General features: G+C 44.6%; 1 protein-coding gene across 2 annotated transcripts; it reads right to left on the reverse strand.

The window, feature by feature from the left end:
- Nucleotides 1-114947: 114947 nt before the first annotated feature.
- Nucleotides 114948-833846, reverse strand: ALKAL1 (ALK and LTK ligand 1). 2 transcript variants are annotated; one of them, XM_086966954.1, is made up of 6 exons: nt 833761-833846; nt 831852-832138; nt 240510-240563; nt 217774-217854; nt 187571-187647; nt 114948-115495 (listed from the first exon to the last, which is right to left on the reverse strand). In XM_086966954.1, the coding sequence occupies exons 2-5, from the start codon at nt 832120-832122 to the stop codon at nt 187583-187585; spliced, it is 471 nt and encodes a 156-aa protein (XP_086823080.1). In that variant the 5' UTR covers nt 832123-832138; nt 833761-833846; the 3' UTR covers nt 114948-115495; nt 187571-187582. The 2 variants fall into 2 exon arrangements, with proteins under 2 accessions (XP_086823080.1, XP_086823079.1); XM_086966953.1 differs by lacking the exon at nt 833761-833846 and having other exon boundaries at nt 187575-187647; nt 831852-832361.
- Nucleotides 833847-1153433: the final 319587 nt, after the last annotated feature.

The following is a 1153433-nucleotide window of genomic DNA, read 5'->3' on the forward strand; positions in this document are numbered from 1 at the left end:
ATGTCTGAACTGGGGTGGTGTGGAGTGCAAAAAAGACTATGGATTTAGACCCAGATCTGTGTACTGGGGTCAATGTATGACATTGTTCTGCATTCTGTCCATCAATTGTTGTTTTTGCATTTGTCACCCCTAGTGAGATGGGTATGCTCAGACGTGAGTCCCATACTCTCCACACCACTGGAGTCAAGCTATCCTGGCTGAAGACGGCTGATAGCCAGAAACCGGTCCTAGGATGCTTGATTTCGGTCCAGGAAAGACATGGCTTGGCAGTTCGGGTTGGACTGTTCCCATGAGGCACAGGGTCAAGGCTGATTTGCATATGGCCATGTCTGAACTGGGGTGGTGTGGAGTGCAAACAAACGATGGATTTAGGCCCAGATCTCTTTACTGGGGTAAATGTATGACATTGTTCTGCATTCTGTCCATCAATTGTTGTTTTTGCATTTGTCACCCCGAGTGGGATGGGTATGCTCAGACGTGAGTCCCATGCTCTCCACACCACTGGAGTCAAGCTATCCTGGCTGAAGACGGCTGATATCCAGAAACCGGTCCTAGAATGCTTGATTCCGGTCCAGGAAAGACATTGCTTGGCAGTTCGGGCTGGACTGTTCCCATAATGCACAGGGTGAAGGCTGATTTGCATATGGCCATGTCTGAACTGGGGTGGTGTGGAGTGCAAAAGTACGATGGATTTAGGCCCAGATCTCTTTACTGGGGTGAATGTATGACATTGTTCTGCATTCTGTCCATCATTTGTTGTTTTTGCATTTGTCACCCCGAGTGTGATGGGTACTCTCAGATGTGAGTCCCATGCTCTTCACACCACTGGAGTCAAGCTATCCTGGCTGAAGACGGCTGATAGCCAGAAACCGGTCCTAGGATGTTTGATTCCGGTCCAGGAAAGACATGGCTTGGTAGTTCGGGCTGGACTGTTCCCATGAGGCACAGGGTCAAGGCTGATTTGCATATGGCCATGTCAAAACTGGGGTGGTGTGGAGTGCAAACAAACTATGGATTTAGGCCCAGATCTCTTTACTGGGGTAAATGTATGACATTGTTCTGCATTCTGTCCATCAATTGTTGTTTTTGCATTTGTCACCCCGAGTGGGATGGGTATGCTCAGACGTGAGTCCCATGCTCTCCACACCACTGGAGTCAAGCTATCCTGGCTGAAGACCGCTGATAGCCAGAAACTGTCCCTAGGATGCTTGATTCCGGTCCAGGAAAGACATGGCTTTGCAGTTTGGGCTGGAATGTTCCCATGAGGCTCACGGTCAAGGCTGATTGGCATATGGCCATGTCTGAACTGGGGTGGCGTGGAGTGCAAAAAAACAATGGATTTGGACCCAGATCTGTGAACTGGGGTGAATGTATGACATTGTTCTGCATTCTGTCCATCAATTGTTGTTTTTGCATTTGTCACCCTTAGTGAGATGGGTATGCTCAGACGTGAGTCCCATACTCTCCACACCACTGGAGTCAAGCTATCCTGGCTGAAGATGGCTGATAGCCAGAAACCGGTCCTAGGATGCTAGATTCCGGTCCAGAAAAGACATGGCTTGGCAGTTTGGGCTGGAATGTTCCCATGAGGCTCACGGTCAAGGCTGATTGGCATATGGCCATGTCTGAACTGGGGTGGTGTGGAGTGCAAAAAAACTATGGATTTAGGCCCAGATCTCTGTACTGGGGTGACTGTATGACATTGTTCTGCATTCTGTCCATCAATTGTTGTTTTAGCATTTGTCACCCCGAGTGGGATGGGTATGCTCAGATATGAGTCCCTTGCTCTCCACACCACTGGAGTCAAGCTATTCTGGCTGAAGACGGCTGATACCCAGAAACCGGTCCTAGGATGCTTGATTCCGGCCCAGGAAAGAAATGGCTTTGGCAGTTCGGGCTGGACTGTTCCCATGAGGCACAGGGTCAAGGCTGATTTGCGTATGGCCATGTTTGAACTGGGGTGGTGTGGAGTGCAAAAAACCGATGGATTTAGGCCCAGATCTCTGTACTGGGGTGAAGGTATGACATTGTTCTGCATTCTGTCCATCAATTGTTGTTTTTGCATTTGTCACCCAGAGTGGGATGGGTATGCTCAGAAGTGAGTCCCAACCTCTCCACACTACTGGAGTCAAGCTATTCTGCCTGAAGATGGTTGATAGCCAGAAAACGGTCCTAGGATGCTTGATTCCGGTCCAGGAAAGACATGGCTTGGCAGTTCGGGATGGAATGTTCCCATGAGACACAGGGTCAAGGCTAAATTGCATATGGCCATGTCTGAACTGGTGTGGTGTGGAGTGAAAAAAAACGATGGATTTAGGCCCAGATCTCTGTACTGGGGTGAATGTATGACATTGTTCTGCATTCTGTCCAACAATTGTTGTTTTTGCATTCGTCACCACAAGTGGGATGGGCATGCTCAGACGTGAGTCCCAAGCTCTCCACACTACTGGAGTCAAGCTATCCTGGCTGAAGATGGCTGATAGCCCGAAACCGGTCCTAGGATGCTTGATTATGGTGCAGGAAAGACAAGGCTTGGCAGTTTGGGCTGGAATGTTCCCATGAGGCACAGGGTCAAGGCTGATTGGCATATGTCATGTCTGAACTGGGGTGGTGTGGAGTGCAAAAAAGACTATGGATTTAGACCCAGATCTGTGTACTGGGGTCAATGTATGACATTGTTCTGCATTCTGTCCATCAATTGTTGTTTTTGCATTTGTCACCCCTAGTGAGATGGGTATGCTCAGACGTGAGTCCCATACTCTCCACACCACTGGAGTCAAGCTATCCTGGCTGAAGACGGCTGATAGCCAGAAACCGGTCCTAGGATGCTTGATTCCGGTCCAGGAAAGACATGGCTTGGCAGTTCGGGTTGGACTGTTCCCATGAGGCACAGGGTCAAGGCTGATTTGCATATGGCCATGTCTGAACTGGGGTGGTGTGGAGTGCAAACAAACGATGGATTTAGGCCCAGATCTCTGTACTGGGGTGAATGAATGACATTGTTCTGCATTCTGCCCATCAATTGTTTTTGCATTCGTCACCCCGAGTGGGATGGGTATGCTCAGACGTGAGTCTCATGCTCTCCACACCACTGGAGTCAAGCTATCCTGGCTGAAGACAGCTGATAGCCGGAAACCGGTCCTAGGATGCTTGATTCCGGTCCAGGAAAGACATGGCTTGGCAGTTCGGGCTGGGCTGTTCCCATGAGGCACAGGGTCAAGGCTGATTTGCATATGGCCATGTCTGAACTGGGGTGGTGTGGAGTGCAAACAAACGATGGATTTAGGCCCAGATCTCTGTACTGGGGTGAATGAATGACATTGTTCTGCATTCTGCCCATCAATTGTTTTTGCATTCGTCACCCCGAGTGGGATGGGTATGCTCAGACGTGAGTCTCATGCTCTCCACACCACTGGAGTCAAGCTATCCTGGCTGAAGACAGCTGATAGCCAGAAACCGGTCCTAGGATGCTTGATTCCGGTCCAGGAAAGACATGGCTTGGCAGTTCGGGCTGGGCTGTTCCCATGAGGCACAGGGTCAAGGCTGATTTGCATATGTCATGTCTGAACTGGGGTGGTGTGGAGTTCACAAAAATGATGGATTTTGGCCCAGATCTCTGTACTGGGGTGAATGTATGATATTGTTATGCATTCTGTCATCAATTGTTGTTTTTGCATTTGTCACCCCGAGTAGGATGGGTATGCTCAGACGTGAGTCCCATGCTCTCCACACCACTGGAGTCAAGCTATCCTGGCTGAAGATGTCTGATAGCCAGAAACCGGTCCTAGGAAGCTTGATTCCGGTCCAGGAAAGACACGGCTTGGCAGTTCGGGCTGGACTGTTCCCATGAGGCACAGGGTCAAGGCTGATTTGCATATGGCATGTTTGAACTGGGGTGGTGTGGAGTGCAAAAAAATGATGGATTTAGGCCCAGATCTCTGTACTGGGGTGACTGTATGACATTGTTCTGCATTCTGTCCATCAATTGTTGTTTTAGCATTTGTCACCCCGAGTGGGATGGGTATGCTCAGACGTGAGTCCCATGCTCTCCACACCACTGGAGTCAAGCTATTCTGGCTGAAGACGGCCGATAGCCAGAAACCGGTCCTAGGATGCTTGATTCCGGTCCGGGAAAGAAATGGCTTTGGAAGTTCGGGCTGGACTGTTCCCATGAGGCACAGGGTCAAGGCTGATTTGCATATGGCCATGTCTGAACTGGGGTGGTGTGGAGTGCAAAAGTACGATGGATTTAGGCCCAGATCTCTTTACTGGGGTGAATGTATGACATTGTTCTGCATTCTGTCCATCATTTGTTGTTTTTGCATTTGTCACCCCGAGTGTGATGGGTACTCACAGATGTGAGTCCCATGCTCTTCACACCACTGGAGTCAAGCTATCCTGGCTGAAGACGGCTGATAGCCAGAAACCGGTCCTAGGATGTTTGATTCCGGTCCAGGAAAGACATGGCTTGGTAGTTCGGGCTGGACTGTTCCCATGAGGCACAGGGTCAAGGCTGATTTGCATATGGCCATGTCAAAACTGGGGTGGTGTGGAGTGCAAAAAAACTATGGATTTAGGCCCAGATCTCTTTACTGGGGTAAATGCATGACATTGTTCTGCATTCTGTCCATCAATTGTTGTTTTTGCATTTGTCACCCCGAGTGGGATGGGTATGCTCAGGTGTGAGTCCCATGCTCTCCACACCACTGGAGTCAAGCTATCCTGGCTGAAGACCGCTGATAGCCAGAAACTGGTCCTAGGATGCTTGATTCCGGTCCAGGAAAGACATGGCTTTGCAGTTTGGGCTGGAATGTTCCCATGAGGCTCACGGTCAAGGCTGATTGGCATATGGCCATGTCTGAACTGGGGTGGCGTGGAGTGCAAAAAAACAATGGATTTAGACCCAGATCTGTGTACTGGGGTGAATGTATGACATTGTTCTGCATTCTGTCCATCAATTGTTGTTTTTGCATTTGTCACCCTTAGTGAGATGGGTATGCTCAGACGTGAGTCCCATACTCTCCACACCACTGGAGTCAAGCTATCCTGGCTGAAGATGGCTGATAGCCAGAAACCGGTCCTAGGATGCTAGATTCAGGTCCAGAAAAGACATGGCTTGGCAGTTTGGGCTGGAATGTTCCCATGAGGCTCACGGTCAACGCTGATTGGCATATGGCCATGTCTGAACTGGGGTGGTGTGGAGTGCAAAAAAACTATGGATTTAGGCCCAGATCTCTGTACTGGGGTGACTGTATGACATTGTTCTGCATTCTGTCCATCAATTGTTGTTTTAGCATTTGTCACCCCGAGTGGGATGGGTATGCTCAGATATGAGTCCCATGCTCTCCACACCACTGGAGTCAAGCTATTCTGGCTGAAGACGGCTGATAGCCAGAAACCGGTCCTAGGATGCTTGATTCCGGCCCAGGAAAGAAATGGCTTTGGCAGTTCGGGCTGGACTGTTCCCATGAGGCACAGGGTCAAGGCTGATTTGCATATGGCCATGTTTGAACTGGGGTGGTGTGGAGTGCAAAAAAACGATGGATTTAGGCCCAGATCTCTGTACTGGGGTGAAGGTATGACATTGTTCTGCATTCTGTCCAACAATTGTTGTTTTTGCATTCGTCACCACAAGTGGGATGGGCATGCTCAGACGTGAGTCCCAAGCTCTCCACACTACTGGAGTCAAGCTATCCTGGCTGAAGATGGCTGATAGCCCGAAACCGGTCCTAGGATGCTTGTCTATGGTGCAGGAAAGACAAGGCTTGGCAGTTTGGGCTGGAATGTTCCCATGAGGCACAGGGTCAAGGCTGATTGGCATATGTCATGTCTGAACTGGGGTGGTGTGGAGTGCAAAAAAGACTATGGATTTAGACCCAGATCTGTGTACTGGGGTCAATGTATGACATTGTTCTGCATTCTGTCCATCAATTGTTGTTTTTGCATTTGTCACCCCTAGTGAGATGGGTATGCTCAGACGTGAGTCCCATACTCTCCACACCACTGGAGTCAAGCTATCCTGGCTGAAGACGGCTGATAGCCAGAAACCGGTCCTAGGATGCTTGATTCCGGTCCAGGAAAGACATGGCTTGGCAGTTCGGGTTGGACTGTTCCCATGAGGCACAGGGTCAAGGCTGATTTGCATATGGCCATGTCTGAACTGGGGTGGTGTGGAGTGCAAACAAACGATGGATTTAGGCCCAGATCTCTGTACTGGGGTGAATGAATGACATTGTTCTGCATTCTGCCCATCAATTGTTTTTGCATTCGTCACCCCGAGTGGGATGGGTATGCTCAGACGTGAGTCTCATGCTCTCCACACCACTGGAGTCAAGCTATCCTGGCTGAAGACAGCTGATAGCCAGAAACCGGTCCTAGGATGCTTGATTCCGGTCCAGGAAAGACATGGCTTGGCAGTTCGGTCTGGGCTGTTCCCATGAGGCACAGGGTCAAGGCTGATTTGCATATGGCCATGTCTGAACTGGGGTGGTGTGGAGTGCAAACAAACGATGGATTTAGGCCCAGATCTCTGTACTGGGGAGAATGAATGACATTGTTCTGCATTCTGCCCATCAATTGTTTTTGCATTCGTCACCCCGAGTGGGATGGGTATGCTCAGACGTGAGTCTCATGCTCTCCACACCACTGGAGTCAAGCTATCCTGGCTGAAGACAGCTGATAGCCAGAAACCGGTCCTAGGATGCTTGATTCCAGTCCAGGAAAGACATGGCTTGGCAGTTCGGGCTGGGCTGTTCCCATGAGGCACAGAGTCAAGGCTGATTTGCATATGGCATGTCTGAACTGGGGTGGTGTGGAGTTCCCAAAAATGATGGATATTGGCCCAGATCTCTGTACTGGGGTGAATGTATGACATTGTTCTGCATTCTGTCATCAATTGTTGTTTTTGCATTTGTCACCCCGAGTGGGATGGGTATGCTCAGACGTGAGTCCCATGCTCTCCACACCACTGGAGTCAAGCTATCCTGGCTGAAGACGTCTGATAGCCAGAAACCGGTCCTTGGATGCTTGATTTCGGTCCAGGAAAGACATGGCTTGGCAGTTCGGGCTGGACTGTTCCCATGAAGCACACGGTCAAGGCTGATTTGCATATGGCCATGTCTGAACTGGGTTGGTGTGGAGTACAAAAAAACGATGGATTTAGGCCCAGATCTCTGTACTGGGGTGAATGTATGACATTGTTCGGCATTCTGTCCATCAATTGTTGTTTTTGCATTCGTCACCCCGAGTGGGATGGGCATGCTCAGACGTGAGTCCCATGCTCTCCACACTACTGGAGTCAAGCTATCCTGGCTGAAGACGGCTGATAGCCAGAAACCGGTCCTAGGATGCTTGATTCCGGTCCAGGAAAGACATGGCTTGGCAGTTCGGGCTGGACTGTTCCCATGAGGCACAGGGTCAAGGCTGATTTGCATATGGCCACGTCTGAACTGGGGTGGTGTGGAGTGCAAACAAAACGATGGATTTAGGCCCAGATCTCTGTACTGGGGTGAATGTATGACATTTTTCCGAATTCCGTCCATCAATTGTTGTATTTGCATTTGTCACCCCGAGTGGAATGGGTATGCTCAGACTTGAGTCCCATGCTCTCCACACCACTGGGGTCAAGCTATCCTGGCTGAAGACAGCTGATAGCCAAAAACCGGTCCTAGGATGCTTGATTCCGGTCCAGGAAAGACATGGCTTGGCAGTTCGGGCAGGACTGTTCCCAAGAGGCACAGGGTCAAGGCTGATTTGCAAATGGCCATGTCTGAACTGGGGTGGTGTGGAGTGCAAAGAAATGATGGATTTAGTCCCAGATCTCGGTACTGGGGTGAAGGTATGACATTGTTCTTCATTCTGTCCATCAATTGTTGTTTTTGCATTTGTCACCCAGAGTGGGATGGGTATGCTCAGACGTGAGTCCCATGCTCTCAACACCACTGGAGTCAAGCTATCCTGGCTGAAGACGGCTGATATCCAGAAACCGGTCCTAGAATGCTTGATTCCGGTCCAGGAAAGACATTGCTTGGCAGTTCGGGCTGGACTGTTCCCATAATGCACAGGGTGAAGGCTGATTTGCATATGGCCATGTCTGAACTGGGGTGGTGTGGAGTGCAAAAGTACGATGGATTTAGGCCCAGATCTCTTTACTGGGGTGAATGTATGACATTGTTCTGAATTCTGTCCATCAATTGTTGTTTTTGCATTTGTCACCCCGAGTGGGATGGGTATGCTCAGACGTGAGTCCCATGCTCTCCACACCACTGGAGTCAAGCTATCCTGGCTGAAGACCGCTGATAGCCAGAAACTGGTCCTAGGATGCTTGATTCCGGTCCAGGAAAGACATGGCTTTGCAGTTTGGGCTGGAATGTTCCCATGAGGCTCACGGTCAAGGCTGATTGGCATATGGCCATGTCTGAACTGGGGTGGCGTGGAGTGCAAAAAAACAATGGATTTAGACCCAGATCTGTGAACTGGGGTGAATGTATGACATTGTTCTGCATTCTGTCCATCAATTGTTTTTGCATTTGTCACCCTTAGTGAGATGGGTATGCTCAGACGTGAGTCCCATACTCTCCACACCACTGGAGTCAAGCTATCCTGGCTGAAGATGGCTGATAGCCAGAAACGGGTCCTAGGATGCTAGATTCCGGTCCAGAAAAGACATGGCTTGGCAGTTTGGGCTGGAATGTTCCCATGAGGCTCACGGTCAAGGCTGATTGGCATATGGCCATGTCTGAACTGGGGTGGTGTGGAGTGCAAAAAAACTATGGATTTAGGCCCAGATCTCTGTACTGGGGTGACTGTATGACATTGTTCTGCATTCTGTCCATCAATTGTTGTTTTAGCATTTGTCACCCCGAGTGGGATGGGTATGCTCAGATATGAGTCCCTTGCTCTCCACACCACTGGAGTCAAGCTATTCTGGCTGAAGACGGCTGATAGCCAGAAACCGGTCCTAGGATGCTTGATTCCGGCCCAGGAAAGAAATGGCTTTAGCAGTTCGGGCTGGACTGTTCCCATGAGGCACAGGGTCAAGGCTGATTTGCGTATGGCCATGTTTGAACTGGGGTGGTGTGGAGTGCAAAAAAACGATGGATTTAGGCCCAGATCTCTGTACTGGGGTGAAGGTATGACATTGTTCTGCATTCTGTCCATCAATTGTTGTTTTTGCATTTGTCACCCAGAGTGGGATGGGTATGCTCAGAAGTGAGTCCCAACCTCTCCACACTACTGGAGTCAAGCTATTCTGCCTGAAGATGGTTGATAGCCAGAAAACGGTCCTAGGATGCTTGATTCCGGTCCAGGAAAGACATGGCTTGGCAGTTCGGGATGGAATGTTCCCATGAGACACAGGGTCAAGGCTAAATTGCATATGGCCATGTCTGAACTGGTGTGGTGTGGAGTGAAAAAAAACGATGGATTTAGGCCCAGATCTCTGTACTGGGGTGAATGTATGACATTGTTCTGCATTCTGTCCAACAATTGTTGTTTTTGCATTCGTCACCACAAGTGGGATGGGCATGCTCAGACGTGAGTCCCAAGCTCTCCACACTACTGGAGTCAAGCTATCCTGGCTGAAGATGGCTGATAGCCCGAAACCGGTCCTAGGATGCTTGATTATGGTGCAGGAAAGACAAGGCTTGGCAGTTTGGGCTGGAATGTTCCCATGAGGCACAGGGTCAAGACTGATTGGCATATGTCATGTCTGAACTGGGGTGGTGTGGAGTGCAAAAAAGACTATGGATTTAGACCCAGATCTGTGTACTGGGGTCAATGTATGACATTGTTCTGCATTCTGTCCATCAATTGTTGTTTTTGCATTTGTCACCCCTAGTGAGATGGGTATGCTCAGACGTGAGTCCCATACTCTCAACACCACTGGAGTCAAGCTATCCTGGCTGAAGACGGCTGATAGCCAGAAACCGGTCCTAGGATGCTTGATTCCGGTCCAGGAAAGACATGGCTTGGCAGTTCGGGTTGGACTGTTCCCATGAGGCACAGGGTCAAGGCTGATTTGCATATGGCCATGTCTGAACTGGGGTGGTGTGGAGTGCAAACAAACGATGGATTTAGGCCCAGATCTCTGTACTGGGGTGAATGAATGACATTGTTCTGCATTCTGCCCATCAATTGTTTTTGCATTCGTCACCCCGAGTGGGATGGGTATGCTCAGACGTGAGTCTCATGCTCTCCACACCACTGGAGTCAAGCTATCCTGGCTGAAGACAGCTGATAGCCAGAAACCGGTCCTAGGATGCTTGATTCCGGTCCAGGAAAGACATGGCTTGGCAGTTCGGGCTGGGCTGTTCCCATGAGGCACAGGGTCAAGGCTGATTTGCATATGGCCATGTCTGAACTGGGGTGGTGTGGAGTGCAAACAAACGATGGATTTAGGCCCAGATCTCTGTACTGGGGTGAATGAATGACATTGTTCTGCATTCTGCCCATCAATTGTTTTTGCATTCGTCACCCCGAGTGGGATGGGTATGCTCAGACGTGAGTCTCATGCTCTCCGCACCACTGGAGTCAAGCTATCCTGGCTGAAGACAGCTGATAGCCAGAAACCGGTCCTAGGATGCTTGATTCCGGTCCAGGAAAGACATGGCTTGGCAGTTCGGGCTGGGCTGTTCCCATGAGGCACAGGGTCAAGGCTGATTTGCATATGGCATGTCTGAACTGGGGTGGTGTGGAGTTCACAAAAATTATGGATTTTGGCCCAGATCTCTGTACTGGGGTGAATGTATGACATTGTTATGCATTCTGTCATCAATTGTTGTTTTTGCATTTGTCACCCCGAGTAGGATGGGTATGCTCAGACGTGAGTCCCATGCTCTCCACACCACTGGAGTCAAGCTATCCGGGCTGAAGATGTCTGATAGCCAGAAACCGGTCCTAGGAAGCTTGATTCCGGTCCAGGAAAGACACGGCTTGGCAGTTCGGGCTGGACTGTTCCCATGAGGCACAGGGTCAAGGCTGATTTGCATATGGCATGTTTGAACTGGGGTGGTGTGGAGTGCAAAAAAATGATGGATTTAGGCCCAGATCTCTGTACTGGGGTGACTGTATGACATTGTTCTGCATTCTGTCCATCAATTGTTGTTTTAGCATTTGTCACCCCGAGTGGGATGGGTATGCTCAGACGTGAGTCCCATGCTCTCCACACCACTGGAGTCAAGCTATTCTGGCTGAAGACGGCCGATAGCCAGAAACCGGTCCTAGGATGCTTGATTCCGGTCCGGGAAAGAAATGGCTTTGGCAGTTCGGGCTGGACTGTTCCCATGAGGCACAGGGTCAAGGCTGATTTGCATATGGCCATGTCTGAACTGGGGTGGTGTGGAGTGCAAAAGTACGATGGATTTAGGCCCAGATCTCTTTACTGGGGTGAATGTATGACATTGTTCTGTATTCTGTCCATCATTTGTTGTTTTTGCATTTGTCACCCCGAGTGTGATGGGTACTCCCAGATGTGAGTCCCATGCTCTTCACACCACTGGAGTCAAGCTATCCTGGCTGAAGACGGCTGATAGCCAGAAACCGGTCCTAGGATGTTTGATTCCGGTCCAGGAAAGACATGGCTTGGTAGTTCGGGCTGGACTGTTCCCATGAGGCACAGGGTCAAGGCTGATTTGCATATGGCCATGTCAAAACTGGGGTGGTGTGGAGTGCAAAAAAACTATGGATTTAGGCCCAGATCTCTTTACTGGGGTAAATGTATGACATTGTTCTGCATTCTGTCTATCAATTGTTGTTTTTGCATTTGTCACCCCGAGTGGGATGGGTATGCTCAGACGTGAGTCCCATGCTCTCCACACCACTGGAGTCAAGCTATCCTGGCTGAAGACCGCTGATAGCCAGAAACTGGTCCTAGGATGCTTGATTCCGGTCCAGGAAAGACATGGCTTTGCAGTTTGGGCTGGAATGTTCCCATGAGGCTCACGGTCAAGGCTGATTGGCATATGGCCATGTCTGAACTGGGGTGGCGTGGAGTGCAAAAAAACAATGGATTTAGACCCAGATCTGTGTACTGGGGTGAATGTATGACATTGTTCTGCATTCTGTCCATCAATTGTTGTTTTTGCATTTGTCACCCTTAGTGAGATGGGTATGCTCAGACGTGAGTCCCATACTCTCCACACCACTGGAGTCAAGCTATCCTGGCTGAAGATGGCTGATAGCCAGAAACCGGTCCTAGGATGCTAGATTCCGGTCCAGAAAAGACATGGCTTGGCAGTTTGGGCTGGAATGTTCCCATGAGGCTCACGGTCAACGCTGATTGGCATATGGCCATGTCTGAACTGGGGTGGTGTGGAGTGCAAAAAACTATGGATTTAGGCCCAGATCTCTGTACTGGGGTGACTGTATGACATTGTTCTGCATTCTGTCCATCAATTGTTGTTTTAGCATTTGTCACCCCGAGTGGGATGGGTATGCTCAGATATGAGTCCCATGCTCTCCACACCACTGGAGTCAAGCTATTCTGGCTGAAGACGGCTGATAGCCAGAAACCGGTCCTAGGATGCTTGATTCCGGCCCAGGAAAGAAATGGCTTTGGCAGTTCGGGCTGGACTGTTCCCATGAGGCACAGGGTCAAGGCTGATTTGCATATGGCCATGTTTGAACTGGGGTGGTGTGGAGTGCAAAAAAACGATGGATTTAGGCCCAGATCTCTGTACTGGGGAGAAGGTATGACATTGTTCTGCATTCTGTCCATCAATTGTTGTTTTTGCATTTGTCACCCAGAGTGGGATGGGTATGCTCAGACGTGAGTCCCAACCTCTCAACACTACTGGAGTCAAGCTATTCTGCCTGAAGATGGTTGATAGCCAGAAACCGGTCCTAGGATGCTTGATTCCGGTCCAGGAAAGACATGGCTTGGCAGTTCGGGATGGAATGTTCCCATGAGACACAGGGTCAAGGCTAAATTGCATATGGCCATGTCTGAACTGGGGTGGTGTGGAGTTCACAAAAATGATGGATTTTGGCCCAGATCTCTGTACTGGGGTGAATGTATGACATTGTTATGCATCCTGTCATCAATTGTTGTTTTTGCATTTGTCACCCCGAGTAGGATGGGTATGCTCAGACGTGAGTCCCATGCTCTCCACACCACTGGAGTCAAGCTATCCTGGCTGAAGATGTCTGATAGCCAGAAACCGGTCCTAGGAAGCTTGATTCCGGTCCAGGAAAGACACGGCTTGGCAGTTCGGGCTGGACTGTTCCCATGAGGCACAGGGTCAAGGCTGATTTGCATATGGCATGTTTGAACTGGGGTGATGTGGAGTGCAAAAAAATGATGGATTTAGGCCCAGATCTCTGTACTGGGGTGACTGTATGACATTGTTCTGCATTCTGTCCATCAATTGTTGTTTTAGCATTTGTCACCCCGAGTGGGATGGGTATGCTCAGACGTGAATCCCATGCTCTCCACACTACTGGAGTCAAGCTATTCTGCCTGAAGATGGCTGATAGCCAGAAACCGGTCCTAGGATGATTGATTCCGGTCCAGGAAAGACATGGCTTGGCAGTTCGGGCTGGACTGTTCCCATGAGACACAGGGTCAAGGCTAAATTGCATATGGCCATGTCTGAACTGGGGTGGTGTGGAGTGCAAAAAACAATGGATTTTGGCCCAGATCTTTGTACTGGGGTGAATGTATGACATTGTTCTGCATTCTGTCTATCAATTGTTGTTTTTGCATTTGTCACCCCAAGTGGGATGGGTATGCTCAGACGTGAGTCCCATGCTCTCCACAGCACTGGAGTCAAGGTATCCTGGCTGAAGATGGCTGATAGCCAGAAACCGGTCCTAGGAAGCTTGATTCCGGTCCAGGAAAGACATGGCTTGGCAGTTCGGGCTGGACTGTTCCCATGAAGCACACGGTCAAGGCTGATTTGCATATGGCCATGTCTGAACTGGGTTGGTGTGGAGTACAAAAAAAAATGGATGGAGGCCCAGATCTCTGTACTGGGGTGAATGTATGACATTGTTCGGCATTCTGTCCATCAATTGTTGTTTTTGCATTCGTCACCCTGAGTTGGATGGGCATGCTCAGACGTGAGTCCCATGCTCTCCACACTACTGGAGTCAAGCTATCCTGGCTGAAGATGGCTGATAGCCAGAAACCGGTCCTAGGATGCTTAAATCCGGTCCAGGAAAGACATGGCTTGGCAGTTCGGGCTGGACTGTTCCCATGAGGCACAGGGTCAAGGCTGATTTGCATATGGCCACGTCTGAACTGCGGTGGTGTGGAGTGCAAAAAAAACAATGGATTTAGGCCCAGATCTCTGTACTGTGGTGAATGTATGACATTTTTCTGCATTCCGTTCATCAATTGTTGTATTTGCATTTGTCACCCCGAGTGGAATGGGTATGCTCAGACTTGAGTCCCATGCTTGTAGGAGAGTAGGGTCTGCTATCCTATGGTCACCCCAAATTTTTGCTTTTTGCTTCACTGGTTTCTGACTTAATGTGGCTGTGGGCCTGCTAATCAGACCCACAGCCTGCTGTTCTCTCTCTAAATTACTGCCAATGCACATTAGGTGCATTACGAATTGGAACTGGTTCACCTTATGAGCCCCTGTATTAGTGCACCCTAGGTGCCCAGGGCATAGGTGTATCCAAGGCCTACCAGGGGCTGCAGCATGTATTGTGCCACCCCTGGCCTGGCCTCCATATTTGACACAACTGGCTGATCACTCAGCTGGGGTAAGTCGGTGTAACCACCTCTTACTTAGGTACAGTATGTCTGTGCCTAACCCTAAACTGGACACATATGTTCCTATCAGCCACTCCTATGGAAGGCCTCATCAATCCTGGAGGCATAGTGCTTGGAAATATGTGAGATGGTGCTCTAGCATGAGCTGAGCCTGTCTGCAGCTGTCGGGAACCACTCCCTAAGCTGTTCCGGGATATTGCCATACCATATACTCTTAAGTGCATTATAATCCTCGCGGTTAAATGCTATCTTTGGTTTGGCTTTATCAAAACATGTCGAGTAAGGTGTCATACGAATTGGAATACTATCCCCTCGCCAATTCTGGCGACGGGGATAGCATTCCACCCTTCTAGAGGGACACGACATGTGTGTAGCCTTAACCCCGGTTAAAGTTAAACAGAGCCTCAGCATCACAAAATGGATGCTGCCACCACAGACACGAGTCTGGCCTCCTGCTGCTGACCGAAACTCGGCAGATGGTGGCCTGGACAAAGGGTTTCCTGCCTTGGGAGGTGCGAGCACCACCCCAGACAGGATTTTGTGTATTGGGTAGGACAGGGCTGAATAGAATCAGACATGCCCGGGGCACACAAGGTGTCCCCGTGCATAGGCCAGTCCAAACCGGTCCTGGGACTTTCCAGACCCAGGCCTGGCGCGGAACTGGACAAAGGAAAGGGGGTGTAACTGCCCCCCTTCCTGGTTCCTCCCAGAGGAGGGACCTAGTAGGTGATCCACCCCTCAGATTGGGAATAAGAGTGGGAGCAGTGCCATTGCACAGCAGATCATCCTGAATCAACTTTACACGAAGAAGAAGACTGGACTTTGACATTCTGCTGCACAGAAGACTGAAGAGAATCTCCCTTGTGGCCTAGGAGTGGCCACCCTGTGAACACAGGTACCAACCAGCAACTCGACGTCTGCTTTGCCGCCGCCTCCCGCCGGAGCCCGAGCCCAGAGCCCGACAAGAACCAGACTCCCAGACCTCTCAGAGCCCGATCCACAGTCCCTGCAAAGAAGGGACCCGTGGAGGCACCGAGTGACGTGGGACCGGACCTCTTGGAAGACACTCGAAAAGCTGACTGCGCAGCTTCTGAGGCATCCTCGACGTTGTGCTTTGGGGACTGAGAACCCCCACCACCGAGCAGCCCTTGCACCGAAGATCAGCCCTCCAGCATCTCCACGATCTGCGTGGGGCCCTTTTGCATTGTGCCACTCGACACGCCATCCCTGCCAATAGCCACGTGGTCAGCGGCCATCTTGGCGACGAACCCGAAGATTTACACAGCAGGTCTGGTTGCTCCAGACCTACCCAAGCTCCTGTGAAAAGGAGCACCCGCTCTGACCTTGCTGGTCCGAGTGTTAAGCATCTTTCAACTTCTGCCTGGCTTGCCTTTGCCAAGGCCTGTTTGCTCCGATCAAGGTGCCGACACTGCCAACAGCGAGAAGCCTGCGTGGGACAGCTCGTGACCGACTCCTGGACGTCCTCGACCCCGGGTATCCACGTGGCTGCAGAAAGAAACTACCCGACAACGCCTGTTTGCACCCGACATCGCCTGGTTCCAATCTGGTTCCATGGTAGTCACTGGCTAGTGACTTTGAACACTGTCCCCTCTGCTTTCAGGTCTTCACATCTTCAGATCCACCCTTGGATCCACCGGAACTCTTCACATCGAGCCGCCTGCAGCATCTTCAGCTCCAAGCACCATCGACCAGCGTGACGAAACCCGACACTACTTCGACCCTGTGCACCCGCTTCCTGTGGGTGAGGTAACTCAGCTCCGCCGGTGCCCCTGCACTGGTACACATCCCAAGGGCTGGTGTTTTAAGTTTCAGCTCCGTAGGTCACTCGGAAGGTTCCTAACTTTCTAACTTTGTACTTTTTACGCACCATAGACTTTGCATTGGAAAGTGCGTGCACTTTGAACACTGCACCCGAGTCCCGTGGGCCTCTCCCGACTTAGTCACTGCTAGTCTCGAATAGCTCCAGCGATTCCCAAGGCCCTAGGCCTCTTCACTTTCCTATTGGTATCTCTTATACCACTTTCTTAGTATATGGTTTAGGTGGCCCCTAGGGCTCATCCATATTGTGCAACTTTTGTGTATTTTAAACTGTCTTGTGATTTAACGCTTGTGCTTCTGTGCTCATAAAGAGTCCAGGGGATTTTATAGTTAATAAATCAATATATATTTTCAATATATATCTGTGTGGTGTCCCTTTCATTTGGTATTCAAGGGGGTTGTGTATGGTATAACAGCTGGCTTCACATACCTTTCAGAGTTTAGCCTAAGACTGCTTTGTCCACGTTACCACTAGGATAACTGGTCTACAAGGTTGAATTACAACCATCATCATAAGGGTTGCTTGGCATGATACAAAGTGATCACTAAGAATTAGTGAGCATTATATACCAGGCCAACTTCTCACATTGGTGAGCAGCGGATTGGGATCTGAGCTTGCTGTTGTTTTACCATTACAATCTTTGAGATTATCATTTGAAAGATCATACAGGTACCTGCTAGGTACATATAAAACAAGACTAGTATACATAAGTTCTACTGAACTTAGTTGTTGTAGAGCAAAGGGAGTAGCACACCCTAGCTACAACTACTAGATAGGTTTAGTAGGTAAACACCAGTGTAGGTAGATTGCAACACATCCACCCACACTAGAGCAATGTCTGGAGCAGAGGGGTCCAGTGGACTTACTCCTGTTGAGAGTGACCCTCCAAGGGCACCATCCAAATTTGCTATTTTTTCCTTTAAGGAATTAAGACAGCTTTGTGTCTTAAGGGGTCTGAAGACAGGGCCTTCCCCTACTACAGACCACCTAAGAGAGCTCTTAGACCAGTCTGAGACTCTAAAGCCCTCTAAAGCAAACCCCACAGGGAATGCTGAAGGAGGCCATCCTTCAGAGGATGACACTGTAGACACCCCTGCCCCTATCATCCTGGTAGATGAGGAAGCCTCCACCACTGGAGCTCCTCAGGTAGATGAGGAGGAAGAGGAAGAGGAAGAGGAGGAGGTGGAAAGCAGTGAGTCAGATGATGACAGAAATAGTCAGGTGCTGGTCAGTAGACTGAACCAGGCTAACTTAAGCTTACTTGGGAATGAATCAGGTAACAACCCATTCAGACCCCCAGGTGGACTTAACCAGGAGCCTAGGAGGAGAAGGACTCACTCAGGTGACTCTGACAACTCCCATGCTTCTAGAGGTTCTCATGGTCACTCCAGAAGAAGGATGACTAGCCCTCAGAGAAGGGAACATGAGACCAAATTGAGAGAATCTCAAATTAGAGAGGCTGAATTGAGAGTCCAGAGACAAGAGTTAGAGATTGCCCTGGCCCAAGAGAAACTTGCTAGAGCAAGACAGCCTAGAGAGAGTGGGGTAATAGAACCCACTGGTGGCAGCAATATCCACAAGGATAAAGACAGGTCTTTTGATAACAGAAACCTGAGTAAGATTGTGCCCCCCTACAAAGCTGGGGATGATATCCATAAATGGATTACTGCAATGGAGAGAGCCTGCAGAGTATAGCAGATCCCTCAGGAGCAGTGGGCAGCAATCTTGTGGCTCTCCTTTGAAGGTAGAGGCCGAGACAGACTCCTCACAGTTAGTGATGGGGATTCTAGAAACTACCTGGTCCTGAAGAGTGCTCTGATTGATGGGTTAGGCTTAACCACTGAACAGTACAGGTTAATGTTCAGAGATACCCAGAAGACACAGACTCAGGACTGGTCTGAATTTGTTGAGTGTGCCACTAAGGCTCTGGAGGGATGGTTGCTGGGAAGCAAGGTTACAGACTATGAAGGATTGTATAATTTGCTGATGAGAGAACAAATTTTAAATAATTGTCAGAACCAGCAGTTGCATCAACATTTGGTTGACTCAGATTTGACCTCTCCCCAAGAATTGGGAAAGAGGGCAGATAAATGGGTAAGAACCAGAGTTAAGCAAAAGAACCAGAACCAGAACCAGGGTGGTGACCAGAAGAAAACAGACCAGAAGGGTGGGGAGCAGAAAGCTAAAGACCAGAAGTCTTCAACAGGGCCCCAAACTGAGACAGAGGGTGGGTCCCAAACTTCCAAGAAGAAGAAGAAAGAAGGTCAGAAGAAACCCTGGTGTAAAACTTGTAAAAACACCTCTCACTGGACAAGTGAGTGTAAAAAGGGCGGAGCCCCCAGCACTGCAGCCCCTAAGGCACCTGCACCCACTAGTACAGTTAGCAGTGCTGGTCCTCAAGCCAAGGGATTAGTGGGTATCACTTTGGGAACTGAAGGAGATTCTGACCTAGTCAGAACCCTTACACAGGCTGTTCTGGTTTGTGAAGGGGACATAGATTTGACCCCTGACATAAGTCCCAGTAACCTGGGCAAATACAGACAGACGCCTTTGATCAACAATAAAGTGGCTCAAGCTTACAGGGACACATGTGCCAGTGTCACTATGGTGACACCTAACTTTGTGGACCCTGGACAATACATGCCAGGCGATGATTACCTGGTGACCAATGCCAGCAATGTCACTACTACACATAGTGTGGCACTTGTTAACTTTTCCTGGGGAGGGGTAACTGGCCTAAAGAAAGTTGGGGTTAGTGCTGATCTCCCAGTAGAATGTTTGTTGGGCAATGACCTGGAGAACTCTCTATGGTCAGAAGTTGAGTACAGGACTCATGCAGAGATGTTAGGGATATCATCACATGTCCTTGCTGTGACCAGGTCATAGGCCAAAAAGTGCCTCTCTGAACCTCAGGTCTTGGATCCTGGAACAATGGACCAAGCACCTTCCAAGAAGAAGAACAGGAGGGTTAAGGCTGCGCCTTCCCAACTGCCTACAAGTGAGGATCAGGCTTCACAGGAAACTGATCTTGAGACCCCTGAAGGAACTGTCCCTGAAGAACTTGAACCTGATCAGGTTGAGTTTCTGGGGACAGGGGGACCTTCTAGGGCAGACTTGGGGCAGGCTCAGTTAACCTGTCCTTCTCTTGAACCCCTCAGACAGCAGGCTGCTGCTGAGGCTGCTGGGAATGCTCAAGGTGCCCATAAAGTATATTGGGACGATGGACTCCTTTATTCAGAGGCTAGAGACCCCAAGCCTGGTGCTACCAGGAGGTTGGTTATACCTCTGCAATTTAGGGGCTTCCTACTCACCTTGGCCCATGATATTCCTTTAGCAGGACACCTAGGCCAGAACAAGACCTGGGACAGGCTTGTCCCTCACTTTCACTGGCCTCACATGTCTGAAGACACCAAGGAGTTTTGTCGCTCCTGTGAAACCTGCCAAGCCAGTGGTAAAGCAGGTGGAACAACAAAGGCCCCCCTGATACCACTACCTGTGGTGGGGGTTCCCTTTGAAAGAGTGGGGATTGATATTGTTGGTCCAATGGATCCCCCTACAGCATCTGGGCACAGATTCATACTGGTGGTAGTGGATCATGCCACCAGGTACCCAGAGGCAATTCCACTTAGGACCACAACAGCTCCTGTTGTGGCCAGGGCCTTACTTGGAGTTTTCTCCAGAGTAGGGTTTCCTAAGGAGGTAATATCTGATAGAGGTGCCAACTTCATGTCAGGATATTTGACAGCTATGTGGAAGGAATGTGGTGTTAACTACAAATTCACCACTCCTTATCACCCACAATGCAATGGGCTTGTTGAGAGGTTCAACAAGACCCTAAAGGGCATGATTAAAGGATTACCTGAAAAGCTCAGGCGAAGATGGGACATCCTACTGCCCTGCCTTTTGTTCGCTTACAGAGAGGTCCCTCAAAAGGGGGTTGGCTTCAGCCCCTTTGAATTGTTGTTTGGGCACCCTGTAAGAGGACCCCTGTGTCTAGTGAAGGAAGGATGGGAGTTACCTCTCAAAAAGCCTAAGCAAGACATAGTGGACTATGTACTTGGTCTCCGCTCCAGGATGGCAGAGTACATGGAAAAGGCATCTAAAAACCTTGAGGCTAGCCAAGAATTACAGAAAGCTTGGCATGACCAAAAGGCTGTCCTTGTTGAATTTCAGCCTGGACAGAAGGTATGGGTGTTGGAGCCAGTGGCCCCAGCAGCACTCCAAGACAAGTGGTCTGGACCCCATACAATTCTGGAGAAGAAGGGAGAGGTTACCTACTTGGTGGACCTAGGAACTCCCAGGAGCCCCCACAGGGTGCTCCATGTGAACAGATTGAAGGCATATGTCAGCAGGGCAGACATGGGCTTGCTCATGGCTACAGATGAGGGACAGGAGGAAGAGAGTGACCCTCTCCCAGACCTGCTCACTCAGAACCCTGAGGATGGCTCAGTTGATGGTGTGGCCTTAGGTGGCAGCCTCACTGAACATCAGCAACGTGACTGCAGACAAGTTCTACAGGCATACAGGCATATGTTCTCCTTGACACCCAGTCAGACTAACTGGTGTACACATGTGGTGGACACTGGTGACAGTCTTCCTGTGAAGAGCAAGATTTACAGGCAACCTGACCACGTCAGGGACTGTATAAAGACTGAGGTGCAAAAGATGCTGGAATTAGGTGTCATTGAGCCTTCAGAGAGCCCCTGGGCTAGCCCAGTGGTTCTGGTCCCCAAACCTCACACCAAAGATGGCAAGAGAGAGATGAGGTTCTGTGTGGATTACAGAGGACTCAATGCTGTCACCAGGACAGATGCACACCCTATTCCAAGGGCAGATGAGCTCATTGACAAGTTGGCTTCTGCCAAATATTTGAGCACATTTGACTTGACAGCTGGCTACTGGCAAATCAGGTTAGCTGAGGAGTCTAAAGCCAAGACAGCATTTTCTACCCCTAGTGGGCATTATCAGTTTCTGGTGATGCCCTTTGGTTTGAAAAATGCACCTGCCACCTTCCAAAGGTTGGTGAATCAAGTCCTCACTGGGTTGGATGACTTTTGTGCAGCTTATCTGGACGATATTGCTGTCTTTAGCTCCACCTGGGAGGATCACCTGGTCCACCCGAAGGAAGTGCTTGAGGCTCTGCAGAAGGCAGGCCTCACTATCAAGGCAACAAAGTGCCAGATAGGGCAGAGCAAGGTTGTATAACTGGGCCACCTTGTAGGTGGAGGCCAAGTTCAACCACTGGAGAGTAAGATCCAGACCATCAAGGACTGGTCCCCTCCAACCACCCAGACTCAGGTCAGAGCTTTCTTGGGCCTGACTGGGTACTACAGGAAGTTTGTTAAGAACTATGGGTCCATTGTGACTCCTCTTAATGATCTGACATCCAAGAAGATGCCCAAAAAGGTTCAGTGGACAGAAATCTGTCAAAAGGCATTTGATGACCTGAAGAAGGCCATGTGCTCTGCACCTATCCTGAAGAGTCCTGACTACTCAAGAGAGTTCATTGTCCAAACAGATGCTTCTGAGATGGGAGTGGGAGCAGTGCTTTCACAGCTTAATGTAGATGGCCAGGACCAGCCCATTGCTTTTATTAGCAGAAGGCTGACCCCCAGAGAGAAACGTTGGTCAGCTATAGAGAGGGAGGCCTTTGCTGTGGTGTGGGCCCTGAAGAAGTTGAGGCCATACTTGTTTGGCACTCACTTCAAGATTCAGACCGACCATAAGCCCCTCTTATGGCTTAATCAGATGAAGGGTGAAAACCCCAAACTACTCAGGTGGTCCATTTCCCTACAGGGGATGGACTTTACAGTGGAGCACCGCCCAGGGACTGACCATGGCAACGCAGATGGTCTCTCCAGGTACTTCCACTTAGAACATGAAGACACAACTGGTCAAGGTTAGTCTAATGTCCCTGCGTTTGGGGGGGGTTATGTAGGAGAGTAGGGTCTGCTATCCTATGGTCACCCCAAATTTTTGCTTTTTGCTTCACTGGTTTCTGACTTAATGTGGCTGTGGGCCTGCTAATCAGACCCACAGCCTGCTGTTCTCTCTCTAAATTACTGCCAATGCACTTTAGGTGCATTACGAATTGGAACTGGTTCACCTTATGAGCCCCTGTATTAGTGCACCTTAGGTGCCCAGGGCATAGGTGTATCCAAGGCCTACCAGGGGCTGCAGCATGTATTGTGCCACCCCTGGCCTGGCCTCCATATTTGACACAACTGGCTGATCACTCAGCTGGGGTAAGTCGGTGTAACCACCTCTTACTTAGGTACAGTATGTCTGTGCCTAACCCTAAACTGGACACATATGTTCCTATCAGCCACTCCTATGGAAGGCCTCATCAATCCTGGAGGCAGAGTGCTTGGAAATATGTGAGATGGTGCTCTAGCATGAGCTGAGCCTGTCTGCAGCTGTCGGGAACCACTCCCTAAGCTGTTCCGGGATATTGCCATACCATATACTCTTAAGTGCATTATAATCCTCGCGGTTAAATGCTATCTTTGGTTTGGCTTTATCAAAACATGTCGAGTAAGGTGTCATACGAATTGGAATACTATCCCCTCGCCAATTCTGGCGACGGGGATAGCATTCCACCCTTCTAGAGGGACACGACATGTGTGTAGCCTTAACCCCGGTTAAAGTTAAACAGAGCCTCAGCATCACAAAATGGATGCTGCCACCACAGACACGAGTCTGGCCTCCTGCTGCTGACCGAAACTCGGCAGACGGTGGCCTGGACAAAGGGTTTCCTGCCTTGGGAGGTGCGAGCACCACCCCAGACAGGATTTTGTGTATTGGGTAGGACAGGGCTGAATAGAATCAGACATGCCCGGGGCACACAAGGTGTCCCCGTGCATAGGCCAGTCCAAACCGGTCCTGGGACTTTCCAGACCCAGGCCTGGCGCGTAACTGGACAAAGGAAAGGGGGTGTAACCGCCCCCCTTCCTGGTTCCTCCCAGAGGAGGGACCTAGTAGGTGATCCACCCCTCAGATTGGGAATAAGAGTGGGAGCAGTGCCATTGCACAGCAGATCATCCTGAATCAACTTTACACGAAGAAGAAGACTGGACTTCGACATTCTGCTGCACAGAAGACTGAAGAGAATCTCCCTTGTGGCCTAGGAGTGGTCACCCTGTGAACACAGGTACCAACCAGCAACTCGACGTCTGCTTTGCCGCCGCCTCCCGCCGGAGCCCGAGCCCAGAGCCCGACAAGAACCAGACTCCCAGACCTCTCAGAGCCCGATCCACAGTCCCTGCAAAGAAGGGACCCGTGGAGGCACCGAGTGACGTGGGACCGGACCTCTTGGAAGACACTCGAAAAGCTGACTGCGCAGCTTCTGAGGCATCCTCGACGTTGTGCTTTGGGGACTGAGAACCCCCACCACCGAGCAGCCCTTGCACCGAAGATCAGCCCTCCAGCATCTCCACGGTCTGCGTGGGGCCCTTTTGCATTGTGCCACTCGATCCGCCATCCCGGCCACTAGCCACGTGGTCAGCGGCCATCTTGGCGACGAACCCGAAGATTTACACAGCAGGTCTGGTTGCTCCAGACCTACCCAAGCTCCTGTGAAAAGGGGCACCCGCTCTGACCTTGCTGGTCCGAGTGTTAAGCATCTTTCAACTTCTGCCTGGCTTGCCTTTGCCAAGGCCTGTTTGCTCCGATCAAGGTGCCGACACTGCCAGCAGTGAGAAGCCTGCGTGTGACAGTTCGTGACCGACTCCTGGACGTCCTCGACCCCGGGTATCCACATGGCTGCAGAAAGAAGCTACCCAAAAACGCCTGTTTGCACCCAACATCGCCTGGTTCCAATCTGGTTCCACGGTAGTCACTGGCTAGTGACTTTGAACACTGTCCCCTCTGCTTTCAGGTCTTCACATCTTCAGATCCACCCTTGGATCCACCGGGACTCTTCACATCGAGCCGCCTGCAGCATCTTCAGCTCCAAGCACCATCGACCAGCGTGACGAAACCCGACACTACTTCGACCCTGTGCACCCGCTTCTTGTGGGTGAGGTAACTCAGCTCCGCTGGTGCCCCTGTACTGGTACACATCCCAAGGGCCTGTGTTTTAAGTTTCAGCTCCGTAGGTCACTCGGAAGGTTCCTAACTTTCTAACTTTGTACTTTTTACGCACCATAGACTTTGCATTGGAAAGTGCGTGCACTTTGAACACTGCACCCGAGTCCCGTGGGCCTCTCCCGACTTAGTCACTGCTAGTCTCGAATAGCTCCAGCGATTCCCAAGGCCCTAGGCCTCTTCACTTTCCTATTGGTATCTCTTATACCACTTTCTTAGTATATGGTTTAGGTGGCCCCCAGGGCTCATCCATATTGTGCAACTTTTGTGTATTTTAAACTGTCTTGTGATTTAACGCTTGTGCTTCTGTGCTCATAAAGAGTCCAGGGGATTTTATAGTTAATAAATCAATATATATTTTCAATATATATCTGTGTGGTGTCCCTTTCATTTGGTATTCAAGGGGGTTGTGTATGGTATAACAGCTGGCTTCACATGCCTTTCAGAGTTTAGCCTAAGACTGCTTTGTCCACGTTACCACTAGGATAACTGGTCTACAAGGTTGAATTACAACCATCATCATAAGGGTTGCTTGGCATGATACAAAGTGATCACTAAGAATTAGTGAGCATTATATACCAGGCCAACTTCTCACAATGCTCTCCACACCACTGGGGTCAAGCTATCCTGGCTGAAGACAGCTGATACCCAAAAACCGGTCCTAGGATGCTTGATTCTGGTCCAGGAAAGACATGGCTTGGCAGTTCGGGCAGGACTGTTCCCAAGAGGCACAGGGTCAAGGCTGATTTGCATATGGCCACGTCTGAACTGGGGTGGTGTGGAGTGCAAAAAAACTATGGATTTAGGCCCAGATCTCTGTACTGGGGTGACTGTATGGCATTGTTCTGCATTCTGTCCATCAATTGTTGTTTTAGCATTTGTCACCCCGAGTGTGATGGGTATGCTCAGACGTGAGTCCCATGCTCTCCACACCACTGGAGTCAAGCTATTCTAGCTGAAGACGGCCGATAGCCAGAAACCGGTCCTAGGATGCTTGATTCCGGTCCAGAAAAGAAATGGCTTTGGCAGTTCGGGCTGGACTGTTCCCATGAGGCACAGGGTCAAGGCTGATTTGCATATGGCCATGTCTGAACTGGGATGGTCTGGAGTGCAAAAAAACGATGGATTTAGGCCCAGATCTCTGTACTGGGGTGAAGGTATGACATTGTTCTGCATTATGTCCATCAATTGTTGTTTTTGCATTTGTCACCCAGAGTGGGATGGGTATGCTCAGACGTGAATCCCATGCTCTCCACACTACTGGAGTCAAGCTATTCTTCCTGAAGATGGCTGATAGCCAAAAACCGGTCCTAGGATGCTTGATTCCGGTCCAGGAAAGACATGGCTTGGCAGTTCGGGCTGGACGGTTCCCATGAAGCACATGGTCAAGGCTGATTTGCATATGGCCATGTCTGAACTGGGTTGGTGTGGAGTACAAAAAAAAATGGATGGAGGCCCAGATCTCTGTACTGGGGTGAATGTATGACATTGTTCGGCATTCTGTCCATCAATTGTTGTTTTTGCATTCGTCACCCCGAGTTGGATGGGCATGCTCAGACGTGAGTCCCATGCTCTCCACACTACTGGAGTCAAGCTATCCTGGCTGAAGATGGCTGATAGCCAGAAACCGGTCCTAGGATGCTTGATTCCGGTCCAGGAAAGACATGGCTTGGCAGTTCGGGCTGGACTGTTCCCATGAGGCACAGGGTCAAGGCTGATTTGCATATGGCCATGTCTGAACTGGGGTGGTGTGGAGTGCAACGAAATGATGGGTTTATTCCCAGATCTCGGTACTGGGGTGAAGGTATGACATTGTTCGGCATTCTTTCCATCAATTGTTGTTTTTGCATTTGTCACCCAGAGTGGGATGGGTATGCTCAGACGTGAGTCCCATGCTCTCAACACCACTGGAGTCAAGCTATCCTGGCTGAAGACGGCTGATATCCAGAAACCGGTCCTAGAATGCTTGATTCCGGTCCAGGAAAGACATGGCTTGGCAGTTCGGGCTGGACTGTTCCCATAATGCACAGGGTCAAGGCTGATTTGCATATGGCCATGTCTGAACTGGGGTGGTGTGGAGTGCAAAAGTACGATGGATTTAGGCCCAGATCTCTTTACTGGGGTGAATGTATGACATTGTTCTGCATTCTGTCCATCATTTGTTGTTTTTGCATTTGTCACCCCGAGTGTGATGGGTACTCTCAGATGTGAGTCCCATGCTCTTCACACCACTGGAGTCAAGCTATCCTGGCTGAAGACGGCTGATAGCCAGAAACCAGTCCTAGGATGTTTGATTCCGGTCCAGGAAAGACATGGCTTGGCAGTTCGGGCTGGACTGTTCCCATGAGGCACAGGGTCAAGGCAGATTTGAATATGGCCATGTCTGAACTGGGGTGGTGTGGAGTGCAAAAAAACTATGGATTTAGGCCCAGATCTCTGTACTGGGGTGACTGTATGACATTGTTCTGCATTCTATCCATCAATTGTTGTATTTGCATTTGTCAGCCCGAGTGGAATGGGTATGCTCAGACGTGAGTCCCATGCTCTCCACACCACTAGAGTCAAGCTATTCTGGCTGAAGACCGCTGATAGCCAGAAACTGGTCCTAGGATGCTTGATTCCGGTCCAGGAAAGACACGGCTTGGCAGTTCGGGCTGGACTGTTCCCATGAGGCACAGGGTCAAGGCTGATTTGCATATGGCATGTCTGAACTGGGGTGGTGTGGAGTGCAAAAAAATGATGGATTTAGGCCCAGATCTCTGTACTGGGGTGAATGTATGACATTGTTCTACATTCTGTCCATCATTTGTTGTTTTTGCATTTGTCACCCCGAGTGGGATGGGTATTCTCAGACGTGAGTCCCATGCTCTTCACACCACTAGAGTCAAGCTATCCTGGCTGAAGATGGCTGAAAGCCAGAAACCGGTCCTAGGATGCTTGATTCCGGTCCAGGAAAGACATGGCTTGGCAGTTCGGGCTGGACTGTTCCCATGAGGCACAGGGTCAAGGCTGATTTGCATATGGCCAAGTCTGAACTGGGGTGGTGTGGAGTGCAAAAAAACTATGGATTTAGGCCCAGATCTCTGTGCTGGGGTGACTGTATGACATTGTTCTGCATTCTGTCTGTCAATTGTTGTTTTAGCATTTGTCACCCCGAGTGGGATGGGTATGCTCAGACGTGAGTCCCATGCTCTCCACACCACTGGAGTCAAGCTATTCTGGCTGAAGACGGCCGATAGCCAGAAACCGGTCCTAGGATGCTTGATTCCGGTCCAGGAAAGAAATGGCTTTGGCAGTTCGGGCTGGACTGTTCCCATGAGGCACAGGGTCAAGGCTGATTTGCATATGGCCATTTCTGAACTGGGGTGGTGTGGAGTGTAAAAAAATGATGGATTTAGGCCCAGATCTCTGTACTGGGGTGACTGTATGACATTGTTCTGCATTCTGTCCATCAATTGTTGTATTTGCATTTGTCACCCCGAGTGGGATGGGTATGCTCAGACGTGAGTCCCATGCTCTCCACACCACTGGAGTCAAGCTATCCTGGCTGAAGACCGCTGATAGCCAGAAACTGGTACTAGGATGCTTGATTCCGTTCCAGGAAAGACACGGCTTGGCAGTTCGGGCTTGACTGTTTCCATGAGGGATAGGGTCAAGGCTGATTTGCATATGGCATGTCTGAACTGGGGTGGTGTGGAGTGCACAAAAATGATGGATTTAGGCCCAGATCTCTGTACTGGGGTGAATGTATGACATTGTTCTGCATTCTGTCCATCATTTGTTGTTTTTGCATTTGTCACCCCGAGTGGGATGGGTATTCTCAGACGTGAGTCCCATGCTCTTCACACCACTAGAGTCAAGCTATCCTGGCTGAAGATGGCTGATAGCCAGAAACCGGTCCTAGGATGCTTGATTTCGGTCCAGGAAAGACATGGCTTGGCAGTTCGGGCTGGACTGTTCCCATGAGGCACAGGGTCAAGGCTGATTTGCATATGGCCAAGTCTGAACTGGGGTGGTGTGGAGTGCAAAAAAACTATGGATTGAGGCCCAGATCTCTGTACTGGGGTGACTGTATGACATTGTTCTGCATTCTGTCCATCAATTGTTTTAGCATTTGTCACCCCGAGTGGGATGGGTATGCTCAGACGTGAGTCCCATGCTCTCCACACCACTGGAGTCAAGCTATCCTGGCTGAAGACGGCTGATATCCAGAAACTGGTCCTAGAATGCTTGATTCCGGTCCAGGAAAGACATGGCTTGGCAGTTCGGGCTGGACTGTTCCCATAATGCACAGGGTCAAGGCTGATTTGGATATGGCCATGTCTGAACTGGGGTGGTGTGGAGTGCAAAAGTACGATGGATTTAGGCCCAGATCTCTTTACTGGGGTGAATGTATGACATTGTTCTGCATTCTGTCCATCATTTGTTGTTTTTGCATTTGTCACCCCGAGTGTGATGGGTACTCTCAGATGTGAGTCCCATGCTCTTCACACCACTGGAGTCAAGCTATCCTGGCTGAAGACGGCTGATAGCCAGAAACCGGTCCTAGGATGTTTGATTCCGGTCCAGGAAAGACATGGCTTGGCAGTTCGGGCTGGACTGTTCCCATGAAGCACAGGGTCAAGGCTGATTTGCATATGGCCATGTCTGAACTGGGGTGGTGTGGAGTGCAAAAAAACTATGGATTTAGGCCCAGATCTCTGTACTGGAGTGACTGTATGACATTGTTCTGCATTCTGTCCATCAATTGTTGTATTTGCATTTGTCACCCCGAGTGGGATGGGTATGCTCAGACGTGAGTCCCATGCTCTCCACACCACTGGAGTCAAGCTATCCTGGCTGAAGACCGCTGATAGCCAGAAACTGGTCCTAGGATGCTTGATTCCGTTCCAGGAAAGACACGGCTTGGCAGTTCGGGCTGGACTGTTCCCATGAGGCACAGGGTCAAGGCTGATTTGCATATGGCATGTCTGAACTGGGGTGGTGTGGAGTGCAAAAAAATGATGGATTTAGGCCCAGATCTCTGTACTGGGGTGAATGTATGACATTGTTCTGCATTCTGTCCATCATTTGTTGTTTTTGCATTTGTCACCCCGAGTGGGATGGGTATTCTCAGACGTGAGTCCCATGCTCTTCACACCACTAGAGTCAAGCTATCCTGGCTGAAGATGGCTGATAGCCAGAAACCGGTCCTAGGATGCTTGATTCCGGTCCAGGAAAGACATGGCTTGGCAGTTCGGGCTGGACTGTTCCCATGAGGCACAGGGTCAAGGCTGATTTGCATATGGCCATGTCTGAACTGGGGTGGTCTGGAGTGCAAAAAAACGATGGATTTAGGCCCAGATCTCTGTACTGGGGTGAAGGTATGACATTGTTCTGCATTATGTCCATCAATTGTTGTTTTTGCATTTGTCACCCAGAGTGGGATGGGTATGCTCAGACGTGAATCCCATGCTCTCCACACTACTGGAGTCAAGCTATTCTGCCTGAAGATGGCTGATAGCCAGAAACCGGTCCTAGGATGCTTGATTCCGGTCCAGGAAAGACATGGCTTGGCAGTTCGGGCTGGACTGTTCCCATGAAGCACACGGTCAAGGCTGATTTGCATATGGCCATGTCTGAACTGGGTTGGTGTGGAGTACAAAAAAAAATGGATGGAGGCCCAGATCTCTGTACTGGGGTGAATGTATGACATTGTTCGGCATTCTGTCCATCAATTGTTGTTTTTGCATTCGTCACCCCGAGTTGGATGGGCATGCTCAGACGTGAGTCCCATGCTCTCCACACTACTGGAGTCAAGCTATCCTGGCTGAAGATGGCTGATAGCCAGAAACCGGTCCTAGGATGCTTGATTCCGGTCCAGGAAAGACATGGCTTGGCAGTTCGGGCTGGACTGTTCCCATGAGGCACAGGGTCAAGGCTGATTTGCATATGGCCATGTCTGAACTGGGGTGGTGTGGAGTGCAACGAAATGATGGGTTTAGTCCCAGATCTCGGTACTGGGGTGAAGGTATGACATTGTTCGGCATTCTTTCCATCAATTGTTGTTTTTGCATTTGTCACCCAGAGTGGGATGGGTATGCTCAGACGTGAGTCCCATGCTCTCAACACCACTGGAGTCAAGCTATCCTGGCTGAAGACGGCTGATATCCAGAAACCGGTCCTAGAATGCTTGATTCCGGTCCAGGAAAGACATGGCTTGGCAGTACGGGCTGGACTGTTCCCATAATGCACAGGGTCAAGGCTGATTTGCATATGGCCATGTCTGAACTGGGGTGGTGTGGAGTGCAAAAGTACGATGGATTTAGGCCCAGATCTCTTTACTGGGGTGAATGTATGACATTGTTCTGCATTCTGTCCATCATTTGTTGTTTTTGCATTTGTCACCCCGAGTGTGATGGGTACTCTCAGATGTGAGTCCCATGCTCTTCACACCACTGGAGTCAAGCTATCCTGGCTGAAGACGGCTGATAGCCAGAAACCGGTCCTAGGATGTTTGATTCCGGTCCAGGAAAGACATGGCTTGGCAGTTCGGGCTGGACTGTTCCCATGAGGCACAGGGTCAAGGCTGATTTGAATATGGCCATGTCTGAACTGGGGTGGTGTGGAGTGCAAAAAAACTATGGATTTAGGCCCAGATCTCTGTACTGGGGTGACTGTATGACATTGTTCTGCATTCTATCCATCAATTGTTGTATTTGCATTTGTCAGCCCGAGTGGAATGGGTATGCTCAGACGTGAGTCCCATGCTCTCCACACCACTAGAGTCAAGCTATTCTGGCTGAAGACCGCTGATAGCCAGAAACTGGTCCTACGATGCTTGATTCCGGTCCAGGAAAGACACGGCTTGGCAGTTCGGGCTGGACTGTTCCCATGAGGCACAGGGTCAAGGCTGATTTGCATATGACATGTCTGAACTGGGGTGGTGTGGAGTGCAAAAAAATGATGGATTTAGGCCCAGATCTCTGTACTGGGGTGAATGTATGACATTGTTCTACATTCTGTCCATCATTTGTTGTTTTTGCATTTGTCACCCCGAGTGGGATGGGTATTCTCAGACGTGAGTCCCATGCTCTTCACACCACTAGAGTCAAGCTATCCTGGCTGAAGATGGCTGAAAGCCAGAAACCGGTCCTAGGATGCTTGATTCCGGTCCAGGAAAGACATGGCTTGGCAGTTCGGGCTGGACTGTTCCCATGAGGCACAGGGTCAAGGCTGATTTGCATATGGCCAAGTCTGAACTGGGGTGGTGTGGAGTGCAAAAAAACTATGGATTTAGGCCCAGATCTCTGTGCTGGGGTGACTGTATGACATTGTTCTGCATTCTGTCCGTCAATTGTTGTTTTAGCATTTGTCACCCCGAGTGGGATGGGTATGCTCAGACGTGAGTCCCATGCTCTCCACACCACTGGAGTCAAGCTATTCTGGCTGAAGACGGCCGATAGCCAGAAACCGGTCCTAGGATGCTTGATTCCGGTCCAGGAAAGAAATGGCTTTGGCAGTTCGGGCTGGACTGTTCCCATGAGGCACAGGGTCAAGGCTGATTTGCATATGGCCATGTCTGAACTGGGGTGGTGTGGAGTGTAAAAAAATGATGGATTTAGGCCCAGATCTCTGTACTGGGGTGAAGGTATGACATTGTTCTGCATTCTGTCCATCAATTGTTGTTTTTGCATTTGTCACCCCGAGTGGGATGGGTATGCTCAGACGTGAGTCCCATGCTCTCCACAGCACTGGAGTCAAGGTATCCTGGCTGAAGATGGCTGATAGCCAGAAACCTGTCCTAGGAAGCTTGATTCCGGTCCAGGAAAGACATTGCTTGGCAGTTCGGGCTGGACTGTTCCCATGAAGCACACGGTCAAGGCTGATTTGCATATGGCCATGTTTGAACTGGGTTGGTGTGGAGTACAAAAAAAAATGGATGGAGGCCCAGATCTCTGTACTGGGGTGAATGTATGACATTGTTCGGCATTCTGTCCATCAATTGTTGTTTTTGCATTCGTCACCCCGAGTTGGATGGGCATGCTCAGACGTGAGTCCCATGCTCTCCACACTACTGGAGTCAAGCTATCCTGGCTGAAGATGGCTGATAGCCAGAAACCGGTCCTAGGATGCTTGATTCCGGTCCAGGAAAGACATGGCTTGGCAGTTCGGGCTGGACTGTTCCCATGAGGCACAGGGTCAAGGCTGATTTGCATATGGCCATGTCTGAACTGGGGTGGTGTGGAGTGCAACGAAATGATGGGTTTAGTCCCAGATCTCGGCACTGGGGTGAAGGTATGACATTGTTCGGCATTCTTTCCATCAATTGTTGTTTTTGCATTTGTCACCCAGAGTGGGATGGGTATGCTCAGACGTGAGTCCCATGCTCTCAACACCACTGGAGTCAAGCTATCCTGGCTGAAGACGGCTGATATCCAGAAACCGGTCCTAGAATGCTTGATTCCGGTCCAGGAAAGACATGGCTTGGCAGTACGGGCTGGACTGTTCCCATAATGCACAGGGTCAAGGCTGATTTGCATATGGCCATGTCTGAACTGGGGTGGTGTGGAGTGCAAAAGTACGATGGATTTAGGCCCAGATCTCTTTACTGGGGTGAATGTATGACATTGTTCTGCATTCTGTCCATCATTTGTTGTTTTTGCATTTGTCACCCCGAGTGTGATGGGTACTCTCAGATGTGAGTCCCATGCTCTTCACACCACTGGAGTCAAGCTATCCTGGCTGAAGACGGCTGATAGCCAGAAACCGGTCCTAGGATGTTTGATTCCGGTCCAGGAAAGACATGGCTTGGCAGTTCGGGCTGGACTGTTCCCATGAGGCACAGGGTCAAGGCTGATTTGAATATGGCCATGTCTGAACTGGGGTGGTGTGGAGTGCAAAAAAACTATGGATTTAGGCCCAGATCTCTGTACTGGGGTGACTGTATGACATTGTTCTGCATTCTATCCATCAATTGTTGTATTTGCATTTGTCAGCCCGAGTGGAATGGGTATGCTCAGACGTGAGTCCCATGCTCTCCACACCACTAGAGTCAAGCTATTCTGGCTGAAGACCGCTGATAGCCAGAAACTGGTCCTACGATGCTTGATTCCGGTCCAGGAAAGACACGGCTTGGCAGTTCGGGCTGGACTGTTCCCATGAGGCACAGGGTCAAGGCTGATTTGCATATGACATGTCTGAACTGGGGTGGTGTGGAGTGCAAAAAAATGATGGATTTAGGCCCAGATCTCTGTACTGGGGTGAATGTATGACATTGTTCTACATTCTGTCCATCATTTGTTGTTTTTGCATTTGTCACCCCGAGTGGGATGGGTATTCTCAGACGTGAGTCCCATGCTCTTCACACCACTAGAGTCAAGCTATCCTGGCTGAAGATGGCTGAAAGCCAGAAACCGGTCCTAGGATGCTTGATTCCGGTCCAGGAAAGACATGGCTTGGCAGTTCGGGCTGGACTGTTCCCATGAGGCACAGGGTCAAGGCTGATTTGCATATGGCCAAGTCTGAACTGGGGTGGTGTGGAGTGCAAAAAAACTATGGATTTAGGCCCAGATCTCTGTGCTGGGGTGACTGTATGACATTGTTCTGCATTCTGTCCGTCAATTGTTGTTTTAGCATTTGTCACCCCGAGTGGGATGGGTATGCTCAGACGTGAGTCCCATGCTCTCCACACCACTGGAGTCAAGCTATTCTGGCTGAAGACGGCCGATAGCCAGAAACCGGTCCTAGGATGCTTGATTCCGGTCCAGGAAAGAAATGGCTTTGGCAGTTCGGGCTGGACTGTTCCCATGAGGCACAGGGTCAAGGCTGATTTGCATATGGCCATGTCTGAACTGGGGTGGTGTGGAGTGTAAAAAAATGATGGATTTAGGCCCAGATCTCTGTACTGGGGTGAAGGTATGACATTGTTCTGCATTCTGTCCATCAATTGTTGTTTTTGCATTTGTCACCCCGAGTGGGATGGGTATGCTCAGACGTGAGTCCCATGCTCTCCACAGCACTGGAGTCAAGGTATCCTGGCTGAAGATGGCTGATAGCCAGAAACCTGTCCTAGGAAGCTTGATTCCGGTCCAGGAAAGACATTGCTTGGCAGTTCGGGCTGGACTGTTCCCATGAAGCACACGGTCAAGGCTGATTTGCATATGGCCATGTTTGAACTGGGTTGGTGTGGAGTACAAAAAAAAATGGATGGAGGCCCAGATCTCTGTACTGGGGTGAATTTATGACATTGTTCGGCATTCTGTCCATCAATTGTTGTTTTTGCATTCGTCACCCCGAGTTGGATGGGCATGCTCAGACGTGAGTCCCATGCTCTCCACACTACTGGAGTCAAGCTATCCTGGCTGAAGATGGCTGATAGCCAGAAACCGGTCCTCGGATGCTTGATTCCGGTCCAGGAAAGACATGGCTTGGCAGTTCGGGCTGGACTGTTCCCATGAGGCACAGGGTCAAGGCTGATTTGCATATGGCCACGTGTGAACTGCGGTGGTGTGGAGTGCAAAAAAAACGATGGATTTAGGCCCAGATCTCTGTACTGGGGTGAATGTATGACATTTTTCTGCATTCCGTCCATCAATTGTTGTATTTGCATTTGTCACCCCGAGTGGAATGGGTATGCTCAGACTTGAGTCCCATGCTCTCCACACCACTGGGGTCAAGCTATCCTGGCTGAAGACAGCTGATAGCCAAAAACCGGTCCTAGGATGCTTGATTCCGGTCCATGAAAGACATGGCTTGGCAGTTCGGGCAGGACTGTTCCCAAGAGGCACAGGGTCAAGGCTGATTTGCATATGGCCATGTCTGAACTGGGGTGGTGTGGAGTGCAAAGAAATGATGGATTTAGTCCCAGATCTCGGTACTGGGGTGAAGGTATGACATTGTTCTGCATTCTGTCCATCAATTGTTGTTTTTGCATTTGTCACCCAGAGTGGGATGGGTATGCTCAGACGTGAGTCCCATGCTCTCAACACCACTGGAGTCAAGCTATCCTGGCTGAAGACGGCTGATATCCAGAAACCGGTCCTAGAATGCTTGATTCCGGTCCAGGAAAGACATGGCTTGGCAGTTCGGGCTGGACTGTTCCCATAATGCACAGGGTCAAGGCTGATTTGCATATGGCCATGTCTGAACTGGGGTGGTGTGGAGTGCAAAATTACGATGGATTTAGGCCCAGATCTCTTTACTGGGGTGAATGTATGACATTGTTCTGCATTCTGTCCATCATTTGTTGTTTTTGCATTTGTCACCCCGAGTGTGATGGGTACTCTCAGATGTTAGTCCCATGCTCTTCACACCACTGGAGTCAAGCTATCCTGGCTGAAGACGGCTGATAGCCAGAAACCGGTCCTAGGATGTTTGATTCCGGTCCAGGAAAGACATGGCTTGGCAGTTCGGGCTGGACTGTTCCCATGAGGCACAGGGTCAAGGCTGATTTGCATATGGCCATGTCTGAACTGGGGTGGTGTGGAGTGCAAAAAAACTATGGATTTAGGCCCAGATCTCTGTACTGGGGTGACTGTATGACATTGTTCTGCATTCTGTCCATCAATTGTTGTATTTGCATTTGTCACCCCGAGTAGGATGGGTATGCTCAGACGTGAGTCCCATGCTCTCCACACCACTGGAGTCAAGCTATCCTGGCTGAAGACCGCTGATAGCCAGAAACTGGTCCTAGGATGCTTGATTCCGTTCCAGGAAAGACATGGCTTGGCAGTTTGGGCTGGAATGTTCCCATGAGGATCACGGTCAAGGCTGATTGGCATATGGCCATGTCTGAACTGGGGTGGCGTGGAGTGCAAAAAAACAATGGATTTAGACCCAGATCTGTGTACTGGGGTGAATGTATGACATTGTTCTGCATTCTGTCCATCAATTGTTTTTTTGCATTTGTCACCCTTAGTGAGATGGGTATGCTCAGACGTGAGTCCCATACTCTCCACACCACTGGAGTCAAGCTATCCTGGCTGAAGACGGCTGATAGCCAGAAACCGGTCCTAGGATGCTAGATTCCGGTCCAGGAAAGACATGGCTTGGCAGTTCCGGTTTTACTGTACCCATGAGGCACAGAGTCAAGGCTGATTTGCATATGGCCATGTCTGAACTGGGTTGGTGTGGAGTGCAAACAAACAATGGATTTAGGCCCAGATCTCTGTACTGGGGTGAATGAATGACATTGTTCTGCATTCTGTCCATCTATTGTTTTTGCATTCGTCACCCCGAGTGGGATGGGTATGCTCAGAAGTGAGTCTCATGCTCTCCACACCACTGGAGTCAAGCTATCCTGGCTGAAGACAGCTGATAGCCAGAAACCGGTCCTAGGATGCTTGATTCCGGTCCAGGAAAGAAATTGCTTGGCAGTTCGGGCTGGGCTGTTCCCATGAGGCACAGGGTCAAGTCTGATTTGCATATGGCATGTCTGAACTGGGGTGGTGTGGATTTCCCAAAAATGATGGATTTTGGCCCAGATCTCTGTACTGGGGTGAATGTATGACATTGTTCTGAATTCTGTCATCAATTGTTGTTTTTGCATTTGTCACCCCGAGTGGGATGGGTATGCTCAGACGTGAGTCTCATGCTCTCAACACCACTGGAGTCAAGCTATCCTGGCTGAAGACGGCTGATAGCCAGAAACCAGTCCTAGGATGCTTGATTCCGGTCCAGGAAAGACATGGCTTGGCAGTACGGGCTAGACTGTTCCCATGAGGCACAGGGTCAAATCTGATTTGCATATGGCCATGTCTGAACTGGGGTGGTGTGGAGTGCAAAAAAACGATGGATTTAGGCCCAGATCTCTGTACTGGGGTGAATGTACGACATTGTTCTGCATTCTGTCCGTCAATTGCTGTTTTTGCATTTGTCATCCCGAGTGGGATGGGTATGCTCAGACGTGAGTCTCATGCTCTCCACACCACCGGAGTCAAGCTATATTGGCTGAAGATGACTGATAGCCAGAAACCGGTCCTAGGATGCTTGATTCCGGTCCAGGAAAGAAATGGCTTGGCAGTTCGGCTGAACTGTTCCCATGAGGCACAGGGTCAAGGCTGATTTGCAAATGGCCATGTTTGAACTGGGGTGGTGTGGAGTGCAAAAAAGCGATGGATTTTGGCCCAGATCTCTGTACTGGGGTGAATGTATGACATTGTTCTGCATTCTGTCCATCAATTGTTGTTTTTGCATTCGTCACCCCGAGTGGGATGGGTATGCTCAGATGTGAATCCCATGCTCTCCACACCACTGGAGTCAAGCTATCCTGGATGAAAACGGCTGATAGCCAGAAACCGGTCTGAGGATGCTTGATTCCGTCCAGGAAAGACATGGCTTGGCAGTTCGGGCTGGACTGTTCCCATGAGGCACAGGGTCAAGGCTGATTTGCATATGGCCATGTCTGAACTGGGTTATGTGGAGTGCAAAAAAACGATGGATTTAGGCCCAAATCTCTGTAATGGGGTGAATGTATGACATTGTTCTGCATTCTGTCCATCAATTGTTTTTGCATTTGTCATCCCGAGTGGGATGGGTATGCTCAGACATGAGGCCCATGCTCTCCACACCACTGGAGTCAAGCTATCATGGCTGAAGAGGGCTGATAGCCAGAAATCGGTCCTAGGATGCTTGATTCCGGTCCAGGAAAGACATGGATTGGCAGTTCAGGCTGGATAGTTCCTAGGAGGCACAGGGTCAAGGCTGCTTTGCATATGGCCATGTCTGAACTGGGGTGGTGTGGAGTGCAACATAACGATTGATTTAGGCCCAGATCTCTGTACTGGGGTGAATGTATGACATTGTTCTGCATTCTGTCCATCAATTGTTATTTTTGCATTTGTCACCCCGAGTGGGATGGGTATGCTCAGACGTGATTCCCATGCTCTCCACACCACTGGAGTCAAGCTATCCTGGCTGAAGACGGATGATAGCCAGACCCCAGTCCAAGGATGCTTGATTCCGGTCCAGGAAAGTCATGGCTTGGCAGTTCAGGTGGGACTGTTCCCATTAGGCACAGCGTCAAGGCTGATTTGCATAGGGCCAAATCTGAACTGGGGTGGTGTGGAGTGCAAAAAAACGATACATTTAGGCTCAGATCTCTGTACAGGGGAGAATGGATGACATTGTTCTGCATTCTGTCCATCGACTTGAACCTTGCATTTGTCACCCGAGTGGGATGGGTATGCTCAGATTTGAGATACATGCTCTCCACACCACTGGAGTCAAGTTATCATGGTTGAAGACGGCTGATAGCCAGAAACCGGTCCTACGATGCTTGGTTCGGGTCTAGGGCTGGACTGTTCCCATGAGGCAAGGGGGCAAGGCTGATTTGCATATGGCCATGTCTGAACTGGGGTGGTGTGGAGTGCAATAAAACGATGGATTTAGGCCCAGATCTCTGTACTGGGGTGCATGTATGACATTTTTCTGCATTCTGTCCATCAATTGTTGTTTTTGCATTTGTCACCCCGAGTGGGATGGGTATGCTCAGACGTGAGTCCCATGCTCTCCACACCACTGGAGTCAAGCTATCCTAGCTGAAGACGGCTGATAGCCAGAACCCGTCCTAGGATGCTTGATTCCGGTCCAGGAAAGACATGGCTTGGCAGTTCGGGCTGGACTGTTCCCATGACGCACTGGGTCAAGGCTGATTTGCATATGGCATGTCTGAACTGGGGTGGTGTGGAGTGCAAAAAAACGATGGATTTAGGTCCAAATCTCTGTAATGGGGTGAATGTATGACATTGTTCTGCATTCTGTCCATCAATTGTTGTTTTTGCATTTGTCACCCCGAGTGGGATGGGTATGCTCAGACATGAGGCCCATGCTCTCCACACCACTGGAGTCAAGCTATCATGGCTGATGACGCTGATAACCAGAAACCGGTCCGAGGATGCTTGATTCCGGTCCAGGAAAGACGTGGCTTGGCAGTTCGGGCTGGACTGTTCCCATGAGGCACAGGGTCAAGGCTGATTTGCATATGGCCATGTCTGAACTGGGTGGTGTGGAGTGCAAAAAAACGATGAATTTAGGCCCAAATCTCTGTAATGGGGTGAATGTATGACATTGTTCTTCATTCTGTCCATCAATTGTTGTTTTTGCATTTGTCACCCCGAGTGGGATGGGTATGCTCAGACATGAGGCCCATGCTCTCCACACCACTGGAGTCAAGCTATCATGGCTGAAGACGGCTGATAGCCAGAAACCGGTCCTAGGATGCTTGATTCCGGTCCAGGAAAGACATGGCTTGGCAGTTCGGGCAGGACTGTTCCCAAGAGGCACAGGGTGAAGGCTGATTTGCATATGGCCATGTCTGAACTGGGGTGGTGTGGAATGCAAAGAAATGATGGCTTTAGTCCCAGATCTCGGTACTGGGGTGAAGGTATGACATTGTTCTGCATTCTGTCCATCAATTGTTTTTTTTGCATTCGTCACCCAGAGTGGGATGGGTATGCCCAGACGTGAGTCCCATGCTCTCAACACCACTGGAGTCAAGCTATCCTGGCTGAAGACGGCTGATATCCAGAAACCGGTCCTAGAATGCTTGATTCCGGTCCAGGAAAGACATGGCTTGGCAGTTCGGGCTGGACTGTTCCCATAATGCACAGGGTCAAGGCTGATTTGCATATGGCCATGTCTGAACTGGGGTGGTGTGGAGTGCAAAAGTACGATGGATTTAGGCCCAGATCTCTTTACTGGGGTGAATGTATGACATTGTTCTGCATTCTGTCCATCATTTGTTGTTTTTGCATTTGTCACCCCGAGTGTGATGGGTACTCTCAGATGTGAGTCCCATGCTCTTCACACCACTGGAGTCAAGCTATCCTGGCTGAAGACAGCTGATAGCCAGAAACCGGTCCTAGGATGTTTGATTCCGGTCCAGGAAAGACATGGCTTGGCAGTTCGGGCTGGACTGTTCCCATGAGGCACAGGGTCAAGGCTGATTTGCATATGGCCATGTCTGAACTGGGGTGGTGTGGAGTGCAAAAAAACTATGGATTTAGGCCCAGATCTCTGTAATGGGGTGACTGTATGACATTGTTCTGCATTCTGTCCATCAATTGTTGTTTTTGCATTTGTCACCCCGAGTGGGATGGGTATGCTCAGACGTGAGTCCCATGATCGCCACACCACTGGAGTCAAGCTATCCTGGCTGAAGACCGCTGATAGCCAGAAACTGGTCCTAGGATGCTTGATTACGGTCCAGGAAAGACATGGCTTGGCAGTTTGGGCTGGAATGTTCCCATGAGGCTCACGGTCAAGGCTGATTGGCATATGGCCATGTCTGAACTGGGGTGGCGTGGAGTGCAAAAAAACAATGGATTTAGACCCAGATCTGTGTACTGGGGTGAATGTATGACATTGTTCTGCATTCTGTCCATCAATTGTTGTTTTTGCATTTGTCACCCTTAGTGAGGTGGGTATGCTCAGACGTGAGTCCCATACTCTCCGCACCACTGGAGTCAAGCTATCCTGGCTGAAGACGGCTGATAGCCAGAAACCGGTCCTAGGATGCTAGATTCCGGTCCAGGAAAGACATGGCTTGGCAGTTCCGCTTGGACTGTTCCCATGAGGCACAGGGTGAAGGCTGATTTGCATATGGCCATGTCTGAACTGGGGTGGTGTGGAGTGCAAACAAACGATGGATTTAGGCCCAGATCTCTGTACTGGGGTGAATGAATGACATTGTTCTGCATTCTGTCCATCTATTGTTTTCGCATTCGTCACCCCGAGTGGGATGGGTATGCTCAGAAGTGAGTCTCATGCTCTCCACACCACTGGAGTCAAGCTATCCTGGCTGAAGACAGCTGATAGCCAGAAACCGGTCCTAGGATGCTAGATTCAGGTCCAGGAAAGACATGGCTTGGCAGTTCGGGCTGGGCTGTTTCCATGAGGCACAGGGTCAAGTCTGATTTGCATATGGCATGTCTGAACTGGGGTGGTGTGGATTTCCCAAAAATGATGGATTTTGGCCCAGATCTCTGTACTGGGGTGAATGTATGACATTGTTCTGCATTCTGTCATCAATTGTTGTTTTTGCATTTATCACCCCGAGTAGGATGGGTATGCTCAGACGTGAGTCCCATGCTCTCCACACCACTGGAGTCAAGCTCTCCTGGCTGAAGATGTCTGATAGCCAGAAACCGGTCCTAGGAAGCTTGATTCCGGTCCAGGAAAGACATGGCTTGGCAGTTCGGGCTGGACTGTTCCCATGAGGCACAGGGTCAAGGCTGATTTGCATATGGCATGTCTGAACTGGGGTGGTGTGGAGTGCAAAAAAATGATGGATTTAGGCCCAGATCTCTGTACTGGGGTGAATGTATGACATTGTTCTGAATTCTGTCATCAATTGTTGTTTTTGCATTTGTCACCCCGAGTGGGATGGGTATGCTCAGACGTGAGTCCCATGCTCTCAACACCACTGGAGTCAAGCTATCCTGGCTGAAGACGGCTGATAGCCAGAAACCAGTCCTAGGATGCTTGATTCCGGTCCAGGAAAGACATGGCTTGGCAGTACGGGCTGGACTGTTCCCATGAGGCACAGGGTCAAGGCTGATTTGCATGTGGCCATGTCTGAACTGGGGTGGTGTGGAGTGCAAAAAAATGATGGATTTAGGCCCAGATCTCTGTACTGGGGTGAATGTATGACATTGTTCTGCATTCTGTCTGTCAATTGCTGTTTTTGCATTTGTCACCGCGAGTGGGATGAGAATGCTCAGACGTGAGTCTCATGCTCTCCACACCACCGGAGTCAAGCTATCCTGGCTGAAGACGGCTGATAGCCAGAAACCGATCCTAGGATGCTTGATTCCGGCCCAGGAAAGAAATGGCTTGGCAGTTCGGGCTGAACTGTTCCCATGAGGCACAGGGTCAAGGCTGATTTGCATATGGCCATGTCTGAACTGCGGTGGTGTGGAGTGCAAAAAAACAATGGATTTAGGCCCAGAACTCTGTACTGGGTGAATGTATGACATTGTTCTGCATTCAGTCCATCAATTGTTGTTTTTGCATTTGTCACCCCGAGTGGTATGGGTATGCTCAGACGTGAGTCCCATGCTCTCCACACCACTGGAGTCAAGCTATCCTGGCTGAAGACGCTGATAGCCAGAAACCGGTCCTAGGATGCTTGATTCGGGTCCAGGAAAGAAAATGGCTTGGCAGTTCGGGCTGGACTGCTCCCATGAGGCACAAGGTCAAGGCTGATTTGCATATGGCCATGTCTGAACTGGAGTGGTGTGGAGTGCAAAAAAACGATGGATTTAGGCCCAGATTGCTTGTACTCGGGTGAATGTATGACATTGTTCTGCATTCAGTCCATCAATTGTTGTTTTTGCATTTGTCACCCCGAGTGGTATGGGTATGCTCAGACGTGAGTCCCATGCTCTCCACACCACTGGAGTCAAGCTATCCTTGCTGAAGACGGCTGATAGCCAGAAAGCGGTCCTAGGTTGCTTGATTCCGGTCCAGGAAAGACATGGCTTGGCAGTTCGGGCTGGACTATTCCCATGAGGCACAGGGTCAAGGCTGATTAGCATATGGCCATGTCTGAACTGGGGTGGTGTGGAGTGAAAAAAAAACGATGGATTTAGGCCCAGATCTCTGTACTGGGGTGAATGTATGACATTGTTCTGCATTCTGTCCATCAATTGTTGTTTTTGCATTTGTCACCCCAAGTGGGAAGGGTATGCTCAGCCGTGAGTCCCATGCTCTCCACACCACTGGAGTCAAGCTATCCTGGCTGAAGACGGCTGATAGCCAGAAACCGGTCCTAGGATGCTTGATTCCACTCCAGGAAAGACATGGCTTGGCAGTTCGGGCTGGACTGTTCCCATGATGCACAGGGTCAAGGCTGATTTGCATATGGCCATGTCTGAACTGGGGTGGTGTGGAGTGCAAAAAAACGATGGATTTAGGCCCAGATCTCTGTACTGGGGTGAATGTATGAAATTGTTCTGCATTCAGTCCATCAATTGTTGTTTTTGCATTTGTCACCCCGAGTGGGATGGGTATACTCGAAGTGAGTCCCATGCTCTCCACACCACTGTAGTCAAGCTATCCTGGCTGAAGACGGCTGATAGCCAGAAACCAGTCTGAGGATGCTTGATTCCGGTCCAGGAAAGACATGGCTTGGCAGTTCAGGCTGAACTGTTCCCATGAGGCACAGGGTTAAGGCTGATTTACATATGGCCATGTCTGAACTGGGGTGGTGTGGTGTGGAGTGCAAAAAAAACGATGGATTTAGGCCCAGATATCTGTACTGGGGTGAATGTATGACATTGTTCTGCATTCTGTCCATCAATTGTTGTATTTGCATTTGTCACCCCAAGTGAGATGGGTATGCTCAGACGTGAGTCCCATGCTCTCAACACCACTGGAGTCAAGCTATCCTGGCTGAAGACGGCTGATATCCAGAAACCGGTACTAGAATGCTTGATTCCGGTCCAGGAAAGACATTGCTTGGCAGTTCGGGCTGGACTGTTCCCATAATGCACAGGGTGAAGGCTGATTTGCATATGGCCATGTCTGAACTGGGGTGGTGTGGAGTGCAAAAGTACGATGGATTTAGGCCCAGATCTCTTTACTGGGGTGAATATATGACATTGTTCTGCATTCTGTCCATCATTTGTTGTTTTTGCATTTGTCACCCCGAGTGTGATGGGTACTCTCAGATGTGAGTCCCATGCTCTCACACCACTGGAGTCAAGCTATCCTGGCTGAAGACGGCTGATATCCAGAAACCGGTCCTAGAATGCTTGATTCCGGTCCAGGAAAGACATTGCTTGGCAGTTCGGGCTGGACTGTTCCCATAATGCACAGGGTGAAGGCTGATTTGCATATGGCCATGTCTGAACTGGGGTGGTGTGGAGTGCAAAAAAACTATGGATTTAGGCCCAGATCTCTTTACTGGGGTAAATGTATGACATTGTTCTGCATTCTGTCCATCAATTGTTGTTTTTGCATTTGTCACCCCGAGTGGGATGGGTATGCTCAGACGTGAGTCCCATGCTCTCCACACCACTGGAGTCAAGCTATCCTGGCTGAAGACGGCTGATATCCAGAAACCGGTCCTAGAATGCTTGATTCCGGTCCAGGAAAGACATTGCTTGGCAGTTCGGGCTGGACTGTTCCCATAATGCACAGGGTGAAGGCTGATTTGCATATGGCCATGTCTGAACTGGGGTGGTGTGGAGTGCAAAAGTACGATGGATTTAGGCCCAGATCTCTTTACTGGGGTGAATGTATGACATTGTTCTGCATTCTGTCCATCATTTGTTGTTTTTGCATTTGTCACCCCGAGTGTGATGGGTACTCTCAGATGTGAGTCCCATGCTCTTCACACCACTGGAGTCAAGCTATCCTGGCTGAAGACGGCTGATAGCCAGAAACCGGTCCTAGGATGTTTGATTCCGGTCCAGGAAAGACATGGCTTGGTAGTTCGGGCTGGACTGTTCCCATGAGGCACAGGGTCAAGGCTGATTTGCATATGGCCATGTCAAAACTGGGGTGGTGTGGAGTGCAAAAAAACTATGGATTTAGGCCCAGATCTCTTTACTGGGGTAAATGTATGACATTGTTCTGCATTCTGTCCATCAATTGTTGTTTTTGCATTTGTCACCCCGAGTGGGATGGGTATGCTCAGACGTGAGTCCCATGCTCTCCACACCACTGGAGTCAAGCTATCCTGGCTGAAGACCGCTGATAGCCAGAAACTGGTCCTAGGATGCTTGATTCCGGTCCAGGAAAGACATGGCTTTGCAGTTTGGGCTGGAATGTTCCCATGAGGCTCACGGTCAAGGCTGATTGGCATATGGCCATGTCTGAACTGGGGTGGCGTGGAGTGCAAAAAAACAATGGATTTAGACCCAGATCTGTGAACTGGGGTGAATGTATGACATTGTTCTGCATTCTGTCCATCAATTGTTGTTTTTGCATTTGTCACCCTTAGTGAGATGGGTATGCTCAGACGTGAGTCCCATACTCTCCACACCACTGGAGTCAAGCTATCCTGGCTGAAGATGGCTGATAGCCAGAAACCGGTCCTAGGATGCTAGATTCCGGTCCAGAAAAGACATGGCTTGGCAGTTTGGGCTGGAATGTTCCCATGAGGCTCACGGTCAAGGCTGATTGGCATATGGCCATGTCTGAACTGGGGTGGTGTGGAGTGCAAAAAAACTATGGATTTAGGCCCAGATCTCTGTACTGGGGTGACTGTATGACATTGTTCTGCATTCTGTCCATCAATTGTTGTTTTAGCATTTGTCACCCCGAGTGGGATGGGTATGCTCAGATATGAGTCCCTTGCTCTCCACACCACTGGAGTCAAGCTATTCTGGCTGAAGACGGCTGATAGCCAGAAACCGGTCCTAGGATGCTTGATTCCGGCCCAGGAAAGAAATGGCTTTGGCAGTTCGGGCTGGACTGTTCCCATGAGGCACAGGGTCAAGGCTGATTTGCGTATGGCCATGTTTGAACTGGGGTGGTGTGGAGTGCAAAAAAACGATGGATTTAGGCCCAGATCTCTGTACTGGGGTGAAGGTATGACATTGTTCTGCATCCTGTCCATCAATTGTTGTTTTTGCATTTGTCACCCAGAGTGGGATGGGTATGCTCAGAAGTGAGTCCCAACCTCTCCACACTACTGGAGTCAAGCTATTCTGCCTGAAGATTGTTGATAGCCAGAAAACGGTCCTAGGATGCTTGATTCCGGTCCAGGAAAGACATGGCTTGGCAGTTCGGGATGGAATGTTCCCATGAGACACAGGGTCAAGGCTAAATTGCATATGGCCATGTCTGAACTGGTGTGGTGTGGAGTGAAAAAAAACGATGGATTTAGGCCCAGATCTCTGTACTGGGGTGAATGTATGACATTGTTCTGCATTCTGTCCAACAATTGTTGTTTTTGCATTCGTCACCACAAGTGGGATGGGCATGCTCAGACGTGAGTCCCAAGCTCTCCACACTACTGGAGTCAAGCTATCCTGGCTGAAGATGGCTGATAGCCCGAAACCGGTCCTAGGATGCTTGATTATGGTGCAGGAAAGACAAGGCTTGGCAGTTTGGGCTGGAATGTTCCCATGAGGCACAGGGTCAAGGCTGATTGGCATATGTCATGTCTGAACTGGGGTGGTGTGGAGTGCAAAAAAGACTATGGATTTAGACCCAGATCTGTGTACTGGGGTCAATGTATGACATTGTTCTGCATTCTGTCCATCAATTGTTGTTTTTGCATTTGTCACCCCTAGTGAGATGGGTATGCTCAGACGTGAGTCCCATACTCTCCACACCACTGGAGTCAAGCTATCCTGGCTGAAGACGGCTGATAGCCAGAAACCGGTCCTAGGATGCTTGATTTCGGTCCAGGAAAGACATGGCTTGGCAGTTCGGGTTGGACTGTTCCCATGAGGCACAGGGTCAAGGCTGATTTGCATATGGCCATGTCTGAACTGGGGTGGTGTGGAGTGCAAACAAACGATGGATTTAGGCCCAGATCTCTTTACTGGGGTAAATGTATGACATTGTTCTGCATTCTGTCCATCAATTGTTGTTTTTGCATTTGTCACCCCGAGTGGGATGGGTATGCTCAGACGTGAGTCCCATGCTCTCCACACCACTGGAGTCAAGCTATCCTGGCTGAAGACGGCTGATATCCAGAAACCGGTCCTAGAATGCTTGATTCCGGTCCAGGAAAGACATTGCTTGGCAGTTCGGGCTGGACTGTTCCCATAATGCACAGGGTGAAGGCTGATTTGCATATGGCCATGTCTGAACTGGGGTGGTGTGGAGTGCAAAAGTACGATGGATTTAGGACCAGATCTCTTTACTGGGGTGAATGTATGACATTGTTCTGCATTCTGTCCATCATTTGTTGTTTTTGCATTTGTCACCCCGAGTGTGATGGGTACTCTCAGATGTGAGTCCCATGCTCTTCACACCACTGGAGTCAAGCTATCCTGGCTGAAGACGGCTGATAGCCAGAAACCGGTCCTAGGATGTTTGATTCCGGTCCAGGAAAGACATGGCTTGGTAGTTCGGGCTGGACTGTTCCCATGAGGCACAGGGTCAAGGCTGATTTGCATATGGCCATGTCAAAACTGGGGTGGTGTGGAGTGCAAACAAACTATGGATTTAGGCCCAGATCTCTTTACTGGGGTAAATGTATGACATTGTTCAGCATTCTGTCCATCAATTGTTGTTTTTGCATTTGTCACCCCGAGTGGGATGGGTATGCTCAGACGTGAGTCCCATGCTCTCCACACCACTGGAGTCAAGCTATCCTGGCTGAAGACCGCTGATAGCCAGAAACTGGTCCTAGGATGCTTGATTCCGGTCCAGGAAAGACATGGCTTTGCAGTTTGGGCTGGAATGTTCCCATGAGGCTCACGGTCAAGGCTGATTGGCATATGGCCATGTCTGAACTGGGGTGGCGTGGAGTGCAAAAAAACAATGGATTTGGACCCAGATCTGTGAACTGGGGTGAATGTATGACATTGTTCTGCATTCTGTCCATCAATTGTTGTTTTTGCATTTGTCACCCTTAGTGAGATGGGTATGCTCAGACGTGAGTCCCATACTCTCCACACCACTGGAGTCAAGCTATCCTGGCTGAAGATGGCTGATAGCCAGAAACCGGTCCTAGGATGCTAGATTCCGGTCCAGAAAAGACATGGCTTGGCAGTTTGGGCTGGAATGTTCCCATGAGGCTCACGGTCAAGGCTGATTGGCATATGGCCATGTCTGAACTGGGGTGGTGTGGAGTGCAAAAAAACTATGGATTTAGGCCCAGATCTCTGTACTGGGGTGACTGTATGACATTGTTCTGCATTCTGTCCATCAATTGTTGTTTTAGCATTTGTCACCCCGAGTGGGATGGGTATGCTCAGATATGAGTCCCTTGCTCTCCACACCACTGGAGTCAAGCTATTCTGGCTGAAGACGGCTGATAGCCAGAAACCGGTCCTAGGATGCTTGATTCCGGCCCAGGAAAGAAATGGCTTTGGCAGTTCGGGCTGGACTGTTCCCATGAGGCACAGGGTCAAGGCTGATTTGCGTATGGCCATGTTTGAACTGGGGTGGTGTGGAGTGCAAAAAACCGATGGATTTAGGCCCAGATCTCTGTACTGGGGTGAAGGTATGACATTGTTCTGCATTCTGTCCATCAATTGTTGTTTTTGCATTTGTCACCCAGAGTGGGATGGGTATGCTCAGAAGTGAGTCCCAACCTCTCCACACTACTGGAGTCAAGCTATTCTGCCTGAAGATGGTTGATAGCCAGAAAACGGTCCTAGGATGCTTGATTCCGGTCCAGGAAAGACATGGCTTGGCAGTTCGGGATGGAATGTTCCCATGAGACACAGGGTCAAGGCTAAATTGCATATGGCCATGTCTGAACTGGTGTGGTGTGGAGTGAAAAAAAACGATGGATTTAGGCCCAGATCTCTGTACTGGGGTGAATGTATGACATTGTTCTGCATTCTGTCCAACAATTGTTGTTTTTGCATTCGTCACCACAAGTGGGATGGGCATGCTCAGACGTGAGTCCCAAGCTCTCCACACTACTGGAGTCAAGCTATCCTGGCTGAAGATGGCTGATAGCCCGAAACCGGTCCTAGGATGCTTGATTATGGTGCAGGAAAGACAAGGCTTGGCAGTTTGGGCTGGAATGTTCCCATGAGGCACAGGGTCAAGGCTGATTGGCATATGTCATGTCTGAACTGGGGTGGTGTGGAGTGCAAAAAAGACTATGGATTTAGACCCAGATCTGTGTACTGGGGTCAATGTATGACATTGTTCTGCATTCTGTCCATCAATTGTTGTTTTTGCATTTGTCACCCCTAGTGAGATGGGTATGCTCAGACGTGAGTCCCATACTCTCCACACCACTGGAGTCAAGCTATCCTGGCTGAAGACGGCTGATAGCCAGAAACCGGTCCTAGGATGCTTGATTCCGGTCCAGGAAAGACATGGCTTGGCAGTTCGGGTTGGACTGTTCCCATGAGGCACAGGGTCAAGGCTGATTTGCATATGGCCATGTCTGAACTGGGGTGGTGTGGAGTGCAAACAAACGATGGATTTAGGCCCAGATCTCTGTACTGGGGTGAATGAATGACATTGTTCTGCATTCTGCCCATCAATTGTTTTTGCATTCGTCACCCCGAGTGGGATGGGTATGCTCAGACGTGAGTCTCATGCTCTCCACACCACTGGAGTCAAGCTATCCTGGCTGAAGACAGCTGATAGCCGGAAACCGGTCCTAGGATGCTTGATTCCGGTCCAGGAAAGACATGGCTTGGCAGTTCGGGCTGGGCTGTTCCCATGAGGCACAGGGTCAAGGCTGATTTGCATATGGCCATGTCTGAACTGGGGTGGTGTGGAGTGCAAACAAACGATGGATTTAGGCCCAGATCTCTGTACTGGGGTGAATGAATGACATTGTTCTGCATTCTGCCCATCAATTGTTTTTGCATTCGTCACCCCGAGTGGGATGGGTATGCTCAGACGTGAGTCTCATGCTCTCCACACCACTGGAGTCAAGCTATCCTGGCTGAAGACAGCTGATAGCCAGAAACCGGTCCTAGGATGCTTGATTCCGGTCCAGGAAAGACATGGCTTGGCAGTTCGGGCTGGGCTGTTCCCATGAGGCACAGGGTCAAGGCTGATTTGCATATGTCATGTCTGAACTGGGGTGGTGTGGAGTTCACAAAAATGATGGATTTTGGCCCAGATCTCTGTACTGGGGTGAATGTATGACATTGTTATGCATTCTGTCATCAATTGTTGTTTTTGCATTTGTCACCCCGAGTAGGATGGGTATGCTCAGACGTGAGTCCCATGCTCTCCACACCACTGGAGTCAAGCTATCCTGGCTGAAGATGTCTGATAGCCAGAAACCGGTCCTAGGAAGCTTGATTCCGGTCCAGGAAAGACACGGCTTGGCAGTTCGGGCTGGACTGTTCCCATGAGGCACAGGGTCAAGGCTGATTTGCATATGGCATGTTTGAACTGGGGTGGTGTGGAGTGCAAAAAAATGATGGATTTAGGCCCAGATCTCTGTACTGGGGTGACTGTATGACATTGTTCTGCATTCTGTCCATCAATTGTTGTTTTAGCATTTGTCACCCCGAGTGGGATGGGTATGCTCAGACGTGAGTCCCATGCTCTCCACACCACTGGAGTCAAGCTATTCTGGCTGAAGACGGCCGATAGCCAGAAACCGGTCCTAGGATGCTTGATTCCGGTCCGGGAAAGAAATGGCTTTGGCAGTTCGGGCTGGACTGTTCCCATGAGGCACAGGGTCAAGGCTGATTTGCATATGGCCATGTCTGAACTGGGGTGGTGTGGAGTGCAAAAGTACGATGGATTTAGGCCCAGATCTCTTTACTGGGGTGAATGTATGACATTGTTCTGCATTCTGTCCATCATTTGTTGTTTTTGCATTTGTCACCCCGAGTGTGATGGGTACTCACAGATGTGAGTCCCATGCTCTTCACACCACTGGAGTCAAGCTATCCTGGCTGAAGACGGCTGATAGCCAGAAACCGGTCCTAGGATGTTTGATTCCGGTCCAGGAAAGACATGGCTTGGTAGTTCGGGCAGGACTGTTCCCATGAGGCACAGGGTCAAGGCTGATTTGCATATGGCCATGTCAAAACTGGGGTGGTGTGGAGTGCAAAAAAACTATGGATTTAGGCCCAGATCTCTTTACTGGGGTAAATGTATGACATTGTTCTGCATTCTGTCCATCAATTGTTGTTTTTGCATTTGTCACCCCGAGTGGGATGGGTATGCTCAGGTGTGAGTCCCATGCTCTCCACACCACTGGAGTCAAGCTATCCTGGCTGAAGACCGCTGATAGCCAGAAACTGGTCCTAGGATGCTTGATTCCGGTCCAGGAAAGACATGGCTTTGCAGTTTGGGCTGGAATGTTCCCATGAGGCTCACGGTCAAGGCTGATTGGCATATGGCCATGTCTGAACTGGGGTGGCGTGGAGTGCAAAAAAACAATGGATTTAGACCCAGATCTGTGTACTGGGGTGAATGTATGACATTGTTCTGCATTCTGTCCATCAATTGTTGTTTTTGCATTTGTCACCCTTAGTGAGATGGGTATGCTCAGACGTGAGTCCCATACTCTCCACACCACTGGAGTCAAGCTATCCTGGCTGAAGATGGCTGATAGCCAGAAACCGGTCCTAGGATGCTAGATTCAGGTCCAGAAAAGACATGGCTTGGCAGTTTGGGCTGGAATGTTCCCATGAGGCTCACGGTCAACGCTGATTGGCATATGGCCATGTCTGAACTGGGGTGGTGTGGAGTGCAAAAAAACTATGGATTTAGGCCCAGATCTCTGTACTGGGGTGACTGTATGACATTGTTCTGCATTCTGTCCATCAATTGTTGTTTTAGCATTTGTCACCCCGAGTGGGATGGGTATGCTCAGATATGAGTCCCATGCTCTCCACACCACTGGAGTCAAGCTATTCTGGCTGAAGACGGCTGATAGCCAGAAACCGGTCCTAGGATGCTTGATTCCGGCCCAGGAAAGAAATGGCTTTGGCAGTTCGGGCTGGACTGTTCCCATGAGGCACAGGGTCAAGGCTGATTTGCATATGGCCATGTTTGAACTGGGGTGGTGTGGAGTGCAAAAAAACGATGGATTTAGGCCCAGATCTCTGTACTGGGGTGAAGGTATGACATTGTTCTGCATTCTGTCCAACAATTGTTGTTTTTGCATTCGTCACCACAAGTGGGATGGGCATGCTCAGACGTGAGTCCCAAGCTCTCCACACTACTGGAGTCAAGCTATCCTGGCTGAAGATGGCTGATAGCCCGAAACCGGTCCTAGGATACTTGTTTATGGTGCAGGAAAGACAAGGCTTGGCAGTTTGGGCTGGAATGTTCCCATGAGGCACAGGGTCAAGGCTGATTGGCATATGTCATGTCTGAACTGGGGTGGTGTGGAGTGCAAAAAAGACTATGGATTTAGACCCAGATCTGTGTACTGGGGTCAATGTATGACATTGTTCTGCATTCTGTCCATCAATTGTTGTTTTTGCATTTGTCACCCCTAGTGAGATGGGTATGCTCAGACGTGAGTCCCATACTCTCCACACCACTGGAGTCAAGCTATCCTGGCTGAAGACGGCTGATAGCCAGAAACCGGTCCTAGGATGCTTGATTCCGGTCCAGGAAAGACATGGCTTGGCAGTTCGGGTTGGACTGTTCCCATGAGGCACAGGGTCAAGGCTGATTTGCATATGGCCATGTCTGAACTGGGGTGGTGTGGAGTGCAAACAAACGATGGATTTAGGCCCAGATCTCTGTACTGGGGTGAATGAATGACATTGTTCTGCATTCTGCCCATCAATTGTTTTTGCATTCGTCACCCCGAGTGGGATGGGTATGCTCAGACGTGAGTCTCATGCTCTCCACACCACTGGAGTCAAGCTATCCTGACTGAAGACAGCTGATAGCCAGAAACCGGTCCTAGGATGCTTGATTCCGGTCCAGGAAAGACATGGCTTGGCAGTTCGGTCTGGGCTGTTCCCATGAGGCACAGGGTCAAGGCTGATTTGCATATGGCCATGTCTGAACTGGGGTGGTGTGGAGTGCAAACAAACGATGGATTTAGGCCCAGATCTCTGTACTGGGGAGAATGAATGACATTGTTCTGCATTCTGCCCATCAATTGTTTTTGCATTCGTCACCCCGAGTGGGATGGGTATGCTCAGACGTGAGTCTCATGCTCTCCACACCACTGGAGTCAAGCTATCCTGGCTGAAGACAGCTGATAGCCAGAAACCGGTCCTAGGATGCTTGATTCCAGTCCAGGAAAGACATGGCTTGGCAGTTCGGGCTGGGCTGTTCCCATGAGGCACAGAGTCAAGGCTGATTTGCATATGGCATGTCTGAACTGGGGTGGTGTGGAGTTCCCAAAAATGATGGATATTGGCCCAGATCTCTGTACTGGGGTGAATGTATGACATTGTTCTGCATTCTGTCATCAATTGTTGTTTTTGCATTTGTCACCCCGAGTGGGATGGGTATGCTCAGACGTGAGTCCCATGCTCTCCACACAACTGGAGTCAAGCTATCCTGGCTGAAGACGTCTGATAGCCAGAAACCGGTCCTTGGATGCTTGATTTCGGTCCAGGAAAGACATGGCTTGGCAGTTCGGGCTGGACTGTTCCCATGAAGCACACGGTCAAGGCTGATTTGCATATGGCCATGTCTGAACTGGGTTGGTGTGGAGTACAAAAAAACGATGGATTTAGGCCCAGATCTCTGTACTGGGGTGAATGTATGACATTGTTCTGCATTCTGTCATCAATTGTTGTTTTTGCATTCGTCACCCCGAGTGGGATGGGCATGCTCAGACGTGAGTCCCATGCTCTCCACACTACTGGAGTCAAGCTATCCTGGCTGAAGACGGCTGATAGCCAGAAACCGGTCCTAGGATGCTTGATTCCGGTCCAGGAAAGACATGGCTTGGCAGTTCGGGCTGGACTGTTCCCATGAGGCACAGGGTCAAGGCTGATTTGCATATGGCCACGTCTGAACTGGGGTGGTGTGGAGTGCAAACAAAACGATGGATTTAGGCCCAGATCTCTGTACTGGGGTGAATGTATGACATTTTTCCGAATTCCGTCCATCAATTGTTGTATTTGCATTTGTCACCCCGAGTGGAATGGGTATGCTCAGACTTGAGTCCCATGCTCTCCACACCACTGGGGTCAAGCTATCCTGGCTGAAGACAGCTGATAGCCAAAAACCGGTCCTAGGATGCTTGATTCCGGTCCAGGAAAGACATGGCTTGGCAGTTCGGGCAGGACTGTTCCCAAGAGGCACAGGGTCAAGGCTGATTTGCAAATGGCCATGTCTGAACTGGGGTGGTGTGGAGTGCAAAGAAATGATGGATTTAGTCCCAGATCTCGGTACTGGGGTGAAGGTATGACATTGTTCTTCATTCTGTCCATCAATTGTTGTTTTTGCATTTGTCACCCAGAGTGGGATGGGTATGCTCAGACGTGAGTCCCATGCTCTCAACACCACTGGAGTCAAGCTATCCTGGCTGAAGACGGCTGATATCCAGAAACCGGTCCTAGAATGCTTGATTCCGGTCCAGGAAAGACATGGCTTGGCAGTTCGGGCTGGACTGTTCCCATAATGCACAGGGTGAAGGCTGATTTGCATATGGCCATGTCTGAACTGGGGTGGTGTGGAGTGCAAAAGTACGATGGATTTAGGCCCAGATCTCTTTACTGGGGTGAATGTATGACATTGTTCTGAATTCTGTCCATCAATTGTTGTTTTTGCATTTGTCACCCCGAGTGGGATGGGTATGCTCAGACGTGAGTCCCATGCTCTCCACACCACTGGAGTCAAGCTATCCTGGCTGAAGACCGCTGATAGCCAGAAACTGGTCCTAGGATGCTTGATTCCGGTCCAGGAAAGACATGGCTTTGCAGTTTGGGCTGGAATGTTCCCATGAGGCTCACGGTCAAGGCTGATTGGCATATGGCCATGTCTGAACTGGGGTGGCGTGGAGTGCAAAAAAACAATGGATTTAGACCCAGATCTGTGAACTGGGGTGAATGTATGACATTGTTCTGCATTCTGTCCATCAATTGTTGTTTTTGCATTTGTCACCCTTAGTGAGATGGGTATGCTCAGACGTGAGTCCCATACTCTCCACACCACTGGAGTCAAGCTATCCTGGCTGAAGATGGCTGATAGCCAGAAATGGGTCCTAGGATGCTAGATTCCGGTCCAGAAAAGACATGGCTTGGCAGTTTGGGCTGGAATGTTCCCATGAGGCTCACGGTCAAGGCTGATTGGCATATGGCCATGTCTGAACTGGGGTGGTGTGGAGTGCAAAAAAACTATGGATTTAGGCCCAGATCTCTGTACTGGGGTGACTGTATGACATTGTTCTGCATTCTGTCCATCAATTGTTGTTTTAGCATTTGTCACCCCGAGTGGGATGGGTATGCTCAGATATGAGTCCCTTGCTCTCCACACCACTGGAGTCAAGCTATTCTGGCTGAAGACGGCTGATAGCCAGAAACCGGTCCTAGGATGCTTGATTCCGGCCCAGGAAAGAAATGGCTTTAGCAGTTCGGGCTGGACTGTTCCCATGAGGCACAGGGTCAAGGCTGATTTGCGTATGGCCATGTTTGAACTGGGGTGGTGTGGAGTGCAAAAAAACGATGGATTTAGGCCCAGATCTCTGTACTGGGGTGAAGGTATGACATTGTTCTGCATTCTGTCCATCAATTGTTGTTTTTGCATTTGTCACCCAGAGTGGGATGGGTATGCTCAGAAGTGAGTCCCAACCTCTCCACACTACTGGAGTCAAGCTATTCTGCCTGAAGATGGTTGATAGCCAGAAAACGGTCCTAGGATGCTTGATTCCGGTCCAGGAAAGACATGGCTTGGCAGTTCGGGATGGAATGTTCCCATGAGACACAGGGTCAAGGCTAAATTGCATATGGCCATGTCTGAACTGGTGTGGTGTGGAGTGAAAAAAAACGATGGATTTAGGCCCAGATCTCTGTACTGGGGTGAATGTATGACATTGTTCTGCATTCTGTCCAACAATTGTTGTTTTTGCATTCGTCACCACAAGTGGGATCGGCATGCTCAGACGTGAGTCCCAAGCTCTCCACACTACTGGAGTCAAGCTATCCTGGCTGAAGATGGCTGATAGCCCGAAACCGGTCCTAGGATGCTTGATTATGGTGCAGGAAAGACAAGGCTTGGCAGTTTGGGCTGGAATGTTCCCATGAGGCACAGGGTCAAGACTGATTGGCATATGTCATGTCTGAACTGGGGTGGTGTGGAGTGCAAAAAAGACTATGGATTTAGACCCAGATCTGTGTACTGGGGTCAATGTATGACATTGTTCTGCATTCTGTCCATCAATTGTTGTTTTTGCATTTGTCACCCCTAGTGAGATGGGTATGCTCAGACGTGAGTCCCATACTCTCAACACCACTGGAGTCAAGCTATCCTGGCTGAAGACGGCTGATAGCCAGAAACCGGTCCTAGGATGCTTGATTCTGGTCCAGGAAAGACATGGCTTGGCAGTTCGGGTTGGACTGTTCCCATGAGGCACAGGGTCAAGGCTGATTTGCATATGGCCATGTCTGAACTGGGGTGGTGTGGAGTGCAAACAAACGATGGATTTAGGCCCAGATCTCTGTACTGGGGTGAATGAATGACATTGTTCTGCATTCTGCCCATCAATTGTTTTTGCATTCGTCACCCCGAGTGGGATGGGTATGCTCAGACGTGAGTCTCATGCTCTCCACACCACTGGAGTCAAGCTATCCTGGCTGAAGACAGCTGATAGCCAGAAACCGGTCCTAGGATGCTTGATTCCGGTCCAGGAAAGACATGGCTTGGCAGTTCGGGCTGGGCTGTTCCCATGAGGCACAGGGTCAAGGCTGATTTGCATATGGCCATGTCTGAACTGGGGTGGTGTGGAGTGCAAACAAACGATGGATTTAGGCCCAGATCTCTGTACTGGGGAGAATGAATGACATTGTTCTGCATTCTGCCCATCAATTGTTTTTGCATTCGTCACCCCGAGTGGGATGGGTATGCTCAGACGTGAGTCTCATGCTCTCCACACCACTGGAGTCAAGCTATCCTGGCTGAAGACAGCTGATAGCCAGAAACCGGTCCTAGGATGCTTGATTCCAGTCCAGGAAAGACATGGCTTGGCAGTTCGGGCTGGGCTGTTCCCATGAGGCACAGAGTCAAGGCTGATTTGCATATGGCATGTCTGAACTGGGGTGGTGTGGAGTTCCCAAAAATGATGGATATTGGCCCAGATCTCTGTACTGGGGTGAATGTATGACATTGTTCTGCATTCTGTCATCAATTGTTGTTTTTGCATTTGTCACCCCGAGTGGGATGGGTATGCTCAGACGTGAGTCCCATGCTCTCCACACAACTGGAGTCAAGCTATCCTGGCTGAAGACGTCTGATAGCCAGAAACCGGTCCTTGGATGCTTGATTTCGGTCCAGGAAAGACATGGCTTGGCAGTTCGGGCTGGACTGTTCCCATGAAGCACACGGTCAAGGCTGATTTGCATATGGCCATGTCTGAACTGGGTTGGTGTGGAGTACAAAAAAACGATGGATTTAGGCCCAGATCTCTGTACTGGGGTGAATGTATGACATTGTTCTGCATTCTGTCATCAATTGTTGTTTTTGCATTCGTCACCCCGAGTGGGATGGGCATGCTCAGACGTGAGTCCCATGCTCTCCACACTACTGGAGTCAAGCTATCCTGGCTGAAGACGGCTGATAGCCAGAAACCGGTCCTAGGATGCTTGATTCCGGTCCAGGAAAGACATGGCTTGGCAGTTCGGGCTGGACTGTTCCCATGAGGCACAGGGTCAAGGCTGATTTGCATATGGCCACGTCTGAACTGGGGTGGTGTGGAGTGCAAACAAAACGATGGATTTAGGCCCAGATCTCTGTACTGGGGTGAATGTATGACATTTTTCCGAATTCCGTCCATCAATTGTTGTATTTGCATTTGTCACCCCGAGTGGAATGGGTATGCTCAGACTTGAGTCCCATGCTCTCCACACCACTGGGGTCAAGCTATCCTGGCTGAAGACAGCTGATAGCCAAAAACCGGTCCTAGGATGCTTGATTCCGGTCCAGGAAAGACATGGCTTGGCAGTTCGGGCAGGACTGTTCCCAAGAGGCACAGGGTCAAGGCTGATTTGCAAATGGCCATGTCTGAACTGGGGTGGTGTGGAGTGCAAAGAAATGATGGATTTAGTCCCAGATCTCGGTACTGGGGTGAAGGTATGACATTGTTCTTCATTCTGTCCATCAATTGTTGTTTTTGCATTTGTCACCCAGAGTGGGATGGGTATGCTCAGACGTGAGTCCCATGCTCTCAACACCACTGGAGTCAAGCTATCCTGGCTGAAGACGGCTGATATCCAGAAACCGGTCCTAGAATGCTTGATTCCGGTCCAGGAAAGACATTGCTTGGCAGTTCGGGCTGGACTGTTCCCATAATGCACAGGGTGAAGGCTGATTTGCATATGGCCATGTCTGAACTGGGGTGGTGTGGAGTGCAAAAGTACGATGGATTTAGGCCCAGATCTCTTTACTGGGGTGAATGTATGACATTGTTCTGAATTCTGTCCATCAATTGTTGTTTTTGCATTTGTCACCCCGAGTGGGATGGGTATGCTCAGACGTGAGTCCCATGCTCTCCACACCACTGGAGTCAAGCTATCCTGGCTGAAGACCGCTGATAGCCAGAAACTGGTCCTAGGATGCTTGATTCCGGTCCAGGAAAGACATGGCTTTGCAGTTTGGGCTGGAATGTTCCCATGAGGCTCACGGTCAAGGCTGATTGGCATATGGCCATGTCTGAACTGGGGTGGCGTGGAGTGCAAAAAAACAATGGATTTAGACCCAGATCTGTGAACTGGGGTGAATGTATGACATTGTTCTGCATTCTGTCCATCAATTGTTGTTTTTGCATTTGTCACCCTTAGTGAGATGGGTATGCTCAGACGTGAGTCCCATACTCTCCACACCACTGGAGTCAAGCTATCCTGGCTGAAGATGGCTGATAGCCAGAAATGGGTCCTAGGATGCTAGATTCCGGTCCAGAAAAGACATGGCTTGGCAGTTTGGGCTGGAATGTTCCCATGAGGCTCACGGTCAAGGCTGATTGGCATATGGCCATGTCTGAACTGGGGTGGTGTGGAGTGCAAAAAAACTATGGATTTAGGCCCAGATCTCTGTACTGGGGTGACTGTATGACATTGTTCTGCATTCTGTCCATCAATTGTTGTTTTAGCATTTGTCACCCCGAGTGGGATGGGTATGCTCAGATATGAGTCCCTTGCTCTCCACACCACTGGAGTCAAGCTATTCTGGCTGAAGACGGCTGATAGCCAGAAACCGGTCCTAGGATGCTTGATTCCGGCCCAGGAAAGAAATGGCTTTAGCAGTTCGGGCTGGACTGTTCCCATGAGGCACAGGGTCAAGGCTGATTTGCGTATGGCCATGTTTGAACTGGGGTGGTGTGGAGTGCAAAAAAACGATGGATTTAGGCCCAGATCTCTGTACTGGGGTGAAGGTATGACATTGTTCTGCATTCTGTCCATCAATTGTTGTTTTTGCATTTGTCACCCAGAGTGGGATGGGTATGCTCAGAAGTGAGTCCCAACCTCTCCACACTACTGGAGTCAAGCTATTCTGCCTGAAGATGGTTGATAGCCAGAAAACGGTCCTAGGATGCTTGATTCCGGTCCAGGAAAGACATGGCTTGGCAGTTCGGGATGGAATGTTCCCATGAGACACAGGGTCAAGGCTAAATTGCATATGGCCATGTCTGAACTGGTGTGGTGTGGAGTGAAAAAAAACGATGGATTTAGGCCCAGATCTCTGTACTGGGGTGAATGTATGACATTGTTCTGCATTCTGTCCAACAATTGTTGTTTTTGCATTCGTCACCACAAGTGGGATGGGCATGCTCAGACGTGAGTCCCAAGCTCTCCACACTACTGGAGTCAAGCTATCCTGGCTGAAGATGGCTGATAGCCCGAAACCGGTCCTAGGATGCTTGATTATGGTGCAGGAAAGACAAGGCTTGGCAGTTTGGGCTGGAATGTTCCCATGAGGCACAGGGTCAAGGCTGATTGGCATATGTCATGTCTGAACTGGGGTGGTGTGGAGTGCAAAAAAGACTATGGATTTAGACCCAGATCTGTGTACTGGGGTCAATGTATGACATTGTTCTGCATTCTGTCCATCAATTGTTGTTTTTGCATTTGTCACCCCTAGTGAGATGGGTATGCTCAGACGTGAGTCCCATACTCTCCACACCACTGGAGTCAAGCTATCCTGGCTGAAGACGGCTGATAGCCAGAAACCGGTCCTAGGATGCTTGATTCCGGTCCAGGAAAGACATGGCTTGGCAGTTCGGGTTGGACTGTTCCCATGAGGCACAGGGTCAAGGCTGATTTGCATATGGCCATGTCTGAACTGGGGTGGTGTGGAGTGCAAACAAACGATGGATTTAGGCCCAGATCTCTGTACTGGGGTGAATGAATGACATTGTTCTGCATTCTGCCCATCAATTGTTTTTGCATTCGTCACCCCGAGTGGGATGGGTATGCTCAGACGTGAGTCTCATGCTCTCCACACCACTGGAGTCAAGCTATCCTGGCTGAAGACAGCTGATAGCCGGAAACCGGTCCTAGGATGCTTGATTCCGGTCCAGGAAAGACATGGCTTGGCAGTTCGGGCTGGGCTGTTCCCATGAGGCACAGGGTCAAGGCTGATTTGCATATGGCCATGTCTGAACTGGGGTGGTGTGGAGTGCAAACAAACGATGGATTTAGGCCCAGATCTCTGTACTGGGGTGAATGAATGACATTGTTCTGCATTCTGCCCATCAATTGTTTTTGCATTCGTCACCCCGAGTGGGATGGGTATGCTCAGACGTGAGTCTCATGCTCTCCACACCACTGGAGTCAAGCTATCCTGGCTGAAGACAGCTGATAGCCAGAAACCGGTCCTAGGATGCTTGATTCCGGTCCAGGAAAGACATGGCTTGGCAGTTCGGGCTGGGCTGTTCCCATGAGGCACAGGGTCAAGGCTGATTTGCATATGGCCATGTCTGAACTGGGGTGGTGTGGAGTGCAAACAAACGATGGATTTAGGCCCAGATCTCTGTACTGGGGTGAATGAATGACATTGTTCTGCATTCTGCCCATCAATTGTTTTTGCATTCGTCACCCCGAGTGGGATGGGTATGCTCAGACGTGAGTCTCATGCTCTCCGCACCACTGGAGTCAAGCTATCCTGGCTGAAGACAGCTGATAGCCAGAAACCGGTCCTAGGATGCTTGATTCCGGTCCAGGAAAGACATGGCTTGGCAGTTCGGGCTGGGCTGTTCCCATGAGGCACAGGGTCAAGGCTGATTTGCATATGGCATGTCTGAACTGGGGTGGTGTGGAGTTCACAAAAATGATGGATTTTGGCCCAGATCTCTGTACTGGGGTGAATGTATGACATTGTTATGCATTCTGTCATCAATTGTTGTTTTTGCATTTGTCACCCCGAGTAGGATGGGTATGCTCAGACGTGAGTCCCATGCTCTCCACACCACTGGAGTCAAGCTATCCGGGCTGAAGATGTCTGATAGCCAGAAACCGGTCCTAGGAAGCTTGATTCCGGTCCACGAAAGACACGGCTTGGCAGTTCGGGCTGGACTGTTCCCATGAGGCACAGGGTCAAGGCTGATTTGCATATGGCATGTTTGAACTGGGGTGGTGTGGAGTGCAAAAAAATGATGGATTTAGGCCCAGATCTCTGTACTGGGGTGACTGTATGACATTGTTCTGCATTCTGTCCATCAATTGTTGTTTTAGCATTTGTCACCCCGAGTGGGATGGGTATGCTCAGACGTGAGTCCCATGCTCTCCACACCACTGGAGTCAAGCTATTCTGGCTGAAGACGGCCGATAGCCAGAAACCGGTCCTAGGATGCTTGATTCCGGTCCGGGAAAGAAATGGCTTTGGCAGTTCGGGCTGGACTGTTCCCATGAGGCACAGGGTCAAGGCTGATTTGCATATGGCCATGTCTGAACTGGGGTGGTGTGGAGTGCAAAAGTACGATGGATTTAGGCCCAGATCTCTTTACTGGGGTGAATGTATGACATTGTTCTGTATTCTGTCCATCATTTGTTGTTTTTGCATTTGTCACCCCGAGTGTGATGGGTACTCCCAGATGTGAGTCCCATGCTCTTCACACCACTGGAGTCAAGCTATCCTGGCTGAAGACGGCTGATAGCCAGAAACCGGTCCTAGGATGTTTGATTCCGGTCCAGGAAAGACATGGCTTGGTAGTTCGGGCTGGACTGTTCCCATGAGGCACAGGGTCAGGGCTGATTTGCATATGGCCATGTCAAAACTGGGGTGGTGTGGAGTGCAAAAAAACTATGGATTTAGGCCCAGATCTCTTTACTGGGGTAAATGTATGACATTGTTCTGCATTCTGTCTATCAATTGTTGTTTTTGCATTTGTCACCCCGAGTGGGATGGGTATGCTCAGACGTGAGTCCCATGCTCTCCACACCACTGGAGTCAAGCTATCCTGGCTGAAGACCGCTGATAGCCAGAAACTGGTCCTAGGATGCTTGATTCCGGTCCAGGAAAGACATGGCTTTGCAGTTTGGGCTGGAATGTTCCCATGAGGCTCACGGTCAAGGCTGATTGGCATATGGCCATGTCTGAACTGGGGTGGCGTGGAGTGCAAAAAAACAATGGATTTAGACCCAGATCTGTGTACTGGGGTGAATGTATGACATTGTTCTGCATTCTGTCCATCAATTGTTGTTTTTGCATTTGTCACCCTTAGTGAGATGGGTATGCTCAGACGTGAGTCCCATACTCTCCACACCACTGGAGTCAAGCTATCCTGGCTGAAGATGGCTGATAGCCAGAAACCGGTCCTAGGATGCTAGATTCCGGTCCAGAAAAGACATGGCTTGGCAGTTTGGGCTGGAATGTTCCCATGAGGCGCACGGTCAACGCTGATTGGCATATGGCCATGTCTGAACTGGGGTGGTGTGGAGTGCAAAAAACTATGGATTTAGGCCCAGATCTCTGTACTGGGGTGACTGTATGACATTGTTCTGCATTCTGTCCATCAATTGTTGTTTTAGCATTTGTCACCCCAAATGGGATGGGTATGCTCAGATATGAGTCCCATGCTCTCCACACCACTGGAGTCAAGCTATTCTGGCTGAAGACGGCTGATAGCCAGAAACCGGTCCTAGGATGCTTGATTCCGGCCCAGGAAAGAAATGGCTTTGGCAGTTCGGGCTGGACTGTTCCCATGAGGCACAGGGTCAAGGCTGATTTGCATATGGCCATGTTTGAACTGGGGTGGTGTGGAGTGCAAAAAAACGATGGATTTAGGCCCAGATCTCTGTACTGGGGAGAAGGTATGACATTGTTCTGCATTCTGTCCATCAATTGTTGTTTTTGCATTTGTCACCCAGAGTGGGATGGGTATGCTCAGACGTGAGTCCCAACCTCTCCACACTACTGGAGTCAAGCTATTCTGCCTGAAGATGGTTGATAGCCAGAAACCGGTCCTAGGATGCTTGATTCCGGTCCAGGAAAGACATGGCTTGGCAGTTCGGGATGGAATGTTCCCATGAGACACAGGGTCAAGGCTAAATTGCATATGGCCATGTCTGAACTGGGGTGGTGTGGAGTTCACAAAAATGATGGATTTTGGCCCAGATCTCTGTACTGGGGTGAATGTATGACATTGTTATGCATCCTGTCATCAATTGTTGTTTTTGCATTTGTCACCCCGAGTAGGATGGGTATGCTCAGACGTGAGTCCCATGCTCTCCACACCACTGGAGTCAAGCTATCCTGGCTGAAGATGTCTGATAGCCAGAAACCGGTCCTAGGAAGCTTGATTCCGGTCCAGGAAAGACACGGCTTGGCAGTTCGGGCTGGACTGTTCCCATGAGGCACAGGGTCAAGGCTGATTTGCATATGGCATGTTTGAACTGGGGTGATGTGGAGTGCAAAAAAATGATGGATTTAGGCCCAGATCTCTGTACTGGGGTGACTGTATGACATTGTTCTGCATTCTGTCCATCAATTGTTGTTTTAGCATTTGTCACCCCGAGTGGGATGGGTATGCTCAGACGTGAATCCCATGCTCTCCACACTACTGGAGTCAAGCTATTCTGCCTGAAGATGGCTGATAGCCAGAAACCGGTCCTAGGATGCTTGATTCCGGTCCAGGAAAGACATGGCTTGGCAGTTCGGGCTGGACTGTTCCCATGAGACACAGGGTCAAGGCTAAATTGCATATGGCCATGTCTGAACTGGGGTGGTGTGGAGTGCAAAAAACAATGGATTTTGGCCCAGATCTTTGTACTGGGGTGAATGTATGACATTGTTCTGCATTTTGTCCATCAATTGTTGTTTTTGCATTTGTCACCCCAAGTGGGATGGGTATGCTCAGACGTGAGTCCCATGCTCTCCACAGCACTGGAGTCAAGGTATCCTGGCTGAAGATGGCTGATAGCCAGAAACCGGTCCTAGGAAGCTTGATTCCGGTCCAGGAAAGACATGGCTTGGCAGTTCGGGCTGGACTGTTCCCATGAAGCACACGGTCAAGGCTGATTTGCATATGGCCATGTCTGAACTGGGTTGGTGTGGAGTACAAAAAAAAATGGATGGAGGCCCAGATCTCTGTACTGGGGTGAATGTATGACATTGTTCGGCATTCTGTCCATCAATTGTTGTTTTTGCATTCGTCACCCTGAGTTGGATGGGCATGCTCAGACGTGAGTCCCATGCTCTCCACACTACTGGAGTCAAGCTATCCTGGCTGAAGATGGCTGATAGCCAGAAACCGGTCCTAGGATGCTTGATTCCGGTCCAGGAAAGACATGGCTTGGCAGTTCGGGCTGGACTGTTCCCATGAGGCACAGGGTCAAGGCTGATTTGCATATGGCCACGTCTGAACTGCGGTGGTGTGGAGTGCAAAAAAAACAATGGATTTAGGCCCAGATCTCTGTACTGGGGTGAATGTATGACATTTTTCTGCATTCCGTTCATCAATTGTTGTATTTGCATTTGTCACCCCGAGTGGAATGGGTATGCTCAGACTTGAGTCCCATGCTTGTAGGAGAGTAGGGTCTGCTATCCTATGGTCACCCCAAATTTTTGCTTTTTGCTTCACTGGTTTCTGACTTAATGTGGCTGTGGGCCTGCTAATCAGACCCACAGCCTGCTGTTCTCTCTCTAAATTACTGCCAATGCACATTAGGTGCATTACGAATTGGAACTGGTTCACCTTATGAGCCCCTGTATTAGTGCACCCTAGGTGCCCAGGGCATAGGTGTATCCAAGGCCTACCAGGGGCTGCAGCATGTATTGTGCCACCCCTGGCCTGGCCTCCATATTTGACACAACTGGCTGATCACTCAGCTGGGGTAAGTCGGTGTAACCACCTCTTACTTAGGTACAGTATGTCTGTGCCTAACCCTAAACTGGACACATATGTTCCTATCAGCCACTCCTATGGAAGGCCTCATCAATCCTGGAGGCATAGTGCTTGGAAATATGTGAGATGGTGCTCTAGCATGAGCTGAGCCTGTCTGCAGCTGTCGGGAACCACTCCCTAAGCTGTTCCGGGATATTGCCATACCATATACTCTTAAGTGCATTATAATCCTCGCGGTTAAATGCTATCTTTGGTTTGGCTTTATCAAAACATGTCGAGTAAGGTGTCATACGAATTGGAATACTATCCCCTCGCCAATTCTGGCGACGGGGATAGCATTCCACCCTTCTAGAGGGACACGACATGTGTGTAGCCTTAACCCCGGTTAAAGTTAAACAGAGCCTCAGCATCACAAAATGGATGCTGCCACCACAGACACGAGTCTGGCCTCCTGCTGCTGACCGAAACTCGGCAGATGGTGGCCTGGACAAAGGGTTTCCTGCCTTGGGAGGTGCGAGCACCACCCCAGACAGGATTTTGTGTATTGGGTAGGACAGGGCTGAATAGAATCAGACATGCCCGGGGCACACAAGGTGTCCCCGTGCATAGGCCAGTCCAAACCGGTCCTGGGACTTTCCAGACCCAGGCCTGGCGCGGAACTGGACAAAGGAAAGGGGGTGTAACCGCCCCCCTTCCTGGTTCCTCCCAGAGGAGGGACCTAGTAGGTGATCCACCCCTCAGATTGGGAATAAGAGTGGGAGCAGTGCCATTGCACAGCAGATCATCCTGAATCAACTTTACACGAAGAAGAAGACTGGACTTTGACATTCTGCTGCACAGAAGACTGAAGAGAATCTCCCTTGTGGCCTAGGAGTGGCCACCCTGTGAACACAGGTACCAACCAGCAACTCGACGTCTGCTTTGCCGCCGCCTCCCGCCGGAGCCCGAGCCCAGAGCCCGACAAGAACCAGACTCCCAGACCTCTCAGAGCCCGATCCACAGTCCCTGCAAAGAAGGGACCCGTGGAGGCACCGAGTGACGTGGGACCGGACCTCTTGGAAGACACTCGAAAAGCTGACTGCGCAGCTTCTGAGGCATCCTCGACGTTGTGCTTTGGGGACTGAGAACCCCCACCACCGAGCAGCCCTTGCACCGAAGATCAGCCCTCCAGCATCTCCACGATCTGCGTGGGGCCCTTTTGCATTGTGCCACTCGACACGCCATCCCTGCCAATAGCCATGTGGTCAGCGGCCATCTTGGCGACGAACCCGAAGATTTACACAGCAGGTCTGGTTGCTCCAGACCTACCCAAGCTCCTGTGAAAAGGAGCACCCGCTCTGACCTTGCTGGTCCGAGTGTTAAGCATCTTTCAACTTCTGCCTGGCTTGCCTTTGCCAAGGCCTGTTTGCTCCGATCAAGGTGCCGACACTGCCAACAGCGAGAAGCCTGCGTGGGACAGCTCGTGACCGACTCCTGGACGTCCTCGACCCCGGGTATCCACGTGGCTGCAGAAAGAAACTACCCGACAACGCCTGTTTGCACCCGACATCGCCTGGTTCCAATCTGGTTCCATGGTAGTCACTGGCTAGTGACTTTGAACACTGTCCCCTCTGCTTTCAGGTCTTCACATCTTCAGATCCACCCTTGGATCCACCGGAACTCTTCACATCGAGCCGCCTGCAGCATCTTCAGCTCCAAGCACCATCGACCAGCGTGACGAAACCCGACACTACTTCGACCCTGTGCACCCGCTTCCTGTGGGTGAGGTAACTCAGCTCCGCCGGTGCCCCTGCACTGGTACACATCCTAAGGGCTGGTGTTTTAAGTTTCAGCTCCGTAGGTCACTCGGAAGGTTCCTAACTTTCTAACTTTGTACTTTTTACGCACCATAGACTTTGCATTGGAAAGTGCAGGCACTTTGAACACTGCACCCGAGTCCCGTGGGCCTCTCCCGACTTAGTCACTGCTAGTCTCGAATAGCTCCAGCGATTCCCAAGGCCCTAGGCCTCTTCACTTTCCTATTGGTATCTCTTATACCACTTTCTTAGTATATGGTTTAGGTGGCCCCTAGGGCTCATCCATATTGTGCAACTTTTGTGTATTTTAAACTGTCTTGTGATTTAACGCTTGTGCTTCTGTGCTCATAAAGAGTCCAGGGGATTTTATAGTTAATAAATCAATATATATTTTCAATATATATCTGTGTGGTGTCCCTTTCATTTGGTATTCAAGGGGGTTGTGTATGGTATAACAGCTGGCTTCACATGCCTTTCAGAGTTTAGCCTAAGACTGCTTTGTCCACGTTACCACTAGGATAACTGGTCTACAAGGTTGAATTACAACCATCATCATAAGGGTTGCTTGGCATGATACAAAGTGATCACTAAGAATTAGTGAGCATTATATACCAGGCCAACTTCTCACATTGGTGAGCAGCGGATTGGGATCTGAGCTTGCTGTTGTTTTACCATTACAATCTTTGAGATTATCATTTGAAAGATCATACAGGTACCTGCTAGGTACATATAAAACAAGACTAGTATACATAAGTTCTACTGAACTTAGTTGTTGTAGAGCAAAGGGAGTAGCACACCCTAGTTACAACTACTAGATAGGTTTAGTAGGTAAACACCAGTGTAGGTAGATTGCAACACATCCACCCACACTAGAGCAATGTCTGGAGCAGAGGGGTCCAGTGGACTTACTCCTGTTGAGAGTGACCCTCCAAGGGCACCATCCAAATTTGCTATTTTTTCCTTTAAGGAATTAAGACAGCTTTGTGTCTTAAGGGGTCTGAAGACAGGGCCTTCCCCTACTACAGACCACCTAAGAGAGCTCTTAGACCAGTCTGAGACTCTAAAGCCCTCTAAAGCAAACCCCACAGGGAATGCTGAAGGAGGCCATCCTTCAGAGGATGACACTGTAGACACCCCTGCCCCTATCATCCTGGTAGATGAGGAAGCCTCCACCACTGGAGCTCCTCAGGTAGATGAGGAGGAAGAGGAAGAGGAAGAGGAGGAGGTGGAAAGCAGTGAGTCAGATGATGACAGAAATAGTCAGGTGCTGGTCAGTAGACTGAACCAGGCTAACTTAAGCTTACTTGGGAATGAATCAGGTAACAACCCATTCAGACCCCCAGGTGGACTTAACCAGGAGCCTAGGAGGAGAAGGACTCACTCAGGTGACTCTGACAACTCCCATGCTTCTAGAGGTTCTCATGGTCACTCCAGAAGAAGGATGACTAGCCCTCAGAGAAGGGAACATGAGACCAAATTGAGAGAATCTCAAATTAGAGAGGCTGAATTGAGAGTCCAGAGACAAGAGTTAGAGATTGCCCTGGCCCAAGAGAAACTTGCTAGAGCAAGACAGCCTAGAGAGAGTGGGGTAATAGAACCCACTGGTGGCAGCAATATCCACAAGGATAAAGACAGGTCTTTTGATAACAGAAACCTGAGTAAGATTGTGCCCCCCTACAAAGCTGGGGATGATATCCATAAATGGATTACTGCAATGGAGAGAGCCTGCAGAGTATAGCAGATCCCTCAGGAGCAGTGGGCAGCAATCTTGTGGCTCTCCTTTGAAGGTAGAGGCCGAGACAGACTCCTCACAGTTAGTGATGGGGATTCTAGAAACTACCTGGTCCTGAAGAGTGCTCTGATTGATGGGTTAGGCTTAACCACTGAACAGTACAGGTTAATGTTCAGAGATACCCAGAAGACACAGACTCAGGACTGGTCTGAATTTGTTGAGTGTGCCACTAAGGCTCTGGAGGGATGGTTGCTGGGAAGCAAGGTTACAGACTATGAAGGATTGTATAATTTGCTGATGAGAGAACAAATTTTAAATAATTGTCAGAACCAGCAGTTGCATCAACATTTGGTTGACTCAGATTTGACCTCTCCCCAAGAATTGGGAAAGAGGGCAGATAAATGGGTAAGAACCAGAGTTAAGCAAAAGAACCAGAACCAGAACCAGGGTGGTGACCAGAAGAAAACAGACCAGAAGGGTGGGGAGCAGAAAGCTAAAGACCAGAAGTCTTCAACAGGGCCCCAAACTGAGACAGAGGGTGGGTCCCAAACTTCCAAGAAGAAGAAGAAAGAAGGTCAGAAGAAACCCTGGTGTAAAACTTGTAAAAACACCTCTCACTGGACAAGTGAGTGTAAAAAGGGCGGAGCCCCCAGCACTGCAGCCCCTAAGGCACCTGCACCCACTAGTACAGTTAGCAGTGCTGGTCCTCAAGCCAAGGGATTAGTGGGTATCACTTTGGGAACTGAAGGAGATTCTGACCTAGTCAGAACCCTTACACAGGCTGTTCTGGTTTGTGAAGGGGACATAGATTTGACCCCTGACATAAGTCCCAGTAACCTGGGCAAATACAGACAGACGCCTTTGATCAACAATAAAGTGGCTCAAGCTTACAGGGACACATGTGCCAGTGTCACTATGGTGACACCTAACTTTGTGGACCCTGGACAATACATGCCAGGCGATGATTACCTGGTGACCAATGCCAGCAATGTCACTACTACACATAGTGTGGCACTTGTTAACTTTTCCTGGGGAGGGGTAACTGGCCTAAAGAAAGTTGTGGTTAGTGCTGATCTCCCAGTAGAATGTTTGTTGGGCAATGACCTGGAGAACTCTCTATGGTCAGAAGTTGAGTACAGGACTCATGCAGAGATGTTAGGGATATCATCACATGTCCTTGCTGTGACCAGGTCATAGGCCAAAAAGTGCCTCTCTGAACCTCAGGTCTTGGATCCTGGAACAATGGACCAAGCACCTTCCAAGAAGAAGAACAGGAGGGTTAAGGCTGCGCCTTCCCAACTGCCTACAAGTGAGGATCAGGCTTCACAGGAAACTGATCTTGAGACCCCTGAAGGAACTGTCCCTGAAGAACTTGAACCTGATCAGGTTGAGTTTCTGGGGACAGGGGGACCTTCTAGGGCAGACTTGGGGCAGGCTCAGTTAACCTGTCCTTCTCTTGAACCCCTCAGACAGCAGGCTGCTGCTGAGGCTGCTGGGAATGCTCAAGGTGCCCATAAAGTATATTGGGACGATGGACTCCTTTATTCAGAGGCTAGAGACCCCAAGCCTGGTGCTACCAGGAGGTTGGTTATACCTCTGCAATTTAGGGGCTTCCTACTCACCTTGGCCCATGATATTCCTTTAGCAGGACACCTAGGCCAGAACAAGACCTGGGACAGGCTTGTCCCTCACTTTCACTGGCCTCACATGTCTGAAGACACCAAGGAGTTTTGTCGCTCCTGTGAAACCTGCCAAGCCAGTGGTAAAGCAGGTGGAACAACAAAGGCCCCCCTGATACCACTACCTGTGGTGGGGGTTCCCTTTGAAAGAGTGGGGATTGATATTGTTGGTCCAATGGATCCCCCTACAGCATCTGGGCACAGATTCATACTGGTGGTAGTGGATCATGCCACCAGGTACCCAGAGGCAATTCCACTTAGGACCACAACAGCTCCTGTTGTGGCCAGGGCCTTACTTGGAGTTTTCTCCAGAGTAGGGTTTCCTAAGGAGGTAATATCTGATAGAGGTGCCAACTTCATGTCAGGATATTTGACAGCTATGTGGAAGGAATGTGGTGTTAACTACAAATTCACCACTCCTTATCACCCACAATGCAATGGGCTTGTTGAGAGGTTCAACAAGACCCTAAAGGGCATGATTAAAGGATTACCTGAAAAGCTCAGGCGAAGATGGGACATCCTACTGCCCTGCCTTTTGTTCGCTTACAGAGAGGTCCCTCAAAAGGGGGTTGGCTTCAGCCCCTTTGAATTGTTGTTTGGGCACCCTGTAAGAGGACCCCTGTGTCTAGTGAAGGAAGGATGGGAGTTACCTCTCAAAAAGCCTAAGCAAGACATAGTGGACTATGTACTTGGTCTCCGCTCCAGGATGGCAGAGTACATGGAAAAGGCATCCAAAAACCTTGAGGCTAGCCAAGAATTACAGAAAGCTTGGCATGACCAAAAGGCTGTCCTTGTTGAATTTCAGCCTGGACAGAAGGTATGGGTGTTGGAGCCAGTGGCCCCAGCAGCACTCCAAGACAAGTGGTCTGGACCCCATACAATTCTGGAGAAGAAGGGAGAGGTTACCTACTTGGTGGACCTAGGAACTCCCAGGAGCCCCCACAGGGTGCTCCATGTGAACAGATTGAAGGCATATGTCAGCAGGGCAGACATGGGCTTGCTCATGGCTACAGATGAGGGACAGGAGGAAGAGAGTGACCCTCTCCTAGACCTGCTCACTCAGAACCCTGAGGATGGCTCAGTTGATGGTGTGGCCTTAGGTGGCAGCCTCACTGAACATCAGCAACGTGACTGCAGACAAGTTCTACAGGCATACAGGCATATGTTCTCCTTGACACCCAGTCAGACTAACTGGTGTACACATGTGGTGGACACTGGTGACAGTCTTCCTGTGAAGAGCAAGATTTACAGGCAACCTGACCACGTCAGGGACTGTATAAAGACTGAGGTGCAAAAGATGCTGGAATTAGGTGTCATTGAGCCTTCAGAGAGCCCCTGGGCTAGCCCAGTGGTTCTGGTCCCCAAACCTCACACCAAAGATGGCAAGAGAGAGATGAGGTTCTGTGTGGATTACAGAGGACTCAATGCTGTCACCAGGACAGATGCACACCCTATTCCAAGGGCAGATGAGCTCATTGACAAGTTGGCTTCTGCCAAATATTTGAGCACATTTGACTTGACAGCTGGCTACTGGCAAATCAGGTTAGCTGAGGAGTCTAAAGCCAAGACAGCATTTTCTACCCCTAGTGGGCATTATCAGTTTCTGGTGATGCCCTTTGGTTTGAAAAATGCACCTGCCACCTTCCAAAGGTTGGTGAATCAAGTCCTCACTGGGTTGGATGACTTTTGTGCAGCTTATCTGGACGATATTGCTGTCTTTAGCTCCACCTGGGAGGATCACCTGGTCCACCCGAAGGAAGTGCTTGAGGCTCTGCAGAAGGCAGGCCTCACTATCAAGGCAACAAAGTGCCAGATAGGGCAGAGCAAGGTTGTATACCTGGGCCACCTTGTAGGTGGAGGCCAAGTTCAACCACTGGAGAGTAAGATCCAGACCATCAAGGACTGGTCCCCTCCAACCACCCAGACTCAGGTCAGAGCTTTCTTGGGCCTGACTGGGTACTACAGGAAGTTTGTTAAGAACTATGGGTCCATTGTGACTCCTCTTAATGATCTGACATCCAAGAAGATGCCCAAAAAGGTTCAGTGGACAGAAATCTGTCAAAAGGCATTTGATGACCTGAAGAAGGCCATGTGCTCTGCACCTATCCTGAAGAGTCCTGACTACTCAAGAGAGTTCATTGTCCAAACAGATGCTTCTGAGATGGGAGTGGGAGCAGTGCTTTCACAGCTTAATGTAGATGGCCAGGACCAGCCCATTGCTTTTATTAGCAGAAGGCTGACCCCCAGAGAGAAACGTTGGTCAGCTATAGAGAGGGAGGCCTTTGCTGTGGTGTGGGCCCTGAAGAAGTTGAGGCCATACTTGTTTGGCACTCACTTCAAGATTCAGACCGACCATAAGCCCCTCTTATGGCTTAATCAGATGAAGGGTGAAAACCCCAAACTACTCAGGTGGTCCATTTCCCTACAGGGGATGGACTTTACAGTGGAGCACCGCCCAGGGACTGACCATGGCAACGCAGATGGTCTCTCCAGGTACTTCCACTTAGAACATGAAGACACAACTGGTCAAGGTTAGTCTAATGTCCCTGCGTTTGGGGGGGGTTATGTAGGAGAGTAGGGTCTGCTATCCTATGGTCACCCCAAATTTTTGGTTTTTGCTTCACTGGTTTCTGACTTAATGTGGCTGTGGGCCTGCTAATCGGACCCACAGCCTGCTGTTCTCTCTCTAAATTACTGCCAATGCACTTTAGGTGCATTACGAATTGGAACTGGTTCACCTTATGAGCCCCTGTATTAGTGCACCTTAGGTGCCCAGGGCATAGGTGTATCCAAGGCCTACCAGGGGCTGCAGCATGTATTGTGCCACCCCTGGCCTGGCCTCCATATTTGACACAACTGGCTGATCACTCAGCTGGGGTAAGTCGGTGTAACCACCTCTTACTTAGGTACAGTATGTCTGTGCCTAACCCTAAACTGGACACATATGTTCCTATCAGCCACTCCTATGGAAGGCCTCATCAATCCTGGAGGCAGAGTGCTTGGAAATATGTGAGATGGTGCTCTAGCATGAGCTGAGCCTGTCTGCAGCTGTCGGGAACCACTCCCTAAGCTGTTCCGGGATATTGCCATACCATATACTCTTAAGTGCATTATAATCCTCGCGGTTAAATGCTATCTTTGGTTTGGCTTTATCAAAACATGTCGAGTAAGGTGTCATACGAATTGGAATACTATCCCCTCGCCAATTCTGGCGACGGGGATAGCATTCCACCCTTCTAGAGGGACACGACATGTGTGTAGCCTTAACCCCGGTTAAAGTTAAACAGAGCCTCAGCATCACAAAATGGATGCTGCCACCACAGACACGAGTCTGGCCTCCTGCTGCTGACCGAAACTCGGCAGACGATGGCCTGGACAAAGGGTTTCCTGCCTTGGGAGGTGCGAGCACCACCCCAGACAGGATTTTGTGTATTGGGTAGGACAGGGCTGAATAGAATCAGACATGCCCGGGGCACACAAGGTGTCCCCGTGCATAGGCCAGTCCAAACCGGTCCTGGGACTTTCCAGACCCAGGCCTGGCGCGTAACTGGACAAAGGAAAGGGGGTGTAACCGCCCCCCTTCCTGGTTCCTCCCAGAGGAGGGACCTAGTAGGTGATCCACCCCTCAGATTGGGAATAAGAGTGGGAGCAGTGCCATTGCACAGCAGATCATCCTGAATCAACTTTACACGAAGAAGAAGACTGGACTTCGACATTCTGCTGCACAGAAGACTGAAGAGAATCTCCCTTGTGGCCTAGGAGTGGTCACCCTGTGAACACAGGTACCAACCAGCAACTCGACGTCTGCTTTGCCGCCGCCTCCCGCCGGAGCCCGAGCCCAGAGCCCGACAAGAACCAGACTCCCAGACCTCTCAGAGCCCGATCCACAGTCCCTGCAAAGAAGGGACCCGTGGAGGCACCGAGTGACGTGGGACCGGACCTCTTGGAAGAAACTCGAAAAGCTGACTGCGCAGCTTCTGAGGCATCCTCGACGTTGTGCTTTGGGGACTGAGAACCCCCACCACCGAGCAGCCCTTGCACCGAAGATCAGCCCTCCAGCATCTCCACGATCTGCGTGGGGCCCTTTTGCATTGTGCCACTCGATGCGCCATCCCGGCCACTAGCCACGTGGTCAGCGGCCATCTTGGCGACGAACCCGAAGATTTACACAGCAGGTCTGGTTGCTCCAGACCTACACAAGCTCCTGTGAAAAGGAGCACCCGCTCTGACCTTGCTGGTCCGAGTGTTAAGCATCTTTCAACTTCTGCCTGGCTTGCCTTTGCCAAGGCCTGTTTGCTCCGATCAAGGTGCCGACACTGCCAGCAGTGAGAAGCCTGCGTGGGACAGTTCGTGACCGACTCCTGGACGTCCTCGACCCCGGGTATCCACATGGCTGCAGAAAGAAGCTACCCGAAAACGCCTGTTTGCACCCGACATCGCCTGGTTCCAATCTGGTTCCACGGTAGTCACTGGCTAGTGACTTTGAACACTGTCCCCTCTGCTTTCAGGTGTTCACATCTTCAGATCCACCCTTGGATCCACCGGAACTCTTCACATCGAGCCGCCTGCAGCATCTTCAGCTCCAAGCACCATCGACCAGCGTGACGAAACCCGACACTACTTCGACCCTGTGCACCCGCTTCTTGTGGGTGAGGTAACTCAGCTCCGCTGGTGCCCCTGTACTGGTACACATCCCAAGGGCCTGTGTTTTAAGTTTCAGCTCCGTAGGTCACTCGGAAGGTTCCTAACTTTCTAACTTTGTACTTTTTACGCACCATAGACTTTGCATTGGAAAGTGCGTGCACTTTGAACACTGCACCCGAGTCCCGTGGGCCTCTCCCGACTTAGTCACTGCTAGTCTCGAATAGCTCCAGCGATTCCCAAGGCCCTAGGCCTCTTCACTTTCCTATTGGTATCTCTTATACCACTTTCTTAGTATATGGTTTAGGTGGCCCCCAGGGCTCATCCATATTGTGCAACTTTTGTGTATTTTAAACTGTCTTGTGATTTAACGCTTGTGCTTCTGTGCTCATAAAGAGTCCAGGGGATTTTATAGTTAATAAATCAATATATATTTTCAATATATATCTGTGTGGTGTCCCTTTCATTTGGTATTCAAGGGGGTTGTGTATGGTATAACAGCTGGCTTCACATGCCTTTCAGAGTTTAGCCTAAGACTGCTTTGTCCACGTTACCACTAGGATAACTGGTCTACAAGGTTGAATTACAACCATCATCATAAGGGTTGCTTGGCATGATACAAAGTGATCACTAAGAATTAGTGAGCATTATATACCAGGCCAACTTCTCACAATGCTCTCCACACCACTGGGGTCAAGCTATCCTGGCTGAAGACAGCTGATACCCAAAAACCGGACCTAGGATGCTTGATTCTGGTCCAGGAAAGACATGGCTTGGCAGTTCGGGCAGGACTGTTCCCAAGAGGCACAGGGTCAAGGCTGATTTGCATATGGCCACGTCTGAACTGGGGTGGTGTGGAGTGCAAAAAAACTATGGATTTAGGCCCAGATCTCTGTACTGGGGTGACTGTATGGCATTGTTCTGCATTCTGTCCATCAATTGTTGTTTTAGCATTTGTCACCCCGAGTGTGATGGGTATGCTCAGACGTGAGTCCCATGCTCTCCACACCACTGGAGTCAAGCTATTCTAGCTGAAGACGGCCGATAGCCAGAAACCGGTCCTAGGATGCTTGATTCCGGTCCAGAAAAGAAATGGCTTTGGCAGTTCGGGCTGGACTGTTCCCATGAGGCACAGGGTCAAGGCTGATTTGCATATGGCCATGTCTGAACTGGGGTGGTCTGGAGTGCAAAAAAACGATGGATTTAGGCCCAGATCTCTGTACTGGGGTGAAGGTATGACATTGTTCTGCATTATGTCCATCAATTGTTGTTTTTGCATTTGTCACCCAGAGTGGGATGGGTATGCTCAGACGTGAATCCCATGCTCTACACACTACTGGAGTCAAGCTATTCTTCCTGAAGATGGCTGATAGCCAAAAACCGGTCCTAGGATGCTTGATTCCGGTCCAGGAAAGACATGGCTTGGCAGTTCGGGCTGGACGGTTCCCATGAAGCACATGGTCAAGGCTGATTTGCATATGGCCATGTCTGAACTGGGTTGGTGTGGAGTACAAAAAAAAATGGATGGAGGCCCAGATCTCTGTACTGGGGTGAATGTATGACATTGTTCGGCATTCTGTCCATCAATTGTTGTTTTTGCATTCGTCACCCCGAGTTGGATGGGCATGCTCAGACGTGAGTCCCATGCTCTCCACACTACTGGAGTCAAGCTATCCTGGCTGAAGATGGCTGATAGCCAGAAACCGGTCCTAGGATGCTTGATTCCGGTCCAGGAAAGACATGGCTTGGCAGTTCGGGCTGGACTGTTCCCATGAGGCACAGGGTCAAGGCTGATTTGCATATGGCCATGTCTGAACTGGGGTGGTGTGGAGTGCAACGAAATGATGGGTTTATTCCCAGATCTCGGTACTGGGGTGAAGGTATGACATTGTTCGGCATTCTTTCCATCAATTGTTGTTTTTGCATTTGTCACCCAGAGTGGGATGGGTATGCTCAGACGTGAGTCCCATGCTCTCAACACCACTGGAGTCAAGCTATCCTGGCTGAAGACGGCTGATATCCAGAAACCGGTCCTAGAATGCTTGATTCCGGTCCAGGAAAGACATGGCTTGGCAGTTCGGGCTGGACTGTTCCCATAATGCACAGGGTCAAGGCTGATTTGCATATGGCCATGTCTGAACTGGGGTGGTGTGGAGTGCAAAAGTACGATGGATTTAGGCCCAGATCTCTTTACTGGGGTGAATGTATGACATTGTTCTGCATTCTGTCCATCATTTGTTGTTTTTGCATTTGTCACCCCGAGTGTGATGGGTACTCTCAGATGTGAGTCCCATGCTCTTCACACCACTGGAGTCAAGCTATCCTGGCTGAAGACGGCTGATAGCCAGAAACCAGTCCTAGGATGTTTGATTCCGGTCCAGGAAAGACATGGCTTGGCAGTTCGGGCTGGACTGTTCCCATGAGGCACAGGGTCAAGGCTGATTTGAATATGGCCATGTCTGAACTGGGGTGGTGTGGAGTGCAAAAAAACTATGGATTTAGGCCCAGATCTCTGTACTGGGGTGACTGTATGACATTGTTCTGCATTCTATCCATCAATTGTTGTATTTGCATTTGTCAGCCCGAGTGGAATGGGTATGCTCAGACGTGAGTCCCATGCTCTCCACACCACTAGAGTCAAGCTATTCTGGCTGAAGACCGCTGATAGCCAGAAACTGGTCCTAGGATGCTTGATTCCGGTCCAGGAAAGACACGGCTTGGCAGTTCGGGCTGGACTGTTCCCATGAGGCACAGGGTCAAGGCTGATTTGCATATGGCATGTCTGAACTGGGGTGGTGTGGAGTGCAAAAAAATGATGGATTTAGGCCCAGATCTCTGTACTGGGGTGAATGTATGACATTGTTCTACATTCTGTCCATCATTTGTTGTTTTTGCATTTGTCACCCCGAGTGGGATGGGTATTCTCAGACGTGAGTCCCATGCTCTTCACACCACTAGAGTCAAGCTATCCTGGCTGAAGATGGCTGAAAGCCAGAAACCGGTCCTAGGATGCTTGATTCCGGTCCAGGAAAGACATGGCTTGGCAGTTCGGGCTGGACTGTTCCCATGAGGCACAGGGTCAAGGCTGATTTGCATATGGCCAAGTCTGAACTGGGGTGGTGTGGAGTGCAAAAAAACTATGGATTTAGGCCCAGATCTCTGTGCTGGGGTGACTGTATGACATTGTTCTGCATTCTGTCCGTCAATTGTTGTTTTAGCATTTGTCACCCCGAGTGGGATGGGTATGCTCAGACGTGAGTCCCATGCTCTCCACACCACTGGAGTCAAGCTATTCTGGCTGAAGACGGCCGATAGCCAGAAACCGGTCCTAGGATGCTTGATTCCGGTCCAGGAAAGAAATGGCTTTGGCAGTTCGGGCTGGACTGTTCCCATGAGGCACAGGGTCAAGGCTGATTTGCATATGGCCATTTCTGAACTGGGGTGGTGTGGAGTGTAAAAAAATGATGGATTTAGGCCCAGATCTCTGTACTGGGGTGACTGTATGACATTGTTCTGCATTCTGTCCATCAATTGTTGTATTTGCATTTGTCACCCCGAGTGGGATGGGTATGCTCAGACGTGAGTCCCATGCTCTCCACACCACTGGAGTCAAGCTATCCTGGCTGAAGACCGCTGATAGCCAGAAACTGGTACTAGGATGCTTGATTCCGTTCCAGGAAAGACACGGCTTGGCAGTTCGGGCTTGACTGTTTCCATGAGGGATAGGGTCAAGGCTGATTTGCATATGGCATGTCTGAACTGGGGTGGTGTGGAGTGCACAAAAATGATGGATTTAGGCCCAGATCTCTGTACTGGGGTGAATGTATGACATTGTTCTGCATTCTGTCCATCATTTGTTGTTTTTGCATTTGTCACCCCGAGTGGGATGGGTATTCTCAGACGTGAGTCCCATGCTCTTCACACCACTAGAGTCAAGCTATCCTGGCTGAAGATGGCTGATAGCCAGAAACCGGTCCTAGGATGCTTGATTTCGGTCCAGGAAAGACATGGCTTGGCAGTTCGGGCTGGACTGTTCCCATGAGGCACAGGGTCAAGGCTGATTTGCATATGGCCAAGTCTGAACTGGGGTGGTGTGGAGTGCAAAAAAACTATGGATTAAGGCCCAGATCTCTGTACTGGGGTGACTGTATGACATTGTTCTGCATTCTGTCCATCAATTGTTTTAGCATTTGTCACCCCGAGTGGGATGGGTATGCTCAGACGTGAGTCCCATGCTCTCCACACCACTGGAGTCAAGCTATCCTGGCTGAAGACGGCTGATATCCAGAAACTGGTCCTAGAATGCTTGATTCCGGTCCAGGAAAGACATGGCTTGGCAGTTCGGGCTGGACTGTTCCCATAATGCACAGGGTCAAGGCTGATTTGCATATGGCCATGTCTGAACTGGGGTGGTGTGGAGTGCAAAAGTACGATGGATTTAGGCCCAGATCTCTTTACTGGGGTGAATGTATGACATTGTTCTGCATTCTGTCCATCATTTGTTGTTTTTGCATTTGTCACCCCGAGTGTGATGGGTACTCTCAGATGTGAGTCCCATGCTCTTCACACCACTGGAGTCAAGCTATCCTGGCTGAAGACGGCTGATAGCCAGAAACCGGTCCTAGGATGTTTGATTCCGGTCCAGGAAAGACATGGCTTGGCAGTTCGGGCTGGACTGTTCCCATGAAGCACAGGGTCAAGGCTGATTTGCATATGGCCATGTCTGAACTGGGGTGGTGTGGAGTGCAAAAAAACTATGGATTTAGGCCCAGATCTCTGTACTGGGGTGACTGTATGACATTGTTCTGCATTCTGTCCATCAATTGTTGTATTTGCATTTGTCACCCCGAGTGGGATGGGTATGCTCAGACGTGAGTCCCATGCTCTCCACACCACTGGAGTCAAGCTATCCTGGCTGAAGACCGCTGATAGCCAGAAACTGGTCCTAGGATGCTTGATTCCGTTCCAGGAAAGACACGGCTTGGCAGTTCGGGCTGGACTGTTCCCATGAGGCACAGGGTCAAGGCTGATTTGCATATGGCATGTCTGAACTGGGGTGGTGTGGAGTGCAAAAAAATGATGGATTTAGGCCCAGATCTCTGTACTGGGGTGAATGTATGACATTGTTCTGCATTCTGTCCATCATTTGTTGTTTTTGCATTTGTCACCCCGAGTGGGATGGGTATTCTCAGACGTGAGTCCCATGCTCTTCACACCACTAGAGTCAAGCTATCCTGGCTGAAGATGGCTGATAGCCAGAAACCGGTCCTAGGATGCTTGATTCCGGTCCAGGAAAGACATGGCTTGGCAGTTCGGGCTGGACTGTTCCCATGAGGCACAGGGTCAAGGCTGATTTGCATATGGCCATGTCTGAACTGGGGTGGTCTGGAGTGCAAAAAAACGATGGATTTAGGCCCAGATCTCTGTACTGGGGTGAAGGTATGACATTGTTCTGCATTATGTCCATCAATTGTTGTTTTTGCATTTGTCACCCAGAGTGGGATGGGTATGCTCAGACGTGAATCCCATGCTCTCCACACTACTGGAGTCAAGCTATTCTGCCTGAAGATGGCTGATAACCAGAAACCGGTCCTAGGATGCTTGATTCCGGTCCAGGAAAGACATGGCTTGGCAGTTCGGGCTGGACTGTTCCCATGAAGCACACGGTCAAGGCTGATTTGCATATGGCCATGTCTGAACTGGGTTGGTGTGGAGTACAAAAAAAAATGGATGGAGGCCCAGATCTCTGTACTGGGGTGAATGTATGACATTGTTCGGCATTCTGTCCATCAATTGTTGTTTTTGCATTCGTCACCCCGAGTTGGATGGGCATGCTCAGACGTGAGTCCCATGCTCTCCACACTACTGGAGTCAAGCTATCCTGGCTGAAGATGGCTGATAGCCAGAAACCGGTCCTAGGATGCTTGATTCCGGTCCAGGAAAGACATGGCTTGGCAGTTCGGGCTGGACTGTTCCCATGAGGCACAGGGTCAAGGCTGATTTGCATATGTCCATGTCTGAACTGGGGTGGTGTGGAGTGCAACGAAATGATGGGTTTAGTCCCAGATCTCGGTACTGGGGTGAAGGTATGACATTGTTCGGCATTCTTTCCATCAATTGTTGTTTTTGCATTTGTCACCCAGAGTGGGATGGGTATGCTCAGACGTGAGTCCCATGCTCTCAACACCACTGGAGTCAAGCTATCCTGGCTGAAGACGGCTGATATCCAGAAACCGGTCCTAGAATGCTTGATTCCGGTCCAGGAAAGACATGGCTTGGCAGTTCGGGCTGGACTGTTCCCATAATGCACAGGGTCAAGGCTGATTTGCATATGGCCATGTCTGAACTGGGGTGGTGTGGAGTGCAAAAGTACGATGGATTTAGGCCCAGATCTCTTTACTGGGGTGAATGTATGACATTGTTCTGCATTCTGTCCATCATTAGTTGTTTTTGCATTTGTCACCCCGAGTGTGATGGGTACTCTCAGATGTGAGTCCCATGCTCTTCACACCACTGGAGTCAAGCTATCCTGGCTGAAGACGGCTGATAGCCAGATACCGGTCCTAGGATGTTTGATTCCGGTCCAGGAAAGACATGGCTTGGCAGTTCGGGCTGGACTGTTCCCATGAGGCACAGGGTCAAGGCTGATTTGAATATGGCCATGTCTGAACTGGGGTGGTGTGGAGTGCAAAAAAACTATGGATTTAGGCCCAGATCTCTGTACTGGGGTGACTGTATGACATTGTTCTGCATTCTATCCATCAATTGTTGTATTTGCATTTGTCAGCCCGAGTGGAATGGGTATGCTCAGACGTGAGTCCCATGCTCTCCACACCACTAGAGTCAAGCTATTCTGGCTGAAGACCGCTGATAGCCAGAAACTGGTCCTACGATGCTTGATTCCGGTCCAGGAAAGACACGGCTTGGCAGTTCGGGCTGGACTGTTCCCATGAGGCACAGGGTCAAGGCTGATTTGCATATGACATGTCTGAACTGGGGTGGTGTGGAGTGCAAAAAAATGATGGATTTAGGCCCAGATCTCTGTACTGGGGTGAATGTATGACATTGTTCTACATTCTGTCCATCATTTGTTGTTTTTGCATTTGTCACCCCGAGTGGGATGGGTATTCTCAGACGTGAGTCCCATGCTCTTCACACCACTAGAGTCAAGCTATCCTGGCTGAAGATGGCTGAAAGCCAGAAACCGGTCCTAGGATGCTTGATTCCGGTCCAGGAAAGACATGGCTTGGCAGTTCGGGCTGGACTGTTCCCATGAGGCACAGGGTCAAGGCTGATTTGCATATGGCCAAGTCTGAACTGGGGTGGTGTGGAGTGCAAAAAAACTATGGATTTAGGCCCAGATCTCTGTGCTGGGGTGACTGTATGACATTGTTCTGCATTCTGTCCGTCAATTGTTGTTTTAGCATTTGTCACCCCGAGTGGGATGGGTATGCTCAGACGTGAGTCCCATGCTCTCCACACCACTGGAGTCAAGCTATTCTGGCTGAAGACGGCCGATAGCCAGAAACCGGTCCTAGGATGCTTGATTCCGGTCCAGGAAAGAAATGGCTTTGGCAGTTCGGGCTGGACTGTTCCCATGAGGCACAGGGTCAAGGCTGATTTGCATATGGCCATGTCTGAACTGGGGTGGTGTGGAGTGTAAAAAAATGATGGATTTAGGCCCAGATCTCTGTACTGGGGTGAAGGTATGACATTGTTCTGCATTCTGTCCATCAATTGTTGTTTTTGCATTTGTCACCCCGAGTGGGATGGGTATGCTCAGACGTGAGTCCCATGCTCTCCACAGCACTGGAGTCAAGGTATCCTGGCTGAAGATGGCTGATAGCCAGAAACCTGTCCTAGGAAGCTTGATTCCGGTCCAGGAAAGACATTGCTTGGCAGTTCAGGCTGGACTGTTCCCATGAAGCACACGGTCAAGGCTGATTTGCATATGGCCATGTCTGAACTGGGTTGGTGTGGAGTACAAAAAAAAATGGATGGAGGCCCAGATCTCTGTACTGGGGTGAATGTATGACATTGTTCGGCATTCTGTCCATCAATTGTTGTTTTTGCATTCGTCACCCCGAGTTGGATGGGCATGCTCAGACGTGAGTCCCATGCTCTCCACACTACTGGAGTCAAGCTATCCTGGCTGAAGATGGCTGATAGCCAGAAACCGGTCCTCGGATGCTTGATTCCGGTCCAGGAAAGACATGGCTTGGCAGTTCGGGCTGGACTGTTCCCATGAGGCACAGGGTCAAGGCTGATTTGCATATGGCCACGTGTGAACTGCGGTGGTGTGGAGTGCAAAAAAAAACGATGGATTTAGGCCCAGATCTCTGTACTGGGGTGAATGTATGACATTTTTCTGCATTCCGTCCATCAATTGTTGTATTTGCATTTGTCACCCCGAGTGGAATGGGTATGCTCAGACTTGAGTCCCATGCTCTCCACACCACTGGGGTCAAGCTATCCTGGCTGAAGACAGCTGATAGCCAAAAACCGGTCCTAGGATGCTTGATTCCGGTCCATGAAAGACATGGCTTGGCAGTTCGGGCAGGACTGTTCCCAAGAGGCACAGGGTCAAGGCTGATTTGCATATGGCCATGTCTGAACTGGGGTGGTGTGGGTTGCAAAGAAATGATGGATTTAGTCCCAGATCTCGGTACTGGGGTGAAGGTATGACATTGTTCTGCATTCTGTCCATCAATTGTTGTTTTTGCATTTGTCACCCAGAGTGGGATGGGTATGCTCAGACGTGAGTCCCATGCTCTCAACACCACTGGAGTCAAGCTATCCTGGCTGAAGACGGCTGATATCCAGAAACCGGTCCTAGAATGCTTGATTCCGGTCCAGGAAAGACATGGCTTGGCAGTTCGGGCTGGACTGTTCCCATAATGCACAAGGTCAAGGCTGATTTGCATATGGCCATGTCTGAACTGGGGTGGTGTGGAGTGCAAAATTACGATGGATTTCGGCCCAGATCTCTTTACTGGGGTGAATGTATGACATTGTTCTGCATTCTGTCCATCATTTGTTGTTTTTGCATTTGTCACCCCGAGTGTGATGGGTACTCTCAGATGTGAGTCCCATGCTCTTCACACCACTGGAGTCAAGCTATCCTGGCTGAAGACGGCTGATAGCCAGAAACCGGTCCTAGGATGTTTGATTCCGGTCCAGGAAAGACATGGCTTGGCAGTTCGGGCTGGACTGTTCCCATGAGGCACAGGGTCAAGGCTGATTTGCATATGGCCATGTCTGAACTGGGGTGGTGTGGAGTGCAAAAAAACTATGGATTTAGGCCCAGATCTCTGTACTGGGGTGACTGTATGACATTGTTCTGCATTCTGTCCATCAATTGTTGTATTTGCATTTGTCACCCCGAGTAGGATGGGTATGCTCAGACGTGAGTCCCATGCTCTCCACACCACTGGAGTCAAGCTATCCTGGCTGAAGACCGCTGATAGCCAGAAACTGGTCCTAGGATGCTTGATTCCGTTCCAGGAAAGACATGGCTTGGCAGTTTGGGCTGGAATGTTCCCATGAGGATCACGGTCAAGGCTGATTGGCATATGGCCATGTCTGAACTGGGGTGGCGTGGAGTGCAAAAAAACAATGGATTTAGACCCAGATCTGTGTACTGGGGTGAATGTATGACATTGTTCTGCATTCTGTCCATCAATTGTTTTTTTGCATTTGTCACCCTTAGTGAGATGGGTATGCTCAGACGTGAGTCCCATACTCTCCACACCACTGGAGTCAAGCTATCCTGGCTGAAGACGGCTGATAGCCAGAAACCGGTCCTAGGATGCTAGATTCCGGTCCAGGAAAGACATGGCTTGGCAGTTCCGGTTTTACTGTTCCCATGAGGCACAGAGTCAAGGCTGATTTGCATATGGCCATGTCTGAACTGGGTTGGTGTGGAGTGCAAACAAACAATGGATTTAGGCCCAGATCTCTGTACTGGGGTGAATGAATGACATTGTTCTGCATTCTGTCCATCTATTGTTTTTGCATTCGTCACCCCGAGTGGGATGGGTATGCTCAGAAGTGAGTCTCATGCTCTCCACACCACTGGAGTCAAGCTATCCTGGCTGAAGACAGCTGATAGCCAGAAACCGGTCCTAGGATGCTTGATTCCGGTCCAGGAAAGACATTGCTTGGCAGTTCGGGCTGGGCTGTTCCCATGAGGCACAGGATCAAGTCTGATTTGCATATGGCATGTCTGAACTGGGGTGGTGTGGATTTCCCAAAAATGATGGATTTTGGCCCAGATCTCTGTACTGGGGTGAATGTATGACATTGTTCTGAATTCTTTCATCAATTGTTGTTTTTGCATTTGTCACCCCGAGTGGGATGGGTATGCTCAGACGTGAGTCCCATGCTCTCAACACCACTGGAGTCAAGCTATCCTGGCTGAAGACGGCTGATAACCAGAAACCAGTCCTAGGATGCTTGATTCCGGTCCAGGAAAGACATGGCTTGGCAGTACGGGCTAGACTGTTCCCATGAGGCACAGGGTCAAATCTGATTTGCATATGGCCATGTCTGAACTGGGGTGGTGTGGAGTGCAAAAAAACGATGGATTTAGGCCCAGATCTCTGTACTGGGGTGAATGTACGACATTGTTCTGCATTCTGTCCGTCAATTGCTGTTTTTGCATTTGTCATCCCGAGTGGGATGGGTATGCTCAGACGTGAGTCTCATGCTCTCCACACCACCGGAGTCAAGCTATATTGGCTGAAGATGACTGATAGCCAGAAACCGGTCCTAGGATGCTTGATTCCGGTCCAGGAAAGAAATGGCTTAGCAGTTCGGCTGAACTGTTCCCATGAGGCACAGGGTCAAGGCTGATTTGCAAATGGCCATGTTTGAACTGGGGTGGTGTGGAGTGCAAAAAAGCGATGGATTTTGGCCCAGATCTCTGTACTGGGGTGAATGTATGACATTGTTCTGCATTCTGTCCATCAATTGTTGTTTTTGCATTCGTCACCCCGAGTGGGATGGGTATGCTCAGACGTGAATCCCATGCTCTCCACACCACTGGAGTCAAGCTATCCTGGATGAAAACGGCTGATAGCCAGAAACCGGTCTGAGGATGCTTGATTCCGTCCAGGAAAGACATGGCTTGGCAGTTCGGGCTGGACTGTTCCCATGAGGCACAGGGTCAAGGCTGATTTGCATATGGCCATGTCTGAACTGGGTTATGTGGAGTGCAAAAAAACGATGGATTTAGGCCCAAATCTCTGTAATGGGGTGAATGTATGACATTGTTCTGCATTCTGTCCATCAATTGTTTTTGCATTTGTCATCCCGAGTGGGATGGGTATGCTCAGACATGAGGCCCATGCTCTCCACACCACTGGAGTCAAGCTATCATGGCTGAAGAGGGCTGATAGCCAGAAATCGGTCCTAGGATGCTTGATTCCGGTCCAGGAAAGACATGGATTGGCAGTTCAGGCTGGATAGTTCCTAGGAGGCACAGGGTCAAGGCTGCTTTGCATATGGCCATGTCTGAACTGGGGTGGTGTGGAGTGCAACATAACGATTGATTTAGGCCCAGATCTCTGTACTGGGGTGAATGTATGACATTGTTCTGCATTCTGTCCATCAATTGTTATTTTTGCATTTGTCACCCCGAGTGGGATGGGTATGCTCAGACGTGATTCCCATGCTCTCCACACCACTGGAGTCAAGCTATCCTGGCTGAAGACGGATGATAGCCAGACCCCAGTCCAAGGATGCTTGATTCCGGTCCAGGAAAGTCATGGCTTGGCAGTTCAGGTGGGACTGTTCCCATTAGGCACAGCGTCAAGGCTGATTTGCATAGGGCCAAATCTGAACTGGGGTGGTGTGGAGTGCAAAAAAACGATACATTTAGGCTCAGATCTCTGTACAGGGGAGAATGGATGACATTGTTCTGCATTCTGTCCATCGACTTGAACCTTGCATTTGTCACCCGAGTGGGATGGGTATGCTCAGATTTGAGATACATGCTCTCCACACCACTGGAGTCAAGTTATCATGGTTGAAGACGGCTGATAGCCAGAAACCGGTCCTACGATGCTTGGTTCGGGTCTAGGGCTGGACTGTTCCCATGAGGCAAGGGGGCAAGGCTGATTTGCATATGGCCATGTCTGAACTGGGGTGGTGTGGAGTGCAATAAAACGATGGATTTAGGCCCAGATCTCTGTACTGGGGTGCATGTATGACATTTTTCTGCATTCTGTCCATCAATTGTTGTTTTTGCATTTGTCACCTCGAGTGGGATGGGTATGCTCAGACGTGAGGCCCATGCTCTCCACACCACTGGAGTCAAGCTATCCTAGCTGAAGACGGCTGATAGCCAGAACCCGTCCTAGGATGCTTGATTCCGGTCCAGGAAAGACATGGCTTGGCAGTTCGGGCTGGACTGTTCCCATGACGCACTGGGTCAAGGCTGATTTGCATATGGCATGTCTGAACTGGGGTGGTGTGGAGTGCAAAAAAACGATGGATTTAGGTCCAAATCTCTGTAATGGGGTGAATGTATGACATTGTTCTGCATTCTGTCCATCAATTGTTGTTTTTGCATTTGTCACCCCGAGTGGGATGGGTATGCTCAGACATGAGGCCCATGCTCTCCACACCACTGGAGTCAAGCTATCATGGCTGATGACGCTGATAACCAGAAACCGGTCCGAGGATGCTTGATTCCGGTCCAGGAAAGACGTGGCTTGGCAGTTCGGGCTGGACTGTTCCCATGAGGCACAGGGTCAAGGCTGATTTGCATATGGCCATGTCTGAACTGGGTGGTGTGGAGTGCAAAAAAACGATGAATTTAGGCCCAAATCTCTGTAATGGGGTGAATGTATGACATTGTTCTTCATTCTGTCCATCAATTGTTGTTTTTGCATTTGTCACCCCGAGTGGGATGGGTATGCTCAGACATGAGGCCCATGCTCTCCACACCACTGGAGTCAAGCTATCATGGCTGAAGACGGCTGATAGCCAGAAACCGGTCCTAGGATGCTTGATTCCGGTCCAGGAAAGACATGGCTTGGCAGTTCGGGCAGGACTGTTCCCAAGAGGCACAGGGTCAAGGCTGATTTGCATATGGCCATGTCTGAACTGGGGTGGTGTGGAATGCAAAGAAATGATGGCTTTAGTCCCAGATCTCGGTACTGGGGTGAAGGTATGACATTGTTCTGCATTCTGTCCATCAATTGTTTTTTTTGCATTCGTCACCCAGAGTGGGATGGGTATGCCCAGACGTGAGTCCCATGCTCTCAACACCACTGGAGTCAAGCTATCCTGGCTGAAGACGGCTGATATCCAGAAACCGGTCCTAGAATGCTTGATTCCGGTCCAGGAAAGACATGGCTTGGCAGTTCGGGCTGGACTGTTCCCATAATGCACAGGGTCAAGGCTGATTTGCATATGGCCATGTCTGAACTGGGGTGGTGTGGAGTGCAAAAGTACGATGGATTTAGGCCCAGATCTCTTTACTGGGGTGAATGTATGACATTGTTCTGCATTCTGTCCATCATTTGTTGTTTTTGCATTTGTCACCCCGAGTGTGATGGGTACTCTCAGATGTGAGTCCCATGCTCTTCACACCACTGGAGTCAAGCTATCCTGGCTGAAGACGGCTGATAGCCAGAAACCGGTCCTAGGATGTTTGATTCCGGTCCAGGAAAGACATGGCTTGGCAGTTCGGGCTGGACTGTTCCCATGAGGCACAGGGTCAAGGCTGATTTGCATATGGCCATGTCTGAACTGGGGTGGTGTGGAGTGCAAAAAAACTATGGATTTAGGCCCAGATCTCTGTAATGGGGTGACTGTATGACATTGTTCTGCATTCTGTCCATCAATTGTTGTTTTTGCATTTGTCACCCCGAGTGGGATGGGTATGCTCAGACGTGAGTCCCATGCTCTCCACACCACTAGAGTCAAGCTATTCTGGCTGAAGACCGCTGATAGCCAGAAACTGGTCCTAGGATGCTTGATTCCGGTCCAGGAAAGACACGGCTTGGCAGTTCGGGCTGGACTGTTCCCATGAGGCACAGGGTCAAGGCTGATTTGCATATGGCATGTCTGAACTGGGGTGGTGTGGAGTGCAAAAAAATGATGGATTTAGGCCCAGATCTCTGTACTGGGGTGAATGTATGACATTGTTCTACATTCTGTCCATCATTTGTTGTTTTTGCATTTGTCACCCCGAGTGGGATGGGTATTCTCAGACGTGAGTCCCATGCTCTTCACACCACTAGAGTCAAGCTATCCTGGCTGAAGATGGCTGAAAGCCAGAAACCGGTCCTAGGATGCTTGATTCCGGTCCAGGAAAGACATGGCTTGGCAGTTCGGGCTGGACTGTTCCCATGAGGCACAGGGTCAAGGCTGATTTGCATATGGCCAAGTCTGAACTGGGGTGGTGTGGAGAGCAAAAAAACTATGGATTTAGGCCCAGATCTCTGTGCTGGGGTGACTGTATGACATTGTTCTGCATTCTGTCCGTCAATTGTTGTTTTAGCATTTGTCACCCCGAGTGGGATGGGTATGCTCAGACGTGAGTCCCATGCTCTCCACACCACTGGAGTCAAGCTATTCTGGCTGAAGACGGCCGATAGCCAGAAACCGGTCCTAGGATGCTTGATTCCGGTCCAGGAAAGAAATGGCTTTGGCAGTTCGGGCTGGACTGTTCCCATGAGGCACAGGGTCAAGGCTGATTTGCATATGGCCATTTCTGAACTGGGGTGGTGTGGAGTGTAAAAAAATGATGGATTTAGGCCCAGATCTCTGTACTGGGGTGACTGTATGACATTGTTCTGCATTCTGTCCATCAATTGTTGTATTTGCATTTGTCACCCCGAGTGGGATGGGTATGCTCAGACGTGAGTCCCATGCTCTCCACACCACTGGAGTCAAGCTATCCTGGCTGAAGACCGCTGATAGCCAGAAACTGGTACTAGGATGCTTGATTCCGTTCCAGGAAAGACACGGCTTGGCAGTTCGGGCTTGACTGTTTCCATGAGGGATAGGGTCAAGGCTGATTTGCATATGGCATGTCTGAACTGGGGTGGTGTGGAGTGCACAAAAATGATGGATTTAGGCCCAGATCTCTGTACTGGGGTGAATGTATGACATTGTTCTGCATTCTGTCCATCATTTGTTGTTTTTGCATTTGTCACCCCGAGTGGGATGGGTATTCTCAGACGTGAGTCCCATGCTCTTCACACCACTAGAGTCAAGCTATCCTGGCTGAAGATGGCTGATAGCCAGAAACCGGTCCTAGGATGCTTGATTTCGGTCCAGGAAAGACATGGCTTGGCAGTTCGGGCTGGACTGTTCCCATGAGGCACAGGGTCAAGGCTGATTTGCATATGGCCAAGTCTGAACTGGGGTGGTGTGGAGTGCAAAAAAACTATGGATTAAGGCCCAGATCTCTGTACTGGGGTGACTGTATGACATTGTTCTGCATTCTGTCCATCAATTGTTTTAGCATTTGTCACCCCGAGTGGGATGGGTATGCTCAGACGTGAGTCCCATGCTCTCCACACCACTGGAGTCAAGCTATCCTGGCTGAAGACGGCTGATATCCAGAAACTGGTCCTAGAATGCTTGATTCCGGTCCAGGAAAGACATGGCTTGGCAGTTCGGGCTGGACTGTTCCCATAATGCACAGGGTCAAGGCTGATTTGCATATGGCCATGTCTGAACTGGGGTGGTGTGGAGTGCAAAAGTACGATGGATTTAGGCCCAGATCTCTTTACTGGGGTGAATGTATGACATTGTTCTGCATTCTGTCCATCATTTGTTGTTTTTGCATTTGTCACCCCGAGTGTGATGGGTACTCTCAGATGTGAGTACCATGCTCTTCACACCACTGGAGTCAAGCTATCCTGGCTGAAGACGGCTGATAGCCAGAAACCGGTCCTAGGATGTTTGATTCCGGTCCAGGAAAGACATGGCTTGGCAGTTCGGGCTGGACTGTTCCCATGAAGCACAGGGTCAAGGCTGATTTGCATATGGCCATGTCTGAACTGGGGTGGTGTGGAGTGCAAAAAAACTATGGATTTAGGCCCAGATCTCTGTACTGGGGTGACTGTATGACATTGTTCTGCATTCTGTCCATCAATTGTTGTATTTGCATTTGTCACCCCGAGTGGGATGGGTATGCTCAGACGTGAGTCCCATGCTCTCCACACCACTGGAGTCAAGCTATCCTGGCTGAAGACCGCTGATAGCCAGAAACTGGTCATAGGATGCTTGATTCCGTTCCAGGAAAGACACGGCTTGGCAGTTCGGGCTGGACTGTTCCCATGAGGCACAGGGTCAAGGCTGATTTGCATATGGCATGTCTGAACTGGGGTGGTGTGGAGTGCAAAAAAATGATGGATTTAGGCCCAGATCTCTGTACTGGGGTGAATGTATGACATTGTTCTGCATTCTATCCATCATTTGTTGTTTTTGCATTTGTCACCCCGAGTGGGATGGGTATTCTCAGACGTGAGTCCCATGCTCTTCACACCACTAGAGTCAAGCTATCCTGGCTGAAGATGGCTGATAGCCAGAAACCGGTCCTAGGATGCTTGATTCCGGTCCAGGAAAGACATGGCTTGGCAGTTCGGGCTGGACTGTTCCCATGAGGCACAGGGTCAAGGCTGATTTGCATATGGCCATGTCTGAACTGGGGTGGTCTGGAGTGCAAAAAAACGATGGATTTAGGCCCAGATCTCTGTACTGGGGTGAAGGTATGACATTGTTCTGCATTATGTCCATCAATTGTTGTTTTTGCATTTGTCACCCAGAGTGGGATGGGTATGCTCAGACGTGAATCCCATGCTCTCCACACTACTGGAGTCAAGCTATTCTGCCTGAAGATGGCTGATAGCCAGAAACCGGTCCTAGGATGCTTGATTCCGGTCCAGGAAAGACATGGCTTGGCAGTTCGGGCTGGACTGTTCCCATGAAGCACACGGTCAAGGCTGATTTGCATATGGCCATGTCTGAACTGGGTTGGTGTGGAGTACAAAAAAAAATGGATGGAGGCCCAGATCTCTGTACTGGGGTGAATGTATGACATTGTTCGGCATTCTGTCCATCAATTGTTGTTTTTGCATTCGTCACCCCGAGTTGGATGGGCATGCTCAGACGTGAGTCCCATGCTCTCCACACTACTGGAGTCAAGCTATCCTGGCTGAAGATGGCTGATAGCCAGAAACCGGTCCTAGGATGCTTGATTCCGGTCCAGGAAAGACATGGCTTGGCAGTTCGGGCTGGACTGTTCCCATGAGGCACAGGGTCAAGGCTGATTTGCATATGTCCATGTCTGAACTGGGGTGGTGTGGAGTGCAACGAAATGATGGGTTTAGTCCCAGATCTCGGTACTGGGGTGAAGGTATGACATTGTTCGGCATTCTTTCCATCAATTGTTGTTTTTGCATTTGTCACCCAGAGTGGGATGGGTATGCTCAGACGTGAGTCCCATGCTCTCAACACCACTGGAGTCAAGCTATCCTGGCTGAAGACGGCTGATATCCAGAAACCGGTCCTAGAATGCTTGATTCCGGTCCAGGAAAGACATGGCTTGGCAGTTCGGGCTGGACTGTTCCCATAATGCACAGGGTCAAGGCTGATTTGCATATGGCCATGTCTGAACTGGGGTGGTGTGGAGTGCAAAAGTACGATGGATTTAGGCCCAGATCTCTTTACTGGGGTGAATGTATGACATTGTTCTGCATTCTGTCCATCATTAGTTGTTTTTGCATTTGTCACCCCGAGTGTGATGGGTACTCTCAGATGTGAGTCCCATGCTCTTCACACCACTGGAGTCAAGCTATCCTGGCTGAAGACGGCTGATAGCCAGATACCGGTCCTAGGATGTTTGATTCCGGTCCAGGAAAGACATGGCTTGGCAGTTCGGGCTGGACTGTTCCCATGAGGCACAGGGTCAAGGCTGATTTGAATATGGCCATGTCTGAACTGGGGTGGTGTGGAGTGCAAAAAAACTATGGATTTAGGCCCAGATCTCTGTACTGGGGTGACTGTATGACATTGTTCTGCATTCTATCCATCAATTGTTGTATTTGCATTTGTCAGCCCGAGTGGAATGGGTATGCTCAGACGTGAGTCCCATGCTCTCCACACCACTAGAGTCAAGCTATTCTGGCTGAAGACCGCTGATAGCCAGAAACTGGTCCTACGATGCTTGATTCCGGTCCAGGAAAGACACGGCTTGGCAGTTCGGGCTGGACTGTTCCCATGAGGCACAGGGTCAAGGCTGATTTGCATATGACATGTCTGAACTGGGGTGGTGTGGAGTGCAAAAAAATGATGGATTTAGGCCCAGATCTCTGTACTGGGGTGAATGTATGACATTGTTCTACATTCTGTCCATCATTTGTTGTTTTTGCATTTGTCACCCCGAGTGGGATGGGTATTCTCAGACGTGAGTCCCATGCTCTTCACACCACTAGAGTCAAGCTATCCTGGCTGAAGATGGCTGAAAGCCAGAAACCGGTCCTAGGATGCTTGATTCCGGTCCAGGAAAGACATGGCTTGGCAGTTCGGGCTGGACTGTTCCCATGAGGCACAGGGTCAAGGCTGATTTGCATATGGCCAAGTCTGAACTGGGGTGGTGTGGAGTGCAAAAAAACTATGGATTTAGGCCCAGATCTCTGTGCTGGGGTGACTGTATGACATTGTTCTGCATTCTGTCCGTCAATTGTTGTTTTAGCATTTGTCACCCCGAGTGGGATGGGTATGCTCAGACGTGAGTCCCATGCTCTCCACGCCACTGGAGTCAAGCTATTCTGGCTGAAGACGGCCGATAGCCAGAAACCGGTCCTAGGATGCTTGATTCCGGTCCAGGAAAGAAATGGCTTTGGCAGTTCGGGCTGGACTGTTCCCATGAGGCACAGGGTCAAGGCTGATTTGCATATGGCCATGTCTGAACTGGGGTGGTGTGGAGTGTAAAAAAATGATGGATTTAGGCCCAGATCTCTGTACTGGGGTGAAGGTATGACATTGTTCTGCATTCTGTCCATCAATTGTTGTTTTTGCATTTGTCACCCCGAGTGGGATGGGTATGCTCAGACGTGAGTCCCATGCTCTCCACACTACTGGAGTCAAGCTATCCTGGCTGAAGATGGCTGATAGCCAGAAACCGGTCCTCGGATGCTTGATTCCGGTCCAGGAAAGACATGGCTTGGCAGTTCGGGCTGGACTGTTCCCATGAGGCACAGGGTCAAGGCTGATTTGCATATGGCCACGTGTGAACTGCGGTGGTGTGGAGTGCAAAAAAAACCGATGGATTTAGGCCCAGATCTCTGTACTGGGGTGAATGTATGACATTTTTCTGCATTCCGTCCATCAATTGTTGTATTTGCATTTGTCACCCCGAGTGGAATGGGTATGCTCAGACTTGAGTCCCATGCTCTCCACACCACTGGGGTCAAGCTATCCTGGCTGAAGACAGCTGATAGCCAAAAACCGGTCCTAGGATGCTTGATTCCGGTCCATGAAAGACATGGCTTGGCAGTTCGGGCAGGACTGTTCCCAAGAGGCACAGGGTCAAGGCTGATTTGCATATGGCCATGTCTGAACTGGGGTGGTGTGGGTTGCAAAGAAATGATGGATTTAGTCCCAGATCTCGGTACTGGGGTGAAGGTATGACATTGTTCTGCATTCTGTCCATCAATTGTTGTTTTTGCATTTGTCACCCAGAGTGGGATGGGTATGCTCAGACGTGAGTCCCATGCTCTCAACACCACTGGAGTCAAGCTATCCTGGCTGAAGACGGCTGATATCCAGAAACCGGTCCTAGAATGCTTGATTCCGGTCCAGGAAAGACATGGCTTGGCAGTTCGGGCTGGACTGTTCCCATAATGCACAAGGTCAAGGCTGATTTGCATATGGCCATGTCTGAACTGGGGTGGTGTGGAGTGCAAAATTACGATGGATTTAGGCCCAGATCTCTTTACTGGGGTGAATGTATGACATTGTTCTGCATTCTGTCCATCATTTGTTGTTTTTGCATTTGTCACCCCGAGTGTGATGGGTACTCTCAGATGTGAGTCCCATGCTCTTCACACCACTGGAGTCAAGCTATCCTGGCTGAAGACGGCTGATAGCCAGAAACCGGTCCTAGGATGTTTGATTCCGGTCCAGGAAAGACATGGCTTGGCAGTTCGGGCTGGACTGTTCCCATGAGGCACAGGGTCAAGGCTGATTTGCATATGGCCATGTCTGAACTGGGGTGGTGTGGAGTGCAAAAAAACTATGGATTTAGGCCCAGATCTCTGTACTGGGGTGACTGTATGACATTGTTCTGCATTCTGTCCATCAATTGTTGTATTTGCATTTGTCACCCCGAGTAGGATGGGTATGCTCAGACGTGAGTCCCATGCTCTCCACACCACTGGAGTCAAGCTATCCTGGCTGAAGACCGCTGATAGCCAGAAACTGGTCCTAGGATGCTTGATTCCGTTCCAGGAAAGACATGGCTTGGCAGTTTGGGCTGGAATGTTCCCATGAGGATCACGGTCAAGGCTGATTGGCATATGGCCATGTCTGAACTGGGGTGGCGTGGAGTGCAAAAAAACAATGGATTTAGACCCAGATCTGTGTACTGGGGTGAATGTATGACATTGTTCTGCATTCTGTCCATCAATTGTTTTTTTGCATTTGTCACCCTTAGTGAGATGGGTATGCTCAGACATGAGTCCCATACTCTCCACACCACTGGAGTCAAGCTATCCTGGCTGAAGACGGCTGATAGCCAGAAACCGGTCCTAGGATGCTAGATTCCGGTCCAGGAAAGACATGGCTTGGCAGTTCCGGTTTTACTGTTCCCATGAGGCACAGAGTCAAGGCTGATTTGCATATGGCCATGTCTGAACTGGGTTGGTGTGGAGTGCAAACAAACAATGGATTTAGGCCCAGATCTCTGTACTGGGGTGAATGAATGACATTGTTCTGCATTCTGTCCATCTATTGTTTTTGCATTCGTCACCCCGAGTGGGATGGGTATGCTCAGAAGTGAGTCTCATGCTCTCCACACCACTGGAGTCAAGCTATCCTGGCTGAAGACAGCTGATAGCCAGAAACCGGTCCTAGGATGCTTGATTCCGGTCCAGGAAAGACATTGCTTGGCAGTTCGGGCTGGGCTGTTCCCATGAGGCACAGGGTCAAGTCTGATTTGCATATGGCATGTCTGAACTGGGGTGGTGTGGATTTCCCAAAAATGATGGATTTTGGCCCAGATCTCTGTACTGGGGTGAATGTATGACATTGTTCTGAATTCTTTCATCAATTGTTGTTTTTGCATTTGTCACCCCGAGTGGGATGGGTATGCTCAGACGTGAGTCCCATGCTCTCAACACCACTGGAGTCAAGCTATCCTGGCTGAAGACGGCTGATAACCAGAAACCAGTCCTAGGATGCTTGATTCCGGTCCAGGAAAGACATGGCTTGGCAGTACGGGCTAGACTGTTCCCATGAGGCACAGGGTCAAATCTGATTTGCATATGGCCATGTCTGAACTGGGGTGGTGTGGAGTGCAAAAAAACGATGGATTTAGGCCCAGATCTCTGTACTGGGGTGAATGTACGACATTGTTCTGCATTCTGTCCGTCAATTGCTGTTTTTGCATTTGTCATCCCGAGTGGGATGGGTATGCTCAGACGTGAGTCTCATGCTCTCCACACCACCGGAGTCAAGCTATATTGGCTGAAGATGACTGATAGCCAGAAACCGGTCCTAGGATGCTTGATTCCGGTCCAGGAAAGAAATGGCTTGGCAGTTCGGCTGAACTGTTCCCATGAGGCACAGGGTCAAGGCTGATTTGCAAATGGCCATGTTTGAACTGGGGTGGTGTGGAGTGCAAAAAAGCGATGGATTTTGGCCCAGATCTCTGTACTGGGGTGAATGTATGACATTGTTCTGAATTCTGTCATCAATTGTTGTTTTTGCATTTGTCACCCCGAGTGGGATGGGTATGCTCAGACGTGAGTCCCATGCTCTCAACACCACTGGAGTCAAGCTATCCTGGCTGAAGACGGCTGATAGCCAGAAACCAGTCCTAGGATGCTTGATTCCGTCCAGGAAAGACATGGCTTGGCAGTTCGGGCTGGACTGTTCCCATGAGGCACAGGGTCAAGGCTGATTTGCATATGGCCATGTCTGAACTGGGTTATGTGGAGTGCAAAAAAACGATGGATTTAGGCCCAAATCTCTGTAATGGGGTGAATGTATGACATTGTTCTGCATTCTGTCCATCAATTGTTTTTGCATTTGTCATCCCGAGTGGGATGGGTATGCTCAGACATGAGGCCCATGCTCTCCACACCACTGGAGTCAAGCTATCATGGCTGAAGAGGGCTGATAGCCAGAAATCGGTCCTAGGATGCTTGATTCCGGTCCAGGAAAGACATGGATTGGCAGTTCAGGCTGGATAGTTCCTAGGAGGCACAGGGTCAAGGCTGCTTTGCATATGGCCATGTCTGAACTGGGGTGGTGTGGAGTGCAACATAACGATTGATTTAGGCCCAGATCTCTGTACTGGGGTGAATGTATGACATTGTTCTGCATTCTGTCCATCAATTGTTATTTTTGCATTTGTCACCCCGAGTGGGATGGGTATGCTCAGACGTGATTCCCATGCTCTCCACACCACTGGAGTCAAGCTATCCTGGCTGAAGACGGATGATAGCCAGACCCCAGTCCAAGGATGCTTGATTCCGGTCCAGGAAAGTCATGGCTTGGCAGTTCAGGTGGGACTGTTCCCATTAGGCACAGCGTCAAGGCTGATTTGCATAGGGCCAAATCTGAACTGGGGTGGTGTGGAGTGCAAAAAAACGATACATTTAGGCTCAGATCTCTGTACAGGGGAGAATGGATGACATTGTTCTGCATTCTGTCCATCGACTTGAACCTTGCATTTGTCACCCGAGTGGGATGGGTATGCTCAGATTTGAGATACATGCTCTCCACACCACTGGAGTCAAGTTATCATGGTTGAAGACGGCTGATAGCCAGAAACCGGTCCTACGATGCTTGGTTCGGGTCTAGGGCTGGACTGTTCCCATGAGGCAAGGGGGCAAGGCTGATTTGCATATGGCCATGTCTGAACTGGGGTGGTGTGGAGTGCAATAAAACGATGGATTTAGGCCCAGATCTCTGTACTGGGGTGCATGTATGACATTTTTCTGCATTCTGTCCATCAATTGTTGTTTTTGCATTTGTCACCCCGAGTGGGATGGGTATGCTCAGACGTGAGTCCCATGCTCTCCACACCACTGGAGTCAAGCTATCCTAGCTGAAGACGGCTGATAGCCAGAACCCGTCCTAGGATGCTTGATTCCGGTCCAGGAAAGACATGGCTTGGCAGTTCGGGCTGGACTGTTCCCATGACGCACTGGGTCAAGGCTGATTTGCATATGGCATGTCTGAACTGGGGTGGTGTGGAGTGCAAAAAAACGATGGATTTAGGTCCAAATCTCTGTAATGGGGTGAATGTATGACATTGTTCTGCATTCTGTCCATCAATTGTTGTTTTTGCATTTGTCACCCCGAGTGGGATGGGTATGCTCAGACATGAGGCCCATGCTCTCCACACCACTGGAGTCAAGCTATCATGGCTGATGACGCTGATAACCAGAAACCGGTCCGAGGATGCTTGATTCCGGTCCAGGAAAGACGTGGCTTGGCAGTTCGGGCTGGACTGTTCCCATGAGGCACAGGGTCAAGGCTGATTTGCATATGGCCATGTCTGAACTGGGTGGTGTGGAGTGCAAAAAAACGATGAATTTAGGCCCAAATCTCTGTAATGGGGTGAATGTATGACATTGTTCTTCATTCTGTCCATCAATTGTTGTTTTTGCATTTGTCACCCCGAGTGGGATGGGTATGCTCAGACATGAGGCCCATGCTCTCCACACCACTGGAGTCAAGCTATCATGGCTGAAGACGGCTGATAGCCAGAAACCGGTCCTAGGATGCTTGATTCCGGTCCAGGAAAGACATGGCTTGGCAGTTCGGGCAGGACTGTTCCCAAGAGGCACAGGGTCAAGGCTGATTTGCATATGGCCATGTCTGAACTGGGGTGGTGTGGAATGCAAAGAAATGATGGCTTTAGTCCCAGATCTCGGTACTGGGGTGAAGGTATGACATTGTTCTGCATTCTGTCCATCAATTGTTTTTTTTGCATTCGTCACCCAGAGTGGGATGGGTATGCCCAGACGTGAGTCCCATGCTCTCAACACCACTGGAGTCAAGCTATCCTGGCTGAAGACGGCTGATATCCAGAAACCGGTCCTAGAATGCTTGATTCCGGTCCAGGAAAGACATGGCTTGGCAGTTCGGGCTGGACTGTTCCCATAATGTACAGGGTCAAGGCTGATTTGCATATGGCCATGTCTGAACTGGGGTGGGGTGGAGTGCAAAAGTACGATGGATTTAGGCCCAGATCTCTTTACTGGGGTGAATGTATGACATTGTTCTGCATTCTGTCCATCATTTGTTGTTTTTGCATTTGTCACCCCGAGTGTGATGGGTACTCTCAGATGTGAGTCCCATGCTCTTCACACCACTGGAGTCAAGCTATCCTGGCTGAAGACGGCTGATAGCCAGAAACCGGTCCTAGGATGTTTGATTCCGGTCCAGGAAAGACATGGCTTGGCAGTTTGGGCTGGACTGTTCCCATGAGGCACAGGGTCAAGGCTGATTTGCATATGGCCATGTCTGAACTGGGGTGGTGTGGAGTGCAAAAAAACTATGGATTTAGGCCCAGATCTCTGTAATGGGGTGACTGTATGACATTGTTCTGCATTCTGTCCATCAATTGTTGTTTTTGCATTTGTCACCCCGAGTGGGATGGGTATGCTCAGACGTGAGTCCCATGATCTCCACACCACTGGAGTCAAGCTATCCTGGCTGAAGACCGCTGATAGCCAGAAACTGGTCCTAGGATGCTTGATTACGGTCCAGGAAAGACATGGCTTGGCAGTTTGGGCTGGAATGTTCCCATGAGGCTCACGGTCAAGGCTGATTGGCATATGGCCATGTCTGAACTGGGGTGGCGTGGAGTGCAAAAAAACAATGGATTTAGACCCAGATCTGTGTACTGGGGTGAATGTATGACATTGTTCTGCATTCTGTCCATCAATTGTTGTTTTTGCATTTGTCACCCTTAGTGAGGTGGGTATGCTCAGACGTGAGTCCCATACTCTCCGCACCACTGGAGTCAAGCTATCCTGGCTGAAGACGGCTGATAGCCAGAAACCGGTCCTAGGATGCTAGATTCCGGTCCAGGAAAGACATGGCTTGGCAGTTCCGCTTGGACTGTTCCCATGAGGCACAGGGTGAAGGCTGATTTGCATATGGCCATGTCTGAACTGGGGTGGTGTGGAGTGCAAACAAACGATGGATTTAGGCCCAGATCTCTGTACTGGGGTGAATGAATGACATTGTTCTGCATTCTGTCCATCTATTGTTTTCGCATTCGTCACCCCGAGTGGGATGGGTATGCTCAGAAGTGAGTCTCATGCTCTCCACACCACTGGAGTCAAGCTATCCTGGCTGAAGACAGCTGATAGCCAGAAACCGGTCCTAGGATGCTAGATTCAGGTCCAGGAAAGACATGGCTTGGCAGTTCGGGCTGGGCTGTTCCCATGAGGCACAGGGTCAAGTCTGATTTGCATATGGCATGTCTGAACTGGGGTGGTGTGGATTTCCCAAAAATGATGGATTTTGGCCCAGATCTCTGTACTGGGGTGAATGTATGACATTGTTCTGCATTCTGTCATCAATTGTTGTTTTTGCATTTATCACCCCGAGTAGGATGGGTATGCTCAGACGTGAGTTCCATGCTCTCCACACCACTGGAGTCAAGCTCTCCTGGCTGAAGATGTCTGATAGCCAGAAACCGGTCCTAGGAAGCTTGATTCCGGTCCAGGAAAGACATGGCTTGGCAGTTCGGGCTGGACTGTTCCCATGAGGCACAGGGTCAAGGCTGATTTGCATATGGCATGTCTGAACTGGGGTGGTGTGGAGTGCAAAAAAATGATGGATTTAGGCCCAGATCTCTGTACTGGGGTGAATGTATGACATTGTTCTGAATTCTGTCATCAATTGTTGTTTTTGCATTTGTCACCCCGAGTGGGATGGGTATGCTCAGACGTGAGTCCCATGCTCTCAACACCACTGGAGTCAAGCTATCCTGGCTGAAGACGGCTGATAGCCAGAAACCAGTCCTAGGATGCTTGATTCCGGTCCAGGAAAGACATGGCTTGGCAGTACGGGCTGGACTGTTCCCATGAGGCACAGGGTCAAGGCTGATTTGCATGTGGCCATGTCTGAACTGGGGTGGTGTGGAGTGCAAAAAAATGATGGATTTAGGCCCAGATCTCTGTACTGGGGTGAATGTATGACATTGTTCTGCATTCTGTCTGTCAATTGCTGTTTTTGCATTTGTCACCGCGAGTGGGATGAGAATGCTCAGACGTGAGTCTCATGCTCTCCACACCACCGGAGTCAAGCTATCCTGGCTGAAGACGGCTGATAGCCAGAAACCGGTCCTAGGATGCTTGATTCCGGTCCAGGAAAGAAATGGCTTGGCAGTTCGGGCTGAACTGTTCCCATGAGGCACAGGGTCAAGGCTGATTTGCATATGGCCATGTCTGAACTGCGGTGGTGTGGAGTGCAAAAAAACCAATGGATTTAGGCCCAGAACTCTGTACTGGGTGAATGTATGACATTGTTCTGCATTCAGTCCATCAATTGTTGTTTTTGCATTTGTCACCCCGAGTGGTATGGGTATGCTCAGACGTGAGTCCCATGCTCTCCACACCACTGGAGTCAAGCTATCCTGGCTGAAGACGCTGATAGCCAGAAACCGGTCCTAGGATGCTTGATTCGGGTCCAGGAAAGAAAATGGCTTGGCAGTTCGGGCTGGACTGCTCCCATGAGGCACAAGGTCAAGGCTGATTTGCATATGGCCATGTCTGAACTGGAGTGGTGTGGAGTGCAAAAAAACGATGGATTTAGGCCCAGATTGCTTGTACTCGGGTGAATGTATGACATTGTTCTGCATTCAGTCCATCAATTGTTGTTTTTGCATTTGTCACCCCGAGTGGTATGGGTATGCTCAGACGTGAGTCCCATGCTCTCCACACCACTGGAGTCAAGCTATCCTTGCTGAAGACGGCTGATAGCCAGAAAGCGGTCCTAGGTTGCTTGATTCCGGTCCAGGAAAGACATGGCTTGGCAGTTCGGGCTGGACTATTCCCATGAGGCACAGGGTCAAGGCTGATTAGCATATGGCCATGTCTGAACTGGGGTGGTGTGGAGTGAAAAAAAACGATGGATTTAGGCCCAGATCTCTGTACTGGGGTGAATGTATGACATTGTTCTGCATTCTGTCCATCAATTGTTGTTTTTGCATTTGTCACCCCAGGTGGGAAGGGTATGCTCAGCCGTGAGTCCCATGCTCTCCACACCACTGGAGTCAAGCTATCCTGGCTGAAGACGGCTGATAGCCAGAAACCGGTCCTAGGATGCTTGATTCCACTCCAGGAAAGACATGGCTTGGCAGTTCGGGCTGGACTGTTCCCATGATGCACAGGGTCAAGGCTGATTTGCAGATGGCCATGTCTGAACTGGGGTGGTGTGGAGTGCAAAAAAACGATGGATTTAGGCCCAGATCTCTGTACTGGGGTGAATGTATGAAATTGTTCTGCATTCAGTCCATCAATTGTTGTTTTTGCATTTGTCACCCCGAGTGGGATGGGTATACTCAGAAGTGAGTCCCATGCTCTCCACACCACTGTAGTCAAGCTATCCTGGCTGAAGACGGCTGATAGCCAGAAACCAGTCTGAGGATGCTTGATTCCGGTCCAGGAAAGACATGGCTTGGCAGTTCAGGCTGAACTGTTCCCATGAGGCACAGGGTTAAGGCTGATTTACATATGGCCATGTCTGAACTGGGGTGGTGTGGTGTGGAGTGCAAAAAAAACGATGGATTTAGGCCCAGATATCTGTACTGGGGTGAATGTATGACATTGTTCTGCATTCTGTCCATCAATTGTTGTATTTGCATTTGTCACCCCAAGTGAGATGGGTATGCTCAGAAGTGAGTCCCATGCTCTCCACACCACTGGAGTCAAGCTATCCTGGCTGAAGACGGCTGATAGCCAGACACCGGTCCTAGGATGCTTGATTCCGGTCCATGAAAGACATGGCTTGGCAGTTCGGGCTGGACTGTTCCCATGAGGCACAGGGTCAAAGCTGATTTGCATATGGCCATGTCTGAAGTGGGGTGGTGTGGAGTGCAAAAAAACGATGGATTTTGGCCCAGATCTCTGTACTAGGTTGAATGTATGACGTTGTTCTGCATTCTGTCCATCAATTGTTTTTGCATTTTAACCCCGAGTGGGATGGGTATGCTCAGACGTAAGTCCCATGGTCTCAACACCACTGGAGGCAAGCTATCCTGGTTGAAGACGGCTGATAGCCAGAAACCGGTCCTAGGATGCTTGATTCCAGTCCAGGAAAGACAAGGCTTGGCAGTTCGGCATGGACTGTTCCCATGAGGCACAGGGTCAAGGCTGATTTGCATATGGCCAGGTCTGAACTGGGGGTGGTGTGGAGTGCAAAAAAACAAAGGATTTACGCCCAGATCTCTGTACTGGGGTGAATGTAAGACATTCTTCTGCATTCGGTCCATCAATTGTTGTTTTTGCATTTGTCACCCCGAGTGGGAGGGGTATGCTCAGGCGTGAGTCCCATGCTCTCTACGCCACTGGAGGCAAGCTATCCTGGCTGAAGACGGCTGATAGCCAGAAACCGGTCCTAGGATGCTTGATTCCAGTCCAGTAAAGACAAGGCTTGGTAGTTCGGCATGGACTGTTCCCATGAGGCACAGGGTCAAGGCTGATTTGCATATGGCCAGGTCTGAACTGGGGGTGGTGTGGAGTGCAAAAAAACAAAGGATTTACGCCCAGATCTCTGTACTGGGGTGAATGTAAGACATTCTTCTGCATTCTGTCCATCAATTGTTTTTGCATTTGTCACCCCGAGTGGGATGGGTATGCTCAGACGTAAGTCCCACTGGTCTCAACACCACTGGAGGCAAGCTATCCTGGCTGAAGACGGCTGATAGCCAGAAACCGGTCCTAGGATGCTTGATTCCAGTCCAGGAAAGACAAGGCTTGGCAGTTCGGCATGGACTGTTCCCATGAGGCACAGGGTCAAGGCTGATTTGCATATGGCCAGGTCTGAACTGGGGGTGGTGTGGAGTGCAAAAAAACAAAGGATTTACGCCCAGATCTCTGTACTGGGGTGAAGGTATGACATTGTTCTGCATTATGTCCATCAATTGTTGTTTTTGCATTTGTCACCCAGAGTGGGATGGGTATGCTCAGACGTGAATCCCATGCTCTCCACACTACTGGAGTCAAGCTATTCTGCCTGAAGATGGCTGATAGCCAGAAACCGGTCTTAGGATGCTTCATTCTGGTCCAGGAAAGACATGGCTTGGCAGTTCGGGCTAGACTGTTCCCATGAGGCACAGGGTCAAGGCTGATTTGCATATGGCCATGTCTGAACTGGAGTGGTGTGGAGTGCAAAAAAACGATGGATTTAGGCCCAGATTGCTTGTACTCGGGTGAATGTATGACATTGTTCTGCATTCAGTCCATCAATTGTTGTTTTTGCATTTGTCACCCCGAGTGGTATGGGTATGCTCAGACGTGAGTCCCATGCTCTCCACACCACTGGAGTCAAGCTATCCTGGCTGAAGACGCTGATAGCCAGAAACCGGTCCTAGGATGCTTGATTCCGGTCCAGGAAAGAAATGGCTTGGCAGTTCGGGCTGGACTGCTCCCATGAGGCACAAGGTCAAGGCTGATTTGCATATGACCATGTCTAAACTGGGGTGGTGTGGAGTGCAAAAAAATGATGGATTTTGCCCAGATCTCTGTACTGGGGTGAATGTATGACATTGTTCTGCATTCAGTCCATCAATTGTTGTTTTTGCATTTGTCACTCCGAGTGAGATGGGTATGCTCAGACGTGAGTCCCATGCTCTCCACACCACTGGAGTCAAGCTATCCTGGCTGAAGAAGGCTGATAGCCAGAAACCGGTCCTAGGATGCTTGATTCCAGTCCAGGAAAGACATGGTTTGGCAGTTCGGGCTGGAATGTTCCCATGAGGCACAGGGTCAAGGCTGATTTGCATATAGCCATGTCTGAACTGCGGTGGTGTGGAGTGCAAAAAAACAATGGATTTAGGGCCAGATCTCTGTACTGGGGTGAATGTATGACGTTGTTCTGCATTCTGTCCATCGATTGTTTTTGCATTTGTCACCCCGAGTGGGATGGGTATGCTCAGACGTAAGTCCCATGGTCTCAACACCACTGGAGGCAAGCTATCCTGGCTGAAGATGGCTGATAGCCAGAAACCGGTCTTAGGATGCTTGATTCCGGTCCAGGAAAGACATGGCTGGGCAGTTCGGGCTGGACTGTTCCCATGAGGCCCAGGGTCAAGGCTGATTTGCATATGGCCATGTCTGAACTGGGGTGGTGTGGAATGGAAAAAAATGATGGATTTAGGCCCAGATCTCTGTACTGGGTGAATTTATGACATTGTTCTGCATTCTGTCCATCAATTGTTGTTTTTGCATTGGTCTTATAAATAAGGCACAGTTTCACTCTATACTTAGCATGAAAGGGGAGGGCAATGGATGTTGTGATGGGCGTTCCACCGCAACACCTATTGATTGTGAAGCTACCCCATATTTACAGGGGTGGAGTAAATATGAGCCAGCACCAAAATGAAGACCAGGGAACACCTGGTCTTACCCTGGCGAAACGAGGAGAAATGTTTAATTTCTCCTCTTTTTGCTGTTTCCATGTGTGCAGCATTGTGCAGAACCCATGAAAACAGCAAAACACCAATGATTGGTTATGTGTAGGAATGTGTCCCATCCTGCATATAAACAATCATTTAAAAAAATGACGTTTTGTAACTTCTATGTGTCCTGCATTAAGCAGCACACATAGAAGTTAGAAAACGCCATTTAAAGATTGTTTATGTGCAGGAAGTTACAGCTTCCTGCACATAAACAATCTTCCCTTGCAACCAGACACCCTTGCGCTATGGCGCAAGGGTGGCTGGGTTGGTGTAAGGCAGCTAAACCTAGCACCAGCGCAGGGAGAAAAGCAGGGCTGCACCATATTCTTTAAAATATGGTGCATCCCAGTGTTTCCAAAGTGACAGAGACTTCTCAGCTTAACAACACGCTGCACCACTTTGCTAGTAAATATGCCCCAGTACCCCTGTGTCCATTGAGTCCACCCCGGGACACAGTAGTTTCCCGTCTGCACTACCGTGGCTATGGAAATATGTTTCCTCCTGTCTGATGAGAATTTTAAAATCTTCTGCAAAACAGGAGAAAACTCTAAGGGCCTGATTTAGATCTTAGTGACGTATTACTGCATCACAACGGTGAGGGATAGCCAGTCCTCTGAAATATAAATCTCATAGGATATAATGGAATTTATATTTTGGCAATTAGGATATCCCTCACTGTTGTGACAGAGTAACCCATCCGCCCAGATCTAAATCAGGCCCTAAGTCTGCTCCCAGCCAGCAGGAGCTTAACATTATTTCCTCCTGCCTGACTTGTGTTCTGTTTTATTGTCCGCACTGATGCACACAGGGAAAAAGAGAAACATATTTCTCCCACAAAGAGGGAGCAGCTTAAAGAGCACTGCCGGCTACGAATTCATAGGGGATGCAGGTTGGGGGAGCTAGTGCCTAAGGGCTCTCTCCATGGCCCCCAACATTTTTATTGGTGGGTGCCCTGAGTGGGCACCGGAGCACCCGCCTATAAATAATGGAGGCCATGTAAAGAGGGGCTTGGGCCATAATAGGCCCAGACAGGGCCACCCTCCCCTTAATAACTGCATTAGAATCCAGAGGATGGGGTCTCCAAACAATAAATGACTTGGGGAGTGAGGCTGCCATGCCCCCCTTAATAAATGAATTGGGTATCAAGGGAAGAGGTCCCTAGGGCTGTAAATGACTCAGGGAGGGATGTTGCACGGACCCCACCCCTTTAATGGAAGGCATGTCACCGGATGTTGGGGTCCCTCGGGCCAAATTAGGATCAGGGATGGGGCCACATCCTCTCCCTTTATTAATTACTCGGCCATGAGAGTTGGAGTCCCAGGGCTTAAAAGGGATAGGGGTGACCCATGCCCCTCCCGTTCTTAATTTGTTTGGCCCTGTGGGATGTGATAACTAGAGCCTAATAAGGCTTGGGGAGGGGTGCGGTGCACCCCTCCCCTGTTTAATTGTATCTGGCCCCGGAGGATGGCTTCCCCAGGGTGTTTTAAGGCTTGAGTTAAGTGGCCATGATGCCCCCCCCCCCATTTTTATTGAAAACTGCTAAGGGGGTGGAGTGCCAGGGGCCAAATATGGCTCAGGAGGGGTTCCATTTCACCTTCCCTCCCTCCCTTTAATATATATGTTTTTGCCTCTGTGTTGGTGTCCCAAGGCCAACTCTGCGTAATACTTGCCAAAGGCTGTGAGTGGCGCGGTGTTGGTAGCCTGCTGGGTGTTTTGGAGACAGAGCCTGGCAGCAGGCCAAGCCCTGTGGCCAACTCCCTGCTGCATATGGCCAAAGGCTGTGTGCAGTATGGCATTGGCAGCCTGCTGGGGGTTTGGCCATAGGGGCTGGTGGGAGGACAAGCCCTGTGGCAAACCCCATGCTGCGCAGGACCTAATATATTACACTACTCATGACATGTTCTATGTCATCAATTATGGTATCACTGATGACATCTCAAATGTCCCATGGAAAAGCAAGCTTCTATCATGTGTAACATTGACTCTATACCGTTCAAGTTGACTATCAATCACAGATAAAAAGGGAACTGAACATGGTGTTAAATATGTATAGAGCTGTTTAGAGAAAACCATGTTCCTCCAGATACTCAAGCCTTGACACATAACTAATGCCCTACTATTGGACCTGGCCCTCTCTGCAGTGTCACCTTCAAACGTGTTGCCTTTACCCTCCACTTTTTGCTGAATTTATTTTAGCTGTTCTCAGGACTTAACCACTGCTACCCAGTACTAAAGTACTTGTGCTTTCTCCCTAAACATGGCAGATTTGGCTTATACCTAATTGGCATACGTAATTTACTTGTAAGTCCCTAGTAAAGTGGTACTACGAGTGTCCAGGGCCTGTAAATTAAACACTACTAGTGGGCCTGCAGCACTGATTGTGTCACCAACTTAAACCCCCCTTTAAACATGTCTCAGACCTGCCATTGCAGCCTGTGTGTGCAGTTTTAAACTGCCATATTGACTTGGCAAAGATAACCATTTGCCAGGCTTAAATATTCCTTTATAATACATGTGAATTACCCCTAGGGTAGGACTTGGACAGCCCACAGGGCAGGGTGCAGTGTATTTAAAGAGTGGGATGTCTACTTTTAAGTTTTACATGTACTTTTAGTGACAAACACTTAAATTCAGTTTTCACTGCTGTGAAGCCTAGCTTTCCAATATTATAGCATTTGAGTTACCTAATTATATTTAAAAAGCTGTATTTTCCAAACTGGAGCAGGTAAACAGTTCATGTTTGTTGTATTTGGAATTATAATGACAAATCTAAGCTTATGGCAAAGTTGGATTTTAATTTACAATTTGTTTCGTAGTCATTTAGTACCTTTAGCACGTGACTTTGTGTAGCTGACAGTTGGGCATTGTGTATTCCTCCTAGACAACTATACACAAAAGGGAGCTTAGGTGGGCGGGGATGGTCCATCACCAGCTGGATAGGAGGGAGGAGATGGGCACAGCCCTACTTACGCATGAATAGGCTGTGTCCTGCCTCCACTCAAAGGGATGCATGCCCCCTATAGTTAGTCTGGAGCCAGGGCAGGTAAGGCAGGAGGACTGGGGATTTAACACCTTGGCTGCTAGAGGTTTTCCCCCCCCGGTGCTGAAATCACAGAGTTCTAATTGTTCATGATGAGCTCAGCTCGTCATCAGCACAGCTCAACCGTGCCTCATGACGAGCTGAGCTCGTCATGAGCATCGAAGGGGTTAAAAAAAGGAATTCTTCGAAGCTTCTCCAACCTTCCAGACAAAAAGGTACCTGGTATAAATATTGGACCTCAGACATCAACTCTTCAGTGCCCTTCTGAACCTGTGTATACTCTGCCAGGAAAAAGGACTGCTGTGCTGATGAAAGGGCTGCCACTCTGCTTGACTGCTGCCCTGAAGGAACTGCTGACTTGCTATGCTGACCTGCTGCATGCTGCCCTTTTGCCTGGGGAGAACAACTGGACCTGCATCTTTTGAACCCAGGACTTCCAGAGTGACTTTACCTATCTTATATCACTTGTAATAAGGTTACCAGGATATCTGTGATGTTTGTGAGGGAGTAACCAACCTCTACTCCAGACTCTGAATCAGGCCCATAGATCTCTGCCCTCACTAACCAATACACAGAAGAGATTTGGGGCAGGATCCTTAACCAAGTCAGGCTAGATCACTGTAACTGTCTTTACCCAGGTCTGCTGGCTGCATGCCTCAGTCATATTCAGTGTGCCAAGAATGCCCGGCTATCACAGGTCTTGGTAAGAGAGATCACACTTCTGAATTGAAATGATTATTTCACTGACTGACATTTCTTTAGAGAGTGCTTGCTTTAAATGAATAAACTTGTGATGCACTCTTCATCCTGCAGCAATTGCCCTCTGTCTGATACTAAATACCCACGAGGTGCGGATCATGGTAGCCAGGGCCTTTCCATTATAGTGAAATTGTGGCAGCAGGTATAGCTTTCTTTCTGGCAGCTGTGGTTTCAGCTCCTTATATCACCAGTCCAAACTGTATCCAGGAAGGAAAATCAGGAGGCTGCTGCTTTCACCAAGTGGCCAAATTAAAGACCTGATTTAGAGCTTGTCAGGTGGCTTACTCCATCATAAATGGGATAGATAACCCATCCCCCTTTTACTTCCTGTAGCACTTTTAACAAGGTGGCTTAGATATATGTGATGTTTGTGATGGAGTAACCTGTCCACCAGACACTGAATAAGGCCCAAAGATCTCTGCCTTCAATAACCAACACACAGAAGGCATTTGTGCCAGGAACCTCAACCAACACAAACTAGATTACTGCAACTGTCTTTACCAAGGTCTGCTGGCTACATGCATCAATCATATTCAGTGTACCAGGAATGCCAGGCTATCACCACTCTTTTGTTTAAACTGAGGCTTTGGGTCAGGGTGAGACTGGCCGTAGTGGGCATTGGGCATTTGCCCGGGAAGCTGGAAGGGTGGAGTCTTGTTTTGCAGCGGCGGCCCGTTTTTGCAGCAATGCTGCAATATCGGGCAACAGCAACAGAAGCAGCAGTGCTGGGGGCCGGTCTTGTTAAGAGGCAATGCTTCACATTTGCCACCCCTCTCCCAGGGGAGGGGGCTGGTCTGAAACCAAGCATTTGCGATGCAATCGGTCTCTCCGTTGGAACCTTATATGTATTTAGCTATGCAGTACATTAATTTGGGTGATGAAACATCTACTGTTCTTTAACATGGAGAGAAAGTAAGCACCAAACTGCATGACATGCGTAGCTAGGGGGGTGCGGTGGGGGCGGTCTGCCCCAGGCGGCACTATTTTGAGGGAGGCGGCCGCAGCACTGGCCTGTTGCGGCGGCCTTTATAATTTTTTGGAGGACACTAGAGTGTCCTCAAATAAATTATAAAGGGCTGCCGCAGGCCAGTGCTGCGGCCACCGTTTGTAGTGCGAGCGCGTCACGTGACTTCCTGGTGCCTGATGCGCATGCGTAAAGCGAGGAGGAAGTTGTGGCAGCAATGAGCACGCCGCACACCGAGGAATCATTTTAAAAAATGTGTTCCTGCGAGGCTGCGACCGGACCCACCCCAGCCAACCCCAAGGAAGGATCGCAGCGGCCTCGCAGCCCAGGGCACACCCTGGAGTCCTTTTCGACCCGTTCTGCAGGTATTTGTTAAAATGTCATGAGAGGCCCAGCCTCTGTCTTTGGGTGATCAGGAGAGAACTGAAAGCCATTAGAGGGCAGCACAGCTGCGGCCATTACCTCACCTGCGAGGAAAGACACAGCTTCTATAATCGCTAACTCTTTCCTGGGGCCTAGTTAAGATAGTGCCATCAAACATGAAACTGTCTCACAGGCTCTTACTAAGGATGACTGATGCCAGCGGCTCAGGGACGAAAGGTTCCATTTTGTCTGTAATAGTGTAAACTTTCACTTTCTCGCTGCAATTTCACTTGGAAAATCAACCCTGACCCCTTTAGATTTGCTCCATTCGCTGGGCATCATTTCTGGCTCGAATTCGACGATGCTTACAGCAAAAAACAGGCTCGATTAATCTCTGACATATAACATCATTATTATCCAAATGCAGAGAATGGAGTGATACCTGAGCAAAAAATATAGAGATTGAATCTGTCTGGGTGAAAGGTCTTAGCAAACGTAAAAAACTAGTTTTAATTATTAGACTCCACAGAATTTATCATATGCATTGGAGGAGCCTATAGGCCTATTGTTTTGCTGATTACGTTTTTCTTCACCTATTGACGAGCTTATCGCTTATGTGTGTGCATGGTGGGTGGAAAGATGAGTGAATTGGTGAAATAACAGGTGGGATTTCTGATTAAAGTCCATTTATTGCTGGATGAATGGGACTTGTCTGAAATATTTAGATAGAGGGGAGGGATGGTTTGCCATCAACATATTAAGATGGACTAGTCCTGTGTTCTTTAACCGGTCAAATATTTTTACCACCCAGCATCCATAGCTGTACTTCCATGTAGATTGTACAATTGGATGCCCACATCATGCCAAGAATTGTCATCAAATATACCATCTGGATTAGGCTAAACGTGGCAGCCAACATGACATAGGATCGCAGCGGCCTCGCAGCCCAGGGCACACCCTGGAGTCCTTTTCGACCCGTTCTGCAGGTATTTATTAAATTGTCATGAGAGGCCCTGGGTGAGAGGCTGGGGCCAATCTCCCTACTGGCCCTCCTACCTTGGGCTGGTCCAACTTCGTCAGGCTGCCTTTTGGTAATTCAGGCTTGTTCACTGAGGCACATTGAGTGCATTTGCCCAGTATTCAGCCTAGAGTCCACCGCCGCCATCTATCAATCTCACTGCACCAATATGTGGGAAAGTGGGGCAAGGGGGTTAATGAGGTACGCAACCTAGTCACACTCTTAATCGCATGGGTTCAAAACTGGGTTTCAATTGTCTATGGAACGTGCAATATAACATCGTCTATACTGGCATAATATGCATACATATATACTTTTATATTTAAATTTTTCCTCACTTCCGTCTTTCATTATTTTACTCTTTCCCCTCGTCCTTTCAATTATCTATGGAGGTAATTGTTTTTTTAATGATCCCCAGGTAAGAGAGCAGAATATTGATATCCTAAACCTCATAATTAGATTATGCTGGTATGCTTAGAGATACCGACTTGATGAGTAATTTATATTCATGACAATATTTAATATTAGCAAACTGAGAGAAATGAGCACCAAAGCACAAATTACGACAACAAGTTACCTTTTAAAAAATAGCAACGTATTAAACGCTTTCAGTTTCTTGGAGACGCAATTTTTCATCTCTGTTCCTAGATCTTTTAAGTATTCTAAAAAGTTGTAAATTAATCTAGAAAACATGTCTCATGGTATTAGCTGCTTGGAGTGAGAAGGGTGTTCAGTCATTTCCCCTCTTGTGGAAAGGGGAGGTGTCTAGATAATGACCCTAGGTTTTGGTCAGGGACATTCACGTCTCATGTAAGCTCAGTAGATGATTTTGTGGACTATGCCAAGCCCTTTGAAGGAACTCCTCTGAGAAACTGGGACCATTGGAGGTGTGACATACAACGTTACTAAGCTCTGTGGCTGTAAGATGTAGAAGAAGCCTTACTGCTGCCTTTTGTACACGCTGGGTTTTGCACAGAGCAAGGCCTACATACAGTCCACTGGATTCTTCTATTTCTGTCACTATGCTGGGTAATATGTGTAGATCCTAATCCTGGAAATTTATGTAAGGTTTATATTCAGTAGGGTCTTGAGGAAGAAAAAGGATGCTTTCCATATCGTGTTGACGTATTAACGTGTGAGATGAATAGCTGGATGGAGATAAGGATGGATGGAGAGAAAAGTGAGTGTGAGCGTAGCTAGGTGGGGGCGGTCCTCCCCAGGTGGCACTATTTTGGGGATGGGGCTGTCTAGACCTGGACCGTGTCATGTATGTACATTTCACTTGCATGATTGAGGTAACTATTAGCGGCGATACTACGTGTCTCTCGGACCTCTTTCAGGTGCTCGCCGTCCTTTTTCCCCCGAGCACCCTCCCAGGGAAGTGGCAATCTGAAGGATAGCCCCGGGCGCCACAAGCTCTAGCTACGCCCCTGATGATATGCCAGGTATAGGAACACATGGAGAGACATATTGCCTTTCAGCAGGAAATTATATAGTCCAAAGCTCTGTTTGTAATATAAAATCAGGGCCTTCGGTGGTCATATCACTGAAAATACAAGATTTGAAAAAAATATTATTGTCTACGGGGGCTTGTGGAAGACAGTTTCTATGGACTGGAATCTAGAGCATGCTAAAGTGATTCTGGTATTTTACTGACCTCTACTGGTCGTTTTCTTTCAAGAAAGTTGAATAGAGGCAGTTGCCAGAAAAATAGAAAAAAGAAAGTCCCTTAGCAGAAAGCAATTCCGGTATTTTACTGACCTCTGCTGGTCGTTTTTTATAAAGACAGTTAAATAGAGGCAGTTGAACAGAAAATTTAAAGTCCCTAAGTGGAAGCAGACAAGTCCTAGGGCTGATTTCCAAAGCCCACAAAGTACATACACCTTTAAATATATACTAAAGTATGTAAGTATATACTAAAGTATATACAAGAGGTCTCGAATGCTCGACCTAAAAATTGCCAGGGCTGCTTTGGGTTCTTAGTGAGGAAATGTTTTGGGTACACAAGTTCATTAATGGCCTGGCACCTTAAATAGTACCTGCAGCTGTATCTATTTCTCCTGCCTCTCCACAGACCTAAGAAGACAAAAATCTGCCGAGCTTCCCTCAGATGAAACTTAAGATCAAAAGAGGCAGAGATCTCCATTCTACAACATTTTATGCTGTATATTTCTGACAGGGTGTTTCAAGCTTTGGTAATGTGAATTGGGGGGCCTTATGTTTGCTTGTAAAGCCAAAACGGACCGCAATAGCCAATAACAAAGATATTAATCTTTTTATAAACATAACTGCTTAAAAGGCAAACGCAGGAGGAGCTCGTAGCATAATCCATCATTGAAATAATCATAGACATCGTGTTTTATAGTCTTTATTCCACCAAAACTGCATTGCAGTTTTCCAGTCTTTAAAGTATTTACATTATTTGCAATTCTTTCCATAAGTGCCAATCTTCATGTAACTGATGATGTTCCAAAAACAATGTATTTTTGAGTGTTTTTCCTACTGTACAAAACACATATTTTCAAGTGAAAGTAAAATACGTCACAGGTAGCTCATTCTGAAAACTTCAGTTCCATATTCGTTTGCCTTGCAAGATAGTGCAAATAATGGATGTATGGGCCTGAGCAACACAGTAAAAGAACAATGAAAATGATAACTAACAGCAAGAACAAACAACTCCCTGCATAGGGTAATAACATTTAATAGGTATCTTTTTAGTAATTATTATAAACATTGTATTTAAATAAATAATGGATGTACTTGTACCATGTGCAGCAAATTTACAAAGTAAAACAAATCATTCACGTACGTGTCGAATGTTCAACAAACTGCACATGAAAATAAAATGCATCTCTTAATAAAAGAAATGGTACATGTCGATTGTTTTCTTGGGGAGGATTTCAAAGGCACTTTCTCGGCAAGTCGGGGTCCTAGTTCATGTAGGTAAGATCTGAAAAAGAAAAAAAAACGTTATTTTCCCAATTTCAAAATGATGACAAAATAGACTACTTTTATTTTGATGTGCTAGTTTTCAGGCGTTACTTAACCTTCACCTGGCTTATTCACACATTACAACTTTAAGGAAATGCTAATTCGGCCGAGATCCCAATTTAGCAGTCAAACCAGGGGTACAAGTCGTGCCGGAACACCGGGACATATTATCAAGGAAATGCGTTAAAATTATCTCCACTTTAGCGGCAGGAAACTGCCACTGAAACGGCGATAATAGGCTTGATAATATGCCTTAGAGAATTCCAATAGAAGCCCATGTTAACACTAGAACATGGGCTTCAATTGGAATTCTCAAGGGCATATAATCAAGCCCATTATCGCCATTTTAGCGGCATTTTTCTGCCGCTAAAGCGGAGATAATTTTAACGCCGTTCCTTGATATTATGCCCCACCCTACTTTTGAGTTTCTTTCACTGACCAGATTTAAAAGGATAAACGGAGTGAGAATCTGCACGTGGAAATGCGACAATAATATTCATATTTACCACCTGCTCTCATCCACTGCTGCACATGGCTTGTAATGAGGGCCAATGGAGGAAAATTAAGTGTAGATCAGTGCACAAAAATTATGGGCCATATTATGAAGAAGGGCGATAACATTATCGCCGCTTTAGCGGCAGGAAACTGCAGCTAAAGCGGCGATAAGGGGCTTAATAGGATGCCCTTGTGAATTCCCATAGAAGCCCAGGTTCTGGTGAGAACCTGGGCTTCTATGGGAATTCACAAGGGCATATTATCAAGCCCCTTATCGTCGTTTTAGCAGAAGTTTTCTGCTGCTAAAGCGGCGATAATGTTAGCGCCCTTCTTGATAATATGGCCCTATTTTCCTTAGATATTCCGCATTCCTCATTTGAAGATTTGGTGTACTGCACTAATCCTAAAAAATATCTTGCTCCGAGGAGTCGGTAAATCTGGGGCCAGCTCAAGGAATGCTTTTTTCTGACATAATTTGGAATTAAGTACGAGAGATAAACAAAAAAGAGACATAGTTTACAGGATTGTTATATAATTTTAATTTTCTTCGCTCGATTATTTGAAAAAAAATCATAAAAGAAAAATGAATAAGATCAAATAATAAACAATCTAGTGCATCGGCTTCAAAATTGCAATGTTGCACAGATTTAAATTGTATGAGAGTAATGTTAAAAACAATATCAAAACAAAATTACCTCAAATTTAAGCATGTGAAGACATAAGGAATTAAAAAAAACGGCCTCTCAAGGGCACAGTGTCAGCACCTATACTCAAAAGATTAGCGAATTTTGATCTCGAATGGTAGATTTTATAATGAAGCCCACTCTTCAATAGACCTCAAGACAGTTTAGCATTTATAGAAAATGTAATGCGAATCTGTGCCTCTTAAATTGATGTCCCTTAAGAATGGGAAGGATTCATTTGCATTATATAGACAGATACAATTTACAGAAAAATAAAAAAGTATTAGGGTCTGTGCAGAAATGTCATTGCAAGGGTAACTAGGGGGCATATTAGCAAGGGCAATATCGCAGCTTTAGCGGCCATTTTTGCTGCAAAGCGGCGATATTTTTATCACCCTATCAGCAAGCTGTCGCTAACAGCAGTTAGCGACAGCTTTCAGGTGATCGGTTTGGGGCCCGTTTTGCATGTCAGCGATATTTATCACTAATCACATGCAAAGTGGGCGTACCCAAACTGTTAGCGACTGAAAGCAGCCACTAACACAGCTATCGCCTATTAGCAAGGCAGGCAAAGATATTATCGCTATCATGTAACGCCTGGTAAAAACATGACCGACCTGTTTCTTCAATGGGAGGTGGATTGTCAGGTTAAGTCACCATTGGCGCTAATGCATGAATATCGCTGGATTTCCAGCAATATTCATGCATTTCGCCTCTGTCGCTGGATATATTAGCACAATAGAGATAAACGTTGTTAATAGCATGTTTTCTCCACTAACATATCCAGCAATAGGCAGCAATAACAGTAAACGCGCTGAGCGCATTTTGCGATAAATATCGCAAGTCCTTGCTAATATGCCCCCTACATTCGCCTGCTGTTTCATACTGTCCCAAAGGCAAGCAGAGTTTCCAATAGATGGAGCCCCATCTAAAGTTGTTCAGGAGCTTCGGATCCCAGGAATGTAGGGGCATATTACCAAGCAATAGTGATAATTATCGCTATTGCTTGGTTAGAGACAAAAATTTACCGCAGCGCTGCAGCGATTTTTACCGCAAATAAACCTTGGTATTACCAAGGTTTAACGCAAATGCGGTAAAAATCGCCGCAAAGCATGAATATCGTTAAAAAGTCAGCGATATTCATGCATTAGCGAGCTAATGCTCTTAGCCATGGGCTGTTACCCACCTCCCATTGGATAACATGGCTAAGAACTGCTCAGGGCAGGTGTTAGCTTTTGGAGATATTCCCGCTTAGCGCGAATATCTCCAAAAGTTGCTAATAGGAGACAGCGATGTTAGCGACTGTTTTCAGTCTCTAACATCTTGGCACGCCCATTTTGCATCTTATTAGTGATAAATATCACTGACATGCAAAGTGGGGCCCAAGATGGTCGCTATCTCCTACTAGCTGTCGCTAACTGGTGTTAGCGGCAGCTAGGTATTAGGGAGATAATTTTATCTCCGCTTTCTTGGCTTTTAAAGCCAAAAAAGCGGAGATAAACCCCCTTGATAATATGCCCTGTAGAACCTGGTCCAGATAAGACTCCAAATCAAAGGAAGTTTGACTCAAGAGATAATCTTGTATGGATGGTTTCATTAGCTCTGCCTTTTCCCTTGCGACTAAAATAGTCTTTGTAATCCACCCTTTACTCTATTTCCTTAATTCATGCGGCATAAGATCTATAGAAAGTCTTCCAATACTAAATGTGGCATCCCTAATGTATTTAAGACAGGGGATTTTGACCTCAGGATGACAGTCCTCAATTTCATCTTTGTTGAAAGAGGTGTGATAATTATACCAAAGTTGATGACTAAAGTAATAGTGTTGCTAGTTTGATCTGGTTCTCAGCATATTTCAAATCTAACTCTTGATGTATTGCATTATGAAAGGTGAACCTGGGATACCTGAGATACACCTAATGACCCTGTTCTCCTCTACTTTTTTAAATACTCTCATACATATAACCACAAATGCTCACTCCATAGGTCAAAATGTTGATGCATTTGAATTCATATATTAGAGTGAGCTAATGGGATGTTTTCCTATAGTCAATACTAAATTAAATATCGTCCCTAAGGCTTAAATAAAACCAGTTTTCCCATTACAGACACATGGAACACAATTGGGTAATCAAAGGTAACCCCCAAATAAGGGAAATGATTTGTCCTTACTATTGTTCTATCCTTAATGGCTAAACAGTGTGTCTTCAAGTTTTTTGGCCGGCAAGCTGTTATGAACGTGTTAGAGAATATCGCTTCCAAATTCAGTTGCTCTACGAAATTTACTAAAGCTTTGAGGAGAATTTTGAGACCGTTATTAGTGCTGGCTAATAGGACAGCATTGTAGGCATACAAAAGTACAGTAACATGCTAGTTTTTAACTACTGGAATTCCTTCCCTTTCTTAACTATTGCTACAACAACGCCATTAATACATAGCAAGAACAAGCTAGAGGCTAGTACGCAGCCCTTGATAATGACTCGCCACAGTGAGAAAAGATACGTGCAGTGCCCACCTTTCGTACATCTTACAAAGACAGAAAGATCAAGATGGAAGGGGTGCAAAAAATCCACCAGCCTGCCATCCAGGCCCGTTGCAAGCAATAGTTTGAACACCTTTAACTCATTAGCACGATCAAAATTGAGCAAGAAAGATTCATAAAGGCTAAATATAGTGGAATGCACTTAGTAACAATATATCTATTTATCAGCAAGTGCAAGTTGAGACATTGTTCCAGTATTGCCAGGCCTCTCTTAAACCCAAACCAAATCTGGGACAGAATATTGGCCTCTGCGGTCCAGAGCAATAGCCAGTCAAGGATAACTCCAAATATTATTTATACCATGGAATCTAATGAAAATATAGGACAGTGACAATCAGGATCCTGGCAAATCCCCTTTTTTAAATACTGGTATAATAATTGCTGATCACTAGGACTGTGGGAATCTGATCTTATAGGCTGCATTCATACTATTTGTTAGAAGGGGTGCCCAGTACTCCAGATTGTGTTTGTAAAGGACAATAGGGACCCTGGCAGAGCCTCTGGCCATTTTGGAGGTGCTTATTAGGTCTCGCCTACGCAGCGCACAAGCGCTACTTAGGGGGACCTCTTGCCATCACTCCATGCATGTTTTGCACTGTTTGCAATGAGGCCTCGTTCATGCAGAGCATTTCCCTTGTGGGAGCGAGCAGTGGCGCTATCTGTTTGCAATTATCGCGCCTTGCTGATCGCACCCAAAAGGCAAACATTCTGCATGCACGAGTACTCGGCCGCGGGCCGTGCTTGTCTTTCTTCTCCCCTCGCTCCTCCGCTTCTCATCTGTTTGCTTCCCTTTACTATATTTCAGCCATTACTGTTTCTCAGTTGTAACATTTTTCTTCCTGGCAAAGTTAACTCAGAAACGTCTGAATGCTGTGATTGGAACTATAAAAATGGCGTATCGCTGCCAAGAAAAGCAGAAAAGCAGTGATCAGTAAACAACTAATGCTGCTGCGTCATGCTTCATCCGTAGCAGTGATATCATACATTGGCACAGTGACAGAGACCATGCAGTGTTTTGCTTCCGGACAGCTTATCATCGTGACCTGTGCTCGGTGATTCACCCAATTTGTCCATCAGTCCTGCACCTTTTATCTCTCCATCCGCCCGGAGAGGCTAGCAGGTGTCCCAGGGCATCCAGCAGACGCCCAGCCTTGGAGGGCTCAGAATTATTTCTTTACAAATTAGGGCTCAAAGTCGCATGAGGTCTCCTCGCAGCGGATCGCGTGACTGAGCCGATTTGGCGCCGGGCTTTCGGTGAGATTGCAGGAATGCGCAGATGAGCTGTCCCCTCGGTGTGAAGGGGTTTGTACGGAGCACATTCTGTTTAAGACCGCCGGTGGGACTGCAAGGCTGTGCCGCTTCTCTAGTTACTAAACACTCACAGTTAAAATGATGTCACCTGGAGCCAGTGCCAGCTATCTAGCCACGAAGCTGCTGCATCATTTAAATCCTCTTAATTTTGGCTCTAGTGATCGATTTTACAGCGCTCCTTTTTTTATTTAACTCTTTGGCTGCTGGTGTCGGTCCGTGACCGGAAGGCAACGGTTCACTTGCCAAAAAAAACAAAAAACACTTCTTCTACAGGAGCAGCTCAGTTACATGAAAACGCGCAGCCGTCATAGGCGATGCAGTTGTACAACACTGTTTATACTGCTCTGTGGTAGGCTGGTGTATATAGGACGCTGGCTGTGTATGTATGGCAAAGGGCTGTCACTCTTACGTATCTCAATCAATCAGTCATTACATTTGTAAAGCGCGCTACACATCTGTGAGGGTCTCAAGGCGCTGGAGGGGGGGGGGCTGCTACTGATCGAAGAGCCAGGTCTTGAGAAGTCTTTGAAGGCCAGCAGGTCCTGGATCTGTCGTAGGCCGGTAGGGAGAGTGTTCCAGGTCTCCCCTCATGTATAGGTAGATAAGAGACGAGGCACTAGTTGTGCAACATCCACATGCCCTTTCGTGTTTCTATTAGTTTTTGTACATAAAATCACACCAGCATGCAACTTTTGGAGGGTGATTTATGTGTGCTCTAGTCAAGCTAGGCAGACAGGACGCTTCTCTAACTCAGTGAAGGCACACACCTACTAAATGTTATGTGTTGATTTGAAAGGAGGGAGTCCGGGGGGGATGATGCGGATACTGCTAATTCCAACCTCTGCAAATGTATCACCGAGGCTCTTGACTGCACGGCTCCACTCTCTCGTGCTAAAGTAGGTGGCCGCACTCAGAAAACTGCCCCGTGGTACAGTGATGAGCTGCGGGCTGCAAAGGCAGCAATGAAGCGAGTAGAAAGGCAATGGCGAGTGGCCTTTTCGACGGAAACCAGGGAGATTTATCTAACTGAAAGGCGACTCTATCACGGACTAATCAGGAAGTCCAAAGCTGTACACTATGCCACCAGAATCAGTGAGGCTGCCAACTCCACGAGGGAGCTTTTCTTGCTTTATAAATCTCTCTCGGGTGGGATACCAGCTACTGCCCCAGATGAGTGTTCGGCAGAATCTTGTGTAAAGATCGCGAACTTTTTCGCCGAGAAGGTAACTAAAATCTACTCGTCATTTCCTAATCACCCCATGGCAGGGACTGAGTTTGTGGAAATCCCGAGGGATTGGGGGAATAGACACAGACTGACTAACTTCGTTACCCCGCCCCCGGAGGACCTCTTAAAGATATGTAAATCTATCAAGTCCGGATCCCCTCGGGACCCCACCATGCCTAAACGGCTAGCCGATAGCTTGCCAGTGTTGGAACCTTACATCAGGCATCTGTTAGACCTGTGATTTAAGACTGGGATAGTGCCTAGAGACTGGAAGCAGGCGGTGGTTCTACCCTTGAGAAAGAAATCAAACATCAGTTTCGAAAAATTAGAGAACCTCCGACCTATCTCCCTTCTGCCCTACCTGGCTAAAGTGGCAGAAAAAGCGATTAACGAAGAACTGATGGATTTCATGGAGGAGGCTGCCCTCCTGCATGACACCCAGTTTGGTTTCCGTCCCCGCCACTCTACCGAATGGGCGCTCCTGATGGCAGTGGAGACCCTATGCCAGGGGGTGGATGAAGGGCAGACCATGGCCCTCATCCTACTGGACCTAAGTGCGGCATTCGACACTGTAGCACATACCACCTTGCTACAGTGTCTGAATGATGGTGGAATATCGGGTACTGCACTTAGATGGTTCCAGTCCTTCCTGACGGGGAGAGGCTTCCAGGTCCGCCGGGGTGATTGCTATTCCGGGGAGATCTGTTTGGGACAGGGTGTGCCCCAGGGCTCGTCACTGAGCCCTACCCTGTTCAATCTTTATGTCTCTCCAGTGGCCTCTACAGTGGAGGGTCATGGCTTGCACATAGTATCCTACGCTGACGATACGCAACTGGCTATCTCCCTATCGCGCGCACCCGGTCTTGCGGTGGACCAATTCAGAACCTGTATGCAAGAGTTGTCAACCTGGATGTCTACCAATTGCCTCAAATTGAATGGCAATAAGACCGAGGTGCTCGTGGTGGGGGGGAGTCCATCTGTGTGGTCGTCGGCATGGTGGCCCTCTTGCCTAGGCGAGGTTCCAACCCCCTGTCGGGAAGCTAAGAATCTTGGAGTTTGGCTTGACAATGATCTGTCCTTTGGACCCCAGGTATGCCGTGTGGTGGGTGTCGGTTTCAGCGTCCTAAAAAGTTTGTGGAAGGTCTTAGATCTACTTCCCATGTCTGCCCGCAGGACGCTGGTACATGCCCTCGTCACATCGCGCCTGGACTACGGCAACCTGCTGTACCTAGGAGCATCCAGTAAGGTATTAAATCTTCTCCAGGTGCTGCAGAATGCGGCAGCCTGCCTCATTCTGAAGCTTCCTAAAAGATCTGCCTCCAAAGTAGCCCTTCATACTCTTCACTGGCTTCCAGTGAAGAGCAGGGTCGAGCTTAAGGCTCTTTGTACCTGCCACCGTATCCTTAATGGGAGGGCACCAGCACCACTCCAGAGCCTGGTCTCCAGATACGAACCTACGCGAGTGTTGGGTTCCTCCCATGGTGGCCTACTAAAGGTCCCTAGGACAAGAAAGGCTCGCATGGGAGGCAGATCATTTCGCTACTTGGTGGCGAAGGGCTGGAACGCCTTACCCTTGGATCTTCGCCTAGAATTGTCTGAAACCGACTTCAGGAAGAAGCTAAAAACACATCTCTACACACGATAACGCTAGCTGACTCTGCGGCCTGCCTGTATGAGTTTTGTCTGTCTTAGCGCAGGGACACGCTAGTTGAGCGTAACCGCGCGCTTTATAAAACTCCCTTATTATTATTATTATTATTATTATTATTATTATTATTATTTTTCTGAGTGTGATGGTAGCACCACGGTGTATAAAATAGAATCTTGGACTCTGGTGGCTGCACAATGGGGCATACATCTCCACTTATTGAGACTCAAAGAGGGTGAGGTCGAATGGGCGTTGAGGGTGAGCCCATTGAAAGAAACCAAATTGTGTGACCCTTGACAAATATTTTATTTCACTGAGCCTTCCTTTTCTTCGCTATCGCTTATGTATACGTCAATTTAACCCCTTCCATGCTGATGACGAACCCCAGCCGTCATGCACTACGGTGCTCGTGTGCTGATGACGGCTGGGGTTCGTCACGGCCCGCCCCTGTTCGTGCTGTTTACGGCACACCAGAGGAATCGCGGCCGCATGGAAAGGGTTAAGGATGTGCGCGCTGCATAAAAACATCTTGTGTTTAATTCAGTTGATTATAATATATGGGATTCTGCAAACCCTGCATAAAAACCCATCTTTAATTTCTTTATATTAGGTGACTTATTACATACCCATTCGCTGATTTTAAAGAAATGACATCAGAACTCAACTTTAATAACTTATTACAGCTGTGCTCTGAGGTCACAATGTCTGCTACCAGAGCCAGCACTGAGGGGAAAGGCGAGTCAGGTCAATCAGCATAATTAAAGCAGCAGTTTAAAGAACACGAGCATTTGCAATGCAATAGGTCTCGCATTTCCGCGACTTTAAGCTATTGGTATTGTAAATACCAATGTGTTTTATTTATTTTTCAAAAACCTAAAGATAAATAAAAGGCATTGTCATTTACAATGCCAATAGCTGAAACTTGCGTAAATGTGAGACATGTTGCTTTGCAAATGCTTGTGATGAATTCAATCTTCACCTCTTTCAAAGTAAGGTTAATATTATTTCGAAAGTTGTGGGCAGCTCAAACTCAACAAGGGCATTAACACTGTTAGAGGAGCAGTAGATCCTTTTAAAGTGAGTTACCCATTCTTCAGGTTCGATATTCAATCCCAGTGCTGCCTTCTTAGGTGTTTTTAAGAATCTTTTTGGATTTAGTACCTGCCAAATGCCTAGGAATCTTTTAATTTACAGTTGCTTACCAACTTCTCCCCTCTTATTTTTTCATAACTGCTTTAAATTCCCTTCTGCATGATGCTATTTCATCACTATTCCTAAGGGTAGACTTCCATGCATTTCATAACCTGGCTATCGCGTTTCTACAAGCCACATCAAAGAAGGTACTCTCTCGGTTCAGGAATAAGATCCTTGATTTAGCCCTCAATTTTTCGAAATGCTCAATGATGGAAGTGGGGCTTATGTCAATGGAGAAAAAGCCATTATCTAGGTCAGGTTGCGTACGATCAGCTAATGCAGTATATCACCCATGTTGGAGAATTTCCAGGCCAGCCTTTGCCCGCCATCTTTTGTCAAAAGGATAATACATTCACTGACTAGTTTCATATATCTGACTATGGGAGTAGCAAGCTAGATGATAAGAGGATTATGATAGCTAAATGCACTCACTTGTGCTCCCCCCAATACGCAGTTAGTCAGGCTCCTTCTAACAAAGATGCAATCAATGGCTGACTACGAACTCTTCAGGTAAAGGATACTATATTGGTTTGCACAAAAACAATTGACTCTATGGCCTTAAAAAAGCCAAAGGATAGCAGAAAATTGTATAATATAACTCCCCTTTTGTCCCAAGGCTGAACGTCATCCATGATCTCATTAAAATCAAAGGGGTATATCACCGATAAAGCTGTTCTATAGCCCAACATTATAGAAATTAATTATAACCAACCTAAAATCATTTCACCACACCTGTTAGATTACCTGTACTCCCACTATCTATGGAGATCAGCTTGATGCAACAGTCCAGCATTGCCTTGAAACAAACTGTTAGGTCCAGCCTAGCCCGGCCAGAGTTCAAAGGGAGCACTGGGTGTGTTTGACAGATAAAACCCTCAAAATAAATATATTTTATGGCCCAATTTTCTTGTTGTAAAACAATATCGGATAGGTTGATATATTCGACCCACTTATTCAGGTTTAGTTTAGCCTCTACTATTGCTATGATCCAGCTTATTCATTTTATAAACTAAACATCAGATATAGAAGTGGCAACCCGATTAATACTGGCTCTAAAGAACTGTGGGGTAGGACTCAGACAAATCATTTCTTGGGAAGGAGGTATTGGGATGAACTATCTCTTTCCACGGCTGAGGACTAAACACAAATGAGCAATGCTCACATCCCCTCTGTCAATCATTCCCAGCATGGTCAGACAGGACAGATAAACTATCAGAAGTTGTTAGGTCAATAGCTAGAGGTAAGGGAATAATATATTGTGGATCAGATGGTGGTTCACTTAAAACTGGTTTTGAGTGCCTGTTAAAAACAGAAGCAGTAGCTTTACCTGTCCTGAGTAGATTAACCCTGAGGTTGATAGTTTCAGAAGGCTCCCTGAGGTGGAAGGCTGTCTGAAGCTATCAATTATACAAACCGATTGAAACATTTAAGCATAGGTCCAACCCACCTTACACTGAAAACAACAAGAATGTCATTATAATAACGAATGTTATGTTTACAGTCACATATAGCCAGTGTGTGACCTTGTTTTTAAGTTGGTCAGTTGTTCGAACCCCCAATGCTAACCAAGGGACATTAGCCAGCACTGCAACATATGGGCATGAAGCAGAAGGAAAGTGTATAATAGGGTGAAACCTGGCCCTCTGCTCCATGATTCCATTACCTGGAGACTCAAAGTTAACCTAAGATATTCCTCCCTCATTAGATACCTGGTATAAGTCACACCTAGTTCAGGGCCATTGTTTCCTCTATACACTTCCCTAGTCATATTAAGCAAATTTAGAGGCAACGCTTTATTAGAAGCATATCATCACATGGTGCCCATGAAATCAGATTACACCACTGTGAATCGTATACGGAACAGACATTAATTTCAGAAATACTAGAATCTCATCAAAGCAAGTTTTATAATAAAAAAAGATACACAGTTTTTACAATATCTAATTTATAAAAACAATATCTGTTCTTTTCAGTATTTATACAGTTACAAAATACTGTAATTCACAGAAATAAAAACATTTTATTGCTAATTTTCACAAAATGATGATGATGCATTTTGCTGGTATGAAGATGCTTTACCCCACCTTCTTCAGTTCTAAGCATTAAACACCAATGAAATAGTCTAAAAAGATAAAAACATATTTCAGCTATATGGGCCATAAAAAGCAGGCAAAAGTACATTAAGAGGCTCGGTGTATAATTCTCCTCATTCCTCCTTTCTTTTCCTTTTTCCATTCTCTCTTTTTCAGGTAATCACATCCCATATTTCCCTATGTTGTGCTTAATATGTTGTACATACTGACATTTTAGTCATTGAGAGGATAATATCCTTATACAATCATATTTAAAACTCTGACTCTGGGTTCTTAAATTGTCCATAATTGCTAACCCATGAGCCCTTTTTTCCTATTCATTTTATGAAAACAATTATCTTAGGTAGCTGTTAATCAAAACACTTATCCCACCATATCCTGTTGTTTCTCACTGTACTATCCTACAATTATCTTAACTATTAATTGATATACCAATGAATCAGAGTGGACTTTTGCTTCCTTGTCATATGTGGTTTGATTCACATCACTTATGTCTCTGTACCACAGAAAACGACTGTGTTGCAGAAGTGATGTGAATTAAACCACTTACAGCCTGATTCATGTAGCTAAATTGCACTCGCAAAGGGCCAGATTCTCAGAATCTGGCCCTTTGCGAGCGCAATTTTTGCATTTGGTATTCATGATACCAAATGCAAAAATCGCTATTTAAGAATTCGCATATTTGCGTGGAATGGCATTTAAGGAATCTCTAATAGAGATTCCTTAAATGCTATTCATGACACACAACAAAATAGCGATATTGGACATTTGGGGCCGCTATTTACCGACAGGTCAGACCTGTCGGTAAATAGCAAAAACTCAGAAAAATGCTTTTAAAAGCATTTTTCAAAGTTGCATGTAGCACACACACATGTCCTTTGGACATGTGTGTGCGCAACACCTGTCCAAAAGTGCATTTTAGGGGTGCTACAGGGCGTCCTTTGGACACCCCTGTCACCCTTAAAATCGCTATCTCAGTTGCGAGTAGCAAATTGCTACTCGCAAATCCCCATTCATTCCAATGGGCCTCTTGGCCTATAGGAATGAATGGGGAGTATTTGCGAGTAGCAAATTGCTACTCGCAAATAAAGAACATGTAGGAATCGCTATTTAAGTAGCAATTCCTACATGAATGCCGTTTTGCGTGTCCTCAATAGCGAATCGCTATGATTCGCTATTAGGGACACGCAAAACGGCCCGTACATGAATCAGGCTGATAGTTAAGATAATTGTAGGATATGTACCGTAAGAAACAATAGAATATGGTGTTTTGATTAACAGCCACCTACGATAATTGTTTTCATAAAATGAATAGGACTACAATTTCAATATGTACACCATAATATGCACAACATAGGGAAAGATTAGCTGTAATAATAAACTGAATGAGAGAGAATATTAAAAAAAGGAAAAGAAAGGAGGAATGAGGAGAGTTATGCACTAAGCTTATTATTGTAAGTCTGTCTGCTTTTTCTGGCCCATATATCTGAAATATGTTTTTGATCTTTTTACTGATATTGTTTTTATGAATGTTAAAGTAATGAGATATTGTATGAACGGTGTATAATGTTTTTATAACACTTGTTTTCATTAGATTCTAGTATATGATTTGTATATATCACTGAATATAATTTATCTTCATGTACTAAGGATTGATTTGATGGGATAAAGGAGATATGTTTGCATTAAACAGGTTTCAGTGTATAGATAGCTGTGTGGAAGACAAATGTCTGAGCATTTCCCTATAAAAAGATGAGTATATAGATGTGAGAATATGAATGATTATCACAAGAGGTATTTATCTTAATTTTATATAAATCTATACCGCAGATATGGGCTATCTATGCCAATTTTGTGTCTAATGCAATATCTCCTGGAGGAGAAATACCAGATGTTTGGCGGGGGCATAAATAATTCCTTTTTTTAAGAAGGGAATGCCTGTAGACCATCCTATTATAGAACTATAACTCTAATGGACAATTTGCAGAAAGTTTTCTCAAGGCAGATTCTTGATAAACTGCAAAAATTGGATTAAAAGCAAATGTGTTCATTCAACACTTCAGGCAGGGTTTCGAGCCAAAACAAGCATCTCTTATCAAGTGTTTGGGTTTTACTTACATATTGGAAATCTACAGTGCTTAGCAATCAAAGATTATCTGTGGTTTTCATTGGCTTGACAGAAACATTTAATCTTGTGCCCCATGAGACTCTCTTGGAGCGTGCTTCAAGAAATGGGAGTCCCTCGTAGCCTGGTCAATATTATTTCCAGACTTGACGACAAGAATTGTACCCAAGTCTGCAGCGGTAGTGGGGGCAACCTGACTACCCATATTCCTATTTTCTGCTGAGTTATCCAGGGGTGTGTCCTCGCCCCGAGCTTGTTTACCCTGCATAGCAATGATGTGGTAATGGCACTGATGGCACATACAAATGATTCCCATGTTTTGAAAGGAGAACAAAATACCTATACTCCTTTTTGCTGACGATTCACTTCTTGTCTCAAAAAACCCTGTGGGTCTTCAAAACCTGACTGATATGTTTCTTGAATTCTGCACGGCAAGGGGTCAATTTTGCATTGAACTTAATATATCTGAAAGTGCTAATTAAGGGACACTTTAGAGCCTATTTATGAACTTGTCACGCAGTGCAGCAAGTCCCCTTGCTGCACAGTGCGACCGATAAAGGGTAGGAATGAGCTGGTTTTAAGGCAATATGGCGCATTTCTACATTTCATCCTGTGTTGGTGTCATTTTGGCAGCCTAGTGCCAATGCATGCACCCTTGCACTTGCTCACTTCACCTTGTGCACCCTGCTTCACATCATTATGTGTTCCTCTGACTAACTTCACCTTATGCCCCTTGCTGCACACCTAGTGCTCCTCTAACTCACTTCACCTTATGCCCCTTGCTGCATACCAAATGCTCCTCTAACTCACTTCACCTTATGGTCCTTGATGCACACCATGTGCTCCTCTAACTAACTTCACCTTATGCCCCTTGCTGCACACCATGCACTCCTCTAACTCACTTCACCTTATGCCCTTGCTGCACACCATGTGCTCCTCTGACTCACCTTGCGCCCCTTGCTGCACATCATCATAAGCTCCTCCTACTCACTTCACCTTGTGCTACTTGTAACCCTTTCTGCACAATATCATGTGCTTCTCTGACTCATTTCATCTAGCATCCCTTGCTGCACTTCAGCATGTGCTCCTCTGATTCACTTTACCTGAAGGCCCTTACTGCATACTAGTGTGCGCTCCTCTGACCAACTTCATCTTGCACCCATTGCGCACATCATCATGTGCTCCTCTGATTCACATTAAGTTGTGCCACATGATGCTATGCCTGATGCTGCACCTTATCATGTCCTTCTCTGACTCATTTCATCTTGTACCCCTTGCTAGACATAATCATGTGCTCCTCTGACACTCCTCTGAATCGCCTTACCTTAAAGCCCTTGCTGCACCTCTTCATGCGCTCCTCTGACTCACATTAACTTGAGCCACATGATGATATGCCTGATGCTGCACAATATCATGTGCTCCCCTGACTCAATTTACCTTGATCCCCCTTCCTGTAAATCATCATGTGCTCCACTGACTCACATTAACTTGTGGCACATGATGATATGCGTGACACTGCACAATATCATGTGCCCCTCTGACTCACTTTACATTGAGACCCTTGCTGCACAATATCATGGGCTTCTCTGAATCAATTTAAATAAATCGACTTTATTTCGGCTAGACTGAACCGTAAAGGTACACAGTGCAAAACAGTATAAATATTTAAAACCCTGTTAAATACAAATCTCATTTCATACCAGTAAGTCAATAGTCATACAACGTCAGTTGTCAAGTGATTTACCACCAAGCTCAGATAAAACCAAAGGAACAATAACCTAGGAAGATGTCCTCAGGAGGAAACTCATTAGGGGTCAGCTATGCCTCCTCTGGCTCACTTTACATTGAGCACCTTGCTGCAAATCATCATGTGCTCCACTGACTCACATTAACTTGTGGCACATGATGATATGCCTGATGCTGAATATTATCATGTGCTCCTCTGACTCCCTTCACATTGAGGCCCTTGCTGCACCAACTCATATGCTCCTCGACTCACTCTACATTGAGCTCCCTGCTACACATACTCATGTTCCCCCCCTGACTCACTTTAATTGAGCCTCTTGTTGCAAATCATCATGAGCTCCACTGACTCACATTAACTTGTGGCACATGATGATATATCTGATGCTGAACATTATCATATGCTCCTCTTACTCACTTTACATTGAGGTCCTTGCTGCACCCACTCATGTGCGCCCCGACTCACTTTACATTGAGCCCCTTGCTGCCCCCACTCATGTGCTCCCCGACTCACTTTACATTGAGCCCTTTACTGCACATACTCATCTGCTCCCCGACTCACTTTACATTGAGCCCCTAGCTGCACATACTCATGTGCTCCCCCGACTCGCTTTACATTGAGCCGCTTGCTGCACATACTCATGTGCTCCCCAGCCTCACGTTACATTGAGCCCCTTGCTGCACATACTCATGTGCTCCCCCGACGCATTTTACATTGAGCCCCTTGCTGCACATACTCATGTGCTCCCCTGACTCACTTTATATTGAGCCCCTTCCCCGGCTCACATTAATTGAGCCCCTTGCTGCACCCACTCATGTGCTCCCCGGCTCAGGTTAATTGAGCCCCTTGCTGCACCCACTCATGTGCTCGCCAGACTCACTTTACATTGAGGCCCTTGCTGCACCCACTCATGTGCTCCCGCAACTCACTTTACATTGAGCCCCTTGCCACACATACTAATGTGCTCTCCGACTCCCTTTACATTGAGTCCCTTGCTGCACCCACTCATGTGCTCCTCGGATCACGTTAATGAAGCCCCTTGCTGCACCCACTCATGTGCTCTCCAGACTCACTTTACATTGAGGCCCTTGCTGCACCCACTCATGTGCTCCCGCAACTCACTTTACATTGAGCCCCTTGCCACACATACTAATGTGCTCTCCGACTCCCTTTACATTGAGTCCCTTGCTGCACCCACTCATGTGCTCCTCGGATCACGTTAATGAAGCCCCTTGCTGCACCCACTCATGTGCTCGCCAGACTCACTTTACATTGAGGCCCTTGCTGCACCCACTCATGTGCTCCCGCAACTCACTTTACATTGAGCCCCTTGCCACACATACTAATGTGCTCTCTGACTCCCTTTACATTGAGTCCCTTGCTGCACCCACTCATGTGCTCCTCGGATCACGTTAATGAAGCCCCTTGCTGCACCCACTCATGTGCTCTCCAGACTCACTTTACATTGAGGCCCTTGCTGCACCCACTCATGTGCTCCCGCAACTCACTTTACATTGAGCCCCTTGCCACACATACTAATGTGCTCTCCGACTCCCTTTACATTGAGTCCCTTGCTGCACCCACTCATGTGCTCCTCGGATCACGTTAATGAAGCCCCTTGCTGCACCCACTCATGTGCTCTCCAGACTCACTTTACATTGAGGCCATTGCTGCACCCACTCATGTGCTCCCCCGACTCACTTTACATTGAGCCCCTTGCTGCACATACTCATGTACTCCCCCGACTCACTTTACATTGAGCCCCTTGCTGCACATACTCATGTACTCCCCCGACTCACTTTACATTGAGCCCCTTGCTGCACATTCTCATGTGCTCCCCCGACTCACTTTAGATTGAGCTCCTTGCTGCAAATCATCATTTGCTGTTCTGACTAACATTTTGTGCTCCTTACTGCTCATGATTATGATTGACGGGTGGTCTTTTTGCAGGGGCGCGTGTATTTACTTGACTTTCCGATAGTTGGTATCTATGCTTTCGTCGGCATGCGTGCATGCATAAATGGGTATAGATGTGCCACTGTGTTGATGCGCTATAAATAAAAGTCAAAAGTATAATCTTTGCCAATGCACTGAAAGGAAAAATCTGGATTTTCTTAGAAATATCATCATTTCATTAGCATTTGTATTCCAGGGACGATGAAGAGTGCAGTTGCACATGACTTACTAGCATTAGTTTTTCCAGTTAAGTGTATTAATAGAAAACCTTCGAGCAAAACAGAATATGCCACAGGTTAGCTGAGTGCTGGGAGAGGGTTTGGAGGAATCAGTATTATTTGACACAGTTTGAAATGATAAACTCACCCTGTAAAGGGGAATAAAAAAATCTGAAATGGGAAACTATCTGTAGAAAAAGGTAGGGCTAGGACCTTTCTCAAGATTTGCCCGGCGCTAACCGCCCTTGTACCATTCAAGTTTACCAAGCAATGAGGCAGGCGCCGGAGACCAGAAGGCAGGAAACAGAAGTTTATTCCGACGGAGCAGAACACATCAGATCAGACAACAAGGTATCATGTCGAGGTGCTCTAACAGCCTCTTGGAGGCCTGGCCTCTTATACACTGGTTTATGGCATGTGACCTTCTTTCGATACAATCAGATCCTTGTGAGGCAAGAAAAAGACATCCCCCGCAATCCTAGTGTCAATCCCACCCCCATATACCTTCACAATAGAGTTTCTCAACCTGCTGATAAGAGGGGGGGGGGCCATCACGCAGCTGAGTGTTCCGTCGAGTCTTAGGATGTGTGCGCCTGATCATATCACAGGGGGTGGGGAGGCCTGGATCAATAGAGGGCCCTTTGAAGGAGAGCGACCTCATACAATATAGGGCAGTAAATGATATCTCCCGGCTTAGGCGATGGCCTCGGACCTGTGTGGACAGTCGGACACGGGGTGAGGGGCCATCAATGGAGTGGTATTCATGCCGCGTGGACAATCCAGCGCAGGAGGGAGGTTTGTCAACAGAGGGGCATTCATGGGAGGAGAGGAGGTGTTGGTCAGGCGCTAGCGTGACTCCCAAGGACAGGGTCATGCAGAAGGGTCCTGCTCGTAAGGAGGAGGAGGGAGGGGGAGCCGGGGTGCGCAGAGGATGCTTGCTGGGTCAGAGGGACGTGCTGGCGATCGATCGTGGACAGGGAGACCATGATACCTAAAATGGCGGCCATGCACGTAATACATAGGTGACCTAGAATAGCTGCCGTGCATGTAGTACATAGGTGACAAGCTGGCGCAGATGATGTTTAGATCGCAAGTCAAAATTCCACAGTCCTCCCTTTTAACATATCTCGCCAACTTGTCAGTTTGAATTTATCCCCATAAGGCCACGTATTTCTAAAAACAACTTCCAACCCCAATTCTTCAAAGTGTCCCAAAACCAGTTCCCAAGCGACCATCCTTCTTGTTCTTGGTGAACCTCTGAGGAAAGTCTGTGGAGGTGTTCAATGGCTTTGTAGACTGAAGGCGAGTTGTCAGGCACATATGTGCAGCAGCTGGATCCGATGATGCGGCATGCTCCTCCTCGGTCGGCTAGGACCACGTCTAGGACAAGTCTATTTTGGAGGGTCACGAGGCGGACCGCCTGAAGTTCTGCAGTGTTGTTGGCGAGGATACCGGCAGTGATGTTGATCGTTGTTTCTACTGCCTGGGTCAGGTGCCGGATAGCACGGCTGTTTGCCATTGGGCCCCACAGAGGAACAAGTCCCTTTGCTGCATCTAGGAACTGTGCTCCGGTGGAGTCGGCTTGCCCAAGGTCGTCTGCACGCCTCTGCCTGTGATGGTTGGCAGGGGCTACATATGTGGGTGGGAGAACGAAGGCAATGTAACAGGTACCCTTCCAACCCTTCGGGAGCCAGGTGTAAGCCTTGGTGCCACACACAAAGTACATGTTTGGAGAAGCAACAAAGGAAGGAGGGTCAGCTGAGTCCAATGTTCTGGTGGTCTGGCAGGCGCTGTGACCCACCAGCTGCGTTCCATGGCCTTCGAGACACACAAGTCCTGTGACATTGATGACAGACAGAGCCACAGTCAGTGTTGCGGTAGTTTGTTTTTGTAGATGAGAGAAGGTGGTCCTGGCTGGATTGTGGAGCACCTGTACTTCGACTCGTTCTTTGGCTGGAATGTTTTTGATGAAGGTGGCGCCTGTGAGCGCAGGACACAGGGCAGCAGGAGTCTTTCCGGTTCTGTTCAGCCAGAACCCAGAGTAGAAGTGTGACACTGTCCGGCCAGAGGTGGCGTTATCCTTGTGGCTCTCTTGCATGAGGATCAGCCAGGCGAGGCAAGAGCCGTGAACTGAGAAGGGTGAAGGGATGAAGGGAATAGAGTGTCCGGTGGCATGCGGGAGCAACCCGCAGATCCAACAGTTCGTAGCATTGGCAGCAAGGTTGTGTTGGTGCAACAGTTGCACAAAGGAATTGTTCCAGAATTCCCTGCGCCTTTCTCGGAGCTGAGGCGACAGAGAGATCAGGTGATGCTCTTTCAGGGGTGTTGGCTGTGCAGTAGGTAGCAATGTCTCATGAGCCGGTGTGCTTTCCTCCAGGATCCAGAAGGAGGTCATGAGGAGGAGGCAGAAGAGGAAGACAATGAAGAGTGCGATTGTCTTTGATTTGTGCAAGTTGTCAGTCTTTGGATTTCTATACTGGGTATTTCCTGTTGCTTCCATCATCTTCTTATCTGGCGCTTCCATCATCTTCTTATCTGGCACTTCCATCACCTTCAAGGGAGCTCGGTAGCGGGCAGAACCACAGACTTCGTTTAGCTTCTCTCCCGGCAACCTTTGATTGTTTTTAGGTCACCGTTCTGAGATTTAACTTAGTCCGTGGCCTACTTAGCCGAAACTCCCCCCTTTCGACGCAGGAAATACCCTTCTCTGGACGGCACAGTGGGATCGGAGAATTTTGCAAGTTCGAGTGCCCCAGTATCGGGATAACAGTCCAATATCGGTCGGTCTTTGCTCAGGAGCTCTTCTTGGGTGCTGACGTTTTCTGTCGTGGCCAGGTTTGCAGAGACTTTTCGGCAATGATGCGCATGCAGCCAATGCCTCTTCCCCTCCACTCGGAGCGCCGTTCGGGTGGTGATCAGCACTTGCCAGGGGCCCGTCCACCGAGGTTCCAGACTCTTGGTTCGCTGGAAATTTCGTATCAGCACGAAATCTCCCGGTTGGATGTCATGGCCGGGGCCCCTGGAAGCATCGGGGATAGCCTGCTGCACCTGTTGATGGATGACAGACAACGTTTTAGTTAACTTGCACAAATAATCAGATAGTAGGACGTCCGGGACGTCATGAATGGAGGTCGGTTTGGGAGCAGTCCAGAGATTCATCGGACGCCCAAACACGACCTCGTAGGGGGTCAAATGGTGCTTGGTGGGAGTGGAGCGCATTGATAACAAGGCCAGTGGGAGGGCATCCGGCCAGTTAAGTCCAGTGGTGGCCACTATTTTTGCCAGTTTCAGCTTCAGGGTGGCATTATGGCGTTCCACTAGACCAGCGGATTGAGGGTGGAAGACCGCATGAAATCGTTGCTTCACCCCCAACCCTTTTAGGATTAATTGGATAACCTCAGCTATGAAATGGGGGCCATTGTCGCTCCATAAAATCCGACAAAGGCCATAGCGAGGGAAGAATTCCTTCAGTAGTACTTTGGCAGTAGTCATGGCAGTGTTGTCACGGGTTGGATAGGCTTCCACCCATTTGCTGAAGGCACACACAATGACTAGTACATACTTCAGGTTTTGGCATCTCTCTAGTTGGATGTAATCCATCTGAAGGACCTCAAAGGGGTGATTGGGGGTCCCGAACCCTCCCCGGGGTACTACAGTCCCTTTCCCGGGGTTGTGTTGCAGACAGATGAGGCACTGCTGAACTAGGCGTCTGGCTGAGTCGGGGATTTTGTCGTTATGCCAGACTTTGGAAATGAGTTCGATCATGGGTGCAGATCCTATGTGTGCGGGGGAGTGAGCCATTGTCAGTATGGGAATCAGATATGAGTCGGGCAGCAACCATTTGTTTGCATCTTTTGTTCGCCAGCAACCCTCTTCGTCCTTCAAACCCACCCTTGCCCATTTAGTCAATTCGTGAAGGGTGCTGGCCGACTGTATGTCTCTGATCATTTCCCTTGTGTCACTCCATTTTTCTGCTTGTGACCTAGTCACATATATGCGTGTCACTGTCCTATTCTCAGCTGTGGTTCGTGCAGTGATGTCGGCTAATGCATTCCCTTGTCTGACTAAGTCTGTCACTCTTTTGTGTGCCTGACATTTGATCACCGCTAATCGTTTGGGGAGGAGAACTGCCTCAATCAGAGCGGACACTAAATCTCCGTGGAGGATTGGGGTGCCGTGGGACGTCAGGAATCCCCTCTCCCTCCACAGGAGCCCAAAATGGTGGACCACCCCGAAGGCATACTGGCTGTCCGTATACACGTTCGCGGTGGTCCCTGCGGCTATGATGCATGCTCGGGTGAGGGCTATCAGCTCCGCTGCCTGGGCAGATCGTTGTGTGATGCAGGCTGTCTCAACTACTGTTTGGGCTGTCGTCACTGCATAGGCAGCTGAAGTGGTGCCATCTGGGATTTTGATGCATGAGCCGTCTACCCATAGCTCTCCATCGGGGTCAGGAAAAGCAGTGTCTCGGAGGTCAACCCTACTCCTAGTCTGTTCGTCTGTGAGGGTCACACAGTCGTGTATGGGAGGAACGTCGGGGTCGTTTTCAGGCAGGGGTAACAATGTGGCAGGATTCAAAGTCGTGCATCTCTTAAGTGTGATGTGGGGTGCAAGCAGAGTCAGCTCGTACCCTGTCAGTCGTGCGCTAGTCAGGTGTTGGGTCTTTGTCTGGTTCAAAAGGGTGTCAACTGCATGGGGCACTAATACAGTGAGGGAGTTGGAAAGTACGATTCCCTCGCTCTGACGGATGGAGACAGCAGCGGCAGCTACTGCTCGAAGGCAGGCAGGTAAGGCTCTGGCTACAGGATCAAGAGTGGCGGAGAAGTAGGCACAAGGGCGCTGCTTAGGGCCAATCGATTGAGTCAGGACAGACAATGCGCATCCCTCCCTTTCGTGGGTGAAGAGGGAGAAGGGTTTGGAGTAATCCGGCGTTCCGAGGACGGGTGCTGAGCAGAGTGCATCCCGTAATTCCTTAAAGGAGGCTTGACACTCAGTGGTCCAAGGAAGCGGGGAGGGGACATCTTTGGTCAGCAGGGCAAGTAATGGTTTCACAATGAGGCTGTAATTAGGCAACCACTGTCTGCAAAAAGAGGTTAGGCCAACCAAAGAGCGGACCTGCTTTTGCGTTTTTGGGATGGGGGTGTCTAGGATAGTTTGGATTCGGTCAGGGGTAAGTTTCCTCCCTTCCTTGGACAGAAGATGGCCTAGGTAAGTTACTTGTGGCTGGCAGAACTGTAGTTTCTTTTTGGAGACTTTATGGCCATTTTCTGCAAGGAAGTGTAGGAGTTGGACGGTGGCTGTCGTTGCCAGCGGGGTGGTGTCGGCCGCCAAAAGGATATCATCGACATATTGGATCAACACCACTCCCTCTGGTAGCTGGAAAGCATCCAGCTGTCTTTTGAGGGCCTGGCTGTAAATGCTGGGACTTTCAGTGTACCCCTGGGGAGCTCTACAGAATCGGTACGAGCGAGATTTTAAAGTGAAGCCGAAAAGATAACGGCTGCCTGGATGGATGGGGATAGAGAAAAATGCGTTTTTAAGGTCGATAACAGAGAAGGTGGTGGCAGTGGACGGGATGAGGGTCAGAATGGTGGTGATATCAGAGACCACAGGATATTGGGGTACAACTACTTTGTTAATCTCTCGTAAGTCGATGATGAAGCGGTACGCTTTCTCATCTCCTTCACCTTGTTTCTTAACAATAGGTAGGATTGGGCTGTTGCAGACGTTGCTAACCACTTCTTCAACCACTCCTGCATCTACCAGAGACTGAATGATCGCTACCAGTGCCTTCTCACCCTCTGGGGATATCCGATATTGCGGGAGTTTCGGGAGCATAGCGTCCTGTCGTACAGTTATGTGGATAGGGTCAATCATCATTCGCCCCACATCAGAGTCATTTTTGGCCCACAGGTACGGAGGCAGGGTGTCAAGCAAGGACATGTCAGCGTCAGTTATGCAGCACATGTGTCGTGGGGGACGGGATCTGGGCATGTCTGGGTTGTCGTACAGGATGACTCGTATTCCATCTGGGGAACACCTAATGGTAGCTCGAAAATGCTTCAGTAAGTCAATGCCCATAATGGCGTCAGGGGAGTTGGAGGAGAGTAGAAATGTCGCGTCAGCAGTGTTGCTTTCTAGGTCAAAGGTAATAGGTACGGACAGGGGGTTAGTGGAGGGCGTCCCATCGAAACCTATCGACGTTATGTGTGAGCCAGACAAGGGTGCCCTTGGAATCAGTCGTTTTGATAACACACTACGTGTCGCCCCAGTGTCTACCAAGAATGGAGACTCTGTACCCAAGACCTTAGCGGTGACATAAGGACCTTGCTGGTCAACACAGAGCTCGACTGGATCCCTCCCTTGCCCCTGGCAGTCCTATGCAAAATCGGGGGCATTTTCACCTTCGGATAGCTGACATTGATTCTGTCGGGGACGGTCAAATGTATTCAGTCTTCCTGATCTGTCATTATTAGTGTCGTTGGAGTTCCCTCGTCCCTGTACTCTATTCCTCGGACCACCTGCCACATCCCTGGAATCCCTATTTCTATTCATCTCTAGCAAAACCGGACACTGAGTTTTCCAATGGCCGAACCCTTTGCAGAAGGCGCATTGGTCATTGCTAATGTCTCTCCGTCCAGTGTGAGATGTCGGGGTGTGATCCTTAGGAGGTAGATCTCTGGGGGCGTTTGATTGGTAGTTCCCCCTTTGATGTTCCCGTCCTAGCGCTATACCCTGTATCTGGGCTATCATTACCCTTTCCTTCAAATCTTTCTTCTTTTTCTCGGACGCCCTATCATTCTCATTCTTTTGGTGCTCGTAATACTGAGCCATCTGAAGGATAGCTGCGGGTTTGGAGGCCCCCCAACTGCTCTCACTTGTCTGTAGTTTTTGGGAGACTTCTTGAGTTAGTCCTTTTACATAATTTTGCACAAACAGGTGCTGTCCGGTTGCGGTGGTCATGTCCTGGCCACTGTAGTCGGAGAACACTGTCTCGAATCGGGAAAAGTATTCTGACACATCTTCCTGGGGTTTCTGTCGACAGGCCGTGACTATCGACCAGTCTACTTTTCTTTCCGGGACCAGTGTTTTTAATTTCTGGACTATTTTATCTGGGAGTTCCAGTATGTCTTTCACTGGTTTGCTCCCCGGTTCTCGCTGTCTATCTAGTTTACCGAGTTGGTCCCAGGTATGTCCAAACAGATCCGTGTGGTCAGCCTTCCGGATTTGCTTCCACACGTCAGCCGGCAGACATAGCCCAAAGAACAAGTCAATATCTGCTAAGGTCATTATTGTCGAACCCAAGGCTGTGCCTAATTCGGTGTAAAATGCTGTCGGGTTCTTTCTTAAGTCGGGCAGGGTTTGCTTGAAGGTTAGGATATCTTGTCGGTCCCATGGTTGGTAAACCCAATTGTACACAACCCTCCCTTTTGCATTTTCATTATTAATATCATCGCTCGTTCCCTGGCCCCGTGGCGGGATCCAGTAAGGAGCCGCTTCTCTGATAGGCATCATAGTATTGGCTACTTCTGCCGAGGTTGTGTCAGGGACCGTAACCTTGGCTTCTGGTTTCTGTTCTGTGAGGTGGCGGAAGACCTCAAGCATTTGCATGAAGAGCTCCGTCGCCTCACGTTCAGTCCCATCTCCAACATCAATTTTCCTATACAGCGTTGTTAATTTAGCGGGACCCTTGCTCTGATACCTATCTTCATACGCGTTCAGGGTGTGGTAGCTGAATCGCAAAATAAAATGCCGTCTGTGGCTTTCGGCATGTGAATTATATATGTTCATTGTGTACTCTTCGCTCTCCCTTCGTTCTACCAAGGTCTTTGCTATTTTGTCGATCCCGTCCCGCTCATCTTTGCTTAATCTATTTAGTCTGGCCGATGATTGTTTGCTAGACTCGGGGTCGTCTGATGAGGTTGTTAATGTGGCTGGTGCAAAGGCCGTGAGGGCTGGTGCACTAGCGCTGAGATCGCTTTCGCTCACACTCGGAGCGTGGAAGCTTTGCCGGCAGGGGGCATATGGAGGGGGCATGTAGATGGTTGGGGGACCTAGTAGTAGCTCGTCGTTCGCTCGTTGTTTGGAGGGCAATTCAGGGTAGAGCGCAGAGGGGGTCCTAACAGGACATTGGCCTGTCGACCCTGATTCTTGGTTTTGCATAGTTTCCTTTCTTTCTTTTATTTCTTCTTCTAGTTGCTTTGCGGCTAGGTGGGCTGCCTTTCGTAATTCTTTCCCTATTTTTGCTTCTTCTCTTTTCTTTCGCTGTTCCGTTTCTTTGCGCCACATGCCGATACTGTCGAGCATAGTGGGCGTGGTCTTATTCTTCTGGAGCGCTATTTCTAATGTTTTTATTTTATTTTCGTCAAAGGAACCTATCAGTGGCCACTGACTTTCAAGGTTCTTTTTCGTATATTTATGCCATAGTTTAGTGTAAGCTATAGCGACTAGTCCATACTTAGTGAACATGTCCTTATTAGGGGTGCCCTCCAGTGGAGCTGGATGGTTCATCTCTAATAAGCGGTCCGGGCTAAACAGGCTACCAACCAGTGGGGAGAAGACAGGCATGACGGTTTACAACGGGGACAAAAGTCTGCACTACCTATCTTATCACGGCGGACAAAGACTAGACAGAATATTTCTATTCTACGTTGTTTGGAGGCCGTGAATACCTCAAAAGAACCAATACCGAATAATCGGCCAATCAAACAATCCAGTGGGGAGAATAAGTGGGCACGAAAAATTATCGCTACCCACTCTTTCTCTACCTGCAAAGAGAGGCCTTGTTCTTCCCTGTTTGCAGACAAAGAATCTCCAGACAATAATCCACGAACGATAGTTCGGGAAACAGTGGGGGAGGAAGATAGGTACGACGGATTACAATGGGGACAAAAAGTCTGCGTTACCTATCCTTCACTGTTTGCAAAGAGAGAGCCTGTTTGCTTTTCCCCGTTTGCAGACAGTGAATCTCCAGAGGGTTTCAACAAAGCGTAATACTAGTATTATCCAAAAACAATTTCCTCAATTCGTCGTGTTTACACGACCTTACCCGGACCGCATGGACGGTTTCCTGTCCTCTGGATCCAGCGCCCGATCGTCCTCTCTCCTTCGTGTTGTTCGCGGCACTCCTGATGGTTCCCAGTCAGGACCGTAGATCACTCGAGAGAGGTCTGTTCAGAACTAGTGAAGGTCGGATGATCGGCTGTCAGACGAGGGTCTATCGGACATGAGCTCTTCCCGATCGTTGCAGTCGTTCACTCTGTCATCGGGACCTCTCCCACTGGATCCACGTGTCGCTGATGGGCCCCACGCTTTGGGACGCCAATTTGTAGAAAAAGGTAGGGCTAGGACCTTTCTCAAGATTTGCCCGGCGCTAACCGCCCTTGTACCATTCAAGTTTACCAAGCAATGAGGCAGGCGCCGGAGACCAGAAGGCAGGAAACAGAAGTTTATTCCGACGGAGCAGAACACATCAGATCAGACAACAAGGTATCATGTTGAGGTGCTCTAACAGCCTCTTGGAGGCCTGGCCTCTTATACACTGGTTTATGGCATGTGACCTTCTTTCGATACAATCAGATCCTTGTGAGGCAAGAAAAAGACATCCCCCGCAATCCTAGTGTCAATCCCACCCCCATATACCTTCACAATAGAGTTTCTCAACCTGCTGATAAGAGGGGGGGGGGGCCATCACGCAGCTGAGTGTTCCGTCGAGTCTTAGGATGTGTGCGCCTGATCATATCACAGGGGGTGGGGAGGCCTGGATCAATAGAGGGCCCTTTGAAGGAGAGCGACCTCATACAATATAGGGCAGTAAATGATATCTCCCGGCTTAGGCGATGGCCTCGGACCTGTGTGGACAGTCGGACACGGGGTGAGGGGCCATCAATGGAGTGGTATTCATGCCGCGTGGACAATCCAGCGCAGGAGGGAGGTTTGTCAACAGAGGGGCATTCATGGGAGGAGAGGAGGTGTTGGTCAGGCGCTAGCGTGACTCCCAAGGACAGGGTCATGCAGAAGGGTCCTGCTCGTAAGGAGGAGGAGGGAGGGGGAGCCGGGGTGCGCAGAGGATGCTTGCTGGGTCAGAGGGACGTGCTGGCGATCGATCGTGGACAGGGAGACCATGATACCTAAAATGGCGGCCATGCACGTAATACATAGGTGACCTAGAATAGCTGCCGTGCATGTAGTACATAGGTGACAAGCTGGCGCAGATGATGTTTAGATCGCAAGTCAAAATTCCACATATCAAGATTTATAAGGTGCGAGCATCTGTACACTTTAATGTACATCTAACTCTCCTGTTCATAAGAGGGGTTCCATTGCAGCATATCTGTGGTGCAGTCCCACAGGGGAGAATCGAATGCCCCATTAGGCTTTAACACTTCATGTGACCCCCGACAAAAATGAACTGCATGGAACAACATATTGGTAAACGGAGCCATCCGCATTTCTTTGACGTTCCAGATGTTTGATGTTAATGTTCATCCAGACACACACTGACGTTAGCCACGCACCACTGCACTTCTCCATGGTACTGAATTGACAGCACAAAAAGAATGTTTCTCCAGTCACACAGAACACATCGTTTTAGATCAGTATCTCGAAATAAATGTCACATGCAGCAATATGTACAAGAAAGATATCTCTTTTCCAACAAGGGCGGTGAACCACATCCTGCATGGGCTAAGAACTGTGCTCTCCTCTGTCCCAGCCCAGGCTCTGCACTCAGGCTACAGCGGAGGTCTTCAAACTTTTGAATGCCGAGACCCCCCTGTCAACATTTACAGGCGTAAGGACCCCCTCCTGACAAACATTTCTAAACCTCTAGGCAGGGCTACTGGAATTATGAGGCAGGTGAGTACCAAATTATGCGACAGGCTTGACTAAATTGTGTGAGTAGAAAATGTAAATAATGTTCTGTGATGCCACGTATTTAGGGATAGCATTGCTTTATTATTTTGAAATGTTTTAAACACATTAACACTGAGGAAAGATTTCACCCCATCAGTGCCAGTTTATAACCAAAATACAGCAATTAACATCAGAAAGAGGTCTAGTCAATTTTTGTGAAGGGCCTCCCATCTCGCAGGAATACACGCTGCCACGTTAGAAGCTCACCTGGCCATGGCCGGGAGCAGCAAGTGTCCCTTCAAACCCTGGCGGTCTTGTGCAGAGTTAAGCAGTTTACCCATGCCCCTTTCCTCTCACCCCCTTCCTTCCATCCCTCTCTTCTCTCCTCTCCCAACCCCGGATCCCTCTCTCACATTGCAGGCAGATGGTTATTAGCCCCAGGACACCTTTTGGTAACAGTAGCGCACTACAAATGTAATTAATAATAGGCAGAAGCGGGGGATCCACTAGACCCGAACTTCGGGGGTTTAACACTCCCAGCCAGGGCTGGCCCTAGCACTGATCGCACACGGTGAAACAGTCTTTCCACCTTCTCCATGAAATCCCTCACTACCACTCACCAACAATACACCTCATCTCTCTATAGCACCTGTCTGACAAAATACTCCTAGTTTACTCACACTCACTTCTGTGATGTGAATGGTACATCTTCTGTGTACCAGGTACTTTAACCTTCTGCACTGTGTGGGTGACAAGAGTGCCCATGTGACTGCATGGAGAGCAGTGCAACAGTGTGAGAGTAGGGTAAAAGGAGTGACTACAGGTCGAGTGAGGTGACCATATGAATTTGGGTCCGGCTGTAAGTGCAGAGTGGGACAAATTAGTGCATGGTTAGTGATGGCCTTGTTTGAGTGAGCTACAGATTGAGCAGTGAGGGGGGACAGGTGAGTGAAGTGTCACATGAGTGCAGGATGAGAAGTGTGCTCGTGTGACTGCAGGGTGAGGTACAGAGTGAACAATGCAAGCACATTTTTAATGCAGAGTGATCACTGTGAGAGCAGGGTGAGCGGGTGAATGTTGTGAGTACATGGTGATCAGTGTGAGTGCATTGTGATCAGTGTGAGTGCATTGTGATCACTGTGAGTGCATTGTGATCACTGTGAGTGCAGGGTGAGCGGGTGAATGTTGTCAGTGCATGGTGATCAGTGTGAGTGCATTGTGATCAGTGTGAGTGCAGGGTGAGCGGGTGAATGTGAGTGCATGGTGATCAGTGTGAGTGCATTGTGATCAGTGTGAGTGCAGGGTGAGCAGGTGAATGGTGTGAGTGCATTGTGATCAGTGTGAATGCATTGTGATCGCTGTGAGTGCTGGGTGAGCGGGTAAATACTGTGAGTGCATTGTGATCAGTGTGAGTGCATTGTGATCAGTGTGAGTGCATGGCGATCAGTGTGAGTGCATGGCGATCAGTGTGAGTGCATGGGGATCAGTGTGAGTGTATGGCGATCAGTGTGAGTGCATGGTGATCAGTGTGAGTGCATTGTGATCGCTATGAGTGCATGGTGATCAGTGCGAGTGCATTGTGATCGCTGCGAGTGCAGGGTGAGCGTGAAAGTGAAGGCGAGAATGAGAAGTGAGTTGTCTTAAAGCAGGGTGCATTCCCAGAAACTTGAAGTGTAGGGTTTCAGATATAAGTTAAACTATTGCTATAATGACATTAATCAGGGATTGAGGGTGGAGGATATAAATAATGTGCTGATCCTGCAACAAACTTCCAGTCTTATGATTAGGGTTACCAGCTCATTATTTTGATGGCCCAGAAATAAGCAGTCACCTAAAGCTGTATTTTTAGCACTTATCTGTGAATACTTAGAACAGCAAATATAAATAGAAAGCACTTTTAATTGTGTTCTAGGGCTGCCTCAATGATCCATGACTGAAAATTAAAGAGAACAAAGGCAGAAAAATCACATAACTAATTAATACATACTTTTTTATTTATAACTCTATTTAGTGTCAAGAGCAGGCATTTTTCTTTTGGCAACCCAACTTTATATTTTTTTCATTAAATGCATTCTCACACTACAGCAAGAAGTGTAAAAATACAAATGTAAGAAATAGGCAGAGTCGGGGCCCAGGGGGTACTGGAACCATAAAAAACATTAAGCCTCTGTAACCAGTTTACAAAGGCATGTAAATATGCTAATGGTCTTTAAAGACCTGTGAAAAACTTGGGCGTGTCGGAGATAAGACTCCAGACACTGCCCAGCCGAGCCCCCAGCAGCTCGAGTTTCACTGCAGCAGCCCAGGCTGAGACACAGGACCGGGGAAGAGGGGGGCTGAAGCCCTGGAGGCCAGGGCAGACGTATGACTGTGAATGCGCGACCCCCTTCACACCACTCCACGGCCCCCCTGGGGGTCGCGCCCCACAATTTGAAGACATCTGGGATACAGTATGCAAGATTTCAGGGACTCGAGGACTCTGCCTTCTGAAACAGACTGAATTAAAGGAAAGGTCAGAACTGGGCTGAAGGTGTCAGAGGGCAAGGAAAAAAATTAATACCTGTCATTTTAAATAATTTAAGAAACCGAAGACAAAGGGAGTTTCTATACTGAACAGGCAGTTCTAACACAAACATTTTAATCATAGTTCCTTTTCACTTAAAATGTGCAATATATGTTAACAATGTTTTGGCTACATCCTCACTTCGGGGGACGCCCTTTGCTGCTACACGGGCGGGAGCCCTTATTCCCCATTACACCGGAACTAATCATAGCAGGGACCGGGCCAGGGACATCTTCGAAGGGCTTGAGGCGCAACAGATACATATAAGGTCAGAAGAATAGCTGGGACACCTTCTTTGTCCCCTCTAGTGTGTCCGGGATGGTGCGTACTGGTGGCATTTTTTTCTCCTACGGCATTGTTGTTTCCTGCAGCATTCTCCAGACTTCAATTAAGGACCCAGTGATCATCGTACAAGCGCTGGGGGAAGCAGGTTGGTGGCGGCCAGTCTGCCGTTTGGGATTGGGGAGAGGGCCTCACAGCATAGTCAATTGCTTGCATGAAGGTTTTGTGGTTTGGATGAGAGTTTGTGAGTGCCCCCCCTCCTCCCCCCATGAGCTGCATGCATCAATTTTAGGTTTCGCCTGCACATCGCTTGAGCTGTGCTTACGAAATTTATTGTATTAAATATATCTTTAAAGGGACTTACATCCTGCCTTCACTTTTTATTGGTCCTTGTGCTCGTCACTTTACTATTCCTCCTTTCTGTTGGTTGTAGGCTTTTTACTTTCTGTTCTTCTGTGTGCTTCTTTTATCAGTTTCCCATCAGCAAAGTACTGCGTTCTTGCGCTTTGATGGAACTTCTTTTAAGTATCTCAAGCACTGATCAGAAAACAAAATAAAACCAAGAGCTCCTGCTTTAAATGTAAGGGCTGCCTGGGGGTGCCATGGGCTCATTGAGTGGAGAACTGGTGATCCTAGTTCTATGTACTGGGATGCCGAGCCCTGATCGCAATGGCATTCACCAGTCCCCCGGGGCAATGCGCACTCACCAGTCCCCCTGTGGCCATCTCAGACACCCACTCTAAAATAAGATACAGGTGCTTATGGAAGCTTGCACTGCTGCCTGCTGTGCATGTCCATGCAGTAATTGTTTATATATAGTTAATTCACCTGCTAAACTTATGTACGCTCCTTCTGTAATTGGGTATGTTGGCATACAGCGTTGGCTTGCTTCCTGTTCTGCACATTGTGTGTGCATGAGAAAAGATTTCAATGCCATTTTTTGTTTTCCGTTTCTGTGTATTGTGATAATACATTTTGGGTAATCTTTTTAAGTGAGTTTGCATTTTGGGTCATTCTTTATGTACATGAGAGTGAGTTTTAAGTACATCTTATGTTGCACTGCTGCCAGTAGTAGCTCCTGCTCAATAGTGATGGGGTTCCGCTCACCTAGCTGGCAGCCTTTTAAGTTGTGCAGATGGTAATTGCTTAGAGGAATATGGTAATTGTTCAGAGTGAGTACCACCCACCTAACATTCCCAATCCATCCATACTAATATAATAAAGAGAGAGCCCAAACCTTTGGGGCGGCTAATCTCAGGAACCACAGCACCAATCATAACACCCAATACAGCGTTGGAAAGGGCAGTTGCAGCAGAAGGACATAGGCTATGCAGACGCTCACCATATACATTTAAAAGGTAAAAGAACCCTACCAGCAAAGTAGTCCCTTGTGGGCGTGTCTGCGTTGTGCTGTGGGCGTGTGCTGGGGGCGTGACAAACACTAGGGGCGTGTGGTACGTTCCGCCCTTCATGCCATGTCTCATATCGTGTGCTAATCCCACCCTGCTCCCTTTAAATACCCATGCACCCCATAATCATAACCCACCCCTACTCCTTAAAATACCCTAACACCCTTAAACACTAACCCATCTTAACCCTATAAATATACCATGTACCCCAAAACCCACACCTAGCCCTGAACCCTATAGATACCCCTCTACCTCATAACCCAAACCTACCCCATAACCCTAAAAATACCCCTGTACCCCAAAACCCAAACCTATCCCTGAACCCTAAAAATACCACTGTACCCCAAAACCCAAACCTACCCCTGAACCCTAAAATACCCCTGTACACCAAAACCCAAACCTAGCCCTGAACCCTTAAAATACCTCTTACCCCAAAACCCAAACCTAGCCCTGAACCCTTAAAATACCCCTGTACCCCAAAACAGAAACCTACCCTTGAACCCTAAAAATACCCCTATACCCCAAAACCCAAACCTAGCCCTGAACCCTAAAAATACCCCTGTACCCCAAAAACCCATACCTATCCCTAAACCCTAAAACTACCCCTGTACCCCATAACCCAAAACTATATCTGAACCCTTAAAATACCCTAACACCCCAAAAAAAACCTCAGTGCCCCAAAACATATACCCCTATACCCATACTTACCTTATCCAAACATAAAAAAAAAAACAAGCTTTTACCATTCATGCATTTACAACGAATTTCGTTGTAAATGTATGCATGGTAAAAGCATATAAAATGTAATGCCATGCGTTATAATGGCATTGCGGAGTCATGGTACTTTCGTAATGAAAGTATGCAGAGTGAGGTATGCGGAAAGTAAGTTGCGGAATAATGGGTGTTTACCCTCTCCCGGTAAGTACATTGGTGGCACGGCACCCACATCTCCAGCAACATACTCATATTTTTTCACCACCCATTTGAAAAATGCACAGGTCTCTCTCATTGATGGCCAGCACCGACATACACTTTTAGACACACCTCCCGCCACAAGTTCTAGAATTGCGAACTTTAGAGCTGGGGAGCTACGTTCGAATCTCGACATCAGCTCAACATCCTGTGATTCCAGGCAAATCACTTTGTCTCCCTGTGCCTACCACAAATGAATGTGTTCTTCTGTAATGTAAATTGTGCTCATGCCATGTTGTCGAGCTCGCGCTATATAACATTGCAAGGAAAAATAAAGTAGGGAATCTCGAGTTCACACACTACTGAACGCGCACTCTTAAGTGCATCAGCAGTGCACTTTGAATCGGAGAGTTTCACAGGCCTGTCACAGATAAGAAATGCTATCAAAACGAAATCCTACAAAACAATATACTACTGGCAGGCAGCAATTCATACCCCGACATTGTCAGGACGGGCTGCTAGTTGCTAATAAAGCAACATTTGTGCGGAGGACACCCTCAGTTCCTAGCTGCTTTTCCTTTCTCTCACCTTCACTTACACAAGAGGCACGACAGGCAGCCAGGCACTTTCCAGTCAGATAAGTGCATCAATGCAGAGGTGCACTGTTAACTCACATTTATTCATGTTTTTTAACTACAACAGGCCAGGCTGATCTAGTGCCAGCTATTATCGGGGGTCTTAAGAGACAACCCTCTAATGACGCTTTTCGGTGGCAAGTTTACATGCAGCCACAGGCTTCTAGGACATCTGCCCTGCATTTCCTGGGGCTGGTTGTCAATCACAGTCTGAATGTAAACACCCACCCTTTAACAACTTGTGACAAGGTGGGATCAGCAAGCATCACTGACCCCGCCCTGTGACGAGCTGGGAAAGGGTGGTGTTACCAGAGTTTGTAAAAACATACGTGCAGTGTTTAGAACACTTTAAAAAAGGTATTTCTTGGAGAATTTTTATTTACGATTAATAACCTTGCTATGCATAACATTTTGGACATAATGTAATAAGGATCTGGATAATCCAGCCTGATTCATAATTCATCCTTCCTACCGGGGTCCTTGGTTAATGATAGTTTGGACACCGGGCTCTGTGCTGTACGGTACACCACATTTGACAAGGCAATCTGCAAGCTTCTGAGGTTGGAAAGGGGTGCTTTGATGGGCATATGTGACATGGAGGCTACCTTCCACCTCTTGCCAATGCACCCAGATGATGCACACTTGCTGCATTTTAACTTTGAGGGGAACTTCTTTGTCGATCTCTGCATGCCAATGGGGTGTTCTATCGCTTGCTTGAAACATTCACTAGGTTCTTGGAAAGGGCAGTGAAGGACCTAGTGTCATCCCATTATGTGGTACACTACCTGGATGATTTTCTATTTTTTGGGCCCCCCGGGCTCACCAGCATGTGAGAAGGCTCTGTTGGGGTTTTGACTGCTGGCACAGTTATTGGAAACGGAACCCCTTCTGATGGCGTGAGGAGTACTCTCCTTGATCTAAACCACATATTATCCTATATGAAGAACTCTGAGATAGACAATGGATTGAGTTCTAATTTATAATTGAGGAACAACTGTCTTCTGGAATTGGCCTATATAATTTGGTATTTGGATTGATTTTCTGCCCTGAAGAAGTCATTTGGGTGATTGTACCCTCTGACGAAACACGTGTTGGCACTGGTCCTTTTGATCTATTGGCTACATTCTGTATGAACTTGATGAAGACTGTGAAGTAATTTGATGTATGAAGAGAAAAGAAATGGAAATTAAAGGAATTTGATTCGATGAACCTTGAAAGAACACTCATTTGATTGTGGTTATCTTTTCTCTTGGAACAATATAAGAACTGGCATGTATGTGCTCGGGGACAATTTATCCTTTCCACTAGCAGAGGATATGTCCAAGGGCCCTGCTACTAGGATTGTTTTCCTGGGCATTGAGATAGATTCTGTAACTGGGGTGTGTATGTTCCAGCCGGACAAACGTTCGGAATTCAGGGCAACCATTGAAGGCTGGTGGCAGCCAGGAAGGTCCCCTTGCATCAATTTCAGGTTCTGGAGGGACAGGTAAACTTCACCCTCAATGTGACACCTATGGGAAAGGTTTTCTCAAGAAACATCACCAGGGCAAAGGTCGGGTTGCAGGCAAAGTACCATCACACCAGATTGTCCTCTGTGGTTAGGGAGGAGTTGCTCACAAGGAAGGGGTCATTGGGCAATTTAAACGGCTTTCTGACTCCTTGATTAGTATGGCCGGGGGGGGGGGAGGGGCTACCATTCAGGCAGTGAATGACTCAGCCAAGAAACTGAACCATTCAGTTGCAAAGATTCCGGCAGACTCCACAATGCAAATAGAAGAATTGATGGACAGAATGCAGAACAATGTCATACATTCACCCCAGTACAGAGATCTATGCCTAAATCCATTGTTTTTCTGCTCACCATGCTATTCCAGTTTGGACCCATCCATATGCCAATCAGTCTTGACCATGCGCCCAGAGGGAACAGTTCAGCCCGAAAGGCCTGGGCAGGTCCTCCCTGGACTGGAAACAAGCATCCAAGGACCGGTTTCAGGCTTTGAGCCCTCACCAGCCAGGATAGCTTGACTCCAGTGGGATTGAGAGCACGGGACCCATGGCAGGGCATACCCGTCTCACTTGAGCTCCACAATGGGCTTGGTACGGAACGATGTAATCCAGGTATTCAAGGCAGAGTTATTCCACAAGGATGGGGTGCATTTGTCCCCCAGTGGTCAGGAGCTATTCATCCAAACCATATTGGGGCTTATTTCTGAGGCCGTGCACAGCCAGTGTCAGTCGGGGGATAAGAAGAGCGCCGGTAAGCTCCTCTCCCTGTGGCAGGGTCCCTGGAAGCAAAATAGCAGGGGGTACCGAGAAGTAGACTTTTTATATGGAGTTCATTTGGTCATAGAGCTGGTGGGAGGGGTGACTGACCTGTTGGTAGGTCTGGACTCTCCTCCCCTACCCGAGACGCCCGATTTAGAACTTTGGGAGATGCGCCTGTGTTCAGGTACCCCGGCGGGGCGGATGCCTTTTGCGGGACCGTGGATTGGTAGTTCCCTCTAGTATGGAGAGCTGGGGAAAGCTGCTACCAATGACTGCTGGTCAATGTGTTTCATCAATGATGCAGAGATGCCCTGGGTGAAACTCAGGGACTAGTGCAAATTAGTGCCTGCTGGCACAATAAGCACAGGAGATCTTGCAACAATGAATGTGTTCTTGATTATTGCTGGAAAGTATATCATGTAAATACATTTTTTGTGTAATGTAACCTTCAGGCTATTGATTGCATCTGATTATCTTTCATCTGACATTAAGACAGTTTTTGATGCCGCTAATGCTTGCTTATGACAAAAGTGTATGTGAAATCGTGAATAAAGGAATATGCTTTGGCTGACTGATAAAACCTATATTTGTCACTCCTTGAGACATGATCATGGGAAGGATGTGTAGTGGACGAATCGCACATTGTATGCATGCTATAGTTCGATTTACCTGTCCCCATAGAGGAAAGACTTGTCTTTCAAGTGCCAATCTAATAAAAGATTTGAAAAATACTCCAAGTCATTTCAAGCAATATTAAATTCAAAGGTATTTTTAAAATAATTTTCATTAACTTTTAAAGAAAAAGATCACGTATTTGAAACAATGCCAGTGTTACAGTCAGGTCTTGGCTACTTTCCCTTTTCTTTCTCCTACTTCCTCCTTGGATCTGATTTCTAAGCTCAAATCGGGCTCTCCATTGGTTCCTTGCCCAGCAAAGGTTTTGGCAAAAATGGCCCTTGTCATGAATGAGCTTATAAATCCTGTGCTCAACGGTTCGCTGAATCGGGGAGTTGTTCCTCAGGCCTGGAAACATGCCCTAATACTGCCGCTTCTGAAGAAGCCCAATCTTGACCCTCTGCTGCACGCCAACTATAGGCCTATCTCCCTCCTCCCGGCTTTGGCTAAAGTCGTGGAGAAGCACGTTCACTCCTCTCTTACGAACTTCCTGGAGAGCAATAACATCCTCCATGATACTCAGTCGGGCTTTCGGGCCAACATGAGTACGGAGACTGCCCTACTGGAGGTGACGGATGCCATCAGAGAGGTGCTAGATGAGGGAGGTAAGGCCATAATGATTATGCAGGACTTGTCGGCGGCCTTTGACACCGTTCCCCACGGTAGTCTCCTTTTAAGACTCAGGGAGATTGGGCTGCGGGGAGCGGTGTTTAACTGGTTTAAGTCCTTCCTTGCCGGCCGTCGGCAAACGGTCTGGGCCCCTCCTTTCTCCGCCGAGATGCCACCTCTTGAGGTAGGGGTGCCGCAGGGCTCCGTTTTGAGCCCCAAGCTGTTTAACATCTATATGGCACCCCTGGCAGCTCTGGCGGAGTCCTTTGGTGCCCAGATTGTGTCCTACGCTGATGACACCCAGCTTCTTTTTACCAGTCAGAAGGGGTCTGATTTCGATGGGGGGCAGATCAGAGGCTGTTTGGGAGCCGTTTTTGATTGGTTCGAACGGCACAGCCTGAAATGTAACTCCGACAAGTCGGAGTTGCTGTTTTTTGGCTGTCCCGCCGACTCTAGATGGCTGACCTGGTGGCCGCCGGCTATGTTTCCCCCTGCAGCTGTATCCTCCAGGGCCAAGAATCTGGGGGTCCAGATAGACGACGGTCTTACCTTGAAGCCTCAGGTGTTGGGTCTTGTTGGCAAATGCTTCGGCATTATTAAGATGCTGAGAAAATTTCTTCCTCTGCTGGCCCTCTGCCACCGGAAGGTTACTGTCCAGGCGCTCATTGGCTCTCGTTTGGACTACTCCAATGTTCTTTACTTGGGCCTGCCGGAGTTTCTTCTCTCTCGCCTGCAGGTCGTGCAGAATGCTGCCGCCAGAGCCATTTTTGGGCTTCATCGCAGAACCAGTGCGACTACTCTATTAAAAAATCTCCACTGGCTCCCCATTAAAAAACAAGTGATTTTCAAGGCTCTCTCACTGACTTTTAAGGCGCTTCATGGCACAGGAGCTAAATACATCAGGAATCGTTTGGCAGTTTATCTGCCTACGAGGACGTTAAGGTCAGCTTCCCTGGCTCTGGCTCAAGTTCCATCAATCAGACGGGCCAGAATTGGTGGACGCTCTTTCCGCTATCTGGCGCCCAAGCTCTGGAACTCTCTGCCAGTGTCCATGAGACTTAACGCAAGTCTCTAAGGTTTTAGGAGGGAGCTAAAGTCTTGGCTTTTTGTCCAGTAGGCCCGCATGTCTTATCCCCTTTCGCCTGGTTGTCTGTCTCCTAGTTTTTATTAAAGCGCCGGGACACTCCCCGGAGTAGCCGTGCTCTATATAAAATCTTTTAACATTTAACATTTAACAGTAAGCTTTCGCTTCAGGGTTTATGCTTTATAGCAGTGATTCCCAAACTTTGGCTTGCAACCCACTGCTGGGTCGCCGGCTAATTTTTCGTGGGCCAGTAGGTTTTTCTTTCACATTTGGTGCTTCAGAGGAAGAGGTCAAATTACATGCTATGTGTCTTTTGACAATTTGCTGTTTATTGGATTGGTGCTTACTTTTCTTTCTGGAACCTCGGAAGGAGAGAGGGAGAATGCTGCTCAGCTCCTGGTTTCCCTGGAAGGCTGAATGAGAAAAAAAAACTGTTCAACCAAGTCACAGAGAACCAGGGGATGACTTCAGTCCCCTTATACAGTGGATTTTCAACAGCTAACAACCATGGCCCTGTGAGTGGCTGTTAGCTATTGAATAATTACAGAAACAGCTGTGAAACAGGCTTTGGGGGCCTCTGGGACTTCAACCTCTTTGGTCTTTGATACCTATGTTTTTCTAATTAGGATATTCTGTCCTCTAGGGGCGGAATGTTCTAGGAGCCTTAAAACCCAGCACAGTGGCCTATACCAACCATAATGGCCAATTTCCTTGTTGATGGCCAGTGCCCTTGCTCATGCCTTTAACATTGGAGCGGGCCTTTACACACTGCTATAGCCCATAAGGCTATATTATGTGACAATCTTCCTGGAGTAGAGGGAAGTGTGATCTTGTTCTTTGCAGCACACAACAAAATATAGATATGTGTAAATGAACTGTATGTATTCAGCTGTTATGAAAAGCAAAAAATTAGCAAATTTTTGTGTACTTCTAAAGTGTACTGGAAACAGAGATTTTAATAGGAACAAAAAAAAACAAGACACTTTACTTGATGATGTGCATATGATAAATATTTTCCAGATACTCGATTTCCACATAGTATCAATTGTGCACTATATAGCTTTAATCTGTGTAACAGTATGTCTGTGCAAAGTTAGTGGCAACTTCAATGGAAAATATGTTCTCTGTAAATAACACTGTGCTTTAGTTACCCCTCCTAATGTCCATCAGAGTTAGTCGGGTCGCAAAGGTTTGCCGTTCTAAACAGGGGGTTGTGTTTCCAAAAAGTTTGGGAACTACTCCTTTATGGTATCTTATATTGCATGAAGACATATCACCAAGATACGAACAATGAAATAATAACTTTTGGCTTAATAGGAGATATCTGGGGTTGTAATTGAGGGCCACTTTATTGAGCTTAATTGCAAAGTGTGGAGTTTCAGGGAAGGTAATTATAACATTTTGAAATTCTGGTCTAACAGAGCTATCTTTAGGCTACCTATGAAGGGTCTCCTCCTATTGGAAGCAGGCAAAAAGACAGTGTTGAACAACATTTTCTATCTGATGATGCAATTTTGTGCTGGTTGAGGGAACAAAGGGAAGAGCAAATGGGAGGGATTTGCATTACAGTTATTCAAAAAAGGTGCAAAGTAAATAAGGGAGTGGTGCGTTGAGTAGAACCTCAATCAGGGACCGACCTGTCACAGGTTTCAGGGATTCTATGTAGTGGTTGGAGCATCTATTCATGAATTAGTGAGGGGAGGGGGTTGGTATATCACTAAGTGTGTAATCTTGGGTGCACAACTGTTCGTTAGGTTTGCAAGTATGCTCTGCTCATGCGGGTAAAGTACTTTCTGCACTTGGGTAGTCTAATATCCATCTAAAATCCATCCCCATCTCTGGCTATTGGATATTCGCAGAGGTCACTTATTTCCCTCACTGTTGAGGGCCTTGCTATCCTCCTGGCCCTAGCGCAGAACAGCCTGGTGACAGGGTGTGATCAAGGGCAGTGCTGCAGCTTTCCATCATAATGTAATCACACTATTGGCTAAAAGCCTGCCCAAGTCTCTAAAATAGGCTGCTACTTTACAAATATTCAGGGTTTAAAATAAACCCAGACAGCATGCTTCCTAGGAAGTGAGTGTCGGCATACAAGGGAAGCCTGTTAGGTCATGTGTGACAGTCTCCCAGAAATTAGTCAGGGATGGGCGCTACATAGCATATTATGGAAGTCTGCTATTAGAGTTGAACAGCAAGGTCAGGAAGCCATAGGACCCAGGAAAATATTATTTATTTTTGCTGGTGAGGGATATGCTCTTTATGTTATTAAAAATTATATCAGCTTGAATTTAGCATTATAGGAGATAACCCATTGGTATGAAAGGGTTTGTCTAATTATTTCTCATATGTACTGATCCCTCAGGTTCTGCTTCACAAGTGCCTCATAGATGTTGCAATGAAGTATGCCCCAGATTTATCAGTGCTCTGCACAACCAGCAGATGCAATGTCTCATTGTTCCTATCATATATAATGTTTCAGTGAGTGAATTAGAGTTCAGGATCTCCCATCTGGTGTTGAGCATTCAGAGGATTAGGCCATGCAAGAGGAGGTCTCACTCATGTAATGCTGATTCGTCATGGAGAGCTTGAAAGGATAATAGCTGCCCGTCTTGGAATAAGTCCACTAACATTTTCCATGCGAGCCCTTTAACAATTGTTCCAGTGTCTTTGTTTTTTTCTAGGAGATGTAGCTATTCTAGAACTCTGTGTAGCAGGACATAAGAAGCATATTGAGACAGATATTTTGTAAGTAAACAACTGTGGGTCAGACATCGGTGTGCTACCACAATCAGTTGAAGAGCACCTCGAGCAGGTTTGGACCCCAGTATTACTCGCTTAAATACTTTGAGTTGTCGCACTAGTCATTTAATTGCAACTGTCTCGTCTCATGCAGTTCCAGCGAGCCGATGGGAGAACCTCTGTAGTTGAAGTGCCATATAATAACACTTGAAATAAGTCTTGAGCCCTGCAAGACCGTTGGTCTGGGCCTTTTGAGGTTAAGGAGCAAATGAGTAATGTCACCTACCTGGTGGACCTCAAAACCCCTAGGAACTCTTTAAGGGACTGCATGTGAATTGCCTCAAGCCACTGATAGAGTGCTTACAGCACTTTGAATTGTATGGGTGCACTATACTCATAGTTTAAACACACTCACATGTATTTTTGTCAATTGCAGTGTTTTTGAGTATTTAGATGCATTTATTCAAAGTTATATTAGCATTGAAATGTAGTGTACACATTTAAGTAGGACTTTGTATGTATTAAAGAAACCTATAATTCCTGTATGTATAATGTGCAGGATGAAGTATTACTTGTGCAATGTAATTAGTGTTTAGTTTAAGTTGCCTAAATTGTAGGCCCACACTGCAGGTTGTTTTGAATATTGTTTCTCCTTGGGTTGATCAAGAATTATAATTAAATGAATCCTTTTTGTGCTCGAAGACAGTGTGTTCTCATCCTACAGCAGGTGCGGGAATTGAACCTCATTATTCTTAGATTTAAGGAGATGCCCGGAATGTCTTTGATGAGGCTAGAAGGCGAAAAGGAAGGGCACCTTTCGTGTCTGGGCTATCTAGGAACCAAGGCCAATGAAAGAGAATTAATTAAAGCTTCTTTGGAAACTTACTGAAAGATGTTGAAAATGGAGAAGTTTACCTTGTGACATATTGTCGGTTGAACATTGCCTTTTTGTATGATGCCCAGGGACAGATTCGAGGGACTTCTGCCTATTTCAGAGGAGAAGGAGCATCGTAGAACGAGCTCCATAGCTTTAAGCTATTAGACCCATTTGATGTGAGTACTTCTTAGGAAGTCAACACCTTTGGGATAGGATATCTGGGAAATAGGTAGGATTTTCATCTAGAGCAGCATAGGGAAAGATACATTTGTTTTCTTCTCTAATGAAAAGAGAATTGGACTCAGTTTCTATTCTTTGTTGCATTTTGATTTTAGAGTTCATCATATTATGCCTTTTGTGCCGAAAGAATTATATTCGTAGACTTGGTTCAGTATTGACTTTAATGTACCTATGTACTCTGATATTGAGGTGTGTTTATATTCAATTAATTTTGGGCTTATCATGAATCCAAATAACTCGAATTCAGAGTTTGTGGTCCTTTAGACACATGACTAAATTGAAAGTATAATCTTGAATTGTTTTACTCCCCTCAACACTTTTCGCAGGCTATAAAAAACCATCTGCCTTGAATCTAGAGGGGAAGGCAAGGAGTAAAATTTAGCGTAATCACCACTTTGAGATTTGAGTTCACTAAGCTGTTGGTAACTGATGAAGGGGTGGAAGAGGAGAGTGAACCTCTCCCAACCTATCTTCAATAGAGCATAATGGATTAGAAGAGGGTGTGATCCTCTCTCAAACCTTGACTATAGAATAACAAGGAGAAGGCAGCCAGTTGATGGGACTGTTTGAATCCCTATTCGCATAAACACCTGGAGTCACTACATGGTGCACACATGATGTGAATACTGGGGATTGCCTCACTGTAAGGGTAGAGGTGCTGTCAAGGGAGTTTGTTTAAATGACAATTAGTGGTTTGAACTGACTTGATAGGATGAGTTAATAATCCTTAAGTGAAATCAATTCATCAGAAATTGAATAATTAGTTATATGTAGTCATTGATCAAAAACACATATACAAAACATGAATAACAAACACAAAGGTGTATTGGAAAAATAGAGTCTATCAAATAGTAAAAGGGTCGATAATTTCATATACAGATAAAGTTAATTAAAAAATAATTAGGTCTGCAGGTACAAAAAAAATATAATAACAAGTAACTCAACAGAACCTAAAAACACCTATCCAAAATCAATATAAATGGGACAAAAGGTGGATGAGGTGGAGGTCGACGTTTCGGTCTCCTAAATATTACATTCTGAGACCATCTTCAGGACAGTTGTCAATTATGAACTGTATAAAAGACCAATGTAATCTGAAATACAAATATTTACAATTACATATCCATCATTTCCATTCATAAATTTACTACACCTTTGTGAAAAAACGAAAACACTAATGACAAGGAAAAAAACATTACTATAGACACATAAATAACATATTGTTAAACCTTAATTTCATTGATAGGGTTGTTATGCTATCAACATTGTTGATTAGTTATACTCTATGTGTATAATGACAACATGGGAAAAAAACATAATAGAGCTATTGCATATGGAAATTGCATAGTAAGTGTCACAAATCACCCATTCCCAGTAGCGATGTCAAAAATATTGTGAGTCGCACAACAAATTATTTTAAAAGCATCTCTTATCAACTCGAAGGTTTAAATGAATATTCAAAGGAGTTTGTATTTCATCATAGATATCAATATTTGGATACTCACAGAAATTCATAATGAACCTGGCTATTGTTCATTGCAGTTCATTTATGTGAACAACGAATACATTTTAGTGAAGACATGCTATTTAGATCAATTTGTTTAACCCCTTCCATGCTAATGACAAGGTCAGCTCGTCATGGGTGTTACCTGCGCTGTGCTTATGATGAGCTGACCTTGTCATGAACAATGGGAAATGAGTATCTGCAGCACAGAGGGGGAAAACCCCCTAGCAGCCAAGGTGTTAAGGAAACATTATATTTAGAAGAGCAATAACATTGTTCAATTAGACTAGAATCACATTTTACACTATTATAAAATAACTGGTGAATCGTCACATGTATCATTAGTTAAATATTTGCAGCCAAGACAGGTCCAAAAATAACATAGTTGTTATTATTAATTTTATGTGAACCTCGAATAGCATTCATATACAGAGGTCCTGTTTGGGTCGATTTACTAGATACAAAGTATACTTTTCGGAAAGCAAATGGCAACAATAGATTAGGCCCACGTTATTCAAATTGGAGCAGACGTTTTAGTAACAAAAGGAATATAGCTTGGTTTGAGGGAACAAATTACCTCAATTTGAATGCCGCTTATAATTGGTTATCTTGTGTGCAAACCTTTCGTGTAGGGCAGAACAATGGAGCTGCTCCTAAATGTGAGTTATAGAATTAGTCAAGGGTCGGGCATATAATATCTAACCAGAAGTGATGATATAGAGTATAATACCTAGTATTAGAGCCGCCAATTATTTAAATTCAGGTCAAGACAAGGTTGTGAAAGTCGATGCCAAGCGTCAGTAATCTGCAAAACAAGACGCGGATTTAGAGAAACCATAAATCTATAGAGTTTTTGACCAAACAATCATTTAGGTCAATGTACCACAACGTTAAGGTTAGGAGGAGGAAGGAAACATACCTATCACTCCTTGTTGGATAACCGTCGGATAGATATGCGTTGCGTTATCATTAAGGGTCACAAGAGTTGTACGAAATTAGAGAAGAATCTATAAACGCAAACAATAACATGTCACGTACTAATTTAAGCACAAACTAATGAGAGCTTTCGTGAAATAGACAGAGCTATTTACCTGGACACAACAACAGGGTCAGTTGAAGTTGTGTAGAGTTTCCTATGATGGATGCGATTACTCTAAAAAAGGGACAGGAAAATTTCAGTTTTACAGGTCTGAGCCCGATAAACTATCACTAAGAGAGCCTGAGCTAAAAAGCTTACCTAATATCTCCGTGTAAATCGGCAGCAGCAGTGCGGGCAGCAAGCAGAAAGCTAAAGCAACTGTTGCCCGATACATCCATATTTAAAGCGCCATATGGAGTACGAAATAGGACTGGACACTGGCCGCCATATTGGGTAGGGATCGAGTTGTAAATCTCAAAGTAAACGGTCATTTTAAAAACCGGAGGTTCGTCAAAATAATGTACCAATCAATTAGTTAGAGATCACTGGGAAAAACATGCTGATGACAAACAAGATAATCGGGCGTATTTGAATTAGAAACATGCTTACACGCTGTTACACATGTTATCTATACCATTTGATGCATTATTCTGTTCTTTAATCATTTACTAGAACTGTGACTGTATTTTTCTAAAAATATTGTTGATGTACTGCAGATGTTTTATTAACAATTTAATTTTCCCCAGCCTCCACGATATATTCGGTTTGTAATATCGTGTAGTTGACACTTTATACATATCGTTGGTACAAAGAACCTTGTTCTGTCCTCATTGTACTTCCTGGATTCCTCATTTGTTGACTAAAACACATCGTTGCATAGTCATCCTTTCAAAGATGGCAGCCCTCATATACCTCCCCATTAGATGGCCCCAGCGACTCATGTTTACATCGCTTATCACACTTTATGGTGATTATCTTGTTTGTCATCAGCATGTTTTTCCCAGTGATCTCTGACTAATTGATTGGTACATTATGTTGATGATCCTCCGGTTTTTAAAATTACCCTTTACTTTGGGATTTACTACTCAATCCCTACCCAATATGGCGGCCTGTGTCCAGTCCTATTTCGTACTCCAAACGGTGCTTTAAATATGGGTGAATCGGGCAACAGTTGCTTTAGCTTTCTGCTTGCTGCCCGCACTGCTGCTACCGATTTACATGGAGATATTAGGCAAGCTTTTTAGCTCAGGCGCTCTTAGCGATAGTTTATCGGGCTCAGACCTGTAAAACTGACATTTTCCTGTCCCTTTTTTAGAGTAATCGCATCTATCATAGGAAACTCTACACAACTTCAACTGACTTTGTTGTTGTGTCCAGGTAAATAGCTCTGTCTATTTCACGAAAACTCTCATTAGTTTGTGCTTAAATTAGTACGTGACACGTTATTGTTTGCGTTTATAGATTCTTCTCTAATTTCGTACAACTCTCGTGACCCGTGATGATAACGCAACGCATATCTATCTGTCGGTTATCTAACACGGAGTGATAGGTATGTTTCCTTCCTCCTCCTAACCTTAACGTTGTGGTACATTGACCTAAATGATTGTGTGGTCAAAAACTCTATAGATTTATGGTTTCTCTAAATCCGCGTCTTGTTTTGCAGATTACTGACGCTTGGCATCGACTTTTACGACCTTGTCTTGACCCGAATTTAAATAATTGGCGGCTCTAATACTAGGTATTATACTCTATGTCATCACTTCTGGTTAGATATTATATGCCCGACCCTTGACTAATTCTATAACTCACATTTAGGAGCAGCTCCATTGCTTCTGCCCTACACGAAAGGTTTGCACACAAGATGACCAATTATAAGCGGCATGCAAATTGAGGTAATTTGTTACCTCATACCAAGCTATATTCCTTTTGTTACTAAAACATCTGCACCAATTTGAATAACGTGGTCCTAATCTACTGTTGCCATTTGCTTTCCGAAAAGTATACTTTGTGTCTAGTAAATCGACCCAAATAGGACCTCTGTATATGAATGCTATTCGAGGTTCACATAACATTAATAATAACAACGATGTTATTTTTGGACCTGTCTTGGCTGCGAATATTTAACTAATGATACATGTGACGATTCACCAGTTATTTTATAAAAGTGTAAAAAGTGATTCTAGTCTAATTGAACAATGTTATTGCTCTTCTAAATATAACGTTTCCTTAAACAAATTGATCTAAATAGCATGTCTTCACTGAAATTTATTCGTTGTTTACATAATGGAACTGCAATGAACAATAGCCAGGTTCATTATGAATTTCTGTGAGCATCCAAATATTGATATATGTGATGAAATACAAACTCCTTTGAATTTTCATTTAACCCTTCGAGTTGATAAGAGATGCTACTAAAATAATTTGTTGTGCGACTCTCAATATCTTTGACATCGCTACAGGGAATGGGTGATTTGTGACACTTACTTTGCAATTTCAATATGCAATAGCGCTAATATGTTATTTTCCTATGTTGTCATTATAAACATAGAGTATAACTAATCAACAATGTTGATAGCATGACAACCCTATCAATGAAATTAAGGTTTAACCATTTGGTATTTATGTGTGTATAGTAATGTTTTTGTCATTGTCATTAGTGTTTTCGTTTTTTCACAAAGGTGTAGTAAATTTATAAATGGAAATGATGGATATGTAATTGTAAATATTTGTATTTCAGATTACATTGGTCTTTTATACAGTTCATAATTGACAACTGTCCTGAAGATGGTCTCAGAAAGGTATATTTAGGAGACCGAAACGTCAACCTCCACCTCATCCACCTTTTGTCCCATTTATATTGATTTTGGATAGGTGTTTTTAGGTTCTGTTGAGTTACTTGGTAATATATCTTTTTTGTACCTGCAGACCTCATTATTTTTTAATTAACTTTATCTGTATATGAAATTATCGATCCTTTTACTATTTGATAAACTCTATTTTTCCAATACACCTTTGTGTTTGTTATTCATGTTTTGTATGTGCGTTTTTGATCAATGACTACTTATAACTAATTATTCAATTTCTGATTAATTGATTTCACTTAAGGATTATTAACTCATCCTATCAAGTCAGTTCAAACCACTAATTGTCATTTAAACAAACTCCATTGACGGCACCTCTACCCTTCCATTTAATCACCCAAGCCCTCAAGGGTATTTTGGGTTGCTCACTGTTTCTCAATCTGCCTCACTGTAAAGCACAGGATTTATAGGTTGTCTGAAAAAGTGGGGCTAGCATCAAGGACGAGGTTTCCAAGATGCTTGTGCAAGTGGTTATTGAGCCATCAAACAGCCCATAGCTAAGCCCAGTTGTGTTGGTTCCTAAGGCTGCCCTGCCAGGTATCAGCCCCAAACTCCTGCTCTGTGTAGAATATTGTGGGCTCAATGCTGTCACCAGAACTGAAACACACCCCATCCCTGGAGTTGACAAGCTCAAATATCAGCTTGGAGCTGCGCAGCTCCTCAGCACGTTTTCTAACGTCCGCACACTGGTAGACAGCCTTGACCGAGGAGGCAAGGAAAGGTCAGCGTTCTGAATACCAGAAGGTTATTACCAGTTCTGATTCTTGCATTTTGGGTTGAAGAATGTCTCTGCCACCTTCCAGAGTCTGGTCAAAAAGTAGATGGAGAAATCCAGTGCTGCCTACCTGGACGACATTGCCGTCTTCATCTCCAGATGGGAGGACCACTTGCACCACCTCTAGAAAATTCTTAATGCACTACAGAGTCCAGGCATGATTATCAATGCCAGTAAGTGCCAAATAGGACAGGGTTCTGTGGTCTACTTGGGACACCAAGAAGGGGGTGGCAAAATGCAGCCTCTCCAGCCAAAGATTGATACTATTCTGGCTTGCCCCTCCCCCCCCCTGGACCCTGACAGAAGTGAGAGCCTTCTTAGGTCTCACTGGGTATTACAGGATATTTGTCAAGGGGTAGGGCACCACTGTTGCCTCCCCGACAGAGCTGACTTCCAAGAAGCAGCCACGTCAGGTGTTCTGTCAGAGGAGTGCCAGGCAGCTTTTGACATCCTGAAAGAATCCATCTGCATGGAACCTGTGGTCAAGATCCTTTACTTCTCCCAATAATTTGTGGTGCAGACAGAGTCCTCAGGTCATGGCATAGGAGCAGTGCTCTCAAAGCTGAATGAAGAGGGCCAAGATCAACCCATAGCCTTCATCAGTAGTAGGTTACTTCCAAGGGAACAGAGGTGGAGAGCAATAGAAAGGGAAACATTTGCTCTGGGTGCTGAAAAAGCTAGGACCATACTTTGTTGGTACTCACTTCCAGTTTCAGACAAACCAGAGGCCCCTCAGATGATTAATGAAAATGAGGGTTGAGAATCCTAAACTGTTGAGGTGGTCCATCTCCCTACAGGAAATTGACATTGTGGTGGAACACCATACTGGCAAAGATCACGCAAATACTGATCGTCTCTCCAGGATATTTCCACCTTAGTGAAGAGAGCTCCCAATGGGGAGAGTAGCTCTACCCACTTTCCTCTGGGTGGGAGATGTGTTAAACCTGGCATGCTTGGCATGGGTTCCACTAACTTGTTTCTCCAGACTTTTTGTTTTTGACTACTTGCTGACTTCGTTTTTGCTTTTTGCTGGTTTTAGGACTCTGAGCACCTTACCACTGCTAACTGGTGCTAAAGTGTATGTGCTCTGTTACAAAAAATGTGGTAAAATTCGCTTATCCATAATTGGCATACTTGAATTACTTATAAGTCCCTATTAAATTGCACTACGTGTGTCCATGGCCTAGAAATCAAATGTTAGTATTGGGCTTACAGCACTGATTGTGTCAACCACTTAAGTAGCCCTTTAAACATGTCCCAGGCCTGCCACTGCAGAGCCTGTGCATACAGTTTTAAAGTTCCATGTCGACCTGGCAAGTTAACCTAATTGCCAGGCTCAACCCTTTCTTTATATTATGTATAGGTCACCTCCACGGTAGGCCCTGACCAGCCCATAGGCAGGGTGCAGTGTATTTAAAAGGTAGGACATGCACTTTTAAGTTTTACATGTCCTTATAGTGAAATACTCATAAAGTCGTTATTCACAATGGCAAGGTCTATTTTTCCCATAGGATAGCATTTGGACTGAGTTATAACAATTTTATAAGTACAGTTGCCAATTAGGAAAAGATAGGAAAACAAAACTTAGTCTCTAGAATCACTATTTAAAAATAAAACGTATGGTGAAGCTAGTACTTAAATTGTAGTTCTGAACATGCCACTTTTAGAAAGTTTAAATTTTCCTACTAAAACCATATGGTGCTTTCTGCCTGACTCTAGAATACACACCTGGGCTGGGTAACAGCTGGTTTCTGTCATTCCCTCTAAACAGTCACTCACAAAGGAAGGATAGGGAGTGACTGCCTAGTCATCAGCATGTTGATGGGGCTGCCTGAGCTGAACATAGGGAGGAGCTGACTCTTTGCAGTTGAAAGGATTTTGTCCTGTCCTCACACAGAGGATTGCATACCCTCCTGAAGTGAGTCTGGAGCCAGGGTAGGGAAGGGGAGGGTCTTGTGCACTACAAAGACCTTTCTTTGTAGTCTCACAATTTCAAAGGCCAAATTGGAAATAAGTACTGGGTCCCAGACCCCACCCATCAGAACACTGTTGGAATTAAGGACATTCTACCAGGAAGAAGAGCTGATGTGCTGTAGGAGGGACTGCCCTTTTGCTAACTGCTTTGCTGTGTTTGCCTGCTACCTGCTGTCTGGAACCGGCGTACTGTACTCGGAACTGCTGCAGTGGCTAGGAATCAACACTTCAGAGATCAATGCATCACCGCCTGTGTGTGGGGAAGATCACAACATCATCTCCAGTGTGGATTAACCTGGTGCATCGTCCTTGTGTTCCGGAATTGGCCTTTCATCAAAGGTGTCTTAGATCTGTCACTGCAGTGTTGGTGCGCAGTTTGTAACTGTTACGTCAACCTTGCAAGTGCACCGACTTCCCTGGCCCTTTATTTTTCTTATATCTAAGTCACCCCTAAGGTAGGCCCAAGGTAGCCCTGTGGACAAAGTGCAGTCTATGTAAAAGTTAGGACATGTAGTGGTGTATTTGTGCATGTCCTAATAGTGAAATACAGTGTATTTCATTTTCACAGGAGTAAGGCTATCTTTCCCATAGGTTAACATGGAAGCTTCTTCATAACACTTTACCAATGTAGCTTGCCAGTGGGATCTCATAGAAAATTGACGTTTAGTATGCCTGAACTCAGGATTTAAAAATACATCTTTTAGTAAAGATGATTTTTATATTATGTGATTGATAATGACCCTTTTAGAAAGTGGGCACTTTCTTGCTTAACCATCCTGTGTGCCTCTGCCTTTTGTGTATTCCCTGTCTGAGGTTAGAGTGAGAGGAGCAGGGGATGTGCATTTATACTAAATCAATCAATCTATCAGAACAATTTGCATAGCGCGCTACTCACCCGGAAGGGTCTCAAGGCGCTGGGGGGAGGGGTCCGTTATGGCTCAAAAAGCCAGGTATTGAGTTGCTTCCTGAAGGAGAGATGGTCCTGGGTCAGCCGCAGGTGGATGGAGAGGGAGTTCCAAGTCTTGGCCGCCAGGTAAGAGAAGGATCTTCCTCCGGCAGTGGTTCTGCGGATGCGTGGTACGGTGGGGAGGGCGAGGCTGGTCGATCGCAGCTGGCGGGTGGGCATGTAGAAATTGAGGCGGTTGTTGAGGTACTTGGGGCCAAGGTCGTGGAGAGCTTTGTGTGCGTGGGTGAGGAGTCTGAACGTTATCCTCTTGCTGACGGGGAGCCAGTGCAGATCTCTCAGGTGGGCGGAGATGTGGTTGTGGCGGTGGATGTCCAGGATGAGTCGTGCGGAGGCGTTCTGTATGCGTTGAAGTCTTTTCTGTAGTTTGGCGGTGGTTCGGGCATAGAGGGTGTTCCCTTAGTCCATTCGGCTGGTGACGGGTGCCTGAGTGACCATCTTCCTGGTTTCGGTGGGGATCCAACGGAAGATCTTTCGAAGCATGCTCAGGGTGTTGAAACAGGATGACGATACGGCGTTGACTTGTCTGGTCATTGAGAGGGCGGAGTCCAGGATGAAGCCCAGGTTTTGTGCGTGGTCAGTTGGCTTGGGGGTGGTGCCCAGGGCGGGGGCCACCAGGAGTCGTCCCAGGCGGTGGGGGATGATCCCAGGATGAGGACTTCTGTCTTGTCTGAGTTCATGTCAGGCGGCTGTTCTTCTTCCATTCGGCGACGTCCTTCATTCCCTCGTGTAGGCTGGCTCTGGCGTTGGCTGGGTCGTTGGTGAGGAAGAGGATCAGCTGGGTGTTGTCGGCGTATGAGATGATGTTAAGGTTGTGTTGGCGTGCGATGGTTCCAAGGGGGCTCGTGTAGACGTTGAAGAGGGTGGGGCTGAGCGTGGATCCTTGAAGAACGCCGCAGATGATTTCTGTGGCTGCGGATTGGAACGGGGGAGTCGGACTCTCTGGGTTCTTCCGGCATGGAACGAGGTGATGCACTCCAGTGCTTTCCCTTGGATTCCGATGTTGCTGAGGCGCTGTATTAGAGTGCGGTGGCAGACTGTGTTGAATGCTGCAGAGAGGTCCAGTAGGATGAGGGCAGCTGTTTCCCCGTTGTCAAGCAGGGATCTGATGTCATCGGTGCTGTGATGAGGACGGTCTCGGTGTGGTTACTAGAAAAAAAAAACAAGGGGGGGATTGGGGTGTGTCCTACCTTTTCTGGGTAACTCATGGCCAGGCTGAATAGAACTGTCTGCATTTTGAGTAGTGGGAGGAGTTGTTGCTTGCACTTGAATGGACTGTAGCTGCCTTTCACACCTGTGGTAAACCTGGCCTGAACCAATCTGAACTGGTTTATATGTGCCAGAGGAACTTTGTTTGCACCAAATTCAAAGAAGACTAGGTATAAATATTGGCTGCCTGACACCAGATCTTTAGATTACTGCAGGAATAAGGAGCCTGCCAGGAAGAAGAGCTGGATAGCTGCCAGGCGGTTTACTGCCTCTTTGCTGACGTTGCTTTGTTAAGTTGGCCTGCAGTTGCTCCTTCTGTCTTGGGCAGGGAAATGGCTAGGCTGTTCTTTTTGCATACTAAGTATCTCCAAGGGCTTGATGTAGAGCTTGCCTCCTGTTGGAAGTCACAGTGAAATTTAAAGACCTCAATATTTTCTTAGTGTCGGCTTCTGGAACTGGAGGTTTCAGCCCCACGGAGGAGAAAGGCAACCCGACGCTGTCAATGATGCTGCTCCTGGCTCTGTGACCTGAAGGTACTACAGAGGGCACTGAGGTACTTCGAACTGCAACCCTGATCTCACCGATCACACCGTCCGCCATCACCACTTGCACCGTGACCTGTGGGCACTGTACTCCGCACCACCTCCCATCACACCACCACCCTCGTCTCCCCAGTGAAGCTGTCATCAACGTTGCTGCCTGCAATATGACCGAGTGGACACCTCTCATAGAGAACACGGAGCACCATCCCACTTTGCACAGCAGCCCTGGTCTCATTGACAATGCTGCTCCAAGCTGACATTGACAGCGCTGCCTGCACCGTGGTTTTGGGGCACCACTCATAAGCTACACAAGGTACCGCCCCTTGCCACACCGCAGCACTGGCCCGCAAATGCTAGCACCGTCAACTCCTGATTATCAGCAGACACCGGTGCTTGCACCCTGTCCTGTGGGCCATGTACACTCCATTGACCCATCTCAAACTGCAGCCTTGGGCCTACGGACAACCGCGCTTCAGCAACTACGATGATGCTGCTTGCACTGTGATCTGTTAGCATCTCAACAAGCACAGTTCCATTTTGCACCACAACCCTCGTCTCACTGATGCTGCTGGACGACTGTCACCAAGCTGCTGCCTGCACTGTGACCGGAGGGCACAGCTTGTCCCACCACTCTGCTTCACACCACAGCCCCAACACCGGCGTTCATGGCTTCAATCTCAAGGAGTTCGACCTGCAACATGTGTAACTTAAAGGGCCCGACAACTCCTCCAATGACTTCTGGAGCCGATGCTTGCTGACACAGTTCCTCAAGATCTCACCGCAAGGTCAGACGCTTTCCAAAAGTACTGTTTTATGGGTTTCCCCGACATGGTAGCTGGCCCGCAACGCTCCCATTGGCCAAAACTGTTTTATTTATTTGCTCACTACGCCAAGATAGCCCCAGACCGAGTTATCAACTTCAAGGAACTGTTTTTAAAGTCTATTTTTGCTTTATTGGCATTTGATTCAATATATGTTTAATTTTCATTGTTTTGGTCTTGTTTTACACAGATAGATATTAGTAATTTTTCTAAAACTGATGTGGTGTCCTTTTGCAGGCTTTACACTGTAATATTGTTTATTATGTGCAAATGCTTTACACATTGCCTCTAGGATAAGCCAGACTGCTCATGACAAGCTACCAAGGGGGTGAGCACGGATTCTTTTTGACGTGTAAAACCCTTATCCTGACTAGAGTGGGGGATTCTGCCTGGCTTAAGTGAATACCCTTGCCAACCAGAAAACCTGTTTCTAACAATGTACCTCACTTATTGTGACTAGGATTATGGATCCTTCTTGGACAGGGTGATTACCTCTGCTAACAAGAAACCCGATATCTAACATACACCAAGAAGTCCTCGGCTGATGGGCAGTTGCAATGTGGACATGGCCATTCTGCTGCACCCCTATGATATTCAATGCTATGTCTACCATTGCACAGTTGCACTTGATTATTTGAAGGGAATTAGAACATTTTATACACAAAATGACAACCTTGTTGCATTTAGTATTTTTTATCAAACTAGAGGCAAGTAATTAGCAAACAAACCTTCAGTGCATATATGCATATCAACTTTTAAAAGGAAGTCGAATATTTTTGCTTCCAAATAATGATCTTAAGTCATTAACATTTGCTGATGTTTCTTCTTAGCAGAAAATCTGCATATATAAATATTACACTTTGGATAACTCAAGAGGGTATTTCAGTGTCATACATATCCTTTTGTACTCTTTGGCAATCTTGGTTATTTCATAACAAGTGGGAAATTTACTACGAAAACTGAGTCCAAAATGTTCTTAGATTCAGGAAGGGCTCTCTAATTAGATTATATCCTCCACTGAAGTTCTTAGACATGCACATTGTCAATGTGTCCATTTAAATCTTAAATGTTTGCAGTCTTCCATAAAAAATTAATCTGGAATGTTCAGAAGCAATTTATCAATATGTGTATTGTGAAAGTTCTCTTGAGAGGCTGATTCGTTGATTGGCTCTCTGATTAAGTTAGAAGATTTGTGATGTGTCAGCCTGTGGTCGAAGTGGCCTGACCATGGGTTGAACTTAAATCTAACTACTAACGGAAGGAACAAAAAAAATCCACTCAATATTTCAAAACAGCCATCGTTTTTACAGGTCACACCAACAATGAGGGCCTTTTACTGATGAGCAAATCCAAACAGAGGGTCGAATTTAACACTTTTTTTCGCTGTTTTCTCAGGAGTTGAAAGAAACAACTATTAACGGATTGGATTATGCTGTTTGGCTGGGAAGAGACTCCACAAATGTAAACATCTGAATACGTCTATGGTGGACTATTCGGTGAGTCTAAACCTTCCATGATAATAATTGATCCAAGCTTTCTTACGTTGATTTAAACGTTCGAAAGACACTTGGGTAAAGCTTTGGAGGTTGAAGGTCAGAGCCAGCACAAGGACGATGTGTCCTGAAAATGGCTTGAAATAGGGTTGCTGCCACACTCTCTGATTGCAACCCATCCTTCCCTCTGCGTTGGATACTGTAGACAGTCATTCAGAAGACTTGGGAGTCTCTAAGTTGTCACGCGCGAGGGATGCAGATGATCTGGTTCCTCTTTCGTCAATCCTGATTGACCAATAGGGTGACTACTTACAATCTAGATGCCTTCGTAACAATAACTAAGAGTGAGACATGCATATTAACATATTAATATTTGATGGAAAGCAATTTAATTAGATCTACTATTACTGGTATTTTGAACTGAGACCCCAACTTGCTGGGGCTTATGATAAAGGACAACAAACCATGTTTTGACTCAAATTGCTAAATACCACATGGAGGGGCTTATTTATGAGAGGTTTGTATCATGCTTACACCATGCAGGTGGTACACGTGTGACGCAAACCTCCAGGTCAGAATTATGAAGCAACAGAAAGCCACTTTGCGTGGCTATGAATGGCTTTAAAAATCTGGAGTAATGGAACACAGCACAAATCGCTGTGTTGCATTACTCTGCGCAAGGGAGGCATTCCATGGGCACATTGCATGGGTGTTACCACGCAACACCCATGGTTTTTGAAGCATTTCCAAATTTACCAAACCTGGTAAACCTGGGACTGCACCACACATATACACATCTTAAGGAGAGGCATAATGAGGAGCGTTATCTTTATTTCTCCTAATTCCTTCCCCTATGTATAGATAGAGGAATATGCCTGTCAGGATTGTTTTGGTGCAGACAGAGGCCCCTTCCTGCAGGAAAACAATCCAGAATGCCACACAGACACCCTTCCACCATGGTGCAAGAGTGACTGCATTGGCGCTAGCCTGCCAAAATAGCGGCAGCACAGGGGGAGAGGACAAGAATGCACTTCAATAAAATATTTCTCTGCTAAAAATCCTTTTTAACTTGCACTTACACTTTGCACTGCACTTAATATTCCCACTACAACATACTTCTGTAGAACCACTTTGATAGGGTCTGTCTGTACCTGATATTTTGTTGCGGTCTCTTCTTAAGACCCCTTTCATGATATTTTCCACAGTTCAACCCTCTATCATCAAGAGGGGGAGTGGATGGAAGGCTGGATACCCAAGTGATACGATTGATCAAGTTTACGAGTTTGATAGGAAACCACCCACTCATAAGGGCTTTGTTTCTACTCTATAATTATTAAGGGGTAGATATGGGTTCAGGATCATTGTAGGCGCACTCGGTGTAGACTGGTAGTTAGTGAGTAGGCCCCCGGGTTCTTCTGGTTGTTTATAGTTATTTCTGGCTGCAGTTGTGGTTGTCAGTAGGATAATGTAGGGTAGGAGGCGTATTTCAGGAAGGGAATTTACAGATTTCATGAAAATGGCTGACGTCACTGCCCAATTGAACTAAAAATACATATTTTGATTGACTGTATGCCACAAAGTGAATCATTTTAGTACAGCAGATTGACAACTGCTGCAATCAGTGAGCAATAACAACTATCTGCGCCCCTTGGATGTTGCCTGAATGAGAAACATATGGCTAATACACAATGTACGTTTTTGTCCCAAAAAAGTATTATATTCATTCTCGTGGAAAATAATGCATACTTGCATAATGCTTCAGTTACCAAAGGTCACCTTGCTTAGGGCCATTTTCTTCACTGAGAAACGGTATAAAATATTATCTCCCTCTTTGTATGTAAAATAGCATTTGTTCAGTGTAACACAAATGAAAATCGATGTAGGGAAAAACCAAATCCACAGTAATTATTCTTCCAAAATCTAGGCCAGTGCCAGTGGAGGCAGTGAGATGGGGTGAGGGCAGGGTTGGGGGCAGTTGGAATTAGACATACGACAGGATAGTGAGAAGTGAATAAATACAACCACTTACTTTGCACTCATTGCATCGAAAAGACACACATTGTGTATTAGCCATATTTTTCTCTTTCAGGCAACATCCAAGAGGCGCAGATAGTTGTTATTGGTCTCTAATTGCATCAGATGTCAATGTGTTGCACTAAAAGGATTCCCTTTATCTCACACGGTCACCAAATATATTTTTTTATTACAAAAGGTGCAGTGACGTAAGCCATTTTCATGAAAGCCGTAAACTGCCTGTTTGAAATACGCATCCTGCACTACATTGTCCTGCTGACAACCACGACTGTGGCCAGGAATATCTGAACGATGTTTCACACAAAAATGTGACTTGCCCATGAGGCAACTAATACTGACTATTTACTGCTGTGCGGAACACTTTATTATAAAATGGCTCCCTCCGAATAGATCAAAGCACAAACTGCCAATGTAAGTTATTTGGTGCATTAGTTCAAGTAATGAAAATTGTTATGAGGTGCACGCACCCCATCTTTTATCTTTGCAGGCAGTCATTCCACGAGCTAGCATATGCACTATGGTCAGCACAGCACGGAAGCACAGAGCGGTAGTTTTTGCTGTGTTTTCATGCAGTGCTGTCACTGTAATATTGCTAAAAAAGCCTCAAGCAATGGCTCATTTGAAAGCCAGATTGGGGCATATTTATGAAGATTGTGGCATAGGGCAGAGCAGCAAGTCACCGTGGCTAGTACTTTCTGTTTTTCAGTCGTATTGCTGAAAATGCACAAGTGATGAGGCCGTAAAAAAAAGTAATGTAAATGTAATGCAAGAGGCCTTAAAGTATAAACACGAATAGCTGTGGAAAGCAACTGAATACATAATTGAACATGGGTAAGATGAAAGATGCATTTTTAAGACGACGTTTGACACAAAATAATATGGGACCAAATTTACTAACGATTTGAGCTGGGTTTGCATCACAAAAGTGAAACACACTCAGGGCAAAATGCTGGGGTGGGATTTGCTATGCAACGCAAACCAGGTATTGAGATTGCAATGCTTGATTTGTAAAATAGAAAGCACTGGGGCCCAAACATTTGCTCAGAAGCTTCCGCAAATGACGCAGAAGGTTGCACCACCTCCATGTCCCTTATGCATCTTTAATACCTCACCAGGCATTCTTTGCCTCTTAGACTCACATCTGCATGCTCTTTTTCATCTCCACTTTCACTCTTTTTCATTGATTTCCTTCGTTCTGTTCCTCCTTCCTTCCCCTTTTTGGATTTTTCTCTATCTTGTTCTGATTCATAGTCTGGAAAAACAAGTCCCAGTGCCCAAAAATGTGTGCATGTGGGCCTACACTGAACTACCAGCACAAATTAAGAATTGCGTGTTGGATTGATTGTCAAAATAACAGAAAGTTGTGCTACTTTCCACTACATTGCATAAAAGGGGGCTTCTATGGGTGGTGCATGGGTGTCCCATGCAACCACCATTGCTTTTTGATGTAAATCACTATCTACCAACATTCATAAAAAGGGACTTCTGCCAAAACCTTACATCTCTTTGAGGCAGGCGTAACAAGAGAATGTTTTAATTTCTCCCTATTTTTCGAACTTTGGATGTGGGCTGCAGTCTAACACACATGCAACGTTGTAAAAGTCTTAAAGTATAGTTTTTGTACTGGAAGGATCCTCTTCCATTATTTTACCTTTGCTTTAGAGAATGCACACACACCATTTCACTATGGCTCCAGGTTGTGATGATTCACACTTGGCAGCCAAAAGCAGCCGCGGTCGATAGTGTGTGTACCTGCCGGGTTGTGACGTGGGGAGGGGCAGGGTGGGGGGTAGTAATCAATGGATTACGGAGCTTTACAGGTAAGTAAACATATAAATAAATTTAACGAATTGTTGCACGCACTGCATCACATTTGGGGATGCAGTGCGCGCAACAAAATTAGTTTTATTTAATTATATATTTACTTACCTGTAAAGCTCCGCAATCCATAGATTACTACCCCCATTCTGCCCCTGCCCCTCCCGCTCCCCCTCCCCCCCCACTTCATCGCCCTGCAGATATACCACTACCGACCTCAGCTTGCCAAAAGTACACCAGTGCAGAAGGAAATAGGTAATTTTTTACTATACCTGACAAATATGTTCTCTCTTTGACTCAAGGCAGCAGAGCAACTTAAGTTTAGATGGTGTGCAACTGTGATGTGTTCTGTATTGTTTGGCCCGTTTCTTTTTCATAAATAGAAAGCCACCTTTGCTACATAGTTCAAGTTCAAGAATTTGTATTTCGCACTACTCACCCAGAGGGTCTCAAGGCGCTTGGGAAGGGGGTTCATCATTTATCGAATAGCCAGGTTTTAAGTTCTTTTCTGAAGGAGATGTGGTTCTGTGTAAGGCGGAGGTGAGTGGGGAGTGAGTTCCAGGTCTTGGCCGCCAAGTAGGAGAAGGATCTACCTCCCATGGTGGATCTTTGGATACGCGGAATTGTGGCGAGGCCTTGATTGGAGGATCTTAGTTGGCGGTGGGTGTGTAGAAGGATAGTCGAGTGCTGAGGCATTCGGGCCCTAGTTTGTAGAGGGCCTTGTGTGCGTGGGTGAGGAGACGGAATGTTATGCTCTTGTTGACGGGAAGCCAGTGGAGGTCCTTCAGGTGGCCGGTAATGTGATCTTGGCGAGGGATGTCCAAAATGAGTCTCGCTGATGCGTTTTGGATGCGTTGGAGTTTTTTCTGTAACTTGGCTGTAATTCCGGCATAGAGGGTGTTTCCGTAGTCTAGTCGACTCGTAACCAGTGCGTGGGTGACAGTCTTTCTTGTCTCGGCGGGGATCCAATGGAAGATTTTTTTGAGCATGCGAAGTACGTTGAAGCAGGAGGATGAGACGGCGTTGACTTGTGTGGTCATCGAGAGTGAGGAGTCTAGGATGAAGCCAAGGTTAGGTGCGTGGTCTGTGGGTATGGGTGCTGAGCCCAGATCAGAAGGCCACCATGAGTCGTCCCAGGCAGAGGGGGATGATCCTAGGATGAGCACTTCCGTTTTGTCTGAGTTAAGTTTTAGGCGGCTGTTTTTCATCCATATGGCTACTTCTTTCATGCCTTCGTGAAGATTGGTTTTGGCGGTGTTGGGGTCTTTGGTGAGGGAAAGGATCAGCTGGGTGTCGTCAGCGTAGGATATGATGTTAAGATTGTGTTGACGCGCAAAGGATGCGAATGGACTCATGTAAACGTTGAAGAGGGTGGGACTGAGTGATGATCCTTGTGGAACTCCGCAGATGACTTCGGTGGCCTCTGATTTGAATGAGGGAAGTCGGACACTTTGGGTTCTCCCGGCGAGGAACAAGATGATCCAGTCCAAGGCTTTTCCTTTTATGCCGATGTTGCTGAGGCGTTGTATGAGGGTGCTGTGACAGACAGTGTCGAAGGCGGCAGAGAGGTCGAGTAGAATGAGGGCCACTGTTTCTCCGTTGTCCAGTAGTGTTCTGATGTCGTCTGTTGCTGCGATGAGGGCGGTTTCGGTGCTGTGTTTGGCTCGAAGCCGGATTGTGAGGGATCGAGGGAGTTGTTGGATTCAAGGAAGGTGGCGAGCTGGCTATTGACAGCTTTCTCAATGACTTTGGCAGGGAATGGGAGGAGGGATATGGGGCGGTAGTTTTTGAGTTCAGAGGGGTCTGCTGTGGGTTTTTTCAGGTGGGCGCTGACTTCGGCATGTTTCCAGCTTTCTGGGAAGGAGGCAGAGTTGAAGGAGCAGTTGATGACATCACGGAGATGGGGTGCGATGATGGAGTCTGCTTTGTTGAAGATGTGGTGGGGACATGGGTCGGTTGGCGAGCCAGAGTGGATGGAATTCATTAGGCGGATGGTGTCTTCAGTGATTGGGTTCCAGGCGCTGAGGTTGTTAGAGGGCGGTTTAGTTTCTGAGGGGGTGGAGAGGATTGTTCGTTGGATCTGTATTCGAAGTTGTTATGTATGTCGGCAATTTTGTTGTAGAAGAAGGAAGATAACGAATCGCAGAGGTCTTGGGAGGGAGTGATGTCGTTTGAGGCTGCGGTGGGGTTGGTGAATTCTTTGACGATGTTGAATAGTTCCTTGCTGTTATGAGCGTTGTTGTCGAGTCGATTCTTGAATGCTGATTTCTTGGGGAATCAAATCAGCTGGTGGTGTTTGTGGGTGGCTGCCTTGAAGGTGGTCAGGTTGTTGGTGGTTGGGTTTTTTCTCCATGTTTTCTCGAGAGTACGGCGTAGTTTCTTGGATTTCTTAAGGTCATCGTTGAACCAGGTGGCCTTTTTGCTGTCTTGTTTGGTGTGATGGTTTTTCAAGGGTGCTAATTCGTCAGCGCTGTGAGTGATCCATTGTTTGAATTTGATGGCAGCTTGGTTTGGGTCCGATGAGAGTGTGGGTGGGTTTTGGTTGAGCGATGTGAGGAGTTGGTCGGTGGTGATTTTGTTCAATTTTCTTCGGGGAATAGGTTGTGGACGGTTGAGGGTCGAGGTGGTTTTGTAGCTGAAGTGAACACAGCTGTGGTCCGTCCAATGGAGAGCTGTGGTGCGATCGAAGGAGATGTGTTTGCTGGAGGTGAAGATTGGGTCGAGCGTATGTCCGGCTACATGGGTGGGAGTGTCAACAAGTTGTTTGAGGCCGAGATTGGCCAGGTTGTCCAGAAGGGTGGTGGTGTTGCTGTCGTTTTTCTTTTCCAGGTGGAAGTTGAGGTCTCCTAGTAGAATGTAGTTCTCGGAGGTGAGGGCATGTGGACTGATGAAGTCAGTGATGTCTTCGCTGAATTGTTTACGGGTTGCCGATGAGGAATGTATGTGGTATACATACATTCCTCTTCATCTGTTAGTTCTTTTCCTTGTTTGTGCTCTTTCTACATATGATATTCTGTATGTATTGGTCAAGTTTTATATTGCAAAAGAGAGCCTGATTTCATAAAAATCCTTTGATTTTTACAAAAGATCTGCCTAAATCTTAAAATAAACTTGGAATTTTAGCTAAATCCTCCTTTTACTGACCCTGTGTTGCCGCAATGGGCCAGTAAAAGGAAGGTGGGGAGGAGAGAGGTGTTTTCATTCTCTCTCCTACACTGCTCAGCACTTGAAATCACGCGAGATTCCGTGATGCAACGCCACCTCCAAAAGGCTCAATACAAACCGTCTGGCCATTAAGGCCAGGAGAAAAGACTGCTGGACACTGTGGCACAGCTGGTATTTGTATATATCTTAAGAACAAGGGTACCCCATAAAGCGAACCTGGGGTGAGAGTGTTTTTTTGGAAAAACAATGGTTCAGGGATGGCCTAATTAGGTCCTAAGAGAAGTGTAGCGTAAGATTAATTCACGCTAGGGAGCTAAGGATGTAGGTACATATAGAATTATTTATTTTCTTTTACAACATTTATCATAAAGTTTCAGGTGCTCATATGAGTGACAAGGTGCATAACGTGACTTAATTGAACATAGTGAAAAACAGAATGTCACACAACAACAAGGTAAAAGACCACATAAATATATACAATGGGGGGTGATATTTCCTTGAGTAGGTCGACGACGTTTCGATCTATATTATTTTAGATCATCTTCAGGACTGAGAAGCCTCCTGAAACTATAGAGAGGTAATTGAAATAAAAATTAGGAACCTACATATTCATTTTCTTAGCTTAGTGATTCTAGTGCTCCCAGTGACAGGATTCATTTCCATGCACAATTCGATTATAATGGGAGAGGTGGCGCTTAGCAATAAACCAATGTGTGCAGCGCTAATTTACTGATCAGGAAAAAGGGGGGGCATTTAATAGCATGCATACACTTATTCATTCTAACTTACTCTTTAGTTAGTACAGTCCGACAGGGCCGAAAACTCAATTCAGATTAGGTAGGGCATCAGCTGATTTGACAGAAGAGATTTCTGAAGGGAACAGAAAAATTGGTGTCATATCTCAGTACTTATTCCGATATAGGCGCGAGGAAAAAGTCCCGCAGCTATTTGCTGGACTTACAGAGTTCGAGGGGGTGCCAAAAAACGGAGTCTTGGTAGCATGTCAAAGTCTTTCAGTAGTGGGTTCTTCTGGCGCCTGCTGGGCAACATTTTAGACATACTTATTACGATTTAGTATTTAATTAACTAATACAAATAAGAAAATTGAAAAAATCGCAAGCACTTATTAAATTATTAAGACTTGAGAATTGTATTCTGGGTCCAGTAAGCGGTTTTGGCGCTATAAAAACCTTAGCATCACATATTTGGATGCAGCTCACCAAGGGTTAAGGGACAGAAAAGTTGTCGACGTTTTTTTTGGAGTTTAGTAATACAGACCTAAGCGTGAGGGAGGGTGCAGTTTTTTGCTTGACTTACTGAATTCAAGGGTGTCCCAAAAACGGAGTCTGGGCAGCTCGGTAAAATAATTTAAGGATGGATCCTTCTTGCGCCTGCTGAACAACATTGGGGCATGCATGTTACGATCTCAGGTTTAGTGAGTTTAAATAATGAGAAAAAGGAAGAAAAGAGCCGCGAGCACTTACTTCGTTACTTAAGCCTCTAATCTCTATTAGGGGTCCATTTAGCGGTAAATTCCGTTTTTCACTATGTTCACTTGTGTCACGTTATGCACCTTGTCACTCATATGAGCACCTGAAACTTTATGATAAATGTTGTAAAAGAAAATAAATAATTCTATATGTACCTACATCCTTAGCTCCCTAGCGTGAATTAATCTTACGCTACACTTCTCTTGGGACCTCATTAGGCCATCCCTGAACCATTGTTTTTCCAAAAAAAACAGCTGGTATTTGAGCTTTCAGGACACCTTTAGCAGTATTTTTCCTGGCCTCCCCTCTTGCCCTCCTACCTTCATTACTTCTGTGCCTCTCCTCCGTCCACTTGCCCCTGGCAGTCCTCCTTCTGTTCACACCTCTTGTTGTGGTACTAGCCCCTTTCCCTCTCCTTTGCATTTCACCTTTTTCCCCACCCTTCTGTGCACTTTGCCCTTCCTGACTTTCTGCTGACACCTTCTCTAGCCACCACCACATTCTCCCCAAGGCACCATGCAGCATGAAATACATGCTGCTGCAGAGCTCTGTTACGGAGAGAACTCCTCCCTCCTCCCATCTTACATTACCATTATAGGTGGCTGGGGAAGTACCATTAACTCCTTCGAGCAGAACACATTTCACACTTGCAAGAGATGTGCAACGATGGTGCCAGAGATAGTGCACATTTCAAACTGAAATCTTCACTTTCTCTGGCAACAGACATCCTTTTTTTAGCTCATACTTACTGCACAGTGCAACTGGCTTAGCCACAGTATTTTTGTGACATGCACATTGGGTGCCAACATTTCGTTTTTTTTTGGCTGCAGTTCCATTATTTTGCAGCTGCAAAATTTGGCAATCCAAAGGCAGCATCTCAAAAAATGTCAGAAATGAATTATCGCTTAGATGTGCTGAGATAATTGCTTTCCAGCACTTCTATCAAAGCCACAGCAAAGGCAACTAAACTGTGTTCACCACAGATTGTTTAGGTCAAGCCTAGGCAGCGTGCATGCGCTGTTTGCAAGACCTGTTGTTACCTCCTCTATCAGCTTTTGGCATTCCCATGAATTGCCATTTGTTCGTTGTTGTGGCATTTAGAAATATGGGGTTTTTATTGGTGAATTGGATCTTATTTTCCTGCTTTTGCATGCTTGGGTCACCCCTAGGTGATTTCACTCATTGTTTGCTTGCTTTGGACATCCCAACATCCCGCGGTTCCTCCTGGTCATCCTGGTCTGCCTTCTTATTTTGTAGGCTATCAATGTTGTTTTAGGCTTTCAGGCCCTTTCACGGAGCTATGCTCTGTTCTGTGCTGCAAAGTGGCAATTTTTGTCTGGTATCTGTTACTATAACTCAAAAAAATGTGAGACCTTTTGCATTTGTAGTGCTTGTTTTTTAGTGTTGTAGCCCATTATAACAACATATTACTTACCTTTTCTTGCTTAGCATGGATTCATTAAAAAGGCCTAGCTTTCATTTTCCTTTCAGTGGCTGACATTGTTAGAGCAGTGAAAGGAGTCTCACATTTACCAAAACTTGGGGGCCGATTAGGATGGCGGATGGATCGCCATCCGTGCCCGTCCGCTCTCAATTTCCCCCCGCCATATTACAATAGCGGGGGGACCGCGGCGGTCAGAAAGACCGTCATCCACATTTCCGCCACGGTCGGCTTGCGACATGTGGCGCTGCAAAAGTTGCTGCAGCGCCATGATGCACCATTTCCTTGAAAATATGCCCCTCAGACTTATAGTCATCTGTCAAGTTGAGGTTGAAGAAAAGCCAGGTCTTAAGGAGTTACTTGAGCAGTAGGAAATTAGAGGTGCTGCAGATACTGAGTGGTCACAAATTCCAGTTAGTTGCAGACAAGTAGGAGAAAGATTTGCTACCTGACCTCAACATGTAAAGGTGGAGGATAGTGGTGAGATAAAGATTGTTCCTATTTACAAAAAAGGAAAACTTATAAGGGAGATTTCTAAGGACTGTAAAAAATCCTCATTGTCTCTTCCATGACTTCCCCAGTATGGACTCAGCTGAAAGACCGGTGGTCATAACGACTATTTCTAGAATACACAGATGATGACTGGACAGAAATTAACCTACACCATGACAAACACATTCGAGAGGTCAGGTTAAAACTGAAATAATAAAAAATAATATAGAAGGTTTGGTTTGTATAGAAAGAAAAAATAAAATGTTCCTACCTGTAACAAAATGTCAACCTTTGTTTTTTTTCATTGAGTTTCAAAGATTTTTTTATTTTTAATAAAATAGTTTTTGAAATCATAGAGTTCACGGTCATCGAGTAGAGTGTTATTAAGAGGAGTGTGGTACAGTACAGTGGAGGAGAGGAGAGTGTTCTAAAGTGAACTGTTGTAGAGTATAGTGGTGTATAGTCGTGTGTGGAGTAGCATGCAATGTGGTACAGTGAAGTGGTATACAGTGGAATAGCATTCAGTGGAGTGGCGTAGAGTGGAGTGGCATAAGTGGGGTGGCATGCAATAGAATTTCATACAGTGGAGTGACGAAGAGTGGAGTGGAATGGAGTGTAGTGTGGTAGAGAGTAATAGCATGCTGTGGTGTAGCATAGAGTGAAGTGGAGTACAGTGGAGTCAAGTACAGTGTAGTGGCAAACAGTATAATAGCATAGAGTGGGGTAGTGGAGAGTGGAATACCATATAGTGGAGTGTCATACACTGGAGTTTTGAAGAGTGTGGTGGTGTACAGTGGAAGGGCGTTTAGTGGAGTGACATTGAGCAGAGTAGTGTGGGGTGTCTTCTAGAGGAATAGCATAGAGTGCAGTGGCAAGAGTGGATTTTGCACAGTAGAATAGCATAGAGTACAGTAATGTAGAGGGTACTATCGCTGAGTGCAGTGGCTTAGGATGAGATTACGATGCCGTCACACAATTGTAACGTGAATTACCCACCGCCATATCACGATGGCGGAGAGTATTGCGGCGGACGGAAAGCCGGTCCGCCACTTTTCTGCCAGTCGGAAATTGTTACGATTGCTGGCCGGGCGGCGATGGGGCTCATATATAGTGGCGGTGCTTAATAGTCACCGCCATACATAGTATGATGTTTGATTTTCAGGCCTTTCCATGGCAGCAATGCCGCCATGGAAAGGCTGCCGGTGGCCTGCTTTGGGGGCCCATTGCGGGCCCCTGGGGGGGGGTGGGAGGGTGCACTTGGGTGGTACCTATGGTATCCCCTACATGTCCATGCACAAGGTGGCAGGCACCGTGCAGTGCCTGCCACATTGTGCATGGAAATGCACAACATGGCATTTTACCATTGTGGCGGGTGCTGCAGCCAGCAGCACCCGCCACAATATTAAAATGACAGATGCGACCACCGCAGCGGACTCAGGTTCGCCCACCATCCTAATAGGCCCCTAAGACTGGAGTGGCAAAGAGTGAAGTGTCATAGAGTGGAGTGATGTGGAGTGGCACGGCGTGGGGTACACTAGAGTGGTGTAGAGTGCAGTGACATACTGACTAATATTGTATATTAGAGTGGTGTTCCATGAAGTGGCTTACAGTGGAAGAGCATAGAGTGGAAGAGCATAGAGTGAAGGGTCATACTGTGGAGCTGCGTACAGTGGAATAGTGTAAGTGAATTGGCCTACAGTTTAATGTTGTACAGAGCAGTCATGCACAATGGAGTGTGTTAGAGTGGGTTGCCGTAAAGTGTATTAGCATAGAGTGGTGTGGCATAAAATATAGTGGTGTACATTGGAGTGTTCTAGTGTTGACTGGGGTATAGTGGAGTGAAGTACAGTGTAGTGGTATACATTGGAAAGCCTTGAGTAAAGTGGAGTACAGCAGAATGGCATACCGTGGAGCAGTGTAAACTGGAGTAGGGTAGAGTGGAGAGCCGTGCAGTAGAGTAGCATACAGTAGAGTGACGTGGAGTGAGGTACAGTGTATTTTCAGACAGTGGAGTAGCATAGACTGGAGTGGTGTAGAGTTGAGTGGCATATAGTGTTTTGGTATAGAATGTTGTAGAGTGGAATACCATGCTGTATAGTGGATCAGGGTTAAGTATGGTGGGGTAGAGTGGAGCAGGATACAGTGTGGTGGGGTAGAGGGTAGTGACGAACAGTGTAGTTCTAGAGTGGAGTGGAATAGTATAATACAGTGCCGTAGAATGAAGTGTCGTACAGTGGAACAGAGTAGAAATGTAGTAGAATAGAGTATATTGGCAAATAGTGGAGAGGTGAATAGTGGAGTGACACCGGATGATGTGATGTACAGTGTAATATTGTACAGTTCATTGCTGTAGAGTGGAGTGCCTTATAGTGGAGTGGTAGACAGTGCAGTGGCAAAGACTGGAATGGCATAGTGCAGGGGAGGGTGGGAAACTCCACTCCACCAGCAGAGTTGGCCCTGCCTTCTCTACTCAGAGGGCACACGGTAGGTACATCTCACAAACAAGCCTTGTATCACACACAACTTCATGCCCCACAGGTGTGCGACTGTCCCTGGCAACACTCCAGCCTCAATGTAGATTAACAACACTCAGGTTTGGAAGTTATAGTGCTCTACAAGTATTGCTGGCAGGTCCCATGCACCCTGAGGCGAGTTACGCACTACAGCCCAGCCCGAACTGCCAAGCCATGTCTTCACTGGACTGGAAACAAGTATCCTGGGACCGGTTTCCGGGTAATACCCCTCATCAGCCAGGCAAGCTTGAATCAAGTGGCAAAGTGAGCAAGGGACCCAGGTCTGGGAATACCCTGCCAACTTAGGGTGAACAAAGCAAACACAAGGAGATCAATCAATCAATCAATCATATCTTTTGTAAAGCGCACTACATACCCGTGAGGGGCTCAAGGCGCTAGGGGGAGATGCTGCTACTGTTCGAAGAGCCAGGTCTTGAAGAGTCTCTTGAAGGTTAGGAGGTCTTCGGTCTGCGGTAGGCGGATGGGGAGGGTGTTCCACATCTTGGCGGCGAGGTGGGAGAATGATATGCCTCCGGCAGTCACTCTTCGGATGAGGGGGACTGTGGCGAGGGTGCGGTCTGCGGAGCAGAGCTGGCGGTGGGAGTGTAGAGGCTGAGTCGGCTGTTGAGGTACGCTGGTCCGGTGTTGTGGAATGCCTTGTGTGCTTGGGTGAGGAGCTTGAAGGTTATCCTCTTGTTGATGGGGAGCCAGAGCAGGTCTCTCAGGTGGGGTGTGATGTGGCTGTGAGGAGATGATGGACCGAGCGCTGAAACTTTTAAGACACTCACCCCAAGTCACAGACCACACAGGTACTCTCCTCATAGTGACTCCCTTTTGAAAAAGCAATTAAACAAAGCGGCTGCAGCCACATGCAGATTTCATGCAGAACCATTTTCCCTTTTTTGGCATTGTTTCAGCCACTTAGACGATGTTGTGCATCTAAGGAGGTTGTCCACTTTATCCCATATTGTGGGTTAAGTCATCAAAGCCAAATATAGTTTCATTCCCTTTTGAAAATGGCGTTGTGGAACTCCGTGGAATTCCACAGATTTTTAATGCAAATCCATGGAATTCTGCATAGTACAACTGCACGAACTCTGACGACTCCTAGCATAGCGTGGAGTGGCGTTGAGTGGACTGGCATACAGTGGAATTGAAAAGTGTGGAGTAGGGTAGAGTAGAGTGGTATAGAGTAGAGTGGGATACAGTGTCTTAGCATATATTAGAGTGGCGTAGAGTTGAGTGACATAGAGTGGAATGGCATAGAGTGGAGTGTTGTACAGTGGAGTTCAGTACAGTGGAATACTATAGATCGCATTGACCTATAGTGTAGTACTGTAAAAAGGAGTGACATAGGCTGGGGCATTGTAAAGTTGAGCAGCATACAGTGGAATAGCACACAGTGGAGTGATGTACAGTGCAGTGGCATACTATGGACTATGCTACAGTGTGTTAGAAATGGAAGGGCATATTTGCAAGGAGGTAGCACCACTACAATGTCAGTTTCTTGGCGTAGTAGCGGCACAATCATTGCTCCACACTGCTCCATATTTACAAACTGAAGCCAATGCATCAGTTTATAGAGACCTGCGTCACATTATACCTGCAGCAGGTATAATATATGGAGGGTAGGCGTTCCATTGTTAAAAGCCACATAGAACTGTTGCAGTACAATTTACCACATTTCACTGCATCACGCTTCGCAGACCAGACACAGGGCGCATGGCTTTTAATATGGGACTCACCACTATGTTCTGACACAATGCTGGAGTTGCATCATTCTTACAACCAACTCGAGCAATGCATAACTTTAGCGCCAAAGAATTTCTGATGAATCTGTGAATCTCAGCGCCATTGAACACTGTATTGTAGATACAGCGCATCCATGGCATCGTTAGTGCATTTGCGGCAGTTGTAAGAAATTTGGTGCTTTGATGCAGATGCATCAGTTCCTGTAAATATGTCCTGGAGTCTCTAGATATATAAACGAAAAGGGGTGTAATGCAGGAACGAATTCTTATATCATTTGTAATCCAATGATTACACAAATTATTCACTGACACTATCTGCACGATTTCTGAAAATTTATTTTAACATTTTGGCTAAGCTTATAATCGTACACTTCTGGAATGGATACCACGGTTCTTAAATGTTGCAAAACATACACAAATCAACCAAATTGGAAAAACATGTACAAGGTTACACATATCTAAGAAAGATATCGAATGCTCAACGATAAATGTACCAACTCGGAAGACATTTTGGGGCATATTTACAAGCCCCTATCGCCACCACATCATTACTTTCAGTGACGTGGTGATGATGATAATGGCCCACCTTACAAAGCAATGTTAAGCCACTTAACATGGCCTAACGCTGCCTTGTAAACAAGACAACCTTTCACACTGTATTTAGCGTGAAAGGGGAGGGCAATTGGTGTTGCAGTGGGAGTTCCATCGCAACATTCATTGATTTTGAGGCTGCCTCCTATTTACAAGGGCAGTGTAAATAGGAGGCAGCACCAAAACTAAGACCAGGTAAACCTAGTCTTAACCCCATTGCTGCTTCTGGCGGCCAACGGCCGTCACGCGCACTACCTTTGTAGTGCTGCGCTAAACTGACGCGCCACGGAGGAATCGCTGCTGCGGTTAGGCGGTTAAACAGGTGAAACGAGGAGAAATGCTTTATTTCTCCTCGTTTTTGCTCTTTCAATGTGTGCTGCCTTGTGCAGTACACATAAAAACAGCAAATTGCCTATTATTGTTTATGTGCAAGAAACTCCCCTTTCCTGCACATAAACAATCAAAAAAAGAAACTACATTAAGCAGCACACATAAAAGTTAGAAAACGTCATTCAAAGATTGTTTATGTGCAGGAAGCAAGAGCTTCCCGCACATAAACAATCTTCCCCTCAACGCAGGCACCCTTGCACTATGGTGCAAGGGTGCATGGGTTGGTGCTAGGCTGCAAAGGGACAGCGCAGGGAGAAACGCAGGACTGCACCATATTTTTGTAAGTATGTGCAGGCCTGCGTTTCTGAAGTGGCGGAGTGCGGCCTTAAGCCAAGAAGGCTAACGCCTCACTCCCTCACTTCACTGTAAACATGCCCCATTTTGCTCTTCCAAATGTTATTATCAAATATGGCTCTGTTCTTTGCTTTTTACGCAGTCCATGGTGGAGATAGTCTGTGGATTATACACATGTGAGGAGCAATTTTGCCCTCCATTATCTTGAATGTGTATCAAAATGTCTTTGAAAATGAATGAAAATCAAAGTGGCTCCTCCATTATAATTGTAGAACCATTTCACCCTAGAAACTGCAGACCTCTTCAGGGTAGAAGGAAGGCGAACTACCTGAGAAAGGAAGTACAATAATCCCAGGCGGTGGGAAAAGGTGCCAGGCGTTTACTCAACATCAACACAACACAGTGTGACGTATTAGTGATCAAGTATCTTTGGTGCATTTGCTTCTTCATGAGACTTCTCGCGGAATTCGGTTCCCCACCAAATTTCAAAATAACTTTTATGCGTTTCATCTACTTCATTCTTTTTTTATTGTGACAACAATAAATGGTTAATAACATCCTGCAAGCCATCAAACCAAATAAGAATCCGATAATAAGTAAATTACATGTACTTACAGACCTAATATCCTAGGACTGGGCACACGATGGGCTCATTGCTAACCGCGTTAGTAACCTTGCACATCTTTTGTAATCTAAAAGAAAATATAAAATGATCAGCATTCACAGTGTCTGCAAAACAAACACAATATCCCGCATGCAAAATGTCAACATCATCAATTTGCTGATGAATAAAACACTGTACGCTAGGTTTATTATCCAGAATAGCATAAGAACCACGTGTTAACATATACATGGGATGGCAGACATATAATAAAATGTTGTTTTCAATTATTTTGTAAATTTGTGTTTTCTGTGTGCATTTATATTTTAATCACAGACACTGATGAAAAGCCATGCAACTTCAATGACAACATCAAAATACTTTCAACTAATTTAGTTGAGCAGCGGTACTAAGCACACTTGATTTGATGTTTATCACTTGTTTTGAGATTGCACCTTACACATCTTCTTTCAATAATCAGTTAACAAAATTGGAATAGTTATGACTCAATCATTGGCACGTTAGGGGTAATGCAATCAAATTTTTCATTGGATTCTTTCACAATTAGTGGCTCCTTTTATTAGGCCACGGAATCCTTTACTAAGGATTCTTCATAAAGAACGACCACAGAAGCGTTTGCACCCCAAAAGTAGAATACCGCAGCTCCCTTTATAGGTATCTATACCATCTAATGCAGTAACAGACACAAAATGCAGATGTTGGATTTACTGCTAAGTACAGGGGGGCAGATTTACAAGCCCCGTACGCCACTTTTTTGCGCCGCCGTTGTGTCACTTTTGAGATGCAGCGGCGGCGCAAAGCCAGCGCCATGCTGCGAGGTATTTACAACGTGACGCATCTAGGGAGATGTAGGCAAGATGGCAAAGGTCCAAGGATTCTAAGGCTTGAACAACGCTTAGATAAGCTGTTTTTATCGGTGAAAGGAGACACACTCGAAGCTCTGGACCTCTTGGGCTTCATGTAGAAATACAGGTTTGAGAAGTGATGAGTGTGTACTCCATAGAAAATTACAGTAATTCTTATCAGGAATAATATCCGTTCTTTCAAGTCGTCATACAGAGGACAAAACTATTTCTGGTTGCAATAGGACATCTTTATTATTTTTTGTGAGACATGGACAGCCGACACGTGTTTCGCCCCCTCTTGGCGAGTTGCGCCGGGGCTTTCTCAAGGCTAATTTCACATATGTGGCGTATATTATTATGGTTTCCAAATTTAGTAGTATCAAAAGTACAGGGAGTTCAGTACTCCAGGAGTAGAAGTTCTTCTGTGAGTTTTATTGGGCTGTTGCCGTGTTCAGTCCCTGCTCCCAGTCCTCCGTCTTCGCGGTAGTTCACAGGTTGAATGGATAGCCTGGGATGCATACTACTAAATTTGGAAACCATAATTATAAGAATTACTGTAATTTTCTATGGAGTACACACTCATCACTTCTCAAACCTGCATCTAGGGAGATGTGTCACGTTGTAAAGCCCTGCGCCAGGTTTCATGTGGGCGTTCTGGTGCGGCGGCGTTTCGGCGCAGGAACGCCTCTGAAAAGTGGCTGAGTGAAATCTACAAGGTTTTACTCAGTCACATTTCTGACCCTGCTGCGTCAAAACCTTACGTCTGCTTGCAGCAGGCGTAAAACAGGCGTAAGGAGTGACGCAGCACAGCTAGTATAGGGCGCCCCCGAGCAGTGCTGGAGTTGCGTCGCGCTTGAGACACGACTCCAGCACTGCGTCACCTTTACGGCATCAGATGCGTCACACATCTGCCCCTCCTTGCACCATGGTGCGCCGCATTGTAAATGTGACGCATCCGTGGTGGCGCAAGGGGGGGGATTACGTGACGCCTCTGTTCTGGCGCATCCCCGCTGATTTGCAGAGATGCGCCAGAAGTCGTAAATCTGACTCAGAATGCGGAAGCACATTTCTCCCGTTCTGTTGCAACTACAATTTCCTTCCATTAACTCTCATGTGCTTTGTGAGTCTGTGTATGAACCATATTGCAATTCTATCTGTGAAATCAACACCTTGTTGATATACCAACACCAGCACAAGAAGGTGCACTGAAAAATCCTCCCCATATGCCCTTCAACTTCCCGCTGTAGCCTCATTCACGCAATTGACTAGTATTTTAGTTCTTAGTCTACAAATGAATATCAAGCAAATCCCGTCTGACTATCTAATCTGAAAGAAAGCATTAAAGGCACACTTTCTCCCAAAGACTTGTACCATTCCAGTCTCCACTTTTACGGACAGGGGTTGAGTTATTTTAACGGGAGAGGCCTTAACATTCTTTGGCTAAATGTTTGGAACTTGTGATATATTTTTGGAAGCCTAAATGCTCCCCTGAATAGCTGTATGTAAATGACTTACATAAATATTGGTAGACAAAAAATGACATAAAGATACAAGGAGAATGTTTGTGCCATATTCAAGCAGAGGAAACATGAGAGGAAGTGACATTCGAGTTTTTCCTACTTTCTCTACAATTAACATGTTCAAAAGTGGCCTGCCTGACTGAAGTGCTGTCTTCAGTAGAATTCCTCACGGCCCGCTTGTGAAGTATAGCTGCCCTCGTGACAGTCAACACTCCAAAGAGTCGATTGTTGAAAACAACTGCATGTCACGGAATCACTCTGATTCATCTCTTTATTCCTGAGATGCCTTTGCTGCCCATGAAAAAGAGCAATAACTGACACAGGCATTCTCTGGCGCCATTAATGCTTGCTCCTAGTTTCATATCAGGCGCTTCATTGATTGACTTGACATATGAGGTTACATTCACTCGACACATTCCAGCGAATTCCTACACTCACATGGTGTACTACCCATATCATCGTATATAGAAGTAAATAAATAGGAAATGAATAGCAAAATATTAATTCTTTCATATCCTTCAGTAATTGCTAATCTTTTAATATCACATTGCAGAGAGTTCGGCTTAAAATCAAGTGACGATTACTCGAGGGAGTGCTGCGAAGTGGTGGGGCGGGGGAGGGGCAGGGTGGGGGTAGTAAACTCCGGCATACGGCCGAACGGAGTTAAGTAAATAAATAAATAAGTAAAACGAATTACATTGGAGCTGCATCGCAATCGGCGATGCAGCGTGCGCAATGTAATTCATTTTCTTCTCGTGGATCACCAACAAAGCAGAGTTTGCCCAGAAAAGGCATTGCTTGGACAGTGCTGCCGCCATGCTCTGCGTGGACTCCACAAACATACTTGAGGACTCACATCCCAGCATCCATGCAACATGCAATTGTAGCAATCCACTTGGGGGCATATATTTTTAAGGACTATGGTGCAGATTTACAAGCCCCATGCGCCACTTTTGCGTCACTTTTAACATGGGAAAAGTGACTCAAAAGTGGCGTAAGGGGCTTGTAAATCTGCCCCTATATACTCTCCTGGAAGCAGTCTTGGCCGGCCACTCAATGCCGCTTTGGCGGCTATAGCCAGGAGAGCATACTTCACCTGTTGTGCACATGTTGCCCGCTTTTACCCCTCCAGTAAAAGTTGTTACCCCCCTGCTTTAAGGGCCCTGCAAATAAGGTCTTGTCGTCCTGTGGTAATATCCCTTTTAAATGGACACAATATTCAGCTAGCTTGTAAAACAGTCAGATTGCCTCAGCATGTACGTAAACTGCTCCCACAATAACTACTGGCCCATAGCCTTGCAGCTGTGGGTTCTGTACTGAAGTGTAACAGATTTTTTATTATGTTTTTTCATTGTAGTCACTACTCAAATATGCTGATAATGTTTGTTGTAGACCAGTACCAAAAAAAAATTGCGACCGAGTATTTATCTTAATCAAAGCAGTATTAACAAGTAAATAACATGGGAACTCTTCACATTTCCGTTTATGGTACTTTTGCACATTTCCTGAATGTAGCATGCTGACTTTCTTGTTGCTAATTTAACTTGATTTCAAGCTTGGATCGGCAGAAATTTCTAAAGAACACACTGTATCACTATTTTAGATCCGTTCCTTCTTCTTTGCCTTTTATTGTGCTTTAATGTGTTTTATATGTGCATATAATGGTTACAATTTACTTCGCATTTGCAGTAAATCTCATCAAGCGGTCTTACAACAGAGAGCTTGACTTGATTCATTTCATTATTATTGGAATCAAATATAAGTTTTTTTTAATCAATACTTTCTTCAATTGTGCTATTTTGTGGAAAAAAAAGTTACATTCATTACAGAGTTCTTGTGAGGGTTTTCGATTTGGAGAAACCCTATCTGTGGAAGATCATGCCTGATTTTAAAGTTTTATTTTTGAGGGTTGTGCTTCACACATTTTACTGGAATAAACTGTACTTTTAATTTTTAATTTGTAGCCCGTCATGCCTTGTTTGAACTTAACTTTGATCCAGTCTTCATAATGTTTCTGTCATGGCTTCTAAAGACATCTGCGTCTTATTTTTGGCCTGTACCAGTTCTTAAGTGCAACATGGGGCTGGGGCAGATATTTTGATGAGACCTCTTTGTTAAAGAGAATTGTTTTGTTTTTAGGCGCATAATCTTGTTTTGTAACACACAGGGGCATATTATCAACGATTAGCGATATTTATCGCTAACGAGGCTTAGCAACATAGGGGCATATTATCAAGGGGGTTTATCTCCGCTTTTTTGGCTTTAAAAGCCAAGAAAGCGGAGATAAAATTATCTCCCTATTACCTAGCTGTTGCTAACACCAGTTAGCGACAGCTAGTAGGAGATAGCGACCATCTTGGGCCCCACTTTGCATGTCAGTGATATTTATCACTAATGACATGCAAAGTGGGCGTGCCAAGATATTAGAGACTGAAAACAGTCGCTAACATCGCTATCTCCTATTACCAACTTTTGGAGATATTCGTGCTAAGCGCGAATATCTCCAAAAGCTAACACCTGCCCTGAGCAGTTCTTAGCCATGTTATCCAATGGGAGGTGGATAACATGGCTACGAGCATTAGCTCGGTAATGCATGAATATTGCGGACTTTTCAGCGATATTCATGCATTGCGGCGATTTTTATCGCATTTGCGATAAACCTTGGTAATACCAAGGTTTATTTGCGGTAAAAATCGCCGCAGCTCTGTGGTAAATTTTTGTTTCTAACCAAGCAATAGCGATAATTATCGCTATTGCTTGGTAATATGCCCCCAATTTTTTAACGCTAAGCATCGCCGGAAATTATCGCAGAGATAACTTGCGATATACAAAGTTTATCTCAGAAGTGATAAAAATCCTCGCGCTAACTGCCAAATGAGAGATTATCGCTGGAAAACCAACGATAATCTCTCGAAGTTTGGTGTTAGCTTGATGATAGGGGCTCACAAACTTAGCCATGATATCCACCTTCCATAGGATATCATGGCTAAGTCAGGAAAATATCAGGTGTAAAAAAAGCAGCGCTAACCGCCGTTAGCGCTGCTTTTTTTATCACTAACAGGGTTAGCGAAATCCTTGATAATAGGAGAAATGTCGCTTATCAACATTTCTCCTATTATTTTTCTCTGGAACGCCCCCTTTGCATCTCTTTAGAGATGCAAGGGGAAGCGTAGAGAAAAAGGGTGCTAACATGCGAATTTGCGTGTTAGCACCCTGTTGCTGATAGAGAGATCATTTTATCTCGGTTTTTTTGGCTTTTAAAGCCAAAAAGCGGAGATAAATCCCTTGATAATATGCCCCACAATTCGGCGTGTGCAACCAGAGAATACAGAGAAAACTGAAATTATTCTCACAATCAATTAGCTCATAAATCCATGCATTTTTGAAAGGTATTTCAAATGTATGTTTTCCATTGACTTGCTCTTTAAAATGTCTGCATCAAGTTTTACACACCAAGAGTTACTCCAGTTCTCTTCATCACTGATTAGACCCAAAGATTCAGACCCCTTTTTAGATCATTTCACCAATCAAGTCATCTTCTACTCATCATATTCATCTGATATGTGATGGGAATAGGGCTACTTCAGAACAGGACAATGGCTGCATCCTCAATCAGATTTCATTACAAGACCAGAGGCTACCATTATGCTTATAACTTTTAATGCAGACCCAAGCAGCCGCATATGTCAAAAAGTAAAAGTTCCATACTAGAACATTACAGACCAAACAATAGCAGTAAGCACCAGGCAATCAGCCTCTTTTAAATGCGTCTCCAAGCAGATAAGTCTGCTTTTCCTTTCCTCTTGAAAGCTCTTGTACTTTTAGCTTATTTCTCCCTTTTTTCACTATTGTAGATATATTTACATTGTTGTTATTATTTAGACCCATTATATACCTTGTTGTTATTAATTAGACCTACTCTAACCATTTATTTTTCCCTACAGCACTCTCGTGTCCATTCCTCTTCTCCACGGCTAACCGCCATTACCCCACCCTCGCATTTGCACCCCGACCTCCAATTTACGGAGGTCGGCTTTCTCTCACCTTATTTCGTCTTTTTCCGGCTCGCGCTCCCTCTGCCCTTTCATATCCCTGCATTTCTGTGACCGGCCGCTCGGATCTCAATTCTTTCATCGAGCAACCGGCCGCACAGCGTCTTTACGCTCATCTACTCTCCTCCTTCCATATTTTGCCTAAATTATAGGAATGACCCTTTGCCACACTCGCGCAACGTCGCGTTGTAGCTGGGGGCCTTTCCTCGGTGCTCGTACTGCCTGCAATGCCGTTACTCCGAGCATCGGTTTATTTACCCGATCAGCTGCTTCCCTTACTCCCGCTCACGGAGCACCTTACTTTTAAACAAATATTTTCGCCGAACAGATGCATTTTCTACCCCATTTAACCTTCCGGTTTGTCTCTTAGTCCTACTGGACCCTCTCATTTATTTAATTTTGGATAGGATATACTTATTTAACTTAAAAAATATTATATAAAAAAAGAAGGATTTCATTAACCTAAAAAAAAAAAAAAAAACTAATAATAACTATATATATATTAAATTTATATTCATATTCCAGGCATCAGGGAATATTATACTTAAACAATATTATACTTTAACAATGTCAATGTCAATGTTCTGAACAAAGATTCAGAACATGCTAACAATACAGAACCTGACTTTTCTGATGAATCCATCAGGAAGCTTATTCACCAAGAGATGAGATCTTGTATGTTCTCGACGCTTTCTCAAGTCATGTCCCCCAAAAGATCATTCCCCTCCGAGGAGGATGTCATTCAAGAGGCAGACTTTACCTATGAGAAAATCCTGATGAATTAAGGGGTAAGAGGCATAAAAAGAGAAATAATACTGAGTTTACCCCAGAGAGCACGGGAGGTCCAAGCACCTCAATCTTTGAAGGAGGTCTTAGCACCTCATTTGCCTCCGGTGTCCCCAGCGGCAAAAGATCAAGAGGTGTCCTCAGCGGCACGACTTTAATGGGTGTCCCTCGCGGCACGAATTATCAAAGTGCTCAAGACAATATTGACGATCTCAATTCTATAATAATAATAATGATGCCTCTGATTTCCCGGATGAGTACATCCTTGATCTTGATGAGGACCGAGATTTTGACTCTCTCCTCTTTGATGACAATACTCCTTCTTCTTCTTCTAAAGATAGCGTCTTAGATCCTTTGGGTGAGAAGATTTTCTCTCCCTTTAATATGAGACACTCAAGGAGCTCTGAATGGACCCCCCATGAGCATGTATCTAAATTCATCGCCAAGTGGCTCAGAAATCCTTTAGAGAGGGAGACACGAAATCTCTTGAGAGCCGAATGCTCTAGACCTTCCATTGAGGGTAAGGTTTGCCAGACCCCAAACCTCGATCCGGAACTTATTACCTACCTTTTTAAACTTGGTAGAGACCCCCGGAAAGGATTACAATGGTCCTTGAAGATCTGCCAGGACAAAGTGTTAGACATCCTTGGTCCCTTGACTAAAATCATTGATGCTGCAGAAGATAGCTACCTCAATGACTCTCCTCTGGACACTCGCTCCATTCGGGGCTGGAGTCAAAGAGCTCTAGTATTGTTAGGTAACGCTAATGCCGGCCTCAACTCAGAGAGAAGAAGGGTTGTCTTAACTAAAATTAGCCCTAAATTGACTGATTTGGCTGACAAAGAAACTTCTATTAATCCAAAAGGTCTTCTTTTTGGAGAAGATTTAATTAAGACTTTAGGCAAGTACGTCTCTACTTTCACTGCCCTGGATAAGGCACACCAGAACATGAGGAAAGTATTTAATTCAAATAACCTTTTTGGAAGGACCGGAAGAAGGGGCCAATCTTCCGGCAGGTTCAATCGACGGCCCTACTCGAGATCAAGAGGTTATGGTGGAAGAGGATACCAACCCCCCAACCAGCCTCAATTCTATCCCCCGAGAGAAAGAGGCTTTCGTTCCAGAGGATTCAGGGCAAGAGGAGCTCCTGCCGACACCAACCCTCAAAGTGAGTATTCCTCCCCCTCCCCTTTCTTCGAATCCAAAAGTGGGACGGAGACTGAAGTTCTTTTACAACAACTGGAAACTTATCACTCAAGACCCTTGGGTACTAAATACCGTTCTCGGTTTTTCTATAGATTTCACTCAAACCCCTTTTTAGAACTCACTTCCCAAAGTGATTCCCCTTACTTTGGATCAGGAAAAAATAATAGAGGAAGAAATTTCCTCAATGCTCCAAAAAGGCACAATTGTAGAAGTCCCTATGGAATTTCTGAGATTTATAAGCACACTCTTTCTTGTGGAAAAGAAAGACAAAGGTTGGAGACCCGTCATAAATCTGAGGGAACTCAACAAATATCTCGTCTACAGACATTTCAAGATGGAAGGCATTCATCTTCTCAGAGACCTTTTACTAGAAGGAGATTGGTTAGTCAAATTGGATCTGAAAGATGCCTACTTCACTATCCCTATGGCCGAGGAACACCAACCCTTTCTTCAGTTCATTTGGAAGAACCGTCTTTTCCAATTCAAAGCTCTTCCCTCCGGACTCTCCTCAGCCCCTTGGTGTTTCACCAAGGTGATGAGGGCAGTCACCTCATCCCTAAGAGAAAAAGGTATTCATCTCATCATTTATTTGGACGACATCCTTATACTGTCTCAAGATTACAGTCAGATCATTCAAGATCTCAAAACTGTTGTAGACCTTTTAGAAAGTCTGGGTTTTATCATAAACAAGGAAAAATCAATAATGTCTCCCTCAAAAACTATGGAGTTTCTGGGTTTCACTGAGGACACCACGAATTGCCTTCTCCTTCTTCCTCCAAAGAAGATTTCCAAAATTAGGATGGAGATAAGACATGTCCTGAAACAACAGTATCTCTCCTTAAGGGAACTAGCCAGACTCTTGGGCCTTCTCTCTTCTTCCATTCAGGCTATCTTTCCGAGCCCCTTGAATTATCGTGCTCTCCAAAGAATAAAAGCAAAGGATCTCAGATCAGTACTCTGGTACGGAGATCGAGTCTCTCTGAATCAGGAAGCCACCTTAGAACTGACGTGGTGGTTGGACAATCTGGATGCATGGAATGGCAGGGCGATCTTCGGTTCAGCACCGGATTTTATTTTGGAGTCAGATGCGAGCCTTCATGGCTGGGGTGCTTGTCTCTAAGATCATAACACTGGAGGGATGTGGTCCCAGGAAGAATCCTTTCAACACATCAATAACCTAGAGTTAACTGCAGGGCTTTAAGCTCTAATGAGTTTCAAGCACTCTCTTCAAGGCAGATCTGTCATTCTGAAAATGGACAACATGTCCCCTGTTGCCTACATAAACCGCTTGGGTGGTACCAAATCGGAGGACCTCTCCAACCTGGCCAAAAAACTATGGATGTTCTGCTTGGAACACAAAATCTCTGTCAGAGCAGAATATCTACCGGGGAAATCCAACCTCTGTGCAGATTGGAACTCGAGGTTCCTCATAGACTACAGCGATTGGAAAATCAACCCTTCTGTCTTCAACTCCCTCAATCATTTCTGGGGTTCTTTTCAAATAGACCTCTTTGCCAGCAGACTAACATTCTAACAGGAAAATTATTACAGCTGGATGCCCGACCCGGGTGCTCTGGCGGTGAACGCCTTTCTCCAATCTTGGAAAGGGATCGTCGGCTATGCTTTCCCTCCCTTTGCAATGATCCAGAGGGTACTTCAGAAGTTGAGACAAGAACATTTTTCAATTGTTCTGATAATTCCCTTTTGGCTTTCCCAAGCTTGGTTCCCTACTGCCTTGGAACTAACTTACGACCTCCCGTTTCTGATTCCTTCTCTCCTAGACCTCCTTACAGACGTAGATGGCCGAATTCACCCTCTCGTTCAGACGGGGACTTTGCACCTTCTTGCCTGGAAGGTGTCAGGAGATCCAACAATCTCTCAAGGCTTTCGTCAACAGCTTCTACTCTCCTCGGAGAATCATGGACCCCCGGTACACATTAGCGGTACAACAACATTTGGAAGATATGGTTAGGTTGGTGCTTGGAGAGGCACCTGGATCCCGTGGAAGCACCTATCGTTGATATAGTTAATTTTCTTGGAGAACAATTTGATAGAGGTCTGAGTTACAGATCTATCAATTGTTATAGGTCTGCAATTTCTGCTGGTCATTCCCTTGTCAACAATAAGACGGTAGGTAAGAATCCTATTATTTGTAGAATTCTTAAGAGTGTAAGGATCAGAAGACCTCCTAAACCTAGATATCAATGCATTTGGGATGTTAAATTAGTTCTTGACCTTTTCTGCTCCTGGACTGAGAATTCTCTTTTGAATATAAAGAATCTCTCTTTAAAATTGGCAACTCTTCTTTGTTTAATTTCATGTCGAAGAGTTTCTGATGTTAATGCTCTTGATATTTCATATAGGTCCTATGATATGTTCAGGGTCAAATTTGAGTTACATAGAAGAACCAAAACTATGTCTGATAGTATTTTTTTACCCACGCTTTGACATGTGTAATAAACTTTGTGTTGTTCACTGCATGAAAGAATATGATTTGAGAATGAATTCTCTTTGTCCTCAGGGCGTTGATCAATTGCTTATTTCCTTTGTTAAACCTCACAAAGCTATTTCTTCCAGTTCTATAGCGAGATGGGTTAAAATAGTTATGGGCCTTGCTGGCGTCAATCTGGATCTTTTTAAACCACATTCCATCAGAGGTGCTATGGCCAGTAAGTCTTTCTGGTGTGGTGGTAAGTTAGAAGATATTCTTAAATCTGCTGACTGGTCAAATTCTAGGACCTTTGCTCATCATTACTGTAAACATATTACTCATATGTCTGATGTTGTTTTACATGACTACCAACAAGCATAATGGTAGCCTCCGGTCTTGTAATGAAATTGCGATTCTCCTATTAACATAACCAGAGGATCTGGATTTCATTAAAGACACGGAGGCTAGCATTATCCCTCCCACCCATCCCTTGGGTGGTTGTATTTGATCTTATTTTTGATGTATTCTAATGTTATGTTCATTTGATTGCATATACTCATATGCTCTTATGTTCCTTTGTAAGATTTATTCTTTGTATTTCTGGTTTCATTTACTCCTTTTTTTCTATTCAGATAACCTCTCATGAGTTAATTTTGTGCCTCTTTGAAGCTGTTTCCTCTTCTTCAGAAATTGATGTTTCTTGGTTCCTCTATCTTCATTCAAGTTCTGGAATTCTGTTATTCTTTGTGGATGTTCTTTGGACTTCTCCTTTGCTCCACATTTAAAAGAGGCTGATTGCCTGGTGCTTACTGCTATTGTTTGGTCTGTAATGTTCTAGTATGGAACTTTTACGTTGTGCTTGGGTCTGCATTAAAAGTTATAAACATAATGCTAGCCTCCTTGTCTTTAATGAAATCCAGATTCTCTGGTCATGTTAATAGGAGAATCGCAATTTCACAACACTGATCTCAGGGACCTGCTAGACCTCCTGCTGACCTCTGCAGTTAAAATGGTGGACTCCAAATGGAAGGAGACAGACAAGGCGACATTCAAGGGGTGGCTCAACTGGATTACACACCTCAGAGGGGCAGACAGCACCGCATTGCACAATTCACCCTGGAGACCGGCAACCAGGGGTATGTGGACAACACTGGATGAATACTTGGGTCACTATGAGCCCCCGTGAACAGAATCAAACAAGGGCGATCGCCCACAAGGTATCCTTCCACAGGCCAAGATAGAGCCACAAGCATGTTATCTCCTTGCGCAATTCCCTCTTCCTTCTCTTTTCTTGCTCCTTCTCTTTTTTTCATCTCACTTACCTTCATTCCTATAGTAGGACAGTGGAAAGGGGGACATCCGAACATGTAGACCGCTTACCTGTACCAGTGTCATGCACAGCCAGGTTGTGATGTTACCCTACGATGGGAAAGCGATGTTAAATGTATGTGTACATTTATTTTATAAAATACCTTGAAATTAAAAAAATAGCCCTTCTTACTTCAGGCATTGTATGCTGCAGACCTACCACTGCTGAAATGCTTTGCCACTTTGCACTTTGCAGCGACCATCCATCGCCCAACTGCCTTTCTCTGCTCTAATCTACAAGCACTAATGCACTCTGGAGTAATCAGTAATTACTTCAATTCAGAGTGTTTGGCCATTTTTCTGAAACTGACCTGATTAAATTAAATTTTCATGAGCAATCTGAATTTACCTGTGTATATAATGATCAGATAATTTGCACAATTATCCACATGTATTGAATACACATGAGTTTGAACCCTGAGCATTTGTTCACATTTGTAACTAATGAGTAGCTTCTGTAGTGCACATCGTATCTTTATTTTAGGATACTCCTGTTTCCTATCAACAATAAGCTTTACTATTTGGCCTCTTCAAGGGATTACCAACTACCGTGACCTGAAGTGGATGTTATCCTGAGAAATTGAAGTTTAGTGTTGTTTAATTGCTCTCGAGTTGTAAATGGTGCCTCAAAACCCCCCTAGGCAATATTCTGAAATATTTTGAGGAAACAGGATGATACAATGGACTTGATTTGAGGAAAACAGGGTATGCTAGCAAAACTAATTCTTTCTTGACAAACCAAGGCTCCATGCTTTATCAGAAGGGTATACAATTCACTAGAATTTAATCTTAGTTTGATTTAAAAATAAATAAGTTAAATTCTGAAGTGAATTGTCAATCTCCTTAATGAATGTTGCTATTAGAATATGTTCTTTTGTACATGCTAACCAATTTAAATCATTCCCAATGGCAAACGGGACTCATTTAAGACAAAGATCTGACAATTCAACACTTTCCTTAGAGGTAATACATATAATTCAGAACATTCCATAATATCAACTGTTACACTAAATACAGAAAAGGTCTGGAATGTGGTGAAACTGAAATTTATGCTTGCTGTGTTAAAATAATTTGTTTTTACAGATCATCTCTGTATTGAAATTACCACCCTTAAAATGGAATCCTGTGTACTTACAAAGCACTTGGGGCCCGATGTAGGTAGGCCTTTACCGATCGGTAACGGCCGAAAATACCGATTTTGGGCCCTTACCGATCGGTATACAGCCATCGAGATGTAGGGCAAAGAAAAACGTCCAAATCGGTACAAATACCGAATCGGAATGACTACCGAATCGAAAATAATCCGAATCGGAAATACCCCGAATCGGAAATGTAACGATTCGGTAACATACCGAATCGGATAAAAATACCGATTCGGTCCATGTACCGAATCGGTAGTGACACCGAATCGGAAAAAATCCGAATCGGACCATGTACCGAATTGGTAGTGACACTGAATCGGAAAAAATCCGAATCGGTCCATGTATCGATTCGGTAGAGACAGCGAATCGGAAAAAAGCAGATTCGGATAACCTACCGAATCGGTAGAATCACCGAATCGGAAAATCCCCGATTCGGACAGATAGGGAGATGTAGGGAAGCACAGAAATACCGATTTTGGCTCTAAATCAGTATTTCTCACTCAGTATTTACCATGGATTACAATCAGGTGGTAACCAACTCCAACCCATAAAAATAGACCCAAAATGCATTGCAACTTGCAGGATGGCAGCTTTTTATGTCATTGCAAGGCGGCTACGGCTACAGCAGGAAGGACAGAGGGAATGGCAAAGAGAGGAACAGGTCTACAGACAGAGGATCACCCTGTTCATGCTCACAGAGGCAGAGATCCTACAGAGGTACAGGCTGGACTCAGACACCATTCTTGAGCTCATCAGGGACCTCAAACCACTGTTGGACCACCTCACCCCAAGGGCACACGCCATCCCAGCGCACGTCCAGGTGCTATGCAGCTTACACCTGCTTGCGTCTGGCAGCTATCAAAGTGGAGTTGCAGCGGTAGGAGGGGTGACCCAGAGCAGCCTGTCAAGGTTCTTCCACACATTCCTTGACGCCATGATACACAGGATGGACCAATAAATCTCTTTCCCTGCAACCCACGCAGAACTGGTACAAACTAAAGCTGACTTCTACTAGATGGCACAATTTCCCCAAATCATTGGCTGCATAGATGGCACTCACATTCCGATTTGCCCCCCAGCTGACACAGAATACATATACCGCAATCGGAAGTCTACGCACACCATCAACGTTCAGGTGATCTGCAATGCGAAGTGCACCATCACAGACTTGGTAGCAAAATTCCCAGGGAGTACCCACGACTCCTACATTTTTCAACAGAGCGGCATCTATGCACGGCTGATGGCTGGCGAATTTGGTGAAGGATACCTCCTAGGTGAGACACATCATCAGACCCCCATAACACAAAGTAGCTAAGTGTAATACATGTATGCATGTGAGTAATGTTACCCCTTTTCCTTCTAGGCGACAGTGCATATGCCCTCCGCTCATTCATACTCACCCCCTACCTCAACCCCTCCACACCCAGCCAAAGGAGGTATAACCGGGCCCACAAAAGCACAAGGAATGTAGTTGAACGGACCTTTGGCATCTGGAAAAGTAGATTCAGATGCCTGCACAAGAGTGGAGGTGCAAGGCAGTATACCCCCATCACCTGCTGCAAGATCATAGCTGTCTGTGCAATGTTGCACAACCTTGCGGTGAAGAAGGGCACTGAGGTGGAGTTGTCTGACTACGAGGACCATGACGACGACGTTGCTGTGCCACAAACACAACCTGCTGGGGTGTCTACGCCAAGTGATGGCAGATACGGACGTGAGGAGATTACAGAAAACTATTTCTGAGTGAGTACAGATGCACAGACAGGTAAATGGTTGTGAGGAAAAGAAAATTTTAATAATGTTGCAACACCGTTACTGCACTGATGTGCAACAAAAGAAAATGTCAATGTAAAGAAAATAAATGTCAAAGGTCCGGGTTGCCTCACCCGCCCTGGCAAGCCTACTTTTTGCTGCGCTTAGCAGCCCCACTGGGGTGTGCCTCTCCCCCTTTCGCATGTCCAGCGGCTTCTGCAGAGCGCCTGGTGCTCCGGCGCGGCTCCGACACAGCGCTGGCCGGGCTGCTGCGGCTGCTGCTGTCCCCAGCCTCCCCCAGGTCCAGGGCTGGATTGGCCGCAGTGTTGGAAATAATCATTGCCTCCAGGGCTGTTGTTATGCGGGCCATGCCCCTGGTGACCTCAGCGGTGTTCTGTGTCAAGCTTGCCTCCATATTAGCCCCACGTTGGCACAGTTGCGCGGTAGCAGCAAGGCGGCTAATAGATCTGTTGTGCATGCGGGCATCCCGCCGGCGCGAGTGCTCGTGCTCGTCAAGTCTGCTGCATAGCTGTGTGATGGCTGTGGTGAGACGGCCAAGACCTGCAGCAACTTCCTTATTTGTGTCGACGAAAGCCTTAAACCCTTGCACCATCTCGTCCATCTGCAGGTTGTGCTGGCGAAGCTGGCGCTGGCAGGCCATGATGGACTTTGACTGCATGCGCTGTATCTTGACCATGCTGCCCTCCAGCCCCTGGAAGACGCTGCCCTCCCGTGCCGGAAGTGCAGTGCTGGAAATGGCACGCCTCCGGGAACTGCTGCTGCCCTGCTGTGTGGGCTGGGGTGCCAATGGTGTTGTTGTGGTGGTGGCTGGGGCCTGACCCGCTGCTCCCTGGATAGGGTTGAGTGGAGCCACAACCATACTCCTGGCAGGAGATGTGGTAGGTGCAGGGTGGGCCGTTGTTGGAGAGTTCTCAGGGGAGAACAGCAATGGGGGTGTGCCAGACATTTGTGGGGAGTGAAGAAATGTGAAGTCAAGTCCTAGGTCTCCCTCATTTCCCTGGCCAATGGTGTTGTCCTCCTCCTCCTCCTACTCCAGGGCAGCCTGACTTGTGCTTGGCCCTGCCACCGCACTGGAAGTTGTTGCTGGTGCTGGTGCCTCAGTTGCTTGTGCTCCTCCGCCTGATGGTGCCCCTAGGTATAAAGAAGCATTTGTGAATTGAGTGCCAATGTATTACAGTCACTACAATTAAAGCATTGCACATGTCCTTGCATATACTTTGAATGTGTTCCACTGTTTTCTATATTGTGGTTCCGCACTGCCATATTTTGCCTACTTCTGCTGACTACATTTACCATGAGGCTTTTCTCTTGTATGTGGGTTACAGTACTGGGCTGGGGTTTGGCTGTGCATTGTGTCTAAAGGGGAGGTGTCTGGTAGGGTGTGTCATGATGCGCATGCTTCTTACCTGTAGCTGTAGCTCTGGCTGAGCTATCCAGGGTCCCGATTCCAGTCACACTCTCCCTCTCGATGGTGCTGGACACCAGTTCCTCCAGCTCAGTGAGGGGTGGCGCCGGGTTCCTGCCTCCACCAGTCAGTCCAGCTTGCCTCTGCAGCTCTGCCATTTTGCGTTTAGTCAGGCTGCGGATGTCATAAAATCTTTTTTTAGGTCATCAAGGGTCCTGGGGGTGACACCAACTGAGTTGACCTTCTCAGCAATCTCGTTCCAGAGCCTCCTCTCCGTGCTGTCCGGTACAGTGAGGGACAGCCTCCCAAAGAGCTGCCTGTGCACCCTCACCACCTCCTCCATCAACACCTGCAGCTCCATGGTACTAAATTTGGGTTTTCTCTTGTGGCCAGCCTTCTGGCTCTCACTGCTGCTAGCCATCTTTCTCTCACAGTGCTCTGGCTCCTGCTTCCACTGCTGCTCACTGTGAATGTTCAGCTCAGGCTGCCTCTCCAGAAAGTTCTTAATAAGCTGCAACTGCCTGGGTAGCCACTCCCTGCTTGGGTGGGGGAGGGTGGATCCACCTCATTGGATTTTACCGAATCGGATTTTACCGATTCGGATTCTACCGAATCGGATTTTGCCGAATCGGATTGTTCAATGCATTCCTATGGGCATTTTGGCCATGGGGGTGTATTTCGATCTCCGAATCGGTAATTGCCGAATTGGTATTTGCCGATTCGGCAATTTCCGATTCGGTGGTAGCCGATTCGGTACATATCGAATCACAATACCGATGACGAACGAATCGGTATTTTTTCGGGTTTTTTTTCCTACATCTCGTTTTCCGATTTCAGAATACTGATTCGGTGCGCCTCGGTATTTTGAAATCGGAAAAAGCGATTTACCTACATCGGGCCCCAAATCTCTTCAGTCTTTCTGGTGGAGAGAGGAACGTGTCAAGGTTGACCATTGTCACTGTTGTTGTTTCATATGAATGCGGTACACAGACAAAATATCGAGTTTTAAATTTTGATATACAATTATATCGAAGTTTAAATATCGATGGGACATAATATAGAAGGTAAGTAATATCGACAGTCTTAATATCGATATTAGTATGATATTAGTAATATCGAAGTTTTAAATATCGATGTCAATAATATCGAAATAAATAATTTCGATGTTACTAATATCAATTTTTAAATAAATTTTGTGTATATTATATTGTATTTATTATGTTTTATTATTTATTTTTAATGTAATTTAATTAAATATTGTCTTTTAGTACTGTAGCGGGTTGTGGGTTTATAGGGGAATAGGGTGGGAAGTAATTTAATTATGTTAAATTAATTATTAATTAGTAGGAATTATTAGTTAATTAATTGAGAATTAATTTTAATTAATTTTAATTAATTGATTAATTGATAAATATGTTCTGTAGCGGGTTATGGGTTTATAGGGGAATAGGGTGGGAAATAATTTAATAATATTTAATTAATTAATATATGTTTGTAAATATTTTTAATTAATAATTAATTGGTAATTAATTAATATTAATTAGTTAATTAATTAATATAATTTTGTACATATTTTTAATTATTAATTAGTTGGTAATTAATTAATATTAATTAGTTAATTACATTAATTAGAGTAATATTTTTATACATATAATTTTTTGTTATTTCTTAATTAATTAATTGGGAAAAAATAATATTAATTATTAAATTAAATTAATTACAGCTAATGTGCTAATATATTTACTTTATTGTTATTGTTAATTAATAATTAATTGGTAATTAAATAATAATAATTAATTTTGGGTAAAGGAGTATTTTTAGGGTTCAGGGTCAGTTTTCAGTTTTTGGGTGAAGGGGTATTTTTAGGGTTCAGGGTCAGTTTTCAGTTCTTGGGTAAAGGGGTATTTTTTGGGTTCAGGGTCAGTTTTCAGTTCTTGGGTAAAGGGGTATTTTTAGGGTTCAGGGTCAGTTTTCAGTTTTTGGGTAAAGGGGTATTTTTAGGGTTCAGGGTCAGTTTTCAGTTTTTGGGTAAAGGGGTATTTTTTGGGCTCAGGGTCAGTTTTCAGTTCTTGGGTAAAGGGGTATTTTTTGGGTTCAGGGTCAGTTTTCAGTTTTTGGGTAAAGGGGTATTTTTAGGGTTCAGGGTCAGTTTTGGGTTTTTGGGTAAAGGGGTATTTTTAGGGTTCAGGGTCAGTTTTGGGTTTTTGGGGTACAGGGATATTTTTAGGGTTCAGGGTCAGTTTTGGGTTTTTGGGGTACAGGCGTACAGGGTAAAAATAAAATAAATTTAAATTAAATCAATTAAATGAAATTAAAAAAAATACAATTACATTAAATTATTAAGTGTTTAATTTATTTTAAATGTATATGTATTAGTTTTACATTTTTTAATTATGTTTTAATATTTTTATTTAATATTTGTAAAATTATATGTATTTTAAAATTATTTTTACATTATTATTAATACATTTTAAAAAACGATATTTTTAATTTCGATATTTTTGTACTACGATATTAATTTTTCGATATTTTTGTACTTACCTTTATGAAGATATGACTCCGATATTTTTGATTTCGATATTTTTGTGCCGATATTTTTGTATGTAGATATTTTGTCTGTCGATATTATGTCAGACATTCATGAATGCAAGTGCCCCATGTATCACATTTAAGGACAAAAAATAGATAAAGAGTTTTCATGTGTAGATGAAGTTTAAATTTATGGATGAAATTAGCCATCTCATAATCTTGCAGAGATCTTTAATAACTCTTTGAAACTAATTGGTTGAAGAACGTGCCCTGAGTATAAACAAGATGAAACATCCCTGTTTAACTGTAAGTATATCCAATGAAAATAGTTTTTCCAGATTTCATGTATTTCTTTAGATGTTTTGCACTAAAGTGTGACAACATTGTTGCTAAAATATACAATCTGATCAATAGAATTCTGTGGTGGGACCAAAACCATTGTAAAATCAGTTTGAAAAACATAGAGTTTGGTTTACTTCAAGGGGCCTGGGTATTGACTGTATAGCTCTGGTCAACTAATGTGAAGAAATATCATTGCAACCATTTGCTTTTGCTTCCAATGGGCTACAATGAAAACAAGAATGGTTAGAATATGATAATAAGTTAATTCATTTAAATTCCAAGCAGTAGGTCAGGAATTAACCTACCTTGAGCGGCAAATGATGTTCAAAATATGGGCTTGCATTTGAAATCTAGTACTCTTTGATAGTTTGTCGAGATTTTTTCCTGCAAACCATGCAGTAGTATGGACAACCAAGCACTATCAATGGTGAGTATGCTGGTGTTCCTCACATACAAGAGAACTGGATACTGAGGGCCTCATTTATGAAAAATGACGTATTGCTATGTGAAAACAGCGATGCATCACTTTTCATTGCGCCCTCCGTGCATCATATTTACAGTATGACGCATAAAGTCGCAAGTAGTTACAGATACGTCAGCATTTCTGAAGTATCTGTAGGCTCAAAAATGACGCATTGCTGGAGTGTGTCACAAAAGTGACGCAACTCCATCAATGGGTCATTTCACATGGGCATGTCCCCTTTAAAATGTGCCTGTCTCAGTCTTACGCCTGCTGTGAGGCAGGCATAAGATATTGACGCATTTGCGTAGATTTCACCGCGTCACTTCTATGAGGCTTCCTTGCGTCAGAACGCCTACACTGCATACATTATACCTGGTGCAGGGGTTTACAAAGTGATACATCTACCTAGATGCATAACTTTGTAAATATGACACAACGTAGTGCATTTTTTACTCCGCTGGTGCGTCACAAAAAGTGACGCACCGGCGGCGCAAAAGTGACGCAAAGGCTTATAAATAAGCCCCTGAGCATTTTACAAAATGCTGGCCTTAATGCATGTTAGCTGTCCAAGTATGTGTGGACAAGAAGCCAATAAATATCACACAAAAGCTAGTGAAATGTGAGTAGAGGCAAAGTATAATACAATCTTTAAAATGTCAATAAAAATATTATTGTCCAACCATTGAAGAGCACAGCAGATGATCATTATGAATAGCTAAAAATCTAGGAAAATAATTGCAATATAAATGAAGGGAAAATATGAAAGATCACACAAAACATAATACAAAATCAAATAGAAGTGCAGCACAATACAGAGATAGCTGTCTATCATCACAATATAACATTTGCGATCAGTAAATGACCGTGAATACCAGAACAATAATGGAAATGAAAACCTAATAGCAATGTAATTACTAACACAATGGAACAGTTTACATAATATTTGAAAGCATACACCATTCGTGATCACTGCCTTATCATCACCAGAAACTGAAAAATGGGGAATCTTAGTCCCCCTGCAAATACCTGTTACCTTTTTAGGGGTTGCAGAACTTTGCTTTTTGCAAGATAGGCACCCCTTTTTTATTCTTTCCATAATTGACAGTAAAAGGTCACTGCCTATGTGAAGCTGGTCGGGTCCACTTTCTAGGTACTTGGCCTAACTTAAGAACTTATGTTTACCCTTATAAAGGTTTGTTATGAAGAAAGAGTGAAGAAAGAGCTGGGGGTGAATGGGACTTCTAGTCTTCTGGCAGCATCCACATCTTTACAGCAATGTGCAAAGTATCTTAATAAACACGTGATCGGTAAAAAAAAGTGAGACATTGTACAGAAACCACACTAAAGTGTACAGAGTTACTGCCTTTTAACCGCTTGTTTGAGCATATCACAAATTACTATCTTCAAAGCGTGCTCTAAATGATGCTCTCTCCCTACCAGGGTTCCTACAATCTCTTCGCTATCAGCGGTTTTGTTTGTGTCTTTGGTCAGGCTTGAAAAATTGGTGACTCATCCAACTCATCAGAAAACAAAGGTACTAGAGAGACAATCCCAACAAATTATGACCATGGCAGTACACAACCAAATCTATGTTCATTCAACATTCAGTCCACCAGAGAAACAAACACGCTAATAAAGACAATCAGTACCGATGGATCATGCTGCCCTGTGCCCCCAAACCTTCAAGAACATTATGGATTCAATCTGTGCAGCTACACCCACTAAACTATGAATTAACACATCACTATCATCTGGAGAATTCCATAGCAAGCTACTATAGGGTACATCAAGCTAATCCTTACGAAACAGAGATTATGTCCTAACAACCCATCAAACTACAGAATGATAATCAATTAGCCATTCATAGGCAAATTAATATGACAAGTTGCATTCAGAGCGAGCACACGTTTTCTTAAGGTTCTCTATGACTAACAAACAAGCTTCTGCTTTGGCAGAGACAAAGAATCAATTGCCAACGGTGGCTGGCATCTATGGGGAGGGTGGACGGGATAGCAAGCAAAATATTATAAAATGTAAAATAAAATAAAACGTACCTAACGCAATGTCCTTGCTTTGGACCTCTTCTTTGCAGGAACTAGAACTAAATGCCGGAACTCCCTTGCCCAGTCCTGGCACTGCTCACATGCAGCATATGAGCAGTGCCCTCATTAGAGGGAGTGGCCTCACTCGGTACTCCACACAGGAGGCCTGCACTTACTCTCAATCCAGCTGTTTTAAGACAGCTGAGTTGAGAGGTTTATAATGCTCATGTCCGGCCAAAAAGACATGCGCACTTTAAACAGTGCATTAGACAGCCCACCCTCCTCCCTGTTGCTGTCAGTCAGCAGCGGCCCGGTCCTGACACTCAGCTCCAGACAGGGGATGAAAATTCAAATGGTATGAAATACCATTTCGTTTTTCATCTCTGGGACTTTGGGGGATTTTAAGTGGTATGACACTCCTCCGCTCCAACGGGGGAGCCGCCTCTGTTAATTGCAATCTGGGGTGTCCTCATAAGTACATTAGACTGTAATAGAGGGGTTTCCTCCTACTTCATCAGATTTGTACTGTGGACCTTAATCTGAAACCTAAAAGGAATAACTAAAAAACAATTTTTTAATTACCTTTCACTGCTGGCCCGCGATCTTCTTCTCCCTCGCCGTGCTGCACTATGCTGTTCCTAGAACTACCATCATCAGGAGAACCGGCTCCCAGACTCCCCACGCAATCCCAGCGCTTCTCTCATGCAATTACTCCCAACATGAGGCAAGTGCTGGAATTGGGTGAAGCAGGCCAGTTTCACGCTGCAGCAGGGACAGGGAGCCTATGCTACTGGGCACTGCTGATATCTCAGAGGAACAGCCTGGAGATACCAAAGTGCACATGCCGATTTGGCTGTCCATAGACGGCTGGCCAAACTGACATGCACACTTTCAGGGCCTACCACCACTCCTCCCTGCTGCTGATCCTGAGACTATCAGCCAGATTCATCAATGTCAAATTCTGCGATTTCTAAATTGCGAGAAAATGCGAATCGCAATTTAGAAATCGCAGAACGGCATTCATGAGCATTTGCGATTTAAAAATGCGATTCGCAAGTGGCCGCTATCGCCGATTGCGAGACCCCAGAAATCGGTAAAAAAAATTGCAGAATCTGCAGATACCCCTGTTGAAATTACGATTTCGCAATTACCAATATCGCAAATAGCGATCTCGCTAACTGCGAGATCACAAAAACGGGGAGTCGCAACCTGAGCACAGTGATGACATCACAACCAGGAAGTAGGCAGGGCCACCCTCATTCAGCAGTGAGAGGCTGAAGTACAGGCATCAGTTGCAGAGCTCCCCTCCAGCATTCCCACAGGACTACAGCAGGAGACACCACAGTGGCAAGCATGGCACAGGATGCAGCAGGAGCTTCCACCAGTGGGAGAAAGCGCAAAATAAAGTTTTCAGAGCAGGAGCTCAAACACCTAATTGAAGGAGTTTCCAAGGATCACAACCGCCTATTTGGCAATGACTCCCGAAGGGTACCAGAGGCGGACAAAAGGCGCATATGGCTGCGCATCCACGCCAAAGTGAACGCCGTGGGGGTGACCCAGCGCTCGGTGGACGAGCTGAAAAAGCGCTGGTATGACTTAAGAGGGCGGGCAAAAGAAAAGATTGCTGAGAGGCTGGGGGAGCAATTGGCGACAGGTGGAGGGGAGCCCACTGTCCTACCGAACACCCCACTGGAGGACCAAGTGGAGGAGCCCATCAACCCACCGGCCTGCGTGGGTGTGACCCAGCTTGACTCCTCCCGACCCACCCAAAACACACCAGGTGAGTGCCATGCGACTGCAACCCCCTGTCCCCTAACATTGTCCATGACTCCAGTGCATCCTATACCAAACCCCAATCATGCAGACAAAGTAGAGCCCCATAGCGCAATTGCATTGTGGGACATGTAGTCTGCCCACAATTACCATCCTGTACCATAGAGCCTGACATGTCCAGTGAGAGTCAATCCTGCAGCGAGACAGGGAATGGTAGACTGCATGCATGTGGCAAGCCTAACTGTGTACGGAACATGTCACTAATCAACGTCCACTTTACATCACAGGTGGCGCTGATGTCCCCAGCACAGACAGTGAGGCCCTGGTGATTGAGGAGAACACGGAGGACACGGAGGGGGATAAACATCATACCCCACAGCCCGGACCATCAGGGCAAGCTGCCACAACAGCGGTCATCCCACCACCCGCCCCTGTGGCCCGTGCCACCCCCGTGACAACAGGCGCTGCTGTAGCACCACGCAGCACACAGCCACCAGTGGGGCCTGCAACACCAGCAGCAGGCCGCCAACAAACCCACCGCCCTGCGGCTGTGAGGAGCCAGACGAGCGGTCTGGTCAGGGAGCCGCGCACCAACACATCCTGTGCTGGCAGGGGCAGAATTGTGCGAGCAGGTGGGCTCTCCATTGAGCGCAGGATGCTGAGTGTGCACCAGACCTAGGCCCGACATCTAGCCGCCATCCACCTCCAACTGGACAAGACGGCACGTAATGTGGCACATATGACAGCAGCTGTGGAGGCCAACACTCAGGCAATGTCCAGGCAGCGGGATGTCAATCGCTGCAGACACCGCCAACTGTTGACCTGTCGGCGTACACGCGGTCCAATCACATTATTGGGAACGCCACCTCCCAGCTCTTGCGACGCTCCCTGGCCATGCAGGTCCAAATGGTGCAGTGCTGCCACGACGTCGCAACAGCACTGGAGAACAAAGCAACGGCCATGCAGGGCATGCAGGCCACTGGCCATGGCCAGGCGGGGGGCAGACGACAACAGAGAGGCAATATCAAGCCACAGCAGCCAGTCCCTACCACCGGTCATAGCACCCCGCCGCAGCAGCAGGCCCTCTGCTGCCGCACAGCAGAATCAGGAGGAGGACGTTGAGAGGAGGTCAGGGGCAACTACCCGGAGACGCCACTGAATTGTTGTGCATTACAATGAGGCCACATGCTGACGCAACAAGCATGCCATACAGACTAATCTGGACATATGACGCAATATGTCAATCTTTTCACACTTTACAGAATGCCATGTTTATTGTGCAGTAACAGTAACTAAAATTCTGAATAACGTACAGTGCCTCATGTCATTATTAATGTGGTCATGCATGAGTTGAGGAATGGGTGTGGGGAGTGGGTGCCCTAGAAATAGTTCATGCAGATTTTGTTGCGGCGCCTGTGTCCTTCTGCTGGATTCTCCCCGCGTGTGTGACGCACATGTGCAGGTGGCCGATTGTCCCCTTCTGACTCACTGCCAGAGATGTCTACAGGTATCCTGCGCTTGGTAGCAATGTTGTGTAGGATAGCACATACGGCCACGATGCGGCAGCAGACCTCAGGATCGTATTTGATGGCCCCACCAGTCTTGTGCAGTATGCGGAATCTGCTCTTCAAAAGGCCAAATGTCCTCTCAATGCAATTTCTTGTGCGTATGTGTGCTGTATTGTAACGCCGTTGCTGTGGTGTTGCTGGGTTGAGGTATGGGGTGAGTAGGTACTCACGGAGAGCGTAGCCGCTGTCTCCTGCATGATAGGAGCAGAGGGTGAGTGCCTGTGCAGCGCAGCGTCATTATCACATTGTACTGTTGTGTGGCATGTGTACTTACCCAGTAGGTGTCCTTCACCAAAGTCTCCCCTGGACAGTCGTGCGTGGATGGCACTGTGCCGGAATATGAAGGAGTCATGTGTGCTCCCCGGGTACTGTGCCACTATGTCCGTGATGATTGTCTTCGCATTGCATACCATCTGTATATTGAGGGAGTGGTAAGACTTGCGGTTACGATACATGTATTCCGTTTCTGCTGGTGGGCAGATGTGGATGTGGGTACAGTCAATGCATCCTATGATGTGTGGAAATTGTGCTACATTGTAAAATTGCAGCTTGGTTTCGTTCAAGTCCTGTTGGCTAGTGGGGAATGATATGTAGTGGTGTAGGCGGGTCAGCATGGCCTCCAGGAAACTCCTTAGGCAGCGGGACATGGTGGGCTGGGATATTCCCCCTGCAACAGCAACTATACCCTGGAAGCTTCCGGAGGCCAGTAGGTGCAGGCTGCACAATACCTGCAGATGTGTGGGAACGGCATTGGTCCTCCTTGTTGGGTGCTGCATGAGGGGGTCTAGGTCCCGGATCAGCTTGATTAGCATTGCCCCACTTAGGCGGTACTTTGCGTAGATTTGCTCCCTGGTTTGGCCCAGTAGGGTGACCCGCTGACGGAATATCCGCTCCTGGATACGTTGTCTGTTCCGTGCTGCTCGCTGTAGCCTTCGCCGCCTGACCACCATGTAGAGTCCTGCCATTGTGTGAGTCCTGAGGCTCCAGCTGCATGTCCTTAAGTGTGTTTGGTCAAGCCAGCACCTGTTGGTACTTAACAAGACTTTTTTTCTGAAGTGTTTTTTTTTTTACTGGTGACCACCTGGTTTGGGTTCTCCTTAATTTGTGTGTCGCTAAATGCGATTTTGTTTTTTTTCGCTATTTGCGATTTTTCATGAATTGCGATAGCGATTTCTTTGCGATATCGCACTTTTATTCGCAGAATCCATGGTTTCTCGCTATTACCGATTCGCTGATTGTCTTCTTCCTGGATTCTGCTAATTTAATTGCGAATTCGCAGAAAAAGTGTGCGATTTCACAATTTTCTTTGTTGAATCCCTTTTCAACAAATTGCGATCGCAATTGCTTTTTCGCAGCTATTGCGATCGCAATTTGGCTTCATGAATCTAGCTGATGGTCCCTTCCCACGCCAGACTCGCAGACTGGAAGTGAAAAATAAAAGCACAATAAACTAGTTTTAATGTCGTTCTATTTTTCTTTTGTCTGCTGACATTTCACCATTGGGCAATGCTCTCTGCCATAGAGGAGGAGTCCCCCAGGTTGAATTGATGGGGATTAATGGAATTGATTTATACGAAGGTAACACATTTTCCTCGTGTAGAAAAAAGAAAAGAAAAGAACTGCACTTGCTGTTTTTTTTTTGGATTGACATTTATACAAGTGTATGTTTCCTCATAAGAACATCGCTTTCAAATAAAGATGTCAGGACTTCTCTTGTAATTCATGTAGCATTTGCTGCTTCCAACAAGTACTACAGAAAACCGATGTCTATTAAAAATATCCTTAACTCTGGTACTATTATTATGACATCAATAAAAATTATTTAACAGAAAAAAAATACATCACATAGAGAAGACAACTTATGGCAAGTTTTCAATGCATCTTCGCTCTGAACCGTTTACTCTACGAGCCAGAGTAAGTACTTAAGAGCAAGGAATTCACACAACCAGGATTGATATTACCACACCCAGTAAATACTATCATCTCAGGATGCGGAATTTCACGAGTGAGGTAAATACCTCATATTCCTGATTTTTGATTGGAAATGCCATAACATGTAGAATCAATGTTTAATGTAGTAAATTCTGCATGCTTTGCCTTTTTACAGGCCCTTTTCCTTGATACATTTGTTAGGGGTAAATGTGTGATTTTCATCATTATTGCTCAGATCGGAATTCTGTACTTAATAATAAACGTAAATGAAAACGGTCAGGGATAATCTATGAAATCCTTGACTTTATCTTTTAACTGAAAAATCACATTGAAAATGTATTTTAAGTGCTTGTAAAACTATGGGCCTGATGTATGATGCTCCTTGTGCCGCCGGAACGTCACTTTTTTGACGTTCTGTGATGCAGGAGCCTGCTCCATAGTTATGTGGCAGCACTAAGCCACTTGTTTGGGCTTAATGCTGCCTCGTAAACATGGCTCCCTTTAACTCAGTTTTCTTTGATAAAGGGGCATGCAATGGGTGTTGTTGGGGGCGTTCCCAGCAGAATCCCTGGCTCTGAAGCAGTGCCAAAAACCTAGACCTCCCCAGGGGGAGTGTAAGGGAGGCACAACGAGGAGAAATTCTTTTTCGGATTGTTTTCCCTTTTTTAAGCACTGCCCTATGGTAAAACCTCATAAATGAGGCCCCATGATTCGTGATTTTGGAAATATGGAGTAAATTAGAACAGTCAGTTGAGGCATATGATGTATAATTTCGATCCATTTTAGAGGTTACATTACATGACTGCATATAGGAACATTGTGCACCAAGGTCTAGAAAGCATAAGACGAAAAACAGTCTAAGTAAATGGAGGGAATGCAACACTTATTGATTGGCAAATGCATCTGTCCAAATTCTCTAGCTCATGTGCACCTGTAATGTAAATACCTACCGCTTACATACCAATGGCCTAGTCAGTGACAGGATGAAGTTATGTTACTGCCATGCATTGGGAGGGGGAACTGTTTATCTATTTAACCACATGGCTGCTGGGCGTTTTCCCCCCCTGTGCTGGAAAATGCCATTTTAGTGGCACCATGACGAGCTCAGCTCGTCATCAGCACACGACACCTTTTGGTGATGACGAGCTGAGCTCGTCATCAGCATCGAAAGGGTTAAACCAGAGCACATGAAGAGTAAGCAACTATGCACGTCTCAGTAGTCATAGGAGGTTTAGACAAAAGTGTTCAGACAAACAAATCATCTGTGTGTTTACACAAGACAATTGGTATGCATACTGTGAACTGACAAAATGGCTGACTTTACTCAGGCAATCCAATACTAAATTCTATTTAAAGAAATATTTCATGCTGATTTTCATGAAGTTACAGTTTTCTTGGAATTCACAAGACTTCTAACGCGATCACATGTAAATCTGTTAAAGGAAAGATTTAGATGCATCAGTCAAACCCTTCACTAGCAGAGCTTGCACTGGAAGACACACATAAACCTCAGCATTGTTTGTCTATAGAAAATATGCTGTTTGGGAATTTTGTTCATTCCAATTTTTTGAGCGGACGAATGCCCCCATTTTTCTGATGAGGAATTTCGGCATTGATAGTTTGCCCTCAGAATTCCCATAAGTGCAGAGAGAAGTCATTCAGGTATGCAAAATTAATTAGTATTCCAACTTTTCTCAGATGGAATGGGGAATTGCTGGGGAAATAAATGTTACTGCAATCATTTCTTCAATTAGTTCTCAATGTTCTGCTGAAAAATACTATTAGGAATGTTCTGGACAAATGTGTCCCTAGGAAACCTGCGTATGGTAGTGTGCTCATGCTTATTTAATGAATCATAATACCAATTCGAGAGAAAATGTCAGATTCCATCCAAATCTATCTTAGAACGAAACTTCAAATAAAGTTCTAAGGGCCAAATTAGGCATTTTGGTGGTGTGGTAGGGGGCGGTACGCCATCGCAATGCTCTAGCACAACCAGAGCTGTGTGAGCAGCGCCTGCCAGATTACAAGTGTTTTTCATGTCTGGCAGGCGTTTCCTTGGTGATCCAACGGGGTGCCCCTGAAACTGGGCCATGCAATAGGAACCTCAAAGGCAGTACCTGCATTGCATGGACTGGTGCAGTCCTTGCAGGGCAGGTACTGGGTTTTATGCACACAGGGGACAAAACATGTGCTCCCCTGCATGCTACCCATGGCCCAGAGGCAAGTGGAGGCCCTGCACCGTCCCCTTTGTTTCCTCCCTGCCACAGTTTAGTGGAGGATGAAGCACCATGAAACCGTGGCAGAGCAGAAACTCGTAATATGCTTGGTAGGACTGCGGCGCTCCAGCCAAGCATATTGCTGCCTAAATGTCTGCTACGCCACCATCAGGTATCTCTGATCCTAGTTGTTGCGGCAGTGCAATGGCGGTCCGACCGCTCAAATTGTAAAGGGGTGGTCAGACCGCTCATACGGTGGTGACTGGGTCGCCACTATTGTGCCACTGTGAGTCTGGCGGTTGATGGATGGCGAGACTCGTTATCAGGACCTTAGTCTTGTAGGACAACCTGGGTGTGAAAAAGCATCCAGATGTTTCTATTGCATAGATCTTCACTGTTTTACAGTGGCCACTTTGATGTTCCTAACCTGGCATTACACATGATGTCACTATTCACACTAAATGTATGACTTGAAAATTCCTCCTGGCTTATGGATTTCCTGAAAATAATTCTTGAACTGAGATCCGACATTGGTGAGTGTGAATGAGGTACCTAATATAAGTTTCCTTGCACAGGGACTGTTGTGAGTCCAGGCCAGAGAGGTCTGAGTAGATTTCAAATTCCCTATGTCCACATAAAATAAGTAAAACATCCTGAAAAAGGATTACTGTTTGAATGGGTATGTTGATAATATGGACAAGATATATTATATCCAGTGCATTTCAAAAAGAGGGGTTACGCACGCCAAATACAGTTGAATTTGTTAAATGTTAAAAAGGAATATCTTGGACTCTACTTACATGCTGGTATTGAGCAATCCCTTGTGTTGTGGTAGAGTCGATGAAAACTCCTATTGCACTCGGCTGAAAATGTAACAGGTCCTGGTTGAACAAAATAAGATAACACTGTTATACAAATGTCTGCAATTTGGGCAATGACCCTAACACAACACAACCATGTTAAATAAGTGAGGCAGAAAGCAAAATGAGTTTCACTACAATATTCAGAAATGATTCAGGAAGGCTACTCTATTTGAGCTTTTGCCAGCCACACACCATACTTTAATAGCTAGCGTAGCTCGTATATTATTGTGACAATCAAGCTAGACAGCCTTGCCAAAAGAAGATGGGACGGATTCTCAAATTAAGAAACGAACATGGGCAAAATGAACAGGCTTAGCTTTTCTTTTTTTTAGCTCACACACTCTGAAGCATCCAAAAAGAGACACACATTCAATATTAGAACATGCGCAAATGTCTACAGACTGTCACATCTATATATATATTGACAGAAAAAAACATAGGCTTCAGGGGTGTTATAGTTAGCTGGCCATTTCCCTTGTACTAAACCATAGAAATTCCTCAGTTATAATTAGTTCTGCTAACTATAACTCGCGTGCCTGCAATGCACTTCTGATGATGTCACATATTGCATCATTCATGACATGGTTAGTGACATCACTGATGACATCACTGAAACCTATGGTTGTTTTCTGTGAATTTCAAAGGTTTTTTAAATTCTAATTTCTAACTAACGTCTGTGTAACCAATGTTTTTTTCTGTGAATTTCAAAGCTTTTTTAAATGCTACTTTCTAACTATATCGTCACTGAAACCAATGGTTTTTTTCTGTGAATTTCAAAGGTTTTTTAAATGCTCATTTTTAAGTGTGATAGTAGTTATACCTATTTTTTTGTACTGATTTTCTACAGTTTTTTAAACTGTTTATTTATAAATATTTTATTCATTAAATAACATTATATATTTTTCTGAAAATTGCAAAAAAAAGTTTTTAATTCAAACTGAAATATTGATTACTTTTTTATTTTTTATTTTAATATATTTATATTATTTTCTTTTAAAAAAAACAATCCCCGAATTTTTTCAGAGTCACGCACTCAAAGCGTACACATCACGGTGGGTGCGTGGATTCTAGCCGCCATTTTAGAAAAGTTGTGAAGGATCCGCATACGGTGTGTGACAGCTGCGTGTTTTTCAGTTACATCATATACATTTCATACTACACGATGTGCGCGATTGGTATGCGACCAGTCCACGACTCCTGCTCCCGCGCATTCATGACGCATCTGCATTATGGTACGAGATGCTTGCACTGTGGCGGGTCCCACGTGACGTCATATACATGCATTTTTTCGCAAAATCGGGTGCATGCATCAGGAGCACAGAGAACCAGGTCAGCAGAGCTGCTGTAGAGCCAGAGAAACCAGGTCAGCAGAGCCCTTGTAGAGCAAGAGAACCAGGTCAGCAGAGCTGCTCAAGAGCCTAAGAAGCAGGTCAGCAGAGCTGCTCAAGAACCAGAGACCCAGGTCAGCAGAGCTGCTCTAGAGGCTGTGAACCAGGTCAGCAGAGCTGCTTTAGAGCATAGAACCAGGTCAGCAGAGCTGCTCTAGAGGCAGAGAACCAGGTCAGCAGAGCTGATTTAGAGGGAGAGAACCAGGTCAGCAGAGCTGATTTAAAGCAAGAGAACCAGGTCAGCAGAGCTGTTCTAGAGCCACAGGAACAGGTCAGCAGAGCTACTGTAGAGCCATAGAACCAGGTCAGCAGAGCTGCTTTAGAGCCAGAGAACAGGTCAGCAGAGCTGCTTTAGAGCCTAAGAACCAGGTCAGCAGAGCTGCTCTAGAGCCAGAGAACCATGTCAGCAGAGCTGCTGTAGAGCCAGAGAAAGCAGGTCAGTAGAGCTGCTTTACAGCGAGAGAACCAGGTCAGCAGAGCTGCTTTAGAGGGAGAGAACCAGGTCAGCAGAGCTGCTTTAGAACCAAGGGAACAGGTCAGCAGAGCTGCTCTAGAGCCAAGGAACCAGGTCAGCAGAACTGCTTTAGAGCCATGGAACCGGGTCAGCAGAGCTGCTTTAGAGCCAGAGAACCAGGTCAGCAGAGCTGCTCTAGAGCCTCAGAACTAGATAAACAGAGTTGCTCTAGAGCCAGAGAACCAGGTCAGCAGAGCTGCTGTAGAGCCAGAGAAACCAGGTCAGCAGAGCCGTTGTAGAGCCAGAGAACCAGCTCAGCCGAGCTACTCTAGAGGCCGAGAACCACATCAGCAGATCTGTTGTAGAGCCAGAGAAACCAGGTCAGCAGAGTTGCTTTAGAGGGAGAGAACCAGGTCAGCAGAACTGCTTTAGAGCCAGAGAACCAGGTCAGTAGTGCCGATCCAGAGCCAGAGAACCAGGTCAGCAAAACCGCTTTAGAGCCAGAGAAGCAGGTCAGCAGAGCCCTTTAGATGAGGAGAACCAGGTCAGCACAGCTTCTGTAGAGCCAGAGAACCAGGTCAGCAGAGCTGCTTTAGAGCAAGAGAACAAGGTCAGCAGAGCTGATTTAGAGCCAGAGAACCAGGTTAGCAGAGCTGCTCTAGAGCCAGAGAAACCAGGTCAGCAGGGCTGATTTAGAGGGAGAGAACCAGGTCAGCAGAGCTGCTTTAGAGCCAGAGAACCAGATCAGAGGAGCTGCTCTAGAGCCAGAGAAACAGGTCTGCAGCACTACTTTAGAGCCATGGAACCAGGTCAGCAGAGCTGTTTTAGAGCCAGAGAACCAGGTCAGCAGAGCTGCTCTAGAGCCTAAGAACCAGGTCAGCAGAGCTGCTCTAGAGCCAGAGAACCAGGTCAGCATAGCTGCTGTAAAGCCAGAGAAAGCAGGTCAGTAGAGCTGATTTAGAGCATGAGAACCAGGTCAGCAGAGCTGCTTTAGAGGGAGAGAATCAGGTCAGCAGAGCTGCTTTAGAACCAAGAGACCAGGACAGCAGAGCTGCTCTAGAGCCAGAGAACCAGGTCAGCAGAACTGCTTTAGAGCCACAGAACCAGGTCAGCAGAGCTGCTTTAGAGCCAGAGAACCAGGTCAGCAGAGCTGTTGTAGAGCCAGCGAACCAGGTCAGCAAAGCTGCTCTAGAGCCTGAGAACTGGTTCAACAGAGTTGTTCTAGAGCAAGAGAACCAGGTCCGCAGAGCTGCTGTAGAGCCTAAGAAGCAGGCCAGCAAAGCTGCTCTAGGACCAGAGACCCAGGTCATCAGAGCTGCTCTAGAGGTCGAGAACCAGGTCAGCAGAGCTGTTGTAGAGCCAGAAAAACCAAGTCAGCAGAGCTGCTTTAAAGGGAGAGAACCAGGTCAGCAGAACTGCTTTAGAGCCAGAGAAACAGGTCAGCAGAGCTTCTCTAGAGCCGGAGAAACAGGTCAGCAGAGCTACTTTAGAGCCATAGAACCAGGTCAGCAGAGCTGCTCTAGAACCTAGGAACCTGGTCAGCAGAGCTGCTCTAGAGCCAGAGAACCAGGTCAGCAGAGTTGCTGTAGAGCCAGAGAAAGCAGGTCAGTAGAGCGGCTTTAGAGCGAGAGAACCAGGTCAGCAGAGCTGCTTTAGAGGGAGACAGCCAGGTCAGCGGAGCTGCTCTAGAACCAAGGGACCAGGTCAGCAGAGCTGCTCTGGAGCCAGAGAACCAGGTCAGCAGAACTGCTGTAGAGCCAGAGAAACCAGGTCAGCAGAGCCGTTGTAGAGCCAGAGAACCAGCTCAGCAGAGCTACTCTAGAGGCCGAGAACCACATCAGCAGATCTGTTGTAGAGCCAGAGAAACCAGGTCAGCAGAGTTGCTTTAGAGGGAGAGAACCAGGTCAGCAGAACTGCTTTAGAGCCAGAGAACCAGGTCAGTAGTGCCGCTCCAGAGCCAGAGAACCAGGTCAGCAGAGCTGCTTTAAAGCCATATAACCAGGTCAGCAGAGCTGCTCTAGAGGCAGAGAACCAGGTCAGCAAAACCGCTTTAGAGCCAGAGAAGCAGGTCAGCAGAGCCCTTTAGATGAGGAGAACCAGGTCAGCAACGCTTCTGTAGAGCCAGAGAACCAGGTCAGCAGAGCTGCTTTAGAGCAAGAGAACAAGGTCAGCAGAGCTGATTTAGAGCCAGAGAACCAGGTTAGCAGAGTTGCTCTAGAGCCAGAGAAACCAGGTCAGCAGGGCTGCTTTAGAGGGAGAGAACCAGGTCAGCAGAGCTGCTTTAGAGCCAGAGAACCAGATCAGAAGAGCTGCTCTAGAGCCAGAGAAACAGGTCTGCAGCACTACTTTAGAGCCATGGAACCAGGTCAGCAGAGCTGTTTTAGAGCCAGAGAACCAGGTCAGCAGAGCTGCTCTAGAGCCTAGGAACCAGGTCAGCAGAGCTGCTCTAGAGCCAGAGAACCAGGTCAGCATAGCTGCTGTAAAGCCAGAGAAAGCAGGTCAGTAGAGCTGATTTAGAGCACGAGAACCAGGTCAGCAGAGCTGCTTTAGAGGGAGAGAATCAGGTCAGCGGAGCTGCTTTAGAACCAAGAGGCCAGGACAGCAGAGCTGCTCTAGAGCCAGAGAACCAGGTCAGCAGAACTGCTTTAGAGCCTCAGAACCAGGTCAGCAGAGCTGCTTTAGAGCCAGAGAACCAGGTCAGCAGAGCTGTTGTAGAGCCAGAGAACCAGGTCAGCAAAGCTGCTCTAGAGCCTGAGAACTGGTTCAACAGAGTTGTTCTAGAGCAAGAGAACCAGGTCCGCAGAGCTGCTGTAGAGCCTAAGAAGCAGGTCAGCAAAGCTGCTCTAGGACCAGAGACCCAGGTCATCAGAGCTGCTCTAGAGGCCGAGAACCCGGTCAGCAGAGCTGTTGTAGAGCCAGAAAAACCAAGTCAGCAGAGCTGCTTTAGAGGGAGAGAACCAGGTCAGCAGAACTGCTTTAGAGCCAGAGAAACAGGTCAGCAGAGCTTCTCTAGAGCCGGAGAAACAGGTCAGCAGAGCTACTTTAGAGCCATAGAACCAGGTCAGCAGAGCTGCTCTAGAACCTAGGAACCTGGTCAGCAGAGCTGCTCTAGAGCCAGAGAACCAGGTCAGCAGAGTTGCTGTAGAGCCAGAGAAAGCAGGTCAGTAGAGCGGCTTTAGAGCGAGAGAACCAGGTCAGCAGAGCTGCTTTAGAGGGAGACAGCCAGGTCAGCGGAGCTGCTCTAGAACCAAGGGACCAGGTCAGCAGAGCTGCTCTGGAGCCAGAGAACCAGGTCAGCAGAACTGCCTTAGAGCCATCGAACTGCGTCAGCAGAGCTGCTTTAGAGCCAGAGAACCAGGTCAGCAGAGCTGTTGTAGAGCCAGAAAAACCAAGTCAGCAGAGCTGCTTTAGAGGGAGAGAACCAGGTCAGCAGAACTGCTTTAGAGCCAGAGAAACAGGTCAGCAGAGCTTCTCTAGAGCCGGAGAAACAGGTCAGCAGAGCTACTTTAGAGCCATAGAACCAGGTCAGCAGAGCTGCTCTAGAACCTAGGAACCTGGTCAGCAGAGCTGCTCCAGAGCCAGAGAACCAGGTCAGCAGAGTTGCTGTAGAGCCAGAGAAAGCAGGTCAGTAGAGCGGCTTTAGAGCAAGAGAACCAGGTCAGCAGAGCTGCTTTAGAGGGAGACAGCCAGGTCAGCGGAGCTGCTCTAGAACCAAGGGACCAGGTCAGCAGAGCTGCTCTGGAGCCAGAGAACCAGGTCAGCAGAACTGCCTTAGAGCCATCGAACTGCGTCAGCAGAGCTGCTTTAGAGCCAGAGAACCAGGTCAGCAGAGCTGTTGGAGAGCCAGAGAACCAGGTCAGCAAAGCTGCTCTAGAGCCTGAGAACTAGTTCAACAGGGTTGCTCTAGAGCCAGAGAACCAGGTCAGAGGAGCTGCTGTAGAGCCAGAGAAACCAGGTCAGCAGATCCGTTGTAGAGCCAGAGAAACAGGTCAGCAGAGCTGCTGTAGAGCCTAAGAAGTAGGTGAGCAGAGCTGCTCTAGAACCAGAGACCCAGGTCAGCAGGGCTGCTCTAGAGGCTGAGAACCAGGTCAGCAGAGCTGTTGTAGAGCCAGAGAAACCAGGTCAGCTAAGCTGCTTTAAAGGGAGAGAACCAGGTCAGCAGAACTGCTTTAGAGCCAGAGAACCAGGTCAGCAGAGCTGCTCTAGTGGCAGAGAACCAGGTCAGCAGAGCTGCTTTAGAGCCGAGGAACCAGTCCAGCAGAGCTCTTCAGATGGAGAGAACCAGGTCAGCAGAGCTGCTTTAGAGCCAGAGAACCAGGTCAGCAGAGCTGCTCTAGAGCCAGAGAACCAGGTCAGTAAAGCTGCTCTAGAGCCTGAGAACTAGTTCAACAAAGCTGCTCTGGAGCCAGAAAACCAGGTCACCAGAGCTTCTGTAGAACCATAGAAACCAGGTCAGCAGAGCTGCTTTAGAGGGAGAGAACCAGGTCAGCATAGCTGGTTTAGAGCCTGAGAACCAGGTCAGCAGAGCTGCTTTAGAGCCAGAGAACCAGGTCAGCAGAGCTGCTTTAGAGCCAGAGAACCAGGTCAGCAGAGCTTCTCTAGCTGACACTGACTGACTGACACTGACTGATTGACACTGATTGACTGGAACTCACACTGACTGACACTGAATGACACTGATTGACTGACACTGACTGACTGACACTGATTGACTGAGACTGACTGACTGACACTGACTGACACTGATTGACTGACACTGACTGACAGTGATTGACTGACACTCACTGACTGACACTGACACTGGTTGACACTGACTGACACTGACTGACTGACTGACACTGACTGAAAGACTGACACTAACTGAATACTCTCTAGTACTCCCTCTCTACTACTCTCTATACTAGTCACTCTCTACTACTCACTCTCTACTACTCACTACTACTCTCTACTACTCTTTATTATTCACTCTCTACTACTCACTCTCTCTCTACTACTCACTGTCTACTACTCACTCGCTACTACTCTCTACTACTCACTCTACTACTCACTCTATACTACTCTCTACTACTCTCTACTAATCCCTACTACTGCTCTCTACTACTCACTCTCTACTACTCTCTACTACTCACTCTCTACTACTCTCTACCACTCCCTCTCTACTACTCTACTACCCACTCTACTACCCACTCTACTACCCACTCTCTACTACTCTCTCCTACTCTCTCTACTACTCACTCTCTACTATTCACTCTACTACTCTCTCTCTCTCTACTACTCTCTCTCTCTACTATTCACTTTCTACTACTGACTCTCTACTACTGACTCTCTACTACTCGCTCTCTACTACTCTCTACTACTCACTGTACTACTCACTCTCTACTACTTTCTACTACTCACTCTACTACTCTCTCTCTACTACTCTCTACTACTCACTCTCTACTACTCACTCTCTACTACTCACTCTCTTCTACTCACTCTACTAATCACTCTAATACTCACTCACTACTACTGTCTACTACTCAATCTCTACTAGTCCCTCTCTATTACTCCCTATTACTCACTCTCTACTACTCTCTACTACTCACTCTACTACTCACTCTCTAGTACTCTCTACTACTCACTATCTACTACTCTCTACTACTCACTCTCTACTACTCACTCTCTACTACTCACTCTCTAATACTCACTCTCTTCTACTCACTCTACTAATCACTCTACTACTCACTCTCTACTACTCACTCACTACTACTCTCTACTACTCAATCTCTACTAGGCCCCCTCTACTACTCTCTACTACTCACTCTCTACTACTCTCTACTACTCACTCTACTACTCACTCTCTAGTACTCTCTACTACTCACTCTCTACTACTCTCTACTACTCACTCTCTACTCTCTATTACTCATTCTCTCCTCTCTACCTCTTTCTACCTCTCTCTACCTCTCTACCTCTACCTCCCTACCTCTACCTCTCTACCTTTACACCTCTACCTTTACACCTCTACGTCTCTACCTCTCGCTACCTCTCTCTACACGCACACAAATGCACATATGCATGTGTATATGTATATGTATATATATATATATATAAATAAATGTATGTGTGTATATATATATATACATACATACATAAACATATATATAAAATGCATATCTACATAAATACAAATATAAATGCATGCATACATATACATATACATATCAAAACAATTCCTGCCCGTCCCCTTCAAGGAACAGCAGCTCACAGCTTACAGGCACGGAACTCACAATACCTCCCAGGCAAGTCAAAGACCTCCACACAGAAGATTGTGGCAGAGCAGTGCAGACATTTATTTTGGCAAAGAATGTCCCAGGCAAGTGCCCTCCTTGACGCGTTTCGCTCCTCGTGGGAGCTTGGTCACATGATGCGTCCTTTTTCATGACGTTTTTTAAAGTGATCACAGTGAATAAAGTGCACAAATGGCCTTAAAAACAAGGTTTAATGTTTTCCGCATAGAAACAAAGCAAATAGACAATGGCAACAACAGTAATATTTATGCTCTGGGAAAGCATTTTGTTAAATTTGATCATAATAATAATTAATACATAGTGTAGTAAAATCACCGTTTAACTTGTAATATCGTATAAAACCATATTGGTCTACATGTGCAAATACGTTGTTAAATAAAGTGCTTAGTGCAAATTACAACTCAGCATTAAATTCTAGCACGTTTCAAAAGACCATAATGCTATTACTTCATTTCATCTTGGTCTAAATGTGCAAAATACGCTAATCAATAAATCAATAAAGTGCTCAGTGCAAGAGAACAAATCAGCATTTGAATTCCAGCATAGTGCAATAGGCCATATTACTGTTTCTACTATTAGATATGATCAGAGATGTTAAGAGCTTATCCCCTTGAGCGAAAAATGTACATAAGAACCGACCTATATCACACAGTACTTTAGGGATGGTGTATGCTACACCAATTTAATCCTCATTTCATTACTCATAACAGTGCTTGAATAAAATGATGCATATATGAAGGTAACTCTCTGCCATGTTCGATGTTCCTACTAAAACTACTAGGGCATCTACCAAAAGTGCTAGTGCAAACGCATCTCATGACAGATGTTCAGTACTGCCAGGCCGAGTCAAAAACAAATCTAAAAAGCAAGTGCAAAATTATGTAGACTCGCCATGTTCCAGCCATTTACACAGCACAGCAAAAAAATTGGAGGAACAAGTACAACTAATTTTCCAATAGCTACCTTTCAAGCACCGAATGAAAGAGAAAATAATGGATCATAACTAACACTAATGCAATGACACCCCAGGTAATTAAAAGTCGATTTATATCAAAATGCAAATGTGCCTAATGTCTAGTCTGTGCAAAAAAGTGCTGTGCAAACAAAGCTGTGTAAAGTGCATATATTAACTTAACTACATAGCAGCAGAAGAAAAAACGTATATATATATATAAAATTTTACATAAAAGATTGCTTGAGACCAAGCAATACTATAAGATACATAAGATCTCCATCTTTTCCAAGAGGGACAGTTGAGTTTGACATGAGGAACACAGAATAGACGTAATGACTAGCACTAACTTAGAGAAAGTTGTGTAAATCTTCATTCATATTCAACCAGTTAGGAACTCGAGTATCTAGTGCTAAAATGAATTGCGATTCCCTTTGTCTAAGCAATTTGTCACTGTTACCACCCCATCCGGGGTTTGGAACCGATCCCAAAACTGTATATTCAACATCCTTGAGTTTGTTGGCATGAACTGATCTAAAATATCTCGCCACTGGGTAATTATGTTCAGAATTCACAATCGCCCTGACTTGCTGAAGTATACGCCTATGTACAGGCAGCTTTGTGCTGCCTATATATTCCAGATTGCATGTACATCGCAGTTTATATATGGCGTATTCAGAACTCCATGTCAGATGCTCCTTAATGGAGATCAACTTGTCACTAAAAGCTGTAACATAGTGAGTTGAATTTTTGGCAAAAGTGCATGCTCAACAAGACGTACACTTAAAAAAGCCTGGTTTCATCAACCAAGTGCTTTTTGCTTTTACCTCAAGCATAGATTTAACAAGGGCATCCCTCATAGAGGGCGCCCCCCTGAAAGTGATAGCTGGCAGATCGGGGAGAATAGGTCTCAAAATGGCATCAGTCATAATTATTGGCCATTCAGAATATATGATTCTGCGAATGGACTGCTCTTGTACATTAAAGGTGGTGAAAAGCCTGACAGACTGCACAGTATGATCAGCTGCCATAGTCACAGATGCTTGTTCTGACTTAGCTTGAAGAAGAGTTTCCCTCTGATTAGCATTGGCTTTATTAAGGGCTTTAGTTAATTGTTTCTCTGTGTACCCTCTATTCAAAAACCTTTGGAGTGCCTCACTTTGACACTTTCAAGATACCTGTCCTGAACTACAGATGTGACGTATACGAATACATTCTCCGTATGGTATGCTATTAATTAAGTGTCTAGGATGTGAGCTCTGAGCGTGAAGAATGGAATTTCCAGCAGTGGACTTGATGTTGAGTTCCCTGATAAACTGCATAACATATATGTATACATATGCATGTTATGTACATGAAAGTTTGAAAAACACTAATACAAGCAAAGCTAAAAAGCCACCTAATTACAAACAAAATTGCTTTAACTTAATCGAGGGCGAGGCCTATTGTATTTTCCATGCTTGTTTACTTTGGTTCCATCAAGAAGGCATTCAGATGTGTCACACATTTGCCATACATTCTGAATGTTAGCACTCTAGTTGCTCATTAGATCACTGTAGTAAAGCTACTGCTCACCAGGGAAGTCTGCTGCTGGTATTCAAAGTGCATGTTTCAGTCTGCATGCCAGAAGTTTTTAATGAAATAGAAGAAGATTTAAGAAGTCAAAATGTGCCCTAATTTTTCTTTCTGCAGCACTAATCGTAATTTCTATGGCAAAATGAACCCCCTCATTTTGTTCCTTTGCAAATTAAATGTTTTAAGTGTTACCACCTTATTCCAACCAAGATGGCTTCAGGTGTGCCATACTTTTGTCATGTTAGACTGTTAGCACTTTAGTTGTTCTTTAGAACACTCTGTGACATTCTATCATTAGGCTATACTTGGGCTACATCTGGGTGATATTTGTGCGACATTTGGGCTCTTGTGGCCATCTTGGGAGACTTATTTGTAAATTGTTGTGAAGTTTCCTAATTTTCTCATTTACTACAATATCCTCAGTAGGAAATACTTTCAGTTTTTTACGTTGATTCCATCAAGAAGGCATTTAGATGTGTCACACATTTGCCATAAATTCAGCACTCTAGTTGCTTATTAGATCGCTGTAGTAAAGCTACTGCTCACCAGGGAAATCTGCTGCTGGTATTGAAAGTGTATGTTTCGATCTGCATGTCAGAATTTTTTAATGAAATAGAAGAGGATTTGAGAAGTCACTCAAAATGTGCCCTAATTGTTCTTTTTTCAGCACTAATCATAATTTCTATTGCAAAATAAACCCCCTCATTGTGTTCCTTTCAAATTAAACCACTAACTCTCTACTACTCACTCGCTACTACTCTATACTACTTACTCTCTACTACTCTCTACTACTACTCTCTACTACTCACTTTCTTCTACTCACTCTCTACTACTCTCTACCACTCAATCTCTACTAATCTACTACTCACTCTATACTACTCTCTCACTACTACTCCCTCTCTACTACTCAATCTACTACTCTCTACTACTCACTCTCTACTACTCCCTCTCTACTACTCCCTCTCTACTATTAACTGTCTACTACTCACTCTCTACTACTCGGTCTCTAGTACTCTCTACTATTCACTCTCCACTACTTACTCTCTACTGCTCGCTCTCTACTGCTCTTAACTACTCACTCTCTACTACTCACTCTCTACTACTCTACTACCCTCTACTACTCTCTCTACTACTCACTCTCCGCTACTCACTCTCTATCACTTTACTACTCTCTACTACTCTCTCTACTACTCACTCTCTACTACTCTCTACTACTCACTCTACCATTCTCTACTACTCTCTCTCTACTACTCACTCTCTACAACTCTCTACAACTCACTCTCTACTACTCACCCTCTACTACTCACTCTCCACTACTCGCTCTCTACTACTTGCTCTCTACTACTTGCTCTCTACTACTCACTCTCTACTACTCTCTATTACTCACTCTCTACTACTCACTCTACTACTCTCTACTGCTCACTCTCTACTACTCTCTCTACTACTCTCTACTACTCTCTACTACTTACTCTCTACTCTCTATTACTCATCCTCTACTCTCTACCTCTCTACCTCTACCGTTCTACCTCTACACCTCTACCTCTCTACCTCTCTCTACATGCACCCATATGCACATATAAATACATATATATGCATATACATTTATATATATATATGTATGTGTATATATTACCTACTGGCGATAGCCAGTAGGTATATATGGTTAGGATTAGCTACCATAGGAAATCCGCAACATCCTATTGGGAATAACTTTGGCGCCGGTTGAGGAATTTGCGTGTAATTTTCCAAAATTTTGGCCAGCTCCGCTCCGCTCCTTCCCTGAAAGTTTCGGGGGGATTCGTGAAGCGGGGGCTGAGAAAAAAGGGGGGCCCAAAACGTGTTTTCCTCATGTTAATTTCCATAGGACGGTCTGAGAAGTCTACAGCCCGAACCGCTGAATGGAATAACGCCAAACTTTGCAAAGGCAGATGTGCCTTTGCTATGTTTGGTGAAAATTCCTCCCGTGGTTTTTAAAATTATCTTCAAAAACACATACATATCTGGGCGGAGCCTAACCACACATCTGATCTGATTGGCTGTCAGCACTTCATCCAAGAAGTGTTGGCAGCCATCCTGGGACCAATATACATGATAGCACCTCATTAAAAAGCATTGTAGTTAATAGAGGGTTTTAGGACTTTAGTTACATTATAAATCATTTTTTGATGGTACCATATTCATTTTAGGAATTGTGGTGTGTTCTAAGGTGATTTTACCATGTGAAAAAGCCTTCTGCTGTGATATCATGAATCATGTTTGAAAGAAAACTATTATCTCATGCTTTTCCCACAGTCGTTTGGTAGGGGATCTATAAGCTAAACTGAAAGCATATTTTCTGTAAATTCACATTATCTTTCTCAGTCATGTGAGAATGAAGTCTGACATTCTCAGTAAAACATGTACATCCAACAAGGACAGAGACTGTCAGTTGATTCCTTTGTGTTAGGCTCCGCCCAGATATATATGTATTTTATTCCTTTAATATCTAAAAAACTACTAAACCGATTTACACCATTTGAGCAACAGGCATGACTCTGAACCAAGGTCTACCTCTCTGCCAAAGTTGGTGTAATTCCGTTCAGCAGTTCGGGCTGTAGCTGCGATTAACGGTCCCAATGGAAGATTGCATGGGGAAAACACATTTTGGGACCCCCCTTTTTTCTCGGCTCCTGCTTGACGAATCACCCCGAGACTTTCAGGATAGGAGCGGACCGGAGCGGGACATAAGTTTTGAAAATTTCGCGGAGATTCGTCAACCGGCGCCAAAGTCATTCCAAATAGAATGTTGCAGATTTCCTATGGTAAATAGGTCCTAACTAAAACTACCTACTGGTGACCGCCAGTAGGTAAAACCCATTTGCACATACAGGTAGTCATGCACACAGATAAACAAACGTACGGACATCAATGCACACAGGCGAACAAATTACATGCTTCTGAGTGGTACAGGTTAATGTACAGTAGCGGAGAATAGGATGAAGTGAACTTGAACCATATAATACAAGTGCCCCAGAGGTGCAACTGATATGTGTGATACTTTTTGTGCCACAGTGGCACATTGGTATTACACAAGAGGCAGCAGATGCTTACACATCCCCTTCTGTAATATTGATAATGGTGGTCCTAAATATACACTAACCAATCTCACTGGGGTGCTTTCTCATTGTCATTGGGGTATAGTCTCATGCGAATTAAGAAACACTTTGCACCTGTTTTATATTACAGAAGCACAAACAGAGGTTAAAATGCAATCAGGTGGAGCACTGTCTAGAGGTCAGTGCTCAACCTGAGGGCACCACTTAGGAGGTGGTTACAGTGGTTCCAGGGGCGCAGGTAACCACCTGCATGCAGGGGCAGTTGCTCACAGCGTGTGCTTGCAGGAGTAATGGTCCTTCCTGTCACAGTTTGTGCCTGCACTGAGGAGAAAGCATTTTCTTCAATGACTGGGTGCATTGTCCCTATTTGTGCTAAATGTACATAACTGAGGCCTAGAAAATGTGACCAATGCATAATAGAGTCCCACATGGTGGAAAGGGTTATGTGCCTCTTGGGAGAACTTGTTAAATGTTTTATTAGGGGGAGAACTGGATAATTTCTTATGCAGTATAGCATAATATGCAGCAGTGGGCTGAGGGAGATGTACAATAAGATGATTGCCTTCGGCCAGTCTTTGCTTTGGTATGCCTTGCAAAATGTTATAGTATGCCCTCAAAATAAGCATAGTTTTGTATTATATGGATTTTAGGACATTTTATAATTTTTCCTAATAGTGTCTAATTCGAGTAGAAAAGATCTCAAAGGAATATAAAATGTCTAACAAGAGGCATTTACGTCTTGATCCCGTCCCCATGTTGGTATTTTATGTGACTTTTGAATCCAAAGTATGCCTTCACATGCAATATTCAAACCATATATCACAAAAGTTAGCATTTTTTCCATGACATTTTATGATACAAATACTCCAATTTACCCAGCCCTAATGCCTCATTTATAAGAGGGTTGTGTCATGTTTGTACCAACCAAGCTACTTTTCGTGGCTCTGAGTAGCTTAAAAACTCTGGAGTAATGCAATGCAGTGCAAAACGCTGCATTTCATTACTCAGCCCTGGGAAGGCATGGGGGAAGTCATGCAACGCAGCAAGTCACCTTGCTGTGCTGCACTGCGTGACAGGGAAAGGGCAGGAATGCGCCATATTTAAGGCAATTTGGTGCATTCATGTCCTTTCCCCTGTACTGGTACCCTTTTGGCTGCCTAGTGACAATGCTGGCACCCTCTGAGCATGGTGCAAGGGTGCCTGCGTTGCATGCAGGATTGTTTTTATGCAAGAAGGGACACCTTCCTAAATAATAACATTCCCAGGATGCATATTTCTCCTTGTTACGCTTCCCCTGAGTAAGGTGTAGGATTTTGCAAGTTCTTGTAAATCTGAGAATACGTCAAAAACCCTGGGAGTTGTTCGGGAACACCCATGCAACACCCATGGAACGCCTTCCCAGGGCTGAATAGCGCAATGCAGCATTACTTGTGCTGTATTACTTCAGATCATTGGAGCCACACAGAGCCACACAAAGAGGTTTTGTTTGGCTTCAAAAATCTGTTTGAATCGCTCTTGCAATAGGCCTCCTAGTTTTTAACCAGAACCATTTTGGTGTTCTTGTATTTTAATCCTATGTGATTAACAAAACTGTAAGAAGGCGATGTTCTGTTGGCTAAAACGACAGAACTGGCTGTTGGTGTCACTGATGTGTTTGGTTTACAGCTTTTAAGTGTTTTTTGGCTTTTTCAGTTTATGACTTTCACAAAAGAAGATATGCATTTATAGCATAAGCTTCATATAATTCGATATACATTAGTCCTCTTACTGGGTAAAATTATCCATTTTCAAAATGTAAAAGGAAAAATATCAGCGAGCATGTACTTATAATTTATAACCCATTTCACAAAAATTGTAAATGTATTGTTATAGTCTTACGCCTTCCTTTTGAAACACATTTAAATTTTCTTTTTAATTCACAAATATCCTCGTGACTGCTTCTGGAAAGCTGTGACTTTTCCAGCTTTCCAGGAACACTCATATGATTGCAGTGTTATTCACAAATAAGACAGCTGGCATTTGTATCATTATAATCTTCATCTGCATTTATGAAGCATTAATAACCCAGAGGCAATCAAGTGCTTTTTTCCAGGATTACTTGAGGTTGCCACTTCATAAACTGAGAGATGTTTACAGTTTTGTGACCTGGGAGCAGTTGTAAGCTAAGCCTTAGGTGCTCTGGTAATCTGCTCCACAGATCGGTTGCACATGAGTGACCACTAGCTCAGGATTCTATGATAAAGGAATACGTTGGTACTACTTGATCTTAACTTTTTTCACAACGCACATATGGGTACTCGGTTTTTAGAAACTTTGATGCTATTTCCATATAACCTTCTTTACGCATGTATGCACATTAGGGACTATTCGCAAATGTTATTTTTTAGTGTCTTCAGTAGTACTACAAAAGTACTACTAATGATGTACTAAAAAATACCATTCACTAACCTACTTGTGGAGGTCTATGCCTCTGCATCGCCTATGTTTTATTTGCAGAGGTCTTCACCATGGCTTAGGAGATCTCCGCACAGCCAGGTATATGTTTTAGTGATTACCATGGGAGTTTGGCTGGCTGGAAAATGAGTTAAACTTATAAAAATATGGTGCCAGATTCACAAATGTAATCTGAGACAAAGTCTGACTTTAAGTTAGGATTGCTAACTTTACTACTCCTAAATGCCCTTTTTGAATACCAAAAGTCATAAAGTTAGGATTTTGTCTCAGATTACTTTAATGAATCGGGCCCATGAAGTTTAGGAAGGGACAAGCACCTGGCATAAAAGAGTAAGCCCATTGCTATTCAAAAACTGCACTTATGTAGTTTCTATAACCATAAAAGGACTCAGCACAGACATAAATGTACTCCAACTCAGGCATGGAGTAAGTACCGAACCACACATGGCCAACTATTTGCACTGGAACACACTCCAATTGAAAATAATAGAGGCACAAACTTAAAAAAGCACTTTTCTCCCTCTCTGACTTCAAATATGAAAAAAACAAAACAGGATCCAGGATGAAGGGGCAAATGCCTCCTAAAGTCTTTTCGCCACCTTTGCATTCAAATCCATACTAGTGAGAGAAATGCCTTGATCTAGTTACTTTATCTTAAATAAAATGTCTTATTGTCGAGCGTCACTCTTTTGATCTATTCTTATCTTATATATAATGGGTTATGATACCATTTTAAGTCTCTTAAACAGCTCACTCAGTCTTAACTAATAAGAATCTCTTTTTAGGATGAAAGTTGACTTTTTCATATTTATTCTTGCTATGAGTATGGACCTCTTGATTATTCTCTTTGAATTCGTTATGGAATAACCCTGGATATTGTCTTTATTTAGTGTTCTTCACTCTGAGTCCTTTACTGTATCACTTTTGGATATCTTAGAAACCCTGATGTCTCCTGTCATCAAAGAGGAAAATGTATTATTAGAGATCTTTACTAACTACACTGTTTTAATTTGCAACAAAGTAACTAAAATCGCTGCCTTAATCAAGGCCAGAATTGTTCTTTCAGGAATTCAAAAAACCCACCGAAAGAAATGTTTTTAGAAACCCAACAATAGGTATACTGACTTTTTTGTTTCATATTATGTATCTCTCCTTGTATTCCCAAATTTGTGTTTTATGTTCGGGCCAATGTAAGACCTGGGTATAAATAGTAGTAGTACATATTCCATTGCAGTGTGGCAACTTTATCCTATGCACATTTGCCCAAAAGTGAACAATTCTGTTTGTGAGTGTGAAATAGAAAGACAATGTCAGTGACAAAATGGTATCAAGGAGATCCGCCTCAAAAATATCCTTGCATTTCAGTGAGGGGATAGAACTGAATATTTACCATTGTTTTTGAGGAGCATTTAGCACTTCAATACCAGGGGCCATATTACACATTAGCACTGTTTGCGCCCGGTGCACCATTCAAAAGATGCGACCGGTGCGAACAGTGATAATGCACCCCATTATGGAGTATGCGCTGCCCTCAGGGCAGCTGCGAACTTGTGCTGCACCCAGGGCAGCGCATTCATGTGAAAATACGAAGCAGCTGCTCTGTGTTTTCACAGTGCAGGTGGCACCCTCTAAAGGTGTAAAGAGATCCCCTTGCAGGCGGGTGCAGTCAGTGACTGCACCCACCTGCAAGGGGATGCCCTTTACCCCCTGCAGATAGCTGTTGTCAGGAGGCACACTGACAGTGCACCACCTTTCTAAATGGCGCACTGTCAGTGTGCCTCTTGAGGGCTTCTTTGACTCTGCACCAGCGTCTGTAATATTGCGCGGTGCAGAGTCAAAGGAATTTCTTCGCTTGCATAGGGCACGCCCCTATGCAAATAAGGGAACACCCTCTGGAGGTACAGCTGGCGCATTAAGTATGCCAGTGCTATTGGTATTATAGAAGGGGAAGCACAAATATCTGTGCCCCCTTCTACCATACCAAAGTGCCCCAGGGGTGCAAAGCAGGCGCACACACACGTTGTGCCCCCAGGGCATCATCTGTATTGTAATACCGCCCCAGGTTAACAAAGGATTTCAGGGAGAGATGGTAAAGTCTTGTGCAGAGAGGTATAACCTATGCAACTCTGCTACTCTACCCTACATGGCGTATATTGTGTCAGCCCTGGTTATCCCATATTCTTCAGAAAAAGCCATAGAATGTGTCATGTTATAGAAATAACCATATTTTGCCAGTTGTTTCCCTATTTTTGCTCAATTTGTTTGCTGGCATTAGAATCTGTTATTCCCTTTTAAAAATTTCGAATTAGCTTATCCTTAACTGAATTATTTTAGTTATCTATAAATCCCTAAAGAAAATGAATGTACCCAGAGTTTGAAAGTTAAATGCCACCTGTGGACTGCAGTGCATGTAGTGCCATCAATGCAGTGGCAGTGAAAACATGGATTCATATCTACTCTGTGTTGCTTGACAGTAGCATCTCAAGCCCTGCTGCACAGACCGGTCAAAATCAGCCTTTCAACAGATGGGAGAACCTGATTTCTAAACATTAAATAAATGTAAATGTAGACGTATTTGTAAAGCGCACTGATACCCCGGCAAGCAGTGTGTCCTGGCGCTGTACTTATACCGCTAGGGAACCCGTCCTGGCTTTTCCCCGTGAAATGTCCACTCCTGGGCATCCCCGGGGTGCAACCAGGCATCCCCAGCGCTGTAGGGGGCCGTTGTGGAGGCTAAGCAAGCTATTGCCCAGAGTTGCAGCGTGGGACTCATGCTCAGAGTAGGCACCGAGGCGAGAAATCATGTCCGAGGAATTATGAGCCCAAGAACCGCCAATATCAGCCGAGATCAGCCGAGGCGGGATTTGAACCCTGGTCCCGACCAGACCTCTGTACCAGGGACTGCCGCTCTATGCAGTGAGCCACACTCCTCCACAAGTCACCCCATAACGTACCTTGCTGCCCACAAGGTAGTGTGGATAATACTTAAGTGTGGGACATGTTTGACATTAGACATGTCATTGGTCACTGTAATTGGAAAATGGGAAATGTCTAAGAATGGATATGCTCCTTCATCTCTGGCAGAACGCAGCGGGTTAGACTCCCCCTTTTTTCTCGGACCCTACACCAACCACCTGCGGAGTCCCCAAGGGGTCCTCCCTCAGCCCTACACTCTTCAACATTTACATGGCTCCGCTCACCTTCATCGTCAGAACCCTATCCAATGAACCCAAAACCGCCAGACACAACTTTGGAGAAGGCATGAAAGCTGTCGCCAAATGAATGAAAAACAGCTGACTACAACTAAACACCAACAAAACAGAAGTAGTCATCATCGGCCCAAACGCCAATGCCTGGAATGACACCTGGTGGCCCCCCTATCTTGGAAGCCAGCCCACCTCCACAGACCACGTACGGAACCTAGGAATCATCCTGGATCCGAGCTCAAAATGGACCGCCAGATCAATTCCGTCTCATCCTCCTGCATCCAAACCCTCCACCTCCTATGTAAAACCTTCATCTGGATCCCCCTCGAACACAGAAAGATCGGCACTCATGCCCTGGTCACCTGCAGACTCGACTACGGCAACGCACTCTATGCCGGGATAAACAAAAACCTCAACCGCAAGCTACAGAACATCCAGAACGAGGCCGCAAGATTGGTTCTTAACCTGCCAAGACACTGCCACATCTCCCAGCACCTGCGCACACTGCACTGGCTCCCCATCGTAGCTAGAGTCACCTTCAAGATGCTCACACCCATGCCCACAAGGCCCTTAATGACACCGGACCAGCATACCTGAACAGCTGACTCAAATTCCAAGCACCCCAGAGGACCCTACAATCCGCCCATCACTCTTACGTCATAGTCCCCTGCACCAGAAAGACCAGATCAGGAGGCCGCTCCTTCCCCTTCCTCGCGGCTAGAGTCTGGAACGCCCTTCTGCTCTACCTCAGACAGACAACATCGCTCCCCATCTTCGCAAGAATCATCAAAACTGGCCCTTCGACTGACCCCCCCCCCCCCCCTGATGGACTGGAACCTGCTAACCCCCCCCCAGCGACTTGAGACCCTTGAGGATGAGTAGTTGCGCTTAACAAACTCCCTGCGAAGGATGACACAGAGCACATAGGGTTAACTTAGGGTAATGTGTAAAGTATTTATGGAGTGCTGCCTAAACAGTAATAAAGTCAAAACACCAAGCAATGAAAATCCCAAACCAAATTAGAACATTAGAAAGACATTTAATGAGCCTTCCCTGCCCTGCTACAAACAAATGTTAGGGGGCACTTGGAAAGGTCCGGCCTTGGGCCTTCTAGTCAGGCTAGAAGATGTATACAGTTATATGATGATTTTCTAGAGCTGCTCAAAGAAGAGACAAAGGCTGCACTGAATGAAGTATAGTCAATGTCTAGTCTATGATGGTGCAAAACATTAAATATGGAATGTAGGGCTAGAACAGCTATTCAATCTAATGAAGGTCACAGAAACATGGCTAGATGATACTTTAAGAAGTGGATTAATTGTTGGTAAGAGTGAATGCCCAACAAAACGAATTACATTTCTTGTCAACATGTAACCTTAAAATGAAGAAATAACCCTGAGCTCAGCTTCCTGCGAGCTATGACACAGAGCACATAGGGTTAACTTAGGGCAATGTGTAAAGTATTTATGCAGTGCTGCCTAAACAGTAATAAAGTCAAAACACCAAGCAATGAAAATCCTAAACCAAATTAGAACATTAGAAAGAAATTTAATAAACAAAACAAAATTAAATCAAAATCAATATTAAGAGCGGAATCAGGGATATGAATTGTTATGGTTTTAAGTAGAAATAGTGTCAAATGAACAAAGCGTGAATGATAGTCTATGGAAGTGGTAGAAAGTGACCGATGCACCTTTAGAGGTCGATCATCATGGAACCATGATCAGATACAAGAAGTATATTGATCCCCGTGAAAGTCCCAAAGTGAAAAAGTTTCAAAAGGATTCCAAGTCAAAATTCAAAAAGGAACGTTGTAACTTTTTGTGAAGAAAAGAACGCTGAGTGGGCCACCACTGAAATTGTTTACTGAACTGAAGGCCAGATACTTGAAGCAGGTTAGTTCTGTTGGAACTATAAAACTTTCTGGATTTTTGGCTGAAAGCTTTCTAAGTCGAAGCACAGAATGGGACTTTGTAATTTTGTAATTTTTTTTGAACTGCTAAGAGCCTTGAAAGTGACAATGCAGAATTTCAATCCAATTCAATGAAACTGACATTTGGACACTTTTTGCCACTGGTCATGCTGGAGCTCTGGAACTGTGGCGGAAATGTTTTCAGAAGTTTCCAAACTTTCTTCTGAAGCCCAAAGACTCTCATGGTAACAGGCAGAGGCCAACAGCAGAGTCCAGTCCAAGGCCATTTATCACTGGTCAGATGAACACTTCAGTGAAAAGGCATCTTGCAGCTTGTTTTGTCCTTGTAACCACACAGAAGGTAAGTCAATTGACCCTTCAGTCTGGTTCTTCGTCCTATTTTTTTCCTAGGTACACGAGGGAGCAGTTACAGTCCCCTTCCAGGTCACAAATAGCATGATCAGTGCCCTTCCGATCTTCTGCAGGTCTAGAAAGTGTTTTACGGATGGTGCCTGGGTGTGCAACTTTTATGCCTGATACCAGCTTAGGGCGTGGGGGTGACTAATGGCCACTCCCTAACAAATGCTGTTAAAGTTCATGGGGGCGACCCAATTTGATTTTCCAGCAGCTCCTGGTAGCCCTACTGTAAACAATCCCACATTGCCTTGTGCCAAAAATCCAAGATGGGCAGAATGACCCAACACAGCAATTTTGCATTGCGTTGCGTTACTCCATATTTTGCAACCACTCAAAGCAAATCAAAGTGGCTTTGATTGATTTAAAAAATATGACTAAAGGGTTGCGTCGTTTTTTTGCACCCCGTTGCATGATGTAAGATCGTCATACACTGGGTCATACATAGTTCATAATAAAAATCATCAAGGTGAAAGGTGCAAAATCACTCAAATGTATTACTTAGTAATCAAGAACATAAGGAGGATAGTTTACTGAAATGCAGGTGTGATTAACGAGGGCTTGTGGGGCACCAGCCGTTAAAAGGAATGTGATGTTCATGAGAGTGAAAAATACCCAGTTCACCATTATGGAAGGCACTGTCCACCAAGGTGTAAGGGTGATGTTTCTCACACAACTAGGGCATGGTTCTTCAGAGTAAAAGATACAGTAATCACTTAAATACAGAGCACAATTCACCAAAATGTAATGGTTACAGCACACTGTACAAATGTATTCGCATTAAATACCATAAACATTCGAAAACATATCTTCCAGAGCAGAGCTTCATAACACAAACAGTTATAAACATGATACTAATTATTGCAGAAATAGAGAAAGTGAAGTAAGTATTGACATGCTTCAACGTGATAAGATATCATTTGGGCCATTCCTTACCTGTGAAATGTTTTATGAACTTTTCTTTTAGGTTCAGATCTCGTAAAAATGTTTCTGAAAGGAGAGAACGATATTTTAAGATATTATCAGAATGAAAACATTCTTAAATACAGAAGGGCACTTACATTTTAAGAATGAATTTAAAATGGAATTCAAAGGTGTCTATAGGTATACTCTTAATGGGAAATACAATGTCACTTCTTCAGAGTCCAAATGCCATGTCATGCAAAACATAAGAAGTCAAGTGCAAAGCCCATGCCACATCATAAGCATTTTTTTCCGTGAGTGACATAATTACCACACCTTTTAAATACTACTATCCCAGGGTGGGGTACTTAACGGGTGCATTTATTACAACCCATGGCACTTTTGTGCATCTGACATTTGGAATTACATATACCATCATTATCTACGGCACAGAACGTATTGTTTATTCGATTTTTCCTGCACATTCTACTCTGATAAATTTCAGCAGGTTTTATCTGCCCACATCTATTAGGGAAATTGCAGATGTTCACATAAAAACTCAATCCCTACACAACATTTCCTCCACACTTGTAATCAGAACCTAAGTGTAGGAAATCATCCTTTCCTGTGTGGTCACCCTGGGTATTTTGCCTTTTGCTGAATCTTCCATTTTTGGTGGCTTTAGAACTCTGTGCATCTTAATCCTGCTGACCAGTTGTAAAGTGCCTGTGCTCCCCCTTTAAACATGGTTGAATTGGTATATTCCTAACTGACATATATAACTTCCCTGTAAGTCCCTAGTGTATGATACAAAGTGTACCATGGCCTGGAAGCTAAATGCTACCAGTGGACTGCCACACCTGTTGAGCCATGCACTGTAGTAGCAGCGCAAGCATGGAGTCATGACTTTAGCAGTGTGACAACAGCAAATTCAACCTGTCGAAATGAATCCTTTTGACATGCCTCAGATGCCAGTTTGACGATGGATCCTTTCTACACACGGTCTGGGGTTGTACAGTGTTATGTCATTTATGATCGGGGTGTTGTCCTGTCTGGGGCGGGTACTGGAGTGGGACCTCTCAGATAATCCACGCCTGACCCTCCTCCACAGTACTGATGATATAGGAGGGAACATCTATAAGAGACACCTTTTCCTGGGGCTCACACTGGCTGAGCGTGACATAGCCCAGCAATTGAAGTTCTCTTCTCCCCCTGGGTTGGCAGCCTGGAAATCTGCATTAGATAAATGCATGTCTGCCGAGGTGGCAGTGTTTCAGGCCAGGGGTTGACCGCAGAAGCACGGGAAAATCTGGGCTACAATGGCCAAGTATCGGGGTATTGATCTTTCAATGTTTCACACGTCCACGAATCAAGATCTCATAGACAGACTCACCATCACATGGTTCTCCACTCCTACTTGTGGATTAGTTGGCGTGGAGATGTGCTCATATGTATTTATGCCTGTTTAGTCTTTCAAGCGTGTTGGGCGGTGTGGATTTGTGGGGAGGTGGATGGCGGGGGCTGTTGGGTTGGGTGTTTTATAGCTTCCCGAAGGATGCCTCAGCAACGACTAGTGTACTTATGTTCACTGCTTTGTATGAATATGACTTGTTGGGGGCTCAGCCCCCTTTAGATGGAAAACTCAATAAAATTTGTTGTAAAAAATAAATAAAATAAATTAAGTAGTCATTTCCAAATTGTTAATGGGTTCATGGCAAATATTGGTGTAACATTTGTATCGAACAGCTTTGACTTTTATCTCAAAATAATAACATTTTCATTGCCTCCTATCAGGGGCAGCTGGTGAAATTTCAACATGGAGGCCTGTAATTGCCATTCCCAATTGCATGCAGAAAACCAGCGAAGCATGCAAACCTAAAACTTCCAAGCTGGGTTTACTTATATCTCCTTCCTAGAAAATGTTGAACAATAGAGGGCAAAATGGTGCTTTGTACTCCTCTTTCCTCCCAAAATTAGTTAAAAGCTTTAGGTTTAAAAGATAATTGAGAATAGTTACAAAAAGGTTTATGCCTTCCGTTAGGCAATATCTTCAGAAAGTCATCAAAAGACAAGTCCAAGCACATCTCAATAAAATATGAAATGCCCAGAGTTCCATCATTCTATAGGCAATTTTTACACAATGGCAGCCGTGGTGCGTGCAGATCACTGCGGTGGGAAGGTGGGGCGGTGTAAGGGGGGATTTCGAGGCATGGTGCAAAGGAAGAATTAAATAAATAACTAATTTTCTGTAGGTTGCACAATGGCCCATATTCATCAAGGTGATGCGTCTTCCTTTACCAAGCCATGAGTTACTTTGCGGCATGGAGGCATGCCATGGGTGCAGCATGGGTATTCCCATGCATCCACCCATGCATTTTGACCCATTTCCAAATTTACCAACACTGGTAGACTGGGAAATGCATCATAATTGTACGCCTGCCCACCAGACGCACAACGAGGACAAATATCATTATCTCTTCTCTTTGTTTCCTCTTTCTAAGTGTAGCACACCTAGAAGAGGAACATGCCTGTAATGATTATTTTGTGCTGGAAGGTGTCCTCTCCTGAACAAAACAAACCTGTCAACAACACATGCTTTCTTGCACCATGGTGCATCACATTCCTTCAGAGGTAGAACTCTGATCAATTATTATTATGTCAAAGAATCATTAGCAGCAGGCAGAACTGCATAGAATACTAACCTAGAAGGCACCAGCCACAGATTTCTCGCCAGTCTGCAGTGGTCAGTGTGCCCCAGTCCCAACTCCTCCAAGTCGAATGTGGCCTGAAGAAGATAGGGTGAACTCGCAATTCCACCAAAACGCAGTATTGACATTTTTATTTACCATTGAAATTTCAGAGAAAGTGGAATACATTTTAGGGAAATGGGGAAAATTATGTTTAACTATGGATTATTTTTAAATTGTGTGTTTATGAAAAGAGATTTTGTGAAGTGACTGATAGGAATGTGAAAATTATGTCACATTGATTGAATGAATATTATTATATGTTTTTCCTACAGGTACAGTGGCATTTTTGTAATAAGCAGCACGTATGTGACAGTTAGAAAATACAGCGTTGTGTTTTGAAGGGCTGTTGATTTCGCATGGGAGTTAGTTTGCTGAGCTGTGTGTCAGGCTTCATTGGAAATGGAAAGCAAACGTATGTTCCAGAGATATGACTAAAAACAAAACAAAAAATCTAGTGCTGCACATATTACACTTAAATATGTAAAATACGAACACAGGCCACAAGCATCCTACACAAACAATGTTGTATATATTTGAAAGGGTAAGTCAGCATTTTGCTGATTTTGTTCCAACCTTTCATAATGACCTCTGCTGTCTGTCCTGGTAGTTCTTATGCCTGGATATTAAACATAATATGACCCAGCCAGATACCATGAAGTATGGGAACTGCTTTAGGCGACGAAATATTGATGCATTTACTAAAAACAAGTTTCCAAACAGCCTATGGCAAAATGGAGGGCCACATTACAATACAATTGTGACTGGCGCTATTTCATATCTTTGATGGTAAATAAGGTAGTTCTTGGATTAAAACCTTTTAGTGTAACCTTATGAAAGCAGATTCCTGGATGTGGTTAAGTGGAACAAGAATGTTTATGCATATTTGTTGTGTGGAAAGTGATTATGGCGGTGATGTTTTATTTGTGCTGGTGTGCTTTTGTGCTGCATTTATATCAAGTCAGGTAATGTTCTGTGATTGCTCTGTTCATGTTTTTACCGTGTTGCTGTACTCCGCATGCTTTAAGTGTGTTGCTATGTTGACTTGTGTATGCTATTGTGTTACGTTCTGCTTTTTACTTACATGATGTAAAAAATGCTTCTAAATTTTAAGCCATTCACAGCATATGCATATCATTTATGTGACAAGCAAAGATGTGCCACTGTCTAAGGTGGCAAAATGGTACTAGTCCGGTGGTTTTCAAACTATTTAGAATAACAGACAGCCCAAAATTATGACAGAGACCTGTCTTAAATGAGCGCTGCTAGGTCTGGATCACAAAACATTTTTAACATACAGGCTACCTGGTGTTTATATCAAAAAGGAAGCAGGTTTATGGAGATTGAATTGTGTGACAAACATTTTGTACCAAGCCCCGGCACACCTCAATATGCAGATTATGACAAGTAAATCACTTAGAGATCATGACAAATACAGTAACACAACACGTCATTTAATAATATTTTCTTGTTCTGGCTCCAGCCAACACGTGTTCGTCGATCGGGACAAGACACCCCGACTTCCTCAGGGCTGGAAAACATACATAAAAACAGGATATGAGCCCAAAGCATTTTGGGCATTGGTGATGCAATTGTTATCAAGTGACTGATATATAATCCCAACTGTGCCAATCCTATTTACATTATAGGTCCCTGCATGGTGATAAGTGCAATTAAAGTGGGACAGTGAGGGCAGATGTCGTGTGTCCAGAAAAAAGAGGTCCTCATAAAGGTGTATATATTAATCAGTGGTGTCTAGACAGGTTGAGCCAATCAGTATTGAAAATCACCTATAATCAGGGTGGAGGTTCTTATGCCAATCTATTCATGGGTTGGTTTGAGGAGGAGTGGATCTGGGGCCCAAAGGGGACCCCTTGGAATGAATCCATCATCTATTGCGGACGTTATATCAACGATTGCATCATGATCTGGTCCGGTACTATGCTAAATCTGACCAGATTCTGTGAGCTCCTCAACTCAAATGATATGGGCATCCACCTCACACATAATCTGAGCACCTTCAAAATTTCAAAATAGAATTTTTGGACCTGACACTCTTTATAGAGGATAACCAAATACAGAGCACACTTTACCACAAACCTACCTCGTGTAATGCTGTATTACATACAAAAAGCTCACACCCTAAACACCAAATTGAACCCATTCCCTATGGTGAACTGACTAGGGCAAGGAGAAACTGCAGCAAGGATAGCGATTGTATTGCATGTAAGGATAACATGAAGAAAAGACTTCAAGCAGAGGGTACAATACACAGACAATCAGATTGGTGAAGTAGTGTGGCTCACTGGTTAGAGGCGGCAGACCCGAGAGCAGAGGACGGCCCGGGACCAGGGTTCGATTCCCGACGCGGCAGGTTTCTGGACCAGGGTCAGCGGACTCGATAATTCTCTCGCCTCGGTGCCCACTCTGATCAGCGATCACACTCGGCAACTCTGGGCATTAGCTTGCCTCATCTTCACTAACGGCCCCACCAGACCGCCGGACATGCCTGGTCTCACCCTGGAGATACCCACTAAGGGACCATCTCTCAGGGAAGCCAGGAAGGGTTTCGCAGCGGTCGAAGCGCGGAGATACTCCTCCGGGAGTCGATCCTAGCGCTATATAAAAAAAAAAAAACTTGCAACTTGCAATTGGCAGAACAAAAGATCCTTAAAGTCAAAAGAGAAGACACTCTTAAGGACGGCAGGGTGTTAAAATATCGATTACAAAAATATAGCTGACATAAATATTGTTGTAAAAATATCGTTTACAAAAATATCGACACCCTATACTTAAACAGGTAAGTACATAAATATCGACTCCAAAATATCGTTGTAATTAATATAGATGTAAAAAATATCGACTTTTTAAAATAATTAAAATTACATGAAATAATATAATATAAGTACTATTAACAAAATACATTACATTACTTTTATTTTTTAACTATTTCAAAAAAATTTACTATACTTTTTAATTATAAACTTAATAAATGTGGACATATAAATTGATTTTACACATTACTTTATATAACAACAATAATACATACATATAATTAAAATACCCCTTTACCCAAAAACCCAAAACTGACCCTGAACCCTAAAAATACCCCTTTACCCAAAAACTGAAAACTGACCCTGAACCCTAAAAATACCCCTTTACCCAAAAACATTTTCACTAAAAAATCCTGTACACACACCTAAAATTATTAAAAAATTAACATAATTAATTACATAATTATTATTCAATTAACTAATTGAAATTAATTAACTATTATTTATTACACTATTTATATTCATTTAAAACATTAATTAATCTATTATTTCATTATATTTAAATACCCCTTTACCCAAAAACTGAAAACTGACCCTGAACCCAAAAAATATCTCTTTACCCAAGAACTGAAAACTGACCCTGAACCCTGAAAATACCCCTTTACCCAAAAACTGAAAACTGACCCTGAACCCTAAAAATACCCCTTTACCCAAAAACTGAAAACTGACCCTGAACCCTAAAAATACCCCTTTACCCAAAAACTGAAAACTGACCCTGAACCCTAAAAATACCCCTTTACCCAAAAACTGAAAACTGACCCTGAACCCTAAAAATACCACTTTACCCAAAAACTGAAAACTGACCCTGAACCCTAAAAATACCCCTTTACCCAAAAACATTTTCACTAAAAAAATCCTGTACACACACCTAAAATTAATTAAAAAATTAACATAATTAATTACATAATTATTATTCAATTAACTAATTGAAATTAATTAACTATTATTTATTACACTACACAAAATTTTTGGGAAATGGGGTTTACAGCACAATTGCACTTATCCTGTATAATGCCTTATTAGAGTGGTGACACGGATCGGAGATTCCTTTCCCTAAATCTCCTAAAACAAGAAACTTGTTCTAACAAACAATTTTTAACAATTGATCCAGCACACACGTAAGTATTACAGAAATCCGTTACACTAAAGAGCATTCAACACAAGTCCAAAATTATGCAATGAATTGAGTAGCAGAGTCCTTAGGTGTATTTTGGAAGATTAAATCTTTATTCATTTCTTCTATGCAGTAGCCAACGCGTTTCGTCCTCCACGGACTTCTTCAGGGCAGTTGGAGTGAGCTCATCATAGTTTTTTATGAAGTTGATTTTAATTTCCTCCAAAATAGGTTCCAGGTTAGAAAAGATTTAATTGTGTATTTTGTCAAAAAGCGCATTCCAATAGCATTAGGTTTTCTCTAGATAGGGTCAGATAGTCCAAAAGTAACTATTTGAAATTGTGCATCAAGCCGGCTCCATCGCGTGGCGTCTTTTCCTCTTGAAAAGACGCCACGCGATGGAGCCTGGTGCCCTGTAGTGTTGGCCACAACATTTTTATTTGAGTGGCAGGCAAGCAAACAGATTGTTCTATCCCTTAGGACCACCAAAAATGTCAATTGGAGAAAAGACTCTCTCAGCAAATCAGAAACACGTTATTTTAATTCATGATACTGCAGGACTCCTGCATTGGTGGGACCCCTGTGGGGTCAATGCTCCAGATGTATTTAATTTCTTATCCTTTCAAGCACACACAAGAAACTCTTTCAGCAACAATTTCTTGCAAATTACTGTATGGACTTACACCAATGTTTAAAAAGCTGAACTTCAAGTAAAGTTCCCACTTTCAGTCAAATTTGTGATTCTGTTCTGACTTTTTTTTGTGTATTGCTTCCCAGGGTTTCCTATGGAAATAAACATGGGGAAAGAAATCTTTTCGACCTCCTTTTTCTCTGACCCCGTTTGATGCTTGCGAAAGGACCTGAAATGGATCAACTTTTTGTTTGGAAAGTGTCTGGAGTCATAAAAGAGTGACAAAGGTACTAATAAAACGAGAAAAAAAATGCTCTTCTAATGGAAACTATAATTTGCAAGATATGATTTGGGGCACAATTCATAACTTGTGCAGCACCCTTGCAAAACAAGCAAATCAAATGTAGTGCTCTTGACCTCACCCTTCATGAAACAGATGCAAATACAAACACTATAAATCATCTTACAGATGATTATACATATCACTTTACCCGTACCACTTTGACAAAGATGACTACGAATGTAGTATCTGTAATTGCTTTGATCTGTTCTTGTTGTTTAATTGCATTTCACTTTTAGGTGTTGTTATTCATTGGTATAAATATTGTGTGATCATAAGCTTTACTTGTTATCAAAGCTTATGATCAAAGAAAGAGCAAAGATAGTCATCTCATAATGGCCAACTGCCTTCCAGCTGAATTTGAAGAGGTTCATGAACCATCTTCCCACAATCCTTCCATTTTGCAGTGGTTGAGGAGACTTATGTGTTACTTGCCCAATACATTTGCTTTTAATTTAAATATTCTATTGAGAATCAAGAACAAAATGTGTATATAGATTGATGCTTTAGAAGATTTAATTTGTAATGCCATCTATGATATATAAAAGGTTATGTACACTTCTTTAAGGGGAATCGTATATTGTTGTGAGTATGAAAATGTGGGGAAAATAGAGAAAAAATGTGTAGTATTATTGAGTGCACAACCAATATCATGCCATCACCCATATTGTGTATTAATTTAAAATTTTAAGTTTGATAGGAAACCATTTTACTTTTAAAATATGTTCAGAAATAGTTCCATCTAGGCCATTTTTTAAATGATGCCTTGTAGAGATGTACCACAATTAAATTAGATATATAATTTTCCACATTAGAGAGGATCCAAATCAGTGTACAGTGTTACAGCAGCACTTGTTTTATGACTAGGTTGCTTTTTCAGGCCAATAAACAATTAGACAAACATTTTATGATTAAGTAATAATATTTATAGATAATCAAAATCAAAATCAGGTCAGCTCAATATTATTCAAAAAGGTTTTTAACTATTTAAATATTAACATTATTTATTTGTAACTATTCCCAAGTATTAAGATCTTTCAAATTTTAAAGCAGAATTCTTTTGGAATATTCAATAACTTCAATAGGTTTATAATATTTAGATTCGCTGAATCATGAATTCATAAAACAAGGTTGTTAAACAATAAATTAGTTTCACTGGCCTTATGATTTATTGTGGCTTAATGCTGCATAATAGTTATCAAAATAATAATCAAAGCATACATCTTTAAAAATACCTTAATGGAGCAATTCTTCAAACAATCTGATCGGTTTTCATAGTTCAATCTTCATGGAAAGCCCATGATACAGCTCTATGATAAACAAAAACAACTAAGTAATTTTGTTTTCATATCATAGTAAGTTACTCTTAATGCTCCATTAGGTTAAGAATGTTACCTTCGGCTATCCTTCCCAATACAACAGAATAAGCAAAAGCTGTCCTTGTCAATACATTAAAATAACCATCAAGAAAGAAAAAGAGATGACAATGGAATTAAATTGTTAGCACATACACGTTGTTCAGGAAAGGTTTTTAGTGCACATTTATCAAATTGGCGTGCTTAGAGGAATGGGGGACACTACGTCACCAAAATAGTGCCACAAGTATGAGCAAACCACACATATAAATCTAAACAAAATTTGTCCAGTGCACCACCACTATAAAACAATTGCAAGGTCCATATTTTCTGTGGGTCCTTTCAGTTGCGTCCAACAGTATATAAGTAAGTATACAGAAAAAGACATTGTAAAGTTCTAAGTTCTTTATTTGTTCATAATCCAGCTTGAACACACAGCTGACATGTGTTTCGTCGACAGACGACTTTTTCAAGGCTGCGCTTGAGAACCAAACTCCCTGTCCCACAGAGAAGTGTAAAAGAAGAAGCCAGGACCTTGGTAAATCCCTAGCCCTCGGTTGAAGCGGTCAGAAAAGCCAAAGGGACGGTCCGTTGCAACGCCTGTTCGTCTTTTGACTTCTCTGTGGAACAGGGAGTTTGGTTGTCAAACCAAGCCTTGAAGAAGTTATCTTTCTGCGAAACACGTGTCGCCTGAGTACACTTTGTTTTCACCATATAATACTTCGCCCCCTCGGTCTGACAACAGTGATATGCCGCTCCCTGTGTGCCACCAGTTTGCTGTCTGTCCACATGGCGACAATTCTGAGAGCAGACAAGCTTTTACAATCATCCCTGCTGAAGCAGGATCTTAGAAGATATGACTGCCTCCAGTGTTGTGCTGAAACACAGTAAACCTTTCAGTGTTTAAAAATAGTCCCTCATGAATTACAAAGACGGAGGGAGGGGAGTCATTTCTGATATTCATACATTTCCCTTGTCTTCATTGATTGATTTTGCTCGAGAAAAAGTGTCACTCATAGACATTGAAATGTCACTCATAATTACAGTGAAATCATGAAAATGTCACACATAGCGATCTGAAACCTTGGCAGCTATGAAGTTCAGACCCAGCTATATGCAAACCAGTCTTGACCCTGTGCCTCATGGGAACAGTCCAGCCCGAACTGCCAAGCCAGGTCTTCCCTGAACCAGAAACAAGCATCCTGAGATCGGTTTCAGGGTAACACACCTCATTAGCCAGGCTAGCTTGAATCCAATGGCAAAGTGAGCAAGCTATCCTGACTGATGAGGGGTGAAACCCCGAAACCGTTCCTAGGATGCTTGTTTACAGTCCAGGGGGGACCTATCCTGGCAGTTCGGGCTGGACTGTTCCCATTGGGTGCAGGGTCAAGACTGATATACATATGGCTGGGTTCAAACTGGAATGGCATGGGGAGCACAAACACAATGGATTTAGGTCAAGATCTCTGTATTTGGATGAATGTATGACATTGTTCTGCATTCTGTCCATCAATTGTTCTTTTTTGGCATAGAGGATTGAATGGCATTAGGGCTTGAGTAGGAATTCCAAATTTATAGGGAGAGATTTTCAAGTGGAGCCATATCTCATCTGCACAAAGTGGTGTGTAATGTGGTAGAGTTTTATGGGAGAGTCACTTCAGTAGAGTCAAAAAAGTGGGAAAGACAATGGAGTTGGGTATAACCCCCATCGAAGTGATGAGGGGTTGGAGTCACATGTGCACACCAATACTCAAGGTATGACAAGAATCAAGTGAGGACTACTCCACTGGGAGTCATTCTATTCTTGAAAAATTTGACTTCAGTGTAGTGAATAGTGTGTCAAATGCTACTAAGTCCAAAAGAACGACAAAGTAAGAGACAATTGTGTCTAGCATGTGAAGAGCATTGCTCTTTTTTCAGTGATATTGTGGTGACCTATTGTTTCTGTTTTTTATTAGGACTAGATTCAGTACATTGGATGAGAGAGAGAGCTAAGGTGATAAGGAAGTGATATGATCTATCTTAAGGGAGCAGTATCTCACTCCTAGGCTTCTCTTCTGTAGCAAATATGAGAACCAAAAATGGTAGTTAAGTTTGGGTTGGAGTAGCCATACTCTATTTAGCTATTATTTACCAACAGAGAACTGTTTCAAAGCTTGGTGCATAAAATCTTCCCAATGTAAGTTGGTGAGCTATTGTTGCTGTAGAAGACTGTGTTATTATTTAAGAGATGAATATGTTCCTCAACAATTATTATGCTCATACCTGATGGGTGGTAGATGACATATAATTTAGTGGTTATTGACATGTTATATATATATATATATATATATATATATATATATATATATATATATATATATATATATATATATATATCTGAACAAACGAACCTCTCCAGAAAGAAGACGTAAGCCCACTCAGGTAAGTTGAAACGGACCTCCTTTATTGACAGGAAACAAACGGCATGATGCATTTCGGCATAACGTGCCTTCTTTGGATGCCTAATGTTTGTAGAGTTCACCTACACACAACGGCTCCCACTGAGGGGGAGATGAATTTCAACCCGCAGCTACGAGTTGATTGGCTGCAGATACACTAGCGGAAGTCTTTTGCCCCAGTGGGCGGTGTCCGCAGCTCTCGCAGGATTGTGGTCATTGTAGTGTTAGGGGGTCATCTGTCTTTACCTACACCCTACCAACAATACTAACAGCGCACCAGTGTCACTTCCCTCAGTAGGCAGAGGTGGCGCGATGCAGTCATCTCCCAATGTAAATGGCCTGTCGATGCGCTGTCAGCTGCGGTGGCTCGGCGTCTTCCCAAGAGCATTGAGACTTTCCAAAAGTTACCACAGCGCGCCGAGGACTTCAGGGCGGGGGCTTCAAGTGCAAGTGGCAGCGCACTGAACATCCGAACAAACGAACCTCTCCAGAAAGAAGACGTACGCCCACACAGGTAAGTTGAAACAGACCTCCTTTATTGACAGGAAACAAACGGCATGATGCATTTCGGCATAACGTGCCTTCTTCGGATGCCTAATGTTTGTAGAGTTCACCTGCACACAACGGCTCCCACTGAGGAAGATGAATTTCAACCCGCAGCTACGAGTTGATTGGCTGCAGATACACTAGCGGAATATATATATATATATATATATACTGATCACTGAAAGTGTTAATTTAAAACATGTCCTGCAATGGTTTTGGGCTAAATAGTGCCTTAAGTACTACTACCAAATAAATAGTTGAAGAGCTTGAGTAGTGGTATTTTACAACCTTAAATTGTGGAAAATGGTTGTTTGTCACTAGAACTTCAAATGAATATGCTGTTTTGACTAGTAAATATCTGCTTTTCTTGGCTTTCCCAAACTAAACAACAAACAGCACAATGAGATGACAAAAAGAAAAATAACAATGCAACAAAAGCATAACAGAGTGCTACACAGCAAAACATTCAAAACAGAATGGAACAAAACAGTCTAAGTCCGCCACAAGAATAAAACAATGTAGTATTGCAGCACAAAAACACAACACAAGAAGCAACACATCACCACTACAACAGAAAGCAACACAATAAATATGCACAAATATTCTGATCATACAGTATCACCTTCAGAATCTGAATTCATATTAAAGTGATAACCTGTGTTTGCACTAAGCGCTGCCTCAGTTAATACCTTTCTTAGTTTATGATGTAACTCAATGGCTTTTGCTTACAATGAGTCTTTAGGGAATATTGAAGGCTTTTTCAATGTTCTCTTTTAGAAGCAGGTTTTTATTGGAGAGGGCTAGAGGTTCTGTGAGTGCAAGTTTCTTTGCTACTCGGTGATCTGCAGAGCAATGCATTGTATGAAGGAGTTTATGTGTTTGGGTGTCCTCCAGCGACGGCACACTAAAACAGGTGTTTTGGGAACAGTTACAAATGATCTTATTTCCCAGAGGTGGGAATTACATTTTACTAAGAGGTCATCACGAACAGGTGTCAAGTATGCAGTACTTATTTTTCTGGTCCAGTGGTCCATTGGCACTCATTGCCAATGGGTAGAAAGGGATAGCATCTCAAGTTGAGGTGAAGCAGCGCCCAGGTTTCTAACGGGGAGACTGGTGGTAACACGCTCTCAGGATAATCTGGAAAGGCGATTTTGGAGGGTAGAGTGTTGGTTTGAATGGATTTTAGGGACTGTGTTGGTCTTCTAAGGAGGTTAAATTGGGTTACATTTTTGTATCACAAAAGTGGATCTAAAGAAAATCTGGAATTCCCGTTCCATAGGGGTAAATGGCTTTGTAACATTAGTTCTTATAATTTCATGTCAAGTATGCTCAGAAGTATGCTATCACTACATTATAATGTACTGTTATACGTATTTAGGTGTACTTCCAAGGTGCTCCTCAAGATTCAGTTTAAGAAAGGCATGGCAGTTTTGATGAACATGTTCCCCTGAACCAATTACTTGATTAATACATCACTCAAGCACAAATGTAGATGCAGAGGACTATTTTATTTCAACATAGAATTTTCCAGGTGCAATTGAAATTAAGAAGGGCTGCACCTTTCCAGGAATTCTACTTTTCCAGGATTCTGTATGAAGGACGGATTTCATCTTCGTTATGAATGTAATGCATTTTTCACAAATATTTGCTTAGAAAGTGGATGCAAGCCTTTAGATCCCATCGCCACTCCACTGGGATTTGGTGTTCTTGCACCCTGAATTTCGGATACTATTGGGATCACTAATTTTGCATGTGAACGTTTCACAGAACTTATGATTGGGGGCCTTCATGTTCAAAAGAACTTTTATGAAACATAATTTATTTATTTATTTATTTTGAAAGTTTTATAGAGCACGAACAAGACCTTTGCGGGTATCAGAGTGCTTTACAGTAAGTAGAGATCTTTACACATCAGTTCAATGCAGGTCAACGCTCGTATACATAACATCTTGTAAAAACAAAGTAATAAGGTACATCACAAATCTACCCCGGTGAGTTCGGTAAAGGGTAGATATATATCTGGGTTGCCTGGGTGGTCCCTTAACATAATAAAGGTTAGTAGTAGGGTACGTTTGGTCTAAATATTTCTTTGGAACATGCTCAGGTGAATTTGGACATGAGAATCGATTTTACTTCTTTTTTGAAGGATGCAGTAGAGGAGTTAAGTCTGGTTTCTGGGGGTAAACCATTCCAGATTCTGGGCGCCATCCCTGAAAAGGTTTGGTTATATGTTTTCTTCTTGTTGAATCTTTGCAGTTTCAGTAGTAGATTTTCAGCACTTCTTGAGGATCTGATCCCACCAGAGATCGTCAGTTTCTGTGCCAGTTAGCTGGGTGCCTTGTGATGCATGGCTTTGTGCGTCATACACACTATTTTCAAATGAATTCTGGCTTCCAGAGGTAGCCAATTCAATGATTTTTGGTCCGTAGAGATGTGTGAACTTCTTTTAGAGCCAGTGATGAGTCTCGCTGCAGCATTGATTGAAGTTCTTAGAGGTGCTGTTGTAGCTTTGGGCAGGCCACAAAGAGAGACACTTCCGTAATCCACTCAGGGGATAACTAGAGCTTTAACTGCCTGCTTGAAGTCATTGTCTGGCAGGAAAGGTTTCAGCTTCCTCAGTGTATTTATCTGGAAATTTGCTCCCTTTGTTGCGTTGCTGATGTGTTTTTGCATTTTGAGGCTAGTGTCAAGAGTTATTCCCAGTGATTTTGCTGAATCCATGATGGGTGGTTGACCGTTGAGTGCCGTTAGATGTTTGATCCAGTCTTGCATTATGGGGACTTGGGCGGGTGGAGCGATTGGGAGGAATTCGGTTTTTAGGGCATTCAAATTAAGATGGTTTTCTGCCAGCCATGTCTGGGTATTCCCAAGCATTGTGTTGAGCAATTTGATGTCTTCTAGGGTGTGGATCTTAAGGTATAGTTGTGTGTCATCAGCGTAAATCTGATTTTGCACGTTAGACGAGTGTGTAGAATTACAGTTAGTGATTCCATGAAAAGATTGAACAATGTTGGGGATAGTGAGGACCCTTGTGGGACTCCCAAAGTTGCTGGGACGGGTTTGGACAGTGAGTTATTGACCTTGAATTGTTGTGTCCGGTTTTGGAGGAATTAGGTAAACCTATTGAGAACTGACCCTGATAATCCCTTTCTATGTTTCAGAAGATCTATCAGGTTCTCTTGTTTGACCTTATCGAAGGCAGAGGAGAGGTCTAGCAGGATGAGTAGGCAGGTTCCATTCTGATCAAGGATTTGTAGAGCGTCATTAATTATATGTGCCATAGCTGATTCAGTGCTGTGACCTGCTTGGAAGCCTTATTGGTATTTGGTAAGAAGGTCAAAGTGATCAATATGCCTTGTCAGCTGGAGGTGTACACATTTTTCCACTAGTTTGGCCAAGGTAGGAATATTGGAGATAGAATGATAGTTGTTTAGGTCAGTAAGGTCGGCCATGGGTTTCTTTAGAATGGGTGATACCTGTCCTGCTTTGAAGGTGTCCAGGATGCAACCTTGTTGTAGTGAGCTGTTTATGATCTTGTTCCAGAGAGGTAGAAGCAGTGGAGATAAGTCTTTAACAGCGTTTGTGGGGAGAGGATCAGTGAAGTGATAGGCAGGATTCAGGGCAGTAAGCAATTTGCATATAGCTTCTTCATTGTAAGTAGCAAAGGATGACCATGCTGCGTCATTTTTTAGGGCAAACTTTGATGGGATTTGGTGTGGTGCAATTGCCAATGTTGGGGAGGTTTTCATATGGTGTCCAGAGTGTAAGATTAGATCATTGAAGAGGTCCTTCTTGTTGCTGTCGGTCTTCTAAGTAAAGAATGCAGTAAATTCTTCACAATTGGGTTGTGGGCAAGCTAAGTATTGAGGGCGTTGAGGAGCATCCTTAGATTGGGTTTTGATTAATTCAAAACCTTTTTGGGGACGATTTTTTGCTTGGTCTAGTTGGTAGCTGAAGAAGTCTGCTTTAGTGAGCTTGATTCTTCTGTAATATGCATTTCTTTTCTTCCTTAGAATCTTGTGGTGATTGGCAGATGAAACTGATCTCCATGTGCGTTCAGAAGTTCTGAGCGATCGTCTATCCTCGTTAAGTATTCCATTGTACCAAGGCTTAGAGTCTTTTGTGGAGACTCTCTTTAGTTGAAGTGGAGCTACCTCATTTAGTATCGAATTCATGGAATTGAGGTAGTGATTGGTGAGGTCATGGACTTCGGAAGTTTCTGCAGGGGGCAGAAGTAGGTTGTAGCTGGAAAATGGTAATATGTTAGGGTTGATTTTTTTCATGTCTCTTTTCCATGCTTTTGGTTTTGTGGATTGAACCAAGTTAAGTTTCACTATTTCCTTGATAAATAAAGTGATAATATGATGGTCTGACCAGTCGCAAGGTTGGATCTACTCTAACAGAATGGAATCTCTATTAGAGATTATTATATCCAGGATTGAACCTTTATCGTGTGTAGGGCTGTCACAAATTTGTGTGAGGTCTAGATCATCGAGGATGTTTTTGAGACTATTGACCACTGTGTCATTCCTGTTGTTCCAGTGTAGTTTGAAGTCTCCAAGGAATATTTGGGTATTTTGATTACCGGTGTTAGATGCGACCAAATCCATGAAGTGTTCAGTGAAGGCGAGGTTGTCACCTGGTGGATGATAGAGGGTGTGTAAAGAGCATGCAGGTTTGCCATTACTGGTGATATCGAGGCATATGTATTCGCAAGAAGGGAATACAGGGGATATGGATCTGTTTACTGAGATATTGCTGCGGTGTATGCAGGCGATACCTCCCCCTGTCTTATCAATTCTGTCCAGTCTGATGATGTTGTAGTTTGGGGGTACTAGTATGTCAATGATTGGTGTGGAGGATTCCTTTAGCCAGGTTTTGGTTAACATTATCAGGTCTGGTTCTTGTGTGAGAATGAGGTCAGCTATGTCTGCTGCGTGTCTTGAGGCCGATCTGCTGTTTAGGAGTATACAATTAAGGTGGGGCGTGATGAGGGATGAAGTAGGTTCCAGAATGTGGTGGGCTTTTCTTAAGTTGTCAATGACGCCTCTAGTATTGTGTTTCTGTGGTCCTGTGGGGGTTGGGGGGGATAGTTGCGATAGTTGATAAAATGGGAGCAAGAAGGTTAGTGAGAAAGCGTTCATATGATTGTAATCGAGAAAGTAGGTCGCTCTCCGAAAGCGGATTGGTGCTACGGATTGGGCGGGTTGATTTATTATGGGAGGGAACTGATTTCCAGCTGGGTAGAGTAAATTTCAAAGTGACTATTATGTGGTTCAGGTGCCCGCTAGATTTAGACTGTCTTGTAGCTCTGGTGAACCACGGTTGTCTCGATATCAACTCATTAAATGCTTGAAGTTCTTCTTTGATTTGACGTAATGAGATCATGATCTCATCATGTCTGGGGTGTGGTGCGTGTATGAGTAGGGTTGGAGGCTGTGTTATGGATGTGGATGGCTGCGTATTTGTGTGGTCAAGTCTGGGGTCAGGTGCCGGTATGCAGGCCCGGACTGGATGTTGCGGGCACCGGGCAATCCCCCAGTGCACCGCAAGGGTGGGGGCCGGTTTTGGGCCCTGGGGGCAGTTTTTGTTACAAGGCTGTTTTTGCAGCATAGCTGCAAAAACGGCCCTGTAACAAAATCGGCCGAAAACCAACCCGACAAAGAGCGCTGTCGCACTCCCAGGGGGCCGGCCGAGTACTTTGCAAGGGCCGGTTTTGGTTCTATGTCCGGCCCTGCCGTTATGAGTGGGATTGGAGGCTGTGCTATGGATGTGGATGGCTGAGTTGTGGATATGGATAGCTGAGTTGTGGGTGTGGAGAGTGTACTTGTCCGCATTGTGTGATCAGAGGGCGGCGTGTCTTCTATGTGGTAGTGGAATGTCCTATTATGTTCCAACACCTGAACTAGGGGGGTGGACCGGAATGGGGGATGTACGTGCTAGGAGTATCATTGTGCAGCAAGAATGATGTAGCAGTAGTGTTGGTTTTGGGAGGGATGATGTTAACAAGGGGGGGAGCTGTGATCATAAACAGTGGGGATTCAATATCTGTTAGGGGTGCGAATGCTGCCGCAAACGTGCGGGTGAGTGTATTATGTGTGGTGCGGTAGTGGCATGTCTCTCTAGTGTGAGTAATGGACGGTGTAATAGGGAAACGTGGTTGGTGGGAGGGTTTGGTAAAGTGATGTGATGTGTTTTTGGGGGAGGGGGTAGTCTGGGTGGAGGTAGTGTATGACTCGGATGTAGATACTGGTCGGAATAATAGTGGGGCGTGGTTGCCAGAAGGGATTGACAATGTGATATATTGTGTACTGGTGGTGGGAGTAGCCTGGGTGGCGATTTGGGGTTTATATACTTGTTCTTTAATAATGGGGAAGATGTTATCCAGGAGATTTAAACTGCGGTTTGTCGATTGCATGAGGATGGTTCCATTATTGTAGATGGTGATGGTTGCTGTCCCCTTAAAACAATTGTGTGTTTAGTTTTGCATGAGGGGCTGGAAGAGAAAGGCCAAAAGAAAAGAAAAGCTGGCGAGCTGCTATGGTTATGCCCTTCTACACTCTCTGTAGTCAGTGGCAAAGTTGATGATGTGTCATTCATCACTGCACAGTACATCTGAGATGGTAGCTCTGTTATGGTGGTTGAACCACAAAGAGAAAACATTTCAGTGACTCTTCCTCATATTTTATGTTGGTTTAGAAGATGTGTCTTCCTTTTATTCATCCAATTGTGGTGGAGAATATGCATAAATGACCGGATACTACCTCTGTTCCCTGTTGATGTCAGAATACTATCTAAAAATAACTTGTATACTCCACATTTGTATTGCATTCTTGGTCCTGTCAACAACGTTTTCCAGTTTAAATCATCCTCCTAATAATTACATTAATTTCCAGATTGTTTCATCCAATGTTCCTTAAACTGAGGAACATAGTAATTGCTTCTCAGCAAACTCTAGTGTTCCCTTAAATAATACATCCCTTCATGTTACTAACGTTTTCCACTTAGACATTTATAGAAACCATAAAACAAAGTCCTTGATCTTAACCTTCAGCCTATCATCTACAACATTTGAATTTTCCCATTATTCCCTTTCCTAGACATACTTTTGTCCCTGAAAAACTGTAATAGTGTGGGCACAAATAGATTAAAACAAAAATATTTCATCATATAGCAATGTTTTGCTTACATTTCTACTTCATTGTGCTACTATCATTATCATGTTTGGGGGTGTCAGTTTCTTCAGTTGTGTGCTTTCAAGTGCTCGTAAGAAACTATGAATGTCATATTATGGTCCTTCATGATCACTATTTTCATAAGAAAGTTTGCTGTGATCATAAACAAGGCCTTTATAGCCCATTATACACCACATAAAGGAATTATAGATTCCTGCTCATTAAAATATTAACTACCTTGCTTTCATTTCGACTATGGGCTTGTATTACACCGATTCTATTCTGCATGATTGCTTTGTTTATGCTGCTGAAATATTAAAGTAATTGTAAAATGCAACAGTAACGTCTATTCTCTATTTACATACCATCATGTTCATAAATATTAGAGTAGATGTGATTTCTGCATCCTACATGTATTGTAGTATGTATGTGGGTTTGGTAAATACGAAAACTGGCCCTACAACGTTCATCCACACTGAGGCCTAGATTTACTATACTATTGCATCTGATTGCATCAATTTCACATAATCATTTTTGGTATTTATTATGCCAAGAAAACTTTCCTTGGTTTCCTAAATTCAAAGTAATGCAAGGCAACGCATCGTGCTGTCTTGCATTTGTCTTGGATTTCTTTCGGTCATGTAGACGTTACATGGATGGAGCATAGGTATTGCCACACATCCACCCACGGATTTTGATGCAAACCCAGATTTCCAAAGACCTGTAAAACCTGGGTTTGAGCGAAAATATTGCGCCTAACCTATATTGGTGTACTGAAGAGAAATATATTAATTCTCCTCGTTAGTTCCTCTTTCCATGAGTTCCTGGTGGGAAGGCAGAAAACCTTGCACTATGGTGCAAAGGGGGCTGCCTTGGTGCATGCACCCAGCATGGTTGTTTGATGTTGCAACGCGACCTTTTAGATCGCGGTACATCACAACACAGGTTTTGTAACACAAGTCGTTACCACGACTTGCGCTGTAGGGTGCTGTACTTAGGAATAGTTAGGTTTACTATTCCAACACCAGCCTACGTACAGTAGGGAAGATGTTGGAATAGTAAATCTACTATTCCTTAGTCTAGAGCGCCCTCCAGCGCAAGTCGTGGTAACGAGTTGCGTTGTAAAAGACACGTGGTAATGGCAGCGCAGTGTTTTGCACCCAGCATATATGTGTGGTAGGTGTGATCGTTGGGCACATAAGGGTATTAGCTTCGCTCATGCCAAATGTGTTATTGTGATAGCTCAGATGTTCATGAACATTTACGGTTGTGTTTGTGGTCGTTGTGACATCTGGGACCAACATCAGAGTGTTTTCTACAGCGCCAACATACTGTTTTTTTCTGTTGTTGGGTTTTGCTTGTACCATTTTGCGCTACAATTTTGGCAGGGAGGGCAAGTTTTTTCTCCCAGACAGCTAAATATTTCAAAGAGTCCCGACAGCATAACATTAATCAGGAGTGTTTACCAGCAATTTAAGCCTAACAGCATCCCATACGCCATTTATTTTAAGGCTCCAAATAGTTTGTACAGCCATATGGTAGACATCACAGCGCTTCTATTGCCAACAAATATCTGAAAACAACACATGGAGGTCTTACTCCATGTTGCGGCTACCGCTGATGTCAACTCACCTCACTCCTTCTGTTGCTGATTGTAGAGAGGCAGCTGTGCTGCAGACTGCACTGGTTGCTGCCTTCTCACCGCCCGAGCTGTGAATCTCCCTAAGGCGAACAGCTCCACTCCTGTCTGGCCTCTACGGTAAGCTGAGGTGGGGTGTCTGAGAGTGTGTTTGTTTGTGGCGAGGGCAAAAGTGCAAGAAAGCTGAATGCAGCCGCCAGGCAGAGAAGAGGAGGGAGGAGCAGAACAGGAAACAGGAAGCAATGCAGCAGCGGCCACAGCAAGCTACTGCAGCTGTCACATGCACACTCCTGGCGTTTGGGGTCTTCAGAATGGTTTGCTGAGAAAATCCCCTTTGTTGAAGCTTTTGTTGGTCAGGAGAGAACCTGATAAACGAATTTCTTTCAAAAATAAAAATCGGTTTCAATCCCCAAGACAAGACAATTCTGTAACGACTCTTTCTGTTCGCTGGCATGTAGATGGAAGACATGATTGGACTAATTGCTGGCATCCTAGGCAAATTGGTGCCTCCAGGGTGTCATCAATTGAAGGGTCTGGCAGCACCCGAACCCCAGTGTGCAGGAACACGACTGTCTGATCTCCACCACAGTGAATACTGGTGCAGTAACTGTGGCCTTTAAGGCAATGCCTTTCAGTGTACGGCTGGACTCAGAGCAGGGGTATGAGAGCATTATCGGATGTTTGAAGGGAATGTGTACACCCCACACATGAAACTGTTCTTATGAAAATACTGATTGGGCCCTTAATGAAGACAATTTAAAAATAATTACCAATGGAGCAAGTGATTTACTTATGGGCGGGAAGGAGATGTGATCAATGAGTGTTCTTTAAATGTTGATAAGAGGTTAAAGTCAGGGATACATGTGGTTCTAGGGTGACAGTCTTTATTGCAAATAGTACAAATGCCTGGTGAATCAGTTGATGCTTATGTGGCAGATTTGTTTACGACTACTGTCATCTTTTAACCTCCCTTAATACTAGGGATGTCAGGATACTGTACTGATAAAGGAATAAGAGCTAAGTGCAGGAAGAAAAGCAGAGGAAAAAGAGGGTAACTGTGCACTCCATTAAGAAAGTAGCACGATCAATACTCCATGCACAATTACTGCAAAATATATTGATGTAAGTAAGGCTGGTGGGAGATTGCAGCTCTTTCTATATGTTGATTGGGGAAGTAGTGAGGGGTACATTTTCACTGATAGAACTGAGAAAGCCTACAGTCAAATTGTTTGTTTATAATTACTATAAGCTCATGTTATAAGACAGTGGTATATCTGTTTTGCATGAATGGGGCTTACTGAAGTGCTCCACAAACTACACAAATAATGCTATAAAATCGAGTATGTTTCAGGCTTAAGGATTTCCCCATCTGTCCAGCTCAGCCTTTTGACGACAGTAAGGAGGTAAATATGGTAAGTAAAAAAGTGAGAGTCGTGAAAATTGAGAATTTGAAATTAGGTTGTGGTGGGTCGTGTATGGTTGCTGGGTTTATGAGATAAGGATGGCCATGTACAGGGCAGATGAGCTTATTAACAAGTGGCGGTTGCACTAACTGTGGCTAAGGGCATAGACATCAGGGGGCAGATTTACAAGCCCCTTGCGCCCCTTTTAAGCCGCGTTGCGTCACTTTTGTGACGCAGCGGCGGCCCAAAAGATGCGCAATGGTGCGGTTCTTTATGATTCTTTAGCTTCCGAACCCCATGAGTAACTTTAATAGGTTAGTTGGTAGAGAATACATTAACACCTGCCTTGCAGAACAAACAGCATTCTTAATTCAACCAGGATTTCAACTACATTATTGTCACTAAAAACTTTAAATGAGTTGATACCTAAAGGCAAATTAAGCAATGTCTTTTCAGAGTGTTCTTTGTTTTTATTAGCAAACCATACTTACAGCTCAATAATCATGTCTGGACACCCAATCATCGGAGACATCGCAGTAATTAAAGACTCATTTTCAGTACTTAACCGGTTCGATGCTGATGACGGAACCGCTCCGTCATCAGCTGCAGTTGGGCTGTGCTGATGACGGAGCGGTTCCGTCATGGCCCGGCCGCCGCGCCTGCGCAGCGCTGATTTCGCGCCTGCGTGGCGCGTTCTATTAGGCGGGCGGGGCCATGACGGAACCGCTCCGTCATCAGCTGCAGTTGGGCTGTGCTGATGACGGAGCAGTTCCGTCATGGCCCGGCCGCCGCGCCTGCGCAGCGCTGATTTCGTGCCTGCGCGGCGCGTTCTATTAGGCGGGCGGGGCCATGACGGAACCGCTCCGTCACGAGCACAGCCCAACCGCGGCTGGTGACGGAGCGGTTCTGTCACCAGCATGCGGCCGCCGCGCGGCCGCCCCGCCCTTTTAGCGCTGCAGAATAGAATAGGAATAGCCGCCGCAGCGATGTGGTTAATTGTAGCCGGTGGTTTCCAATGCTCAGCACAGGTACTTACTTGCGAACATTCGGCACATATGACAGCCTGCCACAGGCTGACACTATCTGTATAATTTAGAGATGAGCAGAACAACAGCTGCTTATTAATTCAATATACACTAAAATGATTAATTCCTGTCACCCAAGTCATTCTTATAGCTTTAGGTGCCTGGAATATTCTCAATTATCACACGTGTAGGAGTATTATGATTAATAGTTGCATAGGTATTGTCGTTGGCAGTGCTGGCAGGGGCATTGAGTAGTTAAAGCTGCAGAAAAGAGAAAATATCTAGAATACACAAACAGTTGAATTAAAAGCAAACAGCTATCTAGTGGTTAAATTTGATTAAGATTTGGCAAGACTAGTAAGTGCTTTCTTCCTGCAAAAAGTTTGGGGAGAATAGTGTTAGCCAGTGAGAAAATGTAGGACCCCATTGAAAGTTATGTGTAATAGCGAGCTTACATCTTTCCTCTGTTAATTTCTGCCACTGTGGGATGCATGAATTAGTAGATGAGTAATTTGATTCCAATTCAAGGAGTAAGTAAGGCCCTGTCAGCCCCCACGGTGCAGAGGAGGGGTGCCAAACCTCCCTATCCTTGAAGGGCCTCTCATCCTCCTCTGGCACAAAGAATGTGATTGATCCATTGCAAGCACTAAACAAAGCAGTGACTTCCCCAAGAATTTAACAAACACGCTGTCAAAATATTCTTGCGTTATCCTTGCATGGACAAAGGTGGCACTTGTGAAAAAACTGGCATACCTGGTAACAAGTGTTGAGCAGGAGAGGTGAAGGGAGATCCTGGAGGACAGAAACGGCTTTAGGGCAGCGACTTGTGCAGCTGCACTAGGCGCTGACCTGGAGGGGGGGCACTGACCTGCTGGAGAGTTCCTTGGGCATACAGCTGTCAGGCAGCAATAAAAACGTCAAGATAACGCTTGTGATTAATGTTCGTTCCAGACAGAGGGTTCAGAGGTTTGTCTATTGACAGTTTTGACTGCCATAAAGTAGTGCAGGTGGTACATGTGCCTGCTGCAAAGAATGGATCTGTATGTTCTTTTGATAGTGGAGTGGCTTAGTAAAGCCACCCTTTACCAGCGATTTAAAATAAATGAAATGTATGTGAGAGAAGGGCTATGGCGAGATGAGGGACACTTTTTCCGGGCGATTATGAAGGAATCCGAGAAGGTGATTAGGCGGGAGCAACAAAAAAGATTGTCTCACTGGGCGCCACCAGCGCTAAAGCCGGCCCTGTGGGTGGATATACAGCAGCAATGCACTAATAAACACCCTGAACCCACTTCAGTGCTTAGGGCAGCGCTAACCATGTAGGCCAAGGCTCATTATCAGTTGAAAATAATGTATATAATGATCATTCAGATTGGGGCAGGGCACAGCTGAACCTGCTGAAAGAAGTAGGGCTTGAAGGGCTCATTCATTTCTTCATTTTGCCTCTCTCGGGAAGCTGTGGGGTTTCTGTGACCAATGTCCTAGCAAGAAAAAATATCAGGGTCTCTGATGTAAGCACAGAATATCTGACGCTACTCTCTCTCTGCTAGTGAGGTAAGGCCTTACGGTCGTCTTCTGCACAGCGTGCCATCCTGATTATGCAGCATCATGCCAAACAGGCCTATGGCTGAACGCTTTCAGTGACACCTCCTGCTAACTCTAGGTGTTTGTTTTTCTTTCCCTTAGTAAAAAGCAGACCTGGCTGGGCCAGAGCAGAGCCACTAGCCCCCACTGTCAGCACTCATTAAGATGTGCATTGTAAGATTCCGAATCAATTGTATCAATTATTCTTTAAATGCACATGTAGCCCCTGCAGATGGATTAGAAGACTACACGTTCAAGCTCCCATTAATATGTTGCTAGGCTGAAACATTTAGGGCCTGAAGACAATCTGTGCAGTACTGGAGTAACTGCATGTAGTTTACCATTACAATGAGGTAAATCCAATAAGATGGGAAATGAGGCATGACTACTGCTGTAACCCTAGCCTCATGCTATTTTTCCATCTGGAATTCATATATAAAAATATTGGGGGTGGTCTATGGCTCCCACACACGGTAAAACCACTGATTTTGCTCTGCGAGTAACTGTAATTTCAAGACTAAACTCAGCTCTTACAGTAGCTGTACTTAATATTGCAACACACACAATCAAATATTAAGTTTGTGTCATACATGTTACACCCTAGGCTATGACAATTTCCAATATTACATTTTAAAACGTGCATGCAGACTTTACAGCTTTCTACAAGTTTTCATATCTCTGCATTCACCTCCACGTCTGCAGCATACTTGAAGCAGGATTATGTTTGTACATCTTACCTACTGCCAGCAAGTTCAGGGATGGGTGTCAGTGAAGGACAACAAACTTCCATCTCTGTATATATATATTAGTAGAAGGGCAACATGGAAGCTATATGTCCCTCAAAGGCATATCATATTTACAAAGTGCTATATCTTTCTGCTACGGACAGCTGATCTTTTCCCATTGCAAAGGAATTATGCATATAGTCTGATTCAAATGTCAAATGTCAAATGTCAAATGTCATGGTACTTATAGAGCGCACTGTCACCAGACGGTCACCTTGCGGTGTCGCCTATACGGTTTCCTGGCGCTGATACTCATACCGCTGTGGAACCCCTCCTGGCTTTCCCTGTGAAGTGTCCACTCCTGGGCACCCCCAGGGTGAAGCCAGGCATCCTTAGCGCTGTTGGGGCCGGTGTGGAGGCTAAGCAAGCTATTGCCCAGAGTTGCAGTGTGGGGCCCGTGATTAGAATAGGCACCGAGGCGAGAATTAGCAGGTCTGAGGAAATTGAGCCCGAGACCCCACCGAGGCGGGAATCGAACCCTGGTCCCTGGCCAGAACTCTGCATCAGGGTCTGCCGCTCTAACCATTGAGCCACACTCCTCCACAAAAAGGAATCACGTCAAAGTGCTTCCTGTTGAGGATGAGTGAAACATTTCAGGTCTGTGACTGAAGAGATAGCTTGCCTTTGTCTAGCGCTATATATTTTGTGTGCCCTGGTAAGTTTTGGCCATTCGATAAAAAGAATTTGCCACCCCTTATTTCCTGCAGTCCCATACAAATTACTGTCAAAATATCGACCTACAAAATATCGACCTACAGGAATATCGAAGCAGAAATATTGAAGGCAAGAATATCGACATCCTATCTACAACATGGTACGTACAAAAATATCGAGAAAAAAAATGTAGATGGTAAAAATATCGATGTTAAAAATATCGTTTTGTTTTCTGTAAAAATATAAATGTAAAATAAAGTAAATAACAGTAATAAATAAAATAAACATAATATCTAACAATGTTTAAAATTAATAAATAATACATACATAGTAATAATAGATTAATTAAACATATCCATAAAATATATCATATATACATACTTAAGTTGTAATAATTCATTTAATAATTTATAAATTAATAAAAAATATTATGAATTACAAATACATTGACAAACATAAAACAAAAACATAAACAAAAAGTAAATTAAAAAAATTAAATATACCTTTAATATTTTTAAAATTACTTATATACTACATTATCTAGATGTATACAAAAAAATTTAAATAACGAAATAAATAAAAATACTATTCAAAATCTATAAGTAAAAAAAATACAGTAGTAAAAATGTTGGATGGCATAGAACTTAAAATTACCATTCCCACTCCAGAGAGCGCAATAGTAGAGAAACCGTTGTATAGCGTAGAGGTAAAAATTACTATTCCAACTCCAGAGAGTGCAACAGTAGAGAAAACATTGGATAGCGTAGGGGTAAAAATTACTATTCCAACTCCAAAAAGTGCAACAGTAAGGAAAGCGTTGGATAGCGTAGGGGTCAAAATTACTATTCCAACTCCAAAAAGTACAACAGTAGGGAAAGCGTTGGATAGCGTTAGGGTAAAAATAACTATTCCAACTCCAGAGAGTGCAACAGTAGGGAAAGCGTTGAATAGCGTAGAGGTAAAATTTACTATTCCAACTCCAGAGAGTGCAACAGTAGGGAAAGCGTTGGATAGCGTAGGGGTAAAAATTACTATTCCCACTCTATAGAGTGCAACAGTAGGGAAAATGTTGGATAGAGTAGGGGTAAAAATTACTATTCCAACTCCAGAGAGTGCAACAGTAGGGAAAGCGTTGGATAGCGTAGGGGTAAAAATAACTATTCCAACTCCAGAGAGTTCAACAGTAGGGAAAGCGTTGGATATCGTAGGGGTAAAAATTACTATTCGCGCTCGAGAGAGTGCAACAGTAGGGAAAGCGTTGGATAGCGTAGGGGTAAAAATTACTATTCCCACTCCAGAGAGTGCAACAGTAGGGAAAGCATTGGATAGCGTAGAAGTTAAATATAACATACTTATAAATAATTGTTTTAAATAAAATATTTTTAAATTAAATTTTTAAATAACTCTGCATCATTTGCAAATACACATTAATAATTAATAAAAACATATTTAAAATTGAATAATTAATTACCACTAAATAAACAATAAGTACCAATAAATATGAATTAATAAATATAAATGACCAAATAATAAATATTGAACACTAAAATATTTTTCAAAACAAAAAACATATTGATAAATAAAAATTGATTAACAATTAAAAAATGGTAAACAATACATTTATTTTTGAATAAAAACACATTTGTTATGGAAAATTAAGTACCAATTAATAAAAAAAATCCAATTAATAAAAAGTAATTAACAATTAAAAATATCAATGACCAATTGTAAAAAAATAATTACAATTAAAAAATGGATTGCCAATTAACAAAAATCCAATTAAAAACCTTAATTACCAATTAAAAAAATGAATTGCCAAATAAAAAATATAATTTCCAATTAAAAACCTTAATTACCAATTACCAATTAAAGAAATGAATTGCCAATTACAAAATGTAATTACCAATTACAAACCTTAATTACCAATTAAAAAAAAAATTATCAATTAAAATAATTATTTAACAATAATAATTAATTAGAAATAAAAAATATCATTACTAATAAAAAAAAAAATTACTCAATTACAATTAAATTACTTCCCACCCAATTCCCCTATAAACCCACAACCCGCTACAGAACTTAAACGCAAAAATTAATTAAAATTAAAATACAATTACTAAAAATGAATAATTCATTTACTATAAGTAAATTACTTCCCACCCTATTCCCCTATAAACCCACAACCCGCTCCAGTACTAAATCATAAAATTAAATTAAAAATAACATTTTTAATATACAAAAAATAGTACACACATAATTTAAAACAAATAAAATACTTTAAAAAAAACATATAACACATACATATAAAATACATAATAAAATACATAACAACAAACAAATGTCGATGTTAGTAACATCAAAATTAGTAACATCGATATAATTGATATGGATATTATTAACTTCAATATTACTTACATCGATATAAAAAAAATCGATATTACTTACCTTAGGGTCGATATTCTGTCCAACGATATTCTTGACCTCGATATTCTTGACCTTCAATATTTTTAACTCAATATTAATGTAAGTCGATAATTAGGAATCGATATTTTGAGTGTGCGCTGTCCCATAAACATGTCTGAGTGTGCCATCTGACTGGGATAGCTTTAAAATCATCTTCCACTAGTCACAGCTTTTTAGCCAATGTGATTTTCACCATTGTGTTCATGGACATTCAACTCATACATTTCTAACTCTTTTGGATAAAAACCCCGGGTTTGCTGGCGGTGTCAGATTTGGAACAAGCATTCGCCTCTGTGAGTTTCTGCTTAGCTACTACACGGCCCGTCCCAGTTTTGTGGGGAAAGCATTCTTTGCTGCTCCCTGCACCGTACATCTTTTGAGTGAATGAGGCTTGCGCGTCTGCTCCTTGTGTTTTTCTTTTTTTGTGAAAAGGAGGCTTACGGGGCTCTTGCCATACCTGTTTTTTGAGGAAGGTTTATACTGTATCTTCCCATGTTGGACCTGTTTCAGGCGAGGGACTAAACTGTTGCTTGCCTGCCTACTTGTTATGCAAGCTTACACTTGCAATGTTTAGTGAGATGTTACCTACACTGATGTCCCTGCTCAGTGGAAGAAACCCCCTCCCCCCCTGTTGCACGCACGGACTGATACCTGATTGTAACTGACCTAATGAGGTATCTAATTGAACAGTATGTGTTTATACTTAAATTATACATTGCACACATATATAAATACACAAGGTCAAGATAGTCTATGTAGGTAACCATGGGGACGCATCCATTCTGCAAGCGTGAAAATAGCCAATGAGCCCTTTCTCTCATGCATGTCTCTGACAAATGGCCGTAAAGGCGCGAAACAACCGTAGCAACAAGTAGCATTTTTTTCCCTGACTACGCGCCCATGATTGGTTGCAGAGGGACCAATCACAGAGGTTCTGACATTGTACCAATGGGAATAGTGGGTCTACTTATACCCGATTCCTACGGCACACTCTACCCTTGCATTTGGAAGTAGGAGGAATAGATTGCTGTCCAGATAAGAGCAGGGAGGCCGAACTCATTGAAAAAGGTAAGAGTGCAGATGGTCTCTTGAGGGCGATGTTTAACTGGGGACACACGGATTTAGAGTGCATGATAACCGCTTTTCCTATCCATTTGGGGTTAAGATAGACCTACGTGAAGAGTAAAAGCGCACGATTCGAATAGCACCACTTGTTTACAGTGCTTAAATAAAAATGCTAAAACCAATAAAGCTACAAGATTCTATTTCGGAGCACTCGATAATACTTTGAGGGACTAATGAAAGCTCGCACTACAGTGTGAGAATGTCACGGAGCACGTAGGCCCTAAGGACAGAGCAATCTTTATTGTACTAAAATTGTAAACACCCAGCTAGAACTGCTTTGAATCAACAAAGAGGAAGGCTAAATTTGACTTTGTAAGCCCGGTAACAATTATTGCAAATAGAGTGTATAACGTAGAACTAATAGGATGCACTCAGGTTGGAGTAAGATGCATAACACTCCCTTTAAATTAAAAGCATCAAATGTATGAATATAAAATAATAATATGCATAAATAGGGGCACTATGAGTAATAGTGCTGACTCTTACAGATCAAAGACGGCAACCAGGGAGGTCAACCCCCAAGTCCGCAGTGCCAGAATATAAGAAGGCTCTCTGCTGCAGGGATTTCTACATAGTACCAATGGTGAGCTGTGATTTATATAATTTACTGTCCTCCCCTAGATATAGGCAGTTACATATATGACGCCTTTTCCCTCTTTTCAGAAAGCCAAACTGGGAATAACTTCTAGTTTATCGGTGGCTCCTCCGGACAGCCAGTCGTTCTGGGAATAATCTTTTTTAAAAGGTAAAGACTATGTGACTCATAATGAATCAGTAAAAATTTACTTCAGATAGACAAGGATTTTAAGCCAATTTTTTTTCCTTCTTTTCTGTATATTCTTCACAGTCCCTTAAATTAAGAACACACACGCTAACAGACTGATCTATCCAGACAGAGATCTGGAAGTAGCGTAACGACTTCAGCATATAACTGAGTTGGATAGAGTTTTAACATAAAGGTATGTATTAGAATTGTCTCAAGATCAATACATTAGAATAGACATTGCTTTTTTGCAAACCATAGACCCATCCCGTAGATTAAGCCATAATTTTAGTGAGAGAGAGGCATTAGAAGGTATCGAACATAATGTATGTTGGTTGTTAATTAACATAAAGGAGTATATATATATTTCATTGAATCCTTGCAAATAAACATTTCTTTTTAAATACCGATGACATAATGTATTTGTAAAAAATGTAGTCTTGTGACCTATTAAAGTTTGGTCATTATGTGTTTTTTCTAAACCTAGAATCTGTCCTGAAGAAGGTGTCTGTATTCTCAATAATAACCGAAACGCCGCGTCGACATTTGTTTGTTCATGATTCTTGTTTTTAATTATTTAAAAAAAAAAATTTGTAAAGTGTTATAAGCATGTATGATGCTATTGAATATTACATTTTGTGATTTGTATATATTTATGTTCATTAATATGTTTTTAAACACATTATAAATTCCAAACTGTCTCTAAACAGCTGTAATAAATAATTATAAACTTTCACTTTGTTGACAACAGCTTGTTTGTTTGTTTGCAGTGTAGCCAATATACCAATTTTATTCATAGGCTTGTTAACGACATTCAGTTCTACCTTGCCTCTCTCTATAACAGCAAATCATTATTAGCGTGTTTTATTGTGACCTTCTGGTTCACATTGTTGTGTTTTTGTAATTGCTTTAGTGGATAGAATAGCTAACTTGCTCGTTTATGGGACAACCCTTGCTTCTCTACATTCTTGCAATGCTTGTGGAGAGACCTCTCTCACCTCACATACACATACACCTACACTGAACCAAATGCTAGTACTACACATTACTACATAGTTCACTCCTATACAACATATGTCCGAGGTAGGCACACAATCTACAAATAGATCATGTTACATCTGTTCACTGATACCTTAGGCACAAGCAGACATTATTTATCACAAGAAATTGCCCTGACAGCAAAATGCCTTCTCCATCTGTACCTCTGTAGGGTCAAGGCAAAAATCCAACTCAATAGAGGAGAACCCTGTGGCACATTAGTCTGAAGAATCGTGGTCAGACACAAAAGAGTTATTTTGATATACAATAAAAAATGCACACAACTGAAAAGCACAGTTGACAATCATACAGCCCGGCTCACACTACCGTTACAATCGCCTCTTCATTCTTTATCCAACATTCTTAAGAATATTCCCCTCAACACCAATCTAATAATGTTACCTAATGTTTCCCCCTTTTTTTTAAATATCATTCAATAAACAAAATTAACCCAATATTTTAATAAATAAATACTTAACAATAATAAAATACCATCAATGAAAAACCAACAGTAAGCCTAACATGAATACAAACAAAATATTCTAATTTCCTTGGGAATTTTTCTTTCTTTCTCTTTTTGCATTACATAATGATTGTGCACTTTCAGTAGAACTACCTAAACGTTTAGAGGAACATGCATTTCCTGTAATTGTTCTTGTTCTGTAACAGTAGTTTGAGCACCTTCAGACCCTTGTTTTTCAAAGAACTCACATTTTACTCTAATTGTTCTTGTTCTATAACAGTATCTTGAAAACCAGCAGACACTTGTTTTTTATCACCTATATTTTGAGCACATTCACAATCTTGTATTAGATCATTAATTGTTTGAGAAACAATGACCTCATTATCACTTTCCATGACTGATAAATGTTTTCCTTCCAGTTCCTCATGTACATCATCAGCAAAACTCACTACTTCTCTTCTAGCTGTTGAATCATTGTGATGCTGCCATATTTATTCCTGACCATGTTTTAGAACAACAATAACACATTTATTCCACCATCCTCCTTTGTGCACCAAAACTGCACTTCCAGTGACTTTAGTCACTTGTATAGAACCCATAAACTTTAATTCCCCTTTAAGTGCAACAACAAGTTTGGATATTAAAACCCAATTACCAACACAGACATCTTCAGGCTAAGCTCTACTCACTTTCTCAAAATAAAACTTAGCACTAACCTGTTTAGTTTGCAAATGTTCTCTTGCTTCTTTTAAAACTTTACCAAACTTATCTTTGTGAGGTACTTTGAACCAACTCATCTCAGGGTACAATAGTGAAAGCTTTTCACCCTCCCATCAGACGGAGAAAACCCTGTATGGAGAAAACCGTCTAACAATATGCAGGGTGTTATGATATCTCCATTATTTCCTTCTTAAGAAGTCCTTCACCTCCAAGTGATTGGTCAAAGCCGATTGGATACCCTCCTTAAAAAAACATTGGCTATTTCAACTTGACCAGTACATTTTGGGCAATAGAGGGTTGACCTTTCAATATCAACTCAAGGCACCCTAAAAAATGTCATCATGTTCTCAGAAACAAATTGTACACCGTTGTCTGCAATCAAACATTTAGGCAAACCTTCAATATGGAACTCATAAGTCAAACATTTTGTCACTTCATCTGTCTTTGGATTACTCACAACCTTATGGTATATCCACTTTGACAAATTGTCAACAAGTACATTAAAAAATCTCCTTCTTTGCCCTCTAATGTTGTAAGGACTGGAAAATTCAATCGAAAGGTTTTCTGAAGAAGCACTTGGAATTTCAGAGGGATTGAAAGGCTCACAGGTTATTATCCAATGCTTACTGAACTCACACAAATGGAACAAGGGTCAATAAATCTCTCCACAGCAGAATCTATCCCTGGCCACCTATAATGCTGTCTTGGACCTCTGCAGGTTCTAAAGGTTTATGATCAGTTAAAAGAATAAAATATTTTCCCCCAAAAAAGTGTTCAATTTTTCCAAAGTAGACGCAGGCAAGCGCCTCTCTTTTGATAGTACTGTATTGTAACTCGGCACCTTGCAAAGCCCTACAAATAAAAGATGCTGTGTTTTCATCACCATCAGAAATCTGATGGAAGACAGCTCCCAATCCTAGAGGACTAGCAACTACTGTGACATAATATATGGCCATAGGATCAAATAGTTTAAGTGCGGGAGCTTTTAATTATCAAAGCTTTGACCCTCTCAAAACCCACTTCCTGTTGACTAGTCCACTCAATTATTTCCCCCTTTTTAAGTATGTTTAGGTAAAGGTTCGTTAAATATGGCATAACCCTGCACAAACCTAGCATAATACTCCCCTAACCCTAGAAAGGATTTACGGGAAACCTTATCATATGGTCTAGGTGCCTTTGAAATAGCACCTAGTAAAACAGTTTATGTTTGATTCCATCCGCCGTGATTTTGTGTCCCAAATAATATATTTCCTGTACTAGAAATCTGCATTTGTCCAAGGAAATAGCACTCTTAGATAGTTATGGGCTTCAAATGGTGTGATAAAAGTAGTCAGATCTTTAGACTTCTCAGCTAAGGCCACCTGATTTTATGCTGATTTGAGATCCAAAATAGAGAAATATGCTCAGATAGCTGGTGCCAAGATTTATTGAAACCTAAGTAAAGGATAGCATTCCACGTTGATATTCTTTTTTTAAGGACCTCAAACCAGCACAAAAGCATGTATCCCCAGTTTCTTTAATGCAATTACTACAGCCAAAATCCATTCAGAACTGTTCGTAGGCTCAACAATGCCTTCATTACATAGTCTCTCCAAATGTTTCTTAAGTTTAGTATGCACATTAAGAGGAACCATGCAAACCTTATGCTGTACAGGAGACACTTTTTTTAAGCTTGATTTTGAGCTGGAACCCTTTAGCCAGACTGACCTTAGAGGGAAACTCAGCATTGTTTTGAGTAATAACATCCTTTACAGTAACTTGTGGAGTTTCTACATGATTAATGGAAATTTCCCTCAATCTAATTGGACATTCAGCACCCAGACACAAAATCACACCAAGGATACCCAAGTCCTAACATCAAAGAATGTCTGCCCCATCTATCGCAACATATATTATAGTTAAAGTTGTGCAACATTTACGTTCTAATCAATCCTCAAAAAACCCGAGCATTGTTATATAAAAATTTTAAAACGCTTCGGGACTAAGGTCTGTTTTGCTAAGATTAAAGTTTTCCATTTTGACTTAAAAATGTTTCCGACAAGAAGGTAATTGGCAATCCAGTGTCTATTGCTACCTTACCAATAAGCACCACACCTAAGGGTGCTTTAAATCCTACCTGGCTCATGTTTACATCAGAATTAGATTCCAAATGATACAACGTTAGAACTAAATTATTTAATGCAACATCCACATTTTCAACACTATGGCCCCCATTAGGATGCCCGCCCGCCATCCTCACAGTACCTGGGACCGCCCGCCATAAGGGCGGGGGTCCGGTGCTCAGCACTGCCCGCCACAATCGCAGGAAGGCATGCAGCGCACTTCCATGCACAGCATGGCAGGCACGGCGCCGTGCCTGCCATGCTGTGCATCGAACTGGTACCCCCCATGTGCACCCCCACACCCCCCCGGAGTCCATGGGGGCCCACATCGGGACCCCAAGGCAGACTCTGCATGCCTTTCCGTGGCGGCATTTAAAATGTCCCATCCTACTATGGCTGGCGGTGTCTGATAGACACCGCCACCATAGAAACCCTTTTACACCCTGGTCGCAAAGCGACCGCGGCGGAAAAGCGGCAGGTATTTCCGTCCGCCGCGGACCCCCCAGCCATACTAATATGGCGGGGGGGTCATTCCGAGATGGATGGCGGGTGGATCGCCGCTGCCGGCCTGGCGGGGGCTATCCGCCCGCCATCCTAATGGGCCCCTATGTGTATATGTGTATATATATATATATAGGATTCCACAATCCTATAGTGTCAGCAACCAGAAAACGGCTCGAACACAAAGCAGGTACAGACCACAACGAGGGTTTCTTGGTGAAAAATAAAGTGCTTCATTCCATCGATGGGAACGGCAACATGACACGTTTCGTCCGGGGAACCCGGACTTGATCACATGACAATCCCAGAGATACATGTGGTTAAATACTGGCAGTCACTGCATATGGCCCCTCCCACAAGGTCAAGTACATAGAAAAAATACTACTTATTACATAATCGTCTGGCTGAATTGTGAAACTTTTCAAAATTCAATGTTGAAAAAATATTATTCATAGAGCCGGCCTGGCTATCCGCCCGCCATCCTAATGGGCCTATGTATATATATATATATATATATATATATATATATATATATATATATATATATATATATATATATATATATATATATATATATTCATTTTCTCTCTCTCAAGAAAGTCTCCCTGCCCGCCTGCGAGCTGTGGGTCGACGAATCATAAAGACACGCGAAAACAGCATTTTCGGGAATCGGCAAGCAACAGTTTCCCCGTGTGTACGGGTCCCTGACTGGCCGGCTGGCTTACATCGCCGGGCTTCGGAAACAGTGTTCCGATCTGAAAGTGCATTGGGAAGCGTGAATAAACATTGATTTCTGCAGCGGGAAGGCGGAACCAGTACGGCAGCAGTTGCAGCTGTAACTGAGGTAAAGCGTGTGACAGCTATATTTGACTGGCTGCGTTTTCTCACAAACGGTGAGATTACTAACCCAAAGGCATGGATTTGCCAAATCGACAAGCTTCAAGACGGGAAGCAGCCGAACGCTGTTTGTACCGTTCTCGAGTGATTCAGCCGCGAGTACAGCGGGTGATGCAACGGCTCGTGACAAAACATCAAGGAAAGAGCTTTGGGACAAGTTGTGGAAATGCGCAAAGATGGAACAGGTAAAGTGGTGGGAGGACACCACTTTACAAAAATACGTGGACTGCAAACGGGTGCCACGGGGTCTGCGCATTTTCATCACTCCGACGTTTGCTGATCCAGGCCCAGAGTTAATAGAGGAATGGGTACAGAAAAACCATCAATGTTCGACAATCATGTTAAAGTTACTCATAAAGTATGCACAAAAAGACACTGTGAGACTGTCGGAGGAGATTGAAAGTATCACTGAACAATTAAAGGGACAATACACCAACAGTGAATTTGAAACTGAAATGAAAAATCTGTCAACAAGACTGCAAAAAGCGGAGGAGGAGATCAAGCTAAAGAAACAGAGTAAGTTTCAAAGCGACCAATTGGATTATGAAAGGGGTCAAATTTTCACCTTTGGAAAAAAGTTTCACCACTTGAGAGAATTGAATTAGAAAATATTAAAAACCCCGGAGAAACAACAACCAGCCCAAACGGATCAAACGGGTTCAAATATGGATTCAAATACGGTGGTGGAAAACGGGAAAACACTCTCGACAAGTGGCACATCAACAACCACCGAGGGAGTAAAAAACAATATTTTAAAAGAGTTCTCTCTAATGGCACAAGGGAGACAAGGGCTTGCCAGCCCAGGACCTCAGGTATCACCAAATCAAGGTTGCGGAAGAGGCGCCAGAGGCGGCAGCAGAAGAGGCGCCAAAAGACAGGGATTAATAGATGCCTTTGTGGGAGTAACGACAAGAGGCAAGACAGCCAAAAAATGAAGAACACACACACTGTGGTAAATTTATCTAATTTGATTTTATCATTAGACCAAATTGAAGTTCTATCATTGGGATTGACATTTTGCCCATCCAGTTACTTTAATTATACGGATGGTAGAATTGATTTATTTCATTTTGTGCGCACATTGAAATTAAAGAAATGGTTTCATAATAAAAAACCCATGGGAGGGGCATCCTCGGGAGACAGTGCAGGAGTTGCTATTGGTGACATTAGTCTTTTAAAAACTATGAATTGCCTAGGTTCTGATACTGATGTTATACCAAGTACCATTGAATGTTTATCTGATGAAGAATTAAGTTTTGACTGTCCTAGTGGCATTGGATTTAAATCAAAGTCAAGGTTTTTGCCACAAATTCACAGTGACATCATTGATGTGTTTGAAAAGGGTGTGATCACTGAATTCAAGAAGTTAAACAAAGTCTGTAAACCCGAACATGACAATTTAACTAGACAGCAGAGAAAGGCCTTGGTTGAATTAAAAGACAATAGTAATATTGTAATAAAAATGTCAGATAAAGGCGGATATGTTGTCGTATGGCCAACTGAGATGTACCTTACAGAGGGCAAAAGACAGCTTGATGATCGGGAAAATTATGCAATTAGTTCTAGAAGTTCTTATGAAAAGAACAGTTTAGACTATCAGATACAATTGCAGAAGTGGAGACAAGATAGTTTACTATCTGATGACGAATACAAATTTTTGAAATGTGACCACCCCAAACTTGCGGTTTTATATCTTTTACCCAAGTTACATAAAGATGCAAATTTACCTCCGGAGAGACCAATTGTTTTCTCCATTGGCAGCACATATGAAAACACTTCAAAATATATAGATCACTTTTTAAGGTCATATGTGGAACCATTACCATCGTATCTTCAAGATACAAGAGATTTCTTGAGAATCATTGAACCTATACAATGGGAGGACAACATGTGGCTCATGACATTGGACGTAAATAGTCTATACACATGTATACCCCATAATTTAGGTGTGAAGGCTAATCAACATTTCTTAAAAAATCGAGATGTTAAATATCTAATGCACACTAACATGCTTGTCGAAATGATGTACACTTGTCTTTCCAGCAATTACTTTTTGTTCAATCACGTGGTCTACTGCCAGGCTCGGGGGACTGCGATGGGAACCTGCTTCGCCCCCAGCTAAGCGGGTCTCTACCTGGGCTGGTGGGAGGAGCAGGTGGGCCAGTAACATCTTGGCCTTTACCCAGAACGTAGTCCTCTGGGCCAGGTACATAGACGACGTGTTTTGTCTGTGGAGAGGTAGCAAAGAAGCTGCATTACAATTTGTCACCGATTTGAATCATAATGACTGCAATCTTCAATTCACCAGCACTATATACAAACAGTCTATTGAATTTGTAGATGTACAGGTGTCAGTTGAAAATGGACGGCTCATTAGCAGGTTGTTTCGCAAGCCAACGGCAGGCAACAGCCTGCTACATGCGTCGAGCTGTCATCCAAAAAACTTGATTTGCAGTATACCTTTCGGTGAACTATTGCGCGCTAAAAGAAATTGTGGAACTACTGCAGACTTTAACAGAGAATTGTGTGTGATGAAGGAAAGATTCAAAGAAAGGGGCTATTCGGCAAAAGTGGTCGAACAAGTATGTAATAAGGTCAAAAACGTCAACAGGAGTGATCTTCTCATCCCCAAACCACCGATTGATAGTGATGAAGGACCAATTAGATTTATCACCACCTATTCTAATCAGACTTGGCAGGTGAGAAAAAGTCTAAAGAAATTTTAGTATGTGTTAAAGCTAGACTGCACATTAAAAGATGCTGTCGGCAGTCAACCAATGATTACCTTCAGAAAGTGCCCAGCATTAAAAGATATGCTTTGCAGTAACATGGTAAAAGATAAGAAGGATACCAAAGCAATCAAAGGTTTCTTTACCTGTCGATCGTGCAAAGCTTGCAAGGACAGTGTTAATAGGAAAGAACTTATCCTATCTAATAATAGTAAAGCCTTTAGTATCCAAAAACACCTGACATGCAAATCTGACTATTGTGTGTATGCACTACAATGTCCATGCCCATTGACATATATTGGAAGCACCAAACATCCAGTAAAAAAACATGTGCTAGAGCACATGAGGGCGATCACTAATGAGGACAAAAATTATCCCATTGCCAAACACTTTAAAGACTTTCATGAGAAAAACTTAAGTTCACTAACATTTTGTGCTTTGGACAGGATTCCACTGTCTGAACGTGGTGGAGATAGACTCAGACAACTACGTCAACTTGAGTCTAAGTTCATAATTAAATATGACACCGTACAACCTTTGGGATTAAATAAAGATGAAGAGCTATCTGTCCACTTATGTTAGGAGTCAACACCCCCTTTAAAACTCAAGGCTGAACTCTGTAAAATCATTGAATTGAAGCTGTCTATGTAGTTGTTTTTAAATAATTGTTTGTACTTTAAAGTGACCATATACTTTTATGTTTGTAGGAGACATATATGTCGCTACACAGTGAGGATGAGAAACCACTGGCTGCTAAATGATTTGGATCAACATGAGCAAATGCATCTTCTTTATCCAAAAACATTTTGAGTATATAGACATTATAAGAGTGTTATCTATGACCTTAAGCCCACTGGGGCCGAATTGTATTGCGACAGAATGTATATACTTAGTGATTTATGAACATTGTCACATGGATAAAATGTTGTGCTTCAAAGCCCACTCGGGCAGAATTGTACAATCTAATGGTATATACATATGGGGTACGTTTTCTTAAACAATTTTTTGTTTAATAATTTCAGGGCAGTAAGGCTTTAACCAAAGCCTTATTTTGAGTTTACATCTCTTTATCAAATGTCTCTCATAAAACATTGAGAATTGCAGATGCATGCTTATCTTTACTTTGTAAGACACTAATAGATGGTATAACATACACTTGTGTGAGGACGAGTAGTCCTACCTTTATGTTTTTGATTTATTTGACTTTAAAAACTTTGAAAGAGAAAACCACTGTTACCCGTGACCAAGGTGCGGCTGCACCGAAACGCGTCGGGTGTTTTTGGCATCCTGTGTGTTGAATAAAAACTTCACGCTACGAATCTGGGCTCGAGCTGACTTCTTTCGGATGGTAATATATATATATATATATATATATATATATATATATATATATATATATATATATATTCCTACGACTCCTTCCACCTTCTTCCTCCCAGCAAAAAAGGTCACGGCACTGCAGCAGGCAAGTTTTAATTTAAGATTTTATTTTTTCAACACCATTTGCAAGAAAGTGCAAAATACAGGACGGCCTACGCGTTTCGGCTACAGCTAGCCTTCAACTGGACCATAGAGTCCTTAGGAGTCTAGATGAAATTTTATATATATATATTACCTACTGGCGGTCGCCAGTAGGTAGTTATAGTTAGGATTTTTTTCAATGTTAAATCTCAAAATTCTATTTGGAATAACTTTGGCACCGGTTGACGAATCTGCCTGAAAATTTCCTGAAAATGGCCTCGTCGAGCTCCGGTCCCTCCTTGAAAGTTTGGGGGGGATACGTCAAGCGGGGGCCGAGATAAAAGGGGGGTCCCAAAACGCGTTTTCCCCATGTTAATTTCCATAGGGCGGTCGATTTCACTTTTAACCCGAACGGCTGAATGGATTTCCACCAAATTTGGCAAAATTGTAGGGATTGGTAGCCTGATGTGCCTTTGCTATGTCTCAAGATATGTGCTGCAGTGGATTTTGAGTAATTTAGGTTCCAAAAAATATATATATCTATAGCAGCGCACCGGTGCGCGCACCGGGGAGCGCTCCGGGCGCGTGACGCGAGGTGCGCATGGAAAGCTGATTGGCTCTCGGGTGTCTGTAAACATTCGAAACAGTCCAAAGCGGCCGCCATCTTGTGTCTCGGTAAAATCGAGACATAAGAGGTGGCTAAAACAAAGGGGGAAATGACCATAAGGCGTCAGGGATAGACCCCTTTGACCCCCTAGGTTTGATGTGGGGGCTATAAAAGGGCCCCGCGGGGCATTTAAAATATTTTTTTTTTTTCGTTTTGCGCGGGGGAAGCGCCCAGTGCGCGCACCGGGGAGCGGCCCTGGGAGCGTACTATGAGGAAAAAAGGTGACAGAGTTTTTAAAAAATGAAGTTTTGATTTAGAAATTGGAGGTAGTTCTAAAAAGAACTTTTTTTTTTCTTCTTTTTGTTGTTTTATATTTTTTTGTGTTTTTTGAACTTTTTGAACTTTTTTTGGCTTTTCAAAACAGTTTTATATTTTTTTTGTATTTTTTTAGGGGGAGAAACAAAAAAAGGGAATTGAAACTGGCTCAACTGGAGCAAAAAAACAAAAAACCCAAAAAATTACTTCTTTTTGGGGCACTTGTGATTATCACCTGCAAGGACGATGAGCTTAACGCTTTTTTCGCCATAGGCGATAAGCTTGCCACATGCAGAACAAGTGATTTTAAAATCAGCAAATCTCGGCTGAATGCAAGGCATCACCTCGGATGTTTCTGGTTCTGATGAAGTGGGTTGGTTTCTTTGGGAGGGGGTCCTTGATGACTGGGGGAGGTTACTGGCCAGTTCCCTGAACTCTGCACGAGAGTAGTTGTTTGGGTGCTTTCTGGTCATGTGCCGAATCATGGTATAGTTACCAAAAGAATATTTTTTGTTTGGGTTGCCCCGTGAAAGTTCATCATTGCAGATGAGGCAAGTCACCTTGGGCGCATTCACCTTTTTTTTCCCCTCTGGGATTGAAAAAAACTGCCATACAATGTGTGGTTTGGGTTTGTAAGGTGTATTTTCTTCTGGCAGCCATCTTCTTCTCCCCTCCTCCTCTTCCTCTTCCTCCTCCTCCTGTTCTTGACCACCAATATAATTTGGAGCTGGTCCTCTTGGTGGTTGTGGTGGTGGTGGTGGGGCAGATGCACCAGCTGATGCTACTACTGAAGCCATTATTTGGAGCAAAAAAGTAGAGAGAGCAACAAACAGGTCTTCCTCAGTCAAAGGACAAAGTCAGAATAAGGAAAAAAGGTGGGGTCTTTCATCATTTAGAAAAAAAAACTGTCCTGAACCAATGAGAAGTGTTATTTTCAGGTCACAAGACCAGGGGCTTCATCATTATGAAACTAAAACTGTTATGAACCAATGAAAAGTGTTATTTTCTGCTCACATGACCCAACGCGCTTACGCTACTCGCCCGGGGCGCGCCCGGGGGCGCGCCCCGGGTCGCGCAGCGTAAGCGCGTCGGAAGTTTACGTTGTGCGATCGTATTCGCTCGAGTACTTCCGGGTGCGCTTACGCCGTGCGTATCACGCGGTCGCGGCTACGCGATACGTCACGATCATGTTTTCGTTTGCGATATTGGCGCTCACGGGACGCTTCCCCGGAGCGCGCCCCGGGGCGCTTTTCAGAAATACGCTTTTCGGGGCGCTCCCCGGGGCGCGCTCCGGGAGCGCTCCCCCCAAAAATTAAAAAAAAAAAATGGGATAATTGTAGGGACAGGTAGCCCTATTCTGAAGTGGTTTGTAAAAAAATTAACTTTAGAAAAATATGTATTGTGCTACATTGGGCTTAATATATGTTAGAGCCAAAATGTAGCCCAAATGTAGCCCAAAGTAGCCCAATGTAGCCCAAAGATGGCCACCAGAGACCAAAAATTGTAAATGTAGCCCAAATTTCAACTAGATGTAGCCCAACTGTAGCCCAATGACAGAATGTACCAGAGTGTTAAAAAGAACAACTAGAGTGCTAACAGTCTTATTTATAAAGTGAAACTTATAGTTAGGAATTAGCATTAACAAAACCTATGAAATTCACTGAAAAAAACCATAGGTTTCACACCAGTTATAGTTAGGAATTAGCATTTAAAAAACCTATGAAATTCACTGAAAAAACCATAGGTTTCACACCGGTTATAGTTAGGAATTAGCATTTAAAAAACCTATTAAATTCACTGAAAAAACCATAGGTTTCACACCAGTTATAGTTAGCTGGAAATTTTACTGATATAAAACCATTGAAATTCCCACGTTATAGTTAGTCGGACTCACTATAACTTGCGCGTGCAATGCACTGCTGATGACATCACATATTACATCACTCATGACATGGTCAGTGACATCACTCATGACATCACTGATGACACCATCCAGTGAATATGTGTCTTTCTGAAAAATAAATATTAGTGAGTTATGTTTAAATATTTAAATACATATATTAGTGTTTCACTTTGTGTATAAGTGTCTAAATGTGTTGATAAGTAGCTACATGCGTATGTATATGGGTTATTTGATATTTTTATTAGTATCAGTATGAGTGTCTATATGGTTTGGTGGGGGTATTACTTAGCACATAGATGCATGAGTGACTGACTCTTTGTTTGTATGTGTTTTGAAGACAGCATATGTACAGGACTGTATGGGTGGATGAGTGTCTATATGTGTTTGTTAGTGAGTGAATGACTGTCTCACTAGTGTCTTTATCAGTAACTACATATGTTTTAATCTAGTATATATGAATATTGATGTATATAAGTGAGTATATGTGAGAGTAAGAGATTGTAAGATTTCCTGTTTAAATAAGTATGTGTTTGTATAAGTGATTGTTTAAGAGAATAAATATGTGTAATTTTCAATAGAAGTAAGGTGGAAGTGTGTGTATAACTCTATATTCAAATAAATGGTTGAAAAATAGTTTATTTGCACGTGTGAATATGTGTGTGAGTAACTTTTGGATGAATGTCGGTGTGTAACAGGATGTATAGGTGTATCTCTTCATATGATGAGTGAGTATATGTATGAGTGACTATATAGAACTGTTGGTGAATGAGTGGATGTGTATATAGATAGTGGAAGTACAGAATTGCTTGTTGTAACTGATATAGGTATGTCCATTTTTTAAAAATTTCAGTTTCTATTTTTGAATATGTGTCTCAAGGGTTACTTTACACTGAGAGGAGGTCTGTCACTGTGTCACAAGGATGGTGTCATCAGTGATGTCATGAGTGATGTCACTGACCATGTCATGAGTGATGTAATATGTGATGTCATCAGCAGTGCATTGCACGCGCAAGTTATAGTGAGTCCGACTAACTATAACGTGGGAATTTCAATGGTTTTATATCAGTAAAATTTCCAGCTAACTATAACTGGTGTGAAACCTATGGTTTTTTCAGTGAATATATATATACTTGATAGGTGTATTGCTGCTAAATTTGCCTGAGCGACACACACTTTAAAAGTGTTCTATTATGTGCAGGCCCGACAACGGAAATATCAGTACATGTAATGTGAATGTATGCCACAGCCTGTGCCCATATAACCTCATCAAGGCTCATCAATACAATGTCAATGTATACCATAACGTGCCAACACAGCAGCACCGACAAAAGCAATTATGATGTCAATGTTCATCACAATTGTAGCATGCATGATAATATTATTGTTGTCAATAAGAACAATGTCAATGTCCAGTCAAACCAAAGAGAAGATACCTGTGACAACACCAGTAAAAACTATGTTAATGTGCAAGATGACAACTGTATAAATAGTGATGATAATGTCGAAAAAAACGTATACAAGTGGCTTACATATTATTCTTGAGAGTTCCAATGAACTCACATAATTGCTGTTGGATTCACCCAAGGTGACCTCCAGCTCAACCAGAGTCAGAGATACGTGGTCAAACAAGTCCTGCCACCCATACCCATGCTTATGGAGTAACAGGTCTCATTTATGGGTTTCCTCATAAATTACAGGCAAACATGTACTCAGGGAAAACCCTAATCAATTCCACAGATAGTTGCACCACAAATAAGTCCAAGTTAATTAGTCCCAATAAAACCCGTTTGCCTAAAGGCTCACATGTCCCAGAAATACTGCGAAGCTAGGTATCACATCTAGATAGATACACTCACACAATCAGGACATGACATGCACACCACACGTAGCGATCAAGCGCTCCTCACATTGGGCATCTGGACACATACACATTGGCACACAAATTAGCTCTCACCAAGGTCGAGAGCCATATGTATCCTTATTAGATGCACACAAGTGATTGATTTATGACTAAGATGCCCTTTTGGAACAGAGAGAACATTTTTTGTGCCTCATGAGGTGTATAAATTGTGGACCAACACTTTGAACATCGAGAGATTTTGAGCAGAGGCATTCTGTCCAGGCTTTCCCTGCTGCAGGGTTTAATTAAACCAACTTGTTCCTGTTTTGCCAAACACCTCTTGTCTTTTCATTTATTTAAGGGAAATTCATATCTGAGCAACAGCATGAACATATATGTACTGGTCGTAGGTATTCACTTGGCCCGTTATGCCCTCAGCCTTGTAAGCAACATAAATCCATGTGCATACTTTCATCGCAATCCCTCCCACATCAACAGTGACAGAAACATATATGCAGGCTGTTCAGAGATATTCCACTTTCACGCTAACGCATTAGCATAAAACACAACATTCCCAATATTGCATACCCTGTACAGTTTTAATGGTCAATAAATCACAGGTTTTGACTACGCCTCATGACCCAGCTGCTCAGCCACTCAAAGTACACCAGCCAAAGTTACACGTTGCACCTGCTGGCAACAATTTGATTAGATTGTCGAGACCACTTACAGTGGAAGGAAACAGTTGTGTGTTACCTCCCTCCAGATTAGGTCCTCAGACACCCAACAGCACCTTCATGAGTACGAGGTCACTGTCACCCGCCCGCAAAAGACTGTGACACCAGAAACTGGTGTGCTTCCAATTTGGAGGATAGTTTCCCCTCTGTTGAAAGTGCGAATTGTAGTTTCTCAAGGCAGCCAACAATGGGTGCACAGAAGGCACAACAAGACCCCACAGGTCCAGTCCTGAAATTCTCAACAACAGAGTACCTTTTGAGATGGGTCCAGGGAGAGGGAGCTGTCGATCTCAGACTGAGGCCGCAACATCAGACAATGTTGTCCTGATCTGAAGGTCATAGACAATCTAGGCTGCCAGATTGGGTCCGTGGACTTGGCAAACGTCCCTCCAGACTCCTCGGACGGGGAACATCATTTACAACGAAACTCTAACTACGCGGTACCATTACAACGCAGGTTTTATAACGAAAGTCGTTACAACGACTTTCGCTGGAGGGCGCTCTAGGATAGGGAACAGTTTAATTTACTATCCAACACCTTCCCTACTATCCACGGGGACTGGAGTTGGAATAGTAAATTAAACTATTCACTATCCAGCGCCCCCCAACGTAAGTCGTTGTACGACTTGCGTTGTAAAACCTGCGTTGCAACGGAACGTGTGGTAATACCACGCTTTGTACCGTCATACATCCCCTCGGACACTACACACTATGTAGTGTGAACTAGCACAGGTTTCCGGTTTAAGCTCGGGTCCCTTAGACTTAGCAAACTTCCCCATAGTGCTCAAATTCCTCGCATTACAGCACCCCCAGGTAAGCCGCTGATCGTTACAAGCACACTCCTCAGTACACCTTAATTACTGCACATGTCAGTATTGTCCTTATCCCCTGATCATCACTTCCACCCACTTCTCCTGCATACTGCTCAGTCCTTATGGTCTTGTGGAAACTGAGACATCATTTTTGTCCCTGGGATCTTGTGAACAGGACACCAGCCAACCGGCCCTTGGAGTGTGCTTTGGGACCGGGGCCATGATAGTTGGAAATCACCTTCAGACCAGCAACGTCCCAGCAAAATCTGACAATAGTCCCCTTCCTAGAGCATGACAAGCCCCAAGCCACCACAAGTCTATGGATAATCCAGTTACAGTCCCTCCTGCCCCAATGGTTCCTATTGTCCATATACCAGAATTGAACCAGTGTAGTATGGCTCTACTCCCCAAAGTGTTCCTAACTCCTGAGGGCAGAGCTCAAGTAGTTATATCCACAATGGCCTTTGAAGAATAGATTAGTTCAAAAGGCCACCTTTCACATACACAGGCACTCTATAAATGTTACCCTGTCTGCACTCCTACTAAGGGAGGCTTGATCAGCGTCTTTAGTGTGGCCATGACCCTGCCCTTTAAAATGTAGGTGCCAATTCCCACCCCTCTGAAGGCCTATCAGAGTCAGAGGTTTACAGTTTCCCTTGAGGCCCTAGTTTATGGCTGTCTGAACAGATGAACAGAAATGCACAGATCTGGCTGCCTCCCCCCCCCGTACCCAGATGTGGATTGCAGACAAGTTGACAAGCACACAGTGCAACAAGGACAGAAATGCCCTCTTTCCCAAAGGGGCATTTCAACATTAGTGATGTCAAAGCCACTGGCACCACTGGAGAGGATTTGCCATTACTAACTCATCAATATCAAACACTATACTGCCACTCCTTTGCATGCATGAAATACTTATTTGTTATTTATTTTCTTTATTTAGTGTTTTTTTACAGCACAAACATGACCCTGCGTAGGGTATCAGAGTGCTTTACAGATGCATTTCAACAAACAAAACCTTATAGGTTACCAAGTCATTAGTGATGTACCATGACTAGATCAAAACATTAAGCTCCAAGGAAAGCATATATATGTCATCAGTTAAGTTACCATGAATAGATTAAAACATTAAGCTACAAGGGAAACATATATACAAGCCCATATATGGTTAATGAGCGCCTAGCGTAAGCAAGGCAACCGTCATGAGTAGATTGTAGACAGTAGTTCTGCTATATGGACTTATGGGAGAAATGTCCTCATAAAGAATGATTTTGCTTCCTTTTTGAATGCCGCGATGGATGAAATTCTTCTAATGTTAGGGGGGAGTGCGTTCCAGATTCTCAGAGCTGCCCGGGAGAACTCTCAGTCATAAGTTCTTTACTTATAAAAACGAGACGGTTTCAGTAGTAGATCTGGGTGGCTCCTGGAGAACCGGCACCCTCCTGATAGCATGAGTTTCTGTGCTAGGTCACCTGGTGTTTTGTGGTGTAACGTTTAGTGAGTGATGCATGCCAACTTGAATTAAATTCTTGCTTCGAAGGACAACCAGTTGAGTACTTTTAAGTCAGGGGAGATATGGTCAAATTTTTGGGATTCCGATATAAGTCTTGTGGCTGCATTAAGGGTAAATGGTCAAAATATCGATTCCAAAATATAGACAAACCAAAATATCGAGTCCAAAATATAGAATGGACAAAATATCGAAAGGACAGAATATAGACATCAAAAATATCATTTTGAAGGTAAGTAATGTAATATCGATTTTAAAAATATAGACAGTCAAAATATCGAAGTACATAATATAGTTCATTAAAAATATCGAATTTTTAATATTATCGAATTTTTTAAAGTGTTTTTATGTTAGTATATGTGTAAAAAGTGTATATATTTTTGTAATTTATTTTAAGTAATTAATTTTATGTTATTTAATTATTGTGTAATTTAATTCTTTAGCGGGTTGTGGGTTTATAGGGGAATAGGGTGGGAAGTAATTTAATTATAATTAATTATGTATGTTAAATAATTAATTGGTATTTATTTTGATTAAATTGTTAATTAATTTTTCATTGGTAATTAATGAATTCTTAAATGATTATTTTTTATGAATTGATTAATTGATAATTATGTGAATAATATTAATTTATTTTCTGTAGCAGGTTGTAGGTTTATAGGGGAATAGGGTGGGAAGGAATTTAATTATAATTAATTAAATATGTTAATTAATTTATTGGTATTTATTTTGAACAAATTGTTAATTACTTTTTAATTGATAATTAATTAATTCTTAATTAATAATTCATTTTTATTAATTGATTAATTGATAATTATGTGTATTATATTAATTTATTTTCACTAGAGTGGGAATAGTAAAATGTACCCCTATGCTATCCAACGCTTTCCCTACTGTTGCACTCTCTGGAGTGGGAATAGTAAATTTTACCTCTACGCTATCCAACGCTTTCCCTACTGTTGCACTCTCTGGAGTGGGAATAGTATTTTTTACCTCTACGCTATCCAACGCTTTCCCTACTGTTGCACTCTCTGGAGTAGGAATAGTAATTTTGTTATTGTTATTGTTATTGTTAGTGAGGTTTTATATCGTGCCTAATCACCTGCAGGTCTCTAAGCACCTGGAAAGATGGTAACAGACAATAACTTAGCAAGATGGAAACAGAGGTCATAGCTGGGTTATACTGTGCTCATGCTTTTGCTAAACAGAAATGTTTTTAGGCTCTTCCTGAATCGTAGTAGATTCCCTTCCCGGCGCAGCACCTCCGGCAGCCTGTTCCATAGCTGAGGAACTAGCACTGAAAAAGCTCTCCCTCCCTTGGTCACTAACCTGTAGCGAGGACAGACCAGTAATTGGGAGTCTGAAGATCGAAGTGTTCTCATAGGGCAATAAAGTTGCAGACGATCTTTGACGTAGGTTGGGGCTTTGCCATAGATTGCCCTATGGGCCGTGCATAAGTTCTTAAATTCCACTCTTTCTTTAATGGGGAGCCAGTGCAAACTTTGTAGTAGGGGAGTGGCTTTAGATCTCCTCGGTAGCCTGAAAATCAACCGGGAAGCGTCATTCATTATGACCTGAAGTCTACTGGTCAAAGTTTTAGGTAAGCCAAGGTAGAGGGCATTACCGTAATCAATTCTGGAGATGATGGTGGCCGCTACTATTGATCGCATCATCGATTGTGAGAGGACAGGAATTAACTTCCGCAGTTGCCGAATGATGTTTGTGCAACTTCCCACAACCGCAGAGATCTGAGGGGCCATTGACAGATCATCATCCAGCTTGATCCCCAGGCTCCTTACAAGCGGGCTTGGTTTTGGGGCAGGGCCCAACTCTGTGGGCCAATAGAGATCACACCAAGGTGAGGCAGTGGATGGAATCACTAATACCTCAGTCTTGTCAGGGTTAATTTTTAGCAGGTTATCTGTCATCCATTGCACTGTGAACCGCAGGATGTTCTGAGCTTGGAGTTGTGCGGCCATAGTGTCATTGACACTTAACAGCAATTGCGTGTCGTCCACGTAGTTAAAGACTTTACAGCCCATGGTGGCCAAGGAAGCAATCAATGGTTGCAGGTAGAGATTAAATAGAAGCGGGGACAGGGCGGACCCCTGTGGCACCCCCCACTCTAAAATCCCTATCACAGATATTTCGTCCCCCAGTTGTATCTTTTGGGTCCTTCCTGTAAGGAATGATTGCAACCATTGAAAGGCTATGCCCTTAATCCCAAAGTCCTTCAGTCTATCCAAAAGCAAGGCATGGCTGACAGTATCGAACGCCGCTGATAAGTCCAGCAAAATCAGGGCGCTCGGTTTCTTGCTTTTACCCCTACGCTATCCAACGCTTTCCCTACTGTTGCACTCTCTGGAGTGGGAATAGTAATTTTTACACCTCCGCTATCCTACGGTAATAATATTGTGTATTTTTATTAATATTATGTTAATATATATATATGTTTTAACAGATATGATTGTATTTTTTTTATAAGTTAAATTAGTTATTTAATAATTTTAAGGTAATTTAACTATTTTTAAGTATATTTTAGCTGTTTAGATTTAATATTTTTTCAATTTTACATTAATTTTAAGAAATTAAATATTTTTAGAAAGTATATATATATATAAACGATATTTTGGGGTCGATATTTTGGTACTTACCTTTTTGTAGATAGGAATTCGATATTTTGTCTGTTGATATTTTGGAATCTATATTTTGGGTAGTATATATTTTGTCCCTCGATATTTAGTCAGTGATCCGCATTAAGACATGCTTTCAGTGGGGCTGCTGAAATCTTGGGAAACCCGGCCAAAGTTGTGCAACCATACTCAAAAAACGTGATATAACTAGTGCCTGAACTGCTGTTTTAAGATCTGTTTTATTTAGGAATGGTTTTAGTTTTCTTAGGTAGCTTAAATGGAAACAGGCATTTTTTGCCATTGTTTTGATATGTGCTAACATGTGCAGGTTTTTGTCCAGAGTGATTCCCAGAGATTTAGTAGAGTCGACAATCTTCAGAGTACACTTGAGAGCCATGATAAGGTTGGTCCATTCTACTAAATTTGATTTGCTTTTCTGGGGTGTAATCAGTAGGAATTCCGTTTTCTGAGGGTTTCAGCTTCAGGTGGTTCATGGTTAGCCATTGGAGGGTTCTCGTTAGTGCCTGGTTCATGGTCTTTATCTCATCTGTCGATGCGACCTTGATGTACAGCTGAGTGTCATCGGCATACATGTGGAAAGAAATGTTCACTTTTTGTAATATATCCTTGAGTGGTTCTACGTATAGATTAAATAGCGCCAGAGATAGTGTTGACCCTTGGGGGACTCTAATTGTATTTCTGGTTGGGCCTGATATGGTTTGGTTGACAATGAATTTTTGCGATCTACTCTCAAGAAAGGAACTAAACCATTTTAGGACTGTTCCCTCTATCCCCATTCTGTTTTTCAACCGATCTAATATTTTGGCATGGTTTACCGTGTCGAAAGCCGATGACAAGTCCAACAGGATTAGGAGACATGTTTCATTGTGGTCGAGAGCCAGTAAAGCATCATCTACGATGTGCAAAATTGCTGTTTCTGTACTATAGTTTGGTCTGAAACCAGATTGGAAATCATTTAACAAATTGAAATCCGAAATATGAAGACTCATTTGTTGTTGGACACATTTTTCCAGTACTTTGGCTAGCATGGGAATGTTTGTTACTGGTCTGAAGTTGTTAGGATCAGAGGGGTTCTCTGTTGGTTTTTTTAAGAGTTAAATTACTTGACCAATTTTTAGGCAGGCTGGTATTTGGCCTTTTGACAATGAGGCATTTTTTACCTTTGTCCGTGACGGGATTAGCAAGTGGTTTATAGAAGACCAGCACTTTACCGAAAAGAGATAGTTATAGTGATTGTTAGGTTTAGTGGTCGACATGATCTATGTAAGGTCTAGTTCACTGATCGGCTTAAATCCTGACCATCTAGCATTGTTTTTTGTTTTTTCTAATTCTTGTTGAGCCTGTTGTTTATCTGAAGTACCCTTATCGCTTTCAATGTCTTCGGCTGCTTTTTTGAGCTCCCCCTCCATTGAGTTAGATTTGTTTGTAAAGAAAACGGAGGAATCTTCACCAAGGTTCCCTCTAATTATTTTCCAATGTGTGTGGCAGTGTAAGGTCTCTGTGAGCTGCTGCCAAGGCTATGTTTGCCAATAATCAGACTGCGTGTGTGGGTGCAGCAACAAATATCCATGCAAAAATCACTCCAAACGTTTGCTTAAAAAATGAAAAGATGGTGCATTTCCACACATACAGCGCCACATGATGGGTCTTAAGGCAGGTTGGCAATTTATATACACACCATGACATGTATTGGTTACACAGGCAAGTACACTTCAGCTTTAGACTGGGTGTGAGTGTTTGATTGATTCAGATGCTCCATCCATCACCACCCCCTTTTGTACCGCTTTTGGCAGCCATAAGTGTGGCAGGGTATGCTCAGATGTGAGTCCCTTGCTCACTTTGCCACTGGATTCAAGCAAGCCGGGCTGAAGACGGCTGGAATGCCAGAAACCGGTCCTCGGAAGCTTGTTTCAAGTCCAGGGAAGACATGGCTGGGCAGTTCGGGCTGGACTGTTCCCATGAGGCACAGGATCAGACTGATTTGCATATAGCCATGTCTGAACTGGGGTGGCAGAGTGGGCTAAAGAACAGTGATGGATTAAACCCAGATCTTTTGACTGGGTGTGAGTGTTTGATTGATTCAGATGCTCCGTCCATCACCACCCCCTTTTGTACCGAGGAATATTACATAAGCATGTTTTGTTTATATTTCCATCATACAATTTACTGAAATTTTTTATAAGTTACAGTCATACTCTTGATCATACCTTCTAATTAAAACACTGCCATATCATTTAGTTTACAAAATAATGTGAAACTATTAAGGCCAAAACGTTTCCATGTCAAATTTGTTTGAGTAGCTCTAAATACAACAAAACCATGGATTTCTTGTATTTGTCATTCATTGTGTTTTTCACCCATGATGCATGTGGAGGATGGCCAGTGCTTTGTATACCTTTTGCTAATAGGGTGCGTCTGTGAAGCAGATTATGTGAGTATTCATGTTAATCTCAGCTCCTGTCACACGCTGTAATTAACACAAATACTTTCTTAGCGGCATGCAATCTGCCCTGCCCTGCACATGGCCACCCTTAGAACTGGTGGCGCTTTGTGAGACAGTGTTTGTTGGTGACCACCAATAACCAACTCGCCATGGATTCCCCTTAATACCAACCTTCAACAGTGCCCCTCGTCTCCATTACCACTCTCTCTGAGATACACACCTCATACTGGTGTAGGGGGTCATAGCACTTTACATTTCACACACATTAAACAGAGACAATCATTCATAGGTTGGTAAATCAGTTTATGAGAAATGTTACATAAGACAGAGGACAGAAAAATGTAGGAGTGCTATGTCATCCATACTGGTAGGCAGTATAGATTAAGAGTACTTGGTTCTGAAGAAGCACAAACTCAGATTTCACAATGTAACACCATGATTGGGGGTTCTCTTTAATAAGAATTGCTTTTTACCCAAATTAACACTTTTTTTCAACATTAGGATAACGAATGGCTGAGGGAAAAATCATAATGCTCTAATCTATACCTTGCAGTATGCATGACGTTCTTAGATGATAGTTGATAGTTTACTGTTCTGTATTAGTATTTTAAATTATAAACTGCAAGTAACAAAATGACCTCTCTGACAAAACTACTATCACACTAACCTGCACTTTGGGATCTGCCTAGTGCACTTTATATAGAGCAGGCATATTTACCCTCTGTGCTACCTTACAACTTCCACTAGAGAAAACTCTGGGAGTTATCTTGACATATTTATTATTTTATGAAAATTACTGGAGGCAAGGAATGTCGCAGTATATGCTTTTAAAACAATAATATACCTGAAAACACAGCTTCCCCACCCAAAGTCAGCACGTCAGCATGTCAGCACTGAATACAGTGGCACCGGTCACACTGCCGTAGAGCCAGCCCTGGCCCCGCAGCTGAGCCCCATTAACCAAAGAAATGCTGCAAGTCTACCGGGGACATATTTAGGATTTTGGGGGCCCTGGGTTAACCTATTTTGGGGGCGCCCTATTCAGAACAGGTTTAAATGTATGATTTCATTTCAGCTCTTTCCTGCCATCCTAGGCCAGGTCACTGACAGTATACAGGCACAATTGTCTTAATTCTAAATGTGTTTATGTTAGAACTGGCTATTTCTGGTTGGCTGAGGCGGACGCCAAAGCTAGGCAGAAACCACCATTCTAGTCAAGGCAAGGGAGTCACACGCCAAGATAACCCCTGCTCACCCCCTTGGTAGCTTGGCACGAGCAGACAGGCCTATCCCGGAGGCAATGTGTAAAGCATTTGCGCCAGCACACAACAGCAACAACATCCTAGGCACACCACAAAAGGGACTCCACACAAGGATATATAAAAATAACTTCTGTATTCTCAAAACACATCAGATAGAAATCACACATGTTCATTGTGCCTACTGGCACGGGCAATATTCACAAGGGATTATTTACACCAGGACAGAGCCACATGGGCCACTGTCAGAATCAGCACTTAGTAGAACTAGCACTTCTAGAACTTAGAATAAGTATAGCACAAAATAACAGTTATAAATCACAACCAGTAACTACTGGTAACAGGTAAGTACCACCTACGCAACCCTAACCACCTTAGGAGAATGTCACGCAGTGTGGAGAAGTGTGGCTCACTGGTTAGAGCAGGCATACCCTGAAGCAGAGGTCAGACCCGGAACCAGGGTTCAATTCCCAACGCGGCAGAGTCTTGAGCTCAAATGTCCACGGACTCGATAATTCTCGCTTCGGTGCCTGACCTAACCATGGGTTCACACTCTGCAACTCTGGGCATTAAGCTTGCTTAATCTCCAAAACGGCCCCCGCGGCGGGATGCCTGGCTTTACCCTTGGGAATGCCCTGTAGGGGCTATCTCACAGGGAAAAGACAGGACGGGTTCCCAAGGCAAGCGCTTAGAGACCCCTGGGTGATAAGCGCTATATAAATCCAATATACAATACAATACAATACAATACAATGCAGGGAACCAGGACCTCACTAAGACCACCTGTACTAGAAAGAACAACCACCTAAGTATCACAATACAATTAGGGGTATCAGCAAGAACACATTACACATGATGCATCACAACATTCAGAGGTGTAGGGAAGGAAAACACATGATGCATAAAACATACATTCAGCGGTGTAATAACAAGGCACTTGATGCATCAAAAACACATTCAGAGGTGCAGGGAAGGAAAAACACATGATGCATAAACCAACACATTCAGAGGTGTAAAATCAAGGAAGACACATGATGCATAAAAACATTCAGAGGTGCCAGAACATAACTCAATAGCGCAAAAACACATGATGCCTAAAAACATTCGGAGGTGTAAGATCAAGGTGCGTAATCATATTAAATGCATTACATTTCTTAGCACCACATCCCATTGTGCAAAACTCACATTAGGCAATTACCATCACATAGATAATCACATTGCGCCTAAATAAAATGACATACCAGCCCCCATCTAATAAAGGGACTAAAGAGCCCTGTGTCCAGAATGTCAGGGCGCGCTGCCAATGCAGCGCCAGTCAGGGGTGTGCCACTGGCGCAAAATCTAAACGTTGCAGGTGCCCACTACTTGCTGGGCAACTGGGAACAACCCAAGACCTAAACGGCGCAGCTGCCCACTAATTGCTGGGCAGCTGGGAATCAAAAACTGCGACAGGGTCCTCACTGACCCTAGAACAGAACTGCACCAACTGTTGGAGCCACACAGGCTCTGAAACACTTGTGTCATATTGTGCAGAACGTTTGAGCCACACAGGCTCTTAAACTGGAGGGGAGAAACACAGAGTGGGAGCCTCGGGGCTCCGACCACCTGACTGTGTCCCTCAAGAGCCTCTCAGGGCTCGCAAAACAATGGCCCCTCGAGCCTCGCTGGGCTCATGAATCAAAATATGGGCGCGAGCCTCTCGGGGCTCGAAGAACAGAAAATGCCCCCAGAGCCCTCGTGGCTCTGTCTAAATCCATCATGTGGGCAGGGAGCCTCCCAGGCTCAACAAATATGCCCCCACGACCCTCTCACAGACTCGTAAACGCGGTGTGGCGGCCCACTGCCATCCGGGGCCGCCCTGAATGCACCAGATGCGGTGCCTGTCTCTGGCACCAGCACTAACCCCTACGGAGCCCCCCAGCCCGTTTCACTTACCGGGCTGCTCTCTTCGGGTGGGGGCTCCTCGCGGCGGCTGCACTCCTCTTGCGGCACGGGGGCTCTCTACCTCCGGGGCTCCCTCCAGCTCATGGGAGCCCCGCAAAACTCCGGCTGCTTCGCCCGGTCCCCCATCTCGGGACCGGGACTTAGGGTGGAGCCGCAAGGCTCCGGGTCACATCTTTTCCTCTGGGGCTCCCTCCTGGTCATGGGAAGCCCCCGACATTCGGTGGCTTGTTCCTGGCGGCCCCGGGGCTCTCCCCAGATCACAGGAGCCCCGGGTGGCCATCACTCCTCTCGGCCTCTTCTCCCGGCCGCACTTCCGCCTGATGGCAGGCCCGCCTTCGTCACGGCCGGGCCTGCCTGACTTCCGATTTCGGGGGCCGCCAATGGCAGCGTGGCCCTCGGTGGGGAGGCGGGCGCAGCGCCTCCTTCAAGATCTCCTGGCCGGCGGCTGTGATTCCACAAGGCACAACATGAGGGGTGGGCACCCTCGTTAATAACAATGAAAGCGCTACTAAGCGCTTGGGAAAAAAATAAAAGCGCTCTCAGAGCTATAAATGAAATACAGCGCTCTCAAGCGCTATAGGGACCCAGGCAGCACATGAAGCGCTCCCAAGTGCTAGAAGCCTCAGGCAGACCCCCAAGAAGCGCTCCCAGCGCTAGGGCAACCCAAGTCCAGCAAAAGGTCCTTCAGGGGTCCAGGACAAGTCCATTAGGGGTCCAGGACAAGTCCATCAGGTGTCCAGGGGCTGGGCAGGGCTCAGGGAGGCAAGCCTTCCCCTGAGCCCAAGCAGCAGCACGCCCCTGGCAGGATTCAAGTCCAAAAACAAGAACATTTTTAGAGTGTCACAGCACCCTTTTTATACCCAAAATCCTTTGTCTAAAGGGTGCAGGCAGTGTGAGAACCAGCTAGAACTGGTTATAGGGAATTCCTTTCACTGACCAGGCTAGGGACATCAGACGCACCCCAGGGGGTGGAGCCAGCATTGTGTGGGGAATACCCAGCCTCACTCAGGACCCTCAGACCAGACAGTCAATCCACAAGCAGGCCCAGGCTCACTCCTCCCCTCACATCAGCATGGTAAACACTCCATTCATCACCGGGGCAGACCCTCCCAGACTCTTGGAGCCAGGCTCACCAGCCAGCCTCAGCCAATCACACGCCAGACACAAATTACACAAATATGCCAACTTCTAAAAGTGGCACTTCTACACTAGACACAATCATGCCGCATACACCATTACGCAGCATTCAATCTCACAAGTTTGCACATACCAAACTCAACCCTGCACTCCCCACACATCAGGAACTACCATGGGCATACATATTCCCCATGCATTCCTATTGGAGGGCAGGTCACTCACCACACATACACAGAGAGCTCACGCACTTTACACTGTACCACAGTGAAAAAGTGCGCAGAGGCCTAAAATCACCACCACCAGGTTCCAGAAACAGGCTAGGAAAAAGCAAAAAGTCTCGGGGTGAACCTGCCAAAAGGGCCGGGTCCAACAGTTTACATCTAATGTTCAGGGATGTTTGTTATCAATATTGTATTGTAATTGCATTTCTATAGCGCTTACTACCCCTGACGAGGCGTCAAAGCGCTTTTTCGGTGAGTAGCATGCTACTCCGGAATCCATAAAGGATTAGTGGAGAATTAGTATAGTGAAATATTAAAGTAATTTTAGTGGTCGATATGTTAGTCAGTTATTTGGATTCAGAAGGATTGTGGATGGATAGAAGAGGGAAAAAGTTTTGCATTTACATAGCGCTTGTTACCCCTAACGTGATGTTAAAGCGCTTTTTTGGCGAGTAGCATTCAACTTCGGAACTCCGGAAAGTAATTTGAGTGGTGAATGATGAAGCTGGCCTTAAAAATTACACGGTCTTAGATAGGAAGCTTGTGTAGTTGGTTCCTTGACCATTATTTTACCCTTGAGAAGGGAATGTGGCACAATTACTTTGGGAGTAAGGTCACGGCTGGCTTGCAAATTGTTCTTTACACACACAGATGATCTAAACAGCCTTGTAACGAAAAGCTAATTGGTGTTTATAAAGTGTTGATTTATGTATCACATGCCTCACTCTGCTTTTCACAGCTAATCTCCTTAAATATGAAAAAAGGACAACTCACTCTAATATGTGAAACAAACAGGAATGACTAAGGCAGGGCCAGGCCAGCCAGTCACTCACTGGGCACCACTAGATTTCAGTTCACGAGAGAATTAGCCTGAAGACATGAGTCAAGATATTCAGAGCCACTTTATCTTTCTACCAGCTACTTCCATACTCCTCTCTACCAGCAAGATGAAATCTCTATTCATTAGCCGATCAGACAACTCTGATCATCTAGAGCAGTTTTACATTCAGGATGGAAGAAGCCACTGAATCTATGCAAACCACACCATAGCCAAAGAACAATGGCTATAGTAGAATTTTCTAACACATTTATCACACTCCATTACTCTCCAGTCACTGGCTTGTGAAAATCATGGATTGCTCAGTACCTACCTAATAATAGGTTTTAGGAACCACAGAGTGGCTGTGAGGTTGTAGCTCTGGAATAGGTTTGTCGTCATGGGATTCCTTTATGCAGGGTTCGGGCATGTCCCATCCACTGGAGTGGGAGGTGTAGTTCGTTCAGGGATATAACACAACAGAGTGTTGCAAAAAGTATGGTGAAGGTAGAGATAAGGCAATTTTTGTTTGATATCTACTTTTTGGTAAGCATATCAAACTCATTTAGGTAGGAGCAATCATATCACAATACCCTATTGAAGGCCCTGTACCCAACCATTTTCTCAAAAATACAATTTTATGGGGTGTAACAGTCAATACACCCCCGGAAGCTATGCCCCTGTTTACCTGCAAAAGATGTACAAACTTCACGGAGGTGCATACTTTTAGCATGGCAGATGATAAAGCATGTTTCAAAATAAAAGTACCTTATCCGACTCTTCAATCATAATTAGCCAAAGAAGGACGGAAAAAAAGGAAAAGCAGAATGGAGCAGTCACTTAATTATCCTAACGAATATAGATTAAAACCGGATTTTTGGCAGAATCATACACCTCACTAGGAGGATTCATTGAGTGTGTAAAGGGGGAGATGAGATGAGGTCTAAAGGCTGCATTTGCAGCTGTTTATTTTGGAACTAGGGAACCAGCTTTGATTCCCAGCCTTGACTCAGGATCCACTAAGTCTAAGCAAATCACTTATTGTCCCTCTGCCTAAAAGAATAAAATAGAAATACCAAGAATGTGTAATGTCTGGTTTTCTTGTAAAGAGCATTAATACCTTTGAGACAGTCTCAAGACTAAATAAACTGCATGTGTGGGAGCCCAGGTAGCTATCTTACAGCTGTACTTGATTTGCACATGCCCGGAAAATGCAGCAGATGTTGCAGGCTTATCCTTTCTGGATGCATTTACTGGTGTAACTGATGTAATTTATATGCAAGAGACAGTCTATCACGCAGTGATGCCACTATAGAGGTGAGCGTTACTTCCACAGCTGTACACGTTTCAAAAGATGAAGGGCGTCAGTGAGATTACATCTCACTGCATGGATGAGCTGATTTTAATATGTATTGAGACCGTTGAGGCTACCAGCCAGGCACCCAATGACTTTTCTAGCTCCCCCTTTCAATGGCGGCCCTTAAAAGAACATTTCAGATCTGTGCAGGGTCTCCTGAGCTGGGGCACCTCTCCAGCTTCCCATACCTGCCCAAACTTCATCACAGCAAGTACCCCTGTGGGCTCTCCAGACTTAGACATGACTGTTGTGAACACAGAAAAGTTTCCAACTAGAATGGCAAATCGCAGGAAAAAAAACAAGGCAAAAAAACTATTTTGCACACCGGAGTCATAGCAAAACACTGTATTGCTTGGGCTTGCGCCAACAAAGGTCCTATCCTCACCCCTGATCATCAAGTTTTAGACCCAGCAGTTTCTGGCAGGCTGGTAAGCTTCGAAGCCAGGCAGAATTCGCCCTCCCGATAGGATGAGTATGACACATTTGTGTGATATCCTGTGCTCCCCTTTGAGGTGTTTGTCACAGAGCAGTCAGGCTTATCCTCAGGGTCAAAGTGTAAATTATTGGAACAACCCTCATCCTCGCAACACACTGTGTATGTTACAAAAAGACTCCATACCTTTGTATAAAACACTGGTTTTTGTATTATGCACACATTGAAATCAAAATGACATACACATTGGATGTATACTTTACAGTTACAGTAGCAATTGTTGAATTGTCGAACTCTTCCATTAGCAGCAGAACAGCATGAACATATATGTGCTAGTCATATGTATTCACTTGCCCTGTTATCCGCTCAGCCTAGTAAGCAAAATAAACCCATGTGCGTACTTCCCCGAGGTTTTCACAATCCAGTCAAATCTTCCCACATAAACAGCAACAGGAACATATATGCTGGTTGTTCAGAGGTATTCCACTTTGCCTGCTAACACATTACCATAAAACACAAGATTCTCAATATTTCATACCCCGTGCCGTTGTAATATTTGGGAAATCACAGGTTTTGACTATGTCTTGTGACCCAGTAAATCAAACTACACTAACCAATGATACACATTGCACCCACTGATGACACTTTGATTAGATTGTTCGGGACCACCTAAAGCGGAAGGAAACAGTTACATGTTATCATCCCTCCAGATTAGATCCTCAGGCACCCAGCAGCACCTTCACGAGTGCAGGATCACTATCTCCCCTGTTAATAATACGCAGCCAGATAAGAGTTTTGAAGATCTATTGAGCCCAGCACCATCTTTGCCAGGCACAGAATTAACTCTGGACCTTATGCCCCTAGACTCTAAACATATCACAGTCTTATCCTGGAATGTAGCGAGGCTGCATAGAAACCTTAACTTTCCAGATTGGCTACATTTTATAGCCAATTTTACCATTGTTTGTCTACATCTTAATGGCTTTAAAACTTATAATTTGCCAGCTATTCCATCCAGCCCTGGTAGAAACAGGGGTGGTTTTTGCACCTATGTTTCAAATAAACAACCCTCCTCTTCTGTAATTCTTAGGATTTCTAGTATTTATTATCAAATTGTCGGTATTGGACTTTCTGTATCACATAACTGATTTTAGTCAATGTTTATAATAATGCCTGCTGTTCGGATATACTGGCCATATTGACCTCTCTTGACAATGATCTGGACACCATTCTTTCGAAGGGGACTGGGGACAAAAGTATACTCTAGGTTGTGGACTTTAACACTGCCCTCAAAAATTATCTGGGGTATAATCTCACCAACTAATGAGGACTCCGCCCATTTTTTACATTCAGATTATGGCAGGAAGCTCAACAAGCGCATTTTTTAAATATGATCTAGGCTTCAGCAATGAGTTTGGTAACAGCCCAATTGATGTATCCTGTACCTTTGACGGCATCATGGGCAAATGTGCTGTAGATTTTTTACTATTTCCAAAATTGTTACTTTTTATTACCAGCTTTACATTACATGACTGTGCACTGAGTGACCGCTACCCCCAGAGCCTAATGTTAAATTTTGGACCAGTAAAAGGTCAGAGGGACCATCGCCACACCTTAGCCGTGGAGAATTTAGACCCGACTGACTATCTAGAGAAACGAATCGAGCAGCAAAAGAGCGCCTTCAATGTTTGTTTGGACACCTCAGACGAGGCCTATGCTATTACGGAATCTTTTGGGCAAATATCCAGTGCTATTAAAGTGGTGCTATTATCCAGGCAGAAGGCAGGACCGGGAAAGAGAAAGAGTTGGTTTGACCATACTTGCAGTGAGACCCATAAAAAACGTATAGGAGCTCTGAACAATAATCCCAGGGATATTGAGGAGGTTCAGCACTGGAGGCGGGAATATAGGCTTAGTTTAAAAAGATCGCAAAAAAGCATTAAAAGAGGAGACTAGGGGGAAACTGTATGAGGCTAGCCGAAGTAATGACACCAATGCATTTTGGTGCGTGGTCAATTCCCCTTTCCAGGTGAAGCTGACAAACCCAAAATTGAGGATTGGGTAACACATTTTTCCACCTCATATTCGTCTACTGCAAATAGTGCTATTCGCCATCCAGTTCTAATCCCTGTGGTAGCTCCACAAACGCTTACTCCGGCACCGAAATGGTCTGCCTATTTTACTCTAGAGGAAGTCTCTCTTGCTTTCAGCTCAAGCAAGGGAAACAAAGCACCTGGGCCAGACAGGGTTCCAATTGATTGGAAGTTTTTAGATCCTACCAGAGCACAGGGTTCCCGTTGACTTGGGCAGAGTCTCAGATTGTACCTATATTTAGAAAAGCTGATCTAAACTGTCCATCGCACTATAGACCAATCTCTCCACTAGATTAATTGGTCAAGGTGGTAGGTCGTATACTTCTAGTTGGATTACAAAGTTGGGCAGACAGCAATAGCAATATCTCTGACCTACAATATGGATTCAGTCAGGGATTTGGCACCACAGAGCAAGCCATTATTCTGAATCTGCAACTGGGCAAATATGCACACATTAAAAACGGTAACCTATATATGGTATTTGTTGACTTATCGTCAGCTTTCGATTGTGAAATTCATGATACACTGTCGGCAGAGATGAGTTTAATGGGTATCAACAGCACTAATATAAATTTTTTAAGACACCTGTATTCAAATAGCTATGCAAGGGAACGGTTTGGTACAAAAGGACAGTGCACCACCCCCTTCAGAATAGAAAAAGGGGTTCGCCAGGGGTGCGTACTTGCCTTTTTTGTTCAATTTATATATTAAGGACCTGGGTAATACTCTGGCTGGTTCGTGCGCAGATCTGCCACAAGCAATGCATTGGCCAATACCCCTTTTGCTTTACGTGGATGACGCGGTTCTCATGGCGCACACTCCTTTATCCCTGCAGCGCCTCCTTGATAGTTTCGCCCTATTTATGGATAATCAGGGGCTACAAATTAACATAAGCAAGACGTTCATTATAAAAGTGGGCCGCGGTGTAGCCAAGTATCGTAACATCTACATCGGAAAAGAGATTTTACCTCAAACCCCGACTTGCTCTTACTTGGGTATTTTATTTGATTGTGAAGGGGCTTGGGGACTATCCAACCAAAAGAAATGCTAACCATATATTACGCAAAATGGAGAAGTATTGCAGTGTATGGTTCTGAAATTTGGGAATACGCGAATGTTGAATATCTACAGGTGGTGGAAAATGCCTTTTTAAAAAATCTTTTAGCACATCCCTCCAGTTGTTCAAATCATGTATGTCACTCAGAATTGGGGGCTAACTATCCAATGGACCTGGTTAGGATTCAACTAGTTCTGCTCTGGCACAAAATATGGACCTCTGAATACATGGACTTGAATCGTGCCTTAGTCAAGGACTGTTGTGATTCTGTACTGGCCTTAAAGATTGCTTGGTTAAAGTTTATCAAGAACTTTATGTTAGATATTGGTCGTCTGGAATGTTATGACCGACCTGAATCTCTGTCAAACATTTCATGAAAAGCACTAAAAACAGAGTGCCTAAACTATCTGGAGGACTTGAGATTTTGCGTGGAATTGGCCAAACCATCTGTGCAATACAATCAAATGGTCTTGCAACCATACCTTGTTAATGTTCTTAACGCTCAACATAGATATGTCTTTTTATTTCTTTATTTTATTGCTCCACGGTAGCATAGGTTAACATACAAAAACAATACAGTTTAATAATGTAGCACTTTCACAAATTCATATGATCACAAAAAAAAATACTCAGACCAGTCTTGTGTTTCTTTGCCCCCTTAACAGAAAATAAACTCCATTCTAAATGATAAAGATTATACATTTAAGCCCACCATAACTCAAATACAGGGGGTTCAGTCTGAAGCCATTCAGAGGCAATACAAAGCCGAGCAACTGTCATTGCAATAAAATCAAGTATTGATGTTTATACAGTGGTGTCCCCATATCAGTGTCTGACCCCATCCCTAATAAAATTATGGCAGGTGTAATCCTCATCGAGCCACCAATATTTACAGACAGAAATTTCTCTATATCCACTATAAATCTTGACAATTTACTACAGCTAAAAAAAATATGAAGGCTGTCGGCATTATCTCCCCTAAAACAAAAATATTTTTCATCAAACCCACTCCCCCACTTAGACATACGAGCTGGTGTATAGTACAGATCAAAAATAGTTTAAAAACATTTCACTTTTAAATTAGCCGATAATAACACTTCCCGAAATCTGACAATAGCATTTTCAATGGATATGTTATGTTCCCCCAAAATTATAGACCATTTAGCGTTGTGCTTAGCTAAATCACCCGATCTGTACGATAATAATATTTTATACAACACCGCATCTTTCTCCTGTCGCCTTACAGTCTCTACAAATGAATTGGGTACAGACATAACATTCTTCCTTAATAAAAGGTAATGAATTTGAAGAAATTTAAAAAACTGGGAATTAGGCAAGCTATGTTGTCTCACAAATTCTTCAAAGGACATAAGTAAACCCCCGGGAATATAAAAATCCCCTAGTTTTGTAATACCTCTATTCCTCCAACCATGTGCTACATTATCCCAACATATGGGGGGAAGGATCTTTACCGCATTCAATGGAGTATAATATGATAATTTCTCCAGCAAGCATAATTTTCGCATTCTCTTCCATGCTGTAAAGGCGCCTTCCAAAACGTTAAACCTTGTACACTTAAAATAACTGCCATCAACTTCTTTAAACAGACACTGTCAAACCTTAGATCTCAACAGAATCTCAAAAATCAGGGTGGTCTCTGCTGGGCTGCCCACTCCTTCCCCAGTCAGTAATACCCACATTTTTAACAAAAAACATGCATAAAAATATAAAGCTAAATCAGGTATGGCTAACCCACCTTTCTCGACTGGTAGCATCATGAATCTAATAGCTTGTCTTGATTTGCCAGGGGCCCAGATAAACTTCGCACACAACGATTGAAGATGTTGCGGCTGAACACCAGCCACTTCCAAAGGAATAGATCTGAATAATTATAAGACCTTGGGTAGAATATTCATTTTTATGATGTTGCTTCTACCAATTAAAGGAAAGTGTACTTGTCCCCATTTATCAAGCGAGTCCTTGACACTAATTAGCATTGTACTCCAATTGACATCAACCACCTCGAACATTGATTTCCTTATTTTAATACCCAGATATGTCACCTCTTTTAGCACTCTGACATCTTGAAATGTAATGCTCTCTGAGCAAAGAATTTGCGTTTTAGTCACGTTGAGTTTATAGCCAGACACCTGGGCAAACGTTGTTGCTAATCGCTCGATTTCTTGAAGTGCAAGAGATGGGTCAGCCGAAGTCACAGCTATATCGTCGGCGTAAGCAAAAACTGAAAATGGAATATCATGTACAAAAAAAGGTGTAATGCAGGAACTGTTGCTCAACTGCTCAACAAAAGGATTAATATATAAAGCAAACAAAAGTGCCAAGCAGGGGCAACCTTACCTAGTGCCTCTAGTGATTCTAACTGTTTCCGATACTAAACCCATTGCAGTGATTTTAGCGGTCGATGACGTATATAACAGCTGCAAAGCGGTCATAATTCTTCTCCCAAATCCAATTCGAAACATCAGTTGACATAAATATTCCCACTCCACTCGATCGAATGCTTTCTCCGTATCCAATAAAATTAGCCCTAAATCCCATTTTTCCATACATCAAAAAGTGTCACCACTTTATTCACTTGTGTGACAGTCCCTCAAGATGGTATAAACCTATGTTGGTTTGAGGAGACTAATGTACTGATAACCTTAGATAAACGGTTTGCCAAGATCTTAGAGTATATTTTACTATTGCAATTTAATAGCGAGATCGGGCGATGTGATCTGATCGAATCCGGTTCTTTGCCCTTTTAACAAAAGACCACAATAGTGGCTTCTGCTCAAGATTTAGGGGCATGGCCCTCTTGTGCAGCCAAAACATATTCAGCATTTCATCCTTTAATTGAGGAAAAAAAGCTTTACACCTCTGCCGGGATCTTGTCTGGCCCCACCGATTTCCCTAAGGCAAGAGTATTAACAGCAGTTTCTAATTCTGCCATTGTAATTGGACTATCCAGTTGTTCTGATCCAAAAAGATATATATGTCAAGTCCCCTCCTCCTAAAGTGCACTGCTATCCACCCCTACCCCTCCCTCTTGTATATATAGTTCAGTATAGACCTGATAAAAGATAGAAAGTATCTGTTGTGGATCTTGACACACTTGGCCATTTTTATCCTTCAGGGATGCAATAGAGTGAGAAGATTCTTTCATCCTTAGCCGTAATGCCAAGCGTCTACCAACTGTTTCACCATATTCATGATTTTGCTTTTTATAAACTAGGTATTTTTTAGCGTTCTCCATGTTCTACAAACCTTGAATTTTGGCTTGAGATCTAGCAACAGAGTTTTCTAACTATGAGATATTGTTAACTCGCTGTGCGATCCCCAAAGTTAATGCATCCTCTGCCTCTCTCAAAGCAACATATACGCCGTGTATCTCTAATTTGATTTTTCTTTGCTGATAAAGTCCAAAACTAAGTGTTTCCCCTGAAAACAAGCTTTAAACGTGGCCCAAATGGCTGCATTATGAGCAGATTGACTATTGTTATCAAAAAAATCCTTCATCCAGCAAATCATATGTTCTCTAAATTCATCATTTAAACAATGTTTCCGGTCAAACGTAAAGGTGTTAAGTTGGACCTTCCGACCAAGTGCAATCAATTTTAAAACAATTGGGGCATGGTCAGATGAGATCCTCGGATAAATTTGGACAGAGGCACCTACTAAAGAGGTGGTAGTTACAAAAAAGTAATCCAGACGAACTAGCTTTTTATGGGGAAAAGAATAAAACGTATAGCCCGGGTTCAAATGATTAAGCTTTCCCCACATATCAACTAACCCATGGTAATTTACAGGATGATAAAGAGCTTTAAAAACCTGTGGTTTACGACCTTTATATTTGCGGGACTCATCCTGCAGTTTTTGATTAGCCAGGTTAATATTTATATCCCCACAGATTAACAAAGGTTGTCCCCAAGTGGCCAGCTCTAGATTTAACTCCTTAAAAAGTTTCTACCTCATCTAAGTTAGAACCATAAATAGTACACACCGTGAATTTTTATCCCCAAGTCCACACTCAACTATGGCCCAACGACCAAGCTTATCGGCCAGGTAGCACCCATTAGTGAATACATTTGGTTTAGCTAAAATAGCAACACCCCGAGTCATAGCAGATTGCTGAGAGGCCATAATCAACGAAAACCCAAGTTTGTTTAAAATATATTGTTTAGGCCAGGGTATATGCCTCTCTTGAAGACACACCAAATCTGGCTGAATTAATCGCAATTCAGCAGGTACCCTCTTCTGCTTTGACCAGTTGTTAAGACCAGAAACATTTAGCGAGCACATTTTTATCCTTTTAAGTATCATTCTGGTGGTTCAAAAAGACACCCTATGCCAACCACTTCACATATAACACCATAACAGAGCATGCATACTCTATTTGTGACCATATTGATATTTTATTTTCCCTATAATTCTTCCAAATATTTGCTACTGTGTATTTTTTCCCCTTTTTACCCCACCTAGGTGTCCCAACCCATCTACCACTACCCCCCCAGTGCCCCCCTTTCCCCCCTCCCCCCAGTAACAAGGCTTTAGGACCCACGGCCCTGTAGATGCAAGCCTCCGTGAACCCCCTGCCATTACTCGCGGACCCCTCCACTCAAGGGAGAGGAAGAGAAGCTCCCCCCTCCGAGTTATGCGGGAAACAAAAAACCCAAACAATCACTTAAAAAAAATATACAGAGTAGAAAAGAAAATATGTTTATCATCACCCAGAGCGAAAAGGAAGAAAGTGAGTGTAACAGAGAAACAAAAAAAAGGGACAGGGGAGAAAAGGAAAAAAATATATCAGAATCAATATAACCAATACAAAAGCCTACTAAGAGTCAGTCTCACTAAATAGAGCTTAAGTACTCCTTAGCGGAGACTGCATTGATAAAGAAACGGGGATGCTCATGAAAAATCACTTTTAACTTCTCAGGAAACATCAAATAAGCTTGAGCTCCCTTTCGATTGAAATTGTGTGATCAGCTGTCACAGTTGCGAGTGAAGCTCAACAGAGTGTTGGCAAAGGTCCGGCCTCACAAAAAATTCAGTATCTCCCGCTACTCTTTTTTAATCCGTTCTTGCTAACTGAAACACCTCCTCTCGGGCCAAAAAGCTATTGAATGAAATTAGGATGGCTCTGGGTTTGGGATCCCCCTGACCAGCTCTAAGACGAATATTGAACCTGTGAGCATGTTCGATCCCTCTGTCCCAATCCCACCTGGTCACCTCAGGAAAAGCTTTTTTAAACAAATCTACAATAAATCTATGTGGATCTGCCCCCTCCTTCCCCTCCGGTATGGGAAGTACTCTCAGATTGTTTCTACGTGCCCGGTTCTCTATGTCCGCCAACTTCCATTGAGTTTCCTCCTTAGTAGACTGAATCAGATCAGTGGCGACCTTCTGTTGAGCAAGTTCATCCTCTAAGTTGGAAATTCGAGTTTCGGCTTCATTGAACCTAGAAATAAAGTCAATGTGGGATTTGGCCATGAGTCTAAGCAAGTTTTGCCATTCATGGCATAAGTTTTGCACTCTTTGACTTTCATCCCGGTGAGACATAATAGAACAATATGTTAATGATAAAGACATTTCTTCCCCTTCAGCTTGTGTAAGGTCCCCCTGATTTTGGGCCTATACAATGTCAGCTTTATTAATATTCAACTTCCAGTTTTCGTACAGTATGGGGGCGACCCTCTACAGGCTTTTCTGACTCCTCCAGGAACAAGCTACTGTGTTCGCTGCCATCTGCCATACTCAGTTGAGCCATATATTGTACTGCCAAGTCCTCACAGGATGACATAGATTGCTCAGAAAGAGAGTAAAAATCCCTGACTCTGTATCAGGTATTTGTAATCGGTCAGCACCTTGAGAGTTCAATAACAAATTGGATCGTTGAGCCCTCCTGGCAGCCCCACAGTCTGACTCTCTAATTCCACCAATGCCCTCAGGAGCCTCACCAGAGTCAATGAGGCCCCATACATTCCGAAGCAACATCCTCTATAGATAATAAATCTGCAATGGAATTCACATTGGACTTGCTCAAGAGCCCCCTATTGCCTGACTCAACCGAGTCAGCTCCTCTTTCCAGTAGAAATTCAGCCTTTCTCCCCTTCCGCTTGTCCTTTGCGGCAGAGAACAGCGCCGTTATCTTTTTCTCCCTCTGATCCCCCTTAGCTCTTGTAACAGCGGTAGCAGCTTCAAAGGTTTTACTCGGGTCAGGCACACCGCCCGGGGCATCCTTTCCCACCTGAGCGTCTACCACTGCAGTCTCTGCATTCGCGTCTTCCTGGCCGCGGGGTCTCCCTCACTTGCCTTTTGGAGGCATTTCCAACAATGATTCCGGTTGTCCGACAAAGTTGCAAAACAGGTCCCAGGTGATCTGCGTGTTCCTTAGTGGTAACACCCCTAGCTCCGCCGACACCTGGTCAGCCCTTCGGCCAAGCCCAACAGCCTTTCCAGCATCAAGGTCGGCAAAGACATAAGCCGTACAGTCGGTTACGGTCAGTAAAGTTAAAATATCAGGCCACAGTATGCAGAAGAAGCCTTGAAATGTGACAGAGCAATGGCAAGTAGCTAGCGTGATTTGAAATGCGTCTCCCTACTCCTTTTCAACATATTTTCTGCGATGTCCGGCACGAGTGGGCAGCTACACATCCGCAGCGGCGGATGCCATCTTGCCCCCCAACATAGATATGTCTTAACATGTTTTCGGCTAAAAATATTCCACTGCCTGATAAGTTTCCCAACCCTCAATAACTGGTCTGATTTACAGCTTTGCCCCTGTGATAATGTGTCTCACCAATCAACCATGCACATTGTATATTTTTGTAAATTGTATATGGATTTGACAAGATTTTCTATTTTACCTCTACCGTAATCACTACATTTTAAACAATATAGGCCAGCATTTTTAAATTTGCAACTCCTTCCAAATCTTTATACATGCGTGATACTTGCAAGATTTCTAAGGGCGACTCAAGTAAGAAGAAACCCTTTACCAGGGGTATGCTAATAGATTAATTGCTTGTTGTTCTTGCTTATACAAGGTGCATAGCTCTGCCAACCAGAAACCCAATTTCTTGCATTGGTGATCAGTTGTGAGGACGGAACTTGTATTTGAGCAGTACACACAGTAATTGATGTACACTACTATCCATACATCAGACCAGTTCGAACCTTTGTAAATTCTATCTGAATTGCATTTTTTTTTTTTTTTCCAAAATCATGTCTCTTTCTGGAGAAGCAGTTTCTGCACCTGCAAAATGGATTTTGACCTAACTAAGCTGTAGATCTACACTGTGGCCCAGGTCAAGGGTTTCTTCAACGGGGTTTGAGCTTTCTACAAAAGGCTTCAACAGGAATGTTGAGCTGCAAAGGGCGCTGGCGGCATAGAAGCTTTTGATGCTGTACCTGTGACTCCAGAGGAGGAGTATGAGGAACTAGATGATGAAGAAGAGCTTGACCAGGATTCACTGGAGAACCTGGGACTGCCTGTGAGGAAGCGGGCCAACATCCTGCCAGGAACAGTGGTTTCCCATTGACAGGGAGTAGTATGTCAACCAGAGGCCTGTCCCAAGAGGAGCTGGAGCACAGGAGAGAAAAGAGGAAATAAAATTGGAGTTGGCTAAATTCAACATGGAGGACAAAATCCCTGTGGAGTGTTTGGAGCCTGAGAGAGCAGGACATAAAAGCCAGGAAGGCTTAGTCCAGCCAGGATGTTGACAGTATTTCATCAGTGTCCTCTGACAAGACAGTAAACATACCTAAAGGTCTGATGCCTGATTATGGAGTGAGGGAGGACATAGACAGGTGTATTGAGATGTATGAGATTGCTTTACAACTACACAATATCCCTGTGGGTTTGGGTAGCTAGTCTGTGGAAGAATATCTTTACTGAGGGGAGGGACACCCTACTGGCCCTAGATGGGAATAACAGAATGATGTATCCTGCTCTGAAGAAAGTCCTAATCAGAATGTATGGTTTACTCCCAGGAAATTACAAGCAAAAGTTTAGGGACAGTGTGAAACTATCACAACAGACTTGAGTGGGCTGTGTAGCTTCTTTTTTGCCAGGCACACGGTTTGGTTGGGTGAATGGCAGTGATGTTAAAGATTTTATGGGGCTGTATAACTTGATTGCAAAAGAGCACATGTTCAGTCCCTGTGTTATAGATTTGCACCAGCACTTGATTGATAGTAAGCTCTCTGACCCCAGAGAGCTTGCTAAGGAGGCAGACTGCTGGGTGGGGGTATCACCACAAGGGTGGGCAGGGTTCTCAATGAAAGATGGAAGGGAACAAAACTAAAAGCAAGGAGTTCTTTAAAGGGCCCCAAACAGGTTTTGTGGGTCAGGATTCCCATCCCCTGCTGAGAAGGAAAATAAGGGATTCCCTGACAGTCTACAGGGAAGGCATCTACTAAGTATTATGAGTAACAACAACAAGAACACTCCAAGGGGGATGCCAACTGTCCCAAGTGGGCACAGCCTCCCACCGGTGTACAGTCACTGGGGCTGGCTAGGACAGAGTTTGTGGAGGAGTTTGTCCCAGCTAGTGGTGTGAACAAAGTTGAGATTACCCTAGTGTGCCTGAGCAATGGAGAAATGGTGCAGAGAAACTACATGCCTGACAATACTTGGAGGGGTGGATGCTATGAGAGGCACAAGAGCCAGCATGACAAACATCCATTTTCATCTGGTATCTTAAGAGTAAGTTGTACTTGATTTGTTCCAGGAAGTTGTTGCTGCTAACAACCATGAGAGCCACTACCCCGTGGCTCTTGTTCCTTTTGAGTGTGGGGGGATCTCCAGTTCCTTGCTGTGAGTCCATCCATGCCTGTGGATCTTCTGCTTAGTAATGATCTGATGCATACTGACTGGAGGGAGGTGGATCTCAGGTCTCACTTAGGATTGACTGAGTGTGTGTATCTGACAACAAGGTTCATGGCAGTTCGGGAGGGTAGTCAGGAGAACCTGGAGCCTGGAATAATGATCCAGGTACCTGCCAAAAAGAGGAAGGGGAAGGGGTGAGGAAAACCGGCTCCTAAAAAATTCCCATGGTCCCGGGGGAGGCCGACCTTGATGGGGACACCCCAGTATATACAGGGGAGGATGTGGCCGAACTGGGTAATCTGCCTGAGCTGTCCATCTGGCAGCAGGAAGGGGGTTCCACCAGGGAGTTCTGCAAGGTGCAGAAGGAGAGCCCCACTTTTTTGTGTCTTCAGCAGCAAGCTGAGACTCAGGCAGCTGGTGACACCTCTGATAAGCACCTGATTTATTGATAGAATGGTCTCCTGTATAACGAGCCTAAGGTTCCTGAGCCTGGTGCAACATGTGTGCTGATGGTACCCCAGTGCAACAGGCCCTCCCTACTGGGTCTGGCTCATGATGTGCCACTGGCAGGTCATTTTGGGCAAGATAAGAACTATGACAGGCTTGTTACCCACTTCTATTGGTCTCAAATTAGGCAGGCCTCAGATACCTTCTGTTGGTCCTGTCCTTCCTGCCACTTGAGTTGAAAATCAGGGGGAAAGTATAAGACCCCCTGCAACCTTTCCCTGTGAATAGAAACTCTATTGAGAGGATTAGCATTGACATTGTGTGGCCTCTGGTTCCCAAGTCAGCCATGGGCAAAAGATTTGTCTTGATCTTGGTGGACCATGCCACCCGGTACCCATAAGCTATCCCTCAGGGGGCTGTGACTGCTCCCACTGTGGCCAGGGCACTGATGGGAATCTTTATTCATGTGGGTTTCCCCAAGGAGGTGGTATCTGACCAGGGTACCAACTTCATGTCGCAGTACATGAAGGCCATGTGGAGGCAGTGTGGGGTAACCTACAAGTTCTCTACTCCTTACCACCCCCAAACCTATGTGTTGGTTGAAAGATACAGCCGTACCATCAAAGTTGTGATTATGGGTCTGCCCGAACTCATAAGGAATAAGTGGTGCGACCTCTTGCCATGTATTTTGTTTGCCAACAGGGAGGTAATACAGAAGGGGGTTGGCTTCAGCCCTTTTGAACTTCTGTAAGGGTCAACTATGAGAGAACATCTCCGTTTGTTAAAGAAAGCTCCCAAGAAGCCACTAAACGATGTGGTTAGCTACATGCTAGCGTTCTAGAACCAGACAGCCCACTTCTGGAAACTCACCCAGGAGAATCTGGACACTAGCCAGGAGGAAATGAAACACGGGCATGACCAGAATATCACTCTTGCTGAGTTCAACCTGGTCAAAATTGTGGGTTAGGGAGACTGTGGAGCAATTTGCCCTGCAAGACAGTTGGTCTGGGCCTTACAAGGTAAAGGAACACAAGACTGATGTCACCTAACTGGTGGTCCTCAAGACTCCCAGGAACCATTTAAGGGCCCTTCTTGCCAATAAAATGTGGCTGAAATATAGCTGTTGGTCCAGAAAGCTACCTTTTTGTAAATTGGTGTAAATCTATTTAGTAGTTTGGGGATAATAAAGAAAAAAACTAATTTGGATATCTAGGGACACAAAGGCTCTGTGAACCCTTCTGATCTCATGCTGAGATCTCATTGGGTGGCAACACTTCAGCCAGCAAGTGATGGCAGCCATATTGGGACTTATTTTCAAAAAAGGATGTGTGAGGGACTGTATTGGGGAGTGAGAAGGTACATGAGTGACTGTATGGAAGAGTTAGTGGATGTGTGAGTGGCTCGATGGATCAGTGAGTCAGTGTATGAATGGGCATTGTAGCAGTTGTGTTGTTACATGAAAACTTACACAGGGGTATGAGTGGGTGTGTGAGTATTTCTATGTATGATGTCATCAGTGATATCATTTGAGATGTCATCAGTGATGTTATCAGTGATGCCAATGACCATGTCATGAGTGAGGTAATATGTGAGGTCGTAAGCAGTGAATCACAGGGGCACAGGTTATAATTAGCTCATGTAACTCTAAGTGCTGAATTTTTAGCGTTTTGTACGAGTGATATCTGAGCCTAACTATAATGTCCCTGTATCCTTTGATTTTTTCTGTTAATTTCTAAGGTTTTTTAAATCTTTTTCCTAACTATAACGTCCCTTCATCTTTGTGACTATACCTGGCATCCTTAGTGCGGTTTCCCCTGACTTTTTGCCTTCTGACCTCATGTTTTGCTGACTTCACTTTTTACTGGTTTTAGTAATATGGGCATATTATTGCTTAAAGTGTTGCACAAATACTTTACACATTTCCTCCAATTATAAGCCCGGGGACTATGTGCCTAGCTACAAGAGGGTGGAGCACAGGTTAATTTAGGGTTGGTCTGTGCCTCACCCTGACAAGGATTGTGGTTGAAACTTGACCAGGGCGCACTCCCTAGCCAAGCAATAGCCCAATTTCTCTCACAAAGCCACATTTCTTGGTAGGCATAGGGAGCTCTACAAAGGGCTGGGGACCTTTACCCCATTGATTAAGGAGTGGCCAGCAGTTTCCCCTACTCACAGGCTGTCAATGGTTGTAAATATGGCAACCACAGTCTCCTACTCAAATCACTTCTGGATCTGTGGAAGAACAGAAGAGGGTTGGCTGAAAGCGCGATAAAAAGAGCCTTGATGACTGGACCTGCAAACTGTCTTGCTCCCAGGGCAAAGACGTGAACTTCAAGGGTCATGAGGCTGACCTCCTGTTTGCGGGATGCATCAAGCTACAAGAGGCCTTTTCCTGAATTTCTAGCTGACCAGTACCAAATAAACATGCCCACAACCCTGCTGCTGGACTTTGGTGGAGTAAGCATTGGTCTCCGAGTGCGGTGCTCAAGGCCCTGGACCCTTGGCTGTTGTCAAATTGTACTTCCCCTCACCTATCCTGAAACCTGGGACATAGAAACTTTTTGCCAACTTCTTGCTCTGGGAGCCAACAGGTGACCAGGACCAACCTGCCAAGTTGATCCGATGGAGGTTCATCACAGCTGGGCCAAAGATTGAGGTTGGTTCTGCTACGTTCTTCTCCACAGCAGCAAATGTGATTCAGTGGGCCCTGTGGAGAAGGTGTTTTCTACCTTGTGGAGTCCAGTTTGACAACTGAGGATTCTTTACTTCAATTCCGAGTCGAAAGCAAAACTTTCACCAGGATGAACCTGCTCTCTTTATCCGACTCAATGCAGTTGATCCTTAACGCTTTTGGGTGCTATTTTTGAACTCTAAACTTTAAAAATTCATATCCCTGGATCTACTGATTTCATTTTTGATGTTTACTGCCATGGCATTTACTACAATTTATTTTATGTTTCTAAATTGATTTGTTTTTTTTTCTTGTGTTTTGTTTTAATTTTATTACTGGTTGAGTAATGCATACATATTTTACAAATTGCCTCTAAGTTAAGCCTGCCTCTTTCTGCCAAGCTACCAGAGGGTTAAGCACAGGTTTTCTTATTGACTTTTGTGATTCACTCTGCCAAGGATTGTGATTATTATTTGAGGTGGGTTCCCACCCACCTCAACTTATTGCATTATACAAAACTGCAAAAAAAGTCTAGTTAATAAATCTCAATCTTGAAATTAGAGATATCATGAAGTAAATTATAAGCCAGATGCAACATTACTGCTGTATTCTGTGTTTTAATCTCAGAAATGGGGCATACCCATAGGAGTAAATGTTTGTGCAGTGATTCCCGCATCATTTTCCCTCATTCCGCAGTCTTTCCAGTGCAGTTTCACATGGTGTTTCCTGAAGTAATGACCACGTGGAAAGTAACTCAGAAGTGCCAATTTTCTTCACACCTCCTGATCCCCAAACATTATCAATTATGTAATGAGAGCCAGATTGCCTTTTATCACAAAAAACAACAGTGGTTATTTACAAGAACATGTGATAAACACTGCAAATTTAGTCTAACGCAACTTTGCATCGCAGTTCATTGCGATAAATTAACACGTCTTAACGTCAAATTCACAACCTCGCGGCAACATGCGATAGTAGCAGGATAATGCGCCAAATGACCATGTAAAAATCAACGGGACGCACAAAAAAAGTGAAACAAGCGAAACACGAATGGCCAAAAATTTGCGATGCCACAAATCGCAATACAAAAATCAGCGTCAACCAGCAGCAGGCCTGCCAATTCCCCGCGTCATTCGGAAAAATGCAATATAAAAGCGACAAAAAAATACATTAAAACCGAAGCAAACTGCGTAGCACCATGGATGCACTTGGACCTAGTGCAGAGGACAACCCGAACCCCACAAGCCCCATGGAGGACCAACCAGGAACCCCCTGTTTGGGAAAGGGCAACAAGAAGAGGAAAACGGGAGTTCAGTCCACAGGAAGACTGGATCATCGTCACAGAGGTGACAGAACACTACCAACAACTGTTCATCAGCTCCACTGCGGCACTGGCAACACAAACGGAAATATGGCAGACCATCGTCAACAACGGCAATGCAGTCGGAGTGTCGAGGAGGTCAAGAGGCACTGGCATGATGTGCAAAGCCAGAGCAAACAGAAACTCGCACACTGCACACACAAACAATGATAGTGGGACATGTCCCTGACACCCTTGGCACACTGCAGCACACATAGAAACAACAATGTGCAGATGTGGGCCCCCTCCACATCACCAACGCCACAACCTACCCATGCACATGTGCAGAATCCAGAAAAGCAGCGGCTGTGTGAGCCACACTGACTATGCAAGTAACACTGCATGACCTATAGCTTGGCTGCTGACAATATAATTGACACAGTGTACGATTTGACATTGAGGTGTCCCAGGATGGATCACATCTGTAAAGGAGCAGGTCACACTCTGATACATTCACATGCACCTACAACCCATGATGTCCATAATACATGAATGAATGAATGAACGAAAATATTTGTAAAGCACACTGCTGCCGAGGCGTCCTGGCGCTAGGGAAAAACTGAACAGAACACAGAGCAATCATAGGTTATTATTGAGTAAAAAGCCAAGTTTTAATTTCCCTGCGGAACGTCCTTCTGTTCAATTCCTTTCTCAGAAGGATAGGAGTTGAATTCCATAATTTAGAGGTAAGAAAGGAGAAGCGTTTTCCTGCCCATCTTACTTTCTTTATCTTGGGAAGTTTGACCAACCCAAGTGTGGCTGATCTTAACTCACGTGCAGGTGTATACCTGGGAAACAAGGACTGCACATCCTCTGCCACACGACCAAATAGAGCTTTGTGAACCAGACAGAGTGACTTAAACTCAATGCGCCTTCATACCGGAAGCCAGTGAAGTTGTTTCAAAGCAGATGAAGTGGGATGGTATTTCGGTAAGTTAAGTAAGACTCTGGCCCCCGCATTTTGGATTGATTGCAGTTTGGTCAGTTGTCTTACCCCGGCTCCTAGGTACAAAGCATTGCCATAGTCAATTCTCAACAGAATTGTGGCAATTATCACCGTTTTCCTCAGAATATGAGGAAAAAAAGGAAGGATCTTTTTCAGCTGTCTGAGCATAAAAAAACAAGCTGATGACAGCTGATTGATCTGTGCATCCCAGTTCAGCTCATTATCAAACATAAAGCCAAGATTTCTGACCTTAGTTACTGGCACTGGACAGGCCCCTGCTGAGGATGGCCACCAATGCTGGCCCCAAATAGAAGACTTTTGTCCGAACTCTACAACTTCTGTTTTTTCTGTATTTAATTTCAAAAAGTTATCACTCATCCAATTCATCAAGGCCGAGATACAATTGGAGAATTTGACTGTCATTCCATCCTCTGCCTGGGTTACTGACACTATCAGCTGAGTGTCATCAGCATATGACACCAGCGAAAACCCAAAACTCGTTATTAGTTTTGCCAATGGGGCAACATATATTAATAAGAGTAGGGGGATAGTGCCGATCCCTGAGGGACACCTCCCGGCAATACGAATTCCTCTGACTAAAGTCCGTCCCAGTGGATGATTTGTAATCGAAATGCCAGAAATGAGGATAATAAGGCTAGAGCTGAATCCGAAATATCAATGTCCTGAAACCTTTTAATTAACACCAGATGGTTCACAGTATCAAAGGCTACTGTCAAATCCAGCAGAACAAGAATAGCCCTACCCCCCGAGTCCATGACCTTACGTATATCCTCAGCTGCCATAAGCAAGGCGGTTTCTGCAGAGTGATTCGAGCGGAAACCATGCTGGGTATTATCCAGAATCTTGTGAGATTCTAGGAAGGATGTTATCTCCATATTCATGGCCTTCTCTAATACTTTGGCAGGAAATGGTAAACAGGAAATGGGACGATAGTTTTTTTCGTCCAATGGGTCAAGCTTAGGGTTTCTTTAGGAGGGGACGGATACAGGCTTTTTTCCACTGTGAAGGATATACTCCAGAGGAGAGAATGGTATTTAACACAGGGGTCAGAACAAAACTAATTTCCTCTGGGGCCAGATGTATTATGGACGATGGACACGGGTCCAAAGGGGAGCCAGATTTAATTTGGGACAACATACAAGCTACATTTTCTTCTGTCAAAACAGAGAAGTAAGATAGACCATGTCCTCCAACGTTAAGTGTAGATTGCAGTGAGTCCTTTCCCTTGGAGTTTTCAGCCTCACTGGAAAATTCATTATATACCTTTTGAACCTTATTCTGAAAGAAAGAGGCCAATTTCTTTACAAAATCTTGGTCAGGTGTAAAAGTTACATCACAAGGACATTTCAGTAGAGAAGTAACCGTATGAAATAGCTCCTTAGAGACATTCGCCGCCTCTTGGATTTTGAGAGTGAAAAAAGTAGTTTTGCCTGAATAATAGCTGTCTGATATTCCTCAAGTGCTGAACAATAGACCTGCTTCAGAGCTACTTCATAATTTATTTTCCAAGCATGCTCTTTTTGCCGGCATTTGATTTTTAGTGCTTTAGGATCCGCGGAGTACCAAGGGGACGAGAGTTTCTGTGATTGTGGTTTTTGAATTTTTTCAGGGGCTATCTTCTTGGATGCCTTATTAAGCCAACTATAAAATTCTGAGGCAGCATGATTTGAATCAGACAGGATCAAACGCTGCGAGCCAAGTGCAGACAGTAAATCAGATTTACTCACTGTTTTCCAATCTCTATATTTAGTCATTAATGGTCTGACTCTCCACTGGCTAATCCCTATTTTAAGCTTTACAGTGAAATGGATCGCAGCATGGTCGGTCCAAGGGAGGAAAGCGACCCCATTCACTTGCATCCAGATGTTGCTAGTACAGATTCCGTCCAGCGTGTGACCCGCTGAATGCGTAGGATCCTAAACAATTTGTTTTAATCCAAAACTGGCGAGAATATCTAAAAAGTGAGTAGTATCTGAATTATTGTTATCCTCCAAGTGGAAATTAAAATCTCCGAGGGTAGTAAAACTGTCCGTGCCCGTGCAGGATTCTAAGTAGGTCTGAAGGGAGAGGAGAAACTGAGAACTGGGGCCAGGCGGCCTATAGACCAAGAGACCAGCAAATGTTTCCAGGTTGTTAGATTTTAGTAAGAATGACATTGCTTCCGTGCCCTCTAATGATCCTCGGTAGTCATAACAGTATAAAAGGCGCGATAGATAATCGCTATTCCTTCCCCTTTCCCCCCTTTTCCTATCCACATTGGAGATAACATAGCCGGTAGGTACCGCGACTTGCCAGTCAGGATCACTGCTTTGGTTGGCCCAAGTTTCAGTAAGAAAGATTATATCAGGGTCCTCCACTTCGAGGAGACATTCCAGATAACGTTTGTGTTTTACCATGGATATTGTATTGAGTAAAATACTCTTAATGGCCTTCCTATTTAAAATAAGGGATGCTCTTTCTACGTGCTCCGTTAGGTTACCTCCCCTATCAAAAATGTTGCTGTTGTTTTTACTTGTGATGGTCATTTGGACCTCTTGCCTATTAGAGGTCAGCTCCTCAGCCCTCCAACCACATTGATTACAACAAAGAGACAGTGGGCGGCTGGAGTTAGGCAAGATCTCATGGAGAGAGCACGTGCCACGATTAAGTTAGTTAAGTTAATTAAGATAGTAGTTCCCATGTAAAACGGGCAGGGGTCCTGGCGCCGGGCGCAATCTGGGCGCTGACGGGCATAAACAGGCTTGCCTTTGGCATGCCTTCGGCGCGCCACCGGCACGCCCGCTGCGCAGGTGCTGCATCTGGGGATTTATGCCGAGGGAGGGAGGGAGGGGGGACTAAACAACTAGAACGCTGCTCTCTGCCAACCACCCGGAGCACTAATCTTCAGACGGGTCAGCAGAACAGTACTCAGACACCGCGTTATCATTCCAGGTAAGGTGGCAGTTAAAGAATTAGTTTTAATTTATAAGTGCACAATACACGAAAACAAGCAATAATCAGAATTTTTAAAATTTCACTATGCCTCCTATCTGCATATCCCACCACCTTCGTCGTCATGTGAATGCTCAGGTTATCACCGGCGCAGGCGCTGCATCCGGGGATTTATGCCGAGGGAGGGAGAGAGGGAGGGGGGACTAAACAACTAGAACGCTGCTCTCTGCCAACAGCCCGGAGCGCTTATCTTCAGGCGGGTCAGCAGAACAGTAGCCAGACACCGCTTTAGCGTTACAGGTAAGGTGGCAGTTAAAGAATTAGTTTTTATGTAAAAGTGCACAATACATGAAAACAAGCAATAATCTGAATTTTTTTAATTTCACTATGCCTCCTATCTGCATATCCCACCACCTTCATCGCGATGTGAATGCTCAGGTTATCAGCACACAAACAATGCACAAGACCACAGAATCTGTCCAAGAGCACAAATGACCCAAGTCACAAACATTCCAGCCCCCGTTAAGCACACAATTCAAAGGCACACCGCCTCAAGGGGATAAGGGTCCGCATAATCAGACCTGCAGGGGCAACTCTCCCACAATGCAGCACACACTCATAGCAATCACAGCTCATCAACATTTACGGCAATGTGGTTCAAAGTGCAATGCCGACACCACGGGACAGAGGACACAACAGGTTCCGCTTGTGCATAGCAACTGGCCAATCCAATCTGGCATAGAATGACACTGTAAGATGATAATGTACAGGTACAACCACATATCCGCCATGTAGTCGAAATTTCCACTGTCTGCCATCAAATAGCCAGCTCCACCAAAACAGTCACAATGTACATTGTCATGCAGTGTGTATGTAAACATCTACAAAGCGACAACATACATGGGGCACTCTGTTAACCTGCATCTCCCCTTTACATTGCAGAGGGACAATCAACACCTACTGCAGAGCAGACTACAAAACTCATCAGTGATGATGAAGAGGGCAGCCTACACATATGCACAGACACCCTCCATCGGCTAATGGACAGCCTCCGTACCCCACCCCCTGCAAAGACCACACATCAGGAAATGCACACCACCACAGCCGTCTCCCAGGCCCCCCCAGCCAGCACTGTAAATTCCAACGCTGTGTGTTGGGTTGACAGGAGGAGATGGCTCATCAGCTGCGGGTGGGTTTCGATCTCATGGAAGCCAAACTCGATGCCATACGTGGGTGTCTGAGTCCCATCAGGGACTACTTACAGTCCCTAACGGTAACCCACTGTCCACACCATGCACCCCGACAATCCTTGGCTGACATCGCTTGGGCCATTACTCAGATACAAGAACTGTTCAGTGAGACAGGCACCAGCGATGACAGCACAGAGTTAGCACAGATGTGCAGGACAATGGAGACCATGGAGCAGATGCAGGCTAGAAGTATGGCTGCCATGATTGAACACCAGCGAGATGTAGCTGGGATCTTCCATGCCTTACTGTTCCTCATCTTTCCATTGCTGCCACTGAGCCTGGCCCAGATGACTGCTGCGGGAACTTCGACACACACATCTCTGACCCCTGATGTGTCAGTAGCACAGTGATGCAGCCCTATCACCTTCTCACCCTGATGTGTCAGTGTCACACAGTGATGCAGCCATTACACCACCACACACCGGACACACCGGACACAGAAGAAGTATCAGAGGAGTAAGATGTGGATGGTAATGCCTGAGTGAGGAAGGTGGTAGTAGCATCGTTCCCCACCATATGGCCTGTCAGTGCCTGATTCACCCCTATACATCATGCTCTGGGACAGCACCTCCCACTGACCCCCAGAACACTCTGCGACATTCACCTGGACCCCGACATGGACTGCCATATCTTCACTAGTTGCCAATTACACATAAATTCTGTTGCGGACTGCATTCTCCCTCTTCGAATTCACTTTGCAATCCCCAAAGGACTCTGGTTGGTCCAACACTTGGCTAACATGTAATGTGGGCTTGGCATGGCCATGTACAGCTCCAGCTCCTGCAATCACCAAAATGTGAATAAAACATTCAAAATCACACAAATGTGTCATGTCTATGTTTATGAGAGTATGGATGGATTTAAGGACATTGATTGCACAAGAAGGTACACCCGGGTATATGACATCAATGCGCATGTTCAACCCTTAGCGACATGGCCTATTAGATGACTGTGAGGGTGTGAACTAGCTGTAGCCTCTTTGCACATGAACAACAATCTTGCAACACCACGTAGTCACACGTCTATGTATTAAATGGGGCTGTGTGTAGAAATGGCAGAATCGGTAGCAATCTAGAATTGGTGTCCTCCATCACATGTGACAACAGAATGTATGCATACCTACTCACACACATCTGAGTGGACACAGTCTGTTTTGATGTATAACATTGCTCAACATGGCCAGGGGTTGGACATCATACTCATGTTGCTGAAGACACGTAAGTCTGCCAGCAACTATTCCAAACACGATGTCTGTCTCACAGAGGTGGAGCTGTGAAAAGGGGCCCACCCCCATTGTACATGCATTACTCAGTCCCTCCCTGGGTAGGAACAATGCTCATTGAGGCACACGATTTGTCAATCTCATCAACACTCATCACAGTTGGACACTAGTGAAGTTGCATAGACTTTATGGCATGTGTGTGTCAGTACGGACAAGGCAACGGCCACAACATGCATGGAAATGCTTAAGACACTTACATGCATCATGGGAACATGTTGAGGTGCAAGAAATGAGGAGGCTAAAATGTACACAAATCATTGCGGATGGCAACGGTCTCAGCCCACCTTGCCTTGCTGGGAGTCATGTGATGTTTGACATCTGCTCTTTGCCCCTTGTGAGGGGACATGACTCCCAGTCCAAGGGATCTGCATAGTGCTGTACCACTGGACTGCACCGACTGTGTACTCTGCTGACAGTGAGCAGGTGAAAGAGTTCGACAAGGTCACATGTCGTGCTACATTTCCATGTGTGTACTCTCCGCTCAGCAGTATGTCCGAATTGGGAACGTTGCCAAACGACGCTGTACTGCTCCGCCCATGGAACTGCATCACCTTGCACAGGTGTGGGTACACACGTGTAGTTCCACTCACATGCATTCTGAGTCCAAAAGGAAGGCAGACATGTCAACTGTTGTGGTGGGATATGTGATTATTCCTCAAGATGCAACAAGGTGTTGGGACCTGTGCTGTGGGTGACAATCCGATGTGGCTGCAGGAACGTGGTTACTCATCCATGAATGTGGGCGCAGCTTCATGGGCAATGTGTTCCAATAGTGCGTCGTTGTCGAATTCAAGGAACACCAGTTAGAGCCAATCCATTAACTGATCTGGGCAGATGTGCTCAGTCCATGCCGTTTCACCAATCCGCAACACAGACCAATAGGGGAGCGCCTCGATGTGGTCACTGCACAAGAGGAGTTGTGCAATCTCCCATGCACAACTGCCAGCACATACGCCAAAGATCAGTGCATCCCATGCACGGGTATCCGGGTGACGCTTCAGTTCGTGGGCCAACAGGGGGCGCACTGTCAGATCATAATCCAATGCAGCTACTGTTGAGTTGGATAGGCAGAACTCCATCATCCAATCGAATGTGCATGATTGACAGTGGAACCAGGGCTGGATGCAAGTGACGTAGGTAAGTCGGAAACTCAGACGGAAACTGATTTGCAACACTGTCATTGGCAGTGATCCCAACAGATGCAGCATTCGTGCACAGTACAGTTCCACGTGACAGGGGTTGTGCATGTGCCCAGGAGCCCTGCCATTTTCTTTGTTGGTCTCGTAGCACTGGCAATCCTCAGATGGGCAGCAGTTCGGTGGATGAAATGCCAAAGCTCTGGGCAATGAGTCATATGTGTGTGCAACGTTTGGACGTATGGGTTGTTTTTAACCAATGTGTGTCAAAGGCATCCCTTGCAGGTGTGGCACTTGCAGGGACAAGTGTGTATACATTGCTTTCATTAGCGCAGTTTGTGGTGTGGGAGTTGTCAGAGGCTGCTATGTTATCTCACGCAGTGTGGGCCAGCCGCATTCAAGACCAAGGTCGGAGGGTCGGTTGTCCTTCCACCTTGTGTATTGAGACAAAGGAACTTTCATACCTAATTTTGGTCTGACTACTGCTTGCATTTCTTAGATCTGATGTAGCCTTCGTGCTGACTGTGATGCCAGACCTGTGATTTGGGGTGTACCAATTACGAAACACACCCAACAGTTGGCATGTGTGAATAAGCTAAGGGCCCGATTGGCTTTGCGCTCCTTGTTCAGTCTCTTCCTTTCCCTCTCTCTTTCTCTCTCCCTGTCTCTCTTTGATGAGTGCCTGACACACATTCTTATCTTGGATATTGTCTTGCAGGTTATGACTCACAGATTATCCAGGGATGCCCCACCATGACTCTTCAAAATAGTTGTGTGATGACATATTTGAATGTGATATTTTTGTTTGGATTTTCAATAGTGCATGAATTTAATCTGGTTTTATGTATTCACATGTATGTTGATTGTTGTATAGGTGTGTCATCAGGTGAATACTTTTGTTCATGATTTTGTACCATTGATGTGCAATATCTTGGTCCAGGGGAGGTGGGGGTTACCCGGGGTAGGGCCCAGGGGGGTGGGGGAGTGTGGTCCTGGGGCTGATGGTGGTGGGTGTTGTGGCCCTCTTGGGTGTCGGGCCTGCATGATCAGTGGCTCCATGGCATTTGTTGCCCTTCAGGTGTGGCTTTGGGCTGGGCTTCCTTTTGTGGTGTTGTCCGTCTTTACACCATGTCAGAGCAGGTGATAATTTCCTGCTGCTAACGCGCCTTATCCCCTATTTTGTGATCTTATCGCCAATCTGCCTGGTCATTGAGAATGTTGCAGAGTGGTGTTTTCGCAGACTTTAGCAAAAAGAACACCTACTCTGCATCTCATTAGTGATAGTTGCTGGGGTCATTTGTGGCGTTGTTTTTTGCGGCTGCCATCGCGGATAAACTGGTGATATGGGCCCACATGCATCAAGCATATTTGGAGTCGCAAACGGTGCGATTCCTTAAAATCGGCCGTTTGCGATTCCAAAAATGCTTTTTTGGATGCATCAAGCAATTTTAGAAATCGCAAAATTTTTGCGATTTCTAAAATTGCGATTGCTTTTAAGAAATCGCAAATTTGCGGTTTCTTAAAAGCAATGCATGATTACTTTTGAAATTGCGAATTCGCAATTAGAGGGATAAATTTACAGAGTAGTTGAACTACTCGGAAAATTTGCAAAAAGTGTAATTAACACAGAAAATGCATTTTAAAAGCATTCATGTTACGGACACACATGTCCTTAGGACATGTGTGTGTGCAACATGATGCGAAAAATACATTTCAGGGGTGCAGGGGGGGTTCATTTGAACCCCCCTCACCACCCTTGAAATGCATTCAGGATTTGCGATTTTCAAATTGCGAATTCGCAATTCCCATTCATTCCTATGGGCCTTTTGGCCCATAGGAATGAATGGGAATTGCGAATTCGCAATTTGAAATCGCATTTTTTATGTGATTCGGTAGAAATAGCAATTTCTACCGAATTGCATAAAAATGTAAAAAATAATCATGCATAGGCTTTTGCGATTTCTAAATTGCGAATAGCTATTTACCGCAATTTAGAAATCGCAAAAGCCGAGATTGATGCATGTGGGCCTTGGTCTCTTAGCACCAGCTTGTGAATGGGGAGATAAATTTCTCGCGACTTTTGCTGTGATAAAAGGCCGATAACTCAGCGATTGTTCGTTGAGAATATGCCCAATGTGTCATTTTGTAGATATGAGACCTTTACAGGACAGTTCATACTTAGGATGTTGGCATTTACACTGATCAAACAAATTAACAATATAGGTAAGGGCCATTGATGCTGAGGAGAACAACCAACCGAGAAATACGATTCAAATCATGTATGAATCATTTTCATATTTCTTAAGGATCCTATTTATTCTTTTGTCTAATAAGCGATAAATAATGTCAGCTTTCTTTCTCACCTCTTCTGCACTTCATTTTTTAAATCTAAGAGGCTGGTACGATAAACGTTAAACAATCAAATTAATGTTTATTCTCAGTCGATGATAGACACTGACTTGTAGATGTGATACCCAGTTACAACTTAAGGGCCCTGGGGTCATCAGAAGCACTCTTGCAGACATTAATCTTTCAATGTTGCTAAAAAAAAGTCTGGCACTGGCACTGGTATGGCGAGCACGTGCCGCGAGGCTCTTTGTTTTCGTAAAGGAGCTGTTGAGAGATTCCGGAATATGACACCAGCAGAAGCCGCCACCGACTTGAATCTGTACAATATGCAGCTGCACTTGATTTGGGCTTTCGGTCAATGTCCATTTATCACTCCACTTTCCTTTTGCATAGTTTTTCTGACTATGCCTATTCAACTGGAGAGTATTCTTGGACCCCTATGTTACATTTCACGCTAGAGAATAAGTCTTAGAGTCAAATATATGCAATTACATTGAAGCACATCGAGACTTTTGAAATGTCGTAGATATTTGCTTAATTCATATATTTGAATTTTTGTCAGCAATTATTTCAACACTTCAAATTAATTCAATCTAATAGCTATATTTTGTTTTCCATATTCCCTGATTCATTCAATTCTAGTGCTTGCAGTTAATGACCTCATACGTTGTACAGAAGTTAAGATGCTGTATGCCCTGTTAGAGTGGCAGGTATGGCATATTGTTGAACCACTGGAAACTACAGCCAGACAAATGATTGGCTCTGGCTCAGACCAAGGTTCCCCTGGACCCTTCAGAGTAAAACGAGCAGGGCTTTAAGATGACTTTCATGGGCCTGATATCCACAATGTAATGTTGAAGGGTCAAGCACGAAAGACAAAGCATTATCTTTGATGTAAAACTGTAGAAATATATACTCAGCTAGTGGCTATGTTGCACAACGTGACACTTGAAAATCTGGACTCAATCCCGGATTCCCTGCTCGATGAAATTGTGTGATCCTAGGAGAATATTTTATCCCACTGAGATGCTATTTTATATTACTGCATACAAGATCACATTGAAATGCGAGTTTAAGATGTAAGCTGTGCAAAATGCCTCTCTGTTTGATTTAATAGACTATTGCCCAGATGCATCAAACTACTTTTTTGCGATTCCTAATTTGCAAAATTTACCGAATCGCAAATTAGGAATTGCAAAATGGTATGCATCATTTTTCTCGCATTTTTTTTGCGGTTCGGTAAAAATCGCAATTTTTCAAATTGCGAATTCGCAATTCCCATTCATTCCTATAGGCTGAAATGCCCATAGGAATGAATGGGAATTGTGAATTCGCAATTTGAAATCGCAATTCAACAAAGCATTTCAAGGGTGGAGAGGGGGGTCCAAATGACCCCCCCCTGCACCCATGAAATGCACTTTTACCTATAAGTTACATACACACATGGCCTAAGGACATGTGTGTCTGTAACTTAACAGTTTAAAAAATGCATTTTTGTGCATTTTTAAACAATTTTGCAAATTACCACGAGGTTCAACCTCGTGGTAATTTGCACTTGCAATTTGAGAATTCTCAATTTTTTTAAAAATGATGCATTGCATTTAATGAATTGCAAAATTGCGATTCCTTAAATGCAATCGCATTTTAGAAAATCGCAAAATTAGCGATTTTCTACAAAAACAAATGATGCATCTCAAAAAGCATTTTTGGAACCGCAAACGGCCGATTTTAAGGAATCGCACCGTTTGCGACTCCAAAAATGCTTGATGCATCTGGGCATTTAATGCTGTTCCATCTATAAGAATAATCTTGGGCACATAAGGTCAATCAATCAATCAGGATTTCTATAGCATGGCTAGTCATCCATGAGGTGAAATTAAACACCCACTTACCTTGCGCTCACTGCATCGCCAACTTGGCGATATGGCAAATGCAATGTAAGTGGCTTTATTGTTTACAAATAAATATATTTAACTTGTCCCGTTGTATGTCAACTTCAATCAATCAATCAATCAATCACAGCATTTATATAGCGCATCACTCACCCAAGAGAGTCTCAAGGCGCCAGGGAAGGGGGGTCCGCTACTGCTCGAACAGCCAGGTCTTGAGTTGCTTCCTGAAGGTGAGGTGGTCCTGGGTCAGGTGGAGGTGAGTCGGGAGGGAGTTCCATGTTTTGGCGGCGAGGTAGGAGAAGGACCGTCCTCCTGTGGTGGCTCTTCGGATGCGGGGGACGGCGGCGAGGGCGTGGCCGGTCGATCGAAGCTGGCGTTTGGGAGCGTGGAAGTTGAGGCGGCTGTTGAGGTATCCCGGGCCTTGGTTGTGTAGGGCTTTGTGTGCGTGGGTGAGGAGTCGGAAGGTGATTCTCTTGTTGACCGGGAGCCAGTGCAGGTCTCTCAGGTGTCCGGAGATGTGGCTGCGACGGGGGATGTCCAGGATGAGACGTGCTGAGGCCTTCTGGACCCGCTGGAGTCTCTTCTGGAGCTTGGCGGTGGTTCCGGCGTAGAGGGAGTTACCGTAGTCCAGACGGCTGGTGACGAGGGCCTGGGTGACCGTCTTCCTGGTCTCGGTGGGGATCCACCGGAAGATCTTACGTAGCATGCGCAGGATGTTGAAGCACGACGAGGAGACAGCGTTGACTTTTCTGGTCATGGAGAGGGAGGAGTCCAGGATGAAGCCCAGGTTGCGTGAGTGGTCCGTTGGTTGGGGTGCGCTGCCCAGGGCGGGGGGCCACCAAGAATCGTCCCAGGCGGAGGGTGAGGATCCCAGGATGAGGACTTCCGTCTTGTCCGAGTTCAGTTTCAGGCGGCTGTTCTTCAACCAATCGGCTACCTCTTTCATCCCTTTGTGTAGGTTGTCTCTGGCGGTGGCGGGGTCGTTGGTGAGGGAGAGGATCAGCTGGGTGTCGTCGGCGTAGGAAATGATGTTGAGGTTGTGCTGGCGTGCGATGTCTGCGAGGGGGCCCATGTAGACGTTGAAGAGGGTTGGACTGAGCGATGACCCTTGAGGAACGCCGCAGATGACTTCGGTGGCTTCCGATCTGAACGGAGGGAGGCGGACTCTCTGTGTCCTTCCGGCGAGGAAGGAGATGATCCACTCCAGTGCCTTCTCCTGGACTCCGACATTGCTGAGGCGCTGTACTAGGGTACGGTGGCAGACAGTGTCGAATGCCGCGGAGAGGTCTAGGAGGATGAGGGCCGCTGTTTCTCCGTTGTCGAGCAGGGTTCGGATGTCATCGGTGGCTGCGATCAGGGCGGTCTCGGTGCTGTGGTTTGCCCGGAAGCCAGACTGCGAGGGGTCGAGGGATCCGTTCGTCTCGAGGAAGGCGGCCAGTTGCTTGTTGACGGTCTTCTCGATGACTTTTGCAGGGAACGTGAGCAGCGAGATGGGGCGGTAGTTCTTGAGGCTGGTGGGGTCGGCTGAAGGCTTCTTGAGTAGGGCGCTGAGTTCGGCGTGCTTCCAGCTCTCCGGGAAGGTAGCAGTGTCGAAGGAGGTGTTGATGATGTCCCGCAGGTGGGGTGCGATGACAGCGTCGGCCTTGTTGAAGACGTGGTGAGGGCAGGGGTCGGTCGAGATCCGGAGTGGATGGAGTTCATCGTGCGGATGGTGTCTTCGGTGTTGATCGGAGTCCAGGCGCGGAGGGTGGTGGTGGGGGGCGGGGGTTCGGTTGTGGCGTGCGTCGGTTGAGTGCTGAAGCTGTTGTGTATGTCCGCGATCTTGTTGTGGAAGTAGGAGGCGAGAGAGTTGCAGAGGTCTTGCGAAGGGGTGATGTCGTTGTTACCGGCGTTGGGGTTGGAGTGCTCTTTGACGATGTTGAAGAGTTCCTTGTTGTTGTGTGCGTTGTTATCCAGTCGTTCCTTGAATGCGGATTTCTTGGTGGCGCGGATGAGTTGGTGGTGCTTTCGGGTGGCGAGCTTGAGGGCAGCCATGTTGTCCGGAGTTGGGTCTCTGCGCCAGGTTCTCTCGAGGGCTCGGCAGTTCTTCTTGGAGTTTTTGAGTTCGTCGGTAAACCATGGGGCTTTCTTGCTGCCGGGTCTGCTTGGCGGGGTCTTCAGGGGGGCGAGGTCGTCTGCGCAGTCGCTGATCCACTTGGTGAGGTTGGTGGCCGCCTGGCTTGGGTTCGGTGTGCTGGTGGGAGGGTTCAAGCTCAGGGAGGTCGCGAGTTGGTCGGCTGTGATCTTGTTCCAGCTTCTGCGTGCAACCTGGTTCTGGTGGTGGTGGATCGTGGTCCTTCTGAAGCTGAAGTGGACGCAGCTGTGGTCCTTCCAGTGGAGTCCGGTGGCGTGGCTGAAGGCGATGTCCTTGCTGGATGAGAAGACGGGGCCGAGTGTGTGACCGGCGAGTGGGTGGGAGTGGTGACCAGCTGCTTGAGTCCCAGGTTTGCGAGGTTGTCCAGCAGGGTGGTAGTGTTGCGGTCGTTGTTGTTCTCCAGGTGGAAGTTGAGGTCCCCGAGGAGGATGTAGTCAGCGGAGCAGAGGGCGTGCAGGCTGATGAAGTCCACCAGTAGCGGTCGATGGTGAGAGTTCTGCTGGACGGTGACGTGGGGCGGGGGGTAGTAAACTATGGAATGCGGCCAAATACAGGTAAGTAAACCTATAAATAAATAAAACGGATTTAGTTGCGTGCACTTACTTGCCAATTGCAATGCAGTGCGCGCAATAAAATTTGTTTTATTTATTTACATGTTTACTTACCTGTATTTGGCCGTATTCCGTACTTTACAACCCCCACCCTGCCCCTCCCTCGCCCCAGGTCACCACCCGGCAGCACTCCCACCACAGACCTCTACTGCCTACCACCACCCCGCTTCACCGCTCTTAGCTCTGACCACAACTGCCTGAAGTTTCAGTCACTATATGCGTGTTTCTTTTACTCCTGGTTTCAGCTATCAGTTTCGTTTATTATGAAAGTGATGAACCCAGGAGGTCTGCAAGAGTTTGGGTTTAAGGGCCTAAAGTGCAATACCTTCAAGAAGCATTTTGTGTGATTATTCCATGTTGCCATGTAGAGTTCTTTCCAGTTCTTGCGGTTGAATTCACATTTCAGTCTTTCTAGTAAGAATGATAATACTTCCTTTAGTTTATGTGAACATGCTTGTGGTCATTTTTTAAGCCCAGGCAACATTTCCTGTACACCAGCTTCATACTGTGTGATTGTGGCATTTCATACTATGGTTCTGATCTTTAATGCCTGAGATTACACCATTATGCTACATCATGTGAACTAAATTTCATTTGGATTAAATACCAATCTCTTTAGCATGGGAACAATGTGAATGAACTGAATGCAAGTGGCTTATTACAAGGCACTGACAAATGAACTCAGAAATTCACTGTGAGTTGATTTTGTACCTAAGCAGACCTTTTCAATAATTTTATAATTAAGGTGCCATAGGCAGCAAGGCTAAAAGACTTCTTCCTCTTCATTGTTGTGCCTTTGTCGTTTTAAATTTGGCTACTGAAGGGAAAGCATGTATCATCCATTGTCTGCAACTTCTGCTTCCTCACCCACCATCGGAATTGTTTCATTGATTTATGGGGAAAATCAACTAAGTCCTGTGCAGTACTTGTTGGAAATTTAAGGGTGGAGGCAGGCACTTCAATTTCTTTATTTTTGGGGGAATATTTGGATTTAGAAATGTTAATTTAGTTGTAGGTATAGTTGAGGATAATTCAGTGAGCTAATAGAGTATCCGAAAATGCCCTGATAGAAGGGATCCCATACCCTTGAACTCCACCTTCTATATGCTACAACACTTTTATATAATACATGGCTATACATGATTATGTGTGACAAAAGAGAGCAGTTATCTGATCCAAATAATAGCACCTTTTGAGATTTTGACATGGGAAGACTCAAAGAGAGATTACTATTCAAAATGTAATGCTGCGATTCAGCTAATAGGCTCACCAATCCAGGGCATTCCAGTAACAATGGGATTGATACGCTTTACCTACCGCCCCAACCCATACCACGTTATAATCTAGCTTGGAATATCACACATGTGACACAGTAGCGCCCTGTCGTAGGACAGCTGATGGGAGCGGACGTGGGGCAGGGGAGTGGAAGGGTGGGGGTAGTAAACTACAGATTACAGCCGATTAGAGGTATGTAAATATATAAATAAACAAAAAGCATTTGGCGATGCAGCGCACACAACGAAATTCATTTTATTTATGTATATGTTTACCTACCTCTAATCGGCCTTAATCCGTAGTTTAATACTCCCCACCCTGCCCTTCCCCCTCCCCACGTCAACGCCTAGCAGCACTCTCACCACGCGCCGCTACTGATGTGACATGGTCAAAGTGGAAAATCTAATAAAAAAATAGGACTGTGTATTGTTGCAAACCAACATGGAGCATTGAAACCAGGGTTGATGATGTGCAAATGGTGAGAAGGACCTTAGCCCTAGCTTTGGACAAGTTTACAGGTTAAAGGTATGAGCATCCTCGCAACTGTGTGTAGGTAGCGATAACATTGATTTTCTCAGCAAGATACATTTAAATCTAATGGCTAGAGACAAATTTGTGCAAGGGTAAAATGTACTCACATCTTTGAATTAGCTTGTAGGGTTCACCATGGGTGCATATAAGCATTGCTCTGTTTTACAATTTATGCAAATAATTGCACTTTGATGAAACAAGGTAGGATACTACACACTTAGGTATCAAAGTTTTAACAGTTGTACTGTACTCAATACCCGCACTAAAGTGGTTTAAAAAAGTGATTAATCACTGCATACATTTTATGGAGGACTAGGATTTAAATACTAATCTTTCAAAGACCTGCATATGGACCTTAGGGTTCAAGTTATCCAAGTCAAGAACCTTTTCTATTAGCAACCTGATCTTAGAGAAGGATAATGTGTTCTCTAATCTTGCCTTTATGTTTGATGATACTAGCACAAGTATACTTAAATAACCGCCTGGGGATCGCATGCGGCTTGCTGACCTTTGTATGCTGCACCCGGTGAAGAGCAGCACTGGGCTGCTGTTTACTTGAGAAAGTGCAAACATTAGGAAAGCTGTGATGGAGCATGATTTTTGAAAATTAAATCTGTTCAAAGAAAAACCACCCATGTGTGTTTCAAAATAAATTACTAAAGTGTGTGAAGAACAAAACACTAAACTCAAAATTATTAGAAGGTATGATAAAAAATGTGCAAAGTGTGCACGTATTTGTTAGCAGAAATAATACAGTGAACTCAGTATAAAGAGAAATTATTAATAATTAATAAATTAGAAAGAAACAATTATTATCCTATCTTTCTAACTGAAATGTTTTATGTTTCCTGAACTGCAGGATTACACAACTGCAAACACGAATAAAGAGCTTATTTTTTAGAGAAAGTTATGTAGGCCTTAGAAATTAGCATTCTCTCTTTTTAGTAAAATAATGTAGGCCTCAGCAAATGTTTGTTGAGTATCTGCTACCGTGCTCCTGTGCTCTCCTCCCTTGAAGGAAAGGTAACTAATTCTACCTTAGAATGTAGAGAACTGTATAGTTCTTTCCTGTCTAAGGGAGGGTTGTAGAAAGCTTAGAAAGATACAGTTGCAACACTCAGTATAATTGAAACTGTAGTTTTTCCTCTTCCTCTCTAGGAATTGTATAACTTTTAGACAAAACATGTTTAGAGAAATGTGTAAAGAAACTGTCATACATTTACCTTGTAGAGGGATAGAAGAGAAACCTTTGAGTTGAAACAAAGTAGCAACACTACTATAAAGATGCTGGTGGGAAAATTATCCCCAGCTCCTTCACAACCCTGGTGACCTGTCCTGCATCTGTGGTATTTTGTATGCTGTGCTGATTCCTGAATATTTTGGCTGGTGTACTCAATTGAAATCCTGAGAAAATCTTTCCCAGAGACTTTGCACATCATCAGCTGATGTTGCTGCCCATGCTATATCTTGATGGCAGTGGGGTTAGCGTTCCTAACTAATTGCAAGCAGTGCATTTGTTTTCCTCATTTTGGTTAGAAAACTGTATTTACTGAATGTTTTCTGTCTCTCCCTCTCCCTCCTCTATACCTAATTGTTTGATGAGTTAGAATCATTTATCTTGTAATGTGTAATGATTGTGGTGATTTAATCTGCAACTGAGAACTAAAAATGATGATTTACAGTTTGTACTTGTGATTGACCATTCATATTTCGGAAATAACAGAGAAAATAATAGAAAGAAGAGTATATTTCTTTATTTCAGGTGTTATGGTTTATTTCTGATGAATATATGATGTTTATTGTTATATGGCTGTTTCTTCATTACAGGTCCTCATGAGGGAATAGCTCTCCAATTTTCATTACTTAGTCCTTTTTAGCTCTACCAAAGATCCATCGGAGGACGTTTGATATTGTTACAAGGAATGATAATGAATTATGGGCCCATCATTAGAGTTACGTTTCCACTAGAATTGTAAAGGTAGGTGAGGGACATATGGTAATAAAAAAAACACTGCTTCTGCTGCATCAGCTTTTTAAATGGGCAAGCATTTATTTGCACCTTAAGTAAAGTAAGGGTAAAGAAGGTGTTCTGTACAACGTTTTTTTAGGATCCCCTCCATTCTTAAAGACATCCTACACTAATCATGTAAAAATATGAGAAACTATCTTCAAAATTCAAACTGTATTTCATCAACATGCAAATGTGTTTCACCTTCGTACAGCAGATCGAATCACTGCATTGAGAAGCATTCAATAGAAGTGAACATTTCCAAACATGAACTTAGAAACATTCATGACACCCTGTCCTGACAACAATGTCATTAGTGAACCAAGAGGCAAGTCATTTGTCAGAGGCATGCTCAGTGTGGCCTAAGTTATTATTATAATTGAAACAATGAATTATAGTTTAATAAATCAAACACAACAGAAGCTATTGTACAGCCCACATCCGCAACCCATAGATTTCAAGGTGTTTTCATATGTGGTAATGAAGAAAAATGAAGCAAGGTAAAATAAAACAATTACCTAGGATCACACAATTTAGTCAAGTGGGAAAGCCAGGATTGAACCCAGGTTTTCTGTTGTCACAATATGAGATTGAGCTACTACATACATATCTCTTTCCCAATCATGTTTTACATAAAATGTTAATGCCTTTAATTCTTGGCTCATGAGATTAGAGTGTAAGTGGCATACAGAAGCCACGTGAAGGCTTGGTTTGTTGTCCACAACATATACAAGCTTCGCTTTCCTCTATGCCCACCTCACACCAACTGACCCTCACTCTGCTGGCAGCAATGTGGCCCTCAGGCCTGCCACAGATCATACTCTTTGGCCCTTGGGGAAATGTTTGTGAGTACCAATGTTCTAGCAGTTAGGCACATCATTTCCAATCAAAAAGACTAAAATGAATCTGTTTCAGATGACCATTTCGGATTTTGCAAAATTTTGGAATGAACCAATTAAACATATGCTGAACATCTATGAAAGCAAATGTGTCTCCTTAACATGTTATGGTGCTAGTTTATGAGGTTTCAGAAACACTATGAGTCTCCAAGTAGAGGAAAACCAGTTTTGTAAGTGGCTGCTAGGCTGTCTACAGTTATGCTCCGCATGCAACCCCTCGGGCACCCAGAGGCATATTATCAAAAACCAGTGATAAATATCGCTAAATGCATCTAGCTCATTTCTCAATTTCGCCGTATATCGCTGGATTACATCGCCATCCTAACGGTGTATTTGCAAGGATTTGCTAACAGGCGATGTGAAATCCGGCAATATAAGGCGATTGACATCAATATTGCATTAAAACCAGCGATGTTAGAACAGCGCTGAAGAAAATGTTGATAATAGGGAGAAGTGGATGTAACTTTACAATCCACCTCCCATTGTGTACATGGATAAGTCTAGAATTTATCAGACGTAACTATTAGGCGATATCCGCAGTTAGCGCAGATTTTTACATCGCTTCGCTGTTTCGAGGCCAGCTTGTAAATACCTCGTTGTGCGGTTTGCGATAATTTTCCAGTTATTTCCCAAAGGTGCGCCTACTTTGCATCTCATTAGTGATGCAAAGTAAGGCGTTTGAAAAAACTGCTGGTAACATGCACTAATGCATGTTAGCGCCTTGTTGTTAATAGGGTGATGTTAATTTCACCGCTTTTTTGGCTTTTAAAGCCAAAAAAGCAGGGAAATGGGCCTTGATAATATGCCCCTATGTTTATTCTGCCTCTCACATAATATTGTCCTTTTTTCATTTAACTGGACTTCTCCTCTGTATGAACCCTCAATCGTTCTCGTGCTCTGTAATTCAGCCCTGTTCCCACGACACTCAATGCCAGAACACCGTTGCAACATCATTATGCACGAAACATTTTCATTACTTTACATGTTTTTGAACTGTGTGTCTCCTACTTATTTTGCACTCTGCCCTAGATAACAGAGTTTATATCAGGAGGCCGCAAAACAATTGTGTGAATAGGTTCACCTGCCATCCTACTTCCATAACAGGTGCACTGTGCACATGTAGTAGCTGAATGCTGTGTCCATCTGACTCACTGTTCCCTGTAAGGTGTGCACATGCTGGTGCACCTGATTCAACTTGAGCATGCAGTGTTGTGTGTTAAGCACGCACACACAACACCTTTGTGAGGACTGTTCGCACCGCTCTTTTAAAACGAGAGTTGCACGAAAAACAGTAATTTCCTTCTGTGGTAGGCCAAGATAGAGACCACTGTGGAAGAGAACATTCTGAAAGCTCACATTGTGCTTGTAGACTTGCTGCATTTCATTTGTTAATAGAGCGAGGCAGATTGTTTGCCGTACTCTATTAAAAAAAGAAATGGAGCAAGTCTACAAGCACAACATGTGTTTTCAGAATCACCTGTAAGCACACGTCATGGTTGTAGACTTGATGCCTCTCTTTTGATTTATAATGAACGGCTGCATGGCCAAGTCTGGCTCTAGAGCGGTGCTAACATTGCCAATGCACTTAATGCTGAGGTATATTATTGTTTTAAAAGCCTCTTTCCTTGCCTCCAGCAATTTTCAGGCAATAATAAATATGCAGAATGCAGCACACATGGAATGAGGAAAAACCACGGAGAAATCAAAAAAGCTTCTCCTCGTTGCGTCTGCTCTGGGGAAGCCTAATGTTTTGTTGCTGCTCCAGGCTTACATGGTTAAGTAAATCTGCATCAAAATCAATGGGTGTTGCATGGGCAAACCCACCACAACACCCATGGAACGTCTACTTGACGCAGAGCTAGGCAAGGCAGTGACTTGTCAATGAGGCCATGCAAAGCCATGCAGAGTGGATTTGTGTCACCTCATAGATATGATTCAGAGGCTTGAGCCACAGGAGTGTCAAAAAAGTGATGCTTTGGCAGCACAAGCCTCTTATAAATAAGTTCCTAAATCTGAATAGCCTTCGTAGGATCAGAAAGCGGCATACACTGTATCACTTTATGTATTTTGGTACAATTCCTATTCATCATTGCGACTTTGAACTCTTTCTAAAACAGTAAATGCTCATGGAAATATTATGATATTCCGTAGTATAATCCAGAAATATTTTAAATATGCAGCACTTCAATTTAGGACCCTGGGTAAACTTTGACAAAAGAAAGGAGGGTAACGTTCAATTCTCGGCTCCACATATGGCGATAACATTTTCTAAAAAAAATATAAAAAGCAGAGTCTGAAAGCTTTTGTAGCTAGAGAACTGCTTATTCATTAAGAAACAATGAGGCTAGCATTATGGCTACATTTGTATTACTACCCCAAGCAGCAAACACATACAAATTCCCAAAAATATAACATTGTATTACTCATAACGTGAACTAGAACACTCAGTCCATAAAACACCCCAACATTCCACCTTCTCCCTCTCCAATTATCCAGCCTACTCCATTTTCTGGCGCATCCAAAGCTGCTCATTGATTTTCTGCAAAAATGAAACAAGGTATATGTAGGAAGGTGGCTACCTGACTATGGTTACCCCAGATTTTTTGCCCTGTGTTTAGCTGGTTTTCGACTTAGTTGGCCTGGTTCCCTGCTAATCAGGGCCCCAGGCTATCTGCTCTCTCTGTAAAATGGATTCCATGTACCCTAGGTGCATAACTAGATTGGCTTGGGTCACCTTATCAGCCCCTGTACAGAGCACTATAGGTGCCCAGGGCATAGGTGCATCCAAGGCCTACCAGGGGCTGCAGCATATCTTTTGCCACCCCTGGCTGGCTATCTAAATTGACACAACTGGCTGATCACTCAGCTGGGGCAAGTGGGTGTAATCACCCCTTGCTTAGATATAGTATACCTATATCTAAACCTATATCTGGACACATATATAACCTGTGAGCCACTCCTATGGAAGGCCTCATCAATCCTGGAGGCAGAGTGCGTGGTTTTATGTGAGATGGTGCTCTGGCATGAGCTGAGCCTGTCTGCAGCTGTCGGGAACAACTCCCTAAGCTGATCCGGGATAATGCCATACCATATACTCTTAAGCGCCTTATAATCCTCGCGGTTATATAGCAACTTTGGTTTGGCTTTATCAAAACATGTCGTGTAAGGTGTCATACGAATTGGAATACTACCCCCTCGCCAGTTCTGGCGACGGGGGTAGCATTCCACCCTTCTAGAGGGAGAAGACATGTTACTTTACTGAAACGCGGTTGATTTAAAATGAGCCTCAGATCCACAAAATGGATGCCCCTGCCACAGACACGGGTCTGGCCTCCTGCTGCTGACCGAAACCCGGCAGAGGAGGCCTGGACAAAGAGTTTCCTGTCACAGGGCGGTGTCAAACCACCCCAGACAGGAGATAGTGGATTGGAGTAGGGAGGTTTCAAAGAAACCAGACACTGCCTGGGGAGCACAAGGCTGCCCCTTGCAGGATCCGGCCAAACCGGTTCTGGGGCCTCCCAGCCCCTGTCCCAGCGCGGCCAGGATCACAGGAGAGGGGTGTAACCACCCCCTTCCTGGGTCCCACCCATAGGAGGGGACCTAGCAGGATGTCCAACCCCCTAGATTCGAATAAGAGGGGGAGCAGTCCCAACGGACTTCAGATCATCCTGAAGAAACATAAGAAACGAAATCTGGACCCTTCGACTTTCTACACGACGTGAGAAGACTGAAGAATCTCCCTTGTGGTCAAGGAGTGACCACCCTGTGCAAACAGGCACCATCCAGCCCTCGACCCTTGCTTTGTTGCAGTTCCCGCCGGAACTCGAGCGACAGAGATCGACGAGATCAAGCTTGCCTGCCTTCTACCTGCCCGATCCACAGTCCCTGCAGAGCTGAGACCCGTGGAGGCGACCGGAAGCGTGGGGCACGCCATCTTGAAAAGGCCACGAGACGCTGACCGTGCAGCCCACGAGTGACCCTCGAAGCTGTACACCGGGGTTTGAGAAGCCCCAGCCCCGAGCTCCACTTGCACCAAAGCTCACCCCTCCACACTCGACGAGTGCTGCGTGGGGCCCTTCTGCCTGTGTGTGCTCGACGCGTTGGCCCGGTCACTTGCCAGCTGGCTTGTGGCCCCTGTGCCGACGAAACTTGAAAACCGACTTGCTTTTCTGGTTGCTCCAGATCTGCACCAGCTCCTGTGAAAAGGAGCACCCACTCTGACCCTCCTGGTTCGAGTGATAAGCAATCTCCCGGTTCCGCGTGGATTGCTTTTGCCAAGTGCTGTTTGCTACAATCTTCAAGCCGACGGTGCTGACGGCGAGAGCCTACGTGGGACAGATCGTGACCTGCTCCTGGACGTCGCAGATGCCCCAGAGCCCACGTGACAGCGGAGAGAAGCCTATCGACAACCGCCTGATTGCGCCCGACATTGCCTGGTTCCGTCCTGGTTCCACCCTGGTCACTGCTGAGTGACCCAGACTCTGTCCCCTCTGCTTTCAGGTACTTTTCTACTTCGATCCACCCTTGGATCGCACCGGACACTTCTGCTTCACAGCGCCTGCAGCTGCAACAGCTCCAAGCACCAAGAACCTGCGTGACAGAACCCGACGCCACTTCGACCCTGTGCACCCACGGCCTGTGGGTGAGGTAACTTTGCAACGCCGGTGTCCTTACACTAGCACACACCTCTAGGGTCTGTGTCTGAAGTTTTGTGTTTCTAGGTTCAGCGGAAGTATCATTTAATTCACTTTAACTAACTTTTACGCACCATTGACTTTACATTGGTGCGCGCCGCACTTTCCGTGCTGCACCCGTATCCTGTGGGCTACTCCCGACTTCTTCATTGCTTGTCCTGACTGCTCCCAGCGAATCTCTAGGCCCTAGGCCTAACCAATATTCGATAAGTGTTACTTATACCATTTTTTTAGTATATGGTCTGAGTGGCCCCCCGCCCTCAGCCATAATTGTGCCAACTTTATATGTTTAACAGTGCTTTTGATTTAACGCTTGTGCCCCTTTCCTCATAAAGAGTACTGGGGAGTAATTTAGAAATAAATACATATATTTTTACAATATATACTTGTGTGGTGTCCTTTCATTTGATTACAGGATTGTATGTGGTAAAACAGCTCGCTTAACACGACCTCTTAAGTTTAGCCTTTAGGCTGCTTAGTCCATGCTACCATTAGGATAGCTTGTCTACAAGGTTGACTTACAACCTGACATCTTTGGGGTTTGTTTGGACTGATACCCAGTGGTTCCAGAATTGGGAACACTACATATCAGGCCAACTTCTCACATTGGTGTGCAGCGGTGCGGATTTGAGCTTGCTGTTTGTTTTACCATTGCAATCTTTATCAAATTGAAAGATCACATCAAGTACCTCTAGGTACATATAAATCAAAAGCTTAGCATATTAAGTTCTACTGAACTTAGTAGTTGTAGATTAAAGGGAGTAGCACACCCTGACTACAACTCACTAGCAAGGTACAGTAGGAAACCACTTAGTGTAGGTAAGTGCACCACTTACACCTCACTAGCAGTCATGTCTGATACAGGTAGACCCTCAGGTTCTGCTCCTGTAGAAGTTGATCCTATAGGGACAACATCCAGATATGACAACCTTAGCCACAAAGACCTGAGTGCCTTGTGCACAGCCAGGGGGCTAAAAAAGGGCAGAGGCCCTACCATTCCTTCCCTAATAGCTCTCCTAGAAAAGGATGACCTAGATAAGGTGAGTCAGGCTCCCTTAGAATCAGGTGAAGGGATAAACTCCCCTGAGAATGAGGATCTTCCAGATGATGCAGTAGAAGAGGAAGAGGAAGGCTCTGATTTAGAAGAGCCTGAAGATCAGGATCAGAGGGGAAACCAGGTACAGGTTGCCAGCCTTAACCAGGCCAACTTGGACCTACATGGGAATGGGGGGGGCCAGCACCACCCCAGATCTCATAACCAAATTCTCCCAGGCAATAGAAGGGAGAGATCTCTATCAGGGGACTCTCACCTTTCTAGTGCCTCAAGAGAATCTCAAAGAGGGATGACTTCCTCCCAGAGAAAAGAGCATAGGGCCAGAATGAGGGCTGTCCAACTCCAGATAGAGAGGGAAGAGGTAGCCCTGGCTCAAGCTAAGCTTACCTTGGAACAAGCTAAACTTACCTTGGCAAGGGAGAAAAAAATAAGTGGCTTAGATGCCACTGGTGGCAGCAAAATTCCTAAAGAGAAACCCAGGTCCTATGATAGTAGAAACCTGACAAAGATTGTGCCCCCCTATCAGGAAGGGGATGACATCCACAAATGGATGACTGCTCTGGAGAGAGCCTGCATGGTACAGCAGGTTCCTGAAGAACAGTGGGCAGCAATCTTATGGTACTCCTTTTCAGAGAAAGGGAGGGATAGGCTCCTCACTGTCAGACATGAGGATGCCAGCAATTACAAAGTCCTGAAGAGTGTCCTAATAGATGGGTTTGGCTTAACCACTGAACAGTACAGGTTAAAGTTCAGAGATACCCAGAAGACACAGACTCAGGACTGGACTGATTTTGTTGATTGTGCAACTAAGGCTCTGGAGGGTTGGCTAAATGGCAGCAAAGTACATGACTTCACAGGATTGTATAATTTGATTATGAGGGAGCAGATCCTTAGTAATTGTCAGAACCAGCTCTTACACCAGCACCTGGTGGACTCAGATTTGACCTCTCCCCAAGAATTGGGAAAGAGGGCAGATAAATGGGTCAGAACCAGGATTAGGCCTAAGAATCAGGACAATAACCAGAAGAAGGAGTCTACCAAGCCTCAAGATAAGGGTGGGGATAAAAGTAAAGAAAACACTTCCCCAGGGCCCCAAAACTCCAAGAAGGGGGGTGGGTCCCAAGACACTTCATCAACTGAGAAAAAACCTTATTGTCATGCCTGTAAACAGGTTGGGCATTACAAAACAGACAGCTGTTGTCCCAAGAATGGCAATAAAGAAAACATACCTCCAAAGCCAGCTCCAACACCTCCTGTTACTGTCAGCAGTAATCCCCCAGGAAGTGGGAGCACACCCAGGAATCTGGGTGGGTTTACTTTTGGAGCCCAAGGGGACCCTGGCCTATCCAGGTCCCCATCCCCAAATAATCTTGTTCATGAGACTGGCATGGGGTTTGCCAACTTCTCTGTTTGCCCAAATACCTTGAGCAAATATAGACAAGAACCCATCATCAATGGTTTGAAAGTTGAAGCTTTTAGAGACACAGGGGCTAGCATCACCATGGTGGCTGACTGTATAGTCCCCTCTAAACGACTTTTACCAGGTGCCACATACCAGGTAACAAACATTGATGGCATCCAAACAAATCATCCCATGGCAGTAGTAAGTCTCAGCTGGGGAGGTGTCACTGGCCCAAAGAGAGTGGCAGTGTCACCAAACTTGCCTGTAGACTGTCTACTGGGTAATGATTTGGAAATCTCAGCCTGGGCTGAGGTTGAACAGGAAATCCATTCTAGAATGGTAAATTCCAATGGAAAGGTTAGTGGGGCTGTACTGGCTATAGCCCCAATTCAAGATGTCCTTCCTGAAAAGGTTGGTAGGGCTGAGCAACTCTCTGCCCCATCTTTACCAGAAGCTCCTCCAAGACAGAATAGCAAAGCTGTTATGATAACAGCAGAAACCCAAACTGAGTCTCCACCTGAAAAGGTTGGTGGGGCTGTGATGGCCACAGCCCAAACTCAAACAGATATGTGTGTTGTGAAGCCTGAAATGATGGATCACTCCACCCAAACTGAGGGCATGGAGGAGGAAGAGAAATCTCCCCCTCACCAGACAGTAGGACAGGATCAGCCTCCTCAGGGAACTGGTCTTACCCCTGATGAAGGAACTGCCCCAGAGGTTGTTAGGCCTGGCCTGACAGAGCCTCTGATGGCAGTGGACCCTTCTCAGGTGGGATCCAGTCTGGAGCAGGTAACCTGCCCCTCTCTACCTTGCCTTAGTCAGCCCAGGGCTGCAGAGGACAAGAAGGACAGTGAGACCCAGAGGGCCCCCTGTCAAATAAAGCACCCCCATCAACAGATTAGGGGCACCAAAACTAGTAGGCCTAGTAAGGTGAAAACTTTAAAAACTCCTGAGGGAGCCCCCTTAAAAACAGTTAGGGACCTCCCACAGATGGATTCTGTTGGGCACAGCCAAACCTGGGACCCAAAGGGCCCAAACCTGAACTGTCCCTCCAGCAAGCCAAACAGAGGGACCCAGCCTCCAGCTTTAGGTAGCCAGAGGTTGACCCTGAGAGCTCAGTGCAACTCAGTTGAAGAAAGAAAGGCACACATGGTGGAAGATAATTGGAGGAAGTTGAGCCCAAAAATAGTGGGGCCTCACTTCAATACTCCATATCCAAACCAGCCTTTAACTTTGCATAAACACACCCAAGGTAGTGATTCCCTATGGTGGAGACCCTCTAATACCCCTAGGGTGAGGGACTGCTTAGTGGACCATGAGACAGGGGGTACCCATGCTAGTGCAGGTACTTCCTTATATGGCCACTCAGGCAATAAAGGCTTACCTGGCCAAGGATAGCCTTATCTCCTTTCGTTTGGGGGGGGGTTATGTAGGAAGGTGGCTACCTGACTATGGTTACCCCAGATTTTTTGCCCTGTGTTTAGCTGGTTTTCGACTTAGTTGGCCTGGTTCCCTGCTAATCAGGGCCCCAGGCTATCTGCTCTCTCTGTAAAATGGATTCCATGTACCCTAGGTGCATAACTAGATTGGCTTGGGTCACCTTATCAGCCCCTGTACAGAGCACTATAGGTGCCCAGGGCATAGGTGCATCCAAGGCCTACCAGGGGCTGCAGCATATCTTTTGCCACCCCTGGCTGGCTATCTAAATTGACACAACTGGCTGATCACTCAGCTGGGGCAAGTGGGTGTAATCACCCCTTGCTTAGATATAGTATACCTATATCTAAACCTATATCTGGACACATATATAACCTGTGAGCCACTCCTATGGAAGGCCTCATCAATCCTGGAGGCAGAGTGCGTGGTTTTATGTGAGATGGTGCTCTGGCATGAGCTGAGCCTGTCTGCAGCTGTCGGGAACAACTCCCTAAGCTGATCCGGGATAATGCCATACCATATACTCTTAAGCGCCTTATAATCCTCGCGGTTATATAGCAACTTTGGTTTGGCTTTATCAAAACATGTCGTGTAAGGTGTCATACGAATTGGAATACTACCCCCTCGCCAGTTCTGGCGACGGGGGTAGCATTCCACCCTTCTAGAGGGAGAAGACATGTTACTTTACTGAAACGCGGTTGATTTAAAATGAGCCTCAGATCCACAAAATGGATGCCCCTGCCACAGACACGGGTCTGGCCTCCTGCTGCTGACCGAAACCCGGCAGAGGAGGCCTGGACAAAGAGTTTCCTGTCACAGGGCGGTGTCAAACCACCCCAGACAGGAGATAGTGGATTGGAGTAGGGAGGTTTCAAAGAAACCAGACACTGCCTGGGGAGCACAAGGCTGCCCCTTGCAGGATCCGGCCAAACCGGTTCTGGGGCCTCCCAGCCCCTGTCCCAGCGCGGCCAGGATCACAGGAGAGGGGTGTAACCACCCCCTTCCTGGGTCCCACCCATAGGAGGGGACCTAGCAGGATGTCCAACCCCCTAGATTCGAATAAGAGGGGGAGCAGTCCCAACGGACTTCAGATCATCCTGAAGAAACATAAGAAACGAAATCTGGACCCTTCGACTTTCTACACGACGTGAGAAGACTGAAGAATCTCCCTTGTGGTCAAGGAGTGACCACCCTGTGCAAACAGGCACCATCCAGCCCTCGACCCTTGCTTTGTTGCAGTTCCCGCCGGAACTCGAGCGACAGAGATCGACGAGATCAAGCTTGCCTGCCTTCTACCTGCCCGATCCACAGTCCCTGCAGAGCTGAGACCCGTGGAGGCGACCGGAAGCGTGGGGCACGCCATCTTGAAAAGGCCACGAGACGCTGACCGTGCAGCCCACGAGTGACCCTCGAAGCTGTACACCGGGGTTTGAGAAGCCCCAGCCCCGAGCTCCACTTGCACCAAAGCTCACCCCTCCACACTCGACGAGTGCTGCGTGGGGCCCTTCTGCCTGTGTGTGCTCGACGCGTTGGCCCGGTCACTTGCCAGCTGGCTTGTGGCCCCTGTGCCGACGAAACTTGAAAACCGACTTGCTTTTCTGGTTGCTCCAGATCTGCACCAGCTCCTGTGAAAAGGAGCACCCACTCTGACCCTCCTGGTTCGAGTGATAAGCAATCTCCCGGTTCCGCGTGGATTGCTTTTGCCAAGTGCTGTTTGCTACAATCTTCAAGCCGACGGTGCTGACGGCGAGAGCCTACGTGGGACAGATCGTGACCTGCTCCTGGACGTCGCAGATGCCCCAGAGCCCACGTGACAGCGGAGAGAAGCCTATCGACAACCGCCTGATTGCGCCCGACATTGCCTGGTTCCGTCCTGGTTCCACCCTGGTCACTGCTGAGTGACCCAGACTCTGTCCCCTCTGCTTTCAGGTACTTTTCTACTTCGATCCACCCTTGGATCGCACCGGACACTTCTGCTTCACAGCGCCTGCAGCTGCAACAGCTCCAAGCACCAAGAACCTGCGTGACAGAACCCGACGCCACTTCGACCCTGTGCACCCACGGCCTGTGGGTGAGGTAACTTTGCAACGCCGGTGTCCTTACACTAGCACACACCTCTAGGGTCTGTGTCTGAAGTTTTGTGTTTCTAGGTTCAGCGGAAGTATCATTTAATTCACTTTAACTAACTTTTACGCACCATTGACTTTACATTGGTGCGCGCCGCACTTTCCATGCTGCACCCGTATCCTGTGGGCTACTCCCGACTTCTTCATTGCTTGTCCTGACTGCTCCCAGCGAATCTCTAGGCCCTAGGCCTAACCAATATTCGATAAGTGTTACTTATACCATTTTTTTAGTATATGGTCTGAGTGGCCCCCCGCCCTCAGCCATAATTGTGCCAACTTTATATGTTTAACAGTGCTTTTGATTTAACGCTTGTGCCCCTTTCCTCATAAAGAGTACTGGGGAGTAATTTAGAAATAAATACATATATTTTTACAATATATACTTGTGTGGTGTCCTTTCATTTGATTACAGGATTGTATGTGGTAAAACAGCTCGCTTAACACGACCTCTTAAGTTTAGCCTTTAGGCTGCTTAGTCCATGCTACCATTAGGATAGCTTGTCTACAAGGTTGACTTACAACCTGACATCTTTGGGGTTTGTTTGGACTGATACCCAGTGGTTCCAGAATTGGGAACACTACATATCAGGCCAACTTCTCACAGTATCATATCTATGTCATAAAGCTCTATTTCTAGTAAAAACTATTCAATCTAAACATTTTTCATACCTTCATCTCCTTTCTGATACAAATCAGTATACTTTCCATGGGAAAACACATCCTCTGTTCTCGTTTACCAAATTTCCTCTCTTTCCTTTTCCATTCACTTGGTTAAACACCTGAGACCGATGGGAAAGATAATGTCTTTAATAAAATCACAGTTCTCTATCAGCTAAAGCTTTGACAGTCTGTGTGTTATGGCAAGGGAGAAGACTGGCATTATGCATGTTCAAAGCATCTGAAAGTGAAACATGAAACATGCTCAATAGGTTTAAAATAGAATTTTATGAAAACTTCAGCATTTGACCAAACTGTCATTTTCATCTTACCACCTTCAACCTTGCTCCTGCTGTAAAAACCTTTCAAGTCATCTCTCCTCTCACATTCACACAACCTACCACACAAACGTTTGTATACCTTTCAATGCAAATAAAAAATGGACTCTGAAACACTTGGTCCTTTACCATATTTAAAAGAACTCTCCATTCAGTTGATAATATCTAAACACCAAATATCAGATACCCATCTAAAAGAAATTAAACTAAGCAATGTTGCTAACTTCCATGTCAACTCAATTAAAGGTAAGCTCTTATTCATTGTCCAAGTTTTCAACAACTTTAAAACCATTCTGATATTGCAAACACATAACATGATCTTGGTGGCCTCCTCAAATTAATTCCTTTTCAAAACTATACAGATCAAAGGACTTTTCCCAATAGAATACCCAATCAACAAAGAATGACCTGCTGCAACCACTGACCCATAACAGTTAATCTTCCTGGGGGAAAAACCCCTAGAAAACAAGCCGGCCAAAATATTTGCAGCCACTAGTTCATCAGATTCCAAGCCCCCCTTTTGTTTGTTTTGCATTTCTTTATTACGAGATTTAAAACAAAAGTACAACTGTCACTACACTATGGCATCATCAATGCTCATATGGGTACAAATTTTACACACGTTAAAGCACATGATTGCTTAACCTATTGCATGGTTACCAGATGAGGAGCGCTGAGCAACGAAAGGAAGCAATGTGTAGGAGCGTTTTCAAGGAATAGAGAGAGATGTTAGGGTAAATGGAAGATTGAAGAATTAAAGGCCAAGGGGGGGGGGGGGGATTGGTGTGGCTTAGGTGTGAGAGACAACCTCAGTGAAGAGGAACTGCCACAATGCCGTCCCAGAGGCCATTGTATTCTGCACAATAGGTTGCTGAATGACATTTTGCACCTGCCAGGTGGGTGGGCAGCTGACTGCAAAAAGAAGTGTGTGTTGTATCCCCTAGAAATGTCCAAAGGTTCCTGTATGCCGCCAGTTCATCCAAAGGGGCTTCTGTTCGTCAAGGAGGTGCAGGGTGGTAGCAGAAAGAATAGGTAGTCCCACCCACAGCCTGAGCATGGTCTATATCTCAGTGGACAAGGATAAGTCCCAAAAAGCATGAGTCATTCCCACATGAGCATGAAGACCGCTTGCTATGATTATGTGTATGGGCTTCCCACCTGGCCAAAGGAACTCAGAGTCCCACTGGAAGCAGCTAGTTGCCTGGCTCAGCTCCATGCCCCAGTATTTCTTGTACACAGGGAGGGAGGTTGAGTGTCATCTTAATACGGCCTGGAGAGCCATCAGCTCCCCTGCTCTAGGTCCTCCAAAGCAGGACCAGGAAATAGGGCAAAGATGCAGGAAGTCTATTATTTTTTGGGATGAAGCCATCCCATTGCGGGCCGCCTGATTGTTTACTGGGGCCAATATCCTCCTGGAGTTGGCGCAACTCAGCTAACAGGCTTGTGAGCTGGGGCCACACTGTCATACCATGATAGGGTTGCATTATTCATCCTGGGCCCAGCACCACCCTACCCTGTAAAGGCCAACATTTTTCTCCAGCTACTCGTTCCGGGATGCACAGTAAGAGACCGCCAATGAGCTCACAGGTGGTTCCAGGGACTCTCTCCATCCTGTGATCACATGGGTTGTGCAGTGGGCTAGTGTTGGTTCACTCGAGGCCTCCCAACACAGGAGAACCTCTGAGACAGGTGACCTACTCTTTCAGTGACCAGACTCCACACCCATTCCATGCCTTTTTGGATCGTTTCCTAGTTCCTGGTCCTCAGGATTCAATAAGAAGCTTTGAAGCCTCTCTCAAAAGATCAACAAATCTTCAAGAATTCCTAATGTCTTTCAACCTAGAAGGCTGAACATACCCAAGTCCACCATAAGATTCTCCTCTCTTCCTACACCAACATCCATTAGCAAGACTGAATTAAAAGAGGCACTTCCGCATCCAGCTTCATCACTGAAGGAAACCAAATCTGCGTCACCCCCCAAAAAAGGCTTCCTCAATACTATTTGACATCTCTATCTCTGAACCTAGGCCAACAATCTGTGAATCATGGCAAAAGAAGGCAAAGCATACCCTTTCAGACTCAGCCAACTCTGAGTGAAAACATCTATCATTACTCCCAAATCTGGACACCAATTGAAATATTTCTCCGTCTGAAAAGGTAAACAGGAAGTGAAAAAATCCACCTCTATTGAATCCAGACATGAATATGTCTTCTGAAAACATCTTTTAATTTATACTTGCTGCAAACTCTCAAAATGTGCGAATGAAAATCTGCTCCTAAATTCTGCTTCCCGGGCAAATATTGTGCTGTTATGTGGGTTTTACAAAACAACACAAAAGCCAGTACTGTGACTTCTATTTAGCTTCAGTTTCCTGCGCGCAAAGAATTAAACTAAGTGTGGGATGATAACAAATTTCACAAATTCAATCACTTTTATTTTTATGAAAGTTTTTGGGATAAATTTGTTGGTTAAAGTTCACCAAAGATTCAAAACAATTAGAAAAAACAAACAATACAGGGTACAATATTCATAAAAATGACATTTTCATAAAACACACATTAGTGAGAAAAAACCAGACAATCATACGTCCTTGATCAACATTTACATTCAAAACTCACTCTCTCATACAAACCATACATACAAAAGTCAATATTTACAATTTAGAATGTCACAAAGTAAATTTTTGAGGGGAGGGAAACACCATAGAAGTTTACTTTAGATTGAATAGCCTATTTTTTGCCAATTTGCAATATGTTATTTAGAAGTCAAAATCTTATGGTGTTGAAAAACGGTACACACATTTCGAACCCCTGACAAGTGGGGGGGGGGGGGGTTCTCATCAGGACCTCATAACTTAGATGAGAGCATACACTATGAGAGAAAAGCCGGAGGTTGACCCAATGACTTCTGGAGACGATGTACACACATTATTTGTTTGAATTGTTTAAATTGAGTTCCAATGCGGAGCTGTTGTCGGTCACGACGCTGATGAAAATGCCGCGAATAAATCAGGGACCTTCGGTCAGGACGGCGTCTGTACCTCTGTATTGTTCTGGGTTTTGGCTCCTGACAAAAACTCCCACAATTTGTTTGCAGTTTCTGAGAGTTTCTTCTACCTGCTTCCCCCAAACAGTTTATATAAGTAACCACTGTTCCATTGTCCATTCTTATTAACACTGATCCTCCTTGGAACTGACTCTTGAAACTGAAAAGAGCAAACAGACCCACAGACATCTCTAAAGAGTTTATATGCACCTCCTTCTCCTCCTAATTCCATCTCTCTCCAGTTTCCTGTTCCAAACACATCGCTTCCCAGGCATAACTGCTTGCATCCAACTCTACTCCAAAATCTGCCACTGAACCAGAAACTGCTCAACCATTCTAGCCATCCAGATTCTCCAACCACTAGGTTAACTCTTCTCTCATTTCCTCCATTATCTCCAGCATGTCTCCATACCAGATACCTTTCAAGAATCCTGATCCTTTTGGTCAAGCAACGTTTGGCCTAAAAGTCCTTTTGCTCATTTTTCAGACACAACCTTAACTTCTTCTGCCTACCTACCCTCTTTATTTACCTCCATTACCTGTATTAAGATCATCACCAATATATTCATCAGATTTTGTATGTCTTTCTCCAGAATTAGTATGTCCCAATAGCAAAACATTCACAGGGACACCCTGCCTCTTTCCAATGCCACTGTGGGCACCTTTTCCCTGTGAGCCACTTTGGACTCCATATCCAGAATCTTCAGACAGGTTCTCCACAGACATATTTTCCTAAGGCACTTACCTCCTCGACTTCTGTTTGTACTGACATTTCTTTTGACAGTTACCAGAATCCCTCCTCCTCATTACCCAAGACTCCTCCTCTTTCTTCCATCCTCTAAAATTGATTTTACAGATTCCTGAACTGCATCCTTTGTCTCCTTCCGCACAATTTCTCCTACCCTGTCATCCTCAGGAACTCCTAGCTCCACTGCCATATTGCTGGCTAAGAAAATCCAGGCTAAAAATCCACTTAAAAACTGATATACTTGGCAAATTCCACTATTAATTACTTTTGACAAGAAAAGCATATTTTTTTCCTAAATGCTTGTACTGTCAAACTGAGAAAAATACACTCCATCATGGTGCATGCTTATATCAAAGACAGCAGCCCGTTGTATTCCAATTACTGAAGCACATAAGGGCTGAAATGCCCTTACTATTTAACGTCTGCAGAGGAAGCGAGAGGTCTGCCAATTAACCACCATGTTATTCGTATTCCCCAACTTAAACCTGATATATGAAACATTAAAAGAATCATCTCCCAAAGTTATTTTGTCACCCTATTTAAATTACCCATCACACCAAACCGTAACTACTTACCTGTTGATCTTTGTTAACATGTACACCATTAAAGTATATTTTATCAAAATTAAAATCAAACTAATTAGTCAAATAATATTCAAACCTTCTCTCTCCTAAAACAATCCACAAATTAAATTGAAACTCCTCACTGTCAAACTTATAATCTTAACTAATGCACAAATGCACCAATTAAATCTTGGTATACTTATCTGCTCAGAAGCAGCAAACAAAATAAGGACAACATGGAATGGAATGTTATTGAGTATTATGGAATGAATGCTCTGGTTCACTTTATGAGCCACACAATATTCTTTTTCTGGGACTTTGAAGTGTTTGCTGCTTGGAGGTAGTAAATAAAAGATGTGTGCAAATACTGCTAGCCTCATGTCTTGCGATAAAATAATACTGTGTTTTTAAGCAACACCACCTAGGGCTGGATGTAAGGAGCTGTTCCACAGTCTCAGAAGATTTTAGAACTTACATAGTTGATGAGCTGCAGCGGCCTTATTTGTAGTTTCAACTTAGAGGGTGGTAAATTGTAGTTTGTCACTGGAACTTTCAAGGCATGTGCAGCCTTTGGCAGGAAACACACCAACATTTGTTGTTGTATCCACAGCAAGCAACTGAGCATAACACAATAACATAAAGCAAAATGGCTGCACAATTAAAACATAGCATCCACCATTATACTATATTCAGTTGCATCAAGGACCACCCATTGGATAGAATATTAATGAAATTGGCTCCACTCAGATGCCCGTTTTGTGGATTTCTCGCCAGTTCAACTGGTGAGGCCACAGAGGACATGAACTTTATCTTATTCTGAATGACTGGTGAGCTCTGGCTTTGGGCAGCGTTTGCACATGTGCTGCCTGTGTGAGAGGCCTTGACTCCCCTTAAGAGAAGTAAAGTGTTATTTGTTCTGACTTGCTGCTTGATGAATTGACTCAGCTGCTGACTGGCCCCTCTTCCGTACTTGCAACCGGCATGTCTGGCCCCCAGCGGTGTAGCTGGCTCATTGTAGTGCGCTCGATGGTGCTTGGTGAGTGATTTTCCATGTTGCCACAGACCCTCTCGACTTAGTGAGGGACCAGCTCAAGCCCTCGAGGGATGCAGCCCCCTTCTGGAACCGACATGATGCAAGGGACTGGCTTGTGTCTGAAACACTCTCATTTGATTCTGCTGCCCTCCCCCTTTTGAAGCCTTCTTGTATATAACACAGGCGTGGTTTGTGTCGCCCCTGGTATACTGTGTCATCGTTTGGGGACCCATCTCCGGGGTCGTCTAACAGTCCGTCTTGGAGGATGGAGACACATGACGTGTGCAGGTATGTTCCAGAAGGCTCAGGGACCTCGTTTAGTGAGCACTTGGTTGTGGGGTTCGAGGCTCCACACTGACTTTGGAGTCACTCCTGCAGTTATTTGTACACGTGTCACTTGATTTTATTCTGGCAATGGGAGCCCTCCTTTTCTTGGTTCTTTGTTCTTTTGCTGGGCCCAATTTGATTGCGCCAATCTAGTTGCTCTTTTGATGTTGCAGGCTTTTTTGTTCCTGTGGGGGTTTTGCTGATCTTGACAGGCTCTCCATTTTTAGGGTCTCCCTTTGCTTAAAGGGGAGCTGAGCCTTAAGATGAAGCATGATATACATAGGACTCGGCTCACTCCAAATCACTGACATTAAAGAAGGACTTGCATGCTCACAAACACAACATTAAGTTGAATAGGGTGACCATATTGTTATATTACTGTGCCTACCCATGAACTGCTCTGCTAGTAAGTCAGGATAATCTATACACATCCACATTATAATTATATATAAAGACATAATAAAAAGTATATGCTGCATTTGCTGTATACAGAATGCATCTTTTAAAGAGCAAGCACATACATGTTTTTCTAATAATCTAGGCAGTAGTCGTATGAGAATTCAGTAGGTAGAATAGTGTTATGGGGAGCAGGATAGTGTGTCGAATAGTGTTTATGGGGGCAAGTTGCCCCAAGATAAACTGCTAGCAAACCATTTCACTAGGGTGCCATTTCACTCTTAGTTTTCATGAATTTGGCACATCGCTAAACGTGATTCCATAGGTGATTGTCGAGTTGACCTTTAGGATTGTCTAGCTCTTGGACTTTTCTAGCTCTTGGACTGTTCATGGACACTCCTGATCCTGCCTTATCAGAAGAATTTCAGGGTGTGAGCAACATTTTTGCATTAGAAATACTTTCCTACTTAATAGAGTTTTTCAGGTCTGAGCTACATTTTTCCTCCCTTCCAATTACTCCTCCTCTGACTGCACTCTCAAACATCTTCTCTCCTATCTGTGCAATAGACATCTATTTTCTGCCTGGTATGCTCACAATTTTAAACAACTACATCACATTTAACCATTTATCTGGTGAGCAAATAGCCATCATGGAGCCAATTTACCTTAGTAGTACCAGCAGCTTGTTGTCACAGGCGTGTTGCAGTGTGTTCAAGACTAAGTATCCAGCTAAAGTAAAAAAATGCATTCAAGAACTCCAAACATAAACTACTTAAACGGAACTCTGAATCGCTCATATCTGATGCCTACTTTTGTGCTAAAAAAGGAGTCGCAGTTAACAATTGAATCATCTCCTGGAGCAGAAGAGCTAGCTCAATGGAGGAGAGATATAGCCTCTATCCTCCAGATTAACACAACTGGGGAAACACCCCCCCACCCCCATGGCTAGGCATCTCTATAATACCCTCATTTGTCTTCAATGCCGAAGAAACCATCTCCCTATACAACAATTGGAATGTTCTCATCCAGTTATCTGACAGGAACCTAGAGCAGTTTGATGAGATCTTTATGAGGATCAATAATATGGTGTCAAACAATATCCCTACTGCCTCTTATGTCAACATCGCTTCTCTTACTCCGGGACTGAAACGCAGGTATCATCCAATCCCATACCTACCCTTTCACCATCGTCTACTCAGAACTATTCCCTCTACTTCAACACTTGAACCTTCTTTGCTGGCCCCAGTCATCTATTCCTAGCGATGATTCTTGCCCTTCTCTCTTATCTGATTCCCCCCTTCCCTTAGCGTATAGTAGAGTGGGAACTAATTCTCACTGCCTGAGAACTGTCAACAGCCTTAACCCGGGAATGACCAGAGCTACGAGCCACCATTCTTTGATTGATGGCCCCCCTCTCCTACCCCATCTGCCCCCCCAAAGAGGACCCCAACCATCCACTTCGACACCCAACTTACTCGCAGTGGCCTATCAACATTATAGGAGGCCCACCGCTGAAGCACATAGGAGACCACTCTCTATGCCTCAAATCATCACTTTAAACATAACCTCTACTAGTTCCTAACCTCCAACCTCTTCCCCATCACATTCCTAACCACCTACGACCCTTCTGGTTTACGGACCATTTTCTTCACTCCTGAGGGACCGTACATGTCCATCGTCCCTAGGTTAAACTACACTCCCATCTGCATTATTGACTCTTCCTCCCTTGAGGAGGAACTCAATGATCTTCTACAAATCTTCCAACTAGTTAAAGCTGATCTCCACAACCTTATACACATCACCTTAAACCTAAAGAAGCTTTGCATTTTTAATCTGACCACTGGTTTTAACTGTATCCCATATACTAAACATTATAATCCAACAACTAGGGGCAGAACGAAGTACTCTGGCATGAGACATCGACATGTGCGGGCACACCTATTTTGCACTTAACCCCATCTCAATCCCTCCTTCAGACTTTAGGACACAGACCATTGATCTGATGCGGACATTCACTCCCTTGGGTTATCTTATTACACCACATATAAGAACGTGTCACCTTCGCCAGTCCCTATCCAGACCATTTCTTCCAACCCATCTTTAAAACTGTGAATAAGCCCAATCTATTACACTTCCCCATAACACACCAAAAGGCATTAGGAAAAAAATCTCATATATGTCTATGCTCGTTATTTGCACATCATTGGTAAAACATGAAGTTGACATCACCGATCTCATCCTTGCACAAGACCTTGACCTCCTAATCTTACCTGAAATGTGGCTTGATGAAACCTCCTTACCCATTCTTGACATCCTAGTTCCTCCCAACTATGACACTATCAGATTGGATAGATCTGGAAGGGTTGGGGTGGCATAGCATGCATTTACTGCCCCATGCTCACCTTTAAACATGCACAAACTGAACCAATACCCTCTTGCAATTACCTAGGGATATAAATAGGGAACAATGACAAGAATGTGTGCAAAATCCACATGATTTACTACTCCCAGGATATTTCCTAACGTTCATTGAAAAATAATGGAGACCATTTTCTCTAACTCAGACCAACACATCAACCAGATCCTCCTTGGGGACTTCAACATTCATTTGGAAAGACTCAAATGACCCCATACCAAACATCTTCAAACTCTTTCTTTCGGACCTCAACTTTACCCAGTCTTGAAATGGCCCAACACATGTTAGAGGCTCCACCCTCAACCTAATCATTGCCAACAATAATGTCAAACAGCTGGATTCCATATCACTGTGTGATTGGTCACATCACTACCTAATTTCATTCTTCATCTTGGAAAAGGTGCTGATTAAACAGGATCAACTTCTGAAACCCAGACAATAGTTTAGAGATTTAAAAAATATGAATCTAACCAAACTAAATTCCATTGGCAACAACCTCCCGCCTCCTCCCACTAACATGATGAATGTGAATGATTTTACTGAACATTACATCCAGTCCATGTTAGAGATACTTGATACAATTGCTCCGAAGCAGTTAAAAAGAATACCTAGTAGACACTCCAAATGACAAGCATAACAAGGAAAGGCACAACTTGAGACTTGCTGAGAGATTACGAAGACGCTCTCCCTCTATTGCTCACCATAAAAAACACGTGAGGTAGACAAGAAGCATTTACAACAAACACATCAATCAATGAATCAATCAAAGCATTTTTAAAGTGCACTACGTACCCCTGAGGGTCTCAAGGCGCTGGGGGGGAGGGATGCGGGGGGGAGGGGAATGCTGCTACTGCTCGAAAAGCCAGGTCTTGAAGAATCTTCTGAAGGTCAGCAAGTCTTGGGTCTGCCGTAGGTGTATGGGGAGGGTTTTCCAGGTCTTGGCATTGAGGTGGGAGAACAATCTGCTGCCGGAGGTCGCTCTTCGGATGCGGGGGACTGTGGCGAGGGCAAGGTCGGCGGAGCGGAGATGGTGGGTGAGGGTGTAGAAGCGGAGTCATCTGTAGATGTACCCTGGTCCGGTGTTGTGGAGTGCCTTGTGTGCGTGGGGGAGAAGCTTGATGGTTATCCTCTTGTTGACGGGGAGCCAGTGCAGGTCTCTCAGGTGGGGTGTGATGTGGCTGTGGTGAGGAATGTCGAGGATCAGGCATGCAGAGACGTTCTGGATGCGTTGAAAACGTTTCAGGAGTTTGGCCGAAGCTCCTGCATAGAGGGAGTTTCCATAGTCCAGCCTGCTGCTGACGAGGGCCTGGGTGACCGTTCTCATTTCGGTGGGGATCCACTTGTAGATCTTGCAGAGCATGCGGAGGATGTTGAAGATGGTGTTGACTTGCTTAGTCATGGAGAGGGTGGAGTGGAGGATGACCCCTAGGGTGCGTGCATGGTCGGTGGGTGTTGGAGCTGTTCCCAGTGCGGTCGGCCACCAGGAGTCATCCCAGGCCAAGGGGGTGGGTCAGAGGATGAGGACCTTCATCTTCTCAGAGTTCAGCTTCAGCCGGCTGTTCCTCATACATTCGGCGACGGCCTTCATTCCTTTGTGGAGGTTGGTTTTGGCGCTGTGGGGGTCCTTGGTGAGGGAGAAGATCAGCTGGGTGTCATCGGTAGCTCAAAGCAGAATACTTTAGGGTGCAACTTGACAATGCTAAAATCAGACCCAAAAAATCTTTTTGAAATCATCAAACAGCAAGCAGTCTCCAAATCTAATCAACATTCAATGGATTATGGATCATTGCCAACAGGAGATAATTGTCCACTTATTTTATTGAAAAGACTATGAAAATTGAATCAGAACTGCAACTTGCCTCCCAACAGCTATTAAGCCAAGTTCAGCCCTGTCTCCTCCCAGTAATATTAATGGAGAGATCCACTCATACTGGTTATACTGAAAAACATAATGCTACTTGGAATGCCTTTAAACTCCCAGATGAAGCTGATATATTCTTACCAATAATATCAATATAATCCTCTAATCACTTTAATGATCCTCCCATTCTCCCTCCTTTGACTAAGATTGTCAGTGCTGATCTCTCTCAGGGTTTGACGTGTCCCTGCTTAAAGATAGGAAAGTTTACCCCAATCATAAAAACACCAAATGTGGATCTGTCTGACCTTAATAATTTCTGTCCAATTACCAGTATACCAACACTAGCAAAGTTACTAGAAGAATGCATGCACATTTAACTCTGCAAATACATTGAGAAGTTTAATGCTTTGAGCAATGCCAATCCGGACTGCGAATAGGATACAGTTCTGAAATGGCTCTACTAAATATTGTAGATGATGCCCAGATATTGTTAGAACAGAACAAGCCTTGCTTGCTTATTCTGCTGGATCTCTCCTCTGCGTTCAAGATGGTTAAACACGACAACATGATCAACCTTCTAGGGAAAAGGATGGGTCTATCCAGTCCTGTTCTAAACTGGTTTGCTTCATTCCTACATACCAGAGCGCAAAGAATTAAAGTCAATGAAACCCTTTCTTCTATTACTCCGATCTTGATCAGAGTGCCTTAAGGATCCATGCTCTCACCCACATTATTCAATTTGTTCATAGAAATGCACGGAAATTCTGAAGCTTTCAAACATTCAATATCACATGCTGATGATACACAATTGTACTTGAAAATGTTCTCACCTGAGATATAGAAATTCCCAACTACACACTACTTAAAACTCAACAATGGTTAACCTGCAATCACCTTAGGCTTAAGTCACACTAAACGAAATTCCTCTTGATCGCCCCTCACAATGACTCTGTCCCCATAGAAGAATGGCTCAAACAACCTACAGCTCTCAATTTTGCCCCCATGTTATTGACTCAACTAGTTCACTAGGTATGACATGGGATACATGCCTGACTATGCAAGATCATATCAGTGCAACCACCAGGGGAGGCAATTACCATTTGAGCACACTAAGGAAAATCCAACCCTTCCTGCCCCTGATGACTTTCAGTTACCAGTCCAATCCCGAGTCATCTCCGATTAGATTACAGGAGTGCTATTCTCGCAGGATTACCCACGGCAAGTCTGGTGCTGCTACGGTCAGCTGCTAGGCTCATCATGGAATCCAGAAGATCCAACCACGTGACACCAGATTTAACACATCTAAAATGTCTCTCGTTTGAAGCAAGGACCCATCTGAGGATAGCCTGCATGACCCACAATGCCCTTCACCATAACACTCCCATCTACTTGGCCCAAATAGTCAAACTGCCTTTTAGTTGTTGTTCCTTAAGAAACCACAGAAGTTCATCAAAAATAAAACCTACAATCGCTCCTTCTCCAGTCAAGCCCCAAGAATATGGAACACACTGCCTCCTGAAACCAGGTCTAACCCCTCGACTTCCTCCTTCGAAATAGAAGTAAAAAATTTTCAGTTGAATAGAATCCTTCAAAAGTAGCTGTGAAGTCACACAGCTAGACTATTTTCCTATGGTCACCGCAGGAACTTGAACCTGCCAGCCAGACAGACATTTTTAATTCTGTTTCGCTGCTTAATATTTCCTGCTTAACCTGCCAAGCCGATGTTTGTATTTTATTCTGCTTTGCTTCTTTAGGTTTGACGTATCTGCTTTATGTACAGCTTGCATTGTTTTCTCTTTATGTCTGACTTTTCTCTTTCTGTGCAGCTCTCTGATACCCTTACGGGTCATGTCTGCGCCTTAAATAAATAATTAACTTGTCATATCACACCAAAACAGCCACAATATCTGCAGTAATTCAAGAACATCACATTGTAATAATGCACATCACCACAATAAAATGCTCTGAAATAGATGTGGCCATCTGTCCACATCTGGTGAGTGATAATGAGCCAAAAGGTCCTCCCAACTTAGGGCTGGTCATCTGACACCATATGTCATTTTTTTACTGGCCAGGACCTTACCGAAATAAAAAAAAATATCAATGTCCCCCAAAGGCTGGGAGAAAAAAACCTACCCTGTCAGACAAATTAATTTTACATTTTCCAAAAACGAAACCTAGACTAATGTTTTTGTCTTCGCTGATTGGTGAACTTTCTCACAGGCTGGGAATTACGTATACCTTAATCTGATCTGTTTTGGATTTTCACATGTATATATATTTTTCCATAAGGTACTTTGTTTAATTGAAAAGAAATACCATCTCCTGTATTCGTATTTAATATGGAGCTAATCTATCTGAGTAGAGAAAATTATCATTTTTTGAATTTTCACCTGCTTTTGCAGGTTTGTGTGGGTAACCATGTCCAACATTCCTAGCCTAATCATACAATTTTAAATGTTGGAAATCCAGAAGAGTTGAGAGATTAATGCATGCTTACATACATTTACAAATGGCATAATCCACCAATGTTCATTCCTCGAATAAGGATTTGGAATTTGTGTAAGCAAAGTATTTTGTCAGATGTGCAACATGGTGGAGAAGTGTGGCTCAATGATTAGAGTGGCAGACCCTGATGCAGAGGTCTAGCCCGGGACCAGGGTTCAATTCCTCGGCGGGTCTTGGGCTCAAAATTCCACGGACCTGATAATTCTTGCCTCTGTGCCTATTCCAATCATGGAGTCCCACTCTGCAACTCTGGGCAAGTCCCCCACAACGCTGAGGATGCCTGACCTCCACCTTGGTGGTGCCCAGGAGTGGACGTCTCACAGGGAAAGCCAGGATGGGTTCCACAGCGGTATTCGTACAAGCGCCTTGAGACCCTTGCGGGTGAGTAGTGCACTATACAAGTATTAATTTACATTTTACATTTAACATGTTGTTTACATTAGGTCCATGTTGTCTAATTGACTTTTCATTTTGTCAGGTCTAAATGTTGTTCTTTAACCCTAAACCACCTGGCTCTAACCAGCCATCCTTCACTCCAGGGCATGAAACTTTAGAAGAGGTCAGGGGGTTCCAACAGTACATGAAAGGCTACACACATTACAGATTGTGGGGATTTCCATTTCCATTTTCTTTACATACAATTCATCTTAATGGAATTGATTTACAAAGCGGTAATCCTAAAAATCTGGCATGGATTCAGTCCTCCTGGACAAAGGTTGTGACCACTTCCATTAGAGGTTCTAAGTGTTTGCCAACATCTCTATTCTGTACTACTCATGTTCCACAGGCCCCTCCCACCAGAATTCTAAACCACAAACATTAAGTTAGCATATTGTTTTATTGATGAAGTAGTCAGCTCTAATGTTGTAACGTTGGTCAGGGATCTCCTGTCTCTAGCCATGCACTCAAAACGAAGACACATTATCTCATAATTCTTAAATAACAAAAATACATACTGCACTGAGACTCGACTGCCACCAGATTTGCCCACTCATCTTGCCCCAAAGAAATGTCATAAACACTCTTGTCCCATCTTTTATTGTCCTACAGATATTCATTGTTTCACCTAAACATGACATAGGGGCTGAATACGAGTTTGGCGCCCCGCCTCCCAGCTGAGCCGCCCTCCCACCGACTACATACAGCGCTCCCATACCTGGAAGCGCTGTGATCCTCTCTTCACTGGCGTGCTGAGTGGTCGCTCCCCAGTCTCCCTGGCGAGATTTGGTATCGTTGCGCTGAAATTTCATTGTTAACCCTTTTAAAATAATTGCTTGCTGACTGCCTTGGCTGCCGCTTCGCTCTGCTAGCGTTTAGAATTTGCCACAGTGTATCTCACTTCTTAGCGCGATACTCCCGGCGCTTAGCATTGTACTTGTGCTGCATTCAGATTGTTAACCCTTTTAAAATAATTGCTTGCTGACTGCCTTGACTGCCGCTTCGCTCTGCTAGCGTTTGGAATTGCCACAGTGACTTTCACTTTTAGCACGATACTCCAGGCGCTTTGCATTGCTCACCCCCCTCCGCTGCCATTTTGTTTGTATTTGTTGTTGTGCTCGTTGGTGAAAGCCGTCCTCTGTAGCCCGCCCCGCCTCCCAGCTGAGCCGCCCTCCCACCGACTACATACAGCGCTCCCATACCTGGAAGCGCTGTGATCCTCTCTTCACTGGCGTGCTGAGTGGTCGCTCCCCAGTCTCCCTGGCGAGATTTGGTATCGTTGCGCTGAAATTTCATTGTTAACCCTTTTAAAATAATTGCTTGCTGACTGCCTTGACTGCCGCTTCGCTCTGCTAGCGTTTAGAATTTGCCACAGTGTATCTCACTTCTTAGCGCGATACTCCCGGCGCTTAGCATTGTACTTGTGCTGCATTCAGATTGTTAACCCTTTTAAAATAATTGCTTGCTGACTGCCTTGACTGCCGCTTCGCTCTGCTAGCGTTTGGAATTGCCACAGTGACTTTCACTTTTAGCGCGATACTCCAGGCGCTTTGCATTGCTCACCCCCTCCGCTGCCATTTTGTTTGTATTTGTTGTTGTGCTCGTTGGTGAAAGCCGTCCTCTGTAGCCCGCCCCGCCTCCCAGCTGAGCCGCCCTCGCCCCTCCCCCCCCTCTCCATATATGACAGTAGTTCCCGCGCGGAGCGTTTACGCGCAGCGACCGCGCCCAACCCGCGCCGAAGGTGCGCCAAAGGTAAGCCCGTCTACGCCCGTCTGCGCCTGGACCGCGTCCAGCGCCAGACCCCCTGCCCCTCGCGCTCCCCAACCCTCCCGCATTACCTACGATGCCGCCACCCTCCTAGCCCTTAACCCCGGTCGCGCCCCCAACTGCGTCCAAGCCGCTCCTGGACACACTCATGGACCTTTCTCTTGCAACTTCTGCAAATTCATCGGCACCGACAACATCCCCGCTACGACCACACCACAGATTCCCGACCCCAATCACCTACAATGCATCCTTCTCAACACCCGATCGGTCCACAGACACGCCATTGACCTCTGGAATCTACTAGACACCATCTCTCCAGACGTCGCCTTCCTAACAGAAACATGGATGAACGCTTCCTCCGCCCCAGACATCACCATTGCCATCCCTGAAGATTATAAGATCACACGCAAGGACCGTACCGGCCACACAGGAGGAGGAATCGCTATCGTCCATAAAAAATCCATCCGCATCTCTACCAGCTCTGACGTCAACCTCGCCAACTCTGAACACCTTCACTTCCAGATCCACATCGACCCCAAGACCACACTCAGAGGCACCCTCCTCTACAGACCACCAGGACCCCGCGCAAAATTCAGTGAAGACATCACGGACTTCATCACTCCACACGCGCTCCCCTCCAAAGATTACATCCTTCTGGGAGACCTTAACTTTCACCTTGAAAAGAACAACGACCGCAACACCACCACCCTCTTGGACAACCTCGCCAACCTCGGACTTAAACAACTGGTCACCTCCCCCACCCACATCGCAGGTCACACACTCGACCCCATCTTCACCTCCAGCAATCATGTCTCCCTCAGCCATACTACGGATCTCCTCTGGACTGACCACAGCTGCGTTCACTTCACCTACAACAAGCCGAAACCCATCAACCACCTCCAACCAACTCTGCAAAGAAACTGGAACAAAATCACCATCGACCAGATCTCCTCATCGCTCCTTCTAGACACCCCAGCCCATTCTTCTAACCCAGACCAAGCCGCCGCCAACTTCACCCTATGGTTATCCAACACCGCCGACACCTTAGCACCACTGAAAAAACGTCAAAGCAAACCTGGCAGCAAGAAGGCCTCATGGTTCAACGATGATCTTAAGAAGTCCAAGAAACTCTGCCGCTCCCTTGAAAAGGCCTGGAAAAAAGATCCAACCACCAGCACCAAGGACGCCTTCAAAAACGCCACCCGCACACACCACCAACTAATCCGAAAGGCCAAGAAAACAGCATTCAAGGATCGACTAGACAACAACGCCCACAACAGCAAGGAACTTTTCAACATCGTCAAGGAATTTACCAATCCCTCGGCCAACTCCAACGACATCACCCCCTCTCAAGCCCTCTGCGACTCCCTAGCCTCATTCTTCCACAACAAAATTGCAGACATCCACAACAGCTTCGAAAACCAACCCGGTGACCAACCCACCCAACCATATGATGAACATTCTCCCCCCTTGAACACCCTTAACGACTGGAACCCAATCTCAACTGAGGACACCATTCGCCTGATGAACTCCATCCACTCAGGATCCCCCACAGACCCATGTCCTCACCACATCTTCAACAAAGCAGACTCCGTCATAGCACCGCACCTCCGAGACGTCTTCAACTGCTCTTTCAACTCCGCCACCTTCCCGGAAAGCTGGAAACACGCTGAACTCACCGCCCTTCTGAAAAAACCCACAGCGGACCCCACCGAACTCAAAAATTACCGCCCCATATCACTCCTTCCTTTCCCGGCCAAAGTCATCGAGAAAGCTGTCAACAACCAGCTCGCCGCTTTCCTCGAAGCCAACAAATCCCTCGACTCCTCACAATCTGGCTTCCGAGCAAAACACAGCACTGAGACCGCCCTCATCGCAGCAACAGACGACATTCGAACTCTACTGGACAATGGAGACACTGTCGCCCTCATCCTCCTCAACCTCTCCGCAGCCTTCGACACAGTCTGCCACAGCACCCTTTTACAACGCCTCAGAAACATCGGAATACAAGGAAAAGCACTTGAATGGATCACCTCATTCCTCACCGGAATAACCCAGAGAGTCCGCCTTCCACCATTCAAGTCCGAGGCCTCTGAAGTCATCTGTGGCGTACCACAAGGATCCTCACTCAGTCCCACCCTATTATACATGAGCCCCCTCACGGCCATCGCACGCCAACACAACCTCAACATCATCTCTTACGCGGATGACACTCAACTGATCCTTTCTCTCACCAATGACCCGAACACCGCCAAAACTAACCTACACGAAGGAATGAAAGAAGTTGCTGAATGGATGAAACACAGCCGTCTGAAACTGAATTCAGATAAAACTGAAGTCCTCATCTTAGGTACATCCCCCTCTGCATGGAACGACTCTTGGTGGCCGGAAGCCCTTGGAAAAGCACCCATCCCGACAGACCACGCACGGAACCTAGGCGTTATCCTGGATTCTTCACTTTCAATGAACAGACAAGTCAGCGCCGTATCCTCATCCTGCTTCAACATTCTTCGCATGCTCAAAAAAACATTTCGCTGGATCCCCACCGAAACCAGAAAAACAGTCACCCATGCTCTGGTCACGAGCCGACTGGACTACGGAAACACCCTCTACGCAGGTACTACCGCTAAACTCCAGAAGAAACTCCAACGAATCCAAAACGCCTCAGCCAGGATCATATTAGACATCCCGCGGAACGAACACATCTCTGGTCACCTGAAAGACCTCCACTGGCTACCCGTCAATAAGAGGATCACTTTCCGACTGCTAACCCACGCACACAAATCACTCTACGACATCGGACCAGAATGCCTCAACTCACGACTGTCCTTCTACACCCCCTCCCGCCAACTACGTTCTTCCAGCCAAGCCCTCGCCACTGTACCTCGCATCAACAAGACAACCATGGGAGGCAGATCCTTCTCATACCTGGCTGCTAAAACATGGAACTCACTCCCCACTTACCTTCGCCTCACCCAAAACCACCTAGCATTCAGAAAGCAACTTAAACGTGGATATTTGACAAGTAATCCTCTTCCCCTCCCTAAGCGCCTTGAGACCCTCTGGGTATGTAGTGCGCTATATAAATTCTTTGACTTGACTTGACTTGATATTGACCACCAAATCCGCAGTGATGGGTCGGCTATCGCTGCACCGGCAGTCTGACTGCTGTATTACAAGTAAAGTGGTCAGACTGCCAAAGGACCACTGCTACTGCCAGGGATCCGTGATCCCTGGTGGTCTTGCACAGTCTGAGACTAGCAATATGATGACAGTGCTGGTGTGGCACCACCAAGCATATTACACATTTCCTCATTGCCTAAGTTTCATGGCAGTGAGTCTGCCGTGAAAATTGTGGCAGTGAGCCTGTTGCCTCAGGGACAGGTATGAATTCAGGTGGGCACCTGTTGTGCCCCCATGTAAACATGCAACCCCAGGTCCTGCATGGCATCGACTTAACAGTCCATGCCATGCAGGACTGTGCTGCGGCGCTCCAATTACAGTGACTTTCTAAGGGATGTATGATGTTACAACACAATGATGTACATCGCTGTACATTACATCGCTGTTTTTACAACAATAGTCGTTACAACAACATGCGCTGTAGGGCGCTGGATTTAGGAATAGTATGATTCACTATTCCTACTAAGTAATGACTTGCGTAGTAAAAGCAGCGATGTTAATGTATTGCGGTGTTTTCACAGCGTTGTTAAGGTCATTTCCCCTTTCTAAGGCACAGATGTGAGCCTTTTAAAAGACTGCTGCAGGACCGCCTGGCCTGTATTCCAATTGGAATATGGCAGGCAGCCAGACTACAGGTTTGGTAATCTTGGAGCGGGGCGCAGGCGTGTCGGCCCACTCCAAGACAGTCAAACTCGTAATTAGGCCCGTAATTCATTTGGTGTGTGCTATGTAAGTGGGAAGCAATGCAGTGTTTTTCAAACAGATATGAGCTTCTAAAATGGCATAATATTAAAATCGAGTGTGAATGGAAGCGTGTTAATCTCGTAAAAATGTATTTTGCTTGCCCCAAAGCTGCATGTCCTGTTGATGACGCAACCAGACTGAACTATGTTTACATTGACAGTGGAGAAGAAGCTTCCTAAGAATTCATGTTAACCATGTTTAGAAGAGACTGGATGTGGAAATTAGCAAAGAAAGTAAAATATTTTACCACCTTTAAACCTCATAGCTCAAAGATAATTAAGTCATATGCAGTAAGGTGCATTTAAATAGTTATTTTTAACTCATTAAAACATTTTGTTATCTAGAGCACGTCTTTGAATCTTGAAAAGAATAATATTTAGTCTAAGAGTTTAAGAAAGTAGACAGATACAATCTAATTTCAGCACAATTAATTCCAGAAGCTGGTCTGATGGTTAATCCATGCTCATTGCTAGGCAAGAAGCTGGGATTACTCTTCAATTCTGCCACACCTTGAAAGTGCATCACATACCTCATGGTCCTCAGTCAGCATTGAAACTTTGAAGGGGAACATAATCTACCTGGACAGATATTAGGGAGGACCTTCGGTCAACATTTGATGCTAAAATATATGATATTCTAATTCTCCTAGACTTGGTTACTGAGCATTGCACTGCAGGAAACACTTGCAGTGACTGAATCAATGTGGTGAGATTGCTACTGTTGATCTGATCCATCTTAACAGACCACGCCAGACATTCTGAAGCAACAGCACTACATCAACAAAACCTGTGTCATGAGGAGTGCTGAGGACTCAAACCATTCACTGTTGCTGTTCAATATATGCAACATTTTGTAATGGAAATCTCATAGCATTGCTACAATTCTTAGTGTGTGCTAACAACACTCAAATCTGAAACCAACCAACACCATTGCTCCTAGATCTCAAATGGCCTTGGGCATATCAATCTTAGGATGAGGGAAAACATCCTAAAACATGTTGATGATGACAACATTTGTGACGACAACGGTCATAATAGCCCAGAGTTGATGTTTTTCAATCTTGTTCTACGAAGCCAGTGATAAATAGTTTTTGTTAGATGTGAACACATCTAACATGGGCTTCGATTGGAATTCATAGAGCATATTATCAAGGCCATTATTGCCGCTTTATCGGCTACATGAATATTTGAATGTGTGTCCTAGTTTCTCCTGTATTGTGCGTAGGCCTGCAGGGCACGCCCCCAGCCCCCCCCCCCCCCACTGTATGTGTTGGATTTTTAAAGTTACAATGACAAAGTACAGCCTCAGAGGCTAAGCAGAGTGTTTTGAAAATACTGATTCATCAACTGTATGGTTTAAACTGTGTTGTGAAAACTGCTGCTTTTTCCAACAGTGACTATTTGAATTTGTACCCAAATTTACCCTCTGCTGTTCTTAGGTCTGCAGGGTCAATCCCCCCCCTTTTTATTTTTAAAGTTAAGTTAAAAGAGCAAAATACAGAGTCAGAGGATAAGCAGAGTGTGTTTAAAAGACTGCTTTATCTGTACATCCTGAGAGGCTAAGCTGAGTGTGTTTAAAAGGCTGCTTAATCTGCTCTATGGTTTAGGTTGTGTTGTGAAAACTGCTGTTTTTTCAACCAATGACTGTTTAAATTTGTATCCTATTTTCCCCTGTGCTGTGCTTAGGCCTGCACGGGCAAGCCCCCAGCCCCCTACCCCAAAACCCTTTTTTGATTTTTAATGTTTAAAAGACATAGTACAGCCTTAGTGTCTAAGGGGCATATCAACAAAGATTAGCTATAAACATCGCTGAGCGGGTTTAGCGTGAATTAGCTTAATGCCGGCTATCGCCGGAATTAATCGCTGAGATATTGCATTAATAACATTGCATATCTCCACAGCGATATTTAATCCAGCAATAACGGCGAAATCCACGCACATCGCTAGAAATCGAGCGCTACAACGGAAGCAATCAGGTAATCCTTGCTAAAAGGGAGATGTGGATTCAGCTATTGAATCCACCTCCCATCATATGTATAGCTAAGTCTGCTTTTTAGCAGACGTTAGCTTTCGGCGTTATCCGCGGTTAGCGCGGATACTAACATCGGAATTGGTGTCCTGGGCCAGCTTGTTGATAGGGAGTAGTGCTGTTACTCCTTGATTCCCGTGTTGTGTTAGTAGGAAACGCCCACTTTGCATCTCATTAGAGATGCTAAAACAGCTTTTTTTCTCCCGTGACTGTTTGAAGTGTTCTTAGGCTTGCAGGGGCAAGCCCCCAGCCCGACCTTTTTGATTTTTTTAAGTTAAAAAGGAAAAGTGCAGCCTCAGAGGCTGAGTAGAATGTGTTTAAAAGTCTTCATCTGCTATATGGTTTAAATTGTGTTTGGAAAGTGTATTTTCACTAATTTTTGGCTAGAAAAAAGTGATTTATTCAAGTGTGTGAAAAGCAGTATATTAAGTGGCTTAGATTTGTGACTTACCTGCAGGGTTAAAACCTGGACCTGCAAAGTGTGGATTGAGCCTGTCTGTGTCTAAGGAGATTCAGATATTGAGAAGCAGCTTCCCTGCCCCCGGGGCCATCAGCCGGTGCCTATCTTTGTTCAGATTGGTTCCTATTTAGAGGGTTCCAATTGGGCTTAGAGATTAGGGTTAGGGTTCTGATTGACTGATAGGTCAGGGGTTCTGATTGGTTCCTGAGGCTAGGTTTTCTATTGGATTTAAGGCTTAGGATTAGGGTTCAGACTGACAGATAGGAAGGGGGTTCTGGTTGGTTCTTGGGGCTAGGGCTTTAAATGGACTTCGGGTTTGGGTTTGGTTTCTGATTGGCTGCTAAGACTAGGGCTGCGACTGGCCTGGTCTGCGATTGGTCTTACGACTTCCGGCTAGTGTTGTGATTGGTTAGGTTTAAGACAAGGGTTCTCATTGGCTTCAGGTTTCACCTCATCACTAGGGCTATTTAGACTTAGGGTTCAGTAAGTCTTAGGCGAGCCATCAAGGATAAGCACAGAGCGGATAAGGGCAGTTGCGTGTGTGCCTGTTCTGGACTTGCCAGGCCAAGGTCCAGAATTGCAACTTTTTTTTCGATTCACCAGCACACACCTTAACCCATCGACATCCGCAAACATATTAACACACACACACAGCAAATGCAGTCTACTCATATAATACAAACAAACCCCAACCACATTTTGTTGACTCAAAGACCACTACAAAACCCCACCACCCACACATATACACCCTTCTTCCCAGAATTCCACACAATGGCAAAATCACTTGCACACAAAACACCACTCTGTCCTATACCAATAACAATTCCACACATCACCAACACACCACAAAGCTATGCTATACATATCTTTAATACATCTAGGCCTTCACTCTCTGTTTATAAAAAGCACCAGCTCTACCCTCTAACTACTCCTAAAAGACCCCCGTTTGCCACTACTGCACCTATACTGAGCCCTACATTATTTCATCCACCAACACCCTCACCCCTCTTTTTACCAAAAACATACAACAAAGCAATGCTCATACTCCACTGCACCAAACATATTATCTCTTCCAGCTATCAAATCTAACACAAACACTCATAACTCATCAGCCCCGCTCATACACCACATACACTCCTTTCCAATACACATCAGCACCCCATTCACCATTTAATTTCCATTTACCAGCAGTACTTTACACACAAATACTTCTCAGAAATCCACATCATCTCCTCTCACTATGCCACAAAAAACAAAACATAACACACACCAGCACAACAAAATCACACAAAGTATTGCATAATGAATCCCATCACCAACTAGGAACATACACCCACTACCACCCTCCTGACTACATAAATATTATACATCCTAAAACACCTTTACTGCCAAGCTTATGCCTCACATAATTCAGAACCTCACAATATGGCCCACATGCTGCACCACCACACCGAAAGCATACACCTTCCCCCTAAACAGACATAAACAAAATAAACAACATGCCACTCTTCACAACTTCACTTCTTCATGTCTATTACACAACAAGGATATTTCATAAAAGCAACACAGCTCACCAACTCACTCTCAACCACCATCTCCCTCACCTACACATGCAGACCCATCAAAATGCCTTCTAAGCCTGCTGGCAGAGAAATGCGATATAAAAAGGCAAGAGTATTTCTATCCTCATACAACTAATACCAGCACTAATGACGCACCTTCTACAAGTTCAAATAATACTGCTCATGCTTTCACAAAACAAATTCACACCATCACCAAAACACAGTCTCTAACCTGCCTACTGATAAATGCTCGATCACTCTCTAAAACCAAGCATCACATCTACGACCTACTCATTTACACACAATCTGACTTAGGGGCAGATTACAAGTTTGGGGGTCCTCCTGCAGCACTACCCCCATTGCCCTGGCAGGAGGACCGCCAAGCCAGTTTTGAGCCTGCCTGCCAGATACTGATTTGAATCCAGGGCAGGCGGTGCTTCGGTGGTCTCAAGGTGGCAGCTGTGGTAGGCTCATAGGGGATCCTTAACAGCAGACTGCCACCCTGACAGTGCCTGCTGCATGTTCCTGCATGGTGCAACATGCACCATGTCATGCATGCCACACCATCCAAGAAAAGATGTGCAGTTCCAGCAGGGCACAACATATACTCCCCCTGCATGCACCCCCAGGCCCAAAAGCCCGTAGTTGCATCCCCAACACCCTTTTCATGGCGGGCTCACTGCCATGAAATGGGCAGTGGAAATGCAGCTCTAAATATGCTTGCCGATTCTGTGGGACTGCCAGCATTTTCCTGCCTTTTTCTGCTGAATCACTGCCATGGGATCCTGGATCCCGTTGGATGCAGCAGTCCTGGGGTTGTTTGACAACCACACTCAAAATAAGGCGGGGGGACCTGCTGTGGTGGCAGTGGGCAGACAGCCACCATGAGTATGGCAGTCCTAGAACTGCTATAGTCGTAATAAGGCCCTTACTCTTTATAACTGAATCATGTTTGGGAGATGATAATGCGCCAGTGTTGCATGAAGTTGTTCCTCTAGGATATCAAACTATTACACAAAATCATATAGGCAAAAGAGGAGGTGGACTAGCCGTTATAGTCAAGCAAACAATACATCTCACTAAAGCTGACAACATTTCCATACAAGGTGGTGAGGTCCTCTGCACTAGATGCAACCCTACACAAACTTCCTCCTGTAACTTCCTTCTCCTTTACAGACCTACACTAGCATTGCAACATTCACAGACACATTTCTACGTGAAGTTTCAAACATGATAACACTACACTCCAACCTATGCTTTCTGGGTGACCTAAACATTTGGTTTGACAAACCTAATATGCCCCATCCAAAAACCCTCATAATTGTCCTTGACGCACTGAATCTACATTAGATTGTCCACAAACCTACACAAATCGTTGGACAAATCCTAGATGTCATTTTTGCTAATCCAGAACTAATTAGATTTCAAATGATTACTCCAGTCACATGTTCAGGCCAACATTTGCTAGCTTTCCAACATAAAACACCACAAAACAACACACCTGAAACCACCGTACAGGCATCCACATATCGACCATGGAACAAACTCAATTAATTTTAAATACTTAGAAACACAGCTAATTTCCAACACATATCTAGACACATTAGATTCGGTTCAAAAACTGCATGAGTGGCTACAGGAAGCTTTTGATAACCCAATACCACTCAGAACATAAAACTGGAAGAAAGAAAACAGGCACCTTGGAGAAATTCAGAACTAAAAGAGATAAAAAAGAAAATTAGAAAGCTGCAATACAACTGGCTCAAAACCAACCACAATCAAAACAAACTTAGCCTACAAATATTTAACAGACTATATGAGTCATCAATCAAAAATGCTGAAGAAAGGTACTATTCGCACAGAATTCAAAATGCTAAGGGTCCGATGTAGGTGGCAAATACCGGTCGGAAACGGCCGAATTCGGCCGTTTCCGACCGGTATTTGGCATCTTGAGATGTAGGGGGCCAGATTTTACAGATTCTGTAAATTTACTGAATCGGTAAATTTATAGAATCTGTAAAATACCGAATCGGTATTTTTACCAATTCGGTAATTCCCAGATGTAGGTGGGACTCTTCTGAGTCCCAAAGGCCCTACAAATTCGGTATTTTACCACCCAATCCTATTGGGTGTTAAAATACCGAATTCAGGTGTGCATGCACATGTGTGCATGCACACCTAGCCATGTGACAGACAGACATGCCCTTAGGGCATGTCTGTGTGCCACATGGCGCACATGCCTATTTTTTGGGTGCCAGAGGGTGTCAAAGTGACACCCCTGCACCCTTGTGAATTTCGGTATTTACCGATTCGGTAAATACCGAATCGGTAATGCCCATTCATTCCTATGGGCTTCAAAGCCCATAGGAATTAATGGGCATTACCGATTCAGTATTTACCGAATCGGTAAATACCGAATTCTTCCGAATCGGTATTCCAGCACATCTGGAATACCTACATACCCACCCCTTAGATTTATGCATTTTTAATTACCGAATCGGTAAAATTCGGTAATAAAAATCGATAAATCTATTCCACCTACATCTAGCCCTAAATGTGCAAATAAAGTATTTTATAAAACTCCCACAGAATTTCATAGACCTGAATGCATAGAATGAACTCATCCCATTATTCAGGAATTTACAGACAAACTGGCAAATTGTTACACAAACAAAGCAGACACATTGGACTCCTGTGTAAAACAAAGGAAAACCACGAGCGCCAACCCATTTCCAAAACTACCCTCCAAGAGTAGCCACTCAGAACATAAAACTGGAAGAAAGAAAATAGGCACCTTGGAGAAATTCAGAACTAAAAGAGATAAAAAAGAAAATTAGAAAGCTGCAATACACCTGGCTCAAAACCAACCGCAATCAAAACAAACTTAGCCTACAAATATTTAATAGACTATATGAGTCATCAATCAAAAATGCTGAAGAAAGGTACTATTCGCACAGAATTCAAAATGCTAAGGGCCCGATGTAGGTGGCAAATACCGGACGGAAACGGCCGAATTCGGCCGTTTCCGACCGGTATTTGGCATCTTGAGATGTAGGGGGCCAGATTTTACAGATTCTGTAAATTTACCGAATCGGTAAATTTATAGAATCTGTAAAATACCGAATCGGTATTTTTACCGATTCGGTAATTCCCAGATGTAGGTGGGACTCTTCTGAGTCCCAAAGGCCCTACAAATTCGGTATTTTACCACCCAATCCTATTGGGTGTTAAAATACCGAATTCAGGTGTGCATGCACATGTGTGCATGCACACCTAGCCATGTGACAGACAGACATGCCCTTAGGGCATGTCTGTGTGCCACATGGCGCACATGCCTATTTTTTGGGTGCCAGAGGGTGTCAAAGTGACACCCCCTGCACCTTTGTGAATTTCGGTATTTACCGATTCGGTAAATACCGAATCGGTAATGCCCATTCATTCCTATGGGCTTCAAAGCCCATAGGAATTAATGGGCATTACCGATTCGGTATTTACCGAATCGGTAAATACCGAATTCTTCCGAATCGGTATTCCAGCACATCTGGAATACCTACATACTCACCCCTTAGATTTATGGATTTTTAATTACCGAATCGGTAAAATTCGGTAATAAAAATCGATAAATCTATTCCACCTACATCTAGCCCTAAATGTGCAAATAAAGTATTTTATAAAACTCCAACAGAATTTCATAGACCTGAATGCATAGAATGAACTCATCCCATTATTCAGGAATTTACAGACAAACTGGCAAATTGTTACACAAACAAAGCAGACACATTGGACTCCTGTGTAAAACAAAGGAAAACCACGAGCGCCAACCCATTTCCAAAACTACCCTCCAAGAGTAGCCACTCAGAACGTAAAACTGGAAGAAAGAAAACAGGCACCTTGGAGAAATTCAGAACTAAAAGAGATAAAAAAGAAAATTAGAAAGCTGCAATACACCTGGCTCAAAACCAACCACAATCAAAACAAACTTAGCCTACAAATATTTAACAGACTATATGAGTCATCAATAATTCCTTTAATATGGGAATCTTCTGAGAAGACCTACAAAAAGGCATACATATGACCCTGAAAACTATAGACTAATTTCAAACTGACCTTTCCATAAAACTGCTAGAAAGAGCAGCATTCATCAATATGTCAAAATTCACTAAAGATAACTCCATACTTTCTGAATTCCAAACAGTATTCCAACCAGGAAGAGGCACAGAATTTGCCCTCATCGCCATCTGATATGACCTTAAAAACACAGTAGACTGCAAGGAGATGCTGCACTACTTTTGTTTGACCTTTCAACTGCCTTTGACGCATTTGACCATAACACTCTAATACAAAGACTCTATGACTCCAGCATAGAGGGGACTGCTCTTGACTGATTCACATGTTACATTCACAACTCAACAAATGCCGTCCATTATCCACCTTTCTCATCCAAGACATACTTCACAAAAGCAGGGCTCCCTCAACGCTCTGTCATCTCACCCATGCTTTTCAACATCTACATGAAGTCATTACAGGCGATGATCAATGAATTCAGCTCACATGCTATGACTATGCAGATGAAACACAAATACTCCTTAGACTGGAAAGCCCCCAAGACATTGGAAACTCAGATATCTTTGGTTGCCTCAAGGCCATTGATTAGTGGATGACATGGAGCCATCTCAAAATGTATGCTTCAAAAATTTAAAATACTCACATGTTGCGAATGGAAAGCTTTTGACCCAGTTTGCGCCTGGCCTGAAGATCTGGGGCCACCTCCTAAAGCATCTAAGGAAGTAAGAAACATTGGAATTACCATGAACTCCAAGTTATGCCCAAGTGGACACATTAGCAAGATCAAGCTTCATTACTATGAAAACTCTGCAACGCATCTTCCTCCTCCGGGGATTTCCACACTAGGTCCAGGCCCCTATCTCTTTTTCACTGTCTAAACTTGATTACCTCAATGGCCTCTGCCATGGATCATCTTCATCATCTATGAAAAGACTTCAGCAGATTCAGAACTTTGCTGCCAGACTACTCCTTCCTGTAAAGCCACAAACCCACAACTCCTCATGCCTTGAGAGCCATACATTGAATACTGGTTGCCAGAAGACCCACAAACAAGCTGCTTTGTATCACCAACAAAGGTCTGAAAAGAAAGGTCAGTCCATCCACACACGTTAATATGCACACCTGTCTTCTGAAAGAGAGGTCTCAAAGTAGAGGCCAGTTCCTCCCAAAGCCCTAAAACTGACCCTACCCCAAAAAACTACCCCTCTAAACCTGGCCCCAGCCCCACATACCTGTCAGCATCTGGACCTTCCTGTTCTGATGATTCCTGTTCCTCTACCCGCCCATACAGAAACTAGACCGCTATTTGCCTTAACCACTCATATGGGTGGTTAAGGCAGAAGAATGGTTCAGGCAAGCCATGTTACGCTTGCAGGGAAAAGGCATGGGTGGCTCAGCCTGTATTGTAAAGGCTGTTTCCCACTACGCGAACCCGTCATTTTAGACAGAGGTCTCAAAGGATAGGCCAGTCTATCCACAACATTTACTACACACAGCAGTTATCTGAGAATGAGGTCTCAAAGGAGAGGCAATCCCTTCCCACACTCTTCTACATACACCCATCATCTGCGAGAGAGATCTCAAAGGAGAGGCCTGTCTATCCAAACACTCTACTATGCACTCTCACCATTTGAGAGAGAAGTGTCAAAGGAGAGGCAAGTCCCTCCCTACTCACTACTACGCACACCGCCATTTGAGAGAGAGGTGTCAAAGGAGAAGCCAGTCCATCCACACACCCTACTATGCACACCAGTCATCTGAGAGAGAGTTCTCAATGGAGAGGCCAGTCACTCCTCATACAGCCTACTATGCATGACCATCATCTGAGATAGAGGTCTCAAAGGAGAAGCCAGTCACTCCACACACCTTACTGTGCACACCTGTCATTTGAGAGAGAGGTCTGAAAAGAGAGGACAGTCCATCCACACATGCTATTATGCACACCTGTCATCAGAAAGAGCGGTCTGGAAGGATGAGCCAGTCCCTTCCTGTACCCCACTAGGCACACCCCTTATCTAAGAGCAGGGTCTGAAAGGATAGGCCGGTCCCTCATCGCACCCTTCTATGCATACCCTCATCCAAAAGAGAAGTTTCAGCTGAGAGGCTAGTCCCTCCCCACACAAAACTACATACACCTGTCATCTGAGAGAGGTCTGAAAGGAGTGCCCAGTCCCACTGTTGTAATTTGGCAGCGATTGGGTTAGCATTAGCAGAAGCCATCCTGTATTTAGAGGTTATCTTATCCGTTTTGTGGAATCCATTTTGTATTTCGGGCAGCAATCTTGTTTGCTATGTGCTGCCACATGCGTGCCATGTGCTCTGTCCTACCTTGCTGTTGTCTGCTCTTGGAATCTGCCTAGAGACAGGTTATACTTAGTTTCTTCTTCTTCGCACCTGCTCAGTTGAACTTGCAGCTGTCCATGCAGCTGCTGTTAGTCTGTAACTGTCAGGATGTGTTAACCAGAATTAGCAACTGTTAGCTCCTCCCACTTGTTGACTGTGCATTTTCTGTATGACCTTATATGTACCTAAAACCTTCTTCTTGCACTTGTACCGCCTTCTTTTGAGCCCCTGAGTGGGTATAAAAGGACTAAGCTCCTTCAATGAAAGGTTGCTACTTCATACATTACCGAAGGGTGCTGTGTGAATGTAGTTCCACCTCTTGAGGTTTAATGAATCTTGTATTTTCTATTCCAGTTTTTGTGCCAACTTCTATCCTATTGGTCTGAGGACTCTGTGCCGAGAAGGGCGAACCCCTAGCACTGGTAGGCCTTGCTGAGACACACTACTACAAATTGGCGCTCCAACGCGGGGCTCATCGGCGACTCGGATGCCCGAAGGAGTGGTCGAAACAAAGGATTGGAATCTTGCTTTGGATGGGATCGCTGCCCGAGGTGACCCGAGTCTTGGCAACCACAGCGTTTTTCCTTTCTTTCTGATTTGACCATCCAGGTGGTGCCTGTCCTCGACTGAGATCTCTTCTGCTGATTCACCGTGCAGTGACCTTTTGGTCGATTTTGAGAACTTGGCAGTTGGAACCTGGACACCAAGTGATTGGTAAGAGTTGTTCTGCAGCGCTTGCTGTTGGTTTTGATGCCTGGGATTGGTAAGGTAGTTTAGTAACACTTACTGGGCCTTTTGAATTTTGGGACCTGTGTTGGCCAACTTTTTATTTGTATGTCATGTATATATAAATTGCAATTTATATAGGCAGGTAATGAGGAGAATTTTCTCTATTTGAATTGATTTGAACGGCACATTGTACTAAAGGTACCTTAAGTGCTACTTTGGTTATAATACTGCATATTCTGCGCTATTTTTGGCATGCCTGTTTCTAGCACACTTCGTAGGATGTGTTGCTTTTGTAGTAGTACCAGTTTGAGACTTGATGAAGCACAACCGCGCCCCCCCCCCCCCCGGAGGGGATGCCTAGTAGGGATATGTATATTAAATATGGCATTTCTTCTATAATGTACAGCACGTTATGGAATAAATATACTAGTAAGGATCCTGAGTTGCGTGGCCTTGGCATGGGTCATTTGATTTGCGAAAGATTCAGTATGTAGAACAATGCATGTTTAAGCGGAAGACTAGGCAAGATATGTTTTACTATGCACGAATGTGGGAGAAAGAAGTGCATGAACGAATGAAGCATGAGCAAGCCTTGATTGAAAAAGAACAGCGAAAGAACATTCATGTGAAAGCATTATTGTTGAAAAATAAGGACAAAAAAGAACTGAAAGAGAGAGAGGATAGGGAGCGTCATTTACAGTTAACTGGCCAATATGCTGTTAGGCAACCCCTTTATCGTATCCTTAATAAACCTCAAGATGATTTCTTGTTATTAGATCGTTCTCCGCCTCCGTATATTCTCCCCTCTGCCCCTCGTGAGTCAGATCAGGACTCTTTTAAAGAACAGGAGAAAGCACGGGAAACTCGTTCTATGTTGTCCACTGAGCGTTCGTCTGAGCTTAGATCTGTTGCTCGTAAGGCCCTTCATAGGACCGCCCCTGCTTCTGAGCTTTTAGATTACATAAAAAACTGGCAGGAAAGGGAGCAAATATATTTTACCGAGGTATTTGCCGCAGAGGTTGTTGAGTGGTTTAGGAAACATTCTGATGAGTTGGAACCTGATGATGTAGCAACTGATTGTAAGCAAATGCGTGATGGTCTTTTTTTTTTCTTTTCTCAGGTGGCTGATACAATCAGGCGTTTGGTTAAACTGCGTGCTGATGCCGTCCGTTTGCGAGAGGAGAAAAAGGCAGCAGCAGCTGCACTAACATCTCAGAACGGCGTGGTACAAGCTTCTATCGTCGGAACAGAGAAGACTATGATAGTTCATGCGAAACCTATGCGGGAAGCTGCGCCTTTGTATGTTTCTCCGAGATGCGAGGGAACAGATGATGATAACATTTCTGCTGATGCAAAGAGTTATTTTATTTATAATTGGGTCTACACTCCTTGGAATAGAGCGGATGTTATGGCCCTTAAAACTGCATTGCCTGATCCGCCGAAAAGTCCAGCAGCTTTTTATGAGGATGTTGAGGGAGCAATTAGCTCTTGTACTATGACTTTGCCCAATATAGAAATGTTCTTTAGGTTGATATTACCGCCTGACATGTGGAGAACTGTGCGTAAAGCAGATGATTGTGTGACTTTGGGGGCATTATGGAAAGATTTAGAAAAAATGGATGTAGAGAGGGAACCTGAACAGAAACTGTGTAAATTGATTTTGGATCTTCCTGCAGCTATATTACTTAAGTTAAAGATGATTATTCTCCCTAAAAAGATAGATTAGACTGTGTTAGCGTCGTGTAAGCAAAAGGCAGATGAATCAGTTTCAGATTTCTTTACACGCTACGTGGATTTTAGTGGCTAGTCATTGACAGATGACACGGGTAGTCATCTGTTTGTCGATAAATATGTTGCAAACTTGTTGCCAGGAATAGCTAGTCGCCTAAAGTCCAATGAGAGTTCATGGACTACTGCTTCTCCGGTTTCCCTTTTGACTATGGCTCAGTATTATGAACGCCAGGAATTAGAAGCAAAGGGTAATGAGGATAAGAAGACTAAAGAATTAAAAATGAAGGTTATGTTGGCTCAGGCTTATGGTCCACCTTCTACAGGTAGTGATAGAGGTGGACTTGGATCTTATGGTTCATCTTTTCCTTCTTATACTCGTTTGAATTTGTCTGTTGACCAGTGTGCGTACTGTAAGAAATTTGAACATTGGACTTCCGTTTGTCCAGCACTGCGGGCTCAGCAGTATCCATGTGGACGGGGACAAATAAGGAATCGTTCAGGATATTCAGGGCCTAGAGGAAGCACAGGTGATCGTGCTTAGTTTGATCCTAATACACGTGGGCAGGATGGGTTTAACACTTTTGATAGACGGAACTAATATCAAATGTCCGACTATGTGGCGTCTGATTTTCAAGATTCTGCTTATGCATGGGATTGCCTAGGATGGGGTAAGGAATCAGTTGAAGTTCCAGTAGATCAGAGGGGTCCCTATGTTACAGCACATATTTTGGGTTCTACTGATCAGTTTCTGGTTGATACAGGAGCTATTCGTGAGCGCCTTATTTAAATAATTGGTTCCAAAGGCTCCCCTGTCTGGCTCAACCATTACATCGATAGGGTTCGATGGAACACTCTCCCCTAGCCCATTGTCGCAACCACTTGCATTCCATGTGGATAAGTTCACTGCTCCATGTCCATTTTTGCTCTCTCTAAAACAAACACCAGACAATATTATGTCTCTTGATATGCTCAGGTATTTCAAGGCTACAATACGATGTTCTCCTGAAGGAGTATGTGTTATTTTGAATGACAATTACCCCACAATTGAGAGATCTTGTCTTGTTAAAGAGGATACTGCATTAGCTTCACTCCCTAGTACTTTGTGGGCTACTTCAGACACTGATGTAGGGCAAATGGTTATTCCACCAGTGCATATTAGTATCAAGGAGGGCGCTTCGTTGCCACGCTTGCCTCAATACAAAATTGCACAGGAAGGCGAAGAAGCACTTATATGCATTGTTCATGATTTAATTAAAGTGGGGGTAGTGGAGGAAGTCCCTTACAATGTTTGCAACAGTCCTATTCTTCCTATTTTGAAAAAAAGATACTGACACTAGGATTTACAGATTCATTATTGATTTGCGAGAAGTTAACAAAATTGTAGTCCCACAATACCCAGTGGTTTCTGACATAACGACACTTCTTACTTTGGTTCCTCCGACAGCAACTACATTTTCTGTGATTGACCCGAAGAATGCTTTCTTTTCGATTCCTATTCATCCTGATAGCCGATATTTGTTCGGCTTCACTTTGAATAATCGATCGTGCAGATTTTGTAGAATTCCTCAAGGGTACACTAGGAGTCCTAGTATTTACAGCCAAGCATTGAAAAGACAGCTTGATTATTTTGCTTTACCTGAAGGAGTTGCTCTCATACAATATGTCGATGACATCCTTTTGGCAGCCGATACTCCTGAACAATGTGAAAAATGTACTTTGTCTTTGCTTTCTTTCCTTGCATCGCACCATCATAAAGTGTCACGGAAGAAATTGCAATATTGTAGACCGAAGGTAACCTATTTAGGTCTCCTTCTGTCTAAGGAGGGACCTGCACTTACACTAGATCGCATTCAAGCAATTTTAGACACACCAGTGCCTTCAACTCAGAAAGATGTCCGTGCATTCATTCACTCTGACTTCGTTTTGCAGGCAATGGATATTAGGATTTTCACACATTGTTAAACCCCTGTTAGCGCTTTTGACTAAAGACACTCCAATGCCCCTTCCATGGACAGATGAATGTCAGAATGCTTTTCATCAGTTACGTCAAGCTCTTTGTTCTGCACCAGTGTTAGGTACTCCAGATTAGACTAAGCCTTTTACACTCTATATACATGAGAGAGATGGATGCGCATTATCAGTTTTAGTGCAGACACATGGTGATAAGCAGCATCCCTGTGCATATTTTTCATCAGTACTTGATCCTGTTGATCGTGCATTGCCTGGATACTTCCGTTCAGTTGCAGCAACAGCTGTGTCCATACGTCAGAGTGAAGGGATAGTTTTGTCACATAACTTGTTGGTGCTAGTACCCCATGCAGTAGATGCCCTTCTAAACCAGACCAAAACGCAGCACTTGACTAGTCCTCGTCTGACAGGCTACGAATTGACACTGTTGGCCCCTCATATTACCCTAAAGAGATGTGCGACTTTAAACCCAGCCACTTTGTTGCCATATCCTGTGACTCAGTCTCAGTCACAGGAGCCTCATGATTGTATATTCCTTACTGAGGAACAGACTAAGGGTTGCGTTGATTTGCAAGACACGCCTCTTTCAGATATAGATGGGTAACTTCAAATAGGACCCATCAACCCACAGTTCCCCATCTATATCTGAAAGGGGCGTGTCTTGCAAATCAACGCAACCCTTAGTCTGTTCCTCAGTAAGGAATATACAATCATGAGGCTCCTGTGACTGAGACTGAGTCACAGGATATGGCAACAAGGTGGCTGGGTTTAAAGTCGCACATCTCTGTGGGTTGATGGGTCCTGTTTGAAGTTACCAGATGGCACGACTTCAGCTGCATATGCAATTACGACACTTCAGACAGTAGTGGAAACAGCTCGTATACCTCAGAAGTCAGCTCAAGCAGCTGAACTAATAGCTTTAATACGAGCATGTGAACTTAGCACTGACTTGCGTGTGAACATCTATACAGACAGCCGCTATGCTTTTGGAGTGGCCCATGATTTTGGCCTGCTTTGGAAGGGAAGAGGCTTTCTTACGTCCTACGGGATGAAGATAATGCACGGAGAGTTAGTGCATATTCTCTTAACTTCACTAACATATCCAAAGAAGATAGCTATTGTGAAGTGTAGTGCACACAAGATAGTAACTGATAAGACAGGACAAGGCAATGCCTTTGCAGATCGCGTAGCTCGTAAGACTGCAATGCAACGAAGCACTACTTATATGTACGTAGTGCAGTCTCAAGCTGAGCGATGGCATGATGCTAGACAGGAAGTGTTAGATGTACAGAGATCTGCTTCTGTAGCAGAACTTGAGCAATGGGCTACAGAAGGAATATTGGACGATGAGGGTTGTTGGTGCAACAAAGAAATGGATAAATGGAAACTACCTGCAGCCTATTTACAACCTATGGTTCAAATGGCACATGGGCTGGCACATGTTGGAGCTCTATCAATAACGAAATTTCTAACGCAAGTTTGGGAGCATCCTGAAATTGCCAGCACAGCTAAGAGAGTAGTACAGTCCTGTTTGATCTGTTGGCAGTATGATCCTGGTAATGGAACACAGACTCCTACAGGAGGGTTTGCTACACCGACTGCACCTTTTGAAGTTTTGCAGATGAATTACATCCAACTTGAATGCTGCAATAACTTGAAGGATGTCCTAGTGGTGGTATGTGCCTTCAGCAAATGGATAGAGGCATACCCAACAAAGGACAATACAGGTCTCACTACAGCTAAGGTGCTTCTAAAGGACTTTTTCCCAAGATATGGTGTTTGCAAAATTTTGTGGAGTGACAACAGACCTCATTTTATTGGGCAAGTTGTTGAGTATGTTCTGAAAGGATTAGGAATCAGACAGAAATTCCATGCAGTCTTCCATCCACAATCAGCAGAATTAGTGGAGAGGTACAACGCTACTTTGAAATTGAAGTTAGCAAAAATACTGGCTTCCAAGTCTTTGAAATGGCCTGATGCCCTTCCTTTGGCATTGTTGTCCATAAGATCGGTGCCACATTCATGATCTGGGCTTACACCATGTGAGGTAGGGTTTGGAAGACCGATGAACATTTGGGGAGTTCCTAAGCCATGCCCCATACATGATGTTCCATGTGTTCTGATGAATGATTATTTGGTACAGTTAACTGACAGTTTGATCTCGATTCATCAAAAGGCTCGAGAAGCTCTTCCTGACAGATCTACAGGTGAGGCCCACGAACTCCCTCCTGGCGACCATGTGATGGTCAAGGTCTTTGACAGATCGTACAGCTTGGAGCCGAGGTGGCGAGGACCAGAGCAAGTGCTTCTTGCGACAAGGACTGCAGTTTGAATGATGAATCAAAAGAATTGGGTCCATAGTACTCACTGCAAGAGAGTACTACCTACCTTGGTGGAACCTGCTATGTTTTGACCGACCATCAAGAGATTCTGGAGATGGAGAAAGGTCAAGCTATCTCACCTGACAAATCTGCAGAAGCCTTCCCGGACCACACGATCGCTGGAGAATCTGGATATCAGCTGAGACCAAGGAAAGAATCTGCTTTGCCAAAAAAGGCTGGTTGAGCTACCGCCCTGGGTTGGTGAAACGGAATGCCGATGTGGCAAGGGGGGGGGGGGGTCAGTCCTGCATAGTGTAGTGACACCCATCTTGATCCTTGGTGAAGAAATCAACGGCTGCCCAGGGATAAGAGCTCCAACGATTGTTTTTGATGACAAAGTAATCATGCCTGTTGAAAGATCAACAGTTGTTAAGATCTGTAATAAGAAAATAAATTGTGCTGTAGGGTTTTTTTTTGCTATGGTGGTTATGGCAATAATAGCTTGGTTTGTTGAGAAAGTGGCTCCTGCTAGACAGCTTTTGATCGCCACTACTCCAGTGCCAGTTGAACACCACTACTTTACGCTTTCCTACCATGAGCAGACACATCGACAATCCTACCAAAATAATACATTCATCCAGATGTTGCATCATACTCATAATGCCACAAATACTACCAACTGTTGGGTGTGTGGGATGATACCTGCACACCAGAAAAAAGAAGGAACACCTTTCATTCCTCTTCCATTCTCGTACAATGGTTTTTGTCAAGCTTGGTATGCGCTTTTGTTTGCATCTGGAAAGCCTTCAGTAGGTGGGAATAACTTTCACCTCAATGAAGTATGCTATCAAGATAACGATGGTTATCCTCAAGCTAAAGGGACCAAATGGGAATGGGAAGAGTATCAACCTGACAATATTTCGACACCATATGTCTTCACAAATATGAGAACTATCAAGAACAATGGACCATTTGTGATTTCTGTTACTAGAGCTAAAGCAGATTTATATATTAGTAGTGTTGGGAGAATTCCAGTTGGGAGAAGTGAATATACTGTAATTCTAACCATTGAAGGTGCCAATAACACCAGTTTTACAGCCTTGCATAATACTTACTTTGTTTGTGGCAATAAGGGATATTATCAACTACCTGTTGGGTGGTCAAGGGTCTGCTATGTGTCCTTTCTGTTGCCCTCTGTGTTTTTGGCACCTGCATTGTATTATTGTGATTTCCAACTGTAAAATGACATTTTCTGAAGCAGGAATAAGAGGACAATAAGTACAGATGAAGTGGAGCAGACTGACACCACTCTGCAACAATATGTTGACTTTAATTTGGGTTTGTTTTTCTTCATGGGTGCTGCATTGAACAGCAGAAAGATAAGGCAATTGACCCGTGTTGTGGAAGCTGTTACCAATCAGACAGCTCTGGCACTTGGGAACATTACAGAGGAGCTGCAAGTTGCGAGGATTGCAGCACTCCAGAATCGCATGGTGCTAGATGTGATTTTGGCTGATCGAGGTAGTGCATTTCGCATCATCGGAAGCAGCTGTTGTGTTTTCATTCCGGATCACTTGCCTTCAGTATATGATGCAATCTCTAAACTGCATAAGATTGCTGCAGAGATTCACCCAGAGACTGGTACATGGTCTGTTTCGAACTGGATGTAGACACTCTTTATTACTTGGGGCTGGAAGCTACTGACTATTCTATGTATACTATTGGTGATATTATTTACATGCTGTATATGTATACAATGTGGTCCCATGCTGTGCTCTATTTGCATCACTGCTTGTACACCTGCCAAGAAAAATGTGGCAGAAATGAAAGCCCAACGAATGCTAAATAAAGAGGTCACTGAACTGATGAGCATCGATTTACAGGATGCATATCTAGATTACCCCAGATGAACCACTGTCTTCAGCTAAGTGTTCGCAAAATAAATGTGCTCCTAATACATCTTAGCTGTGTATATAGGTATTTCAACACATTATAAACCTATTATATATAGGTATTTCAACACATTATAAACCTTGCACACAGGGTTGCTTTGAAGGACAACCCTGTGTGCAAGAGCTAGTTAATGACTTGTGCTCATTAGGTTCCACAGAGGCCTTTTGATACTGGAGAAAAAGTTACCAGCAGGGGAAAGATACTGTGTACTACATACTAAGTATTGTAAGCAGCCTTAAGTTATTAGACAGAACTGTATCAGCATAACAACATCTACTTAACATAGAAGATTGTGGGCCAGATGTACAACCATGACAATTTGCAACTCACATGGTTGCAGTTGATTGCGACTCACAATTTGTGAGTTGCACAATGCCATATACAACAGCGTATGAGACACTGTTTGCGATTCCCAATGGGATCGCAAATAGCATGCCTCATCAATATTCATGAAGCACTTGCAATTTGCAACCCCATTGGGAATGGATGGCCCTCCCAGGGATGGTGACCTGCTGGGCTCAGCAGACCTCCAAGTCTGTGACTACTTTTTAAAAAAGCTGTTTTTTTAAAGACAGACCATTTTCCTAAAATGTAAACAGGATACATTTTTTTTTCAAAAAATTAAACTTAAAAAAAAAAGAAAATAAGGGCAGGTAGTGGTCCCTGTGACCACTGTCTGACCCAAAAAATATTTGCCCCTACATTTGCAAAGGAGAAGGGGTCCCCTGGGGAGCCTTCCCATTTGCGAGTCCATTACCACCCTCTTGATGAGGACGGTAAATTGTGAGTGTTTTGCAACCTCAATTGCGGTAGCCAATAATTCGGAAATGGGGTAGAGAGTCGCTATTGGGAAGGGATGCCTTTGAAATGCCCCATCCTAATAGTGAGTCGCAATTCCTTTTTAGTGAGTCGCACAAAAATTGTGATTCGCTAAATGGGAATTGTACATGGCCCTATTCGTTTTCGAAAGCACAAACTGGTCACTAATCCATTTATGCATGCAATGTAGGGTTGTACATCTGGCCCTGTGTCCACCAGGTATTAAGCTATGTACATGTGCTTAGCTTGCTTCTGAAGATGGGCTCTCTGTATAGTTTTCACCACACGATGAAGGCTGCAGATAGTATAATCTTTAGCACCATCAGATGTTGCTTATTTTATGAGAATTATGTATTTTTTGCCAAGTGTTGCTTTGGCTGGACACTGCTCTTAGTAGGTCACTCTGTAGTGTATTTCTCATGAGAATTTCACTGTCTGCAAACAGTCTGATACAGGATAAACTCTCCATTTAGGCAATAATGTTTAGAGTACCCGCTTCTCTACTTTTACCAACTTAATTTATCCCTGTAGGTTCAGTGATTGTCCAAGGTTTGATAAAGATAAAAGCTGTATGTAGTAGGGCATTACTTTTGGAAAAGACGATTAGTAATTTTAGGAACTTGGCTTTCTCTGAACAGTTGTATACAGATTAAACACCATATAAAATGAGAGTTTCCCATGTATCTGTGGGTAATTGTTAATGTGAACTACACTACCAGTGAAGTGTATGGTATAAGGTCAAAGTGGCATTTAAGCCATGATTTCTAAACCTGAGGGAGTTGTTTCTGTGATGGCAATAATGATTCTGAACTACTTTGTACTTACATTCAGAGCTCTAATGCTATGCCTGGTTATAGCAATGTGAACAAAAGAAGTTAGAATGATGTCATCAGTGATGTCATCAATGATGACATTTTGAGATATCATCAATGATTTCAACATTGATGTCATATAACATGTCACGTGTGATGTAATATGTGAGGTCATAAGCAGTGCATGGCGAGGTTGCAAGCTATAATTAGCTCTGATAACTATAACTGGTGAATTTTTATGTCTTTTTTCAGCTAAAAAATAGATGTCACTGACATATTCATCTAATTATAATGGAACTTTTTTCCAGTATATATATATATATATATATATATATATATATATATATATATATATATATATATATATATATATATATATATATATATTTTTTTTTTTTTCACTGAAAAAAACATAGGTTTTACACCAGTTATAGTAAAAAACCTTAATTTTTTCCTGATTTTTTTTGCTCCAGTTGAGCCGTTTACAATTCCCTGTTTTTTGTTTGTCCCCATAAAAATAACAAAAAAAATTTAAAATTGTTCAGAAAAGCCAAAAAAAGTACAAAATGTTCCAAAAAACAATAAAAAATATAAAACAACAAAAAGAATAAAAAAACAGTTCTTTTCAGAACTACCTCCAAATTATAAAATAAAAATGCTAAATTTTTTTTTAAATCTGTCATTCTTTTTTCCCCATGGTACGCTCCCCGGTTCGCTCCCCGGTGCGCGTACTGGGCGCTCCCCCCGTGCAAATTGAAAAAAAAAATTTTTTTTTTTGCCCTGTGGGGCCCTTTTATGGCCCCACATCAAACCTAGGGGGTCAGGGGGGGTCTACCCTGCCCCCTTTTGGTCATTCCCCCCTTTGTTTTTGCCACCTCTTGTGTCTCGATCCTACCGAGACACAAGATGGCGGCCGCTCCGGACTGTTTGGAATGTGAGGAAATATGAATTTTTATGGTCAATTGTGTCCCCTAACGTGAACCCCACCGTCTCCATGTACGAGCTTAAAGTGCATGTAACTTCCCTCCTCGACCCGCTATGAAAACGCAAACACATTTGCGTCAAACGTTAACATGTCCTCTTTCAGATCCACCATGAATGGGTCGAATATTCCGTTCCTAAGTGTGCCTTGCCAACGTCTTTACATGGTGCACTCTTCACGTTTCCCCTGGTTCAGGCGAGTTAGGCCCTGATTTCTGTCATCGAGTCTTTCCTGCCTTCTGTCTCTGGATGCTACAGCCCGGACCGGCATCTGTATCCCTGACCTTTGTCTTACTCCCTGCGCGGCTAGCGGGGCCAGGCACGGCCTGCTTGCCTGCCAAGACTGTATTCAGCCTTCAAGTTATCTGCTCCGCTCCTCGAAAATACATTCCTGTCTACTAGTTTAGGTAAACATCCTTCCCAGCTGCAGAGCAAAGGGCCTGGCCTCTCTGTCTCCATGCAAGTAATTCATTGCTCTTGTTACCATGGTAGGCCCATGGCCCCTCGCATTACACGTAGACACGTAGTCACATATGCACTCATTAACAGTCAGTATAGAGTAGCCTCTGCCCAAGAGACCTTTCCTTCTAGATAGTATAGTTCCCCAAACACGAGATATCAGATATGATTTAGGAACGAGTTGCTCTGACATGCCAGACTTCTGTCTCTTGCCTCTAGTTTAAATGTCAAGACCCCTGCACCCTCCAGCCTCACGTCAGTCACACGTCATGCTGCTGCGCGCGCATCCTTGTTTTAGATTTCTGCTGACATTGCAAGATTCTGCTATGTTTCCACCCACTTGTGACACTCTCATATGACGTTTCCAGCACACACCTCCGTGTACGCCCTCGTGCACGCCTTTCTGTTACGTACATGTATGCTTATCTCGTTTCTCTCAGCTCTTACGCCTTCTGCATTCATTACCATTCATCTGTTTTTACTATAAATAATGTACATTGTCAATAAAATATGTGCTATCCCTTCCTGAGCCTTCGTGGTGACGGAAATTGTAGACCATGGTTCGAACCATACCATTCCATTTTATGGAATAAAACCCCTTTGAAAACCTCGGATGCCACGGATTCTGCCTCTTATTTTTTCTGAGTTATTCTTCTTGTATTTTACCGCATAAATTAAGCATAGGTAATTTAATTTTACCACATAATTTGGCGCCCGAATAGGGACCCCTCCCCCACCTTACGCGCCGGCGGTGCGTTGCAGGCCCGGTCCCCTGCCACAGCCGGACGGACAACTACGCGTATCCGCAGGATTTCCTGTATCTCCCTCAGGCCAACGGAGGTGACTGGGGCTGCGATCGACACCCAGACGAGGCGGTGAGGAGTGCGGAGGATCCCGAACAGAGCCTAGCTGAGAGAGCAAGATCCGAGGTATCCGGAGGCCCACCAGGTTCCGAAGTTCCGAAGTACCTACGTCACAAGTCGAGTCCAGTCCGGTCCAGTCCAGTGTCCAGTTTCCGAGGCCTTCCGTTCCGTGCTTCCCGGTGAGTACCGTTGCTGGGGACGCATCTAGACGAGCGCATTAATTTGTGCCGGTCAAGACGGGTTTGGGTACACAGACCCGGTATGCACTGTTTTAGCGGTGTATCTGTACTGTTTAGCAGTATATCGAGTATGTAGTTAGCTAGTTTTATTCTAATCATTATTGTTCGTTTCCAAAAATGTTTCAGTGTGTTTTAAATGTCGTGGTATGAGTGATTGTTCGATCTTCATTACTGTGTTTATTGTATTTACTGTGTTCAAGTTCGAGTCAGTATCAAGTAGCAGGGCTCAAGATGCCTTTATTTTCTAAACTAAGACAAATAAAAACTAGAAAAGGGATACTCGAGGAAGCTGTTCCCATCCCACCCAGGGACACTCCCGGATATTTTATGTATCACAAGCACGGCCTAGATGCCGTGTTATTTCTCGATTTATGGGTGGACTATACCAAAGATTTAGAAGCGAATCAGAAATGGCCCGCTACGGGGACATGGGATGCCGACTGCATCATGAGAGTAGAAGAAGCGTTATGGAAAAAGAAAGCCAGACAGTCACAGAAGGATGCCATCGAATTATGGCGTAAAGAATCGCATAGACGCACAGAGAAAGCACTCAGAAAAGCAGAGAAAAGTAGAGAGGATTCAGACAAAACCCGAGAAAACGTACTAGTAGAGGAAGGTATACGAGTTAAAGCAGAACAAGTAGACAGACAACGAAACACTCTTATGAATGGTATGTATCCTCTTCTGACCGAGGGTTTACCTAAGGCCACCAAGGAAGTACCAAAAGATCTGCCACCTCCATTACTCCCGACTAAATTACATCACAAGACCGCAAAGGACGTATTCCTTTCTTCCTATTTAGACGATATAGCCCCCGAATATGTTAACGTTCCGCCGCCACATATACCACCTGCTGACAGCCCCCTCCCCCAGGATGATCAGCACCCACTTCTGCAACCACGAACTCCTCCTGCGCCTGTTCCTCCAGCCCCAGTCTTTCCTGCACCTGTTCTTCCTGGCATGAATCCACTAAATCCGTTTACTCCTGGCACCTCAGGAGGTGCGGCAGGAGGTTTCCAGACACCACCACAAACACATCGATTGACTTATAGGGATTTAGCACAACAACGTACACCTCGAACAGTGGGTTACGACATATTTAAAGAGCCTATCACAGACTGTAGATATGATCCAGTACCCGGTATAGACGACAGAATGATGTTATCATCACTACGTCTACGACGAGTTGCCAACTATTTAATGTTACTACCAGGAATGGTTGAACATCTAGACAGAATATACCTTTTTGTCCAAATGGGGCAAGGCCCGGAAAGTATTGGCGAGGCCATGGCACATCAGAAAGTTGACACCCAAAGAATGATATTACGTTTCTTCATTAACTGCTTGATAAGAAACCAAGATAGGCCTGGTGCAGACCAGGAAGAAATGAAAGCACTTAACAAATGGGGTCAGAATATAGCAGACGGAAAACATGATAAACAGAGTTGTATAGACAATATGTATCGAAGGATCCGAAAAGCAGTAGTAGAAATACACGAAAGGAAACAGCCTGAAAGTGCAATAGAGTCAGACAAGAATGAATCCTCGGCGGAGGAGGAAGAACAACCAGGGACCACAGTAGGAACATTGCAGTTACCAGCTAAAGAAATGATAGCATATGTAGGTAAGGGAAGACCCTTTAATAATTCAATGCGCCCGGTACGTCCAGAAAGTAAGAGACTTTTTCAAGCAGCCATGTCAAATCCGAAGACTCCTGAACACCTATTTCAGGCTACCGATAAAATACTTCAAGAGCGAATGGGGTACCATGTACTCGATTCTATTGATGAACAAGAATTAGCCAGGTCAGCAGTACAATGGGCTGACAGTTCCGATAAATATAGTGATGATGCGTTAGCGCAAACGTTTTTGAATCTTTCCCCAGATGAACAGCGTCTAGCTGGTATGTACATGATACAACACCTACTTATTTTGTATAAAAGCCAACACTCTGATCCTGGTCCCCTACCTGATATATTAATAGAACTACTCATGAATAAATGGAGAGGCCTAGGTACCGATTTAATTAAAGTAATTCTAGAACATCGGCACAGATATAGTGCCTTCCTGTGTTCACGGTTTGATCCAGCTCCACCCTTAGAAAGAAAAGCGTATTACATAGACAGACAGAATCCCTTACGAGAAGTGCACCCAGTCAAGAATGATGATAATACTTTTAGACGCATGTTCGTATACACGCCCATAACTAAAATAGAACTATTGGAAATGAAGAAATTAGTGCCCAGCCATGACAAAGATCCCGCGGGTTTTCACCGTGAAATAAAAGACATGTTACTCATGGGTGATTATACCTATCCTGACATCATGAAAATATTGAAAGTATTATTGCCTGCCGGTATTTACGAGAAACTCAAGGAAAAAGAATGGGAGGTGGGAGAGAAAAAGATTGATTGGGCTGCATTAGAAAACGAAGAAAACACTCGAACTCCAGGCCTAGGGCTTGGGGACAACACTAAAGCATTGCCAGGATTGTTAGTACAAGTATTGCCACGTTTATTAGCAACGAAAAAGGAGGGCTGGGATGCAATCTCAGCCTGCAAACAGAAACACGATGAAGACACTAGTGATTTTTATTCCCGATTTGAGAAATGTTTTGGTATTAACAGTGGTCTGAAAGCAAGTAGTGAGTCATATCCACATCTTTTTGTATCCAAATTAGTCGAGAATTCCCTGCCACAGGTTAAGAACAGAGTACTGAAAGTCGAGAGCACCTGGCAAGCTAATACTCCTTCACAAATGTTACAAATGTTACAGTACCACCAGAATAGAATTAGAGAAGAACAGGAACACAAACAAAGACGTATGAAAGACACGAAAATGAAAATGCTAGTTGCTCAGTCAGTCCCAGCTGACGGTCAGAAAAAGGGTACGACACAGTCCAATAATTCAGCAGGTCCTGTTAAAGGGACATGTAACTACTGTAAACAGCCAGGTCATTATATAAACGATTGTGCAGTTTTGAAACATAATATCTCTACGGGTAAAACTAAAGAGAGACCGCGTCCACCTAGACAAGATCAGGCCCAACAACAAGCACCCCAGAACGTACAACCTATGCATGCTGCACAACAGACAGTACAGACCGTAGCAGTACCACAGTCACAGCCCATTACAGCAACACAAAACACGACACAACAGATGTACCAGTATGCACAAAATGATTATCCCGATTATCAGCGATACACATGAAACAGCCTAGAGAGGGAGGTTGGCTTGCCTCTTATTGAGGTTCCTATAGATCAAGAGGGTCCTTATGTACATAGTCAAGTATTAGGGAAAGACAGAAAGTTTTTAATGGACACAGGGGCAAGCAGGACAACGATAAGTCACGACGAGGTTCCAGGGGCACCCCTCTCAGGCTCACAGAATGTTTCCCTTGGTTTTTCAGGAAAGCCTATTATTAATGAAGTATCACAACCTCTTCCCCTTGCAGTTGGTCCGTTAACACGTACTACGGATTTACTACTTACATAATCATGTCCAGAAAACTTGTTAGGTATAAAGACACTGAAAGCTCTAGGAGCTGTGATTTGCTGTTCTCCGGAAGGAGTAAGATTGTTCCTACGTGACTTTAAGGGTCACTATGTGTTGAGAGACATTGATCCCAGATTACAGAATGTTCCGGCACATTTATGGGCACAAGGCCCCACTGATGTTGGTTGTATGCACATTACACCATATCGAGTCACGCTCAAGCCAGGAGTGGTATTACCACGAATGCGACAATACAAGTTACCCCCAGATGCTGTAGTGGCTTTACTGAAAATCATTGACGAGCTCATTGCACAAGGAGTGGTTGTGGAAACTGACTCCAACCTCTGTAATTCCCCCATCATTCCGATTCTTAAACGTACTGATCCAAATGCACCACCAGTTTATCGATTAGTTATTGACCTGCGCGAATTGAATAAATGTATTGTACCACAATATCCCGTAGTCCCAGATATCTCTTCATTATTGACTGCCATTGATTCAGAAGCAACGTTCTTTACTGTAATTGACCTCAAGAACGCCTTCTTTAGTGTCCCAATTGATCCGGAAAGCCAATATCTTTTCGGATTCTGTTTAAATGGACGAAGCTTCAAATTTGCACGCGCACCTCAAGGATTCACAGAAAGCCCCAGCATCTATAGCCAAGCACTGAAAAGACAACTTGACAGTATTCACATGCCTGAAACCACTGCTTTGCTTTAGTATGTTGATGATCTACTGATCACTGCCCGAAGCGAACCTGAATGTGAACGAGCATCACTGACGGTTTTACATTTTCTGGCCGACAAGGGGCACAAGGTGTCCCCTTCAAAGCTACAATTCTGTGTTCAGCAAGTTGTGTACCTTGGGCACTTGCTGTCCAAAGGGGGGAGACAGCTCACACCTGACCGCATCCAGTTAATTGTAAACATGTCACCACCGAAGACTCAAAAGGAGGTGCGGGCTTTCATAGGCCTCACTTCTTACTGCAGACAATGGATCCCCCAGTACGTATTTCTAGCAAAACCACTCATACAGTTAACAACTCAGGAGGCAGCGTCTTCGACTGTCCTCCCTTGGACTCAGGAACATACACAAGTTTTTGAAGACTTAAAGAAAGCTTTATGCCAAGCACCTGTTTTAGCAACACCATGTTACAGCAAGCCTTTTACACTTTTTGTTACAGAACGTGAAGGTACTGCATTGTCAGTACTCACTCAGGAACAAGCAGGTTCACACAAACCGTGTGCTTACTTTTCCAGTACATTAGATCCAGTAGCCCAAGCTCTGCCTGCGTGTTTGAAATCAGTAGCAGCGACAGCTTTAGCAATCAGACAAAGTGATTCCATAGTGTTAGGACACCAATTGACAGTGCAAGTTCCACATTCCGTGGAAGTTCTTTTAAACCGAACACAAACTCAACATTTGACTATAGCACGACTGACAGGATATGAATTGACATTGTTTCAGCCACACATAGAAATCAGACGCTGTAATACATTGAATCCCGCCACACTTCTGCCATTAAGTGAAACAGACCCATTGGCACATGATTGTATTGAAATCATTACCATCACGACGAAACCCAGACAAGACTTGACAAACACTCCATTACCAGATCCAGACCTGACACTTTATGTGGATGGTTCATGCATGAGAACAAGTACAGGAGAGTTAGTGGCCGCCTACGCAGTCACGACGGAAACTGAAGTCATAGAAACAAATTGCATTGATACCCTGTCAGCTCAAGCAGCAGAGCTCATCGCTCTGACACAAGCCTGTATTCAAGCCAGAAATAAGAGAGTTAACATATATACAGATTCACGTTATGCTTTCGGAGTCGTACACGACTTCGGTGTCCTCTGGCGAGAGAGAGGCTTTTTGACTTCTCACGGTGCCAAAATCCAACACGGTCCTCTCATTCAAGCACTGTTAGATGCAATACATCTACCTACAGCCATATCCATCATGAAGTGCAAGGCACATACGAAAGTCACTGATATCATTTCACAGGGTAACGACCTAGCAGACCGAACAGCCAAGCAGACAGCTCAGAATCAGACTTACGCAACTGACTTGACAAAGACAATAGTCTCGACACCGACACACTGCATGACAGTTAGGGATCCCGCCCTTGATGTAATCGACATACAGACACATGCTACACCAGATGAAATCAAGAAATGGACTGAACTAGGAGGGATCCAAACAGATCAGGGATGGATGACGAAGGGAAAATCTACATGGTTTCTCCCCGACTCTATGGTTCAAGTTATCATTAACACAATACATAGTCCTGCACATCTAGGAGAAAAAGCCATGTTAGACAGTATTCAAAACATCTGGTTCAATAAACATTTACGAGCAGCAGCCAAACAGAAAGTGCGTACTTGCATGATTTGTTGTCAGTTCAACCCAGGTAAAAGCATTCCTGTAGAGCAAGGTGGATTTCATGTTCCCGATCACCCTTTTGAAGTCCTCCAGATGGATTATATCCAGATGGAACGTTGTCGAGGATTCAAATATGTCCTCGTAGTTGTATGTGCACTTTCCCGTTGGATAGAAGCATATCCAGTCCCAGATTACACTGCCCCGACCACTGCCAAGCAGCTGGTACGTGAATTCTTCCCTAGATATGGCTTGCCTCGTATCGTATACTCCGATAATGGTCAGCCATTCTCGTCCGAGCTTATGAAACTGGTTACACTCCTGCTCGGCTATCAGTGGAAGTTCCATTGTGTCCGACATCCCGAGGCAGCAGGTCTCGTGGAACGCCACATCAGACTCTGAAAATTCGTCTTGCCAAAATCTGTAGAGAGAAAGGCGTCGACTGGATAGTAGCTCTACCAGTTGCGCTCTTTTATATGAGGATGATCTCACACTCCAGAACAGGGCTATCCCCGTACGAGGTGGTCTTCGGTAGGCCACCAAATATGTGGGGGACGCCTCTGCCTCAAAAAATCACAGATATTGACTGTAATATGCTGACAGATTACCTTGCCTCCTTGATGTCTGCACTACAATCATGTCGTTCACAGGTTGCTGCAGCTTTTCCCGACCACTCCGAGGTGAAGCCACATCAGATCGTTCCTGGCGACTTCGTATACGTGAGGAACTTCGATCGGAGGAGTCTGCTGGAGCCTCGCTGGCAGGAGCCGAAACTTGTTTTACTTACTACAAGGACAGCCGTGAAAGTAGAGGGCCGCAAGGGCTGGCTCCACTCGAGTCATATAAAAAAATGTTATGGACCGCTTCCAGATTTAGACTCCCAGCCCGGCTCTCCTCCAGACATTGACTCTAAACTTCCTCTGGCCGAGAAAACTCCGTCCGAGGAGTATAAATCAAAGTTGAGGTCTAGCAAGTCAGACAGTTTAATTGTTTAAGTCCTCCCCTACGTGAATCGGTTAGACGTGTTTCTGACATGTATCCCCTAGACCCCAATAGAGAGAGAGATAGACAGAACAAGCTCAAGAAACGAGAATATTGTAAATCACTTCGTAGTCACTGTATTGTGACATTATTAATTATGTTTTTTCTGAGTCTCACGATTATTGCTGCCAGTGTTCTATTGCATATGTATTTCCCTCTCTCCATACATACACATCTTTTTCCAAATGGCACTGTTGAGCATACTTTCAGTGAACTACCCCCGCACGAGTTGTCCTATCGGCTTGCGCTGCGCAACAACACTTTTACTAGTATGTTACATCATTCCCATCAGTCTAGCAATGCTACCAATTGTTGGATATGTGGCCGACTTCCTCCCTTTCAGAAATATCAGGGAGTTTTGCCCCTCTTCCCGTACCCATTTACACACAATGGTTCCTGTGGTGCATGGTTTAGTTTGATCAATTCCTTAGACTCTAATTCAGTAATCTACAAAGGCAACTGGGTATGGGGAAACCTGAACACCGTTTTGCATAGAGTATGTTATCCTGACAAGGAGGGTCTTCCTCAAAGGACAGGAACTGATCTAGAAAATGAAGTATATGGATTAGGTAATTATACACTTAACCTCATGATTCTGAATGTGGAATCCGATACAGGTCCAGACTTACCTTCTATGTCCGTGTTACCAGTTAAAGGTGAATTATGTGTCAGAAAGAATGGTTCAGTGCCCTTAGGTCATAGTCAATGTACTACTGTGATCGAATTCAAAGATAATGGCAAGTCAACATTCAAAGCTACCCGACATTCCTATTTCATCTGTGGTCACACAGCCTATATACGTTTGCCACTAGATTGGGATGGGACATGTTACATTGCATTCCTTCTGCCACCTGTTTTTCTAGCTCCAGCTGACTATCACAAGAACTCCCGACTAGTACCTAATAGACCCAAGAGAGAACTCCCGATTGTCGACTATACTGAAACGGCATTGGAACAATATACAGATTTCAATAAAGGTCTCTTCCCCTACTTAGGAGCTGTTTTCAATAGTAAATCAATACGGCACCTGACCAGAACCCTTGAAGCAGTGGTAAATGAAACTACTTCCGCCCTAGGTAACTTAACGGAGGAACAGTCTGCTATGAGACTTGTTGTCCTTCAAAATCGTCTTGTTCTTGACGTCATCCTGGCCGATAGGGGCGGTGCCTGTAGAGTCATCGGATCGAGCTGCTGTATTTTCATTCCACAAAACGCACCTTCAGTATATAAAGCTATTACCCGTCTTCATAAGATTGCAAGTCAGATACACCAGAATCCAGGAACCTGGACTTGGTCCGGTTGGTTCTGGAGCGTGTTATCAGCCTGGGGATGGAAAGTCCTATCCTTCCTAGGTATTGCCCTTCTCATAGTATTCAGTTGTTGTCTATGTATACAATGTGGGCCAGCGATTTGCGGCTTGTGCACCACATCATGTATTCCTCATTCAAGTCCACGTTCAAAACACCGTGGGAAAAAAGAAGAGCAAATGATGTTACATGAACAGATCGATAGATTAATGAGGATTGATAAATCATGAAGGGTCCGTAGGGGACAAAGGAGGGAATGAGGAAATATGAATTTTTATGGTCAATTGTGTCCCCTAACGTGAACCCCTCCGTCTCCATGTACGAGCTTAAAGTGCATGTAACTTCCCTCCTCGACCCGCTATGAAAACGCAAACACATTTGCGTCAAACGTTAACATGTCCTCTTTCAGATCCACCATGAATGGGTCGAATATTCTGTTCCTAAGTGTGCCTTGCCAACGTCTTTACATGGTGCACTCTTCACGTTTCCCCTGGTTCAGGCGAGTTAGGCCCTGATTTCTGTCATCGAGTCTTTCCTGCCTTCTGTCTCTGGATGCTACAGCCCGGACCGGCATCTGTATCCCTGACCTTTGTCTTACTCCCTGCGCGGCTAGCGGGGCCAGGCACGGCCTGCTTGCCTGCCAAGACTGTATTCAGCCTTCAAGTTATCTGCTCCGCTCCTCGAAAATACATTCCTGTCTACTAGTTTAGGTAAACATCCTTCCCAGCTGCAGAGCAAAGGGCCCGGCCTCTCTGTCTCCATGCAAGTAATTCATTGCTCTTGTTACCATGGTAGGCCCATGGCCCCTCGCATTACACGTAGACACGTAGTCACATATGCACTCATTAACAGTCAGTATAGAGTAGCCTCTGCCCAAGAGACCTTTCCTTCTAGATAGTATAGTTCCCCAAACACGAGATATCAGATATGATTTAGGAACGAGTTGCTCTGACATGCCAGACTTCTGTCTCTTGCCTCTAGTTTAAATGTCAAGACACCTGCACCCTCCAGCCTCACGTCAGTCACACGTCATGCTGCTGCGCGCGCATCCTTATTTTAGATTTCTGCTGACATTGCAAGATTCTGCTATGTTTCCACCCACTTGTGACACTCTCATATGACGTTTCCAGCACACACCTCCGTGTACGCCCTCGTGCACGCCTTTCTGTTACGTACATGTATGCTTATCTCGTTTCTCTCAGCTGTTACGCCTTCTGCATTCATTACCATTCATCTGTTTTTACTATAAATAATGTACATTGTCAATAAAATATGTGCTATCCCTTCCTGAACCTTCGTGGTGACGGAAATTGTAGACCATGGTTCGAACCATACCATTCCATTTTATGGAATAAAACCCCTTTGAAAACCTCAGATGCCATGGATTCTGCCTCTTATTTTTCTGAGTTATTCTTCTTGTATTTTACCGCATAAATTAAGCATAGGTAATTTAATTTTACCACAAAAGTTGACAGACACCCGAGAGCCAATCAGCTTTCCGCGCGCGAACTCGCGTAGCGCGCTGGTGCGCGCCCCGGTGCGCGTACTGGGGCGCGCTTATTAATATATATTTTTTTAACCCAAATTACTCAAAATCCACTGGAGCACATATCTTGAGCCATAGCAAAGGCACATCGGGCTACCAGTCCCTACAATTTTGCCAAGATTGGTGGAAATCCATTCAGCCGTTCGGGCTAAAAGTGAGTCCAACCGCCCTATGGAAATTAACATGGGGAAAACACGTTTTAGGACCCCCCTTTTATCTCGGCCCCCGCTTGACGAATCCCCCCCAAACTTCCAGGGAAGGAGCGGAGCGCCGCAAGGCAATTTTGAGGAAAATTTCAGGCAGATCCCTCAACCGGTGCCAAATTTATTCCCAATAGAACGTTGCGGATTCCCTATGGAAAACAATCCTAACTATGACGCCAGTAGGGAATATATATTTATATATATATATATATATATATATATATATATATATATATATATATATATATATATATATATATCCGTTCCAACTCCTACTCTCGGCAAAAGTGCAGAGTCCTCGACGTAGGTACAGACCACAAGCACTGCGATAAGTTTTAGTTCAAGGGTGGTTTATTGCTCTTCTGTCCCCAGCATGACGCGTTTCGGCTGCAACACGGCAGCCTTGATCACATATATATATATATATATAACGAAAATGCCATTCACCACCAGTTCTTTACCGAAAGGAATAACAAGAGTAAGCCCAGATTTCGTGCAAGTTCTTCAGTGATTTATTTTTCAATTACACCAGCCATCCGTCATAACGCGTTTCACCTCTCAAACGAGGCTTGATCACATGACGTGAGATGAAACAAGGGTCTTAAATACTTTCCAATGTAGGCGCGGCATATCATATTCATTTAAAGTGACCAATGCATGGATTCCTTGTCAAGTTAAAACATGAACAGAATTGAGGGCCAGTGCCCAATGTATTCAATCCTATATGTCGTCATATGTTCAATTTCATACATGTAGGTTAGTTCCCACTCTATGTACACAACTAATTATTTCTGCAAATGACTTAAAACATCAATCATCAACAATTCATTAATAACTATCTATCTATATATACACTATTATCGAAAAATATTCATTATATCTACATCTCAAATATAGAAAAATTATCAAAAATATATATATAAAAAAAGTATACATATATATAAATATATATCTCTCTCTATATATACATCATACCAATGTTTACATATATACACATTAAAATTAGTCATGTATACATATCTTTTGGGAATAAACTATATATCTGTACAGTCATATTTGACCTAGATTTAGTAATCCACTGATTGGTATGATTCTTCCTGGATAAATGTGCAAAAGTAGTTTAGTTAGATTTAATGGATATGCCTATATTATCTATATAATATTATTAAAAGCAAAGACCCTCCAAAGCAGCTGCGAAATATATATAATACAAAAATTAATGTAAAGTGCTCGTGCTACATAATTAATTTAAACAAAGAAAATAGTTTCATTTTAAAAGAAAGTTGTTTCACAGGAAAGATGGAAGTCGTGGATACCAGAATATTTAGACAAACTCTGTGGTTATTTCAAATGCTATAGCAAGGTAGATCTCATGTATCAGCCGGGGTATATTTAACATCCCTAACCAGGAAATGACCAAGAGCGACTATCAATACCCAACAAAAGAAAAGGGAAACATCACAAGATCTAAAATGAGACGAGGTGGAATCTAATAAAAGAGCTGATTGTGAACACAGGCAGGTTGATAGATATAAAGAAAGTCCTATTCAGCATATTGTATTAACAGGGTCTCATAGTTCTTTTAAACAGGTATATAAATCCTCCCGGTCATTAAGTCCAGCCAGACTTTTACTATTCATTTCCAGGATATACCTTGTTTCCAGGAGACGGAGCTTTCCTTCCCTATCGCCTCCCCGTTTCAAAGGCAGAATCGTATCCACTAAATAATACTGAAGGCCACTAGGGTCACTATTGTGCATGGCTTCAAAGTGGCGCGCCACCGGTTATGATTGGTCCTTGCTGGTTATGGCTCTGATATGCTGGAGAATGCGTTTATGTGCCAAGGGTCGCGTGCTGCCCACATAATTAAGGCCACACGGGCACTGTAGAACATAGACAACAAACTCCATTTTACACGTCAGTCTCTTGGTGATGGGTATGGGACACTCTCTAAAAGGACTTATATAATGAGTTTTGTTCACTCCATATTTACAAGCTTTACAAAAAGCACATTTTCTGAAACCCTTACTCAGGGCCTCCCACGTCCCTGATATGGTCGTCTCTAAGTTACTGCTAACCAGGGCATTTTCCATCGATGGAGATTTACGGAAGGTGATCTCAGGTCTAATGTAGACATCACCCCCAATTATTGGGTCCCCCTTTATCAGGCTCCAATTTTTCAAAGAAAGCTTTTTAATCTCTGAATGCTGTTGACAAAATGGGACTATAACCCTAGAATTTACATGCAAGCTGTCAGGGCTGGTTATGGGTTCCTTGACCTTAGGTATAAGAGATTCTTCTCTTGTTTTGACTCTCGTTTTCTTTATTGCTATGTCAAGGACACTCTCTTTGTATCCTCTTTCCAGGAAGCGCTTTTTGCTTTCCTGTTGGGCCATTTCACAATCAACATCCGTGCTACAAATTCTCCTCAGTCTCAGCATCTCCCCATAGGGGATGCTGTTAATCAAGTGGCGCGGATGTTGACTTGCGGCGTGGAGAACCGTATTGCCTGCAGTTATTTTTCTGTGTAATCTAGTCTCAAGTTTGTGATTCTTGATGAAAATCTCAACGTCCAAAAAATTAACAGTGACATCATCTATATGAGAAGTAAACTGCAAATTCAACGAATTCATATTTAACAGTTTGACAAATTCTTCTGCATTAGATTTTGAACCCTTCCAAACTAGAAAGAGGTTGTCAATATATCTTAAATACATTATGACACGTGTTCTCATAGTATCACCATGCAAGCCCATGAGGACCCGCTCCTCCCACAGCCCCATATGCAAGCATGCAAAGCTGGGGGAGAAGCAGGCCCCCATGGCGACCCCTCTCAACTGTTGGTAAATCTGTCCATTAAAGATGAAATAATTCTGTTCTAGGCAGAGTTTCAACATGTCTAAAATCATACGATCATGGCTAGAACAGTTATCAGGACGTTTAGACAAGAAGTATTCGGCTGCTTTTGTACCGTCACGGTGCCTTATGGATGTATATAAGGCAGTGACATCCAATGTCATCAAGATATAATTGTCATTCCATTCAAGATTGTTTAGCTTGCAAATTAAGTCTGTTGTATCCTTTACATAGGACAAAAGTGTTAACACCCATTCTTTTAAAAAGAAGTCAATATATTTAGAAATGTTTTCAGTTGAACTGTTTATTGCCGATAATATGGGTCTCCCGGGTGGTGAGGATAGGTTTTTATGGACCTTCAGCAATAGATATAGGGTGGGTATCACCGGACAGTCTTTTTTGAGAAACTTAAATTTGTCATTGGAAATGAGGCCGGCACTCCTCCATGCCATTAATTTAGAATTATGCTCTGACCAAGCTGTCTTAATTGCGACAAGATTGCTTTTTTTGTAACAATCTAAGTCGTTCAGTTGAAATTCTGCTTCCTTGACATAATCGTCACGATGCCACAAGACGATATTTCCTCCCTTATCTGCCTGTTTCACAATGACGTTTTTGTCAGCTTTAAGTTTTTTGATCAGGTTGTTGTAGCATTGGTTCTGCCTACTCAAGATGGCATGTTTCTTGTTTGTAGCAGTATACAGTTTCTTCAAGTTTTTGATGACAGAATCCTGATATAGATCTATACTATCATGGGTCATAATGGGCAAAAAAGTCGATTTCTTTTTGAAGGAAGTAAATCTTGGAATATTACCCACATCATTGTCTGTTTGCGGGGGTTGTGTCTCAAGCTGATCCTCCTGTTGTAGGCTCCACAATTCATTGAGTGTCACATCCGCTCCAGTTGAGTGCAGCGTGGGGCTAACTGCATCCAAGTTGCCACGCTCTTTATATGGATGCAAGCGATGATATTTGCTCAATTTTAACTTCCTGACAAAGCGGAAGGTGTCCATTCTGAGATTAGCATAGTTCATGTTGCTTGGGGGACAGTAAGATAGTCCCAAACTCAGAATCTGCTTTTCTTTTACGCTTAAAATAATGTCAGTCAAGTTTACAATTGTTGTTGTTGTGCTGAGGTTGCCGCTTGAGTTTGTGTTTGGAATCTGTTCCAATTTCCCCTCTTTCCTCGATTGCCCCTCTTTCCTCCGGCCGTATTTCCTCTTGTGGCATTTCCGGCGCTGGAGGCGTTTGATGTTGGCCCTTTGTTGTTTTGTTGGGGGTTTACCTTCGATTTTGATCTCAGTGTGTCTCGACGGCTTTCGCAGAGGCAGTTCACCTCTTGTGCCGGAGACAGTTTGGTAAACCCCTCTTGCAAGTTTTTTCTCCTTTGTTCGTTGTCAGAGTCACTTTCCGCTGCTGAGCTCAGGTCCGTGGATGAGGCTGATTTAGTAACACCCTGCCTAATCATTTGATTGTTTATACCCACTTGCGCTTTGATGTTATCGAAGCGGCGTGCAAAAGTGAAAATCTGGCCATGGAGATAATCAAGTCTATCTCGTTCAAATTTAAAGGCTTTTCTTTTTTTGATTATATATTCCTCCTTTGCAAGCCTTATCATCATTTCTTCTCGTAGCTTGGTGGTTTGTTCCGTGATACCTATTACTGTCAGTAGGAAATCCGCAACATTCTATTGGGAATAACTTTGGCGCCGGTGGACGAATCTTTGCGAATTTTTTAAAGTTCGTGGCCCGCTCCGCTCCTTCCCTGAAAATGTGGGGGGGATTCGTCAAGCGGGGGCCGAGATAAAAGGGTGGTCCCAAAACGTGTTTTCCCATGTTAATTTCCATAGGGCGGTTGGCCTCACTTTTAGCCCGAACGGCTGAATGGATTTTCACCAAACTTGGCAAAATTGTAGGGACTGGTAGCCCGATGTGCCTTTGCTATGTCTCAAGATATGTGCTACAGTGGATTTTGAGTAATTTAGGTTAAAAAAAATATTTATATCTATAAGCGCGCCCCGGTACGAGCACCGGGGAGCGCACCGGGTGCGCCACGCGACTTGCGCACGGAAAGCTGATTGGCTCCTGGGTGTCTGTAAACATTCCAAACAGTCCGGAGCGGCCGCCATCTTGTGTCTCGGTAAAATCGTGACACAAGAGGTGGCAAAAACAAAGGGGGAAATGACCATAAGGGGGCAGGGTAGACCCCCCCTGACCGCCTAGGTTTGATGTGGGGGGAGCGCCCTGTATGCGCACCGGGGAGCGTACCGGGGAGCGTACCATAGGGAAAAAAGAATGACAGAGTTTTCAAAAAATGTAGCATTTTTTTTATAAATTGGAGGTAGTTCTAAAAAGAAGTTTTTTTTCTTCTTTTTGTTGTTTTATATTTTTAATATTGTTTTTTGGAACATTTTTTTCTTTTTTTGGCTTTTCTGAACACTTTTATATTTTTTTTGTATTTTTTATGGGGAGAAACAAAAAACAGGGAATTGTAAATGGCTCAACTGGGGCAAAATCAGGAACATTTAGGGTTTTCTTGGACACTTATGGTTATCACCAGCAACCATGATAAGTTCGATACTTTGCTCCCCATAGCAAAGTGTCTTGTTACAATATTTGCACACGATTTTGTAATCGGCAAACTTAGGTTGAATAGTAGCCAATGTGTCTCTTGCCCCCGGACCCGATGGAGTGGGTTGTTTTGATGTTGAGGGTCTAGACGTTGATGGGGGTAGCTTCCTGCAGAGGTCCCTTAACTCTGCATTAGAATAATTGTTTGGATGCAAACGCATCATGTGGCGAATCATTGTATGATTCCTGAAGGAATACTTTTTGTTAGGGTTCCCCCTGGAAAACTCAGCACCACAAATTAAACAAGTCACCTTTGCAGCGTTGACTTTTTTAAAACCCCTTAGGATTTTGTAGAACTCCCAAATAAAGTGCTCTTTTGGTTGGTAGGGCTGTTTATTTTCAGGTAGGAATTCTCTTCTCTGTTCCTCCTCTTCATCATTCTCCTCCTCATCCTCTTGACCACCAATGTAATCTTCTGGTGGTCTTTTAGATAGTGGTGGTGATGGTGGTGGGGCAGATCCTCCAGCTGATGCTGCTAATGTAGCCATTTCAAACTAGTAAAGAGTAGAGATAGAACTCCAAAAAGGTCTTCCTCAGTCAAAAGACAAAGTCAGAATAAGGAAAAAAGGTGGGGGCTTTCATCATTTGGAAAACAAAACTGTTCTGGACCAATGAAAAGTGTTATTTTCAAGTCACATGACCCAGGCTTTCATCATTTTGAAACCAAAACTGATCTGCACCAATGAAAAGTGTTATTTTCAGATCACATGACCTGACGCGCTTACGCTACGTGCCCCGGGGCGCGCCCGTAGGCGCGTGGCGTAAGCGCGTCGAGATGTTGCGCGATCGTATGCGATCGCGTGCTTCCGGGTGCGCTTACGCAGTTCGTCATATGACGCATCACGCGACTATGCGAAACGTCACGATGTTGTTTTCATTCGCGGCAATAGCGCTAACGGGACGCTCCCCGGTACGCGCCCCAGGGCGCGCTGCAAAATTGCGCTGACCGGGGCGTTCCCCGGTACGCGCCCCGGGAGCGCTCCGGGGCAAAAAAAAATAAATTCAAAATATTAAAAATATTATTACATAATTATACAATATAAAATTCGTTATAAAAAATATTACTTTTCATACCTATAGAGATTTGCTATTAAAAAACCATTGAAATTCACTGAAAAAAACATAGGTTTCACACCAGTTATAGTTATCTGGAAATTTTACTCGCATAAAACCATTGAACTTGCGCGTGCAATGCACTGCTGATGACGTCACATATTACATCACTCATGACATGGTCAGTGACATCACTCATGACATCACTGATGACACCATCCTTGTGACAGAGTGAGAGACCTCCTTTCACTGTAATGTAACTCTTGAAACACATATTCAAAAATAGAAACTTACATTTTCAAAAAAATGGACATACCCATATCAGTTACAACAACCAATTCCGTAATTCCACCATCTATATACACATCCACTCATTCACCAACAGTTCTATATAATCACTCATACGTATACTCACTCATCATATGTAGTGATACACCTATACATCCTGTTACACACCGACAGTCATCCATACGTTACTCACACACATACTCACACATGCAACTAAACTATTGAACATCCATTTATTTGCATATAGAGCTGTACACACACAACCACCTTACTTCTATGGAAATGTACACATATTTATTCTCTTAAACAATCACTTATAGAAACAAATACTTATTTAAACAGGAACTCTTACAATCTCTTACTCTCACATATACTCACTTATATGCATCAATATTCACATATTCTCAATTAAAACGTATGTAGTTACTGATAAAGACACTAGTGAGACAGTCATTCACTCACTAACATGCACATATACATATACACACTATTCAACCATACAGTCCTGCACATATGCAGTCTTCAAAATACATACAGAGAGAGAGTAAGTCACTCATGCATCGATGTTGTAAGTAATACCCACACTAAACAATACAGACACTCATACTGATACTAAAAAACATCTCATAACTCATATACATACACATGTAGTTACTCACCAACCCATGCAGCCACTTATACACAAAGTAAAACACTAATACATATATTTAAATATTTAAACATTACTCACTAATATTTATTTTTCAGAAAGACACACATTCACTGGATGGTGTCATCAGTGATGTCATGAGTGATGTCACTGACCATGTCATGAGTGATGTAATATGTGACGTCATCAGCAGTGCATTGCACGCGCAAGTTATAGTGAGTCCAACTAACTATAATGTGGGAATTTCAATGGTTTTATGCGAGTAAAATTTCCAGATAACTATAACTGGTGTGAAACCTATGGTTTTTTCCGTGAATATATATATACGTATATATATATATATATTCTGGCCATGTGATCAAGCTGTGTAAGGCGAAACGCGTAATGGCGGCGGCAGGCTTGCTGGAAATAAAACACCTCATTTAAAGCACTAAGAATTGGGTCTGTTCCTTCGTCATTTTGGAGTGTTGGGCTGAGGCGGCTGCTTTGGCCAGTGACGAATTTTCGTGCATATATATATATATATATATATATATATATATATATATATATATATATATATATATATATATGTATATATATATATATATATATATATATATATATATATATATATATATATATATATATATCTTCCATCAATTATATCACTGCACTCCAGAAGTCATGAAGTTTGAAAAAGCTTTTAATAAAGCATAGTTACCACCACTATTGCCACCCCCAAACGAGATGGTCTTTGTCACGATTACGTGAGTCCTTTTCCACTTTCACCCTCTATAGTGTCAGTTTATGTGCCCAGTTAAGTTGCATTCTTGGGGTTGTATTTGTAGGTTAGTTACAGTTTTATTCGATGAAGAAATTACACTTTCGTACCTTGCAATTATATATTGGTACTTTTAATTCTTCCACTAAATATTACAGTACACTAAGTGGTGTTTGTTTGGTATAATGCAAATAGTTTTATCATGCCTCAATCTTCTTGATTCAGGTTGAGCAAGCTTCATTTATGCAGTTCCTTTGTGCTTTTTGGTTTTGTCCATTTCTTGCTCAATAGTTCATGGTTTAGTACTGCTTATTTCAGTACTAGCTCGCATGTTTCTGTTTGTGGACAGTTTATTTCCGGGTATAGTACCCAATATTTTCAGTGCGTTTTCAGATCTTAACACCTTAGCTGCGTGTAAACATTTCTCCCCAGTGCTGCGCTGTCCATTAGAACTAGTGCTGAATGGACGTTCAATGGTCGTGCGCAGCACTGGGGAGGTAGCGCTGCTGACGACCATTGGCCGTCAGCAGCACTTAAGGGGTTAATGCAGTTATTGATGTTTATGTAATTCTTCATCTCTGTTAAGTCTAACCGGAATCTTTGTTTTGAACTTACTAATCAGGTGCAATTCCAATTTTCCTAATTTGAGTGTGTGATTACCTCCTTTGAAGTCTTTGATGTTAGTCATGGATTTTCCAATTTTACATGCTTTACATTTGTTACAGTGAACAGATCCTTTTTGTTTTTCTGTCAACCATGTTGTTAGTTTCTTTGATGCAAAAGGGCTATTCCCAAGTTTATCTTTCAAAGATGCAACTTTGCATTATGTTACATTGGGTCTGTGCCAATTATTTTTCCAATGTCAGGATCTTTTTCCAAAACATTGAAATATTTCTGCAGAATTTGTTGAATTTTAAAACTCTCTTTACTGTAGGTGAGAATTAGTCGTGTTGTGTCCTCTGTTTTTTCTTTGATTTGGCAATTAGAGTGTCCGCTTGTGGGATTGCTTTTGCCCGTTATAGGCCTTCCTTTGCATCTCTATGTCAGTATCCTCTCTTATTGAATCGTTTTTCAGTTTCTTCAAAACTTTTTTTCCGCCATATCATTTGCAGAACAGACTTTCCTCATTCTGTTAAACTCCCCATATGGGATGCTTTTTATCAGATTTGCTGGATGAAAACTTTTACCGTGGAGTATACATAGTCGCTGTAGTTTTTTTTTTTTAATATTATTTTTTTAATTAATTTCTGAAATGCAATACAACAGCAATACCCCCATACCATTACCTCCCCCTCCTGCAATACCCCTCTACCCCCCAAAAACAATCCCCAACAGTTCAGTAATGCATATTGGAAGTATTAGTCAAACAATAAGTAGGTAGGCACACAGTGAGATAATATCGTCATATACAGTCTGGCAAAAGATAATCCATAGAGTGTAAGTATCACACATTGGGCAGCACAACGGTAAAACAGGGAACATGGAGGCCCTCAAAATATCCTGTAGCTACTCAGAGGTCGAGCGACATTCCCCTTCCTGCATCCCTCCGCTCCCCGCTTCCCTTTGATCACGTGTCGCTTCCCCCGTCCCCAGTTGGGCATTGTCTCCTTCACCTGAGAGCGCTCTGAGGTAGGCCAGTAATGGGCCCCAGATATCCTTGGGTCTAGATTTCAGTGGCATCTGATCCGCATAAGTGTGTAAGTTATCCTGCCATGTAACCATGTCTTGCAACCATCCCTTGAATTTGGGTGCTCGCCCCCTACCCCAGCGGCACCCCACCTGGCGACGCACCAGCAGGATACCCAGTGCAAGGAATTTCCCATGCGGGGTATTAATGTCTGTGGTTAGCCCTAATAAAGCCGTTGTGGAGAGGGGTTCTATGGCGAGTCCCAACATATCGGTGAGCCCTACAAAGACCTTCTCCCAGTAGTCTGCCACCTTGGGGAAGGTCCACGCTAAGTGCATGTAATCTGCGGGGATTCGTTTAAATCTGAGGCATCTATCATCTTCCCGCAAGCCTATCCTATGTAAGTGGGCAGGCGTTTGGTATAGTCTGTGCAGAAATTTGAAGTGCAGCAATCGGAGCCTGCTGCTGCCAGAGACGCACTCTGTCTGCATACATGCCAGCTCCCACTGCTCATCAGTGAGTGGTACAAGAAGGTCTTTGTCCCATTCAGTCCATGCTCCGGAATGCAGCATTGGGGGGACAGATGTAACTCTAGCATACAATACAGATGTGGCGTGTTTCAGTGTGTCTGTCTGTAGCATTAAGTGAAGGGAGGCATACACCTCCGGCTCCGCGGGGAAGTCAGGACATACAGCCCGTACGCTCTGTCTGAGCCTAGTGTAGAGGAAGAAATCCATGAATGCAGGTGGATTGTCCCCAAAAAATTGTTCCTTTGACCTGAATGTCCCTTCAAAAAATAGGTCCCCCCACGTGAAATATTGTAGTCTGGCTAGCAAGTTCTGACAAATCTTCTCTGTGGTCACCTGGAGAAGCGAACAGTCACGTAATGGTAACCTAGGGGAGTAGAGCTGTGGAACATCCTCCGCCTTCGCAAGCCAGTGTAGGGCCTTAACTGTGCAGTCCACGGTAGTGGGGTCCTTGTCCCGTTCCTTATATGGGACAAACACATACCCAGTCTGACGGACTGGCGTCATGTGGCCATCTTTTACTGCGAGGTGGAGCATGTAAGGGGGGGACGGAACCAATACACTGCGTAATGCGCCTGAGCACTATAATAGTACTGTTCAAAGTCCAGGACATCAAAGCAGCCATACCTATACGGGAGTGTTAGTGTGTCCAGCTTCAGCCGCGCGCGCTTACCTCCCCAGATCAAACGGATAAGCTGCGTCCTTAAAGTGGCAAAGAAGTGCGCCCCAGGGTGGTAAGGGATGTTAATGAATAAATATAAGAATTTGAGGACAATCACCATTTTGATGATCGATATATGGCCGGCCATGGACAGGGGAAGTTTAAGCCAGGCTGAGACATTATCTGTTACCTTAGATATGGCTCGTCCGTAGTTCGTCCTCATAAGCTCTTCTTTATCCCTGGAAACGTATATTCCTAGGTATTTAACCTCGGACTCCTGCCACTGCAGTGGATAATCCAGGGGTTGAGGGGGGTGTGATCAGTCAGTGGAAACACTGTGGACTTCCCCCAATTAATCTGCACACCAGCGATCGCACCAAATTTGGTAATCTCCACCAAGTTGTCGCTCATATTGCGGACGTATAGGGTAATGTCGTCCACATAAAGGGAGACTTGCCCTGGACAGGTTAAATATATGAGGCCCCTGTGATTGTGATGCTGCCGCAACTTGACCACCAGCGGCTCGATGGAAATGGCAAATAGAACCGGGGACAGCGGGCAGCCTTGTCTCATCCCTCTGGTGACGTGAAAGGGATCTGAGCGGGACCCATTAAGAAGAACCCGTTAAATTGGTGCTTTATAAAGGAGTTTGACCCATTGAAGAAACTGTTCCGGCAGCCCCATATACGCCAGGGTCTCCAACAGATAGTCCCACTCCCAAGAGTCAAACGCTTTGGTGGCCACCGCCGCTCATTTTGGGTCTATGTCCTGGAGGATAGCCAGTAGCGTGCGGAGGTTATGAGATGTGGCCCGGTTAGGAACAAAGCCAGCTTGATCCGGCAGCACAATCTTCTCAAGTAAAGGATTCAGCCTGGTGGCCAGAACCTTGGCCAGTATTTTAGTGTCCGTATTAAGGAGAGATAGGGGCCAAAAGGAATTGCATTGATCCAGAGCTTTCCCGGGCTTAAGTAAGGACAGTATTTGCACTTCTCGCATAGTATCTGGGAGTACGCCCTCTTCCAGCGCTTCATAAAATACTGCCTTAAGGATGGGAGCCAAAATGTGAATATAGGTTTTATAAAAATCAATAGGAATCCCATCTGAGCCGGGGCATTTGCCCGATTTCATGCCCATTATCGCTTCCTTGATTTCGTCTACTTCTAAGTCTAATGCCTAAAATTTTTGTTGCACTGGTCCGAGCCAAGCAAGGGCCACGTCCTCAAAATAATCCCTCAAGTTTAGTGGGGACTGCCTCGGCGAAGTGTAAAGTGTCTTATAATGCTCAGTCAGGATGTCAATCTGGTCTGGTAAGGACCTGCAAATCTCACCCTGTGGGTCCAGCAGTTCAGTCACATAGTTCTTAAAGCGGGGGGGGGGGGTCGTATTGCCCCAGCTAGGGAATGTCCCGGTCTGTAGCCCTCTCTGTATCATCTGGCAACCCCCTGTTTCCCCCTAAATCTGCATTCCTGTTCAGCCACCTCATTATATTCCGACAGTTTCTACCGTATTTGTGCCTTCAGGGAGTTGGAGTTTTCACTGTCTGCAACTTCCCTCTCCTGTGCTTTCAGCTCAACCTCCAAAGCACGAAGGGTCCCACAAAGATCTCGCAGAATGCCCCCCTCCTTCGAGATGCACCACCCCCTAACAGTTACTTTAAAGGCCTCCCAAACAGTTGTGAGGCTTGCCACAGTACGGGTGTTTCTGTGGAAAAACTCTGTCATCTCTTGTTCCAACTCCGCCTTAAAGACGGCGTCCTGTAGCTGCAGGGGGTTAAGTCTCCAGCCCAGGAAAGGTGCTAGGTCCAAGGGTGGCAGTAGGGAGACCCTCAGAGGGGAGTGGTCGGAAAAAGTCTTGGCCATGTGTTGCGCCCCCGTTACCCAGTGAGCCATGCCCTTTGCTAATAACACATAGTACAATCAGAAGAACAACAATGCCCCTGCACTATACAAATTCAGAACATAATAGTGATGATGTCGTAGAAAGCGACGATCAGTTAGTATACATCCACACTTTCGGAGTGACTTTAAGAGAATCAAATATCCAAGTTCAGGTACAAAAGTTCCAAAAAAGAAGAAATGTTCTGTTCCTGGTGTTTAAGTAAATGTTTTATTGTTCCTTTGATAATGCCAACACGTGTTTCATCGCAGGGAACTTACTGCGAATCTTCAGGGCTATTTGAAGAAAGTATGACGAAATTATCAAAGTTGTTGGAAATGCCGTTTCCAGGCAATGCTTAAGTTAGGTTCGAGATCTGTTACACGCTGCCTGCGTGGATAAGGGATCTTGTTCAGTACTGTTGTGTGTAGTGACCGGGAGGAGTTGACGGGTATTTACGGGGGGTCTTGATTAAGACGTAATATTATCAAACAGACCGTCATCGGAAAACGGCACCGGGAACCTCAAGAGGGAGTTCAGCACAACCAAGGTGTACCCGCCTGTTTGATAATATTACGTCTTAATCAAGAACCCCCGTAAATACCCGTCAACTCCTCCCGGTCACTACACAGAACAGTACTGAACAAGATCCCTTATCCACGCAGGCAGCGTGTAACAGATCTCGAACCTAACTTAAGCATTGCCTGGAAACGGCATTTCCAACAACTTTGATAATTTCGTCATACTTTCTTCAAATAGCCCTGAAGATTCGCAGTAAGTTCCCTGCGATGAAACACGTGTTGGCATTATCAAAGGAACAATAAAACATTTACTTAAACACCAGGAACAGAACATTTCTTCTTTTTTGGAACTTTTGTACCTGAACTTGGATATTTGATTCTCTTAAAGTCACTCCGAAAGTGTGGATGTATACTAACTGATCGTCGCTTTCTACGACATCATCACTATTATGTTCTGAATTTGTATAGTGCAGGGGCATTGTTGTTCTATTGTTATTTGTGTGGATCCTCTTGGTCCAACCTTGAGCGGTTTTGTGAGATTACCGCTCGCCCTTTTTGCCTGTAGCAACCACCTCACCGTGCTCTCTACTTTGCGGACATACAGGTGTGCGCCCTATTTCCCTGGTAAATGCAAAAATCTCCTTGTTGTATAACACATAGTACAATCAGGCCCATGTGTTGTGCACTGATGAGTGATGTGTGCCTTCCTTCTGCATAGGGTGGGAAAAACGCCAGGCGTCTACCAGATGTTCAGTTGTCACTATATCCTGTAAGGTGCGTTGTGAAGTGGTGTAGTGGGCTGCCAGAGCATGCGATCTATCCCAAGTGGAATTCACAACAGTATTAAAGTCCCCTCCCCACACAAGGTATCTGCATCCCAGCGTGCATATTTTGCCTCTGATCAGTTGTAAATAGTGGGGGTCATCGACATTTGGCCCGTAATAGTTTACAAATACAATTTCATGTGATAGCAGTAACCCCAATAACATACAGTATCGTCCCTTCGAATCCACCTCTTGCCCACCCTCCACAAATCGGACTCCACGTTTAATCAATATAGCCAACCCCCTGGCATAAGGGGAGTACAAGGCGAAGCTCCCATGAGAAGCCCATCGGGTTGCAAATTGGGGGATACTGCCTTTCGCCAAATGCGTTTCCTGTAGGAAAGCGATGTTAATGTGGTGTCTATCCAGGTAGCCCAGGACCTGCCGCCGTTTCCCAGGGTCATTAAGGCCCCGTACATTCCATGTCATGACGTTAAGACTTGCGATGTCCTTGCCCCGATCACCCATAACTATAGAGACGACATCTAGATTTCGACAGTGCAGCCCAGTCCATTTGCTGTGACCCAAAATACATTAGAAACATTATACCTTGTACCTCATTCCCCACCCTCCCACCCACTCCGGCTGCCCCAACTCGCCAGGAAAAAACATCCCTCCCCCCAAAAACCAGCCATAGGACCTAGTGTCCAATCCCATACAAAAAATACAATATAGGGTGAACGCCCGCGATACGGGGCCACTAGGGACTCCTGTCGTTACCACTTTGCCACTCTTGTTTCACCCATCCACAAGCCCCTGTTACAGAGGTCGATCTGACGGGACGAGAGCCAGTGGCCAGGCAACAGTTTGTGCCTTTGCTATAAGAAAAAGAAGAAAGTATACATCACCAGTTAGCAGAGTGTCTCTGAAATGTCCGTGTGCAACCGTGCTTGGTCAACTGAGTTCAAGAAGGGTCTGATAGCGGTGAATGGGAGCGTGATCTGCGTCTTGCCACTGCCTCCCGGGAGGCGGAGCGTCGGTCTTTTCTGAGGAAGTCTTCTGCATGTTGAGGTGTTGCGAAGATTTGTTGTCAGCCTCTATGGAGGATCCGCAGCCGGGCAGGGTACAGCATGGCATACTGAATGCCACGCGATTGGAGTTGCTTTTTCACTGATAGAAACTTCTGTCTGGCCTCCTGCACCGCTTGTGTAAAATCCATGTAGAAGGAGAGTGTAGTGTTTTCATATTTCACTTTGCCCTTTTCCAGCACCAGTCTCAGTAGCGTGTCCCAGTCGCGATAGTTAAGGAATTTCATTATGAACGGTCGTGGTGGTGTCCCAGGTGGCGGCCTGGTGGCCAGGGAGCGGTGTGCTTTCTCAAATACCAATTGCGCAGAGAAGGAGTCCCTACCAACGAGGTCAGCCATCAATTTCTCCATGAAGTCATCCAGTCTCACTGTGTTGGTCGACTCTGCCAGGCCTAGCATGCGGACGTTATTCCGCCTCGAGCGGGCTTCCAATTCCTAATTTTTCTCCGAGATGACTTTCAGTAGTTTGTCCATTTGGAACGAGTGTTGCCTGCTGCTGCTCGCACCGTCCTCGAGATCCGACACTCTTTGCTCTACCTCCTTTAGGCGTTCCTCATGGCCGTCCAGTTTAGCCACGACATTGTCCAGACGGAGGGACATGGTATCTATTTTAGAGTCGATAGATGTCAGGCTCTGTTGCTTGCGCATCAGCAGATCCTTCCAGCCAGGGTCCCTCATGTCAGGGAGATCGTCATCGCTCTGGCTTCTGGGTGCAGAGCTAGGCGTCTTGCGAGTGTCGAAAGGAAGCTTTGACTGCTTCGGTTCTGCTTTACCCATGGCGTTTGTTCGTACGCTGCCCCTGCGCCACCACCTCGAGGGTGAGGAGAGGAGGAGAGGGACTAAGCCACTACCACCCAAAGTAATAATGTCCAGCCCTCAGGGCCGAGTCTGAGGCGCAGTCTGCCCCTCAGAGTAATCAGCGGAGCTAGCGTGAGCAGGCCTATATCTCAGAAGGTCTCTCTATGGGCTGGTGAGCAGTGCTCTCAAACAGGGGGGCAGCGCGAGTTTGCTGCAGGGGGTCCCCTTGACCCCCAGCATCGCCAACTTGTGTCTCTTTGCCAGGCCTTGGCGTGATCTCCAAAATGGCAGGTGAGCCTCGTCGCCTCAGTCGGGGTTGCCGCGCGATGTTGTACCCCCCCAGGTATAATCAGGGCAGGGAGTGCTGCGGGCCAGGAGTTGAGAGCGACGCCAGTGAGTATGAGGCTGCAGTGTATTCGCGCAGTATCCCCCCACTACAGCTGTCACCAGATGAGCCAAGTCCACAAAAGTCTCCCCGTGGCAGCCAGCACCTAAGATGGTGCATCACCTCGTCCAATATCACAGTGCACCTCAGGGAAAAGTCCAGCACCTACTCGAAAATGGCCAGGGTGCCTGTCCACAGCGTGTCTTCTCGTCCCTGGCTGCCTCCGCCCCACAAACTCCACTCCTCCTCAACTGCACAGTCCCCTCATCACATAATGGCCGCACTCAGCGCGACTCACCCTCCGTCCCGCGTCGCACCGATTCCATACAGCGGGAGCAGTTCAGGGAGCACCCCGCGGGAGGCACACAGGCAGCCGGTGTGGGCAGGAAAGCCCGAGCGGAAGGGTCTGGTCGTGCCTTTGATTATCGCTGACCGCAGCTGCCCCAAAGGATATTAGGCAAGTAATCCCCGGCCTCACGTAGGGTTGAGAGCCGCCGCAGGCCCCCAGCACCTACAGCTCCGCTAGGCCGGTCCGCCTCCTCGGTCTTGCAGATTGCGCCCCGGATCTTGCAGCGGGCCAATCTTACACTGCTTGTGCACTGCACCTCAACAGCAATATTCGTGCTGAAGAACGGCTATTATGTCCAGGCAGGATGGGGGTAATGATTCATAAAACGCCCGGCTCGGCGGGAGCTCTACACTATGGCGTCCATTCCGGTCTGGCGCCACCTAGCGTCCTCTAGTCGCTGTAGGTTTGCGATAAACTTTGGTGTGTATCTAATTTTCCTCTGTGTACACTTGGACATCCAGATATTGAATTGTTTTGGAACTGATGTTGCAGGTGAATTTCAAGCCTACTTTGTTGGCGTTCAAGATGTTAAAATATTCTTTAAATTCACTTGGGCTGCCATTCCAGATCAGAAAGAGATCGTCATTGTATTTCAACCATAGTTCTATCTTGGTCGTGTACATTTCATTCACCTCTTTCCATGCGACAAATTTTTCCCACCACCCCATGGTCAGATTAGCAAAGCTCGGTTAAAAATGATATTCCCATGGCAGTGCCGTACTGTTGAGTATATACCTTTGGATTAAAAAGAAAGATCTTGGGGCATATTACCAACAACTAGCGATACTTTTTGTCTCTAACTTGTTTAGAGACAAAAATTATCGCCGCAAATCGGCGATTTTTATCGCAGATAAACCTTGCTATTAGCAAGGTTTATCGCAAATGCGATAAAAAACGGCGGCAATGCATGAATATCGCTGAAAAGTTCGCGATATTCATGCATTATCGAGCAAATGCTCTTAGCCATGTTATTCACCTCCCATTGGATAACATGGCTAAGAACTGCTCAGGGCAGGTGTTAGCTTTTGGAGATATTCGCGCTTAGCGCGAATATCTCCAAAAGTTGGTAATAGGAGATAGCGATGTTAGGGACTGTTTCCAGTTGCTAACATCTTGGCACGCCCACTTTGCATGTCATTAGTGATAAATATCACTGACATGCAAAGTGGGGCCCAAGATGGTCGCTATCTCCTATTAGCTGTCACTAACTGGTGTTAGCGACAGCTTGGTAATAGGGAGATAATTTTATCTCCGCTTTCTTGGCTTTTAAAGCCAAAAAAGCGGAGATAAACCCCCTTGATAATATGCCCCATTGTTCTTCCGGCATAATTCCACCATTTCCATTAGCATCTTTGTGTGCTTTAGTTCTTGGATGTTCATGTGAAGATTGAAGGGTAATACCGGCATTGCCCACATGTTGGCTCTAAGTGAAGCCTGACTGCCTTTGTGACAAGCTGCCAGAGGACTGCAGAATTCTGTGGAAGATTTGGAACGTTGTACTCTTGGAATATCAAGTTTTAAAGATTGTGCAATAAAAACATCATAGTCAAAATTTAAACTCCCAAATTATCTTGAAGGTAAGTAGTATACTGAAGTATACATTTTCCATACTTACTTCATCTGTGTACATTGAGGTTATATATATATATATATATATATATATATATATATATATATATATATATATATATATATATATATATATATATATATATATATATATATATATATATATATATATATATATATATATATATATATATATATATATATATATATATATATATATATATATATATTCACTGAAAAAACCATAGGTTTCACACCAGTTATAGTTAGCTGGAAATTTTACTGACATAAAACCATTGAAATTCCCACGTTATAGTTAGTTGGACTCACTATAACTTGCGCGCCTGCAATGCACTGCTGATGACGTCACATATTACATCACTCATGACATGGTCAGTGACATTACTCATGACATCACTGATGACACCATCCAGGGAATGTGTGTCTTTCTGAAAAATCAATATGTTTTATATTTTAGTTTCTATTTTTGAATATGTGTTTCAAGGGTTACATTACACTGAAAGGAGGTCTGTCACTCGGTCACAAGGATGGTGTCACTGTTTTTTTAATTCTTTTTTGTTGTTTTATATTTTTTAGTATCAGTATGAGTGTCTGTATGGTTTGGTGGGGGTATTACTTAGCACATAGATGCATCAATGTCTGACTCACTGTTTGTATGTGTTTTGAAGACAGCATATGTGCAGGACTGTATGGGTGGATGAGTGTGTATATGTGTGTGTTAGTGAGTGAATGACTGTCTCACTAGTGTCTTAATGAGTAACTACATATGTTTTAATCTAGTATATGTGAGTATTGATGTATATAAGTGAGTATATGTGAGAGTGAGGGATTGTAAAAGTTCCTGTTTAAATAAGTATGTGTTTCTATAAGTGATTGTTTAAGAGAGTAAGTATGTGTAAGTTTCCTTAGAAGTAAGGTGGTAGTGTGTGTATAGCTGTATATGCAAATAAATGGATGATCAATAGTTTATTTGCATGTGTGATTATGTGTGTGAGTAACTTTTGGATGACTGTCAGTGTGTAACAGGATGTATAGGTGTTTCACTACATATGATGAGTGAATATATGTATGAGTGACTATATATAACTGTTGGTGAATGAGTGGATGTGTATATAGATGGTGGTATTACTGAATTGGTTGTTGAAACTGGTATGGGTATCTCTATTGTTTTGAAAATGTTAGTTTCTATTTTTGAATATGTGTTTCAAGAGTTACATTACACTGAAAGGAGGTCTGTCACTCTGTCACAAGGATGGTGTCATCAGTGATGCCATGAGTGATGTCACTGACCATGTCATGAGTGATGTAATATGTGACGTCATCAGCAGTGCATTGCAGGCGCACAAGTTATAGTGAGTCCAACTAACTATAACGTGGGAATTTCAATGGTTTTATGTCAGTAAAATTTCCAGCTAACTATAACTGGTGTGAAACCTATGGTTTTTTCAGTGAATTTAATAGGTTTTTTAAATGCTAATTCCTAACTATAACTAGTGTGAAACCTATGGTTCTTTCAGTGAATTTCAAAGGTTTTTTAAATGCTAATTCCTAACTATAACGTGTGTGAAACCTATGGTTTTTTCAGTGAATTTCAAAGGTTTTTTAAATGCTAATTCCTAACTATAACGTGTGTGAAACCTATGGTTTTTTCAGTGAATTTCATAGGTTTTTTAATAGCAAATTGTTGGGCTACATCTGGCTGATATTTGGGCTACATTTGTTTTTTTTTGTCTCTGATGGCCATCTTTGGGCTACATTGGGCTACATTGAGCTACATTTGGGCTCTAACATATATATAGCCCAATGTAGCCCAATATGAATTTTTTCAAAGTTAATTTTCGTAAAAACCACTGGAGCATATATCTTGAGACATAGCAAAGGCACATCGGGGTACCAGTCCCTACAATTTTGCCAAGTTTGGTGGAAATCCATTCAGCCGTTCGGGCTAAAAGTGAGTTTGACCGCCCTATGGAAATTATCATGGGGAAAACACATTTTGGGACCCCCCTTTTATCTCGGCCCCCGCTTGACGATTCCCCCCCACATTTTCACGGAAGGAGCGGAGCAGAGCGGGCCACGAACTTTGAGAAATTCGGGAAGATTCGTCCACCGGCGCCAAAGTTATTCCCAATAGAATGTTGTGGATTTCCTATGGAAAATAGATTCTAACTATAACTACCTACTGGCGACTGCCAGTAGGTTATATATATATATATATATATATATATATATATATATATATATTGTTTAATACTTTTCAAAAATATAATCCATTTTCCCAACTCAGCTGCAAGAGCAAGACTCCTGTTTAAAATCCAGATTTCCTGAGCTCTTTGAGTCAAAAAAGGGTCTCCTCATGAATATGGACTGACATCAGACAGAAGACAAATAGATTGATAGACAGCTAGATAGATAGACAGATAGATAGATAGTTAGACAGACAGACAGACAGACAGACAGACGGACGGACAGACGGATGGACGGACGGACGGACGGACGGACGGACGGATGGATGGATAGATAGATAGATAGATAGATAGATAGATAGATAGATAGATAGATAGATAGATAGATAGATAGATAGATAGATAGATAGATAGATAGATAGATAGATAGATAGATAGATAGATAGATAGATAGATAGATAGATAGATAAGCAGAAGTGTCATTGCACACACTTTCACCACCGGGTGAAACTCAACTCAGCTAAGAAAATATGTACGGATTGTAATACTCCCCGAACAATTGGCTGAGACACTTTGCATGTCTGCCCCGTCTATTTTGTGGTTTCATTATATGAATTTGGCTATAAGAATACACAAAAAGCTATAAAACTGGGCTATTAAAACGGATAGGAGCTGGATCAAATATGAAAAATGAATATAAATACAATAAATAGCGTAACATTTCAGGCAGTACATACAAGACGTATTCTGACATCACGAAGGCCTCGGGTTGCTGGTGTAACCTCTCAATAAGACCAAATTGTGTTTCTGCCATTAATGACCTTAGCACAGGATGCCTAGCACATGTCGTCCTATTGGTTCCTATGTAAATCAGCTGAAATACTAAAGAAGCCTTGGAGTTGCTTCTACTGGTAATAGAGACTTGGTAAAGAGGAAACATTTGAACGCCAGGAATTTGGGGAGCGGAAGAGCTGCGTAAGAAATAAAAGTGATGTCAACTTCTACATGATTTCACTGTATTTTAAAATGCTTGGAGCTATCTTGCTATAAGAGTAAGTTATTCAGAATTCTAATTGCCTAATATTGTTTATAAAATGCTAATTTCTGCCAAAGGGAGACTTCTAGTCTTCTCCTCTCTCTGGAATCGCTTTACTTTAGAGGCTAATTTTCGGAACAAGCACTGGCAAAGCCAATAGGCCTCAGATAGAATAGGCCGCGCTATTATCTTTGCCAATTTTTTTTACCAATTACTTGCATGTACATGTGTTAAGAAGTCCGTGCATGCGTGGTTGGCTATATTGCAATTGGTTGTGTATTAAAGAAAAGCCATTCCAAAATGACTGATAGTGTACAAAAATGGACTGTAACACATGCACAAGCTGACATCGTAACACGTGAGCATATGCTTTATGACGTATGGTGACCGTTTTTAATTTACCATTCTTACATGACAGGCAGCTAAAACAATATATTAAAATGTAAAAACAAGTGAAAGGGAAGTGAAAAAAAAGTGCCCACAAAGCGCAAAAAAGCAAATCATCAAGCAGCTCTCTTTCAAAAAGTCCTTAACAAGAAACATGAATTTCATCTGGGGAGCAGGATGAGGTCGTAGGATGGGTGGAAAGGCAAGGAGAACTAGGAGTGGGGGGGGTGACACGGGAGTGCCCGTGGTGGGAATGTGGAGGGAGGAACAGGAAAATAAAAACGTGAGAGAGAGAGCATGAAAACATTCACTTCCATGGAGTAATACATGCAAAATAAAGAGAGTCTCTTCATGTATGCATTGGAAGGTTAGAACTCATCCGAGGAGAAGACTGTGAGACAAAAATGATCTTGGGTGGCAGAAAGACACGAATAGAGAATCAAAGCAAGAGGAAACCTCTGAGATAGACAACAAAGCTATCCAATCATGAACAAGGAGCTGACCAAAGCACACCCTCAGAATATATTATGTATTGAGAAATAAGGACTGTCTGTAGACAGCAAAAGCTGTCTGTAGCCACGAGCTACAAAAACTAGTTGAAAATGCATTTAGGAACGCTCTTTTCTGAATGTTGCGAGGTAACTAGACTCATTGTTATGTTTTTGGAATGATTTATGCCTCTGGATGGGGTAAGCTGGGGTTTCCTGAAATTAAAGTATTTTTTTCGCAGCCACGTTTCTGGTTTTTGGATGCTTTTATGCAACTGGCCTTGTGGTAAGTTAAATTAAGTAGCGTTTGATGTTTATGAGCTTTATTGGCTCTTGAATCTATTTTAATATATAGAAGGCATACTCTCTGTATAGCCTGAATAATAACATTTTCTATTGCTTAAAGCACTAATGTAATTTAATTCCATTCACAGCTCATCTGCACTTGGTTTGTGAAAGAAAGCAAAGCAGGAAATAATGTTATGGTTAGAAACAACAGTCTGTTTATGTATTTGTTTGTGTGGATCTATATTGTATTAGTTTGTGCAGTGCAACGTTTAGCTACATCGTATGTTTAGTATTTAATTAATCTAAAACAACCGTTTTTCTTGCATGACCTTCAATGAAAATAGTTTCTGCTGTCATTTAAGCTGTAACTGCAAAACACACCCAAATGAATACAAATCTGCAGTCTCTGAGGAGCTCTAGAAAGTTGGAATGCTCAACAGTAGACTTGTCTGCAGTTTCCTTGTATGAGAGGTCCACCATGCATATCCATATCACTGGGTGGCCTAGTCCATTCCGTAGCCTTTGATCAGGCATGAATAACTATGGGCAAGACTAGAAAGAATTTGGTGACTCAATTGAAAATTCTTTTAGGAATTAAATCCAGGCATGGAACAGCAGTCTCAGCAAACAGTCACTGATCGCGTGCTGCACTGCAACGACCGGAAGTAAATCTGCACGGGAAATGACAATTTCGACAGTATTTCCATGTCATTGTCAAGCTGTTCTGAGTTAATGGTTCTGTAAAGGGGACTAGCACACAGCTGTGAAATTGTGGCATACTTCAGCATTTTTTATCAATTACTTAGCATTTTATAGGGCATGATTTGCCCTTGTTAGGTCTCGCCTGAGACAATGCGCTTACGCCGTGCTGGCGAGATTATAGTAAGGGAAAAAAAAGTCTACCAAAGAGCTTTAAAATTGCGGTTTAGGGCCAGTGCATGTGAGGCATTCAAGTGCAAAGCTGGCATCTGGACTGCTTTCGCCAGCGCGCGCTCGGCCTCACTTACTGCTCCACCTCTTACTTTCGTTATCGCTCACACCCCATATGCTTGTTCCCTTCCACCCTTCCTTTGATGGCAGAGGGCTTTGGAATGCAGATTATGGCCAGTGCATGTGCCTCACCATTTGCTTGCCAGCCCTCCATCAGACTTGAAAGGAATGCACTCCCCGCTATCTTGTTCTTTTATCCCTACGCTCACCATGCATTAGCTAAAGCTCACCAGTGGGCCATTTTTGCCCCTCACTAAAAGCTCCTCTCCTCACGTCTCTTTCTCGCTCTTGCACCCAAGCTCTTTCTGTTACTCCTTGCTCTCTTTATCTCCATTTGTCCCCTATAGTTCTCTCTCATTCTCGCGCTCTCCCTTACTCTCCCTCTAACATCCCTCTTGCTAACCTACTTTCCCTTTCAATGCTGAATATTGAAAAATATAAGCAGTCGCCAGGTGCTTTTAACTCAATTATTTTCACTTTCCACATGCGCACCACTTGTCTGTTATTTTTTTTCCTCCTCCTACCCCTCTCTCTCCCTCCAACTCCACCCTCCAACTCCAACTCCACCCTCCAACTACTACTACACCCTCCAACTCCACCCTCCAACTCCAACTTCACCCTCCAACTCCACCCTCCAATTCCACCCTCCAACTCCACCCTCCAACTCCACCCTCCAACTCCACCCTCAAACTCCAAATCCACCCTCCAACTCCAGCCTCCACCCTCCAACTCCCCCCTCCAACTACACCCTCCAACTCCAACTCTACCCTCCAACTCCACCCTCCAACTCCACCTCCACCCTCCAACTCCACCCTCCAACTCCACCCTCCAACTCCAACTCCGCTCTCCAACTCCACCCTCCAACTCCACCCTCCAACTCCAACCTCCAGCTCCACCCTCCAACTCCAACTCCACGCTCCAAATCCAACTCCACCCTCCAACTCCAACTCCAACTCCACCCTCCAACTCCAACTCCACCCTCCAACTCCACCCTCCAACTCCAACTCCACCCTCCAACTCCACCCTTCAACTCCACCCTCCAACTTTAACTCCACCCTCCAACTCCACCCTCCAACTGGAACTGCACCCTCCAACTCCACCCTCCAATTCCACCCACCAACTCCACCCTCCAACTCCAACTCCACCCTCCAACTCTAACTCCACCCTCCAACTTCACCCTCCAACTCCAACCTCCAACTCCACCCTCCAACTCCACCCTCCAACTCCACCCTCCAACTCCCCCTCCAACTCCAACCTCCAACTCCAACTCCACCCTCCAACTCCCCCCTACAACTCCAACTCCACCCTCCAACTCCAACTCCATCCTCCAACTCCACACTCCAACTCCACCCTCCATCTCCACCCGCCAACTCCAACTCCACCCTCCAACTCCCCCCTCCAACTCCAACTCCACCCTCCAACTCCAACTCCATCCTCCAACTCCACACTCCAACTCCACCCTCCAACTCCAACTCCACCCTCCAACTCCAACTCCACCCTCCAACTCCAACTCCACCCTCCAACTCCTCCCTCCAGCTCCACCCTCCAACTCCACCCTCCAACTCCAACTCCACCCTCCAACTCCTCCCTCCAACTCCACCCTCCAACTCCAACTCCACCCTCTAACTCCACCCTCCAACTCCAACTCCACCCTCCAACTCCACCCTCCAACTCCATCCTCCAACTCCCCCTCAAACTCCAACTCCACCCTCCAACTCCAACTCCACCCTCCAACTCCACCCTCCACCCTCCAACTCAACCCTCCAACTGCAACTCCAACTCCACCCTCCAACTCTACTCTCCAACTCCACCCTCCAACTCCACCCTCCAACTCGAACTCCACCCTCCAACTCCACCCTCCAACTCCACTCTCCAACTCCACCCTCCATCATTCAGGGATACCACCACATCACTCAGGGGCACCACCACATCACTCAAGGGCACCACTCAGGGGAACCACCACATAACTCGGGGACACCACCACATCACTCGGGGTCACCACCACATCACTCAGGGACACCACCACATCACTCAGGGACACCACCACATCACTCAGGAACACCACCACATCACTCGGGGACACCACCACATCACTCAGGGACACCACCACATCACTCGGAGACACCACTAAATCACTCTGGGGACACCACCACATCACTCAGGGACACCACTACATCACTCTGGGAACACCACCACATCACTCAGGGACACCACCACATCACTCAGGAACACCACCACATCACTCAGGAACACCACCACATCACTCCGGGACACCACCACATCATTCGGGAACAACACCAAATCACTCGGGGACACCACCATATCACTCGGGGACAACACCACATCACTCTGGGACACCACCACATCACTCTGGGACGCCTCCACGTCTCTCTGGGACACCACCACATCAATCTAATACACCACCACATCACTCTAATACACCACCACATCACTCAGCCCAACCACATCATCACTCAGCACCACAGCAGCTCCACCCTCCAACTCCACCCTCCAACTCCACCCTCCAACTCCACCCTCCAACTCCACCTCCACCCTCCAACTCCACCCTCCAACTCCACCCTCCAACTCCGACTCCAATCTCCAACTCCACCCTCCAACTCCAACTCCACCCTCCAACTCCACCCTCCGACTCCACCCTCCAGCTCCACACTCCAACTCCACCATCCAGCTCCACCCTCTAGCTCCACCCTCCAACTCCACCCTCCAACTCCACCCTCCACCCTCCAACTCCAACTCCACCCTCCAACTTCACCCGCCAACTCCAACTCCACCCTCCAACTCCACCCTCCGGCTCCACCCTCCAACTCCACCCTCCAACTCCAACTCCATCCTCCAACTCCACCCTCCAAATCCACCCTCCAACTCCACCCTTGAAATCCACTCTCACCCTCCAACTCCAACTCCACCCTCCAACTCCCCCCCTCCAACTCCAACTCCACCCTCCCACTCCACCCTCCAACTCCAACTCCACCCTCCAACTCCACCCTCCAACTCCACTCTCCAACTCCACCCTCCATCACTCAGGGACACCACCACATCACTCAGGGGCACCACCACATCACTCAAGGGCACCACTCAGGGGCACCACCACATCACTCAGGGGCACCACCACATCACTCGGGGACACCAATACATCACTCGGGGTCACCACCACATCACTCAGGGACACCACCACATCACTCAGGGACACCACCACATCACTCAGGGACACCACCACATCACTCAGAAACACCACCACATCACTCGGGGACACCACCACATTACTCGGGGACACCACCACATCACTCAGAAACACCACCACATCACTCGGGGACACCACCACATCACTCGGGGACACCACCACATCACTCGGGGACACCACCACATCACTCAGGGACACCACCACATCACTCGGAGACACCACTGCATCACTCTGGGGACACCACCACATCACTCAGGGACACCACCACATCACTCTGGGAACACCACCACATCACTCAGGAACACCACCACATCACTCCGGGACACCACCACATCATTCGGGAACAACACCAAATCACTCGGGGACACCACCACATCACTCGGGGACAACACCACATCACTCTGGGACACCACCACATCACTCTGGGACGCCTCCACATCTCTCTGGGACACCACCACATCAATCTAATACACCACCACATCACTCTAATACACCACCACATCACTCAGCCCAACCACATCATCACTCAGCACCACAACAGCTCCACCCTCCAACTCCACCCTCCAACTCCACCCTCCAACTCCACCTCCACCCTCCAACTCCACCCTCCAACTCCACCCTCCAACTCCGACTCCAATCTCCATCTCCACCCTCCAACTCCAACTCCACCCTCAAACTCCAAATCCACCCTCCAACCCCAGCCTCCACCCTCCAACTCCCCCCTCCAACTCCACCCTCCAACTCCAACTCCACCCTCCAACTCCACCCACCAACTCCACCCTCCAACTCAACTCCACCCTCCAACTCCAACTCCACCCTCCAACTCCACCCTCCGACTCCACCCTCCAACTCCACACTCCAACTCCACCATCCAGCTCCACCCTCTAGCTCCACCCTCCAACTCCACCCTCCAACTCCACCCTCCACCCTCCAACTCCACCCTCCAACTCCAACTCCACCCTCCAACTTCACCCGCCAACTCCAACTCCACCCTCCAACTCCACCCTCCGACTCCACCCTCCAACTCCTCCCTCCAACTCCAACCTCCAACTCCACCCTCCAAATCCACCCTCCAACTCCACCCTTGAAATCCACTCTCACCCTCAACTCCAACTCCACCCTCCAACTCCCCCCTCCAACTCCAACTCCACCCTCCAACTCCACCCTCCAACTCCAACTCCACCCTCCAACTCCACCCTCCAACTCCACTCTCCAACTCCACCCTCCATCACTCAGGGACACCACCATATCACTCAGGGGCATCACCACATCACTCAAGGGCACCACTCAGGGGCACCACCACATCACTCAGGGGCACCACCACATCACTCGGGGACACCAATACATCACTCGGGGTCACCAACACATCACTCAGGGACACCACCACATCACTCAGGGACACCACCACATCACTCAGGGACACCACCACATCACTCAGAAACACCACCACATCACTCGGGGACACCACCACATCACTCGGGGACACCACCACATCACTCGGAGACACCACTACATCTTTCTGGGGACACCACCACATCACTCGGGGACACCACTACATCACTCTGGGAACACCACCACATCACTCAGGGACACCACCACATCACTCAGGAACACCACCACATCACTCAGGAACACCACCACATCACTCTGGGACACCACCACATCACTCGGGAACAACACCAAATCACTCGGGGACACCACCACATCACTCGGGGACAACACCACATCACTCTGAGACACCACCACATCACTCTGGGACGCCTCCACACCTCTCTGGGACACCATCACATCACTCTAATACACCACCACATCACTCAGCCCAACCACATCATCACTCAGCACCACAACAGCACTGTCCTTGCTTGCTACCAAGAAGCATTGCCATAGCCAATAGGACTCGTATTAGGAAAGTGTAAGCTTTTGGCTTTGTGAATAACAATGCTATAAATTTATATATTTTCAAAGCCAACACATATTTAAAAAATGTGTCATTTACAATACAAATAGCTCACACTTTCCTAATATGATACCTATTGCATTGCAAATGCTTGTTTTTAGGAGGGCGAACTGTGATCAGGTTATACTGTACCCAATAAAATCCTAGGAGTTTGAAATCTCATTTCGACCGGAAGCAGGAGTTTACGGCTAACGTTTTACTTGCAGTCACTCACGCAGTGTCACCACAACCAGGGAGAAGACTACTAGCCACAGGCTGAAAAATGCAGGGAGGTAGGCTGCGTTGAACTACGAATGCTTCAAATGAGGAATACCATCACTGCGTTCCAGCACTGAGGGATGAGATGTATCCTTGCCACCCGAAGCCTGACACAAAATAACAGAGACTCTATACCCAGGAGAGGATCTCCTGTAATATAAAGAGTAACTGTACACACACTGCACAATTGATTCTGTCAACCAGGTATTTCACTGAGCATTTATATAAGAGGAATTCCGCTTTTTGTTGTCTTTTCAATCTCTGAGCCCGTAACTGGGCAGAACAGAGGGGGGAAAAATTGCTCTTTTATAAGTCACAGTATTTAGTTAAGAAGCCATTGCACATATAAATGGTGCATCGCTCATATATAGCAGTGGAGTCACTGGCCCTCGCTTATAGAGGTTGAAGTGCATAGAAAAGTATGGAAACTATGATGAGTGTATGCGGTGGTGTCAGCGAATTTTGGGGGCAAGGTAACAAGAATGGGAACTGTTAGTGCAAAATTAAAAAAACATTGGGAACGTTGTTCCCAATAGATCCCGTCCAATTCAACCTCAGCTTCTTTTTTCTATTACTTTTTATTGTTGTTTTCCATTACACACTATGGTTTTCATTTCACGGTGAGATACTCAACTAGTTTGACCTCAAACACACTGTGAGAAATTATGTTTGCATCTCTGTATACAAAGGAAGTCTGCAATGGAAGGACATTAAAAGAAAAAGAGAAAAAAGAACAACATGTTAAGCAGAGCGTCTTTTGAACAACATGTACAAAGTCAAAATGCTCAAGTTCATCCTCTAGAGAAGCGCAATTCTGCAAAAGTGTCTACAGCAAAGAGTAAACGCATATAAGTAACCTGCCCTGGCTACAGGATGAATGGAATACAGGTCAAATAACCGACAGTAAATATACACAGAAGGAACTAACAAATCATCTCCTAAGAGGAAGAGTAAAGGTAGGTCCTGAAAACCATAACCCTTCAAATTACCTCCAGGATATTAGCTGGTACTGCAATACACTGGGGTCGGCTTCGGTAAAGGTAGCCACATCTGATCAAACACATCTGCCTGATCTAACAGACAGTAGATACATTGTTCATGTAATGCAGTAGTCGACATGTCATGCATCCACTCAGAATGGATGGGAGGTGTCCTCTGTTTCCACCATTTGCACCATTGCGAACCCGCTGAGTGAGTCTACTTTGCCAAGGGAGCCATCACACTTGAGGTATGGTATGGCACCCCTTGCCAAAGCACTCCCTCTCCCCTTTTTATGGAAGGATCCAGTATGTAGGCCTTGGAGTCTCAGAGACCCCTCTGAGAGAGTCCACTGCGTAAAGGGAACCTCTCGCAATAGAGATAGAGAAGGGATACCACGTCCCCTGGGATCACAGCTTACTGGACTTTGGACGTTGCCTTAACACGTCTACCGGTTTGTGTCCCCGTCACGTTTCCCCTCCTCTCCCCATGCTGTGTCTCTCACCCTCCCCTCCTCTTTCCCACCTTCATTATCTGTATACTTCTCCTCCTCCAACCCCCTCCCCTGAATCTCTCACCTTGCCTTCTTTTCCCCTTACGTATTTGTGCTTATTGTTTATCTCGACCTTACAAGTAACTATGTTGCATGCTCTAAGAACTGGGTAACCTTTGTAACAATGTATCCTGTAACTATGATCTGATGCTCATGTAAAGTGCTCTGATACCTCCAGTTCTAGCCAGCGCTATATAAAACTTTTTAAATAAATAAAATTAAATAAAAATTGTGGCTACTGCTAGCCCTGTATTGGTCCAGCGCTTCATTTGGCCATTAAGATCTGGGACATTCAAACTGTCACAAAGAAAAACTAGTGCAGCTGATTTCTGTAAATTCAGATTGTTGGTACTTTTCATAGTGTGGATCACCGGATTTCAGGATTAATTTCTTATGTTTTATAAAGCGCAAACATTTCCATCACATTATCAGAGCACTTTACAACGAGCAAGCTGAAGAGGGATGCAGTACCCTAAAACACCTGTCACATATGATATTGCATACAAAATGTTCGGGGCAAAGTATAAAACAATAGGATATAAAAATAAAACAAGGAACGCTGTACGTAGAGTTCATAGCACAACATATTGAACAATAGGATGCAGTATAAAGCAAGGTGAATAACAGTTGCCAAATGTCTCTCTTAAGGCACCTGTTTTTCTAGTAGTGGTATGGATTTAAGTATGGGTGGAGAGCGGTGCATGAGTACAACAGATGGACTATATCTCCATCTTGGTGGCTGCACCTCTAGCAGATTGCTGTACATATCAAATTGGCTCATTATAGCATGTGGGTAGATCAATACCAATTACGGAAAAGTTTGAAAAAGCTGAGCATAAGTCTGGTTTTTCTTAGGCCCCTATCGTGGGTGTTGAGAATTTCAGTTCATGCCGATGCCGCGTAATCTATTTTTTGCCTTTTTATCTTACCATTTTACTGTGACTATCATTTCTGTAAGTGAATCTGAAGAAGAAGTGAACTAATTTCTTTCAATAATGTGGAACAGAGGCCAAAGACCACACCAGTATAGGAACTCCGTCATCTTAAATAGTTATGACTCCTGATTGAAGAAGGGGACATGAAATTCACTTAAGAGCTCAGGTCAAGCAATGTTTTAATTGGAAGTATCTCCATCATATATGATAGTTCAGGTGGAAATCGTCCTGTAAGGCGTCAAACGATTTCAGCTCCTAATTGTGAATAAACTGATCCACCATATGGATACAGCAGTCAGTCTAAGTTGGTTCAACCGCTGCTTATATATAAATCGACCTCAAATATCTTTCCAACATGCAAAAAATTATGCGAGCTGTTCATTTTATTTTCTTTAATGTATTTTTATTGGAAGAATTTAGACAACAATCAATTCAAAATTAACTAAAACTTTACGTCATATAGATAAAAAATATACAAATTCCAATTTTAGCCAAAATGTGGTATATTACAATCAATTGAAAACCTTAAATTGCACAATGTATTTTGCACTTTTTCTCCTAAAAAAAAACTTCCATCACTTGCCTATCCCAGCACTCCCCATAATGTCAGAAATGTGTTATATGTTTCAGACCTTAATGCAAAGTGATATTCTAGCCGCTTCATTTTTAACATTTTAGACCACCATTGTTGGAAAGTAGGGATCACTTCTGACCCTCAGTTTTGAATAATTATCGACCTTGCTATAAGGCCATTACAAAAAATTGTTTCTTCTGCAGTGGTTCTATATTGGTGTCAGGGGAATACCCAACACCGCTGCTTGAGCATCAATTGAATATTAGATCTCTAATATGTGGAAACGGTATTCCTGAATTCCTGAATCTCAGTCAAGGACTGATTTATTTTTGGGCAACCCAAGATGATGTTTCCGTCCAATTACCCACACCCTTTAATGAGCATCTAACACAGCTTTGCGATATTTGAGGATTAATTTTGTGCAAAAACCGATGGGTTCTAAATAGCAGCCATGTTTTCCAATATTGCATTCAGCAGAAATTCTCCCTCCTTCATGAAAGGGAAATTAAACACATTGATCCTGTTCTTGGTCTCTACCAATATCTGGAGCCCTTCCTTGGACTGCCACTTCTCCTGAGCCATCAAGAGTACCTCAGTGCCTTTCTTCTATCTAAGGATGGTTACCCAGCAATTGATGGATTTGCATCATCTAGGCTCTATCAAATATTCAACAAGATACATACTTGTCCGAACTCTTCTAGGATCTACTTAATTCAAAAAGTGCCTAATCTGAATAAATAACCACTGTATCATTATTTTAGAGTGTCTGATAGTACGCTCTACTTCAGTCCAATTTTTTTTTTTATTTTGAACAATACCTAATGAAGAAAAAGGCCCTCATTTGAAACCAAAGTTTTAGAAACAAAACCCAGAGGCGCACAATAACTGACAATACCTTTTTTCAACTTGAAACAGTTGTTGCCATGGGAAAGAGGAGGGTGAAGAGAGCCCCTGGTGGAAAGTAGTGTTCAAGTAGCACCATAAAGCACACATGCATTGACAAGCACTTGTCTTTCCTGCAGGTTTATTCCACCACGAGAGGCCAATCTAAGGATGGCCCCTGGCACACCACAGCTCCACAACTGAGGGAAGCCCAAGTCAGCAAGCTAAAGTAGTACCTGATATGGTGCACAGAATACTGGTTAAGAAGGAATATCACAACAGTGGTCTGTCTAATGGATAAATAAGTAACACCTACACTTCATTTTTTTATTTTAATATTGACTTATATTGCATTCCATTTATTCTATAAAACAGTATGCTTTTGATCACATAGTAAGGCATCATCAACAAATATTAATGCTCTCCCATATGTGGCTATAAATAGGAAGGAGAAGTAGAAACTAATTGTAAAACAATACTTGTATGCTAAAGATTGAATACAATGAGTGAAGGGGCAAAGTGAATCCTTTTTAAAATCCAATTTTCAGTGCCATTTTTTTATAAGGGTTTGATAATGAATTAATTCATGACCTTATCTTTTGTATGAAAGTTCAGTGGATGTTCCTCAGTGTAAGGTATATTGATTAAGAAGACTTCTCAATCCAATTCTATTTTTAGTTTCAAAATAGCTTTGCACTCTAGGCAAAAAGCGCTGCAATTCAAAGATGTACGGGGACTGACAATAAGCTTTTATCAAGATTGGACAGAAGATGATGCCCTTTCAAGGTCTTTCCATGTAAGCAAATATGAAAATTTGAGTGGAAAGTTGGATGTTCAAGGACACGCAATAAGGAGACTCAGTACTTAAAGATTTTTAGGTATAGCTTTGGTCAATGGCAGCATGTGTTTTTGACGCATGAATATGCTTGAAATGCTAAAAAGATATCCACAGAGAAAAGTTCTTCTTCTTCCAAGCCCAAATTGACCACTATAAAAACAGACCACTCCAACATCATTAAACAGCAAACCTCATCCTTCCTCCACTCTCTTCTGATGACTCTATCAAATGCTATGAAGAATTTGCCAGATTATTCTCTGAAGAAATAACAAACATTGAACTCTTGTTGGACAACCCCACCTCCTCACCCCATACCAATGATGTCTGCTCTACCAATGAAAGTCCCACCACTGCTACACCTCAAACAAATTATCACCCCCCCATACCTACCTCCTCCTCACTGTGTCAGAACACCAAACATAATTCCATACAATTGGAAAACAATGCAACATGGACCGAGTTAAAAATATATCTGAAGAAGTCACTAAAATTCTTACTTCCATGAAGTAGACATCACACATTACTAATTCATTACCTCATTTTTAGTTAAAAACCTCAGGCACATCTTCTCCCCAACATGGACTAAAATCATTAACTCCTCCCTAACCAGTGGCTCGATGCCGGCCTCGCCTAAACTCAGCCACATCACACCACTCATCAAAAAGCCAGACGCTGACCAGAATGACCGTAACAACTAGAGACCCATAACTAACCTTCCTCTCCTTGCCAAAACGATCGAGAAATGTGTGCTCTCACAACTCAACACCCACATTGAAAAATTCTACTTACATAACACCTTCCAATCTGGATTTAGGAAGGGATGCAGTACGAAAACTGCAATCCTGAACATCACTAATGACTTACGCAGAACTCTCGATGACAGTTAGGCCTACCTCCTAATCCTAACTTGACCTCTCATTAGCTTTTGATGCTGTTAACCACAACATTCTCCTAAACACCCTCTCACAGTGTGCAGGCATCAATGGCACAGTTCTTCCATGGTTTCCCTCATACCTGAACCAACAATCACAACTAATCAAATAGAATAAATCCACCTCACGAGCAGTATCTGTCCCACAAGGTGTTCCCAAAGGATCAAATATGTCCCTTGCTCAACCTTTATATTAAACCACTCACAACCATCCTGAAGAAAGCCAATATTACATACTATCTCTATGCAAACGACACACACCTATATATTAAAATCTTGTCACCCAAAGACATCCCCAGAAGACCTAATGGCTATAGTACAATCCTTAGTCCCCTCTATGGTGGACTATGGTAACACTTTAATCATTGACATCCTACAAAACACCTTATTCCTATGAAATACACATTTTAAGCAATGGCTAGACTTATCTCCGAAGAGAGCCATTATGATCACATCACTCCCACACACGAAAGGATCAACTGGCTACCAATTAGAGCCTGCATTATCCACAAAGCTCTTTACATTGAAAAAAGCACCTTACTTGCACACAAAAGGTAGACTAGAATGGCCTTTGTGAAGTTCAAACACTCTAATTCTGATTCCTACCACATGTAAAAAAGAAAAAAATCACTCACTTGTTCCTTCTCTGGGGATGCACCTAGAATTTGGACTGCCCTGCCACAGGAGTTACATGACAGTCATTCAATCCTACATTTCAGAAAAAACGTAAATACTTTTGCTCTCTAAATACCTGAACCCACCTTCCTAAAATAGCCTACTTCACTGACGATCTTTCCCCTCCAACCAACATAGCCCTTGAGCAATTCTACAACTGAATTCAACAGTCCATTCATCTAACATTTGAAATAACTTACCAGCATTACCTCTGATCTATACAACCTGTTTGCTCCATCATCATTTATATAATATTACCATGTATTCCCATTGTTTTTACTATTTTCCTTGTTTTTTATCTATGAATGCTCCTGATAATCCTTCTTCTTCACCTTGTTTACATACTATTATCTTGCATGCCCATTGTTCGTATTATATTCTTTGTATACTGTCTGAAATTATTGCCATGCATTTTCTGTAAAGCGCTTTTATACCCTTGGTTCAATTTTTGCTATATATAATTTGAAAAATTAAATAAAATAAATAAAATGCAATGTTGTTGAAACAGAGAGCAAACCCTAAAATCTAACTTACAAACGTTGTCCGTGGAATGTAAAGAGTTTCCTTATTACGATTATAAATACGATTTTTTGACACTCGTTATCTCTATCTAGACTTTATTTTAAATTAAGAACCTTTGTGCTGACGGAAACCAAAAATATTTATGAAATTAGGATTTAACTGCAGTCATAAAATTGGTCCTTTTCTATGTTGCCGCGCCATGCTGCAAACCATACCTTGCCAAAAGTTTAGAGTGTTGTTTTAAATTGTGAGCCCCCTAACCCACAAGTGCATTTCAAGTGGAAACAGCAGAAACGTTAAATAAAGTTTTAAAGTACCGGGGTTAGACGTATTTAGATTTCGGCCGTTACCGACCGGTATTTGGGATTTGACATGTAGGTGGCCTTATATTTACAGAATCGGTATATTTACCGATTCGGTAAATTTACCGATTCTGTAAAATACTGAATCGGTAAATTTACCGAATCGGTAAATCCAGATGTAGGTGGCACTTCAAAAAGTATCACAGGCCATTACCGATTCGTTATTTACCATGTAATACTATTGCATGGTAAATAACGAATTCCTATGTACATGCACATCTGTGCATGTACACCTGTGCCATGTGGCACACATACATGCCCTAAGGACATTTATGTATGTCACATGGCACACAAGCCAAAATCAGGGGTGCAACAGGGTGTCAAAGTGATGGTTGCATCTCCTAAATTCAGGAAGGATACCAATGCCTGGTTCACCCATATGCAGTGCTATTCAGAAGTATCCAAGCTTCTGATTCACTTTTTAATTTGCCATACATAATAAGGTAACAACTGTCAAAGTTACTGCCACACTCCAATTGGCACATGTTGGTCAGCTCTTATGTGCCATTACAGTTAATCAGACTGTACCCTCCCACCACACCAATGTATTGTAGGTCTCTGCATTCTTCCCCCTCACATGACAATTAATCAATAAATTAATCAATCAATCTTCTTTATTTGATTATTCAATAATAACCATAAAAGGGCAGCAATAATATGATCAAAAGACATTGAAATGACATTCCACATAAACGCACAGAGTTAGCAAATTTCAGAAAAGGGCACACAATAATACAGACTTCCAAAGACCCCAGTTTAAGCAAAAATATTAACATAGGCGAGCATGTTTTTATACTGGCAGGGTTTAAAATTTAAATTAAAAACCGTTTAGACTGAGCAAGATAACATTTTCAGAAAAAGCTGAATTGTAACAGACTTTTGAAAGAGCGTTCATCACAAGGGCACAGACAGATTTACTTGGAGTCAAATTGTTGCATTGGAAAGCTCAAGGCCAAATTTAATAATGCCAAGTCTAAATTAAGTAAGCAAAGAGCGCTCCCAGGAATTAAGAAGCAGGTCAAAGTACATTTCCATGTCTACAGAGGTGTTAATTTCGACATAAGCCGTGAGAGCCCATTTTTAAAGTTTGCCAGCCAGTCTCCCTCTCATCCTCTCACCGATAGCAGCCTGCTTTAGCCACCAAATATCCTTGCTCTGTATAGCCATCAGCTCTGTAAACAAGTGCATTCCTGTGCAGAATCCATTAACTCTCCTGGCCTTGGTCCCACGCGAGACACTCTAGAATGATATCTTTATCCAAACTGACATGTTGATCAACATAGCCAATACCTAATTCTGTATCAATAGAAAGGCACTCCCAAGAAATGCTAGAGCATGTGATTTCCTGTTACCTAGATATTACTTACATCCTTATACCCCCTGTGGATTAAGAGGGAATGCATTTCTATTATGTATGACCAGCAAAGAGATTATGGGGTTGTTACCTTTATTTGCTGCCAGGTTAAACGTAAAACCAACAGCCTTTGAAAAATGTCGTTTTCTAGTCGAAATACATTGTTTCCAAGTTCTCAAACTGTGAAAAGTCCCACATAGATAAGGAGAGTGGAAGGTTCTTTCAATATGGTGCCCCTTGATGAGAAAGGACTGAGGGGCATATTACCAACAACTAGCGATGATTATTGCTATGTTGGTTTAGCGGCAATATTAATATCGCCGAGCTCTGCCGATTTTTATCGCTTAGGAGCCTTGCTATTATCAAGGTTTATCTCCTAAGCGATAAAAATCGGCCGAAATGCATGAATATCGCTGTTAAGTCAGCGATATTCATGCATTACTGAGCAAATGCTCTTAGCCATGTTATCCACCTACCATTGGATAACATGGCTAAGAACAGCTCTGGGCAGGCGTTAGCTTTTGGAGATAATCACGCTTAGTGCGATTATTTCCAAAAATTGGTAATAGGAGATAGAGATGACTGTTTCCAGTCGCTAACATCTTGGCACGCCCACTTTGCATGTCATTAGCGATAATTATCGCTGACATGCAAAGTGGGCACCTAAATGCCCGCTATCTCCTACTAGGTGTCGCTAACTGGTGTTCGCGACAGCTAGGTAATAGGGCGATACAATTATCGCAGCTTTAGCGGGAAAAATTCCCGCTAAAGCTGCGATAATGCCCTTGGTAATATGCCCCTTAGTCTTCATATGTTTCTGCCCACAGTCCATATAGAAAGTCTTGCTTAAATTGGTTTTGAGGCTCAGGTCATTTATAAACCTCACAAAAGATTTCATCAAAGTATTTAAGCGATTAGTGGTCGCACCAGCAGCATCAAGCACCACAGGGACCAGTTTGTCTTCAACCAATGGCTGATCATTACCTTTATCAATTAAATGAGCCTCTAGGTCAATAACATATATAAGAAACAAGATTGGAGACATGACACAACCTTGGTGGACCACACGATTTAAACTGAAAGAACCAGTGCATTTATCATTCTCTTCAAATCTAATCCTAGCTGAAAGATTACTATGTAGAGCGCTTAGAATGACCTCCAGTTCCTTATCCATGCCTTTTTTAGCACGGTTTGACAACAGTTTGGATCTATTAACGCAATCAGTGCATCCAATAGATCCATGAAATACAGATACAAAGGGGATGACTTGGCAACTTTGTATCTATCAATTAAAAGGTGTAGAGTTAAGCATTGTAAAACTATCCTCATTTCAGGCGTGTACTCATACTGGGCAGGTGAGAGAATGTGATGGTATGAGAAAATGGGTTGTTGGTTGAAGGAGAGGTGACCCTATTCAAGCAACACAGCCACCATCCCCATCAGGGTGAACCACAAAAAAATAATAAATTAACCTGTGCTTAGCCCTCTGGTAGCGCGGAATAAAAATAGTCAGGATTAACTTAGAGGCAATGTGTAACGTATTTATGTAGGACAGAAACAGTATTAAAGTGCAAACACAACCCAAAAACAATACCACACCTAGTTAGAAAAATGGAATACAATGAAATATGTTATTTGACACCAAAATACCAAAACTCCAATTAGTAGAACCAGAGACATACCATTTTAGAGATGTCAGCTAAGTAAAGCGCCTAAAAGCACAAAGCCTCATTCGTATTTATCTGGTCACTTGAGACCAGGAGAAAGTTATAAGTTCAGGCCAATCGCAATAGAGCATGGGCCAGATACAGCAACTAGTGCAGTCCTGCTGAAAGAGTTCACTTCATAGTCCAGGGCAAAGAGTTCCATTTATGATGAAAGGAGCAGAGAGCGCATGGCGGAAGGTCAGTGGTATACCTTGAAGAGAAGGCTGGGCTTCACGATTGGTCATCGCATTGGCGGGTCACCGCAAGCTGTTGATGCTGTAGCAGATCTCATGCTGCCAAGTGCCATTGGAAGTCGCTGATGCACAGACAGTCTGGCTTGCAAAAACTTCACTTTGGTGGTTGGCATTGGCACCAAGATCACGGTGCAAACTAGTCCGTTCAAGCTCACGAAAAGCCTAAGCCTTCTGGACTTATCCTTTTATTTTCTTTGGAGAGGAGCTAAACTGAGGCTGCAACAAGGGTCCAAGGCCAGAGGGGCACCTCTTGGGGTCAGGAACTCATTCAGGCAGAGACCATCAGGGGTCAGACAGGTCCAGTTGCAGGTCCAGGCAGCATGTCCAGGCAGCAGGTCAGAAGGGCAGTTGCAGGGAGAATCTGGAGCTTGGAATTTCCCTGTAGCTCATACCAGAAGGTCATTCTTCTGAGCCTTTGAGTGACTTCAGCCTGGTATGTAGCAAGCAGGTCTAGTCTTCCTTCACAGAAAGTCAGAAAGTAGGTCAGCATGCCACAGAGCAGCAGAGTGGCAGTATTTCTGGCAGCAAGGCAGCACAACAGTAATTCTTCTGTAGCATCCACATGTCCAGGATTGTAGTAAATAGTTGGGCCTGAGTGTCCAAATATTATACCTAGAGCCCCCTTTGAAGTAGAGGAAGTTCCTAGAGAATTTGTTTCAAAGTCCCTGAAGTTTCTTGACTTCCTTACCCTGGCTCCAAGCAGGCTGCATGAACAATGCAGTGATGACAAGTCCTTTGTCTGAAGGCAGGGGACTTCGTATTCAATCGCAAGGGGGCTGTTGCTAGCTCCTCCTCCCATCCTGCCAGTTGATGGCCCATCCAGGCATACCTAAAGCTTCTATTGTGTGGGTGTCTCGGGGAATAAACAAAGTCTAACTGTCAGCTACACCCAGTCATGTCACACAGGAACAGGCTGCAGTCATCAAATAGTGCAGGAAAATGGCAACTTTCTAAAAGTGGTATTTCCAGAATTGTAACTTAAAATCACAGTTTAACATTAAAGTTTCCCAGACAATTTCTCAGACATCAACTGTTAGAAACGGGGGTCTCTGGTTGGCACAGGTAGGTACTTGTGGCAAGCAGGGACCCTCCCCTCTAGTCCGGGCAAGGGAATTACCCTCTTAAAATTACCCCTGCTCACCCTCTAGGTGGCCTGGTGCGAGCAGTCAAGGCTTATTTCAGAGGCGATGTAAGTTAAGCATTTGTGACCACATACAGTAACCCAGTGACAACACTACAAATGGACACCACACAAGGTTTTATATCAAAAATAAGTATACTTTATTACAAGACCAATAAACGACAAAAAGAATCCACAGTACTATTACATTTAAAGAGTTCTGGTTAAAAAGGTGTAAATCAAAGTTCTGTGCGAGTCAGTAGCCTTTTCCGGCTACAGCGTGCTGAAAGAACACAGAGTCTAACAAATCCAGCGGACCGCGGCAGTCCGGGCCCACTCAAATGTCGACAGACTCAAACACAGTACCTTTTCCTTGGGGCGGCCAGCACGGATGTGCGAGCCGGTTCCTGTGATCGTCGCGGTGCGGAAAGGAACCGTTGCAGGTCGCATTGTCCCTCGGTGCGGTGCAGGCAGCGGCCCGTTGACAGAGTCGGTGGATCCAAGGCTTGCATTGCAGGGCAAGACGGTGCTTCTATGCAGTGCTTGCAGCTTGCGGTGCGGCAAATGAGCCGGAGTTCGGGAGCTGGCGTCGATCATTCCAGACAGCGGTGCGAGTCGGACGGTGCGTTGCGAAGCATGCGAGGCGATGCCCAACTCCTATGCGGTCACAGGACTTGAAGTCAGCAGCAGTGACCGCGTCAGTCAGACCAGTTCGATTTGGTGAAGCAGCTTGGGAATAGTCACTCCTCAGTTTTCTTCAGGTTCCTTCTCCTCAGCAGAGGTTTCGTCTTGTCAGTTCCAGGAGTGATCTAATTTAATGGGATCAGGGTCCCAATACTTATACCCCAAAATCCTTTATTCTCTGAGGGGAGAAGGGCCTGTGCCCAGTTCAAGCCAGTTCTGAAGTACTTTGTTTACCAGACTTCTCCTTCCCTTTCACAGCACAGGGCAGGCACAGCAGACGCCCCACAGGAGTTTGAGCCAGCATTGTGGAAGGCAAGTAAAGTCCTGGAGCACTTTGTTGACAGTCTTCCTCCTCTTCTTTCAGTGTGCAGGGCAGAGAAATCAGACACACCACAGGGGGAGGGGCCAGCATTGTAGAGGGAAGGCCTAGCCCTATTCAGGTCCCAGGTACAACTCCTCCCTCCCATCTGGATGCAGATCTCCCTATTCACTACGGTCTGCCCCAGCCTGTCTCCTGGAATTCCCCAGTCCTGTCACACACAAACCCAGACAAGGAATATACAACCTAGCAGAGGTGGGCTCAAATGGTTAGGCAAGCAAATACCTACTTTCTAAAAGTGGTATTTGCAAACACAGAATATTAAAATAAACTTTACTAAAACATATATTTTATTATTCTGAGTCCAGGCATACTAAACTCGAATTTCTACCATGTTCTCTGAGTCTGTTAGGATTATAGAATGTAACAGTTCTTACTGCCCATTCTGGCCTATGGAGAACAGATAGCCTTGCAATAGTGAAAAATGAAAATGGCTATAATTCACTATTAGGACATGCCACACACATCAGGGCTTGTCCTACCTTATACTTACAATGCACCTTGCCCTTGGGCCTACCATAGAGGTGACTAATATGAAGGCAAGGGAAGGTTTAGGGACTGGCAAGTGGGTGCACCTGCCCAGTCAGCATGACAGTACCAGACTGCACGCAGGTTCTGCAATGGCAGACCTTAGAGACATTTTACCAGGCTGCTTCTGTGGGTGACACAACCAGTGCTGCAAGCCCACTAGCAGCATTTGGATCAAACGCCCTGGGCACACTCAGTGCACTGTACTAGGGTCTGACAGTAAACCAAACATCCAATCAGGGAACCACTAATCAATTTACAGTAAGGGAGCACTCGCACTGTGGCACTGGACATCAGTGCCACAGTGCCTAAAGCATCTATTACTAGGAAAAGACATGAGGCAACAGCGAAAAATGGAAGGGAGACTCACGCCAATGGTGCCAGGTCTAACACCAACCGTAACATTCTAATATGCTCTCAATTGAACGTTAACACCTATTAAATGTGATAAGTTACGCCATTTTAATTCTATAAGAGAGGTAAGCCTCACAGTGATGATTTTTGATTTTTCAGTATTGTGACATGTAAACCTTTAAAGTACATGTCCAACTTTCTAAATACACGGCATCCTGCCCTCTTAGTTGTATAGGGCCTACCCTAAGGTGTCTTGGGTTTATTAAACAGGGAGGTTGGGGCCAGGTAAGAGATTTGTCTTGCCAAGTCAAAATAGCAGTTTAGAACTGCATACACAGACTGCAATGGCAGGTCTGAGACATGCATAAAAGGTTACTTAAGTGGGTGGCCCGAATTGAGCTGCAGGCCCACTAGTACCATTTGATTTTCAGGCCGTGGGTATATGTATTACCACTTTACTAGGGACTTAGAGGTAAATTAAATGTGCCACATGTTATGTTATAAAAACCAAAACATAAGTAAAAGGCATTGTCATTTATTTATTTATTTATTTATTTCTGGCGATTTTTAGAGCGCGCAAATACCCGAGGGTGTCTCGGCGCTGTTGTCACAGAACTCTCTGTCGGAGAAGGGGGTTTAGGCTTGGAACAACCATGTTTTCAGTTTTTTTCTGAAATTGAGCAGAGTTGGTGCAGATTTGATGTGGAGAGGGAGAGTGTTCCACAGTCTAGCTGTGGCAACGGTGAAGCGTTTGTCTCCCCAGTTAGCCCTTCTAGTGCGGGGGACTGTTAGCAGATGGGCTGAGGATGAACGCAGTGTTCTTCGCTGTTCGGGCGGGTGAAAGGCTTGTTTTAGGAATAGGGGGCCATGATTGTGGATCGCTTTATAAGCTATGCACAAGGCTTTAAATTTGATGCGGCTCCTCACCGGCAGCCAATGTAGCTGTTGGATGTAGGGGGAGACAGCTGCAAATTTGGGAATGGGTAGCAGGGTCCTGGCTGCTGCATTCTGTACAGTCTGTAGTTTGTTGAGGACCTTTTGTTGTGCATTTAGAAGCAAGGCATTACAATAGTCCGTTCTAGAAAAGACTAACGTGCTGACTAAAGTTTTGCCTGCAGAAGATGGTAAGTACGGAATGAGTTTTTTGATCTTTTTTAAGGTGTGGAAGGAGGATGAAACCACTGAATTTGCATGCTGCTGGAAGGACAATTTGTTGTCAAAGATAACCCCCAGATTTCGTACCTTGACTACAGGTTCTGGAGGTTGTCCCATTTGTTGGGGCCACCATTGTGGAGACCAGATTGGTTGTAGTCTCCCGAATGTCATCACTTCTGTTTTATCAGAATTTAGCTTGAGGCAGTTTGATGACATCCAGGAGCTTATTGCTTTCATACCAGATTGGAAGTTTGAAGCTACTGTTTGGCCATCATCGAATACGGACAACACCAGTTGTGTGTCGTCTGCGTATGTGGTGAGAGAAATTCCGTGGGATTTGATGACCCTCGCTAAGTCAGAAACATATATATTAAACAGTGTCAGGCTTAGCGAGGATCCCTGTGGTACACCGCAAGGCAAGGAGAAAGTCTGGGAGGTGTATTGTCCCAACTTCACCGTTTGTGGGCGGTTTGACAAGAATGAGGCGAGAAGCTCCTTAGCCTTGTCCCTTATTCCTATAGCCGCGACACGGTCGATCAGTGTAGTATGATCGACCGTGTCGAAGGCTGCGGACAGATCTAAAAGTATGAGGATTGCAGCTCCTCCATTGTCCATAGTGGATCGTATCTCGTCCGCAGCTTTCAGGAGTGCTGTCTCTGTGCCGTGTCCCTGACGGAACCCGAACTGGGTGTCATCCAGTAAGTTGTTGTTGTGGATGTATGTTGACAATTGCTGGTTCATGATCTTTTCAAAGATTTTGGCTGGAAACGGGAGACATGCAATAGGCCTGTAGCTGGCTGGAAGAGAAGGGTCTAAACTGGGTTTTTTGAGTAGCGGTTTAATAATGGCTTCCTTCCATACCGAAGGGTAGGTGCCGGATGTGAACATTGCGTTGCAGATAGTGGTGAATGACGGGGCAACGGCTTCTGCGACGAGGTTGAGAACGGCAGGAGGGCATGGGTCAAGTGGTGATCCGGATTTGGTTCGGGCGATCAGGGGTTGAACAGTTTCTTTCATGGTATTTTCGAAGACTGAAAATTGTGGAGTATTATTGGCAGTGGAGTGCTCGGTATGGGATAAGGAAGGGTCAGGCGAGAAAGTGGAGAAGAAGGCTCTGACCTTATCTTCGAAAAATTTGGCCAGTGCATCTAAAAGGGCCTGGGATCCCTCTGAGGAGGGTGGCAGAGGATTGGACAGGTATGTTACCACCTGGAACAGTTTTCCTGATGAGTTTTTGGCCTGATTAATTTGGTTGGTGTAGTAGGTGGTTTTCTCAGATGTAATCAGTTTTTTGTAATTAGAGAGGGCGTTTTTATAGCTAATCTTGTCCGGGTTATTATAATGTCGGCGCCACTGCCTTTCTAAGTTTCTGCAATATTGGCGCTGTAATCTGAGGGATTCCGAGAACCAGGGGGCGGATGGAAGCTTTCTGTTCCTGTGAGAGGTTTTTGTGGGGGCTAGTTTGTTACAGGCTGCGTTCAGATTATCCAGGTAGGTCGCTGAAGCAGCTACAGGGTCCGGATTGTTTAGCGGAGGGCTGTCATGTATGATCTGAGTGAGCTGGTTGAGATTAATGTTCTTCCAGTCTCTGAATTTCGTTGATCCAGAAGTTGTCTGGGAGGGTGGACAAGGATTAATGGGAACTGAAAAGCATACTGCAGAATGGTCTGTCCATATTAGAGGGATGACCTTAGTGATTGTAATGTCTCTGTTGTTGGTAAATAGGCCATCTAGGGTGTGCCCTGCTAAGTGGGTGGGTGATTTGACAGTTTGCAGGAGGCCTACTGTCTCCAAGTCACCGAGTAATGTTCCTGTATCAGGGTCTTCATGAGATTCAAGATGAAAATTGAAGTCACCTAAAACGGTGAAGTGTTGGGATCCAATAGACATCTCGATGATTTTATGTAAGTTTGAGAGAAATTTTGATCTGGATCCTGGGGGGCGGTAGATTAGCAGACCTCTAAATGTAGTTTTACTGGAGATGCGTATGGCGAAAAAGAGAGCCTCGCATTCAGGAAGAGTTGTTTCTGAGGTTGTTAGTTTTAGGTGCTCTTTGTGTATAATTGCTAATCCTCCGCCTTTTCTTAAGGGTCTATCTAGCTTGCTTACACAATAGTTGTTAGGCATGGCGTCTCTGAAGTCAGTTCCAGAGGATTCGTCTCCCCATGTCTCGGTAATAAATAATATATCCAGATCGTGGGAGTCAATGAACTCGGCGATTTCAAATTTGTGTTTAGGTAAGGAACGGACGTTTATTAGGGCTGCAGACACTGTGGGTGGGTGGGTAGTGGTGTCTGTAGACGGCGTCTCCGTGCATGTGGGACATTTAAGCGGTCCGATGCAAGAGTTGTAGTTAAGGAGGGGTATGGGATGGGCTTTCTCGGCGTACGGTTTATAGCTCAGGAGTTCTGCGGAGGAGTAGGATAGCAGCGGAGAGTTGGTGATGGGCCGCGGACCAGGCAGAGCAGGGGGGTTGGCCCTAGGCCCGGCCTCGGCGCGGACGAGCGCAGACGAGCTTGCCTTATGCGCGCCTTCGGCGCGCAATCGTCGCGCCCGCTGCGCTCGTCCGCTGCGCTTCCGGTTCCTGTGCATGTAAATAGTATTGGATTGGGTAAAAGTAGAGGGCGTGGTGAGGGCCGATGGGCGTGTCCTGTGGCCGAGGGCGGCGTTGCTGTGGCAACCCTCTCCGCTACAGCAATGGATCTGCTGGGCGGTCAGGTGTCATCAGCGAGCGAGCGCTTCAGAGTAAATTCAAGTGACAGTCAATTACAGATTTTAAAATACACAACGTGATAGTGAGGCTAAAATCTCCCGGCTTCCGCCTCAGGAGAGAGTCTGTGAAACAGCGCTAGTACGCAGCGCGAATCAATTTAAGGACTGGCTTGTGGGCGTGGTTAGCGCCGATGGGCGTGTCCTGTGGCCACGGGCGGCATTGCTGTGGCAACCCTCTCCGCTACAGCAATGGATCTGCTGGGCGGTCAGGTGTCATCAGCGAGCGAGCGCTTCAGAGTAAATTCAAGTGACAGTCAATTACAGATTTTAAAATACACAACGTGATAGTGAGGCTAAAATCTCCCGGCTTCCGCCTCAGGAGAGAGTCTGTGAAACAGCGCTAGTACGCAGCGCGAATCAATTTAAGGACTGGCTTGTGGGCGTGGTGAGCGCCGATGGGCGTGTCCTGTGGCCGAGGGCGGCGTTGCTGTGGCAACCCTCTCCGCTACAGCAATGGATCTGCTGGGCGGTCAGGTGTCATCAGCGAGCGAGCGCTTCAGAGTAAATTCAAGTGACAGTCAATTACAGATTTTAAAATACACAACGTGATAGTGAGGCTAAAATCTCCCGGCTTCCGCCTCAGGAGAGAGTCTGTGAAACAGCGCTAGTACGCAGCGCGAATCAATTTAAGGACTGGCTTGTGGGCGTGGTGAGCGCCGATGGGCGTGTCCTGTGGCCGAGGGCGGCGTTGCTGTGGCAACCCTCTCCGCTACAGCAATGGATCTGCTGGGCGGTCAGGTGTCATCAGCGAGCGAGCGCTTCAGAGTAAATTCAAGTGACAGTCAATTACAGATTTTAAAATACACAACGTGATAGTGAGGCTAAAATCTCCCGGCTTTCGCCTCAGGAGAGAGTCTGTGAAACAGCGCTAGTACGCAGCGCAAATCAATTTAAGGACTGGCTTGTGGGCGTGGTGAGCGCCGATGGGCGTGTCCTGTGGCCGAGGGCGGCGTTGCTGTGGAAACCCTCTCCGCTACAGCAATGGATCTGCTGGGCGGTCAGGTGTCATCAGCGAGCGAGCGCTTCAGAGTAAATTCAAGTGACAGTCAATTACAGATTTTAAAATACACAACGTGATAGTGAGGCTAAAATCTCCCGGCTTCCGCCTCAGGAGAGAGTCTGTGAAAAACAAAACAATTTACAATATGAATAGCTCAAACTCAAGTAAATGCGAGACCTATTGCTCAGCAGATGCTTGTTAACGTAGGAGGGTGAGTTAACCATTTTCCAAAAAGTGCTAGAATCTTATGATTTACAGTAAACCACCAAGTTTTCCCAAGCCTCAGTATGCAGCCCTTTCTTCCTTTCTTCAAAAGATTGTTTATAGAACAACTGGCAGTCAATTATCATTTTGTTGTCTCTAGGCAGACTGTTTAGAGACTGTTATAATCTTTTGTTTATGATGGAACATGTGTCATTGACACATTTTTTTGTAGCCCCCATCAAAGCCTCCATGGCCGTCACTGGTGTAATAGTGGCAGATAAGCAATGATCAAAATGATCTTGATTACATACAACTCTTTTATACAACAGTGATCTCATGTCTGTCCGTTTCCAAACAAGCTGTGCACCTTTTTTATTAGCTCTTAGTTGAACACGTTCCTCAGAATTAGCCATCTTATTCCCCATTGATGTAGATAGGGTGATAAATAATGGATTGTTATTACTGTAAATACTAGGGGTAACACTTGCATCTAAAATGAGGTGACACAAATTTCTTGGAACAGAAATATAATCAATGATAGAGTTTGTTCAATAATTTACAAACGTTGGAACAACTGGATTAATGGCATTCACCAATTGTAAGGCATTCCAAAAATTGTGACCCTCGAGAGGTTATATAAAATACCCCCTCTAGCATCCTGGGTGCATGTTGTCTCAAGCTGATCAACAGTTATGGTCGCTTTTGGGAGCAATGTTTTACCCCCAAGCTTGGCAATACAATCGTATTCCCCTAGCAAATTGTAGGCCCCACCTAGTTTGATTGTGAACATTGACAAATGATCAATAAATCCAAACAACACAGAAGAAATACATTGATCTTGTTCAGGAGGCAACCTTTGTAAACATGTATCAACACTAGGCAAAATGTCCAGGCTGCTTTAGATGAAAAGCCTGTATAAAAGGACACTCCACTGGTGTCAAAGTTATAAGACAAAATAGTTTGGTTCTAAAACAAGCTAACAACCCAGATTTTGCACTACTTAAATGGGAGAGGACCACGGGTTTATAATAACACAGGTAACCATCACACTGGATGTTATTCATGGGGCATGTTTCTGCAGCATCAAAATGTCAAAGTTGAGTATAAAGCCCATCTAGGAGTCATCACACAATTTAAAGAAAGTCCTGCATTGTTCCAGCTGGCTACCTTAATATTTGTACTATTAAGCTCGGCAGCAGCCGGGGCCGCTGCAGGTAAGAGCGGAGGGGCTGGCTGGGGGGATTTCGAGAGACAACCACTAGGGAAAATTCATTATTTATTTAATTTTCCCTTGTGGTCGTCTCTCGAAATCCTTCCACAGCTGGCCTCACCGCTCCCCTCTTTCTGCACAAAGAATGGAACGCCAAGCATATTCTGAGTTACCAATTCACAGCCCTTTTCATGGTGGTGAGTATTGCCATGTAAAGGTTGGCGGAATAACAATAAAGGGGGACCAAAACAGCCCCCTGCAGGAATTGGGCCTTGGAGTACATGCATGGGGGAACATGTTGTGCCCTTCTGTATTTGCACCCTCATTTCCTACAAGGCATGGGATGTATGCCACACCGTGCAGGAGGGTGCAGTTGTGCTCTGGCAGTGGCGGGCTGCATGTCAGGATCTTCTATTAACCTCACAGACCACCGCAGGAATGCCTGCCAGGCCAGGATTTAAGTCCTAATCTGTCCGCTGTAGGACCACATAATTCATAATGAGTCCGTAAGTCTGTGAGGGGAGAGAATGATTAAAGTTGCTGGACTCAGCTTGATGATTTTGCCAAATCCAGGGCTTAGAAGATGCTACCAGAAGAGGCACCATGGAACTTAAGTGCCTATGGGAAGCCAAGTAGCAGGAGCTTAATTTGGCCTAAAGAAATAGTAGGGTTCTCAATATTAATAGCCGGTTTAGATTTTGGGCTTTGCTCTTCCTTTTCAGAGCAGATTCAGATTCAGAAAGTGAATATAAATAATCTGCGATAACAGTTGTCGTAGGCACAGCAGTACTGGATTCTAATAATGTAGAGGAGGAATTGCGAAGTACTTGCGCCTCAAGCATTAAGGTGGATGATAAAATGGGAGTAGTCATATCATCTGTTAGTGAATGGCATCTTTCAGCTAGTTTGATTTATTTAGACAATAAGCTCACTCTCATCGACAGAGTACAATTAATAGAGTTTTTCTCATTTCTCAGAGGTTTGCCTCCAGTTTTCCGCTTACCTATGGTTTGAAGCTGAGAGCCAGGCCTGGCTACCTCAAGGATCTGACAGGGGCAGAGGGTCCTACTTTTGACTCAGATTTTGTGTGGATGCGCCTTGCACAGTTGGTGCTCAGCATACTGTTTGCAGCACTTTAGTCAAGTCAGGTATCCCAGAAGCCTTCTTCCTCTAACACTTCTTCCTCCACCACTATCTGAAGGATACTGACATCTAGGAACTGTAGACCTGGTGGACATAAACTTTAGTATGTGAGTCAGGATGATAGGCCACTCATCTTATGGACTGCACCCAAGTCACTCTGTGTAGAAAGGCCCAAGGGTCTCAGTCCAAACGTTTGAGGGGTGCACCAAGGCTCCCAACTAATCAGGGGATCAAAGAGAGTAGCCCCAGGCTCATCAGCATTTGTGCACCCAGGTGAAGAGTGCAGGTCAGAGCAGCTAGAAAAGGATGAGTGTTCTGACAGCATTGTTATGCATTTTAGAGCACAGGGCACCTAAACTAGATAACACAGTGCAACTGGGCCTGCCTGAGTCTAGCAACTGGACCTGGCGCAGTCCTGCTGGCCTCTGTTGTGTGAGTCCCTGACCCCCAAGACATGCCTCCCCAGTGCACTCCTCTTTAAGAAAAGAAGAAATCCTGAAGTTTTGGGCTTTTTGCTACAATGAACAAGGTGTTTATGCTAAGACTCAACCAACCGTGATGACTGCCAACACAAAGCTCTGGTGACCCTGACTCTTTGTGCTACAGCGACCTCCAGTGATGACCAGCAACACGAGAACTGCACTTCACACTACTGCAAAACAGCTCACGGTGACCACCAACGTGAAGATGCAGCAACTAATGATCACAAAGCCCAAATACATATCTGTGCTACAGCAATGACCACCCACAACACCAGCTCTGCTCTTTGCACGAAAGCAACTACCAATCGCAACAGTCTCCCACTCATCGTGGCCTCCTCCAACGTAACTGGAACTTTTTGTGCAGAACTTTGAGAAGGTAACTCTTCAGCAGGACCAACTTGGTCCCTGTATCCAGCCCATGGTCCATTTTGGTCAGCGTGAACTTATGATTTTCCCCTGGGCTAGCAGTTAAAACTTTAACATTGCATATCTCTGATTCTATAGATTGAATTTTTGTAATTCTGTTCATATTTTATTTAATCGTACTGACTCTATCTTTTTTAATTGGTTTGGGATTTTTCTTGTGTTGTATTTTAACTTTATTACTGTTTGTGGGCAACATAAATACTTTACACATTGCTTCTAAGTTAAGCCTGACTGCTATAGTGCCAAGCTAAAATAGGGATAAGCACAGGTTAATTTTGTGACTTTTGTCGTTCACCCTGGCAAAGATTGTGGTTGTTGCCTGAGTGGGGCTTCCAATTCCTTCAACTAATAACCTGATTTCTTACAGGAGTTATTTCAAAGAACAGTCCTCTCTCATTATATGGATATGGGCTCTTTATAAATGTAAGGTCTTCGAAATCACTGTATTATTGCACCAAACAAACACTTTGTGAAGGAACAATGCATATTGCATTTTAATAGAGGATTTTTACATGGGGAATACTGGTTTTCAGAAAACGGTGGACTGTGTTCTTCTGCAATGAAGAAGGAAGCAAATGCAATAGATTCAAAATGTAACAATAGTATATCTATAAACCAAAAATGAACAAATAAATAAATAACAATAAATTAATGCAGTAATTAATTAATTGTTTAAATAAATGATGAATTAGATTAAGCTGAAGGTTCTGGGCATGAGTGTATGGGTGGCAACAAAGAGTACGTATGAAAGAGAAACTCAAAACGCTGTAGCCCACCATTAATACACTTCCAGAAATGTAACTGAAGAGGACTTGCCTTTCTGGGTGTTCATTTTAACAGAGGGAGAAGGAAGGAGCACACACAGACACACTGATGAAGTTAGAAATACACCACACCACTCTTCAGTGAGTGACAGAATGGGAGAATGGGAGATTGGAAGGGTCGATTCTGCAGACAGTTACGAGGATCATGAGCACATGATTATTTTATCAAAGTTACTAATGATATTCTAGATTGAACTCCAAATTTGAAAGGAAGCTACTTAAGAAAACACCCTTGTGACTTTTTAATTCATTAAATTTGGGTCTAATTCTCAGAAAAGTAGATAACCTCCATTTATTTACGTCTACATGCAGGTGTAGATTTACTTCTTTTGGTATTCACCAATATTCCCAATTGTACATCTAAAAAAGCTGCGCCCGTTTCAGGCATACTACTGGGAGTGTTAGTAAACTCTTCACAAGATGTCTAATTCTTCCTATGAGGAGTTCTCTATAGGGTAGACGTTTTCCCAGGAGAAAGAGAGGCCCTAATTCAAATTCACTTTTGTTTTTGGTGACAACTTTTTTCACTAAGAATAAAGCCCTGCCCTGCACCATCATCAAAAGTGGGTGTGGTTTGTTCTCTTTCCCAACCTGGAAGGGGAGTTACTCCAACTCTTGACTAGGGTAAACCTCCAAAAATTTTTAGGGTGGGAATGGGTCAGATTGCAATTTGAGAATGTCCCCAGACGTGCCAGTATGTGGGTGGTCCCAAACTTTCAAGGCACATTGGGATGCTTTCTTTCCATGCATTAAGTGATTACAAGTTATAATTTCTCTACACTTATGGTAAAGATATCTGCACTCGCAAAACCATTTACACCTATCAGAAATCTTTTTGCTAGGCATAAAAAAGGTAACGTTGGCCATAAACTTACGTTCATGCCCAAATTTGCCTTTGTGAATGGGACCTTTTGAGATCAATCTGATTTGAAGGTTAAATAGGTGGTAATTATCAAACATGGGAAATACTGAGAGCTAAGGAATGATATATTCAGGTGCAATAATTACCAGCTATTCCCAGACCACAAATCAGAATGAGGCGTAATAGGTGGAATGCGAAGAGAGGGATGCCCATGCTCCTTAACAACTGAAATGGGTGTGTGGAGAATCAGCTCTCCTTTGGTGCTAGAGAATCAGCTCCCCCTTGGTTCTAGAGCAGGGGTCTTCAAACTGTGGGGCGCGACCCCCAGGGGGGCCAGGAGTGATGTGAAGGGGGTCGCGCATTCACAGTCACACTTCTGCCTGGGCTTCAGCTTCCCTCCTCCCCCATCCTTTGTCTCAGCCCGGGCTGCTGCAGTGCAGCTCACGCTGCTGGGGGCTCGGCTGGGCAGTGTCTGGAGTCTTATCTCCACACGCCCGAGTTTTTCACAGGTCTTTAAAGAAAATTTGCATAATACATGCCTTTGTTAAAATGTTACAGAGGCTTCGTTTTTTTTATGGTTTCAGTACCCCCTGGGCCCCCACTCTGCCTATTCCTTAATTTTTTACACTTACTGCTGTAGTGTGAGAATGCATTTAATGAATAGAAATATAAAGTTGGGTTGCCAAAAGAAAAATGCCTGCCGTGTGTTGTTTAAAGAGCCTGCAGAGACCTGCTCTTGACACTAAATAGAGTTATATATAAGAAAGTATGTATTAATTAGTTATGTGACTTTTCTGTCATTGTTCTCTTTAATTTTCAGTCATGGATCATTGAGGCAGCCCTAGAACACAATTAAAAGTGACACAATTAAAAGTGCTTTCTATTCATGTTTGCTGTTCTAAGTATTCACAGATAAGTGCTAAAAGTACAGCTTTAGGTGACTGCTTATTTCTGGGCCATCAAAATAATGAGCTGTTAACCCTAATCAAAAGACTGGTAGTTTGTTGCAGGATCAGCACATTATTTATTTCCTCCACCCTCGATCCCTGATTAATGCCATTATAGCAACAGTTTAAGAAACCCTACGCTTCAAGTTTCTGGGAATGCACCCTGCATTCGGACAACTCACTCCTCATTCTAGCCTTCACTTTCACGCTCACCCTGCACTCACAGCGATCACCATGCACTCACACTGATCACCATGCACTCACACCATTCGCCCGCTCACCCTGCACTCACAGTGATCAGAATGCACTCACACTGATCACCATGCACTCACACTGATCACAATGAACTCACACTTATCACCATACACTCACACTTATCACCATGCACTCAGAACATTCACCCTGCACTCACACTGATCACCCTGCACTCACACTGATCACCCTGCACTCACACTGATCACCCTGCACTCACACTGATCACCCTGCACTCACACTGATCACCATGCACTCACACTGATCACCATGCACTCACACTGATCACCATGCGCTCACAACATTCACCCACTCACCCTGCACTCACAGTGATCACAATGTAGTCAGATCATTCACCTGCTCTCCCTGCATTCACACTGATCACCATGCACTCACACTGATCTCCATGCACTCACACCATTCAGCCGCTCACCCTGCACTCACAGTGATCATTCTGCACTAACAATGTGCTTGCATTGTTCACCCTGTACCTCACCCTGCAGTCACAGAAGCACACTACTCACCCTGCACTCATGTGACACTTCACTCACCTGTCCATCCCTCACTGCTCAATCTGTAGCTCACTCAAACAAGGCCATCACTAACTATGCATTAATTCGTCCCACTCTGCACTTACAGCCGAACCCAAATTCACATGGTCACCTCACTCACCCTGCAGTCACTCCTTTTACCGAACTCTCACACTGTTGCATCGCTCACCGTGCAGTCACATGGGCACTCTTGTCACCCACACAGTGCAGAAGGTTAAAGTGCCTGATACAAAGAACATCTACCATGCACATCACAGAACTGAGTGTGAGTAAACTATGAGTAGCGCTATAAAAAAATTAAATGTTTGTCAGAAAGGTGCTATAGAGAGATTGAGTAGTATTGTTGGTGAGTGGTAGTGAGGGAATTCATGGAGAAGGTGGAAAGACTGGTGCACCGTGTGCGACCAGTGCTAGGGCCAGCCCTGGCTGGGAGTGTTAACCCCCTCCCCCCAAAGTTCGGGTCTAGTGGATACCCTGCTTCTGCCTACTATTCTTTACATTTATAGTGTGCAACTGTTACCAAAAGGTGTCCTGGGTCTAATAACCATCTGCTGCCTGAAGGCAAACAAGAAACAAACAGAAGGGGAAGGAGAACCAGCCAAATGGGGTGACCTACAGAGCATAGAGCCAGGTTTTTACATCTTCCTAAAGGATAATAGATTCTTGGTGGTGCGAAGCAAAACAGGGGGCAAGTTCCATAACTGCACAGCCTGCACCAAAACAACAAGACAGACAATTCATACCTTCCTGAATTTGTGATCAATAAGCAGAGTGGCACAGGGCGAGAGCAGCATAGGTGCCCGACCCGTATGCTCCATGAGGAGAGATGAAAGAACAGCAAGGGAGTGGGAGAATTCGATTGAAGAGGTCAGGGATGAGGTGAAATGTGAAGTTCTGAAGCGAAGCGCAGACATGCAAGAAGTGAGTATGAGCAAAAGATGAGGGCTACTGTTAAACTGTGCGATAAGATAGCTGAGAGATGATCTGTGACCTAAAAAGATAATTTGATTCGACATAGGTGAGGGAAAGCAGCGATAGGGGAAGAGAGGGAGCATTGGGGTGTGTGTTGAGCAGTGATTAATTTGTAATACAACATATGCCAGGGCCCTCATCAGTAGGCCATTGAACTTTAACCACCCACCATTGCCTGGCCTGTGCGGCCAATGACAATACCTATGCAACAGCCAACCATAACACTCGTACAAGTGTGACTATTCAGACTATTTCAAGCCCCCAAAGCTATAAAGAATGGCATAGGTGTCAGGAGGTTATCATTTTTAGTGTATATTGAATTATTAAACAGCTGTTCTGCTCATCTCTAAATTACACAGACAGAGCCACCATCTGGAAGTCTGTCATAGTGCCAGTGTGCATAATTCGGTGCCAGTGCGGAGCACCGAAAACCACCTGCTCAAATGAGGCACTGGTGATGAGGTAACAGGGGAGAGGGACGTTAGTTCAAGAACGTGTGGAAGACAAAGGTGAGATGTGAAAGATGAATGGGAGGGCTGGAGAGGTGTAAGATACAACTAGACAAAAATTTGAATGGAGAGACTTGAGGTGAAAGAGAAGTGATGATGTGCACAGGAGGTGACGGGGCCAGAGAGGCCATGAGATAAATGCAAAAGACTGTTAGAGATGAGGGCAGTGAAAAGACAGAATGGCAACAGGTGATTAAAGGTGAAGTGAGAGGTTGAATCGGGAGTTCAGAAGTTGTAAAAAGGGGTGAAAGAAAATGGCCTGCAATGTGAGAGACGGATCAGGGGTTGGGAGAGGAGAGAAGAGAGATGGAAGGAACTGGGTGAGAGGAAAGGGGCATGGGTAAACTGCTTAACTTTGCACAAGACCGCCAGGGTTTGAAGGGACCCATACTGCTCACGGCCAGGGCCAGGCGAGCTTCTAGTGTGGCAGCGCATATTCGTGCGGAGTGGGAGGCCCTTCACAAAGGTTGACTAGACATCTTTCTGATGTTAATTGCTGTATTTTGGTTATAAACTGGTACTGATGGGGTGAAATCTTTCCTCAGTGTTACTGTGTTTAAAAAATTTCAAAATAATAAAGCAATGCTATCCCAAAATACGTTGCATCACAGAACATTATTTACATTTTCTACCCACACAATTTAGTCAAGCCTGTCGCATAATTTGGCTCTTACCTGCCTCATAATTCCATTAGCCCTGCCTACAGGTTTAGAAATGTTTGTCAGGAGGGGGTCCTTACGCCTGAAAATGTTGACAGGGGGGGTCTCGGCATCCAAAAGTTTGAAGACCTCTGTTCTAGAGGATGAGCTCTCCCTTGGTGCGAGAGAATCGCCCCCTTTCGTCTAAAGAATTAGCTCCCCCTTGGTAGGCGAGGATAAGCTCCCTCTCAGTTCTAGAGAATCAGCTCCCCCTGGTGCTGGACAGTGTCATAGGGCAGACCTGGGGCTATCAGGCCGCCGCTGTGTCAAGGTAGGCCTTGTGCAGGGGCAGGAGCGCTTACGCATCACAGATCAGACCACACTCTTGCTCCGGTCGGAAGTGACGACCTCGAGCGGCCGCCCTCCTTTTATTTCAGCCCCGCAGGCCACGCTTGGCCTGCGGATGTAGTGGGTGGGTGAGTGTTGGCTACTAGACCGCCAACTGTTACAGACAGGTGTGCTTGATGTACGCTTATTATTCTGCGTTTAGTCGTAGTTGTGCTTAGTCTGAGCATGCATTTTTAAAGACGCAGGAAATCTATACACTTCTTTGCTAATGATTGGGAAGGCAGATGCCAAGGAACGCCACATCTTAGCTCACAGTGAAACAGTGAGTCCTGCACAGCTTGCCACGTGGGTGAATACATACACGTGCCTTTATATTTCTTACAATGCTTATGCTCAATAGAAATGCTTTTTGTCAGATGCTCAGAGACTTATTTTGTAAAAACAGCAGATATGCATATAGTGGTGGAATCTGATATGTCATAATCAATTAGACATTTCTACTGCTGTACAATGTGGGCACACTCATCTGCTGCTTTCCAAAGTACTCCCCTTTTTCTACTTTAAATTTAGATGTTGTTGGGCTTAGGCAGCGCTTAATTTGTAAAAGAATGAGTCCGGTGCCTAAAGCTCTGCTCCAACTGTGCAATTAAAAATCGTAGCACCAAATACCACGGCTGCGTATTTTTTAATTCACCTCAAGCCTCTTTCATTCACTACCAGGCACGTCTGCCCCTTTATCTCACTCTTCTCAGTCCCTGCTTTCTCCCTTTGTGCCGTTTTTTTCAGTCTTTCTCTTACCCCTTCTTTATAGTGTGCGTGCTATTCCCTCTCTTGCTCATGGTCAATAACTGGTGAGAAAAAATGATTGCTTGTCCCCCCCAAAAAAGTGTGCCGGTGGGCCCCACCAGCTCAAATTAAGCACTGAGCTCAACACTACAGGACAAGCATCCCTCCTCTTCTTGTACATTAAAGCAGGAAGTGTCACACATTCTGTGTGCATTTTGAACCCGATTTTGCAATAAGTGGAACGTTTTAATTAATTAAAGTTTTGTTTTCTGCAGTGTTTGTCACAAAACAGCACAGAGTATGATGTGCGTCTGGAACTGTCATCGAGTCCCCCAACATCTAAGCGAGGCAGTTAATAACCAACATGTGACGGTGCTAAAAGCAGACAGGAAACATGACCACCGACAGCGGGAGTCTGGACACATTCTCAGTTCATGTTGTTTAAGGTTACACTCAATCTGTTGAAACTGAGCCAACAAAGGTCGTCTCCTAATGCTCTTGGCAGTGTGTTTGTGCCTTCGTTACAGACGTTGATGGCCCCTTTGACCCCTTCCTGCAAATAGGTCAAAGAACATTCCAGAAAAAAATATTAGACCGTGGAGCTAAAAAGAGTGCTGAAATTACTTTGAATTATGAAGCAAATCATGCAATTTTACCTTTCATCAGGTTAATAGTGAAATGTCAAAAAATACTTTTTAATAATAGGAAAATTAACAAGTCTATGGAAACATGAAGTATATTCCAGAAATGACTAACAGGTAAGAGGCAACCAAGGGAATTTCGGCCTTTGGTTGCTTGAAACTGTAGCCCTCCAACTATGATAGTCGAGGACTTCACTTGTCTATTTATTAGTAGGGTGTTGAAAGAAGTCTAATACATTTTGATATACAGTTAGAGGGAGCCGAGTAAACACGTGAGATGAAGAAGACTGAGCGAACCGTAGATCCTTCCAAAGCTTCCTCTCATGACGTGCTTCCTTTGCGAGTGTTCTGTGATTGTGATCAATAAAAAAAATCGAATTGTAGGCACAGACCGTTTCCACACTTTATGCTACTATTGCTAAATCTATTGTTCTTCCCTCATGTTTCAAAAGTAATGTAGATGTTCCTGAGAATTTAAAACGAGCCATAAGGTTGCACTCCACTTTAAAGGTGTTTCCACCTCTTGCTTCTGCAGGCAAAGTGATTGCAACATAGTTGAAGCTGTTTATTTTTTAAGAATGGGTGTTGGAGAAAAACCCCATATCAATTTCCCAGATTAAATGAAACCACACGTTTGCAAGTTCGTAATCATGTGTTTTCAAGTTCCTTCTGTTATAGCACAGAAAAGTAAACATGAAACATAGTTCAAAATTGGGGCTCAACAGCTTCTTTATTTTCCTTGATTGTGGAGTTCTCAGATGTTGTTGTTGTTGAACATATACACTGGTCTAAAGTATGTCCAAGGGTAAATTATAAGGATATTACAAGTTACCCAATGGTTCCAATGACCACAGTAACTTGCAATATCTTTAGGAATGTACAGTTGGGAGTATTCGGTCATATAATGGATGAGTTAATCCAACCAGTCCACACAGCTCAAAAGTAATTGCAGGTCAGGCATGAGTAGCTTATACACACCTGGAGTTGTCTTCGCATTCTTGTAATTTGGTTTGCACTGGAAGTCCCAGTTTGATAAGGAACACAATACTTGGATGCACTGCTTGGGCCTGATTTGGCTCAACTTTACAGCAGTGCTACAATACTGAATGGTTTTGTTACCATTGGTGTCCAAGTTGGCATGGGAAACAATAGAGGCGGCAGTATGGTCCTCCTTACCATTTCCTGAAAGGGTTTACTTTCAGCCTTCAGACTTAAAACTCTTTTCCGGAAGTCGGATTCCTTCAGCAGTGTAAAGCTGCAGGTTGTAGCCGAAGAGGGTTTGACATTGTTGGATGCCGGTCAGCATTGGGCCCACTGATTCAGATTCACTGGTGTAGACACAAATGTAGTGGGAGCTACAATTAAGTCAGGCCTACTGGCAATGGAGGGGTTCTGGGCTCATAATGACTGGTATAGCCCTTCTGCTTGAACATTTCAAGGTTTTTCTTTATTATGTTTCTTCCGTTTTTAATTTACAAAATTCTGCCCTTAGTGGGTGGAATGTTCTAATAGCCTTATAGCCCTTCTGCCTCAGGGTACACTAGTTGTTACCAGCCCTCTCCTTTGTTATAGGCCCTTGCTGCTCAGGTTTAGGGCAGTGCTTAACTTGAGCCGGTGGTTCCAATGCTCAGCACCGGCACTTGATTGTCAAAACCTTCGCTTATGACAATTTGCCACATATTGGCGCTGTTTGTCTCATTTCGAGATTAGCACAGCAAAAATAGTTTTATTGTTCCAATATACATTTACAATGACCAATACCTGGCACCCAAGCTATTCTTATCGATTTGGGTTCCTGAAATATTCTAATTCTTGTACTTCCAGGAGTGTGATGGTTAGCAGTTGTATTGGTTCTTTTATCTGCAGCGCTGGCAGGGGCAATAGGTGGTGCAAGCAGCTGCAGTAGCCTCCTGGCAGGAGCCCTGGCACTTATTTTTTCACAAATTAAGCACTGGTTCACAGCATTTAGCAACTAATAAAACCGTGGGTAGCGGCCTATAAGTCTATAGTATGCATGTTTTTTGTGCGTGTTTCTCTCCTGCACCTGACTAAAATTGTCACCATAGAAAAAAAAAAGATGAGCAAGACCATACATAGCACAGTGCAGTGCTGAAGGCCTGGCGCGAACGTGTGTTTTGGTAGGACCCTTGTAAACGAAATACTCTACAAGAAACTTGATCCTGACAGTTTCCACTCCTACATTCCCTTGTGCACAAGTGAATTAATGTCACACTTACATATTCAATTGTAATGTAATAATAATCAGCGTAACGGTTACTTAACTCAATAGTGCTCACTTTATCTCCATCTGGAGCATGGAAGGATGAATGGATGAGCCAATATATGGAGTCTTATGTCTGAGAAGTTTAAAATACTGTCAATATCACAAAAACCACTTAAAAAATGGATGCGTTAAAAAGAATTTGAATTGTGTAATCCTATTATGTGTAATTGAATAGTGTTTCATGTGTAAGAAAAAATGATCATGAAGGAAATGTCCAAAATATATTTTGGAAGGCTGCAGCCAACTTTAGACCCTGACACTGTCCACTCACCCTGCTACCGCCACCGACGGCCTGCATGTGCATGTACAAGTACAGAACTGATTGCAGCGAGTGAGCCCGCCTTCTACAAGGGGTTCGGCCGGGTCCTCATCTAGCAAAATGTTGAAAAAATTGGGTCACATGGTAGATTTACATTCAGTTTTTCACTGAGACTGGAATCTTTATTTCTATATATGAAAAACAATTTCAAAATATACTGATCCAAGTCATGCCGCCACCTGTGTAAGAACAAATTATAATGAAAGCAGTGTCCAAAATATATTTTGGAAGGCTGCAGCCAACTTTAGCCGCTGGCACTGTCCACTCAACCACCGACGGACTGCATGTACAAGTACAGAACTGATTGCAGCGAGTGAGCCCGCCTTCCACAAGGGGTGGGAGTCGAAGGGGTTCGGCCGGGTCCTCATCTAGCAAAATGTTGAAAAAATTGGGTCACATGGTAGATTTACATTCAGTTTTTCACTGAGACTGGAATCTTTATTTCTATAAATGAAAACTATTTCAAAATCTACTGATCCAAGTTATGCCGCCACGTTGTTTTTTGATGTCTTGAAGGAACCGGTTGTACAGCGACCTAGAGAAGTCTAAGGGTATTATAGAAGTGCCTTCATTTTCTTATCATTATCATCAGAGAGGTCATATCTGCATGCTATTTGTAGTAAAACAACTGAGTAGACTAGTGCACCCAGGGCTTTAAGTGGGCCGGGTCTCACCGGTGCTGAGCACCATCAGTTCTTTAGAGTAGGCCTCAAAACAGGTCTCTATCTGGCTTTGCTTTGTGCCCAGGCACAAGCGGTCCCTTTTTTTCTGGACTACAATGAAAGCAGGCACATCGATGTGTGTGTGCTCACACTGCTCATTTTTCATTAGTGAAGAAGTTACAGCATGACGTCATGCCAGGTGAGCGTTGTAAGGCAAGGGAAATCCTTTAAAGAGAGTCATCTTCTCTCTGGATTACCCTTCTCTTTTTAAAACTCCGGAGCAGCAACATCGTTGTGGTGTCACCAGGGCTTTAAGTGGAAGCTTTTTCAATATTACATTAAAGCATAGTTGATGCTTATTAACCTTTTCCGTGCTGATGACGGAACTGCTCCGTCATCAGCCGCGGTGGCGCTGTGCTGGTGAAGGAGCAGTTCCATCATGGCCCGCCCGACGCGCCTGCGTGGCGCGGATTCCGCGCCTGCGCTGGGCATTCTATTGAGTGGGCGGGCCATGACGGAACCGCTCCGTCATCAGCACAGCTCAACCGCAGCTGGTGACGGAGCGTTTCCGTCACCAGCATGGACCCGCTGCGCGGCCGCCCCGCCCCCTTAGCGCTGCGGCAGAATAGCCGCCGCAGCGAAGGGGTTAATATTATGTAACTAACAACCATTGACAAGCCAATAGTCCTAACTTGTTGTAGGTATGATGTTACTTGTTGTATCATATATCTGTATGCAATGACAGAAACAGCTAAATACAATTCAGGCTGCACTCTATGCTACGTGTAGTGGTCTAGTTGCTGTGTGGGCTATGGACCTTTGGCCCGGATGGGCAAGTATACATTGTAACACTCTCTGGCCAGGTGTGGCCAGAGAGCACAAATACGGGGGCGGAGGTCACTCGTGACTTCCTACCCAGAAAACCAAACTGTATGCTGATGTGATTCTTTAGCTCCCATGTAGCTATGTTAATGGCCCAGTAAAACGCGGCGCCACACTGACAAGGGCAGGCGTCCTTCGACCTAGCATCGCGACAAAGCCCCTGCCCGCCAGCCCCGCAGGGTGAAATACAGCATCTGCACTGACTGCTGTGAGGTCTAAATGCCACAATCCCTCTAGCCCCTGCCGCGGGGTTGAGCCCGAAGGATCGGTGAAGCACTCATGCCATGCAAAGGGCGGCCGAAGTGTCAGGCAACTGTGGACTTGCATGCCCACTAATTGGTCAGCGGTGGCGGCGCAAGGTAAAGTGCCCTGTCTGCTTTCCCTCTACCGAGGCCCTGGACGTCTGCTACAAGGCCTGGCAAAGCTGTACACTCCCGGTGTAGGCCCGGCCTGAGCCCGCTCCGCTAGCACCTAGACACACGCATGCGCAAGGCACCCCATGCTGAGTTCATGCATCAGGAATAAGTGCTGGATCTCCAGGGCCCACGAGCACATGGCCAAAGACTCCGAAGTTGCCCCAAGGAAGAGACTTCCTACCACTCAGTGTTCAAGCCCTGCAGTGGTGAGTACTGGGCACAGCAGTAGAGAATTGAGCAGCACACGCCCAGAGACTTTCTGATGAGGGGAGGCCAAGTCCCCAGCCAATTCATGGGGTCACACATGAAAATGTGAAGAGGAGGAAGTCTCTAAAAACTTCAAGACGCCCCCACTATTTAAGCGAATCTGCGAGCATGTAACAATGAGAGGTACACAGGGCCCACGTAAAGATGACAGACCAGGCAGCAAAAGCAGCACTGCACAACCTACCACTGACCCAACAAGCTTGGCCCCCGGCTATACAACCTGCATCGCAGCACTCCCAAATCAATGCTCTTCCCCCATTCAACGAGCTGATGGACCCAGCCACAGTGTCTCCTATAGGCACAATTTGGATCATCAGGTTAGACAACTACTTCACAGTGACGCGGGAGAAGGATGGCCACGTAAAGAGGTCCCTGCTGTTGCATTTTGCAGGGAAAGAGATATACAAGCTATTCGCTCACCTGCCAAACTCAGGGGCGCCCAACGATTACACCGCAGCGGTCAGGGCTCTAAATGCACACTTCAACCCACAACTGAATCCAGATTACGAAAGATTTAAGCTGCTCCTAGTGCGCCAGAGAGAAAGGAAGTCAATGGACGAGTTCCATGCACGACTACGTGAGCTGGTGAGCACATGTACAGATGGCGACCAGAACAAGGACATAGGGGGCCCAAGTAATCCAGGGATGCCGAAACAAAAACTTCCGGACTGTCATCCTGCGATATCCAGGAATCACCCTTGAGGATATCCTCTCCATGGCCCGGTCACACGACCTATCTGACGCCAGGGTGAGAGCAATCGAAATAGCTATAACTCAACAGGTGGAAAAAACAGTCACAATCAAGACGGAAAGAGCGGATGCAGTTCGCACCCAGGGTAGAGGAACCCGTGGGCGGTAGCCAGGCAAGAGCACGCAAGGATTGTGCTGCAGATACTGTGGGAGAGAAGAACATCCACAAGAAGAATGCCCGGTGCAAGGACAGACATGCTCGAAGTGTGGCACCCCCAACCACTTTGCGGTGCAATGCAGAGGAGGACCGTGGAACCGAGGAGCCCGTGGGCGATAGCCACCGTCAAAGTCAGTAAAACACTTATCTCTCAAGGACACTAAAAACAGAAGACATCCCGGACACCAGGAAGGAAAAAACACTGTCTAGAGGACTCATCCACTGATGAGGAAGGCAAATGTTACTGCATCTCGTTCGCTAGTGACCTCAAATGGAAGAGGTACCCACAACCCACATGCTCCTGGAAATTGCTGGATCCCATGTCACAGCATTGATCGACACTGGGGCGTCCATTAATGTGATCGGGTGCCAACAATAAAAGCGACTAAATCCAAGACCAGCATTGTCCCCGTCGCATTTCAGAATTCTCACATACAGCAGCTAAACACCCCTACCGCTCCAGGGAAAGGTGACCGTCTAAGTGAAAGCAAAAGGCGTGAGATCACCACCACCTTCCATGTGGTTGACAGGGAACCTGACATCCTGGTAGGAAGCCACATTGCTGAAGAACTCGGCCTGGTCACATTTGCCAACGCAGTCAAGACCCTACAAACCGAGGATGTCCTAGAACACTTCCCACAACTATTGAAAGGACTGGGGTGCATAAAGAAGCCCAATACAGTTACACATCGACAAGGCAGTGAACCCAGTTGCCTTGTGACACAGGCGAATACCCTTTCACCTCAGGCCACTTGTTGAGAAAGAGCTCCACAACCTTGAACAGCAAGGAGTCATAGATTAGGTTACCGGTTCGACACCCTGAGTTTCGCCCATGGTGATCACCAAAAAACCAAAACAGCCCTGCAAGATCGGGCTATGTATCAATATGCGCCTGCCCAACCAGGCGAACAAACGTGACAGGCATCTGACGCTCACAGTTGATGACATTCTGGCTGATCTAAATGGGTCACGCTGGTTCTCGAAGCTTGACCTCAAAGCTGGCTGCCACCAACTGAAGCTAGTCGAGGAGAGCTGGTACATCACAACCTTCTCAACCCATATAGGGTTACGCCACAACAAGAGAGAGAATTTTGGGATCTTGTTGTCGGCGGAAATATTCCAGAATGCCGTCCATGAAATTCTATCAAGACTCCAAGGAGTACTCAATGCCAGGGGTGACATTTTGATACACTTGGCAACGATGGGAGAATATCACCACCAGCCGCGGCCCGTGGAGGGATTTCCTTGGGGAAGGCAGGCGGGGCAGGGTGGGAGATGATAAAGACCGGAATATGGATGATTGCAGGTAAGTAAACAGTTACATTAATAAAACAAATTTTATTCTGTGCCCTGCATCGCAAAATGCAATGCAGGGTGCGCTATGAAATTCGTTTTATTAATTTAAATGTTTACTTACCTGCAATCATCCATATTCCGGTGTTTATCACCCCCACCCTGCCTCTCCCCCGCCCCGCCTGCCAGCCCCACGGAACTCCCTCCACGGACCGCGGCTGATCACCACCCTCTCCAAGCCACGCTCCAGTGCCTCGCCGAGCACAGAGTCACCTTTCACCAAGAGAAGTGCTCTTTCTTTTAAAAAATCCATTGACTTCTTCGGATACGTATTCAGCCAGGATGGAATCAAGGTAGACCCCCACAAGTCACAGGCCATACAACAAGCCGCTGGACCAACAACAGATTCTGAGACCTGAGGTTTCCTAGGGATGGCCACCTACTGTAGGGGGGTCATACCATACCAGACCTGGCCACACTACCCCAACCGTTGCGTGCCCTGACAAAGAAGGATGCCATCTGGAAGTGGGGCCAAAGCGAAGAAGAGGCCTTCCAGAAGATCAAGGCAGCGCTTTTGGGAAAAACCACCAGGGCATATTTCGATGCCACATGGATGACAAAGCTCTTGGTGGATGGTAGACCCATTGGGCTAGGAGCTCTCCTGACCCAGGAAACAGAACCGGGAAAGGGGGCTCCACTTGCGTTCGCAAGCAAGGCTCTCATGCCAACAGAAGCCCGATATTCCCAAATCGAGAGAGAGGCGTTGGCCATCAAGTGGGCCTGAAACCATTTTCATCTGTATTTCAGCGGGCATTCTTTCCGAGAGGTGACGGACCATCAGCTACTAATCCTGCTGTTCAGAGGCACTGCACTGCATCCTCCACCAAGGATCGAGAGCTGGGCGATACAGCTGCAGCACTATCAAATGGAACTTGTATATCGAGCCGGGGCGAAAAACCCTGCAGATTTTCTGTCACTGCACCCACCAGAGGCAAATGGAGGCAGAGGCGATCATGAGCTGAAGACAGAAGAGTATGTAGACATGTTGTCCCAATGGCTCTGTCCGCGAGCCCTAACAATGGAGGAAATCAAAGCAGAAACCTGCACAGACGCTGTACTCATGAGAGTACTGAACTCACTCCTCAAAGGATCCTGGGAAGACTTCCTATACGGTGCAAATGGATGGAACGAAGTGGAAAGGGATCGACTAGGAAAGTTCTGGAAGGTACGAGATGAGCTGATCGCTGCTGAAAACGTAGTGATACTGAGGGGCTCCCGAATAGTCATTCCTGCAAGTCTCCAAGAACGTGCCACCACCTTAGCCCACAAAGGACATCAAGGGACCATGCGATTGAAGTCTTGCATGATGAAAAATGTGCAGTTTCTGGGACTCAAAGCTGCAGTGGACACTTTGGTGAGAAATTGCAGACCCTGTCAGCTCACAAGCAGCCAAGGACACCCCGCCCCAGTGATAACCGAGGATCCGGTGACATCCCCATGGGCACATGTAAGTCTGGACTTTTGAAGCTTTCCGGATGGCAGGGTAACAGCTGTGCTAATCGACAGCTACACAAATTATCCCATATTCGTAGTGATAGCATCAACATCCTTCGTTCACCTACAACCAGTACTGGAGAAGACATTTACACTCTTTGGGTTACCACACAAAGTCAAGACCAACAATGGGGCCATCATTTCAAGGAGCAGAATTAAAATATATGTTAGCGCTGTTCGGAGTCCATCACCACCGCATCACTCCCCAATGGCCTCAAGCGAACGAGGAAGCGGAACAATTCATGCGGACCCTCAACAAAGTACTCCGGATTGCAGTTTCCGAGCAGGCCGACCTAGAGGAACAGGAATATCGCAGTACCTCACACTGCATGAGGCAGAGCTTACCCTGGTCCCTGATGCTGGCCGGGCCCTGGCAAGACACCATTCCTGTAGCCGATGGCTGGACCTTGGAACAGTACGACCCCACCAACAATCAAGCATGGAGAACGATGACTAATGAGTGGACAAGCAATAGGAGAAGGGCAAGGACCAGAATCATTGCGCCAGGATGCACAGTCCTGGTAAGGAACCGTCGCAGTGGAGGGAAGTTCCGGCCAGCATATGAGCTTGAGGAGTGGACCGTGCTGAAGATCAATGGAACTGTCCTCACAGCTGTAAGAGGTGATGCGATCATCACCCAAAATTTATCCTGGTTCAAGCGAGTACCAGATCCTGACACGAAAGAGATGCCTCCCAGCCCAGCAGAAGACAGGGAGGCAGCGGGAGACGACCTTTCACCAAGCCCGAGTGAAGACCAAGCTGTGGAGAGCCCGCTGTCACCCTTAGCCGCAGACATTGGAGCCACCATGACCACCAGTACATCGCCACATGACAGTCCTCGGGCAAGTCGAGGAAGCCACCAACGGAGGTACAGTCTGAGACCCAATCCAAAACCAAGTCAAAGACTCACAGACTTTATGTGTTTGTTTCCTTATTTGTTTTGAACTCTGACTTGGAATGGGATGTAGCAGTCTTGTTGCCGCGTGGACTATGGACCTTTGGCCCGGGTGGACAAGTACACATTGTAACACTCTCTGGCCAGGCGTGGCCAGAGAGCCTAAATAAACAGGCAGAGGCCGCTCATGACTTCCGGCCCAGAAAACCATAATGCATGCTGGCCTGATTCTTTAGCTCCCCCGCAGCTATGTTAGTGGTCCAGTAACACGCTGCGCCACACTAAGCACAGATTTTTAGTGTACGTGTGTTTAAGCCACGTCCTTAATTGCACTGGCCACGCCCCTCTGAGAGACCCCCAGTTTTTTCATCTCATTTCAGGGCTCGAGTCGGGGTACCACGCGGGTGGACGGCATCCCCCCACTTATTTTAAGGGGTTTTACCGGGTGGACGCCGTCCCCCCTGTGCAAAAGCTGGACTTTCGATTATGGCGTTACTCGCCCGCACGGCTGGCCGCCCCGTCGATCTCCCAAGTCAGTCTGTCTCTTATCAGGACGAAAGCTGGACCGTTAGATGAGTTCTCAGAACTGGTGGCGGCACTGTTTATGTCAAGCCTACCGATGCTCTTTGGAACCTGTTCCTGGGGTGGACTGGCAACAAACTACACCTTTCTCCCTCTGAATTACTACCCCTCTGCTTCTAGGACAGATTTTGAAGCTTCTGTCCAAACTCATTTTTTTAGCGTATAACTACTTAAGCATCACTTACCAGAAATGTTTACAGCGTGCATTTTGAGATATGAGCACATTAACGGAAAGTACCATTGCAATTCATGGAGAGTGAAACATACATCGTTGTACAATTCCTTTCCTCGTTATACTGTACATGTATTTACCATCTTGCACTGGTGGTAGCCTGGGCAATCTTTGCTCTCCCTGCTAGTCTACTCTGCTCCCTTTTCCTTAAAGTATGGCAGGGACAGTAGCTCTTTTGCCCTTTGCCATGCGCTGCGGTAGACTCGGACATCTTCGCAGGGCAGCCGGCAGAAAAACAATTTATCCTGCCAGCTCCTGCCGTGACGTCACTTCCGGTGACACCACCTAACTTGGAGCGTCTCCCCACTTATTTTTTTAGGACTTGTGCCCTGTCTCATTTGAAGTCAACTGCACCTGTTGTAGATCGTGAACACTTCCCCCTTAATATAAAGTATCATCTGAATGTGATGGAGAGGAAATGTTTTGATTAGTTACCCATAATTTTCATTAATGCAAGCCCTAGCCTTCCTCATCCCAGTGCATGGTATGCTAGGGGCCGTCACCCCAAATAACACTTATTTCATACCTGAGGAAAAAGGCAGTATTTCGTTTTCCTTCTAATTGGTATAGTCCTTCTTCCCTTTCTACCGCATAGGTTCCCCTCTTTTACCTACTAAACAAATAACCCCTTACCGCTCCTCCTGCTTTTTTCTGCCTCCACAAGGAGAGGATGACCTATGTTGTAGGTGAGCATTTCTTTCTGTTTTGACTTGCGCTTGTTTGTTTGCCATTTTGCTTTCTCTCCCTTTATGTGCGAACAGAGCTTTGGTTCTAGCATTGCCTATCGGCTACAAATGAAACTGCAACAATTGCACTGACGACGTAAGAAAGGCAATTTCCTCTGCTGAGGCCATGATGCTTGCGCATCTCTCTCCCCAACTAGGAGAAAATCCCACACGCCAAGACCTAGTGCCCTTTTGTATCCTATACGTAACTCTGTCACATGAATGGCTCAACCACCAATAAATCAAAACGGTGTTATGTGAAAATTACCACAGAGTGAGAGCCCGAGGTGCTGCTGGCCCTGGGCACAACGAAGAAAGCCTCAGAGCTCACCGACAATTGGATACCGTTATGTTCATGTCTTTAAATAACCCTTTTCGGAGAAAAAATGTTTAAATAACTTATTGTATTCCCAGTCAGCTGAAAGGCGACTATGAATGAGTAAAGGGTTCTGAAAGCCGCGGCAGTAGTCAGTTGATAACACTGTGCCCCGGGCAGTGGCGATGTCCGCGAGCCGCTCCGCCACCAGCCCGCCGAGGTACAAAGAACATTCTACGCTCGCAGGCAGAAATACCGGGCATAGCATGGCTCTAAGAGTTACAGTAAACCAGTTTGTCGGGTATTTTTTTTACATAAAATACTAAAATAGATCAATATTGCTCTTAATCCTTTTGACTGATGGCAACTGCATTTATGATGACTCTTCTAGGTCCTGTGACAAGGAAGCACATTTCTGTGCCTGGACACACAATGTAGTTATGGTTTAAGAAATAACAAGAAACGCGAGGTGTAAGTGAAGTCTAGAAAGTTGCAGGATATGTCAAAGCTGTTATTCCAAAAACGGAAAATACATTTTACACTTCCCATGCAATATTGTTAGTTAACACAGCAAAAGAGCGAATAATGATCATCCACTAGATATGCCGGGCAAAAGTGAAATAAATGTTATATTGCATATGACTGTGATTATTTTATAGCGAGTCCTGCAGTCAGACTTTCATGGTTTGTTGAATCAGAAGTGCAGTATTTCCGTAACAATGACAAATATGCAATACTGTTGCAAGAAATAGGCATTTATGATTCATGCTGTTTTATGCTTTGCACAATTTATGTCATGCACTTGGCAACACTCCTTGAAGGGGCGTCATACAAAAATGAGCAATGCGCAATTTCCAGCTCTGCCACAATTCTACTTCAAATAAAGTTGTGAACAGACAATTATTGACTGTAAATAAATGTATTTCTTTGTACATTTGTTTTAAAGGGCATTGTAGCACTACACAATTAATTTAAAAAAGAATATTTTTTTTGAAAAGCTAGAAAACGCAAAACAGTGGTTAAGGAAAAACATTCATAAAAAAGTAGCTGTATGACTAACTCAGAAAGCAGAGCTGCATAAAGATTTTTTTTTTTTGCGAAAACAGCAAGCAATCCTTCATACTCAATAGAAAAGGCAAATAATTCTGAACTGTTGCTCCCATGCCGTTGAAAGGTTAATTAAACATTCCGTTTATAATTGACAGTTTTCTGATAGATCTGGTCCTTGGGCAAAAAGCTTCAAAGACTAAAATGAGTTATTTAAGATCAATCTGATACTGATGAATGGAGAAAACTAAACCAGGAGTCCCCTGTGGCAACGGACAAATGAAAAACCAGAAGAGGCAGCACACGGAACCTGGAGGGGGGTCTAGACAAAGTTCAACTCTAAGATCCCCAGTGTTGACCCCTGTCTGGAAATGCTTTAAACAAAAGGAAGAGAACCAGCTCAAGTTTGTGTCACCAGAAACTCATTCAGTGTGTCATGCTGTTCAAAGAGCCTATAATCACACTTATTAAAAGGCCTTGAGAGGTGAAGGTGCCTCTTTATGTAATATGCAATGAGTGTGGTGGAGTAGTTTCTGCGCTGCCTTTTGGACCTGTAAGACATCACCAGGTTTACACTTCTTTACTTGTGTCGCCCCAAATGCTTCAATAACTCTGCCTAAAAAAGGCCACGTGAATTATCGGATGTTAACTACTCAACATGGAAGAAAGTAAAGCAAATGTAATCAAGAGTTGTTTTACGTTTCTTAATTCGATAAAATGAGAGAATAAACTCTGTAAGAAAGAGATTGCGAATTGACTCAACATAGACAGCCGATGGAGGCGAGGCGAGAGAGGCTGTTACTAACCCTGAAAGCAGGCAAAGACCCCCGTAAGGAGTGGGCCTGCATTCACCCACAGTCTTCTGTAACTCTTCTCCTAAATGTGAAAACCACTCGTGTGCAATACTGAAGAAGAGAGGTCAAATGCATATAGTAAATGACAGCATGCTGATATCATCATGCAGGGCTGGCATTTTTTTGTGCAACGTAGATTTCAAACTGGATGCACATATTTTGAAGAATATATACTGGGCGTGAGCATCATGATAAAATGCGACTGGTGGAAGAATTTTAGATTTGTTGAACTAATTTACGATTTTAAACAACCTGCCTTTCCTTGTTTAACTGATTGGTTAACTCATTTTCTTGTTTAAAGTACAAGTTTTGTGGGATGAAGGGCCCTACCACTTCTACATGAGAGCGCGTGGTTGCACAGAGCTATGGTGACCATAGATCATGGGTCAGCTGCAGGGAAAATCATCCCTATTCAAGCAAAGTGTAGTCTCTCTCTAAGCAGTGCTATACACAGTCTATGCATATAATGATTGTGTGGGTTGGATGCGGATTAGGGTGTCTTTGTCATATATTAATGGTGCCCTAGCACCTCAGCCAAAGGGAACATATAGAATATAAATATGCAAATAATGTACAAAAAAGCGAGGCACTGGGATGAGTAAGTCAATCCACAAGATGAAGGAAGCGATACTAGATATCCCATTCTTACTTGCTGGCAATGGCTGAGAAGAGAGAATTGAATATGGTTTAAGACAATTCCGCTTGTTGACCTGTTTAGCAGCGTAATTAAACAACAGGGGGTGGTGATGGACAGAGTTTCTGAATTAAGCAGAATTCTCTCACCCAGTCAAGAGATCAGGGCTTAATCCAACACCGTTTTTAGCTCACTGCACCATCCCAGCTCAGAACCTGGCTATATGCAAATTAGTCTGTCCCTGGCCCAGTGTATCATGGAAACAGGGCAAACCAAACTACCAAGCCAATTCTTTCACTGGGAAGGAAACAAGCTACCGGGGACCGGTTTCTGGCATTTCAGCCGTCTTCGGCCCGGCTTGCTTGAATCCTGATGGTGCAATGAGCTAGGGACTCACGTCTGAGTATACCCTTCCACGCTTATGGAGGACAAAATAATTAAACAACAGGGGGTGGTGATGGACAGAGTTTCTGGATTAAGCAGAATACTCTCACCCAGTCAAGAGATCAGGGCTTAATCCAACACCGTTTTTTAGCTCACTGCACCATACCAGCTCAGAACCTGGCTATATGCAAATTAGTCTGTCCCTGGCCCAGTGTATCATGGGAACAGGGCAAACCAAACTACCAAGCCAATTCTTTCACTGGGAAGGAAACAAGCTACCGGGGACCGGTTTCTGGCATTTCAGCCGTCTTCGGCCCGGCTTGCTTGAATCCTGATGGTGCAATGAGCTAGGGACTCACGTCTGAGTATACCCTTCCACGCTTATGGTGGACAAAATAAATAAACAACAGGGGGTGGTGATGGACAGAGTTTCTGAATTAAGCAGAATACTCTCACCCAGTCAAGAGATCAGGGCTTAATCCAACACCGTTTTTTAGCTCACTGCACCATCCCAGCTCAGAACCTGGCTATATGCAAATGAGTCTGTCCCTGGCCCAGTGTATCATGGGAACAGGGCAAACCAAACTACCAAGCCAATTCTTTCACTGGGAAGGAAACAAGCTACCGGGGACCGGTTTCTGGCATTTCAGCCGTCTTCGGCCCGGCTTGCTTGAATCCTGATGGTGCAATGAGCTAGGGACTCACGTCTGAGTATACCCTTCCACGCTTATGGTGGACAAAATAATTAAACAACAGGGGGTGGTGATGGACAGAGTTTCTGAATTAAGCAGAATACTCTCACCCAGTCAAGAGATCAGGGCTTAATCCAACACCATTTTTTAGCTCACTGCACCATCCCAGCTCAGAACCTGGCTATATGCAAATTAGTCTGTCCCTGGCCCAGTGTATCATGGGAACAGGGCAAACCAAACTACCAAGCCAATTCTTTCACTGGGAAGGAAACAAGCTACCGGGGACCGGTTTCTGGCATTTCAGCCGTCTTCGGCCCGGCTTGCTTGAATCCTGATGGTGCAATGAGCTAGGGACTCACGTCTGAGTATACCCTTCCACGCTTATGGTGGACAAAATAATTAAACAACAGGGGGTGGTGATGGACAGAGTTTCTGAATTAAGCAGAATACTCTCACCCAGTCAAGAGATCAGGGCTTAATCCAACACCGTTTTTTAGCTCACTGCACCATCCCAGCTCAGAACCTGGCTATATGCAAATTAGTCTGTCCCTGGCCCAGTGTATCATGGGAACAGGGCAAACCAAACTACCAAGCCAATTCTTTCACTGGGAAGGAAATAAGCTTCCGGGGACCGGTTTCTGGCATTTCAGCCGTCTTCGGCCCGGCTTGCTTGAATCCTGATGGTGCAATGAGCTAGGGACTCACGTCTGAGTAAACCCTTCCATGCTTATGGTGGACAAAATAATTAAACAACAGTTTAGCAGCGTAACATGGTTTACCTTGTCATACGATGCTAAGAAGGCATGGAGGTGTAAAGCAGCTTGTCACTCATAATCATGAGCGATGAAGAATTCATCTCATATTTTGCACTGAAGATTGCGTTCCTCTCAATTACCTGAGGCTTGTTTGACTGTTATTTTGTAGATGGGGTTGTTGTTGTTATGTCACCACTCAAAACAGGCTTTACCTGGGGCCTGGAATTTTTATGATGACTTTTTGTAACGCAGTGCATGCCACTTTGTGTCAGAGTTCTGTGCATGAAGGAGTGCTACATGATAATTGTATATTAGCCTTATGAATAGTTGTAACTAGATAACATGAAGGGTAAACTGGCAGACCTGATACACCTGGATGGATGGTGTGGACAGAAAATAAGCAGAGGTAGTCAGGTGTCCAGGCATGTAGAGCTTCATACATTAGTCGCAGTGTCTGAACCTTGATCTCTCTGTAATTTAAAAGCTGTGTTATGTAGTCTGAGTCTGATTTATCTAAGTATATATTATGTTACCAGTAGTTTGTTGAATTTGTTCAAATATGAAGCGTCCTTTTTGTCAGCCTAACATAAGGGATATTTTAGCAGTCTAATTAGGAGAGGACTACTGTTATAATGTGGATTGTGTTATCTTGAATGTAATGAAAATGGAATGTAACTATGTAAGCATATGACATCTTAAAGTATTAGGTCGGTTGAGCCAGAGAGTGAGAAGCTGTTGGTGTCTGGTTTGCCAGGCATTGGATTTCATCTGTTGAATAAACGTCAAGTATTCTTTACCCAGTGTCATCCAGTTGTGTTTGAACCAATATCCCAACATATTTTTGCAAAGAGGATGGGCTTGCCAGGCACCTGTGGACAGCAGTGACTCCTATAACCATGTGCAGACAAGTCCTGTGTCACCGCTCCCTCATCATTGCGGTAAGCTCACATCAATATTCAGCCATTAACTGCCTGCACTATCAGCCCTGTCTGGTGTTCAACCTGATCAGACCGGTATATCAAATCTGTGTTTTTTGTGCTTTTTAAAAAATTGAGCCGTTCTCCAGCCCAAGGCCCACGTGCTTTTCCTGCCAGCCCACTCCCTCACATGAGCGCTGCTCCAGTGAGAGTACAGGCCGTTCAAACGCTACTCCTTGCCAGCCCACACCTTTGCATAAGAACCACACCAGAATTCTAACAGGCCACGTGGAGAATAGCAACAGTCTCCAAACACTGCCCCATCTCAGGCTCTGCACTTATTATTTGGCCTTTTGATTTCTTGCCTGAACAGGAAAAATGTGCAGCTGTACTATTTGATGCCAAGTCGAAGTGTTTTGAAGTGATTTTCATAAGGAGTATAAATGCAAAGTCAACCATTGCTGTGTTAGGAGAGGTTTTTAGGAGGGAAGGCATATCTTCCGAACTGATTACAGACAATGGCACGCAACTCACTTCCAAATAAATGAGAACATTCTGGGAGAATGTTGGGACGAAGCATTTTTTCACCTCTTTATATAACCCTCAAGGTAATGATCAGGTGGAGTGGGTGAACCACTTGATTGAAGGGTCCATGGAGTTGGCCAGCAAGGCAGGGTTGAGTGCAGAATGAAGTGAAGGACATCATGTGTGGGTATCACACCACACCCAATGCTGCTACAGGAAAAACGTCCATTGAGATGATGAGGGGCAGGAGACCAGGGATCAAATTGGTTCCTTTGTGGTTGCAGGATTGTTGTGTTGAGGATTTGGTACAGAACTGTGAGTGATGGTCAGGGTGAAAGTTAAGCCTGGGGGAGTGAGGCGAGGTTTGTCTAAGTTTTGGGGTTCCTATCGAGTGAAGGTTGTGCGACATAATTAGGTAAAGTTGGAGAATGATCAGACATGGAATTTGAGGAGAGTTGTGCTGTTCCAGAAGGGAGGTGGAAGTCAACCGAAGCAGGACAAGGTGGGTGGGTGTTCCTTGAGTGCATGATGATGGAGAAAAGTGAATTTCAAGCAATCACTGCGGGTAACACTGGTGGTGCAACAGAGGTGATGAAGGAGGCTCATATTTCCAGAAATGTTTGTGTCATGCTTCAGGAGATAATAGGGTGCTAAAAGAGAAGGAAGATTTTGCAGTCCACCAGGTTGGCTGGGTGACTTTGTGTGTGGGTATGGTGTTTCGAGTGCTTCCTTTGTTACGTTGTGGTGTTTTATTCCCAGCTGTGTCATGTTTATGAAGAGAAGGGGGTGTTTATTGCAATTTGGACTCCTGTTTTTTGCTGTCGTTACTTGGCTGTGTCGTACTTGTGAAAGGAAGGTATGTGTTATAACGTGGATACCTGTTTGGTTTCTTGCTGTTCAGTCTAGTCATATCTGTACATTGTGGTATCTTGGATGTAATGGAAATGGAATGTACCTATGTAAGACTTATGGCATTTGAAAGTTTTAGGATGGTTGAGCTGGAGAGTGAGAAGCTGTTGGTGTCTGGCTTGCCAGTTACAGGATTTCATCAGCTGAATAAACTTCAACTATTCTTTACCCAGAGTCTTCCAGTTATGGTTGAACCAAGACCACAACAGCTACAAAGAGCATGACAGCCATTTTATGGGGAAGCTCTAAGCGGGGCGTTACTTCCCGAAGTTGATAAAGCTTTCTTGAACGTTCTATTGTCAGAGGAGGAAACAATAAGGTGCAGTGAAACACGATGTCTAGATTACAATAATTTTGTATCGCTACAAGGGGAGTCTCTCCTAATGTAAAACAGAGATTAGTGGAGGTGATGTGGTTTCTGTTCCAAAGTAGGATCTCAGGCTTGTGGCTGATAATGAAAAACTGGGGGTCATAATATGAATAGCTTTCCTGGTGCAGCACAGAGTCAAATGGCTGTTTCATGCACCTGAAGTGTGTAAAGTGAATTTATTTAACCCAATATTTCTCTGCGATAGCACTTTATTTTCATGTAGTTAAGTTTGGAAATACTAAAGGCAGGGTTTGCTTCCTTCTGCCCCTGAGCTGTGCTGTCTGCAGGTGTAAAGAACATTTTTTTGGCTTTGTACTGCACCAGCAAATCCCATCATGATATGGTCCCTGTTGTGTTGCATCCAGCCTCGGATACCATTGAAGCAGTTAAAGTTAATATGGTCTTTGACACTTGATGTTGTTAGTAGCAGGATGACTCATTTACACCAGACTCAGTTTCCAGTTAGGATGCACTGCCCTGACCTACACCGGAGGACATTTTTAACTAGGTGAGTATGACACAGACCAGGTCTGTGTGAACAATGGCAATAAAAGATCTGTCCCCGGTGCACCACAAACTTGTGTCTTCCCTGCGTGCCGTGCAATAATGAAAGATAGACTTTCTGTTTGAAGATGCCTGCACATTGTACACTGTGCAGGGGGCAATCGGCTGGCATTTTAAAGAGGGACAGAGTTCCCTAAGAGGCATGCGCAGTAAGTGACTGCACTGCACTACATGGCCAATTCTTCTCCCCCGCTAGTTAGTGCACCCCGACAGCTCCTTTGCCTCTGTGCCTCCATTTATATTAAGGTGAGGATGGGTATGCAATGGGATCATTCATTTGCATGGACTTCACAATCATGCCGGCACATGTATAGTACTGGTGCAGTCAGTATTACAGTAAACGGTGTGTAGGCATCTGTAGTGCCTTGTGTAATACCAAAGCGCCCTGGGGAAGTGGTGGAAAGTTGGAAAAGGTGTTCATTCAGTTACAAGGCTGGGTCATCCTAGAAACAAATGTTGCATGGTAGTAAGTATTGATTATACTGTCTAAGGTCCCTCATGGAACACCCAACACATGGCATTTCATTTCATCCCAAATAAAGTACATGTAGGGCACCACAGTGGTCTCTGCCATTTAAGCATAGCATTGATAAAGTGGTTACCCTCTGCGCTAGCCTTTCCAAGTGAGTACTCAACACATAATTATATTGCTTATCAATTCAGCTGCGTTATAGAGGTCAGTCAACTGGGTTAGCCATCAGGGATCTATTTGCACACAACAAAAATGCAATATATATTGCTGCAGGATGTCCTCTTCCTGGAAAGCACAACAGCATTCGTTTTTCATATACAGACTTTGGGCCTAAATCAGATCTTAGCGTATCGATTACTCCATCCCAACAGTGACGGATATTCCGTATGCAGAAATATAATTCCCATAGGATATAATGGGATTTATATTTCGGTGGACAGGATAGTGCCACCGTTGTGACGAAGGAACCTGTCAGCCCTTTGTTCTTTTTGGTGTCATAACTCATTTATTTCAACCTGGATACAAATAGTATTCCTTATTCTTTCCACAATTGGGTATTATGTTGTCATGGTGTGAAACCTTACAAATCTGCATTAACTATCATATGTGATTAGACAATAGATGTTCACATGTGCAATAAATAGGCAAAATCAGTTATAAGTAAATTGTGCAGAGCAAAGGCTGATGGTTTTGTTCAATCTTTACTTCCAGTTTATAAGCTCTACAGACATAGTTGATTAAAGTCCTATTCAGTCACTTGTAGATCTGTAGATGTCTTGAAGCAAATGTCAACTTGACCCTCATACAATCTATTGAAGTGAATGCAGACATAATATTAAGGGTTACGTAGGAATTAAGTGATGGTTTGTCCACGACTGAATTCAGCACCACATGTAAACTGAGTAGAGGCTTGGCCTCTTTTTGAATACTCCTCTATTAGTATCCCCTGTCTCCCAAAGGGACTGAGACTTCTGTTTATTAACTTAAAACGCAGCTCAATTTTTCCCCACAGTCTAAAATCAGGGTTCCAACTTTAAATGGCATATTTTTCTCTGAAATGGTCTAAAAGAACCCCCTAGAGACATCATGCCATCTGAAAAGGGAAGCAGATCTCACCAGCTTCAGATAAGTTGAGACCTAGACAGGGAAAGTTTTACCTATACACTAATTTCTCCACATAAAACAACAACTTTTTTTACACATTATGTGTGAGATGACCATGATCTTTCAGTTCTAAAGTCTTATTTACATTTTTATGTAGTTTTGAAAAACATGTATATAGTACTACATACATTTCATACAAGCATACACAAAAAATTATAGGCCTGACACTATTGCCACTATTACTCATTGTATGTAAATCAATTATTTAAAAAGGTATACAGTCACAATAAAATAACTAACTGACTCTTTGACTTAACCCCTTAACTGCCTGGCCTCAGCCCCTAATGCTAGGTTATTTTTTGGCTATTTGGGGTACTTTACGCTCAGGGTTCCATTACTCCGGTTCCACTAAAAGTATCCAAGCCAAAAGTGCAACCTTTCTAAAGGTACCCAGGGTTTGTGGATTTGCTTGGAGAGGACAGAGAAAATAGCCAAAATGCAGCTACGTTTAGAGGTTTTTAGGGAAAAGTAGGACAAAAGAACTCTAGATAAAAAAAATTTTTATTGTCCTAAAAATGGCATCAGCAAACGGTTTGCTTTGCTAAAGGCACCATCTTCCAAGCTTTCAGGAACATGCAGAGCTGAACCCAATGACCTGGGGGCTTATTTACAAGTCACTTGTGCTGCTGGTACTTCACTTTTCCCATATTAAAAGACACTTGAATTGTTTAGCACAATTTTTGCATTTTTTAAGAGATAGCCCATTTTTCCTATTTTTTGTTCTTTCAACCTAGTTTCAGATCGTAGTGGAAATTAGTTTGAAACCCATGGGTGACCCAGGAAACCTATATATTTCTGAAAAGTAGGCAAATTCTGACTTCAGCAAGATGGAATATTTGTAGATCCCTCATGGTTTTCTCAAAGAAACTAACCTTTGAAATAAAGGAATATTTAAAATGAGTAGAAACAAAGGGCCATTTGTGACAATGTTTTCAACTTTTCGTCACAATGGCCGATTTACAAAAACACAAAAGCAATGTACCTTTACATCTGCTAGACCCTTTTGGTTGTGGGGCTACATAAGGTTTGTAGGTTTTCCAAGAACCTGAGGTACCCAGAGCAAAATACTGAGCTGAATCATACAATGGTTTTACATTGTGTACTGAGTAGGCAGAAATGCAGGGAAATCCAATTGGTAATAACAAATATTCTACTATTCAATGCAACTTGCGTAACTGGATTTTTTACTCAACTTCTAAGTAAAGAGCTCCGATTCCTCTGGGTCTAGCTAGCGTTATATAAAACTCTACAAATAAAAGTAAATACAAATAAAATTCTATGCTCCCACATGCCTTTTGATAAAAAAGGCACCTCACTTTTGTTGGTAGGCCTATTGTCTGTGACAGGAAATGGCCCAAAACGCAACAAGAATGCATAACATTTTTCCACTGAAAACTGACATTTTTTTTGCAGTAGGTAGCTGTGGAATTTGGGCTCTAACTTAGCCAGCACCTAAGGAAACCTAGCAGACCTGTTCATTTTTTAAAAGCAAATACCTAGGGGAATCCAGGATGGGATGACTCACGTGGCTCTCATCAGGTTGTTTCAACCAAAATCTCTTGTGAACCTTAAACATTGATTAGAAAAACAATTTTCCTCACATTTCTGTGATGGAAAGTTCTTGAATCTGAGGGAAGCCACAAACCTCCTTCCACCCAGCATTCATCTAAGTCTTTTGATAAAAAATCTACCTCACTTGTTTGGGTAGGCCTAGTGACTGCAACAGGAAACTGCCCAAAACACAACATAGATATATTACATTTTTCCACTAAAAGCTGCTTAATTTTTTGCAAAGTGGGTAGCTGTGTATTAGAAGCCCTGGGTCAGCCAGCACCTCAGGAAACCTAGCAAACCTGTAAATTATTGAAATCTAGACACCTAGAGGAAAACAGGATGGTGTGACCTTCATGGATTTCACCAAGTTGTTTTACCCAGAATCCGTTGCAACTTTATACTTTGACTAAAAAACACATTTTCCTCACATTTTTGTGATGAAAGGTTCTGTAATCTGCAGACAGCCACAAACTTCATTCAACCCAAATTTCCCTTAAAACATCCGATAACAATGGTAGCTCACCTGTGTGGGTAGGGCTAGTGCCGCAACAGAAAAGAGCCCAATACCAACATGGATATGTCACATTTCTCCACTCAAAACTGACAAAGATATTTTGAAAAGTGTGTAACTGTGGATTCTGGGCCTCAGCTCAGGCAACACCTACAGAAACCAAGCAAACCTGGACATATTTGTAAACTAGACCCCCCCCCCCAGGTAAACAAGGAAGAGGCGACTTGTGTGGCTGTTTTACCCAGAATTCTTTGCAATCCTTAAACTTTGACTAAAACACATTTCCTTATATTTCTGTGGTGGAAAGTTTGGAAATCTTTGTAGAGCCACTAACCTCCTCCCACCTAGTATTCCCCTAGGGATTACAATAACAAGCATTGGCAAAGTCAATCAGTCTCAGCAATGCGAGAGCTATTGGCTTTGTTAATGTCAATGTATTTCGGCATTGCATCAGAAAATGGTAAGTGTGCCCCAGGCAAATGCTGCACCCAAGTGCCCACAGCTGATGCACCATTACTCCTTTGTGTAATCACAATAATACATACAGAAGGCATTCCAAATAAAATTAACCATTTCATAAAGACCAAAACACAATATGAAATGTGTCAATTCCCTTTAAAAAGTGCTGTCAAAATTACCTAGTAAAATCATGATACTTGTTTTGTTCACCTCTCAAGAACAGAAGGTACTGTCTGCCTTAGTGCAATTAATACTTGTGACTTGCACTTTACACACACATGCCTGCTGCAGGCACTGAACCCACTGAGCTGACTGGCTAGAAGTATCACGCCCAAAAATCATCAAAATGCAGAGATCATTGCTTGCTTAGATTCAAATTCAGGAATCCTTTATTACAGTAGTTCCCTCTTACTACTACATGGTGTTTTGTGGGCCACCGTTGTGTCTATCTGGTTTGAGATAAACATGGTATAGTCTGACCATACCTCCCTTCCTGTCAGTGAATAGGATTTACCACGACCACCTAGATGCCAAGCCCATTGCAAGAAAGTGGTAAGCAAGCTCATTAGGCCACTGTGCTGTTATCACTGGATCACGTGGCCAGATACTGGTGTGGCTAACTCAGCCGTTGGACGCTCTGAGGCTGATAAAATGTATCCTGTTAATTTGTGTAACAGTAATACATTCTTGCAGTACTTAAATATGTCAGCCTTAAAGTGTTAGGTAATCGCATTGTATTATTTTTTTATAACTGCTGTTGTTATGGTGCGCATGGGGCTTAGAGACCGTGAACTTGCAAAGTGCCTCTTTGGTGCCCCTGGTAGGTTGCAGTTTTCAAAATCTGAGTAATATAAATTTGCCTGGGTGCTAGCACCAACATATACCAAACCTACATCTCAAACGTGGGGTATTCTCTGTTGAAAAATGCCTTTACCTATTTTATCTTGCACCTATGAGTGCAGTTAGTTGCATGTGGAGCTTTACAATGACCATCCAGTAAATTGAAACAAGCCCTTCCCTAGCCTGTTTTATTAGTAACCAGCTTGCCCATCGTGACGTTTTCCTGTTGTTTGTAACTATTTCACGGTTGGGGAGCGGGGTGAGAATTAGTGTGTGAAGGGCAGGTGAAACAAAGCAGTCACATGGCTTTGCAAGGCAATGGAGACCATGGAGGGGTTGCCGGCTTTCTCGCTCTCTCCCCACAAATGTTCTCCTGGTATTTGAAAAACATGCTGTGGCTTAAAAACAAGATGAGAATACGGTTTACAGGCTTTTTACATTACAGCTGGAGACACACAGGGCAAGCAGGCACAAGGGCGTGGGAGAGAGCAAGCAACAGTGGGTAATTGGGGGATGGGATAGGAAAAATGTGGAGTGGGGTTGAGCAGTTAAACAAAGGTTGGCGATCACAGACCAAGAACTGAGGTAAGAACTTGATTTACCTGCCTGTTTACAGAAACAGTGCACCTCTCAGAGCGATTGAAAACAAACTACTCTGAAACAAAGAAAAAATAAGTTCCTAAAGTGTTCATTAAGTGGGAGGACGGGATAGATAGTAGAAATTGGTTCTTGCTCTTGGGAAGGGCTAAACAGATAAAAAGAGGCATGACGCATGCATGCAAAGGGCATTTGGGGAGAAAGATTAGGAGAGCGACAATGCAGCTAGCAAATGGGAACCTTATGGGCTGGCTGAAACCTACAAAGTGTATACAACATTTCTCGATACTGCTCATGTGCTGTCTAGAGCCAATACCTAAAAATGGTACTTAAAATGAAAACATCACATTTTTAACTGAAAAATGACACGGATTAAGGGCACATTTTTAAAAACTAGACACCTGCAGGAATCCTGGGTGGGGTGAAATGTGTGGCTCTCACCAGGTTTTCTTTACACAGAATCTCTTGCAAACCTCAAACTTTGACTAAAAAACACAGTTTTCTCACATTTTGGTGATGGAATGTTCTGAAATCTGTTGTGGCACAAAAATTTCTTTCCACCCAGCATTTCCCCATATCTTCCAATAAAATGGTACCTCACTTGTATGGGTAGGTCTAGTATCCGTTACAGGAAACTGCACAAAATGAACCATGGATACATCACCTTTTCCATTAAAAACACATGTGTATTTTGCAAAGTGGGTAGATTTGGACTTTGGGCTCTAACTCAGGCGGCACCAAAGGAAACCTAGCAAACCTGCCCATTTTTAAAAACTAGACAACTAAGGGAGATCAGGGTGGTGTGCCTTGCATGGCTCCCATGAGTTTTTTTTACCCACAATGCAGTGCAAACCTCAAACGTTGTTTGAAATCACGTATTTGCCTTACATTTCTGTGATGGAAACATCAGGAATCCACAGGAATCAGCAAAATTCCTAAAATCCAGCATTGCTCCACTTGTGTGGCTGGGCATAGTGCTTGTGACAGGAACGGATCAAACCAAGGTAACTCGGATGGAAGCAGGTAACTGACCTGTGTATCACTGAAGCTTTCATTTCCTTGGAAAGCACGTTGTGCGTTTAGGAGGTGCGTGACTCCTACTACATGGGAGCCATATTTGAAAGGGTTGCCTACCAATATTTTTACTTATGTCATGTTTTTAAATTCTTCACTTTTTAGTTCTGTTTATTTTTACTTTGCCAGTATGACCCAGGGAGCAGGGACGCCTGTCCTCTGAGTCAGGGATTGCTGGACCCTGGTTAAAAGTCCGTTTTGATTTGTCCAATTTGTTTCTTGCTTAGTGCTTTTAGTGCACTGGGACACGCTCACCGGTCATGATTGACTTCGAATGGGGCTTATTTGAAGACTGCTGAAGCTCATGTACACCGCTGGCGTATTGAAGGCATACCAAGGGCAAGCCCATCTGCGCCTGTCTATGCTCGCACTGCGCTCACCACCTGCCCCCCTTCACTTTTCTAGTTGGAAACTAGATCCCAACTTGTATGTGCCTTTTTAAAAATAAAAAATAAATTAAATAGCGCGATCTCAACCCGAAGGTATTGGAGTGCTTTACAAGAGCACCATATTTACATTACAGCCCGAACTGCCAAGCCATATGTGTGGCAGGGTGTGCTCAGACGTGAGTCCCTTGCTCACTTTGCCACTGGATTCAAGCAAGCCGGGCTGAAGTCGGCTGGAATCCCAGAAACCGGTCCTCGGAAGCTTGATTCCGGTCCAGGGAAGACATGGTTTGGCAGTTCGGGCTGGACTGTTCCCATGAGGCACAGGGTCAGACTGATTTGCATATAGCCATGTCTGAACTGGGGTGGCAGAGTGGGCTGAAGAACGGTGATGGATTAAACCCAGATCTTTTGACTGGGTGTGAGTGTTTGATTGATTCAGATGGCTCCGTCCATCAGCACCCCCTTTTGTACAACTCTACAGGTCAACATGTTTCATGCCTGTTGGTCAGATTGATCCTGGTGAGGTTCATCTTCTGCAATTCCAGGGTCTTCTTAAACACATGCATGACCCACTGTACCCATGTGTGCATTACACACTGTATCCACCACCTCACTGGATGATCAGACAACATGAATAAAAGGATAGTTGTGAACTGGTTACATATATGGCATGATACGTCCCCCCTAAACAATACGAGCTCACACACCTATGTATGAGAGTTGACACCCCTGGGCGCTATGGATATGTGTATTGAGATTAGACACTTGAGAGGCGAGACTACACTCATGACGATACACGCATAGGGCAGGGTGTCTTACTTACAGCTGCGATATTCACTCCCCAGAGTGGAACACTTTGGGTAAGAAACATGTCCCTACACCCAATTATGGGGGACGGCCACACTCCACCTCTGTGATATGGGTGTGGTATTCATACTTTGGGAATGGCAACGATAACATCACCATTGGATTTTTATTCAAGGAACAATAACAGGTGTGAATACAGGCATAACCACGATAATAGTATAATAGTATAACAATAATAATAATAATAATAATAATAATAATAATAATAATAATATGCAATAATATTGGGTACGAAACATGTCCCTATATCCAACAAAGGGGGCCTTCCACACTCCTCCACTGAGCCGTGGGTGTGATGCACATACGTTGCGAATAGCAATCACAACACCAATATTTCATTTTGATTTATGTTACAAAAATTGGCATTAATACTTACACAATCACGATAACATTATTAGTATTAGAGTGAAGCTCCATCCCCATTCTAGAATGGCTGCCATGGCCACCGCAGTACACTATTGGTCAAGATCCATGCCACTAGATGTTATGACGTACTCTGGACACCGCCCCTTGTTGCGCACGACCCAGAAGAGTACTTCAGCACCTGCGAAGGGACTGAACCACACTTTTCCGGTACCGGCGAGAAGAGGTAGGTGACTGGGCTCCTCTGTAACGAAGGAATGGTGAGAAATGACGGACCAAGGGGCTAGTTTTTTAAGCAGACCAGAACAGGCAAGCTATATGGATGTTAGTAAATGAGCGCTAAATTGGAAACATCCCACAACCGATCGAGCTGACGGTGCACCCTCGGGTTGACTGTGAGGCGTCTGGGCTGAGCTTATGGAACTGGATAGCAGGCGGGCGTATCACAATGGAATGGGCACCCGACGCTGTCTGGGAGATAATGCTTTGACCTGGCTCACTAGGGGTCCCACTTGTCCACACCCCCCAGGGGACACCGCTAGACACCTTTGAGAGCCGTTGAACAATTAACATTCTCCCTGATTAATGCACACAAGGGCAAGTTACCTGCGTGGGGTTGAGTTTTTGAATTAGTGCCCAAGTGACGTTTTATTTCTCATCTAACCTTACCATCCATGCTTTAGAGGACACCATGTTACAGGTGTCCTCATACTTCACTGGACACCAACTGTAGTGACTCCCTCACTGTAGAGAGGTGAGATATGTACTTAGTTGGTCCACCACAATCACTGAGTCATAATGCATAGGTGGTTTTCAGGAGCAAGATTTGAGGCAAAGTATGAAACAACATTACTGTATGAATGCCATCCTCTTGGTTGATAGCAATTGGAGAAGACAGTCTTCTGTGTTTTTTTAATTTTAACTTGCCACATTATCGGGTGTCTAACATTAGGCCCCACCTTTATTCATTACATGCCTAGGTGCTTGCACAAATTAAGAATGCCATTGTTATACAGGAGGTGTTTGGAGAGAGAGGAATGGACACTGTGTGACCTAAATATATGTGATACAGCTATGACTCAATTCTGTATCCCCTTCTTCTTTTAGGTCAATGGAAGACACTACAGAATAATTTGACTTGTAGTGTGAACACGTGGTAGTTGGTACTTAGACCCCACCACTCTGTGTAGATAGATTCACTGAGTAGGCCCTGAAGAAATGCCACGGATCAATCTGACCAACAGGCATGAAACCTGTTGGCCTGTAGAGTTGAGCACAGCTTAAACTAAACCTTAGAGTTAGATAGGCTGCTGCTATGTTTATTTTAACGAGGTGGATAGCCACCCAGAATAAAAGTCTTATTTGGACTATCCTACTTCTTTTAAATCACCCCTGCACGATATCTACACGCTTCGGCCCACATACTCCCACCGCATCATACGGCAAGGTACAAAAGATCTCCGCTGGAACCTGCTGGGACCCAATGAGGAGCAGGTCCATATGATGAAGCATGACACCTAGCTTGCTGTGTGTGTGAGGACCCTAGTTCTGTATGAAGGAATTCCCCCACTCTCCTTCCCACAACTAACACCATCGAGTTAGTAACTACAAACAAGGGTTGTTTGGCTTACTTTGCCTCCTAGGCATCACTATAAGAGGAACTACATACCTTTAGATATCAGTATCTGGCTGGGCATTTATGTTGGACCTCTATAAAAAGCTCCTTAGTCCCCCTTTGGTTGATTGACAGATTTTGTCCCACTCTCTAAAAAGCATACTTTGGATCTACTTCTTTCCATTAGATGAGGCTCCCCCTACGATCCTTGTCCGGCGTCAGTGATTAAATTAACTCCTGAACCCATTGTAGATATTCTTACCTCTTTATTCCATGCCATGTTTAATTTGAGGTATTTCCCCAATGCATAGAGGAAGACATCGATCCTCCCGTTGCTGAAAAAATTAAATCTAGACCCTAAAGATCCTAATAATTTTCGGCCTATTTCCCGGCTTCCCTTGCTGGCACAATTAATAGATAGGGCCATAAATTTGCAGCTCAGTAGCTTCCTACTGGAAAATGCTATCTTAGACTCAACACATATGGCTTTAATGGAGGCTACAGCACTGATTCAGCGCTTATTACATCCACTGAAGAAATCAGGGTGGGAGGCAACACAGCAGCAATTATGTTGGAACTCTCTATGCTGCCTTCGATACAGTCCACCACAACTTTTTGTTGGACCATTTGTCTGCCTGCGGCATTCAGGGTAAGGCTTGGATGCTACTGCGCTCCTTCCTGACAGGCAGAATCCAAACAGTAGCCTTAGATAAGTTTACAGCTAAACCCTTTTTTTTCCCTTGTGAGGTCCCACAGGGGTCCAAACTGAGTCCCACTCTTTTTAATGTCTATGTTTCAGCTCTGGCCCCTTTGATTAGATCATTCCGTTTTCATTTAACTTCTTATGTGGATGACACGCAAATAGTGCTGCCTCTGCTTCCGGATCAGAAAATAGAGAGGGGAAAGATGTTTCATAATTGTGTGAAATCGGTCAAGATGTGGATGATGCAAAATTGTTTGAAACTCAACTCAAACAAAACTGAGGTTATCATTTTTGGAAACAACGCTAACTTCTGGTCACCTGGGTGGTGGTGTGAGGAACTAGGTACTCTCCCAAAGCGTGTCATGAAAGCAAAAAATCTAGGAGTAACAGTTGATAAAAAGCTCCCCTTCAGGGATCAGGTAAATGCAGTCACTGCATCTACTTTCCAGTCCCTCAGAATGATAAGGAAAATAATGCATCTTTTACCCCAGGACAGCCAACGTATGGTGATTACCTCCCTTATTTTATCAAAACTGGATTACTGCAACGGTGTATATCTGAACATCCAAAAAAACACATAAATAAATTGCAATTGTTGCAGAATGCAGCAGCCAGGCTGCTTTCAGGTACCCCTCAATTTGCATAGGTAACTAAAGAAATCAGAAAGCTTTAATGGCTGCCAATAAGGCAATAGGTGAGATTTAAACCCTTTAGCACTGCCTTTAAAGTGCTGCTTGGAGGAAGACCAGGCCATCTTAGACATTGTTTTAGCTGGTACACCCCAGAGAGAACCCTTTTTAAAGGAAGGTACTATCACCGTCTTCGCTGTTTGCGAAGACGGTGATAGTGCCTTCCTTTAAAAAAAGCCAACTGGGGAGGCAGAAGCTTAGATATATGTACCTTTAGGGCATGGAATGAACTCTCATTCATATCAGAGCCTCCCCTGATTTCATGTCATTTAGAAAGGCACTGAAAACATGGCTTTTCAGCACTTAGGGGCAGACCATGGTATTCATGCTATCATGCTTTACCGACTGTTTGACTTAACCCCTTTACTGCTAAGGCAAAATTTGAAGGCCCCTTTGTTTTCCATTGAAATCAATGGAAAGTACATGACGAGTTACCCTTGTCATTAGCAGCCAAGAGGGCGCCAAGACACTCTCGGGTAACCGCTGGCTTTATTGATGTATATAATACAACACCACCCTGGACTCCCCCGAATATCTAGTTTTCAGAACTGTCGTGGTTTGGTATGTTTTTCCAGGTGGCAGCCTACCCAGGTTCAAGAAGTGTGCCATTCACTATTGCAAGTGGAACAATATTGGAAATTATTCTCCATATTCTCTTGGCCCATATGTAGAAACAACACCCAAAAGAATCAAATGTTCTCTCTCTTGCCAATGGGATGCAATGCTTTAGTCTGTAGGTGAGCAGAAATACTGTTGAGGTTTTAGGGGTGTGGGTGGGACTTGATGTTAGGATGGGCAAGACCCACCTCATGAGTTTATTATATGTAAATATACCTGCCATAAAGTAGGGTTTCTGCCCCAGGGAGCAGAAAGACTGTTGCCCCATTTACTTGGGGGTGCATTATTATGCCCATGCTGGGCAGCGCCCACCTCTATACTTTTAGTCGAAAAATCCCTGGTGGCTAGTGGGTCGTCTGCCTCCCGAGGGAGCAGATCGAGAGATATTACCACATCTGCCCTACAGGGGGCAGAAAGACTGTTTCCCAATTTAGTTGGTGTGGGGGCATAGCCATGTCCATTGTGGGCAGCACCCATCCCTATATTTAAAAAAAGGATTCTATGGACTATTAACCCCTTCGCCGGGGGGCTAATTCCCCGACGGCGCTGGGGGAGGGGGGCTCACGCAGTGCCAGAGTGCTTGTGACGAGCTCGGCTTGTCACACTGCACGGTGCTGCTGTGCTCATGACGAGGTAAGCCCGTCTTGACCATGCCCATTTTTCAGAACGCTCAGCACAGCGGGGGAATCAGCCCCGCATGTGAGCGCCACGCATGTCATGGCGAGCTCAGCTCGTCATGAGCACAGCGCAACCGCACGGGAGGGGTTAATGGGCTTTCTGTCCATCCTTGGAGGCAGATCGGGGGAAATAGCTTCATCCGCCCCTCAGGAGGCAGAAAGACAGGCCCATGCTGGGGAGCCTCCGTCACTACATAAAAAAGAATCCCTGGTGTTTAATGGACTTTCTGTCCCAGGTGGGGTCTGACCCCAATCAGAAACACTGTTGGCATTTTTTGGGATGGGGCCACAGCCATGCCTATGCTGGGCAGGCCCCACCTCTATTTAATTTATTAAAGAAACTTCCCCTAGTATCAATTCGGCTTTTCCGACCCCCTTTGAGGCATATTGGGGGTAATTACCCATTTACTCAGGGTGGAGTCATGGACATGCTTATGCTGGGCAGCCCTAACCCTATATTTTTACTTTAAAAAAAATCTGTGGCATCTAGTGAGCTTTCTGCCTCCCTGGAGGAACAGATTGGGAGTGATTAACTCTTCTGCCCCCAGAGGGCAAAAAAACCTGTTGTCCAATTTAGGTAGGGTGGGGGCGTAGCCATGCCCATGCTGAGCAGGCCCGACCACTATACATTTATTTAAAAAAAAATCCCTGGCTTCTAGTGGGCTTTCTGCCCTCCCTAGGGGCCGATCAGTGTTGATTACATCATCTGCCCCCGGCAAAAAGACTGATGCCCCATTAACTTGGGGTGCTGGCATGGCCATGCCCATGCTGGGGAGCCCTGACCCCTATTTTTAAAATAAAAAAATACCTGGTGTCTAGTGGTATTTCGGACCCCCGACTGGTCAGATCAGGTGTAATTATTCCAAACAGTCTCCCAGTCTCCCAAGGGGGCAGAAAGACTGTTGGCTATTTTTTGTGGGGTGGACCATAGCCATGCCATGGTGGGCTGCACCCACATTTATATTTAAAAAAAAAACTTACCCTGCCATCTAGTGGGCTTTCTGCCCCCTCTTGGAAGCAAATTGGGGATAATTACCAATTTACTTAGGGTGGGGGCATGACCATACCCATGCTAGGCAGGTGCCACCAATGTAATTTTATGTAACTACAAAATGTCTTGTGTCTGGTGGGTTTTCTTCCTCCCTGTGGTGCAGATACTAGGGGTAATTGGCCCAGCTGTCCCCTGGGGGCACAAAGCCTAAACTCTAAAAAAATGGCCAAGCGAAAACACAATCCCTTGCCCAAGAGGGCACTCACCCTATTCCTGGTGTCTAGTGGATGGATCCCTGCTTGGAGAGCTCTCTTCTGTGGCAATTTCGAAGCAGGGATCTACTGGGAAGTGGTACCATCAGAAAAGGAAGATTCTCCCCTTTCCAACAACACCTCTCCCGTGAGAATCAGTGCTGGGGGGAGGGGCTGACATATGCCCATGAGAACTAATTTAGTGAAAGTAAAATTCGTGTTTGTCTTTCACTATTACTGCAATGACATCAGCATGCTCTGCTCGCCAATCGGCAATGCAGTAGGAAAAAAAAAACAATCAAGCTTCTCAGGAAGTTCTTACAGACCAGTCTGATGTAAAAAATAAATAAATAAATAAAGGACTCCCTCTGGTGCAGTGTACCAGAGGAGCCTTTATGTATTTCTGCAATGTCAGCCACCTACACTAGGGAGGTAATGTTGCAGTCTGCCATAATATAATGCTCACAACACATATGAGCATGCACTCCTTTTCTTCGCAATACAAATGCCAATAATTCAAAAAGATAATAAAGCCTATGTAATCACTCCTATTATCCAAATTGGCCAACATTTTCTTGACGCAGTGCCAAACATACGTTGGACAGTTCAGATCCTAACTGAGCATGTACAGCATAGGCCTTCCCTTTCTAAATATTAAAACAGTTTCTGTTTATACTTTGAAGGGCCATATGTATCAAGCCTTTTGCGATTCATTAAGGCCGAAATTCGCAGAATTTCGGCCTTAGCGAATCGCAAACGGCCTTTTTACCGATTTTGAAATGTAAGAAACATTAACAAAATAAGGAATCGCAAAAAATTGCGATTCCTTATTTTGCTTAAGCATTTAAGGAATCGCAATTTTGCGATTCCTTAAATGCTATGTATGAAGCTTTTTAGACTTGCGATTTCAGGTTTAGAAATCGCAAATTACCACCAACTTGTAGTTGGTGGTAATTTGGGATTTCTTGTAAATATGCACAATTGTGCATTTGTGAGGGTGGCATATGACGCACATACATGCCCATTGGGCATGTATGTCCGCCATATGCACACACATGTAGTTTACAGGGGTGCAGCAGGGTGTCCTTAAGACACCCTTGCACCCTTGCAATAATTCTCAAATTGCGATTAGCAAATTGCGAATTCGCAATTTGAGAATTATTTTGCAATCATTCCTATGGGCCTCCTGGCCCATAGGAATGCATTGGAAATTATTCCTTAATTGCGAATTCGCAAAATGCGAATTCGCAATTAAGGAAGATTAAGGAATCGCTATAAATGAGCGAATTTCCTCATACATATCATTTTGCGATTCCTAAATAGCGCTTCCTTAAAAATCGCTATTTAGGAATCGCAAAACGGAACTATGATACATATGGCCCTGAAATGTCCAGCCCATTTTGCATAAAGGACAGTCTATCAACAAGTGTCATGCTCCTCTGTAAACAAGGCAGTAGTTTCTTTAGAAAGTTTCATGCCCAGTGACATCAAGCCAGTTTCCCCTAAAAATTAATCTAATCTAGAGTATACTACTGCCTTAAACTGCATATATGATAGCTCTTCCCTGTAGAGATGCTCGCTTTGCTCAAGATGGCCCAATAACTCATAGCGATTATGGAGTATTCCACTCTCCAATATTTCAGAACCCATCTCTTACTCTTCCTTAATATGGGCAAGTATACTTTATGGGGCATCCAGGGTGATCTGCAGTTGCCTGTTTATAAAATGAAGAACTGAGGCATCCCACCAACATTTAAGTGACTACACTCTGTAAATAGTTTTGAAAGGCATGATCTTCCTTAGAAGAAAGATCCACTACCAGGCTGGCATTCTACTTTATCATCAACTAGTTGCCTGTCCAAAAGCCTACAACAGGAAGGACAGTCCACCACATAAACCTTCTTAAAAACTAAAATGTATGTTCCCCAAATACTACTTGTTAAATACCGGTAAGCCTGAATCCAGTGCTGAAATGCTGTGTCTCTTTGCAGTCATCAGTGGCAGTAAATACGACAGAAAAAATACAGAAAAATTAGTTCAGATACTTTCACTATTTATATTATAAAAGTAGTTTTTACCATGTAAATAATACTTGTGCAATCGTTTTTGCATACCACACAGTCATATGGTGTGTACCCCCATTAGTGATCTGGTTTGTGTGCACATTTCAAAGATTTATACATTTCTGTCTAGAGGATATCCGTGAGTAAAGTAATGGGCACCTTAAATCTCCTTTTATGGGAATTTTGTGAAGCCTTGTGGTCTTCACCCACATATAGTCTCATTGGAGCAAATTGTCTCAGCACTATATCACGCCAGTCAAAAGTATATTTTTCTGGGGGTTTATCTAATTCTAAGAAAAGTTTGGTAACATTTGTGTTTGTTGGTCAAATAAAGTGTTAGTTACACTAACTATCTGGAGTTGCCCATTTCTATGGGAGCCCTTTATTAAGATAAAAACATTTTGATGCCTGGGGTAGCAAATCTCATATATATATATATGGAACACTCCATGATATATCCAAATTTTAGTTGGCCTTTGTGCAATGGAATAAATAAATGCAAAACATTCCAGTCACTTGAAAGACTTCATATGTTATATTAGTCACTCACATCTATAATAAGTTGAATAAAGCCTCCCAAGTCAAGCACATTCATCAGGACCTAGAGTATATATGAGAAAGGTAAAAAAAAATATGAACGTCAGGAGCCCATATCCAAGGATACACCTTGACAGGCTAAAACCTGGGATTACACCTTGATAAGTATTATCATTTCCCATTTGTGGCCTTTTTTGTCTGTAGTAGGGGTAGTACCAGAATGGTACAAAATATCACGGGTGAGTAAATTTTTTAAATCTTTTTATTTAATGCCAATGTTTAAATATATTAAATTAAAATACTAGGTTACATAATATTGTGTATGTATTATGTTATGTGTTTATTTTTTATTAGCATTTATTAATTAATATTTGTTACATTATTGCTATATAAAGTTTTAATAATTTTACATGTATACGCTTTTTACAGGCTTTGTGTTTGTGTTTTAGTGAATGGACTGGAAGTGCCTTATTTATAAAATGTACAAATAGATAAAATGTAATTTAGAAGCACCTATGTATATATAGTACTAGCAGCCCGTCCCGACGTTGTCCGGGTATGAATTGCTGCCGGCCAGTAGTATATTGTTTTGTAGGATTTCGTTTTGATAGCATTTCTTATCTGTGACAGGCCTGTGAAACGCTCCGATTCACAGTGCACTGCTGATGCACTTAAGAGTGCGCGTTCAGTAGTGTGTGAACTCGAGTTTCCCTACTTTATTTTTCCTTGCAATATTATATAGCACGAACTCGCCAACATGGCATGAGCACAATTTACATTACAGAAGAACACATTCATTTGTGGTAGGCACGGGGAGACAAAGCGATTTGGTTGGAACTACAGGATGTTGAGCTGATGCAGAGATTCGAACGTAGCTCCCCAGCTCTAAAGTTCGCAATTCTAGAACTTGTGGTGGGAGGTGTGTCTAAAAGTGTATGTCAGTGCTGGCCATCAATGAGAGAGACCTGTGCATTTTTCAAATGGGTGGGGAAAAAATATGAGTATACTGCTGGAGATATGGGCTGCGGTGCCACCAATGCACTTACCGGGGAGGGTAAACACCCATTATTCCGCAACTTTCTTTCCACATACCATCACTCCGCATACTTTCATTACCAACGTACCATGACTCCGCAATGCCATTATAACGCATGGCATTACATTTTATATGCTTTTACCACGCATACATTTACAACGAAATTCACAGTAAATGCATGAATGGTAAAAGCATTGTTTTTTTAATGTTTGGATAAGGTAAGTATGGGTATAGGGGTATATGTTTTGGGGTACTGAGGTAAATGTTTTGGGGTGTTTGGGTATTTTAAGTGTTCAGATATAGTTTTGGGTTATGGGGTACAGGGGTAGTTTTAGGGTTTAGGGATAGGTATGGGTTTTGGGGTACTGGGGTATTTTTAGGGTTCAGGGCTAGGTTTGGGTTTTGGGGTATAGGGGTATTTTTAGGGTTCAGGGGTAGGTTTGGGTTTTGGGGTACAGGGGTATTTTAAGGGTTCAGGGCTAGGTTTGGGTTTTGGGGTACAGGGGTATTTTTAGTGTTCAGGGCTAGGTTAGGGTTTTGGGATACAGGGGTGTTTTAGTTTTCAGGGGTAGGTTTGAGTTTTGGGGTACAGGGTTATTTTTAGGGTTAAGGGCTAGGTTTTGGGTTTTGGGGTACAGGTGTATTTTAAGGGTTCAGGGCTAGGTTTGGAGTACAGGGGTATTTTGAGGTTCAGGGGTAGGTCTGGGTTTTGGGGTACAGTGGTATTTTTAGGGTTTAGGGATAGGTTTGGGTTTTGGGGTACAGGGTATATTTATAGGGTTAAGGTGGGTTAGTGTTTAAGGGTGTTGGGGTATTTTAAGGAGTAAGTTGGGTTATGATTATGGGGTGCAGGGGTATTTAAAGGGAGCAGGGTGGGATTAGCACACAATATGAGACATGGCATGAAGGGCGGGACGTACCACACACGCCCCCAGCATTTGTCACGCCCCCAGCACACGCCCACAGCACAACGAAGACATGCCCACAAGGGACTACTTTGCTGGCACAGTTCTTTTACCTTTTAAATGTATATGTTGGGGGTCTGCATAGCCTATGTCCTTCTGCTGCAACTGCCCTTTCCAACGCTGTATTGGGTGTTGTCATTGGTGCTGTGGTTCCTGAGATTACCCGCCTCAAAGGTTTGGGCTCTCTCTTTATTTTATTAGTATAGTTTTTTTTAATTATACCATTAGTATTAATTCTTATTAACTCATTTATTTCTTTTTACATTTTAAAAAACATAAATATGTTTTGACTTACTTGCAATTTTTAAATATCAATATATTTTGATTTCATCCTATTTTCTAGGTTCTGGGGTTAATTGGGAAACGAAGTGGGTGATGTTAACATTAATTAAAATATTTACTTTGTTTACAATACGTAGTTATTATTTTATTTCAAACCAATACTAAATCCTCACAATGTTGGGATACATGTGTTTATATTTAATACATTGGAAAATATGTTTTCTACTCTTTATTGCTGTATTTGTTCTGTACATTAGTTTACGCACATTTGTTAGCAGGAAATGCAATTAAATTGTATTTAAGTTAGCTTTTAAATATGTACATTTGTATTGTCAGTGTAGTATAGGACTTGAGAGTTTAATACATAAATGCAATGGGGATTTTCATATAAAGAATACAAATTAATTGTAGTCAAAATGTTCTGTAAACTTATTATGTCATTTTTCCAAAATACAATACTTAAAATACATGACCTAATATTGGTTCTCACAATTTTATTTATTTTTCTTTCAATTTGTAGAGGACATTGATATCTAAAACAAAGGTTTCAGAGCGCTGGCACCTCACAAGACTGGGATTGCAGAGACCGAGAAGGCTGTTAAACTGTTAATGAGAGGATGGAAATAGCCATATTTTGAGAAGCTTATGAAACGCTACGAGTGATTGACACGTTCTCAATGACTGTGTCAAGGTGTCCCACAACTTTGGATCCGAATATGCAAATGCCTATCTTGCATTGCGGGTTCACTTGAATCTGGAGACTGCATCCAGCTCAGACCGCTACGGTGGAGCAAGTGTTTAGGTGTGTACCACGATACTTAGCTACATAGGCCCTGTTTAAAAGAGGGATTTATGCATATAGCATTAGGCTTTGAATTGCACCCAACGTGCAATTGATTGCACCCAACGTGCAATTGATTGGCAGCCAGTGAAGAGTGTACAACAAGCTGTCTGATGTAGTGAATCTGGGTGGATGGAGAAGAAGCTGTGCCACTGCTTGGCATCCCCCAAGTATAGAACATTGCTGTAGCCCAATATAGATATTACAAGGGCCTACACAACCATTCCTTGGGCAGGGTCTGGAAGATACTTCAGAATTTCCCATAACCACTTGAAGATGCCAAAACAGGTGATTGCTACTTTGTTAATCTGATGGCTCATCGAGCCATATGCCTAGACTTTTTACCACCTGGACTGGTGATGGAATGACACCCATACAAGGCGGCCACAGATGAGGACCCCAGAAGGATATTTGATTACCCACTAATAGATTCTCTATATTTTGTCCATCCCAGTTTTAAAGAGTTCCTATTCATTCAGGATGAAACATGGGCAAGACGGCTGTTAGTAGATTCTGCCTTGTGGTTATTCTGATATGATAAGGATACCCCAATTTGGGTGTCATCTGCGTATGAGAACAATGTAAGGCCATGGGATGCTATAATGTCCGCTAATGGTCTTATTTACAAGTTGAAAAGTAGGGGGCTCAGGGTTGAGCCCTGAGCCGTCCCAGAAACTAGGTGGTTGGGATTAGACTTATGATGATGTGAATGCACCTCAAAGGTGCTGTCATGTAAAAAATAGCTCAACCACGTCTGAGCTAGACCCTGCACACCCATGTCTCCTAGCCTGGCTAACAGAACAGTTTAAGGTGTCAAATGTGACACAAAGATCCGAAAGGATCAGTGCTGCTGTGCCACCTTTATTTAGCTGGCAACTGAGCTTTTCAGTGACACAGAGAAGGGATGATTCCGTATTGTGAGTTGGACAGAAACTGGACTGTGATGAATATAGAAGACCTTTTCACTTGCTAAAGGATGAGAGTTGTATAGAAACATGCTTCTCTAGCACCTTACCCAATATGGGTAGAAGAGGTATAGCCCTGTAATTTACCCAGACCAAAGGGTCCCAGTTTTTTTAAATAAGAGAGTGACCAAACCGAGTGTCCACACTAAAGGAACAATGCCTTCGGTCAAGGAAGAGTTTTAAAGTTGAGTACATTGCTCCAAAACTGGTAGCGCAAGCTTGCCCTGTATCGGTGGGCATGGTCAAGCGGAACAATAACATAGTTTATCTTGATTTAACTTACTACAAATAATTTAATTCTCATTGGTGTTGTAAAATATATGATGGTAATGTTGTCGAAATAAATGTTGGCCTTGCTGGAGGGTGAAACTGGCACCTCACAAGACTGGGATTGCAGAGACCGAGAAGGCTGTTAAACTGTTAATGAGAGGATGGAAATAGCCATATTTTGAGAAGCTTATGAAACGCTACGAGTGATTGACACGTTCTCAATGACTGTGTCAAGGTGTCCCACAACTTTGGATCCGAATATGCAAATGCCTATCTTGCATTGCGGGTTCACTTGAATCTGGAGACTGCATCCAGCTCAGACCGCTACGGTGGAGCAAGTGTTTAGGTGTGTACCACGATACTTAGCTACATAGGCCCTGTTTAAAAGAGGGATTTATGCATATAGCATTAGGCTTTGAATTGCACCCAACGTGCAATTGATTGCACCCAACGTGCAATTGATTGGCAGCCAGTGAAGAGTGTACAACAAGCTGTCTGATGTAGTGAATCTGGGTGGATGGAGAAGAAGCTGTGCCACTGCTTGGCATCCCCCAAGTATAGAACATTGCTGTAGCCCAATATAGATATTACAAGGGCCTACACAACCATTCCTTGGGCAGGGTCTGGAAGATACTTCAGAATTTCCCATAACCACTTGAAGATGCCAAAACAGGTGATTGCTACTTTGTTAATCTGATGGCTCATCGAGCCATATGCCTAGACTTTTTACCACCTGGACTGGTGATGGAATGACACCCATACAAGGCGGCCACAGATGAGGACCCCAGAAGGATATTTGATTACCCACTAATAGATTCTCTATATTTTGTCCATCCCAGTTTTAAAGAGTTCCTATTCATTCAGGATGAAACATGGGCAAGACGGCTGTTAGTAGATTCTGCCTTGTGGTTATTCTGATATGATAAGGATACCCCAATTTGGGTGTCATCTGCGTATGAGAACAATGTAAGGCCATGGGATGCTATAATGTCCGCTAATGGTCTTATTTACAAGTTGAAAAGTAGGGGGCTCAGGGTTGAGCCCTGAGCCGTCCCAGAAACTAGGTGGTTGGGATTAGACTTATGATGATGTGAATGCACCTCAAAGGTGCTGTCATGTAAAAAATAGCTCAACCACGTCTGAGCTAGACCCTGCACACCCATGTCTCCTAGCCTGGCTAACAGAACAGTTTAAGGTGTCAAATGTGACACAAAGATCCGAAAGGATCAGTGCTGCTGTGCCACCTTTATTTAGCTGGCAACTGAGCTTTTCAGTGACACAGAGAAGGGATGATTCCGTATTGTGAGTTGGACAGAAACTGGACTGTGATGAATATAGAAGACCTTTTCACTTGCTAAAGGATGAGAGTTGTATAGAAACATGCTTCTCTAGCACCTTACCCAATATGGGTAGAAGAGGTATAGCCCTGTAATTTACCCAGACCAAAGGGTCCCAGTTTTTTTAAATAAGAGAGTGACCAAACCGAGTGTCCACACTAAAGGAACAATGCCTTCGGTCAAGGAAGAGTTTTAAAGTTGAGTACATTGCTCCAAAACTGGTAGCGCAAGCTTGCCCTGTATCGGTGGGCATGGTCAAGCGGAACAATAACATAGTTTATCTTGATTTAACTTACTACAAATAATTTAATTCTCATTGGTGTTGTAAAATATATGATGGTAATGTTGTCGAAATAAATGTTGGCCTTGCTGGAGGGTGAAACTGGCCCGTTCCTCACAATCCCAGCGGCTTTCTTATATTGGTAGTAATAGCATGAGAGAAGCACTGGGATTGCGTGGTGAGCTGGGAGCTTGTGCTCATGGGAACTGCGGTGCCAGGAGCAGAGGAGCGGTGATGGGCAGCACCCGAGCAGAAGGTAAATGTATATTTATTTATTTTAAATTTATTTTTCCCTGGGCTGCCCCCACACTGCCCCACGGCATAGAATGGGCAGCAACCACCCCTTGTGTTTAAGATGAGGACATTTCTAGGCAGGCCATGCCATTTTGTTTGCCTTTGTTACTTATTCAGGGAGGCTGATGACAGCCATGTGCAGAGAACTCACACATCATTGTGTCCATGATTTAGTTATTTCAACTTGGAGCCAATCCCATAGCTACCTGCTGTGTTACTTTGCAAAAAGGTTGTGTCTGGAGAGAATCCTGGATATGGCGTTTCAAGGAGAGCCTACCTAAACCAGTTGTGAAACCTAGGAGTGGATCCACTTCCTTTGTCTGAAAAATGCATATACAAGTAGGTTCCAAACCGCTCATTGTGGTTCAGGCCCAAATTCTACTCAACCAAGGCAGGCAATGGTTTGTAGGTAGAAGAAGAGGATATGTGTAACAAGGCATGTGTCTGTTTGGCAGCCAGTTTTCCAGAGGTCATTGAGCATTATCTTTAGTGTGCGCTTTCTGCTGGTATGTGAGAGTCTGCCTAAGAAGCCTAGAAGCCTGCTTGCTGTGGAGGCTGTCCAGGAAGAGAGGTTCAATGCCCTACCAGCATGTCTATCACCCAGAGGAGATGATGAACAAGAAAGCGAGCGGCAGGAGAGGTGAGGCAGGAGAAGGCCTGTGCTGCAAAGCACAGCCCATTGTTTATCTGCACTGCTTCCAAGTGAAATATATCAATATTATCCCAGAGCAAAGATTCCTCTCTCACCCGGAAGCCTACCACAGCCTTTGAGATTTGGTAGTGGCCAATGCAGGTGGAGAAAATAAAACCTGTGTTATCACCAAAGAGGGAAATCAGAATAGCCTGAGGGCCCCAGCTTAAAAAAGATGGATATCATCATGAAAAAGCTTGGCTGGGTTGCCGTAATTGCTCCATCTTTTCACTGGTCTGCAGCCAGCCACAAGAGTTGCTGCTGCCAAAGATTACTGTGACTGTGAAGAGATGCCCAGCAGGTCTACTCCGCTAACTCTGACACGGACAAGGCTGCTACTGTCTCGCCACACAAGGAATGGTTTGGCGCCACATGGGTGGGAGCATGTTACTCACAAGCTATATAGTCTGAACTGTCGTGCAAATGAGAGAGGGTAAATATGGTGCTTAGCCTCCATATGTGGAAAGAGAACTGATGCGCTTGTGCAAGACTATCATGCTACTTAAAATATTTAAACCAATGGTTGGAAAAAATATTGAAATTAGTTGCTATGAGTTATCTTAAACATAGCAAGAAAGAGTAGCAAAAGGAAGAACGTTTTTTTGCGCTAAACTGGTAGATGCAACTAATTATAACCATCTATTACTCTCTCATCATGTTGTGTTGCAGTTACTTCTGCTGTGTGCTTGAAGTATTTTCTTTTTCCATAAAAGTTAAGAATACAGCAGGAAATTATGTTTGTATTTTTTCTAAGCTAGTTTTATTGTTTTTCATACATTCATAATTTGTTTGAATACTTGCTGGATATTTAAACATGTTGTTATAAGCATCCAGTCTATGATAAAAAATTGTAAAATGCCGCTTATCAGATATCAAATCAGACATGCACAGCTCATTCTCCTATTAGGTAAACATAAGTGCTTAGCCATGAAAGGATATGAGCAAGATTTAATTTAGCACAAACAAAACAGTATAAATATGGTCTAAATTCCAGTTTCCTAGTTTATATGGGTTTATTTTATTTTTTCAGTGCTTATAAGGTTTCGGGCACATCCTGCTTATAGATATAGGGATGATTTGTTTGGCAGCAGCTGTCCTGTTTCCTAAGCACTAGTTCCCTATCTAATCATATGGCCCTTCTGCTTTTCATGATCGCTGCTGTTGAGAGGAGACATATTCCATTTGTATATATGTTGAGTTGTTCAGAGGTTTGTTAAGAGGTCTTTGTGTGTTGAGTTTGCATGGAGCTTTGAGTGACATTCGTCTTGTGTATGTAGTTTTTCAAGTACATTTAGTACATTGTATCATGGATGAGCAAAGGATCACTTAAGAAAGCCTCTGTTTTCTTCTCTGTGAGTGATAATACTTTCACTACTGGCCTAATTCTTCACTTTGCTGTGCCATGGATTAGGGTGGACATTATATTCTTGTGTCTGGTGGTTGACAGTTGAGCACTGAGCTGTTGGCCTTCACACTACCTCCTTGACAAGCCTTGATCTGCGCGCTCTCGCTACAAAGAGAGTCAATGTACTCAGTTCACTTTGTAGCCCCATAGTAATGCAGGCCCTTACATTAGTGCCCAACAGCCTCAACCTCCATGGTTGGGGCCCAGTATCCTTTGCCTGCCCTGTAGCCTACTATAAGGGTCTGATACCCACCAATATACGCACTTGAGAACATGCTTGTTGGACAGGAGTTAGAATAGTAAATGGATGCCCAAATCATACTATATCCACTTTTCCCAATGTTTGCAGGGACAGAGTTAAAATGGTAAATTAGCCCCACCCCCAAATATGTGCACATTTCCTAATGTAAGTGACACTCGAGTTAGAATGCTAAATACCTGAGGCTTCAATGTATGTACTACCCCATTTATGTTTGAATTGAGTGAGCATAGTTAGTCTACCCCCCTTCCACCATTTATGTTCTTTCCCCAGTGGTTGTGGTACTGAAGTAAGAATTTTACATCTAACCCCATTCAAATAATGCTCATACCCTTATTTATGTTAGACCGGAGTTAGAATGATAAATCTGCCCACCTCCCAATATATGCACTTTCATAAATGTTAGTTTTACCACAGTGAGCACTGTAAACCTGATCCCTCCAATGTATGCACTTTTCCCTACTCCTGTTGGACTGGAGATAGATAGATAGATAGATAGATAGATAGATAGATAGATAGATAGATAGATAGATAGATAGATAGATAGATAGATAGATAGATAGATAGATAGATAGATAGATAGATAGATAGATAGATAGATAGATAGATAGATAGATAGATAGATAGATTTTTAAATCACACGTTTTATGTGTTTAAAAAAATTTATAAGTTTAAGTTTAGATACTAATGTTTACTAACATATTATTTTTAACATAATGTCATAATCTTGGTACTTTTGTGGACTATGTATTCTTATAGTCAATATGTTTGTAATTTACACTGTATGTATGCTAAGTGAACGATTTGTCAATTATATTTTTGTAGTACAATATTTTTGTGATCAAGCATACAACTAGATTTTTTCTTTCTAATATATGAACTAGGCAGCATTTTTCAAATAAATTAAAAGCAGACCCATGGGGGTAGATATTATCAATAAGGGACACCAATGCCCCAGGAACCTTATTGTTAATGATAGGGGGATCCTCTAGAAATCTTCTGTTTTGGAATATTTATCGGATACTACCCCACAATGTCAAAACTTCGAGAAACCAAAAGTATTTCCAGATTCCTATATACTTGTGCAGTATTGAGAATTAAGATAGCCACTTGGAATAGTATGCCCCATTAGCCCTTTAACCTCCAGGAATTTTCGCAGATACTTTAATTTACTTAGAAGCTCAGAATATTCGATCGTCAGTGAGTTAGAAACAGTTCGCCAGCACCACAACCTTTGAGCCTAAATGGTCACTTGAAACTTCAACCAGGAAAGGTTTTATTGCCTGACGTTTTCAATGCATTAGCCTCCAAACACAACACTTCCTGACAGCAATTTACATATCACCTCCTTAGGTCTGACTCTCGTGTATTAACAGGGATCATTGGCAATTACATCAGATTTATTATGGTGGAGGAACTTATTGCTGTGTTTCTTGCAATGAAATACCCTACACATGTCCAATATGTTAACAAGACAGGATCGGACAAGTGCCACGTAGTGGAACCCAACGAAACAAAGGGAAAAAATTCAAATTTGCTTTATCATGAAATAGTTCACTACGTCCACCCTATTTCTTCCTCCTGCAATCCAAACCAGGTAGGATCTTGACAGGCAATCTTCCTCTGGCTCATTCCAGTCTTAGTCCCTCTTCTTTCGAGGAATCCTCATATAATATATAAATACAGTTCTCTAGGAATGTGTCAAGCAGTACAGCATAGCAATAAAATCGGTGGTTGCTTTAAGGTATAGGGCGCACCAGATGGCAGGGTGCATGTAAAAGAATATGAACATGTCATATAACCATGATCATCTCATCATATAGCCTACTAGGTCCACCATCATAAATTAGATTTTCCAATACACAGGAAGGAAGCATACACAATGTATCAATACATCACCCTTGTACATGAATAATTGCTGCAGACACCACAGGAAGCTCAGTAAATTCAGTTTTATCAAGCTACACAGCTAACAAGCTCAAACCCATTAGCGTTGACGACCCTCATGTGCCGGACATGATGAACAATTGGAATACCCCTTGACCTATTAAAAAGCTCCTCCAAACCCTTTCTTGGAAAAATAGTAATATAAAACGAAATTTAGTCTAGCCTTTCCTTTGGTTACCAATATCAGCAGTACAAGGAAGTGATTAAAACTGATTAAAGGTGCCAATAGAAAATAATTACTTTATTCACCATAGTTTGGTACCCCTACCAGGATTAAAAGTAAGAAAAGGATGGGAGATGTCTTTTTGAGAAAGTGAAGTTCCTCAAGACTTCCCTCCTACCACTGCTGAAGTCAACATGTTTCGACCGCTAGAATTGTGTCTCAAAAGATCACTCCGGTCTTCATCAGGACTGTCGCGATCAGCGCCACTGCTGGCCCTCCCGTGATTTGGTCAGTGGACCCTCAGAAAAGAGTAGGTCTTCTCGGTCCGTACTCTTCCAAATCTCATAAATCATAAGTGAAGGCTGATCCCAATAGTGCGGGAAAACATTCACTGTAAGGGAGCATAGGGAGGTGATAGAAACTCCCGGTTCATACTCTATTAGAAGCCCCCGCTCTGTTTCCAGCCTCTTTATCCATAGTGTTATTCGTGATGTGTTGCAAATTGATAATAAAGCTGTAGCAGTGACAGTGTTTCTACTATGCCTCCAACCAGGGTACTAGACTCCGACCCCTCGGGGTTTAAAGCATCAATCACTTGTTCACCAATAGTAACGATATGTGATATTTATTGGAAGGCAAGACACTGTATGCTACCACTCCCATTAGGTGTATCCCCGTACCCCCCCCCCCACACACTCACACACACAAACCACCCTTTCAAGAAATGTAAGTCACTTCTGACCCCAGATTGGGGTAGGTGTGACCCATTGTTGTAATACTCACCGAGTTTATGAATTGCATAAACCCGAACTGGTGTCCGACAGGAGAGTCTCCCGAGAACAAATCTGAAAAAGAGTAATGTAGGAGGCTTTTGTATCATGTTCAATCACGCAATCAGTAACTCATTGGCGGTTCCAATTCTGCCAGTGAGAGCCGCGGGCCAATGGGACGAAATCACTTCCTTGTACTGCACTATTTTGTCGCACTATCAGGTTCAGCCACAGGGTGTTTCGCACAGCTTTTCACCTCATTCTGTGTTACGTGTTGTGTGTGTTGGAACTATTTTGTTTTATGTCTTGTAGTGTAGAATTTATTATTCTTCCCCCTCCGTTATGCTCCGCCCTGGATGTGGCTACACCAGGGCGTTTGTAGCAGGCCCTATGATGAAGCATGTCACATACTTCGGTATGTGAGTGAGTGCAGTTTTTCCAAACTGAGAAATTTGTCTTAGTTGTGTCTATTGTGTACTCTACATACCCCTCTTTGAGTGAACATTTGTATTGGTGTGGGGGCCTGGGGTAGTAGAGTCTAAATACTAACGGCCCTTTCCCCTTCTACGTGATGAGTGCCAATATCAGCAGCCTTTTTTAGGGCAGTCATAAATCGAAGTCTTTTTTATTACGTAACTATTTTATTAATTTTGCAAGGTAATCTCAAGATTCAAAGACCTAAAAAACTGGGACAAGCATCAATCGGTGATTTTCAAACAGTCAGATCAATGTTACACAATTGGCTAATTTTTGGAAGTGGATTACTTTCCAGATTTTGTACATTTTTTGATTCATTCTAGTGACACTAAAGCATTTCTTGATGTGTCCCCTGCATTATCCCCAAGGAAATTAATATTAAAGCCACTATGTAAGAAGGCCAGTACATTTCTAAGATAATTCAAGATGATTTTTCACTTTTTTAATCAGATAAGTACCTCATCTGATGACCTTAAACAATACAACCTATTATATAAAGCCCTATATTTCTGTGTAAGTATAGTCAACGCCCGTTTTAATTCTCTCATATACTTTATTAACATATCCCAATGTGCTTGAGGCTACATTTACAAGCTTCTCTACCTGCTATGTTGCATCTCTCTAAAACCCAGTTTCCTTTTCTATCTGCATTTTTATCTTGCGGTGGAGCTTTCTGCATCAGTCATGATGGTAGGTGCCATTTCTGACTGCTGCCCATCTCACAATATGCAGTTAGTTTTTCTTCCTCTTTCTCATTTTGTAGGTGACCTCTGCAGCTTTTGTCTCTCTATTGAGTTTGTGTATTCCTCTGACTCCCTGATTCTGGGTCTAACACAGCTCTATATATATAAATTTACTTCGACACTGAAGACCCTTTCTAAAATAGCAACTTTGAAAATCATTCATAGAGAAAATATACTAACGAAAAATGTTTAAAAATCTACAAAAGCGTTATAAATTATACTTAAGATCTTAAGGCTTGTACATAGCAATATATATAAATATAAAACCAAACGCTTTAGAAAACTTTACAAAGGAGATACAACTTGCACTATTCAAGAGTTTTTCATGCTGTATAAAATAAGTATAATTACTAAACGATAATAAACACTTGAAAGGGTGGTGCTTATGAAAGATATATGCTACGCGATTTATATTTGAATCTACATTTAAAGTACATAAAACCTAACTATACATTTGAATGGTGCATTACATAACGTAGTCCATAAAAGATCAAGAGCACAAAAGTCACTGTTTCAAAGTCGAGTCATGGCAGCCACATTAGCTATGCAGAGAGTGATAGTAACAACAGTCATTTTATTAAATTCTCAAAGCATAATGTGGTCACTTTGTGAAGCTTAATCTAGCCATTGACTTCTGTGTGTCCTTGGTTAGAAAGTATACACAGACAGAGAAAAGTCCAACCCTACTTGACTACGAGTGCAGTTTCTTTTAATTAATCTCCAGGATAGACGCCCATCTGTGCTAGGCGTCCTGCACTCATAGATGTGTTGTGTATCGGCCTCAAGTGGAATGGGTTACGTAATTTGACAAAATACTTTTTCTGCCAGGTAAAAGAGATAATGTCTCTCTGTCTTCCCGATGGTGATGTGGACAATTTACTGCTCCAAGCAAAGTATAAACACAGAGGGCCAGATTTACATAGACTTCCATTTGCAAATTCCTAATAGTGATTTTTTGTGATTCGCTATTAGGAATTTACAAACAGCTATGTACAACAGTGTGTTTACACTGTTTGCAATTCCCAATGAGTTGCAAGGGACCTACTTCATCAATATTCTGGCACTCACAACCATTCCCAAAACATCTATGAGTGCGGGATGCCTAGCATAGATGGGGGTCTATCCAGTAAATTAATTAAAAGGAACTGCACTTGCAGTCAAGTAGGGTTGAATGTTTCCCTGTCTTTGTATAATTTCTAACCAAGGACTAAGGAAACTCGACCTACTATTGACAAAGGTAATAGCGACCATCTATCCAAAAGATTCTTTACTTTACTGAGGGTTTTCCCATAATTTAATTGAAACAGTTGGGAAAGTCAGCTGTAACACATAATTCTAGATATCTTATAGGTTGTAAGAATCTTAATCGTTCTGGAAGTTGAACCTCTGTGGAATTGAACAAAAGAAGCTCTATTTTGGCCTGGTTAACATTATATCCCCCAGTGCTGTAAACTCTTGGATTTCTCCCAGCACAGCCCAAATGTTTTCCTTATCTGGTTTAAAATATAAAATCATATCTTTGGTGAACCGCTTGACTTTTGCCATCCGTGCTATCGGGACCAGGATTAATGTATTAGAATGGATCATTACCACCAGTGGCTCAATAAAAAGAGAAAATAAAAGGGAGGACAGAGGACAGCCCTGTCTGGTACCACGGCTAATCATCACCTCTCCCGCCTGTTCCACATTGATAACTATCCTTCCACCTGCCCCATTATAAATTCCTCTTAACATCTCCGTCAAGCGTGCTGGAAAACCAAACTTCCATAGATTAAAAAAAGGGCCTGCCAATCTACAATGTTGAAGGCCTTTTCCGCATTCATCATTAAAATAGCCGCTTTATCCTCATTGGCTGAAAAATAATCAATCACTTGTACCAGAAAAATAGTATTGTCAGCCATCGAAATACCAGGCAAAAAAAACTGTTTGGTCCATGAGGACCAACTATTGTGTGAAGATCCTATTCACCCACATTTTTATAAAAAGCTTGTAATCCACATTTAATAAACTTATTGGGTGATAGGAGCTCGGGTCATTTGGTTCCTCATCCTTCTTCAGAATGGTAGGCACCACTGATTCCTTAAACCTGTCAGAAACGGAGATCCCATCCAAGATCTGGTTGTAGAGTGATATTAAAAAAGGAGAAAGTTAATCTAGGAACAGCTTTTAGACTTCTATCGGAATACCGTTGTTACCACTTGCCTATACTCTGCAAGCTACACACCACATATCTAAAATGTATATTTACATTTATAATATTTACACATTTTATATATTTAAATATCTAATAAAATATGAGTACTAATAAAAAATTAAATGTAATTACCTTTCCACCCTTTATCTGATAAAAACAAACAACCCATAAAACAAAAAATATCAATAAAATCATTTACATAATTAGTAATCAATTAAAGAATTAATATTGCTAATTACCTAATAATAATATTTCATTAACTTCCCACCCTTTACCTCTACAAATGCAAATCACACATATAACCTAAACAATACTTTTATTGCACATAAACATAATGAATTACCATTTAAACAATTATATAAAATTAACAATAATTATTCAATGTAATACGTTCCTACATTTTCTTTAAGCATACAAAAACCACACAACACCACTCAAAAAATATATTGCACAATTTACCTAATTATCAACTAAATAATTATTTATAATTTCTAAGGAATTTTTTAATAATTATAATTAATTTACTTCCTTCCCTATACCCATATCAAACCCACAACCGCATGTTAAATTTAACTTTAACAAAAATATGTATACAATTATCATAAATAATTATCAATTCAATAAATAAGCTGAATTAAATACTAAATATTAATAAATTATAATTCATTATCTTCCTACCTTTTACCCATATAAAACGCAGAAGCCACACCTTAAACTTAAAAGAAAAAGAATTCATAAGACTATTTACATAAATATTTATTATTTAAAAAGGATTAATAATAAAAAAGTAACATAAATTAAGTCTAATTATTTTACTTCCCAGCCCATGCCCCTAAAAAACCCACAACCCACACTTAAAACTTAAAAACAAAAAATATTAATTATACAATTAACATAAATAATTATCAATAAAATAATTGATATTAATCTAAAAATAATAATGAACTATAATTAATTTGCTTCCCACTCTATACACCTACAAAACCACCAACCCACTACGGTACTAGAAGTAAGAAAAAACAAATCACCTAAAATGTAACTGAAAAAATATTAATTATACAATAAAAATAACAAAAAACTATTATATTGATTTTAAAAACTACTATTAATTTACAAGCCATGTTAAAAAGCTAACAATATGCAAACAACATTTTTAAAACATATATAATTAACATATATATTAAGAGAGACAAAAATAATTAAAAATCAACATTATTAACAATATTTTTAATATTGACATTACTCTGTCACAATTCTTCCAACTCGATATCTGTGTCAGTCAATATTATTGACAATATTTTTTTTCTGGACATCCCACTGAAGCATTACTTTTTCTTACGCTCCTGCGGTGCAAACCTCTCAACCATATCTACGAGGTCACTCAAAGCCACTTTGAATGGGTTTGCATGGCCTCATTGAAATGGAGTAAGGCAAGGCAGGACAAGTCTCTGCGTTGCAATACTCTGCGCCAGGTAGGAATTCCAAGGGCCTTGCAGTGGGTTTTCCCACGCAACACCCATGGGTTTTGATGCTAATCCTGATTTGCTTAATCACATAATTCTGGGACAGTGCCAAAACCTTATGCCTCCCAGAGCGGGCATAATGAGGAGAAAGATTTTTTATTTCTCCTTGTTTTTTTCCTCGTTGTTTCCTCTTTCCATATGTGCTGCATGATGCAGCCCACATACAAAGAGGAAAAAGACTCTCAGGATTGTTTTTGTGCAGAAAGTTGCCCCTTCCTGCACAAAAACAACCCTCCCGACAGTACAGGAACCCTTGCAGGGTGCTGAATTGGTGCTAGGCAGCAAATTGTGCACCAGTGCTGGGCTAAAGGACAGGAATGCACCGTATTTCCTAAATATGGTCCATTCCTACCCTTCCATATTGATGTAGGGCAGCACGACAAGAAGACTTGCTTGAGGTGCAATATTATGTAATATTCAGAGATGAGCAATCTGACTTCGTAATCGAAGAGGGATGACTTATTCCTGCGATGCTCACAGCAGAAGTTTATTTTGTTATTATTATTTATTTTTTATTGCATTTGTCTACGGCTCTTTATTGTTTTATATGTGCTTTGCCCACGCAAAGGGTGAATAGGCAGAATTCTGACCATCCCACACTCTACTTTTTAAAACATGTGTGCCTGCAGAAGTTATAGTGAAATTTTATGAATTAGATTTTAACTGGGAAACTTTATTGTCAGCAGAATAGTGACAAATGTCATACCGAAATTGTGAAACAAACACAAGCACTGTTTTCAAAATACAAGAAGGAAATGGAAGCCAAAAACATTCTGTAAAAGTCATTAAGCATACTAGATAGGTGGTCCTTTATAACTTGTAATTGCTAAGAAAATTGTTCAGGCAGGAGCTTCAAAGGAGTACAAGCTAATTTGGCTAAGTACCGGATTTTTGGGATACCCTGATTCTAGATAAAACACATTTTCAGAGGCAATTGTTATGCTGAAAAATCAGGGATGCACCCGGCAATTCAAAATCAAGATTAACAACTAAAAATATTAGTTTCCAAATCTGGAGGGCAGGCATCCCATTACACAGAGAGGTTTTGGAAGAGGTGTAACTACTCCTCATAACAATATATTTTTAGTGAGTGTCAAGGTCTCTGCAGCAACAATGGCTGGATTTCATTAGCAACATTTTTTGAAATCATGCCCTTTACATGAGCTGAACAAATCTTTTTGTTCTGTCATATTTGGATTTTGAAAATGGAATCTTTAAGGTCACTGATGTGTTTCCTAAAAGTACAAACACCAGATGATCTTAGGTCTGACGTGTGGATTAGTAACAGGTGATAAACATATTAACGTGTTTCTGGAGCTCCACTGTTCTAGCATAGTCTTTTGTTCCTCTATAATACAGTTCAGTTTGTCTTTCAGCAGTAGGGCTCTGGCTGGTATAGTTTAGAAGGAAGGTCTCAGTATGTGTTTGATTACGTGTACTTAAAGACCTCCAAAACCAAATCATCTGCATTTTTTATGACTAAACGTAGCTCGGTCCCACTTTCAAATATGCTTCTAAAAATAAATGGTTCCATAAAAAAAGTTCAAACCAGTTGCGATTTTTAAATCTGAAGATTAGCTACTTATTTGTTGGCTACTTATTAGCCATCAACCTGCTGTTTATTGAGAAGCATATTGATCAGATCCTGGGTTTCTATCCAAAAGTACATTTTATTCAGATTTCTGTACCCTTAAAGATGTGTTAGCAACTTTTACTGAATCCTCATAATTTCCGTACATTATCGTCAAAATGTAACTGGAGTGGTTGTGTTCTGAATTCAGTGAAAATTCTTATACATACACTGTCAATTTAAAGTACATTTCATTTCAAAACCATGGAAGAATATAAGTATATTTAGCTTGAAAGTTTAAAGTGTTGAATTCTATTGAATAACCTGTCTATTGTTTTAAAGTCAAGATTCACGAGGTATATAGAAAATGTATATTGTAGGTAAAGTAGCAGGACAACAGAAAATTCTTTAGAAATGACTATGAAGATTAAAACATTATTAGAGACATAACAACCTCATAAAACTCTCCTCAGTAAACATTGCTTCAAATTCAATGACCTAACCAATTAACCAAAAAAGTAATTTACAATTTTAAAACAGAGACCATAATTTCAATGAAAAATGAGCAATTTCACATGCGTAGCTAAGTCCATTTGAATAAAACAATAAAAAAGTGGGAAATTTAGCTATGTTTTTATATTTGAAAACAAGTAGATGAATGAGAGAAATGATCTCGTCAACTAACCCATGTCACTACGTTTACTGTCACTACCTGGTTAACCACTGTCTTGTATGTGTTCCTCAATAATGAATATCTTGTTTATGTTTCCTTATTCATCACTATCTCGTTATAGAAGTTACTCCATCGACAGTCAGTAACATTAAAAGTCACTCTCACTCTAACTCTCACTGTAATTTTACCTAAACCCTTACCTTGCTTTTACCGTAGTAGAAATAATTTCGGCTCCCTCCAGACAAAACCCCAAACCTCTAAAGGCCAGATTAGAAGACTCGTGGTGGGGGGAAGTGGCAGATCCAGCCACCGCCGCACCTGTGGTCCAATTGCTGGTTTAGGGTCATTCAGACAGCACTAGGACCACTGGCTTCACCAGAGAACCGATGTTCTCTGTGTAGGAGCTGCAATCAGAGGCCAAAATATGCTTGGCGGGACCATGCATATTTGGAATTTCCTCTCTGCCAGTCTTTTCATGGTGGTTCCGCCGCCATGAAAAGCCTTTCAGAAAAAGGGGGTGGTGATGGACAGAGTATCAGAATTAAGCAGAACACTCCTACCCAGTCCAAAGATCAGGGTTTGATCCATCACTGTTTTTTAGCTCACTGCACCATACCAGCTCAGAACCTGGCTACATGCAAATTAGTCTGTCCCTGGCCCAGTGCATCACGGGAACAGGGCAGACCAAACTACCAAGCCAATTCTTATACTGGGAAGGAAACAAGCTTCCGGGGACCGGTTTCTGGCATTTCAGCCGTCTTCGGCCCGGCTTGCTTGAATCCTGATGGTGCAGTGAGCAAGGGACTCACATCTTAGTATACCCTTCCACGCTTATGGTGGACAAAACGATTCAGAAAAAGGGGGTGGTGATGGACAGAGTATCTGAATTAAGCAGAACACTCCTAACCAGTCCAATGATCAGGGCTTGATCCATCACCATTTTTTAGCTCACTGTACCATCCCAGCTCAGAACCTGGCTACATGCAAATTAGTCTGTCTCTGGCCCAGTGCATCATGGGAACAGGGCAGACCAAACTACCAAGCCAATTCTTATACTGGGAAGGAAACAAGCTTCCGGGGACCGGTTTCTGGCATTTCAGCCATCTTCGGCCCGGCTTGCTTGAATCCTGATGGTGCAGTGAGCGAGGGACTCACATCTGAGTATACCCTTCCACACTTATGGTGGACAAAACGATTCAGAAAAAGGGGGTGGTGATGGACAGAGTATCTGAATTAAGCATAACACTCCTACCCAGTCCAAAGATCAGGGCTTGATCCATCACCGTTTCTTAGCTCACTGCACCATCCCAGCTCAGAACTTGGCTATATGCAAATTAGTCTGTCCCTGGCCCAGTGCATCATGGGAACAGGGCAGACCAAACTACCAAGCCAATTCTTATACTGGGAAGGAAACAAGCTTCCGGGGACCGGTTTCTGGCATTTCAGCCGTCTTCGGCCCGGCTTGCTTGAATCCTGATGGTGCAGTGAGCGAGGGACTCACATCTGAGTATACCCTTCCACACTTATGGTGGACAAAACGATTCAGAAAAAGGGGGTGGTGATGGACAGAGTATCTGAATTAAGCATAACACTCCTACCCAGTCCAAAGATCAGGGCTTGATCCATCACCGTTTCTTAGCTCACTGCACCATCCCAGCTCAGAACTTGGCTATATGCAAATTAGTCTGTCCCTGGCCCAGTGCATCATGGGAACAGGGCAGACCAAACTACCAAGCCAATTCTTATACTGGGAAGGAAACAAGCTTCCGGGGACCGGTTTCTGGCATTTCAGCCGTCTTCGGCCCGGCTTGCTTGAATCCTGATGGTGCAGTGAGCAAGGGACTCACATCTGAGTATACCCTTCCACGCTTATGGTGGACAAAACGATTCAGAAAAAGGGGGTGGTGATGGACAGAGTATCTGAATTAAGCAGAACACTCCTACCCAGTCCAAAGATCAGGGCTTGATCCATCATCGTTTTTTAGCTCACTGCACCATTCCAGCTCAGAACCTGGCTACATGCAAATTAGTCTGTCCCTGGCCCAGTGCATCATGGGAACAGGGCAGACCAAACTACCAAGCCAATTCTTATACTGGGAAAGAAACAAGCTTCCGGGGACCGGTTTCTGGCATTTCAGCCGTCTTCGGCCCGGCTTGCTTGAATCCTGATGGTGCAGTGAGCAAGGGACTCACATCTGAGTATACCCTTCCACGCTTCTGGTGGACAACACGATTCAGAAAAAGGGGGTGGGGATGGACAGAGTATCTGCATTAAGCAGAACACTCCTACCCAGTCCAAAGATCAGGGCTTGATCCATCACCGTTTTTTAGCTCACTGCACCATCCCAGCTCAGAAACTGCCTACATGCAAATTAGTCTGTCCCTGGCCCAGTGCATCATGGGAACAGGGCAGACCAAACTACCAAGCCAATTCTTATACTGGGAAGGAAACAAGCTTCCGGGGACTGGTTTCTGGCATTTCAGCCGCCTTCGGGCCGGCTTGCTTGAATCCTGATGGTGCAATGAGCAAGGGACTCACATCTGAGTATACCCTTCCACGCTTATGGTGGACAAAAACGATTCAGAAAAAGGGGGTGGTGATGGACAGAGTATCTGAATTAAGCAGAACACTCCTACCCAGCCCAAAGATCAGGGCTTGATCCATCACCGTTTTTTAGCTCACTGCACCATCCCAGCTCAGAACCTGGCTACATGCAAATTAGTCTGTCCCTGGCCCAGTGCCATGAAAAGCCTGGCAGAGAGGAAACACAGGGGGCGCTATGGGGCCCTCCTGAGCCTCAGACATATGTGGATGCACACAGGGGGGCATTTCAAGTGTTCCCTGTGTGCATACACATAGGTTCCTGCACGGCATGGACCTACGATTCCATGCCGTGCAGGAACCTTGTGAGGAGTTCCCATTGAGGTGCCTTTTTAAAAGGCACCAGCGCCTTTTAAAGGGGACCGCAATGGGAACTGCCATGCCGCCCGCCAGACTACAAATAATTAGTATTCTGGCGGGCGGGGAGCGCAAGCTTTAGTGGAATGGTAGAGTAGAGGTTTGCAACGCTGCACCACTGCTCCACTAAATTGTTGTAATTTGGGCCTAAGTCTTAGCCTTACAATTAGGGCCTGATTAAAGTGGCTTGTTACATTACAACTACAATAGGTGCAAAGTTTATCGCTCTAGATAATTAGCAGTGGCATGAAGATCGCACCCTTCAATAATTTTCGACAGGCCAAACCTGTTGGAATTTAACAAGGAGGGAAGGCTCAGTATTTACATAGAAATGCAGACTTAGGAGTGGCAAACACCAAAATCTTCATGCTACTCCCCCAAAACACAGAATATTTCATAATTGCCCAATCAAAAATATTCTGATCCCCTCACTGTCTGGTTTTAATAAATTGAATAATGATCACATCCAACATAGCTTACTTGTAATCAGGCCTTAAAATTCATCATCCTGCACGAAGTAATGACCAACAAGGCAAAGGTAAGTGGCATGTATAAAGGAGGAAGTAATAAAGCAAAAGGGTAAATCAAACAAGGCAATGGCAGGTCACCTGATTAACACAGAATAGCATGGCGTCAGAAAAACCAAATCAAGCCCCAACATTCACTCAGACATACACCCATCACCTAAAACCTTCGGGAAGATTAAGCGAGCTATTGCCTAGAGTCACATGGGGCTGGGCTGACCTGCCACCGGTGCCGTGGATCGAACCGTGATCCCCAGCGTCCGGCGTCAGTCGCCCTGGTGGCTGTGCCACACCTCTGATGTTATGTATATTTGAAAGCCAACCTGGCCAAATGGCGGAGGAGGCTTTTGGTATGTCCTACCCACATCTGGTAATGTGCCTACTTTAATGGCAGGTTGGGTTGACGAGACAGTACAGCTAACATGAACTCTACCTCCATCTAGAAAATTTCAATGTTTAAAACTACAGATTTTGTGTAGGTTTGTGGACCAAATATGATGGCATGCAACTCCAATTTGGGACAATTTGGTTTAAAATACTCCATCTTCCAGATCAGTTTCTTGGGGTTGCTGCAGTTGTCGTTTACAACATTCACCTGGGTGACTAACGAGGCAAGAGTGCGCAATGGCCCTAGTACATGCAACGCAAAACCACTAAAATCCATATTCGATCTTTCTAACCCTTGAGTTTCATTGGCCAAGCTCAGTATTTCCTTTGGGGGTGGTGTTTATGGATCATAAGTTCCAAATGAAATATAGTCCAAGGAACAATAGCTAAATTTCACTATGGGTGCTTCAATTGAATATGGCAGATGTTTTGGCAACTCACAAGTGCACATGGTTGGTGTGTTGAGATTTGACATGGTGGGCCAGCTTTTCTCACCAGAGGATAGAGTCAATAGAGTAAGGAAAAGTAACCTCTATTGGAATGGATCAGGTTGGTTGTAGTGCATGAACAGAAGCACTAAAGAGAATGATTGAGCAGCAGGTGGGGGAAGGTGAGTGCAAAGGCAGAAGAAGTATTGTCTTTCAATTACTGGTTTTGGTGGTTTGTCAATTGAATTTCAGAAAAAGTTCTATGTTTGACATTCTTAGCCAGAAAAAAAGTGTGTTGCTGGGCTGTAGTTAATACAATTTGCTGGTATACCTCATAAAAGTATTAGCAGATTTCTGCAAATAAGGAATGAATCATAAGAATAGATTCTCTGACTTCTCTTGCAAACAGCCTGTGTAACAAGTTTCTGAGGCTGCATAGCTACAAATAGCACAAACTAGTTAACATTTTACTGACATGGTTTCTTCTGTGTTTCTCAATACTGAAGTGTTGCAGTTCCAGCAATCATTTCGGCTTACTCCAGACAAAACCCCCAAACCTCTAAAGTCCAGGTTAAGTCATCTGGTTCTTGCATTTTCACATTTAGTCGTATTGTCCTCCTCAGGAGGGCATACAATTATTGTGTCCCGTTTCCTGATGTATTTTTAGCACCTGTCTCTTGTAAACCTTTTAGGTTGATTTTACTGTAATATATGGGAAAAATGAGTGAGTAATTTCGATGCCAGTAATCTAACACAGTCACAAGCCACTCTTGACCCGACCAGAGTGTCCTGAAATCCACTCATTCATCAGGATATACACTGGGTCATGTTTGCATGGGCTGGTGTACTATGCTTGTGCCTTGGGTTGATCTTTCTTCCTTGGACTTACCATGCAAGAATTTACTTTAGTATGAAGTCATGAACTCATGGAGGTTCATTGTACAATGCTCCTTAAATCGTGAAGAAGTTATTTATCCACTTAGGAGTTGTGTCTTTACCAAACGTCCTACAGCTTTTCCCGGATATTGTAGCTCTCTTGTGGGAATAACTGATCACAAGGAAATGGTTTCAGCTGCTTGGTTAGATTCTGGTCTCCAACCAACTGCTGAATTGTAAATGTAAATGTAAAGTCTGAGGGCTCACCCACAATGACATTGCACAATACAATTAGGCTTTAGCTCAAAGAGAATACATTAAGACAACTGTTACAGCCTGCATCATGTAGCTTTCAAGCCGGATTATTAAGCCGGCTAATTCAGTTAAAGAAGCCATTAAAATAGGTGCTGAACTGTGCAGTCCAAATTCAATAAATCTAATTTCCTGTCTCTTCGTAGCTTTGTGAAGACCTTTCTATGTTCTCACAGGCCCATCTCCCATCTTCTTAAGATAGATGATGAAAGGAGTAAATGCTCTGTGTTTTGTTCTTTTTGGGGGGCATTATTCAACTATGATCTCAAAACAGGTTGGATTTTTTTTTAAGTCCATTGCGCTTTTTATTGGTCTTGTACATTTTGTGCTCAAAATATTTTATTACATTTTAATTCAATGTAAGAGGACCATACAAAAAGGAGCTCTGAAAAGATACATATAAATATACATTCAAACAATAATTAAGCTAAAAGGCATTATATATTGCAAGCTAGTTTCAATTTATAGTTAATAAGGTACCTATAAAACCAAGATTATAATCCTATAATACAAATTATTAGGGAATACATGTAATAGTCTGAACATATATATGTTTATAGAGCTACTAAATGTAACCATTTATTTTATACATGCAACAAAATATTACTATAATAAAACTTGCTTAGTTATGTAAAGCCATATAATCATCAATTGGTTTAAAAAATAATTGATTATTAGGATGACACCCGATAAAGTCAAATTAGCTTCTCTCCTAGTAACAAATTTCCATGCTCACAACACATGAATTTATAGTAGTGTGGCATTTTTCCAATTAGTAGGACCTGATTTTAAAGATGCAGATATTAGGAATTTGAAAAGTTTGCTACTCATAATAGACAGTTAGATAGAGAGTGAAGTGGATTTACATATTACTATAGTATATGATCATTTATCTGTGATTTCAATATTTAGTAACAATCTTCTAAAACTCACTGCAAAACGTACTAACAATATGACATTCGTAAAGCATTTGTCCCAATGAACCTGTATTTAGGAAACAATTCCATCAATAATACGAAATTCAACATTTTGCCTTATATAATCTTAAAGTTGTCCATTGACAATCAAATAGTATAAAGAAACTAGTTTGATATAAAGAAACAGGTAACCATCCAGAAACATATTTAAACCAACTTCTCCTCCGTACATCTAAAGAGAACAACACAAATTCCTTATTCCAAAATGCGGAGAGAAAACTGATAGTGTCCCCTGTAAAATGATTAGATTTTTTATAAAACATTGACACTGCGTGGGATGATGAAGCTATTGCTTGAATATTCAGTTCTAAATCAGGGGAAGCATTTAAAGGAAAAATGTTTGGCAATAAATCAAGGATAGATTTACATAACAGTTCATCTATATAAATATCTGACGGCTCCAATTGAAATCTTTGTTGAAATTCAGAAAAAGTTAGAAAGGCATTGGTATAATAAATACCTTTTAAATAAAAGATACCAGCTTTAATACAGGAAAGCCAAAATGTTGTGTGGTGAGCACATTTTACTAAAGGATTATACCATAACAATAAATGTTGTGTATGTGGAATAAGACACTGGAAATTTGTATCTAAATTATTTAATATTAATTTTATAGATTTCAAAATTACTGATCTTTTTGAACAAAGCACTAAAGTTAGACATTGTGATCAAAGCAGATAAAGAAAAAGGTGATATCAAACGTTGTTCAATACGAAGCTAGGAAGGTAAGTTAGGAGGTTCTGTATGCTGAAACCATAAAATACTTTGTTTTAAAATAAAAGCTTTATGATATTTAAGGAAATTAGGTCAATCAAACCCACAATTGCTCTTAGACAATTTTGTTTTTTTATTGCTTAAAAATGAGATTTTTTTAATCCAAATAAATTTAGATATATATTTTTCAATGTTCTTATACAATTAAGAGGGAGTTGAATAGGTACCATGGAAAGAAGATAGCACTGTTTTGTAGCAATAATCACTTTAATATCATTGATTTTTCCCCGCACAGATAAATGTATCATGGAGCATTTTTGAAATGTATTCTTAATATGAGAAGAATAGATTCATAATTTAATTAAATGGAATGTTTATGCTACTAGAAAATAATATACAAAGATATTTAAACTTGTCTTTCTCCCAAATAATGTCTTTGTTTTTGAGCATATCAGGTGTACAGTGAAATTGTAAAGGAAAGAAATGTGTTTTCTTGGTGTTGATCGTTTATCCTAAAATCTGAGAATAAGTATTAATTAAACATTCATAATGGAGGAATGGAAGATTCTGGATTACCAATTTATAAGAGCAAATTATTAGCATATGCTGATGTTTAAATAGAAACTTTATTTATCATAAGGCCCTCAATTTCTAATAGTGATTAGGAAGGGTTCAATTGCAAGAAGAAAATGCAAAGGTGATAATGAGCAGCCCTGTCTAGTTCCCCTAAAAAGGAAAAATGTATTAAAAGTTTGACCATTAATAACATGTTTGGCTGACAGGCTGGAGTATAATGCTGAAATCATACGAACAAAGTACCAAAATTAGATGCATACAAGGTATGGAACAGGTATTGCCAATGTACTTTATCAAAAGCCTTTTCTGCATCTAATGCCAGAACACCCACTGGTAAAGGCAGTAATGATCCAACATCAATCGCATGAAAAAATAATCTGCCATTATTCACTGAATGCCTATTTTTCATAAAGCCAGATTGGTCAATATGGACAGTGTGAGGAAGAACAAGTGCTAACCGAGTTGCAAGAATCTTTGCATAAAGCTTACAATTGATTTATAAAAGAAATAGAGTGATAACTTGTGACCAAAGAAGGGTCTTTATCTGGTTTTGGGAGCACTATATTCAAATCTTCAGTAAAGGTCCAGAATTTGATCCAGTGCTACTAAAGTAAGGAGATAATGAAAGTAAATGAGATGATAGGTGAGTAGAACATTCTTTATAAAAATTCCAATGGGATACATTCGGGCCTGGAGATTTATGTAACTTCAAAGATTTGATCGCTGAAAGTATTTCATCTAGAGTAATTGGTAGATCTAATTTATTTTTATCTGATGATTACATTTTAGGTAAACCATGACTGTCTAAAAAAATATCAATATGAAATGTATCATTAGGAGGTGGTCTATTATATAAATTTGAATACTAATTCATGAACTCATTAACTATTTCTTAATGGGTTAAAATAACTGTTCCATTAACAGTATAAATAGCATTAATTTGATTTTTATCTTTCTTAATATGAAGATAATTGACCAAACATCTTCCAGCTCTATTTGACTAAAGCAAAATTTAGCTTTGAAAGAAATGTTTGCAATTGTGTCCTTTATTTGATGTGCTTAGATGTGATATAGAGAAGTTCGTATTTCACTATTTGCTTATCTAATTCTTTATTTTTTGAAGTAAATGATTTATTATCATGTGCCATTATAGATATTGTCTCCCCTCTGACATATGCCTTAAATTCATATCATCGATTGATTATTGATGTAGAATCGTCAGTATTAAATGAAAAAATAGTCATGGGTTGCCAATAAATTGTTTCACTTGTTCTTTACATTAAGAACAAAAATTGGTATACATGCCCCATTGACCTTGAAATTGTTGAGGGGAAGTGGGACATAAAATGCATGATACAAGCGCATTATCTGAAATATCGATATTCTGAATAAAAGGATTAAAAATTGAATTAATTAAACTATGGGATATTAATAAATAATTAAGTTGAAAATAGGAATTATGTGGGTTAGAAAAAATAGTTAACTGTTTATCCATTGGCTGATGCATATGCCGAACATCTATCATTTGGGTAGTTCAAAAAAGGAATTTAGAGCGAAAAAAGCTTTTGAGGGACCATATTTGGTTTGGGAAGTTCTATCCAATTATAGATCACATATCAGATTAAAGTCACCTCCAATAATAAATGGAACATTGCCCAATTTTAGCACTTCCAATGTAAAAAGTGACCAAAAAATCAGGATCATAATTTGTGGGACAATTACACCTTAATTAGATATCAAACAGTATCATTAATTTTTATGTTAGCTATGATAAAACGACCATCAGAATCAGAATATTTATTCAAAATCTGAACATTTAATTCTTTTTCAAAAAGAATAGCAACTTCATTTTTCCAATTGAGCGCATGAGAAGACAAATTCTCCAGCTACGGGAGATTCAGCTTTCAGGCTTTCTGCAAGCTTTTGCCCTTTTGTGTTTGCCACACTGGGAACGTAATATCAGCATGGTCTCAAGACCCGAGAACACATGGTTGCATTAGCACATGGGAGCTGTGTTAATTGCATTCCTAAATTGCCTCTACACATGTCTCCTTGCATGCTAGTTTCCCATGATGCTTTGCAATTTGAACATGCATGATGCATTCCCGTCACATCCTTTTGTCTGATCATAGCTTGAAACCAGTGAACAACGAGAGACCGTAATTTTGCCAGGACCCCCTTACACTCAGTGAACTCGGCCGAGTTCTGTGGTAAGTTGCCTGTTGTTGTAGGGATGGGCATTGATGCCATTCGGCCCCTTGAAACCGCTTTCTGCTTGGGACTGAAGTGTGAGCGAGTTTTAGTTGACATTGCTCATGCCCTTGACTCCCGCAAGCGATCACAGAGAGCTGGGAAATTTGTTCCTCTGTCCCGGTAGCCTTTGTTTTATATATTTGGTGAATACTGCCCAGCCCGTTTGCTATTGCATGTTCTTGACATCACCCCCACGATAGGCCTATCATTGGTCTGTGTAATGTTTTGGAGTCATCTACTGAGGCTCCGGTGGCGGCCATCCTGATCTACATGTTCAAAGATGTTGGGAGGAATAATAGGGGAGAGGATCGCCACTTACTCATGTGCGATATTGGACGTGTGGTCTTGCTCCATTTCCAAGTTTACTTTTATTTTGTGATTGAATACTTCTCATTTAGATGAAAATATATGTACAACAGAGGGGTAAATATTGACCTATACAACTTACCTCCTTATGAGATTGATGTAGTCTCTTTCACTGTTCTACGGCCTGTTATAATGATGTCTAGGGATTCTGTGCTTATTTTTACTCATATAATGCGCAAGATATATATAATGCTACCCACACTGCAATGCCACTGTTTTTCATTTATTTCAGTCCCAACAGCCGAGATGGCTGTGGTGTACCATGTGGCTGTAGAGAGGTAAAATGTATCTCCTCTAACATGTAACCCCCTCTTTTCAGGCTTTTGAACCATCTTGTATGTTTCCAAATGTTAAGGGGCAAATTGGTAATGTCCCTTGGGAATCTCCATATGCAACATAGCTATAAAAGGCGATCTCCATGTTTTTTCTTTTTCAGATGGAGATGGTGTATTAATCCCCAATCAATTTCGTGACCACATACAATCACAGCCTGTATAGCCATCTGATTAATTCTATTTCTGCATGCAGAGTGACTTGAACTGTTTTCTTGTCCTGAAGAATGCCTAAGAACTCCGGTTGGAGTCTAGCAAAGGCAGAAACATGTTGACCAAAAAGGGGGTATATGTGCTCTGAACCCCAAGTCCTCTCAATTGTGACTCCTATTTAAGGGGACTGCCTGGCAAAGATATTGAGCCCCTGAGATAGTTTTAACTATTTCACTTATTTTGGTTTTGCCTTCTGCCCCTCATTCACTCACACTGCTTAGTGGCATTCCCCATTTATAACACCTCAGCTCATCTCCACCCACTGTAGTTGCTGGGGAGTTATAGCCCACATCTGCGACCTCGCAGATCCGATGTGAGGAAGGAGTCCCATGATGATACATTTCACCATCGGGTGAGTGAGGGTTCTCATCCTTATAAAGGATCAATTTTCCTTATTTTCCTTATTTCCTTATTTAGAAAAATCAACACCGGTTTAAGTAGAGCGTATCTTTTGAAAGTTTCAAGAAAAATTAGTACCTACCCATTTTATGTTAATGTAGGATAAAACAATATCATAAACCTGAGTCTCCTGAAGTAAACATATATCAGCCTTATGTCTAATTATCATAATTGAGTAAAGATAAAAGAAAAAAAGAATCTGAGAGATTGAAAGAAAGAAAAGTAGCTCTAACACTGTGAGAGAAGAGAAAAGGGAACAATATAGACAAACACAAAAAAATAATATATAAGCACAAATTTAATCTTGAATTGCAAACATGCATGCCAAAAATGACCTGACTACATGCTCTTCTAAGAAACTCTATTAAAAGGGCTAGTTATAATGACATCTTAAAATGTAGTGTGCTTGTACCAATCTCATTTCTTTCCATGGATAGCTGTAAATGTTGATCCAAAAAGTGAAAAAGATCATCTGGATGCTGAAATTACTTTTAAAAAAACATTTTCCCAGGTTTGCATAGTAGAAGGATCAAACAAACCATATTTATAACCAGAGCTTCACAGTCTTGGTCGAAGATCAGTGAACTCTTTGCAAATTTTAACAGTCTCCTTAGCAAAATAGTGATGAATAAAAGTTTTAGTCCCATTAAGAATTAAATATAGAATGTGCCTTGCCACCTTTTTTATCAAGACTAAATGATGATAACACAAAACTTTAAATGTTATTTGGCGTGGTTCATCTTGGACTGCGATGGGAGAGAATTCTACCCACCTTCTCAATCGTACATTTTCTGGAAATTTTCTACATTGAATATCAGATAATACATTTTCCAAATACAACTGGCAGTCATTACCTTCCATATCCTCTAGCAAATTAAATATTAGCAAGTTTTATTATCGATTATGATTTTCATTAGTTCTATTTTTGCTGCAATAGGTATGAGTTTGTCTTTTTTAGTTTTATTATCTTGAATTTTAATTGCATTGTCAGATATTTCATAGAGAGGCTAGTCTTTGCATATATTTTTGATTTCAGACGCCATATTATCTGTATTTGAGCATACAGCTTGTAATTCTTCAAGCAAAGTGCATAACGAAGGATCATTAGCTTCCACTAATTTGGACTAAACTGGTGGAAGAGAAATATTTTGATTACGTTTACTGTGTATAACTTGAGTATTCTTCCTATCATGGAAAAAATAAAAATGATATAATTGCAAGGCGCAATAATATTATAAGATCTAGGCAAGCAGAAACAAGCAGGAATAAAATACTATGTGATATTGAGCTGTGCAGCAGCTAAAACCAGCTGTGGGAGTGGCCCTTCCCTCAGCATAACTCCACCCTCCTGACAGGAAAACTCCGGAGTACCTGGAGACAGACACTGGTGAGCATCCCAGTTAGGAAATCTGTGCCAAACAGAAGAGGTGAAGCAGAACAAACGCAGATCCCCAAAGCACTGGATAAAGCAAGCCACTGCAGACTGAAACAAGTGGTAAGGCTAGCCAGATAATGTGCAGAATTTGGCAATTAAGAGCAGATGCTGCTGCGAATCAGTAGGAGGTGATCGTCTTGATTCTCACGCTCGCAGGACTCCGCAGCAGGTTGTATTTTGACCTGGACATGGAACTGAGATTGTGCTGCGGGCGGCCCTCATTATATTAGATTACCTATTGGCTCTGACAGTTCCATGGTCAATGTTTTTTGTTCTCTCAGTCTCCTTGAACAAAGATTCCCACTCCATTCTTTTAGAAAGACTGGGATGCCAGAGTGAGAGGTGATGCCTTAGACTGCTTGAAAATTTTTGTGCAAGACAGGGAAAAAGCAGTGTTTGCTTCTGCTTCTCTTGCAGTCCTTTCATTGTGTAGTCCATCTGGGATTCTGGCTGAGTCGTAACCCTTTAACTTATAAGTCTGTCCACTCGCTAACCTTATTAGATATTTTGATTTAGACTTTTCTGTTACTTCATTATTAGACACCTGTGTAAGGGCAATTATGAAACAAATTTCTACTATTCATAACTGCCTATATGCCATTTTTCCTGGATAGCAGAGAGCTTTTTGAAGATGAACTCACATTTTTCATTTTGTTGCACTAAAAGTCAACTAGTCCAGCAATGAATGGCCTCAGAACCCAAAGATGTTTGCACATGAAAATGTCATGTTACTATTATGCAACACTGTTCGTAGATGTTTAACATATTTATTTTATATGTAAAAATATGTAAAAGAAAGTACAAAAATATTTTTGATAAAACAAAGAAAATTTATAAATAATGTGAATATTTACAAATATAGTCATGTTTTTGGATTTTGCTGTTGTTTAGTTCTATTTCAGCCCATGCCTTATTTATCTTGAGTTTGATAAAATAAATATAGGTCACGAGGGAGCTTCTTCAGATTGAGTTATCCAAAACCTTGCAGTATAGAAAGTCTTATTAAGTCTTAGGGTGTCCTTGATGAGCGCACCTATCTAATCATTTAACTTATCTCAACTGACTGCTTATAAAGAAATCGTTTCTTTGTAAGAATGTTTAATACCTTTTAAGACTCTTTGGGGCCCATTATGATCCCGGGCGGATCGCCACCACCGGCTCGGCGGTGGCGATCCGCCCGCCAAATGACCTAGTTTCACCCCGCCATATTAGTATGGCGAGTGGCACCGCAGCAGGTGGAAAGAACGCCCGCCAATTTTCCGCCGGTTGGATTGCCGGCCAGGCAGAAGAGGCACAGGTAATGGTGGCAGTGCTTTGCAGGCAGCGCCATTCATATTAGGATGCATGCCTTTCCATGGTGGAGACTCCGCCATAGAAAGGCATGCAGTAAATCACCATAGGGGCCTATTGCGGCGCCCCGGGGTGTCGGGGTGTGGGTGGCTGCACTAGGAGGTACCAATGGTACCCCCCACCATTTCCATGCAGAAGGTGGCAGGCACCGCGCGGTACTTATCACGTTGTGCATGGCAATGCACAACATGGGCTTTAACATTGCGGCGGGTGCTGCTTAAAGCACCGCCTGCCGCAAAGTTAAAGTCGAGGATGCGCCGGTCAGTGTGGCGGGTGCATCCTAATTTGCCTGGCAGGACCGCTGCAACTTCGGTGGTTGGTCCTGTGCATCGTAATGGGCCCCTGAGTGTTTGCAATAGAGCTTGTTTTAATGGAGCTGGTCTCTTTTTTAATCTTTTAGGCTCTTTGCGCATTGGCCTTCATAACTTTTTTGCCGCAAAAGTTATCCAGGCCAAATTTACATAATTTTACTCCATACCTCAGGGATTTTAAAGCTTCACAAACTTTGGGCATTTTCCTGAAGGGAACCAAGAAAATAGCCAAAATATAACAAATTCAGTTTTTTGTTGTAGAAATTGGAAAAGAGTGCTGGGCAAGAATGGATGTGTTTCACCTAAAAATGGTATCAGCAAAAGGTTTGTTGTTCTAATTTCACAATGTTCCTGGCTTTCAGGAACAAAAAGAAATGTAAAAGAGAACTACACTGGCAGTCCATATTTTTATTTCTTAGGGTTTATATTTACTTGGATTTGTGGTGGAAACAGGTGTGAAACCCATTGGTGAACCCAGACAGCTATACATTTCTGAAATCTAAACAAAATTCTAAATTCAGCAAAGGAGTCACTCGTGTAGATTACTCATGGTTTTCCAAAAGAAACAGATCACTGAAATAAACAAGCATTGGCATAGCCAACAGGTCTCACCTTTGGGACCTTCTAAGTGTTTAGTTATCGAGCACAATATCCTGGGTGCAACAACATCACGTGCTGCATGGGTAAACACTTATAAGGTCCCAAAGGTGAGACGTATTGGCTATGCCAATGCTTGTTGGTAGTTGCGGGGAGGTTATGTGATTGGCTTAGAATCACAGGTTGTTGAGCCGACGCTGAGACTTGAACCTGCTACTGGCATATCTAACATAAAGCTACAAACAACATAACTTCCACTGTAGCAACGCTCCAGGTGTATAACACTATATAACAGCAAGTATCACATATAAATGTGGCAGTCCTCAATCCAAAATCATCTTATCTTCTTGCAAGGGACAATGTGGTCTACCCCGAATCTGAATTAAAGGGGCCCTCTGGTGAAAGATGGGTAGAAATAGGAGTTTCTTCCCAAATCGGGATCCAAGGTTTTCTACGGACACATTTCACCACGTAAATTGTAATTGAATATGTCGGCAGAAAACAGCGCAAAATGTGGGGGGAAAACAAGGCCCGGGCAGTAAATTCAGTTCGCTCGCGGAATTTGGATGATTTTGCGTTCCGCGGAGAACGCGGAATTGCCAGAAATTCTGCGTTCCGTGGCTTTGTGGAATTTTTTGCTTGTTCGCGCTCTCAAATTGCGTGTTCCCAAGATATTTTCCCCGAGCACGCAAACAGCGTTTGCGAACAGGAAAAGGCATTGTAGAACAGGCACAACAAGCAATTCTGCATGTTTGCAGAGCTTTTACGTGCTCACTGAGATTTTTTACTGTTTCGCAGAGCTTTGCGTAGCGCGACTACACAAATTCTGCCCACCCCTAGGGAAAACTGCGGAAATTAATGCGAAAACGTGGAACTGAATAGTGCGTTAATGTTTCATTCCAAGAATGCCACCTTGCTCCAGTGTCAATATTTTCTGGTGCAGAATTCCTGTAACAGAAGTCCACGAGAATCCAAACGAGTGCCTTAGGTGTGTGTCGATCTCACACTGACAGCTAAGGATTTACTCCAGGTTTCTGCTGCAGAGTAGTATGCATATAGCTGGCCACGATCCATAAATGAAACTATGGCCTTCCACAGAATACCGTACCAAAGCAAAGAGCTGTGCCATGGTAGCTGTGCCATGGTACCCCCACGAGACACCCAAAACTAAACAGTCCTTTGAAGAGCATTTCCATCATGAATATTTACACCTTGTTGCCAGGGCAGCTTTGGCAGATCAAGTCTGTTTAGTTTCATGCACATTTTTGGTGAAGCAGCTCACAAACACGAATTCAATCTTGCTAGTAAAATAGGAGAGGACAAAACCACGGGGAAACTCTAAGCAGAACACAGAGCAATTTAGCAAAAAAAGTCAAAATAGCACCAAGTATAAACCTCCCTGTTAAGAGCCTTTCAGTGGGTGTGCTTTAAAAGAGGGTTATAACTAAGCATGGGCAGATTTTGCGGATCCGCGGATTTGCGGATCCGCGGATTTGGGGCGGGGCTTCCATGTGAGTGCACATGCCTCTTGTGTGTTTAAAAGGTCTGAGAAAGATCAGTTCAGCAGATGAAGAGAAAGAAGCCCCTGGTCACAAGAACAGCACGGGTATTGTACTCGTGAAAGTCAAGGATGCAAAGGCCTCTATCCAGCATCGAGCACCTGCTTTATTCTATCTATTAGAGCTTCCTGTTGAAGCTAACTTAGTAACTATTTTAGGATGGCGCTGGCAGCTTGCCGGCACCATCGTAAAATAGTTACAACAGGCCAGGCTTCAACTTTTGCCCCCGGAATAATCCGCCACTCGCGGATTTGCGAATTCTCGGTAAATTCGCGGGAGTTCGCGGATCGCGAATTTACCGAAAATTCGCAAAATCCGCGAGCGGAACGGATTTTCCGCTCATACTTAGTTATAACCTACCCAGCTGCAGACAGGCTATGTCTGAGCTGATGGACGAGCTAGAGTTCTTGTGGTCTTTTACAGTGTCTTATAGAGCCCTGATGTTGTGACAGTTCACGCAGGAACGTATTTTCAAGAAGCTTGCTTCTAAACCACTTCCAAATGCGAGAACCTCCAAAATTAGGAAAAAAACTATTAAATAAATGGGTGGGAAACAGTAACTTCATAAAATCTAGTATGGTCGAAGAGTGAGCTCAGACAGAATATCCGAAGAGGGAGGGGGAGAAGTGAGGGGGGATTGCGAGCAGAGGAGCATGATTCATAGCAATAGAAGACACAAATGAAGCTGTCCAGGATGCAGGGGGAAAAGGGAGGGGGTAGTGCAAGCAGAGAAGCCTGATTATAGCAATAAAAACACAGATGGCAGCTGTGCACGGCACACGCTCGTGAACGCAAGCTGGAGCCCAGCAAAAGCCTCTGGAGGCACTTTTAAAAGCCACTTACTAACTGTCTCGAAGAGACAGCGCATGCGCCTTCCCAGGCGGAATCTAAAAATGAATCCCCATTTGTTTGGAAGAAAAGCCATTATTGGCACATGCTGAACTTGTGGTTGAAATTTGGAAGCATTAATTTATTTGGATAAAATGAACTATGAATTAACTGAAGGCAATAAAAAGGTTTAAACAAGGGCAAAACTATTCAAACTCATCTGTTGGTGAACACATTACAATGCTGCGCATCCTGGGTTGGGCCCTGACGAGGTTCCAGTACATTGTTCAGTATATTTGACACGCCATACTTCTTAGTATTTTTTTCTTTGTTGATTGGTATGCTACTGCTCAATTTCTAGTTCAACATCAATAATAGTTTCATAGTGTTGGTATATACACTACCAATGATACTGAGGGCCGCATTTACAAACTATTTTCCTGCTGCGCTGCCATGCATCAATATAAAAGAGCAGTAATGGTCCACATCTACAAGATATAGCGCATTCCTATCCTTCTCCTCTCGCCGGCGCACACACAGCAGCCATCCGCCAACACAGACAACCTTGCTTCATGTTGCAAGGGTGCCTGCGTTATGGTGATAATTGTTTTTGTGCCGGAAGGGAGACCCTCCTGCACAAAAGCAATAAGTGATGGCATTTTCCTCTTTCTATGTGTGTTGTGGAATGCCGCACCCATAGAAAGAGGAAAATTACAAGGCAACAGAAAGCCACTGAAAGTGGCTTCGCGTGGCCTTGTAAATATGCTGCGGCACATTGCGCCACTGGAGCGTTGAAAAAGCACAATTCGGTGGTGCAAAAGTGCAGCTAGAGCCTCATAAATGAGGCCCTGAGTCTTTTACCTCTTCACAGAATCTTTTCTAAAAGGCAGCAGCAGCAAAAGGCAGCAGTAGCTGCCTCATCGGTCTGTACTGTCTCTGAGTAGAATCTATGGAAGTGTGCTATGTACTGGAATAAAACTTGATTCTTCTTACATAAGGCTAACTACCATACATGTGTGTCCTGGGAGGTAAGTTTTGTCCAAAAGAAATTGAATAAAACTGAGCAAAAGGGGTATAAGACGGCAGGCAGGGGTGGTAATGTAGAATCAATCAAGGGAGTTGCACAACTAAGAGAGTTCTCACATGCTTGCTCTCCTCGACCTGTCCGCTGCATTTGATACGGTCTCCCACCTCATCCTCCTTGACCGACTCAAACAGATAGGCATTGGCGGCACTGCCTTCAGCTGGATCGAGTCCTTCCTCTCAGGAAGAAGTCAGAGGGTATTGTTGCGGCCTTTTAAATCGGAGGAAAAACCCCTGTCATGCGATGTGCCACAAGGCTCTGCCCTCAGCCCCCTGTTTTTTAACATCTATCTTGCCCCACTGGCCGACGTTGTGGAGTCCTACGGAGTCAGGGTGGTCTCCTATGCTGACGATACTCAGCTGGTGTTTTCCTTCAGAGACCACTCGGACTCCGCGTTCTCCAACTTCCGCCAGTGCCTCAACAACATCAGTGTCTGGATGACTGATAACCACCTTAGACTCAATGCAGACAAGACAGAGGTGCTGTTTTTCAACCAGAAAAATCCCATCCCTTCCTCTTGGTGGTGGCCCAAGGCACTTGATCCCGCTCCCTCTCCCGTTCACTCTGCTCGTAACCTGGGTTTTCAGTTTGACGACTCCCTCTCATGCAAAACTCAGGTCAATAAAGTGACCTCTGCCTGCTTCCTGAAGTTGCGCATGATCAAAAAGATACTCCCCTATCTCCCTCTGGATTCCCGCCGTACAGTTACCCATGCCCTTATCACGTCTCACCTGGACTACGCTAACAGCCTTTATGCTGGTGCCCCCCAATATCTGATAGACCGGCTTCAGATTGTCCAGAATGCGGCGGCCAGATTGATTGGCAATATTCCCTACCGTCAATCAGTCTCCGCTTATCGTAAGGAACTGCACTGGCTGCCAGTGGCCAGCCGTATCAGTTCAAGAATTACCCTTACCTACCGAGCCATCAACGACCTCGGACCCAACTACCTGAAAAAACGTGTCTCAATATCCCGTTCCTTCAGATCCCTGAGATCCAATGACCTCCGCCTTCTGATCTCTCCCCGTTTTAGACTCTCTAGAATGGGTGGCAGAGGATTCAGTGTCATCGCGGCAAAACTGTGGAACGCTCTGCCAATCGATCTTAGATTCTGTCCCTCCGAATCCATCTTCCGGACCAAACTTAAAACTTGGCTCTTCTCTGGACTCTGATTTTACTCTGCTGTGTTCCCTCCATGCTCCTCTTTTCTCCCTTGGAGGTTCAGGTTCTAGCGCCGGGACACCCCCTCGGGGGTAGCTGTGCGCTCTACAAACTACATAAATAAATAAATAAATAAATAAATCTTCAACTCACCTCTATGTGTACCAGTAATCATTACAAATCAGCAACGATTTTGGGATCACTGATCCAAATGAACTGTTGGCGCCTCAAGAGGGGAGAGCAAGCAGAGCTGCATGAGCACTATCTTGTGGGTAGTGCTGCAGACTCCCTGGTCGGACTCCTTGAGCTTTGGGGAGTTGCTCGAGACTGAACTACCGTTGTGTAAGGCACTGAGGAGGCCGCAATGCTGTGGAGGGGTTTGAAGCTGAATGAGATTTGGGTTAGGGCGAGCACTGAAGAGGCGCTGCACAAGCTCAGCCTCACTCTACTGTGTCAATTGGAACAACGTGAGACTAGTGAGCACGTCGCAAGACAGGGGCAGCGCAAGACCAATGACCATGTCACAAAACAGAGGTGTTTCAGCACCAATCGCGTGTGATGTGAGGTGCACGCCAACATCTGTGGAATTTTTAGAACAGGCACTGCATGGCCGGAGTAGTACTGTGCTTTTCTCAATTTGATAGGTACACCTCTAAGATTGTTGACCTTTGAGACTAATGTGCCTGTCTGCGGTGTCACAATAAATAGTGTATATAAGAGAACAAGCGAGTTAGACAGAGTCGATCAATTTTAAAAACCTTTCGACATGAGTTCACAGAATTCTGGTCATACACAACCTGTACCTTTTCTTCCACATTCTGGCGAACCTCAAATGAAATGGCCAGGAATATTTTATCAATTACATATCGGCCATAAAGGAAGAAAATGGTAAGGATTTTACCTCTTCAAGGAAGAAATAAATCTTATTACATTGCCTAAGTTCAGAGGGATTTCGAGTCTACAGCCAGGTGAGAAAACATTAGGTATACTAGCACAGAAATATTTAAAAAGGCCCTTGATCATTTAGATATACACTATCATTCTGCAGTTTGTACAGCTATTGACAGGTATACCTTTTTCCCAAGGAAACAAACAATATTGGACTTGGTAGAAGACTATGTAGCTTCATTCAAGAAACTCGCAACTTCATGCAAATTTGTGGCTTTGCATGATGATCTTATAAGAGATCAAATCGGAATGCATTCTAACAATTACGGCAAACAAGAAAAGTTATGTGTGTAGGGATGCACCACTTAATGAAGCTGTTGCGATTGTCAAAAAAGGGGAGATGTCGAAAAGGCACACTATATCTGCACTGAAAAACTGTACAGAGGGTGAGTAAGTGTGCAAAGTATTGAATAGCAAGTATGATGATAAGAAGATGGATAGACGTAGTGGCAAAAATATTGTAGGGTGAAAGACTGACAACAGCAAGCCTGACATGAAGGACAGATGTCCTGTATGTTCTAGATGCGGTGTTGTAAATGAATCTAGGACCCTAGTGTAATTTTCAAGATTCATGTCCTTATATAGGTATACTTTATCAAATCCTTATATAGGCATAGAAATCACTACCATGTTTGGCCTGAGCCATACAGCCCAAATACGGCATGGCTACTTCCACTAAGTTCCGAGAATCAACACCGATTTCTTGGAAAAACCTGCCTTCAGCAGCTAGGGGCTTCCCCCTGCTTGAATATTAAGTTCTCCAAGAACTCCTGGCGTTTTCCAAGAAATTAGCCTTTGAGTGACGTTATTAATTCCAAACATGCATCAAACTCTGCACCTTCAAACTATAAATATGCCCAGGTTTGCACAATCAAACACACAGTGGTTTGGAGCAGATCGACTATCTACTTGCCCGACGCCCTGCAGCAGCAAGTGCCGAAGGAAACCAACCCTCCTACTGCCGCACTGAGAGAGACGCTGTCTTTTCTCTTGCTGAGAAATCCAGCTCCAGTCTTTCCGTCTTACCCTTGCGGGTATCTGAGAGAGAGATACAAGACCTCCTTCATTCTAAAACCAAGGTACAGTGCTGATTAGACCTCTTAGAGAATTATTGGAATAGATTCCTGGCAGAGAACTACTAAATTTATGCTACTCCTCACTTACTTCTTCCCTTGTACTAGACTTAGGTTAGGTACACCGGGGTAGGCGTATTTTAGAAGCACCAGTTGAGTACTTTTAGTCATTATTTATTACTGTATGTATTTTATAAATTTTATGCACTTTATGGCTTAGAAACCATAATATGCTTTTACAGTACTACTTTATAATAATGTTGTATCCTTTTGCGTGGCCTAAAAATTGGCAATTATGCAACCGACAGTGGCATTTTAAGATAAACAACTCCAAGACAAAAATATATGTTAGAACGAATAGCAATAAAATGTGACTCCTGAAGAATGGAAAAAGTATGAAGCACAGAGTAGCAAAAGGAGTTTAAAGCATAAACGAGTTTGGTTAAATAAAGGGAAGCCAACGCTCTCTCCCACATTTACCTTCAGCGGCCTCGCAGATCCACACAAGCCTGTCTAATGTGTTTTTAACAGGTGATTATCACTGGGCTGCGTCCCCCAGAGCCTTTGATTGGCGTCAGTGAGCGTGAAAGCCTCAGGTGAGACTCCCTGGCCGACATCAAAAACACTGAAGCCTCACTACTTTTGCTCTGCCTTTGAAGAAGCAAATATTAAAATATATTAGGCTAGCCTAATTACTTCCAAGTTATTAGCATTCGAAACTTGCGATTTTAAACAAATGAATTCCCAACATTGTACACTTAAAACCTGCATGTGAAACACATGAGTTTTATAAGCACAGTTTATGTGACTGTGCGCCAACAGAAGATGCAACTGTGAGTAAAAAAGCCCTGAGTACACTTACTATAGGAATGTGGTCTTCTGCTGCTTTCTGGTGTGCATCTATGGTTCCATACAAAAAGTACTACTGAGAGGTTTGACCTGTACATATTGTAGTTAATTTTTCAGTAATTTACCTCTAGAATCGAGACTCAAATATGGTAAAGAGGTTTTTCGAGCAGCACAATTAAATGTTCACATTTAATGCATAAAGAAGACCGACAACCCAACATTGTTCGTAGTGGCATTTGCTCTTAAAAGTACACAAGAGGGAAGGAAAGTTATCAGGGGTGTTTAACAGGCTCCCGCATCTTAACACTGGCGCATGCTGCAAACTCCGCCCCTTATCTAAAGCCGAGCATGGAAGGGGAGAAGAAAGCCCCTGGGAGATGGGAAACTAGCGCAAAGAGGAGGCTGGAGCTTCGTAAACTGGAGCAAAGAGGGTAGAAACTAAGGCAGGAGAAGCCAATGGTGAACAGGAACGAGAAAAAAAGAAATATACACCCCAGGGGGGAAGGAAACATGAGTGCCTAGGAGGGAAAGGAAACACGAGCGACAAGAGGGCCGGGGGGGTAGGAAAGAAGAGCAACTGGCCGTGGGTGGCACAAGCGACGGTGGGAGGGTGAGGAGGAGGAGGAAAGTTATCAGGGGTTTTTAAAAGGCTCCCGCATCTTAACACTGGATGTGAAGAGTTGATATGGTAAAGTAAGACAGTGAAAGTGATTACAAGGGTCAAAAGCAGACATGGCAGGAGCCACAAGACTTGTGGCTGAGTGGTGCTAATGGCCAAGCTTAATGAGCCTTGACCCACATAGCGGCTGCACGCGTGCATGCTCACGTGAACGCAAGCGCTAGACCACCAAAAGCCTGTGGCAGCACTTTGAAATACCCACACACTAAATTTCTCACAGAGCAAGCGCATGCCCTGGCTCAGCGAGACCTAAAAAACTGAAGAAATAACTCAGAGAAAATGACAATTGTTGATGTTTTCCTCTGTATTTGTTTTGCTCTGATGACCGATTTCTAAAAGTAATATACCATTACATCTTGTAAAGCTTTATAGTTGCCGAGAAATAGTGTTTGTTGGTTGTCCAAAAATGCAATTACTAAAACCAACAACTGAGCTGCTGCTTGTAATGTTTTTTCATTGTGTACCAACCATGCAGCTATTTGTGTAGTAAAATCTAATAAATGATAATGAGTATGAAGGAAACCGACATATTTTTTAAATGAGCACAAGATACTGAGTTTAAAAATAGAGGGTATTTGTGTACCTCTGAATCTAGGGTTGTCAATATTATCAAAAGGCAAATTTTGGGGCAGGTACAGGGACCAAGTTAGGCCTGTTGAACAAAGCCCCTTACATGCTGGTTTGTGGAGCTTCCGTGATCCAGCATCACACAGTTGTAGTTCCGAGAACTGTGGGGCTGCGATGTGGAGTCCTGCATCATCATCGAGCATGCTGTCGATGAGGGGCTTTTGATGCATCGTTCACCCTCATTTCTAAAGAAGCTGTTGGGCTGAGATGCAGATTCCTGCATCATCTTTGAGGATGCCATAGATAAGGGGCTTGCGATGCGAAGTCCTGTGTAAAGGATGCGTTGCGTAGCAGTGGTGCTCAGAAGACTGCGGGCTGTGATGCGAGGTTCGGCATCAGAGATGCATTGTGCTGAGGAGGTTCTGATGAGACTGCAAGGAGATGCACAGCACTGTATTGTTTCTGCTCCCAGGACCAAAGCTGAGCTGGCAGAACACCTTCAGGCCCACTTCCAAGGTTCGAGAACTGGGGTGGCACCACTTGGGGCTCGTGCCTCACAGCAGGCAGATTTAGATGCTGGGTTCAAAGTGATTTTCTTTCACTGAGGATCTGATCAGGAGTCCAGCAAACTAGCCCTTGGAGTGACACTTGTGGGCTTGGGTTCAAGATGCCACGTCCAGTCCTTTCACTCAGGCAACAGGGTAGCAGGGAAAAGAGTAGCAAGCCTTCTTGCAGCTCAGCACAGCAGTCCTTCTGAATCTTCCACTGGTCTAGAGATGCAGTGAAGAGTTGGGCCTGAGGGTCCAATATTTATACCCGGTACCCACTTTGAAGTAGAAGAATGTTCTGAAGGTTGTCACCTCAGAGGGGCTAGTAATTTACAGACTCCCTGCCCTAGCCCCAGCTTGCCTGGGGTCACAAAAGACTAGTTTCAAACCCTTTGTGAGTGTGCCCAGGCAGAGACTTTGTGATGTGCAAGTGTGGTAGGTGACAGCTCTTTCCCTATATCAAGTAAGAGATGACCCATTCTGCCAACACTGATTCTCCTTTGCCTCACTGTCTGGAAGCAATGCACAAAGACCAACTGTCAGCTATACCTAGTCATGTGACCCTGGATACAGGCTGCACGAACCAAATGTTAAGAACAAGAAAATGCTAACTTTCTAAAAGTGGCATTCTCAGAATTGTGATTTAAAATACAACTTTATCAATAAAGAGCGTTTTAAATTACAATTCATTAGACACCAAACTCGACATGCATACTTGCGCCCATTTGAAAGTCAGGACTTATTAAATGTAATCCTAATGGAGAGAAGGCCTTTCACTAGTGAAAACAGTACATCTAAATCTTAAACGTGCATGTCCAACTTTTTTATTACATTTCCTTAGATACAATGACATAGATGTATAAAAAACGAAGGTTTAGGTTGGGCAAAAGGTTTATTTTGACAGGTCGAAATTACACTTAAGTGGTTGGCACAATCAGTGCTGGAGGCTCACTAGAAGCATTTGATTTGCAGACCCTGGGTACATGTACTTCCATTTTACCAGGGATTTACAAGTTAATTAAATATGCCAATTGGGTGTAAGACAATGGTGATATGCTTAAATGAGAAGGCACAACACTTAAGCCTTGTTTTGCAGTGGTGAAGGGTGTAGAGTCCTTAAACCAGGAAACACAAAGTCAGTAAACACAGGCGGATGGTAGACAAAAAGTTGGAGGACAGCTACACCAAGGATGTTAATACCAACAAAGCTTAAGCTTGAATTCATTACATGAAAGAGGAAAATGGTTTATCAGAGATTCACCACTCTAACAGATGGGTGACTTCCCACTAGATCTCAAAGTAGCAGTATGGCTTGGGGCGGGGCATGGTCTCTGTCAAAACAGAAGCATACAGACTTGCCTTTCACCTGTAGCCTTTAAACTGAATTCTCTCAAGTTGTTATCCATTATAGAGGCTGGTATGGCATCTGCAGTGCTTTTTATTACAACTCTGTAGTTGAGGTTTGGCGGTCTGCTCTGCTTATGCGGTGACTGGCTGTTTTTGAGTCACTGGTTGAATTACATTGAATTGGTTATTAAACATTTGACTACTATTTTTGCTGGCTGGTATGAGGTTTATTACACAATAGATCTTCCATTTCTTCTTCTCCCGGGTTACCATCCTGAGGCTGCCATTTTTGGTGCCACTCTTGATTTTTTATTGCTCTGATGTGCAGGTTGGGGTGCAGGTATTTAAAGCAGTTCAAAGCATGCCCATGCCTTTAAAACAGACTTCTAACATGTTTGTACCTATTACCAAGGATATTGTTTGTCCAAAGGTTGTGTGTTTTATTTAGACTCAGTGGCTGGAATTTGGGTGGGAGTGATTTACTCTGCTTAGGTAACATGTTACTTCTCATGAGTCCCCATAGATTTTAATTGTGTTTTAACGATTTTGCGCTTAATTCAGTTGACTTTGGTTTTTAAGCATTAGACTGATTTGTTTTGCCTGGATTGACTTTCACAGCAGATTTATAATTTCTTCCTCGAGCACTTTCGCCTCTTATGGCAGCCATTTTTCTTGCTACACTATTTGCTTAGCAGCTCAGATGTGCATGCTGCTAGTTTATATTTAAATCAGAGCATAGTTTTCTTCGGTGCCTAAGATCAAGCAATGGTCGTCTACTGTACATTCACAACACCCAACATCACGGACTCAGTGGCCATTCCTTTTCTTCCCTTGCTACAAAAACTAAAATTCTGAGGTCAGAGTGATGTGTATAAGTTATAATCATTATTTTATTCAGAGCCATGAATTGTTTTGATTTTCATGGTGGAAACCATTATTTAAGCCTCCAGAGAGCTTCAACCATAAGCTTCCATTGAACTGGAATATTCCTGATATTACTAAATCCTGTGACATTTGGGCTGCAGTAGACAAATTGCCCATCCTAGTTCAAGTTACACACCTGGCAAATTCTAAATGTCATAAATGATGTATTATGTGAGGTCTTAAGCAGTGAACGGCGGGCAGCTCTGCTGACTTCAACTGGTGATTTTCTGTGTAATTTTTATTTCAAAACTTTAATGTTGTCACTGACAAATTCTTCTAACTATAATGTTACTTTCACCTTTCGTTTTTCAGTGAGTTATTAATGTTTTTATTTTTACCAACCGATCTTTTTATCACACCTAACTACACCTTACTTTAACTGTTGTTTTTTACTGTGAATTTATTGGGTTTTTTAAAACTTGAAGTAATATTTTATTACCATACATAATGCCAACCCTGCCACACATGGCACATGGCCACAGGACTGTATGTTTTTTAAAGGGGGCACGTGCCCCCCTCCTGAGCCTTATTAGGCCCTGGGAAACCCATACCCTAGGGCTTTAAAAAAAAATAAAAGATCAGGTTTACACCTCGGCGCTTACAATAATGCAGGCGGATGCAGAGGACTCCACAAACTCACAGAGGTTAAGCCTCAGTTTTTTTACTGTGAATTTAATGGGTTTTTTAAAACTTGAAGTAATATTTTATTACCATACATAATGCCAACCCTGCCACACATGGCACATGGCCACAGGACTGTATGTTTTTTAAAGGGGGCACATGCCCCCCTCCTGAGCCTTATTAGGCCCTGGGAAACCCATACCCTTTAAAAAAAAATAAAAGATCAGGTTTACACCTCGGCGCTTACAATAATGCAGGCGGATGCAGAGGACTCCACAAACTCACAGAGGTGAAGTCTCAGTTATTAGAGGTATACCTCTCCACGGAGGAGATAGTGAATGCGATTGGGAAACTCCAGTCAGGGAAGGCCCTTGGCCTTAACGGTATCCCCACAGAGTGGTACAAGCGTAACACTATGACACTTGCGCCCTATCTCGTGGCAATGCACTAGGCTGCTCTTGATGAAGGCACACTCCCCCGTGACCAGCGGATAGGGACAATTGTAGCAATTCATAAGACTGGCAAACCGTCTCAGGAATGTGCCCCCTACAGGCCTATATCTCTGATTAATGCTGAGGCCCAAATCTTGGCTAAATCCCTGGCCAACCAACTTACGCCGCACCTAACCACACTGAAACACCCCGATCAGTCGTGATTTATGCCTGGCGGGAATACAGCTCTTAATCTGCAACGACTCCACGGCATGCTGGCACGCAAACACACCATACAAGAAGACGCAACTGTGTTATCCCTAGACGCCTGTATGACCTTTGACACGTTTGAGTAGCCTTTCATCTTTGCTGTCCTCATAAACTGGGATTTGGGCGTAAGTTCTGCGTGTGGGTTAGGCTGCTATACACTGCCCCCCTTATGCACGTCGTAGCTAACGGACACAAATCAAGAGAATTCCCGCTCTAGCAAAGCACCCGGCAGGGCGGTCCGTTGTCTCCGCTCTTTTATGCCCTCATACTGGAGCCCCTGGTGACCTGGGTGGACAAAATCAGGTCATTTGCAGACTCTGCTGGATGGAGGCATATGCTGATGATGTTCTCCTATACCTGGTTCTCCCAAACATTCCCTTGTGTGTCTTCTTGACGTATGTGACTCATATGGCAGACACTCAAGGTACACAATCAACTGGACTAAATCGGTTATGTATGTCTTGGCGGGATCTCTGCCAGCTCTATCACATAGATGCCCTATTAAGCTAGCTGGAGAGACTTTTCAGTATTTAGAAATCCACGTCACTCATGACCCAGGGGTCATTTTGCCTCTGAATCTCCAAGCTCCCCAGCGTCGGCTCCAAAGAGACAAAAATTACCGGCAATCACTCCCATTGACATTCTTTGGAAAAGCAGCCCTTTTCAAGATGATGGCGCTACCGAGGTTCCTGTATGCTCTTCTTCAAAACACCCTTTTCCTGGTCCCCCCACTCCTCCTTCCAAGCAATAGAAGCGGAAGTAACAACATTTCTGTGGAATAACAAACCAGCACGAATAGCTATGATAAAGCTATTCCGAACATGGTATGATGGCGGTATTGCGCTCCTAAGTATCCAAGTACACTATTGGGCATTCCAGCTCACTGTTATCAATTATTGGCTCCATGTCCCGCACACAGATCCTGCTTATGGGCTTGATAAACCAGAACTGGGCTTTGAGGGGATATACCATGCCCTCTACAACAAGACACAAGCTCGATTAGGCCGAATTAATCATGTCCTTCCAGTGTGGACGATGGTGCAAAAAAAGATGGCATGGCATGATAAAATCACACGAGCCACTCCCCTCTGGGTCACAAATAAACTAGGGTAGGCTGAGTAAGAGCAAAGGCTTCAATCACTGCAACAGCATAGGTATTTCTAAGGTTGGAGATCTATGGACACAGGGAAAGATGATCCCCTCTGAACACCTTCAGAAGCAATACGAGATGGCCCCTACAGAACGGTTCCACTATCACCAGATCAAACATTCACTAGAGGCAGTGATTCACCATGGTACTACCCCGCCCGAGGCCTCCCCACTAGAGGACAGATTACTAACGAAACACATGACCACAAGAGCAATCTCCATGACATATTGGAAAATAATCAACAAAATGCCTGGCCCCCTGCTAAAGCTCCACTGCAAAAGGGATGAGGAGGTTGGGGAACTCGATGACACTGACTGGCAAGATGCGCTTGCCTAGCCCAGAGAAGTAGCGATTCCCTCCAAGCTCTGCCCAGTGCAACTTAAAATACTCCACAGGATATATTATACCACAACTACGCTCTATATAATAGGAAGAGCTCCCACCCAGCTTTGTCTACGGCAGTGTGGGGCGGTTGGTGCCTTCCACCATACACTCTAGGAATGCCCTGTAATACAGCCATATTGAAAATCTGTCATGCACACCATTACAAGAATTAGCGGGAAACCCATCCTTCCTGAACCCAAGCGCGGCCTCTTGAATATATGGGAGGCTACAGATCTTCCCTCTATGGAGCAAACATGGGCAACACTGGGAATGATGCTGTTCAAGAGAAACATCGCCCAACATTGGGGGGTGGGGGGGGCACTTGTACCCAAGCATGCAAACTGGTGTAATGATATGGATAGAGCCATGGTGGCAGAAAAAACTGTATGGAGGGGTTGTCCAGAAAAATTGATTAAATTATGGGGTGGCAGGAACACCTACAGAGGGGGGATATATGTATTTTCAATGTTGCCTCATGAACTGGAACTGTCTGATGTGTAAAGGACATTATAATCTATATAAATATGCTTACAACATAACAACTGATTGGAGCTATGATCATTTTAACGTACGTACTGAGTTAGTGTATGAAACTAAAGTACTATTTGATGTGACCAATCAAACTATTACTGTGCCGTATATGTTTAATAAAAAGATTTAAATAAAAAAGACGAGGATGGCCTTGTGGCCCTCCTCCCCTCGCCTGATTAGGCCCTGGGGTCTCCATCCCCTAGGGCTGGTTTTATTTAAAGGGGTAGGGGTTTCCATGGCCACTCCCCCCAAGCCTTATTAGGCCCTGGGGACACCATCCCTTGGGCTATTTTTATTATTTAAAGGGGAGGGTGCTGCATGACCCCCCTCTCCAAGCCTTATTAGGCCCTGGCTACCCCATCTGTAGGGCCACTACTTGAAATAATTTGGGGGGTGGTGACATGGCCCCCCTCCCCAGACCGTTATAGACCCTGGGGAGTGGGGACCCCATTTCTAGGGCACTTTTTAAATTGAAGGGGAGGTGGCCCATGTGACACCCTCACCAAAGCCTTCCTAGGCCCTCTGGACTCCAACCCCCGGTATGTTATTTTTCAATTGAAGAGTGAGGGGGTTGCATGGCCCCCCTCCTCAAGCCTTATTTGGCCCTAGGGACGCCTCACACCGGGAATATTTTTATTAAATAAAGGGGAGAGGACCGTATGTTCCCCTCTTCAATCCTTATTAGGCCCTGGGGACCCTATACCCCAGGGCCACTCATTTAAAATAAAGGGGAGGAGGCCCACGGTTTCCCCATCCTTTGGCCTTGTTTTGCGTTGGGGGCACCATCACCATTTAGGGGAATTTAAAGAGATTTAGGCAGCAGTTGTGGGCTCCCAATGGCATTTAAAGGCTTGAGGAGGGGGGCAGTGTGGCCAACTCACCATTTAAAAAAAAGTAAAAATGTAAATTTCAGCCCAGGGGTGATCTTCTTGGGTTATCTGATGGCTTGTGGAGGGGGGCTGTGCTGCAATCTTCCCGTATTCAATGATTTTATCCAGAGGGCCCCTGATGGCCCGGAAAGAAGAGCCATAGGTCCCCTTCACATGTACGTTTTCAGCCTAGAGAATGGGCTCCCCATGGCTAGGAGGGGGAGCCATATACACCCTCCCTTTATAAACACAAAGCAGCGCCCGCCACCACCTTTTTTTTAACTATCCCTCAAGAGTCCTGCGGGGTCGCTGCAATTTCTGCCATTTGTTTTCATTTTTGGCCCCAGGAGTGGTCCCTCTGCATCCCTGAATGGGCCTAGGGAGTCAAGTAATCCCTACTTCACCTTTACAGATATCCCGTCCGCCAAAAAATAAATCCCATAGGATAAAAAGGGTTTTTTTTTTTGGCAAGCGGAATATCCTTTACCGTTGTGACATAGTAACCAGTCTGCCAAGAGCTAAATCTGGCCCTAAGTCCACGAGTCCTGTAATGGCTGACAGCAACATTTTTCTCATGAGTGCCTGTACTAATGCAAGTGGGTTTGCCCAAGGAAAATAAAGATCCCAGGGCCAATCAGAATGCTCTATTTATATATTGGTGCCCCTCCAAGAGTGTCTAGAGACTATTGTGGACCCAACTGCTTAAATATACGATTATTTTTTTACCCTAAATTTCCTAATACTACTTAATAGATTTACAATAAATCACAAAAAGCACAATCAGTGAACTGAGATCTAGCTTCTTGACAAATGTGGTGCAATTATGTTCAGCATGTTTTGCTGTATTCCGTCTTAAAGAAGTCTAAGGAAAATGCATTGAGATTTTGCATTTTGGGGGCCACTTTTTTTCTCAGCACTGTTACATTTTATTTTTCCCTATGCTGTCGATATATTGACAGCTAACAGGAGGCAGGCCACCCAAAGTGTCCCCACACCCCCAAGAATGCATCAGATACAGTAGAAATAACAATAGACATAGTTGTGAAAAGAGGAAAGAAAGGAAAACAAATAAACTCGAGTGCCCAGAAAAAGGAAGAAAAAGTGTCATACCATGAGGTAAAATTGAAAAATAAAAAAAGCTTTAATAAGCTGTCTAGGCTAAAATATTCTACTCACTGCTTAGCCTTACCTATTTAGCAGCCTCCTGTTGCCATTGACTTAGGACCTGCTTAGCCCCCAGATCTGTATGGAAAATCTGGGAATGAACATCCTTAATAACCTTCAAGCGTGCAGGTTTGTAAAAAGACCTGTGCACCAGCTGTTTTTAATGGATCTATAAGCTGGTGCAACTTCCAGTGGCTGTCCATAGTATTCTTACACAGATCGGATCTAACAAAAATGGAAAAGGATTCTACTGGTATAAGAGTGGCCGGTTGTAGTTAGATATAGCCTGTCTCAACGGAAAATTACCTAAAGAGATAAGGATTGGTTTAGGATATTGTGAACTAGCCTTTTTAAGAAAATTGGTCATCTGTGAGCATGTTGTATTTGACAATACCAGTCCCAATCTACAAGATCCGGGAAGGTTTTTTGAAACAGTTGCACAACAAAAGCACAGGGGTCAGATCACTGTTTCTCTTCTGGGACCCCAAACAGTCTCAGTTTGTTCCGGCATTGCCAGGTTTCCAAGTCTTCAACTTTCCCCATTTGAAATATTAGTTGATCAGCATGCGTTTGGACTGTCCTGGCCATCAATGTAGTGGTCTTCTCAGTATCAGAAAACCATTGTTGTCATTCCGATAGATCAGACATAAGTGATGTCACTTTGCTAGTCACGTCTGATAGAGATTGCTGAGTTGTAAGGTTATTTGCCCTAACCTTTGATCATGCAGCGCCTGCAGAATTAGGGAGAGTGGAGGATGTTTAGTGTCAAGAGTGTCAGGATTAACATTCAGGGCACTCAGCTCCGAAGTTCCCAAAGTTACTGAGAGAGAGGATCTCAATGCTGGCAACTTATCCAAAAAGTCATGGATTTTCATCTGCTTAATGGAGGGGTTCTATACTCCTATCTTAGTTAAAGACTTTGGATCTGTCCAGACCCAGATCTAGCTCCAGTTCCTGGTCTTGAGCTTGATAGACAAGATACAATAGCCTTAACTTCTCCCTTGGAGGTCACTCATTTATGCAGAGGATTGCCATCAGAACCGATCTTTGAGCATGTGGAGGCATTATTATGGAGATGGCCTCCCTGAGATTGAACAACCTTTTTCAAGCTTTTAACAGATCTAGCTTTACTCTTTTTCTTCCCACTGGATGAACTTGTCATTGAGGGTGTATCTTCTAAAGTTTTTGCAGAGTCCGGGAGGAAACTTGCTTCATTAGATAACGAGGTAGCTATCATGAGACTGTCAGGACCGCCCAGCTGCAGCTAGAGCGAACCTCAAAATGATTGGAAAAACAGCCAATCCAATCTTCACATTTCCCCTTCAGTACATAACAGTACTAAGCTTTGCTGGATTCCTGTATTCTCTTTCCCTTTCTTCCCCTTCCTCAAGTGATGCACTGTGGGGACATGAGGATCACTACGGTTACGTGCTCTCAGTGGGAAAGTCAATCTGCCATATTCCTTTCACTTCACTCACCCAGATTGCTGCTCTAAACACTAGCATTATCTCACAACAATCTCTTCATCGTAAAGATGCACTAATTTGAGTCTGCATCTTACAGAAGGCAATTTCAACAAGGCTATCTAAATGCTCCGCCATATATTCACAATGACTCAATACTAATTCACCATTTCATGTCTTAAAGGCTCATCTCACTAGTTTACCTCTTAAAAGGTAATTCCAGAACCCAAAGGAAATACATTTCTGCACGATCCATCACATATATAAGGCACGTAACAGGTTCATCTTTATAAGTCCTATCTAACCAACATCACTGTCATTCATACAAAAGAGGGTGGGAACACACTGCTCATATCAGAGCACTCAGTTCGCCTCGATGCATTATGTTAAATGCAGTGCATGATAACACTTACTTCAGTTAAAGTTTTTAGTTTTTCACCCTTGTTGGTCCAGTCAATGCTGTGTATCTCTAGAGAGGTGTTTCATTTTCATTGAACTTAGGAGTAGTGTAAAGTATATACGCTGTTGTTGCCGTACACCCGATTTTTAAGCCAGTCTTTAACAGTAGGAATTGATTCATGACTCAATCCAACAGCGACTCAACAGTATGCCAGCAATAAGGAGAGCACTAAATATGTACTATTAGAGGGAGGGAGCTTTTCATATAGCCTAGTAGGACCAGCAGTGGGGACCAGGCAATAGCAAGGCCAACCATTTTAGAAATATGGGTAAAAATATAATGTCAAGAGTTTGCCATCTCGGGCAGGCCCAAATCCTGTTCAAAGCCAGCTACTCAATACTGACCAGGGATGCAGCTCAGATCCATATCCAGGCCGAAATATCGCAATTTCATTGTTATAAATCTCTCTTATATAATGTCAAGTAAACACAATGATGTATTTAGAGGTGCAATACAACCCATATATACAGTGCCAGGAAGTTATTAGGAATAACCATTACTGCAGTCTGGTGTGTTTATGCATTTTGTTTCACACAGAGTCAAAACTTGATGCAGCAAGATAGATACACCCGTAGCACAAACTTTAAATAATAGTCGGCAAGGCCAGTCAAGCATCTATTGGTCATATGTATAATGGAATTGCGCCACCGTAACAGCACTTTTACCAATGTTCTGGTGGTGCAATGCCCTGCTCAATATTTACAAAGTGGAGTTAAGCCACACTTTGTGGCTTAACACCGCTTTGTAAATATTGTACCCTTTCACACAGGTATCTGCATGAAAGGGACGTGAAATGGGTGTTACTGTGGGTGTTCCACTGCAACACCCATCGCTTTTTGACTAACCCCTAGATTTACAAGGCTGTGCAACTCTGAGGCAGAGCCAAAAACTAACACCATGAAAAAGCTGGCATCAGATTGGTGCAACGTGAAGAAATACTTTGATTTCTACCTGTCTGTACTTTTTCTATGTGTGGTGCATTCTGCAGCACACATAGAAAAATCAAACTCCATTAAGGATTGTTGATGCGCAGGAAGGTACACCTTCCTGCACATAAACAATCATCCCTACAACGCAGGCACTATTGCACTTTAGCCCAAAGGTTTCAGTGTTTGCGCTACGCAGCTACTTTTAGCACCAGAGCTAGGGAAAACAGAGGGGTGCACCATATTCTTGTAAATACAACACATTCCTGTGTTTTGGAAATGGCGCTGTGCTGCAAAATATGCTGCAGCGCTGCGCCATTTGCATGTACGTATGCAACTATGTACAAGAAATTATATCACGCAATAGCATGCACCAGCGCAAAATAACATCTTACCTAATATCATCAGACTATATCATGGATTTAGCGGGATTAAAGCAGACAAAAATTCCAGCATTTCTAGAATCAGTTTTCAGTAATATTTGGAATCTGTATTTGTTTTACCACACACACTAGGCAAGGTATTCCAATAAATTGCACCTTTAAATGACTTTCTTCAATTAGTGGCTCAGAATTAGCACTGTTGAGTTACAAAGTGCAGCACAACATGTTATTGTTGCACTTTTGTAATCAATTAGTCTTCGTACTACATAGGGAAAATTTGACTATTGTCTTGCCACTCTGCACAAATATTCTTACTCAAGTTTTTTACTTTTATATTGTTTTAAATTTTTACGGGCAATGCTTTTATGACTTGCACTGTTGAATAAAGCTTCTTTTGATTTTACTTGACTTTTAGTCAATTAGTAATATAATAGTTTACATAACTAAAAAAAAGTGCATCAATCCACTTACGGCACATTTAACATATATCTGACGACCTCCAAATGTAAGAGCCTCAATATCTAGTTTCTGAGTTGGGCATGTGCTTTCTCATTTCCCTCAAAGGTCTCTCTGTCGCTGCCCATGACCCTGCAGTGTCAGGAAACCTGTCTTAGTTAGGAACAAAGAAGGCCAATGAAAAGTGTATTATCAGAACTTCGTCCATGGGGGCGTGGCTTAGCACGCGAAGCGAATGGTCGCCTGTGGGTAGAGCTCTGTGCCGAGCTCCCCTTCCCGGCGCTGTTATCCGGGAATATTCTCCACAAAGCCTGCAGCAAACCATTGGCGAGTGCCCCGTTAGCTCCGACGCGGCGCCTGTCCAATTTTGGCGCAGATCGGGCCTGTAACACCGCACCGAGAGGTGCCGGCCGCCCGCAGCCGCGAACGTTGCCTCCAGTCCCGGCACGGACCCAGGAAACGCCGGGGATCCGGAAGAGGCGGTAGGCCCGAAAACGTGGCCCGCACTAAACGCACACGGACCACACACCAGCGCACCGGAAGCCGTCCAACCCCTATGACGAAGAGGCACTGAGGTGAGGCGACCGCACCAACACGGCCGAACACCTCACGCACCTACTGGAGCGGATTGGCGGGAGTGCCCTGGAGCTGGCGGTGGCCGCTGGGCCTGGGCGCGTCTCCCCTGCGACAGGCGCCGCGAAAACCCAAGCACGCAGAGGAGAGGAGAGGAGAGGTGAGCGGCTGGGCCTTGGGCACCTGGGGAACCGATGGACAGAGGAGGCTGGGGCATGCAACACGGCACTCACCGGTGGACGCACAAGCCACAGCACACGACACACGAGACCCTGGTCGCCGGCGGTGCCCATGAATGAGCACAGAGTCCTGGCTCCTCACTGCAGCATAGCCCGCAACCCACCGGCATTACCCCAGGTGCACACTGTGGGAATAGCGACGCCCAGATACACTGAACTAGGCCAGGGGGAACAACGACCTGCACTGCCTGCACCCCGAGAGAGGTTAGACGCCGAGCAGCTGCAACACGAGCGGAGCCAGTCGGAGACGCTCGCCAGGCTCCCACCGGACGTCGGCTGCTCACTGCTCTTGCCAACGGCCAGACTGGACAGGCCTGGACCGCAACTGAAAGACACGCTGCACCCCCTCAGCCAGAGGCGCTTGTGGGGAGAGACACACCGTGGCTCATACCACTAAAGGCTGACCCCGGCCAGAACACAGAGAGCACCTAGGAGCGGGCCAGCAGGAGTGTCTGCCCACCCTGCCCCCAACACCCGACGCCCCGTGTCTGAGCGCACGCTCCACTGGCTGACTGCAGCGGTCTTCACTCGGAACGCCCCGCGCCGACTTCTGGCCCCCCCTGGCGGACCGGCCTACCCACTCGACACCTTCCCATCGTGGGTCTCTTCGAGGGCGCCGAATATCACTTCAAGCACCGATGTCTGGCGGGACCAGGGCACGGACCGGCACTGGGGGTGCAATAACCAAGGGCAAAATGGACAAATCCGGCAAAATCGCTGACCAGGACCAAACAGCAGCAAAGCTCGACACCATGCTTGCAGCCATGGAACGGCTGGAAGAATCTATCCAGCTCACGCGCACCTCCCTGGCCGCCAAGATCGACAGTGTGGCCATAGACCTCACGCACCTCCGCACAGACCACAAAAAACTTGCTGACCGCACCACGTCACTGGAGGGAACTGTGAAAGAGCTCCAACCCCAGGCCAGCCAGACACATACCCACATACAGGACTTGCTGAACCGAGTGGAGTTCCTAGAAGACAGGGCCGAGGACGCGGAAGGCAGGGTGCGAAGAAATAATGTACGCCTGGTCGGCGTTCCGGAAAAATGGGAAGGGAGAAACCCGGAGGAACACATGGAAAGATGGCTGACATCCATCCTGCCTGAGGGCTCACTCTCGCCTCATTTCGTGGTGGAACGCGCCCACAGAGTCCCGACCAAACCCTTGGCGACGGGCTCCAATCCAAGACCCATGCTTCTCCGCATTCTAAATTACAGAGACAGAGACTCCATACTAAGAGAAGCGCGCAAACTTGATGATGTGAGAATCGAAAACACCAAGGTAATGTTCTTCCTGGACTACACCATCCAAGTACAGAGGCAGAGACAATCCTTCTTAGCGGCGAAAAGGCGCCTACGCCAACAGGGCCTCCAGTATTCCTTGCTATTCCCTGTGAAACTAAGAGTGATAGCCGGAGAGAGACCCATTTCTTTACAGACCCAGCCGAAGTGGAGGCATGGCTGGACAGCGGCACAGACTCGGCCCCCAGAACACCGGCGGACCGCACAAACGGACGCCAACCTAGCGGGAACAAGAGACGGCGCCGCCCAAGGCAATGGGCGCAGGAACACGCGAACAGGCCACAGAAGACGCCTCCCCCTGCAGACGCTACACAGCAAGAAAAACAAGAAGCCCTCCGACTTGTGCGGGAACTCAGCCACTCCCCAGCGCCCAGTGAACCAACTGGAAGTGGTACACAAGACCCCCCAAGCGACGACGAAGCAATATATGGAATGTCGGACTCTCCTGTGACGGATCCTGGACCGGACGTCACACCCCAAACATCAGACTACATCAGCTAACTGGCTCCTAGGACATATCCACCGTGAATCCCACACGAGCGCTCGAAAGGCCATCAGCGAGGAGATCACGGATCCAGACTGGGCCACCCTGACTCGGCGAGACCCCTGGAAAGCTGTGATCTACAGTTGGCCCTGATGATGCTCCAACGGACACTGACCAGCCGACCCCCTACTCCTGTGGCCACCTGTCCTGCCGCACGCTGATCAAGACACGTAATGTATGGCATTAAAAGTCTATTTTGTATCCATGATTCTTGAGATCGAGGCCGGCTTAGGCTTCCATACACCCCCCGGGAAGGGGAGCGACCCCTATATGATGACTCTAAAAACACTTAACCAGCCGCTGCTGCTAGCACTGCACAGCTGCCCCCAGAACTGAACTAGACTTTGTTACTCTCCTAGAGAGCATGGACGGGAGCACGTTTGCCCACCGACCCTTTGGTATTTCGCATGTTTGCGTTGTTCATTGGCTAACTGTTTTATTGGCCATGTTAATTGCCTATTTTCCCCCTTTACAGTATTGCAATGGCGTACGGGACAGTCAATATTCCTTACAAACAGTGGGCGGGCTGGAGGTGGGGCGGGGAGGCCGCTCTGGGGAGACCGTTAATATAATGCAATGTCTGTGATCAATATATGTACATGGAATGTGAGAGGGATGCACACACCGTCCAGGCGGTACCAAGTATACTCATACCTCAAACGCCACAATGTGCAGATTGCCCTCTTACAGGAAACGCACCTCTGCGAAACAGAAGTCACCACTTTACGCCGCAGATGGAGAGGTCACCTTTATGCTACACATCACTCCTCCTATGCTAGGGGGGCACTGGTGTGGATACGCCCGGGCACCCCATGGATAGCACAGGACACCTTGGTGGACCCCGGGGGGAGGCATGTAGCAGTCAGAGGCAGGATCGACGGGAACCCAATAGTGTTAGCCTCGATCTATGCACCCAATACGGGGACACAGGATTTCTTAACACAGCTCTCCAACACCCTGGCACCATGGCATGGCATACAGTGGGTACTGGGCGGGGACTATAATTGCACACTGGACCCTTCTCTGGATCGCTCCCGTCCTCCACTGCCCAATTCCCCTGCTCATCACGCAGCGCGAGCCCTCCTGGACTGGTCCGTGCAATGGGACCTGCAGGACGCGTGGCACAGCCACAACCCAGACACCAGGATCTACTCCTTCCACTCAGGGGCACATGACTTACATGTACGCCTAGATAGGTACATGGTCTCTAGAGACCTGCTGCCGGCGATCAGAGACACACAATACTTGGGCCGCACACATTCAGACCATAATCCACACCTCATGGCAATCGCCTGGGAACAACCGACACCACCAATCCCCACCTGGAGACTACAACCAGACCTCCTGCTTGACGGCGCATTCAGAACTTCGATAGGGGCGCAAACAGCACAGCACTTCGAAGATAACAACAACACTGCTTCCACACCCCAGCTAGAGTGGGACGCGTTCAAAGTAGTACTAAGGGGGCTATGCCTCGGCACCCAGGCACACACCTGCCGACAGCTGGAGGCAGACCTGAAGCGGTTGGAAGGGGATTTGCTGCAAAAAGAACAGGAAGCGGCGGGAGGGGATAGCGTAGGGCTGCTTGAGGCGAGGACGGAACACGACAGACTGATGGGCAGACTGAAACAGGTCAACTTCACTGCACACTCGGCACGCACACACCGCTACGGCGACAAGCCAGGCAAACTATTGGCCTGGCTGATACGACGAGAAGACCGCTCTACCCCAGTGACGGCCATAAGCCCGACCGCAGACACAGTGGTGTACACCCAGGCGGACATACATGCTGCCTTCGTGACACATTATAAGACATTATACCGGTCACAAATGGGCAACCCACCACCAGACATCCAAGCATACCTAGAGGAAATCACGCTCCCCACCCCAACTGACAACCAACGAGAGGATCTTGGATCGCCGTTGGTGGCGGAAGAACTGCGTGATGCCATATTTGCCCTCTCAAATGGGAAAACCCCTGGCCCGGACGGGCTGCCTGCAGAATATTACAAAGCATACTAAGACATACTCATCCCTGAACTGCTCAGAACGTATTCGGCAGCTCTAGACAGCTCATCCTTACCAGCATCCATGAACGAAGCAATGCTGGTATCGCTTCTCAAACCAGGCAGGGAGGAGACGCTCCTCGGGTCATACAGGCCGCTAGCCCTGCTCAACATGGACTACAAGATCCTGGCATCAACACTGGCCCGCAGACTGGCGGCCCTGGTGCCGGCCCTAGTACACAAAGACCAAAATGGGTTTGTCCCAACAAGATGCACCTCCCACAATATTCGGAGGCTGTTCCGAGTGCAGGAGTATACAGTCCAGACGTGGCCGAGATCGGGTTGCCTAGTGCTGGACCTGGAGAAGGCGTTCGACTCCGTCGAATGGCCCTATCTAGTGGCAGTGCTGCGTAAATTTGACCTGGGTGATGACTTCATAGAACTGGTGGGCTTGCTATATGGGAAGCCTGAGGTTAGAGTGCGCACTGGGAAACTGATATCCGAGTCCATCAATGTCAGAAGAGGCACCAGACAAGGCTGCCCACTTTCCCCATTATTATTTTCCCTGGCGATCGAACCCCTGGCTGAACGACTGCGCATCAGTGGAGCACGTTGGGGCATCCCGCTAGCCGACGGCACACATGTCGTGTCGCTATATGCGGACGACTTGCTTTTGTACATCAAAGACCTAGATAATGTTCCGCTGGAACTGTCGGACATTTTCCGCACGTTCGAATTAATGTCAGGCCTCAAAGTCAACTGGGCCAAATCGGGGGCATACTCGTTCACTCCTGACGACCCGGACCCTGTACGCTACATCAATAATGAACGACTACCATGGTATCAAACCACGTTCAAGTACCTGGGTATACACGTGTATAGGACCCCCCCAGACATTTTGGACGGCAATCTGACACGGGCCATAACGTCTGTCAGAACACAGATCGCCTTCTGGAAAACCCTCCCCATCAATGTGCCAAGCAGGGTGACCTTAACGAAAATGATAATACTCCCCAGGCTCCTGTACTATTTTGCCAACCTCCCACTATACATCCCTGTCCGTATATTCAGAGAACTGGAGTCCATGCTCAGAGATCTGATCTGGAACACAGGCAGACCAAGGGTAGCACTGACGAAACTATACAACCCGGTCGCTGAAGGCGGCATGGCAGTCCCGAACCTGGAGCTCTATTATCTTGCTGCACAGGTGCAATGGGCGGTGGCCTGGATCTCGGGCAGGAACCTCGAGGACACGGCTACGGCCACAGACATCCTCTCCCCACTGCAGATACTTACCCTATTCCACCCACTGACGAGCCCTAGGAAACACTCGCAACTGCATGTAGCTGTGGCCACGAAATGCTATGATAGATGTTTACGTCTCACTAGAACTACCATACCATACGCGCTAGCGTTGCCACTCCTGGGTACCCCCAAGGCCACGTCAGTCATGACGGAGGCGGCACTGGAACAGTGGACACGCGCAGGCATAGAAACAATGACGGATTTGTACGCAGATGGCGCTCTACTCTCCTTCGAGACGCTGGCTGTTGACACGGGGCTACCTGCGGGACAATTCCTGCAACATGCCTCAATACTGAGGACGCTCTCGCAGAAATAGGGAACCATCGCTGACGAACCGCCCACGCACCAGTTAATCCAGTGCATGCACGTGATGGGCAACGGGACGCATGTGATGCACTGGCTGACACAGGCGCTGCTCTCGCACACACAAATCACATTGCAACCCCTACGGGATAAATGGGCGGCAGACAGAGGGAAGGCATGGACAGACAAGGAATGGGCGGTGATACTTTCAGGTCCCCGCAACATTCCCCGTAATGCACGCTTCACACAGATCCAATTTTATGTCCTGACCGCGCATATCTATCCCCGGACAAGATAAACTCATATTTCCCGGGCACAGAGGCCAAATGCCTGAGATGTGACACGGAGGGAGCAGACCTCCTCCATATGCTGTGGCAATGTAACCAGCTTCAAGCATACTGGCAGTCGATACTAACTCTACTGAAGCACTGTGCGGCGATGCAGATCCCATTCTCGTGGGAAGCATGCCTGCTGGGCCTCTTCCATAGGACCAAACTAAACAAGGTGCCTTCCCGCTTCTGGGATCTTGGCCTCATTACGGCAAAAAGACTCATCACAAAGCACTGGAAGCGGGCGGCACCACCTGCGATGGAACACTGGCACGCTTCACTAGACAACTGGGCGAAAGCGGAGAGTATATCCCTACATAATGAGGAGACGGCAGGACTGCGTAAATACCCAATAGCGACACTCTGGGACGACATGCTCTGCTCCTTCCATAGTGGGCTCCAGACGCCAGAGACTCCAGAGAGGCAGACACCCCCGGACGGGGAACACAGGGATGGCCACCACGCTCCAGACGCAGCAGACAACAGGCATAACGCCCACACACCTGACACCTAGACCCCCCCCTCCCTCTTCCCCCCCCGCCCCACCAGCACGTCATAACCACGGCCACCCTCCTGCATCGCCATTATAGCTCCCGGATTTGCAAGAGCAGACACGAACCGCACTACCACTGGGCCCCCCCTCTCCTTCCTTGCCCCCCCCACTGCAGTTCCTGCTGCCCGTCACACCACACGCCACATGACCCCAAGTTCGATATCCTTTTCCCCTTACGCCTTTACTGATTTTGTTCACTAAACGAGCTACAATAACAGAGACAGCATGATCACGCAATGTTTAAATGTTGATTTTATCTGCGCACTGCTGCAATGTACTTTACGGACTGCCCCACGATCTATGTATACATTTCTTTAACTACTGAACCTTAATACATCAAGACTCTGTATGACATATGCTTGTTTTTTTTCCCTTTGCACTGAATAAAAGATATATTTAAAAAAAAAAAAAAATCAGAACTTCGTCCATGTAGCTATTTAGTAATCACCTTTATTAAGTATGACCAGGGTAAGATATTTAACTACACTCTCATAATATATTCAGAAGCTTAAAAAAGGTGCACCTTTACACATCCAAGACAATTCATGTCATGCTAGGTATTTTGTACCACTTCATGTCCTCAAATGCAACATAAGGAGTCCAATTGCATGAAATGTCGTCTGGAACTAATGTTCTAATTAGTTCAAAGCATTTGTTTAAGAGGTGTGCAAACTTGCCGGCTCGAGTTAGCACTAGTATGGTTGATGCGTACGAAAAGGGACTTTTTGGCCAGGCTACCAATTTTCTTACATTATACAACATTTCATTAACAAGTCAGAGCTATCATTTGAGCTGGTATTTCTCATGCAGAAATATTCTATTTATACACAATTAATTCATAATACGACTACTATGGCTGTTTAGGGCATTTTTAAGAAAAACAATTGATGTTTACCTTAGAAATACACAATTGTATTGTGGAAGTTGAACATTTATACATATATTTAGCCTCATAATAATATAGAAATGTGTTTAACGTTAACGTAGGAAATGGGTGTCAATTTAGTGGTTAGAGATAAATACATTCTTTACTAGACTTTTCACTTAGAAAATGCAGGTTTTTTGTAGAAAACTCCCATTTTTATTGTTCTTTCACAACTAGGCCTCAAAATTGTACTTATTCTTGACTGCCCTTCAGTGGCGTAACAAAACTTGAGGGGGCCCCCCTGCAAAACAGATGGAGGTGGCCCCCCACCTACCACTTTGCACCACCATCCAAAAATCTGGCATATTCTGATTTGAAACCTCCAAGATTTAAATGAAATACCTCTATACGGTCTTTCTCAAAGTTCTAATGAGAATGTGGGTAACCCTCTTAACATATAGACTATGCCATTTCTAACAATGTCAAAAGCAGATTATTTAACTGAGGCACCAATCAGAACAATGCCAAAGAGCGATCCTATTGTCTCACGGACTGCTTTTGGCTGAAGAATAACTATGAAGGGTGGGAATTAGATTTGACAATGGACAATAACGTGAAACTTTGAAAGACATGCCCAAACCTGCAATTCCATAAAACTTGACTGACAATATGCATGAAAAGTACACAAGATATAACTCAGTATCCTGCGAAAGGCAAGAGAAATAGACTGGTGAATTTTCTGCAGGCCACACACTAGTGACTGTCAAGGGTTGTGCATGATAATAATTTGAACTGTGGAATCAATTGCAATTCCTACCATCATGTCTTTATTAGTAAGCATTACAAAACAGGCAGGCAAACATGGCTGTGGATAAAAACTGTTCGAATGCTTCAGGACATTGAGGCAGATGTTTGTCTGTTTTAATTTTACATTTCTGTAGTGTAAACAATGCTAAATACAAGATTTACAGCACACATATTACAGACAAGTGCAAGCAACACTGTAAAAAACACCTCATGTAGAATAAAAACAAACCTAATGAAAATCTATAGACACTGTAATTGGTAAAGCAAAAGAAAAGTGCAACTACTTTCAAAGTACATAATAAAGCAATCACCAGTCCAGAAATAAACAAAAATCAAGCATGATTAGTAAAACAATTAACTTTCTTCTTGCATCAACGTGAAAATACATTCAAAGTGCATGATAAAAACAAGTCCAGCAGTATGCAAAAATGAAGCAAGGTTAGTCAAACTATTCCCTGTTTGGTGTGTACATAAAGGCACATATATTTCAAAGCAACTGGTAAACAATAACAACTATAGCACCATACAATAATCAAAGCAGTTTAAACTAACAATTCCCTTTTTGAAGGCTGAAATATTTCAAAGTGACTAGCAAAACTGTAACAAGTACAGCAGGCAGCAGCATACAAAAGTCAAACCACTTTAGTCGACCAATGACCATTTGGTTTGTGCTTGTGCATGAAGGTGCAAATATTTCAAAGTGACTTGTAAAACAATAACAAATACAGCAGGCAGCAGCATCATATATAAATCAAACCTATTTAGTCAAGTGAATTTCCCTTGTGTTTGTGCACCACCACAGAAACACTTATGCAGTGTTTAAACATTCTGCACCTTTGCTACAATTTGTTTTTTTGCTGAACTTTATACACAAAATGTATTTTCCATGGGCCTACACGTGCCACTCCAAGTGGCAATTAGGGCCATCTTATTAGCAGATGGCACCAGGAACATCTTAAGGACTTTATGGGGCCAACTGCCAAACATATATTGGGAACCCCTGTATGAACACTTTTAAATTCATGATCCTACTTCAGCTGTTTCATGCCCTCTTTGAGCGAATCACAGACAGTGCACAGACACGCTAGTCCAATTCTAAATGTGTTTACATGTAATATTCAGGGATAGTGATGTGTGTTTTCAATATTGTAACAAGGCAACATATTATTGCAAATAATCTATGTGACACTCTCCCATTTCTCATATGTGTGAGATCCTGATTTGATCCCAAAAAAATGTATGGATGTTGCATGAAACACACCATTCCTCCCTACAAAATGTCTGTATTAGATAACACATCATCAATATTGAAAAAAAGCGAAGAAAGGTTATATGTAAAACAACCTGTTCAAGAATCATTTAATGCCATCAGGGCAAGACTCTACAGAACAGAGCTGGTTTTATCAGGGGGCACCCTAAAAGTCTGGGGCCCTGGGTTGGAGCCCACTTTGCCCATGCCTCAAAAAGCCTCTGGATAGCATCTGACAGTCTTTTTTTGGTGTGCCCTTCCCCATTTCCTCCTTTTCCATGATTTCCCTCATTACCACTCGCCAATAATGCACCTCATCTGTATATAGTACTTTTCTGACAAACATTTCATTTTTTAATAGCGCTACTCATAGTTTACTCACACTCAGTTCTGTGATCTGCATGGTACATGTTCTTTGTAGCAGGCGCATTAACCCTCTGCGCTTTCTGGGTGGTAGGAGTGCCCATGTGAGTGCACGGTGAGTGATGCGACAGTGTGAGAGTGGGGTAAGAGTAGTGACTGCAGGATGAGTGAGGTGACCATATCAATTTGGGTGCGTATTTAAGTGCAAAGTGGGACGAAAGAATGTATGGTTAGTGATGGGCATGTTTAAGTGAGATTGCAGATTGAGCAGTGAGGGGGACAGGTGAGTGAAGTGTGACATGAGTGCAGGTTGAGTAGTGTGCTCGTGTGACTGCAGGGTGAGGTACAGGGTGAACAGCGCTAGTGCATTGTGAGTGCAGAGTGATCACTGTGAGTGCAGGGTGAGCGGGTGAATGGTGGGAGTACATGGTGATCAGTGTGAGGGCATTGTGATTGTTGTGAGTGCAGGGTGAGAGTAAAAGTGAAGGGTGAGAATGAGGAGTGAGTTGTCTGAATAAAGGGTGCATTCCCAGACACTAGAAGTAACTCAGCATGTTATCAACGGTGACATAAGGTTTCAGACATGTTGAACTATTCCTTTTATGGCGTTTATCGGGGTTTGAGGGTGGAAATAAATAATGTGCTGATCCTCCAACAAACTTCCAGTCTTATGGTTAGCTTTGCTACCTCATTATTTTGATGTCCCAGTCGTACAAAAATAAGCAGTCACCTAAAGCTGTATTTTCATCACTTATCTGTGGATAATTCGAACAGCATATATAAATAGAAAGCACTTTTAATTATGTTCTAGGGCTGCCTGAATGATACATGACTGATAATTAAAGGGAACACAGACAGAAAAGTCACATTACAAATCAATACATACTTTATTTTTAACACTATTTAGTGTCAAGACAAGGTCTCTCCAGGTTCTTTAAACAACACATTGCTGGCATTTTTCTTTTTGCAACCTTACTTTATATTCTTTTTCATGGAATGCATTCTCACACTACAGCAGTAATGTAAATTTCAAATGGTAGGAATAGTCAGAGTGGGGGCACAGGAGGAACTGGTACCAGAAAAAAACTAAGCCTCTGTAACCAGTTTACTAAGGTATGGAAATATGCACATGATCTCTGGCCTCAAGGCAGTTGCCTTCAACCCCTTGTTGCAGGGCCTTTAAGATCAGGTCACCTGCACCCACCGCACGCAGCACACACTATTTAATTCATGAGGCAGGACTGTTATGGGGCAACTCACTGGTGCAACCAATGCCAGCAAGTGAGTGTAGTGCTGCCTGTGTGCGCTATATGGCTGATGGTGCCCCTGGAGGCTGTAACATGGGGGCTCCTGCTGGCATAACTGCCAAGGTTTCAGATTGCTATGTATGACATTTTCATAATTTCAGTGTAATTATGAGTGACATTTTAACAACTATGAGTGACACTTTCTTGTGAGAAAAATTATGCAATGACGACGATCAAAACATATAAATATCTGAAATTAAACCCATTTGAGCAAGAGGAACTTTGAAGAACATCTTAAAACACCAGAAGTGGTGCAAAGCACCAGAAATGGAAGGGCATTTAGTCATGGAATGGCACAGTATGGCCCCTCAATGTATAGTAAAGGGTGATGTACTGTGCATGTCCTTCCTTTCCACAGAGGCTAATGGGCCATTTCCAAGCCATGCCATCCTTGAAGATGCACACCTGCAGGGCAAAGAAACTGTTCCGCAATACACAGGGTGCAGTGCTGGCAATGTATAACCACCTTGATACAAACTAACCCCCAGGGCCAAGCATCATTGAAAAACACATATCTAAACCTCATGCCGGGAAACAGACATCAAAGGTTTTTGCAAACGTACCTGTTGAAAGTGTGTTTTATTAGAAGCTATTAGGAGTGTGTTATAACACAGGGCAGCTGGGAACACAGTTTAAGCACATGAAATGGCTTGTGGTACACATCATGACCAGTAAGGAAACTCTCATGTTATATGTGGAGTAAAGGATTATTTAAAACACCTCCTGATACTTAATCTGCATATTCCCATGTGCTTTTATGAAATGGAGTGGTAGAGAGTACAAAGGTCTACTGCATATACTAGTGATTAGAGTTATCTCTATATACATAGGGAAGGGATATGACTGGATATACTCTAAGAGTCACATAGGAATGGTAGAGAGTACAAAGGTCTACTGCATATACTAGTGATTAGAGTTATCTCTATATACATAGGGAAGGGATATGACTGGATATACTCTAAGAGTCACAAAGGAATGGTGGATGGTACAAAGGTCTACTGCAAATACTAGTGATTAGAGTTATTTCAATATGAAAAAAAAGCAGAGTTCCATAAGTGTGGATGCAGTCACAGCACAAAGGGAGGGTGGGAGGGATGCAAGGGTATGGAGATACGGCAAAGCAGAAAAGGGAAGAAACATTTGAGGATCATCGACTGGGAAAAGGGTTAAAGGACAAGGGAATGGAAGGAGGGTCAGAGTCCAGAGAAAACTGTCCGAAATAAGCAGCAAAGTGTCGGCCAGGACAGAACAAAAAGTAAAGAAGTCCAGGAGAGAAGGTGGGAGATGAAGCTGGAGGCAAGCCGCAGGCGCGTCACCATCTTGGAGAGCTTGCTCTCAGCCGGGTCGGTGGGGGTGAGAGTGCGCAAGGTGGTGAAGGCCGTGTTGACTCTGTTGGTGCGGTCACGCGTGGGCCCTGAGGCGCTGCGCGGCAGCCGGTGGGTTGTGTGTGGATTCAACCGCCCTGGGAGATGTGTGGGAATCGGCGGCCGGCCGGCAGGGGGGCAAGCAGTGCGGACTCCGGGAGCAATGCAGCCTTGCACGGCACATTCAGAACACTGGTGCCATGCGGGGGGAGGGGGGAGTGATCCGGAGATCTGGCCCGTGTTGCAGGACCACAGGGCATTCGGGTAATGGCAGTGGCCCCAAACCGGCAGCAGGTTGGGAGGCAGGCCAGAAAATCAGAGAGAGGGCCGCAGGATTAGCAGGATTACAGGAACTTCTTTAGTGGAGCTGGATTCATGGTCTTCTTTATGGCGCCAAACTACAGAGCGCACTGCCGGACATGACTTTGGGCAAGGCAGTTTCAAGCTCTGTGAGGCACACACCTAGTTGCAGCCCACCGGTGTCTGGTTTTATCTTTTTCATGGAATGCATTCTCACACTACAGCAGTAATGTAAATTTCAAATGTTAGGAATAGTCAGAGTGGGGGCACAGGAGGAACTGGTACCAGAAAAAAACTAAGCCTCTGTAACCAGTTTACAAAGGTATGGAAATATGCACATGATCTCTGGCCTCAAGGCAGTTGCCTTCAACCCCTTGTTGCAGGGCCTTTAAGATCAGGTCACCTGCACCCACCGCACGCAGCACACACTATTTAATTCATGAGGCAGGACTGTTATGGGGCAACTCACTGGTGCAACCAATGCCAGCAAGTGAGTGTAGTGCTGCCTGTGTGCGCTATAGGGCTGATGGTGCCCCTGGAGGCTGTAACATGGGGGCTCCTGCTGGCATAACTGCCAAGGTTTCAGATTGCTATGTATGACATTTTCATAATTTCAGTGTAATTATGAGTGACATTTTAACAACTATGAGTGACACTTTCTTGTGAGAAAAATTATGCAATGACGACGATCAAAACATATAAATATCTGAAATTAAACCCATTTGAGCAAGAGGAACTTTGAAGAACATCTTAAAACACCAGAAGTGGTGCAAAGCACCAGAAATGGAAGGGCATTTAGTCATGGAATGGCACAGTATGGCCCCTCAATGTATAGTAAAGGGTGATGTACTGTGCATGTCCTTCCTTTCCACAGAGGCTAATGGGCCATTTCCAAGCCATGCCATCCTTGAAGATGCACACCTGCAGGGCAAAGAAACTGTTCCGCAATACACAGGGTGCAGTGCTGGCAATGTATAACCACCTTGATACAAACTAACCCCCAGGGCCAAGCATCATTGAAAAACACATATCTAAACCTCATGCCGGGAAACAGACATCAAAGGTTTTTGCAAACGTACCTGTTGAAAGTGTGTTTTATTAGAAGCTATTAGGAGTGTGTTATAACACAGGGCAGCTGGGAACACAGTTTAAGCACATGAAATGGCTTGTGGTACACATCATGACCAGTAAGGAAACTCTCATGTTATATGTGGAGTAAAGGATTATTTAAAACACCTCCTGATACTTAATCTGCATATTCCCATGTGCTTTTATGAAATGGAGTGGTAGAGAGTACAAAGGTCTACTGCATATACTAGTGATTAGAGTTATCTCTATATACATAGGGAAGGGATATGACTGGATATACTCTAAGAGTCACATAGGAATGGTAGAGAGTACAAAGGTCTACTGCATATACTAGTGATTAGAGTTATCTCTATATACATAGGGAAGGGATATGACTGGATATACTCTAAGAGTCACAAAGGAATGGTGGATGGTACAAAGGTCTACTGCAAATACTAGTGATTAGAGTTATTTCAATATGAAAAAAAAGCAGAGTTCCATAAGTGTGGATGCAGTCACAGCACAAAGGGAGGGTGGGAGGGATGCAAGGGTATGGAGATACGGCAAAGCAGAAAAGGGAAGAAACATTTGAGGATCATCGACTGGGAAAAGGGTTAAAGGACAAGGGAATGGAAGGAGGGTCAGAGTCCAGAGAAAACTGTCCGAAATAAGCAGCAAAGTGTCGGCCAGGACAGAACAAAAAGTAAAGAAGTCCAGGAGAGAAGGTGGGAGATGAAGCTGGAGGCAAGCCGCAGGCGCGTCACCATCTTGGAGAGCTTGCTCTCAGCCGGGTCGGTGGGGGTGAGAGTGCGCAAGGTGGTGAAGGCCGTGTTGACTCTGTTGGTGCGGTCACGCGTGGGCCCTGAGGCGCTGCGCGGCAGCCGGTGGGTTGTGTGTGGATTCAACCGCCCTGGGAGATGTGTGGGAATCGGCGGCCGGCCGGCAGGGGGGCAAGCAGTGCGGACTCCGGGAGCAATGCAGCCTTGCACGGCACATTCAGAACACTGGTGCCATGCGGGGGGAGGGGGGAGTGATCCGGAGATCTGGCCCGTGTTGCAGGACCACAGGGCATTCGGGTAATGGCAGTGGCCCCAAACCGGCAGCAGGTTGGGAGGCAGGCCAGATAATCAGAGAGAGGGCCGCAGGATTAGCAGGATTACAGGAACTTCTTTAGTGGAGCTGGATTCATGGTCTTCTTTATGGCGCCAAACTACAGAGCGCACTGCCGGACATGACTTTGGGCAAGGCAGTTTCAAGCTCTGTGAGGCACACACCTAGTTGCAGCCCACCGGTGTCTGGTTTTATCTTTTTCATGGAATGCATTCTCACACTACAGCAGTAATGTAAATTTCAAATGTTAGGAATAGTCAGAGTGGGGGCACAGGAGGAACTGGTACCAGAAAAAAACTAAGCCTCTGTAACCAGTTTACAAAGGTATGGAAATATGCACATGATCTCTGGCCTCAAGGCAGTTGCCTTCAACCCCTTGTTGCAGGGCCTTTAAGATCAGGTCACCTGCACCCACCGCACGCAGCACACACTATTTAATTCATGAGGCAGGACTGTTATGGGGCAACTCACTGGTGCAACCAATGCCAGCAAGTGAGTGTAGTGCTGCCTGTGTGCGCTATAGGGCTGATGGTGCCCCTGGAGGCTGTAACATGGGGGCTCCTGCTGGCATAACTGCCAAGGTTTCAGATTGCTATGTATGACATTTTCATAATTTCAGTGTAATTATGAGTGACATTTTAACAACTATGAGTGACACTTTCTTGTGAGAAAAATTATGCAATGACGACGATCAAAACATATAAATATCTGAAATTAAACCCATTTGAGCAAGAGGAACTTTGAAGAACATCTTAAAACACCAGAAGTGGTGCAAAGCACCAGAAATGGAAGGGCATTTAGTCATGGAATGGCACAGTATGGCCCCTCAATGTATAGTAAAGGGTGATGTACTGTGCATGTCCTTCCTTTCCACAGAGGCTAATGGGCCATTTCCAAGCCATGCCATCCTTGAAGATGCACACCTGCAGGGCAAAGAAACTGTTCCGCAATACACAGGGTGCAGTGCTGGCAATGTATAACCACCTTGATACAAACTAACCCCCAGGGCCAAGCATCATTGAAAAACACATATCTAAACCTCATGCCGGGAAACAGACATCAAAGGTTTTTGCAAACGTACCTGTTGAAAGTGTGTTTTATTAGAAGCTATTAGGAGTGTGTTATAACACAGGGCAGCTGGGAACACAGTTTAAGCACATGAAATGGCTTGTGGTACACATCATGACCAGTAAGGAAACTCTCATGTTATATGTGGAGTAAAGGATTATTTAAAACACCTCCTGATACTTAATCTGCATATTCCCATGTGCTTTTATGAAATGGAGTGGTAGAGAGTACAAAGGTCTACTGCATATACTAGTGATTAGAGTTATCTCTATATACATAGGGAAGGGATATGACTGGATATACTCTAAGAGTCACATAGGAATGGTAGAGAGTACAAAGGTCTACTGCATATACTAGTGATTAGAGTTATCTCTATATACATAGGGAAGGGATATGACTGGATATACTCTAAGAGTCACAAAGGAATGGTGGATGGTACAAAGGTCTACTGCAAATACTAGTGATTAGAGTTATTTCAATATGAAAAAAAGCAGAGTTCCATAAGTGTGGATGCAGTCACAGCACAAAGGGAGGGTGGGAGGGATGCAAGGGTATGCAGATACGGCAAAGCAGAAAAGGGAAGAAACATTTGAGGATCATCGACTGGGAAAAGGGTTAAAGGACAAGGGAATGGAAGGAGGGTCAGAGTCCAGAGAAAACTGTCCGAAATAAGCAGCAAAGTGTCGGCCAGGACAGAACAAAAAGTAAAGAAGTCCAGGAGAGAAGGTGGGAGATGAAGCTGGAGGCAAGCCGCAGGCGCGTCACCATCTTGGAGAGCTTGCTCTCAGCCGGGTCGGTGGGGGTGAGAGTGCGCAAGGTGGTGAAGGCCGTGTTGACTCTGTTGGTGCGGTCACGCGTGGGCCCTGAGGCGCTGCGCGGCAGCCGGTGGGTTGTGTGTGGATTCAACCGCCCTGGGAGATGTGTGGGAATCGGCGGCCGGCCGGCAGGGGGGCAAGCAGTGCGGACTCCGGGAGCAATGCAGCCTTGCACGGCACATTCAGAACACTGGTGCCATGCGGGGGGAGGGGGGAGTGATCCGGAGATCTGGCCCGTGTTGCAGGACCACAGGGCATTCGGGTAATGGCAGTGGCCCCAAACCGGCAGCAGGTTGGGAGGCAGGCCAGAAAATCAGAGAGAGGGCCGCAGGATTAGCAGGATTACAGGAACTTCTTTAGTGGAGCTGGATTCATGGTCTTCTTTATGGCGCCAAACTACAGAGCGCACTGCCGGACATGACTTTGGGCAAGGCAGTTTCAAGCTCTGTGAGGCACACACCTAGTTGCAGCCCACCGGTGTCTGGTTTTATCTAAATACAAGATAAAGGCCGGACATTGAGATACATCAAATTTGGGCCCCATTCTAGGTGTTACAAACAGCAGTTTCACTCTATAAGCCTGATGCAGCTATGTTAGTGGTAGCTCTCGTTTGGTTTACAATATGTTAGCAGTTTTAGTAATGCACTGCTAACTATACAGGTATCCTAGCGCCGAGAAGAGGGCAATAATAAGGCGTCAGCAGTGATTTTTTTAATGGGTGCAATCGACCTCCAGGTAGTAACTGGCAGTAAATTAATTGGGATAACGTTTTTAATTTCATCATCTTTTATGCAAGAGACACATTAGTTATTTATTTCTTAGGTTATTACAAATATGTACATTTCTGAAATACCGAGTGCTGTGAAGTAATCAAAAGGCGATGTACGGAGTTATGAAAAACAATAAATACATCCGATGGCATTTGCATAAAATTCTATTTCAATTCCAAATATGTGGTTTTCTATTAAAACAAAAACGACGTTAAGACCAGATTTTGCTCCCCCTTTAAATTATGAAACTCTTCTACGGAGCTCGTCGCACGCTTTTGTGCCTGGTTTACAGAAACCTAGTAGTGGCACACCGGCTAAATAGGAACATGTCTCGGTCTCCTTACTTTTCAATGTGCCCGCCTTCTGTACAAGAGGTAGATGGTGTTCCTGTTGTTGAAGGCGCCACAGATTCTTAGTCAGCAACACTGACAGACTCAAAACGAGACACTGGCAGCCTCGAGCCTGCATCCATTCCCAGGGGAGATTGACCTCACTACAGTTTGCCAGGCCGCGAGCTGTGATGATGGATTAAATACCGCGGGGGCGGGCTGACCGGACCCGGTCGCCCACCTCCTCAGATTCTTCCAGTCCTGCAATATTTCACTCCCTCTGCAATTCGCGCAAGAAAGCATTGTCCACACCTTCTTTTAGGAGCAAGAAAGGCCACTTTTATTTTAGGACAGGTGCATCATAAAACATCATAAACACATTCATTATTTATTTATTATTTACATATTCCAACTCTACAGTGAGCCTACTAAACCTAAATCCCAAAACCCCGAACAAACTCCTGCCTACTACCCCTAGCCTACCCAACGCTACCCTTCAGGATGGCCAACCCGCTCCAGGCTGCCCACCCCCACTAACAAAACCCGCCTACAAAAGAACAAAGGCACCCATCCTAACAGTGGCAGAACCTACCTAAACTAAACAGTGCCTAGAGCACCGCAAAATAAAGAACCCAGAAATAAATAAATAAAGAAAGAAAAAAGAGGGAGGGTGGGTGGGGCAAAAACAACCTCCCTTCGCCTCCCGCCACGCAGTTAGTAAAAACCCGCCCGACTTCCCCTTTTAAACCCTCTGCTAATCAGCCCCTCCACCTGGTCATGCTCCTCGCGCGAACCTGCCCAGGGAGAGACCGGCTCGCGCCTGGCTCTCCCTGGGTCCCCCCTCACGGCGGTGGGGGTGCAGTTTTATGAGACTGAGAGCGGGGATGGTGGTTGTGGCTTGCGCACCGTCGCGTGGCTGCAATAAGTCAAACATTTTAATCATCATGACTGTAAATGTGACAATCATGATGATTCAAATGTTTGATTTATTGCAGCCACTCGATGGTGCACAAGCCGCAATCACCATCCCCGCTCTCACAAACTTGAGCAATCTTCGTGGTCTCCACTGCACAGAATGTAACCGTCCAGGGCCTATACTACTTTTTACTTATTTAACTCCGACCGCCCGCCCCATGATGCATCCCCTTCCCCCCTCCCCCCCCCCCCCCCACCCTCTGACACGGAAATCTTGTCCCTGGCTCAGATGCGTTGGAGACTCACCTGCGGGCGGCAAATGACGGGGCAAGACTGCAAGGCTAGCCAGGGGCTAGAAATAATTAATTATGGCCGGCGGCAGCACGGTCCCTATCAGTCATCTCTGACCACCGTAATTCAAGCCATACCACATCAGTCATGCGTGCACTTTTAATTGCGTGATGCGCATGACAATCTTCACCAGCCCAGCCCCACCCTAAGGGTGAAGACCGCGCAGCCGCGGAGGCGAAGACATCTGCGCACTATTATGAAGAGGCCATGGCCAGGTGCAACAAGTGACGGCAGTGGGCGTAATGTATTAATTACCAAAAAAAGCTGGCTTGGCTAGGGAGCCCCCTGGAGCACGGGCCCCCGTCAACACGGGGGTTCCGGGGGCCTGTGTTATGCCCTTGCTGCCCTTTAAATAATAATAAGTGGGTTTCTTTTATGCTATCTTTAATGTTATAATTGAACTGCAAAACTTGACATCATTGTGAAATATGCAGTTTGGTGCAAAATATATTTCTTTTCACCTCACACAAAATTATTCCATAGTATCAAAATTGTTTTCTCTGCCACATGCTTATAATGAACAAAATGTAAATGAAAGGAAATGCTTGCTATTGCTATGATTGCCATGATCTAACAAGGGCATGCTTAATATTAATGTTTTAATTCATAGAGCAGACCATTGTTACACAATAGGATACTGAACAACTGGCAAAGTAAGCTTGCTAAAGGTTCTCATGAGAATGGAAAGGGGCGACCACTCGGTCCCCCCGAACGTATGGTTGGGTGCCCCGATCCCCCCGGGAAACCATTTTGGGCGGGAGGCGTGGCTCGGCTGGTATGCCCGGAGTGGCGTAGCCGGGGCGCGCCTTTTCTCGCCCAGGAGGGGTTGTCCTAGACACCCGCACGGAAGACCACGCCCAGTAGGCGTACCGGAGGAGGGTCCCCGCCCTCCCGCAGAAGGATAAATAGAGCGGGAATCCGAAGAAGCGTCCTCTTGTTCCTGTGCTCGGAAGGCTGCACCCACTCGTTGCTCGTGAGCCCTCGACGGAACAAGCGGCAATTTTGAGAACTTGTAATCTTGTTGTTTCTCTTGCAGTTATTTGGGGTACGAAGGATCCAGGACCTCGTCGATCAACTAGAGCAGAGTACTCGAAGCCATGGCCGGCAAGAAAGCAGGAAAGGGCTCCGAGATGGAGAAGGTATTGCGCTATTTGTCGAACCGAATGGCGAGCATGGACGAAAGCTCGGAAACGTTGACTCAATGGGCCGGGGTTTGGCCGAAGTTAAGAAACAGTTAGCGGCCCAGAACAGCTCAGGCCGCCCTAAAAAGGTAATAGGCCCGGCCTTGCCGGGAGTAGTCCCTGAGGGTAGGGGGAAGCGTGTGAAGAGGAGGGCGGTTTCTGGGGAAGATCCGGTTCCCGAGGTACCCCCAGTCGCCTCCATTACACCGGCGGTCAGCCCGGCACCAAACCCAGATATAGGTTTACCAATCCCGGTTGTAATTACCCCTGTTAATGACGAGGAGATGCCCCCGGAACTGGCCATCCAGTTAGCGGCAGTGCTGCCCTGGCTCAAGAAGAAAGCGGGGGGGACAGTGGCCGCGGGAGACCCGACCGAGGAGGCTAGGCTAATAATCGAGCAGTTACGGCAGTCGAGAGAGGCCGTGACGGCGAATGTTCCTCTTGTTCCCGCACAGGTGGCGCCGGGAGGACCTGCAGTTAGCCGGGAAAAGGCAGCAGACACGACGGTCGAACCTGGTAAGCACACATTGCCAATGGCAGGGGAGGGTTCATTACCTTCAAGGCGTGAAAGGGTGGCCCAGCACATCCCTGCGGCCACGAAGGAACTGATATGGGGGAAGAAATATGTGAATATGTTTTCCTTGTTGACTGACCATCGCGAGATGGAATATGCAAAATCCCAGAAGGATTTATGGCACCCCAGTGTATGGCGGGCCAAGATGGCGGAATTTAGGGTCGATGAGACTGTAGCAAATTGGGTCAAGGCCTTTTCGATATTTACGGCAGTCATGGGGGAACGCAAACCAGAAGTCATGACCGAGTTGACCTGTTATCAGAATAGGATTATGGATTTTTATACCATGTATGAGGGGGATGAGTGAAAAGGATTTGATATGAAATTCCGAAAAGCAAAAGAGTTTGATGCGACTTTGACCTGGGATTGCCTCGACTCGGTGTCATGGCACAAGCAGCTCTTGCCTGGGGCAGCAGGTACGTCCTCGCCGGGCGGGAGCGGGTCAGGGTCGGTCCGCCAAAAACCTGTGGTGCCCTTTCGAGCGGGCGCCGGTGGGGAATATCAGCCCAAGACCGGCGGGAATGGCGGCAAGCGGGGGGTTTGTTGGGGCTTCAATAGAGGCAACTGTAGCAAGCCCCAGGGAACATGTAGGTTCCGGCATGCGTGTGCGGGCTGTGGGAACTCCTCACACCCGGAGAGTAGCTGTAGATCAAAAAACAGCGGAACGGGCGGAAAAGGGGGGTCTAAGCAGGAGTGAGGTGGTGCTTTGTACCCGGTTGCCTACACCTTTCAGTTCCAGTTGTATCTTTTGTAACATTTTGTAGCTGCCTTTCAAACAACAACATGTCGTAATGGACATTTACTGTGGGAATCGAGGAGGAATGCAACAGACCATCAGAAGATCATCTCCCATTCGTCGGGGACGAGTCAACAGTTTGAGTTTGCAACTTGTTTTGTGCTTTTCTATATAGTACGTGTTACTAGCTAAAGAGGCAACACATTCTATGCACACCTTCCCTGCCATGCCCCATAGCACTTTACTGTGCTAATCTTGCCCATGATTGCTGTAAGCTACTTCTAACAGAGATTTTCCCTTAATTTTCTTTACTTTTTTGAGGAAACCTTCCATCTTTATGCTGCTCATAGCTACTGATGTGATCACTTTCTTCAATCTATTTTAGCAGTTGTTAAGGCAGTTGTCAAGAAACTCAGCTGAGCTTCCAGAGCTATTCATTATGAGGTGTTTGAACTTCATTAGCTATTAGCCTTTTAATACATTTTGTAACACTCCTTAGCACACGTATATCCCAGTACTGTTGTGTATAGGTGTTGCCACCCTTTGAAACAATCACAATACGTTGTTGTTATTAATACATCAATTTGAATTTATTCTTGATCACTGGAAGTTCTCCACACAGCCGACACGTGTTTCGTCGTGACTGGGAGTGTAACCCACGACTTTTTCAAGGCTATTTCCAGATCTGTTCTCTTTGGGTTAGTATGCGGTGATAATTCCAACCCCCAAAGGGGTTCTACGGGGGTCTTCTGTTGTTTCGTATCCAGTTATGATGTCAGTAGTGGTATCACACTACAGTTTATTTTGGCCGGCTTTCGCCCGTATCATCCGGTTTGTAAAGGCTCCCCGATGACAATCAGTGTGTACAATCGAGCGTACACGCTGAACTCGTCTAAAGAGCTCTACCACATTCTAAAGGAATTTACTTCCTTTAAAAGTCCACAAGAAATGCCAAAAACTAATGAATGGACGGAAAACCTCTCTACATTTCTATATGAAAAAATTATGAAAATATGTAAATCCTTTGAGACAGAGAATATATCCCTCCAACACCTGGAACAGGAGCTATACGCGACTCAAGCGGTATACACGCATGATTCATCCCCGAGCTGGTCCACATTTGATCAGCTGGATAACGAAAAAACTATGTTATTAGGACGTAAAATCAAATCAGGCTCCCCTAGTGACCAGCTGACCTCAAAACTATTTACCATTCTTGCACCAGTGTTAGCAGCTCCTCTTTCCCGCCTTTTAAATACATCACTGACAGAAGCGGAATTTCCCAAAATTTGGAAGGCAGCCAGAGTCAAACCTTTATTGAAAAAGCCTGGTGCCGATGTAAACACCTTGTCTAATTACCGCCCCATCTCCCTGCTGCTGTACCCAGGAAAAGTACTGGAGGCATTTGTAAACGAGCAACTGGTAACATATCTTGAGACAAACAACCTACTCGACTCCTCACAGTCTGGTTTCCGTGCTGCTCACAGCCCGGAAACAGCCCTGGTCGAGGTTGCCAACAACATCAGACTTGCTCTAGACAGACGTCAATCTTGTATTCTGGTGCTTTTGGATCTGCCGGCTGCCTTTGACACCATCTCCCACCAGATCTTGATTAGAAGACTGTGGGAGTGTGGTGTCAAAGGGCAGGTTTTAAAATGGTTTATCAGTTATCTGTCAAATCGAACAACTACACCACAAGTAGGGGAGACCTTGGCCAGTACCCGGCCTGTTACAAGAGGCGTGCCGCAAGGCTCTATTCTTAGCCCTTCGCTTTTTAATATTTACTTGGCCCCTTTAGCCAAACTGATCAGGACATACGGATTTGACGTGTTATCATATGCGGATGACACGCAAATACTGGTTACCCTTGGCCCGGACGTAAATGACACCAAAAAGCGTTTTAAAATGTGCCTGACAGAGGTAAAAAACTGGATGAGTTTAAACCATCTCCAGTTGAATGGCACCAAATCTGAAATTATGACCTTTATGCAAGCAAGCGAACATTGGACCCATGACTGGTGGCCCCCGGAACTGGGGGAGTGCCCCGTCCCAAAAGAATCAGTCCGTAACCTAGGATTTCATATGGACAACTAATTATCCATGAAGGACCATGTAAATCATACTGTAGGCACCTGTTTTGGAATCATGAGAAGTCTACGAAAGGTCTTCAAATGGTTACCAGCAGAAGCACGCAGAACTTTGGTTCAGGGCCTCATATTAAACAGGCTAGATTATGGTAACTCTCTTCTTCTTGCCATAAATGAGTGCCATATTAGGAAACTGCAAGTAGTGCAAAACACGGCTGCTCGCCTGATCCTGGGTTTACCCAGACGATCCCCTCTATGCCATGCCTAAAAAGTCTACATTGGCTCCCTGTTAAAAAAAGAGCCATATTTAAAACCATGTGCTTGGTACATAAACACATATGTGGCTCAGGACCAAAATATTGGAATCAAAAACTGACATGGTACCAGCCTGGTCAACAACTGAGATCAAGTTCTAAGTCACAACTTACACCACTAAGAGTTCTAACTGTTAGAAATGGAGGACGCGCCTTCTCCTTTACAGCACCATCTTTATGGAACAAACTCCCCCTAGACATACGCACAACTACCGAACTCATGTGTTTTCGAAAAAAACTGAAAACATGGTTCTTCAGTTAAGAATCCCATTTTAGACATACCTTTTTCTTCTGGGACTGTCTGCATGCGCCATGAGACTCCCTCGGGAAGTGATATGTTGCGCAATACAAATATCCAGACTAGACTAGACTAGACCTCTTGATTTGAAAAATTTCAGTCAGACTAAATATGACTTAAAGGGCATGAATCCCCCCGACACCCGGAATGGCACGGATTTTATACCCCTATTTAAAAAGGGCTGCCCTCTTCTACCCTCTAATTATAGACCCATCAGCGTAATCAATAACACTCAAAAACTGATGGGCAGGGTTTTATTTGCCCCTACATAGGGGTGGATGGAGGAGCAGGAAATCTTGAGTTCCTATCAGGCTGGCTTCAGATCAAACATGTCAACCGTGGACCAGATATTTAGATTACAGCTATTTTTCTGGAAAACGGTGAAGATGAAGGGTGGCAGCCTCTATCTTATATTTGTTGATCTGAAGTCGGCCTTCGATCTTGTACCCAGGAAGAAGCTCTGGGAAGTTCTTAGCGATCTTGGGATTCCTCCTTATCTCCTCAACGTGTTAGTGAGTTTACACACTGACAATTACACCCAAGTCAGATGTGAAAAATATGGGGAACTCTCTTCACGCTTTCCTGTCAAACAGGGGGTTAAAAACTGGATGCGCTTTAGCCCCCACATTATTATGTCTCTATATTAATGGGCTCATTGCTTTTTTAAACAACTTAAAAGACATTGATGCCCCAAAGCTTGCTACAGGGAAGATACCGGCGTTGATGTTCGCGGACGATACTAAGCTATTGCCCAAGTCACCTTTAGGTATTCAACGCATCCTGGATGGGTTTGTACAGTTTTGCGATATGAGAGGTTTGGAGATTAATTTAGCTAAAACCAAATTTATGGTCTTCAACCCTCCAAAGAGCACGCACTCATATCCCTCTCTTAACTATACCCTCCTCGATAAAGTGAGGATATTCGATTATATGGGTATTACACTGTCTGAGCAATTTGGGTGGGACCCACAGAAGGCCAAAGCAAAGCTAAGGCTAACCCAGACAACAGGTGGGATCATAAAACTGTTTAGAACATCTCCATTCAGGCCGGTAGCTCCTGTGGTGGAGATATATAAGGCCCAAGCAAGAGGGGCTACACTATATGGGGCGGAGCTTTGGGGGCATAATTCTACCATGGACCTTGTGAAGCTGGAAAACAACTTTATGAGACAGCTTACAGGCCTTCCACGCAGTACCCTAGTTCCCCTCCGTATGGACTTGAGTATGAGGCCAATTGATGAAGAGATTGCCCTAAGGCCTCTGACCTTTTGGCAGCGGGTATGGGTAACTCCAGAGCTGTCCTCCTATAAAGTCAAGTTAAAGGACTCCTCCCCAGACAACCCCAGAAAAATACTGTGGCTGGCTCACATTAGGAACCTTTCAACTAGGCTTGGTAGGTCAGAGCTATGGTCATCTCCAGAGCTATCCTGTACTATAATATCTAAGGCTGACCTTGTAAAACATTACAGGCAATCCAACCTGGTGTCTCTCCAGGAAAGTGCCAAAGAGGGCAGGCTGACAATGAAGTTTCTACAAATAAAATAGGTGCATATGAAGGAACCCTTTTTGGATGTAATCTACCCACCTATGGCTAGGAAATTGTATATGCAATTTAGATTACAGAATTTACCATTGGCAGCGCACACCAGTTCATGGGCTCCCAAGAACTCAAGTGTGTGCACCACTTGTAACTCAATGGCTGAATCTGAAATTCCTGTGTTGTTTCTTTGCCCTGCCTATGTTTCGCCTCGCAAACGCTGGATAATCCAAATATGTAAAAACATACGGTTTGTCCGCTGCGCAGAGGCTTTCAGAGTTTTAAAATATGATACTGATCCTCTAATTGTGGATTAGGAGAGGGTTTTTAAAGTAATTACAGGGAAGTATCAATTGGAAAAATCCTTTGCTAACTCTCTTAGTGCATTGCAATGACCGTTTTTACAAATCTGAAATTTGTTATATGACTGTCAGTGGTTTTAACTGTGCATAAATCATGGGAGTGTAATTACTGAATAATCTGTGTAAATGTTTGAAGATTTTCCTATGCACTTTTATGGCCCGAGTGGCCGAAATAAAGTTTTAACAATAAGAATAAGTAGACAATGATAGATAGATGAGAAAGTACCATGAAAAGGGTAATCTAGGATACTCCTAAACACCCTCAATGCAGTCTGTCTTTGTTCTTTCTGGGCAAGTCCCAGATATACCTCAATACATGTCAATGGCAGCTCAACAACTCTAGCTGTGGTGATAACTACACGTTTTAATGCAAGATGATTGCCAAATGCAAAACTCATGTCACTAACAAGGCTTCTTCAGATACAACACTGCAGTAGAAAAAGGTTTAACCATAGCAGAAGAAATTTAAATGTAACTCTTTACTCCCCAACCTTAAACTGTTAGTGTAACCAAATGTGCCATATACTCCAAAAAGATAGATATCCTGAACCAGAGTAAGTGTTTCTGTGAAAAAAAACATTCCTGTTAAGGATATAAGATATTTGCACAGTAATTATCCAAGCCAATGGCAAGCAGCTGCAATTATCTAAAAGAAAAATCCAACTATAAGCAAATATCCAGTCCTGCTTAACTAAATCCCTTCATCAAGTCGATTTCACAGTTCATACTCATCAAAGGGCAAAAGGCTCAACCTAGGAGGGAACATGTGCCATCAATGAAATTACAGGTTAAAGCCACCTAAGTCTCAACAACAGTAGGCCTAAAAGAAGCTGTTCTTGCAAGAGGCACCTAGATATTAATCCCAAAGGTGTTGATCCAGGTGAAGACTAAATGATTTACAGCCAAAAAAAACCTTACAGGGAGTGGGAGTGATACAAAACATGATCTGTTGATGAAATATCACACCGAAAGTAAAATCAAGTATAAGAAGATTGAGGCCTGTATTTACCAATATTTGTCATGCTGGCTTGCGCCAAAGAGAGAGAGAACAAATTAACCATATCTACTAAGAAATGGCATGTTTTCTATGCCGGTTCACTGGAGCACTTTTGGTTGCCATGTGCCCACACAGACAAACCCTTCTGCTCTGGTACAAGGGTCTGTGTGTTAGGTATTGTACTGAAGGGGACCCTTCCAGTACAAAAACTATCTTTTAAGACTTATCCCGCATTGTATGTGTGTTGCACAATGCAGCACACATGGAACATTGGAAAAATAAGGAGAAATAAAAACATTTCTCCTTTTTACTCTGCCTCAAGGAGGCATACGGCTCTAGCACAAATCCCTGTCTATGAATATTAAAAGAAAAGGAGTTTAAATCAATAGATGGTTACATGGTAATGCTTTTGTACCATCCATGAAACACCCCTTGATACAAAAGCAGCACATCATAATGCATAGCAGAACTTTACATTACTTTGGTTAACTTTCCAATACAAATCCTGGTTTGCGTTGTGTAGTAAATTCCACCCCAACACTTTGCGCTGGGTTTAATTATTACATCTGGGCTTGAAACTTTATATTGTTGAGTGGTAGATATACTGGGCATAGTGCTACTACTAAAGAAAAGAACCACAGAACCTGAAAGTCACATCAGTTTGCTTTTGTTGGACCTGGTTGTCCCCAGACTTTTTGCCTTCTTCCTCCTATTTTTTCTAACCTGTTTTTGCTGGTTTTAGGTCTCTGGGAAATTTACCAAAGCTGACCAGTGCTGAAGTGCAAAGGCTCTCTGTCTAAATTGTTTTTGTGATTGGTTTATCCATGATTGGCATATTTGATTTACTAGTAAGTCCCTAGTAAAGTGCATGTGCCCATGGCCTGTAAATCAAATGCTACTAGTGGGCCAGCAGCACTGATTGTGCCCCCCACCTGAATAGCCCTGTAAAAATGTCTTAGACCTGCCATAGCAGTGTCTGTGTGTGCAGTTTAAAACTCCTATTTCAATCTGGCAAGTGCACCCACTTGCCAGGCCCAATCCTTCCCTTTCCCTTCATGCAGTCACTCCTAAGGTAGGCCTAAGGCAGCCCCATGGGCAGGGAGCAATGTATTTAAAAGGTAAGATATGTAATAATGTGTTTTACATGTCTTAATAGTGAAATACTGCTAATTTTGTTTTTGCTATTACAAAGACTCGCTCCCATGGGGTAACATAGGGATAGCCTTGAAATATCTTTTAAGTGTAATTTCACATTGTGAACAGCTAGAGATTTGGACTTTGGGGTCTCTGAATTCAAAATTTAAAATTACATCTTTTGGTGGAGTTGGTCTTAAATTGTGTGTCTAAAAATCTCAGTTTTAGAAAGTGGGCATTTTCTTGCTTAGCCATTCTGTACCTCTGCCTGTCTGGAGAATAAATGTCTGGGTTGGCTGACAGTTGGGCTCTTGTGCATTCGCTCTAGATAGTCACACAAAGGGAGCTGTGGTGTGCTTTGCACATCTTTAAGGTCCATAAACAGGCTGGTGGGCCTTCCTGAGCTAGAGTGGTGGGAGAAGGTGCCATTGTCAACTGACTATGATCTATGCGCCTGTCCTTACACAAAGCTGTCTTCACTCCTCCTCCTTGTAGTGTGGCAGTCTGTCTAGAGCCAGATCAGAGAAAGGCAGGGTCTTGTACACTACAAAGACTTTCATTTGAAGTTTGCCTACTTCAATGGCAGAAAGGGGTATAAGTATTCGACCTCTCACACCCCAAATCAAAACACTTCTGGACTGAGGACAGTCAGGTAGGAAGAAAAGCTGGATGCAGTAGGGGGGTTGCCTCTTTGTCTATTGCTTTGTTGTGTTGGCCTGCTGTTCACTGCTACTGTTCTTAGAGAGAAAGGACTGGACTTTGCTTTCTACATCCTGCTTCAAAGGTTCTCCAAGGGCTTGTGTGTACTTGCCCTTCTGAAGAAGTCTCAGGGGCATCAAATACTTTACCTGCCAGTGCCTGGGGTCCTGACTTGCCAAGTGGTGCCAAATCCAGTTCCTGAGTCCTTGGAAGTGTAACCTGGTGATCTTAAGGAGAAAATATATGGATTGACTCCCAGGAACTGTATTCTTGACTCACCGCTGCAAAGGATCTACGCATCACCACTGCTTGCCCAAAGCATGGTTCCCGCTTGAATCATTGATCATGGCTTTCACCACAGACCCCACCTCACTATCTCAGTGCATCAGAATAATTTCCATAGCTTGAGTCCCAAGTCCATGTCACTGACGTCCATGGCACCTACTCCAGTTCCGAAGCATCACCTTCTTTGCGGCCGAGGATTCAACACAGCACCTGCATCACCTCTTTTGCATCACCCAGCATGTCCGGATTTTCAAAGCATTGTATCTCGATGCTGATTCTTCATCAACACCCCCCTGCAGAAAGGAACCGAGGATGTGTATCTGGAAACCGACACATCACCTCCCCTGCCAGTATGGGAACCGACGCATCACCTCCCATGCCAGTTGGGAAGCGATGTATCACCTTTCCTGTTTAGTAAAGAATTAACGCATTACTTTGCTTTTCCCGTGCCTCACCTCCCATCTGCTTTGCACCATCTTTGATTTTTGATGCTTCTAAGGTACTTTGCGGTAAAATGAACGCATACATTGATTTTCATTAACTTAAACTTGCTTAATCTTTGAAAAGTGATATTTTGACTTGTGTATGTTGGATTTTTGCAATTTATGTCTTGTTTTATTGATATAAATACTGACTATTTTTCTAAACTGGTGTGGACTCCTGTTGTTGTGTTTTCACTGTGTTACTGTAAAAGTGTACACGTACTTTACACATTTCCTCTGAGATAAGCCTAACTGCTCGTGCCAAACCACAAGGGAGTGAGCAGGGGTTATCTTAGCTGTGTGACTCCCTTATCCTGACTAGAGTGGTGGTCCCTACTTGGACAGGGTGCAAACCACTGCCAACTAGAGACCCCTTTATAAAAAATTTCAATCCCAAAACATCAAACAATGGCTAGAGGATGGGCACACAAGAAACCTGCAAAACCAGTAAAGCAGGACCTATACACTTGACCAATTGCCTCCCTCCTAAAAGCAGGCAGTCTCATAGTCCCCACCTAGTCAGCCCAAGCTAAAAAACAATATATATAAACATATACAAATGCAATTTCATTAATCAGACATGCACTTGAAATTCAAAAAATAAATATCAGATGAAATCTAATCATCTTGGCATCTTCTACATACAATTAATTTACAGTTCCACAAGAATGTAGAGATACAAACCCTCCCGTAGTTAAAAAAAACTAGTATGCCTACTTCTGTTTGAATTAGCCACAGTGCTTGAAGACATTGAAAGCATCCTTTGGGAAAAGAGTTTCTTTCGGTGCCTAATTTTATCAGTTGCTGAGAAGGAGGGCTGGGCCAAAGACTGCTGGGTTGAGGAGATGCAGTGAGGTCAGTGGCCATCATGACCACCAACAAGCCTTTGCAAACGCAACAAATGTGTAGCACAAAGAAATGCTTGGTTGCAGACCAGCGAGATCTGAGGGACTCACCCAGCCAAGGTAAGCAAGGTTAGCAAATAGTAGAGCCATCAGGAATCAGTGGGGATCCGGAGGACCCACTGGCAGCAGACACAGTGAGTTGCAGGGAGACCTCAGCAGCACAGAGAATATGGATGCCCACGTCTCTGGAGAAGTAGGGAATATATCACTCTGGGAGCTGTGTGGTGCTGGAGGCTTGGGCTTTTTGGAGCTTGAAAATGTTCGATCAGGAGAAACAACGAGCCTTACGAATGGCAAACATATACACAGGGATATGGTGCCGGTCAGCTGCAGAGGGATTACAGTCTCCTAAGTTGCAGGGAAGACTAGTCGGGCCTCTGGAGAGCCAACAAACCACCTGTGTTGTACAGCCTGGAGGTATCTGTGAGACAGCAGGGTGCACAAGTTGATCGTTGTTGAGATGCCTGTGGATGCAGGGGAGTGACTCCTTCACTCCAAGGGAAATTCTTTTTTGCTTTCTTGATGCATGCAGAGTCGTGTGAGACTCAGGAGGATTCACAGCCAGGGAAGTTGCAAAGTTTAGGAGAGCATAGAGATGGAGTTAAAATAAGATCATTCCTATAAGAAACATCTTTGTCTTGGTTCCTGGATTGGTCCAGCATCAGAAGAGTCTTTTGACAAATCTTCACAGGAAGCCAGTCGGTTCTTGAAGATGAAGTCCGTACAAATCTAAGGTCTCACCCTCAGAAGAGCCCTTACAATTAAAGAAGGCAGAATCAAGTGGCCATGTGACAGTGCTCTGGGAATCTACCAGGGGAGAAGCTGAACAGGGGATGGTCACTCCCCTGTACTTTGTGTAGTTTCACACCAGAGCAGGTGCCAAGGGATACTGGTCTGGGTCAAATCTGTTTATGCAAGGAGGGCACGCAATGTGCTCTTCAAAGCAGTCTGGAGGCTCTTGGAAGCACCCCCACCCTAGCCAAAGACAACAATTTCTAAATGAGAGGTGGCTACACCTCTACTCTATGGAAAATCCTTTTCTCTGTCTTCCCTTGCCTGAGTTAAGATCAGCAGCAGGAGGGCAGAACAGTTGCTGGGGCTGGCAGCAGCAATGGCCTGCACACAGACCTTGCAACACTTCACAGGTAGACATGGGTCAGTCCTCTAAGGAGCCCCCCCCCAGTACATGGTATCATGACACTAACACTGGTATTGGTGTAGTTGCATGTTTCCAACATGTTTGATACCAAACATGACTGGGTCTCTGAAACCATTATGTAGCTGGGCATCTCAACTTTGCCAGTGTTCACTACATACCTTAAAATGTTTTCCCCGCACTTACAAAGCCAGAGAATGAACTCTGAGTTTCTGGGGGTGTCTCTGCTCATGAAGAGTCATCCTCACACTTAGAACAATGAACCTTGCCTGTGGCCTGTAAGGCCTTCTTGGGGTGGCCTATAGGTTTTAAGTGCCGTGACCGGGATATAAGTGAAACCTTATATCTGAAGTGAAGGGTACATGCACCATTTCACGCAGGCTGCAATAGCAGACCTGCAGACACAGTTTGCATGTGCTCCCATGGGTGGCACAATACATGCTGCAGCCCATGGGAGACCCCTGGTGTACCAATGCCCTAGGTACCTTAGTACCATATAGTAGGGCTTGCCGGGGTACACCAGTGTTCAAATTGTGGGGTGTACAAAGTAATTACCATGACAGAAAACAGATCGCTAGGCGGCTGTAGCGTGCGCCCCCGCGATCTTTTGTGCAGCGTTTGGCATTTTCAATTTCACTTACTTTTTAATGGGAATTCTATTTGGGGGATGTTAGAACTGGGGGTCTCTAGTTGGCAGAGGTAGGTACAAATGTCCAAATAGGGACCCTTGCTTCTAGTCAGGACGAGGAGATAACCCTCTCAGATAACCCCTGCTCGCCCTCAAGGTAGCTTGGCCGGAGCAGTCTAGGCTAACCAGAGGCAATGCGTTAAGTATTTGTACCAACACTCACAGTAACACAGTGAAAACACCACAAACTGATTCTACAACAGTTTAGGAAAATAAAGATATTTATTCTAAACTACACAAGACCAAAAACGTCAAAAATCCAACATACACAATGCAAGGTTACGGTTTCAAATGAGTTCTTCAGGTTGTAATCAAAGTTCTTTAAGGTGTGATCAAATGATCCACAGATGCGTGAAAAGTTCACAGTTGCGTCACGTTTACTCACAGTACCCTTTGGAGGCAACAAAGTTCCACAAGCAGGAAGCTGGTGCGGTGGAAACAAGCGATGCGGTACTCCTGAGACCCTGGGGAGGCGATGCGACAGCCTCGCTGCAGCAGCGGGCGTGCGGCGACGAATCCGGTCTGTAAGGGGAGGAAGGCAGCTTGCGTAGATTCCGGTGCGTAGGTTCCGTGGGAAGTCTGTTCTTGCAAAGGCACGATGCGATGATCTCGTAGGGGCTGCGACGGTCTCCGGGGCGACGATGCGCAGTCCAGCGGTGACCCTCTCTCTCGCAGCTCCTCGATGTGATGTTTTCTGCGACGATGTTCGCAGCGACGTGATGCGGTCCGCAAGCAAGCGGGGCGGCGATCTCACCCCAAGCGACAGGCTCTGCGACGACACTCGCAGCGATGGTCGATTCTCCCGCACCGGTCTGGTGCGTCCCGCAAACGAAGGGTGCGACGGCTCCGGCAGCGATGTTAGGCGCTGCGCCGATCTCGACCTTCGTAGCGGCGGGAAACTTCTCGCACTGTCGGGGATGCGCTCCGCAAGCGAGCGATGCGACACTTCTCAGCATCACAAGTTTCTCAGCTTCGTCTCAAGCTTCCCAGCTCAGGTTCAACTTCTAGAGGCCCCACAACTGGATCAAGCACTCTACGAAGGACAGAACTCTCTCAGCAGAGTTCGGGGAGACTGGGGGGTGAAGTCCTTTTGTTCCTGGGACTTCGGAAACAGGGAGCCAGCTCTTCTCGGGCCCTTGGAGATTCCTTACAAGACAGGGGACACAGCTCACAGCAAAGTCCTTCCCCTCTCCTTGGCAGCAAAGCGACAGCAGGTCAGTCCAGCAGAGCAACAGCAGGACAGTCTTCCTTCTTCAACAACAGCTTTCTCCTTGGCAGAGGTTCCTTCTTGATTTCCAGGATGATCTAATTTTCTGTTGTCAGGGGTTCTGTACTTATACCCCTAAAGTCTTTGTTCTCTCAGTGCATGTGGGCCCTGAGCCCGGTCTGAACCAGTTCTGGGTGGATCCTGAGCACCTTGACGTGCTGGCTGCATTTTTCCTTTCAGAGTGAGGGGCAGAGTCCTCCGCCGCCCAGCAGGAGGTGGAGCCAGCATTGTGGCAGGCAGGCACAGCCCTATTCAGCCCAGGTGCTAACTCCTCCCACCACTCAGGTAGCAATTGCTCCACTCAGCCTAGTGCTGACTCATCCAGCCTCTGGGGGGACTCCCCAGCCCCTGTCACTCACAAACCAGACAGTCAATACACAAACCCTTCCAGGCACGCAGAAGGGTCAGACAAGAGAACAGCAACTTTCTAAAAGTGCTGTCCTCAAACACAGGATCTAAAAACCACCTTTCCTAAAAGATGCGTTATTAAATTCTGAGTTCAGGGATACTAAATACTTATGTCCTATCTTGCTCCTATGGGAAGAAATGCCGTAACCACTGTAGCCGGCATCCCCCATGTTAACCTATGGAGCAAGATAGCCTTACAATAGTGAAAAACGAAAATGGCTGTAATTCACTACCAGAGCATGTCACCTGCACTAGTACATGCTCTACCTTTCACATACACGGCACCCTGCCCAAGGGGGTACCTTGGGCCTTCCATAGGGGTGACTGATGTGCACGAAAAGGGAAGGGTTCGGCCTGGTCAGCGGGGACGCCGACCAGGAGGACATGGCAGTTCTAAACTGCCCGTAGGCGCTGCAGTGGCAGGCCCGAGACACCATTTTAGGGCTACTCCTGTGGGTGGCACAATCAGTGCTGCAGGCCCACGAGTAGCATTCGTCATCACCGGCCCTGGCACACCCTGTGCACTTTACTAGGGACTTCGTGGCGATACAAATATGCCAAACATGGATATCCAATCATGATAACAATTTACATAGGGAGCACTTACACTCTGGCACTGATCAGCAGTGGCAGAGTGTCCAAAGCATCTAAACCAGCAAAAACGAATCCAGCACAGCATCAAAAATACAGGAGGCCGAGGCAAAAGATAGGGGTAATCACGCCAAAAGATGTCAGGTCTAACACGTGTCCCCTCCAGCTGAAAGTGGGGAGAACTACCCACCCTCTTGGGAGTTCTCTTCACTAAGGCGGAAAAACCTGGACAGACCATCAGCGTTGGCGTGTTCCGTACCAGGGCGGTGTTCCACCGTAAAGTCCATTCCCTGTAGGGAGATGGACCACCTCAACAGTTTTGGATTTTCACCCCTCATGTGCATTAACCACCTGAGGGGCCTGTGGTCGGTCTGAACACGAAAGTGAGTCCCAAACAGGTAGGGCCTCAACTTTTTCAGAGCCCAGACCACAGCAAAAGCCTCCCTTTCAATCGCACTCCACTTCTGTTCCCTGGGGAGTAGCCTCCGACTAATGAAAGCTACTGGCTGGTCTCCATTCTCCTCAGTGGCTTGTGAGAGTACTGCTCGCACACCATGCTCTGAAGCGTCCGTCTGAACTATGAACTCACTGGAAAAGTCAGGTGCCTTGAGCACCGGTGCTGTGCACATCGCAGTCTTCAGGGCCTCAAAAGCAGTTTGGCAGGCGTCAGTCCAGTCAACTCTTTTGGGCAACTTCTTGGAAGTGAGTTCTGTCAAGGGGGCGACAATGGTGCCATATCCCTTGACAAACCGTCTGTAATACCCGGTGAGTCCTAAAAAGGCTCTCACCTCTGTCTGGGTCTTGGGGGGGTCCCAAGCCAGAATGGTATCAATCTTAGCCTGTAGGGGCGCCACCTGGCCGCTCCCCACCTGGTGTCCCAAATACACCACAGATCCCTGCCCTATCTGGCACTTGCTGGCCTTGATAGTGAGGCCTGCCTTCTGCAGAGCCTTCAACACTTCGCAGAGGTGTTGCAAGTGTTCTTCCCACATGGAGCTGAACACAGCAATGTCATCCAGGTATGCGGCGCTGAATTCCTCCAGCCCAGACAGTACCTGGTTGACCAGTCTCTGGAATGTGGCAGGGGCATTCTTCAACCCAAAGGGCATGACCCGGAACTGGAAGTGCCCCTCTGGCGTTGAAAATGCTGACCTCTCTTTGGCCCCGTCAGTCAAGGCGATCTGCCAGTACCCCGAAGTCAAATCGAATGTACTGAGGTACTGGGCAGCTCCCAACCGATCCACGAGCTCATCAGCTCTGGGGATAGGGTGTGCGTCAGTCTTCGTGACCGCATTGAGCCCACGGTAGTCCACGCAAAACCGGAGTTCTGGCGGGCCACCGGGGGTAGCAGCTTTCTTGGGGACCAAGACCACTGGGCTAGCCCAGGGGCTGCTGGAGGGCTCAATCACCCCTAACGCCAACATCTTGGAAACCTCTTCCTTGATGCTGGCCCTGACCTTGTCGGCTACCCTGTAAAACTTTTGTTTTACCAGCAGACTGTCTCCAGTGTCCACATCATGGACGCACCAGTTGGTGACTCCTGGGGTCAGGGAGAACAGAGAGGGGAACTGCCCCAACACTTGGCGACAGTCATTCTGCTGTTCTGGGGTCAGGGTGGGCGAGAGGACCACACCATCCACTGACCCATCGTGCTCCTTAACTGCCAGGAGGTCAGGGAGAGGATCGCTATCCTCTTCCATCCCCGCATCTGTAGCCAGGAGCATGGTTACTTCAGACCTCTCGAAGTGGGGTTTGAGGCGGTTCACGTGCAAAACTCTCAGGGGCTGCCTGGGAGTCTTCAGGTTAACCAGGTAGGTTACCTCGCTCTTCCTTTCCACCACCTCGTATGGCCCAGACCACTTGTCTTGGAGCGCGCAAGGCTCCACTGGCGCCATCACCCACACTTTCTGCCCAGGTTGAAATTCGACCAGAGTGGTATTCTGGTCGTACCATCTATTCATTTCTTCCTGGCTTGCTTCCAGGTTCGCCTGAGCGAGCTTCCTGAAGCGCTGTGTCTGGTTACGGATGGCCAGCACATAGCTGAACACATCCTGGGGGGTTTTCCCACGGGACTTTTCCCAACCCTCCTTCACCAGCGAGAGAGGTCCTCTAACAGGGTGGCCATACAGGAGCTCAAAGGGACTGAACCCTAAGGACTTCTGAGGCACCTCCCTGTAGGCAAACAATAGGCATGGTAACAAGACGTCCCACTTCCGTCTCATGGGCTCCGCTAGGCCCATAATCATACCTTTCAGGGTCCGGTTGAACCTTTCAACCAGCCCATTTCCTTGAGGATGGTAAGGAGTGGTGAACTTATAAGTTACCCCACACTCCTCCCACAGAGACTTCATGTACCTAGAGATGAAGTTGGTACCCCGGTCGGAGACCACCTCTCTGGGGAACCCCACACGGGAAAAGATCCCCATCAATGCACGGCCCACCACGGGTGCTGTGATTGTCCTGAGAGGGACTGCTTCCGGGTACCGGGTGGCATGGTCCACCAAGACCAGGATGAACCTATTGCCTAAGGCTGTCTTGGGGTCCAGGGGCCCTACGATATCTATGCCCACCCGCTCGAAAGGGGTGCTCACCACTGGGAAGGGTTGAAGGGGGGCCTTCAACTTCATTCCAGTCTTGCCACTAGCTTGGCAGGTTTGGCAAGATCTGCAAAAGGAACCGACGTGCTTCCTCATCTGGGGCCAGTGGAAGTGGGTGACAAGCCGGTGTAGGGTCTTGTCTTGCCCCAGATGTCCTGCGAGAGGCACGTCATGAGCCAGACCCATTAGGAAGCTTCTGAAGTGCTCGGGTACCACCAGCACACGGGCTGCACCGGGCTCAGCAAACTTAGGCTCGCTATAAAGTAGGTCACCTTCCCAGTAGACATAGTGATCTTTGACTGCTCCACCTGCTGCCTGATCTACAGCCTGTTGCCGCAGACCAATGAGGGAAGGGCACTCCTTCTGCGCCTGGCAGAACTCCTCCCTGGAGGGACCACCTTCTTGCTGCCAATGGGTCAGCTCAGGTAGATCTCCCAGTTCGGCCACCTGTTCCCCTGTAGGCTCCAGGGCATCCCCCTCAGGTTCTGCTTCCTTCTGGACCGTGGGAACGGCTGGGGCTGGTTTCCCGCGCCCTCTGCCTCTTCCTCTCCTGGCAGGTCTCTGGGCCACTGTTTCAGGCTCCAGTGCTGCGGATTCACCCTTACTGGCTGCCATAGCACGCGTGGTCACGCAGATCCACGCAGGCAGACCCAACATCTCCAAGTGAGTTCGGTGTTCTATGTCTTTCCATGGAGAACTCTCCAGGTCGTTGCCTAACAGACAGTCCACAGGCAAGGCATCGCTGACAACTACCTCCAAAAGACCAGAGACTCCTCCCCATTCAAAGGAAACCTTCGCTAACTTGCAGAGGCGCACTGAGCTGTCAGCGGCCACTACAGGGCGGAGTACACCAGGGATGATTTGCTCGTCAGACACCCACTGACACCTCACGGATGTCACACTGGCTCCGGTGTCTCTCAGAGCCTCAACCTCCCTCCCATTGATGGTCACCTTCTGCCCATATTTCTTAGTGTTAGAGGGCAGTAAGGTTTCCGGGACCATCTCTCGGTCTCCTAGCGAGACAAGGGTCATGACTGCTAGCTCTCCCCAGTCACTAGAAACCAAATTCCCACCCAAAGCTACACTAGCTAACGCTGGGGCGGAAGCACCAGTGGGTGCGGGCTTCTTCTTGGGACATTTCGGAGCAATATGGCCCACCTCGTTGCAGTGATAGCAGGTAGGGGGACCCTGGTTATTTCTCTTGTCCCGCCTACCCTTAGAGGGCCATGACTGTTTAGGCTTGGGGGTTTGGGAATCCGTTTCCTGGGAACTATTTTGGGGCCCTTGCGAGAACTCCTTTTGGTTACCCTTGTCCCCCCCACTCTTCTGCTGGGGACCCTGCCCACCTTTGGCTGTGGTACCCACAATCCCTTTGTGGACCCTGGTACTGGACCAGCGGTCCGCCTCCTTAGCAAGCTCAATGGGGTCTGTCAGCTTGCTATCTAAAAGATGCTGGCGCAGCTCTGGAACACAAAGACTACTCAAGTGCTCCCAACTGATTAAATGCAACAACCCCTTCAAATCAGTTACTATACTGCCCTTCATCCAACCTTCCAGTGCACGCGAGTACCCATTCACACACTCCATCCAAGTCTCAGACTCTTTCTTCTTGGAGTTTCTAAACTGCAGTCTGTACTGCTCTGGAGTAAGGCCATACCTGAGACATAAGGCCTCCTTCATATTGGGGTAGGTCATGGCACCTGTCAACTCTAAGGGCTCTAGAGCACTCCTCCCAGACGCCTCAAAATGTTTCCACAGGCCCGCCCCCCAATACTTGTCAGGCACATCATTCATCTTCAATGCAATTTCATACGAAGTGAACCAGGCATAAATATCCTCACTCCTATGGTAATTCTGTACCAGGTCTTTGGGAATATATACTTTACCCCCATGCACTGGCTGTGCGCTGCCACCATTTGAACCAGCATCCGCCTCCTTGTTTTGCAGATCCAGCTCTCTCATTCTCAACTCGTGAGCCAAAAGCAATTTCTTTTCCTCTAAGGCGCGGGCATTTTTGCTCTCCTCCGCCGCCTTCTCTACTTCCAATTGCTTCATCTTCATTTTCATGACCTTCAGGTCATATTCTCTTATTCTTTGATTTTCCTGTAACTCTTCCGGGGTGAGGCCCCTACCGGAGTGGTTGCTGCCAGCTCCTGAGCCTACTCTGCCCACTGGCAGGTCTTTGCCTTGAAAAGCACTTTCTACATCCACAACATCATTTCCTTCCTGTGCTTCCCAATAGGTTTTCAAGATTTTCTGCAGCTCCTCCTTCCTGTAGGCGCTCTTTATGGGGCACTCAAACTGCTGGCAGAAGTACCTAAGATGCTTTACTGGGTAGGAGTACAGATCTTCAATCGAGAATTCCAAATCTATCTCTGCCTCCTCACTGGGCGCTTTCCCATTCAGAGACATGATGCTTTCCGAAGAGTTACTCAACAACAGAATTCAAAAACGAGTAGTATGCGGTGGCGTAATGGTCTGCACTCACTAGTGATGTACACCAATTACTGTGGGTCAAGTACAAATACAAGTTCAAATCCCACCGCTGCCACCAATGTTAGAACTGGGGGTCTCTAGTTGGCAGAGGTAGGTACCAATGTCCAAATAGGGGCCCTTGCTTCTAGTCAGGACGAGGAGATAACCCTCTCAGATAACCCCTGCTCGCCCTCAAGGTAGCTTGGCCGGAGCAGTCTAGGCTAACCAGAGGCAATGCGTTAAGTATTTGTACCAACACTCACAGTAACACAGTGAAAACACCACAAACTGATTCTACAACAGTTTAGTAAAATAAAGATATTTATTCTAAACTACACAAGACCAAAAACGTCAAAAATCCAACATACACAATGCAAGGTTACGGTTTCAAATGAGTTCTTCAGGTTGTAATCAAAGTTCTTTAAGGTGTGATCAAATGATCCACAGATGCGTGAAAAGTTCACAGTTGCGTCACGTTTACTCACAGTACCCTTTGGAGGCAACAAAGTTCCACAAGCAGGAAGCTGGTGCGGTGGAAACAAGCGATGCGGTACTCCTGAGACCCTGGGGAGGCGATGCGACAGCCCCGCTGCAGCAGCGGGCGTGCGGCGACGAATCCGGTCTGTAAGGGGAGGAAGGCAGCTTGCGTAGATTCCGGTGCGTAGGTTCCGTGGGAAGTCTGTTCTCGCAAAGGCACGATGCGATGATCTCGTAGGGGCTGCGACGGTCTCCGGGGCGACGATGCGCAGTCCAGCGGTGACCCTCTCTCTCGCAGCTCCTCGATGTGATGTTTTCTGCGACGATGTTCGCAGCAACGTGATGCAGTCCGCAAGCAAGCGGGGCGGCGATCTCACCCCAAGCGACAGGCTCTGCGACGACACTCGCAGCGATGGTCGATTCTCCCGCACCGGTCTGGTGCGTCCCGCAAACGAAGGGTGCGACGGCTCCAGCAGCGACATTAGGCGCTGCGCCGATCTCGACCTTCGTAGCGGCGGGAAACTTCTCGCACTGTCGGGGATGCGCTCCGCAAGCGAGCGATGCGACACTTCTCAGCTTCACAAGTTTCTCAGCTTCGTCTCAAGCTTCCCAGCTCAGGTTCAACTTCTAGAGGCCCCACAACTGGATCAAGCACTCTACGAAGGACAGAACTCTCTCAGCAGAGTTCGGGGAGACTGGGGGGTGAAGTCCTTTTGTTCCTGGGACTTCGGAAACAGGGAGCCAGCTCTTCTCGGGCCCTTGGAGATTCCTTACAAGACAGGGGACACAGCTCACAGCAAAGTCCTTCCCCTCTCCTTGGCAGCAAAGCGACAGCAGGTCAGTCCAGCAGAGCAACAGCAGGCTAGTCTTCCTTCTTCAACGACAGCTTTCTCCTTGGCAGAGGTTCCTTCTTGATTTCCAGGATGATCTAATTTTCTGTTGTCAGGGGTCCTGTACTTATACCCCTAAAGTCTTTGTTCTCTCAGTGCATGTGGGCCCTGAGCCCGGTCTGAACCAGTTCTGGGTGGATCCTGAGCACCTTGACGTGCTGGCTGCATCTTTCCTTTCAGAGTGAGGGGCAGAGTCCTCCGCCGCCCAGCAGGAGGTGGAGCCAGCATTGTGGCAGGCAGGCACAGCCCTATTCAGCCCAGGTGCTAACTCCTCCCACCACTCAGGTAGCAATTGCTCCACTCAGCCTAGTGCTGACTCATCCAGCCTCTGGGGGGACTCCCCAGCCCCTGTCACTCACAAACCAGACAGTCAATACACAAACCCTTCCAGGCACGCATAAGGGTCAGACAAGAGAACAGCAACTTTCTAAAAGTGCTGTCCTCAAACACAGGATCTAAAAACCACCTTTCCTAAAAGATGCGTTATTAAATTCTGAGTTCAGGGATACTAAATACTTATGTCCTATCTTGCTCCTATGGGAAGAAATGCCGTAACCACTGTAGCCGGCATCCCCCATGTTAACCTATGGAGCAAGATAGCCATACAATAGTGAAAAACGAAAATGGCTGTAATTCACTACCAGAGCATGTCACCTGCACTAGTACATGCTCTACCTTTCACATACACGGCACCCTGCCCAAGGGGGTACCTTGGGCCTTCCATAGGGGTGACTGATGTGCACGAAAAGGGAAGGGTTCGGCCTGGTCAGCGGGGACGCCGACCAGGAGGACATGGCAGTTCTAAACTGCCCGTAGGCGCTGCAGTGGCAGGCCCGAGACACCATTTTAGGGCTACTCCTGTGGGTGGCACAATCAGTGCTGCAGGCCCACGAGTAGCATTCGTCATCACCGGCCCTGGCACACCCTGTGCACTTTACTAGGGACTTTGTGGTGATACAAATATGCCAAACATGGATATCCAATCATGATAACAATTTACATAGGGAGCACTTACACTCTGGCACTGATCAGCAGTGGCAGAGTGTCCAAAGCATCTAAACCAGCAAAAACGAATCCAGCACAGCATCAAAAATACAGGAGGCCGAGGCAAAAGATAGGGGTAATCACGCCAAAAGATGTCAGGTCTAACAGGGGAACTTTCCTTCTGTGTTTTAACCTGTGTTGCTTGTGGCACTTCAGAGCCGATCCCCGGTCCACCACGGTCTCTTAGAGACCAATTGTAGTGGAGGAACGCGGCTCCTCCTCCTCAATTCCGACGACGATAGGCATTAAAACAGGGTGGAAGTCTGGCGGCGGATCGACAGTAAGCAGATCGATAGGCGGCTCTTACAGACCCCCGGGTACTGTCATGGTGCAACAGCAGCAGCAGTTTGCTGATGTGTTTAGCAACATGGCCCTTACTCATCATAGATTGTTGATACTGGGCAATTTCAATCTGTGACCCAACGGATGGACACCACCTACTTTAACATCATCCAATCTTGTGCCAACCTGAACCTTCTACAATGGGTCCAAGATGTGACCCATATAGAGGGGTATGTGTTAGATCTGGTATTTGCTGGTGAAAACTCAATAATAATGGACAGTGTACTACCAGTAGGCTGGTCAGATCACCATTTGGTCGAATTTAGAGTTACCCACGCTACAAGGACCAGAAACACATCTAGTGAGGATAGGCATGTCCTAGGCAGGGACTGGAAGACCTTTCTAAGGAGGGCCAATTCAGCTCGGGCACTTCAGTTAGAGTCTCTTTTCGACCCTGGAAAGTCAGTCATTGAGAACTATTCTGCTTTCTGCAATCACTTAACCCGTCTGGCTGATCAGTTTGCTCCTCTGAAGAACATTAGGCTGCTGGGAAAACCATCCGCCCGTGGTACACTAACAAATTGAGGATGCTTAAGCTGGAATGTAAGCATGTCAAAACGCAATGGCAAAGTCTGTACGCCAGTGAGGCTAAAATCAGATGGAGGGAACGTCTAGCTGAGTACAAAAAAGCTATAGTCAAGACTAAGGCCGCATATTATGCAGACCTTATTCTCAAGTCCTCCAATAGTACCAAATGAGTCTTCAACATACTGAAAGAGCTGGCCAACCCTGAGTGCACAAGTAATAGGATTATGCCCTCACAAGAGCTTTGTAACGGATTGGCAGCATATTTTCAGGAAAAGTTAGAGAGTATTGTTGAAGGCCTTAAACCTGATATCCCTTTGGTCACAACTGAAAGTGCTGAATTACGAACACCTAATTTATGTGGAATCAGGGATACAGGGGCTGAGTCACGGAGACAGGAAATAACCCTTGACCATTGGGAACTGTCCTCAGGAGAAGAGTTTAATAAGGTGGCTATGGGGATCTCCTCTCGCTCACCACTGGATCTAATCCCCCAAAAACTCTGGAAAGAGCTTGGTCCAGAGGTCTTTCCACTGCTTCACCAGCTATGTAATCAATCACTTAGCAGTGGAGTGGTGCCTTTCTGCTGGAAGATGGCGGTGCTCTCACCCCTCCTGAAAAAACCTTCATTGGATCCCAACTGTCTTAAAAACTTTAGGCCAATCTCCCTTTTTTTCGGACAAACGCCGATTGAGGCTGTTCCACACCACTAGCTCTCCTGCGGTACCCGGCTCAATCACCAGATCACCCCTGCTGTACCCGGCCTGACTTAAAGGAATACTCGAGGTGACAAGTGTACATGTGAGAATAACCCAATACCGGACTAAGTGCGGATATTTACAACACCGGAACGCCCGAGGGGGCACCGGTAGGACCGCGCTGAAATTCTTTATAGCGGCCCAACTCAGAATATCAGCCTGAAATACAGCCAATACAACCTTTGACCACCACAAGACACTAGGTGACCTATCCTTTCAGAAGCATGGACGGAGGTCCATATTCCTACCACTTCACTGGTGTTTAATCCAGACGATCTGTTGGATAACGGGCCAGCCACATCGCCGCTCCTCCTCCCCCCCCCCATTATCCTGAAGAAGACCCGCAGCTGAGGTCCTCAATATCCCAAGAGCATCAGGGTCGAAACGTCGACGCTTACCAATTGACCTGCCTGTATCCCTCCTAGTGTCCATCCCCCCATACCCCTCAATTGACAACTATAGTGGACAGGCATATAAGATAGCGGAGGCTATCCCGCTTTGTATTGTGTAAATAATATAACTGTTTATCAGCTTTGTCTTTTTCTCCAATTTCCTTATCACTTGAGCACCCCTTTCCCTTCCTCACTGACTATACTCTTGATAGTCTATTGCGCCGTTTAGACAACTGTTTTATCGAATTGTAAATAAATATTGGAATTTTTGATATAACAAATATACATAGTGTGGTTATACTTTGATTGCTTTTGCAATCCCCGGGTTTTTCTAAGTCAATTGTGTGAAACTTTTTGGGTTTTGTCTACCACTGAATATATCTCTCCCACTGTTTTGATTGAATCAATGTATGCGAATTTAACTGCATAACCGAGAAACAAATGAAATTCATTCAAGTGTTTACTTAAATCATAGTCAAGGACCATTTTTCTTTATACTATTCATACCCAGGTCCTTTGATTCTGTGGGTGAGCCCCATTGATTTAACAATCTCCCTATTGCCATATCCAGTGAAGATAGTGGAGCGCCTGGTAAGCCGCGCACTCTCGGGCTTCCTGGAAGGCAATAATAAGCTGGGGGATGAACAGTTTGGTTTCAGACCAGGACATGGGACTGAGACAGCACTGGTTACTGTGCTGGACAATCTTCAGATGCGAGCAGACAGGGGACATTCTGCTACTTTGATCTTGTTAGACCTGTCCGCTGCGTTCAACGCGGTAAACCACGTCACACTGCTGTCGAGACTGGAGGAGGTATGGGTGACTAACACAGCTCTGAGCTGGTTCCAGTCTTACTTGGCAGATAGACCTCAGGCAGTTGCCCTTCCTCCCTTCCAGTCAGACTTTACTAACAACAGGCATGGGGTACCGCAGGGGTCATCTATCAGCCCGATACTATTTAATGTGTATATGCGGGCGCTTATGGATGTCATCAAAACCCACAATATTAGTGTGGTTAACTATGATGATGACACCTAATTGATAGTTCCCCTGGATGGTGATCAGGCCGACTCCCAGGATATTTTCCACAAGTGCATGCGGGAAATGGTGTTGTGGTTGAGAGACAATGCTTTGCAGTTCAACAGCGACAAAACAGAGATTCTGCACTGTGGGGTGGGCAGAGTGCCGGCAGTTTTACCATCGGATTTCTGGCCTTTCCCCATGGATGGCCCTATGGTACCTGTGAGCATGGTGTGTAATCTAGGGAATAATGTTAATGATAAGCTTAACCTGGAATCGCATGTTAATAAGGTAGCCAAGAACTGCTACATGCTCATTAAAGGACTCCGGATGGTTCTACCACTGCTACATCCTCAGACCAGAGGGACAGTGGTCAGGAGTGTCATCCTTAGCCGCTTGGACTACTGTAATGCCTTGCTGCTGGAATCCCCTAGGTATCTAATATCGCAGCTTCAGAGTATCCAAGCTGCAGCAGCAAAAATGGTCTTGAGGAGACCACAGGGATCATCAACTGCCCAGGCATTAGCTGAGCTACATTGGCTCCCGGTGAACCAAAGGATATTGTTTAAGTCGCTGTGTACTGCCTTTAAGGCACTTCACGGTACCGGGCCCAAGCCACTTCAGAGTAGGTTTGGCTGGTATGCCCATGTACGCAACAATCCCGCAACAATCCCGAGGTTCAAGCGAACCACAATGGGTGGCCGAGCGTTTGGAGTGGCAGCTGCTTGCCTGTGGAACAGCCTCCCTTTGGAACTGAGGCAAACGCAGGAGCAGCTGTTGTTTCGGAGGAAAGACCTGGTTGTTCCCCAGAGGGTAATCAGCAGCCAGCTTTTGCGGATCATTACAACTTTACTGTGTCTCAGCGCCAGGATGCCCGTGGGGTTGCAGTGCGCTCTATACATGTGGAATAATAATAAGTTGAGGAGAGAGAACTCAGACACTGGGGTCCTGATTAGCAGGATCCATGTGTACTACAGTCAAAACACACTGACACCAGTCACAAAGTGGGGGTAACTATGCCAAAAGGATCCTACTTTCCTACAGGCACTACTATACCTAGTACATTAAATAGTTATGGCAACAGTGTCCTCGCCAGACACTTTTAATAGAAGCATTCTGGATGTGCAAACACAAGTGAACAAACAACATCAATCTTCAGGTCAAGTAGTCCCAGGAATCCCAGCTCTTAAAATTCCTCAGTTTTATTCCAGGGTCTAGCTAAAATGGGGCAAGCATGTGCGGTCTGAGCTGTATCACTGTTAACTCTGTTTTTTATGACCACTTATTTCATTGTGTTTTCCAATATGGTGGACGATTTGATAAAACAATATGCGATATACATATAAAATCAATAGCAATACATTAGAAGTCAACCCTCATATGGCTTAATTCGCAAAGTGCCTCTTCAATTTTCCTAGTTTGACTCCAAAATCTCTCTTTGTTTTGTTCTAAAAGCTCAATGGTTTCCACAGCAACAAGTTTTATGAAGAAAAGCTGTGATATTCTGTGAGTGGCCAAAAATATGAGTTTCAGCATGCCCCAACATGTCCTTCAGTTGGCCGTATACAATGTGTATTTTCTTTTCCAATTATATTGCACATGCCAAAGCCCTGCATTGCCACAAGCCTCAGTCTAGTGTGATCCACACACCCACCTCTCCACAAATCCAGCATCAGTGTCCTTAATTGGCACTTCAAATAGCATAACGTGAGCATGACATTAAAATATGCAGTTTTCTCATGAGCAGATACTTTTTCGTTATGTGGACTTCACAGTAAAATGATCCCCTGACTCCAATCACCAATTTAAAGTACCACATCTAGAAACAACAGATTTCATTCCAACATTTGAAAACATTTGAAAGTGTATCATTGGTCCCTTTAGATTCAATATGTATTCAGCATTATGCAACACAACACTAATGCTTTGACTTCAGAAGGAGCAAAACAAAAAAACCGTGAAGAAAGGAGGAAATGAAACAAAGAAAGTTTGGCAGAAATCGTTTGGAAGGAGAAGAGGGGATGAGGGAGGCACAGACAGTGAGAGGAGAGAGAGACAGAGTGAGAGAAAAAGCGAGCTAATTGTGCCAAGAAGCTTTTTTATTTCTATCAACTCCTTATTGCTTGGGCGTTTAATGTGTAATAAGCAGTGCTTTTTATTAAGCAATTAAACCCTGAACATAATGAAAAAAATACATTTAATTATGTGTTGAGTCCACTGCTAACAGAATTGCTTACAAAAATGAAAATGGTTCTGTTAACTTTTTAATCAAAATTATGACTCTATAACTGTCTACTAATCAAAATAGGGTGTCACTCCGCCAGTAGTTACAAAGTGTGAATTTGTAAGTTAGAAAGTGACTCAACAACTAGAATCACATCACAAAAATCTTGTAATACTGCACAGAGCAGTGCAAATGTATTTGCACCATTTTACTGGGTAGTATGAATTGCAGCAAATGCTGTTAGGAATATTTCAAAACTTGGTATAATTTAATTTACACTACTTTCGATGTCTACACAATGGATTCCGAGTTATGTTATCTTACGATATGTTTATTTGCAAAGCACACTATCACTCGCAATGTTATCCTGTTGTTGATCATGTGTGTGTGACTAGCCCTGCCTCTTGGCAGGCTGGTTGATTGAAAAGGCAGGTCTTAATCTTCTTTTGGAATTCTAGAAGAGAGGAGGAGGCTCTGATGTAGAGTTGGAAATCCTTCCACACTTTAGGATTCATGTAAGCGAATGCCCATCCTCTTGATCTGATTTCGTGTATGGTTGGGATTTGTACAAGTAAGAGTCCTATGGAATGGAGGTATCTGGGTTGTTGATGGAAGGAGATGCGACTGCTGAGGTAGTGGGACCTAAATTGTTTAGTGCCTTGAATGTGTGTGTTGGGAGTTTGAAATGAGCAAGTTTGCGTATCATGAGCCACTAAGCTCCGTGAGGTGTGCTGTGATATGGGTTCTGGGTGGGATTTTGAGGATCAGTCTGGCTGCTGAGTTCTGAAAGGTATGTAGTCTTCTAGTGAATTTTTTGGTAATCCCAGCGTAGAGGGTGTTTCCGTTGTACAACTTGATGGTAACTGGAGCACATGACAGTTTTTCTAGTGTTGAATGGGACCTATTTGCAAATCTTTCTCAGCATTTTCAGGGTGTGGAAGCAGGATGAAGTGACAGCGTTGACTTGTGTGGTCATGTGCAGTTTGTTGTGGATGATTATTCTGAGCTTCTTGGCGTTGGTGCTGGGTGTGGGTGTGGGGCAAAGTTCAGTCAGCCACTGGTTCGAGTCCCATGGTGAGGTATTCTTGCTGAAGATCACTACTTCAGTCTTGTTGGTGTTGAGCTTGAGACAGTTGGCTTTCATTCAGTTAGTGACTTTAGTCAAGCAGGTGGTGAACCTGTTTCTTGTGTTGGGGGTCTTCTATGAGAGGGAGAGTATAATTTGCGTGTGTTTGATGTAGGAGAGGATTTTGATGTTGTGTGCATGAATAATGTTGTCCAGAGGGATCATGTATGCGTTGAAGAGGGTGGGACTGAGTGATGAACCTTAAGGCACTCTGCAGATGAGTTTGCGGGCTTGCAGTGAGAAAGGTGCCAGGCTGACAGCTTGTGTTCTATCCATTGAGAAGGAACAGAGAGTGGGTCCTTGGATTCAAATCTCATGCAGGCACCTGATAAGGATGGGGTGCTGGCCTGTGTCAAATGGTGCAAAGAGATCCAGGAGAATGAGGGCTGCCATGTCTCCTTTGTCAAGGTTCATACAGATGCCAATTGTGGTAGTAATGAGTGCTGTTTCTGTACTGTGGTTGGTCCTGAATATGGACTGTGTGGTGTTGAAGAGCTGGTGGTTGCTGAAGTGGTCATTGGGGAGTTGATTAATTAGTTAATCTAAGCCCTTTGCCAGGAATGGTAGGAGTGAGATGGGTTTGTAGTTGGAAAGCATGGCTTTGTCAGAATATGGTTTCTTGGACAGGGGCATAAAAGATTCAGGTTTCACGGTGTCCAGGAATGTGGATGAGTCGATGAAGGTTTTGATGACGGGTGTGAGTGCTTTGCTGATTTGTAGGAGTCCTTTGGTAAGGGTGTGTTAGGGTCAAGGGGCAGATGGGGCCCTGAGTGGATGGTATTTATGTTAGCAGCGATTTAGATTCTGATGACAGTGAGACACAAGGTCAAGTGCAGTTGAGTTGCAATAGTGACGGGGCCTGCTTGAGAGTCAAAGTTACTGCATATAGAGGTGATTTGGTAACAGAGAATTCTAAAAGCTTGTTGAAGGGGTGATCTTACAGGGTACACTAGGAGTGCAGTGATAATTTTGATAGCCTTGCCGTTGTTAGTGGTGGAGCCGATATGATCTGCAAGATTTGAGTGCTTGGTGTTTCATATCTGCTGGTGGAAGAGTCTTAGGCCTCAGTTGAAGATGTCTTCATCTGTGGTATCTTGACTTGTTCTAAATGTGTGCTACAGTTGCTTGCAGTTGGTTTTGTCAGCCTGAGTTCCTCTGTGCACCAACAGGCCTGTGGTCTGGCTATTGCTATTGGGTTACAGCATGGAGAATGGGACCCCCTCAAAAAGATTAGTTGCGACCAAGGAACAGAGGGGAAAAAGGAGATTTATTCTAGAAAAATGTTCCTTCTGTGGTCATAAGTATCAAGTAAGCAATATACATCCAATAATTAAGAATGGTGACAGAATTAAATAACAGTGTTTACTTTATCATAGTTTTTATTTTCATTTAATGTAATTTTTCATTTCACTTTTTTTTATATAAAAAGACATGATTCATCATAGATACATTTAACAAACTTATATTTTTTGCTTTTAAGAACACACATAATTATAACGCATCAGTGATAGAAAAATTCATACAAGATTATAGTACACAATTAATTTTGAGACAGCCACCTGATATTAGAAACTCAACTCAATTCACTAACATACACACATGCATACCACAACCACACTACCAAAAGGGGAAAAAGGGAGAGACTAGATGTTAATTGACAAGTACACAAGTTGTCAAATTCTAGGGTCTCAGAAGAATTCGAGACCCCCGCACATGATAGGTCGACGCGCGTTTCGGTGGGTGAACCACCTTCCTCAGGACCTTTTTTCTCTTGTGGATCAAGAAATATCAGGGGACCTAAAAGAATTTATGTACAAAAGAGAAAAAGTATATCTGTCACCAACCCTTCTCATAATAATTTACAAACACAAACACATCAAGAAAAGTGACATTGTTTAAATCTAGCATGGCTACTCCTCACATGACCAATGATTGCATAAAAAAACTATGCACTGAAGCCAATTACTCTGATATAGATGGAAAATAAAAGGTTCATTTTATTCTGATGTGGATGGAAGGTGGTCTGGACTCTGGTTGCATGAGAATAAGAAGAATTACTATCCATATTATTTGACTAGGATCCCTTGTATGTTAGTTTAAAACACTAGAAGCATAGACATGTAGACTAAAGCATAGTTCTACTTACGGTAAAGGACAGACAGATTTATGTTCCTTCGCTATTCAGTTTCTAGGTTTTTAGTACCGGATACTTGTAAGAGGCACCTGCATAGAGGAATACAATAACCCTTCTTCTATCTTCTGCAGCCGAATGAGCATAACATACGATACCTGTCGATGGTCAATCTTACCAGTTTTCGTTGCGAGACAGGGCGCAATTACTTCAACCTGTTCAGAGATAGTTCTCCAGGGAGTCAATTAAAACTACAAAGCAAGAAATACCCATATATGAATTTGATTTCTTCCTTTGGTTTATGAACACACTATTTGGACAAGATATAAACGTCCTAAATGGTATGGTGTTTAACTATATACCTTTTGATGACTGATGATGCCCTCAATGGTGCAATACGGATCGATAAAAAGTGGTCTCAATAACTGCGGTCTACAAGAGTAAGAAAAGAAACCATATCGTCAGATATTTTACATTATAGTGCATCGGGTTCTTAATACTGGTAAGATGCTCTTACATCTTATTATTGGCACATAAAAGCATTCCTCTCTTTAGTCCGAGTTATGACGCCGTACATCAGCCGGGAATTGTGGGTGTTCCTTTCTTTGGTCGAATACGTGACCCCTTTCTTCATACTGCATACATCTGCAATATGAGGAAGTTTGAAATATTTGTACACCTGGAAGCAGTATGGTAAATATAAGATTCTATAACGTCTCTAGTCTCATACGTCTATGGCAAGATGAAAAACGGCACGATTTAAGGCAAGATGAAAAACGGCACGATTTAAGTGCTAAGAAAAAACGGTTAGTACAAGGTAGCGTAAAACCTCTAATGTCACGAGATTTATAACCATGATAGTGGCGGCAGGAAATTAAGCCGATGTAGCGAACAAGCAAGCAGTCTATGGCAAGATGAAAAACGGCACGATTTAAGCGCTAAGGTACAAGGTAGCGTAAAACCTCTAATGTCACGAGATTTATAACCATGATAGTGGCGGCAGAAAATTAAGCCGATGTAGCGAACAAGCAAGCAGTCATTCAAATGCCTACGTACCTGAACGTAAGAAATCACGAAGTCTGTCTTCATCTTCCTCGGCGATCGGCAATAAGCGGCATACTGCGTCTCAAGACCGGTTTATAACGCCTCCCTTCAAGTGTGAGCTCGCAGGTAATTATATCGCGAGAATACGAATGCCGAGTTACAATTAACATAGAGGATGGACTCTTCTTTTAAGGTAGAGTGAACATAAAAGGTGGACACTAGTTTGTTGTCTCATCAAATTAGAGAAAACACAAAGAGTGGACACTCATTTGTTACTCGTATCGTGGTAGAGTAAACCTTGAAGCTAGATATTAATTTATTAGTCCATTTCGCAACGTTTCACCGTCGCCTATATTGTAATACGACATATTGGGCTTGCTAGTCAATAACTATAACGCTGGTTGTAGTTGGAAAGTAAAACCATAATTGGAAAAGGAAAGAAAATTAACGTGAAAAAGCGCTAAGGAAGTGCAGAGTTAATAAGATCCATTGATGGTCAGTGATGGGGTTCAATGGCTAAGGTCAACTCCGCCCATAAAGCAGATAACATAAATTAAATATCATACGGGGAAAGCCCTCTGTATACATACTGGCCTGGTTCAGCAAGGTAATTTACAAGTACTGAGTGATGCAGAGTAACGTGATACATAGGGATAAAAGACCAAAGTTTTAAGGTGTGATCATGAGATGGTCACTCAGGATTAAGTACTAAGGTATAGAGTTTGGTTGGAAAAGAGGTATGCATATATTCATCTTGTGACATACCAAGATATTTCCTCATTCAGTCCATGTTTCACACTATCAAGATGGTATATCCAAAAGGTTTCTCGTTTCTTGCGGGTAGTTTCATTGGGCTGACCTATTTTAGGGATTACTTTTTCTAATATTGTCCATTTAATGTCCTGCTCCGAATGGTTTTTATCAAGACAATGTTGGACTAAGGGTGCCAACAATTTTTTAGTCTTGATGGCCGACTTGTGTTCGCTGCTATTGCTATTGGGTTCCCTTTGACAGGAGACAGGGTGTCAGTGTATGTAGTGATCCAGCTGTTGAGGTTCTTAATGGCTTTTGGCAAGTTGCTAGTGTGCCCGGTTCAGTACACGGAGAGGGCAGAAGCCCACTCCTATTTTGGGATGCTTTTCTAGCTGCAGTTGGTGGTCTAGTGGTGGCAGGTGTGTGGTGGTGTGGGATGGGTATGTTAAAACTGACTAGGCCATGATCTGTCTGGGTCATAGTTGCTCGGTTATTGACTGTGATGTTTCTGATTTTCTGATTGATGAGATAAAAAAGGTCAGATGAGGGTCGAGTGGTCTGAGAGGGTTCGATAAAGTGCTGGGTGGGGCCAAAGTTTCAAAGATGGGCCATAGAGTTTGGGTTGGTGAAGTCTTCTAGATGAAAGTTAAGGGCTCCAATGAGGATGAAGATGCTGGTGTTGATGATGAAAGTGTAGTGTAGTTCCTATACCCCTGATAGGTTCTGCACATTGGAATAATATACACTATAGCTGTGGCATAGGACTGAGGTCAGTATGCCTCTATCGAGTACATTAAACTAAATTACTTGTGTGTGCCAGTTAACTCAGAGGTCACTAGAAAATGAAGAATGAACAAGAAGGAACTAGTTTCTGACAACCACATTAACATGGCAACTTTGTTTCCCTTAGAATCGGAACAGTTTCAGAATCGTGGAAACAATAGATAACAGTTTCACTCAGTCAATCGTGCATGCTTCCTTTCTACAGAGTTTACACAGAAATAGGTAGACAGGCGTTTCAATAAAAAGGGTTTATTGAACAGTCTTATTTCTCATGCAGGAGATATGAACTGTTACAATCATAAGACAGAATGTGTAGAATAATATGTACAGCATTAGCAGTAAGATTAGATAATACTGCAATAGCATGGTTTGTAGCTATGACATATATTCATAAAAATACATACATAAATAACACAGGCTAAAATGTGAATACTCGTATGGTGCTTCTAGCTAGTTCTACCCCAGTGTACCTAACCTAAGTATAATACGAGGTATGAAATAGGTGCTGTTTTTCTATAGTCTAGTTTAGCTATAGGTAGGATTGGTGTTGCCAAGATTTGCCAAAAGTCCCGCTAGGTTCTAGTCTGCTCCAAACCTTAGAGAGGTTGGAATCTCTTTCCGGGTCTCGATCTCTAACACCCCACAAGGGGAGTCCAAAACACTGGAGCTGGATTCTCTGTGAGGAGGATGACAGCGTCTGGTCAGTGTGTCAGGTGGGGACTCAAATTTCTTCCGAACTTGCAGTGGCAAGCCTTGTCAAGCTGTGTAGCTGAGCCATAGTTTGCCATGGCAAGTGAAGGTATATTTATACCTTACTTATACCTTGAAGGTATTTAGGAATGCCAGTATTGACGTAAAAGTCGGGCAGAGGAACGTCATGAATAAACCCCTATGGAATAGATGTTCATGCATAATAAATGAGTTCTTGGAGAAATCAATAATGCAAGCAAGGGGAAGTCCTAAAGGCGTAAGAGTCTGGTTTTCCAAGAACTCGTTGTGACATTGGTGGACTGATGTAGGTGGCCATGCCTGTATTTGGTTAGCATGGGTAATGCCTAAATAAGGGTTGGATTTCTATGTCTAAATGCGGACAATGCGAATTGTGCCTATAAAAGGGCATAAATCGCTAAACCTATATACGGTATCTAAATCGACACACAACAAGAGGCGCAACAAAGTCTGTGATGTTAGTGGCAAAATTGGTGCGGGGTGCTTGTGGTCTGTATACAATGGTTCCTACCAGGGAGACGATGGCTGTGAAGGTTATCTTGAACATGAGATGTTCCATGAAGCTGTAGGTGTTTCTGTTTAAGTGGTCCTTCTGATGCCTTCTTTTCATGTAAAGCAACTCTATCCCCAGACTTGGGCTGATGGTCTTGCCTGGCAATCTTATAGCCAGTGGAGATGGCTGGAGTGATGTGTGGTGCAATGGTCATGTTTTGCCATGTTTCTGTGAGAAAGACCAGATTGGAGCAATGCTGTGCAACAGGTCCCATACTTCAATTGCGATTAAGGTAAGCTAGCAGGTGTTCAGGAGCATGCATGTGAGTGTAGAATTGTGTATGGGTGGTCTTTGGTTTGAGTGAGTCTGAGCAGGGGTCTGGTTTGTGTGAGTGAATGGAGTGCTGTTAGTGCAGGAGTGGTTGATGTGGGTGTGGGATACAGAATGAGGAATTGTAGAAACTATTGTGGGTAGGGAGAAGAGCAAGAGTTCCTGGCACTGACAGGTGCTGATGGGTTCAACTTTAGTACATCTTCGGCGTGCCAGCAACACACCTGCTGCATGCTTTCCCTGAGTGCCTGCGATGCACCTGCGGTTAAGTAGGCTGGGTGGGGAGAGCAGCACAGAGTGCAATAGGTGGGAAGTCAGTGATGCAAATTTATGTGCAGATGAATGATGGTAAATCCAGTTATGCCACTTGCTGTGTAGATGAGTGATGGCAAATTAAGTTCTCCTGCTTGGCTTAGTCTTTAAAAGACGGTTTTGGTTGGAAACCAAAAATGTCGAATCCTGTGCAGATGGATGATGGAAATTCCAGATAAGTCACTTCCTGTGCAGATGGGTGATGGGAAATGAAGTCCTCTTGCTTGTCTTCTTCTTTTAAAGATGGTGTTGGCATGAAACCAGATATAAAACTGCAGATGACTGAAGGGGAATATCTACAAAAATATTTCTGAACACGAGAAGCAGTACTACAGGTCTACCTTGTTATTTACCTTAACATGCCTTTGTGAATTGCCTCTAAAACGTTCAACTCCCCCTTAGTAAAAGTGCTAAGAAGGCACAGTCCTTCTTTTTGTATTAAATTTACCTGAATATTTATCTGAATGTTCTAATTCTTTCCTGTTAGTCCTGGCACCTTGGTGTGGGTCTCTCTTCCATTTGTTGCTGTTGCTCGTGTGTTCTTGCTGGTTATAGATGCTTTGGGCACTGTGCCACTGTTGTCCAGTGCCACTGTGCAAGTGCTCCCTATGGTAAATTGATGTATGGATTAGTGATTCCATGATTGGTTGGTTTGGTGTACTTGTCAGACCCTAGTACAGTGCACTGTGTGTGCCCAGGGTTTGTAAACCAAATGCTGCTGGTGGGCTTGCAGCACTGGTTGTGCAACCCACAGAAGCAGCCTGTAAAAGTGTGTCTCAGGCCTGCCATTGCAGAGCCTGTGTGCAGTCTGGTACCGCCATGCTGACTGGGCAAGTGCACCCGCTTGCCAGTCCCTAAACCTTCCCTTTTCTGCATATTTGTCACTCCTATGGTAGGCCCAAGGGCAGGGTGCATTGTAGGTAAAAAGTAGGACATGCCCTGATGTGTGTGCCATGTCCTAATAGTGAATTACAGCTATTTTCGTTTTTTTTTACTATTGAAAGGCTAGATGTTTCCCATAGGCCAGAATGGGAACTAGGTAAAAATTCGTTTTTAGTATTCATGAACTCAGAATGATAATATACATCTTTTTGTGAAGTTGTTTTTAGCATTCTGTGTTTGAAAATGTCACTTTTAGAAAGTAGGTATTTTCTTGCCTAACTATCCAAGCATGCCTCTGCTAGGTTGTGTATTCCTTGTCTGGAGTTTGAGTGACAGGGGCTGGGGGATTCCAGGAGACAGGGTGAGTTAGCACAGGGCTGAATAGAGAGATCTGCATGTAGATGGGTCGGAGGAATTGCACCTTGGACCTGAATAGGGCTGTGCCTTCCCTTCACTGGCTGGCTCCCCCTCCTGTGGTGCGGCTGATGTCCCTGACCTACACTGTGAAAGGAAAGAAGGAGTCTTGTCAACAAAGTGCTCCAGGACTGACCAGAACTGGTTTGGACTAGGCAAAGGCCTCTCTGCCTTCGGAGAAAAAAGGGAAAATAAATTTAAAAGAGTGGACCCAAACCAAGAACTTTAGATCACTTTGGGAAACAAGAAGAACGTTTGCTCAGGAGAGGAACCAGAGGAACTGAGGAGGAGGCTATCCCTCAGCTGAGTGTTGTTTGGGGGATTGGCCTGCAGTGGTTGCCTGACTGCCAAAGAAAGGAGAAAGGACTTTGCGCTACTTTCAAATCAACTTGTAAAGGATCTCCAAGGGCTTGAGATAGAGCTTGCCTCCTGCTGAAGTCTTAGGGACAACAGACTTCACCAACCAGCTCCCCAAGAGTTCTTTGGAAGTGCCTGCTGTTGTGTTGGGCCTTCTGAGGGACTGCGTGTCGGAAGGCTCTGGAAACGCGACTCACAAAGAAGAAGCATGTCACCGCCGCTGCCTCTGGTGTCGCATCACTGGAGAAGGGTGTCACCGCTGCCGCTTCCCTCATAGAAGCTCCTTGCAGAAGCACCTCGCATTGTGGGAGAAGAGTGTCGCCGTCGCATCAGATGCCGTTGCATCATCAGAGAAGCGTGTCGCCGCCGCTGTTATCGCATCACTGAAGAAGGGTGTCGCTGCTGTCGGTGTCGCAGCGCATTGCCACAGCATCTTGCATTACCAGAAAAAAGTGTTGCCGTCGCATCAGACTCCGTAGATTCACCGGAGAAGCGTGTCGCAGGGCCTGTCGGGGCTCAGAAGAATCGTTGAGTCGCCGCACGCCCATCAGGCATGCACGCATCATGTTGCATCAAGGCCCCATTTTTGTTTAGTTGCACTGGATCTTCATCGCATCACGGCGCTGCTGGTTGCATCTCCATGGAAGCGCAGTAAGAAACTGACGCCTCACCTCCCCACACCAAGAAGAACCAAAACATCCCCTACGCCGCAGTAGGGACCCGACGCATCACCATTCTTGCGTGTAAGGAACCAACGCATCACCTTCCCTACAACACTTTTGTTGTATAGCGTTACGCATCCCAAGGTACATTGAACTCAAAGTGTTGCATTTACATCTAAAGAGAACTAAGCTATTTCTACCATTTTTGAAGTACAGTATTATGGATTTTTGTCGTTTGTGGTCTTGTGTTAAGTCTATATAAAAATACTTATTTTTATACTACAACTTTTGTGGTGTCCATCTGTAGTGTTGTCGCTGGGTTACTCTATGTGTACACAAATGATTTACACACTGCCTCTGAGATAAGCCTCTCTGCTTGTGCCAAGCTTCCAAGGGGGTGAGTAGGGGTTATTTTAGGAGCGTACCCATTACCCTAACTAGACGCAAGGGTCCCTATTTGGTCAAAGGTACCTACCTCTGCCAACTAGAGACCCCAAAATCTAACATTTCCTATTTGTATTTCTTGGGGCCAGTTTACAAATGTATCTGTTATAATCTCTTTTAGTCACTAAATTGTTTTTAAAAATAACACATGGGCATCGTGTTTTCACATTTTGTTTCTTAATTTTCATCTGGTGCAAAAATCTGGCTCTGATCTAGACTATAACAAAATCGGCAGCTAAGATTATGTAAATGGATTTGGGCTGTTGTTTTGCACCACTGAATATTTTCTGTGCTATGGCACCATGAAACATAAGTTCCAATCTCACTGAGGAAGAACACCAGATACTGGCGTATGTATTGTGATATTTAGCATCAGCTAACACATTGCAAGGCATTTACATTATAATTGATGTATTTTTGTGAAAAATTATGTAATCATATCAGGAAGGAGGAGGAAGTTGTGATCCTTTCAGCTTCCTTTGCTTTAGATATCATAAATCAGATAGGGAAGGATCACTTGTCCTGCATAACCAGGGTATGAAGGTCCAGTATCTGCATGTCCTAAATAAACAAGCATTTGCAATTCAATAGGTCTCGCATTAGGAAAGTTTGAGCTATTGGTATTGTAAATGACATTTTTTATTTATGCGTTGGTTTTAAAAATACCGAAATTAATAGCTTTGTCATTTACAATGCCAATAGTTTTAACTTTCACATATGTGACACCTATAGCTTTTGTAATGCAATATGTGTTGTATTTTCACGAAAATCCAAGAACAGAATTGAAATATTAACATCTTTTTGTGACATTTATAAGACAGACGTCATTGTTGTTCGAGTACTTTACGCTGGTGTTTGGATTCCTGTAAATCCCCTGCGTTGCAGGGTGCTTAAGAATTTTGTGATCACAGTTGTACTGTATTCCGTGCTGGGGGGGAGGGGAGGAGAGAGAGAGAGAGAGGGGGGGGAGGAGAAAGAGAGAGAGAGAGAGAGAGAGGGAGGGAGGGGGAGAGAGAGAGAGAGAGGGGGGGAGGGGAAGAGAGAGAGAGAGGGAGGGGAAGAGAGAGAGAGAGAGGGGAAGAGTGAGAATTGGAGTTATGCTAATGCAACCAACCCTTACCCCTGTCAATGGTCCATCTCTGTGCAGACTTCCAGATCCATCTACAAGGTTCATAAGACCTCCAGCACGTCCTGGTAACTGGCGTGTCACACTGGATTGGTTCCGGGTGCACTAACTTGTGTTAAATTCTATTGTAGCTAATACCGGTCCAGCGTTCGTCACAGAATATGTTTTTGACATTTTTCAAAAGTTTATGGTAGCAATAAATAATAACAAAGCCTCACTCATGAGTCGATTTCTTTCATTCACAGTACTTTGCCCAACCTGACTCCTCCTTATCAAGGGGAATATCACGTAATTTCGCAAACCTGTCATTCAAATGTAGGAGGCGCAGCTACTGCTAGGCAGTGCAGTTTGTGAGGCATAATACTTTTAACTCTGCTTCAAAGTCCGCTCAAGCAGGACAAAACTGCAACAACATTATTGCATTTGATTTATGTCCACTGAAACCCGCTGCCATAACAGTTTTCCAGTCGAATAAAATCCGGCGCTTGTACTTTATGTAAATGAGGAGCTCATAGGCTACATTCTGTCGAATTAAAGAAAATGCAAGTACATCCTAATAAATCTAGTTTATTGGCCTTTAGCGCATCGGTTTGTTTGTGCGGATGGGAGAAAGGAGAGGGCAGAGATTTAGAAAGAGGGAATGGAGAAGAGCTAGCAAGAAAGAGAGGTTGTGAGTAATAGAAAGATCAAGAGAGAGAGTTAGATAAAATGGTGAGAAGGGGCAAGAGAGAGAGAAAGAAAGCGAGGGGACAGTGGAGGGGCTAAACAGATAGAGAAACTATAGAGGGACAAAAAGAGAAACAAAAGTGGAGATAGAAAAGAAAAAGAGAGTGACAGTCAGAAAGAGAGAGAAACACAGAGAGAGAAAAGGAGAGCGATCGCAGACTTGAACTTAGTCTGCCACTGGGGCACACCCTTTCTTCACCAAGGCTTCGGCAATAACTGTTGGCATCTGCGTGGGGGTTCTGATACAAGGCACCAGGGATTCGCCTGACAAGTGTCTGACTCCGCCCCTGTCCTAATGGCCTTCCAGACACGGGCTGTCGGAGCATTTCTTCCTTTGCACAAGAGCACACCGTTCGAACTGCTTTCCACTTACACAGCTCCTCTGTAGAGTTCTAAGCAGTTGGTGGGGAGTGCCCCGTGAGCGAACAGCCTGTCCTTCGTGTTCATCTTGCTTGCCCAACGGAAATGTAACAAACATCACGACACAAGAACCTGCCTATGGCCAAGAGGAGGCGCTGTGATACTCCAAGCAGGCAGGGGCCGTGCACTGTTCGTAGCACCAACACGCACATTCTGCACGCCATCACTATTCATGCACGGCTAAATCACAACAAACTAAAGTGGGCTCAAGTGCTTGCTAATAATGCATTACCATTTCAGGTACCTGTGAAGACTGGAAGTCTGAGCTGCTGAGCAGAGCCAGCTGGAAATCCAACAATCTCTGACTTGGATTACCCTGGCAGGCGCACAGCCCGCTGAGCTATCTTACGATCACTGTCAGAGCACAGTGGAGGGACTGGGAAGTGGGGGATTCTTTTCAAAGGCATGCGCTTTTGGCGACGTGTTCACCAAGGAAAAGTAGTAGCAAGTAGTAATACAAGTATCATTTCTGTTCCTATTGTGAAGCATTCTGACGCCTTCGGGTAAAGTCCGCGCTATATAAAAACGCATTAAATAAATAACTAAATAAAAAATGATACCCTTTGCAGTGAGGAAATTGTGAGTGTGGACTTGGCGCCGTCTCTGCACATGTCACGGTGTATGCGGCGGCTACTGCCATAGCACAGGGATGCAGGGCTGCTGAAAAAAATCAAAGTGCGCACTGAAAATAAAAAGTGTAAGCAGTGCCCTGAGCTGTGGCCAAAAGACACCCGAGCTTGGGAGACGAGTGTCTGGGCACCCCCAAAGCAACGCCCAAGTGTCTGGGCACCCCCAAAGCAATGCCGAATATTGGGAATACCCACTGTTACCTTGTAGCGTAGACTGCCTCTGTGCTCACACAAAGCGATACACGAGCGAAGGCGGCCCGCGGCCCTTGTCCTTCTTCTACTTCCATGGCCCTGGTCTGCTCGCTGTTCTCAGGCTGGGGTCGTGCGTAGGTGTGGGCGGAAAATCCGTTCCGCTCGCGGATTTTGCGGATTTTCGGGAAATCCGCAATCCGCGAGATTTGCGAATTTCCCGCAAAATCCGCAAATCCGCGAGCAGCGGATTTTGCTCGCGCTGCTCGCACTGTTAGCGTGAGTTCGCGCCCCGCGAATAAGTGCGAAATTGCAGAAATACGATCTTGGCAAAACTGAAAGTAACTACTTACCAGGTTCAAAAGTTCAGGCACATCATTAGTAGCCATTTCCTGTAGGGCTTCCTGAGGGGCCCCTCCAGAGTTCAGTTGCCAGTTGAAACTATTATGTGACCCTGCTCTGAACCTCAGAATAGTTACACATATGCCACAAAGGTCCTGAATTACAGCTAAGGGAGACAAGCAGGAGCCAGGCTGGAAGTTAAAATCCATTAATCAGCCCCTAATTCATTATTGTCAGTTGGGGCAGGGCAGGTGTTGTAACTAATTTTGCAACAATGAAAGCACTTAGCAAGTGCAAAAGATCACTAATCAGGGCGCACTAAGGAAGCAGGTGCCAGCTAAAAAAATATTCTGTGACACATTAATCAGCCCCAAATTAATTCAGGTCACTTGAGGCAGGGAAGGTGTGCTTTGCTTTGCCGAAAATAATGTACACTGGACAACCAGAGGGTGTAGTGATGAAACAGAGGGTGGCATGGGTGGGCCAGAGGGTGGCATGAGTAGTCAGAGAGTGGCAGTGGTGACAGAGAGTGGCAGTGATGAAGAAGAGTGTCCCAAACAGGCTGGACACGTAGAAACAACAAGTTCGCAAAACTTGCGACCCGACAGGTAAGTTCGCAAATTGCGAAATTGTAAAAACCCTCGCGAACTGGCAGAAACACGGGCGAACACAAAAAAAAAAAAAATCCGCAAATTCGCGGGAATTCGCGGATTTTGCGGATTGCGAATCCGCAAATCCGCAAAATTCGCGGATTGCCAATCCGCAAAATCCGCTCATGCTTAGTCGTGCGCAGCTATTAGATCCGGGTCCTTGTCCGTACTCTCTTTCTGCGGGGGGCAGGCATGCGCACGCTCGCTCAGTTCGTAGGAGGGACGCACTGGTCCTTGTTATGTTACGCATCTGTATAGGAGGCCGAATGGGGGCACGCGCCGGCAGTTAGACAGATGCCATGGAGCCGCCGCTTCTGATCACCGCCTGCCTCCTGCTGCTCGGCGGGGCCCGAGCCGACCTCTCTGGTAAGTGCCAGCACGTTTCCTTCAAGCCTTTTCCGCGTTGTGGAATCCTCACATGCGGTGTGGCTTCGGGGACTGTAGAGTGCGAGCACGTTTTCACATAAATGAAAGCGAAACTGACACGCGCACGTTAGACCTGAATGAAAGCGCAACAAGCAGCCAATGCGCCAAAGCACGCCCACGAGCACAAATCTCCGGCAGGAGACGCTCGTAACAGTCTGCTGTCCACATTCCCCTGAAAGTGGCAACATAAGTTGTCGACCTAGACAGCAAGCAAAGCTTCGCTTTGCTTCCGTCTAGGCTCGACCTAAAAACCCTCATGCACGTGTAGAGTGGTTCGGTTAAGCGGTATATCTTGATTCTCCGCTGTCAAACACGTGTGTGCATAATCACTGGGTTAATTGATATGCATCCTTCACCTGGAGGTTCTTACCCACGGTAAAAAGCAGTAGTGATCAGTGATAAGGGTGATGCACAGTTAAAATACCCGGACATCCAGTTTCTCAATTTTTTTTCGGTCTGGATTCAGGTAGCCCCTACGAAATTCTTCAGGGTGGTGCACCTGATGAACAATTAGGATTCATACGCACTCAATAGTGGATGGTTTAAAATGGCCGACATGTTTCTGCCCTATATTTCCTTGTCAGGTCATGCGGGCGTTCTTCAGGACCAGGGTGCAAAAGGTGAATAGAGACAGTGAGTGTCTCTTAGTGAATGTGCTTGTTATAATAGAAATGTTATGATTATAATCAATGGTGAAGAAAACGACATATTAGTCCTTTATATCAATGAGGTCTTATTTTACCTATGGAAAAGATATATAAAAAGTGTATATGTATAGGGGTATGGGTTTGTAAAAAGACACACAATGCAGTTCAATACTGCAACATAAAAAGTTCAAATTGTTTCTTTGTATGCAACTGGAAAATGGCAATACTTTATAAGAACACACACACCATGGCAGTTGGCGCTCTCTCACTTCTGTTCAGTTTTTTGTAATATAAGGAAATGGTCATATTGTCAAACATTCCCTTCTCATTTGTTTTCATATAGTGACATAGGTATTGAGCGTAATTAACCCAGTACTCTCATGGCCAACATTCTCACTTTGATATTCTGATGCACTATAACAATTAGTTATGCGACACGTTGTGCTTTTATGTGAAATCCTGTATACAGACTACGCTTGCTCTGTTTTGAAAGATGCGGGAGTTATCAAATGGCGCTGCGTGGCACATACCTCTCGTGAGTTTGTATCATGCATCAAGGGGCAGTCAGGGGGTCAAAGGTGCCTACTGTATCGATAGACACGTATTAATTAGACAGTGGAGATAATACATTACAAAGTGGAGAAAATACATTACGGTTCAGTAGCTGCCGGGAGTCTCCCCTCTCAAAACCTGCGGCTTTGTCCTTTCTGTACGACTTGTGCTGATACTGCCTCTCTGTGCCCGGATGTGTTCTCGTGCTTCCGAGGATTAGTTAAAAAGGAATTAAATGTTTCTAGTGGAAAGACTCGCCCGGTTGGTCGCGAGTCTTTCTTCTTTTGTTCACAAATAATAACAACATTAAAAACATTAAAATTATTTTTCGAGTTCCTCGCGCTTTCCTGACAATTTTATTTTGGCGCACAGCGAGGTCATAGTTGTGAGGACCTTCAACTGCACTGAAGAGGGGTCCATGATAATTGTACATTTTATTGCAGTGAGTCACAGTAAGGCAATGAAAAAGCCATGGCTTCAATAATTAGCATGTGACGGTGTCATTGAGCGTATCTAATCCTCTCAGAGAAGTAATTCTTGTTACTTAATCCCATTATGAATTTTGTACATGTCTGTATTTTGCGTTATAATCCTTAAGTATATCGTTCTCTTATTCTTGGGAACCATTGGATGGATATTATTATGACTATAGAGAGGAAAGAGGAAAAAAGTGGGGGGAGATTCCTGAATAACAGTCCTTTTTGTTATGGTAGTTTTCTCTTGTCTAATTGTGTTAGGCCCATTTTCACGGAAGAGAGGATTATTTGTTGAGGCTCAGCCAAGGGATGTTATCATTCAGTCCCGCTGAGTCTGTCTTCAGTCTATGTATCCATCTCTGCTCCTTCTCAAAAAGGATTTTTTCAGCGTTGTGATCCTTTATGTAAAGTGTCTATAAGACAATCCATTTCAGTTCTTCTGTTGTATGTCCTGCCTCTAAATAGTGGTTGGACATTTTGGTAGTAATTTTTTTACACTTTACATTGCTGCGATGCTCGCAGATTCTTTGCTTGATTTTTCTGCAGGTCATGCCAATGTAATGCATGTTGCATGGGCATGTTATCGTGTAAATTACATGGCTGGTGTTACAATTGATGTGGGTCTTTATAGTCCATTTTAAATTGGATAGAAGTTGTATTTCTTTTACACTTCTCGTCAAGCAGTATACTGAACAGGAACCACAAGGGAAATGTCCCGTCACTGGTGGATTACTCCATAGACCAAGGGGGTCTTTTTGTTTGATGGACAGTGGTCTTGTGTGGACCAACATATCCTTAAGGTTGCGTGTTCTTTTATTCGCGAACCTGGGTTTTGGCCATGTCAACGTGGCTGAAGTAAGGATCTTCCAGTTCTTGTTTATTATTTTCTTAATGTTGTCAGTAACGGGGCTGTAGGTGGTGACACATGTCATCAAGTCCTCTTGAGGGGCTCTTTCAACTGTCTCGAGGAGATTACTTCTATTCTGGTTCTTGGCTCTTTTCTTACATTTATCAATCACTTTCATCAGGTAGTCTCGTTCCTGGAGTTTTTTGCACAAATCATTTGCCTCAGTTTTGTACTCTTCTTTCTTGCTACAATTTCTACGTAGTCTTAAAAATTGACTATAAGGGAGATTCTCCCTTAGGGGTCGTGGATGGAAACTATTAAAAGACAGTAGACTATTCTTTGCAGCCGGTTTAAAAAAGTTCTTTGTTTGCAGGGTGTTACCATACACATAGACAGTGATATCTAGAAAGTCGAGACTCTGTTTGTCTGCAGTGTAGGTAAACTTGAGCCACTCGTCTCTGGTGTTAATCCATGAGTGGAAGTTTTTGAGACTTTCCATGTCTCCTTCCCATATGAGAATGATGTCGTCTATATATCGCCTCCAGAATAGTATTTTTTGTCGGTAAGTGTTGTCTGCATTGTTGACGTATGTCTCCTCAAAAGTACTAACGTAGAGCCCTGACACACTAGGGGCAAATGCGCTGCATATTGATGTTCCGTGGCATTGTAGGTATATGGTCTCATTGAATTGGAAAAAGTTTTCCGTAAGTGCAAGTCTACTGCACTCAAGTACGAAATATCTTGGTGTCTTGTGCGGCCAGTCTGTGTTCAAAATTATAGTTTCCAAAGTATACATGGTTTTCTGTTGTGATAGGCTAGTGTAAAGACTTTCAACATCTAGCCCTACCAGAATCATGGTCTCCTGTGAGTAGACTACCTGTTGTAGGAGATTTAGGAGATCCCTAGTGTCTTTTAAATAGGTCGGTGTCTTCTGTGTCAGAGGTTTCAAATACTGATCTGCAAATTGCGAAAGTGGTTCTAGAACCGATCCAATTCCGGAGACAATTGGTCGCCCCGGAGGTGGTGTCCGTGCTTTATGGGTCTTGGGTAGCGAGTAGAAGTACGGTATTCTGGGCGTTTTTATCTCCAGGTATTCTGCCTCCTTTTTCGAGATCCAACTGTGAGTTTCCGCTTCTTCTACGATAAGGGCAACTGTCCTCTGTAGTCTTGGTGCTGGGTCCACAGTAATGATTTTATAGAATTTTCGGTGGGAGAGGAGGTCCATAAAAATCTGCTTCCTTATGTTTGTTAGCATGGATCATAAAAAATTGTCCAAATTGTGTTGTTCACCAATGAGTAGAACCAGAAGTAGATGGCTGTGCAAAATGCATAGAACATTAGTTATTCTGGTGCCAAATCATAAAACTTTTCAGTTTTAAGTAAGCCTCATAGTTGGAAAATATCTTAAATCAAGCATATTTGCTTAACACAATTAGAGATGATAAATTTGTAAATTACTCAATGTTCTTGCAAATTAAGTGGCATATTTATGAGTCCCTTGCGCTGCTGGCGCAGCACTTTTTATGATGCTCCAGAGGCCCAAACCTTGAAACTATATCTATGAGGACCACACAAAGTTTGGAAATGCCTCATAGATATTGGGTAAGGCAAGGCAGACCAAATCAATGTGTTGCCTGCACTACACTCGGAAGGTATTCCATGGGCATTGTGGGGGTGGGTGTTCCCACGCAACACCCATGAATTTCGATGCTTCCCCAGATTTACAAGAGCCTGTAAACCTGGGGAGCCAAAACCTAACTCCTCCTGAGGTGAGGCGTAAATAAGAGAAATAAGAGAAATAACTTTATTTCTCCTTGTTTATTACTCTTACAATGTGTGCTGCATTGTGCAGAACACATAGAAAGAGGAAAACGCCTCTCATGATTGTTATTGTGCAGGACTGTGGAGATGTATTGCTCCAAAACTTCTGGTGGACTCATTCAGTTTTATTTGATGAACTTGCATAGCCTCTGGGACAAAAGATTTAGGTTGCTCCCACTTAGAGCTTTTCCACAGCAGCAAATCTGTTTCAGAGGGACATCACAGAGAAGTTATCAGGCCTTGTGGAGCCTGTGGAGCTTTTAGCCAAACCCTGCAAGAGGAATCGGAGCTCCAACAAACAGACTAAGGCCGAACATAGAAATCTTCACTAGAATAAGGGGACAAAAATATCCAGCTAACAAGGGACCTCTTTTGGGCACAAACTTTGATTATCTCCCTCTCTGACCTTTTCTATCAAAAGACAATGGCTTCACCTGGACTTCATCCTTGGCTATCAGTCCTCATGGAGCTTTTCTTTGCAACAGTCGGCTGCCATAGCCCACTGAAGATTTCTCACATTTATTAATTTGGCCTTAAATGGCACCTAATTCCCCATCAGCCCAATCAGATTATCAAAGTTAGCGCTTAACTCTTTTAGAGCTATTTTGATTTGAAACTTAAAAACTCTTATCTCCATTTATTCCTGCACAGTCCACGCAAGACGTAAAACGTAGGGGGTTGTGACCGGCAATGAGAAGGAGGATGGTAGCAATGAGGAGACACCATGGCAAGGAGGAGGGCAACCAGCAGATGCAAGAGAGAAGGTAAGTGTTTTTTTCTTTACCCTTTAAAAAAAATGGTAGTACTTGGGGGAGCATAGTGGAGCGGAGCTCCATTGAGTTTTTTTTAACTCCATGGAACTCCACTGCGTGTCACTCTGCATACTCTGCCCAGGCTTACAAAAAATGAGATCAGCAAAAAATGGAATAAGACAAAGGGTTTGGTGGAAGATCTCACTAAGACTGACAGGTCTAACGACATTTTGTCTCTGCAAATTTGAGTGGGAGTTTTAATATGTTAACTTTTTAACTGTTCTGGTACTTCTCAATGCTATATACATTTTGTTAAATTAGTCCTACCTGCTCTGTGCTATAGCCTCCAGGAGTAGAACTCAGGTTTACATTACCAAGACTTTTACGAGACCTAACAAGAATAGTGACAATATTATTTTTGGAGAACTACCATTCAACCACAAAATGTATCTATTTTCTCACAGTTCCTTTCTCTTGGTTCTTTTAAGTAACCTCCACAATCCTGATGACCCTTAACATTGTTTAGGTCAAAACTACATTGGCATCTACTCCATGGTCCAGTTCCTTATTGTCTTTGCAATCTGAATAAGAATGGAGATAGAATAACAAAATGCTATTAGATACCTGACATGCTTTTGTTTCTTACAAGAATGTACTATTTGTTCATATGTACCTTTTCTTGCTCACTGTATTTATGACATTGATTGTTCTATCGAATGATTATGATAAGTTATTCCTGAAACAATTCTTGTCATTTATATTAACAGGAGAGAATGCGTTATCATTCCAAGAATCTGTGAATACCCACAAAAAGTGTATTTTTCTGGGAATTCCCAATTTTGCAGGGCATTGCTGTGATTTTGGAACACTGAGGGCCAGATGTAGGTAAAAAACATTTACCGATTTTGAAATACCGAATTGTACCGATTCGGTATTTCAAAATCGATAAATGGTATGTAGGTGCCAACATCTGGATTCGTTACCGAATCCTTAACACAGACATCTATGTGTAAGTTAACTCTTTTTTGGGGGGGGGGGGGTGAATGATTGTGTTATTTGTAACAGTTGTGAGAATGACTTGGGGAGAACATGGCGGCTAGCAGCCAGCTAGTCGTGAGGCTCCGTGGTACCCGGATGGGATAACACCAAACATGCTTCTTTTTTAGACAGCGCTGTCGTAACTGACGAACATCCGCATCATTTTTACCAGGTGGCGGTTTCTGGAGGAGGCTAACTCTGCTGCCGCTGGTTTTTCATCCGATGCCGCACCCGCTGTCGGGAAGTTGGAGGACTGGGGCGGCGCGGTCTTGCAGGCATCGCGGTACAGCTGCCTGGCACGATCGGCTTGGATTGTCTGAGCTGCTGCTGCGGGAGACTTTCAGCCGAGGGCGGGAGACTCGGGACAGAGACCTGGCGCCGGCGGGTGCAGTCAAGGCTGACGCGGCGGGAGCCGTCATTAAAGACATAAAGAACACGGCAGTAAGTACGGAGGTGAGGGGGCCACAAATAAATGGGACTGAAGGAGGTTTGGCGCAGTGGGCTCGGGTGGCTTGGGAGGTAAGAATGGGTCGTAGTGCAGTGGCAAAGGTCTCCCGATCGGGCAGAGGTTGGGGAAACCGGAATTGTTCCGGACTCTCTCCCCAAGAATCCATCAGTGGAAGTGAGGGAAGGCCGCGTACTGGCCGGCAAGACTCGAGGGACTCAGCTAGAGATATTCTACTACATTCTGGAAGAGATATGCAAAGGCTGCCAGTTTCTAGAATACACCCTCAGGAGCGAAGCTAGGAACCCAGACCCAATACCAGCTGACGTATCTAATGCTCTAAATAAAACCAAAAAGGATGTCTCAGTGATTCATGCAAAAAAAGCATTAACAACAGCAACTAAACTCCCTATTTCAACTAAATCCAAGTCTAAGTCGAAGAGGAAGGGCGACGTCAAGAACACTAACCTGATTCATATTAAGGCTACTACTCAGGAAGTCTTACATAAGCCTGCCCCCTCGCTTAAGTAGTACTTCAGGGTTATACCTCCCACTCTTGAAATAAAACCCTTGTCGGGCTGCTCTGAACCCCCAAGGGGTTACAAAACTGACCTGTGTATCTCCCCGGAAGTAATATTAAGCCCTAACAGATACCAGGTATTGGAAGATCAGCCGGACCCAGAGACAACTGAAAGCTCCAAAATGGGGGACACAGAAGCTATCATAGCAGGTGGATCTACCCCGCCCTGTAATGGGGATACTCCCCCCAGAGGTAGTAAAGAACACTTGGCAGACCAGGATGGTGGCAATGGGCGGGAGAATACTCCTCGATCCAGTAGCAGTCAGAGCATTGAGAAAAGTGGTAAAGATGATGAGGGGTTACCTAGTGATAAGTCTGTCTTGTTAATCCTCCAGTCCCTAAGTCAAGAGATGAGAAATGGTTTCTGGGTCTCGGAAAAGAACCAGCAGGAGATTAAGACGTTCTGTGAAAAGTTAGAACAACATTTGACTCACTAGCTGTTTGGACTACGGTCCTGGAATCAACAGTTACAGATTTGAAAACTTTGACTTTACAACACACAAAGAAAATCGATAATCTAAGAGAACGTGAGCAGGGCCTGCAGAACAAATTAAATCTATTGAAAATTCTCAGAGGATAAATAATCTATGTCTCTTGAAAATTCCGGAAGTGGCTGAAGGGAGTAATATGAAAGAATTTGTAGCTAACCTCATTAAACAAGTGACTGCAATAGAGGTCTCAGAACAAGATCTCAATAGGGTCATAGAGAGAGTTCACAGGGAGCCATTCAGACTAAATCCAAATAAAACTAGACCAAGGAAGATTCTAATACATTTTTTAACCTACAATTTAGAGGATGATATTCTTAATAGGGTATTAAAAAGCAGCACCCTAACAGCGGAGGGGATTACGTTCCAGATCAGGTCAGACGTCTCCTCAATAACTGCATCCAGACAGTGGGAGCTAGGGAAACTTCTTGACCCCTTTAAGCAGGTGGGCGCAACGGCACAATTAAAATTCCCTGCATCCTTAAAAGTAATGTATAACAATAAAATGAGGGTTTTTAAGAGAGTGGAGGAGGAAGAAGCCTACCTACAATTGATTTCTGAAACAGGTCGGGAGGTAGAAGTGGGGTAATTTCCCTTTTTTTATACCAGCTAAGCTATTCTATTCAGTAACCCCATCTGTTACGCCATGCAGTGTACTTAAAAAAAAAATCACACACATAGAGACTAATCAACACTGTCCGGATACCGGGAGGGGAGCCTTAAGGCCAGAGTAGGGCCATAGGCAGAAGAAGGGGGGTTCTCCAGGGGAGCACTGGGAGGGTCAATGGCGGGTGGGTTGTTGGGGTAGGTGGTCACTGGGTGGGGAGCAAATGGGAAAAAAAATAATAATAAATATGTCCGGCTCGCCAAATTAGGTCATTTAAATAAATGTACTTTCTACTTAGAGAAGAATGTAACAAGCTAGATCAGTTCAGGATATATATTTGAAGGTTTTAACGTGGAATCTAAATGGTTTGAGGGTAAAACATAGAAGGGAGAGAATATTACAATAGCTTAAAGATGCGCTGGAGCAAATTTTTATTCTTCAAGAGACTCATCTCACAGAAAAAGAGATGATGGAGTTTTGTAAGAGGAAAAAATTGATACAGGATGTAATATGCACCACTCAGCAAGTAACCATAAGGGGTGTTGCTATCATAGTTAAAACCAATGCAGCTCTTGTAGTGGAAGGCTCTGAGGTAGATAAGAAAGGTAGGTGGGCCATAGCAAAGATTAGCTACCATACATACAAATTTACGGTTGCTGGGTATTATGGACCAAACTTGGATAATCCGGCCCCGCTTTGAGAGCTGCTGGAAGAATTGCTAGTCTATAAAGATCCGTTAATTCTGGTGGGAGACTTTACCTTGGTTTTGGATCCCTTAATTGAAAAAACATATAAGAATAAATCCCCACATAATTGTAAAATGAGATCTCTTTTAGTAAACGCAATCCACCAAATGAGTTGGTCGGATGTATGGAGGAAAAAATGAGGGTCTAAAAAAGGGATACACTTTCCACAATAAGAGGCTGGGGCACAGATCCAGAATAGATTTCTTTGTGATTGCTGAAGAATTATTGGGTGGTGTGGCTGATGTTAAGCATCTAGGTGGGTATCTGTCAGATCACTTGGCTGTCTCTCTAGCTTTAAAGCTGTGCAAGAAACAGAGCACTAAAAGATGGACTCTGGATCGAACTATTCTGTTGGATTATGAAGTGGTAAAAAGTTATTAGATGAGTCAGAGAGGTTCTTTGAGATAAATCTAGGAACCTCTTCAATCAAAATTGTCTGGGACACTTATAAAGCATACCTGAGGGGGATGATCACTGCTATACAATCCATGAGACAAAAAAAGGGGCCACAATAGCTGAAATTGAGGCAAAAATCTGCAAGTTAGAACATGACCTTATAGCTCAGACCCAGTTGTCTAAGGCCGACATTCAGGAGGAGCTCTCAGTCTGTAAACTAGAACTAGCAGAGGTTTTGGATGCACATTTTGAATATGAGGAATCTAGCGAGAAGCTCCTAGCCTGGAAAACTAAAAAGAAGCAAAGCAGAAACAGGATTAAAGGAGTATTGTCTGAAACCTCTGGTGAGATCTCAGAGAACGCTAAGGATATTGAGGAAGCCTTTTATAAACACTTTGAGCAGGTATACAAGGAAGCTTTACCCCCACAGGATAGCTCGATACAAGCATGGCTTGATCAATATGCTCTGCTGAGAATTGAGGATGACACATCCAAAAATGTCAATGGAAATATCAGCTCAAATGAGGTGGCCAGTGCAATAGAGTCGGGCAAGAGAGACAAAGCGCCGGGTCCGGATGGGCTGCCAGCCGAACTATATAAGGTTTTAGCACCAGCTATTGTCCCTGTGCTCCATAGGCTTTTTTCTTTCATTTTTGAGGAGGGAGGGAAAATACCCTCGTCATGGAATGAGGCAACTGTGGTCCTTATCATTAAACCATCTAAACCATCAGGAAAATGTGACTCCTGCAGGCCAATCTCTTTGCTTAATCTTGGCTACCATATCTTTGCCAAGTTTTTAGCAGAGAGATTAAATGGGGTAGTGGGTAATCTATTACATAGCGATCAGAAGGGGTTTGTCAAAGGACAGAGCATACAGGACCTGACTCATACATTAGTGGGTGCTATAGATCTAGCAACTCTGTATAAATTACCAATGGCCATTATTACACTCTACGCTACCAAGGCGTTTGATCGTGTAAATTGGGCCTTTTTAGCTTGAGTACTGGAAATATGCAATCTGGGTGAGAACGTCTGTAGAACTATTTTATCTTTCTACCATCAGCCCACAGCCAGAATATTGGTCGATGGCAACCTCTCTGTACCAGTAACCATCAAAAGAGGGACGAAGCAGGGATGCCCCCTCTCACCTCTACTCTTTAATTGATACATTGAGCCATTGGCAGAGAAAATCAGGCAGGATATTAATATAGCACCCTTTAAATGTCGAAATTGGGAGAAAAAAAAGTCTCGCTTTACGCCGAGGACATGTTGATCTATACCTCTGACCGAACAGAGGCGATCTCACTAATTTATAGCGCACAGGCACAATAGAAGATATCACATCACGCACGCTTACTTCACGATTAGCTGCATAATTTATAGAAGTATTTTCCTATGGATCCTCATGTATGACACATTGATATATTGTTTTATTTGTAATCCCAGCTCCCTGATGAAAGCTAATGCATAGCCGAAATGCATTGGATAAAGATAATGTCCTGGGTATAAAGGCTGGTGGCCATAATTATTATTTGAAATGAATGAACATAACCTAAGACAATGAGTTATACAGAATGAACTAGTAGAATAAAAACATTTTGGAACACAGAGCAGATTGTGTTTTGAACTTCATTTTGATCTTTACTTTGGAAGAACTATTACAACACGTTTTGGGATCAAGCTGTGACTAGGGGACGTCACCCAATTAAGGGGCACACTGTTTGGATTATACTTTGTACTCTGCAACGAGGAGAGTACACCCTAGAGCACGCAACAACGGATAAAAACTTTTGAATAACCAAGAGTGCAAGTGTGATACATTACATTAAGCAGAGTAATGGCACTAAAATTTATTTTTTGTCATTTATAACTCCGAAATACCCTTGGCTTTTACGAATTCTATAGCATTTATAAACACAGGAATGTATACCAAAAGGCATGATTCAGTAGGTAGGCCTTCATGTGATTGATCAAGTGTATTGGTGGTTGTTGAATATTGGTATCAATATTCCACATATCATAATTCAGAAATGCAGAGGAGGATGCGGGCATCCAGTTCAATTGAGACGACTGGCTTCAACTTTATTGAAAAGAACTTACCGTGCTGCATTCATTTTTTTTTTTATGTGACAAACGTTGTTAAATTCCACGGTGTCTTTCAAAGTGTAATCCTGTCGGAACCAGCAAGCATCCTCAGTGATCCAATATAGTGAAGAAAGGTCGCTGCTATATTTTTTGGTCAGTTTCCACTTTGCAGAGGATTGGCAGGTGGTATTTCATCATGGAAGTAGGTTTTATAGTGATGGGACAAACTGATTGAGGTAACATTCTTCTTGGAGTCGTCCAAAAACAAGAAATACAACCTGTAGTAATATGTAAATCAGCGTGTGTAGCAAAGCTGAAGGTTTATTCCTTAATAATGTTTACATGGAAGTCTAAATAAACAATCCTTTTTCTGTTAGGATGAGAAAATTAATTATATCGAGTACCTTAAATTCTATTCTGCTAAGAATGCCTTTAAAAGTAGAGTTCATGTTTGTTTCTCTTTTTTCGCCATTACAATAAATGATCAGGTGGACTTTGTTATCTGAGATGTGATATTTGATATGCATATTTGTCTATTTATGGCAAATAAGGGAAACAAAAATGTAAAAAAAAAGTGTTAACAGTGTTAAAACGCAAAAGTCACACAAGTTAAAACACCTGAAATTTGCTTTACCCTTTAAATTGAAGTAAATGTCAAACGTTTTGGGAATTCGCAAAGAATTCAAACAGCATCATTGAAATGTGTGGTGAAAACCGTTTTCTAGGAGTGCTCAAAAGCATAAATGTTTATAAACGGGGAATATAATCGAGCTGAACAATTCTGCATGTAGAAATAAAACACAAATGTGCATCTAGCCATAAAATGCATTTTTGTTTTGTAACTTCTCAAGCGGGATTTGCTTTTCATGATGGAACCCTTTGACTTATGCCCCCATGATTTTTCCACCCTGGAACCCCACTTACTCCTCCCCATTAAATGAGTACATTTGCTTGTATTCTCACTGTGGAACATTATACGCAAATCGTTGGTCAGGAGTGTCGGTGTGTGGGTGTTCACCAGCATATGCCATCGACGTAAGCCTAAAACAGCTCAAACCCTCTTCCTACCCTGGATTTGCAAATATGAATAATACTCATATTGGTAAACATTTCAGAAATTCGCAAATTTCGCTTCAAACAGTAAGCATTTGCTACCCCAGAGTCTGTGAATGAGGAATGTGATTTTACCCTTGACAACCTCTTTTTGAGCTCTCAAATTGAACTCGGGCCTTGAAAAACATTTAATAATCAGAGTCTTAATGAAAATCCACTAAAAATGCAAGAATAGCAAGACAGCAAGAAATAGCGGAAATGGATGTGGAATTTAAACCCCTGGCAAACATATGTCGAGACCTGAGTAGAAAGCAAGTCATACGAAAACATTTCTTGACATAATCCACCACGTACCTTTCACCGAAGAACGTTAACAAACATACTGTAACACGTTCAAATATAAAGTCTGTGGGTCCGAAGTGGTGGACTTGTTGCATATGATCGCAGAATACCCCCACAAAAAATTTGCAGATTGAGATAACGTGAGACCATTTTATGGAAGAAAACACCACACGTTAGATGGAATAGATCCTACACTGTAATCTAATTTTCTAGGAATTTCACAGGTCATTACAATGAGGAAGAGGGTAGATCTTCCCTCCATGACAACAATGAGATGGTGGCAAGAATACATTCGGAATGAAACGCATTGCAGAAAAGTTAAAAAAGAAGGGAATGTTTGAAAAAGAGCACGACCGGCAAGTAACATGTATAGGTTAAGAATAGAAATTGATTTATTGACATTCTTCTTAAATTTCAATAATATGATATATTACAGACGCTGAATATTAGACATGCAGTGGCCAATGTTTAAACTAACTCTCAAGTGACATGTACTTTGTAAAAAGAAAGTCAGTTTATGACTGCTGTGAAGTGAGGCGTGAATATGGTTTAAAATTGAGATTCTATACAAAAAAAGGTTAATCAAAACATAAAAGCAGAATTTCTCCACTTTACTGAATGAATGCAGACTGTGAACTTCAGTCTTAGGAAAACAGAAACAAATGAGAATGTATATGCAAATTTGTGGCCTTACACTGGTATTTAGGAAAAGTGCATATTACTCATTTGGATGTTGGACATTGTTGTGAATCAGTGAAACATTAGCATTTTACAAATATAAGTACCACAGATTACGCACCTTGTAATGTAGAGTTTATGTTCGTCATTTGAAATCATAATCAAACCACACAAGGTCCGATCATATTGCTGCTATAGTTTTTGTTTGAACTCTCCCTCTAGTAGGATAGGACTAAACATCCTTTATAATAGTAAGGACTCAAACTGTACATAATTGAGTGGGAAAGTAATGTGTTCATTATCCACAACAATAAACTATAAAACAAACTAGCACACACATTGGATGATTTTATCAGTGATGGCCCCTGTGGTCATTTGGGATGCAATCTGTGATATCATAAATGATGTCATAGAACATGTCATGAGTGATTTCACGTGAGGTCATAAGCCTTGCATGGCAGAAGCGCAAGATATAGTTAGTGCTGCTAACAAAACTAGTGAATTTCTATGTTTTTTTAGTTTGGAACATTAATGATCACACAGACAAATTCACCTAACTATAATGTTACTTTACCCTTTGCTTTTTCAGTGAATTGCTTAGATTTTCTTTAAATGAAAACAGATATTTTTTTAGACTTAACTATAATGTTACTTTAACCTTTGGTATCTTTCTGTGAATTTCTAGGTTTTTTTTTAAAGTAAATTAAAAAAAATGTGAGTGTATGTATGGTAAAATGACTATATAATATATGTTGGGCTCCAATATCATTTTAGTTAAAAAAAAATTTAATGTAACAAAACAGGAACTGGTACACAGTTAGCGTAATGTTTGGAAAACATAAATATTCAAAAGAAATCCTTTATTTGATCAGTTATTGTAACTCTGATATCAAGACAGGTCACCAGCAATCTTTTTTTGAGGTGTCATTCCTCTTGCAATGACTATGCATAGTAGGGTGCGTAGAAGGACTGGCCTCTCTGCTAAGATCTCTTTCTGTAATGACAGGTGTACACAGTAGGGTGTGGGGAGAGACTGCCCACTCCTTTTAGTCACCTCTCAAATGAAGGGTGTGTGTAGGAGGGTGTGTAGATGGACTGGCATCTCTGCTAAAACCTCTCTCTGTAATGATGGTGTGCATAGTAGGGTGTGCAGTGGGACTGGGTTCTTCTTTCAGAACTCTCTCTCAGAAGACGAGTAACGTAGAAGGATGAGTAGCGGTATTGGCCTCTCCTTTGAGACCTCTCTCTTAGATAATGAGTGCGCAAAGTAGAAAGTATGGATGGACTAGCCTCTGTTTGAGACCGCTCTCTCAGATGACAGGTGTGTATAGTAGGGTGTAGGGAGGGGCTGGCCTCTCATTTCAGACCCAACTCTCAGATGATGGGTGTAAGTAGTAGGGTGTGGGGAGGGACTGACATCCTTTCAGACCTCTCTCTCAGATGACAAATGCGGGTAATTGGTAGTGTGGAGAGGCTGGCCTCTCTGCTGAAACCTCTCTCTGTAGTGATGTGTGTGCATAGTAGGGTGTGTGGATGGACTGGTCTTCTTTTGAGACCTCTCTCTCAGATAACAGGTGTGCGTAGTAGGGTGTGAGGAGGGACTAGGCTCTCCTTTCAGAACTCTCTCTCCAATGGCAGGCGGGCATAGTAGGGTCTGTAGAGGGATTGGCCTTTCCTTCGAGACCTCTCTCTCAGATAACAGGTGTGCATAAATAGGGTGTACAGATGGACTAGCCTCTCTTTTGATACCACTATCTCAAATGAAAGGTGTGAGTAGTAGGGTGTGGGGAGAGGTTGTCCTGTCCTTTCAGATATCTCTCTAAGTTGATGGATGTAGGTAGAAGACAGTGAGGAAAATCTGGCGTCTTTGCTGAGACCTCTCTCTGTAATAATGGGTGTGTGTAGTAGGATGTGGGGAGGGACTGGCCTCTCCTTTCAGGCCTCTCTATCACATGACAGGAGTGCATAGTAAGGTGTAGGGAGGGACTGCCCTCTCCCTTCAGACATCTCTCTCAGATGACAGCTGTGCATAGTAGGTTATGTAGAGAGACTGGTCTCTCTGCTGAGACCTCTTCCTGTAATGATGGGCGTGTGTAGTAGGGTGTGGTGAGGGACTGAACTCTCCTTTCAAACCATTTTCTCAGATGATTAGTGTGTATACTAGTATAGTAGAGTGTGGGGAGTGAGTGCCCTCTCCTTTAGACTTCTCTCTCACATACCAGGTGTGCATAGTATGGTGTAGGGAGGGGCTTCCCTCTCTTTATAGACCTCTCAGATGATGGGTGTGCACAGTAGAATGTGCGGAGGGACTTGCCTCTCTGCTGAGACCTCCATCTGTAATGATATGAATGCAGAGTAGGATGTGGGGAGGAACTGCCATCTCCTTTTAGACCTCTCTCTCAGATGGCGGAATGTGTTGTAGGGTGTGTAGATGGATTGGGCTCTCTGCTGGGACCTCTCTATGTAATGATGGATGTGCATAGAATGATATGGTGAGGGACTGGCCTATCCTTTCAAACCTCTGTCTCAGATGACAGGTGTATGTAGTAGGGTGTGTGTAGGGATTTATCCTCTCCTTTCAAACTTCTCTCTCGGATGACAGATGTGCATAGTAGACAGTGTGAAGGGATGGTCTGGATGAGCTGACACAAGAGGAAGAAAAGTCTGTCTAAATATGAGGTAAACATTAACAGTACATGTTGGACTTGGCCCTTTTTGGCAGGTTCACCCCTAAACTGTTTGCCTTAAGTTCTCGCATGGTGTTGGTGGTTTTAGGTCTCTGGGCATTTTAGCACTGTGGCCCAGTGTAAAGTGTGTGCACTCTCTGTGTACATTTGATAAGGTTGGCCTACCCTCCCATAGAAATGCATTGGGGATTCCCTGACTAAATGTGTCAGCGGTAATTCATGGTATGGGAGGAGCAGCGTGGTCAAATTTCGTATATATGAAATTGTGAGAATAAATGCTGCACATTTTCCATGGACTGCAGGGGTCCTAGTGCCTGGGAAGCACAGTATTTGGATTTTCCCCAGAAGAGCGTGTGGGCTGCGCAGCATTTTGCCGCAGCCCCTTTGAGAGGGAATCCTCATTTTAGTGATTCCCCCGTGTTGCCTGCCGAACAGGAACCCACCCCGCATTCTTTTTATGCAGAACAGGAGCCCACCCCACTTTCTGTCTGAAATGGCGTGTGCCCACCCGCATTGGTGATTTTAAGAAGAGCAGGTGCCCGAGCCACGAACAGAAGACAGGCGCATCCGCCTGACTGTGTGGGAGCCTCGCGTACGGAAGCAGAAAGACGTCCGGAGCCCCGCAGGCCCTTGTCGAAGCCCCAGTCCCAAAGCGAGGGAGAAGTCCTGAGCCCTAGGCGAGGGCCCCGGTGAAGGTGGCAAAAAGTCTATGGCCAGGTGGGGCTCCCATGAGCTGAGGGAGACCTGTGATGTCAAGGGAGAGCCCTGCGTGTGGTAAAGAGCCTCACAGGCTCCACATCAAAGACACGGGCCCAGAAGGGGGCCCGGGTAAAGAGAGGCAAAGAGCGGAGTTGCCAGCGAGTCTGGTACAGCCAGAAAAGCCTGCAGAGCCACAGTGAGTAAGGGGTTCATTTGGCACAAGGTACAGTGCCTAGTTTGCTGAGCGGACCCGTCGTTCCGGGCTACTACAACGTGGGGGGCACATTTGTTTAAAATGCCCCAGTAAGGCCCAGAGGGCACAGATGTGCCAGGGTCCCCTTCACTTTGTTATCTCAGCTGCCCCGCTTGCAGAGGTCAGCTGCACCTATGGGGTAATTGTATTTAAAGGGCCCCAATGGGGGTCCAGAGGCACAGCGGTGCCTGTGTTTTTATGGCGGATCCCAGCTGTTCTGCGAGAGCACAAGCAGCTGCAACGTTTGGGGCATAATTGTTCTCAGGGCACAGTCTGTGCCAGTGCCCCACACTTGGGTTTCACAGCTGCATGGCAATTAGCGCCAGCTGCTACGTTTAGGCCCACAGTTCTTTGGGGGTCATTTCTGTGAGAGATAGGAGTGAGGAGCACTCCTCTGCCCCAGCGCAATTGCGCACGATGATACTATGCTGCGTTGGCAGCAGCCCTGACATTTTGGACACAGGGCATTTGAGCCCTGTGAGAAGGCCCATTGGCCAGAAGGGACTGTTGGGTTTGTAGGGCGCCAGGCCCTAATGTGATTTATGTGGTGCTAGGAAATTTTATTCATGTACTATTATTTACGCACCCTGTGTTATGCCTCTAACTGTGGTTTATGTATGAGGCTATTTTGCATACTGTTGTTTATGCTACTGAGATTATTCTGTACTGTGAGTTATACCCCTAATGTCAGTTATGCTTAGGAGGTTAGGGTATAATGCGTTTAGACTTATGAGATGATTGCATAATGTGTTTATGCTGGTGAGGTTGGCGCAGGATGTAATTCACGCCTAAATGTGACACTGTGCATAACATGGTTTATGTTACAGGATGATGCTGAGTACAGTGTTTGCCAGTGATTACTGGCTGTATTCTACGTTTATGATATGTCCTACATTTACTAAGTTCACTTTGTGATGGTTCTGACAGTGGTCCAGTTGGCCCTGTCAGGTGTACATAATCCCTTGTAGATATTATCTAGTGTCAGGTGGCACAATGTATATTATGTGATTACTATTCTAATGTGTTATGAGAATACAAAGGGTATTTTAAATATATCTTTTTGTGGAGTTCCTTTAGTGGTGTGCCTGGTATGTTGTTGCTGTGTGCGTGCGCAAATGCTTTACACATGTCCTCCGGGATAAGCCTGACTGCTCGTGCCAAGCTACCAAGGGGGTGAGCAGGGGTTATCTTTGGCGTGTAACTCCCATACCCTGACTAAAGTGGTGGTCTCTGCCTGGCTTTAGCGGAAGCCTTAGCCAACCGGAGATCCCATTTCTAACAGTACATATAATATATCTGGCGCTGTGCACTGTAATTGTGAAAAGATTAAAACGAAAAGATAAGCATGAATAATATGTAAACCTTTGGGTTAGTGTTGTGGAAAAATGGTGTGGAAATTTTACCCTCATAAAAGAAGAAAGCCAGCAGTCTGCTGGTTTATAGTAAAAAGCTGCAAGGTTCTTTATGAAAGCGCTTAAAAATGACTATCCACACATTAGAGATTCTATGGTCCAGTTGAAGATAGAAAAACCAACACAGGTACTGGGTAATACCGAAAATAAGAGTTTATTGGAAAAAAAATATACAGTGGCGGCTCCTCCACTAAGGCGGAGAAGTGTTATTATCATTCTATTTTTCTACTGCAGTGGCTATGTTTTTTTAATGCAGACAGGCGGAGCTGGGCTAGCCAGAACACTGCAGGGGAGGAGTGGTGACAATCTGTAAGTGCGCATAATGGTTTGGCTGTCCATCTTGGGCCAGGCAAACAGTCATGCGCACTTAGCATGTTCTCCAATGGCTGTATTGTACAGTCTGGGTGGAGAACATGCACAGCCTCCTACTCCCAGTCTGTGCGCTGAACCGAGGCAATCAGACCAATCACAATGCTGCTGTAAGGCAGCGTTGTGATTGGCTAGGGATGTCTGGGAGACTGGAGAGAGGAAGAAGACGAAGACAACAGAGGAAAGGCAGTGGACAGCTGTTCCCAGGTAAGTGATTTTTTTACATCCCTTGCTTCCCACCTTGCCTTACCACCCCTGTTCGGTACTAGCCACCACTGAGAAAATATATATGTATCTATATATATTTTACACAACAAATCAGCTTCTTTTTCAAACTGAAGAACGGAAAGCACTCTGGTCATCCGATTCAGAATGTGTTTATTAGCAGACCCTCTGCCCCTCCAACAATATATATGTATATATATATATATATCCAAAGACCACTCTTTACACCGCTTTCCTCACGGCGCCCAAGTTTCCCAGGGAAAAGAGAGACGGACACCAAATGTTCTGTTTTACCGCAGCCAAAATTTATTCAGCATAGTTTTATAAGTGCATGTTCCGAACAAGAAACCCCAAACGCGTTTCGGCGTTCTCAGACGCCTTGCTCGCTATATATATGTATATACACACATTCACTCGGCAAAACATTAAACCTACTAGTGCGCATGCTCTTAAAAATAGTATTTTAAAGCCTTCTCTAATGAAAGCCTCGGAGATCGCCAATGCACAATTCACCTGCCCTAAACAGTCATCTAAGAGGGAAAATAACAGCATATGTATAATCTTCTGAGATTATCTACAAGGTACCTACTGGCAAATTGAACACCTGCAGGCTGTAGTATGAAAATACCCAATATCCTTTACTGGGTCTTTTGCAATAGCATGAACTCTTCAAAATTAACACTAGTCAGCCAAGAGAATTTCTCACTGTTACCACCATCACTAAGAAATCTGAAAGGTACTAAGGGCCATATGTATCAACATATTTCCCCATAAACACAGAATGGGCAAAATCCTTTGATGTTGCCTGCACCATGTTCAATGTTGTTCTTTTTTTGTACTGCTTTTTAAAAAATCATAAATGATTTTAGATTCCATCTAATTTAAATTATTGTACATTATGGCCTAATTTGTGGCATTTTTGCACAAGGCAGCGCAGCAAGGCACCTTGCTGTGCTAACCTCCACCAAAGTAAAAAGGCAGTAATGCACCATATTTAAGCAATACAGTGAAGTACTGTCCTCTTTGCCTGCACTGGCACAGGTTCGGCTACCTAGGACCAACATAGGTACCCTTTAAACTATGGTGCAATGGTGCCTCTTTTGCAGGCAGAATTGCTTTTATGCAGAACGGGGAACTTTCCTGCACAAAAACAATCCAAACAGGCATTTTCCTCTTTCTATGTGTGCTGCAGAATACAGCACACATGGAAAGATTAAACAACAAAGAGAATTAAACAGATTTCTCCTTGTTACGCCTCACCTCAGGAGGAGTATGGATTTGGTGCTTCCCCAGGTTTACATCACTTTGTAAATCTAGGGCAGTATCAAATTCTATAGTTGTTGAAAGGGAAAACTCACTACAATGCTAGGGAAACTCTTCCCAGGCGCAGAGTAAGGTGACGCATCGATTTGCACTACATCGCCTTACTCATGATTTATGAGGCCACTCAAAGCCACTCAGGTTGGCTTTGTGTGGCTTCTTAAATCTTTATAAGAGCCCTGCATCATGTATATACCACTTTAGGTGGTGCAAAAGTCGTGGGCCTAGCTTTTCTTTTGGGATTTCCCTAAATAATTTAGCTTTTTTTCCTTCTGGTTTTTGCTGATTCTCTTTTCATGCCTTGGGACTCTGGGCGTTTTCCCACTATAAATAATGTGAAAGAACATGGGCCCTTCCGACCCATGCTAGGAAGTCGTTCTTACTGAATTGGTCAGGTGTTGTACATGTGAGTGCCCTGTAAATAGGTACACCACATACCAAGGGCAGGTACTGCACTAGCTCATGGTCGGACGCAGCACTGACTGTGCCACCCACCAGAATAGCCTTTTCAACAGGTGTCCAGCCTACCATTGCAGGCCAGTATGTGCACAGTTGCACCTAAGCTCAGGATGGCATTTCTAATTCAGTAGCCAACCCTGAGTGGCCTTCCACTACCACGAGAGCAACACTGGGGTAAGCCCTGAGGGGTGGAGCAAGTGTTAGCATAAAGGCAGGCAGGTACACATGGTGCTTCCTGTCCAGGTAGTGAAGAACCCCCATGTGGGGTTTTGCCACTTCTATAGGAGAGTGCATGCTCCAACACTGCTTCTGACTGGCTTTCAGGAGTCAGTATTACTCATTGAATCACCTTATGTGGTCTCTTCTGAGTTGGCCACCATTTGTGCACTCCTTCACAAAAAGAGCTACAGAGGGAAATAACGCAGTTTGCCCTCAACTCCCAACTCTTTCATAAAAAAACCTGCTTATATCTCGGGATAAACATCCTAAGCATACCCCAAACCTGTTCATGGTTATACTACTTAGGTACTAGCTCAACAATGCACTACTATAAGAGCAATAAAAAGAGATTTTTCTAGCTCCTAAACTATAAAAAAGAGCTAAACAGTCACTAGCACTATTTCCAATTTTAATCACTGCTGTGTGTTTGCTCACGTTAAAAACAAGACCTAGTGTCGTGCTCCATCAATTTGATAAGAGAAGCCAACATGTATCAATGCCTCTATGGGAGGCTTATTGTGAGCGCTCAAAACTTTTCCGTGTGGCCCAACTCCCATGAAAGGGAATAGGAACAGGAGGAGTGCTTGTAAGAAGCGTTTGTCAGGCTTTTTTTGTTTTAAAGCGCTAACTAAAACCACTGTCCACACCTCAAGTCCCGCTTGACTCTCGCTCTGACCTAGAGCCTCTACTCCCTGTTCCCATGCACTCCTGCCCTATCTGTGTAGCCGAAGTTCCGCGCAGTGCACACAGCTTCAGACTCCCTACCCTCACTGAGTACATGAGCTTCTGCTCACAGCACAGCACAGCACAGCTCATCTCATCTCATCTCATCTCATCTCACACAACACTGTAGCGTGAGCACCTGCTCACAGCTCCAGTTAACCTTTCCTAAGCTTATGGTGTGGTGTACCTGAGCACCAGCTCCCTTCTCCCCACTGTCTAAACTTCAAAACTCCGACTCCGAGATATAATCTCCTCCCTAGCTGCAGTGCACCCAAGGTCATGCTACCATCTTTAATGTACCTCTCTTACTTACCATGTAGGCGAGCCCCTACTTACTGCGTCAAAACCCTCGATGTGAATCTGTGCTCCTGCTCACGAGCTTGTCTACCACTTCCCTACCCTCTCCGAGTAGAGTACCTGAACGCACTGCCCAAGTCCTCTCCTGCCCTCGCTGCATAACTAACAACTTATAAGGTCCCAAATGCGAGATCTATTGGCTATGCCAATGCTTGTTATTTCATACTGTCATCTTTTCCCACATGTAACATTTTATTTCACTGCTTAAATGAAGAAAAATATTTTTCAAAAATATTCTATTAGATCAATATCGGCTATTTTAAACTTCAGTCTTAAAATATTTTGACTACGTAATTTCTTTTGCGCAGCTAAGGCAAACAACGTGCTGGATTAGAAGTAGCAGCTAATGGAATCTGACTGGTCTTAATAGTGAGTTCTGAACATTGGGAGAAAATGCCCAAGGTGTGGACTTATCTAGATTTTTTAAAGAGAGTTTAAATAAAACAATATGTCGGGCCTACTTCAAGTGGTTTGTTCAAAAGTGGTTTGTTTTATTCCTTTTTGTGGTATGATTAAGACAGTAACTGCCAGGCCTATTTCATAAAGCAACTTCTGTGAGTAGTTGTGTCTTACTCCAAGTTTAGGAGAGAATTAATTGATGTATTTCACAAGATAAGACATGCTTATTGATGGAGAAAAACACTTCATGAAATTTCCATTAATTTTCAGGAGTCATTTCCCTTTGAGACAATAATAAGCTAGAGAAACCCATAGAAATAGTTCTGTAAATTGCACCAATATATAGAATTATAGATGGCTAACAGTGAATTACAGGGATTTTTTTGCCAAGGGGTTCTGAGCAGTAGCAGCTCCTCGAGGGAGTGCTGCAAGGCGGTGGGGTGGGGCGGCATATGGACGAACGGGGGCAAGTACATAAATAAATAAATAAACCGAATTACATAGCGCGTGCTGCAACGCCAAATGGTGATGCAGTGCTCACAATGTAATTAATTTTATTTATTTATTTATGTACTTACCTCCGTTCGGCTGTGTGCGGGGATTTACTATCCCCCACCCTGCGCTCCCCCACCCCGCCGCACCGCCCACAGCACTCCCTCAAGGAGCCGCTACTCATTCTGAGTGGCATCAAATAGACAATAAGAGCGAAGCTTGAGATGTGTATGATGTCACATAGACCGCTGAGGTTAAAAATATCTCAGTAATTCACTTGTTACAAGTGTATAATTTTATGTTATGTATGGCCCACAACTTCACTGGCTCCTCTTTCAAATACTATGTAGGGACAGAGGAGTAGCAAGGGAGCCTAACAGAACATAGCCTCTCTTCCATGTCGAAAGTTTAAAAAAATACCAGCCCATCACCTGCCATCCACCCTCATCAATCTCTGTGCTCTCTCTTTCAGAAGCTGTGCTCTCTGATTTCCAGTGTTCCTCTGACGCGCTTTTAGAGAACCCAGTCATAGTATCCTAGAATTCCTTTTGATGTAACAGCTGTTGCTACATCACAGCAGTGAATGACTGGATTTGACAAGAGCCAGAGAACTTGGTCACGTCTTATGCCCGTGCCGCTCTGGAATGGGTGATCGATGTGAGCTCTTGTGCAGGAAGTGGAGGGATCAGGAAAAGATCAGGTAGGTAGGTGGTATTGGTGTGTTTCGATCCATTGGACATTGGCCTTCACAGTGCAATGGTTAAGTTCTTACAGAGATTTGACAAGAAGTCTGTGGCCAAGGTTCTAGCTGAAGGCGGGGAGGCAGGAATGGCCTTCTGAAGATAGTATTGGTTTTGATTTTCCAATGTGCAGCCACATCTCAAATTTTCCCAAACCTCATCAGTGGCCCTCTCCACCCAACGGCACACCCATATCTCAATTCCATAATGCCTATCGTTAGGATTCTTAAGGAGTAAGCACTCACATTTTAACTATACAAATGCTCTGCCTTAGACCTCTTAACGTGCATGTTTGACTTTTTTCTTTATAATGGTTGCTACTTTTATGCATAGTGCTCACACCAGATTTTAGCATGAGCATTTGCACACAAACTATTATATAACTAGATCTGCTAAATCAGCACTGGACACCTAGGTGATTTATTAAGCACTGCCCAGGAGTGCTCAAATGAGCTCAAAGTTGATACTTTCAGGCCTCCATCACTGCATTTGTATGCATTCAGAGGGACTCACAAACGCAATCTGATCCTCAAATCATATTAGTGTATCTGTCCAGTGTCCCGAGATAAATCCATCTGAGCCAAAGTGCATTGTGGGGATTCCAGAAACATATTGGGCTGTGAAATGTTACGCACCCTTCTGCATCTTTTAAATGCCCCCAATAGAAGCCACAATTTTAGGTCGAGCCTAACACAGCGCGCATGCGCTGCACTATGGGAGGCGTATTGTGAGCGCCTAAAACTTCTCCGTGTGGGTCTGACTCCTCTCACACATTGGATTGGCCTTTGCATGTGGGTTTCAATACTGAAAGCACGCAAATGGTCAAACGCGGGTGCATGCCCCACCTCTTCTTAAAATGTTCACTACCACGGCGTTTTGGTCTCGGGAGCGAGCAGCGGCACGCAGGGTGGCAGCAACATTCCGACCTTGTTACATCGTGGATCAGGTTACTAAATAAACATAGCGCAGTTGCTTTCTCTTTCACGGCCGCCCTTGTTTAATTTTCTGTTGCTTTGCTTCCGCCCCCACCTGTTGTCCATGTTCACAATGCTCCCAAACCCACCCGTTGTCGGAGCCCTGCATTCTGCTCCATGAATGCGTTCATTGCGGGCTGCGGTGATCTGTGTGTGGATGACAGCCTGCTGGCCTTCCGGTGCGTGACGGCTCATGGAGGCCTCGGAGAGCCCTGCTCCATCTCCGCTGCAGTACCTTGCTGCAGCACTGACGGCATCTCAGGCCTATCATGGATATAAAGAAATTATAACAAGGCCCAACTGCCATGAAAGGGGATAGGAATGGGAGGATAGGAATGGGAGGAGTGCTTGTAAGAAACGATAGTCAGGCGTTTTTTGTTTTAAAGCGCTGATTGAAACCACTTTCCAAAGCTCATGTCCCGCTTGACTCTCGCCGTGACCCAGAGCCTCTACTCTCTGCTCCCATGCACTCCTACCCTAACTGTGTGCACTTTCATCTCAAAATCTACTCATGGTCACATTACCTTCTTAGATTTTATCCCCCTATGATTTTGTAATGAACACTATGGGGCTGATTACGATGTAGGGCGGATCGCCACTGCACGCATGGCGGTGGTGATCCACCCAACATTTCCTTCTGCCCGCAACCCATTAACCCCCCGCCATATTAGTATGGCGGGGGGCCCCGGTAGACGGAAAGACCGTCTGCCAGTTTTCCACCGGTCGACTTATCGACCGGGCGGAAAAAGATCATTATATGGTGACGTTATCTGTGAGACGCAGCCATCCATATTATGATGCATGCTGTAATGTGTGGTTGTGGTGTCTGCTGTTGGGGGCCTGCAGCGGACCCCCATGGTATTGGGGGTGGGGGGTGCACATGGGGTACCTATGGTACCCCCCTCATTCCCGTGCACTATGTGGCAGGCACCACGTGGTGCCTGCCATGTAGTGCATGGGAATGCCGTGCACAGTCCATTTACACTGCGAGTGAGTCTGCAGCCACCAGATCCACCCACAATGTAAAGGGGCCAGGATCCTAATTTGCATGGTGGGACCGCCGCGACTTTGACGGTCGGTCCCTGGCTCCCCTACGGAGACGGGCGGAATTTGTCCGCCCGCCATCGTAATTGACCCCTATATTTTCAACTAAGCAGAGCATTGATACCCTAAGGCTTACTCAATGTATACCCACCACCCTAAAATGAGCATCGCCACTTTAACCCACAACACACCGTTGCACCTACTGAAGAAGTAGTTCTCGCATAGGGAAAGGGGCCAGAGGAACAAGTTTTAATTAATTGATTATATTGCCATGAATTCATGATAAAAGTCCAACTGTAGGTGTCAGCTCGACTGGTTCTGCTCATTCCTCTCCCGCAGAACGCAACGGGTCAGACTCCCTCCTTTCCTCTCGAACCCTACACCTACCACCTGTGGAGTCCCCCTACGCTCTTCAACGTCTACATGGCTCCGCTCTCTCCCTTAGAACCTATGGACTCAACATTGTCTCATACGCAGACAACACCCAACTCATCCTCTCCCTATCCAACGAACCCAACACCGCCAGACACAACTTTCGAGAAGGCATGGAAACCGTCGCCAAAAGGATGAAAAACAGTTGCCTACAACTAAACACCAACAAAACGAAAATACTCATCATGGACCCCAACCCGACGCCCGGAACAACAATGGGTGTCCCCCACCCTCAGAATCCTGCCCACCCCCATGGACCACACACATAACCTGGGAATCATACTGGACTCACAGATCAAAATGGACTGCCAGATCAACTCTATCTCATCCTCATGCTTCCACGCCCTCTGCCTCCTACGTAAGACCTTCAAATGGATACCTCTCGAACACAGAAAGACTGTCACTCATGCTCTAGTCACCAGCAGGCTCGACTACGGCAACACACTCTATGCCGGAATGAACAAAAACCTCACTGCAAGCTACAGAACATCCAAAATGCTGCCGCAAGACTGTCCTTAACCTGCCAAGACACTGCCACATCTCCAACCACCTGCACATACTCCACTGGCTCCCCATCGAAGCTAAAGCCACCATCAAGATGCTAACCCACGCTCACAAAACCCTCCATGACACCAGACCAGCATACCTGAACAGCCAACTCAAATTCCACGCACCCCAAAGGACCCTACGATCAGCCAAGCTTTCCTACGCCGTGGTCCCCTGCACCAGAAAAACCAGATCGGGAGGTCGCTCCTATTCCTTCCGCACGGCCAGAGCCTGGAACGACCTTCGGCTCCACCTCAGAGAGACAAAATCGCTCTCCATGTTTGCAAGAAACTTTAAAACCTGGCTCTTCAACAGACCGCCTCCTTAATGGACTGGAACCTGCGAACCCTCCCCCCTGCCCACCCCCCAGCGACTTGAGACCCTTGCGGGTGAGTAGTCATTCTTAACAAACACCTGATTGATTGATTGTCATTGTAAAGGTGTTTATTATATATAATAATTGCAGTGATTTTAATTAATCGAGCAATAAATAATTGCTTTCTTATTTAAATCCAGTTAATTACCCTAATGGCTTTCTACCAGATCCATGCATAGCACAGCTAATACTGACCATGATTGTATTATCACGTTGTGTTCAAATGTCAATTAAAGACACATACAGCTTTATCTGCTGCCAAGAAGTTAAACAGTAATGTTTTTATATGGTTTGAGCCAAGAAAACTGTGGACATGATTTTAACATCATGTGAGCACTTAAATTCCAAATATACCGAATATGGACAATAAGGTCTTTGTCAAAGTAGCATATGATGACCTTTTTCTAATATCATACCGAAGCTTAAAGCATGCTTTCATCTGAATGGGTATCTTAAACTTAAAATAACACTACAATAATAGAACCACAGTATCATATTTAATACAATTCAGCTGCTATATAAGGACGGTTGAACTTGTTATTGTAAACCGGTTTTTAGCCTCTAAGCTCTCAGGTTATTTGTAGTTTTGACTGTTTTGCTAAAAAAATAAGACAGCGGGCAGAGTTGAGAGAAATATATTCATTTACATGTGAATGACAAGCAGCGTCCAGCAGGTCTACTGACTTACTCCTGTACATTTTTGAATATTGATTGTCTTATTGGTACATCTGTAGGCTACAATCTTGCAAGTTAGTCTGTGGACACAATATGTTTTTGCAATTTAGAATGCCTAAAATCATCGGAGATTATTGTTTCGAAGAAAAGTCCATTTATTGACTATGTTCGGTTTTCCAATAGAAAAGATTAGTTCCATATAAAGTTAAAGGGTTCAACAGACTGCCATATTGAATGCCTTGCCTCATCCTCAAAGCCTACTCAGCAAATCCAAAGGCGATGCGCATATGATTTTTAGACGAACAGGGTTTATTGGAGGGCTTGGTCTTATGCCCAAAAGCTAGGCCAAAGCATGTGTGCTTCTGTATTTGGTTGGCATGGGGGCTTTTACAAAGGTCAGGCATTATGCTCAATGCACAAGATACACAGTTGAAGGCCATCTGTAACTGGTTGTGGTGGGACAGGGTTGGGTGCAAGATGAGGGCTAAGGACAGAGCCTGGGAATAAAATTGGGCCCCCACTCAAAGCAAGATGCGCATGGCGGAAGGCTGTATAAATGTTACTTTGGTAGGATTTGAGTGGGTGCAAAATAATCATAAGATATAAGATAAAATGTGTTTACTTCAGCAAAATTAGCATTATAGTTATTATACAAAGCCTAAAAGCCACTGCCAATCGCCAGTAATGGTATGGTATGCAAATCATAACACATCACTGCTTTAAGCTTATTAAAACCTCACATGACATCACAGATGCCATCCTAAATGACATAGTCGTCACTGATAAGATCACAGTTGACATGAGCTATGATCAAGGTTTTGGAGCCATAGTGGGTGGTTTAATGGTGTGGCCAAAAGTTACGTTCTGCGCTCAGTTCCCACTGGGAGTTTATTAATGAACTGTGCGATTACTTAAAATCTTTACAGTATAAAAAAATACAGTTTGGTTCAATAAAATACAGTAAAATACAGTAAAATGCCCCCCCCCCCCTCGATCTACACCGGTCAGGACCATTGGTGCAGCTATGTGGTCTCGATACTGACTATGTTCACTGGTACTGTACATTATTAAAAGAGTTAGAGATTTAAAGTCAACGTGAGACCTCGCTTACTAGAGTCTGGAAGGCGTATATAAGTTCGACATCCTCAGTTGCACTGTGGGCTTCATCGGACCCTGGGTCGGCCCCGGTTGGATACCTCTGACCGATGGGACCCTTGTCTTTTCGGTGGCTTCCTGTGTTATCTATTGATTGCCAACTTTAGGGCGGCGGGTCACTGGGCTCTTCGGGATTGTGTCCTTTAGTTGGTTTTCGAGTGCCATTTTAATTTGATGGATGAACTTGCCTATCCTAGCTCATAGCACATATGTAGGTCTTTTTGTAGTCCCCATGTCAAGCCACTTTACTCTAGTGTTGCAGTGCTACCTTGAGATCAGTATTAATTTATCGTCTATTCATAATGTTTGTGTGTTATATGTTTGTGAAGCTAGTTAGTCCAGTGGTTAGTGTAAGTAAACATTAATGTCATTTTAAATTGTTACAATTTGGAGAGTGTGCCCATTTTTTCCTTAGGTCGAGCCTCGACAGCGCATGTGCTGTCTGCAAGACCTGGTGTATCTGTTCTGTGGGGGATTGTCAGACCAACCAATTGCCATTGGTTCTTTCTTATGGCATTACAAAACGATGGCTTTCAATTGGCCCATTCCCCTCAATTGTCCCTCCTTCCAGTGCTTGTTTCAATGGAGGCGATGTTGGCCTTCAGAGCTTCCTCCTGCACAGCGCATGTGATGGCCGCCCCCCCCCCCCCCCCCCCCCCCAGGTATCGCTGTCTGTAACAGCCTGAAACTGTCTGGCTGGAATTTGGGTTGGCACAGGGATTATCGCAACTCACAAGATAATTTTAATATGGTACGTTTTACTTTTGTTTAACATGAAAACCCCCTGAGAGTTCAGTTTTTTTTTTTTGCTGTTGTATAAAGTGCTTACTTGGTGGTAAGCTCTGATACCATTACGTGAGCACCAGTTGCTTTTCAATCAGTCATTTGTAGGCACAGATTACGTGATTTACCTAGAAACACAGAATGTTGGAATGTCGGAGTCAAGACTCGAACCCGGTTCCCTAAGTTCGGAGTCCGACACTCTAGCCGATCTGCTCTGTTGCTCTAAAGTCAAATTCATGTGTATTCCAAAGCTGCTGTTGGAGTGCTTCTGTTCCGACAGGTGAGAGCGCAATGACAAGCGACACCGACAAGTGTCTGGGGCCGCAGGACGTGAAACAGCTGAGTGACGATTCTCTGCCACAGCAAGGATACGTGAGGTCAGCATGGGAGCGCGATCTGTGTGGATTTATACAAAAGACGTCTAGTATCGTTTGCATTGCTGATGTCTTGTAAGGCCTATATGAGTGTTCAGGGAGTGTTTAAATGCTAACACATGGCGTGTTGAGTCCCTCAGTGATGCACTTCCTGTCTGCCTCAGTTAATTACACAGTGGCGTTGCGTGCAGAAGCTGCTGCAGAAAAACGGTGCGAAGCAGGTGACATGCCTATTTCCTTCCCATTAAAAGTACAGTTTATGTTCCTTGCAGTGTCTGTCTGAGCCTTTTCTTTGCTTGAAACAAAATCTTCCTTGTGCCCATGAATACATAAATTCCACAGTGGGGGATTGTCTGTATGCAGGAAGTGACATGAACCTCCTGTGCACAATTTGGTCATGTTGTCCCTCCTCTATATGGTCAGGTCTATAGAACTGACTCATACATCATGTCTGATGTTTAACCCTGGGCGAAGCACTAAGCTATGCTCGTGGAGTTTGTGAAGTTTGCGCATCTTCGCACTACGCGAGCTACACGTAGCACAGTGCGAGCACGCGTAGTGCAGCATAGCGTAGTGCTGCGGTCCTTTTTTGCTTCTTCGCGGTCCTCATCATCATGTTCGCGACCGCGAGCAAGCAAAATGACATCCCGGCGACATTCTCCAGGTGGGGAGGTCTGGTTTCTCATTGTGAGTGGTTGCGCATGCTCGCGACCACTCTCAATGAGAAACTACCAGTTCGCGTTGAGAAAGCTGCCGCTCGAGTAATAATCCATTTGAGCAGCAGAAAACTACAGCTCGTACTGTGCAAGATGCCATTTTCAATGATTGCACAGTGCCGGATGCTTGCCCGCACTGTGCAATCATTGAAAACGCATCCTGCACAGTGCGAACATGCTACTACGCAGCTCGCGTAGTGCTACGTGAAGTTCGCGTAGTGCGAAGTGCACTTCGCGTAGAGCTACTTCGCGAACTACCCCACCCCTACTGATGTTACATACATCACTGACCTCCCTCGCAGGCCCATGCTAGTTGTGTATATAATCACATTCTAGCTACATACATATATAATATGCTTCAACATTGTGACATAACCATTTTGAACTGTTTTTGAAGTATGCACATTAGATTAGACAGGAGGCAGCTTTCTGATACCCAAAAGGCATACGCACAAATCCATTGTGCTTTCACTGTGCTCTCCAGGGATTGTAGCTTTGCAGGATGTTCCAGTGTTGAGGTAGTGTGCTTTTTGCCACATTGGTGCAGAGAGTCTTATACTCGCTTGCTGGACAGAATGTGTAGCAACAGTACCCCCTCCCATCTATGTTCATTTCTACAGGTGCAGTCCAATTCTTAATTATGCAATGGGGGCTGGTGGTTGCATTCCTTCCGGCAGTAATAGTTCTTGATTTATTGTGCATGCCTTTTAATCACAAAAGCATTGCCTCTGTACTTTGCTTCTCCTGATAGAATGATTGTTGCAATTCCCCTTTATTGGCACCAGTTCTGCGCGCTTTTCTTTTATATCAATTTACTTTTTAGGGAGTTCGTTCTAATGAGGAGTTATGTTTGGAACACAGTTTTGCTTGACCAGTACAAACAAAGGAGAACACGGGAAAGCTTTTTTACTTTTTAAAAGAGCTTCTAGAATTTCAGGGAACCATAGAAAAAATTGAGTGAGAAAATATGTATCTTACATTCTTGCTCTTGGGAAAGCACTTAAGTTGGGGAGGGCTTCTGTGGCAGAGAAAGTGATTTTTAAATCTCAAATATCACAAAATAGGGCCCACATAATCTAACTGTAAGGCGCCGCTCATTTCACCAGGCAGGCTGTGAACGGTAGCTACGCAGACAGATGGTGCCAGGCCTGCCTGTGCTGTGGCATCCAAGCTTTGTACCCAGTGTGCTTCTTCCTCAGGGCCCAGGGTCTCCTGCTTGTTTCGCGTCTCGTTCGTGGCAACCCCTGTTCAGTTGAAGTGCAAAGGTTGGGGAGCAGTGGGGAAGCCCCTTGCCCTACGGACAGCTCCTGAACTAGGACGGGAGGAGGAAGCTAGGGTGAAAAGTGCTATATGAGCAAAGCTAGGGATGCTAAGGGGTGGCCCCAGGAGCTGTTCCATTTACCATTACCTTTAAATAGGACATCTCCAGAAACTGGGCAGGAGGGCAGGGCTCTCTGAACCAGCAGCTGGGCATAAACAGCGGCCTGCCTGTTAATCTGTATGCACGATTTCCAACGTGCTATGTATCCCAGCTTGGCTGAGCCTACCTTCACGCTACATTGTTGTGTGCATGGTTAAAAGTGTGTGGTAGCTATATAAGACCCACCTGTGTCAGGGATAAACACTAATTGCAGCCACTTACAAGAAAATTGACCAGAAACCAATATGCAAGCAACAACATACTAGCACATAGCATCCAATGTGATGAACACCTACGGCTGAACACAGATGCACTATCTTAACCGCTCTTACACAATGCCTTTAGTGAAGCAAGAGACAAATCAGCTGGCATGCCCTATGTTTGTGATATATTATAGAGGGAGACAAATAATTGCCAAGGGAGGATTTTGTACAGTGCACATCCTGAGCCGATATATTTTCAGAGCTCTTAAATACGATGACAAAGAAATATGAGCCTGCATGACAATAACAGACTAGAGCTATGGCCGTTTTGGAACAGAGAATTTAGTTCAGTACAAAACGAGCATACGTTCTGCAGTAACTTTGCAATAGGAAGCGTCAAATCCAGTGCATTTTTAAATATCCCCATGCTAAAGATACTCACCAGTACAGGATCTGCTCAAGAATCTGGCACAGTTTACCTTTTCATACAGCATCATGCCTGAGATCGGGGAAAGGCTTTCATTTTTATTAGGGTGCATCTGATTAACAATGGTCTTGGTTTTGCTGAATCACATTGCATACCTTGTGAATTAAAAAACAAGCGCTGTTTTCAATGTGCCACGTTTGAGGAGTTTTATCCCAGGTTTTCAGCATGTTTGTGCTTTTCTGTTTTGTGTGTGAATGTGTTTGCCTATTTGTGCACAGGTGCCAATTTATACGATAATATGTGCTGGTGCCCAAAGTTTTTCTCAAAGCCAGCGGATGGCACCCACTAATGTCAGGATTGCCAGATACCAAGGATGCGTAGTCTGGATTCCACCTCGCGCGTTATTCTTCCAGCACCAAATACTCTCTGCCCCTTTATTTCAGTCGTGTTGGTTCTTTTTAGGTCGAGCCTAGCAGTGCGCTTACATTGCTCTGCAAGGCATGGTGCTTCTCTGGTCCCGGTGGTAATTCCCCATTCTTAGCCCTCTAGGCAATGCTGCAGCTGTGTCTCTGTTCCCAGAGGTAATTCCACATCTGTAGTCCTTTAGGCAGTGCTGCAGCTGTGTCTCTGGTCCCAGTGGTAATTCCTTATTCTTAGTCCCCTAGGCAGTGCTGCAGCTGTGTCTTTGTTCCCAGTGGTAATTCCTCATTGTTAGTACTCTAGGTAGTGCTGCAGCTGTGTCTCTGTACTCAGTGGTAATTCCTCATTGTTAGTACTCTAGGTAGTGCTGCAGCTGTGTCTCTGTTCTCAGTGGTAATTCTTCATTGTTAGTACTCTAGGTAGTGCTGAGGCTGTGTCTCTGTTCTCAGTGGTAATTCCTGATTGTTAGTACTCTAGGTAGTGCTGCAGCTGTGTCTCTGTTCTCAGTGGTAATTCCTCATTGTTAGTACTCTAGGTAGTGCTGAGGCTGTGTCTCTGTTCTCAGTGGTAATTCCTGATTGTTAGTACTCTAGGTAGTGCTGCAGCTGTGTCTCTGTTCTCAGTGGTAATTCCTCATTGTTAGTACTCTAGGTAGTGCTGCTAGCTGCTTTTCTGGTCTCATTGTTAATTCCTCATTCTTAGTCCTCTAGACTCCTCTAGTAAACAATAATAATTTACAATACCAACAGCTCTACCTTTCACAAAAGAGAAAGCAAATAAAAACAAAACAAACATATAATCTTGTCTAGTATTACAACTCTGTACTGCACACTACTATACTTTATACAACAGCACGCTATCCTAACACTAATCTTTAGTATCTACTCACTAAACTCCACTCTACGGTGAGACCTATTGGCATTGCCAATGCTTGTTTTGTATAGTGGTATGCAGTAGGAAGAGGCTTGCCAATTATATTGACAAGAGACATGGCCTTCATCCCTATAGTTTCTTGACAGGGTATGATCAAGTGACCACTTAGTGTCTCTATATGCTGCCTGGGATCAGCAGTGCGCCTGGATAATATGTAAATAGGTTGCATCTGGTGCAACCCACCCACTCCTGAAACGTCTTCAGTGTGTGTGGCTTGTGGGAAAAGTGGCCACTGAAAGTGAGATCCTCCCGATTGAGTGAAAATCTTCAACCCACCCACTTCAAGAATGCATTCAGTGATTGTGGTTGTATAATGTCATTGAACAGCTAAACCAACAGATTGCATGTAAATCCCCATTCCTAATCCATCCACTCATTTTATGTATTCAGTGAAAGTGGCCCTGTTCTGTCACAGAACATGTGATCTGACAGAATGCATGCAAGTCCCCATTCCCCACCCACCTTCTGTTGCAATGCATTGAGTCATTGTGGCTGTATAAGGTCACTGAACGTGTAATCTGACAGACAACATGGAATTCCCCATTCTCAACCCACCTATTTATGGAATGTATTCAGTGAATGTGGCTGTTTTCGGTCACTGAATGTGCAATCAAAAAGACTGCATGTGAGTAATTTCATATCCCTCCCCTCCCGAAATGCATTCAGTAAATATGGTAGGGCTTGTAAACACGTAATCATGTAATTCGACAGACTACTTGTAAATCCTCATTTCCAACCCACCCACTACTGCAATGTATTCAGCGGATATGACTGTATTTGGTCACTAAAAATTTATTCTGACACACAGCATGTCGACCCCCCCTGGTTCTGCTTTTAGAGTAGAGTAGGATTTACTGTATGGATTAGCCATTCGGAAAAATGGGACGAGAGGCATCATGTATTGATTTAGTTCAGTCAGAGTTAGTCTTCATCAAAAGAGGGAAGTGTTCATACTTCGGGGTCCAACTTCATCGCCCTTCCTCTCTCCACGCAGAGCCTGTATTGGTTGCAAAACGTTTCACATCTATGATATTTCCAATAGGAGGGAGCAGAGGTTTCTAATTTTTTCAAGCCAGGGGTGATCAAGCCCACAATCTTAATTTGGGGAATATGCATGTGCCCCCTGTATTCCAATGTGCGCAAGAGGGTTCTTGTTCTTCTATTTAGAAAGGTTGTGTGACGTTACAACGCATGCTATTACAAAGCATGCCTTTACGAAGCAAGTTTTACAACGCAAGTCGTTGCGACTTGCGCCGGGGGGCGCTTGATAGTGAATAGTTTAATTTACTATTCCAACTCCAGTCCCCGTGGATAGTAGGGAAGGTGTTGGAAACTATTCCCTATCTTAGAGCGCCCCCCAGTGCAAGACGTTGTAAAAGTTGCGGTGTAATGGTTGCGTCGTAAGGGTACTTTGTTGTAAAAGTTGCGTTGTAAAGGATGTTCCCCATTTAGAAAGAACAATACAGTAGTGTACTATCAATCACCTCCCTTCTTTAAAAGGGCACATCTTGCACCAACCTCAAACAAACATGCCTCACTCAGTAAGAGATCCACCTCCCCTGTCTTCTATCACATGTTGTTACATAACTTTCGAAAAAGGCACTTCAGCAGGGCTAAAGCAGTCTTTGACCATAAGCTGGGTAATACACAGTCTCCAGTGATAATTCAAGAGTCTTTATTAGAAGACCTTCAAGTGTCTTTATTAGAAGACATGGGACGAATGCTACTGCACAACTCAAACTCAAATAAACTCTCCTAAACCAAAACTTGGCTTCTAGAAAAACAACAACTAGACACTTATAAAGAAGCATTGTGTACAATAATTATTCCTAGTTACCTAGTCATGAAAGTGTAGCTGCACCAATGTATAAACCCTGCTTCACATTAAACATGGCCTGTATTCTATTTAGAGTTTTGAGGTAGGGACATAAATGTTCAGAAATGCATTTTCCTCACATATCATCCCTGAACCCCTTTTTATAAGGCAAGTGCTAGCTGTTTGTCAGTGGGTAGTGTTTGCAGAGCCTGCATGTGCTAACTAAACACTAGTGGTAAGTGGGAACACGTGTAACAATTTGAAGCAAGACAGTGAAGCAGTTAGGGCCTTATTTACGAGGTTTTGGTGCGGGGCAGCGCCGGAAAGAAGCTTGCTGCACTGCCTTACGTCAAAAGAGATGAGCACCAATTTGCTGTATCTATGAGATACAGCGCATTGGAGTTCTGGACTTTTTGGTTCCGTCCAGAGGTGTCAGGGTACAACACCCGAAGACCCCGGAGTTCCACCTGCCTTGGTGCACAAATGAACAGAAACACGGGCTTCTCGATGGTGGCGTCAAAGACCAAAGGTTTATTACTGCAGGGACACAGAAGTCACAGAATCTACACACGGGCAGAGACTAGGAGCCTGTTCGATTTGTACAAAGAGGGCTGCTCCTTATATACGGTTTTTTATGCTAGGGGCAAATTCTTTACATGTAATACATTCCCAAAACCCTTGTGTCTAAAACAATAAATATTTGGTGTTACACAGGAACCGTCGATAATATCTGAGGCCAAACATTGCGAAAAGAGGGGTTCCCACTAGTTTGTCACAATTCCCTGTCAATATTGCATTCAGGACCCGGACCGCCTCATCGTAAAGTTCGTTACCTCCCCCTAATAAAGATTCAGAAAGAAAGAAACAGAGCCAGGTGTGGAAGATAGAAAAGCGGGATAAGGGATGTTTGTGGATTGTAAATGGGCAAGGCTACCGGCTTCGGCCGCCTAATCATGATCAGGTACAATGGACACGAAGACCAGTTTGGCAGGACTGGCCTCGGGCAGAGGAGGCAGCCTTTGTCGAATCATGCAGCTACAGCGTGATCTGGTTTAAGGTGCACGTGTCATGTAAGAGGTGAATCTCCGGCTACGGCTACGTGTCCTTAATCAAAGTGGAGTGAATGAAGTGATCAGAGGCTATTGCATATGTGAGGGCAAGGAAACACAAAATGGCGGCCATGATCTAAGATGGATGCCGTGGGTATATCAGAAATATGTCAATGGAAGGAGTGCTCTTGCTCGTAGCGTAGCGAAAACACTAGGATATACTAAATGGATCATTTGCGGTTCACTGATACCAATATTATGTATTTCCGACAAACTTGAAAACACGGGTTCAAGCCGTCACGGAACCTCAGACCCTCCTTTTGCCCTTACATAGGCAATTACTCAGTCTATGTCAGAATCTAGTTCTATGCTCATCAGGTCAGTGACATGTTGTTGTATCATCATCCTTTCTCGTGTCTTTTCTCCAAACGCAGGTGGTTTTCTGAGACAAGTCGCAGCACAAAGACTACACAGAGCAGGACCACACTGGATAATCAGACAACATGAGAATAGGAATACTAGGATGACACCAATGACCATTAGAACCTTCCATCCCCACGCTGAGATCAGAGTCCAAAACCACTCCATGAAGGACCAGTTTCCCTTGTCTACATGTATGGAGTCTGAAATCTTGTGCAACTTAGAGATCGCCTCATAGACTGTTGGAGCATTATTAGGAATAAAGACACAGCAGCTCGATTGGATCATTCTGCATACCCCACCTCGATCTGCAAGTATAACGTCTAGAACCATACGGTTCTGCAACGTCATAAGCCTATCCGCCTGAAGCTCAGCTGTCAGATTGCTAAGGGCACCAGCAGTTTCAGTAATAGTAGATTCAACTACCCGTGTTAGCTGACGTATGTTTCTACTATTGGCCATAGGTCCCCAGAACGGAAGGAAGCCTTTGAAGAAGTCTCCGGCTTCCTGACCAGCGGTATCTTCCTTGCTGAAGACACCTCTCGCTACTCTTGTTCTGTGGTAATCAGGTGAAGCAGTGTATGTCGGAGGCAATAATCGAGCAATATAACATGATCCTGAGAAGTCGGCAGGCAACCATGTATAAGCTCTGTCTCGACAAATGAAATAGGTACCCCTAGCAGTAAGAAAGGCAGGGGAAGAGTTAGCCGGAAACACATAAGTCTCTACGCACTCACTCCTCCCTAGCTGAGCTCTCGGATTTCTCCCATTACCTTGCAAACAGACCTGACCTCGGTGAGGTACGACCCAGATTGGAGTTGAGCTTTTACGCTTGCTTTCTCCTAAACTAAGGCGATACTCTGAAGTATTCCAACTTAAATATACTCGCAATTCATCTCTAGGGTATGATGGAGTATTATTGACGTCCTTGACCATGTCAATAATTCCCTGGACTAAAGCTTTGTTAGCAGAGTTATATTTAGTGGAACGTGGCGGACGTGGAGGATAAGTTTCAAGGGCATAAGCAAAGATGGTTTGGAAGGCCTGAAATGATCCATTATAGCTGTAAGGCAAAACCAAATAGGGAATACCTTTATCCATAGTGTGAGGTATCAAGCCACACACCCAGCAGTCTGTAGTGTTAACTACCAGTTGGTGTTGGTGCAAGAGCTGTACAAAAGTGTTGTTGGTGAATTCTGAGCGTCTGGCTTGCTCATGTTCCGGAAACGAGTGAAAAGAGTGTATAGAAGAAACAGTAGAAATAGCAGGATCAAGGGGAGGTACTGTAGAAACTGGCACAAAAATCAAACTTATGCTAAAGACGATTCCACCCACCAATGTTGCTAAAACAATCAAAAATGTAACGGCACATTGCATCAAGAAACATTTGCTGTGAAGAATTCTATTAAGTCTGTTTCTGCGAACGTAAATCACATTCTTTCGTTGCAGCGCAGGAAGCTCCATCTTCTACAATCCGCTCGCGACCACTGATGATGTGTACGTAGATGAAAATGCCTCTATCAGCCCTGGGAGTTCCCAGAACCAACAGAAAGATCGACCTTGTGTCAGACCCCTGCAAATTCAAACTAGGCACACAGCCACGACCCTACGGCTACCCAGACGGCAAGGCAATTTTAAAAACAATAAACAATAGCAAACTTCCTGGCTGAAGGCAAAAGGTTCAATATATCAAAATCACAATATGCAGTTGCCTGCTTTATTTGTCCTTTTTATGGCTTCTAAGGTTGTATTTCTGCTTCGCTGGTACTGTCTGATCGGAAAATAGTGTATCACTAGCAGCTGTTGCAGAGTTTAAGTTCGCAGATAGCAAAGTTTCTTCTGATGCTGGAGACAAATGTTCAGTGTTCAAAGGAGTCTTTTCAGGAGGAGAGTCAAGTTTCAAAGTGTCAGTAATCAAATCGGCATCGCTGAAAGGGATAAATTTCGGAGTGATTTCAGATTCGGAGGCACCAATTCCCTTCTTCACCCAGTCGTCGTAAGGCAGCGGCAACGGAGCACGCTTTACGTGAGAAGCGTGAATCCAGTGTTTTCGGCCAGCGACACGTACGGCTGTCCTCGTTGCCAGCAGGACCTGGAAGGGGCCGATGTAGCGAGGCTGAAGATTCTTTGTCCTCGCGAAGTTTCTGACCACCACGTGGTCGCCGGGTTTCAGCTGATGCCCTGGACTCTCCGGAGGTTTTGGCAAAGCATCAAAGACCTGTTGATGAATAAGACTTAATTTAGCAGTCAAGTCGTAAAGGTAGTCTATCAACATAGGATATTCAATGGAGCAAAATTGTTTAGGCCTTGGCACACCCCAGATATTTGCCGGGCGGCCAAACACAATCTCGTATGGAGAAAGCCCTATTCTAGAATGCACTGTTGCTCTCGTTGATAACAAGGCCAAAGGAAGTGCGTCTGGCCAGGCTAAACCTGTGGATGCTTGTATTTTGGCTATCTTAAGCTTCAGAGTGCCATTGTAACCCTCGACTAAACCAGCAGATTGGGGATGGTTTGCACTATGGAATTTTTGTTTCAATCCTAGGCCGGCACACACACTCTGCATAACTTTCCCTATAAACTCACTTCCGTTATCTGACCATACAATCCGTGGCATTCCATACCTAGGGAAAAATTCCTTGAGAAGAATTTTGGCAGTTGATAGGGCAGTGTTGTCTTTTAGTGGGTATGCTTCTATCCACCTGGAAAAAGCACAAACTACCACCAGGACGTATTTTAAATTGTTGCAGCGTTCCATGTGAATGAAGTCTAACTGAATCACTTCAAAGGGGCAGGAAGGAGGAGCGAAATGACCAGCTGGAGTTGGAATTCCCTTGCCAGGATTATGCATCAAGCACACCATACAATTTTTCACCACTTTCTCTGCACACTTACTGATTCCCTCATTCTTCCAGACCGGAGCCAACATCTTACATATCCCTTTAGAACTTATATGCGCTACTCCATGCGCCATCGTCACTACTGCAAGCACATATGCATCAGGCAACATCCAACGCTGCTGTTCTGTCAAATCAATCCAACATCCATTCGAGTCCAACTTGCCCGTACTTTCTCTCCATACACGTTTCTCTTCCTCAGTCGCTTCTTTCTGAATCTCTTTCACACTTTCCATAGTGTCCTCACACATTCCAGACTCAGCAATCCATCTTGCAGACGTAGCAACGTACATTCTACTCATCGTGTCTCTAGCTGTCTGTTTAGCAGTTTCATCAGCAAAGGCATTCCCACGACCAACATCATCCGTGATTGCTTTATGAGCACTGCACTTCACAATCGCAACTTCAGTCGGCAAGGTTAGAGATTCCAACAAGTCGTTAACTAGCTGACCATGTTGGATCTTAGTCCCATGGGACGTAATGAAACCTCTTTCTCTCCACAACCGGCCAAAACTATGGGCCACGCCAAATGCGTACTGACTATCTGTAAACACATTCACTCTCTTTCCCTTAGCTAAAACACACGCTCTCGTTAGAGCTATTAATTCTGCAGCTTGGGCAGAATTCTGACTCACTCTTGCAGTCTCCACAATCGTCTTCAAAGTCGTTACCGCGTAGGCAGCAGTCACATCACCATTCTCCAATTTAAAACATGACCCGTCCACATATAGCGTACCATCTGGGTCGGACAGGGGAGTATCTTTCAAATCGATACGTCCTTTTGTCTCTTCCTCCGTTTTGAAATAACAGTCATGTGGCTCAGAATCACTCGACTCTTGATCAGTCGGCAACAATGTTGCTGGATTCAATACATTGCATCTTTTGATCTGAATATGACTCACTAATAATGTCAGCTCGTAACCAGATAATCTCGCACTAGTAAGGTGTTGTGTCTTCGTTCGGTTCATGAGTGTATCCACTGCATGAGGAACCATGACCACTAGCATATTGTTCATCACCAAACCAGCAGATTGTCGAATGGAAGCTGCAGCTGCCGCTGTAGCCCTCAAACAACTAGGTAACGCTCTGGCTACCGGATCTAATGTTGATGAAAAATACGCACAAGGGCGTTGTTTATCACCAAATTTCTGTGTCAGAACACTCAACGCGCAACCTTCTCTTTCGTGAACGTAGAGCGTGAATGGCTTGCTGTAATCAGGTGTACCTAATACAGGAGCTGAACACAATGCTTTTCGTAATTCAGTAAAACTCTCTTGACATTCATCAGACCATGGCACCGGACTCGAAACATTTTTCCCAGTCAAAGCTACCAATGGTTTTGCTAAAAGAGAAAAATTTGGGATCCACTGCCTACAGTAAGAGGTAATACCTAGGAAGGCACGTACCTCTCTCTGTGTGCGTGGAACACTCATCTGCGTAATGGCTTTTATTCTTTCTGGGGTCAACTTCCTTCCCTCCTTTGACAAGAGATGACCTAGGTAGGTCACTTCTTGGCAGCAGTATTGCATCTTGGAAGGAGACACCTTATGATTCAAATTAGACAAATGATGCAATAGGGAAATTGTAGCTGCTTTGCAAGTTTCCTTGTCATCGGCAGCCACTAAAAGATCGTCTACGTACTGTACTAGGGCAGAACCTGGAGGAAGGACAAAGGAATCTAGCTGACTTTTTAAAGCTTGACTATAAATGGATGGACTTTCACAATAGCCTTGTGGAGCGCGTTTAAATCTGAAACTTCGACCTCCTAAACAGAAGCCGAAAATATCCCTACTTTCTTCGGCTATCGGAATGCTAAAGAAGGCATTCTTTAGGTCAATAACTGAGAACCATGTAGCTGTAGCAGGAATCAATGTTAACAAGGCAGTAATGTCTGGTACTACAGGAAACTGCGGAATTACAATCTTATTAACTTCTCTAAGGTCTATGACAAACCTATAAACTGGAGGTTTTGTAGGGTCAGTTCGCTTCAGAATCGGTAATACAGGACTGTTACAGACATTTCCTCTAGTTTCCTCAACTACACCCTTCTTAATCAAGTCTTGCACAATCAATAAAAGTGCACGCTCACCTTCACTCGATATTTTATACTGGGGAATTCTTGGAAATTTCACATTTGCTTTCAAAGTTACTACATACGGTGGAATTTCTAGGAGACCTACATCATTAGGACCAGTCGCCCAAAGAGAATCAGGGAGTGAACGTAGCTCCGGCGGGAGTGCGTCCATTGACAAGTACATCGGAGAGGTGATATTTTTACCCAATGTAAGCTGTACTCCTTCCGGAGAACAGTACAATGTCGCATATAGTCGTTTTAACAAATCTAAACCAAGCAGATTTTCATTACAACCTGTCGTCAAAATCAGGGGTGCTTTCAATTGGCACGGTCCAACAGAAATAGACAAAGGACCAGATATCGGGTTGTACACAGGGGCGCCTGAAAAACCTACGGAAACATTTGTTGAGCCAGACAAAGGTGCGCCAGGGAGTTTCGCATGCATGATAGAACTTTTTGCGGCACCAGTATCCAACAGAAACGGTTCGACTACACCTGATGTTGCTACTGCGACATAAGGCCCACTCTGATCCACTGGAACTGATACTACTCCCTCTCTCTGTCCATGGCTGTCCTAGTACCCATTTTGTTGAAAACCCTCTTCTACTTCACAATAATCTTCAACAAGATATTGCTGAGATCTATTTTGCTGAACAGATTGTCCATTTCTCTGATCAAAGTGATTGGAGGGACGATCATTCGTTTGTGGAGGCATAGCACCTCGTCCTCGTCCTCTAGAATTCTGCACAAAACCACCACGACCTCTCTGAGCTGCTGCTGCATTATTTTGCGCTAAGATCGGACATTCATTTTTATAGTGACCCTCTTTCTTGCAGTACGCGCACTGATTCCATTGATATTGAGGTCTTGATGTACTATAATCTGTCCTTTGGTATGAGTTTTGCTGCGTATTAGTCTGATTCGCGCGAGGCGGATACGCCTGCTGCAAAAGAACTTTAGTTTTTAAATCTTTCGTTTTCTTTTCTGATTTTTCCTTTTCCTCTTTATCTCTATTTTCGTAGTACTGTGCAGTCGCAAGTATTTGCGCTGTCGTAGATACAGCCCACGCACTTTCTGAGTCTTTTAATTTATTGCATAATTCAGGTAACAAATTATGCACAAATTTATCTACAAACAGTCTTTGCCCTCCTTCTGTACTCATGTCCTGACCACTATGATCCACAAAAGTCTCTTCGAACCTCGTGAAGAAGTCCGAGACACTTTCGTCTTTCTTTTGCCTACATGCTGACAACTTGTCCCAATTAACACGCAATGCTGGCATCAGAGTCTTCATTAGATCAATTATTCTACCTGGCAGATTAGCGATCAAAGGTTCAGGTTTCGCACCACCTATTTGTTGATTATCTGCTGCAGTGATAGCTGCCCAATCACCACCTAAAGCAGCCTGATGATCCTCTCTACGAATTTTAGCCCACACTGGTTGCGGAACTACATTACCAAACAACATATCAATGTCGGCTAAGTTCATTATACAAGCCTCAACTGTCTGTGTTAATTCCTTGTAATATCCGGCTGGATTCTTACGCGGATCTGGCAAGGCCTGTTTCACTGCTAACACTTCTGCTCGCTTCCATGGAATGTGTATCCACACTCGTTGGAACTGTGCTGGAGCAGCTACAACACCATTCGGTGCGTCAGCTTGCACAGCTTCGCGCCAAATTGGAGGAACCTCCCTCATAGGATATTGGCGACTTAGCTTCATTTTACCTTTCTCTAAATCTCTCGGTGAACGAAGAGATGGATCATTCCTAAAACTTAAAATGAGTTCCATCGCTTGCTTTATATTCTCACCCACTATCATTCCAGCAGCAAACTCCTTTTGAACCCTAATTAAATCTTCCAAATCTGATTCGACATCGTCTTCTTCTATCTCTTCACGTAACAACGAGCACATCTCATCAAAGACGTATCGTTGCGTTGGTTCTCCCCACTGCATAAATGTGTCTAGCACATCTCTTGTACTATATCTTCTACCCTTCGAAATCCATCTGAGAGCCGTGGAATCTAAAACTCCCCGTTCCTCAGTACTTGGAAGCTGACTCCGTCTCTGAACAGAGTCAGGAGTAGGAGTCTTAATCAAAGTTTTATATATAGGAGACAGCATATTAGTAACCGAATCAGTGATTCTTCGACGAACAGAAAGTGGAGTTAGTACACTCGCAGACATAGAGAATGCAGTGGAGGTAGGAATAGATGAGGAAGCAGTAGGAGTATCGAGGAAAATAGTTTCTGGAGCAGTAGGTACAGGGGTAGGTATAGGGGTTGGCAGTGTAGGAAGAGGAGGAGCTGTAGGAACATTTACATTCACCACTGGAAGTACAGGAACTTGATTCTGAGGGATAGGAGCAGGAGCACCAGGTTGTCCAGCAACCGGCAATTGAACATTCGGGACGAGTGGAGTCGTAGCACCTTGTGCATACGGTGGAGGTGACCGTAACAGATAAGATAGCAGAGGATCGTTTTCGGAGTCCTCCAGTATCTTAGCCATTTTTGATGGCAAGGCAGGATAGCACTTGTCAATCGCTAAGTTATGCTCTCTAATGGCTACATCTATGACCTTCTCACACTCGTTAGCCTGCAACTGTTTAGTCGCTTGTTCTAGAGTTAACTCTTCTTGTTCTTTCTGCTCTTTCTTCAACCTTCTCATTTCTCTCTGTTTGGATTCTTTCCGCCAATAACGGAAGGAATCAAACATTGCCGGCCGGGCTTTCTTTTTGAACAATTTCTCTTCTAAATTGTCGAGAATCTCTTGTTCAAAACTACCATGCAGTGGCCAACTAAGGACACCATCCTTCTTACAATAGCGGACCCATATCTCATTATAAGTTATAGGACCCACGCCATATTTGCAATATAAATCATATAGGGGAGTCCCAATCGGAGGAACCAGACAAGAGTCCTCCAATCGTGAGTCACGGTTGCAACCAAAACAAGACAACATTTTCCGACTTACCATTTTCAGTCCGGAACACAAAACAAACAAAACACGGAACAAATATGTGCACTCGAACCAAGAACTTAGGCCTACCAAAACGAACTGATGTATCGATACCCAAAACTAAACCAAATAGATTATCGTAACTAGAACAACCAGTGATAATCTGACAAAACCAAACCAAACCAAGAACCGATCAAGGATTTTTAACAATCCTCACAAAAGTAACCAGCTAGCTATCACTAAATACTTAACTGAGTCACTGAAGACGTCACCAAGGAGAAACCCGTCACGTTTCGCCGTACTAAGGACTGCACCACTTCGGGTCCAAGACAGGGCGACGGTCAAGGCAACGGCCCACTGCAGCCGTCCTGAACGGGAAACCCTCGTGGAAGAGAACTTCGGGCCACTTTTGCGATATGCCGGGATCGATGAAGTGGGGCGCCTCCCTCAGGAATCTTCACACGAAGCTTCTCGAACTCTTCAGGCTTTTGGACCGGTACCGAATGACGTCGCCCCACGTTGGGCGCCAATTGGAGTTCTGGACTTTTTGGTTCCGTCCAGAGGTGTCAGGGTACAACACCCGAAGACCCCGGAGTTCCACCTGCCTTGGTGCACAAATGAACAGAAACACGGGCTTCTCGATGGTGGCGTCAAAGACCAAAGGTTTATTACTGCAGGGACACAGAAGTCACAGAATCTACACACGGGCAGAGACTAGGAGCCTGTTCGATTTGTACAAAGAGGGCTGCTCCTTATATACGGTTTTTTATGCTAGGGGCAAATTCTTTACATGTAATACATTCCCAAAACCCTTGTGTCTAAAACAATAAATATTTGGTGTTACACAGGAACCGTCGATAATATCTGAGGCCAAACATTGCGAAAAGAGGGGTTCCCACTAGTTTGTCACAATTCCCTGTCAATATTGCATTCAGGACCCGGACCGCCTCATCGTAAAGTTCGTTACCTCCCCCTAATAAAGATTCAGAAAGAAAGAAACAGAGCCAGGTGTGGAAGATAGAAAAGCGGGATAAGGGATGTTTGTGGATTGTAAATGGGCAAGGCTACCGGCTTCGGCCGCCTAATCATGATCAGGTACAATGGACACGAAGACCAGTTTGGCAGGACTGGCCTCGGGCAGAGGAGGCAGCCTTTGTCGAATCATGCAGCTACAGCGTGATCTGGTTTAAGGTGCACGTGTCATGTAAGAGGTGAATCTCCGGCTACGGCTACGTGTCCTTAATCAAAGTGGAGTGAATGAAGTGATCAGAGGCTATTGCATATGTGAGGGCAAGGAAACACAAAATGGCGGCCATGATCTAAGATGGATGCCGTGGGTATATCAGAAATATGTCAATGGAAGGAGTGCTCTTGCTCGTAGCGTAGCGAAAACACTAGGATATACTAAATGGATCATTTGCGGTTCACTGATACCAATATTATGTATTTCCGACAAACTTGAAAACACGGGTTCAAGCCGTCACGGAACCTCAGCATTCCTGTCCTTTTCCATGTGTTGGCGCAGAATAGGCTGCCATGTGCCAGCGTAAGCACCGTTGCGCCATGGTGCTAGGGTGCCTGCGCTGCAGAGATGATTGTTTTTGTGCAGAAAGGGACATCTTCCTGCACAAAAACAATCGTGAGAGGTGTTTTCCTCTTTCTATGTGTGACGCAGCACACCCAGAAAAAAGAAAAATTAGGCAAAATAAAGGTATTTCTTCATGTTGCGCCTCCCTTACACCTCCCCTGGGTAGGCGTAGGGATCTGAGGCTTTCCCAGTTTTAAAAAACCTTGTAAATTTGAGAATGTGCCAGTTTCCATGGTTTACAAAACCTTGTACATTTGGGAATGATTCCGGGTTTTCAAAACCTTGTAAATTTGGAAATGTGCCAGATTCCATGACTTTTGCTTGGGAACATCCACAGCACCACCCATGGAAAGCCCCTTTCACGCAAAGTACTGCGTTAAAGGGGACCATATTTACAAGCCTATGAACAGCCATGAAGAATGGCTTTGCGTGGCCTTGTGAATATGGGCCAGCTCCTCGCCGCTGGAGCATCAAAAAAAGTGACGCTCCGTTGGTGCAAGGCGCATGTAAATGAGACCCATAGTATTTCTTTGATTCTTTAATATTCAGTTGTGTAACATAGGACCTCTGAATACGGTTTGACTCGTGAATATTCATTGGTTCCACACTACCAAAGGATGGACACGTTGTGTCAACATCCATAAAGATCTTGAGCACTGAGCCGGAAGTGGGGTAGTGACTACTCTTTGCCATCCTTCTTCTCACTTTCATAAGCCATACCTTTGTTAGCTGGGCAAGTCCCCTTCACTGCAACATTGCTTTCCCGTTACCCTGACCTGGTTGTATGGCATTACAACGCGGGCTTTTACCCCGCATGCCATTACAACGCGGGGATTACAACGAAAGTCGTTACAACGACTTTCGCTGTTGGGCCCTAGATAGTGGAATAGTTTAATTTTCTATTCCAACTCCTGCCCACGTTGACAGTAGGGAAGGTTTTGGATAGAAAATTTAACTATTCCCTATCCAACAGCGCCCTTCAGCGAAAGTCGTTGTAACGACTTTTGTTGTAATACCCGCGTTCCAATGACAGTGCGGGGTAATCCCCTGCTGTTCCCCCCAGACCTGCCACACTTAACTAAGAATAAAACGGAAAATATCTGGGGTGATGGTGAAACAGACAACGTAGAATCCACCTCTTTTAAAGATGGCACTACAGCGCCTTAAAGAAAATGTTATGGTTAATAAGGTGGTCTGATGTGCACTTAGTCAGTCTTGTTCTGGTATGGAACAATCCTGCCGACATTTTGGGAATCTTACCCTAGGACATGCAGGGTCCAAGCCTGGCTAGGGTTTTAGGCGTGTCTTTTCAGCGATTAACCCAACAGAAGATCATTTTAACTTGGAGAGTCTTTGAGAGATGACAGAGGCTTAAGATGCAAACCCGTGCTCAATAATAGCCTGTTTCACGTCCGGGGATTTAGGCAAACTCGTCATCTTTGACTCATTCAGCACAGGCCACTGTGATAGCTTTTTCTGCATTCACAGTATGCCCTCTGCATAAATGTACAGCAGTAGGCAATATCCCAATTTTTAAAAGATTGAACAGGTTTTCCTCATATCATCAAATGCATTTTAGGGCCTGTCCTATTGTAAATTTGTCCTTTTAGAGTAAACGCACACGGCAGGATTGCCTGGGATCAGCTGCACTAAATAGATAAATTCAACACAAGATATCCGAAATACTCCTCATTTAACTTTATTTTATTTGAGAAAAGACATATTTCAAGTCTTTATTACGAAACATGCGGGATTATGTACATTTAAATAGTTAGAGGAGAGGCTATTCGGCAATTGAAATTAAGAAAATTGATTGATTATCTAAACATTTCTTTTCATTTGAGTTCCTTTTGAGCTAACAATCTATGAAAGGACCCCAGATAGGAAGTCCCAAGAGGAAGCCTCTTACAATTGTGGAGAGAGACCCTTAAGTCTGCCAATTACAATTCCTACTTTATATACATTACATACGAATGGCCACAAGCAATTGAGCAAAGCCCAGCATTAGAGCGTGATATTTTTTATTATTAGAGGTACATTCAGGCCTGTAGCAGTATGTGTAATGCTGCTTTACTTATGAGTACCTGTTTAAAAAACAACTTAATGCAACAAGCTTAACGGACAATCATAAGTCATTCCCGTTTTCAAAAACACATTTGGAGAAATCAGAACTACAACCATACCCCTTATTAAGAAGGTTGTATAATGCAGTATGCCTGTTATCTAAAAACGTTGCAAATGTAACTTTTCTGCTGTAAGTACTTCAAACTAAATCGATTAATCTCAGAGAGCGAGGCACCCAATATCCCCATGTATATTTGATTAGAGGAAGCAGTGGCCATGCCCCCTACGTCATCCGTGAATGCCTCCATAACCAGCTGATGCAAAGTTTTAATTTTAAATCCTGCAAACTCAACATTCACCAGTTCTATGAAAGATATCTTATCCATGTGTATGTTAGCCCTACTGATCCTGTTTAGACAACTACTAAGAATTTGTAGAGGACTTGCAGATATTTATAAAGTCTATCCGTAGGTAGCACAAACTCACCTTGAATTTCACGAAGCTTCCATAACGTCCCATTATAAAATATGAGATCAGTGCGAACTAGGCCTACTCAGACCTCAAATGAAAGAGACCAGCTCACGCGCAGGTCCTCCTGCCAGCTCTCCTCTGCTGCATGTCGCTCCAGCTGCCTTTTCCTCACTGTATCTGTGAGACCGATAGCTGCTGTCCACATAGTTTCTCCTCTGATACATTGCAGCATTAGCTGTATCTTGGTATCCTACTGCTTCACTGTTTTTCATACCATAAAGACGTGAACACAGCATTTCTTAGCCTCCACCGGTAATCGTTGTGTAGTTTTAAGTAACTTTAATTGTGTAATCTTGTTTAAACCTCTCCCTATGCGCCATTTGATTTTCCCCACCATTTTGCCCGATCCTTTTCCTTCCTGCTTCCTGCCTCCCATCACCCCTTACTCCTTCCAGGACCTACTTTATAGAAGATGCAGCACAGCTGTGCCACCGGCGCACCTAAGGCAAGCCCATCTGCGTCTATCAATGCCTGCAGTGCACCTAGCACGGAACCCAGGCTCTCCCACCATCCAAAGCTGCACTACCACCAAGCTCTAAGCCCTGGACCCCACAACAACCACTGCTGCCGCACCTCACCTTGATCTACAGTAGGACCTTTCGCCTGGTGGTAGCACTTCTTCGCCTGAAACGCAAGAGCACATTCTCATATGGCTACCACTACCACGCCAGCCACAACCATCCCAGAACATCTCCACTGCCTCCAGCTCAACAGACAAAATCTCTCTGCAAATACAACACTGAGATCTGGGACACCATCTCCTCCCTCTTCTTCACGAAGACCTGGCTCAATCCGCCATTGGCGCCCAATATCACCTCAGCTACACTCGACGGCTACTGGATAACACATCAAGACAGCATCATCAAACACGAAGGGGGAATTGCCATCATCAACAAGAAAACCATCCACTGCACCACCATCACAGATGACACCACACCGATCATGGAGCACCCCAACTTCCAAGTACACACCAATGGCAAAACCGCCATCAGAGGGGCACTCGCCTACAATCAATCAATTTGCATTTGTAGAGCGCACAGCTACCTCAGCGGAGGTGTCCCGTTGCTAATGCGGACTGACAGTAAAATCAGTGTGACAATACTACATCTGAGGAAAGAGCAAAGTCCTAAGCTCTTCCTAAACTCTTGTTCTGACCTGATTAGATGCAGATGGAGAGTTTAGCTGCCTTACAGAAAAAGACTTTCCCCCTTGGCGCTCTTTGACATATCGTGGAACACGAAGCAGACACAAGTGCTTAGATCTTAGTAAGCAATCCTGATGAAAAAGGCTGAGCCTCCGCTTGGGATAACGGGGGCTAAGGCATCTTGTGGCTCTAAAAGCCACAGCCACATCCTTGAACTCAATATTCTTGACCACCGAGAGCCAGTGTAACCATCGAAATGAGGGAAAATGTGACGTCGAAAGGATACCCGGCATATCAGCCTCGCTGCTGTATTCCGAACAATCTGAAGCCTATGAACCAGATATCCTGGGAGGCCAATATAAAAGGCTGTTAGCATAATACAACTGGGGGGTTACCAACACATGTACAATTATCTTACTGGTCTCTTCCAGCAGAAATCGTAAGAATTTCTTCGAGGATCGTAGCTTCCAGAAACATGAGGCGGATATCTGACGGATGTGAGCCATAAAAGAGAGATCGTTATCAAACTTGATACCCAAGTTTCTCGCGGACTCAGCTGGTTTTGGAGGGGGTTTCAATTCCGCGGGCCACCAAAGTTTAGATGGTGGTGGTGAGCCCTGAATAAATAACAAGACTTCAGTCTTATCTGCATTCAGTTTCAAACAGTTACCATACATCCACATTGAGATCTGCTTCAGTCATTCTTTGAATCCAGGTAGTTAGCCATCAGGTTTGCCTTTGTGGAAGTGATGAGGTTGAGGATGTCAGTGGATGTAGGTTGGGGCTCAAAGTTGTTTTAGATGTCAGAGATCTTGTTGTGGAAGGAGTCCACGATGGTGTTGTAGAGTTCCTGGGAAGTGGTTCCTGGGAAGTCAGACTGCTTCTTAAAAAACCATACATCAACCCCAGCAAACTCAAGGACTTCAGTCCCAACTCACGAAACTCCTGGAGAACAAGAACCTTCTGAACATCTCCCAGTTCTGATTCTGTGCTAACCACAGCACCAAAACCACCCTCATCACCACCACAGACAACATTTGAGCCTTCCTTTGTAGAGGCAAAATGGCAGCCCTGATTCTCCTTGACCTCTCAGCAGCTGTCGACACCATGTCCCACCAAACCCTTATCAAGAGACTCCACCACATCGGAATCCAAGGAGATACCCTCAGATGGATTTGCCCCTTTATCACCGGAAGCACCCAGAGAGTATGCCTCCTTCCCAGACCTCTGACAACAAGAGCATCTTCTGTGGCATCCCTCAAGGCTCACCCCTCAGCCCCACTCTGTTAAACACCTAGATTACCCTCTTGGCCGGCCTAGTCAGAACCCATGGACTTAACATCATTTCCTATGCCGATAACTCCCAGCTCATCCTCTCACTGTCAGAAAAACCCTCAGCCACGAGAGCCAACTTCCACAGATGAATGACTAACATCACCGACTGGATGAAGGACAACTGCCTGAAACTCAACACAGGCAAAATGGAAGTAATAACCTTCAGAAACAACTCCTCACGGTGGTGTTATGTGTCTTAGTTAGGCCTATGTACCAACACTGCCATCTTTTGCTTTGAATACGTTTCTTACATTGCCTTCCCTTTCACTGAATAACCTTTTACACACATTTGCGTGCATGACAATGTTGGATTAGTTTCTCTGAAACTGCTTTGCTTACATCTACTTTGACTAACATTATCATGGCTCCTTGAAATCCAAGTACAGGGCCTTGACACACATTGTGCAAATGTTGTTCTATTTTTCAGCCATGTGGCGATATGGCTATCCATAGACCATAACAATGCTGGCTTGCACGGGACTCGTGAGGATGCTTTCATTATAAATAAAGAAGCATTTCTGGCTGTAGTCAGAGGAGGACTTTGATGTCATTGGTGAGGTCTCTATATACTCAAGCTTTGGCTCAGCAACTCGAGACCACAACGGGGACTTACATTCTTTCCCTTCAGGAAACGAGGCTTGGATCAACCTGTATGGGGATTCTTGGCACACCACACACACACACACACACACACACACACACACACACACATGCCCTATACACATAGGTCAGGGACGGCATGGTAGGAACACACCAGATTTTTATATGTTTTGTACTCTTATATATATTGTATTAGTACAACAGTGAAGCTTTTTATTCTGTTCACTGTATTAGTCCTCCTTATCACTTTCATCTGCTTCTGTCTGTGGATTATTGCAGGACATATATTTTATACAAGAATCAATGCACCTTGACAATTTCCCACAGTGCATTTCTTGTGTCTTTCTCTGAGAAAAAGAGAGCACAATTGACTGTGCAAAAGGGTTCCAGATCTGTTATCACGATTCCCGGGAGGATCAGGGTTGTTATGTTCAGTGGTTGCCAGAACCACTTGCTTCCAACCGAAATTTAGGGGTGCTAATGGTGGCACTGTTAGCTAGCTGGCCCACGGGATAACATATCCTGACGGGGAGAATAAAATCAGTCCGGCACCATCCTTGAAGGTTAAGCCTTCCAGAAATGCACCGTTCCTATCATAGGGTTGAAACTAGACGACAGTGGAACAACTCCTGGTGACCCTCAGAACTAGGTCCCACACCAACAGACTGACTGTGCCTGTAACCTCAACATGATACTTGCCAGCAAGCTCACCATGAAAAACCAGATCAACACAGTCTCCTCCGCCTACTTCCTCACTCATTGCATGCTCTGCAAGATTTTCAAAAGCCTCCCTACAAACACCAAGCATACCATCATTCAAGCCCTCGTCACCTGCCTTCTGGAATATGGCAATGAACTCCATACAGGAATCACCGTGAACCCCCTGAAGAGACTACAGACCAGAAAGAACTATGTGGCCAAACTCATCCTCGACCTCCCCAAGTGGACCCACATCGCCCCTCACCTCTGGAAGCTCCACTGGCTCCCCATTTGTAAGAGATTCCACTTCAAGATGCTGATCCACACAACCTATGACCAGCATACATCAATCATCCGCTGAACTTCCACCAACCCTCCAGATACATATGCTCCACTTCCCTTCACCTTGCTCACACCACTCGCATACGTCGAAGCCACAGCCTAGGTTGCTCCTTCTCTTACCTTGTGGCCCGGGCCTGAAACGACCTCCCACTCCACCTCAGGACCTCACCTATGCTGCTAGAATTCAGGAAAGGACATGAGACCTGGCTGCTCAACTTAGACTTGGTAGCAAGATCCTCAGCACTTGGATACCCTCAAGGCAGGGGCGGCTCCTCCACTATGGCGGAGGAGTGTCGCTCCACTGCTATGGCGGAGGAGTGTCGCTCCACTGCTTTTAAGTAGTGCAATTCAAAGTAAAGGAAACATAAAATGATAATAACTTTGAGTTATATCGTTTTACGTTTCCTGCTGCTTGCGGGTGGGCGGGGATGCACTGCTCTCAGAGCAGGGCAGGAGAGTAGTTGTTTGCCCACTTCTAAGTGCACAATGAGTTTGGTCGGCCCTCATGGGCCACCCAAACCAGTCATGAGCACTTCCCCCGTTCTCCATGCAGGCTGCATTGCAGCCTCCTGCATGGAAGAGAAGCCAAGGCCCTCATTCGCAGATTGAGCATTGAATTAGGATGCTTAAAACCAATCACAATGCTGCATTGCTGCGTTGAGGTTGGTCAGGGGAGCTGGGGTGCTTACCAGTCACAATGCTGCATTAAATCGTTGTGATTGGTCTGCGGAGCCTTTTCTGTGCTTCCTGTGCCTCGTCTGATGAAGGGAGCAAGAGCAGAGACGCGGAGCCAGCGGGGCAAGGTAAGTCTTTCTTTTATTATTATTTCCCCCTACCCTCCCTCATGACCCCACGTGCCCACACCCGCCCTGCCATCTGCGTCACTGCCTCACGAGTGATTACTTGCACTTTACAAGTCTTGTTTGGTTGATTGTTTGATTGATACCCAAGTAAAACTCTCTTGATTACAAAGAATGTCTGGGAGAGAATGCTCCCCGTCAAACAGTGCATATTTTGAGATATTACATAGTTTGCCAGTCCTGCTACATTCATAACCCATTTTATACAACTGTAAATTATTCCCATTGATAGTAATAGTAGGTTTTTACATCTTTAAGAAAAAAGCTGTGGCTCTATCTCTTTTACACACCTTAATATGGATGGGACAACATTGTCCGAAATGTAGATTGTAAGGGTGGCCGTTATTTTGCCCAGAGCTGTCCAGAAGTAAAAGTAAAAATCCGGAGTGACCATCCCCTTTAATGAAGTGCAGTTTTAGGAATTCAACAAACAACCAATTCCTCTTATACCCTCAAATACCTGTTAATTTTTAAGTCAACGAGAAGGAAAATGGAACTGGAAATGACAATGGAATGGAACAAAAGAGATACTAGAGCTTAGGGACCTCTTCATAAAGGTAAATATACATGTGTAGATTTAATGCTGTGTATATTTACTACTACATTTTGCCATAAGTCTATACTAGGGGTGTGCGGAGGTCGCATAGTTTCACTATGCAGATTTCAGTAAAGGTGCATAAAAACTCAGTGGAATTCCACACAGTTCCACAAACTGTGAAGTTGCTCCACTCGCCAAACCCTGTCACAGTAAATCATGAGGTGAGTTACTCATCTGCAAGGAAACATTTTTTTAACTCGTTGTGTCTCGATGCCAAGCATGGTGGTGTCCCCACACCAGGCAGTGTACTTCCCGGCTACCTGCAGCGCCTTTGACTCTCACTGTGCCCTCCTCTGCTCGCCATCAGCATGTGGTCAGGTAGACAACAGGCAAGTCCCAATACACTGCTTAGGCCACTGGCTGTCCACGGTCACACAATTGCTGCAGGCCAGACTACTCCAGTGCCCCCACAGGAGCTCCTAGCAAGGCCGCTATTGATCGGGCATCATGCAGCTCATGGCCCCTCAATCAGGGCCACGCACAGGAGCTTGTGAACGCCGCTGCTTCTACTAGCAACCAGCCTCGCTCTCTGCAGGGGTTGACTTAAACTCCCTCCTCTGCTTGTCTTAGTGAGGGAGAAATCGGCACAGGAGTATGCGGCTGCTGATTTGATGAGAGTTTGATCATAGAAAGTGCGCACCCAAACATTCCAAGCTCCTAATGGAGGCAGCAGGTTGCTGGAGGAGATTATTCTGGAAGACAACACAGTACCCACTCTACATGGCGACTTTCCCATTAATTGGTTGGGTACTTTGCAGACAGATGGATAGAGTGGAAGGAGGTGGGTACTCATACAATAGGTGACTATTATGAGGACAGGAAAAAAGAAGCAAGACTCTGAATATTGAAGATGGCTTACCTGAGTCCCAGTGTATGGAGCCCTGCTGAAATCCCTTAGAAGCTTGTGGGAGAACAATCAAACTGAACAGCAAACACATGGGAGCATGCAGGTTTTACACACTTTTCGAGGCCCCCTCATACTTGTGTTATAACTTTATAGGTCCCTGCTATACATGGCCATGATTAACCTGAGAACCCTGAGTACTTACTGTGAGGAAGAGCTGGAAGAGCTTGAAAAGGAATGGGCAGCTATACTGGAAAAAACATATAATGTGTAGAGGTGGGTGCCAGTAAACTCTGCTATGTGGCGTAGGTGGAGTTTTGGCCAAACTCTGCCCTCCAACTGCAGTGCAGAGTGTCAAAAACTCCATGTACTCCGCCCATAGACCGGAGTTTACCACCCACCCTTCGGCTATAGTTTTTATTTTCTATTGACCAATTCCAAGTAGAGAGCAATTGGGTTGTTGGTTGATTGGGGGTGAGCCATGGTCAAGTAACAGCCAGAGTCCTGTGCAGGGTGTCCCACAAAATGTTTATAAATTAACAGTGTTTAACCCTAGGCAGCTCTGTCACGTGGCCCATAGGGACATTGAAGTTTTCCACTAGCTTAGCATGAGCACGCTGCAGCTTGCCTGCTGTTTTGCACACATTACTACACGTCTTTATTTTTTGCAATAATTTCCATTACTACTGTTACATGAGAACTCATCACTGTATTTGCTCTCAGCATGATCCTGGGATTTTGACTGAACATTGTGTGCAATGTTGAATAACAATGCCCCTTGTTATTTTGTTGTGACCAGTCCTTAGCCCTTAGACAAAACATACCGCTGCAGCTGTTGTTTGGACAGAGTACTTGGGTTTTTAGTGGGGTACATGAATAGGTGACACACACGTGGAGAGGGACCTTTCCAGAGAGAACAGCGAGACAGCACCTATATTGTAGATCTACCATCTATAGGCTAAGGTATGAGGTCTGCTGAAAAAACCTAGAGATCTTCTATTATATAATAATACTTCTTCATAGCAAGGGGAAGGAGGTTAGGCACTATAGTCTTTTCTCCATTGGCTTTCTATGATGACATCTCCCTTCATGATCTGTGGACTAGCTGCCATGCTGACTATATTTATACCATGCATTTTCCTGCTTGTTGTGGCACGTATACTGCATACGAGGGCACATTACTTAAAATATATTTGTTAAACTTTTTCGTGTCTTTGTCAGATCTTTTTATGGAATGGTACAACAGTGTGAGCGAAAGGGTATGTCTTATTACCGCGATTCCTGAGAGATCTGGGAGTGTTGTGTTCTGGGATGTCTCATCAATTGTTTCTCTGTGAGTGAGTAGGAGAGCAAGTAAGACACTATAGCAAGTCGGTCCTGGGTTTGTGGGTACTTAGGTGGTAGGAAGACCCAGTCCCTATACACCAAGGTCCCATACTCCTGCACATAGTTCTGTATTTGCTCAGAATCCCTCCAACAGCTACCAGGCTTAGCTTAGAGACAATGTGTAAAGTATTTATGTAGTGCACTGGTGAAAACACAACACAAGAAAAATCCCAAAGCTTTGTAGAAAAATAGAATAAACTTTAGTAAATTATTTGACAATAAAACCACAAAAAGTAATCAGTAGAATCCGGAGTCATGAACTTTTAAAGTTATTAGTAAAAGCTAGAGACTAAAAGATCAAAGCACCAATCACTGATTTCCAGTCGCTTGAAACTAGGTCAAAGTAAAAAAATATGGCCGACTGTGAAGGAGCGTGATTCGGATATAAGAAGTGTATTGGGCATGGTCAGTGCTTACCTTCGGACTTTTTTCAGAAATTCGGAGGAACATTTCTTGAAAAAGTAAAGTTCAGCCAGACAAGGCTGCAGGTGGTGTCCGAGAAGAGAGATTTGTCACTGTGGAGCGTTGGGTTCAGTCAGTGAAGGCAGTTCGGAACCTGGGCGTTATGTTTAACAGTAGCCTCACCTTGGAGGCACAGGTCTTGAAGATAGTGGCTTGCTGCCTGGCCATTACTAGGCTGCTCAGACAAATCCTTCCTCTGCTGCTTTCCTCTGCCCGGGTGGAGGTGGTGCGCTGCACCGTGCTCAGTAGGTTAGACTACTGTAACTCTCTGCTGCTGAAGTCCCTGAATTATCTCCTGGACAGACTTCAGAGAATCCAGTCTGCCGCGGCCAAACTAGCCCTGGGGTGGCCTACCAGGTTCTCGTCCTCTAGGGCTCTGGCTCAACTGCACTGGCTCCTGTTGAGCCAGAGAGTTCAATTCATTTCTCTCTGCCTGGTGTTTATAGCCCTCCATGGGTTGGGCCCTGTTCCTCTGCAAAGGAAGTTCACATGGCATGTGCCCGTTCGTAACCTTCGATCTTCCTCGGCTAGACTGGTGAGGATACCAAGGTTTAAGAGAGCTGAAGCAGAAGGCAGATCATTTGGTGTAGCGGCAGCAAAACTTTGGAATGCTCTCTCGGTCGAGCTTAGACAAATCTATGACCTCCTACCATTCAGGAGAAGGTTAAAAACCTGTCTATTTCCGAAGTCCTAGATTGTCACCAGTCTTGTCCCCCCCTCCCTCTGTTTCGAGCTTGCCAGCGCCAGGATGCCTGTTAGGTGACAGTGCGCTTTAGAAATGCAATAAATAAATAAATAAACCCAAGGTGAAGATTTGTATGTTCAGACTTAAGTTGAAAATCTCCAGCAGAATGAGACAGAAGGCTGAAACCAAAAACAGTTCCAGGACCACTGAATAGGGCTTGCTGGTGGGGAGAAGAACATATTGGAAACAGCTGCAAAGTCAGGCCAACTGGCAATGGACTTTGGGTGGATAGACTAGCAGGTTTGTCCCGGTCTCCACCTGTTCCTCAGAGCAGTTTTCTGCTAAGACATTTTTAAGTTTTTCAGTTTGTATTTTGGCTATCTGTGCATCTTTAGCATCACAAGCAAGGTTCCAGGACTAGTGGGACACAACTTGGGGGTTCAGGCCTTGCTCAGACTGGGGTCAGGTGTGCGTTCAAGATGGTAGTCCTGGGTACAGATGAAAATACAGGGCTCAAAAAGCAGGGCTGGCCTCTGAGGGTTCAAGGCAGGCTCCAGACAGCAAATCAGACTTTCCAGATACAGCGAAGAAGTCTTGCACAGTCAACAGCAGATCACAGCAGCAGGAAATCCTCTGAGAGCCCTTCTGCAGTTTCAGGAGTGAACTGAGGGTTCTACTTTTATACCTTTACACTAGAAGGTGTGCGAGACATCTAGAAAGTCTCTTTGAAGTCCATGATTCCCCTCCCCTGGTACCAAACTGGCTGCAGTGACAATGTGGAGGTGATAAGTCCTTTGTGGGAAGGCAGAGCACAGCCTATTCAGTTGCAAGTGGGGCTTCCCCCAGCTGCGCCCAATCCTGCCAATTGATGGCTCATCCAGGCACACTTAATCTCTCTATTGTGTGGCTGTGTTGTTAGAATAAACAAAGTCCAACTGTCAGGTACACCCAGCAATGTGACTTAAGACAGGCTGAAGGCACCAAATAGCAAGGAAAATACCAACTTTCTAAAGGTAAATTTTTTTACATTGTATCTTAAAATCCAACTTTACAATTAAAGTTTTTTAAATTGCAATGCCATAGATACCAAACATAAATGCTTACCTGTTCCCAATCAAATGTTAGTACTTATTAAATGTGGTAATGCAACCTGATGATATCCGTTGGGCTAGGCAGGCCTCACAGTAGTAAAAGTCCACTTCCAAATGTCCATTTCTGGCACCAGTTGGCATGGTAGACACACATACGGCAGAGTCCATGTGCAGGTGCAAGGTTGTTGGAAGCCTGTTATGTCCCTGAGGCTTAAGATCAGGAGTCCAGTCAACTAGTTCTCAGAGTCACTCTCAGTTTTAGGTTTAAGAGATGCAGGTTGCAGTCCTACCCAGGCATGAGGGCAATAGGCAGCAGATCGGCACATGTCAGCAGTTCCTTTAGATCAGCAGTCCATCAGAGTGGTAGTCCTTTCAGGCGTATAGCAGTACTTCTTCCTGGCAGAGTTTTCAAAGGTTCAGAGTGTACTGAAATGGTGGTGTCTGAGGTCCAGCATTTATACCCTGTTGTGCTTTAGGAGTGGGGAGGAGCTTCTAGAGGTATGCCTTTGAAGTGAACAGGTGCCATGCGTTCCTGGCCCTAGCTCTAAATGAACTACAGGTGGTATGCAGCCCTTCATATGGAGACAGTACACAGCCTATTTAAGTGTAAGTGGGGCTGGGACTAGCTCTTCCCTCCATGCTGCCATTGATGGCCTATCCACTCACATCTAAGCTCCCCCATTGTGTTCGACTGTCTAGGATGAATAAACAAAGCCCAACTGTCACCCAAACCCAGTCGTGTGACCCAATGTCATGCTGCAGGTACCAAACGGCTAAAGCCTAATGGTCCTGAACACTTCCCTAAAGCAAGAACATGCCAACTTTCTAAAAGTGGAATTTCAGGAATTAAAATCCAACTTCACCATAAGTTACGATTGTAAATTGTGGTTCCAGAGACACCAAACCAGAAGGGGTTACCTGTTCCCATTTGAAAATTACACTTATAAAATGTAATAAGGTAACTCCAATCTTATCTTGTGGGAGAGGTAGGCCTTGCAGTAGCGATAAACTAACGTAGTAGTTTTTCACTACCAGGAAGTTAAAAGTACATACCCAACTTTATAAATACACTGCACCCTGCTCTTGGGGCTGTCTGAGGCCTAGCTTAGGGGTGACTTACAAGTATTAACAATGATTTGCAATGCAATAGGTCTCGCATTACTGAAAGTTTGAGCTATTGGCGTTGCAGATTATGTTTGTTAAATTTTGTTTTGTTAAAAAATATCCCAGCAGTGGCATAAAAAATAAATTAAAATCCACAAAGCAAGAAAAGGGCGCAGTACCACAGGCTGTCACTAGGTGTCTTTGTAGAGTTGTTTATGGACCTCTATTAGCCACATAAGGTACTGCACCCTTACTTATGCTACTGCTGGGATATATTTTTTTGCAAAAAATGCAATCAGTCTCGCATTAGGTTGAGTCAGAGCTATTGGCATTGTAAATGGCAATGTCTTTTACCTATTTATTATGGAGTGCATATATGTATGTGGTGTGTAGTGGAATTTTGTGGGTTGTATTGGATTAGTTATTTGTATATGAATGTGCAAAATGGATTTTTGTGGTGTAGATTGGATTTGCGTAGTGGAATTATGTGGAAAGTAATTATGTGGTATTTAGTGTACTGGAATCATGTGGAGTGGGATTCTGTGTTATGGAGTGGTATGTAGTGGAGTTTAATTAGGTGGTGCACTGTTGGAATTTTGTGTCATGATGTGTAATTGTGTGGAGTGGATTTCATATACGTGGTGTGTTGTGTAATTGTTTTGTTGAGTTTTATTATGTGCTTGGTGTTGAATTATGTGGTGTGTAATGGAAATGTGTGGAGTTGAATTGTGTGACGTGAATAGTGTTTCATTTTTGGTGACAAAAAAGAACAAATAGGTAGGAGCTAAGCTCCAGATCTATGTGTTTAGGTGTTAAAAAAAGAGACTTAGATGTATTGGTGTAGTGAATGTAAATATCTTACCTATGTATTATGGGCTGGAGTGTCTAGTGAAATTATGTGGATTGGCTTGGAATTGTTAGTTGTGGCATTGTGTGACTTGGATTTGTGTAGTGGAATTATGTGACATGGTGTGCAGTTGTATTATGTGGATAGTAATTTTGTGTGTTTGACTCTATTGGAATTATGTGGAATGGCATTATGTGTGGATTTTTATATATTGGAGTTTAATTAGATGGTGTGCTGTTGAATTCTGTGGGATGATGTTGAATTCTCTGTTCTAAATTAATATATATTTGGTGTGTAGTGGAATTGTGTGGAATTGTGTTGTGGAGTGGAATAATATGGTTTGGTGTTGAATTATGTGGTGTGGAATGGATTTGTGTGGAGTTGAATTGTGTGGCATGGAGCAGGTGGCACTGAGTGAAAACATGTTGAATGGAATTATTTAACATGATGTGGAATGCATTTATGAGGATGAGTCAAGTAACATGCATTTAGGTGGAGTTGAATCATGTGGTATTGATTGGTATTATGTGGATTGTATTTATGGTGTGGAATTGTGTGGTGCTAAATTGTATGTTGTGGAATTGTGTTGCATTGTGTTGATTTATGTGGAGTTGAATGCTTTTGGTATATTCACAGCAGTGCTGAGTACACATAAAAAGCCTTCCCTTTAACAACTGTAAAAACATCACACAAAACCTTCTGAAAACAGTGTTAACATTCTGACAATTTCTAGAAAGAAAGCTGCCCTTTTTATTGTTCCTGAGTCAGCTTTTTTGTCTTTATTCCAGTACAGGAGGAGAACATTTGTGGAAACATGTGGGTTGTGGTTGTTTGCTTATAACAAGTAGCCCAGATGTATTGCTTACATCTATTATGCCCTGTTTACAGACCTTCAATTCCCTTGGATTTGGAATTATATTGTAGACACTTTAGAAGAAATTAAGTAATAAAAAAATGGATTTTATCCAATATCAAAGAAAAAATGCCTTTGAAGATGTTTCAAATAATTTTTATGATAGACTAGTAGTGTTGGGCTTATCCCGTAAATGTTTGTTTAAAACAAAAAAATTGATGATTTCGACAAAAATTCCATGCTGTATTATATTATAGTGACAGAAAAGCTGCACATGTTTCATGAAAACAGACATAGCCTTTGATAACTAATCTTTATCTTATAAAGGCTGTCTCCTTCCTGGAGCACCCATAAAAAAGCTTGTGAGTAGCAATAAACTCTACTTGAGAACAACAAAAGGCTTTTACCGGGCAGTGACATTTGCATGTTTTAAAGTTAGTGTTCTAGCAACTGAAAAGTGCTCTACAGAAAAACACTCGCTTTGCACTAAAGCCAGAGAACTTCATTAAGTGACAGTAAATTGGATTTAGAAGTGCTTACACGCCACGTTGCTACGTGTTATTAAACGATGCAAGGGGATGTTTATGTTTATGTTTATTGGCAGAGGTTAGCAGTGGGCTCCTATATAATATCTGGTAGAAAACACAGTACAAATAAAGAAGATTTCACTTAGGATGAAAGATTACGTGATTTCCACAACGGTGCTGCATGTTAATAAAAGATGCAAGGGGTTGCTACTGCACATATAAGCCTAACAAGATTGTTTATAAAGTGCTTGCTCTTCACCTTTGTCTGCAGAGACGGAGCGTTTTGGACACAATGTGGCTTTAATGTATTGTTAAACTGTTTCTGTGGACATAATAGGAGGTGGGCACTTCATAAATATTTTTTTTCTTAGAAAGGCACCACACTGCACCTTTGTGGAAGTTGTTTCTAACATCTGAATGGCTGCAAAGCTCTCGTTTTGAGAAAGAATAGGTGAATTTGGGGAAAAGTACAATTGATGTGGGTTTTCCAAAAATGTGATTTTTCCAAGTCTAATCTTTCTCTGCCCTCATTATTACTAAACCCTCTGTTTACAACTCACATTTCTGCAGCAGCAATTTAAAACTAGCGTCAGGTGGGAGGGATGTTGGCGCTAATTAAGGGAGGTGTCAATGTAAAACTAGCAGCAGACAGTGGAAAGTGTCAATTAAAGAATCAGGAGAGAGGAGGCGGCAGCAGAGGAGAGTAAGCGAGTGTCGTTCAGTAGTAAATTGTAAACAAGGGTCTGCAGATTGCAGGAAAGCATGTTGTGCCTTATATAGTAGCAATTCTTTTAAGAAAATAGTGCCCACAGACAATAAATAACACACACTGAGCAACACCACAGTAAGAGGGCCAGTCCTCGTGGGAGGTTACAAAGGGAGACAAGGAGGTACTGAGGATTGACTACTAAGCCTATTGTCAAATCAAATGCCATCATTTACAAAGGATAAAAAGAGGAGCCAATTGTAAAGATGGGCGGAACATGGGCAGAGCTTCATGCCCATATCCTGAATATTGCATGTCTGGAAGAGACAGTGCAAGCGCTGCCTAAGCAAGATCTAAAGAGGAAGGTTTGGACCTGGCAAACGGTTTATTTTGTCAAGTTGATATGGCTGTTAAAAACTGCACACACACTGACTTCGGTGGCAGGCCTGAAACCTTTTTAAAGTGCTTTGTATTTAGTTAGTTCTATTGGTGCTGCAGGCCCACTAGTAAAATTTAATTTACAGGCCCTGAAGACAGGTTGTTCCATTTTACTAGGAACTTACAAGTAAATTGAATATGCCAATTGGGTATGAGCCAATTCAGCATGTTTTAAGGGGTGAGCTCAATCACTTTAACCCTGATTAGCAGTGGTAAAGTGTACAAAGTCCTAAGGCCAGTAAAAATGAAGTTTGAAAAAACAGGAGCTGTGAGGGCAACAAGTTAGGGGAAGTCCACGCCAAGGATGTCAGGTCTAACAACATGGGTTTTAGAAACATTGAAATGGCCCCCTTAAATACGTTCAAACTGTGGAACTTCTCATTCTATAGCTGGTATATCCTCTGTCGGATTTACTGCATCTTTCTTAGCATATACCATTACCCTGATCCTATTACCATTAATTTTAAGAGGCTGTATATTTTCATTTGCTACTTTACACCTTTTATATGGTTCAGGATGTAAAGAAAACAGCAAATAAAAATTGTAAGAAGTGCCCATAGTCATAATTTTAGTAGACTGCTTCTCCCCTACTGTATGAGATGGACATAACCTGCCCACAACTCATATGCTCCATGAGTGAGGGATGATAAATTCAAGAGACCCATTCAATGTTTTTTTCAGTTTAGAAAAGGATCACACCAATATAATTTTGTAAAATCTCTGCTGTGTCAAAAAAGATGCTATATTTGCAAGCATTGTGCTAACACCACTAGATACAATTTCATGCTGCAGTTTTGAAATAACTTATTATACAAACATTTTTAAAAGTGCCAGAATCTGAGAGTATGTTTTGTAACACTCATCAACAAGATCGGACAGTGTAAAGCCATCTTGTCAACTTTTCACCCTTCTTGCGAAAAATACTTCAGTTACTGGAATCCAAGGATGCTGGGATTTCATCTCACCTGTTAATGACCACTAGATATATATAGCAGATCCTATAACATAGAAACAAAGAAGGTTTTATGATCTCTGATTGGGATATGATCCGCACCGTGACCTTAGTACAAGGCAAGATATTTACATCTAACAAGACTTCCACCAAAGTATTCCATACAGACAAATATGGCTCAGTTGCTGCCTCCGCGCTGATAGTCATCCCTAAACAGAGATTGATAACATTTCTGAAGCTACTCATTTTTAGCAGTGCACTTTAGCAGTTGCCATCTGTCTTTTTATACAGATTTAATAATTGCAGATCTGATTTACTTCACTTCAGAGACTAATATTTACCCCTCTCTCTTTCGATTGTACATAGTCGTAGATTGCTCCTTCAAACAATTACTATTAACTTTACCAATATCAATATACACTTACAATTAGTCTCAATTGCCATTTGTTTGAACACCCAATCATATTTGATGACTGTATTTCTTTGTCTCTTGCCCTAGTTCATTTTCTGCAAAACTGAATGTGCATCCTACACTTCACTAAACGCCATTGACTATTATTGCCAATGCACCTTCAGCTTGGATTGTTGAGCTCTCAGAACTTGTTCCCCGAGCTCCTAAAATCTGAGATACATTGCCTTACTTCTCTGCGAAGTTTGAAATGTCATGTTTGCAAAATTCAAAATATGAAGCATAGGGAAGCATTATGCTATTCGTCAGACCCAGCTGTCTCTAATATTTCAGCCTTAATATTTCTGTAGGCAGCAAAGCAAGCCAAAATTGTTCAGGGGAGTGTTCCAACCGTTGGCTCGTCAAAGGGTACCCGGTGGGCTCTGACGATTGGTAATCGCGATCCGTATTGTTTTACAGAAGACAGAATGCAGGATGTCTTCTTTTAGTGTAAACATGGGCAGTACTGTTTCTCACGGTTCAGTTGCACTTAGGTGATACATCCAATTGAAAAATCTAGAATATCCTCCTCCCTGAAAAGGCAAACACACATTCTACAGTACAACACAAAGCATCAGACATACCTTCATCGCATTAATGAGATGCCAAATTGAGAGTCAATACAAAGATTTACCAGCTGGGTATACCCCTCCCAAACTCTCAGAGAAATACGAATTGCTCCAGGATCAGCAAGCACCTCCCAGGGACAAATTTTCAAATGTATTTCTAGAGTGTTCACTCATTTCTGTTCCCTTTTGCCCCACACACATTTTGTTAGAGTTTTATTGGTGGTATGTGTACGCCACGTAACTCAAGAGCGGTGTGGTCCCACACAGTCATTCCATAATCCAATCCAGCCATTAGCTTACGGTTTATTGTCGAAGCAATCTGACCAGCTCTCTTCTTGCCAGCAGCCGTTGCCACACCATATACACAATACATACCAAAAATAACACTAGGTATAAGCTGTCTCTAGCTGCTGGACAATGGAATGTTACCTTACTAAGGGAAGCCTAAGCAATTTCTAAATGATCCTCAGCAGAATTGTCTGATACAAAAATCACACATCAACTCCATATTCAACATAGCACCACCAGCAAAAGTTGGACCAAACACAACACCCAAATTAGATCACCTCAGAAAAACTCACACGCCCGTCTGTGATGAAAACATCGAAATCAGATGCAGATACAGCTCAGACATTCAACAGTGGATCTAGGCCATACTCCTGAGATATGAATTGAAACAACAAAACATAAATAAAAAGAAATGGGGGAAATGAGGACACAATTTTGAGGTGCCTATTCTAGTAACTTTAATATTAAGTGCTGCTGGGTGGGGAAGTCTACAAGGAGGCGCCACTTAGCAAATGTCCATCCCATGGATTTTAGAATTTACAGAGGGCTAAGTATATACGTTCTCTGCGTTTCGGACGTACAGTGCCAGAAGCAGTACAATGCATCAGAAATTTTAAAAAATAAGTTCCACTTTTCCTCTACGTTCATATAAACTATTATTTCCACTTATAAATATGGCATGGACCAGTGAATATATTTCAAACCTTTTGCCAGCTTCACTTGGATGTGTGGGATGTGCTCAAATTCTGGTTCGTGGTTTACTGATTGGGACTTTACACAGCACATTGAGTTTGAGCTAACAGTTCTCAAATTGATCATCTATGGCTGACAGGTGTGTGTTTTCCATAGTGTTTCATGTGTAAAAGCAGCAAGAGGAGTAATAAGGCACACGTGTGATGCAAGCCTCTTAATGATGACTAGGCATAAACTACCATCCAATGCAGAGTTATCTGCACCTCTCTCCATTTTGTTAAGTTGCTTCTTACAGGCTGGAACCTGGTAGAACATTAAACATAATTGTCCTCAATAATTATGCAGCCGCTTGCCTCCCTTTTGAATATTTCCTTAGAAAAGTGCTTTGTTCCAACCACATATAAAGATGCATTTTTAGCGCAATTTGGACTCCACCCTTACACGTCACCAAAATACAATTATATACATGCATTTGACATTATATTCCCTGTGTGTCATAACTTCATTAGCGTGTGTGAAACACTTAAATGTATTAAAAAAATATATTCACTGGAGAGACTATGTGTGCAGTAGTGTTCGGTTTAAAAAAGAACTATCCAACAAAATAACTGCCAGTACTGCCACTCTATTCTAGTTTCCTTTAAAGGGGACCTATTGACCTTAAACAATATGGACCATAGACTTCTTTTTCAGTCTGAAATTAATCAATTTCTTTTATTTAATTTACACATATCAAAAACAATTTTTCACTTTTGTATATTTTTGTCAACACATGGTTTACATTTGCACCTTTTCACATCCTAAAACACCGGAATATTTTTTGCGTTCACTCTATCTACATGACACACTCTTTTCATCCATTCCTACATTCAACCAAGCACTTATCCAAACATACACCTTTACAAAATCAATACAATATATACATTTTGTATGAATTATTTACAAAGCAGCCATGGGATAACTTTGAATGATTTTTCGTTTCTAACAAATGTGATCACTCCTAGGGCTGTATGCATAACTGGTTTACGCGTTTCGAACTCCCTAGGTTAAGGGGAGTTCTCTTCAGGACGACGTAGCTGTAAAACAGAATGGTAATAATATATAAGATGGGGGATGCCCTTGGCCTCTTTTCTTTGATTTGGGAGGGCTTCTGCGAGGTTCTTACCTTGTTACTGTTGTTATCTCATGAAAAGCTACAATACAAATAAAAACAAGCTTAGCTGCACCTCTTACGATTACAAAACTTCTATTTTAACATGCTCAATCACGTCGCATGACATATTCAACATCTACTCATGGTACTTACAAAGTTATATTCTAGGAAAGCCTTTTTGTTTTATTTTGAAAACTCAGGCCTGAGGTCCTATAAGGGGGGAAAAAATGAGTGTAAGCTCTTTCTGGCAATACTAAGGAGGAGGGAAGCGCAAGAAAGATTGTATCGTCTTTTAAAACTTACAGTCAGGTGGCAATGAGTCCTCGTCTTCGTAATTTTCAGTCCGTCCTCAATTTTAAGTGTGCGGGAATTCGGGGCCTGCAATTGAAAATTAAACAAGACGATGTACTCCGTACTATATTTCAATATCCCATTTGTAAAGTTGGTGGCCTCGATAGCCATTATGATGTTTACCTTTTGGTTCCGTACGACGCGCGTCTCGGTTAACACTTCCTGGTTCAGGTGGTGTCTACTTCCTTTATGTTGACCGCGGCTCGCAGTACCCAAGGCACTAGGATTGTTGGGGACTGTGGTCCCACCAATTGGTTGTAAATCTCTGGAGGAAAGTCCTGCTTGCTGATTTGTTTTCAAAAAGGGGGAAAGGTGCAATGCCAAAATATGTAACTAAGAAAATAAGAAACCTTACAGAGAGTCATAAGCGCTGATGGTATAAACCTCTCTTGCCATAAGTTCGCTGGTTTTTAGTCAATAAAGTTGTGTGCGCAATCGGTGGAAATGCAATCTCAGATTTGTTTATTAGTTCATACAGGAATCTGCTCAGGGCTTGTTACTACAGGGGTCTAATCGAAGTGTAGTAGAACACCAGTATGTATACCCAAAACTAAAAATCGTGATATGGACTTAAAATTAATTATGCATCATTTCAGGGAGTCATGAGTCGCTGATGATGAAAACCTGTCTCGCCATAGGTTCACTGATTGTTAATCCAACTGAGTTTATAATGGAACTAGCCACCTTCGCTTTGAAGAAGAATTACTTCAATTTTGATGGAGAGTTCTTTTTCCAGGTCCGCGGATTAGCCATGGGATGTTCATTTGCCCCAGAGTTGGTGGTGTTATTCGTGGCAAAATATGAAGAGAAGTTCATATACCAGAATAACCAGTACGTCGAATTCATTGCCAATTGTTGTCGTTTCATCGACGACGTTTTTATAATTTGGACAGGCAAAGAGGAAGATCTTCTAAAATTTTACGAGTGGCTCAACAATCGTACCCAAGAAAGTAGGTTCAGTATCAACTACTCAAAAGAAAAAATGGCTTTCCTTGATGTCGAAGTCTATCCTGCCGAAGGAAGACTGGTCACTACTTTATTCAAAAAACAAACTGACCGCAACAAGGCACTCCATTTTAAAAGTAGCCATCCCAGGAATCTAAGAGAAATTTTGCCATTTGGCCAATTTCTTAGAATCAAAAGGAATTGCCACTTTAAAGATGAATACATATTGCATGCAAACAAACTCATAGAAAATCTATTAGATCGTGGATACCCCAAAAAACTTCTTAAGAGATTGATGAAACCAGCTTGGTGGACACCAAGAGAAGTTCTCTTAGACAAAAAAGAAAAAACTCAGCTCACACAGATTGTGTGTGTTTCTACATTTTGCCTGAATTCAAACCTCTTGAAAAAAGTAATCAACAAAAACTGGATCTTAGTTCAGAATTTAGATGAGACATTTAAAAATAAACCATTGTTTGTGTTCAAAAAAGATCAAAGCATCGCAAATCAACTAGTACTTGCAGCTGTTCCAAACAAAAACAAACCCACAGTTAGATCCTGCTAGGATTGCCCCCAATACAACAACATCGCAAATGTGGTACCTGTGTGGGCTGTTCAACTACAGAAGAAGGAGCCTTGTTTCAACACAATCAAATATTCTGGAAAAATGAAGACTTTACAAATTGTAAATCACGGTATGTAATTTACGGTATAAAATGCCCATGTGATATGTTGTATATTGGAAAAACGAATCAGGAGATAAGAACTCGGATTACCCAACATAAATCTAGAATTAAAAAGAACATGGTGAATCATTGGAAAATAAACAACCGCACTGAAAATGATATCAGTAGGATGCTGATTGCCAAAGTTTACCAGGATCAAAGAGAAGGGGACATTGAAGAAAAACTCTCGAAGAGAGGCTCGAAGAGAGGCTATGCTTATCGTTAAATTTAATACAGCTGTTGACGGCCTAAATAAAATTTCAGAAATGTACAGACTACAGTAATTGTAGTGTTATATAATACCTGGATTGGACCCCTGTAGCAACAAACCCCAAGCAGATTTCTTTTCCAACCAATAAACAAATCTAGAATTGTAGCTCCACTCAGTTCACATACAACTTTATTGATTAGCAACCAGCGAACCTATGGAGAGACAGGTTTTCATCATCAGCGCTTATGACTCCCTGAAATGATGCATAATTAATTTTAAGTCCATATCACGTATTTTAGCTTTGGGTATACATTCTGGTGTTCAACTACACTTTGATTAGACCCCTGTAGTAACAAGCCCTGAGCAGATTCCTGTATCAACTAATAAACAAATCCGAGATTGCATTTCCACCTATTGCGCACACAACGTTATTGACTAAAAACCAGCGAATTTATGGCAAGAGAGGTTTATACCATCAGAGCTTATGACTCTCTGTAAGGTTTCTTATTTTCTTAGTTACATATTTTGGCTTTGCACCTTTCCCCCTTTTTTAAAAAAAATCAGCAAGCAGGACTTTCCTCCAGAGATTTACAACCAATTGGTGGGACCACATTCCCCAGCATGCCTAGCGCCTTGGGTACCGCGAGCCGCGGTCAACAGAAAGGAAGTAGACGCCACCTGTACCAGGAAGTGGTAACGTTAGACGCACGTCGTACGGAACCAAAAGGTAAACATCGTAATGGTTATCGAGGCCACCAACTTTACAAATGGGATATTGAAATATAGTACAGAGTACATTGTCTTGTTTAATTTTCAATTGCAGGCACCGAATGTCCGCACACTTAAAATTGAGGACTGACTGAAAATTACGAAGACGAGGACTCATTGCCGCCTGACTGTAAGTTTTAAAAGACGCTACAATATTTTGTGCGCTTCCCTCCTCCTAAGTATTGCCAGAGAGAGCTTACACGCATTTTTCTCCATCATAGGACCTCAGGCCCGAGTTTTCAAAATAAAACAAAAAGGCATTCCTAGAAGATAACTTTGTAAGTACCATGAGTAGATGTTGAATATGTCATGCGACGTGATTGAGCATGTTAAGATAGAAGTTTTGTTGAAAAATAAGGTAGTCGTAAGAGGTGCAGCTAAGCTTGTTTTTATTTGTATTGTAGCTTTTCATGAGATAACAACAGTAACAAGGTGAGAAACTCACAGAACCCGTCCCTAATCAAAGAAAAGAGGGCAAAGGCATCCCCCATCTTATATATTATTACCATTCTGTTTTACAGCTACGTGGTCCTGAAGAGAACTCCCCTTAACCTAGGGAGTTCGAAACGCGTAGACCAGTTCTGCATACAGCCTTAGGAGTGATCACATTTGTTAGAAACAAAAAATCACTAAAAGTTATCCCATGACTGTTTTTGTAAATCATTCACACAAACTGTATATATTGTATTGATTTTGTAAAGTTATATGTTTGGATAAGTGCTTAGTTGAATGTAGGAATGGATGAAGAGAGTGTGTGAAGTAGAGAGAGTGAACACAAAAAATATTCCGGTCTTTTAGGATGTGAAAAGGTGCAAATGTAAACAATGTATTGACAAAAATATACAAAAATGAAAAATTGTTTTTGATATGTGTAAATTGAATAAAAGAAATTCATTCATTTCAGACTGAAACATAACTTAAATAAGTCTATGGTACATATTGTTTAAGGTCAATAGGTCCCCTTTAAAGGAATCTAGAATAGAGTGACAGTACTGGCAGTTATTTTGTTGGATAGTTAATTGAGGCTTGGCCTTACTACTCTGAGCCCCAGCCCAGTGTTGGTATCAGTTTAAAAAAGAAAGCATGCATTCTGTAGTCACGCATTTAGGTTTCGACTGCGCAGCACTTGGGCCGTGCTTGTGAACTCACTTGCATTTAGTACATCTTAAAAGGTGGCTCATATCAGTTTCCATCACCGAATTGCTGTGTTCATTCACTTTTTTGTGGATTTATTTTTGTGTTAACTTCCCCTGGCTGTATGCATTTACGATACTTCTACTAAAGCTGTTCACATTGCTTAAACCCCATTCACGGAAAAGGCAGACAACATCTAACAGTATGCTGAAATGATTGCTTTATATTACATAGTTGTGTAAAGCAGATGCTTTAGCCTTAGAAAGTTTGTGGCATTTCCTATTCATTCCTCAGTATATTTCTTTGCAGTTTATGGGCATTATCGGATGGACTTTTTCAACTCAATCTATTTGGTCATTATGATCAAATTCTGAATGTTGTAATAAACAATGCATGTTAAAAATAAACTTAATATACAAGAGCTATGATTTATTTTACTACTAAACAGGCAGCCGCAAGTGCAGTTACTTTCCAGACAACAGGGTCATGATTTGAATGTTGCAGCAGGTTCAGTAGCACTAGGGCCAAACGTTACAGAACTCCTCTAAACACATAATATTGCTACTAAACAGACAGTCACAATTGCATTTACTTTGCAGACAACAGGGTCATAAATTCAATGGTGCAGCAGGCGCAGTGACACCAGGACCAAAAGCTCTAGGCACACACTAAACATCTAAACTTGCTATATTTTACTACTAAACAGGCAGTCACAAATGCAGTTACCTTGCAGACAACAGGGTCATTGTTTGAATAGTGCAGCAGATGCAGTGGCACTGGGCCTAAAAGTTGTCAGAATTCCTCCAAACACCTAATAATGCTATATTTTACTATTATACTAGCAGTAACAATTGCAGTCACCTTGCAGATAAAAGTGGCTTGGTTTAAATTGTGCAGCAGGTGCAGTGGTACCAGGCCGAAACTTGTTAGAACTCCTCTAAACGCATAATGTTGCTGCATTTGATTACAAAACAGGCAGTCATAATTGCAGTTACCTTGCAGTTAAAAGAGACTTGATTTGAATGGTGCAGTAGGTGAAGTGGCACTGGGGCCAAAAACTCTAGGGACCCCACTAAACCCAGAATATTGCTAAGTGTTGCTACTAAAAAAGACAGTCATAACTGCAGTTATCTAGCTTGCAATAGGGTAATTACACAAATGGAGCAGCAGGTAAGTAGCACCAGGACTAAACGCTTTGGGCACCCTATTAAACACCTCATATTTTTATATTTTAATACTAAACAGGCAGTCACAAGTGCAGTAACCTTGCAGACAACAGAGTCATGATTTGAATGCACAGGAGGTGTAGTGGCACCGGGCCCAAAATGTGTCAGAACTCCACCCAACACCTAATATTGCTATATCTTACTACTATACAGGCAGTCACAATTGTAGTTACCTTGCAGTTACAAGGGGGTTGATTTAAGTGGTGCAGCAGGTGCAGTGGCACCGGGCCAAAAGAAGACCTAAATATTGCTCTATTTGACAACTGAACAGGCAATCACAAGTGCAGCTATATAGCAAGTTCTTGGGTCAAGATTTCAAAAGTGCAGCAGGTGCAGTGGCACCAAGACCAAAAGTTTCAGGCACCCCACTAAACACTGATTATTGCTATATTTTACAACTAAGCATGCAGTCACAAGTGCAGCTATCTTGCAACAGGCCTTTTCCATGTACAAACCTAGGATGTGGAACAGCATCCCTGTAACCATCAGGGCTGCGACAAAGCTCCTCCAGTTTAGAAAATAGTTGAAGACTCACCTCTTTAAAGAACACTACCTCGCAATGCATTTACAATCCGCAATCCAGTTTTCTTTTCTATCACTCATTTTCTTTATGCCTGTTTTTTTACCATGCAAAGTTCTTGGCTCCCCTTTGGCTAGATTTGCGCTATAGAAATACCACATACATACGTACACACCTAAAATGCAACATACACATTCATTATTGTACCCTCAGCACCATGGTCGCATGTGTGAGTTGTTGAAGTACAGCAGAAAAGGAGAAAAAGTGACAGCATGTGAGGAAGAATGAGAGAAGATGGGGAGGAAGTATATGGAAGGTGAAGTATCACAAGGCAAGTAATTCCAGACTATTTATGATCTTCGGATGCTGCTAATCAATCAAAAAAACACATTTTCTGGTCTTGCGTGTACTGCATCTGCTTGACTTTGGGATCCACCAATCCTCGATGGATGCAATTGGTGATATTTTCCTGAGCGTGTTACATAAAACATTAAAGAACTTGCTAGATGCAATGCTCAGCAGATTAAAATTTATATTAAGTTTTCTGACACTCAAGCAGAAATATAGGCCACAAAGTTTGTATTTTATTTCATTGCTAATACAGCTCATGCCATAGGCTGTGTGAATGGGTCTCACAATTTGATATCTCCTACGCCAACACTGGATCAGAGATACAGCAACAGGAAGACTATGCACTCAAATGGTGTGCAGGGCAATCAGGTCATCCCAGACCCGATGGCAAATCCTCTAAAGGGCAGACATGACAGTCATATGTTTTGCAATTCAGCTCTAAGCCATCTGCTTGCAAGAGGAAATTTGGAAAAGGACTGGGTATTATCTTAGACAACACCACATTGATGTCAGCTATTTAAAACGCTGTGCATAATGCAGCACTTAACCATTGAATCCCAAATGTGGGTGTCAGTGGCTGTGCTATTCACCTTTGGATATTGACACCATATGTTAATCAGCAAACACAAAGAGAAAAAGATACAATGCAACAAACTGACACATCCGATGAGTTGTTGAGCAGACATTTGGGATTTTTGAAGTAAGATTCCACTGACTCCATAAAAGTGAAGGGCACTGCAATAATACTCAGAAACAAGCGAAAAATCATCGCTTCATGAACAATGTTTCAAAAGTTCACAACCAAGAATTCCCTGTGGTACAGTAACGTATGATGATGAGGAGGATGATGACGACACCTCGGGGGACCCTGTCTATACCTGGATCATGATGCAGTAAAAGCTACAGAGGCTATTAATCACAATAAGGGTGCCACAAACAAGTACTTCTGAGGTAGATAATGCAAAATATTAGAAGTAACAATTGCAAATGCACATAAACCTATCTCCTGTTTTTTCTACGCTACTACTCTCACTTGAAGCCCTGTGGTGCGACCTTCCAGAACTTGGCTACTTACATGCAGTCCTGGTCTATGACAGATGTACTGCTTAAACCGGAGGACCTTTTTGTCCCCCACAGATGGCAGTGAAGCCCTGAAAGCAGAATTGAACATCTGCCACTTATCAATCAGGGAATTGTGAGCACACTACTCACCCGCGAGGGTCTCAAAGCAATGGGGGTGGTTGATGGGGTAGGTAGCTCCGTTTAGTTGAACAACCAGGTCTTGAGTGACTTCCTGAAGACATTCAGTAAGGGGGGCGCGTCTTATGTTGATCAGGAGCTCGTTCTAGGTCCTGGTTGGGATGTAGGAGAAGGCTCTTCCTCCTGCTCTGGAGGATGTGCAGTGTTTTGGCACGGACGAGGTTGGTGGATCCGACGTTTCTTTTGGATACGTGGAAGGAGATTCTCTCGTTGAGGTATTGGGGTCAGGTGTTGTGGAGGCATTTGTATGCATGGGTGAGTATCTTGAAAGTGATTCTCTTTTCGAACGGGAGCCAGTGGAGGTTCCGTATGTGTTGGGTGATGTGTTTGTGTCGAGGGATGCCGAGGACGAGTCTGGCTGCAGTGTTCTGTATTATCTGAGCTTGCGGAGTAGAGGCTTGTTGATCCTGGCATACAGGGATTTTCTGTAGTATAGTGTGCTGGTTATGAGGGTTATCCTATCGAGTGCTGAGGTGACCTTTAAAAGTCACCTGAAGAAATTGCTACTGTAATGCACAAGTTCCATGTGGAGAAACTGCACAGATTTGAGGTAGAGGGAACCAGTCTGTGAGGACGAGTCTGGCTGCAGTGTTCTGTATTATCTGAGCTTGCGGAGTAGAGGCTTGTTGATCCTGGCATACAGGGATTTTCTTTAGTATAGTGTGCTGGTTATGAGGGTTATCCTATCCAGTGCTGAGGTGACCTTTAAAAGTCACCTGAAGAAATTGCTACTGTAATGCACAAGTTCCATGTGGAGAAACTGCACAGATTTGAGGTAGAGGGAACCAGTCTGTCACAAGGATGACCAAAGCCCTGTTGCAAGATCTAAGTTCCTTGCTGATACCTGTGTGTCTCTTTGTCTGCACTGTCTCGGTGTGGACTCAGTAATTCTGCATGTGGGTGTCTCAAGTCTGTTTTAGACATTGTAGAGGTCACTTAACGTCTAACCTAATAACTGTATGGCGCTCAACATCCTCTGCAACACTTGGAGCCTATCTTCCCAGATCCTGAATTGCCTAACTCTAGATGTCCTACCATCATTGCAATCAGAGTGTTGTTGTCCTTGCAATTGGGTGGTCTGGACAGGTAGGTATTATCGTTGATGTTGCAGACAGGAGTTGGGGTGGTGTCATGTCTGGTTCTCCTGCCAATTCTAACGGGGGGTGATATGTCCGCTTTAAATTACGTAACTGGTACAGATAACTGTGTCTCAGATATTGATAGACAAGTAGGGATTTACCTGTCACCTCCTCTTTGTCCTACAGTTCTGTAACCTCATCTTGGATCTTGTCTATTGGAACTGCTAGGGGAGGAAATTTGCAAGGGCACATCAGAGGGCAAATACGTTTTCTTAGAAAATTTACTCTTTAATTACATTGCAATACCAAAATCAGTACCCTCATTTGTGTCTTTGTTGGTACACTTTAATCTCTTTGAAGACATATCATGCACATTGCACTAGAGGGTCCACTGGTACTCACATGTGGATCCCTTCTACACAACTCTACTGTTCATCACAGTAGACATTGACTATATCTAATGTTCCGATAAGTGATTCCAAATCGGACTGTAATACTGTTGTAAGAGTTAGAGCATTGTTAGTGCATGCACTTTTTATTCGCACTCTGTTAGGCATATTCTTAACAGGTATGACGACGGTACTCACTATTTTGTTATATCGAAGTTGGTGAGTACACATCTGCCAGATGTATCTATCAATGTTCCTCTATTTTGATCTGAATAAGGTCTCTTTGTGCTGCACCAGAGGTGTGAGGTTGGTTGAGAACTCAGTACAGCACCGGCTGCAGCAGCCTCCTTCAACCTATGCCTTGCCTCTTTTTTTTGTGGTAACCCAGGTTGTGTATGTCAATGAACGTTTTATTAGTCAGACCTACATCTCTACATGTGTGTTTTCTGGTGGCTTCTGGAATTGCTAGCGATATTTTCTCAAACAACGTGTCATTCTCCTGTACACACACTCATTAAATATTTCAAGTTCAGTGCCTATGAACCTCCTCTTTCTCTTTCTGGCAGAGTCATCCTTGTTGTGTGGCCCCAGGCTTGACATTGTGTTTGTACTCTTCCAGCAGGTCATGTCCTCCAATCTAGTGCTCCTAACACGGCTGTTCAACACTGCAAGTGCCACCAGAAACACAGGTGAAGGGGACATTTGTAACTTTGTGGGCACTGCAACTTGTTATTTCTTGAGCAAATCTTACTTGCATATTTAAGTGATCATTTGTTTGGTGTACGAAAGGCATGGCAAATGTTTGTGAATATTCAAAAGGTCGGACTTGATGGAGGCTCACCACATTTGCACAGTAACTCTAGTGGCACCTCCACAGTGAATATTCAGTTGCTGTAAGCGCAGTATCTGAAAATGCTTGCAGACCATGTCATGTGAAACAGGATCTGAGATTTCTTTTTTTCTGCATGATGGTTAAACTTTGGTACACAACTATTTAGTGGAGCTGGTGCCTGATGCAAAAAGATTGCATTCACAAAACTGGTCGCCAACTGAACACCAACTTTTTTACGAATGCAATCTGATTATGTTAAATGTTTTGAAAAGCTTCAGTGACAGCAAGCAGTGGTCCTCTGAGCCCCTGCCTACTTCGTCTAACACTGTAACACCAATTCCCAAAGGGGAAGGCGTGCATAAGGGACCCCTTCTTTCTCAGGCAGTTAACCGTCCAACTTGAGAACAAGTAACGGATCAATGGTTTGCCATGGAAATTGCAGTCGCAAATCATTGATATGTACCTCCCCAACTAGTAGCTTGGAAGGAACACCCTTAAGAAACTCCTTCCAAATTCTGATCAGGTTTGGTTTTCTAAAACAATTGTGTGAGTCTGAAAATGTTTTCCGAATTCCCAAATGGGGGTAGTACAGAAAAAGGGACTTAGTGGTCGCAAATCTTAAAACTCTGGGTATGCAATTGCTATATCACTTTGTACATCAACCCCCTGACTCATAAAGTCGCTGGGGCAGATTTACAATAACTGGCACATCCCCAGGGATGCGCCAGTTATTGTGGGCCGCAGCTCCGCCACCCATGGTGCGCCGCATTTACAATACGGCGTACCATGGGGCAAGACCAGCACAGATGCGTGACACATCTGTGCCGTAAAAGTGGCGCATTGCTGGAGTTGCGTTGCAAGCGCGACGCAGCTCCAGTAATGCTCTGGGGGGCCCTATTCTTACAATGCTGCGTCAAGCCTTACGCCTGCTTCAAGCAGGCATAGGGTTTTGACGCAGCATTGGCCTAAAAGTAACTGAGTGAAATCTTGTAGATTTCACACAGCCACTTTTAGGAGGTGTTCCAGCGCCGGAACGCCCCCCACCCCCCTGCGCCAGAACGCCTCCTTCTGGAGCAGGGTTTTACAAAGTGAAACATCTCCCAGATGCGTCACGTTGTAAATACCCCACACCATGGTGCATCTTTTGCGCCACCGCAGCGTGACAAAAGTGACGCAACGGCGGCGTAAAAGAGGCGCAAGGGACTTGTAAATTTGCCCCTAAAGGTGGCAGGTTTACAGTTCAAAGGGCTCAATTTAAATAGATCAGTGTATAAATAGGTGTTTTATGTCTTTGTGGTAATTATGGCTTACTCCTGAATTTTAAGAGTGCACCAGGACCGCCCCTGGCTTACTCTTGGCTAACGCTTGAATTTAATGAGATAGCCGGTTTAAATACTAGAAGAAGTCACACCAAACTGTTTGGAAATTAGAGGCAAAGTAACCAGACAGGTTGCAAAAAAACACAACATTCAGCGCTCGTTAGATACTCTGAAAAGTATTCACCTTCTCACCTTTGGCCGTTTCACTTTCAGGGCCCTTACAAACAGGATCTGCCTTCGTTCTTGGCACCATGACATCGTTACGTGCACAAACATCATGGTATGCACATATGAAAAACTCAAATAAGTTAATTATCGTTAAAGTTACTGTATGTTCTCTCCGCTTCATGCTGGATATATTGGATAATTAAACCTGATATTTGGCAGAAGTATACTTTGCTAAAGAAGTTTAAGTATCAAGGGCCAGTGTAGCACTTTTCAGAATCAGGCCACCCAGCTGGTAATACTCTATAGACCTTAAGGGTGTCTTTTCTGCTCTATGACAATATGGAGAGCCTCATTACTGCTGTCCATCAAACAGTATTTCCTTCATCTACCTGTGGGTCTTAGGCTGCCCATGCTTTAGCACAGATCAGGCCACATTACCGTTGCTTATATTCAGTCCTATGAATTGAGGGATTTCCGTCAACAGCTGGAATGCATAAAGGTAAGAAGATAAACAGATAGATTTCTATACTAAATTAAAGCAAACACCGCTTGAGTTTTCACTCTGCTTGTAAAACAAACCACATGTCTTCTGCCCTTGAATCAAGCAGCAAAGTATCAAGGTAGCATATGACCTGAGCCATTCAAACTTCAGGCTGAACTAGGGAAGCGATTGGGCATTTTATTGCAGCTACTGAGCATTTTGCATATAGAGCAAAGAAACGCATAAGTGAATTGAAAGGGATCTACGATGGAAGAGGCTACAGATGATTAATAACGAGAACTTTACTGTAATAGTTTAAATTGGCACATGGATGTACTGGAAACTCTTAAGACCGGCGTCTGAAGGGGCAGGTCAGAACTGAAGTAGATACTCCGATTGTGTATTACATTTGATGGGTCAGGATTAGACTTGATGGCAACAAGCCAAACAGACAGGTTTCATTTATTTAACTTATTTATGGGGATAATGACACCTGTCTTAGGGTATACAACTTTCAAGAAGTGTACCACTGTACAGTTACCAATATGCCAGTAGAATACATTTGGATGGATGAAGCTGACCATGTAGATATGTTTGTGAAGGTGAGCCTGAAGATCAGCTTGGTTTCGTCAATATACAAATTACCCCGAACAACTAATGAGTGGAGCTGCTTGGACAAAGTCAGCCCCTAGTTGTCGAATAAGTGTGGAATAGTGCAGAGCTAAGAGGAACCCTCTCTTGATCTTCGTTGCTGCAGACATATAAGGAGATAAGGTGACAACCTACTCCCTCTTGGCGAAGAATAACTCAAACCATTTATGCATAGTGGCTCTAATATCCACTACCTGGATTCTGGTAAAAAGGACAGCATGATCAATGGCGTTCAAGGAAGCAGAAATAAATAATTTAACTAGGGTATTGACACCATTGACATCCACCTATCTCTGTAGGACGGACAAGACTGACGTTAATACCAACACTGCTTTGTGCTGGACTGAAGCCTGCCTTTGCACCATGGATTTTATCAGAAGAGGAAAACACCTCTTTTTATTTTTTTTAAATGGTTTTTGTGCCGGAAGGTACCCCTTCCTGCACAGAAACAATCTCCCTGCAACGCAGGCTCTCTCGCACCATGGTGCAAGGGTGGCTGTATGGCACATGGCAGCCGATTGTGCCCCAGTGCAGGGCAATGCACAGGGATGCGTAATATTGTTGTAAATATGATGCATCCCTGTGCTTTGAAAGTGCTGCAGCCTGGCCAAAGGGCTTGTTGTGCCGCGCTGCAGCACTTTCTTGAAATGAGGCCCAGAGTTTTTGAGAAATAAAAAGGAATTTAGCAAAAAGACTAATGAACTAATAGGTCCATTCACAAAACTCTGAACAGTAGTGTGTCACAATTTGACCCACCTCATTAACAGGCATGAGAGAGTCGCAATTAATGTAATTCATTTTCCTATGTATTTAAAGAAAAATGTTTATACATTTTTTTAGTAGTGAGCAGTGGTCCACAGGACCACTGCTTACTCCTAAAATAACTTTTTTTACCAACATTCTCAAAGGGGTGAAGTTTCATGGGAACTCCTTTCTGTTTTTGGATAGCATACCATCAAGTTTGGATTGGTGGAAACATATTAATGTTTTGCTACTGGATTTCGTTCACAAAACATTAATACGTACCTTGGAGAATCAGTGTTTAGAAGAGACGCCCTTAACACACCACTACTAAATAACTACTCCTTAATGCCTACCTGACTAATTTATTTGAAAAACCTTTTCCGAATCATTATTTAAGCTTAGTACATTACAAACCATCAAGCATTAAAACATTTTGAACATCAGGCCCTCAGATTCTAAACTCATATCTTAAAGTTAGTAAACAATGTGATTATTTCTTCTTGTAGGCCAAAAGCACACCGATTTGTAGTCAGATTTGAAATAGTTCTTGAAATATGTAACTAGGAATATTTTACTTTATTTCAGAAATAAGCTTATGACATCTCTTATCTGCTTATCCTATTAGCCCCATAATAGGCCCTCTCAGCTTTAGATTTCAAAGACTTAACAAGAAAATGGTAACATGGATGGACAGATTTGTTAGGGACTTCTCATGAATCTATGGGGCCAATTACGATGGCAGGCAGGCACAGTCAGCCCGTCACCTTAGCTGAATGTGGCAAGGGGTGCGGTGGTCCTGCACCTGCAATCAAGATGTCACTGCTACCGTGGTGGTGGCATCCCCTATTCCCAGCATTGTGGCAGGCGGTGCTCATAGCACCGCCCGCCATAATGCTGGGAATGCGCGATGTGCATTGGCATGCACAAGGTGACATGCACCGTGCTGTGCCTACCACTTTGTCCATGCCATAGGTACCCCCCATGTACAGCCCCCATTCCCCAACACGAGTCGACCGGTGGAATAGCGGCGAACAGTCTTTCCGTCCGCCGCGAACTGCCAAGCCATCGTAATATGGTGGGGGGTCTTTGCTGTCTGGATGGCGGGCGGATCGCCCCTGCTGGGCCGGCGTTGACCACCGCTGCCGGGCAGGGGCGATCCGCCCGCCATCGTAATCGGCCGCTATGATGTGGTTTCTTGTCCGTTTCAGTATAGAGGTCAACTAAGCGTGCAGTCTCAAGTGCATTGTATGTTGCTTTCAGAGGGACATTGGAAATTCCTTATTCCATTTTACAGGACAGCTTGTTTAGCTTCTACGTTGCATCTGGGGGAAACGTCACACTTAGGAGAGAGATCATTGCCATTGACATGGCAATCTTCCATTTTTATTTTTCACAGAATCTCAGATTGAGACTCTTACAATCTCCTTTTAACTAGACTCGGGTGCTGGGCTTTATTCTCCAGAACAGATGGCAATTGCCTGATCTCAGTTTCACGAGCTTGTCTGGGGGGGCTAATGAGGAAATGCCAAGACAGACTCTGTTGCCTCTGTCATGCTCTTGTGGAGACCTGGAAGTCCATGGGCATGCAAACTTAGACCTTGTCCATCTATTCTCCGGGGCTGCATCAGAGGACACTGGGTGTTGGCTATTGTCAGTAGTATCCTCCCAGTGCTTAGGTACTGCCTTAGACGGCATGTTGGCTGGGGAAAGAATTTTTACAACTAGGTCCTGTTGGCTGTAGATTCATAGTGAGTATTAGGTGGTAATGTGTTACAGGATATTTCTTGGGAGAATAGCCTTATAATCATGATATAAATCTCTTCTGCCCAAACTAACTTAGTGGAAGATTATTACTCGTGATCAGTTCTTTTGATCTCAGGTTGTAGATCATAGAAACTGATTAGGAAAGCTCTCCTGGAGTCACAACATGGATTGTATAGCGTGCTGCTCGTTTGAACAATCTGCTTCTCTGGTTCTACTTTGAGTACGCTTCTGTGCCTTCGACCTGTCTCCTGACTTAGACCTAGATTGTATTCTTCCGTCTTTTTTCTCTATTTGTAGGTTTTTGTGCTGAAGAACTCAAGTTTGCCCCAGAATGAACCTTTCATATTTTTTATTCCAGTAGTCAGTTTAAAGTCAGGAGTGAATGAGCATAGTGAAGATCTTTACTTCAGACTTACTTTGACACAAAGTTACAGCTTAAGTTAATATCTGCCTTAGACAGACACTTATCTGAAAGCAAGGCTCAAAATGCTTCAGAAATATCACATACTTGGAAAAGGAAGAGTGTTGTGTTTGAGAAAACTGTAATATATACTACAATGACCTTTTTAATAGTTCCATAAGTACTCCTTAGCGACTATCTTTTATCTGATCATGGCTTGAAACTATGCAAGAAAGTATGTCTTCCATGGATGTAGTTTGAGTCATTCTAATCTTGTTTGAGTTTTCATTCATAAGGAATTGTCCCAGGGGTGTAACCAATGCACCTGTTGCTTTATCCTTTGGGGTAGAGCCTTATATAGTAAGACTCAGTAGACTGAATCCAATTGTTTGGGGGGCGGGTGGCCCTGATGTGTCTTACACACACTTTGGGGTCGATTAGGATGGTGGAAGGACTGCCACCTCCAGCGAGGCGGTGGCGGTCCCTCCGTCTGCTGACCACGAGTTTCCCCCTGCCGAAATAGGATAGCGATGGGGAATAGTTTCCTGACCGCGATGGACGGAAAGACCGTCCATCACTTGTCCGCCGTAAGCAATCATTTAGATTGCCTGGCACATGGTCCAGGGACAATAAATTGGTGGCGGTGCCTAGCAGGCACCAGCCACCAATTTATGATGAAGGCAACTGCAGGCCTGTGAGGATTACTTAGGGGGCCCCAATGCGGGCACCCATGTGTTGGGGGAGGTGAGGGTGCTCTTGGGGGGTTCATTTCACAGCACTACTTGGCAGGCACCGTGTGGTGCCTGCCATATAGTGCAGTGAAATGCACAACATGGTTTTTTGCTTCGCGACGGGTGCTGCTGTGAGCAGCATCCGACACAATGTTAAAAACCAAAATGCGTCTGCCATGGTGGCGGTCTCATCCTGTTTTGGTATGTGAGACCACCGCATGTATTGCGGACAGTCCCAGTTTAGCACAGGAGAGCGGATGGACTCAATGCCGTCTGCCATCCTAATGACCCCCTTAGTTCTTGAAGTGTATGCACATTGAGTGCGTCCTAGACAAAAAATCCTTGGAATCACTTGGAAAAAAGTGAACAGGTGTGCGTGGAAAGATCCTTCTGAACTCAGATCCAGAGGTATAAGATACTGGTACTTGCTGAGAAGATTTGTTGAAGAAAACATCTTAGAATTACTGCACAATCACCATACCTAAACACGGCATCAATGTAACTGACATTTCCCCAGTCATACAATCCTTTCTGAATAACAATTGGCTTAGAATACCTCAGCTCGAGGTGATCTACTATTGTGCCTCTTTAAAGATGATTTTGTGGTTCTGAATGTCACCAATCATTGAATCAGCTTTAACTTAGACGACAAGTAAGTTCTTCCTCTTATCACTTTTCATTAACACTCTCTCTTACCGGAATTGGACGGCGTTGCTGGATTGTGAAGGCTCCCTCTAACCCACGCCTCGCGGAACCCGCTCCGCGGGTCCCGCTTCGGACATCCCTTGCCTGGTGCATCAGTGGGGCTTGTGAGACGCTGCAGGGCTGCGAGCGGTAACCGGGACTCGCATTCCCAGGAGTCCCGGTGTGAGTGGCCGAGTCACCTGGCCCCGCTCTCCCTGACAGCCCCGCCCCACCTCCATCAGTAGAAAAGTGGCTTGAACTCGCCGCTTTGTGGGACACTCTCTCTTACCGGAATTGGACGGCGTTGCTGGATTGTGAAGGCTCCCTCTAACCCACGCCTCGCGGAACCCGCTCCGCGGGTCCCGCTTCGGACATCCCTTGCCTGGTGCATCAGTGGGGCTTGTGAGACGCTGCAGGGCTGCGAGCGGTAACCGGGACTCGCATTCCCAGGAGTCCCGGTGTGAGTGGCCGAGTCACCTGGCCCGCTCTCCCTGACAGCCCCGCCCCACCTCCATCAGTAGAAAAGGGGCTTGAACTCGCCGCTTCGTGGGACACTCTCTCTTACCGGAATTGGACGGCGTTGCTGGATTGTGAAGGCTCCCTCTAACCCACGCCTCGCGGAACCCGCTCCGCGGGTCCCGCTTCGGACATCCCTTGCCTGGTGCATCAGTGGGGCTTGTGAGACGCTGCAGGGCTGCGAGCGGTAACCGGGACTCGCATTCCCAGGAGTCCCGGTGTGAGTGGCCGAGTCACCTGGCCCCACTCTCCCTGACAGCCCCGCCCCACCTCCAACATCTCTTCCCATTGGTCAATTGACTTACAAATACAGGGTTCTAACGCTGCGCGGGAGCGCGCGGGAGTGCCCGGGGCTAAGACCGGGCAAAGAGCGGGCCGTTTGAGGCCGTTCGAGGCCTGAGTGGACTGGACTGGGCCAGCCCTCTAAGTCCCTACATACGGGCTCTATTGTTATCACCAGATACCATGTCATCCCGGGAGTACAAGGAGAGGGCTGCAAAATCTAAACTAAAAAACGGAACTCTAGACGATTTCATTACCAAAACCCATTCCGCTATAGACAATGAGATTGCCAAAATGCAACGTCGAGTTTCATCTGAATTTCGACGCTGCAAGGAGGCTGTCACAGGAGATAGCTGTGGCCAAAAAATCCTCCTTAGGTGCCCTTGCCTTTGCCAAAACCCCTGACCGTTCTATCGCCCAGCCACTAAAATTGATTGAAACAACTGCAGACATCCACCAGCCAACTGTCCCTACTACACCCACACCAAAGGAGATCTTACCATCACCTTTATTATCCCCTAACCCTTCAAAAATATCTATGTCTGGGGTAATAGAGGAAACTACTGAGTGTAAAAAAGATGTGCCGGTGTTGGGTTTAAAAATCATATCTACAGAGCAGGCTGGGGGAATTCGTGAAAACAAACAGCAAGGGTCATACACCAAAAGGAAGCGTGGTAACCAAACATCATACGCTAGGAAAAAAGTAAAGGTTGCAAAGTCCCAATTATCCACCAAGTTGCCATCTCCGTCTCCAGCGATTATTACACAACCTTCTGACTTTATATCAGAGGTTGCCGTGGAATCGCTGGAGATAATTCAAGACAAGGATAAATTGACAATAGTGAAGGAGAATAATGAAGCACCACTTTGTGTTATAAATGGGGAAGACGTTGAATTTCTGACTGTAGTGTGGGAAACGCTTAAAAAGCTTTTAAACCCCTTTGAGGACAGATTATCACAGATAGGATCCCAACTTTCCAATATTGAAAAAAACTTCTCGCATTCAGGGAAAAAACACACCGGTAAGGAAGATAAAGATCTAATGGTTGGTGTCGAGAAACTTATAAAAAATCTATTGAATCCCCTGATGGAGAAAACCCAAATAATAAATTCAAAACTAGATCAACTGGAGTTCTTAACATCTAAGAACACCGCTCTATTGGAAAGCCTGGTAGGAAATAAAAAACAACCAGCTACCACTGTTGGTAAGACTAATAGTGATAACACCAGTTTAGGGAAAAAGGGCCCTAAGCCTAATCTGATACCCCAACCCCATTCTAGCGGTATTACCGCCTGTACCACCCCTTGTTCAGTACCAACACCCCTAATAAAAACCAAGCAGGGGAACACATTGGGCCAAAAGTCAAGTAACTCGCTGGTGGTAACTACACCGGTTACTACATCTGCGCCCGCCCAGATTAATAACGAAGTGAAAGAAACTCAGTTGAGCAAACCTCAGGCCCCTAGTAAAACCCCATTACAAGGTAGACAGATCTACGTAAATATACTCCCGGAGTCTGCCCCTTACATGGCAATCCTGACAGGTGTACCATTAATCCCAGAGAATAAATACGAGAAAAACGAGGACCTCTTAAATAAAACAAAATTCTGGCTAAATACAAATAGGCCATTGACTGAGGATACTGCTACAAAAATCCTAAGTGTACGGAGGGTTCCCTGGGTTGGACCAAGTAAAAAAGACCTGGAGGGCGACTGCATTTTGATAAACTTTAGAGATAACTGGGTCAAGGATATCATTTGTAGTAAGGCCAGGTTTGGGAGGATGGGGGATATTCAGTGTGTGGGTCTTGAATATTTTTATCCCAACCTCTATCAGTCTATCCCTGATCAAAATCCCTTCCATCAAGGACATGGCACAAATGGTAGATATCAAACGGGTTGGACACATAACTTGAACATGAATCAAGGCCCGCATCACCATTATACCCCTTGGCACGAGACAGTTCACTTCATGGGGCCGCCAAGTATGGGCAACTTTACACAAGTCCCTTATAACCCACGAAGACCAAGGTTTAGGGGCACAGACTATCCTGGTTGGTTCCCAAATAATAATTACAACAACAATATCCCATTGAGGAATCGCTTTGATCCTTTAATGAACTTGGATGAGGTAGACTGACTACCACCCAGGATCAAAGGCATCGCACCTTCCATATTAAATGGGGGAACGAATGAAGACCAAGGAATATGCATCAATGATGGTGACCTAGTGCAGGTAACTCTTGAGGGCAATAACGCGAATGCTGGACATCCACAGATGGGGACTGCTGCTATGCCAATGGTCAACACAGTCAAGGGCCATGAACAGAGTAGGTTACCATTGCTCGACCCAAATACCACTGTTGTAAGAGATGTTTTGGGAAGTAATCATGGAATACAAGGGTCTTCATCATCATCACTAATATCTCTATTGTCCTGGAACATCTCCGGACTAATAAAAAAACTAGAAGATGAGATATGGTTAGATTTTGTGGAAGCTCATGGAATTCTGTGTCTACAAGAGACATGGTCTAGGACCACCTGTGACATCGAGGGCTTTCAATCATTTGCTGTCTCGGCTGTCCCATCTACATCGGGGAGGGCAAAAGGTGGAATAATGACAGCGTTGTCAACAAAATTATAGGACCTCAAAACCTCGACACTGGTAGAGACAAATTGGTATCAAGTGTTGTTATTCGAACATCTTTTCCCTGAAGCAGTGTTACTAATTAATTGGTACTATAATATCTTTAATGGATATGATACCTCAATAATCCAAGAATTGGAGCATGCGTTGGATAAAGTCCGCAGTAGGCACCCTTCTTCGCCGCTCATCTGGGTTGGTGACTTTAATTGTACACTTTGCAGTCATGGAGGATCGAATGTATGTGGTTTAGAGGATTTGAATGCCCAGCCTCTAAACCATTTCAGGCATACACCACTGGGGGATGCCTTGAATAATATTATCATAACCAATGACTTGTGTGTAGTAGACCCCTGGTCTCCCCCAGACACTCTGCATATACCGACTTTTCAGGGCTTGAGGGGAGAAATGAGTACAATTGATTTTGTTTTGGTATCAAGTACCTTTCTTAAGTATGTGGAAAAGATGGAGGTGGCGGCAAATCCCACTAGTGATCATAACCCTTTAATACTATCATTCTGGGTTCCAACAAAAGAATCACCAAGGACCTGGGAACAACCCATCAAGTATAACAAAAACCAGGGTGTTACTCTGAAATGGGGGAAGATAAACGTGCCCAAGCTGGAGGATGATATTGTTGTAAATTGTAAAACTGAGATAGAATCATGTTTAGCAGGATCTGACCCACATAAGGTCATAGAAAGTTTTGAGAAGTTGTGTTGCCATGTAGGACAGTGCTTAAAAAAGTCTAAAGGGAAGGGAGGCCAAAAGGCCTTTAGTTGGTTTGACTCCGTGTGTTCTGCCACACATCGATCATTGAAATTAGCTCTGTGTCAAAAGCCAGGAAATAAAGAGCTTGTAAGGATCAGTAGAAAGGCTTATAGAGATGCTATCACAAAAAGAAAGCAGAATCTGAAAGACATGGCCTGGGATGATCTTGAAAAGGCAGCAGAATTGAAAGACAGTAGGCTCTTTTGGGAGGTTATTAATCGTCCCCTTTTTAAGAGTAATAACAAGGAAGCTATAGCTATGCAGGTGACCGCTGAACAATGGGTTCAACATTTTAGTAAGATTTTTAATCCTAATTCCTATGCAATAATGCCAAGCAATGAGGGGACAGGGGACGTGGTGCTGTCACCTCCCTCGGCTTTGACCCTCAGCTCTTCAATTACATTGACTGAGATTGAGGAAGCCTTAGGGAAAGGAGCATCATTAAAAGCCCCAGGCCCAGATGCTGTCCCTCTGGATCTTTTTAAGTCCAATGTTAGTCTGTGGGCACCCATTTTATTGAATGTTTTCAAAGCTGTAGTGGTTGGCCGTATCCCCGGCACATGGAAGGAGGCAACTGTAGTGCCAATCTTTAAGAAAGGTAATAGATCCGATCCACGTTGTTACCGCCCGATTTCTTTAATAGATGCCTCATGCAAAATTCTAGGCAGAGTAATCTTGGCGAGATTAGAAAGTTGGGCAGATTCTGTTGGATTGATAGTTGATTCTCAATATGGTTTTAGACGTGGAAAGGGGACAAATGAGCAGTGCCTTAATTTGGCACTGATCTTGGGCAAGTACATGAAGGACAAAAAATCTCCTATACACCTGGCCTTCATGGACTTGACAAGCGCTTTAGATACTGTTTGCAGGAACAAGTTGTGGAGGATGATGAGTGACATGGGCTTTGAGGAACCTCTAGTGACTTTGCTCCGTAGGTTACATGAAGCAACAAATGTGTCCATCAGATTTGGTTCTGGAGGGGAAATAACGAAATCAATACCTTCTACTGAAGGAGTGCGTCAAGGATGCATCTTGGCGCCTTTCCTCTTCTTGGTTTATACAAATGGATTAGAACAGTACCTATTAAATCAGGGCTGTGACTTCCCAAAAATTAATGGTAAAAGCATTCCTATGCTTTCGTATGCGGACGATACTGTCCTAATGACATTGACAGGAAACAGCATGCAAGTGTGTTTAGATGCATTCAACAAATTCATGCTTGATTTAGATCTAAAGGTAAATTTTGAAAAATCCTTCGTAATGTCTTGTGGCCCAAAGGGGTCGTCCATCAGGAAGTTCGTGGTAAACAACCGCATAATTGGGAAAGTGGATAATTTCAACTACCTTGGTAATCTGTTTGATAGTAAACTAAGTTGGACACCGGTAATGAAGGTCCGAGCCCAGAACATGACAAGGGCGATAGAGGGTATTTTCCGCTTCTGTAGTAAATTGGGGCAAAAGCACATCATGCATCTCAGAACCCTTTATACCTCAAAATGCTTATCTGTAGCTACTTACGGGGCAGGGGTGTGGGGGACTGAGACGCCTGCCGCAATACAGGTGGTGGAAAATAACTTTATAAAAAGGGTCTTGTCAGTTCCAAAAAGTACCTCAAACACTTTCTGCCATAATAAAATTGGTATGGTTAGCGTTTCCGATACAATCCGCTTGTCCCCTTTACTGTTATGGGGTAAAATTTGGCAATCTGAAGACCTGCAACTAACCAAAGAAATTATTACTGATTGCATGGCTTTAGAAAACTCAAAACAGATCCCCTGGTTGTCCTATGTCTGTAATATGTTGAACAAAATTGAACTTGGTTCTTATTTTTACAACCCTGGAAAAATTGAGGGGAATTATAAGGTGGACATAAAGGCAAAGTATCTGAAGACAGTGAACCAGACTTCTATGGATAATGTAATTGATATTGGTATTACTCATGCCTGTAAACTCCAACCACAGTTCTATTTAACATTTACCCTTAATGTGCAATGGCGATTCCTTTTAACAAGGTTTAGACTGGAGATTCTCCATTTTTTACTTGCCTTTCCGAAACAAGGGGGCTGGTGCGAGAGACTGCCCCCTTGTCCTTGTAACAACAGGGATAGGCAAAGTACCTTACATCTGGTCCTTTTTTGCTCTTTGTATAAAGAGCCAAGACTCCGGTTTATTAAACCAATCTTGAAGGGGAGGCAACTTTGCACTTATAAGGAAGGGTATGAATATTTGTCATCACTATCCTCTGTGGAAATCTGCTGTGCAATGTTAAATTTCATCAGAATCTCACTAAAGATTAGGAAGAATTATGGGTAGCACCACATGTATAGAAATTTTTCAAAATTTTATAATTGCAAATCCTTTCCTGTATTTTTATTATTGTTATCATCATGTCTTTTTATAAAATTATTGGTATAATTGTGTTTTTAATTTAGCTTCTCCTTCTAAAGGCAAGATGAATTGTATGTTCAATACTTTTATGATTCATTTTATGTATCGAATAAAGTTTTTGAATACGAATAATGCTCTTGAGCATTTGAGATGTCATCAGTGATGTCACTGACCATGTCATGAATGATGTAATATGTGACATCATCAGCAGTGGATGCGGGTGCGCAAAATATAGTTAGTACAACTAACTATATAGGGGCAATTTCAATTGTTTTTTAAATGCTAATTCCTAACTATATAAGGCCTGAAACCTATGGTTTTTTAAGTGAATTATAAAGGTTTTTTAAATGCTAATTCCTAACTATATAAGGCCTGAAACCTATGGTTTGTTCAGTGAATTTGCAAGGTTTTTTAAATGCTAATTCCTAACAATATAAGGCCTGAAACCTATGTTTTTTTCAGTGAATTTGCAAGGTTTTTGAAATGCTAATTCCTAACTATATAAGGCCTGAAACCTATTGTTTTTTTCAGTGAATTTGCAAGGTTTTTTAAATGCTATTTCCTAACTATATCAGGAGTCAAACCTATGTTTTTTTTCCAATGAATTTCAAAGGTTTTCTAAATGCTAATTCTATTAGCGGATAACGTTTAAATATGTTAATATCCTTGTGGGACAACCTGAGCAGCCCTAGGGGGTCGGGGTATTTCTAATCTGCCCCCTTTTTGCATTCTACACGTTTGTTTTTCTGCTTCTTTTGTGCCTCGGTCTACCGAGTACAAGATGGCTGCCCAAACTTCCTGGTTTGGAGTGTTCACAGCCAATCAATGCAGCCCATGCTCGGAAAGGTCTGCGTGCGCTCCTGATTGGCCGGCAGTCGTCTGAAATATTGAGACCACGCCCCTTTTTACACCATGCTTGTTTCTCAGGGGAACTGAGGCACAAGAGAGCCCAAAACAAGAGTGGAAAATGCAAAAAGGGGGCAGGGTAGAGACCCCCCTCACCCCCTAGCCCTTCTCAGGGGGTCCCAGATAGACCACCAGGGCAAAAAAAATAAAAAAATCGCGGGATACGCGCACTGTGCACGGCCCCGCGATTGTTTGAATTTTTTTTTTGCCCCCTTTTTGCATTTTGCACTCTTGTTTTGGGCTCTCTTGTGCCTCAGTTCTCTGAAAAACAAGATGGTGGCCAACACTTCCTGGTTTTGACAGTTTAGAATGTTGACAGACGACTGCCAGCCAATCAGGAGCTCGCTGGCGCATGCCGGGGTCCGCGCACGTGCACACACGTGCGCAGACCCCTGCGCGCACCGTACGCGGACCCGTGCGAGCACGGGTGCACTCACGGTGTCCCACCTATAGATATATATATTTTTCAAAGTTGATTTTCTCAAAAACTACTGGAGGGATTTACACCATTTTACCAAAAGGGCGTACTCCGTACCAAGCCCTACCATTTTGCCAAGTTTGGTGTAATTCCGTTCATCGGTTCGGGCTGTAGCCTTGTCTAGATGTCCTATGGAAAATTGCATGGGGAAAACATGTTTTGGGACCCCCCTTTTTTCTCAGCCCCCGCTTCACGAATCCCCCTGAAACTTTCAGGGAAGGAGCGGAGCGTAACGGATCATCTTCTTTGAGAAATTCACATAGATTCATTAACTGGCGCCAAAGTTATTGAATGTTCTGGATTTCCTATGGAAACTAGGTCCTAACTATATATACCTACTGGCAACCGCCATAAGGTAATATATATATATATATATATATATATATATAAAAGCAAAACTCTTTCAGGCATAGAGTGATGCATAAATTATGCAAAAAAGAAGGAAAATAGGAGAGAACTCTGTGTAGTTCTCAAGTTTAGGTGGAAAGCAGCTCCTGTTAGAGCACTCTCAACACCAGCAACACTCTAGTCAAATGTCTGTTTTTCTATCAAAATCTTTCAGCATAGGATTAGCACAGTGCCATCCACGCCGAGATTGAAAAGGACAAAGTCTTTCGCCATTTCTACAGCAAAGTCTTTAAGCATAGGACTAGCACTGTGCTGTCCTTGCCGAGCTGTAAAGTAAAATGACAAAAGCCATTTATCATTCCAGACACAGTATTACAGCTTTGAATTGGTAAAATACCAACTCAAGCCAACCTGAAATGAGTAAAAGCAACCCCTGACACAGTGTTTCACTCTAATTAGAGCGCTTCAGAGAGGTATAGCTTTGTCCAGACACAAGGGAGCAGCCAGTATAAGTCAAAACATTTGAGGTGAGCAGATCTAGAGTGTTGCTGGTGTTGAGAGTGCTCCAACAGGAGCTGCTCCCCACCTAAACATGAGAACTACCCAGAGTTCTCTCCCTCTTTTTTGTATATATATATATATATATATCCAAAAAAGAAGGAGAGAACTCTGGGTAGTTCTCAAGTTTAGGTGGAAAACAGCCCCTCTTGGAGCATTCTCAACACCAGTGACACTCTAGATCTGCTCACCTCAAATGTCTGTTTTTCTATCAAAGTTTTTAAGCATAGGATTAGCACAAGAGCTCTAATTAGAGCGAAACACTGTGTCAGGGGTTGTTTTTACTCATTTCAGGTTGGCTTGAGTTGGTATTTCACAAATTCAAAGCTGTAATATTGTGCCTGGAGTGATAAATGGCTTTTGTAATTTTACAGCTCGGCAAGGACAGCACTGTACTAGTCCTATGCTTAAAGACTTTGCTGTATAAATTGCAAAAGACTTTGTCATTTTCTACATTTTCGACCATTATACTTGGTCGTTTGTAACGGGGATGATTCGGACAGAAAGATAGGCTCCAAATCGGATTATCTCTTGATGAACCCCATTTGGAGGCCTTCCTTATGAGACCGGAAATGGGCACCAATTATTATGTATGTGTTTTACCTCTTTTATTAAGTTTATTATATATATATATATATATATATATATATATATATATATATATATATATATATATATATATATATATATATATATATATATATATATTACCTACTGGCTATCGCCAGTAGGTATATATAGTTAGGATTATTTCTCTATGGAACTTTTGAAAGTTCTATGTCTAATAACTTTGGCGTTTGTGGACGGAATTGGCTGAAATTTTCAGGAAAATGGCATATTTTGTTTCTGAGCAGCCCCTGAAAATTTGGGGGGGTTTCGTAAAGGGGGGGCCGAGAAAAAAGGGGGGTCCTAAAACGCGTTTTTCCCATGTTAATTTCCATAGGGCGTTTGGCCTCACTTTTAGCTCGAACGGCTGAATGGATTTGCACGAAACTTGGCAAAATTGTAGGGACTGTTAGCCCGATGTGCCTTTGCTAGGTCTCAATATATGTTCTCCAGTGGATTTTGAGAAATTAACGTTCAAACAAGATATATATCTGTAACAGCGCTCCGGGCTGCGCTCCGGACCGCTTACTTTTCGCGAAACGGAACTTTGCGATGTGAAGCTGATTGGCTCTCCGGTGTCTGTCAACATTCTAAACAGTCCGGAGCGGCCGCCATCTTATCTCTCGGTAGGATCGAGAGAGAAGAAGAGGTGAAAAACGAAGGGGGAATTTAATGAAAGGGGGCAAGGTATACCCCTCTTGACCCCCTAGGAATGATGTTTGGGTTATTAAAGGGTCCCGTGGGGAAAATAAAAAAAAAATGATTTTTCACTGTAGAAGCGCTTCCCGGGCCGCGAATTGGGCCGCAAACTGGTAGCGAAACGGGAATTCGCCATTTTGTGTTTCGTTTTAATTAAATTACTAGGTATAAGGGGGTGCGGGAGACGTATCCTGATCCCTTATGTTTTCTGAGGGTGGCTGAGGAGGCTCATATATGTTGATACATGTCTTCCAGCGGCTGTGCGTTAGCTTTTTTTTTTTTTTTGCTGCGTGACGTCTGTTAACGTTCGATTCGATGGAAATCAGGAAGTGTTGACCGCCAATTTGTCAGTGCGATAAAATATTTTGTTATAAATGAATCCTTATTGATAAACATTGTCTGCGCCATCTTGCCTTTTTTCCAATGCCACAATTTTGTCGTGCACGGCAGCCATTTTAGATGCCTTGGCCAGACCCACTCTCTGCACGCCGTCGATTCTCAGCACGGCTCCCCACCCTCGCAAGCATCTCCCCCATGCACTGGTCACCCCCGCTCTCTCTCTCATGCATGGGCCATAAACTTCCCCCCATCTGCGCTGCTCTTCCCTGAGAATCACACCCTGTGCCCGCCCGACACCTCCCTTTCACCCTATTCACTACCGCACCCTCTGACACTCCTCTTCCTCTGTGTCTGATTGTCCAGGCCGGTCCCAGGCTATCACCTAGCCCTGCGGATGTAGTTTATGGCCCCAGCTGTAGAGAATCCAGACATGCCAACCCTCCCGATTCAGGCGTGAGACTACCGATTTCAGTGCTAGTCTCCCGCCTCCCGATTCCTGCAAGCAAAAACCCGGGGGCATATTACCAACAACTAGCGATAATTTTTGTCTCTAACTTGTTTAGAGACAAAAATTATCGCCGCACATCGGCGATTTTTATCGCAGATAAACCTTGCTATTAGCAAGGTTTATCGCAAATGCGATAAAAAACGGCCGCAATGCATGAATATCGCTGAAAAGGCAGCGATATTCATGCATTATCGAGCAAATGCTCTTAGCCATGTTATCCACCTCCCATTGGATAACATGGCTAAGAACTGCTCAGGGCAGGTGTTAGCTTTTGGAGATATTCGCGCTTAGCGCGAATATCTTCAAAAGTTGGTAATAGGAGATAGCGATGTTAGGGACTGTTTCCAGTGCTAACATCTTGGCACGCCCACTTTGCATGTCATTAGTGATAAATATCACTGACATGCAAAGCGGGGCCCAAGATGGTCGCTATCTCCTTTTAGCTGTCACTAACTGGTATTAGCGACAGCTTGGTAATAGGGAGATAATTTTATCTCCGCTTTCTTGGCTTTTAAAGCCAAAAAAGCGGAGATAAACCCCCTTGATAATATGCCCCACGATTCCTCGGGGGTTTCAGCTGACAGGGCTTGGTATTGTGTTACGTGCTAATTCTTCCAGGAAACGTCAGAGGGCCGATGCAGGGGCTCTAGAAGGGGTGATAAACCATTTAAGCCTCATGAACAAGCGCATGGTCTTTTAAAGATCTGTGAAGTACTCGGGGCGGCGGTGTGTCTGTGCCCTCTTTGAGGAGCGGGCGGGGGGGGGGCACTGCCAGCAACTTGCCAGGCCAGGCAGTGTTCAACACTTGCATCACCCTTTCTTTGCCTGCTATTGCGCTCCATGCTTCGGAAAGGTAAGAAAAAGAACGTGCATTTGAGTTTGAAATGTCCGATCCTGTAGCAGTACACTTGCAAAGCCCACACATGACAATAACCCGATTCAAGGCCCCATTCACCCGATTTTTTAAAAATATATAGCACTCCAACAAAGTAGGATTATAAAACTGTATTCACTTTTAAATATAACGAACGCAACAAAAACTGTAAATACATTTAAACATTTTTTGACAAAAAAAAGCAACAATGGTTAGAAGCTGTCTTTTGTGCGAATGGTCCCAAGGCAGCACAACGTGCTGAGTTCTGGACGGCACCCAGGTGATGTCACCTGGGTGCCGCACTGGTTTTTGGTTTCCTACAATGCAGCTCAGAAAAACAGCGTGGGGCGTCCCAGGTGGTGCGGGGGGAGGCCTCGTCAGTAGCGGTCTGTTGTGCGAATAGTCCCAAGGCAGCAGAACGCGCTGAGATGTGGATGGCACCCAGGTGATGTCCAGTAAACTGCCGCACTGGTTTTGGTATCCTACAATGCTGCTCCGAAAAACGGCGTGGGGCGCCCCGGGGGGGCGTGGGGGAGGTGGCGTGAACGGGCCTCCCCAGGTGGCGGCCATCCAGCTGAGTTGCGCCCGCTCTTGCGGCTACAGCGTCTCGCTCACCATGTAGTTGAGTTGCGCCCACTCTTGCAGTGCAGCGATAGGCGGCTGCCACAGGACTCTTAAAATGGCGGACGGCTCTTCGGATTTGGGCCTGGTCCACTAAAATGGCGCTGGGACACCTTGGAACTCGGACGCTTGCCTGCTAGGGCTTGGGCTCCATTCTCGAAAGCGTCCCCTCAGCCGTGAAGATTCTACAAAAGTCTTGGGGGCCCTCGACTCCTGCAGGCTTCCGGTGGGGAGCGGCTGCCATGATTGCTCGCGGAATGACCACGACGGAGCCACGAGATGGTGGTGCTCTCATGCTGACGCCAGCTTCAGTCTGAATCATCCAGAAACAAGGTGGGGCTTTCATCGTTTGGGAAAAAAAAATGTTCTAAACCAATGAAAAGTGTTATTTTTAGGTCATATGACCAAGCCTTCCATCATTTGGAAACCAAAAGTAAAATGAACCAATGAAAAGTTTTATAAACAAGTCACATGACCTGTTATGCGGCATAGGGCTACAAAAAGCGTAGAAAATCCGTTGGCACGTGAGGCGGCGTCAGTAGCGGACCAATGTGCGAATAGGCCGAAGGCAGCACAACGCGCCGAGATCCGGATGGCACCGAGTTAGTGTCCAGCAAGTTGTTGCACTGGTGTGGCTATCCTACAATGCTGCGCCGAAAGTCGGCGTGGGGCGCCCCGTTGGCCTGTAAGGTCGCGTCAGTCAGTGGGGGCTGTGCGTCTCCCCCAAGATGGAGGCTCCTTGGCTGCAGTGGGGCACCCCTTAGCGTTTCACTCGCCGTCCAACTGAGTTGCGTCCGCACTTGCGGCTACAGTAGGCCGAAGGCAGCACAACACGCCGAGATCCGGATGGCACCGAGGTGATGTCCAGCAAGTTGCCGCACTGGTGTGGCCATCCTACAATGCTGCGCCAAAAGACGGCGTGTCCAGCTGAGTTGCGGTCACTCTTGCGGTACAGTGACTCGAACGTGCCGAGATCCGGATGGCACCGAGGTGGTGTCCAGCAAATTGCCGCACTGGTGTGGCCATCCTACAATGCTGCGCCGAAAGACGGCGTGTCCAGCTGAGTTCCGGTCACTCTTGCGGTACAGTGACTCGAACGCGCCGAGATCCGGATGGCACCGAGGTGGTGTCCAGCAAGTTGCCGCTCTGGTGTGGCCATCCTACAATGCTGCGCCGAAAGTCGGCGTGGGGTGCCCCGTTGGCTTATGAGGTGATGTCAGTAGTGGACCGATGTGTGAATAGGTCGGAACCAGCACAAGGCGCCAAGATCCGGATGGCAAGTCCTGGATGTTGAGTACCATAGTTGAGAGTTCTGAGCAGTGTTTGTAAGACTGTCTGAAGCTTATTTGCACCTGCTGCAGCTTCATTATTGCCCTGGTGTGGCCAAAGATCGCCCATGACATAGGCGGCCGGCTCCCGAGGTCCGGCGGAACTTTTTTCCTTTTCTTTTCTGCATCTTGTCCCATAATCCGTTTGACCTGAAGACACGACCAGGTCCCTGAATGTGTGCAGGGGGACGTTATTGATTGAATCAAAATGGCGGCTTCACACAAAGCTGACTCAAGCGTTGCTGTTGATGCTATACAGACAAAAATTGGTTTTCAGTTTGTACATTCTTCAGGATTTTTTTTTCCATCCAAGGCTGATTGAGAGTTTGTAGAACAATGGCTTCAGATTTTCAACATACTACTCTTCAACATTCTTCCTAAATGTAACAATGTGAGACTCACTAGGAGAACGGCTGTTTATCTATCCTTTCAAAATGCTGCCAACAATATTTTCTGAATGGAAGACACCATCTTGTAGCATAAAGGGCCGAAAGGGGTTCTGGTCTGGCCGATGGTTGGTGGAGACATTTTGACTATATCTTGCACCTGCCCGGCCTCGCCCAAAATGGCGCCGGTATAAATGGGACTCGTAACTCCTTGTTGTGTACTGGATGAACAACCTTGATATTACGAGATATGAATGCAGTTTTGATACTCATGGCGGGTGGGGACGAGAATTGATTGAATATTTCGACATCCCTATTGATATTAAGTTCTGATGTGTTATTGATTACTGTACTATTGAAAGTTCGAATTAACGTCACCCATGGTACTTGCCCGCAAATGTATATCTAGATAATTTTTTTGTAAGTGGCCCTGTCGTATTTTAATTACAAAATGTAGGTCCACCGATTCCGCAACTGTTAGACACCTTAGTTCTTGCAACCTAATGGCCCGCTCGTTACGTTCCTCTACAGTGTAAATGTCTCCTCATCATATACGATTTCAGTTTGCTCCGTGGCCGGCCACGTGGTTATAGGCCCGTATTTGTATACTGACATTTTGACAATAAAGGTTTTTAAAACAAAACATGGTAGTAGTATTTACATTGGTAAAGTTTTTACTTTTAGTCACTGTTTTCGAATCAGTAAAAGGCAAGTGAAATAAAGCAGTCCAATTACATGACGGATAAAAGGTATAATACGTAGGAACGCAGTAAAGATAAATGGTCAAGGGCAGTTGTGTTTTCCACTCCTGCAACATAAAGTGATCGATAAGAATCTGATAATCAGGCGTATCGGCGACTAAGACAGCAGGCCGAGCCTCTTTTACTCAACGGCTCCGTCATGGGACGAAGAAACGCCCTTTTTCTCGAAAAAGGAATATATTTTACTTGCAGGAGAGTTGTAAATTTTCCGGGAAAGTACATTTGCCTGGAACATTATAATATATATGTTTAAAAAAAAATAATGTTCGAAACCAATAAAAAGCGTAATTTTTAGGTCATATGACCAAGCTTTTCATCATTAAAATAACAAAAGTAAAATGAACCAATGAAAAGTTTTCTTAACAAGTCACATGACCTGTTATGCTTACGTTACGCGCTGCGCGCAGCGCCCCGGATCACTTCCGGGTGCGCTAACGCGGCGTGTCATATAACGCATTACGCGACAACGTAGGTCAAGAATATAGTCAAAATGTCTCCACCAACCAGCGTTCGGAACACAACCCTTTCAGCAGTCCAAAAAGTTCTGTTAAATGACAATAGAGGGGACAGGCAACAAGAACCATCAGTCAAAGAGGGGAGGGCAAGTTCTTCTCTACCGGGTCATGTTGGGGCGCTACCGGAACTGATCGAATTGGTAGTCTACAGTGTTTCTGGATGTTTCAGACTGAAGCTGGCGTCAGCATGAGAGCACCACCATCTCGTAGCTCCGTCGTGGCTATTCCACGAGCAATCATGGCAGCCGCTCCCCACCAGAAGCCTGCGGGAGTCGGGGGCCCCCAAGACTTTTGTAGAATCTTCACGGCTGAGGGGACGCTTTCGAGAATGGGACCCAAGCCCTATCAGGGAAGCGTCCGAGTTCCAAGGTGTCCCAGGGCCATTTTAGTGGACCACGCCCAAATCTGAAGAGCCGGCCGCCATTTTGAGAGGCCTGTGGCAGCCGCCTATCGTTGCATCGCAAGAGCTGGAGCAACTCAACTACATGGTGAGCGAGACGCTGTAGTCGCAAAAGCGGGCGGTAAACAGCTGAATGGCGGAAGAGGCACAGTATAGCAAAAGCGGGCGGAATGGCAACTAAAACGGTAAAGGGGCGCCCCACTACAGCGTGTCTTCAGGTCAAACGGATTGTGGGACAAGGTCCAGAATAGAAGAGTCATCACAAGGCAAAAAGTTCCGCCGGACCCCGGGAGCCGGTCGCCTATGTCGGGGGCGATCTCAGGCTACACCAGTGCTATAAGACTTGGGGAGGGGGTCGGAGCCAAGCGTCTTCTCCGAGTCCGTGCCATCACATCGCCCCTCGGGGGCCTCCGTCAAGCGGTTTAGGGAGGTACCATATCACATTGTTTTCAAATGCAGTCAGGTCCACAAACGGCCCCCACTTACTTTGAGAATAGTGAAGCTGCAGTACGTGCAAATAAGCTACAGACAGTGTTACAAGCGCTGCTCAGAACTCTGAACTATGGCACCCAACATCCAGAACTTATGCCATTTGAGAATGGCAGCAACTCAGGGTCCAAAATCATGAACGTACTTTCACGTATGAAAATCTTACTTGGGGAGGGGGCAGGAGCCAAGCGCCCCCTCCCAGTCCGCGCCACCACACTGTATGTTTTTAAATCTGAAGCCATCGTTCTACAAACTCAACCAACCTTGGATGAAAAAAACTAGAAGAATGTACAAACTGAAAACCAGTTTTGGTCTGCATAGCATCAGCAACAACGCTTGCTATCAGAGTGCATGAATTTCATGCTCGATCGATTGAGCTAGCCGGATCGGGCAACAAAAAGTATAAAATAGTTATGTAAATAGTTATTTAATAAAATGTTTTACCCTGTTACTTTGCTGGTGTGTTGTATATATTTTTAATATTTGCATAGGGTTTGTCGTTATTTTGGGCGGGGTGGGTGACGGAGCCGAGCTGTCTTGCAGCCCTCATGGTGTGGAGCTCAGTTCATCTCACTATTTTCGTATTTCTCATGAAGGGTTGTTCCTAATGTTTCTATTTTAGCGAGGTCAAAAAGAGATCCAATTAGTGGCCTACTGATTTTGCTCGATTACTTTTATTTTTTTACACGATTTTTCACTATCTTCAAAGACTAAACAGAGTATTGCGACTTTGTGCTTGTTTGTAAATAGAGAATGAACCAAAGAGAATCAATTGTAAAACAGTAAATGCTTGGATAACAATCAATCAAATGGAGAGACAAGCAGGCACGACGGATTACAATGGGGGTAAAGGCCTGCGTTAACTACCCTTCACTATCTGCAAAGAGAGAGTACTACTAAGAGAAAAGAGGGGAGGGGGGGGGCAGCGTTCAAAGCACATCAGCGTGCATAAACACGAAAAAGTTTTTACCTATCACATACTTGACATTTGACAGCTTTTGATATTTGCTATTAAAAAAACATTGAAATTCACAGAAAAAACCATAGGTTATAGACGATATATAGTTAGGAATTTGCATTTACAAAACCTTATTTTACTCACACAAAACCATTGAAATTCCATATATAGTTAGATGCGCTAACTATATATCGCGCACCCGCAATCCACTGCTGATGATGTCACATATTACATCATTCATGACATGGTTAGTGGGTGCGCGATATATAGTTAGCGCATCTAACTATATATGGAATTTCAATGGTTTTGTGTGAGTAAAATAAGGTTTTGTAAATGCAAATTCCTAACTATATATCGTCTATAACCTATGGTTTCTGTGAATATATATATATATAGAACCACAGTCAAAACGGAAACAAGGGAAAGTGGCTGCCGCTGGAGACCGGCTCCAGCATGACTCCCGTTTTCGCCCGAAGAGGGGTTAAAGTGGGGGACTATGGCAAATGCAAATCCACCGGAGGAAATGGACTCGAGAACTACAGTGACCAGCATGCCCACCAGAGGGATGTTTGAAAAAATGAAATAAATCAAGTACTAATTGAAAAGGCTGTCACTGCGGGAACTCGAATTACAGAAGGCACACCTTTGAGAAAGTCGAGTGTTCGACGAAACGCGTCAGGACTGCCAAACCTGCAATTTTAAATAAAGATATTACCTCAGCCCAGTGAAGTGCGACTCCAATTTCCTTACGCAGAGGAGGAAGATTAAGGCAATATATATATATATCCATGTCCATCTGCACACCCTTACAATTTCTACAATGTATCGGTGTGTGGATTGGCGCTGTGGTTCCTGAGTTTACCTTGCCAAAAGGTTTGTGTTCTCTCTTTATAATAGTAGTAAAGATATATATATATAATAAGGAATAGTAGTAAAGATATATATATATATATATATATATATATATATATATATATATATATATATATATATATATATATATATATATATATATCTTTACTACTATTATAAAGAGAGAACACAAACCTTTTGACAAGGTAAACTCGGGAACCACAGCGCCAATCCACACACCGATACATTGTAGAAATTGTAAGGGTGTGCAGATGGACAAAGGCTATAAAAAATAAAAATAAAACGTACATTTAAAAATATAACTTTAAAAAAAAAGTAGTGCCCTGAAAGTAGCGCCAGCCGCAACGCTGCTCTGGCCGTGACGTAGCGCTGGCGACGTGCGTGATAACGAGGAGGAGAGACATGGAGCTGCGTTGAAGTGAGCATGGAGCTGCGGTGCAGTGAGGAGCGCGGGCGCGTCATGGCGAAGAGGGGCGGCGGTGAAGTGAAGATCGCGGGAAGGCAGCTCAGGTAAAGTAAATGCTCATTGAAATCAGGGCGGGAGGGAGTCGGGCCGGGAGGGGGGCAGGAGCGGGTGTGCACAGAGGGACAGGTGGGAGGAGTGGGGATGGGAGGAGTGGGTGCGGGAGGGAGTGGGGGCGGAGGGGGTCGGGCGGGAGCGGGTGTACTGCCCCCAGCCCCTTTCTGCCCCAGGCAACGCTGGGGCGGGCTGATAGTATATATATATATATATATATATACAAAGTGATCCTTTTGCTCCGAGGGCGCTCCACAGTGAGGGCTCTGCACAGGGGCCGGATCCTGGCACAGGTAAATTTTTCACGACAAAGGAGATGCGGCCCACTTGAGTAGTGTTTTGCTTATTTTATTGGTAAGCGTTCACCCCACCAACGTGTTTCAGCCGCTTTTGGCTTTTTTCACGGTCAGTTAGTCCTTCTTAAATGTCACTATTTATGCTTCAAACTCTGCCTTCAAGTAGAATTATGGGAGATGTAGTGTGTTACAATTTTTTCAACAAAACTTTATACAGGTACCAGAAAGACAGTCGTGCTATTTGTCAGATAAGGAAATGTTTGACTATTAGCTGTATGACATAGTCCACATTCCGTTAGAACCTGGCAATTAGTATCAAACTGCACACGAGATCCATATTTATATGACATTTGGGTCTAGTACCAATTGTAATATATGTGTGGGACAAAAAATTATAACGCATACTTTTTGGAGCTTGGTTGCATTGCAGTTAACATGCGATATTGACACATTATTATTGGGTTAAGTACCCCATTCGAAAAGTGATGTCCTACTTTTACATGCCAGTGAATGGCAGGCTGATGTTATTTATTCTAGGTGTACATAAAGTACTTCATCATTATTTATGCCCCTGGGGCTCTTTGTTCTGAGTCTTATATTCAAACGTGACTCCGTTTGACGTAGCTTTTTCACACGGTCACCCCCACGTTCTCCTTGGGGTTATCATTTTTATTCCATAAAAACGCATTGCTCTCGAATTTTCATTTTGGTAGTTAATCATATGTTTTGCTGTGGCATATGTCATTTGGGCGTTCTTGACTGCACAGATGTGCTCCAAGATTCGTTTTTTGAGCATGCATGTTGTGCATTTCATGGTACATTTGCACTCTATTATATAGATCACAAATCTTGAGGTGCAGGTTATGTTTTGATCAATTGTCATTGATTTTCCATTGGGTTCAAGAATGCTGGACATATTGCAGCCTAATTTACAGGCTTTACAAGAGATGCATGGTTTGAAGGCTTTTCGTTGGTTTGTTAGCCAATTCGTTTGTTGTTTCGGTTGAAAGTAGCGTTTCACCAAAAGGTCTTTAAGGGAGGGTTTTTTTCTTTAGGTTACTGTTGGTTTACTGCCCAATAGCTCCCCTATATCAGAGTCTCCTGAGAGTAGATGCCACTATTTTTTTGATTTTGTTCACAATGCATCCGCTTTCTTTACTGTAGGTAGTCACAAAACGTGGTGGATCTTTATTTTGGGAGACTTTTGTTTTTTCAATCAGAGATTCTGCTCTTGTTTTATTGTCAATTCTTTTTTTACACTTACTGAGTGTACGTTTGTTATAGCCTCTCATCTTGAACCTCCTTTTGCTTTCTTGAATTTTTTCTTCCGCATCTGTTTCTTTTGAGCAGTTACTTTTCATGCGTGTGAATTCCCCGTAGGGTATATTGTTTATCAGTGGCTTGGGGTTTAAATTTGTTCCATGTAGAACACTGAATGTGGTGGTCTTTTTTCTGAACAGTGTTGATTCGATCTTACCATCCTGTATATAGATCTTTGCATCCAGAAAGTAGTTTTGTTTTTTGTGTGTTGTACATGTAAACTTCAAACTGATTTGATTTTGATTAAGTTTTATAAAATACTTCCGGAATTCTTGGTCTGTTCCATTCCAAATAAGCAATAGGATTTTCCGCATTCCATGCTATGGTCCTCCCCCACCATCCCATGGTGATGTTGGCATAGTTCGGGAAGAAAGAAATTCCCATAGCTGTGCCACACTCTTGTTTGAACAGCTCTTTATTGAATAGAAATACGTTGTTGGTTAAGCAGATATGTATCATGGTGAGAAGAATTTTTGCATCATCCAATTCTGATATGTTCCATTGTTTGAGTAAATATTAGCAAGCTGTTAGCCCAATCTCATGTCTGATCGACGTATTTAATGAAACAACGTCTATTGTAACTAAAAGATAGCCCGGGTTCCAAGCTATTCCTGTTAGTATCCTGAGGAAATCACCCATGTCTTTCAAATATGAGTTCATGTTCTGGGTAATAAGAGCTAGAAATGTATCCACATACTTGGACAGATTTTCGCACAGAGAACTGCAAGAGGAAACTATGGGTATCCTTAGTGGATTTATTGGAGTCTTATGGATTTTTGGCAAAAAGTTTATACTAGGTGTTACTGGAAAATCCCTCATTCAAAACTTTCTTTCATCGTCACTGATTAGTTGTTTCTCATACCAAATTTGCAGATTGTCCTTTAATTCCCTTATAATTTTTTCTATTGAGTTGTTCCGTAGTCTGCAATAGTTGTATACATCATTTAGTTGTTGTATTCCCTCTTGGACATAGTCCTTTATATCCATTATCACGAAGTTTCCCCCCTTGTCGGCAGACTTTATCGTGATTTCTCTATTTTCCACTAGTTTATTATTTGCATTTCTCTCATTAGTCGTGAGGTTCTCCCTATGTTTGGGGTTCCGACTTTGTGGTAATCTTTCCCTTTCCTCGATAATGGCATCTGAGAAAGATCGGTTTTATTTCCTGAGAATAGCACTGGGCAATATTTAGATTTCTTCTTTAATCCAGTCTCTGTTGTTTTATGAGTTTGTATGTCCAGATGTTCCAATACTTCTTCCTTAGTCATAGCAGCATCTTCCAGTTCATACAGGATGTCAAACATGTTTTTAAGGTCTGGCAATTGATCCATTGAAATCGCCAGTTCTTCATTGTTGATTTCTGGTAGAGTATTTACATTCTGTGCAATGCACATTTTGTTGGTGTGCATTTTTGCCAGTTTCAGCTTCCTAATATATTTCTACAATTCAATTCGTACTTGCGTGTAGTTAAAGTGGGATTCCGGGCAGAAAGATAAGCCTTTATTAAGAACTGTTTCTTCATCTGGTGATAGTTGGTATTGTGAGAGGTTGACAATAAGGTTACATTTTTCTAATTCCTGTTGCAAAGTGGATATTGTCTTTTTTCGCTTGGACCTTCATATTTTACTTATACTTGTGAGGGATTTTGTATCCCTCTTCCTCGGCCTCGGCTTGCTGCTCTTTCTCTGCCACCCCCCTTGTTAAGGTCTTGTCTAAGTTCATCAGTCTCACTTCTTCTAAATAAGACCACTTTCCGGTTTTGCTCATGTCTCTTGATGTCTTGTTTCACTAACATCTGACCCACCCGTGCTTACCACAGTTGGTTTTGTATATTGGGCTGGATAGCTCATTTTTAAATTGTCATATAGTCTCGCAAACGTTAATATTCTACCATGTAGATAATCCTGTTCGTCATGTTTGAATTTACGTTCTTTGCATTCCTGTATTTCTTGTTCATATATTTATAGCCTGGTATCCATTTCCTTCCTAAGGCCCTCATTAGGATTGCGTTTTTTTCCGCATCCTCCGGGCCGGCGGAAGTGTCCGCCGGCCCAGAGGATGCCTAAAAACCGCTGCGGACACTTCAAGGACCCCCCGCCAGATTAGGAAGGCTGGGGGGTCAGGAAATCGTCCGCCGCTTTTCTGCCACAGTCGCCTTACGACCGCGGCGGAAAAGCTCTAATAAGAAGGCAGTGTCTAACAGACACCGCCCGCCATATTAGGAAGGGGGAAAACTGATGCCTTTCCTCATGGCACATTTCCCACATAGCACTTTGTTGTGGAAATTAGCAGCAAGACCTATTTAGATATCTTAGATATCCTAGAGGAAAGATATTGGGAGGCTGCCCATCCTAAAATGCAACTAGATTTTGAATTTGATGGCAAGGAAGCTGAGGAAATGATTGTTTGGGTTGTCAATGACTGGCTCTGCAACTTCCCTAAAGTTTTCTTAAACGTAGAGCTCTGGCCAGGAAATAAATCCAATGTTACTCCATGCAAGCCAACTGTTGCTTAGTCGGATTGCTCAAATTGGAAATGCAAGAAAAGAAAATGTAAGAATAGAAAGCTCTTCTCATAACGTAAATCATGGTTTTCAATTTTGGTCAGAGGGGAAATGAAGGCTGTCATGCCAAGTTGAATTTTAGTCCCTCTGGAAGACTAATGCTGGGCATTTACAGCATTTTGAACTGTACTTTGAGAACAAAATAATTTGCATTGGACTGGAATGATTCACAGTTAAAAAGAAAGCCAATGACACCAACATTGATTTTATTTGTAGGAGCACACTACAAGACTCTCGAGGAGAGGCCACAAGGGAAGGCCCCAAGGTCTAGGCACTCTATATTCTTGACCCACAGTATTCAGCACGTTCAGTCTCACTGATTCTCCCATTTAGGACAGCCACTATTGATCTTGTTAAAGTGGTCTTTATGTGCATTCCTACTTAAAATGCCACATCCACTTGCGGCCTCCCTTCAAGTGTCCAGGATACTTAAAAGACCCCTCCCCCACGATAGGCAGACTTCCTCAATCGGCTTCTACAAATTCGTCATCCTGACAACCCTCCCTGGCCTCTTAGACCCAACTAGGACATACCCACCAAATGACCTCATTTGAGACCAGCATATTTTCCCCCAGCACTTTTAGCCACTGCATTCCTCATTCATTGGCTCCTCAGTCTAGGACATCTGTACCATTCGGCCCCTTGTGGCCCCTCCCAGTCAATATTAATGCATCATCTCATTATCTTGTGATCAATTTGGTCACTAGTCTTGCTAGCAAGCTCTCTTTTATCACAGTCATGATGATGATCATATGCCATTAAAAGATCAAACTCTGTTGACTTTTGTCACAGAGCTGTTCAATTTTTCTATGAATACATATACGGGCCACCCATATATCAATTTATGATGATACTCCTATATTTTTCTTTATTAATATTTGTGCATCACATTAGTTCTCACTGGTACCTTTAACTTTTTAATTTCTGTAAAATACTATTGGATCACATTTTTTATGATTAATTATTAAATTGTGTAAAACTTCAAATACTGTGCTCCAATCCTTCAAAGTTAAGATCAATGTGATTTCACAACCATGACACGGCATATTGGGGCTACTGTGCCTTCACAGTTCTACTCATTGTGTAGGCAGTGTATACTTTTTCCCTAAGTAAGTTTAGGCAGAATTAAAATCTCAATTCACTAGCTAGAATCAAGAAATTTCTACAAAAATCTTTCCAAGGTACTTCCTGCTTTGTTTTTAAAACCCGATTTAATGGTGAAGTCAGAATTCTGATAATTTACTCAGAAAAGTAGCCTCATAAAGATCTAGTTTAGGCTGCCTGAGAAAAAACTGACTTAAAACTACTTCAGCCACTCATCACACATTCACAGCTCGACTAGGAGAATTAATGACCCTGGCTCAGAGGAAAATGGTATGTAGCCTGAGTAGAAATTTTATTATGGCAGCGTAATTTCAGTAAATCCATCTTACTCTTTGATGCAGAATTACTGGTTACAACACAATTACTTCTGCTCACGTAGTTAAGAGTAATTTTGGGGAACTGACAGCTAGAGCACATTTTTGTGCTCTGCTGCATTTAGCGCTGTTTCATGGAGTAAAATTCATCCTCGCCACCATTTTGTGCTAAGAAAATAGAGATAACTGGCAATAGTAAGATTGTGGAAAATTCTACCCTAAGAGCACATTTAGTGAGCGGGAGTGGCTGCTAGCACTTGCTATTCTTGTTCTGTTGCATTTAGTATTTCTCTGCACAAAACGCATCCTCACATTAGTGGAAGCAAGAGGGCATTTGTGCACTAAGCAATGCTGAATTACTCTTCTTGCATAACTCAAATGTAATTGCGGAGGGGGAGCGACCCTTGACCCTTTCAGGTAGGTCGCTCCCCCTCCGCAAAGCACCACCTATGTGTCCCTGCCCCAGCTGCCGCTGCTGAGGAAGTTCGAGGCCCTCCTCCACCCACAGTCTACCACCTGCGCCTCTTCCCTGGTGGCCAGTGGTAGGCCGTAGGTTTGCTCATCCTACATTGTATTGCCTGTATTTTCTTTCATTGCTCCCGTTGTAGTGACTGCATTTTCATTGTTGTGTCTGTGACTGTTGTTGTCTGTCTCCCCTGCTGCCTGCACATGGTCTGTGCCCGTTCTCTCCCTCTGTTCCCCTTGTGTCTCTCTGCCCAGTTTCCCTTCTGCTCCCCTCCCTGCCCCCGTGTCGCCCGGCCCAGTTTTTCTTCTGCTCCCCTTGTGGCCCACGTGTCTCTCTGCCCGTTTTTGCCTTCTGTTGCTTAGCTGCCCCTGCATTTCTGTGACCTTTCTGCCTTCTGTGCCACTCGTTTCCCCCAGTTTTTTGCAACCTTTCTGCCCTTTTCTTGTGACCTTTTGCCTTCTGTGCCTCTCGTTTCCCCCCGTTTTTTGTAACCTTTCCACCCTTTCTTGGGTCCGTTCTGCCCCCTGTGCCACTCGTTCCACCTGTTTTTTCTGACCTTTCTGCTCTTTCTTGTGACCTTTGTGCCTCTGTGAAACTCGTTTCCCCCCGTTTTTTGTGACCTTTCTGCCCTTTCTTGGGACCTTTCTGCCCTCTGTGCCACTCGTTTCCCCCCATTTTTTCTGACCTTTCTGCCCTTTCCTGTGACCTTTGTGCCTCTGTGCCACTCATTTGTCCCTGTTTTTTTTGTGACCTTTCTGCCCTTTCTTGGGACCTTTCTGTTCTCTGTGCCACTCGTTTCCCCCCATTTTTTTGTGACCTTTCTGCCCTTTTTTGGTACCTTTGTGCCTCTGTGCCACTCGTTTCCCCCTGTATATTTGTGACTTTTTGCCCTTTTTGTGACCTTTCTGCCTTCTGTGTCCCTCGTTTCCCCTTCAATTGTTGTGCCCTTTTGTCTTCTATTTCCTTTGTCGTCCCTCGCAGCTGTATCCCCTGCGGCCCCGCCCCCCTGACTGCCCATTCCCTGCCCCCACCTCCCGCCTTCCAGCTGCTCCTCCCTCCCACTCCCCCCCCCACTTTCCCATATAGGCCATCCGCTGCGCGGTGAGGAGAGCGACAAATGACCCTTCCAGGTAGGTCGCTCTCCCTCCGCACAGCACTGCCTGTGTGTCCCTGCCTCAGCTGCCACTGCTGAGGAAGTTTGAGGCCCTCCTCCACCCGCAGGCTACCACCTGCACCTCATCCCTGGTGGCCAGTGGTAGGTCGTAGGTTTGCTCATCCTCCATTGTATTGCCTGTATTTTCTTTCATTGCTCCCGTTGTAGTGACTGCATTTTCATTGTTGTGTCTGTGACCGCTGTTGTCTTCAACCCCCCTGCCGTTACTTGGTCTGTGCCCGTTCTCTCACTTTGTTCCCCTCGCTGCCCCCGTGTCTCTCTTCCCAGTTTCCCTTCTGCTCCCCTCGCTGCCCTGTGTTTCTCTGCCTGGTTTTTCCTTCTGCTCCCCTCGCACCCCCGTGTCTCTCTGTCTGTTTTTGCCTTCTGTTGCTTAGCTGCCCCTGCAATTCGGTGACCTTTCTGCCTTCTGTGCCACTCATTTCCCCCCATTTTTTGTGACCTTTCTGCCCTTTTCTTGTGATCTCTTGCCTTCTGTACCACTTGTTTCTCCCATTTTCTGTGACCATGTGCCCTTTTGTGACCTTTTTGCCCTCTGTGCCACTCGTTTACCCCTCAATTGTTGTGCCCATTGCCTTCTGTTTCCTTCGTTGCCCCTCACCGCCCCTGCCACTGCGTCTCCTGCGGCTCCGCCCCCTTGACTGCTCACTCGCTGCCCCCGCTTCCCGCCTCCCAGCTGCTCCTCACTCCCACCTCCTATTACATGCCGGCAGCTGCGCAGTCGCGTGGCAAGCCCGTCTGTGCCCATCCGTGCCTGAACCGCGCCTAGCGCTAGCACCCCTGTCCCCCGCACCCGCCATGATGACCGCCGCCACTATGATGCCAGCACTCTGCACGTTCTCAACCCCGGACGGACCCACAACTGCTTCAAGGCCGCCCCTAAACACACACACGGTCCCTTCACCTGCCAGAACTGTAGCTACAGCATCTACAGAGCTGACGAACCACCCACCAAGAAAGAACTCAATCACCTCCGATGCATACTACTGAACATCCGCTCTGCACGCAAAAACACGCAGTCAAGCTCTGGGACCTGCTCAACACAACCTCCCCAGATGTCGCCTTCCTGACAGAGACCTGGTTGAACAACTCTTCAGCACCGGACATCGCCATAGCCATCCCAGACGGCTTCAAGATTACCCACAGAGACCGCACCAACGGAGTCAGAGGAGGAATCGCCATCGTTCACAAGAACAGCATCAGGGTCTCGACTAGCACAGAGAATGCGCTCAGCACCGCCGAACACATGCATTTCCAGATCCACACAGACCCCAACTCCACCCTCAGAGGCACCCTCATCTACCACCCCCCCCGGACCCATCCCCCAGTTCTGCAACTCCATCCCCGACTTCATGAGCACGCATGCCCTAACCTCCACTTCAGACGCTGGATCAAAGACAGCGCCCACACCCTTGCCCCGCTGAAGAAACCCCCCCACAGAGACACCAGCAAGAGGGCCAGCTGGTTCACAGCAGAACTCCTAGAGTCCAAGCAAGCCTGTTGGCGCTTTACATTTTCTCAGCACTGCGTTCCCTAAAATTTTAAATATACATATCTCTGGTTCTGCTTTATATATGTTGATGTTTTAATGCTCATTAAATGTTTATCTATTTTTTAATTTGGTCGCCGAATTTTATTGTGTTGTGATTGTTACTTTAAAATGGTTGATGATACTTGAATTTAGTACACACCTCTCTGGGAATTGCCTGCTGCTTGTGCTCTAGCTACCACAAGTTGAGAAGAGATTATTTTTGAAATGTACTTGGACCTAACCAATGAGAATTTATTTAGTTGGGAGGGGTACCATCCCACAAAAACCCACATTTCTAACACTACACGAACACTCCCTGTGAAAATGGGAATTTGTGAGGCATTTTTCTACCCTTAGTGCACCACTTACCCATATATTGTTTAGTTATAAGTGAAGAAGTGCATGGATGTATTTGAAACGCATTGCAAATGTTGTTGCCACATATTTATGGCTGTGCAGTTGATCACAGTATTTGCATTAACTATTGCCCAAATATTCCTCATAGAACATCCGTGAAGACACACTAGCATGGATTCTCTGATTATCATTTCAAGTAAAATGTAGCCCATCTAAATTCTGTGAATTTGTGAAAAGTGAAGGCGCTACGTAGATATGAAAAAGATATTGCGTGAATTGGGCTTCATACAATAATTCACGCTTTTTTAGGTCACGGCTAGGCAGCTCATGCGCTATCTCGTCGAGAGATACTGTATATAAAATAACTTTCGGCCTATCTTTTTGATTGGCCGAAATTCTAAATGCTGCATTCTGATTGGTTTTCCTGAACTTAATGCCACCCCCTGACAGCCATGGTGCAATTTTTCTCCTTCCATGGATATCGGCTCCTTTAATTGAAAAACTATTTTGTTCCCCTGCCTCCCCCCATTCCCTCCCACAATCTGTGACTTAGCTGCCCACCACCACTACCCCCCCTCCCGTTTGTACGTTCTTGGATACCCGCACTTTTGTTTCCAATGCAATAGGTCTTGTGTAATTACTAGTCCTATTGAATTTGTAAATGCTTGTTTTATCCTGGGATTGGCTGGGTGAGTTCGCACTATATTTTGCCAGACCTGCCCTATCCTGTCCAGAACGCATGCACATACAACGTTTTTTTCATGCAGAATGAGTGACTTTAATGTTTGCAACATGGGCCAATTGAGGGCGGAAGGCAGAGACAGCACTATCACGGAAACGAAATAGGACAAAGTAAAACCCGGCGGGTTCCACTACCGTCTCCTCTCCTGCAGATCACCCTCCAGACTTACTCTTCTTTGATGTGGCATAGACACCGCACGTGCCCTCCTGTGCTTTTCTTCCCTCTAGCTCTGTCTGACGTGCAGGGAGATCCTAATCCATACTGCCAAACCGAATGCCTCTGCACACAACAGCTAGCAATTGGTTACCATCAGGATCGTTGTTCCGCCACTGCTCCTACTGAGCTGTAATGCCGGGGCGGTCTTCTAGACAAGAATGTGGTGGATAATGAATGGAATGTTTATCTGACTTTGTATGTAAATATTCGCTCCTGGAATTGGTTGTCTGGCTGTGTTTATATACCTGTGTATTTGGTTGTTTGTCCATATACAATAGGAAGTGTATCGGCTCCTTTCGATTGCCCTGTTCACCTAGAAGTTTGCCCTTGTGTATGTAGGTATGTACATGTGCCTCTGCCTGGTACAGGATTATTTGCACACACTCACGATGCTGCCAACCTGCATTCTGTATTTAAGTACCGCGCTGAGTATCAATGTGTGCACCTATGACTACAGTGTTGTGGTGCTTAGATTTCGGGCTGTCACTAGTAGTGTCTCTCATGTGCCCTTCTGTGCTTGTGAACAGTAACTGAGCTGCAGGGCTCACTCACTACTTTTGCCCGCTCACTTTGATTGCTGTGAAGTGTTACCCCTGGGTTCTCTGCTGTTCATGGCTGCAGCTGGGCTAGGCCTACTTACACTAGTGACCGCCCTGTAATGTTTGAAGACCGCTGGTATGCGGTCTAGTGTTTGCGCACGTAGCCGTGCGCTAGCGCGGCCGTGACGTATCACGGCCGCGTAGACAATAAATAAAGAAAGGCGTGGTCACGGAACTAGTCCGGACCACGCGGAGACTAAGAGTGTGTCCTGGGGTCATCATTTATCGCGCTGCGACTGGGGCGCTGCGCGAGGCCTACCAGACCCCTACACGCCCCTGCTGCCGAGTGACCCCTCCATAGTCGCTATATGTGCTGCACCTCAGAGACCGGGTATAGTGGCAGACAGCTGGCACGGACAGAACATCCAACCCTCGCACATCCTCAGATGGATGCAGGGAGGTCATTGTTTAAGAGAAGAGGGTGGGAGCGACAGCAGCGTAATGACCCCTCCCGATTTGCGTTTTAAGGAAAGTAATTTGAATCAGAGCTCAGCATGCTTGCTGCTACAGGGCATCTGTATCTCCAGGCTTTGAGGTTTGCTGTGGAAGGGTAATAACAGCCTTTTGCTTCTCACTGTGCCTGTCTGTGTTTCAGTCAAAGCTTTTGCATGTGCTTCACTCACAGTGTTTGCACGTGGTTGGTACAGTTTTTGCACATTTGTGCAAGCTACTGCCACCAACCACTGTGTGTGTGTGTGTTATGTAATTGTAATTCAATTTATAGCGCTTCATTGCGAGTTGCACGCTACTCCGGAACATGTCTCAGCACCTGAATGCGCATATTCTGCGCTTGCTAAAATAGCGTCCTGTGTGGAATGGAATTTGGAATCCTTGCTACTGTTGGTGAATAAAATGAAGTGTTAAAAAAACAAAGGATGGTATGCTTGAATTCAAGAAGATCCTTGCATGGCAGTTTGGGCTGGACTGTTCTTAGTGGTCTGACATGGGTTTAATGATTTAAAGAGGGGGAAAACGTTCTTAGGAGTGATGAGAACAATCCGTCTAGAATGATGAGGGTGGCGACTCGCGAGTGTTAACAATACAGTAATGTGCGATAATGTGCTGCATCAGTAAACACTTAAAAGGTCGCAAAGGCGAGACCGATTGCATTGCAAATGCTTGTTTCTATGTGCAGGCATGTATTACTCCTGGAAAAAACCTCAAGAAAATAACCGCTGCGTCTCGAGTAAGACACAAAGAATAAATGGAAAACCTTTTTGAATTGGCCAACATCGTCTGAATTGGTATGTTATTCAAGTGGAAAAGCAACGTTTCACCCTAACTGGAGTTTTAAAAGATGTGGAGAAATTGCACTTTTGGTGCACAGTTCGCTAGAGAAATCTTGGCAAAATCTGTGCCGGCAAAATAAGCAGAGGAGAAAAAGCATGCAGAAATACCTGCATACAGTATTGGTAGTTTCCGGAAGGGTACTTCTGACATGCTTTACCCTTACAACACATAAATGCTTTTTTTTCTTCAGCAAAGTTCAAATTAGGTTTTCAAAACAGTTTGTACTCCGGTACATTGAATACAAGCTGAAGATCTTTATGTGATTATGGGAGCACGTTTTTAGGATTTTGTTCATCTAAAATAAATATTTATTTATTTTATTTATTTTAGGGTCTTGTTAAGCGCAGGAATTCGATCTCCGAAGAGATATCTCCGCGCTGTGTTGTACTGAGGAAGTGGAAGCAAGAGGAATGTGTGACTTAACTAGGTTACTGGGTGGGAAACAGGTACGTTTTCAGATATTTTCTGAAGGTGGTAGGATTGGAGTTCTGTCTTATGAAAGGGGGTAATGAATTCCATAGAGTGGGACCTCTAAATGCTAGGGCTCGGCCTCCCTGTCTTTCTCTTCTGATCCTAGGGATTTGCAGCAGGGCTTGATTTTCAGATCTTAAGGATCTGCCTGGATGATACAGTTGGAAGATTTCATTTAGGTACCTAGGGCCAGTACCGTACAAGCATTTGTGGATGGTACAACAAATCTTGAAAAGCACTCTCTGGCGAATTGGGAGCCAGTGTAGCTTGCTCAGTAGAGGATGTGAGGGAGATCTCGCAGGGGCATTAAGGATCAATCTAGCAGCAGTGTTCTGAACAACCTGCAATCTCTTTAGCTGTTCTATATTAGCGGATATGAGCAATCCGTTACAATAGTCTACCCTACTCATGACTAGAGTTTGTACGAGTGTTCTCCGGTGATGGTCAGCTAGATATGGGAACACCCTTCTGAGTAGGCCAATGACTCTCATGCAGGTTCCTGTAACCTGTGTGGCATGGTCTTTTAATACCAGGGATTGATCTAACTTAACGCCCAGATTTTTCACGCTTTACTTAGGACAAGGAGCTGTGCCCAATTCTGGGGGCCACCACTCAGGTGTCCAGAGGAGTGGTGCGTTCCCAAAAAGCATGACCTCCGTCTTGCCCACATTACACTGTAGGCAATTGGAGGTCATCCATCCAGCAATGGCTCTCATTCCAGCAGCAAAGGAATTCCTTATTGTAGGGGTCATGTTTTGGAATGGGAACAACAGCTGGGTGTCGTCTGCATAGGATATTGGTATGAACCCAAATTTCCTTGCGACCTTCGCCAGGGGGGCCACATGTACATTAAATAATGTGGGGCTTAGGCATGAGCCCTGTGGAACCCCCTTGGTGAGCTCTCTAGAGATGGAGTAGTGAGAGCCCAGGCGAACATTTTGGGATCGGTTGGAAATGAAGCTTTTCAACCAAGAAAGAGCAGTTCCTTGCACTCCTACTCCCTCCAGACGACTGATCATGGTGTCATGAGACACCGTGTCGAAGGCAGCGGACAAATCTAATAGCACCAGAATCATAGAACCTCCCCTTTCCTGTGCCATTCGGATGGTATTGGTCACGGAATGGAGAGCTGATTCTGTGCTATGATTTGGTCTGAACCCAGATTGAGAGGGGTCCAGACCGTCCGCTGCCTCGATGAATTTAGAGAGATGAATGTTAACGTGTCTCTCAGTCATCTTACTGATGTGTGGTAGGAGGGATATGGGACGCAGATTATTGAGATCTGACCAAGGTAGCGTGGTGTTTTTACGAATGGGGTTCACGACCGCCATTTTCCAATCGTGGGGGATTCTACCTTCCCTAAGGGAGATATTGATCAGTGCTCTAAGGCTTGGGGCAAGAATGCTGCCCAATGACACAGCCACCGATGCTGGTAATAAGTCATTCGGTGATCCGGATTTAATTGATTTAAGGAGCACTTCTACTTCAGCATGACTAATTTCTGGAATTGAGGTCAGAGTGGGCCCACATATTCCATTTTGGATTGGTTCATCTTTGAGACTGTCTATGTTATCTCTATTGTTATAAGAGGTTTTGGTGATTTTGTCATAGATTAGGTCTATTTTTTTTCAAAAAACATAGAAATGTCATCGCATAAGTTTTGATTGAAATCATCTGGGCTCTCACAAGCCAAAGGCTTGACAAAGGATTGTATGACTCTGAACAGTTCCCGAGTGGAGTTTCCTGCCTCCGTAATTTGAGAGTCAAGTTTATTCCTCCGAGCTTTCCTTATGTTTTTAAGGTAGTTGGAGTGGGCTTCTGAATAAAGAGTTTTACTCATTGGAGTGTGGGTTTTCCTCCATTTATGTCAATTTGTCAAATATGTCAATTTGAAATTGAGTTTGGGCATGTCATTTGTGAAGAAACTGCCGGGCAGAACCTGAAGGGTGCATGCCATCACTCAGACTGCATAGACTCCTTAGAACTGTCGTAGGGTCCCTCATTTCGAAAGCCTATGATGAGAGGGAGGTTAGTAGGTTTGTAATGGTAGGACAAGTATTGTAGTTTAGGTGCCGTGGGCTGGTAGGTAGGGTTTGAACGTAAAATGGTAGAAAGCTATGGCAGATGTGTAAACATGGAAGTTTTGGTATGGTAGGTGGGGTAGGTTAGATATGCACTTTTGTTTCCAATGCAATAGGTCTTGAGAGAGCGCAATTTGAATGAAAAGTATATCCGTACCATATTTACAAGCCTATAATGAAAAGTTAGCACTGGTAGTGTAAAGTTAGCATATGTAACTTAAGTAATAGGAAATGTATTCGTATTTACTCTAGAGAGTGCATTAGAATTAGAAAGGCCCGTATATAGGATGGGCTAAAGTAGAATATGTGAAAATGTTTTATAACAGTAGAACGTGCTAAACAGAGAATGTACGTATGTAATTAAATTAAACGGAGAAAGAGACGAAATGTAAAGTGAAGAAATGTGCAGAATATATAGCACTGTGTAAGAACAAGAGTATAACGTTGTACTTTTATGTAATATGGATTCGCTTATAATCAAATGATTTGCTAATTTAATTATATATATATGTGTGTTAAAAGTCATACCGCGTAGAAGAGTTTGTAGGAATTTTAGCATGATGTGTTCATATGTGGTTTTAACCTAACGGACCAAGGGTTCGCAAGAGTGTAGTCCGCTGCATATAATTTAGTGGGCTCACAGGAATAGGGGGATAGCTTTGATCTGTACGTGCGAGCCAAGAGTCAAAGGTCTTGTTAAATTTAAAGTGACAATGCTGGACGAAGTTTATGGCCTAATGAGATAAGGGACGCTTGGAATTTGGGGTCTTGTTTAGAAGTGACTGTTCACAGGACCAAAAGAGGTTACAATCACAACTGTAATGAATAGAGCTCTGTTGAGGTGATAGACTTTAGACTGAAAGTGTCAACTGGAATGTCATGAGGTTACCAGCACGAAGATGAAGATGGCGCCTAAAAAGCAAGGTCAACTTAACAGACGACTCGAAGAGATGAAGCTATGGAAAAACCCAGAAGCGGGATTACGTGAAATGTGTACGTGGGGGGCGTCTCAAAGGGGCGTTCCACCCATATTGTGATTTTGTATTTAGGGACAGCACCCCGGGGAAAGAAAGCAGCAGATCAGCGCAGATGGCCTGAGCAAAAGAGTAGAGAACTCTTAGAAACGAGAGAGCAGTAGGCCGAGGACCCTTAGAGAGCGGATGGGTAGGCAGAAAGGGTACTGCTTCTCGACATAGGTTTCCATCAGAGACTAAGAAAGTTTGAACTTCTTTGGAAGTCAAACTGCTGACACCTTTTTAGGTAAAAGGACTTGCTAGTAGGGATGTCATCTAGCATAGAGTAGGGACAGATTTAACTTGTTTATTCTTTTTCTGTAAATGACGCATCAGATTCACTTTGTGTCTATGCTATTCAATTTGCTGATTTTGGAATTAGTTTTGATTGTGTTCTTTTGTAGACTGAGATTCTTTAGGGAATTTATGTTTCTTTTAGTTCCTGTATACTTGTTGAATCTTATCTTGAGAGGATTATATTTGCAATTGACTCTGGTTTTATATTAAACTTTTAAACTTTACCAGTCGTAAGTGGTTCTTCAGAGTTGCGTCAGTCTATGGGGTTGATTTAACTTATGTGGGTTTGCCTTTTACTCAATGACAGTCAATAATCGATCCAAAATTGGATGAATGAGATAGGTATCTAGGTGATCAGAAAGGATATCAAAATCTCATTCCCCGCAGTTGGTAGCAGAGAAAGATGGTTGGCTTCTTGAGGAAGGCAACCTAGGTCAGGTCTAGATTACCCCAAGGTCCCTAGTCATCGACGACCAGAAGAAGAATCCCTGCCGAAGAAGGTGCTGACGGTGCGAGAGAAAAAGCAGCAGAGTCGGTCGAGAGTGAGTATAAGGGTCATGCGTTGCCAGATTGCGGTGTTTTGTGTTGTACCTGTGTTGTAATGTCAAGCGGAGTTGAATGCCTGTAGTGTGATTGAGGGAAGGTTGTGAGCGCGCGCAACCGGATAAAATCTTAAGTCCAGAGAAGGGCTTAAGTGGTTCGGGTGTATCGAACACCCAGAGTAATTGTCTACCATTGTAAAGGGGGTCATGAGGTACCATTGATCGCCCGCAGGACCGAGATAGGGGGAATGTCAGAGTGAGTGTATGAGTAACGGACGCTGGTCGGACGTTTACTGTATGTAAGTAACCTATCAGTTAAGGCGAGCGTCTGAAGTGAGAGGAAGACGTCTCGCCAGTTGAGGTGACAATTACAGTTAGACTGTGGACGTACAGTCAAGAAAAGTGATCGCTTGGTCGGAAGTAGTCATTTTTCGGTGTATGAATGAGACGCATGCAAGACCGCGAGACAAGCTGAGAAAGGAGGGGAACTGCTGCAGAGGGGACGAGTGACGTCAGCGTAGAGCCGCGCTGGGATTGGCCGGTTGGTATAGAACCGCGCTGGGATAGGCTGGTCAGCGAGAGCCGCGCAGGGATTGGTGGTTTGTCATCGGGAAGTAAATAAGGAAGAGAATTAAGGAAAATCGCAGATTCTTGAAAATGAAGTGTTTTAAACGTTTAAGGGCGATCTTTAAGAGAGATAGAGGAAACTCGTATGCAGGGGAAGAAGCCCCACCGGAAGGCACACCAGCTTATTATATGGCTGTGAATGTAGGGTTACACTCAATACTATGGATCTCCGAGTGGAGTAAGCTAACAGAAGGAAATGAGGAACTGACGTTCCCGAGATACGGGACGTTTAGGTTAGAAGTATTGAACCAACTGAAAGCGGTAATGCTCGCAACGAGACCTCTACCGAGGCCAACACAGTTCGAAGCCCTCAATGCATGGTTCAGGGCGGCACACGATAGGAGCTTGAATAGACGCCAAGAAAGAGTGAGACGATCGGTAAGAGCAGTGCAGGATGCTAAATGGGACGATGAAGCTAAAAAATGGAGGGTGCAAAAAATAGAGGCAGACAAATTGTACCCAATGCTAGAGGCTACGGGAGAAAAGAAACCTCTAGAAGAAGATGAGGACAGCGAGCCGGATGAGGATCTAATAGATAGGCTATTATTAGACAGACCACCTCCGTACAACTACAGCAGGGGGACGGGGCTAGGCAGGGGGAATATAAACCGCTCCCCATGACAGAGTGGGAACCCAGGAAAGGCGAAGAAATATCTCAATCTAGTCCCGTACAGAGAGTAGTAGGAAGATTTGTGGTACAAAAGGTGCCAGAAACGGAGTGTACAAGGTCGTATCAACTGCCCGATGCTCTACAAGTACCTGTTACCATAGGTCCTATAGTGTCAATCTACAACCCGGAGGGAGCCCAGCAGGAGGAACAGGCACGGTGGGACAGGGAAAGGATAGAGATGGAAAGTAGGAACAATACGATCAATTCCCAAAGGCAGTTGCTAGGACCAAGGAGTCGGAGTACCCCATTGGATCCAGTAACGGGTCCCCGGATAGAACAGGGGGGTCAGAGAGGACATATGGATTTGAGGGGACCGAAACCGAAATCCTTTAAGGAATTAAGGGAATACCTGAAAGAATGGGATGCTGCCGTAGAGACTCAGAATAAAAGAATAGAAACAGAAACAGAATGGAGAGATCAGGATAACAGGATCCTCTCTCACTGCGGAGCTGGCGAAAGCAGTCCGGAGTGGGAAAGAGGGAGTCAAGGAAGCAAAGGAGATACTTGCCATACCATCGGTGGCAATAGACAAATGTGTGAAGACAAGAGTACAGGATGTGGGGGAGTGTCTCGCCCCATCCTTAGTGAGAGAGAACGAAAAACACAGGAATACCGAGATAGTTTCAGATGCACTCACCATGCCTCGGACGAAAATGTGCGACATTGGAATCACGAGAGTATAGGGAGTCGCGAAGGGTCTCGCCATGCATCCGGTGATCACGGACGGGATCGCGGGAACATGGAGGGCCGTGAAGGATCTTATCGTTTATTGAGTGACACCAGACAGCAAGGGAATTGCAGTGATTTAGAACAGAACGGAGGATCCTATCTTGCATCTAGAGAGACCGAGCCGAAAAGACAGACTGTAGTGATGGGGAATAGAACATTGTTCCACCATACCCCTAGGGAAGATGGGAAAGCTTGGGACCTAGAGAGATGGGAACAAAGAGAGGCAAGAAGGACTCCTCATAACTCACCTGTGCCTAGACGTAGGACTCGTAGTGGGGGTGAGAGGGATGTAAAAGAACCACCTAGGAGTGAGGTACTGAGAGCTGAGATAAAAGCAAAACGGCTCGATGTAATCAGTTTAAAATCAGACTTGGAGGAAATAATAGACGGCACATTGCCAATGGAAAGGATCGATCTGTATGAACAGGATGAAATACTGTTTATGTCTAAGGATGTTACTCGGAAAGCGAGGTCGGTTCATGAAAAATTATCTGAATTGGCAAACAGGTATATGATAGACCTATCACGAACTAAAGCTTTACAGGGTAACCATAGGCTAAGTTGCACGGATCAGGATCTAGATGAGCGTAGGACGATTGGGCTGAAAATACACATAAAGGAACTGATCCTGAGTATCAGAATGTGGAGGGATTTGGATAAATGGGAGGAAAGATGGTCCAAGAGGGGAACCGTCAGAAGGAGTATACTTGCGGGGTCCCCGGAGGGAGGGCTAATGCGAATGGAAGCTTTCCCTTTGCGAGAAATCGCGAATGGAAATTACGTGCATGTGCCCTGGAGTAGGGGGGATCTAGCGGCATTTACCAATTCCTTCCCAAAGCTAAGGGAGAATCCCGTCGAATGGTACAAACAGGTAGAGAGGTTCGTGAAGATCTCTAAGGTGCTGTGGGTCGACTTGAACACCCTGTTTGACATTGTAGTACCCGGAGATTTGTGGACGGCATGTAAGCTTAATGTCGAATGGCCCATTTGTGAACCCGAGAGGGATGCCCGGACGAATGGACCATCAGAGAGAGTCATGGAAAAGTATGAGAGGGTAATGGCATGGTTAAAAGAGAAGGTGCCGTTGCAGGACATAGACTGGGTTAAAATAGATCGAACCACTCAGGAACCTAAAGAGACCGTTCACGAGTATTATGAGAGATTGCTGAAAGCATTCAAACAGTACAGTGGATTGGACGTGATGGATCCTAAGGACATAGGACAGTTTGTGTCGAAGTTCGTCCTGGGATTGAGATCAGACATAAGCTTAATGATTCAACAGCATTTGATCTGTTGGCAAAACAAACCGTTAGATGAGATCCTGAGGTATGCGAGGTATTGCAGCGACGAAATAGATACGAAAGCAAAGAAGCTTAAGGAGAAGCTGATGTTGGTGCAGATGCAATCAGCTGGAAAGGGTGGACAGCGGCAACAGGGAACAGGAACCCTAGGGAAGAAACAGAATAATCTAAGCAGAGAGGAGGAGGAAAAACCGAGACCTAGGGTAGATATCGCGACACTGAAAAAGCCAACGAGGTGCCATCAGTGTATCGAGGTGGGACATTGGAGACGCGAGTGTCCCTATAATGTCGAGATGGGGGAATTAGAACAGGAGGAGGATGAGGTTCAGAACAGCCTAGTAAAGGGAACAGCGGTCCTGAAGGGAAAGTTTGTCAAAGGGGGGACTCAGACTCCTCGAGCTCAGTTCCCTCAACCGCCTCGCATTGCAAATGGAGGAAAACCCTATAGACAACTGCCACTGTTCGTAGGTGGAGAAGAATGCTACTATGTTGATCCCCTTACGGGACAACGAGTGAATAGAGAAGAAGACTGTACTCTAGGAGCAGCCCTGGAGGTAGACCAGAGAGGACCATACGTGGAGGCTGAGGTGGCTGGATGTCCTACGACCTTTTTGGTGGATATGGGGGCCACTCGATCCACTTTGAGATCGGCGGTAGTTCCAGGTCTGCCAATGTCGGGTGAGACGATTCAGGTGGTAGGAGTCGCAAATAGGAGAATGACAAATCCTCTGACAGAACCAGTGTCGGTGAAAATAGGGAAATACAGTGATGAACACCAGTTTGTGATTTGTGATTCTAGCCCTGTGTGTCTGCTAGGAAGAGATCTGTTGTGTAAACTAAACTGCACAATATATTGCACACCTGAGGGAGTAGAAGTGCAGACTAACGATGATGATGCCGACTTTAAGGTTGTAAACTCGCAGGGATGCGTGGAACTATACCCTACCTTAATGGTGGAGGAGCTTCCACAGGACTTGAAGGAGATGGTGTCGGCTGAGGTGTGGGATTTTACTGGAGAAGAAATAGGACTGATCAAAGGAGTAGAACCGGTAAAGATCATGGTAAAGCCCAATGCCGAGTATCCAAGAACACCACAATATAAGTTGACACCGGAGACGATTGCAGGAATAAAGCCTGTGATCGAATCCATGATTAAACAGGGAATACTGAAGGAGATCGTGGGAAGTCCATGTAACTCCCCGATTATGGGTTTGCAGAAGCCTAGTGGGAAATACAGAATAGTGCAGGACCTTCGAAAGATTAATAATATCGTTGTTTCATGTTGTCCAGTGGTACCGAATCCATCAGTGATATTGTTTCAGATACCGTTCCAAGCTGAATGGTTCACAGTGATAGACTTGTGCCAGGCTTTCTTTTCAATCCCTTTAGATGAGGAGAGACAGTATCTGTTCGCTTTTAAGCTGGAAAATCGCGTTTTAACTTGGTGTCGTATTCCCCAGGGGTATACAGAAAGCCCATCGATTTTTAACCAGCCGTTGAAGAAAAATCTTGAAAGTCTAGTACTGCCCATGAACTCGGTTCTGGTCCAGTACATAGATGACCTACTTGTGGCGTCAGAAACTGAGGAAGCTTGCAAAACAGACACCATCACCTTATTAAATCACTTGGCCGAGAACGGACACAAGGTGTCTCCAAGTAAATTGCAGTATTGCCTGACAGAAGTGCAGTACTTGGGCCACAGGATTGAAAAGGGAAAACGGAAGGTGTCTCCAGACAGAATAGAGGTGATCATGAAAATGAATGCGCCTAAAACACAAAGAGAAGTCAGGATGTTCCTAGGCATGGTCGGTTATTGTCGGCAGTGGATAGCCAACTTTTCACTGAAGGCAAAACCTTTACAAAAACTGACGCACAAGGGGGTGAGTGATCCGGTACCATGGGACAAAGATTGTTTGATGGCGTTTTTGCAGCTGAGGGAGGACTTGTGTCGTGCCCCGGCTTTGGGAATGCCTGATTACGAGAAACCATTCTTGCTTTACTGCTGTGAAAGGGAAGGTTGTGCTTTAGCAGTTTTGGCTCAGATACACGGAAATGCCCGTAGACCAGTTGCATATTTTTCAGCTACCTTAGATCCAGTAGCCGCAGCGTTGCCCGGATGTCTCAAATCCGTTGCCGCAACGGGTGTCAGCATTGAAAGGTGTGAAAACGTGGTGATGGGGCATCAGTTAGTGGTGTATGTACCGCATTCTGTGGAATTGTTAATGACTAGGACCAAGACTCAGCATCTGACGAATAGCAGGCTCACACGCTATGAGCAAGTCATATTGGCTGCTGAGAATGTGACCCTAAAGAGATGCTCTGTCTTGAATCCTGCTACTTTGATGCCACTTCCAAATGATATTGATGATGAAGTTTGTACAGATCATGACTGCCTTGATGTAACTGAACTATGCACCAAACCAAGACCAGATATCGTAGATGAGCCATTGACTGACCCCGATGAAATTTTCTTTGTTGATGGTTCATGCGTAAGAGACGATATCGGGCAGCTGAGAGCAGCATATGCAGTTTGTACAATTACCGGAGTAGTGGAAGCCGCCTGCCTGGAAGGAGTACATTCCGCTCAGGTAGCTGAAATCATTGCTTTGACCCGTGCCTGTTTGGCAGGCAACAAAATTCGAGTCACCATATACACCGATAGCCAGTATGGTTTCGGGGTAGTTCACGACTACGGGCAGTTGTGGTCTCAAAGAGGTTACATGACCTCCTCGGGTTCTCCTATTAGGAATGGAGAATTTGTGAGATTATTGTTAGAAGCATTACAAGGTCCAGCAGCTATAGCGGTTGTCAAATGTGCCGCGCACACAAAAAATGCAGATTTTGTGTCGCAAGGTAACCGATACGCAGATGAGGTCGCACGTTACTGTGCGGAACAGGGGTATTCTCACACTAAGGTAGAAGTGGGGGGAATACAAGAAAGAACTGATTTGACTATGTTGCTAGACACTGTAGACACGTGGGATGAACTGAAGTGTGTCCAGGAGAATGCGCCTGATTTCGAGAAAAAGGCATGGGAAACAGCAGGTTGTACCAAAAGTGAGATGAATTTTTGGATTTCTGCAGATGGGAGAGCAGTTTTACCAAACGAACTTGTTAGTCCAATGGCAAGGAGATTGCATGGACCAGCACACATAGGTAGAGATGCCATGGTGAGAGTATTCAGACAAACGTGGTACAATCCGAAGTTTAGAGTAGCGGCAGAAGCAGTATGTCAGCGTTGTGCGATCTGTCAGCAACTAAACGTAGGAAAAAGAACACCAGTCACATTGAGTCACATAGTGAGGTCTGGGGGGCCTTTCAATAGAATGCAGCTGGATTTTATTGAAATGCCCAAGTGCAATCGACTCAGATACGTCTTAGTGATTGTCTGTATATTTTCCAGATGGGTTGAGGCTTACCCTTCACGTAGGTGCGATACACTTACAGTAGCAAAATTGTTGCTTAGAGAGTTGATACCGAGGTTTGGGGTGCCAGCCTCTTTGGAATCGGACAGAGGAACTCATTTCAACAGCGAAATAGTGAAGATGCTATGTTCAGCCTTGAGTATAGACCAGAAGCTCCATTGTAGTTATCGACCAGAAGCTTCGGGGATTGTAGAACAAATCAACAGCACAATAAAGTCCAGACTCGCCAAAGTTTGTTCATCGACATCCCTGAGTTGGCCTGATGCACTTCCATTGGTCCTTTTGAGCATACGTAGCACACCAGATAGAAGGACAGGTCTCTCTCCACACGAGGTGCTAATGGGGAGTGCTATGAGACTGCCATCGGTTCCGACTGCAGCATTGTTGAACATCACAGACGATTTGATCTTGGACTACTGCAAGGGACTATCTGATGCCATTCATTCTGTGTCCCTCCAGGTCCAGGCTGCAGAGGTTCCATCAGCTCAGGACCTGTGCCATGACCTGTGTCCAGGGGACTGGGTCCTGGTGAAGAAGCATGTCAGGAAGAATTGTCTAGACGTGCGCTGGCGTGGACCATTCCAAGTCATACTAGTTACGAACACTGCAGTAAAGTGTGGAGGCTTGCCCAACTGGATACACGCCTCACACACCCGAAGAGTTCCAGCACCTCTGGAAGAAACAGCTCCTCTCTCGGATGAAAATCCAGCAGAAAGCGGAGAAGCCACAGAGAGGGAAATTCAAGCTGTGGAGGTGATCGAAGAGGCTGAGCCTGTGTCGGAACAGGCTGATGACGGTCAGGACACTAGTGAGACCGAAGTTGCCTCAGAAGAGGAAAGTAGCTGGGAATTCGAGTCAGACATCGAACAAGCTGTAAGTGGTCAAGAAACGAGTCCAAGAACAAGGAGCAGGAGGACAAGGAATGGAGAAGCTAGTTGGCCGGAAAGAAGGAGAAGGTCAACCTTGAGAGCAGATCCAGAGAGAACTCTTGTCCCGATCTCTGAAGATTCAGATCTAGATGAAGGAGCTACGGACTCAGGCTCTGAGAGTCCGAGAAGATCAAGGAGAGTACGTGTGCCCTGCAGAAGATACGCCACCCCTGAGTGGACTTATCTAGCAGATGTCTTGGGGACAGAGATCTGGGAGAGTGAGAGAAGTGCAAGTGACCAATCTCGATCCAATTGTGACGGTGGAGATATGGATGTTGACGCCTGGAATCGAGACTGAGGGGTTACTGACCTTCACACTTCCCATTCCCCTTTACCCAAGTCGGATCAAAGACCTGGTGCTGAATCGATTAGAGTTTCCGACTTGGGTCATCCAATACCAGCACAGGAAGAAAAAGTCATTCGTTTAGAACTGTTGGAATATGTTATTAGAGCTGCAGGTACGAGAATCATTGTAGATGCATAAAGACTTTTGTGATTAAGCTATAAAGAAGAAGATAACCTAGCGCCGAGTGGAAAGAAGAATAAAATTAGGGATTACATTTAGAGGACGGAGAAGGGTTAGGGTTGTCTGTTGCTGAAGATAAAAAGACATTGTTGTGAAAAAGAGACTTTTTGTTGATTAAGAGCGCTTCACAGACTGAGAAATCAAATAAAGCAAATAAAGACTTGAAAAAGAAAAACTTTTCTTCAAAAAAGAAAGAGCCACATTGTTTGATAACATGGAGAATGGCAACCCAAACCGAAAGACCAAATGCATAATAGGTACACTAATAGCAGTAGTAATTTTTCTCATTATTACAGTAGTTACCATATCATACATAGTAGGACATACAAGCGTAAAGGAGACAACAGATGTAAAGCCTGTAACGACCTTGAAACCTGCTCTTGTTGGGAAGAAGGAGGAGAGCAATGTAATCCGTGAAAAGGCGCTACTGGCAGATGAAGCTCGTAGGTTACACATAGACGAGTCGCAGGGAAATTTTAGATCAAACGCATATGCCAAGCTATTGTACGAGTATATTGATGCCATGGAGGCCAAAGATTGTTATGTTTGCATGCAATTGCCGGCTTCTGTAGATGAAGGCATCAGATATCATCACCTCCCACTGACATATGGGATAACATGTAGTTTATTGCTCAGTATATTTTATGGTAGAGAAGGGTTTGAGTACTACTTTTCAAATTATGATTCGGTACTGCCTGAAGTCCCGAATTATAAACAAATGAATAAGTGGGACTATTACAAAAAGGAAGATAGATTAGCAAAATTCTTTCTTCCCTGGGATACGTTAGATACTTCATATGCACGCAGAAATAATCTGACTTGCAGAGTGTCAGAGGTAGAGAAAAGATTCATTGGACAAGTAGATGACAGGTACAGGAGGCAGAAGATTCTAAAGATGTCAGGACAGTGGAAAACTGATTGGACCGAAGAGGAAAAGGCGCACAAAAGGAAAGGTAGCAATGGTCCAATAGCTTTGGATAGAACGCAGAAAGGAAAGTTATGTTTAACTCGAAGCAAGACATATTATGAGAGTGTATTTGTAGGTGAAGTAAATTGTGAACATGCTTTCAGGTTAGAGTATTATACGAAAGATTTTATGAAAGAGATGCAAGCGATTCCTAATGTATATTTTGTATGTGGAAGAAATGCCTATGTAAAATTGCCTGACAATTGGTATGGTTCATGTTATTTGGCAATTGTCTTCCCCAAAATATATCATGCAAAGGATTTAGAGATCATAGAAGGAAAGGCTTCGACAAGAGCGAAAAGGGAAGTAGGAGATGCTGAGGTAGTTGGAGACATATTTGGAGCAATGTTTCCTCTTTTAGGTTTAATACTTAACGATATTAAGATCAGGAGACTAGCTACAGTTGTGGATAGATTGTCTGCAAGTACTGCAAGGTCATTGATGCTAGTGGAAGGAGAGATGCAGTCGATTAGAGCAATGGTTCTTCAGAACCATCTTGCTTTAGATGTTCTGCTAGCAAAAGAGGGCGGAGTCTGCAAGGCTTTGAAGGTCCAGGAATGTTGTACTTATATTCCAGACAATTCAAACCACTTGAGAAGGTTATACAGAACATTACAGAGATACATCAAGAAATTGAAGATTTAACAAAAGTAAATGTTTGGGAAAAAGTAGGTCATGGAATGGGTAAAGTTGGAAGTTGGTTTGCCAATCTTGGTAAAAGTGTTGTTTGGTACATCTTGAAACCTGTCTTAATAATATTGATTTGCATAATCATATTGTGGGGTTTAGTGAGATCGTATAAATGGTATAGGTCGAACCGGTTGCAAAGGTCCATGAGAGAGCAAGAAAAGAGATTAGCTGCTTTACAAGATCAACAGTATAAAAGTTTGAGAGCTCTCGAGACGATAAAAAGAGGGAGCCTTGTAACTAGTTCCGTGTAAAGTGACATTCAAATTGAGGTGTTAGTGATGACCCCTAGAGGTCATCAAAGGGGGGAACTGAGAGAGCGGAATTTGAATGAAAAGTATATCCGTACCATATTTACAAGCCTATAATGAAAAGTTAGCACTGGTAGTGTAAAGTTAGCATATGTAACTTAAGTAATAGGAAATGTATTCGTATTTACTCTAGAGAGTGCATTAGAATTAGAAAGGCCCGTATATAGGATGGGCTAAAGTAGAATATGTGAAAATGTTTTATAACAGTAGAACGTGCTAAACAGAGAATGTACGCATGTAATTAAATTAAACGGAGAAAGAGACGAAATGTAAAGTGAAGAAATGTGCAGAATATATAGCACTGTGTAAGAACAAGAGTATAACGTTGTACTTTTATGTAATATGGATTCGCTTATAATCAAATGATTTGCTAATTCAATTATATATATATGTGTGTTAAAAGTCATACCGCGTAGAAGAGTTTGTAGGAATTTTAGCATGATGTGTTCATATGTGGTTTTAACCTAACGGACCAAGGGTTCGCAAGAGTGTAGTCCGCTGCATATAATTTAGTGGGCTCACAGGAATAGGGGGATAGCTTTGATCTGTACGTGCGAGCCAAGAGTCAAAGGTCTTGTTAAATTTAAAGTGACAATGCTGGACGAAGTTTATGGCCTAATGAGATAAGGGACGCTTGGAATTTGGGGTCTTGTTTAGAAGTGACTGTTCACAGGACCAAAAGAGGTTACAATCACAACTGTAATGAATAGAGCTCTGTTGAGGTGATAGACTTTAGACTGAAAGTGTCAACTGGAATGTCATGAGGTTACCAGCACGAAGATGAAGATGGCGCCTAAAAAGCAAGGTCAACTTAACAGACGACTCGAAGAGATGAAGCTATGGAAAAACCCAGAAGCGGGATTACGTGAAATGTGTACGTGGTGGGCGTCTCAAAGGGGCGTTCCACCCATATTGTGATTTTGTATTTAGGGACAGCACCCCGGGGAAAGAAAGCAGCAGATCAGCACAGATGGCCTGAGCAAAAGAGTAGAGAACTCTTAGAAACGAGAGAGCAGTAGGCCGAGGACCCTTAGAGAGCGGATGGGTAGGCAGAAAGGGTACTGCTTCTCGACATAGATTTCCATCAGAGACTAAGAAAGTTTGAACTTCTTTGGAAGTCAAACTGCTGACACCTTTTTAGGTAAAAGGACTTGCTAGTAGGGATGGACAGATTTAACTTGTTTATTCTTTTTCTGTAAATGACGCATCAGATTCACTTTGTGTCTATGCTATTCAATTTGCTGATTTTGGAATTAGTTTTGATTGTGTTCTTTTGTAGACTGAGATTCTTTAGGGAATTTATGTTTCTTTTAGTTCCTGTATACTTGTTGAATCTTATCTTGAGAGGATTATATTTGCAATTGACTCTGGTTTTATATTAAACTTTTAAACTTTACCAGTCGTAAGTGGTTCTTCAGAGTTGCGTCAGTCTATGGGGTTGATTTAACTTATGTGGGTTTGCCTTTTACTCAATGACAGTCAATAATCGATCCAAAATTGGATGAATGAGATAGGTATCTAGGTGATCAGAAAGGATATCAAAATCTCATTCCCCGCAGTCTTGTGTAATTACTAGTCCTATTGAATTTGTAAATGCTTGTTTTATCCTGGGATTGGCTGGGTGAGTTCGCACTATATTTTGCCAGACCTGCCCTATCCTGTCAAGAACGCATGCACATACAACGTTTTTTTCATGCAGAATGAGTGACTTTAATGTTTGCAACACGGGCCAATTGAGGGCGGAAGGCAGAGACAGCACTATCACGGAAACGAAATAGGACAAAGTAAAACCCGGCGGGTTCCACTACCGTCTCCTCTCCTGCAGATCACCCTCCAGACTTATTCTTCTTTGATGTGGCATAGACACCGCACGTGCCCTCCTGTGCTTTTCTTCCCTCTAGCTCTGTCTGACGTGCAGGGAGATCCTAATCCATACTGCCAAACCGAATGCCTCTGCACACAACAGCTAGCAATTGGTTACCATCAGGATCGTTGTTCCGCCACTGCTCCTACTGAGCTGTAATGCCGGGGCGGTCTTCTAGACAAGAATGTGGTGGATAATGAATGGAATGTTTATCTGACTTTGTATGTAAATATTCGCTCCTGGAATTGGTTGTCTGGCTGTGTTTATATACCTGTGTATTTGGTTGTTTGTCCATATACAATAGGAAGTGTATCGGCTCCTTTCGATTGCCCTGTTCACCTAGAAGTTTGCCCTTGTGTATGTAGGTATGTACATGTGCCTCTGCCTGGTACAGGATTATTTGCACACACTCACGATGCTGCCAACCTGCATTCTGTATTTAAGTACCGCGCTGAGTATCAATGTGTGCACCTATGACTACAGTGTTGTGGTGCTTAGATTTCGGGCTGTCACTAGTAGTGTCTCTCATGTGCCCTTCTGTGCTTGTGAACAGTAACTGAGCCGCAGGGCTCACTCACTACTTTTGCCCGCTCACTTTGATTGCTGTGAAGTGTTACCCCTGGGTTCTCTGCTGTTCATGGCTGCAGCTGGGCTAGGCCTACTTACACTAGTGACCGCCCAGTAATGTTTGAAGACCGCTGGTATGCGGTCTAGTGTTTGCGCACGTAGCCGTGCGCTAGCGCGACCGTGACGTATCACGGCCGCATAGACAATAAATAAAGAAAGGCGTGGTCACGGAACTAGTCCGGACCACGCGGAGACTAAGAGTGTGTCCTGGGGTCATCATTTATCGCGCTGCGACTGGGGCGCTGCGCGAGGCCTACCAGACCCCTACACGCCCCTGCTGCCGAGTGACCCCTCCATAGTCGCTATATGTGCTGCACCTCAGAGACCGGGTATAGTGGCAGACAGCTGGCACGGACAGAACATCCAACCCTCGCACATCCTCAGATGGATGCAGGGAGGTCATTGTTTGAGAGAAGAGGGTGGGAGCGACAGCAGCGTAATGACCCCTCCCGATTTGCGTTTTAAGGAAAGTAATTTGAATCAGAGCTCAGCATGCTTGCTGCTACCGGGCATCTGTATCTCCAGGCTTTGAGGTTTGCTGTGGAAGGGTAATAACAGCCTTTTGCTTCTCACTGTGCCTGTCTGTGTTTCAGTCAAAGCTTTTGCATGTGCTTCACTCACAGTGTTTGCACGTGGTTGGTACAGTTTTTGCACATTTGTGCAAGCCACTGCCACCAACCACTGTGTGTGTGTGTGTGTTATGTAATTGTAATTCAATTTATAGCGCTTCATTGCGAGTTGCACGCTACTCCGGAACATGTCTCTGCACCTGAATGCGCATATTCTGCGCTTGCTAAGATAGCGTCCTGTGTGGAATGGAATTTGGAATCCTTGCTACTGTTGGTGAATAAAATGAAGTGTTAAAAAAACAAAGGATGGTATGCTTGAATTCAAGAAGATCCTTGCATGGCAGTTTGGGCTGGACTGTTCTTAGTGGTCTGACATGGGTTTAATGATTTGATTTAAAAAGGGGGAAACACTTTCTTAGGAGTGAAGAGAACAATCCGTCTAGAATGATGGTGGTGGAGAGTGTTAACAATACTAAAAATATTAGTAATATGCGATAATGTGCTGCATCAGTAAACACTTAAAAGGTCCCAAAGGCGAGACCGATTGCATTGCAAATGCTTGTTTCTATGTGCAGGCAGGTATTACTCCTAAAAAAAACTCAAGAAAATAACCGCTGCGTCTCGAGTAAGACACAAAGAATAAATGGAAAACCTTTTTGAATTGGCCACCATCGTCTGAATTGGTATGTTATTCAAGTGGAAAAGCAACGTTTCACCCTAACTGGAGTTTTAAAAGATGTGGAGAAATTGCACTTTTGGTGCACAGTTCGCTAGAGAAATCTTGGCAAAATCTGTGCCGGCAAAATAAGCAGAGGAGAAAAAGCATGCAGAAATACCTGCATACAGTATTGGTAGTTTCCGGAAGGGTACTTCTGACATGCTTTACCCTTACAACACATAAATGCTTTTTTTTCTTCACCAAAGTTCTACTTAGGTTTGCAAAACCGTTTGTACTCAGGTACATTGAATTCAAGCTGAAGACCTTTATGTGATTATGGGAGCACGTGCTTAGGATTTTGTTCAGCTAAAATAAATATGTCCATTTGAAATTGAGTTTGGGCATGCCATTTGTGAAGAAACTGCCGGGCAGAACCTGAAGGGCGCATGCCATCACGCAGACTGCATAGACTGTCGCAGGGTCCCTCATTTCTAGTGCCTACGATGAGAGTGAGTCATTGTGGTCCTTGCACGGGTTCTGTGCTTTACTGTCCCAATGGAGCTGAATCTTTGGTCCAAGATCTATGCCTTAGGAATCGCTTAAAAGATTTTCTTTTTTCCAATTTATGATGACTGATCCTCGCAAGATATCGGTCATGTATGATTTATCTGAGCACTCTGGAAGCCGACAGCCCATATGCTGTAAACAAGTACTGAAAAATAAAGAAGATTTGGAGAAATTGCCCCTGTGCCATATGACACATATTCGAACTAAATTGCAATAAATTGGAAAGCTTTTTAGAAATACCTGCCCATTTTACTGCTTGCTAGTAAAAAGATATAACGTAAGAATAGAAAGTTATTTGTATGAGTTTAGTGTGTTAAATATTCTGCCTTGTGTTACCTTGACATGCTCAATCTATTCCTTTAATAAATCAATAAATCAATCAATAAATACATATTAAGGTCAGTTGTGATGATTAGGGGTAGGAGAATATATTACCCTCCAAAGACTGAACAAATAGCGCCATGTACTTTTGCTGCAAACTATAATGGGAAACATATGAGACATTTTTATCTTTGAAAACTTTGCTCATATTTCATGTCAGACATGATGTCGGTGAATCTCTTGCAAGACTAAATTTAATAGCCGTGATAAAACGCAGATCATATAGTCTGCCAATGTGGTCACATGGGACTTTCTTTATTTTTGCTTTTTCAGTATGTAGCATTTTTCTGGAAAAGTACATAATGGAGAAACAGATAAAAAATTTCAGCAGAATACATTTTGATACGTCAAAGAGACAAAAATATGTGAGTTAATAAGTGATAGGTGAGGATGCAAAGGCCCATATTAAGGGGTGGCTCATAGAATGGAAAGGAAAGTTGATAGATGCAGAGCAGATAAGTTGAGAGGAGACGGGAGTGTCTAATATGCTGCATACTAGCCAACAAATACCACAAAAGTAAAGGGAGAATGAAGGGTGATGAATTATTCTACTTATGTAAAATATTTCATGATCTGTATTCCTTATGAATACACTGTGTAATCTAATAATTCATTTCAAATAAGAAATGCATGATGACATACTTATGTAATGGTACCCCCAAAAATAAGCAATGCTTTGCTAAAAGGCCTGCTTGTTATTTATGTTGCAGATAATAATTGTTAATTTTATTGAAAAAGTTGACAAATATATTTTGTTATGTTTTTATTTAGTCCAACAACACATTTAAATTGAAATAGATAATAATACTAATAATAATAATAATAATAATACTAATACTAATAATAATAATAAAATGGAATGTTAAGAACATTAAAAAGAATAGAAAGCTCATTGAATCGTATTTAAAAAAATGAAATGTGGGTTGATTATGTACAGGTTTAGTTTAATAGTAGAAATCTTGTAAATATAAAGTAGTAGAACGTTACAGTAGTAGAAAGAGAGAAGCTGAAGAAGCCATGTGGACGTGTATTTTTTTATTTGAGTTATTTTTAAAGTAGGGTTGGTGTGCTACTAAGTGTTGACGTTGATAGAACAGTAGTTTAATTTTTTTGTAATATTATGTTCACTTTTTTGTTCATTTTATGTTGTTGGAAAGGGCAATGTGACCCTTTGTAATGTGTTATGCTTGGAGCCTGTCAGTGTGTGAGATAGTGCATCAATATTTCTGTTATAGGTCAAAAGTCTACAATATGAGAAGTATGTGACTAGTATGAGTTATGTAGATTTAATAAAAGGGTTTTATTAATTCCAGGATACAACCCTGCAAAACAATATTACAAATTTAATAGGATGTTAGGCTTTGCATATATGATAGGTAGTCATCATTGGTAGGTGGGTAGGTTTGATAGGGTAGTAGGTGCGGTAGATGATGTATGGTAGCTATTGTAGCTATGTAATGTACATATGGTTGGTAGGTTTGTAATGGTAGACAAGTATTGTAGTTTAGGTGCCGTGGGCTGGTAGGTAGGGTTTGAATGTCAAATGGTAGAAAGCTTTGGCAGATGTGTAAACATGGAAGTTTTGGTATGGTAGGTGGGGTAGGTTAACTATGCTAGGTAGGGTAGGGAGGTTTGGTAAGTAAGGGCCAGATGTAGGTGAAATAGATTTACTGATTTTAAATTACCGAATTTTACCGATTCGGTAATTTAAAATCGGTAAATCTATGGGGTCGACATGTAGGTATTCCAGATGTGCTGGAATACCGAATCAGATGAATTCGGTATTTACTGATTCGGTATTTACCGAATCGGTAATGCCCATTCATTCCTATGGGCTTTGGAATGAATGGGCATTACCGATTCGGTATTTACCGAATCGGTAAATACCGATTTTCACAAGGGTGCAGGGGGTGTCACTTTGACATCCTCTGGCACCCCCAAAACAGGCTCGGGTGCCATGTGGCAGGCATACATGCCCTAAGGGCAGGTCTGCTTGTCACATGGCATAGTTGTGCATGCACAAATGTGCATGCACACCGGAATCGGTATTTTACCATCAAATTGGATTTGATGGTAAAATACCGATTCGGTAAGGCTCCTGGGACTCTGAAGAGTCCCACCTAGATATGGGTGGCTCAGATTCGGTAAATTTACCGATTTTTTATTTTACCGAATCGGTAAAATTACCAAATCGGTAATTTTACCGATTCGGTAAAATAATGCCCCCTACATGCCAATCACCTATTTACCGATCGGTAACGGCCGAAAATACCGATTTTCGTCCGTTACCGACCGACCTACATCGGGCCCTAGGTATTATTGATTATACACTGTAGTTTAGGTATGGTAGGATATGTAGGGGATAGATAAGTAGGTATATAGGTATGGTAGGTAGGTATGGTAAATTAGGTATGGTATGGTACCGTAGGTACCCATACATGGCATTTTAAGTAAAGAAGGTTTTAAATGGGAGATGGGGCAGACAGGTTTGATAGGTAGGTTGCTCAGTATGATAACTTAGGTATGGTAGGTTGTGAATGGTTGGTCTGCATGGAGGTAGGTGTGGTAGGTAGGTATTTATGATGGACTAGCTATGGTAGGCAGGTATGTGCGATAGACATAGTAGGGATGTCAGGTATGAATTGTAGGTAGGGATGGTAAGCAGGTGTGATAATTAGGTATGGTACATTAGGTATAGGTGGTGTTTAGATATGGTAGGTTAGGTAGAATCGATGGGTAAGAAAGGTAGATGTTATGGTAGGTTACGTATGTTTAATAAATATGGCTAGTAGTATGTTATGGTAGATTATGTATTGTAGATAATGTAGGGTATGTTTGATAGGATAGGTTTGATTAATACATATCTTCAATAAGTATAGTAGGCAAAGTGTTTTGCTATTATAGGTCTGGTATACCAAACAAGTCAATGGTGAAAGAGGAATGGTGGGTATGTAAGTTACATAAGTATACTTGATATAGTAGATATGGTAGGCTTGAGTTGGTAGTTTAGGTATTGTATGTATGGTACTTAAGTATGGTGGTTAGAGATGTATGGTAGGTATGTGTGCTGATAAGTTTGAAATTGCATGTTGATGTGATCGATAAGTGTAATATGTGGACATGAAAGGTGAGGTATTGTAGACTTGGTGTGGTAGATTAAATCCAATAGCTAGAGACATCAAACTTGTAAGAATACTGTGGTAGGTAGATGTGGTAAGTTTGGGAGGTTGGTATGGTAGGGTAGGTGTGATGTGGTATGTTGTATGTGTTAGGTACATATGGTTAGTTATGGTACATAGATATTGTAGGCAGGGAGTATGGTATGGCAGTCATGTATACTAGGTATGGCAGGTCTGATATGGAAGCATCTTAGCTAAATGTGGATGAGGTGGTTGATTACCTATGGTAGGTTTGGTATGGCAAGCAAGCTAATAATGAAAAAGTGAAGGATCATGGCACCTTTTGATAACTGATTAGTATTTTGTTTCAGCTTAAAGAAAGTCTATAGTGTGCAGCACATCTTTACTTTGTGAACAAAATAAGACATAACTCCAACAACATTTTCTCATGACATTGAAGAGAAACAAATGAACTTATAAGGGTGATTATTGAATAGCATTGTATCTTTTGTGGCAGGCTAAGGTACCCAAACAGTGTACTATTCCTAAACAAAATCACCATAAATCAGCAATCATTATGCTATTGTGTCAAGGAAATATATAAAGGACCACACTTGCTATTAACTACAAGCAAAATGCCATATTGAATTTGCAGTTTAACCAAAAGAATACTGTGTCCCACAAAACAGAAACACAAATGGGACAATGTAATCAGCTACAAAATGTTATGGATTTGACAAACATGCTCAACAAAAAGTTAGCAAACTATGGCTTTGCACCTTATTGTTCTTTTTTGAAGCATTGATAACCCAGATACCTAACATTGTCTGTAATCGGACCTAAAACAGATAAGCCTCTGATGAACTTGCTAAAAAGATCCATGGAACTCAGTAATGGCTCTATTTGTTTTACACAAAAACAATACTTTTCAGGAAAGCTTGGCATACTATTATTAACATGTCAGACAGGCAAGGAGCTATATAATTGGAAAATCATCGATAATGATTCTAGATGTGAACTGTTGAATATCATTTTTTTCTTGCAAATCCTTCATTCAATAGTTACAGCACCGGCATATGCTGACATTTGCACTCGCCTTTGCATTGAGCCATACCTCACCTGGGTTAGCAATATGCATTATAGGTTCCTGATAATAAGGTTAAGATTGGCAAATGTCCATTTCCTTTTGGCTTATCCTGCTCGTCGTAATTATATTGCTAATTTACTGCCATGTTCATGTGATGGCTGCTCTGTACAATGCACTTTGCACTTATTCCACTCTGTAAGTTTTATTAATCATTTACAAAGATGTTTAGGTAACCTCTTTTAAAACAGGCCAATATCAAATATCAAATTGCAGTTTCTGTCAAATGTGAGGATCTGTTTTTTAACTGCAACTTTTATTTAGCATGCTAAGCCCCACAGTGAATCAGTAGTATTGTGATTTAAGAATTCTCTTTGTGAATGTATTTTAAACATGCCATGTTTTTAAATGTTTTATGCTATCAGTGTTATGATTCTTTTATGGTTACATGGTGATCGAATAAAGATTGTTGAAGATGAGCTACAGTATATGTTTGTCTTTGGTTGTTACTACTAATGATGGTTGAAAGGCAAACTACATTTTTTGCTTCTGAATGATGACTACTCCTGGCTTCCAGAGCGCCATTTGAAACATTAGCATTAGCACGTGCGGAAGTGGTACTTCCATGAAAATAAAACGTTTCTTTCAATCTCTTTCAATAAATAAAATACAAGCTGTGGTTAACCAGGATGCTTTATTGTGCTATTGTGATTTCAATTTCTGAAAAGTATTTGTGTCATGATACAAAACACATCTTTTAGAAGATAAATTACTGCACTGCCAGGACAATAAACATTTTCAACACAATATAACTGAAAGGATAATCTGCTTAGGAGTCCAACACAATTTCAAGTTCAAAAAAAGTATATTTTTGTACACATAGATTGTTGAACATTTTGTTGAAAGGACCAGCGTTTGTGTGGCATTTCTCCAGAATTTTGCCTTGACGGTTATGCCATAGAACTCTGGACACTTGCTATCCAGTGGTGAAATGCTTAAGCTGTCCCTTTAAAAATGATGAAATTGGTACACAACTGATTTGCATATTAACTTTCCTTTAAGTCTCCAGGATATGGTACAAAGTGTACCCAGGGCCTGTAAGTTTACTGTCACCAGTGAGTCGCAGGACTCCTTGTGGCACCCACTACATTAACACAACAAACCTCACCCCAGACTTAACATTGTAGACTTACAAAGCAGTTTTAAAACTGCCAGTTCGAACTGTTAAACTAAACCCTTTTTACAGGCCCAAATATTTCTTTTAAATACTAATAAGTCACCACAAACATAGGCCTTACTGTCCATAAAGGCAGGGTGGACCGTATTTAAAAAAAAGGGCATGTAAAAGATTAATGTTCCACATGTCCTTGCAGTGAAAAAGTCTAAACGCCATTTTCACTGTGGCAAGTCTGGTTGCTTCTATAGAGAACCGCTGAATTTAATTAATACACCTTATTATGCATAGTTTGGTTTGGTAAAATCTAGAGAAGTATTCCATGGACTCTTTTTAATAGTTAGACAAAATCCAATTTAATGGCAAAATGTAATTTTATCTATTAAGGAAAAGGGTATTTTAGAAAATTACCTTTTCCATGCCTAAATCTTCTACAGAATTTCAATAATTATTCCAACTGTCACCAAGCAGCTGATAGCTCACCTGTAGTGAGGTGTGAGTGGTTCCCAGGGCAGGTAAAAGGCTTGGGTGTGAGGAGGTGTTGTCCTTTTTTGACTGGATGGCCTGGGGCTGTGCCCAGGCATTTGGTGGATTTCAACTGAGGTTTTACCCTGTGACAAGCAGATATAGCTCACACCAGGGCTTGCCCCTCTATTGTCCTAGTCTGTCCGGCACAATCAATGTAGCACAAGAAACTGCCCTAGAACTGTCTCAGAGTGACCAGAGGCGAGGGGTTGCTTATTTCCATAGCCCACACCTCTGGGTGGGCACAGAAAGCTCTGACAAGGGGAACAAAGGTTCTGTCATGCTGGCTATGGGCAGAGAGGGGCACTAAGGGATATTCTACAGTAAAACCCACAGCAGGTGATGCAGTGGGTATGGTTACCCCTCGAAACATTTACATCATTGGTTAGGGAGTGTCCAGGAGTTACCTTCACTCACAGGCCAGTACTGGGCATTGATGTGGCCCTGCTGTCTGAGGACCTCAGAAGCCTTGACCTGCCTTCCTTGTACCCAGGATCCCCGAATCGACTACATCTCCTGTTTGAGGTACTGTAACACAACAAGCTTCAAGAGGCCTTTTCCTACATTCACAAGTGGCCAGTTCCAACAGGACCTGTCCTGAAACGTGTTGCTGGCCTCAGTTATGTTATGTTATTATAATTTTAAAAATGCACAAACCACCCTGGAAGGAGTATCTCGGCTCAGCAACATGTCATAGGCAAGGGGAGGCAGCTAGATTAGAACAGTGCTGTCTTGAGTGCTTTCCTGAAAAGAAAGTGATCTGAACACATTTGAATGTGGAATGGCAGTTTGTTCCAATGGAGAGGGACTATTTAAGAAAACAACCTGCCCCGATCACTGTTGGAGTCTTGACCCGCAAGTGCTTTTTCCAAGGTCTGGACTCTGGCTGATGTCTATGTTTACTCCCCATGCCTCACCCTAAAACCTGGAAATCAGAAACATGTTGTTAATTATTACTATTGGCTGTAGAAACTTTGCTCTCATAAATTAGACCCCACCCCTGTTTTAAGGTGGTAAAGACACGTAGGTCTAAACCTTTGTGTAAATTTACACTCGGGAATGGTGACTAGGCTAAAGTAGTAAAGTTTGTCAAATGTTTAAGAGTAAAAGTACCTTGTATATTTAGTTACAAGTACATTTACCTTTGCCAGTTGGCCCCATTATTTCTGCCTTGGTTAAAATCTGGGGTTGTACCACAGCTTTTTAAACAAACTTCAAAGTAATATGCAATAACCCTCCAAATCCTTCAGTGCATTTTCGAGGCATATAATGGATGAATATATACATGCATCCAACACTACTGGTTGATTGCCCCATTTCCAAATTTCTGGAAGTTTATTCCTTTGTACTTGCACATGGCTATTCCATCCACTTGCCTATCCCACATAGATCATTTTGAGGAGATAGTTCTGACAATCTAATCCGTCCGGATTTTTTGCTTTTTATTCACATTATTTTTGGACCTTTTTACAGAGGGAGATCCTCATAACCTGGGACTCACACATGGTAAACTCATGTTAAAATGGAGAGCGTCTGTTTACCGTCAGTGCCTGCCTCATGCGATAAGGCAGCTGCGACAGCGCTAGTGTAAAGGGCACTGGGCTGGTTAAATGTGTGCACAAGTGTGTGCTCTTGTGTGGGAGCTGCATGTGGGAGACTCCTGTCATGCTCATCCCAGGAGCTGTGCAAAGGTAGAGTGGCACAGAAGGTACTATGCAGAGTTGGGTGGTGACCTGGTCTAGGCCTTATAATGAGGGGTACACATGTAGGGAAGTTAGTGTGTTTTACTGTCTTAAATGTAGTAACACTCAATTCTACCCCCATGGGTAAGGCAGCCTTAGGGTGCAGATTTAGTTCCTGGGGTTCACAAACTCCAGAGTTGCCCCAATGAATACTGTAACCTGTGTGGAAAGAACAATACTGTAAAGTCCGAAAGCATATCCGTACAGCTTATGGGCCATCCAGAAATGTCCTATTGCTCCGACGCATCTAAGAAGCAGAGCTCAGGGCTTGTGTAACCCTGCAGGGCTGGATCAATTACTTTTCTCCACAGCTCCAGAAACAAAACCTTTGCCTTTCAAAGCAAGCATTTGACAGTGCTTAGGTCAACTTTCCAGGAGGAAGGGACTGGGTGAAATTACTCTGCACCGATTAGCCAGCTGTCAACCTGTGCCAGGCACCTGGGCTGCCCCGGGCCCCTTACTGAGGGAGGGTGCTTCTTTGAAGAATTGCTGGGGGAAGGCCCTGGCAGTGATCTCAGTGAGGGGGGAGCTGAGACCCTCAGATCCCATGTGGCAAGTGACTCTTGGGAGACACCATCTTGAAGTATCCCGAAAGCCTGAGCAGGAAGGTTAATACAGGAGCGGAGAGGTGATGTTGCACCTCAGAATAGGCCAAAGGTGTATTCCTGCTGTCATCTCCCTCACCCCCTTAAAGGTCTTGCAGGGGGAGAAGTTCTCTCTGGTATGTGCTTTTTCTGAGGAACACAGGGACTGGAGGCTGAAGACATGGACAGTTGGAATAAAGAACCCCCTAAATATCCCCGGAATCAGGACTCTGTCTCTAATTGACCCCTGGACCAGTGTGGAAAGACTGGTCTTCTGCATAAGGAGTTGAGAGGCCCAGAAGGAGAGCAAGGCAAAAGGCTAGCAAAAGAGCCAGTGAAATGAGCCCTCTGCAAATGTTGTCAACCATTCAGGCCAGGAGGCCTGATGAAAGTGATCCAGGTGGTTAAGGCTTGCCACCAGAAGCAAAAGGAGCCCAAGAGCATCGAAATGGGCCAGACGGGGCCCAAGGTATGCCTCCCTGAAGTTATGTGACCATTAACCTTTGCTTCTGAACCGGCAACAAAGCACGAGGGGCTCCGCTGGTATTTTCAGCTATGCTCCCAGGGCGAACCAGGGCTTGGGGGGTGCCCCTACAAGCAGATTTGCCACAGATCACCATCGCACATCTCCTGGCGAAAAGATGATGAGATACTCGTGAAGCTGCCCGGGGGCCCAGGATCCCATTCCTGGGCCCCAAAGAGAAGACCAAGAGCAGCTGATCCCAGGATCCCTCCCTGGGCACCGATGGAGAGGCAAGAATAGGGGAACACCATCGAACCACGCCCCCTGCGAAGCAAAGAGGGGGCCCAGGACCCCATCCCTGGAGCCCAATGGCCAGAGTGAGGAGAGGCAGTGCCATTGCACTCCCCCAGGTGACCTGAACGGCTGCCACACAATGTGCATCTGCCCCCACCATAGTGGGTAGACTAAATGGAAGAGCCGGCTCCCATGGCAGGCCGTAAGGGTGCTGGCCAGGTGGAAAGCTGGCAAAAGCGGCCAGGCATAGGCTCCCCGAGCTGCTCTCCAATGTTGAAAATGCGCTTGGTGCCTGGGTGGAACCAGGTGGCCCAAAGAAAAAGTACTTCTCAGTGGAGAAGTGTGGCTCAATGGTTAGAGCGGCAGACCCTGATGCAGAGGTCTAGCCCGGGACCAGGGTTCAATTCCCCGCCTCGGCGGGTCTTGGGCTTAAAAATTCCAAGCACCTGATAATTCTCGCCTCTGTGCCTATTCCAATCATGGAGTCCCACTTTGCAACTCTGGGCAATAGCTTGCTTAATCTCCACAATGGCCCCCACAATGCTAAGGATGCCTATCCTCCACCTTGGGGTTGCCCAGGAGTGGACGCCTCACAGGGAAAGCCAGGATGGGTTCCACAGCGGTATTCGTACAAGCGCCTTGAGACCCTTGCGGGTGAGTAGTGCGCTAAACAAGTATCAATTTACATTTACATTTTACAAGGTCACAAATGAAAAGGAAAGGAAACTGACGCAGCTCTCCCCAAGCACAGAGGGAAAGCTGCTGCTAAAAAATGCACAACCAGTGTGAGGAGCGACCCATAAAGCCGTGTGGGTCTTGCCCACACTTCTTGGCTAAAAGCACTCATTTTGGCATTGTGTTGGCGCCCGAAGAGAGAGGTCACACTAAAGGAGCACAAGAGAAGTGGGGGATCTGCTGTGATGTCCATTAGGGGCTAAGTTAAAGTGCAGTATTCTATACTGAATGTTATTCAAAATATATGCAGAAGTCTACAAGTGCACAGTATCGTAATTATTAAATGTAATTAACTTGCTGTTATTTATGTTGACAGTAATAATGAGTACACTCACTCCCAGTCATGCTTAGACGTTGATTCTTGCTAATGCTTTACGCGAATAATGAGACTGATAGCCGTTCCTGAATAAAGTGCCTGCTTTATTGCCAGCTGTAGGTGCTCCCGGTCACGCATATAGGTAATTATTGCATTTATTTCTATGGTGAAATGCATGTTAAAATATTGAGGCATACAGTGCTCTTACTCCAAATTATGTTCAATCCTTGGCATCCAGGGACAAGATAATGTTTAAACATGTGACTTGTGGTACTAGATCTCCCTCCTTTAGAAGGGGTGAGAATGATAACGCAATGGTATCCAAAATGAATTCCATTAGCTTGTGTATAGTAGTAAATTGTTGCATAGTAATGATTAGCGTGTTCATGTAATTAATGTACTTTTTATTTTTCTAAAGAAAAGCACAGACTGGACAATCACTTATTGAGTGTTATTATTGTGTATCTGTGCATGGTGATTACTAGCCCACACTAGTCTTGAGAAGGCCTATGACTGCTCTGCAACACTACCCTGTGAGAGTCAAGTGCTACAATGGGGTGTCTGGTTCCAAGTGGAGGACAAATGTAGACCCGTTACTTGGGCAGGCCTTAACCCCTTCTGTGCGGGGCTGTTTCCCCCGCTGTGCTGGGGGAGCAGGGGGGGGCGCGTACAGCGCCCCGGTGCTCATGACGAGGTCAGCTCGTCATGAGCTACGGCGCTCCAGTGCTCATTACGAGCTGAGCTCGTCATGGCCACACATTCAGCACAACAGGGGGATCAGCCCAGCATGCGAGCGTTCCACGGAACGGGCGAGGTCATGACGAGCTCAGCTCATCATGAGCACCGGAGCGCCGTAGCTCATGACGAGGTGACCTCGTCATGAGCACCCAAGGGGTTAAGACTATTGCTCATTTTCCAACAATCACCTATGCTGCTTTGTAAGCCAAAATTGACAAAGTGCTTGGGACTCCCACAAAGGCTATCTTCCAGGGCAACAAAGTAGTAAACAAGCACAAATTGCAGTTGCTGTAAATCACTCTTGTATTCTGAGCTTTTAGTTCACTGCCCTATAGCGGTAGGGCTTTAGAGAAGATAAAAATCTTAAGCTTGGTAGGCCAGCATGATTCCTCCCATGAAAACCTTTACAGTGCCTTTGGCCTCTGCCTCTGTCTCCAAAAAGAGTGGGCCCAATGTAATCTCCAATCACTTCCGGGATGTAAGAAGCTAAAGCATGTGTTCTATGCCTTAAAAACTCTGCCTGAAATTAGGCTTATAAAAAACATTTCGTATGTTTCAAACTTCTTTGCTTTTATATAATTATTTTGAAAGCCGTTTAAACATGGCAAAGTGAGAATTGATGATTTAGTGGCAAGGTGGCAGCTACATAATTTGTTTAATCTATAAGTGTAATTGTGAGCTGTGAATCTGAGTAACCCCTGAAATAATACATTTTCCTACTATAGTGTATGTGACTTGTTACACTTTATTCAGTCAGCAGATCTTGACCAGGGGCCTTATCACATAAAGTAAACACTGGCGACAGCCAGAGTTTTGGACTGACTAGTATATTTCACAGTTGAAGATATGGACGGGTGACATCTTAAAGTTAAAATTTGTAGATTTATATAGTGTGGATTATCACCCATGAGGGTATCCAGAGTTTGACACCTTGGAAAATGGTAAATGGCTGCTCGTCAGAGCTTTTAACTTGAAATGTAGCAGTATTTTTTAACATATCTAAAGTAAACAGCAGAACATAGCACAAACCATACATAAATCAACATGGCACTGCAATTAAAGCATAATATGCACGTCACAACAAAACAGTCAAAATAGACCGCAACATAAAAAACAAAATATCATTGCAATAAAGCAGCACAAAAAGGTAGCAGCCCAAAAAATACAATGGAGCAAGTCACCAGTAGTACACAATGGTACACATTATCACCTCTAGAAGCTTGTCTTCAAATATTGTCACATCTACAAGTCTGTTTTCATGATATGGTGGAAAAGGTGTTTAGAGCAAACATGACCTTAATAGCACCATGCAAAACCGTTTCATGTCCCAAACACTATGGCCCAATTACGATATCAGGAGGACTGCAGCCAACTAACTGTCAATTGTGGTTCGCCCTAAATTTGCCCCTGTGGTCTGCCAGAGGCATCTGGCAGAGGGACCATACTCAGTGCTTCCGAGCCCATTGAATGTCGAAAGTAATCATAATCTAATAATGACGGCGGAGCCAGCCTCTGCTCCAGTCTCAGGATTATGATCGCGTTTTCCCAAAGTATTTCCATGTTGCCTTTTGGGCATGGAAAGGCTGTTGGAAAGTGACTTTGGGGGCTCCAAGCAGGACCCGAGCCCTCCTCTATTGGGCGGGGGAAGCACCTCGATGCACCACTAAAAATCCTTGCACCATGTGGCAGGCCCTGCATGGCTGCAGAGATGTTTAAAAACATACATTTTTCAATGGCAGATTGTGCTGCGGGCCTTTTCCTCCCGCACACAAGTTGCCATTGAAATACGGATGTTTCCTACCATCCGAATTGTGCGGTCGGAACCGCCGGCCTATGGTCAGGCAGTTCCAATCTGCAACGGTGTTGGGCGGATGCAAGTCCACCTGACATCATAATCAGGCCCTAAGTCTGCTCCACATAAGGGTGGAAGGGGGATTGCAAACATCCAGCTAAATACTAGCACTTCACTTTGGTAAGTGTTAAGAAAATAATGAATATTGAGTAAACGCATCCAAGAAAGACATTCCTTGCCTTTCACATTCTGCTTGTGACTCCATTCCGAATGGGACAACATGAATCACTTTAGAAATATGTAATTCATAGTCTTTTCCCAGGATGAAGAAATGTGCGGTGTGAGAGGTTTTTTCCAAAAGCCCACAAGATCACCTAAAAATGGTAATGGCAGGCGTTGTTTTAGGAAATATAGGGGCATATTACCAAGCAATAGCGATAATTGGTTAGAGACAAAAATTTACCGCTAAGCTGCGGCGATTTTTATCGCAAATAAATTACCAAGGTTTATCGCAAATGCGATAAAAATCGGCCGCAATGCATGAATATCGCTGAAAAGGCAGCGATATTCATGCATTACTGAGCTATTGCTCTTAGCCATGTTATCCACCTCCCATTGGAAACATGGCTAAGAACTGCTCAGGGCAGGTGTTAGCTTTTGGAGATATTTGCGCATAGCGCGCATATCTCCAAAAGTTGGTAATAGGAGATAGCGATGTTAGCAACATCTTGGCACGCCCACTTTGCATGTCATTAGTGATAAATATCACTGACATGCAAAGTGGGGCCCAAGATGGTCGCTATCTCCTACTAGCTGTCGCTAACTGGTGTTAGCGACAGCCAGGTAATAGGGAGATAATTGTATCTCCGCTTTCTTGGCTTTTAAAGCCAAAAAAGCAGAGATAAACCCCCTTGATAATATGCCCCATAACTTTATAATCATCCTCCATACAAAGATATGTACTGTACAAAGGGGTTTTTAGGATATTCGGACCCAGAGGGCGCACTGCCTGAGTTGGTACGTTACAGTGTGTGAAAGAAACACGGAATTTCGTTGTGTAGTGCGTGTAGAGCAGACGGCAAACACCCTTTCCCGTCCAAAAAGTCAACAGACAAAGCAAATTATAAAAGCTGTGCTCTCGCAACTACATGTGTGGTAACAAACAGGGTACAATGACCAAAATGGAAAAGAGGCACAGAAGCAGGTTCTTTGGTGTGTATCTCCTTGTCACAGCAAGATGTTGATTTTATTTTCTCCAGACTTGAGAAATGTTACATTCGCCGACACGTGTTTCGTCGTGTACGGTTGAGTCAACACGACTCTTCAGGGCTTAAACTCCAATTCCAATTGTTAGGTTTGGAGTAAGTCTGGGTCTTGTAATTAAGGTTCACTATGTACTTAGTATGACTGAGAAATAGTCTATACAATTGAAGCTTTAAACCAGTGAGGCCATAAGAGTGGTGAGTATCGCGTCTATTTGTGATAACTCCTCACTGGACGGTGATGGATCTCGATTTGGGCGCTGAGTACGCCTAAATATCAGGCGGAAGCCGGGAGGGGATTCTTCCGATGTGCCCACGAAGGAAACGGGTGCGTCTCCTCTACGGCGGTAAGCCGATAAAGGCAATCCCTCCTCTGTTAGTTCCCGGCGGTCGTCTCTCGTGTACGAACTCTGTACTCATAAAGTCATATCTGCAAGGCAAACCCCAAAGATACTGTCATGTACATAAGTAATGACGAGTTAGTTCATGGAAGAAGGTTATAATGTGATTAGACAAATAACTTTTATGGTCCACCTAATCCACCAGTGCAATCTGGTGAATATGGAAACCATTTGGCCGTAAGCCGCATGTTATACTATTATCCCAGCAAAACCTTCTTTTTACGATTTATGACCATAATTCATTGAAGTGTCATTTATAAAATAAACCTCAGTAAAAGTCATCGTTATTGAGAATAGGAACGTAAGGACCCTATTTAAAGTTCACCAGATGGGATACTCCATCGCAAATGTGAAGGATGTGCCATTATCCTTATTACAATGATATTATAGCCTATGGGACTTGTAATACGGTGGAAGGACAGCCATCACGTTTGTAAAGGAGTCCTCAGTGTGGAAAATCCATTTGAAAATCAAAATGTATCTAAAAATTATATTGCAAACATGGATGTCATTTACGAGTTGCCAGGGTCGCAGCTCCGATCTCTGGCTTGTCTCCTGCGACCCCTGGCAAATTGTTTGCAACTCTTGGCTCCAGGGGTGTTAGGAGCAGTGTGAGAAACAGAAGTTAAACTAGGTTCTAATAAGCCTTGTTTACTGTCTTGCAAGTGACAAAGAAACAGCCAAGAAGCAGTGAGAGGAGACAACAATCCCTGACAGGCAATAACTGAAAGAGAGATGTTATACAGATAGAGAAAAAGAAAGCGAGATTAGACAGAAAGAGAAGGAGAGACAGGTTTGACAGAAATGAAAAAGAGACAGCTGGTAATAGACAACTGAGTGGCAAAGAGAAGCAGTGGGAGAGAAAGAAAGTGGTGATAAGATAGAGATTTTAGAAACAAACAAAATGTGGGGCGATATGGAGGGGGTATTGAGAAAGAGACAGGTGAGAACGAGAGAGACAAGGAAGAGAGGGGTGGGAGACAGGTCAAAGACATGTTGACAAATAGAACAGGTGAGGAAGTCAGATGAGAGAGGTGAAGACGTGATACATTAAAAGGAGAACAGTGAGAAATAAAGTTTAGATGGAGAATCAGACAGGAGGGAAGAGAAAGTGACAACAGAAGAGAAGAATAAATACTAACATACGAGAAACAGGAGAAACAGACAGTTTTGTGGACGGTGAATAGGGGTCAAAGGTAAATTATCACCAGTTTCTGTGGTGCCATTGAGATCAAATGGCATATGATGTCAATTCCGCTACCCATGCCATTTTGGTGAGCTGACGTCCATGAATGTACGGCTCCTTAACCAAATGGGTGAATTAACAAGACTTTTGAAAATGAGGAGATATTAAAATTGTAAAACAGCCAGCAAACTCCGAAAAGCGAAACTGTATTATCAACAGGATTTCACCCTGCACATATATAAAGAAACTATAGAAAAAATAAGAGGGTGCTTTTATAGGCCTATTATATATAAATAAACTATAGAAGGTCTATCATTAAGCTGTGATATGTCCTTTGAAACACCGATGGCTATTTTCTGTTTCTTGAAGCATAATTGACAAAGGCATAAAAGTAAAAATGGAACAAAAATGAGGAAAGTCAAATTTTAAGGAATTATTTTTCTTTCATTAACACACACATAAGGTAATGGGAGGAATGCTTGCAATTTGTCTAACCACTGGAAACTGCTTGGGGTAGCACTCCAACCCATCGTTCCTTTGCTCACCATGAAACCTCAGTTTGGACTTAGCCAAATGCAAATCAGTCTTGAACCTGCTTCTCATGAGAACAGGACAGTCCGAACAGCCAGGCCAGGCCCTGCCTTAACTGGAACATAAGCAACCTAGGACCAGTTTTGGCTTAGTTATGGGCTCATCAGCCAAAGCACGTTTATGGTGAATGTTTTTAATTTCCTTGCAATGTGCTTTCTATTTAAAATTTGATTCATAACACGCATTGTTGCATAAAACACATTGTAAACATTAGCACATTTTTTCCAGCAAAAGCCACATTTCACAAAATATTGACAGACAAATCTACAGTCTCAATGAAACCTAATGCGCTAGATATATAGAAAGTACTAAAATCAATTAATAAAGCATGTGTTAGAAAAAATGCATAATCAGTAACATCTGTATTATGGTCCAATATTGAAATCTGACATTTACAAACAACTCTGTCTTCAGCGTTGAAGTTTGTAAAGAACCCCCCAATAGCAATGCAGAAGCACATTACAGTTCTCTGTTATGTATTATATATATATTATATATATATATATATATATATATATATATTATATATATATATATATATATATATTCACTGAAAAAACATAGGTTTCAGATAAGTTATAGTTAGGAATTAGCATTTAAAAAACCTTTGAAATTCACTGAAAAAAACATAGGTTTTAGGGGTGTTATAGTTAGCTACACATTTCACTCATATAAAACCATTGAAATTCCCCCGTCATAGTTAGTTGTGCTAACTATAACTCGCGCGCCCGCAATCCACTGCTGATGATGTCACATATTATATCATTCATGACATGGTCAGTGACATCACTGATGACATCACTGATGACATCTCAAATGACATCACTAATGACATTGTGATGACATCATCCAGTGAAAGTGGTTTGGTTCGTTATTTAAATATGTATTATATATATAGAGAAATCTGCCTTGAAGACTGAGTGGATGTATAAGTGTGTGAATGAAGGATTTAGTACCAATGTGATTGACTGTCTAAGTGAGGAATTTTAAGTGTCTCACTAAATATATGAGATAGTGATTAAACTGTATGAATACCTGTATCACTCTATCTCTTGTTGTGTAAACTACTACATAAGTTGGTTACTACCTATGGGAAAGCCTACATTAGTTATTAATTAGTTAAATGAGTATTTGTATGGGATAGTGAATGAATGTGTGTGTGGTTGGGTGGGACGTGTGTGACTGTGAAAAGACGTGTAAATAGTTGATTTAGTAAGTATATGAGGTTAAGACTGTATGTGGAAACAGTTGTTTGGGTGAGTGAATCTCTTTATGGGTGTGGTGATGAGTAAATATATTTCTCAATGATATATGTCCAACAAACTAAAAATATAAAAGGCAGTGTATGTGACATTTATTGTATATAAATAAGTATACATAATACCCAGTGAGTGTATGATTGATGTATGAATAACTGTATATTTGTAATACTGATTTTATAATACACTAAGGGGCCCATTAGGATGTCAGGCGGATCGCCACCGCCATGCGGGCGGTGGCGATCCACCCGACATCCTTGCCCGCCCTCCACCCAATTACCCCACGCCATATTACTATGGCGGAGGGACCGCGGCGGAGGGACTGCGGCCGGGGTGGAAAAGGGTTTATATGGTAGCGGTGTCTATCAGACACCGCCAGCCATATTAGGATGGGCTGTTGCAGATGTCTTTCCATGGCGGCAATGCTGCCACAGAAAGGCAGGCGGGAATTGCTTGTGGTGGCCCGTTACGGGCCCCCAAGGACTCCGGGAGGTGGGGGGTGCACATGGGGGATACCTATGGTACCCCTAGCAGTTCCATGCACAGCATGGCAGGCACCGCGTGGTGCCTACCATGCTGTGCATGGAAGTGCACAGCATGTCTTCCTGCCATTGTGGCGGGCGGTGCTGAGTGCACCGCCCGCCACAATGGTTGGAATGCTGGATGTGCCCGCCACTGTGGCAGGCGCATCCTAATGCTGGCCATGGGACCCCCACCGGTAGGATGACGGGCGAACAAAGTCCGTCCATCATCCTAATGTCCCCCATAGTATGAGTTACTCTCTACATGAATAAATAAAGTGGTGTTTGTGTAAGTGAGTAGCTTAGTAAATATAAGTATGATCAATTGTTTGCATAAGTGATAGGAGGTCTGCATAAAGGAATAGGATATGTGCTGGTGTGTGATGTTGATGTAGGTATATAAGTATGTTTAATAGTGTTCTATTGATCTTTGTAAGCATGTATGAGTGAATCTATGGGAAAGTGTTTAGATGTGTGTGTAGATGTAGGAATCACTGAGTGGGTTTTTATAAACTTGTACTGGTGTGTCAATGTTTCAAATATGGTACTTCTGATTTTATAATGTGTGTTAAAAGATTATGCTACTGTATGATCATGTGTATCAGCTTGTCACATGGATTATGTCATCAGTGATGTCATTTGAGATGTCATCACTGATGTCCCTGACCATGTCATGAATGATGTAATATGTGACATCATCAGCAGTGGATTGCGGGCGCGCGAGTTATAGTTAGTACAACTAAGTAGAACGGGGGAATTTCAATGGCTTTATACGAGTGAAATGTGTAGGTAACTATAACATGTCTGAAACCTATGGTTTTTCGGTGAATTTCACAGGTTTTTTTTAATGCTAATTCCTAACTATAACATGTCTGAAACCTATGGTTTTTTCAGTGAAATTCAAAGATTTTTTAAATGCTAATTTGTTAAAAAAAAAAAAATTATATTTTCTAACTACATTTTTTAAATCTTTTTATTTTTAGATGTTATTTTTTAAAATACATTATACATTTTTTTAATAATTTGTTTAAATAAAAATAATTTGTGTTCATTATTTTATATTGTTTATAATATACTTAATTATTTATATTATTTTATTCTTTTTTTGCAGTTGCGCACCCTACGAACACCCTACTCATTTACTGAGTGAAACGTGTCCGCCATTTTAGGTTCGCTGTCTAGGATCCGCGAAGGGTGTGCGAGGGGTACAACTTTTCCCACGCTGATTGCTATGCGACTTGTGCGCGACGCCTTGTGCATACGGAAGATGTACGTATAACACGACGTGACAGACGCGCAGTAGCGCGTGACATCATATACATATCAGACATGGTGTGTGCACGACTTCGGCGATTTTTTCAATGTTGAAAAACGTATTTATATATATTTAATATAAATATTAAGACAAGAGATTATCTGAGGTTATTATTTTAATAATCTTCTTTAACTTTCTTAAAAAGACCATCAATGTTATCCTATGAGTAGAAATTCACGTAGCAGGTAAATAGTGTTATTGTTACCTTTTCTTACTCAGTGGTGGATCCTGGATACAGCCCTGCTGCATCTCCTCTAAAAAGTTAAAAGAATACAAATTATCAAAGACGCGCGGAAGCCCATGCCTTTTTAAAAAAAAAATATGGCTAGAATGCGCGGATCATACGCTCACTCAGCGATTTTTCCCAAAAAAAGAAAAAAAAATAGGGACCCTGGGAGACCTTGTGGGACCCTCTGAGGACACCTAGAGGATCAGGGTGTGTCTAACCTCCCCTTTTCACGTTTTAAACACAAATTTCACACGCTTCTTTAGCCTCCCTTGTACCAAGACATAAAATGGCTGCCAACAGTTTCTAGTTTCCAATGTTGACAACCACTTGACATCCAATTAGCCTTCAGTGCATGACCAGAAGGGTGCATTTATGGTACAATGACAATAAGCTGAGTATACGTGTTCATTTTTTTTATGGGGAGTGGGCCGCGTGCACAATTCTGGGCACAATTCTGGGCACCAGGGTCCCCAGCCCCCGGGGCATGGCTAATTATATATTATTATTTTATGGAGGAGGGCTGCAAAGCCCCACTCCTAAAGCCACTTCAAGACCACGGGGACATCCGAACTCCATCTATGTATGTACCCCGTAGGAGTTGCCTTCACTTTGCTCATGCATGCTTGTGTTAGCGCATGCATGTTAATGTTACGCATGCGCACAATACGTCCCACCGTCTGGCTATGTGCCCCTAACGTATTTAATTTTATTTGCGCATGCTTATTTACAACATGTCCAATCACAGCTTTCACACCCAGTGACATCATGCTCAACCAATCATCCTTCTGCAAAGCATTTATAAGCTGCCAACCTTCTTAAACTTTTCCTATTCCGCAGTCACAGCCATTGAGAGTGTTCGTATCCACTTCTTCGTAGGTGAGCACTTTTTTAAGAGTAATTAAATTAATTAATCTGAACAATCTTTAAATACCGCGTAAATGCAAATTTATGTTTGATTTGACAATGCTGTTTTTAAGCACGCTTTCCTGCTTTTTTATATTGTTAAAGTTGACTTTGTAACTTTTGTTTCTGTGCAAATCACTTAATCCTGGTACATTTGTTTAATTTGCCAAGCGCCATGTGGCCGCTCCTACAGCAGTGTGCTATGTGCTGTTCAAGTGAATGCAATGTAGTTTTCCTTGTGTAAGTAGTGCGTCATGTGCCCCATGCATTGCAAAAGTAATGTTTTCGGCAAAAGTGTATTTTAGCATGTTTCCATCTCTTATAACTTAAATATTTTGCCTTGGTAGGCGATGTTTCTGGGCAAATCACTTAATCCTGCCACATATCATTTTTTTAAGTAGTGCGTCACGTGCTGCTTCCTCCTCATGCACTGCACATGTAATTGATTGGTCAATGTTGTATTTTAGCACGCTCTCCAAGTTTTTTAATAACCTTAAACTTCATTTGCCCCCTGTTCTATCTCATTATACAGATATCTCAACCATGAGACGTAATGGTCGCCACAAGCTGTCCACGTGGTGATGAACAACTCAACACACCAGATCCACTAACTGTTCTCCATATGTTATCAGCCAAAAATTGCAATGGACCTAATGGAGTTATAAGGTTTGTCTTCAACATTTCACGATCGAAAACCATTCTGAGATAAGCATTTGTTTATTTCATGTGTTTGCAGACAGATAACTGTGTTATTGTCATGTTTTACTAGAATTCGTAGGCATTCTGAAATCAACCAAATGTAAAAAAAAATGTCCTCCCGATTTTATTGCTCAAATATGTGATTTAAATTGAACAATGTATGAGTTATATTTTTTCGTTCTTCTATAATTATTTTTATAAAATATAAATCTGCGTTGTGATAGTCTTATAGACGTTTCTTTCTGAAACCCATTTCTCATTTAAATGCTCGTTACACGTTTTCAGCCTGTACTTCAGATGCAAAGTAAAAATTGTGTTTTTATTATTTTTTGGGGGAAAACTTGTGTTTTAATTTTCCCTGCTATTTATTTCTGAATTTTTAGATCATGGAAGTCCAAAAAGGGTTCTATCAGATCAAGCCCAGGAGTTTGTGAATGAAGTGAGTGACCAATCTCGGCCTAACATTTGTATAATGCAATACTATTTCCTATTTTGCTGTCCAAATATAACCTCTGATGATTACTTTTCATTCCTAATCCATTTGAGAACAATTGTTTTTATGAACATTAAAATTAAGCTTGGACATATGTACAATATATAAATTTGTAACTCTTTTTTTAGTTACCTCAATATTACATAAGTCAGCAGCAAGTTACCAACATTGAAGAAAGTATATCCTTCTGTTCCAGTTCATTTCACAGATGTCTCAAATATGGCATGAACTAGTTGTATGAAGCCAGAAAGATTCAACATTTTTTAACGGACATCTTTAAGGTAAATACTCACAATACGACTACTCGACGAAGTTAAAATGTAACGGATATAAGTACTTGAGGGGTTTTCTGTGGCAGATAATCTCAAATTCACACTTGTACGGATAGGTCTGATACAGGGTAGATCTCTGTAAAACTAAACGATGATTAGGTATTAGGATCGCATACAGAGCTCCCAACCTTCTTACTTTTTTTCTTAAAGGGTTTCAAATTGGGTACGAATATTAGGCTGTGCAGTAGAGGTTGACGGTGTTGCTCCACTGGTACTTGGGCCTCCTCATGAAGCAGGAGGAGCCTCTCTCAATCTCCTTACCTCTTCCCTTGGAAAGTTGACCAGATTCCTAGACTGCAAGTGCTTCCGCATACTTGCATTTCCATACCAGTCGTCTTTATTGGGGTCTCCTCTTGAAAGCAGTCTTGCATATGCGACAAATAACTTTTCTTGCATTCACCTTTTTTGAGACTTGTGAACATCAATTTCAAAACATTCAATAAATATGGTGTCACTATGCATTATGTCAAATGCTTTATTAAAAATATGCAGAAAATGTTCCCTTTAATTGCTGTTAAGGTCTTTACAAGAGAATTTAAAAGGAGAAAGTAGGAGATGAATAACAGAGGTAGGACATTATATCTCAAACTGCAAAAATTGATAAAAAGGGTGTACCAAAGTCTGCATGTACAATGCCAGTGGAAGCGTTTCAGGCACACTGCAAACATTTGAAAAATATATAAATATCGTCAAGTGTTACTTTGACTTGTAATGTTTGACCTCATTTAGTCACATCAATCTAATTTTAAACACAAATTTTCGTTTTAGTTTTGCAGATTAACTACAATACTTCTTTTGGAGTCCATATTATATGTTGTTTATTATATTGTTTTGTTAGTTATAGTTATTTATTGTATTGTTATCTTTCAGTTATAGTTCCAGTTATAGTTTAACAAAAGTTAATTAAATAAGTACATATGTCTGTTTTTTTGTGTGGGGGTAGCAGTCATAAATAGAAATGATATTTATAATTTGAAGTATAATTCTGAGGCTAACTCATTAGCAACATAGGGCTCCATTACAATGTCGGGCAGATCGCCACCGCCATGGTGGCGGTGGCGATCCGCCCGACAGAAATGCCCACCCGCCACCCTTTTCCCCCCGCCAGATTACAATGGTGGGGGGGACCGCAACGGAGGGAAACACCGCCCGTCACTTTTCCACCCCGGTCGCCTTGCGGCCGCGGCGGAAAAGGAATAATATGGTGGCGGTGTCTAATAGACACCGCCAGACATATTATGATGTGTGGTGTGCAGTGCCATTCCGCGGTGGCGATGCCGCCACAGAAAGGCATGCGGTCTTCCCTCTGGGGGCCCCCTTTGAGCCCCCAGAGTGAAGTACAGGTGGTGGGTGTAAGTGGGGGGTACCTTTGGTACCCCCCTTCATTGTCATTTGCAAAGCGGCAGGCACCGCACGGTGCCTGCCGCTTTGCAAATGACAATGTGAAAGTGCATTTTCAGCATTGTGGCGGGCGGTGCAGAGAGCACCGCCTTCCACAATGCTGAAAATACAGGATGTGCCCGCCACTGTGGTGGGCACATCCTAATGGCACCCCCGGGACCCCCGCCCTTATGGCGGGTGGTCCTGATTTACGATGGGATGATGGGCGGGCAAAGTCCACCCGCCATCCTAATGGACCCCATAGTGTGTTGAACTTTTAACCCCTGTGCTCACGTAAGTGTTCCATGAACTGTTACTATGGTAACAGGCAAAAAGCCATTTGGGGGTAGGGTTAAAAGTAACTGGCTGTACTAAAACTGTTACATTCACCCAGGATCTTCTACATCACAGAAAGGAAAGCAAAGTAAAACAAAACACTGTGTACCAGATTTACAACCCCTTGCACCAGTTACGCATCCAACCCCCCTACAACATTACAAGTATGTGTGCTTAAACGACCCCCCTCAAGCCCCAGGAACAACCACCCCCTTAAATTTGTGTATTACGGGAGGCAAACTGCGTGGCCTATGTTTATATTTATTCACATGCCACCTTGCGTGATGCACCACTAGGATGCAAGAGGCCTTCAGCCCCAGGAGCCGCAGCGTCAACCTGACCAAGACCCAGGATAAAAGTTGAAAGATCAGAATCAGAGCCTAAATATCCCAAACCCGCTGTTCGGAGTGAAAAACCCAAAACTGCGCCGTGTCAAGAACCGCTCCGATAAAGAGGAGCTTCTGAGAAGGAATCAGGTGCAACTTTGGCACAATGGAGAACCCCATCAAATGAAGGAGGTCGGCCATAGTCTGGAGGTGGGAGACGGGTGTCTAGGGTGAGCCCGCCTTCAACAACGAGTCATCGTGATAGGACTGGAACACCTGATCTGCGCAGATAAGTGAATAAACATGTGAATACATCTTTCTACTTTTCTACGAGACTATAGAATATTGAACATATACCACAACAATCTGCGTTTCAATATGCATGCCATCTATTAAAGAGATAGTGTACATTTTACAGAAGAAGGAAACCAAGTCTTCTGCATGAACTTTAGACTCTGCATCAGTACTAACTTGTAATTACTAAAATCTCTCAATAAACACAAGGGCTCTTTGTAGAACCACCCACCATCTATAGACATAAGCTTGATATATATCTCAAAAAAACATGCTTCGTTTTTTTCAGCGACCAAATGCATGGATCCTACGTGCATCTCGTGACTTTTTGGGGAAAAAAATGTTCTTACTTTTTTTGCCCCACGGGTCCCAAAGTCACCCGCTGAGCAGGCCGAGCGGGTCAGGGTGTGTCTAACCTTTCCCTGTTCACTTTTTGCTAACATATTTCACAGACTTCTTCACCCTCGCTTTTACCGAGGCACAAAATGGCTGCCAACAGTTCCTGGTTTCGAATGTTCACAACCTCTTGACAGCCAATTAGAATTCAGCGAGTGATTGGAACGGTGCGCTTATCCTACAAGACCAATCCTCGCACAATCCGCGGATCCTCCGCACCCATAGATATATAAATGGCTTTAACCGTCATTTTCAAAGAAACTACTGAACAGATTGACACCAGATATGCCAAAGGCACAAAACGGAAATGAGAACTACCTCTCTGCCAAATTTGGCGTAATTCCGTTCAGCCGTTCGAGCTGTAGCCGTGGCTAAAGGTGCTATGAGAAATTGCATGGGGAAAATGCTTTTTGGGACCCCCCTTTTTTCTTGGCCCCCACTTCACCAATCACCCCAACCTTTCAGGGAAGAAGCGGAGCTGAGCTGGCCAAAAGATTGGTAAATGTCAAGAAGATTCATCAATAGACGCCAAAGTGACGTGCAAAAGAACGGTGCAGTTTTCCTATGGATAATAGGTCCTAAATATATATGTATGTACAGGAATATATATATATATATATATATATATATATATATATATATATATATATATATATATATATATATATATATATATATTCTGCAAAGTTCAGCACGAGCACAGCAAAAACCAAGTTGCGCCACGCCACGCCACACTGAAAGAGTTGAGTAAAGCCACAAACTCCGTGCTCCGTTGTTTAGTGCATTTTATTCGTGAAGAATAAACAGCCACCAGTCGCCATGACGCGTTTCGCCTCAGCCGAGGCTTGATCACATGTCATGTGAAGGAGGAAGAAGGTACTATTTAAACAATATTACAGTCACATGACCAATAGTACTTCCTGTTAACATTAAAGGGGTATACATCAAAGATATATATATCTCTTACTGGCAATAGCCAGTAGGTATATATAGTTAGGACCTAGTTACCATAGGAAATCTGCAACATTCTATTGGGAATAACTTTGGTGCCCGTTGAGGAATTTGCATGTAATTTTCCAAAATTTAGGCCAGCTCCGCTCCGCTCCTTCCCTGGAAGTTTTGGGGGGATTCGTCTTGCGGGGGCCGAGTAAAAGGGGGGTCCCAAAACTTGTTTTCCCAATGTTAATTTCCATAGGACGATTAGACATGGCTACAGCCCGAACGGCTGAACAGAATTACACCAAACTTGGAAAAATTGTAGGGACTGGTACGCAGAAGTGCCTTTTCTATATTTGGTGAAAATTGCTCCAGTGGCTTTTACGAAAATGAACTTCAAAAACACATGCGCGCTTCGAGCGCTTACAGAAACGCGTACCGGGGAGCGCACCCAGCGCGACGCTGAAGTGCGCGAGCGGAACGCTGATTGGCTCTCGGGTGTCTGTGAACATTCCAAACGGTCCGGAGAGTCCGCCATCTTGTGTCTCGGTAGAACCGAGACACAAGAGGTGAAAAACAAAAGGGGAAAACTATAAAAGGGGGCAGGGTAGAGACCCGCTGACCCCCTAGTTTTTATCAGGGGGGCCCCGAAGGTCAAAAAAACATTTTTTTTTAAATTTCGCGGAGTACGCGCTGGGTGCAATGCCATATACGCGTACCCTGAGCGTACCATGGGGAAAACCATGCTCATTGGCTGTCAACACTTCTAATCAGGAAGTGTTGACATTCATCTTGTGCTAAGTAGACCGAGGCACAAAAGAAGCAGAAAAACAAACGTGTAGAATGCAAAAAGGGGGCAGGGTAGAAACAACCTGAGCCCCTAGGGCTGCTCAGGTAGTCCCACAGGATATTAACATATTTAAACGTTATCCGCTAATAGAATTAGCATTTAAAAAACCTTGCGACTTCACTGAAAAAACCATAGGTTTCAGGCCTTATATAGTTAGGAATTAGAATTTAAAAAACCTTGCAAATTCACTTAAAAAAACATAGGTTTCAGGCCTTATATAGTTAGGAATTAGCATTAAAAAAACTTGCAGATTCACTGAAAAAAACCATAGGTTTCAGGCCTTATATAGTTAGGAATTAGCATTTTAAAAACCTTCGAAATTCACTGAAAAAACCATAGGTTTCAGGCCTTATATTGTTAGGAATTAGCTTTTAAAAAACCTTTGAAATTCACTCAAAAAACTATAAGTTTTAGGGGTGTTATAGTTAGCTGGACATTTCACTCATACAAAACCATTGAAATTGCTCCTATATAGTTAGTTGTACTAACTATATTTCGGGCACCCGCAATGCACTGCTGATGATGTCACATATTAGATCATTCATGACATGGTCAGTGACATCACTGATGACATCTCAAATGACATCACTGATGCGCTGAGTGATAATGTGGTTGCGCAGAGTGATGCTGTGGTTGCGCTGAGTGATGCTGTGGTTTTGCTAAGTGATGTGGTGGTGCTGAGTGGTGCTGTGGTGGTGCTCAGTGATGCTGTGGTGGCGCTGAGGGGTGCTGTGGTTGTGCTGAGTGGTGCTGTGGTGGTGCTGTGGTGGTGCTGAGTGGTGCTGTGGAGGTGCTGAGTGGTGCTGGGTGGTGCTATGGTGGTGCTGGGCGGTGCTGTGGTGGTGCTGAGTGGTGCTGTGGTGGTGCTGATGCTGAGTGGTGCTGTGGTGGGGCTGAGTGGTGCTGAGTGATAATGTGGTGGTGCTGAGTGATAATGTGATGGTGCTGAGTGGTGCTGTGGTGGTGCTGAGTGGTGCTGTGATGGTGCCACCTTTAATAGCAAGGCTATAAGACAGCACGTTGTTGCACGAAGATGGCATGCTTTGCCCACACAGCATAATGAAAACCACATGCTGCTCAAAACCGTGATAAAAACATGATGGAAAACCGAGAAAACATGCCCGAAGTTTTTTTCTCTCTCTCTGATTCGAGCATATGGGATAATTTCTACTCACAGGAAACTAAATCATTAATTAGTGGCTGTTATAAATCTTTTAATACCTATAGAAACATGGACTGCAGTTCAATATCAGAGAAGTGGAGCAGGATGTTAGGGACCAATATTACTCCGGCTGTAATTAGTCTATCTTTACGTAATACCAACAATTTGGTCTCTTCTTCAAGTCTAAGATTGCTGCAATTTAAAATAACCTGTATGCTTTACCATACCCCAGAAAGAATAACCAAGTGGGCCTCGAATAGCTCATACAGTGAACGAACTAAATGTCCCAAGTGCGCGTTGGCTGCAGCTCATCTGGTGCACATATTTTGCACTTGCTCTAAACTATTAGAATTTTGGACATCTCTCCAGAATATAATGATACTGAAATTAGGGAATGTTCCTCCCTTAGATTCTGCATTAGTTATGCTAGACACTAATGTTAGGAACATCCCACAAAAACCCTTATCCACAATTATGGTAACCTGTGCTAAACTCATAATTGCTCGTGCTTGGATCTCCCCTAATCCCCCACACATAATGGAATGGTGGTCTCTTCTTAATGAAATCTATAGTATGGAACTGGCGTGGCTAGGCTCAGGGGTACTAAGTTTTTAGCTAAATTCAATAAGATTTGGGGGTCTCTCATATTTTAGTTGAAAAATCATGTATTATCTAGATCATTATTGTTTTCTGTTATATATGTGCTAAGATGTATGTATATACTCTGTCTGGGCCCAATAGGAATTTTGTTAAATGATTTAATGCCAACCTAAAAGTCAACTCTGTAGACGTTTAGATCATCTTTTTTCGTTTGACTTATTTTGTATATTGTTGTTTCCTGTGTTGCTTATAAAAAAAAATTTAAAAAAAAGGAAAACCGAGAAAACAACAATGCTCATGTTAAATGGCTGTAGTAGTGCCAAATCATGTGGACCATGCATCAGGGAACAGCAAATTCTCTTCGTGAAGATAAGTGCACAGGATAATACTCATGCGCAAAAAACAGTGTCTATATTAAAATTCGCCGAAATTAGCAAGTTCCTAACACTTTTAGAGGCGTAACAAATTACGTGCACACTGCGACTAGCATTCGTGACTTCAAAGGTGTAAACATGCAACAGCCAGCGGTAAGGAGGCGAGGCTCGAACGCAGAGTCCAGCGCTTAACACATTCATTAAACCAGCAAAACAGTGCTGTGCTTACCAGGGTGAAGAAAACCTCCGGCTTGCATCGGCGGAAACGCTGATAGTTCGACGTGTGATTAGAGGTTAAAAATTAAATAGACGTGGTGCTTAGAGCATCTTAAAGGGAAGGTGCTTTCACTGAAGTGAATGTAGAGTGTGAATAAACTTAGTTGAGACAAACGCACCCACTGTAACGATACATACAGTCATTATACACTCTAAATTACAAAATATCTATAGTTGTATTCATGTTGTATGTAATAGCACACAAGTCAAGAGATAAATATGCAATTACCAAGCATACAAATAAACATTAAAGGAAACAAGCTCTTGGCATTGCTGTGGGGAGGGAGGGAGGGAGGAGAAATGCGAGACACGGCCCGGTGGCCGTGAAAAGTGTGAACCAGGGGGCGGGGGAGTGGATCCCTTTGAAGTGAAGCTAAGCTCCTGAAGGCAGGAAGCTCGGGCAAGCGCTTGCACGAGCACATGCACTCGACGAAATCTTCGATGGTTTCTAAACTTGGTTGAGCCTCTATACTCTCGTCCTATAATCGCTTGCGCGATTAATAGGACGAGACCTAAAAATGTGTGCCCGTCCATTGGGACTTATCCATTCATGGGGTGTGGGTTGCTGCAGGGCATGGCCTTGGGCCAGATTCTGCGTCCGACTCCACGCCATGCATGGCCGAAGGCTAAGGGCTGGATATAGTAACACAATCTTACTTTAAGTTAAAGAAACTAACTTTGCATTATAAAAACCTCAAATATTCACTGAAAAAAGCAAATGCTATGTAATGTTATGGTTCGGTAAAATTGGTAATTAACACAACATTTTAAGTTAATAACCCACGGACGTTCATCAGTTATGGTTTGCTGAGCTAATTAGAACTTCTGTCCCCATCATGTTGTATTTCTGACCTCACAGACTGCATCACTCAAGACATGTTCAATTACATCTTTGAGGACAACCCTGAAAACATTTAAAATGACATTATTGTTGAGGGCACAAGTTCTCGGTAGATCAGTAAACTATAACTGCTGAATTCCAGTATTTCTTAACAAGTCGGCATTTGATAAAGGAAACCCAGAGAAAACACACTTTGACCACTCAATTCAAACTCAACAGGTGCGGCCAATATCATGGGATTTTATAGGAATCAAAACAGGTCAATTCCATAGAGTAAACCACAATTTAATGCCTCACTGTAATCTTGCTGTATTTTGGTGGGCTTTTGGGGGGCAGACAGTATCGCCACACCACAACCCAACAACTACATGATTTGTTAAAGGAATGGGAATGACAACTGGGACCCCAGAAAACCAGGTCCTCTTCTAGTATTTTTTTCCCTGATACAGGGGACAAACCAATGCACATTTTACACCTGCTAGAAACAGGCAAAAAACGTCCGTCTGTGGGGTTTTGTGGGCAGGAATCAGGGTAGGCTAAGTGCAGGGGAAATGTTGTATGCTCCTTCATGTGCTACAGGAGTCTGGTGGTGGCAGAGCTGTATCAGCCCCTACCTGTATCACTGCTGGGGTTTCACGGGGTATGCAACTTTATCCCCATCTGGTCAAACCAGGCTCGGTATCTCAGGGTTCAGCATTACCAAGTTTTAGGTCTGTGCTGAAAGTTTACTAAAAACTGCAAGCTCAGAGAATGGTTTAGCACATATACTACCTAGACTGAATTGAGAAATTAGCAGGAAGGGTGGTGGTGATACTGCAGACCTTAGCATTGGGCAAAGAATGTCAAATGTGGGCTTCTTCTTTCTATACCAAACCAATGACACAATTTTCCAGAAAGGGACTTTGATAAGCCTTATAAACTGCCTGTTCCAACTTGGTGATCTGTCTAGAAAATTCTATCTGATGTTCCCAGTCCAATATTGTTGGAAATTACCATTTTTAGTATGCTAATCCCCAGATTGTTGCCCCCCTCACCCTATTTTTCTAAATATGCCTTTCTGCCATTGTCCAGGGCCACATGACTGTTAATTTGTTGTGGGCGGTAAAATCCGCTATACCGGCAGATTTTGCAGTTTTGCCAATCTGCGCTCTGCTTAGCGGCATGAAGTTCAGCAAAAAAACTCCTCAAACCACCATGTAGCAGAGTTTACCGGCACCCAAGTAAGTTAGCCATGGGCCTAGGTGTGGCTTCCCTAATTAACCGAATCAAATCAGCACTAAGTCAAGTTGGGATGGGGCCGGCAGAGTTTTCATTTTGCGGGTAATTGTTATTGTTGCGTGCTTTCGATTTTTCCCTAAGGGCAGTGGGGCTTTTTTTCTGTGTCTGTTTCCTTGTCACGCACGCGCTTAATTCACATCACCAGCATCCTTAAAAAACTGTTAAGAAAAAGCCAGATGATAGTGGTGCTGCAGCGAGTCCAGACGATACCTGCACAATTTTTTCGTCTTCCTTGCAGTGATCTGTGTAGAGCCTTTGGCATGTGTAAGTGATCATCAGACCCACGAAAAATTGACCCGAGCAGTGTATCATATTTCCTAAAGTCCTATCACGCCCTGGATTTCTTACTTGTGTTCTCGGCTATTGAAAGGAATTGTACAATAACTTGCCATTTCAGGAAGGTGGAACTGGTGCAGTAGGTTTGCTAAGTGGGAGAAGTATATTTGTTTTGGTGTACTTTCTAACCTTATCTACATCTTAACTTTCCACCAACCCACAAGTTGAGTTTGTTTTGTTAATCCTTCGCTTTTACACCCAAGCGAGTACTGTTTGAAATTCATGGATACGATGGTAAAATACAGACACTTTAACGCTGATATAATTTACTAGCTAAAAAGAATCAACTGTTCTGCCACTGTCAGCAACTAGAATTTATAAGTATTTTTTTTTAGATTGCCTAAAGGACTCATAAAAGAAATGCCAGCTGGAGATCCTTCCTTGCTGTGCGCAGGCTTTAGGCAAGGGACTTGGAAAAGAGTATTTTAGCAGTAGTTGCACACTGCGGTTTATACTATTTTTGGACATCAAACTTCAAGCCTGTGGTGAGACTCTGAGGATGTGATTCGAATGTGTGCATGTTGAACTCAAGGTCGGAACACCATCAGCAACAGGCATCACCCTGTACCCCACATTCCCCCTACTCCCCCACCATCCTCAAGTTTCTAGGCCCTAGGAGATGCTGCATACCCCTAAGATGATCTAACTCCCAGTCTGACTGTGAATGGATCTGTGCTGAGAAGCTGGGTCTTGTCTGGCTGCCATGGAGACCAGCATACCACAGCGCTGACCATGAGAAGTCTCTGCAGCAGGGCTAAAGCTGTTACAAAGTAAAGGAGTACTGCGGTAGGAGATGGAAATCCCTTCCATTTTATGCGCACAGCTGAATACCTATTTATGCCTGCACCAGATTACCGGGTTTACCAAATGAAGTCTGCAAAAGTCACAGGTGCAGGGATGCTGCAGTAAACCATTTAGCAGGGGAAGCAGTAACTCAATGCCGAACATTTAGACTGCTCGCCGGTACATAATTAATTACAATGACTCCATTTGCGTGGCACAATTCGCAGAATTGGAAGGAGTTTGTTGGTAATCTGCAAGTTTACATCACTTTGCAAATCTGGGGCAGCAGCAAATTTCATGGGTGTTGATGGGAAAACCCGCCATTGTATCAATGGTACACCTCCCGGGTGCAGAGTAAGATGATGCAGCAATTTACGCTGCGTCGCCTTACTCATGATTTATGAGGCCATTCAAAGCCATTCTGGGTGGCTTTGCATGGCTTTATAAGTAAAAATGAGAACCCTGTGTCATGCATCTTTTACTTTATGTGGTGTAAAAGTGACACAGGGCTCTCATAAATAAGCCCTTTAGTCTCTTTTCTAGATCAAAAACTTCACCAGTGGGATGGATGCTATGCCTTAATCCAACAAGAGTTTCATGCAGATAAGTAGGCTACCAGGGTCGTTAAGGTGAAAACAAGCCTTGGCAAAGTCAACAGCTCTCATCCATGAAATCAATTGGCTTTGCCAGCACTTTTTTAAACCCAAGGTAGTGACCATGCGTAAATGAACATCTTGGAATATTCCTTGTTCAAATTATACTAAGCGCATTAAAGGATGAACCCACCATACCCTGAAGGAATTGGTTTCATTCTCCTTAATGCCACATGACACATAGTGCAAATAATTATTAACAATGTCTAATATGATATCTTTGACACCATCCCAGTCTTCATCCCTGTATACAAGTGTTTCATCCCAACAAGGAGAAGTGAGTTAGGGGTTTACTGCAAGAAAGGGGGGATGCTGTACATTACCCGAGGGACACTGCATCTTGTTTCCTTGCTCGCCAGTCCTGCCGTCTGCTCGCTCCCTCCCGCCGCCGCACCACCATGCCTGAGCGGCTGCTGAGCGGAGGGGGACCAGGGTCGCAGACTACAAGTCCCAGCCTGCACAGCGGCGGAAGCCAATGACGCCCATACTTCCAGCACCAGGAGGCGCATAAGAGGGAGTACTGCCCCTGTGGAGCGGGGGTTACTGCAAGAAAGGGGGGACGCTGTACATTACCCAAGGGACACTGCATCTTGTTTCCTTGCTCGCCAGTCCGGCAATCTGCTCTTCTCCCTCCCGCCGCCGCACCACCAAGCCTGAGCAGCCGCTGAGCCGACTGGGACCAGGGTCGCAGACCACAAGTCCCAGCCTGCACAGTGGTGGAAGCCGACAACGCCCATACTTCCAGCACCAGGAGGCGCATAAGAGGGAGAACTGTCCCCGCGTCGCAAATTCGCACGCGGGTCTGCGCCGGGCTAAGCCCGGTCAAAGGACGGGCCCTCTGTGGCCCTCAGAGGCCGGAGGAGGTCGGGCAGGGCCACCCCATTTGACTCTCGCCTGATTTTCGTAGGAAAAAGGAGGTAAACCGAACTAACCCACTATATTGACTGACTTTACCTACACTTTGGCACATCCTAAAGGACTACTCTTGGTCATTAAGTTACGCGCCCGACCAGCTCAGGTGTCTTTTTTGTTATCTCCACACTGCCACACACACATAAGCAAGCCGCACTATGACTGGTAAAGGGGTTCCAAAAAATATAATCTCTCAGGAGGGGGCCACGGAAGGGGACATTGGACAACTATTTATCTAAGACAACATTGGCAATCGAACGCGAACAAAGTCTTTCCATAGCACCCACATCTAGTATCCAATCTCTGCTGGTAGCAGCAGACCAAACTTCAAAATTCTTCATTACTGGAGGAATTAAATCAGATCTGTAAAACCATATACACCAATGTTGAAGAGGGAAACGAGCAAACCGGTGCTCCTGCATGTATAACGGGAAACACAAGTCCCCAGCTTAGTACATCATCCCAACTAAATGTAAGCCATCTTGATACCCCCCCCCCCCCCTTCACTACCAGCTAAAGACTATACCCACTCGATAGCGAACCTTCAGGCCCCCTTTGCTACTAGAAAGTGCAAAGGTGCCAAACAAAGGGGAAGACTAGAAAAAAAACAAAAATTCTATTTTAGTCCCCCTTCGGTTATTAGCAACTCCCCAAAAACATCCAAGGCATATACAATCCTGGAATCCCCTGTATCCACTATATCATCTGACTTACTGGTCCAGATTGAACTTCTGGTCAAATCCTTAATATTCCCGCTGGTAAATAGAATCAAGTTAATAGGGGAAAAGATCACAAGTATAGAGGAAACAACCAGGGCAAATTCGATACTTCTAAAAAGAATGGTAGGATATAAGCAAGCAGAGTCCCTAGTCGCTACTGACGCCCCCAACACCTCTGCACAAAGTAATACTGCCCAAATTCACTCAGTTGCCCCAAAAACATCATTAACATTAAATACTCAGTATGTAACACCATACCCCCCATTAGTCCAGAGCCCTGCTACCAGAGCAGGTCTGTCCAAAGAATCCACGCCCACAGAGGGGATATATTCCAAATATGGCAACATGCAAGGAAAGCTTAAACAAATAGATCTACCACCGGAGGCGGCACCATTTGTGTGCTTCCTCTCAGGCGTCCCTGAACTTACCAATGGCAAAATCGAAGGACAACCGGAATTGGTAAATAAGGTATCTTTCTGGCTAACCAAAAATAGACCCCTTCCAATGAACATCAACGGAAAAATCTTAAATATCAGAATGGTGAGGTGGTTAAGATCTCTACCGAAAGACATACCCAGTGAACTGGTTATAGTAAATTTTAGGGATACCCATGTCGTTCCATATTTGCAAAGTTGGCAGCCACAAATAGGTGACGGCCCAATAGTAACCTGGGAACTATGCGACTTTTACACTAGAACCACATACCTGCCTCCTGTAAGGTCAAATGTAGAAAAGAACTACTGTATGGGTAGCAGAATCCCTGTATCTAGTAGCTACAACATACCCATTCACAATCGATTTGCGTTATTCTCTGGTATTGATCTGGTGTACTGACTTGCTAATCCGATTTCTGAAAGGTTTGTTAATAATGATAATGACAACCACCGACACTAAGCTCAGGGATGGCCCTTACTAAAGTAGGCATCTATGCATTTTGCTCTTTTCTACCTTCTGAAGCCTATCTGTTTTTAACTTTGTCACTATAAATTTTCCAAGTCAAACGATACTATATGTAATGCTGCTGCGAGTCTACCATTGCTGTTAGGGTCTGTTCATGATGAACTGTATAAACGATTTATATTTGTATAGTCTATTGTTTACATTAGGAGAATTGAAGTGGAGGCATTTTTTAGTATTGAAAAGCTGCTAGGAGCACATTGTTTAAACTAAGAGAATTGAGGGGTGCTTCTCCTTTATACTTAATGAGTTATGTTTGATGCCTCAATGTAATTACTTTTTTATTGGTGTTGCTTCTTTTATCTATTGTATCTAATGTATTTTGACTTTTGTACTGTGCTTTTATGGTTGCTTTGTTTCACCCGAATAAAGCTTACTTGATGATGATGATGAGTTAGGAGCATTAGTTTAAGGTGGGGCACCTCCTAGATTATCACAGGCAGGGTAAGAAGTAGGATACAGACACGGAGTAATGTTAGCGCATCCACACTTTACACATGCTCATAATTTTGAGGAACACTATAATGAGAAGCATGGGCAATAACTGAGTGGACCTCCTCTGGCCAGCAGATGACAGATGGGTGGATGGATAGATTAAATGATGACTGGATAGATGGATGATAGAAGCAAACATTTTGTGGTTGCAATGTTAACAATATTATTCTAATTTTATAGAATGCATTGTATTTCCTATAGTGAGACATGACTATAGAGTTCATCTTGCAACAGTGGTTATCAATGTAATAGGCAACTGGTGTATATTCTGCTATGTGTAAACATCCTGCCATGCAAACGTACCACTAATCTGTTTTATTTGAAGAGAAGAAGTTGACAGCGAGAACAACAGCTCAGCTTCATCTGGAGAGGTTTCTGTTATGCACGTTTGGAAGAGAAAAACTTGCACCTCTCAACATTCGGTCACCCATGACATATAATGCACATCATGGTAATTGTGAGGACAGGAATTTCTTTTAAACTACCGTAAGTAACGGAATTCTAATAATAGTCAGTGTTGGAATTGGATAAAATGTACCCTGGTAATCCATCAACTGGAGGTTAAGGTGCGGCAAAGATGGTGACATCATGAGGGGTAGAGTCATGAAAAACAGTCTGACAGTCAATTTGTATATTGAGGACTTCATTTACAATATTTTGCCATAGAGCAGTGCCGCAAGCCTTCCTGCTGTGCTGCCCTATGGCAAAATACAAATTCTGGAGTGCGCCATGTCTATCAGATACGGGGATTCATGTCTGCTTTCTCAGCGCTGGTGCTCAATTGGCCACCATGCGTCAACACAGGCTCTCTTGCACCATGGTGCAAAGTTGTCAGCATTGTGGAAATTATTGTTTTTGTGCAGGAAACGGGAGGGTAAAGGGAACAAAAAAAAAGAACACTTACATTTTGCTTGCTGCTGTCTCTCTGTTGCTTCAGTCACTTCTGGCATTGCTGTTTCTCCACAGCTTCAGTTGCAGAAACAAGAAGCACTCAGGTTCCCTCCCTTCAGCCAATCACAATGCTGCAATGCAGCATTGTGATTGGTCTGATCACCATGGTTTGGTGCTCAGACAGTGACAGGGAACCTGAGCATGTTTCTCTTGAGCTGTGCATTAAAGCCTGGTGGGGAACATGCAAAGTGCGCATGACTGTTTGGCCAGCCCAAGGCGGCCGGCCAAAACATCATGCGCTCTTGGAGTGTGCAAACTACTCCTCCCCTGTGCCTCCACCCCTGCCCTGCTGAACCCTGCCTGTATTGAAAAATTAAATGATAATAGCAAGGTTATTATCATTTTATTTTTCCTTTCTTCAGCTCTGAGAGCAGTGAGGTGACGCTCCTCCGCCTTAGCGGAGGAGCCGCCCCTGCCCTCCTGCAAAAAAACAATGGAGGCAATTTTCTCCTTCAATGCGCGCTGCTGAATGCAGCACATAAAGAAAGAGAAAAAAAAATAGAAGAAATAAAGCTATTTCTCCCTGTTGCACCTCCCTTACACCTTCCCAGGGGAGGTGTAGGCTTTTAGCACATTCCCAGGTTTACAGAACGTTGCAAATCTTGGAATGTGTCAAATCCCATAGGTATTATGTGGGATCACCCACAATAACACTCATGGCACACCTCCCCACTGCAATGTGAGGCAACGATGTGACTACCACACAGGGTGGCTTTTTCGTGGTCTTGTAGATAAGGCACTACAATGTGTACTGTTGGAGCATCATTAAAAGTGACATTCCAGTGGTGCAGGGGCCTTGAAAATGAGGCCCTTATTTTTTAAAACCTCTGCTGCAGGGCCCAGGACAAATATGACAGTAAATTTGGTCTAGCTTAATTGGTCGCAGAGGCTGCATTATGAAATATTTTATGATGTTAAGGCACCTGATGCAGAGGTCTTTGTGTGCCCAGCAAATGCCAGGGGGAAAATAATGGCTAGGATAACTCTGGTGGGTAATGCACTTACTGGAGAAATCTGTGTTTTGTTTAGTCTCAGTTTTGACCCATAAATTTGTATAGACAGTTAATAGATCTCCTGAAAAGCATGGACTCCAGATAGCTCCGAGCCAGGACCATACTCAAGCAAGAGGAGGGCTGAGGTGGCCCCTTGCATTCCGCCTTTTTTATGGGCAACATGGAATTGAAAACAACCAAACTTCATGAACAGAACGAAAAGCAGACAATGCCGAATGTGTCCCAGTGACAGCAAACTACATTGGTATAAATTCAGTATATTTCACTGGGATTAGCCCGGATCCCAGTTCCAGCTCAATAATAGCTGACTTTCATTTCCTGCACTGATAATAGTGCAACAGCTAAACTTTATTCCTTCTTTGCCAAGCACCAATCACAAAACCTACAATAGCATACAACTCATCTGACTCCCTTGTTGATGCATAACAACAGTGGTGAATTTGTAACAACATAATATGTGCTGGGGCTCTCGTCAGGAGGCAGTTTGCACCAGCTCATTTCTTCTGTAATGCTGCCTAAAACAGAGCCAACTACTAAATAGGAAGTCGGGAGAGGGTGTGGCATAATGACCAGAGTTGCCATCTTGAGGAGCTGGGGAACTAGTTTTGAAGCTCGCATCAGCTCAACATTCTGTAATTCACAGCAAATAACATAATCTCCCCATGCCTACCAAAAATGAGTGTGTCCAAAACAAGTGCTCATAAAACTATAGCACCGGTGTTGATGATTAGGTGCTGGTGCTGAGCACTGGAAACCACCGGCTCAAATTAAGAATTACATAAACACACACATTTAATTAGTGTCCTAACAATCTCATGTGCTTTTCCTTTCTGACAGGTCTGCCACTATTACCTTGTACAATACAGAACAGTGCTTCTTTGTTTATGGTATCAAACCTCAGGGTAAAATCTGATATCACTGTTTTTAACAATAAGATAGTATTTGTATTGTCTTAGATGAAATCTGCCTCTTCTTTTAGTGTTCTACGAACAATCACTACATTAACATGTCCAAAGACTCTCATTAAATATAATTATTTTCTTAAACTGTTGGACTATTTATGAAGTAGACTGTTTTTCTTGTGCAACCATGTACAATTAAGTTGTCTCTTTCGTTATGTTTCTATTTCGATATTTGTTTCTTCTAGTGAAGGGATGTGTTTATGATGTGATCAGTGTGATTGAGGACAAGGGGCCTAATTAAATGTTGGTGAGCTGTCCAACTTCCAAGCCATGGCAACGTAGTAATTTACTGTGCCGCAATGGCGGAAGTGCTGTCGGGCAAATTTAGAAATGTCCACTGGCTCAGCAGACATTTCTAGCAGTGGCAGGAACCACTGTCACTGCAGTTAAGGTTAATGCATTGTAATGTTCTTGTAAGGCTCCATCAACATGACAGATCCATATGAAAACATTATAAAGTGATTTTAATTTATTTTTTACCTAAAAGGGGTATTTTCTTTTTGAGAAAAAAAATGACCCCTCGCCATGATAAGGGAGCAATGAGCACTTTTCAATGCCCTTTCCTACCAGGTTTTTTCCTGGTGGTGATCAAAACAGCTATCTGTTCACCCAATTATATTAGGTGGGTTTACATATTGCCAAACCACCTACGGCCCTTACTCAGTCGGTGGAGGAGTTTGACCACACCGGAGATGGAGTTGCCTTTGCTCTCATCAAACTATAATCTGCCTACATTTAAATTGGATGGGCAGAACATAGTCTTGGAAGAGAGGGAGCTCCATTGCCATTTCGATGGAGTTCCCTCTATGTCAAGGATTAAATCAGGCCCATTGTTACTAATAAATGTTTGACGTTGTTTTGTGTAATTGTATGATAGGGATATCGGGCCCGATTCACAGAATGAACTTAAGACTAAATCCTAAACTTACTACTATTTGGTATTCACAGAATGCACTTACTACTTTCGGGATTCACAGAGTGAACTTACTACTTTCGGGATTCACAGAATGAACTTACTACTTTCGGTATTCACAGAATAGACTTAAGACTACTAACTTTACGTCCGAACTCGGGCCGTAAATTACGGCCCGGGGGCGGAATTTCCGGCTTGGGGGCGGAGCTTGCGGCCCGGAGGCGGAGCTTCCGGGCTGGAGGCGGAGCTTCCGGGCCGGAGGCGGAGCTTGCGGCCCAGAGGTGGGCATTTCAGCCATGCCTAAATCCCCACTTCTGGGCCGCAAGCTCCGCCTCTGGCCCGGAAGCTCCGCCTCCAGCCCGGAAGCCCCGCCTCCGGGCCGCAAGCTCCGCCCCCAAGCCGGAAATTCCGCCCCCGGGCCGTAATTTACGGCCCGAGTTCGGACGTAAAGTTAGTAGTCTTAAGTCTATTCTGTGAATACCGAAAGTAGTAAGTTCATTCTGTGAATCCCGAAAGTAGTAAGTTCACTCTGTGAATCCCGAAAGTAGTAAGTGCATTCTGTGAATACCAAATAGTAGTAAGTTTAGGATTTAGTCTTAAGTTCATTCTGTGAATCGGGCCCATTATCCTTAGTCTGTGTTAAACTCCCACCCCAGCTTTTCAGTTAACTTTTAAACTCTTGATTTTTTCAGCATTTTCCCCTTTATTGTATAAATTAGGGTCACGCACATCTAAACAAATAAAAACAAAATGACAGAAAACTATGCTTATAGTTCTATTAGTATTTCAGCTCATGTTTATCTACAGAGATAATTCACGGGCTTCCCTATCCATACTCTGTTGTGTCATTTCATGTCATTTTACGGAGAATACTGCCTCAGAATGGTTGGCATAAAGGTTGAAAGGATCACCATCCGACTTTCTATAAAAAAATGGTTTGGGTAGGATGAACAATTGTTACTTACCTGTAAACGGTGGTTCTCCAGTATTGGTGTCTTTCATAGATTCACATGCTTGAATATTCCCCGTCGTCGAAGTGGGAGCCCCATAGTAAATAAAATAGCAATAAAACCAATCATATATGTAAATAAAAACATAAGTATATACATTATAAAACCATAAATACGCATAAGTACCAAGGTTAGCATTAACACATAGGAATACATTAAAAGAAAAAGCACTTTCATAGCATATCCATGTCATTATGCTAGTCCAAACTACAGCCAATCTGGCGCAAGCACCCCTCTAGAACCTTCTCCTCAGAGTCTCAGGCCCTCAGATTTTCGTAGCACACGAGTGACTAAAGAGTCTAAGAGGAGAAGCGAGCCTCTGAGGGGAGGTGGGTGGGTCGCATGTGAATCTATGAAAGGCACCAATACTGGAGAACCACTGTTTACAGGTAAGTAACAATTGTTCTTCTCCAGTATTGGGGTGTCTTTCATAGATTCACATACTTGAATAGAATAGTGGGCAGTAATAGCTGGCCGCAAGACAAAATAACAGTGCATTAGCATAAACATGCAATTAAAATGATATAATGCTGCCAGGCATATAATAGTAATAACAATACAGGGGGAAGGAAAGAAAGAGGCTCACCGTATTTAAAAAGATTGCGAAGCATCCCTTGGCCCACTGCCGAATCAGCTTCATTGATCGTCTCAAGACAGTAGTGCTTTGTGAAAGTGTGCCTGTTGGACCACGTGGCTGCTCGATATATTTGGTGAATCGGCACACCAGCAAACAGGGCCGTAGAGGATGACATCACCCTGGTGGAATGAGCTCTGACTATAGATTGAAGAGGCTTGCCGGCCTTTTGATGACAGAATGAGATTTCTGAGGAAATCTAACGTGCAATAGTTGGCTTGGTAAAAGAACGCCCTTTGAGCATGCGCCCGTAAGCAGCGAACAGTTGATCAGACCTGCGAAAGGGCGCTGTCCTGTCGATGTAGAATTTAAGGCATCTCTTATCGTCTAATGAATGCAAATGTTGCTCCGCCGGAGATTAGGGATTACCAAAGAAAGACTTTAAGAACACTGGTTCATTGAGGTGAAAATCAGTTGGCACCTTAGACATGAATGCCGGGTTGGTGCAAAGAACAACACAGTCCAATTTGAATTGAAGGAAAGGAGGCTGATTGGTAAAGGCATGGATATCACTCACGTGATGAGAGGAGGTCAAGGCGAGAAGAAGGGCAAACTTCCAGGTCAAAAATTTCAAATCCGCCTTGTGGATGGGCTCAAAAGGCGCCTTCATCAATTGCGCCAAAACAACATTGAGACGCCAGGTAGGAGGAGGACGCCGAATGGGCGGAAACATCCTGAACAGCCCCTTGAAAAACTGCTGAATGACTCTGGAAGAGTAGAGTGAGGAAGACTCATCCTGCCAAAAACGAGATATTGCCGCTAGGAATACCTTCAAAGTGGAGTGGGAAAGTCTTGATTGAGCTAACTGCAGAAAGAATGGCAGAAGCTGAGCAGGAGAAGAGTGCATGAGATGGATGATTGCAGATGCACACCAGAGACAGAACCTTTTCCACTTTAGCTTGTAAGTCTTTACGGTGGACGGAGCTCTCGCATTAGCAAGAACGTCTCTACATGCTGGAGAAATGTTCAAGTGGGCAAATTCAAGGTGCTCAGGTTCCAGGCCGATAATTTGAGAGAGAGAGGGTCTGGATAGGAGATATTACCCTTGTCCATTGTGAGGAGATTCGCTAGAGGACGAAGGAGGATGGGTTCGCATTGTGAGAGAAGCAGCAGTTCCGAGAACCACACTTGTCAAGGCCATGTGGGAGCCAACTGGAGAATGTGGCCCGGTTGTGTTTTCCACAACACCCGAGGAACCAGCCGGATCGGCGGAAAAGCGTAGGCGAATATATTGCACCAGTCCATCAAAAGGGCATTCCCGCACTACCCTCGATGGGGAAGCCAGCTTGCATAAGACGGGCATTTCCGGTTCACAGGGCTCACAAAAAGATCCTTTTTTGGGCGACCCCACAGCCGAAAGATGAAGTCCAGAGTCGGCTGATGCATCTCCCACTCGTGGGTCGAGGACACAGACCTGCTGAGGGAATCCGCTAGGATGTTGGAGATGCCTGGGAGGTGAGCTGCTGTCAGGGTAATTTGGTGATGAAGTGCCCAGTCCCAGATGCTCTGTGCCAGCTGAGAGAGGAGCAGTGAATTGGTGCTGCCCTGTTTGTCTACATAGTGCATACTGGTGGTATTGTCGGTTTGAATGAGCACTGATTCTCCCTAAAGCAGAAGACGGAAAGACTTGAGCGCAAGGAAAATGGCCATTAGTTTCAGTCTGTTGACGTGACAGGACCGTTGAGACAGGATCCACTTGCCCTTTATGGATAGCCCCTGAAGATGTGCACCCCAACCTTCCAGGGAGGCATCCGTGGTAAGGACAAGTACTGGAGCAATCATTAGGAAAGAAGTACCGGCTGGATGTGGGACGGTTGAGCCCACCAGTGAAGAGCTGACCTCATCCGAGCAGTCACCAAGACCAAATCGTTGAAAGAGCCGGTGACCTGATGCCACTGTTTGTCCAGTTCCTCCTGAATTTGAGTGATTCTTGAGCCTGCAATTTGGGATCAGGGAGATGCAGGAGGATGCCATCCCGAGAAAAGATTTCAAAACACGAACTGAAACGGACCCTTTTGAATGGAGGAGAGCCACTAGGTGTAGAATCCGCAGCTGACGTTCGAAGGCGCCACTCTGGATACTTCGCCTGCGAAGTATCCAAAGTGGCGCCTAGAAAGGTCCTGCAGGGAGCTGGATCGAACTGAGACTTCTCAGTGTTGATGGACAGTCCGAGGGAGTAGAATAGAGTCTGACAGAATCGAGTGTCCAGAGACGCCTGATGACGAGATTGCGACTTGATCAGACATTCGTCCAGGTAGGAAAAGATTTGAACGCCCTTCAAAAGTAGATGTGCAACCACCGGGACTTTCATGAAGATGCGAGGGGCGGATCGAAGGCCAAAAGGCAGAACCTTGAACTGAAAATCTCTTCGCCCTACACGGAAGCGCAAGTGTCTTGGAAGTATCGGTACGTGGAAATAGACGAGAGAAGGCGGAGAATTTCCGCGAGCGTGAGCATGCGGAAGGATTGGCACTTCAGGTACTTGTTTAGGGCCCTTAAGTCGAGGATCGGATGCCATTCGCCGGACTTCTTGAGGACTAGGAAAAAACGGGAATAGAACCCCATCCCCTTATGAGACTTGGGAACCACTTCAATGTCACTTTTTTGAATCATGAGTCAAATTTGTTGAAAGGGCTCCTTGAGGTGCGCCGGAGGTGGACAAGTTGGAGGAGTGTTGGAGGGAACTTGACAAACTCCAAAGCATGGCCTTTTGACACAATGTCCAGAACCCAACGGTCCGAAGTGATTGAAGACCAATTGGAAAAGAAAAGGAAGATTCGACCTCCAACTGTGAGCAGGGAAGGCAAGTCATTGCTTCTTAGAGTGGAGCCTCTGTAGGAAGACTTTCCTCTGTACAACTTGGTAGACTGTTGCCGATAGGACTGCTGTGACTGGGAGGAATATCTCTGATTTCCTTGACCGTAGGAGCAGCACTGGTTGGATCCACTGCGAAAAGAAGAGGAGGTGCTGCATCCGCGTGCACCATGAAAAGGCTGTTTGCGAAACTGCAAAGTGCCTAGGGCACGAACCGCCTCGGTGTGATGGTTTGAAGTGCGTCGTCCACATGCTGGCCAAAGAGCGATGCGCCGTCATAGGGCATGTCAAGGATAATCGCCTGAACCGCCTGGCGAAAAGAGGTGGAACGAAGCCAGCCCTGTCGATGTAAAACAGCTGCCCACGCAAGCTGGCAAAAACCAGTGCACGCAATGTCCACCGAGCAGTCGATAATCTCTGATGATGCTCTCTCCCCCTCCTGAAGAATCTTGAGAGCCTCTGCTCTGGAGGGCTCAGGAATGAGGTCAATAAAAGAAGACATATCCAACCACATCTGGCGGTCGTAGCAACCCATAATGGCCAGAGAATTCGCAGCCCCCAGGATGGTAGGAGCCATAGTGGAAAATGTTCACCCATTGGCATTAAGACGACGTCCTTCATGGTCAGGAGGTGCGGTAATTGGAGAAGACAGATTCCTGGAATGACGCTCGGCAGCCTGGGTGATCATGGAATTGGGTTTAGGCTGTGCTACAAGGCAAGCTGGAGAACCCAGGGACGCCCTATATTTCTTTTCCAAACGAGGAAGAAGCGCTGGAATAGAATTCGGCGTCTGAATCAGTTTGACACTCTCCTTCCAAATAAAGTCAATTATGAGCACTCAACGGCCCTGCTTAAGAGGTTGACTCATGAAATCATAAAGAAAACAATCCTCATCCTTCAGAACCATAGGGAGTTTAAAGCCCAGTGCCTCTCGTTCCATAAGTTTATGAAAACCAGCTATATCTACAGGGGGGAATCCCCTGGACCCGAAGGGGGCAGCAACGGTGTCTGGATCTGGATAATCGTCCCAATCCGCCCTGGTCCCAGCATCATCAACTTCTCCGTCTTCCTGATCTGGGCGAACGTCATCCTCATAAACAGTTTCCTGAATCTGAATAGATGTTGCAGATGTTGCCGGTGGCGCAGATGGCCCTGGCAGTGAAGTAGAGGAAGAAGCCGCTGTAGTTACAGGCACCGTAGGCTGAGGAGATCCATGGTGAGACGGTGGAAATTGTCTATTATAGTCCTCCAACATGTATTGGAGATTAGAAATGAGAGAGAGCGGTATTTGTGCTGTGGGAACCTGAGTAGAAGGTTCCTCCTCATGGAAGTAATGATCTTCCTGATCGTCATCATAGTCCTGACATTTTATGACCAGATCCGAAGGGCTTTGAGCTGCCCGAAATCTATCATCTTCCTCCTCAAACCAGACTCAGGCTCTGATCCTGTGGCAAAAAGAGGAGATGGAGGCTGAGAGTGACATGGAATCAGACGTTGATCCAAAGACACATGTCAGCGTTGGAGCAGAGGGTCAACAGCAGGAGTCCCAGAACCCGATGATGAAATTGGCACCAGAGGCAATGATGCGAAGGTAGGCGTTGACGACAGTAACTCCGTCGACGAAGCAGTTGACGAAGCCATCGACGACGATACCACCGCAGTTGATGAAGCAGCCGTCGACGGAGCCGCAGCCGATGAAACAGTCGTCGATGGAGCCGTCGTCGACAGCGCACCCGCCGACGAAGAGGCGCTCTTCACAGAAGGCGGCGACGAAGATTTTGACGTCGACGAGGCGATCGGAATCGTCGACGAGACAGATTTAAAGCTCACACACACCATTGTCGACACTGGGAACGTCAACGCAGCCGTCGTCGATGACCCGCTGACACAAGTCGTCATCGCTGTCTTCGTCAGAGAGCTAGAGACGGCAGATCTCGTCATCGGACAGACGGTCGCAACAATTTGCCATGTTTTTTTGTGGAAACATGCGTAGAAGAGGTCAGATCTCGAGGGCGTAGGCATAGCAGGAAGAGGTGGAGACACAGCAGGAGCCTTCTGGAGTTGAAGCTTCCTCTTCTTTAGGAATGGAGATGGAAAGTCCTGCACACTGCTACGCTTGGTAGTGGCTCTAGACCAGGGGTCTTCAAACTGTGGGGCGCGACCCTCAGGGGGGCAATGGAGCAATGCAAAGGGGGTTGCGCATTCCCAGTCACACTTCTGCCCTGGCCTACATGGCTTTAGCTTCCCTCCTCCCCCTCGTGTGTCTCAGCCCGGGCTGCTGCAGTGCAGCTCATGCTGCTGTGGGTTGGGCTGGCCTGTGTCTGAAGTCTTATCTCCGGCACGCCCGAGTTGTTCACAGGTCTCTAAAGACCATTTGCATATTTACATACCTTTGTTAACTGGTTACTAAGGCTTAGTTTTTTATGGTTCCAGTACCCCTTGGGCCCCCACTCTGTCAATCCCTTACATGTGTATGTTTACACTTACTGCTGTAGTGTGAGAATGCAATTAATGAAAAGGAAAATAAAGTTGAGTTGCCAAAAGAAAAATGCCTGTCGTGTGTTGTTTAAAGAGCCTGCAGAGTCCTGCTCTTGACACTAAATAGAATTATAACTAAAAAAGTATATATTAATTAGTTATGTGACTTTTCTGTCTTTGTTCTCTTTAATTTTCAGTCATGGATCATTGAGGCAGCCCTAGAACACAATTAATAGTGACACAATTAAAAGTGCTTTCTATTTATATTTGCTGTTCTAAGTATTCACAGATAAGTGCTATAAATACAGCTTTAGGTGACTGCTTATTTCTGGGCCATCAAAATAATGAGCTGGTAACCCTAATCATAAGACTGGAAGTTTGTTGCAGGAACAGCACATTATTTATTTCCTCCACCCTCGATCCCTGATTAATGCCATTATAGCAATAGTTTAACTTATATCTCAAACTCTAAGCTTCAAGTTTCTGGGAATGCACCCTGCATTCAGACAACTCACTCCTCATTCTCGCTCACCGTGCACTCACATTGATCACAATGCATTCACACTGATCACCATGCACTCATAGCGATCACAATGCACTCACACTGATCGCCATGCACTCACAGCGATCGCCATGCACTCACAGCGATCACAATGCACTCACACGGATCACAATGCAATACACACTGATCACCATGCACTCACCCCATTCACCCGCTCACCCTACACTCACACTGACCACCATTCACTCACACTGATCACCATGCACTCACACCATTCACCCACTCACCCTGCACTCAGTGATCACAATGCACTCACACTGATCACAATGCACTCACACTGATCACAATGCACTCGCAACATTCACCCGCTCACCCTGCACTCAGTGATCACAATGCACCCACACCATTCACCCGCTCACCCTGCACTCACACTGATCACAATGCAATCACACTGATCACCCTGCACTGACACCATTCATCGGCTCACCCTGCACTCACAGTGATCACAATGCACTCACACTGATCGCCATGCACTCACACCATTGCACCAGCTCACCCTGCACTCACAGTGATCACAATGCTCTAACAATTTGCCTGCAATTTTCACCCTGTACCTCACCCTGCAGTCACACGAGCACACTACTCACCCTGCACTCATGTGACACTTCACTCACCTGTCCCCCCTCACTGCTCAATCTGTAGCTCACTCAAACAAGCCCATCCCTGACCATGCATTAGTTCGTCCCACTCTGCACTTAAAGCTGAACCCAAATTCATTTGGTCACCTCACTCACCCTGCAGTCACTCCTTGTACCCTACTCTCACACTGTTGCATTGCTCACCGTGCAGTCACATAGACACTCTTGTCACCCACACAGTGCAGAAGGGTAAAGTGCCTGGTACAAAGAACATGTACCATGCACATCACAGAACTCAGTGAGTAAACTATGAGTAGCGCTATAAAAAAAAAATGTCAGAAAGGAGAGATGAGGTCTATTGTTGGTGAGTGGTAGTGAGGGAATTCATGGAGAAGGTGGAAAGACTGTTACACTGTGTGCGACCAGTGCTAGGGCCAGCCCTGGCTGGGAGTGTTAGCTACCCCCCTCCCCCCCCCGAAGTTCGGGTCTAGTGGATCCCCTGCTTCTACCTATTAATATTTACATTTGTAGTGCGCTACTGTTACCAAAAGGTGTCCTGGGGCTAATAACCATCTGCTGCCTGAAGGCAAATGAGAAACAAACAGAAGTGGAAGGAGAACCAGCCAAATGGGGTGACCTACAGAGCATATAGCCAGGTTTTTATATCTTTCTAAAGGATAATAGATTCTTGGTGGAGCGAAGCAAAGGAGGGTGCAAGTTCTATAACTGCGCGGCCTGCACCAAAACAGCGAGACAGACAATTCATGCCTCCCTGAATTAGGGAACAATAGGCAGAATGGCACAGGGCAAGAGGAGCATACGGGTCCGACCCGTATGCTCCATGAGGAGAGATGTGAGAACAGCAAGGGAGTGGGAGAATTTGATTGAAGAGGTCAGGGAGGAGGTGAAATGTGAAGTTCTGAAACGAAGCGCGGACACGCAAGAAGGGAGTGTGAGCAAAATATTGAGGGCTACTGTTAAAATGTGAGATAAGATAGCTGAGAGATGATCTGTGACCTAAAAAGATAAATTGATGCGACATAGGTGAGGGACAGCAGCGATAGGGTAAGAGACGGAGTATTGGGGTGTGTGCTGAGCAGTGAATAATGTGTAATACAACATATGCCAGGGCCCTCACCAGTAGGCCACTGCAACTTTAACCACCCACCATTGCCTGGCCTGTGCGGCTAATGACAACACCTATGCAACGACCAACCATAGCACTCATACAAGTGTGACTATTTAGACTATTTCAAGCCCACAAGGCTATAAAGAATGGCATGGGTGTCAGGAGTTTATCTTTTTTTAGTTTATATTGAAGTAATAAACAGCTGTTCTACTCATCCCTAAATTACACAGACAGAGCCACCATCTGGAAGTCTGTCATAGTGCAAGTGTGCATAATTAGGTGCCAGTGCGGAGCACCGGACACCACCAGCTCAAACTAGGCACTGGTGCTGAGGTAAGAAGGGAGAGGGATGTTGGTTCAAGATGGTGTGGAAGACAAAGGGGAGATGTGAAAGATGAATGGGGCGACTGGAGAGGTGTAAGATACAAATAGACAAAAATTTGAATGGAGAGACTTCAGGTGAATGCGAAGTGCTGAGGTGCACAGAAGGGGACGGGCCAGAGAGGCCATGGGATAAATGCAAGAGACTGTTAGAGATGAGGGCAGTGAAAAGACAGAATGGCAAGAGGAGATTGAAGGTGAAGTGAGAGGTTGAATCGGGGGAGTTCAGAAGTTGTAAAAAAGGGGTAAAAGAAAATGGCCTGCGATGTGAGAGAGGGATCCGGGGTTGGGAGAGGAGAGAAGAGAGGGATGGAAGGAACTGGGTGAGAGGAAAGGGGCATGGGTAGACTGCTTAACTCTGCACAAGACCGCCATGGTTTGAAGGGACCCTTGCTCCTCCTGGCCAGGGCCAGGTGAGCTCTAATGTGGCAGCGCGTATTCCTGCAGAGTGGGACGCCCTTCACAAAGGTTGACTAGACATCTTTTTGATGTTAATTGTTGTATTTTGGTTATAAGCTGGTACTGATGGGGTGAAATCTTTCCTCAGTGTTACTGTGTTTAAAAAATGTCAAAATAATAAAGCAATGCTATCCGAAAATACGTAGCATTATAGAACATTATTTACATTTTCTACCCACACAATTTAGTCAAGCCTGTCGCAAAATGTGGTCCTCACCTGCCTCATAATTCCAGTAGCCCTGCCTACAGGTTTATAAATGTTTATCAGGAGGGGGTCCTTACGCCTGAAAATGTTGACAGAGGGGTCTCGGCATCCAAAAGTTTGAAGACCTCTGCTCTAGACACACCTGACGCAAGGCTTTCTGCATCAGAAAGAGGCTATTCCTTATCCTTCAACCTCTGAACCACAGGAGACGACGCCCTTCTCTGTCCTTAAGGGTCTTGGTTGAGAAAGTCCTGCAAATTTTACATTTGCCTACCTCATGCTCTGGATAGAGGCAGTAAATACACTTCTTGTGAGGGTCCTCTGAGAAGAGCCGCAATTTCCCACAAGAAGCACATGGTTAGAACAGAGACTTCTTACTTGAAGACATCCCAAAACTGTAGAAATGCACAAAGAAATTGAAAAAACTGAGCAGAGCTCATGGAGACTCCCTTCACACAACATGCGGTAGAAAATCTGAGGGCCTGAGCCTCTGAGGAGAAGGTTCTAGAGGGGTGCTTGCACCTGATTGGCTGTAGTTTGGACTAGTATAATGACATGGATATGCCATGAAAGTTCTTTTACTTTTAATGTATTCCTATCTGTTAATGCTAACCTTGGTACTTATGAGTATTTGTGGTTTTAGAATGTATGTAATTATGTTTTTATATACATATATGATTGATTTTATTGCTATTTTATTTACCGTGGGGCTCCCACATCGACGACGGGGAATATTCAAGCATGTGAATCTATGAAAGACATCCCAATACAGGAGAATCACATAAATACGCCTGCACTTTGCAAAGGGTAAATGCCCATTGCAATTGTGAACTTGAGGGCCTGGCAACTAGCACGGCTTGCACTTGTCTGTACCCTGTCAGATTTACATTCCTTTGCACCACCTTAGGACCAGGTAGGAGTAGTGCACCAGGGCAAAGCGGTGGGTGATGCTGCAGGTGCATTCCTAAGGGGAATAAAGAGATAAGTGTGTGCCACAAAGCACATATGTTTGTGAATCTACACAGCGCTGCCACTGTGAAAGGGTAGAAGCTGATCGAGCTTCGCCCAACCCGCCGCTGCTTCCACCTAGAAGCAAGCATCTGGCCGGATTAACTCCAAGCCCCCAACCCGCCGCTGCTTCGACCCAGAAGCAAGCAACTGGCCGGTCAGCCTCCACAGGAAGACCGCTTACCCCTTTCCACGCTCCCGGCTGCAGCACGTGTAGCTAGGTAATTCCCAGCAATCGCGAGGACCCGCCAGAAGGGAACCTCGATGAATACGGAAAATAACAAATAATTCTCCCCACCCCTACACGGCCCATACTACATGTGGCCAGCAATTGTTGAAAACCGGGTGAAATTCCTTCCACCGGTAAGAAGAGCTACTCCAAGTATAGGCAACTAGCAGTAGCGCCAGGCTATATTTACTGCAGGCACTAACTGTAAAAATTGTCCTGATGATGATCCCATTGTATTATGAGCCCTTAGGGATCGAAACGTCGACGCAAAATGCAGTGTAGCATATTACTTGATATGTTTATTTGAAATTGTTGACACTGCAGGGTGAATTTGTTGTAACTGTATTTACTGTAACTACAAGTCACCTTCTGGCTCAAAAACTTCTTTCTTGCCTGAAAAACTTTTTCCTTGATCTATTTTCCTCTTCCTGGTTTATCTTTTCTAAAACTTTTCGGGATAGGTACAGGACTGTACCCTATCTTGCCACTATCTTTGGCCTCTCCATGGGCCAACACAACTCTATGGTATCCAATGAATAAACGTACGTCCGGCTGGACGTTTTCCATAAATATAGTACTGATTGTAGTCTATATTATTATCTGCTTGTGATATTGTGAATCCTTAGGACCCCTGTTCTCTAAAAACATGTGAATCTACACAGTCACCTTAATTTTAACACTGCTTTGTATACACCTAAGAGAAACCCAGAAATGAATGGAAAGAAGATGGACCCAGTTAACAATGCTAAGAATAGTTCTGCCTTACTACTTTCAAAGTTGTTAATAATACTTGTATTCCCTGACCTGATTCACCAAGCATTTCCTGGTCTTATGCTCATGTATTTTGAAACGTAGAACATATTTACTCACAGAGAATACACACACCAAAACAGCAGAAAGGCACTACAATGATCGATTAAAGAATATTCACAAAAACATCTACACCAAATATCTAGATTTCACCAGAGAATTAGAAAAAAACGGTGATCTCCACACCGTTTTCAAGAATTAAAGACTTTACTATCCCCAAAATAAGCTTTGGAAACATAACTCCTTGACAACCAGATAAGCTCACTTGACAGCTAGTGACAATCTCTGTAAAATTTAGGGGCATATTTACAAGGGAAGTGATGGAGTGCGGCGTTAGCCTCCTTGGCTTAACGTCACTCTCAGCCACTTCTGAAACGCAGGACTGCACTATATTAACAAGGATATGGCACAGCCCTGCGTTTTCCCCTGTGCTGGCGCTACATTTTGCAGCTTAGCCCCAATACAGGCACCCTTGCACCATAGTTCAAGGGTGTCTGCATGCAGGGGAATATTGTTTATGTACAAGAAGGTTTCCCTTCCAGCACATAATGATGAGGCGAGGCCCCTATCGCCATCACGTCACTGAACGTGACGCTGTGAAGACGTCTGGAATGCCAGAAACCGGTCCTCGGAGGCTTGTTTCCGGTCCAGGGAAAACATGGCTTGGCAGTTCGGGCTGGACTGTTCCCATGGGGCACAGGGTCAGACTGATTTGCATATAGCCATGTCTGAACTGGGGTGGCGGAGTGGGCTGAAAAACGGTGATGGATTAAACCCAAATCTTTTGACTGGGTGTGAGTGTTTGATTGATTCGGATGCTCCGTCCATCACCAACCCCTTTTGTACTGCTTTTGGCCACCATAGGTGTGGCAGGGTATGCTCAGACGTGAGTCCCTTGCTCACTTGGCCACTGGATTCAGGCAAGCCGGGCTGAAGACGGCTGGAATGCCAGAAACCGGTCCTCGGGGGCTTGTTTCTGGTACAGGGAACATGGCTTGGCAGTTCGGGCTGAACTGTTCCCATGGGGCACAGGGTCAGACTGATTTGCATATACCCATGTCTGAACTAGGGTGGCGGAGTGGGCTGAAGAACGGTGATGGATTAAACCCAGATCTTTTGACTGGGTGTGAGTGTTTGATTGATTCGGATGCTCCGTCCATCACCACCCCCTTTTGTACCGCGTGATGGCGATAGGGGCTTGCAAATATGCCCATTAGTTGTTTAATCCTATTGTACACTCTTGTCATTTCATCAGTTACTGAGTTCTCATCGAACAGCACTTCCTTTCCCTACTTGAAAAGCAAACTCAAGGCAATATTTAAACAGCCTTGTTAGTCACCACTCCAGGTAGCTAGACTACAACTAAATCTTCTTTCTCCACAAAAACACGTGTAACATATTCAGCTCCTGATATCTGTCCTTACTTTTCTCCTGAAAGATCTGGACTCTTCTTGGGCTCTTCGCTGCAGCAACTCGGCTTTAAATTCATTAGACACTACACTTTCCCTGCACTTTTTAAGCCATGTATTAAATTCTTTTGAAAACCATAAAGGGCATAACACCTGTCATGCTAGAGGTGTACTGCAGTAGGATCACTACATTGATCACGTAGCTCCCATCAATGTGATCCCACATGCTGTAGCACATCTTGCACAGTCATCACAACTCTATGGTGTGCTCAGCAAAAGCATTGCCTTCAAGGTGATATTGAATACACCTCTTATCCATGACGCCGGTCCCATTAAAAAATGTATGCATTATTTGAGAAACAAATTTAGCTCCGTTTTTTTACTCCAACTCCAAGTTTACTATTTAAGGCTATTCACATAATTTGAGGGTAAAGTTAATTAAAAGTGTAAGTGTAAATTAAATGTTTACATTTCTTAATCAAAAGTGTAAGTTACTTTTGTGAGTAGCTTTTGAAGTTTGTGAGTAGCCACAGGCCCTTCAGTTTGGTGGAGACATGTAAGTTACATTTTTGGAATAAACTCTGATGTTGTGAACAGCCACAACCGAATCAACCTACTCAAAAGTGTAACTTACTCAAAAGTGTAAGCTACCTTTTTGAATCATACCCAGGTGGTCTTCTCTAAATCCTTTCTGGCATGTGAACCTCCTCATAATAGCTGTAATTCCACATCCATTCCATGGCTAACCCTTGCAGAGTAGTGGTTTTCACTAAGAACCTTTTGAATAACCTACCCCAGAACTTAACTGTACCTAGGAATGAAACAGACTAAGCTGCGCTTTCCAATGTCTGCAATTTCACAATGGTTTCAAAGAACTCCTTCTTAACACTCGTGTCCAATGGTGAAATGTAGTGTCCATTGCAGGGGCCATAAGAAAATGTCAGTCAACACCTGTAAATGCCCAACCTTTGTCCTCATAGTCAAACTGGTAACAGACACAGTAAGATTAAAGTTACCCCCAGAACTGGGTATGAGTGACCACCGAGAAATGAAGTGGACTGCTCATTAGCCCTATCACACTTCTGGGTGGGAACAAATGTTTTGCATGAGGGGGGACGAATTTACCCACCCTGCATTTTGGTAATAAAGTTCACTGTGGGATTGCTTGCTGTAGGGTAAACGGGAACTACTGCAAAAGTGGGTAGGGTTGTTCCTTGGAACTTTTACCCCATTGATTAGCGAAGATCCAGGAGTCAACCCCCACACACTAGCTGGTGCCAGGCATCATTTGGTAACCCAAGGCACCCTTCTCAGAATACTTTCTGAACCTATGAAAGAAAGGAAAAAGGACTGTTCCTGCTGTTTGAGACCTATGAGGAGACCTGTAGGGCTGGACTGCCCCTCTGACGTAATACAACTTACTAGGCTTCAAATGTAAGTAGGCTATTCTCCTCTGTGGCTACAGGGACACAAAATGTTGTAAAACGATTTTCCAGAGCTGCCCAGCTGATTAGTAGCAACTGGACCTGGACTGGTCCCTGCTGTTGTCCTCTGCTTGACTCCCTGGGAGTCTCTACAAGCCTTACACTGAGTGCCTGAAAAGTGTACTCCTGTAGCTGTTAAGGAGCCAGAAGAAAGTCTGGAAACATTTGAAAGTTTTCCTTAACAGCTCCAGGTTTTCAGTAGAATCCACCAGAAAAAGGATTCCACCATCAGTTCCAGGGAATCAGATTGCATTTCAGCTACATCCCACTCACAAATCCCTGCACCTACTAAAAATGATTAAGTCCCATCCTGCGCTGGGACTTGGACATTTTTCAGCAAAACATTTCCAGAGCTCTAGAGCGCCAGCAGGACCAGCCTACTTCCATGTTTGGTTCCATGTCCGTAGCTATAGTGATAACCCTTCCGGGACGGACTTTTGTTCTCAAAAAGTGATAAACTCATTTCTCTGAGCACAGGAAAAAGGAGACTGGATATAGTAGTCCCATTGTTTGCCATGTATAGGTGCAGTATCTTGTGGTGTGTGCCCTCACATCCCCTACTGGGTATGGCCCCACTCCATAGGTTAAGTTGCAATAGGTTTTCTTGAGGGGTAAACCTGCAACTGATGGATTTTGTGGAAGAGGCTGCCCTACTACACGATACCCAGTTTGGTTTCCATCCCCGCCACTCAACGGACTCAGCGCTTCTGATAGCCGTGGAGACCCTACGTCAGGGGGTGGATGAGGGTCATACTATGGCCCTCATCCTATTGGACCTAAGTGCAGCATTCGATACTGTAGCTCATACCACCCTGCTACAGTGTCTGAATAGTGGAGGGATATCTGGAGCTGCACTCGAATGGATCCAGTCCTTCCTGACGGGGAGAAGCTTTCAGGTCCGCCAGGGCGAATGTTATTCCAGGGATATTGGATTGGGCCAGGGCGTACCCCAGGGATCGTCCCTGAACCCCACCCTATTTAATCTATATGTCTCCCCAGTGGCCCCCATTGCTGAGGGCCATGGTCTGCACATAGTGTCCTACGCCGATGACACGCAACTGGTTATCTCCCTCGCGAGCGCCCGGTCTTGCGGTGGACAGTTTCAGAGCCTGCATGCAAGACCTTGCAGCCTGGATGTCCACCAACTGCCTCAAATTAAATGGCAGCAAGACCGAGGTGCTCGTCGTGGGGGGAACCCATCTGTCTGGTTGTCGTGGTGGCCTCCATGCTTAGGCGAGGTTCCAACACCCTGTCAAGAAGTTCGGAACCTTAGAATCTGGCTTGATGCTGACCTGTCCTTTGGACCTCAGATAGGCCGTGTGGCGGGTGTCTGCTTCAGTGTCCTGAAAAGTCTACGGAAGGTCTTAGATCTCCTTCCTATGTCAGCCCGTAGAACGCTGGTGCATGCCCTCGTCACATCAGGCCTGGACTATGGCGACTTGCTGTACCTGGGAGCAACCAGCAAGGCAATTAATCGCCTTCTGGTGTTGCAGAATGCGGCAGCCCGCCTCATTCTAAAATTTCCCAAAAGATCGGCCTCCAAAGCTGCCCTTCAGACTCTTCATTGGTTGCCAGTGAGAAGCAGGGTCGAGTTTAAGGCCCTCTGTACCTGCCACCGCATCCTTACTGGGAAGGCGCCAACACCGCTCCAGAACCTGGTCACCAGGTACGTACCCACGCGCGCCCTTCGCTCCTCCTATGGAGCCTATTAAAGGTCCCGAGGATAAGGAGGGCTCGCATGGGAGGTAGATCTTTCCGCTACCTTGTGGCGAAGAGCTGGAATGCCCTATCTCTGGACCTCCGCCTGGAGTCATCTGAACCTAGCTTCAGGAAGAAGCTAAAAACATACCTATATACACGGTAACCGAGCAGACTCTACGATCCAGTCGGCGGGAGTTCTTCTGTTTTAGCGCAGGGACACGCCATCTGAGCATACCAAGCGCTTTATAAAATTCCCTTATTATTGAGATTGGGGGTACTTGCAGTTATTTGTTACCTTTTTGCAGCAATACGCCTGTGTAAGGTGAAGAAAACAATTCGATAAAAATACAATATTATAGATTAGTTCATTCAAATACACAGCAGGGTTTCTTGCTGGAATTGTTCTATGTGTGTTCTTTTGAACAAGAAAGCCACAGCCAACACGTGTTTCACCCCCTTATGGCTCGCAGGCCTGGGCCTTTTCAAGGCTGTAAAACATTGGTTAGATATTAGGAGTATGTGGAAATATGGTAACAATATAGCAAAAACGTTGCATTCCTCTTAGATATGTTATAGAGATGTGTAAATCAACTGTGTCAACTCGTGTACAGCAAGCTGCACACGTGACATATTTTGTTGATATATGAAAAAGTGTTTTAGTAACAATTGGTCGCATGGGAAACAAAACCAATAATGCTAGTGTGCCAGAAATTTTTATTACAATAACCAGAATGTACACTCTACATAATATTGCAATATTTAAGCTTGCTTATAGTCCTCCAATTTGGAAGTGATAAGATACCATGGACGCAGTACTTTATCGCTTCCAAAGATGATGACTATTAACAACCCTAATTATTGTAATATTATATAACAATAATATGTCTGAACTCTGTTTAATTGACAATGGCACCAACAATCCCACTGATACAAATGGAACCCTACAAGCCTTGTCAATAATATAGTGTTGTCTATGTCACTTGAACCCATTGTAATCCGTACTATGATATATGTTGTTGCTGTTATGATATTGGCTGTGGTGTCTGTCACAATTTTTAAAACTTCATACATAATACAGTATTATATGTCAATCGAGCCCATTATAATCCAAACTCTAATAAATGATTTTGCTCTTATGACAAATTAGATGTGATGATTGTCTTAACTGTACAAATTCACAAGCAAATATGGCCTATCTAATACATACATTAATTTGATCTTCTTTGATTGTCTACTAGAATAATTAAACGATCAATCGGCATTCTAGTCACGTATAATTAGTAACCCCAACTCGTTAGCCATGGCATCATTAAAGTCAACCTCATATAATATCTGAACCAAAAGCCACACACCACATGGCACCGTACACCAAACAAAATTCCAAAGGACTATGGAAAGTACGATCAATTTTACTACTTTTATTACCATAACGGGAATGTATTCTACCCCTAATTTGAGTGTAGCCGACAGGTGGACTGATGACCCACTTCTGCTTACAACTAACTTTGGTGCCAATTAACAACTCCAATTTGGCCACCAACCACACATAAGATCTAGCGAAATACAAAATGGCTGTCGAATGCGATATATAGAAATTTTAAAGTAGAATGCCAACATATCAAGTCTGGAACTATAGTGAATCCCCTTATTTCCAAAACCTATAATGGACCTTTCACAGATTTTTTAAACAGTCTTTAGAAGGGCCAATGATACACATCCGATCATCTCACTTCAGTGCCTCCTCACCTTTCCAATATGGCACCTAACTCAACCATGGATTACTGAATACTTTTACATCCGGTATTTACACACAATGGATGATTTAAAAAAGCCTCCCTCAGACTGCTACACAGACACAAGCACTTTCCTATACAGCAGACTGCCGGATCAAAGGAGAAGATTATAGACGAAGCTTTCTCCTGATACCTCAAGATGTGACCTCGCTCTCCTCTCCCACTACGATCCCTCTTTGGTTATGGAACTTCCTCCTAAACCTTGACTTTTCTGTTTCACAGAAATCGTTATTTTTCCAACGGTTGTACCTATTTATTTGCATTAACTAATAAATATTTTACTCTCCCACCTCTTATTTGTAAGTCCTCTATCTTGCCCTCCGTAACCAAGGTGTGGAATGTGTGCAGGATTGGGTTGAACCTTCCCTGATGTGTATCCTATGAGGCACCTGATGCCAGGGGTCATGAGAGGGTCGTGTGTAAAACTTACCAACTCAAAACAGAGGGCGTCTGGGTGCACAAAAGCAAGAGCAACCTTCACCCTGGATGTGTTTACATGTGCATGCGCTGTGCAATGGTTAGTGTGGAACAACACATAGTCTAGTACTCCAGCTGTATTTCAGGTGACAAGGGAAGAGATGGTGATATGCCATATTGATTTCAGAAATTCCGACACATTTAGTTATGCGCCATAGGGAGAGATTTTCGCATGAACTCTACCCGCAACAGTAAACAGCACCTATCACGATTGGATTTCAGAAACGGGAAGAAATATGTCTGTAAGAAAAAAGCTGCAACAACTGTAAATTCTTCAGTCGAGTCATCATGCTTTTTTTTTGCTATGTGAGTGTGTGCGTGTTACAGTCCAAACTCTCATTAGGATTTTTTGAGATTTTTCTATTCTGCATCTTTTATACAAGGTAAGCTCGGTTTCCATACATATATTCACAAACAGCACACACTTATGATACTGGTACAAAGAATAAGCAAATATTAACCAAACATTATCCTGATGAACAAATCATGTTTCCTACTGTAAAATATAAAGCTATATCGGATGTTTAAGAAATTTGCCCTCTTATAGAGCACTATGTCACAACGCATTAACTGTTTACAAACCAGCGACCTCTCATATTAATTCATGACGTTGTGCTTGTCTTTGACACTGCCATTTATCGTGGTTCGAGTTATAGAAATACCACAAACACAGGGGCATAGCACAGACCCCTGCAGTCTCCGCGGTGCAGGGGACCCCACAACCCTCTATTGCCCTCCTCAATACTTCAGGGGGGCCTCATTGAGCCCAAAACCAATGAAAATTGTGCGATATGGGAGACTCATATGCCCTTCATCACATTCTGCAGGTGACACCATCCTTTGCATTAAGCCACTGCACATACACACACACACACATAAGTACTACAAAAAACGTTCAGCTTGGACGGCAGCAGTTCCTCACTCTGCTAAATGCTGAAGTGGTTAGAAGGCCTTTCTCCCAAAGCTTGGGTGTGTTTTTCGGCTGTATATTCTGCAATACACAATGCACAGAGTAGTATTCAATGGTTAAGGCTCACAACTACAGTGCTTAGTTTGAGACAGTGAATTCCGGTGCTTGGCACCAGCACATAATTGTCAACACCTGCACAGGGTGGCACTGTTTATTTAATTTGTACAGTTGTTTGTCAATTCAATGTACGTTACAAATGAAAAATACCTGCCTCAAGCCATTTGTATAACTTTGGGGGGGCTGGAATAGTCTGAATTGTTACACTTGTGGGAGTGTAATGGTTAGAAGCTGTGTTGGTACTGTCATTGTCAGCCTTGACTGGGGCAATAGGTGGTGCAAGCTGCAGTGGCTTCTGACAAAGGCCCTAGCACTTATTTTTTCACAAATTAAGCACTGTGCCTGCTTCTCCTTTGTTAACCTGCACTATAACTCTTAGAACTCTGAGATATGTTAGCCTTTTTCAGCCAAATAATATATGGATACTGTTTTATGTCCAGAATGTGTAGCAAATCAGAATTTACAGAAGATGCATGGTAATTTAGGGCCAGATTTATGAAAGGAGTGTGTTGCCCTTGTGTCACGCAAGTTGATGCAAGGGCAATTCAAGCCTTAAGTGAGATTTGCTATGCATGCAAAGCCACCTTGCATAGCTCTGCATGGCATGGTAAGTCTGGAGTAACAAAACGAAGCACAAGTCGCAACCTTGCATTACTCTTCCCTGTGAAGATGTTCCATGGATTGTGGTGCATTCCCAGATTTACTACCAGTAGTAAACCTGGGACTGCATTAAAAAGGCATGCCTTCCAAAGGGAGGCACTATGAGGAGAAATTAGTTTTTTCTCCTCATATTTTCCTCTTCCTGCATGCACAAGGAAAAGTAATCTAAGGATTGTTTTTGTGAAGAGTGGTATCCCTTTCTGCACAAAAATATTCCTGCCTGCAACGCAGGCACCCTTTAACCATTATACAAGGGACAGAGTAGGAATATGCCATATCTTAGTAGACATGGAGCATTCCCGCCCTCTCCGTGTGATGCAGTGCAGGAAATTCTCTTGCTGCATTGTGCTGCATCACATCTTCATAAATCTGGCCTGAAATGTTTTGTCCTTGACAGTAATATAACATGCAAAAGTGTAATTTGAACACTATTATATAGAGGAGGTGCTTGCTTTCGATGTATATACACAGGGGTACCCTAGCTACAGCACTGACTTGAGTAATAAAACCATAGTGGAAGGGTGCCTGTGTTATGGGCAGGATAGTTTTTGTGCAGGAAGGTATACCTTCCTGTGCAAACAATCCTCAGAGGCATTTTCATCTTTCTATGTGTGCTGAAGAATGCAGGACATTTAAAAGTGGAAAACATTAGGAGAAATAAAGGCATTTCTCCTTGTTATGCCTCACCTAGGGAGGCGTAACATGTTGATGCATCCCCAGGTCTACCACTAATGATAAATCTGGGAACGTGCCAAAATCCTTGAGTGGATGCATCGGACACCCATACTCTACCCATGGAACGCCTCCGTGGAGCAGAGTAATGCAAGACAGCGTTTTCTGCACCCTTGTGTTACTTCAGGTTTATCAAGGTGGCCTTGCGTAGCTTGATTAATCTCTCTTAGGTTTCGTGGCACCCTTGCATGGAGCAAGAGCGACCCAAAACCTTGATAAATCTGGCCCTAAGCGTGTTTACCATGATATCTAAATAATTACATATCCAGTATTGTAGAGACGCTACTTTTAACGTTATCAGTTAATGACTTATATGTGTACATTAGTTTTGCAAATTGCATAACTTAATTTCGCCTACCATAAGACCCTGCTTCTGATTCTGGGTGTCTCTGACAAAAAGAATTACAAAGAGTTCTTCATTATAAGACCCTCATTCTGACATTCCTGCCGATTGTACATATTGTATTACAACACATCAATTTTGAATGAAAATTTTCCCAGGCACAACCAGACAGATTATGTCCCTCAAAGCTATCCCTGATTTTTAGATTTTCATGTAGGAACATGGCTTTCCACATGTCTAACCAGTCCATAAGAAAAAAGATTTAACACCTAAGTAATTCATTGATAATTACTCTTCAACTATAGGACAACCTAATGTCCCTAAGAGTGCAGTGTTCACCTACTGATGGAGTTTAACACAGTAATGCTCTGGGGGTGAGGGTGTTTGGTTGGGGTTGTCTTTGTGCACTTCTATGGATCAAACTGAACTGGACGCCTCTCTCTCACTCATTCATACAGATGCAGCGTGCTTGTTTCATGTTCACAGAACTATGCAAACTGTATAGGTGGCATCTACATGTAATTCCATACTCCTTTACTGGTGGTTAGCCTGACGGACTAGCCTGGAACGGCAGGTGGTGGGCAGAGGCTACAAACAGAGTGTCTCATCTCAGAGCAGTGGAATTGTTCTCATTCCGAAATTCAGACAAAGAATTGGCAGCTCACTATCTGCTGCCCTTGGTCTGCAGCTGGCATGTCCTACAGGATGAATCAATTAATGACATCGAATAAGCTCAGATAAGGCAGAGGTATGGGTGTTATAGTATAAAGCAGAACATTGTTACCATTAGCTCAGGAAGAAAAGCGCAAGGAACAGATTATTTGCATGAATTACGATTCTGTCGTCAATCATATCAGGCATAGCCATTTTGGCTTAAGTTTTACATAGAACAAAAGTAACTTTAAAATCAAGTGCAAACTGTATCTGATATGTGCAGCTTGCACATGAACATTTTGCTGTAATCCATGTTACAGATGGAAGGTAACTACTTTAAACGTTTGTTCTTTAGAACATTGATAAACCCAACTCAGCCAGATCCCATTATGCTAGTTTGGCACGTGTGTTTTTTTCATTGTGTAGACATTGCAAGGTAATGTTTCTGCTGCACTCCTTCTTTGGAGCCGAGGTCTTAGACCTCATCATGGAGAAGGAGCAGCATGGTGAAAGAAGCGTGAGGATATATTTAAGGAATGGGAGAAGTGGAAAGGGAGACTGCTGGAGGCATAAGGAAGATGCCTTGACATAGAAACAAGTGAACAGTTAAAGAGGGGAAAGGAGAGAAAGACGTGGAAACCAGGGTGAGAATGGAGCTAGAAAATAACTGTAAGGAAGTTTGGAACATCTGAGGCACACATAGGAAAATGTGACCCCAGTCACTGGCTCAAAATTTGTTTTTGTTTTCTTTTGAATTTTGGTACTCATGTTTTGCATTTAAATTTCAAATATTAGAGCGCAAAGGAAACAGGACTGGATGATTTACTTCCTCCTCACATATTGACATTTTAAAAATCTTCAGCGAGAGACAGTGGGAAGGAGAGTGAAAAGGTTAGCGAGAAAGGGAAGGACGTTGTAGGAATAGGCTCTAAGAAGAAGAGAGGAAGAGTGATGGAGATAAAGCAGGGCAAGTAGAGTAGAGGAGGAATAAAGTGTGATGTAGAAAATGAAAGAGAAATTAATACATTGAGGGAAGGGACAAAGCAAAATGGGACATGTACAGAAGAATACAAGAGTTACGGCTGACAAGGGATAAGGTGAATTGTTTTAGGAAAGATGAAGGGAGGGACGAGTGAGGACATGTAAATGGCAAACATGACGACTGGATAAACAAGCACTGGCGTTGCCAATAGGTCTCGCAGTAGGAAAGTTGGAGCTATTACAATTGCAAATAACAATGCCTTTTATTTTTGTTTTCATTTTAAAAACATAAAGAGCTTTGTCATTTACAAAACCAATAGCTCCAACTTTCCTACTGCAAGACCTATTGTGCACTGCACAGTGTGGGTGAAAGTGGCACTGCGTGGGTGTGAGTGGCTTTGAGTGAGTGGCGTTGCGTGGGTGAGTGGTGTTGCATGTGTGAGTGTTGTTGCGTGGGTGAGTGGCGTTGCGTGGGTGAGTGTTGTCGCGTGGGTGAGTGGCGTTGCGTGTGTGAGTTGCATTGCGTGTGTGAGTGGCATTGCATGGGTGAGTGTGGCGTTGCGTGTGTGAGAGTGGGCTTGCGTGGGTGAGTGGCGTTGCGTGTGTGAGTTGCGTTGCGTGTGTGAGTGGCATTGCTTGGGTGAGTGTGGCGTTGCATGTGTGAGTGGGCTTGCGTGGGTGTGAGTGGCGTTGTGTGTCTGAAAGTGGTGCTGTGTGGGTAAAAGTGCCATTGCGTGGTTGTGAGTGGATTTGCGTGAGTGAGTGGCGTTGCGTGGTTGAGTGGCGTTGCATGTGTGAGTGGTGTTGCGTTGGTGAGTGGCGTTGCATGTGTGAGTGGCGTTGCATGTGTGAGTGGCGTTGCATGGATGTGGGGCGTTGCGTTGATGAGTGGTGTTGCGTGGATCAGTGGTGTTACGTGGATGAGTGGCGTTGCGTGGATGAGTGGCGTTGCGTGTGAGTGGGGTTGCGTAGGTGAGTTGTGTTGCGTGTGTGAGTGGTGTTGCTTGGGTGAGTGGCGTTGCGTGGGTGATAGTGGGCTTGCGTGGGTGTGAGTGGTGTTGCGTGTCTGAAAGACTATTACTGGGTCACTTGCTTCGCCACTCGTCGTGATCCCCGCATGTCCGCTTCCCACACTTGCTTAATTTTTATTATTATTGCTGCAAAGGCCCAGGGATAGCACACTGCTACCGGAGTGCTTGCTTCTGTTGCTTTGCATAACATCATGCATACTTGTTTTTAAATTTACTATTCTAAAATGGCTGCCTGCCATCTTGGATGGTAAATGATTTTTTTTTTGAACGGCCAAAATGGCGCACACACAGCTTTGTGATGCAGTGACAGCCATTTTGTAATTATTATTTTTCATAATGTCAAGGGAAACAATCATTGGCAAAGTCGATGACCGGGTCTTTTAAAGGTGAGCCCTTTTGGCTTTGCCAATGCTTGTTGTTCCTGAGCTTGCTCTTAAATGGACTCGCACTTTGGAAACTCGGAAGTCCTATGTTGTGAAAGGATTGAGTCTGGCCAGAAGGTGCCTTGCTTAAGAGTTTGATCATATGAAGGGAACTCACATGTAGGGCCCAGGTCACACTGCAAGCATGCTCACTGTCTGTGTATTCCGCTGCCTTCACCCAGGAAGTGATGTAAGCAGTGCGGTGTTTACAGTCTCTTTGTGTGTTAGCACAAAACACACGCTACGCATAGTACATGCCAGTTATACACATAGTACAATCCATGTTATACATATAGCACATACACTTAGCACAGTGGCGATGCACGTTACATACATAGCTCAATGCACATTATACACAGAGCACAATGACTATTCATGGTATACATGTAGCACAATGCACAATATACATATACAATGAAGCAGGTTATACACATGACACTGCACATTCTTCACATAACACGATTCACACTGTACACCCAGCACAGTGACGTTACACGTGCTGCTCAATGCACGTTCATCACATATCTCAATGCACACCATGCACACAGCACAGTGAGGATGCACGTTCTTCACATAACACACTGCACATTATACACAGAGCACAATGACGATGCACGGTACACATGTAGCAAGCACACTGCACATTATACTAAAAGCACAATGCTTACCTTTTGTGTCTGACTGCTCTAATCACATGCTAGCAGTTGTGCTGATAAAAACAATATGCAGCAATGACGCTTTACCTGTTGGCTTTGTCAGTGATGCTGTCCGAGTTCTCTGTCGTCCGCGCAGGGGCCCTGAGTTCCAGAAGAGTTACAGAGAATCTAGAGAGTGAGTCGAGGGATGCTTACTGACCACGAAGGAAAAGCTGAATATCTCTAAATGTTACTGGATATCGAATGGTCTATCTACCGATTTAATATAGATGGGAAAATCCAAAATAAGCATAAGCTATGCGGTGTCTTTCCTTATCCTCTTTGATTAAGGTTACCTTCATGGGGTAAAAGTGTTCCTACATAAACTAAGCAGATGTTTCTTTCAACCTGGAAAAAAGACGGTGGAAAGAAGATGGAGGGAAGGCAGAGAAGGGGAGGGGGAGGAGAGATGCGACAGCAGGGGCCTTTGAAGTGAAGCTAAGCTTCACTTCAAAGGTGTGGGAGGAGTGCTGATACGGCCTGGGGGAAGCTGGCTGGGGAGGTTCGGCCGGCCTGCGGCCGGCCCTGAATAATCGGCAAGGCTGTGTTTGCGGGGAGAGAGAGGGGAGGTGCTGGTGTGGGAGGAGTGCTGCTAGGGCAAGGCTGTACCACTGGTCGATTTAATGTGTTCAGTAGTTACATTATTTACAATGACAGTTTTTCTCTTATCATTGGCTTCCTGCATCACACCAACCACCAAGTTCTGCAGCAATACCTCATTTTGTTTTTGATTTGCTAGCTGTAAAAATGTTTTTTGTAGCAAAATCAAGTTAAAACTGTAAGCACAGTTCTAAGAATCAATTCCACACACCAGCAACACCCAGCACACAACCCCCTCCCAGTACCCACATATCTGTTTATAGTCTCACGCACACACAAATGCACGCAGCCTCACACACCGGCGACGCTGATCTCATGTGACCAGCTCTTCTCACGCCAGCACAGCATAATTCCGTGTTCATAAATTAACCGCGCTATCTCTCAGGCTGCAGCATGGCGGCGGTCCTTGCCAGCTCAGCCGGCGAGGCCCGCCGCCATTCATTATCATGCGAATTTTGACAGGATATTAAATTTACTAATCCTAAAATTTCCGAACTGACCCCTAAACTCGCAAGCAGACAATACCGCGCGTGGGTGCCTGCCTGCGAAGCCCCCAGTGTTTCAGCCTGCCGACTGCAGCCTCGCAGCAAGTTTGTTTAGAAAGCACGTATTTTCAACTCACTGGACAGTACGAGAGTGATCGACCACAGAACTGCTTGTACGTGAATGAGCGTGTGCTGTCCTGCTGCAAAGACTGAGTCAGCAGGCTTGGAACATTCTAGAACACCCTACAAAAAGGTCAATTATGGAAAGTAAATATAAAACACATACATAAATAAGTACGCACGGAAATAAAATGGTCTTTACGTCAACCCATTGCAGGCTTGTTAGAAACAAACAAGAATCAAAAACATGAGCATTGCTTTTAAAGCCATTCGCATAGCATCACGCCCACCTCTCGCCACATATTATGTGCAAAGATTTTGTGGTGGAACACTGGAAGTCAGTGAGAGAAGATGACCGGATGGTACAAGTGTGAGTAGTAACGTGTTTTCCCCCTCTGTGGAGCTGTAGGTGGCATATTTGCAAAGAAACATGGGCTGTTAGATTTAACAAGGCTGTGTTTGTGGGGAGAGAGAGGGGAGGTGCTGGTGTGGGAGGGGGGAGGTGCTGGTGTGGGAGGAGTGCTGCTAGGGCAAGGCTGTGTTTGCGGGGAGAGAGAGGGGAGGTGCTGGTGTGGGAGGTGCTGGTGTGGGAGGAGTGCTGCTGGGCAAGGCTGTGTTTGCGGGGAGAGAGAGGGATGGTGCTGGTGTGGGAGGGGGGAGGTGCTGGTGTGGGAGGAGTGCTGCTACGGCAAGGCTGTGTTTGCGGGGAGAGAGAAGGGAGGTGCTGGTGTGGGAGGGGGGAGTTGCTGGTGTGGGAGGAGTGCTGCTAGGGGAGGAGAAGCCCTGGCCGTGAATGCGAGTGCATGTTTGCTCACATGATTCACGTGAACTGCAAGAAAACCGCGGGGCTGAAAGCCCTTGGTTTGAAGAGGATTTTGCCGACTTGAATTCTCCCCATTTCCCATTCCTGCAGAATGGTAAAGGCGAGACCTAAAAATTATACAGATAGGGCAAACTAAGGTAAGCCATTTCTTCATACAGTGTTCTGATACCTATGGGTCTACCTTATGAAACTCTCTAAGTAAAATAAAGGAAGGGTAGTGAAGGCTAGAGAGAGGGTAAAGATATGGAGGATGAGGAGGTGGAAATAGCTAACTATGTGTGGCAGGTTATAGAAGGAGGAAGAGAGTCATGAAGGGGAGAAAGGAACACTACAGGCATTGAGGGCACAAAAGAAGGGATTTCATTTCTGAATACCTTACCAAAAAATATTGTGCTACAGAAATATCATAGCCAGGATATTACGTGCCAAAATATAATTCAGGTAAGTATATGTAGTTAAGTGTAAATTTACTATCCCTATTTCTAAATCTACATGCATTGAGACATCCACACATACGGTCCTATGGTGAAAGTTACACCTGTATGCTACATTCGCTCACGCAGTCTAATTTTGTACTTACTCCTAGCCCCACTACTTTCAAGATTCACCTGCCACCGTAGAAATCCCTTTGGTCAGACTCTAACACATTTTTTGAGTGTTCTATTTACCTTTCAACCCTGTAAAAGGATTTACCTCTGCCCTGTTCAAAACTTAGAGGCTCATTACGATGACGGACGGACTTCGATCCATGACGCAGCCTCCCCAGAATCCGAATCACGATGTGACTGCTACCACGGAGGGCGCATCACTTATGTTTTGCATTGTGGCGGGGATTCGGTCAGCAGCCCCCGACACAATGCAAAATATTGGGTGCTGTCAGATCCCGGCACTACGTGGCAGGCACCCAACCGTGCCTGCCACATGGTGCATGGATATGTACCCGGGGCACATCTCCTTGTCCCATCCCAAGGATTAAGGGGGACCCACTATGGGCCCCCAAATCGGTTTCTGCCATTCGTTTTCTGGTGGTTTGTCCGCTGCAAAACAAACAGAGGAACGGGATATCATATTCACGGCACCACCAAATGTTGGGCTAGGTTTCTGTTCCAACAGGTGGTCGGAAAACGACCACTTGTCGGAACCGTGGCGGGCAGTCTTTACGACCGTCAGGCTCACCCAACATTTCCCTCGCCATCATAATATGGCGGGGGGAAACAGCAGTACTATGGTGTAATATCAAAACAGAGGTGCCAGGGCTCGAATTCAGTTCACAACTGCTTTTTATTTAGCAGCTATGTGCCTTCTTTAAATAGATTCCGAAGGTTCGTGTATTCATTCATACATTTCTTTTCAAATTAATTTGAAAAGAAATGTATGAATGAATACACGAAAAAAGCAGTTGTGAACTGAATTCGAGCCCTGGCACCTCTGTTTTGATATAACGTATATTTGTCCAGCCGGGACTTGTAGGACAAAACCCCTCTAGTGCTAAAAGTACTATGAGGTAAGGCATGCCACCAACCGGCTGTCGGTGGCAGGCCTTTCACCATCGTAATGATCCCCTAAGAGTCTGAATTGTTCAAGTTATGAAGATTTCATAGTCAATTTTGCAGATACAAGCACAAATGTATTTTTATGGCTGTTCACATAGTTACAAGGCATTGTGCCCGCTTCAATACACACTCCCTTTCCACCCTCCTCCACTGCTTGATAGATTTATTTACCAGAATATTGATATTGATGATTACAAAAGTGATCTGGATCATAAAATTGCAAATTGCAAAACCCATGATAAGTTAATAAGTTGGGCCCCAGGAGTGTAACTCGGTGAAGGTCCTTAAACGCAACTGAAGTTAAAAATCAAAGTATGAAGATAACTCATAAAGAAGTTTTAAACTTCAGAATATCCAGTAATCATACATTTCGTAATTCAAACAATAAATGAAAATACATCTAGAAATAGTATAAATTTGATTTCCAAAACACAATGTGTATGATTTACAAGTATACACATTTAAATGTTCTCGCTTATAAATCTACTCCTGCACCTAGAAGTAACTTTACACTTCTTTGCTAATCACTGTTTCTAAGTGTAAAGTTACACAAGATGTAGACATACCTGTCTCCATCCCCAGGTGGAGCCTCTTACAATATTTAAGGTTGTATATTACTACTCATAAATGTTCACAGATAGAAAGAGGTATCCACCACCAGGTGGAGATCTCCTGATGGCAAAGGATAAGCAAACACATTAAAATGTATTATACTGTATACAAAATTATGAAATATTTTATTAGAAATATAAATGGAAATGAATTTTATATATGTCTTTTTAATCTAGAAATAATAAAACTAAATGCCACAATACAATCATGTTAATCTGTATTAATATTTTTTATAGAAATTTTATTTTATTTCCCTAAAAATAAATTTTTGTAAAATCCCACCTCCGCTAAAATATTTACTGTTATGCAATTTTTATTAAAACTTACTAGCTGTTATATATATAATTCATTTTGAATACTAATCATTATGTAACAACATCTTTAAAGTTTATTATAGGTTTAATATTAAAATGAATTCATTATTACATTTTTAAATAATATCATAATTAGATGTTAATGTTATACATGTTTTCAAGTAAACATTTTGTATATATTTATTTTAAACGTCGAAATACCGTTATTTATTTTAATAATATGTCCTATACTTTTATATTCTTTCCTTTACATCCCTGTCTCCAGTATTTTCTATTGGACTGTGTTGGAGAACGTTTGAGAGGCCATATATGGAGCTGGAGTTACTCAAAGCTTGGTCTGGAGTACATTTACAGCTGTTTGGGGATTATTTTCACATTTGTAACGTTAAAAGTACGTTTTGTTACTAGCAAGGAGCTTCGTTTTGTGTGGATTTATGTTTTGCAGTTCCATGTCCCTCTCTAAACTTCTCCTTACTCCTCCTTGAATCTCATCCCACTTAGTAGTATGTATTACCCATTTTCCATATACACATCTGTCCCTCTCACATGTTCTACCAAAAAGTAGGTCTGTATGTGTAGAGGTTTCCACATTTGTCTCCGCCATAGAAAAGACAGAAGAGGCGGAGGCGCAGATCTATGCATGTAGGAGGTTTGTGAATTGCAATTTTTACTTAGTAAGTACCACTAGGATAGTGCTGCTCTATGTACCACAAAATGCAATTTGTGAATAACGCACAATACATCATTTAGTTTAAACGTACTTTTGCTTGTACAGTGAACAATACGTATTGCACTGTTATTCGATTGTGCACAATTCCAGCCCAAAACATTCTTCATTTTGTGATTAGCTGTGTCATTCCGTTAATTCCGGTAATTTTAAAATTAGTAAAAACTGCACAGAATCACATTGGGCTGTCGCCTACCGCCACTCTGCTGGCATTAGTGCGGCCCTCGGTCACACCCAGACCGTACTTTGTGGCCCCATGTCAAAGGTTTGTGAGCACTCATGCTCTAATGTTTCTAATCAAATCCCAATTATTGTCTACATTTTAATGTAAAAGAAACGACTTGAATAGTCCCAATAACAATATTACAAGTTTTACATATTTTTGCTACGAAAATACTGTGTTAGAACATGTGATGTACCCTAGGATTTCAGATATTATTCTTGAGAATACATTGCCCACTCCCATAATTCCAAACTCTCAACTAAACGGGATTGTGTGTTGGAATGTTTAACAGAGACATATGAAGACTGGTTTGAGGTGATCCTCATTCAGTATGTATGGATACTTGATTGTTTGAAAACGGGGAGACAAGTATTTGGAAAGAGAAGTTATTTTGTTTCAAAGTGTAACCTTAATTGTTATGTGGGTGTTTGCTAAACGATCAATCAATGGTGGACTGGCCATTGACCTAAGCAGCAGGCTAATGCCGGGCCGTGGCTGCTTAAGAAGCTTATGATCTGGTGCCCTGCTGTTTCAGGGTCACTTCACTGTAGGTATTTACATTCCATCTTATTACCATCACTAGATATGAATACATTCCTAAAAGTCTGTTGTGCAAGACACATTTTATGCGGTAGCTCCACAATCACAGCCACCTTGAAAACTAAAGCTGTGCACTCATAGGCACTTTATCAATATCTCATGTTCACAGCGTGCAGGACTGCGAGAGAGGCACCCTGCCCAGCCTCGACATGCATTCAAGAATCACAATGACATAAGAAATTTCATTTTAAACACTGACGTGGTGGCCAAAATTAAAACTGTGTTGTTACGGAAATAAAGCTGCCCGTGAGTGAATGGGAGATATACACCATTCCTAAAATAAGTTTTAAAAAATACATAATAAAAATCGATGACATCCTAAACATGAACATAATTATATATTTCTGTTGACTAAAAATATGCCACTTAAGTGTTTTAAACCCTGTACAGTTCAGCCGTTTTTTATCACAAAATGTCACTACTCGGAAGTAACTTTATTATAGCATCCTTTTAACAGTCTGTGGATAGCCACTACCATTAATCAGAAAGCCACGGCGCAATGGACCAAAGGAAACTGCACTTCACTCTCATTTCTGAAAGCCTTTCCTTCTCTTACCTCACAAATATTTTTACTGACAATATATATGCTGTGAACTGTATGGAAACATCACTAAAGCCAACCCTAGGAAAAATAAAGGAACTCGAGTTCAAATTTAATGAGGAGGGTCTTTCGTTTCAGTAAACCTTAAAAACTAGAGTTGTATTTCTAAACACTTCCGGCCAGGTGTACTAACATTAGGAAGCCCGATTTCCTAATTCCGATTCTCTCAAAATAGCAGTTAGGTAATCGGTATTCCTAACATATGAAAAACTCTTTTGAGTTTCATTAGCGATTTCTAGGGGGGGTCACAAATAGACCTACCTCTTGCATATTAATGAGGTAGTTCGCAATTTGCCGCAGTGTCGTTTTTCATTATTTATGTATTACCCTTGTCCTGAGGAGGCCTAAGCAGTCAAGGCCGAAACATGGTCACGTCGGCACTTCGAAGGAGGAGTCCGTGGAACTACAGCTATTGCTTAAATTGTGTGGCGTTACACCAGAGCTAGGAAAATAAATCCCTGTGCCTTAGGTGTTTCACCAGGACTACCTCTGAGTGGTTCGCCCATAATCCTTGGGTGGACACCAGTGAGAATAACATTCTAGGGGGTTGCGTTGTGTTATGTATTGTATTGTATTGTAATTGCATTTATATAGCGCTTACTACCCCTGATGAGGCATCGAAGCGCTTTTTCGGCGAGTAGCACGCTACTCCGGGACCCATAGAGGATTAGTGTTGAATTAGTATAGTGAAACATGCAGGTACATTTTAAGTGGTGGATAGGTTAGTCAGTTATTTGGATTTGGAATGATAGCAGAAGGATAGAAGAGGAAAAAAGGTTTGTATTTATATAGCACTGGTTACCCCTGACAGGGTGTTGACGCAAGCTATTCAGGAAGCCCATAAAGGATTAGTGGTGAATTAATATGGTGAAATATGAAGTAAGTTCAGTGGTGGACATTGGTCAGTTATTTGGAGTGAGAAGGATAGCGGAGGGATGAAAGGGGAAGAAAGGTTTGCATTCATATAGCACTTGTTACTCCTGATGGGTGTGTAAGCGCTTTTCTAGCGAGTAGCACGCCACTCCAGAACCCATAAAGGATTAGTGGTGAATTAGTATAGTTGAATTAGGAATTTGAGAAGTGAACATATTAGTCTGTTAATTTTAATTGAAATGGATAGTGGGGGGATAAAAGAGTGAAAGATGTTTTTTTTGGGGCAGTAGGAGGATGATTTTGCATGAGTAAAAGGGATTTTTGGAGGGGAGGAGTCAGAGGGAAGAGATTAGAAAGGTTTGCTTTAGGGAATCGGTATAGTAAAAGAGGTGTCAGATAATGCAAGGGGGGGTAGAGTAGGAGACAGTCTAGAACGGGTTATTTTGGCGATTAAAGTAGTGGTATGGCGTTTGGGATAAATGAGAGTGGATGTAGAGGGAGTATTGATAGATGTATAGGATGAGAGATAGGGTAGTGTATTGGAAATGCTAAATTAGAAGAAAGTGATATATATATAGATTCATAAGTACCATAAGTTTGTGGATGGCGTGGGCTGGGTATTGCTAAATGGGTTAATGGGCAGCATTTCTGGCCGTGGCCCTGGTCAATCTCGAACAGGCTCAAACAGGCAACTGTCTTTGTCCTCTCCGCCCTTTATTGGCTCAAACAGGCAACTGCCATTGTCCTCTCCGCCCTTAATAGGCTCAAACAGGCAACTGCCCCTGTCGTCTCTGCCCTTAGCCTCGACACCCGGGCTGAGACACCCTAACCCTGGCCTTTTATAGCCCTAGTAATCAGGTGACCCCTTCATCCAATGGGAACCCTAGCCCTAACACTATCCAATCACAACACTAGCCCTAAAATCTAGAACCAATAGGAGACCAGGACATTACAGCCAATCTTAGCCCTAGTCCAAGCACCTTATCAGTTTAAACCCCCTGATCTCTACGTCTAATAGAGGCCCTAGCCCTAAAAGTAGTCCCAACCCAAGTCCAAGCAACCAATGGCACAGGAAGCCCTAGTCCCTACATCCAATGGAAAGCCTAACCCTACTCTTAGTCCCACAACTAGTCCAGCAACCAATCACACCGGAAGCCCTAATCGCTTCTTCCAATTAAAGGTTTAACCATAGCCCTAGTCTCACCCTATTCCCAACAACCAATAACATAGGAAGCCCTAGACCCTACTTCCAATAGAAATCCTATCCCTAACCCTAGTCCCAACCCTACATTGATTGAATCACAGACCCAGAAACCAATCAGAACCCTTAAATACCCGACCATTGAGGACACTAACCCTAATCCAATAGAAACACCAGACACAACCACCAATCAGTGTACACATGTACCAACCACCAGCAGACCATATAAGGTCCTAGCGACCTCAGACAAGGTTTGCTGGACAGGGAGTTGGAAGCTGCTTCTCCTGTTCAGAATCTCCTAGGAGACAGACAGGCTCAATCCACACTTTGGACTTCTGCAGGTAAAGGCCTCACTAACTTGAAATCTAACAATACTGTTTGAATAAAACTTTACTCCCTCTCCTGGCCAAAAAAACGAAGTGCACAATCCCTTGTAAACACAGTTTAAAGAGCTCACACACAGAAGCACCCTCTGATGTAGAATATCCCTGTTGCTGGGGGGGGGCCGTTTTCACTGGCTTGTGAACACAAAATGGTGGCTGGGGGTGCACTGTTTTCACATACAGGTCTTAGCATAGAGCAAAGAAGAAATTTGGAGGGAAACCTGAATTGTCACCAGGAATGAGAGCGATAAACTACAGAGTTTAGACTGCAAATCCCACAATTCAACACGTTATATGGAAGAAATCATGGGCAGGGAAAACCACAAGTTTAAAACACAAAACAGGTGATAAAATATGCAATCACAGGCAGGTTAAAACTACAATTTTAAACTGTAACAACCACAGGCAAAGACAGTAATCATCGAAAGGGAAAATCATTTTTTTAACAACTTTTGTTTTGGGGAAGAGACAGCACTAGACTGCCTCCTTACCACTTCGTGGACTCTGCTCACTGCAATCTTAGGAAAGAAGTTTGAGTGTGTATTGTGATATGTAAATACAGTTCTGAATAATAGACCATCCTCCACTGAAAGTTCATGAAAAACATTCTTACACCATTTGTATTCCTCATCACATGTGGAATCAAAAACACGTGCCATAACCATCTCAACAACATCCTACAGCCCTAGGTTATTATTCAACTTACTTAACCATTCTTCAAGCAAGATACACCTAAAGTAACTGTACAAACTTTGTACCCATCATCTTTCCACCACTCATCTGTAGTCTCCTGTCCATCTACATAATCACATTCCATTCAATATAAACATTGCACTTCAAAATGAGTCCTGCAAAGCAATTATCCCACTACAGACACAAGACAAAATTACATCCAAACCTTTCCTTGCAAAGAACTCCTTCAATGACTTGTGATCAGAATGGACAATAAAATTGCATCCCTATAAAATTGCTTTAATTTGATAATAGCCCAAAACACAGCCACTGCCTCTTTTTCGATAGTGGTGTGTCTGGTTTCTGCCTCCTTAAGACTCCTTGAAGCAAAAGCAATAACTTCTTGACCATCTTGAATATATTAGAACACAGGCCCCAAACCCTCAAGATTGACAAAGGTAGGTAAAGGACACGACAAACCTGGAATAAGACTACTCAGAGCCTGGCTTAAATCAAGCAATCAATGATGACCAAACCCTCCTTCTTACAATCTTCACACCAATAGAGCACTGTACCTTTCCTCAAAAGTTTCCTGATGACAAACGTTTTACTTGCAAAATCCGAAATACATTTTGAATAAAGCTCTGCCATGCCTAAACACATATGAACTTCTTGCTTGCTAGTAGGGGCTTTTAATCCTAGAATGTTATTGAATAGTTTTTCCATTAGACACACCCCCTCTTTAATGTTCACATGCCTTAAATATGTCAGTTCCCCACACGCTAGTTTGCATTTGTCAATCAAAGTAATGCCTTTGTGATTGAAAATATCCAAAACGTGCTTAATAGGAGTCATGTGGTTGCCAAGCAAATCACTGTAAATAAGATCATCTTGAAAAAACTTTAAATTGGGAAAATATCCTAACAAATTCATCATCAGCCTTTGAAAGATTGCTGCAGCCTTTGAAATATTACTGCAAATAAGCACAAACCAAAAGGCATACATATTGATCCTTAAAAAACAAAAGGTGTGTCAAATCTTTTGAGTCTTCCCTCAGTTTAACCTGGTAAAATATCGTGGTTACCCAGCAAACTAATTATTTCAGTAATATTGGGTAATCATACGCAACCTGCTCATTGAGTTGTCTCAGATCACCGCACAATCTAATGCCTCCGTTGGATTTAAGATACTACAACCAAGGGTGACAGCCAGTATCTGGCCTTTACAGGATCAATAATTTATTCTGAACAAAAACACGCCAATTCCTTTTTAACTTGTGTTTATGTGTGGTGTAAATACAGTGTGATAAATACAGAATAACTAATAGTTCAGAGAGCGTAATTAAATGTACCCTACTCTTAAACCAGTTTGTATTGTTTCCTTCATACCATTTTTTCTTGTATAAAAAAACATTACTTGTCATGCGGCATGCAATATATGATCAGGGAGCAGTCATACTTTCCACTGTTTGGAAAGTTCTCCAAGGTTTAGTCACTAAACAGTCACTAGCCATTAAAAGGTAAGTCTAGGCGAAGAATATGATGGATCGTTTCAACTATACTTCTGAATTATTTCTATCTATTTAATCACTCATATTCTATTATATTTTAATAAGCCATCATGCAGATAGTCAAACCAATTTATTTTTGTCTATTTTTATTTCCACAAGTTTACTTCATCATGCTTCTCACTTTATCAAATGCCACCCCTTTCATAAAAATACAAAGGGATGCACTGCTGTCATGCTGTAAAAAGATGAACTCAACTGTGATCAAAATGGACCCCCACCAATCATAATACAAATAGCTGCAAGGGAATCATGAGTACAAAATGCTGTCTGGGAAACATGATAAAAATGATCACCTGGTAACCCCAATACAAATGGACACTTGTTAAATACAACAAACAATTCTCACATTACACCTAGCTGACAACTTCACAATCCAGATAGTTGATAACTTGTTGGAACTTCTGGGTCAACAGTTATACAGGATTTCTACTTGACATGGCTGCTGTCTTGTGCCTTATGGATGGAAATCAGAAATTCTCTAGAGTAAATTCTAGTTGATTTAGATAGGGTCTATTTGTGATCATTGGGTTCAGTTTGACATTTTTAGTCATTTATTATACGTTTTTTCTTTTTTACAGCCAGGCACGTGGAGAACAGTCCCAAAGCTAGATCCAATAGGAAAGAGCTTGTGATTGTTCAACTAGAATGCACACCAGAGCACTAACAAATACACACATTTTTCACTGCAGACACTATAAAATGGCTGCCTGTCATGTTACTGTTGTCTGCCTACCCACTGTGTTGCAAATAGACAGACACCAATTATAATGCACAATACATGGCATTATTTAACAAATCAATAAGTAATGAAGCCTCCTTGAAATGCTCCCTTCCTTTCACTTCAGTGTTTTTGGTAGAATTATGAGTTATGAGATAACTCCAATAGGTAAATTGGGCGGTGTTTTCCTGTTTTGAGCAAAGCACATTTTATCTGGTCATACATTTCGGGGTAAGCTGTTTGTGTGCCGCTGTGGTTGATTTATCCAGCTACCATCGTAAAAGCTCAACAGAGTTCAGAGTTGGCAGTGCAGTCTGAATGCTGTTACCCAACGGCAATAAACACATATACCGCCAGATTTGGCAGCAAGCAATGGTGCTATGCTGTGCTGCATGAATTGGAGACCGCAGAAATGCACTACAATTACAAAGAAGTGGTGCAGTTCTGCTCTCTTCCTAAATTGGCGCACTTTCAACAGCCATGCACCAATGCAGGCACCTTTGCTTAGTACAAGGGTGCCGGCATTGTGGTTAACATAGTTTTTGTGCAGAAAGGAGTCCCTTTCTGCACAAAACTGTGATGTAAAGCAATGTCTTCTTTGCGTGCATGCTGTAGAATGTAGCACACATGCAAAGAGTAAAAAACGTGAAGAAATACAATTATTTCTCTGTGTTACGCCAACCTCTCAGAGGCGCAGGATTTTGACACAAGCCTGTGTCTACAATTCTTAACATTGAAATTTGCATCAAAATCTGAGGGAGGGTGCATGGAAATGCTCATGCACCACCCATTGAAGTCCTCCTCGAAACAAATAATGCAAGGCAGTGCATTGCTTTGCATTGCATTACTTTTGGATACAAAACAATGCAAATCGCCATTTATGTTGATTTACAAATACAAACCTGAATTTTACATCAGGTCTGCCTTAAAAAGTCATTCGTATCCGACGCAAAATCTTTGCAAATCATCAAAGCCAGTAATCCCAGCATGGTAAAACAGTTGAGGGATTGCAGGCACAGCCCCCCTCAAACTGAATGCTGGGAGAGCCTGCTCCGGATTTTTGTGGCACAAGGTGGACCGTCCCTCCCTTTCCTTCCTGCTCCTCATCACCCCCAGGATCAGCTCAGAGAGAGGAGCATCTGTTTGGAGTACCCGGTGGCCTGCAGCATTTATAGTGAGTGCCTCACCAATAATTAATGTTGGCAGCCGCCACTGGTGACTCTCTGCCTGACTCGTAATCGTGATTCAGTGCTGTAGGCCTAGATTTTTGGGATTATTTAGATTAGCAGTTCTTGCAAGAGGAAGGCCGAGCAGTGACCCTCATTGATCTGCGGAACTTTTGGAATCATTGCATCAGTCCTGTGCCAAACATCTATGATATATTACTGTAGGATGTCTCGAGTACACTAAAGTTTGTGAAACCCAAGAAAGTACTAACAAAAATCCCTGGATGTTCTGAATCACAACCATATCTTTCTCATCAGAAGACAAAACTGTGTCCGATTGCTGGCTTTACAATATCAGTTTTGCAAATAAGTGTAGGAAATCCATGAAATCACAAGAGAAATTCTGACTTTGTAGTGTGCTAAATTCATTAGGATATTACAGGAACATTACAATATTGTGGCTGCGTCCACTTCAATACCAAAGAATTCTGCTCCAGTCAATTGCAATCCAAGCCATTATATGAATACTGCCCTAGAATGTTCCAGATCTCTAATGCTTCAAAAAACGTACTGCACTTTAGTGAAATCCGTGTATAACCAGAGGAAAACTGCACCAAATGTTGCCAGTCTCAGAGAATCGCCAAGAAATACCTTATTTGTTGTGCGGGGCTATTAACAGATGAATATTTAGTAGAAACATACAAATCGATGCCATTAGGACATACACATTGCTCCAAATCCGTGCTGTTGCTATGGGAATACCACACTGATGTTTTCCAAATCTAAAAGGTACAATTAATTACATAGAGAAGCCACATCCTTGTGATTGTCATAGGTGCACTGCCTCCAGTTTCCCCCATCTAATACACTGAGTTAGAGATACTGCAGTAATGTGTGTGTAAGTCGTGGCATGCAATAGAATTACTGCACTGTGGGGCTTCCAAATGTAGTGCATTGGCAAAGCAATACTGCACCTTACTGTGCCACATTGAGGACGTGCACCCTATTACATAAACAGTCGTGCCAAACTCATGGAGATGTTTATCATACCACGTGCTCAAGTTTATGTTCCATCTGCCTTTCTGTACCCTTGACTCCACAACTTATTTGCCAATAAAACTTCCAGTCAGGTCTGACCCAAGGCTTACCTAGCTACTCCTACCATCAACTCGAGAGAAGGAAGAGCCTCCAAGATATATTCTATGGCAGCTTTGAAAGTCTCTGTTATGCCATCTTAATCTCATGTAATCGCTAACATTTTTGCCATTTCGCAAAACAAGACATTTTGCATTTTTGCCCACAAGAGACTGAATTGAGTGGCAAATGGCTCACTGGGGAACATTTTCTCAGTGAGCGAGATATTTCCTATTTGAAGCAGTCAGTATGTTGTGTGCCATTTTTTACTTAGGAATGTCAATGTTACTCGAGACATTGGCGAAATATATTTCGCGTAATACGATATTAATGTCATGAAAATTATGGAAATGTACAACACTTTTAATTTGGCCTCAGACTCTGAAAGTCTTTTGCGGCAACTAAATCTGACCAAACATTAGTCGGTCCTGTACTCCTGGTACAAGATTCGAATCCCTAAGCAAAAAAATACAAAAAAAACCCATAAAGCACTTCTTCACATTTCTCTCGGCGCTAGGTCTTTTTACAGGTTTGGCATCAGATACACCTTTGGAGTGTGCAGGGCAGAATGGGGTGGGTGGGGAGTAGAACTAGCTGCACTAGCTTTCAACCTATGCAGCCTATGCACTTGTCAGTGAGACAAACACAAGACCCAGGGCCCGCATATTCTCATCATGGACCAGAAAGCTTCTGAGAGTCAACACAACAGAAGGGGGTGGAAAGAACCGAAATCACCTCAGTGCTGGCTCCCTCAAAATGGAGCATCCTTATTTTGTATTTGTCTCGGTTGTGTCACTATCGGCCCTCTTTATATTTTGGAACTGATATCTCTAAGTTTGTATACGAGTGCAAGCACATCATTCATTTATTGCAGCGACTATGTTTCAAATACTTCTTTCATTCCATCGGAGGGTGTCTATAGAGGTGCTCCATCAGCACAATAGAATCCTGGGCGAATGCTGGTGCTTGTAGGTAGTAAATTATGTTGCCACTGGTCTGAGAGCAGTGCACATCTCGATGAGCACAGTACTTACGGCCTGAGGGCTTTTTTCTGTAGTTTTTACATAGTGGGATCTTGGACCAAGGGCTTTTGCAGCGCTTTAAGCTCCAAATACGTTGCATCAGGTCACGTTTTATTTTGTAAACACGATGAGATTAAGTGATTTGCCCATAATAGCTGGATGTTGAACAAAGCCGGGGCTCGAACCTGGCTCCTTGGTCCCAAAGTATGTAATAAGACATCCCCTCAGTTAAGTACAACTGTTAAGATTCTAACCTTGAAAAAATGTAACAAGCACTTTGTGTACAGTTACATCCTCTGGTAGCACTCCGGGGTTGCTGCTGGTTGGTTTGCAGCGTCTATGGGTGCCAACATCTCATCGTGGATGTGGCAGGAACTTTGGGCTTCTACTGTGGTGGTGACTGGAAGTTTACCTGTACATCTATTGTGGTGTCTGGCAGTACCTTCTGATGTTACTGTGGTTTTCACCAGCATTCTTGAGCTTCTAGTGTCTTGCTTATCAGCATTCCTTGGCCTTTTCTGAGGTGATTGGCAGTGCTCCTACACTTGCCCTGTTTGACAGCTTGCTTTTGCTGCCCAGGGTGGTTGGCAGTGTGAGTGGGTTTCTACTGATGTGTCAGACTGGACATCTGGAAATCTCTCTGATGTTCTGCTGCACACCTTCCTTCTGCTAAAACCAGTACCTTTGGCAGCTGTGTAAGTAGCAAAACTCTGGTGTTTGAATGCACCCTTGAACTGCTACTGTGGTGGTTGGCAGAGCCGGCTTGAGGGTGATACAACCGGTGCCACTGCTGACTTCAGGGAGCGCCGTGTTGGCAGGTTTATTTTGGGTTTAAAAGCACATGCTGCAGTGTTCTTTGCCTCCAGCAATTTCCAGGCAACAATAAAATAGTCAAGATTATCCCCCACCCACCACCCCCACCCCCGCAATTTATGTTCTTCCTGGAGAGAGAGAGGTTTTCACTGATCATAAAATAGCACAGAGGGTAAATATGCCTGCTGCAATGAACGTGTATTATGCAGATCACAAAGTGCTTATAATGTAAAAAGGTCAGTGGGTTACTGCTTTTCTAAGAGACATCCCTTTGTTACTTTCAGTTTATAAGTGAGAATCCCAATATAGAACAGTGAATTATTAACTGTCATCAAAGAACTGCATGCACACTGCAAAGTATACACTAAGGCATAGATTAGTGTTGCAAAAAAGGTTTATTTAGCTAAAAATCGATTCCTATTATTAGAGGGGAACCCCCAACTATGGCGGTCCATTTTCAATTCTGAATTGGTGCTTCTCCAGACGAAGCACTCTTAAATCATACTGCCTTGCAGTTTGGATGACGTCACTCCCACACCTTGCAGTCCTCTGGCTTATGTAACATTTGTTATACGCTGATTTGCATAGGTGATTGATTGTCTCTGTGTATTGTGTGTCATGCAAAGTGCTCTGACGCCCTACACTTGTATGAGTGGAACTCTGTAACTAATTAAATGCATCTGAAAGAGAGTGGTTATTGAGTCTTGAGGGGCACTGTTGAAAGGTGCTGGTGGGGGAATCCGTGGGGGAGGTGGTCACCACCTTCACCAGGAAAGTGAGCCCCAACAAATATTGTGGCACCCTGGTGTTTGGTACCACTCCTGGGCTAACATTGAGATGGCTGCCCTACTAATTCTAACTGCTGTGTTTGGCAGTAGCATATGAATGCTTTTTGTATTGCTTTTGGGCATCCCTAAGATTCCTTTGCTGTGACTGGTGGCGACTACGGGCTTTGACCACTGTGGTATGGAAAAGCGCCTGTCACCGCTAATGTGGTGTTTGACACCACCCCACACCAGCCCTAGGCTTGTATAGCGATGACTGGCGCTTCCCAAGCTTCTGCTGTGGGATTTGGCAGCACACTGTTGGCGCTGTAACAACTCAGTTTATGCTCTGAGGATTTGCATCTCCCCTATACTTCGAGGAGGAGTTTGGAAGCTCGTCTGGGTTCCTGGCGTGAAGTTCGGCCGCCAGCACCGCTGCGCGCCCACTGTAAAGTTCTGGGTGGGCTGTCGCACCTCAGGGCGACGAGTCCCACCCTCCCTGTTATCTGGTAAAGCTTGCGCCTCTGACTGGATCGCCGCTCACCCCTCGTGAGGTAACATTTGCCTCAGCAGCGCCGCTGCGCGCCCACTGTAAAGTTCTGGACAAGCAGCGGTTCCACCCTGCCTGTCATCCGGTGGAGCCCGGTTCCTGAAGCGCATCTGACTGGATCTCCGCTCCCCCCTCGTGAGGTAGCATTCGCCTCCGCAGCACCGCGCGCATCCACTCCGGCTCTGCGTCACTCCAGCCGCGTGCCACGCGCGGGAAGCTTCAGCCCTCAGAGGCGTCTTATCTCTTCTGGGGAAGAGCATGAGAAGAACTGTCTGTAACGAAGCGGCGCTGTATGTGCCCGGGACTCGACGGAAATTCCCGGGTGTTCCCTGCGCTGGGCCCAAGCCCCCTGCTCCCCATCTGCGAGATTAGACAACCACGTGCTTCAGACCTCGTGAGGGAGCCACATCCTGTCAGCAGTGGGTATCCAAACTTCTGCTCGTGAAGCAGGGCGCTCACTGTAGACACGAGCAAGTGCAGGTGCTCACTGTCTGACGGTGCCGGGCAATTAAATCACTGCTTTCTTCCACAGAAATAAATCCCTCCAGTAAATGTCACCGGCCATGTGACACTCCGCCTCATTTAGCACAGAATCTGCTGTAGGTGTGATCAGATAACCACAGATACTGGGCTACTACCCAGGGCTTTCAGTGGGATGAAAAAAAGGAGGGGCGTGGCCAATGTAATAAAGGGAGTGGCTTCAAAACACATTCACTAAAAGTCTGTGTTTAGCATAGCTTGCCACCCGACTGTTATTTTGCTGCTTCTGTCATTGCATCCAGATGTATAGGATAACAAGTAAGATTGCACCTGCAACAAGCTAGAACGATTGGCGTTGTCAAACGTTTTTAGTTGAATATAATATTTAAGTACCAGCTAGGGCTTCACTGTATATAACATTGAAAATGCTTGAGTTCTGACACGATGACTCTGAAAGAACTACAAGGAGTATCTTTAAAGTTTCATCACAGGCTGTGAAGGGTGGTCCTGCTGCAAAGTTCAGATTATTTTTTCTCCCTGAGAGCAAAAATGGAAAGCCCGCTAGGGACCCGTCCGGCACCGGCAGGACTCGCCCCAATTAAAGCCCTGCTACTACCTTTCTTTCACTTTTAGGAAGTGTCCTCCCCGCCCCCACCCCCCCCCCCCCCTCCTCCCCCCTCCTCCCCCCCTGTGCTGTCAGTCCGGTGCGCGGGCTATGCTGCCATCTCTCCAACCATCGCTCAAGTCACGACAGACTACAGCCGTGGAGCTCACGTAGCAGGCGCAAAAACTTTCTGCGCTGCGCACTCTCGAACGCATTGTGTTATCTGCGGCCGTTCGCTCGTTGCGCACGCACACTGAGGGGGCTCACAGGTCTAACCCTCTTAGCAGCCAGCGGCACCGGGATCAAGCCGCTTGAGTCATCCTTTCAAGACTGACGACATGTCAGCTCAGTCTGGATTATCGGTTTTGCGCCTCTTCTCGAAGATAATCTATCGTTCGGCATTTAAAATGAGCGCCCTTCGTTCGGCATTTAAAATGAGCACCCACAGTGGGGACACATTTCTATGATATAATGGAAACCCAAAATACCACCCCCCCCTCCCCCCAGCAGTTCATGAAAAGTAACTTGTAACAGCACTTACCGACGGCCCTTCGGTTGTTCTGCCTCAGGATGGGCTCAGCCAGCTCCGTGGGCCGGACCCGGTGCTGCTGCTCAGGTGTCTCTCGTCCGCTGTAGCGCCTCGAAGCCGCTCTGCCGTTGCCGCGCTCCCCCTTCACGCGCTTGATGAGCTTCAGCAGATCCCTCTTCTGGTCCTGTAGCTCCTCTTCCCTGCTCGGGGTGCCCTGCGCCGGGGTGGGTAGCAGCAGCAGGAGGATGGCCAGCAGAGAGGGCCATTTCCTTGCACCCAGCATTCCTCTCCCTGTTTTCCTGGGAAAGAGGCGAGAGAGCGCAAGTTATTGGCGAGCTAGCTGATGGCCATGCCAGCCCCCAGCCCTCTCCTCATTCTTGGGGGCCAGCCGACCCCTGTCCTGAACAGAACTGGATCTGAGAATAAACAGTGAGTCAAGGGTGCTGCCGGGAGCAGAATGTCGGCGCCTCCGTTGATGCGGGAAGAAATGAGTTTTCACACTGTGTAAGTCTCCTAAATCAAAACTCCCTCTCGCCTCTCCTCTGAGTCCATCAAATGGGAGCCTCTATTTTATTAAAGGCTGTAGTGGCCTGCCAGGGACTGGCCGCGCCTGATTGACTGGGCGCACTCTCCACCCACAGGACTGCCGCTGCCTCCCACCCCAGCGAAACCAGAGCCCCCGGGCAGAGAGCGCTCGGATTAGAAAAGGTATTACGGGCGGCAGTGATAACAAGCCGGGCTTTGTCTGGGTGTGTTCGCAGCATCCCTCTTTTCTCTTTGCCAAGCAGTAAAGTTGACGGCTGTTTCCTCTGCACACCCAGAAAGCTGCAATTCAAAGCCGCTCATCCCGCCCTGACACCCTAAACTCCGCTCCGAGTTAACACCTGGAGCTGCCTGAGCCACAAATCACGGGCTTTCTCGCCTCAGGCAGATGCTGATAACATATCTACAGTAATGAGGCTTGATTTCACAATTTAAAAAAAACAGAATGCAAATGTTTCACTTACAGTACTCCTATGGCTTGTACGGTTACCTTTCTGGTATCTATTTTAAGTACCCCTGAGTCAGGTTTCACAGTGTAAGCATTTCTACAGATTTTTTGAGAGAATTGAATCTGAGCCCAAACATTAATTTCTTCTTTAGTTCTTTCTTCATTCCATTATTGTTCTCTTCCCCCCTTCCGTTCTCCTCTTCTCCCTTTCCACGCCCTTTCTTTCTTCCTTCCTTTCTCTTTTCTCTCATTTTTCACCCCTCAGTTCTTAACTCCTTCGCTTAAACAATCCTTCCTTCCTTCCTTCCTTCCTTCCTTCCTTCCTTCCTTCCTTCCTTCCTTCCTTCCTTCCTTCCTTCCTTCCTTCCTTCCTTCCTTCCTTCCTTCCTTCCTTCCTTCCCTCCCCACTTTGCCCTTTCTCTCCCTCCTCCCAGCCATTTCAGTCCTTTCATTTCCTCAATTCTTTCTTCATTTCTTCACGTCTTCCCTTTTTCTCCGGCGCTTCATCTCATCATCTCCTTTCTTTAATAAACGCCTCCACCCACCTTCTCATCCTCCCTCATCCACTCAACTACTTACAATCCGCTCATTTTTCTTTTTTCTTTTCTCCTTAATCATTATTCGGCATCTTTTCCTAACTTCCTTCTGCCCTTCCTTCCATCTATATTCTCCCTCATTAATCGTCTGTGCTTCCTCCCTTCGTTTCTCTTCCCCTCCCACTCTTCCACCTCTTCCTTCCCCTACTCAATGCTTTCTTTCTTTCTTCCTTCCTTCATCCATATTCCTCATCTTTACTTTCACTCATCGCTCCCCTCTTCATTCTTCCCCTTCCCCCTCCCGGTACTCCCAACACCATCCCTAACAGCCTGCTCTCTTTTCAGGCTTCCCTCTGCCGTTGGCTCTCTGACCGCCGAAGCTAATGGAACGCACCTTAATGAATGGATGATCCGATGAGGAACTTTTGTTACTTCTGCTGATAATCCGCGAAACTTTCTAGGCCGGTCGCCAGAGGCAGCGGATGCTCCGGTCCCTCCAGTCGGCACACAGGACGTGCTGCTCGGCCAATTGGTGCGCTGCGCTTCGCAGTCCACGCACTTGTCGTATATATATGTTCACCTCGAGCGAGAGTGTAAGACTATCGACTTTAGGTGGGTGGCAAGCGGTGAAGACATCTTTGGTAATTCACTCTTCGACTCACCCTTGCTCTCACCGGCACCCCCTCCCCTATTCCCGGTGGATGGCAATTGAGAGCCGTCAATTAGAGCGGCTCGCGTCTATTGGTGAGATGTGATTTCCCTGCAGATCAGGTGCGCTGTGGTAGCACAGTAACCGGCTCCGAGGGGGTAGTCCCTTGCCAGGCATCAGCCTCCCCTGCAATGCCACTCATGCCTTCATGTCAGTTATTAAAGCGATCAGAATACTAGGCATCAATACCGGCGTGGAGTGGGCGAGCCACCGAGGTGACAGGATGCAGGCCACAGACCAGCTAGCAGTGAGAATTCGTCTCTTTTCCACCTACCGGACAGATAAAAAGCGTGTCCGCCTGCATCTTCCGTCATTTGCGAGGACACAACGGTCATTTGCAACAAGAAAGTACCGTTTAACCTGCGCAAGCTCTGCGACACGCACACCTGCCAAATCACACGGTGGTGCCACCGTTTGACACACATATCAGCTCCCATCACACGGTATCCCGACGAGCAGCCGATATCACACAGTGACAAGGAAACGAGTTGACTGTAAACAGTGTGTTTTCAGGTCGTTTTCCGAGGCTTTGGATTTCCGAGGTCCATTCAGGGGAGTGAAAACACCCGAGGACACGCACCAGCCTCAGCATGCTTTTTTTGTTGTTTTTTTTGAAGGGTGTTGGGATTCAAAAGTGCCTCGTAGGCACTTCTCGGCACGAGGCCCACCCCTTCAAGGCCCCACCCCTCCTCACACGTGAGATTGTTGTTCAAGTTGGCAGGTATGGACACGTCTGTCTTGTGATGGAGATGTCATCGGACCGGAAGTGGTGACCCGCGCAGATCCTACAAATGAGGCCTTGACAGGAGTGCAGTGACAAGCAGACAGTATCCGACACGTGAAGGGTAGATAGGCTGTTCATTGGAAACTGACAGCAGTCAGGTAACGCCCCAGGTCGAGTTCATGAAAGAGGATGCCTCATTTACAGATTTGAAACTACGATGATTCGCGGATACTGAGTGGCTACCGTCAAAATAAAAGAGTAGCCCCAATTTATTTAAAATGTGAGCGTGATATATTGTAGAGAAAGAAATATTCCCCCGGTAAACAAATAAAAGAGGTCACCTCAAAATCATGCTAATTAGCCTTTGTCTATGAGGATGCTGTTGGGTTGATGGATAAGGTACGCTTAAAGCAAGGATTGCGTAACAATAAACAAAGGACAAACGCAGACGTCTCTAATGATCATGTTGCCCCTGGCTTTAAAATGTTTTATTTGATGTAATCGATAAACAAACTTTGCAAAAGAGACTTCATTTTTTAGTTACTCAGATCACAAGCTAATCTATGTTATTAAAAAACATAAATATTCCGTCAAAAATGTGAAGGAAATTCATCACTTTGATTAGCATCTAATAAAAGCCATGGAGCGTCCCAAGTTGTGGTGAGCGATGCAAGCCCTCATGAATGGTGATCTCATGACCTCACACATGACAACAGTCACGCAGCCATTCCTGTCACCAAACAATTCCCTTAATGTAATGCCACTCTTGACTCTGAGAGCTTTGTGTTAGGTTTTTTTTGCATCAGGACCTCATTTTAGAGAACTGAATTTCTATACATATTCTTACAATGAAAATGCCGAAGGTTGTGAACAGTGCCCCATATTCTGAAGTTATCTCCCAACAAGACTTTGCTACTCATGTGTAGTATTCAAAACCAGCCAAAGATATTCTTGCAAAAATACTATTAACTAACAACGCCTTCCATGACAATTTATAATTCACACCTCAGAATTATGTTTTATTATGTTGCTGACTGTTAATTGATGTGTGTAACCTTTGTTTTCTTTCATATTCGTTTCTTTCTTAGTCTTTTAATCCTGTTTATCACCACCTTGTAAAGCACTCTGCCGTCTTTGTATAGGGTCACGACAGCACTTTATAAAAACATGACACAAGTAAATATGTATAAAGCATCATTCCTATGCCCCGTATATATATATATTTTTCAGTTCCATGTCAAAGTTCATTATTATAATTTTACTTCCAGGTCTAAGGTATTAGTCAGTTAATTTGCAAACTGGGCTCTGTAGCTAGCCCAATTTTGGTTATTTTTTACCCGTTTACCAGTCCTCCATTCTGGGATGGGTGAAGTGATGCCCCTAAACAGGAGGGGAAGACATAATAACCCCATGAAAACATGATATTATCAACACTTTAATGTAGTGAGATAGATATTTGAAAGTGACAAGTTCTTCCCTTAAGCATTTTTACAACCGTGAGGTATGTTTACTAGAGTTTTGCTCTCACCCTGTGTGACAGAACAAAATGAAAAAAAAAGCAAGGCATCTATTTACAGTACGTTAAAATGGCCCATGAGAACATAAGTGTTAGACCTGACATCATCATCATCATCACAATCAAACTTTATTCAGCTTTTTTGTAAAAAACCATCAAAGTACACAAAGGATAAAACATTGTCAAATTACAGTTTAAAAATATAAAAACTGATACATTATCAATGGGCATATTAAAAAGAACACTAAAAAGATGGCAAGCCGAACAAACATCAGAATACATTAAGAAACGGCTAAGGGCCATGCTTCCTGAAGAAATGAGGGGAACGTTCCTAAAATGCACAATGAATAGGTACACATTTTGCAGAACAATTAATAATATGGTGCAGTCTTTTATAATAATTTCTGGCGGATTACCAGAAGGAAAATAAAAAGCAACTGACAGAAAAAACTATCAGTTCAGATACGTCTGATTTTAAAATTCTGTACGAAACCTGATACTGCCTAAGTCCTAGATTAAGGCAGATTGGACTTATCCACCTCCTGCGTATCTGCTGGTATTTAGGGCAACAAAAACAAGATATGTTTTTTAGTTTCTTTGACAGTAGTGCAGGAAGGACATCAATCCAATACTAAGCCAGACGCCTCCTTACTAGGACATTTTAGGAGCAGATTGCCATATCGGAATCTCATATATAGACTTCTTGCAAGGGGGAGAGATCAGATCCAGAAAGGGTTCAAATTGTGGAAGTGACTTTAAAGCTAAAAATATAGATGTTAACTGACCAATGGTCAAATTGTTAGCATAGTTAACGGCCACCACCTCCCAATATCTGGCTTTTAATCTCAGTAAATCATCTCTTGTAGCCCTATCCGGATGTTCCCTCAGGTCCTTCATACTCAATATCTTGCAGCCGTCTGAAATGTGTTCAAACCATGGTAAACTTTTTGCACCATTGATCATCATAACCTCCAGAAGGGAATTTCAATAATCGATAAGTTGGGGGTTATCCATAGGCGCAGCCAGTAGGTTAATTGTTTCAGAGCAGCCAGATCCCCAATTCTCTTCAGCCCAAGATCACTGAAGAGGGGAATCAGAGGAGTTATAATCGTTAACGAGATGAGAGATCTAACAAAGATGTTTTCACATGTTATCAGCTTATTGGCATTGGGATAGCCCCAGATCTCGGCTCCATATAGGGCTCCACTTTGGGCTTTTGCACAATAGATTTCCAGTGCTGGGGATAGGGGTTGAGTGTAAGATTGTTTATTAAATTTTAATATAGATTTAGACCTTTGGCATCAGATTAGGTAACTCTTATTTAGCTGGGGATCCCAATTGAGTGACTCACTCAAACCTATTCCTACGTAATTAACATTTTTTACCCGCTCAAGGGGCTCGTGTGTAATCTTGATCTCCCGAAGGCCTTCCCAAACTTTCCCAAACACTATATATTTTGTGTGGAGGTGTTGAGGTTCTGTGATTCTGAACCCGTTTCATAAAGGTCGTCGTATCGGGACGATTTTGGTAATAGCGAACCGCAACTGACCAGTGCGGCAAGTACGAGTGTTTTCGTCATGTTCGAGTGATGGATTCAGTATGAAATTAAGGATTTCGTTCTGAACCTTCGGGTTCCATTTTGTGTACGGCAGCCATTTTGTGGTTGCCCTCTCATATACCGATGACTTCTGCCGAACGAGTCCTTGGGACACGTACACCTTTAGCTGACTTCTGTGTGACGTGAGTGAGCTGACTCTGTTGCCCGAAGCTAACTTGCTGAGCCAGTTCCTGGTCCGGCAGCTGGTCAAGATAGAGATCAAAGAGCAGGACATTGCTGAGTTTATGGTACCCACACTCACCCTTCTATCTTGCTTCTCATTTGTTTCTGTTCCTTCTTTTATGGCCTGTTTATGGTTTGGGTTGTGGTCCTTTTATTATGGGTTTGTCCGGCCTGTCCGAGCAAGAATGTTGGGCCTTCCCGTGTAATTGATGGTGGCCTGGACGACTGAAAAGTGGGCTTGTCGTTATGTGATACCTTTTGCAATGTCATCTGTGATTGGATAGTTTGTAAATAATTGGTGCTAGTCAGGAATGTGATTCTTAGCATAAAAGACGATGTCTCGCAATACGAAAATTGTGCAGTCTCTAGCGAACCACCCGTGTCGTGCTTCGTAGACTTCTGTTCCTGGTTGCAGCCAATAAATTTGATATTTGACGCCACCAAGAAGTATCCTGTGTCTCTGTATGCCAAGACAGGTGAACTCGAAGACATCAGGCGTTTCCCCTGGCGCCGCTGGGTTCTAAAACCCGGTTCTTCAGTTGGCGCCCCACGTGGGTTGACTTCAGTGGTACCGGTCCAAATCTGAAGATCGTGAGGAGCTTCGTGTGAAAATTCTGGAGGAAGGCCTACCACTTCATCGACCCCTGTATGTCGTCGTGGTCTGAAAGTCTTTGCTGCGAGGTTCCCCGCTTTCCAATGACTACGAAGGACTGCTGCCCTGACTGTCGCCCTGTCTTGGACCCCCTTTGATGATTTGTAGAGCGAGACGATAGACGGGTCTTCTGGTGACGTCATCGATATTCCAGTTAAGTATGAGTGGAGCGTCTCCCAGTCCTTACTTTTTGGGTATCCCTTGGGATCTTTTGATTTGGTACTTGCAAGCTCCAAAGCCGAGGGACTCGTGTATTTGCGAGACTATCGAGTATGATAATCCCTTGAAGTTTGAAGCTAGACTAGTGAGCGAAGCTGCCTGGTCTTAGCAGACTTTGAAAGATATTTTGTTGTGGTTGTAATAGGGATTCCCGATTGGAGGATTCGTGTCCGATACCTCCGGTTGGAACTCCGACCTATGAGCTCTATTTAAAACATGGTGTGGGCCCCATTACGTATAATGAAGTATGGGTAAGATACACCAGAAAGGATGGTGTTTTAAAATGGCCCCAACATGGTAGCTATGACACGGAGATTTTAGATAATTTGGAAGTTAAACTGTTTAAGAAGAAAGCCCGGCCGGCGATGTTTGACTCTTTCCGCCTCTGGCGAAAGGAAGCCAAACAGAAAGGAATTAAACTAGCGAAGAAAAATAAAAGAGAGAAGGGTATATCGATAATGCAGGCTGCTGTACAGTTTAAAGATAATGAGGAAGAACAAGCGAGTGAGCAGTTGCACAGGCAACGTAAGATAGCTATCGATAAATGTTATCCAACTTTGTCACTTCTTCAGCAAGGTGCAACGAAGGAACTTGAGAAAGATCCTTTGATGTCACATTTGTTGAGTTCTCCACCCCCTTATGTGCAGAGCGCTACAGCACCTCCGCAACCTTTAGTTGCGCAACCTCCAGTTGCTTTGCCTCCTGTTATTGCACAACCGCCAGCTCCTCTTCAGTTGGCTCCTATTCCTCTGGTGCAGCCTTCTCAAGGGCCACCGACTTTGCCTCCTATTCCGCCTCCAGTTCCTATGACTTTGTCTCCTGTATTTTTTACTTCCTCTGATTCTCCTTCTGGTACTACTTCTAAGTATACTTCGTCTCATTCTGTTTTTCACCTTGTTCTTGCGACAGCTTCTCCTTCTGTTCGACAGAGAATGACCAATACTGTTACTGGTCTTTTGTCCCCTTTCTTTGGGTCATTGAGTATGACCCCTGTTTCGGCGCGTAAACAGTTGTGTAGCCAAATGCCTGGTCCCGAAGAGCGGGAAGTATTGGATCATTTAGCGCGTAAATGGGTTACTAATTCTTCGAGATATGATTTAGAGTCTGTTATGGATGTCTTCCGTCAGTGGGAAGCACCAAAGCAGAGGTATGTTTTTGACATGATGTGTACTTTCCTTCATGAAGAATGGGAAGATGGTGATTTGGGACAGACTCCTTCTGAGTTGTTCCGTGTACAGTCCGAGTTTGCGAAAGGTACGATTGTGGGTCTCCATGTTGAAAGAGCAGTTGCGACACTGCTTTCGTTTAGGAGCGAGTCTCCTTCTCAGCCATTGTTTGAGCCTGATTCTTTTGTTAGGAGAAGGGTGCGACAATATCCAATGAGAGAGGTTCCTCCGGTGTGGAAAGAGGCAGTTCAGGCTGATGCTAATGCTGGTATTGCTGCTGTGGATGCTCATTTGCAGCGTGTTTGGGTACATGTTCTGTGGAAGCGAGCTGAAGTCTTGGCTCTTAAGCAGACTTTAGCTGACCCCCGTAAAAATCCAGCAGGGTAATATAAAGAGTTATCGTAGACAGCAGACACATGTATTATGAATCTAGCCGATATAGACATGTTGTTTGGGAATGTGGTTCCTCAGCCCTTATGAAACCTGAGCCTCTAGTTGCAGAACTTCCTGTTAGGATCATTAATTATATGAAGACTTTGATGCCCGGTATGCGAGTGAATTGGGATAAATTGTCTGCGTGCAAGCAGAAGAAAGATGAAAGTGTGTCGGATTTCTTCACTAGGTTCGAAGAGACGTTTATCAACCATAGTGGTCAAGACATGAGTACGGAAGGTGGCAAACGGTTGTTCGTAGATAGGTTTGTGCATAACTTGCTTCCCGAGTTGTGTACAAAGTTGAAGGATTCAGAGAGTTCGTGGGCTGTTTCTTCGTCGGCGCAGATATTGGCTACTGCACAGTATTACGAGAATAGAGATAAGGATGAGAAAGAGAAAGTGGATAGAAAGACTAAAGATTTGAAGACGAAGGTTCTTTTGCAGCAAGCGTATCCGCCTCGTAATAATCAACGCGATTATCAGCAACCTCAGCAGTTTCAGAGAAACTCACAAAGGTTCGAGTCTTCTCAACCGCGTTTTTCTGTAGGCCCTAATCAATGTGCGTATTGCAAAGAAGAAGGTCACTTCAAGAATAGTTGTCCGGTTTTGTTACAGAGTACGAATGGTGCTTCTGGTGTGAGAGGTCGAGGTGTTCAGCAAGCTCCTAGAGGTAGGGGACGTGGTGCGTTCCCCCAGAATTAGCGTTCCTTTCCTCCACAGAATTCTATGAATTGTTTTGATCAACAGAATGGTGTGTCTGGTAGGACGACTCAGTACTATGCTGACGACTACTATGTCGAAGGTGAGAATGTTGACGGTAATGATTGCTAGGACAGCCATAGACAAAGAGAGGGAGTTGTGTCAGTTCCAGTAGATCAGAGTAGACCTTATGTTGAGGTGATTACAACAGGTGTGTCAGAGCCTTTTCTTTTGGATACTGGTGCGACGAAGAGTTCTATCATGCACTTTAAACTCCCTGGCGCACCTTTGTCTAGCTTGACGAATGTTTCCGTAGGTTTTTTTGGCGCCCCAGTTTGTAATCCGGTTTCTAGTCTTTTGTCTCTTTCTGTTGGATCTTGTAAATTTGAAGCACCCCTCATTCTAGTGACAGGTTGTGGTGAGAATTTGTTGGGACTAGATCTGTTGAAAAGATTGTATGCGACGCTACATTGTTCTCCTTCAGGAGTACAGCTTACATTGGGTAAGAGAGTGATCTCTCCGATGTATTTGTCTAAAGACCGACTTCCATTGGAATTACGTTCTCTCCCTGATACTCTTTGGGCTACTGGTCCTAATGATGTGGGTCTTTTGGAGATTCCACCATATGTTGTGACGTTGAAAGCAAATGTTAGATTGCCACGTATTCCTCAATATCGGATCTCTAGTGATGGTGAAAGAGCGCTTCTAGCGATCATCTATGACCTGATCGATAAGGGTGTGATTGAAGAAACGAGAGGTAATGTGTGCAATAGTCCGGTTTTGCCTGTTCTGAAGCGTACTGATTCTTCGCAACCGCCCGTGTATAGGTTTGTGATCGATCTTCGCGAAGTGAATAAGATTGTAGTTCCGCAATTTCCTGTTGTTCCAGATATTACTGCTTTGTTGACTATGATTCCTGCTTCTGCTACCTGGTTTTCGGTGATTGATTTGAAGAATGCTTTCTTCAGCATCCCGATTGCTGAGGAGAGTAGAGATATTTTTGGCTTCTCTTTAGGAGGCTGAAGTTTCCGGTTTAAACGCGCTCCTTAAGGCTATTGTGAGAGTCCTTCGATCTATAGTCAGGCTTAGAAAACACAGCTTGATACGATTGTCTTACCTGATGGTGCTGCTCTTATTCAGTATGTTGACGAATTGTTAGTTGCTGCTGATAATGAGGAGATTTGTAAAGAAGCTACTTTGTCGTTGTTGCGTCATTTGTCTGACTTCCATCAGAAAGTGTCTCTTTCGAAGTTGCAGTATTGTCGACAAGAAGTGACCTACTTAGGTCATCTCTTATCGAAGGAGGGAAGAAAATTGACCCCAGAAAGAATTCAAGCAATTGCGAGAATGAGTGTGCCAACCACGCAGAGAGAAGTGCGTGCCTTTCTGGGTATTACTTCATACTGTAGGCAATGGATTCCAAATTATTCGCTCCTTGCGAAACCTTTGTTAGCTCTTACAGTTAAGGATACTCTGAATCCTAGTCCTTGGACTGACGAATGCCAGAAGAGTTTTTCTGAATTGCGTGATGCGTTCTGTTCGGCTCCTGTGTTGGGTACTCCCGACTACAGCAAGCCTTTTACACTCTGTGTTCACGAGAGAGAGGGATGTGCATTGTCAGTTCTTACACAGCAGTTCGGCGATAAACAACGTTCATGTGCATATTTCTTGTCGACTTTGAATCCGGTAGCTAGAGCCTTGCCGAGTTGTTTGAGAGCTACAGCGGTAGCAGCTGTTTCTATCCGACAGTCTGCTGGTTTGGTGATGGCTAATACGTTGATTGTGATGGTTCCACATGAAGTGGATACCTTGTTGAACAGGACCAAGACACAGCACTTAACTAGTGCTAGGTTGTCAGGTTATGAGTAGACACTCTTAGCGAGTCATGTGCATATAAAGAGATGTAACACGTTGAATCCAGCTACGTTGTTGCAGATTTCTGTAGAGAAAGATGTCTTTGAACAGCATGATTGCTTTCTTAGGACAGAAGAGGAAACAAAAGGGAGAATAGACCTTAGGGACACTCCTCTTCCAAAGTGTGATGGTACCTTATTGGTAGATGGTTCATGCTTCAAGCTTCCGAATGGTGATACGACTGCGGCATATGCTGTTAAGACTTTGCATACGATTGTTGAAGCTGCATGTATCCCACATAATTCAGCTCAAGCAGCAGAGTTGATTGCATTAACAAGAGCATGTGTGTTGTCGAAAGGGAAACGAGTAACTGTGTATAACAGTCAGTATGCGTTTGGTGTGGCTCATAGTTTTGGTCGCTTGTGGAAGGAACGTGGGTTCCTCACGTCTCATGGAACTAAGATTCACCATGGTCAGTTGGTGAATGAACTTCTTGAGTCGCTTACGTTACCGATGCAAGTTGCGATCGTGAAATGCAGTGCACACAAGAAGGTTACCGATGACGTTGGTCGTGGTAATGCGTTTGCAGATGAAGTTGCGAAAGATGTGGCGAAAGATGTGATGAGTCGAATGTATGTTGCGGGTCCGGCAAGATGGGTTCCGGATAGAGGTATGTGTGAAGATACGATAGAGAGTGTGAAGTCAATTCAAGCTGAAGCTACAGACAAAGAATTGAGTGTTTGGAGAGAGAGTATGGGTAAATTGGATTCGAACGGTTGTTGGATTGAGTTGTCAGAGCATCAACAATGGTTGTTACCTGATGCGTACGTGCTTGCAGTGGTTACGATGGCTCATGGAATGGCTCATATTAGTGCCAAAGGGATTTGTAAGTTGTTGGCTCCAGTATGGCAAAATGCTGCAGAGAACGTGGTTAAGAATTGTATGGTTTGTCTGATGTATAATCCTGGTAAGGGAACTTCAACTCCAGCTGGTCATTTTGCGCCTCCAACATTTCCGTTCGAGGTTTTGCAAGTAAATTTCATTCATATGGAGAGGTGTAACAACCTGAAGTACGTCCTCGTGGTTGTTTGTGCCTTTTCGAGATGGGTAGAAGCATATCCCCTGAAAGATAATACTGCTCTGTCCACAGCTAAAGCCTTGATTAAGGAATTTTTCCCTAGGTATGGTTTGCCGAGAATGGTCTGGAGTGACAATGGGAGTGAATTTGTGGGTCAAGTGATGAAGAGAGTATGTGATGGATTAAGTATTCAACAGAAATTTCACGCTGCAAATCATCCCCAATCAGCTGGTTTAGTTGAGTGCTATAATGGCACCAGGAAGCTGAAGTTAGCCAAGATTCAGGCGAGCTCTGGTCTCCAATGGCCCGATGCTTTGCCATTAGCACTTTTGTCAACTAGGATGACAGTACATTCTCGAGTGGGACTTAGTCCCTATGAAATTGTTTTTGGTCACCCGGTAAATATATGGGGAGTGCCGAGGCCGACGAAATTTAGCTAAATCGAACATCCTGTATTGCTTGACTATCTGTATGATTTGACGGCTAAATTGCGTGCCTTACACCAACAGGTTCACAAAACACTGCCCCAAGCATCTGAAGATCCAGGACACACCATCAATCCTGGTTCGTGGGTCCTGGTCAAGAATTTTCAGCGGACAAAGAACGATCAGTCCCGCTGGACCGAACCTTACTTGGTGTTATTATCAACGCGATCTGCGGTGCGAGTGCACGGGAAAAAGAACTGGATCCACGGCGTACATTGTAAGAGAGCTCCTTTGCCTCTGCCGTACGACCGGTGGGTCCAGAAAGGTATTGCCAATTCAGAAAGTGAGACGTGCCTCGTTTTGTGCCGTTCAGCAATGCATGTTTAATTGGGACAAGTTCTGAGCATGAGAACGACGATATTCTGCAAGAAGCTGTGCCTCTATCAGTTTGCTTGGACACTTCTGAACCTGAACTTTTGTTACGTGAACAGACATTGCCTGGTAAAGGCCGCTATAATTTATGACCGAGAGTCGATGGACTAATAAAGCAATAAAGTCTTTCCTTTGCTTTTTTTTTAAACTAAGCTCTCCCATCTGAGAAACTGTTTTGACTGATTTTTTGTTTTTCGAACTGCCATCCGGGTTCAGCTGTAGGGTGGCGGTATAAAGACTCAGAGCGTATGGCCATGTAGACACAAGGTCGACGGTTCTGGTTTGTTTTAGGGTGTTCCCTGGAACATTCAGAGGTTCACTGAGCGAATCGAACCAACTGCCGCGAACAGCACGGTTAGAGGATGGAGTTTTTCGAGATGGAGAGACCTGTTGAAGAAATGAACTTTAAGAGAAAAATTTGCAAAATTATGAGTAGAAAATGTTTCTTAATAATGTGCCTTCTGATGCTACTTAGCATAATGATGTTCTTGGTGGGATATATTACTTTCTCTTTTCAGGTGACGTTTGCACCCACTACACAACCCATATTTTCTTCTAGTGTGTCTTCGCATTCTTTTAACCCTTTTTCTGAACATGAGTCTACTAGGAGATTGGAATTTATTAATAACTCATTTGTTCAACTTTTGCACCAACACCAGCTAGTAGTGAACACGACTGACTGTTGGGTGTGTGGCCTTATGCCTCATACTACAGATAAAGGTATTCCTTACCTGGTCCTGCCTTTCAGCTGCAATGGTTCTGTGTGGGCATACAGAACGATGTTCATCTATGCTCGTGAAGTTTACCCCCTGCGTTCTGTGAAAGACAATCCAAAGAATAGTGCTCTAGTCAAGGGTATAGTAGATATGATTAGAGGAATTGAGACACTAGCGTATATTGGATGGAACGTGACTGGATATGGTGTTAGTCTGAGTGGAAACCAGCGAGCAAAAAGATTGTCTCCGATTTGGATCGTACCCCATTGTGGTCATTTTTGTCTGCAAGGCAATGGCAAGAATCCGAGAGCTCAGTTAGGGAAGAGTATTTGCACTGAGACGTATGTTTTTGCATCCCAGACTTCCCCATCGTTTTTAGCAGCCAAGGGTACCTATTTTGTCTGTTACGATAGAGCATATACATGGTTGCCCCCTGATTTCTCGGGCACATGCTATGTCTCGTTCCTGTTGCCTCCCACGTTTACAGTTGCGGCGGATTACCATAAGACGAGGGTCGTTAGAGGTGTCTTCAGTAAGGAAGATACTGCTGGACAAGAATTGGGAGATTTTCTGAAGGGTTTTCTATTGTTAACAGCAGGAACATACGGCAATTGACGAGAGTGGTTGAGTCCACCGTAGTTGAGACTGCCGGTGCCCTCAGTAATTTGACTGCTGAGCTCCAGTCGGATCGCCTTATGACTCTTCAGAACAGAGTTGCCTTAGATGTCATACTTGCAGATAGAGGAGGGGTATGTAAATTGATTCAATCGAGCAGCTGCGTTTTCATTCCAGACAACGCTTGGACAGTGTACCAAGCCATTTCCAAGCTACATAAGATCTCCGAGTCTATACATGTGGACGAAGGAGATTGGTCGTTAATGGGATGGTTTTGGAGATTGTTATCCACTTGGGGATGGAAGATTCTGATGATCATTGGGATGGTTTTAGCTATCCTTTTCCTGTTCTGTCTTTGTGTACAGTGTGCTCCTGCTATGTGTGGCCTTTGTGCTACTTCGTGAGCGACCTGTCCAGAGAGAGCTACTAAGTAATAGGATGATGCCACAGCAACATCTTGATGATCTGATGAATATAGACCTGGATTCAGACTGACATGAGTTTAGGTTATTGCTTATGTAAGGGCAAAAGGAGGGTCTGAGGTTCTGTGATTCTGAACCCATTTGATAAAGGTCGTCGTATCGTAACGATTTTGGTAATAGCGAACCGCAAATGACGAGTGCGGCAAGTACGAGTGTTTTCGTCATGTTCGAGTGATGGATTCACTATGAAATTAGGGATTTCATTCTGAACCTTCGGGTTCCATTTTGGGTACGGCAGCCATTTTGTGGTTGCCCTCACATAGGCCGATGACTTCGGCCGAACGAGTCCTGGGTACACGTACACCTTTAGCTGACTTCTGTGTGACCTGAGTGAGCTGACTCCGTTGCCCGAAGCTAACTTGCTGAGCCAGTTCCTGGTACGGCAGCTGGTCAAGATAGAGATCAAAGACCAGGACATTGCTGAGTTTATGGTACATGCACTCACCCTTCTATCTTGCTTCTCATTTGTTTTTGTTCCTTCTTTTATGGCCTGTTTATGGTTTGGGTTGTGGTCCTTTTATTATGGGTTTGTCTGGCCTGTCCGAGCAAGAATGTTGGGCCTTCCCGTGTAATTGATGGTGGGCTGGACGACTGAAAAGTGAGCTTGTCGTTATGTGATACCTTTTGCAATGTCATCTGTGATTGGATAGTTTGTAAATAATTGGTGCTAGTCAGGAATGTGATTCTTAGCATAAAAGACGATGTCTCGCAATACGAAAATTGTGCAGTCTCTAGCGAACCACCTGTGTCGTGCTTTGTAGACTTCTGTTCCTGGTTGCAGCCAATAAATTTGATCTTTGACACCACCAAGAAGTATCCCGTGTCTCTATATGCCAAGACAGGTGAACTCGAAGACATCAGGCGTTTCCCCTGGCGCCGCTGGGTTCTAAAACCCGGTTCGTCAGTGTTGAGTTCCAATCTCCGATCTCTACAAAATTCAAAAAATCTATCCAATAATATTTGCAAACCCATTGGAGTCTTAGATATTAATAAGGAGTCATCTGCAAAGAGCAGGATAGGGACTTTTCCCCCGTTCAGGCAGGGTGCATCATTCTCGCCAACCATTAAGTGACTCACCACATCATTGATGAACAGGTAAAACAGCTTGGGGGCTAAAACGCACCCTTGTTGAACCCCATGCTGTATTGATATCTTCTCAGTTAGTTCACCATTTTTCCCCCATCTAACTTGGGCATAATTATCCATGTGTAGTCGTGCTATCACTGCAACCAGATCCGAGGGGCACCTAGATCAAGCATAATCTTCCATAACAAGTTACACGGTACCAGATCAAATGCGGATCACAGATCCACGAATGCTACATAAAGGTTCTGCTTCCTAAGTAGCACATATTTCCAGGTTAGTAAGGTGAATCTGAAAGCTTGATCACATATACTTATTTTGGAACGAAACTCCTCCTGGTATGTTGACAATATTGTGTTGTCATCCATCCAACCTTGTAATTTATCTAGGACCTTCCTGGAGTAAATCTTTTATGAATTGTCTATCAGGCTGATGGGTCTGTAATTGGAGGGGATAGCAGTGTCGCCCTTTTGTAGATGGTAATTATCTCGATCCCCCTCCAAGTTTCTGGAATGTCCCCACCAGCCAGTATACTGTTAGACAAAAGATTTATGTACGGGGCACATATCATTGGTTCTGATTTGTACGAATCGCCTGGGATCACATCGGGGTCTTGGGCTTTTCCCTCCTTGAGTCTGCTGATTGCTGACAGGGTGTCTTCCAGGCTGAAGACCAGAGATTGGTTATTAGCATTCGCCACAGAGGTAGTGATAGATAGGGTGCTTTTGGCTCAATCGGTATTTGAACTGCCGTGAACCTCTATCCCAGAATATAGTTTTGGGAAATGGTTCATCCCGGTCTCCGGTTGTATGTGATAGCTGAGATTGAAAGTATTCTCCTTACTCCCCTTTAGACCTGACATCCTTGGCGTGGTTTTCCCCCCTCAAACATTTTTCCTTCAGACATTGTGTTTTGCTGACTTAATTTTTGCTGGCCTTAGGACTCCGCACACTTTACCACTGCTAACCAATGCTAAAGGGCTTGTGCTCTCTACTTTAAATATGTTGGATTGGCTTATACACAATCAGCATTTTTAATGTACATGTAAATCTCTAGTAAAGTGGTACAACATGTACCCAGGGCCTGTAAATTAAGTGCTGCTAGTAGATGTGCAAAACAAAAGGGGATAGGTCCATAAACACGTGATGGGGGCTAGACTCTTTATGGAATATATAACACAAATTGCCCGAACCACAAAATCTCTACAAGCTTATTAGGAGGGTGGCCATCTCTTGTGAGAAAACTTTGATCACACCTGCGGCGTGCTGTTATTTTTGAGCAGGTAGATGCCAGGACATGTTTCCTGTCTATTTCACGCTTATAATCTGTTTGAATGGTCATACTTTTGGCTACAAGCGCTTACACTCGCTTTTTGTTTTTTTCGCTAACACAGGACGGCAAATTGAGAGCACATTTCCAAAAATTAAAAAGGGAATAGAAATACATCAATAAGGTAGGCGAAAAGATTCCTACCTTTCCTGGTATTTTAATAATGCATGCACTATGCAAACATTGCAATCAACAGCCCCACCACTAAAACATTTTTCACTATTGTTTTAGAAGCCTACCTTCATGGTGGTGGATTATATATAAGAACGCCGGTTGGCGGCAGTCGACAATAGCAAGGTATGCTTTATGTAGCACTGGGTGACGCCTTAGTATTGAAACCACAAGCTGGTTAGATTCACCAAGGCAAAAAAAATTCTTAAAATTTCTTGTAGGTTTTCCTGCCGGGCCACGTTTAGAAATATTTGGTTTGAAATCCTTTACGCCTTAATGCCCTGCTCTACTTAAAACCAAGTTTGGTATGTAGCAATTTTCTTTCTCAACCCAGTGCCTTAAAAGAAGTTCGGTTTTGAGAGTGATGAGTAAAATATTTTCTTTGCATCTCACAGATACAAAGAATAAAACAGCCCTAATGAGAAATCAGCGACAATGTGCCTGATCTCGAAACGTGTCAGCTCTTTCATAGGGTGGAATAAAATGTCATCTCCACGATACTAGGACCGGCTGGTCCAGTATTGATTTGTTTAAGAGCCATTCATTTGCTTATAATTCCCCCATGATTAGTTTTTCCTATTTTTCTCATTTTTTGATTGTAATGTTTGTTCTAATGTTGTTTGTGATGTATTCTTAGTTTTGTGTAATGTTTGATGCAAGAAATTTTCTTTTTGTACTGTGTAAAGAATCTATGGTTCATGTATTTACAAAGTATATATAGGTGTGTAAATATTTAATGTATTGTTGTTTTCTGTCATATAGCTTGTCATAACTTGAAAAAGATAATAAACATTGACACTAAATAGGATGTCGAGGGGGATCACAATAAATTGATCTTTCCCTCCTAATAAGCTTGTAGAGATTTTGTGGTTCGGGCAATTTGTGTTATATATGCTAGTAGATGTGCAGCACTGATTGTGCCAGACACCTAAGTAGAACTTTATACATGTCTCAGACCTGCCATCGCAGCCTGTGTGTCTGTGATGTTTTACACTGCCTTTTCAACCTGGCAAAGTTCATCCTTTTGCCAGGCACAAACCTTTCCTTTTAATACATATGTCACATCTAGGTAATGCCCTGGACAACCCAGGGCGCAGGGTGCAGTGTATTTAAAAAAGTAGGACATGTATGTTTTAGTTTTACATATCCTGGTAGTGAAAACACCTAATTTGTATTCACTACTGCATGTCCTATGTCTCCCGTAGAGTAACATTGGAGTTCCCATATTACATTTTACAAGTGTAACTTCCAAATGTTAGCAGGTGCCCAGCTCAGTTTGGTGTTTCTGGAAGGGAAATTTAAAATCCAAACTTATTGTGAAATCCAATTTTAAAATACAATTATGAAAGTGCCAGTTTTAGAAAGTTGGTATTTTCTTTCCGATTTAAAATTACAGTTCGGAAAATGCCACTTATGGAAAGCTGGAATTTTCTTGCCATAGCCATTTTGTGCCTTCGCACATGATTGGGTATAGTTGACTGTTGGGTATTGTGTATTTCTCCTTGACAGCCACACAGAATGAGGAGTTTAGGGGTACCTGGATGTGCCATCACTGGCAGGATGGGAGGGAGTAGCTAGGCCCATCCCCACTTACGATTAAGTAGGCTGTGTCCAGTTGCCACACAAAGGGGATGCATACTCCCTGTTGTACGTCTAGGGCCAGGAAGACCGGACACTTGTTCATTTCAAAAGCATGCCTTTGGAAAATTCTCCCCACTTCAAAGTCACAACTGGGTATAAATACTGGATCTCAGACACCAGCTCTTCAGTAAACTTCTGGACCTGTAAATACTCTGCCAAAAAGAAGGACAGCTCTGCTGCTGAAAGGGATGGCTCTCTGTTGGACTGCTACTCTGAATGACTGCTGCCCTACTGTGTGACCTGCTGTCTGCTGACCTTTTGCCTCAGTGAGATGAATTGATCCTGCATCTTTTGAATCCAGAACCCAGAGTGACTCCATGTGCTAGGTAACTGGACTTCTGATCTGAAGCCTCAGGGACACAATAGTCTTCCAAAAAACCTGTATCTGTACCTGGACTCTGCCACTTTTGATTCTACCCTGCCAAGTGGTGCAACCCCAGTCTTGGAACCTTGAAGGTGGGCTTAAGGTGCTCTGTCAGCCTCTGAGGATCAAGCAGAAGTGGTGTATTTCCTATGTTGCATGGCACAAACCTGAGCAGAACCAACTCATCGCTGCTGCATGGCTTGGACCCGTTGCAAAGGCTTGCATTGGATTGTAGTCAATTTAAACCACTGCTACTTAATGCAACCTTGGTGCAGGCCATTGCATCCTTTGTCAACGGCAGCCTCAAGGATGACGATGAACTCCGCATTACAACTTTGCAACTTATCTGGTTTGCCCACTGCCCTGACTGCACACCGCATCCTTGATTTCAAACTTCGGATCACAAGCTCTTCGATGGGATTCTTGATGATGATGCAGGCCCACCAATGCAGCTTTGCTGCACCTCTGAGCCAACACATTTCTTTTGGTGCGCGACTCATGTTTGATGTGGCTCCTCAACCCCCCTCTTTATGCCAGAATTTAGGGCAGTTTGGTCAGCAGGCCTAACTGGATTCTTGTAGACAGCTGTGCTCTATCAATATTGGCCTAAAATTGTAACTTTATCCCTGTCTTACGGGGCCTCAGTTGTCACTTTGTGCTTTTTTGGCGCTATTTCACTAAAACCTTTAAAATGACTTATCTCCGGTTCTACTAATTGGAATTTTGTTACTTTGGTATTATTTTATTTGTTAAAGAAAGTTACATTTTTATAAAGTGTTGTGGGACCCTTTAGTGTGGTGTTTTTGCCTTTATTACTGTTTGAAGTGTTGCACAAATAATTTAGACGTTGCCTCTGAGTTAAGCCTGAAGCTTGACTGCTCTGTGTGAAGATACAAGAGGGTTGGCTTGCGCCTCACCCTGAAGAGCATTCTGGTTGGTGCTTGACCAGGGCTCACACCACAGCCAACCAACAAGCCAAAATCTCACAAGAACAAAATTTTGTTTTGCAATACGAGCACACAAACATATATAATAACTGTTGTATTTGGGGTACTTTGCACTTAGGCCTCAATATCTTTCATTCATATACGGTATTTACCCAAAATGTCATCCTTTTTCCAAAATCAGAGGGATTCTAACACTTCCCAGGGTACATGGATTACCCTTGAGGGGACTCTGAAAATCACCAAAATATAGCAACTTTTCTTTTGTGGGAGAAAACTGAGAAAAAGTGCTACCCAAGAAGGTATCTGTTTTGTTTCTTAAAAATGGAATCCACAAAATGTTTGCTGTGCTGAAGTCTCAATTTTCCCAGGTTTCGAAACAAGCAAAGCTGAATCAAAAATACACATTTTTTACCACCATTCTTAAGAGGTAGCCCATTTTTCCTAATTTTTGTGCTATCAATCTGCTTCCAGTTTGTGGAGAAAAAAGGTACAAAGCCCATGGATAATCTTGAAAAGCTACACTTTTCAGAAAAGAGAACATTCTCATTTCAGCAAGCAATCATTTGTGTAGACCTTAACCCCTATGAAGCTAATGACGAGCTGGGCTCGTCATGGCGCTTACCTGCCGTGCGCGGATGACAAGGCCAGCTCGTCATGATTTATGGACTTTTTGTTTTTTTAGCGCAGGACGGGAAAACGCCTAGCAGCCATGTGGTTAAAGCTTTATACATAGACACTACTTGTTGAAATAAACACTAGAAATGAGTAGAAAAAACAGCCATTTGTGACATCTGTAACTTGTCACAATAGCTGATTTACAAAAGCAATATACTATTACACCTGACAGACCTTTCTGGTTTGCTGCTATATATAGGGTTTGTGGGCTTTCCAGGAACACGCTATACTCAAAACCTATAACTGAACTGCACCCCTCAATGATTTTTCATTGTGTACAAACTATTCAGCAATTCATATGGTAAAATATAAAGAATGAAACATGGGTATGAAGGAAACCTAAGTATTTCTGAAATATACACAAAATACATAGTTTAGGAAAAGTTGCTACTTGAGCAGCTCTGTATTTGGGATTACCCATACTATTGTGATTCAGAGGACATTTTTGCAAAATGTCGTCTTTCTTGCACACTGGTTTACATTCAGAAGCCAGAAATATAGAGAAATCTGTTTGGGAACCTAGTCAGGAAAAATATATGGAAATGTGCAAGGGGTCGAGGACACTTCGAACATATAATTCAAGTCGATAAAACTGACAAGGTATTCATGCTAATATAACTGCACAAAACTAGCAAGCTTTATTAGCACGTTTTTAGATACAAGAGTTTTATATATGTACGTGATTGTTTTTAATTGAATATATTTTTTGTATAGCAATGGTTTTAATTAAATATGCAAATAAACTACTTGACTTGACGTGATAATTGGTAATAACACATGAATGTTAGAAGGTGGGTCACTGGCTGTCTGGGATATGAGCCCTGGTCAAGCAGCAACCACATTTCAAGTTAGGCTAAGAGGCAGGCAAGGCCAAAATTAACCTGTGCTTACCCTTTGGTAGGTTGGTACGAACAGTCAGGCTTAACATAGAGGCTGTGTGTAAAGTATTTGTGCAACGCTTCAAACAATTAAACAGTGAACACAGCACACAAAATGATTCCATCCCAGGTTCGCAAAGTGCTCTGATTTTGATGAATAAAACAAGACCAAAATGGCAAAAATCTAATTAGTAGACCCAGAGATATTGATTTTTAAAATGTGTAGTGAAAAATAGCTCCTCAGCAGAGAAGATGTGTCAGTTCCACTGGCAAACCCCTTAGGCCACACATCCAAGGTTACAGGACTGGGATGGCACCACCTGGCAGGGCAGACTCACAGATGGTGAAGTCCAGGTGAAGGGATTTTAAGCCTATTATGTCCCTGAGGCTTTTGTTCAAGAGGCCAGCCAGCTGGCCCTTTGAGTCACACTGGGTTTTGGGATAAAGTGATGCAGGTCCACTCCATCTCACCCAGGCAAAAGGGCAGCAGGCAGCAGATCAGCACAGCGAAGTGGAAGTCAAGCATAGTTTAGTTCAGCAGAGTTGACGTCCATCAGCAGCACTGCACTCCTTCTCCCTGGCAGAGCATTCACAAGTCCACAAATGTACTAAAGTGGTGGTGTCTGAAGTCCAGTTATATGCATTGGTGCCTTTGAAGTGGTGGAGACTTCAAAGACCTGCCTTTGAAGTGCGCAGATGTCCTCCCTTCTTGCCCTGGCTTCAAAATCACTGCAGGGGGATATGCAGCCCTTTGTGTGTGTACAGGACACAGCCTATTCAGGTATAAGAGAAGCTGTGCCCAGCTCGCAGTCTCACAGTCTGCAAGAGATTGCTCATTGAGACACACCTAAGCTCCCATTGTGCGTGGCTACCTAGGAGGAATACACAAAACCCAACTAGCAGCTACACCCAGTCATGTGATCAGAGACAGGCTACAGGCACCATATTTCTAAAGCTAAAAAAAACCAACTTTCTAAAAGTGTTTTCAGAATGTCATTTAAAATCTGACTTCACTGTAAGTTCTGGAGACAGGAAACATGAATCAGTTAGGCTTCTTTGGGTCACCGGAGGCCCTACTGACCTGCTGTTCTTCCCACAGCTGTCTGCTGCTGTCTCGCTAGGGTGGGATACAGTCCCCAAGCAAACTGAGCATATCGCAGGGGGTGGGGCTGTCCTCCCGACATGCTGTAAAGGCACTGGAGTATTCCCTCAGTGTGAGACATTTCTTTGGGCCACCGGAGGGCACACAGACCTGCTGTTCTTCCCGCAGCTGTCTGCTGCTGTCTCACTGGTGTGGGACACGGTCTCCCAGTGCACCAAACCCATCATGAGGGGGCGGGGTTGACCTCCTGACATGCCGTAAAGGTGCCAGAGCATTTGCACTGAGTGGGACGTGCAGCACTCACACCCGGACACTCCCAGGCAAAGCCCGGGCCAAGGGTGGGCCGCCTGAGGTCATCAGCAGCTGACAGAGACCGGGTTGGTCCTACTCTTTTTTTTGGTTTAATTAAGTGACCCTCATAAATATCGTTGGGACGTCATAGTCAGTTGAAGATGCAGCCACAAGACTTTAAGCGGACCAGTGCAAAGAGAGTTGTTCTTCCTGTGTATGGTCTCTTGCTTTCTGTGGTGCTTCTGTTAGCCATTATTTTGTAGCAGTATGGGCAAACATAAGGTTAGAGCTATAAAGTCATCAGGGAAACAAACTATTACCCCAAAGCGATCCACTATAGAAACTTTTCTTGCTCACCCCGTGGGAGCTACATCTAAAGTTTTAGATCTAGCTGAACAACGCATGTCCCAGAGTGTGACTGGGCAAAAGGGGCCAGGTGAGTGTATAATACCGACCAAGTAGCAGTGTGGCCTGGGTAACAATCAAGATAATTGTTAGAGTCCTTGTCCTAGTTCTGAAATTTTTATTTTAAACTTATTCTACAAAAAACAAAAACAAACATAAAAGATACTAGCGATTTGTTGACACAAATTCGAGATTACAAGTATAATGCTCAAACACACCTGCCATTGAGCTTGGATGTGAAAAGCCTTTATACGAGTCTCCCACAGGATGAGACTCTGAAGGTACTAAGACAAACCTTACACAAAGAAGACTGTCAATTTAACACACCAAGATAATTCATTTTAGAATGTGCAGATCTAGCTCTGACTAGGAACTTTTTTAAATTCGAGGGAACACTGTAACTGCAAACAAACAGAACATCGATGGGGAGTACCTTCACTCCAAGCATAGCAGGACTTTATGTCTTAAACCTAGAAACACAATGTATCCTTCATGAGACAAATCCTCATCACAAACACATCTCCATGTGGAAGAGATATTTAGACAACATCTTCATTCTATGGAAGGGAGACAGGAACAACACACAATCTTTATTGATTGGTTACATGAACAAGACAGAAACCTCGAATTCACTCATACCATAGATGAAAATAGTCTCAGAATTCCTTGATGTCACGATCTTTCATGAAGAGGGTAGGTTATATACAGACATGTGAACACAAAGGGACCGCATCTGGTCCCAATCAAGCTGCACAATCACGAGAAAGGTTATGGAATAAAAATTGGATTCATTGAAGAGTTAAACCAAAATTCGATTGATTGGATTCATTCTTGACAGACGTGGTTTTGCAGCTTGATGGGGACCAGATGCTGTCCCTTCGTGTTCATTCTATAATGCAGCGCAATTGGGCAGAGCGCGGAGCAAGCAAGCCGGCCAATAGTGGTTTGAAACAATTGAGTATAGTAAATTGAGCAGAGTAAACATGGAATACACCGGTGTGCATCCCGGCACTATTGATGTACATACAGACACATACTATAAACTCACAGCAAAAAATCAATATTTTGAGATTTGATAGTTTTAATCCACACCCTCTGCGAGACGATCTCCCTTATGGCCATTTTCTCCGCCTATGACGTAACTGTAGCCAAACAAAAGAAATAAGCAGAAATATTGACAAACAAGCTGAAAACCAGGAAATACCCCGAATAACTGATGGAGAAATCAAAAAAAGAGCTAGAAACCAAAACAGAGAGGCACTTTTGGAGTGCACAACATGCACCAAGACAGGACCCCCCCCCCGGTTTGCATCACTACATATAACATAGCATCCAACCAAATAAAAAAATATTTCAACGTAATTGGAGAGCTCTGAATATAGGAGGCAGACAATAGGATCAACCTCCATTCTTCCACAAGAGAGCACAAAGCATACGTGACAGTCTGGTACACACAAGACCTCCACATCAATAAACATCAGGACAGACAATGCACATGATCCTGGGGCTCCTACCGATCACAGGACATTACCCTTGTGGGCAATATAGCATTTGCCATGTCAGCAACAAAAACCATAGACCTGGGACTAAATACCCTGTGGGAGTTGAGAAAACATACTAACTGCAACACCAAACAAGTGATCTACCTCATTGTATGCCCATGTAATCTCAAATACATAGGAATGACAACACGAAAAGAAAACACACATATTGTGGAACATAGAAGCACAATACGATGTAGACGCAGTATCTCCAAGATGGCAGAACACTTCATAACAAACAAACAACCATACCCCTAATGATATGAGATGGATAGTTTTAGAACAGGTATCCACAGAGACAATACATTTGGAAAAAAATCATTTTTAGGTGACCAATGGATTTCATGTACTGAGCACCCTAGATGATGAATGACTCATTCATGGCCAATACCATGCCAGGGGCCCCGGAAAGTATTGTAAAGGGGAGCTTATTACCATCCAAGTAAGCCATCTGCCCCCTAAAGATCACATACTTATTTCTGGGACAGCTTAAGATTGTAGGATGGCTGTAGCCAAGGCCGTAAAGGCAAGGTGTAATGAACATCCCACCTGTGCTACAAATATGGATCGTGTAAGTCAGTACTCTGAGGGAGGATTCAAGCTTGCAACATGTAATGTGAATGGGATAGTGAACAAGATAGGAACTGTTGATTGGATTACTAATACATCTGGATATGATATTTTATGTATACAAGAAATCTGGTGCACAAGCTCAGTACATGTAGAAGGGTTCTCCTTATATTTTTTAGAAGCTTGGACATTGCAAGCCAGGCGGGCAAAAGGGGGACTTCAGATACTTATTTATGATAACATTTCTGAAATATGTTAAGAAGATCTTGTAAGTGGGCCCCCATTCTCAGTTAGTGTGGCTGAACAAAAAGGGAGGGTGAGATTTTGTAATCGTTCATTTTTACAATTATATCTTTGACTCAACACATAGTAGTGTGGCTAAAGCTCTTGACCATGGCCTTGAAGCCTTCTTAGGTTCAATTTATATGGATTTTGAATTAGTATAGGAAGGTGATTTTAATATTTAGGCAGGCATGCAGTCATATTTATCAGGACAGGTTAGTCAATGATCACTTCCGCCACAATGAGTACAGTGAAGCACTGAATTCTATTATCTCTAAATATGACCTTCAATTACTTAGATGTGGCTCTAATATAAATGGTGAGCTAGCCCCAACGTTTACTGGGAGAAACTTGTTTTCTATTATAGATCATGCATTGGTGTCTGTCTCTGCTAATGATATGTGTGGTAACCTCAGTATGATATCTTCAATCTTTAGTGACCACAATTTACTTATTTTACCCTTCCATTTTTGGGGTCAAAGGCATGCCTCATTTCATATAGTAAATTGTATTAATCCCATTAGTGTAAATGGTATAAGAATCAAGTGGACGGGTATTGACTGTAGTAGGATTCTGCAGAAAATAACAGTGAATAATCTTAGGGAAATAACTTCTTGTCTTTAGTATGACATTGTACCAAATATATTGACAGAAACTTCCAGCCATATTATCATTTCTATTAAAGAACTATTGACTCATTACCCAAATACATCAGGGAACAACAAAAGGCGATGGTTTGATAGACCTTGCAGAAAAGCCTCATAGTGACTTAAATATGCTCTGTCTAACTCTCCACGAGATATACCAGCCATTAAGGGCTAGATGTAGGTAATTGAAATTTACAGATTCTGAAATACCGAATTTTACCGATTCGGTATTTTAGAATTGGTAATTGTGATGTAGGTAAAAAATCTGTATTTTTTACCGATTTGGTAAAAATCTGTATACGCCATTCGGTATTTACCGAATCGGTATTTACCGAATCGGTATTTACCGATTCAGTATTTACCGAATCAGTACTTCCCATTCAATCCTAGGGGCCTTTTGGCCCATAGGAATGAATGGGAAATACCGATTCGGTAAATACTGAATCGGTAAATACCAATTCGGTAAATACCGAATCGGATAGGAAAGAAAAGTGAAACTTAGGAGTCAGCCAATCAGGTGCTACCACCCACCCCCTCCCAACCAGGAAGTGGCTACACCCAGGCAGCTGGAAGTAATTAGAAGGTACCGGAGAGGCTGTGAAAGCAGAGCTGAGTCCGTGAGCCACAGGAAAACTTTTGTGCTTTTAAGTTTGGAAAATGGCAAGCAGCAGTGAAGAGGAAATTCCAGAGAGGAAGAGAAAAATAAAATTTAGCACCATGGATCTGCAGGTTCTCGTGGAGGAGGTGGGTAAAGAACACCAGAAATTGTTTGGAAAGCAGTCCCTGACTGTGGCTGTATCTGCCAAAAGAAAGATTTGGCTGGAAATACAGTCGAAGGTGAATGCTGTAGGAGTGACTCCAAGGGACATAGATGACCTGAAAAAGAGGTGGTACGACCTCAGGAGCATGACTAAGAAGAAAATTGCAGGGCTCCACAAAGAGGCAAACAAAACTGGAGGAGGGAAGAACTGTGCACCTCCCCTGATTGAGCTGGCGGAGCTGGTGGGGTCCACCATTGAACCAGAGAGCGTCTGTAGACTGGGAGATGCAGACAGCTCAGCCAGAACTGCCACCAGAAAAGGTAAGACGCATGCACAGCAATCACCCCCACCCCATCACCTTCCCTTTTCCCTATGTGGCAAAGTTTACCCCACTCCAGTAGAGGTAGCACTATACAGGAGCAATGCGTTATGGGACATATAGTCATTGAAAGACCTACCATGTCATACAGCACACCAAGCAACAAGTTAGGCAAAACATATCAGTCATAATGAAGCTGAGGCAATATGTACAGTGTTCCAGTGAGAATAATGTAATTGTAGAAGCAGTGAGGCAGGAGCACAGAGCTAATGTACGCTTTTATGTCCACAGGCGAGACATTTCGCAGGCGTACCAGGGAGAAGGAAGGCACTGCACCACAGAGGGATGACAGCCAGGAGGCAGGCACAAGTACAGAGAATGTCACAGAGGACACTGGTGCACCAACACCACTGCCACCATCCCAAGACCTTGAAATGTCTCCACATCTGCAGGCATCCCCGGAACGTTCAGGATCCCCTCTGCTACTGGCCTCACCTGAACTGCCTGCCTCACTGCCGCAAACAACACCTGCACCTCATAAGAGCAGGAGGCATGCAGTTGCTCCACTGGTTGAAATGGAAACATCAGCAGGTGAAATTGAGGGGGATGACACTCAAATCTTTGCTGGGGAAGGAAGCACTGCCACACATCAGTCCATTGCGGAGGGTGCCCGTTCAGGTGCCAGACGCCGCAGGCCCAGAGATAGGAGTGCTGTACAAAATGTGGAGGGTCCCAGTGTCTTCTGTGGGCTGGGGGATAGCATGGTAAAGCTTCAAAGAATGCAGGGGAAAGCCATCCAGTCTGTGCAACGCCAGATGAGGCACCTGAATACAAATATGGAAAACATAGGGTAGGGCATCAGTGCATTGGTTGATGAGAACAAAGAGATGGCATCAGGTATGAGGGAGATGGCTGCAGGGATGCGGGAGATGGCCACAGGTATGCAGGACATGTCACAATCGGTGCAGCTTCTGTGCACTAAACTGGACCAGGACAGGTTAGCAAGGCGCAAGGACAGGCACCATGCGCAGCAACCAACTAAGGCAATGAACCGCCTGGTCACAGCCACTTCCTTTCTATGCAGACGATGCATCAACATGCAAGAGGGACTAACACACAGCAGCAATGAGGTGTCTAGGGGCCTTGCAAGGGTGACCAGTGTTGTAGAGGTGCTGCTTAATGCACAGACAGCACAAACTGTTGCTCTGGATGTACCGGAAAGTGAGGAAAGCACCAGTAGGAGCAGCATGACAAGCCCCCCTGTTGTTGACACACGGAGGAGCAGCATGCGCCATGGTGAGTCAACAGCCCAAACACCCAGCGAGGACAGCTAGACACTTTCATCTGGCACTGGTAGGCGTGGCCAGAAATGACTTATACAGCCCACATTCCATGGCCTTAAATGAGGTTAGTGAGACAGGACTACCATTATTACATGGATGACATTTGTGTTGCACATTTGTGCCTTTGAGTACCTGCGTAGTGCCAAATATTAAAATACTTTGGGTGCATACTCCACCTGTCTGTGTCTCTTTACTTACTCAAAAAAAGTTCTGTGTGATCTCTCCCCGTCTCTGTCTGCCATCTGTTGGTGGTGCAACTCTTGCTGTGTTTGGCTCAGGCAGTGCATGTACATCATTGTGGTCCTCATAGTCGCTCAGTTCCACCTCTGTGCCCTTCTTTGTAGCAAGGTTGTGCAACATTGCACAAGTTGCAATTATCTTACAGCAGATGATTGGTGAGTACTGCCGTGCCCATCCACTTTTGTGGAGGCAGCGGAACCTGCTTTTTAACAGCCCAAAGGTGCGCTCCGCAACGTTCCTAGTGGATTTGTGTGCCAAGTTGTATCGTCTTTGGCTGGGGGTTGAAGGGTTGAGGTAGGGTGTCAGGATGAATGAGCAGACGGCATATGCACTATCCCCTATTTGTAAATGAGAGAGCCATTACTCACATGCACACATACACATACATCTGCAATATTTATCAGGGTGTGTCACAGTGTTTTACCTAGCAGGTATCCATCGCCGAATTCGCCCGCTGTCAGGCATGTGTAGATCCCACTGTTCTGAAAGATGTAGGAGTCGTGGGTACTTCCTGGGAACTTGGCCACAATGTCTGTGGTTATGTTGTTGGCATCACAGATTACCTGTACATTGGTAGAGTGGGTTGACTTACTGTTTCTGTAAATGTACTCTGTGGCAGCAGGTGGGCATATAGAGATGTGGGTGCCATCAATAAAGCCGATGACCTGTGGGAACTGTGCAATTTGATAAAAGTCAGTCTTGGTCTTCAGCAGTTCCACATGTGTGTTAGGGAAGCATATGTAATGATGCATCCTCTGCATCATGGCCTCTTGGAACTTCCTGAAGAAACGGGCCAGGCAGCTCTGAGACACCCGACCTACCGCAGCAATCACCCCCTGGTAACCACCAGTGCAAGCTGGTGTAGGCTGCAGAGCACCTGCACATGGGGTGGGATGGCATGCACCCTTGGGGTTGGGTGCTCCAAAAGTGGGTGCAGGTCCCTGATCAAGTCCAGGATGGTTTGGGAGTGTAGCCTGTACCTTTGCAATATCTCTAGCTCAGTGAGTTGAAATAGCGTTATCCTCTGTCTGTAGACTTGCTCCTCCCTTCTCTAGACCCTCTCTCCTGCTGCCTGTAGCCGTAGCCGCCTTGCTATCAGGTAGAATGCCGCCATTCTGGTCACACTGTTGCATTTTGGGGCCTTTTTTATAGCCTGCACCTGGTTACCACCTGCTTTCAATCCATGGTAAATACTGACTCTTAAATACCGAATTTCATGAAATTCGGTACTTTAGAAGTTTCTTACATCTCAAAACTAATTTTTTACCATTTCTTATTTACCTATTCGGTAAATAAGAATTCGGTAATTTCCGTATCGGTAATTTCCATAAGAGTAAATACTGATTTAGAAAATTCCGATACGGTAAATTCCGTTTCGGTAAATTCCGATTCGGTAAATTACCGACTCGTATTTACCGAATCGGTATTTTCTGGGCCCCTACATCTCAATATCCAAATACCAGTCGGTAACGCCCTAAATTCGGTATTTTCGGCCGATACCGAGCGGTATTTGGCTACCTACATCTGGCCCTATGTCCCTGTGGGATAAGTTTAAATCAGCTACAGCTATTACGAAAAAGACAATAAAGGTTTAAACATGGGAAAATCTGTCCATTGCCGAAGAAAATAGGAACATCAAACTATTTTGGGATACAGTGAATGAACCCCTTTAAAAAAAATTATGCCATCCCTGAGTTCTGCTCTCTTGTCCCTTGTGATAGATGGGTGATCCATGTTTCTGAAATCTTTAGACAAAGTAATGAGGATGGCACAGGGCAAGACTGGGAGAAGTTGTGCAAGGGGTGTGCCTTCCCCTGAACATTACTAATGGAGAAGTCTATCTGGCTATACAGGCCAGTGCCGGGGGTCGTTCCCCAAGCCCAGATGGGGTACCAGTAGATGTTTTTAAATCTGCCCCTGTACTGTGGGTGACTATCTTAACTAGGGTGTTTAATACAGCCACAATTGATACAATCCCATCTTCTTAGGGTGAATCTACTATTGTACCCATATTTAAACAAGCAATGGAAATGCAATAGGTCTCACCTTTGTTTAAATTAAAGCATTTTGCTTTGCTAATGGTATTGTTTTATAGCTATGTATTATTGAGTGTATGTATGTGACATGTTGTCGTTCTATGTTGTTAGAATAGTATATCTTAGCTGTGTAGTAGGTTAAAGCATAGCGTTAGGAGGAGAAGATTAGTGTTTAAGATTTTTGGAAGTAGAGTGAGTAGAAGAATAGCATGAGGGTTAACGTAGTATAGTGAGGCAGGAGAAAGGTGCGGGGAGAGAGCAGTATGAGGGAGAAGAAAGAAAGCATGGGGGAGTTTAGCATGATTTTGAAGGAAGGAAAGTGTGGAGAGCAGTCTGAGGCATAAGGAAGGAGAGAGGAGTAGAAGAGTAGTAGGAGGGATATGAAAGGAGTGTGAGAAGTAGAAGAGTAGCGTGAAGTAGAAGGAAGGTAAGACTATTTGATTAGTATTAGGGAGAAGGAAGTAACTTCTACACTAGAATGTCTTAGGTGGAAATAGACTGCTGTAATTCGCAATTGAATTAAAGCTCCACTCAGGGCAAAAACAAACATCCTTTTCAGTTTTTTTTCTTCACGATTCTATCTGCGCTACAAATCAAAAGTCGCCCATGGGGGCACTAACAGACTTGTGCTTATTACTGCACCAGATGCAGTGTTAGAAAGGGGGATGAGGAAGGAACTTAACAGAGAAAGGTTCATGGAAATGGTATCCAGCATAAGTGGCTCATGAGTGCAGCAGGAAAGGTGAGTCAGGGAACTTGGTCAGGCCTTCGCCCAGAAGAGAGCACTGCTATAAAGACCAGCAACACTAATTTCGCCATTTTCTGATTAGCCATCCCAGTAGCCTTTAACAGGCAAAGCCTGTGCAGCTCCTGCCAATGCCTACCCTCCTGCAGTGTGTACTCACCGGCCCTTGTGAACTGCGTAAGCACCCAGTGGCGGAACTAGCTACACATGTACAAACTAGCTAACCTGTAGTGTTTATGTACACAATCTTGAAGCCAGAAGAGCGCTGCAGCATACGCTGTACGCGCTTGCACACGTATGTAGAGTAAAATGGTGTTGTGTAAAATGTCATAAGCTAGGGACAGGGCATTCCCACCTCCCAGTACCCACCTGCCCTCTGCATGCAAAGAGTGTGGGCTATGATTACCATGAAAGGGCTGCAGTATACATGGTGCCTGCCTGCCTTCCTGCACTATGTATACCGTCCAGTATATGGCTCTCATGCCACCAAGACAGCTGCTGGACAGACTGAACAACCCACTGTTATGCAATGTTACGCTGCCTTGGAGAGTCTCGGGAGGGGGTGGGATGGTGGGAGAGGTAGAAGGTCCGCTCCCTTACACCTCTCCCCTTGAGGCACTGAGTGTGGCCTTACTCCCCCAAGGATTGCAGCTCCCTGCTTACTTCACCCCTCTCCCCACTTTAGGTGATGAGTGCTGCTGAACTCCCTGGACTCTCCAAGCCGGGTGATTGGGTACAGCCTGGGATGGGTCCAGCTCCTCTCATTATGCTGATGGGAAACGGATACACATGCCTGAGTCTGCACAGACGAAGGAACGGCTCCATCTGGGCAGCTCGCCAGATCCGTGGGGAGAGGGCAAGGCTCATCACATTCCGGACATATTAATGAGTTCCACCCTGCCTAACTGGGCCAGGAAGCTGCTCCCGGCGGAGGTCGCGCTGAGCCAGTGAGGCCAGCCTGACAGAAAAGCAGGGCCAAGGTTTCCCTCAGAGACTGCAGCAGAGAATGTGACTACAATCCTGGGGTTCCGAGGCCAAAGTTGAGAGGTACATAAAGAGAGGGGTCCCAGTACACAGTATTTGGTCTGAACAAGAAAAATATATATATATATACATATATACAAATACACAAAAGCATGTATTTAGTGGGCACACATTTAATCACAATGCGCATGGAGATGCAGTATGTCACATAAATATCACATTTCATATTAAAATAACATGAGTGCCCCAGGGAGTGAAAGAGTGGGATAAGGTGCATGTGAAAAGGAAATATGTGCAGGATTTTCACAAGTAAAAAAGGCTGGTCATCAGCTTCAAAATTCATAGATTACTCAGTAATAGCTTGAACATAGAGCCAGCTGAGAAAGGAACAACCAATGTTCTTAACACACTTAGGCGAAACCATGGTCAATGCGCTTATATAGATATCCTCAATATGGGTGGCGCAAGCTGGTAGGGGGATAGCTTGTCGACTTTTTGACCCCAAACGTAGCATTAGGTACCCGTGAAACCTTAAAACGGGGTCTACATCAGGACAGTGGTGGTGCAGGGGGGCAGGGTAACCTAGAACAATGAAGTATAATGAGTGGTCAAATTTAAAAACCAGCACAGTGAATACAAAATTTTCTAGCTTTCGCGACAAGAATTTTAGATTCTATTAAGGACACGGAGGCGAGTATTATGCTTTCTCATTTCTTTACTGCAACAACAGCAGCCAATGAAAATGAAAGTACACATGTAAAAAATAACATTTCTCATGAGGCTTTGAACCACGCCTCTCTTACAACAACCAATCACAAAGGTATTGTGTCTATAAATCCTGGAGACACTACTCTGGCCTCCTCTTTCTTTGCGCAAACAGTCAGTAACAGTCTCATCACACTGAAAAGTTTAATACTGCAACGGAAAACAGATCCATCAGAAGTCTCAACGGAGAAATCTTGAACAGCAAAGGAAAACCTCCATCCGGAAGGAGCGGTAGCCAAAAGCACAGGCGGTCTTCAACTCTTGTAGGAGTCGTTCCCTAGAACAGAAAAAGGAAGTTTGAGAAAAGTTTCCACCACAACCTAGATCGTTGTAAGGGTGGGCAAAACTGTTAGGTAAAACCACGTAAACAACAACAGTTGTATAACAGTCCCAACGGGTGGGATAATCCTCGCCTCCGTGTCCTTAATAGAATCTAAAATTCTTGTCGCGAAAGCTAGAAAATTTTGTATTCTATGGCAGGACCGGAGGCTTCTGATTATGCTGGTTCAAAGCTCACATTAAAGCTCGTCAATCACAGCATCAGAAACATGAGGAATCGGTTTGTAATAAAACACCTTAAACATTGAATCTGAGGACCAGTCAGCTGCCTTCAGAATGTCCTCCAAGCGGGAACCCAATAAATAAGCCTTAGAAGCCATCACACCCCTCGCAGAGTGTGCCCCATAAGCAGAAATATCAATGCTGGCTTCCGACATGATCCACCTGACCCATCTGGCTAAAGTAGCAGCAGCGACTGGCTTGAACGGTTTTTGAATAGATATCAATAACTGCCCCAGAGGATCTGCCCTGTGTACACTAGTACGCTCCTCATAACATTTAAGACATTGAAGAACACACAGCCTGCCGTTATGAGGAAAGGCAGGATAATCAACTGAACGGGACAAGGTCTTAGTACGTCTAGTAATGACAAAGGATACACCTTGGGGTGAAAACATCCTCCCAGCCAAATCCAAAGCTCTGACATCCGAAACCCTCCGACATGAAATAAGGCACAACAGCATAGTAAGCTTGGCAGAAAGCTGTTTCAGCGACAAATCACCATTATCGGGCCAGGATTCCAACAAATTCAGAACCTTATTAACATCCCACATGGTGGAATACCTGGGCCGAGGAGGGTTGGCCACACTCACACCTTTAAGCAGCTTACATACCAAGGGATGCATCCCCACAGGTTTACCATCTATGTGGTCGTGACCAGCAGAAATAGCAGACCTGAAGTTGTTAACCGACCTGTAAGCCAGGCCAGAAGTCGCACACTCTGACAAAAAGTTCAGTACCTCTGTTATATTTGATTCCACGGGATCCACCTGTTTAGAAAGGCACCAACCCACCCACTTCTTCCACGAAGCAGAGTATCGTTTTCGGGTGGAAGGAGCCCACGCTTGCTGCATAAAGCCGGAAGCCTCTCGTGAAAGGCCTGCAAGGCGTTCATGTCTCCGGAGAGCGTCCATACTATCAATGACAGCTGGTTCTGCAGGACCAGGGGGTGGCACGTTCCCACTGGGTCCTGCAGAAGCGTTGGGAAGACTGGGAGCCGGAAGGGGAGGTCTATTGACAATTCCAACAGTGTGTGAAACCACGACTGAGTCGACCAATAAGGCGTTACTAGCACCACCGTCGCCTCCTGTCGGCGCAGCAATGCCGCTACTCTCGGGATCAGTGCAAACGGTGGAAACGCATAATTCCTCTGATGCCCCCAATGGTGAAGGAACACGTCCGTCCCCAGTGCCATCGGGTCCGGTCTCCAACTGTAAAATAGGGGAAGGTGAGCATTGAGGCGCGAGGCAAACAGGTCTATCCGACATGGGCCTCGTAGTGACATGATCCGGGAAAACAGCGATGGATGGAGTCTCCAATCACTGGAGTCCCGGAGAAATCGGGAATGCCAATCCGCTACCTGATTGAGCTTCCCGGGAAGGTATTCCGCCACCACGGAGATCTTGCGATCCAGGCAGAAGTGCCAGAATTCCTTCGCAATGTGCACCAGCATCCGGGACTTCGTCCCGCCCAATCGATTGATGTATCGCACCGCGGAGACATTGTCCATCCGAAGGAGGATACAACAATTGCTGTTCAGCGGCGAGATAGATCTGATGGCAAAGGACCCTGCCAGAAGCTCTAGACAATTGATGTGAAGTGATAGTTCGTCTGCAGACCAACGTCCTCCTGTGGCAACTCGCCGCAGCGAGCGCCCCAGCCCCACTGGCTGGCGTCGGATTCCACCACCACATCCGGGGCCGTGCCGAAAATAGCTCGGCCGTTCCAGGCCGACATGTGGTCCAACCACCACTGAAGCTCCTCCCTGGACTAAGAGGAGAGAGGGATCAAACGATCGTAGTGAAAGTTTCTTTGCAGGTAGAAGATCTTGAGCCTCTGCAGGGCTCTGTAATGCAAAGGTCCGGGAAAAATGGCCTGAATCGACGAGGCCAGAAGGCCCACAATCCGTGCCAAAACCCTCAAAGAAATCTTCTTTTTGACTAGGGTAGCTGTGATCTCTCTCTTGATCGACCTGATCTTCGACAGGGGAAGGAGAAGATGGGCCGAGACCGAGTCTATCAGGAAGCCCAGGAATTCCATCTGCCGATCCGGTATCAGCACCGATTTCTTGGTGTTGATCACAAATCCCAGATTCTGCAATAAGGACGTCGTCCACTCCAAGTGCGTGAGAAGGAGGGACCGGTCCTGTGCCAGGATCAGCATATCGTCTAGATAGACAATCAACCGAACTCCCATCTCCCGGAGGCGGGAGACCACCGGCTTGACTAGTTTGGTGAACACCCAAGGGGCCGAGGACAGTCCGAAAGGAAGTACCTCGTAACGAAACCGACGCCCTTTCCAGGGGAACTGCAAAAACTTTTGATGTGATGGGCAGACTGGGACCGTCAAGCAGGCATCTTTCAGGTCCAGTCTGACCATCCAGTCGTTCTCCAAGAGAAGGTCTCGCAAGAGATGGATGCCCTCCATCTTGAAATGGCGATACGTGACAAAGGGGTTGAAATCCCTCAAGTTTAACACGAGGCGCTGACCGCCTCCTTTCTTTTGAACAAGAAAGACGTTGCTGCAGAAGCTTCCCGGAAGGAAGGGTCCTACAGCAATGGCCTGTTTTGCCAAAAGCTCGTCCAGTTCTGAGTCTATAAAACTCTGTTCGAGATGGGAAAAAGGAGAGGACGGGGGGGGGAGGGCTGAATGGGGCAAGACACCATCTCTATCTTGTAACCCTGGACGGTCCGAAGGACCCACACATCTGAAGTGAGAGCTGCCCAATTCTTGACAAAATGGCGCAATCTTCCCCCTAACGGAAGTAAAGGAAGAGAGAGACTTACCGGAAGATTGGTTATCGAAGTTCTTGTAGCCTCGATTGATTCCTTTGTTATAGCGGCCCCTGAAGCCGCGTGATCGGAACGGGTAAAATCCGGCTTGATCCGGTTCTTGCGTGTACCCTCTTCCCCGTCTAGGGGCGTAACCTCTTTGAGGACTGGGATTTGAGTAGCGGCCGGTCGAGCGTCCTCTGCCACGCCCGGCCCTACCAGAGACCTGCAGAACACGTTTCAGCGAGGCCTGAGACTTGTCCAAGGAAGCAAAAGTGTTCACAAATTTTGCAATATCCTTAACGAAATTGTCCCCAAACAATTGTCCTTCCGCCAAAGGACCCGGTTCCGAGGAAGCCAATTCCACCAGTTGGGGGTCGATTCGGAGAAGGACGGACTTCCGTCGTTCTGAGGCAAGGGCGCAATTCGCGTTGCCCAGCATACAAATGACCCTCTGAGCCCAACCCGCCAGAACCTCAGGATGTATGGCGGCACCAGTCTCTTGCGCCTGCAGGGCCAATTCCAGGATCTTGGCCAACGGGCCTGAAAGGTCGAGGACCTTATCTTGGCACGCTCTGAGCGCGCGATCAATCCCTTTCTTCGGGTCCTTTTTATACTTTTTAAGAAAAGTGGTCATGGAGGGGTCTATGTCCGGTGTGAGAGCCACTTTGTGGGGTAAATCAGGGCGCGGGCATTCAGATTTCAGGCGGGCACGAACCTCCTTGTCGAATCCCTTACGGAGATGAGTCTCCAGATAGGCCGCCACAGCAGGAGGGGGAACCCAGTCGGATGATCTGGGGTGGACAATGTCCGTCGGATCAAATGAAAAGGGGGTGGGAATGACCGGTGAAGTGTGCTTACGCTTTTTAGTGCATTTGCGCGGAGCGGCATCCGAGGAATCGGTATCGGTGCCAGTATCCTTAGTGGTGATAACCAGGGGGGAATAGGGGGGAGGGATAACAGGCTTGTCCTGGGATCGGGACTCCTGGGACTTATAAAGTTTGTCGTAAGACTGGGCATGAGGCCAGGAAAGGTCAAGAGCCGCCTTCTTCGGGGGGGGGTTGAAGGGGATCTTTGCCCGGAGCGTGCATCGGCTTACCCGGGACCAGCAGGTCCAATTTCTTGGCCAAAGGGGAGAGGGCCAAGGAAAGGGCTTTATCCAATTTGGCATCGAGTTTTTTGTCTATGATCTCCTCCATGGAGTCCCCTTCATAGAATTCTTATTGTCCTTGATAACCATACGCAGCATCCTCCTCTTCGCAGTACTCAGCGTCTGCCATTGCAATCAGGAATCCAAAATTCCAACTCTAATCCCCAGCGGGAAGCAAAGACCAGCCCAAGCAAGGGCGTCGAGGATGGGGGGTGCAAGGCGCGGGAGCCGGAAATACCAGGAAAGACAAGAGCAAGGTCTAGTCCCACTCTAGGACTAACAGAGGAAAAAGGGTATGCCGCCTGAACCAATGTAAGCTGCCAAAAGCACGGAAATCGCCCACGGCTCCTGGCCCAAGCTGCGTCGATCCCCACTTCAGCCGGGGGCAGAGCGTCGATCTGGCACCTTCGAGAACTGCGCGTGCCAACATGGTGTGCGCGATCTCCCCGAGACGTACGTAAGGCCTCAACGGCTCCTACGTACGCTCGTCCCCGAGGGGGGGGCTAACCCCTCATTAGTGCGGCTAGCCGAAGCGTGCGCCGTGGGCAGCGACGACTGGAAGTCGGGGGGAAGGGTTGGACGGGCCTAGGTGCGCAACATGCGCCACCACGGGGAAGCGGGGAATGGAGCGAAGCTCCGGCCTCAATCTAAGAGCAAATCGGACAATGTATGAATAAACAGTGCCAAGAGAGCGTGAAGCGATCAATCAAATCATGCAATATACACGAATAAGAAGAAACAATAATCAATGGCACCAAACATTGCAAAGGGCATAAATCACAAGTAATAGAGCAAACATGAAAGGAAAGAGCACTTATCTGGGCTGCGGAGCAGCAAAGAAGGAGGAGGCCGGAGTAGTGTCTCCAGGATTTATAGACACGATACCTTTGTGATTGGTTGTTGTAAGAGAGGCATGGTTCAAAGCCTCATGAGAAATGTTATTTTTTACATGTGTACTTTCATTTTCATTGGCTGCTGTTGTTGCAGTAAATAAATGAGAAAGCATAATCAGAAGCCTCCGGTCCTGCCATAGATTTGTAATTCAGGGAGTGCCGTAGGGCAATTACAGTTGAAAAGACTTCAAAAGGTTGGGCTGTCCGGCTCCAATTCGGGGAGAATCAAAATAAATCTGTAAAATATTAGAAATGGGGGGCAAGTATAAGCTCCAGATATAATATTTCATATAAAGATTAACTCGTAATTTGGGCTTGTATTTTAAGAAATAGTGGTAGCGAAAATGCACTTACATCAATCAGGTCAGAGTAGTGATCATAAGGGTACAGTTTATGTTACAAAAAGACCGGGGCTGCCATATAGGTCAGTCGTTACTAAAAAGAACAAAACATGGAGGGAGCAACAGTAGTTTCAGAATGGGGTTTCATGGTTTTAAAAATGCGTGTCATTGAGACCATAAGCACTCACTTGAGTTAAAGTGTAGCCATGTAGTCAGTGGCGATATAGGGAAATAAAGATGCCGTTGCCGAGGTCGGCAATGTCTGCAAAGACAATGCAGGAATGAAGCATTAGGTACAGAGTTGATCGAGGGGTGAGGGACGCCGTGGGATGACGAGATTCGTGCTGCGGCCGGAGGACGGGACTTTGTGCCCCTCCCGTCCGCGATTTCTGACCATGTCTGGCCTTTGTTCCCCTCAGCCTCCCCCCCCTCTTGGAGACAGGAGCCACAGAACGAGCGGTTGGCTCGCAAGCCGTGGAGAGCTGACACCGCTGGGGCGGCAGGCCAGGACCTCCGGAGGCAGGGGGAGAAAAAAGTGCTGGGTCCCCCATCGGCCTGTCGAGATACCGCTGAGCAGCAAGGAGCTGCATAGCCTCAGTGCTGGATCCCCGGAGGCATCGCCTCGAGGCATTCCCCTTCCTTCTGTGAGGCACTGGAGACTTTTGCTGTGCGGCCTCAGCGAGGATCGAGGCAGCCCTGCCACTCCTGAAGGCTCCTGAAAAACCCACGAGACCTAGTGGGTTACAGTAAGTCACGGAAGTTCCTCCAATGACTCTCTGCTGCGCCTGGAGGTCTTTAAAAAAGCCCTGAGACCCCCGCAGCGAGGGATAGCCAGGACACTGTCACAGGGCTGGGAGACTACAGATCCCAGTATACTTTGCGGCGCAAGTGCCACCAATGACTCTCTACCTGCAATGAGAAATTTACTGCCACATTGCAATGCCATTCAGCAGTGGCAGGTCTCGCAGCCCCAGAACCCACTAAGCTACCCGCGGAGTGCGCACCAACATCTTCACGCCCAGAGGCGCACGTATCTAAAGGCCAGCGGGCTCCAACAGCGCAGCAAACCCCGCACCTGGCACAGGAGTTCGTTCTCTAGTTGCCGCCACCGCCAGGAGTCAGCTTTTCTTGAACTTACTTTCTGGTGGCATTGTGGTCATAGGAGCCGCCACCGCTGAGAGTCACCGGGACATTTCAGCTTGGACAGACGCCGGAGGGGAGGCAAACTACACCTCATAGCGTACCCTGCGGTGTGCACGCCGCTGACGGCTGTTCAGAGCTCCAGGAGGTGCCTAAAAGGACGCTCAGGCTCCGTCGTAGCAAGGAGGAGGCAGGGTGGGCCCATCCCCTTTCTAAGGCCGCACCAGTGCTCCCAAGAACGCGGTCAGTGATATTGGAATCTTATCTGGTGACTTTATAAGTCTAGACATATCTTTACATTTCTATTGGGTAGTTTTTCTATTTTAGGGGTACTCAGAGTTGAACTTGTTACATATTTTTTTTCTACTTTTTGTGGTATTTTTTGTGTTATTATTGTTTTTAAGGCAAGTTTGAGATATTGGTTTAGTGCCGTAATTATGGGGAGGCGTAGGATACAGGTAAATCAGGATGGGTAATATAATACTTTATTGTGCATGGTAAATCAGGATGGGGCTTTAGGCAATGCAAAAGCAACTGTAGCTACCATGGATGCCTTCCTGTCTAGAGCTGCTACATTGATAGACAGGGCGATTGACATTGTAAATAGACGCCTATCTAGATCACCTACTTGTGGCCTTTAACCTCTTTTGGAAGGGGTTAATATTCAGCTAAATAATTGTCCTGATGAGGTTGGAGGTACCATACATACACAGGGGGAGGCTAGTGACATTCAAGAGGTGGTTGTGCTTACCCCTGTTTTGGAGTCCCAGCAGGACGCCCCAGCTATGCCCTTGTCTCCTGTTGGTATTATGGCAAATAGGCAGGAGGCTGTCCGGGCACCTCTTAGCGGAAAGGATGGGAAGGAAGGGTGACCTCTACTACATATACAGAGGTTACCAGCGATAATAATCTGCCGCAACAAGTGGGGGGTGCTCGCTTTTCAAAAGGGAGTACAAAGAGAAAAGGCAAAACAATGGGCAGTCAAGCCAAAAAGAGTAAATCCAATGCAATGTCAATACCAGCAGCAGAAACTAGGGTATCATCGACACCAGTTCCTGCTGTGATTGATCTCCCATTGATAGAAGTGTTTAAATCCGCACTACGCAGCATATTGGAAGATAAACTTCGCCCAATTATGATTAAATTACATAACATTGAGCAAAGTATAGCAGATCACCACAATATTATAAAATCTGTTCTAAATCGAAGTAGTGCTGTGTCAGCCCCTTCTGTTTTAAATAAAGTACTCCAGAAGGTACATATAGACGTGATATCTGAAACCTCTTGCCCTCGAATCAATTGTGCACCTGTTGGTACAAATGTGAGTCTTAGCTGCCCAGGAGGGCTGAATGACAAGGCTCCTCATTTAATAACAGATGGAGCTCAGGCAAAAAGCTAAAAGGTGCAGCTCTTAGTGTAGATGGAAATAACGGGGGGATGTTTCAGGGGTACACCAATGATGTACAGCAGAAATTACCTATAATTGATCTACCGCTGCAATCAACACCGTTGGTGGCTTACTTAGGGAATGTGCCACCTCTTCCAATGGGCACAAAGGAGGACTTTTTTCAGCCTAAAAATAATGTTACACATTGGCTGTCCAATAATGTTGATGCTGTCACTGAAATTGCACACAATATTATTATGGTCCGTCGAGTTGCTTGGCTTGGAAGCTCCAGGAAAACTAGGGAGGGGGACTGTATTGTGAATTTTAATAATCCGCTGTCCGTAGAGAGAATTTTCTGTGAGGTAAATGCTAGTCCAGCAAAAAGGGGCCAAGGTATTCAGATACTACCATTGGGATACTTTTATAAGGCGATGAACCCAAGCAGATTCATTTTAATTCAGCACTTCATACCTGGCCTCAAGAGTTGGTGAAGACATCCAGTACCGGGTCATTTAACCCTTGGGTTGAAAGGCATAACTTACAGAGGGATTGTCATCCCTCTTCCATTGTACAGGGGCCAAATAGATTTGCAGCTATGTCAGGGCTGAATGACTGCGATTTACTGAGTAACAGCTCAGAGCTCTTAGAATCAAGGGCCCAGATACCTGCACCTGCTGATTGTATTCCTCCAGAAGCTGGTTATCTAGATAAAATACAACCAGAGATACCTACTGTTGAGTTATCAGCTCAGGAGCAGCGAGTAATGCCAATTCCCGTGCTACTGGAGGATATCCCTATTGTAGTTTCAGGGGACCGATCCAAGATAAAGGACTATAATGTCCTATCTTGGAATATTGCTGGGCTGGCAGAGAAGATTGTAGACCCACTATAGGTGCAGTTCATCAGGCATTTCTCCCTGATTTGTCTTTGAGCTGCAACCTATTTTTTGTGGGGTATTAAGCTTTTTTTGTCCCAGCAGTCCCAGCAACTAGTGGAAGAGCCAGGGGTGGTTAGGTTATTTTTACATCCCTGTCCCTGCAATGTAGGATTAAGGATATCTCCTCTGCCCATAGCGATTTCCAAGTGATTGTTTTAAGGCAAGGAAACTAGTTTATGTTTGATTAATTTCTACAATGCAGTATATAGACAGGGGGTTTGTAAAATAATCCAGTTGAATAGTTTTGTCAAACAGTATTGTTCCCCCTTTAGAAATAACCTTATGATAGCAGGCGATTTTAATTGAATCCATTAGTATGGGTGATATGGGCTGTGCAAGGATCCAGGGTCTTCACTTTGAGCATTCGCCAAGGGGAGACACACTTAATGATCTGCTTGACGAATATGACTTGTCTTCTGCCATGTGTTTTGTAGTACCATCTAGAAAACAGATGGTTCAGTCTTTTAAAGGTCGCAATGGTGGATCTTTTATAGATCATATTCTGATATCTACAAGTATTCAGCCCCTTTTACTAGGTTTTACAATATTAGAGAGTGCCTTCAGCGACCATAATCCTGTGTGTGTGCATTTGGGAGGCAATATGTAAGCATGGGCTGAAAATTCATTCCGCTCACGGAATTTGCGGATTTTCCGTGATTTCGCAATTCGCGAATCTCGCGAAATCGCAGTAAAATCCGCAAATCAGCGGGGACGAATTTTCAGCCAAGCACTTACAGGGTTACAGCAGCAGGTGCAAAAGTTGAAGCTAATTTTTTGTAACCTTTTACAAAAGAAATTGCCTACTTGCAACTATTCTCTGACCCTGCTCTGACCCTTGAAGCAGGGTCAGAGAATAGTTTCAAGTAGGCAATGAGGGGCCTGTCACGAAAATTAAACCTCAACAAGAAGCACTGACAGATATGAAAACAAGCATTTGCAATGCAATAGGTCTCGCATTAGGAAAGTTTGAGCTATTGTCCTTGTAAATGACAATTTTTTAAATTTATGTGTTGGTTTTGAAAATAGCTAAATTAATAGCTTTGTCATTTACAATGCCAATAGTTAAAGCTTTTGCAAATGTGACACCTATAGCATTTGTAATGCAACATGTTTTGTATTTACGTGACTTAGATGTAGTGATATTACAATTTAAAATGGCTTTTAATTTTTTAAATAATTAATACTTAAATAAAAGTGATTTTAATTTATAATGGCAATAGCTTAAACTTTTGTAAATAACTTTTGTGAAGATTATGATCAGTGTATTTTATTGTGATGAAAATCCAAGAACAGAAGTGAAATATTAACATCTTTTTGTGACATTTGTAATAAAGCTTGAAACATTGAGAGAACATATTTGAACCAGTTGTTGTTGAATGGTTGTGCAGATTGATGCTGGAGTGGCGCTGAGTGGTGCTGTGGTGGTGCTGAGTGGTGCTGTGGTGATGCTGAGTGGTGCTGTGGTGGTGCTGAGTGGTGCTGTGGTTGTGCTGAGTGATAATGTGGTGGTGCTGAGTGATGTTGTGGTGGTGCTGAGTGATGCTGTGGTGGCGCTGAGTGGTGCTGTGGGGGTGCTGAGTGGTGCTGTGGTGGTGCTGAGTGATGCTGTGGTGGTGCTGAGTGATGCTGTGGTGGTGCTGAGTGGTGCTGTGGTGGTGCTGAGTGATGCTGTGGTGGTACTGAGTGATGCTGTGATGGTGCTGAGTGGTTCTGTGGTGGTGCTGAGTGATAATGTGGTGGTGCGGAGTGATGATGTGGTGGTGCTGAGTGGTGCTGTGGTGGTGCTGAGTGATTATGTGGTGGTGCTGAGTGATAATATGGTGGTGCTGAGTGATGCTGGGGTAGCGCTGAGTGATGATGTGGTGATGCAGAGGGCAGAAAGGCACAAAAACAGTCTAACAAAGGGGAGAAGGGCAGAAAAACAAGGGGAAAATGAGTCTAACAGAGGTCAAAAGGATACAAAAAACAGTCTAACAGAGGACAGAAGGGCAGAAAAACAGGGGAAAACCAAGTCTTACAGAGGGCAGAAGGGCACAAAAAACGAGTCTAACAGGGGGCAGAAAGGCACAAAAACGAGTCTAACAGAGGGCAGAAGGGCACAAAAAACGAGTCTAACAGGGGGCAGAATGAATACCGCCCTGCGTGTTTGTCCACGAAGATGCCACAGTTTTGTGCAATACCTCTACTCAACTGGAGTACTTTCTACTGTCTAATCAGTAAGTGCTCCCTCGTTGGCTTAATGTATAGGTGCAGATTTATAATAACTGGCACATCCCCAGGGATGCACCAGTTATTGCGTGCCGCAGCTCCACCACCCATGGTCCGCCGCATTTACAATGCGGCGCACCATGTGGCAAAAACGGCACAGATGCGTCACGCATCTGTGCCGTAAAAGCAGCGGATTGCTGGAGCTCCTTCGTAAGCACGACGCAGCTCCAGCAATGCTCTGGGGGGCCCTATCTCCCCAATGTTGCGTAAAGCCCTGCGCCTGCAGGGTTTTGACGCAGCATTGGCCTAAAAGTGACTGAGTGAAATCTTGTAGATTTCACTCAGCCACTTTTAGGAGGCGTTCCTGCGAAGGGAACGCCCTCCCCTGTGCCGGAACACCTCCTGATGGCGCAGGGCTTTACAATGTGACGCATCTCTCAGCATTGCTGGATGCAGCTCCAGTAATGCTCTGGGGGGCCCTATCTCCCCAATGCTGCGTCAAGCTTTTCGCCTGCTTCAAGCAGGCGCAGGGTTTTGATGCAGCATTGGCCTAAAAGTGACTGAGTGAAATCTTGTAGATTTCACTCAGCCACTTTTAGGAGGCATTCCTGCGCAGGAATGCCCTCCCCTGCACCGGAACGCCTCCTGATGGCGCAGGGCTTTACAATGTGACGCATCTCTCAGATGCGTCACGTTGTTAATACCCAGCACTATGGCGCATCTGTTGTGCTGCCGCTGTGTCAAAATAGTGATGCAACTGCGGAGCAAAAGAGGCGCAAGTGGCTTGTAAATCTGCCCCATAGTGCTTGTAATACACTGTAGCGGCCTAAAGGGCCAGAAGATGTGTCTCCAGTGGCCATGTGTGCCTGTGCCTGTGTTACAGGCACACATAGTCACTGGAGACACGTCTTCTGGCCCTTTACGCAGCTGCAGTGTAGTAAAAGCACTATACATTTACCCAATGAGGAAGCACTTACTGGATTAGCCAGTAGAAAGTACTCCAGGGCAAATCGCAAAACAATCCACAATTTTGCTGGAAAATGTGCGAATTTGCAGAACGCAAATTCGCAAATTTCGCCCATGCTTAGCAATATATTGATAAGGCAGGACAGGTTGGTAGAACCAGGCACCCTGAAGCTTACTAATGGTAGGCGCCGCCTTAAATGGGCCCACGTAACTCCATCCCTTTTTCACGAAAAGGTTTGTGAATCTTGTGCCGCAGAACTTATTTATTGTGAGGAACCTGATTCTATTGCCAAGGGTATTCTTAAAGCTTTTAAAGGGATTGTCTCCAAGGAGGGGGCATTGTTATCAGTCCAGGCACAAAGAAGGTTGGGTGACGACCCAAAGTGGTTTGATCCATTGTGCTCCAAGGCCGAGGATCTGGGCAATAATATAACAGAAGAAGATTGGGTGTCTCATTTCAGCTGTACTTTTTAAAAGATTCAGAAAAGGGGGTGGTGATGAACAGAGTGTCTGAATTAAGCAGACCACTCTTACCCAGTCCAAAGATCAGGGCTTGATCCATCACCGTTATTTATCTCACTGCCCCATCCCAGATCAGAACCTGGCTATATGCAAATCAGTCTGTCCCTGGCCCAGTGCATCTTGGGAACAGGGCAGACTAAACTACCAAGCCAATTCTTCACCAGAAAGGAGACAAGCTACCGGGGACCGGTTTCTGGCATTTCAGCCGTCTTCGGCCCGGCTTGCTTGAATCCTGATGGAGCAGTGAGAAAGGGACTCATGTCTGAGTATACCCTGCCACACCTATAGTGGCCAAAAACGATTCAGAAAAGGGGGTGGTGATGAACAGAGTGTCTGAATTAAGCAGACCACTCTTACCCAGTCCAAAGATCAGGGCTTGATCCATCACCATTATTTATCTCACTGCCCCATCCCAGCTCAGAACCTGGCTATATGCAAATCAGTCTGATATGAAAACAAGCATTTGCAATGCAATAGGTCTCGCATTAGGAAAGTTTGAGCTATTGTCCTTGTAAATGACAATTTTTTTAATTTATGTGTTGGTTTTGAAAATAGCTAAATTAATAGCTTTGTCATTTACAATGCCAATAGATGTGACGCATCTCTCAGCATTGCTGGATGCAGCTCCAGTAATGCTCTGGGGGGCCCTATCTCCCCAATGCTGCGTCAAGCTTTTCGCCTGCTTCAAGCAGGCGCAGGGTTTTGATGCAGCATTGGCCTAAAAGTGACTGAGTGAAATCTTGTAGATTTCACTCAGCCACTTTTAGGAGGCATTCCTGCGCAGGAATGCCCTCCCCTGCACCGGAACGCCTCCTGATGGCGCAGGGCTTTACAATGTGACGCATCTCTCAGATGCGTCACGTTGTTAATACCCAGCACTATGGCGCATCTGTTGTGCTGCCGCTGTGTCAAAAAAGTGATGCAAATGCGGAGCAAAAGAGGCGCAAGCGGCTTGTAAATCTGCCCCATAGTGCTTGTAATACACTGTAGCGGCCTAAAGGGCCAGAAGATGTGTCTCCAGTGGCCATGTGTGCCTGTGCCTGTGTTACAGGCACACATAGTCACTGGAGACACGTCTTCTGGCCCTTTACGCAGCTGCAGTGTAGTAAAAGCACTATACATTTACCCAATGAGGAAGCACTTACTGGATTAGCCAGTAGAAAGTACTCCAGGGCAAATCGCAAAACAATCCACAATTTTGCTGGAAAATGTGCGAATTCGCAGATTTTTATTGCGATTTCGCAGGAAAATCCGCGAACTTGCAGAACGCAAATTCGCAAATTTCGCCCATGCTTAGCAATATATTGATAAGGCAGGACAGGTTGGTAGAACCAGGCACCCTGAAGCTTACTAATGGTAGGCGCCGCCTTAAATGGGCCCACGTAACTCCATCCCTTTTTCACGAAAAGGTTTGTGAATCTTGTGCCGCAGAACTTATTTATTGTGAGGAACCTGATTCTATTGCCAAGGGTATTCTTAAAGCTTTTAAAGGGATTGTCTCCAAGGAGGGGGCATTGTTATCAGTCCAGGCACAAAGAAGGTTGGGTGACGACCCAAAGTGGTTTGATCCATTGTGCTCCAAGGCCGAGGATCTGGGCAATAATATAACAGAAGAAGATTGGGTGTCTCATTTCAGCTGTACTTTTTAAAAGATTCAGAAAAGGGGGTGGTGATGAACAGAGTGTCTGAATTAAGCAGACCACTCTTACCCAGTCCAAAGATCAGGGCTTGATCCATCACCGTTATTTATCTCACTGCCCCATCCCAGATCAGAACCTGGCTATATGCAAATCAGTCTGTCCCTGGCTCAGTGCATCTTGGGAACAGGGCAGACTAAACTACCAAGCCAATTCTTCACAAGAAAGGAGACAAGCTACCGGGGACCGGTTTCTGGCATTTCAGCCGTCTTCGGCCCGGCTTGCTTGAATCCTGATGGAGCAGTGAGAAAGGGACTCATGTCTGAGTATACCCTGCCACACCTATAGTGGCCAAAAACGATTCAGAAAAGGGGGTGGTGATGAACAGAGTGTCTGAATTAAGCAGACCACTCTTACCCAGTCCAAAGATCAGGGCTTGATCCATCACCGTTATTTATCTCACTGCCCCATCCCAGCTCAGAACCTGGCTATATGCAAATCAGTCTGTCCCTGGCCCAGTGCATCATGGGAACAGGGCAGACTAAACTACCAAGCCAATTCTTCACCAGAAAGGAGACAAGCTACCGGGGACCGGTTTCTGGCATTTCAGCCGTCTTCGGCCCGGCTTGCTTGAATCCTGATGGAGCAGTGAGAAAGGGACTCATGTCTGAGTATACCCTGCCACACCTATAGTGGCCAAAAACGATTCAGAAAAGGGGGTGGTGATGAACAGAGTGTCTGAATTAAGCAGACCACTCTTACCCAGTCCAAAGATCAGGGCTTGATCCATCACCATTATTTATCTCACTGCCCCATCCCAGCTCAGAACCTGGCTATATGCAAATCAGTCTGTCCCTGGCCCAGTGCATCATGGGAACAGGGCAGACTAAACTACCAAGGCAATTCTTCACCAGAAAGGAGACAAGCTACCGGGGACCGGTTTCTGGCATTTCAGCCGTCTTCGGCCCGGCTTGCTTGAATCCTGATGGAGCAGTGAGAAAGGGACTCATGTCTGAGTATACCCTGCCACACCTATAGTGGCCAAAAACGATTCAGAAAAGGGGGTGGTGATGAACAGATGTCTGAATTAAGCAGACCACTCTTACCCAGTCCAAAGATCAGGGCTTGATCCATCACCGTTATTTATCTCACTGCCCCATCCCAGCTCAGAACCTGGCTATATGCAAATCAGTCTGTCCCTGGCCCAGTGCATCATGGGAACAGGGCAGACTAAACTACCAAACCAATTCTTCACCAGAAAGGAGACAAGCTACCGGGGACCGGTTTCTGGCATTTCAGCCGTCTTCGGCCCGGCTTGCTTGAATCCTGATGGAGCAGTGAGAAAGGGACTCATGTCTGAGTATACCCTGCCACACCTATAGTGGCCAAAAACGATTCAGAAAAGGGGGTGGTGATGAACAGAGTGTCTGAATTAAGCAGACCACTCTTACCCAGTCCAAAGATCAGGGCTTGATCCATCACCGTTATTTATCTCACTGCCCCATCCCAGCTCAGAACCTGGCTATATGCAAATCAGTCTGTCCCTGGACTTTTTAAAAGAGCCTGAACCTTACCTCGGTTGCAATTGAGAATTCAGGTAAAGGACGCTGTTGTATTCACCCGAAGAGAAGTGGAGGAAGGTATTGTTAGTCTCTCGTGTAATAGGGCACCTGGCTTGGACGGCATTCCACCGGACCTTTTTAAATCTAATCGCTCTCTCTGGGCATCGATTCTGGTGGCAGTGCTTAATGCTGCGGTGAAGGAAGGGTGTCCAGAGTCATGGGGTATCTTCACATTTGTACCTGTTTTAAAAAGGGTGATCGTAATAGCACTATGAATTATAGACCGATTTCCCTTATCGACTCCGTGGTTAAGGTTGTCAGTGGAGTTGTTTTAAATAGATTTACGCCCTGGACAGAAGAAAATAAGGTTCTTTCAGATATTCAGTATAGGTTCTGCCCAGGTCATTCTACTCTGGCGCAATGCCTGAACCTCTATCTGATCCTCGCAAAGTACACTGTTGCCCGCCAGGGGACAATCTACATGGCCTTCATGGATCTCTCCTCGGCTTTTGACTGTGTCAATCAGGGGAAGATGTGGCAGTCCATGAGGGCCATGGGGGTGGAGGCAAATTTGGTGGACTTTCTGATGGATTTGAATGGAGACACTAAGGCAAACATTAGATTCGCCCAGGACCTGAGGGTTTCTAGGGATTTTAGCATACAAAGGAGTGCACGGCAGGGGTGCATACTAGCCCTGTTTCTTTTTAACCTTTATATTAATGATCTAGATAACATTTTGGTAGATACGGGGGCTGATTTCCCATTTGTGGGACGCAGGGGACTGCCCGTCTTGCTTTATGCAGATGATGCAGTTCTCCTGGCCCGCACCCCAAAAAGCTTACAGATTTTGCTCGACACTTTCTGTAGGTTTATGGCTGAACGTGATCTGGCCATAAACAATTCTAAAACCTATGTAAGGCAAGTTGGGCTGCACCTCAAGAAGCAGTACTCCTTTAGGGTAAATAGAGAAAAAGTACCTATAACATCGACTTTCTCCTACCTGGCTGTTTTATTGGATGACCGCCTGGGATGGGGTCCTCTACTTAGGAAGAAAAGGGGGGAAGTGTCTAGGAATAGTGCTGCAATCTTTAACTTTGCTACAAAAATGGGCAAGCACCCGATAGCGGCGATGATAAAAATCTATCAAGCAAAGAGTGTAGCAATTGCCAGATATCGTAGCAAATTGTGAGGGTATACAGGTCTGGAGGGTATTCAGGTGGTAGAAAATAACTTTTTAAAACAGCTTTTGCGGGTTCCTAAAGGGACCTCGAACTTAATAGTTCACGAAGAGACTGGTCTAATATTTATTGGTGATATTCTGGCTATGCGCCCACTGCTTTTTTGGCTCAATTACTGGCTGAACGAGGATCTCAGCCTTACCCAAGAGTTAATGAAAGAAATGTTGAGCCTGGATCACATGATTGAAATGCCATGGGGAAAATACAGAAAGGGCTGCCTTGGAGAGTTTGGACGTCCGGACCTTTTTTTAAGACCTGATTGTATCACTAGATCCGATGTGCCCTTTGTGAAGCAATCTTTTATATTGAGAAAAAAAAATAAAAAGAGATGGGAAGGAATTGTCGAAAAACAGCGTCCGCAAGTACGTGATGCTCAAATCCACTCCATATATGGAGCCATACCTGTTGTGGCCTTTGTCTGCTCACAAGCGGTTTTTACTATCTAGGTTCTGACTGGATTATTTCCATCTTTTACTTGCCGTACCGAAGGGGTGTCACAAAGGACAAGTGTCTATGTTATAGTATCATCAATAACACAGGGGGTACCCGATAAACCGAAAGGCATCTGGGTTAGAACACTAAATAAACAAATGATGCCTATGGTAATGTTTATCAATATTTATTAAGTAGGAAAGATACCATTAATTATCTATTCTCAGAGTATATGTACTTGAAGAACTCAATCAATCCCGAGTTATGATTTTTTACTCATTCATCCTATTACCATCCCGAAAATTAAATAAATCAAATCGAACAGGCAAAAGGTGGTTTGCATAATTCATTTAGTAAACCATATCTTTTTCTGAAAATCAATTTTCTTTTTTTCAATCTTGTTTTCGCACATATATACATATTTAACATGTATGTTTGTACATATCTACAATATCTACATACATAAAAACACTAACAAATAACTGTGAAACAATATCATGAACCCTTTTTAATGGTTCTTCTGCCCAATTATTCAAGGAAAGGAAATTATGGCAATTAATTACAAAACCTTATTCCTTCTATCCCGGTCACCACATCCAACTATGAAGAAGCTTTTTGAAGGAAAAACCTTATATCCTTTCTTTATGATTTTGGTTCCTTTCCAATGTTTTTTTATATCTTCCAAGTTCTATGGTGGTGCCTGTGCAACAAAAAGTCGACACGTTTCAGCCTATCGTAAATTCAGGCCTCTTCAGGACTTTGGGCAACAACATAACTTTCCTGCATACATCTAGGGTAAGGAATATTGTGTGTTCCTCTGTGCGACTTCAAACGCGCCCGCAGAATAATTACGGGACTTCTTAGTTTACGAATAGCCTACAGCATCAAAATTCTTCGATAACTGCAGATCTAATCGATATCTCACTTCCAGCCACGATATCGCTGTGAGGTTCCCCAGTGCACCGCGACTAAGGCCACGGCGCAGCTTGTATTAGACAACGCACTTGCAGACACGTATCTCTTGCGTTCTCAGCCCTCAAGTCACTATGTTATTCAAACACATGTCGCACATTGGACAGCCCACGGGAAAGCCTTCTGCAACCAAGGAACAGAAGTGATTCAACCTGGGAGAGGATGATCTGTGTGACAACCTTTTCTACCAGAAGTAACGCCATCAAAACCATCATAAATAAACATTGGGCCCTCACATCAGATGACATTCAGCAGAATGCACTTCCCCTCCACTCATACAGAAGAGCGAATAATATCAGAGACCAGGTAGTCCAATCTTTCCTCGATCCACCTGAAGAAACCACTGTGTTATCCATGTGGAACCTTCTCCCTATTCTAGGACACCACAGATGTAGATCTTGCAAAGCCTGTACAACCACGATACAGTCCAAAGAATTCACACATAACCAACAGAAAATTGTTCTGAAATCCTACACAAATTGCAATACCACAAACGTTATATACGTGATTCAATGTCCATGCGACCTGGTATATGTAGGTCAGACTCAGCAAAAAGTAAAAACAAGAATTATGCAACACTGCAGTCGGATATGTTGTGAGGTACCGGGCGCTCCGCTGGTGGAACACTGCAAGAGGCTGGGTCATACCCCTGACAGTCTGAAGTGGAGTGTCCTTGAAAAAGTTACCCTGGGACCAAGAGGTGGTGACTTGAGCATGATCTTGAACATTCGTGAATCTAAATAGATGTAGTTTTTCGACTCCATCAATTATTCACTGAACGAACAGGACAGTAGTCATGCCCAATTAGCATCATTATTTAGATAGCCCCCTGAGCCAACATAAATGTCCGTCTTGAATTCTCAGTTAATATCTTTAACCATGAATCAGACACTTTTTCATTCTTTGTGATCAACACTCTTATGTGTGACTGTATTTAAACTCTATGCACATGGTGGCAGACAATCTTACCCTCATGCCAGAGAGGTAATTGTCTGATCCTAGGCATAATGCACAGGCTATTTTGTCCCTGAGTCCGCGGTGACTCCTGCTAGACTGGATGTACTGTTGATGTGTGGTACAATGGCTAATATGATACAACGGACACTTTCACCCTCATGCCTGAGAGGTGCGCCCCCCATTTACCAGAGAATCACATTTAGCGTTTGCACAATCTGAAATGTGATGATGTTTGAAGATACTATAACATAGACACTAAGACATTGATGTGTTTATCCTTATTACAAAAGATATGATGCCTTCATCCTCGTGTACGAGAGGTGTGCGCCACAAATGCCATAAGAATTCAGTGTTATTCACATGGGGCACGTTCTTCACACTATTTCTTTGCATTGCAGCCCTCGGAGTCTTTCTACTATGACTACACACGCATTACACGTTAGATAACGTACACGCGCGCCACGTGTGTCTTGGAAAGTTTTGCGGCATGCCTCTCAAGTGTTTGCTGATTCATTCGGCACACCACAGGACTCTTTCAAGGATCGCTGAAGGCCGTATTTACAGGTATTTGGCTCCCTGTCGGAATATATTGACCGGCACAGTGCGTTAAGTATTATCCCGATTGCCACACCTACTGCGCACCTAATGTTTCATTCCTGCTTTGTCTTTGCAGACATCGCCGACCTCGGCAGCGGCATCTTTATTTCCCTATTTCGCCACTGACTACAAGGCTACACTTTAACTCAAGTAAGTGCTTATTGTCTCAATGACAAGCATTTTTAAAACCATGAAACCCCAATGTGAAACTGATGTTGCTCACTCCGTGTTTTGTTCTTTTAAGTAACGACTGACCTACGTGGCAGCCCCGGTCTTTTTGTAACATGAACTGTACCCTTATGATCACGACTCTGCCCTGATCAATGTAAGTCCATTTTTGCTACCACTATTTGTTAAAATACAAGCCCAAATTACGAGTTAATCTTTATATGAAATATTGTATCTGGAGCTTATACTTGCCCCTCGTTTCTAATCTTTAACAGATTTATTTTTATTCTCCCCGAATTGGAGCCGGACGGCCCAACCTTTTGATGTCTTTTCCACAGCAATTGTCCTACGGCACTCCCTGAATTACAATTCACTGTGCTGGTTTTAAAATTTGATCACTCATTATACTTCATTGTTCTAGGTTACCCTGCCCCCTACACCACCACTGGCCTGATGAAGGCCCTGATTTAAGGTTTCATAGATACCTAACGCTACGTTTGGGGTCGAAACGTTGACAACCTATCCCCCTACCAGCTTGCGCCACCCATATTGAGGATATCTATATAAGTGCATTGAGCATGGTTTCGCCTTAGTGTGTTAAGAACATTGGTTGTTCTTTTCTCAGCTGGCTCTATGTTGAAGCCATTACTGAGTAATCTACGAATTTTGAAGCTGATGACCAGCCTTTTTTACTTGTGAAAATCCTGCACATATTTCCTTTTGACATGCACCTTATCCCACTCTTTCACTCCCTGTGGCACTAATGTTATTTCAATATGAAATGTGATATTTACGTGATATACTGCATCTCCATGCGCATTGTGATTAAATAACAGTGTGCTCACTAAGTACATGCTTTTTTGAATTAGTATATATATATGTTTTTCGTGTTCAGACTAAATACTGTGTACTGGGACCCCTCTCTTTATATACCGTATTGCACCCAGGTCCCAGTGACTTTAATGGGTATACCCTTTTACTGTAACAAAGTTGAGAGGGGCAGTGCAGAGGCAAAAATTATTCCTGGAATGAAAGAGGCCACAACGTCACTCAGAGATCCCATGGGTGGGGAGCAACACCGGGCGACAATCACAGACCTGCGTCTGTGGTGAAGAGTTCAGGACTGTGCAAGGCCTCACCAACAGGCCCACAGGGGCGGCTTGTACAGGCGTCCGTGAGCCCCAAGGCACAGAGGTTCAGACTTAGCGAGTACAGAACTAGGTTTAACTTCTGACCAGCAGGAGTCGTTTTGTGGCTTCATTAACAGAGTCCAGACCTGTGGCTTCGATGACAGACCCAAAGCAGATGTGCTTTAAGATCAAAACGCAGTGTCCTTGAAGCGGGCACTGCGCTCCGAATTAAAGTAAAACATAAATAAACAGAGTGCAGTGTCCCTAAAGCGGGCGCCATACTCCAAAATAAAGTACAAATAAATAAAATAGTGCGCAGGAGAAGCCCATAAGTGCCTGAGAAGTTTGTGTGTGTGCCCCCTGTCCGAGGAGGCATGGAGCTTTGGGATCTGAGCAGCACAATGGAAGAGAGAGGGGCCTGACGGAGGAGGGAGGTGGAGAGAGAAAGTGAAAGCGCGCCATGCGCCCGTTGTGCTGAAATGCCGGGACCCATAGCGCGCACATCGCCTGTCTGGGCACGTTCCCAGACAGTGAGTATGCACATTTGCTGTCCCGGCGCCAGAAAAGACACGCAGTGAGCGTGCATATCGGCTATCCCCCTTCGGACACCAAACCGACAACAATAGGTCTCACCAAGAGGGGCAGCGCATGCGCTGCATCGCTAGGTGAGACCTAAAAAGGGAATAAAGCAGAACCAAAAACCTATCGCCCTATTTCCCTCCTGGATTCCTCAGTGAAAGTAATGATTAGTGTCCTGTTAATAAGATTGAAAGAATGAGTGCAAGATCAATCTATTTTATACCTGGTACAGCTTGGGTTCAGAAAACAGCTGGTGACTATTGAACAATGTATCAATTTAGAGCTATTAATTGGTAAATAGACTAGGGCTAAGGCAGGCACACTTTATATATGTTTTGCCGATTTAAGTAGGGCCTTTGAATTGGTCGACCATATCTTACTTTGGTCAACTCTGATCTTCCTGGGTGCACCCAGGCCAATCATTGGGTTCCTCTCCTGTCTTTATGAGAACCTACCTAGCCAAGTTTGGTTTGGCCCTCAGGGCCAATGTTAGACAAAATTTGGGGAAGAGGAATTTGGCAGGGCTAGAGCCAATATTATTTTCCCTTTTTAGGTCTCGCTGAGCCAGCGCATGCGAGGCTCTCGAGACCTTTAATAAGGGGGCTTCAGAAAATTTTGCCATGAGCCTAGAGCTTGAGTGCATGTGCGCGAGTGTGCACTTTACAGCGCCATCTGTCTTTCAACCCTTACATGCTCACCGGCTTTCACTTTTGCCGCCGCGCGTACCACTTGCGCTTCTCTTCCTCCCCACCACATATCGCGGCCAATGCTTGTTTTTAAAACACGCTTCATGCTATCAACCCTTACATGCGCAGCGGCTTTCACTTTTGCCGCCGCACATACGCGCGCACCACTCACGCTTCACCCCCTCTCCCACCACATATCGCGGCCAATGCTTGTTTTTAAAACGCGCTTCATGTTATCAACCCGTACATGTGCAGCAGCTTTAACTTTTGCCGCCGCACATACGCGCGCACCACTCACGCTTCTCCCCCTCCCCCACCACATATCGCGGCCAATACTTGTTTTTATTACTTCTCCGGTGCGTACCGTCCTCTCAATCCCTTGGCAGTTCAGTCACACTAAACCTGCAGTCATTTAGCCCCTGATGTGAAAGTGCCAAAGGCACTCCCTCCCTGTTCATGCTAATTGCTGGAGAACTTCAGCCAATAGTCACAGGCACACCACATTCACTGCCGGCCATGGTCCTGTTGCTGTCCCTGTGCGTGCTGGGGGCAGAGGGATTCTTTTTCCACAGCAGCCAACATGAGCACCTCTCCCGCCTCACCCCCACCCTTTGCCAGTCTCACTGGATGTCAGCGCCAGTATTGGCACCAGAGTCATTCCCATCACTGCCATCAGCATTGCCGCCACTACTCTTGCTGCCAAAAGCGTCACTGCCCGTAAATCGTAAATCATATGTTCTTATATAGTGCCTTTCACCGTAAGGTCTCAAGGCACTTGCTTTGGGAACCCGTCCTGGCCTTTCCCTGCGAGATTACCACTACTGGGCATCCCCAAGGTGAAGACCAGGCATCTCATCGTGGTGAGGCCGTAGTGGAGATTAAGCAAGCTATTGCCCAGAGTTGCAGAGTGTGAACTCACGATTCGAGTATGCACCGAGGTGAGAATTATCGAGTCCGTGGACATTTTGAGCTCAAGGCCCTGCCGCGTCGGGGACTGAACCCTGGTCCCGGGTCTGACCTCTGCATCAGGGACTGCCTCCTCTAACCGGTGAGCCACACTTCTCCACGCTGTCCTGTGATCTTTCTTAGCAGTACTGCTCCCACTGCTACTACAACGCTGTCAAGAGTCACTGCCAGTACCGCTGTCCTTACTGTTCACCATTCCAGTCACTCTCAGCAGTGCGACTGCCACCAGCACCAGCATGCACGCACCTCTGCTATTACTACCCCTGCCAAAAATGTCACTGCCTTTACAATTGCCTAATGCTCTCTATCAGAAGTACCACTGCCAGCAGTGCCCGCTTCCCTTCTACTGTCGCTGTCAACACCGTCACTGCCAGTAACACTACCCAGGTCATCTCTCTCAGCAGCATTACCTGTACCACTACTATCAGAACCAGCATGTTAGCATACAGGCCAGTACCACTACCTCTTGGGAGTATTTTCTGTGCCGCTGACGCCAGCTGCTATCGCTGCCGAAAGCGTCCCTGCCAGTGCCGCTGCTCTAATGTCCAGCAGCATTCTCACCAGTATTATCAGTGCCGGATTTTGAGTAGCAATTGTATGAACAATCAATCACAGCCTTCCCTGTTATCCTTATTGTAACCCGCACAACCACTGAGCGAATTTGTGGCTTGAGAACAGGGTTTGTTGCGCATCGAGCTTTGGGACCTCCTAGACTCTACCTCCCCCAACGCCGCCTTCCTGACGGAGACCTGGCTGCACGCCACCTCAGCACCAGACATTGCCATAGCCATCCCACAAGGGTACAAGATCTCCTGCAGAGACCGCGCCAATGGAGTTGGAGGGGGAATCGCCATTGTCCACAAAACACCCTCAGAATCTCGACCAACACCGACAACACCCTCACCACTGCCGAACACATGCACTTCCAGATCCACACCGACCCCAACACGACCCTCAGAGGAACACTCGTCTAAAGACCACCCGGACCATGACCACAGTTCAATGACACCATCACCGACCTCATCAGCACGCACACCCTCGCCTCCATGGACTACATACTCCTCGGGGACATTAACTTCCACCTCGAGAACAACAACGACGCCAATTCCACTGCCCTGATCGACAATCTCACCAACCTCAGACTCAACCAGCTCGTGACGACCCCCACCCACGCCGCTGGACACACGCTGGACCCCATCTTCTCCGCAAGCCCCTACGTCTCCTTCAACCACACCACCAAACCCAATTGGGCCGACCACAGATGCGTCCACTTCACCTTCAATAAACCTGCCACACACCACCGCGCCCAACAGTTGCCACGCCTCTGCTGGGGCAAGGTCACCAAGGACCAACTGACAACCACACTCGCCCTGAAACCACCCGCCGACCCCATCGACCCCGACACCGCTGCGACCAACCTTAAACAGTGAATCAACGACTGCGCCAACGCCCTCGCCCCTCTCAAGATCTCCACAACCAACCACACCAACAAGAAAGCTGCCTGGTTCACAGAAGACCTGGTTCACAGAAGACCTCCGGACATCCAAGCGCACCTGCCAGAAGCTGGAAAAGAAATGGCTCCATGTCCGAACCCCAGACAGCCACACAGCCCACAAGAACGCCACCCACAGACACTACCAACTCATCAGGACCACCAAGAGGACCGCCTTCAAGGACCCCCTAGACAACAACGCACACAACACGGAAGAGCTCTTCAGCATCGTGAAAGAACTCTCCAACCCCAGCTCCAAAACCAACGACATTCCTCCATCACAGGTCCTGTGCGACTCCCTGGCCACCTTCTTTTACCTCAAGATCACCAACATCCATGACAGCTTCAACTCCGACAACCCCGCACCCACCACCGAGACTATCACCCAAGCGACCCCCACCCGCACCAGCCGACTGACCGCCTGGTCCTCCGTCAGTGATGAAGACACCATCAAAACTATGAACTCCATCCACTCCGGATCCCCATCCAACCCCTGCCCTCACCAAGTGTTCAACAAAGCCAGCACAACCATCGCGCCCCACCTCCGGAAAGCAATCAACATTTCCTTCAAGACAGCAACCTTCCCGGAAAGCTGAAAGCACGCAGAGATAAACACATTACTGAAGAAACCCAAGGCGGACCCCAAGGACCTCAAGAACTTCCGGCCCATTTCCCCTCTCCCTTTCCTGGCAAAAGTGACAGAGAAGATCGTCAACAAACAGCTAACCCGCTACCTCGAAGACAACAACATCCTGGACCCTTCCCAATCCGGTTTTCGTAGCAACCACAGCACAGAGACCGCCCTCATCGCCACCACCAATGACATCAGGATTCTGATGGACAAGGGAGAAACAGCCGCCCTCATCCTCCAAGACTTATCAGCAGCCTTCGACACGGTCTGCCGCCACAACTTATCAGCATGCCTGGAGTGACGCCGGAATCCAAGAGAAGGCCCTGGCCTGGACCACATCCTTCCTCTCCGGCCGAACCCAGAGCGTCCGCCTCCCACCCTTCCGCTCAAAAACCACTGATATCATCTGCGCCAAAGCCAACCTCCACAGAGGAATCAAGGCCGTCGCCAACTGGATGAAGGACAGCAGACTGAAGTTGAATTCAGACAATATGGCGGTCCTCATCCTCGGACCCTCCCCATCAGCCTGGGAGGACTCCTGGTGGTCCACATCACTAGGCACTGCCCCTAAACCCACCGACCACGCACGCAACCTGGGGGTCATGTTCGACTCTGCCCTCATCATGACCAAGCAAGTCAACGCCGTCTCCGAGTCCTGCTTCAACACCCTCCGAATGCTCCGCAGGATCTTCAAAAGGATTCCCCCCGACACAAGAAAAGCCGTCACCCAGGCCCTCGTCACCAGCAGACTCGACTACGGGAACGCCCTCTACTCAGGAACAACAACCAAGCTCCTGAGACAACTACAACGTATCCAGAACGCCTCCGCATGACTGATCCTCGATGTCCCCCGACGCAGCCACATCACACCCCACCTGACAGGCCTACACTGCCTCCCCGTCAACCAGAGGATCACCTTCAAACTCCTCATCCACGTACACAAAGCGCTTCACAACACCGGACCCACATACCTCAACGACCGACTCAGCTTCCACACCTCCATCCGCAGCCTCCGCTCGGCCAGCCTCGCCCTCGCCTCAGTTCCTCGTATCCGGAAGACAACCGCCGGCGGCAGATCCCTCTCCTACCTCGCCGCCAAGACCTGGAACGCTCTCCCTACCAGCCTACGACAGACCCAGGACCTGCTGGCCTTCAGAAAACTTCTCAAGACCTGGCTCTTTGATCAGTAGCAGCGCCCCAAACCCCCCCCCCCCCCCCCCCCAATGCCTTGAGACCCTCACGGGTATGTAGCGTGCTTTAGAAATGCAGTGATTGATTGATTGATTGATTGATTTTATTCCAGGTATCTTTGCTGCATGTCTTTGATCTTTATGTTGATTTCACATGGCAGAGCTGTTGTTTGGTTGTGAAAAAAATTATTTTTTACATTCTGAGTCTCATACCATTTCTGAGTCGCGATACTTGGACATGAGTAACAGTTTGGGTGTTTGTTGTATTTTAGTGGCATAGCCAATAGGTCTCCCATTTGGGACCTTATAAGTGTTTAGCCATGCAACAGTTGGTGTTGTTGCACCAAGGATTTTCTGCTGCATAACTAAATACTTATACGGTCCAAAAAGCGAGACCTATTGGCTATGCCAATGCTTGTTATCAATGGGGTAGATAATTATCTGCAGTCGGTCCATTCAGATGCCCCTAGGGTGGACTGTAGCCCGATACCTGTATTGTTATATGCAGATAATACGATATTATTACCAAGAACCCCAGTTGGCCTCCAGAGACTGATGAATGCTTTCACGGATTTTATGACTTTAAAGAGAATGGTAATTAACAAATTCAAAACATTCACCAGAGTTTGTGGGCCTAAGCATAAATCCTGTAAATCGTTTTATTATTGATAATGCCCCAATTGTTTTAGTGAACTCGTTTTGCTATTTGGGTGTTTTATTCGCAGGCAATGGCTCATGGTCACAACATGTTTTAAATATTAAAGCTAAAACAAGCAGGGCCTCACAAGGGATTTTTAAATTTTCCTCAAAATTGGGGAACAGACCCTCTAACGAATTGATAGCTATTTATAAAGCAAAAGGAGCGAATACTGCCCGATATAGGGGAGGACTTTGGGGTTCTGAAATTAGCATGGCCCTGCAAGTAGAAGAAAACAGCTTTTAAAAACATTTATTATGCCTACCTTCCTCTGTATCCAATACTATTTTAGATAATGAGGCCGGCCTACAGTTTTTAGAGTATCTCCTTTAAGCCTGACCGCTGTTATTGTGTGCCTCATTATGGGTTAAGAAAGAAACTGGTTTTTACTAGAAGAATTATGTTAGACTGTTTAACCTTGAATGATGCCCTAAGTATTCCCTGGCTATTGCTGTATATTTACTCCTCCATCACCATGCTGTTCAATTTATCTATCTGGTCGGATCCTACAAAGGTATTATTACTAGCTAAGAGGAGGATTAAAGAAGCCTTTCTACAGAATAGACTGGATCAAAGATCAATGGGCGATAGGAACAAATCAACAGTCGCCTTTTATAAGTCTTTGAATTTGGAGGAGGGGGGAAATAGCTATCTGTCATATGTGACTAATAGGCAACATTGTTTTGTGCTAGTACGTATGATATGTGGCGTTGTGTACCATCTATTATGAAGTCCCTTCCCCCCCATATGGCTCCTTGTGATGACCAAAGCAAACAAAGCACACTGCACTTTCTATTCTGTAAATGTTATCAGAATCTTAGGGGTGTTTATCCTAAACCTATGCTTGTTACAAAGAATATTAGGTAACATAAAGTAGCAATGAAACATCTGGTGACTCTAAGGGCCAGATGTAGGAGTCACTGTAAAATGTACAGAACGGAATAAAGAGTGATGTTGATTGTATTGCCTTCCCATCACACAGTCTTCTAGGTACATTCCGGGGAAGACTACTAGTTGGTGGATTAACTCTACGCGTACTCTAGACAGCAAAAACCTATCTTAATTTCTTTTTACACCAACCAAATAGTCTTGTGTCCCCGTTCAGCATGGCCCATACAGTATCTATACATTGTGGGTTTTGCCTTTTCCTGGCGTTCCCTGCAGATATTCCTTTTCCCTAATAGAATAGTTTTAATTTCTATTTTACTATACTTCAAGATACAATTGGGTTCTAGAGGGGTCAGATCTTCCCCTAACTTGTGTAATAAAGATCTCACATTCTGCAATCACTGTATTTTTTCCAAGTGGTCCAAACTCGAGCACTCCCTTATGACCTCCCTGGTGAACTTGGTACCCTTCTTGAACCAGATACCATGCAGCTTTTTCAAGATGCTACGGTGTATGGTATCTTCAGTATATCCCATGCACAGTTCTTTATGTGCTATATAGGTAGGGAATGAACTAGGAACAGTTCTAATTAAAAAGTTCCTCACCAGTGAGGAAATAGAAATTTTACGTGGCCAATGTGTCCCCTGCGTGTACCCCACGTTTAGTGTATGTTCATGTCACCCATGCATTTTTCCTCTCATGCCTGTAATAATAATGCCTCTGTATTTCCGTCCCATGTTAGAATGTCAGTTACCAAGCCTTCCATGAAAGAAACGTTAATTCTGCGTTTAGGCCTATGTTGCTCATGTTGCCAAAGTATTTGCATGGTGCACGTTTAAAAGTCGAGATGAACCCATTTTGTGGCTCAGCCGAGCCAGGACCCGAATTCAGGCTTCATGCCTCCAGACACTCTGAAAGCTGCAGCTTAGCTATGTATCCCTGACCGCTCGCATACTTTCTGCTCAGCCGAGAGGGGCCCAGTCCGGCCTGCCAAGACAGTATTTTGCTCACAGTTATCTGCTCTGCTCCACAGAAACACATTCCTGCCCAGTGAAGAAGGTAAACAGAACCCGTCCACAGAGATAGAGCCCAGCCTTTCTGTCTCCGTTTAAGTGATTTACAGAGCTCCCATCCATAGAAGGCCCATGGCCCCCACGCAATGTACGAAGAAATATATGCCTACACTGGCTCTTAGTGATGAGCAACTTTTGCTCGAACGACCTTTACTTCAGACAATACATCCTCCAAACTTAAGATATCAGATAATACCAGGCGTGCAGGTCGTCCTGACACTCAAGGCTTCTCTACTAGAACGAGAGTCAGCTCCCCCCAGCTTCCCCCAGTTACACGTCAATTGCACGTCATGACCAAGTGGCGCACACAAGTAGGGTAAAGGTTCCAGCTAACCACGCAGACCCCCTCCATGTATCCACCCACCTATGACACACCTATGACTCTTCAAGGGAACGCCCACGTGTACGCCTTCTTACACGCCCTTTTGCCCATGTGCTCTTATCTCTCTTTTCCTCTTGCTCCGCCTGGAGCGCTCCGCCTTCTCTATGCAACGCAATGTATGTTTAATGTATAAATAATGTACTCTGTGAAGAAAGTTCAGAAGACCCTTCCTGAACCTTAGTGGTGATGGAACCCGATTCTCCTTTAACTCGAGTTACTGAAATAAAGCCCTTTTGAATCGGACACCACGGACTCTGCCTCTCATTATATGCATGACCTTTTGTTTAAGTATAGAAATTTCGACAGGGTAATATTTTATTTACCACATAATTCTGGCGCCCGAATAGGGACGAGTCCCCTTCCCCACGCGCCGGTGATGTAGGTCCAGCCCTTGCCCCCTTCTACAGCCGTGACGGACTTCAAAGTGTACACGCCAGTGGGTTTTTCCTGCTTACTCCCTCAGGCCCACGGAGGAGACGGACTGCGACCAGGCATCCACACGAGGCGGTGAGGATTGCGGATCATCCCAACCAGAGCCCAAGCCGTGAGAGAGCAAGGTCCGAGGTTTCCAGAGGCCCACCTGTTCCGAGGCGCATGCGCAGCACCGTAGTCACGCAGTATCGAGTTTCCGAGGCCTTCAAGTTCTGCTTCCCGGTGAGTACCGTTATTAGGGACGCATAAAGTTTCAAGACGGGTTCATTTATTGAGCTCGGTAAAGACGTGTCTGGTCACACAGGCACGGTAAAGGCGGGTCCATTTCGGTGGGCGCGGTAAAGACGTGTCTCTTTATGAGACCGGTATGGTTGTACTGTATTCCAGTGCATAAAGTTAACGTTTTTCAAGTTCATGTTTTTCCCCAGGTATCAGTCTAAATGTATCTGTTTTGGTGTTTTAGTGTTGTAGTGTGAATGGTTGTTTCAGTCAGTCTATTTTAGTGTATTGTGTTTTCATTACGTTCGTTTCAACATGCCACTGTTTTCGAAATTACGTCAGATAGGGACCAGGAAAGGGATACTCGAAGAGTCAGTTCCCGTCCCGCCTAGAGACACACCTGGTCATTTCATGTACCCTAAACACGGGCTAGATGCCATATTGTTTTTAGACTTGTGGGTAGATTACACGAAAGATTTAGAGGAGAAGTACAGATGGCCTGCTTCAGGAACATGGGATTCTGAATGCATTATGAAAGTAGAGGAAGCGCTATGGAAAAGGAAAGTAAGACCGTCTCAGAAAGATGCCATTGAGTTATGACGTAAAGAAGCGCATAGGAGAGCAAAGAAAGAATTCCATCAAGCAGAGAGAAGTAAACAAGCAGCGGAAAAAGCCAAAGAAAAAGAACTGCGGGAGGAGGGGGAACGGGTCAAGGCAGAACAAGCTGATAGAGAAAGAAATGCCCTCGTTGCTGGTATTTATCCCGTCCTCTCAGAGGAACTAGTTAAAGTGACCCCCTCAGAGACGTCGCGTAGGTCGCGTACGCCACCACCTGTACCCTTTAGAGTCCGTAGAACAAAGCCGACAGCCTCAGAGGCTTTTATTTCCTCCTATCTAGAAGAGCCTGCACCGGACTATGTAAACGCAGATTTCCCTCCACCCCCATCAGCGGCTCAGCTCCTCCAGCTCCAGCAGACCGTGAAAGAGGACGAAGGACAAGGGGCAGTGGGAGGGGGGCCACCGCCAACGCCATGAACACCGCCAACGACACGAACACTGCTAGGGCTACCACGAACGCCACAAATGACATCAACACCATATAAGTATATTGTAACAGTTCCACGTTGTATATACGATCCAGTACCAGGAGAAGGTTCAATGCTCGTGTTTTCACTAAGATTAAGACATGCCACCGACTATTTGATCACATTACCAGACATGAAGGAACACCTAGATAAAATATACCATTTCATTAGAACGGGGGAAGGACCCGAGAGTATAGGAGAGGCTATGGAACTAAGAAAGGTGGAGGTTAAGAACTTCATTTTACGTTTTTTGATTAACTGTCTGATCAGGGAACAAGACCAACCAGACAAAGAGGTAGAGAAAGGACTGATGGATTGGAGTGACAACATAGCTGCCGGTCGGCATGACAAACAGGGACAGACTGAAAGTATGTACAGAAAAATACAAAAGGCGATCATAGAAATACACAAGGAAGAGTCTGACGGGCAGTATGAGTCATCATCGGAAGATGTTGAGCCAGAAACCGAGGAAAAGGACAAAATGAATTACGTAGGCAAAGCACGACAGTTTGACAGGCCCAAGTGTCTCGACTACAGTAAACAGGGACATTCTATAAAAGAAAGATATTCCCTTGAAAATCTATTCCAAGCTACTGAAAACGCATTGAAACGACGGGTAGAGAGTGAGCGATCCCACACCCCACACGAAAAGGAGTTGGCCCGGTCAGCCGTCCAATGGGTGTCTAATTCTAAGATATATAGCAATGACATAGTAGCCCAGACTTTTTTGAGTCTTCCGCCGAACGAACAGCGTTTGGCTGGTATTTACATGGTTCAATATTTGATCACGTTGTATGAGAGTCAATATTCTGATCCCGGTCCGTTGTATAAATTACTGGACGATAAACTTCTAGAAAGATGGACAGACCTAGGTACTGAATTAATTAATGTCATTCTGGACCAACGACATAAGTACTTGACTTCTCTGACCACATGTATGATTCCCGCCCCACACCACGACAGAAAGAACATATACATAGACAGACAGAACCCCCTACGAGAGGTACATCCCGTCAAAAATACAGCGGGTGAGCTTCAACGAGTATATGTTTACACACCCTTAACGAAACTAGAAATACTGGAAATGAAAAAGATGTTGCCCTGCCATGATAAAGATCCGGGGGGGGTTTCACCGAGAATTAAAAAACATTCTCCGCATAGGGGATTACACGTACGCTGACATTATAAAATTATTGAAAGTACTGTTGCCTGCTGGTATTTACGAAAAGCTTAAGGAAAAGGACTGGGAGGTGGGAGAGAAAAAGTTAAGTTGGGCAGAATTGGAAGCAGAGGATAAAGGACGGCAACCTGGTGTTGGTCTTGGGGACAAAGCTAAAGCACTGCCTGAACTCCTAATACAGGTTCTGCCGAGATTATTGATTACTAAAAAGGAAGATTGGGATGCTATTTCAGCCTGTAAACAGAAACAAGACGAGGACACAAGTGATTTTTATTCTAGATTCGAGAAATGTTTTTCTATTAATAGTGGCCTTAAGCCCAGTAGTGAATCATATCCACATCTTTTCGTGAGCAAATTAGTAGAGAATTCCTTACCCCAGATCAAGAATAGAGTACTGAAGGTTGAGAGTACTTGGCAAGCAAATAGCCCTTCACAAATGTTGCAAATGTTACAATATCACCAGAACAGAATTAGAGAGGAACAGGATCATGAAAAGAGACGCATGAAAGATACGGAAATGAAAGTGCTGGTTGCCCAAACGGTACCAGCTAATGCGAACAAAAAGGGCATGACACTTGTTAATGGGAACTGTAATTATTGCAAACAGCCAGGTCACTTTGTAAAAGATTGTGCTGTCCTGAAACACAATATAGCTACAGGCAAGACAAAAGAACGTCCGCATCCTCCTAGGCAGAATAGCACCCCACAGAACACGCAACAGACAGTAGCGAATTTTCCACCCCCACCACCACCTGCCACACAACATGCCACGCAACAAATGTACCAGTACACACAGTCAGATTATCCAGAATTCCAACAGTTCTCATGAAACAGCCTAGAGAGGGAAGTTGGCTTGCCCCTTATTGAGGTTCCTGTAGATCAAGATGGTCCCTATGTACATAGTCGTGTATTGGGAAAAGACAGAACATTTCTGATTGACACAGGGGCGAGCAGAACTACCATCAGCCATGACGAGGTTCCATGGGCACCCCTCTCAGGCTCACAGAATGTTTCCCTGGGATTTTCAGGAAAGCCTATTGTTAACGAAGTGTCAAAACCAGTTTCCCTAGGGGTCGGTCCATTGTCACGTACCACAGACTTGCTGCTTACTAAGTCATGTCCAGAAAATTTGCTTGGTATAAAGACATTGAAAGAATTAGGAGCAGTTATATGTTGTTCTCCGGAAGGAGTGCGACTATTCTTACGTGATTTTAAGGGACATTATGTGTTGAAAGATTTCGACCACAGACTCCAGAATGTACCACAGCACTTATGGGCACAAGGTCCGACTGACGTAGGTTACATGCACATTACACCACACCGTGTCACTCTCAAAATAGGAGTAGTATTACCACGAATCCGACAATACAAGTTACCACCTGATGCCGTAGTAGCCTTACTGAAAATTGTTGACGAACTCATTGCACAAGGGGTGGTAGTGGAAACTGACTCGAATGTATGTAATTCACCTGCCATCCCTATTCTTAAACGAACAGACCCTAATGCACCACCAGTTTACAGACTAGTGGTTGACCTTCGAGAATTGAACAAATGTATAGTCCCTCAATACCCAGTGGTCCCAGACATTTCTTCATTACTGACTGCTATTGATTCTGAGGCAACGTTCTTTACCGTGATTGACTTGAAAAATGCCTTTTTCAGTGTTCCAATTCATCCAGATAGTCAGTACCTTTTCGGATTCAGTTTAAATGGACGCAGCTTTAAATTTACGTGAGCTCCCCAAGGTTTTACAGAGAGTCCTAGCATTTACAGCCAAGCATTAAAAAGACAACTAGACAGTATTCATATGCCAGTCAACACTGCACTGCTCCAGTATGTAGACGACATCCTAATTACTGCACAATCAGAACCAGACTGCGAAAATGCATCACTGACAGTTTTACACTTCTTGGCAGACAAGGGGCACAAAGTGTCCCCTTCGAAGTTGCAATTCTGTGCACAGCAAGTGGTGTACCTTGGACACTTGCTGTCCAAGAGGGGTAGACAGCTGACACAAGAACGTATTCAGTTAATTGCTAACCTTTCACAGCCCAAGACACAAAAGGAAGTACGGGCCTTCATTGGCCTCACTTCATACTGCAGACAATGGATTCCCCAGTATGCCTATCTAGCCAAACCACTCATACAGTTGACAACACAGGAGGCAGAGTCTTCGACTGTCCTCCCTTGGACACAAGAACACACACTGGCATTTGATGAATTGAAAAGAGCCTTATGTCAAGCACCAGTTTTAGCGACTCCTTGTTACAGCAAACCTTTTACGCTTTTCGTCACTGAACGAGATGGAACAGCATTATCTGTCCTTACACAAGATCAAGCAGGAAAACACAAGCCTTGTGCTTATTTTTCTAGTACACTGGATCCAGTGGCCCAGGCTCTGCCTGCGTGCCGGAAATCAGTTGCAGCAACAGCCCTAGCTATAAGACAGAGTGACTCCATAGTGTTGGGACACCCCCTGACAGTACAGGTTCCATGTGCAGTGGAAGTTCTCTTAAACAGGACACAGACACAGCACTTGACTGTAGCGAGACTGACAGGATATGAACTGACGTTATTTCAGCCACATATAGAGATCAGACGATGCAATTTTCTCAACCCTGCTACACTCTTGCCCTCAAGCACAGTAGACACTGCACCACATGACTGTGTGGAAGTAATAAATACAGTGACGAAACCAAGACAAGACCTGACAGACATTGCACTGCCAGACCCTGACCTGACACTTTATGTAGATGGTTCATGCATGAGAACAAACACAGGAGAGTTAGTGGCCGCATACGCCATGACTACTGATACTGAAGTCATAGAGACACAAAGAATAGACACACTGTCAGCACAAGCAGCAGAGCTCATCGCTCTGACACAAGCTTGCATAAGAGCCAAGAACTTGAAAGTGAACATTTATACAGATTCACAGTATGCATTCGGTGTTGTTCATGATTTCGGAGTATTATGGAGGGAGAGAGGTTTTTTGACCTCTCATGGGGCCAAAATTCAGCATGGTCCCCTTATTCAGGCTCTGTTAGAAGCAATACATTTACCTACAGCCATAGCCATCCTGAAATGCAAAGCACACATGAAAGTTACAGATACCATTTCCCAGGGTAACGACCTGGCAGACCGAACGGCTAAACTTACAGCCCAGACACCAACAGACACGACAAAGACAGAGGTACCATTACTGACAAACAGCATGGCAGTCAGGGATCCTTCACAAGATGTACTCGACATACAGACACATGCCACTCCAGACAAAATAAAGAAATGGACTGAACAAGGAGGGGTCCAGACTGACCAAGGTTGGATGACAAAAGGCAAAGCTACATGGTTTCTCCCAGACTCTATGGTACAAGTCATCATAAACACAGCACATAGTCCAGCACACTTAGGGGAAAAGGCAATGCTAGACAGCTTACAGAATATCTGGTTTAACAAGCACCTGCGTGCAGCAGCGAAACAGAAAGTAGGTACCTGTATGATTTGTTGCCAGTTCAATCCAGGCAAAGGCATTCCGGTGGAACAAGGCAGATTTCATCCTCCTGACCATCCTTTTGAAGTCCTCCAGATGGATTATATCCAAATGGACAGATGTAGAGGTCACAAGTATGTCCTAGTAGTTGTATGTGCACTATCTAGATGGACAGAAGCGTACCCAGTCCCAGATTATACTGCTGTGACCACCGCCAGGCAATTGGTGCGTGAGTTTTTCCCCAGATACGGATTGCCCCGTGTCGTGTACTCAGATAATGGCCAACCGTTTTCTTCTGAATTAATGAAACAAGTGTCCCTTCTGTTAGGATATCAGTGGAAGTTTCATTGTGTACGACACCCAGAAGCAGCTGGACTTGTCGAGCGCCATAATCAGACACTTAAGACGAAATTAGCGAAAGTCTGTGCAGAAAAAGGCGTGGATTGGATGGTAGCCTTGCCGGTTGCCCTCTTTTACATGCGTATGGTGGCTCATTCCAGAACTGGCCTATCTCCTTACGAAGTGGTTTTTGGTAGACCACCGAATATGTGGGGTACGCCTATGCCTAAGAAAATAACTGATGTTGACAGTAACATGCTGACAGATTACCTGGTTTCCTTGATGTCTGCACTACTCTCTTGTCATTCACCGGTTGCCGCCGCCTTCCCCGACAACACCCAAGTCAAGGAGCACACCATCGTCCCTGGTGATCTTGTGTACGTTCGGAATTTTGATCGATCAAGCCCCCTTGAGCCGCGCTGGAAAACACCGAAGTTAGTACTGCTGACCACGAGGACTGCCGTCAAGGTCGAGGGACGCAAAGGATGGCTGCACGCCCAACACTGCAAGAAATTTTATGGAGATTCTGGAACTTTGATAAAGACTAAAGACTGTCCCGATAGTACAGACTCTAAGCCCCCTTTGCTAGAAAAGACCCCGCAACAGGATTATAAGTCCAAGTTACGATCTAGTAAGTCAGACAGCGTTTAATTGTTTAAGTCCACTAGGTGGTGAATCGGTTAGACAGGTTCCTGACATGTATAAGATCGTAGACCAGAATAGTAAAAAGAGAGAAATGAAAGAAAAATACTGCAAGATATTACGCAGTAGATGTATAGTGACTCTGATTTTTATGTCTCTTCTGTGCATCACTATAATATGTATCAGTTTGGCACTATATGTTTTCTTTCCTCCTATTGCCTCATATATACACTCTTCCATTAATGCAACCATAGAGCATACATTCAGTGATCTGCCACCCCATGAACTGTCATATCAACTAGCCCTGCGCAACAATACTTTTATTCGAATGTTGCACCATTCTCATCAGACCAGCAATGTGACAAATTGCTGGGTATGTGGCCGACTCCCACCTTATCAGAAAATGAAGGGAGTTCTGCCCCTCTTTCCTTTTCCGTTCTCGCACAATGGTTCGTGCGGAGCATGGTTTGCTTTAATGTCATCACTAGACAGAAAATACGCAGTTTCCCAGGGCGATTGGATATGGGGAGATTTGAATAAAGTAATGAATGAGGCATGTTTTCCAGACGAAGACGGTCTTCCCCAAAGGAAGGGGACCGATCTAGAAAATGAAGTGTATGAACAAGGAAATGCTTCCCTTAACTTTATGATTCTGAATGTCCAGTCCGAGAAAAATACAGGTCCACCGTTTATATCAGTCTTACCAGTAAAAGGTGAATTGTGCGTTAGAAAGAAAGGATGAGTACATTTGGGACACAGTGATTGTAATACTGTAGTCGAGTTTAATGATAAAGGAAAGTCTACTTTCAAAGCTTCCCGCCATTCCTATTTCATTTGCGGTCAGACAGCCTATGTACTTCTGCCCTTAAACTGAGGTGGGACATGTTATATAGCGTTCCTGCTGCCACCTGTCTTTCTAGCCCCATCACATTATCATCGAGATTCACGATTAGAGCACGTCAGACATAAGAGGGAGATCGATTCCCCAGTGGTTGATCAGACTGAGACAGCTTGGGAGCAATATACAGATTTCAATAAAGGATTCTTTTTTTTCATAGGTCCCGTCCAAAACAGTAAACTCATACGCAGGTTAACAAGAACTCTAGAAGCAGTAGTGAATGAGACTGCATCTGCCTTGGCGAACTTGACAGAGGAGCAGTCTGCCATGCGACTTGTTGTTCTTCAGAATCGCCTTGTTCTTGACGTCATCCTGGCAGATAGGGGCGGGGCTTGTAGAGTGATCGGCTCCAGTTGTTGCGTGTTTATTCCAAATAACGCGCCATCTGTGTACGCAGCAATAACAAGGCTCCACAAGATAGCTCACAAGATACATCAAGACCCAGGCACATGGATTTGGTCCGGTTGGCTCTGGAATGTAATATCAACATGGGGATGGAAAGTGTTGTCGTTCCTAGGAATGATACTGCTTATGATATTCAGCTGCTGTCTCTGTCTACAATGTGGCCCGGCGATTTGCGGCCTGTGTGCCACTGCCAGTATTCCCCATCCACGTATACAAAAGAATAAAGACGAACAAATGATACTGTATGATCAGCAATACGGTCTCATGAATATAGATGTGTCCTGAAGGGTACAGTAGGGGACAAGGAGGGAATGAGGAAATAGAAATTTTACGTGGCCAATGTGTCCCCTGCGTGTACCCCACGTTTAGTGTATGTTCATGTCACCCATGCATTTTTCCTCTCATGCCTGTAATAATAATGCCTCTGTATTTCCGTCCCATGTTAGAATGTCAGTTACCAAGCCTTCCATGAAAGAAACGTTTATTTTATTTATTTATTTTGAGAGTTTTATATAGCGCGGACAAGATCTTTGCAGATATCAGAGCGCTTTACATAGAGGGGTACATGAGGGAGCAAAGTCAGACAGGTAAATCAATAAATCAAACAGTACAAATAGGTGGCTGCAAAGCCAATCATGTGAATAATAAGACACTCATACAAATAAGCAGAGGGGTCAAACATGTAGTACTAATTGGTGCAGAGTATTAAGAGAGTTCGAGATAATAGTTCAAGTGTATTTAGCCATGAGGATAGCTTTTACTTCATTTTTAAAGAGTGTAGTGGAGGAGATGAGCCTGGTTTCGGGAGGGAGTGAGTTCCAGATCCTAGGCGCCATTCCTGAGAAGGAGCGCTTATATGTTTTTTCCTTCCGGAATCTTCGAGGTTTCAGCAGAAGATTGTTTGTGCCTCTAGTGTTTCTAGCTCCGCCAGAGATTGTCAGTTTCTGAGCGAGGTAGCAGGGTGAGTTTAGGTGTACCGCCTTGTGTGTCATGCAGGCGATTTTCAGATGTATTCTGGCTTCAAAAGGCAGCCAGTTCAGGGATTTCAAGCCAGGGGTAATATGGGAGTGCTTTTTTGACCCAGTGATGAGTCTCGCTGCAGCGTTTAGAGAAGCTCTTAGTGGTGCGGTTGTAGTTAGGGGGAGTCCGCAGAGGGCGGTGCTACCGTATTCAATTCGAGGGATGACTAGAGCTTGTACTGCGGTTTGGAAGTGTTTGGCTGGGAGGAAGGGTTTAAGTTTCCTCAGAGTATTGATCTGGAAGTTCACTCCCTTTGTTGCCTTGCTGATATGTTGCTGCATGTTGAGATTGGTGTCGAGTGTTATGCCTAAAGATTTTGCTGAGTCCACGATGGTGGGTTGTACATTGAGTGCAGTTAGGTGTTGAAGCCAAGTTTGATTAGTGGAGATCTTCGCTGGTGGTAAGATCAGAAGGAACTCTGTTTTCAGGGCATTGAGTTTGAGATGATTATCGGCAAGCCAGGATTGGGTGCCTCTGATCGTTGAGTTCAGGAGCAAGATGTCTTTGGGGATTGTAATTTGAGATAAAGTTGAGTGTAATCGGCGTACATGTGAAAGTGTACATTGGATGCTTGTAGCAGGGTGGTGAGAGGTTCCATGACTAGGTTGAACAAAGTTGGGGATAGAGAGGATCCTTGGGGGACGCCTAGCGTTACAGGTATTGGCGAGGACATCACGTTGTTGCTCTTGAATTTCTGCGACCTGTTGTGAAGAAAGGAAGTGAACCACTTGAGAACAGTTCCAGATAAACCCATTCTTGTGTTTAGTAGATCTAGTAAATTCTCATGTTTAACGGTGTCGAATGCTGAAGAGAGATCAAGAAGGATGAGGAGGCAGGTGTCGTTTTGGTCCAGCATTTGAAGTGCGTCGTCAATTATGTGAGTCATAGCAGTTTCTGTACTGTGTCCTGCTCGGAAGCCTGATTGGTGAGGGTTGAGGAGATCAAATTGTTCAATGTGTTTAGTCGTCAATTGTAGTTGTGCGCATTTTTCCAGCAGTTTGGCGAGAGTGGGAATATTGGTAATGGGACGGTAATTGTTGAGATCAGAGGGGTCGGCTGTAGGTTTCTTTAGTAGAGGTGTGACTTGACCAACTTTGAGGGAGTCAGGTATGCTTCCTTGTTGGAGAGAGCTGTTGATAATTTTAGTCCAGAGAGGGAGAAGCAAAGGGGTAAAGTATTTTACTGCGGTAGCAGGAAGGGGGTCTGTGAGGTGATTGGATGGTTTCAGGGTGCTGAGCAGTTTGCCAATTTCTTCTTCCGAGTATGTGCCAAAAGTTGACCATGTAGCATTGTTTTTTGGTTCAATGGGTGCTAGGCACTGGGGTTTGGAGTAGAGGCTTGCGTCAATGAGGAGATCGCTCTTTATGTTGTCAGTTTTTTGGATGAAGAAAGCAGCGAAGTCTTCACAGGAGGGAGCCTCACGCACCGTGTTGAGTGGTTGGGGTTGATCCTTGGATTGTGCCTTTGAAGAGGGGGAGACTTCAGAGAGAGGCTTTTGAAGTGCACAAGGTCCGTGGCCTTTCTGTCCAGACTCACTCACTACAGTGGGGTGTGCAGCTCTTTGTACGGGTACCGGCACAGCCCATTCAGGTGCAAGTGTCAGCTCCGCCCTCCCATCCTGCCCAGGATGACCCACCCGGATGTACATTGCCCATCAGGCACACCAAAGCTCTCTTTCTGTGTGGCTGTCTAGAGCTAATGCATAAAGCCCAGCTGTCACCCACCCCAGATTTGCCTGACGAGAGACAGGCACAGACATGAAAAGGTTAAAGTAAGAAAATGCCAACTTTCTGAAAGTGGAATTTTTAGACTTAAAATCCAACTTTACCATAAGTTGTGATTTTTAATTGCGAGTACTGAGATACGAAACTCTAAATATCTAACTTTTTCCTAACTGGAAATGACACTTATACAATGTAATAAGGCAATCCCAATAATAAACTATGGGAGAGATAAGCCTTGCAGTAGTTAAAAACGAATTTAAGAGTTTTCACTATCTGGACATGTAAAACTTAAAAGAACATGTCCAACTTTATAAATACACTGCAAGCTGCCCTGGGGGATGTCCAGGGCCTACTTTTAAGGTGACCCATATGTATTAAAAACGGTTTGGGCCTGGCTAGGTGTTAACTTGCCAGATTGACATGGCTGTTTAAAACCACACACAAAGGCTCTGCAATGACAGGCCTGTGACAGGTTTAAAGTGCTACCTAAGTGGGCTGCACAATCAATGTTGTTCAAAACTGTACACATAGGGGCAGATTTACAAGCCCCATGCACCACATTTACGCAGCCGTTGTGTCACCTCTGTGACGCATTGGTTACCTCATAAAATCGCAGGAACGCCTCTTAAAAGTGACGCAGTGAAATCTTGTCACTTTTACATCCATTCTTCGTCAAAACCTTGCTCTTGCTTGAAACAGGCAAGGGAGTGACGCATCATGTTAGGCATAGGGCGCCCCTGAGTATTGCTGGAGCCGCACCGTGCTTGCGACATGACTCCAGCAATGTGCCACCCTTACGCCGCAGGATGTGACACGCATCGCCCTATCCTTGCGCCACGGTGCGCTGCATTGTAAATGTAACGCATTTGTGGTGGTGCAGGGAGGGAATTGCGTGTTGCATCTTTTCTGGCGCACCCCTGCTGTTTGCAGAGATACCCCAGAACTCGTAAATCTGCCCCATAGTCTCTGCAATGGAAGGCCAGAGACATGTTTACAGGGCACAATCAGTGCTGGAGGCCCACTAGTTGCATTTCTGGACCTGTGCACATATAGTGCATCTTACTAGGGCCTTAAATGTAAATTAAATATGCCAATTGTGGATAAGCCAATGTTACCATGTTTTAGGGAAAGAGCACATGCACTTTACTACTGGTCATTAGTGGTAAAGTACCCAGAGTCCCACAAGCAGCAAAAACAAAGTCAGCAAAACAGGAAGTCAGAAGCCAAAATATCAGGGGAAATCAAGCCCCATCCACCAAACCTTTTCATCAGATTGCTAAACATATACATCCAAACAGATAGTGTGGCTACCTACTACGGCTGGCTTTGAGGAGCTTGACTTGTGGAAATGTTAGTGCTGTTCAATGAATGTAAATACAAAATGCAAGGCCCAACTCCTTACAAAACTGCAGTTGAACACCAATTTGGTGGTTTTATTGCAGTGTTCTGTAGGCAAATATCTCCCTCATGTAGACCAGAAAAGTACTAGTTTGAATGTGAGCTGTGTGTGCATAGGGTGTCAATGTGTCTCCATGAGACTTACCCACTTGTTAAGATATTCCAGGACCCTATTCACCCGCCAGGAGAGGCCAGGTAGGCCCACCACCCATTAGGGGCACGCAGAGTGTACCTCCAACTCACAGTTACATTGCTGTTCAATAATCTAACCGAATATAAAATAAGCAGGCAGTCGGAAAAATGATTACTTAGCCCTACTTCTCCTCCACCTGGTTGGAGAGAGTTTACTTACATAACCTCATAGTGCCTGAGCTCACAAACCAACCAGGTATGTGGGTCATTTTCTGTAATAAGGGCCTTCATATTGTTTTTCATTTCAAAATCTGAGTTATGTACCTTTAATACAATTGTCAGCCCCTTTCAGAAGTAGATACACTTCAACTACCCAACAAAAACATTTTTTAAAGAATAATAGCAACATTTTAGATAAGCTTACTAACGTTAATTCTGCGTTTAGGCCTATGTTGCTCATGTTGCCAATGTATTTGCATGGTGCACGTTTAAAAGTCGAGATGAACCCGTTTTGTGGCTCAGCCGAGCCAGGACCCGAATTCAGGCTTCATGCCTCCAGACACTCTGAAAGCTGCAGCCTAGCTAGGTATCCCTGACCTCTCGCATACTTTCTGCTCAGCCGAGAGGGGCCCAGTCCGGCCTGCCAAGACAGTATTTTGCTCACAGTTATCTGCTCTGATCCACAGAAACACATTCCTGCCCAGTGAAGAAGGTAAACAGAACCCATCCACAGAGATAGAGCCCAGCCTTTCTGTCTCGGTTTAAGTGATTTACAGAGCTCGCATCCATAGAAGGCCCATGGCCCCCACGCAATGTACGAAGAAATATATGCCTACACTGGCTCTTAGTGATGAGCAACTTTTGCTCGAGCGACCTTTACTTCAGAAAATACATCCTCCAAACTTAAGATATCAGATAATACCAGGCGTGCAGGTCGTCCTGACACTCAAGGCTTCTCTACTAGAACGAGAGTCAGCTCCCCCCAGCTTCCCCCAGTTACACGTCAATTGCACGTCATGACCAAGTGGCGCACACAAGTAGGGTAAAGGTTCCAGCTGACCACGCAGACCCCCTCCATGTATCCACCCACCTATGACACACCTATGACTCTTCAAGGGAACGCCCACGTGTACGCCTTCTTACACGCCCTTTTGCACGCCCATGTGCTCTTATCTCTCTTTTCCTCTTGCTCCGCCTGGAGCGCTCCGCCTTCTCTATGCAACGCAATGTATGTTTAATGTATAAATAATGTACTCTGTGAATAAAGTTCAGAAGACCCTTCCTGAACCTTAGTGGTGATGGAACCCGATTCTCCTTTAACTCGAGTTACTGAAATAAAGCCCTTTTGAATCGGACACCACGGACTCTGCCTCTCATTATATGCATGACCTTTTGTTTAAGTATAGAAATTCCGACAGGGTAATATTTTATTTACCACACCAGAAGAGATCAAAACTCTTACCTGTGCCCTATGGAAAACTCAAGAATGCTTAACCCACAATCACCTTATGCTAAAAACACACACAAGATAACATTTCTCCTGATCGCCCCACACAATTTATCTGCCCCTATACCTGTATGGCTCAATCAGCTTTCAGTGCACAACTGCGCCCCACATGTTGTTGATTTCACCAGATCTTTAGGAATAACTTTGGACAAATACCAGAATATACATTTCCGGGCAACCACAAGAAGAGCCAAATACCAATTGAACATACTAAGAAAAATTAAACCCTTCTTGTCACTGGATGACTTTCAGTTAGCAGTCCAATACCTTGTTATCTCCCAACTTGACTATGGAAGTGCCACTCTTGCAGGATTAACCAAAGTTAGGCTGGTTCCTTTAAGGGCCACTCTGAACTCAGCTGTGAGGCTCATCACAGGATCCAGTAAACATGACCACATTACACCACATCTAAAACATCTCAAATGGCTCCTATTTGAAATAAGGATTCAGTTGAAGATAGCCTGCATGACACATAAGGCTCTTCATCTTAACACAATCATCCACCAGGCAAAAAAATTGAAACTAATAGGTGGTATTCATTCACTTAGAAGTACTACCTCTTTAATGTAGAAGCCACAGAAGTTCAACAAAAAGAAAACTTGTAACTGCACCTTTTTTGGACTTGCCCCTAGAATATGGAATGCAATACCTTCAGAAACCTGATTCAAACCCTCGACTGCCTCCGTCACAAAAGAATTAAAAATGTTGTTGCTTAATAGATACCTTCAACAGTAGAACTGAAGCCACTCAGCATGACTATTTTTCCTGGACACATTTCTGGATTTGTTTACATTGTGTATCCTTTGTTTGCTTTTCCCTTTTTATGTTCTAACTTGTTTTGCTAGTTGTACAGCATTGGCTAGCTCTACATTTATCTGTTTTTCGCTTGTTCCTTTTCGCATTTTTTATTTTTAACTTGTTTGCTATTTGTACAGTGCTCTGATACCCAGGTAGGTCATGTTCTCGCCACATACAATTCCTAACATAACACTTTAAAATAAGGTTAAGTTGTATGTGTGTATTGTTACTTTCTGAAAGTTAAAACTTAATTTGTGAAGTGTCCGGTTTTTGAATGGAGGACAGGGACTATAAGATGTCAAGGTCAGAAGGTACGTAAGCTTGTGTGTATGAATTGTCGTACATCATTTTAAATTGGGTTACAATAGCTTAATCATTATAGTGGGTTGTGTCTGTGTCATCAATGATTTATTCAATTTGTAGTTTATTATGCTTGATTTTTAAAATTATTTGCCAGTAGTTTCCCAGATTTGTTTTGACTGCCATAGAATTTGGTAGCAGATTTGAGAAGATAAGGGGGCATATTACCAAGCAATAGCGATAATTATCACTATTGCTTGGTTAGAGACAAAAATTTACCGCTGAGCTGCGGCGATTTTTACCGCAAATAAACCTTGGTATTACCAAGGTTTATCGCAGATGCGATAAAAATCGCCGCAATGCATGAATATCGCTGAAAAGTCAGTGATATTCATGCATTACCGAGCTAATGCTCTTAGCCATGTTATCCACCTCCCATTGGATAACATGGCTAAGAACTGCTCAGGGCAGGTGTTAGCTTTTGGAGATATTCGCGCTTAGCGCGAATATCTCCAAAAGTAGGTAATAGGAGATAGCGATGTTAGCGACTGTTTTCAGTCGCTAACATCTTGGCATGCCCACTTTGCATGTCATTAGTGATAAATATCACTGACATGCAAAGTGGGGCCCATGAAGGTCGCTATCTCCTACTAGCTGTCACTAACTGGTGTTAGCGACAGCTAGGTAATAGGGAGATACTTTTATCTCCGCTTTCTTGGCTTTTAAAGCCAAAAATGCAGAGATAAACCCCCTTGATAATATGCCCCCAGATGATGCATTTTCAGAAGAAACCTTGCTAAACTGAAGCTTGGCATTAATGAGTTGTTGTAAATATTGTTGTGGGTGAGAATTATAATAATATTATAACATAATATAATATAATATAATATAATAGTTGTTTAATTTCCTCAAAAATGTGTTTAGACTGGATCTGAGAAAGCTTTCTTTTCCTGGAACCAAAGTTAATGATACAGTCTTGAGCGGAGGCCTTGAATGCATCCTATATGGTGTGAAAGGGAATGGCATCAATATGATACAAATGAAAATATTCATGTAAAAAATAAGTGAATGAGGCGTTAGATGGTATTCAACAACAAGGAGTTATTAAATCTCTTCCTTTTGGGAGAGGTGAATGTAGGCAAAATATCCAAATGTATAGAGACAGGAACTTGATGAGTAATTCAAATGAAGCCCATACCTACTGAGTGTAAGGTCAGAGTGAGGGAATCAGAAATAAAAACATAATCAATTTTAGATTGTGAATGATGTACCTGGAAAAAATATGAATACTCTCTCAGGATGGGGTTACACAGTCGCCAGGCATCTGATAAGAGATATTGTTATTGAGCATGTGCAAGTGCTTTCTGTGAGGTGTTCAGGATGTAATGTGATGAGGAGTGTCTGTCAAGAAATGGATTTACGAATTGATTACAGTCACCTGGTAAAAGTTTTCAATGATTTGGTAAAGGTTTCTGGGAGATAGTAGACCATATCTGACAGTCAGGAGCATTAGGACCATATACATTGAAAAGAATAATCAGAACTTTACTAGTGAATAATTTAAGCAATTACCATCTTCCCTCTGCATTAATTTCCTGAGACAGCAGCTGGATAAGAAGGGATTTGTGGCAAAGAGTCATAGCTCTGTGTGTTTTTACCAATTCCCGGTGAGAAGAATAGTTCACCCAGGCACCCTTTTCATATTTTGAAAGATTCATGTTCTGAAAGATGTATGTCTAGCAAGAGTCTAGCAAGAAAGCAATATGTACATTAAGGTTTGATAAATGAGTCAAGACTTGTTGCCTTTTTATTCGAGAATTCAAACTGCTGACATTACAAGACACCATTGTCAAACCATTGAAAATAGACAGAATGGTACAATCAGACATAGTCTTAGAGGAGATAGAAGATAAACATGCAAGTAAATAAGTAAAATAGTATTATGAAAAAGAAGTAATACAATGGTAAGTCCAGTATGATATAGGGGAGATAAAAAGAAGGGGAGGGGAAAACAAAGAAAAGAAAACATAAAAAGAAATATAAACTCATGAGGATTGGAAACTACATGGAAAAGACAGCACATCCAGTCTTCAGAGGGAACAAGGCCCACAAAGGGTAGTAGGATGTGGAGAGGGAGATGAGCAAAAGCACATACGGGAATACAAAGTCCTTGATAAGAAAACATTAAGATAAGTCAACATGTAAAATATATTAGCTACAAATTCACAGTATGGAAATGAGAAAACAGTATTGAGTTAGGCTCCCATAAAAGCTGTCAACTTCAGATATATAAAATGTGAGAGTTAAATCAAAAGATTATTTCGAAGAGTTAGTAGGTGCAGCGATGTACGTAGTCCCTGCTCCACATGTTGCGAGGAAAGTCTTGAGATAACAAGGATATTCATGGGTTGTTGTTAGAATTGGGGGTCTCTAGTTGGCACAGGTAGGTACTTGTGACAAATAGGGACCCTGTCCTCTAGTCAGGATAAGGGGATTACACTCCTAAAATAACCCCTGCTCACCCCTTGGTAGCTTGGCACGAGCAGCAAGGCTTTATCTCAGAGACGTTGTAAGTTAAGAATTTGTGACCACATACAGTAACCCAGTGACAACACTACAAATGGATACCACACAAGGTTTTATGTCAAAAATAAGTATATTTTATATAGAGTTACCACAAGACCAATAAACAACAAAAGGAATCCACAGTACTATTAGATTTTAAGAGTTCTGGTTAAAAGGCTTAAATCAAGGTTCTGTGCAAGTTGGTAACGTGGTCCAGCTACAGCATTGTTGAAATAGCACAGAGTCTAGCAAATCCAGGGGACCGCGTCGGTTCGGGCCCACTCAAATGTCGACAGACTCAGTCAAAGTACCTTTTACTTGAGGCAGCCGGCACGGATGTGCGAGCCGGTTCTGGTGTTAGACACGTTGCAGAAAGGAAGGGCTGCAGGACGCGTTGTCCCTCGATGCGGCGCAGCCAGAGGCCCGTTGACAGAGTCGGTGGATCCAAGGCGTGCGTTGCAGAGTGAGACGGTGATTCGATGCGGTGCTTGCAGCTTGCTGTGCAGCGACAGAGCCGGAGTTCGGGAGCTGGCGTCGATCAGTCCAGATAGCGGTGCGAGTCGGGCGGTACATCGCGAAGCGTTCGAGGCAGTGCCCGACTCCGGTGCGTTCACAGGACTCGAAGTCAGCAGCAGTGACTGCGTCAGTCAGACCAGTACAACTCGGTGTAGCGAGGCGTTGCACGTCATGGTGTCCACCTGTCGCAGTGCAGGCAATGGCTCAGTGACGGCATCAATACGGAGTCATAGAGCTCAGAGCTTGCATTGTACAAGGCGGAAGGGTGCTTGATGCGGTGCCTAGAGGACACCGGGCCGGTTGTGAGAGTTGGTCACAGCTCCCTATCCCTGTAGCCACTGAAACAGTGTTTCCTGCAGCAATCCACAAAGGCTGGTGAAGTCCACTGGTCCTGGGACTTCGGTCAGGGGGCAAGCTCTCTTCCAAGCCCTTGGAGATCTTTTGCACAAGTTGAAAGTAAAGTCCACAAGGTTCTTTCTCCTCTCTTTGGCAGTCAGGCAACCACTGCAGGCCAATCCCCCAAGCAGCACTTCAGCTTGGGAATAGTCTCTCCCCAGTTTCTTCAAGTTCCTCTCCTCAGCAGAGCTTTCGTCTTGTAAGCCCAGAAGTGATCTAATTTCTTGGGATCAGGGTCCCAATATTTATACCCCAAAATCCTTTGTTCTCGGAGGGGAGAAGGGCCTGTGCCCAGTCCAAACCAGTTCTGAAGCACTCTGTTTACCAGACTTCTCCTTTCCATTCACAGTGCAGGGCAGGAACATCAGACGCCCCGCAAGATGTGAAGCCAGCATTGTGGAAAGCAAGTACAGCGTGGAGCACCTTGTTGACAGTCTTCCTTCACTTCTTTCAGTGTACAGGGCAGGAACATCAGACGCACCACAGGGGGTGAAGATAGCACTGTAGGGGGCAGGCACAGTCCTATTCAGGTCCCAGGTGCAACTCCTCCCTCCCATCTACATGCAGATCTCTCTATTCACCACTGGGCTGACTCCACCTGTCTCTTTGAATCCCCCAGCCCTGTCACTCACAAAACCAGACAAAGGAATACACAACCTAGCAGAGGCAAGCTTGAAAGGTTAGGCAAGCAAATACCTACTTTCTAAAAGTGGTATTTGCAAACACAGAATATTAAAATAAACTTCACTAAAAGATGTATTTTATTATTCCAGGGAAAATAAACTCGAATTTCTACCATGTTCTCTGAGCCTGTTAGGATTATAAAATGTAACAATTCTAACAGCCCATTCTGGCCTATGGAGAACAGGTAGCCTTGCAATAGTGAAAAACGAAAATGGCAGTAATTCACTATTAGGACATGCCACACACATCAGGGCTTGTCCTACCTTATACTTACAATGCACCCTGCCCTTGGGTCTACCACAGGGGTGACTAATATGAAGAAAAGGGAAGGTTTAAGGACTGGCAAGTGGGTGCACTTGCCCAGTTAGCATGACAGTACCAGACTGCATGCAGGCTCTGCAATGCCAGACCTTAGACACACTTTACAAGGCCGCTTCTGTGGGTGGTACAACCAGTGCTGCAAGCTCACTAGCAGCATTTGGATTTACACGCCTTGGGCACACTCAATGCACTGTACTTGGGTCTGACAAGTAAACCAAATAGCCAAACATGGAACCACTGATTAATACATCAATTTACAATAGGGAGAGCATATGCACTTTAGCACTGGTCAGCAGTGGTAAAGTGACCAGAGTCATAAAATAGCCAACAACAGGTCAGAAAAAATAGAGGAGGACGGCAAAAAGTTCAGGGATGACCCTGCAAAAAGGACCAAGTCCAACAGTTGTCATTTTGTTATTGTAGTTGAATTTATTGAGGCAAGGGTGTGGGCACGAAGAAAGCGAAGTGTTGGTTGCATGCTTAAGAAGTCATTTTGAAGATGGTATAGTCCTGACCTGACTATAAGAAATATTTGAGCTGTTTGGCAGCCGAAATAACCTGCATTCATTCAGTGTACTCCAAAAAATAAAGAATAACTCCTCCGGTATTTTTTTGAATTAATAGGGACCATGGAGGGGTGGCCTAATCTGTGTGCTCACTGGATGTTAAGTGGTGTGCCCTCTGGTAAAACAATAGCGTAGACATAAAAAACTTAAAGAATGAAAGAGGATTTATTCCCTCTGACCCCTCAGGAAGAGAATCTAACTAGAGATTGTTCCTTCTTTTTTCAATGTCTTCAACCTTTTTCTGTAGGATAAAGACCTCTATTTGAAGAGAATTCACTACGAGAGAGGTTGTGTTTAACGTGGCGATTTGCTGTTCCCCAGTGGATAATCATTCTTCCATATGAGACCATCTGTCTCTGAGAGTTTGTAATTTGGTATTGACCTCTTCCATATAGGGGTGCATGGCCCTTATCTCTTCCAACAGGAGTTTAATTGAGACAGTAGGAAGCAACATTGTAGGAAATGTTGAGTAATTTTTAGGTCTTTTAATTGAAGTCTTGCCTGGATTAAGTTGCATAGAAATGGCAGCAGAGGAAGAGGAATAACAAGAGTTAGAGCCCTTATGAGAGGAAGAATTTCCCACTGTGATATATGATGAAGGTACAGGAGAGCTTTTGAAAAATCTACCTGATAAAATTCTGAGGGCTATTTGATTTTGTTTTATCTGCCCATAAACAAGATCCATTGTCAGAATGAGTAAACACTGACGGGCATCACTAGAAAAGAGCATGAGGCCACAACAGGGAACCTAGCTTACTAAGGAGAGAAATCATGCATTAGGAAGAGTTTGTTACAAATCCTCACAAGATATTGAAATATTAGCTTGTGGTTAAGCAGAAATCTCCATTATGTGCAATTACCTCTGCCTGCTTCAGCATCAAACTTGAAATCAGTTCCTGATGAAGGAGGCCAGAAAGCAATTGGGTATGAGCCAATGTTGCCATTTTTTAGGGAGCGAGCACAAGCACTTTAGCACTGGTTAGCAGTGGTATAATGCACAGAGTCCTATAGTCAACAAACACTAATTCAGATTAAAAAAATAGGACAGGTTGGGGGGTGACCCTGCAGAAAGGGCAATTTCAACACAATTGTTCTACTATTTTTTGTTCCCACACATCTCCTGATAAAAACAGTACCTCTCTTGTATGGCTGGGTCTACCGCCAGCTGCACAAAGTGCACCAAAATGTGACCTGGAGACATACTATTATTGGCCTAATGTCTGGGGCGGTCGACCTCGAATCTGGGAAACTGGGTTCAAGTCTCATCAATGACGCTGAACATCCTGTGATTCTGGGCAAATCACTTAATCTCCCTGTGCCTAACAAAAATGAATGGGTCCTCATGTAACGCAACTAGTGCTTTGTAAAGTGCTCTGATACCCGAAACTGGGTCAAGTTTGCTCTATACAAAACTCAGTGAAAAAAAAGTATCAGAATATATATTTTATTTACAATCTGGGTAGCTATGGATTTTGTGCCAAAGCTCAGCCTCCACGCATGTAAACCTACCATACCAGACATTTCTGAAAACTACACTTCTAGGGAAGCCCATGGTTCTCACCTCGGTTTCTTACCAAGAAGGCCTTGCAAACCTCAAACTTTGGATAAAAGCAAACATTTTGCTCATATCTCGGTAAGGGAAAGTTCTGGCCTCTGCGGATAGCAACAAATTGCCTACCACCCAGTGTTCCTTTACATATCCTGATAAAAATTATATGTCAGTTGTGTGGGGGAGCATAGCATCTGTAAAAGAAAGAGGCTTGCTGGGACAGAAAGTCCTCCATATGGCACTGAATTTGAAACCCTGCCGTGAGTGCTTATTGAGACAGAGCCTATGTGTAGTTAGGTGAGAGCAGCCCTGTATGCCAGGAAGGGCCACCGCAAGAAGATTGCAGTGCTCTGAGGGCCATAGCCCTTGCGTTGTTGTGAGTTGTGAACATGTATGCCAGGAGGCACAACCACAGAGAACTTAGCTGTGATCATCAAGATGAGGGACCTGCATCAGGATTGTCCCTTCACCCCCCACCATGGGATGGATTAGACACTACCCTGCAAAGTGTAGATGCAGAGAATCTCTGGTCGCTTTGGTGTTGCGACCACGTCTGAGGAATTCAGCATCTGCTAAGTGCAGCCCGCCTATGCTATGTGCGGCAAACTCACCTAGTTCAGCTGCTACTGCTCTGAGCGCATGCAGACAAGGTTGCGCTCAGGGTCTCGAGTGCCACAAGCCTGATGGTGCAGGTACGATGAATATATCGGGCATGTTGGCCCCAAGGGAACTTGTTTGCTAGTTAGCTATGTGGTGCTGAAACTCTGTTGACTTTAATATAGTCAGAGTGGACACGAGACTCGAAACAGTAGTGGTGTTTGCCTGGGATGTTGCCAATAGTGAATGGTGATTAAAACACTATTGCTAGGAATGAGGAAAGAATAGGTTTCAGGGGACAGCCTAAAAACACACTAGGGCACTGACCCTGTGGGAACTTTGCAGCTTGTGTTGTGTCTTTCCTTTGTGTTGGTAGCAGTAAAAGTGAAATATATCTCATGTTGAGAATTTGGTTGGACAATGATTTATTGCTGTGAGTTGTGAGCCAGTTTTAATTCCCCTGTATCCACTTCTCCCAACCGCCAGAGGAGCGTTGTGCTGTGGAGGCACGGGGAGTATCAATATATTCAACAGGAATTAGTGCACAACTAAATATAACATAATTACATTTGTTGATATCTGTCAAGACGATAAAATATATATAAAATAGTCATATACACATCATGTATCAATTGAATCCTTCATCATTGCAATAATCATTCTATATCACCACTAATATTGAATGTCTATCATGATCTGTAATCCATCCACTTCATAATCATATTGCTTGTAACAGAGCCTGCTCTTCAAAAAGTATGAAGTGTGTATGTAGTAGTCTACAGAAACCTGTTCTCTATATTGATATAATATTTAACATTCTGTTCTAATTTACAAACATCAAAAATTCACTATTACAATTAAAAACAGTTCCCTCTTACCACCCAGCGCACTCCTAATATGTGCAACAGGAATGGATCAAACCAATGGGAGTTGCCGCAGTGAACCTTTTCTGGATCCTTGTGGATTCCAGACATTTACATCACTGAAATGGAAGACAAGAATTCAGATTTTAGGCAAAGTTTGAGATTTCAGGGCATTTTGTGTAAGAAAACATTGTGCGATTCATGTGAGGCTCACATCCGTGGACTCCTCTAAGTGTCTAGTTTTCAGAAATGTCTGCGTTTGGTAGGTTTCCATGAGTTGCGGCTGAGCCCAGACCCAGTTAACACAGCTAGCCCCTTTGCAAAAACAGGTTATTTTTGATTACAGGAAATTTGACTGCCTCTACATTACGTTTTGGGGTTTCTCCTGTTGTGAAGGCTAGGCTCACCCAAACAAGAAGAATAGTGTTTTTGTCTGAACAAGTTGAGGAAACACTGTGCAGTAAGAATGTTGTGTTTTCTCATGTATTCTGGAAGTTGACATCACCCAATGCAAGCAACATATGAGGTTTTAGTCAGAGTTGGAGGTATGCAGTGCATTGTGGGTAAAAAAAACCTAAAGGGATCTACACAAGGCATACCACCCTCATCTCAGTGCCTAGTTTTCAGTAATGTCTGAGTCTGGTAGGTCTCTCCAGGTGTTGGCTTACCAAAGCCCAAAAATTGCAGCCATTCAGTATAGCAAGCAGGATGATTTGGGATTTAGGCCCATTCTACTCGCCCACATGTAAAAACAACACCCAAAAGTATCACATGTCCTCTTGCTTGCCTCTGGGATGGGGATGTTTTAGTTAGGGGTGGGTAGAGGTTGCGTAGTTTCACTCTGCCGAATTCCACAGAGTTACATAAAAACTCAGCAAGATTCTGCAGCGTTCCACGAGTGGGTGGAATTTGTCACTTAACGCTGCACACACAGTTTTTTAGAGCTGAAAGCTTGTCCTGCAATGTAAAATCAGCGTAAAAGGCACCATGCAGTGAGCCAGAGGGAGCTGGTACTTTCTGCCACTTGAGTAGATTTTCTACTTGAGCGTCAGTTTTCTCAACACAAATGGTCACGTCCTGCTGCAACCTACCACGTTGAGAAAATCTCACGAGAGGCTTTCTAGAACCTGAAAATCATGCTAGGGGACGCAAATTCTTGCTCACGCTTCCCAACTTAACGTTGGCAATCTGTGCAAGATAAAAAGCTCAGCCACCCGACCCTGTGTAGAGTTTTCGAAGAATGTAAATGTAAATGTAAATGTGTGATACTCGCATTATGTGAAGAAGGTAAAACTCTGTGATCTGCTGGTGGAGCATAATATTTCGATCAACCCCAGTTTGAGTCCAGAGGGGAGCGGAAAGTTTGGTCATGCTATAGGGGTGAGTGTGAGGCTAGTGTCTTGTGGATTTTCTACTCGACTTTATACCACCCAGGAATAGATATGGGGTAACCTCCAATTGGGACAAACCTCCTATCTTCCCCCAGAGGGACAGAATGCACTATTGCTCCTTCTTGAGTGGGGGTATGGCTCGATACCTGGGTAGGATATCCCATCCTTTTGTTTATTATGGTGCCATTTTGAATTTCATTGTGTCTAGTGTGCTTTCTGCCCCATTGGGAAGGCAGATTGGGGTGAACTTCCAACCTGTCCCCAGGGGGGCAAAAATACAGTTGCATCCTCCTTGGGGTGGGGCATGGCTATGAGCATGGTACAAAGCCCCCACACCTATATCTCTTTTTCATGTATATATTCCTGGTGTCTAGTGGACTTTTTGACCCCCTCCCAGGGGTAACATATTGGAGCAAACCTCTAATCTGCAAGTGAGGGGTGGGTAGAAAGGCTGTTGTACCTATTTTGGGGTGGGGGTATGGCCATTCTCATGGTGGGCACCCCCACCCTTATGTTTCCTTTTTTCGTAGCTATAACCCTGGTGCCATTTTTATGAACCCCCTGCGCCGCTGGAGCATCACTTTTTGTGATGCTCCGATGGAGCAGAATACAAAATCATATCTATGAGGCCACACAAAGCCACTATGTGTGTCTTTGAATGGCCTCATAGATATGGATTAAGACTAGGCAGAGCAAATCGCTGTGTTGTCTTACTCTGTGCTCAGGAGGTGTTCCATGGGCATTGCGGGGGGTTTTCGCACACAACCCCCATGGATTTTGACAATGTACAGATTTACAAGAGCTTGTAAACCTGGGGAAGTGTCAAATCCTTATGCTTCCTGAGGTGAAGTATAACAAGGAGAAATTTCTTTACTTCTTCTTGTTAATTTCTCTTTCTATGTGTGCTGAATTCTGCAGCACACATAGAAAGAAGAAAATGCCGAAACAGCACCAGTGCAGGGAGAAAGGACAGGAATGCACTGTATTGTATTAATATGGTGCATTCCTGCCCTTTCACTTTAACGTAGGGCAGCGCAGCAAAGTGACTTTCTTCGCTGCCCCATGCTAAATCTCTCTAAATGAAGGCTCTGGTTTCTAGTGGTCTTTCTGCCCCTGTTGGAGTCAAATTGGGTCAATCCACTAAGCAGTTCTGCAGGGGAGCAGATTGACTTTTGGGCCCTTTTTAGGTCTCGGGACCGTTAAGCTGCGAAGCAGCTTCCAGTCCGGAGATTTAATGTTACTTAGTAGGGCAGTTTAGACCCGCCTCTCAGCTCCGTTCGCTTCCATTGGCTGGCTTCCTAAACAGAGGCCAGCCATTGGAAGAGAAGTGAGTCACTCCAAACAAGCCCGGTCTTTTTCAGATTCGGGGGCGTAAGTTTTGCTGTTCTTTAGCTCGTGACGTCGTCCGCCACTCAGGACAGCAAAACACGCCCCCAAATCCGAAAAATTTCGGAAGCTTTAAGGCAGCCATTTCTGCCTGACCACCGCCGCTGCTGGAAGAAGTCCCGGCGTGGGGATCCCCCCATCGGGTGCTCACCCCGCTGTTTATTTAAATTAAAGAGGGAGCCTACCCCTCGTCAGCCCCCATTACCGCCGCAGCCCAGGACACCCGAAAATCGTAGCCGCGACCCGGAAGTACAGTGAGCTAGGCAGGAAGCGGACGGGAGGTCTCCCCGCGTTCCTGCCCAGCAAGGAGAAGAAGCTCGTCCCCAGCCGCCGCCGACCGGAGAAGCCCAGCAGCCCTGCCGACAGCAGAGAGGAGCCGCCGCCTCCCAAAACAGCTAGTGAGTGCCGTTTTTCTTGTTTTTATTCCCTCCTGTGCCCTGCCCCTGCCAGGTTCTGCCCTCGTGTCTCCCACCCGTCTAGTCTAGTGCTTAGCTCTGCCCCGGGACAGCATGGCACATGCCCCGGAGCCCGTGGCGCTGCAGCCCTGGGACTCGGGATACCGGCGGCTGCTGGAAGACATGTACCCCCCTGTTTCTTTTCCCTGTTGCCTGCTTTGCCCTGTGTGGGTTGCACCCATGGACACTTAGAGGCAGAAGGCTCCCCGGCCAGTCTCAGCTCACCCCTCTGCTGCACCCGTTGTCTCCTCTTGTCTTCCAGTTGTCTCTGAGAGGAGGCGGGGGTCGGGCGGGCAGAGATGGGAGAACACTCACTTGCTAAATACAGGTTTGCCAAATGAAGGTTGAGGCCATTCCCTAGTCTGACCCGTGTCGGAAGGGCGAGGGTTAGTGATCCTGCCACCCCGAGGGGCTGTGACGTATTTCTTGCCTGGTAGGCAGGACCAGACGTCAGTGCCCTGCTTCTATTAGCCTCAAAGACGGATGGCTCTCCCGCATGTCAGGCTGAGCTATGGAGCCTCGCTGATCTGTCACCGCCTTCACTTACAGACATCAGAGGAGAGCCGCATCTGGCCTGTGGCTGTGGCTGAAGTCATGTTCAGTGCTCCTCCGACGAGGCCGCAGTATTGGGGGGTTCACCAGCCAGTTTGATAAGCAGAGCCCTGCAATCGTGAATGAAGCCACCCATTAACTGTAGTCTCTACAGTGGCATGCCCAAGTAGGCACCCCCAAAATTTATTGGTTCCACCACGTGCACAGTGACCGGGGCTCGGGGCCCCTCCCACCTTCTGCTTGGGGGCGGGGGGCATAATTTTGCCATACACCACTGATCAGCAGACCGCTTTGGAGTTGTCCTCATCCGCTCTCAGCCAGATGAAAACAAACCTCCTCTGACATGTGTGATCATGTATCAGTTGTTTATGGATAAGGACGTTCAGTCTGCTCACCTTTAGGTTCCAGGGGACGCCTCAGAGGTTAAGGGTGGGCTCAGACTATAGGGCCTTTCAGCCTCTAGAGCTGGAGTCTGCACTCTCGACCTCCCCTCCAGAGGCAAGCGTGACAAATGGAAGCAGAGGGCCAGGGCTCAGGTGTGAGACTAATAAGGTGTGGAGGCAAGAGTCACGGTCAGGGGCAAGCTTGAGCCCTGGCCTGGAGAGTGCAGGCCATCCATTGAGAAGTCTGACAGGCAACGTAAACAGGAGCCATTAGGGCCACAGGAAGGAGGCGAGAGAACCGTGGGAACGGATTAGAGCTCAGTGTATTTTTGTCTGTTTCACTGTGTGTTGTGGGTGTGTACTTTCTGCCTGCGTGTTGAATAATAATGTTCAAATGAGCACTTCTACAAGTGTCTGTGCGTGTCTGGGTGGTATAGTGGGGCACGTGTTGTGTGTGTCTATGCATATATGTGTACTTGTGAGTTTTGGTTTCTATCAATTTACATGTGTGCTTCTGTGTGCCTAAATGTGTACATGTGATTGTGTGCGCATGTTTGAGCCTGTTTGTATATGTGCATCTGCGTTCTTATGCCTTATTCTGTGGTACTACTGTGGGTAAGTACTTCTGAACTGCATGTTTGCATGCTCTTATATGTTAGTTTGGGTGTCGATTTGTGCGTGTTTATGTGCATCCGTTCAGGCTGTTAGTCAGTACACCTAGAAGTGTGTTTGTGAGGCTGTCATTTTCTTTATTTATAAGTCTGTATGTCCATACTCGTCAGTCTGTGTGTAACTATCGGCCCATCAGACAGTGTTTCTAAGTGCTTGTTTGTCTATGAGTCTGTGTTTTAAGACTTTGCACGTTTCTCTGTGGGTGAAGAGGGTCTTTTGCTAATGGGCTTGAGTGCACTTGTGCGCTTATACGTTTGTTAAATTAATGTGTCTCTTGTGGCCACTCTCTGCGTTTGTATAAACGTGATAGTCAATCTCTGCATGTTTTTCTGTCTACCCGCCAGTTGGTGAGTGTGTGTGACTGTGTGTAACTATGTACTTCTGTTTGTGCATCTGTATCTGTGTTTTCCAGTCCATGTGTTAGTCCGTCCATTGGTGTGTTCCTGTGGTAGTTTGCTTGCCTGATATGTATACTTTTATTTATCAGTGTCTGTTTCTCAGTCTGCGTGTTGTCTTTTTTGTTGGTATGGCTGTGTGTTTGCCTGAGTGTGTGTGTGTATGCTTGTGTTTGCCAGTCTCTGTATCTGTTTGGCAGTTTCTATGTTGTCTGTTTGTTAATCTGGCAGTGTGTATGCATGGTTGTGTTTGTCAGTCTGTGTTTGCCAGTTTGTGTGTAGCCTGACTGTATGTGTGCTCACGTTTACTAGGCTGTATTAGTCAGTCTATCTGTTGCCTGTTTGTTGGTTCGGCAAAATAAAATAAAAAATTTCATGAGCAATGCCAATAGCTCTACCTTTAATAATGCCGAGACCATTGCATTGTAAATGCTTGTTGGGATGAGGGCTTGGCCTTGTCTACTGTAGACAGATACCACCTCTATGTTTTTTATATATGCTTTCTGGTGTCTAGTGCGCTTTCTTTCTTCCTGCGGAGTAGATTGGAGCAACAGGAGGGCACAGGAATACTGTTGCATCCTTTTTAGGATGGGAGTGTGACCAAGCCCATGTTAGTCAGCCCCCACCTCTATGTTTATTTTAATTTTAAAAAACATATTCCCTGGAGCAGTGTAGGCTGTCTGCGCCCCTTCGGGGAGGAAGATTGGTGAAACCTCCAGTCTGCCACCAAAGTGGACAGAAAGACTTTAATCCTTTTTGGGGGTAAGGGCAAGGCCATGCCAACGGTGTGGTGAGTAGTCCCACCTCTATGTTTCTTTTCATATTTCCCTGGTGTCTTGTGGACTTTATGGGGCAGAGGTGTGGCGCAACGGCCAGGGCTGCTGATTCTGGAACCCGTGGGCTCACGGTTCGATCCTCGCTGCCGGCTGCAGATCAGCCCAGCACCATGTGACTCTGGGCAATAGCTCTTCTCATCTTCCCAACGGCCCCCAGTGCCTTGATACCCTCAGGTAATTTTTCGTGCTTTGCAAATACTGAACATTTACAGTTACATATGCCCCTTTTGTGGAAGACAGGTTGTTGGTAATTGCCCTCATCTGCCACACAGAGGGGCAGAAAGACTAACACTTTAGGAGGGAGCTGGAGGAGCACAATCCCGTGCCTAAGTAACAGCCCCCTCTTCCACTTGTCCCTGGTATCTAATGGTTGGATTACTGCTTTGTGAGCCCTCCCTAGTGTTGGCCTTTGGCCAACAGATGCACTGGGGAGGGAGCACGGTATCAGCCATTGTCCGATACCTGCACTTAAAATGTTAAATTGAACCCTGTGTGGCTAAACAGCGCATTTTCTATCAAATGTTTCCAAATATGGCGTAAAAAATCCTGAGGTTTGGAAACAGTTGTAAGAAGAAGATCCTAAAGTTTTTCAGTACTTCCAGATCTGCAATAATTTTTCATGAATGGTATTTCTCTGTAGCAGCGCATGAATGCCCATCAAAATAGAACAGGGAATATTTATTTAATTTTCACACAACCCAGTGCAGCAACAAATGTTGCTAAGGTGCATTGTTCAAGGGGAAAACACAGTAGAGACCCATATCTATTAAGATTGCCCTACTCACTCTGTCATCTCCTGTGTTAGGACTCTAATTAGACTTCTTTACACAACACACAGCCTTACAGTATAGTGCAGAGATGAGTGTGTGCTGTCTAGTATAGGATTTGGACTGGAAGCAAATCATCCCACTTCAAATTCAAGCAACTTTAACACCTTTAACGCACCGCAAATTCAGCGCTAGTGCGGAACGTTCTGTTGCGTGGGCGGGGCCACGACGTTCAGCGGATGTGCGCAGCACTACCAAGGTAGTGCACACGACGTCCGCTGAACGTGGCCATCACTGAAGGGGTAAACCTCAGAACGATCTCAGAGTTTGAATGTGTGCTGTGTACTTCAGAACACATACAATGATTGTTTTTGAGAAATAAAAACCTTTCCCTTTGTTCATTCCTGCGTCTAACAGGCATGTGTTTTTGAAGCAAAGATCGGTGTGCCTATCTTAGTAGATCTCAAACTTCAAGGGGTGTATGTGCTGATTATCCAAGTAACACTCCAGTAGCACCCCAGTAATACTTCCTTTGTGGCAAAGTGATACAATGCATTTTTTGCTGTGAGAAAAAAGGGCACCTTTTGTTGAAAATGACTTTGCTCTGGAAAGGAATACCAATACGTCACCTTGCATCACTTTGTCCCAGAGAAAGGTCTTAATAAATCTGATCCTAGGCTTGAAGTAACACACACAAAGCGCAGCTTTATGCCACTAGAAAAGAGGTGACTGAACAATTTGAAATTCGTGTCATAACCAGTATTAAATGCAATGCAGTGCAAGTTTTAACTATTGTTTTACTGTCAATCAATGTTTTGGCGGTAGTGACTACCAAAATCTCGATGGCCAAAAACAAAATACAATCAGAATTGCTGGAATCATACTCTAGGGCAGAGGTCTTCAAACTAGGTGATGGCCCCCACCAAGGCGGCCTTAAATAGCCTCCGGGAAGGGGGGGGAGGGCTAGTCTCTGGCCAACGGAAACATCTTGCTTTGCTTTAAGTATGAAAAACATGAGCAGCAATAAGCCACTTTGTAATGGGTCATCACTAGCAACTTTTGTCATTGATATCCTGATTGGGAGCACGTGTAAAAAGAGGTAACAGAGCTTAACTGTATTATTTAAATATGTTTAGACTAATTTAAACATTGACAGTTTAGCAGAGTAAGAGTGAATAAAATTCAGGGGGTCGAAGATTTCTTTTTTTTACGGAGGCGCAGCATGAAGATGTTTGAAGACCACTGCTCTAAGGCAAGGTCAATATAAATGTGAATACAATTAGATCAGAAAGTTATGCCCAAAGTTTACTGTTTAGTTACACAAGGGAGGTGCTCATGTATGCTTCTTAATTACTTCCAGGGAACCTTTCCTCATTCCATGAATTATAAGAGGCCACTTACTCTGGATTTAGTTGGTATTAGGAGTTTCCAGACCAAAATGGCATTACAATTTTTTTGGAAACCTCAATCCCCCAAGATTTTCCCCAGTCCATTTCATCAGTGAAAATAAAGTGAAATGCACAAGTATGAGGACTGTTATGTGGAAAAGCCCGATGGAATACCAAGAAACTTCTAGTTTTCAGAGGGTTAAAATCTGAGTTCCAATGTATTCCCACACCTTAGGACTTTAAGTAGGGAAGGTCCTGTGAATTCTCAGATCCAGCAGTAATCATCGGGCCACTTAGTCATGTACTTCACGTTATAGGCAAGAACACTGTTGGAATTCTCAACAATGCCTGCAAAACCCCACAAATGAATCCATATCAGTGATGCAGTCCCTCTTTACATTTCACATGAACTACATCATGCTTTTCCCAATAGTATTTGTTTTTTTCAAGATCATCTGTTTCTTTAGTTTTTATGTGTGAGAAATAACTCCTGTATAGTATATGCAGTGATTGCAGTCACCTCTGGCTGTCTGGGTGAGGTCAGGTTGTTGACACCTGCAAGCTCTAGAGCTGAGGCTGAAGGCTGTGCAAGTTTCTCACAGTGCTGTCAGTGAGTCATAAATATGTTCAGACTTCATACATGTTCAAATTAGGGGTGAGGGATAAATTCCGCTCCACCAGCAGTTGGCGGAGTTTTGGCCACGCAAACGTAGAGTTCTGGCCAAATTCCACCAATCGCCATGTGGTTGAGGTTTTTTTTTCACTTGCAGCTCACCAACGTTAAGTGGCATCCCCTAGTGCAATTTTCAGGGACCAGGAGGGCACCGGGCGATATTTTTTCAACACAGCTGATCATGGCTTTGTTATGGTGAGAAAGCTGCAGCTTGAGTATAAAATCAACTCGAGCTGCAGCATAGAAGCAGCAGCCTCTGGTGCCCTGCATGGTACTGTTTGTGCTGATTTTGCAGAATGGAAAAAGCTCCCGGCACTACAAATCTTCACAAGCAGCGTCTCATGCCAATTTCTGCGCATTTGCAGAACTCTGCGGAATCTCATGGAGTCTTCTTGTCACTCCACAGAATTCCGCAGAATGAAACTCTGCGACTTCTGCCTACCTTTAATTCAAACCTGTGGCATTTCTGGAGAGATGGCTTGTTAGATAGATCATAACTGATATTGTGATTCTATGGGAAGGTATTTGAAAGATTTTCAATACTGACATGAGTTGGTGGGTTGTGTGTGTATTTATGTAGGCATGGTGATGAAAAGCAAATGAAAATAAAGTTGCATAGAAGAGGGGGAAGGATGTTGCCTAACAACTTGAGCTGTTGACCTGGAAGCTGGGGAACCAGGTTCCAGTCTTGGCAGGGATGTTGTGATTCTGGCAAATAACTTAATCTCCATGTACTTAACAAAAAATAATTATTCTGTCTGTCTGTAATGCAACTGGTACTCATGTAAAGCGCTCTGATAACTTCAGTTCAAGTTCACACTATACAAAACTAAAGAAAAAAAGTGAAATGAAAGATGGTGGGGAAGAGAAACAAGATGATACATTTCAGAAAGATGTGCAGAGAAAAAGAAAAAGGGTCCAATAGAGGGGGAACTAGTTCTAAGTATAGAGAAGTAGAACTTAAGACACTCAGAAGACTTTACACCTTTTACACACCTTATTAAACTTATTTCCCACTCTCATATTTTAGACTGGAAACAGCTTCAATTTTGATTATTCACCAAAAAATCTGTTGCTTGTGAGAAATATAGTTCTTGACTGAAGTGTAAGCATTGGTCGAGCAGCAACCACAATCCTGTCAGGGTAAGAAACAAGCAATCCCAAAACTAACCTGTGCCAAACCACCTGGATTCTTGGCACAGAGCAGGTAGACTTAACTAAGAGGCAATGTGTAAAGTGTTTGTGCAACACTTCAAACAGTAAAACAGTGAAAGCACCACACAAAAAGGATCCCACAACAAGTTAGAAAAATACATTTGAATGTATTAAATAATACAAGACCAAAATGACAAAAAATAGGTCAGTAGAACAGGAGTTATGAGGTTTTTAGAACTAAAGTGTAAAATAGTGCCAAAATAAAGAAAGACCTAATCATGGCGATCTGATCATGCTGGACCGGGGACCGGGTCAAAGTTCAGGCCGACTGTGATGAATCACAGGTTGGATACAGTTTCAGATTAGTCCTGATGAAGTTTTACCTTATGAAGTTTTGTGCAAAGAGTCGCCTATGCCGATACACGGCAAGATCAAAGTGTAGCTGTATTTGTTTAGATACAGATGATAAATGCTTAAATGTGCGTAAAAACACATTCAAAGATGGCGCTTAATGTTGTGCATAGTGTAGTCCCCTGTCTGTTACTTTCACGCTGTTGAATGATTCAAAAATGGCGCCATGCATCGCGTTCCCTTGTGACACTGAGGAAGGGACGCTTCCCGAAACGCGTTTGTCTTGAATAAAGTTTGCTGTAAATTGCCAAAACCCGTGAGTGCTGCCGCTTTTCTTCTACCTGGAGGATTTGTGAGGAGAGCTGTGGAGCAGTTATATCTATATATAAGTACACATATATTTCTATGTAAAACACATATTACTCTGATTACCTATTATAATGCTTGCAGAAAAGTAATAAATATAAAATGTGTTTTTAAACATCACTTACCTAGTCCTGGCACCATGGCACCAAGCAGGTATAGCAGGTCTTCATTCTAGTCAATAGTATCGGCATCACCAGCCTGTGGGTGAGGGAGACAGGTTGTACCCTTTTCTGGGCCTGCCGTCTTCTGCCAGCATGAGGGGGAGTGACACTGTGCATAAAAAGTCAGTACTGCCTCCTCTGCCTCACTAAATTGTGATTAAGTGGCTAACATCCCTACATCAGTGAGTAATGGATCTAATCTAGAATCGCTATTAACAGGGCAAGTGAATTTCCAACAGCAGATGCTGTGCACAAAGGTTTTCAGACTTAACGCACAAATCTAGAGGGGGCACCAAGCTCAGATCGCAACTTCAAATTTACTCAAGTGCTGCCCTTGTGGTCTGAGTGTATGGAGGGAAAGTCTTTATATTCCCACCTGTATATGTGTGTCTGTATATGCAGATGCTCCTTTGAAATGTCAGTATGTGTCCCCATACATTGGATCAACAATATTCCTGTCCTTAACTTTCAGATCACTTTGTTGATGTATGGCATTATTCAATGGATGAGTGACTACTAAATGACATGCAGAACCTTTTAAATTAACCAGTACTGCATATTCTTGTTGACCATTATATGTTACCTGAAAGGAGAGCTTTATGAAACATGTCAAAAAAGGCAGCCAGCGTGCTTGCTCTTAGTTTTCACACTAACCTATGATAATGTCAAGTGAACATGTGATAGCATGGAGCCAAAAGGTTCTACAGAGATTGAAGAGGTTGCTGTGTTCTTTTCACAATATTCTTTGGTTGAAATTAGAGATTTGTCTAAATGTTCCTTGAGCTTCTACTAAGAATTCTGAAATGAGTCACATTCTTCTTCCTTTGAATATAGGTATTTATTTGCACAAGTTCACTCATGTTTTTCATGCAATACTGATGTGAGTCAAGTATCAACGTTTCCTGTTTTTAAGGGAAAAAACATATACCCATCCCCAGATAAGGCAGACATTTGTATTTCAGACTATCATGTCCATAATATTTTTTGCATAATCATCGGGTCTGTTTGTAAATAACAATATTGTTTTATTCATTGTAGATTTTAAGGTATTAACTTCAATGGATACGATATGTTTGTTAGTACAGGAGACAGACAATGCATTGATAAATAATTTTTAAGCTATTTTACTGTGCTAAGATTCTCCACAGACCTCGAATCAACAAAATGCCAGGAGTAGGAGAAGTGGAATCATTTACCCTTGGACCATAATTATGTCACAGGATGTGACATTTTATGACCATCGACCCTGCATCATCCCAAGAAGTGATGTCACATAACCGTAATCCTGATGACATCAGAATAATTAACATTGTTGAAGTTACATAATTGCATAATTAATATTATATATTCTTCAGCGGTAAACAAAGGGTGAGGAGTTCTCTTCCATGAGAAAAGCATGGAAAAAAATGGGCTTTACTAGTGCATTTTAATGCACAATTTTCACCTAAATTTGATAAAAAGCCATAGGCTCAAAAAAACACTCACTAAATATTCAAGTCCTTTCATGGTGTGCCACTCCATTGAAATCTGACGGTCTCCATGAGTTTAGCCAAAAATGTTTTTAAAATGTCATATGGGCAGTGGAGTAGCAAGGGGGTGTGGTGGGGCTGACCGCCCAGGTAGCACGTGTTTAGAGGGCGGCCAGACTCCACTCCCCCCAGCCCCCGTTCTTACCTGCGTCCTTCGCAGGCCAGCACCCACCCGCTCATCAGCCGCCGCCGCGGGTGGTTAACTCAGGGACCACCACGGGCGGCCACAGCTAAAAGTACCCATATTTCTAGGACCAGCATTTTTCCATGGTGACCCTTTTTGCCAAAACATTACATACAATATGCCAGTGCCAGAATTTTATTAATACTGCTTCTTTTGCACTATGGAGGTGTGGTATGTCAACATTTAAGTCTAATATGTCAAGGACCATATTTTGTCATGGATGGCCCTATGTTCTTTCCACAGTTGTCTTCTCATATGACAATAATGTCCTCCAATGTGTTCATCATAAATTATTTGCCACAGGTGCCAACTGTGCCAAAAATGTCCTCTAGGAGGCCGGCTCTGGCCTTTTTTCATGGGTAATCCATGCCGACATTTACTTACAGAGTGCCAGCAGTAGCATTTTGCAGATGGTATCCCATATGCAAGTGATGTCTCCAGTATTTCAGTGTCAGCATTTTGTCAGGGTGCATCTATAAGCCAAGAAGCATTTCATGTCCAACAGCGAATCTGCAAGCATAACTGTACATGCTCACTATTCACACTCATTCTATCATTAGCACAGACTTGCATTTGTTCATTTTCACCTACTCTTGTGCACTCACTCTCACCCTGAATCACTCATTCACACTATCTCACTCACTCTTACTCTGACTCACTTATTCTTACTCATTTTTATACACACATACACAACCACAATCCTATATACAAACAACCATGCTCACACCTATAGAGACTCTCTCACCCAAATTCACTCTCACCCACATTTAAGCACACAACATACATTAAAACCATTTATTTTCTTATCCAAGATACCAATGAATGCCTAGATCTTGCTGCTTCACTTTTTATTACACTAATAGTGTATAATACATTATTATTTACTATAAAGGTAATAGAAGTTAGCAGAAAACGAGGTTAGAGCCTGACTAATAATGAGAGACACCCCTGTATTCTTGGCATTGATTTTGCCACCTCTTAGACCAAGGGTCACAAAGGCAGTGTTAGGGTTAGCACGGGCCAAGCTATGGGTCGCAACTGCCAGGCTTCCAATTGAGAAGTGATATTATAAGGTTTGTAAATAGTTACATATTTCGGTTAAATTATCTAAAAATGCACAAATGAGGTTGCCTTTAAAAAGCACATACACCTTGACTCTAGTTGTGAAAGGGCACATATAAACTCCAACCACTTCTTTCTTGCTGGGGTCTCTGTCCACATCTTGCCTTTCCCCCCCAGCAAGCTAAAGTCTTTAAACTAAGAAGATCCAAGGTGAACTCCAAAGTTGCAACCTCAGAAACCATCAATTATAGTGTACTTAGGACAGGTGGGGCAATGGCGCTAATCTGAGCCTCCACCTATTCTACTTTACTACACATTTCTCACTTCTGGCTTAAACTCCACAAACTCCAGCTCCAGCTATTCTACTTTACTACACATTTCTCACTTCTGGCTTAAACTCCACAAACTCAGTGGTCAGTGTGAAGCTTTTCAAAATACCACAACATTCGACAGTAAAAATGTGATTCCCATACAAAAGACCATTTACAGTTGTTCCCTCAATTGTCACAGGGATTCTGCCCCTACACAGAGCTGCGCGCAGAGACCCAGAACCTCAGTGCATTGTGGTGTACCAAAAACCAACCTTAGTGCCTAGAAACCCTAACCAGCTAGCATCAGTGTCACATTAGCTCTTCATCCTATAGCAAAGGAACCAATGATTAGACAACCCAGAACATGCGACTTAGGTTATACTCAGGAATAGTAGGAAGCAAGAACACGCTTTCGTTATACTCTCATACCAGTCCACGACGGGAGTAAAAAAGAGACACGGTAAAGGTTAAAATATTTATTTTAATGACGTGCTCTAAGAGACAGTATCTTTGCTAACATGAGCAGGCATATGACTAGAAATAATATGATCAGCATTGTTACAATTCTTTAAAACACAAAGGGAGAAATCATATTACAATGATGGTGAAAATAGGCCCTATAGCGCCTAGTGAATCACCCGCCCTACCTAGGAACTATGTTTTATAAAATATAGAAGGTCTCTTAGGCTTGTTTGGAGGACCCCATACCTCCAAGATCAGCAGGTGGGAATCACATAAGGATCTGCAAAAGCTCTCTGTCTGTCTGGAAAAACTGGCTTCTTCCAAGTGTGTGAAATCATGTTTATAGTGTGATATTAAAGGCACCAGAATCACGTTGGTTTGCAGCTGCATATATGGTATGGCTAGAACGTGAACCGATCAGCTCTAACAACAGCTACTTTGTTATGATGACCTTGTAGGCTTTAGAACTCAGTGTGCAGACTAGAGTCACAATGTAAGTCTAGGGATGCTGAAAACAAGCCCTTCTCTTGTGAAGAATTTCACGCAGCCCAACTTACAACAACAATTATATGCAGTGTTGTGGGCAAAAGCGGCAAAAAGGCAAAATGGTGTTTAAACTTCTAATAAGCCTATGATAACTTAACAATGTGCGCAACAAGGCCCAGCCCACACTACACAATGGCAAACCAATTCTCCTTTCCCACAAGCTTGTTTCCCTTCTTATGTACACAGGCCCTTTATGAAAGCACACCTGGCCCATATATCCTGTCTACGCTTCCATTTCATGAAGCTATGCCTCAGTGTTGTCATTTGCCTACTCTGCACACATCCTTTATCTCCTATCTGTGTGTTACCAGTCATGATTTCTGATCAGTCTATTGCTCTCTATTCATAAGGGAAGCACATGCAATTAGGGACCCTATTAATGAATCCCCAATGCAAAGAGTCAAAATACCAGCAGAGAAAAATGAGGGGATCCGGGGAGAAAATCTTTTTTTACCACTCTTTGCTTACATCAGTGCACAACAGATATTGGTAATTGTTACTAGAACACAAAACACTGGGTTAATATATGCACTATGAATTGGCAATGCCCTCTCACATGCTTCCAATAAAGCTAGTGGTAGCCATTAATATCTAAGAAAGACTTCATGTTACTGTAAGAATAGTGGTTGCACATGTGTTAAATCACAATCTAAAAGGTTCGTTGGAATGTACATAATAGAATTAATAAAAGCTGGAAGTAAATATTTTACTGCATCAGTTGCACAGAAATTGATCGGACCCACTTATTCGAAAAATGGTTTTTGGAAACCATAAAACAGGCCTGATGGATAGATTTCATATATCGTGTCAAACTAGGTTGAATGAGCCTACTGTGAGTCAAACAGCCTATTAGAATTCTGACAGAGGTGAATCACGAGAAGATAGCCATACTTAGAAAATAGTCTGCTATTATGTTATCCTAGGCAAGGTGGTGGAGAACTTTACATCTGCCACGCTCTACTTTACTTCACCCACCAACTTTACAGATTCCCAATGATGGCGCGAGATTACCAGCTTAGGTTTTTTCATATCACAACATACTCACCTGGGCCTAAAAACATACACTCAATAAGCTGGTAATGTATTTTTTGCTGCTGCCGATCAGGAAATGTTTACCTTATATCATCTTATACCTGTACACCATAACTTAGCAATTCTTTGTCACTGTAATTTTAAGTTAATTAAGGGAATGGATGAGGAATTTTGAATAATAGGTATAATTAGGACAATTTATTTTTATTTTCATGGAATGACCACAGACTCGGGAAAGTTTTAAAACCTTTATCTATGCAATATTTTGTTTGTGAGTCAAATACCAATACATACTAATCATCAGTTTCTCAAGAATAAAAATAATGATCAAAACAAAATCTTTAGAGACTTAGTTAAATTTCTAGACATTGGTACCTGGGAAGGGTGAAGAAGGAAAGACAGTACATTGACATACCACACAGATTTATATTTACCTAGAATGGTGCGAGGGCCAACCCGGCCAAGGGCTGGAATGAAAAGGGTTCCCAACTAGACAGGAGCCAACAGGTCAGGACAGGTGCAGGACAGGTGCTGGACAGGACAGATAACCTCTTCTAAATGCAACGCTAGCGTTATACCCCTCTCTGATGCTACTCTCGGACCTCAACTGGGTGGATCTATTCTTCTCTTTCAGCAAACTACTTGATTCTTCTGTCAGAGTGCTCGACCTGCCCTCTGCTCTCGATTCTCCTTCAGCATATGTTGGGTCAGTGACAGTTCTGTGACAAGTCAGATAACCTAACTGGATGAGCCTACCTTAGTTATACCAATTTCCAGGGTATGTACCAACCCCAATGTTTCAAAATGCGTGTATTCTCTTCATTTTGATTGGACAGTGGGACGGGGAGAGGTCATCACACCATACTAGTATGAAGTCATTTTTGTCGACTTAATTGTTCTATGTTCCCTCCCCTTATTTGGTTTCCCATGATTTAATATTCCCACCAACATTTCATTGAATCATATACAATGTGTTCAAAATTGACACCTCTTCTTTCCTTCTTCAGGACAAAAGGTGCAGTTCTCCAGTGCATCTCTAGTTAGACAGTCCTTTGACTGCAGTTCAATGTCAAATCCACAAAGTTCAGAGTGTTCAATGTGCCTACGTTCCCATGACAAAATGGCACTTCCAGTCACCCTCCAGGCCCAAATATGAACTAATAATATAGAAAAAGAAGAACATGTTAGAATACGTAAACAAATGAATGCACTGTATACAACTTATTTGTACTCTATACCCATTACTTTATTTTATCTATTGCATTAGCAATTAAGCAAAACACGCAAGGTTTAGTTTAAGCAGAAGCATATGCATTAGCATGTGAAATTTAAAGCGGCCATTTGGAGCACTAATGTGCAGCTGCAAAGAATTCCCACTAAAAGCAAAAGACGTCATACTACGTAGATGAAGTTGACGCATCCGCAGAAGAGTTCCCAAGTTTTCAGCAGCCATTGAAGACACTCGAGTTACTTATTAGTACTCACAAGACATGTTGGTTAACTTATTACATGTTATTTCGAGAGGCTTGAGTCCAAGCAAGTTGTCTTTACGTTTAAACCTTGCTCCATCAATCCCCTCTTTGATGGCATTATATGCCATCACTAATTATTAAACCAGATGCCAACTTTAGCAGTTTCCCATTTGAATTTCTTCTATTACTTTAGTATTTATTTTTTCTCTTTTCTTTCGAAAACCTTTCATTGTCTTGTAAATATCCCCTTTCAGCTCTTTAAATTGTATTTCATCAAATTTTCTTTTCCTTACCTTTTCATTTACTGCATACCGTTTTCTGTGTCTGCAACACTTGCACCAAATCACTATTATTAATACTAATAGTGTTATTCCCATTATTGGCATCAGTATTCATCCTAAAATATTTCTTCCACCATTAGATAACCAGCTACCTACAGAAGAGAAACCATCAGTTAGCCTCTTCCAGGCACTATGAATCTCCAGTGGTTTCAATTCTTCTACTAAATTCGTAATATTCCTGACATATCTCCCAATTTCAATACTTTTGTCAGGTATATAAGTTCAACAATGTTGTGCCTTCAACATTTTACAGACTCCACCCTCTTTTGCCAATAATATGCCAAGAGCAAGTCGATTTTGCAAAACCACTGATGTTACTCCAACTAGTTCGGAATTGATCAATAAAAATCCTCCAGCAGTATCATTCTTACTATAAGCGATCAACCACTGTAGACAATTTACAAATTCTTTGTGTATTCAAAAGTACTCGCACCGAAGGTATCAATGCACTGAATATATCTCCTACAATGTCTGAAAAACTAGCCCTTTTCTTTCGTGTTAGTTCATTATTTTTTTCATTGCTTCCAGTGATTCTTTTTACATGGGAATACTATTCTGAAATATCAACTCTCATACCAATTATCAGTCAGCTTAAAGTAAGCTTTATTTCCACAAATGTAATAGACTCCAGGAACACTGGATCAGTTCCCCCTTTTAGTCCCCCCCCTCGATTATCAGGAAGTTGTCTTCACAATCACTGGAACCAATGAATACATTGTTATATTCTGGTTTTAACCTCTGGAGACAGATTTTCCACTTATTTTCAAGGTCCAGGGACATAGCAGCATGAGTCTTTCCAGTTGCAATAAAATTCTCCATCTCAGCTCATTTGGGTATTAGAGGTTCTGGTTCTGTAGCCCTTCTATGGAAATCCTGTCTCCTTTTCTCTACTAAATTCAAAAATATATTTTCTTCTTCATGTAACTTGCATGTTAAATTATCTTTATGTGCTTCAGCTATATTTATAGTTTTCATTGTTAGAAAATATTCACCCATGAATTGTGAATCTCTACTGCTAAAGACAGGGTTCATGTTTCTACGCTGTGGTATTTCAGAAAAAATCACATCTAGGTTCGAATAATAATATTGCAATTTTCCAGTTCTATAGAATAAGCTAGCTGGAATACTACATGAAATCCCATATGTCAGTGGTAAATGATGATATGTCACTCCTTCTGCTACTGATGTCGGTAATTTCATTTAAACATTGAGGGAATGAGATGCACACCATTCTCTTTTAGTCCAAACGCTCCAATATTTTTAACCAAGTATGTCTTTCAACCAATTTAAGGCGTGCAATACTTTCTACGCGCTTCGTCTCATTGCGCTGCAATCATAACTCCACCACGAAGGGAACCTCTTTTGGTTCCACAAAGCTGCACAGCCCTTCACATTGAATCCAATGAATTAAGTTCATATGTTTATACTTTTTACTCAATTTTATCCTTTCATTTTTCCACTCTTGTTGTTTCAATTCACTTTATTCAATCCTTTTTAAACGACCATTTTCAAAGAAAGCTCAGGAGCATGGGATGAATTGCATGCCTGCCAAGATTTATTTTCAAAAAGGCCCAATGCATAGTAGTTTTTCGGTATGGTAGGAGATTGGGAAGGTGTTAAATGTTGGTGAAATTTGGGAAATGCAAACAGCTTCCAGTTCTTTTAAAGTAATGGGTCACTGTTGTTCCTTTTGAAACGTGTTTTGTCATGTAACAAATATACACCTTGTTGGTAAAATTTGTATTAAATGCAACATTCTGTTTGTACCCCTAGATTCCCCTGATGAAGGGAGTGGTAATTCCCGAAATGCATTGGGCCTTTTTGAAAATAAATCTTGGCATGCAATTCATCCCATGCTCCTGAGCTTTCTTTGAAAATGGTCGTTTAAAAAGGATTGAATAAAATGAATTGAATCAACAAGAGTGGAAAAATGAAAGGATAAAATTGAGTAAAAAGTATAAACACATGAACTTAATTCATTGGATTCAATGTGAAGGGCTGTGCAGCTTTGTGGAACCAAAAGAGGTTCCCTTCGTGGTGGGGTAATTTCATTTAAACATAACAATCACTAACTTCCATTGTTTCTCCATAAAGTACTAACAGATTAGCAAAAACATTTAAATCCGTCTCATTTCTATTTATACTGTGGTGTAATTCTGTCTCATCTGATGCTTCTAATTCTACTCTGTCCTGTTTGAAGTTAGCTACCTTTCCATGTGTATTAGTGCAGAGAATTCCCACCAAAAGCAAAAGAAGTCATACTACATAGATGCAGTTGACGCATGCGCAGAAGAGTTCCCACATTTTCAGCAGCCATTTAAGACACTTGAGTTACTTGTTAATAAAAGCACATAGGAAAGCTTCCCCTAGATACAAAATATGTCGTGTTGTGCATTATTAGTACTCACAAAACATGTTGGTTAACCTATTACATGTTATTTCGAGCGGCTTGAGTCCAAGCAAGTTTTCTTTACGTATGAAACCTTGCTCAATCACCAACAACCCAGTGGACATCTCTAAACATTTGCAGGAAATGACATCTTGGCATCAATGGAGGAAAAGTTTGACAAACAGCTCTATCAAACATGATGTCAGGCTATCAAACTTTTCCAAAGTTTTTTGCATTTTTAAAAACAAACTCCCAAAGCAAGAACTTGCATTTAAAAATATATAAAAAAAACTAGTGACTCCCACACCATGGAGTTTTTCTCCCTTTATGTGGGATACTTTTTCTTTGTTTACTGTCCCTCACTGCCAGAAAATACCTGGTAGTGGCGGACAATAGAAAAAGCAACTCCACCTCCCACTCTGAATAGGGCAGATGGTCGAGTGGCTTACCTTCAACTTCCCATACTACCTCATGCTGTTGGAGAGAAGATTAAAGTGACATAGTACATTTTACTCCATCAGCATAAACCTTCCAGTTTCCCCACCTCTAAATCGGATGGGTGGACACATTGTTTGGCGGAGAAGGTACGGTTGAGTTGCAAAAAGTACCCTCTCTGCCGAACCTTTAAATCAGCCCACAACTTTTACATCCCCATACAGACATGGAATTGTGCGTTTTAAACATTTTAATTGGTATCTAAAAATGGAAAAGGCATCTGCAAGTAGCTCTTGTCATTCAGGGCAGGTTTAGAAAGAGGACCAAAACCATGTTTGTCAAATAAGGAAGTGATGATTTCTAACTCATGGCAAATCTAATTAAAGCAATTATATGCTCTGAGATTTGTAACTTTTATCTACGACCATCCCATTCTCCTACACACCCTGGAGTCTCGCATGGATTCTAAGGCAATGTCCTTTACTGATTATCTTCCTACCTTTCCAACTGACAGTATTTTGTTTTCATGGACACCTCCAGGTGTATCAAAATATCTCCATCACCAGCAGAGTCCCTGATGGTCCCATACTGTCTCCTGTCATCTTCAACCACTACATGGAGCTATTGGTGCTCTTCTCACAAATAACAGCTACAAGATTCACCAAAATCCCAATGATACATAGCTCTACTTACAAGTCTCCTCTGCTTCAGGCTTCCAAACACCTCACACACTGCCTGAACCCCAACCAGTCCTTAATTCTCTGTGCCTACCTGAAGTTCAACTCAAACAAGACAGAATTATTCTTATTTTTCTTATTTGCTTTGAACACTTACTTTCATCAAATGCAGAGTCACTTGCACAGCAACCTCATCTTCGAAGAATAAATTGCAAACAAATAAGGCTGGCCAGGTTACAGCTCTCTTTTCAAAAGAAAGTGAAATCATTTTGCCAGAAAGAGAATTCAGAACTGCTGTTCATGCCCTTGTCCTTTTGCCTTTGCTCCATGGTCTACCAGAGTCCACACTGGCATCCTTTACAGGTATCCCACATGCCATAGCACATCTCAACCAGGTCCTGAAGAAATATGATCATGTCACTGCTATCTATACACGATGAGAGTGCACTCTGAGAAGTGTAAAACGATACAAACAAGACAACTGACCATTTCAATATGTGCATCCAGGATCTAGAACAATGTCCCCATATTGATCAGGAGTGTCTCAAACCTACTTCAATTTAGGAATGAGTCGAAGAAAGACCCCATTAAAAAACTACATCACAGTGCATTAACCACTAATAAACCAACTTCAACATTTATCACGCATTAACTTTATGCTGGTCTTTGACCCCGGAAAGTGTCCTGTTTTATTTTGGACTGTGTTGACACTATACAAAAACCGTACATATACATGCATAGAACAATTACTTATATTTGCCTACTGCTATTGAGGTTTGGTCCCCCAACACCCATTTGCTATGTATGTTTCCTGGTAAAATCATTGCATTTGATGTATATATATGTAATTGCAAAAACAACAATTGATGGACAGAATGCAGAACAATGTCATACATTCACCCCAGTACAGAGATCTGGGCCTAAATCCATCTTTGTTTTGCACGCCACACCACCCCAGTTCAGATATGGCCATATGCAAATCAGCCTTGACCCTGTGCCTCATGGGAACAGTCCAGCCTGAACTGCCAAGCCATGTCTTTCTTGAACTGGAATCAAGCATCCTAGGACTGGTTTCTTGCTATCAGCCGTCTTCAGCCAGGATAGCTTGTCTCAAGTGATGTGGAGAGTATAGGACTAGCGAATGAGCATACGCATCCCACTCGGGATGACAAATGCAAAAACAACAATTGATGGACAGAATGCAGAACAATGTCATACATTCACCCCAGTACAGAGATCTGGGCCTAAATCCATCGTTCTTTTGCACCAGCTGCCCCCCTCAGACATGTTTCTGGACTCCTAGGTTGAGAGCCTCACGCTCTCAGAGTCCTGAAACAGAGCAAATTCTTGACAGAGGTGCCAAGCCTTCATCCTCAGGAAGGGCAGGGTCCACAAAGGGGAAGCTTCAAAGGTTTGCCACCTTTGTGAACTGACCCAGCCAGTTGCTGCTCCCAGCAACTGCCCTGATTGGTTCTGACCCCTACTTTGGACGGGAGAACTGGTGGGAACAACGAAGATAGGTGGAGAGGTGTGCCCAACTTTGCCAACCGCACCCCTCAGGTGGGAGAGGCAAAGCGAAGAACAACTCTCAGTCCCTGCCATCTTGAAGATGGGAGAACCCAGCCAACCAGAGTGAGGCTTATACCCCATCCCACTGAAGGGTGGCATAATAGACGGTGTACCCATCCCAAGGAAAGGACCCAGTGGTCCCAACTTTTACCAACCTGAAACACCCCTACATTTAGTATTTTGGGGCAACCCTGAACTTTGCCTCCTCAGAAAAGAAGAAACAAGAAGAAGATGGACCAAAGAGCTGTGCTGCTGAAGTGAGAAGAGGAGGACACCAACTGACTTGGCCCTAGCTATACTGGCCTGTCCCGACCCGACCTGCTCCAGCGAAAACCCAGTGTGTCCTGCAGTCAGCAGCCCCCCAGAACCCGGAGGACCTGTCCTGCCTTCGCTAAAAAGATTTTGGGCCGGATGCATGACCCTAAATTGCTGTCGCAAATGGGCAATCAGCCCGTTTGCAACAGCAATTTAGGGCATGGCCATGTACAAACCTCATTTTGAGAATCAGTCAATTTTACAGATTCTCAAAATGAGGTATGTGACTCGCTATCAGGAAGGGGTGTTCTAAGGTCATCCCTTCCTAATAGCTACTTGCATTTGTATGTATGAATGTTTTGTGACTGCAAGTGCGGTCACGAAACACTTGCAATTGACCACCTACTTCAAGTCGGTGGTAAACCATTTGCAAATGGGAAGGGTTGCCCGAACCAGCAGTGTTTGTTTTGAATGAAGCTTCCCCATTGAAACCAACACTGCTCCCAATATTGATCGAGCACCCTGCACCTGACCGCCCAGTGCCACTGTGGGTGTACTTTGTGTGCTGTCTTGGATCCCCTTTGCCCTGGGCTAAACCATAGGAGCTTTGCTCTCACATTCAAGTGGTGTGCCCGTGAGAAGCCACCAACCGGAGACCCCCTATCCACCAATGGAAAACATTGGGCCACCGTACTCTGCGCCTGGCTCCCCTAGTGGCTCTGAGGGTGTTTTTTTGAGTGCATCCTTGAAACTGGGCAAACCCTGGTTCTTAACCCAGAAACCAAACTCCCCCAACCAAGTACTTTCCTGTGAACCGAAAACTTAATTTCCTCCGATAGGATTTCATTGACTGCTTTTCTGTGAAAAAAGGTCTTAGTGTGGATTTGGAGATTGTATGAAAATCCAACAAACTGTGTTTACAAAACTTACTTACTTACCTTTTATCTATGAAATGTTCAAGTCTGATATCTAGGCATCAAAGAAGTCATCGAAAAAGTAACTTAAAATTATTCACAAAGTAATTGCAAAGTAACTGAAAAGTAATTCCAACTGTTTCTGAACTTTTGACCTACCTGTAAATGCATTCAGCTGTATTTATTTGCGCTATATGAGATAAGTTTTATTTTACTTACCTGCACCAAGTCTTGCTTGGTTCTAAAAATAAAATACAACAAAGAAATATTTTTATACAAAACAATTGGTCAGATTTCAGTGTTTGAGTGTGTAAAATCATTTCCTGTGCAATGTGTGAAATAAATGCTTAACACTATCCTCTGATAAAGCCTTACTGCTCCCCCACACTACCACATATAGAAAGTAAGGTATTATCTACTTTTTCCTCCGTAAGCCTTTGGGGACCCACTGGACTTTGTGCACACTATACCTTACTTAGGTATAGTATATACAGAGCCATCTTCCTACAACCATCATTTACTTGAATATGTTTGTTGAATGTTAAACTCTTCCGCCCCTCACTACCTACCTGAGAAGCCTATGACTGCCCTTCTCGGCTACTTTTCAAGTCGAACGCTGAAAAATATTGTACTTGGCCTAGGTTGCAAAACCATAGTAGGACAGATAACATGCCATCTAAATCATATGACCTCCATATTTAAGGCCTAGTAGCCCCTGTCTGCTCATGGCACCCTGAACAAGGGTTGACTCCCACTGAATTCGGAAAACAACACCAACCTTTCCTTTTACTGATTCATCACAGTCTAGTCATCTTGATAATCTCAATTTAAATTAGCACTTGTAAAGGGCATCTATATAAGGTCAAATTTTCATAAAAGGGACTATTATCATTATTGGATTCATCTGTATTTTAAGGACTCGCCAATCATTTTATTCCCTCTGAAATGTAATTCTTTCTAACTAAGTTCCAGGTTATTATTTCTTAATGGTTAGCTGTGAGACATTTTTAATGGTGATTTTAGTACAACTGTCCTTTTTTACTTCCTAACGTATATTGTCCTGCTGACTTCCAGTTTGAATTTCGAGTTTGTTTAACTTATCACTGTAGCAGAAGTTAAAACCTAATGGGAAGTTGTGTTTTTTTCTTCATGCACTGTTCCCAACAGGGTATTTTACACTCTTGCTCAGCAAATGATTCTAATTTTTTGTTTTGAGATAGCTGTCGGTCATTGTAGGAAATATAATTTTAGAGAAACTTGCAAGTGAGTTTTCCATAATCCATTCAGCACCAGAATTATTATTCTGATAAACTTGTGGGGGTCTCCAACCAGTAGCTCGTGAGCTACTGTAGCTCTCCAGCAACCTCTTATAGCTCACCTATGTGCAGCCCAGCTTACTAAATTAGAAAGCTTTTGCTTGGTTGAATTATTATACATATAAAAAAAATTGAAATTATACAACACTAATAATATTAGTAGCTATCAATGCGTTTAATTGAACATAAGTAGGTCATATTACATAAAAGGTATGAGACCCCATTTATTCTGCACTTATTTGCTACCTTTTTGTCTAGAAGCCTAGGTGCATCAGAGAATCTGATTATTTAAGGACTCACTTAGTAAATGGTTACAGTTTATAAAATCTAGTTGACCTTCCAATCATGAATCACGGTATTGGACTTTAGAAACTCCTGAATTTTACATTGCCTTTGTACAATCCATGCCTTTCTGATGGCACCCACAGTTATACACATTTTGTGTCTATGAGTTATCTGCTCACTCTATATTGTCATTGTTAGAAGGTGGTTCTGACACTAAGGGCCACCCGTATTTTTCGCTTTTTGAGCACCTAATTGCTGAGCTTTTACTGTGGGAAAGCCTCATAATCTGGGAGTCACCCACAGTGAACTCTTAATGAAGGAGACTGCATGGAGATTTTACTGGTGCCCCCCTGGCTTGACTAGGCCGCTGTGCAGCAGTTGGAGTATGGGGCACCCGGCTGCTTACATGCAGGCACATGTGTACATGTGTGTGCACATGTGGAGGGACTGCGCAGGGGAGATTCCTAGCGTGCGCAGAGTGAATGGTGTGGCAGAACTTATGCAGAATTGGGTGGTGATGTGGAATAGGCTTTATACACTGGAAGGAAACATGCCAGGTAAAGTCAGTGTGTTTTACTGTGATTTTCACTTCATTATTCCCTTATGGGGAAGTGGAACCCATGGCTAGAGTAACGTCCACAGATTCCGGACACGCACTAAAGGCCAGTGTAGCAGATGTGAAAAGAAGTATTCTGCAGAGTCCAAAGTCATATTTGTCCTGCTTTTGGGTCGTCCAGAAATGTCATATCTCTGAGTCCCTGGCTGGGTGCTGGTCCTGGCAGGTTAGATTAATGACCTTTACTCCCAGAGCGAAGATCTTTCCTCCAAGGAAAAAAAATAGGTGGAGCTACAAGCCAATCCATCAACTGCTGTCGCTGGGTGCCAGGCACCAAGCTGAACCACAGTGAGGGCAGTGAGGGGGGAACGAGTTGGGTTTCAGAAGCCATGTGTCCAGAGACACTGGACGACGCCATTTTGAACAAACCCAGAGGCTGGACAAGAAGGAGGGAGCCGGGGCAGGGAAGTGATGTGTCGCTGTTTGATAGGACACACAGAGACTTTCTGCCAGCCCCCTACGCAACTTTTAAAAAGTACTTGCACAGGAAGAGAAGCTCGCTCTGGGGTGTAGTCTTCTGAGGCAAAAGGTGCTGGAGCCTAACAATGTTATTTACAACAAGGGGTGAATCGATTTTGGCCACTATAGGTGTGGCAGGGTATACTCAGACATGAGTCCCTTTCTCACTGCTCCATCAGGATTCAAGCAAGCCGGGCCGAAGACGGCTGAAATGCCAGAAACCGGTCCCCGGTAGCTTGTTTCCTTTCTGGTGAAGAATTGGCTTGGTAGTTTAGTCTGCCCTGTTCCCATGATGCACTGGGCCAGGGACAGACTGATTTGCATATAGCCAGGTTCTGAGCTGGGATGGGGGAGTGAGATAAATAACGGTGATGGATCAAGCCCTGATCTTTGGACTGGGTAAGAGTGGTCTGCTCAATTCAGACACTCTGTTCATCACCACCCCCTTTTCTGAATCGATGTTGGCCACTATAGGTGTGGCAGGGTATACTCAGACATGAGTCCCTTTCTCACTGCTCCATCAGGATTCAAGCAAGCCGGACCGAAGACGGCTGAAATGCCAGAAACCGGTCCCCGGTAGCTTGTTTCCTTTCTGGTGAAGAATTGGCTTGGTAGTTTAGTCTGCCCTGTTCCCATGATGCACTGGGCCAGGGACAGACTGATTTGCATATAGCCAGGTTCTGAGCTGGGATGGGGCAGTGAGATAAATAACGGTGATGGATCAAGCCCTGATCTTTGGACTGGGTAAGAGTGGTCTGCTCAATTCAGACACTCTGTTCATCACCACCCCCTTTTCTGAATCGATTTTGGCCACTATAGGTGTGGCAGGGTATACTCAGGCATGAGTCCCTTTCTCACTGCTCCATCAGGATTCAAGCAAGCCGGGCCGAAGACGGCTGAAATGCCAGAAACCGGTCCCCGGTAGCTTGTTTCCTTTCTGGTGAAGAATTGGCTTGGTAGTTTAGTCTGCCCTGTTCCCATGATGCACTGGGCCAGGGACAGACTGATTTGCATATAGCCAGGTTCTGAGCTGGGATGGGGCAGTGAGATAAATAACGGTGATGGATCAAGCCCTGATCTTTGGACTGGGTAAGAGTGGTCTGCTCAATTCAGACACTCTGTTCATCACCACCCCCTTTTCTGAATCGATTTTGGCCACTATAGGTGTGGCAGGGTATACTCAGACATGAGTCCCTTTCTCACTGCTCCATCAGGATTCAAGCAAGCCGGGCCGAAGACGGCTGAAATGCCAGCAACCGGTCCCCGGTAGCTTGTTTCCTTTCTGGTGAAGAATTGGCTTGGTAGTTTAGTCTGCCCTGTTCCCATGATGCACTGGGCCAGGGACAGACTGATTTGCATATAGCCAGGTTCTGAGCTGGGATGGGGCAGTGAGATAAATAACGGTGATGGATCAAGCCCTGATCTTTGGACTGGGTAAGAGTGGTCTGCTCAATTCAGACACTCTGTTCATCACCACCCCCTTTTCTGAATCGATTTTGGCCACTATAGGTGTGGCAGGGTGTACTCAGACATGAGTCCCTTTCTCACTGCTCCATCAGGATTCAAGCAAGCCGGGCCGAAGACGGCTGAAATGCCAGAAACCGGTCCCTGGTAGCTTGTTTCCTTTCTGGTGAAGAATTGGCTTGGTAGTTTAGTCTGCCCTGTTCCCATGATGCACTGGGCCAGGGACAGACTGATTTGCATATAGCCAGGTTCTGAGCTGGGATGGGGCAGTGAGATAAATAACGGTGATGGATCAAGCCCTGATCTTTGGACTGGGTAAGAGTGGTCTGCTCAATTCAGACACTCTGTTCATCACCACCCCCTTTTCGGAGCCTAACAATGGGCAGTTGGAAGGAGAGAACCCCTGACTGTCACCCAGGCCTCTAACAGCGCCAGAAGAAGAGCCCAGGACCGGTGCGCAGAAGAAGAGGCCTCTGCACAGTGAGAAGAGGGGCGCAGGGAGCCAGTGAAGACCCCCTCCCTGCAGAATGTACCCTCTTGGAGACCCAGAGGACGAAGGAGAGTGCACCCAGTGGCTTGGGGACACCACCGGGAGCAAGAGGACGTGTAAATGGGGCAGATCAGACCCCCAGGGGCTGAGATATGGCCCCCGGAAGGTATGCAACCTTTGACCCCTGAGAAGACCGACGAAAAGCACGTAGGGCTCGGCCGCCGGTCTCGGAGATGCCCCCGGAGTGGTTTTGGTCCCGGGGGCTGCCCCAGGAGGAAGCAATGCCGGGGGTGCCATTGTGCAACCCGTGAAGATGCCAGAAGTGGGCCACGAGCCCCCCCTTGCCCCATGTGATGTGAAGGAGGGGCAGGAGAGCGCCGTCGCGCCCCCCGTGAAAATTGCCCCAAGGGGTTGCCAGGAGCCCACCATGGCCCCGGCCATTGCGGGATGCAGGGGAGTGCCGTTGTGCCCCCCTAAAGATGCTCAGGGGCCAGGGACCCCATCCCGGGCCCCGAAGTGATGGAGGGGGCCCGGGAGGCCATCCCCGGGCCCCAAAGTCACAAAGGGGGCACTGGACCCATCCCCGGGGCCCGAAGACCGTCCAGAAGAGTGCCATCACACTCCCTGTAGTTCAGAAGGACCAGAGGAAGCCACAGCGCATATCTCCCCGAAGCAGCGGGAGAGCCGCTCATCAATTATGCAACCCAGCCCACAATGCCTTGCAGGCCAGGACGGGCCTGCAAGGGCAAATATCGTGTTCTTTGCTCGTGGTGGCCCCAGGAGGACGGGGTCATCACCACATGAGTATAAAGGTGCCGGGGGGGGGGGGGGGCTGCAGGAGCAAAGCTGTCTCCCCCAGCATGAAGATGAAAAGTCCCACTCTCAGTGTCTGAGGGACCTACAAGAATAACCCCATTGAGAACTCAACCAGCATATAAACATCTCTTGAGCTGGAACCTTTGTTCTACAGCTGGGAATGTTGTGAAAAGTACTCCAAGGGATGAAGGTTTGAGTTAAGGATGTCTGAAAAGGGCATCCCCTGGAGGTGAAGAGGTGTAATTGCACAGAAAGGCATTTACAAATGGTTATTTTATTTAAAGGGACTGAAGATCACATGTGTAAAGAGAAGTACTGGTGTAAGGTGATATCATAATCATAGTGGGGTTATGTTGTCAGACATTCCTGCTAGGGTTTCTGGCTGTATAGACAGTAATCCTGTGATCTCATCTGTGATGCCTTTAGGGGCTGTCATTGCAATGCATTTTAAATGATATCCCAATGGTATGAGTACTGTCATTCTAAAGTGTGCGTAAATATGTATTCTTGCTGCTGCACTTAGGTGAAGAACCCAGACTGTTAGCACTTAATATGTAGAGGTGCATACTTTATGGTCAGTAGGAAATGCTCAGTCAGGGTCATGTGTCATCAAGGAGATGTACCCCTCTTTAATGCTTGTAGAGGTAGTGGGGGGACGCCGCTGGTATGGTGCCAGTGCGCAGAACCCTCGCTCCAGGTTATGTTCAACTAATTGCATTGGGGGGGCAAGATGATGTGCAAACATAGGAGTGGTGGAACTAGACCTCACCCCCCGCGGGAGGGGTGGAGATGTTATGCAATGTCACAAAGTAATTCCATCAGCTTATGTATATTTGTAAATCGGTGCATAGTATTGAGTAGTGTGTGTGTTTAACAAACGTACTCTTACTTTTATAAAGCAAAGTACAGACTGGACAATCAATTATTGAGTGTTATTTTTGCGCACCTGCAAATGGCGATTACTAACCTACACCACCTCCCTTGAGTAAGCCTCAGACTGCTCTGCAACACTACCCTTTGAGAGTCAGGCGCTACAATTGGGCGTTTGGTTCCCAGTGAAGGACAAATGTAGTCATGTTATTTGTGCAGGCCTCGCAGATGCTGCATCGTTTTCCAAAATTAATGAAATAAAAGTTTGGATCCTGGTAATTTTTGGGAGGACTTTTGTAATTATGACCCAATTTTAGGAAGAACTCTTCCTTTGCTTTTGTAAGTTCTTAACTGCCTTTGATTAGGTATTACACACTTTGCAGTATAAGCTTCTCTATCACAATTATCCAATCCTGTACATCGCTCTCCCACCACTCCTTGGTCAGTTAGGTACTGCTCCATTCCAAGAGGAGATGTGTTCATGCAATGTTTACATGACATTCAGAAGTTTTGCCATCCAAGGCTCATTTTCCCCCTAGATCTTCTGAACATTCCCAGAAGATAACAATGCAGGGTCTGATATTCCCAATAATGTCTCAAGGCTAGGAATATTAACTATATATTCACACCATACATACTATCCAAATACAACTATGCATGCATGCAATTCACCACTTTGAAGATTATCTATTGTAAACACTGGTATACTTTAGAATGTTCCACAAGGAGCATCCTTGCTGCTAAAAGTGCAAACCTTTCATCTGTCATTCAGACATTACTATCAAACATCCAGAACCTATACTCACTTTCATTTTAGAGATTCTCCTTTGGTTTACCATATGATTGCAGTAGTTAGACATCATGGCTCGGATGTACTAACCTCTCATGCAATGCAATTGAGCAAGGCAACTTGCTGTGCTACATTGGAAAAAAGGGAGAGGGCAGAAATGTGCCATAATGTACTAAGAGGTTCTCATTGCTCTCTCAATTAACTGGCACAATTTGGCATCCTAGCACCGATTGCAGGCACCCTTGATGCATGGTACAAGGGTGCTTACGTAACAGGCAATTGTTTCAATAATTTAAACATATACACTCAGCACAACCTGTCTTTCCTACAATTACTCAACATAATTAATTGCCTGTTGTCGAACACCGATTGTCTACAGTGCAATATATTTAATTTGGGCTTTAGATCAGCTCATTGCCTATAACTGGTTGGGTTTCTAATTCAATGGCGTTTCTTCCTCTTCTTGGGTTTGTTCTCTGCCTCCAGCATAGACTCTATACCACTATTTTTGATTACTTGTATCCTTCTGCTATAGTTATGGACCTACAAGTTTTTTTTTACATTCTGAACTCCATGAAAGGGCATGTATTTTCAGGATCTCTGGCTCTCACCTGTGTGCTGCTTCTTTTTTTCAACGTTCCCATGCAAAGTTTTACTTCCCCTTAGCTCTTCTCCCACCCCATTTCTTTTGTTCAAACCATTCCCCTGCAGTTTTTTCCCAGCCCCTCCATGTTTTTTATGTAACTTTTAGTTTAAACTTTTATCAGGGCCTACCAGTTGCAATTTCCTGCTGAGTCGTTCCTTTATGCAAATTCACTATCTCATACTTCTTTTTTGATTGCTGCTCCAAGATTTATGACCACTGTAGTGTTTTGTGAGTTAGCAATGCCAGAATCCTTTTGGCTCTTGCTGAACTCCATGGAGCTAGGACCAATGGCTAGAGGTGATTTCCATGAAGTTTGCCTCAGAATGTTGAATTTACAGTTACATGCCAGCAAAAAAGACATTGAATACCAATCTCCGTGTATGCCATAGTCAGTGGAGGGTACCTGGGCTGGGAAAATGCTACAAATATCAACAAAATAGAGGATAAGTACCCCGAAGATTGACATTGATCTTCAAGAGAATTTGTCGTGGCCTAGGAAAACTGCTTGTGCATGACACATGTGCCGTCATTGAAGTACAGACACAACGCTTTATGCATGTGGAGTCAAAGCACAGTTCCAGCCGCTGTAAAGCAGTTGAGAACAAAAGCATTTACACAGAATCTACACGTTATTGGTTGAGAACCTGCTGGACAGGCCATACATAAAGGTACCACGCTACTATGCAACATTGATCAATACATAGTACTGAATGATAACACTGCAATTACAAGTGCTATCAGGCAGAGAGCAACCAGATGTCAAAAAGTACAAAGCAACAGACAAGTGCAAAAGAATGCTGTGGTTGAAAGCAGATAATCACATACTGTAAATTTACTTACCAGAGCCCTGAAAATAAAGAGCTCTATGACCTCAGCGGCAGGTGATGAGACCCAAGAAAAAAACATGGGGGTTGTGCTTACTGAGATGTCAAATATCTGAAGTGGTATACCACAATAGCTGCCATGTGGTGGTTCAGACTAACTGCAAACGTCTTAGAGAAAGTGAAGGGCTCCAATGGAGACCTACAGAGAATTCACCATTCCACAGGCTGTCGATGGCAACCCAGTGGCCAGAACATCACAGGGACTCAGATATGGTATGGACAAACCAGGTCCTAACAGCAAACAGACATTGTCGGAGAGACCTCCACTTTTAGTGTCAGCAACTCCCACAAATGGTTACAATGCTGCTGCTGTCTTAAAACCACCATCATTATTTCATACAGCCATAAAGCAAAATATTGGCAACCAAGGAACTACGTGAATAGATACATTTGAATATTTCATTGATTCACTTGAAGAGTCTGATAACAAAAAGATGATCAAATACCTAAATAATCCTGATGGTGATAGCATAAAGGAAGTTGTAAAGAAAATTCCATGAATTGACGAAAAAATCACAAACCATCAGATGAAGAACCCTTGAATCTCAGGATCCTATTCACATAAGTAACTTAAGACAAAATCCTAAACTTACTACTTTTGGTACTCAGAGAAAGCATTTAGTAGTAGTAAAGTTAGGATGTTGTCTTAAGTCTGTCATAAGTTTGTCTTAAGTTTGTCTTAAGTCTGTCTTAAGTCTGTCTTAAGTCTGTCCTAAGTTTGTCTTAAGTCTGTCTTAAGTCTGTCTTAAGTCTGTCTTACTTCTGTCTTAAGTCTGTCCTACTACTTTTGGTATTCACAGAAGGCATTTGGTAGTTGTAAAGTTAGGATTTTGTCTTAAATTTGACAGACTTGAAACAGATTTAAGAAAGACTTAAGACAGCCTTAAGACAAATAAAGCTAACACTACAGATTAGAATAGTATTATGCATATACAATTTCTCCGAGCAGTAACAACAGATAGGTTACAACAGTCTGACAAACAGATCTAGAACCTTATTACGCCACTTTTGAGTAACTTTTAACATGGTTAAAGTGATGCAAGGAAAAAATCTCAACTCCAAACTCTGCGACACAATTTTAAGGTTGTTTTCTCTCTCTCTCACACTCTCTGTGACATCATTTCTCTTTCTCTCTTAAACTTAGACACTGCTGTCTGCTTAAGCATGTAGAAGAATTGTTGAAATCAAGTTGTCAATCCAAGTGCCTGAAGTGTTTGGCCGCATTAGAAATAATTCGGCATAACGGGCGTTAGTAACGCAGTAGGCACTTCCATATAGACACCACTTAAATGCGGCACTATAACAAATAAAATGTACCAGGTACACTGCACTCGTTAAACTTTAGTGTAACTTTTATTTATGAAAGGAGAGACGACTATATTATCAAACCTTGGCAACAAAATTATCGCGACTTTATCGGCACCAAACTGCCGCTAAAGTGGCCATAATAGGTTTGATATTATGCTCTATAGAATTCCAATCGAAGCTCATGTTAGATGTGAAGGATATCTAACAAGACCTTCAATTGGAATTACATAGAGCATATTATCAAACCCTTTATTGCCAAACTACCGACACTTTCCTGCTGATAAAGTGGCGATAATTTTGTCGCCCAGGCTTGATATTATGGCCCAGAATTTTATTGCTTTCTCTCTCCCTCTCGGTGACATCATTTCTCTTTCTCTCTTAAACTTAGACACTGCTGTGTGCTTGGACGTGTAGTAGAATTGTTGAACTAAAGTTGTGAACTCTACTTTCTAATGTGTTTGGCCGCAAGGTTTATACAATGGTAAGCACAGAAGCCTAGATCTACAAATCCTTCATAGGAATGCATTAGAAATAATTCGGCATAACGGGCGTTAGTAAAGCAGTAGGCACTTCCATATGGATGTATGACGTTACAACACATACTTTTACAACGCATACATTTACAACGCATTTTTTACACCGCAACATCCTTTACAACGCATTACATTACAGCGCACACCTTTACAACGCATCTTTTAAAACTACCTTTACAACGCATTCCATTACAAGGCATACTTCCTTTACAACGCATACCATTACAACACATACCTGTTTGGTAAGAATTGGACAGCGTAGGGGTAACATTTACTATTCTAACTCCAGGGGGTGCAACAGTAGGGTAAGTGTTGGATAGTGTAGGGGTAAAAATTACTATTCTAACTCCAGGGGGTGCAACAGTAGGGTAAGTGTTGGATAGTGTAGGGGTAAAAATTACTATTGTAACTCCAGGGGGTGCAACTGTAGGGTAAGAGTTGGATAGTGTAACTATGCGTTGTAATGGTATGCGTTGTAATGACTGTGTTGTAATGGCATGTGTGGTAGTGGTATGCGTTGTAGTGACATGCGTTGTAATGGTTGCGTTGTAATGGCATGCGTTGTAATGGATGTTGCGGTGTAAATGTTTTGTTGTAAAGGTAGTGCGTTGTAAAAGTTGCATTGTAAAGGTTGTTTCCCCTTCCATATAGACACCACTTGAACGCGGCACTATAACAAGTAAAATGTACCAGGTACACTGCACTCGTAAAACTGTAGTGTTAGCTTTATTTGCGAAACGATAGAGGGCCATATTATAAAGCCTTGGCGACAAAATATTCGCCACTTTATCGGCAGCAAACTGCCGCTAAAGTGGCTATTATGGGTTTGATCTATAATTACCTCAGAGCAATGACAATAGATAGGTTACAACAGTCTGACAGTGTAAGTCAAAGGAATATCCCTGGACTAACTTTTGGACTGCTATTATTATTACACTATTGCTGCAATAACGCCTCATCCATACATAAACCAATTAAAAATAGGCCAAAAACTAAAATATAAAGTTTACTCTCTTTTATTAAAACACAATCTGGTCACCATTTGTTAAAATTTCAGAAAAACCAAGTATTCTGAAAACATTTATTATAAAAGCATCTCATACATTGCAATAAAATATATCAAGAAAAAAACCTTTGAAAACAATACCAAATTGGTACACAATATAAAAAAGTACGTTCACCCTAATCTAAATAAGTACATATTATGACAAAATTCATTTTCAATAATATAAGAAGAAAACAACAACATAAACCCCCTGTCTTCATTAACAAGAATGATGTTTCTACAAATTGCTTGGATCCAATAGCCTTTAAACAATTAATATGTTGCCACCAGAGTTCCTGTTTTGATGTATATCTGGTGCCCCTTAGGCTTTGCTTGGATTCTCTATTTCACAGTGCGTCGACGCGTTTCAGTGTTAATGCCTTGGATATGGTCACACCTTCCTCATGGCAAATTCCTGTACCGGGTATCCTTCTGTATATTAGAAAGATATCCATCAGTACATGATTATCTCTATATAAAACAAGCTATGTATGACATTTCATAGCATCATTACAATTATACGACTGGTTGGTTAACTTAAACCTGTGGTTTTGACTCCTTAACTATAGGCTCAACGTCCATTTGCTTGATATCACACTAAGTTTATTACCTATGTACCTTGAGACATCATCCATTGGCTCTGTTAAATGCATTCAATGAATGCGAGTTGCACATCTGTATTAGTTCTTTATAAATTGCATTGTATGCTTGATGTCACATCGTTGTTTCATGGGCCCTCCATTACATTTTAGTCATTGGCCAGAGAAAATAGGTATCAATAAAATTACTGTATATACCCATGCATTCACCCCTACCAACCTTGAATTTTTCGTGTTTGTATATCAATGAGGTCAGCGGGTAGATGTCATAAATACCTGATCTCGCCCGATATCATCAATGGCACTATCTTACTTTCGTGCGTGGCTCGTGATGTCTCCAGTCTGAGGAAAATTACATAGACAACTGTGAGATTCACTCTCTACTTCCTATTGTTCTTCCTACTTTTTCAGGTTTAAGTCCATATTACTTCTTACCTTCTGTCTATTAGATTCCTCTATCTTGATTGTTCTATCTGTTTTGAGGCGTTTCTCTATTCTTTATAGTGCGAATTTCTGTTTTGGAGAAATACACACACAGACTGTTGTTTGTTTTTAGGCTATATACATTTCGTCATGACTCTGGAAATGTTCTAAGGAGGAAATGAGGGGGAGGTTGGTAATGAAGTAGAAATACAGGGTAAACACAATAAATAGCGAAACACATGTGACTAAAGCCCTGGTTAATTTATGATCTAGTTAAGGTATGTCATATCCTCCTTAGAACATATCTAGTTCTAGAAAACCGCAGAATCAATCACCATCTGTTTCGACACGACTATTGAGAAACCTCAGTGACAGGAATACCATGTAGGATAGAAAGTAAGGAAACTAAAATAGGACTATTAGAAGACAGAGTCATGACGAAATGTATATAGCCTAATATGGCCCATAGTTCTTTTTTTTACCACCAAACAAAGGTGCATATTATCAAGGACCGGTGTTAAAATTATCGCCGTTTTATTGGCAGGAAACTGCTGATAAAACGGTGCTAATGACCGTCATATTACGGCCATGTTATTTCCCATAGAAGCCCATGTTAACACCAGAACATAGGCTTCTATGGGAATTAACAAGGACGTATTATCAAGCCCACCCTCCCAACATTAATAAAAAACTCCACACAATGCAGGTACCCGGAGCTAGAAGGTCACTTTACATATCACTGCCAGAGAAATGTGGCATTCCCCACGACATGTATGGGGAGAGAGAGAGAGAGACCTCAAAACATAGGAGTTCCGTTCCCTAGTGCTCGGGCACCTTACAAGCCCCCATTATGCAGAAAAATGGCCCCGTAATTTCCCCTCTGGGACCTAATAAATAAAACGCACTTCTACCTTTTATTTAACTTTTCCACCGCGTACAACTACTGCTCGAGTACCCCGCCATTTTTTATTATAAAAAAATAAAAATTTAGCCTAAAGATCCATGTACCACCCATTGACCAAGACTATAGGCTCAGAATGTTTCTACCCTGCCCCGTTCCCTTATTTATCAACTTTGTTTTACTGTTTTCTTCTTACTCTGCTCTCCCGACAAACAACATGGCTGCCAACACTTGCATGCAGCTCCTGCTCGTAATAGTACGTATTTCAATACGCGTATGTTGTGATTTTGAGCTGGAAGGTTATTTTACATATCACTGCCCCAGAAATGTGGCGTTCCCCACGACGTGTACAGGGAGAGAGAGTGAGAGAGACCTTAAAACATATTTGTTTTCTTTTAAAGAACCGAGGGGTGCCGCTAATCGAGACTGCGGGGAGTACGACCGTAACCCCCCCCAAATACATCACAATAAAACCAGAGGAGTTCCATTCCCCAGTGCTCAGGGCACCTACAAGCCACCATCATGCAGAAAAATTGCATCCTTAATTTCCCCCTCGGGACCTAATAAATAAAACGGACTTCTACTTTTTTTTTCAACTTTTCCACTGCATACTACTACTGCACGAGTACCTCGCCATTTTTTATTTAAAAAAAAATAAAAATTGAGCCTAAAGATCCATGTACCACCCCTGACCAAGACTATAGGCTCAGAATGTTTCTACCCTGCCACGTTTCCTTATGTCTCAACTTTGTTTTACTGTTTTCTTCTGACTCTGCTCTCCCGACAAACAACATGGCTGCCAACACTTACTGGTTTGGAGTATTAACAGCCAATCAGCATGCAGCTCCTGCTCGTAATTGCACGTATTTCCATACGCGTACGCTGCGATTTTTCTTTAAAAAAAAAAAAAGAAAATAGAGACTAAACCTCCATGTACGACCCCCTGAGCAAGCCTAGAGGGTCAGAATGTCTCTGCCCTACCCCCTTCCCTTATTTCTCAACTTTGCTTTACTGTTTTCTTGTGACTCGGTTCTAGCGAGGCACAAGATGGCCACCAACACTTCCTGGTTTCGAGTGTTGACAGACAGTTCACAGCCAATCAGCATGCAGCTCGCGCTCGTAATTGAACATATTTCAGTACCCGTGTTGAACTCCCTCTCTAGATATTGCTATGATTTTACTTGCAATTTTCTCAGAAACTACTGAACGGAATTACACCATTTAACAAAAAGCACAATCTGCAAACAGAACTCTACCTCTCTGCCAAATTTCGTGTAATTCTGTTCAGCCGTTCGGGCTGTAGCCCAGGCTAAAGGTCCCTATGAAAAATTGCATGGGGAAAACATGTTTTGGGACCCCCCTTTTTCTCTGCCTCTGCTTGACAAATCACCCCCAAACTTTCAGGGAAGGAGCTGAACTGAGCAGGCCATTTTCTTAGAGAGATTCACGAAGATTCGTCCACCAGCGCCAAAGTTATTCCAAATAGAATAATGTGGATTTCCTATGGAAACTAGGTCCTAACTATAACTACCTAGTGGCGACCACCAGTAGGTAACATATATATAAATATATATTTTCACAAGGAACTCCAAAACGCCACTTCCAACCACACAGATCGGCGAAGCGCCAAGCAGGAGACGGACCACCAGATTAGATAACAGTTCTTTAATCCAGGTTTGATGTTTGTTGCAGGAAATGCATTACGCGTTTTGGGCTACAAGCCCTTGTTCACATGCACAAAACTGTCTGTTACATCTTTACTTTTATAATGCCAAGTGATCACTGGTACAAGCCCCTCCCACACATCATGTGATCATAGACATGGTAGACATACTTCTTTCCGCGACATGTGCAAACAAGCTATATAAATAGTATAAATACTTGTATTAGACTTGTAATCATTGTTACTTAAAAGCAATAAAAACTATTACCAGATAAATCCGTTAGTTGCTATATATATATACTGTGGTGAATTAACCAATATTATTTAGGCCACTTGGGATCAATATAAATAATGGTACCAAGTTTGGTACAAGATCAAATAGACTTTTGAACCTTATCAATTGATTTCGATCATCCTTGCCCTCTGAAAACACGAGCAGATTGCTGAGTGTTGTCAATGCCATAGCTTTACATAGCCCACAGGGGCGTGATCTTTTAGTTTTATTGTTTTTTATTGTTGTTATGATGAAAAGACTGTAGGCCTAACACTTATTTTCATTTATTCAAAGGTTCGAATGTATTCAAAGTGTTGGTTTGTGCAATTGAAGCACCACTTTACATGATTATTTACAACACGCTGTTCTTACAACATGAAATAATTGTTTTTCAAACTTTATTAATTGTTCGTTGACTATGCATCTTACCAGACCGTAATATGCAGCCATCTGTCTTTCAGCTCCTCATAGTTGGTGTGAGTCTGTTGTTTATTTTATTTTGATTTCCATGGTGAAGTGTCACATGATGGTGTTTATTTAAAACTTTATTGAACTTGTTACCTGTACCCGTGATCAAGGACACTTGGGCTCCGAAACGCGTCGGGGAGGTTCCTGCGAATAAACAGCGCTTTTCAAAAGAAAGTTGGCCTGGACCTCGTTTTTGTTACGGCAGTTTTGTTTAAAATGAGAATCGTGCGGATATATATATATATATATATATTTATATATATATGAAGTAAGTCGTCACCTTCAATTGTTCCTTGACCCAAAACAATGACGAAGAATAGACCCGAGATTCAGTGCAAATTTAGAGTGCTTTTATTTCGCCCAGCCTGTCCGCCATAACGCGTTTCGCTTCCCCTGAAGCTTGATCACATGACTAGTTGCGTTAGGATGGACCAGTATTTAAAGTGCAAGTGCAAGTCAAACAGAGCTTAAGCAGGCAATGACATAGAAAAATTCTATCCTGCAGCAATTGATGACCTTATCTTTTTTAGATACATCGCGCTTGTACATAAATATTTAAATAAATACAAATACAACATTTAAAATTCATGTTTAAATCAATATTTCCTAAAAATCACATTTGTTTGATTCTTAAAAAAACATAATTGATAAAAAGTCTGCCTAAAAATGATTTTAAAGCAGTACAGCCCTGAACAGTGCATGTATGTGCGCCATATGCGTACACATATCAATTTCAGGGGTGCAGCAGGGTGTCCTTAAGACACCCTTGCACCCTTGAAATTATTCTCAATTTGCGATTAGCTAATTGCTAATCGCAAATTGAGAATAACTTCCCATTCCTTCCTATGGGCCTCCTGGCCCATAGAAATGAATGGGAAATTATTCCTTAATTGCGATTAGCAATTTGCTAATCGCAATTAAGGAATTTTAAGGAATCGCTAATAAATAGCGAAATTCTACATACATACCATTTTGCACTTCTCAAATAGCGATTTCTTAACAATCGCTATTTGAGAAGTGCAAAATGGTATCTTGATACATCTGCCCCTTAGTGATTTCAAGTGGACTTTGTTTAAAAGGGCTGTTATAGCTAATTTTGTTACATCCGTAACGACAAGCCTTACAGTATGAACACTTCTTAAACCCTTTACTAAGGGCCATCCATGTGCTAGAGATAAGAGGTTCTAAGCTGTTCTTGACCAAAGCCTTGGCCATTGAGAGACACCTACTGAAAGTACGCATAGGTTTATCTGGGACACTCGGGCCAATAATCGGATCTCCTTTAATGAGATTCCAATTACGATAAAAAATTCTCTTTAAGTCCGAGTGTTGCCTACTGTAGGAAAGAATCATGCGCGATTGTATACCCTCATCTTTGTGGGCATTCGGTTTGTCCTTAATTTTGGATGTTAATGCCTGTTGTCAGGGCATATTTCGAGTCCGAATAATAGCAGACTCTATAATATCATTAGAGTATCCCATATATATATATATATATATATATATATATATATATATATATATATATATATATATATATATATATATATATATATATATATATATATATATATATATATATATATATATATATATATATATATATATATATATATACATATATATATATGAAAGATCGCCACACTGCAAACTGAAAACTGCAGCTGCCAAAATCAAAATGATGAGGAGTGGACCCTTCATTGCTGGTGCAAGAAAAGTGCTTTTATTAAATTTGTGCCAGCGTGTCCGCCATGACGCGTTTCTCCTCAAGGAGAGGCTTGATCACATGACAAACTGCAAGCTGATAGGTAGACTTTTTAAAGTGACTGTGCAAGGCAACAGATAATAGGCATGGAAGAAATAATGTGCAAATTTACATCAATGGAACCAATAAATAAATAAATATTGTACCAAATTTAAGATAACCTGTATGTACATAGCAGCAAACCTATAAAAAGGTCATTTTAATATATCATATTAAGATTAAGAACCATAATTATGTTTTAAATTGATTTGCATTATAGTAGATCACAGGCGGTAGCGTGTATAGAAAATTCATATAAACCATAGTTGCTGAGATAAAATAATCAAGTCTGCCCTTACGTTATTTCATGTAGGGTCAAACTAACCCGCCATGGTCCCAATATCCTTTGAAAACAAACTGCTAACACAATAAAAACTCAAAATTGAGAAATATTCCAATGCCAGCATTGCCTAACGCAATCTTTAACTGGGTTTACTCCAAACGTATGAAGCCCAAGTGGGCCATCCAGTAAATATATGTCTACCCAATGGGTTAAAGTGCCAATAGTGATGTACAAAGTGCAACAAATAAGTGCAAAACGTGCAAGACAAACAGATCATTAAAAAACACATTTTTACATGAATTCCTCAATGCCATTATAGCCACATATTTCTATTAAAACTAGCTAAAACCATTCAGTTAATATCTCTGTCCGGACAGGCTAAATAATCCATAAGAATCCTAAATGCAGGTATAGAGATCTTCCCTGTCATTCAATTCATTAGGGTTCTTTGTATTCAGCTCCAATATATATCTAGTCTCAAGGAGACAGAGTTTGGTCTCTCGTTCTCCTCCTCTCCTTGATACTTCTACTGTATCAATGACATAATACTGGAGCTGATCAGGACTACCTGAGTGTTTAACTTTAAAGTGCCTAGCAACCGGATAGGTCTGGTCATGTCCCACAATAGCCCGTATGTGTTGGAGTATCCGCTTGTGGGCGGGCAGTCGGGTGCTGCCAACATATTTCAACCCACATGGACACTCCAACACATATTCGGTGTAATCTGTCCTACAAGTTAACCTCTTGGTAATGGTGACTGGTTCCTGCCGAAACGGACTACTGTAATGTGTTCTATTACTGCCATAATGACAGGCCTTACATTGGGGGCATGTTTTAAAGCCCTTGCTGAGAGCTAGCCAGGTGGTAGACAGTTGAGGCTCCAGGGTGTTCCTTACTAGCGCCTTAGCCATAGAGGGTGATCTGCGAAAAGTGAGTAATGGTTTATTTGTCACTTTTTGTCCAATAATTGGATCACTTTGGACAAGGTTCCAATTTTTGTACAGAATCTTTCTCAGTTCCCCATGCTGATGATTGTAAGTCAATATAATACGAGAGGGTACTTCAGGGACCTTGTCTGCAGCTAGATCAACCCTTGCCTCAGCTCTATACTTCGGAACCATAGCCTCCTGTCTTGTAATAGCCCTGGTCCGTTGAATTGCTTTAAGTAGGCTTGTATTTGAATAACCCCTGGCTAAAAAGCGTAGTCTACTTGCCTCTTGCGCAACTGCGCATTCTACCTCAGTACTGCAAATTCTTCTGATCCAAAGCATCTCCCCAAAGGGGATGCTCCGGATCAGATGTGCCGGATGATGGCTTCTGGCATGCAATACTGTGTTGCCAGCACTGGGTTTTCTGTATAATCTAGTAGCAAGATTGTCATTCTCAACATATACCTCTACGTCTAAGAAACACAGTGACCTGGAGCTGATATTGGAGGAAAAATTCAAATTAATGCTGTTCTTATTGATTACCTCTACAAAAGCCATGGCACTTTCAAGAGTGCCCCCCAACAAGGAACAAGTCATTAATATATCGCAGGTACAGCAAAATATTGTTGGTAGCAATTTCTTGGTGTTGGCCAAAAAGGACCTGTTGCTCCCACAGCCCAACATGTAAACACGCGTAGCTGGGGGAGAAGCAGGCGCCCATCGCCACACCTCTGACCTGCTGGTAGATGGCACCATTAAAGATGAAAAAGTTTTGTTCTAGACACATCTGTGTCATGTTCAGTAGCATCTTGTTGTGAGCCGCTGAACTGGAGGGGCGTTTGTTAAGAAAAAATTCCATGGCTTTCAATCCGTCACAGTGTTTTTTGGAGGTATATAGGGCCGAAACATCAAGAGTCATCAACAACATATTTGGAGCCCAGGAGAACCACTCCACTTTTCACAAGAAATCAAAAGAGTCCTTTACATAGGAGTTTAAAGACATAACAAAATCTTGTAAGAAGAAGTCAATATACTTTCACACGTTCTCCGTCGAACTGTCAATAGCAGAGATGATGGACCGACCAGGTGGTATGTCGGCCCCCTTGTGAATCTTGGGAATTAGGTAGAAGGACAGGATCACAGGATGCTCCTTTTTCAAGTAACGAAAGTCATCTTCCGATAGAAGACCCGCACTTCGCCATGCTTGTAGTTTCTGATATTGATCCACCCATGCTGTTTTGACATTTTGAATATTACTTCTACAATAGCATTTAGAGTCACCCAGATGGACTTCTGCCTCTTTCAGGTACATCTGCCGGGGCCACAAGACTGCATTTCTGCCCTTATCAGCCTGCTTTACGATTATGTCATGTTTAGTTTCTAGCTTGCTGATAAGTTGTTTATAGCATCTATTTTGTTTACTGAGGCAAAACATTTTTTTGTTAATGGCGGTGTACAATTTCTTTAAGTCTTGTACTACTATTTCCTGGAAAGTATCTAAGTTGTCATGGACCATGACTGGCTGAAACGTTGATTTGGGCTTGAAGGGTTTAATATGTTGACTACTTTAAGCATGGAACATACTTCTCCCAATTTGACCGGACTCTTGCTTGTTCTGTAGTGCCCAAATTTCGTCAAAGGTGTTCTGGTCTTCACTATTAGCCATCACTGGACTTTGCATAACTTCAAGTTGATTTTTCCTTTTAGGTTGTGTTTGGAAGAATTTGCTTAATTTCAATTTACGGGTGAATCAGTAAATGTCCATCCTTGTATCCGCATAGTTCATATTGCAGGGCGGGCAATATGATAGCCCCAAATTCAGGACAGCAGTCTCACCTGTAGTTAACTTTAGGTCTGTAAGATTAATTACTGATTTTGATTCGGTTTTTTCACAGTCTTTCTTTGAAACCGATTCCAATGACCCCCCCCCCCCCCCGGTTTGCCTCCATTTGTGTTTCCGGGCGTGGCATTTCCTCCGTTCGATACATTTTTAGTTAGCCCTTTGTCTCTTGCTCCAGTGGGTTTGTGTGACCTCAGAGTTTCTCGGCAATCCTGGCACAGGCAGTTGACTTCTTGTGCCAGGGACAGTTTTGTAAACCCCAAATTCGAATCTTTTGTTGGGTCCACTTCCGGGGCGCTTTCCGCAGTTGAACTGAGGTCCGAGAATGAAGCTGATGGAACCATTGTTTCATTGGTTGTGTGCTGGGCAGTTCTATTACCTCTTGCCCTAGCTTTCACAGCTTCATATCTTCGAGCAAATGTGAAGACCTGCCCGTTTTGGTAATCTATCCAGCCTATTTCAAATTTGAAAGCTTTTCTATTTTTTATAACCTATATATATATATGTGTCAATATCGAAAGCATGTGTCGCAGGGTGTCCGGAATACAAAAACAATGGAGCCGTTGCCTCTGTTCAAAAAGTGCAATTTATTTTCGACACTAGGACCAGCGGGTTTCGGAGTTGCAGTCACTCCTTCCTTACAGGAATTAGATTGTGTGTAAGTGATAGTTAATAAAGTGCATCAATTGTCATGTGCTAATAGACATAGAAACAATTTTGCAAATAAACAGCATCTCAATAAAGTTTTCATTGTATACAGAAGCAATGTTATAATCTTGTTCTTATTTACTTTTTATATTATAACTCAAGTGTAATTAAACCATAAACAAAAGTATATACAGTACATGTACCCTAGCGTATGCTTCCACATTACTAGTATGGGTACACATTACACTATTAATATATCGGTCATTGCCTTGAATCACTATTTCTAGCAGTTCCAAAAAGAAAAGAAAATATTCCAACATTTTCGTAAATAAGGGCCGGACATAGCGTCAACCCCTGTTAGTGTATAACAGTAAAAAGATGTAAAAAAATGCACTATCCGATTGAGCTACGTCAACATTCAAGTAGACAGTGATCTAATGCGCTACAGATATAAGCTGGTCAATATATGTACAACCCACTTGGGTAGGGAAATCCCTACCCACTTGGGGTGTACATGTACAATTGTATTCTGTCCTCTGAGTGTGTCGTACCCAGGAACAAGGGGCTTTGGGCCCTGAAACGCGTTGGTAGAGGTTACCGATGTCAGAGATTGTAAGCAGGCAGCACGTTTAAGCTGGAGGGCTGAGCATTGTTGTGTACCTTCTCAATGCTTAGGGCATTTTTGTTGGAATACATTACTGCGCACGGTGGCCCGGCCGTGAAGAAGAGCACCATCGGCAGCTGGAGAAGATGTTAATCACCGTCTGACTGAGGCTGTAGTTCAGAACTTTTACGGACTTTCAACAGCAGAATGCTCAAAGATGCACATAAGCCTGCATACCTTTCTCTGTGACTCACTCAGAGAACATAATACAATTTTAATTGGAAAAGCACCCTCGAACTTACTAAAAGGAGACTGCTAACCTGCATGCAAAACTTCATGGCCCAGAATGCACAGAGGGACAATGAATTAATCACATGGCGAGGGGAGGCGGGGATGATGTGCAATAAAGCTGGAAACAACCAATGCAGGTCTCAGGTGTGCTTTTCGTGCCCAGGAAGACGGGGCTTTGGGCCCTGAAACGCGTTGGCAGAGGTAACCGGATCTCAGAGATTGTAAGCAGGCAGCACGTTTAAGCTAGAGGGCTGAGCATTGTTGTGTGCCTTCTCAATGCTTAGGTACCAAAGGGGGTGGTGATGGACGGAGCATCTGAATCAATCAAACACTCACAGCCAGTCAAAAGATCTGGGTTTAATCCATCACCATTCTTTAGCCTACTCTGCCACCCCAGATCAGACATGGCCATATGCAAATCAGTCTGACCCTGTGCCTCATGGGAACAGTCCAGCCCAAACTGCCAAGCCATGTCTTCCCTGGACCAGAAACAAGCTTCAGAGGACCAGTTTCTGGCATTCCAGCCGTCTTCAGCCCGGCTTGCTTGAATCCAGTGGCAAAGTGAGCAAGGGACTCACGTCTGAGCATACCCTGCTACACTTATGGTGGCCAAAAACGGTACAAAAGGGGGTGGTGATGGACAGAGCATCTGAATCAATCAAACACTCACACCCAGTCAATAGATCTGGGTTTAATCCATCACCGTTCTTTAGCCCATTCTGCCACCCCAGTTCAGACATGGCCTTATGCAAAACAGTCTGACACTGTGCCTCATGGGAACAGTCCAGCCCGAACTGCCAAGCCATGTCTTCCCTGGACCGAAAACAAGCTTCCGAGGACCGGTTTCTGGCATTCCAGCCATCTTCAGCCCGGCTTGCTTGAATCCAGTGGCAAAGTGAGCAAGGGACTCACGTCTGAGCATACCCTGCCACACTAAAGGTGGCCAAAAGCGGTACAAAAGGGGGTGGTGATGGACGGAGCATCTGATTCAATCAAACACTCACACCGAGTCAAAAGATCTGGGTTTAATCCATCACCGTTCTTTAGCCAACTCTGCCACCCCAGTTCAGACAAGGCCATATGCAAATCAGTCTGACCCTGTGCCTCATGGGAACAGTCCAGCCTGAACTGCCAAGCCATGTCTTCCCTGGACCGGAAACAAGCTTCCGAGGACCGGTTTCTGGCATTCCAGCCGTCTTCAGCCTGGCTTGCTTGAATCCAGTGGCAAAGTGAGCAAGGGACTCACGTCTGAGCATACCCTGCAACACTTATGGTGGCCAAAAGCGGTACAAAAGGGGGTGGTGATGGACGGAGCATCTGAATCAATCAAACACTCACACCCAGTCAAAATATCTGGGTTTAATCCATCACGTTCTTTAGCCCACTCTGCCACCCCAGTTCAGACATGGCCATATGCAAATCAGTCTGACCCTGTGCCTCATGGGAACATTCCAGCCCAAACTGCCAAACCATGTCTTCCCTGGACAGGAAACAAGCTCCCGAGGACCAGTTTCTGGCATTCCAGCCATCTTCAGCCCAGCTTGATTGAATCCAGTGGCAAAGTGAGCAAGGGACTCACGTCTGAGCATACCCTGCAACACTTATGGTGGCCAAAAGCGGTACAAAGGGGGGTGGTGATGGACGGAGCATCTGAATCAATCAAACACTCACACCCAGTCAAAAGATCTGGGTTTAATCCATCACCGTTCTTTAGCCCACTCTACCACCCCAGTTCAGACATGGCCATATGCAAATCAGTCTGACCCTGTGCCTCATGGGAACAGTCCAGCCCGAACTGCCAAGCCATGTCTGCCCTGGACCGGAAACAAGCTTCCGAGGACCAGTTTCTGGCATTCCAGCCGTCTTCAGCCCGGCTTGCTTGAATCCAGTGGCAAAGTGAGCAAGCGACTCACGTCTGAGCATACCCTGCCACACCTATGGTGGCCAAAAGCGGTACAAAAGGGGGTGGTGATGGACGGAGCATCTGAATCAATCAAACACTCACACCCAGTCAAAAGATCTGGGTTTAATCCATCACCGTTCTTTAGCCCACTCTGCCACCCCAGTTCAGACATGGCCATATGCAAATCAGTCGTACCCTGTGCCTCATGGGAACAGTCCAGCCCGAACTGCCAAGCCATGTCTTCCCTGGACCGAAAACAAGCTTCCGAGGACCGGTTTCTGGCATTCCAGCCATCTTCAGCCCGGCTTACTTGAATCCAGTGGCAAAGTGAGCAAGGGACTCACGTATGAGCATACCCTGCCACACTTATGGTGGCCAAAAGCGGTACAAAAGGGTGTGGTGATGGACGGAGCATCTAAATCAATCAAACACTCACACCCAGTCAAAAGATCTGGGTTTAATCCATCACCGTTCTTTAGCCCACTCTGCCACCGCAGTTCAGACATGCCATATGCAAATCAGTCTGACCCTGTGCCTCATGGGAACCGTCCAGCCCGAACTGCCAAGCCATGTCTTCCCTGGACCGGAAACAAGCTTCCGAGGACCGGTTTCTGGCATTCCAGCCGTCTTCAGCCCGGCTTGCTTGAATCCAGTGGCAAATTGAGCAAGGGACTCACGTCTGAGCATACCCTGCAACACTCATGGTCGCCAAAAGCGGAACAAAAGGGGGTGGTGATGGACGGAGCATCTGAATCAATCAAACACTCACACCCAGTCAAAAGATCTGGGTTTAATCCATCACCGTTCTTTAGCCCACTCTACCACCCAAGTTCAGACATGGCCATATGCAAATCAGTCTGAACCTGTGCCTCATGGGAACAGTCCAGCCCGAACTGCCAAGCCATGTCTTCCCTGGACCGGAAACAAGCTTCCGAGGACCGGTTTCTGGCATTCCAGCCGTCTTCAGCCCGGGTTGCTTGAATCCAGTGGCAAAGTGAGCAACGGAGTCACGTCTGAGCATACCATGCCACACTTATGGTGGCCAAAAGCGGTACAAAAGGGGGTAGTGATGGACGGAACATCTGAATCAATCAAACACTCACACCCAGTCAAAAGATCTGGGTTAAATCCATCACCGTTCTTTGGGCCACTCTACCACCCCAGTTCAGACATGGCCATATGCAAATCAGTCTGACCCTGTGCCTCATGGGAACAGTCCAACCCGAACTGCCAAACCATGTATTCCCTGGACCGGAAACAAGCTTCTGAGGACCGGTTTCTGGCATTCCAGCCGTCTTCAGCCCGGCTTGCTTGAATCCAGTGGCAAAGTGTGCAAGGGACTCACGTCTGAGCATACCCTGCCACAATTATGGCGGCCAAAAGCGGTACAAAAGGGGGTGGTGATGGATGGAGCATCTGAATCAATCAAACACTCACACCCAGTCAAAAGATCTGGGTTTAATCAATCACCGTTCTTTAGCCCACTCTGCCACCCCAGTTCAGACATGGCCATATGCAAATCAGTCTGACCCTGTGCCTCATGGGAACAGTCCAGCCTGAACTGCCAAGCCATGTCTTCCCTGGACCGGAAACAAGCTTCCGAGGACCGGTTTCTGGCATTCCAGCCATCTTCAGCCCGCTTGCTTGAATCCAGTGGCAAAGTGAGCAAGGGACTCACGTCTGAACATACCCTTACACACTAAAGGTGGCCAAAAGCGGTACAAAAGGGGGTGGTGATGGACGGAGCATCTGATTCAATCAAACACTCACACCGAGTCAAAAGATCTGGGTTTAATCCATCACCGTTCTTTAGCCAACTCTGCCACCCCAGTTCAGACAAGGCCATATGCAAATCAGTCTGACCCTGTGCCTCATGGGAACAGTCCAGCCTGAACTGCCAAGCCATGTCTTCCCTGGACCGGAAACAAGCTTCCGAGGACCGGTTTCTGGCATTCCAGCCGTCTTCAGCCTGGCTTGCTTGAATCCAGTGGCAAAGTGAGCAAGGGACTCACGTCTGAGCATACCCTGCAACACTTATGGTGGCCAAAAGCGGTACAGAAGGGGGTGGTGATGGACGGAGCATCTGAATCAATCAAACACTCACACCCAGTCAAAAGATCTGGGTTTAATCCATCACCGTTCTTTAGCCCACTCTGCCACCCCAGTTCAGACATGGCCATATGCAAATCAGTCTGACCCTGTGCCTCATGGGAACATTCCAGCCCAAACTGCCAAACCATGTCTTCCCTGGACCGGAAACAAGCTCCCGAGGACCAGTTTCTGGCATTCCAGCCATCTTCAGCCCAGCTTGATTGAATCCAGTGGCAAAGTGAGCAAGGGACTCATGTCTGAGCATACCCTGCAACACTTATGGTGGCCAAAAGCGGTACAAAGGGGGGTGGTGATGGACGGAGCATCTGAATCAATCAAACACTCACACCCAGTCAAAAGATCTGGGTTTAATCCATCACCGTTCTTTAGCCCACTCTGCCACCCCAGTTCAGACATGGCCATATGCAAATCAGTCCGACCCTGTGCCTCATGGGAACAGTCCAGCCCGAACTGCCAAGCCATGTCTTCCCTGGACCGGAAACAAGCTTCCGAGGACCGGTTTCTGGTATTCCAGCCGTCTTCAGCCCGGCTTGCTTGAATCCAGTGGCAAAGTGAGCAAGCGACTCACGTCTGAGCATACCCTGCCACACCTTTGGTGGCCAAAAGCGGTACAAAATGGGGTGGTGATGTACAGAGCATCTGAATCAATCAAACACTCACACCCAGTCAAAAGATCTGGGTTTAATCCATCACCGTTCTTTAGCCCACTCTGCCACCCCAGTTCAGACATGGCCATATGCAAATCAGTCTGACCCTGTGCCTCATGGGAACCGTCCAGCCCAAACTGCCAAGCCATGTCTTCCCTGGACCGGAAACAAGCTTCCGAGGACCGGTTTCTGGCATTCCAGCCGTCTTCAGCCCGGCTTGCTTGAATCCAGTGGCAAATTGAGCAAGGGACTCACGTCTGAGCATACCCTGCAACACTCATGGTCGCCAAAAGCGGAACAAAAGGGGGTGGTGATGGACGGAGCATCTGAATCAATCAAACACTCACACCCAGTCAAAAGATCTGGGTTTAATCCATCACCGTTCTTTAGCCCACTCTACCACCCCAGTTCAGACATGGCCATATGCAAATCAGTCTGACCCTGTGCCTCATGGGAACAGTCCAGCCCGAACTGCCAAGCCATGTCTTCCCTGGACCGGAAACAAGCTTCCGAGGACCAGTTTCTGGCATTCCAGCCGTCTTCAGCCCGGCTTGCTTGAATCCAGTGGCAAAGTGAGCAACGGACTCACGTCTGAGCATACCATGCCACACTTATGGTGGCCAAAAGCGGTACAAAAGGGGGTAGTGATGGACGGAACATCTGAATCAATCAAACACTCACACCCAGTCAAAAGATCTGGGTTAAATCCATCACCGTTCTTTGGCCCACTCTGCCACCCCAGTTCAGACATGGCCATATGCAAATCAGTCTGACCCTGTGCCTCATGGGAACATTCCAGCCCAAACTGCCAAACCATGTCTTCCCTGGACCGGAAACAAGCTCCCGAGGACCAGTTTCTGGCATTCCAGCCATCTTCAGCCCAGCTTGATTGAATCCAGTGGCAAAGTGAGCAAGGGACTCACGTCTGAGCCTACCCTGCAACACTTATGGTGGCCAAAAGCGGTACAAAGGGGGGTGGTGATGGACGGAGCATCTGAATCAATCAAACACTCACACCCAGTCAAAAGATCTGGGTTTAATCCATCACCGTTCTTTAGCCCACTCTGCCACCCCAGTTCAGACATGGCCATATGCAAATCAGTCAGACCCTGTGCCTCATGGGAAGAGTCCAGCCCGAACTGCCAAGCCATGTCTTCCCTGGACCGGAAACAAGCTTCCGAGGACCGGTTTCTGGCATTCCAGCCATCTTCAGCCCGGCTTACTTGAATCCAGTGGCAAAGTGAGCAAGGGACTCACGTATGAGCATACCCTGCCACACTTATTATGGCCAAAAGCGGTACAAAAGGGTGTGGTGATGGACGGAGCATCTAAATCAATCAAACACTCACATCCAGTCAAAAGATCTGGGTTTAATCCATCACCGTTCTTTAGCCCACTCTGCCACCGCAGTTCAGACATGCCATATGCAAATCAGTCTGACCCTGTGCCTCATGGGAACCGTCCAGCCCGAACTGCCAAGCCATGTCTTCCCTGGACCGGAAACAAGCTTCCGAGGACCGGTTTCTGGCATTCCAGCCGTCTTCAGCCCGGCTTGCTTGAATCCAGTGGCAAATTGAGCAAGGGACTCACGTCTGAGCATACCCTGCAACACTCATGGTCGCCAAAAGCGGAACAAAAGGGGGTGGTGATGGACGGAGCATCTGAATCAATCAAACACTCACACCCAGTCAAAAGATCTGGGTTTAATCCATCACCGTTCTTTAGCCCACTCTACCACCCCAGTTCAGACATGGCCATATGCAAATCAGTCTGACCCTGTGCCTCATGGGAACAGTCCAGCCCGAACTGCCAAGCCATGTCTTCCCTGGACCGGAAACAAGCTTCCGAGGACCAGTTTCTGGCATTCCAGCCGTCTTCAGCCCGGCTTGCTTGAATCCAGTGGCAAAGTGAGCAACGGACTCACGTCTGAGCATACCATGCCACACTTATGGTGGCCAAAAGCGGTACAAAAGGGGGTAGTGATGGACGGAACATCTGAATCAATCAAACACTCACACCCAGTCAAAAGATCTGGGTTAAATCCATCACCGTTCTTTGGCCCACTCTGCCACCCCAGTTCAGACATGGCCATATGCAAATCAGTCTGACCCTGTGCCTCATGGGAACATTCCAGCCCAAACTGCCAAACCATGTCTTCCCTGGACCGGAAACAAGCTCCCGAGGACCAGTTTCTGGCATTCCAGCCATCTTCAGCCCAGCTTGATTGAATCCAGTGGCAAAGTGAGCAAGGGACTCACGTCTGAGCCTACCCTGCAACACTTATGGTGGCCAAAAGCGGTACAAAGGGGGGTGGTGATGGACGGAGCATCTGAATCAATCAAACACTCACACCCAGTCAAAAGATCTGGGTTTAATCCATCACCGTTCTTTAGCCCACTCTGCCACCCCAGTTCAGACATGGCCATATGCAAATCAGTCGGACCCTGTGCCTCATGGGAAGAGTCCAGCCCGAACTGCCAAGCCATGTCTTCCCTGGACCGGAAACAAGCTTCCGAGGACCGGTTTCTGGCATTCCAGCCATCTTCAGCCCGGCTTACTTGAATCCAGTGGCAAAGTGAGCAAGGGACTCACGTATGAGCATACCCTGCCACACTTATGGTGGCCAAAAGCGGTACAAAATGGGGTGGTGATGTACAGAGCATCTGAATCAATCAAACACTCACACCCAGTCAAAAGATCTGGGTTTAATCCATCACCGTTCTTTAGCCCACTCTGCCACCCCAGTTCAGACATGGCCATATGCAAATCAGTCAGACCCTGTGCCTCATGGGAAGAGTCCAGCCCGAACTGCCAAGCCATGTCTTCCCTGGACCGGAAACAAGCTTCCGAGGACCGGTTTCTGGCATTCCAGCCATCTTCAGCCCGGCTTACTTGAATCCAGTGGCAAAGTGAGCAAGGGACTCACGTATGAGCATACCCTGCCACACTTATGGTGGCCAAAAGCGGTACAAAAGGGTGTGGTGATGGACGGAGCATCTAAATCAATCAAACACTCACATCCAGTCAAAAGATCTGGGTTTAATCCATCACCGTTCTTTAGCCCACTCTGCCACCGCAGTTCAGACATGCCATATGCAAATCAGTCTGACCCTGTGCCTCATGGGAACCGTCCAGCCCGAACTGCCAAGCCATGTCTTCCCTGGACCGGAAACAAGCTTCTGAGGACCGGTTTCTGGCATTCCAGCCGTCTTCAGCCCGGCTTGCTTGAATCCAGTGGCAAATTGAGCAAGGGACTCACGTCTGAGCATACCCTGCAACACTCATGGTCGCCAAAAGCGGAACAAAAGGGGGTGGTGATGAACGGAGCATCTGAATCAATCAAACACTCACACCCAGTCAAAAGATCTGGGTTTAATCCATCACCGTTCTTTAGCCCACTCTACCACCCCAGTTCAGACATGGCCATATGCAAATCAGTCTGACCCTGTGCCTCATGGGAACAGTCCAGCCCGAACTGCCAAGCCATGTCTTCCCTGGACCGGAAACAAGCTTCCGAGGACCAGTTTCTGGCATTCCAGCCGTCTTCAGCCCAGCTTGCTTGAATCCAGTGGCAAAGTGAGCAACGGACTCACGTCTGAGCATACCATGCCACACTTATGGTGGCCAAAAGCGGTACAAAAGGGGGTAGTGATGGACGGAACATCTGAATCAATCAAACACTCACACCCAGCCAAAAGATCTGGGTTAAATCCATCACCGTTCTTTGGCCCACTCTGCCACCCCAGTTCAGACATGGCCATATGCAAATCAGTCTGACCCTGTGCCTCATGGGAACAGTCCAGCCCGAACTGCCAAACCATGTCTTCCCTGGACCGGAAACAAGCTTCTGAGGACCGGTTTCTGGCATTCCAGCCGTCTTCAGCCCGGCTTGCTTGAATCCAGTGGCAAAGTGAGCAAGGGACTCACGTCTGAGCATACCCTGCCACAATTATGGTGGCCAAAAGCGGTACAAAAGGGGGTGGTGATGGATGGAGCATCTGAATCAATCAAACACTCACACCCAGTCAAAAGATCTGGGTTTAATCCATCACTGTTCTTTAGCCCACTCTGCCACCCCAGTTCAGACATGGCCATATGCAAATCAGTCCGACCCTGTGCCTCATGGGAACAGTCCAGCCCGAACTGCCAAGCCATGTCTTCCCTGGACCGGAAACAAGCTTCTGAGGACCGGTTTCTGGTATTCCAGCCGTCTTCGGCCCGGCTTGCTTGAATCCAGTGGCAAAGTGAGCAAGCGACTCACGTCTGAGCATACCCTGCCACACTTAAGGTGGCCAAAAGCGGTACAAAAGGGGGTGGTGATGTACAGAGCATCTGAATCAATCAAACACTCACACCCAGTCAAAAGATCTGGGTTTAATCCATCACCGTTCTTTAGCCCACTCTGCCACCCCAGTTCAGACATGGCCATATGCAAATCAGTCAGACCCTGTGCCTCATGGGAACAGTCCAGCCCGAACTGCCAAGCCATGTCTTCCCTGGACCGGAAACAAGCTTCCGAGGACTGGTTTCTGGCATTCCAGCCATCTTCAGCCCGGCTTACTTGAATCCAGTGGCAAAGTGAGCAAGGGACTCACGTCTGAGCATACCCTGCCACACTTATGGTGGCCAAAAGCGGTACAAAAGGGTGTGGTGATGGACGGAGCATCTAAATCAATCAAACACTCACATCCAGTCAAAAGATCTGGGTTTAATCCATCACCGTTCTTTAGCCCACTCTGCCACCGCAGTTCAGACATGCCATATGCAAATCAGTCTGACCCTGTGAACCGTCCAGCCCGAACTGCCAAGCCATGTCTTCCCTGGACCGGAAACAAGCTTCGAGGACCGGTTTCTGGCATTCCAGCCGTCTTCAGCCCGGCTTGCTTGAATCCAGTGGCAAAGTGAGCAAGGGACTCACGTCTGAGCATACCCTGCAACACTCATGGTCGCCAAAAGCAGAACAAAAGGGGGTGGTGATGGACGGAGCATCTGAATCAATCAAACACTCACACTCAGTCAAAAGATCTGGGTTTAATCCATCACCGTTCTTTAGCCCACTCTACCACCCCAGTTCAGACATGGCCATATGCAAATCAGTCTGAACCTGTGCCTCATGGGAACAGTCCAGCCCGAACTGCCAAGCCATGTCTTCCCTGGACCGGAAACAAGCTTCCGAGGACCGGTTTCTGGCATTCCAGCCGTCTTCAGCCCGGGTTGCTTGAATCCAGTGGCAAAGTGAGCAACGGACTCACGTCTGAGCATACCATGCCACACTTATGGTGACCAAAAGCGGTACAAAAGGGGGTAGTGATGGACGGAACATCTGAATCAATCAAACACTCACACCCAGTCAAAAGATCTGGGTTAAATCCATCACCATTCTTTGGCCCACTCTGCCACCCCAGTTCAGACATGGCCATATGCAAATCAGTCTGACCCTGTGCCTCATGGGAACAGTCCAGCCCGAACTGCCAAACCATGTCTTCCCTGGACCGGAAACAAGCTTCTGAGGACCGGTTTCTGGCATTCCAGCCGTCTTCAGCCCGGCTTGCTTGAATCCAGTGGCAAAGTGAGCAAGGGACTCACGTCTGAGCATACCCTGCCACAATTATGGCGGCCAAAAGCGGTACAAAAGGGGGTGGTGATGGATGGAGCATCTGAATCAATCAAACACTCACACCCAGTCAAAAGATCTGGGTTTAATCAATCACCGTTCTTTAGCCCACTCTGCCACCCCAGTTCAGACATGGCCATAAGCAAATCAGTCTGACCCTGTGCCTCATGGGAACAGTCCAGCTCGAACTGCCAAGCCATGTCTTCCCTGGACCGGAAACAAGCTTCTGAGGACCGGTTTCTGATATTCCAGCCGTCTTCAGCCCGGCTTGCTTGAATCCAGTGGCAAAGTGAGCAAGTGACTCACGTCTGAGCATACCCTGCCACACCTATGATGGCCAAAAGGGGTACAAAAGGGGGTGGTGATGGACGGAGCATCTGAATCAATCAAACACTCACACCCAGTCAAAAGATCTGGGTTTAATCCATCACCGTTCTTTAGCCCACTCTGCCACCCCAGTTCAGACATGGCCATATGCAAATCAGTCTGACCCTGTGCCTCATGGGAACAGTCCAGCCCGAACTGCCAAGCCATGTCTTCCCTGGACCGGAATCAAGCTTCCGAGGACCGGTTTCTGGCATTCCAGCCATCTTCAGCCCGGCTTACTGGAATACAGTGGCAAAGTGAGCAAGGGACTCACGTCTGAGCATACCCTGCCACACTTATGGTGGCCAAAAGCGGTACAAAAGGGTGTGGTGATGGACGGAGCATCTAAATCAATCAAACACTCACACCCAGTCAAAAGATCTGGGTTTAATCCATCACCGTTCTTTAGCCCACTCTGCCACCCCAGTTCAGACATGCCATATGCAAATCAGTCTGACCCTGTGCCTCATGGGAACCGTCCAGCCCGAACTGCCAATCCATGTCTTCCCTGGACCGGAAACAAGCTTCCGAGGACCGGTTTCTGGCATTCCAGCCGTCTTCAGCCCGGCTTGCTTGAATCCAGTGGCAAATTGAGCAAGGGACTCACGTCTGAGCATACCCTGCAACACTCATGGTCGCCAAAAGCTGAACAAAAGGGGGTGGTGATGGACGGAACATCTGAATCAATCTAACACTCACATCCAGTCAAAAGATCTGGGTTTATTCCATCACCGTTCTTAAGCCCACTCTGCCACCCCAGTTCAGACATGGCCATATGCAAATCAGTCAGACCCTGTGCCTCATGGGAACAGTCCAGCCCGAACTACCAAGCCATGCCTTCTCTGGACCGGAAACAAGCTACAGAGGACTGGTTTCTGGCATTACAGCAGTCTTCAGCCCGGCTTGCTTGAATCCAGTGGCAAAGTGAGCAAGGGACTCACGTCTGAGCATACCCTGCCACACTTATGGGGGCCAAAAGCAGGTCCAAAAGGTGGTGGTGATGGACGGAGCATCTGAATCAATCAAACACTCACACCCAGTTAAAAGTTCTGGCTTTAATCCATCACCGTTCTTTAGTCCACTCCGCCACCCCAGTTCCGACATCGCCATATGCAAATCAGTCTGACCCTGTGCCTCATGGGAACAGTCCAGCCCGAACTGCCAAGCCATGTCTTCCCTGGACCGGAAACAAGCTTCCGAGGACCGGTTTCTCGCATTCCAGCCGTCTTCAGCCCGGCTTGCTTGAATCCAGTGGCAAAGTGAGCAAGGGACTCATGTCTGAGCATACCCTGCCACACTTATGGTGGCCAAAAGCGGTACAAAAGGGGGTGGTGATGGTCAAGCTATCCAGGCTGAAGAAGGCTAATAGCCAGAAACCGGTCCTTGGATGCTTGATTCCGGTCTAGGAAAGACATGGCTTGGTAGTTCGGGCTGGACTGTTCCCACGAGGCACAGGGTCAAGGCTGATTTGCATATAGACATTGTCTGACCTAGGGTGGTGTGGAGTGCAAAAAAATGATGGATTTAGGCCCAGATCTTTGTACTGGGGTGAATGTAAGACATTGTTCTGCATTCTGTCCATCAACTGTGTTTTTTGCAATTTTCACCCCGAGTGGGTGGGTATGCTCAGACGTGAGTCACAGGCTCTCCACATCACTGGAGTCAAGCTATCCAGGCTGAAGAAGGCTGATAGCCAGAAACCGGTCCTTGGATGCTTGATTCCGGTCTAGGAAATACATGGCTTGGTAGTTCGGGCTGGACTGTTCCCATGAGGCGCAGGGTCAAGGCTGATTTGCATATAGCCATTGTCTGACCTAGGACCTAGGGTGGTGTGGAGTGCAAAAAAACGATGGATTCAGGCCCAGTTCTTTGTACTGGGGTGAATGTAAGACATTGTTCTGCATTCTGTCCATCAACTGTGTTTTTTGCAATTTTCACCCCGAGTGGGCTGGGTATGCTCAGACGTGAGTCCCAGGCTCTCCACATCACTGGAGTCAAGCTATCCAGGCTGAAGAAGGCTGATAGCCGGAAACCAGTCCTTGGATGCTTGATTCCGGTCTAGTAAAGACATGGCTTGGTAGTTCGGGCTGGACTATTCCCATGAGGCACAGGGTCAAGGCTGATTTGCATATAGCCATTGTCTGACCTAGGGTGGTGTGGAGTGCAAAAAAACGATGGATTTATTCCCAGATCTTTGTACTGGGGTGAATGTAAGACATTGTTCTGCATTCTGTCCATCAACTGTCTTTTTTAAAATTCTCATTGCTTAGGGCAGTTTTGTTGGAATACATTACCGCGCACGGCGGCTCGGCCGTGGAGAATAGCACCATCGGCAGCTGGAGAACACGTTAATCACCGGCTGACTGAGGCTGCAGTTGAGAACTTTTCCGGACTTTCAACAACACAATGCTCAAGATGCACATAAGCATGCATACCTTTCTCTGTGACTCACTCAGAGGGCATAATACAATTTTAATTGGAAAAGCACGCTCAAACTTTCTAAAAGGAGCCTGCTATCCTGCATGCAAAACTTCATGCCCCAGAATGCACCGAGGGACAATTAATTAATCACATGGCCAGGGGTGGCGGGGATGATGTCTAATAAAGCTGGAAACAACCAATGCAGGTCTCAGGTGTGTTTTTCGTGCCCAGGAAGAAGGGGCTTTGGGCCCTGAAACGCACTGGGAGATGTAAACGGATGACAGAGATTGTAAGGAGGCAGCACTTTTAGGCTGGAGGGCTGAGCATTGTTGAGTTGTGTGCCTTCTAAATGCTTAGGAGATTTTTGTTGAAATACATTACTGTGCACGGCGGCACGGCCGTGGAGAAGAGCACCATCGGCAGCTGGAGAAGACGTTAACCCCCTGCTGACTGAGGCTGTAGTTCAGAACTTTTCCGGACTTTCAGCAGCACAATGCTCAAAGATGCACACACGCCTGCATACCTTTCACTGTGACTCAATCAGAAGACATAATACAATTTTAATTGGAAAAGGACGCTCGAATTTACTAAAAGGAGACTGCTAACCTGCATGCAAAACTTCATGCCCCAGAATGCACCAAGGGACAATGAATTAATCACATGGCCAGGGGGGGAAGCTGGAAACAACCAATGCAGGTCTCAGGTGTGCTTTTTGTGCCCAGGAAGAAGGGGCGTTGGGCCCTGAAACGCATTGGCAGATGTAACCGGATGTCAGAGATTATAAGCAGGCAGCACTTTTAGGCTGGAGGGCTGAGCATTGTTGTGTGCCTTCTAAATGCTTAGGGCATTTTTGTTGGAATACATTACTGCACACGGTGGCTCGGCCGTGGAGAAGAGCACCATTGGAAGCTGGAGAAGACGTTAATCACCGGCTGACTAGGGCTGTAGTTCAGAACTTTTCCGGACTTTCAACAGCACAATGCTCAAAGATGCACATAAGCCTGCATACCTTTCTCTGTGATTCACTCAGAGGACATAATACAATTTTAATTGGAAAAGCACGCTCAAAGTTACTAAATGGAGACTGCTAACCTGCATGCAAAACTTCATGCCCCAGAATGCACTGAGGCACAATGAATGAATCACATGGAGAGGTGAGGCGGGGATGATGTGTAATAAAGCTGGAAACAACCAATGCAGGTCTCAGGTGTGCTTTTCGTGCCCAGGAAGAAGGGGCTTTGGGCCCCAAAACGCGTTGGCAGAGGTAACCGGATGTCAGAGATTGCAAGCAGGCAGCACTTTTAGGCTGGAGGGCTGAGCATTGTTGTGTGCCTTCTCAATGCTTAGGTACCAAAGGGGGTGGTGATGGACGGAGCATCTGAATCAATCAAACACTCACAGCCAGTCAAAAGATCTGGGTTTAATCCATCACCATTCTTTAGCCCACTCTGCCACCCCAGATCAGACATGGCCATATGCAAATCAGTCTGACCCTGTGCCTCATGGGAACAGTCCAGCCCGAACTGCCAAGCCATGTCTTCCCTGGACCAGAAACAAGCTTCCGAGGACCAGTTTCTGGCATTCCAGCCGGTTTCAGCCCGGCTTGCTTGAATCCAGTGGCAAAGTGAGCAAGGGACTCACATCTGAGCATACCCTGCCACACTTATGGTGGCCAAAAGCGGTACAAAAGGGGGTGGTGATGGACAGAGCATCTGAATCAATCAAACACTCACACCCAGTCAAAAGATCTGGGTTTAATCCATCACCGTTCTTTAGCCCATTCTGCCACCCCAGTTCAGACATGGCCATATGCAAATCAGTCTGACCCTGTGCCTCATGTGAACAGTCCTGCCCGAACTGCCAAGCCATGTCTTTCTTGGACCGGAAACAAGCTTCCGAGGACCGGTTTCGGGCATTCCAGCCATCTTCAGCCCGGCTTGCTTGAATCCAGTGGCAAAGTGAGCAAGGGACTCACGTCTGAGCATACCCTGCCACACTTAAGGTGGCCAAAAGCGGTACAAAAGGGGGTGGTGATGGACGGAGCATCTGATTCAATCAAACACTCACACCGAGTCAAAAGATCTGGGTTTAATCCATCACCGTTCTTTAGCCAACTCTGCCACAACAGTTCAGACAAGGCCATATGCAAATCAGTCTGACCCTGTGCCTCATGGGAACAGTCCAGCCTGAACTGCCAAGCCATGTCTTCCCTGGACCGGAAACAAGCTTCCGAGGACGGGTTTCTTGCATTCCAGCCGTCTTCAGCCTGGCTTGCTTGAATCCAGTGGCAAAGTGAGCAAGGGAATCACGTCTGAGCATACCCTGCAACACTTATGGTGGCCAAAAGCGGTACAAAAGGGGGTGGTGATGGACGGAGCATCTGAATCAATCAAACACTCACACCCAGTCAAAAGATGTGGGTTTAATCCATCACCGTTCTTTAGCCCACTCTGCCACCCCAGTTCAGACATGGCCATATGCAAATCAGTCTGACCCTGTGCCTCATGGAAACATTCCAGCCCGAACTGCCAAACCATGTCTTCCCTGGACCGGAAACAAGCTACCCAGGACCGGTTTCTGGCATTCCAGCCATCTGCAGCCCGGCTTGATTGAATCCAGTGGCAAAGTGAGCAAGGGACTCACGTCTGAGCATACCCTGCCACACTAAAGGTGGCCAAAAGCGGTACAAAAGGGGGTGGTGATGGACGGAGCATCTGATTCAATCAAACACTCACACTGAGTCAAAAGATCTGGGTTTAATCCATCACCGTTCTTTAGCCAACTCTGCCACCCCAGTTCAGACAAGGCCATATGCAAATCAGTCTGACCCTGTGCCTCATGTGAACAGTCCTGCCCGAACTGCCAAGCCATGTCTTTCTTGGACCGGAAACAAGCTTCCGAGGACCGGTTTCGGGCATTCCAGCCATCTTCAGCCCGGCTTGCTTGAATCCAGTGGCAAAGTGAGCAAGGGACTCACGTCTGAGCATACCCTGCCACACTTAAGGTGGCCAAAAGTGGTACAAAAGGGGGTGGTGATGGACGGAGCATCTGATTCAATCAAACACTCACACCGAGTCAAAAGATCTGGGTTTAATCCATCACCGTTCTTTAGCCAACTCTGCCACAACAGTTCAGACAAGGCCATATGCAAATCAGTCTGACCCTGTGCCTCATGGGAACAGTCCAGCCTGAACTGCCAAGCCATGTCTTCCCTGGACCGGAAACAAGCTTCCGAGGACGGGTTTCTTGCATTCCAGCCGTCTTCAGCCTGGCTTGCTTGAATCCAGTGGCAAAGTGAGCAAGGGAATCACGTCTGAGCATACCCTGCAACACTTATGGTGGCCAAAAGCGGTACAAAAGGGGGTGGTGATGGACGGAGCATCTGAATCAATCAAACACTCACACCCAGTCAAAAGATCTGGGTTTAATCCATCACCGTTCTTTAGCCCACTCTGCCACCCCAGTTCAGACATGGCCATATGCAAATCAGTCTGACCCTGTGCCTCATGGAAACATTCCAGCCCGAACTGCCAAACCATGTCTTCCCTGGACCGGAAACAAGCTACCCAGGACCGGTTTCTGGCATTCCAGCCATCTGCAGCCCGGCTTGATTGAATCCAGTGGCAAAGTGAGCAAGGGACTCACGTCTGAGCATACCCTGCCACACTAAAGGTGGCCAAAAGCGGTACAAAAGGGGGTGGTGATGGACGGAGCATCTGATTCAATCAAACACTCACACTGAGTCAAAAGATCTGGGTTTAATCCATCACCGTTCTTTAGCCAACTCTGCCACCCCAGTTCAGACAAGGCCATATGCAAATCAGTCTGACCCTGTGCCTCATGGGAACAGTCCAGCCTGAACTGTCAAGCCATGTCTTCCCTGGACCGGAAACAAGCTTCCGAGGACCGGTTTCGGGTATTCCAGCCGTCTTCAGCCCGGCTTGCTTGAATCCAGTGGCAAAGTGAGCAAGCGACTCACGTCTGAGCATACCCTGCCACACCTATGGTGGCCAAAAGCGGTACAAAAGGGGGTGGTGATGGACGGAGCATCTGAATCAATCAAACACTCATACCCAGTCAAAAGATCTGGGTTTAATCCATCACCGTTCTTTAGCCCTCTCTGCCACCCCAGTTCAGACATGGCCATATGCAAATCAGTCTGACCCTGTGCCTCATGGGAACAGTCCAGACCGTACTGCCAAGCCATGTCTTCCCTGGACCGGAAACAAGCTTCTGAGGACCGGTTTCTGGCATTCCAGCCGTCTTCTGCCCGGCTTGCTTGAATCCAGTGGCAAAGTGAGCAAGGGACTCACGTTTGAGCATGCCATGCCACACTTATGGTGGCCAAAAGTGGTACAAAAGGGGGTGGTGATGGACGGAATATCTGAATCAATCAAACACTCACACCCAGTCAAAAGTTCTGGGTTTAATCCATCACCGTTCTTTAGCCCACTCTGACACCCCAGTTCAGACATGCCATATGCAAATCAGTCTGACCCTGTGCCTCATGGGAACCGTCCAGCCCGAACTGCCAAGCCATGTCTTCCCTGGACCGGAAACAAGCTTCCGAGGACCGGTTTCTGGCATTCCAGCCGTCTTCAGCCCGGCTTGCTTGAATCCAGTGACAAAGTGAGCAAGGGACTCATGTCTGAGCATACCCTGCCACACTTATGGTGGCCAAAAGCGGTACAAAAGGGGGTGGTGATGGTCAAGCTATCCAGGCTGAAGAAGGCTAATAGCCAGAAACCGGTCCTTGGATGCTTGATTCCGGTCTAGGAAAGACATGGCTTGGTAGTTCGGGCTGGACTGTTCCCACGAGGCACAGGGTCAAGGCTGATTTGCATATAGACATTGTCTGACCTAGGGTGGTGTGGAGTGCAAAAAAATGATGGATTTAGGCCCAGATCTTTGTACTGGGGTGAATGTAAGACATTGTTCTGCATTCTGTCCATCAACTGTGTTTTTTGCAATTTTCACCCTGAGTGGGTGGGTATGCTCAGACGTGAGTCCCAGGCTCTTCACATCACTGGAGTCAAGCTATCCAGGCTGAAGAAGGCTGATAGCCAGAAACCGGTCCTTGGATGCTTGATTCCGGTCTAGGAAATACATGGCTTGGTAGTTCGGGCTGGACTGTTCCCATGAGGCGCAGGGTCAAGGCTGATTTGCATATAGCCATTGTCTGACCTAGGACCTAGGGTGGTGTGGAGTGCAAAAAAACGATGGATTCAGGCCCAGTTCTTTGTACTGGGGTGAATGTAAGACATTGTTCTGCATTCTGTCCATCAACTGTGTTTTTTGCAATTTTCACCCCGAGTGGGCTGGGTATGCTCAGACGTGAGTCCCAGGCTCTCCACATCACTGGAGTCAAGCTATCCAGGCTGAAGAAGGCTGATAGCCGGAAACCAGTCCTTGGATGCTTGATTCCGGTCTAGTAAAGACATGGCTTGGTAGTTCGGGCTGGACTGTTCCCATGAGGCACAGGGTCAAGGCTGATTTGCATATAGCCATTGTCTGACCTAGGGTGGTGTGGAGTGCAAAAAAACGATGGATCTATTCCCAGATCTTTGTACTGGGGTGAATGTAAGACATTGTTCTGCATTCTGTCCATCAACTGTCTTTTTTAAAATTCTCATTGCTTAGGGCAGTTTTGTTGGAATACATTACCGCGCACGGCGGCTCGGCCGTGGAGAATAGCACCATCGGCAGCTGGAGAACACGTTAATCACCGGCTGACTGAGGCTGCAGTTGAGAACTTTTCCGGACTTTCAACAACACAATGCTCAAGATGCACATAAGCATGCATACCTTTCTCTGTGACTCACTCAGAGGGCATAATACAATTTTAATTGGAAAAGCACGCTCAAACTTTCTAAAAGGAGCCTGCTATCCTGCATGCAAAACTTCATGCCCCAGAATGCACCGAGGGACAATTAATTAATCACATGGCCAGGGGCGGCGGGGATGATGTCTAATAAAGCTGGAAACAACCAATGCAGGTCTCAGGTGTGTTTTTCGTGCCCAGGAAGAAGGGGCTTTGGGCCCTGAAACGCACTGGGAGATGTAATCGGATGACAGAGATTGTAAGGAGGCAGCACTTTTAGGCTGGAGGGCTGAGCATTGTTGAGTTGTGTGCCTTCTAAATGCTTAGGAGATTTTTGTTGAAATACATTACTGTGCACGGCGGCACGGCCGTGGAGAAGAGCACCATCGGCAGCTGGAGAAGACGTTAACCCCCTGCTGACTGAGGCTGTAGTTCAGAACTTTTCCGGACTTTCAGCAGCACAATGCTCAAAGATGCACACACGCCTGCATACCTTTCACTGTGACTCAATCAGAGGACATAATACAATTTTAATTGGAAAAGGACGCTCGAATTTACTAAAAGGAGACTGCTAACCTGCATGCAAAACTTCATGCCCCAGAATGCACAAAGGGACAATGAATTAATCACATGGCCAGGGGAGGAAGCTGGAAACAACCAATGCAGGTCTCAGGTGTGCTTTTTGTGCCCAGGAAGAAGGGGCGTTGGGCTCTGAAACGCATTGGCAGATGTAACCGGATGTCAGAGATTGTAAGCAGGCAGCACTTTTAGGCTGGAGGGCTGAGCATTGTTGTGTGCCTTCTAAATGCTTAGGGCATTTTTGTTGGAATACATTACTGCACACGGTGGCTCGGCCGTGGAGAAGAGCACCATTGGAAGCTGGAGAAGACGTTAATCACCGGCTGACTAGGGCTGTAGTTCAGAACTTTTCCGGACTTTCAACAGCACAATGCTCACAGATGCACATAAGCCTGCATACCTTTCTCTGTGATTCACTCAGAGGACATAATACAATTTTAATTGGAAAAGCACGCTCAAAGTTACTAAATGGAGACTGCTAACCTGCATGCAAAACTTCATGCCCCAGAATGCACTGAGGCACAATGAATGAATCACATGGCCAGGTGAGGCGGGGATGATGTGTAATAAAGCTGGAAACAACCAATGCAGGTCTCAGGTGTGCTTTTCGTGCCCAGGAAGAAGGGGCTTTGGGCCCCGAAACGCGTTGGCAGAGGTAACCGGATGTCAGAGATTGCAAGCAGGCAGCACTTTTAGGCTGGAGGGCTGAGCATTGTTGTGTGCCTTCTCAATGCTTAGGTACCAAAGGGGGTGGTGATGGACGGAGCATCTGAATCAATCAAACACTCACAGCCAGTCAAAAGATCTGGGTTTAATCCATCACCATTCTTTAGCCCACTCTGCCACCCCAGATCAGACATGGCCATATGCAAATCAGTCTGACCCTGTGCCTCATGGGAACAGTCCAGCCCGAACTGCCAAGCCATGTCTTCCCTGGACCAGAAACAAGCTTCCGAGGACCAGTTTCTGGCATTTCAGCCGGTTTCAGCCCGGCTTGCTTGAATCAAGTGGCAAAGTGAGCAAGGGACTCACATCTGAGCATACCCTGCCACACTTATGGTGGCCAAAAGCGGTACAAAAGGGGGTAGTGATGGACAGAGCATCTGAATCAATCAAACACTCACACCCAGTCAAAAGATCTGGGTTTAATCCATCACCGTTCTTTAGCCCATTCTGCCACCCCAGTTCAGACATGGCCATATGCAAATCAGTCTGACCCTGTGCCTCATGGGAACAGTCCTGCCCGAACTGCCAAGCCATGTCTTTCTTGGACCGGAAACAAGCTTCCGAGGACCGGTTTCGGGCATTCCAGCCATCTTCAGCCCGGCTTGCTTGAATCCAGTGGCAAAGTGAGCAAGGGACTCACGTCTGAGCATACCCTGCCACACTTAAGGTGGCCAAAAGCGGTACAAAAGGGGGTGGTGATGGACGGAGCATCTGATTCAATCAAACACTCACACCGAGTCAAAAGATCTGGGTTTAATCCATCACCGTTCTTTAGCCAACTCTGCCACAACAGTTCAGACAAGGCCATATGCAAATCAGTTTGACCCTGTGCCTCACGGGAACAGTCCAGCCTGAACTGCCAAGCCATGTCTTCTCTGGACCGGAAACAAGCTTCCGAGGACGGGTTTCTTGCATTCCAGCCGTCTTCAGCCTGGCTTGCTTGAATCCAGTGGCAAAGTGAGCAAGGGAATCACGTCTGAGCATACCCTGCAACACTTATGGTTGCCAAAAGCGGTACAAAAGGGGGTGGTGATGGACGGAGCATCTGAATCAATCAAACACTCACACCCAGTCAAAAGATCTGGGTTTAATCCATCACCGTTCTTTAGCCCACTCTGCCACCCCAGTTCAGACATGGCCATATGCAAATCAGTCTGACCCTGTGCCTCATGGAAACATTCCAGCCCGAACTGCCAAACCATGTCTTCCCTGGACCGGAAACAAGCTACCCAGGACCGGTTTCTGGCATTCCAGCCATTTCCAGCCCGGCTTGATTGAATCCAGTGGCAAAGTGAGCAAGGGACTCACTTCTGAGCATACCCTGCCACACTAAAGGTGGCCAAAAGCGGTACAAAAGGGGGTGGTGATGGACGGAGCATCTGATTCAATCAAACACTCACACTGAGTCAAAAGATCTGGGTTTAATCCATCACCGTTCTTTAGCCAACTCTGCCACCCCAGTTCAGACAAGGCCATATGCAAATCAGTCTGACCCTGTGCCTCATGGGAACAGTCCAGCCTGAACTGCCAAGCCATGTCTTCCCTTGACCGGAAACAAGCTTCCGAGGACCGGTTTCGGGTATTCCAACCGTCTTCAGCCCGGCTTGCTTGAATCCAGTGGCAAAGTGAGCAAGCGACTCACGTCTGAGCATACCCTGCCACACCTATGGTGGCCAAAAGCGGTACAAAAGGGGGTGGTGATGGACGGAGCATCTGAATCAATCAAACACTCATACCCAGTCAAAAGATATGGGTTTAATCCATCACCGTTCTTTAGCCCACTCTGCCACCCCAGTTCAGACATGGCCATATGCAAATCAGTCTGACCCTGTGCCTCATGGGAACAGTCCAGACCGTACTGCCAAGCCATGTCTTCCCTGGACCGGAAACAAGCTTCTGAGGACCGGTTTCTGGCATTCCAGCCGTCTTCTGCCCGGCTTGCTTGAATCCAGTGGCAAAGTGAGCAAGGGACTCACGTTTGAGCATGCCATGCCACACTTATGGTGGCCAAAAGTGGTACAAAAGGGGGTGGTGATGGACGGAATATCTGAATCAATCAAACACTCACACCCAGTCAAAAGTTCTGGGTTTAATCCATCACCGTTCTTTAGCCCACTCTGCCACCCCAGTTCAGACATGCCATATGCAAATCAGTCTGACCCTGTGCCTCATGGGAACCGTCCAGCCCGAACTGCCAAGCCATGTCTTCCCTGGACCGGAAACAAGCTTCCGAGAACCGGTTTCTGGCATTCCAGCCGTCTTCAGCCCGGCTTGCTTGAATCCAGTGGCAAATTGAGCAAGGGACTCACGTCTGAGCAAACCCTGCAACACTCATGGTCGACAAAAGCGGAACAAAAGGGGGTGGTGATGGACGGAGCATCTGAATCAATCAAACACTCACATCCAGTCTAAAGATCTGGGTTTATTCCATCACCGTTCTTTAGCCCACTCTGCCACCCCAGTTCAGACATGGCCATATGCACATCAGTCAGACCCTGTGCCTCATGGGAACAGTCCAGCCCGAACTACCAAGCCATGCCTTCCCTGGACCGGAAACAAGCTACCGAGGACTGGTTTCTGGCATTACAGCAGTCTTCAGCCCGGCTTGCTTGAATCCAGTGGCAAAGTGAGCAAGGGATTCACGTCTGAGCATACCCTGCCACACTTATGGTGGCCAAACGCGGTACAAAAGGGGGTGGTGATGGACGGAGCATCTGAATCAATCAAATACTCACACCCAGTCAAATGATCTGGGTTTAATCCATCACCGTTCTTTAGCCCACTCTGCCACCCCAGTTCAGACATGGCCATATGCAAATCAGTCTGACCCTGTGCCTCATGGGAACAGTCCAGCCCGAACTGCCAAGCCATGTCTTCCTTGGACCGGAAACAAGCTTCCGAGGACCGGTTTCTGGCATTCTAGCCGTCTTCAGCCTGGCTTGCTTGAATCCAGTGGCAAAGTGAGCAAGGGACTCACGTCTGAGCATACCCTGCCACACTTATGGTGGCCAAAAGCGGTACAAAAGGGGGTGGTGATGGTCAAGCTATCCAGGCTGAAGAAGGCTGATAGCCAGAAACCGGTCCTTGGATGCTTGTATCCGGTCTAGGAAAGACATGGCTTGGTAGTTCGGGCTGGACTGTTCCCACGAGGCACAGGGTCAAGGCTGATTTGCATATAGACATTGTCTGACCTAGGGTGGTGTGGAGTGCAAAAAAATTGATGGATTTAGGCCCAGATCTTTGTACTGGGGTGAATGTAAGACATTGTTCTGCATTCTGTACATCAACTGTGTTTTTGCAATTTTCACCCCGAGTGGGCTGGGTATGCTTGACTCCACATCACTGGAGTCAAGCTATCCAGGCTGAAGAAGGCTGATAGCCAGAAACCGGTCCTTGGATGCTTGATTCCGGTGTAGGAAATACATGGCTTGGTAGTTCGGGCTGGACTGTTCCCATGAGGCGCAGGGTCAAGGCTGATTTGCATATAGCCATTGTCTGACCTAGGACCTAGGGTGGTGTGGAGTGCAAAAAAACGATGGATTCAGGCCCAGTTCTTTGTACTGGGGTGAATGTAAGACATTGTTCTGCATTCTGTCCATCAACTGTTTTTTTTGCAATTTTCACCCCGAGTGGGCTGGGTATGCTCAGACGTGAGTCCCAGGCTCTCCACATCACTGGAGTCAAGCTATCCAGGCTGAAGAAGGCTGATAGCCAGAAATCAGTCCTTGGATGCTTGATTCCGGTCTAGTAAAGACATGGCTTGGTAGTTCGGGCTGGACTGTTACCATGAGGCACAGGGTCAAGGCTGATTTGCATATAGCCTTTGTCTGACCTAGGGTGGTGTGGAGTGCAAAAAAATTATGGATTTATTCCCAGATCTTTGTACTGGGGTGAATGTAAGACATTGTTCTGCATTCTATCCATCAACTGTCTTTTTTACAATTCTCATTGCTTAGGGCAGTTTTGTTGGAATACATTACCACGCACGGCGGCTCGGCCATGGAGAATAGCACCATCGGCAGCTGGAGAACACGTTAATCACCGGCTGACTGAGGCTGCAGTTGAGAACTTTTCCAGACTTTCAACAACACAATGCTCAAGATGCACATAAGCATGCATACCTTTCTCTGTGACTCACTCAGAGGGCATAATACAATTTTAATTGGAAAAGCATGCTCAAACTTTCTAAAAGGAGCCTGCTATCCTGCATGCAAAACTTCATGCCCCAGAATGCACCGAGGGACAATGAATGAATCACATGGCCAGGTGAGGCGGGGATGATGTCTAATAAAGCTGGAAACAACCAATGCAGGTCTCAGGTGTGTTTTTCGTGCCCAGGAAGAAAGGGCTTTGGGCCCTGAAACTCGTTGGGAGATGTAATCGGATGACAGAGATTGTAAGGAGGCAGCACTTTTCGGCTTGAGGGCTGAGCATTGTTGAGTTGTGTGCCTTCTAAATGCTTAGGACATTTTTGTTGAAATACATTACTGTGCACAGCGGCCCGGCCGTGGAGAAGAGCACTATCGGCAGCTGGAGAAGACGTTAACCCCCTGCTGACTGAGGCTGTAGTTCAGAACTTTTCCGGACTTTCAGCAGCACAATGCTCAAAGATGCAAACACGCCTGCATACCTTTCTCTGTGACTCAATCAGAGGACATAATACAAATTTCATTGGAAAAGGACGCTCGAATTTACTAAAAGGAGACTGCTAACCTGCATGCAAAACTTCATGCCCCAGAATGCACCAAGGAACAATGAATTAATCACATGGCGAGGGGAGGAAGCTGGAAACAACCAATGCAGGTCTCAGGTGTGCTTTTTGTGCCCAGGAAGAAGGGGCGTTGGGCCCTGAAACGCGTTAGTAGAGGTAACCGGATGTCAGAGATTGTAAGCAGGCAGCACTTTTAGGCTGGAGGGCTGAGCATTGTTGTGTGCCCTCTAAATGCTTAGGGCATTTTTGTTGGAATACATTACTGCACACTGTGTCCCGGCCGTGGAGAAGAGCACCATTGGAAGCTGGAGAAGACGTTAATCACCGGCTGACTAAGGCTGTAGTTCAGAACTTTTCCGGACTTTCAACAGCACAATGCTCAAAGATGCACATAAGCCTGCATACCTTTCTCTGTGATTCACTCAGAGGACATAATACAATTTTAATTGGAAAAGCACGCTCAAAGTTACTAAATGGAGACTGCTAACCTGCATGCAAAACTTCATGCCCCAGAATGCACTGAGGCACAATGAATGAATCACATGGCCAGGTGAGGCTGGGATGATGTGTAATAAAGCTGGAAACAACCAATGCAGGTCTCAGGTGTGCTTTTCGTGCCCAGGAAGAATGGGCTTTGGGCCCCGAAACGCGTTGGCAGAGGTAACCGGATGTCAGAGATTGTAAGCAGGCAGCACTTTTAGGCTGGAGGGCTGAGCACTGTTGTGTGCCTTTTCAATGCTTAGGGCATTTTTGTTGGAACACATTACTGTGCACGGCGGCCCGGCCGTGGAGAAGAGCACCATCGACAGCTGGAGAAGACGTTAATCACCGGCTGACTAAGGCTGTAGTTCAGAACTTTTCCGGACTTTCAACAACACAATGCTCAAGATGCACATAAGCATGCATACCTTTCTCTGTGACTCACTCAGAGGACATAATACAATTTTAATTGGAAAAGCACGCTCGAACTTACTAAAAGGAGACTACTAACCTGCATGCAAAACTTCATGCCCCAGAATGCACTGAGGCACAATGAATGAATCACATGGCCAGGTGAGGCGGGGATGATGTGTAATCAAGCTGGAAACAACCAATGCAGGTCTCAGGTGTGCTTTTCGTGCCCAGGAAGAAGGGGCTTTCGGCCCCGAAACTCATTGGCAGAGGTAACCGGATGTCAGAGATTGTAAGGAGGCAGCACTTTTAGGCTGGAGGGCTGAGCATTGTTGTGTTGTGTGCCTTCTAAATGCATAGGGCTTTTTTGTTGGAATACATTACTGCGCACGGCGGCCCAGCCGTGGAGAAGAGCACCATTGGCAGCTGGATAAGACGTTAATCACCGGCTGACTAAGGCTGTAGTTCAGAACTTTTCCGGACTTTCAACAGCACAATGCTCAAAGATGCACATAAGCCTGCATACCTTTCTCTGTGATTCACTCAGAGGACATAATACAATTTTAATTGGAAAAGCACGCTCAAACTTACTAAAAGGAGACTGCTAACCTGCATGCAAAACTTCATGCCCCAGATTTCACTGAGGGACAACAAATTAATCACTTGTCCAGGGGCGGCGGGAATGATGTTTAATAAAGCTGGAAACAACCAATGCAGATCTCAGGTGTGCTTTTCGTGCCCTGCAAGAAGGGGCTTTGGGCCCTGAAACGCATTGGCAGAGGTAACTGCATGTCAGAGATTGTAAGCAGGCATCACGTTTAGGCTGGAGGGCTGAGCATTGTTGTGTGCCTTCTCAATGCTTAGGGCATTTTTGTTGGAATACATTACTGCGCACGGCGGCCCGGCCATGGAGAATAGCACCATCGGCAGCTGGAGAAGATGTTAATCACCGGCTGGCTGAGGCTGTAGTTCAGAACTTTTCCGGACTTTCAACAGCACAATGCTCAAAGATGCACATAAACATGCATACCTTTCTCTGTGACTCAATCAGAGGACCTAATTTTAATTGGAAAAGCACCCTCGAACTTACTAAAAGGAGACTGCTAACCTGCATGCAAAACTTCATGCCCCAGAATGCACTGAGGAACAATGAATGAATCACATGGCCAGGTGAGGCGGGGATGATGTGTAATAAAGCTGGAAACAACTAATGCAGGTCTCAAGTGTGCTTTTCGTGCCCAGGAAGAAGGGGCTATGGGCCCCAAAATGCGTTGGCAGATGTAACCGGATGTCAGAGATTGTAAGCTGGCAGCACGTTTAGGCTGGAGGATTGAGCATTGTTGTGTTGTGTGCCTTCTAAATGCTTAGGGCATTTTTGTTGGAACACATTACTGCGCATGGCGGCCCGGCCATGGAGAAGAGCAACATCGGCAGCTGAAGAAGACGTTAAACACCGGCTGACTGAGGCTGTAGTTCAGAACTTTTCTGGACTTTCAACAGCACAATGCTCAAAGATGCACATACGGTAAGAATAAACAATGTTCCAGAACCTATTTCTTTTTGATAGCCAATTCAATCAACGCATATTCAAACATTTATAAATTCATGGGCGTTCCTTATATTCGCACCAAACCATAAGTGAACCCAGTTACTTGGAATGAAAAGAACAAATATATATCACTACAGCACCACTATTTCAACAGGAGAGAGGAAAACAATGTTTATTTCCTTGTCCCTAAACAGGAAATTGATATTCTTTACAATTTTCTCATTAGTTTAGAATAAAAGGTTGCCCAGGAGGAGCGTGCACAAAAAGAAGTGATCAAAGAGAAGTGCAGTGAATCAAGAGAAGAAAGGAAATTCAAAGGAATAAGCAGGGTATTTACATTAATTTCAATGATTACGGTCTTACAATTTACGTAATATAGCCACCTGGCCCATACAAAGATAAATAACAACTAATCTCTAAGTAATATACACACAGCAGTCATGTCAAATGTGTGCACTTTTTGACAAAATACTGGGTCCAAGGTGAAATTAGTGTTGTCGACGTTTCGACTCGGCTTAAAGTCGTCCGGTGGGTTAAACCTGGACCATGCGAGTCTTCATCAGGACATTCAATAATGGGGCAACCATGGGTGAAAGATGACCCTAAGAAGAACAAAAGGGAGGGGAGTTACTCCTCTGTAGTGATATATTACAAAAAAGGTTAAAACCATTGGGGTATAGTTGCTTACCCAAGGATGTAAGGCTAGACTACAAATGTCTCGTACTCAGTCAAGACTGGGTCCTGCAAAACACAATGATGCAGAACATGGACTCCTGATACTAATACACCCTAAGCGTTAGTTCAATCACGCAGGTGTGTCCAGAACATTACCTTATAATGAGGATGATTCAATCGTCCCTCAAAATATATTGTTCAGTATAGTCGTTTTTATTCAACTCCTTTTCTCTCTTATTGAAGGTAGGCAGTTCTAGAGAAAAGGTGGGGGGAGAGATTGTATCAACCCAAGGTGTCATGCAATTCTAATGTGTTTGACTCTCCCTTGTTACAAGGATTGACCTTGAGTAACTGGTCTCAGTACATCACCGCTCCTGTCCTCTGTGGATCAGGTAGCTGTATCTGGGAAAGAATTAAAATCTCTTATAATGTGCGAAATGCTGGTACACCAGCCTTCCAAATAGCATAGTCAAACAAGTCTGTAGATAAACAGGACGGAGTGTCTTACCGTTCTGCCGAGTTTGTAGTTCTCGTAGGATTCCCAAGTCTAACCGCCACTCGTCGCTACGAGGAGCCCGTCACCTGACTCACGCACAGGAGCCAATATTATTGGGTACTGGTGGACTAGAAATAGAAAACAGACTCGGACTCACTTGCGTTACAAGTTTATGTTACTGCGATCATATTTCAATAATAACCATGAGTTCAGGACCTGCTCGGGTAATACCCGTTCAGTTATATGTAGAGAGGCCCACAAGTGATAGAAGTGTGTCCACACTAGTATCGACTGCACCGCCGGTTTGCGGGCGCCATTTTAGATTGGGAGGCCATCTGGATACAAGTGATCTTCTGTATTCAAATCATTTAAACCTGTAATTCGCCGGTGTCATATTGGAGTGGGACCGAAAAGGGGATCATATTTGGTCAAGTACCCACCCTTTCTAAACGTCGATACCCACATAAAGGCAGTATTTCATTTAAGCCTCCAGCCAATTCGAATTATGTTGCACGCAGTAGTAATCTGCAGAACCAGTCTTGTGTGTAAGATATTTCAGTCTGCACGAGTGGTCCTATCAAATACATTATACAGCATTACCACAGCATTAATCAAAAAAATGCATTATTACAGTCTGTCATACCAGAATTATGTCATAGCCACAGCATTGATACAAAATGCATTATTACAGTCTGTCATACAGGAAATGTGTCATTAAAATAGTCATATACATTACATCAACAAACATTACAATGGGTTACATAAACAAATCATCACTGAAATGGGGATCAATGTGGTCATGCACATTCCCATATCCAGGTCTCCTTATAATGTTGAACATGCATTTTATAAGTTCCCAAAAAGGTGTCGGTGGTACATGATTTTACAAGCCCAAGAGAGACACTTGTCTATTGATTTCCTCTGCTTCATTTAGCCCAGTATTTACAGTATCTAGAGTATAAATCCATTTACACTCCCGCCTTTGGAGGACATCATGAAGACCGCCTCCACGTGGGTTGACTGACATTTTTTCTACAACCCACCACTTAAGGCTATTTTCAGAATGTTCGAAACGTGCAAAATGATCTACCAAAGGTGCCCCTATGGTGCCACATCGTATGCGGCTCATATGTTGCAGAAACCGACATTTGACTTTCTGTACAGTCTGCCCAATATACAGAAAACCACAAGGGCAAAGAATCGCATATATAGCCCCTGAGGTATTACAGTTACTATGGGCTTTCAGGTTGTATGTGCGGTCTTTATGGGTGAAGACAGTGCATTCGACTGTCAAAGAGCAGGCCTTACATGTGCCACATTTCGTGTGGCCCACCACTGGTGGGAGACCCCACAGCGTGGTTTGGTTTACTGATTGCTTCAAGGGTAATAGAGATTTTACTACATGCTCCCTGATGTTTCTACCTTTGCGGAATGCATGTAGTGGAGGTGCCATTCCCCCCAATTCTTCACTGATTAAATGCCAATGTCGATTTATACACTTTTTGATGGCATTGCTCTGAGTATTAAAAGTGTTGACACATACTAGTCTCTTCTCTGTTGTTTTTGATTTCACCTCAAGTAAATGTTCTCGATGGTTATGCCAGGCACGTTTACGTGCCTGCTTGAGTAATCGTAGCCGATAGCCACGTTCACCCAATCTGGCCATCAGGAGAGCGGATTCCTCAAAGTAGTCTTCCTTTTTATAACAATTCCTCCGCAACCTCAGGAACTGTCCAAATGGCAGATTGTCCCTAAGGTTGCGAGGATGATGACTTGATGAGGTGGAGATTTCAGCCATGGCTAAATACCCACCTCCGAGCCAGAAGCTCCGCCTCCAAGCCACAAGCTCCGCCTTCGCCCGGAAGCTCCGCCTCCGTGCCATAAGCTCCACCCCCAGGCCAGAAACTCCGCCTCCAGGCCGGAATTTACGGCCCGAGTGCGGACGTAAAGTTAGTAGTCTTAAATCTATTCTGGGAATACCAAAAGTAGTAAGTTCATTCTGTGAATCCCGAAAGTAGTAAGCTCACTTTGTGAATCCCGAAAGTAGTAAGTGCATTCTGTGAATACCAAATAGTAGTAAGTTTAGGATTTAGTCTTAAGTTCATTCTGTGAATCGGGCCCATAGACACTGTTAACCTAAATGCATTGCAAAGTTTACAAACAGTCCGTCAGGCCGGAGAGACCAAAGTTATATTCTATTATTATATATCTGAATGTTCTGTCACATAGATTTGAAAATAGTAAATAGAAATTGAGTAGGAGTGAAGTGAACAACACAGAGTTCTAGAAAATTCTTTTTAAAAGAAAAATGATACTGTATTGTTAAATTGGGCAGTACATCTGCATTCTTCTTGGATTGTCTGTGATTCAAGGGGGCGCTAGGTGGCACACAACCAAGATGGCCGCACACCAGTGAGGCTCGTGCCATCTGGGCACATAAATGTACAGCATCCACATCCTTTGTCACAATTTCAAGGATTTGTCTGCAAGAGCTGAGGCCTGCATACCAAGGGGATTGTGTGTGGCCCTTTTTTCCAGACTCAAACACCCCAGGAACAGCAACGTAAGTGCTGGAACTTCAGAGACAGCAGTGGTATGAGATGCCGTGGGTGGTGCGCCGGCGCAACATCTCTACTAGAGGCCGCAGCTTTCCCCTGACACAAAGGCTGCACTGTTCAAACTGCCACCAAACCTCGTCCTATCAGCGGGAAGGGAGTATTTACCCCAAAGACGTAGAGGCAACATCACAGCATTGGCTGAAGCGGTGAGGAGGCTAATGGGGGGACCCTGGTGGGAGCACTCGAGGCGGAGGTTTGATACAACTCCTGGGGATGGCGCGCCTTTCATGAGGTGGGTGGCATCCGAGCATTTCCGGCCCCTTGCTGGCCCGTGTACGGGAGGCACTTGCAAGGCGGGCACAGTAAGAAAAAAAATTGGAGGCCACGGGTCCAGGCCCGTATGGCCAAATAGGCTTAACCTCCCCTGCTCAGATGACGAAGCGGGCCTAGTCCATTCACTGACCACGTGGCGGGGGTAAGGCAAAATACCTGCGCCCGCTCGAAAATGCACCACGACACCGGCCCAAATGCTTGTCCCCCAGAGGCTTGAAAGATAGGCACCAGCTGTCAGGACGAGTATAAGGTTTAACCCTCTGCAGCCACTATCTATACCACACAGCCTCACCTCCTTGAAGAATTAACATGCAGCTGCCCACAGGGTAGGGTCTTAAAAACCACAGACACTTCCGTGTATACGGAACCGCTTACCAAGCACCTGACATTGAACGTCCCTGGCAGTTGTGACACTGAGTTCTCCTCCACCCACATATTGCAGGAGTGGAGACAGCTCTTCTAGGTCAAGATGGGCAGGACAGATGGGAAACAAACCCAAATCCCATTTGGGGTGCGAGAAATGCCCGGGACCCAAATAAACGATCACCCAGAGTCTGAGACTCCCTACAGTTAAGAGAAGGACTGCAAAACAATATTATTAACCATGAAAAATAGACTCACATCAACTGACACCAAAATAGATGCCATAAACTCTTGATTGGATGCTGTAGTGCACAAGATAGAAAAACATGACTACAGGATTACAGAGGCGGAAAACAGAATTTCTGTGCTGGCGAATGGTGCCTTAAGTAGTACAGAGGAGATTTCACAGATGGACCGATTACTGAAAGTCATTGCATCGAAAAATGAGGACTTAGAGGCGCATTCCCGGTGGAAGAACATGTACGTACTTGGCCTTGCAGAGACAATCAACACTGGCCGCATGGAAGACTTAATCAAGAAACGAATCATCAGCCTTTTCAGAGCGGAAGCCTTTTCCCAACACTTAGTCATTGAGAGAGCGCATTGATCCAAGAATTTGCGACCCCCTCCCGGGGCACCGCCGTGCCCAGTAACAGTCAGATTCCTCAACCACCGCAACAAGGATACGGTGTTACGCTTGGCATGAGAAACGAAAACAGTAGAATATGAGACACAACCCTCGAGTTCCACCCTGACTTTATCCAATAAATTCAAGTAGTGAGATGCAAATTAACCACTGTGAAAAGGAAGCTACAAATCTTGAGCATTCGCTATGCCATGTTATACCCGGCACAATTTCGAATCATGCATCAAGGGAAGCAGCATATTTTCTACAATCCTCAGCAGGTCGATTAGTTTTTTAAAAGAAATCAGTGCGCATCATCTGCAGCGGCTGCAGCCAGATCTCGATCCAGATCCACTTTTCTGCTATCAAAGCAGGACTAAAATATGGTATAGTAGATCATCAGTCTTACTAAGACCAGGACAGACTATTTAGCTTGGGTCATCACCTTTTGTCATTGGGGGAGAAAAACGGCACCAGGAAGGAGAGCCAGGTGAACTCTCAGACATGCTACCCAGACTGAAATGTCAAACTCACAAACAAAACACTGACATGCAGGGGCAAACTCAACTGGCAATGATCCCTGCTGGTAGCCTTTAAACCAATATAGACAAAATACTACTATAGCCCGTACACTCACCCCTCCATTCCACCCCAGCACTTGACCATCCAGTGCAAGACTACAGTCAGGTGAGACGTCAGGGGTGATGGAGATTCGTGGGCCCCTAGCTTAACCCACACAGGTGATCTACCTTTACACCTTTATAACAGTTATAATCGCATAATAACGAACGCATGCCAATACGATATGTTGGGGTGGGAATGTATGCCCAACAAGTTGGGAATGTCGGAGTGGGAGGTGGGAGAGGGTTTTGCCTAGCAGAGTCCCAACTGTTCACAGCTTAATGTCATGATTTGATACATGTTTATTGCTCAGATATTCAAGTAAAGATTTTGGGGCGGATACTCCTATTCCTGTAGTTGCTAGAGTTCTTGTTGTTGATTTTGAGCTGCTGTAAGTTACCAGCACTGCACTCAGGCCCTTAAGCTGCACCACCTTAGTGGGCCTCTAATTCCCAGCTATTCTTATTCTAGCGCACTGGCTTGCTCAGCAAACCTCGTCTTGTAGTTTGGGACATATCCATCTGAAATGGGAAAGTAAGTGGCCAGTAATCGTTTTTAACGTGGATCAAGAATTGAGGCAAAGATGTAATGTTTGATTACACAATGTCTCTCCCTTTTTATCCTTATATTAACAGATAAGCGAAGGATTAAACTCCCCACCAACTCATGCGCATCTTTATTTTTGTCTACACTTGTATACATTTTAGACACCTTCTTTAGCTGTTCCTGTTCCTTATGCAACAACAGGAAATCTTGGCCAGTAGTACTGTTTTTCTTGCTGACTTTCTGTGTGTAAACCTAACAAGGAAGAAACATTTCTGTCAGGCATTTGACTAGGTGCCATTGGTCCAGTTCAATGATAATGCCTTTCTCAGTTGCATCCCCTCTTTGCGCGACATATTCATTAATCGGTCTGTACTGCCCAAACAGATGTTGCAACATGTAATAAGTTGAGTCCCAAAGTGTTGGAATTTCCTGTATGTGCTATAACTGCCATTCTATTATGACACTGAATGATTCTTAACTGCTTTTGAGCTTTAAAAGAATGGCTGAAATGAGTGCAGATTCTTCTGCAGGTTGACAGTAAGTTGCTAACTCAGTCTTTTCTGAGAAACTCCTGTACAAAGATGTAGATGCAGTCGCCAAATGCTGGACCCTGAAATAGCCACCATCTGCCATGGCCTCAACTATATGACTACCACTGTCCATGGCACCAAAATCCAATGTTAAGCCATCTTGGTTGCAGCCTTTCAAAGACCTTGTTGTTAAAGTCATCCAAGATGTATGCAACAGTATGAGATTTCTCTATGGCGAACATGACTGCTTTTGCTTGCTTCCGAGTGCCATTAATAATTTCAGCAGTGTCAACACCTACAGATATCATTTCTCTAATCCCCGCAAACAGATCCATGTGCATTGATGCACATGTAATCAGTGGCTTGGCAACTGGTCCACATGTCCGTTGTTAGATGGATAGTATGAACAGCGCTCTGCTGCAAAACTTGCTGAACAATTCCAGCACATTGTGATGTAGCACTGGAACAGCAACTCTGGCAAAATAGGTTCGGCTTGGAACCTTCCAATTTGGGCAGATGACTGCCACAGATTCTAGAAAGCACACTCCTTCCGCAAAACAAAAAGGCAGGCGATCCAGCACTAACATTTTAGCCATCTGCACATTGTACAAACTTGCCGTTGGCTGGTGGCGTTTGCACTGCCCCTCCTGTCTAACCATGCCATGAATAGTAGCCTGGATTTTTTTCTTTTCTAATGCCACTGATGCAGGTGACTTCTTATGAGCAGAATGTGTTAGGCTTAATGTGCGTCTCAGCAGGGCAGTCACTGTATGCTCTTGCCTTGGTGTCTCGAACTGGCCCATGTGCCATTGCGATGTTGCTGATGTGGGTAATACTACTGCACTGCTGGGGACAGGGCTGATATGCATAATGAAAATGTTACCCTCTCTTCATTACCTTCACCTTCCATCATGATCCAATCGGATTACCGGCTCTCACCCCCTTCACCAACACCACTTGCAGTTTTTTAGTCACTAGGGTGCTCCTCCCAGCAGATTGTGTGGTGTTTTCTGAAATGGCTTGTTTGGCCTCTGGTACCATAGTTTGTACCAAGCGTACCCCAACTAACACTTGCTCCACAAATGGAGCATATGACAATGTTCAGCTCCTTATTGCTGACTGTGAAGAAGTCCCAAAATGGGGAGGTCAACTTTCTGATACTGGATGTCAGGAGAAGTGGCGGTAGGTAGGCTTTCTGACGTTTGCATCTCTGCACTGCCTACTTCTGATGAGGTGGTTGTAGATGTAGGTCATTGCCGGGGCATTGCAAATATGGAAGTTAGCGGTGGTGGTGGTATCTGTGCCACTTCCCTCAGAGGCAGGTTGAGCTGGGGTGGCGTAGGTCTCCACTGGACCTGAACTGGCATCCTTGTCTTATTCAACCATAACTCTGAGGCTTACAGGTACCTTATTTTTTACTAGCCTCTCCTGGCGTATCTCAGACTGAGGCGGCATCCAAGTGGAGTCTTGATCATCAGACGGGAGCTTGGAGAAGAAGATGGTGGAGCACACCACCCCTCCTTTTTCTTGCCGGAGATCTGGAAGACAATGGATCTTCTGAAAGAAGGCTTCTTCTACTTCCTCAGCATGAAGCTCAATTTCCTGAAATGCTCCTACTTCAAGAGATATGACTATTGTTGACTGCCTCTGCTCCAGACATGGGCTAGTGTCCAGGTTGGGATGGGGCAATTATGGTGAGAGTGCTGCTCCCGGCTTGCTCTCTGGAGGCCGGTGCAGAAGGCACCAGTTTGCCCAAAAAAGTTTGGTCCACACTCCAGTGGTTGAAATAAGGTTCTTCTGCTCCCCACTGGCCACTTTCTTGGTAGCACCTTTTTTGGGGACATCTTAAAGCTGTCAGTTGGCAGATGCACTTAGCTTCACAGGCTGAAGAGATGTCCGTGTTGGGGGTCAGTCACGAATCACGTCATTCACAGGCCTTCTGTCTGGCAGTACAGTCAGTGATGTCTCTTCTCTCGTGCACCTAAAAACAAACAAGCAAGAACATCAGTCAAACATGGCATTGTTGAAATTGATTTAGTAGTACAAACTAACAATATAAATTCATGTGGTTTCTTATGTTATAAATAATTAACACTACAGTGTATCCATTTGGAAAACCACACCACCATACACTTTCAGTACACTCAGGAAGGATAAGAAAGAGCAGCAAGAACATACAAATGTAACTGTTTGCTTTATGTGCATCAAGTTGGGATGTGGCACTCAGAGAGGTGCAGCTGACAATAGAATAATCCTTAGGAAATGAATCCTGGTGTGTGACTCTGCACCTAGCAGACATGGGGCTGATGCAGGATGTTAAGAAAATGTGAAAAAGAAAATTTGAAAGAATAAATAAATATAACAAAAGTAAAAGAAATTGTGCAATTTTGTTAATATCTTAAATACACAAAACATAATAAGATAATTAAGTAATTGAAGGAAAAAATGAAAAAACAATAAAAAATTAAAAGAATTACAAACATTTACAAGAAATTGAAAAAATGACAAAAATATTTTAAAAATTAAGACATTTACAAAAAAATTGAAAAAAAATTAAAATTAAATAAAAATGTTTGTGAAATAATCATCAAAAAAATAAAATTTGCAAACATATAATTGTGCTAAGGGAAGGAGACCACCATGAAAATTGAAACTCACTGGGATTTGGGAGGCAAGAAGTGGTGCAGATGAAAATTGCAAAATAAAGTGTATAATCATATATAAAAGATTGTTCAAACAGTACATTTAGTATAAGCATTGAGCTACTAGGCCTCAAGCATAGAACACAAAATGGCCACCAGCCACATGGTCAAACAACAAGCAGGAGACATGCCACAACAAAGAAGACATGCGGGCCTCTGGCAAAAGCACACTGGCTGGCTACACAAACTGGCCTCCCACCACATTATCAAACAGCAAGCAAGGAGGCATGGTACCTATAAAGAAGACATGTAGGCCTATTCGAAAGCACACTGGCTGCCTACACAAAAATAGCTACCAACCACATGGTCACAACAATGAGCAAGGAGGCCTGGCCTCAACAAAGAAAGAAGACATGGAAGACTACAGCAAAGCAGACTGGCTGCCTACACAAAATGGCTGTGAACCACATGGTCACAACAACCAGCAAGGAGGCATGACCACAAGAAAGAAGACATGCAAGCCTATGCCAGTAGCACACTGGCTGGCTAGAGAAAATGGCCACTGACCGTATGGTCAAACAGCAAACAAGGAGGTTTTTTCACCCATGACTAAAATTGGGCCATCTGGCTGAAAGGCACATTGGCTGACTAGGCCACTTAGTGAACTAAATGAATATTGCTAATGTATTTAAAATATGGAGAAAATGTTCTAAACTGTACAACATGCAGGCCTATGACACAAGCACACTGGCTGCCTACACAAAATGGCAGCCATGCACATGGTCACAACAACCAGCAAGGAGGCAAGGCCACAACAAAGAAGACATGTAGGCTTATGGTGTCATATAGATATACATTGCCTATATGCTGTGTTAAGTTAGCATGAGCTTATTAGGAGTTTAAATGCCATTTTACCTTTCTGCTGCTTCTGCACACAACACATAACTGTTGCTTTAGCTCTGAGCCTAGTAGAATGTTTTGATTCATGCGAGAATAATATGTTGTTACTCTGATATCAGCCTTGCTTGGTGAGCTGTGTCTGTAAAGTGAGTGCTGAAACCTTTCAAGGATCTCTCAACACAGTGGTTGTTGTGAGGTCTGATCTTCGCACGTTCCTAGACATAACATACATGCAGCTGCGACCAAGTTCTGGCTTTAGGCGCGTTTTATATTGCTTTGCACAAGAGCATAGAAACACACTTGATGGTGCTTCGCATGCAGAGAGCTGGTGGAAGATGATGTTATCCCTTGCCACTAGGATCTTGAGGTATAGGGCCGCCCTGTAAAACCCAAAGAGACCTTCTTAGATATAATATAATATACTAGCTAGGGAGGGTGAGAATTAGGTGTTACTGAACCCTATTCGTTTTAGCATTTACCATGCTTTCACCTTTTGTGTTCTACGGACTAGTGACTATGCAGATTAATTTGTTTCTTATAATATGTTTGCTTGTATTAGCTAAGATACTGTGTTTGAGAACACTGCATTAGTGAATAAACATTTCAAATATGCACGTGTCCTCTTTTACTCCTTGTTCTGGATTGAAATGATTGTATAACAAAAGAGTGTTCATGTGTTCCATGTTACCTGAGGTGTACTAAGTCCATGTTCTGGTTTGTCTAAGCATTGGGAGTTTGTGATAACCAAAGAGACACTGTAGCTAGTCTAGTCTGGTAGGGGATTTGGGGTACTAAAGTGAGTCTTGGCGCACCCTAATTCACTGAGGTTCCAAGTCTTTATGCACAGTTCTGTATGAGAACGGAATCCCTGCGACAATGGCAAAGTCATACTGGTTGCCTACACAAAATGGTCGCTAGCCACATGGTCACAACAACAAGAACCAGCAAGGACGCATGGCCACTACAAAGAAAACTTGCAGGACTATGGCAAAAGCACACTGGATACCTTCACAAAATGGACACAAGTCACATGGTCACAACAACCAGCAAGGAGGCATGGCCACAACAAATAAGACATGCAGTAATATGGCAACAGCACACCTGCTGGCTACTCAAAATGGACACCGACCACATGGTCAAATAGCAAGCAAGAAGGCATGGCCACAATAAAGAAAACATACATGCCTATGGCAAAAGCACACTAGCTGCCTACACAAAATGACCATCAGCCACATGGTCACAACAACAACTATCAGCAAGGAGACATGGCCTCACCAAAGAAAACATGCAGGACTATGGCAGTTGTACACTGGTTGGCTACACAAAATGGCCATCAAACACATGGCCAAACATTAAGCAAGGAGCCATTGCCACAAAAAAGAAGACATGCAGGTGTTTGGCAAAGCACACTGGCTTCCTACACAAATGGCCACCAGCAACATGGTCACAACGACAACTATCAGTAAGGAAGCATTGCCACACCAATGGCTACCAACCCCATGGTCAAACGGGAAGCAAAGAGGCATTGACACAATAAAGAAGACATGCAAGCTTATGGAAAAAGCACACTGCAGCCTACACAAAATGGCCGCCAGCAACATGGTCACAACAACTATCAGCAAGGCGGTATGGCCGCACCAAAGAAGGCATGCAGGCCTATGCCTTTAGCACACTGGCTGGCTACTGAAAATGGCCACCGACCACATGGTCAAACAGAAAGCAAGGAGGTTGTTTCATGCACCCATGTCTAGTATTGGGCCTTCTGGCTGGAAGGCACATTGGCAGGCTAGGCCACATAGTGAACTAAATGAATATTGCAAATGTATTTAAAAAACTTGGAGAACATGTACTAAACTGTACAGCATTTTCCTTTACAAAAGAAGAAGAATTACAAGCAAAAAAAAACTAGGCCACTACTGAAAATGCAGACCATTTGACACAATAAATTTTAAAAATCGAATAAAAGTACCAATAAACTTTGGTGCATGCCTCCAATCAAACAAACAACACACTTATACACCAGGTTTTGAACTTACTTGTGAAATCTTAAATACAAAGTCCTTAAATTCAATGGTATAATTGCAGCGGACAAGGAGAGTGATCCTTCCGGCTCCAAATCCAAATGAAAAGTGACCATGAGATGGACAACACGAACAGGAAGTTGGAGACTCTGGATCACTTTATTCCTGTTGGAAAAGAAAATTAAAAAAAATGATCCTCTCACAAAAAAAAATGCAAACAGTCCATTTTAGAAGGTTTGAAAGACCAAATTGTCATTTTGAGGAGATTTTGCTGCTTCTCGAGGAGAGACTCTTGCCCAGGTTGCAGCTATGGTCGATCACACTCACTCGCGTACATCACAAAGAAAGCAGCAGAAGTCTCTGACATGGCCTAAAGCTTTGCTAGTGGTAGCAAAACCTCATTAGAGCTCACAGGTGCCTGGAAAAGCTAATTGGTGCTCATGAGCTCCCAACAAGTCTCTCGCTGCTCCCTCATATTTCGCGCACGCGAGTTTTATGCCCAGGTCTAGTGAAAAAAATTAACATTTTGTTTCCTCTGACCATGCAGGTTTTGTGTTGAAGTTGCTCTTCAGTGGTAAGTTTATTCTATGTTCACACTACTGGACATCTGGAAGACATTCTTTACTTAAACCCCTGCAATACAGATTTGCACATAAGACATTTAAAATGTACGTCCAAGTATAAGGCTCTTTAAGATTCTGTATATAATTTATCAGAAAACAGTGCAAAATATTCGGGAATCTTATCAACTATGGGGCATATTATCAAGGGCTGTATCTCTGCTTTAGCGGCACTTTTTGCCGCTAAAGCGGCAATATTTTTATCGCCCTATTAGCAAGCTGTTGCTAACAGTTGTTAACGACAGTTTACTGGCAATAGCGCCTTGTTTTTTGCTGCTTTGCATGTCAACGATATTTATCGTTAATGACATGCAAAGTAGGAGTTCCTCACTAAAAGTAAAGGGAAATAGACGCAAACACAACTTCCCCTTATTTCCAATGCCCGTGAAGTGATAAAAAAGTCTTGCTAACCAAGATTATTGCTTGATTTCCACGCCTGATAAAAACTTGACTTAGCCATCTTGTCAATGGGGGGTGGATTGTTAGGTTAAGTACACACTTGCCTATTAGCAAGCTTTTCATTAGCGGAGTTGATTTAGCCCTGGTATTCTCACGCTATTTCAGGTTTTCGCCGCTATCACTGGATGATTTTTAGAGATAAGCTTTGCAAATAACGCGCTATCTTGGCGATGAAATACAGCGATAGACGGCGTTAAAAAAAAAAATGCAAACCTGGGTTAGTGATAATTATGTGTGCCTTCTTGAAGAGAATTGTGTCTTTGATGTAACCATGAAAAGCTCATGGCTCAGAAGGATTCTACCTCATTTGAATGACATTTAAATACGTAGAATATTAGATTTCTGATATGCCTTGAACTATCAATAGTGGAGAAGGCGCAGAGGCATGGGGTCTTAAAGGCCCACTGCTCCCTAATTATGGCTGCCTTTTACTACCTAACTGGAGGCAAGTGGAACATTTTGTTGCTTGTGTTCGGTACCATGGCGCACTACTGTCAGTCAATTACCTCGGCATAATACGTCCATCTTAAGAAATATATCAACAGCTGAAAGATGGTCAGTGAACATTTGTAAAATGCAACGCGATATGATACAATCTATTCCTGCATTTTTAATAAATTGATCTAGAAGCGCTAAAAATATGTTTTTCTTTTCGAAACCGCCATGTTCTGCATTAAGTTGTAGAATATGTGGCTAGTGCATGAAATACATAAGAGTGTGGAAAACTTAGACAGCGGAATAGCATAATACCCTTGGCCATGAATTATTTAAAGGTCATTGAAAACGTGGTTTCACGGTCATGGTTCTTTCACCTAAACTTTACATTTGATGTAGTTGCCAGAAAAGATACTTTAAATAGCAAAACTGGATCATTTTAACATGAAAGTGTTTTCAATTCAGAAAGATTAAACGTTATTGAATTAGTGCACATGCGCTGCAGCTGACATTCTGCATAATTTAACTTGTTCCCTTTAAGCACTTGACTGTTATATTAAAGGGTTTGACTACATTTCTTAAATGCATAATCAGTGAAAATAATGTCTTCTTTAGCAAGGAAAAATTTTGTTTTAGGATTCACATGCATTCATTTTTATATCTCAGAGACTGTTCTAAAAAATCTGCAATTATTTCAAGATGGCTTTCAGACTTTTGAAGAATCCCTAACATTCTGCATTCCTTTTTAAGGGGCAATGTCATGAACTTTGAAGTACTGTCTAGTGAGAAAAGTACATAACAAATATCAAATGCATTAAACCCTTCAGCAAGTCTTTCAACTATCTTTTTTTTTAAATCCTCAAACTAGACTTAGAGGAAAGGCACTTCTAAAGCTATTGTTAGACCTGTCATCTTTTGACGTGGTTCTCCCTGTCTTTTTTGCGTCTGATCTCCTGTTTTTGATGTGTGCTGAACTTCGTTTGTGCTGGTGTTTGGACTCTGGGCACTTTACCACTGCAGACCAGTACTAAAGTGCAAGTGCCCCTGTCTAAAATATACTGGTATTTGTTTTGTCCATGATTGGCCTATTTGATTTGCTAGTAAATCCATAGAAAAGTGCAGCGGGTGTGCCCAAGGCATGTAAATCAAACGCTACTAGTGGGCCTGCAGCACGATTGTGCTACCCACAAGCCTAGCCCTATAAAAATATGTCTCAGGCCTGCCACTGCAGTTTTTGTTGGCACAATTTTTAACTGTCATGTTGATCTAGCAAGTATACCTACTTGCCAGGCCAAAATATCCCTTTTAATACCCCTAATGTAGTCTCTAGGTAGTCCCATGGCATGGTGCAGTGTGTTGGAAAGGTGAGAAAAGTGGGTTTAAGTTTTGCATGTCCTGGTAGTGGCAAACTGCTAAATTTGTTTTTCACTACAGCAAGGCCTATCCCTCCCATAGGTTAGAATTGGAGCTGCCTTGTAACAATTTTCAAGTGTGTCTTCCCATTAGGAGCTATAGAAAATTGCAGTTTGAAGTATCTGAACTCACAATTTAAAAACACATCCTTTAGTGAAGTAGGTTTTTAAATTACAGGTCTGAAAGTGCCACTTCTAGAAAGTGTCTGATCCTAACAAAGGTTCAAGCAACAATTTATAACATTCACAGAAACAAATAAATCAATATTTAACTCGCAAAGATAAATACTAAAAAGACACAAATGGCAGTGAGGTAACTCAATTACAGCTGCACTTGCTCTTAAATCACTGTAAGTATCCGCACAGATCAATCTAAGTCGTGCCCACCTCTGTAGGTGGATGTACGTCGTTACAACGCATGCTTTTACAACGCATGCCTTTACGACGCAACTTTTGCAACGCAAGTCATTACAACGACTTGCGTTGGGGGGCGCTGGATAGTGAATAATTTAATTTACTATTCCAACTCCAGTCCCCGTGGATAGTAGGGAAAGTGTTGGATAGTAAATTAAAACTATTCCCTACCCTAGAGCACCCCCCAGCGCAAGTCGTTGTAATGACTTGCTTTGTAATGGCTGCGTCGTAAAGGTACTGCGTTGTAAAAGTTGTGTTGTAAATGCTGTTCCCCCTGTAGGTCCACCGGCATAGGACCTCAACTCAAACTATACACTAACTTGCTCAGAGAGGCACATATTAAACAGCATACAGTATGTACACAAATCGCACAGATATTTTGTGGAGACTGTTCGTAGAAAATCCTCTTTATTCTTGAACACACAGCCAACGCATTTCACCCACAGGGGTTTCCTCAGAGCTGTTAAAACAACAAGATTGCTAGTAAACAACATATCACAGAGTACAATTGGTTCAACCCCTCACCAAGTGTGAATATATTCACACAGATTAAAAAGACAGTCCCAAGTCAAAGACCTTGATCGAGACCTGCCATGAGAACACCCACACTTGAAAGAAGAGAATCAAATTTCATAAGACAAACACCAACAGAGAATACCGAGACCCAAAAGACCTGTGCATTCGAAATGGAAAAGATAGTATAAATAACTACTTTGTAAGGCTGATAATCCACAGAGGATGACATCAACTCAAATGCTTATGTCAACCCCATATTCATGATGACTAGACAGTAAAAAAAGTGTTCCATACCTAGACCAGCTCATTATTTTGCTCCATGTTGTTCCCTCTATGTGACATGTATTTGTTGTCTGCCACTTGTTTGGTCTGTATTATATATTGTCTTTGCACCAACACACTGTTTTGAGCATCATTGTTGCATCTGTTTTAATATTTATGAAAAAGAATACATTTGTTATATTTTTTCAGAAAAATAGTATTGAATGTGGGTCTCTCGTTATATTTTCTCTTTTACCTCTTTTTGCACTGTTTATCTCTTCTATTTAAATATTGATTTATTTGTTTCTGTGAATGTTATAAATTGTTGCTTGATCCTTTGTTAGGATCAGGCACTAGTTGCCCCTGGTCCAGGTGGTTTGGGCTGCCCCTGTGGTTGCTAATGACTTCTAGAAAGTGAACATTTTCTTGCTTAAGCATTCTGTGCCTCTGTGTGTCCCAAGAATACATGTCTAGATCAGATGACCGTTGGGATTTGTGAATTCACTCAAGACAGTCACACATGAAGGGAGATGATTTGTGCTGTTCATATTCTGATGACCCATCACCAGGCTGAAGGGTCGTCCTGAGCTAGAGTGGTGGGAGAAGTTGACATTTGCACCTGAATAGGGCTGAGCCTGTTCCTTCATAAAGCAGCCTGTATACCCTGTAGTGCATCTGGAGCCAGGGCAAAAAAAGGCAGGGTGTTGTAAACTACAAAAACTTTTCTTTGAAGTTTGCCTACTTCAAAGGCTGAAATAGGTATAAGTACTGGACCTATGACACCATATATTTGGAACACTTCTGGGGTGAGGACATTCTGCTAAGAAGAAGAGCGTTTGTGCTGCCAGGAGGGACTGCCACTTTGCTGTGTTGGCCTGCTCCTTCTGCCTTGGGAGTGAGAGGACTGGACTTTGCTCTCTGCATCATGTTTTTTGAGGTTCTCCAAGGCTTGAGATGAGCTTGCCTCCTGTTGGCAGTCTCAGGGACATCAAAGGCTTCACCTGTAGCACCTGGGCTTTCCAGCTAAGAGCCCAATTCTGTTTAGTGGTGCCAAGTCTAGTTCCTGGGGCCTTCAAGTGAGATTGCTGTGTTCAGCAAGAAGAAACCAGTATATTAACCGTGAGTATGACTTTGGAGCCGGCGCTGCTCCTTTTCACTGTGTGGCTGCCTGCACTGGAGGCAAGGTCCCCACTCAACAAAATCACTGAGACTTGCAAAGTAGGTCCCAATACTTCCCAGCACCTCTGAAGAACCGACAGCCACAGAGGGAGTCCTGAATAATGGACATTGTTTTACTCATCCCAGCCCCTTCTTAACTACAGATATGATCTCGTTTAACTGACTGTTAATGTTCAGAGGGGCTATGATTTCCATTGCTCAGTCATCATATGCTTAAGGCACTGTTGTGAACTAGCATAACCACCATATGTCTAAACAACAGATACCGAAGAACCTCAATATTTGGAACAAAACAGTGAGGTGGCGTTATCTAGTTACAGTGTTGTGCCTAATCAGTGAACTATTGTGTTACATCTTGCCAAACCTTTTCTATACCTAGATATGTCACAAGCAGGTGCAGATAGTCATCCTGGTCTGATGTACATTGTGGGCATAAATAGCTGCTTCATCTGAATGTTTCATACAACATAAATTGACCAATGTAAGAGTAATAAACTGTTAAAAAGATTTTATCCCAGTATCTAACAGGAGCAAAGGTTGATATGTTTAATCCAATTCATTCTCCATGGAGGATGTGGTCAGTTTCTACATTCTCCCAGTCACATCTGGCTTCAAATGTTCAATCCATTCAGCATCTCTAGCCATGTAGATCTCCTTTATTTTCCCACAAAACTGAGTTATTAGTCTCTCAAAAAATTGGGAGACAGAGATTGCTAACTTAAATGGACATTGAGGTTTACTCTCCTCTGGAATATTTCTTTGATACCCCAATGTTTGTCCTGATTTTTAAATATACAAGGACATCAGTGAATATGTACTGGTGCTCACATTGTTAAATGTTTTAAGCTACCTGGGCTACCTGGGTAGTTGAACTATTCTTTTAGTGTATTTATTTGTGTTTTAATATTTGTAGAGTGGTCAGAGTCACCGAAGTTATTCTGAAGTTATAAAGTCAAATTAGTAAAAGCAATGCGAAAAGTCAGAAAAAGGCAATGTTTCCAGGCACTGCTTATTTTTTTAAATAAATGTATTTAGCAAATTCCTTAATTACTGTAACAGGACTTGATTACATAATAACAAGGTAAGGGGTTCCAATGTTTGGCTGCTGCCACAGGAAACCCACAGATTTCTCACTTCTAGGGTGATAGGCTCAAACTTTGGTACCCTTAATAGGGCACCATCTCTGATCATCATTTTCATTGCGGTATGTAAGGCACCATTTCATATAATAAAATATTTCCTTGAATCATACAAAGCTTTGTGGAACAAACAGAGGGATTTATACAAGATCCTGTGTTTGACTGAAATCCAATGCAGGGAAGCAATAGCCCAAAAGATAGTGTTTTTCCTCTTTAAAGTCAACCAGTCTAACTGCCACATCTTGAACAAAATGCAGTTTCTTTAGAAACTTGTCAGGAGAATCTAGTTAAGTAGCATGGCACTAGCCTGATCTGGTGAAATTGATGGGCTCATTACGATGGCGGATGGAGGCACATCCGTGGTGCTGGCATAAAATTTCCTTTTTAGCACTCCAGCGGCAGTCCACGCGCCCGCCATATTACGATTGGCAAACATAGCCCATTTTTTGTCCGCAGCAGAGTTACGTGAACCAACAGAAATCTCCGCCCACCACTGCGGCGGAGGGAGCTAATAGAGACACACTGCCATGCCAAATGACGTCCCCTCTGTCGTACAAATAACGATGCCTCAACAGCCCATCACTCCGTAGCGAAGAATCCACCCACCCAGAGATGTCAGAAGCATGACAGCATGGAGCGAAACCCAACTCACGGCCCCCTCCACCCAGTCCTGACTACTATGGTTCCAGCTATTCAAGACTTTCCGCTGCTGTACCTCATCCACTACTAGCAAATAATACACAATTGCGGACAACGCCGCAGGTGTTCAAATACACAATACCGCATCCAACCACAACACACAACTCCTATGCTGACATATCGTTCCTGTCCACATCAGACACTCTGGTGGTTACAGGAACATATCCCCCAGTGCACCACACATGTAATACCTGTTAGAAACCCACAGCTCTGCATCCGGGTCACCCATCAACCGCAAACTCACTGCAATGTCCCAGGAAAGTCACCACAGTGGTGAAGACGCAGGAAAATCTGGGCACAATGTAGTAGGCAGGGCCTGCACCAGGCATGGGCAGTCCGACCATATTCACAGGGCTCCACCTTCACCCTTCCCACACTACGCATCACACACCCATTTGGGCACATGCTGTGTGTTCCTTCTGTGCCCCCCAGCACAAATAATCAGTCAGGTATAGCCAGATCCTGCACCTTACACATCAAAGGGCAAGGGAGATTGACTGGGAAGGTGAGGATGAAGAGGAACACCCTGCACAGAAGCTCAGGGGTTGGACAACCCTCCTCCTCACACCTATCTTCCACTCATGTGAAGCAAACAGAGTATAATTACAAAATGAAGACTCACACTGCATTTGATCATCCACTGAACTGTTCACACTGCCTGTCAAGTCACTTACAAACACCCCACACTGACACACAGCCACATACTCATACCATAGGTCAGCAGCAATGGAGGACAACAAATGGGCCAGCCAAAAGTGAAGTGGACAGGGCTGGAAAACCATGGCGCAAGCCACATGGCATGTGTACATCACATGCAAGAGAAGTAACCTATCACACCACCTTGGGCCATCAAATCATACATGGGCGGCACAGCGAGTCAAATTAAACCAAAGTGACCTCAGTGCAACAACTCAGGGATACATCAAGGCAAGCCATCCATAGGCACAGGAATGATAGGAAGTGTCTGAAGTCCTACAGTGACCAGCCACACATCTATGTCAACTTACTTGACATTTGTATGACACCAGCTCATTGTCTCACTCCCTGACTGTCAAACACAAGTAGGACCTTCACACATGCCCCTCCTCTACCCACCTACCACCTACAACACTCATCACCTGTAAGAAACACACATAATGGTGCAAATGATGTCCTGTGAGTTCACTGACAACCAATCACTCTCCCTGAGGTGCATCCACAAAATTAGGCACATACTCAGGGATTTCTGAACCAATACTGACACAAAAACAAAAGCCAAATACAAAGCCCACAAACAACATCTACAGATGTCCAACAAGCCCAGACATGTGCAGCCATACAGTGGAAAGGCAATGTGGCCCTAGACCAAACAGGAATACACAACATTATCACTCTGGACCAATGCACAGACACCATACCCCAAAACAAACAAGAATTGCATCATCAAAAGACAATCATGAACACTAACTGGGATCAATGGGACAAATCAGCTAACACAGACAGAGACACCACACCAGTCATCCAGTGAACATGGTGTCATAGTGTACCACAAGCATGCAATCCTGACAAGTTGCAGGTCAAAAATAGGAGGACAAACCACCATTGTCCACTCAAAACAAGGTCATGAACAGTTATCCACCTCACTGCATGTGACAGACCCACAAGTAACCCAGGGATTAATCCCTGTTTCCTTACTAGTGTGTTCTACCTGTGGGGTCCTAACAGGTAGTGGGTATGCACCCCTGACTTAAATTACTGAGTATTAGATTAGATTATTTAAATTGATAACTAGGCAGTGCATCTCCTGACCTCTCATTGTTTATAGACACACAAGTAATTCACGCTACACATGCAACACACATCTGAATATATCACAATGCAAAAACTACTCACACACAATGTCATGCAAATAAAACATCATCACACAGACATAGCATCTGTCAGTAGAAAGAGCCAACACAGGCCAACAAAGCATACATCTACAACAAAAGCACAACAGATGCACATACCAATCCACCACATTGAAAACTCAGCTGGACTCCAGAGGGATGCACACCAGGCAAGAACAAGGCAACACATACTGACAGCACTGCATGCACACCAAGCAGTGTGTGCACACCAACAAAATCAGTAGCAATCATATCTGAGTGCCACACCAAGAACTCCCACAACACAAATCATCACAGCCCAAATATAACATCAAACTCAAGAAGGGTAGCAGTACCTCAACACACATACGGCTTACCCATCACCCACAGATGGACAACTCAGGGAAACCCAGATGCAAACAACATGACTAGAGGACTGTGCTGCTCAAACATATGCACAGCACATGAGCACCCATGACTGCAAAATAGTAGAGTAAAATAACACATAACTAATTGTGAAACTGTCCTGAGTGGCACATTGGTCCTGTACACAGATCAGCCTCACACAGTATAGTGTCACACTATGAAGTGGGGGGAGAGTGACACACTGGCAAGCCATGGGGTGAAAGACATGAGATTGAAGTGGTATGTACTTCATAGTGGACAGGTGAGGAGTGTACTGTACACAAACGTATAGATGAGTTACTCACAATGTATAGGCATCAGAAGCACAATTAGGGGATGGTATGACTCCACATACCGCATCTCATAATGGAGTAAAAAATGGGTCAAGTGCCAGCAATGCATGAGAAAAATCACAAATAATGTCAGTGTGGCCAAGCAGGTCAGCACAGTGAGCACAAACAGTAACAATACACATTGCTGATCAACACAGACTTGGCAGTCAGATACTCTGCATACTCACAACTGGCAGCAACAACAAGTAGGTGTCCCCCAGGAGTGCAAGGACAAACTGTACAGTGCCCAACCTACAACTCCTAAATGTGTTCACAATCTGAAGCACATGGTAGACAACTGAAACAAGCAGGGACTCATTACCTGGATCATACATGGGTGCAGTTGGCATTGTAGGGGCACACGCACATCAATACTACTGACAATGACAGTTCATTCACACTGTAAGACCACTCAAATTCACATATTCAAATGTAACCATGTGACTAGGAGGACAGGCCTACAAAAGATGACCATACATCAACACTGCTGTTCACACATCAAGAAGGATCACACAGATATGAAGTAATCCTGAGGATAGAATTCACCTCTGTTGTGGTATTGCATCCTAACATGACATGTGTACAATTTAGCAAACGTGACTATAGAATCATTAGGATAAGAGTAGATCATCACAAACAACCATCATTGTACCATCAAGCCTCAGAGTCAAGAAGAACTAAAGGGCCTGTCACCTCTGTCAAACTCTGAAAAAGTAAAAACAAGCAATAGACAATGTTAAAGAAGCATCCAAAGCATGTGTCACATGCAATCACACCCATACATAAAACCTTTTATTTAGCAAGGACATTGACAAAGCAGGCATCAGAAGTAACTGTCATTATTGCATAATACACAGATAGGCATCAAAAGTAGAAAAGAGCAAGGGCATGGGCCACAACAAAATCAAAGTATGTACATGTGTGCATGAGAAACTGCACAGGGAATGGCCATCCAAAGTGACAAACAGCATGGCCATTGACCAGTCCATAGTTCAAAGTATGTACATGTGTGCATGAGAAACTGTACAGGGAATGGACATCCAAAGTGACAAACAGCAAGACCATTGGCCAGTCCATAGTTCAAAGTATGTACATGTGTGCATGAGAAACTGCACAGGGAATGGGAATCTAAAGTGTTAAACAGCAACGCCATTAGCCAAATATACTGTTTTTTTATGCATCCTTTTTCCATGCAGGGAATTACAACACGGTTGTTACAACAACTGTGTTGTAACCATGCAACGACTTGCGGAGGGGAGCGTTGGATGTTGGAAGAATATAATTCTCTATTCCAACTCCAGGGTGTGCGGATAGTAGGGAAGGTGTTGGATTTCAGATCCAACAGATTCTGGCCCCTCCGCAAGTCGTTGTTATGATTTGCAGAGTAATGTTATGCGTGGTTACAACGCAATCGTTGTAATGAATGCGTTGTAATTCCCTGCGGGGAAAAGTTTTCGTGATAAACAATGTTTACCTCAATGGCCAATCCATAGTTCAATGTGTGTACATGTATGCATCAGAAACAGCACAGGGAATGGGTAACACTGTGCACTTTCATGGGAATCACCACAGCTCCGGGGATACAAATGGGCAGTCCAGGCACCGCTGTGGGAGAGATGGTGTTGGGAGGGGACTTTGCCTCAAATTTGGCTGTCAGTTGAACTGGGAGGTGGCTGATTGTTGGGGCCAGTTGGAGGACTGGACCTGGGAGAGAGAGCACCAGCTGAGGTAGAGGCATCAGTGGCTGTGGGATCTGGAGGGCTGCTTGGACTGGGTGGCATGGTGGCACGGGGAGGCGGAGACATGCTGCCATGAGACAGTGTGTGAGGGTGAATGTGGAGGGCTGGGTCTCCACTTCTTGGGGATTCGATAGGCAAGAATTGTCTTGGCAGGAGTGGGATATAGGCGAGCACAACAGCCTCACTCTTCACCAAATGTATATCAAGTGCAGGTGGCTCTCCCTGTGGGGATTTGCTGGATCTGGTGGTACGCTTAGGGTGGCCTTGCCTTTTCCTCTCCATCTCCTGTTGACCAGGTAAACCTCCCACTTTCATCTCCTGTCCCAGCTTCACAGGGCTGTGGGAGGGAATTGAAGTTGTGGGTGAATCTGCCTTAGAGAGCTGTTTGTGATAACTGTTTGCAGGCACCAGCTCCACAGCAGACAGGGCAACTGTTTGTTTGTCTTTATGAACACGTGTGGGGATGAGAGTGCCCTTGGATGTGGGAGATTTGTGTGAATGTGAGTTTGAGGCCTGCTTATTGGCCTGATGCCCCTAGTGTCATATGAAGGGCTTTTGCTTTTGTGCTCCTGTGTGTCTGTTTTTTGTTTTGCGGATGGTGTCTGTGCTCTGGGCTGCTTGGAGTACTGCTGTTGTGTGCTGTGTGTGGAGTACTTGGTGCCTGAGGGCTGAGGTGTGTGGGCACTCTCGTCAGGTGGTGTCACTGGCAGGGTGTTTGCTGACCTGACTGGAGCTGGATGGGTGCCTGTGACAGCTGAATGGCTGCTGTCACTGTGGAGGACAAACACTGGACAGTTCTGTGTAGCACACCCATGTCAGAACTATCTGTGCCAGCTTCTTGTCATGATCCAGGACGGCATTCAATAGAGTTGTCTGACCCACACACAGCTGGCGCAATAGGTCCACTGCCTCCACACTGAAGGCAGCAGGAGAGGCAGGGGCAGCGGTACCTGGGGAAATGACACTCTACCCTTCCTAGGGCCGCCGGCATGGGCAGCACTTGTGGTAGTAGCCGGGAGGGTTGGCACTGGATGATGTGTGGTGGAAGATAAGGCAGATTTCGAACTCCCTGTGCCCGCCAACATCAAGGAGTCAACGCTGGAGTAAGATGATGTTGAAGTTGGTGTTTCTGGGCGTGATTCTTCCAGGGCCCTCCTGTCCCCCTCCGAGGAACTGGTCAAATCAGTGTCAGTGAGCTCATGTGTAGCAGTCATGCCAGAAGCTTCACCACTGGTGTCCATCCCCTGTTCTTCCATGCCCTTGGTAGTTGTTGCAATAGACAGAGAAATAGGTTCAGTATAGTGCCATAGTCACAAACATCAAATGCAAGCAAAGCACAAAATTATAATATGATAGCCCCATGTTGCCCACCACCATGTGCAGTCTACATGTGCAACCTCAATGTAAATCTCAGAAGATGCATGGAAACATGCATAGTTGACATTAATGACCATGTGACGTTCACACAGCCAAATAGCTGGCCCATGCCTCCTTGTAACCTAACATACTGAGCTCTGTAAGCATACCTACATGCCTGTAGTTGAGATAGATATACATCTCAACATGTCTCAGTCACATATGGAGTCACTTTAAGGTAACAACAGATACACTGACTCAAAAATGTCCCTTTACAATGGCCATGAGCTGCTGTAATCCACCATTTTGTGCTTTTAAGCACAACAACCACTGCACATTGAGGTCAGATGTGTAGTTCTCACAATTTCCAAGTCAGGCTCTGCACACATTGACAAAAGTACACTAATATGATGCATACTGCTGTTCACTGCCTGGTGATGTCTATGACACCCATAATGCAGCAAATGTCATAAATCCACATTTCATCTTGCAATGTGAAGGGTCATTGTATTATACACATGAGAAAGTGCATGTAGCGAAAATGCATGACAGTTGCGCTCAACACAGGCCACTTAGAAGCCATTGCATCACACTAGAAACACCACAGAGCTCCGCACTGGCTCAGGGATGGGATACATGCAGTCACTCACACCCAAAGTCACCCTTCGCAGAATACTCACCCCAACTTGCTGCCGATGGGCCCTCAAACATCCATCCAGCTCTGGCTGGCCACTAGTATCATGCTCCTGTGCGCCAACCTTCCAGTTTGAGGTAGCATCCTCAGCATCATCTCTGCCACGTTTTTGCTCAGCCGGCAGATGTCATCCCACCTCTTGTGACTGTGTGTTTGCAGTCAGTTGGACACTCATTTATGCTCAAGGGAACACTTTATTTCACTGGTTAATTAACCCTATTTCCCTTGACTCTAGTTAAGGGGTACCTCTCGTATTTACTCTCATTGTTGCACAACCTTTTGGTTGGAGAGGAGTTTGTTCTCCATTGACCCTTTCTCTAGGGCTCCCCATATCTAATTCATCATATACGTGATACCCATTATGGTCAAATTAAAAGCATTTGGGTTCTCTGACGACAAGTCTACCAGATTGATGAATCTGGACCCCAAAATTGGGGGTTCCAAGGGACTTCACAATACAAGTCACGACCAATTGATAAAAATCCTCAACTTAAAAAAGAAACTCATCAGGACAGAGTTACATGCCAAATTCCTGATTAATTACCTAAAGGAGGGTTTTATCCCCATAGGGTTGCAGGTTTGAAACGAACCAGGACTGTTCATAGAACATCCCAAATTCATAGAAACTTGGATGCTGATCGCCAACCGGTGTAGCCGTGATTGGCTGATTTTAATCATCGAAACAGCCCAAGAACTAATAGAATTGGAGAACTTAGAGATAGACAAACTTGAAACAACACTCAAACAATCTCCAGCCCTAGAAGATGCAAAAAAGAAGCTTGATGAAAATAATTTTGAGGCAGACGGATATAGGGATTACTTGTCCAACAAAAAACTTAGGAAATTTAAAAGGGATATAGAAAAATATTCTACTGAGGTAGTTTACCCTTATACACATAAGGACTACTATACCAACAAAAACGAACCCCGGTGGGAAAGACCTAACCCACAAAACACAACCTATTCTAGAAATAACAACAAAAGAATAACTTTTTCAGAGTCTTCAGGCTCCAGTGGAGAGGAAGAACTCGACAGACCCGATGAACATAGGGCTGGCCCCAACTATGAACGTGAACCTTTTTTAGACAGGCGCCCATATCGCGGATACAGGAACCCAAGGGGTTACAACCGCCCACAATATCTGAGGAAGCAACAACCTCAGAACAATTCCAGGAGCACATAGCGACCAGGAGCACACAATATTGGAGATAGGTGAATTTCCTATAGTTAATCTCTCCAAAAGGACCCTAACCAGTGTAGAACAATCAGTATTACAGAAGGGTTTTAGTTTCGCGCCCACCAATGCACCTTCCTTGTTCCAAAGCACCGGGATACTCCGTGGATAACATAACATAACATTTGGAGAGTGACCTGAAATCATTCTTTAGAAAAATTCGGCTTAACCGATTTTTCGAGAATCGGGAATATAATCCCCCTCCCAGTGTCACCAGGTTCAAACCCATGTCTACTTTTTTTCCCAGCACCCACCAGGTACAAAAAAATGTAGAGGTGTTTCAGAGAATAGTTGAAGTAGAAATCAAAAATCTGTTTTCCAAAAAGACACAAGGGAACAATAACTTTTCAAAAGCACAGAGAGACGCCCTGACAGTAAAATGAGAGAACTCCTCAGCGTCAAGGAACACTACCAGAAATCCAGGTTCCAACAACTCAACAAATTAAAATGCGAAGTAGCCAAACTCCTAAGTGAGGGCAAGAATAGTGGTGCCATTAGTGAAAATGAATATAAATTTCTCTTGAATCAACACTTAGTTACTCCGGCTATGTATGGACTCCTGAAGATCCATAAGAACCTTATTGATCCACCTATGAAACCAATAATTAGTGGCATAGGGTCCATTCTGGAACCATTAAGTAGGTACGTAGACTTTTTCTTACAACCTATCGTAAAGAAACAAAAGTCTTACCTCAAAGATACTTCACACGCCATTTCAGTATTCAAGGGTAAAAGTTTCAATAGGGTGACCCAGTTCCTGGTCACCCTAGACATAGAAGCCTTATACACAAACATCCCCCAAAACAACACCTTAAAGGTTATAGCGTCTATACTAGAAATAGTGGACCTCAACGGAGGGGACGACATCTTCATCATGTCGTGTATCCATCTGATCTTGAAGAGGAATTTCTTCCTCTTCAAAGATGACCTATAGCTACAGATCAAGGGGACCAGTATGGGGGCCACTTGCGCCCCCAGCCTGGCCTGTCTATATGTGGGTGAGTTCGAACTCAAGCACATATTTAATGAGGCTGCCCCCTTTTTTGAGAATATCTCCTGCTGGCAGAGCTACATAGACGATATCATCTTTATCTGGAGCGGTGCCAGCGAGGATTTAGCCAGCTTTTTAGAATGGCTCAACCATTTGTGGCTCCTGTCAGTCACAAAATATTTGACTCCTTTGAAACCATCACTTCGAATTCTATCAGAGAGATCTTCAAAAAACCCCACTCCAAATACAACAACTTTAACCTTCAGGAATCCAGAGCACTCAACCAAATTGTCAACAATCCTGAAATCATGTGCTGTAAAGCTGACAAAGGCGGCGCACTTGTTGTCATGGACAGTGACTTCTACCATACCAGTGTAAGTGAACATGTCAATGATAAGAACCTATACATGAAATTACCCAATGATCCTACTGGCGTCTTTGCTAACACGCTCAAAGTTATTCTGGACAAAGCACTCATCATGGGAACGATCACAGACAAGGATTACAAATATCTCATACAACCTCATCCCAAATGCCCTAGCATTCACATGCTCCCCAAAATCCACAAGGATTTAAATAAGCCTCCTTTTCGTCCCATCGTCTCCACAAAAAACTCCATCCATGAGCCCACCGGCAAGTTCATTGATCTGTACTTACAAGACATAGTTTCTTCCATGTCTACTTACCTGCGTGACACCACTGATTTCCTGAAGCGACTCCAAGAAGTCACCATTGATCCAGACAAAGTACACACTCTTTTAACCATAGACGTATGTGCCCTTTACACATCGATTCCACACAATAGGGGCTTGGAAGCCATAGAGTCCTTCTTGCTACACCATCCCATCGATGACACTTTGAAAGTTCTGATACTCGAACTTCTGCAATACACGTTGTACCACAGTTATTTTTCATACAACAACGAGTACTATCTCCAACTCGTTGGAACATCAATGGGAAATTGTGCTGCTCCTAGCTATGCCAACCTGTTTATGCACCGGATGGAACTAGATCACATCTTGAGTCACAACAAATGGATTAACAACATTCTCACCCTATGGAGGTACATAGACGACATTTTCCTCATCTGGATTGGCCAACCTGATGAAATCTTGGAATTCCTGAAACACATAAACTCTCTGGATGATCACATAAAGTTTACCCACACCATCAGTCCCCAAAGTTTGCCATTCCTGGATGTCCAGGTCACATTACTCGACAACAAACTGACAACTAATCTCTTTGTTAAAGCCACGGACAGGAACAACGCTTTAATGTTCACCAGTTGCCATCCGACACCACTCAAAACTCATTTGCCATATTCTCAGCTCCTAAGGGCCAAAAGAATTTGTTCTGAACCAGAAGCCTATGTAAACTCTGAAGAAAAAATACTACAGAAGTACAGAGACAGAAAATATCCTGAAGTTACTCTACAAGCAGCCAAAACCCGAGTGGCCACCAAAACCCGGGCAGAACTTCTAAGAACCAACATCAAATTAACTGATGAACAGAGACCAGTTTTCGTCTCTAAATACTCAACCAGAAGCAAGGCCATTAAAAACATCATCCTTAAGAGTTGGGACATGATTCGCTTTGAACCAGACTTTCAGGGCATTTTCAACACCAGACCACTTTTCGCATACCAGAGAGCCAAAAATTTAAAGAACATCCTTGAGACCAAACCCATTGACACTTCTACCAACTACAGTGGCACCATACCGTGCCACAATTGCAGTCATTGTCACAACATAATTCCGGGTAATACCATCAACCATCCATCGTCAGGAAAAGCCATCAAATTGAGAACCAACGCCACTTGTGATTCCATGAACCTGGTGTATTTACTCAAATGTCCCTGCGGACTGCCTTATGTAGGCAAAACCGAACGAAAGATTAAAGTTCGCTTAACCGAACACAAAAGCACTATCAGGAACAGATCAACCAAAGCCCCACTAGCTGCTCACTTCATTACACACCAGCATAACGTGAGCCAACTGAAGTTCCTTGTCTTGGAGGTTGTCCCACTGAAAGTAGGCGTTGACAACAAGAAACTACTACTCCAAAGGGAGACAGCGTGGATCAAGAGACTGGATGCCTGCCAGCCCGAGGGGCTCAATGACAGACTCGAATATAGTTGTTTCTTATAGAGAATTGTTGTCTCATATCTATACACATCCAATTGTTTTCTGTCTTTAACTACATGTCTTGATCCTGTTTCACTTCCCCCACTCTCCCCTCCCCTTCAGCTTAAATGGCTGTCACTCTGTTATTTGCTACTTAGTCCTTTTCTGACTCTTTCATACTTCACACTTCCTCTTGTCTACTATTTCATACTTTTCCCTTGTCTACAATTTCTCTGGTAAAATTTAATTTTCTTTACCTTCTTACAATTTATTTTTCTTTACCTTCTTGTTTTTTTCTTCAGCAACAGGTCGCTGTTATCCACTACAGTTGATTTTCCACCTTTTTCTTATTTACCTCTCACTCATACTTTCTGTCCATCGTTTGATTTATTTATTGTCATGTTAACTATGATGTTACCGTGTATGTATACCATTTAGAACCCATTTAAATATGGCCGCCATTCTCGAATTTAAATGCAGTGCTAGTTCACGTTTAATTTGGGTTTTATTTTTCACCCGATATGTTATACCATTTTACCCCACATTTTTTGGCACTTTACTATGTTTTTAACCTCGTTGAGTATTCACCGATTTGATAGTTCCATCTACCCACATTCCCGCTAGTCCGTTTTTTACCTTCACAGCACTCTATTTACTTCCGTATCTCTCGCGTTCATTCACAAACCCTCGGCAACACGGCGTTTGGCGCGCTGCGACTTTCACCCATCGGTAAGCTTTTTTCCACATTACCGTTCACTCTTAAGGCTAATTTTATCTATGGCATTGTGAAAAAAAAACCCACTATTTGTAATCCGAGTTTCCGATTGCCTTCAACTTCACGCACACGTAAGGGGTCTCGGATCCTTCAGGCACCAGCCCAGGTTCTTTTTTCATCTTAGACACGGTGATTCCTTTTTCCACTCACTTTAACCGCATGACAAGGCTCATCTTTTTCACTTCCATTTCTGACAGGACGATTTGGTTTATTTTGTGCACATTTTCCCTTTTCTCTTCCCCACGACGTCACTTTAGACTTGCATGTTTTTATTGCACCCACACATTACGTTTCTTTCAGCTTGTGGCTGCGAGCTCCCCTTCCTGATTTCAATTCATTTACTTTCAGATCCTTTGCTATCCCCTGACGAAGGGCCCAGCCCGAAATGCATAGGGATGATGCATAGATCCATGGATGTTGTTTAAACATTGTCTTTAAAGCTCTGTTTCACAAAGGAGTCACTATGAAGATTTAATATGTGACCCACCTAATAAATTATCTTCGAGAAAGATTACTTTGACTACGCTTGTTTGAACCACACGAAACACAATTTTGAAATCATTATTCAGGAGTTTTATCTCCAACAGGAGTGCCCCTGGAAACAGTGCAAGCCCCCCTTGCACTCCTCTGTCTGTTGTTCAAATTCCTGTCCCTACCGGCCGGAAGGGACCATTTCCTGGCACCCTAAAATACTCACCATTGGTCAACCTTATTCATTTGATGAACATTGCATACCCCGTGTGCCGCCATCTTCCACTCATCTTGCTTATCAACCTGGGAGATCCCAACCTTAGATTCACAGGCCATCACAGCAACTCCAGGGTAGAATTTTTAGATATAGCCATCAAAGAAGAGGAGGGCTTCTTGAAAGTTGAACTTTTCACTAAACCAACGGACAAAAACTCACTCCTCCACTATTCGAGCAATCACCCCAAAGCACAAAGGGACAATGTGCCCTTTGGAGAATTCCTAAGACTGAGACGAAATTGTTCCAATCTGGACGATTTCTATAGACACTCTGAGAACATGACAAAAAAACTCAAGGAGAGAGGCTACCCCCACAAATTAATTAAAAATTCTCTCAAGCGGGCAAGATTCTACGACCGAGACAGCTTGCTCGATCAAAACAAAATTCGCAACAAAAACGATCTAGACAAAATAGTTTTTGTAACTCAGTTCTCACACCTGAGCAATCAAATTAAGAACATCGTGAACAGGAATTGGTGTATTCTTAATTTTAATCATGAAACCAAACTTAACAAACCATTGTTTTCTTTCCACAGAAATAAAACCCTGCGTAACAGCCTAGTTCATACATATAAACCACCTATGGAAACACAACGAACATTGACAGGGCCAATAGCCTCAGGCAACCACAAATGCGGGACCTGCTCGGTATGCCAGCATTGCATCACAGGCACCAGTCTGGAATTTAATGGGAAAATCTTAACCTCCAGAACATAAAACAACTGTAGGAGCCAAAATCTGGTTTACCTACTGATCTGCCCCTGCAACCTAGGCTACGTGGGGGAGACCAGTAGAGAACTAAGACTCAGAGTCCTTGAACATAAATCGGCCATCCGCACAAACAAATGCAATGCACCTCTAACAGAGCACTTTAAACAGGAGAATCACACCTGTGATGACCTGCGCTGGTTCATTTTAGAGAAGGTCAGGACTACCAGACGAGGGGGCGACACTGACAAATTGAGAAAAACCAGGGAACAATGGTACTTCTGTTTCCTTAACACCATCCTCAAAGGTCTAAACTCCAGGGAGGACTGGACAAAATGCATCTAGATCTCTTGATTCTACAGTCCCTTTCTGTAACCTTGCCCCAATCGATTGAGAGGAGAATTACTTAAAATACTTTTCTAGGAAGGTATAATTTCTAAATAGCACATAATATTAACCGTACGCACCCCATTTTCGGTCGTCCTGACCGTAGCACATATCTAGTATACTACGACATGTTCCAGTGCTCCTTTGAGCAAGCATTAAATACACCGCCACTATGTGAGAGTTACTACTCGAGTGCCTTAGATACTTTCCCCACAAAATAATGGGAAATAACTTTCCTATTCAACCCCTTTAAACTAAGAATATTGGGATATTTCTTATCGATAATAAGACATCCGGTCTTTTGAATCTTTTAATAAATACCTTCCGCACCATAGACGGGCTCACATAATATTACTAGACTACAATATCTAGAATGCACTACCATACTTTCTGAGACACGGCCCATCTCACTGTTAGACTCCCCTGACCAATCGGAAGACACTAGATAAAGACCAAAAAATTAGGATACAACAATACAAGCCAGACTATGCTAATCTCGTTGCCAGATCTCGGACCAATCACATGCTAGATTGAGCATTTAAAGATGGCGCTTTCTTTCCTCGGTCATTTCCCGTGGAACCAGAGAAGCAGGCAGTCCGTCGTGAAACAACAGGTAAGCACCACCATTAGGTTAGGTTTTGAGGCAATAGCGGTAATTGAACCAAGCAGAGTATTTCTAACCACCAGGCCCCCTTTTCCTATTCGATTCCTAGGAAAAGATTCCTATAACACGAGGACATGACGTTAATGCCTCTGGTTCTACAACTTAAAGACTAACGGTTACCAGAGAAGTGAGCAGTCCTTTGCGGATTATTAGGTAAACCTATATAACTTGGTGATAGTATAGAATATCAACTTGCTAACAATATTGTCCCCAACTGACCTATATCTGATCTCTATTTATTATGTTCAGAGAAACGGAATCTATCTCTGCAAAGACAAGACTTAGGCGCCTCTGGATTTTAACACTGTAGAGAAGAGCAGCAATACACATTGGGCAGAACAATTCTGAACTGACTGTATGCCCACGTACCTATAGTAACAGGTATGTCCAGCCTTGACTAACAATGCCTACACAGCCTCTTAGAAAACCAGTTTTAAAACTAAGACTTACATTAGTGTAAAGTTCCCTTTCCCTTATCCGTGTTCTACAATTTTTTGATTCACAGGAGCACCATATTGGTAGCATGACCTAGACACACAGTTTTATAATTTGCGTCCAACAATGGATTAACATAAAAGTTCAATTGAACCCTCGCATACGGACTCCAAGGTAAACGTCTCTTCCAAGTCATACAAAAGTGATAGAATAGACTGGAGTGTCCTAGGTTCGTCAATCTGGTATACGATTATTAAATGTAAATTTACGATAACTTTCATTCCCACACCCTAATAATTTGTGCCTATATAGTGAACCATTTAATTTTGCGGCCACGCAGAACAGCTCCTCCCCAAAGGTAGTTGGCCAAAGAAATAATAAACTATTTAGAACTTGGTCATTTTTTCCCCGAGGAACCAAGCTATTCCCCCAGATATTATCTAGGAAAGCAGAACAGCCCCCCCCCCAAAGATAGAGGGATTCAGGAACAAAGTAAACCATTTAAAATTGGATTAGCCATCGTTGAGGAATTATGAACATAGTCGATTTCTTCACATGTATGTACCAGAACTGTTGATCCTATGGTTAAAATACTGCAAATGCATTTACAATGATTTGTACAGCGAATGTATCCTTTTATTTCAGTTATTAAAACAGCACACCTCGAATAACCAAACAGTTTGTACAAAAGTTACTAGAACAGTCTATATATGTACGTACAGCTATGTACCAATTGTTACAGGTCAAGTTGCTAATTGTGTTTTGTATGATAAATGTAAATCATCATGTACTTATCAAACCTTATTGTATGTTCACTCCTCTAGGGTAACTATATTGACCCCAATACCTCGACAGAAATTAAAAGGTGTCTTGATAAAGGTGGACATAAATTTGGAAAACCACCGAAACGCGTTGACGCTTCACCCAGTATAATTCAGGATCTCAGCATCTTTGCTGATATACTGTATTATAGTGCACATAGCTTAGGTGTTAACAATAGAGTCCGAATATACAATTAGTATTGCACAAATTCCATGTCTTACAGTCTTTTCTGTCCTTGTGATTCAATCTTGCTGGCCAAAATTGAATGTTAAAAAAACGTTTTATTGTTTTATCTGTGTTGAGTGGGTTCCACTTTGGACCACTCTCCTTTTAACATTTGTATTTTCAAATAAATTGTAAGAATTCTTTATATATACTTGTACTTTGTAATTATTTTTCCTTGACCCTCTGGCTTCTCCCACTCATTTACGCTCAAGGGAACACTTTATTTCACTAGTCAGTTGGAGACACCCAGAGCCTGCACCTTGCGTTCAATTGCCCTCCATAAGGCCTTACCCTGGTGGATTTTAAGCTGCAGTCATGGGAGACAAGAAAAGGAAGTTTCAGTGACACTGTGTTATGTACCACTGTGTGTCAGTACAGGAGCATGCAAAAACATAGCACACCAATACAGAAATGTTGAGCAAAGGCCATACAGCATACCACGTAGTATATTTACAACAGATAATCTCATAAAAATGTATGCAGGTATGATGATGGACACCGTATCTGGCCATCTCATACACATGCAGAAGGCTAGCACAGAAAGCAATGTGAAGAAGGTCCTCATCTGTAATGCAGGATGTGCGTGAGCAAGACATACAATATATTGGAAATTATGTGTCCGGCAGACTCACACTACACACCCCTCAATGTTATTGGCCTGTGAATGGCTACCTGTGTCATGGAGGTCACATTTACAGACATGATCTTACATTCTAACACTCTTCTCACAAGGTCTGTCTTGTGCAATCCTCGGGCCTAAGATAGTTTATTGAGAAATAGGGTGGCAGGCAACCCATATGTTTCACTATGTCCATTTACTGATGGTCCTTGTCAAATTGGGCAGTATCTGTTCAGGCCAGGGGGATTCACACTGAGATTAGACATGGGCTATCAGAACATTCACATGCATGTACAATATGAGAGGGCAAACAGTGCCTATACATGCGATTCAGAACACATAATGAAAACAATGGAAGGATGTTGTTTCCGAGGTACATTAATCTGATGTCTCATAGGTGAATTTCCACCAAGAGAGTTACACTCAGGCATTTCAATCTTGTGCAGAATGCATACATATCCATGGGGGAATATGAAAATTGCACAGACATCCTTCAGTACCTTCTGTACAAAACACATTTTAATGTTACAAATGAGCATGTGAAAACCTCATGGACTATAAGACCCATTACCACAAGCAATGTTTGGTCAGACTTCGACTGTCCAAACCAACAGTGTTACTTTATGGCTGTAAAAACACTGCATGTCCCTCCCACTCTTAAAAGCAGCAATGGATCTGTGGAAATAAGGCTACACAACCCATTTACCTGAAGTCAGCATGCTAGACAGTGTATCACACAATTACATTACCCAGTCTCAGACCAATGTTTGTATTGTTATTGCTGAAGAAGGGCTGTAGAAATGTCCATGCTGCCATCCTCCCCAAATACTCAAGTGCAATATTTACTAGGCCATGTATGGAGGGAGCATGGTGTATCAAAAATGAGGATGCATGCAGATTACCTTGCACTCACAGGCACATACTACAGCAGAGCAACATCATGTGAGCACTCTTTGCACTCTCAAACTTTCACTCTGCAACACTTACCATTACATCTGGAGCACAATACTGTGAAAGCACCTCGTCCACCAAGATCTCCAGCTCCTCTGTGGTGAAGGGACTGGCCCTGATGTTCTCAGTTATGGCCATCACCGGGTCCAGGAGACATGAACAGCAGCAGTTGTGGGTGAAAAATGGCAGGCAGCAGTGTCTGGATGGAGTGGAAATATGTGGCTCTCTCCCAGACATATATAACCCCCTGGGGTTGTTTCAGTGGTTCTCAGCTGCTGCAATTGGTGTTCCTGGTCAGCTTTTTCAAGTGTAACCAATGACCAGGACCGCAGTGACTGTGCACGCCTACCTCGATTTTCAAAAGTGTATTTCATTACCGCGATCGTTGTTCCCATCGGCTGCAATGGCATTGGCGCAGGCGTTGTCACACTGCGGGGGCCAGGCGGTCACTACTGCAATTGTGCATCTTACAATTGTACCCAATAATTGGGCACACAGTCGCGGAGCATGCCTACAGTAGGTTTCAAATGTGTATATCACTACCTCGATTGGGGGTCTCATTAGCTGAAGGGGCATGAGCAGTGGCGGTGTCACACGGTGGGACCCAGGCAGTCGCCACCGCAATCGTGCATCTTTCAATTGTACCCAATGACCGGGCCCACGGTTGCGGAGCACGCCTACTGTGGGTTTCAAATGTGTATTTCACTACCTCGATCATGGTTCCATTTGCTGAAGGGGCATGGGCATTGGGGGTGTCACACCGCGGGGCCCTGGCAGTCGCTACCACAATTGTGCATCTTTCAATTGTACCCAATGACCGGGCCCACTGTAGCGGAACACGCCTACCACAGGTGTCAAATGTGTATTGGACTATCGCAGTTCCCATTGGCTGCAGGGTCATGGGCATTGGCGGTGTCACACCACGTGCCCCAGGTGGCATTTTTAGATTGGTGAATTCTGTGTTGTGAGTGCGCACTACGGATATTTTGTTAGGGATTTGGTAAAAGTTGGTGCGTGCTCCTCAGGTATACTCCCTGCACTGGAGTAGATACTGAAATCAAGATTTTTAGATTGGTGCCATTGACCGTGATTGCGGTGGCAGTTTACGCTTAGGGCACCTATGGACACATGATGCAGTAACAATGGCAATGGCCAGTTCTCATCATTGAACAGTAGACACTTACTATGAATCATGTCACCAGATAGTTAAATTCAATGCTAGTGTGGCATTTAACTCACTGATGACTACACATGCCATGTCAGTGCACAGGATTACATACATTGGCACGTACTCCCTCACATGTCACTTATGATTTTGTTGTCCATGATATGTTGTGTGATGGACTCTCAAATATGTAAACATGTTAATGTGTGAGATGGCTAAGCAACCCACAGAAATGATGGCCTGACTAAATAATGTGCCTGTTTCACTGTGTAGATTGTTGAAATCATGTTGATACTTGATCTTTATGCACACACTGTGCTCATTGTGTTGTCAATGTGTGCCCTGTCCGACTCATGCAAGAAGGTGTGGCAGGTACAGCAGCTACCTAGAAGCCAGCAGTGTTGCTGTTTCAGAAATGTGCTGTGTCAACTCTTCTCAGGGCTGTTGACACAAGATATCGGAATGTATCATTTTAGTTTCACATAGTCAAAATCTGTTTTGCGGGTACCCACTATGTACATACTGAACACGTGTACAACTACTTTAGTTCAAGGTGTCTCTACATGTGACTTGTGTTGTTAGCTGTTGTATCAGGCCAGTCATTGTTGGCGCTGTGTTAGTCAAAAGGTAAGATGTTGGACAAATCTCATAGGGGAATTGAATTGACACGTGTCCGCTATTATCTTATGTAGGAGGTGACCAAATGTGCATCGTCCATTCACATTGCTGGCGTACATGGAGGATAAGGACATCATACGTAAATTCCGTTTGGATCGACCTACCCTACAAGACCTATGTGGTCAGTTGGAGGCAGTGGAGGCTGGTGAACTTTGAAAGTGGTGGGGCGTAAATGTCCCCTAGAACTGGCAAAAGAACACTAGTGGAACAAGTGAGCCTAAAGACATTAAAGAATGTTTGTGGTGTGGGCGTAGTATCACCCTGTGAATTTTGAAGACAAACTAGGTAAAAATGGGGCATTTATAACAATCTACAGGTAATTGTTAGAAACCCAGAAGTTCTGAAGGGGCTCCTTCATGTTGCGCCAAAGAAACATTACCTTTATTACTGGATCTTGAAACTCCCCATGAAAACATGACAAAATTGATGCAAAACTGTGAACTTGTAATGTAATTTTTATTAAACATTGGTTACAGCTATGTGCGTTCCAAGCAGTAAAGAAAATCCAGGTAAGCAAAGCCACCTCGGCCTATCCATTTTCAAAAGCATCTTTCTTCACTTCATCGTCCCATCCAGTCCCTTTAAAAGAGGTTCTCGGTCATTTGTTTTGGCTGAGGTTCTACATGGAAGAGATAGTGTGAATAAGTCACAGGTTACACAAATCCCACAAACACAGACCACAGATACCAAAGCTTGACAATCTGACAGGCACACACAGCTGTTAGCAGCGCTCATTTACGAAGAAATTCCTTGATTGGAAAGCAGACAGATGACATTAATCGTACATGCTCTTGGTTCAGACAGTAATGCTGATAACATTACACAACGTTTACCAATAAAGACAGTAAAATGCCTCCACCAAAAAATGTGACTCACGCATTGCCCCTCAAAGGTGAGCTTACTTACCAGTGATCAAACAAATACATACAAGTGCACATTCAGTCACACTATGCATTGGCAAACCGAGATTCACACTCATCTGAGTTTGAGCAGCATAATGAAAATTTTTCAGCCAATAAACAAAATAACTTGGGTCATGGACCCCACAGAAGTCGCGCTTACTTTACTCAGTAGTAGGCAGTCATCTCATAAAAAGTAAAAGGTTGCGCACAGTCTGGTGGCATTCTAAGCTATGTACTGCACATATTTGTCTGTAGCAAATACTCTATTCCACTGAGGTACCTTATTTTTACCTGGTCCACAAATTAATTTACACCAATTCCTGCTTTGTTTTACTTTGCACCCTCCAGAACTGTTTTAAGTTAAAATACCACTCACAAACTGTTCATCAAGCAGCTACCCATCAATTTGACTGTAATTCAGAAAGAATCTGCAATCCGCCAGAGCTCATTTACACAGAGATGCGGATCTGAGTTCTGGAATGCAGCGGTTAAGAAAGGTAATCGTAAATTCACACCAACAGCTATGTGCTCCGCACTTTGCACTCTTGCACTTCATTTTTTTGCCGAGAAGCACATGTTATGAAGAGTTTTGAATGTACACAGATTGAAACACTGACATGATTTTGGCCATCGTTAATTCTAAAAAAGTCTAGTTGCAGCACGGTCTGCATAGTCTTCTCAAATGCAGGGGGCGCATAGACGCGGATCGCAAAAAAGTGAGCACATTTTGGGCTCTACAAGGTACCGCTTAGAGCAGGGCAGCCTCTTCTCAGAGCACTTTAACTAAATTTGAAACAAACTAGAAAGAGACATGGCTAGGCAATGACTTCCTTTAATAAAAATGCTCTTTTGTTTATGACGTCTTGGGGAGTGTGTGGAAAGCGCTGTTTAAAACAGAATATTGCTCTGAGGACACTGATGTCGCTCCGGCTGTCCCCTTTTCAAGAGAAAAACACTGGCCAATTGCTGCTGTTTCAAGAGTCTGAAAAGGCTGGGAATCTGTCACAGGAAATTCAGCAGTCGTGGCTCACAATTCTTGGGCGGTGGGGGGTGGGTGGGTGCGCGGGTGTTACCGCAAAGGAGGGGGGTTATAAAATAAGTAAAAAGGTAAAACATACCTGATCCCGGTCCCGCGCTGCCTCTGGTCCTGGGCCTGTCCGGAACAGGAACAGGCATACTCCCTCCCCTCCTGTAGCCATTGCAGCATTGTGATTGCTGTGAATTCCAGTGCAGTGCCCAGATGGGCACTAGTAGGGATGCCATTTTCTCTATGTAGGCTGCATGCACTCAGAGTGGTGCAAGCCACTTCTGCCCAAGCTGCCCACCCTAACCAGGCATATCCTCCCGCCCGCCCCCAACCATGCATACCACTGCATTCTGATTTCTCGCAGAATGAGAAACAGAAAATAAAAAGGTATTTAAAATACCATTTTATTTTCTGCTTCTCGCGTTGCAAGAAAGCGGTGAGGTGGTGCTTCAACGCCCTAATGGAGGAGTCGCCCTTGGTTGGAGCCCCATCTGAGAACGTGCAGAACTTATGCTTTGACACCAACATGTAATGTGATGGCGGCCCTGCATTTCTTTGCAACTGGTTTGTTGCAGTACCCAGTGTCCAGCGAAGGTGGGATGTCTAAAACAATATTTAGCATGGTGCAACGGGACGTCCTGTTCTTTATATTATTGCATACAAGGAACGCAACATCCATTTTCCCAGAATAAATGAGTTGGCAGCTCTGAAAGGTGACTTTTATGACCTTGCCCACATCCCTAATGTTGTTGGCGCCATTAACTGCACACATGATGGCCGGGTTCCACCACAGGCACGTGAGCACATATACAGGAACCGGAAGCATTTCCATTCCATTAATGTGCAAGTGTTATGCCAAAAGGATATGATAATCTCCCATGTCTGTACCAGATTTCCAGGATCAGTACATGACTCCTACATACTGCATAACAGCATCATACCACGGCTCATGACAAATCTGCATCCTGAGCGTGCGTGGATTGTGGATGAGTAGGCAGAGTCAAGTAGTGTACTGTATGTGTGACATGCTGTCCTCAGCTACAGTTATATTACAAAATTGGTCTGTGTATCTCACACCTAGGTGACTCTGCATATCCCAACCAGCCTTGGTTGGTGATCCCGCTGAGGAATCCCAGGACCTCGGGTGAAGTCCGCTACAATGATGCCCATGGGAGGACACGGCGTGTAATGGAGCACACTTTTGGCCTTCTGGAATCTAGATTCCGGTGTCTGGACAAGAGCGGAGGTGCACTACTCTACTCTCCCCAAAAGGTGCGTCAGATCATAGTTGCATGCTCCACAACTTGGCCTTGAGCAAAGAGATCCCCCAGCTCCTGGACGACGATAACCAGCAGATGCCCCCGCCTGCAAACCCACAAATGTCCAGTCACGAGGATAGTGGAGAGGAAGAGGGTGTCGACTTGAGTCAACCGCTCACCAACCGCTACATCCCTTGAGTGTGAGTGACATTGTACAACAGTGCTGTCTTTGATGGTAGTGAAAAGGCCTAGAGGAGATTTTTGACAGCTGCCTGTTGTTGGCTCTGTGCTGATTGCTGATGTTTGTGGCACTGTGTAGTCATGACCAGCCATATGATGTCTATGTTGATATTGTTTCTCATTGTAATGTGTGCTGGTTTCAGTACCTTGATGACTAGTGTTGGGTACTGGCTGTGATGCCATCACATGACAAGTAAATTTTGGTTTCTTGTGTCTTTCTAGGTCCCTTCAGCCTTTCAATGCCTCATCACAATCAGAGCTTCTGGTACATTGGAATCAGAGTCAACCTTGTACATACTGTGATTGTAGGAGAGTAGGATCTGCTCTTATGGTTACCCCCACTTTTTGCTAATGTTTCACTGTTTTTCGACTTTAGAATGACTGAGGCCCTGCTATCCAGAACCCAGCCTAGAGGCTTCCTCTCTAAATTGATTCCCAGTACTTCAGGTACACTCCAGTTTGGTTACTGGGGTACCCCTATGAGTTCCTTGTACATGGTACCTTAGGTACTAAGGGCATAGGTACCACAGAGGCCTACCCAGGACTGCAGCATGTATTACACCACCCCTGGGAAGCCTTCCAAAATGACACCACAGGACTGCTGCTGCAGCCTGGGTATGGGGGTGGATGCACCCCTTACTTAGATATAGGTTCAGAACCAAATTGGTGGCCAGAAGAAGCAAGATTCTAAGAACTCTGATAAGGGTGGGGAAAAGGGTAAGGACCAGAAGTCTTCTCAAGGTCCCCCAAAATTTGCATCTGGTGGGTTGTCCCAATCATCCAAAGGAAAAGGCCAAAAGAAACCATGGTCTAAAATCTGTAAACAGAAAACACATTGGACTAGTGATTGTAATAAGTTCAAAGACTCAACTCCAGACACCATTGCCCCTAAGGCAACTGTTCCCCCTAGTGCAGCTCCAGGTGGTGGTACTCAGAATAAGGGTGTAGTAGGGTTAACTATGGGTTCTGATATGGACTCTGGCCTAGTCAGAGTTCCAACTCAGGCTGTACTGATCTGTGATGGTGTTGTATGGCATTTTAGGATCCGAGTGAATTTTCCCGATTCATGCCCTTATATAGGTACAATTCACACTGCCCTTATATAGGCATAGAAATCATTACCTCATTTAAACATTGCCCATTCAGATCAAATACAGGCATGGATACTTCCACCCATATCAAAACGTCACAACGATTTCTTGGAACATCAGCTTAAGCAGTCTGGGACCTTCTCTTGCTTGAATATTGATTTGTCCAAAAACTCATGTGCTTTACAAACAACAACTACTCCCTTAGGGTTCTTTCCTGATGTTATTATGCCTGACTTTACGTCAAACTAGACACCTTCAAGTTATAAATATGCCTTTACTTGCTCTAGCAAGACACAGTGGTTCGGAGCAGTTCGACTATCTACTTGCCCGACGCAGCTCGCTACAGCATGTGCCGAAGGAAGTCGACCCTCCAGCTGACACACTGATCGAAAGGCTGCCTTTCTCTCGGCGAGAATCCATCTCCAGTGTTTCCAAGCTCTCCTTGCGGGGTGTTGGGAAATCGAGTCCCGAGACTGAGATACCAGACCTCCTTCATTCTAAACTAAAGGTATGGATCTGATAAGAACCTAGAGAAAACGTGGATAGATTCTTGGCAAAGAAAAATTAAACCTATGCTACACCACACTTACTTCGTCCCACACACTATGCTTAGGTTAGGTACATTGGGGTAGGCGTATTTTAGAAGCCCCAGTTGAGTACTTTTAGCCCTGGTTATTTATGTATACATGTATATATTGTTTAGAAACCCTACAATGCTCTTACAGTTTTATTTTATAATATTGTTCTCGCTGTACACATTATACTTTGCAGTCTGCATTACGATTGTAGCAGTTCACTTTACTTGCATGAGAAAGAAGACTGTTCAATAAAACCTTTTATTGAAAACGCCCGTCTCCCTATTTCTCTGCACCTCTGTAGAAACGAAGCATGCAAGAGTGACGGAGTGAAATACTTATCTATTGTTTCCCCCACTCTCTAGATTCTTTTCTTATTCTCGGGAAACAAAGTTGTCATGTTTATACGGTTGTCAGAAACTAATCCCTTCTTGTGAATTCGAGAAAGTTTCTAGTGACCTCTGAGCTAGCTGGCATTCACTATTAAGTTTAATATATTTGATAAAGACCTAGTCGACCTCAGTCCTACTTCTAATCTATAGGATATATTATTCCAATGCGCAGAGCCTATTGGGAATATAGGAACTACACTACAATGGAGGCATGGATATGTCCTCCTTTGTGAGTCTCAGTAATCTGGGCCAATACAGACAGCAGCCTTTGATTAATGTAAAAGAGGTTTTTGAATTCAGGGACACAGGGGAAAGTGTCACAATGGTGGCACAAGACCGTGTGGCTCCTGAGCAGATCATACTTGGTGAAATGTACCAAGTGACCAATGCTAGCAATGTCAGGACTGACCATGCCCTGGCAGTTGTTAATTTCTCCTGGGGAGGGGTAACTGGCTTTAAGATGGTTGTGGTAAGTGCAGATATTGGATTTGGTAGTTATTGAACCCTCAGATAGCCCTTTGGCTAGTCCAGTAGTCTTGGTTCCTAAACCTCACACCCAGGTTGGTAAGAGACTGATGAGTTTTGTGTAGACTACAGGGGTCTCAATGCAGTCACTAGAGCTGATGTCCATCCATAACCCAGAGCAGATGAGCTTATAGATACTTTGGCCTCAGCCAAGTATTCTGAGCACATTTTATCTGACAGCTGGCTTCTGGCAGATCAGACTAGCGGATGATGCAAAGCCTAAGACAGCATATTCTACCCCTAGTGGGCACTACCAATTTGTGGTGATGCCCTTTGGTTTGAAGAATGCCCCTGACACTTTTCAAAGGTTCGTGAATCAAGTCCTAACAGGCCTGGAAGATTATAGTGCAGCATATCTAGATGATATTGCTGTCTTTAGCTCCACCTGGGATAATCACTCCCAGGTGGAAAGCAGAAAACAGAAAGCAGGCCTAACTTTCAAGGCTACTAAGTGCCAGATAGGGCAGAGTCAGCTTGTGTATCTGAGTCACCTTGTAGGTGGAGGCCAGGTTCAACTACTGCAGAGCAAAATCCAGACCATCATGGACTGGGTTGCTCCAACTACCCACACTCAGGTCAGAGCTTTCTTGGGCTTGAGTAGATACTACACAAGATTTGTTAAGGGGTATGGATCCATTGTGACACCCCTGAATGACTTAACTTCTAGGAAAATGCCAAGGACGGTTCAGTAGACAGTTAGCTGTCAAAAGGTATTTGATGACCTGAAGCAGGCCATGTGCACTGCTCCCATTCTGCAAAGTCCTAACTACTCCAAAGTATTCATTGTCCAAACAGATGCATCTGAGTTGAGGGTAGGGCATTGTTATCACAATTGAATGATGAAGGTCAGGACCAACGAGTAGCTTTTATTAGCAGAAGGCTGACTCGCAGAGAGTGCTTCATTCATGAAGGCTTGGACTTGGATGTACATTTCTTTAAGTCCCACATTATGATCATTGGGGGCCAAGCCAAAGAAATGGAAAAGTCACTATTGTGAGGGAAACAATCTCACACGGGTAACGTTATTCTCATATTTGGGAGTGTTATTTGCCGAAAGGGTCTCCTGGATCCCCCAAATGCAGGCCAAAAGAAATATAATGGCAAAATCAACTGTTGCTGTTTTAGATTTTGCTCGCAGATTGGGCTCTAAACCCATACACGCTATGTTAAATATCTACAGGGCTAAATGTCTGGCCATTGCGAGCTATGGTTCAGAACTTTGGGGCTACAGAAATGCCGGGAATGTGCAAATAGTGGAAAATAAATTTCTAAGAAGTTTGCTAGCTGTACTGTCATCGACATCCACCTATATTATTCATCAAGAAATGGGCATAGGTTATATAACAGACACCATTGGAATGGCTCCTCTGCTCAAATGGATAAGTATTTGGACAAATCCGGAGCTGGTGATGAACCGTGTCATCATTCGTGACTGTTTAACTCTTGACTTGGCAAGTAGATCCCATGGTTAAATTATGTCAAAAGGACTGCAGCTTATTTAGGCAGACCTGAGCTCCTTGGTTCCCCAGAGAATTTGTTAAAAGCAGACAAATTGTGGGTTAAAAATATGTGTGTTCTGGTTTCTCAAAGTGAAAGAGAGCAGAATGAGTTAAGCAAAGCGTCTGTTCGGGCTCATCAGCTGATATGTACATCATTAACGATTGAGCCATACCTAACCATTGTGTCTAACCAGCACCATTGCTTCCTATTGGTTCGATTTAGGTTAAACCAACTACATTTGCTTTTTGCCATGCCAAAGGGATGGAAAAAGCTGGAGGACTTAGATGTATGTACCTGCGACAATTTCTCTACTCAGGATTCTCTGCATTTTGTTTTATTTTGTGTATATTTTTTGCATATCCGTAATCGTTTTATAATACCGATTTTAAAAGGCAAAGGTTTTACTCATGCAAAACCAGCTTTTATTTATTTGCAAACTAGCTTACCCATCGCGCGTTGCTGCGATCTCAGAAGAAAGGAAATTTAAGGAAACTTGTTATGATAACATTCAATTTACATTGTGTCTTTTTTATTGAAACTTATTAATTTTAATATGGAAAACATTTTAAAGAGTTGTTTAATTCTGTTTATTTATTCGAGTGCTTGTGGATACACGGTATTTTTTGTTTTTCCGTCTGATGCGTACACAAATAAATCAGAAGGTTTTCCGACGTTTGAGCTGGCCACATACAGTTGTCCATGTGAGAAGCACGGATTCTCCAAATCTAGTCTACATACTTGCAGCGATTGTCCTTGTGCTTTGTTGATGGTCATTGCAAAAGCGAGTCGCACCAGAAACTGTAAACGTTCAGTATTGGAAAGATTATGAGGGCTCTGGGTGGCCGGGGGGCCGATATTTAACACATTTTTCTTTTTATTGTTTTTTTGCCAGAAACATTCGCGGGAGTGTACTCAACAACTTTTAACAATTTTTTTTTTTTTGCCAGAAACCCTTGCGGGAGTGTACTCAACAACTTCCCAAAGTTGCATGCCGATCGGATGAATGGTGTAGTAATGCATAAAGGACAAACAGACAGACATACATTCGTTTTTATATATATAGATGTTAAATAATATATGGGACATTTTTAATATAGCTCGTTTTTTAACCGCGGCTGTCAGGATTAAGAAGAAAGGAAGTGCTGCTAATAATATGCATCTGGTGTCAGGACTTGTATGAAATTTACCCCTTTTTATTTTGTATATTAATAATTTAATTATGTCATTTTTGATAAATCGTTATGATTATATTATTTCATATTTTTTGTGAATTTCCTTGTAATGTATTTTTGTAGTATACTTTTATGGTTTTAATTAACCTTATAAAGTGAATTTGACTTACTGACTGACTGACTCCCAGAGAGAAATGCTGGTCAGATATTGAGAGGGAGGCCTTTGCTGTGGTTTTGGGTTCTGAAGAAGCTGAGGCCATAATTGTTTGGCACTCACTTCACAGTTCAGACAGACCATAAGCCCCTCTTATTGCTAAAACAGAGGAAGGCTGAAAACCCCAAACTTTTAAGGTGGTCTATTTCCCTTCGGGGGATGGACTATATACAGTGACACATATACCAGGGATTAACCATGCCAATGCAGATAATCTCTCCAGATATTTCCACTTTGAACATGAAGATTCAACTGGTCAAGGTTAGTTTAATGTCCCTGTGTTTTGGGGGGGGGGGGTTGTGTAGGAGAGTAGGATTTGCTCTCATGGTTACCCCCCACTTTTTGCTGATGTTTCACTGTTTTTCAACTTTAGTCTGGCTGGGGCACTGCTATCCAGGAACCCAGCTTAGCTGCTTCCCCTTTAAATTGATTTCCAGTACACTCCAGTTCGGTTACTGGGGTATCCGTATGAAGTATATGGTACCTTAGGTACCAAGGGCATAGGTTCCCCAGAGGCCTATCAGGGGCTGCAGCATGTATTATGCCATTTCTGGGAAGCCTTCCAAAATTACACCACAGGACTGCTACTGCAGCCTGGGTAAGGTGATGCATGTACCCATTACTTAGATATAGGTTACCTATATCTACCTTCAATCACTGTACACATAAATCTATCAGTCTCCCTATGGCAGGCCTTATCAATCCTTGAGGCAGGGTGCTGGGTTTTGTGTGAGAGGGTGCCCATGCATGAGCAGGACCCCTCTGCAGCCTTCGGAACCTATTCTCTAGGGCTGTTCTGTGATGCAGCCAGGCCATATACTTTTAAGTGCATTATAACCTCGTGGTAAATGCTAACTTTGGAATGGCTGCAGAGAAACATGTCTTGTTTGGTGTCAAACACTTTGGAATCCTGCCAGTCCTGGCAGCGGGGGTATAATTCCAGGTTAGAGACATGTGCACACCAGTATACCCGGTAGCAGTTTAAAAGAGCCCTGGCATCACAAAATGGATGCTACAGCCACAGACACTAGTCTGGACTCCTGCTGCTGGATGAAACTCCAGCTGGGGAGGCTTGGACAATAGGTTTCCTGTCATAGGGAGGTGTACCCACCTCACAGACAGGTTTTAGTGTATTGGGGCTAGGTGGGTGCACTCTGAGAGTGCTTTGAAGTCTGCACTGGGGGCACATTTGGTGTCCCTGTGCATAGCCCAGTTCAAACCGGTTGCAGGGGCTACCAGACCCTGCTCTGGTGTGAAACTGGACAAAGGAAATGGGCGTAGCCACCCCTCTTTCCAAACCCTCACACAGGTGGGTCCCCAGAGGATGTCCAACCCCTTCCTTGGGTATCAGAAAGGAACCCCTGACTACAGGACTTTAGATATCCCTGGATAAAACTCTGCAACTGAATCCTGGAACTTCAATGATCTGTTTAATGCCAGATGCCTGAAGAATCTCCCTTGGAGTAAGGGAGTCACTGACCTGCTTGGCAGGCACCAAAGAAATATCTGTCCGGTCTGCATCTCCAAAGCTCCTGCGGATGCTGAAGACTTTGCAACACTAGAGGTGGATTTCCAGATGTTCCAGAGGCTGACCCGAGTCCCCAGCAAAGCTGAGACCCATAACTCTTGTGGGTACTGTGGAACCGGAACCCTTGGACACCATGCACATTTGAAAGTGCATCAGCTTCCCGATGTCTCTCAAGGCTGTGCATTGAGTTACTTGTAGCCCAGTCCCCGAACACCTTTTGTACCGAAGATTGCTGGCCTACACTCCACAAGTGTTCCGTGAGCCTGCCCTTTGTGTTTTTGCTCGAGGTACCTTCGCGATGCCTGGTCTGTTGACTGGTGGGCCCCTGTGAAGGCAATTGCACTTCCATTGGGCTTCCCTGGTTGCTCCAGACGTACCCTGAATCTCCATCACTTGGGGAGTCCCCAGGACCTTGCTGGTCCGCAGCGAAGCCTTTCTCATCTTCCTGCGTGGGTTGCTGTTGCCAAGGTTTGTTGGGCCCAATCCAGGCACTTGACATCCTTCGTGGGACAACTTGAATCCAGCTCCTGGTTGTCATGGACGACTCCTATTCCACGTGGCTGCAGAGTCAAGCTTCACCTCTTCAACCTGAAATCACCCGACATCGGTGGGCATTCGACTATCATGCCCCTGGTCACTGGCAAGTGACCCAGATTCTGTCCCCTCTGCTTTCAGGTCCTTCTAATCTTTGAACCAGGCTTGGATCACACCGGGCACTTTGACAGCAGCAGCACTTTGCAGCAGATCGCCATTGAAATCAACGACGATTCCCAACACCAAAAGACACCTATGCACCCGGCTTCCCTGGGTAAGGTAACTCAGGTTCTCCGGTGCTCCTTTGGGTGTTGGCCCTAGAACCCCTTAAGTCTAAAGGGGTTTTCTCAAAGTCCTCTCCTATGTCCTCTCCTAAGTGTCCTAAATCTTAAAAATTCCAACTGCGATTTTCCCCATAGAAGCTAACGGCGTCTCATGGCTGCGTTTTCACACTGCACGTGTCCCCCATAGGTCCCCTGTGTCACTACCTTGGGTGGTTCCTTGTGGCCCCAGCAATTCTACAGGCTCTAGGCCTTGTGTCTAGTCAAGTTGTGGTTCTTATACCACTTTCTTAATATATGGTTTGGTATGCCCCTAGGGCTCAACATGTATTGTGCTAATTTATTGTGTGATATTAAGTGTAACATATGTGCTTTTACCTCTAGCCTCATAAAGAGACTAGTAGGGTGTGTTTAGAATACATACATATATATATATATATATATATATATATATATATATATATATATATATATATATATATATATATATATATATATTTTCGAAAGGGCTGACAGCTTGCATCCACGCTGCAGCCACACAAAGAGACTCGCACTCCAGGGTCTGTGTTTAAAGATGTTATATATATATATACCTGGCATGGTTCTCCTTTCTTTCATTTGGTCATTCAAGAGATTGTAGACTGGTAAAACAAGCTGTATTGCATTCCTTCAAGACTCTGCCTGAGGCCGCTCTCCATAGCTACCACTAGGATAGCTTCCAATAAAGGTTGTCTTCAACCTATCACCTCTACGGGGTTGTTTGGACTGTTGCAAGGTGCCCACTATAATTATTGGACAGCATATGCCAGGCCAACTTCTCACAGTGATAAACATGGAGCTGACACAAAGACATAGGTGTGTAAAGAGTGTTTAGTTACAGTGTTTGTGACATACAAGTGATGTTTCAAACATTGGTGCAAAGTGAATTAACGAGTTGTCAGTGTTGGTAAATGAGACAATAGAGTAGTCAACACATTGATGTGGTGACACAGTCCAACAGACACCTACCATCAACATGGCAGTTTGGGTAAGGATAGTCAACAAATTTAATGTCAAGGTGCATAGAGGTGCCATCATGGCAGGCTCTGCAGCTGGTGTTTGGATGGTGCTTTGCCACATGATCCTCCCGTGCGGTTTCTCGGACTGCCCCTTTTGCATTTTCTAGGGGGGCCACTGCTGTAGGTTCAGCGGTGTCTGAGGCGTCATCCTGTTGCAGCTCACCCCTCTCTATCGCCGTAGCTGAGGTGGTGGGAGTATCATCCTGCGTGCCACTGGAAGTGGGTTGAGCGGTCCTTTGGGCAGCATGACTGTTCTTCAGAAGACCCACAAGCTGGCCCATGAGGTCCACGATTTGGCCCATACATGTGTCCATGGACCTCTGCAGCAAGCGGAGCTCATACACTTCTTCCATAACCTGACCCATGTGTCCCTGGGTTTGTTCATATGACCAAAGGACTCTGACGATGTTGGCCAGGGCTTCGGTCCCAGTGTCCTCTTGATTTTGTCCCCCAGTTGCCATCCCACCTTCCCTGCTGCCCTGTACCTGTGGCATTGCCACTCGACGCACCTGCAGACTCTCCTTGCCCTCCTCTGATTATGTGATTGTGTTTGTATCCACTGAGGTAGGGAGATTGTAGCAGGTAGCACTGGTAGTGGTGGTGGGTGAGGCCGCACAGGTCGTTGCAGCAGGGGTCAGCGCGGTTGTTGTTGCTGAGGTGGTGGTGGGGACAGTGGGGGCCTGGGACGTGGTGCACCCTGGCAGTCCGGATGTGGCAGGTTGTTGCTCCTCATCCGAGAAACATAGGGAGTCTGCATCCAAGAGTTCATATTCCAAGGGTGGAGACTGGCTCTGCAGGTCGGTGTGTCTTCTGCAGCAGTCAATTGTTGATCTCCTGTAGATCAGAGGTGAAATGGTTATTGAAGTGCACTGCACAAGCTTGGTGTTAGACGTTTGGATGTTACATGTGATACACTACACAGTTTACATTGATATCACTTTGTATGGCTGCAAGGTACTGCGCATCATGACATGATGTGGAAGTACCTACATTACCTGTCCATAGTGTGACATGTCAATTGATACTATGCTCCACGTATACATTGTGTGATTACAAGGCATGTCGTCATCTAACAACTTGCAGCACATCAACTTTATGTGATGTGTCTTTTGGGTTTGCTCTGCAAGGAAGACGTTACATTTGAGCAAGCACTAGCCATTGTAATCTTATGCATACCGTTAGAAATGGGATTTCTGGTTGGCTAGGGCATGCACCTAAGCCAGGCAGAAACCACAACTCTAGTCAGTGCAAGGGAGTTACACACTGAAGATAACCCCTGCCCTTGGTAGCAGGGCACAAGCAGTCAGGCTTATCGCAGAGGCAATGTTTAAAGTTTTTGCGCAACATGTACACACCCAGCAGCAACTCACTAGGCACACTACAAAAGAGACTGCACATAAGGTTATATAAAAAATAGCCTTTGTATTACCCAAAACACATTATAATTATAATTACACAGATACACTACGCCAACTGGCACTAGGTAATATTTACAGGGGATTATACACACATGACAGGGCCAATCGGGCCATTGTCAGAACCTTTTGGAAAGCACTAGTAGCACATATAAAACACAACAAGTGTTACTGGAAAAATACTGTACTTGGCAATATCACCTGCAACATAAACGCATTTTGTCTGCATCACATTAGCATGAAACTAAAACACCATAGCATGATATTAGGCATAAAACACATCATGCATTTCGTTAGGCATAAAACACATTATGCATAAACATCCTGAGCATAAAATATCCTAAAACACAGTATGCCACAGTCAGATTAGGCATCACCATCCAAAATAACACCCAGGTCAACTGGCCTTTCACTGAAACTCATAAATGCCCTCTGTTTCCAGAATGTCAAGGCGTAAAGATAGGGCTTCTCAAGTAGCCCTCTGGCTGCCAAAGCAGCAAAGCCAAGGGGCACAATGCGCAGGCGGGTGCGGTGTGTATCTCACTCCTTTCTTGTTGCCAACAAAATGCCCCCAAAGGAAAATGGCACTGGCATCACCGTGCTGTGGAAGCTCTACTCCAGGACTCCTAATATAACTTTTCCCAAATGTTGCAGCTGCCCGCTCTCTCTAGCGGTGCAGCTGTGGTAAAACAAGCCCAGGCACCACCGTGACCCTGAAGTCCTACTTCGGGACTCCTAAATGCCAACAGGAAAATGCCCCTAAAGAAAAATTACACTGGCACCGCTGGGGCTCCCCTCTTGGACTCCCCTGATGCCCTCGATTGGCACCAACAGTGCTCAAAAAGACTTCAGCCCCACTCACTGGGGTTTCACACAGACTCCTGCAGTCTACTTCCTCCTTCAACGGCATGTTCTCCGCAGTCCTTCCCCCCCTTCTACCTGGTGGGGGAAAGTCTTCAAGGCAGCAAATGGAGCCCACGAGGCCCCGTTGCCTCTTGCTCCTCTTTGGGGCTCCAGGCTTCCTGCTTTCACCACACGCCTCTTCCGGCCACGCTCACAGTGGCAGCAGCTCCTTTTCTCGTGGCTTCTCAGAGCGAGTTGGGCACCCACTCGTAAATAAAGCCAAAAGTGGGGTGGGCTTCCGCTATTAAGGAAGCATCAATACGGGGTGGGCTCTTGCCACCAATAGCAGCTTCAGTGCGGGAGGGGCTCCCGCTCTGCTGCAGAAGCCCCCAAAATGCAGGGGAATCCCCACATCAGGATTCTCTCCCAAATTTGCCGCAGCCCAGTGCTGCAGTTAAAGCAAAAATGCTCCTCTTGTGCTGGAGCAAGAAAATACAGATGCAGCACTCACAAGGCGCTGGGACCCCACAGGTCAAGGGGAAAAGGCTAGCTCACAGGGCCCTCCAGCAGGGAGGCAGTCCCTTGTGCTGGTTCCTCCTTGGGCGAAGCAGCAGCCAGTCACCTTGAAGCACAAAAAGCACAACTTTTCCATGGGGTCACAGCCCCAATATTTATACACCCTTTTCCTTTGTCTGCCCTTGGCAAAGCTTGGGGGAACCAGCCTGAACAGGTTCTAGGGTTTTTTGGAGCACTTTGTTGACAAGGCTCCTCTTCCCTATTGTCAGGTGGGGGTTCGTCATCAGACACACCACAGGGGGTGGAGTCAGCATTCACCTAAGCAGGCACAGACCTATTCAGGGTCAGGGGACTACTCCTCCCACTACTCCAAATGCAGATCTCCCATTCAGCCTAGCGCTGACTCACCCTGCCCTCCCTGGAGCCACACACACCTCACCAGCCTCTGTCACTCCAAAGCCAGACATGCAATACACATCAGGCAGGCAGACACACAGCACACAGAAATACCAACTTCTAGAAGTGGCACTTCTAAAATAGGTATAATAAATCTGCACACACCATTGCATAGCATTTATTATTACCTTTCCAAATATACTAAACTTGACCATGCTGCTCCTCTCATATCAGGAATTAACACTGAAACACTTATCGGGGAATCCCCAATGCATTCCTATGGGAGGGCAGCCTCACAGCAGTGAGAAACCAAAATGTCTGTTTGTCACTACTAGGACATGTCACACACTTAAGGTACATGGCCTACCTTTTACCTACAATGCACCCTGCCCATAGGGCTAGCTAGGGCCTACCTTAAGGGTGGCTGACATGCAGTAAAAGGGGGTTCACATACATGGCACACACTTTAGGTGCCATGTCACAGTAGCAGTAAACCTGCGTGCACAGGCCCTGCAATGGCAGAGGCCTGGGAAAGTTTGAAAGGCTACTTTGGTGGGTGGCGCAATCAGCACTGCAAGTCCTCCAGTAGCATGTCAGATACTAGCCCGGGTATCTGAAATACCACTTTTCAAGGGACTGACAGGTAAATCAAATATGCCAAACAGGTGTAGACCAATCTTTACCATATTTACCACAGAGAGCATATGCACTTTACACTGGACAGCAGTGCTAAAGTGTCCACAGTCCTAGTACCACCAACACCATGTCAGAAAAAAGGCTAGGACAAAGAGCAAAAAGTTCAGGGATAACCCTGCAAAAAGGGCCACATCCAACACATACCTTTGTCATATCATGTACTTTTCTTTCTTTTACCATCTGACCATGCATGTTTTGTGTTCATATGGGCCTTGATGCTCTACCACCATGGGACTCACACATAGCATTCAGTGCTGTCCATTATTGTGCTCCGAATTTCTTCAACATGTGACTTTGTGGTTCAAACTTTAATTTCTGTGAACGTTCCATACACTTAGCTGTCTGCACACTGGAAAGGGCTATTGGATATATGCCAAGTTTGGTGACTTGTGAGGGCTGGTGTGTTCATATGGCTCCATGCTTTTTTAAAGGAATGGCAGGGTGCATGCACTGTCTACCTATCTGTTTGGTGACACAGTAGAGGGAAATATCTGCCACATGGTCTGGGTGTGGGGGGTGTACCATCCTGCTGAGCTTTGGGACAAGATGGCCTGGTGGGAGTTGTAGTGCAGGCTTTCCACCCACAAACTCCCCTCCCTGTTAAGATGGCTGCCTCCCTGTGAAGTGTATCAGAGGAAGGGAATAGGCTGCACATGGCTCTTGGATGGGGGAGTGTTCAGTCCTGCTCAGGGGTGGGACACAATGGCTGATACATGTTTCTGGCTGGGGGGAGTGCTTCATCCTTCTGTGTTTTGGGGCAAGTGGGCCTGGTGCGAGTTGTAGTACAGGCTACCCACCCACAAACGCCCCTCCCTGTTAAGATGGCTACCTATCTATAGGTTTGAAGAGAGCAATGCAATGACTGCCACATGGTTCTGGGTGCGGGGAGTGTTCCATCCTAATGAGCTTTGGGACAAAGGGGCCTAGTGGGAGCTGGAGTGCAAGCTTCCCACCCACACAGACCCCTCCCGTTTAAGATGGCTACCTACATGTGAGTTTGAAGAGAGCAATGCAATGGCTGCCACGTGGTTGTGGGTGTGGGGAGTGTTCCATCCTGCTGAGCTTTGGGACAAGGGGGCCTGGTGAGTGTTGGAGTACAGGCTTCCCAACCACAAACACCTATCCCTGTTAAGATGGCTGCCTCCCTGTGAAGTGGAGCAGAGGAAGGAAATAGGCTACACATGGCTCTTGTATGAGGGAGTGTTCCTTCCTGCTCAGGGGTGGGACAGGAGAGCATAAGGTGAAGGTGAGCAATGCAATGGTCGACACATGCTTCTGACTGGGGGTGAGAGTGCTCCATCCTGCTGAGCTTTGGGACAAGTGGGCCTGGTGGGAGTTGTAGTGCAGGCTTCCCACCCACAAACACCCCTCCCTGTTAAGATGGCTACCTACCTGTAAGTTTGAAGAGAGCAATGCAATAGCTGACACATGATTCTGGGTGTGGGGGGTGTATCATCCTGCTGAGCTTTGGGAAAAGGTGACCTGGTGGGAGTTGTAGTGCAGGCTTCCCACCCACAAACACGCCTCCCTGTTAACCCCTTGCGTGCTCGTGACAGAATCGTTCCGTCACGGCCCGCTCGCCGCGCGGCGTGAAATCCATGCCTGCGCTGAGCGTTCTATTGGGCGGGCTGGGCAGTGACGTAACCGTTCCGTCACGAGGACCGGAGCGCCACGCGGCCCCCCTCCCCCTTAGCACTGCGGCGGAATAGCCGCCGCAGCTAAGGGGTTAAGAGGGCTGCCTCCCTGTGAAGTGGTTTTTTTTTTTTTTTTTTTTGGGAACTGGGGGGTATGGCCCTGTGGACTGAAGTGGGGTTGGGCCCAATATATCTAGAAAAAGAAGAAAGTACCCACACTTCCAATTGTTTTAATCTCAACTTGTTTAGAGCAAGAAATGAACCAACCTTATCATGTTCATCTCGGCAATTATTTATGCCTTTTATTCGTTATTTTTACAAAAAAGCGATATTTTTAGAAAGAGAAAAAGGAGTTCTCCACAAACCTAGCCACACGTTTTAGTAAGTGATTTCTACAAAAACATATGTGCAAACATAGAAAAACAAACAGTCAATACATTTCATTTCATGATATGACGTGAGTTTAAAACAAACAGGTGGAAAAAGGAATAGTGAAATCAAATACGATGTCAAACTTATTATTCAATAGACATCAATGCATACATGCAATCATTTCAAAAATACTAAAATGCCAACAGATATTTTAAATCGATAAGGTTCAGTCCCCTTTGTCAACAGCAGACTTCCTCAGCAATTTAGGATTTAATCCTTTATGTCAAACTTATGGGGTTTAGTCCCGGGTTTTAGTCCTTTATGCCGACGCGTTTCAAGTGTGGGTATCCTGTGCCCACACTCTCATCAGGGCTGAATGAATCTTTTTCCAATCCTTATCCTAATGATAAAAAACATATGTATGCTTATTAGAACCCCTTCCTTGGGTTTTCAATTCTTTAGAAATGGTAAAAAACAAGGCGCCTTACCTCTGAGCTGTAGAGGTAAAGGTCACACTTGAATCTTTGGATTAAAGCTGTGTGCGTGCTTCTAGAAAAATATAAAAGTTATTGGTTCATGTTAGATAAAACTATCCAACATCATTCAATGCTGATAGTCAGCCGTTATGCGAAGCCAAGGCAGAGTGTTTTTACCTTTCTGAATGTGTCCTGAAGGGTCAATATTGTTTGTTATTTTCCTTCTATCTTAGTTACGGTTACACGGAACCACTCTTCTCACGTGTTTCTGTGAAAATAAGTGACCGAAATGCCATTATAGTTTCTGTCTATATTTAATGAACGGGGGGAGGGGGGAAAAAATTATTTTTGATCGCTCTGGGTAGTGAGCCACTGAGCCACTCACCGCGATTCTTCTCACGCTTTGGATGGTATCTTTGATCCTTCTTGTAATTCAACACTCGTACAGTTTTCTTTAATCTGCAACATTAAAGGAACGTTTCAAGGGCGCTATACTTGAAGGTGGGATTTTAAACTAGTTTAAGCGTTCTGGAGGTGACCGCTTACCTATTTCTTTGCTTGCATCTCCTCTCGCTACAATCCTCAGTCTGAATCTTCAGTGTTGTTTAGACCGGCTGTGACCAGTCTGGTTCTTAAAACGTTTTGGACCAATAGGAGGAGAGTATTGCGAGAGCACCAGAAAGGTGCCTTCTGGGAGTTGTAGTGAAATCAGGCAATACTCATAGTCTATTCAATTCACTCATTGAATTTAATCCTTTGTTGATGCTGTCAAACTTCATGATAAGGTATGCTTCCTTACGTAACAGCGCTTGTTCAACATTAGGCGACCTGTGTTTGGGGTCAACGCTTGATAGCACTGTCCAAGTGAAATCGGACTCCTTGTGATCAAGGGCCGCGAAATGGTCAACCATTGGGGCATTTGGGACTCTTTTCTTTAATCGTGATCGGTGTTGTGTAATTCTGGCATTCACTTGTTGGCAGGTTTTACCAATATATACTTTATCGCAGGCACACATTATTGCATAAACTACGTTCTTGCTTTTACAGTTTGTATGCATCTCATGTCTCCATTTGATGCCACTGTGAATGAATTCATTTCCTTCTACGGTGCTACTACAGGAGGCACACATACCGCATTTGTGGTGTCCAGTTATGGGTTTTAGTTTCCATTGTGATATAAGATCACTCGTTGGCTTAGCGACATAACTGTCCGCCCGGATGATTTGTTGGCCAATACTTGGATTTTTTCTCATCGCGAAGATTGGTTTTTCCAGGGGGTTTTCCAAACCCTCAAATAGGTGCCAATTTCGCAGTATTATTTGTCTGAATTTATTGGTATGGGCCCCATATGTGGTGACACAAACCAATTTGTTCAATTCCTTTTTTGGTTTTATTTGAAGGAGCTCCTCCCTAGGGGTATATCTCGCTCTTTTAGCGGAATGCTTTAACAATTTTTTTGGGTAGCCTCTCTTAATCATTTCATCGCAGAATGTAGTTGCATGTGTCTCAAAGTTGGTTATTTCAGAACAGTTTCGTCTAATCCTTAGTAGTTGGCCATATGGTAAATTTTGTTTAAGACCTTGGGGGTGCGCACTGTTATAATGTAAGATGGTGTTTTTGTCTGTCTGTTTTTTGAATAATGAGGTTGAGAACCTATCCCCTTCAATGCCTACTTCCACATCCAGAAAGGTAATTTTCTTATTGCTAGAATCAATTGAGAATTTTATGTCTGGGTGTCTTGCATTCACCCAGTGATAGAAATTGTCCAGCTCCATCTGGCTACCCTGCCACAGTAGCCAGATGTCATCGATATACCGTGCCCACTGTTTGATATTGTTACTGTAGGGGTTATTTTGATAAATGAATTTTTCTTCGTACTGGGCCATGTACAGTACCGCCATTTCCGGCGCGAAGGGACAACCCATGGCTGTCCCTTTGATCTGAATAAAAAATTCATTTTCAAATTTGAAATAGTTGCTTCTCAAAGAAATCTCTGCCAATGAAATAATGAAAGTGGTGGGGACCCTATGAGGTCTCTCACGCTGCTCAAGGTAATATTCCATTACTTAAAGAGCCTCGTCTTGAGGAATCTGTGTGTACAATTAATTGACGTCCATTGTGGCCATCAATTCATTTTCGCCATCTACTGTAGTGTCTTGGGAGGCCAATTGTCTCCGGCTGTGATTCAGCATTGGAACCTATTTCCAAGTATATTGATTTCTTTTTAAAGCCTTTTCTACCCCAGGTTAAATCCTATCTGAGGGACACGATTGATTTCATCAACAAATTGCAAGACACTACAGTAGATGGCGAAAATGAATTGATGGCCACAATGGACGTCAATTAATTGTACACACAGATTCCTCAAGACGAGGCTCTTTAAGTAATGGAATATTACCTTGAGCAGCGTGAGAGACCTCATAGGGTCCCCACCACTTTCATTATTTCATTGGCAGAGATTTCTTTGAGAAGCAACTATTTCAAATTTGAAAATGAATTTTTTATTCAGATCAAAGGGACAGCCATGGGTTGTCCCTACGCGCCGGAAATGGCGGTACTGTACATGGCCCAGTACGAAGAAAAAATCATTTATCAAAATAACCCCTACAGTAACAATATCAAACAGTGGGCATCGATGACATCTGGCTACTGTGGCAGGGTAGCCAGATGGAGCTGGACAATTTCTATCACTGGGTGAATGCAAGACACCCAGACATAAAATTCTCAATTGATTCTAGCAATAAGAAAATGACCTTTCTGGATGTGGAAGTAGGCATTGAAGGGGATAGGTTCTCAACCTCATTATTCAAAAAACAGACAGACAAAAACACCATCTTACATTATAACAGTGCGCACCCCCAAGGTCTTAAACAAAATTTACCATATGGCCAACTACTAAGGATTAGACGAAACTGTTCTGAAATAACCAACTTTGAGACACATGCAACTACATTCTGCGATGAAATGATTAAGAGAGGCTACCCAAAAAAATTGTTAAAGCATTCCGCTAAAAGAGCGAGATATACCCCTAGGGAGGAGCTCCTTCAAATAAAACCAAAAAAGGAATTGAACAAATTGGTTTGTGTCACCACATATGGGGCCCATACCAATAAATTCAGACAAATAATACTGCGAAATTGGCACCTACTTGAGGGTTTGGAAAACCCCCTGGAAAAACCAATCTTCGCGATGAGAAAAAATCCAAGTATTGGCCAACAAATCATCCGGGCGGACAGTTATGTCGCTAAGCCAAAGAGTGATCTTATATCACAATGGAAACTAAAACCCATAACTGGACACCACAAATGCGGTATGTGTGCCTCCTGTAGTAGCACCGTAGAAGGAAATGAATTCATTCACAGTGGCATCAAATGGAGACATGAGATGCATACAAACTGTAAAAGCAAGAACGTAGTTTATGCAATAATGTGTGCCTGCGATAAAGTATATATTGGTAAAACCTGCCAACAAGTGAATGCCAGAATTACACAACACCGATCACGATTAAAGAAAAGAGTCCCAAATGCCCCAATGGTTGACCATTTCGCGGCCCTTGATCACAAGGAGTCCGATTTCACTTGGACAGTGCCATCAAGCGTTGACCCCAAACACAGGTCGCCTAATGTTGAACAAGCGCTGTTACGTAAGGAAGCATACCTTATCATGAAGTTTGACAGCATCAACAAAGGATTAAATTCAATGAGTGAATTGAATAGACTATGAGTATTGCCTGATTTCACTACAACTCCCAGAAGGCACCTTTCTGGTGCTCTCGCAATACTCTCCTCCTATTGGTCCAAAAAGTTTTAAGAACCAGACTGGTCACAGCCGGCCTAAACAACACTGAAGATTCAGACTGAGGATTGTAGCGAGAGGAGATGCAAGCAAAGAAATAGGTAAGCGGTCACCTCCAGAACGCTTAAACTAGTTTAAAATCCCACCTTCAAGTACAGCGCCCTTGAAACGTTCCTTTAATGTTGCAGATTAAAGAAAACTGCACGAGTGTTGAATTACAAGAAGGATCAAAGATACCATCCAAAGCGTGAGAAGAATCGCGGTGAGTGGCTCAGTGGCTCACTACCCAGAGCGATCAAAAATAATTTTTTCCCCCCTCCCCCCGTTCATTAAATATAGACAGAAACTATAATGGCATTTCGGTCACTTATTTTCACAGAAACACGTGAGAAGAGTGGTTCCGTGTAACCGTAACTAAGATAGAAGGAAAATAACAAACAATATTGACCCTTCAGGACACATTCAGAAAGGTAAAAACACTCTGCCTTGGCTTCGCATAACGGCTGACTATCAGCATTGAATGATGTTGGATAGTTTTATCTAACATGAACCAATAACTTTTATATTTTTCTAGAAGCACGCACACAGCTTTAATCCAAAGATTCAAGTGTGACCTTTACCTCTACAACTCAGAGGTAAGGCGCCTTGTTTTTTACCATTTCTAAAGAATTGAAAACCCAAGGAAGGGGTTCTAATAAGCATACATATGTTTTTTATCATTAGGATAAGGATTGGAAAAAGATTCATTCAGCCCTGATGAGAGTGTGGGCACAGGATACCCACACTTGAAACGCGTCGGCATAAAGGACTAAAACCCGGGACTAAACCCCATAAGTTTGACATAAAGGATTAAATCCTAAATTGCTGAGGAAGTTTGCTGTTGACAAAGGGGACTGAACCTTATCGATTTAAAATATCTGTTGGCATTTTAGTATTTTTGAAATGATTGCATGTATGCATTGATGTCTATTGAATAATAAGTTTGACATCGTATTTGATTTCACTATTCCTTTTTCCACCTGTTTGTTTTAAACTCACGTCATATCATGAAATGAAATGTATTGACTGTTTGTTTTTCTATGTTTGCACATATGTTTTTGTAGAAATCACTTACTAAAACGTGTGGCTAGGTTTGTGGAGAACTCCTTTTTCTCTTTCTAAAAATATCGCTTTTTTGTAAAAATAACGAATAAAAGGCATAAATAATTGCCGAGATGAACATGATAAGGTTGGTTCATTTCTTGCTCTAAACAAGTTGAGATTAAAACAATTGGAAGTGTGGGTACTTTCTTCTTTTTCTAGATATATTGGGCCCAACCCCACTTCAGTCCACAGGGCCATACCCCCCAGTTCCCAAAGTATTTGAGCGGGTTGTTACCCGAGTGGGTCTGGACTTTGACCTTCACGGTCAACTTCCCAGATCATTTGATCAATTCAAATCAGGAGAAAACCTCCTGCAAAAGTATGTCAGAGAATGAGACGCTGTCCTTCACAGAAAGCCACATCAAAAATTTAATAGCTTCTAACCCCTTCCCAGGCCTTTCATTAAGCACCACTGCAAAAAATCAAAATGAGGCTGACAAACTAACTAGGCTTCAAAAGAAACATATAAGAACCGAACTTCACGGTTATTTCCTTCTACAGCACCTCCAGGCTGGCACCATACCGTGGGGATTACAGGTTAAGAACATTCCTGTAATCTTTGTTGAGGACGTTGAATATAAAAAAGGTTTCAGCTACATTAACACAAAATGTAGCAGAGACCTGATGGTCCACACAATAGAGACGGCCCAACGTTTATGCAGGCAGGAAGAACAGGAAATTGCAGATTTGATAAAGGCTATTGCAGATACCAAAACTGAAACTGAGGCTAAAGCTCTACTAGAGAAGATTGAAAAGGAAATACAAACCTTTAAAGACATCACGATAAGCACTAAAACTTCTCAATTTGAAAGAGATTCCAAGTCATTTAAACTTGATCAAGTATATCCCTTCTTAAAGGAGGACTACTACACAACGGTAGAGTCCAGGAGGGCTTTGAATACTTTCCAAGGAAGATCAAAAACAAGATTTTCCACCTTTTCTTCCACCTCGTCATCGGGGTCTTCTCCTGAGTCACGACAAGATAGACAAGGGGGACAAAATAAAAAGGGTGCAAATCAACCTTTTTTAGGGAGAGGCGGGCAACAGCCGGTCCGCTTCAAACAACCATGGGAGATGCGCAAGAGGAACAGATACTACAACAATTAGATACGTCTACCATTGTTAATCTTTCAGAAAAAATTTTAACGCCAGATGAAAAATTGATTCTATGTAGGGGCTTAAAGTTTGTGCCCAGTCGAAGAACAGACTTCACCAAACTTAAGCTGGAGGCAATCGAATTTTGCCGAAAGATCAGGTTGAGAACCTTCTTTGCCGGTGCCGAACCCACCCCAGAGAGGGAAACCACTGGGTTGAGGGTGAAATCGAAATTTCTGCCAATGACAAATATACCCAAACAAGTTTACGCTTTTGAACAGACGATTCTATCATCACTCACAAAATTGGAAAAAAGTAAAAGCTTCATCCGTCACAATGTCAGCAAGAATCAATTGATGGCCATTAAAAATCTAAAAACAGACACCTCGATTGTGATTAAGCAAGCGGATAAGGGGGGAGCGGTGGTAATTTGGCCGCGTACGATGTATCTATCCGAGGGTAGAGCACATGTAAACAACAGGGAATGGTATAGACCAGTCAAAGAGGACCCATTGTTAGAGATTCAAAATAAGATTAGCAAACTCACAAAAGAAGGTTTGGAAAATGGGTTCCTGGGCCCAAAGGAGTTCGGATTTTTAAACAAAAAGTCACCACGAACACCGATACTATACTTCTTGCCAAAGATCCATAAAAACCAACAGACACCCCCCGGGAGGCCAATTGTCTCCGGCTGTGATTCAGCATTGGAACCTATTTCCAAGTATATTGATTTCTTTTTAAAGCCTTTTCTACCCCAGGTTAAATCCTATCTGAGGGACACGATTGATTTCATCAACAAATTGCAAGACACTACAGTAGATGGCGAAAATGAATTGATGGCCACAATGGACGTCAATTCATTGTACACACAGATTCCTCAAGACGAGGCTCTTGAAGTAATGGAATATTACCTTGAGCAGCGTGAGAGACCTCATAGGGTCCCCACCACTTTCATTATTTCATTGGCAGAGATTTCTTTGAGAAGCAACTATTTAAAATTTGAAAATGAATTTTTTATTCAGATCAAAGGGACAGCCATGGGTTGTCCCTACGCGCCGGAAATGGCGGTACTGTACATGGCCCAGTACGAAGAAAAATTCATTTATCAAAATAACCCCTACAGTAACAATATCAAACAGTGGGCACGGTATATCGATGACATCTGGCTACTGTGGCAGGGTAGCCAGATGGAGCTGGACAATTTCTATCACTGGGTGAATGCAAGACACCCAGACATAAAATTCTCAATTGATTCTAGCAATAAGAAAATGACCTTTCTGGATGTGGAAGTAGGCATTGAAGGGGATAGGTTCTCAACCTCATTATTCAAAAAACAGACAGACAAAAACACCATCTTACATTATAACAGTGCGCACCCCCAAGGTCTTAAACAAAATTTACCATATGGCCAACTACTAAGGATTAGACGAAACTGTTCTGAAATAACCAACTTTGAGACACATGCAACTACATTCTGCGATGAAATGATTAAGAGAGGCTACCCCAAAAAATTGTTAAAGCATTCCGCTAAAAGAGCGAGATATACCCCTAGGGAGGAGCTCCTTCAAATAAAACCAAAAAAGGAATTGAACAAATTGGTTTGTGTCACCACATATGGGGCCCATACCAATAAATTCAGACAAATAATACTGCGAAATTGGCACCTACTTGAGGGTTTGGAAAACCCCCTGGAAAAACCAATCTTCGCGATGAGAAAAAATCCAAGTATTGGCCAACAAATCATCCGGGCGGACAGTTATGTCGCTAAGCCAAAGAGTGATCTTATATCACAATGGAAACTAAAACCCATAACTGGACACCACAAATGCAGTATGTGTGCCTCCTGTAGTAGCACCGTAGAAGGAAATTAATTCATTCACAGTGGCATCAAATGGAGACATGAGATGCATACAAACTGTAAAAGCAAGAACGTAGTTTATGCAATAATGTGTGCCTGCGATAAAGTATATATTGGTAAAACCTGCCAACAAGTGAATGCCAGAATTACACAACACCGATCACGATTAAAGAAAAGAGTCCCAAATGCCCGAATGGTTGACCATTTCGCGGCCCTTGATCACAAGGAGTCCGATTTCACTTGGACAGTGCTATCAAGCGTTGACCCCAAACACAGGTCGCCTAATGTTGAACAAGCGCTGTTACGTAAGGAAGCATACCTTATCATGAAGTTTGACAGCATCAACAAAGGATTAAATTCAATGAGTGAATTGAATAGACTATGAGTATTGCCTGATTTCACTACAACTCCCAGAAGGCACCTTTCTGGTGCTCTCGCAATACTCTCCTCCTATTGGTCCAAAAAGTTTTAAGAACCAGACTGGTCACAGCCGGTCTAAACAACACTGAAGATTCAGACTGAGGATTGTAGCGAGAGGAGATGCAAGCAAAGAAATAGGTAAGCGGTCACCTCCAGAACGCTTAAACTAGTTTAAAATCCTACCTTCAAGTACAGCGCCCTTGAAACGTTCCTTTAATGTTGCAGATTAAAGAAAACTGCACGAGTGTTGAATTACAAGAAGGATCAAAGATACCATCCAAAGCGTGAGAAGAATCGCGGTGAGTGGCTCAGTGGCTCACTACCCAGAGCGATCAAAAATATTTTTTTCCCCCCTCCCCCCGTTCATTAAATATAGACAGAAACTATAATGGCATTTCGGTCACTTATTTTCACAGAAACACGTGAGAAGAGTGGTTCCGTGTAACCGTAACTAAGATAGAAGGAAAATAACAAACAATATTGACCCTTCAGGACACATTCAGAAAGGTAAAAACACTCTGCCTTGGCTTCGCATAACGGCTGACTATCAGCATTGAATGATGTTGGATAGTTTTATCTAACATGAACCAATAACTTTTATATTTTTCTAGAAGCACGCACACAGCTTTAATCCAAAGATTCAAGTGTGACCTTTACCTCTACAACTCAGAGGTAAGGCGCCTTGTTTTTTACCATTTCTAAAGAATTGAAAACCCAAGGAAGGGGTTCTAATAAGCATACATATGTTTTTTATCATTAGGATAAGGATTGGAAAAAGATTCATTCAGCCCTGATGAGAGTGTGGGCACAGGATACCCACACTTGAAACGCGTCGGCATAAAGGACTAAAACCCGGGACTAAACCCCATAAGTTTGACATAAAGGATTAAATCCTAAATTGCTGAGGAAGTCTGCTGTTGACAAAGGGGACTGAACCTTATCGATTTAAAATATCTGTTGGCATTTTAGTATTTTTGAAATGATTGCATGTATGCATTGATGTCTATTGAATAATAAGTTTGACATCGTATTTGATTTCACTATTCCTTTTTCCACCTGTTTGTTTTAAACTCACGTCATATCATGAAATGAAATGTATTGACTGTTTGTTTTTCTATGTTTGCACATATGTTTTTGTAGAAATCACTTACTAAAACGTGTGGCTAGGTTTGTGGAGAACTCCTTTTTCTCTTTCTAAAAATATCGCTTTTTTGTAAAAATAATGAATAAAAGGCATAAATAATTGCCGAGATGAACATGATAAGGTTGGTTCATTTCTTGCTCTAAACAAGTTGAGATTAAAACAATTGGAAGTGTGGGTACTTTCTTCCTTTTCCCTGTGAAGTGGAGCAGAGGAAGGAAATAGGCTACACATGGCTCTTGGATGAGGGAGTGTTCCATCCTGCTCAGGGGTGGGACAGGGGAGCATAAGGTGAAGGTGAGCAATGCAATGGTTGACACATGCTTCTGGCTGGGGGTGGGAGTGCTCCATTCTGCTGAGCTTTGGGACGAGTGGGTCTAGTGTATTTGCATTTTGTATAGGATATTTCTAAAGCGCTAACTGTCGCTCTGGAAGGAGCATCCTGGCGCTGAGCGAGTATACGAACCAAATATCAAGATCTAAATGGCAGCCATTACAAAGCCATCTGACAGACTAAAAATCCATGTTTTTAAATGCTTCCTGAAGGCAGTTTCCTGTACGAGGAGTCGGAGGTTGAGGGGCATAGTATTCCAGGCTTTGGAGGCCAAGACTGTGAGGGTCTTGCCTCCTTTGGTTTTGAGCTTAAATCTTGGAATGTTAATTAAATTACCACCAGACGACCTCAGAAATCTCGGGGGATCATAGCGGGTGAAACGTTTCGCGAGGTATCTCGGGCCTGTCTTATTAAGGGATCTAAAAGCGGTAAGTAAGATCTTAAACAGAATCCTTTTATGTAGGGGTAACCAATGAAGGGTCTGGAGAGCAGCATAGGCAGAAGATCTTATAGATGATGTAAGGACTAGTCTTGCTGCCGCATGTGGCAAGCTCTGTAATTTTTTTAATTTTGCTTTTTTAACTCCAGCCATTAGCCCGTTACAATAATCTAGTCGTGATAATATCAAGGCTACTGCCACCGACTTTCTAGAGTCTGTAGGCATGAAGTCAAAGAACTTCCTAAGGGATTTAAAGAGCCTGAAACAGCTTCCTGCAGTATTTCTAACATGTTGGTCAAATGTAAGAGAGGAGTCAAATAGGACTCCTAAATTTCTTGCAGTTACAACTGAGTGAGGTGGAACGGTCCTTTGGATAGAAGAAAACCTCTGTGGCCAGAGGTAAGATCTCAGTTTTGTTGGTGTTACATCTCAAATGATTATTTGCCATCCAGCGGAATACATACGTCAAGCAGATCTTAAAGTTTTGTTCCGCATTGGTGGAATTTTTATCTAAAGAGACCACGAGTTGGGTGTCATCGGCATATGATGTTACTAATATGCCGTACGACTCTATCAGTGCAAGAAGAGGGACCATGTAAATATTAAATAGTAACGGGCTCAAAATAGACCCCTGTGGGACCCCAGATGAGACCCTTTTTTCGTTTGAAAGAAAAGGGCCCAAAGAGACCGTTTGAGTTCTATTAGACAGAAAGGAAACTATCCAGGCTAGAGCAACTTCTGTTATACCTATATCTATCAGTCTACAAATCAGGATTTCATGAGAGATGGTATCAAAGGCAGCCGTGAGGTCCAGCAATATCAAGACAACCTTTCCCCCATCGTCCTGCAGGAATTTGATAGAATCCGTAATCTCAATGAGCGTAGTTTCAGTAGAATATCTAGGTCAGAAGCCTGACTGTTGAGGGTGTAAGATGTTGGTGGTGTCTACAAAGTCCTTTAATTCCTGATAAACTATCTGCTCTGTTAATTTCCCTAAAACTGGGAGAAGTGATATTGGGCGCAGATTAGACAAATCAATGAGAGTTGTAGTGCAGGCTTCTCACCCACAAACAACCCTCCCTGTTAAGATGGCTACCTACCTGTAAGTTTGACGAGAGCAATGCAATGGCTGACACATGATTCTGGGTGTGGGGGGTGTATCATCCTGCTGAGCTTTGGGACAAGGTGACCTGGTGGGAGTTGTAGTGCAGGCTTCCCACCCACAAACACGCCTCCCTGTTAACCCCTTGCGTGCTCGTGACAGAACCGTTCTGTCATGGCCCACTCGCCACGCGGCGCGAATTCCGCGCCTGCGCTGAGCATTCTATTGGGCGGCGGGGCATGACGGAACCGTTCCGTCACGAGCACGGGAGCGCCGCACGGCCCCCCTCCCCCTTAGCACTGCGGCAGAATAGCCACCGCAGCTAAGGGGTTAAGAAGGCTGCCTCCCTGTGAAGTGGAGCAGAGGAAGGAAATAGGCTAGACATGGCTCTTGGATGAGGGAGTGTTCCATCCTGCTCAGGGGTGGGACAGGAGAGCATAAGGTGAAGGTGGGCAATGCAATGGTTGACACATGCTTCTGGCTGGAGGTGGGAGTGCTCCATTCTGCTGAGCTTTGGGACGAGTGGGTCTAGTGGGAGTTGTAGTGCAGGCTTCTCACCCACAAACACCCCTCCCTGTTAAGATGGCTACCTACATGTAAGTTTGATGAGAGCAATGCAATGACTGACACATGATTCTGGGTGTTTGGGTGTATCCTCCTGCTGAGCTTTGGGACAAGGTGGCCTGGTGGGAGTTGTAGTGCAGGCTTCCAACTCACAAACACCCCTCCCTATTAAGAAGGCTGCCTCCCTGTGCAGTGGAGCAGAGGAAGGCTACACATGGCTCTTCGATGGGGGAGTATTCCATCCTGCTCAGGGGTGAGACAGTAGAGTATAAGATGGCTACCTACCTGTTAGGTGAAGGTGAGCAATGTAATAGCAGACACATGATTCTGGCTGGGGGGAGTGCTCCATCCTGCTGGGCTGTGGGACAAGGGTGCCTGGTGAGAGTTGTAGTGCAGGTTTCCTACCAATAAACACCCCTCCCTGTTAAGCTGGCTACCTACCTGTACGTTTGAAGAGAGCAATGCAATGGCTTCCACATGGTTGTGGGTGTGGGGAGTGTTCCATCGTGCTGGGCTGTGGGACAAGGGAGCCTGGTGGGAGTTGTATCGCTGGCTTCCCACCCACAAACACCACTTCCTGTTGAGATGACTACCTACCTGTAAGTTTGTGGGGAGCAGTGCAATGGCTGACACATGGTTGTGCTACATCATGCTCAGCTTTGGGACTAGGGTGCCTGGTGGGAGTTGTAGTCCTGGCTGCCTGTACACATGCCCCCATGAAAATATTGTTAGCTACCTTTGGGGTAAATCAGAGGGAGTAAATGTTGGATCTGTGAGACATGTGTTGGGAAGAATGTGGTGCACTTGAGTGCATTTGGGCCTAGGAGGTGTTGCTTTGTAGTTGTGCAAGACAGTACATAGCAGTATAATGATAGCCATTTGTCTGGTACTTACCAGCCTCCACTCCCCCGGGTATTCCTGTGGGACTCCCTGGATGCAGTATGGCAAGCACCTTCTCCTCCCATACAGTGAATGTTCATAGTTGAATGGGAGGGCCACTACCAGTCATCTGAGCCAGCTTATGGTTCTTGTTGTTGCACTCTTTCACCTTGGTCGTGAGGTCATTCCACCTCTTCCTGATCTCCTTATGGGAGCACGGGATGGTCCGTACTGCATTGACCTTGTTGACTATCCTTGCCCACATTTCATTTGGGGTGGCCGATGGTGTCTGTTGGATGAGGTTTCCAAACAAATGTAGTTCTACTCTGATCACCTCATCTACCACCACTGACACATCATTGTTAGTGAATTTGGGCATTTTCTTCTGTGGCATGGTGTGTGATGTGCAAATAGGTAAAAGGTGCAGTTGTGGTGGTGGTGGTGATGTGTGTGGTTGTGAGGGTATGATGTTTGCTGATTCACCTCTCAGTTGTGCTGTGGGGTTGGGCCATTCAGTTGTTGAGTATTGCAAAGGATTCTGGTCTGGGAAGGGGCTGGTTGTATACTCAGCTATGTGGGTGGGTCAAAATGGAGTATTTATGTCAAGTGTGTTGTGTGAGTTGCCCTGGGATTTTTATTTTTCATTTACCATGGGGATGTGTCATTGGGGTGTGTTTGGTGTTTATTGGGGCTGAGACAGATTAATGGGCAGACTTGATAGCCTTGTGATGTGTTTGCTTTCGCCTGCCATTACTGGTCCGGAGCAACCGCGGTGGTCGGAATACAACAGCCCTTTTGCCGGCTCTCCCATCCATCAATAGTTGCGATTGCGGCGGTCGGAAACAGCTGATCATTCAGTTGTCACAGCAATCGTATCCTAATTTCACTTGCGGTCAATCCGTTGGCCGTGCTGCGGTGTTGGGTCTTTCCGCAACAAATCCGACCTCCGTGGACGGATTTTCACTTGCCCGCATGCTATCCTCGGTCTTTTGAGGAATCTGCCTGCAGCGATCAGATTACTCTGGAGATTCATTCTAATCTGACTGCCGGTTTTCCTATGGTACATGGGGACGGTTAATATCCGCCACCACAGCGGGCGGAATGGTTTTCCGACCGCCATTCTAATCAACCCCAAAGACATTTATAACGGACTCTATTAAAAGAACACTCAAAAGAGAAAAAAAATAATATTATGTATAATGTACACTAACAACAACTAACAACAGAGCATACAGAGCATATTTGATTCACGAAGATAACTTAGAGGCTATTTTGATACCAAAGTTCTTGACATTATTCTAAGGGTGTTTTTTCTCCAAAGCTAGAAGCCTAGAAAGGTAGCTCCAAGACTGCTGTAGGCCATTATGGTATGAGAATTTGTTTTACTTCCATTCAGCTTAAATTTGTCCTTCCACATTCAGGACTTCACTTTCTGGAGGGTTCTGCCAATGCAGCAGATGTCTGTTGGGCTGGCAGACATCTCTTAATTTGCCGGGTGAGTAATTTTTAAGGGCGATGGAGTATATTACAACATTGCCCTGACAGAGTAAATCTCATCTGCCAAACTCTAAATCAGACCCTTAGTCTCTGGCATGGATGTCAAAATTCCTTAAAGGTGCAAGGCATAAGAATGTGGTCGCAGAAGGATCCATGTCATTGAATAGCAGCTATTTGAATTCTTGGTGAAACTGTTGCCTTTTGGAGGGAAAGCTCTTAGTAAGAGAAATGTATATTGCACCCTCAGAAACGATTCCTCACCCACTAGCTACTTTTTGTGACTTCGCCTGATAAACATTTCTACTTTCGGACTTTGTCACTTTTTTGGGGGGTTAGATTTTTCCAGTGGGGTAAGACTGTAGGTTGAAGTTAAAGAGAAATCAACAAGGCTGGATAAATTCTATGCTGTGCCTAGATGAATCAGAGTTGGTGCTGCAGAGAAGAATGTAGCAAGAGAAACCTGAATCTTTGACCAGTGGTGATGCACTTTTGTCAGATTGGCTTGGATGATTTGTGCAGATCCATCATCAGTCCTAATAGGAACAAGTTTACAAAACATTTATAAGCTCCTGTTTTCATGATTTGTTAGGAGGGGTACACTTTGACACCAACCAAGGGACCAGGACATTGAGGACAGCATTTGGTGGTTTAGTGTCACTCCAGCAGAGGCCAGCAGATGATTCCAGATGAGGTTCAGCTGAAACTGGTCAGCTGGATATGTAGGAATGGTGTTTGAAGTTATTTTTGTTTTTTGTCCATAGATCCCAAACAGGAGTTCAGACGTATGACCCTTTAAGTCCACTTCTGTGGCTTCTGTACAAGATTTGGAGCAGATCCAGTCTTTAAGTCTCTTCTCTGGCCACAGACAGCAGGTCCAGCCTTTTTCTATTCTTCTAAAGTTACAAGCGTGATCTAAGGAGGGTACCGTGGGTGCCACATTTATGCCTAGTGCCAGCCTGGCGGTTAGGGAAACTCCTGACCACTCCTCAGCTAATGGGGTAAAAGTTGGTAGGTGTGATCTTACCCACTCATCCCAACTCCTGGATGACTGTTGGCAGCTCATACAATTGGTAACCTTTCCAAAACTACCTGTTCTGAAATATTTATTACAAACCTGCCTTTACCAATGAATTGGGCTTGTAATAAATAGTTTACAAAGTCCAAATATAAAATATGTTGTTGTTTCCTAAGTGCAGATAGCAAATATTAAATGTAATAGTGTATCCCACTGCTTTCCAATAGAAAAGCAACCCTTGCTACACTCAAAAAAGCTCTGACGTTTTTTTCACTGCAAGGACATGTTTACAATTATCCCCTTACCCTTGTGGGCTTGCAGGGCCAATTTAGGGGTTACCTATTAATACTCAAGAAGAAGGTGTAGGCCTGTCGATAGGGGTAATTATGAGTGGTCAAATTTGCAGTCAAACCTACACAGCCATGCTACTGGTAGCAGGCCTGCAGTCATAGTTTCATTATCACTTCAGTGGGTGGCACAATGAGTGTGACTGCCCACTGGTGAGATTTAACGTACATGCCGTGGGTACCCTATGGGTGCCATATACTACGGATTTGTAAGTAAGTTAAATATGCCAATAAGGGGTATGCCAATTTTATCAGGTTGAAATGAGGAGCACAAGCACTTTACCACAAATTAGCAAGGGGAATGTGAAGAGAGGTTTTTAGCCAGCCAAAATAGGTTTCAGCTAAAAGGCCTCAAAAATACAGGTTTACCCTGCAGAAAATGAACATTTGCAACAAGTATTAGCTGAATTGTGAATTAAAATTACTTTTCATATTCAAAGGCAAGCACTAGGTTGTTATAAGGATGTGTGTTTGTTGAGTGCAGAGCTCAAGCACCCACACTACCTCCCTGAGAAGCCTGATAGGTCTTTGTTGCAATAAAACATTAGAATGCCCTTAATGCAAGTCAGAATTATTTTTAAACAGCACATCATATTGGAATGTGTAGAAGCATGCAGAAAGATTTTAACTATTTTAAACATACCTAAGAAATGCAAAAATAAAAAAATGTTGCTGTAAATATCTGCTTTCTGCTTGTCAGTGTGCAACTAGAAAAACAGAGCAGAAGAAAGAAAAACAAGTTTTCATTTTTTGTTCTTTAAAGAGCTCTTTAATAATGGTATGTGACCGGAACTACTTTTCCTTTCACTTGTCTTTCCCCTGGCTGTTGGCTCTGACAGCAGGCACTGTGACATCAAAATTGAATTCTAATAGGCTATTTCAATTAAGTTCTGACATAATTTCATTACAATTGACGACTGGGTCCTTCGCAAATTGCTGATCTTAAAGAAATTAGAATATGATTTTTTACAGGGATTACAGAATCCCATCCATTATAAAGAACTGTGAGAGGAGTTTCTAATACGGGATTGTAGAATCCTGTGTATTATAATATCATTAGTTCCTTGTGAATTGCATTCGTAATTGCATTTTCAGAAATTGTATGACATTTTAAAGCAAGCTATGATTTTTTAAGAGCAATTAGATTCTTATGTAAGAATGTGAGGATATCAAAACTAACCTTTGCAAAATGTGTGCCACTACACTTTATCACAAATCATCCATTTTACTGCCTTTTGGCATGATTGAAGTGGAAAAATACACAATTATTGTTTGCTAAAATCTGCAAATTGCGCAGCAGAGCAAAAAGTGTGCCAAGTGTGGTAAATCAATAATTACCTAGAAAAAGCTGCTCTAACACAAGGTTGTTTTCCGATGGCCATCATTAAAGTCAACAGAAAAACATCTCCATCAAAAACTCAAAGCCATGGTTTAACCACAACTTGAACACAGAAAGACGCAATTTAAGAAAAGCAGAAAGAGCGTGGAAAGACTCCCGATCAATAGAATCACTAAAACGCTTAAGATCAATGAGGAACACATATAATCAAAGAATAAGACAGGCGAAAGCTAATTTTATCAGAACCCAACTCAACCAGGCCAAAAATAAACCCAAAAAACTATTTGAAATAGTCAAACAGCAATCTCGTAACACAGCAAACCCCGTAGACTCCGGACCATGAAACCTACCAAATTGTGAAGAACTAGCCACCTTCTTCAAGGAAAAACAACTCAGATAGAGAACGAACTTCAACTAGTGAGGGGACTACTACCGGCCCTCCCAGTCAACCTATCAGACAACTCCCAAACTACGCAAGGAATGGAACCACCCAGGCTCATCTCCAAAAATAATGCCACTTGGAACACCTTCTCCACAATCGGCGAACAAGAAATCTATATTATTCTCTCGTCTTTAAACCCATCTAACCATTTCACAGACCCTCTACCTCCCAGTATATTCAAATAGATCAAACCCTGTATCCTCCCACTATGGTCAAAAATTGTAAATGCCTTTCTACACCAAGGCACTATACCAGACTGCTTAAAAATCGGTCAAGTAACACCCATTCTAAAAATGCTCTGACTCTAACAACTTCCGGCCCATCTCCAACATCCCTGCCCTGGCTAATCTCTTACAAAAATGTGTACAGAAACAACTCTGCAATCACATAGAAAGTGTCAACTACTTGATCAATTCCAATTAGGCTTCCGTTAAGATCACAGCATAAAAAAATCCCTTAGTCATATTGTAGATGACATACTAAAAATGCTGGACAAGAATGAATCATGCCTTCTAAAATTGCTTGATTTATCTGCTGCCTTTGACACCGTCAAACACGACACCCTACTAAAACTACTGGAGCAAAGAATGGGCTTATCAGGGGCCGTTTTACAATGGTTTGCTTCTTTCCTCCAAAAAAGATCCTTAACCCCGTCCATGCTCATGGCGAGCTCAGCTCGTCATGAGGCACAGTTGAGCTGTGCTGATGACGAGCTGAGCTCGTCATGAATACAGGAGAATACCGATTTCTAGCACAGGGGAAAAATAACCACAGCAGCGATGTGGTTAAGAGTCAAAATTAATCAATCTCTATCTAAGTCACAAGCAATAACTCTTGGTGTTCCTCAAGGATCTGCTGTCTTCCCCATTCCTTTTAACTTATTCATGGAACCACTAGCAAACCGCCTAAAATCAGCTAACATGGTTGCATGGACGGGGGTGCAACTTAGGGAGGGCACGTAGGTGAAATACTGTTGCCGTTCTTGGTAGTGACGCCGTAGTAACGCCAACGTGTGTTTCGGTGTGAGGCACCTCCGTCAGGGCTGGCAGAGATGAAGGGGGAGGGGAACACACTAGCTGTCGTTAGCAGGGGCCGTAGGGTCTAGATAGTAAAGTCCTTCTGGAAAGTCAGGAAATTTGTCAGCGTAAATCCGTGGTTCAGGGACTAGAGGAATCACGCTGATGTTATGGCAGGCAGGTGGTCCACATCAAACATTCACGGTCGGAGTTACGATCGGAGGGCTTCCTATTATGAAGAGAGGCTGAAGATTAAGGCGCGTAGAATGCCGCGTCTGGATAATAGGAAAACGGGAAACTGGAGACTTTGGCCGTCTTTCGGTATCTTTAGGCAGGTTAGATACACCCAGGGAGATCTCAAAGGGCATCAAAAGGACTCGTATCCAGACCGCAGGGATACATCGTCTGGGATTCCGTTCAGGAAGACGGAGAGCCCGGGAAGGGGAACCAGACCCTACGGCCCCTGCTAACGACAGCTAGTGTGTTCCCTTCCCCCTTCATCTCTGCCAGCCCTGACGAAGGTGCCTCACACCGAAACGCGTGTTGGCGTTACTACGGCGTCACTACCAAGAACGGCAACAGTATTTCACCTACTTGCCCGCCCTAAGTTGCACCCCCGTCCATGCAACCATAATTCCATCTTCTTTGTTGCGATTGAACATGTTTGAGTATGAATGACCCCTGTTAGATATGAGTGTCTATTGAGCCGCCTAAAAATCCCCGGAGTGAGTGGAACACCTAATTTCCCTAAGAATATTCCTTCCCCCATGAAATGACGAACAGTATTGATGGTTTTATTAATTCTTGAACCTGTCATTCTTTGATTGTTTTGTAAATATGACAAATTGCACTAAAACAAATATTAAACTAAAAAATATATATTTTCTATAAAAAGATGAATTGACTGCGGTCCATCTGTTGTCTTGGTCTCAGATATTCATTGGATATTGCTCCCCCCTAACCAGAATTCGATCCTATATAGGACCACGAATTATCTTCCCTGGCAGGGTGCTCTTTTCTAGCTGAATCATCTTACAGCCTTCAAATGCGCGGCCCACGTCTTCCAGATCCCTAGGTAATACATTAGACAAACACCTAAATATGCAGGGTCACATTAATGCTGCCACCAAAGGAGCAAATTATCAACTGAGCATTCTGCGGAAACTGAAACCATACCTGCCATATGAAGCTAGCGGTCCAGGCGCTAGTCTTACCCAGATTGGATTACGGTAGTGCCCCACTATGTGGCCTACCTAAATACAAACCAGCACTACTAAGAGCCTCTCTCAATGCAGCAGAAAGACTTGTCATCGGAACTTAAAGAAATGCACACATCTCACCAGCCCTAAAAACTTTAAATTGGCTACCATATGAAGCAAGAATCCAACTGAAAATTGCCTGCCTGACATACTAAGCGTACCTTTTAACACACCCAGTTACCTAGCCCAAAAACTAAAAAAATCAGGGGGACAGTAGATGTCAAGCTCCAACTCACCTGTTCTCCTTGACCTTGTTGACGATGGCTGAACCCCAGTCCTCCTGAGCCCTCCCCAAACCACAGAGAAATATATATATATATATACTCTGAAGTTCCGATAGGTCCCAGGGGGAGAGGGGGATTGGAAATGAAAAAGACAAGAAAACCAGAACCTTCTAGAAATATGGTACCTCTATTTTCTAGGTTGACTTCTGCTGGAAGTAGTACCTAGTTTGGGGTGTTCAAGGGATCAGGAGTCTTCCAAAATGTAGTCTAAAATGATACAAAAATAAAATCACTAGAAGATATTTACTTCTGACCTTAACTCAGTTTTTAGTATCTTTTAAAGCATACCTAAACTAAACACAGAAGGACACATTCTGTTGAACAAATCCAGGAAATGACATATATAGTTGTCTTCAATGACTTATTCACTGTTGAAGAGAATAAACAATAATATTCTCATTAAAACATATTCTACGCATTAAAACCTAATAAAAGTGCTAGGTGTTTTCACTGTCTTAATATATTCTACCTAATATATATTGTTCCTTAGTTCCAAAAAGTTCTCTGAGCACATTCACGATTCTCTTATGCAGTTCTTTGTGCTGTGTTTGCTCTTTATTCAAATACAGATTCTCTGTTTCCAAAAAAGAGTTAAATCTGTTCCAACAAAGAGTTAAAACATTAGTCTGGAACTTCTTTGAATTATAGTCTTTAAAGTATTTTTCCTCATTGAAATTTTCCATGCGATTTTTACATAAATAAACAATTGCAATTGCTTCTGAAAAGAATGACTCACCGATCGTTGATGCAGAAATTCAGTGTGACTCCGTTTCTGTTTACTTATCTGTTGTTCCTTTCTTTTCAGGTGGAAGTTCAGGTTGCTGCTGAAGAGGTTCCGGGGGACGTGATGAGGAGCAGGAAGTTGCGTCGAGTAATTGAAGCGGAGCAAAGCAGAAGGGAATGAGAACCAGGAGCTGGTGAGATGGTGACGGAGGAGGAGACGAATTTGAAGGTAAGAGCCGGCGGGGATTTCGGTGCACAGAGCTCAAATGCAGGAAGCGGGAGATCTCGGCGAGTAGGGCTCAGCTGCAGGGAACCGGAGATCAGGCAAGAGAAGCCTATGACAAGACCATCAGGCAATTTAAAATAGGCCATGTTCCCACAAATGTAATAGATTCCAGGATAAACTGGTTCAGTTCCATCTTTGAAACCCCAACCCTCAATAACTTTGAAATGATGTTCACATTCACTGGCACCAATGAATATATTGTTATAATAATCTGTTTTCTCCCTATGGAGACAGAGTTTCCCTTTCTTTTTGAAATCCAGCAACATAGCAGCTTGAGTCTTGCCATTAGAGGTAAACTCTTTATTTTCAGCCCATTTAGGTATTTTTAGTTTATGATCAGATGCTTTCTTATGGAAATCCTGTCTCCTTTTCTCGACTAAATCCAAAAACATATTTTCTTTCTCTTGTAATATGCATGTTAGATTATCTTTGTGAGCCTTAGCTATATCTATTGATCCTACTGTTAGAAAATAATCACCCATGAAATGAGTAGAGTCTCTAGTACTAGAAATACGAATTACATTTCTACGTAAAGGAACTTCAGAAAAGATTACATCAAAATTAGATTACTAATACTGCAATATTCCAGTTCTAAAAAATAAACTAGCTAAAATGCTACATGAAATTCCATGGGTCAGAGGTAAGTGATGCTAGGTGACCCCTTCAGCTACTGTTGTGGGCAACTTCATGCACATGTAGCAGTCACTGATTTCCATAGCTCCCACATGTACTATCAAATTAGCAAATGCATTTAAATGGGTTCTATTTCTAGCTCTTCTATAATGTAAATCTCCCTCATCTGATGCTTCTAATTCTACTCCAGGTTGCTTAGGACTAACTGCTTTCTCATGTGTATGTGTATCTACTGTCTTAGGTAAATCTACTTGCTCAGGTATATTAGTTTTGTTCTGTATTTCTTTGCTCATTAAGTAAGGTATAGCTAATGTTAATCCAAACCATACTATAACTACTATTACTATACTACATGTGCATATTCTACAACATATCTTTACACAATTTCTTTTCAGTCTTCCGTTAACATTATAATTAGCCATTTTTGACTAAGGGGGATTTTATCCCCTCTTTGTAACTTTTTACAGGCTTTAAAATTATGATTCTTTTCTCAAGTTGGTCTCACTTCTTCGTCAGTCTGATCAACAATCAGTTCGTCATCACTCAATTCTAGATTTTTGAAATCTTCAGGTATGACGTACGTCCACTCAGGTCCTTTGAACTTGTCATTCAGTCTTTTCAAACGTGGTCTTCTCCTTCTTGGTTGCTCAGTGGAAGGTCCAGCTTGGCTTGATATTTTGTTTACTTGTTCTGGTTCATCATTTACTGTTTTAAGGCGAAATTTCAGTCTTTTGTCAAAACCAGGCCACTTATCTCCCTTTCTGAGTCTTTTAGTTGGCACTGTGCTTTGACTTTCTTCAGATGCTCTTTTATTTTCGTTCAGTTGTGGCACTACTTGTTCTCTGTCAACTTCTAAATTCCTCTCTATCTGACTTGGTCCAGGGCTTAATTTTGTTTCTTCTGCCTGGATACTAATCTGGCCTTGTTCAGGAGTTTGCTGTAATTGACTCTGTAGAGGGCGTTGGGAACTATTGTCTTCTGTTTCTGTGCAAGACCAAAGGAGAAGGTACGGACTGACAGTTGTTCTACCACTCCAGAAGCACAGTGCAATTTTTGCTCAATTTGAAATGCTTCACAGATCAGACAAATTATTTCATTATTAAAATAAGACCCTCTGTCTGATTCAATCATTACTAGAAAACCGAAACGTGGTATGAGTTCTCTCAGTAGTAAGTTAGCTACAGTGATGCTATCATTTCTGCGGGTAGGGTAGGCTTTCACCCATTTTGAAAACAGACAGACAATGACGAGAACATACTTCAGTCCTCGGCAGGAGGGAAATTTGATTACATCAATCTGGAGTCATATGAAGGGACCATCTGCCTTTCCAATCTTTCCTGGCAACACTACAGTTCTCTTACCAGGATTCATTTGTTGGCATGTTATACACCTCTTGCAAAGACTCTATGCTACATTCCTGAATCTCGCATTGAACCAACTCTGTCTGAACTGTCTAATAATCGCATCTCTACCCATGTGTGTACTTCCATGATACATCCTAGCCATAGCAGCAAGCATACAATGTCGTAACACAGGTCTCCCATCAAGGTAAACAATAAGACCATCCTCAGACATCCTATCTTCTCCCACTCTTTCTTTTCCTTCATTTCTGCCTCATTTTGCAAATCTCTCACCTCTTCCCATGTTTTCACTCTTTCAAGCAACATAAGTTGGCAGCTGTTTCCATGTGCATCGATTTTCCCACTTATTGCCATCTTATGTTTGGGCTTGTTGGTCAGCATATCGGTTACCCGCTGTCACTCGGTCATTTCCAGATTGGTGAGAAGCACACTTGACCGCAGCCACTTCTTTTGGTAATTAAATTGATTCCTGCAAGTCCTTTACATAATGTCTGTTCTTAATAGGAATACCCGAAGAAGTCAGAATGTCCCTTTGCATCCATAGTTGGCCAAAGTCATGCACAACGCCGTAACCATACTGACTTATTAGTAAGCAACAACGGTCCTTACAAGGAAGAGGTGAGACGTTGAATGATTATAGGTCAGAATCTGCTCTATAATAGTAAAGAAGTTCAGCCGAACCTCAATTTTAATCAATAAGTTGATCAGAATTATAACAAGCACACATATACGGTGGGACACAGTCCTGTATCCAACATGGCTAGACAAAACAATATGCAAAGTACAAGGGAGTTTCTCAGGCAATTTTCAGAACTTGAGTAGCTAGAAATTAGATAGAGTTAATTAAGCTTCACTCATGTAGAAAAAACACAATTCTGGCACATAATAGTGAACTAATGTTTAGACTACATTTACTGTTGACGGCGTTTCAATCTTGTCTAAATCAAGGATCATCATCAGGACAACCAATGTATTGCCCAAATGAAAAGGCCTGTTAATACAAGGGAGAGACAAAAACATATAGAAAATATAAATAAGATACCTGGCCTCTACCAATAGCATAGAGCTCTTGATTTGCATACCATGCTTTTACTGTGGTACCTGTCATACTTGTAGGTGAGTGCCAGTGGTCAGAATCAGTCATAACGGCGCAAGTGTCAATAGGGCACAAGTGTTAAGTGAACAGTGCCATTCATAGCGGCCCAAGTATCAATAAAGCACATTTGGAATGTGACACACGTGACGAAGGTGCTATACAACCAGTGTATCAGCATACGAGCTGACATATTTGTCTGTGCTTGCCCAGGGATAACATGCTCAACGTGTGATCCATGCATTAAGAAGACTAAATTGCGGTAGTTGGAGTAGTGGACTAAGGAGGGAAGGAGCCATAGAGTACAGTTACCTTGCTGGCTAAGAGAGGAGCAACCATGCTTTGACCTATGATGACTGCATGAGATTCAAGGGATGACCGTAGTTAATACCAGCTCCAGTGCCTAGTGACAAGAGGGGCCATATAAGTATATAATGGCCAAGGGAGAATTAATCAGAGTGCTGGAAGATCAAGGGAATCAGCTTACCCCAAGAATGAGGGCAGACTCTGCAGCGGACCCACCGCAGTAATTATTGAAGATCCGGGCCGGGAACCCTGTCGAAGGACAGGGGGTTACGATAGTGAATGGTTAGGGACAATTAATTGGGCAGTGTGAGCGGACGGCGCTTACCAATAATAGAGGATTCCCAGCAAAATCAGTTGGGGGATTGTAGGGATGACGGTATTTCCTGGTTATAGGTACCTGTAGGTAAAGGAGGCAGAGAGCCGAGTCAATACCCACGTGTCGTATCAGCGAGATGGGGAGTCAGAAGGGGTTAAGGCAACGCTTACCTGTGTGTACCAAATGGAACTACCTCACTCGTCTGCAGGGCCGAATCACACCGGTCAGACGCGGGGTTCAGTGCGCGCAGCACGGAAATACACGCGCAGCCATATTACGGGAGGATAATGTGCGGAGAATGACCGGGTATGGCTGCCATTTTGGAGTGGGCGGATAATTGCAAGAATGGCGGCCATATTAGAGTGGTGTGAATAACCGGCGCCGTGATTAATCGTGCTAATTTATTTACAATCGCAATAGCGGTGGTGAAAATTAAACAGCGCAGTGAGTGGATGTGCTGAATTATTTACAACCACACTGGCAGTGATGGCGTGAAGGTGAATGAGAGGAGAACAAGGTGACAATGAATACACTTTTTGTACTTGGGCCGCTATGAATGGCACTGTTCACTTAACACTTGTGCCCTATTGACACTTGACCACTGGCACCCACTTACAAGTATGACAGGTACCACAGTAAAAGCATGGTATGCAAATCAAGTGCTCTATGCTATTGGTAGAGGCCAGGTGTCTAATTTATGTTTTCTATATGTTTTTGTTTCTCCCTTGTATTAACAGGCCTTTTCACTCGGGCAATACATTGGTTGTCCTGATGATGATCCTTGATTTAGACGGGACCGAAACGCAGTTGACAGTAAATGTAGTCTAAACATTAGTTCACTATTATGTGCCAAAATGAGTGAAGCTTAACTAACTCTATCTAATTTCTAGCTGCTCACGTTCTGAAAATTGCCTGAGAAACTCCCTTGTACTTTGTATATTGTTTTGTCTAGCCATGTTGGATACAGGACTGTGTCCCACTGTATATGTGTGCTTGTTATAATTCTCATCACCTTATTGATTAAAATTGAGGTTCGGCTGAACTTCTTTACTATTATAGCGCACATTCTGGCCTATAATCATTCAACGTCTCACCTCTTCCTTGTAAGGACCGTTGTTGCTTACTAATATTGATACCCTTGGTCCTTGCTTACCGAGTGGGTTCCCTTGTTTCCTTAATAATAATAGTAACCATACTGCCTGTCAGTGTATATGGTTACTTTAAAATTTTTCCCAAACACACAGGCTCTTGTCAATGCAACTAATTGGGCTACTTGTGCAGACTTGACTCCAAGTAAATAGGATGCTTCCACTGGACCCCACAGAATACACACAGCATAAGCAGCACTTAATCCTCTTTCCTCATTTGGAGAAGTATGGCTCAGGGGTTAGAGGCGGCAGACCCGGAAGCTGAGATCGGCCCTGGACCAGGGTTCAATTCCCCGCCTTGGCGGGTCTTGGGCTAAAAATTCCACGGACTCGATAATTCTCGCTCCGGTGCCTTCTCGACTCACGGGTTCACACTCTGCGACATTGGGCAATAGCTTGCTTAATCTCCACAACGGCCCCTCGCGGCGGGATGCCTGGCTTTCACCTTGTGGACATCCTGCCGGGGTTATCTCACAGGGGAATACCAGGACGGGTTCCCTAAGCAAGCGCCAGGAAACCCACTGTGGGTAGCTGTGCGCTATATAAGCTCAAATACATTCATATTTACATTTATATGTCTCATGCATGAGCCATCCACAAACAGCTCATATTCAAATGTCAACAATGGCTCTTTTTTTATTTCTGGTCGGGCCTTTGTACTGTATTGTGAGGTCGATGCGATCATGCTCGATTTCCCCTTTCACTTCTGCGAAGTTTGAATCAGGTAACAGTGTAGCTGGATTTAAGACAGTGCATCTGGCAATAGTCACATTCCCTACACCTAGAAGAATACGCTCATACTAAGTCAGCCAACTAGGAGTCAAATACTGAGTATGTGTTCTGGTTAACAAAATCACCACTGAGTGTGGGACATACACAGGTACAGGGTGTCCCATCATAATGGATTCACTTTGCTCAAGACTCGTGCAAGTTGCAGCTACTGCTTTCAGACATCCTGGCACTGCAGATGCCACTGGATCTAGTGTGGATGAAAAATATGCCACAGGACGTCTCATTAAACCATGAGTTTGGGTCAGAACAGACAATGTACAATTGTTGCGTGCAGTACAGAATAATGCAAACTCATTTGAATAGTCAGGCATCCCTAAGGCTGGAGCTGAGCAGAGGCAGTCTGGCAGCTTCAAGAAGGCAGTCATGCTTTCGTTATCCCATTCTACTGGGTCTTTTTGCTCTTTTCGTTGTCATTTGTATCAGAGGTTTAGCTAGGACTGCAAATCCCACAATCCACTGCCTGCAGTAACCTGCAACTCCAAGAAACATTATAATTTCTTTCTGTGTCTGAGGTAGATTCATGTTTCTGATTATTTTGATTCTTTCAGAGGTAACTCTTCTAACACCTCTTTCTATCTGGTGCCGCAGATATTTTACCGATGTGGTACAGAATTGCAACTTCTCAGGTGACACTTTATGCCCTCCTTCTGCTAAATGATTCAGCAATGCAATGGTATCAACAACACAGTCATTTAGAGTCTTAGACGCAACCAACAGGTCGTCTATATATTGCACCAAGATAGACTGTCCGGGCAAGACTAGAGATTCAAGAAATTCTTTCAATATCTGACTGAAACTCGATGGACTCTCTGTGTACCCCTGAGGGACACGGTTCCAAACGTAGACATGGTCATCGAATTTGAATAAGAAAATATATTTGCTATCTGGATGTAATGGTATGGAGAAAAATGCATTGCACAAATCTATTACCCTGAACCATCCGGCTCCCCACGGTATCTGGTACAGAATTACTGCAGGATTTGGCACAACTGGACAACATGGGACGACAATTTTATTAACTTTGCGGAGGTCCTGTACAACCCTATATTTCCCGCTCGGTTTCTTTATGCCAATTATGGGTGAATTACATGGGCAATAACACACTATATAGCCCGTATTCTCAGAGAAAGGCAAAACATAAAAAAAAAACAAGACTTCTCTCAAAAAAATACAACAAATTTGTAAGGATTCAAATCACTCATCATTCCAGGTGACATGCTTCATCATCTGGGTCTCCTTTAACAGGGCTAACACTCCACCCTAATGATGGAGGAGCCCAAGGATGTTTTCAAAGTTTGTTAATACAGATGTGCACAGATATTATTTATGAAGTGTATGGGAACAAAAATGCAGTGCAAAAATGATATATAAAGTGAATAATAAAATTATCAGACACCTAATTTATTCTTGTCTGCAACGTACAATCATTAAAAACAGTGCAGGGGGATAGTTTTAATAAATAGCCAACCCCTAGATGTATATTGGTCAACATGTTTCAGCACAAAGTGGTGAAAAGGACACCAGTGCTTTCATCAGGACCCCAGCAATAATTAAGCTGCTACTGCAAATAGTGAAAAATTAAATGAATACTGTAAAAGGATACTCCAGAGTAGTGTACTCTGAATTACGTGGACTGCTTATTATTTCCTGTAAAATGCCTTGCTCAACCAAACACTTTATTTCTGCTGCAACACCTGTTTTTATTTTTGGGCTCATTTTGTATTGTCGAATGTTTGGGTAAACTACACCTTCTTTTTCTGTCACTTTTACCGGGTCAACATTTGCCATTAATCCTACATCTTTTCCAGTTAAATCCCACTCTTCAGGATTCACTAAATGCTGCAATTCTTTTGGGAGGTCTTCCACTGACATCTTTTCATTTTCAGTTTCTTGTTTTTGCCAACATTAATTTATAAACTCCATCTTCATCTGGGGTTTGAATTTCAACACCACTCGGGGTACAGAAAAATGTGCAATTCATTTTGCACAGTAAGTCCCTACCTAATAGGTTCACTGGACTGGGGTCACACACTACAAACTTGTGCATTTCTTTAAAATTACCTATTCTGATTTCCATAGGTTCTGTAACAGGGGTACTAATTTGTTTATTAGAAACGCCCACTACTTGGATCACTTCTCCCGAGAGGGGTAGGTTTGAAACGTCTGCTGTTCTCACAGTAGAATGGGTAGCGCCAGTATCCAACAAAAAGTTACCGGAATGGTCAAGGCTTCAGGACTCATTCAGCTGTGAAATTTTCTGAATTAATTTGCTTCTCTGTTTATTTATGGCTTCCCGTTCCCTCTCCTCTAGCACTTTGTCTAACGAGGTTCAATGCACTACTTGCTGAACCAAAGGTGGTTTTAAAAACGGGGCGCTAGGGTTAACTCTATATGCTTCCTCATGGTAAGGTGGCGGACTTTCATTAACAGATCCTCCAAGTAGTCATCATCTGACTCACCAGTAGTCATTACATTTCTAGTTTTACCTGTGCATTTGCTTCCTGATGGTTCCTCTAAAGTCCGTACAGGATATAATCCTTCTACTAACATAGACTGTCTCCATTTCTTCATTTGTTTATCTCTTGTCTCTTTAGGAAATCTGGGATAAAATGTACTCCAATTTCTGTCGCTTCTGGGTCTATCTCGCTCGAAAGCCTCAGTCTCCCATTCTTCTAATGCTTTGTACTGGGTTAGTCTAGGTCTAGGATCTAATTCATTCATGCGTGTTCTCAAATTGTACAAAACTCTACCATTAAAGGTACCATGTTCTGGAAATGCCAAAACACCATCATCTTTTGTGTAATCCGTCCAGTTCTCTAATCACACACAGGTGTGATAACCCCTTTTTACCATCATGTATGATGCGGGCACATTTGGTGGAGGAATAATAATCCCTTCTCTAGTTTTAATCGTTTTGTCCTTTTTAAAGAAATGAATCTTCTTTAATAGCAACATTTTCCTCTCTCCTCCGTACATGATATGAGGTCTTCCCCTTATGTATTGCTCGTACGCAAAACCTAAGTACCTCCTATCCGGTCTATTTGCTATAACTGTTGAGTCTCAATGCCACATATAATTTGTACAGTTAAGTTTAGTAGGCAGCTACACTCAATTGTTTACTAAATGCTTCACCAATGCCAGCTAATTTCTTATTTTTGATCAATCAATCAATCAATCATTGCTTGATGTTTCCCTCTGAGGCGGAAGCCGGAGGTCTGTTTTGCTCCCTTGCACTATTTGCGACATAAAACGATTGAAATACGAATTGTTTTAAAACTTGTAATATATTTTAATTAGGTGCGTTTTTATATTCCTGCCATACCCTAAGGCGAGATTACTTCGCCGAGGCTCTAACACTTCTCTTCCCACAGCGCCGCTGTATTTAGGCGCAGGGAAGCTTTCTGCATCACTTTGGCCGCCATCTTCAATTGGGAAGGCTGGCCGGATAGCTCTGCGCCCCTCCCGCCCTCCCAGGGTATTTAATGGGCGTTACTTGTCATCACCAGTAATTGCTTGATGTTTCCCTCTGAGGCGGAAGCTGGAGGTCTGTTTTGCTCCCTTGCACTATTTGCGACATAAAACGATTGAAATACGAATTGTTTTAAAACTTGTAATATATTTTAATTAGGTGCGTTTTTATATTCCTGCCATACCCTAAGGCGAGATTACTTCGCCGAGGCTCTAACACTTCTCTTCCCACAGCGCCGCTGTATTTAGGCGGAGGGAAGCTTTCTGCATCACTTTGGCCGCCATCTTCAATTGGGAAGGCTGGCCGGATAGCTCTGCGCCCCTCCCACCCTCCTCCCGTCCCGCCCAAACTATGTACATTAACAACAGTACCGCCCGACCGCGCAGCGGGCGGGCGCAGCGGGCGCGCCGAAGGCAAGCCCGTCTGCGCCCGTCCGCGCCGGGACCGGGCCTAGGGCCACAACCCCTGTCCTTCCTCTTTCGTACAATCGCAGTACGCTTCTGGAGCTCTGTCCCTCCTACGCCCCCCTCTGCACCAAATACGATCTATTACATATGCCCTTGGAGAAACAAATACAATGCCCACATTGCAACATCGCGCCCGCGTTTATTAATCCTACTATCGTTGCTAAAACTTCAGTTTCAGAGAGAGATATGCACGTTACCATGGCACTCATTAATGCGCGTTCCCTGAGCAAACATTGCCAGGAAATAGCCGATCTCATCAGCGACCTTAATTTAGATGCTCTCTATATTACAGAGACATGGACCGATGAGGCATCTGCCCCTGACAATGTAACGGCAGTTACCCCAGGCTATAATGCCTATCGGCAGGATAGGGCCAAAGGGAAAGGAGGTGGGCTAGCCATCATAGCAAGAGACCAATTTGAGGTCCGCTTCTCGCCTATTCCCATCACATCATGCGAAGCTATGCATTTTAATATAAAATTTTCTTCAACCTATAACTTTAAGGGAGTACTCCTTTATAGACCCCCTGGGACCAGATCTGCGTTCCTTGCTAATCTAAGCAATATCACTGAGTCCATAGTTACAGAAGAGTCCACCACAATTATGGGCGACTTCAATTTTTATCTGGAGCAAATCAGTGCTAGGGATACTATTGCCCTTATATCAGACTTAGAAATAATGGGCCTCAGACAATTGGTCAGGATTCCTACCCATCAGGCAGGCCACACGCTGGATGGAATTTTTACAAATGTGGAAGGTCTGTGCATAACTTCAGTTCTCCCCATGACCTGGACAGACCACTCATTCATTCTTAGCAGCCTCACTATTAAAGGCTCGCTGAGGAAAAAGGCTGCTCACACGAAAATAGGTACGTTTAAAGCATGGAAGGACATTAACCCTAATGACCTAACGTTGCTTTTAAACAATACCAGTCCGGAACTATCCACTGATCCCAATATTGCAACTAACCAATTCCAGAAATGGCTGGGTGATGCCACGACTCAGTTGGCACCTACTAAATCCCTTTCAAGAAATAGAAGTTCGCCAACGGCCACGTGGTATACAGAAGAATTAAAAATCCAAAAATAATTAACTAGGAACAGGGAAAGGCACTGGCGAAGAACCTACGACAGCGAAAATAAGGAAAAATATAAAAAAGCTCTCGCTTCTTACAAAGCAATGATAATAGCAGCAAAAAACATTTTTTCACACTTCATATAGAGACTGCGAAAAACTCTAGTAAACAGCTATATAACATTGCCAAAACTCTTTCTGGAAATACTCCGGACCTTAATCCACCCCCATCACAAGCTTTATGTGATGCCTTATCTAAGTTTTTCTTCGCGAAGGTAAAGACATTTACCAAGCCTTTAACTCAGACCCTGGCAGCAGTAGTGCTACCACCCCCATGATTACTTTAAAAAATATCATGACCAGTTTTAAACCCCTTACCACTGACCAAATCAAGGGCATAGTTAAATCAATTAAAGCTGGGTCAGCCCTGAATCCATGTCCAACTTCTGTGATCGCGACGGTGCCAGATACGATCATCCCTATCATCACTCATGTTTGCAATACAATACTGACATCTGGAATTTATCCTGACTCTTTAAAAAATACGCTGATCAAACCCCTGCTCAAAAAGTCTAGTCTAGATAAGGGTGAACTAAAAAACTATCGCCCCATAGCGAGTCTCCCTTTTCTAGCTAAAGTTACAGAAAAGGCTATGAATCAGCAGTTGTCAGAATATATAGAAAGCAACAACTTGCTGGATGACACCCAGTTCGGTTTCCGTAAACACCATGGTACGGAAACCGCCCTCATCAAAGCAGCTGATGACATAAGAGTCATCCGCGATCAAGGAGGAACAGCTCTGCTTGTCCTTCTTGATCTCTCAGCAGCCTTCGACACGGTTGACCACAAGATCTTGGTCGACCGTGTCGAAAGGATGGGTATTCAGCTCACTGCAAGGGACCTACTTGCTTCCTTCTTAGCTGACAGAACCCAGGCGGTTACACTGGGCCCTTTCCAATCAGCTAATCTGTCGTTACCGTGTGGGGTCGCCCAAGGCTCATCCCTAAGTCCGACACTATTTAACATATATGTGTCGGACCTTGCTAGTGTCATCAAAGCATATGGGATGAGCCTAACCTCATACGCCGACGACACTCAATTGGTGTTGGCCATAAAAGGTGATGGGCAGGAGGTGGCAGAGAGGTTCCAAAATGGGATGATTGCTATCGGTGAGTGGATGGCAAAAAATTGACTGAAGCTCAATTCCGATAAAACGGAGGTGGTTATCTTTGGCACCCTTTTGCCAGTCTGGTCTGTAGCCTGGTGGCCATCGGCTATAGGTACTCCTCCCTGCCCCACCGTTAAGGTTAGAAACCTAGGAGTAACATTCGATGACCAGCTTAACTTCATGGCCACGCAAATAAGGTGGCAGCCAACGCCCATTTTAAGCTCAGAATGATAAGGAAAATTATACCTTATCTACCAGACTCGGCCGCCAAGACGTTAGTCACCTCTCTGGTCCTGACATCTTTAGACTACTGTAACGGTCTTTTGCTTAATGCACAAAACAGAGTTACCAAAAAACTACAGACCGCGGCGGCACGCGTGCTGTCCAAAAAACCTAAATTTGCACCCATCTCGGATACCTTGAAAAGCTACCATTGGTTGACCATCCAAAATAGGATAAAATTCAAATCATTGTGCACAGTTTATAAAACACTGCAGGACCAAGGACCGCGTTTCCTTAAAGAGCAACTAATTCCCTATAATCCGCCCAGAACACTCCGATCCACCTCACTTAACCAACTAGTGGTTCAACGCAGCAGAACAGTTTCTTGGGGTGACCGCCGCTTTTCAATTGCGGCCCCTAAAATCTGGAATACCCTACCAAACCACATAAAAACAAGCACCTCACTCCTTCAGTTTAGGAAAAAACTGAAAACATGGTTATTTAATCAGTAAATCAAGCTTCTGGGTCACCTGTTCAGGGAGAGACATTATCGCAGATTAGCGCCGAGACGCCCACGGGTAATTTTATGCGCTCTATAAATGTCATTAAATAAATAAATAAATAAATAAATAAATTGCATTTATATAGCGCACTACTTACCCAGAGGGTCTCAAGGCGCTGGGGGGGGGGGGTCTGCTACTGCTCGAACAACCAGGTCTTTAGTTGCTTCCTGAAGGTGAGGTGGTCCTGGGTCAGGCAGAGGTGGGTGGGGAGGGAGTTCCATGTCTTGGCGGCGAGGTAGGAGAAGGACCGTCCCCCTGTGGTGGCTCTACGGATGCGGGGGACGGCGGCGAGGGCGTGGCTGGTCGATCGAAGCTGGTGTTTGGGAGCGTAGAAGTTGAGGCGGCTGTTGATAACCAATCAGTGATTTGATTTCAAATTACTTTTGACCAATGGTTGCACTTCTTTTCTTGTGAGACAAGTTCTCATTCTCCTGCACTCACCCCTCCTTTACAATTATGACATCAGCTACACACCCGCTGGCTCAACGAATAACAGTGCAGCTCTTAGTGACGTTAGCGCAGCTCTGCAACTGACTCCCTCCTTTGCAAGGTAATATGAAAACTTATTTATTTTCAATTTTAAATGCAATGTTTATTAATTAACAATGTAAAAACATTCGCCACTGTGCCTAAGTGACTAAATTCAAAAGAAAGATGATTTGCACCTACTGCGAGTAAAATGTTTCTGCTTTCTCTTCATACACTGCGAGTAGATCCCTTCCGCCTACTCTTCAAACAAGCATTAGAGAACCTGTTACTCCCTCTGGCTTACCCTTTCTAGGTGATATAAGGCCAAAGTTTCACCAGAGAACTCCTTTGCTATCATTTGTTCACACATTTATACAGAAAATCCTTAATCAGTGCTTCCAGTTTTACCTAACCATGCACTTACTTCCTTAAGCAAGTGACCTCACTGCAGAGTGGCTTCCATTTACCACCCGCTATTCTGCCCCTGGGGATTCCAAAACAAACATAGAACAATACAAACGGGTTTTGGTTAATACATAAAATCAAATACAATCAATTTATTAATACACAACTAACTACCTATCTTAACTAAACCCTAAACATCTGCTACCAAAAGAATACTGATAGAGCGCGGGTTCACCTGCTCGAGATTTTACCATACTCACCTGGGCCCATAAAACATACACAACTACAAAGTTTGAAGGGCTTTTAATCAGTTAGGCCCTGGGTGCACTGCCCGTTTATACGCACACCAGTATAGACTTGCTAATTATTGAGGTGCAAAACGGCGAGTGGACAAACCCTGAACCACTCCGTTGAGTAGAAAGAAACTACCCCTACATGAACAAACTCGGTTGCCGTTGCACTCAAGACAGTGTATACATTGTTAAGTAACAATATTCAACAAAGGTACTGACAAAATGACCGAATTTCAAAACAAAAGAACTCTCAATGTGTGATTCTTGGAGTCTTTAATGTAGCAAACAGCCAGCCGACACGTGTTTCATCGCACTCGCGATTCCTCAGGGCTGAAATGAACAGAAAGTTGACAATGGAGCATGTATCTTTCAAGATAAAATACACAATAAGACCTGGTTACACGGTCTTGCATGCTCAGTTGTTGCTTCTACTTTAGTGAGTGCACAGAAATACATCTTTGATTCCTAAGTGCCACCCCAACACATCCGTGTCGTCAGTGTAAAAATTACCACTATTATCTCTGACCGTGCAGTTTACTAGTGATTTTGTGCACTAATACGTGAATGTAGCAAAATTTATTATTATTAGGAGACAGAGTCTCTGGTGGAAAAGTGATCTATCTGTGTACGACTCAGTCATATCTCATGCTTAGTGACTTTGTGCGTAGTGCAGAAACTCTGGACCTAAAAGTGTATACGTCACATACCTAGATGGCTGTGTTCAAGTTAGAAAGGTCAAATTGTTCAACATGGACAAAAAGAAAAACACGAAAACAGGAAAAATCTCATCACTAATTCTCATATTTCAATTGCTCAGGCAAGAAAAGACACAGTAGTGAGAATGTACAGTAAAATAATTCAAAGCTCACCGCTCAGCTGGTGATAATTCCAACCCAGCCGGGCCCTTGACCGCAGATACTCCGTATGAGTGCACGAAGTGAAGTCAATTCTGTAATCAAATTAAGTGATCTCAGTCACTACGGACCGGTCTGCATTTCATATTTCATAGATTCAGCCAAATCACAGCCCTGCTGTTTATAACACACAGAATCCGACTTAAAACTAAGAACAGGGCTGTGATTTGGCAGCATCTATGAAATATGAAATGCAGACCGGTCCGTAGTGACTGAGATCACTTAATTTGATTACAGAATTGACTTCACTTCGTGCACTCATACGGAGTATCTGCGGTCAAGGGCCCGGCTGGGTTGAAATTATCACCAGCTGAGCGGTGAGCTTTGAATTATTTTACTGTACATTCTCACTACTGTGTCTTTTCTTGCCTGAGCAATTGAAATATGAGAATTAGTGATGAGATTTTTCCTGTTTTCGTGTTTTTCTTTTTGTCCATGTTGAACAATTAGACCTTTCTAACTTGAACACAGCCATCTAGGTATGTGACGTATACACTTTTAGGTCCAGAGTTTCTGCACTACGCACAAAGTCACTAAGCATGAGATATGACTGAGTCGTACACAGATAGATCACTTTTCCACCAGAGACTCTGTCTCCTAATAATAATAAATTTTTCTACATTCACATATTAGAGCACAAAATCACTAGTAAACTGCACGGTCAGAGATAATAGTGGTAATTTTTACACTGACGACACGGATGTGTTGGGGTGGCACTTAGGAATCAAAGATGTATTTCTGTGCACTCACTAAAGTAGAAGCAACAACTGAGCATGCAAGACCGTGTAACCAGGTCTTATTGTGTATTTTATCTTGAAAGATACATGCTCCATTGTCAACTTTCTGTTCATTTCAGCCCTGAGGAATCGCGAGTGCGATGAAACATGTGTCGGCTGGCTGTTTGCTACATTAAAGACTCCAAGAATCACACATTGAGAGTTCTTTTGTTTTGAAATTCTGTCATTTTGTCAGTACCTTTGTTGAATATTGTTACTTAACAATGTATACACTGTCTTGAGTGCAACGGCAACCGAGTTTGTCCATAAAACATACACACTTTGAATCAGGCAAACCTAAGCTAAACCAGTGATTGAATTTTACTTTTTTAGGACCTATACCTTGACTTACCAATCCTAGTCACCGATACCTAGAGTCCTAAGGGATCAAGGGAGTTAGCAAGAAACTAGGTAGTAAATAAAGATTTGCACTCATAAAATAACCACAGACTCAGGAAAGATTTAAACACGTTATCTATGTAAATTCTAAAATGTCAGAGTTCAAACCAATTTGATTAAATTGTATTCAATTACAAAGAATATAATCAAAGCAAGATGATGCAAAAATATGATGAAACTTTCTTTAAGCATTCAAACATAGGAAGGGTAAGAAAAGGGAAACAGCACAATGACATACCCACACAACTTTTATATTTAACTAGAATGGTGTGAAGACCAACCTTGGCTACGGGCTAGGATAAAGGACAGGACCCCCGATAGTGCAGGTGCCAACAGGATAGAACAGGTGCAGACCAGAATCAGGATAAGTACAGCCTGGATTGGATCAGGACAAGACCACCGCAGATCAGTACTGGCACCCACAGCTAAAGTGCAACGCCAGTGTCACACCCCTCTCTGCAGCTAACAGTCGGACCCCGATTGGGTTATCGAACCTCCTCCCACAGAACCCCTTTTGGGTTATCGAACTCCTTCCCAGAACCCCGATTGGGTTATCGAATCTTCTGACAGAGTGCTCCACCAGCACTTCTGCTCTTGATCGCCTATTGCGTGCGTTGGGTCAGTGACAGGTCAGCTATTCGGACAAGTCGGACAATCTAACTAGCTAAGCCTACCTTAGTTTTACAATTTTCCAGGGCAGTGTACCACCCCCTATGTTGCAAACGTGTGTATTTCCTCAATTTCATTGGTCAAAAGACAAGGAGAGGTCATCACACCACAGTAGTTATGAAGTCATGCTCTTCAACATTCAGATCAATGTTCCCGGCCAATATTTTATTTTCCCATGCACTTTTATTCTACCCGGAAATTAATGTTCCAATAGTAAATACAATGTATAATTTAACATCCTCTTGGAAGTTCAGGAGGTCAGGTTCCCATGAACATCTTCTAGCAAGTCAGGAGTTGGCCCGTGTTCAATACCATGGTTTGGGGACTCTTGAGAACGTAGAGCATGCGCGGTCGTGGGACCCAAGATGGAGCAACATTGTACTTGATTGGTCCAAACACGAGCAAATAGCAAAGTCAAAGAAGAACAGTTTTAGAACAAAGAATAAATGAATACACTGGATACCACTTGTCTCTACTCTAATCCCATTACTTTATCTTAACTATGGCATTAGGGATTAGGCAGAACGAACAATTTAGTAAAAGCAGCAATGCAAGCATTAGCGCATGAGAACATACAGCAGCCATCTTTAGTTCTAGTAAGCAGAAGCAATGTTTTCCCACCAAAGCAGACAGTACGTCATGTCACGTGAGTGTGACCGACGCATACGCAGAAAAGTTCCCGGGTTGGGACGGCCATTTTGGGTTAATCGAGTTACGGTTAGTAAGAAGCCCATTGTAAAGCTTCCCCAGCTTACTAGAAATGTCGTGTTTTGTATTGTTAATAAGACAAAACATGTTTATTAGTGTATTACAGTTGATTTCGAGAGGGTTGAGTACAAGCAAGTCTCTTTACGAGTGAAACCTTGCTCCATCAGCTTTGACACCTCGTATGGGGTAGTAAGCGCTTTATAAATGTAATTGCAATACAATACAATTACAGTCCTCAAATTACGTTCTTATTTCACTATACTAATTCAACACAAATCCTAAAACGCTTCAACACCTCGTCAGGGGTAGTAAGCTCTATATAAATGCAATTACAATACAATACAATTAAAGCCCTTCTGCCTCTGGCTATGCTAAATGGTGAAAGCCCTCACCCTTGTATGTGTCCTGGACCTGTAACTCGGGGTCAGGGCCTTTAACACCCTTTATAGCCCTCGGCAGAGGTAATACCTTATTCATTCATTACATATTGTATTTGGAACTTCCATATCTGCTATTCATGCTTAAATGTTACCAATCTAGAGCTGACTTTGTAATAACAACTAGATTTATTTGTGGCATTCAAGAAACGCACTAAGGCCTCTCTTGCGGTTCAGACATCAGGATCATTAAAAAGAGGTTTCCAAAGAGTTTTAATTCAGAAAGCATGACATTACAGGGACCTGCGATTTGATCAGTTGGCTCAGTGGTCCTACCTCACGCAAACTACATCTCTTCAGTCTCATGTCTCCTGCCAAGCAGAACTCTACAAGACCGAACAAGTGGAGCTTCCTGCAGGTATCTGAGATAGGAATCACATTTAACACCTGGTCCACGGTTGATTAATGCTGCGTGGCGGGAAGATCATGTTTTAAACCCCAGGCCTCGTCCGTGATCTTTAAAAGCAACTTTAGCTTCTCTGTGAGAAGAAACGTGTCAGCCCTGGAACAACCACCACCAATGGAATGTCTCCCATTGTGAGGGGAATTCATGAACTAATGTTTCAGATTTCAAGTTCATTTTGATACACAAAATACAGCTATAAATCATCCCCATCCCAGCCTTGCTGTGGCTGCTCTTTCTTCTGGTCTTTATTAATTAAATTCCTTCCTAGCGACTGATCAGCGCCCATCTTTTCCTTCAAGCAGCAAAGCGTCGATCGTGCTCATGTAGAGGGCTTGTGAGATCTCATGCTGTGGACTAGCAAGCCCTTCTCCTGCCCCCCCCCCTTCCCCCGCTCATCTCCATAGTCTGAGGAAGGATGGGAGTTTGGTGTCGTATTAAAACCCACTTTCAAACATCTGTAACTTTAAGCACCTCTCACCAATCAACATAAAGCGAGCACTCGGTCCGGCGCTCCATGCCTTTTACACTCCATAGAAGTGCGGGGAAAATGGGTACAAAGTCACTTGGGCTCGAGGGGGGCGGTATTGTCTGACTGTGTTTTTAATAAAGGACCTCCTGAGAATTATTCACTTAAGCAGCAGCCCAACAAAGCTGCACAAACCTTCCCAGGCACATACAATTCAGCGCGAAGGCGATAGACTGGCTTTAGCGAAGATTAGTATTGAGGCTTTTGAGAAATGTAACTATAATTGGGCTTTGTTCGGTTGTTCAGACGCATATGCTTTTTCTAATAAAGCGGTCTTTTTTCTAGATAAACACTATCTACGCCTAATTTCAGCCCAAAAAAACCCCACTACCATTCATGAAATTTCGCAAAGACAAAGGAGAGTTCCAGAGATGTTCCCTAACTTGGGGAAACTGTAAATAAAAAAGTGCAGGTGAAATGCTATCATAATATATTTTCGTGACATGCTTATTAAGGGGACGAAAATAAAACGAAAAAGTCGCCAAAATGCAACAAATGTAGTCTTGTCAATGAGGTACAAATCCTCCAAGCCACATAAATCAAGAATAGGCAAACAACATAATTTTACACTGCACAATCGTCCACTTGGGTCCGAAATACTGAGTGAGAAGAGACGCATTTCCTGTTAATCCAGCATTTTGGTAAAGACGAAGCATGTCCCCATGTCCATTTGAAGATATGCAGTTAGTTTGCCCCACCACTCAAAGTTACTGGCTGTGTTTTGGCATGCTGAAAATGCACCTTAACGCAAGGAGACACTTCTGTGGATCTGAATAGTGTGTCTGATTCGCTGACGTCTTTTGAAATACTAGAAATCGACTTCTTATGTATTTTGTCCTATGATTCCTTTTTTGATGGGATTCTAGCCATCTCATTGTGAGCTCGTGAAAATTCTCAAAAGCTCTAGTTTTGAATGAGTCGTCTTACATCATTATAGTTTCTCCTGAGTTGTACTTTAGCCAGTCAATCTCCATGAGAAAGCATAGCAAAAAGCGTGCTTTTGCAAATGTTGCAGAAGATTTATTACAGCCTTAGTGTCCGCCATAGCAAGCTCTACCACCCATTAAAAGACTGCTTCGTCTCGGGCCTTTAACAAGGCAGCGGGTCTTTAATGGCTGGTAGTGGGCACTACGGAGGGCTCTAGAGGCAGAATATTCTGCCTCTAGAGGGCGGATGTTCTAATTTGTAAAATAAACGCCTAACAGAGCTTATGGAGGTTGGAAGTCCCCCTGACTCTGTGACGCTTTGTTTACTGCAACAGCTGTGAACAAACATTGAAATGTTGATGCTTGGAGTTCTTCATGCCATTAGAAGCCCGTAGCACTCCATTGTCTGCTCAGCATTCCAATGTTTTATTTTTTTAGCGCAATGCAGCACAGAAAGTTGCAGCACTGCCTTTTGCCAATTGGAAAAACAAAAACAGTACCATATCTAAAGGATATGCCACTTTTTTCCACCCAGCCCAGGTGCTCTTTTGGCTGTTATGTGCCTAATTTGTTTAACATCTATATGGAGCTATTAGCCTGAATCGTAAGAGCTGGGGTGTGGAGATTGTGTAATATGCAGATTATACTCAACTGCTGTTCTCCTTTGGTCCTGATCCTGACAAGATGAAGAGTAAATTTATAAAGTGCATAATGGAAATTGCTATCTGGATGAGTAACAACTGTCTACAATAAAACAGCAACAAGACAGAGATCATGTTTTTTGGTAAAGCCACTGAGATATGGTCAGCCATTTGGTGGCCCCTACAACTTCAATCGGCTCTCACACCTAAGCAGATAGTAACAAATCTTGGCGTGACCCTGTATCAATCGCTCTCCATGAAAGATAAAGTCAGATCCATCTGTGGCATATGTTTTGCTACCTTGAGGCTTAAAAAAAAGCCCCTGCCTTGGCTTCCAGACACGGACAGGAAGATTCTTGTCTAAGTTCTTATCACCAGTCACCTGGACTATAGAAACACCCTGTTGATCTCAGTAAATAATACCCTGCTGTCGAAACTGCAGGTCGTCCAGAATACTGCTGAACGACTAATCTGTAACCCTCCTTCTCATTTGCCTTCTTCTCTGATCCTTAGAAAGCTTAATTGGTTGCCTATTAGGAAGGGTGTCATCTTTAAACTTTGCTGTTTGACACACAAACCTCAGTTTAAATCACAGCTGGATTATCTGTTGTCCCTGTTAAATCCTTACCTTCCCTCTAGATGTCTGAAATCATCAGACTAGGCACTTTTGGTGATTCCTCGCATCCACACCTCAAGATATGGGGGCAGATCTTTCACCAACAATGCCACCTATCACTGTAACACATTTCCTTTTGATCTTCGCTCTTGCCTAGACTTCCCTTCCTTCAAGAAAGGGCTTAAGACGTAGCTGTTTTAGACTTTCTTTTTCCCTCCTCGTGCGCTAGAGAGCGCTAGAGAGCGAGAGCAGAGTGCAGCAGTGACGAGCGGTGGCGGTGGTGAAAGCAAACAAGCGAGAGCCAAAAAAGAGCTGCGAAAAGTTAAAACGAAAGGCGGAAAAGCGGAAAAAGTCACGGAGAAGAGCCGCACAAGAGCCGCAGGAGAACCGTTGGAGCCGCGGGTGAGGAATCCGGGCAAATTCGGGCTGCTCCGGCTGAACCCGGGAAACGCCGGCGATTCACACCACCACTACCGCCTAGCCCGAACCCGAGCCCGAGCCCTGCCACAACCCGCTCGAACCAAACTGGGCTCAACACAAGCACCTAGAGCCCCCCCCCCCTCAAGGCTGGGGGCGGATTAGCAGTGGTGGAGGACTCTCCGGCACCAGAGAGTATCGGAGTCCGAGAAGCGAGATCGCCAGACTGGGCTGATCGCACAGGCCACCGCAGGAAAACGGGCTCCCGGGCTACGGGACTACGGGGCTACCGGCGGCCGGGGGTACTGGGGTACCACTAACACGACCGGCCCGCCGTGAAACTCGATTTGCCTTGCCCCGCCTAGCCCAGTGAAAATACCGCACTGCTGGGGGGACGCTGGAACCACTCGTTGGACATTGCCCGCCGACATCCACCCTTCGACGCCATCAAAGCCATCGAAGCCACGGAGACGGAAGCTGAAGCCGCGGACCCTGCTGTAACATCTCCCCCTCCACCGCAGCTTCTGGGCTAAACCTTCGCCGCCCTCACCCAGGCCCCAGGCCCCAGGACCTGGTTACTGCGGGGGCCTTAGGATTACCATCGGACAATTCCCCTGTCTGCTGAATCCACAACCGCCACAACAGCAACAGTAGCAGCAGCTCTGCTAACCTGGCCAATCTTCTATTATTCACGGTTAACTATAGCAGAGCTCGGCTGACCTGTACCGGACCTGCCCCGGATCGGCCCGCCTCATTTCAGAGCCGTGGATAGTGGCGCCTGACACCTGGCCGAGGAAGGAAAAGGAGAGCCCGGGTGTGCTGGGGCACCTGTCGTGCCGTGGCACCGTGGGAAGCAGCTGACAACCACGGGGGCTTATGCGGTTTAAAGTGTTACCTGTGTGCTGGACGAACCAGAAGGGCAAGACCCGGTGTCAAGGGGAGACACCACACCGTCACCAAGCCGCCACCAAGCCGCCACCAAGTCGCCAAGTTCGAGGGGGGCTGATGGGGGCCACCAGCTAACAGGTGAGAAGCCCTGCCCTGGTCCCTGTTATCTGGCTCTCTTCCTTTACCTTTGCGCATTTACCACTCTTGACAGGTTAGGAGGAGTGTAGCCCCCCCCCCCTGCTTAACCGGCGATCAATACCTTGCGGGCCCGCCATGGAAAACTCCAAGCAACTCAGAAGACTCCCACGGAGGAAGGGTACCACCCTCCATTCCACCTCCCCCAGCGGGGTTCAACCGGAGTCGCCACCACCCCAAGACAAAATGCCAAACACAGGCGGCCCATCATCACAATCGCAATCGCAACCTCGGACTAGCGACTTCTTTATCAAAACCCTTGTCCAAAAGGGCTTCTCCTCTACCCAATCATCTCAGCAGGATACAGACTTAAAAGCTGATGTCCAGACTGATAACCACTGCTCCCCCGGCCTTGCCTACGTTAAAAACTCAACTCCGGAGAAGCCCTCTCTTCCCTCACCCGAATCTTCCATCACTTATGAGACACTCCATGAGTCACTTCATAAAACTCATCAGCTGCTCATCCTCTCCCAGGAGGTCGCCGTCACGACTCACGACAGCTCTCTTCTCTCATTGATCGCCTTCTCTGCAGCCCCAGGAAATCCATCTTCACCAGTCTTCAGCTCAGACTCTACAAACATCACGATTCTAAACAACGCGACTAAGCTAGAAGTTCAAGCTCAAGTCCATGGCAGTATTCCTTTTACACCGTCTGAATACAATGACAACTGCCACACTGCAAATCTAACACCGAAGACTCCATCACAACCCAGCGCAAGTGCATGCTCAGGGGCCCCTGTAACTAACCGGAACGATCCCCTACCTTCAAACAAGGGCCCAAAAAATGATGGCCCCTCATTATCTCACAAACTATCCAACCGATTCCTGGCCTCTTTAGAGAATCAAATTGAAGAATCACTCGCCCACTCACCGGGCTTTAACCCTTCCTCAAATTTCTTCAGAAACCCTCCAGAGGACCAGGAATCATCCATGTTCATTTTGTCGGGCCCTACAAACTCTATCTCGGTCTCACTGACATCCCTCCATGCCAAACAAGACGCGATTGCCAAGGCTACGCTATGGCAGTCGCAGAAAATGGAGCTGCAGATCGATCTAATGCAAACTCTGGCCTCAGCACTGTCGGATCTGGGTTCCAGGATATGCACCCTTGAAGGTTTGGCGGGGACATTGGGCAATCGGAACCTTTGTTCCTGAAGCCCAATAATCAACAAACTCTCGTCCCTCCCCGAAATCCTCGGAGCAATCTTGAACAGTGTAGAGTGCCACAGCATCAGACAAGGTACATCTCAGCTCACGCCCATGCAGGAGTCTCAAACCCCACCTATCCTCAAAGACCCTTTACGCTCCGCTTCACCAGCGGGCCTACGCTCTGTGAAAAAAGACACATCCCCTCGCACCGACCAAGCTACCAAAAGTCCGGCCAGTCTTTCATCAGGGACAAGTCCCGGCTCGCTTATAGCGGGCTTGGAACTCAATAAAACTTCATCAACACAAGTATCAATCACGCGATCTGATCGCTTCGACAGTACCCACAAGGGCCCGACTCACAGTGTTTCCAAGCCTCCAACGAAAACTTCACTGTCAAGGAGGGAGAGAAAAAAACTTAAAAAACAATTTAAAAAACAACGCTTACTGAAAAGAAGAGCGGGGCTTGAAGGGTTAGCGGGACCCAGTCTATCAGTTAATAAATTGAGGGGTCTCCCCTATTTACCCATTTTCAACCCACCTGTGAAACCCAAACATCAAGAAAAGCACGACCCCGGTGGGCTCAATGGACACCAGCAATCAGCCCGGGCCATCAACCCTGGGCAGCCCCGAGACTACAAGAGCCTTAGAAGTGCACATCACAAACGCAGCAAACAAATCTACAGGAATAAATATCAAAGATTACAGCGCTGGGAACCAGAATAATCTTGTTCAAATCACTGAAACAATAACGGAAGACCGGAATAGCCCACCCAAATCCCAGGGTATGGTAGAAATTACGAACACAGATCTCCTTAGCCCATCAGTGAGCAATGCAATAGACTGCGGTGTTCCCCATCGTTCAGAAGACCCAACCAAAGTCTGTTGGGACTTCCACATGCAGCCGCAGAGGCATTTTTTGACTCATGTGCCACAAGTCTCGGGAATGACAAGTCAGTTGGGGGAACTTTTTACCCATCTGAAGCATGCTCCCAACTCCTGACGGGGATAGTTCCCTTACCCGGAACAGCCAAGAGTCAGGATCACCAGAGCCCAGAAAAAAGAGCAGAACTAGTCTTTTATCCACACTATGAGCATAAGGGACCACATGATACTCTTAAAAGAAGCATCCTCCTCCGCCTATTCAATTGTATTCCAGCACTGGAAGGTCACCTCCTTAGACCTTACATCAGTCAAGTTCTCCATATTACCAGGGAAAGGGGGCACAGAGGCCACCATTACAACGTGGTCGCAGGAATCCATTAGGAATGAAATTTTCAAGGAAGTCAATCAATTTGAAAACTGGGGCATTGAAATGTGGGTTTCCACTCAACAAAAATATCCCCATGTTCTCCTCCCACAGGCCCCTGCGAAACAGCTCACCATCGTACTGAAGGGATCCCGGGGCCCAACTCATGCCTGGCTTACAGAAGCGTCAAAAGCTGACAATCTCCTAAATATTGCATGCTATTAAAATCAACGTATGATAAGCTTCAAACTCAATTGCCCTGTCCCCCACGGCAACGACATGCGCTATGGAGATTTTGTCCCAGAGCCGTCAATCAACTTCGCCCAGCAACAGCAATCCTCCTTACAAGTGCACTAACTGGCCCGATTCCAAACTAACTATCACATCTTGGAACACGAGAGGGCTAAAGTCAACCCTTGCTTCAAAATCAGCCGTTGAATTCCTGAACAAAAGTGACATCATTTGTTTTCAGGAGACCTGGTCTCTGTCTCCATCGCCTCCTTTTTGGCTACTATGAACCTTTTCAATCTGCCGCCAAGGTCAATTCTTATGGAAGACCCTCAGGGGGCCTCTCCATTTTCTTTAGCCATAGGTGCAAGATAACGGCCACACCTATCCCTCGGAATCTGATGGCAAGGCAGACGGTCCTGATCACCAGTCTGTCACTTTCAGGCAAGGCACGCTCTATCCTCCTAATTAACATTTATCATAATACAGCAAAAACCGCAGAATCAACTACAACGGATCTAATGATAAAACAACTGGAAGACTTTTTAGCGGAATTTGGATCTACGGAGGTACTGCTATTAAGAGACTTCAACATCAAAGACCTCGCAACCAACGGCCTCTTAGCAAGGAAAAACAAAGAGCAAGAAGCGATGATCACTTTTCTAACAACCCATAACTTCCGCTCGGCTCAGCAAATCTCGCTGGAACTGCACCCGGACGCTCACTTCTTGCCAACATTCAGGAGAATTTCAACTATCGATTACATTTTTCTTTCACCGCTTCTGGGCAATCGTCTGGCCAGGATGGAAATTCCCTACCATTTGGAGAGTGACCATAACCCCATAATGGCTACACTGGACCTGCAAGTCCAAGTCGCCCTCGGAACGACATATGTGGGGCATTCAACATGGGCTGAATTGCACACCATGGTTAGAAGAATCAAATGGGACTCACGAGGACCTGCCAAGGTGGGAACCTGGTTCAAGAGCGAAACACTCAACCTGAGACACAGTGCCCTGACAGACTCACACTTCCGGTGGGACAACGCCATTGCTAAGCTACAGGATCTCCTGGCAGGGCCGGCGGTTCATCATAGAACACTCGGGCTATATCCGAAGCAAACCCACAACCCAATGTTAGTCCCTAAGGAAGGCTGTCCACCAGCACAAGCTGATTGGAACCGTACATACTGCCAAAAAGGTGGCATTGCTGCGGACGACCTACAAGAAATCTTTATGGGAGACCAAGAGACTCAAAGAAGAGTCTGAGTGGGTAAAAATGTTCACCCTTCTCAAGGGTAAAAGCCAGTCCCAGTTCTGGAATCATATGAACAAGCTCCGCTCTACCAACAAGACGAGAAGAAACGCAGTCTGTGAAGAAGCTTGGGCCCTGCATGTGTCAGATCTTTATCGCAGTGACTCTGGGAACACCGCGGCGACAGAATCAAGAGATCGCGCCGATTCCACTCAAATAGAAACATTCGAACAGACCACCGCAGCCGAGGCCGCCAAGTATCTGCGAGCTGTGAAAAAAGACGGAGCTCCAGGGCCCAACGGACTCCCAGCCGGGATATTCAAAAGTGCCTCAAAGAGTGGGCGGATCTTTTGACTCCCCTATTTAACAACGTGTTCGCGACAGGCCAGCTACCAGACTCCTGGTTAGGCTCGACTCTATGCCCCATATTCAAAAAAGAAGACCCCACGTCACCGGCCAACTACCGCCTCATTTCCCTTTTAGATCTGGAGGCAAAGGCATACGCCCGGTGTCTTCTTCGGTTGCTTGAAAAATGGGTCGAAGAAAATAATATAATACCATGCTGCCAAACTGGATTCCGGGCATCGGCCTCCACAATAGACAACATCATCACTTTAGCCACTCTGAGTCAAAAAGCAGTACAAAAAAACCATCTTCCACTCTATTGCTGCTTCATAGACTACAGTGCGGCCTTTGATAAAGTGTCTCGGAACATCCTGTGGAGGAAGCTGAACAAATGGGGGATTCCGCATGACCTACTAGGAGCACTAATTTCCCTGCATAAGAACACGTGGGTGCGAATTAAAACCGGCCCAAAGACACTTTCTTCAAGAATTGCCGTCGAAGATGGGCTAAAGCAAGGCTGTGATCTTGCCCCACTGTTGTTCAATCTCTACACAGCTGATCTCGGCACATTCCTGGACAATAGTAATCTTCGCCCGCCAAAACTAGGCCAAAACTAGGCCCGCTAAAAAGCTTCTTCACATATTACAATATGCAGATGATATTGTAATAATGGACCAAGCCAAATCGGGTCTCCAACGGGCATTAAGTACGCTTCATATATATAACACCCCCAACACCCTGAAAATCAACCAGGCAAAGACCAAGGTACTGGTATTTGGCAGATGCAAGAACACGAAAAGGCTGGCATGGAACATCGGGCCCGCCAGGATTAACACAATAGAAAAATATAACTATTTGGGAGTCTGGTTCAATGAGACGTCCAGGCCTACAGCTCACTTAGCCGCCTTGCAGAAGAGAACAGGTGCAATTACATACTCCCTGATCCGGCTGAACCAAACCCTGAGCAGCCCCTCTGCAGAAGCCATCTTGAAGGTGACTAAAGCTACTTAACTTCCTGCGCTAACCTACAGACACCAGGACTTTCCTGGTGCATGCTCCTCCAGTCTTGAGCTCGCCCAGATCTCCACCTATAAAAAACTTTTCAATTTGCCAAGTTTTATCCAGCGGGCAAGACTACGATTGGAGCTGGGTTTACAAAGACAATCACTTCACTGCGAGGCCGACATCCTGAAATATTTTATTAGGACCTTAAAAGCAGGTGATAACACTCTTAAATCCCAGCTAAAAGGAATCCTGTCTAGTCCTGGCAATCCCTGGAATACGCAGATTTAAAAGGCCATAAGAGTGCTAGAGATTGACAAGTTATCTCTTCTCTCAGTCACTATCCCATACTCGGCCTGTAAAAGCTCCCTCAATAAGCAAGTCAAACTTATTTCTCAGTCAATGGATCTGCAGGCTCTAAAGGCATCAACCATTCTGCTCCCCCTGAACTCTTCTTATCTTCCTGGTATTCCACAAGCATACTACCAGGAAAATTTGAGTAAAGTCGCCCGGATGAACATTATGTTTATGCGACTTTTAGGCCTGCGCTCGACGGCCTTCAACAAATGGGCCCCAACAAGCTAGGGGGGGGAATTCCAGGCTGTGCAAAAAACACTCGGAATCATGGCTGCATCTCCTGTGCTGCTGCCCGACACTAGCAGCCCCAGAAGGTCCCTTTTGAAACCCTTGTTCTTAAAATGGGGCGCTAGGATGTGCTGGGTGGCCTCGGCCTTGTGCTTTACATCTACTGACATTCAAGTGCTCGCAAGATTTGGAAAATTTGTGAGACTTTTGGACAATCTTCTATCACCTCCCTTGGCTGCCACTTTTCTTCCCCCTCCCCCTCAAAGACTCATTACAGATTTCTTCCGCCCTTTGGCCCAGTACTCTTTGTCTTAATTATTTTTATCTGGCCAAGCACAGTAAAACGTTCACACAGGCCACTATAATGCCGTTCCAAATAAGCACATCGGTTTCTAAGCCTGGAAAATTGTTTTTTTTAGTCTTGGTTTTATTTGATAAATGCGCTAAAAGCTTAATTTTATAACTGTGCTAAAATAGATTTTGTATAGCAATGGTTTTAAGTAACTGTGCTGAATTAATAAACTTGAAACTTGAAACTCTCCTTGTGCAGTGAGGAACCAGGATGCCACTTTGGGAGTGAGTCGCTCGCAATATCAAATTATTAAATAAATAAATGCTGACACCCTTGCACCAAGGTGTGTGTGTTCTGTCAAGCATATATTTCTACTGGATGGGGACATTTCCATTACAAAACCTATGCTTTAAGGCTTTTCCCAATACAATACAAGACAGATATTTCGAGGAGGCATAGGTTTTTAGTACAACACCAGTCTACCAATTTCAGTAAATGGGAATTTGCATCATGCTCCATGGGTAGTTGTACGGGACTGTCCATGTATCACCCATTGAATGCCCCCTTGCTGTAAAGTAGTGCGATGTTTGCATTGGAAGTAAATTCCAACACAACATTTTTTGCTGGGTTTGCATCACTTTTGTGATGCAAACCCAACTCAGTGTTGATAAATTACCCTGTCATATTTTTCTTATTTTTTCAACTATGAAATTGTGGTTTACTGTTGAGGTTTTGATTTCCTACATCTTCTCTTCCCTATCCCAGAAAGCCCATATAATCCTTTATGCACAGGTAATTGTAGAATATATCCCTAGCTGAAGGCAACAGAGTGCTGAACAAAGAAATAATTTTTACATTTGGTAGTAGCTTCCTGAATGCTTATGAGGGAGGGAATATCATCAAAAGCATTGTGAACACCTACAATTATGGTATCCATTCCCAAAAAAGTAAATTGATTCCTTTTAGATGTATGCCTATTCTCTAAGCAGATGTATGCATTTCTGGTGATTCACTGAACCTTGATGGAGTATGCAGTGGAATTCACAATAATTGTAGATCTAAAGGCATGGTTGTAGTTAAGCTATATTTATACTATACCTACAGTGCAGAGTGGATGACCATGCACAAGCGTTTGAGGGGCACACACAAACAGACTTGAACAGATGGTATGATGTACTGGAGTGTTTATTAGAAGGACTCCCACTCTCCCTTATTTCAGTATATGCACCCAGCAATAATCAGGCTTCCTTACTGCACTCCCTGTCACCAGAGCTGCTGCACAATACGTTAGTTCCTAGCTACTTGGGAGGGGACTTCAGTTGCACTCCAGATGCACTTCATGACCACTCTTGCCCGCCATTGAGCGGGGCACAAACAATTACCCTCACACAGCATTTTCAAAGATGGGCTGTGAACACTCAGGTGAAGGACGCCTGGTGAAGCGTGCAGCCTGAATCTCGGAATACTCTCATTACTGGGGCTTAAATGACTTACATACTAGAATTGATCTCATCTATTACTCAACTTATGCCCTCACTAGAGTAACATGAGCCGAATACCTTGGACGAATGCCTTTGGACCACTTCCCATTACACTTTGGACCACTTTGGACCACTTCCCATTACAAATACAGCTGAAATGGGATTGGGGAAATCCAAAAATACCTTCCTTTAGAGGTGCTTCGCGATAACGCACTCCACATCACGCTCACCGAAAATATCACTTCATACTTTTTATTTTTTTGTTTAATTTTTATTGACAACTCATGAGGGCACAATAGTAAAAGCACAAAGTAATACAGTTCATTTAGACAAAATGACAAAGTAAGCAAACAAGCAATTCATAGCACACATTTGAATTAGCAAAAAACGTATCAGAAAATAATATTACACAAAAGCGGAATGCTGCAGAATATTCAGATAAAACTACCCCATATTCTTTCAAATTTCATTAATGATTTATACCTCTAATTTTGACGAGGACTGATTCCATGGTATATATTTCATTTACTAATGACCACCATTCAATGATATGTGGAGGTTTGGGAGAGATCCATGCTCTGGCTACGGTTAGTTTTGCACAAGATAACAATATCGTAATCAAAGATTGCTGAGGTAACGTAACGGGATGTATATCTAACAATACTGTTAAAGCCGTGAGGGAGAGTGAGTTTATCCGTTTAATTTTCATTACCTTATCTAGTGCAGACCAGAGTTCGCTCAAAGCCGGACAGGAAAACAGCATGTGTTCAAGATCTGCTGCTACTAAGTCACACTTAGGACATTTAGTGCGATCGCTGAAAGATATATCAGAGGCCCATTTAAAGATCTTTTCTGGTGTATGATATAGCATACTTGTAGTTTTAAATTGTTGTAGTCTTAGACTGTAAGACTGAACAAGTCTGTTGATATTACCACAGGAAGTGGCTATCTGATTTGAAGTTATATTCGAGCGCATCTTAGTGCTCCATTTCTCCGCTAACTTTACACAGTCATTCGTTTTATAAGTACTAAGGCACCCATAGCCCTCGCTGATTAAAGATTTATTCCTAGAAGAATATAAACAGTTCCAAATTTCAGAATCAGAAATTTCGCATAGTTTAATCTTGCGTATTAAGAAGTCATGTATCTGGATATACTTAAATCTCATTGACTCTGTCAAATTATATAAGTGTCTCAAAATCTAAAAGACCTTGGGTACCATATAAATCCCCAATTATGTAAGTGTCTCAAAATCTAAAAGACCTTGGGTACCATATAAATCCCCCAGTGTATTAATACCTTTAACAAACCATATATGAGCCATACGATCATTAAAAATTCCAGGAAGGCCCGGGTTTCCCCAAAAGCGTAATTTAGGGTGAAAAAACGAAGTTTTACAAAATGCCATAATGTTAAACCATATCTTGGCATTGTATCTAGCGGTCTTGAATTTCACCCTCTTGAAGTAATTAGGGTCGTTAAGTCTTAACAGAAACATTTTGGAATCAGAATTTAACATAATTAGATGAAAGTACAGTGGATAATCCGCATTGAGCAGTGACCGTAGACGCCCTAAGAAAGTACCCCAAAAATATAGTTTAAAATCAGGAAAATTAAGCCCCCCACTTTCTAAAGAATTTTTGAGTAATAACATAGGCCTGCATGCTTTCTTATATCACCAAATAAAACTACTAAAAATCCCATCTAGTTTCTTGAAAAAAGAATTACTAAGTGTTAAAGGGATAGATCGAAATGAATAAAGGAATTTGGGGAGTACTTTCATTTTGATCAAATTAATTCTACCAATTATATTCAGTGGAAGTTTATGCCATTTTTTTAGAGATAGAATAGTTGCTCTTATTAAAGCATCATAATTGATAGTAATTATAACATGTATATTAGAAGTATTTTAACACCTAAATAAATAGCAACTTCACATATCCCAGAAACCACTGTAGTTGGTTCGTAGTTAGCAACAATTTGTGTTTTATTTATATATATTTTGTACCCGGATACCAATCCGAATTTACGTGCTTCGAGTATTATCCCTTGCAATGCCTCTATGACATCGGGCGAATAGATAGCAATGTCGTTGGCATAAGCCGTGATTTGTAACGATTGAGGTCCAAAACTAAAGGGAATAATTCGGGATTGAGTCTGTAAAGCATATAAAAAAGGCTCCATCGAAAGAGCAAATAATAAGGGTGATAAAGGGCACCCCTGACGGGTCCCTCGAGAAATAGTAAACGTGGAGGAAGTCAACCCTGCATAACTGATACAAGCTATAGGGTTGTCATACAAAGCCTGTATCCATGTGACAAATTGTGCACTAAACCACAAATTTGTCATGACAGACCAAAGATAGCCCCACCCCACTCGGTCGAAAGCCTTCTTGGCATCTAATAAAATCATACCGAGTGGGGTGGATGTTGTCTGTGCTATATCAAATGCGGTTATTGCCATATTAATATGGGCTGTGGTGTCTCTACCCGTCACAAACCCATGTTGCTGCGGGTTAACTATTTGGGGCATGAGTGGGGCCAAACAGGTAGCTAAAGTTTTGGCAAACACTTTGGCATCAGTATTGATGAGAGAAGTGGATCTGTATGAACCATGATCTTCAGTAGGTTTTCCCTTTTTGAGGAAAGAAATTATTTTGGCCATATTCCAAGAATTAGGGGCTTTCCCATTTCTCCCAATGAATTCAATAACCTGAAGCAATAAAGGTGATAATTCCTCGATGCATATTTTATATACTTCTACTGCAATGGAGGCTTCTACAGCTGCTTTACCAGAAGGTAAGGATGTAATGGCATGTCTAACCTCCAATAAGGTAATATTCTCTGATAGTTGATCTATTTCTGAGGTATTTCTAGTATTTGTTATATTCTCTTCTATGTAATCCTGTATCATGGCAGAACTGGGACAGGTCTCCGGACTATATAAAGTGCAATAGTAATCTATAAACTGTTCTAATATTTCATCTGGTTGATGATGTAGAATATTGTCAGAGCCGTGAATAGTCTTAATCAGGGTGTTAGCTCTATCTTCAGCAACTTTGTAGGCTAGAATTTTTCCAATCTTGTCTCCACTCTCGTATTGAGTGATTTTATATTTGTGTAATTTAGCACTACTTTTTTGCAACAGTATTGTTTTTAGAGTTGCCTTTAGCTGTTCCAGTTTCAAAGCAATTTCAACAGTATCTTGGGAATTTAAACACAGTGCATCAGCCAGCAATACTTCTTTTAGTATAATATTAGAAGTCAGTAGTTTATTCATTTTGCGATGTTCTGAATTTTGTCTGTATACAAATTCCTGGGTAAACCCCTGATACTGGCCTTACATGCATCCCATACCATTATACAAGAAGTAGAGTCAAGATTGTATCTGATAAATTCTCCAAGATGAGCTTTGAGTTGTGTTACACATGTAAGATCAGACAATAGATATCTAGGGAAAGAAAATAGCCTCGGACTGGTATGAATTTGTTGGGTGGTAAATGTAAGTACAATAGGATTGTGATCGGGGGAGACACAGGGGCATAACTCAATAGAGCTTGCTTTCAGTACATTATCAGAAGCCATAGCCATATCAATACGGGAACATAATTTGTGAGGCGCAGAGTAATATGTGTAACCCGCAATATTAGGATAGATACTGCGCCAAATGTCCCTAATATTATGGATACAGCAAATTTCTAATATTGAAGCCCTAGATTTACGCATTCGTTGAAAAGCCCCTTGTTTTGTAATATCCTTTTGATAATCCAAAATTCAATTGAAATCACCCATTATGATAAGGACCCCCTCCCAATTCAAAAGTTCTATATTAAAATGATCAAAAACAGCATATTCATCCAAATTCGGTCCATACACCACACAGAACACACATTTATGTTCTTCAATACTTAATTGCACAATAGCCCATCTTTCATCTTTATCATGAGCAGTTTTGAGAACTTCTGTTCTAAATTGTCTGTCTTTAAAAATCGCAACCCCCTTGATTGAAGGCAGAACAAACTATGACATCATAGCCAAGTTGACCTAATAACTTTTTGTCTTTGTGGGCAATGTGAGTTTCAGATAAAAACTCAAAATGTGGGTTATACAGTCTTAGCTCTTCTGATATTAGACATCTTTTATTCTTGTTATTTAACCCGGCGACATTCCATGCCAGACATCTTAACTTATACATTCAAAACCAAAAAAAAAGATCATTTTAATACTTCTGCGCAAATACAGGTAAATAGATCTCTTTTTTCAACCTTTCCACCATGTCTCCCTCTTTAAGTTGTCTTTTTCCAAAACCTTTTTACCACTAGCCCAACACCACCTGACGGAGAACCTGAAAAACCTTCCCACCCGTACCCCCAACCTCCATGGGGGACACCCCTCCACCTCTGCTGCCGCTGGATGGGCAGCTGCCAGGGTTGGTAGCCGAGGAGCAACCACTCCACCCCACTGACGGAAAAACATTCTTCTTAGCAGAAAAAAAGAAAGAATTTTTTTTTTTTTACATTCCTTCCCCCTTAGTCACACATGTGATTTTGACAGAACTTATCAAGACTTATCTCCCCACTCAGAAAAAAAGAAAATTAAGCAAATTTAGCGAGTGCTAACTCAGCCTCTTTTTCATCTGTGAAAAAATATGTATGGCCACCTTTAATAACCTTGAGGCGAGCAGGTTCTTGCAAGAACACTTGCCCCCCCTTAGATTTAAATGGGTCAATATATTTGCGCAATTTCCACTGTCTGTCCATTGTGGCCATACTAAGGTCAGAACGTACAAAAAAGGAAAGGTTCTCAAAATTAACAGGGGAATTAGGGCGTGCTTTCAATGATACTTCTTGCCTTAGTAAAAAATTACCGAAGCAAATAAGAAAGGGGCGTGGAAATTGACTTTCCTTATTCGTCTAAACTAGTGGTAAACAGTGGACTCTTTGAAGTTGGGAATCCCAATCCCGATCAGAGAGGTCTGGGAAAGCCTTTAAAAACAGGTTAACCAGATAAGATATAGGATCTGACCCTTCAGAGCCTTCCAGGACCCCAAAAAGTCATAGATTTAACCTTCTTTGCCGGTTTTCTAAATCCTCAACTTTCAGTTGTAAAGAGATAATCTGAGCATCATGTTGGTTCACCACAGATTCAGCACTGGTTGGCCCTTCTTTTATATTTACCACACGTTATTGTAATTCCTCTATATCTTGTGACACCCCCCTAACTTTAGTGTCATTTCTTGCAAAGAGTTCTGCAGTTTGCTGTTGTCCTCTCGCAGCTGCAAAAAGTTTTCTTGAACTTCTAAATGATGATTTGTTACAGTTTGCAAGATAATGTCTACCGCGGAGATATTAGCTTCTTGTGCGTGCATCCTAGTTATAGTTGCATCAGGCATGTCAGATAACATAGAAGTCAACACCGGTGATTGCTCAGGTAACTGTTCAGGTAAATTTGAGACCGAAGAAATAGGAGTTTTCAATATAGGAGTAATATTGGCGTTACTCGCTGTGGCTTCACCTACTACGGTGCTGACACGTAGAGAAGGCACAAGGAGTGATGGTGACAAAGTAGTGTTAGCATTAGCTGAAGGCAATGGAGAGGTATCGAGGGTGAGGTTGACAGAGGGCTCCGCCATTGAATCAGGACAGTTGTTCAAACACTCAGAGTCAGTAAGGCTTGTGCCTGATAAACTTAAAGTCATATTCTTCACAAGACCCTTTGCCTCAATCCACTTCCTAAGAGGGATTTTTTCAATACGTATCATCCTCGTGGTCGGGGTAGAGGGATTAATTATTGCCGGTGTAATAACAGTAGCTAGTGCTTTTGTTTTTAGCCTTGGACTTGGGCTTAGATTTGATCTTATTCTGTCTGCCCGTCAAGACTTTAGCCATCCCCGAGGCAGAGTTAGTGAACTCTTCGTCAGCATCAACATCCTCTTCGTATTCTCCATTAGAGCCCTCTTCCTCCTCCTCCACTCAGATCTCCTGAATGCCTTCCTCAGCCATTATAGAAACAATAGGTGTGTCAACCTCAACCCGTATTGCCAAATCAACAGCTTCTGAATCGCCAGGATTTAATAAATCTACGGGAGCCGATTCTGTGACTGGCACCGGCCCGCCTTTAGCAGCTGAACTGACACTCTTAGTATTCAAGCTCTTCTGTGGTTTCAATGCCTCTTTTCTGCTCCCTAAAACAGCAGTTGCCGCTATGACACCAGTATGATTTTCATTTTCTTTTGGGGTAGTTATGCCACTCGCAATCATTAGGGTCGGGGGGCGAAGCACCGGCTTATCCGTGGGCAGTGGACCGGTTTCTCCCGATATGGCAGCTGATGAAACAGAAGCCGTCACTCCTTCCCCGCTGATAAGTTCACTCACAGTCTCGGTCAGCACAGAGAGAGCCACAGGAGCCGGTGCCGATGAAGATATTGACACTGACACCACTGGAACTGCAGGAGGCGCGGAGGGAGAAACCGTCACCATCCCTAGCGCGTTCTTCGTTACCCGAGCACTCCGCAGCACAATCTTCGGTCCCATCCCTCGGGTGTTTGGTTGTGTGCCAGCAAAGGAGGTCAAAATGGCCGAAAATCGCAGCGTCAGCCCTGACCAGCCGAACGCCAATCCGCTGACCCGTCCTGCAACCGTGCAGTCCAGAAGGTGCTCAGGAACAGCCACAGCATCTGCCGGGATCTCTAGTGTTCACCTCCGCTACAGAAAGAAACAACCACAACCTCTCTAGTAAGCTTCTTTTTTTCAGTTAGTTGTTTTTTTTCTTCGTCATATAATTTTTTCCAAATGCGTCTTGGTACACTACATATCTGTCAGCGAAAGGAGTGGAGCCTCCAGCTAAGCTACCACCAACCAGTGTCCTCACTCCGCCATCTTGGACCGCCGTCACTTCATACTTTCAAGATAACAAGGGCATAGCTACTGAACCAGGGATTGAGTGGGAAGCAATCAAGGCTGTCCTCTGCGACTACACAATTAAAGCAGTATATGGAACTAAATGTATCCTTCTTAAGGAACTTAGTACTCTAGAAGTGGACATACAACAATACAAGCTATTCTCTCCCACAAACCAGTCAGTCGTGGCTCCCCTGGCACAATCTAATTTAGCACAGGGAAACACACTGGAGCAGTTAGGGGCTATGGACTATAGGGAGGGTCTGGCCAAGAAACATGCAGAGGATGACAAAGCAGGAAGACTATTGGCATGGCTCCTTCGGTCTGACTCTCCTAGGATTCTGATCACACCCATTAAGGATGGAACAGGGTGTATTCTTATCTCACAGGCTGACATGAATGCAGGTTTTTATTCATATTCTGCCGATCTGTACAGGGCACCACAGGGGGAAGATGAGTCATCATTAACCTCTTGGCTGCTAATGACAAGGGTAACTCGTCATGGACTTTCCATTGATTTCAATGGAAATTACAGTGAAAGAGTAATTGTACCTTAGCAGCCAAGTGGTTAAAGACCTTCCTAGATGGAGTGACTCTTCTTGCAAATTGGTCACACAATGTGCGGAATTGGAAGAGTCAATTACCGACACTGAAATACATGAGGCTCTCAAACAAATGGCTAGAGGTAAAACCCCTGGGTTGGACAGATGGCCATTGGAGTTTTTCTCTACTTATAAGTCACAGCTTGTCCCACAGCTGCTCAAAACCTACATGGAGGCTTATACAATAGGAATCTTACCCCACACTCTCAGGGAGGTGGTGTTGGTAGTTATGCCCAAGCCCAGTAGGGACCTACTACTCCTGGTATTATATTCTCTACACCCCTTATTAAACTCAGACTACAAGATTCTTGGAAAGGTACTAGACAACTGGTTGATCCCCGTAGTACATCATGTAGTGCACTCATACCAACATATTTTAATCCCTGTTAGGAATACCTTTTTGAATCTGCGTCGACTCTTCATGTTGATAAACTGGGCTCGGAAATCGGACGTGCACCCTTGGGTCGCATAACTGGACATAGAGAAAGCTTTTGACACCCTGGGATGGAATTATCTGATGGCTGTGCTCTTTAAATTTGGAGTGGTACCTAGATTACTTAAATGGACCACTCTCCTGTATAATTCACCCTTGGCCCATGTAAATACATTCTCTGACTCCTTCACTGTAGGTCAGGGGACCCGAGAAGGTTGCCCACTCTCTCAGATTATTTTTGAGCTTGCAATGGAGCCACTGGCTTGTGCACTCTGACCGCATGTCGTAGAATGAGGGATACATGCAGATAATTAATATCATATGTTATCCATGTATGCTGATGATGCCTTGATGCAGCTATGAGAAGATGCTGCAGTGCTCTTGTACCCTATGGCACTAATGAGGCAGGTTGTTAATGTTTTTGGGTTGAAAGTAAACTGGGATACAACCCTGCTCGACCCCATGACATCCCTATCACTGCACCAACAGCGAGCTCTGCCGATCACCTTACTCCCTTGGTTCTGCGATTCAGTCAATTATCTGGGAATCCCTGTTCACTCTGAACGGGATTTACTGGATGGTAATCTAGGTAGGGCCATCATCAGTGCTATGTCAACTGCACGATTCTGAACCGCACTGCTGCTTTCCCCCACAGGCCGCATGGCTATTTGAAAAAAGGCTGGTGTTGCCTAGGTTGTTATACTTCTTTGCGGCCCTTCCCATTCTTGTACCCCAGAAATTGTTTCAAGACAGGAGAGCATTCTTGACCACATAATTATGGGGTAATAGCAGGAGTGGTTGATGGGGTCACAGAGACGGATCCCTAAAAAGTCAGAGAATATACTCAGGAAAACAGACCGAATATACTGGCAAAAATATGTGCATACAAAGAAACCCTGCCCCCGTATGCCCCCGAAGTATCATTATGGGCGATACCAAATTGCATTGACCTAGGCTCCAGGCCAGAGGCCAAAGTATGGAATGATTTTGGCCTGATGACTTTGGGCAACTTTTCTCTGATACAATTCTTTCTGCATTCAAGAATCTGGTGGAGACTATGGAATCCCATCCAGGTCCTTCCTCTTCTATGCTTCACTCACTCACTATCTGCACAAGATATGGCATAGAATATGTGATGAATAAGACACCTCCAGATCCCTACAGGCCATGCTCTTGCATCCTACAGTTAGCCATGCTATTACACTTCTGTTTAACTCCCTGGTGGCAGATGGGGGCCCGTCCCTCCCAGGCCTTCGTACCGGCTGGAATGCGGAATTATCCACTCAACTCACCAACAACCAATGGACCCAATGCTTAGGGATCCTGAAATGCATATCTATAAATTCCGGACTTAAATACACCCAATTTAATTATCTTCACCATACATACCTCACTCTTCATAGGCTGAAGCATATGTATCAAGGGGACTGGGTTTGATGCCAGCACTGTTATGAATGGCCCTCTACATTAATACGGTGTGAAAAATCATGAGTATCTAATTTTGTTGCAGTAATATTGTGATGTTGTTTATAACATGGGATGTTGCATTGCCAGTAAAAATATAGATTTTTTTTAAATAAATGCTTAATTTATTTGAAAGTATTATCTGCCTATTAAATATCATATAATGGTTTTTGTTTTTATTATTGTTATTAATATAATTAATTGTATAAATATTGATTTCATGTTTTAATGTGTATATCATTTTGATTGTACATATCAAAGCAGCATTAAGTGTGAATATTTTCCAAGTTGTAATTTACAGATATTTTTTCAATTTATGCGTATATTTCAATTCAAAAATACAGTTTTTTGCTAGTTTGTAGCTTTTTAAATGATTTTTAATAATATTAATTTTTTTATTTGTTTTACAATATTACATTTTTTTTAAATTACATTTAACATTTGCATTTTTCATAGTTTGGATATTTTTGTTTCATACATATTTACATGTAATTTTTTTTAAAGGTTATAATTTTTTAGGTGCTGCTGTTACATTTATGTAGATATTTTTAATTATTATATGTATATTGTTTTATTTTTTTGTTTTTGTTTATTTTTGTCTTAAGTACGAAATTGTTACAAAGTTATCATCACTTTTGTCCAAAGCCCCCCCACCTCCCCCCGGGCACCACAGCAAAAAGCCATCCATCTTTTTAGTAATTGGGTAAATAACAATGAAAGGATAAATGAGGGCCAGGAGAAAACAAAGAAATTAACCCATCCCTAAGCATTTATTCAATACAAAGCAATGAATCATAAAAAGAAAGAGAATAAAGTAGAGAAATAAGGAAACAAGAAGAGTCAAAAAGAAGCAAGCAAGAACAAGGTTTTAGAGAATAGAAAAAAGAGAACAGAAGTTCAGAGTGCGGAGTTGAGAAATGATGGCAGGAAACACATCGAGACTTCAATGAGATACTACACAAGCATAATTACATTGATAGCGGGAAGACTAGCTAGCTCCGGGATGCTAATATCTCCCCCCAGATTACGGCCTAAACCAGCGTAGAGGAATTTTCTAATCTTGTGCCCCGTTAATCCATTTGCCCAGGGATTCCCAGACTACCAGCCCAGTTATTTTACCACTTTTTCCCTTTTTAGAATAGATCGCCATTTCTAATTTACAAGTTGCCAATAATCTTGCCTGCCATTGTGGGAATGATGGGGGTTCGGATCCTTCCAATGTGCTACAATACATATCCTGTAGATGGTCATAGCAACAAAAATCAGATGTCCCCCGACCCGGGTAATGTCATTCAGCCCCAGTAAAACAAGTGAAGGAGTTAGTTGTATATTCTGTCTCAGTACTACTCCCATAAAAATCTGTATTTGTTGTAACAGTGGTGCTAGATTTGGGCATGTGGCGAACATATGGGCCTGATCTGCAGCAAATTCACGACATCTGGGGCAAAGGGTTCCGCTTCCGGTTCCCCATTTCGTTATTTTGTCTGGAGTAATATAGAGGAAAAACCCTGTTTTATAGAATTGGGCCTGTAACTTCGTGGACAGTAGATATTTATGGGCTAGTTTCAGAGCGCTACTAAAGAGATTCTGGCCGATATTTAACTTTGTTTGCCATTTTGTATCTATTTTCCCCAGGTCATCTGGCATTTTATAATTCAGGATAGTATAGATCACCCCGATCCGTAACGGTTTATTCCCCTGAATTCTATCGATCATTTCTATTTTATCGAAACCCGCCAGGCCACTGGTCTTATGGTCCAAAACGTTTTTGACTGCCATATAATGGAAGACCTGATTTCCCTCAAGCGAAAATTGGGTTCTGAGATCCGAAAATGACCGAATCCCTTTCAGAGTAACCAGGTCCCCCAATTTCATCACATCTGCATTATACCACTTCTAAAAGTATGAGTTGCCAAATAATGAAGGGAGCATTGGGTTATTCTTAGTAGGGGTGTAGTAATTCAATCTACAGAGGCCAAAAAGTTTCTGAAAGTTCGAGAATACTCGATTTGCATTCATTAGGGACTTAAACCGAACGCGCTTGTAATAGCCAAATTCAAGTTGCCTCCAAAGGCACCCCTTGCTATTTTCCCCCAGCAGAACTTTGTAGGGGGATGGTAAGCCTCTATGTTCCTGGTCCATGTCCTCATGTAGTAAAAATTAGCTATACTGCAATATCGTAGCCCAGCAATATAGCTTAAGATTTGGCAGCGCCCATCCTCCTCTCTCCTTGGGTAGCGAGTGCAATTTGTATGATCCTCTTCTGTTTGAATAGGCCCATATAAATTGGCAGAAGAGTTGTTCAAATAAGTGGAGGATCTTGCTATTGAATTCCAGGGGGATCGTGCTAAAGAAGTATAGGAGGTTCGGGAAGTAGGTCATTTTTACTACATTGCACCATCCGATAATGGTCAGATTCAGATTATAAATTTTTTAAAGTGCTTTCTTAGTATCTAATGAAAGTGAGATCAGATTTTCTTCCACTATTGCGTCGATGTTGGCCCCGATGTTCACACCCAAGTATTTTGCTTTAGGGTTAACTCGTCCATCAGTCCAGGCTAGTTTATCATTCAGAATTATCTGCGTCTTAGTTTTGTTTAGAGCGTACCCTGAAAGTTTCCCAAATTCCTGAGCTTCCCACTCCAATACTTTAATGGCATTTTTGGGATCAGGAGTAATGATAGCCAAATCGTCTGCATAGGCCATGATTTTTGTACTTATGCCATGTCTGAAGTCTGCTGGAATTTCAGGATCCAATTCTATTCTTGTAATTAGTGGGTTTATAAAAAGGGCGAACAACAGTGGGGAGCATGGGCAGCCCTGCCTGGTCCCACAAGAGATTTCTATTGGCCCAGTTAAGTTCCCATTCACCATGATTTTGGCCCTTGGTGTTTTGTATAAAGCCTGGATCGCCTGCAGCATAGTGGGACCAAAACCTGTCCGACTTAACACCTCCCATAGAAAGTAGCAGGAGACCCGATCAATAGCCTTTTCGGCATCCACCAATATTAAGGCGATCGGATCTCCTGCTACTTTTGCTGCATCAAGCAGCATAATAGTTCTTCGTACATGCTCCGTTGTTCCTTTTTTTGGGATAAACCCATGTTGCCACTCTGAGACTAAGCTCTGTATATTTTGGGAAATTCTACTGGCCAATATTTTGGAAAATATCTTGGAATCCGTATTTATAAGAGTAATTGGCCTGTAGGAAGACATTTCGAGTAGGGATTTATCTTTTTTTGCAAAAGTTACAATCTTTGCCAGGGACCATGACGGAGGAGGATGAGTGCCGCCAAAAATTGAGACAATCACTAATGTAAACATTTCTTTAATCTGTAATTCAAAAACCTTATAAAATTCTGTTGGTATGCCGTCTAGGCCTGTTGCCTTACCCTCCGGCAGGGCCTTAATTGCGCCTGATATTTCCTCCCAGCTAGGAGAATGCTCCATCAGTTCTTGTTCTTGTGGGGAAAGTTTGGTCATGGGTATAGGGTCAAGATATGTCGCTATGTCTACCTTCTTATCCTATGCTGGTCTGACATCTTCCTCAGTGTATAGATCCCTATAAAACCCTTCAAAAGCTTTATATATCTCCCCTGGGTCTTTTGTGGGCTTTTCCAAATTAGTATTAATTGCAGTTATTGTGTTCATTGTGGACTGTTGTCTAATTGCTAGTGCCAATTGATGCCCTATCTGTTCCCCACATTCAAAGATTCTTCCTCGTGTTGCGGCCCATTTAGAGGCTATCCTTTCTGAGAAGATTGAACCTATCTCTGCCTTAACTGCTGCTATCGTGTGTTGAATTGCCTCTATCTCTCCCCCTGTTTTAATTGCCTGAGTTAGCTTTGTTTCTTCTACTGTCAGTTTGTCTTGTAGTTTCTGCACTTGTGCCTTTTCCTTTTTGCTTCTACTGATGGAAAAGCTAAGAGTCTCACCCCGAACACCAGGCTTGAACGTGTCCCGTACTATCATAAGTGGGCAGTGTCTAGATTTATTTTGAAAAAATCCACTATCCACTTCTGCATATACTTTATATATTCAACATCCTATAACAACGCTTTTTCAAAGGTCCAGTTTGTGCATGTGCTTCTGTTTTTTAGACCTTGGAGGGTTAGTGATAATGGGTTGTGGTCTGATAAATACCGGGGTGATATCTCAATATGGGAGAGATTGATCAGTGAGGCAGAGATAAAAAATATTCAATTCTTGTCAGTGATGTATGTGGTGCTGAGAAGAACGTAAAACCCTCTTGTTTAGGCCTAAATTCGGCCCAAACGTCTACCAGCCTGTGTGTTTCAATCAGATTTAGCATAGCATGGAACACCTTTGGTTTTCTCCCTGTATATCTCCAGTTCTTGTCTATTCGCCAATCACTAGGAAGATTTAAGTTCAGATCCCCACATAATATGATGGGAGTTTTCCAATGCGCTAGCTCCCCCGTAACCCAGTCTATTATTCCTGGGTCATCCTGATTGCTCCCATATACAGAGCATAGCGTAAAGGTGCTGTTTGCTGTCACTGAGCACCCCACTATCACCCATTTCCCGAGGTTGTCAGATTTAACCCTATCGATTTGTAAGGCCAACCTGTGATTAGCTAACACCCCTACCCCTTCCACTCTCGAACCCTGTGTTGTAGCTCCTATTACCTTGTACCCTAGTGAATTCAAAATTTGTTTCTGGGACCCTTCAACATGTGTCTCTTGCAGGCAGAGTAAATCTGAGCCCAGCGCTCGCAGACCTTGCGCTACCTTCTGCCTTTTTGCCACATCGTTGAGCCCGCAGATATTTACAGATATTTTAATTTTAGTTGTGTCAGTCATCCCTTACTAGTAATTTTTCTCCAACAGCCTGCCAGCTTCTCCCTTTCTTTTTTTCCCCCCTTACTTCTCTCCCTTCTCTTTCCCTCTCCCCTTTGTGGGTCTTTATCGAATAGGATATTTTGGTGCTCTCCCCCCCTCCCATCCCCCCACTCTCTTTTTGAGCAGCCAAGATGACCTTGCATGATGGCAGTCAAGTGTGAGTCAAGTGTGAGTTCCAGCCACCCTTCACAAACAGCGAAGAAACACCAGAGTCCCGGGAATCTCTACGCTATACATTTAGTCCATAAGTTATTTAGAATCATCGTCTTTGTTCTGTGATCTCTTTTAGATATTCTCCAGCCTTAACCTCTGATAAGAAAACTCGCGTTTTTCCTTCATGCAGCACCTTTAGTCTAGCCGGGTTTATCAGAAAGACCTGTGCCCCTTTTTGCTGGAATGGTGATATTAATTGGCACAACCGCCATCTGCGCTCCACGGTTGCGTGGCAGAAGTCGGGTTTTGCGAAGAATTTGACTTCGTTCGCCTCCCTCTGTGCATTGGGCCTTGCTTTGTCATAAATCAGCTGTCTCAGTAGGAAATTACCAAAGAAAACTAGAAAGACCCTAGGTTTATCATTAGAATGGTTTTCCCCCCGTCTAACCTTAATGTTGAAGGGAAATCGATGGGCCCTTTGGATTTCCAAGTCCCAGTTCCAATTTGTTTCGGTGGGGAAGGCCGCTCGTAACAATTTGATTATAAACCCTCTGGGGTCTTCCCCTTCAACTCCCTCTGGAATCCCCAATAATCGGAGGTTGTTACGGCGTTGCCTGTTCTCCTGCTCCTCCATTTTGGTCATTAGATCCACTAGGCAGGCCTCATGTGAACTCACTTGTTCTTTCATTTTTGCTGCCTGTGTTTCTAGTGTTTCAGTCCTAGCTTCTACCATGACCACACGATCCCCGATGTCTGTACAAATTTTACTAAGCTTCCTCATACCATTTTGCAGTTTTTTAGCCGCTGTTTTTGCAGAGAGACTGTCTGAGCGCACCTCCTATTGAAATTGTTTAATGGAATAAAAAATTGAAGCTAGAGAGGGTATTTCTGGTGCAGCGCTGCTCCTTTCCGTGGCTGGCGAGCCTATTTCATGCTGGAATGAACTGGGTGTATTCCCGAGTGGGAGTAAGACGGGGGAGTCTGAATAATCCCATTTCAGTTGGTCCCTTTTCCGCCTAGACTGCCTCTTCCTCATGACTGTGTCGGCAACTTTCTTTGGTGGTAGTTCGTCCTCGCTGTTGTTCTCTTCTGAGGATGAGCCATTCGATGTGGAGGTGTCTTCTTTCCTCGAGCCTGTCAGCGAGCCATCCAAAACTGAATAGAAGTTCTCTGTGTTGGGGTCAGGGGACTGTGGTTGCGGGGGCCTATGGTCGTTAATCCCCTGTAGATTTACACCTTGTTCCTCTGCTCCTCCCATCGTCGTGATTGCGGAGGTTACCTGAGGTTGAGGCTGAGGGTGGGACTGAAGGTTGGGCTGAGGCGCCTTGTTGCCTTACATTGTGCATTCATTTAAATCTGCCCGCCCTGACCCCTCTGCTCGACCTGCCCGTTTCGCCTGTTCAGCCTGATCTCTAGATTTGTCTCTTGGATTAGATTGGATTGGATTGGATTGAGTTTTTATAAAGCGCAATAGCTACCCGCAGGCGTCCTAGCGCTAATGATTAACAAGTGTGTATGAGGAAGGAGACTGTGTTTATCTGCTGAACAAGAGAGTTTTTTAATTTTTTTCCGGAAAGGGGGAAGATTGGGCTCAGAGCGGAGGGAGAGGGGGAGGGAGTTCCAAAGTCTGGCCGAATTCACAGAGAAGGTTCGGCCTCCGTACCTCGTTCTTTGAATCCTGGGGATGCTTGCTCGGAAGGCGTGCGTCAGCCTAAGCTGTCTGGTGGGGTTGTATGGATTGATCAGGGTGTGATTTAGAACTGCTCCTTTCCTCCAGAAAGCGCGATGGGCAATGCACAAGCTTTTAAACTCAATTCTTTCCTTAATAGGTAGCCAGTGGAGATCTTTTAGTTCAGTATTCACGGGTTGGCGACGAGGGATGCCCAGGAGGGTACGGGCTGCGCAGTTTTGAATTACCTGGAGTTTTTTAAGGCTTAATTGGGGTTCTCCCAGGTACAGGGCATTCCCAAAATCCAGCCGAGAGAGAATTAGGCCCTGGATCATAATCTGTTTTGCCTTTAGAGGGAGGAGTGGAAGGATTTTGCGGATGAGCCTGAGGATACCCAGGCAGGTAGCAGATAGTTTTACTGCCTGGTGGTTGAATGTAAGTGTTTTATCCATCCAAATTCCCAGGCTTTTAATGGTGTCTTTAGGTTCGGGGGCAGAGCCCAATGAGGATGGCCAAATGGAGTTGATGGATTTTAACGGGGAGTTACCCAATATCATTAGCTCCGTCTTGTCTCCATTTAACTTTAAGAATGACTGGGTCATCCAGGCGCAGACGGCTTCCATGCAACCCCTTAGATCACTTGGCTGGGTTGAAGGGTGATTCAGCGTTACCACCAGCTGGGTGTCATCAGCATATGATATAGTTTGAACACTAAAAGGGCGGATGATCTCAGCAAGGGGGCGCATGTATATATTAAACAATGTAGGGCTCAGGGTGGAGCCCTGAGGAACCCCACAATCTCTTGCGGGGTCTGGTCCACTGACTCTGCTGCTACCGCTGCCTCTGTTGCTATGATTTTTGGGGTCACTTGGGGGCTAGAGTTGGAATGTGGACAAGGGCTCACGTTACCCCGTTTGCCGTTGCTGGGCCCATTTTTACCGCTGTCTTCAACACCGGGAAGTGCTTACTAATAGAAGGGGAGCCACCAGGATTAACTGAGGCTGCCTTCCATTGTGCATTCATTTAAGGCTGGCCCGCCCTGACCCCTCTGCTCGACCTGCCAGTTTCGCCTGTTCAGCCCGATCTCTAGATTTGTCTCTTGTGGGGTCTGGTCCACTGACTCTGCTGCTACCGCTGCCTCTGTTGCTATGATTGTTGGGGTCACTTGGGGGCTAGAGTTGGAATGTGGACAAGGGCTCACGTTACCCCCACTTGCGGATGCTGGGCCCATTTTTACCACTGTCTTCAACACCAGGAAGTGCTTACTAATAGAAGGGCAGCCACCAGGATTAACTGAGGCTGCCTCCCGGATAGTGTTTGGTTTACCATTGTTTTTTTTAACAGCCCCCAAGTCCCTTTTACCTTTTGCCGGCGGTTCTGGCTTCTCTCCTCCTTTCTCACTGTCTGTCTGTACCAGGGGTGGCTTTATCTTGATCTTCTGGCCCCTCGTAGCCATCCTCTTGATATTTGCATCTTGATGCTTGCCAGTTTTCGTCTCCTGATTGCATGTCAGGATTGATTGATACGACGGCAGATCATAGAGCTCGCTCAATAAGCCCCAAATGTAAAACCTAGCGAAGCACAGCATAAACCGCCGAATGACACTTCCTCCGCGTATGTTTGGGCAGACAGGCTCCTCGTGCACCCGCTCTCGCCCCCAGAGACAATGATATTATCACGATCACAGCATCACTCGCGGCTCCTGCACCAGCTCATGCGTCTGCTGCCGTCTCTCCCACTTTCATGCTGACAGTGCGATGATCGCCGATCATCGAAAATTTCCCATCATGCAGTAGTGGTGCGTTGACTGGATCGCGGCTCTCCTCACACAAGCCCTATCACTGTTAATTATTATATTTTTTAATGCATTTAGGGCCCTATTACGATGTTGGTGAGTCAGCCTCTGATTGCTGCTGGTTACTATGCCGTTTCTTCTATTTGCTGTTTCTTACAAATTTCATAGCGAGGATCGAATCATTTTTCCTTCCTTCTTTGAGTGGAACTCTGGGACTTTCTTAACTTTGCTGTCCATTCAACACATGGATGGTGCATGAAAATTCACAATATACTAAGAATCCATGTGACTATGATAGCTAGAAAACAAAGATATTAAATATTTGTTGCCACAATAACCAATTTACATCTCAATCTAAGCTCTTACGAAGTTCCTTTTGCACAAAAGAACAAAACGCTTTAGCTGTGTGCCAGTTTTTAAATACTACTTTGAATAAAGAAGGCGAATGGACTGAACTTGTTCTTCTGAATGATTCTTTGGTGCACCTTTCTTTTCAATGAGCCCCTGACCGCTTTCCGGAGGCTCACTGACTGACATTGTAGGTTTAAAGACTGACTGCCTAATTAAAATATAGGTGGTCGGACATTAAACCTGCCGGTTGGACCGACTATCTTCAGACAGGCTCAAAGAGCCCGTCAGCCAGTCGGAGGCCGCACATAATCCCCTATGGACAGAGTTTCCGCCATGTATGATGTTGGTTCCTGACAGGCTTTTCATGTCAGGCTTTCCGATATGAAAAGCCTGTCAGAAAGCAACTTTGCCTTAGCGGCCATCGGTTGGGGCCCAGCACTGTGCCACGATGCCTGCCATGTGGTACAGGGATTAACAGAAACTCCCTTTACTCTATTGCAGCTTGTGCTGCAGTCGTTTTCCAACCATAGTTAATGGGAGCTTGCAACTGCACCATGTGCAGTGGCATTGTAATCATGGTGTCGGGGCAACTACGACCAACATCATAATGAGCCCATTTGTAATTAAATTATTTTAATGTACCTGTTTTTTATGTAATGTGTTTGTTAAATACAACTACCTCACATGTTCATAATTTTAAGAAACTATGTTGATATTGAGCATGAATAGTACATTTTAAATTACTCCAAAATCTATTAGCTTGGAGTGGGAATGGTAAATGTAACCATCTCAAAGTACAACAATATCCTCAATCTGGTTATGTTTTAAGTGGGAGTAGTTACTGTAAATCCCCACCTCAAATGTGGTTGATTTTGGAGTGGGAACAGTAAAATTGATCTCCCTGTATGCCCACCTCCTGCTTTCTCCATTGTGGTTGATTTTGAAGTGGGAACAGTAAAGCCAATGGCCCTAAAGTTCACCATTTCCTCCAGAACAGAAAATCTATCTCTCCCAAAGTTCAACACTTTTACCAATGCAACTATATTTGAAGTGGGAATAGTATTTTTAATGGTATATATAATTCCTAAACACAATCCTTGCCCAATGGGGTTCAGTATGAAGTGGGAATAGTAAATTGAAGCAAACACAAGGAGATGATGGATGGAGCGCTGAAACGTTTTTGACACACACCCCCAGTCACAGATCTGGGTTGAATCCATCATCCTTCTTTAGTTCACTTCGCCAGTCCAGTTCAGACCCAGCCATTTTTTAATCAGTCTTGACCTTGTGGTCAAGACTGATTTCATGGGAACAGTCCAGCCCAAACTGCCAAGCCAGGACTTTCCTGAACTGGAAATAGGCATCATGGGACTGGCTTAGGTGTAACGCCCCTCATCAGCCAGACTAGCTTGCATCTAGTGGCAAAATTAACAAGGGACCCACGTCTGGGCATACCCTGCCAACTTTTGGTGAACAAAGCAAACACAAGGATATGATGGACTGAGCGTGATTTTTCTTTGTGTAAGTCTTTTACTTTGAAGTTCAAATGTAATTTACAATTTTGAATATGTTTTAACTTTTAAAAATGTGTTATTAATATAAACAAAGCAAAGCTTATTTTGACAATATTTCTTGAAAATAATACGTTTTTCCTGACTGCTTAACATTCACACACAGATGGAAGCTCGGAAGACCCGGGTCAGGCACAAGAGGGATCTGTGGCTCTTGTTGCCTGATACAATGGAAAGTGATGCTCACTGACTCCTTATGGGATATTCATACACAGAATCACACACCTCGCAACCGACACCCTATACACTAGGTGTCAGCCCGACCGGTTCTTGCCCAGTTTAAATGCCTTACATTGTAATATTTCAATCTTGACACTGATTGTGTCGCTCTAGATTGAGTGTGTGATGCTTTTTAATATACTCCTGCTCAATGTGTGTTTTATTTTCTTGTTCAGTATACTTTGTATAATAAGCACTTGTTTGTATACACATTTGTTAACTTTTTCATACAAATTTACATTCATATTGTTCACATTTTATACACTTTTTATGTCTTGAGTGGTATCTTTTCATTTTTAATTCATGTACAGAAGAAAGATTTGTTTTCATTTATTTTACAGTACTTTAAAAAGAAGGATCACAGTTTTTACATATACTAATAATCTTTAAACATTTTGTACACTTTTTAGAACATTTGTTCAATAGTTGTATTTACTGAGTGTATTGGTTTGTAAATTAAGAAACACATTTTGTTCATTACAATTTTTCAAGCTATTTTTAGCACTGGCTTTATTCTGTAGTCTGTTTTCATTGTATTTGAATGCCTCCCATTCTGAAGGTTAGCAGTTCCTTCTTGTTGTTCTCCAGTTAAGGTAAGGTTAATTGTAATCTATTTTCCATAGTTATCATGTCAGGAGGGAGGTTCTTAATGAATGAATGAATGATTGATTTATAAAGTGGAACAATACCCTGATGTGTCTGGGTGCCACCTGAAAGCATGCACCACTGGGTACAGGGCGGATCAGTGTTTTATTCCCTGAAAAGCCATGTTTTTGGTCTCTTCCTAAACATTAGAAAGTTAGTCTCTTTCTCTTCCTTTCTTAAAAGAGATAGGCAGTGAGTTCCACAAATTGGCAGTGGTCGTGTTGAAACTCTTGCCACCCTACTATGAGGCCTATTAGAATGGCGGTCGGAAAATCACCCCGACTACCATGGAAGCGGAAAACAACTGCCTGCCGTGACCGTGGAAAACTGGCGGCCAAATTAGGATCACCCGCCAAAAAAGACTGACCGCAGCGGAACCGGGCCAAGAAAAAATGCCATTAGCGTGCAGTGATGTTCAAAAGCTAACCGCAGCGGACGTAAACGCAGCGGGAAAACAACAACCCGCCGCAAGCATAGCAGAGGCACTGGAAGGAATGGCAGAACCAGGGGAAGAGCAGCACCGCTGTGGAAGACGCTGCATATACAACTGCTCAACCCGACTGATGAGAGTAAGTGAGTTTTGTTATCCTGTTTCTTTTTTAAAATAGCGGACAACACTTTGATGAACGCTACTTTATAGACTATCATAATGCATACCGGTCTAAATGTCAGATATTTATATGATTAGCGTTAGACTCGGCCATTCGATACCGCGCAATTCCATGCAACATTTCATTTTATATAGCTCCCTCGGATTACCATGGGACTGCGTGTTCGTTAGTTGCCTTTTAGCCACTATGCTCACGGCACATTGTTAAAGGCCTATACAATATCTTGGCATATTATGCCTTAAACATCGTTACATATATGCCATGATCCATTTTTCTAAATGAAAAGGACTATCCGTTACGTTGATTACGGTAGTAATGTACGATTTGTTCACCCTTATTTTTTAATACCTCTTTAAATGCCTTAAATTATACACAGGCTAAACAAATATCTGCATACTAAGACGTATTGCTTACATTCATAGGTTGCTACAGTTACACTGAGTTTTCAGTTACCAGCTTTTCCAGAACTATTCATCATCGAGCGGTTATATATACCTTGTCGCAGGTAGGCTTTAAATCACGTCTTTTTCACCAGGTTGTCATTACACAGACCTTTAAGCCAAACTAGTATAGGCTCCATATCCCTCTAGATTCACATTCATCTGTTGGATCTCTTTCCTTGTATACCTTGCTGTCCATTGATATTCGAAGCAAACCTCTTCGGAAATTTCAGGCGACAAATGTGGATTTTTCATCAGTGATTCACCGGACTGGTTATGTAATTGCATGTATAGTCAGTAGGAGGTAGAAAATCTCCTATATTTGATTTTTTTTTAAATACTGTTGTACAAATGTCAATACTTTATTGCGTTCCAATTATGTTTTCAAGACATAATAATGCACAGTTTCTCTCTTGGCAATGTCTATGATATGAGAATCTCGATCTATATATCTAGTGATGTATCTTCCTCAATCATAATGTTTAATAGGAATTACAAAGCAAAGTTTATAATTAATTTTTTTAAAGAATGTCTCCACTAAGCATTACCAGGAAGGGGTAACATGCTTAAGAAAATTGGGCACCAGGTTGTTTAAGTTTTTTTAAATTGATGAAACATTGATCATGTGCAAGTTTAGTGATTTTCAACATGTATTGTTAGTAATATGGATTTATTGTTTTAATATAGGTGTTTTTTCCAGCAACTAATTGTTTTGTCCTGATGATGGTCTACATGACGACTGCACATTAGACCGAAACGTCGACACTTTCATCATCTCCACAAGCGTTGCATTGTCACCAACATACGACCATTGTTTATTGATTAATTTGGTTGTCTGTTAAACACTAAGCAGTTGATGTTCAGTTGTGAACTGATGAGTAGATGTTACATATACCTCCATTCATGACCGTCTTTGCTTGAATTTACTTCTCTGTATTCATCTCCCCAGACTTACATTTAATGCTTTATCACTAAATACAAACGTTTTTTGAATATGATTTATTTCTTCCATGTGTTCTTTTCTCTTTTTCCTTCCTCTGATTTATTCCAGTTTACTTTTAAGTGTGATATCCTGTGGATACACAAGAGTTTGATACGTTTGTATGACTCCTAACTGAGACCTATTGTTTTCTGAATCAAATCCCTTGTAGCTTACTTTGACCTTCAATGAGATAAGTTCAGCGTCAATTATGAGTTGTCCCCAGGTGTTAATCCCGCATCTTCTCAAAGGGATCGCCAAAGTGTCTGTCATACATAATGGTAGCCCGGGGGAGTCCCAAATTGGGCTGTTATCATTGTAATATGGGATTTTTAAAATTCGACTTACTTGGGACCAGAGCTTAACTGCTGTTATCATGATCTTTAACTTTATATTTTTAAAGAATTTGGGGAGCCCAAATTTTAGAAGGTAACACCTGGCTTGTTGAGTGCTGTCTCTAGAGAGGGCTTTAAATAGAGGAGAAAAATTAGAATCCTCCAACATCAATTGACGAACAGTTCTTTAATTGGAATTCGCACATAGAGAGATATAAATCTGGGCTTGCAATCCTCCGTATTCTTTTTTCTTTCTAAATTTCTTGTATGCCATCCGCGGTCGTTTGTTCCCCCATATAAAACTTGAAAAAAGCCCCTGGACTTTCCTAAACCATATTTTTGGGAACACCAGTGAAATGTTATTGAACAAGAATGTGTATTTTGGTAGAAGTGACATTTTTATTAAATTAGACTTACCAAGAAAGGAAAGACCCAAAGCCCAACAGGAGCGTAATTGGGAACTTACTTCCTACGTTGCTCTGTCAAAATTAACTTGCGCAATTTTATCTATGTTTTGGACTATCTGGATTCTCAAATATCTAATCTCTTTTTTTCATAGGCGCTAGAAAAACTTGTATTCAATTTTAATAGCTCTGTTTTTTGTTGATTGAGGAGATATCGTGAAACCTTTCCAAAGCTTTCTAATTGTAACTAGATTTCTGAGTAGAACTTTTCCAAATCTCCTGTAAAAACAATTAGGTCATCTGCATATAACCCAATTTTTTTTTCCCATCCATTACAAGTAAAGGGGATGATTTTCTGAGAGGTACTTAGTTTACAGGCTAAGGGTTCGATGTACATATTAAAAAGTAATGGTGAGAGGGGCAGCCCTGTCTGGTCCCTCTGCCAATCTGTACTGCTTTGGTTAGGTTCCCATTAACCAGGATTCTAGCTGAGGGGTACTTATATATGGCCTTGATTGCTGTCAGGCATTTTTCACCCAGATCAAAAGATTGTATTGCTTTAAATAGGAAAGTCCAGCTAACTCAGTCAAATGCCATGGCGGCGTCAAATGTCATTACCGCCAAGGGAGACTTGTATCTTTGTGCCATGTCTATGGCGCCAATCAGGTCATAGGTTAACTCACTAAGTTGTCTCCACTTCATAAAACCCTTTTGGTCAGGATGGATAAAGGGTCCTATTACTTTATCTAGTCGTTTAGTAATAATCTGTGTATAGATTTTATGATCACAGTTCAGGAGTGAAATTGGTCGATGGCATTCGCATATACGTGGGTTTTTATTGGGTTTTAAAAGGATTGTTATTATTGCTTCTTCTCAGGATATGGGAGGGTTTTCACCATCTGTGTAGGAGGAGTTAAATAGTTGAAGAAGGATAGGTGTTAATTCCTTCCTTAGTACATCATAAATTTCGTTTTGAATTGGAGTCAGGTCCTGCTGCTTTCCCCTTTTTTAGGGATTTAATTGTTTGGGTTACTTCTTCTAACCGTATAGGGTGCTTTATTAACTCTTTATTTTCCTGTTGTAGGGTAGGGAGGGACACTTCTGCTAAGAATTTTTCCGCAATGGTATCTTCTATAATCATATCCTCCGTATATAATTTTTTTTAAAACTGGACAAACGCCTCTTCTATTTCAGCGTCTTCTGAGGCTATGTTGTTGGTGTCTGTGCATCGTATATCTTTTATCCAGTTCCTTGTCTGGTCAGTTTTTATTTTCCAGGCAAGAAGTTTACCACAACCCTCCCCATATTCGGGATTTGCCAGTTTACTAGCGTCCCGCTTCTTCTTTATGATTGTTTCCAAAAAAATGGCTATTTCATGTTTAGCAGAAGTTAGATTAGTTAAGAGTTTAGTGTTCTCCTGATCTCCCTCGAGACACTTATGTAATCTATGGATCTCATCTTCAAATTTTTTTGTTTCCTCTTTTATTTTCGTTGTTTGCGTATAAGAGATAGCTAGCATCACCCCCCTAAAGAAAGCTTTATATGTGTCCCAAACTATTTGGATTGGGGCAGAGTTTAGGTTGATGTTAAAAAAACTCCTTAGTTTCCATCTTTAACATTTCAATTATATTGTCATCCAATAATAGCACATGATTAATAGTGCATCTTCTTAGTTCTTGTGTATTACTAATCGTTATTTTTAGAATAACTGCTGAGTGGTCTGCCAGATGTTCAGGGGCATGACTAACTTGTCTTGTGTTTCTACCTACTATAGCGCTGACTAGGAAGAAGTCAATCCTTGACTTATGTCCAGATTTTTTGTTATGAAAAGTAAACTTCACACCTTCAGTTTTGGACTTGATGGTCATATCCTTCCAAATATCTATTAGACCTATATCAGTCATTAATTGTCTTAATGCTCTTCTAATTTTTTGTGTACTTAGTGTCGCTCTTTGTGATGTGGAGTCACTACTTAGGTTGAAAACCATGTTGAAATCACCTCCTAAGATGGTATAGTCACTGGTGTCTGTCAAGTGAGATAGCAAAGTATATAATGGTCCAGGGTCATCCAAATTAGGGCCGTAATAACTTGCTAAGGTAATCCAGTCCCATTGATTTTAAATTTGGCGATTGCCCATCTCCCTGCTGGGTCGACTATACTTTCACTCAGTACAACTGATGCTGTTTTTATTAGTATAGTGACTCCCTTTGTTGTACAAGATTGATTGGTACAAATACAGTATTCAATCCATTTCTCGTTTTTTAAAATCAAAGACCATTCCTCCCTAAGTAGCTGAGATTCTTGTATTAGAAACACCTTACACTCTGATAGTCTCAGATATTCCAGGATCCTTTCCCTTCACCGGGGAACCCTCAGGCCGTTCACGTTCCATGTCATGATTTCAAAGTCATTTATTCTAATATTTTTAGACATAGAAGATCAAATAATCTTTATGTAAAAAAAGGGCCAGAGATTTTATAATCTGCAAATTTAAATGAGGACACATTTTAAAAAATATATTTTCTCCCACATGCTCCCCCACCCTGTGTACATATACAAACAAATGTTTTTGCTTTTATTTTTAACAGGTGGGGCCACCCCACCCCTTGGGAAACCTCCCTTATTCCTATTTAGAGGGACTCTAATTTTTTTTCTTTAGGCTCTGTCTCTGGCGTGATTTCCATAGCGCTTATCTAGAAGTGGAACTCTTTATCTGATTTATAAAAGTGTTTGCTTCGGCTGGATCTTTAAAAATAAACATTTTATTGTTCCACATTACTTTAAGCGAGGCGGGGAAGCGAAGGTTTACCGTTGCACCTAGACTCTTTAGTTCCTGCATTGACTTTCCTAACTCCCATTGTCTTTCTTGGGTGATATGAGAGATGTCTGATTTAATTCGGAATGTCCAATCTGCCTTTTTATAAGTCCCTACTTTTAAACCTCCTGTCAAGATTTTTTCTTTTAATGTAAATGTTTTAAAGTTCATCAAAATCTTCCTGGAGTTTTTCTTTCCTATTTTTTAAAGTAAGGATCATGATGAACTCTTTGAATGTCTTCTTCGAGTGTTTTCTTGTCAATATCTACATTAAATTCTGCCAAGAGGTTAGTAGTAAATGATCTTATATCCTCTCCTTCTATGTTTTCGGGAACATTTAGTAGTCTAATGTTATTTATTCTTGCAGCATTTTCCAAACTCTCCAGTTTTTCTTCCAAGATCTTATCCTCCCCCCTTAGTGCCTGAATGTCTTGTGAGTTCTTCCCAACCTTCTTTGTTAGATCTTCGACTGTTGCCTCCACAACTCAACTCTATCTGAAATAGCATTTATTTTAGCTTCAAGAGTTTCACAGACAGATTGAATTTTTAATTGGTTACTCTCCGAAACAGCAAACTTGTCTCTAATCTCCGCTAATAGTGTATTTAGTAGTCCTTCTGTGTGAGATGTCACTTCTTTCTGGCATAGTGCATCTGGAGTAAATAGAGGACTTGGGGAGCTTGATTCATCTAATATAGCGCCTCTTCCCTTTCCTGTCACCGCCGTATTTGCAGAGGGAAGGGTAACTTGTAACAGGTCTTCTGCGATCTCGCAGGTCTTATCATTCTCTTGCCCAAGTAACTCATATCTGTTCTGTAGAGCTGAAGGTTCCATTTCTCTTAAAGTATTATGCCTTGAAGCAGTCGTGCTACTTTCTACCACCACAGATGGCTCTAAAATAGTAGGTATATTAACTTCTTTTATCACAGGCTCCACACCCTGAACCTTGAAAAAAGATCTTAGGGACGGTGTCACTTTTGTGCTACTTAACTTATTTTTAGGCTTTTTTCGATCTTTTTTTTTTCAAGGGAGTGTTAGTGTTAATGTTCAGAGCCTTTGCTTTTACAATTGGTTCGAGAACACTTATTTTCTTTTCTTTTGAAAGTGTCTCCTTAGTACTTGCTTGTGTAGATTCTTGGTTCAATACCTCAGGGGGAGAGCTATTTGCCCCCCAGATATCACTACTCCTAAGGGTGTATCTACTGATTTTATTTAACCCTGTATGTAGATCTCTTTCCTCACCTTCGAGTCACTCTACTTCCCTTCCCAGATGCAATTTAGGCCCCCAATCTCTCCCCCTTCTCCTTACCGGTATCATTGATGTGATTCAAGCATAAGGCTCAATCCCGCAACGGCCATCTTATTCCTCTCCTTCTTTCGTTCTTAATTTTTTTCTGTATTCTTATTGATGTGTCTTGGGGTGAAGCAGATTGGTTTACCTTAAGATAAAGGAATAAATCTGCCCTGGCTGAATTTCTTCACAAACTGACTATGGCCGAGACGTTCTTCTTTGTGCTAAGCTGGCCGCAGCCTCTGACCATCGAACTCTGCTGGGCATCGGTCCCGCTCTTGCCACCACCTCTGTGCTTTTCGGGGTACCGGGCGCCGGCTACCCCAATTTTCCTCGATTAGGGAAAGCGCTCTTCATGAAATGTATCCACTTTTAGGAGTGCTTTAAGTGCTTTAAGTGCTTAGAGGGCAGGTTGGATCAAACTATATCCCTGACCTCAACTACTGTAAATCTCTCCCCAGCACGTCTGTCCAACCCCTTTAAGTTCCAATAGGGGGTGGAGGAGACAATAGATAGTATGTGGATAATAGGTATTGAAGAGATGAGGAAGGTGGATTTTAAGATGTTCAAGATGTTTCTCCTAAAAAATCCCAGCCCCGAGGGAAACCCCCGCCACCCAGACGAGCGTCAGAGGACCGGAGCAATCCCGAAGCGTGCAGTAACCTCCCAGGGGGCCGCCATCCACGACCGCCTCACCTCAGCATGTACCAAAAATGCCACGTACCTCCCCCAGCAGACCGCAGACCGGAAGCGGCAGAGCAGCACAAGCAGAAACGAGCGCCGACCACGGGTCGAACAAGGGGGAGAGGGGCAGCAGCGAAAACGGAGTTGGCCGCAGGAAGTCAGAAGTCTGATGTCAGAAGTCCGATGCTTTAGCGTCTAACCTCCTAACCCCTGTGAGCAGCAGTGTAACATCCAGAGAGGGAGGCTGGCCAAGCTGACGCCAATGTCCTCGTCGGACCCAGAGATAGCCGGCGTTGCGAAAGCGGAAGATGCAGGTACCGGCACACCGTTGGGGAAAGAAAATATATTTTTCTTTACTCGGAGAGAGTTAGGACCGCATTTCTTTTGTGTTCAATTAGGATTCTATGGTTTTCGAGCTCTAAATTGTCATTCTGTATGCCAGAGAGCTTCAAGACTGCGACCGCTACTACCTAGCGGCCGCCATTTCCCCCATGCCCACCATGCCGCTTGTCCCACACCCCAGCATGATAGAGCAGTCACTCTGTCAAAGCCCAGCTCACCTGAGTTTCTTTTCAGCTCTGATGGAGTTTGAAGACAGTCCGACCCCACCCTGAAACTGCTCGTTCCAGCACACTAGTTTTAAAACAGTGCACTAAGAACCAAAAGCTCAAGGGAAGGGGGGAAGTGGATAAAATAAAAAAGAGAGACAACACCGTTCTTGCTTTGCCACTGTAGAAGAGTTGCTAAAATCTGTGGCCCTCTCTGACTTCTGTAGAAACTGGTGCCTAATGAGACATAAAAAAAGAACAGATAAATGCAGCCTATCCCTAAATGTGTTTCTGACTAAACCGTAATCTTATTAGAAATTCTCTTCTAAAAGTACCTCTTGGATCCTGGTCTCAAGCTTCCAGGTTTGGAATGTGTTACTGTTCTGGGATGTGCTTTCTATTACTGTAAAACTTCTGTACAATCAAATGAATATCATTATCAGAATTACCAACGTCTAACATTCACCTTAATATAACTAAAGCCTAAATTCTTAATAGCAAACTCACTTTTCACATATTCCCAGACTTTTTATAAAACAAATACTGCACTTTTACATCAAAATACAGCTGGTAATTTGTGCAAGTCCTTGATTTACTGTTTGCCTTGCTGTCAATGGTTTCGATTCTTAAAAAAGTTCCATGTAAAACAAAGTTTATTTCATAAAGTTCCACAAAGTATTCTTGTAACAAAGGCTTTGAACCACAAATTTCATGGGAGATATCTTGTTCCAAATTGTCTTTACATGAATCCAGAAATCGCAGATAAAGTTCATTCAGGTAATAAAAGGTTTTGCACTTACTTGTTGCTGAAAAAGGATACTGATCAGACTAACCTTGACCTCTTTCTATTTTGCAGGTCTATTGCAATGGACAGAAGAGGGGCTGAGGCAAGAAGTAGCCGGAAACCAGAAGAAGGAAGAGCCAGAAGCCGCACCTGTTGAAGTCAATGAAGGGCTGGAGAGAGCAGGAGTGCCAGCGCCGAAGGATCTGTTCTCAGGTAAGTGGGAGGTAGACGAGCACAAGCACTGGATGAGGCTCAGGGGCTGCCTTTTATAGACAGGGCTGGGTGTGGTTCGAAGAGCTGGGTGTGGTTCGAAGAACTGGGTGTGGTTCTCACAAGCAGGTGTGCAGAGTTTCAGTTATTATGCTAATAAGTTGAAGTAACACATGGCCTAGGGAGGAGTGTTCTAAATAAGCCTTGGTAAAAGCAAGGTCTAATGTTTTCTAAATAAGCCTTGGTAAAAGCAATATCCAATGTGCAAACAAGACAGCAATGTCCAAACTTGTGAATACATTGAGCAACATACACAGAAGTCTAGGGAGGGGCTGAGATAACAAGAAAGGATTTCAGTAGTATGTTTGAAGAGAGCTATTACAGAGACCACTAGTGCAATGAGAGGGAACATGCTCTTTTCTGTGCACAAACCCTAACACACTCCCACCCAGAAGCATGTGGCATTTATTGCATTGTTCACCTTCACCTAACAGGTAGGTAGCCATCTTCCCAGGGAGGGCTGTCTGGGGTGGGAATCCTGCAATACAACTCCAAACAGTCCCCCTTGTCCCACCCCTGAGCAGGATGTAGCACTACCCCACCCAGAAGCACCTGGAAGCCATTGCAGTACACCAAACAAACTAATAGGTAGGTAGCCATCTTCCCAGGGAGGACTGTATGGGGGTGGGAGGGCTGCAATACAACTCCCAATAGTCCCCTTTGTCCCACCCCGGAGCAGGATGTAGTACTCCCTCCACCCAGAAGCACTTGGAAGCCATTGCAGTACGCCAAACAAACTTACAGGTAGGAAGTAATCTTCACAGGGAGGGCTATCTGGTGTGGGAGGCCTGTACCAAAACTCCCAACAGTCCCCCTTGTCCTACCCCTGATCAGTATGTAGCACTCCCCCACCCAAAAGCACCTGGAAGCCATTGCAGTACACCAAGAAAACTTACATGTAGGTAGCCATCTTCACTTGAAGGGCTGTCTGGGGGTGTGAGGCCTGCAATACAACTCCTAACAGTCCCCCTTGTCTACCCCATAGCAGGATGTAGCACTCCCCCAATCCAGAAGCACTTGGAAGCCATTGCAGTATACCAAACAAACTTACAGGTAGGTAGCCATCTTCCCAGGGAGGGCTGTCTGGAGGTGGGAGGCCTGTATCATGACTCCCACCATGCCTCCTGGACCACACCCTGGCATGATGGAGCACTCCCACCCAGAGGCATGTGGCATCCATTACATTGTTCACCTTCACCTAACAGATAGGTAGCTATCTTCTCAGGGAGGGCTGTTTAGGGGTGGGAGGCCTGCAATACAACTCCCAACAGTCCCCCTTGTCCCACCCCTGATCAGGATGAAGCACTCCCCCAACCCAGAAGCACTTAGAAGCCATTGCAGTACACCAAACAAACTTACAGGTGGGTAGGCATCTTCCCAGGGAGGACTGTCTGGGGGGTTGGAGGCCTTTACCACAACTCCCAACATGCCTCTTGTCCCACACCCCAGCATGATAGAGCAGTCACTCCCAACCAGAAGCATGTGGCATTTATTGCATTATTCACCTTCGGTTCACCTTCACCTAACAGGTAGGTAGCCATCTTCCCAGGGAGGGCTGTCTGGGGTGGGAATCTTGCAATACAACTCCCAACAGTCCCCCTTTTCCCACCCCTTAGCAGGATGTAACACTCCCCCACCCAGAAGCACCTGGAAGCCATTGCAGTACACCAAACAAACTACAGGTAAGTAGCCATCTTCACAGGGAGGGCTGTCTAGGGGTGCGAGGCCTGTACCACAACTCCCACCATGCCTCCTGTCCCACACCCCAGCGTGATGGAGCAGTCACTCCCACCCAGAAGAATGTGGCATCCATTCCATTGTTCACCTTCACCTAACAGGTAGGTAGCCATCATCCCAGGGAGGGCTGTTTAGGGGTGGGAGGCCTGCAATACAACTCCCAACAGTCCCCCTCCCCTCATCCCTGAGCAGGATGGAACACTCCCACCACCCAGAAGCACTTGGAAGCCATTGCAGTACACCAAAACAACTTACAGGTAGGTAGCCATCTTCCCAGGGAGGACTGTCTAATGGTGGGAGGCCTGCAATACAACTCCTATTTGTCCCTCTTGTCCCACCCAGGAACAGGATATAGCACTCCCCCCACCCAGAAGCCCTTTAAAGCCATTGCAGTATGCCAAACAAACTTACAGGTAGGTTGTAATCTTCCCCGGGAGGGCTATCTAGGGGTGGGAGGCTTGTACCACAACTGCCACCATGCCTCCTGTCCCACACCCCAGCATAATTAAGAAGTCACTCCCACCCAGAATCATGTGGCAGCCATTGCATTGTTCACCTCCACCTTACAGGTAGGTAGCCTTCTTCCCAGGGAGGGCTGTCTGGGGGTGGGAGACCTGCAATACAACTCCCAATAGTCCTCTTGTCCCACCCCTGATCAGGATGTAGCACTCCCCCCACCCAAAAGCACCTCAAAGCCATTGCAGTACATCAAAAAACGTACAGGTAGGAAGCCATCTTCACTGGGAGGGCTGTCTGGAGGTGGGAGGCCTGCAATACAACTCCCAACAGTAACCCTTGTCCCACCCCATAGCGGGATGTAGCACTCCCCCCACCCTTAAGCACTTGGAAGCCATTGCAGTACACCAAACAAACTTACTGGTAGGTAGCCATCTTCCCTAGGAGGGCAGTCTGGGGGTGGGAGGCCTGTATCACAACTCCCACCATGCAGCCTGTCACACAACCCAGCATGATGGAGCAGTCAATCCCACCCAGAAGCATGTGGCATCCATTGCATTGTTCACCTTCACCTAACAGGTAGGTAGCCATCTTCCCAGGGAGTGTTGTTTGGGGGTGGGAGGCCTGCAATATAACTTCCAACAGTCCCCCTTGTCCCACCCCAGGGCAGTATGAAGCACTCCCACATCCAGAAGCACTTGGAAGCCATTGCAGTACACCAAACAACCTTACAGGTGAGTAGCCATCTTCCCAGGGAGGATTGTTTGTGGGTGGGAGGCCTGCAATACAACTCCCAACAGTTCCACATGTCCTACCCCTGAGCAGGACGTTGCACCCCCCCACCCCACCCCACCCAGAAGCACTTGGAAGCCATTGCAGTACACCAAACAAACTAACAGGTAGGTAGCCATCTTCACTGGGAGGGCTGTCTGGGGGTGGGAGGCCTGTACCACAACTCCCACCAGGCCTCCTGTCCCAAACCCCAGACTGATGGAGCAGTCACTCCCACCCAGAAGCATGTGGCATTCATTGCATTGTCCACCTTCACCTAACAGGTAGGTAGTCATCGTCCCAGGGAGGTCTGTCTGGGGGTGGGAGGCATACAATACAACTCCCAACTGTCCCCCTTTTCTCACCCAGGAGCAGGATGTAGCACTCCCCCCACCCAGAAGCACTTGAAAGTTATTGCAATACACCAAACAAACTAACAGGTAGGTAGCTATCTTCCCAGGGAGGGCTGTCTGGGGTTGGGAGGTCTGTAGCACAACTCCCACCATGCCTCCTGTCCCACACCCTAGCATGATTGAGCAGTCACTCTCACCCAGAATCATGTGGCATCCATTTAACTGTTCACCTTCACCGAACAGGTAGGTAACCATCTTCCCAGGGAGGGCTGTTTGGGGGTGCAAGGCTAGCAATACAACTCCCAACAGTCCCCCTCCCCCTATCCCTGAGCAGGATGGAGCACTCCCACTACCCTGAAGCACATGGAAGCCATTGCCGTACAGCAAACAAACTTACAGGTGGATAGCCATCTTCCCAGAGAGGATTGTCTGTGGGTGGGAGGCCTGCAATACAACTCCCAACAGTCCCCCTTGTCCTACCCCGGAGCAGGACATAGCACTCCCCCCACCCAGAAGCACTTGGAAGCCATTGCAGTACACCAAACACACTAACAGGTAGGTAGCCATCTTCACTGGGAGGGTTGTCTGGGGGTGGGAGGCCTGTACCACAACTCCCACCATGCCTCCTGTCCCACACCCCAGCATGATGGAGCAGTCACTCCCACCCAGAAGCATGTGGCATTCATTGCATTGTCTACCTTCACCTAACAGGTAGGTAGTCATCTTCCCAGGGAGGTCTGTCTGGGGGTGGGAGGCCTGCAATACAACTCCCAACTGTCCCCCCTTTCTCCCCCAGGAGCAGGATGCAGCACTCCCCCCACCCAGAAGCACTTGGAAGCCATTGCAGTACACCAAACAAACTAACAGGTAGGTAGCCATCTTCACTGGGAGGGCTGTCCGGGGTGGGAGGCCTGCACCACAACTCCCACCATGCCTCCTGTCCCACACCCCAGCATGATAGAGCAGTCACTGCCACCCAGAAGCATGTGACATTCATTGCATTGTTCACCTTCACCTAACAGGTAGGTAGTCATCTTCCCAGGGAGGACTGTCTGGGGGTGGGAGGCCTGCAATACAACTCCCAACTGTCCCCCCTTTTCCCACTCCGGAGCAGGATGTAGCACTCCCCCAACCCAGAAGCACTTGGAAGTTCTTGCAGTACACTAAACAAACTACCAGGTAGGTAACTATCTTCCCAGGGAGGGCTGTTGGGTGTGGGAGACCTGTACCACTACTCCCACCATGTACACTTGACCCTAGTACAGCAAGATGGAGCTCTCCATACCTCACTGATGCATGTGGTATATAATTGACCACCTCAAGCTATTTACTAGGTTGGTAGACATAGCATACTGCCTCATGAAACCACTGAGCAGAATGTAATCGTCCTCCACGCACACACAGATGTGCCACCACACAAAGTCAAATGTGAGCGCATAAACGGTAAGTAGACAGTACGTGCAACCACACATTTGTCACAAAGGTAATTTCGCCATATGACAACACCAGCCCTCTCATTGCAAAAATATGCACACCGACCCCCCTTGCCATGCACAGTGTGCACACAGGCAAGCAAAGAAAACTGTCACAGCTGCCAAAGTTTGACACACCAATGCACATGTACAAGAAAGACTGGGCACAATCATGCACAGCACTAACTGATTACTGCATCGCCATGGGGTCCAACCAACAGGGACCATTTAAAAAATGTGAAAGCATGTGTGGTGGTAGAAATCAAGATATACACTTGACAGGACAAAGGAGTGCATAGGAATACAAAGGCCAGTCTATGGCTAGATGTGACGTCTGCCAGGTCAGACAAATCAACAAGGGGTCAACAATGAAACACATGTTGTGCTGGGCCCTACATGGCAACATGGCCCTGTGAACATGAATTTAGCAAGAGTTGCATGGAAAGCATTGAATCCTCAAACCATGGACTAGTAATGCATGTACCACTGCATCATGTCAGGAGGCACAGTAGTGCACATAGCAAACAATGTGATGACCATTCAATTGTGTAATGTACAAACAGTGGATGACACACAGCTAACACAAAGCTTGCAGAATGCACCACAATGACCATTTCCCATCTGATCTTCAGGTGACCAAGAACTTACTGCAGAGGACAATACCAGCAACCTGCAGAGCCAGTCCCACCCGGGTACATGGACTCTCGGATGTAGACTCCCAGGATTCTCAGGATGATGAGCTCAAGGCAGGCCCATCTGGTGTGCCGGGGAGCAACAGGTCCAAGGACCCCATCCTCCCCACCAACACATCTGCTAAAACACCAACTGCACAGCAGACCCCTGCTGTTACGGCCTGTGTGTCCACCGCCGCCACCACCACCACTAGTGCCACCTGCAACACCCTCCCTATCGCAGAGGATGACCACCAACCACCAGAATGGCAACTGAGAATGGCAGGGAGAGTGTGCGGGGACCCACAGTGACAAAGTGACAGGTTTGTGGCAGCAGGGTAGGTGGGAGGGCCAGGGTCACCCCAAGACACCAGGAGGCTGAGACCGAATCCCTGGACCACATCACCAGTGTCCTTAAGGGCATACCAACAGGACACTGGACTGGACAACTGGTGGACCTCATGGGCCAGAAAGTGGCTTTACTGAGAGACAGGCCTGCGCCACACCCAATACCTCCACCTCCCTCTGGTGGGCCGCTGGATGACAGTTCACCATCCTCCCCTGTGCCAACAAAGAGGGGTGAGTCCTCAGATGCCACTGGCATCACAGCAGGGCCCACCCCTGCCAAACCAACAATGGGCCGTCCGAAGAAGTGCCTGGGAGTATGTGAAGGCAAAGCACCTGCCAAACACCAGTCACAGAGCCAGCCCTGATAGCAACCCTCTTCAGCACTGCATTGACTGTTTGTACTGTCCATCCCCACACTGCCTTGTGAATGGCATCTGTCTGTTGGACTGGGTCACCACATCAATGTGGTAACTACTCTTTCATCTCATTTAGCATGACTGTCAACTTACTGCTCTAACACCACCTCAATGTAAATGTACATCCCCCCCTCACATGTCAACATTGGAAATAAAACCCCTTACACACATTTTTTGTGTCACCTCTGTCTTTAGTGCAGGATGTACAGTCTTCAACATGTCCACAATGTATCAGGAGTATATACTGTATGTAGGCAAAGATAAGTTCAAGACACCTAGAGAAACAGAACAAAACAAAAATCACTGATGTGAGTGTGGCATAACAGACATTACACAACACCTATCATCTACATTAGCCAACATGCAGACGTCACAATGTGCAACAAGTATCAACATACACGTCCCGTATACATTCAGAAATGACATGTCCCAGTAACATAGCCACCCAACTTCTGAGCTTACAACTGGCTGTTGTTACAATTCGCACATACCCCTTCACGACAAAAGCAATATCAACGGACATTGTGTATGTTGTACATTGTCACCCACCTTCAAGTGAAGTAGCGGGTGATGAGCTGTTGACGCAAGTCACCACCTTCCTCCTCTCCACTATCCTCATCACTGGACTCAGGTTGGTGTGCAGGCGGGGGCCTTGGGTCCTTGGGTCCTCATCATCATCCAGGAGCAGGGGAATCTCCTTGGGAATTGCCAGGTTGTGGAGCATGCAGCATGCCACTACGATCTGACACACCTTCCTGGGTGAGTATGCCAGTGCACCTCAGTTTTGTCCAGGCAGCGGAAACGTGACTTCAGCAGAACAAAAGTACGCTCCACCTTACAATATGTCCTCATATGGGCCTCATTGTAGCAGACTTCAGCCGGGGTCTTGGGATTCCGCAGTGGGCTCAGCAGCCATGAATGGTTGGGATATGCAGAGTCACCTAAGTATGACAAATAGACATTGCAATGCTGCAAAGGCAGAGGGTAGCAGGTCACACACCCAGCACAACATATGACTAGGCATACTCACCCACAATCCATGCACGCTCGGGAAGCAGATCAGCCATCAGCCAGGGCACAATGCTGTTCCGCAGGATGTAGGAGTCATGGGCTGAGCCAGGTAATCTGGCACACACAAGTGAGATGATCATATCAGCCAGGCACACCACTTGCACTTTAATGGAGTGGTAATGTTTGCGAATTGGAATATGTGCTCACTTCCCTGTGGTGGCACAAGACAGACATGTGTGCAATCAATGGCACCAAAGGGATAGAAGTCTGCCTTCACAGCTGGCAATTCAGCATCCCTGGGGAAATGGATATATCTGTCCTTGTATATCATCATGGTGGACAGAACATCAAGCAGCACCATGCTGAATATTGGTTGAGACATCCCACCAGTGCTGGCCACTGTCTCCTGGAATGATCCAGTGGCAAAAAAATGGAGGGCTGCCATCACTTTATAAGTTGGGGTGAAAGCTGTTGGATATGTCCGGTGAGGCTGCAGTTGGGACGCCAACATATCACAAAGTGTTTTCAGGGTGGCTCTATCAAGACGGAATTTGCGGTTGATCGCCACATCCTCCATGTCCTCCAGCACTGTCAAGTGACAAAGCAGATTTTGCCTCCTCCCAGTTGAGATGAAAGTAGACACATGTCAATGCAATACACCAGGAGATGTGCACAGCATATAACATTCTGGATGACACAAGGAAAACAAATACTGACTCAATAATTGAATGACACAACACCTTACATGTGTGGACATTTGAGCTACACAAAGGGCACACCTCTCTAACTACAATACACAAGTACCTCAAACATCACATAGGTCCATGTGTAGGTTCATTGTGATATGGCCACATTTCACATGTGCACGCCTGGGAGCATGGCATCCAGCAACTGTGTAACAAATCAACACCACAGGCTCATATTTGACTGCTGTACCTGTCACACCTTAATGCATCATCTCTTCCTGGCACACATCCATAACACAATGACCTCAGTTGGCGCTGAACTGACAATTGTCTGTATGAGTAGAGAAAAGAGGTCATGCAAGTGACTACATCATACAGTGAGACGAGCATTGTTGTGAATATCACTGCAACTCAACACATTGACATGTGTACACATTGTAGAGTCCACAACAACACTGTCCTGCCTCATAGACCATCAAATTCATCTGTGAAATGTGAGGGAGTACCATGCCAATCTACCACAAACATACACAAACATGGCATGTGTAGTGACCAGTGGAGTCAATGGAACATTGGTGTTGTGTGCACAATGATGTGCCATTGACCATGTGGCCACTGTGCACTGTTGATGTGGGCCAGATGGCCATTGCCATTGTATGGCACCCAAATCGTGGTAGCTACCACCTGGCCCTGGCGGTGTGTCACCAGCATCCCCATTCACACAAGTGCGGTAGTCATAGCCATATACACATGCCCAAATGGCGGTTGGTATGCTCCACCACCCGAATCACGGTAGCTACCGCCTGGCTCCGGCGGTGTGTCACCAGCACCCCCCATTCACACAAGTGCGGTAGTCATAGCCGTATACACATGCCCAGATGGCGATTGGCATGCTCTGCCACCTAAATTGCGGTAGCTACCACCTGGCCCCGGCGGTGTGTCACCAGCACCCCCATTCACACAAGTGCGGTAGGGATAGCCATATACACATACCCAGATGGTGGTTGGCACGCTCCGCTACCCAAATCGCGGTAGCTACTGCTTGGCCCCGGCGGTGTGTCACCAGTAACCCCCATTCACACAAGTGCGGCAGTCATAGCCATATACACATGCCCAAATGGCAGTTGGCATGCTCTGCCACCCAAATCACGGTAGCTACCGCCTGGCCCCGGCGATGTGTCACCAGCACCCCCCATTCACACAAGTGCGGTAGTCATAGCCATATACACATGCCCTAATGGCGGTTGACATGCTCCGCTCCCCAAATCTGGGTATCTACTGCCAGGCCCTGGCGGTGTGTCACTGCCATGGAGCATGCCCTAGAGCCAATGGGAATGATGATTGCAGTTGCATGATGCAATTTTGAAAATCGAGGTAGGCGTGCTCCGCCACCTCGGAGGCGGTCATTGGACGTTTTTGAAAGACTCACCATCGCGGTAGCACACAGGGCCCCTGTGGTGTGTCACCACCATGGAGCATGCCTTAGAGCCAATGGGAACGATGATTGCAGTGGCATGGTGCAATTTTGAAAATCGCGGAAGGCGTTCTCCGCCACCGCGGAGGCGGTCATTGAATGCTTTTGAAAGAGGCAGACCTGGACCATCAATTGCTGTAGCTTGGCACCTTTGAAACGACCCCAGGGGGTTATATATGTGTGGGAGGGAGGCTCACATTTCCACTGCTACCAGAGCCTGCTGCCAGAAAACCCTGACCTGCTGCTGCTGCCTCCAGGGACTGCTGCCAGAGACCCCTCATCTGCTGCCGCCTCCAGGGACTGCTGCCGGAGACCCCTCATCTGCTGATGCCTCCAGGGACTGCTGCATGAGACCCGTCAACACCCAATTTCACTGCTGTTGTTCCATGTCCACAGAGATGGCAAGGACAGAGAAGATCCACGCCAGTCCATTCACAAGCAAGGAGCTGGAGGTCCTGGTGGATGAGGTGCCACACAGTACCCAAGGCTGTATGGTGTCCCAAATGTTGTGGTAAGTCCTCAGACGTGGAGGTGTAGGGCAGGGGGGGCACACATGTACTTGGACTGATGCAGTATGTGCCTGAGGGTGTGGGGTTGTGTCATGCACTGACAAACCTGCTGTCTCCAGGGAGAGCCTTTGTGTCCCAATGTCACAGATTTCCCTGCCTGCAGTTGCAGGTATGAGTGGACTGTGTTGCGTTGTCAGCCATACAGTGACACAGTAGGTTGGTCATGCCGGAGTCAGGACAGTGATTGCTTGGCTGAATGGCTGTGTGTGCCCCTGTTGTCCATCTCAGTGTGAGCCCAGATGGTCAGCACCGTGCCTGCCCACAAAGACAAGGATACATCACTTCACTTACTGTGTATTTCCTAAGTTTTTTTTCTCAATGCACTCCAGCTATGCACCATCTCAGCCCTGTAGATTGCACACTACCGGCCTTGTGTTGAAGAATTTCTGTTTGTGAGTCCATGTCCCTCAATGCAACACCCATGACACAGTTATCGATTCACAGGGCCGGGACATTGAGTGCTGCGCAGTCTTGGACACAGTGAGTCCACCCACAGACACAGGTTGATATGTGATGTATGTGTTGCTCTACCAAAAAATGGACTGGAGATGTGTGCAGGCCACATAGGGGCTTCAGTGCTGGCATCCTGCACGTGTGTGAGATGTGCAGGGACTGTGTTGCCCCTCAAAACTGCATGCAATCACATCAGCTTATCCCATGAAGATGTCTCATGTGAGATGTCCCCTAGTCTCTGAAGCACATATAGTTGAATTTGTAATGAGTTAGTATCTTGCTGCTATAATGATAGATGTTGGAACATGACTGTGTCACTGATCATTTCCCCTCTTGTCTCCCATGCCTGCAGATCAAGGTATACCAGCGTAAGGCCATGTGGAGGGCCATTGCAGCATAGGTGCGAGCTCTGGGGGTCTCTAACCGACGGCACACCCACTGCCACAAGAGGTGGGAAGACATCAGCCGGCTGGCAAACAATGTGGCAGAGAAGACCTTGGGGCTGATTCCTCGCGTTGGGCGGTTGACACGGCTCAGCATGACACCACTGATGGGCTGCATCTTGGCGGTGACTCAGCCTGAGCTAGTTGTACGTCTGAAGGAGAATCAGCAGCACGGCAGGGGTGAGTATTTGGGGATGGTGACTTTGGCTGTGAGTGGCTGCATGTGTACATGGCCTGTGTCAGCGATGTCCTATGTGATGTTGGAGGAGTGATTCAGTGTCATGTAAGTGGCTGGTGGGCTCGGTGCCAGTGTCATGCATTTGCCCTACATGGTAATTATTCATGTTGTACATTCCCTTTGCAGTCTGAGTTGTGCTCTTCAGATTTCTTCAGCATTGGGTTAGTCTGGGGAATCACATTGGGAGTGAACAGCAGTGCTCCCAATCTGAGAGTGACTTCATCAATACGTCCATTCCAGAATGTTGAGGCCTAGACATCTGACAACAATGTGCACCAGTGTTTGGGCCCCAGGGTACAACATGGCAGTTGGCATAGGCTCTTTGCCATTGTGGACTGTCATGTTGTTGTCTGTGTCTGGGTTGTCCCATCCTATTCCATCCAGGTCTGACAGTGGCAACAAGTGGTGTGCCCTTATTATGTCCCTAGGTGTGCGCATAGCTAGTTCTGTGTCTGGTAGACTACAGCCGCATGCAACGTGTTGTGCTGTGTGGCCATCACATGGCTCAGTCATGACAGATAATCACAGTTACATGCACTGTTGGGGTCTATGTAGTGAGTTGCCTCAATGTGATTGCAGAGTGTGATGTGCAATATGTTGATTTGGCCCTATTTTGTACTGCATAGTTTTTTTCTGTTGCTGCAACATACCTAACCCTGCATGTCTCTTTCATGCAGATTCACCAGTGGTCACGGAGGGACTGGAGCCAGATACCAGTGGGGGTGAGACTAGCACTACAGCTGCACAGGAGCCCAGTGACACAGATGTCATCAGCTCCTCAGTGGGGGATCGGAGTCTGCAGGAGGAATCCCAGACTGAGACGCAAAGTACCACACCATCTGATGCCAGCGGGGATGCATCCATGTTGGCGGGCACAGGGAATGAAGACTCTGCATCATCTTTAACCACACAGTGGTCAGTGCCCACCCTCCCTGCCACTTCCTCTGGTGCCGCCCGTGTCCGGGTCAGTAATAGGAACGAGTTTCCTTCACACCTGGCACTGCTGTCCCTGCCCCTGACACTCCTGCTGCCCTCAGTGCTGAGTCTGGTGAGCTTTTGCCCGAGCTGTGTATGGACCAGACAGCTCTCTTCAATGCCTTCATTGACGATGACAAAAAATTAGCCCAGGTGGTTGCTTACATGGAGGGCATACATTCCGACGTGGGTGGGCTACACCGTACTGTCCAGGCTTTGTCGTCCACAGTGACGTCTGCCCTTTAACAGGCACATACTCCCATTCCTGCTCCAGGGCCTTTGTCCCCCCCAGGTAGTGGCCACGTCTAATGATAGTGACCACGGTTCACATACGTCACAGTCATGGTACAGAACACGAAGCACACAGCAGAAACAACCCAAGCCCTCCCGGCCACAGACACCATCCCCACGGAAGAGCAATGCCACCCCAGAGTCCAAAGACAAAAGCCCATCAGGCAACACCAAAGCCCAAAAACCACGGTAGCAAACCTCAAGCTCACATGCCTCAGAGGCATCCCCAGCCAAGGATTCTCCTGTCCCTGAAGCATCTCACAAAGAGAAACATACAGTTTCTGTGCCGACCGAGAAGGTGGTGCATGGCAAGGGTACACCTAAGAAGGGCTCCAAGGAAGATTCACCCACAACCTCGACTCCCATTCCAAGCCCAGTGAAGCAGGAGAGGCAAAGGCGAAGTCAGGGTAAGCGTTCCTCTGGTTCCAGCTCCTCCCCAAAGATTGTGCCAGCATCTGCACCTGATGCAGCTTTGGTGGTAAGTGATTCTGTTGTGTCCACAGCACCTCTAGTTGATCCCAAGTCAGGGATGCCATTTAGAATCCCCAAGAAGTGGAAAGGCACACCGCCACAATCTCCCAGGCACAGAGTGTCTCAGGTCTGCATGACTCCTCCTTCATGTGCCACTACACCACCTGGTCCAAGCAGCCCTCCGCCTTGCCAAGCCACTGACAGCACTACCTCACCTGGGCCGCTCTCTCCCCAGTCAAGTGCTCCAAATGTCCCCGACACACAGCAAGCTCCCAGTCCGCCTGACAGACAAGTCTGAGTGTTAGTCCCCCTCACACGCCTGTCTCTCACACAGGTGGCCCTGTACTGCCCATTGTTACCCCCTGACTGTGTTGCTACCCATGGAAGGGTATAGTCGTGCACACTCCCTGTGCAGGATCTCATGTACTTGCTCTGCACTTTGCCCTGCCCACTGGCTTCCGGTTTTGCCCTTGCCTGTGCAGATTATCATGTACTGGCTCTGCACTTTGCCATGGACACTGGCCTTGTTGCTCTTTGCTGTGTTAGACTGTTCCCTGTGCAGCCTCTCATGTACTCATCCTGCACTTTGCCCTGCCCACTGGCCTTCCTGTTTTGCCCTTGCCTGTGCATATTCTCATATAATCGCTCTGCACTTTGCCATGGGCACTGGTCTTGTTGCTCTTTGCTGTGTTGGACTGTTCCCTGTGCAGCCTCTCATGTACTCGCCCTTCACTTTGCCCTGCCCACTGGCCTTCCTGTATTGCTCTTGTCTGTGCAGCCTCTCAAGTACTCAGCCTGCACTTTGCCATGTACACTGGCCTTGTTGCTTTTTGCTGTGTTGGACTGTTCCCTGTGCAGCCTCTCATGTATTCGCCCTGCACTTTGCCATGGACACTGGCCTTGTTGCTGTTTGCTGTGTTGGACTGTTCCCTGTGCAGCCTCTCATGTACTCACCCTGCACTTTGCCCTGCCCACTGGCTTTCCTGTTTTGCCCTTGCCTGTGCAGATTCTCATGTACTTGCTCTGCACTTTGCCATGGACACTGGCCTTGTTGCTCTTTGCTGTGTTGGATTGTTCCCTGTGCAGCCTCTCATGTACTTGCCCTGCACTTTGCCATGGACACTGGCCTTGTTGCTCTTGGCTGTCTTGGACTGTTCTCTGTGCAGCCTCTCATGTACTCGCCCTGCACTTTCCAATGGACACTGGCCTGTTGCTGTTTACTGTGTTGGGCTGTTCCCTGTGCAGCCTCTCATGTACTTTCCCTGCACTTTGCCATGGACACTGGCCTTGTTGCTCTTTGCTGTGTTGAACTGTTCCCTGTGCAGCCTCTCATGTACTCGCCCTGCACTTTGACATGGCCATGGACACTGGCATTCATGGTTTGCCCTTGCCTGTGCATATTCCCATGGATATGCTCTGCCTTTTGTGCGTTGCTCTTCTCTGCTGTTGGTCCCTATCTGTGCAATATGTGAATAAAGACAGTTACTCCTGTTGTCTATTTTGTCAGTGTATTTACTGAATAAAGTTATATTGGTGTGTGAATATGATTGCCTGTGCCCCATGCTCTGTGTGGCACTTCAACATTGCCAATGTCTTTGCTCGCCTACTCTTTTTTCACAGGGGTGACAAGGACTTCAGTTCTTTCTGACACTGATACTTGTGGTATCTCTGATGTCAATTTTACCTGTAATGCAGTTGTCATTTTCATTGTTTGTAAATGCTGGCTACATTCTTCACATGTCAGGTTGGGGGACACTGCCAGCAGAGAGTGTGATGCTATCCACTGGTTTGCAGGCAGGCTGGCCAGTGTCATCATGTATGTGTGTTCTTCCTTTATGTGTGGCCAGCAGTGTATGTGTGTGGTCATCTTGTGATGGCCAGTCAACCTGGTCCCATGGCCTACCTTAGATGTGTGCTCTTGGGTAGTCAAGAAGTGTGCAGTGTGAAGGGTATGCCTTTGTCGTGAGTGTTGATGTGTGTGTGCCCCTGCATTTTCAACTGCACACATGTGTCACCTAGGATTTGAGTGCCAGTTGTTTGGATTGCCCAGTCCTGTGGATGTGGTTATATGCACATGTGTAGGTTGGATGTTGTGCACTGTGCAGTGTATTGGTGTGTCCATGCAGTTCTGTCTGACTCCTACTTGTTGTTTGTGTCACTTGTGAGTGTGCAGTGTGTGTGACTGACACATCAGTGTTGTGTTTTGTTGAACATTCATGTGTCTTGATTGTGTTTATGTAGACTGTGCAGACCTGCTGCTCTACACTGCCATTGTGGTTGTGTTGTGTCATTCATTGCTGTCACATGGTGCCTTTTTGCCTCCAGTATAGCATGTTGTGTGTGGTGTGGTGCCATCCCCTATGTGTGCTTCTTATGCCTACCCTTTGTGGGTCCGGACTCCCTCTGTTTATGTTTGGTGCATTCCTGCCATGTCCACTACTGATGTTCAGTACACTTCACTTAGATGTCGGCTGTCAGCTTGATTTGTATGTGTGTGTGTGCCTCCTCATCACTTCATTTGTGACATTGTGCTGTGTGGTGCATTTCTTTGGCCAGGAGCTATGTGCTACTCCGGATATTTCCGCAATTGTTTATTTGTGATGTTCTTGTGCAGTTTGTTAGTCATGGTTGCTCATCTGCTGTTCAGATGTGTGTGCTGCCCAGTCCTCTGGTCAAGTTGATTCCACCTTTGTGTCCCAGAACTGTGCATCTGTTGTTGTTGTGTTGGATGTATGTGTGTTGGCTGTGGTATTGCTTCACTTCCTGGGTGTGCTGTTGTGTTTGTGCTGTGCTGATTTTTGTTGTGTGGGTTGATTTTGTGTCACTCATGTCTGTGTGTGACTGGTATGCTTGCTGTGCACACACTGCTTGTTGTGCGTACAGTGCTGTGTGTATGTTGCCTTGTCATGGCCTGGTGTGCATCCCCTGATGTCCTGCAGGGTTTGTTTTGTTTTTCTGCCAGTGCATCTGTTGTCTGTTTGATGTGACTGTGTTGTTCTGTAATGGTGCACTTCTTGTGTGTGTTGTGGTATGTTGTGTGTGCATTGTTCCTGAGTGATAAGGTTGTGCACTCCTGTTGTGTCTGTGCTCCCATAGCCTTTCCACAGTTTGCCTAACAGGGTATGTCTGTTTTTGTAGTTGTTCTGTGTGTGTTTCAGTTGTGGTATGTGTGTGTGCGTTGTTTTTATGCAGACATATGTTGCAGCATCCCTGTGTGTGTATGTGTGTGTGTAATATTTGTGGCTGCACCCAGGGTGTGTGTGTGTATGGACTGGCAGGTATTGGCAGACTTCAGTGTGTTTGGCACTGGTGTCTGTGCTGCTGGTGTGCGGGGGGTATGCCTGTACATTCCTCCTGGTTTTTGGCAGTCATGAAGTGTGTCAATGGACCCTGTGTATTGTGCTCCTGGTGTTCTCCTGTGAGGTTGTTGTATGTGAGTGTGGCTGTTCCCAGTTTGACTTCCGGGCCTTCCTTTCATCCTTGTACCTATACCTGGTTTGCCTTGCTGTCTCCCTGTGTTGTTGCACTGTGGTGCCTGTGGTTTGACTTGACTCACTGTAGCAGCCATGTGTTGTTTGATGGTCTGAGGGGGGCGTTCTGTGTTCCTTGTCTTGCATGTGATATGCTTGTTGTGTGTCTCCATGGCTTTCAATTAGACTTTCCTATTTGTTGTGCTCCATTACTGTTGTCATTTTGGGTGTGTATGTGTCTATGTCTCAGTATGTCGTATGTATGTGTGACTATGCAGGCTGTGTGTCCATTAGTATGTTTGTTACTTGTATGTGTTCATTTGGTGCTTGTACTCATGTTTGTTTCCATGAGTGGGGTGGTGTTGTAGTGTGTCTGTTTCCTTGGCCCTGTGCTACTGTGCTGTGTGTTGTGTGTTCCTGTGCAGCCACTCTTGCTGTGGCTGTCTCCCTTGTTGTTTGCTGTGCGGTGCAGGGTGTGGTTTGACCTGGCTTGTTGTTGTGCATGGGAGTGCACAGGATGGGCATATGGCATGTGCCTTCATGGGGTGTGCTAATGTGTGGTGGGAAGAGGTGTGGCCCTGTGATCTTTGTGCCTTGCCCATGACTTGGACTGACCCTGACTTCAGCTTTGTGCGCATGTATTCCCTTGTGTTCTCCGCTGCGGTGACATGACCGGGACATTGCTGTAAGATCACAGTGGATGTGTGTCCAGGATGCAGGGGGGAGACTTGGTGGCAGGTGGAACATGTGTGGGTGCCCTTGTGGATGTGTTCCTGTCTCCAGCAGAGTGTCTGATGTGGATTTGGACCCTGTGTCAGCCCATGTGTTGAGTTTGTGTAGGTGCGTACCTGCGGCGGTGTCCACGGCGGTCCATGAGTTGCTGGTGATGTAGCAGGTACAGCACCGGAAAAATGTGTAGAGCTGGGTCCATGGTGGTCGTGACTGGGTGGTATGGATTGGGATTATGGTTTCGCGCTCCGCTGTCGAGCTTCTGCCATCTCTGGTTGGGCGGTGTCTCCGCTGCGGTGTGGCTTCTTGTTTGAAGCATCCTAATTTGTGGAGCGGGCGGATGTCATTCCGCACGGCAGAGAGTCTCTGTTGGCTCCCACCGCCGCGGTGGCAGGTGCACTTTGATGGCGGTGCGCATCACACCGCAGCGACCAGGAAATGGTCTATGTTTGGCCATACTAATATGGCGGACGTGAGTGCCGCTGCTCGCGGGCCGGAACATGCATTTTTCCGCACAGCAGTGGTGCCATCGCCTGACATCCTAATGGACTCCTATGTCTTTTTTATCCTGGAAACAATCAGATTTCCTAAATCTGTTGATCTTAATGACCTGACCGGGTCATAGAGTTTGAGATGGCTAATTAACTGGGTAGGATCCATTTGATTGATTGATTTAAAGGCAAGGGAAAGGGATTTAAATTGAATCCGCTTTGCTACCGGCAACCAGTGAAGTAGGAGGAGAGCAACGGTTATCGACTCTGTTTTGGGAATTCCTAGGAGAACCCTGGCTGCTGTGTTTTGTACAGTCTGCAGTTTTTGGATGTTGTGTTTTGTTGCGCTGGTAAGTAGGGCATTGCAGTAAAAGTCTTGAGGATATCAGGAAGGATATCGCTGTTTTCCTTATTTCTAGCGGAATTGAGGGTAGTACCTTCGTCAAGATTTTTAGGATAAAAAACCTGCATGGTGGAGTTGATCAGAACTTCAAAGCACAACTTAGTGTTCATAGAAACTCCCAGAATTTTTGCTTTAGGAACAGGCACAGGTAGGGAACCGAGCTGGGCTGGCCACCAGTTACTAGTCCAGAAATGAGTACAGCTACCAAAAAGCAAGACCTCTGTCTTGGAGGAGTTTTGTTTCAGACAATTGTCTGACATCCAGTTCCTAATGTGACTCATGGAAACTGTTTGCTGTGGAACTGGATGATACACTTATAGAGACAATTGTTTGCTTATCATTATCATACAATACTAGGGAAAAAACATAACTTTTTATCAGTCGGACCAGCCGAGTGATTTAAAGGTTAAAAAGAGTGAGACTCAAGGAAGATCCAAGGTGCCCTACACGGAGGGAACAAGAGGGAATGCATAGTCACCTATGGCTACCCATTGTGATCGCTCCAACAGGAAGGCACCTAGCAGGGAGAGCGCTTTATCCCTGATCCCAATAGTGGCCATCCGGTCCATTAGCAGCCTATGATTGACAGTGTCAAATGCTGCCAATAGATCTAGCAGATCAGAGCAGTGCTTCCCAGCTATCCATTGTCAGTACGAGCTCATCAGTGGCCATGATTAAGGCCAGTACTGTGCTGTAATGTGCACAAAAACCGAATTGAGAGGGATCCAACATTTTGTTTTGCTTGATGGAAGCAGACAGTTCTGAATTAATGGCCTTTTCCACTACTTTAGAAAGGAAGGGGAGTCTGGAAATAGGCCTGTAGTTGAGTGGATCTTTGATGTCCAGTGAGGTTTTTTTTTTTAAAATAAAGGGAGCATGGACGCTTTCTTCCATTCTAAAGGAAAACTCCTGGAAATGAGCATGGCATTGAAAATTGCTGTCAAGGGAGGTGCAAAGGTCTCAGGTAATAGGTGTAAAATTCTGGGGGGACAGGGTTCTGACTGTGAACCCGATTTGATAGCTCTGATTATTTGAGATGTTTTGCCGACCGTTAAGGCCGTGAAAGATGACAAGGTGGAGGATATTCCCTCCGTCGAGGGTTACATTTTATTAAGTTGGATGATGGTCTGAGCCTGTCAGACAGAATGTTGAAGGAAGGTATCATAAACAGCTTTAACCTTTTTTTGAAAGGTGTTCGCTAGAGTGTTACAAAATTTCTGGCTGACAACAAAATCCTTTGGGCCTGACAATTTGGACATTCTTTTTATTGTGGTAAACAGGGTTTGGGGGCAACTATTGGCTACTCTATTTTGCTCAGTAAAATAGGCGACTTTTCTCCTGAAAAAAAGGCTTTTGTATTCCTGAAGGGATTCTTTATATTCCTTTTTAGTGACATTATCGTCCAGTCTCCACCTCATCTCGAGTCTGCGGCAAAGTTGTTATTGTGACTTGAACGTGTCTTTGAACCACGGTTCAGAAGGGGTACATCTGGAACAGTGGCTCTCTTTTAGTGGAGCCAAGTTTGTCATGGCTAGATCTAGCCAGGAGTGATAGTTGGCATCAGCTAAATCCACGTCTGGGGGGGCCCTTAGAGAAGTATTGGATAAACAGAACACTAGCTTATTTGCCTCAATTTTGTTCTAGAGTAGGCTAATAAAGGATTCTCCTGACTGTTTGGAATGTGGTCTTTGTCATAGTGCTATTTTAAAAAGGACTGCATAATTATCAGACTAAGTTACAGGGAGAGAGTCAGTCCAGCTTATGTGCGGATTGTTAGTGAAGATCTTGTCCAAACAGTGGCCTGCAGTGTGTGTCGCACCTTCCACCAATTGGTAAGAGTCTATACCTGTCATCTGATCAAGACGTGCTAAGGTATGTGGATCTGAGATATATTCTAGGTGTAAATTGAAATCAACTAAAAAGAGAAAATCAGGATGATCTGCTTTATAAGTTATAAGCTGAAGAAGACTGTCGATGAAAGGGGCTTTGGGGTTGGGTGGTCTGTAAAGGAGGATACCTTTTAGAGAGTAATGTTCGTCTAACTCAACTTTGAAGCTAACGGCTTCACAGGTAAGACTTCCAAGTAGTTTTGAAGTGTTTGATTTAAAGTTAGATTTAAGGATAAACACTAGACTGCCGCCTTTCTTACCTACTCTGTCCACTCTGAGTAGACAGGATGAGGTCAGGGTCAGCTGCGGCATCAGCCCAGGTTTCTGTTATGAATGCTAGTTTAATCTAGTGGGACTCTAAGAATTCCCGAAATAAAATGGCATGCTTGACTAACGACCTTATGTTTATCAAGACACATGATAATGACATTCTGGGAACATCTTTTGCAAGTGCTCCCCTAGGGCAGGTGGGCAATGGAGCAGAGAGAAAGTTAAGACTACAGAGGTCGCAGTGCGTATTTCCCAGGGCGGAATGTGGGTCGAAGACCGGGCCGGGGCATTTCTTACCAGAGTTTTAAAATTCCTCATGGTGTCTTTGGAGTATTGCAGCTGATTTTTGAGAGGGGTCTGGGATGAAACCGTTAGCGGGACTGGTGATGAGCAGGATCTGAGCTTGGATGGGAGCAGACATGCTCCTTGTCTGGCTTTAAAGGCCATGGGCTGGTTGGGGGGGCATGAGGAAGGTGTGGCCACAGGCGCAGTAGAGCGCAAGGACTCAATTAAAAACAGATTGCAAATGTGAGGGCAAAGTAAAGATAAGAATTGGGGTCCAGCTACCCTGGCTACACTCTCAAGCTTCCTTGTGAGGTGTAGCTACTGTGAAAACAAATCAAGTTGAAACAAATGGGAGAAAACAAAAAGCATAAAGCATATAAAAATTCCACTCCAAGTTGCCGACTAAGGTGGGAGCCAGGCAACTCCCCGGCACGCTAATGCCTACAAGGAAACCAAACTAACGAGCTAGTCAGTGAATCAGGGCGCATGTACCATCAGGCTGCATGGACTTGCTCCTTGTCTAGCTTTAAAACCATGGGGTAGTTGGGGGGCGTGAGGGAGGTGTGGCCACAAGTGCTGTAGAGCACTGGGCTCAATTAAAAACAGATTGGAAACGTTAGGGCAAAGTAAGGATTAGAACTGGGGTCCAGCTACCCCGGCTACACTCACAAGCTCCCTTGTGAGGTGTAGCTACTGTGAAAACAAATCAAGTTAAAACAAATGGGAGAAAACAAAAAGCATAAAACATCCAAAAACGCCACTTCAAGATGTGGACTAAGGTGAGAGCCAGGCAGCTCCCCGGCATGCTAATGCCTACAAGGAAACTAAACTGATGAGCTAGTCAGTGAATCAGGGCGCATGTACCATCCAGATGCGCAGATGCGCTCCTCGTCTGGCTTTTAAGGCCATGGGATGGTTGGGGTGCATGAGGGAGGTGTGGCCACAGGTGCTGCAGAGCATGAGGGCTCACTTAAAAACAGATTGCAAACATGAGGGCAAAGTACCCTGGCCACACTCCCAAGCACCCTTGTGAGGTGTAGCTACTGTTAAAACAAATCATTTACCACCAGGTTGCATGGACTCATAGTTGAGATTTTTTAACCAACTATTTATTCTATTGTTCCTTGTCATTTGCTGTTTACCTGGAGGAAGTGTTTTTTTAATTTCTTTTTTTTTCCGAATAGTTTTTTCTTGATTTTATATTGCAATATTGGATGGATTATATTTTTTATTTGTATTTTTGTATTATTTTGGACTACATTTTGTATACATTTATTATGAAGACTTCATCCATAAATTCATGAGCATTTTCTATTATTTATTTGCTGGATGAGAATATGTATTGTATTGTTTTTGCTCATATTTTGCTATTCTGTAATTATGTGTAATTTTGTTGTTTTATATTATGTATTATTTTGATCTATGGGTGCTGTATATTCTTGTATGTTGTATTGTTTTAAGAAATTAAGGTTTGTTTCCTTGTTAGTTGTTGGAAAATAGTCCTTTTTGCTTGGTCAGCCCAGATATTTTGACATCTTTCACTGATCCCTCTTTTTTTTAGACATCGGACTCTGCACACCTTACTCCTTCTTACCAGTGGAAAAGTGCTTGTGCTCTTCCTTCTAAACATGTTAAAAATGGCATGTACCTAATTAGCACATTTAATTTACTTGTAAGTCCTTAGAACATGGTACCACATGTGCACACAACCTGTAAATGAAACACCTCTAGAGGGCTGCAGCACCCTTTGTGCCATCCACAAAAGTAGTGTAGTAGTAAAAGTATGTTTATTAGACCGCTGGTCTCCAAACAAAATACATATTACAATAAATAGTAAAAAACATGTATAAAAAATCCACAGATACTTTAAAAAGAGACAATTTTTCATACAGCACTACACCCAATACTGAAATAAGCAATACAGTCAAGCTTTAACT

The sequence above is a fragment of the Lissotriton vulgaris genome, chromosome 4_1 (assembly GCF_964263255.1).
Source record: "Lissotriton vulgaris chromosome 4_1, aLisVul1.2, whole genome shotgun sequence".
NCBI classification, from domain to species: domain Eukaryota; kingdom Metazoa; phylum Chordata; class Amphibia; order Caudata; family Salamandridae; genus Lissotriton; species Lissotriton vulgaris.

Excerpts from the sequence above, each read along its gene's own strand:
- ALKAL1 (XM_086966954.1), bottom strand. The coding sequence starts at position 832,122 with ATGCTGGGTGCAAGGAAATGGCCCTCTCTGCTGGCCATCCTCCTGCTG. Across the intron at positions 240,564-831,851 it reads GAACAACCGAAGGGCCGTCG|AAACATTTTTACGAGATCTG; the intron begins GTAAGTGCTGTT and ends CTCTCCTTTCAG. Across the intron at positions 217,855-240,509 it reads GTTCATAAAACATTTCACAG|GACCTGTTACATTTTCAGCC; the intron begins GTAAGGAATGGC and ends TTGTTCAACCAG.